We start from the raw sequence: 1,119,400 nt of genomic DNA, 5'->3' as shown, positions 1-1,119,400 counted from the left end.
ACTTCAGGCACACAATTTTGAACGTTTTGACCGTACGTTTCCAGTGAAGCCAATTTCTTTCTGGTGTTCTCCTGAAGTGCTGCAGCCCTAACCGCCTCCCCCACAAGGTACATGAAGTGCACAAGAATCAGAAACTGACCCTTCCACTTTCCCTCTCCAAGCAAAACAAACTGCAGAGTAAATTACACACACACAAACACACAAACACACACACGATGAAAGACAACAAACTTTTTCAAAACACCATCCAAAATTAGACTTTCAACATGGCTTTGTTTTACTAAAAGCCACTTGGGCCTCTGAAAATGGACTGGATGCACCAGGGGGGCTTTGGCTAACAAAGCCTTTCCCCACGCGTTTGCAGACGGGCAAGACTCCTGGCAAGGGATGAGGAATACGGTGAAAGGTGAGTTCTAACACTAGCAAGAGACGAAAGCTGACTTCCATGAGACCAAGGCAAACACCTGAAGTTAATATAGTACAAAGGGTTTTACTGAGTCTCAGGAACCCACACGCAGACCAACCCTTTTCACACTATACGTAAGTATCCCGGCTGGGCTTGTTTAGTGAGCGGACTGGGGTTGGACTCCACATTCAGCATCTCTAAGTCTGCCTGTCTCCAGGGCTGTAAACTGGATGTGGAGGCGCATGCCAAGACCTAACTCTGGGCTGGGTTGATTGTTGTTTAGATGTCATACAAAAGAAAGCCAGAGAAGTTTCTGAAGCGAGCTGGTGTTATAATTCTCTGCTTTGTGTCTATTGCCTATTTTCTAACTGCTGGTCTGTCTCAAGCAGACAGAACAGAGCAGCCTCTGGAGAGTATGAAAAGGACAATCAGCTTTTAAAAAAATCATTTAAACGTAAAACCCATGTGGCCCAATTCTCAGAGGAGCTGAGCACCTCAACTGGCATCTGCTTCAGGTTTTGAAAACCAGCCCAGCAAGCTTCCTTCGGTATGTTACTAACACTACATTCAACAATAAAAACAGTAGGACTTGTAAAATCTAACCGTCTTTTCACTACTTCTGCTGTTTATGTCCATTGCAATGCAAATATAAGTCAGTCTCAGGCACTAGCGAAGTGCTGCTGGGTGTAGACAGCAAACAGTAAAGGGAACTGAGGAAATACAAACAAGAACTGTTTCAGAGTAGCAACCGTGTTAGTCTATATTCGCAAAAAGAAAAGGAGGACTTGTGGCACCTTAGAGACTAACCAATTTATTTGAGCATAAGCTTTCGTGATGCATCCGATGAAGTGAGCTGTAGCTCATGAAAGCTTATGCTCAAATAAATTGGTTAGTCTCTAAGGTGCCACAAGTACTCCTTTTCTTTCTGCAAACAAGAACTGCTTTCACTGGAGTCCTTTGAAGAACAACGCTCACTCATAGCTTCTCCTTCGGCTCTATACTGCCTAACCCGTCCCTTCAACTCACCCCGACTAGGCTTATGGATTGTGTCTAACAGCTCCTTCCTGTCCCCCTTTGGCAAGGTCAGCCACCAGGCCAATAGAAGAACCAAGTTGATGCACGTCCCAGGGGATGTCCAGACCCTAGGGAGCCTGCCAGTGTCCAGGTAAGCCACTCCCACGCCCCTCTTTAAGACTGGAGGGCAGCATGGACCTGGTGGCAGTAAGATCCCAAAGGACAGTAGGGTAGAAGTGGCTTAGAGTGGCCACAGCAAGAACTGCTTAGGAAACAAGGGAGTGACATAGGAAGGGACAGTGGAAGTGGGGCTGGGATGGAGACTACCAGTAGCCTCAGAGACTCTCACGTGAGAGAAGGGGGAAAAACCCTGCTGGGTATGGGGCATAAGTAACTTTGGGCCTAGCACAATGTGGCTCCAGTCCTGACACAGACAAAAGTGGGAGTGGGTTAAAACAACCAAGGGTTGGCCTGGGGTGGGCTTGTTCCACCAGTCTAAATTGATTTTATTACACCCGTACAAACTCCCATTATAGAACCCTTAAACGGATTTAAAAAAAAACCCACTTAAACCTGTTTAAATTTGGTAATTTATTGAATTAAGCTAACCTGGTATAGTGCCTCTACATTAGGAGTTCGCACTTGTGTAGTGAAAGCTGTTTAGTCACATCAGCACAGGTGTTAGATGTCTACACTGAGGAGGGGTGTGAGTCTCAGCTCCCGTAGACATACTTACGTTAGCTCTGATCCAGTTCGCATAGGAAAACCAGTGTAGCTGTGATGGGACGAGCAATAGCAGGGGCTAGCCACCCAGAGGACATACCACCCAAGATGCTAAGTATGCACTCAGAGCAGCGAGCCCCTTCTGCCCCACCAGCTACGTTGTATTTTTAGCACACTAGCTCCATCCCAGGTAGTGCAGGCACGTCTCCTGTGCTGGGAATGACACCCTCAGCTTGAAACCCTGAGAAAGCCAAGTCCTGAGGTTAATTTAGAAGCAGGGAAACCATCCGTTCAGCAGTATCAAGCTCCACTTTGATAAGCTGGTGTCTCATCCCGAACATGCATAACTAAGGCTAAGTTTTTGCCAGGATATTTTTTAGTAAAAGTCATGGACAGGTCACGGGCAATAAACAAAAATTCACGGAAGCCGATGACCTGTCCTTGACTTTCACTAAAATTATCCCTGACAAAAGGGGTAGGTGGGTTCAGCATCCACTGCTGCTGGGGCTCACGGGTCCCCCACCACAGTGTCAGGGCAGCTGTGGGGTCCCCCCACCAAGGCGGGGGCTGGGAGCTCCAGCCTGGGGCAGAAAATGTCACGGAGGTCAAGGGATTCCATGACTTCTGTCACATAATCGTAGCCTCACCCAAAACATTTGGGATGCCTTTAAAAAAAAAAAAAAAAAAAGGAAAATTCTCTGTGAAGTGCGTTTACCGTGGAATAAGACTGACCATACTGATCCATTCGAAAAATTACAATCTAGATTGGAATTTTTAGAACCCTTACAGTAGATTCCAAGACTTTAATCATACATAGTGCTTTAAAATGGTTAAACTGAGTGTGCGTATATACATGTAAATAGAACTGGGGGGAAAAGATGAATTAAATTTAGGGCACACGTTTTGACCGAAAAGCAGAGGTTTAACGTTTTAACCCCACTTTCAAAAGGTTGTTCTGTAAGGGAAATGCCACCTTACCTTTAAAATAGTGCAGTCCATAAGCTGGGAGGAAATGGCTGTGACCCATCAAGAGAAATAGTTTGCTGCTAAATAAAGGATAGATTAGTGTCAACTGGGGATGTGGAACCAGGTTAACAGCTGGGAAGCAGCTTTACATTCCTTGTGGCTGAAATTCACGCAGGTACAGCAGAGAATGATGCACCACTTAAGTCACACCTGAGTCCTCAAAACAATGCATAGGTTTCCTGCAGGCCACTTGCACAGGTGTACATTTCATCACGTGAATCAGTTATTGCTTGGGACTGATCAAAGTCCCTTTATCTCATCCGCTGTTTGTCCTGTTTCAACACTGAAGACAACTTTTCTACCTTCCTTTTCCCTTTCTTCCTTATTTTAGGTGATTATATTTAACTCCGAGGCATCTTGGAATGTAGTTTGCATGAAGGGAGTGACTTGGAATAGAGTTGTATTGTATTCTATTGCAATTACCTCACTATTTATGCTTCCACCATGTTGGATCATATTAAAGAAGTTCTGTATTACAATCACAAATGAGTTTGATTCCCCATAGTTTAAATTCCAGGGTATTACTAATTAAGAGGTCTCTTGGTTTTTGGTACTGTTTCTCTCCCTCTATGTGTGAAACTTGCAAGCTGCTAATTGTGTTAGTACATTCTAAGACAGAGTCTGTTCTCAAAGCAATTCACAGACAGAGAGACTCAACGCAATACTCTAACAACAGAAACAGCACCCAGAGACTCCCCGCCCTTTTGTTGTATTAACAATTGTGATTAAAATAGAGATGGAGGATGTATGTGGATGGATGCTTGGTGTGGATAATAACTGAATGATCAGGGAGGTGCCAGCCTAAGAATCCAGTGTCCATCGGCTGAAGAAGGCGTCAAGTGGAAAGAGAGGACCCCCCGGAGGGCAGACTGGAATCCACCCAACAGCCTCAAGAATGGGAGAACCAAAGAACAAGATAACATCTTGGAGCCGTCAGGAATGTGCTATCTGCTGATTGATTCAGCAACAGCATGATGAAGCAATTCCCATAGACTGGCATAGGAAGAAATTCCTATAAAAATAGACTCTAAAAAGTGAGAACTTTGGGGTCTGATTCTGCAAACCAACTTCCAGGAGCATCACATGAGCATCTGACAAGGCCCTGCTCCCTCCTCATGTCCAGGCCACCTGGCCAGTGGCTTGGCATGAGCAACTCTAAGGCTGGTAACTATGATAACAACCTTGCAGAACCTGTGTGTGTGTGTGTATGTGTGTGTTTGTATGAATGAATGTGTGAATAAATATGAGATTGAATGGAATGTTATAACTATAACTAACTGCTTACTATGATTCTTTCTGTATTCACAATACATGTGGTATTTTGCCTTTTTCCCTTTAATAAGATCCTGCTGGTTTTTATTTTATTGGTATAACAACCACACAGAACCATGATATTTTGCTCTGACTTGGCTGAAAAGCCCATGTGATCACACCACAATAAACAAGAAGAGTATTTGTCTCGGTGCATAAGATGCAATGCTGGTGCTTATGAAAAGTGATAACCCTCAATTTCAAGCACGAGACTAAATAGTGTTACGAAGAACAGCTTTTTCAATAAAAGATGAGCAAAAATTCCTCCACTAAAGAGCTGTAAAATGTCACCAATCTGTAAATGCTTTTGCTACATTAAATAGTGTCTTGGAGCTAGTCTTCATATTCTAGAGCAAAAAAACTTTAGATTAAAGAGCACTCTAGGTCAGGTCCAAAGGCAAGACTTCAGATATGCAAGCTTATGCTTGTGCACAGTTCGTGGACTGCTCAGGCAAGCATAAAACCTTGATAAGGAAGGCAGGCTTGGATTTGCAAAGGAGCCTAAATGAGTTAGGTGCCCAAATTCCATTGAATTCCAACAGGAGCTGGGAGCTAACATGCATAGGCTCCCTTTGAAAATGCCAGCTGACATCTGTGTCTTTTGAACCAGGCTCTGATAATGATGAATCACCATCTGACCATGATGTTGAGCTGTAGGAAAGATTTATGCAGTTCTGAAATGGGAGCAATCATTAGTGCGTCTATCAGTTAGAACATACGGCCTGAATATTCCATTTCAGCATGAAATCTGTTTAGAACTAGAGGTAAAATGGACCTTGGCAACGGAAAGTTGGGTTTTCCTGATGGGAATCACATGGTTGGAAACAGTGCACGGAGTGCACACAGCTCTATGAACCCTGCTTGTCTGACTCATGTGAGTAGGCTAGTGAAGTCAATGGGTTGCTTGCAGAAGTAAGGAGAGTAGGATTTGGCCCCATATCTGATAAGGAGGACAGGAGGATCAGCTTTATAAAGAGAGGGGGAATTGGGAAAAGGTCAGCACTGTGGGAGTTGCTACACACAAGTCAGGCAAAAGGGCTACTCATGAAACAAGGCAGCAACACATGCTGGAGAGGGCTGCACTTGGGAACTGGTTGGATTAGAGAAATAGGATTATATTTCACATTATTTTTCCAAAGAGAAAATATATACAACTAAATAAGATAAGGGGGTAATTTATACCTCTTAAGCGGCAGTGTGCTGTAGGGGCCAGAGAGTGCAAGGTCCGTGTAAAGGCATAAATGTCTCCAGAGACACCAGGGGGAGCACAGCCCGAGACAGACTTGGATACACATTTAAGACGTAGCTGTTTTCTGCAGCACAGCCATCTGGGTGCTGTCCGGCACTCACGGAACACAGACACCACCCCCCCTCGGTGATTCAGAACTGCCAGAAGCCACAAACCCCATATACGTTGCACACCAGAAGACAAATTATGACAAGATGCCACGCCATCTCCTCTAATGCACCTACATTAGGGACAAGCATCTTTTGGCCCAAGACAAACAGCAGCAAATAAAGAAACAGATATTAAAGAAAAAAGGGTTACAACCAGCTACTACAAAGAAAGCTGCTTCATTTTTGGCCTCCCCCACACCATTTTTAAGGCCCCTCTCCCCACATCCAGCCAAACATTCTTAACTCAGCTGATCAGCAGCAGGCGCCTGATAAAGCCAAGGAAGACAATTTGCTGTCCCCATCCCCACTCATTTTAACTATTTGGTGTGAGCGTCTCTACAGCGGATCCCTCTGCCTCCAGATCAGGTCATTAAAAGCGCTCCTGATGCACCCATACTGGCCTCTTACTCTTCTTCCTATCTTTCCTTCCCTTCAGCATCGTTTGCAGTGGTGCCTTTAATATTGCCTCCTTGAGAAACTGCCAGCTCTCCTGAACGCCTATTTCCCTTAGATTTTCTTTCCGTGGAACCTTATCTACCAGTTCTCAGAGTCTGTTAAAGTCTGCTTTTTGGTAGTCCATTGTCCCTATTCTGCTAGTCTCACTCCTTCCTTTCCTTAGGATCATGCAATGTGTCATTTCAAGATCACTTTCACCCAAATTGCCTTCCACCTTCAGATTCGCTTCCAATTCCTCCCTGCTGGTCAGAATCAAGTCTAAAATGGCAGTCCACGTGGTTACTTTCTCTATCTTCTGAAACAAAAAGTTGTCCCAAATACATTCCAAGAACTTATTGGAAATTTTGTGTTTTGCCTTATTACTTTTCCAACAGATGCCTGGCAGTTAAAGTCCCCATTACTGCTATGTTGGTATTCTGGATATTTTTGTTATTTTTTCTAGCAATATCTCATCATCCTCTTTATCCTGATTTGGTGGTCTATAATAGACCCCTGCCAATATTAACCCCCCCTCCCTTTTTTTTTTTTAGCCCTTTTATCTTTATCAAAGACTCTCAAACTGGTTTGCCTCCCACTTCCTTCTGGGCCTCAGACCAAGTGTATATATTCATGTATAATGTAATACCTTCTCCCTCTGCTTCCTAAACAAGCTATACACCCCTATACCAATATTCCAGTCACGAAATTTATCCATTCAAGTTTGTGTGAAGCCAATTAAGTAGCTTATGTACGAATATTTCTAGTTCTTTCTGTTTATTCCTCATACTCCTAAGCATTTGCGTATAGTCATATAAGACGTTAAGCAGTTTCTCCCACTGATTTCCCTGTTGTGGCTTATGACCATTGTGATGGGGATTGTCACCCCCGGGGTGCAGTCTGGGAGCTGTGGGAACCTCTATGCCCTTCTAACCACCCAGCTGGGCTGGCCCTGTTCACACTGCTTTGTCGGAGATAACAGGGCCTGGAAAAGCTGGCTATATCACCCGACAGGTGGTGCAACACGCCCAACTGAGTTACCTGAGTGCTTTACCTAAGCCACTCAAAGACAGGCAGCCAATTTCCCAGCTCCCTGAATATAATAACCCAGAATTATATTGTCTTACACCACACAGAAATCTCTACAATGTAAGCTCATTAATAAAGTTCGCCTTTCCCTCAATGTGGGAAAGATACGTAACAGCCTTTGCTCACAGAGCTGAGATTTTCCCCAGACACTTCACTTAAAGGCACACCGATTTAGATAAAGCATACAACAAGTTTATTAACTACAGAAAGACAAATTATAAATGATAGCAAACAGATCAAAGCAGATTACCTAGCAAATAAACAAAACCGCAAACTAAGCCTAAAATACTAGATAGGATTTGAATTAGCAATTTCTCACCCTAACTGATGATACAAGCAGTCCACCAAGTTTCCATACATAGGCTAGAAATCCCTTTAGCCTGGGTCCAGCACTTCCCCCAGTTCAGTCTTTGTTCCTCAGGTTCCAGGAGTTCTTGTGTGGAGAATGAGGCCAAGAGATAATGTCACACCCCACCTTATGTAGCTTTTCCATATGGTGGGAACCCTTTTTTCCAAACTCAGTTTTCAGTCCAGCTTGTGGAAAAATACAGGTACCAAAATGGAGTTCGGTGTCATGTGGTCTGGTTGCATGCCCTGCTGAGTCATAGTAGCCATTACTCACAGGCTGGCTGAAACATTTACAGGAAGGCTAACCAGGTGGGCAATATGCTTCTCCTAAGGCCTACTGTTTCCCCTAATGGCTCATTACCCTGAACAGGCTCTTCACAACCAACTCTCTAGACTGGAAGCACTTTGCCTAGTGGGTGTCACCCAGGTGTAACCACATTTGAAATACAGATACATAGTAAATATTCATAACTTTAGATACAAAAATAATGCATGCACACAAATAGGACAATCGTTCAGCAAATCATAACTTTTCCAATGAAACCTCACAAGATGCATCTTGTACCAGATGCATCATACATTATAATCATATCACAACCATACAACTATGATGAATATGGGGTGCAGTGTCACAACCATAGTGTAGTTTTCTGTGCTCCCTTCCCTCTCCCCCAAACATCTAGCCTTCTGTTAAGGTCGGGATTTTTTATGCTTACCTGTGGTCTGCTATCACCTTCCCCCTTTTAATCTAGTTTAAAATCCTCCTCACTAGGCTGGCAAGTTGGTGAGCAAAGATGCTTTCCCTCTTTTTAGTCAGGTGGATTCCATCTCTTCCCAGCAGACCTTCTCGGAACAGCATCCCAGGGTCAAGGAAGCAGACATCCTCCTGTTGACACCATCTGTGCAGCCATGCATTCATATCCAGGATGTATGTGTCCCTGCATGGGTCCTTACACTCAACCAGGAGGATGGATCAGAACACAGCCTGTGTCCTCCCCTCCCCCTTGCTCCCAGGGCACCGCAGTCACTGCGGATCTGCTTGGGGTCAAGCTAGGCAATATCTGCTCATGTGGATGAGCAGCATGGGGCAGTGGCTAGACCAACAGATGAGCCTCGGCGAACTTTCTGTAACATCTGGGATGTGGGCTCCAGGCAGGCAGCATGTCTCCTGAGACATGTCGGGCTGGCAGAATGATGCCTCCGTCCCTTTCAGAAGGATGAGCCATGGAAGAGCAAAAGTCTATATTTCTCTATAAGATGGTGAAAATTTTGCTAACCCTCACCCCCAGGACAGAACTCCTAATCTGGAGTCTCATGCAGGTCAATTTTCAAAAGAGATTTAAGAAAATTAACTAATAATTAGCAATCATATTTTAGCATTATATTTAGGAACAAACATGAATTTATACCACACCTTTTATTCTAATATCTTGAAGTGCTCTATAAATACTTACATTTCAAAACTCTGTGAGGTAGCTACATTCTGAAATAAATGCATTTTCATAAGAGTAAACTAAAGCGCAGACAGTTTAAGTGACTTGTCCAAGTTTACACAAGCCAGTGCTAGAGATTAGAGCAGAACCCTGGGTTCTTTATTTCCAACTCCCCGGTAAAATTAATCTGCATATAATAAGTAAATGATATGAAATAAAGCAAAAGCATTCACCACTTTTTTACAAAAACACCCAGCAACTGTATGCAACACAAAACAGTAACTGAGAGTCGCATTTTATTTGTCTTTCAGTGTACATGCTCATTATGTATTCTGTTTAATTTACAGAAGGTCTATGTAAACCAAAATGAAAATGAGAGAGGAAACAAAGAAATAGATTGAGGTGTAGAATTTTCTCAGCAAGCAATGATCACAGGAAACAGCACAGATTGAGCAGGAATTCAACAGGAGTAACACCTAAGAATAACGAAGGTAAACAGTAACTTTTTCTTTAGATAGATTCTCAATAGGGCTTTTTTGTTTTAGTAAAACACTCTAGAATGTCACAGTATACAGGAAGACTAAATGGCAAAGAATATCATACGCACAAACTCTTACACTCACACACACCAAATCACATTTATCCCTGCTACTGGTCCAGGATCCAAAACACTAGTTAACATTCTATTTCCTACCTCCCATTCACTGATAAACTATACAGGATTACACTGTACATGGCGTTAATTACAAAAATGTCATATTTACAAAATCTGTACACACATTGTAAAACTCACAAAATTGTTGTCTATGTATCACAACTTGCTACACCAAAATATTAAAAATGGGACAAAATTATACATTTCTCTTTCCATTTTTAAAAAGGGTTAATATGTCAAAGAACACACACTACTTTCCCCAATAAGACTGTAAGAGAACTACAAACCCAAAGCATTCCACTTGAGATAAAATGCAGTGAGCAGCATTTCCTGACTAGAGAAAAGCCTATATCCGGTTTCCTGGGGGTGGGGTGTGCAGTTAGATTACATATACAGAAATGGTGAAACTAGACTGAGGATGTCTTTGGCTAAAACTTTGGCATTAAATAAAAGTCATAGTTCAGAAGACATGGGAAGAGGTTGCTTGGTGCTGGAGGAGTTGGGGAATTTTTCTTTCAATCATCTACGTACTCACTACAAATTCTCTTTCCTTTCTCCTTTTCTACAGGAAATAGGGAGCAGCTGGGGGGTTTGGAACAAACATGTTCCAGTACATCGAGAGATGAGGCACCTGCATTTTCTGTTACGGGACGTATTTTTTAAAATTTTTAAGTATGAAGAAAAATGGTATAAAAAAAACCAACACCCACTTCTTTCAGTCATAGGAATAATCTCTTCCAGATTTTTGTTTTTTTTTGGGAAACGGCATAGGAAAAAAAGTTAGCAAACCAGGCATGGCAGAAAACCAATTGCTTCAGCACGTCAAGTAAATATTAGTGCAGGAAGGTGGACTATTCGTCAGTCCACCACATAAATAAGCTTACTGCACAGCGTACATTAAATAACCATCACACCCCGTACACAGATGCTCCTCAGTGAAGATAACGTTTATCAAGTAATTAAAGTGTATGTAGTGCAAATGGTACACAACCAAGTATTATGCACATGCTACTTGCTTGTTCTGAAGTTACACAAAGATGTGGTGCCTGAAATCCTGGATATATATACACCCTTGTCACACTTGGTACCATGTCCTAAGCCACAGAAATATCGACGTGTTTATATTTGTGTGTGTGTGTGTGTGTGTGTGTATACACACACACACACACACACACACACACACACTTGGTTTCTTAAAATAGGACCACCACATCAATACAGTAACACAAACACAGACTAATATCAATACCTGTTTCCAGATGCTCCAAGGCTCAGAAAGTTTGTGCTTCTAACTCTTGCAGTCATTAATGTTCCTTCTGCCAGCTCAGGAAGGATAGACAGTCTCTTCAGGTCTGTGCTGCGCAGGAGACGGCCAACCGAGAGGAGTAAAATGACAACACAGGCATCTAGCTGCTTTCCTCCATCACTAGTTCCATGCCTTATGATGAAGGGTTGAGAGAATTTCCCCTCCGCACCACGCATGGAAGGGAGGAATTTTATTTTGAAAAAAAATCATACCATGCTTTCCATATAAGTGGCAGTAAATCAAGGCACGCTGTACTAGTTTTGTAGCATTTAGATTAGCTGATTTTGAAGATGATGCTTCATTGAGGAAGGTCCGACGTTCTCAGCTGGCTGCTGGGCCTTGCTGGGCCATACAAAGTAACAGATGCTATGTGATTATTCTGCATCACCTGCAAGAGGATGGCAGAAAAAAAGAGAAATTAAAAAAAAAAAAAATCCCATATGCCAAAGGGAACTCAGAAAGTTGCAAGTGACACAGTTACAGTATTTATATGCTTGAATGAAGAGAGATAAAAAAAAAATTAAGCAACTGATAGGTGGAATTAAAACACTTAAAAGATCTTTGCCAATTCTGAAAAATTACTATTAAATTTCCAGGCTTCCTTTAGAGTCACACTTGTTGTTTAACACGGGCACTCACCACCGCCCACAAGTATTTTGTGAGAACTAAGCACGTCTCCCAATAGTATGAGACATGTATGACAAGACAGATGCACCAGCCTTAAACACAAGAGATGCATTAAACCTGGGGAGAGGGTTGGCAAATGTCCCACTTGTGCCATGTTCCCTGATATTACAGATGCTCTTGAATGCTGGCTCTCGTAGGTATATAGGAAAGACAAAAAGCTGCATTAAAATCCAGAAGCAAACGCCACACCATCTTCTCCCACCCAAATGAATTTGAAAGTTTTTTTCCTAACCTCAAAGATCATTCGCTGCAGTCCAAAACAAAACGTTGATCCAAATGGGTTAGTATTGTTTGGAGAGGATGACCTTAAAAAAGAAAAAAAAAAAAATGGGTGCATAAGAGGTTGGAATTTCTTCATGAGAAATAGCAGCCACCCATTATTATGTGGCAAGTTGCTCACATTTCTCTTATGCCAAGATTATTTAAATTGGGAGGGATTACATTTATCTGTACTATGATGCTATGCTGCTTTTGGATTTCAAATGGGTCACACCTCAGAGTGGTGCTGAAATATGGGGGGACTTAGGAGGACCTAGTGGAACAAAATAAGCAGTTATTAGTGACTGCAGGTGACCGATCTTATTCAACCAAGGCTGGAGAGGAAAAACTGAACATAAACCAAGTAACACAGAAGAAGGAGCTCAAGAAAACGAGGACTTTTTCAACGAGACCTTTCTGTGCATGCACACACGTGTGCATCTCTCCCCCACTCCTTTTTCAAGTGAAAATTACTAGGAACCCTATTTTTAAAGGTATCTTCTGCACCATGTATATTAATCTAGTGATTTTAATATATTGAATCTCTAGCAAAGTAGTTATGTTCGAAGTGACATGCCTAATTAAATTTAGAGTTACCTTTAGAAAATTAATGCATTTCTTGACTTTCACATATGCTTCATAAACATTTAAGTTATACAAGAACTAAATGCTGTTTTGTTTTTAAGAGAATTGCAGCAGTCAGTGAATATGGGCCCAATCCAAAGCCCCTCTGAAGTCAAAGGAAAGACTCCCACTGACTGCAATGGACTTTAGGTCAGATCCTTAAAACACCTGGAAAATATAAATTTTAAAGACTTGTTTATACTGTAGTTTCAGCGTAGTTAGGACTGATTTCTGGGTATAGTTTTCTTCCAGATATATTCTATTCTTAAGTTCTGGCTTCTTCTACAATTGGAGAATTTCTTTAACTGAATGTGACATAGCAAATGTGCCTTATAAAGCAAGTTTAGTTGAACTATTCTGAACAATCCACATTAAAAATGGAAGAGCTTGATTCAACAGTGCATTACCATAGTTCTATCCTGATGCTGCCCTAGTGATTTTACAGGAGTAAACTGGAGTAATGCAGTGAGGAATCAGGCCCACAATCATTTAAAAACAAACTCAATAGTAATTAGCAAAAGCCTGGTGAAAACAGAGCCACGGTTAAGCATTTCTGAAATTTATGAAAGATTTTGAAAAGATTTATGAAAGACCATGACTTTTAGCCTCACACTGCTCTCACTCTTGTACTCGACAAAATTACTCACATTTTGTAAGTGATTTCAGTGCTGGTGAAAGGTGCTAGAAATGACAGCCATGCAAACTTGTGGCCCGTGCTTTATCCACAGAACTGGCATAATACAGGTAGAAGTAGTGCAAATTTCACATACTGCTCCACCCATGTTCTTCAACCCTGCATGGAGGAGCTACCTCCAGAAAGGGTGAGGAAGGAAGTTTTGACTCCAGGCCCATTCAATCCTTTGAGACCAAGTGCTAATAAGGGTGCTAAGTATGTGGATAATTTGCATTGTGGATACCTGCCCACTGGAATTGGGCTGAGATCACCCATGCTTCATATTACAGATTCCTGATTTCCCCAAATGGTAGTGAGCTTTCCTAGCTAGAGGCAGCAGAACTGATGCTTCAGCAGCAAAGAGATGGCATAAATCCTGATGATAATTACTACCAGACCTATCCTTGCGGTAATCATCTGTCATCAGCTCACTTCCTGCCAGCAATACAGGATAATAAGACAGACAGCATCTTTACCTATGAAGTACCACTGGCTTTTCCACAGGATGTCCCAGAAGATCCTGAATACTATCCCACTGTAATTACATTAAAAGGGTGTTAGAATAAGAGAGTGACAGGAAAGCTTTTCTTTATACAAAGGGGGAGGTTCATGCACATTTTGGTTGTAGCGTTGGTGCAAACCACAAGGCAGCACAGAGTGCCATGAAGCATGAAGGTTATGTTTACAGAGTGTTTTGTGACTGGAGCCAGCTTTACTCAGCAGAACCTGCAGCTAGGAGACTGCTCTGAGTTTAAAACTAGCTTCCATTTTAGATGGAAAGTGGACTTTAATTGAAAACAAAAAAAAAAAGAATGAAATATTATTATAACCTCTGTGGGATTGATGGCAGAAACACAAAGCACAGTGTCCATCATTTTAAGGAGATATTTCAAAGAAGGCGGCATCTGAAATTTCCCACAGGAAGGCACTCTCTTAGAACTTTGCTGAGATCAAGTTAGCATCACTGTCTTTTCTCAGTTACAAAAGCCTTTGGTTGGTTCACTATGCAAGACAGGCATAGTATTTATTTGACTGAGAATTCCCAGTACTATCCACTCCTGTGGCATGACAGCTTATGAAGCTAGCTTTATATTGAAGGGAAGTAACAATGCAGCGAAGGACTGAAGTATATCAAATAATTCAACCAGAAAGCAAAGGAGGATACAGGCCTCCTGCCTTCAGTAAAGCAGTCAATACTCTGCACCGGCATTTAGATATTCCAATTACCATAACACCTGGGTTCACCTCACAAGCCCAGTCTCATTCCCTAGGCTGGCAGGAACTAAAAGTGCTGCAGGGTAGAAGTGTGTGGTGTTTATGCCTACCTGGATGTCAAAGGCATCTCTGCATGTGTAGTGGAAGCTTTTCTACTTAATGCTTCCTTGCTTGGTAAAATACATGATGTATTTAACCAAAAAAACTGATTTACTGTTATCTGGTGGATTTTTTTTTTTTACATTGTTTTCAGAAGGTTTGAATGACGGGTCATTCATTATGCAATAGAAACCACTGTCAAAAAGTTCTTTACGAAGTGCAGACAACCCCCAAAGCAAGTGCCAAAAAAAATTCACAGGTGTACTCTGAAAAAAGTACCTGGGTAAATGAAATTCCTAAGAATGCAGAGTTATCTTGTCACTACTCTATAGATATTTAATTAATCTGTAACAGTTACTGTCAATCCATCCATGCAAAATTATTTCTAGCTAAACTCCTGATTTTCACCATTAATATTACATTTCAAAGGTATCTCTAATCTTTCTTAGCTGCCTTAAAATGGGAAACATAACATAATTTACTGGAAGACAAAGCCCAAGGTTTGACTGCACTATATTTCTGACCGTGTTACGAGTAAAAAGTTTGAACTACAACAATTTCACTGAAGAAATCCAAATCCATAAAAAAATTAAAATTAAATTTTGGTGGGAGGAGAGTAATTTGAACTCTCTTATTTTAAAAACCATCTTTCTATACTGCTATTATTTCTGTGACACATGGTCAGAGTTCTGCACACTCAGCAGCCAAGGAATTTATATTGGCAACTGTTCTCGTTCGTTTTATGAAGACTCACCTTGCTGTACGTTGTGCACGTTTCAGTCTGTGAATCCGAACTATCTGTGGAAGGTAAACAAAAAAGGCTCGTCTGGAAATTAAATTTGAACTGGTACTTTCTTTGAAATGTATCCAATATGAGAGTTTGAAAAATGATTTCAGAGATCAGGGAACATGAAAACATAACACTGGAGCAGTAAAATTTACCGATAACCAAAGCGGTCAAAATAACACAAAACAAAAAAATCCCACTGATTAAACATAAATCCACTAGATTAAGTAATAACTCTGGAGACACAGATTTGCCCATTCACTATTTTAAAAAGTAAGCTTTAAAGCTTAAATGGCTTCTAAGAGAAAAAAGAAAATATAGGAGTGAAAGAAACAAGACATTATTTATCTCTCTGTGCACTGAAATGACTTGTCAAAACTGTACAGTGTCAGGTAATATGCATACCGTAGCAACAAATCAACTCTTGTGGATGAGCTACTTTGCAAAGACTGGTTTCAGAGTAGCAGCTGTGTTAGTCTGTATCCGCAAAAAGAAGAGGACGACTTGTGGCACCTTAGAGACTAACAAATTTATTTGAGCATAAGCTTTCGTGAGCTACAGCTCACTTCATCAGAGCCGGACTAATAAATTTATTAGTCTCTAAGGTGCCACAAGTCCTCCTTTTCTTTTTGCGAAGACTAAGCACCGTATGCATTTGAGAAGCCAACAAATCCTCAGATTTGACCCAGTCACTCCCAAAGCAAAATGGTTTAAGTGCTCCCTACAAGATAAAAACTGCAAGGCACACCTTGATGGAACACTCCTCCCCACTCCCCCCAAAAACATTATGAATATATGGGCACAAGTTGTGCCAACCTCCTCTGCTTTCCAGACTGGCTCCATTTATATGAGCTGGTAGAACTGAAGTGTACAAGAACTTTGCTCTCTGAAGAGCAGAGAACGCAGGAATCGTGGGAATCTGAATTTCTTGTTTCTCACAAGAATGAAAAAAGACAGAATGGAGGAACAGCATCACATATGGTTTGCAGTTCCAACAAACCAGGCACGCCAAATTCCTTGCTGGCCATTTTTCCAGCCTATGAGTGTTTTCCTTCCATCTCTGGACTTTTTAAAATGGAAAACATCTTCTCTGGGGGCAACCATAAAGTGTTCTTTAATCCAACCGAAGGCTCATTTATATTGTCACTCACCACCAAGCAAGTGGTTTCTAATACAGCTGGGTTCAGTGTTTAAGTAATATGCCCACTGTACACCAATGAACTGTCAGCGATAAAATTGCACTGCACATTGCCAGCCCATGGAAGGGTATACAGACTTTTCAATGGACTTCATACTATCAGTGTTGTTAAGTTTCAGTCTCGTGGGTGCATGTTGGGGAAAGAAAAGGGTGAATAAAATAAATCAAATATATCCATAATAGAGGCACAAAACTACTTAGACTGAATACAAGTATTGAAATGTGAGTGTGAAAAACTGCATAAGAGCCTTAGGGAAACATATTTAAATAGGAAGTGAAGGGAAGTAAGTGCTGGTATTCTCAGGTACATCATAAATTTGATTTTCATTTAAACACACACAAGTGTACACCCCACCCCGCTTCCTTTCCCTTATTTTCATCCCAACTCAGATTCTCACTGATGTGACTTCCATCAAAGCACTGTGCTTTATGCAGGTGAGTGCTTTCAAGGGAGACAATCAATGTTGTCAGTGGGTACGATGACAAAGGGATCTCTGGCAGCAGTTTAGCCAGCATTCTATATCTTGTCTAGGATATTAAAGCCCCAGTTCAACAAGGTACTTACACACATGCCTAGCTATGTTATGCAGGAGGTTAAACTAGACTACCATAAAGGACCCTTTTGGCCTTAAAATTTATGATTCTTTAAGCATGTGAGTATCCCCGCACTTTAAAGAGATTAATCGCATGCTTAAAGGTTAGGCACATTTTTGAGTACGTTGCTGAATCAGGGCCTGTGTGCAATAAGAGACTTAGGAGGCAAAGTCCTAAACTCTTTCCTGAGCCTGGAGATTCCCAGATGATAGTTACATAGAGGCATATGCCACATACTGTAGGGTCATAGTTATTCTTATGAATAACTCAAATTACATTAAATATAATAAACAGACCTTGTGAGTGGTGAAGGGAAAAGAGTTTCATAAGTGACTATCAAGATAACAGTTTAAAAATTCAACAAAGGTAGATTGGAAGGATCAGATCAGATTCACTTTGCCCTACAACTTTTGGGCCTTAATGAACAACATAATTCATGTTAACAACGCATGCAGCAGCACTCCTCCAGGAAACTAGCAATGCTATGTTATAGCCACACACACGTAGGCCTGCTCAGGGTAAGGAAGGTTAGCCTAAGAATGAAGCGGGAGTGGCCAGTGAACTAAAATCTTTAAACATTTTCCTTACTACACATACTAGAAAACTGTTCAAAAGATCTCTCTTTCCTACTATCGTCAGCACTTCTATTATCTTCTGTTGTTTGAGACTATATTTGAAGTGAAAATTGGTCCACTCTTTTCCCTTTTGTATTTTCTTTCACAAACCCCTGGAGCAGGAGGATGGATTACTGACCTCGCTTAACGGCTAGTGGAATCTTGAATTCACAACGATGGTATCTAGAACATTGAAATTGTAAAGCTGTTACAAAACACAGGAATCAACAGAAACTAGGTAGCACAAATGGACCTAGAAATGCTTTAGTGAGCAGTTCCCTGTGACTAAGGGCACATCCACACTGCCCCACAGTTCAGACACGGTGTGCAAATAGTAGTGCACGCCACAGTGCTGCACTGTAACACTCCCATGTGGATGCTGCGGGCATGAACACGACTGTAGTCAAGATAGCTAGAGATTAGAAGTGTGGGGAAAAAACCCCACACCACTAACTGAAATAGCTATATCAGCAAAAGCCCTAGCCACAGTTATAATTGCAAAAAAATCCTTTTGCTACTTCAGCTTATTTCATTCAGCGAGCTGGTATAAGCTGTATTGGCAAAATAACTGTTGATATAAACTGTGTGTCGCCAAGAGAGTTTGCTGGTATTGCTATGCCAGAAACCCTTCCTAGGGTAGACAAAGACTATGAAATCACAGACTGATGTGGAAAATATGACGTCGAAGGCTTATATCATCAGTTGGGAAATAAACAGTGGGAAGTTTTAAGAAACAGTCTTTGCAAATCATTCTCTTTTGTCATCCAGAGAGAAGAAATGAAAAATTCTCAAAAAAAATTACAAATAAAACACACCCATTTTTGAACAACATTTGCCAGTAGGCATCACCAGCTCTTCAATGAAGGGGAAAAATACTGGGGAAATTTATGGGAGAATACCATGTTATTGGTTAGATTATGTGACCTCACTGTTCTCTGTCTTCTTGTGAACAGCCACTGAAATATCTACAGGCTCTCTACAGACTATTGCAACATTCACCACACTCCAGTGTATTCACTTTTATAGTTTTAACAGCTAAAACTTCCCAAATGCTGTTTTGTTTCTACTTGTCAAATATACAAAGTCCACCTTGTACAAGCACTGCTTATAATGAGTGAACTAATAACTAAACTATTCAGAATTAAGTTTAAAAGTTTGCTAATGCTCATGACTATCCTCTCTAAAAATGTATGTACTTCCTATCTATGCTGTGATGTTTTATTATTAAACATTACGTGGCATGTGACTTTGAAGTAGTGCTTGCTGTCCCCTCATAAGTCTCTTTCTAATGTATACTTATTAATGCACAAGAGTTAAAAACCAGAGCTAAGAAGTGTCCTAACAATGGTGGCCTGAAATCCTTTCAAGTTCCCACTAGATGAATCAAAGCTGCTCAACAGAAACTACAGGAACTATAGAAGGTTGACGCAGGATTTACTAGTCGCAGAGTTTGCATTTTTCTAGACTACTTCTCTGTACTCACATGTTAAAGTTGTAATGACCAGGATAATTTGTATGCAAGACAAATTTCTTCACCTTGTGAGTATTTGCATCAAAAAGAATATCCTGTTGAAAACAAAGGAGATAGACACGAGCAAAACAGTTTGGTGAGGGAATGTAGTTTTTCCTCAATATGCAGTAAGAAGGGTCTAACGATACAGTAAAAATAAAAACAAACAAAACAAAAAAAGCCTTTACAATATAAGAGGGACATTTTATGTATAAATTCAAATCTGTATTTCTTCCAGCAAGTGCATATGCAACTATAACTATATGGCTAGTTTGATGCTGAAATTGCTAATGTTAGCAGTTTCGCTGAGCAAGTCTATTTTATCTGCCTATTATAGTTCACTTTACATTGATGCAAGATGGAAAGCCAACATGCTTATGACACAAATTACCTGAGGTGCTAAAATGAAGATGAACATGGGAGGAAAATTTGTTACGAACTCCACAGAAATACAAAAAAATAAAAGTCAGGCATGGGAACGGCGAAATAGTATCTGGTGGGGTAGAAAAGGCTAGATTTTGGAAACAAGGGCCTCTGTTCCTACACATTAGGGGTGTGATAAGAGCACTAAAGGGGATGCCAGACAAACACTCAAGAACCACTCCATGGATTGTGGGAAAATGGTAAAATACCATTGTTCAAGTCTGACTTAATTTGAGCATTTTCAATCCCATTTTTCATATTCAAAGATTCCTGAGGCAACCACTGAGAGTTTTGCACAATGTTAGTACTTGTATCAAACACCAACGTGAGATACTTAGTCATTCTCTAAAGGGTACATTGGATGGCTGATTCAAATTAAAAATGGCTTATTTATGGAAGTCTTCAACTTACCACTCCAAGCGTGAAGTAATTAAAAAAGTAGTCATTGCACTTTGATGGAACCTGCTTATGGGGGGAGGGTGAATGAATTTTCATCTGCAAAGAAACCCACAAATAGATTTATCAGTGCTTACCATAGCTAAAGTATTATCAATACGTTTACTTTAAAAACAATTTTCCAAGGTCTGGTTTCACACTAGTGTCCATACATTTTCTCTCAGATTCAAATTCTAAATTATCTTCGTGAAAAAGTATTTTATATTTTAATACTGTGAGGAGTCTATCTAATCTGGGCTATGTACAACCCAGACTACTGAGGGGTTCCATTTCAATTAGGAGATAAGGGAATTTTATCAGAATATTTATGTAGTAGTCAGCTCCAAATGTCTTCAACAGGAGGAGCTGGGATTGCCTAGCACAGAAATAAGATTATACTACCGGCATTATATAAATAGCAAATAAAAAGATTACTCTAAATTAAAGGAATCCATCTTTAAATACTCTGTTCTTATTGTGTTAACACACCATATATCCCTGCACCCAGAAGTGAGAGATAGGAAAAGACTACTGAAAATGCCTCCTCCTGGCAGCAAAGCGAGAAGAGTCCTCCAGGTATCTGTGAAAAACTTATTCTATTGCCTAATACAGAAAAAGGTTTATATGCCTCTATCTACACCTTTCAGTGAAATAAAGATGAGGCAGGAGGAATTCAGAAGAGTTTAAAAGTGAAAACTGCTGTGGAGTTTAAAAGTGAAAACTGCTGTGGAGGTAGCTTTAAATAAATATAAATGATAATTAGGTTAAAAATGTAAAGCCTCATGCTTACTGCAGGATCACCAGCTGCTGGCAACAGTTTGATCTGACATGAGGGGGTGTGTGTGTGTGTGTGTGTGTGTGTATTATATACATAAATAGTGAGTGTGTTTTTTCATATTATAAACATAAAGAACACACACAAATTTTACCTAAAATGTACCTTTAATTTTAATTAAAAAGAAAAAATAACCCAGAAACCAGCGTACAGTTTTTAGGACTTGTCCATATTCAAAGTTGAAGCAGTTTACATTGGTTTGGAAGCAGATTAAGTTAATCCAGTGCAAGACAGTGTAGGCACCTGTAGTTTGATTTAAATTAGGTTTATACATCAATTATTGATTCCTTACTAAATTAAACTAAACCCATATAAACCAGGTTTAAATCAGATTAAGAGAATGTCCAGCCTGTGTTTTGCACCTGTTTAAAATCAGTTAAAAAATCCCACACCATCTTTAAACTGCAGCAACTCTGAATATAGACATGGCCCTAGAATTAGGAGTGCCTTTTCCTACCTTGTCTTCTGACTTGTAAAAGACTTTGTGCGGAGACCCCAAAGTGCTCAGAACATCTTGGCATGAATCACCAAAGTACACACAGCGCTCAAATACCCGCATCTTGGCATCAGCTAATACACCTGGGCCACAGCCTGAAGAATGGGGAACAACAGCCTAATGTTCATAATTCCTCGATCACAACACTACACAAAGAATGAATAATCACAAATCCCAGCACCTAGCTGGTTAAGGGGATGGAATGCAAAGAAGTTCCTTTAAGACAATTTTGCTGTACTGAATTCAGTTCTTAACTCTGATGGCAGTTTACACACAAAAAGGTCTCATCTAGGTAATGTGGTTAACTGTCACAGACCCTTATTTTAATGGCTAAATTAATTGAGTATGATTCCCTGAGCAGTGGAATAAGAACAACTCTTCCCCTATCTCTTTTCATTTTTCAAAATGCAGTTTACTTATTTGCACTGTCAGTCTCAAATTTGATCAATTGGTATCAAGTATAAGTGTGAGCAGTTAGCTATGTCTGTAAGAGGTTTAACTGCAGTATTGGAAGCACTGTGGGAGTTGTACGGTTTTAAAGGTTATAAAACAGTGTGTAATCTGACCAGACAAAAAAATAAGGCCCGTGCAACAGAATTCTTAGTCAGTACTGTTTTAGGCCAAAGAAATATACATCACATTCTCACTGGAGAGTTTCTAGCTTTTATTAGCTACACAGTAAGTAAATTCATATATACACACAATGCTTATTTAAATAAGTGCACTGAATCACAGCTACATAGATGCATGGTTGAAACATTGTTTGAAATTATGAAAGGAATCACTGTATATATAATGTTCCATTTCTCTACTTTGCTGCGTAGGCATTACAACTCAAGGTATTTTTCAACCAAAGTAGCTTTAATCCAAAACAAATAAACAACCTCCCCCAAACAAAAATCAGATGAACAAATCAGGAAATTAATTTCTTTATATATTAGAGGGCAGTGAAGTGCAATATACCAGAATTAAAGTTTTAGATGAGCTGGTTGCTGGATAGGCATAAATGGGCAATTCACAAGGCAAGATTAATTGTACTATGTCGCCAATGGCTCCAACATGAATCCCATGACCAGAAGTTCTCTACAGCTCTAGCCTTTCACTGCCAAAAATCACTTAAGTAAGGCAATCATGGTGTGAAAGGGTGCTGAATCACAACAGAGGCCATAAAAGTAGTATTTGCCTATCTGACTATGTCTTCACAGGCCTCATGGGGAGCCTAAGGTACAACATGGCCAGCTAACATGGCTTCCAAAGTACGAGGATGCAACCTAACAGGGCTTTTCAAATGTGTTAACACGATTCTCTCTCCCCAACACACACACACACTTTTTGCCCATTTTGACATACCCGCTATGTCTAGCTAGTGGTTGGGCAGCGATGTAAGTCAGGGATAAACATGCCTTGCCTCTAAGAGAAAAATTTTAAATGTAATGCTGAGAGCATAATTAGTATTTTTATTTATGATTTCCAGAAGTGGTTTTTCAATTCATGGAGAATTCAGTTTTTCTTACCAAACAGCTCTCTCACTGTAATTGAGAGAGTTTTCTTGAGAGCCAAAAGGCGGCTAGCTAGTGCTGCCTTCTGGTCTGTGGTATCTCGTAAGTATTATAAAGAGAAGGAAACCCAATCAAGCCAGCTTTGATTTCTTCAGCAAGAGTTACTGTAAGTTAACTCACTTACACAGAAACTAATTCTAGAAGGGGTGGAGAATGAATTAATTGGAGGAACTAAGTTCAGCTAGGAAAGAATGATACATGGCAAGTTTGTCCTTTAGCAAGTTCTAGAAGTCTGACAGCTAATATAACATTTTAATAAAGATTTTATTTATTGCTAACATCATTTCCTTTAAGTCTCAGGTATGTATGTTATCTAGACATGACACTCTACCTTAAAAGTATCCAATTTTTCAAAACCATTTATATTATCTGGATAATATAGCTAACTCCTTCCCTACTACACCAGGATATATGATCCCTGTCCTAGGCAGCTCTCCATTATCTTCCTCTGTAAAGACAGAAGCAAAGTAACTTTAACAAATCTGCTACATTTTTATTCATTGTTTCTTACGCCTCATTTTTTTTAAAGCTTTCCCTCCCTCCATTTTTTACCTTGTGTGTACTAAGAATATATGAGTTCTCTCAACATGACCATGTCTAAAAAAGTCATATCACTGAGAAAATAAGCCCTGCTACTCAAAAGAAGAATTTGAAATAAACTGAATATGTTTTTGACAATATTTTAAAGCCCTTTAAAGGAGCAGTCACCTAGTGGCATCTCTGAGCAGGCAATAAACCTTTCTTCTTAGTCTAGATGTCCAGCCATCAAGAGAACACAGAGTAAATACCAATCAACTCATGTCACTTGTAATGCCACCTCCACTGAATTTAGAATGACAGTGGCATTGTGTAGTGCTGGTGTTTCAGTGTTCAGGGCACACACCTACCTGAGGTTTCATTGTTTCTGACAGGGTTTTCCTATGATAGACAGCATCTGTTTATTTTTCTGGGCATATGCACAGAATAAAACAAATTCCACTGCCAACAAGAAACTCCATGAACTTGGAATTGAAAAAAGTTTCCACAGCCATCTGTGATTTCTCCGTGAGTGTGGATATGCAGCAACGGTAAGATACTGTTTCATAGGGGGTTTAAAAGAAGATGTGCAAAACATTTTGAAACCCACCTATGAAAAGACAGTAAGATAGCTAACGCATATTTCATTCGAATTTGTCCCTCCTTTCCTGACTAAAAGTGAGGGCAACAAAACATCTGTTCTCAGTAATACCTGCAGTGAGTAAGCGGAGCCGTAAACCTGAGGGTCCAGTTCCATCTCTCAGAACATCAACGTTCTCTGCATACACGTTACCAAGGAAACAGCTGAGGGGCATGAGGGGAGCCCTGGAACAGTTAGATCAGATATAACAAAAACAAACACTGGAAATGCTTAAGATAAGAATTTTCTGCTAACTCTCCAATGACAGAAGCTAGTACAATACATTAAAGCAAAGCATATTAGTGTTGACATGGGAGAGCCTAACTCACCTAGAATGAAGGGGCTGAAGTAATTTTTGAGACGGTCAACTCAAAAAAAGCTCACACTGTCTACAGCCTTGTTAAGCAGCACAATAAATAAAAATGCAACATGAAAGATTGGGTCCTTTACTAACTAAAAACCAATTCAAAAAGATCTAGAAATTACAGCAGCTGCATCCAGCACTTGGGACTTTATAATTATATATCTCACATTATACCGGAACATATTGTTTCAGACAGTTTTTGGTTTCAGATGTACTTCTTGTGAAAATAAGGGCCATATTGTGCTTATACATGTTTAACTCACAGCTGCCGCTAGAACTAAACAACATGTGTGTGCAATGTGGAGGCTTCTACACATGACACTGCCAGCACTTCTCACTCTCCAGCTCAAGTATTCCTGCTAGTCCAGTCTTGGACCATTCCTGAATACAGATGGCTCAGTGTACTGATTTCTGCTGTGGTTTGTTGATGTGAGTTAGCATCTAAAGTCTATTTTAAGATCATAAAACACGTGCCTCCTAGTCCCTAGATTTTAATTGATTCACATTGTCATTTGTCACCATTTCTAAATGTCAAAGTATCTGAATTATTTTAAAGGGGCATCATCAACATGAACTCTAGACAATTAATATTTTTTGAAGAAGTTTAAGCTGCACCATCTGTTCCTCAGTTTACTTGCCAATTTTCCTTTTTAAAATCTCTTTCAGTTATAATCACCTAATTAATTGCAACAGTAGGAGGTAAGGAATTTACAGAAAGGTAATATACTTTTAAGACAATATGTGTACTTCCCTTAAAGTTATTTTTTCCCAATAATGTGCATTTTTCTGTGCCTGAGTGAATACATAACTTGCCTGTGAGCTGAGGCTTTTATGCATGCACACATATATTAAAACCCACCATGCCACCGATGGGTGGAGGAAAACTTTCCCAAAGCGCTTGATTCTAATTAGACTACAATGTCCACATAAACAAGGTCCATTATAATGTATCCCCTTCTCTTGCTCATTAATCCATCCGGGCATTAGTCTTCCCCAGGAAGAAAAATACTTTCAGAAATACTGAACCTTGAAGTAACGGTAACAGTACAGTATTGCTTAATATGGGACAATGAAATGCCATGTCAAATATGAATGTAACAGTTCATTCAGATGGGAAAAAAAGACATAAGGATTCATTCTCCTATTAATAAGGGATTTATACAAGTAATTCCCATTCATACTCACGGAAGTTAGACATACAAATCCCCTGAGCATCAATGGGATAGAAATAAGCTATATATGACATATTATTCATACGCTAAATAAGCACGGAGATTGCTATTTTATTATTTGCATTGCAGTAAAGCTTAAGGGCCCTAATCAGAAATTGGGGCCCCATTGTGATAGACACTGTACAAACAAATAGCAAAAATATTGTTCCTTGCTCTAGTCAGCTTCACTTAGCCAAATAAAGGGCATTAGTGTACATGCAAACTGTGTAAGTACAGTGCCTTTTCCAAATACAGCTCGTATCCTCACTCTTGGAGCATGTAACCTCACTTTTGGAGAAGAGTTTTCTCTTGAGTCTCACTTGCTTCTTCCATACTACCCCACCTATCCTCCGAGTTCAATTTTGATCTTCGTTGATTTAGGGAAAGGAGAAAAAATCATTTTAGATATTGGTTAACCACCCTTGACAAATCAGCTATACATACTTGGTATCCTGCAGGCTGTTTCCATTGTAGATGTACATTCGTTTCACAGTTGCACCATGGGGAATTTGCAGAGAAGCTAGGCCATGAGCAAAGTTAGGCTGTGGATATATAAAAACATTTGAACTATTATATACTGTATGACAAACATATACATTACTCTAAAAACACACATTTCCATTCAAAATATTGCACCAGACAACTGTATTTGTAAATACAGACCGTACATCTCTAGGTATAGTTAACCTGAATATCTGTACACTACAACTGCAGGAAAAAAAGCCACTGGAAAATATTAGCTTGCACTACACTGTTCATTGATGCTCATGGTGGGGTGGAAAAGCTCAATTCTTTAACCTACCCTCTGCCAGATGGCTATAGTTTTTCAGCTCCCTAACATAAGCCACACATATACCCAAAAAGAAAAGGAGTACTTGTGGCACTTTAGAGACTAACAAATTTATTTGAGCATAAGCTTTCGTGAGCTACAGCTCACTTCATCGGAGGCATTCAGTGGTTGAATGCATCCGATGAAGTGAGTTGTAGCTCATGAAAGCTTATGCTCAAATAAATTTGTTAGTCTCTAAGGTGCCACAAGAACTCCTTTTCTTTTTGCGAATACAGACTAACACGGCTGTTACTCTGAAACATATACCCAAGACACTCTAGTTCAGGACTAGTGTTTGAAAAAGTTTATAGGCTTTGAAAGCATTTGTTCTGGTATACTACAGTATTTATGGACCTGGAAAATTATAGAAAATGGGGCCTTTAACATGTGGGTGACATTTTTTTTTTTTTTAAATCTTATCAATCTTTTGTCGTATTATTCATGCTTGCTTTCTAAAACCCGTTAATAGCTCCCCAAAAGTTTAAGAATTAATGTTTGTACCTCTGCTGGTTTGGAGAATGTCTCTGTCAGAGAAAATACCTTGACTTATCTGTTTCCTTTCAGTATTCTTTCCTTCTCCAATCCCTCCAACAATATTCAATGTTATTTATGTATGGATAATTTTTACAATGATTTTAAAATCTGTTGTTAAAGAAGAGTGGTGCTGAAGAAGGAAATCTGACTGTCCTAGGTGAGTCTGTTTACAGGTATGCATATTGAACATAAACTTCACCTATAAAAGATTGTCTCCACAACATTATTCAAACACACACCACTAGCTTTGGAAAGGAAAATAATTTGTCGTGCTATGTTGTTCCCTGCCATAACACAAAGACACAGAAACAACACACAGAAAAAATAAATATGCAAAAGAGTCTCCTACTTTAACTGTTTTACTTCAATAGGACCTCACCTAAACTAAACGTGTCAACGTTTTTTACTATGAAAAAATATTTTGTAAGAAAGAACAGGAAGCGTAGCAGGAATAACTGACGTTTCACTATATCGCTATCATTTCACACACTGTCTCCTTTCTAACGTAATTAGTCCTAAATCCTAACAATCTGGAAGTCTAAGACAAGAGAAAACCAAATTAATAGTATTTAAGGAAAATGACTGTCAATGTCATTTTAATATGTTCAGTATTATTCTCTAGTCATTTCTAAATACAGATGAAATTCTTGTTTGCCTTTTGACTACACTGATCCGAAGTTTTCATTGCGTTTTCCCACAAGGAGGCTTACAGGCGTTCTTTGAACTTTTGATACGATGAAGTGAGCTGTAACTCACGAAAGCTTATGCTCAAATAAATTGGTTAGTCTCTAAGGTGCCACAAGTACTCCTTTTCTTTTTGCGAATACAGACTAACACAGCTGTTACTCTGAAACCTGAAATTGGGTAGTGTTCTTTACAATATGTAGTACTTTGCAACAGACATGACATTCATTGCTTTGTGAGGTCTTTCTGGATTTCCACACAATCCTTCCTAATCCTCAAACAAACAACTGTCATCTGCAGATTTCACTACTTCACTGTTCAACCACTTTTCCAGGATGTTTTGATGGGGGAACTCCATTGCTGATCTCCTTCTGATGCTGATCATTTATTCCTAAGTTTTGTTTTCTACCTCTCCAACAATTTATAATCGATGGAAGAACTTTACCTCTCATCATAAGAAAACGTAGTAACCTTAATAGCCTCTTGTGAGTAACTTTGTGAAAGGCTTAGAAAGTGAAAATCAATTCTAGCTTCTATTTGGAGACTCTTGTTAAAGAACTCTAATAGTGTTGAGAGGCACAATTTACCCTGTCAAGACATGCTCTTATTAGGTGTTTTGTAACTACCCATAATTATTTTTCCAGTTAGTCCGTCAAAGTTGGTACTGAAATAAGATGCATAGGTCTACAATGGTTAAGTTCTTTCCTAGCAGCTCTTTTTTTAAAAAAAAAAAATAGGCACAACATTGGCTATTCTCCAGTCTCCTAGTAGAATACCTGATAAAAATAAAATCTTTCATTAAGCAGTTCAGATAGCTCATTCTTACATGCCTTCAGAACTCTTGCGTGAATACCATCTGATCCTGGTGGTGTATTGCTATTTAGTTTATCAATTTGTTCCAATGCTTTTTTTGACACCTCATTTGCGGACACTATCAATTATCTGCAAAGGATACCTTTTGGGTAGGTATCTCCCTAGTCTCTTACTTGTTGAAGACGCATACAAAAGTCATTAAGCTTCTTTGCAATGCCCTTAACCTCTAAATGCTCTCTCTACACATAGCTAGCCTACTGATCTGGGAATTAGCTCATATAATGAGAACATATGCCACTATATTGGCTAACCTATTCCCCCCCTCCCCCCTTCCAGTTTTGGTCATGGAATCCAACACTGTACAATATGCATTGCCTTTAGGTGATGAGAATGGATCACACAATAGAGGGTATTTTCATTAACACAGAAGTGAGTTATACAGCATTACCATAGTAGGTCTGATCTTGCTTCCAGTGAAGTCAGTGTGATATATGTCACCAGCTTCAATGGATATAGTATTAGGCCCACTTACGCATTTAGTAACCTATCAAAACATTTAGTGAATAAGGAAACCTATATAGCATAACACACGTAATTCTGATTTCCAGACTCTCCTATCTAGCAAGCGTATTTTACGCCCTCTATTCTAGTTAGCTGCACAATCACTTTGGAGGAATTCAAACAGAATTTATAGATAATTTGAGATTAACTAAAGCAAAAGCAAGGCTTACTTTAACTGAAATATTTTAGATATTAGTTGGGTGTTCACATTTGAGAAGCAAATTTTAGAGATTCTGCTCAATAATGAAAATGCTACTCCCTATTAGTTTTGGAAGCAAACCCTCCATCCACACCCTTCTGCTAAAAGCCAGGCATGATCTTTGGCTTTGAAATGATTATGCTTAAGGTAAGAAAATGCGTCAGAGCACAATTTAAGACTTAAATTTCACCCAGATGAAGGGCTTGTTTTGCTTGCAGGCAAATATAGGTGATATTTTGCAACGGTTACCAAGACAAAAAACAAACAAGCAGAGTATCTATTAACTAAGAATGATTCCTGACCTCGTACTTTGGAGTTTCAGCCCATGAGTCCAATTGAAAAGAAAAAGACAGCCCTCTGAAATTGAGGTGAAAGAGTTGTTCAGCTGAGTTGTACACTGGAAAAAGAAAGAAAATGGAATTACAGAAAGAGACAGTAATTTCTCTAGTTCAGATCTAGCAGCTCTTTGTATCACTTCAGTCTGCTGTTTCTGCATGCTCCTGACTCAGCAAAATATCCGAGAAGAATAAAATACCATGACATAAAATGGAATTTTAAGATCTCACATCACAGCAACGTTCCCCATAAGCCGCGTGCACACGGAACAACCTGGAATATGCCGTATATCACAAATATTGCTGCTCAGCCCCAAGTCAGGTGACAGGCACCCAGCCACACTGCCTACAACAAACATGATGGCAGTAGAGTTGACTCCGGACCATGTGAATGCCAAGGCCACAGCAAGAAGAGGCTCCATGTGAGATTTTGCTCCCCGTCACGAGAGGAGGAAGGTTTCTGTGGTTACAGGGAATGTGCCAGTGAAAGGCAGCATGTCACTTGCTTCTTCCCCTACCTTGCATGAAGGCAATTTCCCTCCATCCTCAGCACAGAACAACTTCATGTCCATCTGGGCCTGCTGCCCTCAGGAGCTCCACAGATCCCAGGAGCAGGAGTTGTAACCCTTCTGATCTTTCCCAGGGACCCTGCCCACCATCATATACATTCCAGGGAAGACAACACCCCAGGAATTGTCCTGATGGCTCCTCCTGCCACATTCCCCCTTGGTTGCCCCTCACACACACACCCAGCTCCCTGAGAATCCTCCCCAAACTACCCAAAGTGACTCTCCTTGAGTACCCCCAAAATCCTCCCTCCTCTCTCTCAAATGTTCCAAATATCGCCCGCTCCCAATCATATACACTGCCAGTCCTGGAGGTGGGGCTGATTCTGCCTCCAGGATCCCTCTCATTCCATGGGGCTGAGCAGAGAGAATGCGCCCTTCCTACTCTTGGCCCCGCAGGCTCTGCCCCTCCCTGTGCCCCCCCGCCACCCCAACTGGTACACAGGCTCATGTGCTCTCCTGATAGTCTGCACCATGCAAAGCCAGAAGGTCCTGATTTCTGAGGTGGGTGGGGACTGGATCCTCCTCATTTTTCTGGGGCTGCTCATGGCACTGGTGAACGGGGCCACTGTCAGCCGGGGGAACTGGCCCTGGGGTGTGCATGGTCAGGTATGGTTTCAGCTGGGGTGGGGGGGAAGAGGAGGGGCATGGACCTAGGTGCCAGCCAGGGGAGCAGGGCTTGAGGGAGGAGGTGGCGGCTGGCTATGGTGTCCCCCACTGTTTTTTTTTTTTTTTTTTTAAGTCTTCTTACACTGAACTAACTTACTGCTGTGTTGCTACCACTGTGTACAGTACCTCCCTTGTTTCCAGTTGCCTATTCCTCTGGCTAACACCGTACCAGCCACCTCACCCAGCCTCAAGACCTGTTCCCTGAGAAGCGTGCATTTGCCCAAAGACAAAACCGTTGTGTAGTGGCATTTGCAGCCTGCTCAGGTCAAAGACAGTTTAGCGGGAACTCTGCTGCATCACAGGAAACAAATAGGTGAAGTGTCTCGAAACAGGGAGTGGAGAAGAAGGTAATACTTTCACAGGGAAGTCAAGCTATCTTAAGAAGTAATATATAAAGAGAAATAACTAAAGAAATGGCTATCGAAGACTCTAAGCACCCTAACACAGTGTTAACAATATAATTAAATCTCAATAGCATTAAAATAGTTCATTCAACAGGAACTCAGCCAGTCAGTCACCAACCCCATTCCCCCCAAACCCTCCTTCCCACCCCTTCTTCATTACAGGAAGCATGACCGTAGCCAACTACAAAAACCCTATCAAACAGACATTTTGCACTGTGCCCAGATGGTCATTAAATTCATGACTTTGAACCAGGGGTGTGTGTCTGTTTGTGTACACAAATTCTAGAGTCTCAGGGTCATCACAATGAAGGCTCTGCCAGTGCTTCCTTTCAAAGTGGTTCCAGCTCAAGCACCCCTTCCTTATCTGTAAAATGGGGATAATGAGCACTTTGTGAAGTGCTTTGAGATCTACTAATAAAAAGCACTATTGAAGAGCTAGCTATTATTACAGACCACAGCTGTGGTGGTCTGGCACATGGAAAGAGGTAATCCATCAACTATGATTGTCCCAGGCCATTTAGGACTTTATAGGGCATAACCATGGTCATTAAAAGCAGCATCAGCCAGAAACAGTTTACCAGTCAGTTTGCATAGGATGTTCCGAAATATGGAACACAGAAGAGTTCTGGCAGTCATGGGCCCTAATTTACTGCAAAGAATTACTTAATATTTGCTGTAAATGGTGAAGACAACAACAGTGGCAAAAGCAAAGAGGGAAACCTCAAACAAAAGAGAAGTTGTCGTCTTTCATCACCTTCCCGTTTACTGTCACTGGATGATGATCTTATGAAAATTAGCATCGAACAAAGCTGGTGCACAATTTTTCTTAAGCATATGACATGCATACAAATATGTCAGAAAGGTCAAGATGTGTTGTTACGCTGCAATTTTAAAGTCCTGAATGCAGATTTACATGGCCATACAGCAAGTTAGATAAACAAGTCTTACAGCTGTATAAATATTGTTATGGTCCATGGTATCACTTCATAGGTTTGCGAGATCTCTTTTTCTCCTTTAAACATTTCCCAGTAACTGCATTCATATAGTGTTACAGCTTGATTTATATATGGAAAATCAAGGACATTCACAGTGTAAAGGCTACAACTCTCCCAGCCTTCACTTACTCGTTTGGTATCCAATTACTGCAGGGTCTCTATCCAATTATATCCCTGGCACCATTACCGAGTTAAAGGAATATAATTCAATACAGACCCTGCAGAGCCTTCCGCACCGCTCAATCCCTGCAATATGTTGTCCAAGAAGCTGCCTGCAGAGCGGTAAGACTGCAAGAGATGGAGATGTACATCCCTACACACCATAGAGTGTCTTGATACTAGCCAATGGAGGACCAGCCTGGAGCACAGCAACTGGATTGAACACAAGGCCAAAAGAGAGACATGAGAAAGGATGCCATAAATGGTATTTTGCCTATTCTGACACAAGCCCCAGTCCCCAGTTATGGGAGGAATTATTTCACTTTTATGGCTGCACTCAACTTTGGTTGTCCAAGGCTTCTCCCCAACAGGTAATTCAACTCTAGTTACCTTTTGCCCTAGGAGTTGCAGTAATCATTGTTTCTTTTCATCACCTATCAAAAACACTGAGTAATGTACTTCTGTTGGATTTCCCTTTTCTTCAGTGATTCTATATAATAGAAGGCTGAGTAAATGATCAAAGAAAGGAGCAAGTGCCTATATAGAACAAACTATCAAGAATACAAAGGGGCAACCTGATGAGATAGAACTCAGTTGAGCAGAAGTTTGAAGGGGGTATTGGGCCCATTTGGAGAATTTATCTGTTTATAGTCTGTACTTTATTTGTCTCATTTCTTCTGTACACTGATTGTACTTGTGTTAATAAATTAGAAGGCCACACCTTGAAGCCAGTGTGATTCATGCTGGGAGTGCTGCGGATCCTGCTGACCATATCACATGACAATGTGGTCTGTTTACATGGATCCAGTGACACCTGTGCAGGTGCTGAGAAGGTCTGCCAGCTGTTCCAATCTCCAGACTGAAGAGTGGCCATGAGGAGCTACTGAAGCAGTCTGGTGTTCTTACCTTGGGTCTGGGGGGCATCTCACTCCCCACCCACTTTTCTGCATTTAGCCAAACATAGTCCAGTTAACCAGACACTGTGACTTAGGACGTCTCTACGTAAACACTTACTGAGTGGCAAGCTGAGGTGTATATATCTACAGCACTCCAGCACACAGCCTGCATGGATTTGCTGATGCATGATAAAAGTTCCCCAGGGCACACGGACATACTTTTGCTTGAAGCTTGTAGCACGTATCAGCAGGGTCCACACGGACAGTTAGTGCACGGCATGCTAGAGATTTATACCCCAACTTGCTGCACAGTAAGCGTTTGTGTAGACATGGCCTGAGAAAATTCTCTCTCCATCTAAACTAGACAAGAATAAAGGAAAGACCTCAGAAGTTCCTTGTTATTGTGGGTTCGAGTGAGCACACTAATGCTACCTGAACATACTATTATTGGGCCACATATATTTCACATTATTTTAGTTAACTAAGTAGGCCACCATTCAAATTTAAATATAATGGGAATATCTTGTAAAGTATAAGAATGTGATAAAACTCTGAAAAACAATATAACTCATGTCAATTAGGATCAGAAGGCTTTATCGGCTTCTCATATGAAAATACGGCATATTCTTTAGAACAGTTTGTCATTCTTAATGTTAACTAAGAGATGAATTCATTTGGATGAAGCTAGTAAGTGATGATCTCAGAAATACCGTAGCCTACCTCCTGGATGTGTTGCTCCAAATGACTGATCAATCTGTTCTATGGTTGGAGCAATTGCCTGAGAGTTAAAATGGACACCACTGAAAAAGAAAATGAAAGCCACTGAATCATCACTAAGGAGCAGGCTATTAGTTGGGGTTCATTAGTTAAAATCATTTAGATACAAAAATAAGAATGCTCAGAAAACTCATTTTTCAAGGGAAAATTATTACATTTATCTCACATAGCAATCCAGTACCAGAGAAAACACCTCATGTTTTAATAAGGTATGGAGAATCAAATATACTTTGGGGTCACTCGCTTTGTTGCTTCTGTCAGCCAAGCTCATTGCACACACAAGGGGCTCCTTACATTGATCCTCGAGCCAGCCTCCCATTTCCTTCTATTTTAGGAGGCTCCTTGCAACCCCCTACCCTCTCCCTCATGCCAGGGGCTCTGTGTGTCCCCATTCTCCCCCAGCCAGTGTCTGCCACTCATATTCTCCTTTTCTCTCTTTTTCAGGGTGTCAGCATTTGCAAACCACATGGGAGGATGGGCAAATCTAAGATGAGGGGTTCTATTAAAGATTCGCTGTAATTTTGGAATTGATTGGATGCTATGTTCAAAAGTTAGTGTGACATCTAAACAGAAAAATGCCATCAAGTTGAGTTTTTGGCCTCACAAGCTCAGCCAAAAAACTGTATGACTTTTTTGTAACAGAAGGGAAATAATTCTTAAAGCCAAATTCTATTCTTTGTTACTCCTTCATAACTCTACTGATGTCAGTGGAGTTACTCTGAATGAATATCAGGAGTAAGAAAGCAGGGTTTGGCCCTTAGGCGTCTATAAAAAGATAATAAGGGATTTATAAAATCAGACTCTACCTTCATACACATAATATGAAAACTTCCCAAATCCACGAGTTGCAGCTTTTTTGAGTTTTGCTTTGATGAGAAGAATTTGACCCCTTGATTTCATCATTTGATACCACTGCTTGGGGGGTTAAACTAAAGGACCCCTGCGGTCCCTTCTAACCCTATAATTCTATGATTGCTACAAGAAATTTGGAAAGAAGGGCATTACAGCCATTTTATATAACAAAGAAGTTTGAAGGGACAGCCATGTGGGAAAGTGAGCACTGATCTCTTTTCCAAAACAAAAAACAACAAAAAAAGATCTTTTGGTTAAATTGAACTATTGCAAACATCTGTGGGTATTTCTACAATAATTCTATGTATGTGGCTTTCCAACCTTCAACTCCCATTACAAAAAAGTCTTGATACGTTCTGTTTCAGGGTCAGCTCTGGAGCTCAAGAAACTACTCAGAGGAAAAATATAGACAATGACATTTCCATACTCATAAGGTGGGCTTTTGAGAATAAGAAAATGATGTACCTTTGATTTTATCAAAGAAATCCTGCCTTTCGTTTGCATAAACCATTACAATAGTATGTCAATTAAATATTTCACAAGGATCATTTATTATAACTAACCTTTGATAATTATGGGATACAGGCTTTCTATAAAAAAAATAAATAAATCTAGATATAATACCACATACTGTACGTGGCAGTGGGATGCTGTTCAGTTTATTTTACCTAATTAACATTCCCTATCAACACATTTACACTTGCAAAACAATCAGTGAATGGAACACACAAGATGAAAAATTGATGGCAACCAGAAAAAAGCCAGATTCCCAGTAAAATGGGAGTCTCTGCCAGTCACTAACACAAGCACTATATACCACCCAGGCTTCTACATCGACCTAGTAATCTCCAAATAACTCACATAATGCGTGTCTGTGTGAAACATGAAACCTCAATTGTATTGTGCAAGCCTTCTTCTCTCTCCCCTGCCCTGATGTAATATCTGCCCCTAGATTTTAAGGGTCCTTACAGGTGAGACTGAACCTTTATTCTATTTGTAAAAGTCCATGCCCCCCTTTCGTGCTACATATAAATATTTAATACCATAAGTTTAGAGCAGAAAGTCTACAAATTTTAGAAGGGACAGGGGATTGGTAATCTACACAGGGAATATGCTTAGGAAGGTGATCTGAATTTTGTTCTCACTGTTAGAGTAGCATATAAAGAATTGAAAGCTCTTCCCCAGCTAAACAGAATAATTATAATAAGCATAATCAACAAAATACAGTATAATTGACCCAAACAAATCCTACTGGCACCACAAAAATACTGATCCAACATGCATCATGCCTACCACCTTAAACACTTAAGACTCCTATTCAAAATGTACCCAGAACTCATTTCTGTTGAGAACATGTTCTTTAATTTGATATATTATGAGAACACCACCTATAACTTTTACTTCTGAATAATTAAATTAACTTCTGATGAAAAAATACACAACTGTTTTTCCGAAGAGAAATTAATGAGACAAAAATTCAGCGCAGTCCAGTAATTATGACTGGAGTGAAAAAGAGAAGGTAACTAATAAATCATGTGTGACCCAATGACACAAGGTAATCTTAAATCACTTACCAATATTTTAACTTCACCTTAGTCAAGTCATAAACTTCAATCACCTGAAAGACAGAAAATAGAAAAAATTATTGCAGTTTCACACAAGTTTGAAATAGGATGTTTAGGGCAGATTACTGACCCAAGTTAAAAGTTATTACTGCAAGTTCACCTTCTCAAGTGGAAATCTGTTTGGTTTTATATGAATCAAGACAGATTAGACCAGTGGTGGGCAACCGGCGGCCCATCAGCATAATCCGCTGGCGGGCCACCAGTCAGTTTGTTTACACTGACTGTCCACAGGCATGGCCGCCTGCAGCTCCCAGTGGCTGCAGTTCACCGTTCCCGGCCAATGGGAGCTGCAGGAAGCGGCGCGGGCAGCAGGGACGTGCTGGCTGACGCTTCCCACAGCTCTCATTGGCCAGGAACAGCAAACTGCAGCCACTGGAAGCTGCGCGCGGCCATGCCTGCAGATGCCCGCCGGTGGATTACTCTGACGGGCCGTGTGCAACCTGTGAACAGCAGGTTGCCCACCACTGGATTAGACACACAAGATAGGTGAGGTAATAGTTTTTTTTTGGACCAGCTTCTGTTGGTGAAAGAGGCAAGATTTTGAGCTACACAGAGCTCTCCTTCAGGTCCTGAAGTTGGTCCACAAAAAGATATTACCTCGCCCACCTCGTCTCTCTAATATTCTGGGACCAAGACAGATATAGCAACACTGCAAACAAATCAAGATAAATTAGTGAAGAGTTTATCACAGTTCTAAAACAAGCACCAAAAAACCTGTAACTGATTGTGCAAGGGTGGATCCTTGCGTCTGCATGAAACCTGCTGACTTCAATGGGGGTCTGTATGAATGGATCATTTTGGCAGATTGGGGGCTAAAGTAGTATCTACGGAGCAATTTCTTTTAAGCAATCTCTGAAGGGAGTGACAGTAAATGGTTACCAAAGAGAGGTGGTCTCCTAATGGAAGTGCTACAGATGTGCCTTCAATACATTTGAAGATTCTTTGGGTTGGACTCTTCAGAATGCCTAAAAATGGTGGTTCCTTGTACAGCTTTCACTATATTCAAACTTCTCTCTCATTTTTTCACTGAGCAAGGTGATTTGTGGCAGATATAAACACACAAGACGCCTATCCAAAGGCTTTCGGTGCTGTAACAGACTCTTACAATAGCAATCCATAAAAAAGGGTAACAGCAGACCAGAGGCATAATAACTCTTAATATTTTTGTTTTATGTATATATCGTTTTTGTTTAAATTTAGAGATCTCTTCAGAACCTCCACTATGAGGACCTGATCCTGCATACATTAGTGCAGATTCTTGCACCTAGATGGATTCCTGTTGATCTCAATGAGTCTCCTTGGGGAATAGGAATCTGCACTAATGGGTCCTGATGCTAGATTGGGCCTAAAGCAGATTTTCAGTGAATAAAAAGGGATTAATCTTGGCCCTCTCCATCCCCACAGGCTTTCTCCCAAATCTGGATACCTTTCTTCCTGTGCCAGCTGCTGCAGAAAGAAAGAGAGAGAATGGTATCTAACTGCTGTGGGGAAAACAGGGAGCCTTGTGCTGCTCTGGATAATCCTTAATGAAGCTTTAACAGAAGCACTCCCTCTGTGGCTGGAGGAAATGCTGCATATTAACTGAACATACATGGTTTTAAATTCATACGAATGCCACCAACCAAGAAGGAAGTCTTGTTTTAGTAATTTGTTTGGCGAATATCCCCATATAAAATACTATAATGTACATTTAAAACTACACACAACAGCCTGTATAATAAGTACTTCATGTTTAAGGGTATACCATTGATTCTAAAGAAAATGAAACTTTCCTCAAGCAAAATGGCAAGTATGTAGGGAAAAGCCCACGCACTTTAGACAACTAAGAAACTGAGCACGAAACACATTTTTATTTGGCAAACTCACCTTCAAAAAAACCAACCAACCCACCCCCAATGAACAAATGTTTCTCTCCTGTCCATTAAAGCAAGTTTATATATTAATATAGTTGTCCTAGTTCTGATTCTTAAAATCCTGGCTACTTTGTATTATGAGAATTTGGTTCAACTCTTCTAGACTTCCTGCTATGATCTAATAGATGCCTCACTAAGAATGAAGATCATTTAAATGGGGTTATTTGTGAGTCAGTACTGGTCCTATTTTTTTTTTTTCCAAATTCCATTTTCTCAAATCCCCCACACACTCTTATTTTGCACATGGACATCTCTGGAAGTGAGGGAAAAAATATCTAGCCTAACCCCAAGAATGGAGAAAACTCAGAAGCTTCTTATGAGTGCTGGAATCAATAAAGGATGGAATCCAGGAATACAATAAAGGATGAATCAAAGAACATAGAAAGAGAACAGTCAGCTAAGGGAACAGTGTGTTCAATAAATGAGCTCCAGTCATTGACAGCAGTCAAAAAAGTGCCAATTCATCATAAGTAGGCTTGACAGAATTCAATTTTTTTTTTAATTATTTCAGTGGATGACTGATGTTTATTTTAATCACTTTTGACTTTTATAAACTTAAATTTTCAAAGTTGGGCAAAATTATGGGTTTTAAGCTGTTTTTCTTTTTTATTGATTTAAGTTTTCACATTATGGGAGGAGTTAAACAATTACTGAATGACAGACACTGAGAATCAACAAGTTAAAGTTTTATAACCATTAAAACACAAGTTGTCAACATCACATGTCAAAATATACTAAGTAAATATTCTTAAATATCAAATTCCAATAAGTTCTCAAGCAATATTTCTCTTACTATGCCTATCCATAAATTTCAATTATCATTGATAGAAATATGTTTTAATTGGTTTGTGTGTGTATTGTGAAATTCATATTGAAAGATAAAAATCCTATTCTTCCAAGCCTAACCAAATCATCATCTCATTATTCAAACTCAAAATCTATTCATGTCCAGCACACACTTATTAACTGCAGGAACAAGAAGGAAACAGGCTCTATTCTGGAACATTTACAGATAATTATGCAGTCCAGCAATACCTAGTGAATTTACAAAAGCTCCTAGTCACTGCAGACACACCCACTGAAGAAACACTGCAATAAGCCATAAGGCTAAAGTAGGACTTTTTAAAAACTAGCTTAGCTACTATTGACAAATCATGGCATTTATTCCACTGCCCACAGAAGCAAATGTGTAATCAGCAGCATTCAAACCCAATTATTGATCAATTTCTGCATAATCAAGAAGCTTTTGGCTTACATTTGAGAAAGATCAGTAGTTTACACAATTTACTCTAATCTAATATTAAAAGAATTTTAGAGCATTTACAGGTCAAATATTTAATACTTTACAGGGCTTGTAGAATTTACAAGGCAACAGGAAACGACAGCATAGTGGAAGTCTAGCTCCTTCCCTAGATGAATGGGAGCCGGGGGAGAGGGGAAAGGTACTTGGACTCATACTAGAGCGCGATCCCTAAAACTTGGTCCAGAGCACCATGCTTCATTTCAGCCTCTGGCTAAACATGCAATAGACTTAAAGACCTCAGCATGCCTCTGGCTGCTGGAAGGTACAGAGGGGTCTCTTCTCACCCACACAGGCACAAAAAGCATTTCATGGGTATTGTCACTATTCCCTTAGCCTCCTAACTCTGCCATTCTACCTTCTAGAAGCCTTTATTTATGGTCATCTTCCTCATGACCAGCTCTAATAGCTGCATACTATTCAAGTAACAGCAGAGTGAAGTGACATGATTTTTGTTAGTTTCACAGCTGAACTTTGGGTTCTGAACCATAGAGAAACTAAAATGAATCATGCCATCTTTACAGCAGGCTTTAATAACCCCCACCTAAACCAAATTCTTCTTCAAACAAGTCTGATTACTCCACTAAGAAGTGATCTGCAATAAATGTGTGCGCACACAGACTATGTTTCAAAGCAGCTTTATAAATATCAGTTAAATTTCACAAAATACTTACTATATCCATTTACAACTGTACAGTTTGCACAATTTACAACAGAATTGTTGACCATCTAAGATTAGAGACCAAAATGCATTTTTGCTGCACCAGTAAACCAGATCAGTTTGTTTAACCCTTCTATTTTTAAACAAATGGGCTGTAGGAGGATAATTTAAACACATAAGAGTGAGGAAGAATAGAAGGGAAACTCCTGAATATGTGCAATTGGTATCCAAATGACATTGATCCCACCCTCTCAAAAACTGAAGTGAGAGATTTGGGGGGGGGGCGCGGGGGGGAACTGTTTTATTCATTAAGAAATGAGATTCAGAGGCTCATATAAATGGCAGGAAATGAGATGTATACTTGAAGTGATTATTCCAATCTTATCAAGCTCAGTTTCTTTAAAAAAATTATGCTACTGAAGAGAGTTTCTACAGTCAAGCAACTGCCCACTGTGGGAAAATGCAGCTCCTTCTGACAGAAAAACAGCTTTAAAAAATCCTGTTAAAAACCCTAACTTCACTTCCGCTGTTTGAATATCAATGAGACTTCTGTTTTAAAGACAGCAAGATCCCATTAGTACAGGAAGGATTTCATAAACAGAAATCTCCACAATTCAATTATAAACTATAGTCCGGCCCATTCTGAAGAAGGAAAAATATCTGACCACATCTCATTTCATTTCCATTGACTCTTAATGGAAAATTAGTCTGCAAAATGCCCATATTAACTTATTTGTAACATTTAAGGTATATATCTAACAATTATATAATATATGAATGAATACTGGTACTGAACTACAAAGAAATCTTAAATTTAGTTAAAATTTACAATCCAAATTAACTGCAATTCACAAATATTTAGTCTATTAGAATATCTTACATTTCAGTTGATTAACTTCCTCCCCTCAGCCCTGTAGTGGCTTTAAAGTGATTTTTGTGCTCCTGAGAAACCTAAATTGAAAGCTTGGAGAGTGCAGTTCTCTATAGACAGAACAGGTACAGCCAAGGGTAGAAAAAACAAGGTTCCATATATCAGTAGTTCTCAACCAGGGTCTGGGGCCCCCTAGGGGGCCTCAAGCAGGTTTCAGGGAGGCCTCCAAGCAGGGCCAACATTAGACTTGCTGGGGCCCAGGGCAGAAAGTCAAAGTCCCACTGCTTGGGGCTGAAGCCCAGGTCCCTGAGCCCCGCCACCTGGGGTTGAAGCTGAAGCCTGAGCAATGTAGCTTCCTGGGGGCCCCTGTGGCATGGGGCCCCAGGCTTGCTACCCCCTAACACCACCCTGGCTTTTATATGCAGAAAACCAGTTACTGCAGCACAGGTGGGCCATGGAGTTTTTACAGCATGTTGGGGTGGCCGGGGGGGCGGCTCAAAAAGAAAAAGGTTGAGAACCCGTGCCATATATCTCCCTTAATCGTGGTTTGGAAGGGTGATGTAAGGCACCCTCTCCTGGAGAAACCACTGTCAGGGTTGACAGTGTAGATTAACTAATCATGTTCACACAGTACTTCTCTTTTGTACAGGTGATGCCAAGTAGCATGTCAATTTGTGCCAGATGGGTAGGGGTTTTCTGTCACATCACACCTTGTCCACTAGAAACAGGATGTGGTAGGGTGTCACAAAGTTGTTTCAGAAAGACTACTGAATGGCCAACACTGACTGCTGGTCAAAATTTGGGCCAGAACTTGAACTGGTGACTCAGTGAAAGGCTCCGTATCCTACAACCAATACACAGCTAAGGTGTTTTAATTTTGTAATAACCTAATCAAATCTCTACAGAGTCGCACACCTGTACTTGTCTATTTGCTTGGCTGAACCATGTCACCTCAAGAGAAGCATTTTCTTTGTTTCTCCTAAATTCTATGAGTAGGCTAGTTGTAACCAGCCTATCTTCTTGTAAATGTGATGAAACTGCAAAGCATTCGTGGGAGATGCACCGCACTGAGACCAGCACCCCTTAATGGATACTGCTGGGAGCATTGTTGGGCTGATGATCTCAGTCTTTGGTACAAATGCCAATTCAGTGTAAGCTGAACTCCATGGAGGAGTACCTGTTTATTTGAATTTGGTCTTCTGAGATGCCACACGACTACAGGTGTACTAGTGGCTACATGAGTATACCGTGAACTTAGTTCAGCTGAAAGCAATAATTAGGCGATAAATAAATGTTTATATGGATAAAATGGAAGCAAAAAATAAAAGGGTAAATGGAAAAACCCCAACACCACCATACATCCACACAGATTGCAATAATGCAGGATCTGATCTCAGCCATTTTTAGCATATGACCCAATTTGGAACAGAGTAGGGAAGAGAGGTCACATTTGGATCACTGGATCACTCTTGAAAATGCCCAATATATTTCAAAATATTAAAATATTCTCTATTTACAAACAGTTTGACCATTGAAACACAGCAATAGTCTTGTACTGCAAAAGTGTGTTAAAGTAGGCATATAAACACGATGTAAAAATAAAAGGATTTGTTAACTTAACTAATTGTAAGAATAGGTTTGAATCTATCCTAATGACTTTTTTTTTTACCTTAAGTCTCTGATTGAAAGCATCAAACAGCAGTTTGATTCCGTCCTGAGTCAGGTTAAGGATGAGGTCATGGCTAAGAGGAGACTGTAAAAACAAAAACAGTAGAATCATTTAGATAAAAAGCTGATTATTGCCACATATATAAAAACCAAAGAAAAATATTTTTCCCAAATGGTCAATTAAATTGGCATGGCAACCAATTGTTTTGTTCTATGTATACGCCTAAACCAAAGTACATGTGGCAAATCCCCTTCAGTTTTCCTATTGAATGAAACAGAAGTGTTGTTGATAAGTTCACACCTTGCATGAACTCACAACCAAGTAGGAATATAGCTTTCTTGCTGCTTTTACAGATGGAAAAAGGGCAACTGAAACTGACATTTCAGGCTTAGAGTGAAAAATTGGAACACATCATGTAGGAGAGTTTGTTGCACTCAGCACTGGTGGGCCCATCTTATGAAGAGAAAACTGAAGAGCCTCTCCTCAGCAACGATTACATATTGTACTTAAGAAAGTGGTATGCACTTCAAATATCAAAGAATATCATAACCAGTCTGGGTAAGGTTCTAAATGGAATATTTCAGACCCTTATGCTGCAAATTTAGGTTTCCCTAGTTATTGTGAGTCATAATAACTAGGGGCCTAAACAAAAGCCCACTGAAGTGAACAGATATTTGACTGGGTTCAACGAGTTTTGGATCAGACTCTAAGGCTGTCTCTATTTTCAGTGGCATACCTTGGTAGCAGTTCTCTATTCCCAACAGAGTCCAGGCATACTCAGTAATTTGCCTCTAGCACTGCCAGTCTGACCACATACCCCCCATTCCCACACACACACAATGAAACCCACCTTTCCAACTTTTCCCTGCAGGGGAGAAGGTTGGTAGATAGGCAAAGGCAGCCAACAACACTAGAATTCACAACCTAAGATAATGCACAGCACCATAAGTCTTGCTGTGAATCCTGCCCCTCTGGAGGAACTCAAATGTGGGGACAGTACTATGAGAAGTTGACCTAACATGAACAGATTGTAATGGCAGCAGAAGGGAGAGCTATATCCACAGTATATCTATGATTTTTAGTCAGATTCAATAATTAAAGTAAGCCAACTGTACAGGCCTCCAGATGAGAGAAATCAATACTATTTTTGTAAAATATAAGTAATGTTTTCTATACATCAGAATTGCATAGTTTTAAAGACAGATTTCTCATAAACAACTGAGAATAGATGCTTTATGCCACTGAAAAACTTCAGGAAAGCACTTTCATTGCTATCCCTGATTGATATCTTGTAACCTAACCTGAAAACTGCCATAGGTCCACAACTGAATAGAGCGAATCCTGGACCTCAGAACAAGATGATTTTAAATCCCTTTGACTATTTAAACCAGGCTCCTATCTAATCCACTTTTTAAATAAAAGAAAGTCGAAGGTGCAAAATAAAAGCGGTTTATTCCATGATTGTTTTGTAGTTAGACCAAAGGTGGTTTGAAATATTGTATGTACTGTACATTTTCCCTGTGATTTGTTTTAACTGCTACTATAACAATACACAAAAGTACTCTCTCCAGAAATGCCACAGAGGATTTGTTTTCCTTTATGGAAAGAACATTTGGGGGCCTTTAATCAACTGACAATGCCCCTTTAACTATGAGAAGGGGAAATGGTAAATACTTTAGCATGAGAGGGGGAGAGACAGACTCAGGAATGCCATCAGAAACTCCAACAGCAAGCATTCTTGCTCTTCAGTCCTCAAATGATAATAAACATAGAAATGTCTTTATAGTATCATGTTTCCTGAGGGAAAATTTTTAACAGGTACAGTACCAAAGATAAAGATATTTTGAGCACTGGGAATGGTGCTAAACACATTTGTGTTTAGATTATAACCACTCCATACAAAGCATCTCATCCACCCTTAAAGAAAACCAGTTCAGTTCTACCCAAGCAATAAGGTAGCTAGCAGACAGTAAACATGCAAATGTGCAATGTTGTCTAGAATTAGGAGGTACTTAAGCATGTCATACATCAAGAGAATGACTCTAATGCTGGCACCGATAGTCCTTTCTGATGCCTTAGAAAATTAATTCAGAGAGCTTACGCATAGAGTTAAGAACATCCACTGTGTAATGATGAAGACATACTAAATAACTTTCCTGAATATATGTGATGGGCTCTGCATTATACTGATTTTAGTAGCTCATATCCAGGAGATTAAGCAAATTGAGTTCTAAGGTTCTAGGCAGGATGTTTAAAAATTTAATTCAGGATTAGTGTGAAAGTTGAAAACATCATTAATGAAGGAAAACAAAGAGCTGAGAGAAGGCTTGGTAATTACCACAGCCTGCAGCTCATCTTCCCTTCTGGCAGATTTTATGGCCAGGAGAAAGAAACTTGGGAGACACAAGTTAAATTAATGTGACTTTCAGTACTCTAAGTTTCATTTTGAGTACTAAAAATCACACTAAGTATGACAGAAAATCCCAGAATTAAACTTTGTCCTCAATTTACAGTTTCAGAGACAGGTTCATAAAGCTTTCCTGTTGCATTTCAGGCTTTCCACGTATGTTAAGATCAGACCCTTAATATGAACAGAGCTGGCTGAATTTGAGAAGTCTTTTTAGGTAAGTTTTTAAAGAATTAACACATGCTCTTGGGAGTTTCAGGATAGTAGTCCAGATCAGGGGTGGCCAACCTGGGGCTCTTCAGAAGTTTATATGCGGCTCCTTGTATAGGCCCCAACTCTGGGGCTGGAGCTACAGACGCTAACTTTCCAATGTGCTGGAGGGTGCTCACTGCTCAACCCCTGGCTCTGCCACAGGCCCTACCCCCACTCCACCCCTTCGCACCCCCTCCACTGAGCCTGTCATGCCCTCACTCCTCCCCCCCGCAGCCTCCTGCATGCCACGAAACAGCTGGAGGAGGGTGATCCGTGGGGCTGCCAGTGAGTGGGAGGTGCTGGGAGCTGGGGGGGGGAAGAGATGATGGAGGGTCTGCTGTCGTATTACTGTGGCTCTTTGGCAATGTACATTGGTAAATTCTGGCTCCCTCTCAGGCTCAGGTTGGCCACCCCTGGCCTAGATGCTCAAATATTTTAAGCTATTATGTTCTATTGTTTAAACATACGTTTTAAAAAAAGTCATGGGGAAGATGAGTTATTCTCAATGTTTAAATTGAACATAACTCTTTTTGACCAGACAACATAAAAGAGACACTTCATTAGGGCCCTGAAACCAAGTGACCGCACCAGCAGATCCCTGCACCCATGAGGCCCCACTGAAATCAATGAGGATCTGCCCCAAGACAAGGTTGAGTCCACATGCAGTCAGTTGTAGGGCTTAGTATGGAGTGGTTATAATCTAAACCCAGGTGTTTAGCACCACTCCCAATGCTCAAAATATCTTTATCTTTGGTACTGTACCTATCAAACATTTTCCTTCAGGCAACACGATACAATAAAGACATTTCTATATTTATGATCATTTGAGGAGTGAAGATGAACAAAGGTCTTTGAGGAAAGATCCCTGGTCAGTCTCAGGATAAGCTTTGTAAAAGCACAAAGCTCAAGCTTCTATTACACCACATCATAGAATGAAACAAGGATCACATTATTCTTCTAAATAAACCAGAAGATATTCTGCAGCGCACTGTACTGACTGGGGTTGAGAAACTGTGGGACACAAACTACTGCTGTTACTAACCACTCTCATACAGACGGTATGATGTATTATTTGTAATGGGCTACATTTCTAATTTGCAAAGTAAATATGTTGCCATTATGAAAGCCATAAATCTATATTAGCTGGAAAGGAAAAAAAGGGATAAAAGTAATTTAATTAATGAGATATGTATCTGGCAGTAAACCAAACAGTCAGGATTCTTCCTTGATTATTTTTGTACTCATATATCAGAGGATCTCTTGCTCAATCTTTAGATTGTTGATACAAATTCAAATTGTAACAGATTTAGTTAAGGACAATGTGAAAAAGTCTTCTAATCTCCTGCTTCCTAAAAACAACAGGACGCATTACAAGCTTATTGTAGCTGAGAACTGGCAACTCATATGTATTTTCAGGGTATTTGGTATCCCCACCTCCCTTCCTCACACTCCCCCCAAAACTAGAGAAGTTCAAAAATATATTTTATTGCACCTAGTTAATAGATTTTGCCTCCAGCACACTATAGCATACAAAGCGGGAGGCACATCAAAAGCATAGCAACTAATGTAACACTGGATAATGTTTAAATAGTGCAAAAGCATGATTAAGACATCTAGGTGTTTTAAATTACTGCATCTGCTTTTGCAAGCAGAACTGCTGATGCACAGAAGAGCAGGAGCAGCATTTCCAATGGGCTCATCATCATTGCATCAGACAGGAATGGAGAAAGTGAGAAGCATCTCACCATTACAAAATATTACAACACTTGACAGAAACAATGCAAAAAGACCGGACGATCTCTGCCCAGCTATTTAAAGAGCAGAGCTGCAGAAGTCCTTTCCTATACTATAAAAACTAAACTTAGTTTCAAAACCGCCGTTACTTGTTTAAATCCTTTTATATCAAGAGAGTCAGAACTACTCAGTATAGCAACCTTAGCAATACACTCCCCTTTCTCAACACACTATTTTCCAGAGCTCCCCATCCTACTAAAACATGTCAACATAAAAAAGTAGCATTCACCAAAGAAAGCTTGATTGGTGCCTGAAAATGCCAAGCTATAGCAATATCATGCCATAACAACGAATCCTAGGAGCTGATAAAATATTTTGATTACCCTCCACAAAGAGTTATTCAAAAAAACACACAATATTTAACTAGCCACTTTTAAAAGCCACACACTTCAGGATGAGTGATATTAGACAACAGCCACAATACGTGGCTAAACAATACACAGCGTGTAGCATTACACAACATTGACACACCTTAGTATCTTATTGCTTAGTTATCACAAAATTATTACTTTAACAACCTGGCCTGGTCATTCTCTACTCACCTGCTCACTGTAGAGAACCTGGACGTTTTTGATAATACGACAGTGTTTCTGAAGAATTGCTACAGCTTGAGCCAATGGCATTCCTGTAAATAAACACAAGTCATATTTCTCTAATTTGTCCACACAGATAATAAATTAGGCCAACAGACAGGTTAAAGGTGAGGTAAAATTGGCTCATCACCTAAAAGTAGTAAGTTGCAACATAAGGATTTGCAAACAATAACAAAAGCCTACTTCACTTGTGACCTCAGCAGTGTTTCTGGAACAGAAAGGTCTGTGCTTATCCACCAAGCAACAAAGTTCTTTTACTCAAAAAATACAGACCGATTATCTCCAACAAAGGGAAAATAAAAAGCCAAAGTTTATGCAGTCCACGTTTTTCTTACATGTTTACAGCAGTTTTCTATTTGAATCACCTTTATTGGTGGATTTAATTCTCCAATAATGTGTCTAAGGGCCTGATCCAAAGCCCATTACACACCATTATTTCTAAAATAAACTCTTTTTGCAGAGTCAAGTAAGGTATGCAAGTTAAGCTAAGTATGTGGTTTAATGGTAAGAGCCTGCTGCAATTCAGTTTCTAACAAAGCTCATTACAGACTTTAAACTAAATAATCTCTTGTTTTCACAGTTGATGTTACACAGTTGATACTACATAGAGAATAGTGTAGCGTCAGCTCCCCTTCAGCAATGTGGTCAAAACTTTTTTTGTATCTTTTAATGAAATGTGATCATGTGTAAACAAGTTGCACATATATTCCTGGTTCCAATATCACAATTTGGCAGCTAAAAAAAGCTTATAAACCCATACAGAAATGTAATTGATTGCTACATGTCATTTTAGCTTTTATAGTTCTGATTTGTTATTTATTTTAGCTCCTTGCCTTTCTAAATTATTTTCTTATTTCTAATTTTTAAATTTTAAATAAAGCAAAGTGTCCCTATTCAGAAAAATATACGATGGTATGTGCTATTTTGGTCAGATTATCTCTTATACTATAATAGGGCCCCAGTAGCTCGTATAGTGGTTAGTACTCTGCGTTATGGCCACAGCAACCTCGGTTCGAATCCGAGTCATGGCATCACTTTGACAGTGATATCACGGCATGTGGGCACAGATAGCTTTTAGGGGGAGGGATAGCTCAGTGGTTTGAGCATTGGCCTGCTAAACCCAGGAGTGTGAGTTCAATCCTTGAGGGGGCCATTTAGGGATCTGGGGCAAACATTGCGGACTGGTCCTGCTTTGAGCAGGGGATTGGACTAGATGATCTCCTAAGGTTCCTTCCAACCCTGATATTCTATGAAATGTAAATTTTTAATTGACGGATATAAGTTACATCTTAAATTTAAGTAAGGCTCTATTCTCTGTATAGAATCAGCTATGTAACATCAACCCCTAAAACAAGAGATGAGAACTTGTCTATATTAGAAAAAAAAGCTACATCTACAGTAGAACCTCAGAGTTATGAACCCCTCGGGAATGGAGGTTGTTCGTAACTCTGAAATGTTTGTAACTCTGAACAAAAGGTTATGGTTGTTCTTTCAAAAGCTATAGCTGAACACTGACTTAACACAACTTTGAAACTCCACTATGCAGAAGACAAATTGTGCTTTTAATCATCTTAATTTAAATGAAACAAGCACTAGAAACAGTTTCCTTACATTGTCAAACCTTTTTTCAAAAACTTTCCCTTTATTTTTTTAGTAGTTTACATTTAACACAGTACTTTAATGCATTTGCCTTTTTTCCCCCTCTGTCTCTGCTGCTCCTGATTGTGTACTTGCAGTTCCAAATGAGGTGTCAGTTTGTAACTCCAGTGTTCGTAACTCTGAAGTTCTACTGTAATTTGTTGCCAGGACAATTCCACCATAGCAATCGTGGAAGCTGTAGCAGAGATGTGATGCAGACATTTTTACCACCGTGTTGTCAAACCCTTTCCTTCAGTCCTCTCCCCGCTGCTGCTTTCATTGGTGGAGAATTATGGGTGCAAGATACTCCAGAATAGGCAAATTTGAAGATGACTGATCAAATGTAAGTACTGGATATAAAGTTGTTCCCAGGAGTACATGTCAGTGAGAAGAACAAATTTCTTCATAAATGACAGATTTTACTCCCAGGAGATAGAGAAAGAAATACTTACTCATTTTTAAATTATTTTAAATAAGAACAGACAAGCTGACCCACAGAGGCAGTGCTCTCAGCTGCTGTGTGTGATACTCAGATTGATCTCCAAACTTCATGCTCTCTCCTATGATCATCAGAGGCTGGGTGTGCTGAAGAGGCTGCATAATCAGTCCTTGCATGGAACAAATAAGGTTTTCCAACACTTAATGCACTAAAAATTAGTAAGTTATATGGGGGGGTAGAGTGGGAAGAAGTTTCTAAGCCCCACCTCTGTGTGTGGGGAGGTGAGGTGCGGGGAGGGAAAGCAAAGATAACAAGCGGAAACAGCCACTGAGGTCAATGTAGGAAAAGATGCACCATGACTGATAGAAAATACATGAGTGAAACTAAGAAGGGAAAGGAAGTATAACAAAAGCAAGAGAAATGTAAGTAAATTTTTGTAAAGTATATCAAATAGAAAGTTGATGACAATATGGTACTATTATATGCAGTACACCCAGGAACAGAATCCAAGGTTTTGTGTACACCAGGAAAATTGTGTAGACATCTCACACTAATCATCTCCACTATGGTTTAACACGCAGAGCACAAGTCATCAGCATTTGAAGAACCACGTAATCTAATTTTGCCCAGAACGGGTATAGACAACATGGTGCTCAAAATATCAGGAGCAGCCAGCAATCCGTTTACAGTAGGGGTCCCAACATTGCTCCAACTGGTGGAACCGAAACAATTTTTAGCAACAGTGGGAAATTTGACAAGATATCCCCAAAGCAGACAGAGCTTAAGTGTCTTGACTGCCAGTTAGTCCCCTATTCTAACCTACCTGGCCACACTAATTATATATTACACATTCATATGACAGAGCTATGTTTAAACTAGGAACTATAACTATGAATTTCCTGTTGTGTGTGCATGTATATGTAATCTTAACTTTAAGGTGGCATTAGCAGGTTTGTTTGCATTTTATTTCCTTGTGCTTGTTTATTTTTTATAAATGAAAGAAAAACAATGAGTGCCCACACACGGAAATAAACCTGTGCAGTGTTGATAACTATTTTCAAGTAGCTTTTATTGAACTTCAGATAATACAAACACAGAAAGATCAGTTAAGTTAGGCAAGGCTGAACCAGCAGTGAGCTCGCTATACCAACAGGTTATTAGTATAGCGAAAGCACTGATATCTAAGTTCCAACAAGGAGAGTCTTAGTCAGAATACGTAGCACGTAACTAACCTGAAGATGACAGCCATGTATTTACTTCGTGATAAGATTCAAATTGTTGCACAATGAATTAAACGCAGGACAAGTTTATTTCTGTATTTTCAGGTATACAATACATCAGTGGTCACCAACCGGTCGATCCTAGATGATCTCCCAGTCGATCCTGATCTCCAGTGGTGCAGCAGGGCAGCCGCTAAGGCAGGCTCCCTGCCAGCCCCTGCCCCATGCCACTCCTGGAAGCAGCCAGCATGGCCCCAGGCTGGGGACAGGGGTCTCCCTCCGCGCGCTGCTCCTGCCTGCAAGCACTGCCCCCGTACCTCCCACTTGCCGGGAACGGGGAGCTGTGGCCACTGGGAGCTGTGGGGGCGGTGCTTGCAGACAGGGGCAACGCGCAGAACCGTGTGTCCCCCCACGCACCCCCAGGGGCATGCTGGCCCCTTCCGGGAGTGGCGTGGGTAGGCAGGAAGCCTGCCTTAGCCTTGCTGTGCTGCCAACTGGGAGGCGCCCAAGGTAAGTGCTGCCCGGAGGGAGGCTGCACCCCAAGCCCCAGCCCTGAGCACTGGCCCGGAGCCAGCACCCCATACCCCCTCCTGCACCTCAACACTCTGCCCCAGTCCAGAGCCCCCTCCTGCACCCGAACTCCCTCCCAGAGCTTGCACCCCCTCACCCCAAACCTCCTATACCCCAAACCCCCTGCCCCAGGCTCAGCCCAGAGCCCGCTCCCACACTGCGAACCCCTCAGCCCCAGTCCAGAGCCCACACCCCATCCTGAACCTCAACCACTTACCCCAGCCCGGTGAAAGTGGGTGAAGGTGCAGAAGAGCAAGTGACAGAGAGCAGAGGGGATGGAGTGAGCGTGACTGGGCTTTGGGGAAGGGGCGGGGTAGATCCTGGGTTGCCCTTAAATTCAAAAAGTGATCTTGGGCGTAAAAAAGTTGGAGACCACTGCAATACATGTAACCACCCTGAACTGTGTGTGTAAATGCATTTATTTCAGTGACTATTTGAATATACAAATATTCGGTTAATCAAATTAATTGTACAATTAAAATAGTAAACGGTGAAATACTGCACAAGCTGCTAGTTTTCAGATGTAGGAATTCAAGCCTTGCAAACTGAAAGCTAAGTACACGCCAAATCTTTGAGCTTTTCAAGGTTCACAAACTGCAAAAAATTACACACACTTTATGCAATGTAGGTCTATTCACAACTCATAAAATTAAACATACGCATAAGTCTTTGCCAGATTAGAGCCAAAATGAATTAGCTTTTGACTTAGTAGAGCAAAAAACAAATATTGTCTACATCTTTTCTTCCCCTCACCCTATATACTAGTGACTTCAAATGGTCAAGCAGAATTTTATGAAACTTTATAAAAAAGAACTTCACTCTTTGGATTAAGAATAAGCATGGAAAATGTCAGCTTTCAAGAACAGTTCAGAAAGACAGTGTATTGAGAGGCAATTGTGGCTTTGAACAGGCTTAACTGCACTGCTGCTACCATAACCATAATATACCCATTTGAGAGCTGCTTATCGAAAAGACAATTGCCTAATATAGACACGAAACCAAAACCTTTTCCGCTTATCAGTTCATGTCTGAAACAACAGCTTCTGCACTGTTTAGATTAAAAATGGTGCCGAAAACGCTGGCTCCCATCTGCAGCTCTCTTTACCAGTACTCCCACCATTGTTACCCCAGTGGTTCAGAACCAGCAATATTGGGAAATTCCGGGCAAAGCAGTATGGTGCAGAAATTCCTAACCCCCCGTAGAATAACCTCATAACTGCTTTACAATTAGGACAAACTGTAGTAATGTTTAAATGCTGATTGCTTATTATTAAAATATAGGTCTGAAGAATCAATCATTTGTAGGAGGACCCATAACATATAAAAATCTACTGCTACACTTAAGTGCCTCGAATTGGTTCTGAACACCATCAACTAAATTTGGATTGGTTGTAAGAGTTCTCTCTGATACACTGCTGGGGGGAAGGGAAGAGGAATCTACCAAAGAAATGTGGTCTAAGGAAGACTGTATAGAACCCCTGGAAGGAGAAAGGCTTATTATGTGACCTTGGGCAAGTAATTTAAACTCTGTTTCCTCATTGGTAAAATGGAAATGCCACAATTCAGTTACCCCAATGAGGATGTCATGACGTTTAAATAGTATTTGTAAATTGCTTAGTGATCCTTGTACAAAAATCACTCTATAAATGCAAAGTATTAGTAAGTTTTTGAGCAGGCTGATGTCACTTGATTGACGTTACCCAGACTATGATCAGTACATCTAGGACACCTCCTCTGGGTGTTACTCAAAATTACTGGTCCAAAATAGCAACAAGAGGCTTTGGAGGAATTATGAATATAAGGAAACGCAGATGATAAATAAAACATCAGTCAGTCTAAGAGCACCCTTAAAAACAAACATGAAGTATTCTTACATATATACATTAATATTCTCAGTATTATATAAAAGTTAGCATTACTTTGCCTTTTTAAAATAACTGCCAAAAACAAAGGAGAAAAAAAAAGTCTTGAGGAATTCCATCTTCAGTAATTCAGAATAATGCTAGAAGCATTAGGGAAACCTCTGGCCATCACTACTACAGCATGGAAAAATGTGATGACAAGGCAAGTGCCAAGCACAGGACTTACCCAAGGTGAATTCCCATTGTTCATTCCCAAGAGATCGCTCGGGAACCACTTCCAGATCTAGCATTGGCTCTGCCAGAGTATCGGCCCAGTAGTCACACAGCAGATCACAACGTTACTGCAGCTGGACCTGTGCTGGCGCACGACAAAAAACACCTAATTTACAATCCTCATCTGACTCTCAGGGAACAACCCAAAACAACATGCAATTATCCCCCTCCAAACTCTGATGGAGAAATCACTGCTCATGGCTGGCTTTGTGTCTTCTTTGTGATCTTATTCCATTCCCTCCTTTGTCTGTTGTCACCAGACCCCATGCAAGTGTAGCTAAGGCCTGGTTTACACCTAAAACTTAGGTTGACTTAGCTACATCAATCAGGGATGTGAAAAACTGTGCCCCCAGCAACGCAGTTAGGTCAACCTAACCTCCCTTGTAGATGCAGCTAGGTTGATGGGATTATTCTGTCTATTTAGTTATTCCCTCTCAGGGCAAGTCTACACTACAAAATTAAGTTGACCTAAGTTACATCAACATACAGCCACTGCAGTAATTGAATTGGTTTTATACATCCACACTATGCTCATCAGCGGCCCATGTCCTCACCAGAAGCGCTTGCACCAATTTAGCTGCCAGCGTGGGGCATTGTGAGATGATTTCTGAAAGGCAGCAACACTCGATGTAAGCAACACAGTGTCTACACGAAAGCTGTATCGCTCTAACTACAGCGACTTAATCATTACGCCTCCCATGGAGGTGGAGTTATTAAGTCAGTGTAGTGGGCGAGTTATATCAGTGGGAGCTACATTTTAGTGTAGACGTGCAGAGAGTTAGTTCGACCTAAACTGCCTTACAGTAGCCTAACTGTGTCGTATCGAACATGCCTCAGAGAGGTGGATTACCTATATCCACAGAAAACCCCCTTCCACTGACAGGAAGCATCTACCCTGAAGCACTATAATGTAGACGTACCCTTAGATTGAAAGCTGTTGGGGATAGGACTGTTTGGACAGTATTTTTATTTCCCTAGAGTGCCTTACATACCTACGACACTTTTTAGCTATTAAACAACAGATACTACAATGATGTTCATAAGAAATTCACAGATAAAAGCCGTGAGAAAAGCTGGGCTGTCTCATTCCTTCTGGTTTTGCTGGAAGGATGAGAAGAAATCCACCGCTGAATCGTAGCCAAACCACAGGGCTCCCACAGAGTGCAAGCCCCCAGTTTTAAGGCCACCCTGCTGATCCTTCTGCCTGCCCCATCCCCAGAGTCCTTCCTGGCAGCCTCCACTCCCCTGGCGGGCCCTTGCCACGGGAGAAAAGCCTTCCCCCAATGCTTCATGGGGCGCCCCGAAAGCAGGGCCACGACCCACCCCCTCTTACACGGTCAGCGCTTTGGGGCTAGGACCGTCTGAACGGTGCCCAGCCGGCTTAGGGCTTCTGGGGCTACGGCCACAGAAACGTCGGCCCGACACACAGTCACCCCCCGCTCCACGCCAGCCCCCTCCCGGGCCTCACCGCCCGCTATAGCAGCGCCCGGGAGAGCCTCACACCGGGGCCAAGACCCGGGGGACAGCGGCTCTGGCCCGCCGCGCTCATCCCGCTCCGGGAAAGGGGGATCGGCCCCCCCCCCCCCACGCAGCTGTGTGCGCGAGGGTGGAGGGCACCCCCGCCGGGGCAATAACACTTCCTCCCTCCCGCCCCGAAGGGCCACGACTCACCTCACTTGCGGCTGCTGAAAAAGTCCTTTGCAACGGCCGTCAGGCGAGACCGCCCCGGGTGGGCGGGGCCGGGGCGAGGGGGCGGGGGCCTGACGCCCGCGGGCGTGTGCGCGCGCGCGCGGGCGAGAGGCGCGAGGCCGGGGGTTAGGGCCCGCCTCTGGAGCTGGGGAGCAGTGGGTTCGAGTCCCGCCTGTGCCACAGATGCCCTGTGGAGCCTTGGCCAACTCACCTAGCCTAGGCACCCACTGGGGGCTGTGCCCCCAAACCAGGGGAACCACTAGGGGCAGGGGCAGGCAAGGCTGGGATAAGGTGGGGCAAAAGAGGCAGGGACAAGGGGAAACAAGGCGTTGTGGGGCTAACAGAGAAAGGGGGCCTGACCCCTCCAATACCAGCAGGTGAGAGGGGGAACCATGTCCCCTCTTAGGGGATGGTTGGACCAAGGAGGGTGTCATGGTAGTATGGTAGGGGATTGGAGACAGCACCTCATTTTAGCATCGTCAGCTCCCCAGCAGTTAAAAATCAGGGTTCTGCCCCCCCCAAACTCCTGAGATTGCCTGATTTTTAAACCAATTTATCTCTTTATTTGCCTTCTGGTTTCTGGGACTTTGGGGTGCACTTGGGTCACATTTTCAAGCTTTCCTCAGCAGCCGGAAAGGCTAGAAACCTACATCGTTTTAAAATGAAAGTTGAGAGGCTCCTGTGCTCTCTGCTGTGCAGCACTCAGGGCTTTAAGAAAAACAAAAACAAAAATATAAGGAGACTTGTGATTTTGGCACCCCTGTCATTCTTCCAAACAGAGCAGATTGCTGGAGCTGCCCTTTATTTTAACAGAAGAGGAGGATGGAGGCAGTGAGCCCCAGCAAGCAATGATCCAGCTTCAGGGAAGCAGAAGATTTCATAATTAGAGTGGCTTATGGGATCATCTTTAGCCAGGCTTGTTCTAATGTTACTGCTCCTTAGGGTATGGCTACACTGTGTCTAGGAGCCAGCCTCCCAGCCTGAGGTCACAGACTTGGGTTAGTGTGCTAAAGATAGCTGTGTAGATGTTGTAGCGTGGGGGAGATCGGAGACCGAACTCCAGTCCAAGTTGTGTTAGTTATCTTGTGTTAGCTAATAGGAGGTAAGAACACACCTTTTTTCCGAATGTGGATGAACACTAGATTGGTTTAAGATTATGCATTTAGTTAAACCTGAGCAACTATGACTGTGTTTAGGAAAAAGGTGGGTTTTTATGATGAGCGCGCCAACCTGTGGTGGCTAAAATTGTAAAATCCTAGCATAGACAGGGAAAGAGGTTGTACTTAGATGTAGCTGGTTGAGAAGAATCCTAGGCTCCCGACTTCCTCCTAAATTGGAGGAGGGATGTCTTCTGAGGACCCTTGTTATCAGCTCACTTTAACATGCACAAATAGACCAAGGCAAGGGACAAGGGTTGCAGGCTGTGTGCTGATAGAAGCCCTATGGAAAGGAGAGTATCATGATATTATTCCCTGTACTTCAGGGGTCACACCTCACCAGCAGATTGATCTCCAACCTTCACAAGCTCTTTCTGAAACAGAAAAATCTAGAAGGATCAAATAAACAAGGTTTCATTCTATCTTCTCAGAGTCAGTGCAAGGTGAAAACAAAACAGTTCTACAGCCTCGTCTACTTGTGTATCTGCACTACAGAATGTGTTTATAAAAATCAAATGGACTTCAGGGACTAATCCTGCACTAACAGGGAGATGGACTAATTAACCTAATACTGTAGGTCTTTTCCATCTCTTAATTTGCATGATTTTGTGACATCATAAACCATTCCACAAAGTAACATGCATCTTTTCTTACCATTCCAAAAATATATATTTTTATACAGCTTCTCAGGAGAAAATACCCTGGATGTTGTGCTTGCTGACCTCATGTTGACCAGAATTTCAGATGCCCAGAGGCATGACTTTTAAAATGCTCTTTGATGTGCATATAGGGTAGTAAAGACATGCTTTTGGAGAGAGGTTTTTATTTTAATTCTTCTGGCAGTAATTAAAGTGAGAGGAGCTGAGCTCTAGATTTTTTCCTAGCAAGTGGTACATAGCAGCAGTTAAAAAAACAAAAAACAAAACAAAAAAACCCTGAGCTCCTTTGAAATAAAGTGTAGATATTATATGATTTAAATCTCTGGGCTGTTCTGAGAATTTACCTTTCAGTGTTTTAGTCTAAAATCAAAACTTTGATAAAAGTGTTAAAAGCAGCTGACATTTCAACTGCGATCAGGGGCAGAGCTCTTTTTGACCTGCTGCTCACAAACCGGGAAGAATTAGTAGGGGAAGCTAAAGTGGATGGGAACCTGGGAGGCAGTGACCATGAGATGGTTGAGTTCAGGATCCTGACACAGGGAAGAAAGGAGAGCAGCAGAATATGGTCCCTGGACTTCAAAAAAGCAGACTTTGACTCCCTCAGGGAACTGATGGGCAGGATCCCCTGGGAGAATAACATGAGGGGGAAAGGAGTCCAGGAGAGCTGGCTGTATTTTAAAGAATCTTTATTGAGGTTACAGGGACAAACCATCCCGATGTGTAGAAAGAATAGTAAATAGGGCAGGCGACCAGCTTGGCTTAACAGTGAAATCTTTGGTGATCTTGAACACAAAAAAGCTTACAAGAAGTGGAAGATTGGACAAATGACCAAGGAGGAGTACAGAAATATTGCTCAGGGATGCAGGAGTGAAATCAGGAAGGCCAAATCACACCTGGAGTTGCAGCTAGCAAGAGATGTTAAGAGTAACAAGAAGGGTTTCTTCAGGTATGTTAGCAACAAGAAGAAAGTCAAGGAAAGTGTGGGCCCCTTACTGAATGATCGAGGCAACCTAGTGACAGAGGATATGAAAAAGCTAATGTACTCAATGCTTTTTTTGCCTCTGTCTTCACGAACAAGGTCAGCTCCCAGACTACTGCACTGGGCAGCACAGCATGGGGAGGAGGTGACCAGCCCTCTGTGGAGAAAGAAGTGGTTCGGGACTATTTAGAAAAGCTGGACGAGCACAAGTCCATGGGGCCGGATGCGCTGCATCCGAGAGTGCTAAAGGAGTTGGCGGATGTGATTGCAGAGCCATTGGCCATTATCTTTGAAAACTCATGGCGATCTGGGGAAGTCCCGGACGACTGGAAAAAGGCTGATGTAGTGCCCATCTTTAAAAAAGGGAAGAAGGAGGATCCGGGGAACTACAGGCCAGTCAGCCTCACCTCAGTCCCTGGAAAAATCATGGAGCATGTCCTCAAGAAATCAATTCTGAAGCACTTAAAGGAGAGGAAAGTGATCAGGAACAGTCAGCATGGATTCACCAAGGGCAAGTCATGCCTGACTAATCTAATTGCCTTCTATGACGAGATAACTGGCTCTGTGGATGAGGGGAAAGCGGTGGACGTGTTGTTCCTTGACTTTAGCAAAGCTTTTGACACTGTCTCCCACAGTATTCTTGCCAGCAAGTTAAAGAAGTATGGGCTGGATGAATGGACTATAAGGTGGATAGAAAGTTGGCTAGATTGTCGGGCTCAACGGGTAGTGATCAATGGCTCCATGTCTGGTTGGCAGCCGGTATCAAGTGGAGTGCCCCAAGGGTCGGTCCTGGGGCCGGTTTTGTTCAATATCTTCATAAATGATCTGGAGGAGGGTGTGGATTGCACCCTCAAGTTTGCAGATGACACTAAACTGGGAGGAGAGGTAGATATGCTGGAGGGTAGGGATAGGATACAGAGGGCCCTAGACAAATTAGAGGATTGGGCCAAAAGAAATCTGATGAGGTTCAACAAGGACAAGTGTAGAGTCCTGCACTTAGGACGGAAGAACCCCATGCACCGCTACAGACTAGGGACCGAATGGCTTGGCAGCAGTTCTGCAGAAAAGGACCTAGGGGTTACAGTGGACGAGAAGCTGGATATGAATCAACAGTGTGCCCTTGTTGCCAAGAAGGCCAATGGCATTTTGGGATGTATACGTAGGGGCATTGCCAGCAGATCAAGCGACGTGATCGTTCCCCTCTATTCAACATTGGTGAGGCCTCATCTGGAGTACTGTGTCCAGTTTTGGGCCCCACACTACAAGGAGGATGTGGAAAAATTGGAAAGAGTCCAGCGGAGGGCAACAAAAATGATTAGGGGACTGGAACACATGACTTATGAGGAGAGGCTGAGGGAACTGGGATTGTTTAGTCTGCGGAAGAGAAGAATGAGGGGGGATTTGATAGCTGCTTTCAACTACCTGAAAGGGGGTTCCAGAGAGGATGGATCTAGACTGTTCTCAGTGGTAGCTGATGACAGAACAAGGAGTAATGGTCTCAAGTTGCAGCGGGAGAGGTTTAGGTTGGATATTAGGAAAAACTTTTTCACTAGGAGGGTGGTGAAACACTGGAATGCGTTGCCTAGGGAGGTGGTGGAATCTCCTTCCTTAAGATATTTTTAAGGTCAGGCTTGACAAAGCCTTGGCTGGGATGATTTAGTTGGGGATTGGTCCTGCTTTGAGCAGGGGGTTGGACTAGATGACCTCCTGAGGTCCCTTCCAACCCTGATATTCTATGATTCTATGACTACCAATGGTTCAGGGAGCTTTTGAAGGCTGTCCACCTTGCTGGTAGGTCATACTGACTTTTCCTTGTTTCGAGCAATACTACACATATCAGGTTCATCACTGCACGAGAAAAGCAGTTGGAAGTGGGTGGATCTAGGGGCTATTAATACAGGAGGAAGAGGGGAAACAGGAGATTCCCGGGGACAGAGTAATCCACAGGGGAGGAGCTGCTAGAATGTCAATGAGGAGAAGGAACCCAGGCCGCACGTCCAGGGTTAGCAGGAAAGAAGGGAACCAGGCAGCATGCATGGGGGAGGGAGGACAAGGTGGCAAGGGGCGAGAGGAACAAAACAGATTTAAACAGGGGCTAAATCGGCAATTCAGGTTCAGTAAGATTATGCATTATATTGCTTTGAGTACTATCCTCTTGTGAGAGGGAAATGGGTGGGGGAAGATCTATGTGCATTTCCTTGAAAATCTATCCCTCATAGATAGTGGTAATTACCATAATAGGGCTTACTGCATAGGGATGAGTGCTGTCCTTCAGATGAGACATGAAACCACACTCCCTTCTGGGGCTAGGTAGAAGTTAAAGGAATAAAGTGATAACCCCAGTGTCTTAGCTAGAGTTTCTTGATAAAACAGGTACTAATGCGCAAGGCTGGAAGTTATTAATATTGAACCCATAACAGCTGTTCCATTTGCTTCCACAGTCCTACACTACCACCAAAACCTCATTAATTTGTAAAGCACTTTGAGAAGCTTTTGCATTAAAGGGTTTGTAGAACACAAATGCTCCATTCTTTTATTCCTTTAAGGAACAGTAGGCACGATGAAATTCCTCTTCCTCCTACTGTTGTATCAAAAGTTACTCGTAAAACAGATTCTGCTGATGAAACCATAGTCTAGACAACAAATCATTAGATTAGGGTGTCATAAACTGTTAAATTTTTCACCAACGGCCACACTAGGATCAAAACATTTTAAAGGGACTCACTGAACCAACCAAATAAGGAACATATATTGCCCATAAAATAATAATGCTGTAATTCATAAGCAAAGATCTATTGAACAAAGATTAGATGGTGACCAATTGTGGAATGGAAAATTTTTCAAATAACTTTGCCTAAATGTTATACAAAAAGACATCCAGCAGAGAGTGCAGACTTGGCTACAGCAAACAAACCATTTATATTCAAGAACTGGCATGAATTAAAAGGTCTCTCTTGGTCTTTTCTTCATGCTAGCATCTGCACTGCACCTGTCTCTTTAGCTCCAGCTAACCCACCTGGCTCTTTGGATACACACAAACACAATTCCCAGAACTTCATATCTTTAAATAAGAATCTCTGCAAGACAAATTGTGCATGAGTGTATATCCATACACACCTACACCTCTTGCTCTTTCCGATTCTTGACAGAGGCAAGATTTACATCTCACTGGATGGACTGTGCCAAAATAAACCACGGTTAAACTTTATTTTTAGAAAAAGATGCACACTTTAATGTACAAGAGAAAGAGTGAGATAGAGAAATTAACCCATAGGTGTTCTATAAGGTTACTGGAGCTACACTAGGAAAGAATCTTGCCAATGATTTCAGTGGAAGCAAGAATAGGCCCATAGTTGACAAATATATAGACAAAGCTCAGGCAGTTAATTTTTATCCTGGTGGAATCTGCATCTCCTGCTGCTGCTCCTGGCAGGTCAGGTGAGACTGAGGCAACTTCCTCTGTCACTGCAAAGCTCTGTTGCTGTGGCTAAAATGGGCATATCCCTTTGCTTCTCTCAGTATAGAGCTTGAAGAACTCTTGTGCCTTGTTAGCTATATACCCCTTCACATCCAACTTCCTGGCATGATAGAATGGGATTGGTTGCCCTCTCTGGTAAGATCATTTTCACTGGGCATTTCAAGATATATTTATTAGAGCTGGGCAAAATTTTCCAACTGAACATTTTTCTGTCACAAAACACTGATTCACTGAAATCAAAGTGTTTCACAGGAATGTATATCATCAAAATGGTCTATGAGAAGTTCTGAAAACATTTCATTTTGACTTTATCCTTTTGACTTATCATAGTGTCAACATGATATTGTCAAAAGAAAACATTTCAAAATATTTCTTTACCTGAAGAATTCTGTGATTTCGACTTTTCATTCCTGTTCCGGACAAAACCAAATTTTGAAATTTCCTGCAAGATGGAATATTTATGGTGGCTTCAGTTCACATAGTAACAAATGTGGCAATTTTGGTAATCTTTTTTTTTTTAATTCCTGTGCATGCCTCAGTTTCCCTCTGTGCTTTGCATTGCTATGCACCGTGTAAAGGGTTAAAAAGTTCCTTGGGGCAAAGCAGGAAACAGGAGGTGTTTGTGTCACATAAGTGTCTCGGGTGGTATGAATTGGTCTCTAAAGGTCTAGCTGAAACTGACCTATACCAATGGAGGATCCAGAGACACAATGGGAACCACCCCATCAGGTACAGTAGGACATGTGAAATCGGCATGGGTCTACAGGAGGAAGACAATGGCCCAAGGGGTGACAGGAGGGTAGGCTTAGAGCTGACCTTTGGAGGGTCACAGGGTATGTCTACACTGCAATAAAATACCCACTGCAGTGATTCTCAGAGCCCAGGTCAGCTGACTCAGGCTTCCAGGGTTCAGGGTGTGGGGCTATAAAATTGCAGTGTAGATGTTTGGGCTCGGGCTGGAGTCTGGACTCTGAGACTCTCCCGCATTGTGGGTCTCAGAGCCTGAGCCAGAATGTCGACACTACAGTTTCATAGCCCCACAGCCCAAGCCGCACGAGAAGGAGACAGCTGACCCAGGCCAGCCGTGGCTGTGCCATGGGTCTTTTATTGCAGTGTGTAGACAAACCCAGAAAGCTCACGTGGGACTGCCAGACAAAGGGACAAAGACAGAGAGGAAACCAAGAGGTTTCCTTTAGCAGAAGGCTCAAGGGAGCTCTGGCTTGTCCAGTACACATTACGTTGTCACCTTTGCTTCTCTGTGCTAACGTAAGGAGTTCCTGGTGCTGTGTTCCATAACTATACACCCTAGGCTGCCTGGTACCACTGCAAATACTTGCTGAGGTTCACTGATCTCTGAAGAGAGCAAAAAGTCTCTGACCAGGCGTCTCTCTCCGTTGGACTCGCTGGGCGGAGCTCATGTGGTGAAACAGGAGTGCTGAAGCCTAGAGCTCAGTCTCAGAGGCACTGGTGCCTCATGGCCTACCGTTAAGAGTGGAACCCCCTGGGGGTGAGGCACAGATCCAGTATCTGCCCTTTCAATACGTATATTGAGGTCGTGCCCAGCCACTAGACTATGTCCATTTTACCCATTGTCTTTGGTAGACCCTGAATGCTCCCCCCATTACCATTCCCACATCTAGACAGATTAAAGAAAAGGAAAATTAACACAAATTATTACAACCCCAAGGTTCATAACTAAAATCAGCCAAATGCAGTGTAGCAAATACAGCACCGGTGTGACAGGATACCTCAGCACATCACACTTGATCCCATTTGGAATCTGTTACAATTCTCAAGTGTAGAAGTAACGAAGGCATCCGAGAGCCGCATCTGAGACAAGGTGGTGTCATTTCTTTGCTAGCAGAAGATAAAAGACAGGTCACTGACATGATCTGCGAATTTAGGAGCAGTGATGAGTCTAATAAGACTGAGGTTGCAGGCCTTTTTTGACAGTGATGGGGCAAAATTTTAGAGTATATGTATATTTAGATAGCATGTCACCATTAGGCTATATACAACACCAGTAGGATAATTAGATCAGGTGTATTTGCATAACTGCCAGCTGATGTTACAACTTCTTCCTGCTTGTCATGTCAGCTGGACATGCTATCTGCCAAGCCATTTCATTATTTTGCGGTGCCAGGCCAAGACTTTTAACAGCTTCTTATAGCACTATGCATTTCCATTTAAGAAGCATCACAGAATTCCAAGATAGAGCATCCACCCTGTGGTGCAGCTGCATTAAGATACTTTTATATAGGTTTGTGAAGGGGTCTGCTCCTCACAGGCACCACCTATGTTTGGGCCTTTCATGATACATGAGGAGTCCAACCAAGACTAGTCCCACTGTCCAGAAAGGGGCTCCAGGCCTCACCTAGCTAAAATCCCAGAGTCAGGACTCCCCAGGATAGGGGGGTCTTCCTAGTCGTTGGTCACTAGCATCAGGGAAAGGCTCTTTGTTTCCAGCTCCAACAGGGGGTTGGTACAAGAATCCAGGCCCACACTGTCCATCAGGTTCCAATCCAGGACCCAGAGGTAAGCAGCTGAGTCCTGAACCCTGGAGTGTTATGTGGCTGCCTCCCTGGATCACTGCCTACCAGCCGCCTCATGCAAGAGGAAAAAACAAGGACATGTAAACAAAACAAATCAAGGAATAGGTCTCTGACCTTGCAAAGTCCAGAGTCCTTTTCCCTCAGCAGGTTAGAGAGACCATCAATAGTCAGGAGCTCTAGCAGATGGACTTCCCACAATGGACCTCTAGCAGCCCACAAGTAAGCAACAACCTGCTCCCTTTTAAGCTCCTCTTCAAGGCTGGGCAAATTGCAGGTGTGGCATGGCGGAGCTGCCTGGGTTCAGAGCAGCTTCTTAAGCCCTCCCTCTCCAGTGTGGGGTTTTACACCCCATCCCAAGGTGTAGAATATAACACTTGTGCCTTAAATAAATTTTGTCAGGATGCAAATAGAGGGAAATCTACTGACAATTCATCTGGGAAAAACTCAATACAAACAGAAGGCTGTGGAACAAAGTCTTAGTGGAAAGACTGAGCAAGTGCAGGCAAAGTTATTAGAAAGAGATGACGAATGACTCAGAAAGAGAAGAGTATTAAACCAAAGTGGGCTGGAAGAATGCACTATAAGGTGGGTAGAAAGCTGGCTAGATTGTCGGGCTCAACGGGTAGTTATCAATGGCTCCATGTCTAGTTGGCAGCCGGTATCAAGTGGAGTGCCCCAAGGGTCGGTCCTGGGGCCGGTTTTGTTCAATATCTTCATAAATGATCTGGAGGATGGTGTGGATTGCACTCTCAGCAAATTTGCGGATGATACTAAACTGGGAGGAGTGGTAGATACGCTGGAGGGGAGGGATAGGATACAGAAGGACCTAGACAAATTGGAGGATTGGGCCAAAAGAAATCTGATGAGGTTCAAGAAGGATAAGTGCAGGGTCCTGCACTTAGGACGGAAGAACCCAATGCACAGCTACAGACTAGGGACCGAATGGCTAGGCAGCAGTTCTGCGGAAAAGGACCTAGGGGTGACAGTGGACGAGAAGCTGGATATGAGTCAGCAGTGTGCCCTTGTTGCCAAGAAGGCCAATGGCATTTTGGGATGTATAAGTAGGGGCATAGCGAGCAGATCGAGGGACGTGATCGTTCCCCTCTATTCGACATTGGTGTGGCCTCATCTGGAGTACTGTGTCCAGTTTTGGGCCCCACACTTCAAGAAGGATGTGGATAAATTGGAGAGAGTCCAGCGAAGGGCAACAAAAATGATTAGGGGTCTGGAACACATGAGTTATGAGGAGAGGCTGAGGGAGCTGGGATTGTTTAGCCTGCAGAAGAGAAGAATGAGGGGGGATTTGATAGCTGCTTTCAACTACCTGAAAGGGGGTTCCAAAGAGGATGGCTCTAGACTGTTCTCAATGGTAGCAGATGACAGAACGAGGAGTAATGGTCTCAAGTTGCAGTGGGGGAGGTTTAGATTGGATATTAGAAAAAACTTTTTCACTAAGAGAGTGGTGAAACACTGGAATGCGTTACCTAGGGAGGTGGTAGAATCTCCTTCCTTAGAGGTTTTTAAGGTCAGGCTTGACAAAGCCCTGGCTGGGATGATTTAACTGGGAATTGGTCCTGCTTCGAGCAGGGGGTTGGACTAGATGAACTTCTGGGGTCCCTTCCAACCCTTATATTCTATGATTCTATGATCACTTAAACAATGTGATTTGAGAAAGCAGAGGCTGCACCAATGACGTCCCTCTTGTCTTCCAAGGCAAACGACTGTGTATGGTAAACCACTCAAGCCTATTACTGCCAGGCATACCACAATGATGATCTACAGATAACTTTAGTTTACTGAAAGTTGAATTTGTTGCTTGCATTGGTCTGTTAACTGAGAGGTTTTTGGAATGGTTTCATAGAATTTCTCTTTGGTGGCAATGCCAGCCGGCAAGGCCAGACATACTTATTGGTGTTGATGGGTTAGAGAGCACGAGTGGCATTCACCAAATATGCTGCCCGAAACAGGCGGATTAGAAAACTTGGGTGTGAATTAGTGCTAGCCTTAGATGAGGTAATGTGCCTTTTTGGTGTTTTCATGTGTGTAGTGACTAAGGAGTTAAATTGTGCTTTCTAGAGCCCTGCACCCTGTAGCTTCCTAAAGTCAGCATTAATATGCAGGTATCAGTCCCATACAGCAACAGACTGATGTATTTGCTCTTGGCAAGCATCTAAAATGGTGAAAAGAGCAAATACATCAATTTTTTGTTCAGGATGAGATTTCAGAAAATATTATTTATTTATTATATATTTAAAAAAATAAAAAAACCCTTCAGTAGAGGTGCTCCATCTTAATACAGCAATGAATTTGGGTTTCTAGATCTGGGGGTATACATAACATGTGGATCTAGCCTTTCCTCCCATTTATTTTACAAATATAATCCCTAGAGAACATGCACTTTCAGCTACTGATAATTTGCTCTTCCTCAGCATGTTCTTTTTCTTCGTTATACTGGTCAGAGCATCCACAACATTCTGGCCACATTCGGCTCTGATTTACACCACATACAATCCCCCTGTGGTCAGGAAGAGATTAGGGAGCAGGTCATGAAGTTCCTTTCCCCTCTCTAGGAGCAGACAGTGCGAGGAACAGTATCCAAACTGAGTTCATAATTGGCGTGCATTGAGACAGAGTCTCTGTAGAATGTAGCACTTATAATTACTTCCAGTCTCCTGAATTACACATTAAGGGACATAGAGCAGGGACCAGAACCCAGTGCAGGCAAGTCCCTAAGAACAGCCACTTGGTAGCGAGAAGTGGAGAAGGGAGCAAGTCCATTTTAGCGCCACGCCCAGTGGTCACCACACTGAGTGAGACCCCACGGTCAGGGATTTTCTGGGTGGGAAATGGATTCTTGTTCTACTGTGGTGCTGAGTCTGGTTTTGCTGTCTCTTTACTGATCTCCCTCTGATGTGCCAGGACCACAAGTGGGTGGGTGAGGGAGACACCTTGCAGGAGCGCGCTAAATGGACTCTCCACAATGGTTTTTAAAAAGGACCTGATGGGAACATTTTCCTCCAAGGAAGCTCCTCAAACATTTCACAATCTGTCTCCTGAACCTTTGGCACATCTTTCCCCTGGGCTGGCCGCTTGTGCTCCTTTTGCAAATAACGTTTTCCATATTTATTTTAGGGTCTAATCCCGCATTCCTTATTCAGGCCGAACTTCCATTGGAATAAGGATGGCAGTAGGATCAGGGCCTTGATTGCTTTTGTGTCCAAAGATAATTTTATTCTGGGGCATCTGTCCGCTGAATACAAAAGAACGTGTGTCTGTCCATGCAGGGTGGGATTTTCAAAAGCACTCAGTGTTGGTCTAACTCTGCTGGCATTGAAGACAATGGGAGTTTTACCGTTGATTTCAGCGGCCGCAGCATGAGGCCAATACATGGAACTCTTATTGCTTGTTTGTAAGACACACATTTCTGATACTTCTGCTACATTTTTCAGCCTGCTTTATTTCCACAAAGGGCCTATAAATCATGTCTGACGAGCTTGTTGTTGTATTATGAGCAGACAGATAATCTCCCCACAATCAAGATAGTCTGCCTCAGTGGACCAACAGGTGGTTTATAATGCAACTGTGTCTCCAGTAATCTGGTTCTGTCTCCAATCTGATTTGATGCCCACCATATTCAATGGTGATTAGAAAGAGAACATCCAACTTTAAATCTGTTTATACTCCCTGGGTGTACACTTGTTCACAGTATTTAAGTAGCATCGTTCTTATGTTCAGCATATTGGAGCTATGTTCTACGCTGTTCCCACTTAGTCTACTGTATGTGATGGTTACAAACTCCAGAATGCCAAAACATGCCTTTGAATGCCAGCAAATTATGTAAATATTATGCTCCAACAGACTATGCATGCGCTATTGAATAAAATGGTTGTAACTAAAAGCACCTTTTTCTATCTTTTGGGTTTGAATGGTCATCTGGGATAAGCACTGGGCCTGTAGTTTTCTTGTGGAAGCAAAAGACCCAGGTGTCACTGAGGTGTTTATATTTAGCAATATACAAAAACATGATGGAGGAAATCAGATCCAGTGTCTTATTCAGAGAACCCCCTACACCAGGGGTGGCCAACCTGTGGGTCCGGAGCCACATGCGGCTCTTCAGAAGTTAATATGCGGCTCCTTGTACAGGCACTGACTCTGGGGCTGGAGCTACAGGTGCCAACTTTCCAATGTGCTGGGGGGTGCTCGCTGCTCAACCCCTGGCTCTGCCACAGGCCCTGCCCCCCCTCTACCCCTTCCCTCCCCCTCCACTGAGCCTGCCGTGCCCTCGCTTCCCCCACTCTCCGCCCCCCAGAACCTCCGGCACGCCACGAAACAGCTGATCGGGAGGTGCGGAGAGGGAGGGGGAGGTGCTGATCGGCGGAGCTGCCGGCAGGTGGGAGGCGCTGGGGAGCGGATGAGGGGCTGCTGACGTATTACTGTGGCTCTTTGGCAATGTACATTGGTAAATTCTGGCTCCTCCTCAGGCTCAGGTTGACCACCCCTGCCTTACACCATGTCTGCCCCCATGTCTCTTGCTAGTCCACCTCCTGTTAGATACCTGTAGGTTCCACAAGAAGGTGCAATGAAGCAGGTTTGTTACTGTATGCACACACACATTTCCTTATGAATCCTGGGCCAAATATCTTCCTGGGCATGGCTGGGTATAACCCACTGTATTTTCTGAAAGTGTATTGACACCCAATTTTACTGTTTGAGCCTTGGCTTGCTGGACCCATAGACTTACCTGCCTGTAGCCCACGTACAGGTTTTACATCTTGTGTGTGGATTTATCACTACAGACTGGGAAGTATCCCAGATACAAAGACCTCTACCTCTGTGTGTGGGGAGAGGGGTCAGGGCATTGAGGGTGGGGGAAGGGTCTGACTATCCTTAGATTCTCCATAGTTCTCTAGTAGTTCTCATTTCCTCCTAGGAAAACATTTCTTTCATCAGAGTTTCAGAGGCCATCTTAATGGAATCCATCTCAGTATTAAGTCCCTCCTGAGAGGTTCTAACAGGGTGTGGGTTCACTGAGGCCAACTCCAGTTTGGTCCCCAGTGAAATGATCTTCAAGCCATAAGTGGCCATCTTCTCCTCTAATTGTGACTTCATCAAATTAGCAGTTATAGCTGTGAACAGCTTTCCCAATTGGTTCCGCTGCAGGAAGTCATGCACAGGTGGATCAGGAAGGAGAATGAGGAGATTTTGTGAGGACACCATTACCTGTAGCCTCATTCCCCACCGCTTTAAAATCACTGGTGCTGACCCAGGTTTTCGTGGTACGTGTGCTGCCTGCCAGCAATGAGAGAAACAACAATAATCCTGACCCGCACAAAGCAAATCCAGCAGCAGAGAAGTGTGGTTCACAGTTCACAAGGGAAATTCAGTTCCCCATCAGCAGCATAGCCAGCAAGTTTTATTCAGTGAGTCTGCACCAAGGCTTGGCGGTTTTGTTGTCCTGGACCCCTCCTGAGGGAGAGTCTCTGAAAGTATCTGAGTTCTGCCATCGGTACCAAGAGATTGCAATGGGAGGCCTGGTTCAGAAAATTCGGTGGCCCTCTTTTGGTTACAAACCAAATAATCAGCCTTGCCCAATCCCCTCTATTTTAGGTGAACACACAGAAGAGGTTAACTGAAATACTGGCTCTAATTTTGCTGTGTTACAACAGTGCAGCTCCCCTGCATTGCAGCTGTAAATGGAATAACCGCAGTAGACCAGGGAGGAGAATTTGCTCCCTTATCTTAGAGTTGCTACAAACCGATCAGAAGCAAGAGAGAAAAACGTCCTGCAAGGTAAAAAGTCTCGTCCCTCACTGAGTAACTCATGGCCCTCAAAAATCTGAGTCTGGGAGCTAACAACTTCCAATTGTTACAATGGGGGTAGCCCTTGAGATTGTAGTTGCCAGGCCTGATCCTCAGCTGGTTTAAATGGATGTAGCTCAATTGCCAGATTTACAGAAGCTGAGAATTTGGCCTAAACTTTAGTAAGTGGCACCACATATGGCATCAGGGGTTGAAGTTAATATTCTCTCGCTGACTGCACATCACATGTATCTAGTCTGGGGGAGGAATTTTTCCCTCCCTAACAGCCTGCCCTGCAAACTCAACCTGAGAGTCAAGCTGGGTTCTTCCCATCCTGCTCATCACCAGTAATAGAGACACTGAACAATTCTGCTGCTGACACAAGCCCGAACAGAGTTTATATGTTGTTCTTCCAGAGCAGCATTGGCGCTGCAGGGCTAATGAAAGCAAAGAGGAGTGAAATCTTAGTTTAGTCACTAACATAAGCACATCTGTGAGTGGGATTTTCAAAGGCATTAGGCACCCAGCTTCCAAAGCTGAAATCCCTTTGAAAACGGCAGCTTGTGTACTCAGAGGTAAGGATGTTTCTACTCAATCCCTTTGCTGACCAAAGCTGCTCCTTAAGTACTTTTTCAAACAAGGTGAACTCTATAAATTGAAAGATCCCCAAAAGAGGGTTTCATTTACTTCCCCCTTTGTCAGTGATGTTACAGCCACCTTGGTGAGAAAGAGGGAGGCAGTTAGCAAAATACGAGGCACAGCAGATCAACAGTAAATGCCAGAGCTGGACATCGTAGACTGAGAAAATGGCTTTGTTCTAATAATTGTATTTTAAAATGCCTGTCCTTAGGTTGCAGAGCTGTCAAAGCAGAGTGGCATTGAATATACACAGCATGGAGTGAGCCCCTGGGAAATTAGCCTTTCCTTGAAGTCTGCTGAACATTGTTCCACTTATTATTCATGTCTCACTTCTCAGTCTCATTGAAAACTAGACTGAGTGTGATAGAAGGTGCTATTTTTTTTTTGTCAACCCTGTGGAAGGTGTTTATTGGATCAAAAGAAATATTCGCCCCTCCCTTCCTAATAATAAGAGTTGATTGTCAGTGATAATTCGTTCTGAGCTGTGGTATGGTACTCAAGCGAATCAGAACACAGGCTGGCAATACCTGTTGAGTTAACTCATACAAGTAATTACAGAGTTATATATCAGATGTCTAAGCTGCATAGGTCCACGTGACCATCCAGGCCAAGTGATCAGTGATTTTGAGTGCCTCATTCTTCAAGGGCCCAAGTGGAGATTACTTTAAGTGTTTGTGGTCGTGATTGCCAGTTAACCAGCTTTTACATTCCTGTTAGTTTAGACACACCACAGATGTTCCAGGGCAGAAATGTCTGTGGTTTACCCCAACGTGAGTATTCTTTCTCCTAGTTTATTCCTCTTCTCAGCTGACTCAGTGAGGTTCCACTGGAATAGGCTCAGGGGCTGATGCTAGCTTCTTCCAAACAAGAAACAGCAAGCGCTTAAAGCATCTAACCTTTCACTGGAAGTGGAATCACACCTGGTCATGACTTCTTGAGTAAACTGCACAGCTCTGGTAGCAAAAGAATAGAAATCCGTGAATTAATCTGACTGTGATCAGGGCCCCCGCAGATGATGGCTCCAGCAAACAGACCCTTGATGTGGAGCTGCAGAACGTGTGAGTACCATCCTGAGCTATACATCCCAGCCTCCAAGATCTTTTCATGTCTGAGTAGCTCCACTGTCTCCAGGCATCATGCTATGCCACCTTTTGCAGTGACACTTTTCTAGCAGGTCCACATATGCCTCTGCATGTGCTGCTGAAAGCCTGGACAAGAAACACACGTTGTTCTCCTTGTCTAAGGGACGGGCAATTGATTCCAGAAAGCACTGTGGGGTGCTGCTTTGAGTCCACACACAGTAGGAAAAATCCTAAAGAGAGACAGGACCCATTTTGTAATCAGATGGATAGACTTGGCCTTACATCTGAATGAATGCCATATATGTCTGCCCGGTGTTATCTGCTTGTAGGAAGAAGGTTCTTGTAAGAAGCTTGATTCTAATCTCCAATTACTTTTCATTACACTGAGTGAGTATAATGGCCATTGTGAGGGGAGAAGATCATCACTTTTATCAATTCCCTGTGGAGGATCACTGCACTTTTCATTTGTCCCCTCCGCCCCCCCCTTTACGTTTTTGCTTTCATATCTGCATTTCACTCCTTATTTATAATTGCTTTCTGCATCCTGAATTTGGTACCCATGTGGTCCACTGTACATACCACATTACACACAAATAACTACACTATATATTATTAAGGGTGCAAAGGCAAGCACTCAAAAGTTAGGAAATGCCACTATTAAGGCTGCCCATGCTACCTTAATGTGTGTGCATGCATTATGATATGGTCCTTAATTATGGGGTTATATGCTATTTTTTCTACAACCCCCCCTGCCTCATTCAGCACACAGGATGGATGGTGCTCACTTTCTGAGTGGCTGTTCAGTATTTTCTTTTCTCATTATTCAAAGCGGGGCCTCAGGATTTATTTACAGCACACTACTGAAATCCTGCTTTGAAGACAGAATTATTAATTTTCTCATGGGTTTTTCAATGGTGCTCATAACTATAGTATCTGAGTTCTTCAGAGACAGTACTGAATGTATGTTCATAATGCCTCTGTGAGATGAGGGAGTATTATCTCCATTTTACACATGGGGAACTGAGGGACAGAGATTAAGGTCAAAATAGGAGCGTTGTGGCAAAAGGAAGAATAGAATGCAGTTCTCCAGGGCCACATTCATCTGCCTTAAGCATGAGATCATCCTTTCTTTTCCTGCTATCCTCTGCCTCATTCACTACCCACCTTCCAACTTCTGCGACAAATAAGGCAGGGGTCAGAAAGACACTTGTCTCCTTCACTACACAACCACGATTCATCCTCAGAGCCAGTCCATCCTGCACACTGACTCACGCAGGGGTCCCGTTGAAAAAAATAGTTTGTGAATCTATAATTATAGACAGTTGTAAGTGTGAAAGGGGGCCAATGTATGAATCTGCCAGGGTGCCAGTTAATTTTTAAAGCTGAAATCAAACAAACTACGTTTGCCAATATAATAAAATCCAATAGGATAACCCCTTTTTATGGAGTCCAGGGAAAATTAGCTTACTCATTTACCATTGAATTCTTTTCAGGTAAACTTTTAACTTGACAGTATTTCTCAAATCAGGACACTTGTTTATTTTTAACCAGCTAACAATTTATTAATTCACCCAGAACCACATTAATATATAATCAGCTGTTCACCACTCAAAATGTAGACAAAGCCAATTGTGTTCTACATAGACCATATAGTCTTGCAAGCAAGCAAGCATCACAGACTCGAGGTGAAGCTCAGTAGTTATATCAAAGAACAAACCAAATTACCAAGATTTCTTATTACATTCACTTATGAGCAACAATTCTCAATTCTTTAGAACCTAACATATTTACCATACTTCCCAAGGGTGCACTTATCTTTAAAGCATTTCTTAGAGTATGGTTGCTTCTCTTTGACTAGACTGGTCCAAAAGGAAACTCAGCTGCTGCCAGATGGCCAGATGATTAGTGGGCAGTGTTCTAATAGATTTTGAAGTGTGCCCCTATTGAGCTGCTGGTTATGAGATTAGGAGTGTGTCAACTTGATGTCCATCCAGGCATGAAGGTTAACGTAGGGTCTAACGTCTCTCAGAAAGAGCACGGTCTCTTTCAGACAAGAGCCTCTGACAGCATGTATGTTGTTAAAATAACGGCGATTCTGATGCTAGAACATAAGAACAGCCATACTGGGTCAGACCAAAGGTCCCTCTAGCCCGATATCCTGTCTTCTGACAGTGGCCAATGCCAGGTGCTTCAGAGGGAGTGAATAGAACAGGTAATTATTAAGTGATCCACCCCGTCGCTCTAGTGTAAGGTTAGGACACATCCGAGTATAAACAGCACAGCCATCTGCCTCCAAACCAGGTATTAGTAATGGGAGATGACTCACCAAGGCATGCACCCCTTAGCAAGGGATGTAGAATGGAACCCGTCTTCCTGCCCTTTGCATTTAAACAATACATGGAAATCAACGGATGAGACATCTGCAATTAGAGCACTGCTGTTTCTCAACAGAATGACAGGGAGCCAGGCAGGCATGCACTGCTTGGACAGAATAGCACCCACATTTCACTCAAGTTCTTCTACTGTTGCATGCGTTATAGCCTCAGGAGCTGTGGCTTCCATTGATCTCCCTTGAAGAGTTTTACAATGGATGTTAAGCAGTGAATCAAGGCTGGTCTTGAGAGTGGTTACACACACAAAGGAGATGGTGACTTGAGACAAGCGTGGAAAGCGCTTTCTGCCGCTAGGAAAAAGGGTCCTTGTGCCCAAGCTGCTGAATGGAGACCGCTGCTTGGCTGTTGTCACATGCTTCGCTACTCTGCAAGGGACTCATGAATTCTGCTGCTGCTCTGCACATCACATTGCTGGGAGTGATATTCCTCCCACTGACTAGTCCCTACCTGCCTCTGGAATCACCGCAGCAAATAAGCCACCCTTCCATCCTGGGCTTCACACGCTGATGCCGAGTAAGCCATGTGTTGGCTCCATGGCTGATGGCTTTCAGTGGCTCTGCGTCTGTAGCCATAGCACACTGCCATGGGAGAGGTTTAAGAAGTGACGAGAGATGCCCAAGACCTGCTGCTTGACTGTGAACGAGGTCCTGGCAGAGATTTGACTCAAGTGGTAAAACCAGCCACTGGTGACAGCCTTACCAAGGACATCTTCATCATTCCTGCTATAGTGCAGTCTCTGGCAAAAGATATTCACCGCTACGTCTGGGTTCCTTTGGGGCTGGTCTCTCCAGGGTTCCCTTCCCAGTCACTCTTCCCTGCCCCCCCACCCCGCCCCCACAGCATACTTCCTACACTGCAGAAGCTGTCCCAGCACGGGGCGACTCTCATCCAGGAGTATTGCAAGGCCACTGAACCTTCCTTCAGCTTCACACACAGAAAGCTGCCTTGGGTTGGTCCACAATTCATTCAGGATGTAGCCTGGATTTATATAAATCTTAGACCTGAGCAGCCTTAGGTAACCTGCCCATGCAGAAGAAAGGTCACGCTCTGCCAGCCAGCTGCCAAATGCCAGCCCAGTCTCAAACACCAGTTCCCTCCAGCATTAGACAAGCTTCTTGCCAGCTGGCTGTTCGTTGGTCCAAACTGGAGCGTGCAAACAAGCCAACATCTGCTGCCTCTGTTCTCCCCAGACCTCATTCTGCAAGCCAGGCAGATGGATAGAGGTAGATGGGAACTGACTGCCAGCCAAACAAGAGGGCACTGTTTGTATGCACTTCCAGCCACCCGGTTGAGTTTTAAATACAAAAGCAGCATTCCCATTGGCCACCTCGAGTTTTAAATACAAAAGCAGCATTCCCATTGGCCACCTCCTCCCTGCATAACCTGGAGTAAAGTCAGAATTGTAGACCTCAGGGGGTGCATGGATGGTTAAAGCAAACGGTGCTTTAAAAATACCAGCCTTCTCCTTGGGTCTGGCCCAGCTCCTCCATTCAGTGTAGGACCAGAGTGCAGGAAGGGGTGACAGGGAAGGCAGCCGTACCCCACCTTGGGACCCCACTTCCCCAGCGTAAGTTAAAGGCTGAGGACGGCTCGGCTCATGCCCTGCTCACCAGGAGGAGGAAGGGAGGTGGGCTCGCTGTGCCAGCTGGGAATTCCCCCCTCCCCCCACGTCAGCTGCCTATTTAAGGCAGGCTCATGGTCTCTTTGTGCCACCAGAACACCACCGAGGGGCCATAACATGGGCCAAGATGTGACCCACAGGGGACGGGCTGTTATTTCAACAGTCGTTAAAGGGGCACATAAGGAAAGGGTGCTGCTGCTGTGGCTTCTAGCAGTAAAGCAAGACAAGAGTTCCCGTTCAGCGACTGAGCCGTACGCCTAGCCCCATGCAACACTGCAATAAAGGTCCCCTCCACGGTTTTGGCTGCAGTCGCTGCCACTAGGGTTCCTGTCCCCACGTTAGAAAACGTTAACGTCAGCGCTGCTCACCTGCGCGGGCTGGGTGACGAGAGACGGACGCAGCTAAGCCGTCCACCACCTTTGCCTCTAAGCCCTGAACAAAACCCAGTCGTCGCGTCAGGGCGGATAGATTAGGAGTGACTGACTGGAGCTGTTCGGTGCTTCGTCTTGTGGGGCGGGAGGGGAAGAGGTAGATTTGGGGTTACAGGTTTTGCCCACTGTAAACAGAAATGCCCCTTGGATGTTAGGGTTGAGCGGGATTGGAATAAAAGTTGGCGTGGGCCAAAGAAGGAGCACGTGCAGGATATCGAGGGTAGAAGAGCCATTCAGGGAAGCAGCTGGGCCCTGCTTGTGCACTAGCCTCAGCCAGTATGCTGTGTGTTAGTCTAAAGCACCCGTCCCGAACAACTCCAGGCACCTGTATTTACCATATACACGAGACAGCGAGTTGCCTGTAGAAACCCATCTCCACAAATAACCACCTCCCATACCAAACCATGCTACCTCCCTGAGCCTTCCCCTTCCATACAAGCCACAGCAGAGGAGGCCAGCACCACGTTATACATCCAGGCTCCCCGCGCTCTGATCTCCCGCCTTCCATTCCAACAAAGGCCTGTCAGGAAAGAGAGAAGAGTTGGTAGAAGGGAAAAACCCGCCCACCCCGTTAGTACTAATGAGGCAACAAGTTGCGAGTTACCTCCCGGGAGCAGCAGTTTCTCTCGGAAGAAAAGCGAGGGAGGAACTTCTGATTGTTGCCCATAGCTCAGAGACCTTGGTTATTGTTTGTATTCCTTAGTATTACCACAGCACCCGCCAGCCCCAGTCATGGCCCGGGATGCCATTGTGCTAGGTGCTGTACAAACATAGTGCCTCTGAGAGCATCTGTGGCTACTCACACGGGGCCAGGTGCTCAAAAGACCTTGGCACCCAGGTTTTCAAGAACTCGGCCCTCAGTCAGGCACCGTATGGGCCATGTTTTCAAGAACTCAACATCCAACATATCCCCCAGCATGCTGAGCTCTTTCGGGGACTCCGCAGGTGGGTCAAAGGCATTGGTTTTGGGACAGCAATAGCAGTGCTAACATCCAGACTCATAACATTCAATCTTGCTGTAAAGGCGGAGGTTAGTCAGGCTGTCTGTGAGATATGTGACCCCCAATCGTGACTCACCTTGCACAGCTGGACAGGTGGCCCAATTCTTTGTTTTGCCACCGGCTTCATCTGGGAACTCCAGCCATGTTGCATTCAGTAGGCTTCAAGGGGAATTGGCTTATTGAAGAGTAACAAACCATAGTGGCTTGCAGGGGGATAAGCATGTGAATTTAGTGTATCTTCACCTAGTCCAGATGCTGCTGCCAGATCTCACCTAGTTTCTGCTTGAACCACCTAGAAGTCCATAGCTACATATGCTACTGCTAAGAGCGGACAAGGAGGTGACAGTGAGTCCAATTGTCCAACTGTTGGGCTACAAAGATAGTCTGACAAGCCATCCTGAGGGGTGGACCAGTGTCTGTTTCTCTCGGATGGTCAGTGGCACCCTCCCACTCCCCACTTGGTAGGGGCGGCCCAGCCCAGTTCTTCTAATGGTGGCAGTCAGAGGAACTGAAATAAATCTCTCACTGAGTGATCGACAGGCACCAGCTGCAGCCCCCCACCCCCGCTGCCCTACATCATGTCCTGCAGCTGAAACTATGGAGTTTGGTGCACAAAGAGCTCCCATGCTGGGACCCCTCAGCGGGAGCCTTGGGATGGCAGAGAACTCCCCAGCCCCCGGCAAGATGAGGACCGATCAGGAGGCCACATGCCCAGAGAGAAGTAGGGGAGCACTGAGACAGGGAGAGCAAGTCCCTCCCCAACCATTTGCACCAGCTAAGGCACAGCTGGGGGTGATTGGAAAATTGGTTACTGCAGGAAAAAACTACAGCCAGAGGGACTCCTGCTGATAACAACTCCCGTCTGCATCTGCTGAATGCACTGCTGTCAGTGGGTTCTCCCTCACACCATCCAGACCAATAGACAGAGGAATTCCTTGTTCAGCTCTGATTTTGCTCCAGCACTCAATGCCCAGCCTGCCGTGCTTGCCTTTGGCTTCCTCTGGCTGTCACCAATAAAACTGCCTATTTGCAAAGCCATATCTTTTCCAGCTGATGAGTTAAGCCAGCACACAGCTGTTACACTGGCTGCCCACATTCTCCTCAGAGAATTGCTTCCTGGAGGAGCCAAGCGCCGAATGCTGTGGCTATGTGGACCTCCAGTGGCTATTTGGATTCCTCGCAGCTATTATGTACTTGTCAGTGGGAGAGGTGACCAGATTACTCCTGTTCCTGATGTCATCCACATGCTTCCTTGGGTTCTGGTTTTCACAGATGCCTAGGGCTATGGAAGTGATGTAAATGCTGTCTGAGGTGCAAGCACCCTAATCAGCGGACATTTCCAAGGTCACACTGAGGTAGGGAGTAGACCAGAGACAAAGTATTTTCCTGATCCATTAAAAATCTCTTCTCCTGGGTGGGCGGACAGGTAGAACTTTTCAAATATAGTCTATGTGTACATACATGGGAGAGGAGTGGTTTGAATGTGTGACTTGGTGCCAGGAATTCTGGAGTCTGAGCCCTAATTCTGACACTAACTCACCTTACGGCACATCACCTAACCTTTCCGCTTCAGTTTGCCCATCTGTTCATCGTGTTACTTACGGGGAATATCTCCCTGGGCTGCTGAGGATGGGTTGTTAACCCTGCAATATGCTTTAGAGACAGCGCTGAGTATGTGCTTGTCTTCAGTTGCATTGTATGAAAAGTCTCACTCCATAAACTCTTTCCACATCAAAGGATTTGCTGACTCAGATCCTCCTGCAGTTTCAGCCTTGGTTCAGTAACATATTTTCCCATTTTCCTCAGTGAAATTGGTTTCTCTGCTGGCACCCAAACTGAGTTCAGCTGAGTGAGATTAGAAGGTCCGGCCACTATCCCAGATGGAGGCAAACTCAGTAGTTTCAATTTAGGATTTTTTATTTTAGAAAATGAGAATTTTCTTTCTGTGTTCCTCAAACGGCTGTGTAATACGAGGGAAAGACACACTGGAACTGGGTGGCTGAGCCCAGGTGGATTATGGTAATGTCTGTCTTTAACCCTCTGCTCTCACTCCGTATATAAGTGAAGTTCAGACATTCAGAAGTAGTCTCGGGGCCAGATTCTTTCCTGCTCTCCACCTTATATCATCCTTTCTAGCAACGCATAGGGGCTGGTGAATGGCAGGGGCATGTTCCCACTTTGCACTGGTGTATATGATTCGGCAAGAGGAAAATCAGACCATGTGGCTTGAAAAAAACCACCACCCCATCTTTAGAATTCTTTTGTACATCCTTGCGGGCTCGTCTGTTTCACACCCTGGACTGGCCTGATGGCTAATGGCCCACGTTTAGGGGTGTGAAGCTGCCCCTCCTCTCCCCTCCTGTGCCAAGTGCAGCTCAGTTGTGACTCAGGCAATGTGTCATGATGTCCCCTCGTGCGAGGTAGGTGTGAAATGCTACTCCGGTATAAGTGATGGGAGCAGTCTGAGAATTTTCTTTCCGTGTTCCTCAAACAGCTGTGTAATAGGAGGGAGAGAGACACTGGAACTGGGTGGCTGAGCCCAGGTGGATTATGGTAATGTCTGTCTTTAACCCTCTGCTCTCACTCCTTATATAAGTGAGGTTCAGACATTCAAAAGTATTCTCAGGGCCAGATTCTTTCCTGCTCTCCATATATAAGTGATGGGATCATTTGACCCCCACTGTACCTGGCTGGGAATGACACATGGGCAGGGAACTTCCTGCCCTGGGAGCTTAGACCAAGATCTCCAAAAGCGATTAGTCGTTTTGGATGCCTCAGTTTTCAACACCTCCCAGAGGCCTGATTTTCTGAGCATACTGAACAGCCCCTCCTATTGGCTGCAATGGGGCGGTGATGGTTTCTAGCAGCGGAGGACCTGGTCCTTCTCCATATTTGATTTCCCTGCACAGGTTTTACCAGGTCCCACGTTTAGAGCTATTGGGCCAACCTGGACCTTCATACCCCCAGCTGCAGAAACACACCTAGGGGTGGGAGACTCGATACCCAAAGGAACTTGTGGAACCTTTGCTCTCCAGGGTCTCCCTGAAAATCCCAGATGGAAGAAAAGGGCAAAAGACTTTAAATGTTGGGAGCCACCTTGTGGCAAAACCTGATTAATTCTCAAACTTTAGACACTGTGGGCCTCTTTCATTACACACAAGGCGCATGATATTTACTTTGTCCCAATGCCTGGAGAGAAGATCATGGGCCAGATCCTCAGCTGGCAGAAACTGACGGAGCTCCATTGATTCGAATGGCGCTATACCAATATACACTCAATGAGGATATTTTATTTGGTAGTGCTAGCAGATTAGGCCTCTGTTTTAGAAGAGTGATATGTCACCAGCTTAATAGGAAGAATGCTCCATTTCCCCCTTCCTCCCTCTGTCTCCAGCCCCAGCCTTACCAATGCTTGTGATTTTGGTGGAAGGCTCCTGATATTTGGTGTTTTTTTTTCCTTAAAGCCTCAGTTCCTGGACACGGGGGGTGGGGGGGGATCGCTCAGTGGTTTGAACATTGGCCTGCTAAACCCAGGATTGTGAGTTCAACCCTTGAGGGGGCCATTTGGGATCTGGGGCAAAAATTGGGATTGATCCTGCTTTGAGCAGGGGGTTGGACTAGATGACCTCCTGCGGTCTGATATTTTTTGGGGGAGGGGAGAGATAGCTGAGTGGTTTGAGCATTGGCCTGCTAAACCCAGGGTTGTGAGTTCAATCCTTGAGGGGGCCATTTAGGGACCTGGGGCAAACATTGGGGACTGGTCCTGCTTTGAGTTGGGTTGGACTAGATGACCTCCTAGGGTCCCTTCCAACTCTGATATTCTATGATTCTATGTGAGAACCTCAGCTTCTAGCAAAAAGAAAAGGAGTACTTGTGGCACCTTAGAGACTAACCAATTTATTTGAGCATGAGCTTTCGTGAGCTACAGCTCACTTGTGACAAACACTTGCAAATGTGACCCGTGTGTATCCTAAAGGCCCAGAACCTAGAAGCCGAAGGAAAAGACTCTGAAATGTGTTATTAAAAACAAATCTCAGGATTTTTTGAGCCTGATTCATGATTTTTGACCACTAGGGGCTGATGTTACTGCATCTAGGCAAGCTGACGGGAGCAGGAAGTATGCAGTGTTGTAGCCATGTTGGTCCCAGGATATTAGAGAGACAACCCATCTGGTCTCTCTAGAGCAGGATAGTTGATTTGGGATGTTCTGTATTCAGCGCTGCTAAGTGTTTGCCAATCAAACACATTTTGAGTTGGGATTGTTAGTTGTAGGGATCTGTGGACCTTTTTTTCGTTGCCTTCTAGTTACTGAGCCTTTAGCTTACACACAGGTCTCATTTGCAAGCTTTTGTCCACAACCGCGAGGGGTAGAAACTTACCTTCTTTAAAAATGTGAGCAGAGAGTCTCACTTACAAAAACGTGTCAGGGGCTCTTCGAGCTGGCAGGACTGAGGTTTTTGCAGCTTGTACTTCCTCGCTCAGGAAGATCCTGCCACTTTATATGCCTGTCATGTGCCATGCGCTCGAGGCCGAGGTTGCTCTATAAATAACCATCATCACGGGAGAGAGAGCCGAGAACATCAGTTCAGTGCCGACTCTGAGGGAAGAGCACCACCTTCTGAACACCAACAAAAGTTATTCCTCAGACTAAGGTTTAGGAATGGGAAAAGGGAATTCATGTTTGGAGATAGGGCTGCCAGGCATCTGGGTTTTTTTACCGCTGAAAGTCCGGTCAGCAGCGCAGCAGGGCTAAGGCAAGCTCCCTGCCTGCCCTGGCTCTGCACACTCCCTGAAGCAGCTGGCATATCTAGCTGCTAGGTGCAGGGATGGCCACAGGGGCACTGCATGTTGCCCCCGCCCCAAGAGCTGTCTCTGTCTCTGTGGCTGGGAACCACAGCCAATGGGAGCTGTGGGGCAGCACCTGTGGGCATGGGCAGCACGTAGAGCCCCCCGGCCCCTCTGCCTAGGAGTTGGACATGCCAGCCACTTCCGGGAGCCGCCGGAGGTAAGCGCCGCCCGGCTGGAGCCCGCACCCCTCGCCGACTCCTGCACCCCTACCCCTTGCCCCAACCCTGAGCCACCTCCCACACCCAAACTCCCTCCCAGAGCCCACACCCAAACCCCCTTCTGCATCCCAAACCTTTTCCCCAGCCCTGAGCCCCCTCCCACACCCCAACACCCTGCCCCAGGTTGGAGCCCCGTCCCACACCCTAATTCCCTCCTAGAGCCCGCACCCCAACCCCCTGCCCCATGTCAGAGCCCCCTCCCACACCCAAAGTCCTTCCTGGAGCCAGCACACCACACCCTCTCCTGCACCCCAAATCTCTCATCCCTGGCTCCACCCCAGAGCCCATCCCCCCAGCTGGAATCCTCACCCCCTCGTGCACCTGAGTCCCCTGCCCCAGCCCGGTGAAAGTGAGTGAGGGTGGGGGACAACAAGCGACAAAAGGAGAGGGGATGGAATGGGGGGGGGGACAGGGCCTTGGAGAAGGAGTGGGGCAAGGGGCAGGGCAAGGGTGTTTGGGTTTGAGCAATTAGAAAGTTGGCATCCCTATTTGGAGACATGAGGGAAGCCCCCTGATAAATAAGTGTCCAGGTGGGACTTTGGAAACGTGCACCAACTGGTGGCAGAGCTTGGATTACACCATGAAACAGCCTCGTGTGTTATTCAGGCTTTGGGCTTTCGTCAGAACCAGCCTGAAGAGCAGATCTTTACTTACTACTATTCTCCGTATCACAGGAGCCCCTTATGGCCTCAGCTGAGACAAAGGGACCCTTTGTGCCAGATTCAGGATGCAGCCCCTGCCCCAAAGAGCTTACAATTTAATAGACATGAGGGGAAACAGAGGCACAGCAAGGTAACGTGACTTGCCCTAAGTCATACGCCAGACCAGCAGCGTAGCTGGGAATCAAACCCAAGTCTCCCGCAGGCTGGTACAGTGCACTGAACCTCACTGCCTGTCGAGCGATGGCGCTTTTGTAGCCATGTCACTTATGCTGGAGGCAAAGAATGTAATGGCAGCCACATCTCTGATTCAATGGGGAAAACGCTGCTTTGAAGGAGCTCTGTCTAGAGGAGCCGCCTTGGCTGCATTTTTTACTAGCTCTGCTTCCCCCTTCCCTCCCTTTGAGCTGAAGGTAAATACCACCTGGATGTTTTCAATCTGCCAGGAACAGTTTCCAGTCTCAGCCAAGCTTAACACGGGCAGAATTTGCCAAGTAAGCAAGCACCCATGGGAGGTTGGGGGGTGGGGGTGGGAACTAGCTGCTACCTAGCAATTTGCCTTGACAGCTCTGCCACTTACTGATGTTTTAATTTTTCAAATAAAGTGGTTGCTATTTTTGTTTTGTTTTTAAATGAAAGAACTTTTGCTCCTTTACTAATTGGAAAGCCAGACTTCACCGAGCTGGAGCCAGAGTCCGAACACAGCTGCATCCCCAAATCGCTAGGGCCGGTTGTCAAATAAGCGAAAATGGGAGAGACCTTTTAAAGCTTTAGTATGTGGAGTGTGCATGGAGACGTGTGGGGCTGGAGGTGTGTGTGGGGGGGTGCAGGTATGCGTGGAGGGAGAGGTTACGTTTGTGTTCGGATATGCATGGTGGGGGGGTTGCCCAGAACTTGGGTATGCCTGGGTGGCTCTGCATGGACGCGTGTGTGTGCGTATGTATGCACCCTGGTGCTCACGTGCATGTGGGAAGGATCTCTTAAGTTACCTAATGAAGACCAGCGCTGCCTCTTCTGATGAATATTTCCTGCTCTCTGGGATCTCGCTCCCTGCCATCGAGAATTTTAATAGCCTCTTCCCCACACCTGCATTAGCTTTTTCAAAGAGCAAAACCATGTCGAACCTGCCTCACGGGGTATGTGTGTGTATGGCTGTCTGTGAGCATGAGGACAAGGGAGCAGATCCTCCTTACAACAGGGGCAGCTGGGAAGATGTGGACAGAAAAACATTAGGGACCCAAGGGCACATGTTGCCAAGCAGTGCACAGCCCGTATGCTGACCTTCTCTGTAGGGATGGGGGAGAAGAATCCTCTGCATGCCAGGCCTTAAACAGGACTAGAGCCCAGGTCTACTGACTCCCAGTCCAGTGCTCTGTGCACTAACCCTTGATGCCTTCTGAGCTTTCTGTTCTAGCTCCATATTTCCTTTTGCCCCACAGCCCCATCCGCTCCCCAACAAGTGCTACCCCATTGGTTGTTATTGACATTGGGCCTGCTGATTCTCAAAGGTGGGATTCCATACAGTGTAATGGACATTCAAGAGCTCGCTCCCCCATGGTTTCTTCTCCTGGCATGTGTGTCATTTTGGATCTGTTACACCCATGACAACACTTCTAAGCTGTGGCTGCTGAGCCCTATATATTCAGTCCTATCCTGCAATTAACGTTTCTTTGCTGGGGAAGGAATGAAGTCTGATTCAAGACAAATTCATTCTTTAAATCCCACAGTCCCAGCAATCTTGGGCCCGAGTATGGATAACCCCCCCACACACACACTAATCTGCAGTCATCAAAGGGCCTGTTACCCAACCAATAATGGACCCTCAGGACTCCAGCAGTTTCCAGCTTGTCCTGAGCCTTCACTTGGCTGGGCTATATTGAATATGGCCATTGGCTCCCAAAAGGCTGAAGAAGAGGGGCTGATGAACAACTCCTCTACAATTCACAGAGGCTCACTGCTGTTTTACCGCTCGCAATACTCCAGATCTGAGCTCAACCTTCCCACCATCAGCAAGCCTGAGAAAACCAGCCCGGTGGCCCAATCCTGGGAAGGGCAGCGTACCCGCAGCTCCCACTGACTTCAGCTGGCATGGAAGGCACTCTGCATTTTGCAGGATCAGGCCTTTGATTCTGAAAATTCAATCACTTGGCTGAGTTGATGTTTGGACTGCTTCAAGGGCAGGCGAAAAAGAGCTTGGGCTAAATTCAGCTCTCAGGCTCCGACTCAAGAAAGCACCAAACGAAAGCGTCAGTGAAGGAAAGCACAAGCTTGATTTCTTTGTTGAATATGGACAGACTTGAGCCCGTGCTCAAGCGCTTTGCTGAATCAGGGCCTTGGAGACAATCGTGTAAATCCACAGCAACATTATTAACGTCACTGGATTAAGACTAGTTTAATTGAGAGTGGCACCTAACCAGCTGAGTACATGCCTGGCCCTTGTCTGGAGCGGAACGTGGGTGAGACAAGCTGGAGACTAGACCGTTATGCGTCAGAGAGACTGGGAGAGAAGCCAGTGGGGGAAGAAGGTTACAACACTGTGTGCTGCTCCCCCAAACACGAGGAACAGCACCAAGAGCCTGAGTTCCAGCAAACTGCAGCAGGAACTCTTCCAGGCAGGCTTCATGGCTTCTTTTCCACCGGGAAAGCGGCCATTCCATTATGGGCACAACAGGAAATAAACAAACTCAGACAGAAACTCATTAGAAGTGGGCCGAGTCCCAGCCTGGCAAGATTGCGGGCCTTTTTAACCCCCTCACGGGGCTAGATCCTGCACTTACGTACATTGATGTGAATCTAGAACAACCCAGTGGAGCTGCCTCTGGTTTATCACTTAGATCAGAACCTGGCCTCAGGGGATTTAACGAAATAAAGCCAAAGCATGTGCCTCCAAAGATTCCCAAGGGAGCTTCCTATCTGTTTAAATAGGGAGCTTGCTTGAGAGCTGGGTTCCCTCTGCTCTCCCATCTCCTCATAAGAAAATCTTTTACATTGGTCAGATTTAGAAGTGCTTCCAAAGCAAGTGAATGTCTGTCTGCATTCCGTGGAACTGAAATTGACAATAAAAAGACTTCAGACGTTCCCACAGGCCGATGGCTCCAGCAACATCAAAACATCTGGGAGCAAATGTAAATCAGCAACGTGCATGTCAATAATGCGATGTTTTCAACAAGTAACATTCCCAAAGCCCGCTCCAAGGCAAGGCATTTAATCATCTGCAGCAGACCACATGCATTGTAGGTATGAACGTCAGCTCAAAGGAGGAGAAATAAGGGGGCAGACTTGCTGGCCGGGGGACAGTGTTGGCCAGACAATTAAATGATTCAATTGCAAATAATCCCTGGCTGAAAAATTTCCCCAAATATGCTCTGAACTTGACCAACCCTTGCCAGGACAGAACATGGAGATGATGCCCTAGATGGCCGTTTCTTTACTAAGCTACTTGTCCATCCAGCTATGTTTTTAGACTATGCTTACTGCCATACCATACAAATATTATCATACATTCTACAATAGCACCCCCAGGCCCCCAGCTCGGAGCAGGGCTCTCCATATACCCAGTCAGAGACGCCTGTGCTCTGAAAAGCTGACATTTTAAGTAGACGAGATAAGGCTGCTTATCCCCATTTTGCCCAGCGCCATGGGCAGGCTCACCCCGTTTGGAACGGAACCCCACTCTCAGGAGCGTAAGCCCTGTGCCCACAGCACAAGACCAGCCTTCCGCTCTGCGCTATAAGTATAGTGCCACAGGGAAATTAACACCTGTCAGAAGGGCAGGCAAGAGGCTTCCAAGTCTCATTCAAAGACCTTCTTCTGTCTTTTGCCCCTAGAAACAGAAATCTGTGATCGTATTAAAGAACAATTAAATCGATGGCCAAACAGGAATCAAAAAGGCAGCGGAGGAACATTAGTGGTTCTGCTCAGCAACTGCCCTGTCAATCTGTTTCCGATTTAAATGGAATCCATCCTCCCGCCCGACAACGGGCTCAGGAAAACAGAATCAGACCGCTCAGGAGCAGTAGCATCCACATCTGCTTATGAAACTGTTTCGATCAACCATCTCACCCTGGGTGCAAGCTTGGACTTTGTGGCTGGAGGCCAAACACGAGGACTGGAATCGAAGAAGAAAAATTTCTAAGAAGTAAATCATAAAAGTAATAAAATAGCCGAGGGCGTGGCTTTTAACCACAAAATAGCAGTTCCTCTAAAATGCTTGCTGCTATGCTGATTTCCTCTGTAATGCTTTTCCACTCATGGCCATTGCAATTATATCAATTTCACAGAACTTGGCCCCTCTAGATATATTTAAAGCTATGAGTCATGCAGAGTTAGATCTAAATTTGTATGTTTCATTAGAAACAGATGTACACGTTTCTCTTTATTTTAAAGAAAGTTTACTTTAGAAATAATACATATTGTCTGTGGGCTCAGACACGATCCGCTCAGCGCACATTAAAGGGGAAGTGTGGGTACAAAATTCCATCTCCACTTCTAGCTGTCTTAAATGGACTAGAACTTGGTACAGCTCACACCCAGACATCAGGTCTGACACACTGTGAAACTAATCCAGCTCTCTCTGGATTACTCAGTACAAACCCACTGAGAGATTTGTTTTTGATATAGTGAGATGCTCCTTCTAGCAAACCAACACACAGCTCTTTAATCTCTTCTGTAGCTACTGAGGTGTTTTCGCTTATCAGCAGGTCAGTGCACAAATTCACTCCAATGCAGAGGGTCAGAGTACAAGGCATATGCACTGATTACTGTAAGTCCCACTCAGGTCCCCTTATTTTGAAAACTTAATTGAGACTCAAGAGGTCCATAGTCTTTATGCTGGTCCTCTGCTCAAGGGTGAATTTCCTCTATAGTGAGTTTCCTGCAGAGACATTCCAGCATTAACATGGGGGAAACACAGGAGAACTTCAAATCTGGTACGTGCATCTTTAACTCTCCGACATTCCAGGGTGCAGTCTAGTCCAGTGAGGGTCTGTGTCATCCCTGCCCTGCAACCTGGGGGTGCCTCACAGTGTTTTAAGCTGTAGCTCCCATATTGGCCAGTCACAAACAGCCTGTCAGCATGCAGATCACACCCTGAGGGCTTGTCTACACTACCGTGAGGGGTCAATCTAAGATACGCAACTTCAGCTACGTGAATAGCTAATTCCCTCCTAGAGGGAAAAAACCCAGATGCCTGGCAGCCCTATCTCCAAACATGAATTCCCTTTTCCCATTACTATACCTTAGTCTGAGGAATAACTTTTGTTGGTGTTCAGAAGGTGGTGCTCTTCCCTCAGAGTCGGCACTGAACTGATGTTCTCGGCTGTCTCTCCCTTGATGATGGTTATTTATAGAGCAACCTCGGCCTACGTGAATAGCGTAGCTGAAGTCAACGTATTTAGATCTACTTACACTCTCCCATCGACTCTGCTTGCATTCCTCGTTCTGGTGGAGTACCGGAGTCGACGGGAAGGTGCTCAGCAGTTGATTTATTGCATCTATCGACCCCTGCTGGATCGATCACTGCCCGCCAATCCGGTGGGTCGTGTAGACCAGTGGTTCTCAAAGCCAGTCACCGCTTGTTCAGGGAAAGCCCCTGGTGGGCTGGACTGGTTTGTTACCTGCTGCGTCTGCAGGTTCGGCCGATCGCGGCTCCCACTGGCTGCGGTTTGCCGCTCCAGGCCAATGGGGGCTGTGGGAAGTGGTGTGGGCCAAGGGACGTGCTGGCCGCCCTTCCTGCAGCCCCCATTGACCTGGAGTGGCGAACCGCAGCCAGTGGGAGCCGCGATCGGCTGAACCTGCAGATGCGGCAGGTAAACAAACCGGTCTGGCCTGCCAGGGCCTTTCCCTGAACAAGCGGCGGACTGGCTTTGAGAACCACTGGTGTAGACAAGCCCCGAGTGTCTGCGTTATAGCCACATCCTTGGTCCAGCAGCTCTGAGCCCAGCAACTTGTCAGCAAACACCAGCCACACGCTGGCTTCTAGCAGCTTTGGTTACTATTTGCACAGTGATCCCAACACACTCCCTGTCCCAAATTTCCCCTCCCAGCCTTCTTCTGGACAGTTCGAATATTTTAGGTCTATTGTCTCTGTAAGGGAACAAGATACAACAACTGTTTTTCAGAGAGTTACCACACAGCCCAATTTAACCACAACACTGGATTGATTTTGATTAAAAATAAAACAAGTTTATTTAACTCAATAAGCTGGGATTTTAAGTGAGTGCGAGCATAGGCATTCAAGTTAGAAATGGTTACAAGAGAAATCAAAATAAAACGCTTCCTTAGACCAAAACTTTACAAACGAGGATTAGTTCAAGGTAAGATTCTTACCACCTTCTCCCAACAGAATCACTGACCACTCTGCAAGTCAGGATCCCACCCGAAGTCAAAAAGCTGGATTTTTTTTGTCTTCTTTGGTGCAAAAGAGATGGACAGGGAGAGATACCTGGGGAGGTTTTACCCCTCACTTTTATAGTTCAGTCACCCTCTGAAAAGTAGTTTCCTGAGACCCCCTTCGTTAAAGTTCTTTCCAGCTGAGAGCAAGGAGACATGGAGTCTGGTGGAAGGAGAAGGCCATGTTATTTCTTTTAATCTGTTCATGCTGAAATGCAGCTTTTCTTTGTCTTCTTTCTTTCCCTTCTTGCTGTCTGAGAACTCTGTTTACAGCTTATATGCAAATTGAGGTAAACACCCACCCCTTTGTTTAAGACAGGCCTGCTTGACCTAATTGGGGCAACATGAGTTTGAACATGTGCCTTTAACATCATACGGGGGGATTTATACCTTTGACCATAAGGTTGCTACACACATTTCACTATGATATTATTGGCCAGTGAGTTGTTAGTTTTTCAAATAATACCTCACAAGGCATATTTTGCACAAAGATTATTACAAGGGTGTGTATGGTGTGTCACACTGTCTGGAGTAGCTCATGACTGAGTGCCTACATCAGGGCAGACTGTCAAAAACAGGGCAGATACCTCAAACTGGTGGTGTGTTCTATAATTAGATTTCACTAAGCCAGTAATAAATGTGAACTCTTGGATCACTATACCAGTCTTACCATGGAGTCACAGACAGTCCCCTGAGCCTCTCCAGTCTATATTGCCAGCCAGACAAACTGGACTTTGTGATAAATGGTCACTTACACAAAAAAAAAATCACACAATATTCAGATTGCTTCCAGTCCTAAGAGACCAGGCACTAACCAATCAACTGGTACCTGAGATCGCATACCCAAGACAACGCCTGGAGCCAATCCTGTAATAAAATATCTAAAGGTTTATTGACTAGGAAAGAGAAATGAGTGAGTTATTTACAGGTTATGCAGTGTACCAGTGACCCCTTTCACACAGCAAGCCTCTGAGTGCGACCCCCCTTATAAATTAAAAACACTTTTAAATATATTTAATGTCATTATAAATGCTGGAGGCAAAGCGGGGTTTGGGGTGGGGGCTGACAGCTCTCAACCCCCCCCCCCCCCGTAATAACCTCACAACCCCCAGTTTGAGAATCCCTGAGTTAAAGCAAGCAAATATATACACAAATGAGTTGCAGTCTAAATCCTAAAAGCGACGGAGTTATAGTGATCTGTCAATTCAAAGCGTCTTTTAGGGCGACCCAGGAGGTGCCCCCTATGGATCTCTGGCTCCAGTTTAGTATCTCTGGCCCTGAGAGAGTTCAAACAGTGAAGAGATGGAAAATCTTCACATCAACTGTTTTTATTTCCCTCTTCCAGCATTCAAAGTGATGAGATGAGGCCTTCTGCACGTACTGCTCCATGGGTGGACGGAGCATTTAACAAAGCTTTTTGTCATATAATGGCCCACCCCTCCTCCTGGATGGCTGGGGAGGACGGTTTCCATGCCTGAGTTCTCATGTTTAGAGCAAATATTTTCAAAGTTATAAAGCAAAATGTACATATTTTCTTATAGCCTGGAATACTGACATCGCAAGTGAGATAAATGCATGCAGCAATTTACAAGCATTTCAGAGAGTCTAAATGTTAAATACATTCTTATAAGACCAAACCTATTTGGAGCAAAACTAACATACAGCTATGAGTTTGTCAGGTCTTAGCTAATGACTGCAGCCTGGGCAAGAGGAGGCATCTGGCCTGCCAGCGTTGCATCGTGACACTAAAGTGGTGCATTTGGCCACAGACTCTGCCAGGAAAATTTAACAGAACAAGGTCTCTCATTGTCCTGCATGAAAAAGATGAAACATTAGCAATGTAAGTCAACAAACATAATATTTGTCTACCCCTGGAATCTAAGGCCTTGTCTAAACTAGGGGATTTTAGCAAAAAACCCTCCCACTATTGTTATCACTCCAGTGCTACCAAGGGTAGCAACTTTGGGAGCTCTGATGTAGGTGGGGGTAAAGAGTGAGCTCCGGCTTGGGGAAAAGGGAGGTCCCCATCCAGCTGCAGTGCCCCCCAGATAACCCAGAAAATTAGCCAGTTTCCTGGTGACAGCATCCTGGATACTGATGAGTTTCCTGAGGGGTAAAATGACACCACCCATTTGAAATCTAGACAATTATATAAAGGCGTTGTAGGTGATTTCAGGTCCTGCACCAGCCCCAGACTCCCCTGGACAGTTTTACAATCATGTGACTCTTTTCCCTGTGTCACAGGATTGCTGGCCCCTTTAAGGGGAATCTGGGCCCAGGCTACCTGAGATGATTTAAGAAGCTAATTTAAGAAGCCCATCTAGGCAGTTAATTGGATAACAAGTACTTGGGCCTGATAAAAGGCCACCAGGGCTCAGTTACATGGGGTGTTCACAAAGAGAGAAGCTGTCCTAAAGGACTGATGGCCCCAGGATTGAGAACTGCAGGCCCAAGGAGGAGGACTGTGCAAGCCTGGGAAGAGACTGTAGTTCAAGATTATTTTAGATTTAATAAAGTAAAACCCCAGCAGTGGAATTTTTTGTCTTACATCCGTTTGGACTGTGCGGAGTTCTTAAAAGAGCCCAGAGAGAAGGGAAACTGAGGCAGGGAGTGCTTGCAGTGCCACATGAGCTCAGCAGGGGGCTCTACAGGGCAGGCATGTCCTAGGCTAGGGGACACAGTCTCTACAGGTGCTGAGAGCCACTGAACCAAACCGTAAACCCTGCACACTCTGAATTCCAGCACCTATGCCTGTCTCTGGACAAATATAACTAACTAACTAAATAAAACAGTACAAACAACAAGGGAAATGGACTAATTATATGGGGGAAAACAATGTAACTGACTAACCTGCTCTCAAAGGCAGGAAACACACAGAGAAAAAAAAAAAGAAAAAAAAAAGAAAAAAAAAAGATTATTCTTCCCAGCAAATCTCTTCCACTTACAGTCATCTGGATGCTCCTTGTGGGCAGAAGGGTGATCTGTAGGTTGAAAGTGTCCCATTAAGAAGTCAGCCAGTTGCATGCAAACAGGGGTATCTGCGCAGCCTTAGTCAGCAAATGCTGTTCTGTAAAACCATCCTTCCTTGCTGTGCTTTTCTCATGCGTCCCCTGAGAGCCTTGCACCTACAGTAGTTTATGGAGTTATGTGGCAGGGAATGAAACTTTCTGAATGAAAGGCCAAGCAAAGGACATGCCATCACAACCAATGAGATAATCTAGTAACAAACAGCCTCAGACTATCAGGCTCAACCATTTACAGACCCAGAGAGTCCAGGACTGACCGAAGCAGAGCTAGCCAAGAGCACAGTGGCAAACACAGCGCCAGATTGTGGCTTCTCAAGCCACTGCTACGGCTGGAGTGTGTGGGGAGGGGATGCTGCTCCAGTGCTGGGGCTGGAGGCATGGTAGAGTGCAAGTAGGGGGAAAGGGATTCTAGTGGCTCAGTGTGCAACAGCACCAGGGGAGAAGGGTCACGGGGCCTTCCATTCTCCCACACCCACCCAGGAGAACCAGAATCTGACCTTGGGACTTACATGACCGGATTGAGAGTCTGCAGCAATAGGTGTGTTTAGATCTGCTGAGAGGTCCTGGCATTGAGTCTCCACGGCTTTATCCCTCGTGCAGCCATTCACTCCTCTGCAAAATACCGCCACTCTGGTTTACCCTGACGTGCGAATGACTGCACAAAGGATAAGGCCCTTTTTCTCCCAGTGGCCTATTAACCTGGGCAGTTTCACCAAAGGCACTGTAGAGATTTGGCTGGGTAATTCCCATTAATTTTCACTGGAACCTGGATGCCCAAATCACACAGGTGACTTTGAGAATCTAAACCTTGAGGTTGACTTAAGGGGGGAAATTGCTTATTAAACGTTATTTGCAAATCTTAGCCTGGTTTCAGAGAGACGTTGCACCCTGCAGCATGCACGTGGCTAGAGAGATACTTACGTGCCTTTTTCTTTTTTTGTTAAAGTAAATGTAAAACAATAGTTTGAGACACTCTCTTAGTTGGCACTCTCTCTTTTGACTGCAAAAGAAGAGTCAGTGAAATGTCTGGTGAGATGCCATCAGTGCACTATTCTAAAAGCAGCTCATTCAGGCCAGGAATGTGCATGTTTCCCATAGAAGCAGAATTTGCCTTTTTTTAATACTGGTGAAAGGTGCTAGATCAACACAGAACCCAAGCACTGGTCCACCCCTTGCCTTTGAAGGTCCACTTCACCTGGTGACAGGGTCAATTCAGTCTCCATGCAGGCTCTTTGCGGAGATTGCCACCAAATGTACCAATGGCAACAGCGGCTTCATCACGTGGCCACCTCTCCTGCAGTCCAGCTGAAGTAAGGCCACAAACTCCTTGTACTACATAGTTCTCAGATGATAACTTTCAGTCATCAGTGACCAAAGCCAGAGTTGAGCAGAGGATGGAACCTGAAGCGGGGTTCCAAAGAGGATGGAGCTCGTCTGTTCTCAGTGGTGACAGATGATAAAACAAGAAGCAATGGTCTCAAGTTGCAGTGGGGGAGGTCTAGGCTGGATATTAGGAAAAACTATTTCACGAGGAGGGTGGTGAAGCACTGGAATAGATTACCTAGGGAGGTGGTGGAATCTCTTTCCTTAGAGGTTTTTAAGGCCCAGCTTGACAAAGCCCTAGCTGGGATGATTTAGTTGGGGCTGGACTAGATGACCTCCTGAGGTCTCTTCCAACCCTAATCTTCTATCATTCTATTTCAGGGCCAAACCAACACCCACTGAAGACAGCAGGGCCTTTCAATGGGCACTAGATCAAATTCTTAATCACCTGTCTCATAAGCAACCCAGTCCACCAATAGAATACTTATAAAATATCCATAGCCACTTAAGAATTGTTTCTATAGGAAATGGACCCCTTATAATAAAAGCTTTGGTCTCCTTGCAAATAATTAGCATTTATCAATACTTTTCAGGAGAAAGTTGTTTAAAAGGGCAGGAAATTAAAAGAAAGGGGAGCTTTTACCATAATAGAGCAGAGGACATTAAATGAATAGAACATGTGAGCAAAGTTGCTCCAGAGAGCTGTAGATCACAACCCATGCCATAAATGTGAGGGTTAGCAAACAGGAGATCTCTGTTCAAATGCAAAATCTAAACGCAAATGAGACGATGCACATCGGTCACAGCTGTATTAAAGTCAAGGCACTAAGCAATGAGGTAACCACACAAGTGAGTCTTTGGTTCAATCACACTAAGTATAGCAAATTAAAATAGGGGCAGATCATCAATACAATAATGAAGAAAGATTTTCAAGGGGACTATTCTGCATAACCAGCAGAATGATCTGAAGCACTAGTTACAGCATAATGCAAGTCAAGAGATATTCATGGCACAAGATTTATTCTCGTCACAATCAACAGTCTTCATTACTTGGTAGCTAATGCTGCCCCCTCTCCAGATTCCTCTAGCAAAGACACGGAACAAAATAGTACTTATGCCAGTCAATGTTGTGATCTCATAGTGAACACAGCATGAGGAGATATCCTGCTGGTGGCTGCAGGATCCATGGGCTTTTTCATTTGCGCACACAGAGCCATGAGCAAGCCCCAAGAGAACTGAAGCCAACCAACGCTTATCTTAAAGTATCCACACCCGACTGCCCAGCGGCCCAATTCTCCCACTGAACTCACAGAATACTCAGTGGGAGTTGCTCCCATTCCACAGTGAGAAAATGTGGCCCAGGAATGGCTCAAACTGTCACAGACTCAGGGCTTAATTTGTGCCAGGGCAGAGCCCTGGCGCCTCTGGGCTTGGGAAGTTCATCGGCCCGGTGCCTCTGGGCTTGGCGTGTCAGTTATGAAAGTAAAACAATTGCTTCAGCCCCACCACCTCCTTCATTACAAATTAAACACTGCACAGACCTCTAGGGCATGTCTACACCACAGCTGGAAGGTCCATCCGAGGTCAAGCAGGTGGCTAACCTGAGCCACTAAGCCCACACCACTACAGCCCATGTGGCTATTTTTAGCATGCTAGCTCGAGAGGAGCTAGCACAGGTCTGTCTACCCAAGCTGTGACTCACATCTTCCAGCTGCTGTGTAGACAGATGCCTAGCCCTTAGCTGGAATAGACCCGCGGTATTAGGCCATGCAGTTCATCTCCCTGACAGCAGAGCCCTCGCTTACCTCGCTGCATGCACTCGCTGCTGAAGTTCTGAATCTTAATCAGTGGTGGGGTGGGATTTTAGCACCGCTAGGGGAGGGGTGAAAGGGAGAACAGTTCTTCTCTCTCTAATCTACTTAATGTGCTATCACTATGGTGTCTGATAACCTGGTATCTTTTTTTTAAAGCCTGCCACTTTAAAAATCCTCACTCTCGCTTTTCAACAGGAGTGAGCATGTTGTGTGCAGGGTACGTTATGGAAGGGAAGATGCAGGACTTGGTAGTAATGAATATAAGGTGGATGCTTTACGGAGACTGCTGGACTCAGACTCACTCGGTGGTTTTCTCTGGCTCTGTAGCTCAGACTAACGCAACTTCTGCTTCCTAGTGTCACCACAGTGGGTTTCCCCTCAATCTTGGATTATGAAGCTGTGGAAGGATGACTGTGCTATAGTACGAAAGAGTATCCTTAAACCAAGCATTCTTTAAGCTAGTACACTGCACCGGCTGGACTTTTCACTTCACCAGTCACTCACTCACCAATCAAAATAGTTTGCAGCTTCATGACTGAATTAGGCCAGAAATACATTTCAGCATAGAGCAGATCTACAAAGTTACAGCTGCTCCTTCAAGGTGGAAGGGAAGGGACAGAATAGAATAACCTAATAGAGTATGACCAGAGAGATTTTGGCCTCAAGTCTCCTCTACTTATAGAGGATGTGTCCCTGAAACTGGGGACTGTGGGTTTGTGTAATGAGGAATCTAAGGGAACCTACTGGAAAGTTAAATGACAAGTGTAAAAATGCTTGCAGTTAAAGATTTTCAAAAGCACTTAAGTGCATTTGGGGTGCACAACTGAAGATACCTGAGAGGGGGTGGATGCTCTGCACTTTCTGAAAATCAGGACTTGTAGAAGTGTCCAACATGGGGGCACCCAGAAGTGGAGGGTCTAGTCCAGGGGTGGCCAACCTGAGCCGGAGAAGGAGCCAGAATTTACCAATGTACATTGCCAAAAAACCACAGTAATGTGTCAGCAGCCCCTGATCAGCTCCCCACCTCACTCCCAGCTCCTCCCACCCACCAGCAGCCCCGACAATCAGCGCTTTCCTGGCATGCAGGAGGCTCTGGGAAGGAGGGGGAGGAGTGAGGGCACGGCAGGCTCAGTGGAGGGGGTGGGAAGGGGTGGCGTGGGAGCAGGGCCTTTGGCAGAGCCAGGGGTTGAGCAGGGAGCACCCCCAGCACATTGGAAAGTTGGTGTCTGTAGCTCCAGCCCCAGAGTCGGGCCTATACAAGGAGCCGCATATTAACTTCTGAAGAGCCCCATGTGGCTCTGGAGCCCCAGGTTGGCCACTCCTGGTCTAGTCACTTTTGAAAATCCTGGGCAAATCGCAGCTCTCTCAGATCTGTGAGCCTAGCATAAATATAGACCATTTCCCCAAGTCACTGAATTCTGAGCCTTTAATGGGTTTTAAATAATGAAAGAAAGGGTTTGTTCCAGCTTGCTTAGTCTGAAAGCATGGCTGTGGGGCTTCAGTGCTTTCTGCAGCATTGTGCTCTCAAGATCTGAGATCACCCACTTGTTCCATCAAACTTCAGTCCTTGAACATCTCCCTTGCTGCTGTGATTTTAAACACACTAGTCGTTGTTCACTCGTGGCACCTAATTCTGGGTCAGCAAACAGCGTCAAAGTCCTATCTAGTGATTTTAGTTCCTTAGCAGCCCCTCATGGTCCAAATTCTTTGGACCATTTTCCAGAGATCCTGGCTGACACTGGAGACTTGCTAATAACAGATGTATTGATGAGTTAGTTGCCGAACAGTGGACTCACAGGGCTGTTATTGGAGGCAACAGGATGGTGGTGGTGGTGGGGGACTGGTGATGATTTCCATTGATGGAGTTCAACCCAGCAGCTCCCCCTCACAGCTTATCTTGCAATTACTTATGGAAAATCCTCAACAAATCAAAAATCACCGTGTGACAACTCAAATAAAGGAAAACTGTCACAGGAAGTACAGTCTCGCAGTCAGAACAAGGAACTGAGAGTGCAGACTCCTGGGTTTCTATTCTTACCAATTCCCTCCAGGACGTCGGGAAAGTTGTTTGGTCTTGGTAAACTGGGGATAATAGTGTCTACTTTACAGGGGTGTCATGGGGCTTAACCTTTGTTAAGTACTTGAAACTCCTGGTGAAAGGAACAACAGCTCTACCAAGTGTTATCCCTTTAACTGTACTGGGCCAGATGCTGGGCTCCGTTACTAATCACAAGACAACGTTTGCAGTCGCGGAGGTCCATGCCCTCAGATGAACAGGATGAGTTCTCCTGGGAAAAAAGCGGCACTGCACGTTACAATTGTTTTAGAAAGTGAGTCACGTGCTTCCCAAGCCAATGGGTAGTGTGTCCTTGTGGTCACGCAAGACGCGCTTTTGCAATACATAACCGAAAGCAGAACTAAAAAGAGGATGTCTCTTCTGTGTGGGAATATCCTGTCAAGTAGTTCAGTTACGGAGGCTTGTACCATAGTGGCTGCAGCGTATTTAGGAATCAATTCTGCATGTCTAGGTCACTCAACAATAGCTAAGTAGAATTTTAGCCAACTGTCAACAACAACAAAATCGGGCCTGACCTGAGGCTGAGAAATCTGAGCGCAGAGGAAGACTCGAGCAGAAAGGGTGAAGAACCTGAAACAAAGGTTTAGTATGAAAATGTTTTCTCGGCTTCTGCCATTTCTCTAGCCCGATGCTCTGTATGTGTCAGAGATTCATAGATTCTAAGGCCAGAAGAGAGAACTGTGATCATCTAGTCTGACCCCCTGTATAACACACATCAGAGAATTTCCCCCAAATAATTCCTAGAACAGATCTCTTAGAAAAACACCCAGTCTTGATTTCAAAATGGTTAGTGATGGAGAATTCACCACAACCCTTGTTAAATTGTTCCAATGATTCATTCCTCTCACCATTAAAAATTTATGCCTTATTTCCTGTCTGAATTGGTCTAGTTTTATTATTTAGCCGTTGGATCATGTTACACCTTTGTCTGCTAGACTGAGGAGCCCTCTATTAGCAAATCTTTGTTTCTAAGGTAGGTGCTTATCGACTGCAATTAAGTCACCCATCACCTTCTTTGTTAAGCTTTCAACAGACTGAGCTCCTTGAGTCAAAGCACGTGCAAAACAATGCACCTCTTGATGGATAACAAGCTATTTTATTGATAAGATTTTTTTAGGCTCCTATTTCTCTTCGACTTGAGCATCATTAAAGTTAAACAAACAACAGACATTTTACTTAATCATGAAACACATTCTGCCCTAAGCCATCTGCTGCCTGCCAACCCACAAAGCACACCTAACTGGGAACCCTGCAATTAAGAAAAAGCTACATGAGGGAGGAAAAGCGTTAGAGGCAGCAGATTCTCATGGAGCAGCCAAAGGAAGGAAATTCCAGAGACATACAGGCTCCAGCAAGGATGCTGTACTGCCAGCTCCCAAGTGTTCAGCCTTGGGGACAGCAGCAACGGCTACTTCAGCGACAGGTGGAGGGAGACTGGCTGGCCCGGATTGTTACGCAGGTCTCAGGACACCTGGGGCTTCAGAGAGGAGAACCAGCAACTTAAATTGCGCTGGGAAGCTGGTGGGTAACCAGCCTCCCTTTTGCAGTAGCATGATCACTGCCTCAGGTGTCCCAGGGGAGAAGGGTTAGATTTGGATACAAATTGTTTTATTTTCAGTGGGAAGGGAGGGGAGCTTTTTGCTCTCTTTCTGGGAAAATGACATGTCATTCTATCAAATCAAACGTGCAATCTCCCCCCCTCCCCAGCGAGTTTCTCCAGTCTTCTCCAGACTTTCGGATATCTAGGTAGAATTTCATCCTGTACCAATTGGTACGGCCAAGAGCTTCCTCTAAATCTGACACCATGACTAGGTAATGAGTTCCACCACAGAAAAACTATTCTGGGCACATTCATTATAACAGCATCAGCCAGAGGCCCCAGATGAGATCAGGGCCCCATGGTGGAAAGCTCTGCATGAACACACAGTGCGGGAGTCCCTGAAAAGAGGGTACAGTCTGAACAGACATAACAGATAAAAGGTGGGAGGGAAACTGAGACACAGAGAAGGGATGCGACTTGCCCCAGGTCATCCATCAGGTCAGTTACAAAGCCCGAAAAAGATCAGGTCTCCTGACTTCCAAGCAGTGTCCTACCCAGTAGAGATCACTGCCTCTTCCCTCTCCACCCCCCTGCTCAGAGGGCCAGGCACATTATACCCATGTAACGCTAGGCCCCCCCAAATTCACACCCTACACACTTCTGCAATAATATTTGAATCAAATATGCCTTGTGAGGTACCATATGAAAATGAATACCCCGCTGGTTATTAATATAATTGCAAAGTGCATGTGTCAACAGTGTTTATGTGACGTTATGGATTCCCTCTGTATGATGTCACCAGACCAGACAGCCTAGCCTAGGTAAAGGTGATAAACACGCCTGTCCTAGACAAAGGCCATGTGGGTTTACCTCAACTGACATATTACCAGTGAAAAAGCCACTGAGATGAACTGGTGGGGGTTATCCTGAGTCAGAAACAATCAAGATGGCTCCTGCATCCCAGGGAGACACAGGAGACAGATTCCCCAGCAGGTCTTCCTGATGTGTAAGACAAAGACATCCCCTTGGGGATATAAGGGACACAGTGACTCTCCATCTTTACCCTTCACCTAACCGAGAAACCAAGCCTGGTTTGGTCTCTGTGATGGGTCCTGGTCTGGCCTGCAATGGCTGGAAGAGAGACTAGGGCTGAGAGAAACCATCTTGAACAAAGATTTTAAACTTTTAGATGAGTTTTTTCCCCCACTTCTATTGGCTTGTAACCATCTCTACCTTTTTCTCTCACTTGGCATCATGTCGTCCAAGCTCCTCTGTTCGTAAACTTGTTGGGTGTTCATTATAAATCATCAGGGCTGTGTACGTTTAAGTAAAGCATGTACTTCCAGAAAGCTGACAGCTTGGAGCGTGTCTCTGTAAAGGCAGTGAACCAAACCCTTTCTCTAGGAGGGTCCAGCGAGAGGGACTGGTCCCTGCAGTAGGACGATTTTGGCATGAATTTGGGGCTGGAAGGGTACTAAGGTCAGTCTGCAAGGAGTAATTGGGTCAGGTAAAGCCTGGATGAAGCTTGTGGGCTGCTGGCAGGATGCTGGAGTCAGAGCTCTGGACCAAAGCTGCACAGCCACAAGACACCCAAGGTTACACGGCAGACAGTGACCAAACCCCTTATTGGCCTGGTTGAGCTCCAAAACGTTACACCCCACCAACATCGGAATCTCATCTACCCCGGGGGAATCTCCTGCTGGCATGTATGTGTTCCAGCAGGCAACTCAACATGCCGCCACAGCTTTACTAGTCTGATACCACAGCCATCACCTGTCTGTAAGAATTCCAGTTTGGGGTGTGTCGGGTGGTGTCTCCCTCTCCCGTGCACACCCCCCTCTGGATGATATTGTGTACACTAAATTGGATCTAGCAGACCACTGATAACAAACAAGAAGCCAGAATTGTTTGATCATCTTGGTGCATAGTGTAATACCAAATAGGATGCAAAAGGCATTCATTGACTTAGCTCCTCTGACAAATTTGAAATTTGTTAAATAATAATTAAAAAAAGATTGTTAATTGATTGGCGCTGCTGTTTCCTGTGTGGAGTCCTGTTGAAACAGAAACACACACCCCTGGCCTGATTACCTTCTCACCTTTCCTGGGTTTTACACCATTGTCACTCTATTGACTTTGAGTTACCCCAATATAGCTGAGTCCAGAATCAGTATATTAGGGACTTTTAAGGATCCTATGTTGCACTCTGGAAGAGTCTATTAGAGTTCTTTCAGGGTGTCAACAAGCTTGCAGACAAGGGTGATCCAGTGGACACAGCATACTTGGACTTTCAAGGTCCTTCACCAAAGGCTCTTAAGCAAACTAAGCAGTCATAGGATAAAAGGGAAGGTCCTCTCATGGATCAGTAACTGGTTAAAAGATAGGAAACAAGGGGGTAGGAATAAACCGCGAGTTTTCACAATGCAGAGAGATAAATTGCTGGATCTCCTAAGAATCCATATCGGGACCTCTGCTGTTCATAAATGATCTGGAAAAGGGAGTGAACGGTGAGGTGGCAAAATCTGCAGACGACAAAGTTACTCAAAGATGTCCAAAAGCAGACTGCGAAGAGTTACAAAGGGATCTAACAAACCTGGATGACTGGGCAACAAAATGGCAGATGAAATTCAATGTTGATAAATGCAAATTAATGTGCACTAGAAAAAATAACCCCAACTATACAAAATAATGGGGTCTAAATTAGCTGTTAATTCTCAGGGAAGAGATATTCTAGTCATGGTGGATTGTTCTCTGAAAACGTCAGCTCACTGTACAGCAACTGTGAAAAAAGCTAAGAGAAAATTAGGAATCATTTGTAAGGAGATAGTTAATAGAACAGAAAAAAATAATAATGGAACTATAAATCCATGGTACACCCACCTCTTGACTGCTGAATGCAATTCTGGTCAGTCCATCTCAAAAAAAGCTATATTGGAATTGGAAAAGGTACAGAGAAGAGCAACAAAAATGATGAGGGGGATGGAACAGTTGCCGTATGAGGAGAGTTTAATAAGACTGGGACTGTTCAGTTTAGAACAGAGATGACTGAGGGGGGATCTGACAGAGGTCTGTAATATGTAAGGTGTGGAGAACGTGAATAAGGAAGTGTCATTTACCCCTTCATGTGACACAGGAACCAGTGATCACCCAATGAAATGAATAGGCAGTGGTTTAAAACAGACACAAGGAAGTACTTCTTCACACAACACACAGTCACCCTGGCCTGCAGCACTCATTGCCAGGCGATGTTGTGAAGGCCAAAAGTATAAATGGGTGTTAGATAACCTAATGGAGGATAGGTCCATCAATCGCTATTAGTCAAGATGGTCAGATACACAACCCTGTGCTCTGGGTGCCAATAAACCTCTAACTGCCAGAAGCTGCGACTGGATAACAGGGGATGGATCACTCATAATGGTCTTGTTCTGTTCATTCCCTATAAAGCAACTGGCACTGGCCAGCATCAGAGACAGGATACTGGGCTAGAATGATGGACCACTGCTCTGAGCCAGAATGGCCATTATGTTCTGTTCTCTACAAACCCTCTACCCCTGAAATAAATTGTTGTCATTAACCCAAATACAGTAATACTACTTTTTATTGTCTCAAAAATAACTAATGATGTTTTGAACCACCAGCATAATTGCATAAAACAGCATTTTTCAATAGCTTGAGTTTTTTTTTTCTTTTGATCAATTGTGACAGATTGTGAGTATCTTATAATAGCCTGGAGAAGCCTTATTGAGTTTAATATCTTTGGAGTCCATTGTATTAGAAGTACAATGGTCTGTGAGTTATTCAGGAACTTTATGTATTTCCACTGGGAGAGTAAAGAGAAGAACAGCATTATGGTGACGAGGCAAATTCTCACAGGTTGTAACATCTCTAGAGAAACACCACCGCCTGGAAAGGTCTGCTTATACTAATTCAAACTCGATTTCCTAGGGACCAAGAGACAAAGAAAATATTTTTGGATGAATAGCTGGCTTTTAAACTGATCCAGCAAACAGACAGGACTTCTGGTCTAAGAGGGTCCCAATCTTAGGGAAAGGCCAGAAGGACAAATCACCACTCAGAGCCCTTGTCAATGTGGCCGGCAATCTCTGGTAAGCTTATTAGCATTTGTGTAGGTTCTTTTGTTTTTAATGTATTTTCTATATGCTTTCTACCTTAAGACTAACTCATCTTGCTTAGATACAGTAATGTGATAGCGTACGGCTGTAGCAACCACACCGTGTACCATCTTTGAGGAGAGAAATGAAGCAGACCTATTTAGGCAGTATTTTTTGCTGGGAAAAGTCACCGTACTTGTGGAGCCTGGAAATCCCCTGGGCAGTAGGGGGAAGAGATGCCTGTCTCCATCCAAGAGAGGCAATACCTGGAGAGGCCACAAGCCTGGGAGCGGGTTCCCTTGCTGCCCAATGGAGGGGGAATACTAGGGCAATTACTCTGAACTATGATGATGTGGAAGTTGGAACAACATTAAAAAGCTGTAATTGCCATGCTTTCAATAGATCTCTGACAGTATATGGGCCCAGTGAGATGTCAGGGTAAGGGAGGCTGGGAAGGAGACTGAGGAATCAGTTCGGAGGAAGCTATCAGCTCACTTTCTCTCTTGCATAGGATAGATCTATTGAAATCACTTCCAGTCCGACAGCTGCCACAACTGCACATAGGATATTTGTCGAGTTCAAATAATTTGCTTGCAAATACAAAAGGGGAAGAAATATTTGGTGCTAAGAGGCAACTCCTGCATTTCTTTTCTTTGCAAGTCACCAGTTTCCACCCTCTGGGATTTTTATGTCTAGATGCTGTATGGGCATCGTCTCATTTCCCGTGGTGAGTCTGTAAGAAAGCTGCTTGTTAAACCTGCGTGTTTAAACAGATGGCAGAATCCACTTCATTTGCCTCCTTCCTTTAAATCCATTTCACCTGTCCCCAGCTAATTTGTCACATACAAACGATTAGTTCATGCTTTCCATCTGGGATCTCTCGGAGCACAGAATGGAAAAGCAGCACTTGGTCCCCACTGGCAGCATAAGGAGCAAAAAGCCTGAATCATTCTTAAAATATATAGGTAGAGTTACTAAAAATATCATTTACTAAAAAAACACCACAGGTGCGTATTGAGGCAGGAGACTAAAAGCCAAATGCCCTCAATAACCCAAGAAGTTGAGCTGTCTCCCACTACTGGACTATCTAGAGCCTTCTCCTGAACTCATACACAGAACACAGCTAGGACCTGGTCCAAAAACTGCTATTGACTTCAATGGGCTTTGGATTTGGTCCCATCAAGAATATTCTCACCTTTGTCATTGAAACTCCCTCCCCCCACTCCAGCTTGTAAATGTTTGGATTTTTCATTTTGATGCTCATCTGGAAAGGGAGTTAAAGCATGTCCATCTGCTCCAAGATTTCTATTAATGGCTGTGTGTTAGCTGACAGTTGACTTGTCAGTTTGAAATGTGTGAGGGGGGAGGTTATGGAAGTCTGTAATGTTAATTTCTCATTGTTAAAGCCGTTACCTAACATGGTTTTTAAAACAGGTCAGCCCAAGAAGTTTCAAGCTGTGCAGTGGCTTATTGATACTTCACTATGTACGTCTCAAATGGTCATTGGTCAAATTGCAGGACAAAGATCCAAAACAAGGGATGAGAATAACAGCACGGAAAACTTATAGTGATACTGCATTAGTTATAATTTACACACACATTTCCTACAACTCATTTTCTGGATTCTGCATTTAGGATGCAAATAATTTACAGTAATAAGTGGTAAAATTGATGAGTTAGTTAAATAAATTGCCCCCACATAAAAATAGGATAGACTATTAAATACACAGGATAGCATCCCAAATTTATGCAGCAAGAAAAAAAACTGGAAAGAGACCTAAGTATGCGACAGACTATGTGACATCATCTCAAAATTGGTTTTGTATTGGATTATCCAAGTATGCTTGGACTCTTTCCAAAACTAGTTCTCCCCATTAACTTCTGAGTCCTTCATTTAAAGGAAAATCGAAGATCAACATCATGTAAAGAATGGTTTAAATTCACAGAAGGAACAGTTCATTGTTTTCACTGACAAAGAGCAATTTTACTAATAGCCTAATTAAAAGGTAGTTAGGTGAAGTAAGATCACACAGGGCCAGGTGCCACCCCCTTCAAAGGAAAATATGGCACTATACATTTACAAACTACAAACAAACAAACAGACTAGTAACCAAGCACTCTTAAGTCTCTCAGAGCAGGAGGGTGTAGTGACTGCTAAGACCCCTAACATGGAAAGTTAAAAATTATCTGATTAACCAGTAAACTTTGCTTTTTCAGATGGACAAATTGTTCAAGACCTCCAAAACCAATATTCTTGCTCCTCCTGTCCCGAGTAGTAATATCACCAGCCCTATTTTCTGCATTTGGGAACAACTGGCCTTTTTTCCCCTCTACACATCTCAGACCTGCATTAGGATTGCTTTTGACATCCTCCTGCAGGAAACTTGCCAGTGGATCTTCTACGTACAGTACAACATCCAAAGAGTAGGCTAAATATACCAAATTTCACTCCATAGTTGAGGATGCATTGAGATTCTCTCTTAAAGGAGGGGCAGGAAAGCACGAAAGCTTATGCTCAAATAAATTGGTTAGTCTCTAAGGTGCCACAAGTCCTCCTTTTCTTCTCTTAAAGGAGGAATTAAACAACTTCAAATATGAACAACATTGTGTATCCTTACTAAAGCTGAGCAAATGATTTTTTTTGGGAGGGGGCTCACTGGCAGTTAAAAATAATAAAATTTGGTTCTGGTTGAACAGAATGTGAAAGTTCTGAAAAATTTTGTTCAAGCCAAAACATTGTTTGCAAAGGGCTTGATTCACAAAATGCCCAGAGGAGGAGAATGTCCCCATATAAGCTTTCGCTCAGCGGTTAGAGCATTCACCTGGGATGTGGGAGACCCACGCTCAAATCCCCCCTCTACCTGATGTGGGAAAGAGATTTGACCATGGGGTCTCCCTCGCCCTAACCACCAGGTGATGGGATATTCTGATGAAGGCCTCTCTCAAACTCTCCTGTTGAAGCTGTTCTACTGTGTATAAATAATTACAGTGTTGCCAACTCATGATTTTGTCACAAGTCTCATGATAATTAGTTCTCCTTAAAGCCCCACCTCCTGAGCTCAAGTGGATGTGTGATGATTTCAGCCTTCATTCTTAAAGAAAAAGTAAGTTTCTAGCCCTCGTGGCTGTGAGCAAAGCTTCAAAATGTGACCCCCAGTGCACCCTAAAGGCTCAAATAGAAGGCAAATAAAAAAAAGCCACCAAATCTATTATTTGTACATGATGTCATGATTTTTGACCATTTGGGGGTGGCAATACTGATTACATAATCACTGGAGCTGGTGCGGGAACTTGGGACTTCCATCTCCCAGCTGAATGCCCCACACACCAGGCTATACAGCCTCGCTCTGGCCTTTAAACTTCGAGATTCTCCTATGGCACTGTACTGCTTTTTAAAACGGATCCTGCAAGCTGCAATGGATTAATGGTTCATACAAAAGTATGCATGCAAACGATCCGCTGTCATGTGTGTGCAGAGCTTTTTGCTGGGTTGGAAAAAGTCATGTTTTTTTAAAAAATTATTTGCCATTGTCTGAAGTTGTAGTATATACGGTTAGAGTAAATCTGGTTGTCAAACTACATGCAAAAAAACCCTTTCAAGAAAAGTCAGTCAAATTTTCAACCTTGACAGTGTCCCCTTACAATAATGGTAAGTACTTTGGGAATCTTTAATATTTGTGGAATATCAATACTAAAAGGGGATGTTAGGATGAGAGGAAATGACCACTGGATGTCACTGTTGCTTTTAAAATGGACAGTAAGTTTGGAAATGACAAATGACAGCAATTTGGAAACAAACCTGTTAGCGATGATCACTAAAATGGTCAGAAATAAAACTGATAGCCATTTGTTTTCACTACACAGAAGTTTATTATGAAAGTTAAACATACAACACAAAAGGTAGCAAAAGCAATCCTGTAGCTTAAGGCAACTCTTAAAGGAGACGAATTCAAGAAAGGATGATGCAACTTCTGTTTAAATAGAAATTATGAAAAATATCAAATTGCATCAATAACTTAAAACGTACTTTAAAAAGTCTGCACTAACCAGCAGAGGGTAAGGGTTTCTGATCTTAATGCCAGCATTAAGATATAGTAAGCAGCACAATGCTAAATGATGATAGGGAAAGTTCAGTATTTACACAAAGATAGTAATGTTTATATCTGATAGTATAATTTCCCATGTACTTATGGTTTGGAACCATGATCTGAAACCATTAGGAAAATTATGTAAAATAAATCTTCATACTATTCCATTGAAAATACAGGGGATGCAGAGAGGATCCAGGACGAGAACAATGGGTACCTTAAATATCACATTACAGAAGCTTTTTAGAAAAAAAATGCTTCTTCAGGGAAGGGGAGAGGGAAAATAATATGAACCACAAAGAATGTGAAACCTTCTCTGTCAGATTAGCCAAATTTAAATGTATGTATCAATATCAAAGTATTTCCATTTTTTGATGTTGTCACAGCAGTTACAGACAACTGTTTTAGCGAACTGTTAAATATTCATGGTATTAATGTACAAGAAGTCCCAGTCACATTTCCATTATTTGTTTATACTTTTGCAAGACCTCATATAATTTCAATTCAAATGTTTTGCCATCAGTAAGGGTACCATATAAAAATAAATGTTTAATGATCCTAATCATACACAATTTCAGTTCATTTTCAAAATTTATCATGAAACCATAATTTTTTCTTTAAAATAAGTGGTCTAGCTTCAGCATTTTAATATTAAAGATTATTTCAAACAACAAAAAATTAATTAAGCTATACAGAAAGCATCAGCTTCAAACAATGCCAAATGACACTGCCGTTTCCAGTTTTTTCTTTAAAGTAATGGATGTTGATGGAAAATTGGGAATAAGCCTGTTTACAAAAATTATTCACACAAATGAATCCATCCCAAATCTTACCCTGTTGGAAAATGCCATATATACTGTAAATTAGTTTTATATGTAGACGATTTAATAAAAGAAAGTGTCCTATGGACAGTATGAGAGATTCTACACAACCCCAAATCTCTCCTTTCATCATTCAGCATAAATTTACAAAAAGCATAAGATATAAAATACACTTAAAGCAGATATCTTGGACATGATTTTTAATACAATATCACCATTGCAGCTGATCACCTTTGTCCCCAGTTTAACATGCTGTCAAATGTAATCGTGAAGTTGCAATATCCCTTTCCAGAACTATTTAAAAAAATCCCTGAATAAAACAGAAGCCAGCCTGCAACTTCCTAGGAGTCTCAGTAGGTACTATATACAGGGCTATATTTACCACCCAAACTCATTTAGTACAGAATAGAAGCTAGGTTAGATCCTGGGGCAGAATGCAGTGACATCAAAAATATTTTAAAAACATTTTATTGTAAGAAATGGAACCAATGAATTGCTAGCAGTTAAAAGGATATTGCAACTTTAACAATCAAACATGCATGTTAGAAAGTTGATTGACAGCTCTGTGCTATTGGGTTTAGCTTGTAAATAATGCAAAAAATGTCAGAAGTCTTTAAAATGTCTTGCAAATTTTGAAGATAAAGAAAATTGCAAAAAAGACAAGAATGCATATCTAAAATAGAGCAGGAGCACAATAATGACAACCAAAACTTCCAAAGCCCATATAAAAAAAATTAAGCTCGGAAAGCCTTAGCTTCCAGCAATTTTCCAAAAACAAAAAAAATTGTAATCTGCAATGTCTTGACCTATTTTTAGGTGACAATTTTTTTTATTAGAGTTGAGGAAAATGGTTTATAGCTGCTTAAGTTTCCATTTCACTAAAATAGTGCCAACAAAAATAAGCTTGCATAGAAAAACAATCTCAAATTGCCACTGGCTACATGCTTACAATAGGAAATGCAGATATTGTAACATAAACATAGTGCAAACCATGGCAGTTCATGCTGGTTGTGACTGCCGCAGGTCAGGAAATAGACCATAGTAACCCAGTTATCACAGTTTCTGGTCTTTTATTTAATCTTTTGCCAAGTATAAGCAATGCATATGTGCAGACCCATGGCACGTCTGCTGCTGCTGTTGATTAACGCAGTTTGAGGTCATCACCACTTCCTAAGTTAGATCCAGGACTAGGGTCTTGTCTTCTTGCCTGTATTAATAAATATATGTTCAAAGTTAAAGGTATGGTTTGGAAATATCAGTTTAGTTGATTTTTTAAATGCATTAATTACAAGCTTATGACCACAAATAATTCCATGACACAAAATTTACACTTCAAATGGTTAAATACATACTATAAATACAAAAATACCATCAATACCCCCTACTTAATCATCCACCTTCATGCAAAAACTTTAGTAAAAGCAAGACTTCACACAATCCTTTGAAGGTCTGGTTCTGGTTTTGATGGACCAGCAGAGGAAGAACACCCTGGAGTAGAAAACCCTACGCTGAAAATGCTGTGTCACAAGTTCCTGATGTTCAAATCTAAGGACTGTTAAATTACTACTTAATTTATTTCAACAGATGGGAGAGGTCAGAGGTAGCAGAGTGGCTACTAAATATAGTACAGACTCCAACCATCTAAGGCTTCACAGATCAAATTCAACACCTTGCACTGTTCTTAGAAGGCAACTAGAGGACAGTGAAGTCTACGGAGGATAGGTACAATAGACTGGCACTAAGTAGGCAAATGGCAGCATTCTGTCAAAAAATGAAGTCTCTAGATGTCTTCCAGTGCAGCCCTATGGACAGCATGTTGCACGAATACAATCTGGAGCTAACAAAGGCATGGATAAGTATGGTTAAGTCTGCGTCCGAGGACAGACCTTTATGTAGTCTCTTTGAAGCCAAAAAGTTGCATGCCTCATTTGAAAAAAGGATGGAAACATTCCTTTAATTGGAGGTGCAGATATCAGCCCCGCTGTTTCCTGCAAATTCATCCCCTACTCACCAGCATCACCACCCTCTTGTCTGACTTGAGCTTCTGCTGACCTTTTTATCCATGCTTTAACTGAGGTCAACCATTCGGAAAACCAAGTGACTGCATTGTCTTGATCAGACAATAATGCAGAGCTGAATGCCAGCCACACAATGGTGACAATGCAGCCCACCCATCTCACAATCTCCCCTACCACCCACATACAAAAACTGAACCAAAGTGAGGCTAGAAGCCTGCAAAAATGCTTGCTGGGGGCAATGAGAAACTGCCCATCACCAGCCTCTGGAATCTCTCTGACAGGAAGGAATAAGAGTCACTGAAGCACAGTCTGTCCACTCCTGCTAGATACCATGTGAAAAATCTCCATAACCTCAGAATCAGTATTATGGTCAAAGGCTGATGACAGCTCCAGGAGACTCATCATGGATACATGACCTCTGTCTGTACCACAAATTTTCCGTGACAAAAATCTAGATCCTCAGTTTGGCACGTCCACGTCTGCTGGGGTTCTACATCTCAACTGGACAAGCAGCCTGGAGACAACAGTCAAATCATGACAAGAATTTGGTCTTCACTCTCCCAGTATCCAAACTTAACATTTCGTTTAAGATCTGTAGTACATCCATCCACCTGTACACTGAGTTCTCTTTTACCTGGAATAACAACCATGAAACTATAGTATTTCAGACCACTCTGTAAGAGCTTCATGTACTCAGAACTTTAAGTCAATCAGGACAATACATCTCAGTGACTCCAACGCCAGGCCAGAGAAGAAAGCTGTTAACTTGGGCCTCAATCCTGCAAATACATACTTGCTTGACTTTATGCATAAGTAGTCCTATTCAAGTCAGTGGGACTATTCACATGTGTAAAATTAAACATTTGTAAGCATTTGCAGGACCTTAGATGGGATGTCTACTGTATAACAGGGCAGCTTTACACACAAGCATTAATCCCAAATAAATCCTCTCCTGAAATTTATTAATATGATAGATATTAACTATAATCCTGTTTTGGAGTGAAGAATTTACACCCACCCACCCACGAAATATAAATAAATCCATTAAAACTGTATCAGATTTTCTGCTACTTAAGTCATGAGTAATAATACCAAAATTTGAGACAGAGATCCAGTAAAAACATCTAACAGTGCATAAGATGTATTTTCTTGTTCTATGACAGAAACAGGCCACATTTTTAATGTCAATGCTTCTAAAAATGCAAGAAATGAATCTCTCTAAATATTTGAGTTAATCACAATACCAACTCCATCAGGATCAAGACTAAGATGTTGTCATTTTCATAAACACAAGTGTCCAAAATCAAGGAATTTCTAAACTGACAATTAAAAAATATAAATCTGAAAGTGGAGAGTTAAGTTCTCTAACCTTAGTTCTCTTCTCAAGTATATCCCCACCCTGTCTACTCTCTTAATGACAAGTATCACAGCAAGCCTACATGTAAGCCCTGGAAATCTTACCATTTGTCCTGGAACACTGATAGTTGAGGACAAATTAAATCCCATATATTTTAGTGTTTCCGCTGCAGCTATATGGCCATTTGAATTCCTCATCCACCATGGATTTATGCAGCAAAGCATACATCGCCTAAACACAAAATTTTTAATGGCTGCTACTACAAGGAGCTCAACTCCTGTGGCTAGTAAAGTGTTAAAAAGTTATGGTTCCTTTTTCACCTCAGCTGACACCACCATCGTTCAGGCCCAGGATCTGGTAGGTTTTTTTGACTGCTCCCTCTTCACCCATCCAGGCCATATTCAAACACTACCACTATTTCTTCCTGAACATCTCTAAGATCTGTCATTTCCCCTCTGTCTCTATAGCCAGCTCTTGAGTTCAGGACCTCACTAGCTATTGTCTAGACTACCATTCCTCTCTGACCTCCCAAACAAACAAATTGACACCCTTCAGTACATACAAAATGCTGTTTCGAAACTCCTCTCTCTTGTGCAGTGACTTGTTCATGTAACTCCCTTTTTTGGATGGGAAGCTAATAGCGGGATTCATATTCTATCAAATTTAAACTTCTTGTCAGACCACCTTCAAAGCTCTCTCTATAACTGACCCTCCTAACTTATCCCCACTTGTCAAGTTTCACATTGCCCTCTGCACCTTATGCTATGCCAATGTTCTCAACCTCATCCACCCATCTGTCAATCTCTCAATCACTTCTGGGCCTTCTTCCATGCAGCCCCATATGAACAGTACAACTCCCTGAGTTTGGGACACAAGGCCCCTATTCCATCCACATTTAAATCCCCATTAGGATATGTCTTGTACTCATGGACGGTGGGTCACATAGGCTGGGGGAGGCTTTGCCTGCCCAAACAACCAGATGTTACCCCGTAACCTGCTGTGACTGCTCCCTGCAGCAGCGTGTGGCTCCAGTCCTCCGGCTCCAGAACCCCAGTGCTCTGCTGGGACTAGGGCCTCGCATCTTCCTGTGCTCATGAGCTGGGAAGGCTATGGCTGCTGCACACCTGCCCCCGCAGGCTGGGGCCACGCGCTGCCCTCCCTCCTGCGCTTCAGGGGCCATGCACTGCCCACCCTCCCAGCACTCCTTTGGAGCTGGGGGGCTATCTGGGGGACTGGGCCAGTGGTTGCGGGCAGCACTGGCGGGGGGCCTTGGGCAGAAGGGGTGGGGCTGGTGGGCTAGCCCATGCGTGTACTGCAATTAGACACCCACATCTGGCCTGCGCCAGCTGACTTGACTCACAGGTCTTAGGCTGCAGGGCTGTTTAATTATGGTGTAGACGTTCCGCCTGAGCTGTGGGATCCTCCCACCTTGCAGGGTCCTAGAGCCTGGGCTCCAACCCACGCCTGGATGTCTCCACCACACTTAAACCAGCCCTGCAGCCCAAGCCAGCTGGCCTGGGCCAGCTGCAGGTTTTTAATTGAAATGTCGACATACCCTTAAAGACCCATTTTTGCCATGTTACTTATAATGAATCAAGCAGACTTGTATATAATTTGCCTATTATTTCCCTTACCATGCCTTGTTTCTACTTGCTTGTGCTTAGACTGAGCTCCTCTGAGCAGGAACCATCCTTCATAACTGTTTGGAAATCACTTAGAGTGTAATGAGCGGTACCACAAACAGTATTTTCTTCTTTGCATCTGAATAAAAAGTCTCGATTTAACATCCAGTGATAGAGGCACAGGACAAATCTAGTTAAGGGATTTTTTTTGTTCAAGATCTACATAAAATGATCATGTTTATTCCCTATAGGCATTTCATTAGACTAATTCGAGTTTAAACTAGTCTAAAAGGGTTTACTTTTGCCTCCGGTTCTGCTAATTTGAAGACATGGAGGAAACATTACTGACTTCCTATTTAAGAGTGCCAAAGGTGTTAACAGCTGCGGCCAACTTGACAAGATTGGAAGAACATATTACAAACTGTGCCTTTAATAAATATCAAAGCCTCTTTAAGCAGGATTTTTTTATTCCTTTCGAAGTGATAGTCTAATTTACCCCACGATTTTCTAATTGTACAAGAAAGTTTAACTCAGCAAGCTCTTCTAAAAGGTTTTTTTTCTTGTTCAATATACGAAAAGATTTTTTAAAAATTAGATCTTATATTTTTCTGATGTCAAGGAAATGTTTCACAATTTTATTTTTTTCCATTTTAAGTATTCTAATATCTTGATATATTTCTTTATTTTATATTTGTACAGTGCATAGCACAATCAGGTATTATTCCAGGCACTAATGCAAATAATATTGCAGACCATACTTTCAGCTGGTATAAATTAGCATAGTTCCAATGAAGTCAATGGAGCTACAATGATTTACACCAGTTGAGGATCTGGCCCTTTCTTTTTTTTTTGTGTGGTTAGTCTTACCACCTCTGGCCTCATTCCTCTTTGCTGTAATGTTGACATCAGTTATTTAAGTAATGATTAAGGCCCTGCTTGAATTGCTGGATGATTGTCAAATAATTGCAGCTGAGTTACAGACAAGAAGTGAAAAATGGTGGAAAAGTAATCATGGACCTTTATTATTTGCGGTAATTTGGAAAACCTGTCCTCAATGTCAGCCACCCAGGGTGGCCGATGGCCCCTGCTGTCAGGCACCCAGATGACAAAATTGTGGTGAATGCCTAATATTGTGGGATCTGCAATTTCTGCAATATTGCAAATTAAGTAGAGCCTTAGTAATGATCTAATTTACAAGTCAACACTTAATGCAAATATTGTAATTGAAGTGTGGTTCCAGAACGGTGACTAAAAATTACATCATTACTGTACTTATTTGTTCCTTGTATTTCTTTTGAGTCCTACTTTTTGAATTTATTTAGAGAGAGGAAGTTTTCCCATCATTACTGCAGTTAACCTACTTGTAGAACATGCAACTTGTTCTCAGCTAACTCCAAGTATTAATCTCAACTTGTTTAACACATATGCTCAACTCTATTCCCTCCTAACCCCAGACCTTTTTTGCTCTCTCATTGCTTCCTCTCCCTTACTCTGAAACCATCCTCTCACCTGACTCCTTTATCTCTGCCTTCAAGTACAATATGTTACCTCATTTTAAAAAAACCAAAACCAACCCAACCTCAACGGAATAGCCTCTTTTCTATTTTCATCCTTTATTTATTTGCCAGTTTTAAACAGTCAAGTAATCCACTCCTTAATCTTGGGCTTTTGTGACACTGCATGTTCTCCTCCTCCACAAGCATACCTCAGAGTACTCTGTTCTCTCCCTCACACATGTCCTTGTCTTTCCATGCCCCTGCCTCAGCTAAATTGATGACTCTCAAATTTACTTCTCTTTAACTTCCACTCTGTTCAGTCTTGCACCTCCAACTGTCTTTCCGACATGGTTTGCTGGATATCCTATTATTAGCTCAAGCTAAGTATGGGAAAAGTTGAACGCTTTCCTAACCAAACCATCTACTCTCTCCTATTGTGAACTCTACCTTTTCGCCTGTTATGGAAACTTGTGACTTGTATTCAACTTCTTCCATATTATCTGACTGTAGCTAAATTCTGACTATTCTTCCTTCCACTACAATTACTCTAAAAATTAATTTTCTCTTTACTACTCCCACAACAAAAACCTTTGTCCATTTGTGGTCATCTGATTTCTTTTGCAACTTCCTCTCTGGTCATGCAGCATCTCATACCTTTTCATTCAGTATGGACTGCAACTGCTAAGATCTTACTTCTTCAATGTTCTGATCATATCACTGAGCTCTTAGATTCCTTCCAAAGATGACTTCTCATCTTCTGCATCCAAGCTTCAGTTCCTCGTTTTCACCTTCAAGGCTCCGCACAATTCAGCTCCTGTCTACATCTCATTTACTCCTATTATCTATACTCTTTCCAAGCTCCCCACATAAGTGCCCTTATCACCTTTCTTCCATGAAGATCCTTATGCTTGAAAGTCCCTCCACAGCTGGTCCTCCAAATAGTCATCCTCTCAAGTCTTCCTTAAAAATACTTCTTCTATTAAGCCAATCAGAAATAATCAAATAATTGTGCTAAAAATCAGACCTAATTTGAGACCAAAGTTTCATCTAGTGATCTGATGCATTTGTGTGTCCAAACATTATTGTCCAATTTGGATTATAAGCCCTTTGGGGCATGGACTGGGTCTTCCTTTATTATACCATTTACACACTGGTGATACTCAGAGCAAGTTGTATTCCTTTCTGCCTGCCTCTCAGCTGAAAATTGACAATTCCAGCTCCCATCATTGTAATGTATACAAAGCCTGATTTTTCAGAAAGCTTTCTGTGTGCAGACAATTGAATTAAAAAAGGAAATAGTCTATTAATCACATGCAGCACTAAAGCTCTTAAATGCTAGTGGGCATCTGTCCCTTGCACCCAAGGAAGTCTTTTGTAAACTGCCTGCCTCCTTTATATAACGACAGATAATTTAGAGACTTTGTTTAAATCACTATTTTCACATTAATTCATTAACCTTTTTACAGTGTTAATGACGGTACAACCTGAACTATTCAATTCTAATGAGGCTGCAGTACAATTTTCTTCCAACAAAAGGAGAATTGTGATGCATAGTTATTTCCTACTACAAAACATATTTTGTAATTTTGAAAAGCATACCCAAACTATCACTGAGACTAGTTAGCAAAAGGTTAACCTTATTTATTTTTTTGCTTACATTATTGCTTCTAGTTTCAAGAGTCTCCTGCTATTTGGAAAGAAGTGGAATGCTATCTACATTTACGATTTTGCTGATTGTCTCAATTCAAAACCTTAGATAAATGTAGTTACTAAATTTACTTTCAGTGCATGTTTTCACATCTAATGGTAAAAACAGCAAATCACTTGACAGCATACTTCTGCTTTAAAAAAGTTTATTTTCATAAAAAAAATGTCCACAGTAGTTTTACTGTCAAATCTCAATGAAGACTCAAAAGTACAAGCATATGGTTACATTTATAATTTTCCTTATGTGGCCTTTTCTTTTAAATTTATGGAAGTACCCACATGATTTATGACATCATAGCTAGTTGTAAGTTTTTGCACAAGCCACTGTGAAACAACCACCAGCTCTGCTCTTTCAAATAATGTGAAAGGAATGACGAATTATGCTCAAGTGTACTGAAAAGTATTCATTACAGTATCTTATTATTGTACCAGTAAATATTGACAAAGACGTAATTTTGCATTTCAACGAGTGGGGATTTACACAGACAATTCTGACAGTGAAATGACAGCTCAACCGAACTGAGTCATCCCCATTTATTTGTACTGACCAGTACATGTATAAATGTATGAAACATGTACATGTTCTATCAATCACCGTTCTGCCAAACCATGTAGGCCACCGTATATAATTAATACATAACAACAAGATAGTTCTTTAGATCCCAGGAATACGAAGGAACCTATATATTATATATAAATGTATGTGTGTGTGTGTGTGTGTGTGTGTGTGTGTATCTATCTATCTCTAAATACAAACACACGTAATAAATTAAACACTTCCTCACTAAAACTTAGTCACTTCTCAGGTGGAGAGTAGAAACCAAGCAATGTGCAGGTGGCAAGAACACTGCATAATACTGGGCAAAAGTATGGACATTTTTGGCCATAGCCATGGGCTAATCTACAACTTTTATGGGATCTTTAGTATTGACACAGGACAGAACCTCAGTTTTCAGTAAGGCTGTATCTGGAAAACCTCCACACAGTATAATACCAGGAATTCAATTTATCCACCACAGAAACATAAAAAGCGTAAGTCAACTTTGCCAGGTTTAAAACTTATGATTCAAAGAATGCTCTGTATTTTAAACCTGATGCTTCTATACCAATAAGCAATTTCCTATGGAACTGGTGTAATAATTAGCCATAAGATGCTTATTTCAAAAATTAAAGAAAATACTAAAAAGTCACACACATGCAACTCTGTCATTAAATTTTGTGCTATGAGTTTCTGAACATTGAGGGAGACTCATTTAAACAAAAAACTGCATCTGCCTTTTTCAATTTAGAAACAAAATATTTTTTCAATGAATCACACACCAAATTTGAGGGAAAAAAATCATCATCTTACTACTGCATACTCCACTTTTCAGCAGGATGCTGAAGTTAAATTTGAATGAGAGATTATTTGAAAATCCTAGGTTTGATGCTCAGGGAATTGCTTAACAATCAATATAAATGTATTACAAGAGTTTGGTACTTTTCACTACGAACAGATGAACGACAATTATTCAAAGTGATAAAATAGAAATTACCTTGGCATAAACATTTGGTTATGAGAAGAGCTTGTATTTTACCAATTTGTCGACTTTGCAAAAATATAGACAGAACCCAGCGTACTGATGTTTCTTAAATCTAATGTTTTATGATTAACAGTGACAGTTTCATTCTAAATATCCTGAAATAGAACAGTTAATACTGTGGAAACACAGGGAGTTTCTAACACCCAAGAAACTTCACTCAACTTTCAGCACATGAAACCATGTAACTCTTTTGCAATATGGAAGGAATTATAACTGGCAACAAGCCAACTAAAATCTCTAAAGAAAGTAGGAGATGGTATGATGACTGAAAGAAATGCAGGAACCTATTTGGCAGAAGACGTTTGAAATCCTCCTCATGACATGTTAGTCTAGACTGTTATTTATACTGAACTGGTCTAGACGCAGAAAAGAAAAGGAAAAAGAGAAAAAGAAAAGGTGTGTGTGGGGGGGAGAAAGAAGAGTAGAGAATGTACTATGATCAAGTCCTACAAAGAGACTTTAAAGCCGAAATAATCGCCATTGTTCTCAAAGAACAACAAAAGAAAGGGTGTTTGGAGCCAATTTTGCTGCTATGCTCATCTGCACACTCACTTTGGACAGCTGTGTCAGAACTTCACTCCAGTATAAGTATAGGTCAATGGATAATGGCAAAGGTAGTAGGCTAGTACAGAATACATTTTATTTTTCATTAATTTGTTACTTAAAAACAAAAACTGTGGCTGACTCAAAAGCAACTACTCTTTAGTTAGATTGTAAGCAAAGACCATCTTTTTGTTCTATGTTTGTAGAATGTCTAATACAGTGGGGTCCTGGTTTGTACCTTGGGTTCCTAACTGCTAGCACAATACAAATAATTAATAATCTAAACTGTACATATAACTAATCTATGTAACCATGCATTATCGCTGTTACCTTATCCCCCCTCCCCCATTCTTCCATTCGTAATACCTCTTTATGGGGTCTCGTTTTAGGCCCTGATTCCGCAATAAGCTCTGTGTGAGAACTGGGCTCATTGCAGGATTAGGGCCTTAGACTGTGAGCTCTGCAGGACAGGGACTGTCAGATGTTAATGTCCCTGATTATCACCCATAAATCCATGCAGAGAGAACCTTATACACACAAGCCTCCCGTCTCTTTGGCACTGTGACCTCACTTCCACCTTGGAGCTTACAGAAGCATCTCTATTGATTCAGAGATTCTTTGAGAAAGAGCCGGGAGAGGGGTATGAACAACTCTCCCTTTAGAGCACTGGAGTTGTCCAGAAAAGACACTACAGCCCCAAGCTGCTGCCCCTATCTAGAGACCCTGGAGGCAGCTATAGGTAAAGGGATCCAAAAGCACATGGATACCTTGCTGAGGATTAGATTTGGGGGGGAGGCAGGGAGGGGAAGGTAGAGGACTTCTATGAAGATGGCCCTGTCTTGTCAGGAACCACTGGGCATTAGCTAGGTTTAGGGGCAGAGAGAGGACAACGATGACAACAGAACACTCCACTCTCCACACACAAGATGGAATCGCGTGCATGTGGGGCAGAGGGGAAGACAATAATCTCAGAGGGAATTTTAGATGACTGTCCAACCCCAGAGTCCTCCCTATGTTCTTCTGGTTAAGGAGATGATCTGGCTAACTAAAGTACTAACACAATGGGGTGAGAAAGAATGTGCAACAGCAAAGGACAATTTTAGAGTCCATAAAATTTTCCCTCAACAGCATTGTGTTTAGTAACTACAAATTACTTTGCTTACAATTTCCCTTCTTCTTAGCCAATGGCACAAAGTTACTGGAAAATTGGTAGACACTGTTAATTAGGTATTTTCCTGGTGCAGAGGAACCCCTGGGTGGGATAAAGCTAGAATAACCTGCCCTAGTCCACCCTACTTTTCACCACCCGAGGACATGTCAGGGCTGTAGATCAGCAATCCTTTGGCTGCCAGAACAAACCCTTGGGAGTCATGACAACCAGCTACAAATTTGCTCCAACTTGCACTGGAGGCTAAAGCAGTCCCTGGAAGGTCCCATGACTACGTGTGGATAGATAAAATGTATATAGGGGCACCATTACCTAAGTTTAAAGGTCAATTAAGACCAAATATTTGAAAGTTATACCTCACTCATTCAGCTATCAAGTCCAGAGTTTAGGATTCCTTGTTTGTACACCTCATTTGGTGCATGAAAGCTCATCAATAGCTGCCGGGAGCAAAAATTCTAAGTGCAGACCTGTCAGGTAATTAAGTTGGGACCTAATTTTAAATAATAGTCTTAGAATACACCATTTAAGTAAATTAGAAGTATGGTGTTATGGATCTGACATTTTGCTGACATATTGTCTGCCTTGTTTATTTATACAGTAAGCTCTTCAAGGCAGAGACCAGTTTATTTATTTTGACAGCACCCAGAACAATGGGGGGCCCTGATACTGACTGAGCTTTTGGGTTCTCATAACAAATATTAATAATCATGGGTATGAATTTAGGCCAATTTTTCAAAGTAGAAGCCTAAAGGTAGGCTTCTAAGTCCATATGTTGGATCTTAAATAGGTAGTTTGATTCTCCAAAGTGCTGAACACTGTGACAGACCCAGACCAGTGAGGTACAGGAGTCTGGTAGAAGGCAAATATATTGGCCACTAGATGAACAGTTTTCTGTTCCGAAAGCAGAGCAGGGGCTGCCCTAGAGCAATCAGGAACCTGCCAGAACCAATTAAGACAGGCAAGCTAATCAAGACACCTGGAGCCAATTAAGAACTTTCTAGATTCAATTATGGCAGACAGGCTAATCAGGACACCTGGTTTAAAAAGGACTTCCCATCAGTGGCGCACCAGGAGCAGGGAGTGAGAAGGAGTGCTGCTGGAGGAGTGAAGAGTTCAAGCGTGATCAGGTTTCAGGAGGAAGATCCTGCAGTGAGAATAAAGAAGGTGCTGGGGGGGAAGGCAATGGGGAAGTAGCCCAGAGAGTTGTAGCTGTCACACAGCTGATACAGGGAACATTGTGGACAGCTGCTATCCACAGGGCCCTGGGCTGAAACCCGGTGTAGAGGGTGGGCCCGGGTTCCTGCCCATCCCCCCAACTCCTGATTGGATATGGAAGAGTTAACCCAGTCTGTGAGAAGCGCCAGAAGGGACGGTCTAAATTGGAAAGGGACCTGCCCTGTCCCCGACCCACTAGGTGGGACACAGAGACTGCGGGTATTGTTCTCCGTTTCCCCCAGGCTGGCCAGCGATGAGGTTAGCTGAGTGGATGGCAGGTTTGAACCACTAGCAAGAGCGGCCCAACGGAGGGCTGCCATGAACCTCTGAGGCAAGCAAATCTGCCAATAAGCACAGGACCCACCGAGGCAGAGGAGGAACTTTGTCACAACACCCACTGACTTCAATAGGAGCTACTGGGTTGAATACTTTTGAAACTTTTGTGGACCTTTCCTTTAGGGTCCTATTTTGGAAAATCATGGCCTTAGGTATCAATACTTTGATTGCTGACAAGAACATATACAGTATTCATTTAAACAGAAATGAAGCTACACATAGTATTTACCACTGATGACCAGTAACAACAACAAAAAAAATTTAGTTTTTTAGCTGGTTACATTTATTAGGTCATATGACCTCAAATATCTCCATATTTAAAGCATACATTTCCCATAGAGAGACCAGAAAATCTAAAACAGGATGAATCAAGAAATGGTCACAGAAGTCTCTTTCATGGGCAACTGTAATGTGATTCTTAATTGTATTCTGGCAGCTACATACTACGGGGATAAACAGATTAGATATGCTATATTCTTTGGCATCAAATATCTGCATCTATTATTTACTAAATAATAAATGAAAAATCAAGCTACATTATGAACAAGAAAAAACCCTGAACAATGAACGGCAGTTAGTTGCTTTTAGGACCACCTACCTACTGACAAGCTTTTAAAATAATCACTGGGAACATAAAATTTAGCAGCTTTCTTGACAAAGATTATATAAAGCATTTAACATCAACCTCCATCAAGATTCCATTTTGTGTTTCCTGTAAATTCTATTTTCTAAAGACACTGTTTCCTTTACTAAAAGCCCACAAACAGTTCAACTTCTAATAGATTAGTTGGATTTTGTGTTTAAGTGCTGAGTGTAAGAAAGATCTGAAACTGCTCTACTGACTTCAAACACAGACAATACAAGTGAGACTTTCCTTCTGGATATATGCCAAGCTCATCCAGAAGTGTCAATCATATTGCAACTTATCATACATTGGTAATGTGTCTGGTTCAAATGACAAATTGGATCTTTCAAGTCTAATGGAATCCATCACACAGATATAACTGACCTTTTATTATTTTACTGTATTTAACAAATTTCAAACTGAACATAACTTTTAAAAAAAATGTCTGAGATCATAAGATGTGAACATAGTCAAACATTCCAATAATCATTTCGCCATGTTACTGTTCCACAAGACGTTCAAAACAGCTAATTTTAGCCTATAAGTGCTACAAAGTGCATATATTAAAAAAAATACCAATTATTTATGTTCTGTACACAATCAATGCTGAATATAGTACAGAGAAAATCAATTTTGCAAATCAGGAAATACTGTAATATAAGCATCTTCTTTCAGTCAATGAAGGTTAGAAGGGGGCTGAGCAATGGAGAAATACTGACTGAAAGAAATCAATACTAATTATATATTTATAACTGCTATACTAGCCTTTAAACAATACTTCCTCAAAAGAAAACATTTCAGATTTTATCCTAGAAAAGAACACTTTCACATCAATATAAAATCTTAACTATTTTAGATTTAAAAACTTTTCTTTAAAGTTACACTGCCACAAAAACTGACATTTCACTACAGAAAACATGATACTGGGTTGGGTCAATTTTTCAGCATAAGATGCCAAAAAGCTGCAATTTCATGCTACCTTTTAAACAAAGAAACAGCTATTGTGATGGCTCTAGGCAAAAGTACAGATCAGGAATTCACACAATCCAAATTATGAATGTAAATTAACAACAACTCTTGGCCTGATCATGATTTAGAGCTCTTGGGGGGGGGGGGAAGCAGGATCATAGCTGGTAAAGAAGCACATGGCCTCTCCATGGGTGGCCCTTATACATCCCTGGAAACTTTATGGATGGGATCCAGAGCCAAGGTTTTATCCTGTACATGTAGAAGGATTTCCTTCAAAATTTCTGGGATTTCCCCTCCCCCCCAGGGTAAGGGACGAATTAGGAAGAAATCAAAAAGTAATGAACTTTCCTTAAATTGGGAAATTTGGAACTGTGAGGATCACTTACTTATTTAGGAATTACAGAGTAAGTAAAATGGAGAAAAATTTAGTGAGAATGAGCTGTAAGAGAAAAATCCTTGTGGGGGCATTACCAGAGAGGTATGTTGGAAACTAATTTGTCACTGTGTGTGTATCCTAGATTTAAAAACGTGCAAATATTTATCACAGGACACCAAACAGACCGGACTATTTCAGGGAAGAGCAAACCACTCTACTTCTTTCCTTGCAGTGTTACTACAGAGAGAGAACTGCAGTAATATGCAAAATGAACACAAACAAGAAAAAATAAATTTTTAAACCACTGAATTTTTTTTTGCATGAAACATATTCAGAAAGCTTTGCACAACTCAATCTCAAGAAGATTAATCTCAGCAGAACATCTCTGGCCAAGCTTATGCACAACAGAATGGGCTGGGAGAAAATTTTAAAATTTGAGCTTTTGTCATAGAATGTATACAATCCAAGCTTTCAAAAAACTGTTTCCATTATATAAGTAAGTCCCACAATACAAAGCTAACCCTCACAAAAATTATTTGTAGACACCATGAAACAGGAGCATACACTGTAATTTTTCCATTTCACGTTACCCATTCCTTGCTGTAAGACCACCATTTTGGTACCTCCTGTTGCACTAAACAGCCGGCAGAAAGTAGATGATTGCAGCTTTCTGTGACTGAATACAGACCATGTTACTTCCAACATATTCTGACTCCACTAGCCTGGGGTCCTGCAATCATTTCTTCAACAAAGGCAGTCTAGCTGGCACTGTATCAGAAGCTCAGTTAAAATACAAAGTGAAATTTCTACTGAAATAAACTGTATTATGTCCACACAGCATGGGAAGATACTCTTGGAACTACACCTTAACTTCTTCAGGAGCCAGAGCCCTCCAACCCACCTCTCTGGTGTGGAATCAGACTCCTGTGAGAGAGACAGCAGGAGCAGCAAGATCACTTTACAGCTGAGAGCCTCCTGCCAGCTCCAAGACTTCAGCAAAGACTCAATTCAAATAACTGCTGCTTTGTCCAACCACAATGATCGGATCTCTAGTATCTGAAATAATTACCATCCACCTTTGCCTCCAGATCTTTAAATAAATATATTAAAGAACAGTCCTAGCACTGATCCCTGGGTCATCCATATTGAAAACAGACCATGACAGGAAGATACAAACAATCTCAGATACACTGTATAGATCTTCTAAAAAAACTTTTATTATGCCTGTGGGTGTAAACAGATTTTTTTTAAAAAAGCACTGCTTTTCTACTATTTCTATTTTCTACTATTCTACCAAAAGTTTCATTATTAAGCAGCCATTGCAGTCTCTATTTTATGTTTCCGAAAGTATCACTGTGCCTAACCTTATTGTCGTTAAAAAAATAATACCCTCTCTTTATTAACAAAAAATAGTTGAACTGTTATATGCCTAGTATAGGGATCGTTCTTTGGCAATGATCTACCTGTTCGTTATATTTGAAAAATAATCTATGTAGAGACTTTAAGAATAAGCAAACATCTCTACTAAGAAAGAAAGCTGTGTAAATAAAGAACAAAATCTGTGATCATTTTCATATGCTGCCAAGCTCTGGATGACTATTTCCAAAGAGCTGGCGCCTCTCTTTTGGGTAGGAGTGGGTGGAGTATTACAAGATTTCTCTCTCTCAAACTAGAATCTGGTCTCTATTAAAGTTATTTCAACTATAGTACTACAGTCTGAAATTTTCTAATTTTATACAGACATTGTTGCAATCCATAGGAGAACTAACTGATGAGATGTTAAAAAGTCTAGTGGTTCCCAGATTTGCTGATCATGCCATGCTAAGCAGTATAAAAAGTTGAAAGATTTCCAAGTTTTTAATATTAATTAAAAGTGTAGCTTACTCTCAAAAGAAACCAATACTGGTATCGGTGGGGTTCCACCCTTATGGTAATTCAACAACTACAGATTAAATGTGCTCAGTTTCCAAGAAGTCAATTCTAAGATGTTTCTTTTGTCAGCACTGTGAAAACTCAATGAATAAGATGTTTGCAGGCCAAATTATGCTCTTAGTTACACCTCAGAACTCATCCACCATTAGACTTCACTGGGGCTGTACAAGCTTAACAGTAGAATCTCAGTTTTTATGAAAAAGAGTAGCTTTCTAGCCCCTTATGGTTGCAGAGAAAACGTTGAAATTGTGAACCCTAAAGATTCCAGCACCTGAAGGTAAACAAAAAGTACCCAACATTTATTTTATTTTAAATCTCATGACTTAAGCTTATATCACATTTTTTTTGGGGGGGGCGGGGGTGCTAGGGGACTGATTATGCATTTTAAAACATTTGGGGTTGGCAAGACTGCATGGCAGTGCTACAAGTTCCTAGAGTAGAGGAAGCGAAGGCACTCTCCCGTAATTAACCAAGTAAATTGCCTGAGGCCTTTCTAACTAGCTTTTCCTTAGAGACCAGCCCAGCGCAGCTCTTCCACATGCCTTCCACTCTTAGCTTACTGACTTCACCAGTCTCCATAGGCCTGTTCCCCAGCTTGACTTACTTTCTGAACCAAACCTTCCTCTTGGTCTCATTCCCAGATCTTACCTTTTCACTTAGCAAGGAGACAGAGCTCTGCATGACTATGAAGACAAGAGGAGATAAGATAGATTTCTTTCCTGTATCACTCAACCCTAAAGCTTGAGAGAGGACTAGTCATGGTGCCATTATGGGGAGCCGAATAGGCAGCTACAGGTGAAGCAGGGAGTAGGAAGTAAAAACCTTGCATGGCAAAGGAATTCAAACAAACAGTCACCACCTTGGTTCCCTTCTTATACCTTTTGTTGCCTGCAACATCTTCTCTAACTCTCCAACACTTCCCTTATCCACATTAGCAGTCCCCCCCCCCCGGCTTCCCCTTCCTGGCCTCACTGAGCTCCTGCTTTCCACCTTCCCTTCAGGCTTCTTTGTTTCCTCAGGCTCACTGAGTTCCTGCTGTCTTCTCACTGAGAAGAGAAGGAGCTAGGACTAAGAGAAAGGACAGAGCTGGCCAGAGGAGCAAACCCAGTGAGAAAAGATGAAGATGGGGCTCGGGAGCAGGTCCAACAAGAGGGGAAGGTGAGGGTGGAATATGGCCAAGCCACAGGAGAAAGTAGTTAGCAGGGTCTGAATCAGTTCATTGGTATTGCTACCCATAAAGAAAAGGACTGATGGTAACAGGAGCAGCAGCCAGAATTTCCAGGCCTCTCTAGTGTCTGTGAAAGAGACAGAAGGTGGCAGACCCTCATTACCGCTGGCTAAAATGCCCCTTCTTCAGAGCTGCTAGCATTTATTTAATGATTAAAAAAAGTCAGACTTTATGTCATGACTAGGGTCCATTTTGGTCAATTTCACGGTCATAGGATTTTAAAATAGTAAATTTCATGATTTCAGATATTTAAATCTGAAATTTCATGGTGTTCTAACTATAGGGGTTCTGACTCAACTCTGAAGGCAGCAGTGCATAAGTAAGAATGGTGTGGTACCGTATTGCCTTCAGAGTTGGTACAGCAGCTGCCGCTATCCACCCACCCAGGTCTGAAGGCAGTGCAGAACTATGGGTGGCAATATTGCAACATCCCTACAATAACCTTGCAAATCTCTCCCTCACCCCCACGACCCTCTTTTTGTTGGGATCCCCAGTTTGAGAAACGGTGGTCTCCCCCTGTGAAGTCTGTATAGTATAGGGTAAAAGTACAGAAAAAGACCAGATTTCACTGTCCGTGACACATTTTTCAGGACCATGAATTTGGTAGGGCCCTAGTCACGAGTCTGCAACCAGTAATTGGGGCCACCTACAGAGAAAATGGTAACATCAACTTACATTTACACAAATAAAAACATGTTTTCCAAGCACCTTTTCAAGTTTTAATAATGTAAGCAGGAGATTAAATCATGCTTTACTATTTTCTTAACAGCAAAATTAAAACAAACAGGAATTCCCGATCATTGTACATACAGACAAGTTATAGGAAACAATCTAGATTTTTGGTAAAGTACTAACCAGTTACTGACAGCAGCTGTGAAACCCTCACCTCCATTTCCTCCCGATGAGACCTGTCTCTGTCCTCGAATTCACGAGTTCTTCTCCGAGCTTCTTCAAAGGCTTGCTGTGCCAATGCATCCTCCTGCTACCAAACCAGAAGACAAAATTTTTGGCTGACCACAGGGAGTAGGGGAGAAAAATCTGTGTCATCATTAGTAATAGATTCTAGAGGTCAGAAGTCAGAAAGGACAGAACTTGACCTTCAGACTGAAGAATAAATGTGCAGGTTTAGCAGTTAGACAAGATATCCATTCACATGGAAACTGAGCAAATGGGATATGAAATCATCTAGACAAATCTCGAGCTATGCAATGCCTCTTTTAAAAGTCATGTGGCAGATCAGAACTGCTTTTTAAAGAATTAAAAATATTGTTTCAAAGTGGAGTCTGACTAAGTTGCTTAAACCAAGAAGTTAAAGGAAACTTCAAAGCTTATATTATAGAGGCAATATTTTTCATTCTTGATGTTGAAAAATTAAGTAGTTTTGTAAGATAGATGACAGCACTAAACAAACTAATGATAATTGTAAATGAGATAATCAGGTTCTTTACATTCAACTTTTATGCTCGAAAACAAACATAATTTAACAGATTAGCAGTAAAACTCTTCATCACTTTGCATCTAGAGCAACATCTGACCAAAAATGAATATTCACATCCCTTAGTATATCATTTAAAATTCAAAATTGTATACGAAGGTGTAAAAAGCTAGAAAATATTCCTCCCCCAATTTTTGTGTACACAAACATTTACCGATATCAGTGGACTTTCATGTTTTGGGTGAAAAAACCAAAACCAAAAAAACCCCCAAAACAAAAAAACCCACGAGATTTTAGTACTTCTTTACAACAAAAAAGAAGGACAGTAATCTTAATTTGTTTTTATAAAATCTATTCAATATTTTCTATTAAAAATGGTAACATTTTGGATTTAAGTTTTTATGTTCTCTAAGCCAGTATTACCACAATAATAAATCTACATATACCCTTTAAGTAAAGGGACATGTTTAGTCAGTTTAGAAGAATTTGTGCTAATTTAAAATAAAATGGTGAGTTCCTGTTTCTCCCACTGATGCTTCTAAGGATCAGCACGAGATGAGGTGACCATAAAGGTCAACAGTGAAACAGGAAATAAATAAATAAAATTAAAAAAATCTCTTTTCACCATTAACTTTTTTCAGTCACAATAATTATAGATTGCACTAATAACTGTCATATGTTATTTTCAAGTGGGTCTCACTCTTTAAAAAACAGAAATGTTAACCTTGATTTACAGAGGACAAATGTTCCACTCCCAAGAACTCAGATCAGTTTTTATATACCAAGGGATTAAGTGCATTAACTTTTAAATTTAAGAGAACATGTCTCTAGCCTAAGAGAATGTCAAATTGCTTTTCTTGCCTGAGGCACTATCCTACACCCTAAAGCTATTTTGTGAAATGATGCAAGAGTGTCTCTCTTGTGGCCTAACACAGTTTAATACAAACATCTGTCAATCAATACATCTTCATAGCTCAGTCTCCAGAAAGATATATCAAAGGACAATGTTTACAGCTGCCATTAAGATATCATTTTGCCAGTAACTTCTATTTTTAAACGACAAATTTGTCTCCTTTTGGCCATTTTTATATTGGTGTAATATATATCCATTATGGTGGGACAGTGGAAGGGAAAATAGAGTTCATTTCTTTTAATTAAGAAGGACAGAACTAAAAGAGGTGGTCTAGCGGATTACTGAGGACTAAAGAAAAGCTCTCATTTTTTAAATGTAGGCAACCCATGCAGATTCATAATTACCTACTTTACCAATTTTAATGAAAATGGATTTTTTAAAAAAAATAAGAGATCAGCAGTATTTTAAGCTAAGCAAAACCAAGTGGAAAAACAAGTTTTCAAAGATAGCCTAAAAATTTTAAAAATTCAGCTATGCATATGCTGATGCGTGTGTGTATTGATGAAGAGAAGCGCTCCCCCACCCCAAGAGTATCTATGATCCAGAGAACAGCCCAATAATTTTGTCATTTAGTTTCCAATAACAATTTGGTAACCATTTAGATGCAGAAATGTATATACAAGTCTTTTTAAGCATTTGTCTGGACTCAAGGCTGGAAAACACCATAATTCTAAGAAGTTAAGTAATGACAGTTCTGAAAGTCTCCAGGGGAACAAAAGCAATTAACTAACTATTCGATCTTCTCAAGCAGGAACTCTGTTTCAGGTTGGAAGTCAAGGTTTCAAAAGGTGGAAAGTGATCACAAAAAGGTACCTTAAATCTTTTAAGCCATGGGAGGATTTTGTTCAATAAGCAGACTAGAAGATGAATCAGTATAGCTTCTTTAAGTTCTAGCTTCAGCCAGAATATTAAAAAAAACAAACCCTAATAAACCTGGAATAAAACCCAAATTAAGACTTCAGAGGAGGGAGAGAAACAATTTGCTGATGTCCAGACTAGCCATGTATGTTGATGGCTGAAAGGATGGCTCACCAAAGCCTGAGAAAAAAAATGTGAGATTATCATTTTCTTAAATAAAAAAAAAAATTTCTGCTTTCAGGCTACTGCAGCCCATTATGAAGTAAATTAAATGAACATTCATCAAGAACTTTTATAGACAGTGGATTTGAGGTGACAGCTGAAAAAAGTTAACAGTTTCAGCCTGGAGCATTGTACAGTACCAAAAAAATATACCAAACACCTTGTTTTTACAATGAAGACAATGTATCTAGTAACAAAATACTGAAAGTATCAATGAGAAAAGCGTGCAAAAACATTTCTGAGGTGTCACTACAAAAGCATAAGAAGTAATAGAGGTTGTCGTGAATAAACACAGTTCTGCTTTAGTAGGCATTGTAGCTACTTGGTCAGAAAAGTCAGGAGTGAAATAATCTAGATCTACATAGCAAATATCAAGAGATAGAAGGAAAGGATCTAGTGTAGTGCTAATATATCAAAATACACAAGCACTGAAGCACAGACAGATGTGAAACAGAAACAGCAAAAGTCCATGGATTAAAATATGGGAATTTTGGCCCCAGTTCAGCGAAGTACTCAAGCACGAGTAACTAAGCACATGAGTAGGTCCACTGAATTTAATGGGACAATATGCAGGTTAAATTTACATATGTGCCTGATCACCATGCTGAACGGGGCCTTTAATAAGGGTAGTGTGCTACAGACTGCTTAACAATGAGAAGATTGGTACATTACATATCAAACAGCAAAAACATAAAAATACTTCAGTATAATTTTATTTTTAAAATTAATTACCATGGTATCTTTTGAAAAAAGCATATATGAAATTCATTGTCAAAAGACTGATTTAGTAGTAGATAGTTTCTTATTCCAGAAAGGTGGAAGAAAAGAAGATCAATTAGTCTGAATCCAGTATTAACTAAAATAGTGATGAAATCAGAAAATGGGAGAGATTACATTTTTATAAGGTAAACTTTCCAAAAATGGAGGCTATGTAAATTACAAAATTGTTTATATAGTAGCTATGTGTGTAATATGCACAGAGACCACTTAGTCCTCTGAAATTAATCACTTCTGGGGTGAAATATAGCAGCCAGCCATCCTCCATTAACAACATTACACAAGAGTTTCAGAAGTGGAAGTAAATTATGATTTAACCAATTTAAAATTACAAAGGAAAAAGAAATACAGGAAGAGTGTTAAAGAAATAGCCCAGTGGCTTACAGTACTAATACACGTTAAAATACAAGAAAATTAGAATGTGGCTTTTGAGGGGTTGGTAAAACGGAAAGAAGAACTATATTGCTCAAATGGCACACTTTCAGTAATGGGTAATTTGCTTTTAAAAAACAAATTTAACCTCTTCTTTAAATGAAAAACTCAACACAACATAACCATGTACTCATTAATACTAAGATACGGAAGAGAAGAAACTGAAAAGGAAGGTTACTCACCTGTAATTTTGAGTTTGCATAGGTATATACCTATGCAGATCCACACTCTTGGTGTGATGCTTCCACCTCAGCACCCTGAGCTCAGAAACTTCAAGAAAGCACTGACATTAGAGGCTGCATGTACATTCCCTCATGGATTTAAATGTTCAGTGCGGGGATATATTCCAAGACAAAAACATTTGTTAAAATGGCGTTAAGGCTGAGAGTATGTATCAGTAGCTTAAGGGTGAAAACGAAGTGGTATAAACTGAGGAAATTCAGAGTTAAGGCAAGGCTTAAAAGAAATCCAAATTTGTTAGGGTATGCAGACAGACAACGAAGGCACTCAAACAGCCTTAACTCTGGCCCGTAGCAATGGTATGCAACAACAGATGGCGATTCCAGATTATATTGATTTTTAAAAGACACAGTTTTTTCATAGTTTTCCTTTCATGGTATCTCTACAGGACAAGGATAAGTTTGATTGGGCAACTTAATTGCCCATTTCCATATCTTATTTAAATCATAAAGACTAGAAATCCTTTCCCCCCCGCCATGAAAGCGTAGCTTTTATACAATTTGATGGCATCAGTCCCCCATTCGTTCACCCAGGACCGCTTACTCACCACAGGCAGTATTAGTTAATTACCTGGACAAAATAAACTGATAGAGTTAAAGGATGCTCCCAACATCACTACCTACAGCAGAGGGTAGGTAAGGAATCATGGACCTAACACCAAGAGCTCAGAATGCACACAACCCCAAAGTCCATTGCTTTCTAGAAGTGTCTGTGATCATGGTGCCAAGAGCATGCAAAACACCAAGAGTTTGGTGATTTGCAATGGAAATTCTCCCTGCAGTACCATCAAATTGCTCATCATTGAATTAAAACGAAGAATTCAAAACAAAATGAAATAGTACTAGCTATGAAGTGAAACAAATACATGATTCTACACAAAAAACATTTCTACTTCTGCTTCTAAGTTTTTGTTTGTTTTAAGATTTGAAGAAGGATGATGCCAGCACTGATGCTCTTAATTGTAGATTGTGTGCCTATCACAACTTCCAGTACTTGGGGAAAGATTGGAGCACCTTACATAACATGCTGTGGCAGTGTCCATAACTTAAGTTAGTCTAATCGGGCACTCTAACAGCTTTTCAAGGAAAGTACATTCAACTAATTTTGAAGAAGTCTCATGCGTTATATGACAAAGTGCCATCCCAGTATGAGAGATCATATCACTCAGAAACAAATGTTCTCAATGGAACTAGCAAATTCACATTCAGAACAGCTATGAGGTCTTGAATGAGGTGAAATCTGAGGCACAGAGATATTTAGTAGTGCTCATACATTATAAAGGCTTGCTTCTGAGCTGGTAGGATAGTGGATTTGTTCCAATGTAACCACAGCCCCTTCTGGAATAACTGCAAATTCTTATCAATCATCCATTTAAGGGTAGACATAACATCTTTTTACTCCTGAGAAAAGCCATGTCACCAATGCTAAGCATTTTATATAGACACATGGTGCTGTGGACATTCCAAAAGGGAAGGCCCACCAGTGACGGTGCTTCTGTCTGACTCAGAAATATATGAATTCACAATGACATGGCCTCTCTGAAATGTGGAAATATGCATCTCTCAAACTGAGAGCCCCAAGGACACAAAGGAATTATAGCATTAATATCACCATATGGAACTTTAAACAAATTGCTGAGTTTAAGACTCCGTGCCAGTATAAGACTTAAGCCCCCCCTTCCTTTTTGGAATAAAGGAATAGAATCTCTGGCCTAAACGAATACTGTTGAGGAACCCATCTGCCTGAAGTAATTCCAAAAAAAAGAGAATATCCCCAAAAGGAAACAGGAAAGACAAAGGGGAAAGGTTTGTCAAATGTGCCTTGAGGTTCTCTGCAGTAGTGTCAAACTTACTGTCTTCAAAACAGTAAGGAACAGGTTCCAAGCTACTGCAGAATCCAACCCCTCCTCCTTTTTCTAATCTCATGGATCATTCCATGCATGAGCAAGGAGCTTGTGGCCATAATGGTCACTGTTTTTAAGATGATTCTTGCCTTGCATTCAGAGGGGCATGTATCCCAGTGATGGGGATCTGTGAAAGTAATTCTTATTTTTCTCTAAGTTTATTTCTTCCAATATTCAGAAAGTGCCCATCTGAAATGATGCACCAATTCTACTGAAAAAATCTAAGCAAGAAATATGAAGCCACACTGAACCAGGAAGAGCACTAATAAGCAATAAAAATATTATCTGGAAAACATCTATCGAAAGTAGAATCTTTAGAAAGTAGTAAATATAATTTTGCAGCAACATTTTGCAAAAAAGAGTCAATGCTATTCTCTGATTTAGAAGTCACATAAAGCTATGGAGGCAATACAGCCACTCAAAATGGCCTTGTTTCAACCACATCTGGAACAGGGGGTAGTTCTGGGCCCAAAAGTTTAGGAAACCTATAGGAATGAGTAGGAATGATACAAAGAAGGGCAGCAAAAATAATAAAATGATGGATAAAAAGATGTAAATAGATTAAGGCAGATGCAATTACTGTATATAGTGGTAAAGATGAGAAACTCAGGGAGGACAAGACCTTCAAGTTAAAAATAGCAGTATCGAAAATGAAACATTAGGCAAAGGAGCAATGGCCTTAAGTTAATGAAGTAATGTTTAGGCTAAACATGAGGAAAAAGTTTTAAACAGAATGAGTAAACAGAGTTAATCAAGGCACCATCACTTCACATCTAAAAGAACAGATTAGAGAGAGATTTGCTGGGATACCTGATCCCCCACATGGAACAAAATATATGCTTAACATATCTGCTCAATCTTTCCGCTTTTTATTTCATCTTTTCCCCTCATCTGCTACCTCCCTCTTTATTCAGAAGCTCTTTGGGGCAGGGACCATATCTTCATGGATCTCTCATGCAGCTACCACAATTTTGACACTATAAAAATAAACACTGAATAGTTCTGCAAAATACAGGTTGATAATGGATGATCGAAATGATCTTTACTGGTATTGTTTATCATTGGATACCTCTGAATTCTTTTTCTTTTGAAGCAAAGGTAGACTCAGTCAACAGCTGTGACAAATTGCTGCATCAGCTTTCTGATAGAAGCAGAGGAATTAAATTATGAATTTATGCTTTAAGCATGTGATTCTGTCCTCGAACCATTTCTTTAGTAAATAATCTTGCAGAGATGCAATCAAATTTTTATGTACAATTTGTATTTTAAAGAGTCATCTCCCCATCTAATGAAACCACAGACTGTAAGTGTTTGCTACACTCTTGTATGCTTCAGAAAAACTTAATTATTCACTTTACACTAGTAACGTTGTCAGTTTTCTCAAAAGATGTCATACCTATACAAAGCAGAGTCAGCCACTATAAAGAAGATAAAGAAAAGCAAAGTAATAAGACAACTGTTCGGAGGCGGGGTGGGGGGGAGACACAGATGGATGACAGTAATCAATTGGAATGGGCTTTTTTTGTTTGCGTTTGCTTTTAGGTGAATGGCATTAGTCATTGAAAACTTTAATGAGTTTTAAACAGAATTTGCACTATTTGGTATCACTACTAGTTTGCCAATCCTTTCCTGCAGAGTGGAGAATTATTATTATTATTTTTTTTTACAGTACTCAAAATTTGTGCTGTGTACTTCTCAGCATGTGTAAATGGCCCAAGATCCACGCCTGAAATAACTCTCAATCTCATTTAATAATGAATTTAACTGGAGCTACAGATTTTTAAGTCAATGAATTCCCACACTAGAAGTATTCTGTGAATTTTTTACACATAGCTGAAGGCAGAACAGACACAAATGAAAGGGTGCGATTACGCTGATGACTGACTAAATCCGAAGCCTCATAACTGCATGTATTCTCTCTCCTGAAAGAAAATGCACTTGTTTAAAAAGTAGTAGTTGTCACACTTATTACATACTCAGTACATGGGTAGCCCACAAGGTTTGAGACTGCCTTACCTGTGCTCTCTCTTCATCAAATTCCAGGCAGCCCATACCATCCAGTCTCTGCAGATCTATCCAGCCTTTCCAGATAACACAGACACCATTCAGAATCATAGGTGCCTTTAAGTACACCTGAAATATAGGCAGACACATGCATCTGAGTTTAAAAGCATTTGTATATACAAATGGTTACTGTATTTATTTTTTAACTATATTTCTATAATTACTACTCCGATACAAGCAACGCTACATACAAAACACGATTGAACCAGTTGGTAACTTGACATTCCCCTTAACGTTTTTCCCCGCCAACTACATTTTAATCAAAAGCCTGTATATACTATAATTAATAATCTGGATATTGTATTTTGCACACTATACATACTGGAATTAATTTATTTCCCCAGTTTATAAACCAGAATGCACCGGTGTGTGGTGAAAATTCTGTTGCTGCTTACGCTTAAAGTCACTTGTGTTTCTTGTCAGACCACCTCTTATGTTCATTTGTTTTATGTGTTATGTTATTTGTTTTATATATATAGTGGCACACTATCAGCAATGTAAGATTTATCACAAATTTTTTTTAAAAAGTGTTAGACAAATGTTAGACAAAATGCTTTTCTGCACTCAGAGGGAGTTTTATTTTGCTTTTGCCACAAATTTATTTTTCTTAATACTAAAAGAATAAACACCAATTTCTCTTCTCAAGCCTAAAATAAACAAATGAAGACTAAAGAGAGAGAGAGAGAAAAAAAAAAAAGCAGCGCTTAACGTAATACACTATCCAAACCGCAAAGACTGTGTGTGGCACGTCTTAATTTACGGAAGACTGGGGAAACCTATTTTCTAATGTTATTTTCTAATATTTGTAAAAGGTAAATTGACAAAGGATTAAATATTTCTACCGAACCACACTTTGCATGGTACCTTACACAGTAATAAGAGAAATTGTAATGGTCACTAAGAGCCAATAGTCTACATAGTGGTACATAATACTGTGATTTAAAGCTGAAGTATTTCCCCTCCAAATAACAGAGATGAATCTCCTCACAGGAAATTTAAAAAGAAATGGATATTGTGTTAAAGGGGTTTGACAGCTTAAGTTTGCTGACTTTTTAAAATGTCAAACAGAGCAGTGTGGTGTAACTCATGAAAACGTTAAGTAGATTTCAGTAGTTACTATGTAATACTGTCCTGCTCTGTAGACATATTGTACCCAGAGTAAAAGCTTTCCTTCCCCCACATCTAAACTGGGGTGGATAGCTGTTTTATCCATACTCCATAAGCTCCAGTTTCAGCAGAAACTTATGGACCTCTTTGGGACTTGCAATTCTCACTTTTTTTTATGAACACAATGTCAAGAACTCTAAATTCAGGATTTTGGCCAGGATTGCCCAGCTTTTTATAGTCCTTTCTGAGTACTCTCTGTCCCAACAGAAGTTCCAGCCAATCAGCTACGTGTTTTAAAAAAATTGGCCTTCCTCAACTACAAAACACCATACAGAGCAAGTGGGAGGCATGAGGCTGTGTTCATCCTCTCTCCACACCTCAGCCAACTGGGGCTGATGGGACTGGAGAAGTCAACATCCATCCAGGCACACGGTTGGATGGAACTGAGGTGTTGAGGCTGCTCCGCCCCCTATATAGTCTCACCTGTTAGGATATAGATATTCAGGCCTGTCTGTAAAGGCCTATACTCTAAGAATTTAGGTGTATTCTTATCACTTAGCTAGTTACAGAGGTATAAAAGAAAGATTCAAAATCACCGTCTGCCGGGGTAAGGGCCTTCTCTTACTGTGACAGTCTGAGGCCCTGTTCTTAGGCTAAGATCTTTGGCTAAGCAGCAGAGGCGGCCATAAGCTGGGAAGCGAACGGTCACATCCTCATATTCCAAACTAGTCACATTGAAAGAAGGTGCTATGGGACTGTTAGGAATACAATCCTGTCCTGATAGTGCCTATCACCTCCAGAGAAAGGGAAGTGTCGAGAAGATGTAAAAGGAAAATAAGTTTGATAGCATCCTGTCTGGCAAGAACTCACTTATCTATAGATAACATAAAACCAGCCGGAGAACACTTCAATCTCTTTGGTCACTCGATTACAGACCTAAAAGTTGCAATTCTTCAACAACAAAAACTTCAAAAAACAGACTCCAATGAGAGACTGCTGAACTGGAATCAATTTGCAAACTGGATACAATTAACTTAGGCTTGAATAGAGACTGGGAGTGGATGGGTCATTACACAAAGTAAAACTATTTCCCCATGTTTATTCCCCCCCCTCCACCCCTCACTGTTCCTCAGACGTTCTTGTCAAGCGCTGGAAATGGCCCACCTTGATTATCACTACAAAAGGTCCCGTCGTCCCCCTTCCCACCCCGGCTCTCCTGCTGGTAATAGCTCACCTTAAGTGATCACTCTCATTACAGTGTGTATGGTAACACCCATTGTTTCATGTTCTCTATGTATATAAATCTCCCCACTGTGTTTTCCACTGAATGCATCCGATGAAGTGAGCTGTAGCTCATGAAAGCTTATGCTCAAATAAATTTGTTAGTCTCTAAGGTGCCACAAGTACTCCTTTTCTTTTTGCGAATACAGACTAACACGGCTGCTACTCTGAAACTTATCAATAGATGTAGTTGTGAAATCCTCACTTCTGTATTGTTTTGTCATTCTAGTTCCCACTTTGCTATTGTTTATTTGCATGGTCTCTGTCTGGTTCTCTGATTGTTTCTGTCTGCTGTATAATTAATTTTGCTGGGTGTAAACTAATTATTGTGGTGGGATATAATTGGTTAAATAATCATGTTACAATATGTTAGGATTGGTTAGTTAAATTTCAGTAAAATGATTGGTTAAGGTATAGCTAAGCGGAACTCAAGTTTTACTATATCGTCTGCACTCAATCAGGAAGTAAGGGGGGGAATGGAAACAGGGAATGGGGGTGGGGAATTGGAATCATGTTTTGCTAAGGGGAGGGAATGGGAACAGGGACACAGGTAAGGCTCTGTGGTGTCAGAGCAGGGAAGGGGGACACTAAGGAAGGAAACTGGAATCATGCTTGCTGGAAGTTCACCCCAATAAACATCGAATTGTTTGCACCTTTGGACTTCGGATATCATTGCTCTCTGTTTGTGTGAGAAGGACCAGGGAAATAAGTGGGTGAAGGAATGAGCCCCCTAACATCACTCTCAGTACAGAGTGATGCTGAGGGGTGGAGTGGCATGGGAGTGCTCTAGCTCAGTGGTTCTCAAAGCCGGGCCGCCGCTTGTTCAGAGAAAGCCCCTGGCGGGCTAGACCGGTTTGTTTACCTGCCGCGCCCGTGGGATCGGCCGAACCTGCGGACATGGCAGGTAAACAAACCGGTCCGGCCCGCCAGGGGCTTTCCCTGAACAAGCGGCAGACCGGCTTTGAGAACCACTGCTTTAGCTGACATTGCTAGAGGAAGGTTTTACTGTCAGGCACCACAAGGTGGTACGGTAACCACAGGTGGGAATATGCAGAGCTCGAAGGAAAACCTATATTCTAGAACAGTTTATTTCACAAAAGCTTATTCTAAGAAACGCGTATGTTACACTGATACAACTCAATCAGGAGGTGAACTCTGACACCTACTGACAACATAAATACAAGGTTCCAGAGTAGCAGCCGCGTTAGTCTGTATCTGCAAAAAGAAAAGGAGGACTTGTGGCACCTTAGAGACTAATCAATTTATTTGAGCATAAGCTTTCGTGAGCTACAGCTCACTTCATCGGATGCATTCAGAGGACAATACAGTGGGGAGATTTATAAACACAGAGAACATGAAACAATGGGTGTTACCATAAACACTGTAACGAGAGTGATCAGGTAAGGTGAGCTATTACCAGCAGGAGAGCCGGGGGGTGAGGGGGTGAAGACGGGACGGGACCTTTTGTAGTGATAATCAAGGTGGGCCATTTCCAGCGGTTGACAAGAAAGTCTGAGGAACAGCGGGGGGTGGGGGGAATAAACATGGGGAAATAGTTTTACTTTGTGTAATGACCCATCTGCTCCTAGTCTTTATTCAAGCCTAAGTTAATTGTATCCAGCTTGTAAATTAATTCCAATTCAGCAGTCTCTCACTGGAGTCTGTTTCTGAAGTTTTTGTTGTTGAAGAATTGCAACTTTTAGGTCTGTAATCGAGTGACCAAAGAGATTGAAGTGTTCTCCGACTGGTTTTTGAATGTTATAATTCTTGACGTCTGAATTGTGTCCATTTATTCTTTTACATAGAGACTGTCCAGTTTGGCCAATGTACATGGCAGAGGGGCATTGCTGGCACATGATGGCATATATCACACTGGCAGATGTGCTGCTGAATGAGCCTCTGATAGTGTGGCTGATGTGATTAGGCCCTATCCCAGCGCTGGGAGCTTCTCCCCTCGTGGGGGTGGGGTTTTTGTTTGTTTGTTTGTTTTTTACAGTGCTGGGAGAGCTCTCTCCCAGCCCTGGTGCTGCAACTACACAGCCACGTTAAAGCGCTGCCATGCCCTGAGAGACAGGCAGAGTCATGAGTCAGCTTTTTTGAGGATAGGAACTAGAAGGAAATGAGAGGTTAAGAGGATATCAATTGTTTCTATTTTAGGCTCATTAAAATATACAATTATTTTAAACAAAAGCACCAAAGCGCTAACAAGCTTTCCCAACCCCCAAAAGGCTTCTCTTTCACCAAGCCTCCCAATCCCTCCAATTAACTGCACTGATCAATCACAAAAAGCTTGGGTTGGGAGTTGTGTAGCACTTCCTGAAAGTCACCAAATCTGGTCTTAGACAGACAAAGGAAGTGACTTCCAAAGCCAAGGAGCCCACTCTGATAACACCTTGCTTGCCAGCCCCCTCCCTTTGACTTTAGAAGCTGTTTGTGCAGAGTACCTCTGATGATACCCTGTGTGAGTTCCAAACAGACAACTAAGCAGCCAGGATGCAAACCATTTAGGGCTTTACAAACCAAAACCAACACCTTAAACGTCATCTGGTAACCAGAGAAGCTCAAGAACAACGGTTCTCAAACTTTTGTACTGGTGACCCCTTTCACATAGCAAGCCTCTGAGTGCGACCCCTCGCCTCCCAAATTAAAAACACTTCTTTATATATTTAACACTATTAAATATGCTGGAGGCAAAGCAGGAGGCCAACAGCTCGCAACCCCCCATGTAATAACCTCACAACCCCCTGAGGGGTCCCGACCTCCAGTTTGAGAACCCCTGCTCAAGAAGTTCTGGGATTCCATCTTTTAACCCTCAGTTGTACTGCTTTCAGCAGGCATACATCACAACAACTCAGAAGTGAAAACTAATTGTAATTTGAAAGGGGGGATTTTTGAATGAACTACAAGTATGCTAGAAAGACAAGATGGGTAAAGTAATATCTTTAATTGGACCAACTTCTTTTGCTGAGAGAAAAAAGCTTTCAAGTTACATATAGCTCTTCCTCTGGTCTGGGATAGGTACTCAGTGTCACAATTAAATACAAAGTAGAACAGACAGAACTAATAAGTAGTTAGTACATATTTTAAGGTGAGGTTGGTCCAATAAAAGATATTACCCTCACTCATCTTCTCTCTAATATCGTGGGACTGACATGGCTACACCACCACAGCATATAAATACACTGACAAATTTTCAAATTACTTGTATAAAAAATAAAACCTGTATTTAAAAAATTCTTATTAGAAGCTATGTATTTATGTCACCCTCTTTCCCCCTACATCAAAACACATTTCTCCCATCAAAACATCCAGCCAAGCATATTGGTGCAATTTCCTTTATTTTAGAGAAAAACTTAAAAGGCTCCTTTTTTTCTCCCCTCTTTCTGGAAGAAGGGAAACAGCTTGCCACTGTAGCCTAAACCGTTTAACCACATATTTCCTTCTTTTTAGATACAACTCTTCTGGTTCCCTTTCAATTTCCAAACCTTGACAAATTTTAATAAATTCCTGTTGCAGAGCAGTTATCACCAACACACCTCTAAATCCAAAGGCATGGCGTCTTTTAAAATCTGATATTAGCACTCCAAAATCATTTATTCAGAAGTTGCTGGATCATAGTAAGGCAGTCAAAGACTACAGTAATTCTATTAAGGCCCCAAGATTCTCCTTTCCTATTACAAAATTATTTTTACTGTTTATGATTAAAATTAGGCTGAAAAATGTAGCTGTTATCAACAATACCATCAAAACTTAAGTGAGAATCTATTTTCAAGCTAAAATGGTTTCCTCAAAATTTTTCCATTTTCCCCCCTAATGCGGCTTGTCATGATATCTGAAATTCATTCTGGTTTGTGAAGCTCAGATATTATCGCTATGAGCACAGAAAAGATCGTTAAGGCAATAAATTCCATATTCAGTTCAATGTTTGGATAATGTGCAGAAAACCATCACATGGGACCATACAATGAAAAACTAGATTAAGAAGAAATATTAAATAGCTGCCTCATATATACAGCAGCCTGTCTTGAATGAAGCAGGGATCCTCTGGAGAAGATAGCAGCTGATCATGTCACTAAACACTGTATAGCTATGTATACACACAAAGCAGAATTCAAGTTGCATAGGCAACCATAAACCTGCTACTGTATTTTCTAACTTCTGAATGCTTAATTTTGTAATTTAAGTAACAGTCATATGTAATTTCTCATGGTTTTTCAAAAAGAACATAAAACTCAACCTCTATTATGTGTACCTGTACCAACCCTCCTCTCGTGCATCTGTAGCAGATTTTGAACCCTAAATGTTCAGCACTGCAGCAGCAGCAGCAGCCCCCCAACATGCCAGCTAAAAGATAAGGCAGATTAGCAATCAGCAAGAGAAGGCTAATATCCCTTGGGGACTACTTATTAGAGGATGCTGCCTAACCATCTGAAAAAGCAGATTACATATGCAGTAGCACAGCCAAGAATAAATATTTGGCAGACTCAGAGAGAATGGAGCTAACTGGATGAGACTTGGGTCTACCACATTAGAGATCTGGGTTCTATTACCAGCTTGTGTATGTAACCTGTGAGGCCTTTCTCAATAATAGGGATTGTGAAGGGCACAGAATTTAATTTAATTTAATAGAAGAACCAAGTGCAAAACCCATCATCTTCTGGCTCCCAGCACAGCGCATCTTCATCTAAGCCAAAACATATTTTGATGGGAGAAACCACTTCTCTGTACCTATCCAGAATTCCAGCTCCTTATGTGGACTGCTGAAACAAGGAACCAGGGTGGTATTACGCATAGTGTTAATGGAATCTTGAGTGTTTCTGGCAGTAAGCTAAAAACAAGCAGTGCCATATGAAACAAAAATTTGCAATGGAAATTTTCAGCAGCTTGTAATGCAGACAACACTGCACAGAACTTTATGAGGCCAGCAAAAGGCACTTTATTGCCCCCTATTACTATCCCTCTGCTACATTTCAAGGTCCTGCTGTAAGACATAAGAACAGCCATACTGGGTCAGACCAAAGGTCCATCTAGCCCAGTACCCTGTCTTCTGACAGTGGCCAATGCCAGAGGCCCCAGAGGGAATGAACAGAACAGGTAATCATCAAGTGATCCATCCCCTGTCGCTCGTTCCCAGCTTCTGGCAAACAGAGGCTAGGGACACCATCCCTGCCCATCCTGGCTAATAGCCATTGATGGACCAATCCCCCATTAACTTACCTTGTTCTTTTTTGAACCTTGTTATAGTCTTGGCCTTCACAACATCCTCTGGCAAGAAGTTCCACAAGTTGACTGTGCGTTGTGTGAAGAAATACTTCCTTTTCTTTGTTTTAAACCTGCTGCCTATTAATTTCATTTGGTGACCCCTAGTTCATGTGTTATGAGAAGGAGTAAACAACACTTGCTTATTTACTTTCTCCACACCAGTCATGATTTTATAGACCTCTATCATATCCCCCCTTAGTCGTCTCTTTTGCAAGCTGAACAGTCCCAGTTTTATTAATCACTCCCCATATGGGAGCCGTTCCATCCCCCTCATCATTTTTGTTGCCCTTTTTTGAACCTTTTCCAATATATCTTTTTTGAGATAGGGTGACCAGAATTGCACACAGTATTCAAGATGTGGACATACCATGGATTTATATGATATTTTCTGTCTTATTAGCTATCCCTTTCTTTAGGATTCCCAACATTCTGTACACTTTTTTGACTGCCACTGCACATTAAGTGGATGTTTCAGAGAACTAACCACAATGACTCCAAGATCTCTTTCTTGACCGGTAACAGCTAATTTATACTCCATTTTGTGTGTATAGTTGGAATTATGTTTTCCAGTGTGCACTACTTGGCATTTATCAACACTGAATTTTATCTGCCATTTTGTTGTCCAGTCAACCAGTTTTGAGAGATCCTTTTGTAGCTCTATGCAGTCTTCTTGGGACTTAACTATGTTGAGTAGTTTTGTATCATCTGCAAATTTTGCCACCTCACTGTTTACCCCTTTTCCCAGATCATTTATGAATATGTTGAACAGGACTCGGCCCTGGACAGACCCCTGGGGTACACCACCACTTACCGCTCTCCATTCTGAAAACTGACCATTTATTCCTACCCTTTGTTTCCTATCTTTTAACCAGTTACTAATCCATGAGAGGATCTTTTCCCTCTTATCCCATGACAGTTTACTTGGCTTAAGAGCCTTTGGTGAGGGACCTTGTCAAAGGCTTTCTGAAAATCTAAGTACACTACATCTAATGGATCCCCCTTGTCCACATACTTATTGATCTCCTCAAAGAATTCTAGTAGATTGGTGAGGCATGATTTCCCTTTACAAAAACCATGTTAACTCTTCCCCAACAAATTATGTTAATCTGTGTGTCTGACAATTTTGTTCCTTACTGTAGTTTCAACCAGTTTGCCCGGTATTGAAGTCAGGCTTACCAGCCTATAATTGCCAGGATCACCTCTGGAGCCCGTTTTAAAAATTGGTGTCACATTAGCTATCCTCCAGTCATTTGGTACAGAAGCTGATTTAAATGATAGGTTACAAACTACAGTTAGTAGCTTTGCCATTTCACATTTGAGTTTCTTCAGAACTCTTGGGCGAATGCCATCTGGTCCTGGTGACTTCTTATTGTTTAGTTTATCAATTTGTTCCAAAACCTCCTCTAATTACAGGTTTGGAAATTTCTCTCACATCCTCAACCATGAAGACCGAGGCAAATAATTCATTTAGTTTCTCCGCAATGGCCTTATCCTCCTTGAATGCTCCTTTAGCATCTTGATCGTCCAGTGGCCCCACTGGTTGTTTAGCAGGCTTCTTGCTTCTGATGTACTTAAAAATGTTTTGCTATTACTTTTTGAGTCTTTGGCTAACTGTTCTTCAAATTCTTTTTTGGCCTTCATAATTATATTTTTACGTTTCATTTGCCAGAGTTTATGCTCCTTTCTATTTTCCTCACTAGGATTTAACTTCCACTTTTTAAAGGATGCCTTTTTGTCTCTCACTGCTTCTTTGACTTTGTTGTTTAGCCATGGTGGCACTTTTTTGGTTCTCTTACTGTGTTTTTTAATTTGGGGTATACATTTAAATTGAGCCTTTATTATGGTGTCTTTAAAAAGTTTCCATGCAGCTTGCAAGAATTCCACTTTTGGCACTGTACCTTTTAGTTTCTGTTTAACTTCCTCAACTTCTGAAATTCCCCTTTCTGAAATTAAATGCTACAGTGTTAGGCTGCTGAGCTGTTTTTCCCCAGGGATGTTAAATTTAATTATATTATGGTCATTACCAAGCGGTCCACCTATATTCACCTCTCAGCCCAGATCCAGAGCTCCACCCAGGACTAAATCAAGAATTGCCTCTTCTCTTGTGGGTTCCAGGACTAGCTGCTCCAAGAAGCAGTCATTTAAGGTGTCAAGAAACTTTATTTCTGCATCCTGTCCTGAGGTGACATGTACCCAGTCAATATGGGGATAGTTGAAGTCCCCCATTATTACTGAGTTTTTTTATTTTTATAGCCTCTCTAATCTCCCTGAGCATTTCACAGTCACTATCACCATCCTGGTCAGGTGGTCGGTAATATATACCTACTGTTATATTCTTATTATTAGAGCATGGAATTACTATCCATAGAGATTCTATGGTACAGTTCATTTAAGATTTTTACTTAATTTGATTCTATGCTTTCTTTCACATATAGCATCACTCCCCCACCAGCACGACCTGTTCTGTCCTTCCGATATATTTTGTACCGTGGTACTACTGTGTCCCATTGATTATTCTCATTCCACCAAGTTTCCGTGATTCCTATTATATCAATATCCTCATTTAATATGAGGCACTCTAGTTCACCCATCTTATTATTTAGACTTCTAGCATTTGTATATAATCACTTAAAAACCTTGTCACTTTTTAGCTGTCTGCCATTACATGATGTAACTGAATGGGACTATTTCATTTGACTGTTTCTCATCAGATCCTACCCGTATTTTGTCTTCTTCCATTCTCTCCTCTTTAGTAGGACATAGAGACTTCTCCATTAATAGATCCTCTCCTAGGGGATGTCTCTGTCCAAGCCACATGCTCCTCTGCACTGACTGGCTTTCCCCCAACCCTTAGTTTAAAAACTGCCCTATGATCTTTTTAATGTTAAATGCCAGCAATCTGGTTCCATTTTGGTTTAGGTGGAGCCCATCCTTCCTGTATAGGTTCCCCCTTTCCCAAAAGCTTCCCCAGTTCCTAATACATCTAAATCCCTCCTCCCTACACCATCATCTCATCCATGCATTGAGATCCTACAGTTTTTGCCTGTCTAACTGCCCCCGTGCATGGAACTGGAAGCATTTCAGAAAATGCGACCATGGAGGTTCTGGACTTCAATCTCTTACCTAGTAGCCTAAATTTGGCCTCCAGGATTTCTCTCCTGTCCTTCCTATGTCCTTGGTACCTACATGCAGCTTGTTCCTTTGTTGAGGCTTTGATCCCACAAACATACTACAGACAACAAACTTATCCCAAGGGTCATATAATCGCTCCTCCTTCACCTGGAGAGCTCCCTTACAAAACTCCCCTGTTAGCTGCTCCTGTCCGCTAGCTCCTTGGGTGGCTTAGAAGTGGGCTTTTTAAAGCCCTGGTCTTCCTGAGTAGTCCCGCCCCCTAGTAAAGGGTTGATGGGTGCTGAAGGGCTTAGAGATCAAAGCCTCGTTAAGAAGCTCTCAGCCTTGCCTAGCAGGCCACTAGGCTCAGCACACGGTCCCCCAAATGAACAGACCATATGGTATATTTCAGTCAAGCAGCAAGCACACCACAAACACAGTGTGTGTTAAAAAAAAAACTGCACTTTTAAAAAAATTTCTAACAAAATGGAAAATGTTAAGCAACCTAAATATAAGTGTTACTATTACTCCCCTCGCATAATGACAGGTTAGAGAATAACAGCCGTGTTAGTCTGTATTCGCAAAAAGAAAAGGAGTACTTGTGGCACCTTAGAGACTAACCAATTTATTTGAGCATGAGCTTTCGTGAGCTACAGCTCACTTCATCGGATGCATACCGTGGAAACTGCAGCAGACTTTATATATACACAGAGAATATGAAACAATACCTCCTCCCACCCCACTGTCCTGCTGGTAATAGCTTATCTAAAGTGATCATCAGGTTGGGCCATTTCCAGCACAAATCCAGGTTTTCTCACCCTCCACCCCCCCACACAAATTCACTCTCCTAATTTGTGTGTGGGGGGGTGGAGGGTGAGAAAACCTGGATTTGTGCTGGAAATGGCCCAACCTGATGATCACTTTAGATAAGCTATTACCAGCAGGACAGTGGGGTGGGAGGAGGTATTGTTTCATATTCTCTGTGTATATATAAAGTCTGCTGCAGTTTCCACGGTATGCATCCGATGAAGTGAGCTGTAGCTCACGAAAGCTCATGCTCAAATAAATTGGTTAGTCTCTAAGGTGCCACAAGTACTCCTTTTCTTATTACTCCCCTCATAATTTACACTGTAAAGTGTTTTTGCTCAAAATTTGTGCATGTGCAATCCACTGCCCTATCATGATCAACTCCCCCTCTGAAAGGGCCAGGGACTGATTGTAAAAGATTCAGTACAGTGCATATATTTAAGAACTAAAATATGACTGAATCCCATCGCATTTACTAACTGGACAGGAGGAGAGTTCTCAATTATTCTGAAAGGGATAAAGTGTCAATTTATTTGTATTCAAGACACTAAACCTAGTTCTCAGTTTCCCATCCTATTTAAGTCCTCTGGTAAATCCTTATCACACAATACCAGGGTGATTTACTGATGTGATGCAGATGTTATCTGTATACTTCATCCACACATCCTGCAGTTACAAAAAGAAGAGTTCCCTCTCCCTAAAGCAACTGAGCCATTTCCTCCCCCACAGATTGCACACAGTTCTCACCACCCACTGACTAATGAATCAGCACACTAAACAGCAGCCACAGCCACCACTGTGACAAACTTAATCCCCCAGGAAATAATAGTCCCCAGTGAAACAGTATGCTCCCTTCTCTTTTGTTTTCTATCATATTCCAGCGCACTGGACCAAGATGCATTCTTTTAAAAGACACTCAGCTCTGACTCATTGCTCCAGTCTCGTCACATGCATCTCTTCATTCGTAAGTGTTCGGTCAACTGCCTATTTGCTGGTTGATCACAGTAATTAAATTCCAATGTTGATCACACCTGTCTCTGAATCATACCCAACACTAGCTATTTAAAACAGCAGTCTCTCCAATGGTTTAATTTACCAAACATTGTCTCCCATGTAAAAAATATTTATAAAATATTTGCTCCCAGTCAAAGAAATTTCATAAGGGTAAGCCTAACTTTTTATCATCTCATCTACTCAAAATCTGGTTTATGTACAGGGCCCACTTGTTAAAAGGTGCAAACTCTATTCAAGAGAAGCAAGTAAAATATTCAGTTAGGAAGTTATGTATCCATCTTTATCTTTCAGTTACCTCAGAAAACCTAAACTTTTTTATACATGTTTACTTGCATTATCAACTTCTATTAAAGTCCCCAAATATACCATGTGGCAACATCATTAGAGAGTCACAAAGCTTCTTACTTTACAAGTTGGAGAATATACTCTAGAGGCCACTTGTGAGGTGAAAACATGTTAACACTTTGTAGGATAGCATTTATGGCATTAAATGAGGGGATGGGAACTTTCTCCTCCAATATTTTAATAATTTTAAGATTAACTTATGTAAATTAGGAAAAAATGCCCTTTAACTTGTTAATTTTTATTTTAAAAAGTAATACTTGCATATCATTAAAAATAAATCCTTTTGGTAAAATAGGATGGGCTACAACAGTAATTGTGACATGCAGATTAATTAGCAAAGTTTAAAACAAGTTTATAGCTTAAGAGCAGTCAACCTAAAACTCCTGCTACAGATAATACTTTTACATATTGGTCATTCACATAACGCTGCTCAAAGAAACTAAAGAAAAACTAATCACCCAGTTACAGGTGACACAGAACTAATCAGAATGTCTGTTAGTTTCATTATGCACTCTGTGCCAACTAGTTTTCTCCTATAAGGAAACAGTACATTAAGGTTATATTAGCAATCACTAAAAGACGCAGGCTTTTACATTGTTACTATAAACAACACACTAAGATCAAGTTCTCATTGACTCACTTCAAATGGATGATACAAGTCTCCAACAAATTTTTAAACACATTATGAACCAGTCAGCGGTACATCATTTTTTAATCTCAGAGCTAAACACAGTTTATTACTTTTACAAAATAGTTTTAAGTAAAACAGATACATTTTAATTAATGAAGATTTGTAGTCAATCCTTAAATTATTATTTGGGAAAGAGTAATTCTAGCTATCAATACTGCAGACTATGGTGATAAGAAAACAAAAGTAAAGAAACTGGATGGCACACTGGACTTGTACACAATACACCACGATCCAAATACTGATTTAGATCAAGTGTGACTATGTAATTGACTAGTGATTTATACAATACACCCTGCTGGAGACAGTGCTATTAGTTCTTCCACTATCATTATACCAAGTTAACTCTCAAATTGCTAAATTATGTCAATGTGCAAGTTATTTTTTATCTTATTTTATTTGGCATTCCTGGACACAAGCCTGAAATTAATCTCTCTGACCTCAGATTCTTAGATGTACATATTAACTGGTGACATTTATGCAAGTGATCATCATATAAATATTCTAAATTCTGGGTTGCTTACCTAGATCTTTCTAAACAGAGGTGTTACATCATGGGCACTCTGAACACACATTATATTAACAAGTTCATTCTTTTGAAAGTTGTCTGTTTAAAAGAAAAAATAATCTATTTTAACTCTCAATCACCTAGAGAAAATTCTTAAAACAAAAGTCATCCTTTTGAAAGCTAAATGTAGCCAAATTAGTGACTTAAATTTGGTCTTAAAATCTCATGAAGACGAAAAGGAAGCTACTCAATGCCTGACAAACTAGGCCCTATTTCCAATGGGTATGACTTTTTCCCCCACACAGTAAATGTCACCATGCTTTGTAGACAAAACTGTAATCATTTTACCATGGGTATTTTCCCCCTTTTCACTGAGCCACAGTAAGCCACTGAGTCTTTTGGTTGTTCCTTATTTAAACATCGTCTATGATCTTGTAGTACAGTGCCTCCCACTTGGTTAAATCTGATTGCAATTCTACCATTTGCCCCCTTGCAGTTGATCACCTACACCTCATATCCAAAACACAATATTAATTTTGTAAATCACATTCCACAATTTTTAGAAAGCTAGAGTTCAAAATCAAGGCTTATATTTACTATGCGCCATTAGCCTTGGGAAACTGAGGAAACCCTGAAGAAACATATGGAAGTGAACATTACGGTACATTAGCTTTTAACATTTACATGCTGGACTGTATAGTAGAAATTCTACCATTTTATATAAAATAAGAAAAATTATGTATTGTTTTTAAAAACAGCATTTCGTAATTCAGTATTTCAGGGCTAAAAAAAAAAATCGGACATTTTGAGTTTTGCTGAATAAAAAAAAAAGGGATAAAATACTCTTTAAACAACTGCATTGCAAACTTTCCAGAAGTCCTTATGAATTGCTAATAAACTCTAGTGCAGTTTTGCTAAAATTTTGGATGGTAAAGTATTAAAAATATTTGAGCCTAATATTAAATATTTAATCTGTAAATTATTTAGACAGCTCTTTATAATCTAAGCAAGTCAAAGTGTTATTTAACATTTATAAACTCCAGTGAGTTTTCCCTCTCCCACCACAGAGCAAAGTATCCTTTGCTCATTCTGTTTTTGTACCTTGGAACTTGTTACAGCTAAATTAAGAAACAAATGGTTTCCAGGAATGATACACGGTGAATCAACTCCACCCTCTACATTCTCAGAAAAGTGTGTAATTTAGTTTTAACTTCAGCAATGAGTCTATCACCTGCCATATTCAACACTCAAGAACAAGGAGGGAGAACAGTACTCATTTTCAGTAGTTTTAGGTGTGTAATGGGAGTCTTTTCGCACACAAATGAATAGATTCATAGCTGTCCATTTAAATGAATACTGAACTACTTTTGATAATCACGCTCAAAATGCTAACTCTTCAGAACATTCTGATGCTAAAATGAATATCGAAAAATGCTGCAATAATTTCTATCCAAGAATGCCAACACTGACTACATCTATATTTTAGCTCTCCAATTTTGGAAGAATTATTGGGAAAACAAATAGTAGCATTCCCTTAGTATAGCCACTCAATATAAAAATATGGATTCAGATTCAGAGTAACAAAGTCTTGTAAACGGGATATTTATTCCAAATCCTAGAGCATCTTCCAAAAGCATGTTCCATAGCAAAAGCTGATGGATTGTCATTAAGCAGCTTAGCAACGTTTAAATGGTGCCTGCTTTAATTACAAACAAAAAAAGGTTTCAGAGTAATTTTAAAAATTATTTACGCATCTCAATATTAATGGAGTGCCATTCATTTTTACTAACACAATTTGTCAGCTCCAGCTAGAAAAACACTTGCTTCGAAGTTCAAAACTATGACAGACAACTTTCTATTGCTTTCCATATTGCCAAAATAAGTCACGGATACATTTAAGTTTTGAGACTGTAATAGGGTTCAGAAACGAACAAAATGAGTTTATGGAGCATAGGTCCATCAATGGCTATTAGCCAGGATGGGCAGGGATGGTGTCCCTGGCCACTGTTGCTAGAAGCTGGGAATGAGTGACAGGGGATGGATCACTTGATGACTGCCTGTTCTGTTCATTCCCTCTGGGGCACCTGGCATTGGCCACTGTCCGAAGACAGGATACTGGATTAGATGGACCTTTGGTCCGACCCAGTATGGTTGCTCGTGTTCTTATGAGTTTGGGTTTCTGAGACGTAAGGAAACAGAAAAACACTTTTCCTGCTACAGTGAATTGCATAGAATTTTTTAATGTAGCTTTTAGAAAAGTGAGAGTCATATTATTAGGAATTGTATCTTTTGCTACTACAGTGACTATGTAAACATGATACCTTTTCCAGGATTGTTAAATGTTTGATTACAATAAACAAGCTAATTAGCAGTTTTAACGAACTACACAGTTGGTCTGAAGAGAACTGCTAACAATAACAGAACAGACATGATTAATAAAATTTTCCAGTACTACAGGTTTTATTCCTTGATGAAAAATTATCAGTGCTGTGTTTAGAAGTCAGTGGAGAAAAACTAAAATTTAATTGTACCGAAACTGTATTCTTAAATGAGAGATAGTTACTTCCCCATAATTATTTTCTGAGAGATAAAACCTGATACAGTAGCATTCTGGAATACAGGTACCAACATGCAAACCTGGAGTAATTCCCAATATCAAAAATTCTGAACTGTTGGACTGGGCATGGGGCATACATTATACTTGACCAAACCCTGCAAAGGCTTTTAAACTTAAACCTTACCCTCTCTACTATGCAAATGGCAGTTTTTGAAAAACTGCAATTCTTTAATTTTAATGAGGTGCAATACAATGTGTTTTTAAAAGAACAATGCTGTCATTTTGATGCAATATTAAAAAGAAAAATGCTTCTACACTTCTATTAAAACTAGGCTTGGCAGAATTTGATTTTTATTTTATATAATTTCAATTATATAATTTTATTTTATATAATTTCATATTCATGTTTATTTTATCTATTTAAATTTTTCTCAGAAAATTGGGGGGGGGGTGTCAATGACGGATGGTCAGATTCAAAAACTTAAAAGTTTTATCACCGCTAAAATGCGAACTATCAACTTCACAAGTCTAAGTAAATATCCTTAAACCAAACTGCAGTAAGTTCTCACACTGTATTTTTCGTACTTTGCCTATCTGTAAATTCTGATCATCAATGGAAATATTTTTGTTGGTTTCTAAGTGTATGGTGAAATCAACATTTACAGATAAAAATCCAATATTTCCAAGTCTAACTATAACTATGCATACATTTCACTAACAAACCATACTCACACAACTAAAATTGTGCTGTTTTCTCCCATGTTTAGACACATTATATGCTTTCCAGATGGAAAATTACAAAAAATTGGTGAGGAAATTTATTTTCAATATTCTGATATGGTGTGAGAATACTGAATTACAATTAAAAACTACAAAAAGGGCTTCCTCTAATCTAAATGTAGACACAATTTAGGTAAAATGTAACCTAAATAGTAGCGGGGGTGGTGGGGGGAAGGGGGAAATTAAATTTACAAATAAATTACAGCGCTCCCCTTAAAGCATTTATACATGGCAAGACCACCATGCTTGCCAACTGGAATTCTGCCACACATCTGGGCAGCAGACTAGGGAGGAATAATCAGTGTTCTGCACTATTCTGGAATAAGGTAGTACTCAGGAACTGCAGTGCTTTGGCTACTAGTAATAAAATTGACTAGGATGGCATTATGGTAGATAGCATTTGCTCTCAAGGGTGGGGAGTGGGGGGGGGAAGAGATAAGGCAGGCAGCTCAGAAAAACAGCAAAAAGATATAACAAAAGGGATAAACAAGAGATGAAGAATAACTGATGTAAGTGAAACAGGAGTTATCGCAAAACTGGTGCAGTGTGTTTTTTTTCCCACCAAGAACATGGAGCACCCAGGTTTAAAGGCGAGCTATTACATATTGTTAGTCTGTTAGACTACCATTTCTGAATTGGTGAAGTGAACTCAGAAACACATAGCAAGAGTGCATCCATTAGAAAGCACCTAATGTAAAGAAAAGCAGCAACTATGGATGCTACTAGGACCGAATAGGGGCAAGGAAAGCAACTCACTTCTTCTGCCCCTTTAACTATCATCCAATCCCTCAGCAACTTTTAACCCCCCCCCTTCTTCTTCCCACGTACAACTCAGTTCTGGAGAGCACGAGGCAATACTATAATAGACCATGCAGCCAGTTCCGCCAGAAAAGCAGACAGCAAGAGGAGAGAACCCTTACCTATCCATTCCTACAAAACAGCACAGAAAAACTGATGGCTGGAAAAGCAAGTTCAACTTTTAGATTGCATGTATTAGTTATTTTTCTCTCTCAATCCATTCATTTTGGTTTATTTAAATTTTATTACATTCATTTTGACAAATTTGCAATTAATTTTTCACAAATCATGGGACAATTTCTTTTTTTTTTTTTTTTTAAGCTTTTGTGGTTTGCAGATCAAGAAAGGTTGAGAGCCACTGTAATAAATACAATGAAATACCATTATTTTTGTTAACCTTTGTTAACTAAAATTGTCATATATATGGAAAGCCCAGGCTTCTCAAGGAGATGGGCAAAAGATTTATTCAAACCTCCCTGTAAACATGCTTCAAACATTTCTATTTTTGGGGGGGGGGGAGGGGGGGGAAGGTGTGGTCTATAGCCTTCATATCCATTCAAATCCTTGGCTTTTCTGCTGAGACACCCAACAAGAGTACCAATTATGGCGATTGTGTCATTTGTAAAACTTCCCTAGAAAATGTGAGAGAAACTGAAAATTGTTTCACATACGCCACAGAAACAAATCAATGTAAATGTTATAGTTTATGCTGAAAAGAGAGAGACAGACAGTTAAAAATTGCCTGTTTTGCTTATAATTGTTGTACTATTTTACCCCACTTCCAAACCTTATATACTGTTGAATACCTGGTTAAATAAGGAACTTTCTGAAGGAAATTAAGCACATATGGTACACACAGTGCTGTTAAGAATCTAATGTATGAATATTTATTCAGTAAATAGTATGGTATTAAGACAAACTAATGCAAGTTATTCAATTTTTGTCTTTTGTACTTTTTGTAGCTATTTAGCTTTCATCACCCAATTACATTTTACAGTATCTTGCTTATTCTGCACAGAAGACAATCAGCTTCTAATGAGGAACATTCCCAACGATGACTAGAAATTTTCTTTAGTAAATCAACAAAGTAGTTGTTTTGAGGTATTATAAAGCTTTTTATACCTCAAATTCCTGAAAAATTTACTCTAGTCAGAATAATAAATTAGATTAATTTCAGTTTTGTACAGACAAGAGATGGTCTGAGGAGAATTTCCCAAAAGTCAGACACCATTAACAATTTTTTTGGGTGGATTGATTTCTTAAAAAGTTACCACTTCCTGACCTCCTCACCAACCACTCAATTCTTGACGTTAAAATAAACTGACACAAACTACACTACCTCAAAAACCTGTTTAAACTAAATGCACTTAATAATTGGGTCTTGAGTTCCAGACAAGTTGAAGATAGATTGAGAATAGGACAAAATGTTTATCCTGATTCTTCCATAAAGGAAGCAAAGAACCTGCCTGTACATAATCTGTGGTATTGTCTGATACCTGAAATCCTAGTTTTCTTGTCTACTCTTATCTTCTCTACAAGCCTGGATCTTTGCGAAGCAGAGGAGATGTATGGATATTCTACTTTTAGCCCAAACATCTGAAAATATAATAACCAGTAAACAGGAGATATGATAATCCTTACATTGGCAAACACCTGTGGTTGGTATAATAACCCTCAGTACGAGAAAAGTTATTTTGTTCCTATATGTCAGGCACAAAGTATGTTGTGGTAGGCCAATAAGCCAACCTGCTTGACTTTTTAGCTGAATATCTACTAAGCATTTAATTGCTTATATCATGCAAGAGATCTTCATTTACTAAGGGCTGGGCTACACTGGAAAAAAAAAAATCCACACCCAATTGATGCAGCTATGCTGACCTAAACTCCACCATAGACAACGCTAGATTGGTGAAAGAATTCTTCCATCAACCTAGCTACTGTCTCTCAGGGAGGTGGATCAACTACAGCAGTGGTAGGCAAACTTTTTGGCACGAGGGCCACATCGGGGTGCGAAACTGTATGGAGCGCTGGGTAGGGAAGGCTGTGCGTCCCCAAAAAGCCTGGCCCCTGCCCCCTATCCAACCCCTCCCACTTCCCACCCCAACTGCCCCCCTCAGACCTCTCCACCCATCCCGCCCCTTGTCCTCTTACTGCCCCCTCCTGGGACCCAGGCCCCTAATTACCCCCTGGGACGCCACCCCTTATCTAAGCCCCCCCGTTCCCCATCCCCTGTCCGCCCCCAAACCTGTGCCCTATCCAACTGCCCCCTGTTCCCTGTCCCCTGAGTGCCCCCCCTCCCTGAACCTCAGCCCCATTCAATCACCCCCTGTCCCCTGACTGCCTCCTGGAACCCTCTGCCCCATATCAGACCCCCCCCCCCCCCGCTCCCCACCCCCTTACCATGCCACTCACAGCAGCATGTCTGGCAGCCCCGCTGGAGCCAGACACGCTGCCGCGCCTCCCAGCACAAGCGTGCAGCCTTGCCACCCAGAGCGCTGCCCATGCAGCGGCATGGCTGCAGGGGAGGGGCCAGGGGGTAGCCTCCCCAGCCAGGTGCTAAAGGGCCGGGCAGGACAGTCCCGGGGGCCAGATGTGGCCTGCGGGCCATAGTTTGCCCACCTCTGAACTACAGTAATGTGATAAACCGCTCCCTGTCGCTGTAGTGAGTGTCTATACTGAAGTGCTACAGCTACAAGCAAAGATGAAGACTTAGAGTTCTTTCCTTTAAAACGGTGTATCCTCATCAGAGGTAATCCTTTTACTCTCCACATCAGTGGCATCCCTTTGCTACCAGCTTTGCTAATATTCAATAGCTTTTACCATCAAAGAACATGAGAAGGAAGATTTTTGAAGCAGCCAAACATCCAGTTTCCATTGACAGTCACTGGAAATTGAGTGCCTAAGTCTCCTAGGCTCCTTTACAAATCCCAACCAAAATAAATGAACATATACCAATTAAAGCTTATCTGGAAAATCAATCCAGTTCTAAGGCCCAATAATTATCACAGCTACTCGTGTATTCCAATACTCAATCGGAATGATAAAATAACTTAAGATACATTCCAATAAATTACAGAAAAATCATTTTAAGTTACCAAGATTTTTAGTAGTAAGTGTCTAGATAACTCATAGGTTTGCACAATTCCTTTTAAAAAGGTGGAGGAATTCTTTTACCTGAATTTCACAAAGAGCTAGACTCAATCAAATCTTTAAGGAGATGAAGCTTTTACTTCTCTCTCACATTGAAAAAAATATGAAACCACACAACTGCAACAATTCAGTCTAGTAAACAGAGGCCAAAGTGTGAACAAAGGAGAATCACAAAAAACCCAGGTTTCAGAGTAACAGCCGTGTTAGTCTGTATTCGCAAAAAGAAAAGGAGTACTTGTGGCACCTTAGAGACTAACCAATTTATTTGAGCATGAGCTTTCGTGAGCTACAGCTCACTTCATCGGATGCGCATCCGATGAAGTGAGCTGTAGCTCACGAAAGCTCATGCTCAAATAAATTGGTTAGTCTCTAAGGTGCCACAAGTACTCCTTTTCTTTTTACAAAAAACCCAAAGACTGGATATTCCCCAAAACCTATGCTGCAAGGACTTCAGAAACTATAGTAATCCATGCAACACTCAAATCTTATAGCTGGCTCCCCACTATAAAAGTTAACTCATACAATTATTCTATTTTCATTCTCACTTTGACAAATATTAGGAGGCTAGAGGCTGGTATTAGGAAATTTGACATCTTGCCTTTACAGTGTGGATGGCCGAGTTTAGACCACTAGAAAAAGATGAATCTCAGTAAGTATGGAGATGCTAAAAAAGTTGCTAACCTAAAGATTTTGTTCTGAAAGTGCGTCAGTCTGCAATGACAACATTAGAGTTATGCATAAGGCGTACATAAGAGGAAAACTGGGAGGATAAAAATGGATTTAAGAGCAAATAGGTATAAAAACAAATTATTTAAATGCAGAAAGCCAGAAAAAAAATTGATGGGTCCATTGGATTACCAAAGGTTAAAGAACAGTTAAGGAAGATAAGGACATGTCTGAGAAACTAACTCATTTTTTTAATCAGTTTACCACAAAGAATGTCAGGGAAATACCTACTACAGACCTGACCTTTTTTGGCAATAAAGATGAGGTACTATAAGAGACTGAGGTGTCAGAAGAAGAGATGCTGGAACAGGCTGATCATTTAAAAAGAAATAAGTCATCAGGCCCAGATGATACACCTCCAAGAGTTTTGAAGGAGCTCAAGCATGAAGCAGCTGAGCTGTGAGCAAAAATATGAAACCCCATTAAAAAAAGCCACCATACCAAAGGATTGAAGGATAGAAAAATATTCTAAATCTATTTTAAAAAGGTGCAAGGGGCGATCTGGGGAATTACAGACCAGTAAGCGTCACCTCAGTAAACTGGTTGGAAAGGTAATTAAAAAGTGAACATCAGGACATGACTGAGTCCAACCAGCGTGCTTTCAGCGAAGAAAAGTCTGTCTTGTTAATGTCTAGGAATGTTTAATGTGCCAGTAAAGTATTGGATAAAGCAGAACTGGTTAACAATTTATTTATACTTCCAGCGGGACCTTGAGAAAGTTTCTTCAGCATCTTATGAGGGACTAAGTCATCGTCTGAGAGGCACGGTCATGCATGAAAAACTTGGTAAGACACAGACAACAAAATAGGAATAAATGGTCAATTTACATCTTGGCAAAAGGTTAACAGCAGGGTGCCTCAATGTGCCATACTCTGTCCAGTGTTTAATATATTTATTAATGATGTCAAACATGGCATAATTTGAAGAGTGATGAAGGTCAGAGGGACCTAAACTAGGTGAACGGCAGACAATGTCAATACTAATTAATGCAAAATGGAAGAAGAGATTTCAATTACTCAAACACTTTACAAGGGTCTAAATTTACTACATGAACTCAAGAAAAGACACAGGCATCTTGGAGGCAGGCTGTGTGGAGGACCTCTGATCAATGTGCAACTGTCATCAAAAAAAGCAAACAAGATGTTAAACTACATAAGGAATGAAATGGAGATTAATATGGGGAAAAATATAAAGTTTTATATAACTCAGTGGCACAGCTTCCTCTGGAATATTGTGTGCAATATTTGGTTGCCATACATCAAATAGTGTTCTAAAATTAGAATAGGTTCAGAGAAGCATGACAAAAATGATTAGGGACATAGAAAAACCTCACATGGACAGAGATGGAAAAGAGTAGGATATTTTTAACTTTACAATAATAAAAGTATTTAAAATAATATCAGGGGCTTCTGTTTTCTCTTTCTCATAATAGAAAAACAAAAGGAACACTCAATGAAATTAAAAGGTAACATTCAAAATTGATAAAAGGAAATACTTTCTCACAATACAGGCCACACTGCCATGCCATGTTGTTGACATCAAAAACAATGCAATATTCAGAGACAGATTCAACTTTTACATAGATGATAAAAATATCCAGAGTTACAATAGTTAATGCTAGCAAAGGGAATCCAAAAAGAAATAAAACCTTATGTTTAAACCGAACTCTAACTCAGAGGGATGAGGATGAGACATTCATGTGGGCAGATTACCTTACATCTGCCTACTGCTAGGTTTCTTGAACCTCCCTGTGAAACATCTGTCAGACAGGACCCTGGACTAGGTGGGCCACAAGTCTGATCCACTGTGTAACTCCTACACTTCTTTTGAGCTTTTTATTTTTAGAAGATTGTTGTAAGATTTTGTTTTATGATCTTTAGGCTCTAGAAAATTTGCCTCTAGAATGTATATATCCTCGTAGGTACAAAATAACTCAAACTGCACTTATCTGTCTGCGAAGATCTATCCCCCAGAGTCCCAATAACTATTAAGGAATTTGTTATCCTCGAAAAGGCCTCGTATGTCACACTCCTATTCTGTGGATAAAGAACAGGATGCTAATTCATTATCCCTGGACAACAAACTGGTCTCAACTATGGAATGTTTTTTAAAAGCTTCCTTAGAAAACTGTTTATCTGGAGAATAAAATTACATGATTAAGGACAAAAACTGTTTATAGATGGCAGTAATGCACTTACAAATTCTGAATAAACTATTTCTGGGACATTAGTTGGTTAACCAAACACTCTGAAACAGTAAAGAATTCTAGAATAAGAAGATTCCAGTATTTGTAAGTTTAACTTTATCTACATTCAGGATCCCAGAGTTATGCCTAGAATAATAATTAAATGACAGCTCCCTCAATAGCCTATATTTTATTCATATAATTAAAAACATGCCTTGCTGGCACAGCTCCAGTGACGAACAAACACACATTATGCCACTGCCTCAAGAGTTAAAGCTTACAAAAAATTGTTGCATGGAGCTACAGAAATCACATCTGAGCATAGAGACAGTTGAATATGTGCAAAAAAAAAAAAATCATAATAAAACTCCTTACAAAGTTATATAAAGAGTAAGTGACAGACAACTAAACTACAATACGATAATGCCAACAGGTGCTTTCTGTTTATAACGCACTTCGGCCCTGTTTGCTTCTCTTCTCAACATGCTATGGGAGCAGATTCACTTTAAAACAAGTCTGTATAGTACAAGCTTGATGTCACATGTGATTTATAATAACGTTAAATCACACCCAGGAATTCATGATTTGTTCAAAGTACAGTACAATACCATTCATGTTTTATTGGATGATCTTCTACTTGTAAATGGCCTTAAATGAAAAAATACGGAAGACAACCTATTTAGCCAAATATTCTGAAAGTTTACTATAAACTAACATCTAAAAAGCAAGAAGTAGTATACAGCGATAAGATCAATTCTATCTGGCTTTGCAGTAGCATATACTAAGTTCCTGCAAATCTGGTGGCTAAATTTGCAGACAGTACAAAATTATTCAAGATAATTAACTCCAAAGCTGAACGTAAAGAGTTACAAAGGGATCTCACTAAACTGGGTGACTGTGCAACAAAATAGCAAATGAAATTCAGTGTTGATAAATGGAAAGTAATGCACTTGGAAAACATAATCCCAACAATACACACAAAATTAGCTGTTATTACTCAAGAAAGATCTTGGAGACATTGTGGATAGTCTTCTGAAAACATCTATTCAACGTGCAGCAGTCATCCCCCCCACAAAAAAAAGCTAACAAATTAATAGGATGCAGGTTTAAAACAAACCATAAGAAAGTACTTCCTCATATGATGTACAGTCAACCTGTGGAACTCGTTGCCAGGGATGTTGTGAAGGCCAGAAGTACAACTGAGTTAAAAAAAAAAATTAGATAGGATTATGGCAAATAGGTCCATCAATAGCTATTAGCCAAGATGTTCAGGGTCACAATGCTATGCTCAGGGTCTCCCTAAATCTCTGACTGCTGGAAACTGGGACTGGACAACAGAGGATGGATCACTTTATGAATTAACCTGTTCTGTGCATTCCCTCTGAAGCATTTGGCACAGGCAACTGGGCTAGAAGTACCATTGGTCTGACCTAGTTTGGCCATTCTTAAATTCTTAATTCACCACTTTAAAAATTCATTCCAAGGAAACAAAGTTAAAAAAAAAATTAAGGAAGTAAATAAAATTGTTTATTTTTGGAATAGGCAAAAACAGACTTCAGTTTGCTATGTTACAAGAAAAAAATCCTCATTCAATTATGAGTCAGAATCAATATTTTTCAGTAAGAGCCAAACTCAATTCATCTTGTTCACCACAAAAGCCAGTACCCAGCCTTCCCCAACTGCTCCCTGCCCAAAATGTGTTTTTTAAAAACTTTTGCAGGCTTCCACACTACAGTAGAATAGGTTTACAAAACACAAACATGATATTATCAACTTGAACTCCAGTTAATTTCAAAATATGAGTTAAAAAGAAACTTCAGGTACCATATTTGACCCCAAGTAAGTCCTCTGAGAATTTTTGTGCTTTTGCAATCGGATTTTCCTTTTTATACTGATGTGGGAAAACCCAACAGGCTATGTAAAACTTTATGAAGTATTTCCTCGTCTTTCAGTTATTTTAATGTTAGTAGTTACTTGTAACAAAAGGAGGTTGAAAACAGATAGTGTGAGTTTTAAGTTGAGGAAGTCCCTTTAAGAATCTTTCTAAAAAGAGAGTTATTAGAAAACAAAAAGTACAGAAAAGTTACCCGGCCCTGGGAGGAGTCCAAGAGTATATACACTGTCTGACCCAAAGCCCATGGTCAATGGAAAAGTCCCACTAACTACAATGGCTTTGGATCAGGCCCCTATAGCCTACATAGTATAGAGAAACATATCCACTAAGCAGTGTTTTTAAGTGTTTTTCCTATATAGTGAAACCATACATTTAAAACCCCCCAAAAAATCCCCAGTAAATTTATCACAGTGACCTCTCAAACAAGTTTTCTGAGATGAACGACATAACCTAAACACTAATAGAGTACCACTGTGCCATTAAGGAATTTTAGTCTGTGGATCAACCATTTCAGAACAGCAAAACAGGCAGAGTCAGCAATTTATTTAAAAGTAGTATTTATTCTTTATAATTTGCGATGGTGAAAGTCAAGCACAAATGTCTAGTGGAAGAACAAGAGCAAGCAATTCCTACACTTCATATGAATTGCCAACCTGAGCCCTGCCAAGGGAATGTGCTCAGAGAGAAATTTTCATTAGTCTCAAAGATAACTTGCTAGTTAAGGTCTGTAATTTTAATGTAGTCCCAAAGGTGTAAAAACTAAATTAAAAACTAAATTAAATTAAATTTAACTAAATTAAAAACTAACAAATTTCAGTTTTTCCTAAGCATTTTATTATGAAGAAGTGGGCTTCTGCCCTCCAAAATAAATGAAAGTTAATAGAAGGAAAGAACGAAGTATTACCCCACATACCTTTCCCCAAGAAAAATAAAAAGTATTTTAAAACAAGTTACAATTAAATTTATTTTTAACAATCCTTCGAGAAATTCAGCAGACTTCATCTTAATAATTTTCACTGGTATTTTTTATAACTAACTCTACTATGCATTGAACTGTGGAACACTAAGAATTTCGAACAACACACAGTTTATATTAAAAGCCCACTGACACTGCACACAAAAATCTTTGAATTGCAACAATTTCCTTCTTACCTTGCCTGCCTCTCTTTCAAAGTCAACATATTCCCGGGTCGGTGTCTGTCGCTGCTCCCCCTGCCAGCTGGCCGGAAAAAACTGGAGAGACAGATTGGTTCCTGTGGCCACAAAAGCCTTTTAGAAAAATCAATACAAACAGGATCAGGGAGCAAGACATTACATAAATTATGCAGGCAGTCATTTATTTTTACATCAGTTTATGTCTTAAGCCAAGCAGCATAGAGAATACTTAAAGTCAAAAACATGCACTCATCATTTTTCTTAAGTATTAAGTTACAAACATCTGATTCCATTTTGACAACATTTGCCATTGGCTGCTTCGGATATAAAATACAACATGGAATCAATACTTTCTTTCAAATCAGTTTTTGCTGACATTAGAATCTGTTATTTCAGAATTCTGTCAGGAAATCCCGTACCAACAACTCAGTACCAAAACCTACTAAAAAAGTGCTTACATGTTGTAAAAAGTAGCATTTTTCCCAGTTAGAAGAACTTTCAGAAGAAAGTGAGCTGCAGAGACTTGTTACTGGGAGCACAGATTTTGAACAAAAAAATCCTATCTGTTTTTCACAGATATATAAATCCAGGAGGCATATTACCTGAGATCTAAAGACAAAAATGCAAGGAAAATATTTATTTACCCTTATTTTGCATGCTGACAGACAGGTGAGCGAACGCACCATCAATGTACCCCTCCATATACTATATAATATTACACTGTCAAGTTGTGAAATCTTATTGCCACCATAGCTAGTGTGTGAGTGAACAAACACTTCAGAGAAATCCAGATTAGTAGATTTCCATGTATAAGAAATCTGTTATATGCTCTCTCAAAAACTCTTGAAGGTACATTAACTTAACCTTATCAGAAATGAGTACCCTTGTATTCAAGAAAACCATGACCTTCAACTAAAAATAAAGTTTCATTTTCATTCACAAGAAGTTTAGACTCATGCATATCACAGCAATTCAAACAGGGAAAGAGCGCTCCAACTTGCACAGCTGGGAGGGGTAAAACAATGTGGGTAGAAGTAGAATTCTGATTCACTGTTTCAGTTATGCTATGGTACAGTGTGTAAATATGCATACACGGATACACACTTATACCAGAACATACCCTTAAAATACAGTTATATCAAATAGAATGTCTTGTAATCAAATTTATGGACTGACTACCATTATTCACTTAAATTTAAAAGAATACTAATCCAAAAAACAGTTTATTCATAAGAAGTACATAAAAATACAGCTCAAAATAAGCTGAATTAGGGAGATGATTTATTGAGAGAAGCATAAAATAGATGTTTCCTCTAAGCCAGTGGTTCTCAAAGCCGGTCCGCCGCTTGTTCAGGGAAAGCCCCTGGAGCGCCGGACCGGATTGTTTACCTGCCGCGTCCACAGGTTCGGCCGATCGCGGCTCCCACTGGCCACGGTTAGCCGCTCCAGGCCAACGGGGGCTGCGGGAAGCAGTGTGGGCCGAGGGATGTGCTGGCCGCCCTTCCTGCAGCCCCCATTGACCAGGAGCAGCAAACCACGGACAGTGGAAGCCGCGATCGGCCGAACCTCCAGACGCAGCAGGTAAACAAACCGGTTCGGCACACCAGGAGCTTTCCCTGAACAAGCAGCAGACTGGCTTTGAGAACCACTGCTCTAAGCAACACAGAATTCAGCAATTTACTGGTAATAAAAAAATCACTCTACTGCACTATCACTTAAAATATAGTTCGCTCTGCATCATTTTGTATAAGTCATTGTAGTAGAACAGTGTCACAGGATCAATATCTCTCACACTGAAAATGAAACCTGCTTTGCCCTGACATTTTTGAAGCAGAAGGAGACTAATATCCCGTGATTAGGTTTTAGCTATTGACTTTCTCTTATAAGCAGTTTTTGAGCATTCCCATTAAGCTAACACAGACAGTCATTAAAATTGACGACAGCGGTCATTAGTATCAAGGTGATATTGCACCAGTATATTAATCTGTTTAGAATACAAAACGTATAAAGAAAAACATTTTGAAAACGTGTAGTAAAAAGCTAGACAGAAGTGTAACTTAAGGATGTACTCCATCAACAGGTTCATGTAACATGTAAACCATAAGAATAGAACTAGAGCCATTGTCATCAGAACTCTGGTGGAGATTCCTTGCATTACATCATTTTCCCACTTTGTAGTTTTTTGTTTGCTCATATGTAAAATACAATATTTTGAAAAACAATTTTCTAGATTGAAACACTGTTCTGAATCAACAATGCAGTAACACCAACATGGCCAAGCAGCTTTACTACCATCTTCTCTGCATTTTTAGCCTTTAAAAACTAAGGCTGTTATTAAAAACAAACATGTACACGCTAATACAAAACACTGAAAGGGTTGACCCAGCTGAATTTTGCAGCTTTCCAGACTGCACAAGTTTCTGAAGGCCCATGGATGCTAGCTCTGCAGTAATATATTCTATTCGGGGAAAAGTCAACCTAGCATGCAGCACCAAGAGAAGAAATCCTTACATGTATCCAGGAAATCACAGAAAAGCTTGAAGACGGGGAAAAGAATAGAAAAAATGACAGAAAATATGAATGCATGCCAACGCCCACTGGAACTGTGCAGCCTTAGTCTATAGGCCAGATACAGGCTATCTAAAAATAGTGAGACTTTTATCATGTGAATTTTTAGCAGCATTGTGTTCCCCCACCCCCCAACGAATTATATTAGATCAATAGTCCATGTACAAAATCCAATAGCCCATCTAATGTATCATGTAAACGTGGCTGTTATTGCCATGTTTCCCCAACCCACTCACCCTCTCCCTCTCTCATACACACACACACACACAAAAGAACCCTACTGTGTGTAGGCTGGGGATGCCTCTCCTATTCTCCCAATCAGCAGATATGCATGTCTGACTACTATCGGTATGTACGTAAAAAATCAATGATGTATTGACCATCCATCATCATTAGTGTTTTGTAGGGAGCTAGCACGTAGTCTACAGTCCCACAAACCCTATTTCTGGCTTTCTGGTTGAGCTCTAGAAAGGAGAGAGGGGTGCCTGTCAATCCAGGGCTTTTCAAGTTATTCCCACGTTGATTAGATGTCAGCCATGGAAGGAATTCCAGTCTTCCATCCTCATCAGGATGTCATTCCCATGAGTCTGACTGCCATAAATGACAGAGCAAGTGGAAACCTGATGGTCATGTAACATCTAAACCAATATTATGCAGTCACAACAAAGAGGAGGAACAGGCCACCACATCAGCACTCTGATACCAAAGTTATAGAGTGACTTCAAAATAGGACAGACTTTCTGCAGGTCAGGCAGCCAGCGGTTGTTTTAGGTTGGATATGGCCCTTTAAAACTCTTGGCTGTTGTCACAGTGTTCAACATTAAAAAAACAATTTCCATTTGAACTTAAAAGATTTACCATAAAAGATTTATAGGCGATTATAAAATATGTATACGCAAGAGACCAAGACTATTTAAATCTACCCAGAAAATATGCTTAACACAGGGTTTGGGGGGTTTTAAGTTTCAAAAGTAGTTTTATGGATCAATAGACTGTAAAGGTTATTGGTTACATTTATTTTTCTTTTCCAAAAGGGCTTTTCATTACCTAACAGACGAGAAGAACTTGTTCAGAACCATTCAGGTTAACTGAGTATTTATGTACAGTAAGTGTCAGGGGAGTTATTGCACATGCACAACCACCACTTCTGGAAGATTATTGTGGCTATAGGTAGGCTTTCTCCTCAAAATACGCAAAACAATATACCACTGATAATTTAAGACTACATCTCAGTAATGACTTGTTTGATTTTAAAAAATTGTTCATGTCATGATCACTTTGGTCTGAAGTTAGAGAACAGTGACCTTTGTATGACGCATTTATGTCCTAACTCCATCTTTATATTACTTTTAGACTACTTCTGGACACGCTGCCATCACAAGGCACAAACCTTCCTATGTAGAGATGAGAATAAATTCTTTATCTATAGCAAATCGTCTACATAATTTTTTTTTACTGAATTAACTGGTTAGTTTTTAAAACTTTGATCATACAATACCCTCACTTTCTAAATGGATGTGTAACAAGCAATCAGTCTTACTGGACCAAACCAGATGTCTTAGGTCAAGAAAAGAAGAAGCCATTTCTTCTTATTATAATAGACTGAAAAACTGTGTGTAACAGGCATCACCAGAGATTTTAAGGGGCAGAGTTCTGGCAAGGAGAGATGGCAGGCACAGAAATGAGATAGTGAAGAGACAGTAATTTCCCATTTTACAAAAACAACTCTTCACAAACCGTATTAGCTGTAACTAATTATAAGCTTAGATCTGAAGTTTTCACTGAAGTGGTCGGTTACAGATGTATACTGTGCATTGCCACCGGTCCAGGAACCTTAAAAGCTAGCAAAAATTTATGTTTTTCTCCATCCATAATTATTTTCAACAGTAAACTTTTTAAAACTAAAAAAAAATCATGCTCAGTGACACAATAATTTAAACAAACCCAAGAGATTTGCTACGCAGGGGTTTGAATAGTATCTACTTTTTTCTACAGATTCTCTATAAACTTTGCTCACTTACAATACACAATACACTCTAGCTGTATTAGACAACTGTTGAAAACGGATGATAACTAGTATAATAGGAATCGGCTATATTAGAATACTCCCCTCTTCTATTCACAAAGTGAATACAGTAACTTATTTTAATAATTTATGTAAAGGTATATTCCACTATGTACATTGTGCATAAAAAATCCCTAGTTTTTCTATGTAGTAACATAGGTTTACGATAAGCATATGGAAGTCTTTTATTAAGCCAAATATATGCCACAACAAATAAAAATTCTTACAAATATCAAAAATCAGGTAAAACCTCATCTCACTTGAAATAAACCCTTAATGAAGAGGAAAACTCTGCCACCATTTTCATTGTTAAAAAAAAAAAAATCGGTGACTTCAATATGAATGTTTTAAAGAACTGTACAAACAACCATATCACTAACAAGCACGCTACAAAATACAGATCTTATTCAAGAAGCATCAAGCAGAAATAAATCAGGAAATAAATTCTAGTCACTTTTTGACTACATGGAGCCATATTAATCTTCTCTTTTACTTCATGGATCACAGTGGTCGACTAGTACCATCACTAAGAAAAAATCCAATATTTCAAACGTTAAAGTTTAGTTTGAAATGTGCCTTATTTGATTTAGAAAAGATTTACTCTATTTCAAAAAGCTTTCGGTGACTGCATTTTTTTTCCATTTTAAATTTCAGTATATCAAGGTTATTTACTAATTCATTTTAACCAAATGATAGGCTAGAGTTCAGAACAATTTCATATTAGTCTTATTTATTCCTGGAAGTCACTACTTCTTTGACAAAAGAATTTAAAGTTGAAATAAGTAGCTTATAATTTCAATATATGCAATGGCGAAGGAAGAACTGCCAATATACTCTCACAGATCATTTTGTTGGCTATTAAGTACTTTTTCACATACATAACACTACTTTTAAATCCTAATGTACAAGATACATATGTTTTTATTCCTCTAGTAATAGCAGCATTAGCTATTACTATTAGGCAAAAAAAGTTTTCTAAAATTATCTTTTATAAAAGCAAATACTGGTATATGGAGAATATTAAATGTTAATGAAAATGTATCTTCCCTTTCTTTTCTAGAGTACATCTATAACTAAAGCTTTCCGCAACTGGATGCTACACTTTAGAAGCACAACCACTATATGTTCCAATACAAGGCCGATTCCCTAGGGGACAGATAAGTAAATAATTGTTTAAATCAACATCTGATGTATTTATCTTATAATACTTATTTTTAAATAAATTATGGGATACTTTGTAAACAAGTCACAGAATACATATTATGAATCTTACATACCGAAACTGATAACTTCTACAAAACATTTCTACAAAACATCCCTTGAACAGCATCCACTCTGCCCCACCCATCCCTGAGAGTTTTAAATCAATGACTTTAAGCGTTAAAGGTTTCAGAGTAGTAGCTGTATTAGTTTGTATCAGCAAAAACAAGGAGGAGTCCTTGTGGCACCTTGGAGACTAACAAATTTATATGGGCATAAGCTTTCGTGGGCTAAAACCCACTTCATCAGATGCATGGAGTGAAAAAATACAGTAAGCAATATTTATAGCAAATAAATAACATATATACTGCTTACTGTATTTTTCACTCCATGCATCTGATGAAGTGAGTTTTAGCCCACGAAAGCTTATGCCCATATAAATTTGTTAGTCTCCAAGGTGCCACAAGGACTCCTCCTTGTTTTTTCCTCTTCCTTAAAGTATTTTTAAAACGTTACTATACATTTTAGTTAAGCTGCTGGACAGAAAGACACAGGTATTTCTTTACAGAAGCGGATAGCTGGGTTTAAATTGGCTTTTTAGTTTCCCCTTTTTATTCCCTATAAAGTGAAAACACGCTTGTCCAAACACTTTTGCTGGCGGCGGCAGCAACAGTGAGTTACACGGCCGGGGGGGGGGGGGGGGTGGGGGTGTTTACGCAACCTACGGAGGTGGGGGAGTTTGGGCTTTGATAAACGTGTGGACCAAGCGCCCGGCCGCGCCGACAGCAGGCAGTTTACAGCAGCGGCCGCGCCGAGGGCTCTCCCGCTCGGCGCGCCGGAACGGGGCAGGCAATAAGGAAGCGGCTGGAGCGTTCCGCCTCCGCAGCTTTGTTTCGGCGGCGGCGGCGGCGGGCGCTAGGCAGCGGGCCGGGCGTCCGGGCTCGGCACAGTTCCGGGTTGCTCACGCGGGCGACGGGTCTGTGCGGCGCACGGGGGCCACGCGAGCGGCCCAGGTGCATGGGATGGGGGGTGCGGGCGGCGCGGCACTTACGATCTCGGAGCGGCCGTCCCTGCAGGCGTTCTGGAACCGGGCCTGCCGCTCCTCGTGGGGTCTGTCCCTGAAGCCGGTGTATTTAATCTGCGGGGCACAGGAGGCAAATCAGAGGCGGAATCCCGCCCGGCCGCGAGAGATAAGGGGAGGCGGAGTGCGGCGAGCGCACCCCGGGCGGGCAGCCGGCGGGCGCCACCGGGACGGGGCGGCGGCGGCTGCCCGCCGGGCTCCCCCCCCCCACCCCAGCGGCGGGTACGGCTCCCCTTTCGGGGGGGGGTCCCCCCTCACCTCGCACTCGCGGCTCAGCTTCCTGAAGAACTCCTCGTTCTCGAACTTGCTCCGCTGGTCGGGGACAACCCGCGGCATGGTGGGGCCGCCGCTGCTGCCTCCCCAGCCCCGGCGGCTCGCCCCGCTGCCCTTTGTTCGCGCCCCCCGCCACGACCCGACCCCCCGACGGCTCCCAGCGCCCCCTCCCCCGGCCGCGCCGCCTCGCGCCCAGAGCGCAGCAGCAGCAACCGCCAGAGCTCGCGCTGCCGCTGCCGCCGCCGCGCGTCTCGAGTCTCGAGCCCCCTCCCCCTCCGACTTCCTCCCCGGCTCGTAAACTCCGGCCAAACAGCCGCACCATTCACAACTCCGGGCTGGGGCTGCCGCGCATGCGCGGCGCGAGCCCGGGGGCTCGCGCTGCCGCCCCTCCCTGGCAGGCGTCTGGGCGGGCGTGAGTCACCGCCCCCGCGTGGACCTCGGGAGCGGGGCCGTCGCCCCTCGCTCAGCCCGTCTCGCCGGCTTCCGGCTGCGCCCCGCCCCCCTCCCCCCCCCCAGCCCCCGCCGGACGGGCGCGACCTGCCGCCCTCCGAGTCCCGTCCACGCTCCTGCCCGGGCGCGCGGGGATCGGTCACGCTCCGCTCCCCCGCGGGAGGGAGGTGGGACAGGGCGCCTCGGGGCTGGGCAGCGCTCGGGGGGCTTGGCTGCCCCGTGCCAACCCCCGCGGGTGCCCTGGCTTGGCAGCCTCCAGCAGGGCGTTCAAAATCGGCTCAGGTACTGCACCTGCCCCAGAGTCCCTCTGCAGCGCTGGGAGTGGGGAGGGTGTTAATCCCCCCCCCCCCCCCCCACACACACACACCCGCCGCCCTTGTTTTCTCTGGGCTGTGGTGTTGTGTCGGGGGAAAAAACCCTCCCAGGCAAGAGAAGCACGTCTGCAGGGGATAACTGCTGCCCGATCTGTTCCCTCTCCTCCGGCGAAAGGAACTTCTGTGGCTTGTACCGACAACAGATTAAAACAGAGCAGAGAGAGGGATTGTTAAATGGACCCTGGCCTTGGCAAAAATAATCTTTTTGGAAACAAGGCCCTGGCCTGGATCCCAAAACCAAATAATCTGCTTGTGCGATCACCTTTATTTCAAGACCCCAAATCAAAAGCGCTTTTGAGCTACACTGGTCAGGGACCTCCACCGAGCTGAGGTGACGCTGGCGAAGTGGGGTTTAGCCAAAACTTTTCAAGAGTGGTCATTCGTTTTGAATGCCCAACGTGAGACCCTGTAGGCCCAATTTTCAGAAGTGCCATGCACCCACAACTTCAGTTAAACTGAATGGGAGCTGCAGCTGCTCAGTACTGTTGAAAATCAGGTCCAAGATGTCTCAAGTTGGCCACTCAAACGCCAAGGCATCTAATCTTAATTATTTTTTTTAATTGGCTGTTAACGTCTGAATCAGTTCTTGTTCAAAGCACAGTACTAAATCCTGAGTCCGAGCCCTTGGCTCTTACTTATTATTACCCACATGTATTTGCAGTCAGGCCCTAATTTAATCAAAGGGTGCCTGAGAATGTATGTCAGAGCTCCCTAACTTCTCTACCAGTGAAATATTTTGAATGAGCACTAAGGTTTTTCTATAAATAAAGGGAAAATGCTATCTTTGTGGTTACTGATTGTGTTGAATATATGGGGTGGGATCCACACAGGTACTTAGGTGCTTAACTCCCACTTTTCCCTTCACCTTGATCCACAAAACTCATGCTGAATCCTGGGGGTGCCTAAACTCACAGCCTAAGTTTCTGCCTCTGGACATATGCACTGCTGCCTCATTCTAGGCATCTGGAGACCTCTCTCCCACCTAAGGCAGGTCTATCCTACAGCCCGGATCGACTTTCTGAGATCGATCCACCAGCGGTTGATATAGCAGGTTTACTAAAGGCCTGCCAAATCGACAGCAGATCCCTCTCCAGTCGACCCCTGAACTCCACTCCCGACAAGAAGAGTAAGATAAATCGACGGGAGATTTTCTCCCGTTGACCTCCCCGCGGTTTAGACCCCGCAGTAACTCAGCCTAAGGTACGTTGACTCCAGCTATGTTATTCACGTAGCTGGAGTTGCATAGCGTAGGTCGACTTACCACAGTAGTGTAGACATAGCCTGAGCCCCAGAGCAATTCACAAACCAGGGAAAGATAGCCATTTGGCCACCTAAATCACATGCAGGGCCTAATCCACTAGGCAGCCTCTGAACACACTTACTGGATCAGGTCCCATTCAAAATCCCGACAGAGAAAGATGTCACCATCCACTTTCTAACCTTATCCCCATTGTTAGAGCCCTTACTTGGACTGTAGAAAACTTAGGCTCAATCCTTCCTTTGGCCCAATGATGGTTCCACTGTAAATACTTAAGTAGTTATTAGGCCACAACCCTATATCAGAATAGTTCACAGAGTATTCTCCTGATAGCATTTGAACAGGGCTCTCCCACATTTCTCCCCCTGGCAGAGAAGGGGAGATTGAACCTGGGTCTCCCATATCCTAGGAAAGTGCTTTAACCGGTGGGCTAAATGTTAGGAGATGGGCAATCCCATCCCCATCCCATTTTGTGGAGTGCCTAACTCAGTCCTACAAGAAATCGCTTAAGCTCCCAAGCCACCTGACTCCAGGAGGTGGGATCCCATTTGTGGATTGCTAAGCAGAACTAGGCGCCTTCTTGCAGCCCAGAAACGTAGGTGCCTATCTCTGAGAGAGGGGCAGGGCTTAGCCCACACCCTTCTCCTCAGCATCTCCCATTGGTTAGCTTAGGCAGCTCCCCACCTAGCAAGCTGGGGGATTGCACTCTGAGGTGCGTGTCTCTCCCCATTCATTGTATAGAGTGCCTAAGCCCCTAACATGGCTTTGCAGTTCACAATGTTGCTCCTGTGATTTCTAAGTGCGATGTTGCTCAGCGTTGCAATGCATAAGTCCCTTCGTGGATCCCATCCACAGAATCTTACATAAATGTAAGAATATGTAGACATTCCTGATTGGTACATTTACCAACCAATATTTGACCATTTCGATTTCAGCAGCTTTTCTGTTAAAGTTATAGCTAGGCTTGACAGAACTCAATTTTGATTTATTTATAATATTGATGAATACTATTGATGTTTGTTTAAGCATTTTTTCCAATTTTTATCCACTTACATTTTCACTGTTGGAGGGGCATGGGGGGTGTCAGACCATAATTATTCATAGAATCATAGAATATCAGGGTAGGAAGGGACCTCAGGAGGTCATCTAGTCCAACCCCCTGCTCAAAGCAGGACCAATCCCCAATTAAATCATCCTAGCCAGGGCTTTGTCAAGCCTGACCTTAAAAACTTCTAAGGAAGGAGATTCTACCACCTCCCTAGGTAACGCATTCCAGTGTTTCACCACCCTCCTAGTGAAAAAGTTTTTCCTAATATCCAACCTAAACCTCCCCCACTGCAACTTGAGACCATTACTCCTTGTCCTGTCCTCTTCTACCACTGAGAATAGTCTAGAACCATCCTCTCTGGAACCACCTCTCAGGTAGTTGAAAGCAGCTATCAAATCCCGCCTCATTCTTCTCTTCTGCAGACTAAACAATCCCAGCTCCCTCAGCTTCTCCTCATAAGTCATGTGTTCCAGACTCCTAATCATTTTTGTTGCCCTTCGCTGGACTCTCTCCAATTTATCCACATCCTTCTTGTAGTGTGGGGCCCAAAACTGGACACAGTACTCCAGATGAGGCCTCACCAATGGCGAATAGAGGGGGACGATCACGTCCCTCGATCTGCTCGCTATGCCCCTACTTATACATCCCAAAATGCCATTGGCCTTCTTGGCAACAAGGGCACACTGCTGACTCATATCCAGCTTCTCGTCCACTGTCACCCCTAGGTCCTTTTCCGCAGAACTGCTGCCTAGCCATTCGGTCCCTAGTCTGTAGCTGTGCATTGGTTTCTTCCGTCCTAAGTGCAGGACCCTGCACTTATCCTTCTTGAACCTCGTCAGATTTCTTTTGGCCCAATCCTCCAATTTGTCTAGGTCCCTCTGTATCCTATCCCTGCCCTCCAGCGTATCTACCACTCCTCCCAGTTTAGTATCATCCGCAAATTTGCTGAGAATGCAATCCACACCATCCTCCAGATCATTTATGAAGATATTGAACAAAACCGGACCCATGACCGACCCCTGGGGCACTCCACTTGACACCGGCTGCCAACTAGACATGGAGCCATTGATCACTACTCGTTTAACAACAGTAGACAGCAAGATTTGTAAAGTTAAAGCTTTATTCAACAACAGTAGACAGCAAGATTTGTAAAGTTAAAGCTTTATAACCATTAAAACACAAATGGTGAACTTGATGGCAAAATATATAAAGTAAGTATCCTTAATCAAACTCTAAGAAGTTCCTAAGTGACATTTTTCTTACTTTTCCTGTTTGTAAATTTCAATTATTATCAATGGAAATATTTGTCCGTTTGTGTGTGTGTATGGTAAAATTAACATTTGCTGACGTTTACCAATAAAAATTTAATCCTTCCAAGCCTAGTTAAAGCATATTAAATATATAGATCCCTTGGTAAGGAAATGAGGTTTTATAGTCTCCTAGTAACATGTTCTTAACTTTACATATACTCATGCAAATTAAGAGAGAGCAAAGTTAAGCCTAGATGGGAGTCATGATTTGCATGCAGTCCTTGTAAATTAAGGAGGAACAGGTGATATGAATAAAGTGGCTGTATCCCTTAATTGTTTATTTCATACTTAGGAGTTTATCGTTGTTGGGTTTTTTGTGTGTGGGGGGTTGCAGTAGAAGAATTATTCTATGAAAAGTTTAATACATTTTCGACTTCTACACTTTCAACTTTACTAATCATCTTTTTATTAATTTCTTATTTTTAGTATGACTGTACCTTTTCCCATAACAATTTTCTATGTCTATCCTGTTTAAAGGTTATATGACAACAAAATAATTGGACCAACTTCTATTGGAAGGGACAAGCTTTCGAGCTTCACAGAGCTCTTCCTCAGGTCTGGAGAAGGTAAACAGTGTGTCCAAGCTAAATACAAGGTATATTCTGTAAATACCTTTTATCCTGGACTCTCTGGTTACCTTCTCCATACCTGAAGAAGAGCATTGGTCCAATAAAAGATATTACCTCACCCACTTTCTCTCATATTCTGGAACCAACACAGCTACAACATCACTGCAAACAACAAAATAATTGACAAATATTTGTTACTATTTCTTCTAGTTATGGTCAAAGTGACGAGAAACTATATTTTGATTGATGTAATAATAAAATAATGATAATGAATAGTTATACTCAAATTAGTATTTTTTAAAGTAAGTGAACTTCTAAGGCAGGCAAAACATATTTAAAGGACCAAAGAAAAAGGTTACATATTTGTCTCTCAGCAGGATCAACAGCATCTGCTAACAGGGTGGCCTCACAAGAGAACTGCCAGTTTTTTACAGTAGCGATCCAGCTGCTTCCTGATTGTCAGTAATCCTTCACCACTTACTATTACCTCCCCCAATTTACGTCCCTCTCCCAAACTTAACATTGCCTCCGAATAAAGTTTCCAAAAATATGTGCCAGGTCAAAACAAATTTGATTACTGGATATGAAACCCTTAAATAAGAAATGGGAATTTGTAATCACCTAACAATTTGTTATTTTCACCTTGGCACATATTGTTCCAAATTTTCTTTGGAGGCAAAGTTAAGTTTGACTGATTTCTTCCCCACCACCCTTTACATGTCGCTTGTCTTCTTTAAGTTTTCATCCTCTCTTCTCTGCAATGTTTTTGTTTAAATAAAACTAGGCAGTCAGATTAGTGGGCTGCTCACAACAAAACAGAACACTGCCTCCCCTTTGTTGCCTCCGTTACTCTTAATACAGAAACAGGGCAGGAAAGTCCCCTGACAACTACTGGTTGTGAAACACGGGCACAAAATAACATGTATTACTCCAGGCATTTTTTTCTTTGTCTTTAAGCTGAGCTGATATTTTAAAATTCACTTCTACTCTGAAAAATGACACCACCTTACTCAACAGATCTGGTTCCTCTTCATAAAAGTAGATAAGACTCTTAACAGTGATAAAACTACGTTTTTCTGTTTTTTACTTTGGGGCACTGCAGAACTATCACAGCGAAGAATGAGCTAGATTTGGTTTCTTCTTGTGCATAACCAATACGATTGCTTACTAAGTTTCTGTCAGTGACACCTGTGCAAATCTTTTGAAGACCCTGGGGTTGCACAGGTGTCACTGAAGGGCTAATTTGGACTGAAAATTCTTTTGGTGTTGATTCGCAAGTTAAGAATTGAGCCTGCCTGTTAGCCCTGTAATGGAGTGTGCATTCAGCAAGTAGAAATAATTGAGCATCAATAAACACGTTGCTTTTACAGTCACTTTTCAGAGCAGAACTGCTTTTCAAAGTAACTTTTATAAATTTTTAAGGCTTATGAATGCCTTGAAGTATGATGGCGCTTTAATATTTACAGAGAGGTTATTTCTGAGCAAGGGAATTTTATTCAAATTAGAGGTTGTGTATATGCCGTGGTTACTAAGTTCTCTTCCACAAAGAACGCCTTCATTCCTTAGGTTGCAGGTACTGATGAGCATTATTTGAAGTGCAAGGTACAGGTGCTGTGCCCCTTTTTATCTAAATTTCATGTATTGTGTAAATTAATCAGCAAGATGGCTATGGACACTAAACCATTGATGTGTGTCATTTGGAGCATAATCAAATACTGCTGGTATGCATATACAGTTCAATTAATATTGCAGACTATTTGAAAGGTATAATCATGAGCACTAAGTGTGAAATTCAGTCCATTCACATAAAGCCCTACTGTTCAGGTTCTCTCCTGTACCCCTAGGCAGGCTGGATTTCCACACACGTACAGCTGGTGCTCCATCTGTAGCCCCTTCATACCAGTTGGGTAGGGAATTGTAGATCCAGTGACCCCATGAAAACCGTGGATCCAAAGCCTCTTCCTTTGACTTCCCCCCAAACCGTTCCAGCCCACTTCCCAAGTGATCTTCTGTGCCAGCCCAGCATCAGCTAAATCCATCCTGTGGTCCAAAGACCCCCTACATAACTCTGATGGGGATCTTAAGTGGTACAAAGGGCCTTGGTCTAGTCTTCTGTACCAGGGTGAATTTCAGTCTGCTAGAATATACATATCTAATGAATCAAAGCAACTGCTTTGTAAAGAAAAAGTGATTTTTATTTAAAAATATATGTGCACCATATCTCTCACCAAATCAGAGCCTGCATAGTTTGTTATAGCTACATGAGAGGTAGTGTTTCCTAGTGGACAGAGCACTGGAATGGGATGCAGAAGACCTGGGTTCTACTTTGCCATTAGCCTGCTGTATGACTGTGGGTAAGTTATTTCCTTCCCTGTGCCTCAGTTTTTCTTTCTGTAAAATGGATATAATGATACTGACCTCCTTTGTATAAGAGTGAGGTGGTGTTATTATTTTAATAAACTTCTCAGACATTCTTTTACCAGCAATTATATGGTTTAAAAAAGTTAAGGACAGGTAGAGGCATAAAAAGCTACATTTTGATATGCAGTAGCATTAAGTTTGTGATGCTACAAAGAGGGGCCCTGATTAGTGAACTAGGCAATACCATAGGCAAACAACCCATCATAAAAACAACGAGGAGTCCGGTGGCACCTTAAAGACTAACAGATTTATTTGGGCATAAGCTTTTGTGGGTAAAAAACCCACTTCTTCAGACGCATGGTGTGTTCTTCAGATACCGGACTCCTCATTGTTTTTGTGGATACAAACTAACACGGCTATCCCTCTGATACTTTGAACCCATCATAATAAGTTGGAAGTCAGTTCAGATTCTTTCAATTAGCAAAGGGAATGTAGACATTTTTCTAGAAACCAGCATGGAATGCAGACTTCAGAACATCAGAACCAATTATTCATCTGGTGATGCACTGTGGATTGAATTATACAATTAAAGAATTAAACAGATTTTCCCAGAGGGCTACCTGACTTTTTCATACCTATTCATTATTAAAAACATGGATGAGTAAACCGATACGAATTTGCATGATTCTACACCATTTATGTACAGTTAGACAATGGAACCATGTGATCTGCCTATTGAAAAAGCTTTTCTTTTTAAAGGTTGTGGCATAAACTGAGAAAAGGAAGAACATCCAGAGTCTTGTTTCTAAAACTCACAAGAACATCATTTTAACAGGGCAAAAGGAATAATTCACACATACCTGCATACATAAAAAGCCAGTATTTAGAAATATGGTAATAATCTTGTCATTGTCAACATTATTTGTATTGTTATTTTCTTTGAAGGGAGGATGCTCTGGTACAGATAATCACTAAGAATCTATTCATGTACTCAGGAAAAGAGAAATATTAACCGCTTAACATATAAGTATTCATATTACATCTAACATACCATGCGTAAAAGTGCCATACAAATTGGAGACTGTGACCCACAGAACTTACAGTTTAAACTGCACCAAGACTTTTTAAAATAATGACTTTCAAGCAGTGAGAAAAATGGGCCAGATCCTCAGTCCCAATATAGCCCCTTTAGGATGTCCTGACAGTTCAGAGGGGCTGTAAAGCTGCCCTAACCCGGCACTCACCCAGCATGGAGGAATCTGGGGGTGGCATAAAGATGGCATAACCAGGAGGACTGCCTGGAGTGTGGTCAGAGTAGGATGTTACAGTCCCTTGGAGTCTATTACCAGCCAGAACCAGTTCAAGCTGGGAATGGGACTGGAAGTAACAACTCCTGGCCAGTCTTGAAATGAGGGCGTGGGCCCTACACCAAGCAGGTTAGCTGGATTTGAGGATTAAGGACATTAACTCCATTCCCTGAAAGGACAATGGGTGTAAAATAGGATTAACTCCATGTCAATTACTTGAGTTACAGTGGTGTCAAGCTAGAGACTCAAATCCAATGAATGTAATCAAATATCCCATCATTGCAGTTATCCTGAGAAAATATCATCCTGAATACAGCACAGCTTAGAAACAGGAGTTATTCTATTTTAGTCCTACTTGAATTGACAGTTTTGAGGTATTTCAAAAGTCATCAGTGAGGGGGAGAAACCATAGATCCTGTCTTGCCAGGAAAAGGGTGGTCAGTGGGCTGCCATAAATTTAGACAACTGGACAAGTTCCAGGACAGCAGAAGGTCCACATTTCATCAGGGCTGGGTAGTCTGCCAGCTACATAGGCCCTACAGCAGGCAAGTCTGCTCTCTCTAAATATGCTTGGGAGAAGCTAAATATAGTTTCTGCAATTTCAAGTCTCAGCCTTTAGATTCCTATACTAGCTAGATTTAAATGTAACAACACTTCCATTTAGTTATTTTTTATTTGTGTTTATCTTATGTCTCTTCCTCTGGGTTGTTAATATCAGTGTATCATTAATATAACTCTAAAAATATTCTGTGCTTTGACTTTGTTGATCCAAACTAAACTTGTGGCTAACATCTGAGAGGGAGGAGAGAGAAAGAGGTTGTGTGTATAAATCACATGTATCAGGTCCTAAAATCACTCATCTCTCCTCCTGCATGACCAGAAGAGAACATTTTCAAGTCCAAGATGTGTGAACCAAACATTTGGAGGAGCCAGCTACTATCAGAGTGCTAAATTGAGATGGCAGGGGAGAGTGAAAGTTACAATGGAAACTGACAAATAGGGCCTGATTCTGATCTCTCATTTTAAACTCGTGAAACAGCACTGGTTTCAATGTTAGCCATCATTACTCCATTTAACCCAATTCACACCACTGTCAGATCAGAATCAGGCCCACAGATTATGACCTGTGTGCAGTCACTACTCTCTAGTTCTCAGATTGAGACAGGAAGCAAGGGTGTTTTCACAGTGACAACATGTGCAAACACTCCCCTTTCTATTGTGTTTGGTACTGTAATGATTGTACTAGGTGACAGCATAAGGCAAATAACTGTAAAGAGGAAAAACTACAAACTTGCATGTATAGAAATAAGACATTTTAGCTTTACAGTAAATTTAGTAAACAAATATTTTCAGCTTGTGTGCCTTCAAATAACTCTTAAATGATAACTTATTGGAATGAACAACAACAGCAGTCTTGTTCAAACGTCATTAAAAGCACTTCTTTTCTCATTTTCAAGAAGTTTTTAATCTTGATTTATTGTTTGGGGGTTGAACAAGGTATCAATCCAGAGCTTCTAGAATCTATAATACATTACAGTCACACATCGCTTGTATTGCAACCTATACAAAGGAAAACAATACAGAGATTATTTTGGTGGCATAGCATTTCTTCATTACTGTTATATTCAGTACATCTGTTAATTGAAAGATTACAAGCGATATCATTCTTAAAACAGGTTTCAGAGGAACAGCCGTGTTAGTCTGTATTCGCAAAAAGAAAAGGAGTACTTGTGGCACCTTAGAGACTAACCAATTTATTTGAGCATGAGCTTTCATGAGCTACAGCTCACGAAAGCTCATGCTCAAATAAATTGGTTAGTCTCTAAGGTGCCACAAGTACTCCTATTCTTAAAACAGGCAGTGTACAGAATTATGGCTACTCTCAGTATGAGTTTTCAGATTCTGAAGAGGTTATTCATGTCAACGCCATCTAAAAGTCTCTCCTCTTAAGCTATGTCTACACGACAACCTATGTCGGCAAAATTTATGTCGCTTAGGGGTGTGCATATTCCACCTTTGGGCACCTAGGGGTGGAATATTCACCCACACCGACATAAGCTTTCGTGTGCACAGCGCTAGGTCTGGGGAAGAGATTCTCGTGGTACAGCTGCGTGGCTGCAGCACTGTATGAATAGGCATGGCCTTGGGGATCCAACAGTGAACAGCTATTGTATTTAAGGAGCTGTGGTAACTGCATCATAATTAAGGTTGAAAATAACTTCCCACTATAATATGAATTTTTAAACTTTTCCAATGCTCAGCTTTCTCCCTGCCCCAACCCAATTCCTCCTAAAATGGCACATGCTGGATCTCAGCCTAGGTGTTTTTCTGGTAAGTTTGGCAAAAAACAGAAAGGAGTATTAAAATATGTGGGGGGGGGGGGGGTTGAAATTTTACATCTTTTAAAAATACAAAAAGAGAGACTGAGATTTCCAAAGCCGACTAGGGGATATAGAAACACAACTCCCGTTAACATCAACAGGAATTGTGGGTCGAAGTCTCTGGGTTGGCTTGGGAGAGATCATCCTGAATGTGAGGAAGTGAACATTTTCCTACTGCCATATAATTGTCTCCGCGTCACCATCACTTCCCCTGATTGAATGTACATCCAACTTTAAAGTTGCCCCACAAAAATCAGCAAAAAACTCAAATTACAAATTAATAGATTATAAAATCAAATTTTTACTTTGGAGTCCACATAGCACTAACATATAATTACCTTTCTCAATAAAAAACTGTTATACAGCATAGTTATTAAAAATAAAGTCTTGCAGTGTCTACATACACTTCCATAAACCTACAAGTCCACATCGTCAACTCGCTTCATAACACCAATCGACTTACTATTATTTATTATTTGCATTACGGTAGCTTCAAGAGGCCCCAAGTGAGACCAACACCCCGTTGTGCTTGAAGCTGAATTAATACATAGGAAGAGACAGTCCCCTGCCCCAAAAAGTTTATAATCTAATTACACATTCAGGGCTCATACAGGAAGTCTGTGGCAAAGTCAAGAATTGAACTCGGAACTCTTGAATCCAAGTCCGCGGCTATTTATAAAAGATATTCTTCATCAATGCACTATACTGCAAGGGGGGAGGGATAGCTCAGTGGTTTGAGCATTGGCCTGCTAAACCCAGGACTGTGAGTTCAATCCTTGAAGGGGCCATTTGGGATCTGGGGCAAAAATTGGGGATTGGTCCTGCTTTGAGCAGGGGGCTGGACAAGATGACCTCCTGAGGTCCCTTCCAACCCTGGTATTCTATGATTCAAACTCACAGAACTCTGACCCGAGGGACTATATACCTTTAGCAATATTTACTGCACATTCTACAAACAGTATATAAATGAATGCTCTTGCTGGAATGGAGATTCTTTATCTAGTTCCATCTGACTTACGTCAGTACTGAGAGAGTAAAGAAAAGCTCATTCCTTGGGTGTGTATCTGCCTTTCTGCCCTCCCTCCCCTTATTTTAATATAGTGCTGCAGTTTTGTTCTCACTGATTTTTTCCTTTGAGAATTTGGAAGTGATTTCAAAGAAGTGGGGAGTGGTAGTAACTTTATTCTCAGACTTTTTTCTCGGCTGCTGCAGTTGTTTGTCTGTATTAAATGTAAACGACTATGGTTCCAAACCGGGAACTGGATCCAAGTGGGCAGAGCGTTGCACCAACACAAAGTTCCCATTAACTTCAATGTGGCTCTGGGAGAGCACAAGAGCCCATCCATGCAGATCTGATTGCAAGATCAAGGTCTAATTGTGTACTCACAATATTCTCCCTTTCTTTGCTTATATCTAAAGGCAGATTCCCCAGTGCACCCTACCATAAGATTTTTTCTTCCCTTAGTATTATAACCTCTAATCTGCATTTTGTGCTTAGCTCCCCCCTCCAGGATTATGTTTCCTAAAGGAAGGGAGGAAAGATAGAAAAATTCATATCAATTGGCATTACCACAGTACTACAAGAAGGGATAAATGATGACAGGAGTAGGGATTTACCCCCCACCCTTCACCTCTCAGTTGCCTTGCTGGTCTATTTTGGCCATTCAGCTTTCGGGAAAGTCCAATTATGTTAGAAATTGACGCTCTAAATAAACTGGGGGGCACTTCAAAAGTTTCCCAAGAAAGAATTCTAGTGGCTATTCAAACCCTACAATCTAAATTTCATTCATATGAATCGAAGTCGGATCTGGTTTCATCAGAAATTCTAGCTCTCGAACAAAGAACCTCAACAGCGGAGAAAAAGCATGTGAAAATTCTGTGAGGAAAGAGTAATGCAGCTCAGATGCAAAATGAGGCCCCCACATTAATAAAAGGTATCACTTCTCTACACAGAAATGCTGAGTTTTATAGAAGACTATAATATCTACAAACATAAATACTGTACCTCAGCGCTAGCAGAATCACACCTGAATCTGTCTCATGAGAAGTAACTCAGTGTGTCTTGCCCTCAAAAATTCATGCACTGGAGAAAAAAGAACAGGTTTATCATTTCCCCCATAAAGATCGTTAAGATACATACATATGTATAGTATGATAGTCCTAACAGCAGGTGGCAGAACTTTCAGCAGGTTTTCTTCTGCAACTTGCTGATCGCTGAATTGCTCATTACAGTTTATTCTCCCATAGGAAAGACCACAGGTACCTGAAAAGTTTAGTATCCCAGGGAAGCCAATTCCCAATGAATGTATGACGATGGGAGAAATCTGTTTCTTCCCCACTAGAAACATTCCTGGCCATTTCAGTCTATGAATGATTTGCAGTCCATCAGGCATAAAAGCTACTACTGGCTACCCCTGTTGACTACATCAAAGTAAAACTAGGACCCTTCATTTCTGGTTTTTATTTTATTTAATTTGTCCCAGGAATTTATTGGTGTTTATTACTACAACAACAAAACCAGGTGAAAGTCAGTGCAAAAAATAATAATTTTTCTGGTTAAATATCACGGTTTATTTTGGTGGATGGAAGGACAGGGTGGAAAAGTATCCCATAGATGAATGCTTTGATGAATGGAATTCACTGTGGCTTGCTGCAGAACTAAAACACAACTCAAAACACAATGCCACCTCTGAGTTTAAGAAAACAATATCTCTAATCCCCAAACAAAACTTTTCATTTGAATAAAAAGTTTACTGTTGTAGACTTGTAAATGTTTATAGGCTAATAGTTCTATTGAATAATTGGGCCACACCATTTGCAGTGCATACATTCAACTTCATCCTTTTCTCCTGTTCTTGTTTTTTTCAAAAAACTTTCAAATACTTCCTTGTGTTCTGGAATATATTCTAATACAGATTTTCGTTTTCTTCCCATGTTAGTGTGTCAGATCTTTAAACCATTATCTGCTAGCAGTTTGAAATGTGTATGTGGTGGGCATGAGATTCACAATATGTTCAGATGCGCATGCGTTTCAGAGCTTGCCTGCATGCCTGTTTGTTTATTGGGTGTATCTTCTAGACTAATACACAGACGTACTTCACCAGGCAGCTTTGTATATACACACAGAGAAATGTGTTATCGTAATACAGCTCTCTCATGCAATGCATTGTATTTTCCAAATAAAACAAGTTATTTTTTATACATTTGAATGACACAAAAGTAGGCTGAAAATAGGAAAAGAACGAATAATACTTTTTTGTAAAGCCCGGGATTTTTTTTCCGTAAAAATCGGTTTAAACTGAAAACGAAGGGGCTTAGATATAATTAAAGCTGGATGACTCAGTCTCCTCTTTTGATCAGTGCTGAAACTTCAGATTCCCATACCAAGCTACAAAAATACTGTAAGAGCTAATCATACTATACTGTGAGCCCATTTATCCTTCTAAGTACAGCATTAGTAACAACAACATCCTTAGAGAGAATATCTAATAAGCGGCGGGTAGCTCCCTGGGGTACACCACCCAGCAACTCTTCCCTTTCACATGCCCACCAAGATGCACACCAGCTGGTTCACATAACTTTTCAAGTAAATGTCTCTGTCTGTTTTTCTTTCTTTTTTCTTTCCTTTCCTTTAATGCTTCCGTCTGTTTCTTTTTATCCCCTCTATCTCTTTGTTACCTCACTTCCCTGCCATTCTCTGTAATTTCACCCTGCTTTATAATAGCACGTCTTCCTCTCTCCACTTTCACTCTCCAGGCCTCCCAAATGTCACTGATCCCAGCTGAAATACTACTCACAGCCAGGGCTGCAGGGAATGAGCAAGGTTCTTCCTACAGCTCCTGCCTGTGGTTATTAGAGGCTGCTGCTATGCAAAACTTGGGATTCCACATGGTCCTTCTCACCCTATCTTCATTCAATAGGCCTCTCAGGGTATGTCTACGCTGCAATTGGGATGGGATGTGCAGACATACCTGAGGTAGCTCTGATCAAGCTACCTCTCTAAAAGTAGCAGTGTAGCCATCCAAGGACATACCAACGATCCTGGGCAGGATTGTATTCAGGTGTGTAGCTCATGCCGGGGCTTGTGTCACCGCAGCTACACTGCTATTTTTAGCAAGCTAGCTCAATCAAAGCTAGGCCTCGTCTACACTACAAACGTAGGTCGATGGAAGCCACGTTAAGTCGATCTAATCATGTAAGTGACTACAGTACCAAGTCCCTTATGCTGACCTAAATATGCCTTTAAAGTCGACTTCTGTATTCCACTTCTGCGAGAGGCGTAGCGCTGGATTTGACATCCATGTTGACATGAGGATAATGTAGACACTGTGTTGTGTAATTCAAATGAATTGGCCTCCAGGAGGCTCTGCTGTGACCACTCTGTAGAGCACTTTCAACTTCACTGAATGGCAGCCACGTACACAGGAAACAGCTCCTCCCCTGTTAAAGCCCTGGGAACTTTTGAATGTTCATTTCTTGTTTGATGAAATGAAACAAATGAAAGGGGGGAGGGATAGCTCAGTGGTCTGAGCATTGGCCTGCTAAACCCAGGGTTGTGAGTTCAATCCTTGAGGGGGCCAATTAGGGATCTGGGGCAAAAATTGGGGATTGGTCCTGCTTTGAGCAGGGGGTTGGACTAGATGACCTCCTCAGGTCCCTTCCAACCCTGATACTCTATGATTCTATGATCAGCGTGGAGAGTTCGCCAGCACAGCTGATCATGCAGACTCATGGCTGCAAACACGCTCCAGCATGGAGTACACAGAAGGTGTGGATTTTAACGCTGTGTGGGGAGAAGAGTCTGTGTAGGCAGAGCTCCGATTCAGCAGAAGAAATGTGACATCTATGCCAAGATCACGCAGGGCATGGGGGAGAAGGGCTACACCAGGAACATGCATCAGTGCCATATGAAAATAAAAGAGCTTCGGCAAGTGTACCCAAAGACCAGGGTGGCGAACAGTCGTTCTGGTTCTGTCCCACAGACATGCCACTTTTATAATGAGCTGCATGCATTTATATATGTATAGCTACCCACAGTGCACTGTGCCGTGCATCGATGCAGGCACTGCTAGTGAGAACCCACTCCGCTGGCTGACACGAGGACACACAAGATCCACTTGCTTAGTTTGGAGGCTCAATGTCGACTTACATAAAGTTGACTTAACTTTGTAGTGTAGACAATGCCCTAGTTTCGGTATGTGGAAAAAAACAAGTCCTCACTCTGCGTTTGTTAGCAACAAGTCAGAGACAGTTTATTATGAGCAATTGCAAGGAAAGACTGCAGTCGGACAGGGGGTCCCCTGACCTTAGGCAGATCCTCCCCCTACAAGCAGCGTAAGACAAGTATTTATACTTTCCCGTTATGTACATTAACAGCTAACGGTTATCCTTTGTTTATACAAATTCCCTCCAGACGCTACCTTATCTCAAGGTTTCTGCTTAAGTCAGCATTTCATTCTTATAAACTAAAAGCAAGGAGAAAGAGCATCTTTTACAACTCTTGCATTGTTAGGGTTAGGGTTACTTTTTACTCTATTTTTAAATTGATTAAGACATCCACCCCAGATCCTCCTTTTTCTCTTTTTTTGCTTCCACACCTACATGTGCCACCCCGTTGCTGTGCAGATATACCGGCAGTGTAACATGGGGGAATTGAATGTAGGCAGCTGGAGAAAAAAGTCAGAACCAACTACTTCATACTCTCTCAAGCACTTTCCTTGTGGCCCTGAGCATTGGGAACACATCCCGCACCTGGGAAGGTATGATGAGGAGGCAACATGCATGCATGAGTGGGGACCACTATACCTGAGTGAGAGATATGTTACAGGAAGAACCAGGTGATGGACTGGGAAGCATGGGGCAGGAAGGCAGGAGAGTAGAAGGTGAGCAAGACAAGAGAGGCAGGTGAAGGAAAGGGTGGAGGGCAATGAGACTAGAGCATTGTGAGGGAAAGGGCCAGTGGAAATGGGAGCTGGCCTAGGAAGAATCGTCATCAGAGAGTGACACTGATGACGGGAAAAGGAGATAAGGGAGAGACTGGGACATAAAGAAAAAGGATTAAAATAAAGGGAAGGTTGCAGGCAGTAACTCCTGCAGCTAGTTCACACAGCGGGAAGCAGGAAATCTGGATTATGTTCCCATCTGTGTAACTGCCTCATTGTGTGACCTTGGGCAAGTCATGCCACTACTTTGTGCCTCAGTTTCCCCATCTATAAAATGGAGATAATATATTTCTCTGACATATATAGGTGAAAAGTGCCGTACGATTCTTGAATGAAAGGTGTAGCCAAGCATTTATGCTGCTTATATTTATTATTAGAATGAGGCACGAGCTGAATTAGGAAAAGCTTACTCGCATCCATGAAAACGCCACTCAAAAGCTTGGTTTTACTTACGCTGTTTGTAGATACCTAACCAGGTACTGAGTGGATAAAGGCCAAAAAAGGATCATGACACATTCATATGTACCCCATTACACACCCATTTCTGAGCCATACAGTCACACGAGCAGCCATGTGCAATATTTAGATCCCATTTGACTGTTAAAGGCTTCTAATTTCTTGTGCTGTTGCCAGTACATGGACTTTCATATGTAATTTCTTGGAAACACTGTATGGTATTTTGAAAATCAAACCCACACATTTAAGTCTGAAACTATCTGTAATTCACCCTGGGGCATATTATTTAACTACACCTTACCTGGGATTTTCTTTTTTTGTCCGTGGAAAGTGTATTGTTAATATTTGATGAGTAACAAAAAACAGAGTGAGCTCTGAACTATTAAACATGCGATGCAGAATTTGAGGAACAGGTAAATCCAGAGGTGTACATTAGCTTTTGGATGGAAATATCTGGGTCTCCAAAATACTATTCCTCTGAACTGCCTTTGAACTTGAGAAGTGCAGCCAGCAAAGCTGCTTATGCTTTTTCTCTCTGTAACAAAACATATGTAGCCAGGGAACATATGAGTCTTCAGAAAGTTAGTTTATAGGAGAACAAAATTCAGCACTTCCATCTTCACTAGCGCTTCCAGAAAAGTAGCCCAGCTTCGTTTTCTCCAAGAAGAGTATACTTCTTTGCATTTTCGCAGCACTCGTTGTTCAAGGACCTCAGAGCATTTTACAGACATGAATGAAACCTCACAACATCCTGTGAAGGCGAAATCGTCTGAGTTTTACAGTTGGGTAGACTGAGGTTGCGCATTGCTCGGGTCACAACAAGATTGAGCAGGAACTAAAACCCAGAACTTTTGACTCCCAGGCCTGTGTTATAACAACGAAACCACTCTTCCCTACCTTTGCCCACGGATAGACCACTTTAGCCTACGGCATCATGACAGTGGGCTGGAATTATGGGATAGCATTAAATCCTATTCTATCCTGCTCAGTTCCCTTTTTCTGCCAGCCAAGTATCCTTTCAGAAACTCTCAAACTGTCCTAGACAACTGCTCCAGAGCTACCTACGGAACTACTGAGAAAGTAAAGTGTTGGATTCACTGTTCACAAAAACCTACAAACTTTTCTGTGGCTTAAGCCCCACCATTATTTTCTTCAGTTCATTTACGTTCACGGGGACCCACCAGCCTTACCTCGGAATGTGGTCCCAAATTATTCCCCGGCTACATCAAGTTCTTGCTGGCATATTGTTTAGTGTGGGCAACCGTATGATGAAAAACGATCATCAGTATAGAACAAGCAAAGTGTCTGATAAGGGGTAGAGGCTATTTTAAGTCCTCGTGGTTGTTATACTGAAAGATGTCTGTAACCAGATGATGTTTTGAACAGAATACACATACTCTACCTATATAGTTCAAACATAACTGCTTCAGGGGGAATAGCTTTATTGCTAACTTCAACATCAACAAAATATAAGCATCAGCCTAAATTTTTTCCACAGGCATGGTTATTCTTAGGAGTTTTTCCTGCAAGACCTCCTCTCTCCCAGCCCCTAGGGAGTGGCTTGGCATGCAGAACTTTTAAAGTTACCCCAACTTGTAAGGACAGAATTAGTAGTTCAAAACTGGTGGTTGTGTTTAAATTGACAGTATTACATTCTAAAGGGCTTATCTGGAGCTTCACTGTATCCTGAGTTGTATGTATTGCACTGGATAAATACGGCCTCAGTTCAGGAAAGCTTCTGTATTCAGGAAGGGCCCTTAAGCATGTATTTAAGTCCTATTGACTTCCGGGAGGTTTAAGCACATGCGTTAGTTCTGTCCCGAATCAGGGCCTGTAAGACTGATTTAAAAAACAAACAAACAACAAAAAGCCTGTGAGTATAAAAAAAATAGAATTGCTAGAACATATTAGAAGGTTGCTTAATGCAGGGAAGGAGAGCATCAGCTAGCAGATCTTGTAGGGGTGATGTCTTGTAATAACTGGGGTACAAACTGGTGTTTGAATTTGCATCTTTTCATAACATAATATATATAAGTCGGAAGGTGGATTATAATGTGTAAAGTTTTCCAGCTCTGTATCGGCTTTAGAAAATATTCCTGGAAGCGTGTGGCATTTGATGAACTCTTTGAAATGTTTTCCTTGGATTGGAGATCGTGCTGAATTTTGATTACGGAAATATACACAAGTAGAAGTTATGCAATGATGGATTAACAATTTCCTATCATTTTGTTAGGTTTATCATTATTTTAGCTGGAATACGTTTGTGCCAGTTAAATAATTCCATCGGGGCATTGGTTTATTTGGAAATTAAAAGCATTTGAAAATGAATTTTGAAACAAAGACAGTTTTAATCAGAAAAAGTAACTCCAGACTTTTCAAAGCAGACCAACTATTTTCCAAGCTGGGGCAACTTAAAAGTCTTTCCACTCTGTCAACACAGCTTGGGTTGAAGTTAGTGGTTTCTAAAATCTAAATGATGCAGGCTTCTGCAGTGCAGTTATTCGATGTATCACTATACCACCAAGCTTCCTTCTTCTGTAATCATCTGTGGCTGAGCTGTCCTGATTAAGAATGTCAGAAACGATCCCTTTGTGACTTTTTATGAAATATTTAAATCTTCACTGGGGCAGGGACTGGAACCTAAGTGTCCCAGGCGGATGCTTTAACCACTGGGATAGAGAGTCATTCACATTCCCCCTCTCTCCGGCGCAATGAACATTTAAGTATTTTATACAAAATGGAACAGCTTCTACAGGAGAGACAGAGACTCACCCCAGAATACCCTGTAGGCCAGTGGTAAGAACACTCCCGTGGGAGGAGGGAGACCTGGGTTCAAACAGCATATCCCGGGTGAGCCCTCTAACCACTGGGTGTAAAGAGGGCACTGCCTCCTCCTCCTGTAGCTGTGTTTTATGCAGGGCCTGATCCAGTAGGTGAGGTGGGGGAACGCCTAGTTTGAGGATCCCGCTAGGGCTCAGGCACGGAGCACCTTAGCAGCATCAGAATTTAGGTGGCACCCGCCGACAGAAATATAGGTACCGCGGGGATTTTACTGGTGGAAACTTAAGCATCTAGAGAATTTAGGTGCTTACGAGGTTAGATGACAGTTGAGCGGCAGTTGCTTTGAGGATCTAAATTTTCGACCTAGGCACACAAAGTGGCAGTTAGGCACTTAAATCCCTTTGTGGATCATCTCCCAAGCACTTTTGAAAGCCTCACCCAAATTGTGCATATGAAGTAGAGAACAGACTGGACTAGACATCACATGGATGAAATACTGCTGTAATCATTAACAAGTACAACTGCCAACTTTCTAAACATCTCATCTACCCATTCTAAACCCCCCCCGAGCTACTCCAGTCATCTTAAAATAGCTGCAAACTTAGATTCATGGCATATCGTCTTGTTCCTTATACACCTGCCACTGGAAAACAGCATAGTTATTCATGGATATATACATTTCAGAGAGAAGGGATTGTTGATTCTATAGATTTAAAGAGAGATTTGAGTAATGTGCAGTAATTATAGCCTCTGTGGGCTGCAAATATTGTAGTTAAGGTTGCTTTCCTTTGATTAATATGCCTGTATCTTTTTTGCCGATTAAATATCTCCACCTGAAGAATAAAGTCTATATACGCTGTCCAACAAATACTGCCTCAGTGTTACATATTTAGTAACTTCAATAAATAAAGCCATAATTACATTCACTAGCTTATTATGAATGGTTGTTTAAAATAATAAACAACCAAAGACAATTTTTCAAATCAATATTAAAATAGCATTTCAAATAAATAAAAATAACTAGTAGAGAACTCAATGAGTGGGTCTGAACATTGTTGGCAGATGACTATAGAAGCTTTCACTTGTGGGTCACTGGCTCAAATTTGACCAAGATGAGCAACGACTCAGAGTCATTGATCTCAGGTGGCGATTTGGTGGTTGGCATAAAACGAATGTGGTGGTTTGAGTTCATTTCCCACTGGACAGGTGTCCACGTTATAAAAATTGGCACCACTGAGACCAAGGTCTGAGTGAAGACAAGAAAAATGAACTACCCTCTGATTCTCAGAGGTTTTCCCCTCACGTCAAGGCTGGAGCATGTCGATGGGAAGGAGCTGAAAAGTTGGCCCTTAAAGAGAATCGTAGGGTATGTCTGCACTTGGAGCTGGGGACGTGAGTCCCAGCTTGAGGAGATACACACATGCTGGCTCTCATCCAAGCGGTGCACTCAGAATAGAACCTAGCCATGCCAGTGCGGGTGGTCCGATGGGCTGGCTTCCCTGAGCATGTCCTCATCAGAGACCCTGAGCACATACTTGGAGCAGTTAGCCCATCCTGCAGCTTGTGTGTCACAGCTATGCTCTACTTTTAGCACAGTAGCGGGATCAGAGCTAGTGTGAGTAGGTCTCCCTGAGCTGCTTCATTATGGATGAGAAACTACAGGCCTGCTCCTAGTCTCATGGTGGCTTCACACCAGTGTAGCTTAGTTGGCTTTGGCAGATTTACTCCTGATTTATGTCATTTGCAGTGACAGGAGAATCAGGCTCATTCTGAAACAGGGACGGCCTAAAAACAAGGATCCTAGATCCTCTTGTGCTTTGCAACTGGACCCCAGCACAGAGAAGCAATCACTTGAGCCTGCTACCTATGTAGTAGCTTCACTCCTTTATCACATTGCTGAGAACTGTCCTTGGGGGCCAAAGGCAAAAGCTTTTCCAAACCAGTAGGATTTCTGCTTAACTTGGGGGAAGTTGTTCTTGTAATACATTAAATATTCCAGCAAAGGAAATCTATAACTAGTGAAAGCTGATGAGATTAAGTGTTTGCCTCATTCTCTGCTTTGTGACCATGGGTAAAATCACTTACATCCTGATCTTAAGCCAGAAGATTCATATACTTTGAGTGCAGAAGTGCATTCCTGCTGCTTTGCATGAACATCCCAATTCTCCATGCATGCATGCATGCAGCCTGCCAGGCAGACAGCTACCCCTGTGTGCACACAACCAGGGATTTAATCATTCACAGTTACTGTTATACATGCAAAGTAAGTGCACAAATGTACAGAGGCAAAGGTGATAGGGCCAGGGGCTGAAGGATCAGGCCCTTAATTTTGCAGAGCCACACTATTCTCATAGACAAAATAAGCATAATATTTATCAACTTTGTATGCAGGCTGTGAGACTTCATTCATTAATGCTGGGACACTGCACTGAGATCCTTGGGCAGAAGGTAGAAGAGAAGCACAAAGTATTATTTTCTCATCTGCTTTTAAAGGAACTCAGTCATCTAGGAACCCAAAGGAACAGCATTGTTCTCTCTACCCTCATCTGTTACGGGACATCAAAACCTGGCATCAAAAGGCCAGATGGGATCCCACTTTCCCCTGTCTGAGAAAGTCTGGCCCATGATCTTTATTTCTTCTGCATTCTGGCCTCTTTGCTCTCTTCCTCCAGTGCAAACTGAACCTAAGTCAGGCATAGCCAGCCATGGGAAAATCCTTTGGAGGCACAGAGCCAGCACAGCAGCTCCTACATTACTCCCCTCCCTGTGGGGAATGCGAAGGGCAGTGACTGGGGCTTTTCAGCAACTAGCCAGCAGCCGCTGGGCAGGGGTGGGGGTGGGGAGGGATTGGCAGCTGGCACAATTTCAGGTGGCTCTAAATTCCACTAGGGGACTGGCCTGGGGCACTGGCAGGCCTGAATCAAAAGCCATTTTTGCACTGCACCTCCTATGCTTCACTGTGTGATTCTAAGACCCACTTGAGGACCAGGGCCCATGTTTTTAACTTTATTTTCTTTGTGTGGAATAAGAAAAAATGACCAACACATGCATGGCAAAAATATATATGCAAAAACTAGACACAGGGCACTATCAATGACAAGAAATCCGGTTTTTATTTTTTTAAGGAAGGACAGTTTTTTTGGTTGAATTGGGGGTCAGGACATCTGGGTACAATTCCTGACTCTGCCACAAATTTCCTGTTTGACCTTGGGCAAGACACTTAGTTTCTTTGTGCCTCAGCTCCATGGTACAATAGGACAATAAATAATCCGTCCTTTCTCTCACCCTGCATCTGTCTTCTCTATTAAGTTGCCTGAGCACAAATGCCAAGTATAGACCTGATTTACAGCGTGCTTAAAATTGCTTAAAATTTGTCATGCAAACTAATTAACTAAATAAAGCCAATAAGCAGGGAACAAAATCTTAACTTGATGCCTAAATCACTTGACAGTGACTCAACTGAGATCAAAGACCCTGATCCTGCAACTGTGCCCACCCAGAAGTCAGAAGGCCTCTGAGGCGGAGCCGGGACCTACATGCACAGACACAGTTGCAACTCGTGGGCAAGGAAGACATGCTCTTGTTAGTTATGAGAATAAGGAGAAATGCAGCCTGAGCTTTTGCCAGCCGGGTGGTCCCTTGAGACCGACCTAGGGAGTCTGCATTTTGTATAGATGCTAGTCATTTTCAGAATCTGCCCTCAAAGCACTTTTCTTCCTGTCAGTTTGGATACTGTTGTATTCATACGAATGAATCGTGCCCTGAGCCATTTAGTCTTTCTAAGTCCTTTGGGTTTATTTGCTTCCACAAAGTTTTCATCCAGTATTAGGGTGCCACGTTCATGAACAGGTACCTTCAATGGCCAGGCTGCATGCGTGATTCACATTTAGATATCAACCTAGTTAGCTATTTTAGTGCTTAACAAAAGTACCTTGCTAATATGCTTCTCTGACTATTCCAAGCCACCTCTCACGTCTCCTTGGGTTCCAAAAGTCCTTGCTGCCCCCTTGCCAGCTGTGAAAACCTCCGTCATGATCCACTATTAGAAAAAAAATCCAGGGTGCACTCCAAACTGAAAATGCACAGACAGTGTAAAATACATTGAAATGAATATGAAGATATATACTACAAAGAGGACTGATCCAATTTAGCTTATATCTTAGAAATCATATATGTTCCCCTGATCTAAATGATCTAAACAGTTTCCTCTTACCAGAATGTTAACCATGCTCACATAGTTCCCCACTATACAGATTTAACAACGAAGAACCAAACACACATTTGCAATGAGTCAAATAAAATGCCAATCTCTAATTCTCCCAGTGGGACATGAAATGTATAAGGGTATGACCCCATGGATCACTTACTGAGACCTATTCCTAAGGGTAGGTGATAAGTGTCCCAAAGTGGTTTTCACCCCACATCTTTTCTTCCCCACTTCTTCTCCTGGTAGATTCATTGTGTGTCAGAAGCCTGTGGCTGTGGTTCTATAGTCTTGTCTGGTTCCTGTTGCCACAGATGGTCAGTGACCCTGTTGAGTCAGAACATTGTTGGAGCTGATTGAGTGGGGTGACTGAGATTAAGGTTAGAGAGCAAACTAAAATGTGTGGGGAATCTCAGAAGAGACATGGAGGAGCTTTCATCCAAGGGAGATGTATTTAAATATTGTTTGGATCATCTGTTTCCGAGAAGGCTTTAGGAGAAATTGCAGTAATTGTGGGATTGGTACAGTATTTTCCAAAATAGAGCTCTCAAAGAACGGGGATTCTCTTTTGTGTTTCTGTCATGAGGCTATTTTAGAAAACATTTGTTTAGAGCCATGGTCAGCTTCCTCTGTGATCATCTATGAGTTGCTGTTCATCTCATCTATAGCTCCTGGTGCTACATGGTGGAATAGAGATTGTAGCACATTGCTTACTGGCTAGGAGCCCTTTTAATTTATCTGGATATCTTTTCTTTCCCTTTTCTAGTTTTGTTGGTGTTGAGAGACAGTGGCCCAGGTTCAGATAAAGACAATAAGGGAGACTTTTTTTGGTTATAGAGTTTTTAATAAATGGTATTGTATTCTTTATTTGTTAACGTTTACATTGTAGGGATAATCACACCAGGAAAGCTGGTATTTTATATTGAACAGGGATGTTAACTAGAATAGTGTTGCCTCCTTTTCACCCAAGTGGCTAATCAAAGTTTGGGGCTTTCTTGGTGTTCCAGGTGGGAGTAGAAATTGGTGGTAGGCAGGTATTTCTTGGATGCAATCTTGTTTATTTACAGAGAATGTACAAAGTCCCGTGTCTCTGAAGGCAGAAGGAACAAAGAACAATAAGGAGCAGTTTCTTAGCTTACCAGACCCCGAAAAAACCTTAAGTCAACAAAAATGCTCTCTAGCTTTCTCCAGGGTGACGCTGTGCTTATAGGCTCCTGCTTGGCTTTTCTTGCCTCTGTTTTCTCTGTCTCTCTCTCTTCTTGTCTGTGACCTCAGTATCTGTCTGTGTGTTCTCTCAAACATCCCCACCCACCTGGTCACAATACCGCGGCGAACCCTCTGCCCCCATGGCGCTAGTTTCTGGGCAAACTCCCCTAGGCTTTGTTTTGGTGTGGCCCCTCAACTGTCTCTTACAGCTATCTTAAATGGAGGACTCGTTCATGCATCAGAATGAGTGATGTTTTAACTCAACCCATAACAAGCTCATAACAGTAGTTGTCTATATATGCCCCAGTTCTCTAGAGAAAATTAGGAATAAGCACTTAAAATTCTACGTGATAAAATCAATAAGAATCCCATTGTATTTAGATAAATCATCCCTGTGATGTATTTAAGAATTGTCCCCATTTTACAGGCAGGGAAACTGAGGCACAGGAAGGTCAGCAGAGGGGAGTATGATGAACCTGCTAAGGGTAAAGCTGTTGCTCTCTTCCTCCTGGTCAGAAGATAGGTCACTTGGAGGGAAAGGTTCTGGGGTAACTGGAAGGCAGGGTGGCTGGGGGCTTTGGAAGGAATATGGTGGTTGGATATACTTGGCAGGGTGCTATCTGGGACCCGCCATGTGCTAGAACTTTAAGGTCTACTAATTGAAGTGCTCATAGGAACTCTGTCTGAACTCATAATACACAGAGCAAACTAGCAAACATGCAGAGGGGTTGTGTAACACAACAGCAGAGCTGGTCGGCAATTCTTTGGCAAATCATTTTCATCCAAAAATGCAGATTTTGTTGAAACTGATTCTCTTTGTGAATCCAGGTCAGGCTCAATGAATTTTCAAACTCAAAAAAAAAAAAAAGTTAAGAAAGAAAAGCACCACAAATGTTGAAATGTTTTGTTTTACATTTCTGGGACGAAAAATCCTGGTTTTCCTGTTTAAAATGACTTTTAGTTTTGAAAGGTAAGTTAATTAGACTGACCAAAAGGCTTTAATAAAAAAGAACTTGACATTGAAATAGAACATTTTGATTGACCTGAGATGGAAAACAGCTTGGCTTTGAGAATATTTTTGAGATTTGGACTCTTCATCCCAATTCGAGACGGAGAAAAATTTCACTCTTGAAAATATTTCCAGGATGGAAAACTGCTTCATGCCAGGCTCAACACAGCGCTCTAGAGACCCCCAAAAGGGTTGATGATTGTAGTAGCTGATAATTATGTCCATTTTGCAGACAGGGAAATGAAGCACAGAATGCTTAAAGGCCAAATTCTGTGAGGAGCTACATGGTTTCGAAAAGATGCTTAGATCCCTAAGCTCCTATTGATGCAGTACAAATTGAGAGCACTCAGAACCTCACAAGAGGCATTTAGAAGACTAAGAGTGCATGGGTATTTCTACACCACAGCTGGGAGCCAGGCTGGGTCCATGGACTCATGCTGGCAGGGCTGGTGCTAGCATGCTAAAAAGAGCTGCAAAGAGAAACCAAAGGTGCTTGTCAAAAGCAAACTTATAAATAACATTGTGGTTGATATTCTTTCAGCTTACAAATATACCAACTAACTCCAACATTTTGGGGGCAAATATTCTGCAGATGAAAAACACAAACAAGGAAGCAGATCTAAATTGTGAGCTCCCTCTTTAGCCTAAATGGAAAAAAAAAATAAATCTTGACACATGAGGCTGACGGGGCCGAGCTGTTATTGGAGAACACTGCTCTGCCCTTTGAGCCAGTATTCTTCTGTGAGACTGTCTTCATTTCCCACGGTGTTGGCTGTTGAACTGTCTGCTCTTTATAATGCTGCGAATGACACTGCATACATTTGCAGTCTCATCATCAAAGCAGGGAGCCCAGTTCTGTTGCATATTTCGCTAGCAGTGAAGAAGAAAACCACTGTTGGTTTGTTAGCTATTCCACAGCACTCTGTGAATATGACTGGATTTTCATGACAGCCAAAGTTCTGCTGTTACTTCTTACCGACGCCAAACGGAGGGATCCCCAGTGTACAGTGGGTTGAGGCACTTCGCTGTACCGTACATGGGGCAGATCCCATTCGCCTAACTCATGTGAGCAGTCCCATTGCAACCAGTGGGAGTAAGACTAGCCACATGTGGCCCGTGACGAATGCAATCAGCCTGAACCAGTTCCTAAAGCCACTTTTTTTTCTATGCCTTGCATGTTAACGGCAGCTCCCGTTGCTAACTACTGAGCAAGATGTATAGCTGACAAGATGGTCCTTTTGTTCTAGCACACAATAGGGTTCTGGTCCACGACTGGGGCTCCCAAATGCAACAGTAACACAAATCAGGAATAATATTAGTATTGTATTTTATTGTTAAGCTACAGATAAAAGCTTCTGCTTATCTGTGTATTGTGATATATGCTCATATTCATGAGCTCGGAGAGTTGCTCACAGATAGACGCACATGCCGGATGTCATAAATGGTGGGATAGGTCAGCCTCATAAGAGAGCTGCAAGAAAACATAAAAATACATGTCTGCCCCTTGGAAAAGATGCACTGTTGCACTATGCTCTAAACCAGCTACATCTTGTGAAATTTTACAAGTGATCAAAACCATAGGGAAGTTTTTTTAAAAACATATGACCTCCCATTGAAAAGACATGGAAGATGACTCATCCCTAGTCATTCAAACCAAGAGAGGAGCAAATGTTTCAATTCAGTTTCAAAAACAAAGTTAGGGCCCGATGCTGGGCCACAGAACTCAGTGGGGGCTTTGTGAGACCAGTGCGTGAGCACACGGCATGTTGTTTGCAGCTTTGCTCTAGAGTATCATTTCATAGAACCTGCATAAACTGTTTGATGTTGCTGTAGCTGGCAAAAAGCCAGCCTGACACAGGTGAATGACTGTTGTAACCATTCGCTCCAGTCAACGTGCTAGAAGTTTTGCTACTGCCAGGGGGCTTATTCTGATCTTGCGCTGCTTTAGACCAATGTAATTCCATTGACTGCAAAGAAGTTCCTCCTGATTTGTACGTGTGCACTTGAGATCAGAATCAGGCCTGTAATATCGCTACTGAAAAGGTCTGTGGGTCTAAAGCGGAGCACCTGAGTGGATTTTTATTTGGTTTGCAGGAGAGAGAAATTTGGGCCAGATTACGGCTCTGAGGGAATGCATGAGTTAACATGTCTAGTAATTGTTTGCTGAGTCCCTGCAAGCATTGTTTATGTTTTTCTCTGGAAGGTTACCTGTACCCAAAACTTCGCCAAGGCAGAGCAATGTTATAACTGCCATAATTTCATCTGGCGCGACTGAATTTATTGTTACCGCCAGTTCTGCCTCTCTCAGCATGTATTACTCGAAGAGCTGGGAGTCAGCATGCCTTGAGAAAGCTGGAGCCTCAAAATATGGTGTATGAACATTAATTCTCAAAGGAAAAAAAGCTCCAATACTTCAAAAGCTTCTGAACATTTTATACCCATAATCTAATAGAAAATTACAGGAATTACCTCAAGTAATGGGCAGAGTTTGGCTCTGACCCTGCTTTTAGCCCTCAGCTTTGTAGTAAGTAGTAGGCCAAAGCCACAGAACCACTCCTAATAGATTATTGCTTAATAAAGGAACCTGACCTATTTTCTCTATAGATTTCAGGGTAATCAACTGCATGCCACATTCTTGGAGAGAACCCGTATGCAAGCAAAGGCGTGAATCTTTCAGTAGGGGAGCACTGTGGGCTTGAGAGGAGGTGGGAGGGTCAAAGTGTTTGGAGAGTCCAGTTCTCATTACAGTAAGGCTTAAATATGCATTTTTACACCTGGGGGATTCTGCGGATAGCTGTGCTCGCTGGATGCAAAGGCTTTGTTTATAGATACACCCCTGTTCGAAAACTGGCCCACGAAATAAGCACACTGGAAAGACGGCACTATGTTACATTGGTTACTAAAGGTCCAACTCCAGTCTCAGTTACACCAGATAACTGCTGACTGAAGAGGAGTTATTTGGATTTACCCTGATGTAACTAAAGATCTGAATCCAGTCCCCAATTTTTTTTTTCTGCTAAAAATGCATAGGAGTCTTTTCAGGGCAGGGGCTGTCTCCTACTATGTGTACAGATGGCATCGAGGACAATGGGTCCCCGATCTTGTCTGAGGCCTTTTAGGTGCGTTGCAAGAGTGATTTCTCAAGAGGAGCATTGAGGGGAGCTGGATAATAAGAAAAAATACATTTGCAAATGCAGCTGCCTTAGGAGAGTTTTCACTTGCAAACCGTATGTGGGAGGAACTGTGCTGACCCTGGTGAGGTATAGAATGAGTCACCATTTTACTGCCCCTAAAAACTGATTCGCTCTCCTTTGAAGTGAGCAGCAGGGAGGCCATTTCTCTATGAAGAAAGCTAGAATATGGTGACTATGCAGGCAGAAATGAGAGAAGATTAGAAACCACTCATAAAAAGAAACACCCCGGCAGATGGAAAAGTTATTGCCAGGCTAGGCAATTCACTACCCGAAGTCATCTACTTTGCCAGTGACAAAAAGCATAGTCCCCAGTCCGGCCAGACCTTGAACAAACACAAATTATGTGGAAAACATTCCACAGTTCATACAAAAAAAGTCTCCTTTTTCACATCTAAACCTATCCAGTGAAATCTGGAGAAGAGACCACCTTCAGTAAACAACTGCCTGTTTGAAGAGACTGCTGTGAAGTATCTTTAAATGTACCGAGTAGTTAGTATTATTTATACTGTGGTAGCGCCGAGAGGCTTGAGTTGAATTTGGGGCCCATTGTGCTAGGTGCTGTACGAACACATAGTGAGAGAGCCCTGGCCCCAAAGAACTGATAGAATAACGAAACAAGATGGGCAAAGGGTGGGAAGGAAAACAGCCAAGAAGTAAAGTGACAGCTGGCTAGTGAGGGACGTACTGTGGCCCAGTGCATGGACCTGGGACACAGGAGACCTTGGTTCTGTTCCTGGCTCTGCCACTGGCCTGCAAGTGAATTCAACTCTGCCTCAGTTTCCCCATATGTAAAGCACTTTGAGATCTACTGATGAAAAGCACTAAAGTGAGGTACTATTTTTCGTGCAGAGCAAGGAAAAGAACCCACGTCTCCTGACTCCCACTCCAGTGCCCTCTTCTCCAGACTAGACTATAGCTCAGTTTTGCCTTCCCTTTGCTTTCCCTTTATTAAGCCACCAGTCTTTGCAGGGCCCTTGATTGTTCCTTTAAGAAAGCCTTCACCATCTGTCTGTGTCTTGCTTTATGATCTAGGTTCTTATATCATGCTTATAAGCATGGTATGTGAGTACCTAGGGATACTGGATGTCTCTAATGTAAAATGTAATACACAGAGAGTTAATGTAACTGTCAGCAAACCTTGAATGGCGGGTTTAGTAATTTTCCATGAAGCCCTAAGAATCCAATTTTGCTTTTAAATTTGCTGCCTCTAGGCAAGATGCAGCAAGTTTTTATACACATGGTGCCTCCTTGTCTGTGTAGTGGTCTCATGCATAACCAGGAGAGGGAAAACAAAGTCTATCTATATAAAGGGTGCTATTGTGCAAAATTATTAAGTAAACATTGTAGCTGAGGCTATCTTTACTGACGCCCACATATTGGGTTTTACTTCGCTATACGGAGTGGGGGGGGGGTGAGTGAGCTGTGTTCGTTTCCCCCCTTTCAAGCACTATATCTTTTCAGCCCCAAGTTTCATAACAGCTTCTTTTCACACACGTCCATTTTTTTAGCCCATGCGCAGACCTCCTTCTTAGCAAAAGAGGACCCAAAACTAGATCTTGATAGACTAGTGATCTTCTTAAGCTTTTGAACTGGAGCCTACAGTCTGCTTACTATTATTTGGATAGTGAGTTGTTATCCCTGGTAAACAGCAACCACTTCTGTGGGCAGGAGAGAAACACTGTGTTACTGGGTGAGGTGGGTTATTGCCTCTCACAGCTGAATCTCCATTCAGCAGCATGAGGATGACTGGTAGGGAAAACTGGCCACTCTCCTGTTGATGCCAGTGACTCACCCTATGATAAATCGATGGGATCTATGAAATGGCAGGGAGTGGTTTAATTAACAAGCTCTTTCTAGGCAACACATTGTTTCCACTAAAATGAGTAAATAGGCTCTTGGACTTTTAATATTTCTTATTGAAAAAAGGGCATGTGGAATTAATCTACATCTGTAACCCATGCTTATTACCCAAGGTGCTCTGTCTCCCTCTACTGGCTGGGTGACACAGAGCACTTGATGAGCCCGCTACAGCCTGGGTTAAGAGACCTGGCTCTTTTAATTCAGACAGCAGAGGCGCATGCTTCTAGACCCAGATGTCCCAAGTTTTTTCCTGGTATAGACGGTAGCCTGAAGGGCAGGGTTCAGTGAGCCTAGGTTCATCCCCCCACCCAGAGCCGTACTCCACAAAACTAAAATTTAACCTCCTGGCTCCCCTTTCCAGCTCTTTTTTTCCTGAATTCCAAGCACACATATGAATCACCACCACCTGTATCCAGGTAAACACAAGCAGCAGATGTTTACCTAAAATAAAGTGGGCAAACCCCACATAGTGCATGCAAAACCACCTCACAGACTTCATTCTCTCCTCCACTGATCAAGGGGGAAGAACTCCATCCCACCATCCAAACCTCACTCACTCAGATCCAGTGGGTGGTTAAGCAGAGGGTTTCCCCGTCTGTCTGGTTTACGGTGTCACACCCCACTCCACTCTGCCTCCACAGCTCCAATTCTACAACCTCAGGTCCACTCCATCACCACTGAGCCAGGCCCACAGAGTTGAGTCCACTCTACCAACCGCAGAGAGTCATGTCTACTCTGTCACCAATCCAGTGCTGTAAGGTCCAGTCAGAGAATCCACGACTCGCAGGACTCCAGAATGCCTGCGTGGGAAATCCAGGCCGCACCAAGACCCCAGGGAGAGCGTCTCATATTTTCCACACAGAGTCCTTCAGCTCTCCCTGTCCCTTGGCTTTTGGACTCCATGCTCACAGTCTCCTACCTTTCGATCAGGGTGACCCACTTTTCCCGAGACTATTCCTCTCATAATCTCCCTGCTTTACATAAATGCACTTACATGCACCATTAAATAGAAATTCCAGAAAGAGACCACAACCAAACACAGAGCAATAAAACACTGACAGAAATGCACTGCGGTGAAATGATATGTAATTTAACCTCTTTTCCAATAGAGGAAAGTCGAGACTTTCACCCCTCTAAGCTTCCCAACTCTGGAGCTCACACATCCAACTGAAAAAATGCACTTATGAGATAAGATACAGGACTAGAACTCAGAAGAGTTCTTTAGAACTCACTCGCCTGCTGGATGACCTTGCACAAGTCACACCCCGTGCCTCAGTTTCCCTATTGTCTATTTATTTGTAAGCTATTTGAGCCAGGGACATCTCTGTTACTGTCCTGTACAGCACCTATCACAATGAGGCCCTGATCTCACCTGGGCATAGGCGGTGAGTTATATGGGCCCCTGGTGCCCGTGCTCCACTAATATTCAGGAATGTGGGCCCGGCTCCACCAATGTTTGGGCTTATATTTTCAGAGCCGTCCCATCCATAGGACAGACCGGGGCAACCGCCCTGGGCTGTGTGGTTTGGAGGGGATCGCGCTTCAGGGGAATGTGGGGTCCAGGGCTGCCTGGAGGGTTAGCAAGGGGTCTGGCGCCAGCAGCAGCGAGCGACCTGGCCCCAGCCCACCCTGCTTCACCCCCACTCCACCTCTTCCCCCAAGCTCCCACCCCACCTCTTCCCACCCCGCTCCACCCCACCCCCAAGCCCCCACCCTACCCCCATTCCACCCCTTCCTCCAAGCTCCCTCTCCTTCCCTTGAGTGATGCCAGGAGCCAGCGGGGCAGGCTGGGGCCAAGTTACTTGCTGCTGCCAGCGCCAAGTCCCCCGCTAAGGCCCCAGGTCACTCTGGACCACACGTCCCCCTGAAGTGTGGGGTCCCCCAAAGCATGCGGCTCAGGGCAGTTGCCCCAGTGCATCCTATAGACAGGACAGCTCTGCTTGGACCTGTTCTGGGCACCACCAAAAATTATACAAACCTGGCTCCTTTAAGTGCTACTGAAATACAATTAAAAGAGGAGATATTCAAAGGCACAAAGCGGGTTAAGTGCCCAACTCCTGTTGCCATTCAATGAGAGTTGAGCAGCAAACTCCCCTTTGTGCCTTTCGAAATCCCCCCCAGTCATATCATTGGGCTGAAGTCCCTAGAATACTCTTTCGGGAGATTACGCTTTGGGGAACAGAATTCTGCAGAGTACAGCTACCAGGGGAGCTTCTTGTAAATATTGCCGTGTCAGTTTTAAGCTTTATAAAAACTTTGTTGTTGCTGGTTGTGAAATCCAAGGAGGCTTAAATTCTTTAAGGTGCCCAGGGGAAAAAAAAAAAGACGATAACTGAAGATTTCTTTCGGCTCAAGAAACCAACCTAAAAAAGCCACTGGCTATGTCTGGGCAAAGCATGACCTCACCAGCACTCTGAGTGTCGGCCCTTACTGGAATTAGGGCGGGGAAAAGCAGCTTGGTGAGAAGAAGAGAGAAAAAGGAGACAAAAGGAAGCAGAACATGTTGTTGATTAGCTGAGCTGCCAAGAGAAAAAGCAATGATGGGTCTTGCCAGGTTGGACTGCTTGACAGTTTGCCTTGTCGATGAAAAATTGCTCCTTTCAACAGTAACTGGGGATTTTTAGATTCTGGAGGTAATTGTTAGAGACAAATTTCCAGCTGGCTTGGAAGCAGCCTCCAAGTCAGCACCTGCAAAAAGAACCACTCTGCAATCTCTCTGCAATTTACATGCACCCCCATTTTGTGCATTCAGATTGGGTACCCAGTTATGTGATTAGCACGCACAAAAGGGGGGCATGTGTAATGGATGTGTGGGTCGCTTTGAGGGCACAAATATTTACAGGCCCATTGTTTTCAAGCTCTAAACTGGAAACTGTCACTATCTAAGTTGTGGCCCTCAAAGTTCTGAGTTCCTCCCACAGTCCCCAAAATAATACTTGTTGCAAATAATGATCTTTCCCCACAGTGAAACAAAGGAGTGGCCAGTGGGCAGGAAGCAGGTGTGGCAAAAAGGAAACTTTTAATGGAACGTGTGCATTTGTTCTAAACCTGAATTCCATGAGACAGGGCTGCCTCCTAGAAGAACCCTGTGCATTTAGTCAAAAGAAAGGGACTCGCATGGCTAAAACTCCATCCAAAGCATTCTGCATATACCCCTAAACATAGAGTTCAGAATGCAGAATGATAGATCCAGTAGAAAAGTCCCAGCAAGAGATCTGTCAACATTTGGATGCCTCTGTTGTTAATTTTCTTACTATAGGTGCTTTATGGCCCCCATCTCCGTATTAGCAAAGACCTTCACATACACTGTCTTCACAACACTCCTGTAGGCAAGTGTTAAGGAGACAGCATGGCCCAGTGGATGGAGCACTGGATTCTATTCCCACCTCTGCCATTAGCCCACTGGGTGACCATGGACAAGTCTCTTCCCCCTCTGTGCCTCAGTTTCCCTATCTGTAAAATGGTACCACCCTCTTGTGTAAAGTGCTTCAAGATCTATCGGTGAAAAGTGCTATGTGTGAGCTAGGAATTATCATCATTACTGTATGCATTTTACAGATGAGGAACTGGGCACAGAAAATTTAAGGGAGTTGCTTGAGGTCACACGGTGAGTCTGTGGAAGAGCCAGGAATTGAATCCACATCTACTGAGTCCTAGTGCAGTGCCCTAATCCTGATATCATCCCCCCCTCCCCCTTCCCATTTTGCTGCATCTTTAAAGCTCAAACAACATTAAATCAGCCTCAGAGAGATTTCTTTGTTTGGGTGGATTTGGCAACAGCTTCAGCCCAGACAGTTATTCCAGAATACTTTGTCAATGAGATGTTTGTCTCCCAGTTCTTCACAGTTTATCCAGTGAAATTTATTCAGTGGGTGTGCACAGTATTTGTACTGCCACGAACCTGGTAGTTAACCATGGGGAATATAGTTCCGTGAGACAAAAGGAAACACTTCACTTAAAATTACATCTGTGCACAATGATCACGACAGAACCCGACCCTACACAGAACTCACCTGGCTTTGGGGTTTGTGCCAAACTTGCAACAAAGCCCATATTTGGCAAAAGCTTAGTATTGACTTTGGTTTTGAGTGAACCTGGGTGGGGATATGAGACCTGTGTTGAAACTGAGCAAAACTCAGAGATCAAGGGACATTAGTGTCATTAGCCCAGGCTCACAAGCTCAACAAGCCTTTACTGAGTTATGGGGTTTTTTAACCTCACCCTGCTGTCTGTGCTCCAGGGATGGACTCCTCTCTTGAAGTTTCTTGTAGCCTAGCCTTGAGGGTGTTATCCTGACTGCTAAGTCTGGCCTTGTAAATGTGTTTGGGAGAGACTCAGATATAGCTGCCTGAGTTGGTTTGGAGTTTGAATTGTGTGTGTATCTTGTGGGGGAAACATAAATGAAGATCACTTCCTAAAATGTTAGCCTGGGAAGATCTGGATGAGATCTGATAGCCATTTAAACTGCTCATAAATCCTACTAAACTAGTTTGTTTTGTGGCAATGAAACGTGGAGAACCAATTGTTTGTCTCTTGGAGTGTGGCTCGTTGGTGCATGTGTGTCTCCATTACGCCTGATTGGATGACCTGTTAGACGTGCAGAAGTTTTTGTGATCTCTAGTGGCTGATCCTAATCACATGACAACTAATGGCATTTTTGAGCCCAACAGATTCTGCTTTAGCTTCAGTAGTAGTAGCTGTGTCTTTGGAGAAGACGGTCTTGTATTCCATCCCTGCTTGTGCTTGTGAAGTCCATTGGGTCACAGTGTGCAGATGTGAGAAGTCTGCGCAGCAACAGGATTATTCTGGTTTCTGTTTAATACTTGTACCAAATCAAAGCCTTGTAAACTTCCTGAATCTGGTTATTCAAGATAACAAGTCACAGGTAAGCTGTAAAAGCCCATCAGGCCACCTTGCTCAGCGAAGTCTCAAAACATCCGTCAAAACCATAATAGGCTCTAGTAAAATCAGGAATTATTTCGGAGAAGTTCTCTGGTTTGAGCTGTCCAGGGAGCCAGCCTAGATGATCACCAATGAGACCTTCTGGTCTTAGAATCTATGAGTCTATAATGGATTCCATAGAGATTGAAGAGTCTCTCGTTTTCACCAGGTCAAAGAATGCGCGAAGTGAAAATGTTTGTGTGTGTTTGCAAAGCGATGCTTCTTGCCCTTGTGGACTGCAGCTAAGAATTGTGACATCCTTTGGCCAGCCAGAGAGCACACTGCAACCCCCAGAGCTACCCTCCCAATGGGGGTTATAATTGGGGAAGCCAAGAATGACAGATTCCCGGTGAACAAAAATGGGCCATTTGTCATTTGGAGGCTCCGATGGATGGATTTTACTAATTGCCTCCATTTACTGTACAACCTTGTTCTGTATTCAAGTGCTTCTTTCTGTCTGACTCCTCACGTGACATCTGTAGTGCTGCTCCAGCAACAGATCTGAGTAATGTGAGGAGCTCTGAAATGGCCTCTTAAGTGTTTACTTGACTTAAGAAAACCCACACAGAGAAAGAACTAGTTACAGGAACCCCGCTGTCCCATGCAAAATTCCTGTAACATCCACAGCTCCTGAAAAGCCATTAATATTCTGCATCGTTAATATTAATGGCAGGAGAACAGGCCAAGATTTGGTGTAGTATCAAGTTGCACTCACAAGCTGTATGTACTTCATTTGTTGCTGAGCAACATTAAGATGTACATCAAAAATAGCGGCAAAGCTGTAACGTCAGCAGTGCAAGGCACTTTCCTAAGCAATTAGAAATGGGTGTTGATGACCATCATGTAAATGTGCTTTCCTGCAGTCATTCATCCCAGCTGGGCTTCAGGATAAATACCAGCCTGGTTCCTTTACTCTCACTCTTTTAAATAATTGTGTTGCTATGGCTGTCTGCAGTTATTTGCATACGTTGTGTGCATCTCTCTGGGTTCTATTTTTGGTCACAGAAAAGGAAACGGGTTGTGTTCCTGCTATACACTCAGAGAAGTTAGATGAAAATTTGTTTGCTGGAAGGTTGCAGCCTAACACACTACTTTTGTTCTTAGAACCCACAAGGATAAACACACAGCAACCGAAACCAGATATACTCTAGTTCAAACAGCAATTTTGAGGGTGGGGGAAGTTCTATGGCCCGTGTTATACACGAGGTCAGACTAGATGATCATGGTTGGCCCTTCTGGCCTTGAATCAGTTTCTCCTGAGGCACGTTCAAAGTGATATTTCTCGCAGGCCTATTCTGGGCCTTTAACCATCCAGCCTTAATCTAGGAACTCTATCCTTGCTAGGCTTGGATTTCCTTCCTATAGAGCAGGACAGCTATGAATCTCTTTAACAACATGTAATCCCTGAATGAACTTCCTCCAAGCGCTTCCACGTTGTCCTGCCTTCCTGTTGTTAATTAACAAAAAGATACATATTTCAATAAAAGCAAAATGTAATTTATCTGTAGTTCAAAGCAGAATCTGGATTTAATTCTAAAAAATCCACAGATTGAGAGTCAAGCGCTTTGGAAGGATTATATAAAGCCATTTTATGTGGGTGTTATTTCACATCAGCTAACTTTCTTCATGACCCAAACTGCTAGAGGCTCCAGATGTGCTCAAAGATTCATCTGCATTGTACTTAATGCTGCATACAATATGGGCTCCATTCAGATTATATGTAATATACACACGCACATCTTAATGAAAAAATCAGACCTGGATATGATAGGAGTGTACAGTGTTTAGCATACAGGCCCTGATTCAGTGAAACACTTAAGCATGTGCTTAATTTTAAGCACATGCTTAAGTCCCATTGACTTCAAAGGGATTTAAGCACAGGTTTAACTTTAATTAAAGTGCTTTGTTGAACAGAGGTGACCTTAAGCACATGGTTTAAGTTAAGCACATGCTTAAGTGCTTTGGTGACTCAGGGCTACATTTACTACTACATCAGAATCTAGATGGTGTTGGGCTGGCTACTTATGGACTTTAAATGTGGCCACAGGGATTCCTCTAGACAGACTCACAGGGCCAAATCCTCCGTTGGTGTAAACTGATGTAGTTCCATTGGAGTTAATGGAACTTCACCAAAAATACACCAGCCAAGGAACTGGCCTATAGAAGTCAAGAGAAGGAAAAAATCACATTCAGTGCAGGTCATTAAAATGAGGCATTTGTTACCTATACATATACCAGTAATTATATTTCTCTCTAAGTAAGGTACTCACATGGCCTCAATCACTGTACTAGCTGAGGTCCTCACAATCTTTAATGTATTTCCCCTCACAACACCAATGTGAGGAGGCCAGTGCTATTATCCCCCTTGTACAGATGGGGAACTGAGGCACAGAGAGGCTAAGTAACTTGGCCAGGGTGACAGGAAATCTGAGTGGAAAGGGAACCAAATCCATGTCTCTCAAGTCCTAGGCTAGTTGCCTAACCACTGGACCATCCTGCCTGTCTAGTTCATAGTCTAAGTACTGAATAGGGGACACTGCAAATACTGTGGTAAAGGTAAGTACTGCGGTTCAGTAAATGTCAATATTTAAATGGTGTCTGTTACAGTTCGTCTAGTTAATCCCTCTTCGGCCATTGCAGGATTGTTCCTTCTTTTCTGACCACAGATGAGAAGAGTACAAACTCCAATGCAAACTGAACAGAACAGTGTGTTCAACCAGTCTCCAGTGAACACACACATGCATCAGAGTGCTAGCACTAAGATGTTAGCTTGGGGATATACCACTTAAGTGACAATTGTGCCTCTCTGCTCTGAACATTCACAGGCTCATCCAAGAGATTTTTTTTTCAGGGTTGGGATTAAAAAAAAAAAAAAAAAGAGTGTTGTCTAGTTAGAAAAGCGGAGACTGGAAGTCAGGACTCCTGGGTTCAACTCCCACTTGCCACGGATTTGCTGTGACACCATGTGAATCACTTTGGTTTTCAGAAGTTCTGACCTCCCACAACTCCAGCAGAAATAAATAGGCACTGTGGATGGTCAACACCTCTGCAAATCAGGCGGTTCGCTCCTTTGCATCTGAATTTCCCTATCTGTAAAATGGAGATAATAATATTGATCGATCTGTCAGGAGCATTGTGAGATTCAGTTAATTAATGTCTGTAACTTTCTTTGAGATCTTTGAACAAAATGTGCTATTGAAGTTCAACAGAATAATAAATATTACTATCAATATACCCCACAGGAACTTGTACAACTAAACCATGTTTTTAATCTATATATATTACTTATAAATTCTATATTTAATGTAACTTGTTCTTCTGATCCTGCTCCCGTTTTATTTTCCTGTTCTTAGCCTATATTTTTGCACTTCACAGTTCTCATCACCTTGTACAAGAAGAGAAGCCTATCTCACATCAATTTAAAATTAGACATAAGACAGATATTTCATGAGCTTCTGGCATAAATGATGAAGGATGTCTCCCCTTTGGATAAGGCACTGTTTTGGCCTCCTGCTGAATGAAATGAGATAGGCACCCTTATCCAAAAGCAATAGCTGATTTTTAGCACATACCTAAGTACTTGTGGTGAACTTAATGATGCTTTTTTAATGAGGGCAGAAATATGTTCTGAAGTTGTCAATGGGTTAAGTTACAAGAAATTCAGTAGCACTGGAAAAGAACTTCTTGAGACTGGAGCTCCACTGGATTAGTCCAAACAAAACACAGGAGATGAATTAAAAATAAAAATGGTATTAAATTCTTTCCGGATGTGATATTCAACAAAAGGGCTGTTGTGCACAAAATGGGGAGAACGCAATAGAAACTGGAACGCGCCAAGCGAAGCAGTTTTGGAAGGACCACTGTGGATTTCTTTTTGGTTGTTTGAATGTAAATTTAGTTTGTGAAACGATATATTAAGACTTCTCCTTTGTGTTCCCATGGTCCTTCGGTTCACTTTTTCCTTAGTGTGCGGAATGTGAAAGGTTGAACAACCAAGACTCTCAGTTACAGGGCTGCTTAGGATAGAGCGGTGTTAAAAATATGAAATGTCCTTTCATAGGAAATGCCTCCCCATCCCTGGGAATGAAAAGTCAAAATATCACACATTTCCATAAAATGAAAAATTCCAAAGAGTTTTGAATTGTGAACACAAAATGTCAAAGTGAAACAAAATGATTAGACGGGTCAAAATGAAATTGTCACTTTGTAGTGACATTGAAAATGAAAAATTTTGGTTTGAAATGAGATGTTCCATTTCAGTTCTCCAGATCAGAAAGTGAAATAGTTTGTCCAAAAATCGACCATTTCGCACGGAAAACTTTTATTTCAGTAAAACCACATTTTTGAAAATGGTTGAAATATCAACCAGCTTTACGTATAAGGAAGCCATGAGATAGGCAAACCTCAGCCCCCGCAATCACCATCCGCATCTCTTCTAAACATCATCGTTTATCTACCTTCCTCTACAGCTGCTCTATGCACTTAAGTCCTCTAAGCCTACAATTCATACAATCGATACGGCTTTTCAAGGCTGGTTAAGCCAAGGCTGCTAAACCCCAGATCACAGGGTCCCAACCAGAGCTAATGTGATGTTTACTATTCAAAGCCCCATGCTGGAAGCAGTGGAGAATGAGCTGCTTTGTGCAGAGAGAGCTCTGGGTGGATGGGAACTTGAGACATGGAGGGCGATCAGGATTACTTGGTTTTTATTGTAGATGCAGGGGCACATCACAAGTTCCTCCCTTCCTCTTGTTTAACAGGAAATCTTGACCCACCATGCCCTCCACAAATACACTCAGCAGTTTTGGACTCATTGAGCCTGATTCTCCACTGCCTTGTCGCTTGTACCACCAATGTGACTGCGTGGAGCATTTGGACTTGGTAGCATTTTACAGGTGAATAACTGCCCAAGGTAGAAGGCAATGGAAAGTCACATACTGTTACCTATTCCCCTGGTCCGGTCCCAGGCTGACAGCTGGCCTGGCATAGAGGCTTGGAGTGCAGGGAGTGAAAAAGCCACACACAGCATCTTGGGGCCTCAGCCTGTCCTAATTGTCTGACTTTGCAGGGATCCTCAGTCTGCGTAAACAGTCCCTTGTTCTTTTGGTGCTGAACTAGCAACCTGATGGTTGAATTCTGGCTGGTTATGAGACAGCCTTTCTACTGCCTTAGGATTTGTCTTGTTGATAAAGGACAAGTACCCATTTAGTATAACATCTCTGCATCTGAGGATCTCAAAGCACTTTACAAACTTTAATGAACCGAGTCTCATACCACTCTTATCAGATAGATACGTTTCATCACCCCATTTGATGGAGGAGTAAATTGAGGCACAAAGAGCCAAATTCATCCCTGGAGCAACTCCAGGGATTTTCTCAAGGATTTGCTTGGCCTAAAGAATTTAAGCAGCAGATTTTCAATAGGACTCAGCTGCCATTTAGGCTCCAAATTTCAGAAGCCAACGTGCTGAGCTGTTTGGAAAATCAGGCCCTTATTTGATGCCTACGTGAGAGGTGAGTTCTTCTGAAGATCTGGCCCCGACGCTTGGTGCTGAGCTCTTGAAAACCTAGCACTGAGCTCCTTTGGGAAATCTGGCCCCATATGACTTATCCAAGGTCACACAGTGAGTCAATTACAGAGCTGGAAATAGAACCCCTTCTGTGGGCTCTCCACAGGGCAGTGGCAACAGGGTCTTGGGAGGAGAAGGATCTGAAATCCTATCATAACATAGCTCTTCCAGCGCTTTGGAGGCTGCTCCTTCCCATTAGAACAAATCAGTATGTTTTCACTGAGGATCAGTATGATTGTCTTCTGTTAACTGTCTGTCACAGGCCTAGTCACTAGATCTCACTTCCAAGAGCAACTGGTTATAATTAAATATCTGCTGATTATTCAAAATGTAGGCGTAACCGTTAGGTAATAAAACAGGGGAAGTCGTACAGAGCTGTCAAGCCTCAAAACCGGTGCTTCTGTGGTCGGTCGCTGTTGTGTCATGTACAGTAGCCACCCTGTGAAGTCTGTGTTAAAGCCAGTAGTGAAGTACATTTCGGGTACTTTGTTTGCGAGGCTTGCAACATAATTAATGATTCATTCATAATTAATGCCAACAGGGTAAAGATTTCAAGTCACGGGATTTTATAGCTATTTTGTGAGTGACTGACTTTTATAGAGGATACTGTCTGCTGGAGTCTGATGCAGGATACCTATTATTTAAGCACAGCGTGATAGTCCATTAGTATATGCTGATGCTCAGCATTCCTGGCCTTGCCTAAGAAATCAGGCCCTTTAACCCTTTCGGGATCTGATGTGCTGAGCAGCTGAAGATCCATACCTCCTCTTGACATCAGCTGCAGCTGTGGGTACTCAGCACTTCTGCAAATCAGTACCTTGGGCCCCGGTTGAGTAAATGCATAAACACATGCTCAACTTCAAGCATGTGAATAAACTTATGGGTGTCAATGGGACCGTTCATGTGCTTAAAGATCGGCATGTGCTTAAGTACCCTGCTAAAGTGGGGGCCTGGGCCCAGATTTTTAAAAGGTATTAAGGCACCTAGTGGGATTTTCCAAAGCATCTAGGCACCCCACCCCCACTGAAATCAATCCCACTAGGTGTCTAAATACCTTTAAAAATCTGCTGCTTAATGTTTTTCTAGTTTTTGCGTATACAGGACGAAAGCCAAGATAACCATTGCAGCAGCCTGACTGGATTTTAGCAGCTGTTAGATAAAACATAAGAAGTCAAATCTCCAGACCATGCTGTACTCTGTTGATTATTGCCTAAAGAACCAGCTACAGTACAGCTGGCAGGACACACTCGCAATGTCACTGTGTATGTCAGATGCATCTGGTGGCCCAAGCAGAAACGACTACCGATCTGCCAAGAATATCTGGCCATTCCACTGATTTCAAAGGGAGTGTTAGCTGAAGATGGGCACACAACCGGCCGAGAGGAATCAACAGCAAAGAAAGAATTAGACTCAAGGGCTACGCAGGAGTTTCTTGGCTCTTAACCTTTGTGGTGGCCTCAGGATTACTTTGCATTTCTAACACTAGGAAGACACTTCCCCTGGGGGCATTTTATGCCATAGCTCCCCATTGTCAGAAACAGCATACCGGCCTAGATGGAGCGTTGGTCTGATTCAGTCTGGCAGTTAATATGACCCCTACGTACCGGAAACTAATTGCTCTCCACTTGCAATCTGGATACACTTTACATGATGTGAGTGACAGATGCCCTTCCAAACACTTGTAATAGTAATTCATAAATGACAATTATGACCTTGCAGGCCTGATACTCAAAAAAAAAAAAAGAAAAATGAAGTTCTATGCACAAACGCTTATGGCAATTGCCAATGTAAAGAGGTTCCTGTGTGTACAAGCAGCCAGTCGGGCACCTAGCTGGTCAGTTCCCCAGTGGCATACACAGTTGCAGCAATGGTGTGTGCAAATCAAGCACAGATGCTTGAAAATGAAGTCTTTCGCGTTGTTTAAAGGGAAATGACACCAAAGAGGCCAACAAAAACCTTGAGCTGCTGACACCAGTCTTAAGTAAAGGTGATTCATCTGAGACGTTTTAAAAATCCTTTCTGTTTAAATGCTTTGTGTGCATTTCATGCGTCTGCAAGATGAAAGAATGATGGCTCTGAGACATGAGATGGCTCTCCTTATTTGCACAGCAGGGACAGCATGGACAGCATCGCTGCAAGTTTCTGAACGCTGCCCCACCCTATGCCTCAAGCGTGACCTAGAGGGGTAACTTCTCAACTTCAGAGAACAATCAACCCTTTTCCCTCTCTGCTGAGACAGCCAATCAGATAGCTTAACAATGTGTATGTGGCTTTTCCACTGGGCACGAGACGGAGACCACCAAACCCATTCGCAAAGGCCGGTCACACTAACAACATTTGCTCACAACCTACCTGGACTCGACGCATGGCTCCATAGTCCCAATTCTGCCCTCCAGCCCGCCATTTCCCCTCAACCAGAATTCACACAGGAAAGGCCTGGTTCTTGTCTCCCGTGCTCGTGTACATCAGGAGCAGCCCCACTGGATTCAGTAGTTATACTGGTGCAAGCATGAGGAAAACCAGACTTCCTCGGGTCCAGCGACACTGCAGTCGGAGATGTGAGAGCAGCATATGTGGACATACCTGAGCTAGCTTTGATCTAGCTTGGGCAAGTACCAGTAGCAGTGAGGCTTGCGGCAACTTGGGCTTCACTGCAGGTTATACAAGACCATGTGGGACTCTGGGTACTTACTCAAGGACTAGCCCGCACTGAAGTCCATGCTGCCACAGCATCACCGCTACTTCCCTTGCACTGGCGAAATGAAAGCGAACTCTGGTATGCCTACACATACTGCAATCACGCCTCTGACGGCAGCACACCTCCCCACTGGCTTTTGCTGTTGCCTAGAATTCAGCTGTTCTTAGGAACAAAGGGGAATCTGAAATCCTTGGTCACACAACGCAGACTACGGAGGGTACAAAATGCATTCGTTTAGATTAGAGTCAAAGCACTGAGACAAACCTGAATCAGATGCTGCACAGGGAATGTAACAATGTCGGTCAAAATGATGTCAAGCAGTTTTCCATTCCGTTTGCATATTGGCCATAACAGGAGTGTCTGGAACATGCAGCTCTTTGGGTTTAAAAGCTTCTGAGTGCATTACCACTGTGGGCATCTTTTAGCACTTGTGTTTTATGGACACATTGTTCCAGCACCTTCAGGTAATTGCCTCATTTTATTTAAATAGCAATCATCTCACACAATCTTACTGGCATGTTTGGGTTAGTTGGGACATGGGTTTAGGGGAAGTGACTTCTCTAGTATGGGTTCATTTTGTGTTAAAAACAGGAAATCTGTTTTATATTGATCGGTGTTTCTCTTAACGTATTCTCGCAAGTGCTCATTAAATTTTCATTTGATTATCTCATGTCTTGTCATATTTTTCCCATGCTTTTCGGTGGGAATTCACCATAATGGACAAACAGCTCAAGATACCGTTAGTTTATTCAGAGAGGGGTAAATCTGGGGGAATAATGGAAGAAAGAATTCATACTGGGACAGCTGATGGTATAATGACCCCAAAGCTGAACAAACAGAACAACTGAAGCTTGTATAGTGCTATTAATGTTTGGTATTTCAAAGCACTAAGTACCAGGAAAGGGGGAAAAATGATTAACTAGGATACACCTCAAACTGTAAGGGAAGGAGCGCTTATAAACAGACGATGAATCTTCTGGGCAGCGGCAAGAATAAGAATAAATAGTTATCATTTGGCATTTCTATAGCGTCTTTCATCTAGGCAGAGGGCTACGCTGAGGCACAGGGATGTGAAATGACATCCGAAGTGTTACAGTGGTAGAGATGGGAATGGAAACCAGGAGTCTTTATTCCCACTCCACTGCCTGACACAGCCCAGCCCAAGCTTCCTTCTCCAGACAATTTATGGTATGTCCTTCTCCACCCAGTATAATCATACTGCTGGTTGAATGTGGCCCTGTCCGAAGTCTGCTAACAAAGGTCCAAATTCTCACCTGTGCAACAAACATGAGGAGCTGGGCTTGGTGCAGCGATATTCTGTGGTGCCTGGCAATGAAGAATCATCCCTTTTACTCTGTCTAGATACAGCTAGTTGAGTTACTCTGGCCACTCCTACAGCCCTGAGGATCCATCAGCTCCCAAAACTCTTGCTCAGTATGGCCCAGTGTCTTGTGGATCAAAGAGCCGTGGAACCACTGGCCTCACCCCACTCCTCCCCTGCCCTATGTTTACTACAGCTACCGTTGTGTGTTTGCAATCTGTTTGTGATCTTCAGCTCAGCCGGCTGCAACAAGCCCAGGTGAGTTGTGACCACACGGCTGCTTTTTGCACAGCATGAATGTGTCAACTACGTTCGTGTGTCCACAACTACATCACTGCCTAGCCGTGTGTGTATTGGGGTATCCTGGGAGAATCCAGTTCAATATCTCACAGTGCCTCAGGCAGACAGAGTGCCCAAAGCATTTACACACAGAACAGCACGAGGGGCGAGGGACTTTGGGATGTCCTACCAACCAGAAAGCTGGGAGGAAGGTGTACAGGCCAAACTGGTTACAGACAGACCGATAAGCATGTCCTGTCCATGCAAAAATGCCAAACTGGATACAGGAAGAAACCATGTGCCAGGCTCCGGTTAGTAACACGGCAGTAAACATCCTGCTATCTGCGATCGCAAACCATTTCTTCTAACTGGGTCGCAACTTGGTTAAAAGTTGGAGTGTAGCCAGGCCTTAGAAATAACATGCTTCAAAATGGGGGAAAACCCTGGTTTTCTGCCATATCCCCCTTTTCTGTAAAATGCAGTTTCTACCATCCAAGGCTGAGAGTGATCAGTTGCTGAGTACTCGTGGTTGCCACAGTGGCCAGTATGGTATCTAACTGATTATGGTACAGTACTTTGTGACGCAAGTTATGCAAGGTTTACTTTCTGTCTTGGTCTCTGAATAGAGTCAATTCTTGAGGCAGAGTTGCTTCCTTGGGACTAGATGTTTGTGCAGGGATTACCTGCATACTGTTTGACCACCTCAGTTCCTGGACGGGTATGTATGTGTAACTAGTTACAGTTAGAATGGATGTCCCTGTTTTCTCCTCTGGTAAGAAGTCGATCTGCAAGGCCTCAGACATCTGCTACTGCTTGGCAGAGCGGCAGCTCTCTCTCTATATATGTTTTTTTATATGAATGGATTAACACATAGGAACAGCCTACAAATTCATAGCTGGCTTCAAATGGAAGGAGAGAGCTCCTGGTGTAATCTCTTCAGCATGTCTGAGCGGTTACTTTCAAAGTTCAGAAAGGCAGTGCATATGCCATAGTTTATCTGGATTTCAAGACAGCCTTTGATAACGAACCACAAGGCAGACAAGGGCTGCAGCTGAAAAGGATCAAGGTAGTGAATAAAGAACTGGCTTGAAATCAGAAAGACATTGAGCCAGGCAGCTCCCACGCAGGGTTTATATATGAAGTCTCTTGGTAAAAGGACAAAAAGTGAGCAGGATTTTTATCTCTGAACAACTTAGAAACAAATCAAGCCTTTGGAAATCTGTGTGTCTCACTTTCTACAGGTTGATTTTTTTTTAAAATCACTAATTAGCTATAAAGGTAAACAGAAAATGGTGCGTCCGGGGATGGGAGGGAGAATAAAAGACCAACCCTCTTACAAGCTGCTTAATGCCCAAACAAACGAGCTAAGCACGCAGCATCTTGCCTTACCATGTGCTTTGCTACGTAGGTTAGTCAGCCAGACTCTGTGAAAGTTATTGATATGAATGGGACACAATATACCATATTTACAACAGCTGAATTGTAACAAAAGGAAATAACAGTAAAAATGTGCGGGCGTATTTAGGGCATTGGCATTAAGACTCCAATTCACAAAACACTTAAGCATGTGCTTAAATATTTTCTTCAGTTGGAGCTATAAGATGAGAATTAAGAGCTTGATATAAAGGCCATTGAAGCCAATGGAAATAAACTTCAATGAGCTTTCGATCAGGCCCCATTAAGATCAGAATTGGAACCTTTACAAGTACTTTGTGAAGAAGCAGCTTGTGAAATACTGAAAAAATCCTGTCCCAGGGCTGAAAAGGAAAACAAAACTATCCTGTTGACTGGAGAGCACATGGATTATGACTAAGGCCCTGATTCAGGAAAGCATCCCTATTTGGGATGGGTGGGATTTTCAAGAGAGCCTAAATGACTTAGGCACACAGTCTTGCCCAAGAGCACTCAGTTCCACTGAAGTCAAGCATGCACTGAAAGTTAAATTCTGTGTTGAATAGGGATGAACCTAAGCACATGCTCAAGGTTAGGCGTGTGCTTAAGTGCTCTGCTGAATCCAGGTCTTACCTCATTCAATTACATACATTGAAAATGAAGTAATATCAAAATTCTAAGGGCAAAGCTTTTAAAGGTGGCCTCTGATTTCAGGGCCCCAATCTGAGTCCCCCTGGGCCCGATTTTAGCAGGTGCTGAGCCGCTGCAGTGCCCAAAGGCGTGTAAGTGGTCAGCCCTTCTGAAAAGTCAGACCTTAATTGTTTCCCAATCAGTTGTGCCCTAAGTCACTAATGGTATGTTGGACCACCATGCGAGTGTAAGCATACCAGGATGAAAAGAGCATTACAGTGTGCTGCAAAGGTGTAGAAACCACAGCATACTGTATTCTATTGTTTCAGAGGCCACGTCTACACTACCCGCCAGATTGGCGGGTAGTGATCGATCTATTGGGGATCGATTTATCCCGTCTAGTGTAGACATGATAATTCGATCCCTGATCGCTCTGCCGTCAACTCCGGAACTCCACCACTGCAAGAGGTGGAAGCGGAGTCAACGGGGGAGCAGTGGCCGTCGATCCCGCGCCCCGAGGACGCGAAGTAAGTGATTCTAAGTCGATCTAAGATACGTCGACTTCAGCTACGCTATTCTTGTAGCTGAAGTTGCGTATCTTAGATCGATCCTCACCCCCAGTGTAGACCAGGCCTGAGATAGTATGCGATCTTGTGATTAACTACTATTTCACCTTTGGCATGTTCTGATTTGAGTGCTTAACCGCACAGCATTAATATGCCATTATAACACACTTTTCCTTCAATGTTATAGTGGTGGAGCATTATTGTAGCATGTAGTAGTTCGTTTTTTTAGATGGATGCTCCCAACAGTTCATGGAGGTAAGTAAGCAGAATTCGTTCAAGCTAGGCAAGCAATGCTCAGACCAGGATTTACTTACGAGCATCACAGGTGAGAAAAATTGCTTACTAAGAAAGTCTGAACTTGTCTTTAATAGCGCCAGCATTTCCTCTGTCTCCTCTTTTGGAATAATTCTTCATGAGCACTGGGAGGCAGTGCAATCTAGTGGATATTGTACTAGACGGGGAGTCAACAGACCCGGGTGCTAGTTCTTTCTTTGTCACTCACCAGCTGTGTCCGTCACTGGGCAAGTCACTTCTTCTCTCTGTGCCTTTACTTCCCCTCCAACTATTTGTCTATTCACAATGTAAGCTCTTGAGAGCAGGGACTGTCTCTCTTAACCCACCCAGCAATATTGTTAATCTATCCAAATATACTCTTAGCCCAGCAGAAGAATCTGTCCTATCTCGGGGTCTCTCCTTCTGCCCCTCCACCCCCACGAACATGATACAGACCTAGAATCCTATTTTCAACGTCTCCGACTCAAGGAATATTTCCAACACACTTCTGAACAACATACTAACCCATGGAGACCTTCCTACCAAGACTACAAAAAGAAGGATTCTGGGTGGACTCCTCCTGAAGGTCGAAACAACAGACTGGACTTCTACATAGAGCACTTCTGCCAATGTGCACGGACTGAAATTGTAGAAAAGCAGCATCACTTGCCCCATAACCTCCGCCGTGCAGAACACAATGCCATCCACAGCCTCAGAAACAACTCTGACATCATAATCAAAAATCCTGACAAAGGAGGTGCTGTCGTTATCATGAATAGGTCGGAATATGAACAAGAGACTGCTAGGCAGCTCTCCAACACCACTTTCCACAAGCCATTACCTTCTGATCCCACTGAGGGTTACCAAAAGAAACTACACCATCTGCTCAAGAAACTCCCTGAAAAAGCACAAGAACAAATCCGCACAGACACACCTCTGGAATCCTGACCAGGGATATTCTATCTGCTACCCAAGATCCATAAACCTGGAAATCCTGGACGTCCCATCATCTCAGGCATTGGCACTCTGACAGCAGGATTCTCTGGCTATGTAGATTCCCTCCTCAGGCCCTACGCTACCAGTACTCCCAGCTATCTTCGAGACACCACTGACTTCCTGAGGAAACTACAATCCATCGGTGATCTTCCTGATAACACCATCCTGGCCACTATGGATGTAGAAGCCCTCTACACCAACATTCCACCCAAAGATGGACTACAAGCCATCAAGAACACTATCCCCGATAATGACAAGGCAAACCTGGTGGCTGAACTTTGTGACTTTGTCCTCACTCATAACTATTTCACATTTGGGGACAATGTATACCTTCAAATCAGCGGCATTGCTATGGGTACCCGCATGGCCCCACAGTATGCCAACATTTTTATGGCTGACTTAGAACAACGCTTCCTCAGCTCTCGCCCCCTAACGCCCCTACTCTACTTGCGCTACATTGATGACATCTTCATCATCTGGACCCATGGAAAAGAAGCCCTTGAGGAATTCCACCATGATTTCCATCCCACCATCAAGCCTGGACTAGTCCACACAAGAGATCCACTTCCTGGACACTACGGTGCTAATAAGAAATGGTCACATAAACACCACCCTATACCGGAAACCTACTGACTTCTATGCCTACCTACATGCCACCAGCTTTCACCCAGACCACACCACACGATCCATTGTCTACAGCCAAGCTCTACGATACAACCACATTTGCTCCAACCCCTCAGACAGAGACAAACACCTACAAGATCTCTATCAAGCGTTCTCACAACTACAATACCCACCTGCTGAAGTGAAGAAACAGATTGACAGAGCCAGAAGAGTACCCAGAAGTCACCTACTACAGGACAGGCCCAACAAAGAAAATAACAGAACGCCACTAGCCATCATCTTCAGCCCCCAACTAAAATCTCTCCAACGCATCATCAAGGATCTACAACCTATCCTGAAGGACGACCCATCACTCTCACAGTTCTTGGGAGACAGGCCAGTCCTTGCTTACAGACAGCCCCCCAACCTGAAGCAAATACTCACCAGCAACCACACACCACACAACAGAACCACTAACCCAGGAACCTATCCTTGCAACAAAGCCCGTTGCCAACTGTGTCCACATATCTATTCAGGGGACACCATCATAGGGCCTAATCACATCAGCCACACTATCAGAGGCTCGTTCACCTGCCCATCTACCAATGTGCTATATGCCATCATGTGCCAGCAATGCCCCTCTGCCATGTACATTGGCCAAACTGGACAGTCTCTATGTAAAAGAATAAATGGACACAATTCAGACGTCAAGAATTATAACATTCAAAAACCAGTCGGAGAACACTTCAGTCTCTTTAGTCACTCGATTACAGACCTAAGAGTGGCAATTCTTCAACAAAAAAACTTCAAAAACAGACTCCAACGAGAGACTGCTGAATTGGAATTAATTTGCAAACTGGATACAATTAACTTAGGCTTGAATAGAGACTGGGAGTGGATGGGTCATTACACAAAGTAAAACTATTTCCCCATGTTTATTCCCCCTCTTCCGCCACCCCCACCCCCCACTGTTCCTCAGACTTTCTTGTCAACTGCTGGAAATGGCCCACCTTGATTATCACGACAAAAGGTTCTCCCTTCCCCCACCCCCGCTGGTAATAGCTCACCTTACCTGATCACTCTTATTACAGTGTGTATGGTAACACCCATTGTTTCATGTTTTCTGTGTATATAAAATCTCCCCACTGTATTTTCCACTGAGTGCATCCGATGAAGTGAGCTGTAGCTCACGAAAGTTTATGCTCAAATAAATTTGTTAGTCTCTAAGGTGCCACAAGTCCTCCTTTTCTTTTCGCTATGTGTAGCTACACAGGCCCCAGTGGGGTCCTGAACTTGGCGGGGGCCTAATGTCGTGTGGAAGTAGCAATAACAAATAAGTTTCTCTTCTCACAAGTAAAGACAAGGAAGAAGTTTCTTGCCCTATCTATGTTTCACTTCTGCAACAAAAACTCTGGGACTGGCTCCTGAATAAGATGTGCTGTTTCATGACCACGCAAGTTAAAATGGCCACAAAATGCATTCCAGTGTAACAGGGATTTTCTCCACACCTTTAAAATATGAGGTTTATAATGAAACTGCCAGACTTCCCACTCAATAGATTGTCACAAACTTGTCCTTACAGTTCTGATTTATTTGGCAATCTGTTGTGAGTTAATGTCTACCATCTGGAGTACCTCTTAGGGGATACGGCGAGCAATGTGTGTCTCACGACTGCCAAGCAAAGCAAAGCATTCCTTGCACCCGGACTGCAAGCCTGATGATGGTTCACACCCTACAACAGACCACAACAACTTATTATAAACCATTTCACTAGGTCTGGCCTGAGCAGCAGTCAAAACTGAAGGCCCACATGGGACACCCAGATGGGATACTGTTTTCTAGAATGGAGTACCAGCAATGCTCCATTCAACACCTTTATACTTGACCTTGTATTCATTTCTTTTCAAGCTAGACCACTGTGTATGCATGTGACATGCAAACACGCACACCACTACCTCTTCCTGGTGGAAAGGTTGTCGTGGAATAGTCCACTGGGAGCAAAAACCTCCTAACTCTGCCCTCAGCATTCCCCGGCTTTGTGAATAGTTTATGAGACCAGCTTTAGCAAAACAGGGGGATTCTGTTTGCTGAGAAATCCTGAATTGTGTCAGGGGAGCTGGAGAGATTAATCTAATCAGTGAAAAGTACTTTGCTTTGTTCTTTCTCTTCCCCTCTGCATCTGACAGTATGTACACTATGCAAGGCTTATTTTCATCTCCAGAGGTTGCATTCCACAGTAACAATGATTTGCCCTGCACACAATTTAAACCCACCCAGTATGAGCTGTGGGATGCAGGATTCAACGAATCAAATATTGCAGGTTAAGGCAAGGGCTTAAAATGCCTCCACTATTGTATTTCCTTAAGATACTACAGTTCAACCAAGCCTAGAATTTACATTTGAGCCTCTAAGCTGAGTGGTGGGAGTGGGGTTGGCATGTGGGTTAAGTATTTGCATTTTAAGATGGTTCAGAAACCGGGGTGGACTCTGGTTAAAAAGCCGCTGATCTCACCTGAGGATAACTGCAGACTGTAAGAAGACATTCATTAAACATTCATTTCCAAATCAGATCCCGTGTGTCTTGCCAAACTCTTACTCATCGCTTGAGACACAGGATTATTTGAGTCAATATACATTTCATATCTTTTCAGATTTCCCCATTCAGGGCACTGCTACAGTCTTTCCAGGCTATGTCAGATGTTCTGGGCTTAAGATTTACCTGTGGCTTTACAAGGGTAGAAAGCCGCAGTAGCAAACAAAGGACTCAATCCTATAGGGTAATGAATACCTCCTGTGAGATCAGTACATTCAGAATGTCACAGGGCTAGGCCTCCTATCTACATAAGTCTGCAGCAGTCTAGTCATTGGGTCAGACTAGGTAGGGATCGTTATTATTATTTTACTGTGATAGGCAATTAATTCCCTGGTCCAAACTGGGTTTCTGCCCTGGATTCTGCTTTACTGAAGCAAAAGTTAAACCAACACCACAAGCATTATCAGAGACTCACATGCAACAGGGGAATGTCACAGACCTCCACTCTCTGACCCAAGCACCAAGCACTCAGTCTCATTTCCTCTTCCCCTACCAGGCAGTGTGACTTCTGCAGAACACTGCTTCCTCTTTACTTCTTGGGCCCCTCGGGGAGAATTCAGAGCAGCAGTTCAGCAGGTGTCTCCTGGGCAGGAGATGTGTGATTATTCCAAGAGTGCAGAAGCTGCATCCCTGCTCCCAAATCTTACGTTAAGGTAGCAAAGAGCTGAGAAATGAATTTGCCATGTTTCAGAAATTACCATTGGTCCCTGACCTTTATTTATGGTCTCACAATGCAGGGGGTAGACTAGATTACCCCCTCTTCTTCAGAGTCCCCTTCCTATACTGTGGTTCTACAATTCTGTTTGCTCAGGTCTTGGACTGATTCAGCTTCCCAGAGTATCTTTCAACCCCCAACCTGCACCTTCAATGTAAAGGTCAGTTAAATGCCTCACCACGGCTACTTTGTGGGGCTGAGGATGTGGGTTGCTGGGGAAAGGAACGGAAGGACTCGCATATGCCATCGTGCTTGTTGTTTACGCCCCAAGAGAAAAAGATGAGAAGGCATCATTTAGGGAAACTCTTTGTTTCTTGACTGACTGCAGTTGAATAGATAAAAAAATAAAAAAAGATCCTGAAGCAAATGAATGATAGAAAGTCGTGGTGGGGACCGGTATTGATCCTGGAAGATTTGGTATCTATTCTGTAAGGGGATACGATATTAAGAAGGTGCTGGGCTGTTTATAAATCTTTAATGGAGGCCTCTGGGGCAAGTTCAGTATCATCTTTTAGCTACATCAAAAGCCAGGTACCAGAAAGTATTGCTCAGGTAGCCAGGAAAAAACTATCCACTGAAGTATTCTTTAGGTGTTTATTGAGATGGCTGCAATTTTAATGATGAATCATCAGAGCATCTATCTGGTACTTATATGGCCCCATTCATCACAGTATCTGAGCACCTCACAGCCGGTCATGTGTTTCTCCTCACAGCAGCCCAGTGAGGCAGGGCAGTGCTATTATCCCCATTATACAGATGAGGAACTGAGGCACAGGGAGTATGTCTACCCTGCGGCTATGAGTGAGCCTTCCAGCCTGGCAGAAAGACTTCCACCAATGGGGCTGGAGCTAGGGTGCTTACAAATAGCTGTGCAGCTGAGGCTGTCAAGCCCAGGGGGTTGGATGGGCTTGAGAGCCCAGGCTGCAATGGCCACACGGCTATATTTAGCATGATAGCTTGAGCCCTGCTGGTGCCAGTCTGTCTACCAAGCAGGGAGGCTCGGCCCCAGCTTCAGTGTAGACATGCCAGAGAGTCTAAGTGACTTGACCAGGGCCCCATAGGATGTTTGTGGCGAAGCAGCAACTGACCCCGGGTTTCCCTCTGCTCAGACTAGCCCTCTAATCACCAGGCCATGTTTCTTCTCACAATGCTTTCATTTCCCCCCTGCAATTGGGTTTTTGAAATCAAACGGCTAGACGACAGCTGCATTCTTTGTGCTTTAGACATTTGTCCATAGCTGGGAATTAAGGGTCTGGTCCTCTCCATTTCCTTTGGCGTTTTGTTTCCTCTAGGAAATCAGAGCACGGAGCAGACATACAGGGCAGGATTTTCATGTGTGCTCAGTGTCGGCCTAATTCTGCTCCCACTGATGTCAATGGGAGTTGTACCCTTGATTGGATGAGAACAGAGCTAGGCTAACAAAGAACACTTTTGAAAGTCCTGCTGTAAGCGGCTGCTGGGGAAAGCAATGCAAACAGTCTCACCACTCCTCAGAGCTTAGCCTCAGCACTTGGGCTTCACAGACCCGACAGCCTTCCTTTCAGGGCTTCATCCTCCCCACTGCATAGCTGAGGCTTCCTGTCAGCCAGCCCTGTTCACCACAGCTGTCTCCCCTCAGCCCAACCATCTTTGCAGAAAGCCCATCCCCCCCAGTCTTCCTCTTCTTCTGGGTCTCTCCTGTCTTCTCCCTGTCTAAGGGTATGTCTCCCCTGGAGCTGGAGGTGTAATTGGTGCAATTTCCAATGCGGCTAGACACTCACCTGCTTTGCTCAAGCTAGCAGGCTAAAAATAGCAGCATAGCCACACTGGTGCAGTGGGCTAGCCACTCCATAAGTACCGAAGACCCCAGTGCGCTGACATTCTGGGCAGTTAACCCTTCCTGCTGACTGCATTGCTGCGTCGACGTCTCTATTTTTAGCACACGAGCTTGGTCACCTCCAGCTCCTGTGTTGATGTACCCTACAAGGCAGGGAGCTTTATATGCAATTTCCTGTAAGGCACATAGCTAGAAGCAGCTACAGCTGTCAGTTTTAAAGGTCCCACAGGCCAGGACAGGCACAGTGGGAGGTGTGCATGTGCCCCAAGGCCCGTGCCCTGTTATATCCACCTCCAGGCTTTAGTTGTAGCCATTGCCTGGTACGGAGTCCATGCATGGGAGTTTTTAGCAGTGGATGTGTATTGTTCATGGACCTGCTGTGCCCCGTGCCAAAACACCCATCTGCCAGGCCCCAAAGAGCTGTCCGGAAGCAGTGCTTCATGGCGTTAAGGGATGTGAGATCTTTGACTGGCCGCCTCTCCCTCCCACCTGATGGAGTGGAACTGCAGCCCTTCAATTACTTCATGAGTGGCAAAGATTGCATCTAAAAATAGGGAACAGCGTAAGCTCTCAGCCCATTACAATTATTTCAGCCTGGGATGCAGTAATCCTGTGGTCTCTTTAGATGCGCTGTTAAAAAAAAATGTTCCTTTAAAAAAAGGGTAGCATATATTTGGAAGTATTAAAAGCAAACAAACGTATTACCTAAAGTGACAACAAGGCTCTTCCCTTAAGTGCTTCCGGTAATAGACTTACTGGCTGTGTTCCGTAGTTGTTTTTCCCCACCTTACGCTTTGATCGAAGGAGAGATCTTGAATGTGAAATTGTAGCTGTCTTTCCTACTGCAAGTATTCTACAATAATCTTGAAATGGTCTCTAATTAGGAAAAGTAAAAAGAGCATTTAATGGCAGTGCTTAGTTACAATGTGTGTATGATTCAGGACTATGCTAAAGGAAAGTGGGGACATCCAAAAGCCAGAACCACTTACTGAGTTGTATCTTTTCCCAGCAAAGTGAACTGAAGCCCTTCGTCTTGGAATGTGGGGGAGCCAGGGATGTTTACTTTTATTTTCAATAATAATTAAGCTAAAAAGTGTTTGGTGAAGTACTTGCAAACTTTAAATAATGCACTTTACGAGTCTGATCCAACTAACATTGAAATCAATGCTTCCATAACGCAGACTCTGAAGTCATTGACAGGGTATATAATCCCTTTAATACTGCTTTAGGAATGATTTATTTAATCTAATAATTAAATACATTCTTTCAGTGCAGTGGTAAAGCAGATTTCGTCTGGCTTTGTGTTCCATATACAGGATGATGGAGCTGTCTGGAGATTAAGAGATTTTGGCCAAACTTTTCAAACCTGGATGATTATAGTTATGCTCCCAAATACATGTTTAGGCACCTACGTAAATTTCCAAGGGTTCCATTGACTTCAGTGGGATTTGTGGGTGCTTTAGCCCCTTGAAAAAAAATATCAGGGCACTTAGATGTCTCAATATGGATTTAGGAGATTAACTATAGATACCCAGGTTTGAAAACTGTGGTCTTTAAGGCCTTCCGTTGAAAGGAATTTTAACTGGGCCTTCAGTGACCCAATTGCACAATTTCCTACAATTTAGACACTGATGATCAGTCTTTTAGCCCTATGCTGTTATTGTGCTCTTTATTCTGAGTAGTTCAGTGCCATTTCTGCTGGTTAGAGAAAAACTAGTTCTCCCACACTGGACAGATGGCTCACAAAAGCCTGTGAAGTCTTAGCCATGGCGGGGGAGGATGGGAGGTGGTAATTGTCAGTCCTCAGAATGACTCACATGAGCAATTGTTGGATACGTGGCTCCTTTTTATTGCTTATGCCTAAAGAACAAACTAGGCTAAGGAACCAACATCTCTAATATACTTTCTGCCACACTAAGACTTCGTCTGTTACCATATGCTTTGTGTGATGTATTTACTTTTCAGATGGTTTTCTTTTAACCCCCAGTGTGTACCGTAGAATAGTTTTTGCAGCTTCAGCAGTTTTGGTGTGTCTGTGATCCATACTATGGCCCTGATTCAGCAAAGCACTTAAGCACAAGTATATACTTAAGTCCCATGGAGTCCCAAAGTTAAGTATGTGCTTATGTCTTGCTGAACAGGGTTGGACTTAAGCACTTGCTTAAAAGTTAAGCACAGGCTTAGGTGCTTTGCTGAATCAGGGGCTATATGACCATCTTGTTTTTTATCTGCTTGGCTTGCTACCCTGTATATATGGGAAATGCTGGTTTTATTATTCACGTGCATCTGTTCTAAACCTTGACCTTTCAATTACATTTTTAATCAAGTGATAATCTTCTCCAAGAAAAGAATATTTGACAAACTGATCAGCTGCCACATGTGCTGCCACATCAAGAATTAATCATTTACAGTGTATGTTTTACATTCCTACAATATAATACCACTGGCAAAATCATTCACCAGCAGTTAATTTACAATTTCATAGAACCCAGGAGCCCACAGAGGGACTAGATCAGTGGTGTTAGATGCTAGGTTGTTTTAAAAATCTGGCCACTTATTTTGGGGCAAGTTAGAAAAAAAAGCACCTAAATTTAGGGCCCTAAGTGATTTAGGAGCACAAGTCCCATTGAGGTCAGTGAATGTGGCGCTCCTTAATCACTTAGGTGGTTTTGAAAAATCTCATCCTGAGGTGCCTAAATAGGAATTCAGGGGCCTAACTTAAGGCTCCTATTGTTGACTACTTCGGCCGTGGTTCCTAAATGGGAGCGGAGCTCTTTTGAAAAACCAGGCCCCAAATGCACCAAGTGACCATTCGATGGTCATAACTCAAGGCTGTGAAGATTTTTGTTTTATTTGCTAGGTTACAGCACACTTCTTTCAGCTGTGGCTCTGCAGAAGCAGGGTAGGGTGGTTATTTGGTGCACAAGGATGCCTACAGGTTTATTTTGTATCTTTTGTTGTGAAATGGGGGATGGGGCAGGCAAGAGTAATGAGGGGCCTGGATTTGGCCCAGACTACCCTCTATTGACAAAACCCATCTCTCCCTCTGTTCGGTTTAGGCTAGCTCTGGTATTTCTAAGGCATCAGTAGCGTCATAGCTAAGCACCCTGTGCATTCTAGGCTGAGGCTAGTGTAGCATGTTTCAATCCAGGGAAGTTTTAATCTGATTGATAATGGAAATGTCCTTCTGGAATAATTTGAGGGGAGCCAGTATGCCATGATATCAGATATGCACGTTCATAACAGGGACGATACACATTGTAAAGAGCACACTGAGAACAGATAGGTAAGGGAAGTGAGCAAAAACCCAACAACTTTTTTCAAAGCAATACTGTCATCTTGACACCTAGTCGATTTAAAAAAAAAAAAAAGGTTAAAAGTTAAATTTCATGAACTGTGTCTCTTGCTGAGTCTCCCTGCCAATGTGTGTGTGATTTTACAGCCACAATTCCCAGAACTGTTAAATGGTTTCCTCTATCTTATGAAAAATTCACCCAAACAACAGGGAAAACGAACTGACTGTATGGGGTGGGGGGAATGGTGAAACAGACCATATCCTTCAATGATGTCAAATGTACACATTAAACAAACTGGAAAATTATTATTCTCTCTGATTTCTTTCAGTTATGGTCACCTTAAGAGTTACTTGTATCAGCAGGGTGTACAAAAATGTTTAAACAGAAATATGGTTTTGTAAAAAGGGACAGTATCACTTTACAGCAATATTATTGTTCCTTATCATTATCTGTATTACAATAGTCCCTAAAGGCCCCAACCATATCATAGCACCACTCTGCACATACAAAACAAGAGACAGCCCCTGCCCTGTAGAACTTATAAGACAAAGGAAGTTGTAGGAGAGAGAGAGAGAGAGAGAGAGCCTGGAACAAGATCTGAGCCCTGAACCAGAGGCTGTGAAGCAAAGTCAGGCCATGTATTAAAGCAGACACTTACAAATTCACTGTGCAGTACATGAACATTGCAAAGCTGTTGCTAGCGTACTAGGCACTAGATAGTTATATAAATATATTCCAGCTAGTACAGATACATCCCAATCTAATACAAGATAAAATACTTTGACAACATAATGAACAGGGGTGTTTTGTCTGAGACATCAGGAACAAGGGGAGGTAACAAACAAATGTCATGAACTACGTAAAGTGGTGCATAAGTTGTGTATGTTAGTTGTTTCTTTTAGCCTATAAATACTGGGGTACTTCACCTTAATTCTTTGCTCAGCCAAGAGGGCAGCAGAAAGTCCTGCCACTGATTGGGTCGATCCTTGTCACAAGGCACTTGTGTTAGCATACTTGTAACCATGGAGCCAAGGTGCTAGGACTGTGCCTTGACAGCAATAAGCCTCGTCGAGAGCCTTTGTCCCTGAACCGCGCCTCTGGTCTTTCCTTATGAGTAACATCACAGCCTGCTGAACTAACATGCGGCACTATTTACTAATAACACTAAAGCTCCAAGGACAGAAGTGCTGAGCAGCCGAGGCGACGACATGCCAGCCTCCCGCACTTAACCACACTGGGTAGCACGATCAAGGTCTGCTGAACCAGCTACCTGTTCGGATGCAGCATTACAGGTGTCACGCGGCAAGAACGCACACACATGCAAGCCCACTGACAACAGAAGTATTATCGGATGGGGAACTGAGACACTAAGTGATTTGTCTTAAGTCACACAGGAAGTCTGTAGGCGCCCCATTCAGTGCCTCAACAACAAGACTACCTCTCCTTTCAATACGGATCACTGTTTCTCACACTGTGCTGCATGGACCGCCAGTGGTGTGCTTACAGAGCAGCACATGATCAGAAGGAAGATGTGGGAAGGGAGGCAGATCCATTACATTGGTGGCTCTTTCATTAAGTTGTCTGCATATCGATAAAGTTGAACGATCGCTGGCTTACTTGTTATTAGATTTTGTGTAATGCTTTATATAGTTACGTTATGTCCTTCATCTGAATCTCTTAGGTGCTTTGCCGACATTAATTAGACCCTGTGATACCATGTTATTATCCCCGTTTTACAGCCGTGGAAACAGAAACACAGACAGCTACTGCGGAAGGGCCAGTACTAGAACCCAGAACACCTAGTCTTATGGCTTTGAGCACGGGACAACACACCTTCTCGAAGCACGGAAAGCTTCACGATGGTCACATCATCCCTGCACAGAGGTCACCATGCTAATCACCTTTGTAATGGTCACAGTGATAGGCTAACTGCACCTCTGTCCCTTTCCTGCATCCCTTTCCCTCAGTGCATCCGCCACAGGTCTTCGGCCTACCCTTAGACCACAGCCTGGACTATATTACTCTGTGTATCAGCTGTCCTTATCCATCCTGAATTTGGGCACCTGCAGTTCTTCCTTTCAGGAGGTTGTGGTCAGTGGTGAATACAGCAACTGGACAGCCTCTGTTACAAGCCTCACCTGCATAGACTTCCCAGCTCAAAACATTAAGAGACAGCATTGCAACATTTTCTTCAATTTGCCTATAACAATTCGTAGCCTATCCAGCCACAGTCCAAATCCAAAGACAACATCCAAATAAAAACATCTCTGGTCCTGCTGGGATCAGCCTGCAGTCATCTTCCTTAGAGGCTGGCTCCCAGCAGCAATGGACTGTCTCACTGCTTTCTGTCCTACCACGGGTCTCTGGCAGGCCCTATCTCTCACCAGTTGCTCGCTCAAGGCCAACTTCTTGCCTCACATCACAGCAGCCAGCCTGCTCTCCTCCATAGCCATCTTTTCCTTAAGCACTCACTTTCCCACTCCCTCTTTCTCCTTTTAAGGCTCACATTCTGCACAGGTGTAGCAGAGCGGGGCTCACTGAACAGGGTTGACTGGCCCTAGGCCCACGAGAACAAAGCATGACAGAAATAAGGATTTTAAAACAACCGTCTACACACACGTCTCTCCTACCTAGGCAGGCCTAACTGCTCCAAACCCGCGAGTGTCTCAGTCTGGTTCCTCCAGACAACTACCAGCCCTTTGAGAGGGTGTTCCTTTTTAACACCCGTGTTCATGGGCCTTTTCAGGTCTTGGCAGTGTCTCCAAGGTTGGTGAGAAGTGGCTTATCTTGAGCCATTCTTTCCGCTCTCCCTCCTCCCCAACAGCCTCCTACTAAATTTAACCTATATATATATATATATATATAGTAAACATCCCAATAACCTGATCAGCCTACAGTATTCCTAAGTTATTACAGAGCAGCTCCACATCAATTACAGAAATCAATCTTTTTTCCATACTGACTATGTGCTGGCTCAAATCTCTGGATCCCCTGAGATGTTATGAAAGCTTTGCTGAATCAGATTTAAACCAGAGCTTTAAATTCCTTTGGCATGATTCAGGTTGGGGATTTTAAACCACATATAACTTTTTCATTAAAAGGCTGCTATTTCTGTACATGTTTTATTTTGTCTTCTTTGCAGCGTGGTATTTTTGTAAGGGAACAGTGTGAGAGACACAGCTGTAGCTGCAAGTCATCAGTTTGGGGGCCCTTCACAACCCCGAGGGTCATATGACCGCAATGCCAAAGTGTTCGCTTCCCGGCTGGTAGGACACTAATAGAACGCAATTGATACTTGCGCTCTCTCTGGCAAAAGCTATTGAATTTTCATTTCCCCCTGGAAAAGGTGGGCGTTTATTGGGCACCCCCAAAGTTCTTGTGTCTACACACAAACTGGGGCAGAGGAACCCCTCGAATGTTTTCTGCTGCCCATTCCAGAGGTGAGACCGGAAGGTCTATATGGAGTCTCTCCTTTTATGGCGTTAGTGTGCAATCCTCCCATTCTCCTGGTGAAGCTGTTAACTTCAGAGATGTCAGCTCAAGTGGAAATAGCTATACAGACCACTCAGGCTTATTTTAAGAGGTAGTTCTGTCCCTCACCTTCACTCTCTGTGCTGGCTTTCCTAAATGTCTGTTATCAGTCAATTGAATTGTATTGTGTCATGCTCCCTGAACGTATTAATGTTCGTGAGGACTGAGGCTTAAGAGAAAAACGTAAGACTTCTTGCCTTCTGAATCTTATCAGTTTTAAATCTAACAATTAGAGCCTTAGATACCTCCAGGAATCTTTGATTCAGGATTCTGCTCAAGAGATAAAGCCCCTCTGTATTCTGTCATATGTTCTCTTCCACTTTTCCAAGGGAAAGTTAATAGTATCCCCCTGCTGGGGCTGCTGAAGAGATTGGGTTACACTGCAAAGTGATGTTTCCCCAGGCTATATAACTGGAGCCCCCACCCCCATTTAACTAGAGTGGCAAATCCACTAATCACTGGCTGATGCCAGAACACGAGGAGCTGTCAGCAAACAACTCTGAATGGGTCTTCTTTGGGGGAGGGAATGCCTTTTGTTCTGGGTTTGTACAGTGCCTAGTACAAGGGGGGGCCTGACCTGACCAAGGGTCCTAGGCACTAAAATAATAATTCATTTGCGCAGCCAACTTCTGAAAAACTGCCAGTGGCACCAGGTGTAGGAAATCCTTCTGACACCATTTTTTAAAGGAGGCATTTCCCTGCATGGCCATCTGATGTGGGAACCTGGAATTCTGGAGAAGAATAATCTCGCCTTATTGTCGGACTCACAACAAGGCCTATGCCTGCTCATCTCCAATCCAAAGTCATCCTCTCAGAAACCCGCTGTCTCAGTGTTCTCTTAAAACCTCTTTCCTACACTGAAGGGCGAGCGTTCCAGTCATACTCTCTGAAAATCCCCCTTCCTTCATTTTTACCTGGCCCCAAGAAATCAGGCATTCAGGAGGGTTATTCATTCTGGCAAGTTATAGAACTGTGTTGGTCATGACCGCAGTGAGTCAGCAATTTATCTGAATGGAGGGTGTAAGGTCATTTGGCCTGTTCTTGGACAGGAGCTCAGCCTCCCTTTAATACTGTGAAGAAGTGAGATAATCCAACTTCTGTGACCTCATTTCAGTCTCCACCTAATGCAGGACTTGGAGGAGGCAGCCCAGAGCACTCCAGCCACCTCGCTGATTCTAAACTGGGCTACGGTCACTCTGGGAGAGCCCCACATTTATTTGCATAAGGCACCAATCCTCCCAAAGGCTAGCCCTGCCACCTCTAAGGTTTCACTCCCTTATTGAACCCCCATCAAGAGTCCTTTTGCCCTAAGCATGGACTATCCATCCTCATGTCTAATCCTCCACCTTCCATGGGGCAAAGGCCAGGGCAGGGACCCTCTGCAAAAGGACTTGAGAGATTGTCCATAGCGTTATTTTCGATTTCTCCTGCAAACTGACTATGTGGCAAAATCAGTTGGAGCTTAAAAGTGGACTAGATTTCCCTCCTTGCCTCTTTTCCCTTTCTCTCAGTTACCAGAGAGGAAATGCAGGGTTAGAAATATTCTCCCCCATGTTTTCTGAAATATCTCGCAGTGTTGGGTAAAAGACACAGAACAGCGGCGGCTTTGGACATCATGAGGAGTTCTGAGACTGATGGCTGTGCCGGATGGGTTGCCCTGTTGATACTGGGCAATGGAAGCACAAACAGGATTCGTTATTTTTCATGTGAGAAAGCTATATATTTATGGATGAGTTTAATCCGCTCACTGTTCGGTGGACCTTCATTAGTCCTGTGTGTTGAGCTGAGCGCTATTCCGTTCTGTTCAGCTCAGGTGTCCCCAATACTCAGTGTCCCCCTGTCCGAGATTTTACCTTCACACCCCCACTTTGGCTGAAAGATATGGAAAAAGCCAAACAGTTTCCTATGAGCTACGCACAGAGTCTGAGTTAGCCTAAAGGCACACAAATCCTTTTAAGGTCAATTGCAATTTATGCTTTATGAACTGGCTCAAGTTCTGGCTCTTTAAGATGCTAGAGTATAACTTAATTTGATCCTTTTGCTTAAAAAGCCCATTTTTGGCCAAACCATGCTCCAGATGGCTCCTCGCCATCTCAGATTGAGAAGGACGCGTGGCTCTGAGCAGCTGCACTTTTGGAGGATTACAGAATGCCATTCTGCTGTAATTTAAGCACGGGAGCTGCCGTAAACCTCTCGAGAATTTATTACGCATTTTGGAGATACTTAGTGAAATGCTGACGGCAGAGTCTGGCTCTGGTTGGGCTCTAGGCTGACTCAGTACATTCACACAACTCCTCTCCTCAGCCATTGGAGCTCTTCTGTGCCCCATGGGTAGGGTCCAACCTGTTTTTGACACCACTCCAGCAGCAGATGGACCAATGATCTCCCCCTTCCTTCCAAGCAATGGCAGGGCAGTCTCACCAAGAGCAGGAGGACTGATCTGAGCTGGCAGCGGGTGTTGGGCCAGGCAGCTTGATCACTGGTTTTAGCAGCTGCTGCGCCTCCTTCTGCCAGCAGCTGTCTGCAGACTCAGGCATGTGCCACAGCGTTGGCTAGGCTAGGTGTGAATTTTCAACTTTTTCTTTGCAATCATGAGGGCTAGAAACATCATCACTTAGATTTGGAGGTCATCACAGCTGGGGCCCCGGGCCCCTGTTGTGCCAGCTCTGGTTGTAGATCGATTAAGCAGTTGTACATCTGTCACTGTTCTCAGCCCAGCGCCATGGTACGGGCAACGTCTCCTCAGCACTGCTGCCGAAGCACATAATAGCCTCCAGTGTACATATTTGTATAGAAAACATTACATTTGATGCCCATTTGATGGCCTTGGCTCATTGCCCTGCCTGGGAAACCTCAAAGGCAAATCTTGGCTTCTGGAGAGGGAGAGGTAAACAATCCTGGGTTAGGGTTAGCAATGCACAGAATATGAGAAATCACAGACGACATGAAAGACTAATCAGATCCAGAGCATCAGGAGTCAGAAGCTGCAGACTTCGGACATTATTTTTCTCAGCAGTGACAGTTGAACCAGGATTTGCATCAGTTTGATGAATGTCAAGCTTAGGCCCTACAGGCACGCAAAAAGCCGAAGAGGGTTCTTCAAGACGCAGACAGGGTTTCCGAATGGGACTTCCCCTCCCTTTACTTGGGTTTGGAACTAGCAAGAGTTAGGAACTGCCCTTTGAAAGGAATTGAGTCTTTCCGGGGGAGGATTGAGGCAAAGCAAGGCTCAGCTCCATCAGAACTGTGGCTCCCTCTGACTAAGGCTGGGCTGGGCTAGATAAGTGCAGGGCAGGGGTGCTTAGCCGCAGGCTTGGGCCCTGATCCAACAAAGCACCACTAATAACTCCATCCCCTTGGGTGCCTCTCTTGTGCACAAACTGTCCCTGCTCTGCGTGCGGAGGGGAGTCCTCGGTGGTGACAGAACTAGCTCCCATGATCCCTCCCTCCCTGCAGTAGGAGCTGTGGAGGGGGTATGCCAGGAGCGCATTGCTTTTCAGCTGTGCTCAGGTAGCACATGGTCCCTTGGAGGCTGTTGACAGCCAGCACAAGTGAGAGCTGCCCTCAGGCTGCTCTAATCTCAACTCAAGCCAGAAGAGAAGGGAGCCATAAATGGCTCTCTGAGACCCCGCTCTCTGGTCCTCATCTGGGCTTGCATCTCTATGAGACAATGAATGAATGCGGATGAAATAATTGAGGATACCTGAATGGAGAGCTCCGCAGACAGAAGTTGTTGCTATGTGGGCAGTCGGTTTCAGAGTAGGCTGGTTAGCAATTCCCGGTCGTCCACAGATCGTTCTATTGTTACGAAATCTTTTCATTTCATTTTCGGCAACACACGTGGGACGGAGCAGTGGCTGGGGGAAAAAATATAATAATTCCACACGAACTGTAGAGCGGCTGGATGTAATTATGTGGTGAGATCTAAGCAGGCGCATAAGCTGAGCCAGAGAGAGCAGGAGAGCCGGAGCATGGGGAGAGATTTTCTATGCTGGAGAGCCAGGGACAGCTCTGGTGATTTACCAAAACATGCCACAGCATGATGCCCTAAATCAAATATGGCCGTCAATTGAGCCCTGAGCCGACTGCAGCTCTCAGGTGAGCATGAAAAATGCTAACACCTACACCTTGTAGAGAAGCCCAACATACGCAATATCAATCAGGAGGGAAAGCTCTTGGCCTGCCAATGTCTGTGACCTGTAGGAGTGTAGACCGCAAACTGGAAGAAGTAATACAGGCTCCCGCCAACAAACCGTCCCTACAAGTCCCACACATGTACGGTGCTCAGTGTATAGGCCCGTCGCAGCCTTTGAAGCAGCTCAGTATCGGCAGGGATTTTCAAAGAGGCCCAAATGGTGGGGGTATAGCGGAGCTGACTCCCTGCTGGAGCGCTCCCTTGGGGGTGGGTGTCGCAGCTCTTTCCTCTCCAGATCCCCCTGCTGAGGATCACTCTGTTCCTGTGCTGGTCGGACTCTCCCTGGGACTCAGCCCTCCAGCCAGGTCATGGCTCAGTTCCATTCCTTCCACGGTAACAGGAAGCCCAACAGATAATAGTCCTAAACCTTACATCTGGTCTTCAGCCCTCATCTGTGGGCCCTGTGGTCCTCCCTCCTTTCTAAGGATTTTAAATCACCCTTATGCCCTTACATCAGGGGCTTCCCAGTGGCTGGTAGGGGAACCCAGGCCCACGTTCTACACTGGGTTCCAGGCTAGGGACACTAGGACAAGGAACTCCATCAGACACCTGGCTGCTGCCTCCCTGGTTGCCTTCCTACCATTAGCCTTTCTCCACAGCCCCACCTATGAGTCTTTCCCTTGGGTCAGGTTCAGCCACAGGAGCTTGCACTGATCTCCCCACTCCCTCCAGGCTTCCTTCTACCCTTCAGGATTCTTCCTCTTCCCCTCTGGTCTCTCTACCACCAAGAAAGTGCCTGCTGAACGCCTGCCTACAGGGTTCATCTCTTTAGAGCACCACCCAGCTCCTCCTGAGCTGGGTTTCATCTGCAATTAGGACTAGCCCACTCTCCAGGAGCAACCAGATGTGTTAGTTGGCCTCTCAGGCCTTTCACTTCCTGCATGCCCCGAAACGGGTGGTTAGGGAGGAATTTTCAAAAGCACCGTAGAGACAGGAGCACAAGTTCCACGGACTATCAGTGAGACTTGTGCGCCTAAGTCTCTTACGAGCTTTTGCAAATCCCATCTTTACTCACCTGGCTCCCATGGAGTCAGGTGTCTAACTCCCCTAGGCCCCTTCGAAACTCTCAGCCTCAAAGCCCACATCGACAATGGAAAGGTGGCTTTTCTGAGGCATATGCAATATGTGATTTACAGGGACAGCCCACCTGCTCAGCACTGAGGGGAGAACACAGTATATCATCCATCACCTTTTCCTGCTTGGGAACTTACACCTGGGGCTAGACTGCGCTTCTGGGCCGAGCCCAGAGCAAGGGGTGATATGGGAGTTTCACTGAGGCAGTCTGGGAGGCATGGTGCCTCAGAGACAACCTTCTGAGGTGCAGTGCCTCCTCGCTTCCCCCTTGCGTCTGTGCTGTACCAACAGCAAATTATGATACTCCCAGTGCAGACTTAGGTGCGCTGGCCAGCGCATTTGAGGGAAATGAAGCCAAGACTGCCCATTCCTCACCCTCTCCTTGTCTACCTGCACCAAGGAGGGGAGACGGGAATGGTACTTATTCCTGTGAGCCCAGACTCAAGGTCTGAGTATCATAGAATCATAGAATATCAGGGTTGGAAGGGACCTCAGGAGGTCATCTAGTCCAACCCCCTTCTCAAAGCAGGACCAGTCCCCAACTAAATCATCCCATGCAAGGGCCAAAGGAGGCAGGGTTCTTACCCTCCCATGTGGGTGTGAAGGCCAAGTGACAATCTAGCCCTTTGACAGTATTTCTAATCCTGCTGAATCCTGAAGCACTTTATAGAAACACAGAGAGACAGAGAGAGAGAGAGATTTCAGAGTAACAGCCGTGTTAGTCTGTATTCGCAAAAAGAAAAGGAGTACTTGTGGCACCTTAGAGACTAACCAATTTATTTGAACATAAGCTTTCGTGAGCTACAGCTCACTTCATCGGAATTCCGTCTCTTGGGGATGCTGGAGGGGAAACTTACCAGCACAGTGTCATGCTACACAACAGTTGAGTCAGGGAGTGAAGAAGAATGCAATATCTAATGAGTACATCAGTGTTATCCAGTATGGTGGAAAGCCTAGAAGCCAGGGAACACCCTATTATCCGTTCACACAGAGTGTATGGTACTGTTAGCTTTTTCACACTCTAAATTTCAGGCATTTACTGAGCTCTGAAAACTGGATACAGATCTGAACTCCATTACGTGTGGAATATAGTGATGCAATGGAAATGTGGCTTTTTCTTCTTTTTCTGCAACAGCTATGTATTAAACGAGTGGAATGGACCAACCCTGCGGGATTCTATGGGGCAGGTGCTCCTTTAATTTACACTGCTGTCACTCCATTGACTTCAACTGGAGTTTACTTTTGCTTGAAACCCACAGAAGGAAAGAATGGTCAGACCCTATTTTCTTTATCGGAAAGGTGAATCCTGCAGAGGCTATGGGATTAGGTTGGATTTGTTTGTGTGTCCACCCAGGCTAACGTGTTTGTGAACGTTTTCCTTTTTTACATACCTTGTGGCTCTCCAAACCTCTCTCCTCTCTTCTACAATAGTCTCCATGGAAAACACCTTTGTAGGAAGATGTTTAGAGAGTTTTTAATAGCAAGTTCAAAGTTTAGATTGGCACTACAAAAACTGAACTGGTGTTCTGAGCCACACTGTGCTGACCATTTATTTACCCGCCTCCCCCAGAAGTGAGAAAATTAACGTGCAGGAGAGACTTCCCTCCTGTATTTGGAGAAATGTAGAAACTGCTGCCCCCCAACTTCAGGACAAACATAATTTTTAATGTTTAAATTAGATTTATTTTCCATTCAGACTACAGAGCTGGCTATTGATCGAACTAGCTGCTTCAGAAATAGGTCAAAGTTTTATAGACAACATTGTTCAATTAAGAGCATCATTTAAAGAAATCCTTACAGAGCAATAGTTTTGCTTTTTCCAATAGCCACTTCTATTTCTTGCTGTCTCCTGGACACTTGTTTGAAACTCACGGGAGTCCATATTCCTTTGGGCATCTCTCTGGAGAATTAGGATGGTATCCTAGAGTGGAGTCAGCAAACAGAGATGCCCAGAGTACTGAGCATGGCACTGAGTGGCAATTAAAACCTTTACAGTTGTCATTCGTAGTGACTATTATGGCAGTAATTAACATTACCCTATGCTAAGCACAGGGAATACCACACTGAAGTTGATTCGGCAAAATGTAGCAACGCAGGGATTTTAGCAGCAGCCACCATGCCTGTCACTTTCTAAAGCCCAGTAACGGGTTACAATAGCCGATGGAGATTCTGAGAAGTAACCCAACTACTTTTCAGGCTCAGAAGCAAGAAGTGGCGAAAGTGACCATGGCACTTTATGGGGTGGGCAAACTTTTTGGCCCGAGTGCCACATCGGGGTTGCAAAACTGTACGGAGGGCCGGGTAGGGAAGGCTGTGCCTCCCCAAACAGCCTGACCCCGCCCCCTGTCCGCCCCCTCCCACTTCCCGCCCCCTGACTGCCCCCCTCAGAACCCCCGACCCATCCAACCCCTCCTGCTCCTTGTCCCCTGACCGCCCCGTCCCGGGACCCCTGCCCCTAACCGCCCCCTGGCACGGCACCCCGATCCAACCCCCCCTGCACCTTGTCCCCTAACTACCCTCTCCCGGGACCCCCCACCCCAACTGCCCCCCAGGATCTCACCCCCTTATCCAGCCCTCCCGCTCCCTGTCCCCTGACTGCCCTGACCCCTATCCACACCCCTGCCTCCTGACAGGCCCCCTGGGACTCCCACTCGCAACCCTCCCTGTTCCCCATCCCATGACTGCCCCCCCAGAACCTCCACCCCATCCAACCGCCCTCTGCTCCCTGACTGCTCCCCGGTACCCCGCCACCCCCTTACCATGCTGCTCAGAGCAGCAGGAGCAGGCCAGAGTGCTGCCCGCGGTGGTGTGACTGCGGGGGAGGGGGGACTAGCCTCCCCGGCCAGGAGCTCAGGGGCTGGGCAGGATGGTCCCGCCGGCCGGATGTGGCCCGCGGGCCATAGTTTGCCCACCTCTGAGCTATAGTCTCACTGCACTATCCACATGCACAAGGCTAAAGTAACCCAACAGTAGTCTGTACCAGACTTTATCGTCACCATTTACATAGGACTGTTGCTTTCTCTGGGCCAGATTATCAGGCCTAGATTGTGATCAGGCCTTACACTGACATGGAGAGAGGGGTGCATAAGAATCCTTCCCAATGCTCAAATTATGAGGGGAAAAGTAGGGTGGCCCTGAATGTCAAGTGGCTTGTTTTCCTTTCAACACTAGGGAGAAGTAAGGGGGCCATAAGTCAGAAATGAGGTAGCCCCTAAAGTAGTAAGGGGGCTCAGCCCACAAAATTTGAGCACTGATCCTCCCCCTGCCCTTTCTGGGGCTAATGCAAGGCCCTGAACACAACAGCAAACCCTGTGAGCAGCGATTGCTCGCTCGCTCCTCCCAGCATGCAAATCACCCGAGACAGGGAGGGGAGGAGGAGGCCATGGCCCCATCCCTCTCCGAGTGGGGCTGGTGCAGCTGTGGGCAGATTGTGCCCTTCATGGAGAGGTTGGGTAGCAAGTGCACAATCTAACCCTTCTTTACTGACCATGCAGAACTAGTACCCATATCCATTTATAGGTGAAAATCATGGACTGTGAGGGACCCAATTTGCACGTGTAAATGAACACGCCGACATATATGTTAGATATGGTTTGGAGGCTCATTGAAAATTCGGCCCTTTTATGCCAGCAAATGGTGTCTCGGCAATTGAGGCAAAAAAGGATCCCAAACTTTTGCTTAAAAGTTTGGATAATAAACATCTGAAATATCTGGCCTTATCGGCACTGAGCCAGTTTCAGGACCTTTTGATCTTCACCCATCAGCTAATTTAGAAGCATTTTGAACATGAAGATTAATCTCGGCTGACTGCACAGCTACGGTTTTCACCTCAGAGTTGCTTTTAGTCTGTGCAGAAAATCGTGCACCACAGAGCTTGTAAGTGCTACATTCTCTCTGAGGAGTGAGGTGAAAATCACATTTGCTTAGCATTAGCCAGAGCATCCACATCGACATATGGAATGAAGGCTGCGTCCCCCTTCCTCTGGCTGCCTGCTGCATTCAGCTTTCTGTTCGATGGCTGGCACTGACATGAAGAATGCAGAGGAGGTGTCCCCTGAATCCGCGCATCCAGGAGACTGCCAGTGAGCCTCAAAGGTGCGTTCTGGTGCCGCTGATTCTACACAGCTCAGCCGTTTCGCTCCGAGGATGGTTTCACAGTCCATGTGCTGTACTTTAAGCAATGAAACAGATTTAGATCATCTTTGGCACTGGTGGATCTTGGCAAGGTTTAGGTTTGGTGATCCTGTATCCTTTTAGTTTACTGGGTGGGGTGCAGTAACTCGCCATCTACGGTTTGTTTCAATTATTGATAAAATAAGTAAATAAATAGGAAAAGGAGATTCCACGATTCATGACCAAGTACTGCTATAAAACAATGCCCAGTCTCTGGAATATTAATATAAGGTGATATTAATTTCTCACAGGTATGCAAATATATCCCGCATGAGTGGGTCTGATACATTGCAGTGGATGAACACGTATCTTCTCTCACTCTCACACACTCACAAGATGTAATGAATACCTGATGGGAATTTAGATTAATTTCTTACCACTAAATTATCTAGCCCCCACATGCTGACCTCTGGGGGGCTAAAGCTCTATTTAGATTGTAAATTGTTTTAACAGGGACCATCCTTTTGGTACATGTGTGTACAGTACCCAGTACAGTGGGACTCTAATCATTGGTTAGGGCCTGTAGATACTACAATAATCATCATCACCTGGACTGGCCCTCAGGAGACCTGAGTTTTCTTCCTGGTTCTGCTACTGATCTTCTGGGTGACCTTGGAAAGGTCATTTCCCTGCTCTGTGCCTCAGTTTCCCCTCATTTGAAAGCACTTTGAGATATGCATGAAAAGCGCTATATAAAAGCTAGGTATGAAGTAAGTATTATCATCATCATCATCATCTTAGGCACTTATATTTTCAATAGCCCTTCTTGCTCACTGCCAGAAACTAGCAAGGTGGAGGATACCATAGGACCTGATTTCTTTCATCCAGAGGTGACTCTCAAAGCACAGAGCAGAGCATTTATTAAGAAAAGGGAAAAAAAGGCTGTTTAATTTTTTTCCCCAAGGCCAAATTTTCCTCTCCATGGAAACGGATTTTGTCCTTGAAAACAAGGCAGCGAAATCAAAACCAGTGCTGACTGATTGCAAGACGGAACAGATCACTGCACCAACAAGGAGCCTATTCATCTCGCCAGAGTAACGTGTGTGAGATAGACATAGGGCTTGAAGAGCCAAACCATCCGGTGCAGATTGGATTGAATACCGAATGTCCACATGTGAGAAATGAGACCTTTAGACAGACCTGCTGGAGACTCTGCTGTATTCTTATGTTTGCCTCTGAGATGCTGGCCAAGAGAGTCTATTGGTCGGTTCTTCTCTGGGTGCCATCTTTCAGTGACATGACACTCTACTAAAACCTGCGTAAATCCTAGTAGTGCAGGGAGGTAAGAATTTTGGAAGCCAGAAAAAAGCAAAATTCCACTGTAACAACAACAAGAAGTGTGGGAAGGGGGAAGGGAAGAGAGAAATCTTTCAGTTGCTATGCCACGGCAAGATTTCCTTGTCGAGTGACAAATTTGGCATTGAAAATATGGCAGTGGAAGTAAAAACAGTACATGTTATTCAGATAGCGATAAAAAGGAATTTAACAACACACATGCTATTTCAATCCTCCGAATAGCTTGCTAGATAGAGACTAAGGGACAGATCTTGAGAACCACTGAGCATCCAGAACTCCTACTGAAGGCCAAGGGAGTTGAAGATACTCAGCATTTATCAGGGGACGCTCAGCTCCTTTCAGGCCACTAAGACCTTGGGAGCTGGAACATCCTAACCCAAAATACTGTCACCGTTTTCTCCGGGGACTCTCCTTTAGGGAGGCTTTTTGGCTTAACAAATAAAACACAATTAAAATCTCAACTGACCAAACAAAAATCGATATTTATATATCTCTGTACTGCATGGCAATAAATGTGTGGCAATAAACACATGCATCTCAAATGCAAAGGCCAGCAGTTGGTTCATAGCTTTAACATGTTCCTGTCTTTTTCCTTGGGCCCACTGATCTGCTATCTTGCAAGAGGCTCATACTATATGGGACCTTCTCATGTGCATGGAATACGCTAATAAGTATTGTGACGGGGCAAGGCCAGATGGCTATAGAAAAGCAGTGGGAGATAGATATATTAGCTCCAGTCTAAAGAAATCCCTGGTACCAGGACAAGTGAAATGGCAGCTGCTCCAGGTCAATTAAGACACCTGAGGCCAATTAAGAACTTTTCAGAAGGCAGGGAGAACGCTAGGTTGATTGGGACACCTGAAGCCAATCAGGGGCTGGCTGAAACTAGTTAAAAGCCTCCCAGTCAGTCAGGTGGGTGTGGATGTCAGGAGCTGTGGGAGGAAGTTGTGTTGTTGGAGAGACTGAGTAGTACACACCATATCAGGAAGGAGGCCCTGAGGTAAGGGTGAAGTGGAGCTTGAGGAAGTGGGCCTGCTGTGGGGAAGTAGCCCAGGGAATTGTACATGTCATGTTTCTAAAAGGTCAGCTACCAGAGCTGATACTATTAGGGTCCCTGGGCTGGAGCCTGGAGAAGAGGGTGGGCCCAGGCTCCCTCCTTTGCCCCCCCCACCCCGATTAACCACTGAGGCTGGGAGACAACAGAGACTGTGCAAGGGAGGATAGCTTCTCCTCACCTCCCTCACTGGCTTATGATGAAAATGGCTCGGTAGACTGTGACCCTTGTCTCTAGAGAGAGAAGGGTTACGTGGAGGGTCACAGTGAGCCTCTGAGGCTAGCAAAATCCACCAGGAAATGTGGGCCCATGGAGAAAAGGACAGAGCTTTGTCACAGTATTTATCACCTGTTGAGTACCTATAGAGCAAGTACCAGTCTAGGCACATAGCCAGCATGCAGCCAGTTTCAATGGTAATGACTAGAAATATTTCAGATTGAATAATTTAGGCGTTGCCCTGAGGGCACTTCTTTCTGCACTGTTGGCTGCTCCATGTGTAAGTTGCAGCAGTAGAATGTGGCGCAAAGAAATATCCTACACTACAGAAATACCTTCAGGTTACCTTGTGTGTTCAGGAAATGCAATCAGTGGGATGTGTATTTAACACTAAAGTACAGTCTCCTTCCCCAGTTTTACTGTAACTGAAATGACGACTGAACATTCAGCTCCTTGGTTCAGTGAAAAAGTAACTTGGGACAGTCCAGCCTCTTTACCTCTTGAACAAAAGAAGATGCTGCTATTAGCTGGAGTTGTACCAGGATTTATAGTCACTCCATGGGGCAGGTCAAAGAATGATCAGAAGTCATTCCCACCTGGTGATTGTTCACTGGCCCACGTGAAATGTGGTAAGGGCCTCAGTCTAGTTCCCAATGGACAGGAGTTCCTATCATAAAAATCACAACCGGCACTCTTATCAAAATGGGCACAGATACAGAGCTACCCTTCCATCTCAACAAGTGCAAAGGTCTCCAAGCCAAGGGTGAGGCACACTGGTGAAGTATCCAGGGAAGCTTGCACTGCCCTGACTGGGTAGGACCCATCCTGTGGATAGGACTTCAAATCCCAGTTCTTTCAATAGAGCCTCTCCCACATAATGATTCAAATGGAAAACAATGGTCTGTCTTTACTCAAATGGACCATCCTGGCATTGGGGAAGCTGCTCCTTGCTCCTGTGCTCTTTCACAGGATTTTCTTTTTTGGTTCACTTCATTGTCATATTATACAGACACGCCAATGAGATCTACAGCAAGGCAATTCAGGGGCCTCATGGAAACTTACTCTCAGTGCAAAATGTTTTCACTAATATGTCACTATCTTGTGCCTTGGTGCACAGAAGGGGCTCTCTTTCACCCTGTTCACACTGCACTTGCACCTGTCTCCATAGCACAGAGTTACAGTGCTCTCTTTGTAAACCAGCATCACGGGAGCCTTAAGCAGTATTTTCTCTGTACTCAGGCACCCTGGTATTGGGTGACCCTGTGAGGAACTCCAATAGATCCATCAATCCTTAGCTATTTCAAGGAGGGCGAAGAAAGCAGTGTTCACCACAGCACAGAATTTCCGTACTTGTGAAGGTTGAAGTAAGTTGCTTAATGTTCCTTGAAGGCAAGGTGAGTTTTTGCGGGTGTGTGGTTTAATATTATTTTTGGATCGTATTGCATTAGAGTCTGTGCCAAACCACTTGGCACTAATTCAGGTATCTCTGACCTTAGGGATACCTTTATAACATTGGATTCCAGGGTGACATTTTCCCTTCCCACCCAACCTGCTACTGGTATTTTCCCTATGAAAAGGCCTTAGTGTTCATGTTGACCTCCTTAGCCGTTCATAGCTGGCCTGATTTTTTGGAGATGGGGTGTCTTCATCTGCCAGTCACAAAATGAATAAAGGACCCAGAAGAGTTTGTGCCCAGGCGCAGTCTGGCAACCCCCTGATATTTCACCGCTGATGAAGTAGGAGAACTCCTCCAAGGGGGCAATTTGAAATCCCTGTGTTGCTAGGGCTCTGCAGATAGGAGTCAGATGACATATCGAGAGCTATTAACGGGTTCCGTTTGCCCCGGGCATTTCAGACAGAATAATGTTACCTTTGGAGTGAATGTCATCCAATTCACACTCTTCTTGAATCAAAGCTTTCTGGGGTCTTGACTCACTTCTCACATCAGTTTTATACCATTGGCTTTACTGGAATCACTCCAGATATACATGCACATCAAGGAAAGGAAAATCAAGCACTTTTTTGCTAGAGCACCATTAATCCCACTACGCTACAGTTACTCACCCTCATCCCACCTGTTACCCGTCTTGAAATAAAACCCAGTTCACTTGCACTCAGAACTCGTTTCCATTTAGTCAGCCCAGAGCTTCCTCTCTTCACCCCTTGAGTTTGTCCGAGCGATATCACATACACCCTGCAAAACTCGGGGTGACACACTGGGCCAAATGCAGACTACGGCAAGTGGGTACAAGAGCTGCAGGTTCAGTGGTGAGCTAAATGATGGTTACACGTTTGGCCCAAGCTGGCCAGATAATGAATGTAAGTGGCAAAATAGTGTAATTTGCACCAATTTGACACTTGGTTGTTGTGCACATAGGGTGTAGCTGGGAGAGCATTAACAGGAAGCTGTAAGTTAAAGCAAAGACCCCCCTACCTCTGGGTGTAACGTACATGCCATCACACCCAGGCTGAACTCTCGCTGATTTCAGTTGGAGTAGTGCCCACTTACACCGGGGACGGAATTTGATCCCCACCAAAGACCAGCTCTGTTTAAGCTCCACTCCCTTTGCACCACTGACATCCACCCTGAGTTTGGTCCATGCCACGCAGTCTCACAGCCTCACCCCTCAGAGCAAGGATGCTACCCATCTTCTTGGTTCTGTCTGCACTTATGACTGGAAACCTTGATTTGCTGGGGCCGCAAGGCCATTCCTGAAGAGCTGCAGGCATTTTTGGGGCCAGATGTCAGCTCCTGGTGGGGATACCCAGGAACAGGGATATTGGTAGCCACCCTGGCCTTGGCAGGAGCACTTGCTGCAGTTTTGACCCAGAGGGGTAATGTTAGAGCCTGAGCTGTGGTGCAGCAGCAAAGAAAGCTGTCCTGGGGAGGCAGGGGTTTCCGAATCCGCCCAAAGCCGGCAGGCGGTCAGAGAAAAAGGAGGTGAAAAGAGACTGTGCTGGATTCGAAAGGGGATTTGCTGAGGAAGTTGGGGAGAGGACGCTGGACCGCGAAGGACAGTGTGCAAGAAGCCCAGCCGCAAGGGGCATAGAGCGCATGACCGGTGAGGTTGACCCCAGGACACAAACCGAGGGAATACAGTTTGGTACTTTGGGTGGGGAACGGGCGTGGCCCTGCGGGGGCGGAGCTGTCATTCGCGGGTGGGCCTGTTGGAAAGAGGTGTGGGCACTGTCACATGGAAGCAAAGGAGCATCGCAAGCTGGAGAGAGGGGCAGGCAGGACAGCCGGGGTAAAGCTGGACTGCAGCCTGGGAGCGGGGGAGTTGATTCCCGCTTGGGGTGACACAGCATGTTGTGGCAAAACTTCTTTTAGGGTGATACAGTTTATTATTTTCCAAAGCAAGTACTTGATGTTACTTTACATTATATTATTGGTCTATTATTTATATTCTATTTCTGTTCCTGCCAGATGTCTGGGGGTTTTCCTTTGTAAAGTGTAAAATGTCTGGTTATCTATCTCCATTGTGCTGATTTGCCTCTGCCTCTCCTCACAGGGGGCATAGCCTCGCCGAGGCCTGGGGCACTGCATATTAATCACACATGCTGGCCTGCTGAACAAATAAGGTTTTATGTCGAAGCTCATTTCCAAACAGGGTGTCTTATTTGGCCACCCCCTTGGTTCAGTGACCATCCCAGCGGCTGGGTAGAGGTCTTGCCCTGCACCATATACTCATTAGACGTCCCTGTGTGACAGAATGAGCCGTTGTCTTTCGGGGACATAAAAACTTAATTATCACAGAGAAGGGCCGAACAAAATGCAGCTGTGCCTGCTGCCTAGCTTCAGTCTTTGAAATAAAGAAAAGGCGTTCAAAGGGATTTTTTTGGCTCTCTAATTAGCTGTTGATAATTATTTCCTACTGTCCTTTCCAGACATACATCATGTTGGCAGCTGGGTGCCAAAGAACCTATCCCCTCCCGTGGGCATAGGCTACAAAGTGTTCGTAGATCTCCATCTAAAATATTTCACATCCAGCATGTGACCACTTGCTGGTAGCAAATTCCTTTTAACATCTCCCATATAATTTGTGGTGTACAATCCTTGTTTGGCTTTGAGGATTTAGCACATTTTTGTTTCCCCGTTTTCGAGCGAGGGATTTGAGCTATTCAAGCTCCGTTTTGTGTGGCCTGGCCACCCCCGGTGCTCGCTGCTACTGCAGCTTGCTAACGAACGGTGTGTGTCCAAGGTAGGTGCTGCTAACGATCTCGCTGGGTGAGGTCCAACCTGGGGATGGGAGAACCCTAAGAGGGTCTGACTCCTATTAAGGAGGACTCAGCAGAACATGGTACAGTTTGGATTTAATGAGAACCTTCTATAGATGCTTCCCCTTGTACATAAGGAATCATAACTGTGCTTTGCACTTCTCCAGCGCCTTTCATCAGAGGCTCTCAAAGTGTTTTACAAACACCCTTGCTACTAAAATAGTAGCACAGTGTCCCCTCCAGTTCCCGTCCTTTACACTGGCTAGTGCTTCTAGCTGCCCCTTCTTGCCCCCCTAACAGAAATGCTCTTTTAAATGTGAAGCAATTTTTCATTTTTAGATCACGTTCCCTGGGCCAGATCCATTCAAGCTGGTGCAGAGGGGTGTAAGTAATAGAACAGTCCATCCCCTTTGCAAGGCTAGATCTCTGCAGCCGCCGGTTGTCATGGTCTTTCCTTGGGGCCAAGCCCAGGCGTCTGCAGAGGCGACAGGATCGGGTGGACCCTCTCCAGCCAGCCTGACCCACTTCTGAGGATACCTCTTATCCCAGGGGGTCTCCGCTGTTGCTGCTTTCCACTGCTACCTCTGTGGTGATTTTTCCTTTGCTGGGGGGTCTCTCCCAGGGCAGATAGCACAGACCCCTGTCCCGGCTGAGTCTTGAATAGTGATAGACCACTTTGGAGTTTATGCTAAAGTTGTATTTTATATGAAGGGAGCACCTTGGCTCCTGTTTGCCATGCAGCGCTGATGCTGACAAACAGAAGTGTGTGGTTCCTGAGCAAGGTAATGCATCAGCGACTCCTGGCTTAGCTCCCTCTCCCGCCAGGCGTGTGACACCCGTCCTCTGAGATGTGCAGTTGGGGCCTATTTTACAGTGAATGTATTTCAGAGTCTCAACCATTAATATTTATAGCCTTGAATGACACAGGGCGTGTCCACCCGAGCAGCTATCTGCTGCCCTATGTCTTGATGCAGGAACGGAGGTTGGCGGCTAACTGCTGAGTGTCCAATGCAGGCAGAAGAAGATGGTAGGCAAAGCACCCAGGAGTGTGGCATGCTCCCTCTCGCTCTCTGTGCCCATGTGCATCTGAGGCTCCAGTCAAGACTTTCTTGTTTCCTTTTAAATGGTATGTGGTTTGTGGGTATATAATGGAAGGTGGATTCTTGAGGATTTTGTGTTCGTGCCAACTTGAATAATTTATAGAGCCAGGCCGTGTTCTTAAAAAAGAGGGGTTTTTTCCCTTTTATTAAAAGGTTTTATGGAAAATTTTCAGCACTATCAGGAGTGCAGTCATACAGGATAATGGGTAAACATTAAAGGAGCACAAACCCAGACCAACCAGGGCAGGATAATATGGGCCAGTCCAGAATGCCTGAGTTTAAATCTTAACCGTTCAATTTAACATGCTGGCACCTCAATTACATTCCACATGTGAGAAAGCCTGGGTAAGAGCAAGTCTCTTTGATAGTGTGTCTCATCAAAGCGCATGAGGGTTCCAGTCCACAGCAGCTAGAAGCTGTCTGCTTCAGAAATCAGCCAATAGCTTATCTATCACTGGTGTGCGTGATGCTGATACGGGGAGCAAAAAGGCTCGGTTCTGATCTGGCTGGCGCCAGTGTAAATCCGGAGTCATTCTGCTGCCGCCAATGGCATTATCCTGGGGCGACACCAGTGCGGAGCAGGTCAGGCTCCTTCAGAGTGGAGAACAAGAGGCTAATTCTCTGCGCTCCTCTCACACTTTTGTGTTGTAATAGCTCCATTGGTTGTAGGCCACAAGGACCAAATCCAGCCCTTGAAGTATGCAGGTTGAACACCCAGTGAAGCCAGTTGGGGTCATGCCTGCTTGCACGATACACAAATTTCACCCCAACCGTCTGTGAGGGCATCTCCTCTGTCACTTTTGGTTACAGGGTGATTTTTCCATAGCAAATATCATTTGAACAGATGGGGAGCTGAGACACAGAGTGTAAGTCTACACTGCAAAACCGTTGTGTCCCCCCGACCCCAGCCCCCCTGTAGACCTGGGCTCATGGGGCTAGTATGATGACGCTAAAAATAGCCATGTAGACATTCCAACTGGGGCTGGAGTTTGGGCTCTGAAACTCCGCAAGAGGCATGGGTATCCCAGCCTGAGATCCATCCCAAGCAGGAATGCCTACATGGCTATTTTTAGCCCCACAGTGCGAGTCCAAGTCTTTAGAACCAGGCTCTGAGATGCTCTACCATGGGTTTGGGGGGTTTTGTTTTGCAATGTAGATGTACCTAAACAGATTAATTTGACCAGTGTCACACAGAACGAACCAAGTCTCCCGAGTCCTAATTCAATGCCTTAACCACAAGGACATCCTTCTTGCTTTCAAAGCAATGTTTTGTTAGGCTACTGGATGCCTTCAGGCAGGGATGTCTTATTAATAAAAAGAAATTATTATTACCGTTATCATTACAGCAACAAATGTGTTGGAGTTCGCGCACACACACAGTGGGTTTCCGCGAAAGAAAGGCAAGGAAAGAAATATACAAGCATGCACGGGAGCCCTGACGAGCTACATCCTGACACACAGTAAGCTCTGGAGGACTGTACTTTTCAGAGTAACTTCAGAATAATTAGCTAGTGAGACAAAGAGTGAGTTAGCTGCAGAGAACCGCTCCTTAGCACTTTTCAGTTGAAGCTGTTCCTAAGCTGTCACTATCTGAAAAGTGAAAGGGTGATTTTAAAGGACACATTTTATAGTCCATGTCCAGAGAAACAATGTGTTCAGAGACAGAAGCATAAGTAACTATTTGAAATGAGTTTCCTAGATTCCTTAGGAGCCCATTAAACTAAACAGTATTCCATTCACAATAAGATAATGGCCTGCAGCTATGCCACCTTGCATCATGATCCCATCAACTACACCAATTCAGTGTCAGGACTGGGACATGGGCAGTTCGACCTAGTGGTCAGAGCTATAAACCAATCCTGGGTCAGAGCCCAAATCAGAAACCAAGGATCAACAAGAGTCAGGTCTGGAGCAGCAGCCAGTCAGGAAGCCTCTCGGTTGCTTGGACAACTTCTTGTGCCTCCTTCTGGCTTAAACAGTCTGGTCCAGCCAATCAGTATGGCCAGTCATCATCACCCAGTCAGGATCCTCATGGGCGGTACCTCTGGGAGGGGTCAGAGTTCTGCTAGCTCCTCACTTGTAGGCATTCTGGGTAAGCCGTCCAGAGGTGGCCAGGGTGTGAGGGCTGCTTGGGAACCCGTGAGTCTGGACTCAACAGGAATGGGCCCTTAAAATCACGTCTAATTAGTGCTTGGATGGGAGACCTCCAAGGACACCTGACATATTGTTCATGATTCACTAGGTGACACTCTTCAATTCTGAATCAATACTGAATGAATGCCCCAACAGGATACTAGGGGTCCCTGTTGGGTTAGAGATGCTGAATGAAATGTACAACCAAAGTTCTGGTCCTTTAAGATCACATGGCATTATTTATAAGTGTTGGGGTGTTAACCCATGTGTCCTGGCCAAATTTCAACTCTGATCATTATTAGGACTATTTAGTAGTAATGCAATAGTTCATAGAGCCTGGGTCAGAACCCAAAGGTGTCCAGTAAGGATTGGGGCCCTATTGTACTAGGTATTGCACACAAATAACAAAAATGGCCCCTGCAGGAAAGAGCTTACAGTTTAAGAATATGATGAGAGGCAACTGGACGATATAACAGACAGACAGGTGGAGCACAAGGTAATTGTGAAACTGTTATAAATCGTGTATTTTGCCTGCCTAAAATTTGCTCTGCAGCTTTAATTAGATACGGTGTTATTATTATTTATGTGGTAGCATGACCATGTGCAGGACACCAGGCAAGGCACAAAATGTGCATTGTTATATTGTTCCATCCTAGGGATGGATACATTTCACAAGCATGAGTTTAGGCTTAATTAGACAGCATTGGATCCTGAGATTGCTGCTCATATACTACAATGGCCAAATTCCCATTGACCTCTCTGAGAGTTTTGGCTGTGTAAGGATGTAGGGAAAATTGAGTAACAACTTCCGGATCGGGCCTTTTGTTTTTTGTAAATAATATTCTAGGATATAGGGAGCCAAAGAAGGGCAAAGTACAATTATCCTGTCCTAAAGAATATATATATGTGTGTGTGTGTGTGTAGATGTGTTTTATTTAGCGGAATAACTAATGCCAATCAGCTATTCTGCAGCTACGGAGCTTTCTCAAATGCACCGATTAACTAAACACATTCTGCCTGCCTAAATTAGATCTAGAGAGACAAGGTGGGTGAGGGAATAGCTTTTATTGGACCAACTTCTGTGGATGAGACAGAGAAGCTTTTGAGTTAGTCCAGTAAAAGCTATTACCTCACCCACGTTGTCTCTCTATATCCTGGGACCAACATGGCTCCAACTATGCTAAATTGGATCTCTTCATGTTAACTGCAGCGCGTGACAACCCGTTGCATACAGCAGCAGGGGGTGTCCACGTCTCTGTTAAACAAGGCAGCTATCGATAACGGAGCATTTCTGTGTCCTATACTGATTCCATTCAGACTAAGGGGAGAGAGGGCTGTGTCTGAAAACCCTAATGCTGCTCGGCAGAAGAATGGAATTGCAGAGGGTTTATGTGGACAAGAGGAGGAGTCAGAGCTGACAGATGTTCACACAGCATTTGCATTTCTGTCAGTGCGGTGCTTTTTTGAATCGGGGGTTATATCTTGAAAGAATACGCTCTGCATTCCTGCCTATAGGCAGCAGCCAGGTCTGGGTCAGCTGTGGTGGGCCTTGCGTCTGACAGCAGAACAGCGATGACAAAGCCAGCACTGTGCTGAAGCTGCAGTGTAGCATTCTGGTCTCCTCTCCAAATCATAAAGGAAGACATGGGAGCAGAAAGACCATCAGGAGCATGCTGTAGGAGGACTGCCCTCCATGTAGGAGTAGAAACCTAGCTGGGGTAATGAGCTATGTGTGGTTTGGAGCTGGGTAAAGCTAATTAAGCTGGAAGAGCTGTTCCTCACCTTGTCTCTAGTGGTTATATACTCTGACCCCAGAGGACTGAACTCTTACGAGTTCCACCAATTATACACACATCCAAGTTAAAGCTGCAGGGGTTATATACTTTAGTAAGCGAGCAGAGAACTGGAGAAAAGTGAAATGTTACTTTTATTAGAAAAGATTCACATGGGAAAGAAAACCAGTGGATATTTCCAAACATTAGACTATCGGCTAAGGAGCCAGTATAATGCTCTAAGGGATTATTTTGGGGGAGGCTTTATGGCCTGTGTTATACAGGCCAGACTAGGTGATCACAATAGTCCATTCCGGTTTTGCAATTTGTGGATTATTTAACAAACAAACCCAGAAGACCACCAGCAGAAGCCCTATTACAGTAAGCAGGTTTCTTATGACATGTGCCTTTCTCCCTACAATAAATATTAAAATAAAACACAACAAAATCCTGGACTCCCCCTTCCCCAAGTGTTCCACCATACATGTATGTAAATAGATACTGATACAGTCTGGCTACTTTCATACCCAGGTATTATTTACCAGCAGAAAGTACTTCAGTAACACATTCTCTGATTTTATATATATATACACACTCTGGGTTCTTTCACACTCCATTAATATATACTCAGCAGAACATAGGTAATACTCGCTCAAATAGAATCTGCACTGGCTACTTTTCACATTCGGGAAACACAGACAAAGCAGAACATGCTGGATAATACTCAAGCAGAATATACACAGACTACTTTCATACTCAGGTAATATATATTTACACTCAGCAGCACATGCTTAGAGAAGACATTCTCAGGTATTATGTATTCTGGCTACTCTAAATGCAGTTAAGCATAAATAGTTAGCTGACTTTTTTCCAAGCTATTGACCCTTTAAATACTTTATTACTGATCTAAAGCTTTAATTCACCTCTTACTCTGGGCAGCACCATTCCCTTTCCCTTTCCCTTTCCCCATGTGGCAGCCATAGTGAGGTGTCACTTTTCTAGGTGCTGAAGACCTCTTTTTGCCTCTCCTCACAGCTCAGACGAACCCAGAAAAACCCCCGAACATGTCACAAGGACGTTTTCATTTTGATATGAAGTAAATGTAGTGATGGGAGTATAAGTCACTGTGTCCATCGCAAGGTAAGAGTTGAAAAAGCTAAATTAATTCACAAGATTTTAAATACTATCTTGAGTTTTTTAGTCTGGAAGGAAGTTTTGCCATTTTCACCACATGTGACATGGAAATGACAACATTTTGCTGTGGATTAAAACCACAAAGTTTGATATTCTCTCCGGCGCGGTTTCATTGTCTGCCTCTGCCACTAGATATCTAGAAGAGACCCAGAGAGACTATGAACTGCCAATAACCGTCCCCTGAAATTGCAGGGAATGGAGCAAGTGGCATTGGTCATCTGTAGGTGCTCAGATACTCTGGTGATGAGACAGTGAAATTGTCAAAGACATCTAAGTGACTTTGGTTTCTACATCCCACTGACTGTCAATGAGATTTAGGCTCCTAAGTGCCTATGCCATTTTTGAAAATTGAATGTAAGTTCCTAAATCACATAGGCCTTGCAACGGTAAACAAAGCAACACCTTAACATCTTTAAAACTCTGGGCCTTAAGTCCCTTTGGTGCTTTGAAAAATTGTACCCAGCCACTAATTAATGACCTTTGCTGAGTGCTCTGGCAGAAGGTGAAAAAAAGCAATCCATGGTCCCTGCAGGTATTAAAGAGTAGAAAATTCACAGCACCGTGCATGTGAAGAAGAATCATCACGGTTCAGCAGCTTAATCCCTTTTATACCTTGAGGTACCACTGGTATCACAGTAGGGGGTATCTTGCATGTTTGTGGGATTTTAAGAAGACAGTAACTACATTTGCTAGTACAGGCCTCCTTGCTTTGTTTCTCGTTCTGCATACACAAACACACCCGGTGATCCGGGGTAGTGTAGTTAAAGAACCATTTCTGTACTAAGTAGACAGAGTATTAAGAAGATTAGGGGCCAAGGGCCCCACTCTGCTTTTGTGACCTCTTGAATACTCGCTCAGGAGCTCCTTGCTCCAACCCTGCAGAAGTGTGTCTGAGTGTCTCGGCTCAGCCTCCCCCCAATATAAAGGGGACAGGCTGTGGAGGTTGTGTGGCTGGTTGTGCTCTGCCACATTCCCCTAACACAACACCAAACCTGTGAGACAAACACCACTAGCCAACACTGACAGAGTCAGCATTCACTGCCATGGCATCCCATGCTGAGCTATGAAGAGCCCTTGAGACTGGCATGCTGGGGAGCTGAGTCTGAAAAGGGCTGGAACCCTCCAGTGAAGCTACAGCGAAGTCATTGGACCTTTGTGCAGATGGCTTATGCCTGCAGGGCCTCCCTGGGACCAGCAGGGATCTCAGGGGGCATCGGTGAGCTCTGTGGGTTGAAACCCTTGCAGGTAACACAGGTGGATTAGAACCCCCATCCCAGCAGAAGAATCCCCATGTGCAAATTCAGCTCCCAGCCCTATGCAGGTCATTCTCACATAAGGGAACATGGGGGCCTCAGGGCACAGAAATTGCTATGTCCCTCTCTACTCTTATTTGTTATATGCAGCTTTATTTCTTGCAGCTCAAATATCCCTCCCTTTTCTAGACTGTACTCACGTGGCCTCACTGAGAGAGCTTCTTTCATGGTGCTGGAACTTCTGCACTATGTATTGCGGGAGATCTCAGTTCCAGCAAAAGTGTTGCTTTTTATTTATGTCCAGCACTCATTTAAGATCCATTCCTTTAGCCTCAATGACTATTCAGATAAAATAGCATCTGTGGGACCAGCTTATTATAACTGAATTGTCCTGTCCTTGCATTCAAGCCTGCCCCTTGGAAGGGAATTGATTCTCCATCTAGAAGCAGTCCTGAAGGAAAGAAGTGGTATGATAGCAATTCAAAGGCACTCAGGCAATTACTCACCTCCTTCTGAAACTCTGCTCTAAGATACAGATGTACAGTTCCCCATGTGTTTCTTTCATGAGTGAGTCCATTCGTTCTCACCAGCTAACTTGGGGACGGAAAACTACCTCGTTGGGGTATTTAGAAACTAATTCTAGAGATGGCTGCAACCCATGACATAACCCCCCCCCCCCCCCCACCTCCCCGCCCGCAAACTTTGGGCAAACTTCAGATCTTGAGATGAACTTTGTGGCTTGAGGTCATTTCTGTATCATACTAGACCCGGAGACTCAGCCCACCAGAATGCAGAACTTCTGTTAAATCACATCTTAGTGGTCAGCCTTTTCATGTGAAATCATGGCCACTTTTGTTTAAAGCTGCAGGCAGCAGAAGAATATGGCGTCTTTACTCCTCCTATGCGGGAATATTAATGTTCCCTGTTTGAAGCCATATCGTGTACCCCTAGGTACCATGGTGATGGCTAAATCAGGAAATGCAGTCTAATGGATAGGGCTCTGGATTGTGAGACCTGGCAGATCTGTTCTCAGCTCTGCCCCTGACTTCCTGTGTGACATTAGGTAAACCACTTGACCGTCTGTGACTTAATTTCCCCATCTGTATAACAGAGATATTTGTGCATTGAGATCTATGATGGAAAGGGCTATTTATATGCTTAGTATTGTCACACTTCAGGGCAACTGCATCTGTATTTCCCCTCTGTGGGCCAGCTAGGGCACCTGCTCTCAGGATTCCAGCTCCCTTTCTTGGGTGGAGACCCCTTCTGTCTGGGGTATTTCCAGGCTGCACAGTTCCTGCCTTCACTGTGGTATTCCCAGCAGAGACAGACTGCCCAAGAACACCTGCTTGCTTTCTCTTCAGAGACTGATAACAGAGTGTCAACAGTGATTAGTATCAAACAGTTCTTCTTATGCACACCTATCCTATTCTTAAGGTAAAAGCATTACAGACATAGCATATTAAAAACAATAAAGAAACCTATAGGCATGCTAATTAGCTTACCAGAGGAACTCCTCCCCCCGCAAATCCTAAGCATGGGCTCTGGCAGGAGCAAGCCTTCAATTCCCCCATCCACCAGATTTCCTGTGTGGTCACAAGTTGATCATAGCTTCAGCTCTGAACAAGCACATAGGCTTATGGGGCCTCAGTAGGCCCAGCCTTCCAACCCTTCCCTAAGGACTGGGGCCTTCCATGTACCAGGGGTCCTGTCTGTTTGCTGGATCAGGAAGAAGGCCCTGAGCCTGTTAACACCAATTTATTTATCCAAATACCCTGTCTTTGTCTGTTGGCCCCTGGAGAATCTAGTTGGAACGAGTATATGCACACCTTTCCAGGGTGGTGGCTCAAAGGTCTGATAACAGAGGAAGGTACATATAATTCCGCAACAACACATACGCAATGGCATTTTTAATATAATGAACTCCAAAGATGTTAAAACTGATTCAACAAGGTTTAGTTTAATTTAATAAAGTTCATCTTAATTCCACAGGGTTTGTCCAGGATATTTTAGGATATTGTCAGTCTGTGGCAAGTATTTATTTATCATCATCATCTTTTAACATTCAAAAGCTATAAATGGCTCTGGTGGACATGATCTGGAGCAAATTGGTAACAGAAAGAAGTACGTAAATGATATGAAACTCCGAAATGAGTTACAACTATAACTTGGAGCTTGAGGGATTCACTGTTAAGGAAAGAATAAAAGAATTATATATCTTTATATTGGCCCAATGGCAACTCTAGGAAAACTTGCTGTAGATATTTGGCACTTGGGAGATGGATGTTTAGGATGGCCCAAAGGGTTATAACTAGGCATAATGGGATGGCATTAAAGAAAAGGAAAATATAGGCTGAATTTCAGGACAATAAAAATTGTCCCAAGAGTACAAGGTTTTAGAAGGTTTAACAGTTTCCTCAAGGAAAATAGCAGGAATCCCAATGCTCAAGGTCTTCAATATTGGACTAGACAAGGCACTGGAGACTATAGTGTATATAATCTGGCCTCAATTATGGATGCTGAGCACTTGAAATATCTGGGTCCAAGAGTGCCAGCACTATTAACAGTATACCATGCAGATAGCCTCGGTCTTTACATTAAAATTATAGTGTGTGCCTTCAAATCATCCCCAAATTCTGTAAGCCAGGGAGAGGGCATGTACATTTTTGAAAACACCTTCAGCGAGGTTTTCTATTTTAGCAGCCCTTTGAGGAGACCTAGGGGTCACTGAAGTCCTCATCAACACGTTTGGGTCTTGTTTATTTCTCTGGAGAGATGCTGCTTAGTAGAAGGGTTGAGCTGACTGGGGTTGATTTGGTAAGTTTCAATAATTGGCACACTACTCGGAGCCTGTGCTTGGGGCCTTTTGATCATTTGATATCAAAATAAAATAATGGCATGGCTACTGATGTACCACCATGATTGGTGGAGCTGTACTTACCAAAGTTTGTACGCGAGAGAGAGCCAGAGAGCGTGCCCTTGGGTAGCTTTTCATGTCATTAAAGTGTGAACAAAAATGGTGTCCGTATGAGATGTACTCCACTGAGGGGGACTTTGCTGCTTAATTGATGACCCAGCACAATAGTGCTTCTCTGTTCTTGCCTTCTGTGATTGATCCTGTAGGTAGTCAGTAGCGAATACCACTTGTCAATTAGCTGCTGCATTTCTTTCTTTCTTTCTTTCTTTCTTTCTTTCTTTCTTTCAAGTCTCTCCTCCCCATCACCAACTCTCCCCTTCCATTGGAACAGCTTATTAAATACTTGGAGATTTATAAAACCGATAAGCACAGAATTAGAAGCTATCTTTACAGCTAGCATATTGCCCCTGATGTGTGGGTTGTTTACGTTTACCCTTCTTGGATTATTAATGGGATGACAATTTAAATCCACTCTAATTGGCTCTTCTTCTGCAGAGTCTCTTAACAGCTGGGATAATTGCTGCAGTGGGAGAGTAGAGGTCATCAGGCGGTGTGTACTGTACCTTCTCTAATGCACTCTCAGTATGTTTGGACATAAGATCACTATAGAGCTTTACTCTGCTTGGATTTCTTTAATTTCCTTGGGAAAGAACAATCTGACTAGTCTGTTGCTCAGGGTTTTTATCCTTTAAAGGATCTTAGGGTACCTGGAAAGCAATGAGCTGCAAAACATGCACCGCCCTCTGACCAGGAAATACTTGCTGCGGTGTATTTCTTGCTAACCACCTTTCTTCTACCAAATCAGGTTATTGCTCTGGTGAGCAAACTACTCAAACAATAGAATACTTGTTCAATCAAATCCAGACTGAGACCAGAAGCATTCGGAGAAGGAGAAAAGCGATAGCAGCTCAGTGAGCAGCCTCTTCCTTCCCTAAGTAAGACAGACAGGCTGATTATCATTTACACTACGGCCACTTTAAACCACTCTGCTTTGCCTTCTCACCTGCTTTAACACTACTTTAGACTGCCAGAGCGTTCTAAGTGGCCTTAGCCTTAATGAGAATCAGGAGCCAGGTCTTCAGCGTTGGTTTTTGACTGGACCGAACTGATATTTCATGGTGATGGATTAAAAGACTGGGAAAATGATAAACACTGCAAATGTGCTGACCAGCTACCCATGTCCATTTAGGCAGCCGATATACATGTAATCCAGGCTCCTGCCACGTTGGACTTCATAGCCTGTTTGAATAATTATCTGAAGATTTTTTTCAGTAACTATAAATCAACAGTCATGGGACCATGGGAAATCATATGGTGAGCTCAGCCCAGTCTCTAGCAGCCACTTGTTCGCATCCCACTGGTGATAAATCGTGCTCGCTGGCTGCTTTGTTGGCAGCCTGTTGAGAAGCTAAACGCTGAATTGGCAGAGAATGTGTCTTACCCGCTCTCTGCCCTAGGGTGGCCCATCCCCCTGGGGGTAGAGCGTGAGTGGTGCTTGGGTATAGTCCAGCCTAATGGCTATGGGACTGAGGAGACCTGGGTTCTATTCCTCGCTCAACCTGCTGGCTCACCTTACACGAGTCATTTCCCCTCTCACTTCCCCATGTGTAAAATAGGGATAATGATACTGACCTCTTTTGTGAAGTGCTTTGCAATCTACTAAGGATACGAGCTGTACTTGTACTCCGGGAAATAAAGAATTTCAGACTCCTTCCCTTCATGCTATGTTTTTAAACAAACATATTTGCTGCAAGGGTCAGAGCATATGCATAGTCACAGTTATGCAAACAGGATCAAAAGAAAACTGATTGTACTGCACTAATGTTCTGAGAAGGGCACTTCATTAACTGTTCTCTTTGGTTTAAAATCAGACCAGAGTCAATCCTCATCCATCCACACTTTTAATAACTCAGATTACCGTATTAAATATTTAGATCGTTTTGGAAAGACAACCATTAATGCGGACCACTCACCAAAAATCACCTCAGCAGAAAGCAAACATGAACTCTGATCACGCCACTCCACAAATGCTGAGACACGACATCAGAAGGTCACCTTCTTGGAACATATAACAGCAGATCTAATCCCTTCATAGCTTTCAAATATTTGACTGCTCTATTTATATGCAAATCCCGCCACAAACACTCCTGAGTATAGTAAACAGGATTCTGAGGTTTGCCGGTTTGACTTCAGATAAACCCCAAATAGGTGTATCTGGAGATGGGCATGATTGTCCAAGCCCAGCAGCTTGTGTGGTCATTTATACCAGTGCAAAGTGAATGTTTTGCCTCCAGCAATGGCCAGTAGCAGCTGTTTCAGAGGAAGGACATCCCCAGTGGGCAGTTACGGGATAACCTCCCCCCGGAGAATGTTTCCTCCTGACCCCCATTAGTGAGAGGTACGCTTATGTCCTGAAGCATGTTTAATATCCCTTCCAAAGTTCTTGTTTATTTGTTTAATGTTGACTATTATAATTCTGGGTATCTTTGATGTCCATATAAATGTCCAATCTCTTTTACTAATTACTTGGTTTTTGTTTCTTCTATGTATAGTAAGTGACTTAAGTAGAGTGAAGAGTTTCCATGCCTGGCATGTTCAGCCTACCTCCAGCTACATCTAATTCAGAAGAACAGATGTAAACATTGCTGATGTAAACCCCACTGTTCATCAGGGACCTATCAAGAGGATCAGGTAGATGAATGAACACTTAAGGGTATTTATTTAAGGGTCTCCTCCTTGGATCAGAAGGAAAAGCAGGACCAGTGACACACTTATCATATGGTTTAGTCAGTCAGATAACCATAGGCTCGACTCTTCCCTTGAAGCAGGGGTGCCCAGACTTTGCTACAATGATCTCCATGCTGCATCTTGCCAGGGTACTGAGGGCAACACCTTGTTTGTCTAAAAATTTACATACCTAGCAACTAACTACACACAGCCATGTTTGCTGGTACTTGGTCTTGCTTAAAAGATGAAGAGAAGCTTGTAAACTCTTTAGAGCAGGGCTGTCTTTTACTGTCTGCATGTACAGCACCTACCACAATGAAGTCTCAACTGGGACATCTAGGTGTGACCATCATATAGAAAGATCATTAATAACCATCATAGTAAAGTTCCTGGTTGGTTTGAATTCACCAGCAGGAGAACTCTACAGGCACTCTGCTTGTCCTCAGCCAGCATTTTCAGGACTCTGTGTACCAGCCGCTGTTACTTCCCCCTAAGTGGAGCCTTTATGCTGCTCCACAGCATAAAGTGGCCATAACAGGGGTAGAATGACACCCTGGGAAATACCTCCTGGGGAAAGGGGTCTTTGTCAGCCCTGCTGTAGCCGCCTCACAGCCTCTGGTGCAGAGAGTCAGCTAGTGGAAGCATGTCCCTTAAAATGCCATCACCAGAATGCTCTATGCTCTGGTTTTTGTGTGATACAGTAGTAGATTTTTCCACAGTATGCATCCGATGAAGTGAGCTGTAGCTCACGAAAGCTTACGCTCAAATAAATTGGTTAGTCTCTAAGGTGCCACAAGTACTCCTTTTCTTTTTGCGAACACAGACTGGTGCTGTGAAAGTAGCACAGAGGTGGATGTGGGAAGCTGCTGGAATGTAGAGCAACCCTGTGTGCTAAGGGCCAGATGCAGAATCGAGACGATACAACAGAAGCTTCAAGCCATTTTTGCCCCCTCGCCCTCACCAATCAGGAATAACTGTTCTGGTCCTTTAGGGTGCACTTTGGGCATCACTGGCCTACACAATCCAGGAAAGGACAGACTGAAAAGCAGTAGCCATGAGTGATGGGAGACCCCAAAGAGGGCACACTGTAATCCAGAGAAGTGCAGCACATTATCTGGTAAGAGGTGCTGAGGCTTTAGAAAGTCAGAGTATGGGATCTGAGTTCATACTGGTTGGGGTTAGGAGCACTGCAGAGAGTTGGGAGCTCCATTCAGTTTACTAGTTCCCTCCAGTCAAAGAAGTTGCCCTGGCAACGTGAAAGGATCCAGACTCCACATTTATCTGTACTAAGCTTGTCAGTCTGCTGCTGGGGTAACAGGGAAAACAGGGCAGCATTGTTCCCAAGGATTGTTTAAAAAGGCTCCGATTAAAGGGGGAAGATACGGTGTAACTCGCAGCAGACCTCCACTGGAGCCCACCGGAAGTAGCTGCTCTTCTCATGGTAGGGCTTCACTGCAATTCCTCAGCAGTGTCGGGCTCAGTGGAGGTGTCTGAGCCCAGGGCCGGTGGTCTCGAATGAGCTCTGCTCAGCTCACCGTTGCTCCGGAGAGCCACAGTTGGAGAGCGCAGCCCACACAACCAGCAGGACATTTGAGTCCCCTGACAAATGCTTTATGAAAAGGGCTACGTCTCTAGAAGAATGAAAACTCTGGAAGCAGTGGAGGACCCAGGGAACACAGACATGAGCCGTAGTTCATGGCAAGAGGTATGAGTAGGCATGTTAATAGATCCTGATGAACCAAAGAGGACAGTTAAGAAGTCTAAACCTTGAAGAGTAAAATAAACCCAGTAGCAACTGCCAATAGAATTATTGATCTTTTCCTCTTTTCAGTTACATATACTACAAAATTGTCTGTAGTGTGAAAGTGTCCTTTCTGCAGTTCTCTCTAAGGGATAGGAAGCTAGTTGCAAACTTGAAGTTAATGCTCTCTGAATGGAGTAAAGGGGCCAAATCTCTGCTAGTGTAAGGTGGCACTGTTACACTGACTTTGCTGAATCAGGCCCCAAGCAGAGAATTTGTCTCCTCACCATTATTACTGAGGGCAGGCTTATGGCCCTTTGGCTACAATCCTGAGATTGCTGTTGTGTTGCGCATTCAAACATATATTGATGTAAAAAGTACGAAACCAAATGACTAGGAGAAAATATACTCTGGAAAGAGCAGAGCAGGAATGAGTCAGGGGAGTCTGGATGGCTGAGGGATTTGAGGTCTGAAGTAATGATCAAAGTTCTGGGCGGAGAGACTACTGGAAAGCCCTAAATAATAAGCAGAGTTTTAAATAAAAAGCAAAAGTGTCAGATCAGACTGTCCTGGCATTAAGAGATGAGATGGGTGTGACACTGGGCCACTGTACCGGAGAAGAGCACATGAGAGTTGTGGGTTAGGTAAATCACAATGAATTGTGACTTTTATCTTGCAGCAGGCACTCATTTTTCTTCTTTGCAAAGTTCAGCAGTAAATCCTGGCAAGAAGATCACTTGCAGGCACTAAGGGACAGTTAGCAGCAAAATTTACACCTAAGAGACAGCAAAGTAACACTGTAAATATAGAAAGTATACAGCTTAGCTACTGAGACCTATCTACTCCATAGTCTCATAGAAAAAAATTGCACTCCGAGCTTTCAGCCTTTCACACAGGGCTGTGTGGATGCAGGGCAAAAATCAGTGAAGGAACATAAGCTAACGGGCAGACTCATTAGCTAGGGCAGTCTACATAAAGACCAAATGCTCAGGTCAAGTTCTGAACCCCTTTCCTTAGGGCAGGTATTATTAACTGACAGAGATACAGAAGGCTGCGAGTAATAAAACACACTTAGCAATGAAGAATAAAGTTCTGGCTCCATGGAAATCAATGGGCATTTTGCTATTGATTTCAGTTTGACGAGGATTTCAACCAAAGACTTTCCCAATTTCCACAAGGTAGGCCCGCACACCATCTTCTCACCCTCTCTTGAGAGCCCTTCCTGGCTACTTGTAAATCCCACCGTTCTTCCCTGACACTGGGTCTCTTCTGTCTGCTCCCCTACTTAAGTGGTAAGAAGCCTTATATCTGGCTTCCTGTTGGTCACATGCTTGCTCCTAGTCAGATGACCTGCAACTACAGCTTCCATTTTTAAAGGGTCATAACCAGCACATGTGCCCCAAGGCCCAATGCCCTGTTACAATGAGAAAGATTGAAACAAGGCAAGCTTATATAGGTGAAACATAACTTCCTTATCTAGAACCTCCATTTCATGGGTCTAGCATTGTTTTCTTTTCCTTTCCCTTCTGCAAAATGGCTTGGGACCCTCTATGATTCCTGTCAGCATTCCTGATAGCAGTAGTGCATAATAATAAACAGTGACATCATACAAATCTGTATAATAAATATTAATAAGCTAACACTAGTAGTAGGAACGTATGGCCCTTAAACAATGGGTCAAGGGGTTTGTGGATCCGAGCTGCTTTTATTTTGCGGAATCAGTTTGCTCCCTCCGCATAGTTGTAACAAGAGTTAAGCAACTGAAGGCCAAGGACCAAATTCTGCTCTCATTTACACTGATGTAAATCTGAACTAACTCCATTGACTGCAATGTAGTTTCTCCAAATTTACCCTGGTGTACTTACTCCAGATTTGCCACAGTGTAACTGTGAGCAGAATTTGGCTTGCTGCTCCTTTGGGCCTAAATGGTGCTAGAAGTTCATTTCAGCATTAAGCTAGGGAAATAAATCTGTGTCATTTGCAACTTCTCTGCCAAGTGACACTGACAGCAGCAGGTTTGTGTGACAGAGGTTAATGTGGGTCTCAAATGAATGTCCGACCTTGTAATCAGATGCAGCTATGAATCATCTTTTCACTCAGATTTTAAATTAGCAAGGGGAGGGATGAAAGCATGTAGAGATTTTATAGGTGGTAAGAAAAGTTAGCATGTGTAGTTCTGAAAAGTGGCCAACAATCAGGGAATATTATCCAGGGCCGGCTCTAGGCACCAGCAAACCAAGCACATGCTTGGGGTAGCACATTTCAAGGGGAGGCATGTTTTTTTTTTTTTGCTTGGGCAGTTGGGGTGGCAAAAAACCTAGAGCTGGCCCTGATATTATCATTTGGGCTAAAGAGGGGAAATAGCAGATCTCAAGAAAGAATTAACCTGTCACATAATCTGATGGCAGCAGGAAAGGATTATACCCAGGTGTTTAGTCTGGCTAATAAAAAGAGAACAGAAAGAATGTGAAATAGAAAAACGAAAATGGGATCAAAGGGACAATGCCAAAAATGTTTTGGAAATGTAAATATATCTTTAAGAATTAAAAAGAATTCTCCCATTGACTTAATTAGGCTTTGGATCCAGTCTTAAACAAAGGAGATTTAAAGTCTACAAGAGCAAGGAAGCTTGGAATAAATTCATGGAGGAGGGATGAAAGAGTAAATAGGGTGCTAGCCTGGAACTTGGAAGAGCTGGGTTATATTCCCTGCTCAGCTATACCTGGACAAGTCACTTAGGAGCCTAAAAACCTCTGAGAAACTGAGCCTTAGCCTCTCTGTGCCTCAGTCCCTTTCATTACCATGGTTTCAGTCTTTCTGGTTTTCATGGGTGACACCAGGTTCCATAAGATGGTAAGTGAATAAGTTTTAGTCCTGGTGAAGATCAAGCCAATGTAGGAGATGAGCTGTGACGATCCCACCTCATCCCCTTCTTTCATTTGCCTGCTACTTTACTCCTTACCTCTGTCCCTAATAAAAAACCTACAGTAGATGTAACTGACGACGCTGGGCCTATTAGTCACCAAATCCATTGGCTTGTGCGTCGTAGCCACAGCCCCTGCTCTTTGTGTCTTCAGGGCAGGGATTCTCTCTTCTCTGTGTTCGTACAGCATTCAGCAAAATGCAGCCCCGATCCTGAGTGGGGCCACATGGTGCTACCAGCCTAGAAATATTTATACTGTTACTACTACTAATTGCCAAATGATTCCAAAAGAGCAGGAACGGAGGCACCCGACCAGAACTCGGGAGACTGGGGTACACCAGCAATCTAATAGTTACATCACCAAAACCAAAGTGTCATGGGTCAATTTTTAAGTTTGGCCTTAACGAGGCCTTACTTTTTGCTCCTGCCATTATCAGTGGGCAGAACTAATATAATTCAGACATCAAAGTACCTGATTTGTGGGTGCAGTCAGGTACTTAGGCATCTAAACGGCATACATTCTACCCACAAACAATTACCGGCACAGATTCCGACGCCAGAGTTCGAAAGTTGGCCGTCCATCAACAACATGCCAACACACGCACACATACAATCCAGATCCTGTGGAATAAAGATAGAGTTTATCTTTGGCTAATTGGAGCGAGACGTTTTATCTTCAGTTTCTAATGCTGGGGGATTGAATCCCGTTTTGGGTTCGTTAGGATTGCCACGCTCCCTTGATTTTATTGAGGGTATCACCGTTCGTTTTTTGCCTTCAAGCGCCACGTGTCAGACACTTATGTGAGACTCCCAGCTTTCATTTAAAAAAAAAAAGTTTCTAGCCCTCTTGGCGGCAGAGAAAAGCTTAAAAGTGGGATTCCCTCCCCGCCAAAGATTCATAAACCAGAAGGCAAATAAAATATCATAATAAAACAAATATCCTGATTTTTAAACTAGTCTCATGGCTTTGTCGGGGTTGACTCATGATTTTGGAATACTTGGGGTTGGTTACATCGGAGTCTCTGTAGTTCCTTTGTCATTTCATTCTAAACGTTGTGTTAAGAGTGCTGGCTTAGTTGAAGGCTCTGCTTCCGAGCTTCTTTCTTTGGGAGTAGGAAGACACCTAGTGGTGTACTTCAGAAAAGATTTAACCTGGGATTTTCAGTGGAATGTAAGGGAATGGGCACCTAAATCCCATTGAGCTTCAATGGTGTTTGGTTGCCTAACTCCTTCAGTCTCCTTTGAAAATCCCCGCCTTAATATTCTGAAGGGGCAGGGGAAAGTGTGTTATAATCTGATCAAGAATGGTTTGATCCTTGTTGGATATACATGAAAAAGATATTTCACTTATGTTTGATCATGGACTCAGAGACCCAGCTGGTGAGAGACAGAACTGAGGCTTGCCGGCATGTAATGCAAGCCACACTGGATAACAGGGCTTCCGTTGATATAAGCTCATATTTTCATCCATCCGCCTCCACTGCAATCACAACATCTGTGAGAGTCTCCATATTGCACATGCAGACGTTTGGTCCTTTTGGGGACACAATTATAGAGGCACACTAAAAAGCGAGCCCATAATACCTCCTTAAGCATCCAGACAATATGGGCACTGTGGAAATGGATGCTTTTCTTACTTTAAACTAGCAAAAGGCTTCCACTTGACTGTGCGAAGTAGGTTTCTCTGACAGTCACAATGTTACCCAGTATCCTTGATAACTTCCATGGATGATAATAAGCTGTTTTCACAGCCTTTGCTACCAGAATTTCCACTTGAGTTGTAGACCTTGGAGTAAAGAATCTGGGACTGAAGATACGGGAGACGATGTGGAGTCTTTTCTCTAGTACTTAATTTAATTTCTAAATGGCAGTAGCAACAGTTTTATTGGTCCAGATTCTCTTGTAATTTGGGTCCTTTGCCCAGCTCAGGAGATTCAAAGGAGACCGAGGCAAACAAGAATTCCCCCAGTCGAGTGGAGGAAGCTTTCTACCACTACAGAGCTAGTGGAAAAGCTCCTGCCCCAAACAAGGGAGGGAATGGGACTCTTTATGGACCAAAACCGGCTGTCTTAAATTAGAGCAGCTCCTGAGTAATCATTTGTTCTATATGGGCCTGTCCTGCAGCCCCTGTGCAGACGGCCTTCCTATTTCACTTGAGCGGGATCCCTGCAGGATCAGGCCCTGGCTTCCATTGTTGGATGCCCTTCCATACCATTTCTTATGGGGTGCTCTTGACATGACTGTGATTGTGGGAACAAGTGGGACTTCTGATCAGACTTCCTTCCCTCCCTCCCATCATGAAGGGTAAGCCTTGCCAATGGTTCTGTAGCAATGCTGTATAGAGGAGGGGATGGTGGGCATTTGTATTTGTCCCTTTGGTTTGGTTTTTGTGGATGGGAGAGGAGAGTTGGATAGCATCTCAATCCACATCCTGAAATCAACATTCTGGAAGATCCCAGTAATTGTCTCACCCTAGCGAAAACTTTTCACATTGCAAACTTTTGTCCAGTGGGATGTGGCTCATACTTGAATAGTGAGGATACTGAGGATATTTTGCTTTGGATAATCTCATGTTGGGGGGGGGGGGGGGAACATGAATTAATAAGTTTCTCTTCTACTCACCGATTCACCTTTAGGCCCTTCTGTAATGTTTACGATTATGTCCTGTGACATTGCACTCAGGTGAATCCAGTCCTGGTGTGAATATTAAACCCTGAGTATGCTGCAGTTCAGACCAAGATAGCCAGAACCAGCAAGATGCTAAAACAGTTTCTTTTTGAGTCTTGATTTTCCTTCTGATCCAAGGAGGAGACCCTTAAATAAATACCCTTAGGTGTTCATTCATCTACCTGATCAATCGTTTATAAAACCATGGTATGGACTCAACACTGTTTCTAATAGTTTGGTGCTGTCTACGCTGGCCAGTGAATCCATGTTTTTGCCTTGCTTTAAATACAGTTCTCACTGAAGTGGTTCCAACTATGAGGCAGACAGCTATAATAGTAGAGAGGGAAATGCTAGGCGCCATGATGTTAGCTGGGACCAGGGAATCACAGTCCTTATTAAAGGTGTTCATTAAAATACTCTGTAGACACAAGCAAACAGGCTTCCACACAGCCCCAGTTCCAGCTTAATTTGCCTTCTTTACTTGGGATCCCACCCTGTCTGGGGTTCTGTACATCACACAGAGATAGCTAATGCCTGAATAATATACTTCATGCAAACATATAATTATACTAGGCCCCGAAGTAACTTTGCAACAGTGAGGACTCTGCTTCTCCACTCTCATTACAATCACAAGGCAGGTTATGTCAAGGGGTTAAATTCCACTGGGGACCAAAGGGCTCTCAGGAGCTGTTCTCCATAAAAAGAGGAAGCTGAACTGGTTGGTATTTTTGCACAAACAGTTGTTGGTAGAAAAATGGCCTTTTTTCCCCCAAAATCATTTTTTCAAAAAAAGTGTCGTGATCAAAAAGGTGTCGTGATCAAAATTTTCCTTGCTTGCGAGTGAAATGTTTGGGGGCATTTACAGTCAAATGTTTTAACAAAATTGTATTGAAAGTTTTTAAAATAGTTATAAAAAAACCTTTTCATTTCCCCCAAAATCTGGTATTAAATAAGAAACCCTGGTTTTCAGTAAATCAAAGATTAGGGTACAAACACTGGTGCAAGAATGCTGTGGAAATTTTAAAAACCCACAAGAAATCAACCCATTTCAAACAGACACAACTTTGAAAATTTTCACAGAATTATTGTCCGTTTTTTCAACCAACTCTACTAAAAAAGGGACGAACTGTAAGTACAGATGGCAGTACTAGAAAACAACAGACTTTTTCACACAACCCCAGCCACAATATAAACATGCGTGAGGATTCTCCATGCATGAAATACTCAGGCCTGGCAGAGTTGCCAAATGAAATATAATAAATCAGTCAAATTTTGCAGCTTACATTTCTTTATGTTGTAACCCTTCTTTTTTATTAATTATTTAGACACCAAGTTGGAGACTGTCAAAATGTGACTACGTGATTGTTCTGATTGCCTTGAGAAACTGAACACAGCAAGCGACTCTTTAGTTTACTGATAGATTCTTCTATTTGATAATGGTGGGGCATTCATTCACATGTTGTACGTACCGCTGCTAGGAGACAGAGGGATAAGCAGAGGTGAAAGTAAGCTGGTACGCCCCGGTACAGCATACTGGTAAGAGTCGGTGCACCGTACTGGGGCAGCCCGGCCTTTAAATTGCCGCTACTCCAGGGCTCCAGCCGCCGCTATTCCAGGGCTCCGGCGGCTATTTAAAGGACCGGGGCGGTAGAAGCAGGGGAGCCGCGGGCCCTTTAAATAGCCCCCGAGCCCCGGGTTGCTGCTGCTACCCGGGGCGGGGGGCACTTACCTTACAGGGTGGGCTGGGGCTGGCTCTGACCCCCTCAACCCCGCCCCTTCCGCCCTAGGCCCCGCCCCTTCCGGGGGCCAGAGGTGGCCCCAGAGTACTGGTAAGTCACTGGACTTACTTTCACCCCTGGGGATAAGTAGTAGCTATTGGTAGCTTAAATGAGGTCAGCAGGGGCTTGATCTTACATCACTCAAATAGTGGAAAACTTGCCATTGATTCATTATTATGCTGATGTGGATTCCGAGAGACAGAATATGGGGTGTTAAAAAGACAAAAGCTGAGGTTTTCGAAGCTGCCAAGGGATTTGGATGCTACAACAACACTGCATACAAGGTGTTTTGAATCTCCAAGTCCCATCTCAGCCAAATTTTGAAGGAGAGCCCTTAGCAGAGTTCTTGAAATACACATTAATCCAAGGAGGTGACATAAATAAGGTGAGTATGCACACATGCCATGGATCTGTTTCGTGATGTACATGCTTTAATATTTCTGATTTGATATTTAAACCATAACCATTGTTTGTGTAATAGGGGAAGAGCCTCAATTGCAGAGGGATCCTTAGGGTGTAAGGTGCTATATAGACGTAAGGTTCTGATTGTATTCTTGCTACAATATGGAGCAATTGCCTGGCTCAGCACTCTGTGTGGGCTAACCCACCGTGGATTGACTGTGGACCTGCTCGTCCCTGAGATCTGGGTGTGGAGGGATCCTCCACACAAGGATCTACTCAAAAAAGAGGTCTCAGCTGCCACCATTGCATTGTCCCCCTCCTCCCACCTCCAGCTTGACCTGGATCTCAAGGAGAGCCCTCCACAGGTCAAGGGTTGGCAGCTGAGAGAGGCAGGAGTAGGGCAGTGAGCATTATTTCCCTCCCACCACCCAAAGTGCTTGGGAAATCTGCAAAGAAATTGATGCAGTAACTTTTCTTGTCCCCCATTCCATGCTGCAGGCCTCCAACTTCATAGCAAGGAAGAAAAGATGGCAGCTGCAAGGGACCATGCTGCCCTGGAGCACATAACGCCTCCACATGGAAGACTTACTTTCTTGGGGAACTGCTTTCAGACCTCCAACCCCCTATTTGTTCAACAGGGATTTGGGGAAAACTTTGACGGGAACTTCACTGAGTTTTCTCATGCTCCCAAAATTATGCTCTTGTAGTCAGGGAAATGACAGTATTTTCAGAATAAACTTCCCATCATAAATGAGAGTCTGGGATTTAGCATTAAAAAAATAAGCCTAGCCAAAGAGCTCAAGTGGAAGGTAGAAGTGTGTTTCTGCAGGTTCTGGAGCTTCTAACGGAGAACAACGGTTAGAATTTCAGAGCCTGTTGGTTGGTGCAAAGGCAGTATCCTAAATTCGCATGGATTACAGATGGTTGAAATTTTTTTCAAAATAATTTTCAGGAAGTCAAAAAGGGCCTTTTCTCAAAATCAGAAGTTTTTGTGAAAGTTGTTTTGGAATTTTCCTTTATTTTTAAAAAAATATTTTTTTTTTGAGAATTGTAAAATGAAAAAATTAGCTCCAGTTCCAAAAGGGAAAAATGTGTATGGGGGGTGGGGGGTGGGGGGGGGGGGAGAAAAACTTTTTAAAAGATTGTTTTGAAAAAAACTTCAAAACCCAGAAAGTAATTCCTTTGCCAAATGAAAAGAATGAAAAAAAAATATCAATTTTTGTTGTTGTTCACCTGTACCTTGAACCTGACAACTGTAGTAGTATGGTCCATTTTTTGCCCTTTCATGTAAAGTTAAAAGAAAATCGGGCTGTTGAATGAACCCACTGAAGAGGCCTATAGATATTTTAACTCCCATCATATCGCATGTGATGAAATTCTAAACAGCTTTTTCTGAGTGAGTCTTAATAGAAATTAGAAGAAAAACTAAGTTGTTTAAATATTAGCCGTGATTCAACCTACAAAAATATTGATGCTTTTTATCAACAAAAGCTATGTCTTTGGATTCTCCGATTGTGCTTCATTAAGGGGTGAAAAGTTTTTTTTATTACTGCGGTTGAATGATGTGTACATGAGTCTAAAGGCTGGGAAGGATCCTAATTCAAAGACAGTTAGATGCTCTCAGCAATATGGTTAAGTGCTGGAAGCATTACAAGTAAGTGATAGAAGTTTTTAAAATTATTTTAAATTTGAAAGAGTAATTCTTCTTAAAAATCTCTCTCAAGAGTCAATTACCAGTGAAAATAAATTTCAGAACCACAGAGAAATCTCTTTTGCAACCAAATAAATACAGTTTCCAAAACATACAGTACCAGATCTCCAGCTGGTGTCAATTGTTAGAGCACCATTGACTTTAATGGAACTATGAAAATCGACACATGTTGAGAATCTGGCCTGTAGCCTCTCTGATCTTGGAAAAACAACTGTTGTCCATTGAAAGAAAAGCCAGACAGAAAAATCAAACCCTTCCAACTGCATCCTTGCATTTCCTCAGCATGTTGATGGGAATGTTACTCTCTTGAGACTACATCAGTTCAGAGGATAAAATGATGATCCAAGTTTTACTATACTGAGACTGGAGACTCTAAGGTGGACAGTCCTTACATATTCAGTCAAAGCTCAGGTAAGTTGCTTCCCACTCACACCAAGTCCGAATACCCATATACAGACAGTCCCTGCAGGGTGCTCAGGTAGACAGCAAGCTTTGGTCTCGGAAGGTTGATATTGGTAGTGAATTGCAGAAGCAAAAGTTCCCACAGAGAACAACCTGCCCCCATCCTGCCGTGGTTCAGAGCTGAGCACTGTTGACGTGTCCCGGCTGACCTCTACCACCAGGGTGCTGCATAGGGCCCAAAGATGGCCCCAGGAATCTAAGCTCCAGGGAACTGAGGGCATTCAGTGTTTCTCAGCTCCTGACAGAAGCAAGCTTAAAGGGAGGTGACCTTTGAGGACCTGAGCCATATAGATTGCAGACTAAAATCAACACCTTGAATTGCACCCTTAAACCGGCAAGCAGTGCTGTCTTCAGAGAACAGGTGTGATGCTCCGTGACTAGACTGCAGGTAAAAAGGGGGCACCGTGCTCTGCACTAGCTGCCCAGTCCCAATATTTCTCGCACGGGGCCTCAGGTGGAGCATATTTCAATGGTCTAGTCGAGGGAGAACAAAAGTAACATTAGTCTTGCCATATCACGTACCAGTACCCGAGCTGGGAGCCAAAGGGTTAGGCTGATTTACACCACCTGAAGATCTGGCCCCCTTTCCTAATAAGGTGTCTTTCCCCAAGAGCCCCACAGTTTGTATATTTTGGGGCTATTCATGTAAAACGCACTAGTAGTTAATGAGCCAGATCGTCACCTGGTGTACATCAGCATCGTGCCATCGACTTCTGAGAACCTAGCCCAGCACATACAGTTCTGTTCGAAACAGCTCTGGTGGCGAGGATGACATTTCCCCCCAAAAGGCCCGCGAGGGCTGGGACCTAAGATTACTCATTTCCCCGTGCAGTGAACGTGTTATAGAAGTGTATTAAGTCCAAGCAGCCCAAAGACAGCTTTATTCTGGGTTATTACACTGGCGTCAGACAGCCAGGCTCTTCCTGGAGCAACCATAAACATTCAGTTCCGATTAGTACACTCCTTTGGGGTGCGGGCCTCCCTCTGAACGCTCTGTTTAACCTTCAGACCAGGGGAGTGTTGGAAAAGACACTGGGTTGGCGTGTTCTTTTGCAGCAGGCTGCCTCTGATTGGCTGGTGCTATAATGGTTTGACCTGAGAGCATTTCCTGGGTTCTGCCTTTGTTTCATGGCCATGCCTCTTGAGACTTAATTTTGACACTTTTTTTCCTCCTCACATGAGTTATTGGTTTCGGCAAACCAGTTTACGACTGCCTTAAAACAATCTATTCTCTCCAAATTTAAATTGTGTCTAGGCTTGTTCAGTTAATTATGGCTGGCGTAATTTCAGTCGTTCCAGCTCAGATTCAAGCCGGCTGATGTTTAGTAATCTCTGGCTCAGTCTCTTTTCTGATTGCCAATAGTAATGTCATGTTAATGTATTTCATATTGCATTATTTCCCAGGAAGGGATCTTGAGTTCATTTAAGCAACTTTGGCTGCTTTATTGATTGGATGGGATTGAAATTTACACAGTTATGAAAGCTCTTTGCAACAAAACTGAGATAGTGAAATGAATGGTGGTGTAAAGATTTTTTGACCTCTCCTGAAAGCAGCTGCATCTGGATGGAAAATGATACGAGCGCAGTGGTGGCATTCCAGGTGTTTGCACTGGTTTTTACCAGTCTCACTGGTTTGAGAAATACTAGCCTACCTACCTATCAAAGAAATTGAGAGGAGACAAATTCAGAACTGATCAAAAGCAAGACTTTTTCGCACAGCTCACCTGCGGAACTCTTTGCCTCATCACGTCTGATGCCAGGCGCAAGAATCACAAGGGGAGATAACACAAGCATCCAGGCAGGATCTATTGGATGTATCCATTTTCCTAACACAATTCCAGCCACGTTGTTACGCAGTGAACAGCACCCGTCAACTTCTGCTGAGGTCACTGGGGGCGAAAGGGGATCGGCAGGTCACAGAACCAGTCCCTTAGCCTGGCTTACAACTGGCACCAATCCTATCCCATGTGCAAGTGATGGGAGTACAACAAGAATCGTGGCTCCCTTTTAAAAAGGCGTTCTAGCCTGTTTCAAGCCCTGCTTGGTAACTGCAGTTGAACGGAGAGAGGCTGAAGGTCAAGGTGGCAGATATTACAAGGGGAGGCTTCCCTTGCTCTACTGTTTGCATACGTAGTATGCAAGGGTTACATTTACATTCTAATGGAAAACAAAACTAACAGCTGAAGTGTCGGTGGCAGGGGTGCACGCAGTGTGGCAGGAGTTCTTGCATCATATGCCTTGATGATATTCGGAGCTAACTGGGGTTGAGAGCCATGTCCCATCTTTGCATGCAGTGTGGGTGCCCCCCTGAGCTAGCCACCTCTGGTGGTTGGTGCAAACGTGGAACATGGATGTGGGCTTTCCTCCCCCACCCCCGGCAGGGGCTCGCACTGTGGGGAGTGTCAACTCTGCAGTGTGCTTGCGTTTCCTGATCAAAGGACTCTTTTTGCGTCTGATTCGTGCCTGGGAGATTCAAAGGGAGGGGTGGTTCCTTGCACCCTCTTTTCCTTCTTCAGCATCCAATTTATACAATCTACTCTACAGACCCCAATTCTGCAAAGGGATCTGCCCTGTCGACTCTTCCCATTGAAGTCAATGGGATTCTAGGCAGGTGTGAGGGTCTGCACATGCAGACCTCTTTGTAGTATTGGACCCTACACGAGGAATGGTGTAGCTTGTTCTTGCATCTTAGCATCAGCTGGCTCCATGCTACTCGACTTATTAAAGAAGAGGGATTACTTTGTCAGAGATGCATTTTTGGGGGTCCCCTGCTGAAGCCTCCACCAAAGCTCTCAGCTTGTAAAAAGCTATGCAAGGACAGAAAGGGGAGAAAACTATTTAGGAGTTTATACTATTTTATGCATAATAGTGTAATGAACACATAATGATGAATAAGAGTGGTGTGGCAAGTAATCTGACCTGACAGTCTCAGTAAAGAGCCCTTCCCTGCTGAGAGATGTTCCATCTCCTGACCTCTGTTTGCATCGTCCCAAGATGGTGCGTTGGGAGTACTGAACGAAGTTATATTTTTTTAAAGGCAAGTTTCCCCAGAAAAGGCTGGCAGGCAGAAATCATTAATTTATTTGCTTCCGGCATACAATACCGAGCAGAGAGGGCCGTATGCCATTGGCTTTACTGTCCTGAGTTGCACTGGACTAAGTGGGATGGCTCACAGGATGGACATGAGCGGGAAATGACCCCAAATGATGCCATTAATATTTAAGGGCCACAATGCATCATTGGATGTTGAGTCCCAGCTTTGCAAATAGGCTCTGGCCTCGCAAAATTGCCCCACAGTGAGATTCTCCTGCACTTTTTGTGATGATCACAACACCCCAGATTCAATGCTTAGCTATCTTCATAGGAAACCTTTCTGCGGCTTGCTCAGATCCTTGGCTGGTGTGAATCGGGGTAGCTCCATCAGCTGAGGATCTGGCTCATTTTCTTTAGCGCTGGCTGGGGCTCACTATTTCTCAAGGCCATGATGTTAGTGATAAAACCCATAGCAGTGTTGTATTTACAGCAATCAGGGGCTTTGGAACCCTGGCCAGAGCTCCACTGAACAAGGCTCTCCACCGAGTTTTTCCCATAGTTTTGGCTCTAGATTATCTCGACGGTAGCACAGGATGGGAGAGTGAACAGATATTTTTTAATGTTTTTTTTTCCACTCCAAAATCAATTACTATTTGCTCAAAATCAGGTGATTCCTCCCCTCTCCTCAGGCCTGGTTGCATTTTTTCTACAATTGGATGACCCCATTTAAAATGTCGACCACCTTTGTATTTTCCATAAGGAAATGAAGCTGAGAGATTCAGATGTGCTTTGGACAGTGGGTGGTGCTGTATGCCACCAAACCTTTCGGCTTGGCGTGTGGATGGAGAGATGCCAGAGAGAAGAATGGTTTCAGAGGAACAGCCGTGTTAGTCTGTATTCGCAAAAAGAAAAGGAGTACTTGTGGCACCTTAGAGACTAACCAATTTATTTGAGCATGAGCTTTCGTGAGCTACAGCTCACTTCATCAGATGTATACCGTGGAAACTGCAGCAGACTTTATATACACACAGAGAATATGAAACAATACCTCCTCCCACCCCACTTTCCTGCTGGTAATAGCTTATCTAAAGTGATCAACAGGTGGGCCATTTCCAGCACAAATCCAGGTTTTCTCACCCTCCACCCCCCCACACAAATTCACTCTCCTGCTGGTGCTAGCCCATCCAAAGTGACAACTCTTTACATAATCAAGTCGGGCTATTTCCTGCATAGATCCAGGTTTTCTCACATCCCCCCACCCCCATACACACACAAACTCACTCTCCTGCTGGTAATAGCTCATCTAAACTGACCACTCTCCAAGTTTAAATCCAAGTTAAACCAGAACATCTGGGGGGGGGGGTAGGAAAAAACAAGAGGAAACAGGCTACCTTGCATAATGACTTAGCCACTCCCAGTCTCTATTTAAGCCTAAATTAATAGTATCCAATTTGCAAATGAATTCCAATTCAGCAGTTTCTCGCTGGAGTCTGGATTTGAAGTTTTTTTGTTTTAAGATAGCGACCTTCATGTCTGTGATTGCGTGACCAGAGAGATTGAAGTGTTCTCCGACTGGTTTATGAATGTTATAATTCTTGACATCTGATTTGTGTCCATTTATTCTTTTACGTAGAGACTGTCCAGTTTGACCAATGTACATGGCAGAGGGGCATTGCTGGCACATGATGGCATATATCACATTGGTGGATGTGCAGGTGAACGAGCCTCTGATAGTGTGGCTGATGTTATTAGGCCCTGTGATGGTGTCCCCTGAATAGATATGTGGGCACAATTGGCAACGGGCTTTGTTGCAAGGATAAGTTCCTGGGTTAGTGGTTCTGTTGTGTGGTATGTGGTTGTTGGTGAGTATTTGCTTCAGGTTGCGGGGCTGTCTGTAGGCAAGGACTGGCCTGTCTCCCAAGACTTGTGAGAGTGTTGGGTCATCCTTTAGGATAGGTTGTAGATCCTTAATAATGCGTTGGAGGGGTTTTAGTTGGGGGCTGAAGGTGACCGCTAGTGGCGTTCTGTTATTTTCTTTGTTAGGCCTGTCCTGTAGTAGGTAACATCTGGGAACTCTTCTGGCTCTATCAATCTGTTTCTTTACTTCTGCAGGTGGGTATTGTAGTTGTAAGAAAGCTTGACAGAGATCTTGTAGGTGTTTGTCTCTGTCTGAGGGGTTGGAGCAAAGGCGGTTGTATCGCAGAGCTTGGCTGTAGACGATGGATCGTGTGGTGTGGTCAGGGTGAAAGCTGGAGGCATGCAGGTAGGAATAGCGGTCAGTAGGTTTCCGGTATAGGGTGGTGTTTATGTGGCCATTGTTTATTAGCACTGTAGTGTCCAGGAAGTGGATCTCTTGTGTGGACTGGACCAGGCTGAGGTTGGTGGTGGGATGGAAATTGTTGAAATCATGGTGGAATTCCTCAAGGGCTTCTTTTCCATGGGTCCAGATGATGAAGATGTCATCAATATAGCGCAAGTAGAGTAGGGGCTTTAGGGGACGAGAGCTGAGGAAGCGTTGTTCTAAATCAGCCATAAAAATGTTGGCATACTGTGGGGCCATGCGGGTACCCATAGCAGTGCCGCTGATCTGAAGGTATACATTGTCCCCAAATGTGAAATAGTTATGGGTAAGGACAAAGTCACAAAGTTCAGCCACCAGGTTAGCCGTGACATTATCGGGGATAGTGTTCTTGACGGCTTGTAGTCCATCTTTGTGTGGAATGTTGGTGTAGTGAGTTTGTGTGTGTATGGGGGTGGGGGGATGTGAGAAAACCTGGATCTATGCAGGAAATAACCCGACTTGATTATGTAAAGAGTTGTCACTTTGGATGGGCTAGCACCAGCAGGAGAGTGAATTTGTGTGTGGGGGTGGAGGGTGAGAAAACCTGGATTTGTGCTGGAAATGGCCCACCTGTTGATCACTTTAGATAAGCTATTACCAGCAGGACAGTGGGGTGGGAGGAGGTATTGTTTCATATTCTCTGTGTGTATATAAAGTCTGCTGCAGTTTCCACGGTATACATCTGATGAAGTGAGCTGTAGCTCACGAAAGCTCATGCTCACATAAATTGGTTAGTCTCTAAGGTGCCACAAGTACTCCTTTTCTTTTTAGAGAGAAGAATGTTTCTAATCAGAATTAAGAAGAGCGACAGGAGGCTATTTGGACTGCTCAGTGGGGCCTGGGGCATAGCGCAGGGGACTGGGAGTCAGGAACCTTGGGTGCTAGTCCTGGCTTTGAGTCATTTCACCGCTCTGCATCCCCAGCTGGTGGTGGGGAGGATCCTTAGTGGGCCCACCTTTATCTACCCAGGAACAATGCTCTAGAGGTGCTGAATTAAATGAATAAAGAAGTGAATTGGAATCAATACAGAGAAAGGTGGGGGTGTTCTCCTATGCATAACCTGCTGTTCGGACACTAACAGCAGCTGTTTTCTGTCCTCTGACCCCAGCTCTACCAACTGAAAAGACACCAAAGAACAAGCTGCCTGAAGAGGAGTGAATTCTCCCTTTAATTTGTTCTCCCTCTCTCTCTGGTAGATTCCTCTTTCCCCCTGGCCCTGGGTAGTTTGTCCTGAATAGATCCTGTACAGAAAGCAACCATACACTGAGAGCGAGCGCATGACAGGAATAATCTGATGGCAGAGTAAGATGAGGGGGGATCACAGCACCCAATCCCCTGCACTTTCCACACAGGGCATGGGGGCGAAGGGCATGTCTGGCAAGAATGGGAAATGGAAAAAGCCTAGGATCGCCCTCTTAGCTGAATACCCTTCTCCCCTCGCCACCTCCCGCTGACTCCTGCACTCGCCCCTACTTGCCAGGATTTCTCCACCGTGTAAAAAATAAGCAAATAAAAATGTCAGCCAATAATATTTTGTGGAGAAAATAATGTCACCGCCTTTAAGTGAATCCAGATAACTTTGGAACTCACAAACTCCTTTCTTTGCAGCTGGCCCAAACCATTTGATTCAATTCAATGGTGCTTCGGGGCATGACAAGTCACACAAGTATTGCCAAAGTGTTAGAAAAAACAGACCCTTCCTCCCCCGCCAGGTACCTGTGGGAGGTGGGTACAACCCAACCAGGCTACAGTCACACACTGAGCTTGAGAGCTGATCCCCTGAGTAATGACCGTCCATTCCTGATCCAGTAGCAGGCTGCTAAATACCACTATTATTACTATTGATATTGTGCAGTAGTGTCTAGGAGTCCCAGTCATGGGCCAAGACTCCATTGTGCTAGGCGCTGTACAAACACAAAACAAAGATGAACACGAAGAGCTTACAATCTAAGTCTTTCAACCTATCTTAGGTACTTACATGACCCCTGTTCCCATAACATCTGAGCATCTCACAATCTTCAATACATTTACCCTCACCACACCCCTGTGAGGCAGGGCAGTGCTATTATCCCCACTGTGCAGAGGAGGAGCCAAGACACAGAGAGGCTAAGTAACTAGCCCAAGGTCACACAGGAAGGCAGTGGCATAGAAGGGAATTGACCCTGAGTCCCATGATAACACCCTAAACACTGGGCCAGCTTTCCTCTCTATGATGCTATCTCTGCTGTCTCTCTTTTCCACCAGGGTCAGGCAGTTTTTCCTCATGGCTTTTACCCATCTTTCTAGTCCATTTAATGGCACTTTCACAGTCACTGCAACCCCTGAGATTTCTGAGACAGCCCTGAGAGTCAGTGAGACCCCCTCCAGATCATTCTCTGAGCTGGAGATTCAGCAGGTTAGGGAGACAGGCTCATGGTGGGAAGGAATCACAGAGCGGTGACATTTCATCTGGTCAAGGTAAGGAGCATTATAGGGGTGCTCTACCCCCAGGAATATATTTTCTTTATTTGTTTCACTGTGTTTTTTTGTTCTTCTTTGGAGACAGTTAATAACTATAGCTTTGAAATACCCTTTGTCAGTTCCCTCCCTCCACTCTGCCAAAGAAACCAGGGTATCTGCCTCACTTGGTAATGCTCCCCTGATTAAGCAATCTTTTCTCACAGTCTCGAATCCCCAAGCTAAACCAGAAATGTCACAAGACACAGACATAAATATCAACACCTTAGTGTGCCAGCCACTGGCACTGCAGGCATAAATGCTCAATTCTAGACTCCCACAGGCTCCCAAAGAACCATCAGATAGTAACTACTGACCTGAGTTGAATTTGAACTGGGAATAGAGGTGAAAGGCTGCATATGCTATTACCAGGCCCACAAGCCATTTTGTACCTGCTTTGTTTACTATTTAAAAGTACATGAAAGCTGGTAGGAGCTTTGGGAAGCTGGGATGTGAATTACTGTGAAAGACAAATTATTTTTCTACAAGACAAAGCGAAAGAGATTCTTTGTTTATTAACTAGAAGTCACAGAGTCTGAATTCATTTGAGGCTTGGTAGGTAGTTAAGAATACTCGAGTCCAGGGAGAACTCAAACTCACATCTTGCTATCTTTATTTGGGATTATATTTTTCCTAGAGTGTTTTTAGGTTGGGCCATAGTGAGCCACTTATGGGGAACAAATAATACAAGAGAGAATTACTTCTCTTTCCACAATCCAGGAACTGAAATGCCATGGAAAGACAAAGAGCTTGGTTTATGTTGACCCCCAAATGGCTCCAGGATGCATTAAAATGCCTTGAAAGTTATAAGCACAAGTAGAAATAAACCCAAATGCAAACAGCAGAACCCCTACTGCAAAGCTAAAGACTAGTGGTGGAGAGAACGCAGATTAGATTAGATGTTTCCGTGCCTTGGGACACAAACAGTGTTCCACCTCCATCTAATGCCATGTTTCTTGCTCCAGAGTAGTCTGTTTCCATGACAGCAACATCTTTCTCAATCCTTTTCTTATGTGTCATCTGTTGCCCTCCTATTTTGTCTTCCACCTGGTGCAAGGGTCAAGGGCTTGTCTAGACATACATTTTCCTGACATTCATACAGCATGTCCAAACAAACTTCAGCCTTCTTTCTCGAATCACTGTCTCTGCAGTCTGTTGACCAATCCTTTGTAAATCATCAATGTTGATTATATTATCCTACCAGTGGACACCAAGTATTCCTTGCAAACATCTCTGATGGAATAAGTTAAGTTTCCTGTTGTGAGCTTCTAGCATTTGTCAAGTTTCAGAGTGTAGCACAATGACATATTATCTTTGCTCTTGTGTGGATGTCCTTATTTTTCCAGATATTTGCCACCAGTCTTGAAAAAACTCCACTTGCCTTCCCAATTCTTGGTTCCACCCCCTTATGGAGTTGACCTTCAGCACCCGTTGTGCTTCCAGGATACACAAACCATGCCATACTCTCCACTATCTATCACATACACACCATCATTGCTGACTTCTCTTTCTATGATCATGATTGCTGACTCCTCTTTCTATGGTCATTTTGTTTTGGCTGATTCTGAATCTGCTTTGGTGGCCTACTTTGACCTTTGATATTGGCAGTTGTTATTTTCGTGGCATTGTCATCTGTGTCCAATAGAATGTCTTCTGCAACGTCAAGATCTTGCAGTTTTCCCTTTACTCTACAAAACTCCTGTGTCTTCCTTTGCATTACATAATCTATCACAATGCAGCAATGCAGCAAAGAGGGGATGATAAAACACAACCCTGCCACATTCCAGTGACAATTGTGATGGGTTGGACTCCCCCTTCTGGGGTGCCACCTGATGTACTGGGGTCCCACTGAGCCTGCCCATTCCACCAGCCTGGGCTCCGTGCCCCTGTTCCACTGTGCCTTCTCCAGCATGCACACACAGGTAGGGACACATCCAGCTTCAAATGGACACAGAGAGACTTGAGATCAGCTCTGTGTGGGAAGAATCAGCTTGAGGATTGCCCAGCACTCAAGTGCACACTTCCTTTGGGATGCAAACCCAAAATGATATTGTCTTGCGCTGTATAGAGATCTATATAGTGTAAGCTCATAAATTAAAAGCTCATGCTTTCTCTCTTTTTCTTTCTCCTCCATTGCTAGCTTCCAGGCTTCACTTTCTTTGTCAGCCTCTAGCTGCCGCAGTTCCATGGCTCCCTGGTGGGCTGCTTTTTGCTCATCAATTTCCATCTGTTTTAATTTCATCTATCTCTTGCGTTCTTTCTCCCTCTCTGCCTGTAACCTGCAGAGCTCCAACTCTGCAACCGTTTCACTATTTTCACCTCTCTTGCTGCTTTTCCTGTCCCTACTTCCTTTGCCCAAAATAAACAAACAGAAAATAACAAACCAGTAACCACTTTGTCTGTTTTCTAGCCAGCACACTTAAAACTCACTTAAAATCACCACCAGTGTCTCAGAACAATAAGTTGTGCACATTACCATGCTCTCTGCGCCACTGGTCCAACCCTTCACAACAATATCAAACCAATAATTTTCTCCACTTTCTGTCCTTACATAGCATTTTGAACCTTCATTCAGCATTGTGATCAGTGACACTGTCTTTCTAGGAAGCCCATATTATCACAAGGTCTTCCAGAGTGACTCTCAATGAATGCATTTGAAAACTTTGGTGAAAATGTACAGAGTTCAAGACTAATCTTCTCTGGTGTGCAAGCCCTTTCTCAGTCAGTCAGTCATCTCAAAGTAAAGATGTGATCTGTATGCTATATTTTTGGTTTGAAGGGTGCTTGCTCATTTCACAATTTTTCATCTCTACCCAGTTTGATTCTGTTCAACATTACATTTTCCCAGGTACTGAAAGTAGTGTTATTTCTTGCCAATTATCCCACACCAGTTGGTTACCTTTCTTTGGTAATTTACAGGTCATACCTTTCTTCCAATCTGTTAGGCAGAATTTTTTCTCCCAAACTGAATTACAAAGTTTATGCATTTTATATATTACCACATCCTTAACAGCTTTAAGCATTTCAGCAGTGATCTTATCTTGACCAGGCACTTTTGCCATTTTTCAGCTGCTTATTTGCTTTCTCTATTTCTCTTTCTAAAATTTCCAGCAGTGAAATATTTAATTCTTCACCTTCTTCACATCCATTGATTAGTATTGTTGGCTCTGGCTTGTTAAGTACTTCATTGAAATCTTCTAGCCATTGTTGCTTTTGTTCTACTTCTGTTAACAATCTTCCATCTTTCACTTTTACAATACCATGGTGACTCTAGAACCATAATGACAATTGCTTACACATCTGAAAGAGTTTCTTGGAGTCACCTCTCACTGATGCTTCTTTGGCTTCTCTCATTTTTTTTAATCAAGTCATTTTCTCTTATCTTTCCAACAAGACTTCTTTATCTTTCTCGACATACTCCTGTTGGAACGTAGGTTATTCTTGGCATGTCACCTTAACTTGCTTCTGTTTAAAAGCTTTCCTTTCCTCAATCAATTTCCATGTGCATAGCTGTATCCACTCTTCTTTCCTTGATCCCCTTGGACCAAGTGAAGTCGGGGCAGCTTCCTGGCAAACATCTCTAAAATGAGCCCATTTTTTCTCCATATCATCATTCATTATCTGCCACTCTTCAAGTCTATTTAAGAGATGGATTTTAAAATCCACTCTGATTTCAGGGTCAAAGAGCTTCTTCACATCAAATACCATCTCTCTTTTCTTGTTGGCTTGTCTTTTTAGCTTTATTCTAATTTTTCTTATGAGAAGATACATCAGCATGTGTAAAAGATCGCATATCCACTCCAGCAATGGTCTTCTCCTCCAGCTGCTGATGGCAATGTGATCCAATTGTTTCTTGGTAATGCCATCACTGACTTCCATGTTACTTAGTGTTTCCTACAATGAGGGAAAAGCAACCCTCCAACGCACAATTTATACATGCTGCACAGTTTAATGAATCTTTCACCATTTTCCATCCACCCCTTAATTCCGTGTTTACCCATAAAATGTTCCTATCCAAGGTTGCTCTTATCAACTTTAGCATTCATATATCACCCTTAATGAGAACATCATAAGCATGAACCTGGTTTTGCACTTCCTGCAATTTGTTGTAGAATATGTCTTATTAGTTCATCATGATCATTGGCGGGTGTGTAACACTGGACGATAGTTACTTTAGCATGATTTGTAACAAAGCATGCTCTTTTAATTCATGAATTGACTGTTTGCCTTTTCTATAGAGCTTGTGCTGCCTTTATGTAAAGGAGTATTCCTACTCTCTCTGTGTCAATGTCATCTTGCCTTCCTGAATAGAGAACTGTGATACCATCAGAATGGAGTCTTTCAGATCCAATCCACCGCATTTCACTCATTTTAAACCGAGTCATTTCTCTGACTATTGATTCAGTTTCCCAGTGTCTCACATAGTTCTCATATTCTGGCACCCAATTGTAGCTTTAATGATAGCTGTTATGTTCTCTTGTTTCAGGCGATGAACTCCCTCATGGGTTCGGATCACTGCTTTTTTACTTCCAGCAAACTCATTTGTTGTTGACTTAATGGTTCCAAAAGGCCATAATCTTCTCCAAATTGACTAGTTAAGACCGCATCCTGTCTGTTGATTGTTTTGATAGCTGTATATTTTTTTTATGTGGACAGGTAGTTAGCCTGACTCACAACCATAAATCCATGGCTCTTTACTCAATATATTCAGAGCAGCCCTTACCATGTAGGGGTTCCCTCTTCTGCCACTCAAGGGACATGCCTGTTAGCTTAGAATGTCCCAGGAAATCTCAGAAGGGTCAGTTCCAATAAGCATCAAAAGCATATGTGGCTTCTTCAGAGATTATCAAGTACTTCCTGGAGCCTGGAAGTACTAAGAATAGCAACCCTCTGAAGGGTTTTTCCAGTTCCTGTCCAAACAGGAAGTACAGAGGCATGTGAAAGGGCCAGTAATAAAAAATAATAGTAAATAATTAATAAACAATGGTAATAAAGAAATTAGCTAAATTATTTTTCAACCTTAAGTGTCACACTCATTTCAATTCTGGAGGGCAAGGATGAAGATTTGGGGCCAATTTTTCCAAACCCCATCATTCATTGCTGTGGAAGGATGTGGACCACTCCAGCTCCAACTTTACACTGTGTAAATCTGGAGTAGTGCCTGGAGTAGACCTTCTGTAGTTACTCTGTATTTTTACTGCTGTAACTGACATGAGAATTTGACTCTGTCACTGCATATAATTAGCAGCATGGCAGAGATATATTATTAAACTTGTCTTATAGGGTCAAAACTTATCTCTTGGTCTTTAAAAGGGGAGACACGATGTCATTTGCTTTAGATAATATTTCAGAGGACCAAAGCTTTTAGGCTAAATTCACCTGATGGTCTAATTCCTGATTCTGCTGGTATAGATGTTGGCGGGAGAGGGGGAAATCAAGGTTTGGATATATTTGGGCTACACAAAATGGTCACCATTTCCTTTCCATCAGGACGGGGGTGAATGGGTGGGACACTTAGGGAGCCTGTGCTGTCCAAAAAGCAGGTGGAGCTGGCAGAGTGATTGGTTATGAGTAGGGCCCTACCAAATTCATGGTCCAGTTTGGTTAATTTCACGGTCATAGGATTTTAAAAATAGTAAATTTCATGATTTCAGCTATTTAAACCTGAAATTTCACCGTGTTGTCATTGTAGGGGTCCTGACCCAAAAAGGAGTTGGGGGGGGAGGGGGGGTCGCAAGGTTATTGTAAGGAGGATTGCAGTATTGCTACCCTTACTTCTGAGCTGCTGCTGGTGACAGCACTGCCTTCAGAGCGGGGCAGCTGGAGAGCGGTGGCTGCTGGCCAGGATCCTGGCTGTATTTCAAGGAATCCCTGTTGAGGCTACAGGGACAAACCATCCCGATGTGTCGAAAGAATAGTAAATATGGCAGGCGACCAGCTTGGCTTAACGGTGAAATCCTAGCGGATCTTAAGCATAAAAAAGAAGCTTACAAGAAGTGGAAGGTTGGACATATGACCAGGGAAGAGTATAAAAATATTGCTCGGGCATGTAGGAATGAAATTAGGAGGGCCAAATCGCACCTGGAGCTGCAGCTAGTGAGAGATGTTAAGAGTAACAAGAAGGGTTTCTTCAGGTATGTTGGCAACAAGAAGAAAGCCAAGGAAAGTGTGGGCCCCTTACTGAATGAGGGAGGCAACCTAGTGACAGAGGATGTGGAAAAAGCTAATGTACTCAATGCTTTTTTTGCCTCTGTCTTCACGAACAAGGTCAGCTCCCAGACTGCTGCGCTGGGCATCACAACATGGGGAATAGATGGCCAGCCCTCTGTGGAGAAAGAAGTGGTTAGGGACTATTTAGAAAAGCTGGACATGCACAAGTCCATGGGGCCGGACGAGTTGCATCCAAGAGCGCTAAAGGAACTGGCGGCTGTGATTGCAGAGCCATTGGCCATTATCTTTGAAAACTCGTGGCGAACGGGGGAAGTCCCGGATGACTGGAAAAAGGCTAATGTAGTGCCAATCTTTAAAAAAGGAAGAAGGAGGATCCTGGGAACTACAGGCCAGTGAGCCTCACTTCAGTCCCCGGAAAAATCATGGAGCAGGTCCTCAAAGAATCAATCCTGAAGCACTTACATGAGAGGAAAGTGATCAGGAACAGTCAGCATGGATTCACCAAGGGAAGGTCATGCCTGACTAATCTATTCGCCCTCTATGATGAGATTACTGATTCTGTGGATGAAGGGAAAGCAGTGGATGTATTGTATCTTGACTTTAGCAAAGCTTTTGACACGGTCTCCCACAGTATTCTTGTCAGCAAGTTAAAGAAGTATGGGTTGGATGAATGCACTATAAGGTGGGTAGAAAGTTGGCTAGATTGTCGGGCTCAACGGGTAGTGATCAATGGCTCCATGTCTAGTTGGCAGCCGGTGTCAAGTGGAGTGCCCCAGGGGTTGGTCCTGGGGCCGGTTTTGTTCAATATCTTCATAAATGATCTGGAGGATGGTGTGGATTGCACTCTCAGCAAATTTGCGGATGATACTAAACTGGGAGGAGTGGTAGATACGCTGGAGGGCAGGGATAGGATACAGAGGGACCTAGACAAATTGGAGGATTGGGCCAAAAGAAATCTGATGAGGTTCAAGAAGGATAAGTGCAGGGTCCTGCACTTAGGACGGAAGAACCCAATGCACAGCTACAGACTAGGGACCGAATGGCTAGGCAGCAGTTCTGCGGAAAAGGACCTAGGGGTGACAGTGGACGAGAAGCTGGATATGAGTCAGCAGTGTGCCCTTGTTGCCAAGAAGGCCAATGGCATTTTGGGATGTATAAGTAGGGGCATAGCGAGCAGATCGAGGGACATGATCGTCCCCCTCTATTCGACATTGTTGAGGCCTCATCTGGAGTACTGTGTCCAGTTTTGGGCCCCACATTACAAGAAGGATATGGATAAATTGAAGAGAGTCCAGCGAAGGGCAACAAAAATGATTAGGGGTCTGGAACACATGACTTATGAGGAGAGGCTGAGGGAGCTGGGATTGTTTAGCCTGCAGAAGAGAAGAATGAGGGGGGATTTGATAGCTGCTTTCAACTACCTGAGAGGTAGTTCCGAGAGAGGATGGTTCTAGACTATTCTCAGTGGTGGAAGAGGACAGGACAAGGAGTAATGGTCTCAAGTTGCAGTGGGGGAGGTTTAGGTTGGATATTAGGAAAAACTTTTTCACTAGGAGGGTGGTGAAACACTGGAATGCGTTGCCTAGGGAGGTGGTGGAATCTCCTTCCTTAGAAGTTTTTAAGGTCAGGCTTGACAAAGCCTTGGCTGGGATGATTTAATTGGGGATGGGTCCTGCTTTTGAGCAGGGGGTTGGACTAGATGACCTCCTGAGGTCCCTTCCAACCCTGGTATTCTATGATTCTATGATCCCTGCTCTGAAGGGGAGGGATAGCTCAGTGGTTTGAGCATTGACCTACTAAACCCAGGGTTGTGAGTCCAATCCTTGAGGGTGCCATTTAAGAATCTGGGGCAAAAATTGGGGATTGGTCCTGCTTTGAGCAGGGGGTTGGACTAGATAGACCTCCTGAGGCCCCTTCTAACCCTGATATTCTATGATCCCTTGAGTAACCTCTGCAATTGGAGCCCGTGCTGGATTTGAAAGATCTTGCCAACTGACAGTAACCGTAATCCCCCTTTTTGACAGAAATACCTCTCCCTGTGCAGGCCTGTAAGTGACTGAGCCAGTCATGTGAATCTGGCACTTTACATATATACAGTAATTTAATATTTCAAACTTGAAACAAAAGTAAGCATCAGACTTGACACGAAATAGCAAAGGGAGAAATTACAGCATTGAACACTTTTGCTGTGGGGAAAAGAACCTGGAGATCCTAGAGTAAAGTTACAGCCACTCAGCCTAACACTGCACAAATCATGAGTGTCCACTAGGCCAACTTAATATTTTAATATATTGAACATAGATGCAACTATATTAAACAAGTCGGGAAGGGAGCAGGTATAATTATTTAATTACTACTAGAGCTGGTTGAAATTTTTTGTTCAAAACTTTTTTTGGAGGGGGAGGAGTGGTGTGAAAAAAGTGTCTTTTTAGTCAAAATAGAAATTTCTACAGGAAATGTCCATTTTCAACCCAGTTTTTGCAGTTTTCTTGCTAATAAACTAAAAAATGTTTTGTTTCTGGCAACCCGAAAGTAAAAAAAGTTTGGTCAGTTTGATGCCAAACCGGTCAGTGGGTTGCCAAAATAAATAAATAATAATAAAAGGGGGGGGGTCATTTTTTTGGATGAAAACTCAAAAAATTTTGACAAATTTCAACCAAAATGAAAAAAAAATCATTTGTGCTTAAATTTTTTTGGAGGGAAACACCTTTCTTCACTGGCTCTGGTTATTATACAATGTTATGATGCTGAGGGCTGTACATCCTCTGCACAAAGCATGGTTGACTATCTGCTGAGGGAGTCCTCTGGGCGGGAACATTAGTTCTTTGCCGAGGAGATCCCTGCAGATTTTAATGTAAACATTATTTCAGGCATGGAACTCGTGTGGCGTTTTATTATTGAACCTGGCTGTGCAAACAGAACATTTAGCATCGAGGGTGCAATATGCTTGGTAGGCCTAGATAGAAAATTAAATGTACTCTCTGGGCAATATTTGAGAGTGATGCAAGTGTCTTCCTTTCAGTTTGTTGGTGGAATTCCCCAGGTGAGCTGTAATACGGCTTACCCTAAAGGAGTTGGGAGGTTAAATGTTTATTCAGCAGTTGCAAAGGACTCCAAGTTCCTTTCTTTTCCTTTGTCTCTTTCCTCCCTCTCCCCACAAGCTCTAATAGAGACCATTTCTCAGAAGTGCCCATTAAAATTCCATTTGGCAGTTTATTGAGGTGGGTGTTTGCATAATGCATGGGAATGTCTTCACCATATTGCCTCTTGGTGGGGGGCTGGGAAGTGAGACTCCTAGAAGCTATATGAAGATGCTGACCATTATCTGTTAATTTGAATCATGCTGCCTCAGATGTTATAAGCATACGAGAAAGGCCAAACACAACAGAGTGGAAGATATGGCTGTAACACCTTGGCCAGGGATCTCCTGGGAGCTGAACAGGGCCAGGGAGATGTGACTGAAAGTGGTACTAGTGATTTAGCTGAGGATACCTTTGGTCTGAATCTTTAGTGTCACCAGATACTAAGCTGCTGGAGGTGCTGCCTTTTAGCAAGGGAATAAAATGGAGGTCCTGATGACTTGTGGTCATTGAAAACTCCCATGACACTTACTACAAAAGTAGAAGTGTTCATGAAAATACTAGTATCCTTGCAAAGTTCCAGCTTAAACAATTACATTTTGCTGACCTGAATCCCCCATGCAGTTTTTAATGGGAAGAATCACTCTTCTTCACGTTCCCTCCAAAAACACATTGTGCATAAAAGCTGCCATTTTCCACTCCAGAGGTGGCTGCCTGGCTGTAACAGGTGAAGTGATCACTGAATGCACAGTCTGTAAAGTGCCTTGGTGCCTTTCAGAACAAAAGGAGTGCTTATATATGTGGGGGTAAGATTGGCTGACATCTGCTGATTTTGTGAGGGCTAGCTCCTAGCACAATCTCAAAGGAATAGAAAGTGTGAGGCAAATGCAAATCAATGCTCAGTTAATAGAGTTTTCTAATGGAACACACTCAATGGCCCAGCAATGGCCAGGCTGGTATTTCCCAGGGTTGTAGGAGACTGCCATTCCAATGGATTAGGGCCAGGGAGAGGATACTCATGTACCTCTAGCATGGTGGCTTGGGAGAAGAGGGCAGGATGATGTGTGCACTTGTAAATACTCTGCCCCAGGTTTATCCCCACCTACCACATGAACACGATCACACAGGGGGTGTACCCTTCTCTGCACTCCCTCTCCCCGCCAAACCAGCTTCTTCCTGGCAGAGTGGAACCACATCTGCTCTGTGCCCAGGGGGACCTCTGTGGCCATGGAGCTGCAGGCTAAATCTGTCCCTATAAAGTAGTGTGTTCTGCAGTTTGACTCCTGGGCTAGCCGCTCTTCATTGGTTCAGGTCAGACAGCTCCTAGTCTGATTTCATAGCAGCCTCTGTGTCAGTGTTCAGCAAATGGCCAATATTCTTTATCTGGTGTTCTCTTCCCCTTCTTTACTGCCAACTAGATATGAGAGAAGATAATGGGAGTTAGGACTGGCTAGTGGCCAGAGGCTGGAGCAGGAATATATGTGCCATGTCTGGTACCAAAAGTCCATTAAAGAAACATGTTATCACCTCTGCTACTTCATCATGACCCAGATTAACTGGGAGTTATGTCCCACACTTAGTTTAATTCTGATGCACCTATGTTTTTATGAAACTTTTCACATCTTTTGGCTCCGTGTAACACGTTACCAATTTGACCTTATTGCTGTTATTAATCTGTACTATAGTAGGACCAAGAGGCCCCAGCAGAGATCAGGGCCCTATTGTGCTCAGCTCCATGCTAACCGTGAGGAGACTGTCCCTGCCCCAAGAGCTTACATTTTGAATAGACAAGACAGACAGAGGGTGAGAGGGGACACAGAGGCTCAGAGAAGGGATGTGACTTGCCCAAAACTACACAACAGGTCAGAGACATCACCAGGAATAGAAGCCCGGTCTTCTGAATCCCGGCGACGGTGCCTCTCACCTTCAGCCAGCATGCCTTGCTCTGCTGTCCATTTCACAGATTCAGGTGTCACATATATTCTAGCACTGCCAGGGAATGGAGTTTCTGGTTTCCGCTACAAGGCTCATGCATTAGTCCTAGCTTTATCACCCAAGACGACAACAAATACCATCCAAGCCGCCTTCAATCAGGACAGTGATGAATTCCTGGACTTTCTTCTGCCCTGAACCAACTCTATATGAAAACTCTGTCCTGATTTGATTGTTTTTGAATCAAGGGCCTTTGTTGTTGACTATATTGGCGAGGTTCCCAAGGAGCACAGCCGTGGTGGTTTGTTTTTTCCTTCCTCATGAATGAGCTGATTCAACAATTAACACAGAGGACCCTGGTTTCAATTCCCACAGTTATCATTAGCTTTTCCGAGTACCGGGACAAGGGATCAGTGGGTACACAATGAACAACTCTCTGTTTGGTTAACAACATACTCCAGAACAGGGGAAATAGGTGCTTTGTTTGGAATGAAGTGAAAACAGTTGCATTTTGCCTCTTGCCCCTTTTAGTTGGATTAACACGCATATTTGAACATTCGTCACACACGTAATACCTTGGATAATGTTTCCGGAAGACAAAGCGGAGATGACCAAAAAAAAAAAAAAATTAAATGAAAATAAATCTAGCTTCCTAAACTGAATCTTTCCCTTTAAAGAAAGTAACACCTTGTCAGGTTGGGTTTGCTTTTGCAACTGATTGCCTTAGCTACAGTCCACAGCAAATCCTATTTACTGCAGGTGTTCTGGTAAAGGCAATACATGGCTTTGTAACAAAAAGCCCAGAAGGATCTACTTACCAATTTTTATACCAGAGCTGAGAAAGAGAGATGTTGTTTCAGAAAAAAATCTGTGATAAAGAATCTGTGTAAGCCCCAGTAAGGATAGCCCCATTTTTAAAAGCTATTACTTACTTATGGCTCTGGGGCAGGCAATGCCTTTTACTGCCAAAGAATATATTCTGCTGTAACTTCTGGGGATGTGGGGGAAATCAAAGCAATCCCAATATAGAATTTATACTCCTCATCTATCTGTCCTCCTGACCTTGGAGAAAATCTTAAAGGAACATGAAATGTATAAAGCATCTCCCTGAACATAGCCCAGAGACAGGTTCCTGTTGCTGTTTCTGATTAATTCAGTAACCCAAGCGTGACCTTTATGGATGCAGTAGGAAGGCAGTGGGGAAGGATGGAGAAATGAAGATTTGGATCCTGACACTGGAATAAATCAGAAAATAATAGGTTTAAGAAATATATTGGCGAAGGGTTTTTTGCAGTGGGGGTCCAGTGGGTAGGCCACTAAACTGGCACTCAGAAGACCTAGCTCTTTCACTGACCTGCTGTGTGACCGTGTCACTTCATCTTTGTGCCTCTGTTTCCCCTCCCACCTTTCATTGGCTGTTTCTCTTCAGTTTATAATCTCGGACTGTGTGTTTATACAAAGCTTAGCACAATGGGGCTGTGATCTCAGTCGGAGGCCTTGGGTGTTATCGTAGCACAAACTTAACCATAAAAAAGTCTTGCTTTCAGTTAGACACGGTAACTTGTCATTTGCACACACAATCACCGAGATTGCGTATGCAACAGGCACAATCACCCAGCCAATATAAGCAAATGCACATCCACTCCTGCAAGTGAAAGGCAAGCACATATTTTTGAAAATTCCCAAGGTGTCCTGAAAAAATTCCAGCTGGATAATTAGAGTCTCTTTCCCTTCATTCTCTAGTACATTTTACAGGAGGAGAAGATGCTCTTTTTTTCCTATTGTGTAGTGGGGCTGTGTAGCGCTAAACAATTGCCAAGTGTCACCCTAAGGAATCTGCATTTCGAAGTGGATGGAAGAAATGGGAAATAATCAGTCAAATATTATGCAACAGATTCTCTGCAGGGATACCTCCATTGACTTGAATGGAGTTATGCCAGCGGAGAATTTGTTCCTATGATTCCATTTATGTATCTGTTATAAATCTTGACATCTCAAGCCATTATATTTTTTGATAAAAACAATTAAGGCCCAATCCAAAGCCTATCGAATCAATGGGAAAAGCTCCCCTTGCCTTCTGTAAAGCTTTGGCTCAGGCCCTTAGTAGCTGAGTTATTTAAAAATTCCTGCTAGTGCAAAAATCCAAGTAAAGAAAAAAAATGGGAAGCAAACGCTGAAAATCGTACCAATTGACTTATTTTACGATTAGTTATAGCATTGGAACTGCACAATAGGCCTTTAATCTGCAATGAAGAAAAACTGTATTTCCAATGAAGCAGACTGCCCCAGAACAGAAATAGTGGAATACTGTGAAATTGGTAAAAATACTGAGAGTTTGGAGGGAATCCAAAGCTTGTAACCAGCCAAGGAAGAAAGAAAAAAAACAAAAAACCCAGTAGCACGATAAGAATAAGACTGGGGAAGGGTTCAGATGGCTCAAGTGATGGAACGAGATAGGGTGCCTTTCATGTCTTGGTCACTTGTTCGAACGTGACTCTCTCCATAACAAGAAAGTCTTTTTCATCTGCTGGCTTTTTGGTGGCATGTTTGAATGAGCTGGTGGTTTCTGAAGATGTGGCTGTATCATAATAGAAGCCACAAAGTATTGTTCCCTTATTGCCTGTCGCAGCTGAGAGGTCAAGCAGTGAATGAGTATGGCGCTTGCGTTACTCTCTAAAAGTCCTTCTAGATCTAGGCTGAGGCGTATCGGCGAGTATGGCGTTGCCTGTGGACAGAGAGAGTGCTTCCGTCTACGCTGTAATCACACGAGAGGGTGTGTAAATCATGCTGGGATTACGCAGCCCCATTTACATGCGTTTGGATTTCATTAAATCACGTTAAGTAGTTCTCAGTTTGAGCCGTCTGTATAAAATCAGCAGGATATTGATTTGTTTCAAAGCCTGCACACACTGTGGAATCCCCGGAAGTTTAGTGGCCAATATGCACTGGAAGGTTTCCTGAAAGGACGGGTATGAACAGGTTAGTTTGTGCACTGAAATAAGTGCCAGGCTCACAGTGTCTACAAGAGGAAACCACTGAACAGTTTGACCACAGAGGAGGTGCAGAAGAGGTAAACCAGAGGAGATTTGAGTTTTGATGGAAGCCTTCATGGAGGTCCTTGGGGAAGCTTCCACAACTGCCTACTTACACCCTGTCTATCCCTAGGCTGCTGTATCCCTCTGCAGCTTGCATAAATTCTCACTTTTCTCTCAATACCTCCCATCCTGATTACTGCAACCTCCTCCTTATCAGTCTCCTTGACACCCACATCGCCCCACTCCAGTCCATACAAAACAGAGCTGCCAAAATCATCTCCCTTCCCTGTCACCCCAACCATGGTGCCCATCTCTTTGCATTCCTCCATGAGCTTCCCCCTTTCAGCACCACATCAAGTTTAAGCTTTCTTGTCCCTTCATCACACCGCTGCCCTTTCCTCCTTGTGTGTCTTTGCCTTCTCAGCTCCTCCACCAGTGATGCCATGTCTGGACCTTCCATTCGTCCACCTCCTCCAGGCTTTCTTCCAGCCCGCCCCTGCATGCAGAACACTCTTCCTGAGCTGGTCAGCTAAGCTCTGAGGCACAATCCCTCCTGGTGCTTTAATTAGGCGGTGAATCTCTAAATCATCTCCAACACAGGCTGTTACTAAAAGTCTCAAGTGGGTCCAATACAAATTGTAAATTTTATTTTGCTAAAATAGATACAAGAATGGCTCCCCTGCAGCCCTCTGGTCCAGTAGCTGATTTGAAGGAGTATTTGGAAATGTTTTTGTTAGCAGCTCAGACCTTTCATTTTTAAATTCTGCCAGTGTCTTGGATGGATGCCATCCAGCTCTGGTGACTTGTTACTCTTAAATTTATCAGTGTTTGTTCCAGCTTCTTGTGTTTTGTTTTCTCACTTCAGACTGATAGTCTCTCCGCATCAACATTGGTGAGGTATTCTGAACAAAGAAATCATTTAGCTTTTCTGCCATGCCTTTATACTGCTTAATTAAGAGCCTGTGCATGGAAGGTGTAGTGAGGCAAATTTACACAAGAAATGATATGCAGTTTTTTAACAGCGAGGAAAGTTAATTGTTGGAACAACTTGCCAAGGGATGCTGTGGGTTCTGCATCACTGGAAGTCTTTCAATCAGCGTTGGATACATTTCTGAAGATATGCCATAGTCCAACCACAAGTTATTTGGCTTGAAGCAGGAATTACTGGGTGATAGTCTGTAGCCCATATTATGCAGGAAATCAGATTCCAATGGTCTCTTTAGGCCTCATAATCTATGACTCTGTAATGGCTCCCTGTAATCTCTGATAGACCAGTGGACCCACCACTCAACAAATATGCCGTTTGGATATGCATGAGTCCATTTAAAGGAAGTCCACTTCCCCCGGCCTCCCTTCAACATGCTGCTCTTGACCATCCAGGCAGGCATCTTTTCATTTACTGTTCTTTCCCCCATCAACTAGCTGCATTTGTTTCCATTTCAGAGGCTGGTTTCCTTTAGCTAGTGATGAAGGTACAGTGCAGTGGAGTGACTGGTCCCTTTTTCTATCCTTGACAATGCTGCTCACAGATATCCAAGTTGCAGGTGACTTGTATTTCATGTTTCTTTGTCACATCAGTTCTTAATGATATAAGTAAACAAAACTGATTTTTCCCCTGAAGTATAAATTAGACCAAAGAAATTCAAAGTAGGTTTGAGTGAATAGTCTGGGTGGGGTTCAAGGCCAATTAAACTGCACATAGGTGAATCTTCCAACCCCCAACTCCAGCACGGAGAGTTATACTCAAGAAGCATAAGGGTCACTGCCTTTTCAGATATTGCGGAGTTGCAATGCAAGTGGCGTCATATGTCACAGAAGGAGTAGAGGCTTCTTCTCAGCAAACCATGAAGAACACTCTGAGGACTCCCACAGTATTCTTGTCAGCAAGTTAAAAAAGTATGGGCTGGATGAATGGACTATAAGGTGGATAGAAAGCAGGCTAGATTGTCGGGCTCAATGGGTAGTGATCAATGGCTCCATGTCTAGATGGCAGCCGGTGTCAAGTGGAGTGCCCCAGGGGTCGGTCCTGGGGCCGGTTTTCTTCAATATCTTCATAAATGATCTGGAGGATGGTGTGGATTGCACTCTCAGCAAATTTGCAGATGATACTAAACTGGGAGGAGTGGTAGATATGCTGGAGGGCAGGGATAGGATACAGAGGGACCTAGACAAATTGGAGGATTGGGCCAAAAGAAATCTGATGAGGTTCAAGAAGGATAAGTGCAGGGTCCTGCACTTAGGACGGAAGAACCCAATGCACAGCTACAGACTAGGGACCGAATGGCTAGGCAGCAGTTCTGCGGAAAAGGACCTAGGGGTGACAGTGGACGAGAAGCTGGATATGAGTCAGCAGTGTGCCCTTGTTGCCAAGAAGGCCAATGGCATTTTGGGATGTATAAGTAGGGGCATAGCGAGCAGATCGAGGGACGTGATCGTTCCCCTCTATTCGACATTGGTGAGGCCTCATCTGGAGTACTGTGTCCAGTTTTGGGCCCCACACTACATGAAGGATGTGGATAAATTGGAGAGAGTCCAGCGAAGGGCAACAAAAATGATTAGGGGTCTGGAACACATGACTTATGAGGAGAGGCTGAGGGAACTGGGATTGTTTAGTCTGCAGAAGAATGAGGGGGGATTTGATAGCTGCTTTCAACTACCTGACAGGCGGTTCCAGAGAGGATGGTTCTAGGCTATTCTCAGGGGTAGAAGAGGACAGGACAAGGAGTAATGGTCTCAAGTTGCAGTGGGGGAGGTTTAGGTTGGATATTAGGAAAAACTTTTTCACTAGGAGGGTGGTGAAACACTGGAATGCGTTACCTAGGGAGGTGGTAGAATCTCCTTCCTTAGAAGTTTTTAAGGTCAGGCTTGACAAAGCCCTGGCTGGGATGATTTAAATTGGGGATTGGTCCTGCTTTGAGCAGGGGGTTGGATTCGATGACCTCCTGAGGTCCCTTCCAACCCTGATATTCTATGATTCTATGACTTCATTCCCTGGGGTCTGAAATAATCTGCCTCTTGAATTCAGGTTTGGGGTGAAAAGCAGAACCCCAAATTCTCTAGGTTTGGCCAGCCCAAGTTCAGTACAAGGTCCCAAACTCAGGGGAGAACTTATCTGAATGGAGCCTTCTGAAGTTCATCTGTCAGTCGGGTAATATATTTCAGATAAAAGCCATACTTGTCACAACTGGCATCTGTTATCAGTTTAATACTGGTTCCTCACTGTGTCACACCAGATGGGAAAGACAGTAATACATTGCAGGTGCTTTTCCCTGGGGATCTATAGTAAAGTTCAATACACTCTTCCTTTGAGTCACTTTTGACTTTCTAAAAGGTTTTGTTTCTCAGATATAATGCATAAAACTGGCAAGTGTGGTACACATTTGAATGAGGTGCCGTGTGCTACCAACCAAGTCACCTTTTCCCCTCATAGCACCAGCCAGTACATGTTTTCCAGGGATCACATTTGTGACGGGGCAAGACCAGATGGCTATAGAAAGTAGTGGGAGATAGATATATTAGCCCCAGGCTAAACAAATCCCTGGTACCAGGATAAGTAAATGGCAGCTGCTCCAGATCAATTAAGACATCTGGGGCCAATTAAGATCTTTCCAGAAGGCAGGGAAGATAGCTAGATTGATTGGGACACCTAAAGCCAATTGGGGGCTGGCTGAGCACTGGCCTGCTTAAACTCAGGGTTGTGAGTTCAATCCTTGAGGGGGCCACTTAGAGATCAGGGCAAAAATTGGGGATTGGTCCTGCTTTGAGCAGGGGGTTGGACTAGATGACCTCTTGGGGGAGGGATAGCTCAGTGGTTTGAGCATTGGCCTGCTAAACCCAGGGTTGTGAGTTCAATCCTTGAGGGGGCCATTTAGGGATCTGGGGCAAAAGTTGGGGCTTGGTCCTGCTTTGAGCAGAGGGTTGGACTAGATGACCTCTTGAGGTCCCTTCCAACCCCGATATTCTATTCTATGAAACTAATTGGGAGGCTTTTAACTAGTCAGTTGGGCATGTGTGTTAGGAGCTGTAGGAGGAAGCCGCGCTGTTGGAGGAATTGAGCAGTACAAACCATTTCAGGTGCAAGGAAGGAGGCCCTGAGGTATCAGTGAAGTAGATATTGAGGTAGTCAGGGCTGCTGTGGGTAAGTGGCCCAGGGAATTGTACGTGTCCTATTTCCAAAAAGTCAGCTACCATAGCTGCTACTATTAGGATCCCTGGGCTGGAGCCCAGAGTAGAGGGCAGGCCCAGGCCCGGGCTCCCCCACCCCATTAATCACTGAGACTAGGACACAACAGAGATTGCGCGAGGAAGGGTTGCTTCTTCTCACCTCTCTTGCTGGCTTATGATGAAAATGGCTCAGTAGGCTGTGACCCTTGCTTCTAGAGAGAGAAGGGTTACGTGGAGGGTCACAGTGAGCCTCTGAGGCTAGCAAAAATCCACCAGGAAGCACAGGACCCATGGAGACAAGGACAGAGCTTTGTCACACATGTCACTCCAAGCAGTTTTGCCCTCTGTGAATCATTCAAAATGTGGAAGCATCCTTGCTCTTTTCAAACAAGTCACTAGGCAGCAGCTTAACCTCCCTTATGTTTTGCTTCCAGGCACAGACCTCAAAGCTTTCTGCAGTTCTCCCCAGCTTTGTTCTCCCATTCTCCTGATACCTTGAAGAAGGTCCTGCAGCAGTGAAGCCCAGCTGGCCAAGAGCCCCTGCAGAATCTGACCTACTCACTGTAGGGAGACAAAGTTGGTGGAATCAAGAGAAGTGAGAGAAGGAGGTGGAAATGGTTTCACTGGTTGAACCTGGCCTCCCCTCACTCCTCAGCAGCAGAGGAGTGTGTGTTCAATTGGGCTTTTTGGATCTGGAAGAATTCTAGAGGAGGTGGAAGCATGTAAGGACTGAAGGAAAAAAACCCTGGAATTTGTTTGTCAAAAGAGAGGAACTGTTGCTCAGATGCAAAAGAGAGCCTTTGGGAAGTATAAGGAATGCAATTTGAAGCTGGGAAATTATACAGTGAACAGAGTGCTTCCAATGAGAAAAATGAACTCGGCATCATATGGTGTTGATTTGGAGGCCGAGTGTGAGGAACTGATGAAATTTAAAAAAACCCACAAGTTTATAAAGAGATCTTTGTGCAAACATGCCACTTTAATACACAGAATTGGAGAGGCATTCCTCCTGAGGAGTATGTGCTATTGTTTGTAATTAATCTTGATTAAGCAAAAGAAAAACAAAAACTCCTGACTCTATTAAGAGGCTACCTACTGGTGAGCATTCCATGCATTTGAGGTGCTGGCTGCTGCTTTTTAAAAAAATATCAGCAAGGAAGGTACAGACAGGGGAGGGGGACAGTCTCAGAACTAATTTGTAAACGCAAACCGTGAAGTCCTTCTGAGGGCAAAATCCTCATTGGCTTTAAAGGGAGGCGTTGTATCCGAGTAAGGACTGAGCGGTAAGTGAGAGAGGGCTTCATTTTGTGGATCTCTCATATGTGAGCTGTGCAGGATGAAAGAGGGCACTTTGTAAGGGAGTGTGAGTGAGAGAGAGAGAATTTAATTACAATCTCTCTCTATTATTTTCAGACCTAGAGTATTAAGCTTCCCCAATGAACACGTTCATCACTTTTTTTTAAATCCCTAATTTTAAAAAGCTCTCGATCCCATTTTTCAAATATGAACCAACTGAGAAATATTTTCCATGTAAACTTTCAAAGCCTTCCCACTGGTTCATATTATCTTGGACTTTAAACTTAAAAAACAGTAGAAACCACAGGACACCTATAACTATAGAGGCACTACAATACTGTCATAATCTGGGACTGATCAGTTCAGTCTGCATCTATATTTTGTTTCCTGTGGCTACAGCTAATAAACAACTGTCATGAACAGGCTTGGCAAAAGAATGTAAAAGTTAAATATCTTTGGCTTTCTGCTAGTAAGTTGAATGTTGTCTTTTATAATAGTCAGCTCATCAACAGCCAGACACTGGGCTATAAATTAAAGACACTTTTCATAAATTACACAAATAAAAATAATCGTGTTGCTGAAACACAATAGATTGAATCGCTTGTGCATTCGTTTCTGTCTTTGTGGAGTGGGGGCAGTGCATGGGATGGAGGGGGGGGGTCAAACACCCCCCGGTAGAGGAGAAGTCGGCACCTATGGCAGAGCACGCTTTTCATTGTTTGAGGCAGACCTGTTTGCCAACCTCAGTTTGGAACATATGTTAAGACCAGCAGACAGTGGAATCATAACTTCACATACAATGTTGCCACACATATTTTCACAGGATACTACTGATCAGCCAATTATGAGTTTTCAGATGATACCTTACAAAGCATACTTTGTACAAAGATTATTACAATAGTATGTAGGGTGTGAATACTGAGGTACATTCTGTCATAGATAACAAAACCCACTCTCTTATTCTATGCAAAATCTATGCAATCTAAATATTTCTAATGAACCTTTTCAGAGATTTTTTCATACATATAAAGTCATATCACCATTGTATAATACTTGTTGTGATAAATGATTCTGGGGGATAAAAAAATACATCTTTAAGTGGCCTAAAGTGCTAGGACTGGAATATTCTGGATAAAGTGGAAGTCATTTAGAAAGGATTTGGGGGAAGAATTCTATCCCGTGTGAGAACAGTATCCAAACAAAGTGCAACCTCAATTTTAATAAAATCTTGAAGATCAGCCTTCATTAAACTGGGGTTCTGTAAAATCATAGAAACATGAACTAACCCGCATTTTGCAGGCACACAAAGATCCTGAGATTGTATATGAGGTACGTCCCCATCTGCTTTCTCTTTGCCTTTACTCACACAGAGCAGGCAGCAGAAGCCAACACTCCTCCCCGCCCCCCAAGTCCCCCACCCGGCCATTCAGCATTAACTAACTGAGTTGGTGATTTGGTGGTAATTGCCTTCAGGGATGTGCTAACAGATCAAGAGTGCCAGTTGTCCCCAGGAATGGTTGTGGTGATTGATAGCACCAAGGTATCACTGCCAGTTTCAGTGAAGGATGGGCCAGAGAACACAAGGGATATTTCAGATGCAACTGAGTTTTGGGAAATCTGGGTTCCAAGAACATCAGGGTTCTGAGGTATTGAGACCAATAACATAACTGTGCCCCTAATTATGGATGATCAAATCACTTTGCCTAGGAAAGAACTAGAATTTGACCATGAGGATGTGTTTCCATCAATTGATACAGAAAGGCAGAGATTGTTATATACTACCAGATTAACCCCTGCTAAAAGCAATTGATTATCCATAGTACTGCAGTGCCTAGAGATTCCACATGAGACCAAGGCTCCATTGTGCAGGCACTGTCCAAACAGCTGGTAAGAAACAGTCCCTGCCTCAAACAGTATATAAACTAAACAACCACGATCTTCATTTTACAGAGGGATTAAGTGATTTGCCCAAGGACACCCAGGAAATCTGGGGCAGACCTGGGAACTGAACCTAGCTCTCCTGACACCCGCGCTAGTAATTTAACCAAAGACAGACTGATCTTTTAATGTTATTAACCTCTCTAGATATAGCTATCCTCTCTACATTAACTCCATCGAAGCGCATAATGGTGACATTTATACTCCCCCTGCCTTCTGTAATCGCAAAGAGACTGACTGTGGTTTGTTTAGCAGAAACTGAACTGGAAAAGAAGGTGTCTGGATTGTGCATCACCAGCTTTTCAAACCAGCTTTAGAGTGAGGTCTGTAAGTGTCACAGTAGCAGCTGCTGGGTGCCACTCACTTCTGAAAACCTTTATTTAGGTCCCCAAGTGGGAGCTGAGCTCTTTTGAAAGTCTACCCTGAATGGAGGGGACTGAGCTCTTGAAAACCTGTCCCTGTGTGGCTAATAAATAGCCAGTAACCACCAGAGCTGTATAGTTTAATATGGAGATATACCTATCTCATAGAGCTGGAAGGGATCTTAGAAAAGTCATTGAATTGAGTTGAGTGGAGTCCAGTCCCCTGCCTTCACAGCAGGACCAAGTACTGTCCCTTATTTTTGCCCCAGATCCCTAAATAGCCCCCTCAAGGACTAAGCTCACAACACTGGGTTTAGCAGGCCAATGCTCAAACCACTGAGCTATCCTTCCCCCCATTGTACAATTCTGCTCTAAAGCCATCTGATCTCAGATTCCAATAAGGTTTTAAACTCTTGGAAGTCATCGAGAACTTTCTGAGAAATCAGTGATTTAACTTGGCTGCTTACTCAAGTGACAGGAGTATTCAAAAGCCATTCAGTAAACAAGAGACATAATAGCCCTGAATCATCTCCAGTGTATGATCTATTTTAAAGAATCTCAGATAGTTTGGTTCATGTCTTCACTGCAGGTTATCCACTTCCCTTCTTTGGTCTATCAGTGATGGAATGAGTTTGACACCCCACTGACTCTTAACTACCAATGGCAATAGCTTCCCGGAATGACTGCCTTGAACTAAACCTGATATCTTACAGCATGGAGTATAATGGTGTTAGCCTTTTGCTTTGCGGTCTCCAATTCCTGTCTTAACTATTGGATCTGAGAGACTACTAAGTGCTCTTCCAAATTTTAAGTGCAACTTTCTAGGCCTAGACATATCTGGATGCTTTAAAAAGTGTCTTTTAAATGGATAATATTATAGTAAAATTAAAGCCATTTGTATAAACAAAAGGCAAGTTTGAGCTTGCCACTGATTTCATCTTATAAAATATATTCCCAGCATGAAACAAAATCTTCTTTAAAGTGATTACCATGTCATAATAAAGGCTCAGTCTGTAAACGGAAGGACTGTAACAACTACAATGTGTTGACTTATCTAGTAAAACAAAAGAAAGGATGCATTACTCAGATAATATTTTAGCACTTTTGCAGTCTGAACTAACTCTGCTCAGAATAGACGTGTTCTCTAGAAACTCTATTGAGAGTGCCATCCCAGAACAGAGCAGTGGCCCATCTAGTCTAGTGAAGAGCTTCCTCCAGCAGTGGCCCATGCCAGGTGCATCAGAGGAAGGAAAGACCATAATTCTCATGGTCATTCATACAACAGTCTAAGGTGGGCTAGATCCTGTCCTTTATTGCTGCTCCAGCACAAAGCGTCAAAGCTTTCTCCAGACCACCATTTCCTTCCTTCTGACTTAGGGTCCAGCAATGTAATTGTCCATCACCTCAAAGTTTTCTTGGATGCCCAAGGCTGGGATCCATAGCAAATCTTCAAAATACACCCTTACCAATCTAACAATGAAGTATGATTGTTTGTAAAGCCCAGGGAGACACTGGCGGCCCAATTCCATCACCTATACTTGTGTTCACTAGCCTTTTATTAATTACATTACTCATGCAAATCAAAGACTACTCAGGGTGAGCAAACATGGTAGAATTGTGTCATTACTGTACTTGTAAACCCTAGGCCAGGGTGTGCAAAGTGGCTCAGATTGTGCCCAACCCACAGAGAAACTGAGTCTGCTACAGCTCTTGTGAGCTGGCTCTTTAGTTCAGACTGTAGCGGTTTGTGCTTTCAGCCCTAGAGGTTCCTGGTAAATTGGCCAAGGTGGCAGCCATCAAATAACGACATGCGAATGTCAACATTCCATAGAAATAAGAAACAGAGATACAGTTCTGAGAAGTAATAATAAATACAGAAGGAGGTTTAGAGCTTCTGTCTGTGATTTTCAAAGCAAAGTGGGGAGTTCACTCCCATGACTCTGATTGAAATTAATGGAGTTGCGTGGCTACTTGTCTTTGAAAGCTTTAATCTCCTGAACCAGTGAATATTAATTAGCAGGTTTTGGACGTGTGTGGAAACAAACACATTGTTGAGAGCACATGAGTGGGTTATTAAACATGAGTGTAACGTGAATGGCAGTCTCCCTCTGGCTGCAGTACAAGATGACATGACAAAGTAAAATATGGTCTCCAAAGAACCCGCCTATCCCAGGAGGCCTTTCCAGGGCTTTGAAAGAAATGGAGACCTTTATCTTGCATAGAAATTAAAGACCTCAACCTGGGATCCTGCTCGGTGCAATGGCCCCTTGTCCTGGAGCATGTGGTATTAGTATGGCTCTGGTAACAGGAGTTAGTGTTCTTTACCTTACACGGACAAATCCAATGGCGTAGAAAAGGGAGGACAGTTCCACAGCTCCTTGGCTCCCTTTGCATCATCCTCTTGGAAGCGGGAAATAGTCACGATGTGGAGCAAACAGTACGGACAGCATGCCGAGAACTCTCTCCCAGGGTCCTTGGAACATCTGCACCCAGAGGCACCGGAACAACTTGTATCAGGTGGTGCTGAGAGCCACTGAACCCACCTGTAAACCCCGTATATGCTGGAAACTGCGTCAAGCCAGGGGGTGCAGCAGCCCCCCTCGTTCCAGCACCTACACGTGCATCACAACTCCCAACTCTCCTCTGTTAGCCCTGGCGGTTTGGATGGCAACCTGCCCACATCCCACTCCGTGGTCTGCACAGCTGCCCAATGCAGTAATTCCAGCCACAAGTGACATTGCAACTGCTACCGTCCTGGGAGCAAAGCATGCTCCAGCGAGTAGCTAATCCCTCGGTGGTGTCTCACGCCCACCCCGTGGCATACCAGCGCGGAGCTCCCCTGCAGGGCAGTTGCCCCACTGCTATCTAGCAAGGCAGCAGCAAAGGCAGGATTAGACCCCAGCCCTCCTGACTCAAAGTCCCATGTCTGGCGCGCTGCATCACAGCTTTCTCAGGCAAGAAGACACACAATCATTTTGAACAGCCGCCTAAGTTATTGCAGTGCGGCCAGTTAATGGGCAGCTAAAAAAGCCAAAGGCATTCTTTCTAACAATGATGAGACTAAGATCCCCCCAACCTTCCCGTGTCCTGCGAGGAAAACAGACAATCATAGACTCTAGTAGGGATTGACGGTCACAGTAACTACCAAGACAAGTGGAGGCAGGAATCAAAACTTAAAGTGTTGGGTTGCCCCCTTTAAAAAACAAAACAAAACAAAATCTCTTTGCTTTGTAAGAGCCGTAATGACAGACTGAAATGCTGCATGGAATACAGACAGAATGCTCTCTAGGAGTGACATTATCCTGCTGGCACAGAGGCCTCTACACAACATGCAACTTGGAATTGGCACAGCAGGGCACTCGCCTCTTTTGAAGCACTTATCGTCCATTCTGTCGGGGTTAATATCCAGTCAGGTAGCTCAGGGGCTTCAGAACGCTTGCAAAAACAGCACCCAAAACCAACCCGCCGCCCCTAAAATGTACACGTAGGTTAAACTTTCAGAACAAACACAGATACACACACAAACCCCTGCTGTCGCCCAGGAGAACTGCAACTGGCTGGGGGTTGCCAGAGAAAGTGGAATGGAAATAAAATATGGATGGCGATCGATTCTTATTTGTAACAGGAGCAACTGCGTGTGGGCATGTGCAAAATGAAGTCTGAAATGCTTCTGGGACCCGCCAAAAATAAACCCGCCGCAAGTGCAGCCTTTGCGGAAGCAAGGGGAGCTAGAGAGGCTGAAGCAGCAAGTGCCACAGCGTCCTCCATAGATGCTGAGAATCTCCTGTTCTTCTCATTAAAGAGCCAGGAACTAGGGCAGCAGCAGAGAAGCCATCTATCTTCTCCTTCCACTAATGGCACACTATTAACAGCATTCATAACAGCAGCCCGGGGATAGCAAGGCTTTATGCTTACTGTATGTAGCACCCTCGGCCTGAGAACCTCAAAGTGCATTACTAGCATAAGTGAAATCAAGCCTGGATATCTTTCTAAAAGCCCAGCTGTCATTCAAGCTGCAGTTATGGGCTTCATGCAGAAATTGCTGGGTGAGGTTCTCTGGCTCGTGATATGCAGCAGGTCAGAGGAGATGATCAGTGGTCCCTGCTGCCCAAGTTCATTAAACTGAACAACAGCTCTGTGAGTTAGGTAAATACTATCTTCATTTCCCAGATGCAGAAACTGATGCAGAGCAAATAAGGGCTCTCGTCTGGCTTTTGCAGCCAGAGCCCCCACTTGGAGGCAGATGGAGAGCTGTGGAGGCGTCACCCCAGAAGCAGCCCACTGGTTACCTCTTAAGCCGTGGCATGTCCCCCGGGAGCGCCAGGAGGTACATTGCCCGTAGTGCCTCCCCAGAATCCTAGCTCTGGTAGTGCAGAGAGCTACAAAAGCCTCAGTGGAGGGCTGTGCCTCAAAGGAACATCACAGCTGGGAATTAGGCACTGTGGCTGGTCATGAAGGTTGCAGATTGTGCAATTTCTAAACCGTGAAGCTTGCAGAGTTGGTGTCGGAGATGGCTAGGCAGGGCTGCGGCTCCTGCTGCCTTTGCAGAGGCTGGGCCAGAGAAGCGATACCAATGGGGCAGCACCAGCAGCAACTCTCTCCCACTCACCTTCCTGTAGTGTCGGCGTGGGGAGGACCAGCCGGCGTTGGTACAGCAGCGTAAGCTGCGTTATGAGCTAGAGATCAACATGGCTGGAGGTTCCAAGCAGATTTTTATGGGAAAGGAAAGGAGATTTTGATTTGAAAGATGCAGGCAAGGACTTGGGGGCATTTTTTACACTAAATTCTTGACTTTGGCTGTTTTATCCTCCTATGATCCCACTGTGACTTTTCTGAGACTTTGCAGTCATGATCTGCTAGTGCTCGGCATGTTCTGTAAAGTAATGCCATCGCGGTTCAACATGCTATAAAAGCTTCCAGTCAGACTATGCATTGCACTCAAGGGGCTGGATCCTGGCCAGTGGAGAATTTGCCTGATGGAGGGGAACTCCCTGCTGGTATAAAGCCAAAAGTAGGCAGCCCCTGCCCAAGCCATCCCCTTGTTCTCCAACACAGGGAGCATGCCAGGGAAGGAAGGGTGTGTCGAAGGCAGGCAGCATGCAGCAGAGCACAGCTCTGTTGTCTCTATCCCGCACTGATGTAAATTCCCTTCAGGGCCTTACCCCGGTGCTCTAAGTCTGAGCCACCCCCAGAGCAGTGTTATTTTTCTAATTATATTTAAAACCCCATCTCAAGCAGCTCTAGGTGATTGGGATCCACTGGCGAACACAGACAGAATCCTAAATAACAACAGTTCACCCATAATCCTTAAATAACAGAAAAAAAATCGCCTGACAAATGAAAATCCCTTTAATTGGACAACTCCCAACCAAATCCTCTCCAGAAAGATGAAACTTGCAGCTTGCCAGGAAGGACAACAAATCTGGGCTGCCAGGGGCCTGACTGGGAATAAGTTCTGAAGTCAAGAACCCCCACAACCAGTGGCCTACCACTAACCAACTCTCTCCCTTTTAAACCAAGGAGGTGTTAGCTAGGGGGACTTCACAGATTCCAACAGCACCAGGGAGAGAGGCTGTCTTCCAGAAAGCCAGGTTCTGTACCATTTAGAGCTTTATACAGTCCGTCAACACTAACTCTTTACTCTCCAGCTGTAAACGAATTGGCAGTCAACGCAGAGCCTGAAGCTCCAGTTATAACTGGACAGCTGTATTCTGCAGCAGCTGCGGTTTCTGAAGGGTCTTAAGGTGCAACCACATGCAGAGTATGTTACAGTGGCACAATTCTGAGGAGGCCAAGGCTGGATAATTGCACCAAAGACTGTGTCAGACTGTATCACCAAGTGGAGGTGGAAAAACATTTGCTCAAGCCATACTATACCTGACCATCTTCTAGGAGTTGGGGAACTAAAGTGACCGCCGAATGGTGAACAAAATTAACAAGCAGAGAGACACATCCTCTGTCAGGAGGAATGATACTATGTGTAGTCTTTCTGGTAGCTTTCTCCTGGCTGCTTTACTTTGGTTTTGGATAGGTGAAATCTCAGTAAGTTAGTGCTCGCTCAAAACCACTCTCTGGTGACTTGCTTGACTGCACCCACGAGGTCAGACAACCTGGAGACCTGGAGCGGAGTATTGTCAGCACCATGGTCGCTCTCATGAGTGTGCTAACAGTCACACATCCATGTAATAGCAAGAGAGTGACAGGAAAGAAGCCTGGAGCACTGTGCACAGATGAGCAAACCCCCAACACTGCTCTTTGGCACCTCCAAAGAAAGAAACCTGGTCACTCAAGAGTGGCTCTTCTAGGGATGTGAAGTCTCTATCCTCATACAACTTTCATCTTTTGATTTTGCCCTCCTTTCCCTGGTACCCCTGGGGCTAAAATATAAATAGTGTTCTATGGTTTGAGATTGTCCTGTGGTCTGTCCTCTCCATCTCTGATCCCTTTGACTTCATAGGGCTCATTTACCATCATTCTTCCATCTACACTGGTCTGGGAAGAGACAGGAAGGGGCTGATTTGGTTACATCCTGCTGCATGAAATTTCACCTTGACTATTACCTGTGGGATCTGGAGTAGGACAGTGTATATGGTCACCCAGGTAAGAAGGTGCAATGGTGACAAAGTCTGTGAGCAGATGTCACCGTGACTAGATGTTACTCAAGTTAAGTGTGTCACGCCAGACATGGGTCTGAAATAAAAAGTGGTGTCAATTTCCACAGACTTTAGCTAAATTCAAATCCAGTTCCAGATCTCTGAGCTATGAAGTTCAGGCCCATCTTTATCTCCCTTGCTCCTCTCCCCAGTTGAACAGACAACGCAGGGTTAGAACAAGGTTACTCCAGGTCAGGTCATTCGTCAAACTTCCACATCAATAACCCTATGTTCAGATCAGATTGGTCCCTAGTGCCAGCTTGCTCCTTCTCATTTATTTTAAAATAAAACTGAGGACACCACGGGACTTTTCAGTTTTTAAAATTTGAGATAGGCTTATCCACTGAGGAAAAAAACTCAGGTTTGTTAGATTCCAACACAAAGCTGTTGCAGAACAACAGATGATTAGCTATGTGACTCCTCGACTTATCTTCTAAACGAGTGACTGAATGACAGAACCAAGAAGAAATGTGACGCTTGAAAGATGCATTTCCACAACGAATAACCCCCTGCTGGCCAACGCATTGAAATAATCTTGTAGTGGCACCATTTAAGATGTGCTCTTGGAAAGTCAGATATCTATAGGATGGCTGGGCTATGCATCCCATTTACCATTTAGCTCTGGTTAAAAATTGAATGGTAAAACCCAATCCCGTATCTAAAGTCCCTGTCCCCACATGGGATAGGGCCTGTTTAGGGCATCTGAATGCGTTCAGTGACGTAGCAGAATCAGGCTGCTCTTGATAATCTAATTATTTCGAAAGTTGATGAATTACACTGCCAACGATGCCTCACCTACTTGAAGACTCCACTGCCTCACAGTCCCTCTTCTGCTGACTTGTGCTAACAGTTTGATTACTCAGACTTCCCAAAGGGCTGCCAAGTGAAAAATGAGACCTTGGTTAGTTGTTAATTGCTTGTGGTGGTGGCAGTTGTTGTTGTTTTTTTGCTTCCGCTGTTGTTGTTGCTCTATAACTACGTGTAAAAGATTGGAAACTGTCTCCACCAAACTGGCAGCAGTTTAATAAAGATCCTGCTTTCATAGCAAAGTTCTCACTTGCATTATTTATATACCATATGCTGGGAGACAGGCATCATTAATGGGACCCGCTGCAGTCGAGAGCAATTTTTACCCCTGCCATTTACACCGGCAGCTTAAAGGTCACTCCAAATGAATACCTTTTTAATCTCCTTGTGCAATCAAACAGCCAGAGCAGTTATCTGAAAACATGCACGGAACTGGCATTTATTATTTATAAACCAGGTGAGCCTCAGGAACACTGCCTCACATAACAACAATGGGGTGTGCGGGGAAGAAAAGTAAAGACACAAACCGGATAAGGAACCGGATTGTGTGGCCAGGTTCTTGACAAGTCAGATCAGCAAATAAGGGACAAGACAGAGCTGGATTTTAATTCAAAAAAGAAGAATCTCCCAGAGGGAAGAGGGGTTCCCTCAGCTGGTACATGCTTCTGAGGGCCCACATCACCTTCACACAAACACTGATGGAGCCTGAGTGAGAACAAATGAAGAGATGCTTGGGTTCGACATTCCCATAAGTCCTTCCCTCTATCTAGGTACTTATCTGGCCATCACAATGCCTCACAGTCATGGATGGATTTTAGTCAAACACCCCTGTAAAACAGGGAATTGCTATCCCTGTTTTACAGATGGGAACTGAGTTAAAGGGAGATTTAGAGAATTTATCCAAGGTGCATGAGACCAGAAATCAACCCCATCTCTCACATCCTAGTCTAGGGCCTTATCTGCTTGATCGGAGAGAGGAGAAATTTGATGTCTATTTGTTGTTTTGATTTTTGGAAGTTACTTGGCATGGGATGAAAGAGAAGGGGAGAAAATTGTGGCTAAATGACATGAAACCAAACCAAACCAAACTTTGACTCCAACCGAAAGAGGGCAGATGTACCAGTGAGACTGCTATTTGTACTTTGTTCCAATTATTGGGTCAGATTCATTAGCTAGCGGCAATGGCTAAAAGCAGGATAAGCAGCCACGGAGATACCTAGTGGTGATGATGAGTGGGATGAGGCAGCACAAAGCAGCCACAGCTCCACTTCTTGTGTCTGTGTGTGTGGTGGGATGGGCGAGAAGGCTTGCACACCCGGGGCCAGTATCCATACCAGAATGGATGCTTTCAAGCCCGTCAGAACTGGAAGACTTGACCTGCCCTGGTAGAACCCCTGCTGAGAACAACATTGGTAACACCATCTGCCTTCCACAGCAGTGAGTCTGGGAAGGGGAGTTATAATTTAAACCTCCCTGGCCCAGCGTGGCTGATTTTAGCCCATGGAATGGAAAAAAAACTAAACAACACTCAGACTCAAGGGTGAAAGTACTTAAAAGTCTTACGGGTATGGGGTCCTGGCTCTGGGCCCCCAGAAGGGGTGGGGCCTTGAGGAGGGCCTCAGGCAGAAGGGGTGGAGTTGGGGGTTGGCCTCCCGCAGCCAGCCCTTCAGCAGCTCCTGGCCTGTGTCCCCCAGGGCTCCAGTGGAGATTTAAAGGGCCCGGGGCTTTGGCCACTGCCTCAGTGGTGGCTGGGAGCCCCGGACCCTTTTAAATGACCAGGGCCTGGGGCAGCTGCCCCTTTTGTATCCCCCCTCGGTGGCCCGGGGGGGGCAAAAGGGGCAGTGACATTCAGTAGGCCATACTGACCCGTTCCGGCCCACTTTCACTTCTGCTCAGACCTTAAAGTGTAATGTAATTGACTACACAAGGGTTGGACCTTTGCTTTCTGCATATTGCACCTTTAAATCTCTAGGATTGTGCTGTCTGCATAAGCAGGCAGCCATTTTGTGTTCAGCGCAGCTTGTTACAGAAGAGATACATGCTCTGCTCTTTCATAGAGACGCTTTCTTCCTTGTCTTCTGTTCTCCTTTGCTTATCTAAAACAAAGGCCATTTTGACTGAAAGGAACTGTTTGCTCTGTGTCTGTGCATGGAGAAATGTAAGGAATATACAGAATAGCTGAATAAATAGGGACCCTGTCTATGGTACATGTAATCATAATGCAATGACACTCCACTGGCCAAAAACAGCCAGGAAGAGCACATACTGTCTAAGTGAAAAGGATGGATGCCAATAGAAATGTTTTTAAAAGAAAAAAATTAAAGAAATCACAGCAGTTCATTTCCCTAGCATGATCTGAGTAGCTGAGGCATAAGCAATGCTCCATAACTAATTAATTGTAATTTGTTTTCAAACAAAGGGCTCTGAAAGAAGCAGTCAGGAGAAAGAGGGTGTCTGAGCAGTCTTTCCAATTGGAATGGTAAGCAAGAATCTTTGGACTGAAACCCAGGGCCCAGACCAAAGGAACCTGCAGATGTCAAGGCATTTCACTCGCCACAAGACCCCTCCCTCGCCTTTCCCATCCTAAAGCAGCCAAAGCAAGGAGAAGTCACCTCATGCGGCGAGAGAAAAGAACCAAAGAAAAGTCAGAAAGTCCCCAGAACTGGGCGACTAACTGGATAATCTTTTTCAAGGGCCACCCTGTACTTGGTTCCCTGCAGGCAGTTTCCCGCACTACCTGGAGGACCACTGGCAGCAACAGGGTCCATGCCTACAGCTACAGTCTCACATAAAGGGATTCTTTGAACTTTTCTCCCCCAGGATCTTGGGTTGCACTGAGCGTAGAAACTTTTTGAGCTAAACTTTTGCAAGGATTTTTTAAAATGTGTAAAAAGGTAATTATGAGTAACTGCTGGGGGAAGGTGCTAAAGTATATACAGGCAGTGGAGAACAAATACAATGCAACCATCTGAGAGGGAAAGAGAAGGGGGTGGGGAAAGAAGGGCTCATCAACCAGGAGGAGCTACAGGAGTTGTTATATGCAAGGAGAAGTGATGCGGAGACACTTTTTGCTACCTATATGGTTAAAGTCTCACCTTCCAAAAAGGTAAACAGCCCTCAGAATTAGCAGGGAAAACCAGCTGCCTGATAATCAGTAAACATAATCATCCACCTGGAACAGTAGAGAAGTCCTGTGGGTTTGTGGCTACTTAATATTCAGGGGAAACAAAGTGCTAGGAAGTCTGATGCTATGGGAAGTGCAATTTCCATTTTTTGGCATTATGGTTAGACTAGCCCATGCTGTGCTTTGGCTTCCTGAGTGAGCTCTAGTAAGTCAGTTCAGAGACCTCTTTTTTTTGTTTGTTATCAAGTAAGCTCTGGGCAGGTTTGCAAACTTGATCTGAATCATAAGCTGGGTTCTCCAAAGGAAGCTACTCTAATGGGAGCTGTGCAGCCAGCCTAGAGGGTAACACAGGCCACATAAATGAGCTGATCAGAGAGTCAATAGCAGAGCTGGCCTGAAGTCCATTTAAGAGCTTTTTGAGGAAGCCTGAGAAAGATAACAGAGGTGCATGTTGACTAAACACCCTGATGTTCGCTCCCCTCATGTTTGTTTTTGAGATAGTCTGTAGATACTCTGCCTGTAGTGTGTCAGGAAAGCCAAGGCTCTTCTTTCGGCAGTAAGCTCTTTGGGGGAGGGACCATCTACTACTTTGAGTTTGTACCACACCTAGCACCATGCAGCCCCAATCTTTGTTGGCCATTAGGCACGACTGTAATAAAGATTAATAAAAGCAACCGCAGGCTTCCAATGAAAGGGAAAAGGCTCCCTCCAGTCAGAGTTCACTACATGAAAAGTAGAGGGCTTCACACAGCTTGCAACAAATGAAATAGAGCCAAAGTGGATTCTCTCAGGCAGCATTTTCTCTCTCCCTAGCTCAGTTTGTTGCCTTCTAAACCAGCCCACCCCCAAACACCAAACTCTCTGCCACGTGCAGCTCACCCTTATAGGTGCCTGGGATGAGCATCATTCAGTGCAGCTGAACCCATCCGCCCCCGCCCCCGGTCAATCTCTGCACTGAAGGCACACACCTGTGATTACTTCCATGCTGAGAGAGAGAGTTCACTTTCTCTCAGATGGCCCCTGGATGGGGCATACGGGCCCTGTGACAGACCGGCAGATGGAGCCATACTTAGAGAGTTCAGAGAGCAAACCTCCTCTCTTCACGCCCATGTAGCTCATATTTGGCTTGCTCCTCTTTCCTGAGTCTCAGGTGATACTTGTGAAGTTCTTGCCCCATATTTTCTTCCCTGACCATTTGTTACACTTTTTTTTTTAAAGCTCATAAAACAGATGAACTGGGGAGGACATTAACTCTTTCACGGCCAGTCTTCCACACTGCAATGTCGTGACAAACCTGGCATAGGGCTGGCATGAAGGGTACCACCAGGGCCAGATTACGGCACTCCAGGGCCCTACGCAAACCATGATACGGGTGCCACCCCCAGAGATCCCTGGGCAACTGTGAGAATGAATCCCCTTTGACTATCTTTAATTGATTGCAGACCACGTGCGGCCCTATAGTGGGGTGGGTCCCTTTTTATCTCAGAGGGGCAGGGGTAGCAGCAGTGCCACAAGGGCCCCATTTGTAGAGGGGCAGAGGCAGCAGTATGAGCCCCGCCTTCCCTTGGGAGCAAGCCCTCCGGTATTTACCCCATCAGGGCTGCTGTATCTGCTCAAGTAGCGTGGTGTGGTGGAGTTTGGGGTGCAATTCAGATCAGTGAGGGGTCATGTCACCATTTGCCCTGCAACCTTGGGTGCTTCACAATGCTTTGCTGCTATAGCTCCCAGCCTGGGATGCTCCCAGCCAGCCTACCAGCACGCAGGTCGCACCCTGAGAGTCTGTGTGCTAGACAGCCCTGGTTGAGCAGCTCTGACCCCAGCAGCCAGCGTACAGCCCCACAGCCCCACTCTGGCTTCCACCAGCCTTGCTTACTACTTGCAGGGTCACCCCAGCACACGCCTCATGCTGAATTTCCCCCAAACTGTGTGCTCTGCAATGTCCAGCCCTCTCCTGGGCAGTTCTAAGAATAATATGGTTTATTTGTTCCTCTAAAAACACAAAAGCACATCACAGCCTATGAACTTAACCCGGGTAAATATGCCCTTCTCTGCAAACACTGCACTGAGTTGTATTATAGTAAAAATAAAACAAATTTATTAACAATAGGACACAGGTTAAATGATGCCAAGTACAAGGAATAAAGTTAGAAAGGGTTACAAGCCAATAGAAGTGAAAACACATATCTAAAAGCCCAAAACTTAATCTAGCAAGGTACAAGGTTTTTTAAATATGGTTTCTCACCTACATTCAGTTTCCAGAGACGTTAACCCCCCCGCCGCCCATGGTTGAAGGACCCATCTTTCTCAGCTAGCAAGAGCTCTGTTCCCTTGTATCTGTTTAGTGATGGATGCCAAAGGCGGCTTCTGTCTTTCCTTATATCTTCCAAAGTTTAGTGACCTTGCTTCAAGAGGCAGGATGACCTCATGCTGGTTTTCTGCTCCACTGGATTTCCCATCCTCCTGCTGATTTCTATGTAAATGAGACTTGCATTGTTTCTGATCATGCCTTGCTTAATTTCATTAGAGACAGGTAGATAGCTGCCTCCCTTCCAGTCTGGGGAAAGCCTGTTTCTCCCTTTGTTCAGTCACAGACTGGAAAGCATAAGATCAATGAGTATCCATAATTCCTTATGTAGTGTTAATGCATACAGTTCACCAGGATATTAATCACCAGTGTGTCATAGGCTTTCATAAAACACTCCTCGCTCTACACTTTTGCAATACAGTAATATTGTATACAATCAGCTGACTCTATTGCTTACCATTTGAGGTTCAGACCTCGTGTCCTTATGGACCAGTGAACCTTTGAAATGGATTCCTCTGAGGATTGCTCCTCAAAGTAAAGTTCATTTAATCTGTCAGGAAGGTGATCTGGAGTTTGATGATGAAGGAAGCTCCATGCTCTCCCTTCCCCCACTTGTTAGCTTAATAGCTTTGTTTACCTAATATGTCAAAGTGGACTTTCATTGCCTTTGCCACATTCCTTTGTCTAAGGCAGACCTGTTTGCCAACTCCCCATGACTTCCCTGGTTTAAACACACTTTAGTCATAATTCTAGCATATAATCCTCATCGTAATACCCACCACGTACCTACATCACACAAGAATATTAATGATCAGTGAGTTAGTAGTGTTCAAATGATACCCTGCAAAGCATATTTTATACAAAAATCATTACAATAGTGTGTAGGGTGTGAATACAGGGGTGCTTAGCGTCACATTCGGGCCTGCTGCACTCTTCTTCTCCTGCCCCACACAGAGCCTTCTACTGGGGTGGTGTTGGTGAGGCCTCTCACAGTCTTGAAGCAACCTGTATGGAGCATGGAGGGAGGCACACAAGTTGCACAAGGGAAGAGTTTGGAGGAAGCATCAGGACGCCAGTCTGTGTGTGCTTGGCTTGAATGTTAGCTACAGTTGCAGCACCTCTACAAATTGCGTGACAGCAAATCTCCCACCAACAGCGATAACACAAAGAAGAAGTGAGAGATTGGTTCGAAGACAAGACCAGCATACTTGAAGGAATATGAGGCCTAACAAGCCACAGTGGGCTGGCAGTAAGGGCCACTTACCGCCTTAGGGTAGGCTAGGTACTAGTAACCTCTGGCCCCAAAAGTCAGCAAATGCTTGCACAAAACACACAACAACAAATATTATTAAATGGAAAGATGTAGCAAAACTGCATGGAACCTGGAGAGAGGAGCACAGGTTGCAGGAGGGAAAAGTTTGGAGGAGGCAGCAGGAAGGAAGACTTGATGCACATGGCTGGAATGCTAGCTGCAGCTGTAGCATCTCTGTAAACTGTTCTCCTAACAACAAGCCAGTTTAGTTTTAGAAATGTGGAGTCTTCTCGTGTTATAACCCAGCACACCATACAGGAAATAAGTCTTGGTGTTGAGCTCTTATTTAGATGAACGGGCCAGTTCGCACCTTCTCCGAACCATTGTTTCAGCCTGTCTGAAGCCTCAGTCCCTGGCCACTGTCTCTGTCACACTCAGGTCATATTTTCTTTTCATAACCATGAGGGCTCCAAACTTACGTTTCAACATTCTAATGTAATTATGAGACTCCAGGAACCAGGGCCCTAAAACTGGCCTGTGGTACCTATGCCTTAATCCAGCCCTGCTGGAGGGATGATTTCCCCACTGCATCAGAAACATGTAGCAGCAGTTAAACACACAAAAATGTGAACAGGATCTCCCCAACTCTAATTGCTTCTCATTGTTAAGGACTGAGGAAAAGGAAAGCCCATTTGGCCAGTGAGCACATCTTGAAGGTATTCCCCTTTAATTGAGCCTTTCAGCACACATATTATAGGGTTCTTGTAGTCCCATATTTATTTTAGGAGGGATGATTCATTCCAAGGGATGTTCTGTGGTTCACCATTATTGTCAGAGTCTCTAATTATATATTTGCAGAGGGGTTTTCAGGTTTTTTGGCACGTCAGCCTCTAAGAGCAGCTGGCCCTTGTATGGCTCTTAGCCTTCCATGTAATAAATGTGCTGTTTTTACAGTCAATAATTGACTCATAGAGGGTGACCGACAATCCCACTTTCCAGCTCCCAAAGCCGCAGTTGACTTTTAACAATTTACCTGGATGTGGACTTGCGTTCTCAGAATAGAAGCAAACCAGGAGAGTGAAGAGGGGTGGGTAAGGGAAGAGAGACTGGATGGCTCAGGGTTGTGAACAGGATATGCAACTTTTCACCTCAAGGGCACAGTTTCAAATCAGGCCTATGTGATGCCTACTCAGTGACCTACTGCCATACCGAAGCCTTATAATTCCACCTGTTATGCAGGAAGGGAGTCAATGTTATTCAGTGGGATTCATTCTGGGAAGCAAGAAAGCTCCTACCACGCAGAAGGAATTTGAGGAGATAAGTGAGATAAGGTTTTGGAGGAGGGCCATTGGCCAGGTTACTGGACTGGGGCCCAGGAGATCTGGGTTCTATTACAGATTTGGATGCTGTTGTGCTGTGTGATTTCATTTCACCTCTAAAAGAAAAGGAGTACTTGTGGCACCTTAGAGACTAACCAATTTATTTGAGCATGAGCTTTCGTGAGCTACAGCTCACTTTTGCCTTCTGTCTAATTACACTTTAAGGCCCAGATTTTTGAAGATATTTAGGTGTTGCTGTATTCAGTATCGCAACACCTAAGTGATTTAACTTATCTTCAAAAGCGGTTTAGGAACTTAGGAGTGACTGTCAATGGGATTTTGCCTCATAAGTACCTAAATCCCTTTTGAAAATGAGACAGGATCCTAAATGAATTAGGTGTTGCAATGCTGAGAACAGCAACATGTATATACCTTAAAAAATCTGGCCCTAACCTCTTTGGGGGCAGGGACTGTCTGTTGCTATGTGTGCGTACAAAATGGGATCCTGATCTTGATCGGGACTTGTGCAACTAATAATAATAATATGGTAACTGGGCTGCAAAATGCACAGAGTTTCCATTTGTCTATATAAAAAGAACTCAAGGCACTCATTATCGGAGTTGAGCAAATCACTGTTTTTTTAGTTCAGGGACCAACTTGAACAATCCTCCCCAAACAAAATGAAAAAACTGAAATGAAATGAATTGGGGACTGGTTTTTGTTTCATTTCTGAGGTGTTTTCCAATCCAAAATAACATTTTGGGGAGTGGGGAGGGTTGTTTTTGTTTTGGGTATTTTGCACCCATTTTTAAAAAAATAACTATAGCTAAATTTCTAAGCAAATCATAAATTATGAAATGAAAAGTCAAAACATTTCATTTTTAAATGGTCATAACAAACCATTTCTGCTTTTTCAAAAACATTTTTCTATGCTTTATTTCTCACCAAAATGATTCACAAAATTGCACTTGAATTCACGACAACTTTTGGTGTCCTAAAAATGAACTATTAAGTGAATTTACTATTTGCAGGAAAAAACGGAAATTTGCCCAGCTCTATCCATTGTTTGATTCAGTAGTGTTTATTCTGTGTTTAGGTTCCACTTTTGCAAATATCAATTAATTTGAAAAATGCCAGTTGGTCTTTAACTCAGAGGTGTTTCCCTAACTTTCCCTTGTTAGCCACTAAGTGAACATCCATTTATGCTCATTTCACACAAACAAAACAACACACTTTTACATCATTTTTTTTTAAATATCCTGTGCAACCCACACAAGAACAGCAATCCGGGCCTGATTAAACCTTTGGAAAGCTGAAGATATGAATTAGCAGCTGTAAGTGGCTCGGGAAATTCAAATACATGAAATCAAATTCCTGGATGGAAATAAAGGGGTGGTAACTGAGTATTTACAATTTCACTTGGAGCCTGACATTAACCCATTTCATCTTTCAATAGAATCTGAGAGTTTATTTGGCATAAATTAGAGGCTGCAGATGCTGAGTCAAGGATGTCCCACAGGCTTCTGCATTAGCTGTCTACTACTGAGCCAAATTCTATATCAGGAACCTAGTCCTCTGCCCCGACCCAAATTTTGGCAGCCTCAGAATGGCAGCTCCTGTCTTCCAGTTCACTTATCCCCAGGGATGGAGTACTTCATTATTTCACAGATTGGCTGAGCCAAATCCCACATCTTGAAGGGGGAGCGGGGACTTTCATGCTATGAAATAAAACTTCCCCACAGTGATATGCAAACATTCTATTTGTGTGCGACACTCATCTGGGTAAATATGGAGCAGGTAGCTAGAAATGTTAATTTACTATGTAATGAGGCCAACGCATACAGGACTTTACCCCTGTGAAATATAAAATGTTCTGGGGTTGGTTTAAAAATACTTAGGTTAGTAATGGTTTGGGGAATTATCTTGCAACAGACTTGGCTATTGTCCTGCATTTGTCTGCAAATGTAGATAAACAAAGTCCAGAACCATCGGCTTAGCAAACGTTCTTACCTGTGCTGCAAACAGAATAAGGATGTAAATCTTTTTTAAAAGATACGTCTAATATATCTTCTGCTGAGACAACAGATATTATGCCATCTGCTGTCTGTCCCACATTAGGGAGGGAAAGCATGGCAGAGAAAGGCTATGCAAGTCATTTAAAAGGCAATTAACAGGATGTTAGAGGAAAGGTATCATTAAAAAGAGTAAGTATCAAAAGGCTTAGGTCATTCCCCCCCCCGCAGGAAGACATCTGAACTCAGAGACACTTGGAAATACCAGTGGGCTCAGTATGTCTGATTCATTCTCTTTCTATATCTGGACGGAGTTAATGGTTGAGAGTACATATTGGTAATTTAGGGTGGAAATACATGACAGGATTAATTTGCCCAAGGACAATGTTTTATAAGCCGGAGAAGTTCAGAGTTAACCCTAAAAAGAACCCAAACATATGCAGGTATGGAAAGGCGCAGTCAGGGCACCCAAACAGCCTTCAGGCTACTCTGCAGTGACATCATGAGGGAAAAAACCTGTCCCTTTAAGTTTAATTCAGTCTGGGACCACAAACACTAAAATGCCATAATCATAACCATATGGTTATTGCATGGCATTGCTGCTATTCAGATGACTGTAGGAGGAGCGATTTGGTCCAGATTAGGTCTCTAGCTGACTCAGGCTCAAGGGGCTCAGACTGCAAGGCTATAAAATTGCAGTGTAGACGTTCATGCTCCAGACCAAGTCCAAAGGTCTACACTGCAATTTTATAGCCCCGTGAGCCTTAGTCAGCTGATCTGGGCCAGCCACGGGTGTTTTATTGCAGTGTGGACATACCTTAAGACCACTAAATCAAGGGGAGCCTTTCCATTCCCTTCAATGGATTTTGGATTAGGCCCCAAATTGGATGCATTCTGGCTTTCAGTGAGTTAAAGCAGGTGAATGTCAGCTACCTTGCTATCATTGAGCAGGTTGCTCAGCAAAGCTCGCCATTCTGGTGACCAGTTCCCTGGCTGGTAGCTTTATAATTTGTGTAGCTGGCTAAAGACAGACATGACTTCACAGAGTGCTTTGCTGGCTGTTTGCCAGCCCCTGAACATAGACTGTTAAAAATAATTTTAAGTCAGCAGAGACAACTCAACTACTATCCCACTATTAACAATCCAATTTACTGTAGTTTATCATTTTTGAATAGATCACTTAATCGAGTGACATCACTGGGAATCAAGCTTTGGAGACCCTCTTTCTCCAGGACCTAATGCACAGGTCTAGGAGAATCTGAGAACAATAGAAATTGGAGATGAAAAAGACTTAGGATGTGAGGTCATCTTGCCTTACCTTGCCCATCTCCCTGCCAATTGTTTCTACAATATTCTCTTGAGTGGAACTGGGTGAAATTTTTCAATCAAAGCGTCTTAGGTGGGAGGGGGGGAAGTGAGGGGGAGGAAACGCAGTTTCAGGTGAATGGATACATTTTGTGAATTCATGTTGATTTCAGGGAATTGTTTTGGTCAGGGAAAAAAATCTTTAACCTGCCCCCCCCCCCCCCCCCCGTTGTTGAAATGTTTTATTTTGACATTTTAGAAATGGAATGTTTTGATTTTTCAATTCAAAATTACATCGTTACAATTACTTTTAATTATTTTATTCTAAAAGGGACAAAGCTTAAAATCAAAACCCAAAATGTTTGACCCAAAATGAATTTTTTTAGACTTTTTCAATTCACCCAAAATTTCAAAACAGTTTGTTTTCGAGTCAGCCTGAAACTATTTTTCTGAATTGTAACCAACAAAATCATTACTAGCGCTGCCCTGTTCTTTAGTGCTTTGCACAATGCATCTTTAAATGATGAGACTTAAAAAGTGTGGCCAGAGTGGGAGTCAAAGTTTCTATTCCTGACTCTGCCAGTGACTCATTGTGTGGCCTTGGTCAAGGCACTAAACAGCTTTGTGCCTCAGTTTTCCCCTTCAGTAATCTGGGGTAATGATACTTCCTACCACACAGAAGTATTATGTGGCATAATTCATCAATATTTCTAAGACACACTCAGGTCTTCAGACAGAAAATGTGCTATAGATGAGCAAAGTATGACATACACATGTAGATATGTGTGTGTATATTCCACACGCACAAACACAGACATAATTATATTGAGATTTTACTTTATCTTCCTTGTGTTATAGTATTTTGTGTCACATTGCTAAAGCTTTCTTCAAAATGTATTTTAGATCTTTTTTCTGCACTTGGAAGAAACAATAGTGGTGTTAGGAATTAGACTTAAGCGAGGTGTATAGGATAGAAAAACCTTACTTCTGTTTGCAAATCCTAAGCATGGACTCATTTTTAAAGGTATGCTTCACTGGTGTATCGAAGATCTATGACTCTCTCTTGAAAATATAACACCACTGAAAATGAATCAGACTCCAACTTAAATCACCTCCACTCACTCTAAATGATCAGACGCCTCATAATATTAGAAAACTCATAATAAAAACTGCAATCTATAGATGCAGTAGACTACATTGATTGGACTTAGAGCGTGGACTAGTGGATAAGGCAGTGAACTGGGACTAGGAAGTCTTGGGCTTAATTCTTCTCTCTGCTGCTGGTTGAACTTTGGCAAGTCACTTCCCCTCTCGGTTTTCCCATCTATAAAATGGGAATACTGATAGTGACCTCCTTTGTGTAGCATTATAAGATCTACTGACGACAGGCACAATATATGAGCCGGGCATTATTATAAAACTGTTTCATCAACTTTTATTAATACTATTCCTCCAACAGTGTTGACATGAGAGGAACTCCAAGAATGAAAGGAGCATCAGCTTTCCTTTAAACTGAACTCCAGACCACAAACGGCAGATTCTGGAGCTCTTCAGCAGAGCAGCTCCAAACTTTTCTGTCAATATTTTTCGCCCAATGTCAATTGGCCTTTTTTCTAACCACTTTTTCCCCCCCTTGAGTGGGGGAGGGGGGGAAGAAGGGCCTGAAAATTTTCATTTAATTCTAAACTTTCCAGAAAAACTGAAAAATGTTTGGTTTTTGGTTAGGATTGGAGTTACTCCTTATGCGCCTCTAGGCACAGCATATCAGCACCCCCCCGCCAACGGCTGACCTTCATGTTGCACACAGTTTCAGAGAGGTACAGTGCCCCTAGAACGTCGCCGTCCCTAGGCATTTGCCTCCTGTGCCTAACTGGAAATCCGGCCCTGATTTTGTAAAAGTTTTCAGGTTCTGAAAACTGAAAAACAACTTTTTTTTTATCTAAAAGCTGAAAAAATTCCAGTTTTAAGCGTTTCGTCCAAAAAAACCTGGAAAATTTCAGCAAAAACAATCTAAAAATATGAAAAACGTTCATGGCTTTTGATTTTTTTAAATGGAAAATACTTATTTTCCTACCCACTTCTACACCTCAGAGCTGGCAGGGCTCTGGTGTTGTTCTATGTTCTGTCTTGCACAGAACTCTGCTTATATAGCACTAGTTTCTCGGTCGTAGAATCTCTAAGCAAGCTGGGACATGGCCTTCTCTCACTGCCAGCCAGTCACTTGCATTATAAACAATCGCCACTTGCCTGCTGCAGGAAACCACCTACTGTATTTAGCCATTAGGGTGGAGCTGTTCTCAGTTAGGTACCCATACAAAATACAATGGCACATGACCGAGAGCTTTGCCACTGGCTTCACGCCAGGCTAGGTCAAGCCCTAAATGGCAGACATGGTTACACTGAACAGTTAGTTGTACGTGTACTGAATAAGGCTGGGACCTTCCAAGGGAGTTAGATACCCAATTACCATTATCCCAGCTAAAGGGATCATAAATCTAGGTGCATCTCAGCATAGGTCCTGATGTTGGGAGGTACTGAATGGCTCCTGGGAGATGCCGTGAGCCCTCACTGACCCAGAAGGTGGTCAGCACTTTGCAAGATTGAACACCGTCCTTAGCAAGTGTGACGCAGAAAGTCCTATCATGAAGCAAAAAGCCTTGTACAAACAGATTTAAAGAGATTTCTTGGCACATGATAAGGCATTTGGGAAGCCGTCATTACACTTAGAGAGATTTTTTTTTTTTGAGACAGTGCCTGAGAGAAACATAAAAAAAAACAAAAAAAAAACCCCAAGAACATGCTTTTGCATTTGCCTCCGTGGGTCTACTTGCTGCACTGACAATCTGGAGTCTCTTCTCACATTCGCCCACTCTCATGTGAACTGCTTTTTGGCTGCTGTTTTCAGAGATATGTCAAATTTCAGCAGTACTGAACACCATACTACCTAGAAATGCACGGAATACATGCTTCTCTTGCTGACTTCCATTTCAGGGCTGGGACTCAAGTCGCTACCATGCACAGGTGCTATTAAACGCAACATACAGATGTATTCAGAGACACCTCCAGGCTGGATGATGCATAGACGCAATTTGCTGTGATACTTTCAAGACTTGCTACGCTTAGCCTTGTCCAATTACCATGGCACCAGATATCCCCCACATACATATAAAGCCACAGATGGCGATCTGTCTGTATATAAGTCATGTATGTGGTGGTGATATGCACGTGAAAAATTTCAGAGCCCTGTGGTAAATGGCTACTTCCCCTGCATTCTGCCCAGTCTTTCATCTTGCGGGCACTACCTCTAACATACCTAGTCTCTAACAGCTTAAAACAGCCACACTTTTTCTTTTTAAGACAACCTGACTGAGAAACATTTGCTCCCCCCGCCCCCAGATATGTCACTTGTCTCTGAAGTGCAGCTATAAGAATAGGCGGCCCTGGACCAATAACTAGATTTAAGATCCAATATCTCATGATCCAGAAGGACTAGAAATGGGAACTTTATGCCATTGGAAAGGGGAGGACTTCAGTGTTTCCGACAACATGCAGCCTGCATATTGAGCCTGGGAAGGCCCTTGAATAGCAGATTGCAAGACAGCTGCATTTTTATACATAGAAAAGCTATTTTTAGGATACTTTTAGAGGTGTTTTAAATGTATTTGTTATTTTCTTTCCTCACTCCGAGGCCTGTACAATTGAGTGGCTGGTCCTAAGGAAGGGGGAAGCATACAAAAAATAGTTCCAGTAAAAAAGTATAAAACATCATTTGGGATGACTTGCATGTGATAACTCATTCATGGTCTCACAACTCAATAATGTGGTCATCTCAAGCTCGGAGCAGTGTGGTGTGCAGGTCTGGAATGATTCCACACAAGTGCTGACAAAACCTTTAGCCATACCACACCCCACACCAGCGTATGTTCTGCATATACTGTATATCTTGCTGAAAAACTATTCTAGGAAAGGTTCTTTTTAAATAAAAATGCGTATAGGAATGTATCTCATATCCCTTTGCATGGAAGGGCAGGCACCTTTGTTACTGAGTCCAGATGTGCAGAGTTCAGCAGGGAAGAAAATCTGAAACTAATAAATGTAAAACGCCACTAAAAACAACTTTAAATGCCACGGTGGGATTTTAAGGAAGGTAGAGTCGGTATTGGGTGGAAATTCCTCAAGGAATGGAAAGTTCATCAACACTCCAGGCAAAGCTCAGGAGGAAGAACCAAACGACAATGGCGCCTTGGGCCGGCTGATTTGCTAATGACCACCTTGAGCAGATCAAATCTCCCTTATTAAAAATGAACTGCGGTATTCTACAATAATAGTGCAAACAGTTAGAGACCAGGTCCTGGCTCCAGCTCAGAAACTGGTTTTCAAAAATCTTCAGTTGAGGCCAGATTTTTCAGACACCTGAATGACATGGGTCAGGGTCTCAGCCATGCACGGTAACTAGTAGCTACCATTGAAATGTTTGACAAAAAGGTACACATTGACCCCACAAGAGCAAGTGAGTGTGTGTTACAAGTCTTCGTCTGTGCTGATCCACAGAGCCGAGGAGTTGTTACAGCCCACAGCATGCTTTTAGGTCCGGAGGTTCCCGGTTTGATCCCTGATTTACTGGCCAAGGAGGACAGTCATCACAAAGTCAGTGTAGGCAGTAAATTCACATTCTGTCTGGCTGTGAGACGTCCCACAATCACCAGACTGTACAGAATCCTGTGCAGACACCTAAGTAATCTAAAGGGTTATTAGCATATAAATGCATAGACCGTGATTCCTGATCGATAAAGCCCTGGTCCAGAATGCCCCATTCATGGCATGTGCCATGAAGGAGCTGTGAAGAAGCAATTCCATAGGTTTAGAGGCAGGTATCATTTAGGTACAAAAGAGCTGCCCTACTGTTCCTCTTCATGCTGCGGTTTTTAGGATATACACCCAGCTCAAGTCAGCATTCCACTTATTAAAATGAGATCTGATTTGGACGCTCACTTGTTGTGACAGTGGCATGGGAGATCACAGATCTCTCAGGTTGAGCAAGGTCCTCAGTGCTTTAAACAGAGCTTTCTCGTTCTCTCCACTTCTCTGCCAGTAACTGCTCCATGGCAGTAAATGCCCAGAGTAGTATCTAGGAGAGGCCCATTATTTGTTAACAGGATTACTGGGTATAGCTTCCGCTCACACCACTTTGAACATTTAGCTGTTAGCATTCATAACGCTATACACATACTGGCAGGATACTCTAGAGTTGGGAAAGGTCCTGTTTTTTCTCTAAGGAATTTCTGATTCTGCAGTATGTTCTATAGAATCTGCCTTTACCATTCGGATTAGCACAGGGTAAGCTCTGATCAGTTTATGTGGTTAAACACATTTCAAGATGGGGAAATGTTTAAAAAGATGGTAGGTTCCTGACAAATGTTCAAGCTGTCAAACTTGTTTTTCTTTCAACGTATTTACATTTTTAAATGGCAATATGCATATTTGTTTTTTAAATAAGAAATGTTATCAAAATGGTTATTGACAATTTTCATTTTTTAAAAATTGGGATTCGGCCAACAAAACATTTCAGACATATTTCTTAGATACACGGTTTTTCATGAAAAGTTTCAACTGTGCTGACAATTTTTCACAAAAAAGTCATTTACAAAACAGCGATTTTTTTTTTTGGCAAAAATACTTTGTATTCACATTATTTGACCTCGTCTACTTGTCAGAGACTGGAGAATTGGCAAGCTGTGGTGTAAAACTAACTCCAACTGGGTACACAGATGGCAAACTGATAGGTGATTTACAAATATCCGGACAGACAACAGATAAGCTATCCAAAATGTATGAACCAGCATACGACTATAAATCTAAGCCATTTCTTGGGTTGAGGGGTGTATGGATTCCTATAACGTTTCCACATTTACTTCACCTTCATTTTGCCTCTACCCTCAAAAAGCACCTGTTATGGCAACACTTCTCGGAGCCTCTTGACACCACCTTGAGTACCTGCTGGAAGGAATTGTTCTGGTGAAAGCGTAGAAGCTGTAAAGGGAGGGAATGTTCTGCCCCTGCATGGCTGTCTGTCCTGCTGGCCCAGAGAACAATGGGCAAAGGAAGGGCCCCAGTCTCCCACCTTAAGCAGAACTGGGATGGGTCCTTTCTTGGGTGGGAAATCCTCATTTGCAATCTTCAGCTGCTGTGTGTTGTCACTCAGTCAGATACACAGTTCTGTTCTCTTCAGGGTCCGATATTGAGCTCATCAGCACAGTATTGGAATGGCTGGGTCTCACTCAAGCTGAGCTGCCGTTCTGTGTGGGGGGAAGTGGTTCTCGCGTACAGCTTGTAGAATGCTGCAGGTTCCTTTGGAATGACAGGTGCAATGCAGTGTCGTGGCATCTACTGGACGTTGGGAGACCTGGATTCAACACCCAGCCCAGTCACTCACTCGCTGTGTGACTTTAGACAAGTCACTTTGCCCCTTTGTGCCTGTTTCCCCTCCCACCTATTGTCGGCCTTGTCCATTTATATCTTTGGGGCAGTGACTGTCGCTGATTATGTGTGTGGACAATGCTTACCACATGAGGCCCTGATCTTGGTCTGATCCTCTACGTGTCACTGTAATTACAATAATAATTCTGATTCCAGCTGTGAGGCTATTGGCATCTCACTCTCTGAAGCAATGTTAGTTTGCCATGTGTTGTTCTTTTTCCTACAGAAACATTAAAAATGTATACACAGTGATTATTTTCCCACAAAATAATTTATAAGCCTAGGGGCAGGATGCTCTGAATGCAGCAATACAAACTAGGGTACAACCAAAAAAAAAGGTCATGTTGCCATAGCCCCAAAGGAATCAATTAGCTGTGTCTTTTGTAGCTTGGGGCCATTGGTCGCATTTTTTACTCAATCAGGCCCAAAGTCAAGTGCTGTATCAGACCATCCCAGCGTTCTGATTAACATTTCTTTTAAGCATACAGGGACTTGGTGGGAGGCACAGTGGGCTCGTACAGCTGTTTCGTTCTGGAGACCTGGACTCAAATCTGAGCCTGGCTCACCAGTCAGACAGTAGGTTTGGGGGGCCTCCTGTTTCCCATGTCAGTCCCCATTTGCTGCATGTTCTTTGGCATGGCTGGCCATCAGAGATCAATAGAGGAACTGAGTAGCAAGGCTGCTGTGGGATGGGACTGCGGTGCAGTGGTGCATGGGGCAGTTTGTCATTATTCCATTAACTCTAGTGTCAAGCGTTATGGAAATCAGGCCTGGCTCACTCTTGCAGCTGTGTACCGATATTAATCTAGTGACTGATTCTCCTCGCAATCATCACATAAACTGGTACGTCGGCCGCTAAACCGTAGCTTGCAAAGTATATGAGACATGTTCTTGGGGTCTGCATGGAGTTTCTTACAAAAGGCCGTAGCGTCGTAGGACGTGTTCCTCGGTGGAATCCAGGATGGAATTCTCCCTCATGGGAGCTCGGACTATAAGGATCTTCCTTTTCCTCATCCAAAACCTTAAAGGCATCCTAACAGCCAATCTGGCTAATAATGGGCTTGACCCCAATATGCCCTGAACTCCAGGGGTGCTGAACAGGTCATAAATTCTGCTGTAATTCAGGGAGTTTCAGGAACTTGGTTTACCCAGTCACTGGGTAAAGTGGGGCACAAATTAAAGCAGTCCTCAGCCAGCTCTGATTTCAGCTGGAGGTGCCGCCTGGCACAGAGCAGGTTGGAGAAGGAGCAAAGTTGGCTTTGTATCTTCCTCCTCAGCTCTACCATGCCTTCCTTGGCTGCAGCCCAGTATCTAGCCCTATTTGTTTTTAGTTATCTGTCAACAGTGCAAGAGGCCCAGATGACATTACTTTGAATAGCTCCATTATGCAACTATATTCACCTCACTCCCATAGGCCCCTGAGCAAATCCCAGCTTCTGGCTATCTACTCATTTCCGACAGGTGCTAACTTAGTGGCATGATGCTACATACACTTGTTTTATTTGTTTATTTCTTTTTACTTCCCTGAAAATGCCCTGAGTGACCAATTCATTGCGTGCCACCATGGAAATCCCCTTGTAGGATTCCAGGCCATCGTAGGGCTGTAAGTGACACAGTGTGTTAAGAACTCCACCGTCTAAAGCCTGATTAGCTCCACATAGCTGCATCCCTGTGGTGTCCAGTGCTCACTCAGTCCTTGCGAGCTCCATTTTATTCAGTGTCCAGTTCTAACTGGCTGTGCCTAACAAAAGCTTCACAGAGCCCTGTCCAGACTCTCTATCTGGGAAGCTCAGCCCTTAAAGACACAGTCCCCAATCAGTTTCCCAGCTTGCTGCTCCAGATTCACAGAACCCAGTACAGAAGAAACCTGGAAATTGACCCCCACAGCTTCCATAGCTCAGTTAGGCAAGAGCTAATGCAGCAGTGTTTTAAGGGGGCTAAGAGCTCTGTGTTAGTAATTCATATAATATGATAGCTTTTAAGGGATAAAACACCTGTGGGTAGAGGACCAGTTTCCCTATTGGGAGTAGAAAGACTGTTTGCTAGTCAGCATCTGTCAGAAAAGATTAATGGATAAGTAGGTTGCAGGCTGGACGCCAGCATTATATGCCCATCGCTTTATTTCAGAAACAAACTGAAATGTCGTTCCCTGGTTACAGAGAAAGAAGCTGAAATTGAGGATTGAATTTGCCCACGTAACCCACCACGTTTGCATGCTTTGGGGGTATTTTGAGGGCCAGATCGCAAGCTGTTGTAAATTGGTGTTGGATCCACTCAGGTCATGCTGGTGACAGCAGCTGAGGATCTGGCCTCCTCAAGCCTCCTCAAGCACAGATACCAGAGTGAAGGACCCTCCCTTCCAGCTGGATGCTGAGCAGGCCTCTCTCCCCACAGCGTAGGGGGGCTCTGCACTGACCCGATCCACGCTCATCCCAGCACTACACTGGGAGTAGGAAGAGCTTTATCATTTCAGACACAAGGTCCAGCCACAGGAAGCCTCCGAGTGGGGTGTGTAGATCATGCACCTCCTGGACAGACCATCTGTGGATCCTGCCCTCCACAGGGACCCTGGGACTGCAGCAACCTCCACAGAGGAAAATTTAGGGGAAAAGTGTGACACAAACAGGCCTGGGAATGGGGAGGGGGGTCACATACCCCCTCCAAAAAGGAAGTCTTGTGAATGAGGGCTTAGAGGCCAGAGGGACTTGTACCCGCCCCTTGACCCCCCATTGCTGTTGCGGTGTGGGCATGGGGGTTGTTGTTAACTGACAGGCTTCTGTTGCTCCTGGATGGCTGCTGTGTTTTGCAGCTGTCAGATGGTTCCAGCATCCCTGTGAAGAGGGGGGACACCAGCCCCCTCAACGTTTCCTTGCTTAGCACTCTACCAGGGAGACCCTGTTGGAAAATCATGGAACCCCATCTCCTTGGATATCGCTCCCTAGTGCCAACCCTGCCGTGCAGCGAGGGGATGGGCAGAGACACTGACTGCAGGGGAGAGGTAGGGATGGGCAGCCGTGGAGCCGCTGCAGGGCTACTGCTGAGTGAGGACTCCCTGCCCAGGACTGCAGGACAACAAGGGCTGAGGCTGATGTCAATGTTGTGGGTCTAAAAGTGCCACGCACATGTCTGGAGCTGTATAAATGACAGCAAGGTTAAGTCCGCCTGTGTCTGACCGGGGCTCGTTGAAAAGGATCTCTCCCTGGTTTCAGCGCATTCATAAATAAAGAAAACACTGAGTAGTCATTCGCAGATTCTCGGCAATGAAAATGACAAATTCTAAGATTCGGAGAAATATGTTGGGCTGGGCTTGGATTTTCTAACTGGTAACTGTGCATATATGTTAATCACCAAGTGCCCTGAGTGCATGAAGAAAATGCATATATCCTCGTGGTAATTGCACGATTTGCTGCATTATGTTATTGAACACAGTTCTTAACTAAACCCCTTGGCTCAGATTCATCCATTTATGTCGATGGAGTGAAGGATTTTACCCTTTGTCTTCCTATCAGAAATGCCTCCAGCCTCACAGCAATTGAAATATGATAGAAAAAATGATCCATTCCATTTTTCAGTGCTGAATAATGTCCTGCTCTCTGAAGCCTTCCTAAAAGCCAGACCACTTTTATCTTCCTCTACCAGCACATTAAAGTGAGTATCAATTTATTTAATGGTACATTACAAGTATATAAACATACAGTATGCCTGTATCTATTGGCAGTGTTAATAGTGCAGGATACGGTTACAGTTATATTTCCAGTACATATTTTATTCTTATGAGCTCAAAAAGTACAGGTCCGGTTTAACAAATAGGGCATTGTCTATCTTCTTTTCATAGGTAATAACGATTAGACTGGAGCTTTTATGATCACTAGATGGTAGGGATAGTAAGGATTCAAACAGGCCATCGCGGTCACTCCAGCTGTCAAACCACAGAGAACGTCTTTTTACAGACAAAATATCTCTTGGTTTTGAAGGGGTTAAAATAAAACGAACCGTTATGTAGCTTTGGCAGCGTGCCCTGCACAAAGTGGTGACAGTGGTGCACAAATACATTTACATTTTCCATTGTCTGAGGCTAGTTTGGCACCAGGCCAGTGTTAAGTGCGGGCTTAGATGCAGTGAAGACTTGAATAGGATAGCTGATTTATTAATAGACCGAAGGCAGAGAGCGCTGCTTACTAGTCCCTAAACAGACTGTATACTCCGCAGAATGAAAGCTGACACTGTCTGAGGCTGATCTCTGGTAAAGGAATGAGATAGCATATCCCTCATGAAGAAAAGCATCCTGGGCGTGGCAGGAGAACGCTAGGGGGGTTCTCCAAGGGCTGTGACACATAAGCCTGCACTCTGGTTCAGGTAAGCACCTAAAAATGTTTTTATGTCCATCACTCTTCAGGGTAGCAGTTAAGCACATGCCTAGTATGTGAGCATGTGTCCAAGGTCCACAACTTGGATGGGACATAAGCACATGCTTCAGTGTCTCGAATAGGGAATCAGAGCATTATATGGAGACAGAGAGACAGACTCTGAGTTAACTAGCGGCGCAAACGTCAGTCACATGCAACGAGCAGACAAACCCGATTCTTACCGTCGCACCATGTGTTGCTTAAAGAACATATTTCTGCTAATTGCCCGGCTTTTGCCCAGCTTTGGATCCGGCTCACTAGACCCTTGCCATGGCCTCTATTAAAGTGCACCGCACCCAGGTGAAACGTTGTACATTGTTAAAACCTTCCACTAACACACTGAAACACATTCCTTATTTCTGCCAATATGAAAATCCGAGTGTATTCCCATGAGTGACCTGAGCTGGCCCTCATAAGAGGATTATTCTGCCATTAGTGGGATTGGGACCTTGAAAAGGATATTTTCAGAAATGTCCTGTCAGATCCTTTTGAAAATGACCTGTATTGATCTGTGACCTTGGCTTTCCATGGAAAGAATAGGAATATTCGAATAGCAATGCATGTCTTGTGAGTACGAATTGGAACAAGCCATTGCTTTTCATTATTTTGCTTGGAGCTATTCTGGAAAGTAGCTCATTATTGATATTCTGATATGTCATACTGCTTTCCAGCCACAGACATTAAACCCCAAACCGCCTGGAAGAACAGGATAAAGTACAAGGGCCTATTCCCATGATGGTTTCAAACAGAACAATCTCACACACACATGCTTCATCGTTCAGGAGTTACAAAGTAGTCAACATAAAGACACACAACAGGAAGCTCATTCTATGGCACAGCTAGAAGTAAATGGCCAAGTCAGTAGGAGAACTTGTGGCCTCCAAAGCAGATGGGAAGATCTGAGACACTGGATTGAATGGCTCAGATGTAGCCTAGGCTTAGCAAAGGTGCACCTCAGTATAGAGTGATTTTTGGAGGGATTTTTCTTTAATTGCAGTTAAGATCCATAGCTGTTGGTCTGATACCAGGGCTGTGATATCTATTCGGTCTTCAGTTTGCAAAAGCTACCACTGCTGCAACCTCTGTGTCCCGCATCGGCATGGGCTCTCCGATTCTAGCTCGCTGTGTGGTTGTATTAATTATAATTATGATTGTTTGTTTATATTATTGTAGTGCCTACGGCCCCTAACTGAGCTCAGGGCCCCTTTGCGTGAGGCCCTGTACAAACACAGAGTAAGAGACAGCCCCTGCCCTGGACAGCGTACAGTATAAACAGACAAGATAAACAAAGCATGGGAGAAATGAAGTATCATTATGATTGCCTTTCTACAGGGAACTGAGGCATAGAGAGACTAACCTGCCTAGAGTCACACAGAAAGTTTGTGGCAGATCTAGGCCTTGAATAAGTTTCTGAGCACCAGTCCGGTGCCTTAATCACAAGGAATTGTTAGGAGTGAGCGCTAATATTATAGGGTACCAAGTTTAAAAAGTGTGTTTGGGGTAGAGGGGAGAATGGACAAGCAAAATTCACCATTCACAGCTCCTTTAAAGGAAATCTTGAGGTGTACAGCCCGTTTTTCATTTCCTGTCTGGAAACTCCAGCCTCAGATCCACTACATTTCAGTCTACCATGTGCTAAGTAACATATTTTAATTAACATAATTATAAATTCTAGTGCAGCCAGGACACAAGCTAGACACATTTGTTAGCAGCTTAGAAATGATTAAATGCAACTGGAACAAATGTTTGTTTAGTGTCTACACTGGGCCAAGGGCAAACTTTTTGCACAAAACTTTCTATGCCAAAAAATGCATATTTGGGTAGACAAGCATATCTTGCAAATTCACGGAATTTTTTCAGTCAAAAACAAAACAAAACAAAACAAAACACCCCCCAGATCAAAACATTTTGACATTTTCTATTTGGATTCAAAGTGACTCTGTTTTAAATTTTTAGTTTGCTGAAAATTTTGAAAAAAAATTGTTTTCAATCAACCCGGAATTATGTCCCCGCCACCGATTTTTGTATTTGGCCACCAAACCGAAAAATGAATGATCTGCACAACTCTAGCATCTACACTGGATGTCACAATGGTGTAAATTTCCAAGTGTTAAAACACAAGCAAAAGTTCTAATGCAGATATCCTTTGAGAGGCTAAATTGTGGCATGCTAGCAATGAAATAAGAAAGGTGGCCAGGAGTACTATAAAGGCAAAGTGATTGCATCCAGCTAATTTCATAGGTCCTGTACAGATCAGTGCTAATTCAGGTCCCTGCTAAGCTGCCTGAGACGTGTTCGCACCATGTAGAAATCCAGGCAAAACCATTACATTTTGTTTGTGCAATGTCTGACTGTTATCGAAAACATTTGTACTGGAGTTATTAGCAGCTTTACTGTTCGTTTTAAGGTAGTGTTATACAAAGCAGAGGAAGCCTTTCCAGTGCGACAGTCAGAAAGAGCGATGGAGTTTTACGCCTCAACTCTATGACAAACACAGCTGTGTGTTTGTAAATCAGTTCATGACAGTGTCCTCTGAGCTGGTTACAACAATCACAGTTGAGTCATGTTCACAAAGTAATGTTTTTGCACAAGTGGGTATCAGTTGGGTTTGTGTTTCCATGCCTACCATGCTGCCTGGTTGTATCAGGAGAGTCAAGTAAAATCTGAGCAGCTAACCCATAGTGCCTCTGCAGGGAAGAAAGTGGTACCTGCAGCATCTGCAGCAGTGCATTCTGGGATGCCCTACTGAAGAAAACTAGAAGGAAGAAATTGCCCAACCTGAATACATCGGTACAGGTGGAGGTGTCCTAGCTACACTGGTATGACCAGTGGTGAGCTTGAACCGTTGTTAAATTTTGAAGCAGCTTTAGAACTGGTTGTTAACCCACTTCCCTGCAGGGAACGCTGAGGCTTTGATGGGCCGCGAAGTGATGTAATTCCTCCTCCGGCCGCCGGGGGCGCTGCACTGCGGGAGCCACGTGGGCTGCCGCCTGGCCCCGGGCACGAGCCCTGGTGCTGCTGCTGCTCCCCCGACCCCTGGCCCTGGGGCTCCCGCTGCTGCTGGGTGGGTCCCCAGCTGCTCTGCTGGGCCTGGGCTGCGTCTGGCTGCTCAAGCTGCTCCGAGCCGCTCTCCCCGTGAGCGCCCACCACCCTGCCTGCAGCCAGCCCCTGCCTCCAGCCACCCCTGCCTGCAGCCAGCCCCTGAAATGCAGCCAGCCCCTGCCTCCAACCACCCCCGCACCCCCTGCCTCCAGCCAGTCCCTGCTGCACCCCCTGCCCTGCCCACAGCCAGCCCCTGCCTCCAGCCACCCCCGCACCCCCTGCCTCCAGCCACCCCCTGCACCCCCTGCCTGCAGCCAGCCCCTGTCTCCAGCCACCCCCGCACCCCCTGCCTGCAGCCAGCCCCTGCCGCACCCCCTGCCCTGCCCGCAGTCAGCTCCTGTCTCCAGCCACCCCCTGCCCTGCCTCCAGCCACCCCCGCACCCCCTGTCCGCAGCCAGCCCCTGCCGCACGCCTTGCCCTGCCCGCAGCCAGCCCCTGTCTCACCCCCTGCTCTGCCTGCAGCCAGCCCCTGTCTCCAGCCAGCCCTGCACCCCCCTGCCCTGCCTGCAGCCAGCCCCTACCTCCAGTCAGCCCCTGCCCTGTCTCCAGCCAGCCCCACACCCCCTTGCCTCCAGCCAACCCCGCACCCTCCTGTCTCCAGCCAGCTCCGCACCCCCTGCCCTGCCCGCAGCCAGCCCTGCACCCCCTGCCTCCAGCTAGCCCTGCCCCATGCCCCTGTCTGCAGCTGGCCCCACGTCCACTGGTGCCCTACAGATCCCAGGGCAGTAACCCTGCACACCTGCTTCAATGAGGGGGGGCAGGGAGCAGCTGGGACCCACGCATGTGCACACCCTAGGGTGACCAGACAGCAAGTGTGAAAAATCAGGACAGAGGGTGGGGGGTAATAGAGCCTATATAAGAAAAAGACCCCAAAACCGGGATTGTCCCTATAAAATCGGGACATCTGGTCACCCTAGCACACCCCCAGGAAGTGGCGGGGACCCACACCTGTGAAACAGAGCTCATTTCTAGTTCAGGCCCATCTTTTAAACAAAGAACTTTAGGCAGGGGTAACACACACCCGTGTTTTCCCAGACAGGTCAGGCTTTTTGGTTCTTAAATCGCCGTCCAGAAGGAATTTTTAAATTTTAAAATTTTTAAATTTTAAAAATTCCTCCTGGGAAAATACAGACATATGGTAACCCTATTGGTACAAAAAATACATACTGGGGCACAGCCCTTAAATCAGAACTTTTTATAGGGAACCGGTTGTTAAGATTTTGGCAGCTCATCACTGGGTATGACCTGGTCAAACCATGTTCCAATCGAGACTGCTGACAAGAGTAACCCCTGGTTTGTTGCTATGGTTATACACCAACTACTAACAGTTTTGTGTTTAGACATAAACCATGTTTAAAGCCAACTATCCCACTGGTTACAAACTGGTTAAAGGTCACAGTGCAAAAAGGTCCCTGAACAGACTGTAATATCCTTTCACTAGGAGGCAATAGCGATGGATAAGCTGTATTTCCTGCTACCACCGTAACATCTCAAAAGAATCTGGAGCAGCGAGCAGTACCTCTAGTCCATTCACCATTGTCCATGCCGATGAACTAGGCAAAACAAGGCAACCTGCAGTACTGGCTCCTCGAGAACTTGGATAATTCACATAAATAAAGGGCCTCTGGTGAATTACACTAGTGGCGAGAGAACAGCAACGGTCCTTTATAAAGCCAGGTATTCCCTGACTTGTTTTATACAAGAATGCTCCATTCCTTCTAGTCTGGATGGATCCCAGATAGCTACATTTACATAACCTGAAATTGTATCATGGTGGAAAGAAATCTGTAAGTGGTATCGACAGAGAAATCCCATTATTAATCATAAAATATGCATGTGCCATGAATGCTTAGTATGTGTCGCAATTTGCAAACGTTCAGCGTGAATTGCTAAGAGCATTGTGCTGGTGATTTTAAGACCGTAACCCTTGCCCTACCAGCCTCCCTCTGAGACAGAGCTCCAAAATCCAGAGGATTTTATTAACGTTGTCTGTCCTCACACAGATCACTACGCTCTCGAATGAACTCACATGGGGAAAATGATAAAAGACAAAAACACCCTGTCACCTGTGGGTGAACACTTCTCAAAAAGCGTTCGCTCTATATCTGACCTACCAGTCCTCATCCTCAAAGGAAACCTGCATAACACCTTCAAAAGATGAGCCTGGGGACTTAAACTCATTTCTTTGCTAGACACTAAAAATTATGGACTGAACAGAGACACTGGATTTATGGCTTATTACACCAATCTCTAACCCACTAACCCCTTCTTTTTGTCCTATGACTGCAGAGGTGTTAACAGAAGTATTTAAGGAGTCTCTTGAATGGTCCCTTACCAGATGTGCTAACTACTTATGCTAAACAATCTGTTCCATCTTGCATTTCGTTGTGACACTAGGAATATCTTCCCCAGACCTGAAGAAGAGCTCTGTGTGGCTCAGAAGCTTGTCTCTCTCACCAACTTGAAGTTGGCCTAGTAAAAGATTTGATGTCTCCCCCCTTGTCTCTCTGAGGACAGCCAGCTCGTCAGACACAAAGCCTCAAGGAACAGCCTCACAAGGAGGGAGCATTTTGTCTGCAAATATATGATGTTTGCAAGCAGCCTGGAAATCCCACAAGCAGGGTTGGTTGCAAGTGTTTTGAGTGAGCTGGGGGGTGGAAAAAATTGAGTTTTAGGTATGGAGACTTTCCCCAGCGCACAAACCAATGAGGGCCAGACTCTGGAATCTGACTGGTGATAGGATTTTTTAAAAGAAACTGAAGTGCAATTCCCTGGGGCACGTCTACCTTGGAATGAGACTAATGCGTAATAAAATGTCAGATTATTGATATGAACATTTCGCAGCTGTTGGAGCTGCAGATCCGAGGCATGTTCTGCGCATTAGCTACAGGGACAAGCTCCTCTATTGCAGTGCATTGGGTTTTTGTCCTGTGAGAACCCCATGGGAAAGTAGCTTGTTATTCTTAATAGTGATGGGTGAACCTCAGAGAGCACGTCTACACTGCAACAAAATACCTGCAGAACAGTCTCAGAGTCTGGGTCAGCTGACTTGGGCTCATGGGGCTTGGGTTGCAGGGCTAAAAATTGCAGTGTAAACATTTGGGCTTGGGCTGGAGCCTGGACTCTGAGACCCTCCATCCTTGCAGGTTCTCAGAGCCCAGGCTCCGGCTCTAGCCCAAATGGTTACACTGCAACTTTATAGCCCCACAGCTTAAGTCCTGTAAGCCTGAGTTCTGAGCCATACCTCAAGTGACCAAAGGATCCATTCCCATAGGGACAATGAAGTCTGGATCCTAGACGGACATCTTGGGTCTGCAAAACTGGTCCAGAAATCTCTTGGGAACTGCCTTTCTTATGAGATTCCAATACTTCCTACTTCTAGATGGACTGTAAATACTGGAACAATAGCCTTTTGGTCCTTCTCGGCTGGCTGGAAGTAGGAAATGCAGCAGCACATTAGAAGGAGTAAGGAAACTAGACTGAGGGTCTTTATATTGTGTTGGGAGTTAATTTTGTTAGACCAGGATGATGAGCAAGATGTAAATGCTTTGATAGCTATATGAGCAATCAGTGAATGAGTTTACATTGCTATCTGTTCTATATGGAAATAACATAAGTGCATATATCAATATATATATATATATCAATTGTCAGCATGGGTAGGTTCTGGGCTAGAATGTTGTGGGTTCAAATCCCCCACCAGGCTTCGGGGTCCTAATTCATGCTGGTGATGCCCTGTTAGAGATACCATGGTTTACATTAGATTTTACCTAATGTCTCTGGGGGCCGCAAGGGAGGAAGTTAAAAATCTTCTTGCGCTCAGGCCAATAGTACCTCTACCATTAAAGCTAAATGTCTAAGGCTGTGTGTTCAAGACTCGCCCTCCCAGAGTTCCCCCTCACAGCTTAGTGTGGTGGTGCAGCCATTCTACCTCAGCTTCCCCACTATGCTCTTGGGCCTACTCCAGCCATAGATATGTGGTGGCCCTCTGGCCAAGCCACTTTAGAGAGAGCAGCTCCTTCCAGGGGGACAGACTCTTTTACACAAGAGTCCAACAAAAGCCCAAAACAAAGGAATTTTCAAGCCCAGCCAGGCTCAGCATCCATCCCACCTCCTTAAGAGTGGGTTCTAGCTGCAATAGCCTGTCTCACTACCCACCGGCAGATACCTGGGCTCTGGGCATCTCAACAGTCCTACAATGGGCTCTGGCCAGCCACAGTTCTCAGACGGCTTCTTGCCCTCTATCTGGCTTCTTTCTATGAGCCAGCCAGCCAGCTCTCCTCCCCAATCAGCACCCAGCTGCTGGCTTTTCCTCCTCTTATGTCCAACACCTAGTGCAGCAGGTGTAGTGGGGCAGGGCTAATAGAATTGGGTTGACTAGCCCTTTGGCCTCCCAGTTGTTAAAGGGGCAGGCCACCCACTATTGCTGACTGCCATGGTTGCTGTATTTGCCTGGTCAGCCCAATTACTTTGTGATGTTCATCTAAAGCAGAAGATTAGCAACCTTTCTGGAAAGGTATGAGATTTTTAGCATGGAGTGCCACCAGTTTAAAAGCACAGCAGATTCCTAGGCCTGATTCCCACTGCTTGCTTGTCATAATTCACACCTGAAGGCTTTGTAAAGAGCATCTTATTATAATGGGTGTTTTGTCGAGCAGCCTTTCACCTCATCATCCATGTAATGTCAAACTTTGGTACAGTCTTTGCTATTTTGATCTTTCCCTTTCAAGGGCATTCAACAGATTTGTGAAACTACTTTAGCATGGCTGAGCTGCGGCTCCATTCTCATGGTCTTGAATGCAGCGAAATCAGGCCCTGCAGATTCCATAGTGCCAGTCTCATGGGATGCTAGGAAATCAGGCCGTGGAGATGCTTCCATGATGATACTTTTAATTACTTTTATCTGTTTTCCTCACTCTTTTTTTTATCAAACTTTGTGCTTTGCTTTGCTCTCTGAACATTTCGGACTGACTTCCCATTGGCCAGCTTCAATTACTCTCCTAGTATTTGTGGACTGTTGCCAGCAGCTAAAATGGCTGCCACATATTTTCTGTTAACGTTTTTCCCCTAAGCAAAGATGCCTGACTCAGGAGTTGAAAGAACAGAGAAGAAAATTCATCTTTAGTTTGGAAAGGCTAAGAATAGAAATATGAATAATTTCTCTTCTTTTTCTGCAGGATGAGGCAGCTTGTTCTGTTGAATGTGGTGATGTCTTATGGTTGATTTGTCATGCTGCTCTTTCCTGGAGTTCATTCTTAGCTGACTCCCTTTTATTTTCTCCTCTGCCACCAGTTGTACTGCCTTATGGCAAGCAAATTAAGTCACACACATAGGAACAAGCCCAACACTGGTTTATTGGCAGAATTCCATCGGCCTTCTCCACACTACTCCGACAGCTTGTGCACTGATTCTACATACCAGCAGTGCTGCAGTTCTCAGGTCACAGCTGCTTAGTGGCCCTAAAGGAACACACCATTAAAGCATAAAGCTTTGGACACTAGCATTTTGAAGTCAATGGGGCTTAAGGAAAGCCTGTTGAAATTTTTCAGACTTTTTGTTGTTGTTGAAAAATAGCCTTGGGAAAATTTTTACCAAAAGAGAAAATAATTTTCTCTACCTTTTCCATTTTTTCCAAAGAAACCCAAAAATGTTCAGTTTCCGTTTTTCCTTTTTTTTTTTTTCAAGTGGAAAAAAGCGAGACAATGTGGTGAAAAAACCTGAAAATTCAAAGAACATTTTTTAGTCAAAAAACGAAAGTAAAGTTTTTTGAACTAAACCAAGGCTGTTTTGGTTTGGAAAATTTTCATGAATAGAAATACAAAATGTTGACCAACTCTAGTATTTATTAATGTGGTGTCATTTTTGCTGTTCAATGAGATAATGACTTCTTCAATAGACTCCAGTTTTGCATGACAGAAACCAGAACAAATTCTTTCTTGTGTGCCCAGCGAGGCAGAACCAATAAGAAAAGCAATATTTGCATAATTTGTCAGGAAAGCTGTAACACACTGTAGCTAAATATATTCCCTATTACTTATAATGCATGGAACAAATCAAAGCTAAGCTGTCTTTCTGTGCTTTTCCTATGCCTTTTCATTTGCATTTGTTCCTTTTCTACAGCTTACATTCTGTCCCTTACATTGCTGCTTAGTTGATTCTCAGATATATTGGGTCATTTAGGGATATTTTAACATCCGTTCCAAGTATTTCACTAATCACAGTTGCTAACAAAGTGAGGATTTATGGTTTAATTTATGAAAGTTTAGTGCAGTTCAGTTGTCATGCAGACACTGCCATATTACTTAATTGCTGCTCAGTGGTGTTTGTGCATCTGATTCACGTTGCTGTTTACTGGCATTTGGTTTTAGAGCCCATTTGACAGTGGTTTCAAAATTGGGGCTATAGGACCCCGAGGAACCAGGCTTTGTTGTTTGGAACTGTTTGAGGTGATGTACTTCCTTTGCATGCAAGGAGATATCTACATACTTATATAGCCCTCAGTCCTGTAGTATCTGAGCACCTCACAGCAATTAATATTTATTGTATCCTTAAAACAGCCCTCAGAGGTAGGGAAGTGTTATTCCCATTTTACAGATGAGGAACTAAGACAAAGGGTAGATTAAGTGACTTGCCCAAAGTTATGCAGAATAGCCCAGATCCTAAAAAGGTATTTAAGCTCCTAACTTCCACTGCAATCAACGGTAGTTAGGAGTTTAAATACCTTTGAGGTTGTGGGTCAGAGTCTATACCTGAGCCAGGAATTAATCCAAATCTCCTTTGCCCCAGTCTGGTACCCTGTCGATTATACACCTGGGATGCTCCTGTCTTGGACATCCACCTGTTTTGGAAAGAGTTGCCTGGGAGTTTATTTTCCTAAGCACGTCCTATTGGATTCGTTCTTGATATTACTGCCTGAATTAATTTTTAGTCACCTTTGCCAAGTCAGCATAATCAAAAGAACCATTTTCCTCTTATGTTCCGTCATGTAAAGCAGAAGCCCCAGCAAATCCACCTGCATCCAAGCCAGCTAGTTTACAGCTTGCAGTGAGCATTCCTTTTCCTCTGTGCAGGGGACAGGTGCCCCCCATTAGCTCAATAGGCCACTCCGAAGATTTTGCTTCTGCATTATTAATCCATATAGCATCTTTGAATAGGGCGGCCAATTAAAAAAACAATTTCCCAATGCAGGAAATCTGATGTGTGTTCAGAGGTGCGGCACTGCCCAGCAATGGTAAATCTTTGAGTTACAGGACACAAATACCATGTAAGTATTCTCAATGCACAGTACATAGGCTATTAAACGATATTAATGTCATCCTATGAGGCCATGTAGTGGGTGACTGTTTAACTGGTAAGGAAGATGTAATTTAAAACAAAACTATGACTTTTTTTTTTGCAAATCAGATAGTAAAATGGCGTTGGGATCTGTTGCTATGAGCATAATAAAATGTAGCCTGTAAACCAGTCTCTTGTCAGAGTATTACTGCATAGTAACATGGTATATGCTAACAAGCCCATGGGCTGAAGTCAGTACTGAGACTTGCAAAGGAGGTCAGTATCATTATCCACATTTTACAGGTGGGGAAACTGAGGCACAGAGAGGGGAGTGACTGACTCAAGGTCACCCAGCAGGCCATGTGTTTGGTCTCAGTAGCTGCTACTGGAATATAGGTAATTTATCACATGATTCAGATTAACTGACTGATTTTTCAAAATAAAAGCAATTGTATAATGATTGGGCTCAGTACTGGTGTACCTAGGCAACATTCACTGGCCTGTGTTATACAGGAGATAATCTAACAGTCTCTTTCAGCCTTAACGTACGAGTCTCAGTCTAACAAATTTGAAATATACTAGTTTAAATTCCTCTATGTTTTATATAGTGGAACCAATATATCTTATTTCTCACCAGTAGATGGTGCTGGTTGTTATTGTCCAATGCGCCTGCGGTAAAAGTGAACTGGAGTGTGAGAGAGTGTGAAATTCCAGATGCCAGTGGAGTGTAAATCAGATGTATCAAGCTACCGTAATGAAAAATACATTCAGTGGAACTACCCCTGTGCAACCGTGCTTGCAGGATTGCAGCCATAGTTCAGCCCAATTTTGCCTGGTGTCTGGATGGATCTTTCATATAGCAATAGAGGAAAAGAAATATTTCTTAAAAAAACGGGGCAGTTGAGCCAGTACAAAAGCACAGAAAACAGCAGGTAAAACTAGGGGCAGGTGTTAAGTACATTTTTTAAAGAGCATTTTTGTGTGTGAAAAATAATATGTAATGATCATCCTAGCAATTCCTGCAACATCCATGGGGGCTTTGAATTCACAAACCGAGGCCTCAGTCATGGAAACAGTGACCAGTGTGCTTGACTGTACTCTTGTGAGCAGTTCCACTGGTTTCTATATGACATACATGAAGATAAGCATGTGTGTAACCGTTTGCAGGATCAGAGCCCGGATTCAGCAAAGCATTCCCCTTTATGCTTAACATTAAGCACTGAAGACCCACTGAAACCAAGAAGTAAAAATAAACACAATAAACAACAAAGAGCAAATGAACTGTTGCAAAAGAATAAAGGAATGAAGTCAAATGGACTTAAACTTGTTAAAGTTAAGCACTTAAGCACCTTGCTGAACAGAGGCCTGGAAGTATATTGTGAGATGTCTGAAATTCAGTCATGGGACCATTTCTATTTTCCACTGTCATGTGGAAAAAAAAGAACATGCAGACACACAGGAAAGATCCCAAGGGAACCATTCTTGGATCTAACAGAGAATTTGTATCCCATTCCAACAGTTCATTCACTCTTTGCTCTCTACTTCCCCAGCATTTTCCTGAAGATGTTTGTATGTGATATTTTGAAACTGACTAGATTTCCAGCTGATGGTGTTCCTTTAAGTACACTGGTCCAAATTCTGTCCTCAGAAGCTCCAATAACTTCAATGAAGCTTTAGTCTGGGGTAACTGAGAGCAGGATCAGGCCCATAGATTTGTCTGCACTGAAGATCAGTCTGGTTTTACTGGGCTGAAAACTTTTTTCTCTCTTTCTGTCAATCTGCTTCTTCCTCACTTGTCTTGTCTATCATCCCTTTATGAAAGGTAGACTGTGTTTTTGCACCATCCCTCAACTGCATTAAACCATGAGGCTCAGGTGCATTTCACAATTTTCTTTCCACCAACAGCAAAGTGCTAGTGTTCCCCAGCTGGAAACCTGTGTTCATAAAAAAATGGAACACACCAAGTAGGCACGTCACAAAAGAGAAGGAACTAGGGAGCATGAACGAAGTTCAAACCAAAGTGCCGTTAGTCTGTGTGTTTCCCAATGCAGGCTTGGTGTAATGTAAACATCTGCTCACAGGGACATGCACTGTCAAGTACCCAAAGCTTCGTTCCGTGATCCGGATTGTACAGAACTCGCCAGTCCAGAACAAGTTGTCTGAGAGCGTACTAAAGCTATCTCAGGTTGTCCCTTTGCTCTTCTAGCATCATCTACTATATTGCACGTTAGCTACCTCAGTAAGGTACTTTTGTTCCCATAATGCACCCTTTACCATAGTTTCTGAGCACCTTGAGCATAGTTCTGCTCACAACACCCCTGTGAGGTAGGGCAGGGCTGTTATCCCCATCGTACAGATGGGGAACTGAGGCACAGAGAGACCAAGAGCCAGATTGTAAAGGTGTTTAGGTGCAAAAGCAATTGGCCATCTAACACTGAGACACTTTTGGAAATTCCACTAGCAGCGTAAACACCTTTACAAATCTGGCTCTAGGTGACTTGTCCAAGGTCACACAGGAAGTTTGTGTCAGAGCAGGGAGTTGAACCCAAATCTCCAGTAACCCAGGCTAGTGACCATCCTGCCTTCTCCTGTGTTTGAGCTTTCACCTTTTCCAGTGGTTTGATGAGTGAGTGAGGGCTTATTTAGGATTTAAGTGGTACGTAGGCCTAGAGCAGGTCCTCTGCAGAGAGGTGAATTTTACCTGCAAATATATATATCTATATATCCATCATCTGGATGTGTAGGCCCAGATTCTCTCCTGTTTGGGCCCTTTTGTGCTGCTCAGACGCAGTGGCAGAATGTGGTGCTCCCTGGCTGTAAAGTTAAATGAGACCATTGAAGTCTTGGTCCACCAGTTCCTAGACAGGACCAATGGATGCGTTTGCACAGGGCACTTCTAAGTGATCTTCAGTAAAGCTCTGGCACCTGTTAGAAATGCCTGTGCCCCTGTGTGCTCCTTGCCCCTGCCTGCATGACAATACTATACTGATCAGAGAAGCCCTCAGTGAAAAAGGGTCTAGCAGGCTCTTAATCTAACTGTTCCCCACTTCCAGCTGCCAAGCACGTCTCCTTCTGTCAATTCCCACTGATGAATGGTCCCAGGTACAGACCCTAGCCAGCGGGTGTGGGTTAGAAGCTGCTCTAATGTATGACAGTTGGCCACAGTCAATGCAGATGCACCATGTGAATCAGGGAGGTGTAACTTGTTCTGTGATGCCCTTTCCCAGGTCTCCTAAGGTGCGGGTCTCATCACAGGAGAACATCTGGACAATGTGACACTCAATGCCATCACAGGAGGCTAAGAACTTGAAATACTGCTGAGTCTCTGAGCTGCAAAAGTAAGTCATCGAACTAAGCTAATTGTGGTTTATCTCATGAAACTTTTACCCCTCAGTCCATTTCCTCCTCCTCAGTATGTGCTTGGGAGGAGTAGACAAAATGCCACTGCGGAGGCTGGTTTGTGCTCATTCTCTGCTTCTTTGCAGTCTCTTCTCTCCTCATTTTCTGGGTCAGATACTGAGGAGAATTCAGCACAGCTGAGAGGGAGGGCCATACAAAGAAGCTCTAATGCCCCTCCTTTCCATCCTTGGCAGTCTTAGGGCCGTTCTGATTTGCAACAGCTGCCGGGGGCTCCAAGCAGCTGTTCTGTCAGTGTGGTGTTATTGGGGGAAGAGAAAGCAATGGTTTTGCCTGGCTATTCCTGTCCACTAACAGCCAGGAGAGAGGGATGCCATAGGAGCTACTATGGAATGGGAAAGATTCAGGGATGCAGCTTAGATATAGGTGAACTTGATCTAGGTGTTTCAGAAGTTATAAGAGTAAATCTCGAATACTGTATGAACTGCAATACCGACGGGTCTCTTACTGTACTGCTAAATAAGCAATACCTGCAATCCAGCTCTAATTCTGATTTTCCTTTGTGGGTGTAAGTCAGAGCTTTAATATGATTTGAAAGCACTTTCATTAGTTTAATAGTAGTAATGCTGGTAGCAAAGACACTGATTTACATTTACAGTCATATTTGGAATCAATATCCCTCTAATTCATCAAGAAAACCCTTGTTTGTACCAAGTATCTACTGAAAAATTATGCTTCAGTGCCACAGGGAAAGATTATTCGATAATTATTTGTCTTTTTGAACCTTGCTGTATTGAAATGCTTAAATGTATTGAAATGAAATCTGTGCTTTTAAAATATCATCTGGAAGTTGATTAGTTTCGCATTACGATAGAACAATCAGTGGGAATCATAAATTATCCTCAGGGGCTGCTGCTGCTTTTTATATTTTGTAAATGCAAACAGCTTTTTTTTTTTTTTTGTAGTTATGGTAGCTTTGCTTACAACCAAAATTGCCTCAGCAATTTTCCTGCACCGGAGTGATCAAAGCAGTTCTGTAATTAACAGCTGGGACATCCTTCAATATTTGCTGATTGCCACAAATCAGATTTTCAATTGATGGGGCTAAATCAGGACCATGTGACTGTTTTCAGACAAATGTAATGTTTACATTTGCTTGCCATGATTATCGTGTTTTTTTCTTGAGAATCAATATTTATTTATAGTAACTGACCCTGTACAGCTGAGGTGAATAAAACTGGCCATCTTTTACCAGATTTTCCTTTATATAGACTGACATCAGCATCACCAATGTATTAAAGGCCAGATCCTCAACTGGTACAAATGAGAACAGTGCCACTGGTTTTAAACCAGTTTACACCAGCTGAGGATCTGGCCCCAATTGTTTAATATGTATGAACATTTTAAACACAAATATACATACGGTGCATGATTAGGGACGCAATCCTGTGAGTTCCTGTGTGAACTGAAGTGAAAATTAGCAGCGTCCACACTTAATATGTAATAAAGTGTGTGATGCAAGTTGATAGGTAACAGAAAACAGAGGCTGATAAATTAAGGCAATGTATTTGGTAGATGGAATATTGTTTTATATGGGATGATGGGAGTGAAATATTTAAAACAGTAGTTCCCAAATACATCGGCCAATTGTTTGGTCCTATTGCTGTTACTCCAGTAAGACTGAGTATGCTCAAAAGCGATTGTGACTGATATTCATCCTAGCAAAAGAAAATATGGAACAGAAAGTTTAATTCAGGGATTTGACAGAGGTGTGAAAACCGTGGCTCCTCCTCTGTGTCCCTGACTGGAGTCATGACACTGAGGCAATCAGTCAAATGAGAGATACAAAAATAGAAGGCCTGACCTTTGGCAAACAGTACTTGAAAGTACATAGAAAGGCAATTACTTTGTGTGAATGTGACAATCTGAATCTAAGCATAAAGTCTGCTAAACAGTCAATCACTCTGCTTTATATCGGTCTCCCTCAGTCAAGAAAAAAAATGGTTTTGTTTTGTTTTTTAAATAAATCTGGGGTCTACATATGCAGCCAAATACAAAGATCTTTCTTGTGAAAAAGATGATAGGAAAAGCTTTTAAATGTCCTCACATTCTCTAGGCTGGTTTACATCGTATTTGCTGTCACACTCTCTCCCCCTGCAAGAATCAAAGCCCCAAGAATTTGTTCAGACTTTCCTCCCATTTAGGTCATCCAATCAGGGAATGGGAACAATACCATGTGACTTAGGCAGCCACTCACACATTGGTTTATATTCACTCTTGTACAGAGGACTGGCACAAGGCCATTACACTACATAAGCCCTCAAAATAGGGGTTGAGTTGGATTTCAGTGCTGTGCAGCAGTGAATTTCGCTCACTGAGAATAGCAAATCAGGAGCCAGAAATCCTTGCAAGAAACAGTTAGTGAGCGATCCACAGAGATTCAACTAACAGTTGTGAACAGTGAACAGATTAATAAAAATCAAGATCTGTTAACATATACATTGGAAATATGAAAAAAGAGTTGGAGGAAGGACTAAATTCACCAAATGAACAATTTTTGCAAATTGGTTGCCCAGGTCTGATCGCAAAACATCTTTGTCACTGCTAAATTGGACTACTATAATTCTTATTTACCCCTAAAAAGACCAGTTTTAATAATTACACTTGCAATGTAGATCAATGTTATACCGATTTCAAGAAAAAAGGTTTGCTACATTTGATAGGCACTTCTACAGACAGAGTAATTTGGCCATACATTTAAAGAAGTGTTTTAAAAAAAAGTTGTGAAAATCTTAATATTGTTGCAAAGATTAATATTGCTGGGATGAGGAATTTCTCTTATACAACATGAGATCGTATTTACCTCTCTTACCAGAGTGGGCAACCCTGGAGCAGACCACAAAGGAGAATTAAAGATGCAGTTACCCTTAAACCGAGGCACTGATTTCTTCTCTCTTAAAACTGCATGGCATTGAAATCTGAGTGACGGTCATAGGAGTCAAATAGAAAAGACCAGTGAGACCATCCAGCTGGAATAACTTCCAGCACAGGAGAAAATTTGCTGATGACACCAAGCTAGGAGAAGTTGCACATACAGTTTTGGGGAGAGCACACAACTTCAGGAGATTTGCTGAGCAGGCATGGGCCCTAAGTGGGAATGTGACAGATGGAAGGTCATGTAACAAAATATAATTCATGTCCATGGAGAGAGGTAGGAGACAAACTCAGAAGACTCCACATGGAAGAGCTGGAAGACACTAAATAGGAAGGAGACTAGGATCTATGATTATTTAAAGGTTGGAGGGCAATGCATGACAGCTGCCAAGAGAGTAAATAAAGGGGCTTGAATGCACAAGCAGGCGAATTAGTTATAAGGTGTGTCGAGGCTGGGTTGCCTCGGTTTTAGGAGAAAAGGACTCAGGGACTGAATGTAACCAGTCTAAGAAAACCCAAGTGGGCTGCGAAGAGATTTCATCCGAGTATGTTGGAAACTGACAGCATCCCACAAGGGCTAGAAATCACACTTCTTCCCCACTGCCTTAGTTCTTCTGACTTGCTTTGTCATTTCAAAACCTAGTTGAGGCCTGGTCTACACTGGGGGGGAATCGATCTAAGTTACGCAACTTCAGCTACATGAATAACGTAGCCGAAGTTGACGTACTTAGACCTATTCACCGCAGTGTCTTCACCGCAGTGAGTCGACTGCTGCCGCTCTCCTGTTGACTTCGCCTGCACCTCTCGCGGCGGTGGAGTACAGGAGTTGACGGGAGACTGCTCAGGGGTTGATTATCGCGTCTAGACTAGACCCGATAAATCTACCCCTGCTGGATCGATCACTGCCCGCTGATCCGATGAGTAGTGTAGACATACACTGAGGGTCCTAACTTCAAGCATGTAGCTACCACCCAATGTAGATGCAGGAATCAGTGGTTGATGTGGTGACCCGTGCTATGTAGGAAGTCATACTAGTTGATCATAACCGTCCCTTCTGGCCTTATAATCAACTGATCTAAGGGAGTCAGGTGCCCAATTCCTAGTGAAAGCCATCAGGAGCCAGGTAGCTAATACCCTTGGAACAATTTGAAAATCTTAGCCTCTGGGCCCCACTGTCACATATATTAAGATCGCTTTACACCTCTCTAATGGTATAAAGGGACCTTAAAGTGGCCATAAACAACAGTCACACCCAGTTAATACCTTTTTACATGGCCAAGGCAATAGTAAGACTGGTCTACATTGAAAAGTGACATCAGCATAGCCACACCCCTGAGAGACATAGTTCAGCTGCCCTGACCCCGGGCGTAAACAGCACTAGCGACTGCTTCTCAGGGAGGTGGAGTAATTACTGTGACGGGAGAACCCCGTAGTAAACCACTGTATTCAGGGGTTCTCAAGCAGGGGGTTGGGACCCCTCAGGGGGTAACGAGGTTATTACATGGGGGGGAATCATGAGCTGTCAGCCTCCAACCCAAACCCTGCTTTGCCTCCAGGATTTATAATGGTGTTCAATATATAAACAAGTGATTTTGTTTTGTCGGGGGCTCGCACTCAGAGGCGTGCTGTGTGAAAGGGGTCCCCAGTACGAATGTCTGAGAACCCCAGTGTAGCTAGTGCTAGTGAAGCATTAAGTTGTAAGCATCAGGCCCTCTGTCTTTTCCTTTTTTAGTGCTGTTAAAGAGACCTCAGGGAGTTCGAAGTAAGTTCTTGTAAGCCCAATATTTTGTCCTCATTCGGGACCACCAAAGTTTTTATTTGTGTTTTTTGGGGGGCTTGTTGGTATGCCCTTCAGTTATTCTTTCCCAGAGCTCTGGATCAAAGGTGCTACATGGCTAATTACAATGAAAGGGCATCTGCCAAGGGGAAAATAAGAGGTCACAAACTGGGAGTGAATATAAAAAAAAAATGGATGTTCATGTCAGAATGGGATTTTTACTTTCCATCTAAAGGCTCATTAGCACGTGGCAATGAGCCGCGTGCATCAATGAATTAAAAAATGGGAAATAAGCTTCAAGGGTGTAGCTTTCAATAATATTTTGGAGATGAAGAGGAGGTATCCCTCCAGCAGGGAAATAACGAATGGAGCTAGCTAACTTCTGATTTCTTCACCCAAGGTTTTCTGTGTTTGCGTAAACTCATCCGTTTAGCCATACAGCTCATAAAACATTGTGATCACAGAAGATCCAGCATAGGAGTTGAACACAGCAGTCATTTCTCGGCATCGTTAGACATTGTTTAGAAGATTGTTGATGGGATTTTGGTCTTTTGCTGCATACACCACCTTAATCACATCACTGATGCCACCAAAGCTTTCAATGGATAACAGAGGAGTCCGTAATACCTGCTCTAAGCACAGTTGGTATGGTCAGAGGGATACACAAACTTCTCCGGAACAGCCATTGAAATCTTCTGAATCTCACTCTTGTTGAAATGACTGCAGTAAAGAGACCGTGGACAGCCATAAAATATTGGGATGAAGATATCAGCAGAGCGTGGGATCATCAGGATGGGCTTGGGGCTAAGGTATGGCATTGGAACTCAGGACCTCTGGCCTCACTTTCCCGAATGACTTTGGCCAGGTTCTGGAATCTTTCTGTGCTTCACTTCCCCATCTGTACAACGGGGACTTTGTCTCTCCCACCCTTTGTCAACCGTGTCTATTTACATTGTAAGCTCTGCAGAGCAGGGCCTGTCTCGAATTATAGGTTTGTACTGTGCTAGCAAAGCCTTGTTTGCAGGGTCTCAGTGCTACCATCATAATAAAAGCATAAAACTCTGAGATGGAAAAGACCTACTATCTCATAACCTATTTAGGTTATCTAAGCTATCTTCTTGCCCATCATGGGTTGTTCCCTGTGGAACATTTTCTAGTGTTTTCTCCAGACTAGTTTGAAATGTCCCAAGTAATGGGGTTTCCCTTTCCTTTGGGAGACTATCCCACAGATCTCGCTTTTAAGTTCTTCCTGCTATTCAGTTAGGTTTTATAATTCCATGTATGTTTCTGCATACCTAATTTATGGCTAGATCAACAACCGGGACACAAGATATTCACCCTCAAGGGATGCAATGCAAGGCCTCAGTACCCTTTTTCTCTACAGCTTCAGGAGTTTTGCACAAATGTGGCTTGGGACGAAATGTAAATTTCCCAGCTGTATGTAGGGAATTCATTGGTGCAAGTAGGGTTGTACGGTCAGGTACGCCATACAGTTAAGATATTTATTACCAGTAGGCCATACCGGAAAGACAGAGGAGGAGCAGAATGTGGGGCCACTGGGCGGCCTCACGCCGGCAGCTCATCCGCCACAACTGTACCATCCCCAACCCTGCCCCCAGCCTTTCCACGCAGCTGCGTCTCCTGTCTAGGGTCTGTATAGCCCCACCATAGGACAGTGCTGAGGGTGGGGCTGGGGGCAGTACAGCCATGCCAGAGAAGCTGCCGGTGTGGGGCAGCCCCACCTTCTGTGCCTTTCACCACCGCAGTTCCGGAGAGCCCTGCGATTGAGAAGTCTATATCCGGCAGAACAGGGGAGGACAGAAACATAACCCCCCCGCCCAGGTAACGTGGGATGAGGAGAGGAGGGGACAGGGAGAGCACTGGGGCACCAGGCTGGGGCTGGTGAGGAGTTACATGGGGGAGGGCAAGTGGGGTGGTCATGTGCCCCCCTTTAGCTGGTGCCCCCTCTTTGTGTCCCTCCCATGAGTCACCTATGTGCAATTCTACTTGCACCACTGTCTACAGTGGCATTGTAACTGATCGATCTTCCTCCTTCTAGAGGTGGCTCCTCTAAGCTCCGTGGGTGCAACAGTATTGGGGAAGCCTTGGCTTTCTTGGCTGGACTCTTCTTGTCCTCTGGATGAATGGAGGACTTCCACTCTCCAGTGCTCTCCACCTTTCTCCGATACTCATGAAGAAGAAAGAAGCAGCTTTCTTCTTTCCATGCTTCCCCAGCCACAAAAAGCAACCATAGACTTTCCGTCAGAATGACATTTATTTCATAGTAAGAGAACAATGGAAACAAGAAGGGACAAAAGTCTGATCCGTGCCTCTGGTCCGTGAATGCACATACGCATGTGCTTAAAATCACACGTGTATATTGCTGGATTGAGACCCATCAGAGAGGAGAGAGAGATGTAGCCTCTGTAGCAGGCTCCATCTGAACACAGATTCATAGTTTTCATTGCGCCATGGTGTCTCTCTCCATGTGTAGGAGAAACAACAGATAATAAATCACATTTCTTTCTCTTTTTTTAAAGGTCTGCATCCCGGTAGAGTTCAACAATTTCCATTTCTCCCGCTGTTCCAGCCCTGGAGCCTTCATTCTGGATAATGGAAGGACATAGAGGGGTTGCTTCTGTTATCAGGTTTTCTCCCTGGCACAATGACAAGTAGAATGCACTGCAAAGGGCTAAGGCCAAGGAGAGGATTTGGCAGGAGACTTGACTTTTTTGAGAGCTCAACAATCAGTGTATTGCAGGTCCGTAAGTGGATTTGAGCCACAAGATGGCAAATGGCAAAAATAGGACAGTCCTCAAAAATTAGGAAAGACTAATTAATTAGTAGGTACAGCAATTCCAGGACAGAGCTATGGTCCACTCGGTCCAGTAGCCTTTGTCTGACTGGGGCCAGGATGCTTCAGTGAAAGGAATAAAATCCACCTCATGAATTACAATAAATTCCCCATAGTTTTGTAGAGAATGTTCTCCAGTAAATAACAATGGGGAAGTTTTAACTTGATCCCATGTGTTTAGTGATTCATTGGCTTGTGCTCCAAAGTATGAGGGATTATTTTCCTGATTCAGTAACACAATTAAGCATGTGCTTAAGTGCTTTGCTGAATCAGGGCCTATCTCCCTTAGAAACTTGCTTTCTCTCTCATAGAGCTACCAGAAATAATAAGGGATCTGAAGGCATCTCAGTGACAGGTGCAACTGAAAAGGGTTGGAGGTTCAAGCTGCATAAGATCATTTTCCAAATCTTGTCTAGAGTCTGAATAATTGGGCTGGAAATCTCACAAGACTGGGTTCTCTAGTGAAGCTTCTGGGACCTCCTGCTTCTGTTTGGGCTGGAAATATTCTCAGAACAGCACATCTCGTGATATTTCAGAACTGCCAGCTTTCTGTCCCAGCAGATACCAGGGTATGCAAACCCACCTTTGGGAGAAGACTAGAGGAGGGAGGGGAAGATTAATCATTTTTTTGAAATACCAGAAGAAGGATCAGGGCAAATATGTGCTTTGGTTCTTCTTTAAATCCAAACCAGATTGTATATCTCTAGGGGAAACATCATCTTCATTACTTGAAATGCTGTAGAGGTGAGAATTGATTCATTCTTCAGGCCTTGTCTCCACCAGAAATTTGTACAAATATAGCTAAAAGTAATAAAGTCCTCCTAGTGTGAACACAGTTATACCAGCTTATTACTGTATGGGAAGGCAAATAAGGTACACCAATATAAGGCATTTTTACACCAGTATAACACTGTTCACGTTAGGGCTTTTAGTGATATAACAATACTGATAACAAAAAATCACACCCCGAGCTGAAATAGTTATTCTGGTAAAACTTTAGTGTAGACCAGGCCACAGGGAGGATCTAAACTACCAGACAAAGAGGAGGAGGAGGAGGAGCTAGGCAAAGAAAGAAGAAGAAACAAACAAACCAGTTATGGGAGAAAGTGAGAAACTTCCATCAAATCCTCGCCTGTCGATACAAACCCCGCAATTGTGATTGGTGTTGCCTTAGGGTGATCAGACATCCCAATTTTATATGGACAGTCCAGATTTTGGGGTCTTTTTCTTATATAGGCTCCTATTATCCCGCCACCCCCGTCCTGACTTTTCACATTTGCTGTCTGGTCACCCTATGTTGCCTTCTTTATTCAACCACTGCAGCCAATGAATCGACCCAGTGTACCTCCCAGCACCAAAAACTCAGTGTTTTCAATGTCACTGACGCTTCACAATTGGGGGAAAAAATCAGGAAAACTTTCGATGACATTTTTGCAAAAAAAAAAAAAAAAAAAATCCAGTTGTTTTGTGATGGAGTGAGTCAAACCATTTATAAAGTATATAAAAGGCATAACAAATTTGAAATAGTTTTCCTTTTTTCCCCAATTACTGGGTTTTTGTCAACTATTTTGTGAAATCATTTCCAAACGATCTTCAAGCTCTTTCATGGATGATAGCAAGACAGAGATCCGGCTGACTAGTCTCATTTCCTAAAAGATCATAGAATAGAATATCAGGGTTAGAAGGGACCTCAGGAGGTCATCTAGTCCAACCCCCTGCTAAAAGCAGGACCAGTCCCCAATATTTGCCCCAGATCCCTAAACGGCCCCCTCAAGGGTTGAACTCACAACCCTGGGTTTAGCAGGCCAATGCTCCCGCCATGTAGATATAGGAGAGCTGCAGAGACAGCTGATGAAAGAGACTGCAGGAGTGGTTGAAAGTATTACCTCATTTCTAGGTGTTAGGGCACCAGAGCAGAAGCAAGGGGTATGTCTACACTACAATTAAAAACCTGCCGCTGGCCATGCCCTCTGACTTGGGCTCATGGGACTCAGGCTAAGGGGCTGTTTAATTGAGGTGTAGACACACAAGACTGGGCTCTAGGACTCTGCAAGGTCGGTGGGTCCCAGAACTTGGGCTGCAGCCAGAGCCTGAACATCTAAACTGCAATTAAACAGCCCTATAACCTTAGTCCCATGAGCCCAAATTAGCTGGCCCAGGCCACCACAGGTTTCGAATTACAGAGTAGATATACCCTGAGAGACCTGAGTTCAATTTCCTGCTCTGACATAGACTTCCTGTGTGACCATGGGCAAGTCACTTAATCCTTCTGTGCCTCAGTTCCCAATCTGTAAAATGGGGGTAGTAGCACTTCCCTAGGATAAATTCATTAAAGATTGTGAGGGACTCATTTTACTAGGGTGATGGAGGCCATGTAAGTAATTACTATAGATAGATTTTTAGTTTACAGTGAATACAAGAGAGGTATATGAAATCTCCCATGACACACGTACAAGTACAAAAGGAAATGTGTTTTCATACACAATTCTGTTAACCTGTGGAACTCATTGCCACAGGATATTGTTGAGGCCAAGAGCTTTGAAAGATTCTAAAAAGGGCTAGACATGCATCTGAATAATAAAAATATCCCCCATTACATAAGAGCATAAACCAATATGTATAATTAATGGGGCTTATTAAAGACATTTCTTCAGTATGGAGACTTACTGCATAATTGTCCATATAAGGTTTCTTGTGTCTTCCTCAGAGGCATCTGGTACTGGCCTCTGTCAGAGCTTGGGTACTACTGAGCCAGCTGGACCAGTGGTCTGAGAAGCCCAGTGTTTGTATGACTGAATGCTCCTCACACGTGATTATGGTCCCTTTATACATTCTGTTGCATTCACATATGAAATCAGGTGACAGCAGAAACAAGCATAGATTCCCGCATCAGTCTCTTATTGAGTGAGCTGGTCAGAGCCAGGAATGCCATGAAGTAGATGGGAGGGTTGCACTCAGCTCCTAGGGAGTGGGAGGCCTGGGGTTGCTCTCATCCGTTCTGGGAGATGTAGGTGTGCTGTTGACAGGCACCTGAGAGAACTAGATCACGCCCTGCTGGAATGGGAAGGCCTGGACTCAGGGAAATAAAGAGGAAACACTGTTAAGAGTATCTCAAAGGGGCCTCTGAAGAAGAGATTGTCTCCAATCCATGTTTGAATGTTATATGAGTTTATTAGCTGCTGCTTCTAACCATGCTCATGTGCAAACTGGGGAGGAGGATGGGGCATGGCATTATTAGGCTCACCTTTGCAAATGGGTACGTGCACAAAGTGAGAAGCCAGCTTAACTGTGGCCAAAACCCGGGCCCTACAGTGCGGTTTTGCAGCTTCTTGTCCTGTCTTGAAAAGCCGGAGACAAAGTGAGACAGATGTGCTGTCACTAAGAAAAGCAAGGAAGCTGTGATAATAATAACCATGCGACAGCTCTCGGAACGCACCCCTCCCGCTCCCCCCCCCACCCTTTCATGTGGCTATTGCAGCTTAGATAGCACAGTGGAAGCAGTTGAGCGGCCAATGGGAAATTTCTGCTGGGGGATAAGGAGGAGTAAATGACAGAGCCAGTGCCATCCACACAGTGCCATCCGGCTGAGTTCACTGCATCTGTGAATCATCTTCTGGCAGCTTGACACAGCTCTATGTGTTATTATTCCCTTATGAAAATAAAATGTGGTTTCTTTGTAGTCTGTCTGAGATATTCGCTGCTCTAGGTATCCAGAGCACACACCACTCTTTTGTGAGGGCGCATACTGGATTTCCAGCTATGGGTAACATCAAAATTCCCTGGGCTGTTGTTTGGAAGCACTAAGGTCGAATGATGATAATCAGTTATCATTTGTTTTATCAATTGTCAAGTCAGGAAAATGTTAATGGCCAGAGGCAGACTAAAACACCAGCCTAGGGAGTGCAATATCCAGAGGCCACTGGGACGCTTCCCGGGTAACCTGGGTTGTGAGGCATCTTGCTACCACCTGCCTTTCGTGTGAGGATGCCTTGTCTGGGTCTGCTGGGGGGTCAGCTCCCCAACTCCACTGGCCACGGACAATACAAGCACTCCCCTCTAGGCATAGGCAGCCCCTCCGCCCCTCTCCAGGTTAGCAATAAGCCCACTCCAACCCTTGAGCCCTGTGAACATCTTGCTGGAGTGTCCACCTCCTGTTTCACCAGACGCACACACTTGTCACAGATTCCAAAGAAGCTGTACACCCCCACTTACCAGTTCCACCTCAGATCACCACTTAGCACGCAGCACTTAGATATGTTTACCGTGACATCGAGCATAAGTTTATTTAACAAAGCACAGAGATTCAAGTAGTAGCAAGCAAAGGTGTTGAAAACAAATTGTTACATATAAAATCAAATCATCACTCACATTCTAGAGCCTAGCCATAATTAAGAAGACACGCTCATGTCTAGTAAAGTACTGCTCACCCCAGATCCTTGCAGCATTTTACAATCAGGTTGGTTGTGATCCTTCTTTCATGACACATGCATGCTGTCAGCTTGCTTCCTAGGTGAAGGACCCAGTGTGGTCCTTTGCACTCCAAGTTATACCAGACGCAGTCTTCATCTTTATTCCTAAATAGGACATGCCCCCTGCCCTGTGCTGTTTGCAAAGTCTACAGGAGAGGAAATCTACAAGTAGAAACAATCTCTCAATTTGCACCTGGCTCAGTTTGCAAACAGGCACAGAGCATAAGGCATACAACACACAACTGGCCAGACAGGGAGATAGGTGTCAGTTACCTCCTTCCTGAAAGGAACATCTCGGAGGTACCTCCTGGTGACACTCCAAAACCTTCAGAGCATAATTTGCAGTATAGATACATAACTCCTGAAATATTATCCATACACACATTTCACAAAGTTTCTCATGGTCAGTGGGCAGCTGGCTCTCGGTACAGATCTCATATGCCACCCTTCAGTGAACTATTATGCATATATCTGATCCAGTGGATCCCTATAAAAGCCTATGCACCCCGGTGCCAATTGATAGAGGACACAAGGGGTCCTTGGGTCATAGCCACTCAAAACAATCTGCCACCTAAGGCAAAACTTCAGAGTGCCGCCCCCTTCCTACTCCCTAGAACAGAGCTGCTCAAGCAGGGGCCCATGTCTCCCGGGGTGGGGGGGATGAGACACAACAGACTTTCAGGGGGGGTGTGGCAAGCCTTCTGATAGTTCATTGATTATGGTAGAAATGAACCGGGGCAAGTGCTGGGTTGCAGCGCCACTCACTCAGGTTTGGCCGGGCTGCAGCTCCATCCTGACGTCGGGGGAGGCGTGGCCGGGTCACCTCTGAATGAAAGGTGTTGCAACCTGGCATGCAAGGTCCCAGCATTGGTCGGGTTGGCCCGGCCGCCCCGCCACCCTAGGTAGAATCTGCTGCCCTAGACAGGTATCTAGTTTGCCCATAGCAAGAGCAGCCCCGGCCAATATCGGCAAGCTGGTTCCTTAATACTTCTGCCAAGGTAACTGAAGGCCACCTTACCCTGAGAGGTATTCTCTGCATGTGTTGTTGGGTAAAATCGGTTTCTGACCTGTTTTACGTAATGTCCATCTTGGATTTGTAAAAAGACCGCTAAGCCTCCATCTTTCTCCTCAGATGATTTAGTGCCCTTTCAGCCTTTTTCAAACCAAGGAGGGGAAAGTTAGAGTCATGTGACAGCCATAATCTGCCTAGCAACTGCAGGTTATTTAGTGAGTGGCACGCCTGTCACTCAGGGCTGTCCATCTGAGTGGCAGCCAGTGTCCCACACAGTTCAGCTCGCTGGCAGGAGCCCCAGAGGGACCGGGGACTCATAGGACTTTGGATTCTTGGTCTCTATTAATATACTTGCACTCAGCTGCTACACACCATTAGTGAGCGCATACTTGCACTGGACTACGAGGTCAAGCAGAGACTGCGTGGGCAAGCGCTGAAGGAGGGAGAAGATCTGTCCAAGAGGGAGAAGACCTGCCCAGAGGACCTGTCCAGAGGGAGAAGAATACCCAGTTCCTGTTTGGTGTCCAGCACCCCTGATTTTCACCACTATCCCTGTCAGTATCCTGAATTTTTGTCATTCTGTCCCTGTCTTCAGGGTATGGCCGTGTAATACCCATTGTGGTTTCCCTCTGTTTTACATCCACAGGTTAAGGGGGTTTAAGGGCTCTGAGCTTTATGCTCTGGTAACTGTTAACCACCGAGCGTGTCTTCCTTATGCTGTTTATTGTCTGAAGGGGTCCTTGTCTAGTTCACTGACTAGTGGCATAATAAATATTTGTGTGTTACATCTTATTCTGCCTCTGTCTTAATAAATCACCCGACGATAGATGAGGGAGGGGGTGGGACCTGCAGACAGCCCATCTTCTGATCTGTGTAGACCATAGTTAAACTGTTGTGGGCTAACAGTGTGACCATGCAGAAGTATGTGTACTTTACATAGGTAGGGAGGGACATGTCAAAAATATGGGGCATTTAGGGAATATTGAATCTATAGGGCCTGTTTGTCCTCCCAGTTATCTGTCATTAATTAGGAGTAACTCTGGTATCAATAGAATTCCACTGGTATAAATCTCATGTAAATGAGAGGCAAATCAGGCCTAACTTATAGAAGTGGGTTACAGTCAGTGGTGAGCTGGAGCTGGTTCGCACCGGTTCACTAGAACCGGTTGTTGCATTCAGAAGCCCTTTTAGAACCGGTTGTTCGGCAAGGGAGAACCGGTTCTAAAAGGGCTTCTAAATTTAACCGGCCAAAGGTGGCGTCAACCCTGGAGCACCCAAGGGGAAAATTTGGTGGGTGCAGAGCACGCACTGGTAGCTCCCCGCCCCACTCCCGGCCCCAGCTCACCTCCGCCTCCTCCTCTGAACGCGCCGCCCCGCTCTGCTTCTCCGCCCCCCAGGCTTCCCGCGAATCAGCTGGTCGCGTGGGAAGCTGGGGCGGGCTGAGAAGCAGGCAGCGGCTTCGCACTCAGGCCCAGGGAGGCGGAGGTGAGCTGGGGCGGGGGGGGAGGGGCGTGAGGAGGGCCACACATGCTGCAGCAGGTAACCCGGGGAGGGGGGGTGCGCAAGGGAACCGCTCCCCACCCCAGCTCACCTCCGCCACCCTCGGCCTGAGCAGGAAGCCGCCACCTGCTTCTCATCCCTCCCAGGCTTCCCGCTGAACAGCTGGTTCGCGGGAAGCCGGGGCAGGGGGGGCGGAGAAGCAGAGCGGGGCGGCGTGTTCCGGGGAGGAGGCGGAGCGGAGGTGAAGTGAGCTGGGGCCGGGCGCGGGGCGGGGAGCTCCCCGTGGGTGCTCCAACCCCGGAGCACCCACGGAGTCGGCGCCTAAGGCGCCACTTTTGACGTGATCAGTGGGGGGAGCGGCCGCTCCCCCTGCTCCCCCCCAGCTATGCTCCCCTGCCCCTAGGAGCCAGAGGGACCTGCTGGATGCTTCCTGGGAGCTGCCCCTTGTAAGCACTGCCGGGACTCCCCACCTCGCCCCCGGCAGGTCCCTCACGGTGGCCCACAAGACCCTCCTGCCCGGTTCTGGGGGCAGTCAGGGGACAGGAGAGGGGGGTGGATGGGGCAGGGGTCCTCGGGGGGGGGGCGTCAAGGAACGCAGGGGGTTGGATGGGGCAGGAGTCCCGGGGGTGGGCAACAACCCCCTCATGGGGTGAGGAGGGAACCGGTTGTTAAGATTTTGGCAGCTCATCACTGGTTACAGTACAATCTCTACAGACACAACCCTAATATGATCTCTGGCACATAGCTAGCTGCCATCATACAGACCCAGTGTTCTAAGCCAGTGGTGGGCAACCTGCGGGCCACAAGCGTCCCATCAGGGTAATCCGCTGGCAGGCATGAGACAATGTTTATAATGACCATGCACAGGCACGGCTGCCCACAGCTCCCAGTGGCCGCGGTTCATCGTTCCCGGCCAATAGGAGCTGCAGGAAGCAGCGGGGGCTGCAGGTTGCCCACCACTGTTCTAAGCCGTATCCGTCGACCTGTAACCAGAGCTCTTGCTGTTTTCGAATAACATGCAGCGTTTGAAAACTATTTTACGTTGAAGTTTGCTACATAAAACATCTTGGAACGGCTTTACATGTCTACAGAAGCCTGTTGATTTCAACACTACCAGATTCTTTAAGACTTTTTGAGACACCATATGGTCTAATGGGTAGAGCACTTGACTGAGCATCAAGAGAGCTGGGTTCTGTTCCTACCTGTCTCATCCACTGACCTGCTTTGTGACATTGTCCATCTTGTCTATTTAAATGATAAGCTCTTTGGAGTAGGGACAGTTTCTTACTTTGTGTTTGTACAGCTCCTAGCACAATGGCGCCCTGATCTCAGTTTGGGCTTCTAGGTACCACTGTCATACCAATAAAGTAATACTAATAAATAATGACGTGGATAATCTTCCATAGACTTCCAGATACTTTTCAGGTTCACCATTTGCTAATCTATACTGGTTTATGGATAGGGCGCTACCAAATTCATGGTCCATTTTGGTTAATTTCACAGGCATAGGATTTTAAAAATAATAAATTTCATGATTTCAGATATTTAAATGGGTATCGTAACTGTAGGGGTCCTGACCCAGAAGGAGTTGTTGAGGGGGGGTCACAAGGTTATTGTAGGGGGGTCATGGTATTGCCACCCTTACTTCTGTGCGGTTGCTGGTGGTGGTGCTGCCTTCAAAGCTGGGCACCTGGCCAGGAGCCGCTGCTCTCTGGCCGCCCAGCTCTGAAGACAGCGCAGAAGTAAGGGTGGCCATACCATGACCCCCCTACAATAACATTGCTACCCCCCTGAAACCCCATTTTTGGGTCGGGCCCCCTAGTTTGAGAAACGCTGGTCTCCCCCATGAAATCTGTATAGTATAGGTAAAAGCACACAAAAGACCAGTTTTCACGGTCCGTGACGTGCTTTTCACAGCCGTGAATGTGGTAGGGCCCTAGTTATGGACATGATGAATTTGTTATACAATAAAAACACAAGACAAACAGAGAAATGGCCGTTCCATTATGCTTTAAAAACTCAGCCTGACTATTCCCATGGGCAGTGAAGGTCATGCAAACTTTTATCTAGTGGTTCCAAGCTGCAGGTTAATATCCCTGGCACCAGGAAAAGATTTATAACCCCGGCAAAGTAATGTAACAATTTTATGTCCTGTTTTTGGAATCGTCTAATAGCTTTAAATATATTTCCGTAGAGATTACTCTAAAAAGTCCATTTTTTAACAGTTAAACGACACCTTTTCTATGTTTTGTTTTGTTTTTTTTAATCTTAAAGAAGTTTAGAGCAGGGGTCACATTTTGTACTGAATTCTGTGGTGGGTTTGAAAAAACGCTGTGGAGAAGTTATCATTCTTGGTGAAATTCTACAGGACTTTTCCATAAGGGGAAATCCTTTAATCCAACAATATACCTGGCATGCGGGAGTATTTCAGCACTTGCAAATAATTTTAAAGGCAAACTTAACAACTGGCAAAAACTGATATTCACAGCCTTGTTTTGTGCATAATCCCATGCCTAATTATAGCAATTGCATATACAGCAGATCAGGAAACTGCATGCACAAATAGCTACATATGCATTTAATTAATCACGTGCACTTGTAGGAACTTGCATACACAAATGATACTATAATGAATTAGCTGTTATATCACCAGTAGATCTCACAGAGTTTTACAAAGGCGGGTAACGCTCATTCCTCCTCATTTTACAAATAGGAATGTTGATTTAGGACTAACAGGTTTCCAAAAGGTCCAATGCCCAGAAGCAATCTTGATTTTGATTAGAAGGAAGCTACCCACAAAGGGCCTGGTTCTGATGGTACTTACTCTGGAGTAAAAAGGAGTAATCCCACTGAAGTCCGTTAAACTACATTAGAGTAAAACTGGGATGAGATCAGAAGGTGGCCCATGTTTTCAGTCTTCCAAAGTCCTGGTTTTGGTCTTAATAAGGGGAAAGCTCAGTGTATATTTGCTGTGACTTTGGAAATCGTAGAGCCTTCTGGTATGTCATCAGCATAATTTCGGAGATGCAGGATGCACTGCGATAGATGAACTCATGTGATAGGTTTTTCCTGAGAGTTGTGCTGTACATCTGACGATAAAAACAAAAGGAAACAACGAATATCCCTGGTCCAGCACCTATCTTCCCCTGCTCCTCTGTGTGTGTGTTTAGAAAAGGATTCTCCATTTTGTCTGCCTCCTGTATTTATGGGTCACTTCATTCTGGTGACATGACAAAATTCATGATTTATTCAGCACACTTGGTCTACTGCTCCTCTCACACACACACCAGCATCAATCGGAGGAACTCCACTGAAGTGGAAAACTAGTGGGAAAGGAAAATCAAGCTCTATATTGTTTTTTAGTACTTGCTATGTAATTCTCTGCAGCACAGAAGAAAGCGCTGGTCCCAGCTATTGTCCTATAAAAAAATATTAATCTTTTAAAGGTGAATGGCTCCAGTTTTGATTAGCCCAAATGTGTGGGTTTCTGAAAAGGTAAAAGGGGCTCTTCATGCCACGGAAAAAAATGACCAAGGTGGGCTTGAATTGGAGGAAGAATCAGCAGGAACTGGATGTGAGAACAGGACGAAATAACACCCAGATGGCGAGTGAGCAGCACGGAGATGGGGATGGTGACAACAATGATGCAGACAGTGGCATCCATTTTGCTGAAAACTGACCTTTGAGCCAATGACTGGAAGTGAGATTGAAGAGTAGGAAGCAGATTCCAGCACTGGCTTACCAGTGAGCAGAAAAGTTCTGCTATTTCAACCAAATCTTACATGTAATTAACTCAAACCTTTCTCCCCTCAAGGTGGTGGTCAGTTTTTCAAAGTGTCTGGTGATGTTCCCACACTCTCAATGCCAGCAGCGCACGCATTGGCCCAGAAGTGGCAGCAGAGGTTGAAAACGTTTTTTCATGTATCTGCCATCATTGATTCAGTCTGACAGGTGCTTTGCCGTTTGAATTTGCAGAATAATGGCCTGAAGAGAGGAACCGTTATTTTTAAGGTGCCGAGGAGCCTCCAAGAGCAAATTATTTAGCCTTGACATGAATGGAGTAGATCCACTCTCTACAACACAATAGATCAGAATGAAAAACAGTTTGTACCTCACCCTGGGAGCAGTCCCACCAAAGTCAATGGAGCTACTTGCTGAGCAAGGTACTGCTCAGTGTTGTCTTTTGTTTGCCCTTTAACTCTGCTAACTCAAACCCACATACTAGCATGTGTGTGCCTGACTCCCATTCAAGGGCAAAACCTGACCCAGAGCAGCAAGCTGATCAACACTCTTCTTTTTGTCTCATCTTGCATGTAATCATTGGGATGTATTTGAAATACGTCCTCTCTCCTTCACGGTGCAGATGGAGCAGTGAGGCAGCCTCTCTCTCCCGGGGCCTGTGAAGTGCATTTTTTTCTTTCCTTCAAAGGTTGCGGCCATTTTTGTCAGATGTTCTAAAGGTTAGATGTGAGGGGTTTGAGTGGTGCTGTAGGAATGTACTAACGTGTATCGAGATTCCCAGGGAACTCTTTGCGGCACTCAGAGGTAGATAGACTCCCGTCCTTTCCCTCCGTTGTTCTGTGAGTGGAAAAGCAAGCTCTGGAGAAAAGAAGTATGACAGTAGCCAAACCTTGTTTTCATGCAGATTAAAACCCTGAAGCCATACAAAATAAGGGTGGAATTTCAATTCCACCTTCCCATTTCTCCAACACTTCCACAGGAAACCCGATCTACCTAGAGCTTGTGGTTTCATCGCTCCTTCTAACATCTTCTTGGTGAGGCAGTACTTCCAGAAACGACACCACAGTGACAGCACTGATCGGTGTTGCCACAACTTTCCCCCAGATTATGGGGCTGCTTGAGGATAGTGAATCAGGGGTGACAGTAAGCAAGATAGTATTACTACGTGAATTGCAAGGAAACTGGAGTCCTCAAAACCTAATGTATGGGCAGGCCCGGTCTGAACAAACCCTGACCATGGAGGCAATGGCTCTATGTTCAATCAGTCTGACCCCTTCTACTTCCATGTAAAGCAAAAAGGCAGATCTTATTTAAAACAGCTGCCAACAGAACTAAAAGGTTGTTCTGGTTGCTAGGTATAAACAGAGCTCGGGGGTGTCCTGGACACCTCTCCTTTCCCCTGGCCAGTTCCCATTCTCCCTTCCCCCTCCCCCCCTTGCATGCCAGTCAGCAAGAGGGTCAGAATAGGAGCCACAAAAGTAATTTTACACTGCACAAAGATTCCTCTGAATAGGGAATCCTGTAGTGATTCGATCTGCAGGGTATAGAGCCAATTGTAAGTCTGCTAGTCATTTTATTAAACAAAAAATAATCATTAGAAATGCACATGATAACCTCTTTCTGTTGTATTGCCTAATCATGGCATTAAAAACCCAACCTCCCAAAAATCAGGACTTAATTTGACCTACAATGTGCAGAAATGGGAAATCCAGCAAATCCTATTAGTTAGCTACATTCATCTCAGGACTCTGTGTGTGCTACTTTGAACATACTCCCTTGGGTGCTTGCTGTAGTTTTTCTAATTTTAGCTCTCCTTTGTCAGTAGGAACAGGAAGATCAAGACAGATAATGATACCAATGAATGGTTTTAATGTAATCAGAGCACAGACGACAATGTAGTGAATTTCAGGAGTAAATTAAACTACACATTTTAGATCTTTTCAAAATATCCCAGGATTTCTTGGCTTTGCCTTCCACATGTATTACTGGCTAAATTCTCTGTTCATCATTTCATTAAGGCATCTAAGTAGCAGTAAGTCTTTTTACCTGTCTGAGGGACTGCCACTAGGGAGCAACCTCACTCACACTCAGCTGAGCCATCACTGCAGAGCAGTTGTTGAACAGAAATGCAAGAACACATGGATTATTTTCAGCAGCAACAGTACAGGCCACGTGCTTCATAAAGCTTCTCCTTTGGATTAACAAGGGCCTCTTCAGATAGAAGTTTTACATTCTACACAGTCACTATTGTGGGTGTTCTCACTCAGAGACTCAGGAGGCGGAAGGTAGATTTCCTGTTACAATGGAAACCTCTTTTTTTGCCTCCAACAGTAAACTTCCTTCCATCTCCTTAGGTGTGTTTATTACAGGGTGGACTTAAAAGGCTGCAATGCAGTAAAACAGAAAGTGCTAGGGGGATTCACCCTCAGTCACTCAGTACAACACTGCTCTTTCACACCGCCACATTTTATATAGCTAACATGGCCATTGGATACAGCCATGGATAGAATTCAAGAATGTCACTGGATTCTTTAAAATGAGCCTCCACTGTCTTTCACCTTCTCACTCACTGCTTGCTTATATTATTTAGGCTCCTGCTTAAAATGTTACTTACCTGATTCAAGGAAAACAATCTAGAGTATTTGTGAACATTTCTGCCTCTAAACCCCTGGAAGGAGTGTCTTGCAATTAAGGCATTGGACTAAAATTCAAGGGATAATAGTTCAGTTCTCTGCTCTGTTGCCAGCTTCCTGTGTGACTCTAGGTGAATCAATTCATCTATCTGTACGTTGAATACTCATCTGTAAATTAGGAATAATAATACTCTCTTAAAAGCGGGGCATTTTTCTGTACAGTATTGTTTTGTTGCTGATGCTATGGTACGCCACCAGAAGTGCTTTGGAGGAGAAACCGAAGTGAGCACTATAAGTACAATTATTATTAATTGTGTGTCTCATGAATTCCACCATTCTGGCTTCACATTCTTCACCCCCGGCCATAATTCTCAGAAGCACTGCAATTAGATCAAGGAAAATAAAAACCCTAGGGCAGAAGAGCATCTAATCTTGAGAGAAGATATCTTGGAAGTGAATGGCCTCCCAGTGAAAGCCAGTGCGGTCCCGGGGATAGCGTGCTGGGATGGGAGTGCTCTTCTTAGCTTTGCCACGCAACCTTGCATAAGTCTCTTTGCTGTATGAACAGGGCTATGGCTGATGATTATTAGCACACCTATAGGCTCCAGCTGAGATCTTGGCCCATCAAGCTCAGCACTGTACACACACACACAGTAAGAAACTGGATTGGAAAGAGAGGCATAGTTCTTTACAATACATCAGAAACAAGGGAAATGCTGCCGGTGTCACAGAGGATTGTTATTGGACAGAGACTAAACAGATGAAGATTTAAAACCCCCGAATCTCAGTCCAGTGTTCTTATTAGTAAAAAAGAGAATATGCTACTATGTGCTGTGACAAAGTTCCTCCTCTGCCTTGGTGGGTTCTGTGCTTATTGGCGGATTTGCTCACCTCAGAGGTTCACGGCAGTCCTCAGTTTGGCTCCTTTTGTTAGTGGCACTAACCTGCCGTTCACTCAGCTAACCTCATCACTGACCAGCATGGGGAAAGGGAGGAGAACAATCCCCTCAGTCTCTGTTGACCCATCTAGTGGGTCAGGGGACAGGCCAGAGACCTTCCCCTCTGGTGGGACTCACAGTCCAGGTTAACTCCTCTTATCTCAAACAGGGAGTTGAGGGGATGGGGGGAACCTGGGCCCACCCCCTACTCCGGGTTCCAGCCCAGGGCCCTGTGGATATCAACTGTCTACATCATCTCCTGTAACAGCTGTGTGACAGCTACAACTCCCTGGGCTACTTCCCCATGGTCTCTCCCCAGCACCTTCTTTATCTTCACCACAGGACCTTCCTCCTGATGCCGGATAGCGTTTGTTCCTCAGTCCTCCAACAGCGCACTCTCTCACTTCCCACTCCTTGCGCACACCTCACTGACGGAAGTGAGGTCCTCTTTAAACCAGGTTCCCCGATTAGCCTGCCTGTCTTAATTGATTCTAGTAGCTTCTTAATCTGGGGCTAATATATCTATCTTCTATCACGCTCCTGTAGCCATCTGGCCCGACCCTGTCACAGTGTATATATATATGAGATCTGTCATATACTATGGAATATACATGATCTATCAGCCTAACTGTGGGTAAAGGGGACATTGAAAGAGAGATGGACAGTTCTGCCATCCTTACTCATGCCAGATAAGACTAACACAAATGGTCCCACTGACTTATTCGTATTAGTCTACTCACTTGAGTAATGCAGCCCCCTGCGAGTAAGGTTGGCGAAATCATGTTCAGAACATTTTCCATTAAGATGTTACAGGGTTCACCCTGGCTGTCACTGCAGGCAATTGCAAAACTCCCATTGACAGTGGTGGAAACAGGATCAGGCCCATCTATTTGAAACCAAACCACAGGAAAGGAACACACTAAGCACTTCATATTAAGGTTTCTTTCACAAACTGTTTGTAGTGGGTTAAGAAATGATTAACACTGACATAAGTAACACGGGTTTCAGATAAGCACATCGGTTGAAGCACATCAGAAGGGTACGGGCACTTCAGCACCAGCTCTTATAGATTGTTGTAAGTAGAGCTGTACAAATGTTGGATTTGTTTTTCAGTTGATTTGCAATGTCAAAATACAAAAAATCATTCTGGGTTGGACCAAAACCAAACATTTTCCACATTTTTGGCAAATGAAATTAAAAAAAAAATTTTTCAGGTCAAATGGAATGTTGTGTTTCCATTTTTACCTCTTAAAATGGTTTTTGATGGTCTTTAAAAATGAAACAAACTTCCAGAAATTTGGAAACACAAAGATTTGCTTTTGTTTGAAAAAATCAAAATGCTTCCTTTAGAAAACATCAAATGTTTTGATTTTTTTACCTCCCCCTCCCCCCCAAACGAATAATTTGGTGAAACCAACATGAATTGGCAAAACATTTAGGTGTCACTGAATCTGCATTTTTTCACTGCAAAAAAATTTGGCAAAAAATTTCTCCCCACTCTAGTTATAAGCAACTTATTGGACTCTATAACAATCTGTAACAACCAGTTAATCATTTATTAGAACAACTACTATTCATTTATTATCTCTTTATAAGCTTTGTATAAATGGAACCTTAATATAAAGTGTGACTCAAATATTACGGGCACTTGCCTTCACTGTTTGCAAATCCATCAGTTTTGTTGCCCAAAGAAGAATGTGTGAATTCAAAAGCTGCAAGCAGAACAATGCTCAGCTTCAGAAGTGAGTGGGTTTTCATTTTTCATATATGCAGATGACGTGAAAATTCTTTTTTGAGGCTGGTGGAGGCGCGGATAGGGAAAGAATGGAATTTGGTTTGTGTTACCCCAATTTGCATGTGTTTTGTATCCCTGGGCCATTGAAAACAACAGAATGGGAGAACACATAGTGAAATGGCACAGGGGTAGAAAGGAGACAAGAAGGTGTTTTGGATTCTTGTAGACAAATACTGCATAGCATTTGAGAGATGCAGGAAGCAGACTCAGTTGCTGGGCAGACACTGCTGCTTTGATCTCATAATTTCTTCTGTACAGTGTACCATAAATTTAGGGCCCCATCCTGCTGCATACTGAGTAACTTTGATCTAGCTGAAGCCAGTGGGAGGCAACAGTCCATCCACTACCCTCCTTCCATACTTATGCCCATGACGGAAGGTGAGGATGCTTAGCACCTCCTAGGAGATGATCACCACCTTGCCGCATGTGTCATTAGTGTTCAGACTCTTAGAGGTGGTGCCGCTTTTTTGATCTAGAAGGAAAGAACCTTCTCAAGGCATGAGACGCACTTAGATACCAAGATAATATTTGTCTTAGAAATACACAAGGGAGACATTACTTGGAAGCCTGCTCTTTTAAGAGTTCAAGTCCATTCTCCAGAAGAAAGAGGTTCAGATCATTCCAAGCTTTGGCATTCTAGTCAATCTGCATCATCAAAACTTTTGAGGTTTGCCTATCACTACTTACTAAAACGTAATCTATTGACAATTTAATTTATTGAATAAAGAGATTTAATTGGGAATGAGATGAATGTTATACAAAAATGAGAATAAGTTTCAGTTTTAAAATACCCAGAATAGACACTTCGGTTCTAGGAGACATGTCAGAAGAAATATCAATCTGTTAATACCTGTTGCTTAAAACTAGAAAATGATCTTTAAATAAGTGACATTCTGCACAGTGACTTGACTTTATGTCGGAGCTGGAAAATCACCCACTAAGGATTATTTAATCTCTGTCAGTGCTGACATTTCATATTTACTTCCAAAGTGCTTTGCACAATAAGGTCACTTCACTCACAGGTTCAAACAAATTAAGCCGTCGGTAAAAAGGAGCAGGGTGATGATACCTGTCACACAGTGTTCATGTGCAATATGGTTACAACCTCCGGGGAATCTAGAGACCTGCGACAGTTAAAATGCGAAAGTCTTTTCAAAGGCAGGATCAATAATTGGAGAGACTTGTAGGGCCTAATTCTGATATACTCCGGTGGTGTAAAGGGTTTTAAAGCAGGCATTTGTGTTGTGAGAGTGGCACAAAGGGACCTTAGTGTAAATGAGAGTTAGACCCATGATATTGTACCTTGGACAACAAGAAGCTGTGCACAGAGGAAACCAGACCACAGCCTATGCTGGGCTTATAATTTTGTTAGAGTCTCCCTTAGGGGAGGTACCTTGGGTTAGTGGGTTAGGTGCTGGTCTTGGCTCCAAGAGACTTTGGTTCTAGTCCCAACTCTGTATTTGTCAAGTGGCCTTGATTCACTGTTGCCACGTGACTGTAAAATGCTACCAGACCCAAATAGCAGTACCTTGCCACTTACACTGGGCTGTGTAAATGATTGCACTGGCTCGGACATCTGGCTGGCTGCAGCTTCATGTATTTTAAACCCCCTGGAGCCTGCAGGAGCAAGAGGCTTTAGGCAGAGAGGAAGGAAGGAAGAAAGGAGGGCGGATGGGGAATCCTGGCCCACTCCACCCCATGCTGCCATGGGCTCCTCTTGGTATGGAGCCAGCCAATTCCTGCCACCATCCTGGGCATGAGCCACCTACTCCCCTCAGTGAGTCACTTTCTGCCCATGACGGGCAGAGCTGGGGAGCAACCCTGCTATGTGACTTCCATGGAGAAGGGGCCACAGCAAAAAAAAGTTTGGGAACCTTTGCCTTAGCTTATAATGAAGGCATGATGCCTCAGAAGATTTGCAGCCCAAAGGGGTTTAGCTCGTTTAACGAAGCATCCAGACTTTGGAGGGTTTATTAAAAATGGATCTCCTGAGATTTGCCCATTATTAATTACTCTGAAGACAGGCTTGTGCAAAGGACACACCTTGACCTGGAATTAGGAACACATCTGTATAACCACAGCAGTTTAAACATCAGCTGGTTAACTTTAAAGAAGAGGATGAGTCAAGTTCAATGGGTGCCGATATAAAAATCATGTTGCCATTTCCCATGGAAAAAAAAACCTGGCACAGTAATAAATATTCTCCTGCTGTAGAATTCTAGAGACTCAGAGATAATGAAAGGGCATTGCTTTTATTAGGACTGATCAACGGAAGCATCCACAGAGCCATTTTCCACCAGAAAATTGTAAGCATGAATGGAGGGGAGGGTCAATTTTCTAAATGTGCTGAGGTTCCAAGTAGATTGTAAAGCCAAAGTCTACCAACCTAGATTTGCCAGTATGATAAATGTTACAGAAAATATTGGAATGGAACTGAATTAGGATAACCACTTTTTATTGAGCACTAGTTTACTAACGGACATTTAGCCAATCACCAAGTTTATTAATTAACCAAGAATCACATAAGTGTATAATAAACAGTTGTCAGAGATTAAGTTAAGATATCAGAGGTTCTAGGTATGTACTGAATACAACATATTGTCTTGCAAGCAATTGACATAAACAGCCCTGAGTCCAAATCGGTGTACCACAGAAACTACAAATCACCAAGATTTTTTATAGTGTTGTGTGGTAGCTGTGCTGGTCCCAGGATATGAGAGAGACAAGGTAGGTGGGGTAACGTTGGCCCAATAAAAGATATTAACTCACCTACCTTGTGTCTCAAGATTTTTTAAATTGTATTTACTTATAATCATCAGTTATCAATTCCTTAGTATCTCTAATACATTTATCACACTTCAAGTAATACTCCAAGGAGTGAGGTGGTCATAAGGCAATTGTAGGGATATGGTCCTCAATATTTCTAGAATTTGGTTTGAAAGGGGCTAGTTTAAAACATCCCCAGCAATTGCTTAAAGTGATTGTCTGAGACCTTGAGGTCTCACAAGAGAGTGAAAATTTCACCAGGAAACTCCCAGTTACTTATATTAAGGAACACAAAGAGAAATACAATCTCTGCAAAGGAGTCTCGGCCCCCTCACTTCTCTGCCCTGCTTTCACCTGCTGGAGAATGTGTTGAAGGGATGGACCATGTGTCTGGTAGCACTTCTCAGTTCTGCAGCTTCTTTGTTGTTTACTACTTCTCATAACACAAGAACTAGGGATCACCAAATTAAATTAATAGGCAGCAGGTTTAAAACAAATAAGAAGTATTTCTTCACTCAACGCACAGTCAACCTGTGGAACTCCTTGCCAGAGGATGTTGCAAAGGCCAAGACCATAACAGGGTTCAAAAAAGAACAAGACAAATTCTTGGCGGATAGTTCCATCAATGGCTATTAGCCAGGATGGGCAGGGATGGTGTCCTTAGCCTCTGTTTGCCAGAAGCTGGGAGTGGGCGACAGGGGATGGATCACTAGATGATTACCTGTCCTGTTCTTTCCCTCTGGGGCACCTGGAATTGGCCACTGTTGGAAGACAGGATACTGGGCTAGGTGGACCTTTGGTCTGACCCAGTAGGGCCATTCTTATGTTCTTTTTGTGGGTTCAGCAGACTCTTCATTTTAATCCTGTAACTATCTATCTATCTATCTATCGCGATGATCTCAGTTTACATACCCTGGGGCTCTCTGGAGGAGGGCAGTCTTCATATTTCTATTGGCCGCTTGCCAAATGAGCGATCATATTTCAGTTCTCAGGTGCTCTGCTCTTTTCATTAATATACAGTAGATGCCATGTTAGAACAAATTCCTTGGATCCTTTCCTTATTGGAGGCTTTTTATGTTTCAGTCATTTCAAGGAATGTGTTTCTGTATTTCCCCAGACTATTAATTGGACCTTCCTCCCCCTCACCCCACTGTTAAGCAATTTCTTGTAATTTTTCAAAACTATACACAGGTTAGGTGCTTATAACTTTCAAAGAAGTCGGATTGTCCACATATGAAGAGATTGTTGCCTTTGAGTTGTAAAGCAGACAATACACCGCTTCAAATTTAGGGTAGAAGTTGGTTGGTTTGGATTTCTTGGGGTGTGAGGACATTTGACCAATATATAGCCAGTTAGAGAAAGTCACTCACAGTTCATGGGAGGCTCTTCTCTATGTTGGAATAATACCCTGAAGACTCTGTCTAAACATCAGAGCTTTTATTGCTGGGGAATATGGATTTCACCCTCAGTTTATCTGAGATTCTTTAAACTGGATGTTTCATATTTTGATAGGCAGATGATGATCTCCCATTGGCTTTAGTTACTTTCGTGACATCTGGAATAGGAGAAGCGGTAATTACTCAAATCTTGGTTGTCATGGAGCGGGGGAATAGGGCAATTGCTTCCAGACCAAAGGGGCAGAGCAGCAGACATAGTAACTTATATCCACTCCATTCAAGACATGTGACATCTGTACATCTTACAGAATGCAGTTCTGGCAAAGTTTTAATGCTCTACAAAATCCTGTTGATTTAGCTGAAATTGCATTTAGGAAACTGTTCTGACACTGTTGAAACATCCTATTTTGACATTTCCAGAAAGAAATGTTTCAATGTTTTGTTTTGAAACGACTGCTTTAAATTTTGTATCTTCTTATAATATCAAACACTTTCACGGGCGAAACTGAGTTCTGATTTTGTCAAAATAAAATGTTTCAGCTAACCTGAAAGTGATTTTCCCCCCCAGAATTTTCTTTTATGGAAAATTTCAAAATGTTCAGGTTTTGTTCTCTACCAGAACAAAGACAAATCTCCAAAACCTTTGCAAATGGAATTTCCACCCTTCTCCTCAGTGCTCTAGCTATTATTTTTAGTTTGGCCACTGGCTACTTTCAGGCCGGTTGCTAATAATAATTTAGAAAATAAAGGTTTATTTTGTTTAAATGCAGTCAAAATAGGAAAACATCAGCAGAGCAAGGAACTGCTCAGCAGGGCCGAGAAGTCTTGAGGATACAATTATTATAGGATTACAATAGGCACCTAAAGTATGTGTACACTGCACACTGAACCCAGGCTCTGACTCCGTCCACGCACAAATCAGCCTGACTTGGACCCTGCTGGGCGTGTGAGTCAGACCCTGAGTCCCACTGAGACTCAGGTCCAAACCCCGTCATCTGCAGTGTGGATGCAGGTCAAGCTGCATACCCGAATCAGAAGGTCTGCGTAGCTCACTATGGATGCGTTAGCACGGCTGTGAGACCCAGGTTCAGCAACTGTAAACCCAGGTTTACAGTGCAGTGTGGACACAAGTGCTGGCTTGGAAACACCGAGTCCACAAGCCTGGGTCCCATAGGCCTGGGTTTACAGTGTAGTGTAGATGTACTCTTAGAGGCCCCAGTGGAAAGCAGTGATCCACTGTGCTTGGCACTGTATAAACAGGTAGCAAGAGGGCTTATAATCTAAATAGACAAGACAACCAACAGGTGGGATGGGAAACTGAGGCACAGAGAGAGACTTGCCCAAGTCACACAGCAGAGGAGTAGAAGAGCCAGGAATAGAACAGAGCTCTCCTGACTGCAAGTCCAACTTCCCTATCTCTGCCTCTCTGGCCTGGTCGACATCTAAAACGTAGATCAACCTAGCTACATTGCTCAGGGCAGAGAAAAATTTCACGCCCCCTATGATGTAGTTAGATCACCCTAACCCTCCTTGTAGATGCGCCTAGGTCCATGGAATAATTCTTCTGTCATCTTAGCTACCGCCTTACGTGGAGGTGGATTAAGGTACATTTAGGTCTATTCTAAGGAAGGATATGAAACAATGCAAGTACGCAAGAGATGTAGCTAGTAGAAAAGAGACAGTATGATAGTAAGCAGTGTGCGATAGCTTGCAGCTATGGCCTTGCATGTAGTGCGGGGCATGAACAGCTCGTGAGCTACATGAGGATTGGCTACAAAACTAAGTAGACCAATCATAAAATGTGTGATATGCTGTATTAACCAATAGTAGTAAGTGTCAGTGTGTATATAAGCTCATACATAATTATGAATGTTTGCTGTATGGTATACCCTGTACCCATCCCCGACATGGATCCTGATCAGCTCAAGTGTAGTTTGATGATATGACACGAAAGAAACCTCAGTGATGAGCTCAGAATCGAGCTGAGTTCCGGGGAACCAAGTGTCTCGGAAGCCATCCCAACTTACTCCACAGTTGATAAGGTCTCAGAGGCTACCCCAGCATGCTGGTGCCATGACTCGGATCCACTCATCTGCAGCAGGCAAGGTCTACACCCCTTAGCATGAGGGTCACGAGCAGTCAGGGAAGTGGCATTGGAAGTACTAAAATATGAGGAAGTTAGGGCCACGACAGAGAAGTGGGTTAAATCTAAAGGCAGACCCTGTGGACTGTTCAGAACAGAATTAGAGGGAGGTTGGGGCTGGGGGAAAAAATACCGGGTGAGCTACTTCACCTCTACATCACTGGAAAAAGGCCTTCTGGTGATGTAAGAAGGGTTTACACTACAGTGGGACAGCTGTGCCACCGTAACTGCTGTGGTGCAGAAACACCCTCTGTGACAAGCAACCAGAAGTACTAACTTCGCTAACAACCAGCAAAGTGGATTTTTTTTTTCCATCCAGGAGTAAAATTGACAAAAGCTTCCCTGTACAGATGCACAAGTGCTGAAGAGTCCACATGCCATCTATGTGTAACACCAACAGACCCCGGGCATCAGCATCAAACCTGGGATCTCTGGAGCTAAATGCATGAGCCTCTACTCAAAGCCGCCTGGCCCTTAGGTAAGGCTGTAGCATGCTCATGACTCTCTAAGTGGCCGCAATGCCACTAGAGGGGGCAGAGCACCACACCCAGGAGGTGTGTGGGTTACATATGTACAGAAACCGCCCAACCGTATCACAGGCCTCCCATGTCAGCTCACACTCTGTCAGACTGCTGTGCTTTCTGCTGACTATTTTTAAGCACAGAGAGCCTTGTCAGCAGTCTTTCATATGCGCTGCCAAATATTTTTTTTAAACTTGAATTGATGAATAATTTGCTGAAATTAATCTTTCCCCTAACCTTTCAAAACCACAAATTTCAGTAACTTCAAATATGCCCTTAAAATTCTTTTCCTCCTTGCTTAAGTATATAATTGTTTTTAGTCGCAGTCATCTCCTCTTAGATGTTCATGGGTGACTTATTAAATAACTCCTTCTGTGCATTTAAAACCAGCCATTAGCATTAAAGACCTTGGCACTCCATTGGCCACCAGAAGTTTCCCCGCATTTTAGATAGAGATGTGCCCTACAGTACAGAAGTGATTCCCAGGGATGAGACCAAGGAAGCAGTAGCTTACCCATCCTGCAGGTGGTGCTGACACCTGCTCCCAGGGTCTACCCGCTGAAATCCGGGGGTGTATTTCCACTGACATCAGGGACTGTGGCTCAGGCCCTCAATACCTCCTTGTATAAATTAATGAGAGAAACACAGGAGGAGACAGAAGATTGCTTGGTAAAGCTTCTCTCGTTGTGCCCATGGTTTGGGGATAACAGGCTGGGAGCGCTGGTTTGACCTACACACGAGTGGCTAGACATTTCCCTCTGTGCTACGCGTGTGTCGGCTGAGCAAAGGAGAGCGTTTTCCAAAAAGGAAGGCTAGTCTTCAGCTGCTGGGGACAGGGAGGGAGGAACTGGGTAGGACAAGAGGCTGTATCTCCTAGGAAGGAGTTGATACATTTAGAAATTAGTATGGTGACTGAACTCCCCTCTAAGCCTTGGAGTAGCTCCTTTCACCTCAGCGATGAGGCCCGTTGATGGAGGAGTGAAGGGAAGCTTGTTCCGCTATTCCCCTGTGTCAAGGTTCCTTCCCCACTCTGAACTCTAGGGTACAGATGTGGGGACCTGCATGAAAAACCCCTAAGCTTATTTTTACCAGCTTAGGTTAAAACTTCCCCAAGGTACAAACTATTTTACCTTTTGCCCTTGGACTTTATTGTTGCCACGACCAAGCGTCTACAAAATCCTCCCAAGCCCTACACCCCCTTTCCTGCAGAAGGCTTGACAAAAATCCTCACCAGTTTACATCTGTGAACACAGACCCAAACCCTTGGATCTTAAGAACAATGAAAAAGCAATCAGGTTCTTAAAAGAAGAATTTTAATTGAAGAAAAAGTAAAAAAATCACCTCTGTAAAATCAGGAGGGTAAATACCTTACAGGGTAATCAGATTCAAAACATAGAGAATCCCTCTAGACAAAACCTTAAGCTACAAAAAGACACAAAAACAGGAATATACATTCCATTCAGCACAACTTATTTTATCAGCCATTTAAACAAAACAGAATCTAACGCATCTCTAGCTAGATTACATACTAAGTTCTAAGACTCCATTCCTGTTCTGTTCCTGGCAAAAGCCTCACACAGACAGAGAGAACCTTTGTTTCTCCCCCACTCCAGCTTTGAAAGTCTCTTGTCTCCTCTTTGGTCATTTTGGTCAGGTGCCAGCGAGGTTATCTTGGCTTCTTAACCCTTTACAGGAGAAAGGGTTTTTCCTCTGACCAGGAGGCATTTTAAAGGTGTTTCCCTTCCTTTTATATTTATGACACCCTGGTTTCCCTGCTCTGTGGAGAGAGGACTTGTCCCCAGCATCTCTCCCAAGCACTGCACTATTTTTTAAGCTGGAAAATGCAGGAGAGAAGAGGGAAAGAAAACCAAACCATAGGGGTGACACGATGGACTCTCTCTCAGTGAAGCTTCCCAGCATAACACTAGTGACTAACGTTCTTGATGGGGGCGCTAGGGGTTTCCAGGAGTCCCGTTAAACCTGCCGCCAAACAAAAAGGAAGTTTGGGCAGAGCGGAGGCAATATTTGGAATTTCCACCCAGCAGGAAATTCCGACGGTTCAACATTTGTTTTTGTCCCAAATCAGGACAAAAGCTGAAGTACCTACATTTTTCATGGAATGAAATATTATGAATAAGTGTTTTTCAGAAACGTCAACACACCTTGACATTCCCCAAACCTGAAGCGTTTCATTGTGGTTTATTGAAATTATCCAACTGCTTCATGTTGCGTCAATGCAATATTAAATTGTATTTCCCTACGGTGGTGCATTGCCTCAGGAGAGTTGTAGTTTGGAACCCTTATTCCCTATGGGCCAGTCTCCCTGGCCAGTCTACATCTCCCACGATGTACCTACAATTGTGTGATTCCTATGATAAACCATGCATCTTGGTCAGAGGGGAGTCTGATGTGCAATATTGGAGATATAGCTCCCCAGGGACCCCAGGCCCGAGAGAGAATGGGGACCCAAACTACCAGTCCCATGAGACAATGGAAAAATTGAAATTTTTCAGCAAAATTCAAATGTTCCCAACTGAAACTACAGAAAATCATTCAGATGGAAAATTCCCAACCAGCTCTAGTTTGGGGTAATTTCCCTGCCTCTATTATGAAGTCACTCCCGCTGAATCATCACTGCACCAGAGGACTCTGCCCTGAGGCCCATATAGGTACCTCCAGCGGGTACATCTGGTGCCTTGGCAGCATTGCCAACTTCTGCACTTTTACCATGTGTCTTGCAATTTTTGCTGTTTTTCTTAAATTCCCAGCTGAGTCATGGTATTGCTAGCACCAGCAGGAGAGTGAATTTGTGTGGGGGGGTGGAGGGTGAGAAAACCTGGATTTGTGCTGGAAATGGCCCACCTGTTGATCACTTTAGATAAGCTATTACCAGCAGGACAGTGGGGTGGGAGGAGGTATTGTTTCATGATTTCTGTGTGTATATAAAGTCTGCTGCAGTTTCCACGGTAAACATCTGATGAAGTGAGCTGTAGCTCACGAAAGCTCATGCTCAAATAAATTGGTTAGTCTCTAAGGTGCCACAAGTACTCCTTTTCTTTTTGCGAATACAGACTAACACGGCTGTTCCTCTGAAACCTGGTATTGCATGAGTATCTCAGTTTTGTTTTTGTTTTTTTTCTATCTCTTGTGGTTGCAGAGAAAAACTTGAAAGCATGAACAAGTGTATCCTGAAGGCTTAAAAAAAAAAAAAAAAAGCCCAAAACAACCAGAAAGCAAATAAAAAACCCAACATTTATTTCTGATTTATTCATGATTAAGCCAATCTCATGATTTTGGGGCCTGGATGCATGATTTTTGTTTAGGGTTGGCAAGTCTGCTTTTGGAATGTACCACGTTGCATTATCCATCAGGCACTGTCACCAAGGATCTAACCGCTGGAAGCTGAAGTCAACAAAGATAACTTACTGTTCACACTTTTTGATCGACGCGGCGACGCGGGAACAGCTTACCACGGCATGTGGTACTTCCCCTCCACCACTTGCATTCTTGAATCAAGACCGGCTGCCTTTCTAAAAAATACGCTGTCATCCAACCACAAGTTGTTGGCCTAGATGAAAGACTCACTGGGTGAAATTCTATGGCCTGCTAAACAGCCACAGCCCTCATTAGAATAAGTGTTGTAGGGGCAGGCCCCCAAGTATTGAAACTCTTTGAGATGGAAGGGGCTGCATAAATGTCTTTATTATTATAAGGAAAGAGCCAGGAAGATCAAAAGTGTTAAAAATGTAAACAAAGGAAGTTGTCTGCATTTTTTTCAGTACTCAGAAAAACATCTGGGTTCAGATCTAGTTTGTTGTTTTATGCAAATGACAACTTTTGTCCCTAAGATAACATTGAACTCAACCATAATTGATGACGAGTAGGGATGTTATCTGATTTGTGTTGCTTAGGTTCAAAGGAATCTGTTCCATGTTGGGTGAATTATGTTCGTGTTTTGTTATGAAAGATGATGCATTTCAGTGGTTAAAAGCAGAAAATAAGAACACTACAAAAATTAGAAAAAAGAGGGTTGCTAGGGAACCAAGAACGAATGCCTAAAACCTTTGTCCTAGATGAGTTGAATATAAAACCAAAAAATCTCAATTCGTATATTACGAGCCACTAGATTAGTTCATAAATAGTATTTATTCTTTTTCCCCCTGCTGGAACCAAAGAACAGCACTCATCCTTCAGTAGCATGACAGGCCAGGAGACTGGTCAACCTTCAGCACCTGTTTTTAGAATTGTATGTGCTGACAGTTAGCATGGGGTTCACTCTCTGCTGGAGTGCCTCCTTGTGGCTAGGCATGACATAGCAGCCGCCTTGCACTCTGGGATCCCCTGCCAACAGCCACTCCATCACTGTGGTGGTCTCCCTTCCCGCAGCTCTGGCCAGGTCATGCTTTGGTCCACCCCTTGTGGGGTAACAGAATCCAAACAAGCTATAGTCCAATGACCTTACAGATGGGCTCCATGCTTCTTACACTGCTTACCTCAGGGGGTTTCACCCCACCTCCTCAGTGGCTGGTCGGGGAACCCAGGCCCTCCGTCTACTCTGGGTTCCAGCCTAGGGACCTCTATGTGGGAGCCACAGAGTGACTGCAGATTTTGTTTCCCACCCCCATCCCTTTCTCGCCCCCTTTCTGATACCAACCTCCTGCCTTTATAATCACCATCCAGCCCCTCCCCCATTATCTGTTAAGCCTGGTTTCTCTCTCTTGGAGACACTGCCAGGCCTACCAAGGCCTCATTAACACTTTTAGGACTGTGTGGAGAACACACCCCATCACATATGCTGTCGAACTGCAAAGGGCCAGTTAAATAGACTATATATGTGGCCATTCATATTCACAGTTGCAGCAAGTGGGTGCTGAAATCATGCAAACACTTTTTTGTTTGTTTGTTTGTTTTTTGTTTTTGGGCACACATGCAGTTATGCACATTAGGTTTTAAACACCTGGTCCTTAATTGCAGGTACATAACATTCTCCTCAATAGAGCTACATAGGCATCACCATCACTTCATCCCCCTCTGAAAATAACCCCTGATGGCATCTAGCAGGGATTGGGAATGTCCTGGAGGGAGAGGGGAGACAGGGACAGTGCATTCAGTCTTGGGCGGTTAGCTTTGTGTTGTACAAGAGCAGTTATTCTAGTTGATGTCTGGTCCACTAGGCTGGAAGGATGGTAGCTTTGATGCAAGGGCTCAGGAATAAGGGAGGATATTCAAGGCTCTGATAGGGACGCGGCAAAGCCCCACCCATCTGCAGTGCATAATAAAATGGTTTTCCGTTGAACCTCAGATCTGATCCTAATGTATCCAACGGCTCCCGATCTAGCATGTTCAGAATTCTGAGTCTATGAAGGGGATCTATGAACTTCAGATAAGTAGGGCTGGAATGGAAGGATTTATCTTTGATGAAAGAATATTTTTGCTAGGATGGGGGATCTCATAAAAGAAAAAAGCCCTTCATGCATAATCTGTAGTCTGTTGGTGTGGTGTGTCTGTACACTATGGGAGCCAGATTAGAACTGAAATATTGTTTAAAAACTTCTAGTAAAAGAGACCTGGGTGGGAGCTAGAACTTGATCCCAGAGTTGTGTTTTGGAACTGGAAGTAAGAATGATTTGGGGGCCTTACAGGGACTGAACACGCATTTTATGCACCGATGGCTGATAGAAACTGTAGCGTACAGAAGACTAATTAAGAATTGCAGGAATCAGATGGTGCTCTCCTCTCAGTTCCCACCAGAGTATTTATACAAACAAATCATTTATTTTGGCCCATGCTTGTCTTAGGTCCTGATCTAAAGCCCATTTGAGTCAAGGGAAAGTTTCAAATTGACTTCAGTGAGCTTTGGACCAGACCCATGTAGTTCTTTCTGTGCATAGTTGGAAGGGTGGTTCACAGAGGCACAATTTCACTCAAACATATTTCCACAAGGGAAAAATAGAGATGTTTGCAGAACTTTGTTTCCTGCCAGCCAGTCCCATAATCCATCCAGCTTCTCGGGTTACAAACCATTACATCCCACAAATGACTTTTTAAACAAAATCAACACTGAGATTGTATAATGGCCAAGCCTTGCCTTTGTCTTCCCTTCCTCTGTACTTTAAATCCTCCACCTGCTAGAGACCCCAATTCAGCAAAGCATACCTAGTCAGCAAAGCACTTAAGCACACACTTAACTTTAAGTGGATGCTTCCACGCTTTGCTACAGCTGCCAATGGGCCCAAGTGGCTTGTCTTTGCAGCACTGAGGAAAGATGGTTTCAGTTCAAGTTGCACATCTTTATTCTTGCAGGGACTGTCGCACACATTCTCAGTTACCTCTATGACATGCTCTCATTTCCCTGTAGATTGTACCTACTAAAAAAAAACGTTCCAATTCTTTCACCTCTTCTGTGATGCTGGGACGCTGTGTGTGATTTACAGAATGACAAGATCATTTCTATTATCATAAGGGGGATTTCAGTTGTTTGGAGATACTCCATACACTGCTTTCAAAATCTACTTCTCTCTACAGCTTTGCTGCTCTGCCTGCCACCCAGATGGAGCACGTCAAATCCTTTTGGATTTTATGCTTGCTGGAGTCTCTCCTTCCTCTCACCCATTTTCTTGTGTTTGTTCAAAAGGGGCATTTGTCAATTCTTTATTAGGCCTTGGTATGCCAGTTGTCACATTTGGAAGCATTTTCCTTTAGAATTCCAGTCCAGAAGAATAAACTTCCTGTGGATCTAAGTGAATACATAATTCTTTTTTTAAAAAATCCATTTTTATTGCATGTCCAAGACACACTAAGAGCCCTTGTCCCCTTTTTATCCTCACCTCCACCTCTTCTCCATTCTCCTCCCCTTCCTCCATCACCTCCTGGTATCCCCTTCCAACCAGAGACAAATGTTACAGACACAAGCAGAGTGAACACTACATTTCACCTCTTTGCTTTCTTTGCTCAGCAACAAATTTTAACTGTATTTCTGCTAGGCAACCCCCCATTTCCTCCCATGGTGTGATATCAACCAGAGCACATTGGAATGCCAGTGTCTTCTAATAGCTAAGGAGAAAAACACTTTCCTTGGTCCAGCCAGACTGGCAACCAGCTGGCCCGTCAGCAGGCCTGTGTTGTCCTGGCACTCTGGGAGTGCGCATGTTCTCTTCCACATCGTCCAAGGAGGGTTAGTGGGTCCAGCCATCAGCCCATGTCTGCTATTGCTCCTACAAGCAACCCACAAGTCTTAAACGTATAGGTCTTAACTTTTCATTGAGGCTTGGAGCCACCGTACATTTCTCTCATCTTCCTCAGACTCTAAAAGCAGTCCTGGCTCATCATGTATCCTCATTCCATTTGTGACTAGGGCTGGTTGACATTTTTCTATTAAAACTGTTTTCTGAGGGAAAATTGGGTTGTGACTGAATGACATGTTTTCCCTAAAAGTGAGGACAATTGCAATTTTGGTCAAAAATCTGAACACTGGAAAACTCAGAAGTGATTTTCAACCACAATATTTTGGCCCCAAACCGACCTTTTTGATTTGGATAAGCAGCCCAGGTGCCCGATGGGAGTTGTAGTTTGAGGGCCTCGTGCTCCAATTCTCTTCCATGAGCAGGACTTGTAGCCAAACTTCATCGGGAGCAGGGGGTGTAGTGCGATGCATTGGTTCCTTGAGGTATCATAGCCATCTGATGCAACTTAGAGCATTCCCCAGGCACCTCTAACCGGCACCCTGGCTGGTGCACAATACCCGGGAGCTGTAACCAGATCCCCTGTTCTGCAGCACTCAGGAGGCTGGATGTGCTTGAGAATCTGCCCCACAGTCCCTGACTCTTTTCCCCGCTGAATCCCACTCATAGCTATGAAGCCCTGCTGGAGAATCTCAGCCTCCTCTCCTGTTTTAAATGTTTTCCCTGTGTCAGAGGCCCATGGCATTGAAACACACATTCTGCATTACTCCTCCGTGCCCCTCAGTCAGAGGGAGCTGAAGCATTGTTTCCATGTTGGCCCTGTAGCAACAAGTCAGAAAACATCACTAGCCAAATGGCCACAGACCTAAGACAGTGGTTCTCAACCAGGGGTACATGTACCCCTTCCAGGGGGGACATCAACTCCTCTAGCTCTTTGCCTCTTTTTACAGGCGGCAAAAAAAGCACTGGCAAAGTCAGAACAAACTTAAATTTCATACAGACAATGACTTGTTTATACTGCTCTATACACTGAAATGTAAGTACAATATTTATATTCCAATTGACTTATTTTATAATTATATGGTAAATATGAGACCATAAGCAATTTGTCAGTAATAGCGTGCTGTGACACTTTTGTATTTCTATGTCTGATTTTGTAAGCAAGTAGTTTTGAAGTGAGATGAAACTTGGGGGTACGCAAGACAAATCAGACTCCTGAAAGGGGTACAGTTGTCTGGAAAGGTTGAGAGCCGCTGATCTCATGTGCAAGAGGCCCCAGTGCAGCTGGTACCCAGCCATCCATGAGGGAGCTACATGAGTTGCTCTTTCCTCTCACCGGCACATGGGTAGCATTTCTTCCACTTAAGCTTTCATACACAGTTCCCATGGGTGACACAACTGGCTCCATATGCTCATTGTGTGGCAGTCAACACCCTGCATTGCCTCAGAAGAGATTTCCTCCCAGGCGTGGATGTTGTGCTGCTTGATAGAGAAAAGCAACCAGATGACTCAGAGAATGTCAAGTGTGTTTTACCATTTCCATCAAACACAGTCTGCTTGTCCAAGAGCTGAGGTGTACTGAAGCATATCAAGGAACCTAATGACATTTCTCCTAAGCTCCTTATCACAGTACCCATAGCTAGGAGGACAAATAACTTCTCATGTCCTACGTTTGTGCTTTGGCCTGCTAAACAGGCAAACGGAAGGTTCTGAGGTCTTGCAGCAGTGTCTGCCCGTATCTAAACACTGCAGGTGACCTTCTAAACATCCTGATCGCATGTGGTGTTGGGGCGCAGGGGGAGTAGAAGGGGGACGGTACAGAGGTGGCCACCATGATGTCCCAGGGGGCGACATGAGGAAGAAAAGCAATTGCTCTTCAGAGAGAAGGACGAAGAGGAGACAGTCCTGAGCTCTGTCAGGGAGGGTGAAGAAGTGAAGAGGTTGGACTCTAGGGAACGGAGGGAAGAACACAGAGGCAAAGGAGTTTAGTAATCCAGGAGAGGTTTGTGAGGTAACGTAACCAAACGTTACCAGTTTGCAAACAACCCATAGGCTGATAATTTGTGACCCAAACTCTCCGAGAGGCTCAGATGTGACAGTGATGGGGACCAGCTGAGAAAATGGAGAGCAAGGGAGAAGGGGGAGAGACAGACAGACCATTATGCTTACAAATAATAAATACATTCCCAGAAATATGGATGGGTTCACAAATGTCTGGGGACCAGAAATAAGGGCTACAGTCATAAGGAATATTCGCAAAAAGAAAAGGAGTACTTGTGGCACCTTAGAGACTAACCAATTTATTTGAGCATAAGCTTTCGTGAGCTACAGCTCACTTCATCGGATGCTCACGAAAGCTTATGCTCAAATAAATTGGTTAGTTTCTAAGGTGCCACAAGTACTCCTTTTCTTTTTGCGAATACAGACTAACACGGCTGTTACTCTGAAACCTGTCATAAGGAATATTGAATACTTTTCCCCAGACCTCTTTTTTTTTTTATTTAACTTGCTAAGTCAATGATTCTGTGTCTCTCTTGGGACAACTGGTGATATCATTAGTACCTAAACCCAAGCAAGGAGTCGCATTTCTTTATATTGTTTGGGGGATTAGTGACGTATTCAAACAGGGTAGGAGAAACACAGGACCCTGATACTGTTCGCACTGGGCAGATCAGTGAAGAAGGAACTGACTTTTGACCCTATCACTTACAAAGGTCTTGGTCATTAAAGTCTGTCTATTGCCTCTAGTGATTTGGGATCGTAAGTACGTCCTTACATGCTTTGCTGAATGAGGGCCTAATGCAGTTCATTTTTTAAAAAGCATTTCACTTCAGGGTTAACACCCAGAGCAAAAGGAAAAGTTTTTCTAGCCCCTGTGATTGTATAGCTCCACTGAAGTCACAGTCTCCAGCAGCGGTTCTCTACCAGGGGTTCCGGGCCCCCTGCGGGGCCGCAAACAGGCTTCGGGGCATCCACCAAAATAAACCAGAGAGAAGGGCCAGCGTTAGACTCACTGGGGCCCAGGGCAGAAAGCTGAATCCCAAGCCCCTCCTCCCCAGGGCTCAAGCCGAAGCCTGAACAAATTAGCTTCGTGGGGGCCTTAGGCTACCCCCTATAGCCGGGCTCCTAATCTACTGAAAAACACTTGTGGTGGCACGGGTGGGCCGTGAAAGGTTGAGAACCCCTGGTCTACAGCACCTGAAGATCTGGCCCCCAGTCAGTCTGGCATGCGCCTTTAAACAGATAACTTTCTTTCTCTTTCTGCAGAGGAGGTTCCTGGCCTTGTACTGCTGCTGCTCTTCTACTCATGCAGCACAGGGCTGGGCTGTGCCTCAGGGAAGCTCCCTGTTTTCTTTCCCTTCAGATGGAAACACTGGGCTTCGTACAGGTCCCCAGGCAGCTGGGTTTTTATTTTTTAAATTGCAATACAGACTTCAGGGTGGCTGGTCTCTATCCATGCATGGAGAAGTGTGATCATAATTTCCTCTCACTACTCCTTGTGTCACCCTAAGGATTTCCTCTTCTGGGTATTTTCACCTTCCAGTTACAGTACAACATAGAACGTTACCATGCACAGTCAGTGTTAGACCAAGCTTTAGTTCCCATATTAGAGCAGATTTTGCAGAACTGTGAAAGTGCAAAACTGTGTGGCCATTTGTACATCTAATTTCCACAGGCGCTCACTGCATTTGTTGATGCACGTACAGAATTTGTGTGTGCAAATAGCCAGAGGCAGAACCAGTCATTTGCATGCATAAATTACTGCAACTGCACAAAATCATGGAAACTGAGCATTCAAACTATTCAATTGCACAACCTGTCCCATTCAGGTTTTGTGTGGGGTTTTTCCCTCCTTCTCTCTTCCCCTCTGTAAGTCATTCCCATCAGCCTCTTAATTATGTTTATTCCTCTTCTTTTAATTCCCTCCAATTTGTCAAAATCTTATTGGTATAGAGGTCCCTGTATGGTATAATCAGGTGACCTGTCCTGGAAATAGCAACATAAATATAACAGTTGCACATGCTACATTGTTTATAACAGTACCCTTCTGTGACATGAAATCTCTTTCCCCTGATTTCTGCAAAGTCCTGCTGCAAAGAGCTTAACTTAGCCTGGCGTTTTGCCCTCCGCTCGTGTATAAACAGAGCTAGTTGGAAATTTTCACTTCAAAATTAACTGTGCAAATCACAAAAGCAAACAGCCCATAATAGGAAAGACTCTGTTTCTTGTCACGGTACATAGTCGATCTGTGGAACTCATTTCCGCAGGAGGGAGACTACTACGGTTGGGTTTTAGAAAGGTCTGAGTTCCTAGATGTCTGCTAAGAACCTTTGCACCTATGCAAGCTAAGTTAGTGATGGAATGTCATGATTTACAGTGTACGATTATCACTGCATTTATCTACCTGAAAAAATGTATGGTGGTGCGAGTGAACAAGGCATTAATGCGCCTTACATCAGGGAAACAATTACAAAACACACATAGCAGGACCTACTGCTCAATGCATGCGATCAGGAAACTATTTTAGTAGAGAGAAATGTTTGACTGGATAAGTAATTTTCAAATGTGGGTGCCTAAAGTTAGGCATCTGAACGAATATTTTCAGAGGAGCTGAGCAACTTTGAAAATCAAGCCTCTTTTTATACTATCTAAATAGGGACCCAGGTACCTTCCTTTAGATCCCCATATCTGAACATTTCCCCCACCCCCCCCGCCTTTTTTTTTTTTGGTTGCTTTTCCTGAAGTATCAAATATTGGTCACTGCTGGACGGAAGACATTAGATAACTAAAGGGACATGTTCTGATCCAGTTTGGCAATCTCTGTATACCTCTCATATCTCTCTGGTGTATGAGTCTGAAATGCTCAACACTAAATCATTGTGAGCTGGAGATTTGTGTTGCTCTGATGATAACTGATGCCAGGCAGAAAGTCAGGAGATAAATGTTGTGTGGAATATCTGATCTCCACGGGCTTCAGCGTTCGTCTTCGTGAAACCCCCAAAGCCTTGAAATGCTAGGCCCTGGCTTTTTTAAGTTTTATTTTAGATGAAATATTAAGTGGATATTTATGGGCTTTTAGTACCTAATAAGGGATCAGAGTTCAATTTGGAAAGGTCAACAGCTGGAGGCTGTGGTCACTTCCTTTTATCACATGACATGCAAGGAAATTCATTAAGGATTACTGCATTGCTGCACAAAGTGATGTTGAGTCTATAACATTCCTCTATCATTTAGACTTTTACAAAGTATAAAATATGAATGATCTAATTATGGCCTAGAAAGCCAAATGCCTTTCAAGCCATTTGGGTGAGGACAACAGTGTATAACATAACACATGAACAACAAGGAGTCTGGTGGCACCTTAAAGACTAACAGATTTATTTGAGCATAAGCACTTGAGGTTTTTACCCACGAAAGCTTATGCTCAAATAAATCTGTTAGTCTTTAAGATGCCACCGGACTCCTTGTTGTTTTTGTGGATACAGACAAACACGGCTACCCCCCGATACATAACACATGAATGCAATTTCAGAAATGTTTCCCACTCTTTTTTCAGAATTACATTCTAGGCTTTTCACACCCCTAATCCCACCTCCATGTCTTCCTCGGTCTCCAACTCCTCATCCTCATGCAATGCCACTCTTTATTGATCCAGTCATCTTCTTTTCTCATTGAAGACTTTTCACCTGCTTTTATGCTGTCCCTGTGCTTGGAATAATTTCTCATATTCAAAAAATTAAAAAAAAAAAACCACAAAAACCCTCCTGAAGATTTAGCTATTCAGTGAGACGTTCATTCCACATGCCCCAATTCAGCCAATCCACGTGCTTAAGTCCATCTCTGTTTGGCACAGCAGTTAAGCATAGGCACAGTGATGAGCAGGGATGGTTTGCTGAATCAGAGCTACAAAGGTCACTCTCTGAAATGGATTCTCCTTTCACTTTCACTGGGGTGAGCTGGGAGTAACCACACTGAAGTTGATGGATTACTCCACTGTGAGATGTGTATTGCATTGAATCAGCTGATGCCTTTGGACTGCAAGCTCTTCAGGGCAGGGACTCTTATTTGTGCTGCAGTTTTCCAGCTTTACAATGCTGTGCACACCTCTGTCATACAAATAAATAATTATGATCAGATTTATCGGGTCCATCTGGCAATGGTTAACCCAGTCCACATTGCTACCCTTACCTTATCCTGTAGAAGAAGCCTTTTTGGAGCTAGAAACAGAACACACCCTGTTCTCATGAGTCTTTGTTTACTAGCTCTAACTGGTGTCCCACTAGATTAACTCCGTTAAGAACCATAAGCAGAAGCAGATCTTTCTCAGGATTTCACCGCTGCCCGAACCCACTGCAAATAGTTCAGAGCATCTGTCGGTGAAACCCAGTGCAAGGGAATATGCTGCAAGGCTCACCGTTAGCAGAAACCACTGCAGATGAGAGGGACAAGCACATAATGAAACTCATATGTTAAAAAAAAAATCCTTACCTGCATTACAGAACGTGAACTTAAAAATGTAATTGCCCTGTTGCCATTTATGGTTTTTTACTATTTACATAGCACTCCACTTGGACACATTGGTTTCACGGCCCAGTTCTCAGGCACCACCACAATCCTGCTCTCATCTGGGTTTCCAATATTTCCTCAAAGCTTTCCATTTTTGCCATGGCCGGAGTTGCCTTCCTCATACTCTGTAACCATCTTTCAGATGGCTTTGGAGAACGAGAGGATGAGAGAACAAACAACACGCCACAAATCTGTATCCATGTTGCCTAAGGCACTCCTAGAAGATGCTCAGATACTACAGAGACGAGTGCAGAATAAAAACCAATATAGAATGGAACAGAACAGAGCAGCCTTTTGTTTAATTAAACATTTTATTAAGCTGCTCATAAGAATTAAGTCCTGTAGATTCGCCGATATGAGCAAGATGGTGTAATTACTTGAAAAAGAAGAATTTCTATGCTGAAAGACCACTTGCTGTTGCACTCTGGGGAAAACATCTGTGGGAGCTCAAGCTGCTTGTAGGAAGAAATTCAAGGAATTTCTGAAAAAGTCAGTCAGCATTTTAGAGTAGTCAGTTCTAGAGTTTGTGTTTAATGCTGCCATTGTGGGGAGGAATAGGATGGGGCATTAAACAGGAGACTTTGATTTAATTCTGGGCACTGCCACAGATTTCTTCTGTGAATTTGGGCAAGTCACTAAATCGAAACTGTGCCTCAAGTTTTCTATCTATAAAATGGAGATAGCACTTTCCTACCTCACAGGGATATCAGAAGGGTAAATTCCACTAAGGATTACGAGCCACTCAGATTCTATGGTGGAGGGGGCCACATAAGTACCTAGCTAGATTAGGCCACGGTGTTTCAATGAGAGTACAGAAGTACTTTAAATACATTAGATTAGATAGCTATTGCATTCTCCATTTGTAAATCCACTCTACACACGGTTTTATTCTTCTGCATCGTACTAGTGCTCTTCTGAATGTTTGACATTTTCACAGAGGTAGCACAAATGCAATGGGGATCTTGCATTCAGGAACTATAGTTGTATTTATCATCTTCCATCTCTTCAAATTCTCCGCCCACTAAATGCCTGGACTCCACCATTAATGCCAATGATCTTCCTCTGAGCAATTAGGCTCAGTAACAGAGATGCAGTGGTAATAAAGTACTTGCTACCAGCTTAGAATGACTAGTTACCCAGGTCTTGCTCGTTTTGATACTTTTGCCGAAGACACAATTAGCAGCATTACCCACTTATCCAAATCCATGACTTATACCCTGGTCAGATCTGAGAGTAGAAAACCCATTTCATCCCATCCATCCCTTAACTCTTAGACCTCCACTGATTTTCTTCTTTACAGCCATATGAGTGGAACTGAATTGTCATGTGGGAAGGGACCAGATGGCTACCAAGTCCAGGGCTTTCTCCTCAGCCATCTTGTTTTCCATGAACTTGCTTGCTGTGTGTCCAAGATTTTCAGTGGACTAATAATTTATTTTCAGTTTCCTTCATATTCTGTTCTTTGAGAATCCAGCTAAAGGAGACTCATGTTAGATCTTGACGTCACACTGCTTTTATTTAGCATGCTGGTGCATTTCCATATTAAGGAATGGGATGAATGGAAATGGGCAACATATTTCGTCCCATCTGGGGATGGTTAAAAAAGAACCTCACGCTGGGTATGTTCAAAATTCAGCCCACTTCATCCCAACAATTTGTGCATTAGGTCAGGTTGGTGATTCTCTGGCTAACAGGGCAAGACCAAGGAGCTTCAATAGAGCCTCAATCCTCCAGTCACTTATGGTGCTTCAATCGTTTACACATGCACATAAAAGTGTCGGCATACTGAGACCTTAGAGGGCAGGGTTTTGGAAAGTGTGCTGCAGTATGGTATGTATTGGTGCACCTCTTTTCAAGCGTTATCAGTGGCTGGATTGCTGAATCAAGTCAGGGCTTGGATACTATGGTGAGAGGCACCTTAGAAAGATAATTAGATGGATACAATTAGACTGATTCAGCCAGTTTTCCATTTAACGCCAAGCCCAGAAATGTGATTCTAGCCTAAGTAAGCTAAGTTTTATAGAATCACCAAATGTCTCCTATGTCCCACAAGGATTTCATTTTTTTATGAAATAGTTTATCCTTCCTATTTCTTTAGTAGGGGAAATTCCACACTGAAGATTCAATCTCTTCCTCAGTGATAGAATCTCAGCCCTTTATGTGATGCCATCAACCTTTTAATCTCAAACCATTATTAGCCTTTTATAATGTAGCTGTCTGGATCTCCTAGATTTAGACCTTGGCCCAACAAACACCTGAGTATCAGTTGTCTCTAAAATAACTCAGGAAGCCCTGAGTTCACAGAGGCATTTCAAGCAAAGCAGAATAATTCAAATCCTGAGCAAATAATGAGCAAATCATTCATAATAAACAACTGATTAAGAAAAATCCACCTGCTTTTCTCTTGCAGCGTCAAACAGATTGTAATTTTTTTTTTCAAATTTGATATCCAAAATTATTTGATGCATTTTTTTGTAAATTTCATTTCCACTATGGGTTGCTATTCAAATTATTAAATTCAGGAAGTATTGTTTAATTGCAACTGGTCTCAAAAGTCACCTGATATTGTTTTTGTTCCCCAACTGAAGGAAAGTAATTGAGAGTACCCCTTTTAATAGCCTTTCGTCTGTTGCATATCCCAGTGAAGGGCAACATTTGAATGTTGCTTTCATGAACATTAAGGCCACTACATTTCAATCTCAGGACTGTTCATGAGAAGAGGGGAAAAAAGGGGCCCAAATGTGGTTGAAACAACTTCACTTAAAATTTCCATTGAATATCAGTGGAACGTTTTTTCATGAATTCTAATAATAATGACAATTCTGTGACCTCAAACATGGGGGTCTAAGTGTTGTGTAATTCTATTTTTAACTCATTTCAAACAGGTTATCTGGAACTGAAGTAAGACTCAATGGTCCATGAGTCCAAGGATCAGCTCACATACTTGAGTCAGACTCCAGATGAGGAAAAGCAATTTAGTTTTCGCAAAAAGAAAAGGAGTACTTGTGGCACCTTAGAGACTAACCAATTTATTTGAGCATGAGCTTTCGTGAGCTACAGCTCACTTCATCGGATGCATACCGTGGAAACTGCAGCAGACTTTATATACACACAGAGAACATGAAACAATACCTCCTCCCACCCCACTGTCCTGCTGGTAATAGCTTATCTAAAGTGATCATCAAGTTGGGCCATTTCCAGCACAAATCCAGGTTTTCTCACCCTCCACCCCCCCACACACAAACTCACTCTCCTGCTGGTAATAGCCCATCAAAGTGACAACTCTCTACACAATGTGCATGATAATCAAGTTGGGCCATTTCCTGCACAAATCCAGGTTCTCTCACCCCCCCAACCCCCTCCAAAAACACACACACAAACTCACTATCCTGCTGGTAATAGCTCATCCAAAGTGACCACTCTCCCTACAATGTGGAGGGTGAGAAAACCTGGATTTGTGCTGGAAATGGCCCAACTTGATGATCACTTTAGATAAGCTATTACCAGCAGGACAGTGGGGTGGGAGGAGGTATTGTTTCATGTTCTCTGTGTGTATATAAAGTCTGCTGCAGTTTCCACGGTATGTATCCGATGAAGTGAGCTGTAGCTCACGAAAGCTCATGCTCAAATAAATTGGTTAGTCTCTAAGGTGCCACAAGTACTCCTTTTCTTTTTGCGAATACAGACTAACACGGCTGTTACTCTGAAACCTGTCAATTTAGTTTTGTTTTCTTATTTCAATATACTAGAGGTTGCTACCCAGAGAATGTTTGAGGATGTGTATCTGGTGGCAGCAGGATTGGCATGCAAGACAGATGACGTGTAAGATTAGTGCTTCTTCTCCATGTGATGCTTTTAGATAGACGTGTGGCACTCTGCAGTTGGCACTTGGGGCTGGATCCTCAGCTGATCTATACAGACCTAGCTCTGTTGACTTTAGTGGAGCTACTCCAATTTACACCAGCCAAGGATCTGTCCCTCAGATCTGTAACATCATAATGTATCTGCTCCCAGGTATCTAATGAGATTTCCCTATCCACGTGCAGTACCCATCCTTGTTTGGAGATTATACTCAGAAATAAAGACAGCACTGGCATTTGCTATATGCTGAGTTTATATTTCTTAAAACTAATTGCCTCATTACATTGATTTGGTGACAGCTTATATTGATCCTGCAGCTGTCCAATGGACATCAACATGTCAATAGTGAACATCCCATTTCGTTTATGCATTAGCCTAAGCATGTGACATATGGGTTGGAATGGGGCATAGGATTCAGGGCGATGGAAATGTGGGACTGTAGTGAGGCGGTGTGGCTCCCCGCCGCCCTGGAGAAGGACGAGCCCATCCGGGTGCTGGAGTGGGTGGAGCCAGGGAGCTCTGAGCCTGCCCCTCAGCGGGTCAGGCGGCGACCCAGAAGTATAAAAGCTCGCCCTCAGAGCTCACTGAGGGCCCAGCCGCCGGGGAGGCCAAGGTGTGTGCCAGGAGTTGCCGGAACTGCCCTGCGGCCGCTACCCAGAGGAGTTCCCAGGCCTGCCGCTAGCCCGCTGCCCGGAGGAACCCAAGGTGCTGGACGCCCCGGAGGACACCGCTTGGACCCAGGTACCCCAAGAAGGGGGATTAGGAAGTAGCCCGGGGGCAGCCGACCATAGTCTGGCTGTAGCATTGCCAGAGCCCAGGTCAGTGTGTTGCAGCCAGGAGCCCCAGTGACCCAGCAGCGGGTCTTCTGCTGCTGCTAGGGCCCCGGGCTGGGACGCAGTGGAGTGGGTGGGCCTGCGTCCCCCCTGCCACCCAACTCGTGGGTGGCTGTCTCCCCCTCTTCCAGGTCCTTTAGGGCCTGGGCCTGCTACTATTGAACTGTTTGCTCAGCCCCTGCCTGAGGGCTGGAGCTACTGACTTGCTTGCCCTGCCCTGCCCTGACCTGACCCAGGGCCTGGGCCGATTTCTATATACCGTTTGCTACTGTTCAGCTCCTGCCGGCGGGCCTGAGCACCTGACTTATTGCTGCCATCCCCGACCTAGGGCCCGGGCTTACTGTGCTTGTTTCAGTTGCTGCAGGAGCCGCCAAGGGAGACTCCCGTGGCCGGACTAATTTCCCCAAATGTTATCTGTGTGTCGTGAGCCGGTGTGGCTCCCCGCCGCCCTGGAGAAGGTCGAGCCCCGAGTAGCTGCATTACAGGGATATTGAGCTGGGATTCTTTTAGACTTTGCTTTTCTTCTTAACGTCTATCAGTGCCTTCGCCATATGGATCAAAGCAGCCTGGGTGCTCTTTCTAAGTTTGTGATACGGACATCACTAAGAGGAGCTTGAATGTGCTGTGGAATTGCAGAAGATTGCGGTACTTGAGGGGAGGAAGGGTAATGTGATCAGAGCAGCAAGAGAAGACATTATATATACACACATAACCACAGCATATTATTGCATGGACCAGCAGGGTGAGAACTGAGATCCTGGGGACCCAAAGAAAGAGGAGGATGCTGGAATCACGGATAATGATCCAATATGAGCCAGTGTTTTAGCACTGCAGTGGACTTTAAACTGTTATAGAGGAAGAAGTGACTGCATTTGTCAAGGGTGTGGAAGTGAGAAGAGAAGGAGGAGACAGAGGAACTGGAGATGACTCCATGGTGGAGAGCCTGGGAGTTGGGGAGGACCAGAAGGGACCATTGTGCTCATCTAGCCTGTCCTCCCACATAACACAGCCCCTGACATTTCACTTCAGTATTATTGCATCCACACTATAATTTCTTGTTGAGCTAGATCGTATCTTCTAGAAAGACATCTGGATTTGATTTAAAGATTTCAAGGAAGGGTATTCGGTCTCATCCTTTAGTAGGTTGTTTTGGTGATTAATTACCCTCACTGTTTAAAATGTGCACCACTTTTCTAGTCTGAATTTGTCTAGCTTCAACTTCCAGCCACTGGATGGGACTCTAACATGGCAGACCCAAATATGTAGCCACTCAGCCATGCCTTTCATAGTGGAGCAGTCAGCAAAAACTCTCATATGCTAGATAAACTCTACTGATGAACTTCTGCACAAACATGAGCCATATCAGGGCAGGTCTATGAAGTCAATAACCTAGGCCACTAATTGGTGTAGTCTATCAATACATGGGAAATTGTATGCCCGTAATTCTTTATTCCTGTTAACAGGAATGACACACTTCCCCTTCCCTCATTGTGTCAAAAAGGATCAAACTCTTCACTGTTCATTAGGAAGGAATTAGATCCCAAAGATCCCCATCCAGTTTCTTGAAATTAAACTTCGTTTAAAATATACTGATTGCTTAGATTTCAGAGTAGCAGCCGCGTTAGTCTGTATTCGCAAAAAGAAAAGGAGTACTTGTGGCACCTTAGAGACTAACAAATTTATTTGAGCATAAGCTTTAGTGAGCTACAGCTCACTTCATCGGACTGGGAAAGTAATATTTTAATGAGTCATTTTCAACACTGTTCAGTATCTGGCAAAGCAAGTACTCATTCAAATATATTTAATGCAAATAGCTGCTTAGAGACCGTAGTTCAACATATTCGACCTCTTCAAATTTGAACAACATTACCTTACCAAGTGTTCCACCTAATGTGCTTACTGCATGAAGACAGGAGAACAGGGGGAGCTGAATTTCCCCTGTGGGGTTAGCTAAGGAGAAAGTAGGAGTGATTGTAGTATATAAGATGGACAGAGTTTAGTGGAGGTCAGGAAAAGCAGGTGGTAAAAGGAGCATGTGGGTGCAAAGATAATTTAATTTGAAAGGAAGCATCATAATAAGGAAAGAGCACTTCTACCATTTGACTTATAATTCCATCCTGGCAATTTCAGAGATGAGAAAAGGAGTTTAATGGCTACATTGAGCTAAGGAACTCAACAAACAGAATGCAGAAGAATACAGATGTGTAAACTGAGGCTTAGTTTGGTTAAGTACTCACCCAACTGTATAAGTCAGAACAGAAGCCAGCAGTCCTGATTTCCAGACCACTAGAGTACAGATTCCTAAGTGGTGGACCATGGACTACTGCTTGTCTACAGAGCACTTGCTGGTAATCTGTAGACAGCTGGCTGGTAACATGTAGCTGCTGTCTTTTCTTTTTTGTTTCCAGCTGTGAAATTGCATTAAAAAGTGAAAATATACTAAGTACTTCCTTAATATTAGTTTTCCATGTAGACAATTATAGTAGTTGGGGCATGGGAGGAAGGTTGACCATGTGACTGAGAAGAGGAGGAGTGGTGGTCTACAAGACCATCATCCTTCTTCTAAGATGAGGACCATTTTATGAAGAAGTGTGAGGATTTCTGCGCGAGACCACACTTCCTCCCAGTAACAAGTCACCTAATTGTTCTTCAAAGCCTCTGCTTTTTGTCTTGGAGGGATTTTTATAATGTTTATGTCTCTGTGGGTCTGTCTGCAATTCAAAAGTTATTTTGTTCAGAGAGGCTCAGACAGTAAAAACTAATTTTTACAGTTGATATGAACAGCTTAGAAAAAACTGCACCACAATTAACAATACAGCATTTTTTGTAATATGTAAATCACCCATATATCCAGCTAAACAGAACTTATAAGACTATCTGTAATAGTACCAACTGGAGATTTCCAGTAATATTATAATATTGGGCCAAATTTTACCCAGGCAGCCCCACTGACTTCAGTGAATCACCTTCTTACCAAGCCACTGGTGCAAATGCAAGCTGAATCTCTGAGGCCCAAAGAGCTCCTGAGATGAATGATCAGCCACACAGTATCAAGGTGCCATACCAGTCCTTCATAGCTTAGCTGTGTTCATATATTTTCTGTATTATTTGCCCAATTTTAAGTGTGACTATGGGAAAAGTCATTTTGCTCAGATAGTACCTTGTCACTGCACTCTGCCAACCCTCATTGGGTACATGTTCGTAGTGTAGTTCATCATTTTAGCTAGATGCCTCCCATGGACTTTATAGGAAGCTGCACCCTTAAATCTCCACATAAGCCTGTGACCATGTAACCCTGCTTGTTCTGCGAGTCACACCTGCTTTCCTGACTAACAAAACCAAGCTTTATTTACTGCCTGTGAGCCATGTCGAGCCCGTCTAGCTGGGGAAGAACAAACTGTGTCCCACCCTGTTAGCACGCACACTGCATTCCCGGCTACGCCCTTGGGAAAGGAAGGTGTTGTGGTTCAGACCTGGGAATGGGCTGTAGAGAGCCAGGTTCCATTCCCAGCTCTACCATGCCCTGGATGAAGCTGGAGAAGTCGCTTAACCTTTCTGGACTAGTGCTCCATCTGTGAAATGGGGATAATCGTTAATACTTTCTTTGTCTGTCTTGTCTATTTAGGGTGTAAATTGTTTGGGGCTGGGACTCTCTCGTGTGTACGTAGTACTGTGTGCATTGCACAAAGGGACCCTGATCTCCACTACAGCCCCTATGTGCTGCTGTAACACAACTAATAATAATAAGAATATGTTCGGATCCTCCGACCAGACAGGGCCATATTTATTCTTCCACTGACTTCACCAGGGATGAACTAGGCCCACAGTGTTTTTCAGTTGACAAGTTGTAAAGTTACAAAACATCTTAGCCTTCTAGGCTTCTTGAATAGACTCTCCCAGGTTGCTTCTGCACAGGGGTTGCCCTTTGACATTAGCAGGCAGCTGGCCACGAATCCTTCCTCACCATTGTATCTGTAGTTCTCTTGCCTACTTTCTTTGGCTCTTACCTCCATGCCTACTTTCTCCAAGCCCTCTTCATCTCCATTACAGCTTCCACCGGATCCTCCCTTCCTCTGTTTGTCGGACACCTGGTGGCTGAGCTGTCAATTTAGCAGTGCTGAAGGATTAGGATTACAAACACCATCCAAAATGGGGGGGAAGCACTTACTTATTGTTGCGTCCTTTAATCTAAGTAGACATATATCCCTGGTGAGTGAAATATGACCTTGTGGTCATAGGATAGGATAGGATGTGATCATCTAAATCTCTGACTGGTCCAAGCAAGCCCGATTAGACATAACTTGACCTGGAACACTATCTACATGTCTCAGGTGAAATGAAAACTCCTGCAAACAACAAAACCTTTAAACACCAAAGGAGGCAGGCTGCCACATAATAAAGTGACAGCACACTCCGGAGCACTGGAAATTTTATTTAGGACAGGACTAAGAGGATCTAGCCATATGATATCTGGGCTCTGTCTGACAGAATGTGTCAGCTGTTTTGAAAGCCCACATCACCAACACAAAACAATTTAGAACAGGACATTATCCCAGGATACAATATCCAGTTGAAGCCACAGAGGAATTTTAGGAATGTCATTACTCAAGTTGGAAATTGACCAAGGTTTAGCACTTCTGTTCCTACAAAAATAAATGCTGGGTGAACTTTAATGACTTAAGTGGTGAGGACTGTAATTATGCTTCATCCAAACCATGGGACCCCCCTAAAGCACATTGACAAATAAGACAATGCTGTGACATTGGGTAAGTACAGATTCAAAGGGGGGAAATCTCACGTTCTGACTCCACACTTTTTACAGCACCTGGCCTTCCATGAAAGGTCTCCTGTCAAGTACTAATCAGGCCTGACCCTACTTGTGAGATCTGACACATTAAGGTCAACTACTTTCTAACTGGGTTCAAAACAGTGACTATTTGACTTTTGCAGTCCTCCATCTAATAAATGTCAGGTTTAAAGATCTCGTGTGCAGGACTGGAGGCAGGACATTGGTATTACCAACTCCTATGGTATGAACCTCGCAATATCTCGTGTTTTTTATCAAGTCCCTTCTGTTGGAATCAAGAGATTGAAAGAGAAAAAGCAAGTTTCTGGCCCTCCTGGTTGCAGAGAACAACTAGCAAACACAAATCAAGGGCATCCTAAAGGCTGAGAAACCAGAAGGCAAATAGGAAGAAATTAAAATTTATTATTTTTTAAAAGTCTCATGATTTTAAAGCCAAACACATTATTGTTGAAGGCTTTCAGTTGGGACAAACTAAGTAAGGGCATTCAACTCTGTGTCTAACTGATCACCGTATGCGGGGTCTAGAAGGAATTTCCCCCAGGTCAGATGGGCAGTGAACTTGGGATTTTTTGCCTTCCTCTCCAGCGTGGGGTGTGGATTACTTGCCAGGACTATCTGGCTATACCTCATTTAATCAGTTCCCTGCCACTGCAAGGGCCTTGGGCCCTGGTGCACCTCGCTCCCTTCTATTCTCTGCCCATGGCATATAATAGTCTAGTGGCTTGTGGGCGCTAATACTTGAGTCCGATTTCAGTTGTTGGATTTAGTGTGCGAGCGGTGGGTGGTGTTGGCGGCCTGTGATTTGTAGGAGGTCGGTCCCTCTGGCCTTAAACTCTATGAACATTTCATCTTTTCCTCCCCTCAGCTGGTTGAACAAAATGTGTTGACTGCTGGTGCATGCTATGAGGCCTATCTGCACAGTCAGGCCTTGGTCTAAGGGGTTGGTTTATAGGGATTGGATGTTTTCATGGGGAGGGATATTACTGAATCTACTGATTGACACACAGTGCTCATACTGTATTAATGTCTGTGTTTCTGTGCATTTTATTACCAAAACCGCTCATTAGATACTACTGGCAAATTTATGGCAATGCTGGGATGAGGTCAGAAGGCCCAGGGAGGATTTCAAATCCCAGGTGCATCTGAGTAGGAGCAGTTCAGGATAACAACCTAGCGCAGCCTTCGAATATTAGGCTTGGGTATCCATGACTCCTAAGAGGTGCAGGGCGCTGCTTGGGGCATAGCTAGCTCCATCCCCCTAGTATTCATGCCTCTGTGGCAGCAAGCTCTGAGAGCAGTGCACTCACTGTTCCTTTTGGGGTCACCTGCAAGGCTGCCCCGTATGTTAAAAACGCAGGATATTGTTCACAGGGGAGGAAGGGCGCTCTAGTGGGCAGGGTACTGATGGGGACTCGCAAGTCCTGGGTTCAATTCCTGACTCAGTCACCAACTTTCCGTATGCCCTTGAGCAAGTCAGTTAATCTCCCTGACGCCTCAGTTCTCCGCTGGTAAAATGGGGCTAACAACACTTCCCCACCCCCAAAGCGGTATTGTGAGGATAAGATCCAGTCATGATTGTGCGGTGCTCACATACTACAGTGACCCAGGCCATGTACAGTACCTCGAGAGAGCGCCTGGACCCTGTCACAGGGACAGCTAGAGAAATCAAACATGCCAAGGAGACCTGGATTCAACAGATCTAAATAAGGAGACACAATGCAGGAGCCCACCTAGCAGCTCTGCTGCAATGTATGCTGGGTAGGTTTATTTCCTAAGTAAAACGACACGGGGCCAGCCAACAGGGGCACGGAGAGAAATACAAAGCCATGGGGAGGTGTGTGGGGAAATAGAACGTAAATGAAAGAGCTAGATCTTGGTGATGTTATGATTGCTTGTGTGAAAAATGCAGGGCTGGCTTCTTCGTTTACACCTTTGATTCACACCTCATGAGCTGAAAAATGTCTTTTCATGGTGACTGATGTTCCACCTGGGCGCTGTTAACCCTGCGCCACACAGGCAGAAATATTTTTAGGGCACTGAATTATTCAAGAAGCTGTGCTGCTTTCTGATGTTTTAGTTTGAAAGGCAGCTAAACAAGCTCTCTCTGTGTGCGCGTTGGTGCTTGGAGGCTGTTTTAAGATTTCGGAGCCCAAGCTGTCCTGGGAGGAAAGCGTTTGAAGGCTTTTCTCCCTCTGGATCAACACAGCTTTTAAAATGATAATGCTCACATCCAGCAGGGCTACCACGTGGATCATTTACCCTCTCGCCCCCCAGGCTGACATGCGGTGGGGAGGGATGGCGGGGTTGAAATGTGTGTTGTGACATCCTGAGGGACATCGCAATGCACGAGTGTCCAAGAGGGGACCAAGCACGAATCCTAGTGGAAGCAGATGCATGGTCCTCAGGCCGATTCCATCAGTTATTCATTATTATTATTAAGTATTTATGTTATGGTAGTGCCCCAAGGCTCCACACAGGATCAGGGCCCCAATGAATGCAGCCCGGTACAAACACCAAAATGAGATAATCCCTCCCCTCAAGGGACTGCAATCTAAAGCTGCACACAAACAAAAGGAAGGGGATGTAGACACAAACACAGAAGTGAAAGAATATGCTGAAGAATTGGCCCAGCACTGTTAGTTACATGAACTGCAGACCATTATCATACAAGCAATATCTACCCCCAATATAAGCAGTACCTAATGGGGCTAGTGTCCATAGGTGTGGAGCACCTGCAGGCCTCACTAGGGCTTGGCATGCTCTGTAGGCCTAATAATAAATTATTGTGGATCTGAGACTCGTACTAAACATCATTTCAGTTCCTTTGCTTGTTCATTTTCATCCCTTCCCTCATTTCTCATATGTGCATGGAGGGGGTGGAGAGGGGTTTCTAATTATACTCTAATTAGATTTTTAAAACTTTGGGGGGTGGGGGGGAAGAGAACCTATTGGTTTGAAAGCACCATTGATTCAGTACAAAAAATTCCTTTCAATCCAGCTCTTTGGAAGAGCTGGATTTACAACAGCCGCTTTCCCCTCTCTCTGTGGTCTCTTGTCACATCTCCCTGTCTGACAGATTGTAACCTCCCTGGGGTAGGGCCTTCTCCAGGCACACCTAGGCTGCTCCAGAAATAACAGCAAGCAAAAAGGAATCCCCCACTAGATTTTAATAAGAAGATTACATCATTGTCAGCCCCTTTCCTCCCTGAACATATAATTTCATATACATGGAAGAAGCAATATGACACTATATTTATCAATTAAGGGGGGGAACCATTTCTTTCCCCAAGGTAAGCAAGTGACAGAAGAATAAGAGATAGAAACAAGTGGTTTTAGATGGGGCAGCTCAACATCAGCTTATTGTCTTTGAAAACCCCTCCCAACACAAATAAAAGGAAGCAAAAGAGATATTTCCTCATACAAGTCCTGATCACTTTGCTTTACTAGCCCAGCCCTGCAAATAGAGCCCTAAGTTAACAGAACACACAACCAAGAGATTAGTCTCCTAAACTTTCACCCAGCACACAAATTCCCCTTAGCTTCAAATCTGGTGACCCTTTCTTTACTTTTATGTGACTCAGCCCATCTGTTGGCCAATGGAAAGGCAAAGATCGTCAGCTCTCACTGATCATGTTACCATTTCACCTGTTTCATTTGCAAATTCTTGGCGCCACCACCTTGCTTAATTAGCTTCTCCAGATCCATCCCACACTCATCTAGAGTGGGGAAGCAGCCCTTCCTCTAAGCAATTGACCCTTCATCTCTCATCCTAACAAGCTGTGTCCCATTTGGTGTTACTGCTGCTAAACGAATGTTCAGACTTAGGTGCCCCATCCTCTGCTGAAAACTGATGCAAATAAATCAGTTAGCTTTTCTGCCCTGTGCTTGTCCACATTAGTTGCTCTCTTTATCCACTGTGGTGGTCCAAAGGACCCATCGTTCTCTTACAAGACTTTCTGCTTCTGATACATGCTCGGAATTTCCTGTTATGTTTTTATCTTCTTGGCAATTTTCTCTTCAAATTCCTCTTAACCCTCCTAATTTCCCACTTATCTGCCATGGTGCATGTTATCCTCCCAATGACATCTTACATGTGGCTTGTTGCAAATGCTAAAGCAATAAGAGTGAGCAGTGATGTCTTTCAGACTCTCCGCAAACCCTCGGCTTATTCTCTCAGAGCAGGATTGATAGCCCTGGTAATTTTTTTCTAGCCTATATAATTGCAGATGCTTTTGTTACTTCTAATTGCATTACAAAGAAGTGAATCATTGTTATAAGTGTTGATCTATCTGCCATCATGGAGATACAAGTTGTCTGGAAGGAGCAGCTGTACATAAATTATGGGTGTAGGTGGGGAGAGGGGCAAGCACTCTACACCGAGCTCTGGCACTTGGATCTACTTAGAGGAACATCATCAGCTCAAACACTTCAATGACCCCTGGTTCAAGCTAAAGAATTCCACATTCCACATGCTGTTTGATATACAGTAAGCCCCAGGCCCTGCACTGTGCCAGCTTTACACTGGTTTTCTAAAAGCTTTTCTGGAGGAATCTGAACTTAATTCAGCTTCAAATGGAGACAATAAATCAAAGTGGCCTCTTGGACAGAAGGCCCTTATTGTAACCCTAGATTTTCCGCCACTAAACCACAATAACCACGCGTTGTTTGATGTTGGAACTCTGAGGAAGAGTGTTATTTTCCATTCTGACGTCCTCCTTTTATTTCGTCAACTTTAATGATAACCCCCGTACCACTGTAGTTTGCATCTGGAATAACTTTTGTGAAAGCGATCACAAGGGCACACGGCCTAGGAATTAGGTGCTTAAATACCTTTGAGGATCTGATCCACACATTTTACAGCGGAGGAGTGGTGCCTCTCTTGCACCAGAGCCCTACCTAGTACTGGACAAGGGGGCAGGAGTCTCAGGGAGCCTCACCTCAATCCCAACCTTCCTTAGAGCAACTGCTGGGCTGTTCTCAGCTGCGCCACCAGAATAGAGCCTTTGTGGAGCCCAGGCCAGTGGAGGACAGGTGTAGTGGAGTTCCACTCTGCCATGCCCTGCCATTACCCCTTCCTCTGCGTATGCCCATAGTGGGGGGCACCAGTGCAGAACCCACCTGTGGAGTTCTTCGGCCAGCAGTGAGTCCCCCTCTGATCAGGGAATTCTCTGCTGGATACTTTGGGCCAGATGATGCCCTTTTATGCCACCTGAGCAGACCTAAGCATTCAAATATAGTAGTAATCAATCCCCGGCAGTTCAGGTTGAATGCCTGTGCATCCCCATGGTTTACAGTGGGCCAAATTCTGCCCTGACTCACACTGTCTCCGGCCTTACTGATGTCAATAGCAATGGATTCAATATCAGATGTGACTGAATTTGGCCCTGCGCTGCCGAGAGCCTTAAGACTTAAGAATACAAAACATAAACCAATGGCACAAATGGTACAGAGTACATTACCTGACTGCAGTTCTTCCAGCTGTATGGGCTTATTAGCGATGCAAATTGTGTTGTTTTCTTGAACGGCTCTCAAATAAATACACAGCCTGATTCAGCACTGGTGTACCTGTATGAACTTCAGTGGCCACTCCTGATTTGCACCACTGGAAAAAGAGAATCATGTCCACATGGGAATTGAGCCACTGACTTCCTTAAACTCCCAGCCCTAAGTACTTGCCTCGTAGTCTCCATCTCTCTTTCCTTCCAAGGTATTTGAGATCAGATGGGTTGTCTTGTCTTCTGTCTCAAGGTTCCATTGGAAGCAGACCAGGGCAGGGTATTCTTGGTCTATGCACAACTCAACTTAATTACATCCACCAGGGTCCCTCTTAAAAGTGCTTAGTGCTCCATCCTAGACCTGCTGCTCATCCCAATTCTTCTCTGAACATGTTTTCCTTCTCTTTTTCAACACCTCTTCCTTTTGGAATTATTTGTTTGCTACACAGCCTGCGGTATTTTGGCAAAGCTGGTCCGAGTCCCAGTTTGTTTGATTGCTATTTTAAAATGATACAACGTCCCAGATGTTTATAGAAACTAACAGAATAAATAAAAAAAATTAATTGGAAAATTTTTAAGATTTCCAGTAAGTCTGGAATAAAAATGTATTAATTATTATTATACACTCTTAATGTAACTCTGTTGACTCTAGTGAACTTACACCCAAGATGAATTTTGCTCATGATCTCAAATTAAAAAAAAAAACATTGATCTACTCTTTAAGGGAGTTAACAATGCATTGGAAATGCCTGTCCTATTAAGACTAAGCGGAGCCTTGATGATTCATGGAAATGTTTCACATTCGATCAATAGGAAGGTCAATAACTACTTTTGATGCTACTGGATATTTAAATGTGCTGAACACTCAGGATTCCAAAGAGAAGAATGACAAAACAAATAATATGTTGTATGCAGTATCGTTGTAGCCGTGTCAATCCCATGCTATTAGAGAGACAGTCCCATGATATTAGAGATAATAGCTTTTATTGGACCAATTTCTGCTGCTGAGAGAGACAAGCTTGCAAGCTTAAGAGCTCTGTGTAAGTTTGAAAGCTTGTCTCTCTCACCAACAGAAGATGGTCCAATAAAAGATATTCCCTCACCCACCTTGTCTCTGTAAAACAAATAATAAGGCTGTACCAGATGCGGATTATAAGAACAGAGTGGGCTCAGCTCATGGTCCCATTGTGGGCTCAATGGGGTACGTCTAATAACAGAGCCCTAACTAGTCCTTCATTGAAAGGCACAAAAAGCAGCCAAAAATATAAATGATGATGGTCTGAATGACTCAGAGTAACCATAGAGTCACCGGTCCATATCCAGTCCATATTTATTAGGGACCGAAAGTCATTATCGTCTAATGCCTGTTTGGTAGCCCAGGCTATTACTGGAGAGAAATCCCTCATATAACCACCTCGTTTGACACAGTCTGGCAGCCCGGCTGGCAGTCTCAGCAGATAAGTCAATTAACTCTATTCTCACCCCTAGAAGAGGTCTCTGCGGGTTCAGGGGTGAAGTGAATTGGCAGAGGGAGGGGGAGGGGGAAGCTTACGCTGCCAGTTGCTGCTAGGCCATGACTCTTCTGTGGATAAACAGAGGAGGACTGCAGCCTCCAGGACTCTCACGCGAGCACCTTTCACCTGCTTTAAATTCACACACACACACACACACAAAGTGGAAATGAAACCACCCTCCCAGGGAGGAATCGGTCGTCTCCACATGTGGGAAATGGGCAGCTGGCCAGACTGCAATGAAACACGTTCCAGGGTTCAGAGTAGCAGCCGTGTTAGTCTGTATTTGCAAAAAGAAAAGGAGTACTTGTGGCATCTTAGAGACTAACACATTTATTTGAGTATAAGCTTTCGTGAGTTACAGCTCACTTCATCGGATGCATACATTCCAGGGTGTAATTGCTCCTTCCAGTTCTGACACTCAGTATCTGACTTCTGGCTCATATTTTCAAAAGTGTGCTCACTAATTTTGGGTGGCCGACTTGAGACAACTAAAGGGTGGTTGCCAGACGTGCTTGGCACCCACTATCCCAGTTAAAGTCCATGGGCTTGAGCTGAGGACGTGTGAAAAGAAAGCCCCTGGGTGTTTCCTGGGGTGCAAACAAAATTAGTGGACTCTTCTAAAAACGTTGCTCTCTATGTATGCGTATTGTCACGGGGGACAGGAGAAAAGGAGAAAGGGCTGAACAAAGGCAAGGATATCAGAAAACAACCTTCCGAAGCATGGATATGGGTAAGCAAGGATAAACCTGACTTCTGGCCAACAGCTCCTTATCTTGTTCGGTCCTTAATGACCTCAACAAAATTGCTATGCTATCCCCCACAAGCCTCTGTGGTATCGCAGTAAGCTACATAATTGGTTCAATGGTTCCTTGTTAAGCCAAACTACTGTATTTGGCTATGAAGCTGATTCTCCTCCTGAAGAATATAAGGAACCCCCATTGGTACATGGTTTACAATGAAAAAACAATGGTGTTTTCCTTCAGTAGCTCTCAAAGCACTTTACCAAGGACAGCAATATCATTATCCCCATTTTACAGATGGGGAAACCGAGGCCTGGGGAGTTAAGTGACTTGTCTGAGGTCACCCAGCAGCAGTGCCAGGAAGAGAACCCAGGTGTCTTGAATCCCAGTCTAGTGCTCTGCCTACTAGGCCACACTGCCTCCAATAGGAGCCTGTGCTTTTGAAAGATGAGCTGCACAGCTTTGAAACAGGCAATGAATGGGCCAGATCCACAGCTGTTGTAAACTGACATAGCCCTATTAACTTCAGTGAACTTGTGCCAATTTACATCAGCTGAGGATCTGGCCCACTGTGTCTTTAGAATGTAAAATGGCAGCTTTATGGACATGCTTTGCAAAAAATGGATGAGAAGTGCGTGTGAGGAACAAGGTGGCTATAATGCCAAAGCTCCTCTTGGGCAGCCTTTCTGAGCTAAACCAGACCCTTCTTCCAGTGCTGGGAGTTTTTACCGAAAGCCAAGTTTTCTGGCTATTTTATGCTATTTACGCAAGTTTTACTTCACACATTTCTTCTCCTTGCTTGAAAGCTGCCCTCACTCTTTGGCAGGCCCCACTGCCTGCCTCCCAAACCACAGTACTAAAAAGCAGCATTCAAGAAACATTTTTTTCTCTTGTTTCCCGAAACAATCCTTTGGGTGCTTTCAAACCAAATATGTACTCTGCTACACTGTTTGTAGCTGATGATATGCAATAGATGCTCCAAGATTCTAAGAAGATGGATGGTTTCTGCTGTCTCGGCCAGTTACTCCAAAGCATTTCACTTGGCGATTATGATTTATTGGCTGCAGACTTCGTTTTCTTCAGCATCGAAAGTAGTTGTCATTTTGTCACCATAAAAGGAAGATCTTTCCTGTTATGCGTGCACAGCTTGATCCAAAGCCAGTGAAGTCAATGGAAAGATTCCTGTTGGCTTTAGAAAAGACTCTAGATGCTTAAAATGGAGACCTCGCCTGCTACATACTATAAATCAGCTCAGATTTGCAACATGGGCCAGTCATCTCTATCTCCAGATTTATAGACTCATAGGCGTTAGAGACAAAAACGACCTATTAAGGTTTCATCTAGTCTCTTTCCCTGCCAATGGACGATTGGTCCCTATTGTACATTCATTCATATTCCGTCCAATACAGGTTCAAATGTCCAAAATGATGGCTATCCCTGTTCCACCATTGCCCTTGGGAGTCAATTCCACAGCCTAATAGATCTCACTGTCAAGGAGTTTAACTTGACCCTTGATCTCACTGTCAAAAGTATAACTTGACCCTCAAGAAGTTTAACTTTCTTCGCTTTATCCCATTACTCCTGGTTATATCTTTTGTACCCTAAATAACTTAACTTATCTCAGCTGCTTTAGGCTTCACATGTCTAAGCACAATCCACCAGTCAAGTCGATCAGTAACCTGATCTGCACACTAAGTCAAGAGAGGAGGTTTAATAGAAAGTTGTGGATGATACTGTGATTTAAATGTCCACAGTAAGCATAGGTATAGCTTGCTTGGTATCCACACATCTCACAATAAAGGGTTCTCATTACACTGGTTTCTTTTAGAATCCAGCCTCCCCACCTACCTATGTAATTCTGTAGCTGCAGCTAAGCAAGCTGGTTCAGCAGGAATCACTCTGGAATCTGCTGGCAAGCTAGACATGTGGAAATATAAGTTCTGATCTGCAAACAGTACAGCACAAGTGTAACTTTGTGGCTCCTATGCATGTGAGCAAACCAGAGGGACTATTTAATGTTACTCATAAGCATAAGCGGTTGCTGGATTGGGCTCTAAAGTACTGCCAGACATATTCATGTTCACTTTCCCATTCATTCTATGTATAGATAATGTAAATGAGAAGCCTGCCCTATGTCTCTAAAGGCCATTTAAAGAAGTGTAAATGCAATTTGCTCCCACTTTAAACCCCCTTTGCCCTGTCAGTGATGTAAATGACCTTGTGTGTAAATTAGAATCAGGCCCATTTTGGTTCAGTCTAGTTTAATGGAACCATTGAAGGGGAGAGCCTCAAAGGCCCACGTGACAGGAAACACCTAACACCCAGCAATTAAGCACCTAACTGCCATGTGAACTTCTGTAAACCTCATCCCACATGCTAGTTTATGTGGGCAGCATTTATACCAGGTTATTTAGGATTTAGCAGTAGATGGTGGTAGTTCTCCCAGGTCTTTATAGTTGTTTTAAGTGTCCTCCAGTATCCAATATCAGTCTTCCCTGGTATTTCCAGAGAGGAAAAACCAATACCCTAGGCAGAGGTATTTGAGGCTGAGATGGGCTTTCACACACAGTCACACTATCCCACCTCAGCAAGTTACAACTGCTCCGGCCCAGTCAGCAGGGTCCCTGATACTCTTCGATATGTATCAAATAGCCACTGGCAAGCAGTCTGAAGCAATTAAACTCATTTCACTTGTGGAGCCCAGTACTGCAAAGGGGAAAGGTTAACAAATTAACCAACTGTACTGCATAGTGCCGTGTTTCAGTTATAGCTCCATGCAAAACAACCAAGCAAATTGGTGCTTTCTTGGGACGAGTAAACGTGTGCATTGGGGACAGGAGAATGTCAGAAGTAAACCTGGCTATGTACTGGTAAGTCTATGTTCTCAGTCTAAACAATGTCCAGGGCTAAAATATAGTAACATTTGGAAGCTACCACTGTGCCTTTCATCTACATTCCTTTGTGAGAAAATGCCGGAGACGGGAGGTTTGTTTGGGACAGAAATGCAGTTTTACGTGAGAAGTTCGGTACGTGAGCACTTAAAGACCTGTCAAAAGATAGCGGGTTTTTCAGTTTGATGGATTCACTCAAGTTCATTAGTATAATGTTGACAACATATACCCAGACAAGTCAGATAAAAACATAAAATATTCTTGCTGGAAGATTGCAATGTAACACTACTTTTGTTTCTTAGGATTCAGAATGATAACTCAAGAACCTCAAAACAGAGAGAGGCAAAGCAGGCTGCTCCCTACAGCAGAGAAGCTCGTCTCATCGTAGCTTTCTCTAGGCTGGCTCTTTGCTGCTGACTGACTCTGGTTTCATGTTTCCCTACAGAACCGTGTAGCCTGCAAACAGGACTGAGGAACTCCTTACAAATTAACTTTAACACAATTTTCCATACACCGTAGTTAGACTAATGTAAAAGGCACAATGCTGAGAAGAGGGAGAACTACACTAGCAGATAGGAGGATATTAGGTCACACAGTCACATGCTTGGCATTTGATTGAAAAACAAGTGATAATTTTTTGACCCATGTTTCCTGTAGATCCCATTCCATTTGGTTGAGCCTCCATGTTTTTATCAGCTTTAACTCAGAGATGCACAATGCTTAGCATGCAGTGTTGTTTCCATATTTACTGTTCTGATCCGAGGCAACGCTTTATGTCGTGGGCATGATATTCATCGGGGATTTGCAGTCTTAACACTTGGTGTTTGAGTGGTGTATTTAATTCAGAAAGAAAACATGAAAACATTGAGAGCAGGAGCAGCACAACTGTGCCAGAACACGTCACACAGGTGAACACTTAACCATTTCAGAGTATCTGGAGCATCTCTCCAAACCCAGAGGGTGAAAGTTCAGAGACACAGTGCTGTTTCCCAGAAGCATAAAAGCACTGGTGAAATACATGAAGCTGTTCTGATTTATCAGCTGATACTGGCCCATGTGTATTTATTGATGAAACGGATTTGTCATGGCTTTGAGTGGTATTACACACATATTCTTTAGGACAATTTAAAAGCATTGCATAGAGATTTAGCTGGGTGACTTCCAATGACATTCATAATATTAGCTGCAGTAATGGCGGGGGGGGGCATGATCCATTGGATAGACCATGGGACTGAGAGTCAGGAGACTTTTTGTAAATTATTATTATAAGATCATAAGACATACTGAGTCAGACCAATGGCCCAGCTAGCCCAGTATCCTGTCTTCCTATAGTGGCCAGTGCCAGATGCTTCAGAGGGAATGAACAGAACAGGACAATTATCGAGTAATCCATCATCCCCTGTCATCCACTCCCAGCTTCCGAAAGTCAGCGTTGTAGGGACACCTGGATGATGAGGTTGTGCCCTGACCATCTTGGCTAGTAGCCATTGATGGACCTATGCTCCATGAACTTATCTAATTATTTTTTTGAATCCAGTTATACTTCCTTCCTTCCCAATATCCCCTGGTAATGAGTTCCACAAGTTGACTATGTGTTGTGTGAAGAAATACTTTCTAATGTTTGTTTTAAACCTGCTTCCCATTAATTTCATTGAGTGACCCCTGGTTCATGTGTTATGCGAAATTCCTTATTTACTTTCTCCACACCAGTCATGATTTTATAGACCTCTGTCATATCCCCCCTTAGTCTTCTCTTTTCCAAGCTGAACAGTCCCAGTCTCTAATCTTATATAGAAGCTGTTCCATGTCCCTAATCATATTTGTTGCCCTTCTCTGTACCTTTTCCAATTCTAATATATCTTTTTGGAGATGGGCTGACCAGACTGCATGCAGTATTCAAGATGTGGGTGTATCCTGGTTTTATATAGTAACATTATGATATTTTCTGTCTTCTTATCTATCCCTTTCCCAATGTTTCCCTACATTGTGTTTTGACTGCCACTGCACACTGAGTGGATGTTTTCAGAAGTCTATCCACAATGACACCAAGATCTCTTTCTTGAGTGGTAGCAGCTAATTTAGACTCCATTATTTCATATGTATAGCTGGGATGATGTTTTCCATTATGATTACTTTGCATGTATCAACATTGAATTTCATCTGCCATTTTGTTGCCCAGTCACCCAGTTTTGTGAGATCCCTTTGTAACTCTTCACAGTCAGCTTTGAACTTAACTATCTTGAGTAATTTTGTATCGTCTGCAAATTTTGCCACCTCACAGTTCACCCCCTTTTCCAGATCATTTCTGAATATGTTGAACAGCATTGGTCCCAGTACAGATCCTTGGGGGACCCTGCTATTTACCTCTCCACTGTGAAAACTGACTGTGTATTCCAACCCTTTGTTTCCCATCTTTTAGCTAGTCGCTGATCAATGAGAGGACCCTCCCTCTTATCCCATGACTGCTTAAGTGTAGGGTGACGAAATGTCCCAATTTTATAGGGACAGTCCCAATTTGGGGGGCTTTTTCTTATATAGGCACCTATCACCCCCCACCCCCTGCCCTGATTTTTCACACTTGCTGTCTGGTCACCCTACTTAAGGGCCTTTAGTGAGAGACCTTGTCAAAGGCTTTCTGAAAGTCCAAGTACACTATATCCACTGGATCACCGTTGTCCACATGCTTGCTGACACGCTCAGAGAATTCAAATAGATTGGTGAAGTAGGATATCCCTTTACTAAAGCTGTGTTGACTCTTCCCTACCATGTTGTGTTCATCTACGTGTCTGATAATTCTGTTCTTTACTATACTTTCAACCAATGTGCCCGGTACTGAAGTTAGGCTTATTGGCCTGTAATTGCCAGGATTGCCTCCGGAGCCCTTTTCATAATTGGCTACCCTTCACTCATCTGGAGTCATATTTTTTCTTCAGTGCCATATGTCTGTCTAATGTTTAGACCTAGGGTTTACTCCTAGTGGGGAAAGATTTTCAAAAGCACCAAACAGTTTTAGGAGCACAAGTCTTATTGACTTTAATTTAGACTTGTGCTCCCAAATCCCTTAGGTGCTTTTGAAAATCTCCTCCAGCACCACCACTAGGGTGACCAGACAGCAAGTATAAAATATCGGGATGGGGGTGGGGAGTAATAGGAGCCTATACAAGAAAAAGACCCAAAAATCTGGACTGTCCCTATCAAATCGGGACATCTGGTCACCCAAATCACCACTGACCTTAAGTGAGCCAGTTCACATTTGTCTACCTTAATTAAAATGGGGATAAAATGTTTATCCAGATTTGCAAAGCACTTTGAGCTCTACCAATGAAAAGTGCTATACAAGGGCTAAGTATTGTAATTATGATTAATAGCTAATAAATAAGGACCCAACGCCAACCCTGGGGAGCCTGTCACATCATGAGTTAACAACCCTCCCTCTTGCAAAAAAATATTACTCCTCTTTAATAACCAGAGCTTGGTAGGCCGTTAGTTTTACCTGTCACCCAAAACATGGGCTCACTTACGATGTAGCTCAAACTCTGATCAGATTATGAATCTGGACTTCTGAAAATGTTCAATAATTTTTTTGGTTCTAGTTTCACCATATAAATATGATTTAGCTACTTCCAGTACAAAACATGTAGATTACATTTTTCCTTATAGTGCTAATGAAAAGGTCTTATTTTTCTGATTAAATAGAAGACAGGTGCTTCCTAACTGTGGAGTTGTTATGTGTATCCACATTTTCTATTAATTCTATAATACCTTATTGTTTCTAATATACAGGGCCCCATCCTGCAAATCGTCAGTAGGTCTATTCATGTGCATGAAAATCTGCAGGAGCTGGACTATATATTTAATTAATTTTAATACCCTGAGTCTAATGCAGATATCACTTACAACGGCGTCACTCACCTGGCTTTAATACAATTATACTTAATTTAGATGAAATTCACTCTGGTGCAGGACTAGCATGAGGCCTATGCACTACTCAAGTCCTTTTTGAAGTCCTATTTCAAGAGTTTAAGTGAGACTGAAATGGGGCATAGATCTTGAGCATCCCTCTGTGCAGGGGTGAATTTTACTGCTTGAGTCCGTTCCTGCTCCTGTTGGGAAAAGCTCCCATTGACTCCCTGAGAATATGTGACTATAAGATTTATTTTATAAATAGGGCTTAATAGGGTGGTGCAGGACCATAAGGAGCAAGGCAAGAGCGGATGCAAGCTCCACAGAGCCATTTCAAGGCACCCTTATGCAGGTGGGTGACGGCCCCCTGAATAGACCACGTGGTGTAGCTACGCCAGTGCACGGGGGAACAAACGCTGCACTGCCCCACACTCAAGGTGGATCACAAGCTGACCATCTCTCCCTATGTTTCTAGGTCTAATACTAGTCTAAATAAAGACAAGGTACATTTTAAATTCATTCTTTCCAGTGCAGAAATTTCCCCACAATTTCAATAAGCTCATCACAATTTTAATAGGCTCACCAAGACTCAGCGTAAGGCAGCTCGTGATCCATCAGAGCACTTGAAGTGAATAAGCCGTCCAACTGACACGAATGGGGATTTTCACAGGCTTAAAGTTAAATGTGCTAAATGCTCTGCTGGATCAAGGGCTCCCCCTGGTCGTCACAGTCAAGCCACCCACACAACTCTATCCTGGGCCCACCACATTGAGAATGGTTGGTCAATTGTTACCGGGGCAGTATATTTCCCTTTTGAACTCCACACCTAACTCCTAGTAATGCTAACAAGCATTATATGTGGATAGTTATACATGATAATCTGTAGTCTTCAGTGCTCAGCAACTCTCAATTAGACATCATAAAATACATTTTCACTGGGATACCGAGGGTTCACAGGTACTGAATTCTTTTTTTAAATTAGTTAATGCAAATTGCGTCAGGTATCCTGATACCTAGGCATAGGAGTGGAAGAGAGTAAGAGAGGAGATGAGGAAAAGAACCACCCTGTGTATCAGATCATGCTTTATGTGGTTTTATTGTTAACACATATCCTGCACGATCTAGTGGAACCCTAAGACCTGCAGATCTGGAAAGTATTCATTCAAGCCAAATGCATAAAACATCTTGCCTCATATTTTTAATGTAGTTCCATAAATGCCACATACTATACATCTCAGCAAGTCCTGTGTTTAAATTTCACAGGGCATATGCCTCATTACAATGATACATTACAATCTCCATTCACATTGCGATGTCTATTTCCATTCGTATATTGTGTGACATTCAGTGACAATCCCTGCCAACACAGGCTATGATAGATCATGCCACTTGCTCCCAGCTCATGCTGCGTTCAATTCCATTCCACAGCAGATGAATGTATGCTCTCAGGGCTGTAGCTCACCAGACAAGAGTGTCATCTCCTAAAGCAGTGTGGATATAGAACAGTCCCTTGTTATGAGGGATGTTCCTTAATTTGGACCCACAGTTTCCTCTAGCCAACACAAATCTCCTTTTAATTCACTTTAATTGTTGCAAATTACTGAGTCTGGAAATACTGGGTCCAGAAATGAGGTAACAGACAATGTTATTGGAGCTGGTGAGATGAATGCCGCACTGTTTGGGAGCTCCCTGCTCTCTGCTGTGTTTCTTGTGGTCTTCATTTCGGATATTTGCCCCACACTTGGGACCCAATACAGTGTGTGGAGAGGCATAGGTCTTAGACCATGCACTTCAAAGTGGAACATAGTGCTGGAGTGTGGCTTCTTTTGGTGTACCTTTTGTTCAAATTAAAAAGGTTCCAGAGCTGGGAGAGGACTTCCTTCCTCAGACAAACTGCAATATCTCATGTGGTTAGGAAGGGGGTTGGGAAAGGAGAGGGGGCCTCATAGATTACATGGCTGAGAGTCATTGGACACATGTATCCTAAGGAGAATTCAGAGGAACCTGTGTTTACTTTTCAACACAGGAAATATCAAAAGGGGAATTGCCGGACAAGGAAAAAGTGATCTGGATCAGAGGTTCTCAAGCAGGGGTACACGTACATCAGGTTTTACATCAGACTACATAAAAAGTATTCACAAAGTCAGCACAAACTAAAATTTCATACAGACAATAACTTGTTTATACCGCTCTATGTACTATACACTGAAATGTAAGTACAGTATTTATATTCCAATTGATTTATTTTATAATTATATGGTAAAATGAGAGAGTCAGCAGTTTTTCAGTAATAGTGTGGCTGTGACACTTCTGTATTTTTATGTCTGATTTTGTAAGCAAGTAGTTTTGAAGTGAGGTGTAACTTGGGGGTACGCAAGACAAACCAGACTCCTGAAAGGGGTATAGCAGTCTGGAAAGGTGGAGAGCCACTGATCTAGAGTCCTGTTATGCTCCTGCTGTGCTCTCTTGTCACACTTACATGTCCATTCTCCCAGCAACATGCATGTATAACTTCCAATAAACTCTATCTAGCGGTAATCCATACACATTACATGGGACAAAGTCATTATGGCTCATTTAGTAAACAACGTATTCAAACGTGGGCTGGACTTCATAGAATCACAGAAGGTTAGGGTTAGAAGAGCTCTCAGGAGGTCATCTAGTCCAACCTTCTTCTTAAAGCAGGATCAATCCCAACTAAATCATCCCAGCCAGGGATTTGTCAAGCCGGGCCTTAAAAACCTTTAAGGATGGAGATTTAACCCATTCCAGTGCTTCACCACCCTCCTAGTGAAATAGTGTTTCCTAATATTCAACCTAGACCTCCCCCACTGCAACTTGACACCATTGCTCCTTGTTCAGTCATCTGCCACCACTGAGAACAGCTGAGCTCCATCCTCTTTGGAACCCCCTTTAGGTAGCTGAAGGCTGCTATCAAACTGCCCCTCACTCTTCTCTTTGGCAGACTAAATAATCCCAGTTCCCTCAGTTTCTTCTCATAAGTCATGTGCCCCAGCCCTCTAATCATTTTCACTGCCCTCCGCTGGACTCTCTCCATTTTGTCCACATCCTTTCTGTAGTGGGGGGCCCAAAACTGGACGCAGTACTCCAGATGTGGCCTCACCAGTGCAAAATAGAGGAGATTAATCACTTCCCTCAATCTGCTGGCAAAGCTCCTACAAATGCAGCCCAACATGCCATTAGCCTTCTTGGCAAGAAGGGCACACTGTTGACTCATATCCAGCTTCTCGTCCACTGTAATCCCCAGGTCCTTTTCTTCAGAACTGCTGCTTAGCCAGTCAGTCCCCAGCCTGTAGCAGTGCATGGGATTCTTCCGTCCTAAGTGCAGGACTCTGCACTTGTCCTTGTTGAACCTCATCAGATTTCTTTTAGCCCAATCCTCCAATTTGTCTAGGTCACTCTGGACCCTATCCTTACCCTCCAGCATATCTACCTCTCCCCCCAACTTAGTGTCATCCGCAAACGTGCTGAGGGTGCAATCCATCCCATCATGAGGTGTCCCATCATTAATGAAGATGTTGAACAAAATTGGCCCTAGGACAGACCCCTTGGGAGCGCCACTTGATACCAGCTGCCAACTAGACTTTGAGCCGTTGATCACTACTCATTGAGCCCGACGATCTAGCCAGCTCTCTATCCACCTTGTAGTCCATTCATCCAATCCATACTTTTTTAACTTGCTGGCAAGAATACTGTGGGAGACCATATCAAAAGCTTTGCTAAAGTCAAGATATATCACATCCACCACTTTCCCCATATCCACTTGTTACAAGCTGAACTCCCACACCAGAACTCAAAGCTGACCGTGGGTCACAGTCCTTTAGACTTTGCAGAAAGTGCACCCTGAGACCTACAGGTATGTGTGCACCCACTGTGATACCTCTCAAAGGAAGAGCATCTGCAGTACTCTAGCGCATGTACTATCATGCCGATTTGCATTTGCATTGGCTTACATTCCTCGTTTAAAAGAGCACGATAAGGCTACTGATAAGAACAACTCCTCTTTTAGCCACTCACTCCTATGCATTGGGAAAACCAGCCAAACTTTTGCAAATTACTTCTGCTGATGGATTAGTTGTTTTGTACGGTGATGCAACAAATCTCTTTTTTGACAAGGAATTCAAATTTACTCATACATATTCGGTTGAAATTACATGCTGTACATCTGTGGTAATGGCACCGTTTGGCCTATTTTTTAATGAACTACTGGAACTTAATACACATATGAAGTCTTATGTCAGGTGTCCCAAACAGCGTACTACAACTGCAGCTCACAAACCAGCTTTGGGGGTGGGGGAGTGTATACGCACACATACATAAAAGAGAGAGAATAAGTGCTTTAGATTCCAAATGGAAAGCCCAGGTGTCTAGCTGATATGCCTGGCCAAGGGATTCTACAGACAGTGATCATCACAACTGCTGACAGAGCAGTCTCTTAAGGCTACACAGAAGGAGCCGGGGTTCCTGTCCACCCAAGACCATCCTTCACAATAGCACAAGAGACAGTTGGTGACAATGGGATAGAAGCCACTGTACCACATAATGGACCTGATCCAATGCTCATTGAGATCACGGGTAGTTCTCATTGACTTTAATGGGCATTGGATTAAGCCTAAGGTTGGGGCAAGTCTTCAAGAAGGTCATAAAAGTGAGATGATGTAGAGTTCTCCACTGGCCACGCAGTGTGCTCAGGACTCCATACAACCTGTGTCACCATTCCTCCAGCACCAGAGAGTTACATTATAGATAGGGCCTATGGCGAGTAAGATGAACAAGAGAAAAATCTGGTTTAGTGAGTAGAACCGTGTTGATTTTTTTTTAATATCAACATTGCATATTTTAATTTTTTAAATTTTTTTGGAAAAAAAAAACCCACAAGACTTTTTTTTGGGGGGGGAGGGAGTAAATTTCCCTTGAGTTCCCTCAACTAGCTCTTACAGTGACAAAGGTAAGTCAGACTATACAGCAGCCATCATCAATAATAAATGAGCATTGCAAGAAACATGCAAGATGTTCAAAAGAGGAATAATAATTCGGTGGAGGAGAAATTAGATCCAGGGATAAGAGTGGTGAACAAAGGGGTGGGAGAAGGGGGGCAATATATTTAGTGCTGTGTAGTAGAGAATCTGATCCTAGATTCAGAACGTTCCGACATGCAATCCCCCCGTGCAGCAGCCAGTCCAAGGTGGCTCAGCCTGTGGTCACCTGCTTCCTCTTGTTGTTGCCTTGAGTGAACAGGGACAGAGGAAGAGGCCCGAGATGGGAATAATGGTATATTTCATCCTGAAAGGAAAGATGGGATGGGACCTAGAGTAAAGCAGAGTCAGAGTCTAAGAGAGGCTTTTGTGGTTACATAGATCCAATACAGTGGGCTTCACTTGGGGGCCAGCAGGCCTTGCAGGCTGTCTGTGGCTCAACAGTCCCCAGAGTCCTAGGGTGGCTTTGGCAAGCAATCTGAGGCTCTGGTGGCAGAGTTACAGTCCATCATCCCTCAGTGTTCCCCTAGTCAGACACGGGGCGGGGTGGGGGAAAGGATAGTGGGACACCAGCCCTCCCTCTCCACCAGGGCCTGGCCCAAGGGGGAAGGGGTGTCTCAGTCCCCTCTTGTGATGGCCCACATTGGCCTCCCCTGCACGACTTCCTACTTTCCCTGTTCTCTCTTCAGTTTGGGGCATGGTGTAACTTTATCTGATTAAACTATGACCCTGTAGATCATTGGTTTCAGAGTGTTAGCCATGTTAGTCTGTATCAACAAAAACAATGAGGAGTCCTTGTGGCACCTTAGAGAGTAACAAATTTATTGGACATAAGCTTTCATGGGCTAAAACCCACTTCATCAGAGGCATGGAGTGAAAAATGCAGTAGATAGGTATATATATTACAGCACATGAAAAGATGGGAGTTGCCTTACCAAATGGGGGGTCAGTGCTAACGAGGCCAATTCAATCAAGGTAGAAGTGGCCTATTCCCAACAGTTGACAAGAAGGGGTGAATATCAACAGAGGATAATTTGCTGGTTTGGTATATCTTAAGAAAGAATAGCTGCCAGTTTTGGGGTGTTTTTTCCCCTATTTCTCAGCAGTTTGTCCTGAATTTGGTATTCTCAGTTGTGATCCACAGAGGCACGGTTACACATGGTCACAGCACTCTGCTTCCCTCCCTGCGGAGGGCTGCTCAAACAATCTCAACAATTCACATAGTCAGTTGGGGCTTCCGAGCTTTCTTCTCACCGTCCAGTTATTTCCCCTTTTCAGGGAGACGGAAAGAGAAAAATTGTCTGGCCTCTGCCCTCCTGGACAGGTCTTACCCACTGCCCCGTCCCTGTGGATCCTTCTGTCCCAGGAGCTACAAACTGGATTCCTTCCTACAGACAGCCTCCCCTTCTCTCTCCCCGTGCCTATGTGTCAGTGTCCCTTTAAGCAGTTGCTCCGTTTGGAGGAGGGTCTGCAGCTGCTGAGAGGTGGGACCTTCTTGGCCCAGTGCTGTTCCATCTCTCCGTTAACCTCAGGGCTTGTCTACACCTGAAACACTACAGCTGCACCACTGTAGTGCATCAGTGTAGACAGTCCCTGTGCCGACGGGAGGGGTTCTGCCTGTGATTCAGATTATCCACCTCCCCAAGAGGCAATAGCTAGGTCGATGGGAGAATTCTTCTGTCTACATCAGAGCTTAGTCTGGCTTAACTATGTCGCTCAGGGAGGAGTGGATTTTTCACACCCCTGAGCAAGGTAGCTGGGTTGAGCTATCTTTTTAGCATAGAGCAGGCTTTAGAGTGCGTCTGTAAACTCCATCACACCCACTTCAAAGATATTTTGGATTCTTTTTGCCAGCTTCTAATCTGCGTTGAACGGGATCCAGAAAACTCGTATGCACGTGCTCAGCTTTCAGCACCAGTAGCCTTGCTGAAGCAATGGTGCATTGGTGGCTCAAGGCTGACTGACGTAGGTGGCGCTGAAGTCGTCTCCCCCTCACCCCCTTCTTTAATGAAGATTTATAGTTGCACGAAAGTGGCAGTCTGGATTTGACCTGTACTTCACCTCCGTGATTGAGTTTGCCATCCCACTCTGTATCTCAGCTTTTTATGTTGTACTTGGGCCTAAACATCAGTCAAAAATATTCTTAAGGAACGACATTCACCCGTCACAAACCAGAATCGAGACAGACGCAATCTAAATGCTAGTGCTCGCTGCATAGGAAGCCACAGCAGCAAGAGTTTGGCAGAAAGTCAATCGTCTAGGTCACTGCTTCCGTGGAGAGCCAAGTCCCTAACTGGCATTCTCAGAAGGCACGCTTGGCCTATGGAGTTCCTGCAGGTCTGTGGCCATCCACCAGCTTATCAGTAAGAAGGAAAATATCCCCATGTGCCCCCAGCACCACACGGACATCAGCCTGAAGGAGAGGAGGGGCAGTGTTAACTGGCTAGCAAAGAATGTTCAAAGAACCTGATAGATAAACTACATGCTCGAAAGGGAAGAAGCAGCTCCCCTCTGCGTGAGACTTCTAGGCAGGGCGTAAAGATCCGGCCTGCAGCCATATCACCTTGGGATATGCTATTGTCACAGGTAACCAGCCAAGCAGGGGCAAGTACAGTCAACACTTGTATAGGAGCTCTCAAAAAAAAGACCTAACCATGCGGCAGGCCGCAGCGATGGTGGTGCTTGGCTCGGTGCTGCCCTAACCAATATTGAACGCATCCTCGCAGAGAGTTCGGGGTCAGTCTATTGAGGAAGGTGCAGGCTTTCTGCAGAGATCTAGCCCGGAGGTTCCAAACATCTGTGATTCAAGCTCCCTGTCACAGGGCAGCCCTTGCCTTGGGGCACCCTCCTGCTGCAGGCGGCGGCATGCTCAGTTTCCCTCCTGCAGACTCCCCATAAATAGTCCAGAGCATCTTCCCCAAGTATAAATACAGCCCTTGTGGGGCACATCATAACAAAACAATTCCCAACACCATAGTCCAGAATTCCCCCAGCTGAGTCCAGACAGTACATGGAACATATACCTCTGGCGTCCCTCCCCAGCCCCACCCCCGGCTCTCCAGCGGAGCCCCCGCCGGCCCCCCTCACCACGCCCCAGCCCTCCAGTCCCGCCCTGGCATCCCTCACTGCACGCTGGCTCCCCAGCGCAGCCCCGGCATCCCTCACCGCGCCCTGGCTCTCCAGCGTGAGGCCGATCCTGTCCTTGTACCAGGACAGCCTTCCAACCAGCATGCTGCCCCACTCTTCCAAGCAGGAACCCCCACACTCTCTGCTGGGAACATCCATCACTCCCCCCTGCCCTCTCACAGTTCGTCTGGGCCCATCTCTCTGGCCCTGGAGGTGTCAGCAGGGCTGCTCCTCCACTGCTCCCCTGCCTTCAGCCTTCTCCAGCCCTTGGCTCCATCTCTCCATCTTAGAGCCAGCAGGCAATTTCCCCTGCTTCTGCTCTTCCTGCCTTCAGCTCTCTGGCCCTGGCTCTTTGGCTTGGGGACACCAGCCAGCACTTCCCTCTTGGTGCTCTCCTGCCTTTCGCTTTCTCCTGGCAAGCACCTTCTGCTTCCTTCCAGGAGTCGTCCAGCCCCCTGATCTCTAGCAGGTCTCACCTGCCCTTCTTGACTGAACTAGCTGGCTATGAATCACTGGCACTGCTTCTCACCAGGGCCCCCCCAATCCTTTATAGCCCCCAGGTGCTGCTCCGCCCTCTTAATTGGCCTCAAGCATGTATGTAGAGAATGTCCTTGGAGGAAAGAGAGAGCAAGCTACAAGCATGTGTTCTTGTTTATTAAAGGTCGAATCCAAAGTCCATTGAAGTCAATGGAATGACTTCAAAGTGCATTGGGTCAGGCCCTACTATGCTATTGATAGTGACAAATGCCACACATCCCCCATTAAATGGGAGTTCTTCTCTGATGGCCAGCCTCTCTGTTACTGAGCTCCTGGTATCCAGTTATGCCCTTTCCTCCTCTTGAGTTTGTCCTTTTTGTGTCTCAGTGTCTCTTTGACGGGAAAGCCAGCTGTGTCTGAAAGACATTACAATGAATGAACCTGGATTAGCTGAGAAACCCAGAAAGGTTCCGAGATTAAGTCTTCATTTAATTAACCACATGACTTCGGCTCTGATTTAATTCCAAAGACAAAATGCAAGAACAAGAACACCACAAATCCTAGACAGCATGTGTGTCACCACTTGTTCTAACTAAATGCATCTGCCATGACTGATTTCATTACTCATCACTTTATGCTTTGGGCATGGCTGATTATTTTGAAGGGGGCACTGAATGTGTATAGTTCATAACTGGCAGTTTCTAAGAGCTCTTCTACACTGAATCTTAGGTTGACCCAGTCACATCGCTCAGGAGTGTGAAAAATCCACACCCTCTGAGAGATGTAGTTAAGCCAACCTAGCCCTAATTAGACAGCACTAATCTACCTCTACCTAGCTACTACCCTCCCATCGCTGCAGTGAGTGTCTACACTGAAATCCAACTGGAGCTGTGCCACTCTAGCATTTTAAGTGTAGACACAGACTATATTATAGTTCAACCTTGGAGACAAGTCTAACCTTTGCCTGGGGTGACTTTTCCTTATTGAAGTCAAACCAACCATCCACTGTGAGGCAAAACCAGACTCTCCACTTTGATCCAGCTGAGCCAATAAATTCCCCACCCCCCACCCCAAACACCTCTCAGAGCTAATTCCCACAGTCATGTCTTGAGTCAGAGGGCTGGATTCTCCACTCAAGGAAGCGGGTGTCACTCCGTTGAAGTTAGAGGCCCAGATCCTCAGCTGTTGCAAATTGGCACCACGCCACTGAAGTCGACAGAGCTAGACGACTTACAACAGCTCCATATCTGGCCTTCTAGATTCAACAGAGGTCAAAACTCTGATGTGCGAAGAGAGAGAGACAGAGGGCAAGAGAGGAGAACACAGTGATACACGACTGGGGTCTTCGGGTGGTAGCAATGCGCAAGGAACTAGAGTTTTGGCTTCTGGGTTGAGTGCCTTTCTTCCAAGGCAGACGAGCTGGGATCAGGGAATGTCAACACACACATCTCCCACGGGGGAGCAAACTCCTCTTTACCAGCCTTCCCAGGCAGATGCATTGAGTGTCTGAGATTGACTGTAGAGACAGCCACTTCCAGCTCTCTTTAATGAGAGGGAAGAGATGACATGAGGCAGGTGATGGGGTAGGAGGGAGGGAGGAGTTCATACAGGGTGGGATTATAGAGACCACATGACTAAACTTCATAGCAGAGAAATTATGAAACTGGACACCTCGGCTCAAATAGATGGATAATATTTAATTTAAGATTATAACAAGCCTGTTGAAAGATTTAACAGGTTTCTATCGTTCATCCAAACAAGGCTATTATTAATTATTATTAATAATAATAATTATGTCAGTGTTTGGAGACCCTGTGCTTTATCAGGGCCTCATTGTACTAAGAACTGTGCAGCCATATAGTGAGAGACAGTCACTGCTCCAAGAATTTGCAATCTAAATAGACAAGAAAGACAAAAGGTGGCAGAAAGGGGGTATTATTAGACCCATTATAAAGATCAGGAACCAAGGCACAGAGCGATTAAGTGACTTGGCCGAGGCCATATAGGAAGCATGTGACAGAGATGGAAACTCAATCCAGATTCCTTGAGTCTAAATCCAGTGCTTTATCCATAAGTGCATCCTTCCTCCTCGGGCTTATTACCTTCCTGACTGATTTCACCCTCCTCTGCAATGGATCCCTCAGGAGAGGGTCTGGGGCATATTTATTCATTTTACCAAGGATACAGTCAGAAGAATTAATTTCTAAACTGTAGGGTATCTCTGAGCATCAGATTAAGCACATATAGTGTAGCCTCAAGGCAACACTGATTCAGCTAGTCAATCCTAGCGATTTCCTATTGGAGACGGAGTCTTGTAGCAGTGTTTTGATAACTATTGAGCATTTCTTTGGCATTAGATACATCTGGCTATAGTTTAAAATTAATCAATTAGCATTCCATCTAAAGCTTTAATTCTAGTCACTGTTGCATTTGACAAGATTTTGCTAGATGGCTCCATGAAAGATAAACTTTTGCGTTTAGTTAGAGAAAGTAAAGTGTGGGGTAAAAGTGAAGCAAATGATTCAGAATGAATAATTTAGTCGATAACTTTAACCTCTCAGCCTGGATACCTGGTAAGCAGGCCATGATTTCCTAGAATTCATTCACTGTATACTTTTTGTTGTTGATTTCTCACCCCTGTGGATTGATCATTAATACTTCACTCATCATCCCATTACGTCATCCTGTACTCAATAGTCAAAATTCAGCTCCATTATTTACTTGGGACAGGTCACATCAGTCACATGGTATTATTTCTGTTGCCTGAGTAGATGAGCACAAAATAATTTCTGGCACAAATACTAAGGAGTGCAACTGTGAAAATTCAGTTGCTGTGAGTACTCATGCATGTGACTTCAAACCTGTTTTGCCCCCAGTTTACATGTGAACACAAATAGAGTCCACCCCTGGCTGATGCAAACTCAACCAAACATAAACCCATTTGGGGCAACCTAACGTTTGGCTGGAGGTTCCATCTCTAAACCATAGCCCAGGCTGTAGAGATGTTTCTATCCCAAAAGCACAACACAAAATATTCCCTTTAGCTAACAAAGAGGAAAAAATACATGTTTTCTAGTTGACTCACTAGGAGTTTAAGTAACAGGGGAAATGTTATAGCCTGAGAAGGTCCCAAAATTTCTATCTCCATAAGGTTCATTCATCTGCATTGAACTGAGAATGGGAGCTATAGATATGCCCTGATAGGTTAGTAGACCCTTTTCCCTTCTCTGGGTACTTAGCCAGCATGGGGATAGCCACCTTAGAAGCACTGAAGCTAGACAGATCCTCCACATCTCTAGGGACCACTTCTATATTGTTTCCTTCAAGCTTTTCCCCCCTCCTCCTAGAGATCTGGATTCACAGTCCCAGTGGGGCCTAATGGATCTCTTCGGAGCCAGCCAGTACATCTCCTGGGAAGCGGTTTGCTTGGGCATTTTAGTGGAGAAAATGTTCCTTTCAAAGAGCAAGGCTCCGATTAACTTCAGGGGGCTGAGGACGGCAAAGCAAACACGCATGGAGAGAATGAAATAAAGCCCCCCCGAGATGGAAGGACCAACGAGAAGTCAAGGCACCTCCAGATAACAACCCATTGTTTCCTAGGTCTTGCAGATCACTTGCTGCTACTAACAGCATCAGTGGAAGGCAATGTAGTCCACTGGCTAGGGCACTGAGTTGGATGTCAGGACACCCGAGTTCTGCTCTTGGCTTTGCCACTTACGCTACGTGACTGAGCAACGAGTCGCTTCTGTGCCTCTATCTTGTCCATTGAGACTGTAAACTCTTTGAGAGGTGGGCCCCACGCTCACTCTGTTTTTATACAGTGTCTAATACAAGGGAGTCCTGATCTGAACTGCAGTCTTTAGGTACTACTGCAGGGCAAAGAACATTGACAGCAATCTCAGAGAGTCCCCTCCCACATGCAAATCATCTCCCCCATCATCCCTCCATGGCTAAATTAATGCCAGTGAAAAAGAGAACAGACATGGACTGAATCGGATCTTAGCAACCCTTGCAAATATGTTTTTAATTATCAAATTGGAAAATCACTTTCAGTGTGGCTCTAGATATAGAAGACATGAGCCAGCAGTATAGGTCAGCTGATCTGATGTACAACACCCTCAGAAAAGGATCTGCTTTTAACCAGAGCATTTCCAGGCCCGTGTGCAGACTGACATTATTTTATTGTACGCAGTGGTGTTGCAACCATGTCGGTCCCAAGATATGAGAGACACTGTGGGCGAGGTCATATCTTTTATTGACCCAACCTCTGTTGGTGAGAAAACAAGCTTTGGAGCTTACCCAGAGCTCTTCTTCAGGTCTGAGAAAGGTACTCCAAGTGTCACAGCTAAATACAAGGGGGAACAGATTATTCAGCATAGATAGTCAACACATATTTCAAGGGACCATTCAAGATCCCCTCCAGTCATTATCTTATTCACATGGCAATTTCAATACATCAGCCCTGTTCCCTCCCCATTAATATTTTCTTCCTAATTTGTTTCCTGACATCAGTTAGGCTGTAGGAAGGCTGTTCCACGGACAGAAGATGTTCATGCCCTTATCCAAAAGAAAGGGAAGCACTAGCTGGATTGCATGCAATTATCAGGTAAGCCACACAGCAACAAGCGGAACAGACTGCATGACTTCCTGCTTCCATAGATAGAAAAGTCTGAGACTGTCAAAATCATCCAGGGGATTAAGGCACATTGTTTTAATAGAAGATTTGTGTCTAATTCACCTAGACTTCTTTGGCAATCATAACCAAAATACCAGTCAGTAAATGCTACACACACACAATCGGTAATTCTGATTCATGTCTCAGAGCCCACATGGAGCTGCCCTGACACAGAGAAGCATCCATTTATTTATTGCGAAAGCTCTTTCTCCTGAATCAGCTTCTTCAAACTGATTTTCATGTTGCAGCAGGGAAAGATTCTCAATTTCTAACTTCTTCTTGCTTTGTGACTGAGAAGATCCCGAATGCGCCTGGATACATGAGAGTGCTAGGCAACCCTTGGGTTATTATTATTTATGTTACAATAGCACCTAGAGGCCTCAACCAAGAGCAGGGCCCCACTGTGCTACTCACCTGGTAGACATGTGGTCAAAGGCAGTCCCTGCCCTGAACAGCTTGCAGTCCACAGCTCCATCCTGCACAGCTGGACTTCAGCACTTGTGGGCTATTGGCTGCATGGTTTGTACCTAGGGACCTCAGTCATGGATCAAAGCCCCATTGTGCTAGGCGCTGTACAAACACGGGATACAAAGACATATCCTTGGGGCAGGGACTCAGTAGACTCAGAGCCTGAACAGTCAGGAGAGAGGCAGGCTCAGAGAGAGGAAATACTATCATCCCCATTTTGCTGATGATAAACGGAGTCTGAGAGGATTAAGTGATTTGCCCACGGCCACACAAGGAGTCTGTAGCAGAGCTGGCAACTGAAGACCAATCTCCTGAGTCCCAGTGCGGTGCCTTAGCCACCCAACTGTTCTTCCTCTCCTTTTTGTGAAACTGTGAAATGCAAAAGCTGCACCTGCAGAAGTGGAATGGCGATTCAACACTGCCTCCTTTTCACTTTGTAACAGGACAGCTCTGCCACTGCACACGACTCCTGGCCTCCAACACGCCCAGGTGATTCCTGTGGCTCTCCGTGAGACGCTACCCGGAAAGCTTCAATAGGTTCAGCTGACTTCTAGATATCGACACTCACAGGCCCCAGGCCATCGCAACCAGCTATGAGTCCTTCCCTAGCCCACCAAAACTACACCATGAATTGTCTAGTGTGTGCGTGGGCGATTGCTTCTTCCCCCATAGGCTGTAACAGTGTCTTCTTAAGCAGTGTTCGCAGCTACTAGTGCCTTAGGGAGAACAGGGTCTGAACTTGGATCCCCCACTTAGCTGTTGCTACTAATACCAGCCTCAGCTCCACCATGTTTTTAAGATACGGGCAGCTCAGAGTAAGCATGAGACCAACAAACTCCTCTTCCCACGTGATCTGAGCCAGGCTTGGAAGCCAGGTTTTCAGAGGTGAAGGATCGGGAGCCGCCACGTTCCCACCCTGGAGCCGTTTTAGTTTATAGCTGGGGGAAGAAAAGTGATCAGTAAAGGTGGTGGCTTTGAACGCTGCACTACATTTAACAGGGAGGAAAGCACAGAGCAACCGAGAGTTCACACTGAGCATTTTGGAGAGGAACCACGGGGGATTGAACGAAGCATCCCATCAATAACCATCAGCGTCAATGCTGGAACATTACTGTACAAAATGGAAACCAGAGTGAGCTGCAGTACGGAAAAGCATGCTCCAAAATACAGAAAAGGAGAGCTACCCAATTGCCTCCTTACATTGGCCTCCGACTTACGCTTGAGGATGACCTCAGCGTCTGTGAGCAGAAAGGATGCAGGTAACCCAGCAAGTCTCAGAGGAGGTGGGTAGCGATGTGTGGGCAGGGAGGTCACTGCACAGGCCTCCTGGGGTGGAAGGATGAGATATATCCATTACAATCACCTTTAAAGGGACCTGAGACCCATCCACTAAGGGACAACTTCTGAAACTCAAATGGAAGGAATTTCAGGAAAGCAGGATGGCTCAAATGTGTTGGCATTCAAGGCATGGCTAATTGCAACGCCCATTTCCATGTCCTCTCCTCCCTCATCATTTGTATTTTTACTACTACAGTATCTTATGTATCTATAGTGTAGCTCTTCTGATCCCTAAGGAACCCAAAGGATATTACAAACTAACATGTAAATACTTCTCCCAGCACTGAAATGGAGCCACCTCTACGGTTGAACATGGCAGCTGTTTCTGCATGCACTGCACTACACAACAGTTAAGACAAGACAGGAAGAATACCACACTGAATTAAAACATCAAGGGAACTTAGGTCGGCAGAATTCTGTCTAGTGGACTGAGCTGAGCATGGATCTGAAAGCACAGAATATCTAGAATGTAATCCACGCTCTGTCACCTATTCACCGTGTGGCCTTCAGCAAGTCCCTTGGTGCCCCAATCTCAGTGGGATAATAACTAATAATAACTGTGTGCCATGCATCAACTGAGACCCAGTGAGATAGAAATCCATTCATTGCAAACTCTGCCTACAACAAGAAGCTTGAGTCGGGTGACTCTTCCTCTAAGTGGCATCAAATAGCTTAAAAAACAACAACACCCCAGCACTCAATATGCCGCATGGTGTGGAGACTAGGGAAGCAGGAAGACTCATCAAATCCGGTTAGGTGCTGTTCTCTGCTGTGCTGTGTCACGTCAGGTCACAGGCTGATTCATGTAACAGGACATGACCCAATCTAATCTACCCAAATGATATGCGGCTCATTGGAAAATATATTGGGGACAAGTTGCCAATTCAGGGAGCATTCTCAAATCAGATTGCATTGTTTCTGAAAGTTAATTGCACCATTAATCACACACACATGCACACACAAGGGGTTGTTCCTCATCAGAGCATCTACACAAGGCATTTTCTCTCTCGGTAGCTGTTTTGGTTGCCCGAAAACGGACAACCCCTTGCAAAGTTCCCTCTCCAGCGGCTTTCAGCAGCTTTTTGTCCTTTGATCTCTTTAAGCTAGTTACATGTGCATATTGTAAGCTCTAGCTTTGCTCTTCTGCTGTAATGCCTTCGGAAAGGCTGTGCTCCAGATGTTCAGGCATTTAGCAAATGGACTTTTCAGACTCTTTGGCAGTGTGTTTCTGTTAGCTTTCAATTCATATTTGATGCTGGGTTATGTGGGGCATTGAAATGACCAGACTCTTCCCTGCACAGTTGAGGCAACCGCTGTTCTTTTAACCAACAGCCCGTTTAAAGTATCAGTGTTGGGTTTTTAGCAGAGAGAGAACAGGAGCAGTGCTGCATGTCCTTGTGGTATCTGCCCTTTATTCTTCTGTTCATGCTAATCGGATTTTAGAGAAAAGTTGGGATGGGGTTAAAAGCTACCGAGCTCTTTGATCATTTCTCTCCTCCCACCTCCACCGAAATGAACCAAACCAAGAATAGCAGAAGATCTATTCTCTTGGATATCAAGGCACTGCTCAAGACCATATGCACGACTGATGTGTTAATCTGTATGTCTGTCACACGCCAACTGAATGATCAGATAGCAGTAAAAGTCTGCCACAGTTTGTGATGCAACAGACAAAGAAAGGGTCACTGCAGGGAAGGGACTGCTCCTCCAAAGTTAGTAAATAGGGATAAAGAAAGAACTGGAATGCTGAGAGCACATCTGAGGCCAGATCCTGTGAGGTGCTGAGTGAGCACCAGCAATTCCTGTTCACTCAGGGCCAGATCCAAAGCCCTTCTAAATCAATTGTAGAGTCTTTTCATTGATTTCAGTGGGCTTTGGATTAGGGCCTGGGTTTCACACTACTCAGGACTGGGCCCATGGGCTGGAAATCTCAAAAGAACAGGCCCAAACCAAGAAGTTTAGAGCTGTATGAAAATTATAAAGTAGAGGTAATAACTTTACACTTATACACTGTCTCCCATCCATAGATCTCAAAGCACTTTATAAAGGCGGGTAAGTATTATTACCCCAGTTTTAAAGATGGCAGAGCTGAGGAACAAGAGAGGTAAGTGCTCAAAGGCACTCAGTGGCCCTCTCCTCCTAACTTCCAATGAGCTGTTCTAACTAAGAGTCACCCAGCCTCTTAAATCATTTTTAAAATGTTAACTGGAGTCTTCAAACCTCAGAAAAGGTTTGCTAAAGAATTCTGGGTAAAAGGTTGGATTATCTTTTATAGGAAACAAACTTCCTTGTATTTATTGAACTGAGTAACAATTTGATGCTTATTTGATTCTTGTTATCTAGTTACTAATTTTATATAAAATGATATATTGGGAAAACTTCAGTGGAGAAGAGTGAAATCAATGGATTTTCCAAGATCTTTACTTTCTGCCAACCCCCGTCACTAATTGCATGGAGTTTTGGAGGAGAAAAATAATTTACAAGTGGATTTTTCAGTTCCCCAAAGCAGCAGTTAAAATGGAAGCAGGAATTCAGAAGCTGCTTGGCTCATCAACATGCTTCCAGGCAGATGCATGTCAATTTTGCATGTTGCATATCTGGCAATTTGGGGCGCTGCGCATCTGGCATTTCCCAAATCCCCAGGACTACTGCAGGTTTGTGGTTTTTGCTTTGTACAACTGAAATTTTGGCACATTACACACCTGGCATTTCCCAGTGCCCCAGGAATACTGCAAGGTTTCCCCCTTACACATGCACATCTGGCAGTCCCCAGTTCCATAGGGATACCTAAATCCTCCTGCAGTTTCAGTTAGACATGATATTTCTCCCTCCCTACCCCAGCTGTTGTATAGTGTGGCTGTGTACTGTCTGAACAACTGCTGTGGTCCTCCCCAGGGATCTGGTTTTGGTGATGGATAGAATGGTTAAGGCATGTTATGTCGATCTTTTTCCTGTCAGGCGCTGTCCATGTCCACACTACGAGCGCTACAGTGGCAAAGCTACCGTGCTGGAGCTGCGCTGTTGTAGAGCCACAGTGTAGACGCTCCCTAGAGTGAAGGAAGGGGGTTTTCATAGCTGTAGTTAATCCGCTTCTCCGAGAGGAGGCAACTAGGTCAACAGAAGTATTCTTCCCCTGAGCTAGCCATGTCTACACCTGGGGTTAGGCTGGTGTAGCTACGCTGCTCAGGGGTGAGAATTTCCACACCTCGAGCAACAGCACTGTGTCGATCTACATTTTAAGTGTAGACCTGACCGAAGGTACTGAACCGGGGCTCAGGGCCCAGCTCTGACACAGATCTCCTGTTTGACCTTGGACAAGTCACTTAATCTCTCTGTTCCGTCTCTCAAACTGGGATAATAATTGAGACTCCAGACGTTCTGGGGTAGGGGCTGTCTCTCACTTGTGTCTGTGGGGTCTTCGATTTGGGGCCTCTGAGGGGATGTCTGTATTTGAGTTGGGAGATGGGATTCCCGGTTTGGATCCACACTACCTCTGCTCATGCTAGTGCCTAAAAATAACAGCATGGCTGGGGTGGCGTGGGCAGCTGCTCAGACTAGCCGCCTCGAGTACAATCCCACCGGACCCCCCTAGGTGTGAATTCGGACAGCTAGTCCACGCCACTGCTCCTGCCATGGTGGCTACGCTGCTGTTATTATGCCCTAGAGTGAGTGTGTCTGAATCTCTGGGAATCACAACTCCCAGTTCAAATGTCGCTGTACCCTAAGTGTTACTGTATTAATAATAATCAGAGCACACCAGGCTCCTTCTAAGCACCTGCATCACCTATTGACTTTAATGGGCATTTTAGGGGCATAGTTATTTTCAGGATTTGTCTTCAGCATAATAGGTGTTTGTTAATGTATTTCTTACAGGTATAGTGACTATTGATGGGGACAAACTACCTGCAGCTGTAAAAGGACCCAGCCAGGGTTGCATGTCCTAGCAATCCGCCAGTCTACCATTCAAACCTTCACCTTGGGGGCTCATTACAGACCAGCCCAGGAAGGTTTACAACAGACGAAAGGGTGGCGGGGGGGAAGAGGATGCCGTGCTGAAGTGAAGTGAGTCATGAGACTCCATACTGTAAAGCCCCCTCCTGCCTGTCAGCAGCTGCTGCTCCTCCTTTCCAGGTAGCAGAGCTGGCTGTCTTCCCTGAATGAAATATTAAAATCTGAGCTGCATGGAGGAGCGGGGGATGGAGGAGCAGGTTGCCACAATGGGAGGAAACCACCCTGGCCTATTTCACAAGCTGCTGCCTCCTGAGTGGTCACTTGTTATCAGGATGGGGATGTGGTCCAGGCAAAACCAGCTGGCTTTCTCCAGAGCTCTGGAATTCTTTTTAGATCCCTGCTCTCTGATTTCAGCTCTGGGAGAATAGCATCCCTGTGCTTCATTCCCCCATGGTGCCACTGCGGTCCCTTTCTGAAATCTTACACACACACCCCCACCCTGGGGTAATTAATAAGTGACATTAATGCCTCTCTCTCTCTCAAAGCCATCCCACAAAAAAGAAAGCAGGTTGCAGATGGGCTGGTTTTGATTCAAATCCTAGGTGGCATTCACTCTGTGTTCCCCCTTCGTACGGTTCCTCTCTCATTTGGCTTTGAGAGGCTAAAAATAGAGGATTTGCAGACGACACGAACAGACAGCTCCAGCCAGCCACTTCCAAACCCAGATCTCAGCTAGAGGCGGTTCACAGGCACATTTCACACCGCGCGCCTGTCACCAGCCCCACAAACTATGTTATCAATCTGCCTTGCTGTGTTCCAGCCCCTTTGATCTCCCCCTTTGGGCTCCGAGAGGACTGTACATCGCAGCATCCCCCTGGCAACAGCCGCTGTGTGTGCTCAGCGCTAAGAGGGCCCTGATAAGCCAGCTCTTTGCTAGATGAGCCGAAACGCACTGGAGGCCCATGCCAAAGCTCACTGAAGTCTGTGGGCATCTTTCCATTGCCTGCCACGGGCTTTGGATCAGACTCTAGGTCTGCTGTTTGCACTCGTGATAGGGGATGTTTACGAGGGGTAAAGAACCCCAGTGCTTTCTGTGTGTAAGCGGGGGAATAGTCCCGCTATTGTGGGGAACCTTCCTGGCTTCTGCACTACCCCGGTGAAGTGGGCTAGCGAAAGGATCTGAGTCCTCGCTCCCACTTCCTTTACCCAGTGGCCTCCCTGCCCTTGAGGACTCCCCTTCCACTCTCCTGTCTGGCAGAGTCCTTGTAACCCCAACAGGGCTGGACCCAGGATTCCTGGGGGGCTCGACCTCCAACCCTGCTGTGGTCTCCTAGGACAGGGGCTAGGATGTCCCCACTCCATGGTACTCTCTCTGCACTGGGCACTTCTCTGACCCACTGACCATTACATACAAGTTAAAGCAAATGCAAGTAATTTAATCAACAGTTTATTTTAAAAAGAATAAGGGAAAATGGGAAAGGAAACACATCACCCTGCTCTGTGGCAGGGAACATCACAAACAGCGTCTCTGGGATTTCAGGGCAGTTCACAGTCTGCTCCTTGTAAGTCCCAGGCCTTCTTCTGAGGACCTGGCTTTGCTGCAGGGATGCTGCGGGTTGGACACTTGCTCTGGTGGTGGCCTCACGCTCTCAGGCTCTAGGTGGCAAGGCCCTTCTTGCCAGCGTTGCCCCCTCCCTGTCGGGGTTACCAATCCCCCTCCAAGTCTGGCCTGCAGAGCCTCCTGGCTGAGGCGTCTCCCTGTGTTGGGCCCGCTGCCCAGGGTCCCCCTGCCCAGCTCTGCCCAGCTGGTCACAATACCCGGCCCTGGACTGCTCCAGCCCCAGCTCCAGCTAGACTCTGTCTCAGCATGGCTGCTGCTCTGCCTCCAGCTCCCTGGGCTGCTTCTCTGGCCCCTCTGGCTCTGGTTGCTGCAGCTCTGCTCCCAGGGCAAGTCTGCTCTCTCTGGGCTGTGCTTCGAGCTTTGGGGCTGCAGCTCTGCTCCCAGGACAGGGTCTGCTCTCTCTGGGCTGCTTTTCTGGTCCCTCTCGATCTGGCCCAGCTCTGCTCCCCAGCTCAGCTTGGGCCCCTGTTTTCTCCTTAGCTCGGCCCCACTCTGACTGACCCAGGCAATTCCAGCTCACACGGAGGAGGGGACCTCCCTGGCCTCCTGACTCCCTGTTTAGCCTGCCCGCCCTGTCATTCAGGCTGACCTGGAGCACTGGCCTCTCCTCATTGTTCCTGGGGACTGTCAGTCTCAGGGTCCTGATTCCCCCTCGACCCTTCCCCCTTTTAGTACTGGGAGCTAGCAACTAAAACATCCCCGCTGAATGTTAGTAAGGGGGCAACAGTCCCCTTACATGTACAAACTCTTGGTGGAAGGGAACACCAGCTTAAGAAGGGAACAGCACGACAAACAGGGAAATCACAATAGTGACCAAATAGCAATATCACCCATCGTTATTAGGCAGGTACTAAATGCGGGTTTTCCTTTACATGAAGTATGCACCACGGCAGCCTTGACTGCGCTGGGCTGAGGCTGTCTCCTGCAATCCTCTGTGCAATCAAAACAACGTATTCAAAACAATAACACGGTCCGCGTTTGCTTCTTCTCTCCCCTTTTTGAGAATGCTCTTTGCTTGGTTTCTGTGGAAACCAGGGAGTTCACATGTGGTAGCGAAACTCCCTGTATTATTTTCCACCCTTCAGGAGCAGTCTCGGGACTGGATTTTGGGGGGGGATCTGCATTTGCACATGGCTGCTCTGAAGGGGGGCAGGACGTGGACCGCACTCCCCCCACCAGCCTCGGGAAGAGTCACCGCTGCTTTGTTGGTAAACTTCCTAAGAATAACATGGCCTGTGGGCCATTCAGATCGCACATGGCTATTCGCCCTTACAACGCTGGCCGCATTTCCGAGCTGGCCAGTGGCAGGCAGGCGAAAGCAACACAGTTCAATCAAATAATTCATCGCACTTCGCACTCTTACAGCAATAGATGGCACTACAGGGGAACATGGCCTTCCTTCAGCTTTGTTGATGTGCCCCTCGGCGTAGGACTTGTGCATTTGCATGGCTGGGTCCCCCCCACACACACAATGCCTGAGCTCTTCAAACTCAGCCTTTCAAATCCCAACCAAACCAACTCTTTGTAGGCAGTTGGAGATCTCCTTTCATTGGGGAACTTCCAGTTACACAGGCTCCAAAGCGTTCAACCGCAAACCCTACCCTGCCCTCATGCTCTCTGCATTGATGGGGATGCCAGCAGATGTGGTGATTCCCGCAGGAGGAAAAGCTAGGGAGCAACCTGGATTATCTGGTACCTCTCTTGTCGCACACACGTGCCCGGCTGGTGGGGAAGCTGGTGAGGCGATGCAGGTGGCATTGACGCCAGCATGGAGATGGCATTGGTGCAGCTCTCTGGCTCCTTTTCACTGCACCCAGATGGTGTGGTGCGGAGGCAGCAGAAGCTCTCTTTGAGTGGAGGTAGGGAGCTGAAGTTTGGGGTCAGGGACGTGTGCCGAGGAGTTGGCAGTGCAGAGGGCTCCAGCAGTGAGGAGGTTGGCAGGGCAGGCTCTCACCTTGGCCTTGAGATGCACCGCTGGCTGGGGAAGCAGATCCCCGATTGCTCCCGGATTCTCAGATGCTGCCCGTGGCCTAAAGTATTTTATTTCTTTTGGGGCTGGTACAGTGCCTGAGAAGAGTTCTCTCTGATGTGGACCTTACCCCCATTAAACGCATCCCGTTGGACCATTACAAGGTGCTTTACATGGGCCTCACCTTGATGACCACTCAGAAACTACACACAGGATGCCAGCCTTCATCACCCACTAGTTAAATTTTCAAACACGCCCCTTTGCGCTTTCTCCCCTGCCACCCCTTGTGTGTGGGAGGAGCTCCCCATAAAAAGCCACAAAGCTACCTCATTGTTCTCCTTCAAATCCCTCCTTAAAACTTGCCTTTGCTAGGATGCCTGCAAAAAACACAGCCACAAGTAGGCAACTGGTGACCATGCTGATCAGTATTGCCTTGTGGTTTCCTTAGGCTCCCCCTTGTCTGCTCGTCGTAACCATCTAAGTTCTAAACTTAGTTTGTAAACTCCTTGGGGCAGCGACCTTCTTTACATTCTATAGCACCTAACCCAGTGGGTCCTGCTCCAATACATATACTTAAAATAATCATAATAAATAACAATAATTAATATGCAGCTTCCTCTGGGATGAAACATGAAAGCTGGTTAACAGTGCACAGTTATACTATCCAACAGTTTAGGACAGGAAGTGAAGAAGAAAACCCTACCCAACCACAATGACCAAAGGAGGGGAGAATGTAATTACCAGAGTTGGAATCTGGCTACTATGTCAATTCTTGCAAAAAGTTCTGTGGGATCAGTACTTTGGTTTTACATCTACTCCAAAATATGGCACCCCTAGCATTTCAACAGCGCACAGCACCATTCTCGGGACTTATTTCAGCATTGACTCAGAAGGAAGACTGCTACCTACTGAATTATCAAAACCACAACCTAGAACCTTTCATCAGGGGGAGGGATAGCTCAGTGGTTTAAGCATTGGCCTGTTAACTCCAGGGTTGTGAGTTCAATCCTTGAGGGGGCCATTTAGGGATCTGGGGCAAAAATTGGGGATCAGTTCTGTTTTGAGTTAGATTAGATGACTAATTGGGTTAGGCTAGATGAGCTCCTAAGGTCCCTTCCAACCCTGGTATTTTTATGATCTGAATACTGATATATAACACACCTACATATATATATATATATATATATATAAAACAAAATTAATTAAAAAAAGGTCATTTCAAAATGAAAAAAATCAAAAGGCTTTGTTCTGAAACAATGTCAGAACTTTCTTTTCCCATTTCCTTCCAACAACGACATTTTGGTGAAATTGACACTTTTCATGAAAGTGAAACATGAAGTGTTTTGATTTCAGTAAAAAATGGTTCCACCAATTTTTTCCCACCAGCTCTATTTATCAATAGTACATAATTGCCTCTAGGTACATGAATGAAAAACAATAGCCAGCCCAGCTGTGCTAAACTGTCAGCGAAGCAAGAGTCAGGACAATTCAAAAGGAGGAATCAGGAAAATAAAAAACTAAACCAAGATTAAGCAGACTCCTTTCATATTACAAGCAGTGTCCCAACATTTAGCCTCACGGCTTTGTGCAAGTTGGTTGACAGAGTGTTTGAAAGCTGGATTTTTGCATGCATCAAAACTCCAGAAGCATTATAAAAAGAAGGTACCTGAAACTTCTCTTCCTTCTGGCTGTTCGGAATGGATTCATTCAAAGAGACAATAGTAAAGTGACCCTCACGTCATGTTCTTTTGCAATGAAAAGCACTCCAGCATCGACCCAGAGGTGCAAAAGCAGCACTTTGACTTATCATACAGCACTCCTTGGCTCACCGTTCTTAGAATATCGGGGTTGGAAGGGACCTCAGGAGGTCGTCTAGTCCAACCCCCTGCTCAAAAAGCAGGACCAATCCCCAATTTTTGCCCCAGATCCTAAACTGGCCTCCTCAAGGATTGAACTCACAACCCTGGGTTTAGCAGGCCAATGCTCAAGCCACTGAGCTATCCCTCCCCCTTGCTTTAGCAACCCCAAGGCCCCTCATTCCCACCTATAGCCACAGAGGCTGCATCCTCTCTAAGAATCTGAGGATTCGTCTTCCTTGACTGGAAGCAGAATGTAGTGATGGTCCCTGGAGAAATACCGAATGTGTGAGATTGCCAGCAGAGTTTTGCAGACCCAAGAGATTTAGGAAGGGAGGGTCTTGCTGCCCCAAGTACATGTCTAGCATCTTGGATGGGATCATACTCAGCATTTACACTACCAGCTTGAAGTGCAGACATATCCTTAGTGAGAGCCAGGTCCTGCTCCAAGAATTCCTAACCTATATAGGCACAAGCTGGGAGAAAGAAAGTATTTTTACCTCCATTTTACAGATGGGAAACTGAGGCACACAGCGCTCACCCAAGGTCACGCAGAGAGTTTGTTGCAGAACCTGAGTGCTAGTCCAGTGCCCTAACCACAAAAGCAATGATCTCCCCATTTCCTTGAACTGATTTATTTTACCAGTTTTACTTCAATTATTCATGAAGCGAATTAAACCTACAAACTCAACCTCCGCACAGTGACTTGTAACCACAAATATCTGTGCCATATTCCCTGAAAGTGTTTAAAATGTTTTTATGACATTGGATCCTTGCTAATATAACTACTGACCCTGGATAATCGTGCCAGCTGGTGTGTTTCTAACTGATCTTGCCCTGCACTTATGAGGATCTCTGAACAGGGTCCACAGCTAACGGTTTAGCAATTACACTGGGCAAAACTGGTACCACTCACACCCAGAGACCTATGACAAACTAACGTTTCATGAGTTGCCCTTCATCTCAGCCACTTTCTTCTGGACGCTGTTCCCCACTGCCGCTGTATGACGAGATCAGATTCTCCAAGAATTGGGCAGGAGAGGATGGAAGCCAGTTCTGTTAGGGTCCCTACAGGATACAGTGTGTTAGACATTTCTCTGCTTTGGCAGGCAAGAGACAGATCCATCACTGCTTGCACTCCTATAACCTCTAAGCGCTCTGAAAAGATGCAGGAAATCTATAAATTCTTTCAGAAATGCAGCTGGGGAGAATATGGGGCTTACGTGACTGATGCTCCAGTGACAGATGTTTTGAAATTGACATGGTATATCTGTTTTTAAAGGCAGCAGGGTCTATCATGCTTTTTATCTGAACAGCACTCAGCAAGCTTAGTGCACACACTCACGAACACACTGTAAAAAACCCCTTCGTTGCTGGGCAGAACATACATCTGTCTGTCTGGCTGTTAGAGAGACAATAGCTTCTATTGGACCAACTTCTGTTGGTGAGAGAGACAAGCTTTGGAGCTTACACAGACCTGAAGAAGAGCTCTGCGTGGTTCAAGAGCTTGTCTCTCTTGCCAACAGAAGCTGGTCCAATAAATTAGCTCACCCACCTTGTCTCTCCAATATCCTGGGACTGGCTCAGCTGCAACAACACTGCAGACAATCTACACCTGTTTTTCAGCTGATGTTCCACCGGAATTCCTGGCACAGCACCTTCATCAAGTAGTTCAGGTAGGGGGTATTGTTTGCCTGTTTTGGCTGCTACTCTCCATTCATCAACACTGCAGCGATTTAACTAGATTTGGGCAGCCACTCCCAACCAAGAAATCGAAGAGGCACATCCTCCACGGTGCAGTCCTTCACTCTAGGCTGAGGCAAGGGGGATGTTTTAAAAAGAAGACCTGCACTCCTTCAACAGTTTTCATAAGCACATTAGATACATTAGTTGAAAGTCCCACAATGCCGAGATGTCCGCTGTTTGATACGCTAAATTGTTCAAGCTCCTCAAACTTCTCATGTCAGGCATGCTTTCCAGTCCTCGGATCATTCTTGTAGCTCTTCTCTGCACCCTCTCCAATAACGACCATAGCAGATGGCCCTGAAAAGCAACTCTGAACATGTTCCATATTTTGTGTGTCACAACAGCTTCCCGATCATATTTGCTCAGTTTAAAAGGAAGAGATGTTTTTTTTTCTAATTGCCAGCTCTGCAAACTATGCATAGGCTCTGAAGGCTGGGTTCTGCCTGGCTCACATGTAAGAAAGCTTCTGAAGTGAGAACGTAGTTAAGAACTCTGTTGATAATGCTCCAGCTAGAATAGAATCCGGCTCACACTCTTATAGCTGTGATGTCTCTGCAGAGCTAATGGGAAAAAAGAACAGTATCAACTTATTTTAGGGAGTAAAATTGCACATGGTGAACATGTCTACTGAGTAAAAAAGGGGCCATTTTTGCACCCTCATTTTTTCAGAATAGCACCCCGCTCCAATACGCTCTTTGACTTCACTCAAAGATTGAAATATTCTGGAGATTTATTTAAACAGTTATTTGGCCAAGCCACAAGTGTAAGGGCTATTCTTTATTGTTTAGCTCTTGCTGTTTCATAACAAAGGATCTGGGGGCTTGCAGATTTGAAGTGTGCTTTATTTTTTTTATTTATTTTGTAAGTAAAAGCCTAAATCTCAGTTGCAAGCTGAAACTGATTTATCGGCCATAAGCTCCGTAAGCTCTGGCATGCCATAAATAGCAGTATTCAGAGGGCGCTGCAAATCGTTGCTCCCTTGGTAAGCTGAAATGTAGCAATTTCACCCCATTCGAGCCCCTTCTAGCAGCCAAAATTAATACATAAACCACAACCAGGATTTGAACGCAGGGTTTGTCACAGTGAAAAAGTCCCTGATCTAAAGACCACTGAAGTCATGGAAAGATCAGGTCCATTAACACCAGTGAAAGTGATGGGGGAGCAAAGTATTGGGAGCTCCGCTTTAGCAAACAGGCTACTAAGCAGCTTGTAAATCTCCACTGACGGGGCCGTGGAATTTTTATACGTTCAACCAGAAAGCCATATAAAGAGGCCTCCAATCCATTCTCACACATAACTAGCACTAGCATATGTGTGCAAATTAGGTAAGCTGCAGACCTGGAATTCTTTCCATCAAGGTTACTGAGTTCAGCTTGAGCCGTGCATGTTACATGGTGCAGGTTTGTGAGATCTAAACATGAGGAAGTGTAACTTACATAATGATGGCCTGGTGTCCAGATGATGTCATGGGGCTGAAAATATCTCCCCAGGAGAGGGAACTCACGTTATCAGGAAGAGACAGCAAATAGTAATGGTGGATTCAATTGTTGGAAGTATAGATAGCTGGGTTTGTGATGACCGGGAAAACTGCATGGTGAGTTGCCCGCCGGGTTGAAGGTTGCGGACCTCTCAAGACATCTAGATAGCCTTCTGTACAGTGCTAGGGAGGAGCCGGTGGCTGTGGTACATGTAAGTACCAATGACATAGGAAAAGATAGGAAGAGGTCCTGGAGGCCAACTTTAGGCTGCTACATAAGAGATTAAAGTCCAGGACCTCCATGGTAACTTTCTCTAAATTGCTTCCAGTTCCACACAGGGCCAGTTGCACAAGCAGAATTGCAGGGTCTTAATGTGGGGAGGAGACAATGGTGTACAGAGAAGGGATTTAGGTTGATTAGAAGCTGGGGAACTTTTTAGGAAAGGAGGAGACTATACAGGAGGGATGGGCTCCACCTAAACCAAAATGAAACCAGATTGCTGGCATGTAACATTGAAAAGGTCACAGAGGAGTAAACTAAGGGCTGGGGGAAAGCCAACAGGTGTGCGGGAGCACAGGGTTCAGACAGACACATCCCTTGGGGAGGATTTATTAAAGAGGATACTCTATATCCGAGTAAAGAGGAGATGCTAGAAGTTGATAAAGAACAGGTAGGAACTGAAGAGAAAAGTCAAATGAAAAACAGCCCCATTCAATTACATCACATGAAGGCAGAAAATTAAATGTTGACAAATGTTATAAGTGCTTGTATATAAATGCAAGAAGGCCAGATACTAAGATGGTGGAACTTGAGTACCTGGCATTAAATGAGATTACTGATATAATAGGCCTCATAAAAACTTGGTGGAATGAGGATAATCAGCGGGACACGCTAATACCAGGCTACAAAATATATAGGAATGACAGAGTAGGTTGGGCTGGTGGTGGAGTGGCACTATATGTAAAAGAAAGCATAGAGTCAATTATAGTAAAAATCTTAAATTAATCAAACTGTACTACAAAATCTCTATGGATAGAAATTCCATGCTTGAATAATAATATAGCAATAGGAATATACTATGGAGCACCTGACCAGGATGTTGGCGGTGACTGTGAAATGCTCAGGGAGATTAGAGAGGCTATAAAAATATAAAACTCAATGATAATGGGGGACTTCAACTATCCCCATATTGACTGGGTACACGTCACCTCAGGATGGGACACAGAGATAAAATTTCTAGACACCTTTAGTGACTGCTTCTTGGAGCAGCTAGTCCTGCAATACACAACGGGAGAGGCCATTTTTGATTTAGTCCAAAGTGGCGCCCAGGCTGTGGCCCAAGAGGTGAAGGTAGCTGAACTGCTCGGTAATAGCGACCATAATGTAATTAAATTTAACATCCTTGCCAGGGGGAAAATACCAAAGAAACCCACCACAGTAGCATTTAACTTCAAAAAGAGGAACTACACAAAAATGAAGAAATTAGAGGAACATGATGAAATGCCTGCGAGCTGCATGGAAACTTTTTAAAAACACCATAATAGAGGCTCAAACTATAGGTATATCTCAAATTAAAAAAACACTCTGAGGACCAAAAAATGCCACCAGGGCTTAACAACAGAGTAAAAGAGGTGGTTAGAGACAAAAAAAAAAATCTTTTAAAAATTGGAAAACATATCCTACTGAGGAAAATAGAAAGGAAAATAAATTGATGGCTAGGCAAGTGTAAAAGTACATTAGGCAGGGCAAAAAAGAATTTGATGGGCAACCAGCAAAAGACAAAAAGAGCTGTTAGGGTCGGTACTGGGACCAATGCTGTTCAACATATTCATAAGTGATCTGGGAAAAGGCGTGCACAGCGAGGTGGCAAAGTTCAAGGTAGTTATCTCCAAAGCTGATCACAAAGAGTTACCAAGGGATCTCACAAAACTGGGTGACTGGGCAACAAAATGGCAGATGAAATTCAATGTTGATACAGGCAAAAATAATGCGTATTGGAAAACATAATCCCACCTACACACAAAATGATGGGGTCTAAATTAGCTGTCACCACTCAAGAAAGAGATCGTGGAGTCGCAGTGGACAGTTCTCTGAAAACATCCGCTCAGCGTACGGTGGTGGTCAAAAATGCTGATAGAATGTTGGGAACCATTAGGAAACGGATAGATAATAAGACAGAAAATATCATAATGCCTCTGTAGCCCTGGTACCCCACGCCATAAATACTGTGTGTGGTTTTGGTCACCCCATCTCCAAAAAGTTAGAGTAGAATTGGAAAAAGTACAGAAAAGGGGGGAAAATGCGTAGGGCGCATGGAACAGCTGCCAGACGAGGAGAGATGAAAAAGACCAGGACTGTTTAGCCTAGAAAACAGTCAGCTATGGGGGTAGGGAATGAGAGAGGCCTATAAAATCATGAAGAGTGTGGAGAAAATGAATGCAGAAGTGTTATTTACCCCTTCAATTAACACACAAACCAGCGTTCCCCTGAAGAAAACAAACCAAAGTAAGTACTTCTTCACACAATGCGTTGTGTGGAATTGTTGCCAGGGGATGCTGTGAAGGCCAAAAGCATAACTGGTTTCAAAAAAACAATTAGATAAGTTCATGGAGCATAGGCACATCAATGGCTATTAGTCAAGATGGTCCAGGCCTTGACCCCATTCTCTGGGTGTCCCTAAACCTCTGACTGACAGAAGCTGGGACTGGATGACAGGGGATGATGGATCACTCGATAAATTGCCCTGTTCTGTTCATTCCCGCTGAAGTATCTGGCACCAGCCACTGTCTGAAGACAGGATACTGGGCTAGATGGACCACTGGTCTGACATAGTATGGCCATTCTTCTGGCAAGTGGGGGTGTGATCAGAGCCAGTGGTCAGTATACATGAAAGTACACTTGACTAAAAAGAGATTCTGTGATCCAAATAGGCCTGCCTGAAAGGGTATTTACTGCATGTGTGGGAGGGACCTTACAGATGGGTGTGTATCACAGTAAAGGGGAAAGGACTGGATTTAAAAGGGCCCAGACAACTTATATTTGAAATCTCTATCTGCTCTTTATGTGAATGTTTGTACTTATGCAACTTTAACTTCAAAAATCCTCACCTTGTACAGGATCATGCTGGAGGGGACCCCCCTATTCTTGTAACCAGCAAGCAAATCCCTCTAGAGTGAAAGCAACAGCCAGCTACGCACCTAGTTCAAAGTGCATCCCCGTTCAACAACCACTGAAACGTCTGTCGAACAAAGTAGCCCCCAGAAAGAGGTGTAACATTTGCAAAGATTGTCGCAGATCAAGAATCTTCATTCCCAAGGTACCATTGCAAGGGGGTGTTTCATTATGCTTTACAAATTTGTTTATGGGTTTGATTAAACTACATAAGGATTTTAAGACCAAGCTACAAATCCAGAGGGCGTTCACTATATTCAATAGACAAGGGTTTGTGATTTTTTCCTCCTAAGAGCTTTAAGTATATAACAAATACAATAAACCTTAATATCCAAACCAGGAAATAGCAAACCAAAAAAAAAAAAAAAAAAAAAGCAAAACGCTAAACATCAGAGAGAGGAGATGATCAGTGGCTGTGTCAAGTAACATGATGTGCTTGAGAATTTTCTTCGTAATTATAAATAATGCAGTTATAATTGGGCTCTGAAAAAATGGCACTTACTTCCTTGGTATTAAAATGTCTATCAGTAACAGAAGGCAGCATGCTGTTTATTTGGATCAGAGTTTTTCTTAGTTAGAGAGACAAGTTTGGAGCCAGTCTCCATCTTGATGTTTTCTCATGTGTGTCTGTATTTGCAAAACTAATATATCCCATAGCTGGCCATTCAGGCGTTATCAGCTTGCTCTCTCTTCTTCCAGTGGGGTGAAATAATACATTATGTAGCCATTCCACATGTGAGTGAGCATTTACAGGATCATGAGCTACAAGAAAGTAGCCCCAGCCCTGTAAGTACTTCCCTTATGGGCAGACTCTAGCACCCATTGACCTCAGTGGGGTTCTGCACAGGTGGAAGGGTCCACCAGCATGCAGCTCCTTGCAGGATCAGGGTTATGTGGATTTACACCAGAGTAAGAGAGATCACAAACTGAATCTGTGAGCGTAGCCATCAGATAGAGGACTCCACTCCCCGGTAAAGTCCACTCTGGTTCCAGACTTGGAGTAGACATAACAATGAGCCGGGGAAGTTTGTTTGCCAAATATGTGACAAAATAGATAAATATATATATACCAAAGAAAGCCTTTAGAAGTTTATACAAAGCTTCCAACTGCACAGAACCCTCCTTTCAATCACGTATTTCTTCCCCAGTCCCAGAAGTTTTGAAAAATGACGACAGTATAGAGAAAACTTTCCAGTAGAAACTATTTTTTTCCCTTTAAACAACATCCTCTGATGTGGGATAAATTTACAGATTGGCTTTTCATCTAGCAAAGCTACCAGAGGCATATCCGCTTGGTTAACTGGCCAGGAAGAAAACTAATTAAACTGAATTATATATGTAAAAACCCATCCTTTTTGCTAAGGGAGTGTAGTGAGCTCCACAATAATCTCCAGCATCCAAACTCCACAACAGATGATCATCAAGTTTTCTCTCCACTCTGCTACCATTGTAAGTTCCTTGGGAGGCCAGAAGCAATGCTGATCATGTCTCAGTGTCACAGCCAGTGTGTTCTGGGTCTCAGAGGAACACGGCTGAACGGGAGATCAGAGTTTTGTGAACTCCCCGTGTTGTGTGCACTTTCTGAGTTGAGTTTAATGGGGTTGCCGCAGAACACGTAAGGAAAGAAATGTGATCAGGTGTCCCTTGAACGGAGGGAAGCTGAGGTGGGGGGCAGAGGTTGGAAGATTGTGTCGACTGAAGTGCTGCTGTCTATCACAAGACCAAATTCGGGTCAGCAACTAAGCATGCGCTTCCTTTAAAGCGTGCTCTTCAGTCCTACTGACTTCAATGGGACTTTATCACATGCCTGTGTGCTTTCTTGCATCAGGCCCTAACAGAGCTGGTGAAACCATGACAATAACAGATTCAAATATATTCACCGATAAGCAGATTGACATCATTCCATTGCCATTTGCGGAGTCGTCCCCTTCCTGACCACCAGGTACTTGTGAAAATGTTCGCAGATCCGAGATGTTCCACACAGTTGAGCTTACATGGCTGTTTGGTTGCAAATTGGTACCTCGGCTAGATCTTCTTCTGCCTACTCCTTTGCACTAAGAAGACCCCCAGCTTCATTACCCTGTTCATCTGCTTCTCCCACAGCCTGATCCAGGTGCTCTGCCATCCTGCCCCTGAGCCTGGAATGCCCCCCTCCCCCAGCGAACGTTCAAAGCCCCTCCTTTACGACCCACTTATGCCAACATAACTTAGACGGCTGTTTACTCTGAATTAAAAAATAAACCTTATATCCATCATTGTGTGCACTAGTCCTCAGTGAGTAACCATGGTTACTCACTGGTGTCACCCATTCATCACTCCCCAGCCTTCCTGTCTTGTGACCCCAGCATTAATAGAACGGCACGAAAGGTTTTGGAGAACTTTTTTTCAACCAAAAAATGGCCCCTTTTTTCCCCTAAAAGAAAAAGTTTTATGGCAAATTTTTGTTTCGTTCCAAATTTTCCACGTTAAGAATGAAAAGCAAAACTCCCATGCAGACATTTTCTTTCTTGCTAGCTCTCCCCTCCCTAAACTGGGGAAAATATTATTGTTGGTTTTCTGTTGGAAGAATGTAACATTTCTGCATGGAATTTTTGCAGGGGAAAGTGCATTTCTTTTGAAATGTGTCATGGAAAATGCATACCCTATTACAAGCAGCTCATTAACATCACATCCACTATTAATATGTATGCTGCTCAGGGCAGGGATCATATCTTTTTCCTATTCCGGGAAGTGCTTAAACTTGGGTGAAGATGAATTAATAATCATATTAATAATTATTTGAGTCTGGATTTTAAATGCAAACAAGCAGCATACATTGTGTGTTCTCAGGTCACCAACAGAAGTCGATGAGAGTGTGCAGTGTGCTGATCCTCAGAGAATGAAGTCAGAGCCTCAAGGCCTGGGTGGAAGCTCAGCTCCGTATGCAAAGACATGTGAGCAACTGCAAAGACAAATCACCAGAGAGACACATAAGTGGCCACTTAGATCCCTGATCATCAAAGCACATAAGTACGTTCTTTTCTTTAAGCATATGCGTAGTACCATTGACATTTAAAGAACTAGTAAAATACACGTTACGCATGTGCTTAAGCGCTTGCTTTCCTGGATGAGGGCAGCAAGTCTGATCATTACGTGTGTAAGCTACATGACCAATTCCACCTTTCTGTAAAAAATGCAATTCTGGGCCTATAACCCATTGAAAAATCAGACCTTTAATGTTAGTTTATTGATGTCCTTTCTTTCTGGTTTAATCATGTGCAGAAAGGGTGCAATGTCCTTGTCCCCACAAGCCCAGAACCTTATAATTATCTCCTGCAAATTGGTGCAGTGCAAATGACTTCATTTCCAAGAGTGCAGTATGGATGGACACATTTTCAATGCACAGCAGAGAGAGTTAGGAACAGCTTCCATCATTCAACAGCACTCCCTGCCAAACAAGAATAAAAGTTGTAGACAGAATTAGAAACAGCTCCCTTTACCAAATGTGTATTTGAGCTGAGTGAATATTGCAACACACACACACACACACACACAATGTTTGGCAGGTGTTTGTTCACTGTGAATGAATTTGCTTTGACACGCTGCTTCTGCATTCACTTTCTTCAGCTATTCTAGCAAAATAATTTACTGTTCAGAATCAGCAAATATTAGAGAATATTTAGAGAAAGCACATTTGAATTCACAATCATGAGTCTCAAAAACCCGATGCTAACCGTTAGGGTCATCCAGTTAGAGAACAGACATATATTTAACTCTGCATTGCTCTGAGGCTACCTATCACCCCCTGACCAATATAGCATCATTGCATCCCTATGCTCCCATGTGTCTGTATCCACCTGTTGTCTCTTGTCTTATACTTAGACTGGAAGCTCTTTGGGGCAGGGACTGTCTTTTTGTTCTGTGATTGTACAGCACCTAGCACAATGGGGTCTGCTCCGTCCATGTGATCAATGGTATGTCTACACTGGTCTCCAAACCCAGGTCTATGGGACATGGGCTTGTGGACTGAATGTTTCCAAGCCCATATTTGAGCACTCAGGCTGCCCTGTAAACCTGGGTTTACAATTGCTGGGCCTGGCTCTCCCAGGCATCCTGCTGCACTACTCAGAATCTCGGACTCAGCTCTGGAGCTTTACCTGCATCCACAATGCAAAATGGCAGGACTCGGACCCACGTCCCAGCAGGTCTGACCCCGCCACCCCAACATACATATAGGGTCCTAAGACTTGGGTCCTCCTGAGTGCTTGCTGACCCAAGTCAGAGATTGGTGTGTAGCCATAAGGGGGGTTTGGACTCAAACCTGTACCTGAATCAGAGCCCAGACTTCGTGTGCAGTGTCAACATACCCTATATGTCCAGTCAAAACTGATCAGCACATCCCAAGTTCTGAATGTCATGTATTAAATATTCATAATGAACTACTCGTGAATATTCTACAGCCCAAGAATTATTTGCCAAGATTATCCAGCTAGTAGTAGTGAATAGTGAATAAATTGGAGAAAATCATGACATGTTCATGGACAACGTGGAAAGGAAAAAAAGGAATAAAATTGTCAAATAAATGATTCATTACAAAGTGATTCACCTACATTTTATGTTTATATTAGCATATTAAATAGCTATATCCACACGCACAACTTCTTTCTCTTTACTTTGCATTTATAGAAGAGTCTGTAACAGGAGTCTTCATGGGGTCGGTGTCATTGGGTCCGACACTACTAGTGCTGAAACTGAAGACAAACCTTCCACTGAATTCAGCGGAAGAATGACTGAGCCCTGCACATTTTGTTATAAAGATCTAATTTCCCTCACGATCTCAGTGACTGAAACTCTATATGAGCAGGAGTGTTGTAAGCAAGACACGAGAAGTAATTCTTCCGCTCTACCCCACACTGATTAGGCCTCAACTCGAGTATTGTGTCCAGTTCTGGGTGCCACCTTTCAGGAAAGATGTGGAAAAATTGGAGAAAGTCCAGAGAAGAGCAACAAAAGTTCTAGAAAACATGACCTATGAGGGAAGATTGAAAAAACTGGGTTTGTTTAATCTGGAGAAGAGAAGCCTGAGAGGGGACATGATAACAGTTTTCAAGTACATAAAAGGTTGCTACAAGGAGGAGGGAGAAAAATTGTTCTTCTGAACCTCTGAGGATAGGACAAGAAACAATAGGCTTAAATTACAGCAAGGGCAGTTTAGGTTGGACATTAGGAAAAACTTCCTAACTGTCAGGGTGGTTAAGCACTGGAATAAATTGCCTAGGGAGGTTGTGGAATCTCCATCATTGGGGATTTTTAAGAGCAGGTTGGACAAACACCTGTCAGGGATGGTCTAGATAATACTTAGTCCTGTCTTGAGTGCAGGGGACTGGACGACATGCCCTCTCGAGGTCCCTTCCAGTTCTATGATTCTTGTGAAACTCCTGCTGTCTGTATGGGACCCTTCAGTGACATATTGTTAGCCCTGAGCTACAGGAATTACTAGTGTGGAAGATTTCAGAGTAGCAGCCGTGTTAGTCTGTATTCACAGAAAGAGAAAGGAGTACTTGTGGCACCCTAGAGTGTGGAAGAGTCAACCCTCTGTGGTTCCTGCATTACATTACCACAGTCACCTTTTGGAAGTCTAAAGCTGCTGACCTTGAGCTCACAACAGCAGATGGATGGGAATTTGGTCTTTTACATTCCAAGTAATACAGTCATTAAAACGGGAGTCAAGAAAATCACAAGGTTCATTTTATATAGAACAAATTTCACATAAATCTGACGGGCTTATGCACTTGCCTAACTTGAATTCAGTGGGACCATTCGTGCTTAAAATTAGGCACACGCTTAAGTGCTTTGCTGGATCAGAGCCATAAAACACAGACTAGGTCAAATGGAGGGAAGTGACAAAGAAAGGTTAAATCTCTCCGTAAGGCAAACAAATATTATTGACACCAGCAAGATGCTCCTGGCCACTGATTTGCTGCTGCTCTGCTGTGCACGTGTTCCCAAGGGAATAATTATCCCACTTGGGTTTGCCAGCTCTTGATAATACGGAAGGCAAACACAGCTTTCCTGTTTGGGGCTTTATAAATACCCTGAGCACGTAAACAACCAGCAGAGGGGGAAAAATGGTCAGCAATCCTCTTTTACTAGAAATGGGATTGGAAATATGGTAATCTTCTAAATGGGCAGGACCGAGGAGTTGATAAACATAACTCCTTTTTATTATGGTGATGAGGTCGCTAGAATGAGCGTAATCCCAGTCCAACTGTGCCGGTAGATTGCTGTCAAGCTTCTCCCAAATCATCACATTAGTCTGATGGGAGAAAGTAAATGAGCTCTCCCCTGGCTGTGTTGTGTAATGCCATGGAGCAGGGCACAAGGTGAGCATTGGGCTCTGCACTTTTCTTTGAATGTTAATTAGTTAACGTTCAGTTCACCTTTGAAAGTGTAAAGTATTATATAAGATTTATTGTTATTACCATCTCTCAGTACAATAAATAATAGCTATTAACATAGGTCTAAATATACTGTAAGAACAAGGAATTGCCACACTGGATCAAACCAGTGGTCCATGTTGCCCTGTAGCCTCTCTCTGACTGGGTCTGGTAGCAGCTGCTTCACAGGAGCCATTGAATTTCAAGAAGCAGCTCAGTGTGGCTAGTTGTCCAGCGAAGGTGTTAGAATCTCAGTCCCTGCCCCAGAGATCTCACAATCAAATTAGCTAAGACACAGTAAGGTTTAGGAGAAAAACCTGATGCGTGGAGAGGCAAAGTGACTTGCCCATGGGCAAAATGGAGGTCTGTAGCAGAGCTAGGAATTGAACCCAGGTCTCTTAATTCCCAGGAGAGTGGGCTATTCACTAGACCACACTGTCTGACACAAGCATTGAAATAACAACTAAATACAAACAAGAGGAACAATGACAACAACAAAAGATGATTGAGCGACTTACCATGAAGAGCAAAATAAAATGACCAAAGACAAAATCCCTCTGCGCTAAATTTTGCATTGACACCTTTGCTCTATCATCAATATAGGTCCACAGACAGCAGAATTTATAGCCTGGCCCACAAAGGATGATCATGCCAAGATGTGGAATGGAGCCTTATTAAAGACTAAAGAGCAGGAGAAGATTTGATTTTATATATAAAGCTAAAATGCAGCAAAAAAGAAGCTCTAGGCACCCTGACAATTAGTCTACTGTCACCATAACAATGAACACTCAGCAGAACTGAAAAAAATCATATATGAATAGCACATAAACTCAGCCCACGAGAGACACAAAAGCATTCTACACAGTAACAAATTAAACCATTCAACTAGTAAACCAAAGCAACAAAGTAGCTCCCTCGTTATCTCTTCAATCTTTCTCAAAAACATTTCAAGGAAATAGCTTTTTGCACCATCCCCAGAAAGTCATGAAGTTTGCACCTTTTTGGACTGAGGCAAAGCCAGAGAAGATGACACAGAGAAGGAGTAGGACAGAATACTCCATGACCAGATGGAAGATTAGTAGTTGCTATTCTTTTTAAGTTAATATTCATTGTTGTTTGGGCTTGATCTTGAGGCACAAATCATTCTGAAGTTGCAAAATGATCCAGAAATATATTTTGGATTTTTCCTCCCCAAAGTAGATGTTATTTTTGCACCACTCTGCAGAAGCTGATTGTAATTTAAGATCACCACATTCAGTGTGCAGATTCTTCAAATGCTGGTGAATGAGTTTGGCTTTATTTCCAGTAATTATATTCCCAGATAAAAACCATGTTAAACTGGAGATGAGGTTGAGTACATATCAGTAATTTACAGGGATGTGGAGCATTGTCAACCCCAAAGGTTAAAAAACCATGAGTCAGGACCCAAAAAATCATGAAATTGACTTCAGAACCAGGAGTGTGGACTTTTTTCAAAAGAATATTACATTTTAGATTCTTTTTCTTTGGCTTTTTGGTTTTTGGAGCACTCACTTCACATTTTCAAGCTTTTCTCTTGCAACTATAATGGCTAAAAACTTACTTTTTTAAAATATAAAAGCAGATTCTCAAGGAATCTGTTGATTCTAGCAGTCAAGGCTTTCAGAAAAACACCCAGTATTGTGAGACTCACAATAAAATTTGCAAGAGTTAACAACTGACACTGTATTTATCCCCAACACAAGCGTTACTATCCTGTCAGCAGCCACCATCTTCTCTGAAGGCAGCTTAGCTTCATTCTCACTGGAAAAAATGGGAGCAGGTGGCCATTTTGAAAGTTCTTTCTGGAATTTTCTCTTTGTCAGCCTCTGCTGAAGGAGAAATTTACAATTATAAAGAAAAGTGGCAAAAATGACCATTAATCTTAAAAAAAATTCTTCAGCTGTGGCCAAAGCATGAGATCTGTGTGAGTTTTAACTATCTGGTAAGTTTGAAGAGTCTGTGTTACTCTCTCATGAAGATCGTTTGAAACAAAGAAATGGTCTAACGCAGTATATTAAAATTTCTTGCAGGACTGATTTTTAAATTTAATTAATAAATTAACAAATTCTCAATTCTCAAGAAATTCATACTGTACTCAAAGAGTACAAGCCCTTGACCACAGTGACTGTGTCACAAGCGCTCAGCTAAAGTGGGAGCAACTGAAGAACACAATCTACGATGCAGCTCTGCCAGTCTTTGGGAAGAAGGAAAACAAGACCAATGACTGGTTTGACGCATATTCCAGTGGGTTGACACCAGTCATAGAGGCCAAACGCACAGCCCAAACCAACAACTAGAAAGACCCAAATGAAAAACACCTTACAAGCGTTGTGAGTGGCAAAAGAACCAAGGTACAACAAACTGCTCGACCCTGCGCCAATGACAATTGGCTGCACTTATGTGAAAGCATCCAAGTAGCAGCTGATGCAGGCACATCAGAAACATGTATGACGGGATCAAGGGGGCTTTAGGTCCAATTTCAAAGAAGACAGCCCCCTTGAGATCAACAACAGGGGAAACAATCAACGACCGCACCAAGCAGATGGATCGCTGGCTGGAACACTACTCTGAGCTTTACTCTCAGGAAGATATTGTTACAGACACAGCCATCAAAAGCCTGCCTGTTATAAACCAACTTGATGATGAACTGACTGTTGAGGCTCTTAGCCTTGCCATAGATGGCCTCCCCAATGGAAAGGCCTCTGGAAAAGACTGCATACCGTCCGAAGTCATAAAATGCGGAAAACCTATTCTACTTCATAAGCGGCTCTGCCTGTGCTGGGAAGAAGGCAAAGTACCACAAGAAATGAGAGATTCCAATATCACCACTCTATAAAAACAAGGGTGACAGGAGCGACTGTAACAACTATCATGGCATTTCCCTTCTTAGTATTCGGGGGAAATCCTTTGCCCGAGTAGTCCTGAACAGACTTCAGATCCTTGCAGACAGAATCTATCCTGAATCACAGTGTGGCTTCAGAGCTGAAAGGTCTACTATCAACATGATCTTCTTGCTGAGACAACTGCAAGAGAAATGCAGAGAACAAAAGAAGCCCCTCTACATAGCCTTTGTTGATCTCACAAAGGCTTTTGATTTTAGTCCACTTCTACTGACATTCGTGCTTCTAGAAAAGATTGGATGTTCCTGCAGGCTCTTAAGCATGATTCAATCCTTCCACAAAAACATGTAAGGCACAGGCCAATATGATGGCTCAGTGTCAAAAGCTTTCCAGATTCGTAGCAGAGTTAAGCAAGGCCATGTACTTGCCCCAACTCTGTTCAGAATCTTCTTCTCCCGGATACTGAAACAAGCTTTTGGTTCCTCAACTGGGGGAATCTACTTGCACACAAGATCTGACAGAAAGCCGTTCAGTCTTGCAAGACTCAGATCTAAAACCAAGACTCGGGAGGCACTTATCCAACACCACCTCTTTGCTGATGATGCAGCAGTGACAACTCACACAGAAGCTCATCATCAAAGCCTAATGGACAGTTTTTCCAAAGTCTGCCAAGGCTTCGAGCTTACTAGAAGCCTAAAAAGGATTGACATAATGTGCCCAGGAGTTGAGGAAGCACCCTCCAACAAGATCAAAAGCTATGAACTCGAAGTGGTGAACGAGTTCACATACCTGGGGTCCACTGTCGCAGTCAACCTTTCACTTGAAACAGAACTCAACCATCCACACTGGAAATGCCACCACAACAATGCCTAGACTGAACAAGAGGGTATGGCAAAACAACAAACTGACAGAACACACGCAGATCTGTGTGTATCGTGCATGTGTTATCAGAACATTTTTGTATGGGAGTGAGACATGGACCTTATACTCTCATCAGGAAAAGAGGCTCACAACTTCCATATGCGTTGCCGTCATTGAATCTTTGGAATCTCCTGGAGGGACAGACTCGCCAACTCTGAGGTGCTCAAACGGGCCAGCATACCCAGCACGCAGACACACCTCTGCTGGCTTGGGCATGTGTGTCAGATGAATGATGGGTGCATCCCAAAGGACATTCTCAAGGATGTGTGCAAGCGAGACCTCAAAGAAATGGACATGGATGTGGGCAATTGGGAAGATCACACTCAAGACCGCAGCCTTTGGAAATAAGAGCTTAACAAAGGTCTCTGGAGTTATGAGAGGAAGCCGTCCAGCTTAGCAGAGGAGAAAAGAGCTTGCAGAAGGCAGAGCCCAAAGGGTTAAAACATCACCTTTAAACGTGACAGATTTGGCAGAGATTCTCTCTCTCAAGTGGGTCTTTCAGCTATGTTTGCAGCTACCATAAAACCAACCGAGTAAATTCTTTACGTCTCGGGGGCTCCTACCCATGGTCTCTCGAGACTGAAGGATGCCTACTACTACTAGTCAAAGAGTAAGTGCCATACATTTGGGGTTGTGCTCTTCATACATAACCAAACATCTGACGCTCTGCTTTGGGTGCAAAACTCAGCTCGACCTTTTTTGTTGGTGCAGATGGTCAGCATAAATGTAGTGGTCAGAGCTTATCTTAACTATTTTTCCAATTCTTGGGATCTTTCCGTTTCCTCCCTAAACTTCCCAGTGCCTGGGTGTCTCTACTTTACAACCCTTGGTGTTAGAACTCTTGTTGGGGGCGGCATTCCTGACGTGGGGGCACCTTAGCAACAGTGGATCATTTTCCCCTTAATTTTAGTGATGAAATCCCCAAGTTTCACCCAAGGCTGGCTTAGAACGGGGTGAGTTAAATCTCAGGCCTACACAGGGGTACACGTATCTTTCAGGGGCAACATCAACTCATCCAGATACTTGCCTAGTTTTACAACCGGCTACATAAAAAGCACTAGCAAAGTCAGGACAAACTAAGATTTCATACAGACTGTGAATTGTTTACACCGCTCTATATACTAACACTGAAATGTAAGCACAATATTTATATTCCAATTGATTAATTTAATAATTATATGGTAAAAATGAGAAAGTCAGGAATTTTTCAGTAACAGTGTGGCTGTGACATTTGTATTTTTATGTCTGATTTTGTAAGCAAGTAGAAACTTGGGGTACGCAAGACAAATCAGACTCCTGAAAGGGGTATAGTAGTCTGGAAAGGTTGAGAGCCGCTGCTCTAGAACTGCCCTGAGACCTCCAACGCATTTCACACTGGACACATCCCACACATCACATGAGAACAGATCTAAGACATTATTAATTGAATGTGAGAGCTACAGTCTCCAGACAAAGCCTGTTCCATTAGTACATATCATGGCCTACTGCATAGGTATAAAAGACTTCATAGAAATTAGTCAAAATACAGTATGTTCGGCTCTGCTTCTGAAACAAAATGGGTTATTTAAATATGTTCGTTAAATGCAGAGTAGTGTTGGATGATAAAGATAATTAAGTATTGAAAATGGAGTGACTCCTTTGATTGTAAGGGAAGGAAAAAGAGAAAGATGGTCTCTAAAGCACAGCCTTTGGATCTGGACTCACTCCTTTTGCAATAAAATGCATCTACCTTATCTGGCAAGTCAAAGAAATCTTTCATTATCACATCCCCCGCCCCACCCCACCCCCACACACAAAAAGAATATGTTTAATTAGCTGTAGGTGGGTTCCCTTATTGTTCCCTATCTGCCAGAGAAATATACTGAGTATTAAAAGGAAAAAAAGGTAATAATAAAAAATGCTATTGAGTTTGTGCAGTGTTATTAGCTCACTCCCAGTCTACACACTCCAGCATGACTCCAAGCAGTGTCCTCATTTTCCCCAACACGTACTTTTCGACGATGGGAAGAACATGATGCTATTCACTAGGCGGCACTCTTCTCTCCGTCAGTGCTGAAGTAATACCCTCGTGTGGTGTTAAGCACTGCCCTCTTTGTGGTGTAACACTGAGGGCCCAGCTATCTGGTAGTAATGAATCATTGAGACTTCTCACAAGAAGGGAGTCCAGGCCAAGTTCCAATCTGGATCACTGCATTCTCTGTGCCTACTTTGCCACTCCGGCTTAATCTGACTAGCGCCCTCTTCCCTTCCCAAAATGTTGTGTCCTGTATCTCTGTGCTATTCAACACATCACCTAGAGGGACCTAGATAAATTAGAGGATTGGGCCAAAAGAAATCTGATGAGGTTCAACAAGGACTAGTGCAGGGTCCTGTACTTAGGATGGAAGAATCCCATGCACTGCTACAGACTAGGGACCGAATGACTAGGCAGCAGTTCTGCAGAAAAGGAGTGGGGGTTACGGTGGACAAGAAGCTGGATATGAGTCAACAGTGTGCCCTTGTTGCCAAGAAGGCTAATGGCATTTTGGGCTATATAAGTAGGAGCATTGCTAGCAGATCGAAGGACGTGATCGTTCCCCTCTATTCAACATTGGTGAGGCCTCATCTGGAGTACTGTGTCTACTTTTGGGCCCCACACAACAAGAAGGATGTGGAAAAATTGGAAAGAGTCCAGCGGAGGGCAACGAAAATGATTAGGGGGCTGGAGCACATGAGTTATGAGGAGAGGCTGAGGGAACTGGGATTATTTAGTCTGTAGAAGAGAAGAATAAGGGGGGATTTGATAGCAGCCTTCAACTACCTGAAGGAGGGTTCCAAAGAGGATGGATCTAGACTGTTCTCAGTGGCAGCAGATGACAGAACAAGGAGTAATGGTCTCAAGTTACAGTGGGGGAGGTTTAGGTTGGATATTAGGAAAAACTTTTTCACTAGGAGGGTAGTGAAGCACTGGAATGGGTTACCTAGGGAGGTGGTGGAATCTCCTTCCTCAGAGGCTTTTAAGATCAGGCTTGACAAAGCCCTGGCTGGGATGATTTAGTTGGGGATTTGTTCTGCTTTGAGCAGGGGGTTGGACTAGATGACCTCCTGAGGTCCCTTCCCACCCTGCTATTCTAATGGATTCTATACACGACCAGCTCTAGGCACCAGCAAAGCAAGCACATGCTTTGGGCGGCACAATTCCAGGGGCAGCCATCCTTTTTTGGGGGGCAGCATTCTGGCCACCCTTTTGGGGGGGGGTAGTTGCACTCTTGGAACGGCAATTTTTTTTGCTTGGGGCGGCAAAAAACCTAGAGCCGGCCCTGAATCTATAGCTGCATCTTACTGGTGACTTGGGCAATTCCTATATGGGTGAGATCCTCAGCTGCTGTAAATTAGTGTAGCTCCACACTGTTTTAGTACGGATTTTAAAACAACAGCCAGCCCATATGCATATTTATCCTCATCTAATCTTGCAAGCTAAGTTAGAGAGGCTTTCCTCTGAAGTTACATCACAATCCCTTAGCAAGCAAAGATCCTCCTGGGACTAATTGTGGTTCCCTTTGACAGCATGCCCTGCTATTTTTCTTCTAGTCCCTACCTCACTTGTCTGCAAAAGTCTGTCTTAAACAGATGAGCAGCCCTGCTATTCCAGAAGGACTCTGTTACCATCATGTTCAATCATTTCCTGTTTCAGGACCCAGGTGCGAAGTCTCCTGGTGCCTCAGACAGGCTTTTCCTGGTGGGAAGGAGCATGCAATGAGGCCTGTCAAAGAGGATGGATGCCCCTATGAAGACTTTTCCATTGCTGGGTGGTTGAACTCATTCAGTCTTAATGGACTGTAACCATTGGCCTGACAGCTGTCTCTTGAGGGGGCTAAAACTCTGAGTGGATGGGGGCCCCTAACACACAATCTTAAAAGGGAAGCAGGTCAATCTCATTTTAGATACAGATTGAAATATGCAATTACTACCGATACTTATGGTCACAGAGTTTAAGGCCAGAAAGGACCACCAGGTCATCTAGTCTGCCCTCCTCAGTATTACAGGCCACCACCACCCACACACCACAACCAAAATTAGACCAAAGCATTACAGCCCACAGAAGACTAGATTACCGCATGGCACGGGTCACCTATTGGCACCGCTTAGAATGGAATTATGGGAATGTTTAGAGACCCTTTATGTTACGATTTAGCTAATGAAAGTGAGTCTGGGTTACCAAAAGGACAACAATGCCTGGTGCATGCAACAGAATCTGCTGAGGAAAAAAGGACCACCACCACAATGTTGAGCAGAGGAAACAGTGGACATAATTTACCCAGGACTTTAGAAAAGCTTTGGCGGCAATGACTCATGAGAGCTGAATCTACAGAGTCAATAAAACGTGGTGAGGGGGAAGAGTTTCTTGGGCGAATAAAAAGATCAATCCTCAGTGGAGATATCAAAGACTACTGGGAACACAAAAGCTTCTGGGTCCAGGGTGGCATCTAGTAAAAAGCTGCAGTAATCAGTACTATAGCGTTAGGATCCATTTTATTCGCCTCCTGTATTCTTGCCCAATTTAGTTTGTAAGCTCTTTGGGGAAGAGACCATCTTTTTTGTTCTGTGTTTGTACAGCACCTGACACACTGTGGTCCTGGTCCATGACTAGGTGCCACAGTAATGCTGTTATTAATTAATACTTAATAATAAATAATTAAAAATGGAAGTGAGGTTATAAATATTATTTTATAACTTGACAAGAAAAAATTCATAGGGCAAGATGCTCTTAGAACACAAGTGTCTGAAAAGCAGAACATTCAAAAGATAAGAATGCCCATAAAGGTGACCTGCAAAGGACAAAGACAGTGGGATCATGGCCTCTTTGCAGTCATGAGATCCATAAAGAAGGCATGAAAAGGCTGTCTTTGTTTCCCTTCAGTGCCCCTTTAACTTTTTTTATTGATTGTTTTTATCTTAGGAATATCAAGTTCTGTTCTCCTTGGTTTTACTGGAGAATTCCGTGGCTGACTCAGGGTGCTGGATTGAGAGCTGTCTCAGACCTTGATTGTAGGGATGAAGGCTACTGCTGAATCCTTAGCAAAGAGAGTCTTTCTCCCAAGTGTTAGTAAAATAGGTTTTAACGAAAACCCAGGGTTTTAAACAATCAATAAAAGTTACTTCCCCTCTTAATTGATCAGGTATTGTGAATCAGTATGATCACTGGTATAGCTGATGTCATAGTTCGGATCACATTCTAGTTCTCTGTAGGCTCTTTCAAGGCAGAAAACACTTGGATTTCTAATGTAATAACAATTGTGCTTGGATTTTACAACAAATCTTTTCAAGTTTTTATAAAGAATGGGAACAAAATGCTGACCCCTTTTTTTTCCTTCACCTGGAGAAAAAATATCATGTCATAGCTTATAAAAAACCATCTTAAACCCAGGGAATTAAAAAGTGAAGGATATATTTAAGAATCATCTCTTCTAACAAAATACAGCCACACTGTCTGGAGGACTGTGGGAATGTGCCTTTCTATTGAGTTCTCCTCAAACTCTCCTTTGCCCACATTTCACTTCTTAGCCTTCACCTTTCCCTTTCTATTTTTTCCTCTCACTTCTATTTCATGTTCTCTTTTCTTTTGTCAGGAACAGATGACTGATTCATGCCACTGCTGCTCACTAATAGGCATGTCAATCATTGTGATATCTTAAGAAGTTTTCTAAAGTAACTCTTGTATCAGAGTAAAGTGAAGACCCTGTATTGGGGCATCTGTATCATTGTTCATTCCTTTCTTTCTCAAGTGATTTATATGTACCTCGAATGATGCTTAAATGAAGGTGTCTTTACTGCAATACTCACAGCAGGGTCCACAAATTGTAATTTGAGGTAGTCAGAGCAGGATACGGGAGTGTGCTTGTACAGAAAATGTTGACTTTTCTCTGAAAAAAAATCTATGCCAACTAGCAATAATTTGGTTAATGTCACCAAGGTGCCTTATGGGAGTTGTAGTTCAGATGCCTCCTGGGAGCTGTAGTTCAGATGCCGCATTTTTCCATTCTCCTCCACTGGGCAGGCTCCAGGACATCATCTTCTGTTTCATTCAGAGAAACTTTTTGTTTTGCATGCGTGCGGTTTTTTTGACAGAAACAAAATCAAAACAAAAAAAAAATCACTTTTTCCACCAAAAGACTACTTTTGTTACAAAACAATTAATTTTGCCTAAACCCTTAGCTGCCACCAAAACGCTGTTTCAGTAGAACATTTCCAACCAGCCCTCCTTGCAGTGGAGATGACAGCCACTGGAGCGACTGTTAAGCAGCTTTGGTGGTAAACTGGCCGTATTTTCAAAAATTAAACTCTGGGACACTTTGGTGACAACATCTTTCAGCGCCCTGAAATATTTAAAACACCCAACATTCCTTGTCCACCTTTCAATTCTCTTATTAATATGCATCTTCTCCAATTTAACTAACAATTTCCCACCTGGAATTGTATCAAATGCCTTACTGACGTCCAGGTAGATTCGATCTACTGCATTTCCTTTGCCTAAAAAAACACTTTTCTCAAAGAAGGAGATCAGGTTGGTCTGGTACGATCTACCTTCTGTAAAACCACATTGTGTTTTGTCCCAGTTACCTACCTGAAGCTTGGAAAAACTTCAGAGGGACCTGTTTTGTTCTGAGAGTCCCTTTTCTATTCTTGAGATGCTGATGCATTCAGGACAAAACTGAACTTTAAAATAGATGGCGGCAAGGAACTCCCAGGTTCTTTACAATTCAGCAAATTACTTCTATGTGATAAGAAGTTCCAGGATCTATTCTGCATTAAGATTTCTACCACATGGCAATTGCTATCATTACAAGGGACAACTGAGATTTCATTATTCTAAAGCTTCTGCACAGGGGACTGAATACAACCACAATTCACCCTTTTTAAGGCAATTGTTCAGAGCCTTTAAAAAGTGACAAGTAAAACAAAAATCCCATATTTTTTAGTGCATTTCATACACAAAAGCCTTTGAAAACGTTCCCAGTAGGTTTGGCCATGAAAGAGGTTTCTCTACAGATGAAGAACTCTCATCTCTTGTTATTTTTGTCATGTTCTCCTGGTGTTGTTAAAAGCCTTGGGCACTGAAGTGGCTTTTCATTTTTGGATCCAGCCTGGGGAAAAACTGTAAGGGCAGTTGATATCATTGATATACCAAACGACATACAGGAATCAGTTCATTTACCATGGAAATGCAACCACTTCTGGGGTGGAATGCAAGAGTTTAACAAAAGTCATGTTATTTATTTGTATTGAATTCGTATCCAAGAGCCGCAGGCCTGGGCCAGGACCGCAATGTGACCTCTGTCTCCAAGACAAGTACAAGAACAAGAGACAAGAGTCAGAGACAGACCAACAGGGGGGAGGGATAGCTCAGTGGTTTGCGCATTGGCCTGCTAAACCCAGGTTTGTGAGTTCAATCCTTGAGGGGGCTATTTAGGGATCTGGGGCAAAAATTGGGGATTGGTCCTGCTTTGAGCAGGGGGTTGGACTAGATGACCTCCTGAGGTCCCTTCCAACCCTCATATTCTAGGATTCTAAGACAGCTCAGGGAGCACAAGGAAACTTATATGTCAGGATAGTTTAAGACAGGAAGTGGAGAAGAATATCCTACTCTATTAAAACTGCCGGGGTTATTTATGAAGGCAGAATGTAATAAGTCACATTGGAGTTTGGCCAGGGAACCAATATTTATCACTGCAGTCTTGCAAAAAAGCACCATGGATCTTGAATGATCACAAGTGGTCAGGAGCTGAATTCTACATCTCATCTCAAAGATATTCTAGTTTAACAGGCCGAAAATGCCCTGTTTGCAGTGGAAAGGTTTCATTTCATTTCCCATTTTTTTCATTGAAAAAAGATCTGTAACGGGAACGTAACATTCTCATTTCTTTTTAAAAAGTCAGAGAACTGGATAGCTTTTATGCGGAGAAAACCCCCTAGCGCAGTTGCCTGGGGAAGGCTCAGTAATAACTGAAAGAAGACGTAGCCTTCAAGCTGGGAAGCGAGATCTGTTTTCTATTCCTATCGCTGCCAGTGTCTCTATGGCACTAGAAACATTGTTTCACTTCTCTGTCCCATAGCTTCCCCACCTGTTAAACTGAGATACTCACAGGGTTATCAAGAGGATGTATGCATAAATCATAGTAAAGAATGAAAAGTGGTAAATAATACTTTAAGCACACATTAAAATTAAGAGTGATAATCTCCCTACCTTTCCCCCATCCTTTCTTTTAGGACAGGTTTGTATCACAAACTGTTGTCTAGTAGTTTTGTATATTGCTACACATTTAGGGCCTGAGCCAAATCCAGGATTTCACTAGGACTCATTTTGTTCAACACCTTTCAGGCTATTTGTGTTTATTTTTCTTTTGAATTATACAGTCATCAAAGCCTTTAAAGAAAGATTTCAGAGTAGCAGCCATGTTAGTCTGTATTCACAAAAAGAAAAGGAGTACTTGTGGTACCTTAGAGACTAACAAATTTATCTGAGCATAAGCTTTCGTGAGCTGAGCTGTAGCTCACGAAAGCTTATGCTCAGATAAATTTGTTAGTCTCTAAGGTGCCACAAGTCCTCCTTTTCTTTTTAAAGAAAGCTCTCCAAAATACCAAGTTTTTACATAACCTCTACATAAAAATAGAGATCAGTCCTTCTCCACATCCAAGCACACAGCCATAGCATCATATCAGACTTCTCTCTTTTTCCCCCCTTATGACCAAGCCCTTGCCTATCCTGCTGTTAATTTCTGTACAACATCTCTATTATTCAGCCCTTCCTCTCCACCTCAGCTATCAAGACCTCAGCCCATGTTCTTATCTTTTTTCTTGGTTACTGGAACCTTCCTCTCTTTGGCTCACTCCATTCTCACGTCTCCTTCTAACTGATCCCAAACTCAGGTGCGGAGATAATTTTCCTTTCTCACTATTCAATGTCTTCTCCTGCCCAGAATCTTTTCACTTTTCCAGTGTCCTCCATTAGAAACCTTTGACTGGCCTCTCTCGATTTCCTCAGGTTTCTATTGGTGTCCACTCAAGACTCACCAGCCCCAGCGACCCATCACCCATCTCCCCATTCGCCAACTGTGACCCGCTGAACATTCCACTTAAGCTGGGGTTCTCAAACTGGGGGGCGTGAGCTGTCAGCCTCCACTCCCAACCCTGCTTTGCCTCCAGCATTTATAACGGTGTTAAATATATTTTAAAGTGTTTTAATTTATAAGGGGGAGGGGTCACACTCAGAGGCGAGCTATGTGAAAGGGGTCACCAGTACAAAAGTTTGAGAACCACTGCACTAGAGTGGTCTTCACCCATATATAGTTCAGGCTTCTTCTCTTGAGCAATCTTCATCCAGATCACATTCAGGGTTTCCCTCTTCACCTTCAAACCTCTAGCCCTACCTTCAGCTCTTCCTATACCTTCTTCTAATCATTAGTCTCTACTCAAGTTTCCTCTTCTTCCATTGGTCTCCTTTGGCTTCTCCTCTCTCAGAGTCTTCTTTCATGCTACCCCCTGTTCCTAATGAACACAGCCTACCTTGTACATATTCTGTCTTGTACTGTTGATTTCTTTGGGGCTGTCACAGGATCTACGCCAGCACTCCCATTTTTTGTACCTGCACCCTGTGTTTAGGCTGGTATAATAAAAAGTCCCACCACCTTCTTCAGTGGTTTCACCTTTGTGTCTTTACTTACAGTGTTCTTGTGCAGCCCCAATTCCCCCAACAACAATCACACCATAGACCCCACCCAGCGTCTTCTGGCCCTTGAGGTACCTTCCAGTAGGTAAGGAGACAGAGAAACAGCCCTCCTATTTCCTCCCAGCCCAACCCCTCAGTGAGGTTTTCCCAGGGCTTTTATAGCCCTCCCAATCTTTAGCCCAGCTGTTCCCTCTCAGCCCAGCTTGTTGCTCTGAGCTAGCCCTCATTAGGGCTTACAGCTGGGCTCCCTGCTGCATACCCATGTCTCTCTACCTGGCCTTTTGACCAGAGAGCCATCTACAGCCAGCATTTTGGCAGGGCTTTAAACGGGGTTTTACCCCTGCCCTGCCACAGGGGCGAAGTCCTGTTGTATGTTCGACACTGATGCAGGATCACTGTGCAGTACCATGTACATTTACAATGCTATATAAATGAATAATTATCTTAATAATCCACCTCTCCCTTTATTCCCATTGAGCTATTGTATTCTCTTTTTAGGCTATAAATTAGCTCTGATTTATCTCCTGTTCTATTGAAAGAGGGCTGAAAGGAAGTGACATAAAGAAGAAAAGTAAAATTAGTTAAATAGAACACAAATGAGATCTATTTGGCCCTGAGAAAAGTACAATACATGTTAATTAAGCAGATGAATGCATTACTGGCTGGAGGGGCTATTGCATCTATTTGAAACAGGCTAAAACTATTTTCTTTAAATCTGAGGTTTTGGAAGCTTTGGAGCTAACTAATTAGATGAGCTTAGTTCTAAGTAAAATGTCTACAGATTAGGCAGAGCAGGATTTCATTAGGACTCATTTTGTTCAACACCTTTCGGGCTATTTGTGTTTATCTTTCTTTTGAGTTATAAAGTCATAAAAGCCTTTGAGGAAAAAGTTCTCCCAAATACCAAGTTTTTACATAACCTCTATGTAAAAATAGCGAGCCATTGAGCGAGATACTATGGTCAGAGCAACTAAGCATAATTTTCCGATTATACTGTGCACAGAAACTTAGGCTGTCATGTAGGGGCAGAATATAAAAAGTGACCGCTGATTTTGGGGGCCGAACTTGAAAGTAAAGTCTCCAGGAGAGAATACAGTGTGTGCCTCTCCCCATTAACAGGCTGCATCAACTCTGAAAACAAAATGGCTGATTTCTCTGCACACAGCCAGATTTGTTTAATGTAAAGATGCAATAGAAAGAAAAGAAAGACAGCACCGTGCCATTGTTAGATGCAAAACGCTATCCAAATTGCCTGATTCTGAAAAATTTGGCTTGAAATTTTTTCAGAACTAAACCTAGCCTGACTGCTGAACCTTTAAAGCGTTAGTGACTAAACTGTCTTTTTTTTTTTAATGCATATGAGTAAAACTTTCAAGCTCAGAGAATGTGTGAAAAGCCAAGTGGAAAGCATGCCAAATACTTATTGTAAATACGCTAAGTAAATTTCAATATTTTCCATTCAAAATAAGCTTCATTAAAGGCAATGTAGAATTTTAAGTAGAGAGGAATAACAAATTAGGGTAGGAAGAAATGAAAGCAACTTATATAACCCCCAGCTGTACCAGATCTTAAAAATTCAAAAGCAGTCTAAGTGGAACAAGGAGGGTCTGATTTAATTCATCATTAACTAAAGGACTAAGACACAAAAAGAACAGGGAATGTCATGTGGAGAGAACTGCTATAGGGCAACAGGCAAAGAGCAAAGACTCGACCGTTCACTTCCTGAATTTACCCTCTTTAGCATTTCAAACATCCTCCTATTTCAAACATAGAACCATTGCCCAACCTGCCACATCCCAAATCCTGATTCAACGGTTTGCAGGTCTCCTTTCAGGTGCCTTTGCAGCTGGTGGAAGATCAGAACGGAAGTGGCGAGAAGGAAGTCCAGTTGAACAATGAAATTCAGGAAGCCTGCATTGCAGAGTCTGAATGAAAACTGAGGACCTCACACAGTTCAGCAATTACCAAAGAGCTTCCTTCTAGTCAAGCCTCTAATGATCCAGCTAATTGATTTGATCCCTTTCATGGGCTGATAGGAACATCGGGAGATTACAAACTAGTTATTCAGGGAGCTGTGGACTGAGAACCAACTGCCCTGATTGGAGACCTTATGGAAACTCAGAAAAGCACTCTGAACTCATTATTTATTAACATCTGTATCTTACTGATTTAAATCATGCTCCTCACTTCAGGTGCATGGTAAAAAAAAACAAAACTGTCACTCATTTCCTCATCCACTCCACTAACCCTCACAGAGTAAAAAGTCTGAGAGAAAAGACGGGCTTTGCGACAAGCCTCCCAGATCTACAAACTGGGGGGAGGCTGGCCTAGGAAAGAAGGATGGTACCATGGGGAGGGCCTTACCCAGGGCTATTGGAGACCCTGCTCTGCCACAGACATCCAGTGTGACCCCGGTCAAGTCACATAGTCTCCCTGTTTAATAATTTGTTCCAGTTTCTTTCCCGGTATCAAAGCTAGCCTGACTAGTCTATCATTCCTGCGGTCCCCTTTGTTTCCCTTTTTAAAGATAGGGATTATGTTTACCCTTCTCCAGTCTTCTGGGACATCACCCATCCTCCATAAATTTTCAAAGATAATTCCCTCAGGCCCTGCTGACTTGAATATATCTAACTTAGCTAAATATTCTTTAACCGGTTCTTTCCCCACTCTGGCTTGTGTTCCTTTCCCATTGTTGTTAATATTCATTGTGTTATGCACCCAGCCACAATTCATTTTTTCAGAGAAGACTAAAGCAAAATACACATTAAACACCTCAGACTTTTGTGTGTCACCTGTTATTAGCACTCCTTCCCTGCTAACTAGTGGGCCTACACGTCTATGCAGGGCAGCGAAACAAGCAGCATCCATCAAGCAGCATCTCCTGAAGGATATGTAAGGAATGGGCAGGGAGCATCCATAGGTCACCGCTTCCTCCCTAGATGAGTTTGTGGGCTAAGTCATGGACCCACTGGCCATACATCATAGCCCACCCGATCACACCTCCATCTGGTCCCACACAGTAGCCACCACAGAGCTCTGCTCCGTACATTGCAATGGGCTGCAGAATCTCCCTCTGCATCCAAACATTCCCAGCCGCCCGTGCCGAGGAATTTGGTGCTTCAGTTGCATTTGGGGTGTTCCATGGTTGCACTGGTGAGTGGGGGAGGCATGCAGGATTTAACTGATAATAATAATATCCGGCTCTTTTTCATAGATCTCAACGCGCTTTACAAAGGAAGGCAGTATCATCATCCCTGTTTTACAAATGGGGAAACTGAGGCACAGAGCTGGGAAATAACTTGCCCAAGGTCACTCAGCAGTAGCAGAGCCAGCAATAGAACCCAGGTCTCCTAAGTCCCAGTCCAGCAACGCTAAATCCAGGCTACAGGGCCAAATTCTCTGCTGGTCTGTACCACTTTACACCTGTAGAGAATTTGGTCCATATTATCCAAAGGTCAGATCACTGAAATAAGATGTCCTAGTCAAAGAGGCAGTTCAGAAAGTTTACAGAGACTTGCATTCCACAGGCTGTTGGAATGCCTGCACCAAGTCCTACAACTGACTGACCCTGAGAGATTAAATTTCAGAAAATCCAGAGCCCACACCTGGAACCCTATCAAACCGGGTGCCCATTTCTTCCCAGGGAGAGGAAAAGTGCCAGCGAGAAAGAGGAAAAGTCTGAGGTCTGCACGACATTCGCGACTGCAGCGTCGAAGTGTAGACACTTCCTACGTGGACAGAAGGGGTTTTCCATCGCAGTCGTTAATCCACCTCGCCGAGAGGTGGTAGCAAGGTCTGTGGAAGAATGGTTGGGTTGACCTACCCACATCTACGCCCTGGATTAGCTCAACATAGCTACATTGCGCAGGACACCACGGTTTTCACCGCCTTGAGTGACGGAGTTAGGCCAGTCTAATTTTCAGGTGTAGACCATGCCTCCGGGATTGACCGTCTTTCTCCCATTTGTCAAGTATCAGGGGGTAGCCATGTTAGTCTGTACCCACAAAAACAACAAAGGGTCCGGTGGCACCTTAAAGACTAACAGATTTATTGGGGCATAAGCTTTTGTGGGTAAAAAACACTTCTTCAGATGCAGGGAGTGAAAATTACAGACGCAGGCATTATATCCTGACACATGAAGAGAAGGGAGTTACCTCACAAGTGGAGAACCAATGCTGACAGGGCCAATTCAATCTGGGTGGATGTGGTCCACTCCCAACAATTGAGGAGGAGGTATCAATTCCAGGAGAGGCAAAGCTGCTTTTGTAGTGAGCCAGCCACTCCCAGTCCCGATTCAAGCCCAAATTAATGGTGTTAAATTTGCAAATGAATTTTAGTTCTGCCGTTTCTCTTCGAAGTCTGTTTCTGAAGGTTTTTTGTTCAAGTATAGCTACTTTTAAATCGGTTATAGAATATCTCCCTTTTGTTATTTGACATTGCTCTGAACCCGATTATTAAGCCATCTGTTGATCCTCTGCTTGGTTTAAAATCCTGGTCTGCCCCGGGAAATAAACAGATGATTATTATCATTTTTATTGACTTCCTAAAACGTCGTTATTCCATTACGGCCAAGTCTGCAGCCTGTATCGATCCCCGGGCCAGTCTGCCTGTTTGAGAGCATTGCGGTTTCTCTGTGGGGTTGGGTGACAGTGCCCTGTGAATGGGGAGATTAAATGCACAGCTGCCTCGCTCCTTCTTGGAGGAGGAGGGGAGAGTTAGCTGCTGCTTCAGCTGGATGTCTGAGCTGCTGCAGTGCTCGAGGACACGCCCTGAAACAGATTGTTTAAAAAAAAAAAAAAGCCAAGCTCATTCTGCTGTCAGCCAACATCCGCTCTCTTCTCTTTAAGGCAGATTACAAAAGCCATTGACTATATTAATGCTAACAACATGCTGCCCTCCCCTCTTACCCCTGGGGAAAAAAAAGGCATGAGTTGGTTTTAGGAGATTAATTCTGCATGTGGAAATCCAAGCGCTCTCTATCTCTCTATTCCTGTTATCACAGCATTAGCAAGGGAATTCAGTTCAGCTGCCATCTGAGTCCTACCAGGGGCATGTCTATTTCAGGAGACGGCAACTCACATGGACTGCATTCCAGTTCAACAGGCTGAGAAGGGACCGGCCCTCCAAGGTGCTGAATGCCCTCAGCTGCCAGAGTTAAGGGTGCTGAGTACTACACGGCACGGGACTCCACAGAGTGGTAAAGCGGTGAAATCCAGAAACCCTGTCCCTCTGTCCAGTATCTCATCCCAATGTTTCACTGTATTCATTAGATTAGTTTCCTAATCTACTTTCCCTGTAGTGGGTAGTAAAGAATTTCCTCCAAATAAAGAATTCTTCCTCTCAGTGAAGGCTTCTAATTACTTTTCTTAATTTATTTCCAAGTATCCCATGAGCAAAGAAAACGAAACAAATATTCTAACTTTGCCACAGCAAAGCAGCAGCGAGCACCAAAGGCATTCCACCTAAATATTTGTATCTGCATCCCACTGTGTCTTTAATATCAGCCAGATTTACATGCACGGCTTTTCGTGTTGGATGGAGAAATCATAATAGTTATTATATACGACCTGTTTAAGGGATAGACCACAGCTACTCTTCTATATCCAAAGATCCACAAACTCTTGGGGAGGAGGGGTTGAAATCTGAGCCCAGATCCAGATTTGGAACCTGAGCCCATCTCTAACTTACTTGTCCAATTCAAGCGTGCCAAGCCACCTGGGGGCAATTCTTCTGTGCTTCCACCACACCACCCTTACCTTTCAGCTGCAGAGAGCTTCCTGTCTGTCTCCAGTCTTACTTCGTGCTTATCAGCAGTAGAGGAGAAAAGCAGCAATCAATTACGAACTCCCTTTGTGTCATGTGACAGATGGCGCAGTTCTACGTGAGCTAGAGTTTTGGGGAAGGGGCACAGGGAGAGGGTTGGGAGGCTAAGAAGATCCACTGTTTTGGGGGAAAGTTTTCCAGGAGAGGGCAGCCATCCCAGCCCTCTCAGCAGCCCTGCTGATGTAATGAATCCTAGTTTAAGCCTTCTTCTGCTGCGGAAAGCTGAAGAACAGAGCAGGTCAATTTTTCTTTTTTAATTTCAGAATTTTGATGTCATTTCCGTTTCGCAGGGTTTTCAGTAAGCAAAAAAAAAAAAAAAAAAAACCACTGGTAACCATTTCCAGAAATAGCTCTGAGAAGGGTTTGGGGTTTTTTAATAGTCACTGAAAATGGTGTGAACAATGAACAAATTCGTAAGAGTCAACACTTTCTGGAAAAACCTCTATGCTTTTGAAGAAGACTATTTTGGGGACCAAAAAAATTTTGTTAAAAACATTTTGCCCCTGCTACTGAACAATGCCCAAATTCAGCGTAGCTCTCCATTTAGCCTAGCTGAATGACCTAATCCCATTTAACTTCATTAGGAGTCTCTTAGCAATGTGTTATCATCCGAAAGAGATGAGATTCCCATTTAAATGCTATTTATCCTACCAGTCCAAGATAATGCCAGTAAAGCACAATAAGAGAGCTCCTCACCAGTTCTAAGAAGAAGATACCTAATGTGGCCATGAAATAATCTTTCTCTTGGCTTTCTGAATATGACTATCCAAGTATCTGATCAATGAGCATTGCTTTGGAGTGAGTGCAGTGGTTCCGAGACTTTCCATACCAGGACCCACAAATGTGGAAAGGGAAGGGCGGTTGCTATCAGATACCTGTTTGCAACTTTCAGGTTGAGAACCTGCTTCTCAGTGGAAAGGATCCTGAGGACATCAGCTCAGCTTTGTCCCTGCTGACCATAAGACCCAATATTGACCGGGAGACTAAATGGTAATGAGATCTTATGGACTGACTACATAGATTAAGTGATCATCACCATATAGACAAATGATTCTGAATGTCTCCCAAGCTAAAAGTCCTGAAAGCCTCTTAGATCAGAAGAGTTCCAGTGTTACGGTAAAATGAGACAGTGACTAGCCCTGATTGGGTCTATGCTGTAAGACAAAATATAGAGTTTGTACTATATTGGCCCACATTTTCAAATAAGCCAGGAATGTAAAGTAACATTCTGGAAGCAGGCAGTTGCCACCCACAAGCATTCGCCTCAGCTACCCTATAAAAATGGGAGTGTTACATTTTGCTGTGGAAGCAGAACCCAATGCACTGCTGGTCTTCAGTATGTTCGCTATTATTTAACATTTGCATTGTAATCTAAGGAATTCGCAAACTGATCAGTTGGGCCAAAATGCATCATGAACATAATTTTAAAAGTTTCCTTTGGGCAGGGGAAATGTTCAGGTTAACAGATAAATTCTTCACAATATCAAGCCCTAAATCCCCGAATTACCATTTCAAAAATCAATATGTATTTTGATAAATCAACCAGAAGATTTTAGGGTCGGGGAAAATACACCATTGTCTGAATCTATTGAAAGAAAAGTAGCAATACTCAGGAAGAAGGTGGAGAGAAAATGAAGGGCCTAGTCTTGTGACATTCTGAGCATCCCCATTTTGCATTGAAGGCACTGGGAACTTAAGAGTATTCAGGAATAGGTTCTAAATATATGATCCTGCTCTCTATGTAATTGATCAGACTTCTGTCACTGATCTCAGTGGAAGAAGTATCAGGATCCTTGATTTTAGTCAAGCTCATCGGTCCACAATAGACAAATATAGTATGGTTAAATGCAACATAGATTAAAGTAGAGCAAATAACCATGTAAGGTCAGGTCTTTCTCAGCTACTTGTGTGGAGCTGGTGTCTAAAGGAATTGCTCTGGCAAGACTGAGACAGGATGAAAGAAGAAGACAACGGCTAGGTGCCATGGAGCCAACAGACTAGCAAAGAGAATTAAACTGTAGCTCAATAGCTGAAACAGAAAATGGAGAGCAGTAAATACATAGAATGCAAATAACTGGGACATTGATCAAAAGTATGGAGATGGTATCCGACAGGCAGGGAAACAATGGAAACTTTAATTAATGATCCCACCAGCCTGTGCATTAAATATTAATAGCACAAGCTGGAGAAGGAGAACATTTCCTCAGAATGGCAATAGCAAAAAGAACAAAATTGATTTCACATCAAACAACATTTTACTAAGTAAAAAATTAACGGTTGTGAAATTGAAACTAAGGAGAAGGGAGTGCAAACGGAGGACAAGTTAGGCACCAGGGGCTTGCTCGTCCAAGGTGCAGCGTGATCTCCACTCCCATGGACTTCAGGGGGAGCTGAAGGTCCTTAGCACTTAAAAGGATTCTGCCCCATGAGTAGATTTCATCCCTGTGCTCAGCATCTGCACAATGCCTCCGGTACCACTTCAGACCCAGTGAAGCCTTATTTTCAGAACTTAAATGGACTTAAGGGGTGCATAGGCCTTTTGCTTGACCTCTGCACAGTGGTGGCTTTTCATGTGAATCAGTCACATGTAATTGCTGGGCTTAGGATTGCTACCTTCAATATCCTGTCTCATTGGCATCACCTGTGCAGGGGACATCTGATGTAGGACCAATAGCTGGACTCCAGTTAGGCTTGATGCTGCTCAAGAGGAAATACAAGAGCTCTGCTCCACTGGCCTTTTGCCCAGAACCATCCGCGTGTCTCGGTTAAAGGAGAATTCGGTTCCTCCTGTAAAGCTGCTGTGAACAATGCGTGGTTTGGTGTTTGGCTACATGACGGAGCGCATTTCTCCCTAGTAAACCTCCCCAGTTCTCCATGCCTCTCTGGCTGCCAGTGTGGGTTACTGGAATGGCTCTGCTCAAGCCTTGAGGATCACTCAGAAGCTAAAAGCAGTGCAAAGTGCAGCAGCTGACTTACTTAGTGGGGCTAGCAACAAGGTCCTTCTCTCAGAGGTCTGGGATGGCTTCAGGTAAAGATCTACATAATTTGCGTCCTGGCTACCTAAGAGATTACTTCTCTCCCTATGTGACAGTCCTGATCAGCTGGGATGCTTCAACTGAAAGTCCCCTGCGGCTGGGGGAAAGGTGTCCTCATTAGGCCCCTCTCCTCTGGAATCTGCTTGCCCTATTGGTCTACCAGTGCATGAGTTTTTTTGCTCCACAGAACTAAATAAACAAATGTACATCCAAGAGTATACATGGCCACATTTTGGTTTCAGTTACTCTGGCCTAAATCTGATGTGATTCCTCTGACTTTGGTGGAGTTAGGTCATATTTACATCCTGCAACTGACCGCAGAATTAGGTCCAAAATGTGCATTAAAATGGCCACATCTTCCCTTTTTAGAGCACAGTTACAGTGAATGTTGCTAGGTTTGGAGAACAGGTATTTCCTCTGTGCTGTTGCAGTCTCCAGCAGGAAGGCTCTTTTTCAGTATTGTATTAAAAATCAATGGGGTTTAAGAGTCAGACAAGCTTGGATACCAAATTAAAGCACAGAGTCTGACCTTTAGGGCTCCTGTGAACTGCATGGATTAATAACAGCTCAACAAACCCGAAGGGCTAAACTGAAGCTTGGTCAGAAGGCCTGAGCACCTTGCTGCAGCACATAGACGTATTGTCCCAGACGCAGGCCAGGAATCAGATTGTGGCTCAGTGCACTGCTGAGCCACGAGCGGCCCACCCCGAGGATACTCTACGCCCTGAGATCTGCTCCCCACTTTCTGCCAGGGAAATGGGAAGAAGGAAAATTAATAAATACACTAAAAATTCTGACCTTAGCAATGTGCCAGCCTCACTTCTCCTCTATTCTCTTCCATTCCTTTCCTCCTTTAGCTTGGTCTCGCCTGGTTGAGTTTGCATCCCGGTGTTGTTTTCTCTCCTCTCTTCCTTTCTCTCCATCTCCCAGAATCTCTGCCCTTTCTGTTCCTCCAAATCTCTGCCCTTTTTGCTCCCCCAAATCTCTGTCCTTTCCTCTTCTCCCTCTTACTCTCTCGCTTTGTCCCTAGGGACACCTATCCATCCCCCTCCCAGTTGCTGTGTCCCTATCCCTGGCTGTGATTTCCTTCCTAGCACAAATCTCTCTCTCCCTTTCTTGCACCATTCACTCCATTCCCATCTCTCTGCCCTCCTCCACATAACCTGGCCCCAATATCATCCTTCCACCTCCTCCCTTTGGTTCTGCCAATCTCCCTATTCTGTCCTATAGCATTAATTGCCAACAACTCCTCCCACTCCCTTATTTCTCACTGCCTCTCCCTTTCTGCTAGGCCTCTCAGTTCTCGCCCTACCGTCTGGCTCTATTCGTCCCTATTGCTCCTCCCTTGGGGCTTGGTCCAGCACCCACTGAACTCAGTTGAAAGACACTCCCACTGACTTCAATGGGCCTAGGTCTCTAGCAGGTCAGTGAAGTTGGAAGTGGCAGGGTGGCAAGTTTCCCATGGCTTTTGCTTCGTTTGGTGGTGGGAAATGATTGTTTCTGAGGTCCTAGGTACAGTTATCACTCTCACAGGCATTGGTAACATTCTTAATGCAGCCAGTCTATTCGTTTGATGTCTCAAGCCCTCTTGTTACTCCTAGCAGAGACTAGCTATTGTTGATCAAAGCCACATCTTAAGGCTCCCCCAAGCAAACTAACTCATGCTGTATCTTCCACTGGCAGGATGAAAGACATCTTTACTTTATAGGTTGTCTTTGATATTTCCCCCCCAAAACCCCACGTAATGAAGATATGCTGTCTAATCCAAATTTGGAATAGTCAGAAGAAAGCTGACACACGTAAGACGTGCTCCACACTGTGAAAAGCGGTAATCAAAGCAGCCTTTTAATGACTGGAGTAATGATTTAGATGGGCAAAAACTCAGACTAAATGTGCTTGACTAATTAAATAATTAAGCACAGCCTGACAAGCGAAGAACATAATTGTGCATCCAAAAATCAAAACCACATCCTGGTCCTCCTGAGCGTTTGTGACAACAAATTGGGAGACATTCAACACCCTTTTGCACACTGTGCATCCTGCTGTTGAAAGTTTGTTGCACTTCTGTTGAGGATCTGTGCACACTCAGTTATCCGGGCACGTTGCCTACAACAGCAGTTCGGTTTTTAAATGTTTCATCCCTAGCCAAAAAAATATCAAATTCTAAATTTAAGTGAGTAGCAACATTAGAAAGAAATGACGGAATTTGGCCCCGTGACATAAACGGAAGCCCTGGAATCTGTGAGAGATGTCTGGGCCATGACTTGTTAAATAAATCATTCTCCCTACTGGCTAGCAAAAGCCACCTAAGGACAAATGGGCATTATTACCAATGCCTCCTTCAGAACAGACAACCTCTCAGCCTTCCTGAAGAACGCAACAGTCCTCAACAAACAACACGTGAAATCTCCCCCAGTGTTGTCTCTGCATCCTTGGCCAAATCATCTCAGAGAAAATGACAACCCACCTCCAATAGTATGTGGTACTGTCACCCTGGTCCCATCATAGTGCAAAAATAGACCAGGACATGGCATGGAGGTGGTCTGAATAATGCTTATTCAGCTCCTGGCTGTCATGGGTGGAGGGCAAACCTCAGTGCTCGTACTCTTCGGCCTCTCGGCAGCCTTCAGTAGTGCCGCTGCCCTATTTACAAAACCAAAATGTCAGAGTGGACGTTGTACACTACAATGGCATCAATCACTCTTCATAAAAAAAGCCTAGAAAGCTATGTTGGGCAGCCAATTCTTCATCCCCACAAGGCCTCCCCATTAGGGTGACCAGACAGCACGTGTGAAAAATTGGAACACTTTTTTTTTCAGGGGGAGAGAGGGCGTAGTTGCCTATATAAGACAAAGCTCCTCATATCAGGACGCCTGGTCACCCTATTCCCCATCCACAGTTCCACAGAGGTTAGTACTATCCCACTCTTTACCATCTACGTGAGACAACTTGGAGAGGTTGAGAGTTGCCACAATCGCTAGTGACAACAGTATGCTGATGACACCCAGCTCTGTATCTACTTCTTGGCAGATGCCATGTCGTTTGGCTGGTGAGTGATGTTACAGGTCCTCTGACAGACCTAAGAAATAGACTCTTCAGGACCATCTTGGGAATTCTTGGACTTCTGCATCAGCGCCCAAACGTCCCTTGTGCCAAGAGGGAGCCATACCAAAATGTCCAAAGGGCAACATAATGTGCAGATTGTGAACCAGCTGAGACAGTGGATGGGCCCTAGTATGTGAGGGAGCATACACACATCTCCACAAACAGGTTAGAACATAGGTGCTGGAACTAGGAGGTGCGGGGGTGGGGGGCTGCAGCACCCCCTGACTTGAAGCGGTTTCCATCATATACAGGGTTTACAGTTTGATTCAATGGCGGGAGAAGGGATAGCTCAGCAGGTTGAGCATTGTCCTGCTAAACCCAGGGTTTTGGGGGAGAGATAGCTCAGTGGTTTGAGCATTGGCCTGCTAAACCAAGGATTGTGAGTTCAATCCTTAAGGGGGCCATTTAGGGATCTGGGGCAAAAATTGGGGATTGGTCCTATTATAGGGGGGAGGGATAGCTCAGTGGTTTGAGCATTGGCCTGCTAAACCCAGGGTTGTGAGTTCAATCCTTGAGGGGGCCATTTAGGGGCAAAAATCGGGGATTGGTCCCGCTTCAAGCAGGGGGGTTGGACTAGATGATCTCCTGAGGTCCCTTCCAACCCTAACCTTCTATGATTCTATGATTCTCTCAGCACCCCCAAGATTCAAATTGTTCCAGCCCCCCTGGGTTAGAAAAGGGCCTTCAGGAACCAGCTTGATGATGATGTAATTGGTGGCACAACTTGCAAATGGGTCACAAAATGGGTATCAGCTATGTGGTAAACTAGCATAAACTAGCACCCATTTGGCAGTCAGAAGGTGTGCAAACTGGGTGCAATTTACACACTTAGGATGAGGCAAAGGAACGTGGCACAAAAATTAACTCACAGATGGGGGTCAAATAACACAGGAGCTCTCTCACAAAGACACTGTTCGATTCTTCTCTCATTTATACTGCTGCAACTCCACTGACGTCAGTGAAATAACTCCTTACCTACGTCAGCGCTGGCCCAGGGCCCCTCTCTTTTCAAAGAAGGGTTGGGGATTTTGTAACACAGCTCCCGTTGCCATTCAGTGGCATTTGGGCACCTAATTCCCTTCAGCTCCTTTAATAATGCAGGCCTGAATGGCAACTCTTGATACCTGCCATGATTTAGTCTGACTATGAGCTTTGTTGGAATTTCTGCCGATATGAGGCATTGTCTGGCTTTCATACACATTTGGTGCATTCTCTGGTGTCTTACAGTAGTTTTGGGTCAGTGATCTCCATTTCTGAAGGACTTGCACCACAAGTTCTGTTTTACTAAATCCCCCCCAGATGTTCCATTGTTTGGGGCCGAGATCTGAAAGGCAGGAACTATCTCATAAAGACAGATGGAAACATCTACAATTGGGAATGGCACATGGCCTCATTCATGAAGGGTATGAGTATCCTCTGACTTTACCCTGGTGTCGATCACTGGAGTCAATGTAGTTACACGAGCAGGGCCGGTCAGAGCAAAGCTGGCCTTCAGCTGAGTGTGCAGTCTATGCTGCTTCCCATTCTCACTTCCCCTATATTGTCCTCGCACACACACTGAGAAGGTGAGGCAGTACTGGGCAGTCCCACATTGGAGGGAGAATAAGGAATGAGTCCAGAACTGGCTTGTGTATATCTGGAGATTACAGGTGGATGGAGGATTTTTATTACAGAGGAAGAAGATGAGCCCGCAAAGGCCACAATACAAGGGGGATCATTGTGGTCCCCCAGGCTGCTTATGTAACTAACTCCACTTAGCTCTTCCTCGGGCATGAAAGTAGCTTGCACCCCGCACCGTGCAGAACTGCACTATGAATTGTAACTGTCAGCCTGGCGTTTCAGGGGCCTGGAGAACCCAGGAGTCGGAGGCTTATCACAGCTGCAGGTGTGGCAGCGTTATCTGCACCAGCCCTGTACACCAGTGTAAAACCAGTTTGAGATCAGACTCAGTCCCGGGCTTTCTCTCTTCTGGGATGTCAGTTACGTGTGCCTCTCAAAATCTAAGCTAAGTCAGTAACAGACAATAACTCTAGCTCCATCCACACACACACAAGGTTCAAAGGGTTAAAAGGCACGGTTACGAGTAAAGACATGACAAAGACTTGCCAAGCAAGCTGACAGAAGCCATTTAAAATATTAATACCCTGCTGGTCAGAACGGTGCAGGCTAAAGACAATTTTAAAAGATTAATTTCTATTAAAATCAGAGCCTTGTTTCATACCATTAGAAAGCGGATTCTCTTCTGTTCTCCCAGGTCACCACCTTGAATCGTTTCCAGGAAGCATCCTTTGACAACACTTAAAACAATGCAACATATTGTCAGGACCTGCAATCTGTGATACCTTTATGCCTCAAAAGAAAGAGAGGTAGTGGGGGGGGGGCAGGGGAGAGAGAAATCCTGTCCAACCCCAGAAGGATTTGAATGTTGCCAATGTTCTATATTTTGCCATACACAGTTTGCTATTGGTTCCATTGCTTGGTTACCAGTACAGATGTCTGAGAAAAATTGCCAGTACTAACAAGAATAATACTAACAAGACAGCTATCGGTTAGATGCTGCCTATAGCCAGCATCTGTACAGTCATTTTCAGGGGCCCGCAAGTCTCTTGACACTGACACTGGAAGAGGTCTCAGTTCATTAGTTATCTCTTCTCCGTTTGATATCAGGATGTCGATAACTTGTTATCGGCCCCTGGAAGATTGTTTGCATGCTGGAGAAACCTCAGGAAAAAGTGATTTTTCTGGCAAGAGAGGAATGAGTTCTCCACTGCATATACGGTGGAATGCTGCTGTGAAGATGAATTTTGGCAGCCGTCTTTTTGATCACAGTTTCCAAACAATCCCTAGAGTACATGTGAATCCCTGAGCTCTTCAAATCAGACATGCACAGAAGCAAAATCTCCATCTTGCAAGGACCAAACAAATTCTAATAGGTATTTTAGTTGCATGATAGGTCAGACAAATCATTGGTTGTAAAAGGCACTTTCAACAATTGTAACATGCTTTACCTGCCGTCAGATGGCATTCCACAAGTGTGAAATTCTTTCCTGTTTCTGAAAACATCAAAGAAATTCTGATCCTAACAACTTGCACCTTATAACTGAGAACCAAACCAACACACCATCGCCAATGGGAAATGGCTCTGGGATAATAAGGTCTTGCCTACCCAAAAAAACTTGCACTAGTTTAGTGAAAATCAGTTTCAAAATTGATTAGTTAAGGAAGCGCAAACCTCTGTGTGGACAATCTTAAATCATTTTCCATCAGGTTTATATAATATAAGATTTTAGTTAAACCAATGCAAACTTTGTATATAGATAAGGCTACCTAGCTGAATGATCATTATAAGCAGCTATCAGTAAAACTCAACAGGAGTGTGTAAACCAGTAGATGCTATATACACAGAAGCTTCTCTACATATAGCAATAGAATCATTTCACAGGGTTGTAGAGACTTAGCCATCCAAGTCCCAAATGTCTGTTTTAGGAAGAAAAATATCCTTGCCCAAGGAAAAAATCTTTTAATAATAACAGATGTTAAGACAAAGTAGGAAAGAATAATAATTACTCTCCTTGCCATGTGGTTTGATATATTATTATAATGTGGCTGTATGGACTAGAGGTTAGAGCAGATGTTTGGGAGTCAGGGTATTTGTGTTCTGTAACCTTTGCTTTTAAGTATTAAACATAAATATTGAACAGCCACTTATTAGCTGTGTGCGTCCCTTAACTTCTGCATCCTTAAGTCACTTACAGTAATATTTTCAAAAGCTCATTTGCAAGACCCATTTTCAAAAACGACTCAGGCACTGGGGCACTTAGATCCCATTGGTGCCGAAGTCATTTTTGAAAATTGCACTTAGACGCCTAAATCACTTTGAAAACCTTACCCTTAACCATGGCTAAATCAGTTAGGGCCAGATTGTCAAACACGCTCAGCACCCACAATCAAGGCCAGATTGCCAAAGGAGCTAATTTTAAAAATCTGGCCCTAAGTGTGTGTCACAGGTGCTAAAAAAATCTGGCCTTTATTGATGTGCCTCATTGTGAACTGAGCTCTGTTGTAAAGCCAGACCCAAATGTGGGTACTGAGTACTCAGAGATCTAGCTCACAGAGCCATACAGGGTTTGCTCTCAGTTACACAGATATAACTCCAAAATCATTCAGATATACTGTAACTCAGGGTGTGATCTGAATCCAGCCCTTAATCTCTCTGTACCTCATGAATTTGGGGATTTCTAAAAGACGTATGATAAATAGGCAACCACCTCACTCACAGGGGTATTGTGTGATTTAATTAAGTGTTTATGAAGCACCTGGAGATCCTTGGATGAAGGGTACAATAAAAGGGAAGACTTTTATATTAAATATTAGTATCCATTGCCAAAGGAGATTGTAAAACAATGCCAGCTGGGGTCTGAGCCTTCTGCATTGAGCCCTCTCTTTGGCTGGATTTGTTGTGAGACATGAACACATAGAAAGCCTACCATGTTTTCTGCCCCTGACTAAAACCGACCATTTGGAGCCAGTTGAGGTTTATTTAAGGAAATGTGCTCCTGTAGTGCATTTTGCTGTGTCAAAATGAAACTGGCCTCTTCCTCTTTGAAAATTGGGAGCCCAGTGACTTCACTTAGCCTTTCTTCAAACCCCGCTCTGAGAAAAGCTGCTTCTTTGTTGCACTGAAAGGCCCCATGTTCCCGGAACACAAACTAAAAGCACCTGAGGAATCCAGTCCTGTTTCTAGCTCTGAAGGCCAGGTAGCTCAGTCAATTAAACACTGGCCTTTCCTGTTCAGGACGAATCCCAATCCACCATGATTTTAGCTGCTGCGAGCCATGCATATAACAACATTCTGGGGGGGGTGGGGAGAGAGGAATTATTTTAGATCCCTAGAAAACTAAAGTCCACAGAACAAAGGTGCTGTGTAATTTATGCATTTTCTAGCTTAGGGTTTTCCAGCCCTGAAAGAGACACCACACTTGACTGAGCACAGTGGCTGTAGGCAGCATTTATTCGCATAGTGCTTCAGGGCTAGTCAATAGGAAACAGCCTGGTGTTTTCCACTTGCACTTTAAAAAGATCTGAATCCCGAATTGGCCCCCAATAATCCCTCCTATCTCAGGAATCAGAGAGATGCTGATAGTTTAGAGGAGATGGGTATGACCAAGGCTTTGGTCGGTAACTCAGTTTGCTAACACCACAGGGGAGAGTGGCTCTATGTTCACGAATAGCCCTGATGTTTTTTCTGGGTCCCGCAAGAGCTGAGTTCCTATAGTTCAGAAAGGATCCCTAGTGACTCTAAGGGTGGCAGATCAGACTAAACGATGACTTATTTTATGTGGAGAAAATAGTAGCCCAGATGGAGGGCCTGGGTAACTGACCATCTATATCTTCCTCACCTCGACTAGCTATACATAGTCTTCAGGAATGTGAAGTCCTCCTCTTCTTTCACCACTTAGAATATATTGTTGCGGGAGGGTAAAAGGAGAAACCTACAAGTCAGCTCCTCAGGTGGTGTAAATCACTGTAGTTCCACTGACTTCAATGGGACGATGCCAACTGACACCCTCTGGCGATCTGGCCCAATGTCTTTGTAAGGCAGAAGAGCCGGATCGCTGCATCTATATTTTATCTTTTTGTATTTTAATGAACATGATCAAATATTGGTGAACATTAATGCACAGATTGATCAACCAGGTCAATTTCACTAATGGCATTCTTTTTTCATCTCTCATGTCTGTGATTCTATGACAGCCAGGCCAGAATTTCAGAAAATAAAGGAACCATCTGTAAAGTTTTATTTCATTGAAACAAAATCATCCCTCCTGGCATTCCCCTACACATGCAAATGCACATAGGCGCTCACCATGAGGTAGGAGGTTTGCAGAGAAACCAGCAGTTCTGAAGTGTAATCCTGAACAGATGGCAGTTCTATGCATGGAACCTCAGAAGGCTACTTTTTAAAGTAAATAGCAACAAATGGTTTGGTGCACAATGCAGTGAAATCTACATCTCACAGAAAACGTTTTCCAGCAGCAGAAAACTGCTTGTGACAAATTACACTGAACAAATTAAAAGCATAAAGCAGAACAGGTTTCAAAATCAACAAAAGAATTCATTGAAATCCTTGCTTCTGCACTTTGCTATTCAAAACTTTCAGACCTGTAGGTTTTCTCTTCTTTCCCCCCAGCCCCAGATTAAGGGACTGATTAAATAAAAATGATAGATCCATCTTAAACATGGAGGATGCGTACAAATATTTTGGAAGATATTGGCCCATGCAGCTGTATGAGGCTTCTGCCGTCTGGAAGCTAAACATTGTAACGGAGTTCCCGTGCTGGCTGGGGTAGTGGGTGTTTCTGGGCACAGCCATAGACAGCCCCTGAAGGCCATGGTTCTTCCCAGATGGGAAGACCCCGTCTCAGGAAATAAGATAGAGGAAGGTGAGGGGTACGTGTCCTGCCTTGGAAAGAAACCCAAACTGTTATTATCAGCAATACGGTCTTGTAGCACGATTTTTACTGGAACTTGCAGGCATCACAAGAACCCAGCCCAATATTTCAGACAGATCTGTATTTCATGATCTCACCAACCTTGATGGAAGACGTCTAAGGAAATCCAAGGTGCAGGGGGGCTGGAGCACATGACTTATGAGGAGAGGCTGAGGGAACTGGGATTGTTTAGTCTGCGGAAGAGAAGAATGAGGGGGGATTTGATAGCTGCTTTCAACTACCTGAAAGGGGGTTCCAAAGAGGATGGATCTAGAATGTTCTCAGTGGTAGCTGATGACAGAACAAGGAGTAATGGTCTCAAGTTGCAGTGGGGGAGGTTTAGATTGGATATTAGGAAAAACTTTTTCACTAGGAGGGTGGTGAAACACTGGAATGCGTTACCTAGGGAAGTGGTGGAATCTCCTTCCTTAGAGGTTTTTAAGGTCAGGCTTGACAAAGCCCTGCCTGGGATGATTTAGTTGGGGATTGGTCCTGCTTTGATCAGGGGGTTGGGGTAGATGACTCCTGAGGTTTCTTCCAACTCCAATGATCTGTGATTCTATGATCCGATGAAGTGAGCTGTAGCTCACGAAAGCTTATGCTCAAATAAATTGGTTAGTCTCTAAGGTGCCACAAGTACTCCTTTTCTTTTTGCGAATACAGACTAACATGGCTGCTACTCTGAAATCTATGATCTATGTTGCTTCAGCAGGTGGCCCTCTTCCCTCTGTATAACTACTGAACCACTGCTCCAGCCTAAAATTAGGAGCCACTGTACTCCAGGCAGTGCTGTCTTTCAGGAGAGAGCTCAGACTGAAGCCGTGTCCAATGGGGATCATTAAGGACACATTTTATAAGCAGAAGGTTCTCAGGCTTTGTGTCCTAGACAAAGTACAAGCCAAAGTTCCCACTGGAATTTCTGACTTTAAGGGTAATCTTCTTCGCTCTCTGCCCTCTTGCTGGGTAGTGTGGCTGGGCCCTGCTCTGCAGTGGCTGCATTATCTCAGAGGTGGCTACGTATCAGTAGTCGGCAAAGTCACCCATGTAAATATACAATTTGTAAAGCATTTCACAATAAAAGATTGCTGTAGATAAGTCATTATCATTACATAGGAAAACTTTCAGCTTAACATGGCAAATAGGACACTGACAGAATAATAATAGATGAAGCAATAACCTGTGCTGGAGATTTTTACTCTAGTCTGACACTAAAGGAAGTTACCATCACCAGGGTAGAACTCGGCCTCAGGACTGGGTTTTCTGTCCTTATGATTGTTAAAAGGCAGGAGGCATTTGAAGCAGGCAGTTCAAAAAGATGGCATGAAGCAGGCAGTTTGAAGTAGCAGTTAGAAATGATGAGCTGGGAAGGGCACTTTGAACTGGGAGAGACGTTAAAAACGGAAGAAAGTGTAGTGAGGGCAGTGCCTGTTAGCTTGATCCATGCAGACAGGTAAATCCACATTCTTTTGTCTAGGGAAGACTTGTGTATCAACTGCCTCTGCAACACATTCTGAGAACATCTTTCCAGCACACATGCATAACTCTTTATACACAACCCATAGCGACATCACACAGTGATATTCATGACCAGAATCTCACCAGTTTTTACATGATGCTTTACAAGACACCGTTTGGCTAAACAGTCTGACAACAGCGTGTTGACTGTGCCCTTTGCTGGTTGGCGTAAAGGGGTTCTTAGGGTCATAGGGTCTCTCTCCTATTCAATATTTGTGCTACAGATTAGTTTTCTCCAGATGTATTCACCTTCATGGGCGCAGCACAGATCTTACATTGTTAATTCTTGACCATATTAGTAATCCATCTAGGTCCCTTTCTATTAGTTCTCATCCTTGTGGTGTCTGCAACCACTCTAAGTTTAGCAACCTCCACAAACCGCATGCTGTTTAGCCTCTCTTCCGTGTTCGTAAATAAGACAAGGTGCCACTTATAAGTGAGGCAGCCTTCCAGACCCCTCACCTCCATTTCACCCATTACTGTTTATCATTGCTCTTTGCTTATGATCCATTTCAGTTTATGTGAAAATATTCATATCCCTGTGATTTCAAACTTATTTTTCCAAATAAGATTTCAGGAGACACTGATTCAAAAGCTTTTCTAAAATTAAGATATGTTAGATCTACTGTGTGCTCTTTACCCCATTAATTTTGTAATAAAGTGGTAACGTTTGTCTGACTTAATTTGTCCTTTAATCTTCAAAAATTCTTGCATCTAATTGTTCACTGGTCCATTATCCTCTCGGAATTTACAGATTCTTTTACTCTCAGAATGTTTATTCTCCTACATTACTAGGGATTGAAAACAGACTTTTACTGGGCAATAATTGCAAAGAACATTCTTCTCTTCTTCTTTGAAGATCAGTACCGCATTCACATTCCCCCCAGTCTTCTGGTTCAGCTCCATTTTTTTTTTTTGGTAATGTTTAAAAAATTGTTATTAGTGAAGAAATAAATTAGCTAATATCCTGCCTAAAACACCAACCATCTAAGACTGGTGCATATTCACATTGTGTATGTGTTCTCTTATGTGTTCTTTTGTTTTGTTTTTTCATTTCATGCTGTATTTAAAAGGCTTCCATTGCTTCCAGTTGTCTCATCTGTGGCATTAAGCGACAGCCTGTGCAAAGGAGAGGTGCAGAAACCCAGTGAGAGCTCCTGCAAGCATTATGCCGAAGGCAGGGAGTAGAACAGGACTCAAAGAGAAACAGAGACACAAAGGGATTAACTAGCAATCCAAGGTGACCACAATGTGTTCTATAGCAAACTGCAGAAGCAAAGCTTGAACAACAAGAATCTTGCATTGCAATTGTGACATCAGATGGATGGAGATTTTAATAACGTGTTAGACAGCATACGAATCCCAGCTCTGAGCTCATGTACAGCAGATTTCCTAGCAATTCCTGCTGTCTAGCTGTTTCCGATACTCCGATGTCAGAGCAACCTCTCCCCAGCCCAGAACAGCCCATTGCAACAGGTACTCAGTATGGAAGGATTGAGTGGTGGCTCCCCAATATTCGTTCTTCCTGTGAAGGAGGCTGGAAAACTCAGGAGTTTCCAATCAAGGATTTTTCTCCTGATTCTTTTGGTGGGTGAGGCTGAAAGTGGCAGAGGGGGTTCCGCCCCCAACACTGGAAATCATAAAGTCAAGGACCATCCAAAAAAGGCTCTTTGCTTTTGCATTGCTGCCAGGCACCCTTTTCTTCTCTCCATCCCCATGACACTAGAGGTCCAATGGAATCTTCCAGGATCTCCCCTTCTTTTCACAGCACTGAGAACATCCCCTAAGGGGGGCATGGGGGTTAGATTTTACAACAGAGCTGAGGAACTTGTGTTAGCCAAAGCTAACTCAGTCTGTTTCAGTGTACAGGCTACACTCCATAAATATTTGCTAATTCTATAGGTGGCACTCTTCCCTCTGAATTCATGGTTACCCAGTTGACAATTAGCTCATTAGCTTCCCGGCCCCAATCTGCTCTGGTAATCAGGAACCCTTCTTCTTAATCAGGAACTCCCCAAGGGCCGAATGGGTTAAACAGTGGCCAGAGTGCTGATTCAGTTGTTGATTCCCAGCACTCTGGCACAGCAAGGTTTCAGGGGTGCTCTGAGATCTAGTGAGAACAGGAGCTACACCATGTCCTTATTCATAGTGAATGCAGCTCTTTCAAGGAAACAGTGGTAACGATGGGGAATCCGGTACCTGTGGCAAGTTGATATATTTGCATCCTTTCCCATTGCCTTTACACAGACATTCTAATGTGATTCTTTATGCAAAGCTTTTATATATTGGAGATATGATTGTAATGGGATTTTTTTCTCCCATTGATCTACTCTGTTGAGCATCTTCTGATGTCTATACATGTCATTATACACACCAGTAATTTGGTGCGAAAAATGCATCAATACCTAATAATACAAGCTGGGATTATGAAAGGGAGCTGGGTGCCCAGCTCCCATTGAATTTCAATGGATTTGGGTGCCCATTTGAAAGTCCCGGCCACAGTCTTTAGAGTTTTGTTCAGTGATATGCCTCACTGGTTCCCTTCAATGTATTTCCATTAGTTAGACCTTTGGCAAATCAATCTGTGTTCTCCTAGAAGAAGAAAATCTGGAGACTTGCACACAGTTTTCTGTAGTACTGACAAGGAAATTAGGAAAAATGATTTATACTACAACAGTGCTTGGAGGTGTCAGCTGGCATTGGGGCCCCACTGTGCTAGGCACTGTCCGAACCCCTACTGAGAGACAGTCCTGGCCCTGAATTGCTTATATTGTAAATACACAAGACAGACAAAGGGTGAGAGGGGAAACAGAGGCATCACTTCAAATCAGTGGTAGAGCCAAGGGTAGAATCCAGGTCCCTGGACTCCTCAGTCCAGTATGCTAGCCAGTAGATCATGCTGCATTCTTCTGAAACCTCCCTTAGTCCCCTATTCCTCATCTCACTGCTCACAGGTAGACCAATATAGCCACTGACTTCAGTGAGCCTTCATATGGGGTACAGAGGTCTGCCTACACAGAAAGGAGTTGCAGGATCTGGGCTTATATGTGATAAAAATATGAACTCTTAACCTCAGTCTGCATGTGAGTAAAGTTACTTATATGAGACTTTCCTCATTAGAGGACCGTTGGAAGAATTGGGCCCTTATACAACTTTATAACACGTAGAGCCTCATTATAACAGCAAATATTGTATAACGAATTACAAATAATTGCTACCATTTCCCCACACTAAACCTTTCCCTGTGTTTAATGTAGAACCATTAATTTGTGTTCTTTCGTTTGCAAAATTTAATGACATGTATAAAAGGAGCCGTTAGGCTTCGAAGTGAGCCATCAGCCTCGGAAACATTGTGTTGTAATGTTGGGAGTTCATGGGTGCAGCTATGATGCCACCACAACATCACATCTCTTGGGCTTGAGGAAGTGCTTGTAGGTGTTCAAATACCAGTCCAATGAGCACAAATGTCCAGTGTGATGGATGGATGGATAGACTCAGCTAGTCTATTTCCATGTGCTCCTATGCAAAGAATCAGGATTACACCACTCATAAACCACTGTTGCTGGATAGACATAGTGAGCCTAGGATAATCCCAGAGTGATTAACCACTGGAACAAACTACCAAGAGAAGTGGCAGACCCTTTACCTCAGCGCACACTGGCTGCCTTTGGGCTCGATACAGAAGTAACTGGATGAAATTCTATGGTCTGGGTTACACAGGAGCTCAGACTAGATGAATTTATGGTCTCTTCTGGATTTAAAGTCTCTGAATCTCCGCGTCTCAAATGTAACTTGAAAACCTTCATTTATGGCAATTCCATGACACCCCTGGCAATGACTTTCACTGCTAAATTGTTCTCATGGTTAGATAGTTTTTCAAATATTTAACCTGAAATTTCCTGGCTGCAGCTCGGTTGGATGATTCGTTGCTTCCATCCCTCCTGGCTGACTAGTATGAATATGTGCCTTCATGTCTTGGTAGAGAAGGTGATAATCCTGTATCTCCCACCATCTTCCTTTCTCTGGGCAGAGCATGCCTCATTCTCTTAACAAACACATCTGTCTAAGAGATACACCCTGGTCACCGAATGCAGCTCCAGATTTGGCTTTGAGCCTGAACTTCCCCAAAGTTTGGGGTTGGTGTTTCAGTCTGGCCTATGATAGAGATAGGCCAGAGTAATGTAGATTTTGGGGGGCAGATTCACTGCCCTTTAAGTCTGCTTTCTGCTGGTTTCATTGTAGAGGACTCCCTGGTTGTGTGGGGTCAGGGCCGCAGCTCCTAGACACTTACCGGCCACACTAGAGGGATATAGCCAGGAGAGCTCCTACAGCCACCTCATCGCCAGCTGCCATTACAGCTCCTTCGTTCCTTAGGCAGCTGGTATAAGATAGAGCAGCCCAAAGGATGCTCTGTCTAATGCTGGCCCCCAGGACCTTGGATTGGCAAAACTGGCTTCATGTCACCTTTGCCTCCCACATCCCAAAAACAGGCTGGGCCCAGCTTTGCCAGGACGCTAAATCTGCTTTCCATGATCTTGATCTGGATGTAAAGGAACTCCACAGTGAGCAAGAAGGGACAGAGAATGGGTGGAGCTTTGGCTTTGCTCCCATCCCACCCCACCCAATGTGCTGACCAGCACAGCTGAGCTAGCGTAAGTGGCATATCTGCTGCTGGTTTAGCTCAGCTGCAGTTGACCATACCTCCCTCCCCAAACGGGAGGCAGGAAGGGAATTGTGCCTGGTGGGGGAGGTACAGCCCCCCCCCCCCCCAGCGTTATTCCTTGGGTGATGCAGTTTACACCCCACCCCTTGCTCATATCCCAGTCTAAAGGTACAATCTAGCACTAAACTAGTGCAAAAATGTTGGCTCTTCTGGGTTGACTAAGGTGCTCCTGTCTATGTTATTTTGGGCCGCCATTTACATCAGAAGAACCAGCAGGTGAGCTGAGCAACAGACTCACAGCAAATAATTTACTCAGCAGCGTGGCCTCTTTTCCTGCTCACGAAACATCTGTGAGCAGATCACAATTCCCTTAAATTTATTCATTATTTCAATTTATTCGACCCAGATTTTTTTCCCCTCTGTGGATGGATTGGGAGCAGTTTGCTGCAGTTGTCTGACAGTAGATCAGGCTATGGTTATTCCTGTAGCTGTGTTTGGCCACATAAATCACAGGGTACAGTTCCTGCTCCTTCACTGAACAAGTGTAGCTTTTGCTTGGTTGGATAGCAATTCTAGGAGGAATCCGACCACCCCACTATTTTTTTAACCTCATTTGTTAATATTTAAATTAACTTCACTTGTATTTTGAGATCTTTGGCTCAGAGAAAGAGAAACCGACACAAGGGTGAGACTCACAGAGTTTGACGTACAATACCCCGAGAGCAGAGCAGCCACAAATGAATCATGTCTCTTCTTGCCTTTGCTATGACCACAGGCAGGAACAGACTCGGGATCATGACCCATGCATCAAGGAGGGCATAAATCCATAAAACCAGCAGGTCAGGATTGTACCTAGGATATAGAGGATCTATAGCTTTCACGCTAATCTCCAAATCTACCACAATCAGAGATGATTATCCAGCATAACAAATGGCTGCTAAATCCTTTCTTAGTCTTTGCCTTACAGAAAATACAATAGGATAAATTTAAATTAATTCCTGGTGTAAGCCTATTTAAAGAAATGAAATTACACCCGGCATGATTTTGTTCCCAATAGCTTCACTCCATCTATTTGAAACTATGCATGCATGGCCCAGATCCTGCTGCATTTCGACATCCACGGCAAAACATTGATGTCAATGGTGCAAGGTCAAGCCATAATGGTGATTCACCAAAACTTGTGTTATAATGGTTTTTACCCATAGAAACTTCCATTGCCCTCCAAACTACGGGGGAGAGAGAGAGTGAAAAGCCCCCAAAGCAGGAATAATATCTGATTTATTCTTACACACTTACCAATGTAGCACCAGCAAACAAGGATAACTTTGCCCAAAGAGATGACCATTCCAATATAAAAGAGGCTATTAATATAGCTTACATTTAGGGAGAGCTGTTCACCCCCAAAGGATCCTTAAGCACTTTCCAAACTATGCATAAACACATGGATCATGTCGCCAACTACTGCAATGCAGCCGCTTCTGGGATTGGAACGAGCCAGCTGTTTAACAGTTCACAACAACACTGCCCATAGCTAAGGAGAGGAAGCAAAAAATATCATATTCAAAAGAAACTGCGGGGAGAATTTAAAGAGACAGAATTAAATGGCTTATCTGGGCAACTCTCATTGATGCAGCATGTCAGGATCCGAGCAAGTTGTCAAAAGCCACTGTGAGCCCCGAGTGTAGGAGAAACTAAGGCAACTATGTATCCTGACATCAATCCCCGGGAAGTTTGTGGTGGCATCAGTTTGGTGGTTTGACTACAGCTGCCATACCACCATATCAATGCAGATCGGAATTAATTTAAATGCATCCACAGCCACAGAAGGGGGCACTTTCAATCGAGGGGAGAGACACAGCATGGGATCCTCTCCCCCATCTTTGGGTCTTTCAGGAAAGCATCCAAATATGTCCTGAATCACCTGGCCCACTGCAGAAGCCTGGTCCATGCTCTTCTTGCTGAATATGTATTTTTATTTCATCTCGAGTTGCTAATGCAGATCTTTCCTTGTAATTAGTCAAACACAGGCACTGGGCGTGAGATTGGAAGTTAGGTACCTAAATACCTTTGTGAATCCCACCCTGAGGATGCAATCCTGACCCCACTGAAGTCCAGGGAGTTTTGCCATAGACTTCAGTGGGGCCAAAGTTTAACCTTAAGGGCATGAGATCCTACAAACCTTACTCAGATGAGTAGCCCTGACACATACAAGTATGTTTTTTACAGTTTTTTCTAAACATGGTCAGACTGTCTCTGCCTAATCTTTTAACCTCACTTGTTTTACAGCTGATACTCCAACAAATGCAAGCAATTTGGCATTTGCCTTTCTTGCAGTACTATCCCATTCTTGACTAGTATTCAGTTAGAACCCCCGGATCCTCTCTGTCAGCACATCTTCAGTGTAGTTTGTATTCTTCCATTTGCATCTGAGTCTAAAGTCCGGACCAGATGAGTCTATGGTGTGGGATAAAATATCACCCGAACAGTTGCAATAAAGAAAGCCAGCATTATTACCATTCAATATTACTAAGGCTGATATTATAAATGCTTATTTTAAATATTGTATTACACAGTGCTGATACAGGAACACAAATGATTGGTTCTAGATGACACATGGAGAGCGGTTAAGTGTGAAAAAATGATACAAATTATGTTTAATCCATTATGGAATATTTGCCTTAGCAGTGAAGCTTTATGTGCTGAAAAGTTGTACACATTAGTGGTTTTTATAGTACACACATTAGTTTCCTTCAATAGCACCACTCACATAAGTAAAGACAACTCATGTGAGTAGGGCTTGTGTCCTAAGATCTGTGTACCAACCAGGCCTCTCTTGTATTGTAACAGAGCATTTTAAAAGGTCGGCCCTGATCCTGCATTTCATGATAGCATTATGAACAGACTGCTGCCTGTGTGCCATCAACTGCATGCTCAATATCTTTTAAATAAAAATGTTTCAAAATGTATTTGCAGTACTTTAAATGTACTTTAATCACACCTGGACAATGATAGCTTTATGTACACACAGGAATCACAAGTGGATCTTTTTGTCTGTCCCTCTGAATTGGAGCAGGATTTATTTAATTACCCCTACATCACCACTGTTGATGACTTGGAATCAGGATAACTATCCTAGACCATCTTTATCTGCATTGTTTCCACAACTTTCCATGGCAGCTCGCTCAAGTGCTGAACCATTGTTGGAGTTTAGTATTTTCTAATACAGAACTTTGATAGAATTTAAGTTTCTTTGCCACCTCTAATTCTATTCTATTCGAGTTCTCACAGCACCTACACTCACGGTGGTATCAAATGTTCTGGCCTTGTTGACCAAAAAGAGTATTTAGCTTTTGTCCTCTTTGTAGCATCACATTATGCGGGAATCTGATTGGGTCGGAAGAGTAGGAAATGGTGCAATTCTATTAAACTTCACCTCAATTCCCAGACTCGATTGTAGGCATTTCTCTTTTACAGCATGCCTGAGTGTTTCTGCTAAAATGATCAGCAGTAAAATAGTTAACTATTTAGATTGTGAGCTTCTTTGGGCAAAGACCTTGTCTTTTTATCTGCCTCGCACTAGCTGATACTATATAAATAATAATGATGTTGACATTTAAAGAATCATTAGGAATCAGAGTGAATAGTCATTGAAGAGAATAGCAGTAGTGCATGCCTCCTTAGAAATAATCGCTCAAATTCTCTTCTCACTTATATTGCTATAAATCTGGAGTAATGCCCCAGACTTCATTATTTGGGGCTAATTGTGGACTCACCCAGGCAATGCACTGGATCTTATTTGGGAGGTGTTTTCACAATTAGAAGAGTCAGAAACTTTTTTTTCTTTTCCAGGAAAGCTTAAATTCTGCAGAGGCTAATGGGCCTTCCAGTGAACATGCTGGTGTAGCCCATAGCATGGAGTAATGGTTCAGTCCAATCATCACCTTGATGTGTTTGTGGACAGTCACCCAGTCTTCCTTCAGTGTTTTCTTCACAGAGGACCCAGGCCGCTCTTTTCAGCTTTCCTAATTCACTGGTGTTCCTCTCCTCTGAACACGCTCTAAGAGCTCTATACATTTTTGTTCTTCACGTGGTGTGCAAAACTGAATGTAGAATTTCAATGGAGATTCAGTATGGAGCACAGTGAAATCTCTCTCTCTTTGGGTTTCGTACTGTGTCCCATCACCCTAGTACAGGGGTGGGCAAACTTTTTGGCCCTAGGGCCACAAGGGGTACAGAAATTGTATGGAGGGCCGGGTAGGGAAGGCTGGGGGAGGCTATGCCTCCCAAAACAGCGAGGCGTGGCCTGGCCCCTGCCCCCATTCCAGCCCCTCAGAACTCCCCCCCATCTAACCCCCCCCCCCGCTCCCCACCCCTGATTGCCCCCTGGGACTCCTGCATCCTATCCAAACACCCCTGCTCTCTCCCCCCTGACCATCCCCCGGGGACGCCCATCCCCTATCCAATCTTCCCTGCTCCCCACCCCCTGACTGCCCCCCTCGCCCCCTATTCAACCCTCCCTGTTCTCCCTGCCCCACATTACCTGTGGGGTTGTGGAAAGGGGGCCTCAGTCCTTTCCCTGTGTGTTTCCCCTGCTCGTTTGGCTGCTTTCCCTGGCAGTCGGGCAGGGCTTGCTCCCTGTCTGGGCTTGGCTGCTGGGGACAGGGGCCAAGCATGCTGGAGGTGGAGGGGGGCCCTGGCTTGCCCTGCCCCTGTCCCCAGCAACAGGACCTAGGCCCCTTGACCACCTCCCCTGCAACTCCCCCCCGCTCCTCGCCTCCCCCCACCCCGAACTCCCCCTGACCGCGCTCTGGAGCACCAGGTCTGGTGGCGCTATAGCCGTGCCGCCCAGTCAGAGCTGCAGCCACCCTGCCCAGGTGCTGGGGGAACTGTGACTGTGAGGGAGGGAGGCAGGGGAGCAGAAGGGAGTGGCCAGGGGCCAACCTCCACCCCACTTACCATGCTGCCGGGGTTAGTTGGGCTGGCTCCTCTGCAAGCCTGTCCTGACCCCGTTCCCTGGCAGGAGCTCGGGGGCCAGACGGAAGGGTCCTGCGGGCCGGATGTGGCCTGCAGGCCGTAGTTTGCCCCCCTCTGCCCTAATACATGAATAGCCTTCTTATAAACGTGATTGACAATAGCAAAGTCCATAGTGGGTTTCATGGAGTTTCTGGCTTTGCTCCCCTTTGAAGTTATAGAAAGCTTGGGGGTAGGATTGTTTTTTAAGGGGGTTGAAGGGAGAAGAGAGCAGTAGTCAGCGTCATTCTGGTGAGGGTAGAAAAGCTTTAGCAAAGAGGAAAATTTTACCATATTTTCTAAACATGATCAGATTCTGGCCCCATCTAGTCCCTTGACCATGCTTGTTCTACAGGCAAACAATATGGCATTTGTGTTTCTTATGATAAAATCTCCTTCTTGAGTCATAGTCAACTCAACTCCCCCCACCCCTGACCCTCTCTGCTTGTACATGGCTTGGTAGTTGGTACTTTGCAATGGAATGGGCTGAACCCTGATGGATTCTTACTCCCTTTGGATTTCTCTCTCACTCAGGCAATGCATGCAGAGAGTGAGTAAGAATCTTTGTGACTTGGCCCAAATATTTGAGCATTTCATTATTCCTTCCTCTGTCAACCACTTAGCCTTTATCGTCTCTCATTGTATTGATGTCAGTCCATTTCTCCAATTTAGTAAGATCAGGCTGTGTTTTAATCCTGTCTTCCACAATATAACTAGGTTTAACTGGGTGGAACTGAAAGATTACGTGGAATAGCCAGAAACGTTTCCTAATGGTGCGGTCTGCTCGCATGTGTAACCATCTCCCAGTGAAATTGGCGGAAGTTCCATTACTAGAGACATTTAAACCTAAACTGGAAAAAAAAACTCTACACCATAGTAAAGGAACCATCTTGCCATAGGAGTAAGATAGACTAGATGAACTAAAAGGGCCTCTCCTATCTCTGCCTGCTCTGATTTATGTTTAACTGGCACGCTCTCCACTCCAGGCACCAATTTGTTCATGAAACATTGAACTAATAATAATATCAAATAATACTGAACCTAGGACATAACCGATGCCTCCTCCCAATAATGTTATTATTTATTACTTAGATTGTGGCGGCATCCAAAAGATCCTAGGCACTTTCCAGACACAGAGGGGAAGGGTAGCATTTTTAAGTGTCCTATTTTCTCAGCCCCAGATCCTCGCAAGGTATTTAGGCTCCTCAATCCCCTCAATTTCAGCAAGAGTTAGGTGACTAAGTACCTCTGAGGGGCTGACTTTTAGGCACTGATGTAACTTTTGAAAATGTTGCTCAAAAACCTAGAGGAATTACTAACTGCTTCACGGGCCACATCCCACTGGAGTTTGCCTTTCATCAGGACTGAGTGAAAACTGAGGCTTTGATCATCTCACCTGCCCTTACCTGGCTACACAGAGAAGTAAGAGAGAGCATGCCCCCCCTTTGCATTCCTGCTTACTCTGATCAGATTGTAACTCCAAGCATGAAGGAGAAAGCAAGGGCTACTCACCCACTACTCCCCCTCCATGAGAAAGTGGGCAGGGAGCTGGTGGAGAGGAAAAGTGGAAGAGTTTTAGTACTGCCCCCGTCCCATCAACTCACCAGTCAGATTCACAGGGAGTAAGCTACCCCATGAAAGTGGGAAAATAGCTTACTCTTCTTCCAGAACAAGAGGCAAATTGGAAGGGAAACAATACCTTTAGTGCTACTCAAGAACGACTGCTTGCTAGGGTGTGAGCCCAAAGTCACAGTGTAGCTCTGAGTGAAGACTTCAGCATGTTTATTATTCTAGCTAGCCAATTATTCATTAGTTTTATAGTAATTCCATCCAGTCTGCCTTTCACTCATTTCCCCACAATAATGCTAGGTGGAATTGTATCAAATATCAGACTGAAACTGAAATGCTAACTCTCCACTGCATTTCCGAAATCAGCTAAGCTTGTTATCCTTTCACAGGGAGAAATTAAGTTAGTTTGGCATGATAGGTTTCAGATGAATCCACAGTGTCTACTATTTACCACTTTATTATCCTTCAGCTGTGTACAAATTGATTGCTTTATTAATTGTTCTAGCATAGGGGTTGAAAAATCCACTCATCTAAGGTGAGTAGGAAACTGTCGGTGCTGAGGTGGAGAGCCTCATGCATCCATATTGGAGAATTTAATTTTTCATTAAAAATGTGTGCAGCCTTTACCTTCAGGAAGATAACCTTCCAAATGTGAATTGGCAAAAGTACTGTCTTCTTAAGTCTATAGACAAAAAGCTTTATTGTAGGGGTGGTCAGAGAATGGGTTTTTTTCTCTATGGAAAATGTTAGTGATTTTTTTTTTCGTTGTCATCTAAATTTTCAATTTTTTGTCCAAAACAAAACCAAACAGTTTTCAGGTTTCATCATTTTTCATATTGACCTCGGGCTGGTAGTTTTAATCCTCAGGTTGGTCAGTTTTCCAAGCTCTGAGCAGATATTGACATTAAATTCTTATCACATTCACATCCCTCACTGGAGTAACACTGGTGTGCAACTGGAAGAAGAATTTGGCTCACTGGTCTGTAATTCTGCAAGTCTACGAGTTTTCCCAATTGCACAAATAATTGAACATATTTACCCCTTCCAGTTCTCTGAGACCTTATCTGTTATCCATGGGTTCTAAGAAATAATTAAGTTCAAACATTACTTCTGATAGTTACTTTAAGACTCTACAGTGAATTTTGTTGGGTCCTACTCATCTGAATTTGCTCACATTATTTGGTGTTCTTTAATCTTTCTCTTCCTGATTCTGCCTTAAAACCTCTCCCTTCCCTCATTAACTATCAGCCATATTTTCCCCCTCCACCTAGTATGTCAGAAGGAGAGATGGACAACCCTGTTCTGAAGGGGGAGGGTCGGAAAGGAAGCTCTGTGGAGATGTTCCTCCTACCAGAGATGTTCCTCTCTTTATTCCATGGTTGCTGTGATGGAGATCAGATTCCCATAGCTGGGAAGGGGTGTGGGCAAGGAAAAGGTGGAGGAGCCAGAAGAATAGCCATTGTACATGGCAGATAATCAAAAATTCAGTGTTTCAAGCATGGTAAGTTAGGCTGAATAAAAGTAGCTGGTAAGCATTCATGCTTTCCCTTTCACATCTGTTATTTGCTTTCCCTCATTGTTAGGTAGCAGACCTCCTTTGCCATCTTCTTGTGTCTGATCTATTTATAACACGTTCTTTTGTTCCTTCTTACATCATTTGTCAATAGCCCTCCATTTTGTTCATTGGCCTGTGTGGTGCATTTTATCTCTACCTATCCTTACTCACCTTCTATGCTTGCATTCATCAATGTTATAGCTCTAGATATCATTAATGCTCAGACATCATAACAGCCATCAACTTCATGGGTTAAAATGGAATATAAATATCACCTGTCTGCAATTCCATGGAAGAGTTTTAAACAATGCCATTATTTACCCTACTAACACTTTCTGTTCTTTTCTGTTTCATAATTTTCATTTAGAATCTAACTGATAAATTTAGTCAGGAAATACAGAATGCAGCTGGTTGGAATTCCAAGACAACTGTCAGTTTTGCGGGTGGAGAATAATAATATAAATTAGAAGAAAAAATCCAGAAAGGAGGGTTCTTTTGATTAGCCTGCATGGGATGACCCATGAGGAGACTAATCCTGCTTATCGTACAGATACCAAACATATCCAAAATATTAACATAAAAATTGTGAAACTAGGGTATCTAAAGTCAGGCACCTACATCTTTCAGATTAAACGACATTGGTCAAAAAGATTTGACAGTTTATATGCAAAGACTGGAACTAATAAAATCTAATAAATAAATAATATCATTCTTGTGTATCTTTGTACATGTTAAAGGGACTGTCGGGTTAAAAATTCTCTATTAAAATAATCATCTGTTATAACTAATATACTGGATTATTAAAATGGAGAGAGTGTTAAATATGTAATTCACTTTTCACCATAAATGTCTTTTATTATTATTTTTTTGTATCCTGGATTATGGAAATAAACTAATCAATTTTACTTTAGTTTCTAGTCAATTTCATTTTTTGTTTCCAGTGCAATAGCACAAGGCCTGGGTGGCAAACAACGTGGAGATTAATTTTCAGGTTAAAAAACCCCCAAACTGTTTGCACTGATTATTTCTAAATATTATTAACTATTTCTATTAATATTTAGGGTTTTACAAAACAAAACAAAACATCTAAATGTTGTGCCCAAACACTGACAGAGTCCCTTTTGGTGATTAATCTAATGACGTCAAGCAATGTTGAACTACTCTCCCTTCCAATTCCCCTCCCACCCAAAAATCCCCAGCTAAAAACTGCACACACCCACATGAAGAAAAAAAAAGAAAAACCAACGTAATTAACACATTGGTGTATAAACCTGAGGTGGGATCAGGGAAACTTTTTCTCACTTCATTCACCCCCCAGTAACAATTGTGCCTAGGCCTAAAAGGCTTCATCCCTGCAATCATATATATTTCACAGAATCCTATATTATGCTTTATATGACAGCAGCACCTCCAGGCGCCAACCAAGACAGGGAACCCACGGTGCTAGGCGCTGCAGGTGCACAGAGTAAGAGACAGTCCCTGCCCCAAAGAGTTTACAAAGCAGACAATGGGTGGGAGAAAGGAAGCAATCTCTCCATTTTCCAGAGGGGAAACTGAGGCACAGAAAAAGTAAGTGAGTCCAAGTAAGTCCAAGGCCAACATGGGAAGTGACAAAGGTAGGAATATAACCCAGGTCTCCTGCAGCCCCGGCTGGAGCCTTTGCTCTCAACATGATCAAAGTTAGCAATAGAAAAGACCGATTAGCGACCAAATACATCCCTGAGGAGAAGAAATGGGAGAGCTTTCCCGGGCTGGAGGGGGGGGGTGTGTCGAATGGAGACAATGGCGAGTTGTCCCCCGCACAGGCTCCTAGCCCAGACTCCCTGCAGAGCACTCGGGCAAGAGACAGATCCCCTCCTAAGGGACCCCCCCCCGCCCCTCCTCCGGTGCCACTGGGGCGAGGCCCCTTTAAGAACCGTCGCCCACCACCCTGGCCTCGCGCGCCGCTGGGGCCGGCTCCGAGCTGCACCTGCGGGAAGGGGGGGGGGGGGGCAGGGCGCGCGCGCGCGCGAGCGTTCCCTCCTCCCGCCCGCAGACGCCCAGAGCCGCCGCGCCTCGCGGGGAGCATGCGCCGGGCGGGCGCTGCGGACGTCACCGAGGCCGGCGAGCCCGTGAGTGCGGACCCCTGGCGCACTCGCCCGCCCTCGCGCTCGCGCTCGCGCTCGCTCCCCTCCTCTCCTGCTTCTCTCTCTCCGCGCGGAGCCGCCGAAGGATGCGATCGCTCGCAGCCGCCGCCGCCGCCCATTAGAGACCCCCCCCCACCCCACACACACACACCCACACCCACACAACCCTCCCGCAAGAGCAGGACCCACCCTGTCCCCTCCCCCCCACCGAACCCTCCTCCTCCTCCAGCGCCTGCCTGCAGCCCCAGCCCTGCCCGGCTCCCACTTGGATGCATTGATTGCTAGAGGGAGAGGTAGCGGAGGGGAGGGCAGCAGAGAGGGGGGGGGACACACACGCATTTGGTTGCCCAGATTTTTTTTTTCCCCCCCTGGGGCGGGGTGATTTTTCCCCCCCTTTCCCTCGGAGTGTGTGAGAAGGGGGGAGGCGCCCGCCGAGAGGGGTTTTCGCGTGTGTGTGGCCATCATGGGATGTACCCTGAGCGCGGAGGAGCGAGCCGCCTTGGAGAGGAGCAAAGCGATCGAGAAAAACCTCAAGGAGGATGGGATCACCGCCGCCAAAGACGTGAAATTGCTCCTGCTAGGTAAGCGGCCGCTCCCCCCGGCCCCCTCTCACCGCCTCCCGGCCCCTCTTCCCGGGGTCAGGCTTCTCCCCCGTCCGTGCACATTGTGCCCTGGGAAACTGGTATTTCACCGAGATGCCCCCCCCCCCCCGCCTCCCCTCCATTCACCCCGCTGCTCTCCCTCCTGTGTAATCTCCTTGATCCCCTTCCAGGCTCACACTCACCGGGTCTTTCCTTTCTGTGTCTGTCCCAACAGGGGCTGGAGAATCTGGGAAAAGCACCATTGTGAAGCAGATGAAGTAAGTGGTTTGGGGTTAGTGCCCTAAAAGCGTTGATCGTTTTGCCTTAAAAAAAAAAATTGTTGGCATTCCCCTGTTGATTTTTTTGGAGGGGGGGAGGGTTTGCAAGAAGGCGGTTCTTTAGCTGTAAGAATGCCCCTGACCGCCATATTTATCTGAGCGTTATTGTTGTTATTATTTTTTTTGTGTGGCTTGTGGACCCATTGGTATGGCACATCTGTAGCAGTGATTTCTGGTTGGGAAAGAAGATGGAGGGGGATCCAGCCCTTTGCTCACCATGGACGATCAGGTGTCTGCTGTTCAGGGGTTTGGTGCTGAATTGAAGGTGGTGTGGTTTCTCTCTGCTGTCTCACCAGGTGTGTGTGAGGTGGGTGGGTGAAGGGGGCAGGATGGGTTTCCCAGATGAGGTGAATGGCACAGATGTAACCAGGGCATCACCATTAAACATACCTCTGTCAATGAAGATTAATGTCAGGTTTTTATCTCCCAGCGCTCTCTCCCCTCAACGTACACACTCCCTTCGGTGTTTGATCTCCTGCCACGGGCTGCTGGGTTGGCTCTCTGGCATGTATTTGTTTGTTTTTAAAAATCTGCCTGTAATGCGGATTTAAAACAAGGCTTGCTGCCACTCAAAGCCCCTTTCCCCCGAGCTTTCAGCCTTTCCTCTTAATTAATTAGAAATGAATTTGGCTCCTGATCACCAATTAAAATTAAATGGGGATTTTTTAAAAAACAACCAACCTCTCCCCCCCCCCGAAAATAATAATTAAACAACAAGGAAACCGGCTCCTTTATAAAAGCGCTGGTCAATTCGGATCGTGATTCCTTTTTCCCCTCCATCAACCATTTCTCCTGAGCTCGGGTGTGTTTTAAATCTCACGAGGCTGTCTGAAAGCAAGTGACGAACTGCTGTGGACTTGTAGTGCGGGGGGTTCTGCTGTGACACCTTTGCACGCGCGCACACACACACACGTTTGCTAATGAGGCAGTTGCTGTGCAATAAACAACAACAAAAAATAAGGGTTCTTTTTCCGAGTTGGCCCCGTGGCTGGGGAGTGGCTGCATCCCCTAGGCGAGGCAGGCTAGTGAAAGGGGCGAGGGTGTTCTCCTGTCAGCGTGTCCTCAAAAATAAATAAATCTCAGCCTTACCCTGGAACAGACCCGACAAGCTCCTTCGAGGTGGCGCCATCACTGAGCAGTCCCTGATCGCAGCCTCGTGAGTCCCTCTCCTGTTCTCTAATAGTTGACACGGTGCGGGGGGAGGGGGGTTGTTGGTTGCTTGCTTATTTATTTATTTATTTGCACAAGGATCCTTGCAAGGGGGCGGCTGCTCGGAGCGCCCCCCCCCCCCCGCTCGGAGAGAGAGCGGTGCCCAGCCCTGGGTGTGGAGGCAGGGTGTGGTGGGCTGTTTGCCAGCGGCTCCTGTCCACCTGCATGGGGAGCGGGATCCCCCCCCCCGTTGGCAGATCAGTCAGGGGTTGCGCATGGGGGGGACGGGGGGGACTTTGCCTGCAAGGCAGCTGCCTCCCCCCGGGCCGGTCCCCGCGCGAGCGGTGAGATTTCAGGCGGTTCAAGTGGTGGACAGCGCCCAGCAAGCGCCTGGAACAGTCGATTGGCTCGGGGAGCTCGGCGGCGCTCGGAAGCTGCCGGGAGAAGCCGAACAAAGGCTCGGAAATGGCCGAAGGGGTTCGGGGCCGCTCGGCGTCCACGGCGTGGGAGCGAAGGGCCCGATCCGCCGCTCCCGCTGCAGGCAAACGGGGGGAGGGGAGTTTTGCCACTGACTGCAAACGAGAACAGGATCGGGCCCTTCTCTTCCGAGAGCCCCGCCCCGCTCTCAGCCGAGGTGCCACTCACAGGAGAGGAGGGGGGAACTGACTGTGATCTGGGCTGGCCCCCAGAAAAACCGCCGGGCAGGGCCAACCGGGGGGGTCACTCCCAGAAAAATAAGGGGAAGTGACATTTTCCAGTCCCCAGTGATCGCACTGGGGCAGGAGATCCAGGAAGAAAACTCCCCCTGTCTCCAAAAGCGTTGGCAACCCTCCACGTCTCAGATGGCTTTTTTATGTTGATATGTTTGTGTTTCAGGCAAGACTACACACTCAGCTTCCGCTGCTTGGAAAGGCTGGTTTACAGATGGTCTGCACAGTTTTGCCCTTTGGTTTATTGGCAAATTTGGAGTGGGAAGGGGCTACTGCAAATTAACACCACCACATGGTTAGATGTGTCCCTAGGATCTATTCGATTGTCTGCAGTAGATCTGTAGCAGAACGGCCTTGTGTGTGCATGCTGACATCCGCATATCTGCCACTTCCCTTCCACCAAAACACATCCAAACCCCCCTTAGAGAAGATGAATAGTGGGACGAGTTTGTGGCCTTGTACAGTTTGTGACTATGTAGGCATATAAAGTTACTGTACCGTAGCGCTGTGTGGCAGGATTCATATTTTTAACGAGACAGAACAAGATAATATACTGATCTGATGCTGCTCTCAGTTCATTAAGTAATAATGATAATAATACCTAGTTGATATACAGTGTTTTTCATCAGTAGACCTCAAAGCAATATATGATATGCTTGCAGTTCTATACCTGAGTTAAAAATTCACAGACGCCTGTCTTTATGAACCTGCTTACGTTGTCAGCCATCAGAACTGGGAGGTGTCTTTTACTGTGGAAACTCTGTACACTGGGTTGGGTGGAGATAGCAGTGTTGCTATGAATACAGCAGGAGGCATATTTAGAGAGCTGTTCAAAATCTCTGGCATCGAGAATTATGACTGTGGAATGAACAACTTGCTGATATTTATATTTTGGAGGTTAATTAAATAATATGTAAATTAGCATTTTACCTGGTCAAGCAGTATTATATAATATTCTAAAGTAATGCCTGATTTAATCACACAGGCCTGATGAGAACCTAATGAATTCTTTAAAGGCTAGAATTAAACAGTGTGTTTGTTAGAATGTGATGAGGGAGACTGAGATTATTTTTATATCAGATATTTAGGGTCCTACCAAATTCATGGTCCGTTTTGATAAATTTCACGGTCATAGAATTTTTAAAAAATCTTAAATTTCACAGTTTCAGCTATTTAAATCTGAAATTTCACAGTGTTGTAATTGTAGGGGTCCTGACCCCAAATTGGGTCACAGGGGGGACGCAAGGCTATTGTAGGGGGGTGGCGGAATTGCCATCCTTACTTCTGTGCCGCTGCTGGCAACGGCACTGTCTTCCGTGCTGGGCGGCCAGAGAGTGGTGGCTGCTGGCCGGGAGCCCAGCTCCGAAGGCAGCGCCCTGCCAGCAGCAGCAGCAGTGCAGAGTAAGGGTGGCAATGCCATACCATGCCACCCTCTCTTCTGCGCTGCTGCTGGCAGCTGCACTGTCTTCCGTGCTGGGCTCCTGGCCAGAAGCCACGGAGCTTCCTGCAGCCAGGGAGGTTCCTGGAGGTGGAGCTGACCCAGCCGTGGGAATGCCCGTGCAGGGGAAGAAGTCCAATCCCACCCCAGGCTGGCCAGGGCCGGCAGCTGGAGCCCAGCGCATGCGAGGAGACCCCGACTGGGGCACCCCAGCCCTGCCCTTCCCCAGCTCCAGCGCTCGGGGGTTCAAGGGCTTTGGGCTGACTGTGTGGAGGGGGGCGGAGGGTGTTACCACAGCACTCCCACCCAACCACAGCATCCTGGGTAGTCACCCACCCATAAAGCTGGCCCTGCCTCCCCCAAGTGACAACCCCCCCATATCATGCCACCCTCACTTCTGAGCTATGGGTGGTGGTGGTGCTTCCTTCAGAACTGGGTGCCTGGCCAGAAGCTGCCACTCTCCAGCCACCCAGCTCTGAAGGCAGCACAGAAGTAAGGATGGCAATACAGCACCACCCCTCCCCCCCCAACAGCCAGTTTTCAGGGCCGTGAATTTGGTAGGGCCCTATACATATTATTAGGTGCTTCCAATTAGTGAATTACACCAGAAAGCCAAGAGATTCTGGTAGTTTTCACACTGAGGTATATGGTCTGACAATATGCCTAGAATTTTTTAGAATGATGAATTCTAAAACAAAGGAATAGATAGCATATGTTAGTAAGAGATGCTTGAGAGCATTACACTGAGACTAGTTAATCATTGAAATAAATAGTGCTATAAAACGTGGCAGATAGAAATTACAGCAATTTAAGAGATGTATTTAGAATTGGGATTAGGATTAGAATGCCTTTATAAAACCTAATTCTAGAGACTTCTGAGAGAGTTTGATGTATCTTTTGTTGTGATGGTTTTCTTTCAGTGAACAAGGATATTCTGGTGATTGATCGATTTAGAGCATGGGTTTTTTGAGAGAGTATCTCAAACATTTGCAATGCAGACGTGGAAATCATTATAATTGCAATCTAACTATGAAGATAACTTTGATGCACTATAACCCAATGTCTGTAGCTGTATTTGTAGAGTTAACAATTATTTGGCTCTCCGAGAGTAGTATGGCTTGTTACATTTTCTTATTATTCTTTCTGAGTCCAAGCCTGCAAATTGTTGCATGTGGGCAGATTGCTGCACCAATGCAATGAACTGCAGGATGAGGGCCACAGTAATTAGGGGACCAGTCCCTCAAGGTGCTCTGCCACCCTTCACCCCCATTCAGGTCAGTGTGAGCATAAGGCACCCCCTTTTCAGAATCAGGACTGGGTTCAACTCTGCTTTGCTACAACATAAACTAATGAGTATTTTTAATGGATATGCCTGATCTATTTGGTTATGAACAATAAAGCATATAGTGAAGAATTCTTTTACAAGAGAAGGAATCACCCATTTGTATTTAGGCTTCAAATAAATGTGACACTATCTTGTGTGTTAAATCTTAAAATAAATGCAGAGATAGTGATAAGTTATAATATGCAACTTTTCTTTCTGTACTATCTGTAATGCAGTGTGAAATCTAGACAATCTTTTTAGCATAATTGGATTTCTAGATAACAGGGTGTGGCTTGGAACATTCATCAAGGAGACCCCAGTTCAGGAAAGCAATTAATACATGGCTAAGTCCATCCCTATTCAATAAAACATTTAAACGTGTGCTTAAGTGCTTTGCTGAATATGACTGTTCAGTTGTGAGCCATAATTAGCATAATGGCATGTCAGACAAGCTGCAGAATAATGGGTTTTTTGGCTAATGGATCTCGATTTGTTTCTTATTCTCTGCACTCTAAATATTAAAGCTGCTATCTTGAAGAGGTAATAGTGAATTGCATTGCTTCCTCCCTTTTGAAATCTAGTGTGGAACTCTTTACAATGAATTCAACTGTCATATGCTGACATGAAACATCGAGTCTTATGGAAAGTGGTCTAGCAAACTAACTAGATGCAAGTATGACCCTTGATGAGTTCTGAAGAAGTAGAGAATATTTTGTATGAACTTACCACAGTGGGTTTTTTGGCTTGACTAACCAGCAGGTTGTAAAACATGCAAAAAGCCCTAGTCTGAATCATTACAAATTTTTAAAAGATTCACTCATTTTCCTCCTGCTCAAGGCCACAGTTGAAGACAGGCAGTACACTCCTAAACACTGGTTCAGTTGTGAGCTGTAATTAGCATGCTGCTGTAGCTACTTAGGTTTTTGTAGATCTGCGGGAAGTCACTAGGGAACGCATTGCCTAATGTTTAATGTGCAGGGCTGAGTCAGAAGGTATGGGTCCAGCATTGGACTCAGCTATCAGTTCAGTTCACACTGTGCCCCGGTTTCTCCCACTGGTAAGTGGGGATTCCACTACCTACTTGGCAGAGGTTTTTTGAGGTTTAACTGGTTAGTTTTTGTAAAGCATTTTGAAGTGCTATAGAATAAATACAAATTATTATTATTATACTGTTGTTTTATCATTCTCATTTATTATCCAGTTAAATATTCTTCCCAATCATCAAAATAATGTGGCATATTGGTTCGAAGTTTTCTCAAACGCCAAAAATAGTCATAAACTCTCCTTGCTCTTCGTATAATTGAATTACTTATAACCTTAATAAAAGTGCTTGAAAGAAATAAGCAGTCCCCACCCACTGTGTTTCCAGCCAGCCTAAGCAATATCATGACAAGTGACACTGGAAGCAAACAATGCATAGAGACAGCTGCTCGATGCCTTGCTCCTTTCAAGAAGACAACAGTCCCCAAAGCTTTAGTGGTTTCACACGATCATCGGTACCTGAATGTGTAGCACAAACTTTTCTCCCTGAATACATTGGTTCAAAGGGGTGGCATGTGCAACCAGAGAGCTCAAAGAATGCAAACTACAGGCTCGAATGTAAATTTACAATCTGCCCTGTGCACGTGCTGGAATATAGCTGCATCTCCCTAGGAATATACCAGGAACAATTTGTGTTGTAGGGAGTCCTCATTCCATCTTCTCCCCTTACCTCTACTTGCTCTGGGGAGCAATTCAGTTACTTCACCCTTGGCATGGAGCTGCTGACTTGCTCTTGAGCATCCAGCCTGGGACTCTGGCCAATGAGTGACAAGGGTAGAGCCAGGGCTCCTCCCACTCCCTGCTCATTTGCCGGCACTTAGCCTCTTCTCTCCCCACTGCAGCCAGAGTGACAAACAGGGCAGGGGTATTAGAAAGGGCCTTGCTGCTTCTTACTCTTCTGTATGTTCAAGTAAGGGCTGTAATGATCAAAACCCACCCAGGGTTAGAAGTGAATTTGAATAAGCTACAGGGAGAAGTATTGCCCCCTTTGTTCTGAAGCGTTTCTGAGTGCTGTTCCATTTGCTATACTGGATCTAGGGACTTCCTTCATGTTCCACGCCGCCTTTCCTTAGTTTGCTTTGTATCTTTAGACCCGATCCAGCAAACATTTGTGCACAGTACCACTGGTAGTAACTTTGTGCAGAGTACCACCATTAGTAACTTTGTGGGACTACTCTTAGTAGGAAACATTGCACTTGGTAGTAAATTTTGCAGCATTGGACCCTGTTTTTTTTAATTTTCATTTCTTCACACTTATTGCTATGTTGACTGTGTGGGTGATCCATTAGAATATTTTTTAAAATGTCAGATAAGCTGAAGAATTTATTTATTTATTTATTTTGGCTAATGGATTTTAACGTTTCTTGTTCATGGTTTTCGAAATACGAAAACCTATATCTTGCAGAAGAGTTCTGTGTAGTTCAAAAGCTTATCTCTCACCAAAAGAAATGGGTCCAATAAAAGATATCACCTCCCTCACCTTGTCCCTCTTATGTGTTGCAGAGGCCGTTGTGAACTGCACAGCTTTCTCTCTCTTTGAAATTTAGAGTGGCACCCTTTGCAGTGAGTCATAGGCTGACATGAAACATCTAGTCCTGTAGAAAATGTTCTAGAAAACTAACTAGACCTTTGCAAGTCGTTCCCTTGATGAGTTCTGAAAAGCTAGAGAATATTTTGTGGGTTTTTTGGTGTGATTAACCAGCAGCTTGTCAGAGATAGGAAAAACCTAGACTGAATCATGACATGAGGTAAAAAAATGCAACCGGTTTCCTGCTTTTTGAGCACACAGCTGAACAGAAACTCTAGGGCCTGGCTGTCCTCTCAGTTATGCTGCTTTATACCAGTGTGAGACAACGATCAGACCCCTAAACCTCAATGGCACGATGGTTACCTATCCAGTGTGCTTACTCAGGAGAGCGAGGGAGGTGGCTTGGCTCCAGATTGTTGGGGGGGTCAGGAGAGTGGGGCTGTTACTTGTTCCCTACATCTTGGGAGGTGGGCAGGGGTGGGACGTGAGCCGAGCCTTGGTTCCACATCTCCACACCAGAGCTATGCTGGCACAGAGGGGGGAATGATTTGCTGCTGGCCAAGGACAATTATAGATTACGTCTCACCAGGAGCCAGGTGAGGGAACAAGGCAGTGAATTGTGACGCTCAGTCGATTCACTTGCCCGCTTCTGGGGCAGAGCTACCTTACTCAGAGCAGTTTGTAAAGTTGCAGTCTAGTCCTAAAACTTATTAGCAGGTTCCTCGTGATTCTTCTCTAACGTACAGTACTGCGAATCAGGAGTAACTCTGTTGAAGCCGGTGGAGTTACACCCATGTGAAACTGATATAAAGAGGAGAATTGGGCCCTAAAGGCTGATCCTGAAAGGTGCTAAACTCCCTCAGCTCACACTGGAGGTAAGCAGGCTCACTACCTTGTCAGACTGGAACCTCAGACGGTCAGGTTTACTGTATGTGCACATATACTGCATAATTCACGCTCATCATATCATCATGCCCCTTCCCACCCCACCCCCCCCTTTTGCACTCCAGCACTGTGTTTTCAGTTCATCCGTGTTAGATTTCAGCGAGAAGATATCATGGCCTTGGCAGGAACCACAAATCCCATCTTTCAAACTTTTTTCCTTTCGTTGATACTGTTAGCACAGGGAATTTGTCTGCATAGCCTAACTTCGCAACATTCAACTCTCAATGGCCTTAAATATCATTCAGTTCTGTGGGGCTGAACATAAAGGAGGCCAGCGTTTCAGAAAGCAGTGCGTAAAACAGAAGTAAAGGGAGAACCCAAACACATCAACAAGAGCAAAATAGAATAAACAGCTCCAAAACGACTTGGTAAAGGAAACAGCTGCTTCATTAATTTGGAGACGTTTACTTTAAAAAATATATAGTAGAATTTCATGATAATTACTACTGGACCACACCCTTATTTGCATCGGAAGTTGGCCTAAGTAAGGACTAAGTGAAGATTAACTGAGGCCTGGGCTACACCTAAAACGTAGCTACATCACTTGGGGCTGTGAACATTTCCTGCCCTGTGCAACATAGTTAGGTTGACCAAACTCCCCCACTGCAGATGCAGCTAAGTTGATGGAAGAATTCTTCCATTGACCTAGCACCTGCCTCTTGGAGAGGTGGGTTTACACGGGCAGAAGAACCCCTTCTGTCACTGTAGTAAGTGTCTACACTACAGCGCTCCAGGAGCGCAGCTGCAACTGTGCCAGTGTAGCCTTTCTAGTGTAGACATGCCCTATGAAATGCAATCAGGGATTGAGATCCAAAATTAGACCTGCGTCAAAGACAGCTAAAATCTTGCTAATAGCTCCTGAAGGACCTTTAGGGAGTAAAGATAGTGCACAAACAAAGGCCTTGTTGAAACTGTGAAACAGAGAGTGTTAATTGAAGCAGAGAATCTTAATTTCAACTCCATCCAAAGCACAAGTGAAGACAACAATTTTGCAAGTGGAAAAGGACAAAAGGGTCCAATTCTTGGGCCAGTAATCGGTAGCAGAAAAATGAACGTTACACACAACAGGGAGTCAAAAATGTGTGTGTGGCGGGGGGGGGGGGGCGAAGGGGGGAACCCAAACTCAAAAAGTTTTTGCAGAAGTAAAATACTTAGTTAATTCTGATCAGATCATTTGTAATCTAAGGGCAAATCCTGCCTGTTTACTCATTGAACTTCAGTGTGACTGCTCCTGTGTGGAAAGTGGGTGGGATTTGGCCTTTACTATTATCAAAGAACTCAAAACGATGAGAATAACTGAGTCAAACAAAATCCTCCGACAGGCACCCAAACGTCAACACATCAGAACATTGAACAGCATGGCCAACTTTCATGATAAATATCACGAGCCTCCCAAGATTTGGCGTTTTCCTTAAAGCCCCATCTCTTGGAGTCAGATCATTACTTGAGAATCTCAGTTGGGGTTTGCTTGTTTTTTAAGTAAGTTTCTAGCCCTTGTGGTTGTGGAGAAAAGCTTGAAACTGTGACCCAAGTGTAACCTAAAGGCTCAAAAACTAGACAGAAAATAAAATGAACCCAATTTTTTTAAAGTCTCATGATTTTTACCCAATCACATGACTCCTGATTTTGAATGTTTTGGTTGGTAATACTGGTAACTAATCTATTTATCTCTCTCTCTCTTTTTTTTACGTAAGGTCAATCCAAAGTCAATTGGGAGTCTTTCCATTGACCTCAAATGGCTGTGGGTTGAGCGTCTGTAGCCCAGTGCTCTTAAAACCAGAGTCTTTTGAATGGATTTTCTTCTTGCCATCCTAGGGTTCAGCCACATCTCTTCTCTTCACTCCTTAATGTAGAATTCTTATGCTGAAAAGTGATTTTAAAGCACATCTCAGTCCAGGATATTTATGAAGTACATGACAAGTAACAGAGAGTAATGGATGCAGTTGAGCACCATACTGATTCCTTTATCATTGAAGATGGTGAATGTAAGGAGGAAGTACGGCAATCAAGTAAAAGAAAAGAGTGTTGGCATTTTAGACCTACTGCCATTTTCCTCCTCCTAAAATTTTTTTTGGCCTCATTTTGTTTATAGAAAATATTAATGGTTTTGTGTTATGCTTTTCATAACAAAAAGAAATGATGAGAGAATGAAAAATCCCTCAAAACTGTTAATTAAAGCACACTGCCTTTTTAAAACCATTCATGCAAGCTGCATGGGTAGAGGAGGGCAGAGGATTACAGACCAGATTACAGGATGCAGTCTGTATTCAACTCAAAACAAGCAAGTGCCAAATATTGCCGTAGAACGCCAGTATCTAGCATTGATCGGTCTAGGGCTAACCGAAAGGGCCCTCTAATCTAAGGCTCAGTTATTGTCTGTAATATAATAAAAACTCTCTTAGAAATATTTCTGAGGGTACCAGTAGAAATGTTTCACTTCTTGAGCTCTAGAGCTAATTGTGAAAGAACTAGAGGATGTTCACAGCCACTTAGAACACCGTCATGGGGATTGGGGAGATATTTGATATCAGGTCTGTTTTCAATGAGAGATCAATCATAATATTTTTTTTACATTTGTGGGACGTTAACAGAAGCTGGATGGGAAGGGCCAGGAAATGCACAAATTTGCTTTTGGAATTTGCATTACTCCCATTGTCAGTCTCCATCTACACCAAAATTTTTACTTTTAGCTCCTCAGCAGAGCTTTAATGTGAATATAATTTTGACATTACAAACAAACAAGCAAAAGTCTCTGGGCTATTTAGGGCCTGATCCTGCTCAGTCTGATGCTCTGGTCCCCTTAGTAAATGGGGTCGGTGCAGGAGACAAACAGAGTTGATGGGACTTCCCTCCAGCCCATAAGCAAAGTGTGTGATGCCCCTTCAGTTGGGCTATGGCTGCTATTATAGCCAGTGGGTAGTTCGCAGTATTTTGGCTCCTTCATGTCTGGGAGAATTTTTTTCTAAGTCTTTACTGAGGCAAAACTCCCATCGGCATTCAAAAGGAATTCTGTCTGAGTAAAGACTGCAGGACTGGAACCTTTGTTAATGAGCTAGCTGGACCAGCCAATAGCTATTAAATGTCTCTGTGGTGCAATGGGGCCAGCACATTTAGCTGATAACCAAAAGGATGGTTTGCACCCTGTTCAGGGAGGCGAGAATCACCTTGTTGGCATTCAGTGATGGGCACAAAATAAGAACCTAAATAGAAAATGTGTTCAGTACCATCCTGCTGAAGGGCCATCGTCTAAAAAACTCCATAGGCCCAGCACAAGTAGCTTATCCCATCGTGTGGCTTCAAGACCATAGACTCATAGAAATGTAGGGCTGGAAGGGACCTCAAAAGGCATCTAGTCCAGTTTCCTGCACTGAGGCAGGACTAAGTATTATCTAGGCCGTCTCTGACAGGTGTTTGCCTAACCTGTTCTTAAAATCCTCCAATGACGGCGATTCCCCAACCTCCCTAGCTAATGTGTTCCAGAGATCAAGTATCCGTACAATTAGGCAGTTTTTCCAAATGTCTAATCTAATTTTCCCTTGCTGCAATTTAAGCTCATTACTTCTTGGCCTGTCCTCAGCGGATAAGAAAAATTTACCACCCTCTGCTTCATAACAACCTTTTACATACTTGAAGATTGTTATCATGTTCCCCCTCAGTCTTCTCGAAACTAAACAAACCCAATGTTTTCAATCTTTCCTCATAGGTCATGTCTTTTAGACCTTTAATCATTTTTTTTGCTCTCCTTTGGGCTTTCTCCAATTTGTCCACATCTTTCCTGAAGTGTGATGCTCAGAACTGGACACAGTTCTCCAGTTGAAGCCTTATCAGTGTTTACTAAAGTGGAAGAATTATTACTTGTGTCTTGCTTACAGTGCCCCTACTAATACATCCCAGAATGATGTTCACTTTTTTTTGCAACAGTGTTACATTTTTGACTCATATTTAGTTTGTGATCCACTATAACCCCCCCCCCCCAGATCCTTTTCTGTAGTACTCCTTCCTAGGCATTCATTTCCCATTTTGTATTTGTGTAACTGATTATTCCTTCCTAAGTGTAGTACTGTGTGTTTGTTTATTGAATTTCATCCTATTTAAGTCAGACCATTTCTCCAGTTTGTCCAGATCATTTTGCATTTTAATCCCGTCCTCCAAAAGCATTTGCAACCCCTCCCATCTTGGTATTGGCCACAAACTTTGTAAGTGTACTCTCTATGCCATAATCCAAATCATTTATGAAGATATTGAATAGAACCAAACCCAGGCCAGATCCCTGAAGGACCCCACTCGATATGCCCTTCCAGCTTGACTGTGAATCATTGATAACTACGCTCTGAGTACAGTTTTCCAACCAGTTGTTCATCTACCTTATAGTAGGTTTGTCTCTAGGCTGTATTTCGCTAGTTTCCATATGAGCAGGTCATGTGAGACTGTATCAAAAGCCTTACTGAAGTTGAGGTATATCACATCTACTGCTTCCCCCCATCCACAAGGGTTGTTAGCCTGTCAAAGAAGGATATTAGGGTAGCCTGAGCAGATTTGGTCTGGACAAGTCCATGTTGACTGTTACTTATCACCATGGAGTTTTCTGCTTAGCTTTGGACATTCGTTGACTTTACAAATGAGGGCATGATCTGGCTCTAAGACCTTGATCCTTCTCCCATTGAAATCAATAGCTAGACTCCCATTGGCTTCAATGGTGGAGGACTGAGTATTTCATGCAAAAGATATTGGGCCAGATTTTCATTTAAATTACAAATTCTTTACATCCTTCTAGGTGCCTTGAAGATGGGTCTAAATATAATTTGCTCCCATTATAAGGCCTCTTTACACTGCCAGAGTGGTGTAAAATGGTGTAAAAGTGAATCTGACCTTTTGCCACTAAGGTAATTAACATTTTCTTACCTTGATAGGAGTAATTCTCAACGATATACTCCTTTCCATATTTTGGGGGTCACTTCTTATCTTGTGTTCCTGTAAAGCCTATTAATATACATTAATATTTATGCAGATATGCATATCAAAGACATTATGGAGCCTTTAGCGTACATCAGTTGTATAAGTGCAAAAAGCCAGAAGAAAAGAAAGTTACAGTTACATACATATATTCCACAATGTCATCATGCTTTTCATTAAATAGCTTTTGTGATTGATTACTTGGCCAGACTTGACAAATTTTTCCACTTGAACGAGAAAACATTTACTTAATAAAGCAGAAAGCTTTTAGTAGCATGCCCTTGTTTTCCTCAATTTAACTACAGATAAATTGATATTCTCCTGATTTACAGCTCAGCAAAAAGCAAAGTGCTGTATCAACTTGTTAATTTCAAGGTGGCTGCTGCATGGCCAGGAAACCTGATTCTTCTAAATGTTTGCATTCAAAATGTGTTTAAATTGAGTTTTAGACATTTGAGCTGATGAGCTGGAAGGTAGGAATAGGATACAGAGGGACCTAGACAAATTAGAGGATTGGGCCAAAAGAAATCTGATGAGGTTCAACAAGGACAAGTGCAGAGTCCTGCACTTAGGACAGAAGAATCCCATGCACCACTACAGACTAGGGATCGAGTGGCTAGGCAGCATTTCTGCAGAAAAGGACCTAGGGGTTACAGTGGACAAAAATCTGCATATGAGTCAACAAAAGTGACTAGTGGGTTTCTCCATTCCAGGAGTGAAATTCCCCATGTTAGGATTTAATTGTAAATGCGTTTCATGCTTTATGAACTCCAGGCAGGAACAGTTTGATTTCAGCTGATTTCATTTTGAAAGTGGCATTTCAACTGCAGAAAGAAGCCCTAGCTTTGGAAGATGAGGTTGTTTTGTACTCTATATCTGCGGGCAGATTCTGTTTGCTATGTAGGTTCTTTCATATGGACAAACAGAGACGCAGAAGGAGAATAAAATTCTATTAAAACCCTGCTTTGTCAAATAGCTGTGCTCCAAACCTACCCACCTGGAAGGGTGAGGAAGTCCAAGCCGATTGAAGGCTTTTGGGGCATTTTACATTTTGGAATGTGATGAATCAAGAGAATGGCTGAGAGACGCAGAGTTGCTGATGGCTGTCTCCTTCAGTTACACATGGCAGCTGCAGCACATACGTCTTAAGTGCTGATCCCTTTTGACCTGAGCAGCTAGGCAAATTTTGGGGCACAGGGGATTTTCCTGGTGAAAGTAGAAATGGATGGAGTTTGGTATTTTCTTTGATGCAGCCTTGTTTATTTACAAGATATTACAAAGTTCCGCTCCTCTGAACACAGGAGGGACCAAAGCCAAAAGGAGTAGTTTCTTAGCTTACAGCCCCAAACCCCCTTAGCCAACAGACCCCAAGGTTCTCTTTCTTCCTTTTCCCAAGGTCACACTGTGCTCACCGGCTACTGCTTGGGTGTCTTGTTTTTTGCCTCTGCCTCTTTCTCTGTTCTTGTCTGTCCCCAGTTTCTGTGTGTCCTCGTTTCCCTGAAAGCCACCTCCCCGACCTGGTCACAATACCCAATGGAACCCTCTCTCACATGGTGCTAGTACCTGGAAAGACTCTGTTAGGCTTTGTTTTAGGTGTGCCCCCTTAGCTGTCTCTTAAAACTATCTTAAAGGAAGGGCTTGTTCACATGTCATTTAAAACTAGGTTTAAACTCAACCCTTAACAAGTTTATCCACATAGCGCAGAACCAACCTGTCGCTCTCTAGTGCACTCTTACTTCCTCTCTTCCCCAGAGAATCGTCCACGTTCACCAAAACTCTGGCCCTGATTCTGCAAAGACTTGTGCAGTGCTTAACTTCCTGCACGATTGGACTGCTTTTCAGAGGGGCGGAGATGCTGCAGCTGCTCTTTGTTTCAATAAGAGTAACAGGTGCTGAGCACCTCTGAAAATCAAGCCACACAATTAGTCTGGTTGAAGTCAGCACAACTATTCAGCGCATGGACAGTTAGGTTCCTCTGTAACTCCCCGCAAACTCAGGGCTCATGTTTGTTCCTTTCACTCAGTATTCAAATGCCAAACCCCAAACTACAATGCAGTTCCTTTAAACAATACTGACCCATATGAGCATCATCATGGATGGGCCTGAACCAAAACCCTGAATCCAGCTACTCCTGATTTCTGGCAAAGTTCATATCTGGATGTAAACCAGGTCCAATTCTCCTTATATTATTATTGCCCCATGCTGGTCTCATATTGCATAGCCAGCCTTTATACAAATATCCAGTCTTCGTGTTTCAAAGAGAGCTCCGAAAAAGTCATGTCCCCCAGCCATTAAAGGTGGCTTTAAAGTGAATCCACTTTAAGACAGATCTACATTGCCAGGCTCGTTAGTATAAAGTCTTAGCACAACTGAGAATCAGGCCCTGACACTACAGTCTTTTTCAGTTAGAGTAATTTTGGTTGTTACTTATAACAATAGCAGGTACAATATTTTCAGTCAGATTTTTACATTGACAGTACCCCTTTAAAGGAGATTTTTAGATAACATGAAGAAACTAGATTACCTGGAACTGTTTGGGGCTAGATTCTACCACCCTTGTTCACAAGGAATAGCGTCTTAGGGTATGTCTATCCGTACAGCGCTGCAGCGTGTCTGGTGAAGATGCTCTGTGCCGACGGGAGAGAGCTCTTCCCTTGGATAAAAAACCCACCTCTGCAAGCGGCATAAGCTATGTGAGCAGGAGCTCTCCCGCTGACAGCGTTGTGCCAATGAGCGCTTATGTTGGTGTAACGTATGTCGCTCGGGGGGTGGAATATTCACACCCTTGAGCAACGTAAGTTTTGCCGACCTAGGCTGCAATGCAGACATAGCCTAACTGCACTGAAAACCACAGGACTACTTTTGAAGTAAAGAGGGAAGAACTGTGCCCTTTAATATTATAGTTAAGTGAAGCTGTGAGTAGATATAGAGTGCCAGTCATCTGAGTATCTAGATGAGATTCCTTTAGTGGGTGAAAGGTACCAGAAGAGTATTTCTGAAGAATGAAAGCAAGAGAGGTACAGATAGTGCAGCTCCCCCCGAATCAGACCACTTTCGTGTACCTCAGCTTGACACTGACAGGCTCTGTCTAAGGATTGGAGTCTCCTTTCGTGTGTCTGCCAGAATAGATGCCAATTGTGATGGTGGCCACCAAACAGTCTTTACATGGTGATGATTTTTGGCCACTATTGACCCAAGCTGGAGCCAAACTCATAACTTCGAAGTAGCCCATTTCTTTTCCCTGGAGTTATCCAGTGCTAGATTCTTACAGATTGTGAAAAGCCTCTAGTGGGGAGTTAGGTGCTTTTGAAAATCCCACTAGATGCCTATCTGTATCTTGAGGCACCTAAATACCTTTAAAAATCGGGGCCCCAGTGCCTCATATTACCTGCTGTAAAAGAAATGCAAATTCTTCCACTGGCAACAAATTCCAATATTGAGTAAACAAGTTTGCTGTGACCCATAATGCCCTGGAGAAGAAAGTTCCTTGGAAGTATTTGTCGTTGTTGTTGTTTTTTTTAATTAGATCAGCTCTTCTGCTAGTGGAGGTCAAATCCATTTTGGCTAGGCTATTTCGATTACATTTACATTTTTAATGCACAGCTAAATTTCACTTTACGCTAGAATGATCGCGTCCGTCCCGTCACAGGCAGTAGATGGGTTGGGCTTTGGAGGCATCTCTTTCCCAATTTCCCTCTCCTCTGCACACAGTCTTCATCATTTATTGAGTGTGCTTTATCCAGTTGGCTCCCAAGTGCCAAACTGTAGCCAAAACTTTCAAATCAGCCATTGATGGGCATAGTAGATGCACTTAGGAAAGTCAGGCCACTTACTTAAGTGACTAAATAGAGATGTAGGTACCTAACTTGTGGCATCTACGATGTTCGAAATTTTGAGGCTATAACTGTAGAAATCACTTTTCAAGCAGTAGAAGTGCGTGCAGCCAGCTCTGGGGTGAAGCATAGCAACTGGTTAACCACACCCCATGGTACGACAGCAAATTTAAGAGAGAAACTGAATAATACCCTTTCCCATTGAAATTACAGGGGGCATTTCATGCTGGCAACATATATTTTTCTCCTGTGGAATTTGGTCAGGACTCTGGTGCTTCCGCCCTTTCTCTTGCAAAAATTACATTGAATCTTACAGGGAGTCTAACATACCCAACCTTCAGGGCTAATCTGAAAGGTAGCACCTCTAGCAACAGTGTCGCCGCACCTTATGCTGGGGCCTGGGTTCAGTTCTGACTTAGAAGGGAGAGTGCCACTTACAGGATCCCCATTCTCCCTTCCTGGAGGTCCATCATCCAAGTATTGACCCAGCCGAGTTTATAAGAACATCCCAGATCACAGCTTGAAGTAGAAAGCTTTTGTGGTCTTATTGTAAGTCAGCCAAGCTGGAAAGTCCTTTCTTGTAAGAGGTGTTTGTCATGTTCTTATGTACACACCCTCCTGGGTGTGGCGTTCAGTCCTATCCAGTGGCACCAAGACCAAGAGAGAGTTAAATGAGTCTGCTCTACAGCCTTAGTGAAGAGCCAGTTGGCTTTTAACTCATGCGGTAGGGGCTCATGCACTAAGCTCCAGAGGTCCGCGGTTCAATCCTGCCTGCCAACAACCGGGGTCTGTCGGTGTTACGCTTACATATGCTTCTAATGTTCAAAGAGAAGAGAGTTTGCTCTGAGTTCTTAGTGCAGGCCTATTGTCCTCAAAGGTTGATGGCTGTTTCTTCATGTCGTGATAAAGTATCAGTTTGTAAGCAGGGCTTACATCTCCTCCCAAAGAACGACCTGCTTTTCCAAACGAGCCAGGTAAAAGTTGCTACTTGTTTCCAGCTTAGGAAACTAAGAAGGACAAGAATCTTTTGGAAGCTGTTGTTTTTATTCTGCTTTCTGAAGCAACAGGTACCTATTGCTGTCTTATCGTTTTCAAGGGGATTTGAAATTTCACCTACTCTTTTTCCAGCCCTGGAAACCTATGGCAATGTATTATTTTGTTTAAACCCTGGAATTACACTAATAATTTTAAAGTAGCAATGCAAGATCTTATACGCCACCAAGCTGCCCAGCAGTAATGGGGCATCAGTGAGATTATTAATGCCCCTGATAGAGGAGCCGCCAGAAACAAACTTGTAGCCATAAGTATAGCCGGATTTGTCCGTATTTTATTACAAATCTGAAAGTGCTGGAAAGGGGAACCCTGTGACTCTTTAAGCAAATCGCGAGGGCCACCCCTGGAGAGTTGCTCACCTGTAGCGGAGAACACTGTAGTGGACAAGCGAGGGCAGCAAAATGAGACTTGGCATTAAGAGAGGGTACGAGATGCGTGTGACACCACTAAACTGTAATGAGGCATGCATGATGGGGTAGCGGGCCCGTTCAATGAAACTGGGAGCAGCTGGGCCAGTTAAGAGGGCGGGACAGCACCTGGGGAGCTCTGAGGAGTCTGGGAAGATTCAGTGTGTCAGAGCAGGCTGAGATAGGCCTGGTCTACACTCGAAAATTAGGTTGGTTTGTCTGTATTTGGAGAAAATCTACACCCCCTGAGCAGCGTTGTTAAGCTGACCTAAGTCCCCATGTAAACAGCGCTAGGTTGACGGAAGAATTCTTTCATTGACCTCGCTACCGCCTCTCAGGGAGGTGGATTGCCAATGGGAGAACTGCTCCCTTCGGCGTACATAGGGTCTACACTGACGCGCTGCAGTGGCTTTGGCATTTTCAGTGTAGTCAAGCCCTTAGTCAGGTGACAGAGCAGGAGATAGGAGCTGCCAGACAGAAGGTGGTTCCTGGGAGAGGCCTGAAGGCAGCAGAGCAGCAAGGGGTTTGCTGATGGGCATCCCTGAGCCAGAGCCAGAGGGCTGAAGGCAGGAGGATCAGCAGCAGTAGAGGGAGATGCCTGACAGCTCTGACCCGGAGCCAACGGACAGAGAAGACTGGAAAGAAGGGGGAGCAGCAAAGGGGCTTTCCTGCTGGTGTCTCCTTGCAGGAGAACTGGGCTCCAGAGGAACCATGAGAGGCTCCCACTGGGAAGAGGAGGGGTTGCACCCCAGAGGGCTTGGGGGGCTGTCCTGGTAGAGGGACAGAGGAGGACTGACAGAGTCTGGGTGTGGTGCAGGACACCAAAATGTGGTATGTATTATGTAGGCAGCCAGGAGGATATGTGATTTGAGGGATGACTTGCACTGGGGTGAAATGGACTACCCTCTGGGACTTTTGCGCTTTTTGGTTAATAAATTATGTTGGATTTGAGTACATACTTCCATGAAGTTCCTGGGGACTCAAAAGGGACACTGAGGTGAGGGGCCACTTGCCCGGCTGCCTGGTAGCTGCTTGATTCCAGTATGACACTCAGGAGTATCGGTAAGAGGCTGGTCTTCATTTCCTGGTCCTGATCACCTGACAGAGGTCAGGATTTCAAACCGTTTATACTGCTACCACTTGGCTGGATTGTTGTCCATGGACTGCAGTGGCTACTGTTACGCAAATATTAAGCATGATGGAATGCACTCCTGTATTCACCCCTTACACACTACTGTAATAATCTTTGTACATAATATGCCTGGTGAGGTGTCATTTGAAAACTAATAACTCCCTGGTCAATAATATCATGATGAAATGTGTGTAGCAACATTATATGTAAAGTCAGAAATATATGCTGAAATTAAGTCTGAAATGTGTTTACCAGACAAGTTTGGGGCAAACCAGTTGCTCAAAGGATAAGCTGACGCCTCTAGTTGGGTGTCATCAGCCTGTCAAGTGGCCACTCTTTGGTAAGGAAGGGGAGTAGGAACAACAGATCCGTATCTTAGCCAACAACAGCATGAAATCTCTTTCACCATGAGCCTCCATGACTCCAGTCTCACAGCAGGAATGAACTTTATCGAGGGATAACCCACATGAAATTGCATTTCAAAAGGAAGACTGGACTATAAAGTGAGGGGCAAACACACCCCAAGGTATCTCTCCCTATCTCTCTCTCTCTCTCTTTCACCTAAGACAAAAGAAACAGCCTTTGGTGTTTGGGAGCAGATCTTGGCCGGAGAATTTGGTCAGCAATATTACTGGGAACATGTGGGAAGGGATTTCACCTTGAACCAAGTCGAGTTTAAGTTTTAATACTAGGAAGCGTTATATCTTTAGTTCTCCTGTAGCCGTTTCTGACTTTAATGCCTGATACGTGTACTGACTTAACCTCTCTTTTTGTAGTTAAATGCACTTGTTTTATTCTTTAATCAAAACTAATCCAATGTTTTTGTTTAAACCGAATTGTGCAGGTAACTCCATTTAAAGTAGCAAACTATTGTATATTGATCCCCTTAGAGGGGCAATGGACTTAAAATATCTTAACTGTCCAGGAGAGGGCTGGACCGTGCAGAATACACATTTTGGGGGGAAATTTGGGACTGGGAGTGTGGTGGGACCACCCTGTGAGTGGTGACCAAGGCTGGTGGAAGCCAGAGTGTGACTGGAATGTGTTGGCAGGCTGCAGCTATACACAGCCACTCAGGGTGTGATCTCAGCCACTCAGGCTGTTTGCCTGTTTGTGAGTGGCCCAGGCTGGGAGTCACAGCAGCAAAGCTCTGTGAGGCCGTAGGTTGCAAGGCAAGTGGTGACGCAGCCCCTCACCAGTCTGGATTGCACCCCAGAATGTCATACAAGGACACAGTTATTTTAAAGGCAGGCATCCTTCTTCTTTGTTATACAGTAAACTAAAGGAACACTGCAGAAGAGCCAGAAAGTATATGTGGAAATTGGGAAAGCTGCCATAAAAAGCGGACATGACAAGCTGCAACCATTGCATGGGACAGAACTGGGTGACAACGTGGGGCATTGCAGGAAACCTTGGCCTAAACAGGAGACAGTATGAGGCTGTATTGGCAGAAGAGCAGTAGACATTCTTGCTGCAATAAAGCCAGCATCCATTGCTTCATATCGGACCCGAGACTCCTCTCATGTCGGTTTCACACCAGTGTAACTCCATCGACTTCGATATAGTTACTTTTGATTTGCACCCAAGGAAGAGGAGAATCAGGCTTGTCGTATTCATTTAATTGACTGTTAATTTCACTCCTAAGCAGGGAGGATGGAAGTATAGAGCATGACAGAGAGGTTTGGGCATTTACCAACCAAAAAGAGGGGAAACCACTAGAGTAGTGGGGAGCATCTTGAAAAACATAAAACAGGAGCTTGAGAAAGACACTTTTATGTTTGAAATAGGAGCCAAAGGAGGTAGTAGTAGAGAATTCAGCTTTCCGATAATAAAAAGGGTTTGTAAAGACTTGATAATGTTTTCCTAAGTGCCCATCCAGAGCACTGTTGCAGATAACAGAGAGACACTTTTGACATGAAGGTGTGGTGCTAAAGTGTACTGCTGTCTTGATGTTGAAGCCTTTATGTGAGATTTGTTAAAAGCAAGCGAATCAGAGCGATAAAAGCATTTACTGAGGATAGAGACTGGCAGGAGAAATGGAAAGCCAGCCAGCCAGCCAAAGGGTGGAAGTGCTGGAATAGTGTGTCCAGTACTGGTGCCCACAATTCAGGAAGAATGTTGATAAAATTGGAGAGGGTTCATAGAAAAACCACAAGAATGATTAAAGCCACACCTGATAAATGTCAGTGTGCCATGGACACTTGGTGGAAGTTAGACCATCTTTATTCATGCAAATCACGGCCAAATAGTTAATATTCAGTGCAGGAAATGCTTCCAGATAGTGACACTGAATGAACAAAATGGATAAGGATGACCCCAAGTGTCTGTCTGTTCACTTATACTGGTTTAAGTTGGGTGTAAACTGGTGTAAACTGAAGTCAGTAGAGTTATTCTAGTGTAAAAGGTGTTAAGTGGGATCAAAATGAAGCCCTAAATTTTCAGTGGACATAGCACTTGTTTACTGGAAATTGCAACAGTGGGAGAAACAATGAATTGCCGCAAAACTTGAACTACTGCTATTGATGTATCAGAAGACTATGTGTATATAGCTTAGATGGATCTTTAAGGATACTGTCCACTTTCTGTTCATGTATAGTCAGGCTGTTAAATTAGTATAAGGGTGAGAGTTTTACCGTTGATTTTAATGGGACCATAGTTAGGCCAATGCTCAGCACCTTTAAAAAAACACTCTAAAAATACTGGCAAATAATAGTCCTAAAAGTCCACATCTTGAGCCTAAGATTGCTTGTCCTAGGGCAGTGGTTCTCAAACTTTTGTACTGGTGACACCTTCCACATAGCAAGCCTCTGAGTGCGACCCCCCTCCCCCTTATAAATTAAAACACTTTAAAATATATTTAATACCATTATACATGCTGGAGGAAAAGCAGGGTTGGGGGTGGAGGCTGACAGCTCGCAACCCCCCTCCCCCCCATGTAATAACCTCACGACCCCCTGAGGGGTCCCGACCCCCAGTTTGAGAACCTCTGCCCTAGGGTGAATTCTATTGAATAGCGAGTTCCTGAAAAACAAGACTTTCCTTCTTGCAGGACTGGAAACTTCACTTTGATTAGCCTTTGAAATACCACTTCAATCTGATTAGCCTAAGTGGATAAACACTGAGGGGGGGCTGCCAGAAGTACTCTCTAAGCATGGACAAACCATAAGTTTAATGAGTGTAACAATAGAAAACCTCACCTAAAATCAGATCTTTCATCCAATGGGGGATGAAAGTAAAGAGCATGACAGAGAGGTTTGGGCATTTACCATTGGCCTGGAGCAGCGAACCGTGGCCAGTGGGAACCGCGATCGGCCGCACCTGCGGATGTGGCGGGTAAACAAACTGGTCTGGCCCGCCAGGGGCTTTCCCTGAACAAGCGGAGGACCAGCTTTGAGAACCACTGCCCTATTGTATATTCTTCAGTGCTTTATCCAGTCTAGTTTTAAATGACCAAAAAATAAGCTTTCATCACTATTCCACACTCATCGCTGTAGCTGTAGTATTTGAGCATCTAATAGATCTCACCACTAGAGAATTTTTCCTGAAATTCAGCCTAAATTTTCCTCTGTTTAATTTCATCTAATTTCTTCCTAATTATTGTCCAGTGCACACAACCCTAAACAACATTTGAGGCTGGAATGGAAATATAAGGTGGTAAAGCCCCTAACAGCATCTTTCCTGTCCAGTATCCTGTGATAAGGTTCAGGGGTGAAATACTGACTCCAGGGAAGTCAGTGAGAACTTTATCTTTGCTATGTTGAAGATCTGTGATGAAGGAGAGCTGTGCTCAGAAATGCAGTGGAGAATTGTGCAAAGCCCTGTGGAATCCCCAGAATGATAGGAATTGGGCTCAGAGCGCTATACCACTTTGGCATTGGGGGATAGGGAGAGAAAAGTCTTGCTCGCTGTGTCTCAGAGCACGGTCAGTAAGTTAGTGACAAACTGCTTCAAAGCACGCAATCTCTTAGCTGAAAGCATAGCTTGGAAACAGACATTACGATAATTTCTCATACCATGGAATGGGGAAACCAGATAGGTAAGGAGCTTAGACTAATAGGTGAGGGAAGGGACAGTTACTTTGGGCCAATGTCACCGATGAGTCTAAGTGAATCCATGATGGTGTAATTTGTGTTGTAATGGAAGTACCTAGCTGGTATGGGCGGGGGGGTGTCTCGGAAAGTGATTCTGAGAGGAAGCTGAGGTGTGTACTTCCTGTTCTGGGGAGAAAGCAAAACACTTGTGTCGGCAATGCCAGGAGCAGGAGGGGAGGGGAGGGGAGCTGCCTCTGTAGCCTCCTCCGGTTATAAATAGGTATAGCTCTATTGCTAAATTGAGCTTGTTCCAGTGTCGTTATTCCTGGTACTCAGCATGGCTATGCTAAAATGCCAATAAGGAGACCATGAGGTCACATAGCAACATCTTGTCCCATCTCCTTAGCCTGTAAGTTACATGGCATTTTTGACTCCCCTTGACTTACACCCTTTAGCCAATGCGTAACTTGCATCCTTACAGGCATCGCTTCTGAACAGAGTCCTCTGAATCTTGGCATGTGAGCCAGATTCAGAGAGAGCTTTTCTGTTAATAAAGAAACTGGTCTTTTCAAGTAGAAGGCTTCAAGCCTCACAGAACAATCACTGGTGTCATTCAACTGCTTGCTGGTTTTCTAAAAGTAGAAGATGCCCAAGAACACCTAATTTCCGCAGCTGGTGCTGGCTGGAAACATTTGCATGGATGAGTGGAGGGCGGGAGGAGGAGGGGTGCAAATGGGCCTTGGAGGAAAAACAGTTGAGGAGATACACATGAAAATTCAATTAAACAGAAATCAAGGAAAATTCCAACCAGCACTGATGCCTCGCTTTAGGCAGCTGATGACTGCAGAGAGAGCTGAGAACATAGAATCATAGAATCCTAGGACTGGAAGGGGTCTCGAGGTCTTCTAGTCCAGTCCCCTGCACTCAAGGCAAGAGTAAGTATTATCCAGCATCTGTGAGCTGCACGTTCGTCTCCAAATCTAACACATGAAGAGGGCAGCACGGGCAAGCACATACACACAGAAAGCCTCCCTGTAGGACCTAGATGCTCACGCAGATAAAAATCTTTAAAGGACTCCAAGGTAAGTTGTCTGATTTGCATCTGCAGTATGTGCTGTCTGGGGCCCAGTCAGCAGCTTGCTCCATGTAGAAGGTGTTTGTTTTTTCCCTTACTAAATGCATATACTGTCCTTTTCAGTTAATATGTGTGTCTTGGAAAACACAATGAAGGCAATTCTACACTGCACTCCACGCGGAGTAGTCATTTACAACCACTGCAAAGAGAATGCTGAGTGGGTGTGCTAAGAATGGTAATGTTTTACACTCACTTTACATTGGTGGAGAAGGTGCAAGGTCAATAACTGATCTGGAAAACAAAGGGCATTTAGTTTGGTGTCTGCCTTAGCTTGCATATGATTGCTTTTAGTTCCTGTTCTGCAGGAGGAGTTTGCAGATGTTCAATGCAACACCATTGTAACAGAAGAGTTAAACGGTTGTATTCCGTCAGGATAAGCTCTCAGTACCTCAGGAAATGGTTGGCATGATTTTGTTCTGATTTCATTTCGCTTTTTGCTAGCTGTTTGGGAGACTCATTCAACACATGTTCTTCCCAACTTTTTTTATATAGGTGATTTGCTTTTATTGGGATATGGTCATATGTATACTTAAAAGACTGTTAATTGGGGGATGGAGGATACTCTTGCGGTTAAGGCAGCTAGGACTGGGAGAAAACATTTACCTACCTTACATGGAGTTCTGAGGCTGTGTAACAATGCACTTTGAGAACCTGATATTGCTGGGTGGTGTGCTCTGTGGAGGCTTGATCTGAGATCAGTGAACTTAGTAGGCTTCCATTGTTTTCAGTGGGTTTTCGGTCAGGCCCTAAGTGCAAAGTATTGTTACTATTGGGCAGCCCAAAAACAGACTGCTAACTACAGTTAGCACGTAGGGCTATCAATTAAGCGCAGTTAACTCATGCGATTAACTCAACAAAATTAATTGCGATTAATCGCAGTTTTAATCGCACTGTTAAACACTAGAATACCAACTGAAATGTATTAACTATTTTGGATGTTTTTCTACATTTTCAAATATATTGAATTTAGTTACAACACAGAATACAAAGTATACAGTATTCACTTTATATGATTTTTATTACAAATATTTGCACTGTAAAATGATAAAAGAAATAATATTTTTCAATTCACCTCATACAAGTACTGTAATGCAATCTCTTTATCGTGAAAGCGCAACGTTCAAATGTAGATTTTTTTTTGTTACATAACTGCAGTCAAAAACAAAACAATGCAAAACTTTAGCGCCTACAAGTCCACTCAGTCCTACTTCTTGTTTGGCCAATCGTGAAGACAAACAAGTTTGTTTACATTTATGGGAGATAATGCTGTCTCCTCCTTATTTACAATGTCACCTGAAAGTGAGAACAGACGTTCGCATGGCACATTTGTAGCCAGCATTGCAAGGTATTTATGTGCCAGATATGCTAAACATTCATATGCCCCTTCATGTTTTGGCCACCATTCCAGAGGACATGCTTCCATGCCGATGATGCTTGTTAAAAAAATAATGCGTTCATTCAATTTGTGACTGAACTCCTTGGGGGAGATTTGTATGTCTCCTGCTCTGTGTTTTACCCGCATTCTGCCATATATTTCATGTTATAGCAGTCTCGATGATGACCCAGCATGCTGTTCATTTTAAGAACATTTTCACTGCAGATTTGACAAAATGCAAAGAAGGTACCAATGTGAGATTTTGAAAAATAGCTACAGCACTCGCCCCAACATTTAAGAATCTGAAGTGCCTTCCAAAATCTGAGAGGGACGAGGTGTGGAACATGCTTTCAGAAGTCTTAAAAGAGCAACACTCCGATGCGCAAACTACAGAACCCAAACCACCAAAAAAGAAAACCAACCTTCTGTTGGTGGCATCTGACTCAGATGATAAAAATGAACATGCGTTGGTCTGCACTGCTTTGGATTGTTATAGAGCAGAACCTGTCATCAGCCTGGATGCATGTCCTCTGGAATGGTGGTTGAGGCATGAAGGGACATATGACTCTTTAGTGCATCTGGCACATAAATACCTTGCAACACTGGCTACAACAGTTCCATGGGGACACCTGTTCTCACTTTCAGGTGACACTGTAAACAAGAAGCGGGCAGCATTATCTCCTACAAATGTAAACAAACTTGTTTGTCTGAGCGATTGACTGAACAAGAAGTAGGACTGAGTGGACTTGTAGGCTCTAACATTTTACGTTTTATTTTTTAATGCAGTTATATTTTGTACATAATTCTACATTTGTAAGTTCAACTTTCATGATAAAGAGATTCCACTACAGTACTTGTATTAATTGAATTGAAAAATACCATTTCTTTAATTTTACAGTGCAAATATTTATAATAAAAATATAAAGTGAGCACTGTACACTTCGTGTTCTGTGTTATAATTGAAATCAATATATTTGAAAATGTGGTAAAATCCAAAAATATTTATATGAATAGTATTCTAGTATTGTTTAACAGCGCGATTAATGGTGATTAATTTTTTTAATCACTTGACAGCCCTATTAGCATGTTTAGTTAGGTGCTTTTTGGTGTACCTACAGGGTTGCTGTTCTGGGCAAAATCAAGAACTAACCATTTTCTCGAAGATGTGTAGGGATTTTGTAGCCGTGTCGGTCCCAGGATATTAGAGAGACAAATTGGGTGAGGCCATATCTTTTATTGGACCTGAAGAAGAGCTCTGTGCAAGTTCGTCTCTCTCACCAACAGAAGGTGGTCCAGTAAAAGATATGAACTCACCTACCTTGTCTCTCTCATTTTCAAGGAGAGTCACTTGCATTTTGCAACCGCTGCTTTAGAGGTTTTGTGAAAGGAACTCAGTGTTCTATCTCTTTAAATACAATTAAGAAAAAAATGGAACAAGAGGCTGCTGATTGGGACTGACTAACTAGAGCCTGTCAGAGCTTGGATCTGATGGTCTTCAGGACATATTGCAAAGGATCTTTGTTTTGCCAGGCATCGCTGTGGGGAAGGGAATTGGGTGTGGGGTTTAGTGTCAATAGGCAGGTCCTTTATTGGCATTCAGTCAATGTGTACATGCTAACTGATTTATGATTAGTGCATTTTAAAAACCTAAATACATTAAATAACTAACTAGCCAAATCAGGAGTTGTATAGCAGCTGAGTTTTAAGTGAAGGGGATTTGGCTCATTCATTAAACTCCTTGTGTCTACTCCTGAAGTTACTGTATATTATTATTTTTATTATTATGAGAGCATTTTCTGTGATTTGCTCTTTAACACTCCTGTAGCCTTTGTGGCTTCTCTTTACTTACATTAGCAGAAGAAATATCATTCCGCACAACACCACCGCAGGGTTGGTATGAGCCAGTGAAAGGAGACTGGTCGCATGCCAATATTGATATTGTTCCGCTAAGCAGAGCCTGTCATTCCCTGACACTAAACGGGCCTTTGCTAATGTGCAATTATTTTTTTTATTTTGTGGAACACATTGTTTTTTGGTGTCATCCCATTTGTTTTTGAAAATGAAAAGAATCAGCCCTTCATGGTGGGGATGGAGGGAGGGGGTGAATCAAGCTGTAGTATGGGGGATTTTGTTGACATCATTGGATTTTCACAAAGAGCTTTTGTTAGGTTCATCTTGACTTCAGGTCTGAGTCTCTTTGTCGCTGGTTAAGTTGAAGCTGGACTGTTCAGATAGTACTCCCCCCAACCCCGCCGCCTTCTAAAAAAATAATACAGGGATATATCACAAGGACTCATGTTTCCCAAGGCTTGAGATCTCATTTGTTTTATATCCTCAAAGAGTGTCAAAGACTGCTAATACTGTAATACTGGCCATCATGCCATCTGAAACTGAATTGCTCTGGTATGATGGTCCTGTGATCCGTTATGGACATTTGTCAGAATGTATCTTCACCCTGCAATACGATATGGTGTCATTGGAATCTTTTATCCAAAATTTCCTCCAGCTCCAGCTTAGAGAGGTTAGAGGCCACCTTTCTCTGCAAAAAAAGGAAGCCCCCCCACAAAACTGAAATTTCTTCCACTTCAACTTCTGCAAAACTCTCATCACCCAAATATAAATCCACATACTGATCTGGACAGAGAACATCCAGCCAGCAGCTCCCAGTCCTAGAACTGGCTACCCACAGGCTGTAGGTTAAATATGAAATCAAAGTATCAGCGTTATCTTAAGTTTGTTTAAGGAAATATGTACATGTTGTAAAGAAAGGCCCTAACTAGCAAGTAGAAGGAAGACCTTGAAAATAATGAATTTTAAGGCCAGAAGGAATGAAGCATGATGGACATCTGGTTCAAAGAATAACTAATGAAATAAGGGGAAGTTTCTGAACAGAAGGCTTCTGACCGATAGGGGTGACTGCAGATGGTTTTAAATAAGACAAGGATAAGGAATATCTTAAAAGGAGCCAACATGGCTCTTTCCACCCCACATACCCATATTATTTTAGAAGTAAAGCCTGAGATGCATTGGAAAAACTGTTGGTGAGCAAGAAGGATGGGAGGAAAGGCCTTGGGAAGAGAGGAGGTTGTAAATCTTGTCTGGATTAAGACTGGAAATAAGGGTGAACTGTCTCCAATTGGTTTTTAGTGGAAGTCAGTAACTGGCAATGACATCACTTGTTTGTTAAGGGGTATAATAAAAATTCTGAATGTGAGGGTTCCCTGTCAGATCCTACCTGATCATGCTGGAGCATGCCAGAATGAGACGGTTTTCTCTAGGTCTGGCCTATTTATGTAAGTATACCGATCACATGCTTAGGAATACTTTGTTACTGTATTGGGTGTAGTGACTGCTTATTTGTAGGCTGTTAGGCATGTTTAGATCAATTATATAAAATACCATTTGGCCTTTGGACTAAAAAAAGGAATTACTGGTTAAATTAGTGTCTCCCATATTAATATTAATAATTCCTAATATTATTAATAATTCCAACACAGCCGGCTCTCTGGCTGCATGCAGAGCCTGTTTCAGGATCAGGGCCCATTCCGCAGCACAGCAAATCAGGAGGTGGATGCTAGGGGCATGTATGTGTAAGTCAAGTGCTTGAGACTAGAGCTTGACACGTGCAATATTTATGTGCAATCTTAGATTCAGATTTTGTCTCATCTGTGTGGCTGCTAGGGTAAGGGTTCAGAGGACCAGGTCTAGATAGGCCATTCTTCTGGTTTTGAACTGGACAATCCTCTTTTTGGGTGGCTTGTCCCCTGTCCAGTACTGAGACAAAACCGGATGTGGTTTTGAAGAGCATGCCACTCTGCCCCTACTGGCATGACCTCATATGCACCCTGTGTGCAAGGTCACAAGATGGGGAGGGGATCACACCAGTGGGGGTGGATGCATGCCATTCCTGGAAGTACCAGAACATGCATTTCCAGAACAACGCACAAATAGCCACCCTCACCAGATACGAGGCTCTATCAATGCTCACAAAGTGCTTGGAGCGCCTCAGGTGAAAAGTACTATTATAAATGTTTGTGTGTCCACAGAAAGTATTCGTTTAACTAGTTTTCCCATTATGGCATTCGTCTTACTGGAGATGCATTTGAAGTAAAGCAAAAAAGGGCAGAATACTTTGTTACATGAACCTAGGGAGGAAAAGGGTAAATGCCAAATATGTTTAAAGTGGAAGAGCTGCTGCAGACTTAAAATCAAGAGGTCTCTTAAAAAATTAAATGTAGCTTCCCCTTTTGACCTTCCACTCCCACCTGCAAAACAGAAATGTATAGGTGTTCCATTTTCAGAGTGAGGAAATTTAGGATCTTTGGTTTTTTAAGGATGAAAATGATCATGCCTTAGGTAGCTGGGAACCTATTATGAATACACACACAGTCTGATTATTAAATTAAGGACGTTGCAGTTTTATTAATACTTGTTTTAAGAGCAATCGTTTTGTAGCAGACTTTCCATCTTTGTTGAATATTTCTTAGATTGTAAATTCTTTGGGGCAGAGACCATGTGTTTGTACAGCACTCAGTCCTGTGGAGTCTCTGTCCCAACTTGGGTTTTAATAGTTAATAATATATCCTGTTTTATCAGTGAGTTCCATGAAGCAAAGTGTCCTAGACCAGCCTACTCAAAGTCTGGTGTAAAATCAGAGATGGATTCTTTGGGAGGTGTCTCTGGTTTTGTTTATCCAAAATTTTGATCAGGCATTGGGAAGGGGACTTCCTTGGATATTTAAAATGCACAGTCATAATGATCCCACTGCTCAGAAGCCAGATGCTACGCCGTCAACGCTTTGGAACAAAGGGTTGGTGCAGTCTAGAAAAATGGAATTGGTTGATAAGGCTTCAGTAAAACCAAGAGGCACCCAGGGGAAGCATTTCCAAAGGTGCCATTTGACTGCATGACAACACTGTTGTGATCAAATTTGCCTCTGTACGTTAGGATCCACACAATAGGTCTGAACTTCAGGATCATGTAATATGATGCATGCTTTGGAGCCTTTTGTTTGGTTTGCTGCTCTCTGTGATAAAGTTTACTCAAAAATTTCTAGTTATTTTTGAAAAGTGCTATCTCTTTCTTGTTATTCTTGATGTTGAGTGAATGTCTAAATACACTCAGGGAGTGGGACTTGTGTTTTTTTCTGGCTTGATAAACACTCTGTATAGAAATAGAACCATTCTGCTTATTTCCATTATTAATATTATTTGTGTATTAATCATTTCTTACTAACCTGTTTTCCACTATACACAGTCTGTATTTCCTAAAAGAAACCGGAGACAATATTATTCTTGATCCTAAACCTTTTGTCTTTTCTTTTGTGATAATCAATGTAACATTACAAGGGAACATTATTGATCGTAATGGGGAGTCAATGAAAAAGGAGTTGTTTTTTGTGTGAGATGACAGCAGAGAAGTATCAAATGTCTGATTCCTTGGTAGCAGTTTGTTGTTTGAACTAGAAAAAGCATTGACGACTTGCTACCTCAATTGTGTTCTGTTTGGGAGAGGTGGAAAATAGAGTTCGGCTGAGCCAGCTGGAACACCTGAGCTGACATTGGGGAATATCATAATTTGGCTGTTGATACAGGCCAGCAGGAAGTACCACTCCCTGGAGCAAATAGGAAGACAGGAAAGAGTGGGACTACAGGTGGGGTTTCTGAGAAACAATGCCTCCTGGGGCACTCCTTTCTTATGGTTGTGCCTGCCACACAATCTAGCTATATGTAAGGGAAGTCACTGAATGGGAGAGTATTCTAAATGAAGATGTGGCGGGTACACTTATGGCCAGGCTGAAGCTGCATGTCTCTTTTGTAGGCATGGGTTGTGTTCGCAAAATAAATGTGCACCCTAAATCTGAGCACCATTACGGGTTCAATTTTTGCACCATTGCTAAAGCAGTTATGGGCACAAATGCCCCGTTTGCACCTGCAGTTCATGTCCAGGGAAATCCACCCTTTTTCACGCTCTTTTTTTTAAATTATTATTGTTGTTGTTATTAACCAGAATCTTTGACACCACCACAAGACATCTGTTGTCAGCAGAGCAATTTCTGTAGTCAGTACATTACACCAATACCAAGTGAATTGATATTTAAAACAGTGGTCTCACTTGCAGAAGACTGACCGTGGAGTAAGCCTTGGTGCTCGTGTTACCTTTAATATCAGCTTGAATATTAAATTCAAATCTAGCCCACATCAGTAGTAACTGACCATTACCATCTCTTGGCGTTCATTGGTTTGTGTGAAGTGCTCACTCACTAACTTTGATGGGAGAACTCAGGTGTGCTGCAAGCATTGGCTTTGATGCTTCAGTAGGTGAACCCTTTCCCTTTGGTTCGGTCCTGAGCTAATGCCCTGGCACGACATTTGGAGGCTCAGGGCTCCTGAAGGAAACACAGCAAGAGCCAGTCTGAAAACCCGAGGTCCTGACCACTTGTGGTCATTAAAGATCCCATGGTGCTTTGGGCCAAAGCAAAGTGGGATAAGCCCAATGTCCTATCTTCTTGTTCATGGTGCCCAGCGCTGTAGCATCTGAGTGCCTCCCCAGTGAGTGGAGTTTTGTATGTGACGAAGTTAGTTGTCTTGCTTGTCTCTTGTAGGAGTGAGGCCCGAGCTGTTGTGAAGATTCTTTTTCCCCATAGTCCTGAGCTTGCCTTCACTGGCTGAGTGTTTTATCGTTCCAGTGCAATGCAGCTGTCATGGGAGGTCATGGCTGCAGAGGAAGGGGGACTTCTCAGGTAGCTGGGGTGAATCCCAGGAGGGTTTTGAATATCAGGACAGAGCTTGAAATGGACTCTCTATTCCATAGGAAAACCAGTGAAGAGAGCTGTGCACCTTTATTATTACTGATGACATGTAGTACATAGCACATAGAAACTCCAGTTGTGGTCCAGGTCCCCAGTGTGCTAGGCGCTGTATAAACATAGAACAAAAAGATGATCCCTGCCTCATAGAGTTTACACCCTGTCTGATTCTCCACTTCCTGACCTAAACCTTAAACAAAGAACGCTTATGTGGTGCCAATTGGCCAGGATTCCAGAGCACTTTACAAACAACTAACCCTCTAATTACTCCTGTGAGCTAGGCAAATTGGGCGAATATTTGACAAATTCCCATTGAAATAGTATTTTTCACAAAAAGTGTGGAAACTTTTACATGAAAACTATTTTCTGTTTGTTAACCCGCTCCAGTAAATATTGCAGCGATACCAACTTACAGTTCTCCTACAGCAAGGCAGCTGACTAGCTGGAAATATAATCTAGAAATCCTGGTTCCTAGTCCCCTGTTCTAACCACTTCCTTATTTTCTCCGAGATCACGTCAGCTGCAAACCATGTATGCTATATAATAAAGATCAGTTGCTTTTTAATAGTGGGTGAGGCCTGCCATCTTCAACAGTTTAAGCCAAATTCAGAAGAGATAGCGAAGATGTTGTAAGTTACATGTCAGGTGTAAATTGGTCAGGCAATTGATGTAAGTGGGCGTAAATAGTGCTGTAGTGTAACTTGCAACACTCTGGCATTCCGTGGGTGTGTAAAATGAGTACAAACGAGCGTAACTTACATTGATGTGGTGTGGGGGTGGATGCAGAGATATAGGCTCCTAAATTCAGACTCATAACTAAAGTTGCCTCATCCTAAAAAAAAGAAAAGGAAAAAAAAGATGGAAGTATGCTCCCTCGGTCAAGAAAGAAGTAGCCATAATAGAAACAGAGGGGCCCAGTCTGAGGGTCTGGCCCAAGAAAAACTCTAATTGCTAGAGGTAAAGTGATGTTCCTAATTTTTTTCTAAATGTGCCCTTTGAGTCATACTTCCTCTCTATGCCTTCTCCCCAAGCCTAAATGCAGTAGCGGGGGATACCAGTTGTGATCCTCTCAATCGGTATTGGGAGGAATGTTAATACTGGGATAGATCATCAGAGGGAATAAACCTGCAAAACCATCCCCAAAGCTGGCTATAGAATTGAAATGTGCCACACTCCACTTCCACCATTAGGGTCCACTTTTCAGAGTCTGGGCTCCTAATTCAAAGAAAAATAAACTGTCCTTGACTACTAATCCTTTAGCCCCACTGATCCTCACAAGAAGATACCCAACATCTTCTCTGTCCCCTCCTACCAAAGCACCAGTGAGCATTTCTCAAAGGAGACGCTCAGCATTCCATGTCTGAAGTAACTTTTCTCACACAACCTCGACAATCCACGCTCAGTTGTCTGTGTCCAGTGTCAATTCACATACATTGAAGTGGTGGGTAGGGGGGAGTAGATAATCAGGGCATCACTCCTACAATGATCCTCAGCAGCACAATCCTCCAGATCAAATACTTGGCTCCGAGCCTTGGTTGCCATAGCTCATCCTCCAGTTGTTGGATGGCAGCATAGCAGTGTGTAGTAAATGAGACAGGGAAGGAGAAATGCCTCATGCTTTCTACTGTCACCATTTAATAATAATCAACCCCCTGGCTCTTATAGGACACGTTTCATCAGCAGAGCTCCAGCTGTTTAACAAAGGAGATTAGTATCATTACCCTGACTTGACAGGCGGAGAAACTGAGGCGCAGAATCATAGAATCATAGAATATCAGGGTTGGAAGGGACCTCAGGAGGTCATCTAGTCCAACCCCCTGCTCAAAGCAGGACCAATTCCCAATTAAATCATCCCAGCCAGGGCTTTGTCAAGCCTGACCTTAAAAACTTCCAAGGAAGGAGATTCTACCACCTCCCTAGGTAACGCATTCCAGTGTTTCACCACCCTCCTAATGAAAAAGTTTTTCCTAATATCCAACCTAAACCTCCCCCACTGCAACTTGAGACCATTACTCCTTGTCCTGTCCTCTTCTACCACTGAGAATAGTCTAGAACCATCCTCTCTGGAACCACCTCTCAGGTAGTTGAAAGCAGCTATCAAATCCCCCCTCATTCTTCTCTTCTGCAGACTAAACAATCCCAGTTCCCTCAGCCTCTCCTCATAAGTCATGTGTTCCAGACCCCTAATCATTTTTGTTGCCCTTCGCTGGACTCTTTCCAATTTATCCACATCCTTCTTGTAGTGTGGGGCCCAAAACTGGACACAGTACTCCAGATGAGGCCTCACCAATGTCGAATAGAGGGGGACGATCACGTCCCTCGATCTGCTCGCTATGCCCCTACTTATACATCCCAAAATGCCATTGGCCTTCTTGGCAACAAGGGCACACTGCTGACTCATATCCAGCTTCTCGTCCACTGTCACCCCTAGGTCCTTTTCCGCAGAACTGCTGCCTAGCCATTCGGTCCCTAGTCTGTAGCTGTGCATTGGTTTCTTCCATCCTAAGTGCAGGACCCTGCACTTATCCTTATTGAACCTCATCAGATTTCTTTTGGCCCAATCATCCAATTTGTCTAGGTCCCTCTGTATCCTATCCCTGCCCTCCAGTGTATCTACCACTCCTCCTAGTTTAGTATCATCCGCAAATTTGCTGAGAGCGCAATCCACACCATCCTCCAGATCATTTATGAAGATATTGAATAAAACCGGCCCCAGGACCGACCCCTGGGGCACTCCACTTGACACCGGCTGCCAAGTAGACATGAAGTCATTGATCACTACCCGTTGAGCCCGACAATCTAGCCAACTTTCTACCCACCTTATCGTCCATTCATCCAGCCCATACTTCTTTAACTTGCTGACAAGAATACTGAACAGGGAATGGAATAACGTGCCCAAAGTCACTCAGCACCTGGAACCCAAGTCTCCTGAGTTCCAATCCAGTGCTCCACTGCCTCTTACTATTTACATTGCTATGCCATTGCCATCAAGCATCACCTACACGTCCCCCCATCTCCCGAAGACAAGAATTCCCCAGGATATATGGATGGAAAGGCTCATTTCCACACCAGGATTTTGGAAAAAGGGCCAAATATTTCATTGGCGCGATAGTTCATTGTAGAAGATGTTGGGTTCAAAAGGCTCCTAACACATGCTAAACCATGCTATTCTTCCCCACCTAGAATGTCTGTAACCTGGTCATCAAAGTCAGACATGCTCTTGTTCAGATAAAGGATGCCGTCAAACATTTTACCACTGACGCATGAATGCCCAGCCAAATCACTGTCTTTTCACCGGAGCACACTGGTTTAGCTGTGATGGGGTTATTTTTAATATTGGGCATGGATCTGACGGCACCACTACTAGGAATAAGCAGAGGCTCCATACACGTAGACATCTCTATTGCTCAAACATCAGCACAGTGATAGGAGAGATTTTTCTTGAACATACATCAGTACTCAGGGTAGCACGGGCAGATCCATAATGGGGATGTGTGTGTCTTGTGGCTCAGACCCATCTGGAGTTTCATGGCATTGTAGCCCCACTGTCACTGACTCAGCTTTGAACATTCAAAACCAGCTGTAGTGTCTGGTAAATGTTTGGGGGTCACTTCACATGGTCTCACACCTGGCTTCTTCACTGCATACAATGAGCACTGCAGTGTCTTTTGAAAGCACTCACATCTGTTGCCTTAATTTGATCAGATGTGGTTTTCAAGGCAGTGAGCAACAGGTGAAAGCTTAGTTAGTTATGAGGCATGAACCCATTTAAATCACAACAAAAACTTGCCCAAATCCAGGAGAACAGAGGCGTTCCATTTCAATAGCTGACTCAAAATTTCAAAGTAGATGGAGTTACACCTGCTATTCATTGATTGTATTCATAATCAGAAAGTAGTGGTCATGGAATAAATTATGTACAATAACATCCGGGGGGGCGGCATGTGCAGTCATTGCTGATGCTGAATAGAAGTCTGCTCCTGCTCTGATCAGATCCAATCTTCTCATCTTCACTCTTTGTGCTGTTTCAAAAAATTACTTTTAATGTAAATCTAAAGTTGAATCCAAATAGACCAACAAGGTTAGAATAAACTCCCCTGAGCATCTAGTAAGGATCAACATTTTGTTTAATCAAAATGAATGAAACTTTTGAACTGTCAAGAGTTCACCTACCTTCTGTGGTCCCTCCTTTCCTCTCCCCCAGTAGTTTAGAGGATTCCAGGAGAGGTTTAAGAGAGAACCAGCAGGATTTAGTTATCCCAGAACCAAGTCATAAAATGGTGAAAGGTTTTCATAAAAAAAAAATTCCACTTCTATTGTGGAAAAAAAATTGTTGGTATTTTGCTGAGGGACTGTTTAAGAGGTGGCAGTTTCCCTGAACTGTCCTATGGGCTGCTGCATAGTCCAGCATCTCCACAACACACACCAACACACAGCTCCCACTCCCAGTCCTGCCCCTGCACCAGGACTTATAAAGGAGTCCTCAAAAAGCAGCTTTATGTCTGTTGTGCATAATGCCTGGTTTGGGGGAATCCTCACCCCGCGGGAACCAGGGCTTTCAGGGTCCCCTTCTGACACTCTGAACCTTTTACCCAACACAAAGGGTCTAGGGAGAGGGGGTGAGGCTATCACCCCAGTCTTCCTTTATTATTTGCTGACACAAAGATACACACTTTACTTAAATCAAATACAACTGTACAGGAAACTTTGGGACACTTTAAACTAATGCCTTAAGAAAGGGTGTTATTTGTTGGAGGTGATCTCCAGTAGATTAGCATACAAATATTCAGAGGTTCAGCTTTTGTTTAGACATTTCATCACCATGAAATTTAAATGTGCTTAGATTTGTATTCCTGATTATGGTATACAACTACTAATTTGCCAAAGCAGCAGAACTATTAACGCCCAAGATCTTTTTTGCCTTTGTAGTTTAATGATGAAAATGTTGTATAATCTGATTTTTTTAATCACAAAACCAAGGAGAAATGGGTGGAAAGAAAAACCTACAAGCTTATTGAGAATATTCTTTAATATTTTCTTTGATTAGGCAGTCACCTTGGCCTATATCTACCTCTTAATTCTTTAATGGCCTTACCCATTAGGAAATTACAAACACTGGCTCTGATCCAGCAAATGTTTTGGTACACACCCAGCCTTATTCACATACATAAGCTCACTGAACTCAATGGGGCGACTTATGTGAGTAAAATCATGCAAGTGCCTATGTTTACGAGATTGGTGTCAGCATGCCTCCTATTCTCCTGTTTCCTTTTTGCTCAAAGGGTCCCCACCAAGGTACTCCATCCACCTTTGCTCTGGAACTAGTCCAATCAGGGAGGTCTCACTCTCTGGAATACAAGGATGTATTTATTTTCCCAAATTATCTTGAGCCAAATTCATCCCTCAGTTGCCTTCCCCCTGCCCCCATACGTGCAACTCCATTGAATACAATGCAGTGTTCAAACATTCAGCCTCATCTGTAAATTTAGACCTTGATTCAGCAGAGCATTGATGCATATGCTTAACTTTAAGCATGGGTCTATCCCTATCCAGCAAAACATTTAAGCAACTACGTAAGTCTTGAGGTGCTTATAGTTAAGTGCTTAGCTGAATCAAGGGCCTTATATTTCTTAATAACTGGCCCTTATGTCCCTGTGGAGTCCCACAGAAATGCAGATCCGTTTGTGAGACCTGACCTAACTAAAGAATGACACATGACATTCTTCTGTGACTTTATCACCCGTTGCCCATTATTTAATGTGCCAACACCATTCAGAGGAACACATGGGTCTGCATTTGAGAGTGTCGGGCCATTCGTCTTGTTTATTTTTAGTCTGACAAATGCATGTCATCTTTTTGGTTAAGTTCACACAGTAAGCCTAGATCACCCAAGAAAGTAAATATATCCAGAGGATGAGAGCATTCGGATGGGGCCAATGCAAGAAGTAGGTCAGTTTCAGTCTATATCCATATTCTATCAATATTATAGTTATTTATTTTTACAGCACTCAAAAGTGGGCTGGATGCTTTACCATACAAGTAGAGAGGCATTTATAACTCCTGGATCTTCACAGAGACACAAGATCTCTCTTTAACATACATCAGCACTCATGGGCGAGTATTCAAAAGATAGCACAGAGAGATCCAAATTGGGGATGTTCTCTTCTCTAGCCAAACTTTGTGGCTTGGGTCCGTGATCCCACATGGACTGTGATGACATCGTATCAACTAGATTCCTCATCCATTTTATTTATCTGCCTCTCCCTGGTCTATCGGTTAGTTCAGACTCTGGGAAAAACAGGTAATGCCATCCAACAGGTACTGTTCCCTAATAAACCTTAGGCTCAGCAAGCCTGCCTTTGCTGGCTGCTCTAGGGCTCCATTGTGCCTTCAGGCTCAGCCCAGAGTCAGGGGTGACGGTGTAGTTGCACTGCCCAACCTTGAGCAGTGGAAGGCATGATGCCTCAGAGACACCACCCAGAGGCACAATTTCTTCTCCAAGACCCCGGCTGTACTAATGAGGAGTACTGTAAGATGCCCTTTTCAGGCTGCAGTCTGTTCCCCTCAGCTAGCCAGCATGTTAGGAGAGAGCAGCCATTTTTTTTCCTGGAGGGAGCATCTGGGACTCAGCCTCCGCCCCCTTCCCGCAGTCTGCGCTAAGATCCAGGCGGCCCTAACACACCTGCATAGAGGAAGGGGGTTACTCCATGCTAGGGAAGTCCCTACTTCCCAGGGCAGCCATGTTAGAGCTAGCCCAATTTAGCCCATACTTTGGAGGCTTTCTCTGTATAGTGACCCAAGTCCAGCTCTTGGAAGTGGAATTGAGACTTTATGAAAAGAAAATTCATCACCAAGAACTGAAATGAATGTAAACCATATTGCAAATGACAACAAAATGTACGGAAATGAAAGATGGTTGAAACTCAGACTGAGCAGCAGTACATTTCTTTGCTGCGAGGCTCATTTTGTTTTGATTGTGTATTTTATATATATATAAAAACGCACACAAAAACTACATTAACTGAACAGTATTAAGGCTGCAAAGTCAATTGGACTGCTAACATGCCCAACAGAAGCAGAAGCTATGGAAATGGTATGTGGCCTGCTTTGCAGAGGTGCTTAACAACTGGCAGCTCCCAAGGACCCACAGCAGATTACACGTAAGGTGCAGGAGCTGTGGGTAGTGAGTACTGTTGGAAATCAAGCCCATAATCTTTTCAACCTACAGTCTGTCTATCCGTAACAGCTACTGCCTTTCTCACCAGGACTGTTAGCTTCTTATCTTCTTTCTTATGCTGACAAGCAGGGAGAACTTTCGTTTGGAAACATACATGAGATGAATAGCATCCTTCACTGCCTGCCATTGAAGAATTGGGCTGCATGTGGGGAACGAATCTAAGGACACTGATCCTGTTTGCTTCTATCTAAGCAGATGAATTAAACGACCACTGCAGGATTTGCTCTTATGATTCCTCTGTGGACTAATCTGTCTGTCTGAGATGTGGCTCTGCCTTCCTTAATGCAGGGAAGCCTGTCTCAAATAAAATGTGCTTTATTTAATTAAGTAGTAGTGGTAAGGGGATAGATGGTTTGGTATGGCAAGGCAATATGCTCTGGGCCAAGGATTGAAAAGAAAAGCCAAGGTGCAGCTGGGACACTTGTTCTGAAAACAGGAGACATTTGAGCTTTGACAACATTATTTTCCAATGAATGAGTGTATGAAAAAAGTGAGTCATTAGGCAGTGCAGTTCTCATTAAGTCAGAGGGTCTATCTTGATGTATTGAGAGTAACATTTGCCAACTGTAGCATTATTGGAAATCTCCATCCTGATAGGATTACAGAACAGATTTGTTCTATTTCTTCAATCAATTAGAATGATCAAATTCACAAAAGCACTTTTTAAAATTGTCCTGTACAGTTACAAAGTTGATAATCTAATCTCCTGTAGATTAATTTCATTGGGCTGAACTGACTAGTGTTTGTGAGGATTGCTGCCTTCTGCCGTAGATGGTCTGTGCTCACATGTGTGTCACAGACCTGGAGTTGTTAACAGCTAAGGGAAATTTCCCTTTGGCTACGTGGTACGGATGGATGAGTTTGGAGATGGAAAATCCTAGTTCTACTCTTGCGGCTAAATTGTGTGTGGCTTCTATGTACAGCAAAATATCACCTGGGAAACTTGTAGCCGGTCACTTGATTTGTTGCATTATAAAGGAGGATTGTCCATATAACAATTTTACTGGCTAACCTTCATCTCATTGGACAGTGTGGGAAGATTATTTGACATTTTAAGTGGCAGAATCCAATCCTTTTACCCACTTATCCGTGTGATGGGTAACACAGACAAAGCCCAGGGTAATGGATATTGAAAATGTGTAAGAGCGTCATTTATGTGAACACTTAAACATTTAGAATATTTTCATATTGTTCACCCGTTTACCTCACTTGCTGAAGTCTTCACAGCATCCCCTAAACTTTTCCAGAATAGTGTTTGCAGCCTTTGGCCTAAAGTCTATAGGCTAAGGTGATACCTATCAACTGCTGAGAGTTAGGCCAATAGCATTTGACTCTTGGTGCATTTTCAGTGTGTGATCTTTCATGTGCGGCTTTTTGAAGAGAGAGCTTGACTGCATATTGTGTACATTTGTTTTCCTTCTTTTCACAGTAAGTGGCTAAGCCTGTGGGGTTTGCAAGCCTTTCAGGAATGATAGCAAGATAAGTTCATGCAGCTTCATTGTTGTGCCCCCCCCCCCCCCCCGCCCCAATTGTCAAAAGGCAGCATGGGCTAGAAGAGAGGATGCTGGGCTGAGAGTAGCGAGAGCTGGGCGCTGTGCTTGGCTCTGCTAAATAAGACTGTTGGTATTGCAAGAGCCGGAATGTCCATTTCTCAGGAAATTCTGGGCCTGTGTCCCCTCCTGTCATTGGTGTCTCTTGTCTCTTGAGATTGTAAGTGTTTCGGGGTAGAGAGAGACTCATGAGGTGTTTGTACTGGGGGGCCCTGAGCTCTGTCAGTGCTTCTGGTCACTACCGTAACCTAAATAATCACGGTAAAGTAAGAGGACGTGAGATCCCATTGACTTCTCCAAAGGGGGAGGAAGTGTGTGAGGGAACAGCATTGCTTCCCTCATTTGTGAGTGCAGCCTCCACTCCTGGAAGAGCAGGAGAGTGGGCGGGGTCACGGCAGGCTCGCGGCTACGTCTTCACTTGCGGGTATAAATCGTGGTGTAGATGGTGGAGCATGGCTTCGGTTAGTAGAGGGCTCAACATGCCTGAGCCCCCAAGGCCTGTATCCTGCATGGCCCTCGACACACTCAAGCCGTGCTTCCCACGTCTATGCTGCGACCTGCTGCCGGTGCCTTTCCCCACTGCCTCTCCACTGATGGAGCCTTTCACTGTGATGCATAGCTACACAAGGCAGGGCCTGCCTTCCACTGCAGCATGTGGCACCTGTAATCTACATGCCCTTGTAAGAGTAGACATAGCCCATGTGTGTGATGAGAGGCACATTTAGCTGAGGTGACAAAATTCCTTGTGCTCTGCATGACGGGCCCAACCCTGCACCATTGAAACCAAGGAGAGTTTTGCTATTGACGTTAAAGGCAGCAGGAACAGGGCCTCAATGAGTTTTCATGAGACAAATTCTGCTTTCATTTCGACCGGTGTAAATCCAAAATAACGCCACTGGCTTCGGTGTTGTTTCTTCAGAACTGAGAGCAGTGTAAACCCAGGGGATATCTGCATGCTGCAGCCTGTAGTCACTAATGTAGTCAAAATGACCAGACCCTTCCTGGGAGTATTCATGAAGATTGTTTTGCAACCTGTAGCTACTCTGCTTAGACCAGCTCCCATTGATTTCAGTGGGAGTTTTCGTGAGTGAAAGCCTCAGGAATTGTCCTGCTGTTACAACCAACCCTTAGTCCAGCTGTATTTTGCTGTCACAAGCTGCATTTCAAGGACAAACAAAATAAGCAAACAAAGCTTTGCTCAAGCGTCTACCCCAGAAAAATGATTCGTGATCCGTCCTCTTCCTAAAGCTCATCCAATGCAAGGTTAAGTGTTTTCCTTTACCATAATATAGAAGGCCAGATCATACATGTGATCCTTAGTCGTACGAGTAATCCGCTGGCATCAAGTACAGACAACTCAGACCAGGAGAGATTTGCAATATCGAAGCCCTAAGTTAGTGCTGTCAGATGAGGAACAGAGGCAGTAACGTCTCCAGAGAAAATATTCTGTGTGGAAAACAACTAAAGCACAAGAAGGAGGAATTCCCTGCATCCTGCTGCTGCTGAGCTAATATTCTGGCCCACTGAGCATGTTCTCGATGTTCTTTCCCCTCTGGTATTTCGTAGGTTCAGTTGCACTGAGAATGGCTGGGTGAGATATGGTATGTTGGTCGACTGCATTACTTCAGCTCGATGGGAGATATCTTGGAAAAACTGCAGCCTAAATAACAATTTCAGTGTGCCAGAGGATGTCAGCTACAGCTGGCTTCCTCATACAGTCCCTAGGGGAGGCCATTTCAGGTGGGTATGCACATGCAATTCAAGGTTCTCAATCTCTGATCCAAATGGCTGCAATGAAATAAAGCAGCTTTATTCAGTATGTGTTGTTAAACAGTATCATTCAAAACACTTTCCAGGATCAGGTAATACAAGTGTGAGTGTGGGGAAGATTTCTGGAAAGCCCACACTGACAATGAAAGTGCAATCAGTCGTAGGGTCAATAGAAGAGCAGTGGAGGAATTAGGAGATGAAAGATGTCCGCAGCCGGCAGTTAAATAGAGGTGGAGAGTCCATGATGCAGAGGGATGTAGGGAGGCTGTCCTGGATGGCCTGAGCTGCAGGGAAGAAGGCTCATGCACTAAGAGAAGTGAGATCAAGAGAACGGTCATTCTAAAGATCTACAGTACCTAAGACCACCTCTCCCTGGTGGAAAGGCAAGTGTAGTTAGAAAGCTCATTCCAAGTGAGATTCTCATGGGTAAACCCCATCCCAGATTTCTGTGCTGATATTTTCACACACATGGGAAGAAGAGGGGATGGAATGATTTTGTGTCCAGGGGCCCAATTCTGCAGGCGCGGAGCTGCCATTGGTTTTAATAGGAGTCCTACAGGCAGTGTGCTTGTGGGATTGGGCCCATTTGCCTTTGGTGAAATGTCATTTCCCTGAGCAGCTCCACTAAACTGGGAGTTAGAGTGAGAAATTCAGAGAGTAAGCAGGCAGCTTTTCAAACAGAAAAGAGGGGGCATACTACCCCAGGGTAGAGGAAAGGGTCACACTTTCCCCATGAAAAGCTTGGAACATTTTTCCACTCTTTTCATTGGAGAAAAATACAGTCACATCCTTGTGAAGACAGAGATACAAAATTATTATTGGTATGGAAGTGGTACCCAAATGCCCATTCAGGACCAGGACCTCATTGTGGTGGGGCGGCACCTGCAGGAAGCCATGGTCCAACCCTGGCAATCTTATCATCTAATATTGTTCAAAGCAAGACTCTCATGAAAAATCTGACTACTTGTTAGCTTCTCTTTCTTTCCCTTTCCTTTTGCAATCTCCACTCTCCTCCCTCTTTCCTTCAGCCTTTTTCCATGTCTGACCTCTCCCCACACACTCACTTTTCCGTCCTTTTCCTATGCTTCTGCTTAATTTTCTTTTGAAAGCCCACTTATTCTTTAACACATTTGTGATTTCAGCTCTTTCCCCTTAGTTGATTTTACCTTCTTTCCTCCTTCATCCATAGTTGATGAGCGTGTTTTGGAGGGCGAGTGACTAACAGGTGTCGGCCTACAAATGCAGATGATTAAGCCCTGTATGTTGAAATTTTGATTCATGCTGAGTTACTCGGTGTTTCGCTCCTGTCAGTACATTGGGAAAAATCCTTAAAGGGAATGGCTACATTTTTAGCCAGCCTTAAACCCAGTACCCAACTGTGCCTGCAGACAATATTGTATGTCATTGTCTCCCTGATTTTCTGCAGTCGCTTTTCCCAGACAGATGTGCAAGGGATTAGAGAGCCCGGTTTCAGAATGTTTCAGGGGCCCCTATATAAGGTGGAGTGTTCAGCAACGTGCGTTAACCTGCAGCACTGCTCTTCACTTGGACCCAAAGTGATTATGGAGATTTAGAGGCAGGTTCTCCTCTCACATTCCCCAGTGTTGCACTGGTGTGATCCCTGAGTCAGGCCCATCCACAGCAAAGACGTGTAAAAGGATGGAGAAAAGGACTGACACATTGATCCCTAAAAGGAAAGTGGAGCGGTACTTGCTGAGGAATTTTGCAGCATCTCAGGTATTTTACATCATAAAAATTATAGTTTTGATGATTTCAAACGGTAGCGAAGGGAGTTGGGAACAGTTTAGCTCAGATAAATAAGGATGTTTACAGCTCTGTGCCAGTCTCAGATGTGTATGACCTTCTCTTTTTACCCTTCTAGTGGTCTTATGACAAGCCAGATTAAGGAGTGATCTCTTCCAAACAGTCTATGGTTTGTTAAGCTTGTACAGAGCAGCAGAGGTGGAATCCATTGCAGGACAGAAAAGAATCAAAAAGCCAGGCTGGGATTTCCCTGTGCCGCACACTGGTGGAAAGTGTTCTAATTAGCCGGAATATCACCTCGTACAAAGGCACAAATGGGGCCACTTCCAATCAGTTTGCTGTAATATGTCTTGTGATAGCCACAGGAATAGTACAGGCTGAATCTATATTTAGCACCCCACTCCTTCCTCCCGTTGAATTATCGTTACCACTCACTTCACCGGGCCTGTGTCTCTGCCATGCAGAAATCGCAGGGCAAATGTTTGCACAGTGCAGCGACCACTCTGAATCACTAACGCTAATAGGTGGGATAAACCCAGAGGAAAATGGGTTGGACATGGGGCTGTTGGAGTGCTGGTTGGGCCACCAGAGCTGAAGAGATGGCAAGCCCTAACCAGCTGTCCCTTACAAGCTGCGTTGCAGCATATACCTGCCCTCTAGGCGATGAGGATCCAATCCTTTCTTTGGCACCCAGCCAGAATTATAGCATTTCACGTTGTCACATCTGTCTTATTACAGCACTCTGTGTCAACACGTCCTTCACTTGGGCCGCGCCGGGTCAGAGGCAGCGCAGTCCGCAGGGCTATTATGCTCACCAGCCTCTTGGAGTGGAAGAAAAGCAATAATCATTTATGTTCTCTTTTCTCCCATCCCCCCTTAATTCCAACACAAACCTAAAAGATCACGTCATGGACCGTATTAAAGTCTGCCATAGCTAAAGCTCATTTATAAAGGGTGATTGGCTTGGGGCGCGACATCTCAGAAGCCATTTTTAAAGGGGAGTGGAAAGGCTTTGCGTTTTAATGCAGGCGCTGGATTGAGTTCCCGTGGAACTCATTATAGAAGAAGAATATTGGGGCAACTGTCTCTTAGCAAGATGAAGATGAAGAGGGATTATACATATTGATGGGCAGGGATTCCAGAAAGGTGCAGTTCCCACAGTTGACTGCAAATTGGGCAGCTGTGCATCCAAAAACTATTTTAGGGGCATATTTCTGGTAATTTTACAAGGGATTGTGTGCATAACTTTTAAACTGTTTAATTCTGTGTGAAAAAGAATAGCATCCACAGTTACACAAGATAAGATAAGAATATGAGCGGTGCTCATGTGTCAGAACATAAGATGAGCATTAGAGCTTGTTGAAAATTTTTCCAAAAGAACATTTTTCCCTCAGAAAATGCTGTTTCGTTGAAAACAAAACTTTCCGAGGGGAACGTGTCGATTTTGACAGCATTTCATTTAAAAAAACTTGAAATGAAGTGTTTCAATTACAGTGAAATGATTTTTAATTTCAATTTATTTTGTCTTGGATTATAAATTATGACCCAATATAAATGTTTGAAAAGTCAAAATCGAAACAAAAAACATTGTCATTGATCCAAAATGAATATTTTTTTTTCGAAATTTTCATTTTGTGAGAAGTTTCAGAATTCATTGATTTTGTTCCAACCTTGAATGAGAACAAATTTTGAAGTCACAGAATTTCCCGAGGAATGGACATTCCGGCTCTTGCAATACAAACCATCTTATTTAGCCAGACATGTTCTGTGACAAATCTGTGTGCTGTAGCAAACAGATGCAACTGCTAGGTACACCGCATGCACTTGGAGAGCTCAGACTGGAACCCTGGGCTCTCAGCTCCAGAAATACAGGTCTCTGTCATCTGAGCTAAAGGAAACCTGCCCTAGCTGGCTCTAATAGTAGGTTCTGTAACCTCTGTGTGCGTTATCCATTAAGAGGACAACACTGTACACATGTGCAAAGCCAGTACGCTACATAGGGGAAGTATTTCTGTTAGGATTTAGTGTGCAATATTTACATTTATTAATATTCTTGTTGAATAATCAACTGTGAAATCATTCAGGGTGAGACCAGAGCGGATCTGTTAGATGTACTTGCAGGGTGCAGTTTATCTCTAGAAACCAGGGGGTATCTGGTTCTAGTACAACCGCTCTTCCCATTGCTTTGGTAGTTTTAGTTGGACGCAGAGGGACCTCTCTTGCTGTAGAGTAGACTGTGGTACTTTGTATTAAAACAAGAAGCTTCAGGAGAGGGAGGCATGTAGGTGTCACAGTTCCTGTATGCACAGAAGAGGCTTTATTATCCACTAGACACACTGACCTTTCTGCAGCTAGGAAAAGCAAGGCTGGTGGAAACATTTTTCCAACAACTCATCCAGTGTCGAGTGCAGCACCAAGGATGCAGTCACATATTTAGAATACAGGGGTAGGGACCATGTCTTGTTGTGTGGGTGGATAGTAACATTGTGGGCACTGGAATACAAATGGTAAGTACATTGAATGACTTGCTTACAAGACAAGAGAGCTTTGAAGTTTAGGTTGAGAAGGGGGAAGGGGAGCATGAAGGGAATGAGGAGAAGGGGAGCCATTCCGAACCTCTGGCAGTGGGGAGTCTGGGGGCAGTGGCAGGAAGACCTTGAAATAGAGTGGGCATAGGGCCCCAAAGGGAGCTTGCTGGTGGGGGGTTGAAGGAATGCCAGGAGCCCGGATGTGTGCAATGAGCTCAGTTGACACGAGTTACATATTGTGCAATCCCTGACTTATTTGGAGTTACTCACATAAACCTCCACATGCATGAGTGAGAGAACAGACTCTACAGACTTTGAGGCCTTGCTGTGCATCTTCCTAATCTGATTAGCAGTCACACATGTCAGCCTAGCTCCCTTTTCCAAAAAGTAATGAGAATTGGGACCATCTTTTTTTTGTGTGTTTGTACAGCACCTAGCACTGAGGAGTCCTGATCCATGACTGGGGCTCCTAAGTGCTACAGTAATGCAAATAATACATAGTGCTATAACTATATATCTGCAGATGAAAGGAACCTCCCTGACAGTCCTGATGAGCCAAGTCAACTGTTTAGCTACAGAAGAGTTACTCTTCAGGCAATGCCAGTGACAGCTTCTTCTGTATTGTCTTACCTCTGACCTGCGGGGGTGACCTCTAGGGTTAAGAAGGGAGATCAGTCTCCAAGTCTTTAGCTGAGAGAGTCAACTAAGGGGGGCAATTAGTGATGGAGACACTAGTCTCTGACAACCAACTTATTTCACATAGACAATGAAAAAAGTCATCCAATTTTCATCACCCCCATCCAAGCTCGGACTCACATGAATGACAAAGGGTGAAATCCTTGTCCCATTGAAACCAAAACTCCCATTGATTCAGTGAGGCCATGATTTCGGCCCAAGCTCCATATTCCATTACCAGTCAATCCCCTAGGATATTTAGTCTCTGCTCACAACAAGGGGGATATCGCCCAGTGCAAACATAATCTGATACTGGCTGATATGCCTTCTTCTTTATAACTATGCCTAGGATATCTAAGCATACTCCATGAGCAGATGGAACGATAAAGGGGAGTTTCTTGGTGGACATATTGAATTTTTTATTTTCTGTGGAGAAACAGAGGATATGTGGTGGTGATGGTTGAGCTGTTGTGGATAAAATAGGACAGCTCTGGATCTCCAAAACCTTGCCAAAAATTCAAGATAAGCTTAAGCAGAACTTTTTTTGAAGTTAGAAATACAGATAGGCTCAAACTGCACAATTCAGATCTGTTGCTCGGGCTATGATAAAAATAGAGGCCATCTGCAAAATGTAGATGTAGGTCAGAGACTGGAACTCTCTAATATCTGAGGATGATCAGATACGGAATTTTCATTTGGTTCATTAGCCAAATATGTATGCGCAACAGGATTTGGATTCCAACACACAAACCTTTGCCCCTCAAAAGTTAGGATTGTTTGGTTGTAGGGTTTTGGTATGGACCCATCTCTAGCTCAAGAAAGATTGGTTTGTGTTTTCTTCAGGGTTTATTTCAGCTCACCTATGCACTTCTGGGTTCTAGCCAGGACAGAAGCACAAGTTCCACAATTTAACTATACAGTGGCTCTTATCCAGGGTATTTCCGGCTCAGCCAGAATCAGGATGTACCAACAATCTCAGACTCTTTTTGTGTGATTTACAGTCAAACTGTGCAGACCCAAATGAGTCTGAGCACTGAGGCTGCTGTAACTTACTTTGGGGCCAAACAAGCCCCTAGATCAGGGAGCAGCAAACATGATGTGTAAAGGTACCTTTGCCTCCCTCCCACCCTGCTAGAGACCTGTGCTGAGTGAAGCTCCAGCAGACCCAAGGATCAGGGTCCATGTTGTCCTAGCTACTGGGATGACTGTTCTGTATTGGGATAGAAGCCCATTAAATATATACTGTATACTGCATTGGGATAGAAGCCCATTAAAAGAGGCTTATTACAGATTTGTATTTTGTGGGCCAGATTCTCTGCTGGAGGAATTTGACAGAGCTCCATTGTAGAGCAATTTGGCCTTTTATTTAGCATATACGTAGAACCAGATCCCGTCTAAGAGGGTATTACTGCACTAAACGAATAGAATAAAATGCTGATTTATACTAGCCGAGGGTCTGGGCTACTGTACTTACTTTTTCATTGGATTTTTTTCTCACCCTGTTTCTCTCCCTTCTTTCCCCCTACCCTCACATTTAATTTATTTCTTCTGCTCTCGCTTTTTCACCCTATTAATTAAACAGGATTTTTTATCCCTCTGCTTTCCCGCCCAGCTGCTTTTTCCAGTGACTCCTGCAAACCCAACAGTATTTGAGTTCACGCTGAACTTTTAAACCCACCATGTTCAAGTGGGTTCTAAATGAATTGAGCCAGTCCTCATTCTGATAACAGGCAATTAGCATTTGCCAAATAATTGGCAAGCAGTTTGCACTTTGGCCACAACATGCGTCAGTTTATATGCTGAAATTCGTGGTTGCAGCATGCCAGCATTCAGCAGAACATTTTAATAACATTCTTCATGCAGAAGTGTTTGTACTTGGAACCTTATTTTTCCCCCTCCACTCACACAATTGTCAGCTAATGGGCTTGCAGATAGTGAGCTGGAATTAAATCTATTCAGAAAATTGGAGCCTTTGGCATTTCTCATTTTCCATGCTGGATTCATTGCTAACGGGACTGCCATCTGCATTTTTTACCTTAACTACACTCCCACTCTTGCCTCTTAGTAGCAGCGTTGCTATTTTCACCGATAAACAGGTCCACTCCGAATGACTTATGGATCTCAGCCCATCTCAGGCGGATGTTTGGAAAAAATGTTGTTGCTAATTTGTTCTAATTCTGAAGGCAGTGGAAAAAGAAGCAGACCACAATATGGACAAACTCAATAAGCCAAATTCATGCCTGGTAGAGCTCCATTGATTTCAAAAGAATGACACCAGGGCTCAGATTGTCCCAATATGATTTAGCCGCTTGCTTGAGACTGGGAGAAAAGTTACACTGTTGTGTTTTCTGGCATCAAACTAGTTAGCAGACAACGTAACGGGCTTATAGGCAGGAATTTGAGAATGAGTGACTGGTTGAGGAATATCCAGGGGTGAAAGTAACTTAAAGGACTTACCGGTACTCCAGAGTCCTGAGCAGGGGGCGTGGCTTTGACCAGAAGAGGCGTGGCCTCAACCAGAAGTGTTGGGCCCTGGCCCTTTAAATCAAGATTTAAAGACCCCAAGGCTCTGACTGTGGCTGGGAGCCCTGGGGCCTTTAAATCATCCCCAGAGCTACCAGCTGCAGCCGCCGCTACCACATCAAAGCCCCGGGCCCTTTAAATCACTGCCAGAGCCCTGCCGCTGCTACGCTGGGGCTCCGGCAGCAGGGCTCAGGGGGCACTTTAAAGGGCCACGGATTCCGGCCGCTGCGGGGAGACCTGGACCCTGTAAAGCACCAGTCTGGGGATGCCGGTCCGGCACGGTGTACTGGCTCTTGCCAGTACGCCGGACCGGACCGGCTTACTTTCACCGTGGGCGTCAATCTCAAGTTTGGCACCTCCTAGATACCTGGGATTGTGTAAGGAACATGGGGTTGGGGATATTAGGGAGGCATCTCTGGTATAGGAAAAGAGAACTGGAAATGCATTCAAAGCATAGAAATGCTGGCTTTTTAGAATCTCAGGGAAGGAGTAGTGGAACTGAAGTGGGCATGTCTACATGGGTTCAAACATCTGATGACAGAGTGCTCTTTGGTGTAGCAGAAATACAAGAGCCAATGATTGGAAGTTGAAACTAGACAATTTCAGACGAGAAATAAAGGGAACATATTTAATAATGAGGGTAATTAACCATTGGAAAAATTACTATGGTGGATTCTCCACAGCTGGCCTCTTTTTAAATCAAAATTGGATTTAAAAAAATATATGTAAACTCTAGTTCAAAGAAAGTTTAATTCAGAGAAGTCCTGTGGTCTGTGATATGCAGGAGGTCAGACTAGATGATCACAGTATGATCCCTTCTGGCCCTATAATCTATGAATCTATCCATCCGGCCACCCATCCTGTTCCAAAGGTGCCGAGATAACAAGGTAATGTCTTGTAACTAGTGGCTAACATTGTGAAAAGATAAAGTCAAGCAGAGGAAACCTGTGCACTTTCTGTTTGACTGCTCAAATGAAGCTGAACTGGAGTTTCATTTGTTAAAAAAATAAATGTCCTATTCTTGGGATGAGAGCGAGCTGGCTGAATTAAGTAAGAAGGAATATGAAATATCAAAGAGGGGTCACCAAGGAGACAGGCCAAATAAAATCGCAGAAGGAGAGTCTCATTAGTGAGGAGCGATATCAAATGAGCAGAGGCAGACATTTACTTTGGCTGACCCAGAAGAGTTTGGATAAAAGGACGATGAGTAGAGTCAGGCAATTGCTGTGGCAATAGACCCCAGGGGCAGGTAAAAGGAAGCAAAGCAGGAAATGTTTGTACAGAGAGGACAAACCTCAAATAAGGAGATGGCTTTGATCAAGAGAGATTTGAATTGATCAATCATTGGGAAATGATACAATATTTGCTTGGGGTGAGGGAAAGAAGAAAACTCTTCCAGGAGCAGTTCCTTGGCGTAGCACCGTTCCCCTTTCCAGTTAGTGGTCCAGAAATACACTGGGAGAATAAGGAGTTGCTGGGTCTCTGCAACTAGTTGGCTTTCCCAAGATGGCCCCAAGTTAATGAACTCTGGTACTAGGTCCCCCTCTGTCAGAGTCACAAATTCTACAGTTTTCAGGAACATGTCAGGCACACTCTGGAAAGCCAGGAAATTCCAGAGTTGTTCTCTACTGCACTTGGCCTAGGTAGATCAGTGCTACTTACTGCATGTGCATCAGTACTTGAGAATAAGGGGAGGAGACAGTTGTAACCTGAACTCTGAATTTCCTAGTTTTATGACTTAAGTTTTTTGGGGGTCAGATTCTGCCATCAGTTACATCAGTGTAACAGCGATTGTCTTCAGATTGTCTCCATGACTCCTGTGCGCCCCAGGAGACTAAAGTGGCTTTAACCAGGTGCCATTGAGAGCATGCTTGCAAGATAATGGGTTTGCACAGGTGTCACCTAGGGTCTAATTTAGCCTGCAGAATCTCGATAACTGCTGATGGTGCATGAGCTGGGAAGAACCTGCCTTGACTGTCAGAGTCCAGGGTGAGTTTTCAGGGGTGGCAGTTAGAAAAAAATACTTGCAAGCTGAATATGTTTGACAGGACCACCAGTGTGACACAATGAAGGTGAAACCCCACAGTGGTATTTTATAGTCACCTTTTAGGGGAGAGCCACATTTTAACATCATTACCAAGCCCTGCTGCAGCTGTTTTTAATTGGCTGATTTGTTGGCAGGCTCAGAAGGGAGTCCAAGGAGGCTGAACTACCTTCTCATCCAGAGATGGTCCTTCCAGGAGAGGGTTGAGCCATGTTAGACAGCAGTGGAATGAATTTTCCCACAATGCATCACTGAGTGGTAGGTGTCCGGTAGATGAAGAACTAACTCCTTCAGGACTTTAGTATACATCTTTCCATCGGCACTTAAAAATGACTTGTGTCTTCCCCCCCCCCCCGGCCAAGTGACAAATGCACACATGGCTCTCCTCTAGGCTGTGGCTCACTGTCTGTTTGCACATAGAGAGCTTTCTTCTGTGCATTGTACCTACAGTTGATGGTAGTCGATGATGGTAAGGAGGTTTGGTATATGGAAATTAACCCTAGAACACACTATACCAGGGGTGGGCAAACTATACCTGGGGGCCGCATCCAGCCCTTCAGACATTTTAATCTGACCATCAAGCTCCAGCCAGGGAGTGGGATTGGGGGCTTGTCCCGCTCCACACATGCCAGGGCTCTGTGCGGCTCCCGGATGCAGGGACATGTCCCCCACTCCATGCTATGCATAGGGGCAACCAGGGGGCTCCGCATACTGCCCCTGCAGCTCCCATTGGCCAGCAACCGTGGCCAATGGGAGCTGCAGGGGCAGCGCGCAGAGCCATCTGGCTGTGCCGCCGCATAGGAGCTGGAGAGAGGACATACTGCTGCTTCCAGGAGCTGCTTTAGGTAAGAACCACCTAGAGCTTGCACCCCGACCACCTCCTACGCCCCAACTCCCTGCCCCCACCCTGATCCCCTTCCCACCCTCCAAACCCCTCAGTCCCAGCCCGGACCGGCTCCCTCCTGCAACCCCAACCTCTCATCCCCAGCCCCACCCCAGAACCCTCACCCCCAGCCAAAGCCCTCACTCCCTCCCTCCCACACCCCAACCCCCAATTTCATGAGCATTTATGGCCCGCCATACAATTTCCATACCCAGATGTGGCCCTTGGGCCAAAAAGTTTACCCATCCTTGCCCTATACCATACACCTGGGAAATGACACAATTCTGAGAATGAACAGCTATTATGAGCATTGGGTGTTAATGACTATGAATGGGTACTGAGTGCTGCTCCTAAAAAACTCCAGCCTCAAAAGGCACACACAAAACCTTCCAGAATGTTATTTGGCTTGTTTCCTATGTCCAGGCATTTGTTACATTATTGGAGAGAGAGAGAGAGAGAGAATCTGAAAGCATAATTTCCTTTTTCTTTTGCCTTTGCAATTAGATTATGTTAGATTATCTATTTTAGGATTCTTTTAAATGAACATATTTTAACTGATTGTGCAGTATTCCAAGCTCCTCAGGGCAGAGAAGAGTGCTTTTTAGACCCAATATTGGATGCTGATTTTCAAAACTGGTTGCACACAATCATTCATGCAAATGTGTACCTCATTTGTGTACTGTTACTGCAATTGCACATGCAAATTGGGTAATTGTGTTAGCAAATTGCAAGTCAGACACCCAGAATATATCAGCACCAGATTTGCATTCACGACCCTGGCAATTACTCATGAAAAATTAGATTTGTGCATGCATTTTTGCATCTGTAATTTCAAGTGCCTCATTTTGAAAATCAAACCCATTATTTCTGTTATTACTAATGATCCTGTTACTATAAATAACCACTTGAGCTCAGTTGAGTGAACCACCTGTTTCCAAGAATAATTGAGACTCAATAGCAGGAAATATCCCTAATGGAGAGACCTGTTACGTTATGGATTAGCCTCATTGGGGAGGAATTAAAAGGCAAAGCCCCAGTTGCTTCAGACCTTTCAATGTAGACAGGACAAAATATGCAAGAATAGAATGTAGGGAACACTGTTGCATCATCTTCAGGGATGCACAGCGGGATTTCCCACAGTCAGTTCCTCTGATATTACCAATTGCCGAGGGTCCCCTACAGATGGTGGCACTAGTGAGTGCTGCTGGGACAAACCAAAAGCCATGCAGAACTTGTGATACTGACTCATGTAAGAGGCAGGATATTTGGATGTAAATTCCAGGGTGAGGTTTTCAGTTTTGCCCATTCTTTTAACCCCCCCCCCCCCCAGGGTAACCCTTCTATTTAAAGCTCAAGTCCGTTTTGCTGGAAATTCAGAGGGCGAATAACTCCAGGCCTGAATGATACATGCCGCGCTTCCTCACAGCACAAAGGCTCGTGATATCAAGCAGATACATGGTCACACATTGTCTGGAGTCACAATGGGTTTAGGTCACCACCGCAGCGTGACGCGGACTGCTCCAGAGGCAGTTTCTGTTCTATCACCGACTGGATAACTTGCCTTGCACCAGCTGAGATTGCAGCTGGGGAGCTACTCCTAACTGACCTCCAGGTGTCTGAAGAGATACAGTCGCCAGCTGTCTCTTGAGAGAAATATCTGAAAGATGAGTGGGTTCACTCCATCTCCATAAAGGGCCTGAGAGCCTGCACTAAGCTGCCAAGGTTCAAAGGCTCCCTGCTTTTGCTTATGCTCAGTAATCCGGGGCGGGAGAGGGAAGTACTTCCATATTGCACGTCCATAGCAACGTGGGACATTTCATTGCTCTTATCAGAGAGATTAGGAAGCTCTGTTAACTTTACATCCTGAAAGTTTCTCTCCTCCCTGGGGCTGCTAGGGCCTGGTTTGGACCCCAGGGAAGCTACAGCAGTTCTAACATGGGTCGGCTTGTAATGGTCCCAGGGTTGTTACACTAAAGAGTGCAGCTGCACTCTGGCCATACCCACTCCCCCGGGACATGCTCCCAACATACCCCCTGTACCAAAGCACCACCCTGGAGCCTTTAAAACACCAGGGTCTCATTCAGCGTTGCCCCCTTCCTTGTGTGGTCATTTACAGCAATGCAAGTGAGTGCAAGATGACTGGATGCTCTAGTAATCTACTCTGGTAAGAATTTACACCCCCTTTGTCCTGACAAGTGACAGCACAAGATCCTTAGATGGTAAGTCGGGATCCTCTTTTTCTAATACGTTTGTACGGCCTGTGGCAAAATGGCATCCTGGCCCACAACGGGGGCTCCTCAATGCTGCCCCAAAGAGACTAAGTTACTTGATTAAGGTTTCAGAGTAGCAGCCATGTTAGTCTGTATCTGTAAAAAGAACAGGAGGACTTGTGGCACCTTAGAGACTAACAAATTTGTTAAAGCATAAGCTTTCGTGAGCTACAGCTCACTTCATTGGATTAAGGTTGCACAGTCATGCACTCAGAAGTTAGGAAATGCCAGAATTAAGGTTGCCCATGCTACCAGCCCTGACGAGATAAAGATAAGGTGCAGGGCAATGGAGAATTAGGCCCACAACTCGGATTCACAACAGTAGCTAGGTTGCCCAACATTCTTTCTTGGTCTAGCTGGAGTGACACCAGGCATGAATTCAGCCTGTTGTGTCCATGTTCATTAAGAACATTAACACGTCAGAATAAAAGTCCATTGTAACTAAATTCCCTTCAGTTCCAAGAGGTATTACATACCAAGGTTCCTAGCTATACAAATCTCCTCTTCCACAGGGCTGGCATTAGAACCTAGCTTACTCAGACCTCAATGTGTCCTGCTGGATCAGCCGATTAGCATTTAGCTGGATTTATTCCATTTAGTTTTATCAATTGATTGGTTAATGAGCCATTTGTTTGCCTTAGGTTACTCATTGCCATTGTCCATGTTTATAGATTAGGGGATGTTTTGGTCACACAAGTTTTCCCATATCTTGTGGGCTGTGAAGCTATTATATAGATATTAGTAAACTAAAATTGTCACTGTTTAAAGGGGACACTGTCAATTCTAGTCAACTCAAAATCTGACCTACCTCTTTTCTGTATCTGTGTTTTCAAAGTCTCGGTAATTCTTTCTGTGTGTTTTTTTTCCTACAACAAATCAAATATTACTGTCAGCAGCCAAACACTTATAGCCAACCCAACAATAACCATCCAAGGTGTGCAGGGCAGTGTACAATAACCAATGTGCAGGTGAGATGGAGGGAAACCAGTGTGTTTAGTAAACAGAAGCCCTTTAGTGAGAGATACAGTTTAAGTGCACAGCTTGCCATGACAATGGGCCTCAATCTGCTCTGCAGGGACTAACTCAAGTGATGAGAAGATAATTTAGTCTGTGATCATTCAGTCTTGGCCTCTCTGGTACGAACCAGGGTGGTGGCATTTACATTGTGCATTATCCACAAAGAACTGAATTTGAGCCCCCCACAGCAAACTCCCCTTCAGCAGGGCCACCAAACAGCCATCAGCTGATAGTGGTCTTCAGTTTGTACCACATTGAGTCACCGTGATCTGAAAGCAAGAGGCTCCTTATCCACTATCAATTCCCTGAGCCTTCCAGTCCCCCACATTACTTAACCAGTGGGGTCATTGGTTCTGGTGGGATTTTTGTACTTCAAGGTTTCTAACCGATGTCTTGCGAGCGAGAACTCTCTGAATGTTCACAGATTTACTCTTTGGAAAACTAAAAGCCTACACTGCAAAACCAAAACATTGCATCTTTGGAATGCCTGCAACATGCTGAATTTACGGGGGAGGAAAGATTCAAATCAGCCTAAGCTAATTAAATCCCAGCCTGTACAAATCCTACCAAACCCAAGAGATACCTCACTAGAAGGGGAAAAAAGTGTTACATAAATGAAAGGTTCATAATATTTGGTGTGTGCTTTAAAATACATATAGTACAGTCAACCTGAGCATGTAACTATTCTTATAGGGCTGGTATACCAGGGTCCAGTCTGATACCTTTGTAATGAATTTAAGACAATCACTTGGACCTTTATGCATGCTGCTCCCAGATGAGTTTAGATATCATGGGGATAGGCTTATATAAAAATCTAATATAGATAGGAATTTAAACCTCGATCGGAAACCAGCATAAAACCGGATGACAAAGATTAATGCAGACGAGGAGGAGGTGCATGTCTGTTTTTATGATGGAACATGTTTCCTGGTACAAGCGGGAAGGGTTTTAATCTCACCCATTTAATGTGACACTGCTGTCGATTTCAGTTAGATCCAACTCAAAAGCCAATTTTGAGCTCATCCACACAAAGCTGAATTGGAACTGGTGCAGACCTCTAATAACAGCTTCCTCGAAGGAGCCCAATATCTTCCGTACAGCTCTAATGGCTATCAAGTAACATAATGGTACATGGGGGCCAAGCAGGCTCTTTGTTTTCCCTCCCAAGAGATTAGTTTCCCATAACTCTCCGGGTGGTTTCTTGGTTGCAAGGAGCTCACATGGCTCATATTAGTGCACTATGGGCTTGGGAAAAGGATTTAAGTGCAGGTGTGGCTCTCAGCCAAGCTGTCAGATGCGAGAGGCTTTCTGGTCAGGGTGACACCTTACCGTATATAAAGACTTTTCCCTACCGTTTCCAGCTTCTCGCTACCACTAATAAGCTTCATTAGAAGTACTGGGGGGAGCTATCCATGGTGAATCATTCATCTGATCATGGTTATAACCCGTTCCTTTTTTCGTGAATTATCTGAGCAGACTTGGATTTTACTATTTTTTTCAGAATTTGAAATTGTTCTATAGACACTATGTGAACCTATCCCAACCTATGAATTATTCACTTTGACTTTGTCTGACTGTTCGTGATGTCTGATTCTAAGAGTCACATGCTGTTGTTTCTGCTCCAAGATTAGATGACAAATTTTTATTAAAAAAGAAAGAGGGGAAATCAAATAAATTTCAAAATGGCCACCTCCAGCGTGATCCTTTATGTGACTACATATTTGCAGAATTGTGTGCAAGGCTTTCACTTTCTGCATCCATTTTTGTGAATAAACCCCTGATGGTACAAATATTTGAGGGCAAATGTGAACGCATCTGGGTGGGTCCCAGGGAAATCGGCAATGCATGCTGGGGAGGCTGGAGAGCCAGTGCTAATCAGGGAAGCCGTTGCAACAGGAGGGTTTGTAAAGATGACCCACCCATATGGCTCTTCCACATGCCCTTCCATGCGTGCGGTAATTGCCATACTGAAAGTGAACATCAATCTCTTGTAATGTAATGGGACCTGTGCCTCATGCATATTGTCAGGAAAACTTTCCCCCTACCATGCAATGTACACAAGTGGTACAAGTGTACTGAGACATTCTTGGCCACCATGCACTAGCTGTGATGATATAAGATGCCACAAGGTTAAGCAGAGTACTGTTTATTTACTACGGGCCAGATCTTGGTCCACTGATGTCAGTGGGAGTGTTTGTATTGATTTCAGTGAGACAAAGACATGGCCCTAGCAGATTAAGAAGCAATCAGGAGATAAGAGACCATTAGAGGGTTAGCAGGAAGTGCTCAGCAATGGTTCCAGAGCATATAGACCCACTTCTAAACCAGGGGCATTACACGGTGCTCTCACCTTTCACAATTTGATTGTGTACCGCGGGACTGCCCTATGGAGAGCATGTGTGGGGGTAAGCTGAGAAGGGCCCCTTTCTCTGCCCTAACTCATGCAGAGGGGCCAACACTGGAGAGGACATACAGCTACTCCTTTCATAAAGAGGTAGCAAGTACTGCCACCGAGTGCATGCCCCAAGTTTGGGGTGACCATACGTCCCGTTTGGGCTGGCATAGTCCCTTTTTTTAAGCCCTGTCCTGGCCATCCTGATGGTTTTGGTAAAAGTGGCCATTTGTTCCATTTGCTCTTGCCAACTGCTGGTCAGTTGGTAAGAGCAAACAGGACAAATGCCCACTTTTGCCAAAAAAGTGCGGCGTGCACCCCTAGCCGGACTCAGAGGAACATGCCGGGGGAGGATGAGTGGTGACGCCAGCCCTGGAGGGAAGAGGAGGACACAGGACTCTAGCAAGAAGCAATGCCAGCTGCGGGGGGGAGGGGGGCAGGCCGGGTCGGGCGAGCAGCGATGCCAGCTGCGTGGGAGGGGGAGGGTAGGGAGGCGGCAGTCAGGCAGGGGTTGGGTGAGCAGCAATGCCTGCCGCGGGGAGGTGGGGGGCAGGCAGGGTTCTGGTGAACTGTGATGCTAGCCTCATGGGGGGCAGGCTTGGCTCAAACATGAACCCTGAATGGGGGTGAGGCAGGGCTCAGGCCAGCAGCTTGGGTCAGCCCTGGGTGCAAGGGTGTTGGGGGGAGGGCACGGGCCAGCCCCACACATTGGGGGGGGGGACGGGGGTAGGGCTTGCCCCACGCGGTATCCCCGTTTTCTCTTTCATCCTACCAAGCTCCCCTGCAGACATAATGCCACAACCAGTTGTCTGATTCAGATGCCATGACTGTTACTGGTCCCCCGCTGTGCTCAGCTGTCACTCCAAGCCATCATTGAGCCTTTAGTCCTTTTCACACATGCTGTATTTCCAAATGCTTTTCCGAGTGAAAGGACACACAGCGGTGAACTGTGGCTACCTAGGCATGGTGATGGGCATGGTGTAGGAACAGACATAGCGGCATGACAAGTAGCAGGAGACAGCGGTGCGAAGACATTGTAGGATGAATGCAAATCTTTGCCACTGTTCAGTTTCTGAACCTTTTATTGCCATGACGATGCAGCCAAGAACAAGGGAAAAGCTAATTTCTGCTTGAATTAAAATGATGCACTTTGCATCCCAGCATTCTGGCTGTAGCCAAACTTGATGATTCTGGAGTGATGGGCTGTTGAGGGGTAACTTGTCCTGGTGTGGCCTGTCAGACAGAATTTAGTAAACCTTTCTTTCATACCGAAGAACATAAAAAAGCCTGGAACCATCAGGCCTTGCTGAGGTGTGACTTGAAGATGGTCAGGACAGACCCCGCAATTTCACAAGTGGAGATCAATGGTCTAATATTCTGTCTTCCAAAGTGGCCAACCCCCGATGTTTTGAGAAGAGCTGTCTAAAATATGAATTTGGTGGGCCAAGTTCACAGCTGGTATGAGTGGGTGCAACTCCCTATTGTTTTCAGTGGGGTCGTGCCCACTTCCAAGCACCAGAATTTGGCCTTCTCTGTCTAGAGGCATATGGAACGTGATCTGGAGATTGTTCTCTCTCTTTTTTTAAGTGCTCCTTTTGCAACACAGCCTGATTTGCCAGTCCCTAGTTATCATGCGGCAGACTGTGTAGGAAGGAAACAACCTTGTTTATTAGCCTTTGAAAAGCATTTGCCGTGTTTCTGCACTCCATTATGTGGCAGACCTAGCAACAAGGGGAGAGGGAAGGAGAGAGGGTGATGGCAGTGGTGTGCTGCTGAGCATTTCTAAGTGGGAAGGGTAATTGGCTTTGGAATGAGAGCAGCGAATGTGCCTCTGGAAGACAAGCAGAGAGCTGCAGGTCCTGCTGTCTTCATTCTCGGGCGGAGCTGAAGAATCCATTTATGACATTCACTCAAGCCTGGTGGAAGTAATTATTTGTGGTCTTTTGGCAGTTGTGGCATATGCTTGTATTCTTCGATAGCTAAAGAGTGCATTGCTGAAAAGGGAACATCCACACCATGCATTTATAGGGAGATATATTTTTGTGGCACACTGTCACGCAATCCCAAACTGGTAACACATGCACCTTGTGCAGGGAACTCCAAAAGGATTCTGCTCCCTGTACAGAAGTTCATGGACAAACAGTCCCACCTTTCTGTACAGCCAAGTTAGGGGGAAGAAATCACTAGAAGGTAATTGGTTTTGAAACCACAGAGGTCAGGAAAAGAAGCAAAGTTTTGGGTACCGTAGTCTTTGAGCCATTTCCCAAGCCAAACTTAATTAGGATAACCTAACTCTGAAAGGACTGGATTCTGCTTAGACTTGTACAGTTGAGCCATTGGCCTAGGTTAATCTAAGGGATAACCGGGATAGTCATTGTACTTGACATTTTCATGAGCTCACATTGTGATGGACCATTTTAACCATTGTTTCCAAATTTTGCGGCACCTAAGCCTGGAGACTAAGCTGTGTGTTAGCTCCTTGCTCTCTGGTACCCTTCTTTGCATCCACATAACTGATGCTTGTGCCTTGTTCAGGTCCTAGTCATCCGAGGCCCTGCCCTCCCAAACCCACAGGACTCACAGATGTTAATGCAGCCCTGGGTTGCAGTTAGAAACAGAGCAGCTGCAGGGAGCAGATCAGGGCTTTCCAATATACTCTGGATACTTGTGTGGATTTTAGGGGTCTCTGGTGTGACCTTTGTCTTGAGGTGTGCCACACTTTGCTTGGAGCTCTCCACCAGGACATCAGTTGATCTGCCCAGGTGATTAACAGCTGGCAGCAGCCTGACCCCCATCCGCCTTGAAGAGTTAAGGGGGCACTGTATTGTAATGCTCCAGCATGGACTGTGTTGAGAGGGGGTTAGTGTAAGGAGGTTGCGTAGATGCTACATAGTTTCCCCTTTGAGGGGAGGTATGTGTATTCACTAATGATCCACAGGAAGCTGAATGGCCACAGAGTCAGATTGGGCTATGCCTTAGAGTTCTAGCCAAGCTCCATGCCAAATGTGCCAGGGCTGAGACTGGTCTCCATATTTATAAAAATGTGTATCCCATGTGAAGTATGTTGGTGGGCACAGTCCAGTTCCTAACTCAAATATGAAATGGTGGGACTACTAACTGTGGTATGTAACCTAATGCTTAAATCAGCCTGTGTACCAAATAAGAAGGAAAATCATGCATCGCCAATCTATTAGAATTCTTTGCGGGTGTCAGCAAGCATGTGGACCAGAGTGATCCAGTCAATATAGTGTACTTGGACTTTCAGAAAGATTTTGACAAGGTCCTACACCAAAGGCTCTAAAGCAAAGTGAGCAGTCATGGAATAAGAGGGAAGTAACTCATCTCATGTACTGATCTCATGGATCAGTAACTGGTTAAAAGACAGGTTTCAGAGTGGTAGCCGTGTTAGTCTGTATCAGCAAAAACAAGCTTAAGCTTTTGTGAGCTAAAACCCACTTCATTAGATGCATGGAGTGGAAAATGCAGCTTTTGTGAGCTAAAACCCACTTCATCAGATGCATGGAGTGGAAAATACAGTAGGCAGGTAATACAGTAGTCATGTTAAAAGATAGGAAGCAACGGGCAGGAATGAATGATCAGTTTTCACAGTGAAGAGAGGTAAATAGTAGAGTCCCCCAAAGACCTGTACTGGACCTGTGCTGTTGAACATATTCATAAGTGATTTGGAAAAGGGGGTGAACAGTGAGGTAGCAAAGTTTGCAGATGATGCAAAATTACTCAAGATAATTAAGTCCAAAGCTGACTGTGAAGAATTACAAAGGGATCTCACTAAACTGGGTGACTGGGTGAGAAAATGGCAGATGAAATTCAACGCTGATAACTGCAAAGTAATGCACATTGGAAAACATAATCCCAACTGTACATACAAAATGATGGGATCTAAATTAGCTGCCACCACTCAAGAAGGATCTTGGAATCATCATGGATACGTCTCTGAAAACGTCCACTCAACATGCAGCAGCACTCAAAAAAGCTAACAGAATGTTAGGAACCATTAGGAAAGGGATAGTTAATAAAACAGAAAATATCATAATGCCTCTATATAAATCTCTGGTACCCCCACACCTTGAATACTGCATGCAGTTCTGGTCAACCCATCTCAAAAAGATACATCAGCATTGGAAAAGGTGGCGAGAAGGGCACCAAAAATGATCAGGGGGATGGAACGGCTTCCATGCAAGCAGAGACTAACAAGTCTGCGGCTGTGCAGCTTAGAAAGCGATGACTAAGTGGGGAGATGATAGACGTCTATAAAATCATGGCTGGTGTGAAGAGAGTGAATATGGAAGTGTCATTTACCCCTCCCCAAGGGGTCACCCAGTGAAATGACCAGGCAGCAGGTTTAAAACAAACAGAAGGAAGGACTTCTTCACACGATTCACAGTCAATCGGTGGAACATGTTGCCAGGGGATGTGAAGGCAAAAAGTATAACCGGGTTCAAAAAAGAACTCAGATAAGTTTATGGAGGATTGGTCCATCAATGGCTATTAGCCAAAATGGTCAGGGATGCAAACCAATGCTCCAGGTGTCCCTAAACCTTCAACTGTCAGAAAACTGGGACTGGATGACAGGGGATGCATCACTTGAAATTGCCCTGTTCTGTTCATTCCCTCTGAAGCACCTGGCATTGGCCACTGTCGGAAGACAGGATACTGGGCTAGATGGACCATTGGTCTAACCCAGTATGGCCCTTCTTATGTTCTTATTTAATAAGTGTCCTTGTCACAAAGTCTACCCAGTCTGGCAGTCTCAGGACTTCATGGACTGAATTTCCCGTGGTAATTAAACTTCATCCCTAGAAGTGGTGAGCATAGAAGCACACTGGCAGGACAATTGAATAAAGATTGTTCTGTCACTGCCATTGAGGTTCAGTACTTGTCCCATGTGCTATTGAGAGAACCAGTCCCTTGAGTTGTTAACTCAGCATCTTGGATACAGATCTCATGGGTTTGGTGGGAGATATCCAAAGTTCTCGGACTGACCTTCAAGAAGGCCATTTTGACTCATGGGCAAGGCGGTCAATTTGTGTAGCTCCATTGACTTCAACATTGATTGACTCCAATTAAAGATCCAGTCCCAGGTGGGTTTGATCTTCCTTTCATTAAATATTATAGCGTTCTTAAAAGGGTTGAATGATCTCTTACTGCAGCCATTAGTGGGAAACTCTTCTTTGGTCTTAGAATCAGATGACCTGTTTTGTCAAGCTTACGAATTATGAATTAAATATAACCAAATCAGTGTAATTAATCACAGGTGCAACATAACCTCCTTCCTGCAGACAGGCTTATTAATAAAGTGAGTGGGAGGAAACCTAAAATACCACATCTGACACGTTCCAGTTCAAATGCACAACCTCAGAAAGTCGTGATGCACTCAGGAAAATTAAGCAGCAAGATTGTAAGAGGCCAAATAATGATCTCCACAATAGATAGGTATTTATATATTTAAAAATTTTATTAAGATGATCTTTAAAAAAAAGCGAACAGTATAGAATTTAAGCACAGAAGTTTCTGGTTATCAGGGAATAAAGTACAGATTATCAAGGGGTAAGAAGTTCAGTTTAAGATCAGATGGCGTAAGGAATACATAATCTGCAATATCCCCGATTGGGGGTAAAAGGTTAACGGGTCAAAGTACAGACATTGAGATAAGAGGGTATGTTGTTCATATAATGGCTATTGTCAGGTATGGAGTATGATGAGTGGATACAATGATGAGGATGGATTGACCCTCATTTGGTGAGATTTAACGTTCAGTGAGTTTATGATTCCAGTTCATATGGTCCAACAGAAATAGACCCATATCTGAAGCAAGTTTTTACAGTCTTGTAATTTAAGAGGTTGTCATCTCCTACAGCTTTAAAACATATTGACCAGTGTCTTAGCTTCAGTAAGTCATAGCTGTTCAGTAACTTCACTGGACCGATGCTGACCACACCAGCAGAGGATCTGTCTCGCTGTCACAAGACATATCATGATTTCCTAGCTTTTTCCAGCCAGGATCAGCAAGTCTGACCTTCTCCATAACACAAACTGTATCTCACTCAGTGATTTCTGCATCAAGCCCATCATGCCTATTTGAACTAGAGCAGTTCTTTAAGAGAGACATCCAGCCTCGATGCTTTTAAAGACTGAAAGCGACTGAGACTCCCCCACCTCCCTAGGTAAATTGTTCAATGGGCTAATTTTCTACACTGTTAAATGGGCACGTTTATTTCTACCCTGAGTTTGTCTAGCTTCAGCTTTCAGCCATTAGATCTCATCCAGCCTTTTTCTGCTAGATTAAAGATCCATCTGTTATCAGAAGTCACTTCCCTATGTAGGTACTTATAGATGGGGATCAATTCGAACTCAACTTTGTTATTATAATATTTTACAGTAATATAGCATGTATAATCTCAAATGATCCTAAAGCACTTCAGAAACTATATCAATGTTTTTCAAACTTTTTGTATTGGTGACCCCTTTCACACAGCAAGCCTCTGAGTGTGACCCCCTCCCCCATAAGTTAAAAATGGGTTGGGTTAATTTAATTTAATGGGGGCTCGGGATTGTCAGCCGCATGGAGCTGACAGCTCACAACCCCCATGTAACCACTTTGCAACCCCCAAAGAGGTCACAACCCCCAGTTTGAGAACCCCAGAACTATATGTATACAGCAATCACGTCACCCACCATAGTAATGCAGTCACCTCTGGACTTTAGGGCAGGTCTTGAGGAATACCCTATCCAATTGAAACTGAAATCATGGTTATGCCTTTTCCTGAATTATAGGAAACACAATCCCAGAACTAAACATACATAAAAATCTCTGTAGCTAGGTCCATGTCCCTAGTATTCTAATCCCCATAGCATGTAGGTTCAAATGGAGGCATATGTCCCTTACAATATAGTTAATTGTTCATATGGAGGCACCCTTATCAGTTTCACAATTAGGGCTGTTTAGCTGTTCATTTAAACTGGATTAAAATCCCTCCATTGCATACTGCAACAAATGAAGTTCATCTCCATATTTAAGACACTTTCTTGTGGACAGCTGATGTTTCCATTTGGTCAAAGCTTTCCTAACTTTGGCAGAAGAAATGTTTAAAGATGAGCCCTTTTTAAAGTGTGCCCTGACATCTTAAGGGTTTTTTTTTCCAGTGGAGTCACTAGAAGCCCCTGGCTTCATACAGATACACTTTCTGATCATCTCAAGTGTTCCTCAGAACCAAAGGTAGCTCTGCAAAGACAAGCCAAGGGAGTTGTCTAGTTACTTCCATACTTCAGTGCTGTCCAGCTTGCCTCCCTAAGTCTGCCCATCAGCCCCCCGCCACCCACACACAACACACACACACCGCTTTGTAGCTGCTGAGCCAGGCAGGCAGGCTGGGCAGCAGGGAGCCTGAAGGAGAGTGGGGATGTGCTGGTGGTAAGAAACAAGGTGTGATGGTGGCTTGTGAAGGCAGGGAGGAAGGGAAAAGGCAAGTCTGTGCAAGGGGCCTGGTGTGGAGACCACTCTGTACACCTCTGAGGCACTGGTGCTTGGACAGCTACCCAGGGCATAGCTGCCTGGTGTGATGGGCAGCAGTAGTTGCATTGTTATGGGAAATGCTAATGGCCTACCACACAGCCTGTGCTCTTCCCAGGTGCACCAGGCAGCGGTGTCATGCACAGTTCAAGTGTCATTGCTTCAGTACATTGGAAGTGGGCTTCCCCCAGATATCCTCTCTACAAAAAAAACACATTATAGGCTTTCCCACTGCATCAATGTCTCTAGGTAACTTATCCTAAACTAGCTCAGGACGGCGCTTACGGGGTGTTTGACAGTGATTGTGAGGAACTGGATGCATGCATTGGACTCTCATTCAAAGGGAGTGTATTGGGGAGCTGGGTGTTAAGGCCTGTGAGCTGAAGTTCATGTAGATGCAAATGTTGGCTCAGCTGGTGCTTTCATTGATTTGTAATGAATGTGTTGATCAGGAAGGCAATTGAGTAGCCTTAATGGGAAATGAATAATTGTTGTGAGGGGATATGGAGTATACTCAGAGCTGCAGATAGTCTCTGCTTCCACAGTCTGTCCAACTGTTTCCTTCTCTGTTTAATATGTAAAATATAGTAGAAGTATTATGCTTTTTTAAAAAATATCAGTTTTACTATCAGGGCCAGGCAAAGAGAAACACTGATAGCTGCTCAAACAAACATTCAGCAAAGGCAGTTAGTGCTGCAAAGTTTCAGATCCCAAACCAAAAGTCTTCTTTGAGGCTATGTCTATACTGCTCCACCGTTCGGACTACAGGGGTGTGAATAGCAGTGCGCACCAAAGTGTCGTGCTGTAACTCCCCTGTGTGGATGCAAACTAAAAGTTTCCTTGTTCGCATTCATATAATCACGTCTGAGGATTACATGAATGCAAACTAGGAACCTTTTAATTTACGCCCGCAGTGTGCACACGGGGGAGTTACAGCCCAGCACTTTGGTGCGCACTGCTATTCAGTCCCCCACCCCACCCCCGCAGTAGTCCGAACCTGTGTATCGTTTAGACAAGTCCTAAGAGTCCATTTTTATTTTTGCTGGCAGTGGATTCATTATTAATAAATGACACTACAACTAGAATTTGGAGAGAAATTCATGTCTGTGTAGGGAGGCCCACAGGAACCCATGGGAGTCAGGCATCCGACTCCCATTGACTTTCAACCCCTTTGAGGCCACAGCCTAACGCCTAGCTCTGCCTACCACTTAAGTCCCACTTAAGTCTGATTTTGAGATCTTAAGTGGGACTAACATGGTGCATGCTGGTCTTTGGCACCAGGGGGAATTTCACCCATTTAAGGCTGGTTTTTGTTTTTTGGTTTTTTTTTAAATCTTCAGAGTCTAGCAGTATCTATAAACCTCTCAATAAAAATGCAGCCTGCTGAACAAGCTATGTGTGTCCTTTACTTTCTGTATTACATACAGAATATCATCACTAACGTGGTTATGACAGCAGGTCAGAATGGTTTTGGAAAACTAAGTCACTGTCTAACAAATATTTCAGATGAGGCAAACAGGAAACCAGAAATATTATTTAGGATTGGGTGATAAAATCAATATCAGGCCCATTTGCCTCACTTTCTGGCTTTGATTATGGTTAATGACAGCTTACAGAAGTTGTAAATGATCTAAAAAAGCAATAAAAAGCTGCTTTGTATCTTTCCAGTTTGTTGGATAGATTTAACTAAACCATTCGGCGTTTTAAAGCATCGTTTTGACTTTCAAGAACTGGGTGTGGGATGATCCAACTGCAGCTGGATTTCCATGCATCTAGAGATCATTTAAGAGGATTAATCCAAACAAGTTTAATTCAGCAAAATGACATTATGTAACATTAACAAGGAATTAATGAAAATTCTCTCATGTAGGTCATCGCTGGCCAGTGGATTTTTTCCCCCAGAGATGTCATTTCTCCTGGAGGAGGAGTGGACAAAGCAGATTGACAATGTGTCACATTTTATAGGATTAGCAAATAGTCCCCCAAAAAAGAGAGACTTTTTGCTTAAATGTTTCTATACATTACTGGCTGGTAACACACAATGGAAGTGAACACATTCTTTACTACAACCAGGAGAAACATTTTTGACAGGACAGTTTTCTGTCAAAAAAATTCAGTTTCATTGAAATCAAAACATTTCACAGAAATGTGTCGATTTTGTTGACATTTTTTATGAGATGAGAAAATGAATTGTTCTGACTTTTCCATTTAATTTCAATAATGGTGAAATGTTTCATTGTGATAAGGGAAAATGTTTAGTTTTGTTTTGTTAAGTTTGAATCATTTTGTTTTGACCTGGATATTATACTAAAATATTTATTTTAGCATATTCCATTCGTATCCACTTCGTGTATACATTAAAACGACTATTTAATATACAAGTCAAAACAAAATGATTCAACCTTATCAAAACAAATTGATTTGTCCTCATGTAAAATAAACGTTTTGATGGTCCCAAATTGAATTTTTTTGTAATTTTCATTTCACACTATATTTCAAAATTTTGGCTTTTCATTTTAATTCAGAACAATTTTAAAAATGTCATCATTTCCCACAACAGAAATTCCGCTTTCCATTCATCGCTGTTCTTTACCTGGTCTAGGGTTTCTAAGATAGCAGACTGACTTGTATGTGTAAGGCAGAGGGGAGGAGGGAAAGTGCTTGGTTAATCAAAATAGCCCTTCTTATTTCTACAGGATCTTCACATTGCAGTGAACAGCCTTGAAGTGTCTTTTCCACACTCTCCTAGTTAAGGATGGTGGTGCAAATGACCTAGGTCTACAACAGATCCTAGTCTCTCTATGTACAGAATCCTGGGGAAGAGATGTAGGCATATTCCAGTAAGTGTTTGTGTGCAAGGGCATGGGGCACCAAGATGGCTTCCATTTAAATGGGGCCCATTGTTCCTTTCAGTTACTGCTCTTTGCTTTGATCTCCACCCTTTGCAGCCCTTATCGGCCTACAGCTAAATGTGGAGCCAATGCAGAGGTCACTGGAGCTTTGCAAAGAAATTCTGCCTTTTCCTTTGATTCGTGCTTAGGAAGGCTTTTTCCTTGGTTGTTGGCATAACATAAGGATTCAGGGAGTGAGAAGAAAGCCAGGTATTGGCTGGAGAGAAAGGAGAAGGAGATGTTTGTGGCAAACAGTTTGACTCTGGAACATTTACGTAGCAATAATTAAACACTAGGGCCCAGATCCACAAAGGGACTTAGTTGCTGTGACATTGACCATCCTCCTTCTCCTCCCTCTGCCCTCACATCACCTAGAGCATCGCTGGAATCACAGTGGCCTCCACACAGCCGCGTTAGACCCTTGGGCTCCCTACACAATGAATGGGGAGAGACAGGCGCCTTGGAATGCCATCTACAAAAGCCATCCTGTTAAGCAGGAAGCCACTGAAGCTAACAAATGGGAGGTACTGATCAGAAGGGTGTGTGCTAAGCCCCCTTCCCATGGAGGCCAGGCTTCATGGAGGCACCTTTCTCTGCCCGGGATCCACAGCTGGGAACTCCTCTCCTGGAATCAGGTGGCTTCAGTGCTTTTCTGGGAAGAGGGAGTTAGGCTCCTGTCTCACTTCACACACAACGGCCATGGGAGCTGGGGAGGGGGCTTAGCGTCGCAGCCTCCGATCCCCTTTCGGGCATCTCATCCCTAGCGTTTAATTGTTGCTGAAGTCGAAGTTGCAGAGTCAAACTGCTTTCAAAAACACCGCTTCCCCCTAATCAGCCTCTGAACACACCTACTGGATCAGATCCTGCAGGCAATTCAGGCGCTCTTCTGCCTACCTTCCCCTGGTTTGTGGATCACTTGGGGCATAGGTAGGAGACAGGTGTCCAGGTGCCTACAGTAAGGCAGCAATCTGCAGGCTCTGAGGTAGGAACAAAGGCTCTGAAGGAATTTTCACTGCAAAAATCGTAGGTACCAAGTGAGGTGAGGCACGGACGAGGTTAGGTGGCTGCCGAGTGGGAGTTTTTGTGGATTCTGGGCCTACGGGCCAGCTCCTCAGCAGGTGTGAATTAGGGCTGGTCTATATTATGAAGTTAGTCCTGCTGAACTACATCACTCAAGGTTGTGGAAAATGTCATGCCCTGTGCAGAGTAATTAAGCCAACCCAAGCCTTGGTGTAGATTCCACTAGGTCGACAGAAGAATTCTTCAGAACTTCCAGGTAACAATGGGGACAGAACAGGGCTTCTCCGGTTCCAAAAGCATAAGCGCTTTGCTGCTTGAGTTAAAGGAGAACCTCCACTTGCTGTTATCATTATAGGGAGCAGGACACAGTGGAGCAGTTCTGGTTCTATCCAGGAGAGGGCAGTGATGCACTAGCAAGATCATTACAATAAATAATTCTGTGAGGAAGAGGGTCTTATTTTTCGAGACATTTCAAAGATAAACACAAGCCCATGGATACTGATTTTGTTATATAGACAGGAAATCTTAGCAAAATCTTAGCTGTCAGTGCAGAATTCATTTTCCATCCTTGCAACTGTTTTATATAGTATCAAAGTTAGTTATGATTTCAGTCTGCAGTATTCATCAACAATGAATCAAATCAAAGGCAAATGGATTAATTAACTCTCAGATCTTTAGTAGGATTAAATCACTGATTCAAGAACTCTGACAATAGGATCTATTTTTTAAAGGTTTAAACATATGAGTAACACTCTCACATGAGCAATCCTAGCTTAGGGTTACTCAGGTCAGTAAAGTTACCAACATGCTTAACTCTATGCAGGATCAGTATGGATAATAACTGTTCTCACTGGTGTGACTTTAGTGTATGTCTCAGAGGCCTGGTTTTGTTTCCATGTTGCTAATTCTCACAGAATGATTACATTCAGACAAAAAGAAAAGCTACAGCTCACGAAAGCTTATGCTCAAATAAATTTGTTAGTCTCTAAGGTGCCACAAATCCTCCTTTTCTTTTTTCAGATACAGACTAACGCGGCTGCTACTCTGAAACCTACATTCAGACAGCGTTTGGGTGCACTGTTAAGAATCATTGAATTCTATTTGTGTGCTCTATGCTGACCTCAGTAGCAGATCTCTTTGCTCATTTACTATATTTACTTCCTTCCCCATCACCTCCTAGGACTTGCATCAGGAAATGCTTTGTTTTCAGTTTGCTGATATATTTAAAAAATGAGAGAGAGAGGGTTTCCTCAATCACTTACATTTTTAATAATTCATTTGCTTTGTAACTTGCTATTTATCATTAACAGGATAGTTCATTTTCATGTTCTGTTGTATGATGCAAAAATTAAATTAAAGAAAAATTACCAGGAAAATAAATGTAATTAAAAAAAAGAATACAGTAATCATAGCAGAACTAAGGCTCCAATTCAGGAAAGCATCTCTATTCAGGAAGAGCGTTTAAGTATGTGGTTAACTTTTGAGCATGTGCTTAAGACCCATTGAAGGCACACACTTAAGTGCCTTTCTGAATAGGCATGCACCGAAGCCTGTGCTTACATTTGTTCCTGAATCAGGGCCTAAAAATGTAGCATTAGTGAGCCTCAAGGTTATGTGGTTCATCACTTTGCTACTTTGGTGTAACTACACTAATTCTAGGGGTGTACAGTGTAAAACCAGTGTGAAGCTGGACTAAAGCATCAATGCATCAGGCCATTTAGGTACAGTCTACCTAGTGATGCACCTGTTCCAACTCCAGCCCATTGGTATGGCATGGCCTTGACATTACTAATCCGTGTTCCCATCCTGGAAGCCCCTTTACATGCAGAACTCTCCCTCATGGAAAAATCCTATCACTTTTAACAGAAAATGGTAGCCCTGCTGTAGAAATCTCCATGATGATTTAAGGAAGATGGATTCTCTATTAAGTTCTATAGGTTTGTAGTGTCTATAGATCTTTATTAAACATCTGTGGAACCCTATTGGATTTTAATCACTATTACATTCTCTAGGACTTTGCCATGAAGAGGCTTAGGCCTGTAAGGTGCTGAGCACTTTGGCCCCTATCTAGCAAAGCATTTAAGCACATGTTTAGTACTCAGCACTCTGGCTCTGAACCAGTAAAACACTTATGCATGTGTGTGATGGGGTATCTGCCCCGCACTGGTCCTGATAGGGTTAAAACCCAGCCTGGAGGGCTGCAAGGAAACAACCAATTAGGGTGCGGCTAGACCAGCTCATCAGAGCCCAGACGGCCTGTTTAAAAGGAAGCTGCAGGCCACAGCGAGTCAGTCCAAGGGTGGGGACTGGCTTCCTAGAGGGCCACAGAGACTAGCACCGTGAACAGGGCTGCTAGGTCTTGCAGGCCCGAGGCCCCGGGAGGAGGGTGAAGGAGCTAGAGGCAGGAGCCGAAGGTGCTGGGGCTGCGGGGAAGTGGCCCAGGGAAATTGAGACAGACTGGTGGAGAAAGAAAGGAGAGGCAGCAGGAAGCTATTGTTCACAGGGTCCCTGGGCTGGGACCCAGAGTAGTGAGCAGGACTGGGTCCCTCCGCCCACCCCATCACCGCTGAAGAAGTGGCCGGGCTATGGACTGCCAAGCCGCTGTGAGGAGCAGCTAGACTGTTGCGGAAGGAGTTCCCCGGAAGGGGGGAACCCGGACTGTGACACGGCCAGAGGTTAGAGTTAGGGCTTGTCTACATGGACAACTAGTTAGTGACAAGCTGGGGTGTAAATCTGCCCCACAATAGCTTGCTACATGCTAAGTGTCCTTCTGGACACTGCCTCTGACCGTTCCCTAGTGTGCGTTGATGTAGCTAGCTTTGAAACGGGAGTCTGTGTAGACAAATGCGTGCTTAAATACTTTGTTCAGTTGGGGCCATAAAGCCTGATCTCTCTTCCATTGAGGTCAGTGAGAAGTTTGCAATTGACTTCAATGAGAGCAGGCGTGAGCGCTTCATGGACTTTGGCATTGACAGTTTTGACCAAATATATTTCACCCTTTTGATTGATTTTTAATGTGAAGAGGCCTGTCAATTACACTGAGTTCCTTGCACCCTAGAAATAAATGAGTGATAACAATTCTTTTTAGTGGCCCTGCTGACCTGTTTTAAGACTAATACGAAAGGAGCCGGGCCAGTTTTTATCAGTTGAAGATCTGGGAGTCTCAGGGTTTGTCTCCACTTAGCGGGGGATTGATGCGCGGCGATCGATACACCGGGGGTCAGTCTAGTGAAAACCCCCTAAATCGACTGCCGATCACTCTCCCGTCGACTCCAGTACTCAGCGGGAATGAGAAGCATATAGTAAGTCGACGGGAGTTATTCACATAGCTGGAGTTGCGTAACTTAGGTCGACTTAGCCCTGTAGTGTAGACCTGCCCTTAGTGTAATACAGTACTGTCAACATTGTCTTGGGGCCCGATCCTGCTCTGAAGTGAGGAAACCAAACAAACTACTTAACAAAAAAACCCTATTTTTTTTTTTCAATTGGATTCAAGGTTTTAACACTTTTAAACCTGACACCAGTTAGGAAGAATATTTTTCCTTTTGAAATATAGGCTTAGAGGCACATACTCACTCTATCAGTTTCAGATACTTTCTAACATGAATGGATGCAGGACAGGCCATTCAAGCAAAGCTAGAGAGGCGGAAGGATGTTAATTGCGATAGTTTGAAATATAATGTACTTCCGAACTGTATCTTTGTGGTCATGAACCACAAGGCCATGAGCATCTGGCCCCACATGTTGGTTTAGCTTTACATAATCCAAGAAATGGACATTTTAGCCTTACAGAGGACACTGTAGCTTCCCTGACTGTAGAACTCTCCTGACTGCACTTTTATAACCTTGGATCAAGGAACAAATAGTCTCACCAGATCTGGTGGAGAAATTTCCATCCAAGTTTGAACAAAAAATGTCTATTTCACTGTTCTCTTTGGGGCCTGACAGCTATGTTATAGGATGTAAGGATCAGCAAGACTTTAAGGTGGGCCTGCAGGGCTATCAAAAAACCACCTCCGCACACTGCCACAGAGCAGCTGCTGTACCCTGGGTGCTCCCTGCAATCCACATCTGCAGAGGTTGCCATGGGAAATTCCACCTCGAGTGATAGGATGGACAGTTGTTTTAGCAATCCCTGATTGACTCCCTGATCCTGTATAAGCCTCTGGGGCATTCCAGGAAGTGTCCAGGCAACAATGTCAATCCCTCGCTCGCTGCCACGACTGCCCTGCTTCTGAACTCCCAACACTGACCTCGGCTCCAACTTGGATTCTGACTCCCGACCGACCCCTGGGACCACAACACTGACCCTAATAACCTGGTATTGACCCTTGACCTGATTCCTAACTTTGGCTCCAGCTCTGGCTCTGACTCTTGGCTTGACTCCTGACTCTGACACTGGTACAGACTCCTGGCTTCAGTTCCTAGTTCCCAAGATCCTGCCACTAGTCCTGCCTACCATCACTCCGGTCCCTGACATACACAGTACTGATGGAAGCAAAGAGTGAAATTCACCACATTCAGAATGTCTGTGCACCACTAAAGTCCTAAATTAAGGGCTTAAGGGGTGCATAGACTGTGTGATGACCTTTAGAGATGGATCCTACAAACCCTTACTCGCCTCATGAGTAAGGACTGCTTACATGGGAGCTGGACCTTTAACTCGTGAGCTTTTTATCTGAATGTGATACACTTGAAATATAATATCCTACTGTCAATTTCTTGTCAGTTTTAGTAAAGAAAACATTGTTTGCAACATGTATATTGATGTGTGCACAACCCAGTTCAATAGGAAACATCAGTTCAATTGGAAAATGGATCCCCCTAGGTAAGAGATGCAATAATTGGTTGGGGATTTTTTTTTCATATTTGTTTTTTTTTTTAAGTTAGGCATTTTGAAGCTGTAGCCGATGTTGTCTTTTGAGATCATTTCGGCAGGCTGAAGTTATGCAAAATACCTTGGAATGACAGCCTTTATGTTTCTATACTTTCCACTCAGTTGTTAAGTGCTGAGCACCTCCTGCTGGATGCTGAAGTCACAAGGAAAGCTGTGAAAATTGAGGGGAAATTAAATTCCACTGGTTTCTGTCCAAAGCAAGAGCCTGGAGTAAAAGGCTCAGCAGCGGGCTCCACTTACTGAACACCAAGGGCCATCTCTCACTTTTGCTAAGGAAACACTTGTTCAGGAGAGTTGGGTGTAATAAACTAAATTCCTTTCTAGTAGGAAATCTACACGGCCTCTTGCTCATGCCAGTTGGACACCATGACTTGAAAACCCAATGTCACAAATCATAAACCAGATCCTCAGTGGAGGATAAACACCAGGTGAGAATCTGGCTCCCTGAAGTTTGATGTATGTATGTATGTATGGTCTATTCCAGTTTAGCTCAGTAGGATCTTAAGAGGGTTAAAGGTCATATTATAAAGACCCGTGAGCCTCGGTGGCACAGTAGTTCTGTGCTCTAACCTTAACATCACTGCAGCACATGACTCAGACTGAGAGGGAGTGTTAACTAGTGATCAGAGCAGGAAATAGGTGCAAGGACTCCTGGATTTTTGTTTGCCATTCTGCTACTGGATTTGCCCTGTGATTTTTTATAATTAAGCACCCTGTGCCTCAGTTTACTAATCTTAAAAATGGATCCAGCACCTTTTCCTAGCGGGATATGTGAAATCTTAAATAGACAGCATTTGCAAAGCGCTTTGCAATCATGGGATAACAAGCTCTGTAAAAGTCATTATTCTAAGCGTCTTTATTGAACCTGAAATGAGCTTGGTTTTCTCAGGCTAGTCCGTGATGGGCATTTCATTTGTCCATATCACAATTGTAGCGCACAGTCTGTGCTCTAGATACATTGGTAGATCGGCGCTAATGCAGCTCCTGGCTACATTTTATGTGGCTTTGTTGGGTTACCACCCACAAGACAAAACATTAGCCCTCTCTCTATCATGACTGGGGCCCTGTGTTTGTGCCATTTGTGACTTGTGTGGCAAACACTGATTTTTAAGGCTGGGTTCTGTTCAGTGTGTTTCAGTTGAAAAGCCATAGGGTCTGATTCTGGTCTCAGTTGAATCACTGTACAGGTCTGATCCAAAGTCTACTGAACTCACTAGGAAGCCTAACACTGATCTCAAATGGTTTGGGATCAGCCTCTACGTCAAAATTTACTTTAAACAAGTGTTTATGTCCATCCCTATTCAGCAAAGCATGTAGGCACCTGCTTAAATTTAAGCATGTGCTTACGTTCCATTGAAGTAAATGGGACTTAATGTTCTTAAGTGATTTCCTGAATAGGGATACAGGATTACTCTCATGCTTACAGTTTAGCATGTACTTAAGTTCTTTGCTGAATCAGAGCTTTAAGCATGTACTTAAATCCAACTGAAGTCAGTAGATTTCAACACATGCTTAACATTAAACAAAGGTTTATGGTGCTTTGCTCAATCAGGGCGTAAGTGTGAACAGAATAAGGCCAGTGATCTCGCTGTCTGGCCAATGTACTACTGAGCAAGAGCCCTCTAATTTGAACACTCTGTGTATCAGTGTGATGGAGTAGGGGTTATTTAATGGTTTTATGTGAAGAGTTAAATATAATTAAATGATTTAAACAATTTTTACTGTAATATAAAGAATATGACTGTGTTCCTAATTTCCCTTGACCAACAACTTAAAATGTATTAAAACCTGTGTGCCACAACAGACCTTTTTTGGCCTTGACAAAGCAATGAACCCCCACCCTAACCCCCCCGTTTTGGTTTGTTGGGGTTTTTTTTTTTCATCGACAAACCATCAAGACGTTCTTTTGTAATGTGATCACATGAAATCATCACAGCCCGTGTTCAGTCTAGCTGAAAGCTAACACAGGATGAGGGTCAAAGTTTAGGTCGTGAGCTGAACTTTTCGAAAGTTTAGGAACAGGCGGAGCTGGGGTTTAGATTCAGGCCTGTCTTTCTTTGGGACTCGTTAAATGTCTGTGAGCTGATCCATGAACATTTAGTTTGTCCCACAGATTGCAATACTGAATGAAACCTAACTCCAGTCACCACAGTCTGTCCCTCACTTTCATTGATACAAAAAATCCCTAAAAGGTCAAGGAGAAGGTGTATTTAATCATTAACAGCCAAAGCCCAGGGCATTAACTGGGGATTAATAGCTGTCTAGGAAGAAGTGATGACCACAGGTAACCCAAGCTCAGTTATAAATCTCATGAAATGCTCTTTGTCCCTACAATCCCTACAAATACCCACTCTCCTAACACAACCCCCCCCCCCCCCATCTTTTCTCATGCATGAGAGGGGACTGTATGCTTTATGTCATCAGCTGGACGTATTTAAAGAAATAGTGCCTCCCATTTGGTGTTTGCTACTTATTTAGGCCCAAGTTCAGCAAAGCACAAAAGAATGTGCTTAGTTTTAAGCACCTAAGTGTTTTAATAAAATGGGGCCAAAGTTAGCCAATCAATTTGTGTCCATTGTTGCTGAGTAGTCCATTTATTTGATAAGGAAGCAATAATTGAGGCCCTGAGCATTTCTTCAAAATGTATGACTTGCTGGGAGATAGGGGAAGATCTGATACACAGCTGAGCCATGGAGCCCCAAGAAATGTCCTTCACCAGTGTTGATACTGCCATTGGAAGATGAAAATGACATTACAATCCATAGCATATAGATTTTGTTGGTACTGAGTGATTGGCTGATGCACTCTAGTAATGTCTAGTGCATAGCAACCAAATTGTTTCAATCATCTCTCCACATTCCATTCAGCACATAGTGCACTTTACTAATCGCTTGGTGAATGAAATGCTTTTTCTTAATTGCTCAGAAGTCTTATAAAATTAAAATGGCTTTTTTCTATCACACTCCCACACTCTTTTTCCATCTTTACTGTAGAGCGATGAAGAGGAACCTTCCCATTAAGAGCTTTCTTTACAGTTAAATGTATTTAGAAATCTAATGAAAAGAAGCAAATATAAACCGTTCAAAATACAGGATGTGAATCTTCAAGGTGCTGAGCTCCCATGGACTCTTGTGGTTACTTTCAAGGACCACACCTATCATGATCTAATTTTCAGAAACCTCTAAGAACTGCTTTTCACTTGCATCTACACACTGCTTGTTTTCACTAGCACCATGCACACTTTCCTGTTTTAAGAAAAGGAGTACTTGTGGCACCTTAGAGACTAAGAAATGTATTTGAGCATAAGCTTTCATGAGCTACAGCTGTGAGCTGTAGCTCACGAAAGCTTTTGCTCAAATAAATTGGTTAGTCTCTAAGGTGCCACAAGTCCTCCTTTTCTTTTTGCGGATACAGAGTAACACGGCTGCTACTCTGAAACCTTTCCTGTTTTAATGATTGCAGATGGCTACAGTATGTAAGATGCTGTTCCTTGTGCCCTCACACACATGGGCTGGCCAGAATCGGAATGGGACATCTCCAAGAAACACTTTCAGGAAAACTGGAAAAACATTAAGTTGATCCATTTGCTTGAAAATGGTATAAATAACAGCAATATATCTTTAAACGACAATGTATTTTCCAAATATATAAATGACTGAATTAAAGAACCATGGAAAAAAGCTGCAATAAATTTCAGTGGTCAAATATACACCAACAAGTGAAGAGGACAAATTGCTAAGCCATATCGTAAAATAAAATGGTAGATACTGAGTTGTGGCTGTCGAAGCAGTAGATAGCCGGTGGATGTCTCATAGGAGTTTCACCACCCAAGTAGTAAGCAGTCAATGGAAATATTTTAGGATCATGACTGCTGAACTATTAAGCAGTGGGTATATCCTAAAGCAAAACTGGGATCATTTGCAGTACTCCTATCATTCATTGTTGTGCTGGAAACAAGTCTCTTCCCAGCTTTGAAATCCACAGAGAAATATTTAGAATTGCTTTTATTAAAAAGGAATAATTTTGATGCCTCTACTTCAGACACAGGACCTAATGATATCACTGTGTTGACCAGTCAGCAGTATCATCACTGATTGAGAAAGAGGGCTAAAAATAGCCTCAATCGTTTAATTCTGCATCTGCAACACATGCAGACCCCTGATAGTCAATAAATAGGTTGGCTACCATACAGCATTTCAGTGGAAGTTATAATACAACTTACAAAAACTAGAGTGACGTTAGAGAATCTTCCATAATCTAGGTGTCAAGGTGCTTACAATTCCCAGGATAAAGCAGGTGAAAATACCGCATCTTGGGAAAAAAAGAGTTCACCTTTATCCAGAACATTTTAATAAATAGTTATTTAAATATCTGGTGTGATGTATTGCCTGGCCCCTTTGTGACACATCTCAGAATTTCTTTCTGTAGATTATATTATACCGGGACATGCATAAAGCATTTCAGCTCTGTGGAAGGACAAGGCTCATCTTCTTTTCCACACGGCCTTACAGTGCTATTGGTACAGAAAGGGGTCTGTATATAGTCATTTGAATCAAAGAATAAGTCCCACAGGGCTAAGATTGTTCTGTACTCGTCCAACAGAGCCGAATATAATGGTGCTAAGCAATTCTTGACTTTCTTTCTTTCCCTCTGTGGGAACCTGGACACACTGTTTGCAAGATCAGTGTGGCATAACTGGCTGTGTGTGGTGTGCTTGTGATGCGTCTGAACGAGGCATTCGACTTGGACTATCTTTTCTCTTACAAGCATTAAATCATCCTTTGTTCTTGTTCAGGAACAAGGCAACTTCATGTTGCCATGTCAAATTCCTTCCAACTATGCCTTCAATTTTCTTCTCTGACTACCTCAGAACCATCTTTTTAAAAAAATCAGAATTAATGATCAAAACCTTCCAAAATAAATAAATTCTTGGTCTGTATAACTGATTACCTCCTTGCTTGTAATTGGTAGAAGCTATTGTAGAACACACTTTCTGTTTAGTTGGGGTGAGCATCGGTATAGACTATTCTGTCAGATGTGGCTGCTGTTAGATTTTGTGGTAGTTTTTGGCAAAATCCAAATTTCCCAAAACGTTGGTGGGTTGTCCGAGCAAATATTCGGAAAACATTAAATATTTCACTCTTCCCCCCTCCTCCCCCCAGCTTGCTAAAACTGAAGATGCTGCTGCTCGAGGCTCAGCATCAGTCGTTTGAGAATTGAAGATTCTGCTCAGCTCTGATCTAATAGAACAGTTTCAAGATGTGAGCAGATGAGACAGTTTTGACTTGCGGCATCTATTGAAGTTGAAAGCATGCTAGGTGTTCAAAACACCTTTGATCATTTGTTGACATTGCGTCAGAAGTCTGATGTAACATTAAATGATCCATGGAACATGGAACGAACTTAACCTTTCAGATGCCTGAATGTGCTACCTCTGCCTCCATCTCCATTGCTACAGGAGAATCAGAAACTCGATTTGAATACTGAATTTAAATAGATCTATCCAAACAAAACCTAGTCAGTGGAAGCACGGCACCTAATTCCCTTAGGCCCCTTTGAAATGCCTAAAATGCAGAATTTGAACATGAAAACCAAGACATACTGGGTCAAATCATGCAATATTCAGTGAGAATGAGGTTCACTCATGGTAAGGAAGATCAGTGCAAGGACATCCATGCTGATGACTATAGATACAGTGAGCCAAGTCTAGGGCTGGTATGAAGAGATTCAAATCTACTGTAGTCCAGCCAATTTCTGGAGCCATAGAAAACGTGTATTTTTTATTGCAAATCCCCCCTACAAGCCCAGTAAGGGTTTGATTCTGATCTTGTCGTTCACCGCTGTAACTCCACTGTCTTTATCAGCGTGACTGCTGGTTTACTGTAGTGTGCGACCAGAATTGGTCACTAGTTCTTCAGGTGCAGACACAAAAGTTTAGAAGCTAGTACATAGATTCTGTGTAACCCACACACCACCTGGGTTTGGTATTCTGTCCCATCAGGTGGCACCGAGACCACTTAGAGATTAATGAGTCTGCTCTACAGCCATAACTAACAGCCATATGGCTTTTAGCTCATGCAGTAGAGGCTCATGCACCAAGCTTCGGAGGTCCCAGGTTCGATCCCAACGACCGGGGTCTGTCGGAGTTACAGCTGCACTGATCCTCAGGGGATTTCACTGTCTGGCTCATGGGGCTCAGCCACGTTTTTCTCTAGTGTTTTCCTGGGAATGACTTTTTTTTCTTAATGATAGCTAGGGAAATGCTGGGCAGTGGGAGAAGACAGTGTTCATGAAATGTTCAGCTGAACAAACAAAAGGAAAGTAATATATTTCAGCATGAGGGACCCACTAAACTCTCCAAAGCTCTTCTTTCAGAATTGAAAATGTGATAAATTAGAGGGCTCCTGTGGTTTGCCTGCTTTGTGCGGCTTTGATGTAAGGGAATTCCCAGGTGACAAAAAGCCAGCACACCAGCTCTTGCTCCGGGGACATGGTAGAAGCATCCCAGGAAGCGGTCATTGTTGGAATGCTACTGCAGAGATCCTCAGCTAGGAATGGCCGACTGGGAGTTGTTCCCTCAGATCCTCCGGACCTGGGGAAGGGTAAAGTTGACTTTAAGGGAAAGACTAACAGCACTGGCTAGAACTAAAGTCAGCTTTACCCTTCCCCAGTTCCTGGACTGGTGCAAAACATCTCATATAAACCACAACTGAAAAAAACCCTTCATAACAAAATGTCCTCTTCTCCCCAGGTGCCTCGGCTGGAGGTGTGGCTTTCCCAATGCTCCTCCTCCACAGTTTGGAGGCAGAGTCAACACGATTCAGCATTGTTCTTCCTGGCCTAGGAGAGGTTAGCAGGTCACCCCTCTTCCTTCTAGTGTCTCCCCCATAAAGAGGGAAAAGGCAAGTTATAGGCTGCACTCCTTCCTAGAACTTGTCCTGAGTTCTAGGAAGGAAGGCAGAAGGCATGGCTGAGAGGAGAGATCTGCCCCACCCTACACTATAAGGGTCCAGATCCTGGGTCCTAAAGAGACCAGAAGCCTGGGGATTTTCCAGACACCAATTGTTCATCTGGAACTATTTCATCTCCCTCAGCAGCTACCTGTGTGTTTCCTAGGTCTCTGTCTGCTGCAGAACTCCTAGAATGGGGTAGCCTAGCCCCTGAGCTTTCCCCCTCTGGCTCTCATGGGCCGATTGACCTGGTTACAAGGGTTCCTCTTGCTTAAATGAACTCTGGTTCAAGATTAAAGAAGGCAAAGGCGTGAGTCAGGCACTGCAGCATGGGGACACTTTCATGCGAAAGGAAGCGGATTTGTGTCTCTTGTTATTGATATTTGAGATCAGCATCTTTTTGCTCTACTGTTCATCTGTTGATACTAAACAGCTGGCATTCAGCCCCGAATTCCATTACCTTCTGGCCGCTGTATCCTCTTGCAACCTCATATCGCTTTTGCTGGCCTCCCTGGCTGTAGCAATGTTAGCGCTCAAAGCCGAGGCCATGCCATCAGCTGCGCAAAAACCGGTCAGGGGATTGGCTTGTGTGTGTCCCCGACTGGGAACAAATCATATGGATAGAATGCCATTTTTTTTTCCAGGGACAACATAAAAATAAGACCAGTAAGTGTTCAGAGTGGGTGAGCTCAAGAATAAGATTGAAATTAAAAGCATCTGTGGGCACTGCCCTAGGATCCGGAGAATGGTATGTAAACCTTTTTTTTTTTTTTTTTATGAAGCAGATCGTCCCAGTGCTAGGTTTGAAAGACATGTAATTGATCACATCTGACAGGTCTTCTTTTTGGGGCATTCTTAACAACCGAAGTCGTTCTGCAAATCCTAGATATGTTCTAGACACACCTAGAGCTTAATTCTTGAGATACTTGGAGAGAGAAAGATTTTATAGGGGGTCATCTTCTTTCCAGGCAGCAGCCATGTGCTACTACTGAAGAAGGGAATAATTCATGTATCTTAAAGATTGGCTACAGATCTCGAAAAGGAGAAAATGCATGGCTCCTGAATATTGATTTTCTAGTCATGTCTGTCCAGGATCAGCAAGTAATTATACACATTACATGGTGAATGTGCACTTAAGCAGTGAAGCTCAGAATTGGGTAAGGGGCATTGTCAGACACACTTTGTAAACTCCAGCGGATGTAGAGATTAAAATTACTTGGTGTCCAACCCAGCAAACTCAGCCGGGCACCTGGAAGAGACAGGGCTCAGCTGGATTTACATCGTCACCACTAATAAGGACTCCGTGATCAGAACTGAGCTGATCATTTCGCTAATTGTGCACAGATGGAAATAGAATCGAGCTCACTCTCTCATAGCTGTACTGGTTTTGCAGAGCAAACTGAAATCATAACTAGAGATTTTGTCAGTACAGAGAGCAGGTTATGACTGGAAGACCTACTGCAAACACATAATATTGCATGGGTGAGGAACCATATTTACACAATCACTATTCTGACATTAACCCCAAGCAGGATTGTGGCATTGGTACATTTAATTCCGGATCTGGGCTATCTGGAAATAGTATTATAACTCTCTGGGTCATATCCATTCACTCCAGTGGGAGTTTGACTAAGTAAAGGCTGCAGGAATCAGCCCCCTGGAAATCATTCATTTGTGATAACGAAGCATGCTGTGAACTGTACCTGTGTGTCATGATGACACCTTGCTAGAGTCTGGTTCCCTGTTTGCAACATTTAGGCCTAGTGATTATTTCTGCTTCCAAATTATTTAACAGCATGTGACTTAAAATCATCCTTTACGGCCATGCAGTACTTAGGGACGAACATCTAGTAGCAAAGCTTTGCTCCAGAGTTCTGCTGATCCGGCTTTTCCTTGTTGACGGTCTCTTTGCACCGACACAGTCATAATTAAGGCTTTACAGACAAGCTATGCTTTATGATGTACTCTTTGGTTTCCCTGTAGTGGGCTTGAGGTAATGTTTGGTTTACCTGAAGTTTGTGGTGTGTACAGTAATTCTCTGTGAAACTGCTATCTGGTGAGTAAGACTAAGGGCCACATTTTTGAAATAGCCTCCAATTTTGCACCCACAATCAATTGTGGGTGCAATTTTGTGGGCATAAATAATAGCAACAAGACATCTAACTTTCTAATTGCATCCACAACTCAGGTAACCAGACATCTATTTGCCACTATTTGTGCTCACAGTTATTTTGTCTGCAACTGGTAGGTGCAAAATTGGAGGCCGGATTGAGTCCCCTTGTAAATTTTGATTCTAAGCTGTTTTCCTAGCTTCTCGGGTATATTTGTGAAACGGTACATTTTCCTATCTCACTCTCCCACTCTGGAAGGAAGCCTGTCTACAGGAACAGCATTCTGGGACATCAGTGGTCCAGCTCTCTACCATCCATTGTGGATGGCACCAATCTCTTACCACCTTCAAGGGGGACTTTGTCACGTGAATCAAAGTGAGCTTGATTCTCTTCTCACACTGGTGTAAACCAGGAGTAACTCCACTGAAGTAAAGGGAGATGCACCAGTGTAAACCAGGGAGTGAGATTAGAAAAAGACCCAATATTATTATGCCTTAAAATGTGTTGAAAAAGCAATTATAACTTCTCAACTTTATTGCTGAGCTCTGATTCCTTCATCCCCTACCCGATCCCAGTTGTGCCACAAATATGGCTCAGCTATTTTGCAGACAGAACTGGTGAGATGTTGGACTCTGTATATGTCAGTGAGGAAAGCTGGCCATGCTCAGTGACTGTTCCACCAATAACAAAAGCAGAAGCAAAGTAATGATGTGCAATTTGTTTGCATTCATTTAGATGCTGTTTTGAACTAAGGTGGTACACTCCCAGTCTGATTCCGACGTGCAGAGCAATATCTTGAGCTGTGTTTCTTGGCAACGTTGCTGATTGGTGTAAATCTAGTCCCTAGCAGACATGTGTCAACACTACGAAAAGCAAAACACGACCCTGTCTCTCTTGTGAGGCACGTCAGCTTCCTCCCAGAGTTTTGCAAGGTTTAATTATTAATATTTGTGCAAGGCTGGAAGATCCTTGGAATAAAGGTGCTATATAAATCCAAACTAGTATTAATTATATCATCAGCAGTGGCAGTTTTTGCAGAGAGATGGAGAACTGGATGAGCCTGGAGACTGAATTCATGCCTCTTGTTGCTTTCAGTGGATTTACTCAGGTGCCTCAGCATGAGATCAAAATCGGGTCCTCTCTGTTTATTCTCTGCATTGTTAAGCTGTGATTTTTTATTATTATTAAGTTATATGGTGAAATGTTGGAATCTAAAGCCACTGTCTTAATTAACACACATTAAACAGGCATTGTTGCACCTGCTTTTTTGTGGCTCACCTTAGGGGCGTTCATTTTAAATCCTGCTTGAGGCTGCTTCTCAGGGGGGAAAAACACATTGACCAGGAAGGGATTATGATAGTACGTGCCTCTGTAGTTCTGTCCCCCTTATGAATGTAGAAATTGGCATAACAGAAATTCTTCTTATAGGGATTTGGGCTCATGTGCCATAAAGGCATCTGAACAAGTGGAAAACCTTCATTCCTTTCTCATGCCTCTCCAGGAAAATGCCACCCCGTGTTTGCATATTTCCAGTGTCCACAGCACAGACTTTAGAAGGGAAGAATTTGCTTGTCCAAAAGTACTAAAGGGGTATAATGAAAGTCAGCTCTGCACATCAGTTGCACCCACAATAAGACCAGAGACCTTAGTGCCAGGAGTCCTTGATTTGTGTCACCCTCCACTTGATTCATGCCAAATATGGTCCTAATTACTGGACATCGCCCAGGAGTTTGTGAATTTCTCACATCCTTTTTAGTAATGACTCAACTGTAAATCAAGCTGGGACCCAAGGGAGTTTCACTTCTAGTGCAAGGGGAGGATCAGGATTCACCAATCTTTTTGGCCACTTGCACTCACTCAAATTCATATTTGGACCCACAGATGAGTCCAATGGGTGGGTCTGAGTGAGCTCTGTTTAGCACAGGAGCCAGGAGATGGGGAGCAGAGGTGGCTTTCTGCCACCTTCCTGCCTCCCAATACTGGGACTCTCCAAGGGCTGGTTCAGTCCCAAACACATAGCACAGCAGTCTCAGCACTGCTCTGATCCAAGTGGCCTTTCTGGCAGCCTAGGGTCCCCAAGCTCTAGCTATGGCCTGACGTGCGGCTTGCCCCAGCGTGAAGGTGGTAAAGTAGAGGCAACAACTGAGGAGTCCCTCAACGGGATGGGTAAGCTGACCGGATGGCCCCATGGCTCTGCCAGAGCAGTACAACGGCATCATAGCAGGCCCAGGGTTTGGCTCTGTGTATGAAATTCCTTGGCTTGCATGCATGAATATAAAATTCTGGCTGTGCAGAGTGGTAAGTGCAGGAGGCTCCATCGCACAGTCATCTGTTCAGGGTTGCAAAAATGTCAGGGAGGGCTCAGTCCTCAATCCCACCCCTCCTCTACCCACTCCAGGGTGATCTCAGTCCTCAATCCCACTCCAGGGTGATCTCAGTCCTCAATCCCACCCCTCCTCTACCCACTCCAGGGTGATCTCAGTCCTCAATCCCACTCCAGGGTGATCTCAGTCCTCAATCCCACCCCTCCTCTACCCACTCCAGGGTGATCTCAGTCCTCAATCCCACTCCAGGGTGATCTCAGTCCTCAATCCCACCCCTCCTCTACCCATTCCAGCGTGATCTCAGTCCTCAATCCCACCCCTCCTCTACCCACTCCAGGGTGATCTCAGTCCTCCATCCCACTCCAGGGTGATCTCAGTCCTCAATCCCACCCCTCCTCTACCCACTCCAAGCTGAGAGCAAAGTCCACCCTTTCTCCAAGAGTCACACTCATTGCCATTAAAGAATACAGAAACAGTACACTTGCTTGGCGACAAGCCATCCATCCTCAATGCGACCTATTACCCAAAGCGCCGTACTGTCCCCAACGACATAGTTAGCAGCCATAATCAGACCATAATCACTGTCTGGATGGTGGCACCATTTCTTACATTAGTAGCTGTGTTGATTGGTTTGGGGGTTGTTTTTTTCTCTCCTTTTCTTCTTAACGCCAGACCTTTATGCGGATACATTTGTTTTTTTCTTATTCCCTTGGTGCTGTGGCAGGTCCAGACACCACCTGCCATTTGCAGTAACACCCCCTTGGCTCCTGCAGTATGTTTACATTGCCATTTGTGAGACTATTCCTGATGAGTGTTTTTGTTACTCTTCCTCTTAGTTATTGCAGGAGAGCGCAACGTGGCCCATGGCCCCTCCCAGTCCCCAGCCACTGCTTCACCTCAGCAGCCCCCACTGATTATGGTCTGTTTTAGCAACTAGACTAATGAATGAGGGAATACAAACTGAATAAGCAGTGAAGGCTCTATTAAATTATTACTATGGCCTAAACAAAGAAGACTGGCAAACGCTTGGATTTAGACCAGTTGTTTAGTACAAGATCTATAGACCTGATCATCTTCTAACACTGGAGAAAACCAGGAGTAGCTCCATGAAAGCAAATAAAGCTACGCCGGTTTAAAGCTAGTGAGAGAAAAATCTAATGCATAGAGCTGGATGGTTTTATATCAGGGGTGGGCAAACTTTTTGGCCTGAGGGCCACATCAGGGTTGCAAAACTGTATAGAGGGCTGGGAAGGGAAGGCTGTGCCTTCCCAAACAGCCTGGCCCCCGTCCCCTATCCATCTCCCACCCCCCCACCCCCCGACTGCCTCCTCAGAACCTCTGACCCATCCAACCTGCCCTGCTCCTTGTCCCCTGACTGCCCCCTCCCAGGACCCCACCCCCCTATCCAATGCCCCCTGCTCCCTGTCCCCTGACTGCCCTCCGCACCCCCCTACCTGCTGACAGCCCCCCCCAGGGATTCCCACACCTATCCAACCCCCCGTTCCCTGTCCCCTGATTGCCCCACTCCAGAACCCCCCACCCCTAACTGCCCCCCGGGACTCCCACTCCTATCCAACTGCCCCCTGCTCCCTTACCATGCTGCTCAGAGCAGCAGGAGCTCGCAGCCCCGCCACCCAGCCAGAGCCAGCCACGCCACCCGTGCTGCCCGGCAGGAGCGGTGGGTCAGAGCGCTGATGTGGGGGAGGGGGGACAGCAGGGGAGGGGCCGGGGGCTAGCCTCCCGGCCAGAAGCTCACAGGCCAGGCAGGATGGTCCCGCGGGCTGGATGTGGCCCACGGGCCATAGTTTGCCCACCTCTGTTTTATATTAACTATTATAAAGTCATATTTTCTTGGTTTGAGTTGGAATACGTAGTGTTGCTCTGGTACGTTTTACATGTGAATAGAGAAATAGAGAACACCTGTGCATTCAGTGCCATACGAATGGTTTCTAGTGCACAGAACTGATACATTGCCGTAAGTATAATTTCTACGCAGTCTTGAGTAAAGAGAAATTTGTGACAGAACTCAGGTTATTAGCCCTTCTTAGGGTGTGCAGATGGCAGAGCTTATGGTAAACTTGTCTATTGAGCAGGCGATTCCAATGAGTTGTAAGTGCTATATTATAGATGTGTTTGTGGCTGTCTACCAGACTACAGGCCTGATCCAATTCCAATTGGAATCAAGAGAAACATTTCCATAGACCTCAGTGTGAGGTAGATTGGGACCTGAAACCTCATCTAGGCTACCAGTGGCTGCTGCTGTCATACAATTGGAAGATGAAGCCGTTCAAGCACCACTCCAGGTTCAAGTGTGTTCAATTAAATGAGAGGCAGCCAACAGCAGTAAACTGGAACCCTGTGTGAGGTCTCATCGTGAAGCTAGCAAGGAGAAAACTAGAATGTAACTCTCGAAAGCCTGAAGCGCCACTAATGGGAAACACTGGTCTAGTAAAGAAATGCCAAGTAAATTAGGCCAATCGAGTTATTAAATCAATTTTTAAACAACTTTGTTCTAACGCTTCGATGCAAATGACATTCGTCTCAGGTCTTTATCATTTCTTTTTATGTAGGATCATTCATGAAGATGGTTTCTCCGGAGAAGACGTGAAGCAGTACAAGCCTGTGGTCTATAGCAACACTATTCAGTCACTGGCAGCTATCGTCCGTGCCATGGATACCTTGGGCATTGAATACGGTGATAAGGAGCGAAGGGTAGGTCAATATCCAATTGAAATGATGGATTGAATGATTTGCAAAGAGCTGCTTTGGAGGAAAAACTAGAGATTACATAGCATGAGAAGAGGCATATTTGCACAACCCAAACACATCTAGGGGAAGATTTTCAGACATTTCAGTTATGCAATTGCGTGACTAATTTGATCAGTTTGTGCAAATTGCATGTGCAAGTGGCTAACTTAATAGATTTGCAAATGCAGTTACTGATATGCACATGCAATTGTGGTAATTATGGGCACAACTGCCTCTCTAAACAGTATGAAAATGGGGCCATAGGTTCCTTCCATATTACAAAACCAGCTGTCTCTGGACACGGCAGTGCATGGTCTCTTTTACAGGCCACAAATAGGTTCCTATTCTCCTACAAAGGTCCAAAATACAGATGTGAGCAAATAAACTCATGATAACAGTACAGTAGATATTTTCTACCCATTGGAAATTTGCTTGAGGCAAAAAAAATGAAATATTTCACAGAGAACGTTCTGCTGATGTTCAGGTGTCTTCCTTGGGCCTTGTCTACGTGGGAAAGTTTTTTTTCAGAATAATTTTAGTTTTTTCAGGGTAATTGGCCTTGTGTCTGCAAATAAAAATTCTCTATTTTTAATTATCTGATTTCTTATTCTTCATTAACAATCCACTTTGGAAGTGAAATGACTTCTGGAATGAGGGTTTTTTCCCCAGAATAAGGTTTGTGTGGAGGCATGCAGCGGCTGTAGTGTTTCAGATTAACTACTCCACTTCTGGCAGTCTTCCTGCTGCTATCCACACTGCTTAGCTTCTCATTTGCATTGGCATGTCTGTTTACCTGTGTGCCCTCTACTGCTCTGGGGTCATTTGGACCCGATGTCACTTTGCGCACAGCAAGGAGGTCTCAGTGTTGCTGGTTTTTCCATAGGGAAACTAAATCCTGGTGATATTTTCTACCATGATTTACAGAATAGAGACTACTATTGGAGATCTTGTGAGCAGTTTGAGAACCAACATGATGGCTTTGAACTGTTGATTAGTCAGTGACTCATCTCCAACCAATGCACATAGCTTGTCTTTGCTAAAATCTATGCACAGGGGGAAAAAATCATTCTCCATGTCTGATAAATAGTCTGTGACAGATGGCTTTAAATGTAAAATTTAATTTTTTTATGCATGAAATCCTAATTCTCTGAGGTTAAACCCATTCCACTTAGGCTCTGGCTTTACCAACTAATGGAGGATCTCAGTAATCAGGACTATGACTAATGAAAAATTGCTGCCTGAAACCTTTGGATAGCATTAAAGGTTATGTCAGTTCCTGTTCCTGCAGAGAAGGTGCCAACTGTTCCCTTGGAGAATTCCTGTTACACCAAGGGGACTTGAGGACTACCCCTCATGTTCTCCCTGCCTCACAGAAACAGTGTCGTGGTGACGAGAAGCTGAGGTTTGCTTGGATTGTTGCTAACTCTGCTCCCCTTGCTCTTCTGGGCCAAATTTTTAAAGACAGCCTCTAAACTGCAGGGACTCAGCTCCCCCAAATCACAGTTTGAACACAAAATCTGAATGGAGGGTGTACAGAAATGCAAAAGCGGGGGTGAAGCCTTGGGCTTGGGATTCTTTGTTTTCGGTGCATGCCCCGCTTTTCACAAACCTAACAGCCAAATCTTGGCAGCCCTTACTCAGCCAAAACCCCCCTTTGACTTCTAAGGATCAGTTCCTGTAGAAATAGGGTTTGAACAACGCCTCCCCCAGCTTAAGGTAACTGGAAAGGCTTCCATTGATGTCTCTGGGACTTAGATCAGGCCCATAAATAATAAAATATTCTTTGAACATGAGGACACCCTGTAATGTACCAGTGACACCCCCGTAATTTTGTTAGTACATGTCTTCATTATACACAAGTCAATGAACAGACATTTTTTAAAACAATGCCTCTGACACGCAGAGTATGTATGTCCCATCACAGGATTTTGAAAATGTGCAATCAGGCATGTGATTTTAGAACCTGGCACCACAATGGTGAAAAGCAATGGGTTACTGCAAAACGTGATCTGGCATAATACCAACTCTTGGATCCACCTTGAGAAAATCTTGTTTTTAAGCCAATTAGACTCATAGACTTTTAAGGCCAGAAGGGACCATCGTGATCATCCAATCTCATCTCCTGCTCATCACCGGCCACAGAACCTCACTCAGCCACTCTCATAATAGACCCATAACCTCTGGCTGAGTTACTGAAGTCCTCCAATCACAATTTAAAGACTTGAAGTTACAGAGAATCCACCATTTACTCTAGTTCATACTGGCAAGTGACCTCTGCCCCATGCTCCAGAAGAAGGTGAAAATTCGCCCATATTAGAAATAGGTATTACAAATCAATGCTTGTTCCACTTCCTGCCCTCGCTATGGGATTTTAAACTAAGTGGTGAAACTTTTGGCCCATGATTTTTATCTTGACAATGTCCCTTTCAGAGATACACTTAAATCTTTTGCATGTATCAGACTTCTTTCCCCCTTCAATTATTTTCATAATAGTCATAAAAAGAACCCACCAGCATCCCGGAGTCGAAAGTGTACAGAATGAGAATAATGCAGTTAATACAAAAAAACTGGGGGGGTTCTAATCAAGTGGAAGAATCCCAAGGATGGGTTCTCAGGAGTCCACTCCTGGTGAAGAGCAGAAAAAGGGTGAAGTAGTTTCATGTGAAGAAGCGACTAATGTCCTGTAGGCCTTCAGGTATTTCTAATTCCTTTCTGGATGTTGTGGTCTTAGTGAGAATTCTGGGAATTGCTCCATACTAGCTCCAGGAGAGAGGTCTCAAGTTTATTTTGAAGTCTGTTGCAGAGAGAAAGGCTACCCAACTGTTGGCTGGGCACCTGCCAAAGGCTTTTAGCCTAGAGGATATTGATAGGCTGTCTAAGATCAAATAATTAGGCTTGAGTCAGTTCTCACTGATCTGGTTCACTCGGGGTGGCTGGATTGACTTCTCTCGAGTTACTCCTGATTTACAGAGGTGTAAGTGAGATCAAAATAAGGCCCTTGTGTTCAGATTGCGGCTTATCTGTTTATTAATAAAAAGCACAAGATCAAGGAGAAACATGGGCTATTTCATAACAGATCCTTACATTATCTCTTAGCTGATTGTCATAGTATTTCTTCATTCTCCCTGATCTAGCTATTGTAGAAATCGGTTCTCCTGGCCCTTTGCTCACCATTTGTTCCTTTCTCTTAGCCACTCCTTGCAAAAATGATTGGCTTTAAAGTGTATAATAGTATTTATTTTGATCTTGGAAGAAACAAAGAAATATTATACAGTTTCTGTTTCCCTGCATTTATTAGTTCACAGGTGCTCCAGACAGAGGGTTTGGTGCCATTAAACAGGCAATTTGATCAGTATTATAGCTACAGAATTCATCCCTTTAAAGCAATGCTTTTCCATTTTAAATCATTCCATAACAGGGCCGGTTGGAATGTGGTCCTTTTAGGGTGATATTCAGTACTACATGCAAGACCTATGCCCTGCAGTTAGGTCACAAGAAGCAGTGGATATGTCTTGTGGCGGCCCTCTGCACCAGGGTGAATTTCACCTGGGGTTCTTTAGAGATGGAAACTTGACATATACAAATTTTCAGTGTGAAAGAACTTATTTCATTTATAAAGTGTGACTGAGATGAATGACCTTGGGTTTTGTTGTTGATGTAGGACTCATTGGTGGTTTCAGAGATACAAGATCACTTGTTCATATTCACTCCTGCCACTTCCATTAGGCTAAATATTAAGCCTCCAAGAAGAATCATAATTGAATCCCTCATCTTTTGTCAGTCAAAGTCATAAGATGAACATAGTAAGTGCTATACCAGCCCAGAGATCCATTTATTATCAGCCTGTCTCTGACAAAGGCTAATGCCAGATGCTTCAATAGAAAAGGTACCCAACAGCCTAAGGTACTGTAATTATGTACAGTACCTTGCTAGGGAAATTTCATCCTGACCCCAGCTGGTGATCATATGTTTGCCCTGAAGCATGAAGATGAATGGCTCTTGTGAGGTTATTTTAATTATCTTAGCTGCAGATGCTGTTCTTATTTATATGCATCTAATTTATTTTTAAAGTTACCAGAGGCCCAACAGAAGAGTCCATTGGCAGGAAGAATTTTCTTCTATAGATTCTCCAGATTCTCCTTGTCAGTCGTTCATTATTACTACTACTAGTAATAGCTGGAAGTGCATGCTGTCAGAGTCATGTGTAAAGAAAGCCAAAAATGGTGGAGAACTTAAAAATTGGACATAAAGGACTGAATTCCAGTGATGATTGAACCTGGCGAATGGTGGCAACTGTGCATGTAACAATCTCATGGGTTGTATGAGCAAGACTGCACAGATGGTGGATCAGTTGGCAAATTAACTGTAAAGTAAGGATAGTAATTGGTTGAGTTACAATGGTCTAGGACTGTTGGCAGGGCATAGATACACCCTTTACTTTAGCTGGAAGCCCAAGCTGTTGCACAGGTGTAATTTGTAAAGTCAAAATGGTGAGAACTTAAAAATTGGACCAGATCGGACCAGCCCGCGAAACCCAGCGATGATTGAACCTGGTGATACTCTAAACAAAAAGAGCTCTCCACATGCCTGCAGCTGTTTCCATCACTTCACTCTGACTCAGACTTTCTAGGCTTCAGAGGGACAATCCTAGAATCTTACTATATAGATTGGGGATATTGATGGCCAGGTTCTGCCCTTGGTCACAGGTGTGTGACAATTGATTTCAGAGAGAGTGCATGAGTATAACTGAGGTTAAAATATCTGCTCAAATACCTGTAGTTGGCCCAGAAGGAACATGTGTGTATTTCTCATCATTACCTTTCTAACTGGATTCATGGGAGGAAAGCTAAGTAAGATTCAGGCCATAAAACGTACGCCTACAGGTTAGACAGTCCTTAAAAGTGCCAGCATCTCTGAAAAACGCTCCTTCTCTTTAACTCATCCTTATAATCACACTGATCAGTGTAGTTATGTAGGGGAATCTGAAGTCTAAAGTTAGTAATTGAAAGAAAAAACAAATCAATGCAAGTGTTTGGATCGACCATAATTATGGGCAGATGATTGGTTTTCAGCTATTGCTTTGGGAGAGAGACAACTGGGTGAAGTCTAAGGTTAAAAATCTGAGCTATTGGTTATGAAAAATACCTTGCAGTATAGGTCAATGCTGCCCTCAGAATACGTTTGTAGTATGCACCAACTCAGTAGGAATTCTACATTTGTAACCACGCTGAGAGAATCTGGATGAGTTTATAAATTTTAGGGACCCAAACTCACAGCCATGCATAGCCCTACTTGCACTCTCACAAGGTTGAGGGAATTCTTTCTGCGTTTTGAATTCCTCTTCTTTAGTGGTATTTTCACAGAAAAGGAGTGCAGGCTAAAATAGGCTCATTGAGTAAGTTTGTATTAGCACAATGGACTGTAAATCTTCATCAGAGTTCTTATAGGATGATGTATAAAATGCGTATTTACATAGTCTGAGCCTATACGTGTGCACTGTGAATTAAATGACTTTTTTACAATGCAGGTTATTGACCAGATATCTGGAGATGCTACAGTCTAAGCTAATATGTCTAATATGTCAATACATATTTAAACATTCTTTAAATGCATGGTATTGCCCAATTAGCCTTTTGCTTATCTGACTCCCTAAGAGGCTGTTGTTTAAGCAAGTGTTTTTAATGCCCATGAAACGAAGCGGTCTGTATATTGAAATTCCCTTTGAAAGGACATTACTGTGCATGTGGAACAAACAATTTTTAAAGTTGAAAGCCCACATTCTCTCTCTCTCTCTCTCATATATATATATACACACACATACACACCCCTATTAAGTTATGGCAGCATAGCTATGATGGCCAAGAGTATGACCAAAAAAAAAAAACAATCACACTCCCAAACTGACACTGCTATGCCAGCAAACCCCTCAGTGTAGAGACAACTATGCAAACAGAAGAGTGCTTCCGTTGGCTTAGCTAACATTATTTGGGGGAGCTGGCAGAGCTATGCTGGGAGAAGAACTCCTTCTGTTCGTATATGCTGCGTCTACACTAGGAGGCTATGTCGGCAGAGATATACCAGCATAGGTTCTGTAACATAAGGCTTGTCTCCACTTACTGCGGGATCGATGCATGGTGATCAATCCACCGGGGGTCGATTTAGCGGGTCTCGTGAAGACCCACTAAATCGACCGCTGATCGCTCTCCCATCGACTTCAGTACTCCACTGGAACGAGAAGCATAAGGCAGTGTAGATACCGCAATAAGCTGACCTAAGGTACATCAACTCAAGCTATGTTATTCACGTAGCTGGAGTTGCATAACTTAGGTCAACTTAGCCCCGTATGTAGACCTGCCCATAGACATAGCCTATATCAGGGATTGGCAACCTTTGGCCCACAGCCCACCAGGGAAAGCCCCTGGCTGGCCAGGCCAGTTTGTTTACCTGCCGTGTCCGCAGGTTTGGCCAATCGCGGCTCCCACTGGCCGCAGTTCGCTGCTCCAGGCCAATGGGGGCTGTGGGACAGGCGGCCAGCACATCCCTCGGCCCGCGCTGCTTCCTGCAGCCCTTGTTGGCCTGGAGCAGCAAACCATGGCCAGTGGGAACTGCCACGCGGCAGGTAAACAAACCAGCCCGGCCCACCAGGGGCTTACCCTGACGGGCCGCATGCCAAAGGTTGCCGATCCCTGGCCTATATCATAATGACAGGACCATAACACATATGATCACTTGGCAGCTTTTCACTTTTTATGTTGCAGTCATTTGAGTTAAGCAAGTACACGTGCAAAAAAAAAAAAAAAAGCGCATCTCATGTGATTCTGAAAGGAATAAATAATTGCTCCTGGTCTTGCATCTTCCCTGCCCAAGTTCCAGCCCCTCGTGAAAGAATGAATGAGTTAGGAACCTCAGCATGGAAATATTCCGGCTGGTAGTTTCCCAGCAAAAACATTAGCACCTGCCAATTACTAGTGGGATATATTTTGTTAAACCTCTCCATCCTCAGAATTGTAGGAGCTGTAATAATATATAATATCCCACTCTACCTCAGTCGGGGAATGATTTTCTAGAGCAGTCTGGTACCAGTCAGCTCTGAGCTCTCCTTGGCACAACCATACTAGCAGATTTGTGAAAGAATTGTGGGTTTTATGATAAAAACATGAAATCTGGCAGAGTCTTAGGACATGACCTAATCAAAATTTTCAGGTATGGGGTCATGGTCAACTCATGCCATGTTGGCTGTAGCAGCCATTTTAAGTTCTGAATGCATTTTTTCTACTGATGTTTTTCTGATACTGATTGTTTATGATATTAAACCATCCCAGTGAGGTTTTGTGTTTGTACATTTAGATTCCTATTGTCTTAGGAGTCCCAAAAACAAAAGCAATGAAGTGTGACGGGTTGAGGTTATACAAAAATAGTAAAAATTAACATGCTCTGAAGTGTCACCAGAGAATAGTTACTAAAATATTGATTATACAGAAAAAATAATAAGTTTACAAGCATCTATTCATGAATAGAAAGTTATATTTCTCTAACAACGATAATTCAGATTGATCTATGCATAACAGGACATTTCTGTGTCTCAAAAAGATGGAAAAGGCAGCTTACATAAACATGCAGCCTAAAACGAATGAAGAAACAAGAAGGACTTTTCAGTCTTCAGTTTATTGAAACATCTCATTCCCCACCATTTTTCAAGGAGGAGAGCTGCAGTTTGGTCTTGGAGGTCTCCTTCACAGGAGGCCTGCTGAACAAGGGGACTTTATTTCACTTGATAAGCTCTGTTAATGGCTTGGTTTTGTCTTGCAATCTCTGTTACAAACATGTCATACTGCTTCTGCCCAGTCTTTTCAGTGTCCCTAGCAGAGACAATCACAACAGGGCCTACAAATGTCTTTGGTGTTCAGTTTAACTAAGTCTACACTCTCTTCTGAGAAGGGGTTGCTCATGTCTTCTATGACCTCAACAAGTGCCTGGTTACGCCATGCAAAAGAAGTCTGGACACCTTTCACCTGCTCATGGTGTTTTGTGTTAGACCCTTTTCTGGTGGTTCCTTTCTCTGCTGCGGCTTCAAATTCTCCTGACAGCCTGGCCACTTCTGGTCCCATTGTCATCTGGTGCTGAGAGTCCTCTGGCCTTTGTGTTATTCCAGCAGCTCCACCATCTGCTTTGATTCTGGCAGTGTTTTGCTCAGGAGCTTGGTAAAGCTCAATTGCAGAGAAAGCGTGCTATGTCTTGCAAACTGTAAAGTTCTCCTTTAGGAACTCTCTAGCTGTGTCTGGAAGCATTGTGTGAAGGCTTTACCATATCGTGGAGGTGAGCAGGCACCCAATGAACAGGAACCAACTGAACAATAATTAGTATGATCTAACGCAAAGAACCAGGGTGACAGCTTTCTACGGCATTCAGTGTAGAGAGCAAAGCATGCCTGGTGGATTGACAGCACATCTGGGTCAATACAAGGAGCTCCGGATGAAGTGTGATATGCCAGAAGTGGAACAATGGGTTTTCTAGTTTTTTCTTGTCACACCGTGACAATACCTGTTAGTGCCTCATCTTCCCTGAGACCTTGGGTAAACTGTCTGTATGCATTTTGGAGCAAGATGTACAGAATACTGGCAGTTGGGCACACCTGGTTCGTGTGACATGAGATGCTTTCATGAAGGAATAAGCCATTCCTAGAGAGGCTACTTTGGCCTGAACAAGGGCTTCTGTCCATCCATGGTCTTCTAGCCAATCTCCAATCAGCTTTTCACTTGACATCTCCAAATGAAGACCACCCAGCATAAGGACAAATTTTTCCTCTCCATAACCAGCAGGTCAGGTCCGCTGTATCTGTCTGGTTATGGTGAAAAGGGGAGGACCCACAGTGGGTTTAGGTGGCATACAGCATTCCTTATCACATCTGTGGCACGACAAATCATTGACAGAGTCTTGGAATCATCTGGAAAGAGGGGATGAAGCACAGTAATGGCTGGGGCAAAATCTGGCACTGTCTGTTTGCTGTCGTGGTAAGCTGCCCAGGGAATGTCTTGATCTCCATTAAAGGTATTCAGATTTGCTGCTTGCCTTGTTCAAGCCCCCTGCATTCTTCTTGCAGGGCTTAGGTAATCAGTTGGCTGTCAGTCTTGATTTCAACATTTGCAGCAAGGATGGTTTTCTTCAAGATCAATGGAGGGAAAATTGTGTAAGACCCAAGAAGTGATGACAGTCTTCTTCACTGATGCTGCAGTCTCTCAGCCCCAGGTGGGAATTCCATGGACAACTCCCTCCACTTGAATACTGGATGGTGAAAAAGTGATAGCCCAGTTCCGTGGAAGGAGTCTGTTGCTATGGTAGGGCAGGGCTTGTGGTCTCTGTTGTCTATGGTCACAGTAGCGAACAGATCACCACAAAACTTTAGAGGACTGACTATATTCTCATCTTCAAAGTGTTGACATGCCCTGTTTGCCATGCTGGTAGAGATGGCCAACGCTGTCATAGGAGATGGACAATCCAAGTTTCAAGAAGTTATCTACTAGTTCACTTTTTCATGTCTGTGCATGAAGCGTCAAACCAGCACAGATTGGCAAAGGTAAGTCTCAAGCTTTGTTGTGGTACAAACTTTTTGTGCCTTCATGGCATTGGATGTTACTTTGACACAACTGTTGCAATACAACAGCAAGGGTAGCTGTATTAATGGACACTTGTTCTGACTGTATTTTAATGTTCGGACCATCCAATATCATGGACATCAGTGCCAATAGTGATTCCAGCATCCTGGGTCCAATGATCCAGTATACTGTGTTTTCATTTGAAACATGTACCTTCAAATAATTTTTGCTCTTTGGGACAGGTGAAGTGCTTCTTTGTCACAGTCTTCCTCACGTGCTTTTTGGAGGACATGTCCAATATCCTGATTAAAGCCAAAGACCGCATCAGGTCCTTCTTTGTGTGCTTGGGGATCTGGAATGTGTCAAAGTATACGGGATTTTAATTCAGTGCTGTGAATGCGCCCAGCCAGTGTCACTTCCAGATATTTTAGTGTAGTTGTATAGAGCCCGGGGAGATCTGCTAGTTCAAAGACATCTTCATTTAGTCTTGTCTCTGCAGTATATCAGTTCAGCAAAGGCAAGCCCAGTTTTCTTGTCCCTGACTTTGTTAGAAAGAGACACCAAACATCTTGCATGAGACTTTGCCTCTTGGACCACAGAGTCCCCTGCGCTTAGTTTTGCAAGCAAGGTTTGGTCTTGCAGCTGAAGTGCACGCTTGTGGGCTCGACGATCGATGCTGAAGGTAGAAGCTTCATGGGGGCCTTCTGACGGTAGATTCATGTCACAAATAAAGCAGGCTTCTTTTTCTGGGGTGCCTTTGTGTTGCTCAATTAAACATGCATCTGTCCTCTGCAGTTTATCTGGCTTCATCCACAACTTTCTTAGGGTTTTTTGCCCTCTCAGCTCTTTTAAGTGTGGTCCTGTTAAAACTTGATACAGCAGGATTTGTGCCAACATCCATGGGTCTTGGTCAGAGTCTTTTTAATACTATCACAGTCATCTAATCTACACATATCTATCGGTATGGGAAATGCATTCAGCTTATGAAAGTCTCTGGCATTGTTTGATAGCCAGATCCAAAATGCGCTCTTTTTGATTCTGCTGGATTAATCAACTGCACCTGTGTCTCCCTGACAAAACACACACTTGCCCCAGTCAGTGGAGGAATAGGATGTCTTCATTGATGGATCTGGCTCTCGAATAAACATGTATCTTTCTGATATGTTAGAAGCTCTAGTAACAGCCAATAGGAATATCATATCTTTTGCTGCTGTAAACAGTTAATATTGCCCAATCACCACGCAGCTTTCACACCACCAATGTAGCATCTGAAAAAAAGACAGAACTGAGATTAAATTCTGCCAAGATTACACTGACAATCCAAATTAGTACAAAATGTGTCCTTACGCCAAACTTAAGGTCACAGTGAAGCAAAACCAAAAACACACGCCTTGTACGTCCAACTGTAAAACGACATTATTTGCCGATTAAGGCAATGTTGTTAAAATAGCAGCCACAGCCAACATGAGTTGGCGAACACCCCATATCTGAACATCTCAATTAGATCAGGCCCTAAGACTCTGGCAAATTTCATGCTTTTATCATAAAACCCACAATTCCATCTTGTTTTGCATAGAGCTGATCAGCTATAATGGCAAAATAGCAAGAGGCCTGAATGTTCATTTTAAAACACTGAATTGGCGGCAAAGACAGCTGTATATATATATGGGATAGTATCGATGAGTTCATGTACTTGTGGAAGTGCCTTGGTGTGCCAGAGAAGGAGCCTGTGTCTGTATTTCTCTCCCTCTGCTCAGCACGTGTGTTACACCAAGTTAAGTTTCTACAAAACGCTCACTTAGGCCTCCATACTTAAAGTCACACCTGTCTGCTTAGGTGCAACTCGGACACACCTTCATGAAATGGTCTTTAAATTTGACGCTATAACTAGAAAGAAATCTGCCTTTGTTTAACTAATACACTTAGGAGCCACAAGACAGGAATGTTGCAAGAAAAGCAACTGACAATGGTGAAATAATGTGTTAAATAAAGCAAGTCACTCCCAGTTTTAACGTTGACCTTCCTTGCGCCTTTTCTGTCTCCTCCGCATGTTCATTACCATTATTTACACATCAGATAAACACATGTACAGGGCTTTAATGGGAGTCTAACAGCACCTTACACACCCTGTTTAGTTTGGTGCTATGAGCATGCAGGAGAGTTTTACTGGGTGGAAAATTTAAGCTTTAAGGGGTGAGATCACGTAAATCCAATGATTTTATTTAAAACTCAACTATACCAAGGCCCAGACAGCACTGTTATAACCTCCTACATGACAGGTAATGTTTTGGAAAGATGCTGCTTCGTGTTCCATAGCAGGCCTTTATAGAAACCATAAAAGAGACAATCCTTGAAATAATCTATCTCAAGTTTTACATGGAACTTGTTGCTTGCTGGCTCAGGACATTTGGGGATTTTATTTACTTTCTGGCGGATGAGTGGTCATGCTATGTGTATCCGGTTGCTTTTTATTTTATTATTGAGGGCTTACTGTATTAAAAAGGCTTTCAGTAACTTGGGACAGACTCTAGAGCTGATAGACAGTGAAGCTAGCCTGCAAGTCATGTGACCTTTAAGTTAACCACAGACAGCCATGGCACCTTCTCTTGCCAGTATTTATTCAATAGAATGAGACCTGGAACTCAGCGAGACCTCCAGTTTTGCTGCACGTAGTGGAGAATGCAGACAGGACCCGCCACACTTCTATATGGTAGATTTATCATAAGAACATCAACAATTATATTCTGTTGTAGCTAAAAGGAATTTCCACCGTGTTAAGTGTCATGACGACACATTACCTAGGGCTGCTGTCACAGGATATCCATCTGGCACTCAGCAATTTTAGGGACAGGTGCCCCATACTAAATTAAATAGGCTGATAAGTCTTTATGTCCATGTGTCGAGGTTCCTTCCCCACTCTGAACTCTAGGGTACAGATGTGGGGACCTGCATGAAAGACCCCCCACGCTTATTCTTACCAGCTTAGGTTAAAAACTTCCCCAAGCTAGCAACTTTGCTTTGTCCTTGAACCGTATGCTGCCACCACCAAACGTGTTAAACAAAGAACAGGGAAAGACCCCACTTGGAGACGTCTTCCCCCAAAATATCCCCCCAAGCCCTACACCCCCTTTCCTGGGGAAGGCTTGATAAAAATCCTCACCAATTGGTACAGGTGAACACAGACCCAAACCCTTGGATCTTAAGAACAACGAAAAATCAATCAGGTTCTTAAAAGAATTTTAATTAAAGAAAAGGTAAAAGAATCACCTCTGTAAAATCAGGATGGTAAATACCTTACAGAGTAATCAGATTCAAAACATAGAGAATCCCTCTAGGCAAAACCTTAAATTACAAAAAGATACAAAAACAGGAATATACATTCCATCCAGCACAGCTTATTTTACCAGCCATTAAACAAAAGAAAATCTAACGCATTTTCTAGCTAGATTACTTACTAACTTAATGGGAGTTGGAAGGCTTACATTTCTGATCTATTCCTGGCAAAAGCATCACACAGACAGACAGAACCCTTTGCCCCCCCCCTCCAGATTTGAAAGTATCTTGTCCCCTTATTGGTCATTTTGGGTGAGGTGCCAGCAAGGTTACCTTAGCTTCTTAACTCTTTACAGGTGAAAGGGTTTTGCCTCTGGCCTGGAGGGATTTTATAGCACTGAATGCAGAAAGGTGGTTACCCTTCCCTTTATATTTATGACACCATGGCTAAGCCATGCCTCCTTTTTTCACCTCCCTGCCCCCTCTTCCTGGAATACCTGATACGATGAGGTATGTTTCCATAACCGTCATTCGCATTTTTGAGCAGCAAAGGATAATCAAAAAATGCAGTGAGTTTCTCAGGGAAAAAGAAAAAGGGTGCTTGTTATGTTCACAGTCTGTCTTGTTGCTATGGGAGATGGTTGGCTCATTCAGGGACAGATTTTTTGTCACTAGCTGAGATTGCCCAAGGCATTCGGTTTTAACTAACAAAAAAAGGGAGTGATGGAATGAGAGCAATTGAGAGAGAACTGAGGATGAATGCTGGAGAAGGGAAACACGTTCTGCGTGTACAATGGACGCCCCAAATGCCCCATACAGCAAGAATCTCTGAAGTGGGAAGCTGTTTGATACACATTAGGTTAATGCTTTTTCTTCTTCTGTCCTCCCCCATGCTGTCCCTCCCCCGGTCCCCTACAAAGTGCTGATACTGAGGGAAATCTCTCTCAGAGGAAAAGGAACAAAACAGGGATCAGATCCATGCCTTGCCAGGGAAACTAGCATTTAAAGCTCCATTTGTGCAGTGTAAAAATGCTCCTATAAAAACAGAAGTCAGGTCGGTAGGTATAGGAACCCGCCTCCTCGGGACAGTTCTGTAAAGTGCAAGGAGGTAAGGTTTTCAATGGCCAATGAGAAGTGAGGTCCACAGGGCTGAAAGCCCTCAGCAGTGAGTGGCTTTAGGCCATGGGGTTATTCCAGCTCAGCTCAGGAGATCTTCATGGCAGTTGCTTTGGCGAGGAACACAGGTTCTCCTGGTCTTTGTTGCTCTGCACAGCTGTAGTCAGAGCTCATTCTCACAGGCTGCACTGAAATATATTGATATATTCCTTACCCCGCATTATCCAGGTGTCACTCAAAAGCTGCCCAAATAAGCTGCTGAATTTCCTTTGGATCTCAGCTGCCTCTTGCATAGACCTGCCTAAAAAAGCACAACTTTCTAAAATACAAGGTTGCTCCATTATTGATTCATCAGTCTATCTTCTTCCAGAATGTCTGTTCCCCAGAGCACTTCTGTATGTCCGCATCATGAATTCTAAGAGGAATGCATTCAAAGCGGCCACCAGAGTGTGTGCACTGATGGTCATTGCCATCCTTAATGTGCCAAAAGAACTAAGCTGAATCTAAAGTCAGTTCATTCACACCCTGGTCTGATGTGCCTGGCCCCATTCCCTATAAGAGGACCATATAAGAAAGGCTCAGTGACACATTTGCAGAGGAAAGAAAGCATGAAAGTCCAGAGAGCTGGTGGAACAGGTGGCTCAGTGAAGTTTCGGTTGACTTTAGCAAACCAGGTTAATACACAGCGATACCTCCCAGCTGCAGAACAGGTCATTATTCACTGAATAAAGGGTAGGGGACCGTCCTTTTAGGATCATAGAATATCAGGGTTGGAAGGGACCTCAGGAGGTCATCTAGTCCAACTCCCTGCTCAAAGCAGGACCAATCCCCAATTTTTGCCCCTATCCCTAAACGGCCCTCTCAAGGATTGAACTCACAACCCTGGGTTTAACAGGCTAATGCTCAAACCACTGAGCTATCCCTCCCCCCAGCTTTTAGAGCTGAAGTGGCAGCTGTTCCCATAGATTATTGGGTGTGGAATACAGGAACCACAATAGAGCTAAAGAGAAATAGCCATTTCAATCTCTATTCAAAAGAAGAGCAGCTGGGAAAGTCTCTGGGCCCAATCCTCAGCTAGTGTAAATTGGCATACCCACAGTGACTTGAGTGGAGTTAGTGCTGATTCACACCAGCAGAGGACTGGCCCTCAGTGGTTCAGTCCTGGCTGTTTAGATGGTGACGAGGGACATAAAGTGGTATTGGCTCCAACACAAGAGGAAAGAAGGCTCTGCCCAGCCACTGTAGACACATTTCACATCAATTAATATTTAAAACCAACTGGCTGGGGCTAAGGGCACTTATAACTGTTGGCACTGAAAGAAATAATAAATGGAAAGTGTAGCGCAGCCGGTGCTCCAGATTTGTTTATGAGTAATAGCTCTGGAGTTTATTATTTTATTGCCACGATTGAGTAAAATGAATAGGGTTAGTACTCCATGAACTCTTTGCACGGAATCCCAACTGCACCCAAGATCAGAATGATGCACCTCGGCCTATGAAAGCTCTGCAAGCCTTGGGTTCACACGGCCTGATCCCCACACCTCCTCTGAGTAGGCAAGTTCCAGGCCCTGCAGAGGGAATAGGGAGTGACCACACAGCACTCCTCTGAAAATCAGGAGATCCACCAAGAAAGGACAAGCCTTCATGGCCCACAAGTTATCTCAGGACGAGCCTGGGACAAAACCTGGAGGAGAGCCAGGTGAGTAGGTGTCTCATGTGGGGGAGATAGATGGAATAGGGTGTTTTGTGTTTATAGAACCCAAACCTCAACCAGCAAAAGGTAGTTCATTGTCAATGCTCACAGAGCAAATTCTGCTGGGCTCACAATTCCATAGCATATCCAGCAGCAAAATCCAGGATATAGCACATTTCATCGGGGACTCTGTATTGGAATTGTTTCTGGGTATGTGTTTAAAATAAGAGAACATTAGGATTAAATAGCTGTGCCATTAGCTAGCATGTGCATAGTAATACATGAATTAATCACAGCAACGTACTGGGTAACATAAATGTCACCAAGGGATGGAATAAGGCTTTGGCATTTATTGATGAAAGGCAACCCTCTGGACTAACCCATCAAATGGTGGCTTTGCTAAGGCAATGCAAACTATTCAGTCAACTGTATGTTCAGACTAAAATTAAAAGGATAAATGGACCAGATTCAGTTACACTGGTGTAAAGCTGGAGTGATTCCAGTGTAGTCAAGAGTTACTCCAGTTTTCCACCAGCATGAGAGAGAGCAAAATTTGGCCCATTATTTTTACATAAAGCCTTAACCCGTGCCCCTTGAACCCGTTAAAAAACGAATTACACTGAGTCGTGCAGGATGGGACCATAACGTCTGTGGATCAGTTGCATTAGGCACTTCACTGATGTACAGATGTGCACAAATCTGATCAAAATCTACAGAACCAAGACTGGCACGGGAGCTTATGGATGCAGCCCCATTACTCCAGCAGGATTCTGCATGGGGGTCACGGTTCATGCTAGCAAATCCTGTTGCAGGATTAGGACCTAAATGAGTGAGAGTAGCAGGAACCCAACACCCCTCAAAATCAGGCAGTAAGATTCCAAAGGATAAAACCCCACAAAATCAGCCACCAGGTCCTGTGCCAGGGGATTTCGGCCTGGTGCAATTCCCATTAAGTTAATGGAAAGGGTCCCCCTGACCCCGGTGGGAGTAGGAGCCTCAAGGAAGAAAACATGAGCCTAAGCCTCAGTGCAGCAAGTTAGGTGAAAATGACGGAGGAAAATTGCATCCCTCACCCAGAGACTTTCCTTAATAAAAGAGGGAAAGGGGGAAGGGGTAAAGAATCATTTAAGACAAACTGACCTTCAGACAATACACTTTCACATTCCCATAGGGCCTTTCCTCCCCAGGGATTCCCAAAGCCTATTGCAACGGGACAGATCCTAAAGTCCGTACTCAGCCACACAGAGTAAGGACTGAGTAAAGATATCAGGATTTGCCCCAGCACACGTGCAAGTAATCGCTTCACCATCACAGAAATGCATTCCACTCTGGAGTGAAGCATGGTAGCTGCTTTACAGCACACAGAATGCCATGTCCAACTGTAGGGGGGATTTAGGAGGCAGAATGTAGTCACGCTCACCGGCATTTGGCCAGGATCCTGGGTCTAACATCCCTTCTCCTGGATCAAACACTGTTTGATGTATGCTAACCACAAGTGGTTAGGGTGTTTGGAGTCATAGCTCATCCAGAAGATGGCACCTTCTGATGCACAGTGCTGCCTAGGGGCGTGTTATGGGACAATACAGACTCAGACAGTAGGGCATCACTTCACTCCTGCTGTAGCTGATGTTGTCTGAGTAAAGGAAGACGTCGTATCAATGATAAGTTACTATCTTGAACAGCCTTAAGTCCCATAGGAATGGCCGGTGCTGCCACTGAACTTGGGGCTGAAGAAATCTGTCCACACCAAGGTGATAGAATCTTAACATTCGTATTGCACAGCACCCTTGGGTGGCATTGCATTGTGCCATGCAGCCATCATGCAGGGCCTGAGCCTGCTCTCACTTCTGATTTACACCTGAGCTAGTCCTGATTGGTGGCAGTGTGAGTGAATTCAGAATCAGGCCCTGCATCTCCTTATGAAGTGCATAAGAATCTGCATACATTTTTATCTGGCTCTTGTCTTGGGCAGGAGAAAGGGAAACCTGTGCTTTTAACTGCTCTTAAACTTTTCTGCTTGTTGCCTAATCTAAGCCATAGCCCTAACTATAATTTAAAGTGAAATCTTATTCCATTGCTGAAGATTTTCCAAAAATATGCATCAAGTTTCTCACTGCCCCACCAAGCCTGAAAACCATCTAAAAGGATGCTCACCCCATATTCTTCCAGGTCAAGCCGCCTCCTTCCACTAGGGCAATCCTTAGAGGGAGTGTGACTGACCTCTGTCCACTACCTTGGGCAGGTGTGTGCCCCTCATTGATGCTTTTACCTTTCTCCTCCTCTTAATCTGCACAACACAGACCTGTGCAGCTGCTGTCATTCCTTCAAGCCTCTTCCCCTTAGTCTAGCTGCCATGTGCCAGATGAGGATGTGCTCACCCCAGCACTGCTAGTAAGATTGTTTCCTGCTGACTCACCACAGCAAGAGCAGATGCATTAGGCTGAATATTTCCAGCTCCCTATTTGGGTGAGGGGCAAGGGTGTAACCATAGCACCTTAGTCTTTAGGTCATCAACTTTATAAAAAAGGACTTGAGAAGACAACAGGTGAAATCTGAGCCTTGGAATTCCGAAGGGCTTACAAGTGCTGCAATCTGCAATACATCTTTCAAATGCCATGCTTGGAGTGGGACTGCAAACTTCCCCCGACCTCACCACTAACAACCTCCAACTTGGGTCCCTGCTCGCCATCCTTCAGGGAATAGCGAGGTTTGGGGGGGGGGTATAAAAATGGTGTCTTTTGAGATTGTTATTTATTTGTTCACAGTAACAGTCACAGTGGGTCAGGTGGTGTCCAGACAGAGAAGAAGGAATGGCCACTGGCCCGGGGAGCTCATAAACACAGGCAGACAAGTTGAGGTTAGCAGGAAGAGTCGCACCAACTAGCTTTGCTATAAGCAGCATGGCAGCAGTGAGTCTTTGAGGGGGATTTAAATGTAGAGGACCTAAGGAAGCTCGGACCATCCGGCTTGGAAGAAGGCAGGGGTGTTTATGTGGGAAACTGACAAATGGGATGGCAGGGGAGGAACACTGGGTGGAAGTGTGATGAGGGCGGGGCAGAGTGTGACAGACAAGATGCCTGAATTTGTGGTGATGACAATAGTTGTTCCCATAGGCCTCTAAAATACCAGTCAGGTTATTCTGTGTCAAAGTAGGTCGGTCCAAATGGATAGAGCTGGGATAGGGCTAAGTTCTCCCAGGAATACTGAGACTGAAGCACAACCCTGCTGATTCAATCAGTTCAACCCATCATTGCCCAAAAATGGGACTTTTTGAAAGTTATGGTCTTTAAAATGAGGGTTTATTGTAGACTCTAGAGCCAGGTATAAGGGCCTGTCACAGCCCAGCCCTGTGTATTCTCTTTGCTCCTTACAACAAATCAATTACTCATTGCTACCAGTAGAGATTCTAGAATCAGAATTTAGCTGGCCATGTAGTTGATGCGCCGCGGGGCTGATGCATGAGTTCACGTCTCTTCAGCTGCAGTATATTGGTTCTGCATTGATGACAATGCTTAGATTTTGGTCAGTAAATCAAGAATAGAGAATGATCCTCACATAGTGAAAAGTTCTCTATAATATGAGGTCCCACTTCTACACAGTCACTCTCCTAGTAAGCCCATGTTAATTCTACAGTGGAAACAAATTCTATCAGCATGTCATAGCTGTCAGCATGGGCTACAACCTGAGAACAGATTTTGGCTCAAAGAGAGAGCCAATTAAGTAGACAGGCTGGAGCCTGCCTTAGCACCAAGTAATCATTAGGCGCTCAAGTGGGGCTGAGTTAGTCTGTTTGTCTCACTTCACATGGATATTCAGGAAAGAAACTGACATGTAGCTTCGGGCCAAAATTTGATCCTATAACTGTCATCATATTGATTGCAAGTATCTATTTTTCCATAGTGCAGTAATAATAAACGGGCAAACTTTGGATCTATTTTAGGAAATGTACGTGTGCTTGTTCAGGGAAATAAATGTCTGATAGAAGAAATCCCCTGTGATTATTTGTGATGGAGAGAGAAAAACATCAATGCTGGAGAATGGGAGGAAGAACCCAAGTGGAAACATCCTATAAAATTTCATAGGGTTGGATCCAATAGGATTCTATAGAAAGCTATTAACGTTATATAGTAATGATTCCACCAAGCTGTAGTACTGGATAGAGATTAGGATACATTCTATAGGAATTTTGAACCATTCTATAACATTCTAAAGCAGAGCCTAGTCCTCTCTGAAATTCCATATTGTGATCGAAAAAACCCATAAAATTCCATAGGGGAAGACAGGGCAATGTTGAATGAGATCAAAGAGAGGGGACAGAAATGTGCAATGTTGCTTTCTGGAAAATGCCATCTTCTTGAGCATTTGAAGTGCCAGCATGATATCTCTGAAGTCTGTTCTACATCATGGTGTCAACTGTGTTGTCATGGCAACATTTTAATCCTCACTTAAAGGAAAACATTTGGTCTGCTTTTTTGATTGTCTGTGAACCTATAGATACGTACCGGGGTGCTGAATGTGCAGCAGGAAGGACTTGTGAAAGGCCATGCAGAACTGGACTAGTTCTCCTGCAGGATCAGAGTAACCCACACCTTCAAGTTCTGATAACAGTTCCTCCATTCCGTTGAAGATGTCTCTCCCAGTGATGCTTGGAGCACAGAGTTCATCTCTTAAAATTAATCTCTAGGAATAAGCTCTGCTGATACATATAAACGTCACTTTATTGGGCCAGATGAGGGGCCAATTGATTCAATCACACTTTAAGAAATAATTTCAGCTATGTGTCTTTCAGATAAAACTAATCCAGGCAAATTATCTGCCATGGGCTAGTTTTCTGTAGATCGGTGGTATTATACACACACACACGCACGTCTTCCCGATTCAGAAAGGAGCTTTGTAGTGCACATCTGGACAATAAGTGGACAGAACAGATGGCATCATTTAAAATTATCCTTTTAATTTTGGTTTAAAGAAAACAGAAAAGGAAACTGGCTCTCTCAGGGGATTACTAACAGGAGAGGGACCACGTGATCATCAGTTCCCCTCTGGCGCTAGGATCCAAACTGAAAAGTTGTCATCTGGCATCTGTTTGGTGACCTTTGTGAAAATGAGCTGGACTTCTCACAGCTCAGCTCCAAAATCCCCACCCCCAAAAAACCCTCCAGTATATTAATGTAGCACCCTTCATTGTAAAGGATCTCACAGTGCTTCTCTTCTCTATCCAGTGAAACAGACAAAAAGGGCCATGTTCAATATCATCATAAGGAATAATTATTAGAGTATCCACAATATGATTTTGATTGGCCTGCAGTTCAAATCCATTGGTGCCAGGTTTTTGTTGGCCCTCTGGGTGGTCACTTAATATAGATTTTGCTGTACATGCAGTATCACTAAAATGCAGCTCCCTTTGGCGTGGAGACAGGAAGCCAGGGCCATTCCGCACAGCATGCTTGCACAAGAATGGAGCAAGGGGAACCGTATCAAGAACATTAGGCAAACACCTGATTGTAGAAAGAGTCATAAGACCTTTTGTGTCCATTCTGTGCATTTAGCGTCGCACTTGTTAAGGTTTCTTGTGTAAGCTCAAAAGCTTGTCTCTTTTACCAACAGAAGTTGGTCCAATAAAAGATGTCACCTCACAGACCTTGTCTCTCTGAGAGTAGTTTCCCAGCCCTGAAGAAGAGCTCTGTGTAAGCTACAATAAAAGATATTACCCTCCCCTGCCGTGCCTCACTAACAGATCCACAAACAGTTAAATAAATAAATGGTCCTCAGCTGAAATACTTCAAAAGGCCAGGGGGTGAGTTGAACTTGCCGAGGTTTGAATTGGTGGTTCCAAGCAGCCTAGGTCTTACACAACCCATTAAATCATCTCCTCTGGCGAAGGACAAACATTCATAGTGCACCATATGTTATCACAACTGGCACTAGCTGAGGCCTTATTTCCAATCTCAGCAGATGGGCCATGGAGACTGAACTACCCTAACACAGTCTACTGGGTAAGACACTGGACTGGGAGTCAGAAAAACTGGGTTCTATTTCCCGTTCTATTTCACCTGCTGTGTGACCTTGGCAAGTCATTTCATCTCTCTCTCTTCCATCTGTCTATTTTAACATAGACAGGACGGGGACAGTCTCTTACCATGTGTATATCCAGGGCTTAGCACAATGGGGCCTCCATCTCTGCAGGAGCCTCTAGGCACTACTGTCCTATCAATAAGAATGATGAAAGATGGTCTTTCCCATCTCAGGGCTGAAGCACGTCAATAGTACGGAAACTTTGCACAGCTGGTGCTTTGGCTTTTCTCTAGCTGCTGTCAATAAAGGATTTCACTGCTGGAGGATGTCAATCCAGCATAAGATACATTTTATTATAAAAATCCACCTTCTCCTCATCACTCCAATTAAACCAATGAAACAGAGGAGAAAACCTATGTGATCCCCTCGTGCCCTTGTCAGGATCTCTCCACACACAGATAAATAATATCACTTAGGAAATAGTTTGTCCAGCCTAAGAATCAAATCTTCTATTTCCCTCAAAGCAGAGAGGTCAGTAGAGTCTGTGAATCAGATCAATAGTGCAGTCTCTGCAGTTCTGCTACTTAATTCACACAATATATATAATTTGTCTGAGAGGAAGCAGGGGTGTATGCAGGCTAAGAGAGTCATAGCATTAGGAACCTCAGCATGGGATAATGGTAATATAACGGGACAAATGGACAGCTGGCACAAGCAGGTGCCATTCCATTGTCTTCAGAGCTATGCCTGCTTATGCCAGCAGTGACTTTGGCCCTTTGTGCAAATTATCAGGCTTTAACAAGTGCACATTTTAGCTGATGAGCTTTGCTGTTTTACTGCTTACTGAATAGCTTGAAGTGATTTGCTAGTTTCCCCAGATTTGACTTTTTTTTGGTGAATTTGTTTTGATCACAAACCATTCTCTGCAAGCATGCGGTCTTCACTATGCTGGTGATGATTTGTCATCATTTGTAAAGTCAGGAGCACGGGGAAGAAAAAAAACATGTTTCTTTGCTCCCATCAAGGCCTAGGTTCCCGTCACAGCAGATCTATATATAAATCAATGTCTTTATTAAATCCAACCATAGATGAAGGCTAAAACCAAAGAGCGTGTAGGGAACTAGTGAGGGGGAGATCTGCACCCCAGTTTGAGGAAGTTACAGCCACTATTGGTGACCCAGATTCACCATCTTCTGCAAGGACAGAAAGAAGGGGTTTTTTTTGCAATTGACATCTGGCTAGAAGAGCACGATCTTTTTCCTCAGATGTGGACCTTGCTACCATCAGAAACCCCTATGCGGACTAGATTGCTACAAAGTGCTCTTTATGAGGCTGCGGACTGGGGCCACTTGGAAGCTCAAGTTAGTGCAGAATGGCATCATGCAGGGAGCACATTACTCAGAGCTGCTGATTAGTTTCCTGGTGGAGATCAAGGTAGTAGTTTTCCCCTATAAAGCCCTAAATGGTTTGAGACCTACTCACCTGTGGGACCACCTCTGTTCTGGGACCAGCTTGCCATAATTTGCTATCAGCAGAGACATATAACCTGGAGCTCCTTTGATACAGCAATAAGGGGCTGCTCTGAGAGTCCTTGGTTCTGGAATTCATTTCTCCTGTTGATCTGCCAGCGTCTGGATTTGCTAACCTTCTTGGTGTGTGGTACCGCCTAACTTTTCTTTAAGGCCCATTGAAGTCAACGGAAAGGCTCCTGTTGACTTCAGTGGGTTTTGGGCCAGGCCCTTAGTGGATTTGGGAGTTATTAGGTGGAGGGTCTGGAGACCGAAGTTGATTTAGGTGGAATGTTGCGGCATGAACTGGTTGGGTGGGTGAGACTAAGTCTCTTTGTGGGAAGGTTCATTGACAAATGTGTAATAGGAACCTTGATGACTCAAGGTGCTGATATTTTCCAAATGTGACTTAAATTTTAGGACTTGCCTTCAGCTCTGGAGAATCATGAGAGAAATCAAATAAAATCCCACCGTATTGATTCTGTTCCCTGCCTGAAGAAAAGTGTAAGCACTCACAGTGAAAATACTTGAGTGCTGAACTGTAAATTCCAATTTCCAGGAATACTACACGTGTGGCTTTGAAATTTGCTTTCCACAAACATTTATATGGTTGTTTTGCTGGCACAAGCGTTCATAGAAAATGAATGCAGACAGGGCCTGAGTGTGATCAAAGCAAATTTCTATATAAATTCAAACAAATATTCAAGGATAATTATTTACAGCATTCATCCAGCTCCACACGAGCCCCTGAAATATTTATGACAGGTTTCAGAGTAACAGCCGTGTTAGTCTGTATTCACAAAAAAAAAAGGAGTACTTGTGAAGTGAGCTGTTGCTCACAAAAGCTTATGCTCAAATAAATTGGTTAGTCTCTAAGGTGCCACAAGTCCTCCTTTTCTTTTTGAAATATTTATGATTTGGTACCATTGTAAGTATGAAAGAAGCACCATAGCTCTTACCTACAGGACTGGACTCTTCGCTAAGTTTGGAATGTGTACATGTGAACTTGAATAATTCACGTTACATTATGTCAGTATCGCTAGCAACTCAAATGTATAGTGAGAGATGCTAGCTCCCCTTCCCCAGGCAATCTTAACTCAGAGGGGTAGGTTTCCAGCAGATTTCACAGAGAAATAAACATCCCACTCCATTTATCATTCATGGGAGTTATACATCTAAGGCCTGATTGAAAGCTATCAAAGCCAATGAAAAGATTTCAATTGACTTAAGTGGGCTTTGGATCAAGACCTTGGTTTCCAAATGCAAAGGTGAAAATACACAGTAACCATTGATGCACATTGCAGTGGGAGCTGCCGAGGGTGGTTACCTAGACCTTGGCAGCAGTCAGTAGCATCTGTTCTGATTCCATGGAGGAAGCAGCAGAGGGTTGCTGAAGTGTGAAGAAGATGCAGCCACAAATACCAAGCATATTGCACAGCCAAGTTGCCAAAGTCCAGGAATCATGGAGCCAGAGACTTTAGAGATGGAAAAGGTCTATTCAGTTATCTAGCCCATCCTCTTGCCAATGCAGCATTGTTTCCTACTCTGTATTTTCTACTGCTATATCCAGTGTAACTTTAAATGTGCTACATAAATAGGCTTTAACTGGAAACTCATTGCCAGGAGGCGTCTCCATTCCCCTTCTTCGTTTCAACCTCTAAACTCTAATTATACCTATTTTATTATGCTAAATAATCGCTCTTCTTTGGCACTTACAGCCTTCTAATAGGTGTATATTTTCATGTACCTGCCGTAGACCTCACTTCAGCAAAGTACTTAAGCATGTGCTAAGGTCCCATTGACTTCAAAGGGACTGAAATCCATGCTTAAAGTACACTTCAGTACTTCAGCAGATCAAGGCCTGAGTGCTCAGCCCCTTGCAGATTGACATCACTGTCACTGAGAGAAGAGTTTGGACCTACGACTTTTGAGTAAGCTGGTTTCTATTTTGCTCAAGTTGTATTTTTTTTTAAAAAACGATAGCAAAAAAGTTCAGCTATTTAGGAATCCGTTTGACTGAGGGGTTTCTTTTGGTTTAAGGTTTCACGAATCTCCCTCGTTACTCTGTGTCAGAATTGTCTCCTCCTTTAAAACAGTTTTCAAACCCGCTCTCAAATACCATGCCATGAAAAGACAGGCTAAGCATGGGACCTACATTTTCATAGTAGTTTGGGGCATCCCAGGGTTTCAATGCTCAATTTCAGAGGGTCTGGTTTCGGACAGTGCAGAGCATTCACCTCATGAAAATCATCAAGCTCCTCTAAGCTGTCTGAAGGTGGGCATCCAAATATTAACTCACCCAAGATCCCTAGTCCCCTTTGAAAGGAGCAGGGCTACCGTTATCCCCTACTTCCCTATCAGTGTTGTCCTTTTCCATTTGGCAAATGTTAGAGGCAGGGAGGTTTCTTGTGGGGGTTTTTTAACATGGATTGGAGAGGATTTCTCAGTGACAAAAATGTTCTTATTTATTTCCAATTCATTAATAGATTTCAAGGCCAGAAGGGACCATTATAATCATCTAGTCTGACCTCTGCTATAACACAGGCCAAAGAGCTTCCCCAAAAATAATTCCCGGAGCAGATCTTTCAGAAACACATCCCATTTTGATTTAAAAATCACCAGTGATGGAGAGAGTCCACCATGATGCTTGGTAAATTACCCTCACTGTTAAAAACGTTTGCCTTCTTTCCAGTATGAATTTGTCTAGCTTCAACTTTCAGCCATCGAATCACGTTATACCTTTGTCTGCTAGATTGAAGCACCCATTATCAAATATTTGTTCCCCACTTAGGGACTTGCAGACTAATCAAATCACTCCTTAACTTTCTCTTTATTAAGCTAATTAGATTAAGTTCCTTGAGTATATCACAGTAAGGCATGTTTTCTAATCCTTTAATCATTCTCAGGGCTCTTCTCTGAATTGCAGAGCAGCTGACTGTTTTACTCTGAGATTTAATCTTAAAAATATACCTGTCATGTCAGAGCTGCCGGGGTGGAATTGTAAAATAGAGGCAAAGCCACAACAAGAGAGGGCTAAAAAACACTGACGCTTGTGTCATTAACGCGGGATTAATGATGAGAAAGCTGTGGTGTAGCTATTCACCTCTACAAAGATAGTGGCAGCATATGACTCATCCTGGAGTCCAGTGGAAAATCATGGCATTGGGCTGCAATAGAAAATGGAAAGCCATGCTTACAAGGGGCAACATAGTGACAAAAAACAGTGATGGGTCACCCTCACAAGGGACCTGATCCAAACCCCATAGCAGTCAGTGGAAAGACTCCCATCAGGCTCCAGGATCGGTTCCTATCGATGTAAAGTTTAAATGCTTATCCAGATCTCCTTAACCGGACTAGGCTTACTGCAGGAAGTGTGTTACTGGTGGCAATTTAGCAGGGAACGCAGATGTGCTTAGAAGTTGTCACAGGGCAACGTGCTGTCCTCCCTTCTGTGGGCTCCTGCACATGTAGGACCAGAATGTGCTGTTAGGACACTGGCTCGTACTGGGGGCAGCTCCCCACTGCCCTAACCCCAGGCAGAGCTAGGAAAGGGATTATGCCTCAGGAAAACACAATCCTTCCCTGCATGGCCCAGTGTGTGGATGAAATATGCAGGCTGCACTGTCCGTCAGAGCAATGCAGCCTGCTTCCTGCACATGCACCCAGCTGGTGTGGAGGGGAGAGAGGTCAGAGTCACGGCCCCACGTTTCTCCATTCACTTGGGGGCAACATGCTCTCCCAGCAGCTCACAGAGGGATCAGTCTCTGTGCTCTCCCAAATCACAGTCTGGCCCTTTCAGCACTACTTCCTGGCTTGAAGCCAGAGCATTATATTGGTTACAAAGAGAAAGTGGCTGTCAAGCAAGACTTCATTCATGCTTCCAGATTTCCTTCTGGGAGTTGCACAGGTGTGTCTGAATCTTTGCCTCTGAAGCGCTGGCTTTGCGAAACACCCTCACACCTGGTTTGAGAAGGATCACGGAGTTTGGCCTTTTAAAATTATTCGTGCTGCAGGTCTCCCACAACTGGTGCACAGATCCAATTCAGTCCTTTCTGAATTTGGATCTGATTTATTCCTTTGCATGTAAGGTGATTAGGGGTTATTGATGGCTTGGCACCTAGAACGTACTTCTCTTGACTCTGCTTTTGGAGATATACTATTAAATGTAAGCTCAAGAAATATAATTGACCTTAAAAATCAGAGATGAAGTGGCCAAGCCTAGCTGTGGAGCTCAGAGTACATGAGAAATAGCATCTATCTCGGGCCCCCATGTCAGACCCCAATGCACCTGTGCACCATTGAAAGCCACTGAAACATGAATCTATCTGATCAGCTCATGCGTATGTTCAAGTTCTGAGTGCAGCAGCAGCTCAAATACCTCTTGGCAAGAACATCTGTCGAATCAAGAACTAATTAGAAGCAGGTAGTGGCTACAAAAGAGAAGGATTGGATCCAATACGCAAGGTGCTGCTTGGCTGCAATTGCAGCCATCAGAGGCAGACAAGCTGCTGTCGCAGAGCAGAGATGCCTCCATTTACCCAGCGCAGCCCCGCCGGGGGGCTCAGGTACTGCCTATGGGCATGTTTACGCGGTCTCCAAGTACCATGGAGCACTCACCGAACGGGAGTGACTCACCGTGGTGCCATCATCACGCTTCGGCTCAGCAAGGGCAGCTGTTCTGGAAGGAGTTTATTCCGAGGTAGGTTGTGGAAGCTTAGGATTACGGTCACTTCAGAAGCCACAGCAGACCTCAGGTGACAGCCTACGGTGTGACGGAAATTAGAATATCACACACACTGAGGCGGTGGGTCAGTCTCTGGCCTTCCGTGTCCTAGGAGCACAGGCTGCATTTGCCTGCTGAGGCTGGCGGGGCACCTCCTGGGGTTTGAGTAGAAAAGCACAAACAATGTTTTCCCTAATGCCTCAAGCGCCTCCACATTGGCGCACCCCATTTCCTACAAAGCAAGATTTCCCAGAGCTTGCCAAATCCAACAGAACCACGCATCGCTCTTCAGCAGCTGCCAGTGCATCGACGCACCGCACGCCGCTTGCGGAGTGGTATCCCGAAAGCCACTTGGATGTCGGCTGCGTGTGGTATTACCCACTGCACAGTAAACAAACATGGACGCTTCAGCGGTGCCTTTCATTCCCAGACCTCAGTGCGGCGTACAGGTCTCCCAGACCCCCGAGGATGTAGAGAAGTATTGGTATGGCTATAGGACAAAATAGGGAAACTGAGGTACAGAGCGGTTAAGCACCCCAAGTAAAGGCACTCCAGATCAGTGCATGTTATTGGAAAGTTGAGTCTCAGAGGGGGTAGCTGTGTTAGTCTGTATCCACAGAAACGACGAGGAGGCCGGTGGCACCTTAAAGACTAACAGATTTATTCGGGCATAAGTTTCATGGGTTATTGAAAAGTTGGGCAGTTCTATGTTTGTACAGCTCCTAGCACAATAGGAGCCTGGTCCATCACTGGGGTTCCTGGAGCTACAGTAAGACATATAATATGTAATCAAGGACTTGTTCAGTTCCATACTCTCTCAGTAGCAGAGCCAGGAATAGACCCCAGCAGTCCTGAATCGAGGTTTGTATTTCTAACGCCTAGCCCTAGACAAATGAGCTGGCTACTGACATGGGCGGAGGAAGAGGTGTCAGTACTTAGAGTTTTTAAATGCCGTCGTCACAGTTCCTTGGTTTATTACTGAAACCTTTGTTCAAACCTCCCATCAGCCTCTAGTAGCACTTGCAGCTCAGGGCTGTATGACTCGGAGGATTGATCAGGAAATGCTGAGCCTTTTGCTGCTGGGTGGCTGGTTTGAACCAAGCCCAGCTGAATAGTATTGGAGTGTTGTTACTATTGGATAATTATCAGTGCCCTTGCGATGACAGTGTAGAAGCCTGGATGAAATAAGCCGGGGGTTCAGCCTATTTCCCTGGGGATGAGGATGCTCATCACAGAACCACCAGAAACTACCCCAGCTGGTGACCCTATGGGCAGTATCAGTAGGGAGGCCAAGGGTTACAAGGGGGGAGCAATGCGGGGGGGACCTTACCCTGTCGCTGCCCATTGTGTACCTGCTGAGTGGAGAAATACAGGACTTGGATCACTGGGGCTGTCAGTTTTGGCAGAGGCTCAAACAAATGATAGGAAAGTGCTGGTTTTGAAACACACGCCCACGAACAGTGGTGGCATGTGTCTGTTTAGCAGCCACTTGGTTGTTAGGAGCCCTTGATAGCAAAGTGCTTAAAAGCTTTCATGGGATACATGATCCGTCAGTCAGAAGCCATTAGGATAATTGTGTTCTACTTTCCCTCCCTGCCTTTCCTCCTGCCCAACCCCAGATTGCAGGGAGAGATGGTTCTTAGATTTACTCTCTTACCCATCCAGAGCACCAAGAAGGCAACTGTATTGCTTTAAATGCAAACACACTGATGGCTTTTTAGGAAGAGACTATCCAAGGGCTCCTTCTAGTCATTTGTCAAAGAGCAGACAGGATTGGTTTGTAAATTCTCAACCAGAGGTTCCCCACACACTACACTATGCAGCTCAAAAGTGACCCCTCCCATCCCCTGCTTATACCCAGTGCCAGGCGAAGGCAAAGAGAGAAGGCTGAGGTCCATGTGGAAAGATGATAAAGAGATGGGACTGAGCATCAGGTGGAAAGCAAGATGTACAGGAAAGTCAGCAAGAAATGTGCCCTGCTTGAATGGCTTTACACGGTAACTCCTGATTCACTTGCATTAGCTCTGCCCTGTCTTCCTTGCCTACTGCATCAAACCAGACGTGGAGATCTACAATCATCTCTGCCACTGAGCCCCACACGACTTGTTGGTGAATCCCTTTACTGGTTCTTCCATCTCTTCCAGTCAGTTCAATAAATGGCCAACAGCTCAGGAAGTGCCACTTAGAAATATTGCTTGGTGTCAGCAAAGTGACCAACTGGCATCTAAAGCCTTGGACCTTTCCCAAACTCAGCTGAATTTCTATACAGGGCTCATGCACTTCACACAATTGAGAAATGAAGCCTACATCCTGCTCTTATTTTCAAGTGGGGTTTTCAAAAGCACCTGTGTGATTTAGGAGCACACACTCCATTGGAAAGCAATGGATCTTGTGCTCTTAAGTCAACCAGGCTCTTTCAAAAATCGGACTATAAACAATAACTACTGTTCTCTGCATTAGTGCCAAAGGCTCCTGTGCAGTTACTCCTAACCTAGTCACCCCAACAGAGCAAATTCCCCTAAGAGACCTGCAGTTCATTTAGATAATTTTCAAGTACTCTCTCCCCTTCCAGGGCCTCCTCATCTTCCATGGCTTTGTACTCCTCTCTCTGTTCTTTGCTTGCAGAGTCCTGGCTAGATCTCTCTTCTTTCAGATTCTCCATCTCCCTCTTCTTCATGCGCTCTTTCTTCATGTCTCCTCCAGTCTACCAGGGCTCCTCATAGTGACTCTGGACCCTGCTGCCCTCCCTTCCACAGCCACCCAACTGCATTTTGTCCCAATGACACTCCACTTCCAGGCTTCCTCCTGGATACTTTCTTTGGTACCACTCATTTTCCACACCATCGGCATGATTCTGATCTCACTTAGATGGCATGAAACCGGCGAGAGATCATCTTGTGGCCTGAAATCTGATGGACTGGCAATTGGCGAGGAAGTGGGCCATCATTCAAATTTCCGGCATCGCTGATAGCGTAAATGAGAATTCTGAACTCAATAAATGCCATCTAGAATAGGTCTCTCTCCGTGCGTGACCAGGTTCAGAATTCTCCAGCATAGATTTCTCCTGTTATTCCTGTTCTGAGCATTTTGGGACTGCTCCACACAGTATGTGAGTCAATTTGTCCAACAGCTATTTCAGAACATTACAAACCACCCAGCTATTTGTAAATATATGTCCTTTATTAACTGAATTTATTTTCATCAGCATTTTCAAACGTTTACAAATATAGCCGACTCACTCTGCTTAGTCATTTTTAAAGAGTGACAATATTTATTTTCTAAATGCCTTAAATAACATGCATATTATTTGAATGTTTCCAGATGTGAACTGAAAATATTTAGCGAGGCAACCCTGGTCTTCAATAGCTGTCTCATGAATAACTTTCATAACAGCCTAAAATTTAAGTCTGGTGTGTGCAGGAGAAACCTCTTGCTCGTCTCATTTAATATTATTTAACATTTATTCGGCGCTTATAGTGTTAGGCTTGTTGCAACTAGTAATAGACATGGACCCTGTGCCAGGGGCTTTGTAATCTAAGAATAGGCAAGGAGGGACCTAATGGATGTGGTCCTGAAAACTCTTTATTCCCATGCCCTGAGGAAACTGGGAATGCGAGATGGAGGGGTGAATCATAGGGTAGAGTCGAGAAGTTTCATCCAAGATTCAATAATGTCAGAAATAAACACAGCGACAGAATAGCAGGGTTTCTCCCCTTCACATAGCATTTCTGGGATTCTGCAAGGAATTGTAGGTAATTTGGAAAGGGGCCGGGTCATCCTGTGACCCTGGATTTTTGCTTTGGCGTCTGGTCCCCATTCTAGGTGTTGAAGTCTGGTGGTAGCAATATGTCCTGATTGCAGCCATCTCCATTGTGAGATGGTAAGTAGATATCAGGAGGCACATCCTCAGCGGCTGCACTGAAGTCAATGGAGCTTGACTGATTAACTATTTGGGGAAATAGGGCCAAAGCCTTAATTGGTGTCAATGAATGGAGAAATGCCGGGATTACTCAACCCAAACTCCTCACCCCACACTGAGAGAGGAGAAGGAGGACAAGTCCGTGAGCAGCCATCACAGAATGCATACAGGCCAGCAGAGCAACCTGATGCCATGTATTAAAAAAGCTTTTACTTCTGAGATAGTGGGGACGAGTGGAAGTCAGATCCCTTGGATTCTGTTCCTGCCTGCTGCAGGCACACTGCGGGGAACTAGGTCTTCATTCTTCCTTTTCCATCATCAGCTATTGTATCCTTTGCCCCAGCCAGAGCCCTTGCAGGGGCAACCAAGATCCAGATTCCAGTCCCATTGCCACCCTTCTCCGCTATCTCGGCTTTATGAAGGGCGGCCCTTACACTACTTCTGTCCAGCACAAATCTTTTCTTACCCCATTTTTCTTACTCATCATTTGATATACAAAATACTGGATCACAAAACTGAGGATATTAAGTAGACAGTGCCACTGATGTTAACCCTTCGCAGGCTGTAGTCCCGCTCTCCTTATGTTCATACATACCTCACATCCATTAAGCAGAATTCCTTAATTCCTGTCTCGAAAATGCTAGCATGCCACACTGCATTTCAAGCGTCTGCGGTAATGCCTGCATCCCTGCTCGCGTCACCCAGTGGAAGGCTCTTTCTTGCTCACTTTGACTGCAGCAGGGGCAGAGTGACGTGACCACCTCTGGCTCGGTGGAGATTAATTTCATTAATTGGTGTGCTTGCAGTGTACGGAGGCTCCTGCTGGGCCTTGCCTGTAAATCTGAATGACGGCCGATTCCGTCCTAAGTTTGAGAGGAGCCCAGACAGGGTGAAGAGGCTGAAATGAAAAAGCCATTTCATGGCCTGTGGCTGAGAAGCCTCAGCCTTCCAGAGACGAGATTCTGCTGAACCGATGAGCGAGGAGACTGCGAAAATGGCCTTGAATTTCCAGCCAGTGCTCCATCCTTCTGCATTCAGAAATCACACCACTGCACACACCCCATCCAAGAACCATTCTACCCTGTTTCTGTCAGATACACAGCAGCTGCTTGCTACAAGCTCCCTCCATACGACTGGCAGCTTTCACTCCTTAGAGCTCAACTACGTGACCCAGAGTGCAGACCTATTGCACCCTGTTAAGGAGATATGCTGTCTTGCTAGGGTGACCAGATGTCCTGATTTTATAGGGACAGTCCCAATACTGGGAGCTTTTCCTTATATAGGCACCCATTACCCCCTACCCCATCTCTATTTTTCACGCTTGCCATCTCTATTTTTCACGCTTGCTATCTGGTCACCTTCTCTCTTTCACTGGAAAAGGAGACGCAGAGTGACTGAAGTTATATCCATGAGTCCCTGCTGCACCTTTTGGTGTAATGCTGCATCAATCATTTGGGAGTTACCCCAATACAAATAGCAACTCTCTGCCACACATGGAGAGAGTAATAGCTAGTCTTCAACAATAATCAATATTGGACACCTCAGGGGAATACTTAAAGACACCATGTAGTAATACAGGTAAGTGAGCAATATTACACCACGGAGATAAACCTCATCTGCTGGGCAGTTTATATCCCAAAGTGTGATGGGGTGCGACTCGCCACTGCGGCACCTCCTGCTGGCCGTCTTGGGAATTATCTCTGTGCCCTCTTCTGGTGGTGTCTCACCCGCCATCATCTCTGCTCCTGGACCCATGTCGCTTCAAGGACCTTCTGGCTATGCCACACTCTGTGCTCCCCCTTCCAGGGGAACGGCAGTCCACTGTCCAGCCACTTCCTCAGTGGTGAGTGGGGACAGGGAGGGAGGGGGCCGGCCCTGCCCACTACTCTGGGTCCTGGCCCAGGGATCCTGTAGAGCGCAGCTGCATGCTGCATTCCCTCCAACCCCTCAGTCTACTTCCCTGGGCCACTTCCCCACAGCCCCAGCACCTTCTCCGCCCTGGTCTCGGGGCCTCAGCATGCCAACAGTCATCCGGGAGCTTGCTCTCACTCCCCTGATCCTGCCCAGCACTGCTCTGTCCAAGGTGCTGGCTTTCTTCCTCCTGCAGGGCAGCCAGTTCTCCCTCCTTGAGCTCCAGGAAGCAACTCAAGCCACTCTGCTCCGAAGCCCTTCTTATATGGACAAGCCTGGCCCTGATTGGCTGCTCCTTCCAGACCCTCTCTAATTGGCTGCCTCCTGCGCAGCCTCCCTAGGGCCCTATTAACCCTTTATGGGCCAGTGTGGGCCAGACACTACATCACACCTTGTAATAAATCTAGCCCTTGTAATAAATGCTGTCCTTATTAATATGTCTGATCAGTTTTTAAACACACCGTGTTATTTGTGCCTCATTCAGATCCTGTGGCAGTGAGTTTCACAGATTAAATATGCATCATGTTAAAACATACTGCACTATTGTTTCCATGCAGCAGACCCGGCAGGGTACTGTGCATTTGCAGGGTGTCAATGATGGTCAAACATTCGGAGGGACCAAAGAACCTGTAGCAACTCTCTTTTTATTTAGGATCTCATAGAGAAGATGACCTCAAGGTATCTTGGCACATGAAGCTAGATGAGTCAAACTCAAGACATCTAATACAAAAGAGATAAATATTTATTATCCTGGATCATGGATTGAAGAAATGATGCTTTGCACTTATATGGTGCCTTCCAGCAGAGGATGCTGAATTGCTTTCGATTGAGTGAATTAAACCTCCATCAGGAATACAGAGCTAGCTGTCCATCCTCTTTCTGGTCTCTGAGGTCTCAGGTCTTTAAGCCTTGTTTGTTTGAGGGTGGAATGTCTCATTCCTTCCACTGGGACCTGGATTCACTCCCGCCAGTATATCAACTGCCTGTTACTGAGCAGACCCATCTCGGTTTGGGCACCTGCTTGATCCTCCCTTCAGCAATCTGCAACTTGTGATATTGGTCAGACTTCTTAAAACTAAGTATTTTTATTCAGTCTTGGGAACAAAGCATCGGAGGAAAACCTACACACACACATTTAGTCTCATCTAATGCTTCTGCATGAGCTAACCAGTTAAGTTACAGGAATAGAACAGAATCAACTTACATTCTCTTAGCAAGCCCAGCTCCTCCTGGGGGCCCCTCAATCTGGTTAAACAACTATTAGGAAGGGACTCCTCCTCTTCCCCCTCTGCTCAGCTACCCAGAGAAAATACCCCTTCTTATCTGTGGTATAAATACATAATGCTAGTGACAGATCCAGACGCTATTATAGCACACCCCCACACTTGTCGGAGCCTCTTAACCCTCCTGAGGGGAAGGGGAAGTGCTTAGAAATGATTGCGTTACAGAGGCGTGGAATTACTTGTGCCCACGATTGCAAAGCAGCGTGGAAACTCTTGACAAAAACCTGTGCTCGTGAGCTTCAGCGGAGGTATTCCTGGGAGGGAGGTGAAGGAGAAATTCAGCTAGAGGGACATACCCAGTTAGCACTGAGAGTTTTGTTACTGATCGGAGACGGAGAAGAAGAACGTGGGTGAAATTCTAGCCTCAAGGAGGTCAGTGTCAGTTTTGCCTTTGACTTCAGTGGGGGCCTGTGCATGTGGGCGGAGGGAAAGCAATCACGCTCCTGATTCAGTTTCCAGAGTGTAATTCCGAGTATCATTGGCTATTTTCCCAAGGCAGGAATAATGACAAATTCTGCAGTCACATATAAAAGCCCCAAAGATCTGTTGTGAAACGGTATCATTTTCCAGGATGGTGGTATTTAACCTTGTGGTTAAGGTAGATGCAGAAAACTAGGAGATACGATCGGTCTGTGTGTCCGGTTTAGTTTCTTTGATAGCTAGTCCCCCGGGGCTCCTAGGCGCCCCGTTCTTTCATACTGGAGATCTGCATCGTCAGCATTTCTCCCCTGAACCACTCTGGGCCACGTAGCACATTCTTTCAAACTGTCAAAGCCTGCCCGGGAGCTGACACTGAGAGCTTGTTAAAGCCAGAGTGAATCTCATCCACAGGAGTTAAACGCTGTGGCTCAGGCAAGCACGAATTTCCTCCTTTTTGCTGTGATCTTCATTTTGCAGGTCTGTGGGAGGCTTAGGCTTGCAGGCGTTTTTTATTGGTGGCGTGGAGGCTGTTGGATGCGCTGTCCCTTAAAAGCCAGCAACGTCAGCCATTTATTTGTAACATTTTTTATTTGTAACATTCAATGGAATGAGCACAAGTCTCACCTCACTCGCTTTGGTCTTACACCAGTCTGACTGCGCTGGCTTCAGAGGAATTACTCCCGGGTCAGCGAGAGGAGAATCAGGGTGTGTGCATGGGTGGGATCAGGGAGGGGAGACTCTCATTTTAAACAACATGTGTTCCATCCTGCGAGAACAGCCCCACTAATTGTGATCGATCCCCGTCACAGGGCAGTACATGTGGAGCTGTTTTAAAGGTTTGGGGTTTGTTTTATTTATTTTATATGTCAGGGATTTTTTAATGCATATTCAGTGTGATTGCACTGTATATATTTGAGGCCGGGTGTTGAAGTGAATGTGCTACACACACATACACGCAGGACAGGATGTTAAGTGTGAGCACAGCAGAAGAGAGTGAGATAATGCTCTCCGGACAGGTAATGGGGAATAAGAAAGGAACATACAATTGTGGGAGCAAGTGAACAGAAGAGAGAAAATAAGCCCATTAATAAATACAGGGCTGGGACCAGCGATGATTCTCAACTAGCTGGGCACTGGGGAAATTAAAGAGGTTTGGACAATTCGGGCCCTACTCTGCTGTGCTCTTACACTGGCGCACACTTCGCCCACCCCATTTGCAGCCCACAAGCTCTAGGGTAGAAAGTGGCAGCTCCCCAGAATGAAACATGGCAGTTACAGAGCGTCTGTGAACCTGGAGGGCACACTACCTCCCAATGAACCCTCTGAGGGGGGGATGGCCATACTGGGTCAGACCAATGGTCCATCTGACAGTGGCTGATGCCAGATGCTTCCAAGGGATTGAACAGAACTGGGTAATTATCGAGTGATCCAGACCCTGTCGTCCAGTCCCAGATTCTGGCAGTAAGTGACTTAGCGACATCCAGAGCATGGGGTTGTGTCCCTGACAATCTTGACGAATAACCATTGATGGACCTATCCTCCATAAACTTAGCTAATTCTTTTTTGAATCCAGTTATACTTTTGGCCTTCCCAGCAATGAGTTCCACAGGTGGACTGTGTGTTGTGTGAGGTACGTCCTTTGGTTTGTTTTAAACCTGCTGCCTATTAATTTCATTGGGTGACCCCTGGTTCTTGGCGATGTGAAGGAGCAAATAACACTTCCTGATTCACTTTCTCCACACCCGTCATGATTTTATAGACCTCTGTTTTAATCCTCCATGCCCTGAGTTGACTCTTCTCTGAGCTGACCAGTCCCTGTCTTTTTAATCTCCTCTTGTATGGAAGCTGTTCCAGACCCATAAGCATTTTATTTTTGGAAACAAGTATGGCACGCAGTATTCAAGGTGTGGGCTTACTATGGATTTATACAGTGGCATTATGATATTTTCTGTCTTATTATTTATCCCTTTTCTAAAGGTTCCTAACATTTGGTTAGCTTCTTTGACTGCCGTTGCACATTGAGTGGATATTTTCAGAGAATTGTCCGTGATGACTCCAAGATCTCTTTCTTGAGTGGGAACAGCTAATTTAGACCCCATCATTTTGTGTGTATAGTTGGGATTATGTTTTTCAATGTGCGTTACTTTGCATTTATCAACATTGAATTTCATCTGCCATTTTATGAGATCCTTTTGTAATGGTTCACAGTCAGCTTTGGACTTAACTGTCTTGAATAATTTTGTATCATCTTCAAACTTTGCCACCTCAGCGTTTACCCACTTTTCCAGATCATTTATGGGTATGCTGAACATCACTGGTCCAAGTACAGATCCTTGGGGGACCCCGCTATTTATCTCTCTTTACTGTGAAAGCTGACCATTTATTCTGATCTTTTGTTTCCTGTCTTTTAGCCAGTTACTGATTCATGAGAGGACCTTCCCTCTTATCCCATGACTTAGGAGCCATTGGTGTGGGACCTTGTCAAAGGCTTTCTGAAAGTCCAAGTACACTATATTGACAGGATCACAGTTGTCCACATGCTTGTTGATTCTAATCTATTAGAATTAGTTGAGGGTGAGGCATGATTTCCCTTTACATAAGCCATGTTGACTCTTCCCCAACATATCATGTTCATCTATGTGTCCGATAATTCTGTTCTTTACTAGAATTTCAACCAATTTGCTTGGTACTGAAGTTAGGCTTACTGGCTTGTAATTGCCAGGATCACCTCTGGAGCCTTCTTTAAAAATCAGTGTTACATTAGCTATCTTCCATTCATCTGGTACAGAGGCTGATTTAAGCGATAGGTTACATACCACAGTTAGTAGTTCTTCCAGTTTCACATTTGAGTTCCTTCAGAACTCTTGGATGAATATGATCTGGTCCTGATGACTTATTACTCTTTAATGTATCAATTTTGTTGCAAAACTTCCCCTATTAACACCTCATTCTTGGACTGATTCACTCAACTTCATTCAACCTCTGTAGCTCTTTGGTTTTTTTAAACACTAAAATGCAGTGATAACAAGTGATTCACGATCACTGTAGAATGAAGAGATGGGTTTTTAGCCCTGTGCTTCTGACCAAATTCCAGTTTCAATAACGGCCACCCCACTTACCTAAATCTCCTCTGACTTTTCAGTTGGCTACAGCATTCTTCTTCACTTACGTCCTAAACCGCAGTGTGCGGTTTCTTTGATGTTAAACATCAACCATGCTGTGCCCCAGATTGGTGTCCCTCACCAGTGTGTAAGTGACACTACCTCTGCAGTTTGCTAAGTGCTTTGGGATTCTTCTTTGTGAAAGACACCATATAGAAGTTCCTATCCTGTATTCTTTATTCTCCTTAATAGACATGTGATCCATGATCAGTAATAGTAAGGCACAGGGAAGATTTTCTTGCAAAGATTAGGAGTCCTATAAATCATGCTAGTAAAGGATATCCCACAGGAGTATTTGTGCTGAATCTGCCTTTGGATCAGTTCCTTTGCATCAGTTCCTTAGCTTTCAACTGTTTTATTTATACTCCAAAGTAACTTGCATGCATTGTCACTAAAGAAAACCTATGTAGGATTTTTTCAATGTGTTAAATTAGCCTTAGCAATTGATAAGCAATGCTTATCATCTTCAGTTACTGTAACATCGGATATCCAGTGTGTGTTGTTGGAATATGCTTGCTACTGAAAAGTTTTTCATTTTATTTAAAGGCAGAATTACTGGAAAGGTTGTTTTAAGAATTACAATGGATTAAAAGCCAACCGCAGGCTGGAGTTGTATGTGGACTGAAAAGGCAAAATGTACATTTCTGGAAAGCAAATTAAAGAAACAAAATCTTGGGAAACGGATGTGTTGAGCAGTTAGTAATGGGCTACAAAGCCTCTTACTTCTAAGGTCTCTGGCTCAAGTGCATCCCAAACGCACTGTAAGTCACTACCATCTGGTGGCCCAAGCAACATCAGGCCAGCTTCTAGTGGGAAGGTGTCTATATCACAAACGTGACTTTCGTTGGCAATTTCAGCAGTGGAACCAAGGACTTAGTGGCCCCTCTAGGAACCCAGTTGAGGCATGTTGGTGGGACAGTTCTGCCCAGGCTGTACCTGACGGCTTCAAACGTGTGGCAACATAACACATTTTACCAATATTAAATTCATCCCAAGTGCTGTCTTTCTTTCTCTGTGCCATTTTTCTTGCTCTCCTCCCACCATTAAGGGCAATAGACTGAACTAAGCAGGATTGAGTCCTCTCAATTTTCATGCCAAAAGTACTCATGGTGGCAGCTGCATATAAGAGGACATTCTCCCTGGACAGAGGGTAGGTGGCACGAACACCATCATCTCTGCTGCACCTGGAGAGGGGCAGGAATCACAGGATGCCAAGGGTATGCGCTGATTCAGCACATTTCCGGGGCGCTTCCACTGGGGCCCAGCTGCAGATTCAAACTCATTCGGTCAGCCAGGCTGGCCTACACCAGACCCCGAGTGTATCGATATCTAACTCCCTCCCGCAGAACGGGGATTTCAAGCCATTCGTGCTGCTACACATTCTCCAGGGGACTTTTTGTCACCTCAGCTTGGGTCCCACCAACAGAACCCAAGGAGTGAATTGTGCCCCATGTGTTTAAAATGAACAGGCTCAACCCATAAGTTATGTGAGAGGAGGGACTATTAGGGCACATCTGCTAATAACAATAGTTCCTGTAGTCAGAAAGTCTTCACCTCTAGCCTCATCAGGCCCACTTGGGAGGGGAAGGACATGTTCTGCTTTGAGGTTTTCTGAAGATTAAGCTGCTTGTCAGTGCTCAGATCCAGCCCCCAGAAACATTTGTCTCAACCCAGCCAAGGACCCTGAGGATTAAGGAAATGGATGGGCCCTCCTGCTGTGCCCCCTTTATTGTGTCCCCCTTCTCCTTTCACATCACCCAGCATATAGGGAGGGGGGCTTGTGGGGCGGGGTGAGGGGACATCTTCTCACCTTGCTCATTTGACTTTCCTTGAAACTCAAGCTATCCCCAGGAATTTATTCTTTGATGAGTGTTTAATGAGAAGTAAGGACCCAAAGCGAGGTCAGCGCTGAACCCAGTGCACATCCTTGCCTTCTGCCAGCTAAATTCCAGCTTGATGTCAACAGCGATTATCCCCACAAGCCCTCGCTAGCTGCGCGGTAATTCAGCTGGTGCCAGCACGTCCATTATAAATCCTCATTTACAAGAGCTGCAGGTTATTGCCTCATTGGGAAAAATGAGCTCGAGCTTGAAAATGCCTATGTCCAGGAAGATACGTTTCCTTTTAAGCAAATGTATTATTACTGGTTCAAATCCTCCCCTGCTTACTAGGGGCCAGGATCTGTTTCTTCCAGCTGGCTACTCTGATCACTGTGAATGGTGTTAGTTACATTCCTAGTGGAGAAAGTGCACTTGGCTCCTTTCTTGGCAGTTTCAGCAGAGGCCGAAGATTGAATGGGCCAGGGAGACTCAACTACTCTCTTGGCATCTAGATCTGGATTGATTCCATCCATGTTGCATTTGAAACACATGGACAGGCAGCGCAGGGAAGCTTTCAGATAGCCTGCAGAGTGCCTCTCCCGACTCTGCCACTCTACCCAACCGGCTGGAATTTGTGCCTTTGTTTCCTTTCCCCCTCTCGTGATAGGATGATCTTTGAAGGGCCAGATGCTTATCACCTCTGTACCTTCTCAGCGTCACCATGGTTACATGACGAGCCTGTTCCTCCCAACTTCCGACAAGGCACAACATTCTTCTTGGGAGGGAAGTGTCGAACAGCCTTCCCCTCTCTCCTGTGCCAGCAGCAAAGCCTCCCTGGGGGTGGGGGCTGTGATCAATTATAAGACACGTTGGCTGAGACGTACTTCCTTCCAACATGCTAAGCTGTAAAGCCTACATAAGCTCCGCTCCCTGCGCACCGCACCCCTGGCCTGGAGGAACAACGTAGAACAGCAAGAGAATAATTCATTTTCCATTTCCATTCAGTCCTCCGCACAGACTGAGATCACCAGCTCCTTTCACAGAGGCCACCAAACAGCTCTTGGTCACTAGCAACCTGCGCTAGATTCAAAAAAACAATCTGAAGGCTACATTCGGCATCTGGTCTTCGTTTCAAAACTTTTGCATGCACAAAATAAAAACCATACATCCAGAAAGTTTGAAACAATAAATTATGGCCTAAAATGGACTGGGGAAAACACTGATCTCCACAGCAGTAGACAACAGAATGATCTGCTTTGGCATTTAAGCACTCTTGCTGGAGGTGTTCCAGACGCAATCAAAGAAAGCACTTGAAGTTTAGAGGGAAAGGAGAGATCCCACGCCCTGCACAGGATAGTGGAGTAGATGACTAGGAGGTTCTTTCCAGCTCCATCATCAGGAAGTCTAGGAAGCGTTTTTATATCTGGGCACTAATGCAGTGTCTCTGCAACTGGACAGGGATTGCTCTAGAGAGCAGGGCTGTATGGACCATTCCTAGCCAACGATTCTCCTCATCTGCGCATTCAGCCTCCAGCCAGAGCTGGCTGAAGCAAACGCTGCTGAGAGTTGTTCCAGCCAAAAGGGAATGGCTTCGTCCCAAAAATGGTGGATGGCAACTTTCTGAGAACTGGCTCTGCCTCTTTGGAAATAGCCAATAACCTGGCAGACAAGTCACATACACTGTCCTCGCATCCCAGATTCCATCGGCTTCTGAACTTGCCAATGCTGCAGTGCCCCCTGGTGGAAGAGAACTGCTAATGCTCCTGTTGCACCTGCCAGCTTCAGTGTTCTGATGACTGTGAACATACCGTCAAAGTATGTATTCTGTTTGTAATCATTTAAGCACAGTCACAAAAGTTGAATGCCTTTTCTTCCGAAGATCCCTTTGCTGATTGAACAGTTCAGTCTACATAGAACAAGCTTATGATCAGGAATAGCATTCCAGGCTAAGTCTTCCTCCACAGCTTGGGCTGTCAGAAAAATGCCTTGGAAACAAGCAGGGAGAACTGGAGGTCCTGGTGAAGGCAAGGAATTATGACATGATTGGAATAACAGAGACTTGGTGGGGTAACTCACATGACTGGAGTATTGTCATGGATGGTTATAAACTGTTCAGGAAGGACAGGCAGGGCAGAAAAGGTGGGGGAGTAGCACTGTATGTAAGGGAGCAGTATGACTGCTCAGAGCTCCGGTACGAAACTGCAGAAAAACCCGAGTGTCTCTGGATTAAGTTTAGAAGTGTGAGCAACAAGGGTGATGTCGTGGTGGGAGTCTGCTATACACCACCGGACCAGGGGGATGAGGTGGACGAGGCTTTCTTCCAGCAACTCACAGAAGCTACTAGATCGCACGCCCTGGTTCTCATGGGCGACTTTAATCATCCTGATATCTGCTGGGAGAGCAATACAGCGGTGCACGGACAATCCAGGAAGTTTTTGGAAAGTGTAGGGGACAATTTCCTGGTGCAAGTGCTGGAGGAACCAACTAGGGGGGGAGCTTTTCTTGACCTGCTGCTCACAAACCGGGAAGAATTAGTGGGGGAAGCAAAAGTGGATGGGAACCTGGGAGGCAGTGACCATGAGATGGTCGAGTTCAGGATCCTGACACAGGGAAGAAAGGGAAGCAGCAGAATATGGACCCTGGATTTCAGGAAAGCAGACTTTGACTCCCTCAGGGAACGGATGGGTAAGATCCCCTGGGGGAATAACATGAGGGGGAAAGGAGTCCAGGAGAGCTGGCTGTATTTCAAAGAATCCTTATTGAGGTTACAGGGACAAACCATCCCGATGTGTTGAAAGAATAGTAAATATGGCAGGCGACCAGCTTGGCTTAATAGTGAAATCCTTGCGGATCTTAAACATAAAAAAGAAGCTTACAAGAAGTGGAAGATTGGACAAATGACCAGGGAAGAGTATAAAAATGTTGCTCGGGCATGTAGGAATGAAATCAGGAGGGCCAAATTGCACCTGAAGCTGCAGCTAGCAAGAGATGTTAAGAGTAACAAGAAGGGTTTCTTCAGGTATGTTGGCAACAAGAAGAAAGCCAAGGAAAGTATGGGCCCCTTACTGAATGAGGGAGGCAACCTAGTGACAGAGGATGTGGAAAAACCTAATGTACTCAATGCTTTTTTTGCCTCTGTCTTCACGAACAAGGTCAGCTCCCAGACTGCTGCGCTGGGCAACACAGCATGGGGAGTAGGTGGCCAGCCCTCTGTGGAGAAAGAAGTGGTTAGGGACTATTTAGAAAAGCTGGACGTGCACAAGTCCATGGGGCCAGATGCGTTGCATCCAAGAGTGCTAAAGGAGTTGGCGGATGTGACTGCAGAGCCATTGGCCATTATCTTTGAAAACTCATGGCGATCGGGGGAAGTCCCGGACGACTGGAAAAAGGCTAATGTAGTGCCCATCTTTAAAAAAGGGAAGAAGGAGGATTCTGGGAACTACAGGCAAGTCAGCCTCACCTCAGTCCCTGGAAAAATCATGGAGCAGGTCCTCAAGGAATCAATCCTGAAGCGCTTACACGAGAGGAAAGTGATCAGGAACAGTCAGCATGGATTCACCAAGGGAAGGTCATGCCTAACTAATCTAATCGCCTTCTATGATGAGATTACTGGCTCCGTGGATGAAGGGAAAACAGTGGATGTATTGTTTCTTGACTTTAGCAAAGCTTTTGACATGGTCTCCCACAGTATTCTTGTCAGCAAGTTAAAGAAGTATGGGCAGGATGAATGCACTATAAGGTGGGTAGAAAGTTGGCTAGATTGTCGGGCTCAACGGGTAGTGATTAATGGCTCCATGTCTAGATGGCAGCTGGTATCAAGTGGAGTGCCCCAAGGGTCGGTCGTGGGGCCGGTTTTGTTCAATATTTTCATAAATGATCTGGAGGATGGTGTGGATTGCACTCTCAGCAAATTTGCGGATGATACTAAACTAGGAGGAGTGGTAGATACGGTGGCAGGTAGGGGTAGGATACAGAGGGACCTAGACAAATTGGAGGATTGGGCCAAAAGAAATCTGATGAGCTTCAACAAGGATAAGTGCAGGGTCCTGCACTTAGGACAGAAGAATCCAATGCACCGCTACAGACTAGGGACGGAATGGCTCGGCAGCAGTTCTGCGGAAAAGGACCTAGGGGTGACAGTGGACAAGAAGCTGGATATGAGTCAACAGTGTGCCCTTGTTGCCAAGAAGGCCAATGGCATTTTGGGATGTATAAGTAGGGGCATAGTGAGCAGATCGAGGGACGTGATCATATCCTTCTGTTTGGCGTTGGTGAGGCCTCATCTGGAGTACTGTGTCCAGTTTTGGGCCCCACACTACAAGGAGGATGTGGATAAATTGGAGAGAGTCCAGCGAAGGGCAACAAAAATGATTAGGGGTCTGGAACACATGACTTATGAGGAGAGGCTGAGGGAACTGGGATTGTTTAGTCTGCAGAAGAGAAGAATGAGGGGGGATTTGATAGCTGCTTTCAACTGCCTGAGAGGTGGTTCCAAAGAGGATGGTTCTAGACTATTCTCAGTGGTAGAAGATGACAGGACAAGGAGTAATGGTCTCAAGTTGCAGTGGGGGAGGTTTAGGTTGGATATTAGGAAAAACTTTTTCACTAGGAGGGTGGTGAAACACTGGAATGCGTTACCTAGGGAGGTGGTGGAGTCTCCTTCCTTAGAAGTTTTTAAGGTCAGGCTTGACAAAGCCTTGGCTGGGATGATTTAATTGGGGATTGGTCCTGCTTTAAGCAGGGGGTTGGAGTAGATGACCTCCTGAGGTCCCTTCCAACCCTGATATTCTATGATTCTGTGACCCTTCCTGAACTGTCCTACAGGGGCAATGCTTGAATAATTAGTTCAGGGGAGTGAAGGGCTGGCTGAGACCGTTACTGGGGAAGCAAGGATTTTTACAGAATGAGGATAAACAACACACTTTACAGAATGAGGATAAATAACGTCAGGGACCATTTATTTATATCTTATTGAAGCTGGATACACCTGTTGCCATGAGCAGCAGCAAATTTGTGACAACTCTCTGCAGAGCAAGAGACTTCGACAACTTTTTTTCCAAATAGCCATGACAGTCAAGTCCTTTAACCGGTCACTTGTCATGCGGTTCCTTGGGTAATCTTTCCCCCATCCCAGACACAAGAATGTTCTTTCACATGCAATGCTTGGCAGAGGCATGCACACAGCAATCACACATCATTTGTGCTATTTGTGGAGGTGTGTTTGTATTTATCCAAAAAAAACTTAGCTGCAGCAAACTCCGTCTTGGACGTCGTCTCTTCTTCATAGCGTTCAGTTACTTTTGGCAAGAGTTTTACCTCTATCTCCACACTGTCTAGATCACATCCATAGTGTTCTATGAGTGGTTTTAATTGTAGAAAGTCAGGAAAGTTCATATACTTTGGGTTAAGGCAATTGACACCAACAGGAACAGATTTGTTTTCAGAAAACTCGTCTTTGAAGTTCTCCAGTTATTTGACCAGCAAACACACCATTTTGTCAGTGCTGACATCTCCTTTATCTAAAAGGAGCTGTTCTCTTCTTCACTTCTTCACTCAAAAATGTATGGCCTTTGCTGACTGGACAGTTCAGGAACTTTTGTACACAACTGTGTACTCCCTGAGCTTCAGGCAGCTTCAAATCATTTTCTGACACTACGGTAATGATTTCACTCCATATTTCATCAAAATGCCACTTCTGAATCTCTTGTGTTCAGAAATTCACTGATAAGGGTGTCCACAGAGAAGCATGCCAGAGACAAGTTGCACTCAGCTGCTTGCAAGTAGCCAGATATAACGTTAAGCAGTCGAAGAATTTTTGTGAACATGGAAAGGAGGACACTAAAGTCAAAGTCCAATACTGAACTAAGACCTTGTGCGCCCACTGCCCGGTCACCTCTTGACCTGTCTCGAGATAGTACAGTGAGCGTCACAAAAAAAATGGATGAAATTGTCTTTCACAGCATTACGAGCAGAAAGTTGAGGTGCCCATCAAGTGTTACAGAGCTTCTACAATATGATTTTTGGGTTGTGCTTTTTTTTTTTTTTTTTTGAATGGCTGTGAATTTAGTGTGTATAGCTGATCCAGAGAGCAAAGTGTACCATTTCTCCAGGATAGTGAAAAAATTCAATGCATGTTTGTTTCCTTTGTAAGTATTAACAATAATGACATTGAGCCTGTGGTTGAAACATGCCATTAAGATGTCCACTCATAACACTGGCACCATTAGTCTGGGCAATGCAGTTAAGTATATCAGTACCACACCATGACAAAGTGTTCTTCATGTACTGAAAGAGACTTTTCATCAAGTGACTCGGCAGGATGGAAAACAACAAATCTTTCACATATGGTATCATGCAAATAATCTCACCACAACTGACCCTTGTTTTACTTTGCTAATGTCTTTAGTTTTGTCAACCATTATAGAGAAAAAATTCGCCTGTTTCACTTCTTGGCTTATGCAGTGTTGTAGTCGCGTTGGTCGCAGTATATCGGAGAGATAAGGTGGGGGAGGTGATATCTTTTATTGGACTAACTTCTATTGGTAAGAGAGAGAAGCTTTCACAGAGCTCTTCTTCAGGTCTAGAAAGCAAAGTTAGGCCAGATCTACACTAACAGATTTATACCAGTATAAGTACATCGCGCAGGGGGGTGGACTTTTCACACCCCTCAGCAACGTAGTTATACCGACCTAACACCTGGTGTAGACAGCGCTTCTCCCGTCAACACAGCTACTGCCTCTCGGGGAGGTGGATTAACCATGCTGACAGGAGAAGCTCTCCCGTTGGTAAAGGAGCATCTTCACTTAAGTGCTACAGCAGTGCAGTACATTTTAAGTGTAGACATGACCTTCGTGTAAGCTGGAAAGCTTGTGTCTCTCACCAACAGAAGTTGTTGGTCCAATAAAAGATACGACTTCACCCACCTTCTCTCTCTAACTTCTTAGCTTAAGCATTCAAGTATCATTTCTGACAACGTGAATGATTTCATTTGGTATTGACAAATGGGGGTATTTTGCATTGTGTGGTCCATTTCCAATTTTCTTTCTTACCACGTCATTGTATTTGGATAGGAGAGTCAGGAGCTCCAGGAGGTTGCCCTTGTCAATCTCCTCTTATCCTTTGTGAGCAATCCCCTGGGCTGCACATCTGCCACAACGTTACTATTCATGTCATTCTCTCACACTAAAGCAAAATATGTATCGGTAATTTGCAACTGAGCTGAAAGACCATCACCTTCTGACGGCTTTTCCTGTTGTCTATGTGCATGCTGCTGCTCCGGGTTTTATATTGGGCTGTCCCCCCAGAAAAATGCCAGTCATTATTTTTGCACCTCCACATCCTTTACACAAGTTTAATCCGAGAGAACATGCTATTTAGTTGACAGTAGTACATAGCAGCCCTATTGTGCTAGGTGTTGTACAAAGACAGAGACAGCCTCTGCCCCAAAAATCTTACAATCTAAATTAACAAGACAATGAGTGGAAGGGGAAACTGAGGCATGGAGCGGCAAAGTGACTCGCCCAAGGTCACACAGCAGACCAGTGGCAGAGCTGAGACTGGACTCATGCCCTATCCATTGGACCACACAGCCTCTTAAAGCTTATTATTCAACATGAGGCATCTATTTCTTTCGTTCCCTCTGCCCTCCCCCACCAGCCTCCTCTCTGCAGAAGTGCATTTTTCTTAATTAAAGGAGCTGTGCTGCTGATGAAAGCCTCACTACTCTGGGAGATTTGCTTTTCTTGACCTGCATACAGTTAATTATAGATGAAAGCAGAGGAGAGCTTTGTTTTTTTTATTGGGAAGATGCATAGTCTGTATCCTACACAGCAAGTCAGTTAAATAACGATTATGGGACCGGTTTCAGAGTAACAGCCGTGTTAGTCTGTATTCGCAAAAAGAAAAGGAGGACTTGTGGCACCTTAGAGACTAACCAATTTATTTGAGCATAAGCTTTCGTGAGCTACAGCTCACTTCATCGGATGCATACTGTGGAAACTGCAGAAGACATTATATACACAGAGACCATGAAACAATACCTCCTCCCACCCCACTCTCCTGCTGGTAATAGCTTATCTAAAGTGATCACTCTCCTTACAATGTGTATGATAATCAAGTTGGGCCATTTCCAGCACAAATCCAGGTTTTCTCACCCTCCGCCCCCCACCACACAAACTCACTCTCCTGCTGGTAATAGCCCATCCAAAGTGACCACTCTCCTTACAATGTGTATGAAAATCAAGGTGGGCCATTTCCAGCACAAATCCAGGTTTTCTCACCCCCCCCCCCCCAAACACACACACACAAACTCACTCTCCTGCTGGTAATAGCTTATCTAAAGTGATCACTCTCCTTACAATGTGTATGATAATCAAGGTGGGCCATTTCCAGCATAAATCCAAGTTTAACCAGAACGTCTGGGGGGGGACGGGGGGAGGAAAAAACAAGGGGAAATAGGCTACCTTGCATAATGACTTAGCCACTCCCAGTCTCTATTTAAGCCTAAATTAATAGTATCCAATTTGCAAATGAATTCCAATTCAGCAGTTTCTCGCTGGAGTCTGGATTTGAAGTTTTTTGTTTTAAGATAGCGACCTTCATGTCTGTAATTGCGTGACCAGATAAGCTATTACCAGCAGGAGAGTGGGGTGGGAGGAGGTATTGTTTCATGGTCTCTGTGTATATAATATCTTCTGCAGTTTCCACAGTATGCATCCGATGAAGTGAGCTGTAGCTCACGAAAGCTTATGCTCAAATAAATTGGTTAGTCTCTAAGGTGCCACGAGTACTCCTTTTCTTTTTGCGATTATGGGACCAGAGCCAATATTTAGGCCTCATCAGTAACAGCTCCTTCTCCCTCCCCCCATGGATCAAGAATCTCAGAGCAAACTGCATTGATAGGAACAAAATCCATGAAAAAACACTTCCTAGACTTCCTCCATTCTCTCCTCAGTACCAAGCAGTGAAATTGACCACAATTCCACCGGCTGTTAAAGATAACAGAGAAAACTGAAATTGGGGTATATTCTGTAGGGGGCAAATTCATACCTGATCAGGAGGGGTTTTAATGTCAGGAGAAATGAATGGATTTCATTCATGTGTGTGCCTTTAAAGGAAACTTGCGGAGATGTTACCATTTGGGGGAGGGATAGCTCAGTGGTTTGAGCATTGGCCTGCTAAACCCAGGGTTGTGAGTTCAGTCCTTGAGGGGGCCATTTGGGATCTGGGGCAAAAATTGGGGATTGGTCCTGCTTTGAGCAGGGGGTTGGACTAGATGACCTCCTGAGGTCCCTTCCAACCCTGATATTCTATGATTCTATGATAAATATCTAAGGACCTGAATCGGGCCCTCTTACTAGCACTGAGTAGTACCATACTCTACAGGTTGTCCCTTTGAAATCAGTAGAATGGCAGTAAGCATGCATACTATTTCCCAATTCACTATCATTCTGGGATATATTAACAGGAGTGTTGTATGTCAGACATGGAGAGGTATTTGTTCCATTCTACTTGGCACTGGTGAGGCCTCAGCTGGAGTAGTGTGTCCAGTTCTGGGCACTATACTTAAGGGAAGGTATGGACAAATTGGAGAGAATCCAGAGGAAAGCAACGGAAGGGATCAAAGGTTTAGTCTTGTGAAAAGATGACTGAGTGGGGCCCTGATAAGTCTTGTTGTGTTGAGGGTTGTTATAAAGAGGGCAGTGATCCGTTGTTCTCCATGTCCACTGAAGGCAGGACAAGAAGTAATGGGTGAATCTGCAGCAAGGGAGATTTAGGTTAGCTCTTAGGAAGAACTCTCTGTGTATCAGGGTAGTTACGCTCTGGAATAGACTTCCAAGAGACGCTGTGGAATCCCCATCCCTGGAGGTTTTTAAGAAGAGGTTGGACCAAACACCCATTAGGATGTTCTAGGTATACTTGGTCCTGCCTCAGCACAGGGCAGCTGGGTTAGACTAGACTAGTGAAAAGAACATTATCATTCTCTATGTGGGCTGCCATTTAATATTTCATCCCCCATCACTATCTCCTCTCTCGACTACGCCACACCCACCACTCTGGCCTCCTTGATAAATGCAATCTTGCCCTTATATAAATTCAAAATGCTGCAGCCGCGATCATTTTCCCGGCTCGTCATTTCACCCATGCTTCCCCTTTCTTTGCATTCCTCCATTGCCCCCACTTCAACGCATCAAACACAAGCTACTTTGCTTCACTCAACCCCGTTTATGGTCTATCCTGGTTCTACCCCTTCTGTCTCTCATGCTATCAAGACGACAGCCCCTGCCTTTGATCTGCGAACGATGGCAGTCTTGAGCACATTTTTTGTTTTTATAAAGCACCTTTGCACTTTCACCCATGCAGCCTCACGCGTGAGAGCAGCTCCCTGCAGACATCCGTGAAGCCCCCTCCCGGTCCTCCTGCAAATATTCTCTGCTGTGATGCCTAACAAAAAGCTTGACAACAGCCGCGCAGCTGTCCAGCTGTGGTAGTGTATTATGCTGATCAGCATTGTTTCCTTCTGCTCCACCCTTCTGTTTGTTGTAGCCAGCTGGTGTCTCAAGTCTTACACTTCATCCCTGACACAAAAGAGTTTACAATCTCATCGTATGTTTGTACAGTGCCTAGCACAATGGAGACCTGATCTCTAGGCACTATCAAAATCCAAATAAATAATAATGATTAACAGGAGATCGGTTTGATTATGAAAAATAGCACTGGAAGACTCTACGTGCTGCTTTGGGATGAGATTATGACTTGAATGATGCACATGTACAGGGGAGTAAGAACCCACTTATACTTCCCTACATGGTCTATCTGGATCATGGGGTCTTGGTGGGCACTGTGGACTTGCTACACCTCACCAACACCAAGGAAATCAGAATGAGTCAAAGCTGTTGTAATGTGCAGAATCTAGAACAAATTAGTGACTTTAACAGAAGGTTAAGTCTTAAGTTAACCCCCCAAGTTTTTTTTTATTATTAGAGATGGACCTGAATCAAAAATTCCAGATTCAAAATGCCCCCAAACTTTGGGGAAGTTTAGGTATGAATCCATAACTTGGATCCAAACTTTACAGACTGGCTCCGTCTCTTCACAACAAAAACAAAAAAAAACCCATAGAACAATATTGGAATTCTTGGATTTCTGATGGGAAGCCATGTCTTTAACTCGCACTTTGCATCAAGGCGGCAGTTTCCTGTTTAGCCATTATTCTTTTGTCGTTATGTTTAAGATGCTTAATAACTTTTTAAAATAAGATACTTTGAGATTCGATGTAGTGATTAGAACCCCTTTTTCTATTTCACTGGCATTTTATTCTAAATAAAAGTTTTAAGGTTTAATTAAATGTTATGAAAGGAGAAATCTGCAAAGGGATTTAAGTCAGTGACTCATTAAAGTCAAAGGGAGTTCAGCGCAGTACAATATTTGAAAATTCTGGGTTAAAGTTGCTGTTGGAATCCTGCTAAAACTAGGGATGGATTGGTCCAACATGCTTGGGAAACTAAAAGCAAGCTAATAGCCCATAGCTAATAGCCCATAATTTTGCATAGGAAGAGAGACAGTTATGAGCTTTACTTTCTGGTATGATCACCCATCAAGGGGGGGAAAAGAAAAAGACAGAGGCCATAACCCAATCCAAAGAAGTGAACACCCAGAATTTCGGGGGCATTTGAAATCCAAATCCAGATCAGCCCATACCTTTTTAATGGGCTAAACTTCAAGGCCCCCAGATGTGAACTCTCAGATATTAGGGTAGTCCCGATCTGCATCTGAACGTTGTGGCTTGGACTCCCCTCTAATGGGAAGCATCAAGGCTCCTTCGCTTAAACGTGAAAACTGCAAATTACTGGAGAGAGATATTGAAAGCTACTGAAACACAGAGTCTGCCCTATTGGTCTATGCAGTACTTGCCAGGGTCAAATTCGGCATAATTAATTGGCGCATGGAATTGCAGAAACTATGCATGCAAATTAGGCATGTATTTGTCCATTCATTTGTGTGTGCAAATTAGGTGTCAATGTGTACATCACAGTTGTGCATCTTGTGTGTACAAACAATAATTGTGATTGGATGTGCAAATGCCAAGTTGTGCATCCAAATGGCCCATTTCCCTGCAAAAATATCAAAGTGGCACCCATGTGTGTGCTAAATGTGCAGGCAAATTGGACATGCATTCATTTCTACAGACAAATGACATACCTAATTGCACGCGCATTATATTATGGTGTCCTGGGGTGCTCACTCTTGAAAATCTGAACTTTAATGTAAAACACATTTGCATGATGCTTTTGTAGTCTGGTCAAGCAGAGTTTAAGAAGTAAGCTAGGATGCCTGGCAATACCCTTCTGATTTCTATATATTTTTTGTTTTTCTTTCAAGGAACGGCACTTAGACATCTGGTTAGCAAGAAGGTCAGGTTGAAAAATAGCTGCTTATTTTAAATGTCTGTGTCTGCCTTTTCCCCTCCCTGCCTGCCACCTCACCTCCATCCTTGAGACTCAACCCTTCAAGCCCTGTCAGTGTATAATAGGACATTGGGATTTATGTTATTGAGGCCCTGGGTTGTTAACTACCCAAGAGAAAGAAAGGTAAATTAGGATCCACTACTGAAATAAACAAAAAAGACCCCTCCTTAGTGGGAATGCTGAATGAGAAGGAAGCTGCTCAACAATGAACAGTTTAAAGAGAAATTCTTTCCTTAACCTTCCTGTTCCATCATCCTGGTCCCAGATGTCTCCAAGAGGGTTCCTTTGGAGCTCTTTGCAGACCTACAGGGTGTCAGATCCTTGGCTGTTATAAACCAGATTTGCTCCATTGAAATCGGTCTGGCCCCAGGGCTTGTTTTGTGGCTTTACAACAGACCATATACGGCAACATTTAATAAAATCCTAATGAAGTACATTGAAGAATGCTCAAGAGTCCAAAAATATCAGTGTTCCTTGGCAGAGAAAGGAAATCAAAGACATTTGTTTGTTATCTGAAATGTCGATTTTTGTTCCTTTCAGTGGTGGGCAGAGATTTGTAATAGTGTAAGTTTCTTGCCAATGTTTCCCAAAAGGATTTTTTTAATATATAATACATCCATAGAAAACTGATTTGAAGCAAAGAGATCTTCAAAGCTATAATAGACTGCAATATCTTACATGTGTGTAACAATTTTCATCCTGAAATGCTTAACACTTGCTTCCACTGAATTAGCATTTTGTCACTGACTTGCGAATGAGCAGGACTGAGCCTTTTATACATTGGAATCTCTTTACCTACCACTGAAATTGCAGCCACTTCTGGGGTGAAACATCAGCACAGCAGCACTACAGAACAGTTTAGGAGATGATGTGAAGAGTTCTGTATCCTATATTTTAAAATGCACCTCGCACTGAATCTGGAGGGTGAATTTAGCTAGGAGGAAAGTAATTATTCAAATTGGAATTTGGCCAGGGCCCTGAGATGATATTGCTACCCTTGGGGAAAATGACTGCTTATTAGCAAGTGGTCAAGACCTGGGTTTTACATCTGATTAAAGAAACACCTCATCTGGCAGTATTGTGCTCCCTCACACCACACTGGTACTAGTTCACTCAGAGGAATATACCACCAGCATCATACCAAAAAGAATCGCAGGAAGGGCAGTGGAAGCTTGAAAGATGACATACAAGGCCAGATCACGAGCTGGTATAAAATGGCACAGCTCCATTCTCTTCAATGGAATGGACGTCTCTCACACTGCTGTGACGGCTGTGACGGCTGGTGTTTCAGCCACCACCTGGACCGAATGGCTAGGCAGCAGTTCTGCGGAAAAGGACCTAGGGGTGACAGTGGACGAGAAGCTGGATATAAGTCAGCAGTGTGCCCTTGTTGCCAAGAAGGCCAATGGCATTTTGGGATGTATAAGTAGGGGCATAGCGAGCAGATCGAGGGACGTGATCGTTCCCCTCTATTCGACATTGGTGAGGCCTCATCTGGAGTACTGTGTCCAGTTTTGGGCCCCACACTTCAAGAAGGATGTGGATAAATTAGAGAGAGTCCAGCGAAGGGCAACAAAAATGATTAGGGGTCTGGAACACATGACTTATGAGGAGAGGCTGAGGGAGCTGGGATTGTTTAGCCTGCAGAAGAGAAGAATGAGGGGGGATTTGATAGCTGCTTTCAACTACCTGAAAGGGGGTTCCAAAGAGGATGGCTCTAGACTGTTCTCAATGGTAGCAGATGACAGAACGAGGAGTAATGGTCTCAAGCTGCAGTGGGGGAGGTTTAGATTGGATATTAGGAAAAACTTTTTCACTAAGAGGGTGGTGAAACACTGGAATGCGTTACCTAGGGAGGTGGTAGAATCTCCTTCCTTAGAGGTTTTTAAGGTCAGGCTTGACAAAGCCCTGGCTGGGATGATTTAACTGGGATTTGGTCCTGCTTCGAGCAGGGGGTTGGACTAGATGACCTTCTGGGGTCCCTTCCAACCCTTATATTCTATGATTCTATGATTCTATGGACAGTTCCTTTCAAGGACACTTGCTTGTTGTTTTTTAAATGCATTTATTATTCCTAATTAAAATGTCACAAACAGATTTCACAGACTCCCCCATCTTCTCTAGCAACGACAGTCAGCGGATATTTCTTTATGCGGAAGTGGTACTGGAGCAACGTACCGTGCAAGCTGATTGAGCATTCGTCAGAGGCTTAGAATTATGCCAATTCAAGGGAGGAGTATGGCGAGAACCATTACTTCCAGGTAGATATTAGAATAAGCATTCTCTGTCTGATTGCTATAGAGAAGGTGAAGAAGTGTTGTCTATGGGTTACGACACAGAACTGTGAGTTGGGACCTTTTGACTCTCTCACCGAATCTGCCACTAGGTGTCACCTAAGGTAATTGGGCTTGATCTTGTGAGCCTTCTGAGCAAAAATTCCGCTGAAGTTCTGCGGAAAGACTGCAGGACCAGGCTCTTAATCTCCCTTTGACTTCCTTTCCCCATCTGCACTAGAAGCATAATACTTGCCTACCTGGCAGGACCATTGTGAAGACGAAGCATATGGGATGCCCGTAGCTGGAGATGGGACATTGGATAGGGAACGCCAGGGCTCTGAGGAGGCACTGAGCATTCTCTCTCGCCTGGCTGGCTGGCTCTTGCTCACATAGAATCATAGAAGATTAGGGTTGGAAGAGACCTCAGGAGGTGTCTAGTCCAACACCCTGCTCAAAGCAGGACCAACCCAAACTAAATCATCCCAGCCAGGGCTTTGTCAAGCCGGGCCTTAAAAACCTCTAAGGATAGAGATTCCACACACCCCCAGGTAACCCATTCCAGTGCTTCACCACCCTCCTAGTGAAATGGTGTTTCCTAATATCCAACCTAGACCTCCCCCACTGCAACTTGAGACCATTACTCCTTGTTCTGTCATCTGCCACCACTGAGAACAGCTGAGCTCCATCCTCTTTGGAACCCCCCTTCAGGTAGTTGAAGGCTGCTATCAAATCCCCCTGACCCTTCTCTTCTGCAGACTAAATAAGCCCAGTTCCCTCAGCCTCTCCTCATAATCATGTGCCCTAGCCCCCTGATCATTTTCATTGCCCTCCACTGGACTCTCTCCAATTTGTCCACATCCTTTGGGGAGGAGGGGGGGAGCAAAACTGGATGCAGTACTCCAGACATGCTCAGGGTGTAGCTGATCACCATATGTGAGGCTGGGAAGCAAATTTTTCCCCAAGTCAGATTGACAGTGACCTTAGGGGGTGTTCACGTTTCTCTGCAGCATGCAGGTGCTGATCACTTGCCAGGATTAACTGTGTGTGTCTAATTTAATCATTTTCCTGCCATTGCAGGTGCCTTGAGCACTGGGGCACCCTGGCCTTTCCTATTCTCTCTCTGTAACATGTAATAGTCTAGTCTCCTGTGGGTCTCATTTAATTTGGTCTCATTTCCCTTGTTGGGTTTAGTGTGGGGGAGCTTGGATGGTGTGGGTAGCCTGTGGTGTACAGAAGATCAGACTGGATGATCTGGTTGTCCCTTCTGGCCTTAAACTCCATGATGATGACTATGATTTATTAATAGTAAACTGTGTTGAGATACTCCCAGGGAAAGTGCTATAGGAAGTGCAAAGGCCCATGCATTAGATGTCAGCATCCTGCAACACACAATCCCAGCGCCTTCTATCAAGGAGTTTATTCAGGCAAGAGAGGAATTTCAGCTCATGATGAGAGTACTCAGCCAAGACCAAAGTGCTTGATGAAAAGAATCAGATCCCAAAACTGGGTGATCCAGGCATAAAGAATTTTTATCAAGTAAAAATTACAAAAACCCTCTTGAAAAACCATCTCATTAAGGATGATTCTTTTACAAAGTAGGTGGAGTGGTATGGAAAGTATTCTCATTAGAGGATGCTTCTTACAAAAAATATTTTCCTAAAGAGTGATGCAATTCCACCAGGATTGACCTTGAGATATTAGCGTTCTCCATTTACAACTGAATCTGGAAAGCCAATAGGTTAATAAACACTCTGCTAAGCACATTTCATGTTATTCTATCCACTCAACTAACTCCTGAACCCCAGTGAGACAAGGGACATATGAATTTTGCTTATTTAGTAAACATTGTTCTGAATATGACCATCTAGTGCAGTTAGTCTGCTCAATTTTCTGTATTTAGCCATCCCATTAATGGAGAAAGTTATTACATTTGGGTCATAAAGTATACTTACTGCTGTTTTCTAGTTCAAGCTTTCAAATGATCATCCATCCAGGTTTGTGTGCAAAAGGGGCAGCATTGTGACTAGAATATAGTTGTAGTAGGACCCAAAGATTAGCTCATCTGATGTGACAATGGTGGCTGTTTAATACAGCTTCTGGAAGTGACTGAAGGGGGAAATATTTGAAAATGAGCTTGAATATTAATGATCTCATGGCAACAGCAAAGCAGATCCTCAAAGGTAGAGCCTAAATCACGGCAGGATTATTGGATCACTGCACAGCAGGGCTATGTGAAATATGAAGCAAGTGCAAAATCCTTAAAATAAGATATTAGCAAATTTGTGATAATGAAACGGTGTTGCTGAAAGCCCAGCAACCTTCCTCTCTGCGTAAGTATTATGCAACCATGAATATTTTTGCTGAGAAATAAGTCTCATATTGAGTGAAAATAGGCCCATTTTTATTTTAAACGGTCACGTTTTCAAGTGAAAGTCATTTTCCATTCAGGTGAGACATAATGTTTGCATCAAAAGATTGATGGACCACTGTCCATTTTATGGCAAGCAAAATTCCTGGTGTGGGTGGGTGTGTGTGTAGAGAATGTTTCCTCATGTACTAATCCACTAGATACCCTCACCTTAAAACGTTTTGGCTGTCTTCTGGATTTCTCTACTGTTTTCTTTTCAACAAATTCGCTGTGGAATTCTCATTCCTACCAGATGTGGAAATACTTGCTGGCCAGTCTCCGCTGATGCCAGTGTTGTCTGCCTGACCCTTGTGCAGAGAGAGCTGCTTTCTAGCACTAGATTTTTGTATTTTGCAACTGAATCTCCCCATTTATTTCCCCAATGGCTGCTTGTATTGCCTGCGTGTCCTGTATTGGACTTCCTGTAATAAACTAAGACCTTTCAAGGTAAATGCCAGAAATCGGCAGATTGGACTCAAGGGGATGATGGCTAGAGATCTCTCAATGGTGGCATCACCTCGTATGGTAGTTGCAAGGAATCCAATTGTATGTGAACAATTAAAATAGGCTGTTCTGTATCTGAGAAAAAACCTGCTTAAAAATCACATGCCATAGATGCGCCTTATTAAGGTAGTATTGGTTTATGATGAAAAATGGGTTCTTGTAGACATAAAAGACAACCAACCTGCCGTACTTTCGGGGCAGGATATATTGTGGGCTTGCCTCGGAGGTCTGAACATATGAGCTGTACATACAAGAGTACCTGGGTGTACATGCTACTTGGGTCTCCATGTATGTACAATACAGTGCAGCACATGCTGCACTGAAAGAATCTTAGTATAGGAATATACAGCATAACACCGTTTGTGAAGGAAGGGGAGGTTGAGAGCTGGGACTACTCCAGAACTGAGCGAATGCAGAATACAAAGATCTCAATGTCTAATATACAAGGTAAAATGAAGCCTGGCTGACAAAAATAATGCCCTATAGGGTGGGATCTGGGAATATGAAATTGTTTTAAGGAATTAACGAGAAATACCCCTAAATTTTCCAGATGACCTCAAGTCAGGCCAGGTAGGGAGAAATATACCAGTACAGCATGTGTGCTTCATACAAAGGAAATTCTAGGAACAAGGCCATGCTCAGAGTGCTGGCTAGTCTTGTTTTTGCTTATCTGTATCCTTAAATCTGCCCCCGTACTCTTTTCTGTGTTGACACACTCATGTGGGTCACTCAAACTTCATATGTGTTTCTAACTCTCAAAACAAGGGTTTTCCCTTAACATATGTAGCCTTGCTGTTACACTTTACACGTATGGATTTATATTGCACAGTGTGCACACACACAGACACACACAGGTCATTTTTTCACATCAGGATGCCTAAAATTAGACACCTAAATCCCTATTTAGGTAGCTAGGAGGATAACCTGCTTTTTCAGTGTTGCTGAGGAACTGACACTTTCAGCTGGATGTCAGTGGGATTTGCAAGTGCTCAGAACCTCCAAAAAGATTGGGTTGCTTCCATTTAGTTGCCCACCTTTGAAAATGTTGGCCACATAATAGCTAAGGTTGAGTTCCAGGTTCCAGCTACCCCTCCAGGCCATTTATTCAGCCATAGAGAACTCTTTCCAGTGACTTCTTTTAGTGCTGAAATTTGCAGGATTTGGGCTCAGCCAAAAAGTGAATTTTTATGCAAAGTTTGAGGGAAAAATGGGTTCAGACATCTGGGACCCTGACTTTCCTCACATGGTTCAACTACACATTTTGCACCTGGGTAGCTCAAAAAGCAAGCAAATGTTCAAACTTGTTTTGTAGCGATCCTAAAAAATAAAACAAACCCAAATGAGAAAGAAGAAATCAATTCAGCGGATTTAAAGTTACAAGCTTGTATAATTGGCAAGCTGGCAGTTTGGGTTCGTGGTTTTAAATGGATTCCAATCTAGAGCAGTTTAGAACATTAGAGGGGTTTGAAGTATTGTAGCTTTGAATCAACCTAAACTGCGGCTCCCATTACACTAGTGTGAAGGCTTAAACGTGGCCTATGCAGTTTAAGATCCCCCAAAGGCTAAGAACAACTTAAGTGGTTTTTGTTTTGTTTTTTGGGCGGTTTTTGCTGTAGTAGAGTTTCAAATAAGGGCACTGCAGTGTTGGGGATATCGGTGTTCTGGCTAATATCAGGTGACAAGCTAAATAGCTTTGGATCAAGCAACTTGCAAGCTCTACCAAGTCTGCCAGTGTAATTTGTAATAAATCACAAGCTGCATAGAGAAGAATATTTTTCTTTTCTCTTAAAAGAACAACAAATTAACAGGGAAATTAAAGGCAAAAAGCTAGCCGTAATGAAACATCAAGGTTTAGAAAACAAGCCCTGAAAATGTAGGAAATCCAAAACTCAGCTAAATTGGAAATTTACTATATTATATTTTTGTTCTAAAGGAACCCTAAAGTGTTATTTGTTATGAATAGGTGCCATAAGACATATGGCTGACTTTAATTGGGGGAGCTGTTTTAATTTTTTGAATTTCACCTACATGTCTCATGAGGAGATTATGCACTTATAGTTACACTGCTGTTCATCAGAAATACTTCCCCCAAACAGGGCAAGAGCAGCTCAGCTGAACCAATGCCAGGAGAAATAATCCACACCAGGTCTATAGTTGGTGCAGATTACCTCCCCTCCACAGAAAGGAAGGAACCAGGAAATCTGCTTGCGGATCTGCTTCTAGGAGAGCTCTGAGCCAGGGGCAGGAAACCCACAGCTGAATTCTTAATACTTCCATATTAGCAGTTGGAAGAGCCTGTCATTTAATTATTACCTACAACTGGGTGGTCCCTCTTGTACATCTTGCTGTCAGCCTATTTTGTGCAACTCTGGCAACTCAAGGAAATATGTTTGCACATGTGGCCATCAGCAAGAAGAAAATTAAATGCCCACTCATCTGTGTAAAGCTTTCTGTGAGCCTCAAAAACAAAAGCAGGTTTTTCCTTGAGGGGAAGCCCCTCTGCTCTTTAATTGTCTGTCTCCTGATGTTTTCAGAGAGTATCTAAAGTTTCTTCAGAGGTGAATCAGACATTTACCTTCTTCAAAAAAGAAGGTACCTTGGTCAAAAAAAAAAAATCAGATTTGAAATGGTAGCAGTTGGTCCCAGGAAGCTAATTTAGCCCCCGATGAACCAGGCATTTTCCAGACTGCTGGAGAAATGATTACTTAGGAGGATATCCTGCATACAGGGTAGGGTTGTACACAGTCTATAAAAAGTAAAAAATAGAGGAAGTAAATACAGGAAAATCAACCAAACACTAGCTGCTGAATCATCATGGGGAGGCTGAAGGAGAAGGGTCTCCCTGACTAAATTATTGTGCAGTTCTGATTATGGGGGCTAGATTCAAGGACAGCAGGGACTCTAAAAATAGAGTTAGACAGACAGGAGGGATCTTTGGTAATGGGCAGTACCTAGCCCTACAATTACACCATATTCTCATCTGCACAACTGCATTGTAATTCCATCATGCTGCTGTTCCTGATGTTTATACAGCATCTTGCACAATAGTTGACTTCTAGGTGCCACCCCAATAGCAATTTTAAATAATAATGAAAACTAAAGGCTTAGAGGAATAATACTGGTGTCCAGGTCAACATTTCCTTCCTCGCTGTATAACCAAGTGTTCTACTGTAGCTGCTTGGTGTTTCTACATAGCCAGTTGCTACCTCTAATTCATGACTTCAGAAGAGTTCACCATGTATGAAATATACCAGTGGGAGTCCACTTCTATTCTGCTAGAAAAGCAAAGACAGTCCTACTCATCACTGGGTATAGTTATAAATGGCAGAGTGAGGCTGCCAATATTTGAACTAAGGGTGTCCGCAAAAATGTTTCTCATCCCCCCCAAAAAAACCAGGTCTCTGGGGTGCACATACAGAGAGGAATCCCCTAAATCCATTTCTTTTTTCCTCTCTTGTAGGCACAAGCAAGGATGCAGGGGAGGGGCCACACCATTTGGCAAAGAAACATTCATTGTGGTTATGCTTTGTTCCTGAGCACACTGATAGCATAGCACAAGGTTCAGCTGCTGTCCGCGCCTATCAGGGCTGCAGGTAGAGACTCAGGGTGGGGGTGGAGCAGCAGATCCTGCCCTGAGAAGTTGATTGACAGCAGCTACCTTTCAATGCAATGTTGAAGAAAAGAGGTTCGCTTTAGGAGTATTTGTAGAAGCCTCAGGGCAGAGTATATGGGAAAGGATGATTCAATACCCTCTAGAGAGAGACTGACTTCATCAGAGGCAAGGAAGTCACCCAATGGCTCTCACCCTTTCTAGTTGGTGGCAAGATGTCCACAACACAAGCTTGCAGAAGCCTCCCCAGAATCCTGCTAGCATATGACTAAGTGTTCCATCAAGATGTCCAGAGCGGCTCCTTCTGCATACTTGTAGTTTCCTATTTAGCCATCTCCCCCACCCCCCTCTTTAAACGGCTTGTTTGTAGACAACCCCCCCCCCATGAAAGGAACACTATTGCCCACAGCTTCAGAGCAGTGCGGAGCCCTGCAGTGCCATTTCCCTGTTCCTGGAGGCTTGCAACAGGCCAAGCAAAGCCAAGCCAAGCCAGATGAATGAGATACAGAGAGTAAAGTTGGACTCCCAAGGACTCGGCCAATCCCACATTATTGCCTCAAGAACCTTCTCATACCAGCCCTGCTGGCTGTGTTTTAGCAGGGGCTGCCCTGGGCTAAGTGAAAGGCTAACAGAAAGGAACAAGGCAAGCATTCACCTAGCTTTGCTAATCTCTCCCCCCAACCAAATGAAAGAAAAGGTCCTAGGGAAGGAGCCACTCTCTCCTTTTATGTGGCACAAAACCCCTGCTCGCCAATCATTCGCTGAAGCTCGTTAAACATTGATTACAACCAGTTGCCCAGCCACCTTTTCCTCTCAAAAAGAAAAGGAGTACTTGTGGCACCTTAGAGACTAACCAATTTATTTGAGCATGAGCTTTCGTGAGCTACAGCTCACTTCATCGGATGCATACCGTGGAAACTGCAGCAGACTTTATATACAAACAGAGAATATGAAACAATACCTCCTCCCACCCCACTGTCCTGCTGGTAATAGCTTATCTAAAGTGATCATCAGGTTGGGCCATTTCCAGCACAAATCCAGGTTTTCTCACCCTCCACCCCCCCACACAAATTCACTCTCCTGCTGGTGATAGCCCATCCAAAGTGACAACTCTTTACACAATGTGTATGATAATCAAGTTGGGCCATTTCCTGCACAAATCCAGGTTCTCTCACCCCCTCACCCCCCTCCCAAAAACCACACACACAAACTCACTCTCCTGCTGGTAATAGCTCATCCAAACTGACCACTCTCCAAGTTTAAATCCAAGTTAAACCAGAACATCTGGGGGGGGGGGTAGGAAAAAACAAGGGGAAATAGGCTACCTTGCATAATGACTTAGCCACTCCCAGTCTCTATTTAAGCCTAAATTAATAGTATCCAATTTGCAAATGAATTCCAATTCAGCAGTTTCTCGCTTGAGTCTGGATTTGAAGTTTTTTTGTTTTAAGATAGCGACCTTCATGTCTGTGATTGCGTGACCAGAGAGATTGAAGTGTTCTCCGACTGGTTTATGAATGTTATCATTCTTGACATCTGATTTGTGTCCATTTATTCTTTTACGTAGAGACTGTCCAGTTTGACCAATGTACATGGCAGAGGGGCATTGCTGGCACATGATGGCATATATCACATTGGTGGATGTGCAGGTGAACGAGCCTCTGATAGTGTGGCTGATGTTATTAGGCCCTGTGATGGTGTCCCCTGAATAGATATGTGGGCACAGTTGGCAACGGGCTTTGTTGCAAGGATATGTTCCTGGGTTAGTGGTTCTGTTGTGTGGTATGTGGTTGTTGGTGAGTATTTGCTTCAGGTTGCGGGGCTGTCTATAGGCAAGGACTGGCCTGTCTCCCAAGATCCAAGACAGCCCCGCAACCTGAAGCAAATACTCACCAACAACCACATACCACACAACAGAACCACTAACCCAGGAACTTATCCTTGCAACAAAACCCGTTGCCAACTGTGCCCACATATCTATTCAGGGGACACCATCACAGGGCCTAATAACATCAGCCACACTATCAGAGGCTCGTTCACCTGCACATCCACCAATGTGATATGTGCCAGCAATGCCCCTCTGCCATTTACATTGGTCAAACTGGACAGTCTCTACGTAAAAGAATAAATGGACACAAATCAGATGTCAAGAATTATAACATTCATAAACCAGTCGGAGAACACTTCAATCTCTCTGGTCACGCAATCACAGACATGAAGGTCGCTATCTTAAAACAAAAAAACTTCAAATCCAGACTCCAGCGAGAAACTGCTGAATTGGAATTCATTTGCAAATTGGATACTATTAATTTAGGCTTAAATAGAGACTGGGAGTGGCTAAGTCATTATGCAAGGTAGCCTATTTCCCCTTGTTTTTTCCTACCCCCCCCCCCCCAGATGTTCTGGTTTAACTTGGATTTAAACTTGGAGAGTGGTCAGTTTGGATGAGCTATTACCAGCAGGAGAGTGAGTTTGTGTGTGTGGTTTTTGGGAGGGGGGTGAGGGGGTGAGAGAACCTGGATTTGTGCAGGAAATGGCCCAACTTGATTATCATACACATTGTGTAAAGAGTTGTCACTTTGGATGGGCTATCACCAGCAGGAGAGTGAATTTGTGTGGGGGGGTGGAGGGTGAGAAAACCTGGATTTGTGCTGGAAATGGCCCAACCTGATGATCACTTTAGATAAGCTATTACCAGCAGGACAGTGGGGTGGGAGGAGGTATTGTTTCATATTCTCTGTTTGTATATAAAGTCTGCTGCAGTTTCCACGGTATGCATCCGATGAAGTGAGCTGTAGCTCACGAAAGCTCATGCTCAAATAAATTGGTTAGTCTCTAAGGTGCCACAAGTACTCCTTTTCTTTTTGCGAATACAGACTAACACGGCTGTTACTCTGAAACCTTTTCCTCTCACAAATTCTTGCAGCTTCTCACCTGTCTGTCCAACAACCCTATTGTGACCCCTTGCTATTAGCAGGCAGAATTAGCCCTGCCACCAAGGCAATTAAGCCTTTGCTTGCCTGTCTTCCGGAACCCGTGCTGTTTGGTGTTGCCACCACTAAATTAGTCCCATTCTTGGCAGGAAGCCTGCAGACAAATGTTCGTTTTTCTTTATTTTCTTGTGGGGAAGCTGGTTATTGGTACCAGGGATGTCGAGACTGAGGACACTCTGACACGGTTACTTTTTTCCTCTACACATACCCTGTAACTATAGTTCCTGGGCACAGATACGCTGTCGCTGCAGAGCCAGTTGTGTTTCAGTTAATGTGTATTGGACAGTGAATTATGAAATTATTATTTTCACATGAAAGTGTCATAAGAATGTATGGAGAATAAATACAGCATATATAATCAATAATAATGAATAATACATTGCCCTTCTGGAGCCATTTTCATTTAAGGGTGTCATGAGCATCTAGATGTTGAGAGGCTCCTTGACGTGTGACTCCTTCCCCATGGCGAGCATACTGGGCCCCGCACACAGCTATAGCCTTATTGCCAAACAATGCGCAATGATGCATACACCACACTAGGATGCTTGCTTGCTGGGGTTGCTACGTCGTGGTGCCCCTCCCCGCACACAGTCATTAGCGTTATCACCAAAGCCACACTTTAAAGCAGCCTTCGCAATTTGCACACCCACATCAACCTTTCCCACAGAATAATACTGCTGGTTCCACTAGTGCTTATCAGGGACAGCCCATCCCAGCACCCCCAGGGCTTCCTGGGAGTACAGCTGCTGCCTCTTGGCTCCCTCCCTTTGTACAGGCTGGAGCCACTATGGAGTCCTTTGTCCCTGTGCCCTACCCCTTTATGGAGAATGCCAAAGCAGAGAGATGTCTTGGGTCCTCTCTCCCCCTTACAAACACATGTCGAGATTGAAGACACTCTGACACGGTTACTTTTTTCCTCTGTGACCCGTGGCCCAGTCGACAACAGTGTAGGCTTCGCTTTTCTCTTAAAGGAGCAGCACAAGAACCCTAGGCAGTGGCATCTAACAGAAGGTGCCGTCTTTGCCCTGAGAAGAATTGTCCTGCCAACCACAACAGTTTCAGCTGGCCCAATTCCAGTGGTGAAGATCAGGAATAACCCCCACTGAAATCGACAGAGTTCTGTTGGTGTAAAAACCAATGTGAGCAAGAGGAGAATTCAGCCCAACGTTCTAAACAATCGAAATCATTAGCATCGTCCGGTGTTTAATTTGTATGTATGCGCGTAGCAGATGATGACAGATTGATTTCTGTAACCTTCTAAATTGCTGGCTGCCTTTATTCTTTATTGTCCACATTTCAAATGGTACTGTCCTGGTCTCTGAAAGATGAAAGGGTAGAAGGTTTTATTTCCAATGATGTGCTAAATAGCGCGACAGTTAAAAATGGGGTCTTTATTAAATGATGAGGTCAAGCTTGCTTTCCTCTTTCCCGCAAAAAATAAATTGCATACCCATTTCGTCATCATTTGTGACAGTCTAGCTGAGACATTCTTTGTGCTTTAATGCATACTATCAGCAAAAGTTGCCCAGTATATTGATTATTGAATAATTTCTGGGCTTCTTGTCTGTGGGAACTATTAATAACAGCTACCTATTGCAAACCGAGGCATTTATGGATCTCAGGATTGATGTGTCTGCAACTTTGTGGAATCTTTTTACCTAAACATATCAATTGTGCCCAATGTGTAAATGGACATTTAGGCTGAGCTATTGTGAATAGCACTCTCATCTGCAGTTAGCTAGTTTCACGTTATTACATTGCTGATCAAGGGTAAACTTTCTCTTTGTTGATGTTTCATAAGGACACATTCTGAATGACAGGAAGAACGTATTGGTAAGTAATACATCAATCCATTTTTTGAGACTTCGATCAAGCAAAACAGCCATTTATTTTTTAATACTGTTCATCCAAGTTAAAAAAAAAAACAGCCCACACCATCTATTCTGTCAAAGGAAGAGGTGAGTTCAAACCAACACTTCAGCTGGTTGACAAATTTGACAGAACAGTTTTCTGTCGAAAAATGCAGTTGTATCAAAATCAAAACAGGATTTTCACAGGAACGTGGCAATCTGATGAAAGAATTGTTCTGACTCTCTTGTTTAATGAGACAATTAGAATGATTTGTAAAATACAGTTTGTGTGTCTGTGTGTATATATACACAAAATATATTATATACATACATATACATATATATACACAGACACACACATATATATGTATATGCATGTATATAATATGTAATATTTTGTGTATATATACACACAAGACACACAAACTGTATTTTACAAATCATTCTAATTATCTCATTAAACAAGAGAGTCAGAACAATTCTTTCATCAGATTGCCACGTTCCTGTCAGCTTTCTGTCAGACCTTTGTTGAAACCTAACTGACCCCATGTCATGTTTTGATTTAGGTGGACTGGCATTTTTCAATGGAAAAACGTTCCAGCAGAGAATTTCTGACCAGCTCTAGCTATAACAACGCTCTAGTCTATATCAATTCTTATATCACCCTCATCACTGGAGTATCTCTGTGTCTCCCAGTGGTGCATCAAGTTATGTGACCAATATCTGTGACACGTGAACATCTGCCATGTGCGGTTGTCCAGCCTCCTTCTCCCATACTCTTCCTTGCCTCGGATTGACTGAGGTGGAATATGAAAAGAACATAGGAGGATCATGTTCAAGCTGATTCATTGGCACCAGTTCTCCTCTCTCATCCACTGATGTAAACCAGGAGCAACGCTACTGAAACCAGTGGAGTTGCACCAGTTCAAAAATGTTGTGAGAGGAAAAACAGGCCCCCTCCTTGTCTGACTACTGCTCAGACTTGCTGATATTCACACTCAATTAGCAGGGGGAGAAAGATCAGTGAACGTATACGAAATACAGTCATAAAAAGATGGAACAGATTAAAAGAATTAAGTAAGGCTTCGGAGTGGATGTTTATTGTACTCTTGGAAATATCACTGAGTATGAAAATGTTGGCCAAAATATGATAAAGATCGAAGCCTGTTGTAATAGGAACAGCAGAGAGTGACACAGTTATAAAGGAATTTTAACATTGGGCCACCATCAAAAACCAATATGATCAAATGTGGCAACAAAAGTATCCACATTGTTAATGAGAGATATTTTTTAAATGAGATGTTTTGGATTTTGCCTGCAGCCATTCCAGCTTGTTTTGTGATCTTGTCAATTATCAAACTCTAAGTAGGGTTGGGTCTGATGAATAATTGGATGGAAAATCACCAGGGATCCAAGTTTTCTGTGATAAAAATCCTAAAATTCTCTGATAAAAAAAAAACAAAAATCCAAATTTTTTCCACAATTAAAATGAAGTGCTGCACTTTAGTTTCCCTATCCACAATATATAGATAGGTATCAATTGAGCACAATGTTTTCCTGATATACAGTAGAAACCCATTTATCCAAACCTCCATTAGCCAGCTCTCTGTATTAACCAAACCACCAGCTAGCTGGGGCTGACAGTGGCAGGGCTCTGGCTGCCAGCCTCACGTGGCTGGGCCTCCAGATGGCCACCTGGAGCCCCAGCTGCTGTCAGGCCTGGGCAGCTGGTGGTTCGGTTAATACGGAGAGACGGATAATGGAGGCTCGGATAAAAAGGGTTCTACTGCATATGCTTTTATTTTTTCACAAAATGTAAAAATTAAAGTGTCTCTGTAAAAAGGCAAATTCCACATTTGTCCACGTTTTTGTGTGGTAAACAGATTTCTAGGATCCCTGGAAATAACCAATAAAACCCCAGAGCCAAACTCTGATCTCATTTACACCACTTTCTGGGTCACTGTCTGGTTTGAACTGCTGTAAATGGTGGATCCTCTATAACTCCAAGTGTTTACATCAAGATTTGAGGACTTCAGTCACTCAGCCAGAGATTATGGGTCTGTTGTCGGAGTAGGTGTGTGAGATTCTGTGGCTTGTGATGTGCAGGAGGTCAGACTAGATAATGTTCCCTTCTGGCCGTCAAGTCTATGACTCTACATCTGCCTAAATGAGATCTGAATCTGGTCCCCAGGGTCATCTGATAAGTGTTACTAGTAATTCAGGGGGCATCCCTTTTTCATCCCAGTCAGGAGTGAACCAGTGCCCCACAACATTCTGGAGTGCTACATTTTGATCTATGATTTAGCTGACAACTCCCTAGTGTCTGGAGAAGCTGCAGAGGGCATGGTATTTCAAGATGACGTTGGCATCAATTGCCTCTCAATTAGTTTCCTGAAGATCCACCTTCTTTAGACGGTATAGCACACCCTAGTGGTATTTTTTATATTTTACGTGTCATAGTAACAGCCGTGTTAGTCTGTATTCGCAAAAAGAAAAGGAGTACTTGTGGCACCTTAGAGACTAACCAATTTATCTGAGCATAAGCTTTCGTGAGCTACAGCTCACTTCATCGGATGCATCCGATGAAGTGAGCTGTAGCTCACGAAAGCTTATGCTCAGATAAATTGGTTAGTCTCTAAGGTGCCACAAGTACTCCTTTTCTTTTTATATTTTAATCTTACACATTTGGTCAAACTATGCCCCATTTGGCGGTTCTTCCAACCACTGTGGATGCTGTTGCTCAGATGCTAGGATAATCAACCCCTTTACTTATGCTAACTTCCACGCAGCCAAATCTTGAGAGGTGCTGAGCACCTAAAACTCCCACAGCTTCAGTGGGTGTTTGCCTGATTAAGGAAGGAGTACAAAATTTGGATCATCCCTCCCATGGAAAAATCTGCAGGAGGCAGGTAACAGCCTGGAAATCGTCAAATCCTGCAGATCCGCCCAGGGAGCACACAGATGTGTAAGAAGTGAAAGGCTCTGGTTCTGTGTCCCTGACAGCCCCACCTCCCCCAGTTTCTGCAACAGGCAGCTAGCATGTGGCCCTCTCTAAATGAGGGATCCCATTTTGAAGTGGGCTATTACTCCCTGCCCTTTCCCTCCTGGAAAATCCTCTACTCTGTTTGTGGAAAAGGGTAATGCTCCCCCTCTCCACAAAAGGTGTATCCCCCATGAGCACCTTGGGGCTGTAGGACAGAGCCCAGAACAAGAACTTGATCTGTCACGATCCACACATCTGTGTAAGCTTTCAGCTTCTGCTCCATGAACATGATTCTTGTGAATAATGGACTGAGGAGCTTTATATTCCAAAGACCTCTATGATTTCAGCCGTTTCCATTGACAATATAAATAACATAGTCTATTCTTAGCACTACAGTGGTATATTAAAATCTTTATCTAAATTCTGTAGAATTTTCCATATCAGACCTTTGGCCTTTCAGAGGCAGGCCATTACTTATCTTGTGTGCAGCATTATTCCTTTGATACGTGATCTGAAAATTCAATTATAAAACCAATTACTGATTTTGTGATATTTACAAGGGAGACATTAAACTTTGATTACATTAGAATTCCCGCTTGGCTGATCAACAGAGAAACCGAAATGAAGTTGCAGTTTTTAATAGCTTTGCTGTGTTGTGATGCATGAGAGGCGTCTTACTTGAAGCCCTGTCGACAGAACAGAACCCTGACTCCTGATCAGTGAAACAAACCATTTCAGTCATTTTTAAAATAAATATTAACTGGCATGGTGTTAAAGCGCTGCAGGATCAACAGTGCCCTTTCAATCCAGATGGAAAGAGGCAAAAGTTCTGATTATAAAGAGCCACTTCATATCAGAGATGGGCCCAAAGCAAAACCCTGAAAGCAAATAATTCAGAATCATGGGTGAGCCTTCTCAACTCTGTGGATTTTCACAATAGACTTCTGGAGTTTAAACCCTCCAACAGGTCTAAGGGTCTAAACCCACAACAGATCTAAACCCATCACCTATGGGGAAAACCCTAGCATGACCACAACTAGATTCTAGCATCTATTCTTAGCTGTCCCTTTCTCCTTTGTCATTCCCTGGATTGTTCATCCATCCTGGAGATGCAAGACCCAACCTAGGGAGGTGAAGGCTGAGAGCCAGATAGAGGTGAAAGCAAAAGATCTTGGCAGAGGAATAAAATATCTTTAAGATACTGGCAAGGATGACTAGTTCAAATATGTGCACATTTAATGTGGGGGTTTTGTTGAGGGTGTTGGCAGGTATGGGGCTGTTCCTCTATAAAAAGCTAAACCAGAACTCACAACTGAACAACTCTGCATTTGGGGAAGGTTCAGGTCTGGATTCGGATCCAAACTTTGTGTCTCTGGCCCAGCTGTAGTTCATATTGCCCTGGAAAGCAAGACTGAATCTGTGCTAAATCTGCTACAACAACGTATCCCATTATAGGGCTGGTATTAGCAATTTAAACAGAGAGCTGCTGGTTAAGAAACATCTCCCAAATACGGAACCTCTACTGTCCAAGCAGCCATCACTGAAGCCCTGCTATAGCATTTCTAGTCTCACATCCAATTGAATGGAAAATTGGAATTCCTTTGCTAATTTCTGCCTCGAGTACTGTGTGATGAAGGACTTGTTTGAACTGTTTCCTGGTGAATATTATTCCAAGATGAGAGGAGAGCAGTAAGCAGCTAGATATTACTGGGATGAGCCTGGGATGAATGCATAGATAGATCAGATAGAAAATAGCCCTAATACGGTGTGTGATATTGTCACATGGAATCCAGACGCTCGCCCTTTGTTGTGTCTTATTTGTTCCAGTCCTGCATTCCTGGCACCTCCAAAACACCCACTCACATCGGTGGGAGATTGGTGCAGGGTCAGGCCCACTGAGGCCAGACTAATCAAATCAATCACAAGCTAGAAAGTAAGGAGTGAAAGGGCCTTTATTTCATTAAGGTTTCAGGACTGAGATAGGACAGCGCATAGAACCCTGTTCCAAACCTTTACCTGCCCACTTTGTGGAACCAGCCCTTCCTTTGTCAGAAGACGACATTCATGCGCTTGCTGTGTCCAAAGCCAGGGGTGCTATGGCGGCTACGACAGACCACTAGTACAGTATTACATTTGACTTCCTTGTATTGCCCCGGTATACAGATCCTGGATCACAGCCACAATTAAAAGCACATGAACTCCAGAAGCCTAGTCTTAGGGACATTCTTCACTGTGCCTCCTGTCGTTTACTTCTTTTTTAAATGAATGTAGGCCTTCGAAAGGCTCTGGATTGATTATACTTTAGACTCAAGTCATCTACCCGCCTATCTACATAGATTTCTTTACACCATGCTCCTCAGTGAGTGCATCTGAGCGTCTCTATTCCACTACGGGTCCAACCCAGGCAGAGGGAGTGCCCCACCTATGTGCTTTCTCGTCGATATGATAAGATGACCTCTGAGGGGGAGAGTCAGGTCTTTATGGCTTATTCAATCTTTTGCATCTCTGCTAAGATTGCCAGTAAGGTGACCATTGTAATGGCAAAGAGCTTTAAAGGTCTTGACCAAAGCAGCACAGCAGATCAGTGACACAGCTAGGAATAGAATCCAGAAGTCATAGAGCAGAATAATAAATGCCATGTTACAAATGTATCTAATGCTCAAGGTGTACCTCTGCTGGTATTAAACTCTGTCTCCTGAACAATGTTGCTTCCAAGTTATAAGACAGTGAAACTGAGAGCATTTGTCCCAGAATTTCTGGGCAAACGAAGACAACATCAGGGATTTCTATCCATGCAAAATAAAGCATTGACGCAGGAAATAATTAAACAAAACTGAAAATGATTCCTTGTCATTTTCCCACTCTCGATATGACTTCAAAATACAAAAGTCTAAGATGTCCAAGTTCCATAATGTTCAAAACTACCAGTGCCAGGGCATGGTCAACCATCCCAGTGAATCTGATTGCTTGGACTTCTTGGAGCGCTTTCTTTATGATAGTCTAAAATATGCTAAAAATGACCACTGAAAGCAACACTGATATTACTCTGATTAATAAGATCTTTTGAACAATAATTCCTACCTAATCCAATGGACAAGGAGTCGCCAAGGGGTCCCATTTGGCCCGTGTCACTGATGTTATTAATAAAGCTCCTGATGATAAGTCTAGTGAAGTTAGTAATGCTTTTCCGAAGGTCACTGCAGTCGAGACTGAAGCCCCATTGTTTTGGCGTTATTAAAAACTGCCATAGTGATGAGAATGGATCCAGATGTTAATTATTATTTCACACAAAAGTTGGATGGATGGTGCTTTATTTAAATCTCAATATGGAGTACAGTACTACTGAGCTGAGATTTGCTCTGGGCTATATGTGTTTACACCTGGGTTTCTTTTGATAACCTTCATCATTAATTTTGCTAATATAGCCTCCTGTACTAGCATAAAAATGATGTTTTATGTTTCCTGCATTGGTCACTAGAGCATGAAGCCGGCTGGAGCTATTATTTACAATTATCAGCTCTGTTGGTAAAAGCTATAGGAATTTTGCTAATATTTTCAAGCCAATGTCTTAAATACGCATTTAATATAGATGTAATGGTCCTGAAGGTGCTCTGATTTATGTGCCTATAAGAATGGCCATACTGGGTCAGATCAGTGGTCTCCCTCGAGAGCCTCTGGCTTTATCTTCCTTAAAGAAACACACTTCAAAAATATTTTTGGAGTGTTAATAAGTCAGAACAGCAAAGAAACTGATTGCCAGGGAATTATTGTTGAGCTGCTCTAGCATCCTCACAGGGCCAAACTTGGGGAAAGACAATGCATGGAATTGCACTCGCTTGCTCCACATCTGAGTTTGGCCCACAGTGTACTTAAGATTCTGCATACAGACAGCATAATTAAGGAGAGTGAAATTAAGTTCCTCGTTTTGTTGTTGTTGGTTTTTTAGCTGTACTACTCAAGGCACTGTTGACTGTGAGCACTTCAAACAATAACCTTCTGAATGATTAAACAATGCATCTTCTCCAATAATGCATTCCCCTTAGATGAAAACCCATTCATATTTGTGTAGGACGGAGGTTTCAAAATGCTTTTAAATTTGCCTGGCAAGCTGGCACAGCTGCCATCTTACCACGATAAGGAGAACGAAGAAAGCAGTCTGTGCGGCAGGATGCAAATATTTACAAACACACACACGGAAATCCTGGTGGGGTTCATTACCCTGCTTGGGGAAATGAAAACAGTTAACATTAAAATCAGAAAGTTACCTTAAAGGGGAAACCTATTCAATCATTGCGGGGAGTGGGGAGGGGTTGGTTTGTAGCAGTAAACGTAACCCAAACAATTGGAAAAAAAAAAAAAGAAATTGCAAATTGTTATTTTTTGATGAAGGAATTGGTTTAACCAGTCGAGTATACAGCTGTTACTTGGGGAGGTAGTGCTGTCCAATGGAGAGTGCTTTAGATTGGAAGTCAGGAGACCTGGGTTTAATGCCTGCTGTGTCACTGACCTGCCATGTGACTTTACACAAGTCAAGTCATCTCTCTGTGCCTCAGTTTCCCCTCCCACCCAGTGTCGGTCTTGTCTGTACAGATTGCAACATCTTCAGGGCAGTGTTTGTACAGCACACTGGGATTCCGCTCTGCGTTGAGGCAAATACATTTTGTACATGTGCCCAGACCTCTGGATGGGCATATTTTAAATAAATCTAAATAGATGCTTGGAAGAAACCTCAGTCCCTGGAAAAATCATGGAGCAGGTCCTCAAAGAATCAATCCTGAAGCACTTGCATGAGAGGAAAGTGATCAGGAACAGCCAGCATGGATTCACCAAGGGAAGGTCATGCCTGACTAATCTAATCGCCTTTTATGATGAGATTACTGGTTCTGTGGATGAAGGGAAAGCAGTGGATGTATTGTTTCTTGACTTTAGCAAAGCTTTTGACACGGTCTCCCACAGTATTCTTGTCAGCAAGTTAAGGAAGTATGGGCTGGAAGAATGCACTATAAGGTGGGTAGAAAGCTGGCTAGATTGTCGGGCTCAACGGGTAGTTATCAATGGTTCCATGTCTAGTTGGCAGCCGGTATCAAGTGGAGTGCTTGACCCAAGGGTCGGTCCTGGGGCCGGTTTTGTTCAATATCTTCATAAATGATCTGGAGGATGGTGTGGATTGCACTCTCAGCAAATTTGCGGATGATACTAAACTGGGAGGAGTGGTAGATACGCTGGAGGGGAGGGATAGGATACAGAAGGACCTAGACAAATTGGAGGATTGGGCCAAAAGAAATCTGATGAGGTTCAAGAAGGATAAGTGCAGGGTCCTGCACTTAGGACGGAAGAAACAAATGCACAGCTACAGACTAGGGACCGAATGGCTAGGCAGCAGTTCTGCGGAAAAGGACCTAGGGGTGACAGTGGACGAGAAGCTGGATATGAGTCAACAGTGTGCCCTTGTTGCCAAGAAGGCCAATGGCATTTTGGGATGTATAAGTAGGGGCATAGCGAGCAGATCGAGGGACGTGATCGTTCCCCTCTATTCGACATTGGTGAGGCCTCATCTGGAGTACTGTGTCCAGTTTTGGGCCCCACACTTCAAGAAGGATGTGGATAAATTGGAGAGAGTCCAGCGAAGGGCAACAAAAATGATTAGGGGTCTGGAACACATGACTTATGAGGAGAGGCTGAGGGAGCTGGGATTGTTTAGCCTGCAGAAGAGAAGAATGAGGGGGGATTTGATAGCTGCTTTCAACTACCTGAAAGGGGGTTCCAAAGAGGATGGCTCTAGACTGTTCTCAATGGTATCAGATGACAGAACGAGGAGTAATGGTCTCAAGTTGCAGTGGGGGAGGTTTAGGTTGGATATTAGGAAAAACTTTTTCACTAAGAGGGTGGTGAAACACTGGAATGCGTTACCTAGGGAGGTGGTAGAATCTCCTTCCTTAGAGGTTTTTAAGGTCAGGCTTGACAAAGCCCTGGCTGGGATGATTTAACTGGGATTTGGTCCTGCTTCGAGCAGGGGGTTGGACTAGATGACCTTCTGGGGTCCCTTCCAACCCTTATATTCTATGATTCTATGAAATGAATACAGTTGCAGAGTTGTCTCTCACTTAGGCCTTATGATAAGGCCACCAGATTTGCAAAGGTGTTTAGGTGCCTAGAGACACAAATAGGAGCCTAGTGGGATTTACAGAAACAGCTAAGCAAGTTCAGCACCTAGGCCCAGGTCCTCAATGGGGGCACCTAGCTCCTAAATCCCTTTGAGGATCTGGACCCTAATGCCTATTGAAAGTCAATGGGAGTTAGGTGCTTCACTCACTTGGGTGCTTTTGTAAACTCCAGTGTGCTTATCTGCACATGTAAATACCTTTGTAAATCTGGCCCTGAGGTTTTAGGTCACCTTATAGCTAATCTAGGGAAAATCATTTTTCCAATGACAATCCAGTACAGACCTTCAGCTGCTCTTAATAGTCTAAGTGGAATTCAATTCCAACCCCTTACTGAGACTTCCTAAACGATATGGAGAAGAGGTGCAATTCAACCCTGTGGAGATGACCAGAAGAACACAGTATGCATCATTTAGGTCCCAGTGAAACGCATAAGGGATACATAGGCCTTGAGCTAGCCCTCTGCACAGAGGTGAATTTCATCCTCTTGTTGTGCACTCTTATTATACAGCTATTTGTGTCTGAGGGAAAAGGGCACCTAATGAACACACGTTGCTTCAGTTTTTAAATGCAGTTCCACATTACTGTGATTTTTGTGAGCATGCACTTGAGATAGAGTGACTAGATCAGTCATGGTATAATGCCCAGGGCTGGAAGCCTTCCTCTCGCTGAGATGAGAGTAAGAATCCAACTACCTACAAGAATGTTTGCAGCTTTAAAATGATTTTCCATGGCAAGGGAGATGAGAAAGCCAACATTAGCTTTCCTGATGGTGTTTTTCCAGCAGATTGTATCAGAACCCTTTAATATTAGAGTAGCCTTACACTAGCTCATCTACTCTATCTGTATCATATCCTGTGTAGGTATATGTTTGTACTACAGGTGTGGGGAATAAAACCTATCAGTCCATCAATGATATTTGACCTGATTCCTATTTACTATGTTCCCGCATTTTACCAATGGAGGGACGGGAAGGGCTACCATGGTTTTGAGAAGAGCTGGCTGGGAAACGTTTTTTTCAGTCCCATGAGACTTTTCAAGGTTTTGAAAAATTTTCCCATCCCAAATTGGGAGAAAAAGTGAAAATCTCAAAAAAAATTGGCAAACCAAAAAGTGGAAGAACATTTGGATCAGGTCAATTTAAATCTTTCGTTTTTAATCTGACTTTTTTTATTATTATTTAAACTTTTCTTTTTACTATAAATTAATATAAATTTCAAATGAAATGTCACTTCAAACCAAAAAATGGAAAAACTGGGTTTGAAAATGCCAAAACATGACATTTCAATGACTTTCCAAAAATATTTTGGAATGGGTCATTAGTTGAAACTGACCCTTCCATGAATAGCTTCAGTTTTGTCAAACTGGTATTTCTGACAAAAAAACATTTTGTCAGACCCAGACGTGTCTCCATTCTTAGCGCTGGGATTCCAGACTGGCACAGCTCTTTCGTTCATTTGATTAGCTACATTTCTCCTGGCAGTTGAGGGGGCACTTGGCAGAACTGGCCCCTTGCTGCTGGAAAAGCTGAATGAAGGAGAGTAGGATTCTGGCAGGGACAAGAGGAACATGCCACTCTTCTATCAAGGGCCTCATTGCTAGGCTCTATGTCTCCCAAGAAATGAGAAGGTTTATAGAAAGCTTAATTCTGATAGGCAAACCAGAAAGGGAAGGGAATTTTCTGCTTGGCCTCTTGCTCCAGAGATAGCAGCTAGGGGGACGGTGGAAAACGAACTGTGTATCTGTGGAAAAGATCTGACAGTACATTGCCTATTCCTTTGAATCGTGCTGTGGATCTTTGCAATAAGGGCATGCCATGTTGAGGGGGCAAGAAGGAGACGGGCAAAGTTAATAACTCTGTCCCATGTATTGTGATGCCTTCGGGAACAAGGTGCAGAGAGCTGCATTTTAATCAGAGCCAGTGCAATGTGTGAATCAAGTCAGTTCCTAACCCCTCCTCTTCAGGCCCTGTCTGCATGAACAGATTATCAACTTGCTGCACTTTAGCTGTGGTGCCCATTTGCTGACCATTCTGGGAGCAATGAAAAGACTTTCCAGCAAGAAGTAATTTAGGATATAAGCAGCACTCAGAAGCAAATTGCATGGGATTTTCAAAAGAGCCTATCTCATTATCTTTGAAAAGTCATGGAAGACGGAAGAGGCTCCAGAAGGGAAAAGGGAAAATATAGTGCCAATCTATAAAAAGGGAACTAAGGACAACCCGGGGAATTACACACCAGTCAGCTTAACTTCTGTACCTGGAAAGATAACTGAACAAATAATTAAGCAATCAATTTGCAAACATCTAGAAGATAATAAGGTGATAAGTAACAGTCAGCATGGATTTGTCAAGAACAAATCGTGTCAAACCAACCTGATAGCTTTCTTTGACAGGGTAACAAGCCTTGTGGATAGGGGGGAAGCTGTAGACGCGGTATATCTCGAGTTTAGTAAAGCTTTTGATACTGTCTCGCATGACCTTCTCATAAACAAACTAGAGAAATGCAATCTAGATGGAGCTAATGTAAGGTGGGTGCAAAATTGGTTGGAAAACTGTTCCCAGAGAATAGTTATCAGTGGTTCACAGTCATGCTGGAAGTACGTAACAAGTGGGGACCTACAGGGATCAGTTATGGGTCCAGTTCTGTTCAACATCTTCATCAGTGATTTAGATAATGGCATAGAGAGTACACTTATAAAGTTTGTGGATGATACCAAGAGAGGGGTTGCAAGTGCTTTGAAGGATAGGATTAAAATTCAAAATGATCTGGACAAACTGGAGAAATGGTCTGAAGTAAATAGAATGAAATTCAATAAGGACAAATACAAAGTATTCCATTTAGGAAGGAACCATCAGTTGCACACATACAAAATGGGAAATGACTGCCTAGGAAGGAGTACTGCAGAAAGGGATCTGGGGGTCATAGTGGACCATAAGCTAAATATGAGTCAACAGTGTAACACTGTTGCAAAAAAAGCGAACATCTTTCTGGGATGTGTTAGCAGGAGTGTTGTAAGCAAGACACAAGAAGTCGTTCTTCCGCTCTACTCTGCGCTGATTAGGCCTCAGCTGGAGTATTGTGTCCAGTTCTGGGCGCCACATTTCAGGAAGGGTGTGAACAAATTGGAGAGGGTCCATAGAAGAGAGACAAAAATGATTAAAGGTCTAGAAAACATGACCTATGAGGGAAGAGTGAAAAAATTGGGTTTGTTTAGTCTGGAGAAGAGAAGACTGAGAGGGGATATGATAATAGTTTTCAAGTACATGAAAGGTTGTTACAAGGAGGAGGAAGAAGAATTGTTTTTTTTAACCTCTGAGGATAGGACAAGAAGCAATGGGCTTAAATGGCAGCAAGGGCGGTTTAGGTTGGACATTAGAAAAAACTTCCTAACTGTTAGGGTAGTTAAGCACTGGAATAAATTGCCTAGGGAGGTTGTGGAATCTCCATCATTGGGGATTTTTAAGAGCAGGTTGGACAAACACCTGTAAGGGATGGTCTAGATAATACTTAGTCCTTCCATGAGTGCAGGGAACTGGACTAGATGACCTCTCAAGGTCTCTTCCAATTCTATGATTCAAGACCCATAGCATCACTAAAAGCCATTTAGGTGTTTCTGAAAATTCTATCCATTGCCAACTTCCTGTAAGGGACAGGAAATAAGATGGGCTTTTGACATGCATTAAGGGTGATTTAGGATTAATATTCCACCTCCACTCCCCTGACCGTGCGCTGGACCTCTTCCTGACAGATACAGCTTATTTTATTGCTTCCAAAGACCTCAGGGGGTTTGCCAAGGTGAGGAGGCACTTGAAAAATAAAATGATCTATCTTATGAATCAAAATAATGCCTTCTATCAATTTTGAAGATTTTGTTGTTGTTGTTGTTTTTGCAGTGCTGTCTTCATCTGTTTTATCAGAGGGGAAAAAAGCCAGTCACAGACTATGCTGATTGTAAAGACAAATAAATACTAATAATAAATAAAAACCAATTAAGAGACAAAAGGGAAATGGCTAGGGCTTACCAGTTCTCAGCTGGGACTCGCTGTTAATATCAGACTAAGAGTCGATTCCAGTCAAAAATATTTCCTTTCTGTACTGTCCAATAGTCTTTCCCTTGCCCTTAGAGAAGAACCTTGTATATCTCCTCTGCCGGGTTGGAGTGGTTGAAATGCTCCCTCTTGAAATCACAAGGCTTTTGCTTTTAATGTCAATCAGTTGAAAATGAAGGGCTATGTATTTAACCCTGGGATCTAATTTTGCGCCTGCAATGAACTGTGGGTGCAATTAAAATGTGGGTACAAATGAGAGCATTTACATATCTAACTGCCTGCTCACACGTGGCAGGCTAGGCCCTGATTTAGTAAAGCACTTATGCACCTGTTTAACTTAAGTACATACTTCAGTTTCATTGAAGTCAATGGGCTAAAGTTAAGCAATGTGTAAGTGCTTTGCTGATTTGGGGTATATGTGTTATCACCCATGCAAGTGGCTACTGGTGCAAAATTAGACACCAAAAAAAAAAAAAAAACCCAGATCTGAAAAGTCTACTTTTTGTATTATTCTTATTAACGATCACGTCCTCTGGGTGGGATTTTCAAAATCCGCTCCCACAGACATCAGTTGGCTTTAGTTGGAACAAGGTTAGACCAAGGCTGAGTCCTTCTGAAAATCTCATCCTACATTTTCATACTCTGAACTATGACATGATCCAGTTTGAATGAATGATGCCATAACAACTGACAGTTTATTGTATTCATATAGTGCTGGACAGCCCAAAGAATTCCAAAGTACTTTACAAAGGAGCAGAATGCCATCTAGGCAGTGTCATTTCCAACAACAAAGAAGTTCAGCCACTGTGTTCTGAGGCTGTTCAACAGGACACAGCAACATTACCCAACAGGGTAGGCTATAAAGATGACTGGATCCATTTGGAACTGCAGGAAGAACTCTGGGGCCACATAATGAAATTGCTCTGGTTGGAAAACCTGTTATACTTGCAAAAAGTGCCAGGGAATGTTTAGTTATCATCGGCAGACAGGATCTTGGGGATATGTCTCATGCCAAAGATGACAACTTGCAGCATGGTGCCAGCTGGTGTCTATCATTGGTTCAGTGCTGTCTCAGAAGGAGGAGTGGTACCTACCAAATACCCAACACCCACTTCCTGGAGCAGACCATAAATCCACACATGTTGCTCTTTTCTGGCAGAGAGAAGGCAAGCCATTCCTTTAGCTTCACCCCAATCCAGCAGAAAGTGTAGAATTCTGCATGTGATTTCATTATTTCAAGCTTTGCAACAGTGGGTTTATTACAAGGTAGCAGCTCCAGATCCCTAAAGTCCCATCTTCCTCTCCTCATTCCTTTCCCATCCCCCAAGAGCTCTCTCTTTCATTAAACAATCCACCCTGAAAAATCTCCTGCATGTAAAGGGAATGCTGCAAAACTTCAGTCCTTTCATTTCCAGCTTTGCCAACAAATCTTGCCAAAGGTTTATGCTTCTCCCCTCCTCTCTATGTTTAGTGACCACAGACAGAGAGACTATTTTGCACAGGGAGCGCATGATCAGCTCACAAAAGGGACTGGCTAACAAGCATTGCTCTGCTTACTGAATGCTTGAGATATACTGAATACCCAGAGCACCATGAATCGAACCCCGGAGGAAACATGGTGAAAACAGCATGGCATTGTCCTCCCTATCTCTTTTTGCTCCTTGATTTGGCATTGGCATGGGCTAGAAAGTGCTGCATTTGATAAACTGCATGACTCTCAAATAATATTCAAGCAGTACTCACAAATCAGCAAGCACTTGGATAGGCAAATCCCTGCCAAGAATTCACTTGTACCGCCAAGTGTATTGTATTTTCCATTTACTGCACAGAGAGATCTCACAAGGGTTGTTGCTGAAACTGGCACTGTTGTTCATTGCACAGGACAGACGCCCTTGGGCCAGATTCTGATTGTGCTATACTGGTGGAATTCCCAAATAATTCAGTGGAGTTACTCCAGATTCAAACTACTATAAATAAGGCTGAGGAGAAGACAACCCTTTATCTCAAAACTTGCCGGGAAAGCACCCTGCACCTCGTAGCTATCTGGATAATGAGTAAGTAATCAACAATGCTGGATGCAGACAGGTTAACTCTGCACACAGCATAGAACAAGCAAGAAAAAATTCCTATGCAAACCTAAGCCAACAGTACTCATTTTGCAAATCTGTTGCTCATGTCGTATTGATTGCAAGTGGGGAATAAAGTAAAGACTTTAGTCAAATAAAATGCTTTCACATCAGGCAACATATTGACTTCAAAGCTCTTCATCCTCAGAAAGAGCCTGTGGGGAAAAGGAGAGGGAGAGCAGGACGCTGGAAGAGCAGTAAAGTGAGAAGAGTTAATGGGGAGATTTTCGGCTAAAAGAAACAAACGGAGAAGAAGGAAGAAGAGGACATGGAGCCAGGCAGAAGTAGTGTCCCAAACTGTTCACCTGAGCGGGAAGGGTCAGCTTTGCCCCAGATTGGCGCTTGCCTCAGTCTAAGGACCTGATTCAGTGGGCTTCAGATCAGGGCCTAAATGCTCCTTTCTGAAACAGGATGTAAAAGGCTTGACAGCTCGTTCTGCTTTGAAGGAAATGTGGCTCTGATGCTTTCTGGAGGTCCTGCAACGTGAGTGAACGTGCCTGGGGAGACTGCAGGCTAAATTCTCCTTGTGCGCTGGTGCGAGCCTTTCACGTCAAGTCTGATCACCAGGAAGGACGAGATCAAGGTCCTGACTCTCCATTGCACTCTGCCTTGTGCCATCACACCAGTGCCAAGTGGGCATAGAATGCTGCCATTTGGATTACTGCACACCCACTTTTCCCAGGGGTAAATGATTAGATGATGTGCCGGGCAACAGGTCCTCTGAGCAGAGAGGCAAAGAAAGGTACAAGGAACGCTACCTCACCCTAAGTACCCAGGCAGCAGCTGGACAAAATGGCTGCCAACGTGCTCTCCAGCATGCACAACGGTGTGAAACGACTGATATTGCTGGCATGAGTCGCACTGTAGGAGGGAGCGAGGGGAAGAAGAGTTGGAGAAGGAAGAGGTGGGCTCAATCCACACCCTGTTTTCTCTGCGCCTGAGACCCAGATCCCTCTGGCCGAGCAGCCTAGCTCCAAAGCCTTGCAAAAATCAAGCCGTCCTTTCAGGTGCAGCGAGGCAGGTCTGGCTTCAGCACAGACCGTTAGCCCTGATCCAGCATGGTTTCAATCCACCCCATGACGCATAGACAATATCTGCACTGGGGCTGGAGGTGTGATGTCCAGCTCGGGTCGACACACCCGCGCTCGCTTTGATTGAGCTACCACCCAAAAAAATAGCAGCAGGAAGCAGTGGGAGAGGCTAGCTGCCCCGAGGACAAGCCCATCTGAAAGCCGAGGGGTGCACTCGTCGCAGCTGGCCCATCCTTCCACTCGTGCTGCGGTTTTTAGCATGCTAGCTCTGTCAAACCTAATGCATGTACATCTACTGAGCTGGAAATCACTCCTCCAGCTCCAGTGGTGATGTGCCCATAGACAGACCGAGGGAGGATTTTTCCAGCCAGATATTTCAGATGTAACATTCTGCCCGACCCCTGGGAGCTTAATTAAGCAGGGGAGGAGGTTTTTGTGGGAAAGGCCTGAGAGATTTGTCCTGTGAGGAGGAAGGATGGTGCCTCCCATTTGGGCTGCCTGTGATGTGTAATTAACAAGGCTGCTCTGTAATTGATGGATATGTTGGTGGGAGCCCAGAATGATTTAAAATAAAGGGCATGCTGCAGTCCTGTCTGACAGACTCCCAGGAGGGCTGCTGACCTGGCCAGTGCATTGTTTTTAACTAGCTGGGATCTCTAAGCACTGTAGTTTTTAAAAAAAAAAAAAAAAAGCTGATTTGTGCAAGCTTAGTGCCTTCTCCTGCTCCCATCAAGTCAACGGGAGTTGGGCCATGCATTTCAATGGGCGTAGGGCTGTGCCTAGCTTTGCTTTCATGTGCTCTGTGCAGCTAATCTTGGCTCAATTAGCTTTTCTCTTTCCTGGCCCAAGAAATCCCCTTCTTCCCTCCCCTCCCAGCCCCCTCCCCGGCTGGTTTTTTGTTGTCGTCACTCTATTCATTTTCCATAGGCTGCCTTCATTGTCGTGGCCTTTCGCAGCTAGGAGACAAGGTGTTGCCTTGGTAACCAAGCCCCTTAGATGTTTGGAGTCTCTGGGATCACTGCATCTGCTCCTGAGCACTTCTAGGTTATTTTTATTAGCCAGACAAAGATGCAGCAGGCTGGTAGCTAATGGAGAAAGTAGCCATGGGAGATGGAGGGGAGGAGTGTGTGTCTTTCTGGCACCATGCGCTCCCAGTGGGCATCCTGCCCCCCCTCCCCATCCCTTTTCAATGCGCCACTGACTTAATGTCTGCACAAGAAATTGCATCTCCCAAGAATACGACTCACACCCGGGTGTTACTGGGAGCTGAACAGAGAGTGCCTAGAAACTGAGACGTTGTAATGCAAGGGAGAGAGGCAAATCACCAAACTATCCAGCAGCCATTCTCAGACCTCAGTGGTTCAGGAGCCCGACTAGCAATCAAGGTTACCCAAAAGAGTCACAGCAGTGTGAATTCATTGTTTCCTTTACTCTAATACTATAGATTCATATTTAAACAGTACGGGGGGGGGAATATTTAGTATATATATGTATTATTCTTGCAGCAAAATGACAGACCAAGTATTAATATTTTATTAGCTACAGTTGGTTGATAACAGAGTAAAAGCATGCTGAGGAGTTAATAACTCAGATTGGTTAATTATTAAATCACACCGTGTTTGACTATCACGTGCTGCAAAGAGCCGCAGGAGACACATTAAAGAGCCACATGCAGCTCGCAAGCCAGTGTCTGAGTATCACGGCTATACAGCACAGCTCTGTTATCTTCTAAAGAACAGAGCTAGCCACAAAAGAAACATGGCCCTGGTTCTCCTCTCGCTTACGCTGAGCTCGCATCTGTGTAATTCTGCTGTCTTCAGTGGTGCTACTCCTGATTTACACCTGTGTGGAAGGGAGAGGAGACTCAGGACCCATGTGTTTATTAGCGTGCAGGGGTTTGGAACATTCTGCTATCCTGTCTCAACAATCCTGACTGTGGCTGGTGGTCTCCCACACTGAGAGAGCAAAAACCAAACTGGGGCTCAGGAGAAGAGACGAGGGAAGCTGGGAAGAGGTGGAGGGAAAGGAGAGGGGGAAATAGAGTGGAATGTGGGGGGGGGGGTGAGTGTGGGGAAAAGAAAAGAAGAAGAGGTGTCAGAGAAGGCAGGGAGGAAGAGTGTCAGGACTAGATCAGGGCAAACTTTTTTTTTTTTACAACAAATAGTAAATTCACCAAAAATTGCTTTTTTCAGGGCATTGGAACTATTCACAAATTCGGCTTAAAAATCTCATTTCAAATAAACATTCAAAATGTTTTGTTTGAACCAAAATGACATTTTTTCAGTTTTTCATTTGTGATAAAAACTTTTTTTAAAAAGCAATTTTGGTTGAAAACTAACCAATTTTATTATTTATTATTATTATTACTATTATTAATGTTTATTGTTATTTTTCAGTTTGGCCACCCAACTGAAAAATCAACTCTTCACTCGGCTCTAGTCAGATGAAATGGGTTCTGTTGTGGTTTCCCAAACACAAAGAACAGATATCTTCAGTCAGAATGTACTTTGTTTTAGTTTAAGATAACAGCAAGGAAACTCTCCATGATCATGTGTGTCTCGCAATCTGCAGCAAATGGAACACAAAGATGGATGCCTGCCTCAGTCCTTAGCAGTTGTAAAAGGTGCCCTTCAGAGAAAACAAAGAGTGCAGTGACGTAGTAAATACACCACAGCTCAGGTTTCCAAAGCTGGGTAGGTGATTTTGACACCCAGTTCCCATTAATTTCAATGGAAATTGGGTGTCCAAATCCATGATATAACTCTGAATATCTCAGCTCAGCGGTTATGTTGGCAGTTCTACTGCATGTCACAGGGCAAGATGTTCAGATACTATAATGATGAATCTTGTAAAAGATGGTAGATAAAAATCTGTTCTGGTTTTTGAGATAACTCATAGAAACATGGACTCCTTTCAGCATTAAGCATAGCTCATTTGGTTTTACAGTGTTCCTCTACATTTGCCTAGGAGAAGCAGAAATGCTTTGATGGCTTTCTGTATTTGACATGCATTATGTAACACCAATGTGAGAGCGAGGTGAATCAGATGAGAGCTGTGAATTGGACCAGGCTATTCAAGAGCACTTTGTCACACCACATTTGGATTTCTGACTGTGGCATTCAGAATATCGGCCTGGCTGGAATATAGCCAGTCTCCTCCCATTTACCTCTCTTCCCTGTCAGCGTACTGTGTGCTTAGCCATACCAGACCATTCTAGCCTCTCCTCAGATTCCCCATTAGCCCCTTCCTAGAGCAGTCTCACAGAGTTGCTCAGCATCACTAGAGCCAGAGGTGCATCTTTCTTGGAGGCATTGTGGTCTAGTAACTAGGTCACTAGCCTAGAACTCAGGAGCTGTGGGTTTTATTCCTGTCTCTGCCACTAGCCTGCTGGGTGATCTTGGGCAAGTCACTTCCCCTTTTGATGCCTCAGTTTCTCCATCTGTAAAATGGGGACTGATGCTGACCTATGGATGAAATGTGCTATATATACAAGCTAGTTATTCTTACAATCTTGAGGGACTCCTACGATCTATTACTTATTGTGCTTCCCTTTAAATAGCAGACACCTGTTAAAAGAATGAGTTATTTGCAAATTTTAAAAAACTGCTCTAGCCTTTTCACGCTTTTGCAGCTGGTCTTCCCAGCTACTGTTTGTGCTGCCATTATTCTGTTACCGGTGCATGGCCATCCATGGATTGCTAGGACTAGAGCTGTGGGTAACATTTTCAAAAGTACCTGTGTGACTTAGGAGCCTAAGTCCCATTTTCTAAACTGATTTGAGGACTTACTGGCCAGATTTTTAGAAATTAGTATATTCAGTGCTGAGCACTGAAAGATGTGGTCCTCAGTGTGCTGCATAATAAATAATGATGGGCTATATCCTCAGATGGTGTTAATTATAGAACATGGTTTCTCGCACTAAAAATTATTCTGTCAGCTGATCTGTCCGTGTAATAGATCATGTATATAACAGGGCTTCTCTACCTACACAGTGTTGGAAAATGGCTTTAAAGAGAATGGGATTGGCTGGTCTGAGTTTTTAGGATTTCTGTATCTGTGCAAAAAAGGGGATGATTCTTCTTTGCCTCAGTGGTTGTAGCACTGGGCTCTTCCCCAGTTTGGTTTTTAAAGGAGCGAAAAGGCAGCTTTGTTTGAAGTGATAATCAAAAACTACAATTCTGATATCACTTATACCAGAGTAAAACAGGAATCAATCCGCTGAAGTAACTCCAGTTACACTGGTATAAAACTGCTCTAAGTGGGACCAGAATCAGATCTAGAATAGTTATTAAGGGGACATTATTAGCTAAGGTTTGTATCTCTGGTACAAAGATGATTTTTATTAAATACTCTACAGAGTGTAAGATTGCATCCATTGACTGACACAAAATCATCTTAAGGATTCACCAGACAAGCTAAGATAACTTGACTATCACTGAACAAAGAGAGAGCAACAGAAACATCTTTGGCTCCTCAAAATGATCATATCAATGTGGCTGCTCACTGGAAAGAACTTATTTCATATTCCAATATACCGCCAAAGGGGCTCACTCAAAAATCCCTCTTCCCCCTTATCTTCAGATAAACCCTATGTAGCAGGAGTAGGTGTCATTGTAGGCAGGAGGGGAAAGGCACTGGGGGAGGGGTGGATCTATTCATTTGTTTTCCCCTTTCAACAAAAGCTCTCTCATTGCTATAAAAAAGCAGCCTAGCCGAGCAAGCACATTTAATTTCATCAAGAAAAACCTGTGCAAAGCAAACGTTCAAGCACTCAAAAGTCCAGAGACACAATTTGCATATGGAACCCTAACTCTGCCCTTTTGCGAGTATGCATTCCCATGCAGCCTTCGGACACTGTTATTAATTATCATTATTACTGATGTTTGTATTACCATAGCGCCTAGCAGACGTCATGCACCAGGACCACAGCGTGCTAGGTGCTGTGCAAACAGAGAACAAACCAAAAAAAAAAAAAAAAAGACAGTTCCTGCCCCCCAATCTAAGTACAAGACAAGAGACAACAGGTGGATACAGACAGATGGGGAATACATGTAAACAGTGAGTCAATACTGGTCAGCATGCTTATTGGACAGACATGCATGTGTAGTGTGGGTGAGGCCTCCAGGAATCCCAGCTCCGCAGAGGTGCACAGCATCCCACGGGGAATAAAGGTGAGCGGAGGCCATGGCCCAGCCCCCAGCCAGCAAGACAACTTGGGTGACGAAGTAAAGCTTTATGCGTTGCCCCGGGTAGCTCAGGGGGAGGCAGTGTCATTCCACGCTGCCCTTAATGCTCAGCCGGGCCTCCATGGCTCAAGGGAGCCCTTTAAGTGCATGATCACATCCTTGTTTCACAAATAGTCTGTTATAATATCCTATAGTGCGAGACACACACATTGCATCTTCTCATTGGGCGCACGAGACAAACAAAAGCCCCTCAAACTGTTTTTCATGACCTGTGCATGGCAAAGCACTTTCCCATCACAGCACGGCGTGATTAGAACGACACGGACTGAACCTTTGCTGGCACACATAGGCCAGTTATTGTCACAACTACCCCTCTTATGCCTTGAGCTGCACCAAGGAAGGCTGTGCTGTGCACATATGCTTAAGGGAATCACAACTACCCGCCTCATTCCCTGATTTGCACTCGAGGAGGCTGTGCTGCTGGTGAGGAAGGAAATATATAACACTTGGCTGCTGACTGAGGGCTGGATTATGCCCGGTGCTTAATGAAAGGCACCTCCAGCTTGTGTAGCCCATGCAAAGGCCAGGCAGAATTCCAGTCCTTGTCAGGAAAGCGCCATACTTCCCAGGGGGCATCCCAAAGTGAGCAGAAAGGAGGTGGAGCTATGGGGCCACCCACCTTAAACACTAGCAAGCAGAGCTCCACCCCCCTGCACTCCTGAGAGCTCCTGAAGGCATTCTGGATCCTTGAATCCCAGTTCTCCCCGAGAGAGTGCCACTCCACACCTCTCCTACTCTGGGCTGTGCCGAAATGGCACACTCGGTCCCTGCATTATTCAAATGCACCCTGTAGCTTGGAGAGAAGAGAACGGATCATAGGAAAAGTCTGAGAGCCAAATTCTGGGCTCATTGATACTGGTGTAAAGCTGGAGTCCCTCCACGGAATTCCACTGACTTACTCCAGATTTACACCAGTGTCACTGAGAGTAGATTTGGATCCTAAGGGCCGGATCCTCCACTGGAGTCAACTGGCATTGTTTTGGTGATTGCAACTGAGTGACACCAGTTTATACCATCTGACGCTGTGGCTCTAAATGCAGAAATATGTCCTGGACTCTTATGACAATGAAAATAAAAGGAGCTCCAAATGTCCTGTACACATACAGCAAGTGAGTTTCAAAGGCTCATAACTCAGTGAAATCAAAGCCAGTTTTCACCAAACACTCCAAGGCATTTCTCCTTCATGAGAACGGTTTCTCAGCCAAATTTCAGCTTTGTGCCATCATCCATTTAGGCACCAGGACCATAGGTGCTGGAACTAAGGGTGCTGCCGCACCCCCTGGCTTGAAGTGGTTTCCATCAGATACAGGGTTTGCAGTTTCGTTCAATGGCTCTACCCCCACGATATAAATTGTTCCAGCACCGCTCACCGGGACTGTACTAAAACAAATGTCACGTTGATTTTTTTTTTATAATGCAGGGAAATGGCAGAATTGTTTTTACTCAAACTTTCCACACAAAACACATTCCAACTTCTGGCCCAGACCAAGCCAGAAAGTGACACCTTCCAAAAAATTTAATCAACTAAAATTGGGGCTGGAACCGAAACCATTATAGATTCTTCATTTTAAGGTTCTAAGGGACCCATATGATCATCTTCCTGCGTAATACAGGCCAAGGAACCTTCCCAGTATTTTCCGCATGGGACCCATAACTTCTGGTTGGACTACAGCGTATCTTTCAGAAAGACATCCAGTCTTAAAGATTTCCAGTGATGAACTGACTTCGGTACCTTAACTGTAGCATAATGCTAAGCTCCAGTATTTCATCAAGGGAAATCCTGAAAAAGTTAACAAGGAATGAGGACAAGAAATACAGATGTGCTTTCTGGAAATAGGTAGCAATGCTCTTCATCTCAGAGTCCCTAGAAGGACTCCATCTGTTTTGCTGTCCTCTGTGCACAAAAGAGTCCTCACTCATTCTTATTTGGCAATTGTGAGTAGAAACCTAAGTAGAGTTTTCACAGGCGAGCCTAGGGCAGGGGAAAAGGCTGAGAAGAAAGCTCTGTCGGGAACCCATTGAACAATGTGAAACCTTCTTCTCAGGTCCAAAGTGTGTTCTGAGATGGAGGGGGTGAATTTAATATGGTAAAGGGAATAAATAACAGGCATTTAGGGGAAGAGGATTATTATAATAATAAGCTAGAGTCCTACCCACTGATCTCATGTTCAGACACAGACAACGCCACTCCAGAATGAGTCTTTCCCATCCCAGAGTTTCGTTACTAATATACAGTCTTCTTCATAGTTAGCCAGCCAAGGAAGCTCTAATTAAAGTATTCAGCTTTGTTGGTTCTTGCTCTGTAATGATTAGATTGGCCATTACTGGCAGTTCTCTTTCCCTCTGGCTGCACACTGGGTGGGTAAATTTATTCAGCTCTTCGTTTATTTCTTAGAAATGTCTTTTCTCATTCTCCACCTTCACCCTCAGGGGGCCTGATTGTTATCTGACTTGCACCAGTATTACACCAGTGTAAATCCATTGACTCTAATGGAGTTATTCCTGCTTTACACTGGTATAAATTGGAGGAGAATCGGGCTCATTATATTTAAATACAATGATGAGTCCATTTCAGACAGAAGCCTTATAGCAAGAGACTCAGGGAGCTCAATCTATTTAGCCTTACAAAGGGGAGATTTTATTGCAGGTTATAAAGTACCCGCATGACAAACAAAAAAACCAAAGCTGCGACAAGCTCCAGTGGTTGGAAGTTGAAGCTAGACAAATTCACACTGGAAATAAGGCACAAATGTTTAACAGTGAGGGTAATTAACTATTGAAACAACTTACCAAAGATTGTGGTGGATTCTCCATTGCTGGCAATGTTGAAATCAAGATTGGATGTTCTTCTAAAAGTTCTAGCTCAAACAGGAATTAATTAATTACTGCTGGGAAGTTCTCTGTCCTGTGTTATGCAGGAGGCTAGACTAGGTGATCAAGAGGTCATTTCTGCCTTTATAGTCTATGAACTTAAAGATAGTGAGGCACTCGCTTGCTATGATGACGAAGACCATATAGGTACCATAGGCCGATAGACAAGATTCCAACCCTGCTAAAAGTATTTCAGCAGTCATGTCCTTCAAATCACAACATGGATCCCATCCACTTTGCTATGCTACTGCCAGTCCATTAGCTTCCATGTTATACCATTAACCAACCAGATCTCAGAAGGAATTTCTTGCTATGTCTGAATGATACCGTCAGCAGTTCATTTAGGGTTTGATTTGGGGTCCACTTTATACCCAGAATTTGGATCATTTTAAGATAACCATGTATAGTTGCCTAATACGTGAGCACATCTTTTGCTGCTCCAATTACATTAGGTACCTTAACTTCAACTTAAACAGACCATGAAGTCCCTTTTAGTGGGGGACTTACTGTTGCTGCTGTAAGATTTAGATTACCCACAGCTACTGTTGTTCAGGGAATGGTCCCCTCCCTCTGACCAGTGGCAGAAGGTAAAGCCGTAGTGATTTTCAGTGGGGTTGTGGCCCTTAATTCACCGCCCAAACCACAGGCAGCTGGGACTGTAGTGAGCTCTTAAGGCCCCATATAGACCTTGCTGGCCCACTCTCAAAGGTACTTAGCTTGCATTAATGTAGAGCTGGGTGAAACTTTAGAGCCCTCTACAATTTACACCCCTTCACTCCAGGCAAAGACTGCAGGGACCAGGTTTTACGTGCCCCAGTGCATCTGGCAGGGACTCCAGGGCCAAGGTAGGTTACACAGGGCACCAAGCTTTTTTTCTTCTGCTATATCCCACCTGACCCAAAGCTCACCAGCCACCGTTGCCTTTGACCATGCTGTCCTTGTGACAGCACGAGGCCTCTTCTTTACTCAAATCTCTCCTCCAGCAAGATGGTGCCTGGGTAAGCCCCGCCTATCAAAATGCACACACATCTTTCTTTGTGTTAAACCATTACGGGTTTTCTCCCCTCCCCCCCTCCCCCCCCCCACTCTCCTGCTGGTAATAGCTCATCTTAAGTGATCACTCTCCTTACAGTGTGCATGATAAACACCCATTTTTTCATGTTCTGTGTGTATATAAATCTCACTGTATTTTCCATTGAATGCATCCGATGAAGGAAGCTGTAGCTCACGAAAGCTTATGCTCAAATAAATTGGTTAGTCTCTAAGGTGCCACAAGTACTCCTTTTCTTTTTGTGAATACAGACTAACACGGCTGCTACTCTGAAACCTTCCATTACTTGTGTAAATCTGCTCTGGTGCATCCCTGTTACAGCAAAAGAGTCTTCCTCATTCACTCAGGGTAAAATAAACTCTGAGTTCCTTTTCAGATCATTGTTGGCTTGATCTCCTACAGCTACATAATGACATGGTTATAAGGGTGTAGGACAAACACAATTACAGTAGCTTACAGGCCTTTTGTGTCTGAAATTCTTTGATACTATTTGTGTGCCAGAAGGATAAATAATAAAATACATAGAGTGGCATCAAAGAAATCCAAACACAAAGGGCCCATTACCTACTTCTGCCTCTCCTTCGTCAGCTGCTATAAAAACAACATCTGTCTGTCTGTCTTATTTTATGGACTGTCCCATTACCTAATATTGAAGTTGAAATCCGTTTGTGCCTTGCCTTAGACAAGTGTGGTTATATGGAACACTATGTGTCAATAATTGTGTGATTCTCCTGCAATCCAATTCCAAATGCCTGTCATGAGAAGCAGTGGATTCCGCATTGCTTGAGTTATTTACAATTAGACTGGACGAAGCAGTGGAGAATATACTATAGGGAACAATCCTACACTGACTGCAGGGGGTGAGTCAGGGGGAGTAGATCTTTTTCCATTTCTGATCTGTATGATTCTTATGGAAGACACAACAGTAGAAAAGGGATTAGAATGAAGGGGGAGGTGCTCTCCACAGCACACTGAGATACCAGTTGAAAAGAAAAAGGGCAAGGCCCCTAACGGTATGTCTTCACTGCAGCGTTAACTCTGGGTGATCAGCCGCTAGGTCTGAGCTCCCAGGTTAGCCTAGCCTGGGAGCGAGTAGTCACACTGCAAAGCCAGGCCTGCGTCCTCACGGGTGCTGCGCTCCCCTATGGATGTCCCTAGGACTTCTGGGGACACATCCCATGGTTTTTTGTGCTGCAATAAGTTGAGCCGCTCTGTGATTCTGTCCCAGTGAATTGTTGGAGAACTGGCTTGCCCTGGGCACATGAGGGAATTGTGGGAAGGCATTAGAGGACTATCAGCACTCGAGTGATCCAGCCTGTGTTCTGTTTGCTGAGGGAGTAGGATACTATCCCAGTGAAATTCTTACTCAGGCTTTAGCCTACGGTCCCAGACAAGGCAGCTAGGTTGGGCTAAAGCTCCACCAAACTCAGGTGAGAAGGTTTAGCGTGTGTGCAGGAGGGGGACTAGAAGCAATAGCTGAGTAAGAGACGGAGTGAACCCCGCCGTGAAGGCATACCCTCAGACACGGAATCTATCTTCTCATTCCGAGCCTGTTGGAGGAAGGATGGGCACTGATCTGATTCCAAAGCCTTTAGAAGCGACTTTGATAGAATAGATGTTCAGAAGCTTGGGAGTTAACATTATTTGCACAGCACTCAGCAGACAGAAAAATCAGGCTTTATGGGTGTCAGAGATGAGACAGACTGACTGCAGAACAGATTGACTAAAACCCACAGGATTTCCTCCTCCTCCTCCCTCGCCTCTTTCTTACCCATCCAACTCTCACCCCACCAAGGGATTGGGAAAAGTTTTTATCTGTCTTGCAAAACATGAAATGTGACAATGAGGGTGATTGTTTCTCCAGCAGTGTAAAAATAAAAGCAGCAAATAAGCAAATGCAAGCTAGTGTGTGAAGTGCCTGAGCTATGTTAAGGGGCAGCTTGCTTATCCCTGCTCATCAGGGTTTAATTTCTACTGTCATTGAGGCCCATGCACAAATCTCTCTGAATTATTTCCAGCCTGTAACATGTATTTGGGTCTCGGTTCTGGGAGAGGTTTACAGCACTATGGTGCTCAAAAACTTCCTCAGCGTTCAGCCAAAAGCTAGTTTATGGCGACTATGCTTAAGCACATATTGTGGGTTCAAAATGCTTTGTTTTAGCTGTAGTTCCCTAGCCTCTTTCATTACACTCCAATCTGAGTTTATGCAGGATCTCACCTTGACCAGGGCTAAAATGATCTGACACATATTTATATCTGTGTTAAAAAGCAGGATCACAAGAGATAGGTGGAAAGATTGTTCCATGCTGGGTTACTCAAAGACGACATTTGCCTATTGCTTAGAGTCATGCATCTGTATTCAGGAGCAAAGGGTAGGTTTCAAAAGCAAGGGTTACAGATTTGGTGATATATTGCACGCATGAAATGAAAAGCATATCGCACAACTACTTTTTGGCTGTGACATGATCACAGCTAGCTACTGACATATCTTTGAATGGAGGCATTGCACACCCCAAGCCAGCTGTGTGACATGTTTTTCATTTAGTTAGTGTGCATAGCACATGGCACAAGTGCTGCAACCCGCTTGTGTTCTGCACAAATAAGTTCCATTCCCTGGGCTGTTCTTCCTGGGCCATTCATGAAGAGTTCAGGGAAAAGTGAATCCATTTTGCTTATCCTAGAAATTAGGCATTTCAAAACAGTGAGGCCAAAGGGCTTCACATTGTACAGTATGCCCTTTTCTGATTGTTTGAAGAAATACAGGGCCACGCTTTCAAAAAGCACTGCCATGACTTAGACACTTCTGAGGAGTTTACCTGTAATTGTTAGACTTCCAATTTTTTTATGAAAGCAAACAAATCATGTTAGGAGGTGAAGGATGTCCAGAGGGAAAAGTGAAAACAGGGGTGGAATTACTTCTGCTGAGGCCCAGATAGCCTTTTTTAAAGGGTTGCCGCTGGAATAATAATGTGTTAAAGACAGGCCAGTGCCAGGTTTTCAGAAGAGCTGAGCTCCGAATGAGGCCCCACAATACGTGCCCACGTACCCAACAGAGCTCAGTACCTGGGGGGCATGTTGGTTACTGAGCTGGCCCTAAGTGTCACAATGGGAGCCACTAGAGCCCACATCCTCACAGGTAGCTTAAGGCACCTAGCTGCAATGGAAATTAGTGGGAATAAGGCACCTACGTACCTCTGAGGATCCAGGCCTGAGTGACAACGTGGCCCACAGCATCCATACATGCTGCGAACATGTCCGGGGCTTACATCATCGCTTCTCTGGGATTCTTCATGGTTATGTTAACAAAACTAGATGGAGAGCTGGTGATTCATTGGTAGCCATGCGGAGTATATAGCCACAGGTTTCAGGTGGGTTGCTCAGCTCAGCTAAGCCAGAGTGCCGCTCACCGCGGCCTGTCCTAGCCCTGCTACACTACTGTTTTTAGCACTCTAGCTTTATCTCTGCAGAAGCTGGGAATCACACCCACCTGGGCACGCGCCCAGTGGTGAGCTAGACCCGGTTCACAGGTTGTTAAATTTAGAAGCCCTTTTAGAACCGGTTCCAAAAGGGCTTCTAAATTTAACCTCCCAAAAGTGGCACCTTAGGTGCTGACTCCATGGGTGCTCCAGTGCTGGAGCACCCAAGGGGAAAATTTGGTGGGTGCAGAGCACCCACTGGCAGCTCCCCGCCCCACTCCCGGCCTCAGCTCACCTCCGCCTCCTCCCCTGAACGCGCCGCCCCGCTCTGCTTCTCCGCCCCCCCCAGGCTTCCTGCGAATCAGCTGTTCGCGCGGGAAGCTGGGGCGGGCTGAGAAGCAGGCGGCGGCTTCGCACTCAGGCCCAGGGAGGCGGAGGTGAGCTGGGGTGAGGGGGCGCGAGGAGGGTCACTCGTGCTGCAGCAGGTAACCCGGGGGGGCGGGGAGGGCGCGCAGGGGAACTGTTACCCACCCCAGCTCACGTCCGCCTCCCTCGGCCTGAGCGGGAAGCCTCTGCCTGCTTCTCAGCCCTCCCAGGCTTCCCGCCGAACAGCTGGTTCGTGGGAAGCCGGGGGAAGGGGCGGAGAAGTAGAGTGGGGCGGCACGTTCAGGGGAGGAGGCGGAGCGGAGGTGTGGTGATCTGGGGCCGGGCGCGGGGTGGGGCTGGGGCCGGGGCGGGGCAGGGAGCTGCCTGTGGGTGCTCTGCACCCACCAAATTCTCCCCGTGGGTGCTCCAGCCCCAGAGCACCCAGGGAGTCAGCGCCTACGGTGCCACTTTTGATGTGATCAGTGGGGGGAGCGGCCGCTCCCCCTGCTCCTCCCCTAGCTACGCTCCCCAGCCCCTAGGAGCCAGAGGGACCTGCTGGATGCTTCCTGGGAGCTGCCCCAGGTAAACACCTCCAGGACTCCCCACCTCGCCCCCCCCCCCGACAGGTGCCTCTGGCTCTTAGGGGTGGGCACCCACTATGGTGGCCCACGAGACCCTCCTGCCCGGTTCTGGGGGCAGTCAGGGGACAGGGGAGGGGGGTGGATGGGGCAGGAGTCCCGGGGGGTGGGCAACGACCCCCTCGTGGGGTGAGGAGGGAACCCGTTGTTAAGATTTTGGCAGCTCATCACTGCACGCGCCCCGTTGGCCTGTGCAGTAATCCTCCACTGCATGTGACAGGTTTCACTGAGGAGAATGAGCCAAGCCAGATCCACCTGTGGCTAGTTAACCCACCTGTGGCTAGTTGCCTAGGCAGCAGGGTGACAGTTAATTAGATAAGGAGCACCTGGGCCTAATAAAGGGTTTGGAGCATGAACTGGGCATGGGACCTCCCAGCTGAGCAGAGAGCAATGCACTGGGGAGGGAAAGACTGTCATCTGGCCACGCGCCCAGCGGCGACCCAAGCTCCGGCCAGGGAATTCAGCCTTAGGGTGCTCAAGGGGAGAGACATGAGACTGATTAACCCAAGGGCAGAGCGTTCCCGGTGGAATAGCCGTCTGAAGCTTTCGTTTACGTTTTCGTGTTGACCTTTCCTCTTAGCTAAGTGAGACTTACATGAGTTGGCCCCCATGCGCCCTCTTGTGGCCAGGGTGCCTCTGCACTGCTCTTCATTCTCCGTCTTCCAGGCCCGTTTACAGATCCTCCACACACTTGCTTGTCCAATCACCACCCTTACTGGCATCTGGGTCGACGCAAAGGTAAAATGCCAAGTCCCAAAAATCAGGCCCCGCGGCATAGCTTTTACCTCAGAGCCTGGCGGAGCGAAAGGGTCCCTCACTGAGTCCTTGTTTGATGAGTTCTTAGGGGGGCGACCCGCCCTGGGGTTCGGCTTGCAGCTGTCCTGCTCGGAGCTGACTCCCTGCAACAACTGCTTCAGCTCTCTTATAAGGAACCAGCTGCTTGAGGCTCCCTCCCCACAGCCAGTGTCTCTGATTAGCTCATTTAGCAAGTCTAGGCTTCAAGTCTCCTGTAGGCAGCTCCATCACTGAGACCCTCCGAAGAGAGCACTCTTTAATACTAGAAAGGCAGTCTGGAACTTGTTTATACTCCAGGTGAGGGGAACTTGTGGTAGGGGGTCACCTGCAGTGCCACGCCTGACCACAAAGGGTAAACTGGAGCGACCTCCATGCCATAACACCATACACTAACCCGGTCACTTCTCTCTTTGAATGACACAGGTGTGAGGTAACTCAGTGGGGGGGTAGGTGGATTTCTCTGCGTATGCTAATCCCTGCTCCCACCAGAGGAGGAGTAAGAAGAGATTACTTTGGTTATTCAGGTGCTCACCCAGGGACCTAAAAAGCTTTTAGGGACCAAAGTCTTCAGCCATGGCCCCTCCTTTTAGACTTTACACACCCCGAATTGCCCTTGCTCCTACAGATCTGGGGACAGGCATGTGTAAATTGTGCCTCCGATGTGCCAAAGTGGTAATGCTCAAAAGCTGCATGAACATAGTTGCGTGTGCACAAATGGAGACTAAAATGAGCCCTTCTTTGAAAAATTGGCCCTTAAAGATTTTACTTAAGTGCACTTGAATGGCCATATGGGGTCCCTCTAGCCCACTGTCCTGTCTTCTGCTAGCAGCCGGTGCCAGGTGCTTCAGAGGGAATGAACAGAACAGGGCAATTACAGTGTCATCTTCCCCTGTCATCTAGTCCCAGCTTCTGGCAATCAGAGGTTTAGGGACACCGAGAGCATGGGGTTGCATCCTTGATGATCTTGGCTAATAGCCATTGATTTACCTATCCTCCATCAATTTATCTAATTCTTTTTTAACCCATTAATAGTTTTAACTTGTAGCTTCCCTTTAATACAATTTAATGCTAAATCTCATCAGCTGTAATAGCTAAGATGCCTCAATGTCAGCTCTTCTGTGTAGCCATAAGTGTTGTGAATAGGGAGTGCAGGACTAGGAGGACCAGAGGAGTTTATATGCTGAGTCTAGATTAAAATTAGAATTCATTCCAGGCAACAGCACCAAGATCAGGGGACAAAACAAATTCCAAGCAATCATTCTTTGTCTTGTTGGTCACTGGTATATTGAGTTAATATCTGCAAGAAGTGACATCACCTCAGGCCAGTCACCAAAAGGAAATAGTCAGTTTGGCTTGGGATGAGCCAGAGACCTCTTTGAAGTCGTAAGAGGCTTCACCACAAACCTACTGCTGTAGATATTTCAGTGATGGGCACTATAGATACTCAGGGAGGAATGGGGGGTTTACACAGTCTAGAGGAGGGAGGTAGAGATGGTTTCCTGTAGGGAGCTGAAATTTAGCAAGGGTGAAGGAAAAAGCACTCCCTTTTCTATCCACGCTGTCCCCTGAGAAGACTACCATCACCGCTCGTCTCCAGGCAGAAGCAGGATTAAAAAACTGGGAAAGTACTTCTGATCATGCTAATGAAGACTTCTCAGGGGCAGTCCACAGCAACCCACAGACTTTGTCCAGAGCCGTGCTGTGCAGTGACAAATCTGTTACATTAATTGTAGAGTAGATATTAGTACCCACCTTTCAGCATCCAGCTCTGAGCATTAAACTAATTACTAGGTTCCAGCACTGCATGGCTTCTCAGCGGGAAGACAGTGCCCTATAAATCATCATACATGAGCGGCATTTAGCCACAGATGTAAAAAATGTCAGTCTCTCTCTAAATATCCAGTTGCTTTGTATTCTGAATACTGCCTCTCTAGGTGACATTTTCTTTTCTCTTCAAAAGACAGTGCCCCTTTTTCCTATAGGATAAAGAAGGTCTCGTATCAAAATCAATGTTATCCCTGTCCATCATCCATAAGCAATTGCCTGGTAGATCATTAACATGGGAGTTCTTAAGAAGGCTAAAAGAATGAGAACTGTACAGGCTAGAAGCAGTCATCTTCCTTTAAATACTGAACCTAGATCCAACTTCTGACAACTACCAAGATCTTTGTTGGCCTTCAGTTAGAACCATTATTTCTCTCCATATAGCTGATCATCAGCCATTCTCCTTACATCCTTTCCCATAACTATTATATACCACCCCCACCCCACCCAGCATTGCCCCTACAGCTGTGATCTTTTCAGATCATTCAAACTGGGAAGTCTGGGGCCTGGTATATTCCCCCAAAGGGAACACAGATTCTGCAGCAAGTGGCATTCAGGAATCAGTATAGGTGGGATTCTTCCCTTGAGTCGTAGTGAACCAAACCCCAACATGCTGCTAGAGATACTGTGGTGCTGAAGATGATGTGACCTTTACAACAAGATAAAGAACCATCCTACTGTTTGTAAAATTGGTGGATTTTCATGCTGGTGTCCTATTTTCTAGTTTTGGCAATTATATTTTATAAATTACTGGCCTAAATTCCACCTCCATTTCAAACGGATCTGCTATTCTCTGTCAGGCCCTAAACTTTTGTGTAGAAGTGTTGTGCACTGTTAAATAGCTGCCATGATCCACCCCAGAATTAGCTGCATTTCAGTGGTCAGGAAGTTCCTTCACAGTTAAACAGTGTGTGCATGTAGTTTGTAAAATGCTTTGTGACCCTTTGGATTTCAAGGTGCTATATGAATGCAAGACAGTGGTTTATTTTCCCCGAGGTATATAATATCCAGAATTCCCTCCTGTTCTCCCAGGATGGGAAGCCATATAATTCCTTAACGCTTCCTCCAATATGAACACTTCAAAGCTGTTTAATTTAATGGACACTTTCTTATCTTGCATATAAGAATTCTAAAACCACATCATACAGAGGAGGAGGGAGTGTAGCAGAACCACATTACCAGGATCTCATTCTCTGCTCTATATAGGTTTTTATGCCACCCTCATCACCAGAGTATCTGAGCACCTTCCAATACTGTATTAAGCATGTCACCCTCTAAGTGGTAATGTTCTTCTGGACTATCTGCATCTGATTAAAAATGCTGAAGTGAATCTTTGCTTCACATATTTAGGACATTCTGAAGTATCCACCTCTCATCTACTGCCTTGAAGTGAGAAGAATGGATTTAAACAATCCAGAGTATAATGATATCTAAAATGACAAGGAAATGTCTCTATGTGTCATGCAAACAAGCAGTCCAGCTGTTAGCTCACACTCATCACATCCCATCTACCCTTTCTACACTCTGCCAGTCTCAGAAAGATCATCGTGCATACTCTGCTGGTGACAGCCATGGCAGGTATTGTAATTCTATTGGCCGACAAGAAATGATGGTAGTTATGACAGTATTTCAGACCTGCAACTAATAGCTCACAACATACTTTTAAGAAAAAAATACCACATTTTTGGATCAGAGATACAGAGGAATAGCGTGAATAGCCATTTCTCATACTGAACAACACCTTCCATAATTCCACGTTTGGAAATATTAAATCTGCTGCATACAACATTTGTCCGCCAGATACGACATCCTTCTGAACTCCTTGCCGCTTGTAACCAAGAAAAAGTGTGTTAACTCTTGGTGTCCCGGCCAAAATGTATGGAATTCACTTCCTATTGCATTGCAGTCTGTTGTTAAACTGCTGTTTCCAGAGGTGGCTGCCCTTTAGTAATGAGGGAAGCCGTTCTCTCATATTACAGAGTGCTTTGGAATCCTTTAGACCTATAACAACTCTAATCGTTGAGCTTAAACAGAAGCGTCAGGGATGACCTAAGCACCGTCTAGAAGTATCTACATGGGGAAAAAATATTTGATCATGAGCTCTTCAATCTAGCAGACAAGGATATAACACTGTCTTCTGGCCAGAAGTTGAAGCTAGGCAGACTCGATCTGGAAATAAGGCATGCATTTTTAACAGTGATGGTTATTGACTATGGGAACAATTTACCAAGGGTTATGGTGGATTCTCCAACACTAACAATTTTAAAATTAAGATTGGAGGTTTTTCAAAAAGCTCCGCTCTAGGAATTATTTGGGGGAAATTCTCTGGCCTGTGTTACATAGGTCAGACTAGATGATCACAATGGTTCTTTCTGGCCTTGGAATCTATGAATATGTAATATTATTGCTTTTCATTATTTCCCTAAGTGTAAAGCAATGAGCATTGTATGTAGTGGTGTACAATAAACAGGCTTCAACATAGAAATTATGGAGTGAATACTAAAAATACAAAAGTTGCTGGGAGAAAAAGACAGAACCAGAAGTAGTGGAATTGTCTTATCTCCTGTGGAATATGAAAGTTAGCAAGGGAATAAGGCTCTTATTGCTCTGTCAGGCATATGGCACAGCCTCAGAGGAAGATATCTGCACATCGCTGTAGCCGTTGTTTCATGTTTAGTCTATAAAATTATGATGATACCCTCTGCTGTCACCAGAGACAGAAGGGCTTTCCCTTGGCGCCTACATAGTCTGCACTTCTTGTGAACAGTTTTATACAAATAAGACACAAGGTGGTTAGCATGGTATTGTAGACAGCTGCTTTACTCTAGTTGAATGTTGTTGTTAGGCTTCGTTCTGCTGTGTGATGTGAATTAGTCTGGCAAGCATCTTGAGTTTTACCCCGGTATAACACCATTGATTTCAGCAGAGTTATTCCTAATGGACATCAGTATGATTGAGATTGAAATCAGGTGCTTTCCAAACAAAAGGGCTACCAGAATGTAGGCCTAAATTTTCAAAAGTGACTATAAATTTTGGGGTGCCCTGCTGGAGACACTTTAAACAGGCCTGCCTTTAAGAAAACAGGTGCTAAGCACTTGTTACAAATCAGGTGTTTTACCTGGGTCTCAGATTGTGCAGTCATAAATTCAAGTGTCCCTCAGCAGTGGGAGGCCAACAGAAAATGTTACAAAGGCAGAAGGAAGCATGGATAAGGAGGACACAGACTGGAGAAGAATTGGGGCACGTTGCTGCAACTCCCCCAACCTTAAATGCTCCAGCCACAAATTTCAAAATGTTCAGTTTAGTTCTGCTAATGGGCCAAACATTTCAATGCTTCGCTGGCGCCCAGACACACTCTTGGGTCTTGAATGTGGGGTGGGAATACCATTAGAATGGGCTTTCTGGCAAGGCTTGCCTTGTTTCCAGGTTTAATGCAAGCTGGAAATACCATGAAAACACTAGCTCTGTGTGCGATACCGCTGTGCTTCTGCTTCCGATGCTGCCTGAAATCGGATATGCAGCCATTTAAAACGTTAAATCAACTTTTTCTAACCTCAACTCATGAAGTTTGTGAAACCCCCTCGAACACAGTGGTGTTCTTTGCCTCCCTCTAGTGGCTAGATCACATACACAGATTTACGAGGTTGCTAGTGCCTCCATGGTTAGTGAACCTTATTCCTTAGCTCAAGCAACAGAGCCTCCCATTTTTATATCCAGAAGCTCCAGGTTGAAGTTCCCAAAGGCAACACACCCAGGCGCATCGTACTCGGACTTCGGTGCCAGTTTGGCTTAGTCCTTATTTTTATGAAACCAGTTGGCCCATCCCCAGTTCCTGGCCAGTGTTAAGGAGTTCAGTCATTATTTTTTTCACATTGTACCCTGGCTTATTACAGCTTGCTGGAAAATTTTTGATTTTTATTGCATTGCTAATAAAACTTAATTCTGCTGGGGGGGGGGGGTTCCACCCCACACACACAGCCTGGCTTTACTGAAATTTTATGAGATGTGGCTTTGAGTACAACCAGCTAGTGGAGGAAAGATGGTGTGCACCTCTGAGATAGGTTAAGTGACAGCCTTGATCAATCAGAGTAAATAACAGCAATGGTGACATTTACTGGGATTTAGTGAATCAAAACGGGAAATGTTCTGCATTCAGTCACTCCAACCCGGATCCGTTTACCCCTGTTATTCCCCTTCTGTTTAAACCTACGCTCGCCAGTTTATGGAGTCAAAAAGACGTCTGTAAAATCTCTAAGCAAGTTTAATACGAGCATGTTCTGAGTTCAAGTAAACACCCTCTCCTTCTGCAAGAAAAGCAAAGATTTACCATGAGGGGGCTTCTGAGGGAAGTAGATTCAAAGAGAATATTCTACACCATTATAGTCTTCTTCCACTTGTGTTTAGATCAAGACCTCTGTGAACATCTTAGGTGGCTAGCACACCAAGGGGGATGTGGGGGGTCAGGAGCCTGAGCCTCTCCATGTTCCCCATGCTTTCTGCCTCTTCAGCTCCTGGACTGAGAAGGAGGTGGAGAGACAGAGAGTCAGGGCTCTCTGCCTTTCCAGCCCGGGAGCCAGGAGGAGGTGACAAGGCCAAGTCAGGGTGCTCAGCCCACCAGCTCTCCCGCAAAGCTTTTGTCAGTTTCTCGGGCGGAAAGCAACAGTGACAAGAACCTTCCAGGCTGACAGCCAGGGAGCCTCATCTCCATCTTCCTGAAATTTATCAGCAATACTGAAATTCTCACCGAAAATTTCAGCTTTGTGAAAAGGGCATTTTTCATCAGAAAACGATTCAATTAAGAAAATTTCAATCCGTTCTATAAGACCCACTTCTGCACCATTAAGGTCAATGGGAGTTGACCTGCTGGGACAGGGTGAATAGCCAGGAGTTATTTATGTTACCCTCCCGTTACTTTCTCCGAAAAATCTGACCTGTGTTTGGGCATGTTTTAGTGATTAAAAATAATACTTATTGAGTCAAACTTGACTGTCATTTTATTTGACTGACCTGATCAGTCCCGCCTGCTTGTGCCACCCAGCTACATAGTGAATTCTTTAAACACAAGAACAGTCTATTCCCTGGGACAAAATTAATCATAGATTTGCATATGGAAGAACTAAATGGACATACTTTACATGACTTGGTGAAAGTGGTACAAGGGGGAAGCCTAAACTACTACAGTTAGGTTCATACTCTGTCTCTTTATTCACTGAGTTTGTACTCACTGTCCACCACACACATACACACACATCATTCCCTTCCCAGTAAATAAACAAACCATTTCTTTACCACTGTCTATGTATTTCACTGTCTTGTGAAGTTCTAACCCATACCACCAATACAGAACCTTTCCAGTTCATCAGCTGGGGTGTAGGTTTGCTTTTGAACAATGCCTAGGACATCCCCGCACTCTCGTGAGACACAGAAGACAGAGGAATCATAGAATCATAGAATATTAGAGTTGGAAGGGACCTCTGGAGGTCATCTAGTCCAACCCCCTGCCCAGAGCAGGACCAATCCCCAACTAAATCGTTCCAGCCAGGGCTTTGTCAAGCCTGACCTTAAAAACTTCTAAGGAAGGGGATTCCACCACCTCCCTAGGTAACGCATTCCAATGTTTCACCACCCTTCTAGTGAAAAAGTTTTTCCTAATATCCAACCTAAATCTCCCCCACTGCAACTTGAGACCATTACTCCTTGTCCTGTCATCTGCTACCACTGAGAATAGTCTAGATCCATCCTCTTTGGATCCACCTTTCAGGTAGTTAAAAGCAGCTATCAAATCCCCCCTCATTCTTCTCTTCCATAGACTAAGCAATCCCAGTTCCCTGGGCAGACATTCACAGCCCCCCAAGACCCTGTCAAGCGGGTGAGAACAGGCTCCCCACAAATATCTGCCTTTCAGGGTGGGGGCCAGAGAGAGGCAATACCTCCCCAGAGATCTTTCCGTGAGCAGCGTAGTGACAAGAGACAGGGGAGAAGGCTAGTGGTCCCAATGGGTTTCCTTGATGACTGACTGTGCAGAAAGGCATAGAGGCTAAACTCCCTTTCCTTTTCCGGGGCATCACTGAGGTACACAGGATGGGACAGAAGGGAGAAAGTGGACACGGCTACTACGTGGGAGTAACTTGGAGACTTCAGTCTCCTGGGCTGTCCGACTAGGGCCTTTCGCCAGCCCTACCTTCCCTTATAGAAAGCAAATGCGTAAAACATAAAAGTAATGAAAATTTGCACCTTTGCAAGCCGGCTTTCCCCCCAAAAAATCACCTGCATCTGTCACTAAAGAGCTGCAGGAGGAAGCTAGGAGGTCTGATCAGCTGAATGGTATGACAGAAGGGCATTGAGCAGTTCCCTGTGCTTCTGCCCTTGGTTCAGTTGTGGAGCAGCTGGAAAACTGTACTTACAGAGAAGGAAAGGGAGCAAAAAAACCACTGCAGCTCCCAGTGCATTTGTTCTCGCTCCAGCAGTCCCATGGGTGACCCACCATATATTTTTAGCTCCTGCATATCTGAAATACCACCGGGATACTCATTAGATAAAACCCCTGTGGGATAGGAACTGTGAGGGTTTTTTGTTTTATTTAATTGCTCGCTTCAGTACAGATGGCAAATCATGGTGGGAGGCTCCAAGCCCAACCCCTTGGGAAGAGAGGGAGAGCCAAGCATGGGGGAGGAGGCAGGGGGGAGGAGGGGAAAAGTCAACCAGGTGATATTTTAAAATCTACCTGCTGGGCCCAGAGGGGGCTGGAGATGTTAAGGTCATTCACAGTTAGAGCTGTGTCCTGGAGAGTGAGAGGGAAAAAAAGGTGTGTTTTGTCCTCTTGGATCGTTAATTGCTTGTTAAGTCAGCTAACAAATGCACACATTGACGGATGGCCCCGTGCCCTTTCAGTTCAGGCTTAGTGGCTTTTTATATTATTATTTTGCCTGCTACATCTATGTCTATTTAAACCCAGATTTTGTTGGATAAAATGACTCTCAAAGGAAAATAAGAACTATTTTTAAACTGTTTTTGGTGGATAACCTGTACAGCAGAAACATTAAATGATTCCACCTCCAATTCCCCTTCTGTTGCCCATCGAGATTCTGTTTTCTCCACTTTCAGAGCCACTAGGAGAGATGCTTTATCTCCCCAAAAGTTAATTCCCCTGTGTGAAGTGGAGCTGCAGGTTCTGCTGGTTAGTCAGTGCCAAAGAACCTCCCTGTCCTGACTGCTTATAGATTCACAGATTCCAAGGCCAAAAGGAACCACTGTGATCATCTCATCTGACCTCCTGTATCACCCAGGCCAGAGAACTGCCCCCAAAATAATTCCTAGAGCAGAAAAACTGAAAAACTTCCCATCTCAATTGAAAAAATTGCCCGTGATAGATAATCCACCATGATCCTTAGTAAATTGTTCCCATGATTGACAGAACAAGGAGTAATGGTCTCAAGTTGCAGTGTGGGAGATTTAGGTTGGATATTAGGAAAAACTTTTTCACTAGAAGGGTGGTGAAACACTGGAATGCGTTACCTAGGGAGGTGGTGGAATCTCCTTCCCTAGAAGTTTTTAAGGTCAGGCTTGACAAAGCCCTGGCTGGGATGATTTAGACAGGGATCGGTCCTGCTTTGAGCAGGGGGTTGGAGTAGATGACCTCCTGAGGTCCCTTCCAACCCTGATATTCTATGATTCTATGATTAATTACTCCCACTGTTACAAAATTATGCCTTATTTCCAGTCTGAATTTGTCTAGCTTCAACTTCTAGCCATTGGATTACATTTCACCTTTCTCTGCTAGATTGAAGAACCCATTATTAAATATTTGTTCCATGTGTAAAAATTCATAGACTCTAACCAAGTCACCCCTTAACCTTCTCTTTGTTCAGCTAAATAGATTGAGTTCTTATCTGGGCATCCGACCCATATGAGGATCAAATAGTCACTATCACAGGAGCCCTATCAGAAATCTTGTTTTGTTTCCATTTCTCCTGCATCATCACTGTTCATTTATGTCCTCAGTTTATATCCTGCTGCAGCATGTCATAAATCAGATATGCAATGACATCTTTTCTTGAGTAAAAGGCCTCCTCTTAAATAATAATACAGTAGGTCCAAATATGAGAAATTCTCTAGTTCAGCACGCAGACTCCTAGAGTAGGGGCAGAAGGATCCCCAGCATGTCTCATAAAAGCTGAGAAGGATTTACGACAGTGTGGCAAGGTACAGTATTTTAAATATGGTTTTGACACCACAGAGTTCATGGTAACCACTTATATTTATATAGTCTCTTTCCTCCATTAGGATCCCAGCTCATGTTACAAACTGATTAAAAGGAATCTTTTCACATCTGCCACTGAAATGCAGTCATCTCCAGGGTTGAAACATGGCAGCTGGTTGAAAGCACACAGCAACTCTGCAAAACAGTTTGGGATACAATGGGAAGAGCATTGTATCCAGTAGAAACCTCTGGAAGACCAGTGTAATTAGGCAGAATATACTAACTATACTTACCTGAGTTGGAATTTGGTCAGGTCAAAGCCTTTAGCATCCTGACTCTTGCAGAAGGTTCAATGGAATCCTTAAGACCACAACTGGTCAGGACGCTGGCTTAATAATGACTTGGAGGGGAAAGGGACATCAGCTGATCGCCATCACTTCCTGCGGCTCTTCTCTTTTCCTTTGTGCTCCCCCATGTAAGTACTGACCACACATAAGCTATGAGATCTAACAAAATCACAGTCCAAGGAGATTCACTACTGGCAGTTTTTGTAACTTTTACAAAAGTCTGGAAAGAGGGAAAGAATTTCACATTCTCAGCACTACGTGGATTATTTATGAATATATCAGCTGGAGCAAGATGACCTCTAGGATAGAAACAAGCCACCAAGATCAACTGAACTTACCAAGGCTCTTCATTTGTCTTGGTTTGGGGATGTGTCAGACACTATTTTTGGAATTGGTGGCGACTCTAAGAGGCTAGAAATATTTCTGGCTATGAAATTCAAATCTAGGTGATCTGTGATGAAGTCTTTATGTTCACAAAATCTTCAGTGCATCAAGAATTCAGCCCAGAGTATTTTTTATGCACTGAAGTCTTCATGAGCTGTGCTGAGGTTTCAACAGCCCATAAAGACTTTATGGGCTGGAGACATCGAGCACTGGTCTGGAATGCTAGAGTCTTCAGCAGCTGAAGTCTCCACGGCTGAAATCTCTATGTACTCAGCATATGTGCACGGAGTCTTTAGCAGCATAAGTGTTCAGCAGATAAAGACTTTGTGTGGTGCCTTTAAGGCAGAGCTCTGCATTCAGGGTGTTGTGGAAGTGGAGAGCCCTGGTGAGAGCTCCATTTTGGCCTCACTATTAAACCCTACTTGAAGAGGGTGCAGCTTGCATGCCTCTTTATGTAGCACTAGCGCTGTTGGCTATTTGAGAGGCACAGAGTGTGCCCTATCCCTTCTCATCCACACTGGCAATTGCAGTAGCTTTGCAAAGTCAGTATATTCACAGGATTGCAAGGAGCACATTATACCTCACCCCTACACAGATGTGCAACGGGTGGGAGGATATCTGTGCACCTTGGCAAGATGAAGCACAGTTAAACTTAATATCCCCAGGTCATGGCAGGTTCTCAGCAATGGGAGAAGTAACTATGAAGCTAGTGGAAGTTAACTTGACCACACTCAAAGTGGCTGCTACCCCATCCCTGTAGTCATCTGAAATATCAAAAATACAGTCTTTGCTGGAACACAGTTCTACAAGTGTCTTTTTGGAAAAACCGCCTGAATCACGGATGATGGGTCTCCCAGTCTGATTCTTAGTCATTATCCTGCAGCGCTCGTCTGTGCAGAAGTGACCGGAAGCGCTTTGAGGCAGAGACCGCAAAGGTCTTTCCATCATAGGTGTGCACGGTGCATATCACAATGGGAACCAGGTCCTTTATTGGGTCCTTTGGGCACTACCGCAGGACAAATTATAAATAACAATGACGGGGATTTGTAGCTCGGTGGTCAGTGGCTACCACTTGAGGCTGGTGTGAAGTTTTAGTTGTGGTCAAGAGACATGTTACTGCAATTTGACTGCTGGCTCTAGTGTAAAACTCTACAGCAGGAGGGGGGAAAATACTGCAGCTTCCCTTCTGCCATAGCAGTCACTGTGTCGTGATATCTCAGGTGCCTTCTTTCACATCCTTAGTTCTGAACCAGTGAGAGAAGCAGCAAGATAAACCTGAGTCATTTTGGCATTGAGGCTAATGGGAAATGTCTACATGGAGGGATACATTAAACTCCACCCTCTCTCTCCTCCTTTCTGATCACCCTCTGGACGTAAGAACATAAGAACAGCCATACTGGGTCAGACTAAAGGTCCATCCAGCCCAGTATCCTGTCTACTGACAGCGGCCAATGCCAGGTGCTCCAGAGGGAGTGAACCTAACGGGTAATGATCAAATGATCTCTCTCCTGCCATCCGTCTCCACCCTCTGACAAACAGAGGCTAGCGACACCATTCCTTACCCGTCCTGGCTAATAGCCATTAATGGACTTAACCTCCATGAATTTATCCAGTTCTCTTTTAAACCCTGTTATAGTCCTAGCCTTCACAACCTCCTCAGGCAAGGAGTTCCACAGGTTGACTGTGCTCTGAGTGAAGAAAAACTTCCTTTTCATAGACTATCAGGGTTGGAAGGGACCCCAGGAGGTCATCTACTAGGGTGATCCAAGGAATGGAAAACCTGTCTTATGAAAGGAGACTCAAGGAGCTTGGCTTGTTTAGCCTAACTAAAAGAAGGTTGAGGGGAGATATGATTGCTCTCTATAAATATATAAGAGGGATAAATACTGGAGAGGGAGAGGAATTATTTAAGCTTAGTACCAATGTGGACACAAGAACAAATGGATATAAATTGGTCATTGGGAAGTTTAGACTTGAAATTAGACGAGGTTTCTAACCATCAAAGGAGTGAACTTATGGAATAACCTTCCAAGGGAAGCAGTGGGGGCAAAAGACCTATCTGACTTTAAGATTAAACTCGATAAGTTTATGGAGGAGATGGTATGATGGGATAACATGATTTTGGTAATCAATTGATCTTTAAATATTCATGGTAAATAGGCCCACTGGCCTGTGATGGGATGTTAGATGAGGTGGGATGAGAGTTACTACAGAAAATTCTTTTCTGGGTATCTGGCTGGTGAATCTTGCCCATATGCTCAGGGTTTAGCTGATTGCCATATTTGGGGTCAGGAAGGAATTTTCCTCCAGGGCAGATTGGAAGAGGCCCTGGAGGTTTTTCACCTTCCTCTATAGCATGAGGCACGGGTCACTTGCTGGAGGATTCTCTGCTCCTTGAAGTCTTTAAACCATGATTTGAGGACTTCAATAGCTCAGACATAGGTGAGAGGTTTTTCGCAGGAGTGGGTGGGTGAGATTCTGTGGCCTGCGTTGTGCAGGAGGTCGGACTAGATGATCATAATGGTCCCTTCTGACCTTAGTATCTATTAATCTAGTCCAACCCCCTGCTCAAAGCAGGACCAATCCCCAGTTTTTGCCCCAGATCCCTAAATGGCCCCCTCAAGGATTGAACTCACAACCTTGGGTTTAGCAGGACAATGCTCAAACCACTGAGCTATCCCTCCTCCTGTTACCCATTAATTTCATTTGGTGGCCCCTAGTTCTTATATTATGGGAACAAGTGAATAAGTTTTCCTTATTCACTTTCTCCACACCACTTATGATTTTATATACCTCTATCATATCCCCCCTTAGTCTCCTCTTTTCCAAGCTGAAAAGTCCTAGCCTCTTTAATCTCTCCTCATATGTGACCCGTTCCAAACCCCAAATCATTTTAGTTGCCCTTCTCTGAACCTTTTCTAATGCCAGTATATCTTTTTTGGATGAGGGGACCACATCTGTACACAGTATTCAAGATGCGGGTGTACCATGGATTTATATAAGGGCAATAAGATATTTTCTGTCTTATTCTCTATCCCCTTTTTAATTATTTCTAACATCCCGTTTGCTGTTTTGACTACCACTGCACGGACGTCTTCAGAGAACTATCCATGATGACTCCAAGATCTTTCTCCTGATTAGTTGTAGCTAAATTAGCCCCCATCATATTGTATGTATAGTTGGGGTTATTTTTTCCAGTGTGTATTACTTTACATTTATTCACATTAAATTTCATTTGCCATTTTATTGCCCAATCACTTAGTTTTGTGAGATCTTTTTGAAGTTCTTCACAGTTTGCTTTGGTCTTAATTATCTTGAGCAGTTTAGTATCATCTGCAAACTTTGCCACCTCACTGTTTACCCCTTTCTCCAGATCATTTATGAATAAGTTGAATAGGATTGGTCCTAGGACTGACCCTTGGGGAACACCACTAGTTACCTCTCTCCATTCTGAAAATTTACCATTTATTCCTACCTTTTGGTCCCTGTCTTTTAACCAGTTCTAAATCCATGAAAGGATCTTCCCTCTTATCCCATGACAACTTAACTTACCTAAGAGCCTTTGGTGAGGGACCTTGTGAAAGGCTTTCTGGAAATCTAAGTACACTATGTCCACTGGATCCCCCTTGTCCACGTTTGTTGACCCCCTCAAAGAACTCTAATAGATTAGTAAGACATGATCTCCCTTTACAGAAACCATGTTGACTTTTGCACAACAATTTATGTTCTATGTGTCTTACAATTTTATTGTTTACTATTGTTTCAACTAATTTGCCCAGTACTGTCGTTAGACTTACCAATCTGTAATTGCCAGGATCACCTCTAGAGCCCTTCTTAAATATTGGCATTACATTAGCTATCTTCCAGTCATTGGGTACAGTACCTGATTTAAAGGACAGGTTACAAACCATAGTTAATAGTTCTGCAGTTTCACGTTTGAGTTCTTTCAGAACTCTTGGGTGAATGCCATCTGGTGACTTGTTACTGTTAAGTTTCTCAATTAATTCCAAAACTTCCTCTATTGACACTTCAACCTGTGACAATTTCTCAGATTTTTCACCTACAAAAGACGGCTCAGGTTTGGGAACCTCCCAAACATCCTCAGCCGTGAAGACGGAAGCAGAGAATTCATTTAGTTTCTCTGTGATGACTTTATCGTCTTTAAGTGCTCCTTTTGTATCTCGATCGTCTAGGGACCCCACTGGTAGTTTAGCAGGCTTCCTGCTCCTGATATACTTAAAAAACATTTTGTTATTACCTTTTGAGTTTTTGGCTAGCTGTTTTTCAAACTCCTTTTTGGCTTTTCTTATTACATTTCTACGTTTAATTTGGCAGTGTTTATGCTCCTTTCTATTTACCTCACTGGGATTTGACTTCCACTTTTTAAAAGATGCCTTTTTATCTCTCACTGCTTCTTTTACATAGTTGTTAAGTCATGGTGGCTCTTTTTTAGTTCTTTTACTGTGTTTTTTAATTTGGGGCATACATTTAAGTTGAGCCTCTATTATAGTGTCTTTGAAAAGCATCCATGCAGCTTGCAGGGATTTCACTCTAGTCACTGTACCTTTTAATTTCTGTTTAACTAACCTCCTCATTTTTGCATCGTTTCCCGTTCAGAAATTTTGCATAGTTCCCCTTTCTGACGTGATAAATAATCTGTCAGCTCCCACTGCATGGTAGGGTCGGTGTCACCCAGATAGAACTAAGGTCTAAAGTTTGGGTTTCATTGCCAAGTTTGCAGGAGTTTGGAATCGAACAGATTTGGGGCTTGGTGCTACCTGGATGACCCCAGCCCAGCTGGCTGGAGATGTCATGGAACTCAGGAGGATTGTAAAGCACCCCACACACCCCTTGACAGGCTTCACACTCATCCTAAATTCAGCTGTGCCTGCACAATTCATCCTGCGCGATTTGCAAAGCTGCTCACCATTCTGAGAACATGAAAACCGTTAGGTGCGAGCATAGTGAATTAACGCTGGCAACAAAGGCACAATTTGGAATTTTCTATCTTTTGGGCATTTAATCAGGCAATATTTGAACGAGGAGGGTCAGGTTCACAACTTGTGTAACTCCCCTGAAGTCCCTGCAGTTACCTAGGGACAGATTTCGGTCCAGAGAGTTTAGAATCATAGAATCATAGGACTGGAAGGGACCTCAAGAGATCATCTAGTCCAGTCCCCTGCACTCATGGCAGGACTAGTTATTATTTAGACAATTCCTGACAGGTGTTTGTCTAACCTGCTCTTAAAAATCATTTTCAAAAATAATCAATCAAAAATAATTCCCTCCCCTGTCTTTCTTTTTTGTCTGATGACATTGAAGAAAAGAAAAGGCTGACAGGTAGGAGAGTGTCCTGACCCCTGACAGGCAGTAAGGGGCTATGACTTGCTTCCCCCTTTGAATTACATTGTAAAGTCCTCAGACCAGATCCTCCTCTTGTGTAAATTGTCGGCATTCCATTGACTTCAATGGAGCTACAACAATTTACCCCAGCTGTGGATGTGGCCCTGCATCTGCTAGTAGCCAAGATGCCCTGAGGACTCCACACTTCTCTGCAGTGAAGTCTTGCCCCTCCTATCAATTTCCCCTAGCGACTTGTCTCACTTTATCACTGACTGCGAGATGCCTTATCCTGTTATTCTTCTCTGCCAGCTGCTTGGATGCTCAGTGTCTGAAGCTCAGCTAATGCAGCAGCTGTGTTGGGAATAACCAAATACCGTGCAGCTGATGCACTGGACTCTCTCCCTGGGGCCAGTTTAAGCACTTGAGGCAAAGCATTACAAGCGAAGGTCACTCAACAGGTTCACCGAGACCAGAGACCACATCAAGAAATTAATTATATATTCTAATGAACAGCTTTCTCAGCAGAGCTGTGCGGAACTAGCTCTCGCTGTAATTGTTTGTGTTTCGGTGTATTAACGTTCAGCAATCTAGTCACCAAGAGCAAAACTTTCCAAAATATCCTTCAGCTACTGCATGTTGTTCTCAGCACAGTGGGCTGCAACGTGACCCATTTACAGCTGTCCAAAAACGCAGAGGGCCAGCGCAAAGCCTATTAACTATTTAAATCCCACTTAGGCCTTATTTTGAGTGCTGCATACGGCCAGTTCTGGCTCTCTGCACAAGCATGAATTACATGCGAAATGCATTCATTCACTTGGAATTGTCCAAATGCAGATGACATTTCCTACTTGCAGAAAATTCCTCTGGGTGCCAAAACCATAAGAAAAACTTCCTGGGGAACTGGACTGATGCCATGAGATAACATATTAACTAGTCACACCTCTAGAAAGATGAGTTCAAATTCCAGGTTCCACATTCTAATCCAGGCTACACCAATATGAAAAAACCCTCCACTGAAGTAAATGCAGTTGCTCCAGATTTTCACTGGTGTAAATGAGACCAGAATGTGGCTGAAAATCCCTTGTGATTGCTCATCCGTGACACTAGTGTCCAGCATTCCCTCACTGTGCAACATCTAGGATTGTGACAGCACAGGGTCTGATGGGCTAGGCATGAAGGGTGCAAGTAGGATGCTGGACTTGAATAGAGGACAAGGGTGGCAGGTCAAGACTGAGGTGCAATGTGGAAGCCCATGACTAGGGTGGGAGTTGCAGATGGAGAGCAAAGTGTGTTGTCACGACTCTGTCTGAGAAGATGGCTGAGTGCCTACACTACGCAGGGCCTGAGCATGGGCTGCTAATCTCTCACTTTCATAAATGCCAAAGTCACCCAAATCCTTTTTCTTTAGAAAAAGAAAGAAAAATTGCCTGTTATGAAAATAGGGAAGGGAAATCAATAAAAATACATGAAACTAGATCATAGGGAAGCCCTATTGAAATCAGTTTGTGAGCAGAGGATTCTGATTTGGCAGATATGAACCAGTTCTTGAAACCATGCAATTTGTTATCCTAGCAAAGCTTTTTGGTGTTTTACACCAGCTGACACTAATTACATTTTTATTAATGCTTTTAGGAATATATTGTCCATGATGAGTTCCAAATGATCTTTGGACAACACTTAACAGCCATAAAAAAGAAAGTGATACTAGAATCTTAGAGCAGAGCAAATAGTTCATTTTTCAGTTGGGTGGCTGAACCAAATAAATCGGAAAAAAATATTAAATTTCAAATCAATCCAGAAATGATATTTTTCTCACTGAAAAACCCCCAAAAAATTTAGTTTTGGGTTGAAATAAATGTTTCATATGTAACTTCCCCTCTCTTCCCCCTCCCTATGCAGTTGTCTCCTCTTGTTTGTGGTCATCCTGTGATATCCTGTCATGATGAATTTACAGTGTATCTATCTTCATCCAAATTGTGTTGCACCATGTACATCTGCAGCATGTAATTATTATTATGAATTCTCAATAATGTCATCGTATGCTGGTGTGAAATCATGGGAAAGAGGAAGTAGTAGTAGACAAATCTGAAATAGTCTAATAGGCTGTATTCTACTTATCTGATCATACGATAATCCTCTTTACTTCGGTGGGGTGACACATGACTAAAAGAATTTGGCCCAGCCCATACCTCACTTTACTGGTAATTTACATACATACGTAACTGCACTGTATCTGGGTTATTTGTGTTGCTGAATAGCCCATGAGATGTACATACATTATACATATTGGTCCATTTGCTAATTGGACATACTTCACTACCATAACTTTATATAATGTGGATTGTGCAAATATGTACTAGGAGACCATCACTTCCTAATGGCTTCTTTGACACATCCTCATTCCGGCCTTAATTCTGGCTACTCTACTGGATGGCTCTGCTATGAATCCTAAAACATGACTCAAACTTGTGGGCTCTAAAGCTGAGGACTCTCTCAATTATTTAGGAGTCTCAAGAAGGAGAGGACAATTCTCCAGTTCCAGAATACATCTCAGCAACTCATGTGACCTGTTGCTTCTTTCCTCTCTAGGCTGATGCTAAGATGGTCTGTGATGTAGTAAGTCGAATGGAGGACACAGAGCCCTTCTCCCCAGAGCTGCTGTCAGCTATGATGAGACTCTGGGCAGATTCTGGAATCCAGGAGTGCTTCAACCGGTCCCGGGAATATCAACTTAATGACTCTGCCCAATAGTAAGTATCCCATTCCATAGGTTATTATATCAGAAGGAGGGGAAATGTTGCATTTGGGCTCATTAAACTTTGGTCTGAAGTGTCCTTTAAAATGCTCAGGTATGTCTTGGCAATGACTCTACTGGAGATGTTTAAAGATTGGGGTGAGTGTTGTGTTCCAAGCTATCAAAGTATCATGCAGAACTCCAATACAGTCTAATTCTGATCCAACCGGAGTTAGTCTCTTTGCCCAGAATAGTTCATCCCAGTGCTTGATCTGGATGTTATAAAGGGAATGTCTCCAAGTAGTTTGCTCTATACACTGATCTAGTGGATCCGCTCATGTGGATAGTTGACTTCTGGACTGTCTGATAGATAATAGGACACTTTGTTTACCTGCTTAATAGGACAAATTGTTGCACAATGTAGTTGATTCAATTTCCACCTCCCTAACAGAACTCATTATGGAGATAAGCCTCCCAGAAATTCAGAGACAGACAGATTATAGTAAAAATAGGTGAACTCTTTGCTGTTACAGTGGTGTTGTTTTCCTTGTGTTATTGGTATTATTCTTAACAATGAGCTCAAGGTGCACAGTTAGGAATCAGATCCAAGTGGTCACAAAGATCACAAGTGTTTGAGTCTAGGGTCTTGGTTCACCTCATTCTGACGATAGAAGGGCCACCAACAAACTTCTGATCTGGACCTACGTCCAGATATGAATTTCCCAGAGTTTGATGCATTTTGATTTGGACCCAGCTTTAATTGTTATCCATCCAACACTAAATCTGTCCGCTTCTACCTAACAATTGATACTAAAACAACTTCATTTTGTAACTTAATCAGTGATGCTGTTTGGGTTGTTTAGCTTCTGTGATAAAGCCTGAGATCAGACATTCTTCAGTATAGAGCAGAACTTCACACCAAAACACTGGGATTGCAACTGATCTCACTATGTTGCATCACGGCATGATGATGCAATGTGATCAGGCACATGTTCCCATGTCAAGATGGGAACATGCAAATGTTGTGATGTCATGACCCAGCAACCTCAGATCAAGATGCAATTATTTTGTACTCCAGAATGAATTCAGGGGACTGGACTAGATGACCTGGAGGTCTCTTCCAGGCCTATGAAGCTATAAATAGCTGATGTTCCTAACATTGTGCCAATTCTAAATATCTATTGTATGGATATTCACATTTAATCTGTTTAATTATTCACTCTAACAATAAAACATAGCCATTTTTGCCAACACAGATTTTCATGTTTCCCTGATTACGGCTGTGCTGGCCAATATATATATATATATCCTCCAGGAAAAGTAACAGTAGGAAAGTATTCCTGTATTTTCAATCTTCTTTTAATGCTATTTAGCAGCTGGAATTAAGGGGGAGTAGCCCACACCAGATGACCAGCATGCTCTGCAGAGTCCATCAGCTAGTGGTCTGTGGACCGGCAACAGATTGGAAATTTCTGTGCTATATTTTCAGCAGTGATTGTATTACAATCACAGCCAATCAGAATTAATTTCAATGGAAGATGTGTGACTAACTCCTTTGCAGTACTTTGAAAATCTCCAGAGTGTGAAAGAGACAGAAGGAGGAACTAAAGATTGGAAGGAACAGAAGAATTAAGGACTGATCCTGCAACCCTTATACACAGGAGTACCCCCTTGAAGAAGATGGAACTACTCGGCTAAAAGTTGGAAGATCTAGGTCAGCAAGGCACACTCATGCACATCAGTCACCAGTGAAGGAAACTAGTAGCTTTAAAGGCCTTCACTCTTTCTATTCATTTGTCCCCACCGCAGCTACTCTAGCCAGATAAAATCTGCACCACTCTCCCATAATACCGGCTGAGGATTTTGTTGTGGCTGGAGAGTTGTTTCTTCCAATTCAACATTATCTTTAGTTTAAAACAGCTAACCCAATGAAGTATTTTGCATTTTCAGATCTGTTGTCATTTAGGAGTTGCTGATGGTTTAGTCACCATAAGCAGAGATCCTGTCATAGGACAAGGGCAGTGTAACATTTCCGGTACTCCTCTAGGCCCTGGTGCACTATGCCAGATGGTAACACAAGTGACAGTTCAGTTGGTGCTTATTAACACCGAGTGAATCTCTTTTTTAAAGGCATATTTTTCATTTAACCCTTGAACACCTTTTTTTTTGTTTCATTTTTTAATGTAACTAATATTGGCTTTAAATCACCAGCACATACAGAAATTATTTCCTTTTAATGCAGAGAAGGATTGACTCCAAATCACATCAGAATCAACTTCCCCAAAGTTTGCAGGTGTTTGGATGTAGTGATCCGGCCTGCACCTCTATAGGGACAGTCTTTTGGTTTGGGCCCATCTTTGTATTAAACATGTAGCCTGGTATCTATGTAGCAGAACAGAATTGACAGACAGAAATATGTTTCATATGCCAGGGTAGTCCAAGGCACTTCTCAACCCACTGAATTTGATAGTGCAGTCATTATATAGCATTATATAGCAGCCTGTATGAGTGGGATTTTCCAAAGCACTCACGTTTGCCTACCTATGCTGTTCCCATAGCAGTCCACGGTAGACCTCCCACTCCAATGCCGAGAGTCCCAAGCTATCTGTCCAACTTAGGCATTTCAAAGGCGCTATCATTCTTGGTATCTCTACGCTGTTATGTGCTCCACCATCCCTCAGATGCAGCCCTGTCCATTACCATCTGTTTTATTAATTGAATGGACATTAGCCAGGACACTAAGATTGTCCCCTGCTTTTTTCTACATGTACCAGGAAATCTCTTACCTTCTACATTAGCAACCTCCCTAGAATCTAAGCAACTAGAAAAGCACCTTATTATGTTACCCACTGGCCAATGCAGAATTGTTCCCTATATCACGTCCTCTAATGCTTTGTCCAGTTTTAAATGTCATAAACCAGGAGGCTCCTACTGCTTCCGTTGGGAGACTAATCCACAATCTAATCAATAGCACAGAAGAGAGACACACACTAGCATGGGTTTTATTAGCCTAAATGTTCCTATGGTTAATTCCATCCCAGTACTCACAGACTGTACCCTCTTGTACTGCCCTAAACACAATGTACATTTGCAGTTCCTCCTCTCCATCAAAGATGGGCAGAAGAGATCTGGGTTTCTACATCTAATTTATACATATCCCTGCATAGGACTTTTCCAGAGGGTTTTGGTTTGGTTTGTTTTAAGTCTATAAAATCAGCCCATCTTTATGGAGGGTCTCACACGCATGCTGAGGAAAGAGGGGAGCTCTGATTGCAAGGGGAAAAATGGGAGAAATAATTGATGCTCTATAAGGGGCCTCTGGCATCTTAGACAGCACCTTCCATTAAAAGTAAAGCAATAGGCAAAGGAAGGAAAGGGTAGGCCATTAAAATGCTGCAAATGCTTCTGTCATTTGGTGGTGGCTTTTTCATCTATCTCCAGGCAAATTTATGGGTGGATTGCGTGCTGTATCCCTAATCACCTGCTTTTGGTTTCTTTCATTCCCACTCTATCTCCTGGTCCTCCCTACCACCACTTTTTTTATTTTTTAATCTTGCTGCCTACAAGCTGTGGTGACCCTGCTCATAAAGAAAAGCCTTGGGCACTCCTCGTGTCTTTTTCTTGTACAGCAGGACACCTTCAGTTGGAGTGTATTTGTGCTCAAAAATCATACAATAAGTGTTTCCTTTGGGATTCTTTAATCTCTTACTTTGGATCAGATTTGAAAAGTGAAAGGTCTTTCCTCTCATCAGATTCAGTTCAGGGCGCTGCCCAGGAAGAACCGGATTTTCAGCACACGCTACTTTTGAATGTCCCTATGGGATGTGCGCACACAAACCGAGTAGTGAAGCAGCACATGCTCTTGGCTAGATAGGCAAGAAGATGGGCAATTGCACATACATAAAAAGGCCAGAATCCATTTCAGGTGGACATGGATATCCAGGTTATTCTCCTCCTTATTCCAAGAAAACAGAATGATCATCAGATATGGCCAGGGCCATGAAATTACAATGAAACTGTAAAACATGTATTGACTTTTTAGCAACATGCCCAGCAGCTATAGAAGCTTAACATTCCCAGGGTCAAGAACTCTGTTGGCAATGAATTTTGGAAACGTTACATTGAGTTCAGAATAAAATATTGGCATCCTGCTTACAGCCTCAGCTGCACAATCCTCTGGAGAATGTTTTCAGCTCCTCTCTCTTTGAAGGGGAATCTGCTTGAGATATTGGTATAACCTTCATTCCAAATTATTACTGTACCACATACACCAACCAACCCCTTGTACGGAGAACAATGCAGGGGTGTTAGAACGCACTGCAAATCGCTGCTAACTTAAATCATCGTATAAGGAACAGAAGGAGTCGAGCGATCTCTTGAACGGCAGCCTAGTGATTATGCTGCTTTAAAAGAACCTCAGAGAGCAACTAGGACACACGGATGGCTGTTAGCTGCCTGTTTTCCCAAGACAGCTCCCACACTGGTGAGTCTATTTAACATCCTTCAAGCAAGACTCGCAGAACACTGGAACAGTTCTGTAATATCTTCATAGTCAGTGCAATATCACCGCAGCCTGCAGGTCCTAGAATGATTTACAGAACACCAGTCCCGCCTTGTTCACCTTCCGCTGCGGTCATTGGTCCCATCAAACTCAACCTTGCCCTTGGTGGGCCAACTCCAGGAGCAAGGGAGTCATTTATTCTCAGTGCCTTTTCAGCAAGGGGGCCAGCTGTGATGATGGCTTTTGTGGTGTTGATGAGCCAGCCTGAGACCCCTCAAGCCCCAGATTTACACAGTTTCATACTAACCCCAAAAGAAAAGCATTGAGAGGAGCACATGCGCAAATTCGTCCAGTGATTACGCTGAGGGAGTCTTCCTTCCAGTCGCCTCCCCTGCCTCACTCCTTAACTAGGTTGCAACGTGTGCACATTTCCCCATCACCCTGCTATCCTCTAAGATAGCTAATTTGCAGCGCATTGGAAAATGGAGCCTGGTCTCTCCATTATTGCTCCCAAAGGCCTGGCCCTGGTGCACAGAGCCCCGTCAGATGCAGAAGAATTTCTCACTGCCAGCTCTATTTGTCTTGGTTGCTTGGGATCCCTCCCCCACACGCCCCTTTCTCCCATTACACTGGGTTACAAAGCCTTGGATTAAGCAAAAGGAAGAGGGGTCTCAAGGGTCACCGCACATGAACCTTAGCAGAGCTCATCGCCCTCCAGCGTTCAATCCCCATCCCTTCCCTTGCTGCAGCTGGCCATTAACACCACAAGGTCAAAGAGCTGCTCTGACAAAGAAGGCTGGTGCTCATAGCGTAATATACTCTGTCCCCGAAGCAAGGCCACTAACAGACAAGGGGCTAGAAAAAAGGACTAATAGGGCTGAAAGTAAGAGAAGGACAATTTAGAGTTGACTATCAAGAAGAATTTCCTAACAGAGAAGTCTATTAGACTGAGAAACAATCGCCCAGTATGGATGCCCATTTATAGATAAAGCACTGGAGAATGCAGTGGATAATCCCACGCTGGTAGGAGTTGGGACCAGATGACTCCATATGTCTTTTTCATCACTAACTCTGATTCTAAGGATCCAATGATTATTCCTCAGAAAACTCTCTCTCCCCTTCAACACCGATTGTTGGATCCTCCTTTTTTCTTAGCCCATCCTCTGTGGTAGGTGGACTAGGAGGGAGGGTAATGAATCCTGCTGCAGACATGAAAGTAATGAGTGTTGCTAGGGACACTAGGGCAGAGGCTGAACATGGCTAGAAGGAGGATATTCATTCCCATTTAGCACATCAGGTCCAATTTACTTCTTGTGTAAGTACCATTCCTGTGCTTTATTACCCCTGTACAAGTGCCATGTGCTTTGGGACCGTGTAGCACTGTGAAATTAGTTTTACCAACAGAGTAAAGATTCGGCTTGGATGACTTGCCGGGCACTATAGCTTTACACATAAATTCTAAGACAATGCACATTTTAATGCACTCCCATTACTAGAGGGTTCGCTCAGATTTAAGAAAGAAATATTATAGGTCATGTTTTTCCATTATTATTCCCATCAGCTGGGCAGATTCTATTTTCTCATCGCATTTATCCATTAAAATGTGGTTGACATGCTCCCTCCCCTGTCTATCCCATCACTCCGCCTCACTTAGGTTTAATTGGAAGGAATATCAGCCTAAGTGAACAATCCAATGAATTGGGGTGAGTCTGTTGAGCTGTTTATTGAAGAATCCACCTTTACACCTTCAGCCACAAGTCCCAGTAAAACCAAAAGGGATAATTTGCTTCATTAGTCGAGTCGGAGCTGTAGATACCGTTTAGCTGGATTTACGGTTTGACTTATCTTTGTCTGCAAGTAAATATTCCTGCCTTTGGTGCTCAAGTTTGAATGTTAAGCTGCCTATGTGATAAGCAAAACCAAGCTGCCCTATAAAACTCATATCGCCAAATGCAGTTGATTGGACCGGTGTTGCTCAATGCCGTTTACTTCAGTCGGAGGCGAACAGACTGCAGAAGGGGAAAGCTCAATGAAGTCCAGAGAAGGCTGATGTGGAATAACATTGTTTGTCCCTCGTGAGGTAACGCTGGCACAAATTCAGAGGTGTTCAGGCTCCGGAGCGGTCTCTTACCACGCGCCTGTACAGTGTCTAGCAGAAGGGGGTTGTGATCTTGGCTGAGGCATCTAGGTACTCTCATAATACAAGTCAATACTATGAAGTACTGTAAGCTGGGAGACTAACTCAGCTGGGGGGGGGGGGGGGAAGCTACCATGGTAGTTAGCAAAGTCTTTTCCTTGAGAGACATTGTTTATAATACGAGAATAGAGTAAGTTAACTTAAACTGAAACAGAAATGGGAAGGTTTCTGAGTTTAGGGTTGAATCCAGTCCTAAGGGCCTATCTGTGGCGCCCAGCTTCCCAACTGCATCCTCCCATCTCTGTCTCCCAAACAGCCCTTGTCTTGAACACTGGTTCAAGGAACAGTGAAAGTTGAACTCTGGTTCACCCTACTTCACAGGGCAGCATGGAGTGGCCTGGCACCATGTCACAGCTACGTACCTGGAAAGAGCTGTGTAAGGTCCTTCTTGTTAGCTACAGAGAGTGAGACAACTTGATGCAGATGCTTTCCCACGCTGGTATATGAACATATATGAATTGAATCCTTTTCCTGGCACTCGGCAACACTGAAAGAGCAGCATGTAAGAGGCAAGAACATGCTGTAACATACCTATCTTGCCGTCTAGACAACTCAGCTGAGTTACACCACTGAGCTAGCGTTGCTTTGGATACCTCCAGCACATGGGCAAGAACTTTCTGTAAAACAGGATAACTGCCCAAGTAATCGGATGCTGTGACACACCTGCAAGATTTACAAGAGAGAAATCGCACTAGTTTATCAGAGCTCAGAACATATCCATGATGTCTAATGTCCAAATGGGATCTGAGTCTATGCAAACTCAACTGCCATTGTCCAAGGGTTCATCTGTCTTCTCAACTCCCTCCCCTGAAGCTACTGAAAAATCAGATTTAGCCATATGAATGACAAGACAGACAGGCCAGAGTAGCAGTGAAAGGGCCCCTTTTAACGAGAATGAATCTAGAGTAGAGAGGGCTTGGAAGAGGGAGGAAAGCAGATATCACTCATTACTCTTCGCTTCCTTGGTTCTCCACTTTTCCCACTTTATACATGACTTTAGTGCCTTGTTGACAGGTACAGGATTCACAGCCCTGGAGACAGAGGGTCTCCATGTATGCGCAGAGCAGATACAATAAGGACATTAGCAGAGCAAGTGTCTTCTACCCCAACCCAACAAAATGCTTCAGCCCTGAGCCAGAGGAACCAGACTCCAGGGCCCTTTAGTTCAGACTCCGCTCACCTCTCTGCTTGGACTTCCAGTAAGTTTGCCAACGAGCACCTAATGTAACCGTGGATTTTGTGACAGAGACTCTTGTTCAATACTAGACTGTGGCCCACCAAGTAACATCACATAAGCCACCCTCTTTCCAGATGAAGGCACCGTCTGCCATTCCCTTTGAAATTCCATCTTCTGTGTTGTGAGCACGGTGTGCGCACTGAATGTAGCGCAGCATTGTCCTTGAGTTCAGGGGCATCATGGGCAGTCCAGTCTTCCAGAGCTGGTAGAATAGTGGCTTTGGCACAATGTCTCAAAGCCGGAAGGGGTTAAAACACGGGAAGAGTGGAGAGACGTAGATAACTCTGCCCATCTTTCCCCTACCCCACCCCCAAACAAACGGGTGGCCAGCGCTAGGAAATGTCTGGTAATGCCAACAATAGCGAAAATGACAAGAAGCTGAATCACAATAGGAAGGATTAGAAGCATGAAGGGCTGACTAAGCAGTGCACTTAGTCTATGCCAGACACTGACCGGGTGGGAAATCAATACACATCAGATGTACCCATTTCTTATAATGATCCCATCTGTGCTAATAAACTACAGTTTAGGTTGTGTCAGCAATTCTCATCTAAACTGTCTTCAGACGCTTCCAACTCAGCTCTGAAACATTCATTCTGAGACGGATCTTGGAACACCAGGTCTCCACGCTGCTGAGTCAGCCAGAATCCCTCCTGGGGACTCACAAAGGAGACATGGCAGAGCAGGAGCTGCATCATGCTTGGAGGGGATTCACTACATTCCCTAATACAAGCTCTGTTGGCTGTTGCAGAACAGAGGGTGGGGCCATGACCCTGCTTTCACCCGACCTCTTTCTGCTCCCTTTTAGGCCTTTAGCAGTCAGAGGAGGGCATGTACTCTCCAGTGAGCTCCAGGCAAGCCCTGTTATGAGGTGGGTGGTCTGTCAGGAGAGGAAAAGTTATTTGCAAACTTATTTCCTTGACCTGGCTCTTTCATCCATCCTTTCAGAAGTGTAGACACAAATAGTCCTCACAATGGATGACCCAATCAGATGGACTCCTGCTGACTTCATTAATAAAGGAGTTCATTAGAGCAGCTGCCTAAAGAGAGTAAGTGGCAAAGCAATGTGGTAGGACCTGCTCCTTTAAGCTGGCAGAAGTCTCCTGGATTTCCGGGGTGGGTGTATTCTACATGCAAAAGCCACCTTGTTCTATGGGTGTGTCTTGACTGCAAAAAAAGGTGTATTCTTAACTCGGGTTAGCTAAACAACAGAGAAGACCCAGCAACCCAGCTTTTAACTCAGGTTAGCAGCTCAAGTTCAACCCCAGGCTCCTGTTATAGACCTTAACTTTAGCTGCTAACCAGATGTGCCATTAGCTAAACACGAGTTAAGAGCCCACCTTTTATGTGCAGTGAAGAAAGATTTCTGTGTGAGACTAGGCTAAGCTGACATCACCCTAGATTAATCTCTAACCTCCCTGAAGAGAGGAAGCTCTACTTGTGGGGGTTAAAGGAGAGCTATTGAGAGGAGCTATTGGTGGACAGAAGTGAAAGTTACCACTGGCTAGAACAGAATTCCATCACTTGGGGCTCTGCATTCTGTAGCAGGGGATACCAGATTCACCAGCCAGGTCAACAGAAAGGTAAATACCAAGCCTGTAGGGTTGTCTTATTTGTATCCCCTACAGACAAGTGGGGACACTGTGTTACCTTTTTCCCCAGAAACAAATAGGTTTTCAAAGGTCTTTTTGAATAGTTCTGGTAGATAGCCCAGTCTGGATAATTAATTCCTCGTGAATAAAGCATTTGTGGTAACTTCCACCTCTCTGGCTTTCCATACAGCCTTCCAGTACAATAGCTAAACTTCTTTGCCTCGTGGATTGATGTTAGTGCCTGGTTTAAATGGACTGATTTGATCACAGTCTATGAATACCTACATGGGGAAGAAATATTTGTTAATGGGCTCTTCAATTTGATAGACAAAGATGTAATAAGATCTAATGGCTGGAAGTTAAAGCTAGACAAATTCAGACCGGCAATAAGGTGTAAAGTTTTAACAGTGAGGGTAATTAGCTATTGGAACAATTTACCAAGGGCCATGGTAGATTCACCATCACTGGCAATTTTTAAATCAAGATTAGATTGGTGTTTTGAACAATATGCGCAGTAGTTCTAAAGGAATTATTCTGAGGAAGTTCTCTGGCCTGTGTGACACAGGAGGTCAGATTAGATCATCACAAGGGTCCTTTCTGGCCTTGGACTCTATGAACCTATGACTTTGGTTTCGATACCCATGATCCTAAACAGGACCACAGGGTTTCTGATGGACTTAAATCGGTTTTCTAATCCACAGTGAGGGAACCGCACATTACCATGTGTGTTGTCCTTAAATGCGTTGTTTAGTAGCAAAAGGAATTTGACAAATGATGGGGAGAGCGAGGGTGTTCAAATTCTGTACACTTTTGTGAAAAAACAAAAACCACATTCCAGCATTTTAAATATCAGAAAATATACTAGAGCACTCTCTTCATTCTGTCCTAAATTATTGTTATTGGGGGTTAGTGAACTTATGCGCTGTGCCCACCCAGAAGTGGCTGCATTTCTGAAGGCCTGATTCTGCCACCTTTACTCATGTTTAGTAGTACCTTGCTATCCCCAAACTCAGAAGACTACTGATATAGTAACTACTCAGCATAAATACAATGGCAGAATCAAGCCAAAATTAACTCCCCCCTTTCCCCCTCCATGGGAATTATCTTGTTTTTAAAAAAAAAAATCTAAGACAACCAGAAAGTTTAGATTATGTAGAGATAGGAAAATGCAGTATTAGACACACAAAGTTGTCTGTGGTACCAGGCTGCTGGGATTTTAAATATAACACTTCATATTTCAGAGACTCTTGCGCATCATCTTTTTGCTTTTCCTTTCTTCCTATCCTGGGATGGCCTTTACATTTTTGGGAAAGAGTTGCTGGTCAGAGAGAGGGGGTTGCCCTGGGTCAAGAAATCCCAGATCCAGGAACTTGGCTTATGCTTTGTCTTGCAGAAACATGTGGAGTCCCATTGCTAACTGCTATGTAATCTGCTCACATCTGTGGCTGACAGATAACAACAAAGTAAGAATGTTCCGTTGAAAGGGCTGTAGGTGACAGATTTGGTGCAGGGATATTTTAGTTGTTTGACTGTGTATTTTTATTTTGAAATACACTTAAGGCAGCTGGAGCTTGCAATCTGCCACCAAGATTTTTTCAATTGTTTCTTTGCTTGTTTTTTGGTGGGGCGGTAGGTTTGTGTTTTTTGTTATTGCCCCTTACGTGTATGTTCACAGTCCCAGTTTTCCATCAGCTCTGCCTTTTGGCACTAGCCACTCACATTACAACAGTGTGCTCATTAGTATAGTCTTGTACCCTTCTCCCCAAATGGCTTCCAGTGGACGTTTTCCTCATTGGTGGACCATTTAGATGTCCTAATTTTGGCAGCTGTGCGACTCCAGAGGTGGTGATCTCTGTGATGTCGCTGAACACCTCATCTTCGGTTGCTGCAAAGCAGCGTAGCGTCATTGAAGTCAATGAGCCTCCTCTCTTCAGACTCCGAAATCAGTGGAGCTAGGTTGACTTACACCCAGTGAAGATCTGGCCCCAAAAATTCAGAACCTCCCTAGTCCCTTTGAACTGACTTTAAGGGAGATGCACTGACTGATGCCACAGGTCACTGGTCCATCATGTTCTTGGAAGAAATTCTATACTCAGCTCCACCAATTCATTCTCAGGTCTGTGCCAGTTTCTACTGTCATAGACTCTTGTGGAGGCCGCTGATGGTGACAGAAAGCTCACAGCAAAACAATCACCATGTCTCCTCTGCGGGGAGACCCGTTGGGGTGCAAGAAGATGGGCAGCACTGGCTGGGGTAGGGCCATGGCTGCAGCAACAATGCACTGTTGACAAGGCTCTCATGGAGTCCCGATTGAAATTTAAAGCTGCACCCCCTTAGCGTACTATAACCATAAGGGAAGACACGCTGTGGCAACCAGGTGACTATCCCCCTGAGATGTCGGGGGAGTAGCTGGCACAAGGATGTGTGATTTATAATTCTTTATGCTAGCTTGGGTGAATCTAGTTCATGGAATACTCTGAGTAACGATCCCAACCACCCTCCTCGTACAGTCCTGATACAGCAAGGTTTGGGGCCATTACTAGAGGCTACTGGGGTCATTTTTTTAGCAAAACCAAAGAGGCCAGTGTCATACAGAGCAGTAACACACAACCAACATGTAATGTGTCAGTGTCATACATGTCATCATGCAGAGGGGGCAGAAGAAAAAGGTTAATTGTTAAGCCACATGGCCGAGTGCTGATTTATACAGTGGCACAGGTCCAGACCTCTTTATGCAAAGGGAGTTTCTTAGAAACACACGCAGAGGTTTCCTAGGATTCGTTAAGTGTTTGCTGTTCAGAATGGTTAAACACCTGAGAATAGCAGGGTCATGAATTCTCTCTAGCCAGAATCTAAATTGAGCAACCCAGCTTCCCCATGTGTCTGCAGCTGCCGTATGGTTGTCAGGCCTCTTGCCTAGCTTTCAGTCAGCAAGTACTACAGATTTGGATTTTCATAGGAATAGCCTGGATTTTGAGGGGGCTGCTGCCCCACAAACAAGCAGCCAGGAAATTAAGGCCCTGATTTTTAAAAGGCCCTGACTGACCTCAGCCTCTGATTTTGCTCATCAAAATAATTGTGGTTCTTTATAATGGTCCTATTTTATAACACGGTCCTGATTGGTTACCTGACCTGCATGCGCGTCTAGGCTCGGAGCTATTAAACGCCCACTGAATTATTTGCAGGTGCAGATTCTGAGAGCTGTTTTCTGAGAGCTCTTAAAAGCCTCCTAGAGGCAGTGCAACTCTGTGACTTGTTCACATTTGCATTACGAGGTGAAGATACAATATCACCGCATGATGAGTACAGAGAGCAACATGGTAAAGATGGCAACTCCACCACAGGCTGCTGGCCTGTGTCTGTTCCTCATTAAAGCAACGCACTCATCCCAAGACTGATGTTCTGAGTAGTGCAAGGCAAAGGGTTTTGTGCAAAAAATATATACACGCACAAATTTGGGTCAACCACAACAATTCAACTGTTCCCCCTCCTCCAATCTCCTGGTGTTTCAGACCTGCACCCAAACCAAATACTCAGTTATTCGCACAGTATTAGTCCTGAGCCCCGTTCATCCTAATTTTTAAGAAGGATCAGGAAAACAGCGGGGCAGATTCCTAAACCAAGGGCACTGCTACACTCCTGCAGAATGTGCTTACCTCTCTGCCTGAGCCGCTTCAGAGCGATTGCCTTCAGCTCAGACAGAATCTGGCAGAGTCTGTCATGCACAGACACATTAAAGCATGTTATTCAGTGGAAACTCGCTAATGAGCACAAGGCTGTCATGGAGCAAATGAATGGCATTGTCGGTTGGTTGCTAGGGGACTTTATTGTTAGAGGTGGAGTAGGATGGGGCTATTATCCTTACATCAGTAAGGATCTGAACTGGGAAGCAGAGCACAGGAAAAGAGGGGAAAGGAGGAGAACCGTGAGGTTGCCGCATGGAGCGGAACTGGGGAAGACTGAAAGGGGAGCTTCTGTAATGCTGGAGTGGAAGCTCGGCTAGAGACCAGACCGAGGGGGGTCTAGGAAGCAAGGGTCTCTTGGAAGGGTGCAGTACTGCAGGTCTGAGGTGGAGAGCTGACTACAGTGAAGAGACAAAAAAGCAGAATTCAGATGTTGCTGCAGCACCGGTGCAAGCTGGGAACCAGCTGGTAGGAGACTAGAAAGCAGGGGAATGCTTGCACAGCTGCAGCCAGAGCATGGGGGGAGAGGCTAAAGAAGGGTGACTCTCCTAATGCAGGTGCAACCTAGAAAGCAGAGCAAAGCAGGTTACAGCAAGGTACCTGTAGTAAAGGCAGGGACAGCACTGTAGAACAGGCCTGATCAGACGCCTGAGCCAGTGATGTACTGTATTCATCTTTCTACTCTCCCCTTCTGTCTCTCCTTTGCATTTCATTGCTATCAGCCTTTTTCTCCATCTAACTTTCTTGCTCCAGTGAAAGAGTCATATTATCCTGGTTTTAATTCATTCAAGAGGAGCCGCTGTTACAAAGTTACACACAGTTAAAGTTTTTTCTGAGATTTAATCGAAATCTGCTGTGCTGTAGTTTGAGCCTATTGCCTCTTGTCCTGCCCTAAGTGGCAAGAGAGAACAATTTTTGTCCATCTTTTTCTATGGCAACCTTTCAAGCATTTGAAGACCGCTGTCATGTCCCCCTTAATCTCCTCTTTTCCAAACTAAACATACCCAGTTCCTTCAGCCTTTGAGCACATGGCTTGCGTTCCATCCCTTTGATTATCTTCGTCATTCACATCTGGATCCTCTCCAGTTTCTCTACATCCTTTCTATACAGGGTGACCAAAACTGGACACAGTACTCCACCTGAGGCCTAACCAGCGCCGAGCAGAGCACTACTATCGCCTCCCATGATTTGCATGCTCTATACCTCTGTTAATGCAACCCCAAATTGCATTTGCTTCTTTTGCAACAGTATTGCATTGGAGTGGGGCAGGGTATGACCAAGTGTTCAGAGATCACGGTCAGGTCCAAACAATCGTAAGATTGGTCTTAAAAATCCGGGTTTTTTTAAAAAATGAATTATGGGGAAGGATGGTTATTTGCATCTTCAGTGTCTGCTTGGGACAGGTTTTCAAGCTGTTCTCTGCCACCAGGAGAGCTAGAAACTCGCCTTTCATTTTTGTGAAAGCTGAGATTCTCACATAGGCACATGCTTCCAGGGGCTGGGGCTTTTGGAAAAAACAGCAAATATGGTGAGACTCACAATATGATTATGAGAGCTGGCCCTGGGCTAGGATAAAACAGATCTGGATTCTGCACATGGATTTGCACAGATTCCCTGAGTGGCCTTGGACAAGCCGCTATTTAGTCTGTGTCTCAGGTCCCCCTCTGTACACTGGGGGCTATTAATACTTCCCTACCTCCTTTTGGGAGGATAAATACATTAATGTCTATGGGGTGCACCAAAGGCTGCAATAGACAAGGCAAACAAAAGTGACCTTTCACCTCTGTGGAGATAGAGTAAATTCACTGCTAATCTGCATTTCAGGAGAGGATCCCAATCCCCAGTGCTCAGCCAAGACATTCATGCTAAGGTCAGGGTTTGCCTCTGGGAGCCCTGGGCCCAGCAATAACCATTTCACACATTCATTGATTTAATAGCTCTGATCATCCCTAACTAAACACCACTTTTGTTTCTTATTTGTCAAGGTCTAGACTTGATCCAATTATTCAACCTAGTCGGACTGCTGCCTTACCATTCTTGTTTGGCAAAAGAGTGCGAAACTGGGCTTTTCCCACGCCTTAATACAGCACATTATCTGTCCCAGCAGGACATTCCCTCCTCACCCTGCCATACAGCGTTGCTGCATATTCCAAATCCTTTGCCTCGTTTTAGGAAGCAGAGAGGTTTGAGTCAGATTAAAAGGACAAATCCCTTACTGTAGCCTTTAGAGTAACAGCCGTGTTAGTCTGTATTCACAAGAAGAAAAGGAGGACTTGTGGCACCTTAGACACTAACCAATTTATTTGAGCATAAGCTTTTGTGAGCTACAGCTCACTTCATCGAATGCATACTTTGGAAACTGTAGAAGACATTATATACACAGAGACCATGAAACAATACCTCCTCCCACCCCACTCTCCTGCTGGTAATAGCTTATCCAAAGTGACCACTCTCCCTACAATGTGCATGATAATCAAGGTGAGCCATTTCCAGCATAAATCCAAGTTTAACCAGAACGTCTGGGGGGGAGGGGGGAGGGTAGGAAAAAACAAGGGGAAATAGGCTACCTTGCATAATGACTTAGCCATTCCCAGTCTCTATTTAAGCCTAAATTAATAGTATCCAATTTGCAAATGAATTCCAATTCAGCAGTTTCTCGCTGGAGTCTGGATTTGAAGTTTTTTTGTTTTAAGATAGCGACCTTCATGTCTGTAATTGCGTGACCAGAGAGATTGAAGTGTTCTCCGACTGGTTTATGAAGGTTATAATTCTTGACATCTGATTTGTGTCCATTTATTCTTTTACGTAGAGACTGTCCAGTTTGACCAATGTACATGGCAGAGGGGCATTGCTGGCGCATGATGGCATATATCACATTGGTGGATGTGCAGGTGAACGAGCCTCTGATAGTGTGGCTGATGTTATTAGGCCCTATGATGGTGTCCCCTGAATAGCTATGTGGGCACAGTTGGCAATGGGCTTTGTTGCAAGGATAGGTTCCTGGGTTAGTGGTTCTGTTGTGTGGTATGTGGTTGCTGGTGAGTATTTGCTTCAGGTTGGGGGGCTGTCTGTAGGCAAGGACTGGCCTGTCTCCCAAGATTTGTGAGAGTGTTGGGTCATCCTTCAGGATAGGTTGTAGATCCTTAATAATGTGTTGGAGGGGTTTTAGTTGGGGGCTGAAGGTGACGGCTAGTGGCGTTCTGTTATTTTCTTTGTTAGGCCTGTCCTGTAGTAGGTGACTTCTGGGAACTCTTCTGGCTCTATCAATCTGTTTCTTCACTTCCGCAGGTGGGTATTGTAGTTGTAAGAATGCTTGATAGAGATCTTGTAGGTGTTTGTCTCTGTCTGAGGGGTTGGAGCAAATGCGGTTGTATCGCACAGCTTGGCTGTAGACGATGGATCGTGTGGTGTGGTCAGGGTGAAAGCTGGAGGCATGTAGGTAGAAATAGCGGTCAGTAGGTTTCCGGTATAGGGTGGTGTTTATGTGACCATTGTTTATGAGCACTGTAGTGTCCAGGAAGTGGATCTCTTGTGTGGACTGGACCAGGCTGAGGTTGATGGTGGGATGGAAATTGTTGAAATCATGGTGGAATTCCTCAAGGGCTTCTTTTCCATGGGTCTATCAAGCATTCTTACAACTGGACAGAAACCAGACGTTCTGGTTAAACTTGGATTTATGCTGGAAATGGCCCACCTTGATTATCATGCACATTGTAGGGAGAGTGGTCACTTTGGATAAGCTATTACCAGCAGGACAGTAGAGTGGGAGGAGGTATTGTTTCATGGTCTCTGTATATATAATGTCTTCTGCAGTTTCCACAGTATGCATCCGATGAAGTGAGCTGTAGCTCACGAAAGCTTATGCTCAAATAAATTGGTTAGTCTCTAAGGTGCCACAAGTACTCCTTTTCTTTTTACTGTAGCCTTGAGAGAGCCAGAATTGACACACTAGAGCTGCCTGGCTGCTACACAACTGTATTATGCTTCTCAGTGCAACCGCCGCATGTTTGCCTCCCGTTTGTTCTCAGAGGCAGAGCTCTTTCTCATGAGTATTTTGTGCCCCAGAACAATGTGAATGGTTTCTTTGGTGCAGCCTCGCCAGCTCCCTTGCCACTCACATGGCATCTGGCAAAGGTCCCTTCAGCAGCACAGGGTGTGATTTCAGACATATGTGGAATTTTATGTTCCATTGGTAGAGTATATGCAGCTGCATAGGGTTGTGGGCATTTGCCGGGCCCAGCTGGCACCAGACATTTAGAAAGGGATAGATAATGAGGCAATAGGATATTTTCTGTCTTTATATAAATCCATGGTACGCCCACATCTTGAATGCTGTGTGCAGATGTGGTCGCCCCATCTCAAAAAATATATATTGGAATAGGAAAAGGTTCAGAAAAGGGCAACAGAAATTATTAGGGGTATAGAACGGCTTCCGTATGGAGGAGAGATTAATAAGACTGGGACTTTTCAGCTTGGAAAAGAAGCAACTAAGGTGGGATATGATAGAGGTCTAGAAAATCATGACTGGCGTGGAGAAAGTAAAAAAGGAAGTGTTATTTTCTCCTTCTCATAATACAAGAACAAGAGGTCACCAAATGAAATGAATAGGTAACAGATTTAAAACAAACACAAGAAAGTATTTTTTTATGCAATGCACTGTCAACCTCTGGAACTCTTTGCCAGAGGGTGTTGTGAAGGCCAGTACTATAATGGGGTTCAAAAGGGAGCTAGATAGATTCATGGAAGATAGCCATTGTTGGACCTATTAGCCAGGATGGGCAGGAATGGTGTCCCTAGCCTCTGTTTGCCAGAAGCTGGGATTGGGTGACAGGGCATGGATCACTTGATGATAACCTGTCTGTTCATTCCCTTTGGGGCACCTGAGGACAGGATACGGGGCTTGGTGGACCTTTGGTCTGACCCAGTATGGCCGGTCCTATGTTCTTATGAATCCATGGTGGGATGCATTTGGGCATGCCTGGTGTTGTACATTCAGTGGTACAGAAGGGATTCGTTTGTAAGGTACACCTTACACTGCGTGTTTAATGGCATACCAACCACTCTGTGTCTGGTGGCAGAAGGGATGTATATCTGGGCATCCTGGCCGGGAGTGTTCAGCAGCACAGGATTGTACGTTTGGGCAATGCAGATCGTGGCACATGTGCACATAACAAGTCAGAACAAATGTATGGAACTCTGACTTTCCTTCAGGTTTTGTTAGCAAACCTTCAGAGGATTTTACACCCAACCACTTTGTCTCCTGGTGTTTCCAAATATCAGGACACATCCTCAGGTGGCGTAAATAAGCATAGTTTCACTGAAGTCAGTGGAACTGTGGTTGGTGAGGTACTAACAGCTGAGGATCTGGCCCCAGATTTCTGTTGGGGGTTGGGTGCATGAAGGATCCTCCCACTCTCACCCCATCTGTTGGAAAGTTGACAAGAATTCGAGGAGTAGTGGGGATAGGTGGGCTGAAGACAGGATCCATTAAGTGAGAGTTCTCTTTTGCCCTATTCTTTGGTTGCTACTCTGCAAGTACAAAACACATCCAGGCTGTGCTAGCCTTCTGTCAGTGCCATCACAGACCGCAGCTGAGCTTACAGGTCTATGATGGAATAAGTGAAGTTCCCACAAAAACAAAAAAAAGTAGAGTTAAGACTATAAGAATCACACTGGGATTGTCTAAAAACCCACAGTTGTGGATTGGTCCTGTTTTGAGCAGGGGGTTGGACAAGATGACCTTCTGAGGTCCCTTCCAACCCTGATATTCTATGATGATTCTATGAAGTTTCAGCCACAATACGTTCTCCAGATAAGCTCCCTGGATTCTCAACTTCAGTTTAAACCGAAGATCCAAGCCCACCCAGCTTGTTTTGCCAGCAACGGTCAGAATGGGTTGGGGTGAATGGTTCAGAGAGAACAGATTGGTCCTGCAAACCCTTCTCCACCTCCTTTTAGGCTGAACCATCTTTGTTGTCTTGGTTGAGCAAAAATATAAATAAATAAATACATAAATAGATGGAAAAGAAACAAAGCACAAACTCCATGGGCTGAAGCCAACGAAATATCAGCTTTTCATTGTTCAGTCTGAATTTCCCTCTTTTGAGGATTTAAGTCACGTGTAGCGTTTCTTTAACCCCTTCACTGCTGGCTTCCGTTCTCGCTCCTGTGCGATGTGGTGGTTTCGCTTGGAAGGGCCAGAAATATACATGCTCCAGAAATCACATGCCTGGTAGATAAGGCAGCCCCGTGTGATCAGTGTCACTTTGGGATTCTAATAGCTCTTTTTAAAGTGTAGGTCAGCACTCCCCCTCTGTAAGCTTGCTCTTTGGACCCAAGCATTTTGAAAATTAAGATGATTTGGAGCAACATTTCCCAAATTTTGAAACTTGACTCCCCTCTTCCGGAAACTGAAATCAATTGCAAGCCCATCCTCACACTTCAGCCCCCATCCCCCCCGCATGTTGTAAAAGACCTTGTCGTCTTATCGTGGAATCCAGACAAAAAACGTTATTCAAGCAAAGTTAAGGCTGACAGTAGAGCTGAGCAAATAATTGGTTTTTCAGTTTGATGCCAAATCACATGGTTTGACATTTCTGAGAAAAAACCTGGATTTGTTTATTTGTTTGCATTTTGTTTTGGTTGAAAGTATTTGCCAAATTCAACCCAAATTCATGAATAGCTTCAGTGCCCCCCGAAGTGTGTTTTCAGCTAATTCGTCACCAAAAATATTTCCTGAAGCTCTGACTGAGCGCACATATCGACAGCTTCAAGAGAAAACTCCTCAAAGGATTATTGTCGTTAGTAAAAACCAACTATCTAAGAAGACAGGAAATACGTTAAAGTTAAACTTATAAGAAACACCAATATTTTATAGTATAAAAATTCACAGTTAAGGTGCCCAAACTACCTTCAGGCCGCTCATGTGATGACACCCTAAAGACATCAGAAGCTCATTATCTTGTCCATCCATAACAAGAGTTTCATCCATTTCTAATTTCCCCATACTAATTTCCCCCTACTGTTACTCACACCTTCTTGTCAACTGTTTGAAACGGGCCACCCTCATTAGCACTACAAAAGTGATTTTTCCTCCCTTGGTATCCTACTGTTAATTTAATTGTCTTGTTAGCACTGACCCCCCACTTGGTAAGGCAACTCTCATCTTTTCATGTACACACACACGTATGTGTATGTGTATACCTGCTACTGTATTTTCCACTCCATGCATCTGATGAAGTGGGTTCTAGCCCACGAAAGCTTATGCCCAAAAAAATTTGTTAGACTCTAAGGTGCCATGAGGACTCCTCGTTGTTTTTGCTGATACAGACTAACACGGCTGCCCCTCTGAAACCCATCTCATCATTCACATTCTAGAATGCCTCGCTCTTCATCATACAGAGGTTCTGCCAGCTTCAGTCTTGACAGCCATAGAGAGCCAACAGGAAAGAACATCTGAAGCCTCATGCACTCTCAGCATCTGCTGATGTTTTCAGAGAGAGACACAAACAAGTTGAGCTACTAACTGGCCATTTTCAAGCACAAATGCAGACTTTGTGCACAGAGTTACAGTAATTGCATATATAAAATGTATGCACACATTTATATACACATTTCCAGGCTCCTGATGTCTTGAAAAGAGGCCTATAAAGTAAAATTATTACATTTCCAAGGGAATCTTGTCTGTTTTAACTGCTTTCAAGAGCCCCCTAAGTGTATAATATAATGTTTACTCGGTGGAATAAATGCACAATTTAGGCGGATTATTTAGCATATTATTTCTGACAAGCCAAAAGTGTAGCAGCAACTCCTCCAGAGATGCCATACTGTGCGCTGCTATGGCTTTGTGTGTGTGTGTGTGTGTGTGTGTGTCTCTCTCTCTCTGCCTGCTAAGCACGTTATTCCACATGAGTATTTTTTTTTTGCACTGAAAATAAATACTTCAATGGTGTAAATAAATAAATCAATCAATCAGCTCCCATGCCACCTGAGAACCCCATTAGGGTGTACAGTGTATCCCCAGTCGCTCTCGACTACCTCCCCATCTGCTTAGGTATTTATAATGCTCCCATCAGAGCACTAACGAGGCACCAAATTACGGAAAGAGTGCAATACAATCTCAGGAAGGCTTCTGCTCTCTACTGCAAGCAGAGCTGCTCTTCGGGAGTTCTTAGGGGAGAGTGGTGACCCCTTTTTCTTACTCCTTAGTTTTCAACCCACTTTACTTTCCAGCTTCTTCTGGCCCTTATCCCTAGTAAGTTCTAGGTTGTTCTTCAGCCCTGCCATTGTGAGAAATAGGCCTTTGTGGAAAGAGGGGCCAAATTGCATGCTCTTAGCAACAACAAATGAGCGTGTGCCATCTTTCCTCACAACCAACACCACATCCATGTGTGAAACCTAAGCCAACACAGTCAACCGTACAACAACAAACTAGCATGTGCAGCAAGCAATATTACAAGAATAAACCATTCTGCCATATCCCACATTTTAACACGAGCGTCATTCCTGTGAGTCAAGATTTTTTTTTTCCTTTGCAGCAAAAGCCAAAGTCTCTTTATTTTGTAGGAAGCTTTAATTAGACATGGCTGATCTTTCCATCACCTGGTGCTGTTCCACCAAATCTGTAAAAACTCTTCCGTGTCTGTAATTACTGTGTGTCTTGTGTTTAAATGTTCTGTCGCTGATCTGCAGAATTCAACAAAATCCTCGTCGCAAGGCGTGAAATATTATTGGACAAAGCAGTGAAGTACACAACAGTAGCCATTTTTCAGCCCTTCCAGTCTGCACAAAATAAATCCAATGTGTGTGATCTGCATTCAGCTTCCCAGGGTAACTTGAAATTGTATCATCAAATATCATAACGTATTTATTATAAACTGCTCTTTTTGTGAGCAAGAGATGTCTTCCTTTTGACAAATCACCAGGTTTTTACCACCACCATCTACAATGTGTGGTGTGAACTGCTGCTTAGGGACTCTATAAAAGCAGCCCTTATTTAGACAAAATACCCAGTTAAAGTCAATGAGGAGGAGGAGGAGGATTGCTAAGGACTGCAGCATGGAGGAAGGAAGGAGAGTCTTGTGGTTAAAGCTCTTAACTGGGACTCAGGAGACCTGGATTTGCTTCTTGGTTCTGCAACAGCCTTCCTGTCATGTCCTTAGGAAAGTCAGTTCTTCTCTCAGTTCCCCATAAATGACGCGAGGATAATAATATTTCCCTAATTCGCCGAGGCAGGGGGGGTGGGGTGAGGTTGTGAAGACAAATTCAATGTTCATGATGCCTTCAGATATTACAATGATACAACTATTGAGGCGGGTGAAGGAGAGTTTTACATTAACTGCACTGGATGCTCTATTGCCTCCACTCCCTCCAATTCTATGCCCATGAGAAGGCCCAGCAAGGACTTTTTATTGGAAAGAAAGGAAACCATGGTCTGATGAACCACTGATATTTTCCAGGCCTGACACTGCTTTGTGCTAACTCCATTCTCCCTTTGCAAATAAGCTACTCTCAGCTCAAACTCCTGTCCTGATAGACTACGTAGGCCAGAGACACTCTTGGCTTAGCCCACAGAGATGATTGTTGCAAACATAGAATTGAGCTGACAGTACTATTTAACCATTGGCTCACATGTGGAGCAATTCAGCTATTGGGGCACTTCATGAGGCATTGCCCCTCCAGGACGCATAGTCGCTCCCTGGCCCATGGGAAGAGAGCACAGGCTGCACCATCCCATATCCCAGTAAAGCCTTCTCCACTTTCTGTGCATGGATAGATCCCAGAGGCACATGTGAAAGCTCCTGCATGCCTCCGTGCAGGGATTGCACTTGTCCCTAGCCCTTGCATGGAAAACGCTGGACAGTAAAAGGCAACTTCAGCTCTCCAATCCCTCCCCACCAAATTTCCCACAAACCTTCACTGCCTCCCCCCCTGCATCTCAATCTGTCCCATGTTGACGAACACCAGGCTGATTTTATCATTTCCTTTCTCTGAGGGGTTTTAAATTGAAGGAACCGCTAAAGTCAAGTTATTTGGCTATTTTTTTGTACAATCAGGTATGCTGGTTGATTTTTGGATTATTAGCAAAATGACAAGGGAAAAGACCGCAATCACAAAATGCCATCGCAACGACTCTTGCCATTTTGATAAGGCATCCCAGCCGGGCATCAGATCTTCCTTATCCTGTAACATCTTTGAGAGGAAATTCTCTAGCAGATAAGTTTCTTTAGGAATGGAGGCCCACCAGAATGACATAGTAAATGATACCTGTCAATCAAAGCCATGTCTACAAGGAATTAATTGGCTCAAAGTACTCCGAGGCAGCTACACAGGAACCAGCCTCCTGCAGCACAGACTCAGAAGTCAGGCCAGACGAAGCGAGATGGGATGCGTGGGTCAAGTCTTTCAGGTATATTTGAACAGCCACAGAAGGCTCAAGTTGCTCCTTCAGCTTCCAGGCCACTCTGCAGTTGATCACATTGGGCAATATAAAAATATGACATGAGGAGTCTGACAGAGTGGGGCTGCTCCAGTGACAGTCTGTCTTGTACAGGAACTAATGAGCGGTTTCAGCTAGAATAGCAGCAGACAGAGATCTTCACCCACTAAATAGTCAACCCAAATGTTTTCTGAAGGTATGGAAAAGTTTGGATCATTTTTTTCTCCCGCATTACTTTAATTTGTACGTCTCTTCTCGTTTCTGGGTTCTGAGCTGGACTGAAACCAAAATGCTGAAATACCACGAGAAGGCTCATTGCAGAGTATTTCTGGCCTGTTTGCATGACATTTCTAACCCAGGTTTGCAGACCCAAGAGATCCAGATGCAACTGGGATAACAGACACATTTTGGTTCATATCCAAGCCTTCTGAGGTTTGCCTATCACTAGTTTTGGGTTATGCCAGCCATGTGGTAAGATGTTGGAATAGAACAGAGCTGTGAAATTAGCTTATTTCATCACACACGGTATCTATGATGGACATACAATGTGAGTAGCAAATGGAAACCCCAGCTGATAGTTAATTGGTCAGGGTACCTGCTGTACAGGGAAAGGAGAATTGGACTCTTGGTAGCATGGCCCCGTTAGCAGCAGCTCGTCTTTCTAAATGGCAAGGTGAATGACTGCATGAAACAGGCCTATCTCATGCCAGTTTCAGGTGGGCGTAAAAAACCCATGTCTGACAATTGTCCTCCCACCAAACCCTAGGACTCCTGTACTTGATTGACACTAGAGCGCAGATCTCCTTAGCTAAAGTTTTCCTTCCCATGCCAGCTAAAGCTAAACCACTCCACTGGATCAGATCTTTTGAAATGGCGTCTCTGCCATGGATGATCTGATTTTTTTTTTAAATGGGCAAGAATTGTTTTGCTTAGGGGTGAAGAAACTAAAGTTGCTACCCAACACTATCCAAGAGTTTAAAAACAAAAGCAGAGGTCCCATGTCCTTATTCAGATCCTGGGACCTCTGACCCAGCCAGTGAGGGGCCAAAAGGTTGAACCCAACAGGACTAGTTACACCTATGATCGCACCTGCTTGCCTTCCAGAGTTGGAGAAGGTTGCCTTGGGACAAAGAAAATGAGCCGGAGTAGGGATTTCACTTGGCTAGCTCTGTTGATAGTGAGCCTTTGTAACTCGTCAGACTTCATCATCAAGCAGGCTGCATTTTCTAGAGCAAGATCGGTTTGTTTATTTCTCTCCTGTGTCGGGGTTGAAGTGGCTTCTCTTACTGTCATGGCAATGCTAGAATGCCATGTGGATGAATCAGCTGCCTCGAGCTCCCATGCCAGACCCTCGTCCTGGAGCACAGCAGCATTCTTTCTACAATTAAGGTTTTGGTTTTATTAATCAGAACAGGCCTTTATTATCTCAAAGGCCCTGCCAATTTATTTAATTTTTAAACTTTCTCCGGCAGTGTGGAAAGCCACCAGCTCCAAGGGTTAGCAGGCTTGTAGCAGCAGAAATTGAAGCATATGTATGAGAGAGAGAGAGAGAATCAATCCTCACACACACACACACACTGTGCTGAGCCTCCCAGCGCAGAGCTGGTCCTGACTCCAGCTCTGCTGTTTTCCTCTTGGGCTGATCCCAAGACGGGGAGACCTAGTCAGCTTCATCCAGGAAGATCCAAGGGGCTGGAAATCAGCCATTGCCACCTTCCTCCCATTTAGCAAAAGAAGATCAGGTAGAACTGGAGAACAACCCGACATGAAAATGGTGTCATTAACTAAAAGAGGCAGCTCTGCAGTCTGTGTGCAAAACCCCTGTGGGAAAAGGAAATCAGGGGAGTCACTGTCAGTCATCAACCAAAAGCAGGACAAAATTCTTCCATAGTCCAGTTTTGTTCTGGGCCATATAGTTTACAAAACATGAGGACAGTACTGAACTGCAAGTCTCCAGTATGTTTCATTTGGGAACTCTTAGAGAGTTCTTAGAGAGCCCCACCCACCGTCAACTACTACAATGGCTATTTATTATTTGGTAAGCCCTGTCAATGTAGCTGCATCCTGGGGTCAGCTCTGCTCTACACAGTGATTTTTTTCACCTGGGCTTTACCAGTAACATCACTGGTTATGTGCACAACTTTTAAAAAGAATTGCTCCACTGCAGGCTCTCCTCTCTAGGTCTCCCTGTTGATGGTTGCTCCAGTCTGGTGATGGTCTACCTCTTCTTCCTCCGGCCAGATCACACTTAGTCCCGCCCCTTCCCGAGTAATAGAAAGTCCAACAGAAACAAATGTCCAATCTCTCTGCCCAGCCTGCCACCTGTGATTCTGGGCCCAGTGGTCTGTACATCATTTTCTCAGGGGCTTCACCACACCTTACCAGTGGCCAGTAGGGGAACCCCAGTCTAACCTCTGCCCTGGGTTCCCCAGGATAGGCAGTCAAGGTTCACCCCCAACGGACCCCTTACTGCCACCTCCTGGGACTTCTTCTTCCCAAGCCTTTCCCTGGGCTTTCCCCTCACCCTGCAAGAGCCCTCTTGTTCCCTACACGTCTCTTCACTCCCTTCTACCAGGAGAGTGACCACAAAGTTTCTCCCAGCAGCCCCCTTCCATTCCAAACATACTCTGTTTGTAGCACCACCCAGCCCCTCCTCAACTGGGTTTCACCAGTAATTAGTCCTGACCCATCCTTCAGGTGCAACCCATGGGTGAATTAGCTTCTCTCCACAAAAGGTAGCCAGCCTGTCAAGTGGGGATGTCATGCTGCCTGTATTTTTGGTTCTGTAAGTGGGCTTTGGGGGCAGGGGACAGCGTTATGATTATGACTTTGATCATACCAGAATCTGATCTGTTCAGCTGCAAAATGGGGATTTATCAGCTGCAGCAGCAGCAGGATGATGAAATGCAGGTGCTGCAGCGAGAGACTGTATTTGGAAAAAAAAAAAAAAAAGCAGTGTAATTGAGGGGGAGCGGAGAGGATGAGGGAAAACAGCGGATTGGGTGTCTAATTTCCCTAAGTGCATTCTCAAAAGCGCCTTCCTCTGAACTGGAATCGGAAGGCACCTACCTGGTGCTTCTGCCCTATTATTTTTTAATCTATTGTCTTTTTTCCCTCTCCATTAGGACAACTCATGGTTAGATCCGTGAAGAACAATATTCAACATCCTTTAGAATTAAAGGATGAAATGGGATGGGAGCGTGTGTGTGTGTGTGGTTCCTATGCTCAGGGATTGATTTCTAAAGGGGCATAGGGTGATTGTGTGCATAGGTTTCCATATGTGAGGATTAATCAAGGGGCATATTATGATATGGTTGTGTGTCTTTGATGACCGATGGCAGAAACGGTTTTATATGACTGGGTCAGGAATCATATGTATGACAGCATGTGTTTTTCCTGTGCTCCAGAATGATTGGACGAGAATATAGTAGCATGCGTGTGGCTTTTCCTGTTCTCCAGAAGGATTAAGGGGGAAAGATGTGGCAGATATGGTAAAAGGTGGGGGGGTGGGGGGGAGGTGCTGTACTATCATAGTACGTGTCTGCCTCATATCAAGCCGTCCCAAATAACTGTATTAAGATTTGTTTCATGCCTGCTCAAGGCATTATCCACAGTTGGTGTTTGTGTATGAGGGTTGTTTTTCATTTGTGTGGAAGATATCACGAGAGGCTAATGTACTTGTGCAGAGCAGCTACCAATGCTGTTTCAGTCAAGTGCCTTTTGTTTATTGCTTAATTTCAGGGATACCAAATAAGGACTATTGTTAATTACACACCAGGGTATTTGTCCATTGATTAAAGAAAACAAGAAGTTAGTATCCAGGCTTGAATCGTGTGAAAAAAATTGATACAATGATCACTATTGAAAAGTCAACGTTTTCCATTAGTTACCTCACAGTAATAACTGAGATAATCACAGATGAACTCTACTTAAAATGGAAAAAAGCTGTGGTAACTGTTAGCTAACACTGATTTAGTTGTTTGGTTTTTTTAATGCCAGCAAATTAGACTGCTGGGTACAGTACATATAACCCTTTGGTCATAGAGAACATGCAAATCTTAATCCACATGTGGGCTGCTAAAAGATCACTTTAGAGATCCCACTTCATTTTCATTAATGTCAACGGTTGCAAGCATGAATTCCTAGGAGATATCCTGAAAATGTTCCTCCTTGAAAATAGACCCTAACGATTCTGCTGAGCCAGCTGCCTCTGCTATATTTTGACCCAAGGTAGCTATTGATTGAGGCTTTATTAAGGTCATTTAAACTCAGGAAGAAATCTGCCCCCTACCCCATGGTCTAGTATCACCCAATTTAATGCACTGGGGAGGTTTTAAGTATTTCTAGGATGCATCCAACATTGGCTGTTGTGAGACATGCCGCCATTGGTCTGTTTCTTATGGTAATTCCTATACGGCAAAGTCATCATTACCTGTAGTATCGGTGGACTGGTATTACATGCTGTTGCAGAAAGTTAAAGAAGAAGTGACAAGAGGCTTTACATGTGGTCTCAGCAGAGTGGTTTTGGTAATCTGGATTATTTTAAGCATTACTCTGTAAAGACATTCAAGACTGACCACGCTTTACCTTTTCGCATGAGCTGTTCAACCTGTTTCTCTGACTGTACCTCAGGAAATTATGTTCTTTGTGGACTTTACTTTTAGCAGCATGATATGTTTGGGGTTTGCCTCATAAACGGAATGACTCAGGAATCAGCAATCTGCTGCAAAACAATGCCTTTAAGATAGAAGATGCATACAGTAAATGAGCCATTCAACTCAAGAGCATAAATGCCAGATGCTTACTCATGTATCCTAAAACTCTATCCTTTCTGATGCTTTTTTGTTAATTCCTGCATGCCCAGAGCAATGCAGCCTGCAAACAAGCTCTGGTTTGCCCCTTACGATGTGTTTACAACACCCTAGTTTACAACATCCTGGTGCCCAAGTTAAGCAAAACAGGCCCAGTTTCCAATGCCGTTATGACGTAGATTGAGGAGAGTCATATGGTCATTGCACATCCTCTAAAGTGTCATTAAATGGATGTTGGTATCCTATGGGTTGTGTCATCAAGACTGTTGGCTGTGACAACTGTCTGCTGCAATATTTTGGCCTTTGGGTTACAGTTCTTAGTGTTTCTCAGGATCACTGAGAACTTTGTAGCGATTTCTCCCCATCCTCACTAAAGTGGGCCTTGACTCCCTGTTTCTCAGCAGGGCTTCTTACCATAGAAGCAGTAAGAATTTAAGTTCTATAGGAAGGGAAGATTGCGCTTCCATTGACCGTATATAGCATCTACAGTGCACTGTAGTCCTATCACAACAGCATTCAATAAGTGTGCGTGTCACGTAACAGAATCATGACCCTTGGGGCAGGTCTTTATTAATGTGTGCAGTTAGGATCTGCTATTCTTTGAAGCTTTAAAGACCTCAGGCAGTGGGGAACTGAACTAAGCTAAAAATGTTAAAACAGGCCATCCAAAGCAGACAGCTTCCCATTCCTACAGCTCTATATTAGTGAAACACCTGTGTGCTGATGCACTCCTACCATGAAGCTTGAGAACATTGGTGAAACATTGCATTTCAACGCCCAGCGCACTCAGTTCAATTGCAAAAAGTTCAGTTGAAAGGATGCTGCTCCAGATTTAGGAAATTCCAAGCCCCAGCAGCCAACAGAACTAACACTGTATAAAGAATGGGGTTGAAAATTAACATTGAAAATACTGTGCCTTCCTATAAAGTGAGGGTCCGTCCTCATCAGGAATAACAGAAATACACAGGCGCCAGAGACAGGGAATGGAAATAATTTAAGACATATGAGGAATGCTTGAAAAGATTGGGATTCTTTAATTTAGAGACGAGACATATAGGAGAGGACTTGCTAGAGGTATACAAAAGAATGAATGGTGTAGAGAAGGTATGTCAGGCACATTTATTAAAATTCTCCTTACACAAGAACAAGGGGGCATTCAACGAGAGGGAATGGCAAGACATTCCCAAGTGATTAAAGGGCATACCGCTTACATGATGCAAAATTGGTTTGTGGCACTCACTGCCACAAGACAGAGAGCCCAAGGGCTTAGTAAGACAAACATAAAAGATGTATTCGCATAATGAGAACACACACAGGTACAGTGGATGAGAATTTTTAAAACTAGGGCTATAAGCTTTGATGGTTCAGGGCATAAGCTAATCATTAATTAATGGAGATTAGGAGGAACTTCCCCTATGTGACAGACATAATTATCCACTGTGCGGGCAGATGGGAAGTTCTTCTTGAAGCTACTGGACATTGCCCATGACAGGATAGGGGACTAGATGGACCATGGGTCTATTCTTTTGTGTCAATTCCACTGTGCGGGCAGATGGGAAGTTCTTCTTGAAGCAACTGGACATTGACCATGACAGGATAGGGGACTAGATGGACCATGGGTCTATTCTTTTGTGTCAATTCCTGTGTTGCTACGCCCTCTACATGCTGGTTATCTGACTTCCTGGCAATCTGCAGCATACTAAGGCTGCAATTTGTGGGCTGGATCTCTGCATATTCCTTTTCTTAGCCTGTTCTTTTAATCTCTTTTCTGTTTTCACTTCCTGGAATATAGAGAGTAATCCCCCAGGGGAAAGAACAAATTGTAATAACTATCAGGAAACATGCTAAGGTGAAGAGAACTGAGCCGTTCGCAAGAAACAAAGATGAATGCATGCATCCAGTGTGCAGCTCAGAACAAAATATCCAGGGAGAAGTTCCTCATCCCCACTCTTACACCCCTACTTTTTTCATGAGGGCATAGACCACCAGGTGTATATGAGCAACTTAATTTACTGCAAAGCTGGCTGTGTATGCTTGTGTAGAGAAATTCACTTCAGACAGCCATCTCTTAAATAATACAAGCTGACAACCAGTTGTGAATAGAACATGAGTGATTATGTCTGCAGCCATCAGAGCGAGGAATCTTATTACAAGGATGTGCTGATACAGCCCCCATTCATACATCCAGGGCCCATCACAAAGCTATAAGGGAGCATCTATCACAAAATCATTATGTTTTTTAAAAGCTTGACAAAGGGCACAGTAGAAATAATTCTACTTAGACCTTGCAAGTTCCTTGGGTGACGTAATTCTTGTGATTCTTCACTGAAAATGAACAACAAAAACATTCCGTGGCAAACACATAAGATGACAAAAGCAGGCTGAGCAGTGGGTTTGTTGTTCAGTTTAGAGGATGGCTTGGTTTTTCCCAGTGTAGTGGAATGTACCGTAAGAGCATGGAACTGAATGGAGACCAAGGTCTTTCTGTTCAAGCGCTCTGGTCAAAAAGTAACTCAGGACACAAATAAAAAATCAGTTGGTAGGTGTTACCCTGTTCTCCCATTTGTTGCACATCACAAAACCACCACATAATAAGACCCCACTTCAGCATGGATTTACACCCATGAATTCATCTTGGATCAAATTTTCAAAGGCACAGAAGGGAGTTACATGGCCAAATCTCATCAAATTTCAATGGGCATTGGATACCTAATTCCCTTATCAGGAGGTAGCCGTGTTAGTCTGTATCCACAAAAATGATGAGTCCAGTGGCACTTTAAAGACTAACAGATTTATTTGGGCATAAACTTTTGAGGGTAAAAAACCCACTTCTTCAGACGCATGGAGTGAAAATTACAGATGCAGGCATTATTATACACCGGACTCCTCGTTGTTTTTGTGGATACACACTAACATGGCTACCTCCTGATACTTTAAATTTAGTGCCTTGCATGGAGTGTCAAGTATCAGGAGGTAAGTGTGTTTGTTTTTGTGGATACAGACTAACATGCACAGAGAGGTGCATGAGTAAAGTTGCTTGGTAGCCTGGTATTGCAATACCAGGGAGTGTTGCAGATACAGTTTCAGGTACTTTGGCACAGCTGTGTGAGGTGCCTACAGCTGGAACAGCAGGACGTGTTGCAGGTCAGGGTTGAAGTGTATTAGACTATATAAGAACCCAGAATTAACCAGCCAAAGATGTTACAGGTCAGACTTGAGGTACAGCAACAGAGCTGCATGGGGAAGCGCACATATGATCACGTCAGTGCTATGAGTCCTCCTCTTCCACGAGCGCCAAACCCACTCACAAAATCTTACATGTAACAAAAGGTACATTTAGCGTAAATTGAGGGAGATGCTCAAACCAGACTCTATGTGCATCCAAACGTGGAGGGCTCAAACTTGAACTGCCTTCCACCCATCAGTAAATTCATATTAATTCTGGGTGACATGATCCTTTCCTTACACAATCTTGCACCATTTCTCTTCCCATCTCTGGCATTTTCTGCTAATTCCACTGGGGCCCTTTCTTCATGCATACGTGTAACTCACATCAACTTCAACAGGAGTTACAGTGTATGCAACCTGACAGTGGAAAAGGTCTCATCAGATGGTACAGCTGAATGCTGAAAACACTCATTAAATTTTAATCTAAGCTAAATTCATCTTATTTCTATATGCTACATTTGATCAGGCTGAATTATTTTAAGCCTTACAACCTGCGTTTGGGTGAGTAAATGGATCATGGTTTCCCGAGACCCAATGATCGATGGATAGTTTCACCTAAGAGGAACGTTGATTTAATACAAAAAAAAAAAAGTGAACCTGTATGCCTCAGGTTTGAGTGTTGGGCCAGTCTATACAATGAAGGCCTGTAATGTCCAGGAATCAGGAGGGTCAAAGGGAAGTCCTGATCAGAGGTCAGAGTTCACACAAGGGGTCCAGTCACCAGGAGATCCAATCCAAGGGGAAGGTACAGCAAGGTGGGGCCAGGGCGGGTGGCAGGGCCAAGTCAAACGAGGTGACAAGCCAGCAAGTCAGGGTCAGATGGGTCTGAGAAGAACTAGCAGGCAATGGCTCATTGCTCAGACAAAGCAAGAAGGGAAGCAGGATGGGCATCTACGGTCACCAGCCAATCAGGGTCAAGACCATGTGGCCAGCCAGGAAGTGGGTTGGGGAGCCCACCCAAGTCTGTGAATTCCCTGGGACTCTCATGCGTTGGTGTGGCCCGGTGGCCAAGGCTACTTCCCAAACACCCAGTGGGCCTGGGTTCAAGACAAAGGCAACAAACATTCATAGATTTTAAGGTCAGAATTGGGTAAAATTTTCTAAAGCACTGTTATGGGGTAGACTAGGCCCAAAGACCCCGTGCTGAAGGCCTCAGGGTTCTGCCACAGCCATCCCAGGGAAGGAGCAGTGGAGAGGTCCTCCAAGCAGGCAAGAGTGGCTGCAGGGGAAGCAGCCAATCAGTGCCCAGGAGGGCCCTATAAAAGGAGCTGCAGAGTAGAGCAGTAGTCAGTTGCTGCTTGGAGCAATAGAAGGAAGGACTGCAGGCCTAGCTGCTTGGAAGAATAGCAGGGCCCGGGGGAGCATTGAGGGAGTGCCTGGCTGGTTGCTAGGACTTAGTAGGGACTGAGCCTGGGGAGGGCTGCAGGAAGATAGTGTCTCCAGGGAGGAAGCTCTGGGGATACAGCCCTGTACCAGGGCTGGACTACATAAATACCAAAGCCTACAGAGGCCTAGAGAGAGACAGGCCCTGGGTGACCATATATCCTGGAAGGGGGTTGTGCTGGTTAACATGCAGACAGTGTGACTCAGCCGGAGCGCTGTGTCACTGACAAATCCTCCTGACAACCGCCAAAAGGGGTCACCAGAACTAAAGAACCAGACATGCCTAATCAGAAGGGGGCAGCGAGAGGTGGGTGCCAACTCTGTTAAAAGCACCTAAATGACTTAGGATCCTAAATCTAATTGTCAAAAGTGGGCTCATAAATGACTTGGTGCTTTTGAAAATTGTACCCTTAATGATCATCTTTTCTGACCTCCATTATTTCTGCTCTGCTTACACCACTACTGTGTTCTGTTTGGGTTCTATTTTACTTATGGCTTAAGGATTGGAGCAGAACACTTGGGCTCTGCAGACCTAGGTTCAATGCCAATCTCTGCTACTGCCCCACTATGCAACCTTGGCCAAGTTACTTAGGGCCTGATCCAAAGCCTATTGATAATAGGAGTTTTTTCACTGATTTCAATGGGCTTTGAATCAGGCCCTACTATGCCTAGGCTTCAATGGGGATAACTACTAGAGCTGGTCCAAAAAAAAATTTTTTCTCAACTAGCCCAAATAATAAAGTGGACACGATAAAAATCTTTCCAACTGCTCATGGCAAGTAGCTTCCACTACCACAGTATTTGCATTGCTACCTATGGTAGATAACGGGAATACCACAGATACCTCAGGAATTATGATTAGGCAAAAATGTGAAATTGTAAAAAGCTTAATGGCAACCACTGTACTTATCTACCTACCTCAAAGGGAACATTTTGCAGGTGTTGAGCTGGTTTCTAGATGAAATAACTATGCCAGGCCCATTCAGAGTCAGCAACTTCTCCCGCAGAAAAGCCTATCATTTTGTTTCCAGCCTTCTTATTTCTAGGCGTTGTTGCACACCGTTCTTTTTCACTGGATGAACTTATGTCGGGCTCAGTCCTGTAAGCTTGTGCCCAATTTGAAGCACATGAGCAGCTTCATTGATTTTAAATGGATTACTCATGTGGTCTGCATGTGCTTAAGTGCTTTGCTGGTGGATTGGACCAGGGTTGATCAGCCCCTAGCAGGATCCAGCACTTAGTGAATAGTATTTATACCCATGCCGTGTAAAATGAAGCCACCAGCAGCGACATGAGACAAAATTTTCAAGCTTTGGTGTTGAAATTAAGCACCTAAATAAAATATATTTGAAAATCTGGTATTTAATTCCCTGGTCGAAGCCTTAGACTTCTGTATATGCACTTTGTGCTTGTCTTCTCTCTCCCCCCCTTTCACCTATCATATCATTATTATTTATATTACAGGAGTACCCACAATGGGTTAGGTGCTGTAAAGATACAGGAGAGGACATTTGCAAAAAGCTTACCATTTGGGGGGGGGGGGGGGGGGGGGAACAACAGTATTCTACAGTAATGGACCAAAACACTGCAGTGTAGGAGAGCTTTACTATAGTCTTCTGGACCATAGTTTGAAAATGCTGTGGCATTTTCGAAAAAGCTTTTTGGAAACTCTTTAGGGCTTTTTTTTTTTTGGGGGGGGGGAGGGGGGGTTGTGTAGAGTGCCAAGCACAGTCAGATCCTGATCACCACTAGATGCTACTGCAGTACAAATAGAAAACAACAAAAATACACATTTCACAGATTGGAATCCCTTTATCAAGAATCCTATCAAGCAGAACCTGATCATTTCATTTCCTGCTTCCGGTTTAATGGGAGATCTTGTACTTGAGCCAGTGGGTTTGGGCTTTTTTCGAGAGAGGATTTTTTTTCCCTTAACCAAAGAGCACTGAAAAATTAGATTGACAACAATTAGTGTTTCTTACTCTCCCGTGATTTTTTTTCTTTTATAGCTACCTAGACAGCTTAGATCGAATCGGAGCTCCAGACTACCAGCCAACAGAGCAGGATATACTTCGAACCAGGGTCAAAACAACCGGCATTGTAGAAACCCATTTCACATTCAAAAACCTCCACTTCAGGTAAGTTTGATGTGAATCCACTGTTATATTGTCAGGCAGTGCAAATATCAGCATTGTATGACTGCAACCATATTACCTTGGCCAAAAGTTCTCCTACAGTATGCTTGTCTGACTAGCTGCTATCCTCCACCCTAGAGGTGGCTGCATTTCTGTGGGTAGAAGCATATGTAAAATGGTTTGTAACTGAAGCAGAGTACACTCACCACAGATCTACCCACTCATGGCTGGGTATGGCATGGCAGTTCTGTCCTCTGTAGCACTCCCTTCTCACAGCTGCTCCAGTCCTGGTGGGGGAGGGTGATCCCTCCTTGTGACTCAGCCCTCAAGCTGGGTCACACTTCAGTTCCTACCTTTCCAGGATAACAGAGTCCAGCAAGAAAACATCTGGTCCCTCTATCCATTATGCCACCTTCAATTTTGTGCCCAGTGATCCATACATCCTTGTCTTAGGGCTTTCTGTAATCCATATCCCCTTCCTGGGGGCTGGTAGGGGAACCCAGTGCTACCCACTACACTGGGTTCCAGTCCAGGAACCTAGGACAGGCAGTCAAGGTTCATACCACACAATTCCTTACTGCCACGTCCCTGGGCTTCTTACTGCCAAGCCTTGTCCTGGGCTCTCCTCGCCCTGCAAGAGCTTTCCTGTTCCCTCAAGGTCTCTTCACACCCAGTTCCCAGGACAGGGACAGCAGAGTTTCTCCCTTCAGCCTCTTTCTGTTCCAAACTTCCTCTGTGTATAGCACCACCCAGCCCTTCCCCAGCTGGGTTTCATCAGTAACTAGCCCTGACCCACCCTCCAGGTGCAACCAGGTGGATTAATTGGCCTCTCTGGCCCACATTAATCTTTTCATCACCTGTGTGGGGTAGGCACCAAGGCACTACTTGCCTTGGTTTAGAAAAAAAATCCCTGATGAGCAGGTTGTTCTACATTTGCCCATGATGGGGTTCCTTGCCCCTTCCTCTGAACCCTCTGGCTCTTGCCTGTGCTGGAGACATGACACAAGGACAGACAGACTCTGCTCCAGTCTGGAATGGCATATGGGAAAAACATTCGGCCATTTGTTGTCCACATGAGAGAGTCACATGTAGGCAACGAGAAACTCCACACGCTGACACTCATGGAGTTTGCCAGTAATTGTACTCTCGAGTGCAGGGCGGACGGAGGTTTCTAAGACACACACAATAAATTAGACTGGGAGTTCAGCCTCTTAAAGCCACAGATCCCCTAAGATACATGCAGATTGCTAGGGCTCTCTGGAAGAGCTGTCCTCAGAGAGGCCCCTTGCCCATGCACGGTCAACAAATCCCCCACAGCACCCAAGCCCCTGGACAATCGTCAGGAGCTATGCTGTCATGGGTTCCCCTAACCGCCGCTGCCCATAGAACTCCTCCTTGGGGACAGCGGGGTTCCAAACCTCAGAGAAGGAAGAAGTGAGAGTCACTGCAGACTCTGTTGTCCTGTGCTAGGAGCCCTTCAGAGATGAGTACTTAGAAATACAAAAGGGATTACTAATATTTTCCCTTTGTTAATAAAGAATAAATGAAGAGACGTCCCTGTTTCATGCACAGGCTGTTCGATGTGGGAGGTCAGAGGTCAGAACGTAAGAAATGGATCCATTGCTTTGAGGACGTCACAGCGATCATTTTTTGTGTCGCGCTGAGTGGTTACGATCAGGTGCTCCATGAAGACGAAACCACGGTGAGTGCTTACGGGGCGACACAGGTCCCAACACCTCATCACTGGCCTATTGCATAGCCTGCCATTGCTCAGGGATCAACTCACGCTCATTGGCTTGTACCAAATCAATGGAATTTTGTTAATCATACGTCTTCCCTTGATTCTGAAATCGTGTGCAGATCCCTTCTTCCCCTAACCCTTGGAAATTAAGTCTTCCATTGCCCAGGGTGGAGTTAACCAAGGTAACAATTTCTTGCTCTGATTAAGTTATAATGTTTTCTTTTCTCTCAAGTTGATCAGTGCAAAATGCCATGGGACATAAAGAGGATCCTGAACCCAGAGAGTAGAGTGATAAGCAATGAATAGGTGCTTTTGAAAACAAACTTAAGGAAATAAATAAACAGCACTTGGAACATCCAGATACACAAAGCTGTAGCAACCCCACAAATTCCTCAGGCGGATTCAAGCTATCAGGGTAACCTGCTTCTAAATGCAAAAGAAATTCATTTTCCCGGTTAAACGGGAACTGTTCAACTCTTGGGTGGAATTTGTTTTATGGGGGATGGGATTATCTCCTATACCTCCCCACTGTGATACTAGGCCTGAAATACTGCATGGAAATTGAAAATAAGAGATATCAGGATACACTAGCTGCCAGATGATTGTGTGGCACTCCCGTTAATCTGAATGTGTTAAAAGTGTGGGCAAATAAAGGGTGGGAGAACAGTCACTCGCACTTTTCACCAACTATACGGCATGCACTAAGAAAGATACCTGTGCATTTGGGGAGATGGAATGTCAATTACAGAAAAGGCAAGTCGTTTTAGGAGTAACCAGGTATTTTCTTTTAAATGGAGTTGCACTTGCCCAGCATTGAAGAACCAAAAGTCAGAGCTTCCTAAATGTTCTGTGCATGCCCAATGTGCAACAATTCAATGGAGATGCTATTGTCACCAGTTTCTGTAGGAGGCTCTAACGTTTATTCCCTCTTTCCTGTTTGTAAAGCATCAGAAGTTAGAATGGATAACACGGTGGGGAGGGACTCTAAAAGAGTTGGTAACTTGCAGGCAATAATGGATTCATGAAGAGACTTTTTGAGCACTGATATTTACATCTTCTAGGTCAGATTCATGAACTCTGGTAAAGAGGTCACGTGCTTGTTGAAATCCTACATTGCATTAGTTTAGGTTACATTGACACCAGAATTTAGTCTGATAGTAACATCCTCATATCCGCATCCCCCTAGATCTACAGATTCGGATTGAGATTCTGAATCACCGTACCGCACCACACTCCTCCAGAAAATATTTAGGATGCACTGGCTACTTTATAATATCTGTATTAACTAAGAACCCTTCCTATTCATGTGTTTTCCACTTTCTATGTATCTATCCCAGTATCACAGATATTGGCTGGAATTTTCAAGGGCCTAAGGGAGTTAGGGGAAAGTCAATGGGAATTGGGCACCTAACTCTCAAAGCTTTTTGAAAATCCTGCCCATCAACTCTGTGATCAATTTTCTGTAATAACATTAGTGTCATCTGCTATATAGATCTAAAATAATAGAGTACAGCAACTCTGTTGTGTGGGTTTGTGAACCACAAGTCTCCATAGCTCCCAAGAGACACTCACCCACTGAGAAGGCGATGCCCCTTCTGGAATGGGAAATCTGCCAGTCACACGATGTGGAGGAGCATATGCAGGTTAGGAAGGACTTAATCTGCAAAAATGCCTAGGGTCTGAGGTGCAAAGGTGCTGATTACCATCAGATGTCAGTTGAAGATGTGGATGCTCAGGACTTCTGTAAATGAGGTTTATGTTGTCTCTCGTTAGGCACCAAAAAACTGAAGCTCCTGAAATTAGTGATCACTTTTTAGTGCTTTGGCCTTAACCTTGGTTTACCAAGGTCTATAAAATGTGGATAAAATTGATTTACAGGAGTGTTGTGAGGCTATATTACTTAATGTTTGTTGCTCCCCACACCATCCATGGTGACAGAAACATCAATGACCTCTAACAGAGAACAGAAATACAATGATGATTCTCAATGGGAGCCTTACTAGTGTTGTATTATGTCTTTAATTCAGACTATGTTTTCTGAACCCCTGATGTAGGCAGAAACAGCAGCTTCTGTAACCCCAGTTGCACCACACTCTCTCCATTAAGAATATTAGTTTTGGATTAATTTGAGGTGCAGTTCTGGGATTTTTTTTCTATGTACATTTCATTTCACAAGTCACTCCCTGGTACTCTGGGCAACAGGAAAAAAGACACAGATTCTGATCATTTGACTGGACAGTTGTCAGTGCAAATTAAAGAGATAAGGTGGGTCAGGTAACATCTTTTACCAGCATCTGCTGGTGAAAGAGACAGGCTTTTGAGCTTCTACACAACTTTTCTTCAGGTCTTGGCAACCCTGCAAAGAAACTACAACACTGCAAAGTGCAAATTAAATGCAGATGATGCTCTTGTTTAGCCTAACTATACAAGTCCTGCTGAGTTAAAACACAAGTAGTGAAAAAAGAAAACAACAAATTCAGTATCCTTGGCCCTGTTACTTCCATAACTCAGATCTCCTATGCAAGTGGCATGCTGAAAACACAGCATCTACTGACAGTTTGACCTCAGTCAATTTCACCCCTATCATTCTGTCAGGAACAATTTCACCTACAGCTTTATTCACCACAATCTCCTTCCTTAAAGTATAGTTCAGCTTTAAAACTAACTGTGTAAATGGCATTTCCTAGGTCAGGTGATTTAGCCCCTGTGTGCATCAGTCAGATCTGCTGCCTTTATTTACAAAAAGGAGCTTTTACTGTTTCATACTTGTTAGCACAAAGGCAACAGTTAAGAAAATAAGCTAGATTGTGTTCTTCTTTGCACATCATCTGTCGAAACCCTTACTAAGTTCCCATCACTTAAACCTGTGCAAAACCATTGAAGGCCCTGAGATTGCACAGATGTCACTAAGGGCAAAATCTTTATTACTGGTGATGATACATGAGAAAGAAAGAACCCAGCTTGTGTGTGAGGTCTTAAAACACGTTTGCAAAAATGGCACTTGAAAAAAATATTTGTTCCTTGTAAACTGAGCATAACATTGACAATAATCATGAGAACTCACCTCTTCATTTTATACTTTTCTGAATAAAACTGTACTTTACGTGGACAAAATTATAGTTACAATACAAACAGTCTCTAATGAAGATCCTGGATTTCTCTCACTGGGCTCAAATGGGCAACCAGGCACTTAAAGCACCAGCCCCTTGAGGTCTCTCTCAGTGAACTAGACATTACAGGCAGCTTCCAGTTTCAGGCCAATCCTATCAGATGAAGACTGAACCCAAGAAGTTTGTAGTGGCCAGTTCACTGGAGAGCCAGCCCTTAAGCAGCAGTTAATTGTGGAACCTTGTCAAATAGGAATGGGCAAATGAGTGCAGATAAAATAAGAACTGATCCAAACCTTCCCCCTCAAAGTGAAACCTTGCTTGTAGTTCACAAAAGTTGCTCATTTTTAATCTACTTGTCATGACCCTTGTTTTAAAACCATGCCACACTTATCTGTTATCACAGCACCTAGCATGCGCTGTAGTATTTGAGACCACTGCTTTATAGTACTGTCGTAATTTTCGTAAGGGATGCCTCTCCACTTCTATGTTTTCAGGGAGGAACAGTAAGAAATACATGAAAACCAGAAGAAAGGCTAGTCCTCCTGCATGTCTAGCTTAGCCTGAACTAATAATCTCATGAGAGAGTTTCTTCTCATGAGATTTCTAGACCTACATTCAAGTACCAATCCAAGCTTTGCATACGTAGCCAATCTGAACTTCCTGAATTCAGCCAGGCACTGCTATACTGCCAGCACATCCAAAGCCTTCCTCATATGATGGTCCAACCCATGACCTGACTGTCATGCTCTACTCCCAGAGCAGAAGAATGAAATGTAGGAGTAGACACCCACAATGGAGTTGGAATTCCATTGGTTTCGTACATATTCTATAGGTAGAGACAGCAAAGCAAAATGAAATGTTATGCCGAGTTTTCCCCTAAATCCTCCCATACACAGTTCACAGAAGCTTTCCTCCAGTGGTAAGATGGATCTCACACAGCGGCTTACGGCAGGCAATATAAATCTAATTAGTCCGTCATTAGGGCTGCTAGGTGCCACCACAGTACTGAATAAATAATAAAAGGGGGTAATACTCAGTTGCTAAGTGACTGAGCAGCTCCGTGGACATCCTTGCACAGTCACACTCTCAGTGTGGTAGTTTAGTGACTTTTTTAGTCTTCACAAGACAATGATATGAAAAAAACCCCAAGGCCATATCCAAATCCCAGGTAACAGTTAGGGGAAAAACCCACTAGCAACATTCATATACAACACGGGAATGGATCATAAGCAGGTGGGGATTTTTATTGCTCCCTATGACACTTTTTAAGACAATGGTGGCATGGGATCTACCATGTGAACCTATAATATCCTCTTCAGTTCTTCCTTTTACATGCTAGGTTAAAAAGGCAGATGCGCTTGGTACACTTTGCTGCCTCTGGAATTAAACTGTTTAGTTCCTCTGTATCTAGCTGGTATGTGAAGATACTGTTTGTGTCCTAGTTGCTGAATGTGTAACACACTCACACCTTCGTGCTGTTGACCTTAGCTATGCATTAGTGTTGGACCTTTAGAAACTGGCACTCACTGAATGATGTGATTAATATGCTCTCCTGGCTATAAGTGTGCAGATTGCACCAGTCATCCATGTGCTTAGAAGCAAAGAGCAAGTTCAAGGATCTTTGGCATCTGTAGAAAATATAACTAGAAGCTGTACATTGGGGAGCAGAAGAAAAGTATTGATGCACAATAGTCCTGATCAGGATGGTAGCAAGATCAGAGAAGCAAATCACCTCCTCTTTGCCACCAGAGCACAAAAATAGGAAATATTAACTGCTGCATTTGAGAACTGCTGGCAGGAAACAAGGTGAGAGACACTAGAAGATTTTCTTTCCTTCCTTCTCCACCAAAAGGACCAAGCAAATGCATCTAGAAGTAGGCACAATGTGATAAAAGAGGTGGAAATATTAAGAGGACTCATACAGAGGGAAATGTCATGGTTTCCCAGCCCTATTTGCCCCAGTCATTACAACAGAAGCAGAGTTGAGACAGTGGGTGGAAAAGGAGAGCTCAGGGGAGTAGTGGCAATATTCAGCCAGAAAACAGATCTTAGATATTGTCGGGAGATGGCTGTCCCAAACCCAGAGGAGACAATAGACTAGCTTCATTCAGCCTGGGGACTCCAGGAGCAATGTCCAATCCTGGCACTCGAATTTGTAGGGTATAAAGGAATGTTTATTGCAAGTACTGTTTTCTACTGGGGTTTGCCATTTAATTGTTTCTGCTGTATGTACGTAATGGTGACGACTCAATGACATCAATTACTTACTCAAGGAAAGTGTTCCATTTCCCTCCAGATTTTGATGTAAATTTAAAGGGAAAAAGTCATCATGGGATTTTGGAGCATGTTGGCTACAGTGGGAATATGACAGCACTAGCTAAAAGGTCCACCAGATGAGAAGGCCTCTGCTCTGTTTAAAAACCAAGATTTCTGTGTTCACTATATATTACCTGATGTGCTTTGACTGCAGTACTGTATAAACGCTGCTGTTTTAACCTGTTCTGATTGTTCTTTAATTATTTTATAATTCTGAGATGATGAACAGAAGGGTATGTATTATAAAAGTCCAAAATGTCTAGTCTCAGATTGTTCTTCATTCAGTCCCAGAAGCCGTGTTTACATCTTGCTGTGTATGCATCTTGTTTTAACAGTTAAGAATAATAGAGAATGGCACAAATAATGTTCTGCGAGGGACTCTGGTTAAAAGTGACTCTGTGTATTTGTGTTCCTGCCCCTTTCCACCTTCCATCCTCTTCTTCCCCCCTCACAAAAGGGTATTAGAAAGGCAAGGGTCATCTGAACCAAGTCCTTTCAGCTTTCTACAGCTTTATGATTTTGATTGCACCTCTGGCAAAGGGAAGCAGCGCTCTGTGTCTTATATACCCCACAGTACAAAGAGAGGTATGAGCACCTGCACAGTACTGTACTCTCAGGTGACATTTTAAAAAGAAAAAGGAAACACTTGAAGGTTCATCCAGCTAAGAAAATGGGGTAGTTCTGTCCTTCTGTGCTATGTTGAATTATATGTAAGCAAACCTACCAACTCATTTACCGGTGGTCAAAAGGATGTTGACTGTTTTCTTGCAGCTTGCACCATTAAATTGCAAGATGCCTTCTTTCTAGCATCTTCGAGGATCCAGGAAAAACAATGGCGTCCAATAAATAAATGAATGATTAAGCGGGTAGCCACCTCTTCACCACACATCATTACCATACAAGCTGGAGGGGAAAGCGAACCCCCAATTTAATAGAAGCCACAGCTTCTAATCAAAGCTACATGGTGTCAGTAAAACGGGAAAGTTGCAGTTCTAGCATTTCATTTGATGCTACATCTGGTCACCGGTTCAAATATTTCCCTTGTCCATGGAATCATTTGTATCTAAATAAAATGTTCAGTGATCATTAAAGGATGTCCAGCGATAAAAAGGAACGTGCTAATAAATAAAACACTGGGGTCAACAGTGCAGCCTCAGCAAGAGACGTAGACAAGCAGTGGCTGCTGAATAGGGCCCACTGTACATACGCTGTACAAGTCATTCTGTGTGGCTACATGCAGATGGGCTGTGCCACACCGATCACCGAAACAATTTAACAGATGAGATTATGTACGACTTTTGTATCTCGCCTATTTCCTGTGTTCACTGTACCAGCTGCTAGTCTTGTATGAGTGTTGGTGGACTGGGGGTGTGCCCTCTGAGGTGCTCCCAATGCCAAAAACCAAGCAAGTGGTCTGGTCTGTAACCTGATTTGCCTTTGATAATCCCATGACTCTTTGGGTGTGCTTCGTCCTCATTATGCCTGCTCTCTCTGCTGTCCCGTTCCCGGTTGGGAGGTGGCCGCGCAACCGGCGTGCGCATTCCGGCTTCGGCCTCTCGCTCCAAACAGCACCAAGCCTCAGCACCTTCACAACTTTTCCTCGGCCGTCTGACCTTATCTAACCAAACAAAGGCCAAAAAATGAGATTTTGAGAGACCCACCAAATTTGGCAGGTATGAAGCTTCTCTTGAACCAAGAAAAATGAGTTAAGAGTTGAAAGCAGCAGGGGAACATGACACTACTGGTTGACTTTGCCGTGAGCTCCTTCCACCACCATAAACCACGTGGCGGACTTTGCAACTTCCTAACCAATACATTTAATTTCTTTTGTTTTATCTGTTTCTGTATCTTTTTGTCGTTGCATGACCTATAACTAAAAAGCTGCCTTCCCCCTGTGTGTGTATTTGAACGCGTGGTTCCTTTATTGGCAAACAAGCTAATGTTCTTCCGTGAGGCATGAGCTAACATCAACGGGCTAATCTGCTGACTTGTAGTTTGGTTGTTCTTAGGTACCTTCTGTACAGGGTTTTTCCCCCTTTTTTTCTTATTTTCTTTTAAAATTTTTCTTTGCTAGACGCTTTTTGTTGAGCCATCTTCCAAAGAAGCCCCCACTAAAAAAAAAAAAAAAAAAAAGCAAACCCACTAAACAAAATAACAAAACAAGGCAAAGGTCACGGCAAGGTCAATAACAAGAAGATGTCACCTTGCTGTCTGCTTCCAACTCTGGATTAATTCAAGGATCTCACCAGTCCTTGGTTAATGTATCCAACCAACTGTGTGCCATACACACACAACAATGAAGTGAAAAATTTTAACCAGAATATTTTAGAAAATCTGCATGACCTGCACCTACACATAGATCTGACCAAAGGGCAAAGTAGCTTCCCCCTACATGCATGGTGCATGATCATTTATATGAGCTGAAATCCTGTAAACTATACACTATGCAAAATAAACAGCTCTATGTAGTGAAATGCCCTTGTTACTAACTATGTCAAATATAGGGATTGCATCTGTGTATGTATATGTTCACCTGTATGTATACATAAATTTATTACGTATACTGTAGTTTTTATTTTTTTCCCTCCTCGATTTAGTTATTTTAGATTTCCCTACATGTTGAACACCACGCGGTCACTGTCTTTAGCCTGATATGCTCTCTCCTTTATATTGCAGAACCGCATGCATGAATCATTGAAGCTGTTTGACAGCATCTGTAACAACAAATGGTTCACAGACACCTCCATCATCCTCTTTCTAAACAAGAAGGACATATTTGAGGAGAAAATTAAGAAATCTCCATTGACTATCTGCTTTCCAGAGTACACAGGTAATGAGAAACAAGGGTTCCTTTTTAAACCACGTGCACAACAATGCCCAGCAAAGAGACAGGTGGCTCAGGGTAATGGGCTATGCAGCTTTTCAAATAGAGGTTGTTGGTTTTTAAGGTACATCTCAGGCAATGATGATAAAGGTTCCAACCCTGCAACCCTTAGGCAAAACTCCCATTGACATCCAGCGGAAGTTTTCTTTGAATAAAGGCTGCAGAAATAGCCCCCAGCAGCTTCCATTGTCTGACAGCTGTTCAATGGCCCATGTAAAAGCCAAGTCCCTAGGGAACAAGTCATCACCATCACTAAAATAACCACAGTTGCCATTAGCTGACCTCTTGTTGGCAGTTTCAGAGGGAAGGTCAAGGCCTGAATGAGCATGGAGATGATACTCGGCTCCCACTTCTAGAAGCTCCCGCCTCTTGAGGCTCATTGGTTGGGCAACTTGGCAGAGGTTTGAAGAACCTGCGCTGTTTGTGAATAAATGGTCGTCTAACCCCTTGGGAATATGACACCTCTCGTGAGCACCGTGTTGCCCCAGAAAAGACTCAACTGGCTTATTAACCAACAAATAAAAAAGTAATTACAGCTGGATAGACACATGCCATGCCATCGACAAATAAAGCCAAAGAGTCCATAGCACAAGGCCACTCCGTTTCCCCTGATTCAGATAGCCACCTCCGTTTCCATATGCCAGGCATTACTAATTATACCACCAATACCTGGCTCTTACAAAGTGCTTTTCATCAGGAGATTGTGTTATGCAGGAGGTCAGACTAGGTGATCTAATGGGCCCTTCTTGTCTTAAAGTCTACAAATCTCAAAGCACTTCACAAAGGAGGTCAGTATAATTGTCCCCAATTAACAGATAGGGAAACCGAGGCACAGAGCACTGAAGTGACTGCCCAAGGCCACTCAGCAGGCCAGTAGTGAGAATCAGTGCTAGCTCAGTGCTCTATCCACTAGGCCACACTGCCTCCAGGTTGCTGCTGCAGTAGCCCACAGGTCCCCCTCTAACCCAGTCCTCAGAGGATGTGAATTGTTACAGCCACCAGTCACAGAGCTGGAGCTCTTTAGCTCAGCCCGTAGCAGATCATCATTGGAGCTCTGGAGGTCCCCAGCATCAGTCGGGGCAGTTGTCCTACTGACACTAAGTACTTTTGATGCAATGTGCTTAATATTAAATGAAGATGGACATTAGCGTACCCTGGAGATCAGCACTGAAGTGCTGCAACAGAACAGCATGCAGGAAACCCCTCTTGTGCCTGACTGCCTCACGTCTGGCCTGTTGATGATAAGAACGCTTCCTCCTGCAATCTGCTGCTCCACTCCATATCTCACTGTCTTCCACAAACCTTCAGTCAAATTCCGAGCTGGCATCAAAATCAACGTTTACAGTCATGAATTAGTGAGTCCTGCTGGAGACATCCAGATGAATCAAGCTGACAGACAGAAAGGCAGGTCTCTTTGTCAGTCAGCGTGGTTGCAAACCGAGTATACCAAGAGCATCACAGTTCTGTGGCATACCAACAAATTACAAAACAGAGCTCCCCAGATCTGAGCACTTGATTCCCACTCTGAATGGGCAGAGAGGATCCCTCGTTCTTTCGCTGTGACAAACAGTAAATTAATATTGAGCTGATCTGCTCCCTTTGTGATTCAAGAGAAATTCTGCAGCTTACTCTTTCAGAGAAGGATCAGGTATTTATTTGGGGATGGGGTTGTGAGATACAGGAAAGAATCCAGCCAGTTGATAAAGCTAGTTACCTCACTAACTAAACATTTCAGCCAACAAAGGATTTTCTGTACTCAAAGTCCATCGGGGCAATTTTGAATGAACTTCTAAGGTGCTGATGAATGTTTAGGCATATTGTAGAATTAATTATGTTGCCACAGAAATGCCCCACTCTTAAGGAATTCCTAGAGCTATTTCTAATGACGTGGAGATGCTGATAGTAGGTAAAATAGAAAAGAATGGAACTTAGTTTTATAGAGAGTCTTTCATGCTAAAGGAATCTCAATACAGGGACAAATTAGATACTAGTGGCTAGATCATCTGTGGCTGCTGAGGCCTCTGCCCAAATAAAAAGGAGGAAAACAAATGTGGCTGTGAGCCCTCTTGTTGCATCCCAATTCTGGGCCTGGCTGGGAACCATGCCGGTCCCTCTCATAACTTAGAAGACCCTCAAGACTGTTCTAAATTGCACCAGTCGCCCACAGCCCTGAGGCACTATTCTGGCAGCTGGGAACTGTCAGGAGGTCAGGGAACCTCAGCCCCACTCCTTTTCCCCATCTGCAGCCCCTGTGCCAGCAGCCAGGAGAGGGGTGGCATAGCAGTCAGGACATTGGTTCTACGTGACCGTGTAAACATCTCGCCAGAAGGCAGGCTCCTCGCTCAGGCCCCCATTCAGCAATGCACTTAAATATGTGCTTCACTTTAAGCACACGCTTAAAGTTAAGCTCAGGTTTCAGTGCTTTGCTGAATTGGAACTTTAGGGCCAAAGTGAAGATGTTGATGGGAGAAGCTTATTCATGTCCTCAAACGTTCATCTCGCAAATGCCACAGAACACAAACCACCCAAGAAACACCTGCACGTTGGCCTTGTGGCATGGTGAAAAAGCAATGTTCAAACAAAAGGGGTCTCTGCTGCTACACAGAATTCATTGATGAGCATATAAATCAAACAAGGGGGTTTTAAGATCAAGAGTTGGTTACACAAAATGCTTTTATTACAGTGAAGATCCAAATGTGCATTAGTCCTGCTGACTGGCACAGAACTATTAGAAGAATGCATCCACAAAGGGGCCGTTGTATTCTAAGGCACTGTCAGTTTCTTTCTCCTTAATTTACCCATGCTTTCAACGAATCCACAATCCTTGGCAAAGCCGTGTCAGGGTGACATGGGCACATTTCATCAAGAGTCACAATACTTTATCCCCTATTGCCCTCAGTGGGAGTCCAGTGGCTACATCCTTGTGCGTCCTACTGACAAGTTTTCCTTTTATAAAAAAATGCTCATATGTATATTGGCACAAACAAAACCAAACCAAACCTAGGGATCAGTCCTGTAAGCCTTACTGAGGCCCCAATTCAGCAATCTGTCTCTGCCTAGCATTACACATAAGCACACGCTCAACTTTAACTACGTGCTTAAGTTCCATTGAATTCATTAACTTGTTTAAGTGCTTTATTGAATCAGAGCTTTAACCCCTGTTCAGGCAAAACTCAGCCATGTGCAGGCCCTTCTCTGACAACATGTAATAATATTTCACATTTATAAAGCATCTTCAGTCCAGAAGGAACCCTGAGTGCTTCCCTGACTCGAAACAGTGGAATTATTCCTCTCCACCCCTGCCCAACAATGAAACACAGTCACTTCTGGGAGTTAGTGAAATTGCTGTTTGACAATACACCAGTTCAGGACAAGAAATTAAGACTATTGTATCCAAGTGGAAATGTACATCCAAAGAATGTAATTATCTAACATAGAATCTGGCCAGTAAAAGAATGAAAAAATAAAATCCGTATAAGCAGATAATAGGCTTTTGGCGTAGACATTTGGCTAGGGAAGAGGTGTAAACCCTTGTGATTTATTTGACACAATCTAAGCTATATTTCCACAAGCAGATGCCACTGTAGTGATGAAGGACAATTTCTGGAACCGATTGAAAAATGGGAAATTTGGGGGGAAAATTCATCCATTTTTTCCATTGACATTTTAAACGTGAATGACATTTTTTCACAGAAATTTTGAATTCTTTTGACCAGCTATAGAGAAGGTCAAAAAAGATGGGCTGAATTTTTCATGAATATTTTTGCAAACAGTTCATCCTGGCTTTGAAATTGGAAACATTGATTAAAAATGTTGTAAAACAAACCAAAATTTGGAAAACATTGGCCAGCTCGAATAACGGACGCTTTTCTGGACAGGTTTCAGAGTAACAGCCGTGTTAGTCTGTATTCGCAAAAAGAAAAGGAGTACTTGTGGCACCTTAGAGACTAACCAATTTATTTGAACATAAGCTTTCGTGAGCTACAGCTAACTTCATCGGACAGTCGCTGCTCTTTGGCAAGATTATACAGAATTCCTTCTGCTTCCCTCTTTAAAATGACTTCAGTGCTCATTGCCCTCTACCTCTATCCCGCCCACTATCCTGTCATTTTACCTTCATGCACGATCATACAGGGTACCAGTAATCCAGAAAGAAAATATCATTGGGATCACACAGTGGAATGGTTTCACTGGCAGGAAAGCATCTGCTCCTGTGCTAATTTTACATCGGTGTAACTCTGTTATCTTCACTCTTGCAAGTGAGAGTAGGATCAGACCCATAGATTATTTCTTAGGGTACCCAGTAAGAACTGGCCATGTTAGGACAATGATATAATGCTACTAAATTCCCATTGCCTTCAGTTGAAGCAGATTCGGGCCCTAGGTTTGGGACTGTTTTAATGCGTGCTTTACTTTCTTCTTGGCTTCTCTTGTAGGCTCTAACTCTTTCACTGAGGCCGTGTCCTACATCCAGTCTCAGTACGAGAGCAAGAACAAGTCCCCCAACAAAGAGATCTACACGCACATCACCTGCGCCACTGACACCAACAACATCCAGTTTGTCTTCGATGCTGTTACGGATGTCATCATTGCCAACAACCTGCGTGGATGCGGACTCTACTAAACCCCGCTCGCTGCTCTCCCCACGCTCTCCAGGAAACGCTCTCCCATTCAGGTTGAAGGGTTGCTCCCTTTTTTTTTTTTTCCCTCCAGAAGATGAAGTTGAAGAAGAAATTACATAATCCCCCCTCCTGGCTCCCAAGAACCTTTGCAGAAGATTCTGCTTTCCCCTAGTTGTCTCTCCCCCCACCCCCTTTTTTTTAATCCCCCCTGTGTCTCTTTCCACCATTCAGTTTTAGGATTGGCAGCCCATGTTCAGGATACTGTAGTGCAGACTACTAGAGCCACTAAACATGTATTTCAACTACCAAAAAAGGCTCATTTTAAAAAACAAAAATCAATTTTTCAACGCCTTAAAAATATTTAGCATCAAAGTAGCAGTTTCTTCGTAAACTTGAGGGATATTTTTAATTCTCGTTATTTTTCTTTCATTCTTTTTGGAAACTCCAGATGCACAGCATTGACTTTGGAGGCACAGTCGGGCTCCAGTTTCTATCCCAAAGTTGGAAAGGTCAGGTTAGGTGGAGTTCTGAAATTTTGCTGGGGCGGGGAGGGGCAAACATTTGAACGACTAAAACAGACCGACTGAGGTTTGCTAGTGTCTTTTACTAAGAAAGACACAGTAACAGAAGCTACTAAGCATTGTGTAAAGGCATTCGTTACCAATAACAGTTTTACCTCACGCTTTCAAAATTAATGTTGAATATATTTCTCTAGCATGGTTTCGATAACCCATTTGTTACTCTAAGTTCATCCTTGTTCTCTTTGCTTTACTACAGAGCTACTGTACTGTAAGTGGGCAGTTTCTGGACATTCATGGGAACACTCATGGAATGAGACATTAGTGGCAAGAACTGTTCTGCACAAAGTTTTGAGTAGTACATTTCCTAGTGTAGCTAAAGGAGTACGGATGTGGATGGACTCATTCCTCAGAAGGGAGAGTGAGTGGGCATGGGTGTCGGACTGGAAGGCATGAAGGGACACTTTAAAGGTCCCTCAGAGGTGATCAAGGCACAAGAGACATTGGGATCAATTTCCTCCTGCGTCCGAGCTCTGTTAAATGCAGGGTTCTCTAAGAGCTAGTTAAGACTGCTGGGTGCAGTGTCAGCCTGGCCCCAACTTATGTCATTGGCCTAAGGGCCCTGAGGGGTTTTAGGCAGAAGATTAGCATGGAGAAGTTGTGCGCCCCCCCCCCCATGCCCTCTCCCCTCTCCTATGCATGTCCAGGGGAAGGTGACTGGCAAAGGACCCAGCGGTGCCAGGTTTGCATCAGCAAGAAGTTTCCCTTCTCAAAGGGACATTTCCAAATGAAATCTGTCCACTTTGCCCTATGTGAGCAGTATAAAGTGGACAGAGCAGACCAGAGACTGTGGCCCACAACCAGAAGTAAGCTTCCCATCTCAGGCCCCATAGGGGGATGCCATAATTCAGTCTCTTTTGGGACACCAGGTTTTCTAAGGCTACTCATGAGTATGTGGGGGGGAGAGTGGAAATCAGCCTGCTTTGTGCGTCGAGTGTGTGTATGTGTGCACACACAAATCACACTAGGCCCCTAGCAGCGTCTTTAGGTGCCTAAATGCCTTTAAAATTAGGGTTCTAAATACTTAGCTTCTTCAGCAATACCAGAAGCATGCAGTTCACTTGTGCTGTTGCTTACCAGTGGCCCCATGAAAAGCAATGCTAGACTTTTGTGGAACAGCTTTCAATTTTCCTGAACGATGGGCCTTGAATTAGAAAAATAATTTGCTTGGGGGGTACCTAGCAGTTCCTCACAAATAGCTCGGTGGTTTGAGCATTGGCCTGCTAAACCCAGGGTTGTGAGTCCAATGCTTGAGGGGGCTGTTTAGGGATCTGGGGCAAAAATTGGGGCTTGGCTCTGCTTTGAGCAGGGGGTTGGACTAGAGGACCTCCTGAGGTCCCTTCCAACCCTGAGATTCTATGAATATAAAAGCATTCTCGATTGCTTTTCCCAGTTGGCTAGTGGACTCCTCACTCTGATTGGTTCTTTCCGTTTAAGTGGTGAGGGGTCAAATATTCACACCCCGTGGAGTGGGACAGCAAAGACTGATGTGATACTAGACTGCTGGTAGCTGTCAGGACTGAAATTGGCAATGGGCCAGAGGTGGTAATTTTGGATGCGGGGGTGTTCAGATCCAAGGACTGAGTTTGGTCCATGGTAGAGATAATGGCCAGCCACAAAGCTTGGGTCTGGATCCCAAACTATCCCACAGATTGGTAGTGCTCAGCTCTGGGACTCTGTGTGGGGCTCATGTCACACACCTCTATACACTGATGTGCACAGGTGCATGCAGCCATTTTTCAAGATCCCTTTTCAGTGTAATGTTTTAACTACGTAGATGATGCTATGGGTTGTTGATACTCTAATGTAATTTTCTTAGGAAAATTGGGGTAGGGAGCTGATGCGATCATCATGATGGAGCAGGAAGGGAACGTGAAAACAGGAGAGGCAGGGGGCAAGGGTGTGGAGAAGAGAGGCTTGCAGAAGTGGAGGGGGAGGGAAGGGCACTGGTGATGATCAGGAGAACAAAGACTGGGGCCACTGAGGGGAAAGCAGATGGGGGTGGTGGTACACCAACAGCTTGTTGGCATTGCCGGGATGCTGGAGTGTGGGGGGCTCTGCTGCTGTTGTACGGCTGATGGCCGTGGCTTGAGGAGGAGTGGGAGTTCATGCATGCTCCCACTGCTGGGGGTGAGGCCTCTGGGGGAAAAGGTTTCAAGCTCTACCCCAGAAGGCCTTGTGGAGGCCCTAGTGGTGGCTCTGGGAGGAGGGCACCTGCTAGTGAACAATGCAGGTGAACCCAGATTTTAGAAAGGTCTTGGGGGGCCCCCCAAAACCTTGGCTCACAGGAGAGAGCAGGGAGGACCATGCTGACCCTTAACTCTTTACTATATTTTGCATGTGTACCCATAGGCCTACCCATGATCCTCATCTATGTGACCTCTCCCGGGAAGTCTCTGGACTGGGTTACAGTCTCGCGAGATTACACTGGTCTTCATACAAAGATAGCTGATGATTGGCTGAACAGGACACTATCAAAATATTCTTCACGGTTTTTTAAAATGTATTTTTTCCTATCCATTTATACTAACTGCAAAGTGCCAGACTAGTTCTTAGATAGCAAGAACCAGATCAAACCTGTACCATTTCACAAGCGCTAAACGCTGGGTTCTCTACTGGACCCAAACATGCCCGATCTTCGGAGACAGTCATAACAGAGTAGGGATTATAGCTATATGCTACAATGTTTAGCACTATATAAATGCCACAGCAGGGAGACACATATGAATGCAAAGAGCCTTGGTAGGTCTAGCATTCTTTCTGTGGGTCCTGGCACGAATGCTGTACACTTATCTTGTGTGGGCTGAGATTTCCCTGGGGCACTCTGGAGTATCTCAAACCCCAATAAGATCTGGATTTTCATACAGCTTGTGTCCCCAGGCCCAGAAAAGATAATGCCAGACCTGACTGACCTGCACAACATAGTAAGTAGGGTCCTGTTTGGGTTCAGGATGTGGGAGTCAGTGAAAGAAACAAGTATGGCGGGAGGGGAGCAGGGAGCTGGCACTGGGAACAGAAATGTAAGGTTGGGAGAAGGGAGACCGCTCTGGTTGAGTTGGCAGGAAGGCAGGGATGAGGAGAAGAGTGATATTGGGAGGGCTGGAGAAGATTCACAGTCTGGGAAGATTTAGATCTTCCAGGTGAACAAAAAAGTGTGCATAGGATATCTGTGACTAAAACTGCACCAATAGTTTATCCTGATAGTGTCCTCCGGCTGCAAGAAATTACCAGGGCAGCAGTTACCCTATACAATTATATCAGAGCTTATGCTAATATATAGCTGTATAAATGATAATCAAATAATGCTACATTATTAAATAATATCTATCATTTTATAGTCATGCATCACTTTCCGCAGGACAGGTATCTGCAGTAACAGCAAGAGTGGTTCCATTGTACTGTAGTGTTGTCCCTGGCTCATCACTGCTGAAGAGGAATAGCCTTCTTTCTCCCCGCACTGTAATATCCACGTTCAGCCTGAAACTCAAAAGAGCTCCCCCAGGGACAGCATTCATCAAGAGTCAGCCAGCGGGTTTAGTATTCCTGTGCCAACCTTTGAGCCTCAGTTGGCGGAATCATGGAGTAGATTTTTGTATAAGTCTTTGCAGGATCAAGGCCTAATGTATCCCTGTGAAATCAATGGAACTACTCAGGGCAGTAAACTTAAGCAAGTGGGTGTAGGTTCAGGGCCATAGTCAGGTAGTGGGCAATGTGAAAAACAGGTGAACTACAGGGAAGCTTCATAGAGTTTAAAGCCAGAAGGGACCAAGTTAAAACCACCAAAACAAATGGGCCATGCTGGCTTCTTGGTTGCACACCACTGATTTCAGTGAGATTGTACAAGGGAAAATTTAAAGTTGGCAGCATCTACAGATAAAATGAAAGATAACTAATGAGCTCAATTCCTTGCCTTCCTGTTCAAGATGACATACAATAGGAATCTGGAGGCCACTCTTTCACTGGAAGGCTTTTGGGAGCCAGGAAGCAGGGATTTTCCTACACCTCCCCCCAAGCTCCTCCATCCCCTCTCAGGGGTCAACTGGTTACATACAGTGTTGCCAATTTAGTCATTTTCCAACACGCACCCCCACCCCATAAATTTGAACACGCCCTCTAATTTCAATTTTTGAGGAAAGTACTGCCGGGAAATAAGCCTACATGGTCCCAAAAGACCACCTCAGCTCTCTGGTTTTTAGAGGTGATTTGGCAGATGAGGATGGCAGGGATACCCCTAGTAAAATGTTGCCCTTGGGCAAATTAATTTATACTGGTTTCTAAAATCTGGGCCAAAAATTTCAATATGACACATTCAGTACATTGCGCTACACACTGGTGCTGATGACTAATGTGAAGGAGATGGATATAATTTAAAGAACAGAGCTATGAAATAACATCCATTTATCTAAAAATGTATAGATAGATACTGGGGCATACACACACGCCTATATATAAAACTATTTAGCATAAAGTGAAATGCCAAACATACATAGCATAGAACACCAAAGACTTTATCTCATTACAGCTGATAGAAAAAGCTTTGGCCTTTATTGAAGTTTAACAGAAGCAGCTGCTCAGTAGCACATAAAATTTGGGGCCTTTTTTTCCCCCCCTCCCCATTGCTGGGGATAGAGTATTATCCTGTTTAGTAAGTACAGTAATTGAATCGGTGTTCTTATTCAAGATGGCTCTGAGGCATCGGGCCTGATTCTCCACTGCCCTGCACCTTGTGTGGGGTGGGTGCCAGTTGTGGCCAATCTGATGGATAGCATTTTGCACCCACTTTACGCTGCTGTAAATGACATTGCGACATGCAGGGCAATTGAGTGTCAGGCCATGGAGTTCTTATCTGGGATTAGATCCAGATCCAAACCTCTTCAAAGATTCAGGGGTTTTCAAATACAGTGTTCTGGGTCAGAATCATCTCTCCTGTAGGTTTTTTGCAGGGTGGCAAATGGGCTGTGTGTTATGTAATCAGCATGGATTGATCTCCGGGGGCTGAATTCTATGGTCCTGACTCAGAATTTATTCAGGCAAAGTTTCCAATGAACTTCATGGGAGATTTTGCTTGAGAAAGCTGTCAACTGCCGGATTTTGCCCTGGTTAATACAGGAGTCTGTAATGAACACTATATTCAAAAGGATTTTAAAAAGAGATTTAAAACCAGAGCAAATTGGGGGGGGGGGGGAAAATACACCACTCAACAGCCTACCTCAAGAAACAATTGACCCAATGTGGTCCCATTTCAGTCTCTCCCATATTTGTCCCTATGCATTTCTGCTTTGCGCACACATGGATGAATGCATACACAAAATGGAAATTTGCATACTTGTATGTCTGGAAACCTAATTAGTCATGTGCAGGTGTATCAAATCTCATTTTGCACTCACCAATCAGATCATTTGTACCCAAAGGAGGCTTCACCATTAAGCATGCACAAATGCACTGTGAAAATTAGGCCCACGCTGGGTACTTCCCACAGCTTTGCATAACAAAGATGGATCTGATGGAGGGAGAACTATTATTTTTCCCTGTTCTTTGAGTTTTTGGTCTTGGAATTTATCCTTGGCAGTGTTTCAAAAATAATAGGGTGAAATCCTGGCTTCCGTGAAATCAATGGCAAACTCCCATTGACTTGAATGGGACCAACATTTAATTCACAATGCCTTAAAGCAGTGATTCTCAAACTTTTGTACTGGTGACCCCTTTCACATAGGAAGCCTCTTAGTGCAACCCCCCCTTATAAATTAAAAACACATTTTTATATATTTAACACCATTATAAATGCTGGAGGAAAAGCAGGATTTGGGGTGGAGGCTTACAGCTTGTGACCCCCCCACCCATGTAATAACCTCATGAACCCCTGGGAGTCCCAACCCCCAGTTTAAGAACCCCTGCCTTAAAGGGAGTCAGTCTCCTTTGGGCATCTGATCCCCTTCAGAAGACCAGCCAGGAAGCATCTTTCATGGTTTCTATGTTGACTGGATATAGGATTCTTTTTAGCCATGCATGTTTTCTTAGACTTTTCTTCCCTTTTTCTAGAATTGCTGATACTATATGGGGTTTCCAGAGTAAAATAGATCAGGGTGAAGTAAATAGTTGGATTTAAATTAACCTGGACTAAACTATTATAAACACAATAGTTTCCTAAGTGCCATAATAATGCATTTAAACACAAACATGGTAGCTGAGGTTGAGCTCAGGAATGGGAGCTATGCATTTGGTTCCCACAGCTTCCTCTGTGTCTCTGGGCTAATCACTTAACCTGCCTGCCTCTGCCTCTCAAATTGAAATTGCCTATAATCCTTATCTGCCTCACAGAAGAGTTGTGAGGATTCACTAATAAATGTTTGCATAGCACTTGAAGGTGAAAAACTCTGTGCAAGGACTAAATATTATGATTTCTACTTGATGATCTTCTATAGACTTTGCCTCCAAAATCCATCCCAAGGCCTTAATCACTAGACTCGGTCATTCCTCCCAATTCTTTTCCGTGGGGGGGGGGGGGGGTTGCCATGAGCAGCCAACCTTTTGCCCAATGCTTATTCTTTCTTAAGCAACAGTTATAAGTGCAGGAACTGTGTATAACTAAAATAGTGAGATACAGTCGTCATCCCCCTGCCCCTTACTAAAGCCCTCGTTGCACAATAAGACAGTCCCTGCACGAAGGCTGCATCCTTCTGCCTTCAAATCCCTTACAGTCCCCAGAGAGAGTTATTTTTATTTATAAACAAAAAACACACGCTCACCGTGTAGCATGTACTTTGCATTGGTACTTGAAATCACAACAAAATTATGTTGGGGGGGGGGGGGGAGAGGGATGGCATGACGTCTAATAACTAGTGAAAATCAGCTAAATTTATACCACCCTGCTCTTGGATGCTAGTATGGAGAATGGCCACAGATGCTTTTTTATTCTACTAGTGTATCTTGAAAAGCTCTGTATGTTTGGAATGACTCCAGTCCCCAGCACCATATCGCTAACCCCTATGAAGATGTCACACTGCAGGAGTTGGAATGGGCTGTCAGCATCAGCAAAAACTATCTGAGGCCCTTGACTTGCCATGCCTTCGGTAACGGGGTTCAATTCCTCCGCTGGGGTGAGTGAGCCTAGATCCATTGAAATCAAGAGAGCTACGCTGATTTATGCCCAGGTTCTGTATACAGCTGTTGTGCAGTTAATGGTCATGAAGCATGTAGTAATTACATAGTCCTGCCTTGTGTTCAGGGGACTGGACTAGATGACCTATTGAGGTCCCTTCCAGTCCTACACTTGCATCATTCTATGATATGTTTTCTCCATGAAAATGCAACCATCTATGTACTTAGATTAAAGCCATTGTGGTTTCATTATATACAAAAACACTAGGTTAGAGCGAGGATTTGAATGTAGGCACATGAATACTTACTCAGCGCTTACTTGTGGCAACCTTATTCACAATGTGTAGTAACTTATTACGCATACAATCCCATTGATTTCAGTGGGACTACTCATATAGTAAGGTGCTACTCACCATGGGTAAAGATGGCACAGTTGGGGCCTCAGAGTAGTAATAAAACAGTACTGGAAATTTATATACTGATTATTAATAAACATTTTGACAGGCAGAAGTCACACCTCCACTTTTACTTACAGCCTGAGGAGCCTAGTCTAGAAAAGTAAAAGATTTATTGAGTAATCTAATCCTGCCACCGCAGGATTATACCCTACAATTTCTGCTCTAGAGCTTTGTCCAATCAGCTGGTCAGTCTTCCACAACCTCCCTTGGAGAAACTGGTCTACCATCAAACTGGTCTCTCTGTTTGAAGAGTGGGCAAACTTCTAAATCTTCCTTTGCCTCATTTTATCCCATCCCTGTTTGGACCAGCTCATGCCCATCACAATATTTAGAGCTAGCAGAGAAGGAGAGAGATGCAGACACAAAAGGAGTGGATAGAAACACAGCTTTCTGCTATGCTCACTTTATTGTTCTTGCAGCAGAAAGAATCTAACACGAAAGTGAGGCTTTGCACTGGGCAGTGCTCAAACATTTAAAGAGACAGGACATCCCAACAGTAGGCTGCCTTCTTTTGCAATCCCATTTGTTTGTCTGGGACTCACCTCACAGGCTACCCAGAATCCCCAACAGCAATTGCACACACAGACCCAAATTAAGCCTTATTGTGCCTCTGACTTCAGTGGAGCTGTGTCCACTTACACAACAGCTGAACTGTGTCCAAGCCATGTCCCGTAGCTGTTCCATGACAGTGGAGAGTGGTCAGTATAGGGATGGGATGGAGGGTTCTGCTGTATTGTCAGTCATTACAGTTTTGTTTTACAGGACACAGATACCCATGTAATAACTCCATAATTATGTAATGGCCATGTGCTGCGTAATTATAAGCTAAGTTCTAAAGGGAGTAATTATTTGGTAATGTCTTCAAAATTACTATTATGGGATTTAACCTGAAAAATTACATTCTGTATTACAAAGCCTAAGTAGAACAACTTCTTGGCTAATACACACATTTTACTTCATTAAACCTGTCATTACATAGTAATTACACTTTCCTGCAAAGTTACAAGGAAGTGACATGTCAGCCCTCTCTTCCTGTTGCCATTGGAGTCTGTGGCAAAACTCCTTTTACTTCCTCTAATTTTGCACTAGTTTAACTATTGATGTTTGAAATCATTTCAAACAGACATCACCACCACATGTTCTCCACAGAGGATGACTGCACCAGTCAGAGGGACCATGAATGATGGCGTTGCACCAGGCATTGTGTAGTGAAGTTCCCAGATCTGGTGCAATCTTGCGAATCCAAGAACCTCTGGGGCGGCCCCATGGGTGGTGCCAGGTAGGGTCAGGGCATGCACCCCTTTGTGCATTGATAGGCAGTTTGAGCGCATGCTGTGTCAGGTGTTTGTCTATCCTGACAACATGGCCAGAGAGCATGCAATGCCGCTTTTGAATATACTGAGCAATAGAAGGAAAGCCAGATCTCTGCAAGATTAGGGCATTTAACACAAAGTCACACCACTTTATGCTCAGGATTTGGTACTGATGGTGCATACGGAATGCCATTAGCTGCTTCAAGTCTGCCTATGAGACTCCTGACAGAGTTATTGCTGATTTAGATCAGTGTAAATGGGAGGAGAATCAGTTTGCCCTGACTTCAATGGGAGCAAGAGCAGGTCTTAGTGAGTACATGAGAACTACCAATTAGTCGCAGAGGATTAATTTAGCCATATAGTTAGTTATTAATGATGGGAGTCTACATGGTATTTTCTCTTAAACTATACATGGCTTTTTTTTTAATTTATAACTAAATAATCCACAGCCAATTCTAATAGTTGAATAGTTGCTGTGTATGAAGGTTGCGCCCTGTGAAAGAATGTATTCTTTTAACTGGTTCTCAGTCCGTTGGTACAATCATCAGCCAAACTGGATATTTTGCTTAGAATGAGACATGTAGAGTGTTCATTTTCAAAAGCACTGTGTGTTGGCCTATTTCTGTTGGCTAAGTGACACCATTCTAAGTGACTTCAATGGGAGCAGAAAGAGTCCAGCACTGAGTGCATTTGAAAATCCTACCCATTCATCTTCTTTCATCTTTCAGATTTGTCCTCCACTCTATGGCTTGCAATGACATGGAATGAATCCAGGTTGTCCTTCTGGAGAAGGATCTGAGAGGGCAGCAGTTCACTAGATATTCCATGGTTTGAATGTCTTCTCCATGGAAGCTGCCTTTCCTTTTCCAATTGTGTAGTAGGTAACTGCAGCATCTGTATGAGGTTCTGATGGGGGGTACGCTATGATCCAGGTCTTATGTGGAGTGGTGAAGGCAGGAAGCTGGTCTGTAGGATCCGTAATCAGGTCTTGATTCTTGACCCCACAGGTTTCCCACTGCTTCTGCCACTTGTCTTTTCATGACAAATCCCATCCACAATTCTTGTTGAAGTATAAACTGTCCCGCATCTCAGCATCTAGATGAATCACAGAACGGATTCTCTCTCTCACACGTACACACACACACACACTCTTACGTCATAAAGTGACCATGTCAACCTCCACCTTTAAACAAAGGCTTGCCAACATTACTGAACCCAGTGATGTAGTCACTTCAAGTGCAGTGCTCTCACCAGGTCTGCCCCTGGGAAGACTGCAGGATGCAACCTCAGAAGTCACAAAATTTGAGTACTTGCCAGAAATCATGAGAATTCCACAGACAGTAACAATGGGCCTTCGTTGAACAAACCACACAAGCAGCAGTATCCTGGGATATCTGCCCAAGAAACAGATGTATACTAAGGGACTGATCCTGCCCCCATTGAAGTCAATGAGAGTTTTGCCATTGACTTCAAAGGAAGCGGGATTGGTTATTAATGAGGTTGATTGGATAAAAATAGTACAATACATGGGACCACAATTTCGTCTGTGCCAGGCGGGTGAATCTTTAGGAGGGTGACCAAGAATTCAAGACATGTTTGTGGGGGGAATAAATATAACATGCTTGATACTGAGAGGTCGAGCTCATGGAATAGTGGTTGTTCAGCACCTCTCAGGATCAAGCCCTTAGACTAGTTCCTCCCAGTTTGGTCACACACTCAAGCCCATATTACTTGTGCACCATCTCCACAGCAACCACATCACACGTATGTGGCAGAGTTCCTGAGAGGCCCACCATTGCTGAAGAAGGGAAATACAAATAGGTCCAGTTTAAACTAAAGAGCTGGCCATGTTTATGCCCCCATTTCGTTTTCCATCAGGAACTATCAGAGGGGAATACAGTCTTATTGTAAGTTATGGTTTCTGAGCTGCTGCCATTATAGGGTATCGTGGATGTTGGCAGATGTAGGCCCGTGACCCGCATAGATATTACACTGGGAATGTGATTCTGAAAACAGACAGACAATTCTGTGTTCAAGCCAGCAACGCAAGAACTCACTAGAGGGACCTTTCACTTGCACTGAAAAGTATGGTGAACTTGTGCAAACTGCAGCAAATTCAGGCAAAGCTATTCATTGCCGCTTCCTGGACAGTGATTTTTTTTGTCACAACCCAAACAGGTTCTTCACAAACATAGCCAGCTCCACATTACTGATCTAGAATCAAAACTGAGGTCTTTTCACTAGGACCAGTTCTAGATTAAAGGAGCTGTCTGGTGCCCAATGCTAGAGCTACTATAACTTGGATTTCAAATTACTAGTGGCATTGTGCAAATCTCAAATGCAGTGGATGACATGGCAAGGGATCTATCCCAGATGAGCAAGTAGCATATGATTCATAACAGTGAAATGTGACACAGCTCTAGACTGGATCTGTCGCAGCAGAAGTTAAATGTGTTTATCTCTACTCTTATCTCTACTCTGTTTCTATCTCCCTGCAGCAGTACCTCCGGACAGGGACACAGTGAAGGACTGTTAATACATTGGATGATATTTGTTTGCAGCTGCCTTCACAGTGCCCTAGAATAGCCAGCCAGCTTTTCCCTGGCCTGGTCCAGTCATTCTGTCCTTGTGGGCATTCAAGATCGATTTCCCCTTTGTACCTTGCTGTAGCTCACGCTTTGCATGGACACCAGCAGTCGCAGAGACAGCAGCTGTTCAGATATACCAGCCACTACAGGGCAGATCAGCCTGCTCCTTTCTTTGTACTAAGCACTAATGGAAGTTGCCTCCTTCCACAGCTTAAATACTGACTGAGATACACATTTGGCCTTTGGGTTGTTGGGACAAGCCACAGAAAACAAAACCTCCACACCCTGTTCTGTCATACAGGAGACCCACAGAGAAAAACATATTGACATGGGAGAACCAGGAGTCTGAATCTGACCAGAGCCCAGATAGTCACTGATAGGATCCAGTCTGAAAGCAATAGTCCCTAGAGACCAGTGAACTGCTGGCACTGCCTGTGGTCGAGAGTGTGGTAGAAGTACATGCTTGCTTAGGAGGGTCTATGATCCTCCCCCTTGGTTTGGTTTTATTTTTACTCAGAGGGGTCCACTGTTCCACTAAATCAAGAATACATAGTTCACAGCGGAAGTCAGTCTTTTTGTTATGCTCTGCCTTATAGTGGCCTCATTACAATTAGATCCCTGTTGATCTAGGATATATGGTATTTAACTGCTTCTCTGCCAGTGCACTCCTCCAGACCCCAGAGCGTGTTCTGTGGGGGCATTCTGTTGCACCCACTACGATCTCACGTCTCTGGTATGGGAGGTTTATATCTGGCTTGTGAGGCTGCAGTGGAGAATTTAATGCCTTGTCTTTTCCTGTGGATCATTTCTACCTCCCACCAACTACAATGGAATGAGGTGTAGCAATACCTCGAGTACTGTGAATTCCTCCCCACTGAACTGGCCACCTTGCTGCCTTTGCCATCATAGCCTGCTCTTTCTTCTCTAGGGTCTGGATGCAGTCCCAGATATACCCAATGCGCTGGCCACGCCTCTCAGCATAAGGTCGCAGACCAAGCCAGTCAGAGGCCCAGGCAAGGAAGCATTATGAAATATCAGCCTAGCTCCATCGAAGTGGCTTGTGGAAAATCGATCAGATTTTCCTGACCAAAATGTTACTTGTAAGTGTGGGCTTACCTAGCACTTGTTTGATCACAGGTATCATATTATCCCCAAAACAGAGTGTCTGAGGTACTTCAGAACAACTAGGAACAGGGTTTCAGAATGGAATAAAAGGTTTTACAGCCTTAGCTGTGGCATCCTGACTGGTAGTACCATAACTGGAAGACAGGTGGTCCGGTGGATAGGGAGTTGGGAGACATGGGTTCAATTCCTGACTCTGGATGTCAGGTGGCACAACAAGCCAACGGTGTTACTTCCAGTTACATTAGCAATGAAGTGATCCTCTGAACAGAAGGATCCACAAGAACGGCATGGCACTGTAGCATACCTCCAAAAGACAAATGGCCACTATTGGACCTGAGTAGGTTAGAGACACAGCTGGGTCACTTCTCCAACTCCAACACTGGGATGTGGCCTCTAATAGGGAGACCTCCATTTTGCATGCCCAAGACCCGCCTTTGCACATGTCCAGCAGACACGCTAGGGGTGCAGATTTGGAGGCTGAATGGCACGCCTTGTCAAAAGGTGGCCTTGTGTGTCTCTCTCCGATTTCCCCCAGTAGGTTTCCTTCAGAGCCCTCAGTCATGCTGAGATAAATAGCTGAAGGCAGGTCAGAGAGCTGCTGACACATTCCAGCAGCAACAGAAGGATATCACAGTACCTGCCCTGAAGCACTCCTGCCTCTCAGCTGTGACTGCTGCTGTTTTGGTGATCAAAGTGGGAAAGAAACTTCTCAGCCAGCACCCTGTATTCTGGGATGGAAGGGTTTGAGAAGAATCTGGAGTTTGAGCTGACAGGACAGTTGATTGTTTCCATTGAGCTGGCTTCCCCTGCAGTGTGAGCTCTGCAGTAAGAAGGGGTTGGACTTTTACCCTTTGCCTTGCATGTTAACCCTCCAAAGACAGGAACCTCAAAAACCATCAGATATCCTTGAGACATTGGAGGAGACATTCAGAGGGAGGATGGGCAACTCCAACTTAGGGGATGAGTCAGAGGGCTGTCGGGGGAGGGCAAGTCACACTCTTCCCTGCCAGGAGAGATGCCAGAAACAGGCGCGGGAATAGGCAGCGCAACTCCCTGGCCCTACGGAGAGAGATAGAGGAACCACTGACTTCCTTGCTTCTTGTGACTAGAGAGGTGGTGTAAGGGATGGCCTGTCATGGGGGCTTAGCTCTGTAGGTCCCACAGCCAAACTAGGCAGCATGATATCGTGAGGGGACATGGCAATGGGAAATGGTGAATGCATTTCAAAGCCCACTCCACCTCATGGAAAGGGGAGGAGGGAATGGTGGTCAGGGAAGGTGAAGGTTTGCTGCCATATATTTTTTCCCCCTTGAAGTGCTTCTAGAAAGTAGGTTTATGGCCAACACCCAATTGACATGTGATGTTAACAAGTGACACTGTGCCAATAGCCCCTCCCGCCCCGGGGGGTGACAATGAAACTTTCACTGCTGCCTCGGTAACCAGACTAATCAGCATTTCCAGTGCCACGCTCACTGGCCAGCACTGACTGACTGGACAGCACCCTGGTCTTGCAGTCCATTTTATGCTTTAGCTGGGGACAACTGCTGTCCCCCACAGCACACCTATGGTAATAACTTAGGGCTGAGAGGACTCCCAACTACCGGAGGCAAGGACAACGGCGAACCTGCATTTCATAGGGCAGGCCTGATTTGTCACAGGTCTCTCCCACAACGGTTGTGCCTGGCACTTAGGGCCACAGGAGAGTCACCCATTTATTCCCACAATGCAGCACTGTCATGGGCAGATGATGCAAATGGGGCAGACAACTTGGGGTTTGGAGACACCACAAAACAAACCTCGCAAATGGCCCACACCAAACCCGAATGTAGATCTGTTTAAGCCACCCCTTACATGCTAATTTGGGAAACAAATCGGGATGATTAAAGACAGGCCCTTTACTACATTGAAAAAAAAAGTTTGTTCTTTACCGAATGTATTCCTCATTTGTTAACACCTGTGCCTCCCTCTGTAATCTAGGCCCTTGCTCATAACGCTCCCCTGACTGAGGTAAAGTCATAGAATCTCAGGGTTGGAAGGGACCTCAGGAGGTCACCTAGTCCAACCCCCTGCTCAAAGTAGGGCTGATCCCCAATTTTTGCCCCAGATCCCTAAATGGCCCCCTCAAGGATTGAACTCACAACCCTGGGTTTAGCAGGCCAATGCTCAAACCACTGAGCTATCCCTCTTCCCCTCATCCGTTTTCCTTCTCCTTTCTCTCCCCCACCCCATCCATTTTCCCCTCCAACTAAATAGAGAAATAGCAGCTTTTAGAATCATACACATCACCACCGTTTGTTTCTATTCACCGACAACTGTGGCCCATAACTGTCCTCCAACTTCCCCACCACCTCCCCTCCCCACAGCAGCACCCGGGGCCTTTTTGTTTTTTAAGGAATGCTGACGTCTGCTAAGATTTTTCTTTTTGTCAATTCCTTGCTGAACCTTTTCTCGTGCATGTTCAATGGCCCAACTTGTATTAACTGTAATTTTGTACGGGGAGTGACTGTCCATCTGGTTAATAGATCGTTAGTGTTTGTAATAATTTATTGGCTGTCAGTAATGTATTTATTAGTTACAAAATGTTAATAAAGTACCAGCTCTTTTCTAGTGTGAGAGGGTTTTATTGCGTCTCCCTTTGAGGCCCTAGAAATCTCTGAATTAACAATACACACGCACACGGAGCTGCTGCCATGACACTGATGGAACCGTCACTCAGCTGCTACAGATGTTTGCCAGAGCTCCAGGCTCTTGGAAATATGGAGCTTTAAGAGGATGCTGACAAAAGGTATTTTTAAAATATGTACATCAGATCTTTTTGTCTTTTGAACTTACCCTTGTTTTCAATTACTCTGTGGAAGCTTGAAATTGAAGGCTGTTTCCTTACAAAAAGCATTTTAACACTGTGTGGTCATGTCAGTAAGATCATAAATGCCTGGGTGGGTGGTTGTCAGAATTTGGGGGTATCTGTGTATATTACTTACATGGTGAGCCAGTATCATCTGTTGTCTTGCACAATGACCTGAAAGTCTGAAATAAGCATGTACATTAAATGCAAAAAACCCACCCTTACATTAATGCAGCATTAACATGGATAATTTGAACACACACACCCCCCTCAAGAAATGCAAAAGTTAAGCCCCTCATGGCAGTATTAACTCTTCATCTACATGATTCAGTACCCAGGCCTGCGGGGTGACCTAGGACAAGTCACTTTGGTGCTCTGTGCCTCAGTTTCCCCATCTGTAAAATGGGGATAATGATCCTGACCTTCTTTGTTAAGCTACTGATGAAAAGCACTACCAGAGCTAAGTATTATGAGGACTATTACACACATTTGAACTGGTTTAATTTAAGAATTGATTTTAAACTGGTTTATGTAAGATGGACACTTATTTCAATTCAAACTCAGCTTATTTCGGGTTAGCTTAAGTTGATTAGAAACAGATTGGAGCTAAAGCAAAGTAGGACTCTCAAACCAAAGTAAGAGAGAGTGTCCATGAAGGGATTTGCTTCAGTTTAGCTAAACCAGCTTAATTAAACCAGTGCAAGTTTATGTGTAGACACAGCCTCAGCCAAAATGTATACATGCACCATGGTTTGCAGTCCTTGTGTATTCTGGTTGTGGTATACTTGTACACATGGAGGGCAATGTGGCTGAGTTAAAGTTTAACTTCCTGAGCTTTGTTCCAATGTCTGATCTTTTGGAAAATTCCTTTAGCAGATCCAAGTGGAGATTTCAACACAGGTGCTGTTTTCTTGGTGGAATAATACCGCTGGGTTTTCCATGTCATGATTGGCTCTAACTGCTCAGGACAAGGGGTTGCACATTCATCCCATAAAACAAACAGAACATTATTATAAGCCATTATCATACAGAAAGCAGCATATTTGTTCACTGATGCTCTGTAGATCATAGTTTGATGGACATGGTGCAATAGCCTTTGTTTTCCTAGGTCTATAATCTGGTTATGTGGTCTTCTATTTCCAATGTGGTTTTCTGGTTCTTACACCTTTGGTCAAAGCTTGTCATTTTGCAGTGGTCCCTAGCACTACTCAATATCCAGTGTACTCATATGCATGAAAATCCATTTAAATATAATGGCATCATTCTTGGTTGGGAAGAAATACAGTTTTCCAAATAAATAGTATGTGTCTACGCTGGTATTATAAAAGTTGTTAGCAGTCATTAACTTTTAATCAATTCATCTCAGCCACTTCATTTTCCTTAAATAATTCATTCATGAACTTAATACAAGTGGGAAGTTTCCCATTCCTCTTAATTCTGTCCTAAGTATGATCCACACTTCTATGGTGGATATTTGTCTTTGCAGCCACAGATGTGAAACATTTATTGACGTGGTCTCGAGGATGCTGAACACGTATCTATCGAACTGTGTTTAACTTCAGTAAATCAGGATATTTCCTACCATTACAACAGAGTAGGTAGAGTATTTCTCTCCTTTGAAAACAACACTTATTAGTTTTGTTAACTTAGATCAAAGGTCTTTTACAATTTGGATGACTCCCAGAAGACACAAAGAAGGATTTCCACCAGTTGCAGTGTAGAAAAATTGAACTTTAACCTTATTGCCACTACCCATATCCAATCATATCATTTTAAACAGATAACCATGGAATGATAGAAATGTAGGGCTGGAAGGGACGTCAAGAGATCTAGTCCCACCCCCAGACTGAGGTAAACCTAGACCTTCCCTGACAGGTGTTTGGCTAAAAACCTCCAGTGGTGGGGGGGATTTCACGGTGTCCGTAGGTAATCTATTCAAGACCTCAACTATCCTTATGGTCAAAAAGTTTTCCTAATTTCTAACCTAAATCTCCCTTGCTGCAAACTAAGCCAATTATTTCTTGTCCTACCCTCAGTGAGCATGGAGAACAACTTAATGTTTTATAAAGAGGATGGTGATCAACTATCAGTTTGTAAGCACCTAGAAGATAAAAGGGTTATAAGGAACAGCCAGTATGGATTTGTTAAGAACAAATCATTCCAAGCCAACCTATTTACCTTCTCCGACAGGGTTTCTGGCCTAGTGGATAGGGTGGAAGCAGTAGACATGTCTTGATTTCAGTAAGGCTTTTGCACAGTCCTACATGACAGTCTCATAAACCAATTGGGGAAATGGGATCTAGATGAAATTTCTATGAGGTGTGTGCAAAAATAGTAGAAAGACCATACTAAAAGAGAAGTTATCAATGGTTTGCTGTCAAACTGGGAAGGCTTATGTAGTGGGGACCCGCAGGTGTCTGTTCTGGGTCTGGTAGTAGTCAATATTTTCATTAATGACTTGGATAATGGAGCTGAGAACATGCCTATAAAATTTGTGCATGACCCCAAGCTGGGCAGGATTGCAAGCACTTTGGAGGACTGGATTAAAATTTAAACCCACCTTGACAAAGTGGAGAATTGGTCTGAAATCAACAAGATGAGATTCACTAGAGATAAGTGCAAAGCGCAAAAGTTAGGAAGGAAAAAAAAACACACACCACTACGAAGTGGGGAATAACTGGCTTCGTTGTCGTATGGCTGAAAAGGATCTGGGGGTTACAGTGGATCACAAACTGAATATGAGTCAATGTGGCGCTGTTGCAAAAAAGGCTAACAACATTCTGGGGTGTATTAACAGGAGTGATGTGTGTAAGACCTGGGAGGTAACTGTCCCGCTCTACTCAGCACTGGTGAGACCTCAGCTGGAGTACCGTGTCCAGTTTTGGACACCACACTTTAGGAAAGATGTGAACAAATTGGAGAGAGTCCAGAGGAGAGCAACAAAAACGATCAAAAGTTTAGAAAACCTGACCTGTGAGGAAACTTTCAAGGCCTCCCAAGGAAAAAGAAATATTTGTTTTTGTTGTGCTTTTTTTAAAAAAAATCGTGTCCTATAATAGCAATAAAAAGTTCCAGGCATTGGCACAAATGGCTCTGAAGTCATCATACGCTATTGTCATTTCAGTTTCACTTGGGGGCTTAAGTCCCCACAAATGCTGTTTATTGCCTCATCTATTCTTCCTCCATGAGTGATATCCCTTAAATAAAACTGGGACTCCAAAAAGGAACCGGGAAAAATCATATGGCACATCTGTTATGGAAGCCTGAAGAAACCAATCAAAATGAGGTGAGTGGTGGCAGTGTGAGTAGGCTTCCATGAAGCACCACATGCTTTTAGTATTTTTTTTTTGCTGGATATGGATTTTCTGGAGTATGGACAAATTACTGCTCGGCATTTACAGCTGGTCTCTGTTAGAGAACTACAGAGTAAACCCAGGGTTAGTAAGATGAAATCAGACATCTGCTCATTACTGCATGGGACATTCACATTCAAACCACCCCTAGAAGAATTATTCATTACTAAACTCCTAAATGTGTAACTGGATCATCTTTTTATTAAGAAATACATACACAGCCTGGTTATTCTCAGCTGTCTACATATGCTACAGAGCCAGAACAGACCAAACATAAGTTAGAGCAGCCCCAGGGCTGCTCTAATTTCAACAGGGGCCAAGCAGGCCCCTAAACAATCCCAGAGGCAAGGTGAAAAGCTGGCTTGTAGTAACCGAGAATCACTAATGGATAACAAAAAGAAAAGGAGTACTTGTGGCACCTTAGAGACTAACCAATTTATTTGAGCATGAGCTTTCGTGAGCTACAGCTCATGGATAACAGAGGATCAGCATTATTAACAGCAGCAACTTCTTGCCCTGCATATACATACATATTATGGCACTGACCGGCTGTTTGCCCAACAGTGGGCAAATAGATAGAAGCAGTGTGTCCTAGTGGATACTGTACTGGGACTCAGAAGAGTTGGGTTCTATTCCCAGCCATTGGCCTGCTGGGTGACCTTGGGAAACTGAGGCACTTGCTCCACGTGTAAAATGGGGTAACGATACTGACCTCCTTTGTAAAGTACATGGAGACCTACTGGTGAAATATGAAAGCTATGTTTTAATATTAATTAGGAGGAAGATATTTACTGGAGATTTATTTTTATCTGAGAGAGGGTTTTTTTTAAATGGGATTCCTACTATTACCTTACTTTGATTTGTGTCGGTATATTGCCTCCTGACACTACCCTGGCCACTGCCAGAGGCAGAATACTAAACTTGAGCTGATCTTGTATAGACGTTACAGTAAATACAAAATGTGTGCGCTCTCTGGCTGTCAGTCACTGCTCATCAACTTAGCAAAGCTCCTACGAGTTCCACTATAGCCTGTATTTCCTAGGGTGGAAATAACTTTTTTTCAAAATCTGTTGTGATCAGTACTAGCAGCATTTGCTCTTTCTCCATTGAAATCAACATAGCTGCCCCAACGTGCACTTTTACAGAGCGACTATTTCTTTGTCTATTTCACAGGAAACACATGTGGCCATATTTAAGAAGCTCCATGGAAGTCAAATGGAGTGGTGATGTTTTACTAGGTGATCAAGGCAACAGAAGTCCCAGCTGGCCATGGATCAATACCAGAAATGACCCCACCAGTTGTTCCCCAAATGTGCATAATCTGTTTCTGTAGCTGTGCATGTAAATTGGCCATTTAAGCATGCAATTACTGAATTGTATCAGCAATTACGGTATGCAACACGCAAATGTAGTGCCCAACTGCACTCAAATTTTTGCACATGAACTTTTGAAAAGCTGTCCCTTAATTATATCTATTTCAGTGGTCTTTATGTACCTAATGAAAATGGATGACAACAAAATTAACAGCCTCACAAAAGCAGGGCAAAAGGCTTTAGAGCTTGTAGAACAAAGTAGTTATATAAAAGTGCTGAGAATTTCTATGCTGAAACTACCATTCCTACAAGATCCCGCCTGAAACTAACTCACACAAATCATAGTAGGAGCATAGGAGGGTGCCATACTCCGGCTGGAGTAAGATACAGATTGATGGCAGGGCTCCTGAAGGAAACCTACCACCATGGGAAGGAGCTAGGGGGAAGCAAGGAAAAATACAAATCCACAGTCTTCCTTGAGGGTCCTAAACTCTCTGGGGTTTCCCTGCAGATCTTGAGACACTAAAGGTTTGGAGGGCCAACTCTCCCCACCCTTCCCACAGAGGGACAAACTGCTCATCCTTTGATGGGATGATTCAGAGGAACTCCAGGAGTTAAAATTCTTGGAGCTTCCTGGGCCTAACACAGGTTTTTCCCTTCCCCAGTGACACTACAGCCCAAGGAGTACTATATGCGTCACTCTCTGGTTGCACTATAATTACCATTGTTTTTGATGAGCCCCTGTACAAACATCAGGTAACAGGCTACTCAGAATGTTCCTGCAGGGACTGAGAGCGAGAAGAAAAAGCATTAAGGATAGAAAGGCAGCATGGGCCAAATCAGTGATCCCTGATGTAGTTGTATTAAACAGGGATGAATTTGGCTCAATATATTCATTTTCAGAATGCTAAATGAGGTTGAACGTGGAACTCTTTTCACCTATTACTCATACGTCCAGTGCTCATGGCATAATTACGTCTACTTTCAAAGGAAACTGCAGGGGAGGAGCAGGGGGTTAGGTCACATTGTCAAGCATTTTAGGCCTAACATTAAGGTTTTCTATTTTATTATTATAGGATCATCATCAACAACATGTACTAGGAGTAGAAATGTTGAAATGAGGTTTTAAAAATACATCAATAAGACTCGGCTTTTTGGATTTAAACTTTACCCTGAAATGTTGGAAGCACTAAACACCACAGCCTTTGAGCTAGTGCAGGCGAATAGAAAGTGAAATGGACTAGAAACGGAGTGAAACAAACCAATCTGGTCTCAGGGTTCAAGTTCAATGAAGTGCAGGGTAGAAATAAACATGACTGAAAGGGTGTGAGCAGACATAAGGAAAAGTCAACTCCATTTTTTTTAATTCTTTGTGGTTTAATTATCTAAGGGGTTCTTAGTGAGGCCAGTAAAGGATATGTATTAATCTATGTGGTTTAATTAGGCCTCTCACAAGAGAGCCTGTTAGTGTGATGCTATTAAGTCTCCAGAGTGTGGACTCTAAATTGGTTAATCAGGCCATCTTGAGAGTCTCAAGCCAGCCAGTCTCAGTGTCACAGGCAGGACCAGAGCCCAGTTATTAAAGCCTCCAGGGCTATTATGAGCTGCAGGCTGCAGCCATAGCGAGCCAGAACCTTAGCACAGGGTAAGTCCACTTTGTGCCATGACAGCCATACAAAGGAGATTTAAAGCTGCCCTGTAGGGCAGCTCCCAGTCCCCCTGACTTAAAGACTAAGGCCATTATGTAGTATATTCCCTGCCCTCACAAGGCCTCTTCCTGTTCCTTATGCTAAAGGGGTCGGGGAAACAACTGAGAGAGGCTGCCATAAATCAGGGTAGCCCGTGCTGGGGGAATCTTCAGCTGCCCGTTTAGGGCAGTTTTAAGGCCCTTTGCACTGCTCGGGCCATGCAAAGGGACCTTGTGGGCTACGATATGACATGTTAATTGGTGCTTCTCCATTGTCCTGCAGTAGGACACTAATGTTAACCTAGCAGAATTGAGCAACTAATATATAAAGACCAATGTCCAGCTATAGAGAGAGGAGAAACTGCTCATTTTGTTAACAACTCTTTCCAACCTCATGAACTAAGAAAATGCCATAGAATCATAGAATATCAGGGTTGGAAGGGACCTCAGGAGGTCATCTAGTCCAACCCTCTGCTCAAAGCAGGACCAATGCCCAGTTAAATCATCCCAGCCAGGGCTTTGTCAAGCCTGACCTTAAAAACTTCTAAGGAAGGAGATTCCACCACCTCCCTAGTAACGCATTCCAGTGTTTCACCACTCTCCTAGTGAAAAAGTTTTTCCTAATATCCAACCTAAATCTCCCCCACTGCAACTTGAGACCATTACTCCTTGTTCTGTCATGTGCTACCACAGAGAACAGTCTAGAGCCATCCTCTTTGGAACCCCCTTTCAGGTAGTTGAAAGCAGCTATTAAATCCCCCTCATTCTTCTCTTCCGCAAACTAAACAATCCCAGTTCCCTCAGACTCTCCTCATAAGTCATGTGTTCCAGTCCCCTAATCATTTTTGTTACCCTCCGCTGGACTCTCTCCAATTTCTCCACATCCTTCTTGTAGTGTGGGGCCCAAAACTGGACACAGTACTCCAGATGAGGCCTCAATGTCGAATAGAGGGGAACGATCACGTCCCTCGATCTGCTGGCAATGCCCTACTTATACAGCCCAAAATGCCATTGGCCTTCTTGGCAACAAGGGCACACTGTTGACTCATATCCAGCTTCTCGTCCACTGTCACCCCTAGGTCCTTTTCTGCAGAACTGCTGCCAAACCATTTGGTCCCTAGTCTGTAGCGGTGCATTGGATTCTTCCGTCCTAAGTGCAGGACTCTGCACTTGTCCTTGTTGAACCTCATCAGATTTCTTTTGGCCCAATCCTCCAATTTGTCTAGGTCCCTCTGTCTCCTATCCCTACCCTCCAGCGTATCTACCACTCCTCCCAGTTTAGTGTCATCTGCAAACTTGCTGAGGGTGCAATCCATCAGAGTTACTGAGCCAAATTGAGTGGCTGAATCAATCAATGGATAAAATTTCTTGACTTCCTATCTGTCCAGTTACTTATCACTGTTTCCTAAAGTCTCCATTACTTAAAAGATAACAATGCTCACTCGCTCTTGCCCTGGCCCCCTTCCTTCCTTACCCACTCAGTGGCTTAGGGTATAAGTTTGAGTTTTCAAAATGAATGAATCTATGAGAATGAGGGCACTATCGTGGGAAAGCCTGGAAAGAGAGCTGGCATTTACTTTCTGAATAGTTCTTGAACTAAAATTTGCTTTGAGTGGCTTCCAATGTTATGTAGTGATGCTGCATAATAAATTCATTGGCTAATGAATAATATTTACATCCATGATGACAAACCTGGCTCGTGGTTAGCTGAAAACAGCCATGTGACAGTCAATGAGATTCTGTTATTTACCGCCACAGAGTTGGCCAATCACATATATGCAAACAAGTGCATTCTGACTGGTTGCAGCTAAATTCAATGAAAAAAATCTTCGTCACCTGCTCAAGAACTGCTTTACGTTTTGAAACATTTGAGGGGTTTCCATGTATTTGCAAAGGAAAATTTAGGGACTGGTCTTGCAAGAAGTCCACATGCCCCTGAAGTCAGAGTTTGCACATGGAGGATTTTCAGGATCAGATCCTCAGTCTAGTGTATTGTGGAATACCCGACCATGTTAGAGAGCAGGACACTCAGAATGTGGGTTATATTAACACCATACTTCAGTGGACACCAGCTACAGTGTTGATCCCACAGTGAAAAAAGTTTGGCAGGAAAAATTTATTCCCCCTCTCCCCCCCCCCCCATCAGAAAATTTCTACATGAATACTTTTCAGTCAGGGCTTTTTGTTTCCTTTTCAATTCACATTTAATAGAGGACAGTAAGGAGAGCGTGGTTATTTATTTATTTAACTTGACTCAGGTAAAAATGTTTGCCCCTTTAACAGAGCACAGCAACAGGTAATGAATGTCTATATGACACAACAGCCCCTCTCCTACTGAAACAAATCTCTGCCCTAACCAAAAAAAAAAAAAGAAAATATCTAACCTACATGGATATTTAAATTCATAATGTAGTCTGCTAGCTTCAGATAATAGTAACTGGCTCCTTCCTTTGAGCATGCTTCCAGACTTACTTCTGCTCTTGTTCTTTGGGAAATGTTTTACTGAAGAGTGAATCTTGCTTTGTGACCTGAAGATGGCATGGGTAGGATTCTTATTGATCAACCTAGGGAATAGGTTCCAGAGTTCTGGGGCCTGCAATTGACAAGGTTATTTTTCTAGCTCTGTCAAATTCATAAGTGACTCTCATAACTCCCATGACACATACACTGGTCTGAGAATCGATCTCTCGGTTGTTTGTGTGTCAGTCTCATTGCTCTTCTTCTAAAATGAGCAAGGGATAAAAGCCCTGCATATCTCCGTTTTCTTAACCCCGTGATATCTGTTTCCGTCTCCCTCCAGTGCAGGTTTGTTCCAAGTGGTACATTTAATAGTGGTGTGTCTAGTTTCGTTTTGAATGACTTAAGCAGTAGAAATGCCATCAGCTCTCTTGGGAGACTATTTCACAAAGTAATAGAATTCATTGCTGGGCAAATGTAACTATTGCACTGCATGACTTTGATAAAGGACAACATTTTCATCTTAGCCTTAACTAGGGCCCTATTTTTTGCGCTTGTGGTTTTGTCGGTACAATAATCAAAGAGGCAAACTTGCCCTGGCAATTTATGGACACAAAATGTGTGACCGGTGTCTAAAGTCTGGCCTATGATTGTAAGAAGAATGATAGCAAATGGCATTTGGATTTTTTTTTTTAAAGGCAAGTTTATGCAGAGAAAAAAATTTACTGTTGAAAGGACCTGTGGTACAGTATATCCTTGTCTTTGCTGCAGTCCCAGCAGTCCCTGCTTTAATGACTTGTGTATATAACTGTTCATATAAATGAAGCATCTCAAGCCATTGAACATGATGGAATGCAATTGAAGCACTGAGAGTCAAAACACTGTTTCATGATATTCTGTGATTTCTGGCAGCTAATTCATACTAGCTCAACCTTGTCTTGTCTTTTTTTTTTCCTTTTCATTGCTTTCTGGTGACAAGTCCTATAGCATCATTAAAAAAACCAGACCTCATGTGACCCTCACCAGATTACGAGAGGGACATTTAATTAAGAAGCTGCCGAGAAGCCACCAAACGCAGTGTTCAGAGTAGCATCCAATACAAAGAGATTCACTAAAACTCTCTCTTAGGGCTTGTCTACACGAACAATAAGACTGCAGCAAGCTGGGGGTGAATCTACTCCACACTAACCTGGCATGGCCTCCCTGTTAACGGGACTAGCTCAAAGTTCTCAAACTCTTAGCACGCGTCAGCAAGGTGCACACAAACAGCTAGACAACGGCAGGCTCCCATCGGGTAGATTCACACCCCAGCTTGGCATGGTCTCATTGTTTGTGTAAATAAGCCTCTCGGTCAAAGTCCTGGCACTGAAGAGCTTCCCAATAGGAGCAATGTCTCTCAGGTAACCAGCAACAGAGTGCTATCAGGAGGGCAGTGACACTGGCCAATGAATAGAAGTTTGGTTCATTTTACATCTTCAATATGTTGAATCCTTTAGGGCCAGGACTCTTAACAATGCCTGCTCTTACTAGGAGATATTCAGAGAGACTGAAGACTTTCAAGGGGGACAAACTCTGCTCCTTTCAAAACTAGGAGCACCACCATGTTTATGTAGCATGAATGTAGCCCACAGTGGTTATGGAGGAGTAATGCCATGTGTCTGATGCTACTTGGCTGGCAGGTATCTACTGACAGATACATAGGTACTGTGTTCACTGTGGGAGCACAGGGCTACTTCAATACATGCCTCAATTTCCACTCCATCCTGGAGCCTCAGTAGTCCCTGATCTGGCATTCCTATAAGAGTGAGATTCACCACGGTACCCTTTTCTCCCCACGCCACCGAAAAAGTATGCTGCCTTGCAGAGCGAATGCCAGAGCAGCTGCTGCTCAATTGCCGAGCTCTGCTGAGCAGTCACCAGGAGAGATCACTGGGAAGTTTGACAGATTTTTCCCCCCCATTGAAAAAAATATATATATATATATTCATCACAAACAAAACTGCTCAGGAAACAGGGTGAGTTTGACAAATTTTCCATCTCAAAAAAAATTTGAAGAGAAAAGTCTCGAAGTTGTTGGAATGTTTTGTTTCAACATTTTCTAAATGAAAGAATTCTGGTTCAGAACAACTTTTCATTTAAAAAAATGAAAGCTAGTAAGACTGGACCAAAAGGGTTAAAAAGGACAAAAAAAGATCAAAATGAAACATTTCAAAAAAAGTTACAACTGACCCAAGACCAAAAAGTCCAGTTTTTCAGTTCACAAATATTTGAGATTGATTTTTTGTCTTATTTGAGATGGAAAAAACAGCAAACTCTTGAAAAGGTTTACAGGGTGGGAAAACTGTTTCCCACCCAACTCTACTCTCCACTGCATAATGGTGGCCAGCAAGACGCAAAACCGAGCATGGAAGCTTCTGTTTTCTCTGCCTCATGGAGGAGGTGAGGCACCATTCCACCCAGCAGAACAGACAGGCCATGCAATGTAGGGCCTGGGTATCTGAGGAAGGACTTTGTTATGATTTCATTAACTAGGTTGATTTGATGGGGGTGAGAAAGGGCCTACAGTCTGCTTTATTCTCCAGTCCTGACCATTTTCTAGTTCCCCTGAATTTGAAAGCAAGATCAATCACTTTATGACCAACAACAACAACTTGTAATTCTGCAGATTAAGAGGAGACTAATGAAATGTCATGCTTCTGGGCATCCATGGATAACTGCAAGATTCAGGAAGTATGCGCCTCCACCCCCATGTTCTGCACTGTACAGGTGGTCAGATACATTATGGGGGCTTTTCACCTTTCTTAGAAGCTTCAGGTATTGATCACGGCTAGAAGCAGACCTTTGGTCCAATCAAGAATGGCAAATGGTAGGTCGTGTCATCATGGGAGGCTCTGTTGCGGTCCTGTGCCCTCTACTAGGATTCTGTTCTGTTGAATACTAAGTAACTTCACGTGGATTTGATCTGAAGAGAATAAAACTGTCTCCTTGTCTTTTGTAACTGTCTTGTGTTATATGAGTGTCCTGTGTTAGAAAACGTGTTTTCTAACCATTTCCCAGAGTTTGGTTTGGTAAACAGTCTCCTTTCCTAAATCTAACTTTTCCTTTATCTCTCTCCCCCCCTGCCTGTCTCTCTTTTCCTTTCTGACCTGCTTCCTGGTGTAGAACCGCATGCATGAGTCTCTCATGCTCTTCGACTCCATCTGTAACAACAAATTCTTCATCGATACCTCCATCATTCTCTTCCTCAACAAGAAAGACCTATTTGCCGAGAAGATCAAGAAATCACCTCTGACCATCTGCTTCCCTGAGTATACAGGTATGTGTCATGACTCGGACAGCCCAGCCTACCAGTCAGGAAGCAAAAGATGAAAGAAGTAATCTTGCAACACTGGGGTGCAGAGGAGAAGTGACACTTGATGTGCCCTAAAGTTATATGGTGCCTTGAGGGGGTGTCTGTATTGACGGGTGTCTTACGGACAGTTCTTGTGGGGGTAACACTGAATGGTCCTATGCTGTCCATGGGACACGCAAACCTCAAGACACCATATGAACTTACGAAGCATCAAAATACAAAACTCCACCAATAACTAATGGAGTAATGTAACAATGTTAATTGTAGTAATATTAAGAATTTTTTTTCCTCCTTCCTTATAAGCTCACGATCAAACTCTGCCCATGGCTCTACTTCTGATATGTTTAGCAGGTTCAACTTTCAAGGGAATCACCAGCCAACGATTGTAAGGTTCCAGTCCTGCAAACACTTACACACATATAGAAGCATAGGGACCTCCTGGGTCATTGAGACCAGTCCCCTGCTATGGCAGGCAACCCTGTCTTACCATCCCAGTCAAACTTATACACATGCCTAACTTTACTACTGTGAGAAGTCCCACTGAAATCAATGGAACTACTCAGGGTTGTAAAGTTCGCTACATGTGTAGGTGTTTGCAGGACTGGGGCCTGAGTTATCTACTGACAGTATGGCCCCTTCTTCGAGAGGGTGGGGTCTTCCAACCAATCCATCTTCTGGTGTTTGCTTTGGCTACAGCTGGTTGGTTGTCAGAGCAAAAAGATGCCAAAAGGTCATTTTTTTGTTTAAGGGAAATTCATGGCACACAATAGTTTAATGGATATTAAGTTGTTTGTTGTGGGAAATTATGAGAAGTCAAATAAATATCCTTTACAGCACAATATAAACTACTGAACTCCATTGAGTAATGTTTACCAAACAATTTAAACCCTTCAAAGAAAAGAAAAAGAAACCACCAGACTGCATTAAACTGATAGGCAGCTACATTGTCTAAAAGTTCACAACGGAGTCTTGCTCCTGTAGCAAGACGGCTGAAATGACAACGACCAATGATTTTTATAGTGAAAACACCCTAAAAGTAATGGCTATGACAAACATACAGCCTAGCTACGGCAGGTTCTTCTCTCCAACAGGAGCATAGGCGTTACCAGACTGGATCAGACATGTGGTCCATCTAAACCAGTATCGGGCTTCCAACAATGGCCAGTACTAGATGTAAGAACCCCAGAAGTAGGTAGATGTTGGATAATTAGGTCTCGTATAAAGAGATCTCAGATTGACATATGTACAGAGAGAACTTTACTGTGCATGTTTAGAGCAACAGTCTTTAACTAATCAGCATCACCCCAGTGAGATAAGAACGATTACCTCCATTTTACAGAGACGTGCCCAAAGACACACAATACATCAGTGGTGGAGCTGGGTCTAGAAGGCATATTTCCTCAACTGTTTGTCTTGCCTACTTTATTAGGCCGTGCTGCCCTTCTGGTCTCTTGCCCAAGACTCCACAGCAAAACAAAAGCAGAGGATGCAGGACATTCCGACTGCAAGTCCCGTGCTCATGCATCCAGATCATAGTGCCAAAGTGAATGGTTTGCCCCAGAATTGGCAGCTTTAGCAAAAATCCAGTGTTAGTTATGTTACCATCCAAACAGATGGAGAGTGAGCCAGTTGAGGGAGTGAAAACACAGACTTTGGCAGGATTATTTTACACTCTTGAGTCTGTGTGTGTGTTGCAGAGGGACTCTCTTATTACACTTTTACACATCATTCAGCTAAATCATATGCTACCTTTGCCCTCAACCAAATCTGTACACACAGATCCATGCATATTAAAGGGCAGAATGCAGGGTAAGTACATAACTCCCAGAAGTGTGCACTATGCGGATGACAGAAAGAAGAAAAAAAAGCCTTTAATGTGGAACATTCCAGTAGTTAAAATTGGCCAGCCCCAGAGCAGAGGGAAAATGAGGCTTCCACTCACAATTACACAGTTAAGACTGGTCAGCCATTTGAGTAGTCCAATTGGCCAATCATTCCCCTTTTTGAATAATGAGGACGACGTCTGGATTTTGCAAAGAGGACATGATTGTGAGTCATGAAAATAAAAGTCTGGTTTATGACTGAATCGCAGAGAAGAACAAAATATTTTATTCCTCATCTTAATTATTTATTAATGGCAAAATCATTTTTTTCTTTAAAAAATTAAGGGGGGGGAGAAACTTAACCTTGCGACTGGCAGCTCAATTGGCCACTATGGCATTTGGATATTAAGGGTTTCAAGTCATTCATTGAAACACTCACTATCTGTGGAAGAACCAGCTATACACTGAGCCCTATGCCTGCACTTCTTAAACCAACCTGAAGAAGGGCTCTGGGTACGCATGAAAGCTTGTCTCTCTCACCAACAGAAGCTGGTCCAATAAAAGCTATTCCCTCACCCACCTTGTCTCTGTAACACCCTGAGATCAACATGGCTACAACAACATTGCATGCTTCATAAACTGTGTTATTTTGTGTCTTTGGTAAGGTTTCTAGCCTACAGCCTTTACTCACGAGAGAAAAGGCTGCAGGATTGGGTCCGCTGGTTCTTAAAGTGGAGGGATGTTTTTAGAAAATTTTCTGTTAATTTGTTTCTCACATATTTACTCCCTTGAAAATGTTTAGGTTTTGTGAAATTTCAGGAGAAAGGCATTCTGTGGGCAAAAAGCTGTGAAATCACAAAATCCTAGGTTTGCCTGGGGAAAACAGCTTGGCTTGGAAAATATAGCATGGAAAGGTCTTGGAAACCAAGAAACAATTCTGAATTTATAACAAGAGGCAAAACTGCTCAAAATTCTGAAGGTTTCAAAAGTTGTTGTAAATATTTCACATACCTCTGAAATCTTTCTTCTAGAGTTCGGCTTCAGTGATCATAAAGGGGATTCTTTAGTAAGGCTGCTGGACACAGACAGACCCTCTGGTCGTTCTCTCTGATTCCAAGACTAACACAGCCAATGCTGCTTAGTGCCCACCGACAGGGTCTCCCTTTGTCCTGGTCAGGAATAAGCAAGAATGGAATGGACTGCTGTCTATCAAATAATCCTCCATAGCTCTCAAACAAGTTTCTACACTACTGGGGCACCTCTTTGTGGCAACATCTGGGGATCAGCTCTCACCTGGTCTGATGTCCTCTCCATTAGTTGCTTGCTCCATGGCCTCTCTCTGAACTTGAGGTGCTCCCTCTTCATGTCTTGGCCCTTCAGCCAGGTTACGATAGTCCTCCGCTTCTGGGGTGCCAAAGTCCCACTGGACAAATTGTCTTATCTTCTGATCCACTTTGAAGTTTGGGCCACTTTCCCAATGGCCAACAGGGGAACCGAGGCCCACCCACTACTCTGGGTTCCAGCTCAGGGAACCCTATCCCTAGCAACCACAGTCTGCTCAAGCTCTGGTCCTGTTGCTTTGTCCCTGAGCTCTTTCCTACCTCTCCTCTCTTCTCTATCTTCTGGCCCATTTCTGGGTTTACCCCTGGAGCTTCCTCCACTTCCTGGGGCTACTTCACCCCTCTCAACTTCCTACCAGAGTCTGTAATCCAAGGCAAGATACCAGGGCTTAGTCTCTCCCTAGAACTCCTCCTTGTCCCTAGCCAAGGACTCAAACTCCCCTCTGGGGTAACTACAGATCACCTTCCTAGAGCCCTTTTCTCTTATCACCAACTCCCTCTGTTTATAAGCCTAGCCAAGCTCCTCCCCCAGCTGGGTTTCATCAGCTATCAGCAGGGTGACCATATTTCCCTGTGGTGAATACGGGACACCTGGGAAAATTACTCGTATTCAAGTGAGTTCCATGGCAATCAATCAGAACTATGCAGTACAAACTTTCAAATTAACATCAAGTTGACTGAGCCCCGTTTAAAAGAAATAGTGCATAGTTGGATTCTTTTTATTTACCTTCTTATCTTTAAGGCTTTAGGGTTCTCACAGGGAGAGGTGACACACACACATATACACACACTCCTGTACACCTCTCTCACACGGCGGGGTGGGGAGGTGACCGACTGATCCAACCCTCCAGGTGCTCTCTGCCCTCCATGCCTGGCTGGGACCCCCGGGATTCACCCGCCTATCCTGATACCTGGTGCCACGTCTTCCCGCGGCAACACATGGAGGGGCATGCAGGGTCACATCCCCCCCCCCCAGATTTCTGCCAGGATTCACACCAGAATGTGGCCAGCAGCAGCCTTTTGGCACTGTGTGGGCAGGAAGGGACGGGAGCTGCTTCCAACTGCAGGAGGGGGAAGGGATGGCCTGGCCCGTGTCTTTGCAGAGCTCGTCTTCCGCCCCACCCCACCCCCGCTCCCCCATGGCGGGAAGCAGCTTGTCCCTTCCTGTCCGCACAGTGTCGAAAGGCAGCTAACACCTCCAAGCTGCTGCCGGCCACTGACATAACCCAGCCGCCCCCCGGCTATCGCGCGGGCAGGAAGGGGTTAAGCCCTAAGGCTGCATTGTGCGCCAGGGCCCAGGGAACCTGACTGCAGGGGCTACAGCGAACCTGGCCAGAGAGGTGGCTCAGCAGGAGCCGGTGCCTAGGGGACAGAGCAGCCCCGGGCTCCCTGGGGGCAGGACCCAGGCTGGGGGGGGGAGGGGGAGTGAAGAGGGGGCTAAGCCCCTGCCCAGGGCGCTGCTGTGGAGCCTGCAGGGCCGGGGCGTGAACAGGCTGGAAATCGCTTCCCCCACCACACTCCAGAGCTGAGCTGAGGGGCGGAGAGGCTTCCCTGTGCCAGCGCTGTGCAGGGGGTTTGGCGCATGCAGGGCTCGGCTCCTCCTGGCCAGCGCCCCGGGCAGAGGGCAGAGGGCTTTCCCGGGGCGCCAGCCCAGCCCGAGGCAGTGAAGGAAGGAAGGAGCCTGCCGGCCAGGCTGTTGGCTCCGACCAGGGGCTGGTTCTCCGTGCAGCGCTGGGAGCGAGACGCGCCCCGCTGGGGGGATATGGAGGAGCGGGGCTGGCGGGGCGGGTGAAGAGGCAAAGCAGGGAGAGGACAGCGAGAGGGAGTGCATGTAAAGGGCCAATGGGTGGGCAGCAAAGGCGACACGTAATCGGCTGCTGCCTGGCGCCTGCCCGCACTCACCAGCCACCGCAGCGCACAGCCAGTGCCAGCCGGAAACGGGAGCGGGGTCGGGGCCCTGCTGGTCGAGAGCCGGCACGCAGCGGGGGCTGCGCGGACAAACCAGCCGGGGGAGCGGCCAGCCCCACGCGCTGCAGCTTTGCCCCCCCCCCAATTGTCAGCCACTGGACACCCCCCCACACTCACTGCTGGTAGGCGGGCAGCGGGTGAGCAGGGATCTGGCAAGCAGCAGGAGCTGCCAGTACTGATGGGGGGCAGGATATAGAAAATACTGGACAATTTGCCTGTTTTTAGGAAAAAGTCGGGACATCTGCAGGACGGCTTAAATATGGGGCTGTCCCTTTAAAAACGGGACATCTGGTCACCCTAACCATACAGGCGGCCTCTGGAGGAAGGCCAGGGCCTGACAGGTAACTAGCCTGATTTTACTTGTTCGGGCCGTGTCGGGGGTGAACACCCCATCACACCCTCTCAGAAGTTAGAAGGGTTCTTACTGAGTGATTATAGAGTGCTCAGGCCTAGATCCTCAAAGGTAATTAGGCGCCTTGAAATCAGTGGGAGTTAGGCACCTAAATACCTTTGAGACACTGGACCTCAGTCCCTTTCTCACAGGGATTCAGCCTGCTGCTTTCACCTCATTCCTAGCCCCAGCCAGTCCAGGAAGCAAGACTCGTGACTGGAGTCAAACTGGTCTCGGGACATGCCACCAGTGAGTCATTTGGCTGGCCCTTGCTCTTGCTTTTTACATACAAACCTATGTAGCTGCTCAGTACAACAACATTGTCGGACATTTCTTCCACTTACTGGATATCTCCTGACAGGATGCTCATTTTACACTAGTCAAAGAACGGTGCCTTGGGTGCGCTGACCCATGAGGTGCACCATGAGATGTATCAGCACTTACTTATCAAATAGACTGAAACAAATCAAATACAAGTAACGGAGTCGGGATTAATCCACCCAAGAGAATAGTTCCACTGGTCCTGAGGAAACCCAGGGATGGAGATAATCAGCTGCACCTGTTTAACAATCCTCTTGCGCATCTCTTGCTAACCCATCCCCCCAGCCATCCCTCAGCTGGAAGGAGAAGTGACTTCAGCTTCTTTCTCAATAGCCTTCCTCTTCTCTTCTTTCACCCTTTCTCCCCCAGCTTTGCACTTCTCCAGGGGATGGGATGGGTGCTCAAAGGAGATGATAAGCAGTGTGGAGCAGGGCCAGTAGCGTGGGGGAGCAGATGAGGAAAGAGGAGGCAAAGGAAAAGCTTTATGAAAGACAGACCCCTCCTGAATTAAGTTTGGCCTTGAAGGACTGATCTGTCTTGCATAGAGGCTTTTCCACGGGTGCCAAATTTTTGTCCAAATCGGATCAATGCCATTTTACAGAGCACTATAATCCACATCATCTTGTGTACGACTGCTGATTACATCTTCCAACACACCTGAGAACTGATCATCCCCTCATATGGGCTTCCCTGGGGTTTGGATGCAGGTAGCCAGCAAGCTAATTGGGCCCCAGCTGTGTTCCCATTCCCAAGAAAATGGCAACATCATCCCTGTTTAGGGTACAGTACAGCAGACTATGTGCAGGCCCTCTCAGGCTTAAGCCAACCACCCTCTCTCCTTCAGATGCGACCTAACATGGGGATGTTCACTCCTCCAAGAAATAGCATTAAAATAAAGGAACAGAGCCAGAGAAGGAGAGCTTGAAAAGGAAACTAACTCTCCAGATCGTAGCAGCTCTTCAGAAGATGCCTGGCTCTGTGCATTTCAGCAAGGGGCCAGGCCTCAACACTCTCACCATCATAAGCTGCTTAGTGTAATAACATGTATTCTTCAGCTGTAACAACTGACCCTCCACCCTCTCCAGACCATCAAGCCAACATTTGACAAAGATTTCAAGTTCTGCCCTGTCTAATAGGCTGTAGGAGCTGATAGGCCCCTTAGAGAACACAGGCCCTTCTGGACATTTCTTTTTACACAGTACAAACTGTTGCAGCAGCATGTGGAGTGGGACCTCAAAACAGGCCCACGACAGCGCTGGCCTCCACTCACACCCTGGCTGGGGTAAGGGGACGAGGTTCTCAAAATGAACCCCCAAAAGCCTGTCACTGAAGACCGGCGGGGCGGGGGTGAGACCTGTGATATGGGTGGGACCAGGCTGCTGGCAGACGGTGGAGCTCTCACCCCAGTCAAGGGGCTATTTCCCTTACCCCTGCCCAGAAAGGAGCCTGGTGCTTCTTCTCCAGTGGGGAGTCCACGTGTCCTCTCCCCTCACTCCTGGGCTAGGTCTGCCACAGGCAGGGCCTCACGCTTGTCAGCCTGGGTGATGCCACCGCCTCCTGGCCTGGCAGTAGCGCAGCTGGTGTGACCCAGCAGCCCCTGGTGAGGGTGGTGCCCATGCCTGGCATCAAAATGGCCCACCACTCTGCAGCCATCTTGTCGGTAATTTTAATTAGTCAGTACTTAGCGGTGTGCGTGTTGGTTTTGCATCTGGTTGCACCTGTCAAGTCTGTTCCCCCCAATCTATTTGATTAACGTTACAAGCCTGATTCCGGTCTCCGTTACAGCCGTGTAAATCAGGAGTAATTCCATTGTACCAAGGGAGGAGAAACGGGCCCTGTTGGTCAGTGTTGTAGGGCGGTTATTAGAAGCGCCTGATGCCCTGTGAAACACGACTGATGTGATTCATAGGCAACCTCCATTTCTCACAGGTTATTATAGTTTCCATTGTAATAGCACTGACCATAATAATCCACTTACTGGGCATTGCTGGAACTGCTGGATACTTCTGTAGGAGTCCTACAGCTGAGTGCACAGGTGTAACCCTGGAGGAAGTCTATGAATATTAAGGAATTTACTCTGGCTGTATAGTGATGTAACTGTGAGTATAATGAAGGCCTAGGCCCAGATTCACAAAAGTATTAAGGAACTAGCACTGCTTTCAATGGAAGCTCGGAGCCTAAATACCTTTGTGCATCTGGGCCTAGTGTCCAAACCTGAGTTTGGTGCCTTGTGGTTCTTGGCTTTCCCTGTTGCATTATGTCTCTAATCACTACAGCAACAGAAGGAGCATGGGGGATGCCGCTCCCAGGTTTGCTGTAGGGATTTGGGTTGCAAGTGAAATGCAGAAAATCAAGCTCACGTATAAGCCTCTAAATATGTTTTCATTTCAGCTTGTAGCAGTAGTTACATGGATGCACCCGTGATCATTTTCCCCCTTTGTAACGCTTGTGGAAAGGATCAACATGTTCCAAGCTTATCTCCATGGGCCCAGATACTTTTCTCAATGCATTAACTGGGGCAAAATAGTGAGATTCCTCAGCGTAGCTTGGACTGTAGTAACCTGGGGGTGGGTGGAGCTTTGGCTGAATCAAGCACAAGTGGTGCTTAGGGTAGGTCTACACTTAAAAAGCTTCACTGTAGCGCTTTTAGTGAAGAGTAGCTAATCCATCTCCCCAAGAGGTGGTAGCTATGTTGACAGGGAAGCCCTCCTATTGACATACACCGACCTAGCCCCTAGTGTAGACAGCACTATCTGCGTCACTCAAGGATCTGGATTTTTCACCCCCCGAGCGACATAGTTATCCCGATGTAAGTTTGTAGTGTAGACCTGGCCTTCGTTTTCCATGTTTGTACGGATGCGCACCGATTAGCAGTTCCCTGCTGTTCCTGTGAAGTCACTGTACCTGACCCCGCTGTTGCCGGTGTCAATTAGGAGTAACTCCATTAAAGTTAGTGCGGTACAAAGCAGGTCTGAGCGCTAACTTTCTGATGCTTTTCCTCTCGCACCATCTCTTTGTTTGTTCTCCTCCTATTGATAATGTGGCTCCCAGTTGGAGACACAAATATCAGAGCTTCCAAGATAGTGTCAGTGCATTAATCTTTGATGTGACCAGCAAAATTAGAACAAACAGCAGGTTCGGCCCTTTTGGGTGTCTTTGCAATGGATAAAGAAGGCCGTCACGCTTGTCTAGTGTGTTTGCTTTTTAATTTTTCTGCTTATTTTTCACCTCAGAAATATCAGGACTATCAAGTCTCATCTCCCCTGGGGTTTCTGGAAGTCTCCTGGTGGTGCGGAGACCTGGAGGGGGAGCTTTCTATAACTTTAATTAAAGGGCTGCAGAATCCTGAATCTTTAAGAGGGAGGTTCATTCCCCCAGCTGTTCATCCAGGTGTTAGCGTTAAATAAGAGTTTAAAAACAAAAACAATGAGCAAGATCTTCAGCTTGTGTAAACAAGTAAGTGGAGTTAGCCAATTTACACTAGCTGAGGCTCTGATCCAAAGAGTTTTGAAATCCCTTTTCTTCTCTGATGCTCATGTTTCATTGGCAGTTTTATTATCCCATTAGCTCTCCAGCTATCTATAGAGTCTTCTGGGAAAAAGAGAGTGGGGGGCGGGGGGTAGATGACACCTGGTTTTCTAATGTGAACTCCAAGCAGTACAAAATGCCTTCTTCGTGCATCATCTTTTCCCCTTTATGGGATAATACACCAACCCCTCTTCCAGCCCTTTTCTTCCAGATCTCCCTAGAGCAGTGGTTCTCAGCCCCCCCCCCGCTTGCGGCCCAATCAGCACCCAGCTGCGGCCCCTGTGACATCCTCAGGGCCATACCAGTAGTATGGATGTTGTGTGGATGTACATAACACAGAGAGAGCTGCATATGCAGCCCACAACGGTAAATAGGTTGAAAATCACTTCCCTAGAGCGTGCTCATGCCTGCAAGACCTCTGACGGGATTCTCTTTCTTTTCCTGTTTGTTTGCCTGCAGGCCCTAACACTTACGAGGACGCAGCAGCATATATCCAAGCACAATTTGAAAGCAAAAACCGCTCCCCCAACAAGGAGATTTACTGTCACATGACTTGCGCGACGGACACGAACAACATCCAGGTGGTCTTCGACGCGGTCACCGACATCATCATTGCCAACAACCTCCGAGGCTGTGGCTTGTACTGACGCCTTCTCGTCCTGTATAGCAAATCAACTCCTTTGGTAATGATCACGGCGGGAGGAAAAAATTTTAAAAAAAGAAAAAAAGCGCAAAACAAAACAAAAACCAAATCAAACGACAAAAAACAAAATCATTATACTAATAATGCAAGCTGGTAAATAAAAAGGCATAATGACAAATTATATATATATATATATATAAATAAATATATATATATATATATATACACACACACACACACACACACACACACACATAAAAAAAAAAAACCACCACCACCACAATCTTTTTAGTTTATCTCAAAGAGCTGTGGACAGAACTGATTTCTCTGACAGGCTTCAGCCCTCCCTGGTATTGTCACCAGTCATAGAAATCAAATCAATTAAATAAGCCAAGAAAAATTACGCTGACATTTGCTAAATGGTCTGCCTGCATTTTGAACCTAAGGTATCCTATGAGTTTTAAAAGGGATTGTTTTCTTAAAACAAAGAGCGATAGCGTTATTTTTTTAACTCTTCTTTAGGGGGAGTGGCTTCGGGGTAGAGGGGAAGGGGATTTTTTTTTTCTTCCTCCCCATTCCAGTTTCTTGGATTTTTTAGGGACTGGTGTTAGGAAGCCGTAAGTCAGCTGGTGCCGTGGTGCAGTCTGCACCATGGGGGCTGGGCTCTCGGTGCCTCTCGGTTCTGTTCAGCTCTTGGGGGTTTCAAAAACAAACAAAGAAAAAAAGAAAAGAGAAAAAAGAAAGAAAAAAACAAACCCACACCACAATATTTTAGAACTTTTTTTAACCGGGACGCAGCAGGAAAGCATTCTTTACGTAACAAGCTCTTCACTTGTGGAATGTAACTTCCTCCCAAGTTAAAGCACAAGATGGGGAGCTTCAGGCCTTTTACCAGCACGGGTTCTGCGAGAAAGAGGAGGGCCCCTAGTGGCAATCACACCACCGCCCCCCACACACACACACACACGCGCACGCCCCAAAAAGACTGGGGGGGAGGGATGTATTTGTCCATCAAATTCGAACCGTGTATCAGTACCAACCTCACTTTCAGGTGGGCTTCGGGCAGGGGAGGGGAGACGCAATTTATTTTTGAACAGGGTTAATTAAGGACATTAACCATTGTGATACTGTTTTACTTGGCAGTGAGGGATTCCCCCTATGATTTAATTGATTTCTTGATTGATTTTTAATGTATTCAAGCCTGGGCTCCCTTCTCTCTCTCTCTCCAGACCACTTCACGGACTCTCCTGTTGGCGTTCTCCTTACCGGTAGCATGACCTTTTGGCCTTTTGCATAAGACACAGCCTTCTTTATTGAATCAATGTATAATGTTCTGAACATGGAATGATGGCTGTGTGTTTCCGTAGACTGCTGTAGATCTGGTTTTAGCTGAGTCTTTACATTTAGAAGCTAAAAGATTAAAAAAGAAGAAAAAAAAAGAAAAATGAAAAAAAACACCACGTTTTTTTCCATGTGCTTTGTAGCTAAAAAAAAGAAAAAAAGGAAAAAAAAAGAAAATATTCCTTTCCCATTTTCCCTTCCCCCCTTTATTTAAAAAAAGAAAAGAAAAATCTTTTGCAACCGTGCTAAGAGGTATTCTCCTCTTCTCCATTCCTCATTTTAACAGGAATGAATTTGCATTTGTTTTCATTTAAATTTCCCTTTTTGTGTTTATTTGTGCCCTGCCTCCTTAAAAAGAAAAAAAAAGGGGGGGGTCTTTATTAGCCTGGAGTGATAAGACTACAATGCAAGACCATGACTGTGGGTCAGGTATCCAGCAGGGGATGTCTTTCTGCTTTATATTTATTTATTCTTTTCCCCTAGTTTAATAATGACTCTTTGTTCTGAATTGTCTCTTTTGCGCTCCAGGTTTGTATCAAAAAAGCACAGCTGTCACTAGCCTGTAGTGGCCAAATTATCCAGAGATTTTCCCTCTCTTGACTTTTTTGCTCTGAAGAATACTGTGTATTACATACCAGATAGGCTTCCTCTTCTTTCTTTTATTGTTTTGGGGGTTGGTTTGGGAGACCTTAGAGGGATTATTTTTCTTTGGGTTTTTTTGTTTTGTTCGGATTTATTTTTGTAACTCTTTCCAGTGAATGCTTTTTTGTGCTGCTTTTTTCCTCCTCTGATCCTTCCTTTTAGTGAATGGTGTTTTCTCGCTCTCTCTCTCTCTCTCTCATGTGGGGATGTTTGTGCTGCAAAAACAGACAAAAAAATACAAAAAAAAAATACAAAAAAACCCAAAAACAAAAAAAGAAAGAAAATGTTTAAAAAGTTTCTCACACACACAGACACACACACACCAATCACAAAAAAAACTAAAAAAAAAAAAAACCAAAATCAAATGTAGTGTTTACATTAAAGTCACCGTTTTCATGACCAACCCTTCATCATTTCTACTTTGATTAGTAATCAGACATCTTCACAGTCACTTTTCAGAGTTACCTTCGCTGAAGAAACCACACACCTGTTTAAAATAAAATGAATAAATAAAGAGGAAACTAAATATATATATATATAAAGCGCCAGGTCTTTCTAAGCCTTTCTATTACCAATCAGTGAGGTTTCTGTGATATATTAGACACTGCCAATCTCTTTCTCTGACTAATGGAAAATTCATGTGTAGCTCAATAAAGAGAATGTTTGTCTGTAATCCTGGTCTTTCACCTTCTGGTTTTCAGACTACAGTTATTTTATGACTATTCTTCTTTAATTAAGGAGGGGGGGGGAGAGAAAAGAAAAAAGAACACAGTGGTGCCAATTCATATATTTCTTGGGGATGTGGGGGAAGGGGACAAATTCTGGTCCCTACCCCCGTTCCCACTTCTGGCAGGGACCCAGTTCCGCTCCGAAGTAAGTCATCCCATTCCCCACCCCCCCCCCCCCATGCACAGGAACCCTGGGTCTTGCTCATGCAGGGAGTCTCCCCTCTCTCTTACCCGCATGGGGCTGCACTCCACCATCCAGGAACAGACTCTCCATGTGGCAGGTCGCGAGGCCACTCACTGAAACTTGGCTCAGTCGCCCGTCCATGGGTATGGCAGGGCAGCTGCATCAAATCTCAGTAGCCATGCTTTGGATCTCCCTGGCAGCAGCAGGACTGATTTAGTGTGGGACCACTGCTTAAAAGCGGTCAGGCCATGCCACCCACCCACACCCCCCCCCCACCCTCCTCGGCTCTGGGGCCTATGGAACTTTGAGCCAGTGTAAAAATCCAGGGGAGGGGGCACGTGCCTCCCAGCCCCTTACAAATTGGCACCACTGCAAATTATTCCACCTCTTGTGTTGTTTCAAAAAGCTATCGGACACGGGGGCCAGATTTTTTAGAAAAACCTCAGCTCCCACTTAGGTCCTGGGATCAGTGGCTAGACCGTGACGAGAACTCAGCCTATTGGATGAATGTCGGGTGCTTTTGGAAGTCTGGCTCCCATTGTGGAAGCTGAGCACTAAAACATCTGGGCCCTGTGTGGCTCAGGAGATTGGGAATCGTAGGCCTTTTGGGTTTAAGCTAACTGTTCCCAGCCCATGGCCTGATCTTGCAAGTTGCATCGCATATAGACAGCCCCCTACACCTATGCAGATTGCTGTTGGCCTCAGCGTGGCTCTGTGCAGGCACAGGGATCTGCCCACACAATACACCTTGCACGATCAACGCCCAGGGCAGAAGCATCTGGATGTTGTTGCCATCTGATGGTTGCTGGTAGCCTATGTGAAATGGATTTGGTAGTCTTGATCAAGTGTGTCCCATGGAATACCACCGTCGACACTCATTGCAATCTCATTGGCTGTCTTGAGCACGCACAGCAGCCAAGGATGGAATACATAGAATCTGAACTGTCTTCTGCTCCCTCGGGGATGGCCTCCAGGTCAGGTTTGAGGCACACTAGCAGGAAAGCGGAGGGAGGAAGCTGTCACGGTCAGCACCTTTGCTGTGCCGGCTTGCTGGAGAAAGAGACATCCTGAGTCTCAAAAGGCTGCCAGCCACATGCCTTTCAGCATCATTGAAGTGGGTGGAACATTTTAATGCCCTGTAAAATGGGGGTGTTGATTCATATACCTCCTGTGTAAGATGCTTTGAGAGCTAAGGCTTGACAAGCACTATGGAAAAGCTAGGAATTTATTAGTAATAATAATTAAATTAAAAAAAATAATCACAGAAACTGGATCATCCCACTAACATTTGTTTTTCTTTAGCGCTTTTGATTGTGCAAGGTGCCAGGCTGACAGCCCTGGAGTCACCTGTGTGTCCTCTAAGGAAGTTAACGCACAGGCGGTTCCAGTTTGGAAGACTTTTCCCACCCCAGCCCACCAACATGTGTTGACCCGGAACTGCAGAGATCACCAAACACAGGAGCGATGGCAATTACAGTCCCGATCTAACAAACGTTCTCCCACATGCGTATCTTGAAGCATCTGGGGATGACTCACATACTTAAAGTTAAACATGTGGTTAAGTGTTTGCAGGGCTGGGGCCTAAATATCTATTCTCACTCAATACTTGGCTTCCACTCAGATTGGCAATAATGAAGGCTAGCAGTGTCAGTCATGATGTAGACATGCATCCACTAGGATCGGTGTTGAGATTCCCAACATACTAAGAGCTACCAAACAGCCATCAGAGGTTTATGACCTAATGTTGCAGCCAGTTTGGGACATATTCAAACTGATGATACAGAGGTGTAAAGCCTAGAGGCTATTTCTCATCCCTTCAGCCAGCCAGTTCCACACCAAATCCAATTTAAACCCTACATTCCTCTCCACCTAGTCAGACCAATGTCATGTTCCAAAGTAGTCTCTTGCCATTTTTTGTCATCTCAAACTGCACTCTGACCAGGCAGAAAAGGAAGCCCTGGGATGTCCATTGGTCTTGACTTCACTCTGCAGAAGAAAAGATAACCCCAGCAACAATTTGATCCCCATGTGAGCCATCATCGAATTACTCACACAGGTGATTCAAAAGAAGAATGGCTGAAAGACACCGGAAATTTTGCACACAAAATACGAAAGAAAATGCATTAGGACACAGAAATAGAACCCGTAGTAGCAAAGATGTTTCTGCTGAATTTAGCATTCTAAGGCCTAGACAAGGGAGAAGGGCAACATCAAGTAAACCAGGACAAAAGACAACAGACAAGCTGAAGATAAAACTGGGTGAAGAGTTCAAAAAATGTTTGGCAAATACTGGCTCAGATTGAAAATTAGAAATAACTGACTACATTTGCATCCCTATTCAGTTCACCCTCCACAAATATTCCAGCAAATGAGTTCATCGGCAGAAACATCCACTAAAATAGTGAATTGTAAGCAAATGTTTAGAGACTATTCGCAGAAAGCCAATTTTCAATCCATAAATGCTATTATTTGCATTGGGGACCTGTAATTCCAAGAGTTAGGCTCATCCAATCAGGGAACAGAAACAATACCTCATGACCGATATGTCTTACTACAACTAGCCAGCACCGCTTGAATTTCAAATATTGAATTATCTTAAACCTCTCGGGAACAGTCTAAAACCCAAGGATTTTATTTAGAAAATCCACACCCCCGAGCAACGCAATTATACCAACCTAACCTCTAGCGTAGACAGCGCTATGTCGAAGGAAGGGCTACTGCCTCTCGTGCAGGTGGATTAACTATGCCAACGGAAGAAGACAAGCAGGACTGCAATTTGCCAATGAACCAAAGTTTGATTGTACTGTATAGCAGTGTCTACGCTGGATTGCCGGTGTGCACCAGGCTCAAGCTGTGTCTCCTATACTGGGGCCTGAAAAACACTGAGGGAATTCTCAGCTGTCCAGGTCCAGCTGCTTTCCTTTGCACTGCCAGAACAACTCAAAAAGAGTAAAAGAGAATCTGCCTGTGTGTACTTCCAGAGACCTAGGAAAGTTAAGGTAATGTACTACTGGCCATATTTTAGACCAAATTTCAAGTCTCAAATCAAATCCACAGGAAGACGTATCCAATGACAGAAGAGGGATGAGTGTCTCATGCATCAGACCCAGTGTTCGAGTGCCAAAGATTAAACCCTCTAAGCATCTTTCCCTGCTACAGGCAAACTTCCTGACAATGGACTTGAGCTCCAAAGACCTAGGCTTATTTCCTTCTGTAAAAATTCCAACTTCATGCCTGATTCGACTATTGCACGTCTTCCCCCGCTCTCCCTTCCAAACTCACTGCCAAGCTCCTGGGAAAACCACCACCAGGTATCACAACGCTATTGTCATTATTTATTTATTACTTGCTCCACAACAACTGAATCAAGCCTCATCATAGTTCTCGGCCTTACCGCTCAGCCTCAGAAGAAGATGATTGAGGAGGAGGATTGCTGACTGAGACACTAAAAGGATGGTTTTGTGCTTAAGGCACTTGCCAGAGACTCAGAAAACGTGGGTACAAATCCTAACTCTGCCACAGACTTCTTTTATGACCTTGGCCAAGTCACTTACTCTCGCTGTGGTCGTACCTAGAAATAATAATTCTTCCTTTATGTGTCTAGATTGTAAGCTTTTTGCAGCAGGGACTGGATCTTATTCTCAGTAACCACAGCAGGATGGCGCTTCAATCTCATTTGGCATTCTTAGCTGCCGCAGGAATGCAGATCATAGCAATCACTTCTGAAATGAAGACAAGTGGCTATTGTCCTCTAAGGAAAGCGGATAGCTTCATGCCACTATTGCACATTTCAGTTCAACAAACTGATACTCTGGAGCATTTCTGAGCATATGCAGTAATTGGATAAGTTAACCAGCAAGGTTGGGTGTGGGAATGCAATGTTCTGTAGGGTTATTCTGATCACACACACCGATAGGAATAGCCATGGGGAGGAATGGAAAGGATGCGTCAGAATGGCTGACACAAAACTTAACCCTTTCGGCACCAACATTTTTCTGGCCACACACAGCCTAAGAAGGACATGCAGAGGAGGAATGTGACATGAGTGCAGGCAGGACCTCTTTCAGTGCAAGTAATGGGACATGCCCAGTTCAGACATGCAGTTACTTCATGAATCTTGTGTATTCTGCAGTGGTTAGGTAATTGAGACTAATGTGGGAGCCCAAAGTCAAGGAAAGACTCAAGGTGTCCATAGTCTGGCCAGACAACGAGGAGATGGAAAGGAGCTGTGTTTGACAGAGGAAATGGACCTAGAGCGATAAAGAACAGCCGTAGATCTGGGCAGGAGTGCTGGATTATTAGATATACACAGAGTAAGACCACTCCTGCGCCCTGCAGACTTTACAATCTAAAGGATGTGTGGGGAAACTGAGGCATAGATTTGTGAAGTGAGTTGTCTAAGGTCAACCAGCAGACCAGTGGCAGAGCCAGAAATAGAGTGCAGGGCTCCCGACTCTGAGTCCAGTTACACTGTTACAAGTGGTGTAAAAGAAGATGCCTGAAGAAAGATAAACTCTGCCAGATCATATCCCTCTGTGAGAGGGAAATGAGACAGGGAAGAAAGAGAAACATATTCTGGTCACTACACTTTGCATTTATAGGACTCAACTGTCCTTATCTTGCTGTCACTTGAACAGAAGTATCTCCAGCAAAAGGATCTGCACCAATAAGAGGGCCGAATTGGTCTCCAGCTTCAAAGTGCTACCCAAACGTTCATTAGCTGGAGAAGTGCATTACAAAAAAAGATTGATGTGCCAAACACCCTCCGTTGAAATCAGTCTGGATTTACACCACTGGAACCAAGAGCAGAATTGGGCTGCTCTCTCTAGTCCTAAAACAAGTTCAGAGATTAATTCCTTGGCTTCTTCACCACACTTTAAGCAAAGGGCTCAACTGTGATTGTCTGACACAGATGAAGCTAGAAGTAAACCACCACCAACTAGGACCAAATCCATGATCTTCGATGGGGTTTCTTCGACCAAGCAAACTTCCATAGCTCTCCAGCATCTGGGACAATCTGCAGCCTGGGGACAGTGCAATCCAGATGGCCCAGGCAAGTGACACATCCACCAGTGCCTCTATCAATCTGTCCGTCACACAGCTCCAGTAAGCTGAGAAAAGCCCACCTCCTTTCAGGCCAGACTCAGGCCCAAGGTATTTACTGTCCCTCTGTGATCCAGGACTCCTCCCTGCAGAGAGCTCAGGAAGCATCCTCACCAAGGAAACACCAAGCCCCTTTGCTCCTTCTGTGCACACTTAGCATCCTCTTTGTGGGGCACATCACGCAGGTCTCCCATCCGCCAAAGTCCACGGTCCCTCAGCTGCAAGGCTGCTTTGGGAGGTAGAATAAGGGTGCCAGGGACGGAAGGCACTCCTGCACTCTACCGACGCTTAGAACAGGGCATGGCTGCCCTACAGAGCCTGGGGCTCTGCAAGGAAACTGGGCCATTATTGAGACTCAGGGGGTAGTGACCAAGGGAGTAAAGTCCACAGTCAGCTCCCCTTGACAATGTTGCCTTCGGTGTTCTCTGTCTTGGTGATGAGGCCTGAAAGATATAGAGGGAGAGTTAATACTAGCTGGATTTATTGGACACCTACTGGGTTAGGAGAGAGGCATACAGAATACAGAGGATTACCCTGTGCCTGGCAAAGGAGGAGTTAACCACTGTGTCACACACAGGTGTTCAGGAACAGCAGGTGCCATGTTCCACTCTGAACCCAGCCCTGCAGATCTGGCTTAGGAACTCTAAGCTAGACACAGGATGGAAAATGTTTCTCGGTGTTGTGTGAGCCACTGTCCTGCAACTGCAAGAGTTTCCCTTGGGCAGGGAGCGTGACTGTTGGATGCTGGGGTTTTTGTGCTGAATCTGTTCGCCAGCCTACAGGGCAAGTAATTACTGATGGCATCATAGGAAAGCTTCTTGCCAGGGAGATCCACTAGACTGTGCAATTCCAAGGGATGTGGTGGAAGAGCCCCTCTGGCTGACACATCTAGAACTAGGCTAGACAAGCCACTCGTAAATGGAGGGTAAGGGAATGACCCTGAACTCTCCCCCAGGGAGGGGCTAGAAAAAGTGACATAATTTGGCTCTCTCGTATCTGATTCTAAATATTCCACAACTGGTTTTAATCTACTGTGCACAGCTCTGCAGCCAGGCGTATTAATTCCAAGTACTGGAAGACAGACACACCAGCTATAGAACACCATCGAAATGAAACACAGGCTGTTCCTCTGCCTGAAACGGGGCTAACAGCCTCCCAGGCAGAGCATGCGGAGATCTACCCACGAGATCTTACCGAGGTTTCAGGTACAGCATCACATACGCATTGTAGCAGAGGGTTATTGATCAGTGTTAAAGTGCTCCATTAGGCAGGAAAAACAGTATGTTAACTGTTAGGATTGCTAGTCTGGCTGCTTTGGACCATACAATGCTCCCCCTGGGTCATGGCAAGGCAATTAATCACGACACAGTGCAGGGCTTGCATGCAATGGCAACAAAACCTTGCGGCCTGCAGCAAGGGAGCACACTGCTGCCCTATCGGGGTTCTCCTTTGGCCTCTCCATATACTCTCCTGCTAGCGTCTCGTCAGCAATTGGTAGAAGTAGGGTATGAGGCTGGCACCCTACCCTTGGTGCCCCTGACCGAGCAGGAACATTTGCCAAGCACAGATTCCAGGCCAGCTGGGCCCCCCTGGCTGCCAGTGAGTTTGATGAAGTAGCTGTAGAGTGGGATATATAAACAGACAGGACCTTAATTTCACACATACCCTCCCACTAACCTCCCCTACCATGGGCGTATCCGGGAAAGAAAACAGTCGTCAGCAAAGGAAGTTCTTTCCCACAGCAGCAAGTCTGGTTCAGAAGGTTCTGTTATTTCTCCACGATCTCTGGTGTTTACAGTAGATTCCACGAGATCACACACAGTAGCTCTTCCTGGCCACGGCAGGGTTGGTCAGCACAAAGGCTTCTCCTCGGATGGACTCCATTCAAGGGAAACAGAACCAGAGTAAAAGAGGCAACGCTGTGTCTTCCTCCTCCAGGCATGAACAAGCCAATTATTGCTGAAGTAGGTCACTTGGAAGGAGTGCTCCAATGTGAGGCTGCCATCCAAGGGACGGCTGGGAAAGTGGCACTTTTGGACAGTGGGATAAAGGAAGTACCATCCCTGGTGAACAGAAAGGGGTCGAGATGAAAGGACCAAGAGGGAGAAACACACCCAGGGTTTTGTTCATACCTCCAACGTCCCTCATTTTGAGGGGCGGCTACTCATTTTAGGTGTCCCCTCAGTTCTTGAAAAGTATTTACCTCACAAAGAATTATGAAATTGTGATTAGAAGTTATTTAGACGAAGGAGTCCCACACCATTTTATTTTAGCTTCCCCGTTTGACTAATTTGTGTGTCCCCCTCATTTCAGGTCACTCAGTGTTCTACAGTGGGGCCTCAGCAGGCTGAGAGACGGTCTTGTTCAAGTACAATTTATTGGCACCAACTGTTTACCTTTTCATGCCAGTGTGAATGAACAAGGATCGTGTATAGGATGAGTTCCATAGAGGTAAATGACAAGAGGAATTAGGGACAATTGTTGTGATATATAATGTACAAAGCAGGCAAACTGTACGAAGCAATTGACAGGCTGATGCAGGGAAATGCAGAGCTGTCAGAGAGCAGCGGCTTCCCAGCTGACTAAGAAATAAGGGATGCACTCTGCAATAGTGCTCCCAGGCCTTAGTAAATAGAAGGGTAAGGAGCATGGCCCTCAGCACATGCAGGAGTTTTGACTGGCTGTCCTTCTCCTGCGAGGCACAGGAATGGAGACAGGCAACAAATCAGATGATAATGTCTCTGCAGAAACCCATCTGCCTGGTTACAAGGAACTCCAGCTCCCCAAAGGCAGACAGAACGAGCTCTTCCTCTCATATCAGCTTGGAATGGAAGATTGAAAAGCCTGAGATTTTCCTTGCACCTGACTGTGTCCCATTGGAACCTGGGAATCTCTGCCATTTGAGAGAAGAGACATCCAAATCTTAAAACACAGAATACTCTTTAAATGAGCTCAGACTAAGATGAGGCTCAAAAGCTGCATTCTATGCAGCCTCCCTGGACAGCACTCCAATCCTCCTCCATCACTTTCACATTTATAGCACTCATGGGTTCTAGCACCAACAGCTTCTGCACAGCTGAAGTTAGGAGAAAGTCTCCAAAAACCTGGAGTTAAGCAAATATGTTCCCTCTCCTTTTAGCAACGGAGGTGACCTTACTTTAACGGCTACACAAGACCTAAACCAGGCCACCTCTATAACAGTGATGCACTGGGAATAAGGAAAGTTGCATTAAAGAAACTTCAGGACAATTTCCAACACTGATCAAGAGGGGTGTTGTTGTTTTTTAATTTTTTTAAACAATAAAACAAACAGCTGTGCATTGAGCAAACCCAAATCTCTCTTACACACAAATATTTTAAAGTTTACTAACAGCATTGCAAGGTAAGGCATTCCAAAGAGATTTATCAAAATAAATTATCTTCTTCACCAAAACATTTCTGCAATTCATCCTTTCATTAAATTCACTGAAATGTCCTAAAACCAGCAGTAAAAAAAAATTACCAATAATTCTAGGTAATACTGGGCTGCTTCCAAAGGACAGTGATACTAGAAGACACTCCTCAAAACATTTAAAATTAAGCCACTGCCATGTAAAACTCAGCTATGTAACCTAGGATTGTAGTTTTCAAATGAGTCTAAAGTCAAAAGGTCTTTAAATTTTTTGAGAAAAAGTTGGGGGATTTGTTCACAGCTAACCTAAAGTCCAGCAGCCTTGATTCTTGTGTCTGTACGTTGGATTAAACTAATGGGTACGCTACTACACAATGCAGGCTTAAAAAAATAAAAAGCAAGATACTGTAGCTATCACTTGTCTGGTCAATAAAGTCCCATCCATCCGTGTATGGACCCTTCTTTGTATGTCACTCGAGAGACCAAACTTGTAGGTTTCAACTACGTTCCACCAACATATTGTAACACTGATTTCAAATTTCTAATCTATTTGCCTGGTACCCCCTTTTTAGCTTTACTCTTCTCAGCCACCCATCTGCTGCTGGCAATGAAATGCATAGAAAAATAAAAGCTCCAGGGGGTGAGCAGAGCTAGAAATGGGAAGTGAGGAGGAGCTCAGAAAGGGTCAAATAAATTGTTTTATTGAGACCAATATGAGCTAGCACCTCACTGTACAACTCATGCTTTACTTTTAAGTTTCGTAGCTAGACAACCGTGACCATCCAATGCGCTGCTCCCACATTCCAGCATTTATCGGTGTCCGAGCAGGCCTATGTAACATTTTTAACTCATTCTTGATATGTACAGTGACTTGGCCGTGGCTGCGGCTGCCTGCTGACTTAAGATGGGGTTCGCTGTGAATCTCAACACTTCAATTCTTTCTTCTAATACTCCCCTTGGACGATCTCAACCTAAACACGCAAGCACCTTCAGTGACCTATGCAAACAGCTGTTAATCGAGGCAGCAGTCTTTCCCTTGCCTCTGCCGCAGGCCTGCACCTTATGCTAGCAGCAGAAATCACGCCCAAGCCTTAAAAACTGCATTTGTTTGTGAAGGGATAAGTGTCACATAGAAAATATTACCAAAAGAAAAGGTTAAATCTGTCAGCTGTCCAAACACTATTAGACCACATGCTTTATACAGCAGAGACGCAGCCAGCTCACTCATCAGCACAGCGAGCTGAGCTCGGAAGAGAGACTTCCTGCTGGTATGAAGAGTGCAGGGTTTTATTTATTTATTTATTTCAACATTGCTCGTGAGGAGGCGGTGGGGGCAGCAGCAGAGAGTACTACAAGGTCTGTTGCATCTGCAATCTCCGTTCGGCAGCAGCGGCTAACATTCTGCGGCGCACGGTGACAGGGTCAGAGGCAGCACCCTCAGACAGAAAGGGGCTCTCGGAGGTGGAGTCCTCATCAGAGGTTTTGTTTAAATAACGCCTACAAGGATAAAGGGAAAAGATGGGTGAAAACAACAGAGTGGCTGATTCTGGCTCTGAAAAGAGGCCATTCAGGGTTTATCATTCTGAAAAGCAAGGGAGGGTTTGGGTTTAGGGTTAGGGAAAGTGGAAAAATACCTCAACTGCAGATCCATAAGCAGTGTAAACCCGGACTCTTGCTATGGTTACCAGAAAGAGGACTACATTATCTACCATGCAATTTATATAGTTAACTTTCTGGTTAAAGCATGGAACTGGGAGTCTAAAGATCCAGGTTCTATTCCAATTTCTCACACCAATTCACTGTGTGGCTTAGGGCAAGTGACTTAACCTCTCTGTCTCTCCATGTCCCCTTCATTAAAACGGTGGTAGTACCTATCTCACAAGGATTAGTTCATGAACATTTGTGAGTCCTAGGAGAGCAAGAAAGCAGCTTCCAGAGATGACATCCAGAGATGACATCCTGCTGCATTTTAAAATTAGTGTTAAAAGCAACAGTTTGAATCTACAACAGATCTAAAAATACGAGAAGTGAACTAGTAGTTTTAAATAGGAAAGAAAAAATAATTTGCCTCTCTGAGCAAAATTTAAGGATTTGAGGGAAGATGTGTCTGGGGACAGGTATATCTGAGGACAAATTTCTCAAGAGACTCTTAAACTGCACCCACAAGTCTTCAGGCTATGTTCCATGTGAACACAAAAGGAGGTATTTAAAAAACGCAACTGGGTCTGTTTGCTGACAAAAAGGGCTGCACCTGCAAACAACATGCATACACTTCTTGCAGGTCCGTTTAACGTTTTGCTCGTAAAAGTTGGCACAGAAACTTGTTCAATAGAAATGAACCAAACACAAATAAATAAATAAATAAATAAAATAAATAACCACCTTGTTGTATGGTACTTGGTCTCACTGGGCTTTGTGTGCATCAATCAACTGATGCCCACCTGGCATTTATCAGAATTTATCAACCTTCACTAATATGAGCAGAATTTATTTAAAAAAAGTTCAGTTCAATATGCAAACATTTATTAGCAGCCAAAAGAATCAATTTACAACCAGTCACTATATTTTGTGGGGCAGGGGAGGGGACTGGGTTGAACTTTGTGTAGAGTTTTTTGTAAGGGGTACCATAACTGACCTACGTCACTTGGTGCTTAAGCAGAAACAAAAACTTGCTCGACACTTGAAAACAACTGTGTTTGACATGTGGTGTCAGATATAGTAAGGTATGAATGCAGGCACAGCCACAGCCAGGAGGCAAGATGATGGTTTACTAGAAGTAGACTCAGCAGACTTGTAAATGATACTGGGTTCTCTTCTTTATGAAGGGCCTGATCCAAAGTCCACTGAAGTCACTGGAAGTCATTCCACTGATTTCAATGGACTCTGGATAAGGCCCTAGGTTTATATTCACATCTTGTTGAGAAATGGGCCTAAGTCAGCACTTCACAATTGTGTTTTTGATAATGATGCTGTATTAGACAGAGTCCTGATCCCGCTGCAGCAGATACAGCTGTTGTTCCCATTGTATTTTGCATAAACACATAAAGACAGGGGGGAAAAGTCCAGACAAAATCCACTTTACAAGGTACCACTCTAATTAAGTGGACAGTACTGCGTGTCAGGGATTGAGCATACTTGCGAGCTTGCTGCAGCAGGTCTTCCTTCCGCTGAACTAACATACGCTGCCTTTCATCAACAGACTTGGAGAAGCGACTTCCTCTGGCCTCAAAATCTTCTGTCTCACTGGGCTCTGCTTCCATTTCACTGAACTCCACCATTTCTTCCAGTCTCGGACTGAGTTCAAGTGGTACTCTCTCAGTCTAGGATAAAGATAGGAAAGCAAAGAAGGAATTTATAGGAAAGTGTAAAATTTGACAACAGGGGGTTTCTATATCACAACAACAAGCTACAGCCTTTCGGAGCTATTAATAAGTGCAGGGGTTTTCAAGGAATTTAAGGGAAAAAGGCAGCCAACTCAGGTAGCTAATTCCTTTCGGCTTCTTCACAAATTCCAGTCAAAATGTGCAGCAGGTCAAGCCAAAACATATTTAAAAAGAGTCAGAATTCTATAAAGCTGCATCACATCTCAGCTGTCAGATCATTAGTTTGGTTGTGGATTCAGAGAACAGACTAGCTATGAGATTGGCTTAATTTCCAAACGCAAAAATGTGGCACCTCCTGCCCTATTTCAAAATAAACATTAAACAACAAACCCACAAATCACAGCTTTTTACAGATGATTAAAAAGCCAAACACAAAAGGTGATGTAATGAAGGGTCTCATCTGACCCACTTTACAGTACAGAAGCAAAAAATTAAAAGGCAAAAAGAGTTCACAGCGAGACCACCCCCAACAGCAATTCAGCCTATTTCATAAGTACTAGCATTCACCAATTCCTTGGGTCTCAGTCTCATGCCTTTGGATTTAGAATTCTTAGAGCCTATAGACCACATGCACACAAACTGCCACTGACTTCAACAGTTTTCCAACAGCTAGATCTGCACAATCAGGCCCCCGTTTTGTAACTGAGCAACAAGAGTGTGATAAAGGTTATAAAAGGAACTCTAGCCCATCTACCACTAGTAGTTTGTTGTTGCATCTCTGTTTCCTGCGTATCTTCAGAGTCAGATCTTCCCTCTACTCTGTTACCTGAACTGTACTGTGTGTGCCTTTAACTTGTAAGCTCCTCAGGGCAGGAATTTCATTCTTGGCATTCTATTTAGCATATTATACACACAACCTGTTGTAAAGGTCTGTGTAAATTTACAATGCTAGCTAAGCTGGAAACCATTATATGTTCCGTTTACTGCAGAGTGAGCTGGATCTGCTTAGTACGCTGAACATGGAAGAGCAAATGCACCTCAGTGAAGCTACCTGTATCTGCTATCATATATCAAACTCTTTATTAGTGCATCCAAGTTGCCAAGAAATTCTATTGTAATTACTCACCGAAATATACAAGCACAAACGACAAAACTAGATGATCAAACATCAACTGGAGATAGCATTTAAATATTATTTTGACTTGTAAACTGAGTAACAGCAACATTAAGCTCTTTTTTACAGTCACTCTTCTGATGATAAAGGTATTTTATTATATTTCTTTAAATCAGCAATAATCTCAATCCCTAAAATCCTGCCAACTGAGAAATCTTGCATTCCACCACGGAGTGGGGGAATTATAATTCGACCAAGGTTTCTAACCATCAGAGGACTGAAGTTCCGGAACAGTGTTCCAAGGGGAGCAGTGGGGGCAAAAAACCTAACTGGCTTCAAGACTGAGCTTGATAAGTTTATGGAAGGAATGGTATGATGAGACTGCCTACAACAGCATGTAGCCTATCTGTGACTGCTAGCAGCAAATATCTCCAACAGCCGATAATGGGACATTAGACGGGGAGGACTCTGAATCACTACAGAGAATTCTTTCCTAGGTGTCTGGCTGGTGGATCTTGCTCAGGGTCTAACTGATCGCCATATTTGGGGCTGGGAAGGAATTTCCTCCCAGGTCAGATTGGCAGAGACCCTGGGGGGTTTTCACCTTCCTCTGCAGCATGGGTCATGGGTCACTTGCAGGTTTAAACTAGTGTAAATGGTGGATTCTCTGTAACTCTAAGTCTTTAAAATCATGATGTGAGGACTTCAGTAACTTAGCCAGAGATGATGGGTCTATTGTAGGAGAGAGTGGGTGAGGTTCTGTGGCCTGCAATGTGCAGGAAGTCAGACTACAATCACTAGATGATCATGATGGTTCCTTCTGGCCTTAAAGTCTACGAGTCTATAATAATAGCACAACTTAGCTCTTACATAGGCTTTTCATAGTTTAGTATCATTATCCCCCATTTTACAGATGGGGAAACTGAGGCACAGAGTGGTGAACTGACTTATCCAATGTCACCCAATAGCTGGGAATAGAACACAGTCTCCTGAGTCCAATCCAGTGCTCTATCCACTGGGCTATATTCTCTCTCCAGAAAGAACTATTTCTACTTTCCCCCAGAAACAACTATTCCAGATAAACAGGAAAATTATCACAGCGCGCCTAATTCTGCAAATTGTTTAACACTCTCCACTCTCAATGATTTAAGTTAAGCAGCCATAGCTCCTTGAAGGAAGCACTTACCACATCTTGGAGGACCGAGCCTTAGGATACAATAAATTCAACCCCAGAATTTTTCTTACCACCAAAACACTTTTAATAATGAGCAATATAAGAAGAAAAGGTTAAGCCTTTTTAAACTAAATTCAAAGCTAACAACAGATTGACCGAGTAATTCTTTTACTTGCAACACCTTGCAGAGTTTGTCATGTTAAGTTATGGTGGCCTATATTGGCCCCAATCTTCAAAGTCTTTAATGCGAAAGGACCCAAGTACATCAGCAACTACATCTTCATCTACAACCCTGCCAGGACATCTCTGGAAAGACTCGGATTACAAAATCCAGGAGTAAGGGCATGAAAGCTGGAGATAAAGCTCTCTCAAGGTGACTCAGTTGTGGAATGAGCTTCTTGAGATCAGATTAATATAGAGGCTGACCACTTTCCAGGTACTCCTCTGACAAAGCATTTCCAGTATGATGATGGAATGTATTCTCCAAAGAGTCTCCTTGCTCAGAGAGGGGAGAAGAACAGAAAACTCCATGAAGTCTGCTACGGTCTCAGCCTGGAGATTTAATTTACATGGGAAGCACTTTGATACAATTGTGATGAGAGCTACAAGAAACTCCAAGATAGAAGTATAGCAACATACCGAGCACCACACATTTTGGAATCCAGCCTTCATCTGAAAATGCGGCATTAAGGACTCCATTGCTTCTCAGTGTAATTTGTGGTCACTGCACAAAGTTGTTGTACCATATTTGATGACAGTCTTGGAGACATAAAAAATTACTTGCTTGTAATAAGAGCTCTCTGAAAGCAGGATCCGCTAGTGAGCCATATTCTTGCATGCTGGCACAAGAGTAAAGTTTAGAACCATCATTCTGATGAAGCAGCTGTGAACAAGACTCCAGAGGGTGCACAAAGCTCCGTAAGCTTAGAACTGGGTTGTCCATAGCACGACTTGCAGGATTTCTGCAGAGGCTGTGGTTTGAATTCTTGTGCATTTGGGAGAGTTTTCCAGCTTTTCCAACTGAGCGAAGTAGTCGTCACAGCAGTACAAGGACTGTGTACAGGAACCCGCCTCAACCGCCAACAAAGCATTCAGTACTTCACTCCCCTGGACAGATGGCCTTCCAAAGCTCATGTGAAAATTGAGTTGATGAACAAAGACACAACTAAACTACTTTAGGTGAAGAAATCAGCCTATACGGATCATGTCCGATCATATCAGGTCAGCAAAATAAAACCCGGTAACTTCAAGAAATGCATGACCTGAGCGAACAGCCAAAGAGCTTCGGTACCATTTGCCATCCAGGCAGACTGCCCTGACAACTGAAATGCATCAGAGGGGTAATACAGCGTTCATGTCAGTTTCTACAGCCTAGCTGCTAGGACTCCAAATCATCAACTGCGTCTATTTCAACGTCCAGTTGTGCTGATGGCAGCCTGCTGAGAGTATAAAGCTCCACAGTTTGAACATGGAAGCTGTAAACTGTGGAATGCAGAGATTTCAACAGCTGGTGAGCAAAGCGAGTCATTTTTAAACCATAGGGGACGAATCAGCGCACCCATCTCGTTGATACCAGCATCTTTGGAGCGCAAGCAGCAAGGCATCGACTAATCTGATGTCAGCAGAGGCCCTTCAGACATGAAACTTCAACAGCTAGATCACATAATGGTGCTACTACTGCAGCAACCTTAAATACCCTCTTTATGAAAACCAATAATGACCTTTTGGGGCCTTTTAACAGTATGGAGGGGTTTATATCAATGGGGGGCCTTGCTTACACATTGAGGTGGAGGAGTGATGTAACAGAACTCTGTGGTCCCCTCAGAAAGCCTTGGAGCAAGTGAGCAACCTCACTTCCTTGGATCTCCAAGATGAAAGAATGGAAGCACCCTAGAATGAGCTCCTCCACCTCAGCCAGGGTCCACAGGACAGTCACCACAAACCCATAGCCAACAGCCAGACCTAGAAAAATCAGTATGGACCCCCGCCTCCCGCCTTTTTGACCTTTACCCATGGCTAGGAAGTCATCAGCCAGTGAGACTAAGAATCTATGCCCTACTGGGGACTGAAGCAAGACTGAAAAGAGTGGAGGGAAAACGAAAGTGTCTGAGGGTTGAAGAATACCGTGCCACAACCTTCTCCCTGTTACTCAAAAAATGAAAGCTGAGACAGGCAAGACCATCAACATCAAAAGTCTGTTCTTCGAGCTGGGGACCGACAACTGTTCTTGAAGGAAGCCGGTAACCTAATTAAAATCTCAGCCATTGTAGTATGAGAGAGAACAATATCCCAAAACACAATAATAATCTATTGCAGCGTTTAACTATCCTTATGGTCAGAAAGCTTTTCCTAATACCTAATCCAAATCTCCCTTGCTCCAGATTAAGCCCTTTACTTCTTGTCCTAATAAGGATGGTCCGATTGTTTTGGTGAATTTAATGTGAAGAGAAGAGGCTGGCTTGACAGCCCTGGAGACTAAAGACTCTTCTCTGTAAGCACAGTAACAGATACAGGCTGAGTAGCAGCACTGCAAGCTTCCTTCACACGACCCCAACTTGATTCAAGCCTGACCTGATGGAAACACATATGGAAGTTGAGAGGGAAATTCAATCTCCACAGCCCATTTACTGGTTTAGGCCTCTAATAAGATGGTCAGAAGTGCCCATTTTGCACCATGTCCAGTAGGAAGAGGATAGATACCACCAACTCACTTCCCACAGACCCCACAGCCATCACTGATAACTTTCAGTCACGACTGGGATGAAATTCACACTCAGTCATCTCCAGGAGAAAAAGTCCCTAGATCATTATCCCCAGTCCATTACCAATTCTGCAATCCTCCCCCAAGTCAATATGCTCAGATTAAAGTGTTTGAATTGGGGTAAAGTTCTGTATTTTAAATCAGACCAAGAAGCGTGCCACTCTTTGAATGTGCATTTCCAAAAGCATCGCATATATAGGCAACTTTTAAAGCTTTTCAGGTGGGTTAGCAAGTCAGACCATCGGCATACACAGATCCAGAACGTCAGCACAGAAACCAAAAAGGTTCAGGTGCAACACAGAACATTCAAAGGTAGAGCAAATCTGTAAAATGATGCTCCTGAACATGAGAGGACCTTCCTTTAAAACGATTTTACTAACACACCACAAGAAATCAGAATAACCCAAAAGAAACACAGGATGAGGTTTCCTTAAGTGACTCAAGAAAAATCAAGTACTTTATATCCAACTTCAGATTTTCCTCCTCTGTGAGTCTTCCTCCCACTTGAAACTCATGCCAATACTGACCCCGTTATATCTTCTACTTCAGGGCTTTAACTATAAATAAAACCCTATGCTACCTCGGAGTCTGCTGATGGCAAACTGCTGCACCTTGTCCTTAAATTAGCCACAGCGGGGCTATTCAGGTTATTAAAGGCTGCCAGAGGCCAGAAAATTCTGTATCTGATGATTCATTCCCTTCTAAATCCAACTACAGAGGAAGGTAAAACCACTTCAGGTCAGGGAAAAACAGAATCTTAAAAACAAAATCAAATAAAGAGACTCTAATCTTTCCTCCAAGCTTTAGTTTAGCCGACTTGCACCATTCTATTAACTCCTTAAAGAGGGAAAGAAATGTTTTTCCTTCTGCTTCTGGGGAAAGTCAGAGAAAGGAAAAGAATTAACTACCTTCCTCCCTTTCCCCTCCCCCCCATTTGTACCCATTCACTCATAGGCACCCCATGCCCCCTAGATCTATCTCCCTCCCTGCCCCTCAACAACCACATGACAAAATCCCCATACATGAAAAATAATCCACTCATTAAAAGGGACAACATCCCCAAGGTCTCAGAGAAAATAAAGAGTGGAGCTCCCACCCTCCCCTTTAAGGAATCACCCTAAAGAATACAGGGATAGCAAGAAACCCTGTCCTGCAACTCCCCAACAGCCTTCCTTCCTCAGACATGAAACAAGATGAAGAATTCCTTGAAAAACCATCCTGTCACAGTCACGTAAGACGACTGTGCTTTAGAACGGAAGCCTGACCTTTTCTGTACCGGTGTCGCCAGTGTGCACCAGTCGCCCAGGCACTGTAATACCCACAGGCAGAATTTACTGGTACTCTCTGCTGCCTGAGTTCATGTCTCTGTAACTTGGTTTCCTTTCACCATCGTGCACCTGTGCTTTTTGGTGCCAGCTTACCTGAGTAGCAGTTTCCGCTTCCTCCTGATCGGAATTATGCCTTTCCACGGGACTGTTTGACGCAGGTCTAACACTATCTGGACGCTACAACACAAGCATCACAGATTTAATAAGCTACATGAAATGCATAAATAAATACAAAGGTAGGTTCTAAGAATAACTTCAAGATTTGCCTTACACCCCATAACACACTGTGCTTTCTTTCAAAAAGATAAATTCTCAAGAAAGAGAATACCCATATGAGAGACACAGAATTACAGCCGCTTCCCCCCACACACACTGATATAAGGTACATACCAGGTAACCCTACAGTATCTGGTGTGTGCAGCACCAGAATTAAATATTCTTACTAACAGAAACGGGGCTCCCAGATTGTTTTATTGCAGTCCAGAATAAGTAATAAGACCTGAACATTATTTTGCTGACTACTTTCTTTGTAATACCCCCATCCCTCCAATGATATAGCTCAATCACACATCAGCAGAGAAAGCAGCCGCAAATGTTATGATGCTACAGCAACGTGACCAAGGAGGTGCTTTGTAACATTCTGAGCAAATTACCATTTAAGATGAAATTTCTTACATTTGTTTTTAGCCCATATATGGTATTTTTGCTATATGAGAGTGAAAACATGGTGTTTCTGTAGCTTTAAGAAAGCAAGGAAATTCCATGAAAAAGCTGGGTTAATACAACAATACAGTTGCGATTTTATAGGCACAGAAGTTGAGATAATCACAGTCACAGAACCTACAGCATCAGAATGCCAGTCAATTTTACACAGTATAGTAAGGCATTCAAATTAAATCCTATCCTGTAATACTACATGCTATACTCTGTGCAAGGGCACCTGAGTTAGGGTGGCAGTAGGAATTACCTGACTTTTATGCCGGAGAAATCCGAACAATGATGTTGCATTAACCCAACATTTGATACTGATAGTGGATAATAAACAAGGAAGAACTGAAGAATCAACATTACATTTTCCTAGTTCGTTCTTAACATTCTCATCCATGTGATGGATCTAGACAATTGGTAAAGTATGGTCCTGTCAGAACATGATCTCATGACTGACCTGTGTTGGGAAAGGTACCTGGATACGTCCCTCTAAGATGTTGTCCGTTGTTATTTCTACCGAGCGTGTCAGCTGCAGATCCTGTAGAACTATATGGTAGGGAACCTGAGGAAACATCTCTTGAATCTGATGGGCCTGTAAAAAGCAAAATTTATAATGTGAAAATCTGTGTGCAAAGTGCCTTAAAAAAAGAGGCCTAATGGAAGGATGAAGGCCCAGATTTTCAGAACCATGCATACATATGCCTAGTTTGTATCAGAAGTGACTGCAATTCCATTCCAGTTGTGGTAACCGTGCATGCAATGACAATAACTGCAAGAGCAAACTGGACACACGAGTTCTGGGTCACTGTCGCTCTCAGAAAAACGTCAGAACAACTGTACTGTTTGACGGCAACCTTGCGCATGTCCTACTTTCCCAGAAACAAGAGATGAGAATCTGTAGCTGTCGCCACTTTGGCAAATACAACAAGAAAAGTTGCAGGAATAACACACTAGAGAGAGGCCGGTAATAACTTACATCCTGATGCAGAAAGATGAGACCAGGCTGACAATTTACTTACACAATGAGGTGAAATTCTGATGACACTAAAGTCAATGTCAAATCTCCAATTGACTCATATGGAGCCAGGATTTCATTATGAAACTTCGCCCTTGAAAGAATACAGGCTTCAAAAAAAACCTCACATATACTCTTTTAATGAAGGTATTTTTTCATGAGTGTTTATACCATCAATATTTAATCTTTCAGTGACTGAAAATTAACTCAATGTTTAAGATTTACTATACTCAATCCCAGATTAACGCCAACATGGCATTGATAACCCAAGGGACTAGTAGTGTCCATTTTAAATAGTCTACTCTCTTTCTCTCTCAAGCTGTTCAGGCTAGAAACCGATATGTTATCATCTGAAAGCCCGAGAAAACAGCTTTCAAATGGATTAAAGCATGAGCAACTAACAAGTTATTGGATTTCAAGCTGTTTAAATGATGTACAACTGAAACAAAGAAAGGCAAGAGGGCAATCAAAATAATGTGCTTTTAAAGGTCCAAAAAGTCTTGATAAATGCCAGGGCTAAAAAAAACATTACATGACCAGTACAAGTGCGTTCAGAATCAGTAAACCTTTCCAACGCTTGGGGTGGTGGGGGGGAACACACATGGCAAATGATATGCTGGACAGTGGGGAGAAAACCAGGCACATACTGGATGGCACTTTCAAATAGCTCACAAAGCAACAGAGGTACAATACACGTAACAACAGCTTTCCCTTTTTATTAATCTGTGACCAAAGTAACAGGTTCAGCATTTCAGCCACTGGTGGCCTCTTTCTTTGAATACTCTATTAGGGTTTTTCTCAGATAACACGAAGCAGAATTTTGTTTGGTTTCCAATTTAAAATACATAATACTTCGGTTTACTAACACAGTGGTCTTTTTCCTTACATTAGGCAATTTAAAGTACAATACTGAAATATATTCAAATATGCATGACCCTTATAAATTATTAGTCATCCTAAATATAACTTCCATCTTGTGTCATCCTGTTCAGCAAAAAAGAATAGCCGGTGTCTGCTTAAATACTCTGTGCATATTTAACTTGAATAAAATTATTACAGTTGACAGTCTGCAAACCCAAAAATATTCAAAAACTGTGGTCTCACCCCACACAGATTCAACAGCAGAGATGGCACTGCAGTAAGGTCTTGTATCAGTAGATGTCATTGTTTTTACAAGATACACTGATGAACAATTACTAATATGCTATGAAATTGGGTATCAAATAATTCAGATTAAATTATGTTTGTCAGATTAAATGAACTAAATACATTTTGTGATGTAATTTCCTTGAGTTTTGCTATCATGTGCTATTCTTTATGCACTAATCCACAAAATCTGGTAATTTATAATCAGTGTCCCAGTCCTCAATGTGAATTAGCAAGGTTCTGCTGTACTAAGAAAGCATCATCTCACTGGTACGTGTTTGAACACAAAGCTCTATGTAGGTGCTCAGAACCATTAATAACAGTGATGAGTACTCTAGCAACAATAATCCTAAAAGAAAAGAAACATACAGAGACGGCTACAACACTACTGCAAACAGAGACAGTTTTGTCAGTTTAAGGCCTAATTTTGCTACTACTGAAGTCAATGGCAAAACACTCAGGATGCAGAATCAGAACCTTTGTTACTATGAACTGTCTGTGGAATGAAGTACCGGAGAGGACCATTAGACGGCAACACCAAGCAAGCTGAGAGAAGCAGCTCTATGGCCCAGTCCTTGAAGTCACACCAACCTATCTATCCTCATCCACTACATCCTGTTGCAAGCAGTGCACAATGTTAACACGGACTTATGGTCTCCCCTCACTTCAGTTTCCTCCACTGTCCATTTATTTTCACACATCAGCACTGCTAACATGCAAACCCAGCTCTAGACGTCAATGGAGCTGCACCCACGTAAGCTAGGGTGCCTCTGTGGTGAAGCCTTGAGCTTGGCATCTGCTAGAGATTTCAATGTCTCCACTCACTCTCAGTCCACATACATCCCTTTCACTCGAACACAGACTGGCAGGCATAGGAGTACAACCTATTAATCAGTCTTACCATAGCATTGAGCTGTGAGTTGCTCGCTTGCGCAATACCCAGGATATTAGTAGTGTGCATCACTTCCACTGAAAAACTGGGCAGCCAGCTAGCGATACGAGAGCCTAAGAGCAAGAAACCAAAAGGAAGGTCAGGCAGGAATAAAAGAGGTTTTCAGCAATCTGAGCTTTTCCATGTGTATTTAATTCCATCACCTATAATTATAGGAAATGAATAAGGTGAATTCTATAATGGATTCCATTCTAAGCATGTCTCCCAAATGGGGAGAAAGTAAGAGCAAAGACAAACATATCCCTCTCCCCATAACTGTCACTATTTGTTTGAAATGTACATATTAACATTTCATTAAACCAGCCACTACTGATCTGCAGTTGATCTGTCACAATATTTTTATTTTTAAACAAAAACTGGTTGGTGGAAGGAGGGAGTCTTGAATAGTTTGGGGATTATTAGGGAATCAAGAGGACATGAACTCCACTACAGCACCAGTAACCTACAGTTAAATTCTAGGTTGTGGAGTAAAAATACCTGCTCATTGACAAAGGGAAAACTCGAGGGTCAAATTCAGCTGTGGTGTAAGTGGGTGCAACCCCACCAATTTCAATAAACATGTGTCTGCCTATATAGAGCTAACTTTGGCCCCTGTTGTTTCACAATCATGCTGCCAGTATCACTGGGCAAGTGCTGCTGTGCAGGAGGCTGGAGCAATCGCCCTGAGTGATCCTCCGCCTCCTCCTGTCGTAATTACAGGATCAGGCCTCCTTGAGTATGGCAAATGGATAGATCCTCATTCCCATTCCCTTCCTCATTTCTTATTTCTCTGTTAATCGGTCCATGCCTTGCTCTAAGGGATAGCAGTTGCTATCTCCACAGGAGCCTCAGTGGTCTCTCATATGAGAAAATGTTGGGGAGGGGAGCTTCTACTTGCAAGTGTCCTTAGGAGAGACAAAATCAACACAGAAGATGGAGACTGTGCAGGAAGCTGTCTGCAGTGAAGTGCCTGGATGCACCCAGCAGGGACCAGCCCTTCTTCTCTTGGTTTTCTTGATTTGAAAGAGGTGAGATTACAAAAACAGAACGGACAAATAAAGGTGCATTGTGTGGCAGTGCAGCATCTAAGTTAGAATGCCTGCTATGAGCATGCTGGGATCTCCACTAGGGCAGAGCCCAATCGTAGCTGCCTGCCAGTGTGGACGCACACTTAACTGAAAAGGCTTTAAAATTACCAACAAGTGACAAAATTCCCCATGAGCTGGGGAAAGAAGGCATATGCTGGTGTCAAAGTTAACAAAAATTTGGAAGAACCTTTGCACTAATGAGCCTTTTCTGCACGAAAAACAGCTTTTGTACCAGCATGCTGAGGGAACGGCATGACCCAGGACCACTGAGAAGTCCATGTGCTTTGTGCATATATCATATGATATATTAATGAAACCACCAGGACCACCTGATCAACTCTATTTTGAACATATGCTTTTAGCTAAGACCAAACTTTCATAGGCCTCTATGGGATTTCATATGACTCAGGTCTTGCAAGGCTCTTCCAAGTTCTGGCTGATAAATGGGGACTAGATGGTTAGTATAATTTTGGAGAAAGCCTTCAACACATGCCTGGTAAGATGTAACAGTCTTTCAAGAGCGGCCACCGATTAGCAAACAATTTGGGTAGGCAGACAAACCCCAAGTGTTTCCTGCTCTGCAAATGAGCATGAGAATTTATGGAACAAACAACAGTTCTAGAATTGTTAACCCTGTAGAACTCTAAGTGGCCACTCCCTTTTCCTTGAGTTACAGGAAGAAGGGAGCTTTGGATGGTCTTAGAAGAGTATGTTCAAGCCTCTCCAGAGGTGTGACAAAAGCAAGTGTAGACATATCTGAGCTAGCTTTTAACGAGCAATAGCTTCACAGTGAAGCCGTGACAGCCGCACTGGCTGTCCACGGCCGCCTGGGACCCTGTGTACATATTTCAGCAGCTGGCTTATGCTGCTGTGGCTTCATTGCTATTGTTACGTGTCACAACGTGCTGCAGTCACCCCTCTGACTGCAGTGCAGACACACCCTATGAACCGATATTCACCTATAACTAGGAGAAGGAACTGTATGGCTGAGAAAGCTGAAGGGGAGAGGAAATTTTTGGACAGTTTAAGTTTATACTGGACCACAATGAGGATCTTATTTACACAGAAGGCTGCTGCTCTTCTGTTTTTCTGGATGACATCAACTGTAAAACCTGGTTAACTCACCGTCGAAGTGGAAGAAGTGATTGTGCTGGTTCAAGCGAGGTCTGCCTTCTGCTACTGCCACAGGTACCAAGTTCTCATCTAGGTTCTCCCTCTGGTGGTCCTCCCTAACTCGGTGGTTGTCAGTGATATTGAGAGACAATCTACAGGTGGGGCAGGATGTATCCTGTTCAAGCCAGGAACGCAGGCATGAGCTGACAAGAAACCAGGCAACAGAAAACCTTAGTAAGCATATAGCATCTGTCTGAGATATCAAGATCACAGGTACATAGAGAAGCTGCAGTGTAACAATCACACCTCACATATTCTCTGCAACACATTAATAGGTCTGATTGCTGTTACATTTTACAGCTACCTGAAGCAATAGACTATCTGATCAGCTTCTGATGACCCCATCACTTGATTTGTCTTTTCAGCTGAAGAAACCCAAGTGAAAGTGTTTGTACCTTGCTTTTATACCCACACTTCCAGACAGACCCTCTTCATGTCTAGAGAAGCCTTGCACAGATTTACTTGCCCAAGTAGCCCAGAGCATGTAAATTTTAGTTTGGAAGGGGAAGTCAAATGATCATCATCATCATAAAGAGCAGGTGAGCAGATTTTGTGGCTATGATGGTAAATCTTCAAGGCACTTTTAGCCAGGCTGGTCTGGAGTTTGCATTCCAAAGAACTGTTCAATTTTTTCTTCAGATAGTTAACCTTACTTCTGCTATTGACAAGGGGCCTATCACTGTGAGAATTTTATGGACTAAGATTTATTGATGCAAGCAATAATGCATTTATTTTCTAGATTCATTTACATCTGCAATTCTTGGGGTCCCAGGACTTACAGGGATCCACTAACCACTTTGTCTGCTTTCTGATTCAGACTGCCTAGACTGCAATGAGAAATCACGCAGAATTCAGAATTGTATTCTCTTGCAGAAATTCAATACAATTTCTTAAACCATATACTTAGTGCTCATTTAATACACTTAATCAGAAGCTCCCAATGCATCGAAGTCTCAGTATGTCTCATCCCCATTTTACAGACGGTGAAACCCAGGTGAAAGAAGACTTGTTCAATGTCAAACTACAAGTCAATGGCAAAGTCAAGAATATAACCCACTAGCCTCAGTGCAAGGCCGTATTCTAGTGGCTCAAGCTGTCCATCTACATATGATGAAGATGTACGAATAAATATCTAGATATGATGGTAATGAGCACACTAGTAACACCAAAGTAGATATAATGAAAATCTGGCCAACTACATCGGCTTGCTCCTCAGAAGAGTGTACCAAGAAGCACGTTAGTGGTGTCAATGATATAAAGTCATTACTTACTGTACCAAACAAGTGCTGGACATTGTAAGACAGTGAATTCAAACAAAATTCTACTCAAAATTAAAGATGGGATTTTCAAAGGAGCATAAAGGTGTTAGGTACCTAAATCCCAGTGAAATTCAATAGAATTTAGGCTAACACGATTTGACTCCTTTGAAAACCCAGCTTAAAGGCACATGGCTGATCTCAACCACATGAATCTGGGCTACCATCTCTTTTTGTACATCTTGCATATATGAGGACATAGTTTATGATTTTATGTGAACAAAAGCTATTCCACCACCTACCAATGCTCAAAATAAATAGCTATGCACTCCCACATATCTGAGAACAAGAACAAAAGCTTCATGTTTAGCATGCTAGTAGAAAAAGAACAATGATGAGAAGAGAGAATTAATTCTTAGAAGGCATGAAGGTTAATTTATTAGATCAGGTTTTTACGTCTGAGTTTAAGTCATCCATTTTAACATGTTGCCTCTCTCACTAGCTAGCTGGACCATGCAGCTCAGAGTAACCTGAGTTCAGAAAGAATGCAAAGATGCCATTTTAGATACATGGAAAACAACTTTCTGAAGAGGAGAGCCTCTGCTTCTCAAGTGCATAGCTGGTGATTAAATATTCATAGGGTTCTGTAGCTTTGTAAAAGGAGCTTCTGCAACAGCGACAAATTATCTCATTAGAGGCTTCATGGAATGCAGATAAATATTTATGAAAAGGTTTGAAGTGAACAACAACAAATTAGCCCCCCAGATCATAACCTCTGATTTGATAACTAACAGCCAAGAGAGAGCACCAGGGAAGAAGCTGTTAGCAAAACAAACATGATCATACAACACATGGACAAAGTATTTAACTGACTCTTCAAGTTAGACAACAGGTACTTCAGAAAGCCCCGGCCTCCCTTTCCAACTCCCGCTTTTTTTGTTTTAAGCACAAGGGTAAGGTGTTGTCTCTGGTTTTTCATCTACCACCCAAAAAATAATAAATCTTCCTGGAGGAAACGAAGGTAGAGGAAAAAAGCTGAGCTTGCTCAAACCAAGCATCTATATACAGCAAGGCACTTCCTGCAATCAATTCACCAGATACATACTTGTGGAAGAGATGCCCACATGGGAGTTTACGGGCAGTCTGCATGGAGTCCCAACAAATGGCGCAGTCGTCATTATTGACAGCTAGCTCTTCAGGAGTTGCAACTGCAAACCTACAATCGGAACAGACACAACAATGAGCACACCAACCCCAGCACAGCTACAAACCTAAAAGTTCTCCCATTAGAAACCCTTATTCACTGCACTAGCCATTCACTCTGGGTTGCTGTAGAACAGTAGTTTGCAGCTTTTTCCAAAACACGACCACACATTAGAAGAGAAGAAAGTTCTGAAGTTCATAGCATCATTTTTGGGAACCCTGTCCCATCTAGTTATGAAAAGGGAAGATGGCCATAGACCTCCTTGCTACTCCTCCAAGACTCATCATCGTTAAGCTGAGAACACACAAGGTACAGCATGAAGAGTCTTGGCTTAAGAATAAGTTATACTTTTTAAAACCAAATTCAGCTGTTTACATCAATGTGGAAGTTCTTCTCTTATCTGGTGTAATCGTTTGTGGTTTCAGGCAATTTTATACTCCCCCATATACACTTTAAAAAAAAGTTTAAGATAAAACTATGCAGACAACTAGTTTCTAGTAGCCAAGTGCAGAGGCTATGGTGATGAGTGCCATAGGAAAGCTTTGCAATAAAATTAGTGAAGAACTTGCTATTTTGAAGACGTTAAGTGACAATCCACAGACAGGCATGGTACTAATTTAAATTGGTAGTTTCATAAAGATTCTTGTGATATACTAGTGCTCTCACAAAGTCATATTGACACAGTACACTGTATAGACTAAGGGTCTAGTCCGTCACCACAAACTAGAACACCCCAGAAGCAATCAGAGTCATTTAGGTCCATAGTGAGGACAATCTGACGATAAGGAAGGAGTATCAAACACTTTTAGACTCAAGACAACCTCAATTCAAAAATTCTTTCAAAAAAATTAAGCCTACAAAAATCACTGATAAAAACAAACTAAGAATTTTATTGAAACCCACAAAAGAAAATAAGGAAGACCATTGTGAAAAGCTCATGTAATCTTTGGTGACTTAACATCCTACAGGCACTTCTCCTATCAGTGATGGTGTGGGTTAAGGATGGTGCATCAGGCTTCTCTCTGACATGCTTTAGCCCTGGAACAAAGGCACTGTCTTTACCAAATATGTTGATTTAAACTGGATTTGTGCAAACCAGATTCGTGCAAATCCCTAAAACAGAAGTTCTTAAACCAGTTCACACCCTGTTTAAATCAATTTAGATTTAATTGGTAAATTATCAACATTATGGGGTAGTGTTAGTTACTCCACAGTTAAGATTAGCAAAGCTGTTTAAGATTTTGATTTAGCTTAAATCAGTAACTTACTGACACAAACTAAACAGTTAAACCTTGCGTAAATTGGGTTTAAGAGTGTCAATGTTAGGAGTTTAAATAAATCACTTTTTAAACATTTTAATTAAAACCAGTACATTTCTAACATAGGCAAGACCAAAATTTGACCACCGAGAGTTAAAACTTTGAAGCTCTTGTTCCATTCCTGATTCCAATGTTTAAAAAAAACCACCAATTTCACTGTAACGTAGTTATCGCTCCCACTGCAATAACAAAGTCAATCTCAGATTTCTGTTAGGTCTAAAGCTTGGCCCACACTAGAAAATTAGGCTGGTTTAACTACATTGATCAGGGGTGTGAACCCACACCTCCAAGCATGGTAGTTAAGCCGATCTACGTCCTTGTGTAGACAACGCTAGGTCAACAGAAGAATTCTTCCATCGACCTAGCTACTGCTTCCTGAGGAGGTAGATTATCCATGTGGACAGGAGAATCCCTCCTGTTAGCATAGGCAGTGTCTATACTGAAGCCCTGCAGTGGTGGTGCTGTGTCCCTGTAGTGTTTTAGGCGTAGACAAGCACTAAGAGGAGTCTACTTCCAATGGAGGGGATGGAGAAACAAAGAATCAGTACTATGACATAGTATAAGTGAGGAGACAACAGCTGGATCACCAAATTTGTGGTTCACAAGCCCTTTATATTAACACATGATAAACAGTGCCCCCTCACACCCATTTGTTTATCAGGAGGCTCTCTCTTCAGGATCCAACTCAGCACTTTAAACTCACTCATCATTTGCTCACCTAGCTTCCATGTTTCCAACCACACGTAGGTAGTTCTTGTGACGACGGATTCTACGCTGAACCTCATGGAACAAATAACGCAGCTGCATAAAAATCACCAGGCTGGCCATTGACAACCAGATATTTCCAAACAGCTATAAAACAAAACAAAACGGTGCTCAGAAGTGAATACCAAGAAGCTAAAGAGAAGAACTGAAAAATAGCAGAAAATGCAGTATACATCATATGAATCACTATGGCTAGCAAAGCAGAGTGTTCCAGTCTGAAGGGCTCAGAAAATTCCAGTCTGGCTGTTCCAGAAAAACCCATACCATTAACAGCTGTTCCACCCTCAGACATGAGAATTTTGCCTGTAATTTATGTTTTCAGAGGAACATTTACCCAATCTTTACAACCTAAGTTAGATTATTTCTGCCAATGGGAATTGGATCAGGCTCTTAAGAGAAGGAAGAAAGATCTAAATACAGAAATAAACCAACATTAACCCAGGTTATTTTGTGTTCCGTGTTCAAATACAATCACAAGAACCACCCCCAGTTTATACTGTTAACACTATTTAAACAGTAAAACATTTATAACAAAAAAAAGTTACATTCACTCCTGATCAATGTGATGTCTCCTGCTGGGGATGGAAATAATTTATTTCTCTTGATAATTCAAGCCTGACATTACTCAAGTACATATCGATTTGAAGTGAAACATCTGCAAAACAGATAATTCTACAGAGAGCTAAAACAGCAAAACAAAATGGCTTCCACAGAGTCCAATGATACAGGTAGAAACAATGCCTACAGAGCAGTATTACATTTCCATCTCTTTATTTAAACACCTTCTGTGTAACTTTCAGTCCATTACAAATTAAAAATGTGCGTGGCCAGGTCATTTTATATTAAGACAGTTCTGTTTGCTTAACACTGACTTCAGTGTTACATACCAGCATGTGAATATGATGCATCAGGTCCAGTGAAAGCAAGGTTAGCTCCATGACAAAATCTGTATAATACACATACGTTCCCTTGCCCTCCCAGGTTCCTTCATGGTTGAGATCCCAGAGATGAATTACATAACTGTAAGAGAAGAGACTTCAACATTATTTATAAATAAGTTTAGAAACTGAACTTGATTCTAACAACATTGTTTACAATTTTTTTTCCCCTCCTGCTGCTGTTTCTCCTCTTTCCATCACGCTTAGGTCTTTTTTATTCACCTGACTAATTAATCTCAATGATTTCAACAGCACTATTCATGATAAGCCAGGCAATCAGAATTTAGCCCTTGGTCTTGGGCTATCTCAGCCTACTTTAAGCCCTGTGTGGTTATATTTGAGTCCATGCTTCAGATACACCATTATTAATAAACTTCCTTAGTTGTACACTCACTACTGTATTACCGACCTTTACTGAAAAAATATGATCAACAATAAATAATCTCTGTCCCTCCCAAAAAGTCCCATTTGCAAACCAACAAAATAACTAAGCACCACCTTCACAAAGTGAAGCACCTATCTGCACCAAGATCTTGGCATGGGTATTACCTAAACCAGATGTTACTTACCGTAAAATCACATGAGCAGTTCTCACGGTCACAAGTAGAGACTGGAAGGAAAAAAAGGTCAATCGTTAATAGAATTCCTCCCCGTTTTACAGATAGGTCTACTGAGGCAGGGAGTGGAAGTGACTAGACAAGGGTCACAGTCAGGGCCGGCTCTACAGTTTTTGCCGCCCCAAGCAGTGAAAAAAACTGCCGCCGCGGATGGCAAAAGGGAGAAACTGCCGCCGATTTGCCGCCACAGCCAGCGGAACAGAGAAGCTGCTGCCGAATCGCTGCCGTGGCCGGCAGGACAGAGGAGCTGCCGAAACACTGCCGCCGAAACACTGCCGCCCCTTTCTAACTGCTGCCCCAAGCACCTGCTTGGAACGGCGGTGCCTGGAGCCGGCGCTGGTGACAGTGAACCAGTGGCAGAGCCAGGAATAGAACCAAGGTCTCCTGACTCCCAACTCTTTGCCCTGTCTTATGGACCATGCTGCCTCCTTTAGCCTTAATGTTCTAAAGCCCTGTCCATGCCAGGATCAGGACTTTGCTAGCTCCCTGCAGTCATACATTGCACAGTTCTCATCTCACTGTGGGCAGGAACTGAGTACGAAGCTCAAGGAAATGCACTGATGCTTATTAGTAGCTTAAAGTTTCAAGCGGGACTAAGAAAGACCCTCTAAGTCATTTTCATTCCTTTTGTTGAGGCGGACATAATCACTGCAGGAATAATTTCTGTCTAGTCCATACTAACCTGAGCTGTGAGAAGAATTTAGTTATACCACAAAGCAAGATTAAATCATGCACCTATTCCAAAGACAAGCCACCAGAAAAACTGTCTGAAATAGCTCAACTAGCTTGCCCATACCAAGGGGCTTTTGCGTGGCCTTCCATGCATTCTCAGAACCCCAACCCCATTATCTCCCCCATTAACCTAGCACACTTTTGCAGCCTCATATCACATAACCTCCAGCTTCAGAGCTGAGGAGAGGCCAGCACCATCACTCCTAATTAACTGAAGGGGTGAGTACTGAAGAACCCAAGGATGTACTGGTGTTTACAGTGGATTTAACTGTGAATCCGTTTTATAAAACTGTTCCACAGGCTAAAATTAAGCATAAAAAGGAGCAAAGATTTGTTAAGACTCTGAAAATAAATGCCTTCGTCCACTTAAAGCAATAACATTGTAGTTTCAGTCCCTGTTTAGTGATTTTTTTAAAGCACAGTCAGAACATTCTTCGGTTCGTATTTAAGCCTTTAGTAATATCCATATCATCTGCTGGCTGCTTTCTCGAAGGCTTTGGAATACATTTCTAGGATTATTTTTCTTTAAATAATACAGCCATTTGTCTGACTGAAATCTTTATATTTTATGATCAGCAAATCATCCAAGCAACACATATAGGTCAAACTAAAAGCAAGCAACGTCAACAAATCAGGAGCCAACTTTCATAAAAAGTTAAGTCAGCCACACAATCTGCTCCGGTCACATACATGACAATTAAACCTTCCTACGTTGCTGATGCAATCACATACCAAACTACAGAAACAGAAAAGGTACTGTTCTTTGTTCTCAAAAGATCTTCTAGTTACAGGGAAAATTTCTGAGCAAGCCAATGAGCAAAAGTAAATATAATGCACAAATTAAATCCTTGTGGTGAAACAGAATGATAAGATCTGCTAGATGGATAAGCTGTTGAGCACCTCTTACTCATGCAGGACAGTGCCCCTAGTTTGTTAATCAGATGCCTAAGCAACTATATCAGTTCATTTGAGACATCTGATTTTTCAGAACTTGTTTTTAAAAATACGTTGGTATGAGACAGATACATCTGTGTTTATCTTGGTGTTAAACTTAGGATTGCAGATCATCTTTGCTTTAAGAGGTGGTAGCTATGATAAATCCTTACAATGCTGCTTACTTTTGGCACAGTTGAAATCAAAGACATCTGTGTATGAGAAAAACTAATGAACGTGCTTCATGAGAAAAAGAGGAAGAATTAGGTGAAGTGTCTATTTCAAAAACCAAACTGCAAAAGCCCCCACATAAACCAAAGTTAAGAGGAAAAACAAAGTGCAAATCAACTTGCATATAAAGTAAGTCTCACCTCTGCTGCCATGAAAGCTAGAGTGTGCATTCCATGCGTATAGCCGATAACTCCACAGATCACTGCTAGACCACAACAGGAGAGTAACATGGCAATCAGCAGAGTCAGGACTCTGACGTGGCTGCTCATTGGGGTGGTTGGAGAGAAGGAAAGCTAAAACACATTAATACAAAACAGTGTTAACAAATTGCTCCTCTCCCTGTTGCCTTCACCCAGCACATATTCAATTGAACCTAATTATTTCCTGAATATAACCAACATTGCAACGTCAACCAGCTAACCAAGCAGCCATGAGGGCAGAGAGAAACAAAACAAACAAAAAGCACATAAGGCCTTGTGACTCTAGGTTTCATTTATACTCTCAGATTTTCAAGCCAGAAGGGACCATTGTCTAGAGTGACCTGCATAACTTAGGCCGCAGAACTTCACCCAGCAATTTCTGCATCAAGCCCATAACTTCTGTTTGAGCTGGAGGGTATGGTGACCAGGTGTCCAGTTTTCGACCGGAACAGCCAATCGGAAAGGGACCCTGCCAGCTCCGGACTGCACCGCTGACCAGGCTGTTAAAAGTCCTGTCAGCGGTGCTGCAGCTCTAAGGCAGGCTAGTCCCTACCTGTCCTAGCTGGCACCGTGCTGTGCCCTGGAAGCGGCCAGCAGCAAGTCCAGCTCCTAGGCGGGGGAGACATGGGGCTTCGTGCGCTGCCCCCACCCTGAGCACTGGCTCTGCACTCCCATTGGCTGGTTTCCAGCCAATGGGAGTGGGGGGGGGAAGGGGGAATGCCTGTGGGCAAGAGCAGCACATGGAGCCTCCTGGCCCCCCGGCCTAGGACCTGGAGCAGCTGGTTGCTTCCAAGACGCACGCACCCCAGAGCCAGGACAGGCAGGGAGTCTGCCTTAGCCCTGCTGCACCGCTGACCGGGAGCTGCCCGAGGTAAGCCCACGCCCCAACCCTGAGCCACAACCCCCTGCCCCAGCCCCGAGCCTGAGCCCCCCCACAAACCGTGAGCAACCTCCTGCACCCCACACCCCTCATCCCTGGCCCCACCCTAAAGCCCGCACCCCCAGCCCAGAGCGCTCAGTCTCCCCTGCACCCCAGCCCCATGCCCCAGCCGAGCCCCCTGCCACACCCTGCCCCACCCCAGAGCCCTCACCCCCTCCTGCACCCCAAACCATTGCCTCAACCCACAACCTGCTCTCGCACTCCGAATCCCTCATCCCCATCCCCCAGCCTGAAGCCCCCTCCTGCACCTCAAACCCCTCATCCCCAGCCCCACCCCAGACCCCCAGCTAGAGCCCTCACCCCCTCCCGCACCCCAACTCCCTGCCCGAGCCTGAAGTCCTCTCCTGCACCCTAAGCCCCTCATTTCTGGCCCCACCACAGATTCTGCACCCCCAGTTAGAGCCCTCACCCCCTCCTGAACCCCAACCCCCTTCCCCATCCCAGTGAAAGTGAGTGAGGGTGGGGGAGAGCGAGCCCCAAAGGGAGGGAGAATGTAGTGAGCAGGGGGCAGGGCCTCAGGGAAGGGCGGGGCTAGGGTGTTCGGTTTTGTGTGACTAGGAAGTTGGCAACCCTACTGGAGGGTATATTTTAGAAAGACATCTAGTCTTGATTTAAAGACGTCAAGGGATGGAGATTTCAGAGGAACAGCCGTGTTAGTCTGTATTCGCAAAAAGAAAAGGAGTACTTGTGGCACCTTAGAGACTAACCAATTTATTTGAGCATGAGCTTTCGTGAGCTACAGCTCACTTGTACACCACTTCCATAGGTAAGCTGTTCCAATGATTAATTACCCTCACTGTTAAAAAAATTGTGCCTTATTCCTAGTCTAACTTTAACTTCCAACACTGGATCTTGTTATGCCTTTTTCTCCTAGATTAAAGAGCCATCAGAAATCTCTCCCCATCCAGGTACTGGTAGACCATATTCACCTTTTGATCAGAAGACTGAAAAATATTTCCTTTATATCATTTAAGATTACATATAATTTTAACTGAAAATTCTTATATGCTTCGCTTATAGATTATACCAAAAATAAAGTCATCTTAATTTAAGGATGAAAGAATCAGGTAAAGTATCTAGGCCCATCTCCTTATCACGAGTGGGAGTCAAAGTCTCAGTCTGGGGTGTCTGGTTAATTATTAAGTTGGCTCACATATTTCACCCATTCAGTTGCTAAATTCATTCTTCTTTCCCCATTTGAATTGGACTCCGCTTCATAGTCACACATTTATCAAGAAAAGTGTTGTAATCCAGACTTTAATGTCTTCCTTCAACAAGGAAGGAAGTCCCAGCATCACAGCTCCTTTCTTAAAAGCTCTCACTCAAACGCAATAAGCATTTCTGCCTTTACAGTCTGCTCTCTCTCAGCCTTTTAGAAGATACCTTCAGTATACCAAGAACTGCTAGATAACCTTCCTGCTGATTTCTGGTTTACAGTTATTCCACCCCACTCAATCTCATTTCACTCAAGGCCACTATCAAACTGTTGGAAAGGCAACCCTTCCTGGGTGGTGAAACGGGAAAAAACTGGGGAGTACAAGAGGCCTTAAAATATAGAGTTTGGGGTAAACCAGAGAATTCAGTCTGGCTCAGGCTTTTATTTAATGACACTGAAGTAAAGAAAGCAGCACATACATTATACTTAAATGTCTACAATTACTCAAAGTGCAAAGCTGATTTTTCTAATCCCAATAATAGTCCATAGAAAAGAGAATTAAAGTGCTTGTCAGGTAACACATATTGTGGCACACACACTACCACGTGAAAGCTTTTCATGTTGTAATCTACATTATATCTCTATTCATATGTCCAGAATAATAGACAGACCTGGCCCAGTTAGATGGATCAAATTACAACAGTCTGCATAAGGGTCAATTTGTTTATTTAACTAAAACTGAACTGACCCTTCATTCATTTTAAGACCCCTAACAAACATGCACTCCGTTAACTTACTCAGAGGCCCCCTATCCTTGTTTAGAGCCATCTTAGCTCTCCATAGTCTCATTGCTATTGGTGCAAAAGCCATGTCCTCTGCAGCTCCAGCCACCTGGTACAGCCTCTCTGCAACCCTCCATCTCATTTCATTTCCCAGATGAAGACTGTCTTTCCTCCTCGCCTGAGCCTATTCATTACTCTCCCCCTCTGTGACTCACTATTTAACTCTTGAATACAGATATAGTTTGGGATACAGTTTATAATGTACAGTACACATAAAGATGCATTGTGTCCCATCAGTTCTTCATAGAGGCACAATGATCATAACTATTTCAAAGCATTAAAACTGCACAGAAACGATAAATATGCAATGAAATCCAATTCCTTTTGCTCTATTCTTTGTAATTTTACTTTGAGAGATCAAAAAAAATTTCAAACTACCCTCAGAAGTACCCAACTGGGCATCAAACTGAGGCTGATTTTCTAGAATTCTTAGCTTAGGCAATTTGAGAAGGACACTTTTTAAAAAAGGATACAGCAGTAATTCTAGACAAGGCAAGAACACATGGAGCTTTACATCTGAGGATCTTTCAGCATTTTATGAAAAAGGATAAATATAATTTAACATGGGATGATCATTTAAGATGGAAGAACTGTAACAGGGAGGTTAAGGACCTGATATTCAGAGGTGCTGAGGATTCGCAGCTCAGTTTGAAGTCAATGGGAGACATGAATGCTCAACATCTCTGAAAAATCAAGCCCTAAGTGACACAACCAAGGCCACACAGTGAGTTAGTGCTGGCACTGGGAGCAGAACTCACATCTCCCAACACACAGTCATTAAGAAAAACTTACATATTCAAACCGATCCTTGCAGAGCTGAACCATGAGGTGGAGAAACACAAGCCCAGAGAACCAGAGGCACCACATGACCACCTCTTCCACCGTCTGAACATTCAGCACACCAAAAATAAAGATAAACTTGTAGAAGATGAAATTCCAGAATTTGTCCTTGAGATGCTAAAAAGGAAGACATTTGTTTTCCATAGGTAATCAAAGTAGTTAAAAAGCTCAGATACAAAATTATCCACCCCCTGGCTAGTTTATTAATACACAAACCCCATAATACTTTGCACTTATGCAGCTTCTTCATCTGACAATCACGACATGCTTCACAATTATTTAATCCTCATGACGCACCCATGAGACAGGGAAGTATTCGCATTTCACAAGTGGAAAACTTACTACACAGCAAGTCTGTGGTAGAATGGGGAGATAGAAACCCCAATTCATAGTCACTTGCATTGCCTGCTATTATCATTTACCATGTGCTTTAGGACAGCATGTACAAGTCCCATTGTGCTAGATATTGGAGACAGTAAAAGGACAGTCCCTGCTCCAGGGAGCTTATGGTCTCAGTTGAGCTAAGAAGCAAAAGATGAGCGCAACAGATAATAGGCAGGAGTGAAGGAAGGAAGATGGAGGAAACAGAAGTATGAAAATGTGATAGGCCAGCTAGTCACACAGCTAGATGGGGATATTTTGTATTATTTTTTAAATAACAGGATATGAACAACACAAAAATGAGAAATATTAGAAATTCCTGCCATCAAGGTGGATGGATTTAAATCACCAATTTTAATCATGATTTGCACTTGTACTTTTTAGTTATTTTTCCAAAGAAGGCTGATTCTCATTGGTTGGTAACCAGTGAAACATGTTTATTTGTAAACAAACACAGCCTTTACACTAAATTTGGTGCTTATTTTTGCTAACCAGGAAGATACACTATAAAAACATTAATTTAAGCAATTAGATTTTTTAAATTATCTGGAGAAATGTGAGTTAAGCAAAGTAAAAATTAACTATTTTAGAAAATTGTGATTTTTCTTTTAACTTAGGATTTGTGTCAAGCTCTATTTTGATGGAAATTCAAATACAATCAAAAATGCACAAAAATAGCATTTTCTTAATTAAATAAAACGACCTTAATTGTGCCAGATACATAAGAAACAAGTTTATCAAAACATGTTTTGCATTTAAAATTGATTTATTAAACAGGTTCTCTCTCTATGTAAACTATTTATCTTTAATTAGCAAATTGAACATGCCCTTCAAGATTTTAGAACCAGTAGATCTCATCCTCTCACACCTAATTTTTGTTCATAGATTGGAAAAAGAAAACAAGTTTTCCTGCATTTCCAATTCCCAATTGATTTCTTAACTTTGAATGAACCTGTCACTGAACTGAACTTGAATACATTGAAATGAAGAAAATATTCTCTCTGCACCTGCAAAGGAGGCTACTGCTGTCAGTCAAAAGCTGATTTAGCATGTCAACAAACTTTGTTACCAGGCCTTTAGCCAGTCACTTCCATCAGCTCAATGGTTTGACTTTCTTTAACACTTGGTGACAAACGTGTCCTAATTTTTTTTTAAATTATTTTAAGTGATTTAAATAGATTATAGTAAATGTAGGCCTTAACATAGGTTATCTTTTTTTTTAATTTTAAATCATGCATTTTTATCCATGCTGTCTGCCATCTACCTAGCCTCCACTAGACACCACTTTCTCTTAAGGTGTATTGACTAAATGATGTTCCTTTTGTACCATTGCAACAAGACAGTGCAGCATTGTGGATAAATTTTTTTTCACTATGTATTTGTACAGTGCTTAACACAATGGGGCCCTGATCTCAAATGGATCCTCAGTATCAGAGCAATGTGGCTGAGAGGCTACCAATATTGCCATTTTTATTTCTGGATTGCTGGCATATACATATTTAATCTTTCTTCTGCCATTGTAGGAAATTAAGAGAAAGTGACAAAAATCTAACCCTCTAAAAATACTCAATGTATAAGTTGCTTGGTCTCCAATATAATGGCTACATGCAAGAGGGGAGTAGGTGAGAAACAGTGGGACAAAAAAAGCATTCCCACATATGCAATCAGAAAGAAAGACAGTACACTGGTTAGTTATTGCAGGATAAAATACACTATACAATTTGCACTATACAATGGGAAGATTTTATAGAAAAAAAAGAGTCCTATCAACCCTCTTTATAAAAACACAATGAAGTCACCAGCAAGACAGCTAGAACAGGCTAATAATTCCTTCAGGATGATCACATTTTTGACCTACCAACATATATAGCCTGTCTTTCAAAGGAAGCTATCAAAGTATATTTCAATTTTTAAAGGGACAGTGAACACACTAGAAACTAGCATTGACACTGCTTTGAATTCCATGTCCATATGGTCACCGTGGACAACTGAAAAAAATCTAGCACAAAGCTTTTAAAGCATAGGCACTGCATTCAGGGGTCTTTAGGTTTGTGAATTACCAATATGATAGATTGCAAGACACCTATGAACAAGTAAATAATAGTGCCCCATTTGCACTGCATGCCTGTTACATTAAACTTCTATGGCTTAATGTTTTTAAATGACTTCATGTATATATACAGAGAGAGCGAGAGAAACAAATTTTGAAGGGACACAGTCAACTTGATTTTTGAAAATAAAATTTCAAAATAATTCTATTTTTTAAATAGTATGGCCTGAAATCTTTTGGGGGGAGGGACAGCTCAGTGGTTTGAGCATTGGCTTGCTAAACCCAGGGTTGTGAGCTCAATCCTTGTGGGGGCCATTTAGGGATCTGGGACAAAAATGGGAGATTGGTCCTGCTTTGAGCAGGGGGTTGGACTAGATGACCTCCTGAGGTCCCTTCCAATCCTGATATTCTATCCTTAAAAAAACGTTTTTTCTGCTTCCTTGCTGGTGTTTAGAAAAGGGGCAAGCCTAGGGCCAGTAACAAATGGCTTGGGCTCAGCTCTCCTGCCCTCTCTGTGCATGTGTCTGCCTACTGCCACTGATGGGAAACATCCTCTTCTTGCAGAGGTTGATGGTGCATGAGAGTTATGTCATCATGCCAGAACATGAGGAAAGAATTTTAGCTGACCAGTAATAAAACAGTGAAACTGACGATGTAAAAAAGTACTGTCAACTGCACAAAGTAAACTAAAATCAAAAATAGGGAATTGTTTTCCTCTAATTTCCTTTAAAATTAAGAGCACTTGTAAGCACAGGAACAAAATTTATGATGAAAGTGTAATTTCCTAGTTGACAGGTGTCCTTTTAAAATAAAATAGCAGTTCACCAAAATTAAAGCTCCTCTTCAGAAACAAGCCAGAAGATTCATGGAGGCTTATATATGCACTGAGTAGTTTACCCATAAGAGAACTGAAAAGGGCTTTTAGTTTATTTTAAACTTCCATAAATGTTATTGGATGTGCACTTTCAAAATATCAAAAGGGGATATCTCCAAATCATGGACAAATCACCTTCTAAGCTTGGGGTTAAAAAGGAAAGAAATTTTGATAGAAAGATGGGCAAAATCAATCTTACTTTTTAAAAAATCATTGTAAATCATAAGAGCTACATTTGTATCTTTAAAAAACTGTTAGGGTGCTAAATGTTACTCTGTGCAACTCTCAACATTCCCAGGTAGGATATTAAAACCATTCGTCTACAAAAAAAAAACCCCATGTGAAGATAAACAAGAGACAAATCAAGAAAACAAGTATCTGACAGCAAGGCAATTCGTCTAGAAGCATCAAATGTTTTACTTACCTGCCTCTCACTAACACGAAGAGGACCAAACACGGCACACTGGATTAGTTTAGCAATCAACATCAGAAAACAGCAGGCAGTATTTACGAGTACCTAAAAATAAAGTAAACATATTTTAGTCCTATTCATAAAAGGAGAACACTATACCTCACCCCCTTGTTGTTGTGCAGTAGTTGTTTCAGGTTGCCAGTAAAATATGCCCCTTCCTAAAGCCTAACTTCTAGGCAACGTACAGTAGAATACATTTCATTATCATTTCATTTGTGGAAACACTGATCTGTCAGCCTGAGATACTGAGACGTTAATATCAACAGCATCATTATACAGATAACCAAGCTTCCAAACCTAAACTTGCAAGGAAACTGATTTCTTTACCTAAGTTATCATTAATATCTTTACCTTATTAAAAATGAAATAATGTCAGAATTTGATTTTCTTTTCACTTTTTATTCAGTTTATTTATTTTATCCATCTCAACTTAGACAATAAAAACTGTCTAGTCAGATTCAGTTTTGTTCCCAGTAAATTTTACTTTCTGGTTTCCATTGGCTTTAAGCTTTAGCAACAGCTTATTTATGATGCCCCACATCATCAGGTCAGTGGCACTCAGAAATGATTAACGAGTCATTCAAAACATTTTTTTAATCTAAGAGCCTAGTTTAGATTAGCAATCATCATTTAACTGGACCAGTTTAACAAATGAAAAGCTTTTAAAACTGCATCAGATTTAGTAGTTAGTACAAATTATTGTGAACATTTTCTAGGTCATAAACTTTAGAAATTTTAAAAATACAGTACTTAAAAAGGGACACTGTCAATTTAAAAATCATAAATGTTGCAAACAAATTTATCTTACTATAAACACCTGAATAGAATGTTCATTATCATTTTTAAAATCCATTTACTTTTCAGTTTATGCTCTGACTTTTTGCTTTTCTCTCAGCCCAGACAATAAAAATCAATAAAGTCAGTTTTCCTTTTGCTTATAATCAGTGTCATTTCCAAGTTCTTAATTTTGGAATATTTGCCACCCAAACACTACAGGAGAATACTTATTTGTTTAAAATACATTGGTTTCATTGAACTTTTTTTTCCCCCAATTGTGAAATATTTCCGTTAGTCTCAGGGTTGATAAAAATATGCTGCCAAATTTAAGTTGACAGGGTCCTTTACAAGGAATTATTTTTAAAATGATCAAGCTGTTTCCCTCCTAAATTACAAATCTATATTTTAGTTTCCAAAAAAACACTGTACAGAAGCCATGAAAGCTTGATAATGCCTGATGCCAACATGCAAGTCTAACTACACACTTGTCACAGGTAATGCTTTGCATTACATAGACATCAAGCCAAATTAGACTCTAGATTGGTCTGTGCTGAAATTTTCAAAATCTATTTCACCTTGATATTTAAATTGCTGAACGCAAGTCAGAATACTCCAGTCTGAACATGTTCACTATTCATAGTGACTTCATTCATACCAGGTCTGAAAATCTAATAAATAAAACCTATCGGCTTTCTGGAACTGTGCCAGTTAAATCTCTCTGGGATTATAGCTCTTGACAGCCATTTCAATGAAAACTGTAATGAGCAGAAAATACTGAATCGCTTAAACTGGTTTCTCATTCTTTTGCCAACCAATTCTTTTGAACTATATAGGACACAAGAAATGAGAAAAGAAATGATGAGAGGATACATCCCGATAACATAGCACTTTAAAGGGACACAGAGTACAATTTTCCAAAACACCTAACCAACTTGGGAGCCTAAATCCCATTTTCTAAAGGGACTCAAGAGCCTTTAAATGTCTTTGGCACTTTTGAAAATTTACCCATAGTTAATTTAAAAATCATATATTGTAAATCGATTTACCTACAGACTGGTAACGCCACCTTGGATTATTAAACACAAAGGAATTTAAAAATCTAATATACCCATTCACTATTTATGTTCTTTGTTGAGTTTTTTTTTTTAACTATCAATAGGCATAGACAAAGAAAATCAATGACGTGAGGATAGTCTTTTTATTCTGTTTATATAGCACCTCACACAGTGGGGTCCTGGTCAATGACTAAGGCTCCGAAGTTCTATGGTAATACAAATAATAATAAATTGTAGTCATTTATAATCACTTCCATTTTCAGGTTCTCATGCTGTATGTTTTGGTTTCAGACACTGCAGGTGATTTTTTCTTTTTAAGATTGTGGAAACACTTCTACTCACCTTAGGTTTTGCAAAATCTTGTTTTTACAACTTTCAAAATTTGGACAGAATCCTCTCTTACAAACATTTATTTCTGAGTATCACGTTTACTATTTTCATTTGTCTCACTGGCTAATCCCAAAGCGTCACAGACACAGTAAGCACTATTATTTTGTAGTGTCAGGATACCTAAATTGACTAAATTACTTTAAAAATTTAACTTTAAAAATAATTTTCACGTAAAGAGAGAAAGACATTAAAATATTAAATTGAACACAAAACATATACTTTATCCAAGTACAAACTGTGGTGTACACACATAGGTATGCTGCCATAATTAACATATTACTATCTTAGTGACCACAAAGAGCATCTACAATCTCACTTTTATGTTTTTACACTGAGTTAATGTAAATTAACACAGTCTGAGTCTTGCAAAACCATTGCAGAGACTGGAGGATCGAGAGAGAGAGAGAGAGAGAGAGCGCGCGCAAAGCCAATTCCAAAAAATACCTAAAAAATCCTTGAAAAGATCAGTAAAGACTAGTAAACCATGATTTCTTGATCTGGGCCCAAAATTTAAAAATTGGGTCCAAGCCAAAAGGGAAAAGTATGTTTTTAACATTAAAACATAAGATTAATTGGTTGTAATTCCTTTTTTAATTTATAAACTGACATCTGCCAAACTGACAGCCATAGAGAAATCTCTGCTTAGCAACAGAACAAATACACTATGAACATGAAAAGAAAAGGAGTACTTGTGGCACCTTAGAGACTAACAAATCTGCTGTCCAGTCTGCTTCTCCCAATCTGACTCAATCCTGACTTGGAGGGACCAGTCCTAAGGGCAAAGTGAGTTAAATTCCTGTGGACTGTTCACACTCTTTGTCCTCTCTGCTGAAGCTAATAACAAGGAAGCCTAACCGGGGAACCAATTTTTGTAATGTAGACATTGGGACTAAATTCTAGGTAAGTTTTCTTCAGGCATGCAAGGCCCAATATAGAAGTTTCTCAATGTTGCTAGTATTGGCTCAAGTCCACACGTTTTAGCAACATGGGAAGTTGACTGCAGACAGACCAGTAGTGTTTAGACCCAAACCAGCACTCAAAACGGCACTCCGCCTACTCTACAGCTCCCAAAATTGTGAGGCTGATGAAGCCAAAATGGTGTTAACAGCAGCGAGAAATGTTGAACAATTTCCCTAATGCATGCAAGGTCTAAACATGTTTACCAGTGCAAACTTGCACCTACTTAACATGTAATTGATACTCCTTTACACACCACCTCTGGCCCGGACAATCTAAATTCTGGTGTAAATCACACTACTGGGCCCAAAACTGATACAGAGGATTTCTGTTTAGTGACTGAGCGTAACCTCTATAACTGGACCTCGGAAACCAGACTCGGACTATCAGACTCACTTCAGACAAACCAATGACCAGCCTCATCACACGGTAGCAGCTATCAGTCACTACAGACCTAGTCCAGTCAATCAGTCAATCCAGCGACCAGCCCCACCACACAAACTACAGCAGGGTGTGTTTGAACCATGGCTGTGCTATTTACACAAGAGTCTGCTAGTTGCGAGGGGGGGGGGGGATTATTTCCTCCAAGTCTGGGGGACCCTGTTATCCCCAGAGGGAGCTGGAAGCCAAGCCAGGTATTCCTGGGGCCTCGTCCCTAGGGCATCAAGGCAATTGCACCCCCTGGATCCACAGGTCACCGTCCTGCAAAACGAGCCCCCCAACATCACTCATTCCTTCAGGAATACTTACCCCCCAGCCCAGCCCAACTATCCACCCCTCAGCCCTGCCAGGACCCCAAGCCCCACTGCCCGCCCCACAGGGCCCTCTGTGTCCCCAGCCCCACTGCCCGCCCCACAGGGCCCTCTGTGTCCCCAGCCCCACTACCTGCCCCACAGGGCCCCTCCCCCCCACACTCCCGGGCCCCAGCCCCACTACCAGCCCCAGGGCCCCGCCCCCCCCCCAACCTCACGACCTGCCCCACAGGGCCCTCAAGTGTCCCCAGCCCCACTCCCCGCCCCAGGGCCCCCTCTCCCCCCACTCCCCACACCCTCTCCCACCCCAGGGCCCCCCCTCCCCGCACCCCTGGCCCCTCTCCCCCCCCAGGGCCCCTCCGCACACCTCTGGCCCCCCTCTCCCCACACTCCCCGCCCCCGGGCCCCCAGCCCCACTGCCGGCCCCGCCCCGCTCTCACCCAGACGCAGAGGCTGTCCGACAGCAGGTAGTAGGCGATGTCCAGGGGCAGGGGCCCGGCTCCGCGCGCGGACTCCCCGGCGGACGGCGGCTCCTGCTCCGAGGGCCCCCGGGGCCCGGGCTGCCCGGCGGGGCCCTGGCTGAGGGCGCGGTAGGCGCTGACGACGCTGCCGAGCAGCCCCAGCGCGCTGAGCCCCGTGTAGGTGCGGAGGCTGGGCCAGGGGAAGCGCTCCAGGAAGAGCAGCGGCATCGCGGCCACGGGCCTCCACCGCTTCCCGGCGCCCGGCCTGTCCCCCGCGCCCCCGGCTCAGCCCGCCCCGCCGCCTCCTCTCCCCCGCGGCCTAACGCTCCCTCCCGCCCCGCGGCTCTGCCGCCGCCGCCCGATCAGCCTCCCGCGGACGCCGCTGCGGGCCCCGACTCGCTGGCCCTCCGCGGGCTCCTCCTTCCTCCCTGCGCCGGGCCTGAGCGGGCGCCTCCCCCTGGGGCCGCCCCAGCCCCGCCGCCGCCGCCGCCGCCGCGTCCCGGGCCTGCCCAGCACCGCCCCCGGCTGTCTGGAGGGACCTACCGGGGTGTGGGGATGGCTGGGGGGGACACGCCGAGCCTGTGAAGTAGCTGGGGAGGGAGGCTAATGGGGCGGGGAGGCGGATGCTGTTTGATTTCCTTCAATAGGCACCGCAAAGAAAACTGCCGTGAAAAGAGCCAAGGAAAGTCGCCTCTGCCCTTTCCCCGGCGGCAGCGATTGATTTGCCAAGTTCCCGGTCGGGGCTGGCTCCTTGCAGGAGCTGCAGACCGAAGTAAACACTTCCCTGGGGAGGGGGAAGCGACAGGGCCGAGAAGTGGGGCCATCCCTGTTTTCCCGCAGCATGGACCTTGAGGCAGCAATGAGGGTGTGAAAGACTTAGAGGTGTTTCAGCCTTTTCCACACCCAGGGTGAACTCAGGGTCAGCTTTTTAAAAGGTATTTAGGTACCTAAAGATGCAGATGGACGCCTAGTGGGATTATCAAAAAGGACCTAGGCACCTAACTGGCACCCGGGCATCTTTGAAAAATCCCCCTAGGCACCCATCGGCATCTTTAGGCACCCAAATACCTTTGAAAGTCTGGCTCTGAGTCCTTTGGAGGTTAGCGGGTATGGCAAAGGCATGGAAGCCAGACCTAGTTTCTCCTCTCTAATTAGTGTGCTTCAACAATTCTTTATACAACATTGTAGAAATGTTGCCTATTGTACTGTGTCAGGGTTGGGTGCAGCCTCACTGCCGAGTCTCTGTCCTGGGGTGGGGCGGGGCGAGACTGCAGAGTAATCTCCCACCTCCATGCAACCAGTGACCTGTGCTCCCCACTGCTGTGTTGGGAGCCTCCACATTTATTTATTAACAAATAAAATTTGCAGAATTTTAAAATATTGTGCACAGAATTTTTAATTTTTTGGTGCAGAGTCCCTCAGGAATATGGGGTGCTGTGGAGCTGTGATGGTGGGACTGCGAGAAAGGTGGTGGGCAGTTGGGAGGTCTATGGGCAGGGTGCTGTGCAGTTGTGGTGGGAGGCCAGCGGGAGAGGTCTCTGGGAGGAGTGGGGACTGGGCATAGAAATCTGTGATGGAGGTCTCTGGACGAGGGGGCGCTGGGCAGGGTGGGCCATGTGATACGGGCCTGCCCTCAAGGGGAAGGGGCATGCTGGCAGCATAGGGCTGGGCAGGCCAGTGTGCGTCTGGCAGCTGCAGGTTTGTAAACAGTGCCCTCCTGCTGGGCTGCGTAGAGCAGGGATGCTCCCGCCGCACTGTGCCTCATAGCCCCAGCCCGCCCTTCACGCTGGAGCCTGACCAACCCGTCCCCCTGCGCCTTGCCCCATGGGGGCCCACAAATATGTTTGGCACCAGACCCACAAAATGTTAATCCAGCCCTGGCAGGCAATTGCCCTGCTTGCCACCCCCTAACACCAGCCCTGCACTTGCAACCTCCCTAACCCCATCCCAGGTTGAGAAACACTGATATAGTCTATAGAGCAGTATAAACAAGTCATTGTCCTTATGATATTTTAGTTTGTACTGACTTCATTAGTGCTTTTTATGCCGCCTGTTGTAAAACTAGGCAAATATCCAGATGAGTTGATGTGCCCTCTGGAAGACCTCTGCGTACCCACAGTGGTATGTGTATCCCTAGTCGAGAACCACTGCTTAAAAATAAATGTAATGTGTGTCAAGATGCTGGCATGACAGCCATGGAGAACTGAAGTTTTTCCACATACAGCCGTACCAGTGTGCCACAACCTGACCCTGAAGGAACCACGAGTAGGGGTGACGAAAGAGCTGTGCTGATATTTAGTCTCTATCCTATGAAACTTCATTGAAACGAGTGAGATCTCTATTGTGAACTAGACGGAGGTCCAACTCATTTCACATAGGCCAAACAACCACCAGCTTGCTGTCAATTAATCACAGTTAACTCATGATTAACAAAAAATTAATCCCGATTAAAAAATTAATAGTGATTAATTGCAATTTTAATCGCATCGTTAAACAATAGAATACCAATTGAAATTTATTAAATATTTTTGGATATTTTTCTATATTTTCAATTACAACACAGAATACAAGGTGTAGAGCGCTCACTTTATATTATTTTCATTACAAATATTTACACAGTAAAAATGATAAAAGTAGTACTTCTCAACTCACCTCATACAAGTACTATAGTGTAATCTCTTTATCATGAAAGTGAAACTTACAAATGTAGGGTTTTTTTGGTTATATAACTGCACTCAAAAAAACAAAAAAAAAGTGTAAAACTTTGAGCCTACAAATCCACTCAGTTCTACTTCTTTTTCAGCCAATCGGTAAGACAAAAGTTCGTCTACTTTTACAGGAGATAACGCTGCCCACTTCTTATTTACAATGTCACCTGAAACTGAGAACAGGTGTTCGCATGGTACTTCTTTAGCTGGCATTGCAAGGTATTTACATGCCAGATATGCTAAACATTCATATGCCCCTTCATGCTTCAGCCACCATTCCAGATGACATGCTTTCATACTGATGATGTTCACTAAAAAAAAATAATGCATTAATTAAACCTGTGACTGAACTCCTTGGGGGAGAATTTTATGACTCCTGCTCTTTTAACTGCATTCTACCATATATTTCATGTTATAGCAGACTCAATGATCCAGCACCTGTTGTTCATTTTAACAATGCTTTCGCCGCAGATTTGACAAAACGCAGAGAAGGTACCACGGTGAGATTTCTAAAGATAACTACAGCACTCAACCCAAGGTTTAAGAATCTGAAGTGTCTTCCAAAATCTGAGAGGAACGAGGTGTGGTGCATGCTTTCAGAAATCTTAAAAAGAGCAACACTCCGATGCAGAAACTACAGAACCCGAACAACCAAAAGAAAATCAACCTTCTGCTGCTGGCATCTGACTCAGATAATAAAAATGAACATGCGTTCATCCGCACTGCTTTGCATCGTTATCGAGCAGAACCCATCATCAGCATGGATACATGTCCTCTGGAATGGCAACTGAAGCATGAGGGGACATATGAATCTTTAGCGCATTTGGCATGTAAATATCTTGCGATGCCGGCTACAAACAGTGCCATATGAATGCCTGTTCCTCCTTTCAGTTGATACTGTAAGCAAGCGGGCAGCATTATCTTCTGCAAATGTAAACAAACTTGTTTGTGTGAGCCATTGGCTGAAGAAGTAAGACTGAGTGGACTTGTAGGCGCTAAAGTTTTACGTTTTATTTTTTAATGCAGGTTTTTTGTACATAATTCTATAACTGTAAGTTCAACTTTCATGATAGAGATTGCACTACCGTACTGGTATTAGGTGAATTGAAAAAAAATACTATTTCTTTTGTTTTTTCACATATTTGTAATAAAAAAAATAAAGTGAGCACAGTACACTTTGTATTGTGTTGTAATTGAAATCAATATATTTAAAACGTAGAAAACTTCCAAAAATATTTAAATAAATTATATTCTATTATTAACAGCACTATTAATCGTGATTAATTTTTTTAATCACTTCACAGCCCTAGCTTATTTTTAACTCCCATGTGTAAGGTTTATTTGTTGAGTTTTCTTAGCTTTTAAAATGGTCACCCAATGGCTAATTCGGAGGAACTGGGCTTGTTTTTTGCCACATGATGGCACTGAAGCAGTAGTCCATTTTGCAATTTTATTTTTGCAGTCAATATTGGTTAGCGTCCACCACAGTGGAAAAAAGGGGAATTGGTTGTTCCTTCAAATTAGTAGTACATCATACCACATCGGCCAAGTATTTAAAACTAATTAGTCTCTTATTTTCTGTACCACTGCGAGGCTCATGTAATATTAAAATTCCTACCCTTCTTAGGCTGTTATGTCAAACTTAATTACCTGTATCCTTCATGGCAATTCTTGTATCGAACACTCAGTATTTATTTTTACATGCCATTTGCAAGAATTTATTTGGCATGCAGCTTTGGCTGCTCCACCAGTTCTATTTTTTGCTTATTACAGTCCAGCAAGAGATTTTCCTCAGCAACTACATGACAACTTACACTCTTGTTCTCTGTTCAGGTCTAGGATGTTAAAAAGTGTGAATTAAAAATTGCAACAGGCATTATGTAGACCCTCTCAGACAGCAAATTTAACATTTAATCACCTACCCCTTATTTTAGACCCAAGTTTATCTCCCTTGTTTTTTTATGGTAAATCATTCCTCAAAAATGAGGAAACAGAAATTAAGGCTCATTATTTACATTAAGTTCATACTAAGCTTGGGCTTTTCAGAGGATCAAAGATTTTTCTCCACTCCTTTCTCTCCTTGTTACAAAAGTTACTAGATGCTCTTTCCACTTTGTGTTCATATTCCCTAACCCTGCATCAAACATCCACACAACATACCCTCAACTGCAACTCCCACAGACTGCAGGACTCAGTTCCCCTGCTCATCATCACAAGGTAGATCCTCCAAAGCCATCAGGTTAGCAGAGGGTGGACCTTTCTCACCTGTAGTAATGTCAAAAGCTAGAAGCTGGGACACAGACTATTAGCTAATTCTTCTGGGGACAACTACAATAGCAATCAGCTTCTGTCTTAGGGAGCAATACAGCCAAAACAGAATTTAGAATTAATCCATAAGTTTAATATCCCAACTGGGGGTTTCTCCCAAAATGTTGTCTCTCCTTACAAAGTACGGTTTAGATGTGGAGAAGTTCAGTAGTAATTTAAGGAAAAGTGAGACAGGGAAGAGACCTCATAGTACAGGTTAATGATGGGGCAGGAAGCCAAGGGCAGTTTTCAAATCTGGGTGCCTAAAACGAAACTCCTAAATAGAAGTGACCTGAGATTCTGAGCAGCTGCAGTTCCTATCGACTTTTGTGAGAGCTCTACACCTCAGAAAATAAAACCAATTTATTCAGAAGCCTAGCGTTAGGCACAAAGTATGTAGTCAGTTTTTTAAATAAAGTTCCTATACAATAGAGTCCCCGTATCTCCTCCCCCTCCCCAACATTTCAGCACAATATATTTTAAGGCAGTTTTGTTTAAATTGTCTTTTTTGTTCCTAGTGTAGCTCAGACATATTGTGTAAATTAGCCATTAGTCCATACTATGGATGGATATGGTACCATTAGGAAATCACTTGACATGTATTGTTTTAGTGTACCCTTTATTCCAATTTATAGAAGATACCTTTTAAAAAATAATTTGACACACCCATAAAAGAGAATCCTAGTTGTTTGGATATGTTTAATACAGGCAGTAGATTGAGGTAAATTGAGAAAATGAAATCCGCGAGCCTCAATGGATCCTTTTAAGAAGAAACAAGTATACAGTTAAACTATAAGAAAAGGAAAACTTCTGGCACCTTAGAGACTAACCAATTTGAGCATAAGCTTTCATGAGCTACAGCTCACTTCATCGGATGCTCAAATAAATTGGTTAGTCTCTAAGGTGCCACAAGTACTCCTTTTCTTTTTGCGAATACAGACTAATACGGCTGTTACTCTGAAACCAGTTAAACTATAGGAGCTCTGCTCAGTAAAGAGACAGCTCCCAGGGATTGGACAGATACATATTCAATGCAGTTACTAATCTAAATTCAGTTCTACAGCCCTGCCCCCATGACCAATCAGAAAAGTGCTCCTTTAAGGCTTTTTAGGGTATTTTCCTATTTTACCTGGATCCCATTAATATAGGACAGTCCCATGAAAGGTTTTCTGATTGAAATCAGTTGTGTTCCAGATCACTCCATTGAGATCACCAGTAATGAGCAGTGGAGTTCACACACCAGTCAACATCAGTTTCACTTATAGCAATGGCCCACCTTGCCACTTAGCATTTCCATTCTAATCATAAGGCAGATTACTGGGCTACTGTTTTTTAAATCACTCATACCTTAACTCTGAGTACTATTTTCTCTTAAAGGTTTCAGACTCTCATCAGGATAGTTCCCCCATGTGAGCTTTTTGCTCATGAAAGCACAAGCTTGAATGCTCAGTTAACATACTGGGCCCTCCCTGAAATGTTTCCCCTCCCCCGCCATTATCTAGACCTACTGTTTCCCTCAACCGATACCCTGGAAGAAAGCATTTGCTTTAATTTCTCACCCACCTTCAGTAACACATTCCAAATAGCTGTAATATAAGAAATAGATAAACATAATCCAATCTATTTTGTTTAATGTTGTACAAAAAAAACTGGTGACTATTACAATGAAAAGTGATTAAAACACTGAATCACATTTGACATCCCACTATCTACACAGTTGAGATTCACTTTGCTATTCAGACAATAGAAAGTTTAGCAGTTTTCAGGAAAAAAAAAATCCTTGCATCACATGTATTCTTCCCTCTACATCTTAAAGCTGTGCTCACAGAGACGGCTTCTTCTACCACACTCTTCAGGTATATGGGAATTCAGTTGTAAATAAAATTGAATCTAAAATAAAAAACAGTTATACCATGCAAGAGATTTATTTTCATCACTAATATGTAGAAGGCAATATTTTATTTCTGAGCTAAACAAACTCACATCTGACAGAAAGCAAAGATGAGATTTCCAGTCAAGAAGTATTTGTACCTCAGCCAGTAACGGTCAACACCAGGTAGACCCTAACCTCAGCTTTACATACAAGTATAGTAAGAGATCCAATCCTATAGAACTAATTCTTCTTGAACCTTCAAAATCGGCTTTTCTCTGACAGAGAAGCTATGCGAGTTTTGTTTCCATCGGGGGGGGGGGGGCAGGAGGGGGAGTCTTATAGCGTGGAAGAAAATTGCTATTGGACAAATACTGCATATGTCCGGTGTCAGGCTTGAACAAGAAGCTTCACACAAGAGTTATAAACTCTTAAAACTGAAGTTTGCAGAGTGAACACAGAAACCATTATGCAAGAAATAGCAAATCTTCTTTGTACTGCGTCAAGTATGTATTGATCTTAATTTTCAGATGTCCTTGCTTTTAACAACTGCTTAGGAACCCAAGTTTAGAGATTTGGGACTTCAGCTCTGATTAAGCTATTGCAAGAGTAGTGATTAACAGTAATACAACCTGTGCCTGCTTAAAGATCAGCATTTTGTTAGTTTCTTGGAAGAGACTTCCTTTGTGGTCTTTACATAGGAAAAGTGAAAATTACACCAACAGTTGCAAAGGCTGAGAGCAGATAAATTGGGAGATAAAAATAAAGAGTAAGAATGGTACAAGCCTTTTAGGATGGTACCAGTTCTGATATCTCAAAGGTTTTTCCATGCAACCGGGTGGACATGACTGGTAAAGAATGGAACCTCTTTTACTGACAGTTGACAAATTACACTGTGGGTTGCATGGCAAGTTACTTGAGTAGATGCTCAACACCACCACAGGTGACACGAAGAGTAAGATCAGTGAACTCAAGCCTGATGAGGTACAAACTATTTTCAGTAAAGGAGAAAACTAAGGAATGCATATTTCTTATCTGAATGGCAGTGATGCACCTCAAATATATTATAAAAATGCTAAGAAATTTATTAGTCAGCATAGTAGCTGCTTATACTGTGAATCTGCAGCATACTATACCTGCTCAAAAGCTGAGGAAGGCTGGAAATGATAGGTCCATATCCTGGGGCATTGTCATACAGCTCAAACAACGGTGCAGCTACCAACTTGTAATTTTTTGGGACCGCAAACAAAGCTAAAAATGAATCCAAGTTAGTATTAACAATGGAAAAGTTGTTTCAAACAATTTCAAACTATGGTTTCACTGAGGGTCCCTCCCCCCTTTAAATACAAAATCACTTCACTGTCATCCAGAACTACAGTGTTCCAATGGACTTATTTTACACAGTTAGAGGTGGAGCTCGAATGCTGGGATTTCGTACATATGCACTCCTATCCCACCTGTTATCCTGGCAAAGGATCCCAGTTTATGAGGACTAAAAATCAGGGTGGATTTTTTTTTAAAAAAAAAAAAAAAACACAACCTCAAGAAAATTGGATATTTTTACTCAAACATTTTAAATATTGGTTTTATTTAAATTATATATAAAAATCCTATTTAAAATTTAATTTGAAATTGACAATCTGTGTCAGTGGAAGATTGAAAGATTATCTCTTTCACCCACAGATATTGGTTCAATAGAAGATATTACCTCACCCACTTTGTCAGCCTATGTTGTGGCCTAAAAAGTTACTATAATCTATTAAAATAATTTAGATTAAATACAAAAAAACCTAAACAGTACATGCTTGCTGCCGAGTTTTAAAGAACTAATCATTGACTACATTTTAATTATTTTTGCATTCGGGGCATGAGATCCTTTATTTCTCCCATCCCATTCTCTTTAGCAGAACGCTTATGAAACTTTGTTTATAGACCTTGCTTTACAGATGACAAGCCTGTTTTCATTAAGATCAATTTAACACCACATTTGTTTTCAATATGAAATGTGTAATGGTTGTCTCAGTAGTTGCACACACAAAAATAAAACATGGATTAGAACCTCTGTCTACAAATGCTTACCCTTTTCCTGCAGCTGAACCAGGAAGAGCTTTTTGTGCTCTTTAGGTTTTGTAATGTGAGCTGGAATATATGGATACTGAGGGGGAAAAAAAGTTTAATTAGTTTGTACAGCACTCTGAAAGTACACAGTGATCTGTAAGTGCTTCTTAAAGAATCAGGAATGAGTCACAGAGAAGGACAATCACACATATGACGAAAAGGAACTACCTCAGATACAACTTTATTCACCTTTTTTAAAACTATATTATAAAACATTACGAAAGACACTGAGCCCCCACAGTTAAATTTTCAAAGTCTAGAAAACATTGGCAGTCTCAAAATGAGATCACCATATGAAACTAGGAAACAGGTAAGAACAATCCAGGACAGCAAGAGAAACTGAACCACAGTGCCAAGCACGTTATCGTCACTAAACAATTAAAAATAAAGTTTAAAGGGAGATGATATTCTTTAAAGGACACCACATTCTGGAAAAATAAAGCCCCAACTGTAGCCGCAGCAAAAGGAATAAAGTGCAGCCAGCAAAAAGGAATAAATCTTGAAGCAAACAAAAAAACCCAACAAAAGAAACCTGACATGCCCTGGCTGCCCAAATAAGTTGATTAGTATATGGACTCGGTTTTTTGCAGAAACATACCTTGCTAATTATTTTTTAAATATCAAAATTTATGCAGGGATGGACACTCACCTGTGGAGGTTCAAAGTTTGGTCTCCACCAGTTACCAATGCAGTCATCAATCACCCAGTCTTGCTGAACTCCATCCTGACGTCCCAGTATCTGTCAAAATCCAGTTGCAGTCAAAAAACTTCTACATGTTCCATTGCTAGTACTCTTAGGAACCAGATACTTGAAGCATTAAGGGATGCTGTAATAAGGGTTTAATGCAATTCAGAGCCAAGCTAAAGTAGTCTTATATTAGCGTTAGAATACTTGTGTACTAACCAATATATTGATAGATATATGGTCCTCATGTTCCAGACAAAGTATAAAACTAGGCCTAACTACATTTCTCAGAGAGGGATTTTGCACACTCCCGAGAGATGCAGCTATGCTGATGTAACTTTTCAGTGTAGATCAGCCTTTACAAACATTTTTGAAAATATGGTTCACAAATGCAATTGAGTGTAATTGACCCCAAGAGCTAGAATATAAAGCCATTTAAATCAGAACTCGCAGGAGTTGTCTAAGTAATGTGTTCTCCCTGGTGTATAAATTAAGCATCTAGTTCAGGATACCAGAGGACAACTGAATTGGATGCAGTCATCCACAATGAGGCCCTGATCATTGACTGGGTCTGACTATCACCGCCGTATCTGAGCAACATAATCGGATGTATTTATCCTCACAGTACCCCTGTGAAGTAAAGATGTGTTAACCACATTTTACAGATGGGAAACTGAGGCACGGGGAGGCTAAGGAGAGACCTGTCTAAGGTTGTGCCAGGTCACAGAGGAAAGTCTGCAGTGAACAGGGAATTGAACCCCGGTTCCTCAAGTCCTAGTCTAGTACCCTAAGCACTGGACAACTCTGCTTCTCTCTGGCAGAGACGGATTGCAGTTTTCTCAGGCCCTGGGCCAGGAGCAAGTGGAAGCCCCCTGCTCCACCAGCCCAGCTTCTGCCGGGGACAGGGCTTCCCCGCTCCACCCGCCACTCCAGCCAGGGACAGGGTCACAGCACGAGGACTTGCCCCACTCCCCTCTGGGAGTGCCAAGTGGTTGGAGTGAGGCAAGCCCACGCACCTAGACGCGCTCCCCCAGGAGCGCCAAGTGGGCAGAGCAGGTCAGGGTGCCAGGGAGCCCATTTTTCTGGGGACCCCCAATTGGCTGGTGCCCCTGGGCATGGGCCCTGTTGCCCAGTGGCTAATCCACCACTGCTCTCTGGCACTATCATAATACAAATATATGAATGAAGTAGTATATCATACTATATGAACTACCAGAAAGAAGTTAGTTGGGAATCACTGAAGCACTCAAAAGGCTAGGAATGGCAAAAAGGCTATTTATAATGTTTTGGCTAAAAAACATTCAAGAATTATTCAACATTCAATTGCATTTGGACATCAACTGTAACAAGAAAAGAAAAATGAAGACAATATACCTCTGTCATTAAACGTTTGAGTCCTTCTACCTCATCTTCTCCTGGATTGAGTTCACCACCTGGTCTGTGAAAAATTAATGATGAGAACTAATGTTATATCTTTTATTTTATTTACAGATATATTCACAGGTAAGTTTAAGGGAGTCTCAGTTCTTCAGTTTTAGGAATTTACAAACTTACTTGCAAGCTCTTAACAGAAGAAATAGCCAAAAGAATCTGAACTTTCAAATTTCACCTTACTGGATTTATTACAACTTCAAAACTAAATAGGGTAGCATGCATGGTCACTATGTTTTTTGAGTCGATCACCTCCAATTAGTTTTTTCATGGCTACAATGACTTATTTTCAGTAAAACGTGATAAACAACAACATGCTCTGTTCCTACTAGGACTTTTCAAAAGGACACAGTTTAGCTAAAAAATTTAACAGATATGGCCTAATGATTTGAGAAAAATGGGAAAAGGGTAGGTTTGAGCTGTAGGCATTGCGCCTGCATTTGTTTTTAACCCAAAACCCCCCCCCAAAAAAAAACACACACCACACTTGTAGGAGTGCACAAAAACTAGAAGGTAAGCTACTGTGGGCTGATAATCTGCTCTGGTCTGGTGGTCCGGATAACCCATCAGGTCTTTCCCACCTCTAATTCAGAATTGTGTGAAATTTACAAGAATTCATCTACTTTCTCTTTCCATATCAAGAAAAGCATAGCAAGGAAACAGGATAATCTATAAGCAGCTATATGTTTAAAATTCAGCCTCAATGACTTAAGATGTTAACGGAGTGTGTTTATACATGATTTATCTTCATCATGTCCCTTCATTCAGGGACAATAATAATTACTGGTGATGAATTCTAAAAACATCTCCTCTTGATAATGTGTACTACAACGAAGACTAGAAGTCAGCACACTTAATAGCACCTCATCATCAATTTTCTGCAGGAGAGAGATGATTCAGAATGTTTCCCTGTATAAACATTTGCAACAGCTGGATTTCACACTTCAATCCATGCTCCATTAGCACAGCTGAGCAGCTTGTACACTTGCTGTACGACTAATCTGGTATTTGGTAATGCTTTGTGATTCTACTAAATGTTACTGTAATGTCAAGTTCCAACAATACACACTTACAGTTTGAAGAACGTTGTACCTAGCTGCAACAGTAACACATGGGGCAGCCTATGCTCGTGAACAATCAGAACACCCTCTACAGTCCGCCTCATTCCAATCTTGTCAAATTCTTCCCTCATGCGCTGAAACCGGGCTGCCACTGAACTGTCCTTCTCATAAAGGGGTTCCTTCGTGCCAAATGTATAATTTGTAAGTGGATACCTGGGGGGGAAGGGGGGGTTAAAAAAAAAAAACACCACATATTACTATGTCATGAAGACTAATCCAGATCTCACATGCACAAGTGCACAGTACTTTATCTTGACGGTCAGCTACTGTTGTTGCACAGTTAGCGATCACTGATTTCAAAATATTTATGATTTAGGCTCCACTTATGTGAGAGACTGTCCCTCTGCCACCACAAGAGTTAACTGCTGGGTCACACTCAGTAACTGGTCCTGGGTTTGAAGCTTTCTGCAAATGGCAGTAAGAGACTCAGGTAAAGAGCCCATACCTCTGTGACCAACTGAATCTCTGAAACCAACTGCCTGAGTTAGGAGAGATCTTAAACTTGTGGTTTAAAAATCCGTTTAACAGACTTTTGAACACTCATTCTAATAACAGGGAATGGGTTTGTTAATAAGCAGGGGACATTCCATTATATTTTGTTGATTTGTACTTGATTTTATTGATCTGTGGTATGCAGGTGCTTTGATGAAATATGCCAATATACATTTATAAATAAGTCACAGTTCAATTTAATGACTATTAGAGTAATTACAAACATTCAACTTGAAATCTGTCTTTTTTAGGTTCTTCTTTTCTACAACCTTAATCTTAGATACAGCTTCCCAAATTCATTGCTACTTTGGAATTCCCTCCACCCCAGCCCCCCTCCCCTGCACAGAAACCACAAAGGCTAGCCCTCTGAATACCAAAGCCTGCTCTCATGCATACTGCTATTTTATAAGCATCTCTAGTTTTAGAAGCTCTTAATGAACATCCTCTCAAATCCATGTCCCTTGTTTCTGATCACTGGTGTCTTCATTATCCACTTTACCATTCTCCTGCATTTTCTCCTCTTTATCTGTAGCTTTAGGATTTCATCACTACTTTCTTCTTACACTTAATTTATTCCAAAATCTTAAATTCCAATTCAGTCTCTAAAATAAGATTATATTTGCCATACAGCAATGCTATACACTTTATAAATGTATCAAATTCTTTAACCTGGGTCCAAAAAAAAAAAAAAAAAAATCCACCTGTACTGATAACACAAATTCCAAAGAATCAGAACTTCCTGTTGATTTTTTTCCCTCCAGAAAGAAACCCTGTATATTAACATTTTCACTTTTTAAAATGAGTCATCCCTTTGGGCTGTAAGAATAAACTCAACTATATAAAAAGTGATGCATAACTGTCTTTTTGAGTGTTTAATTGTTAACGGTTGAGTATTACATTTGTTATTTGCTGTTACTGCAACTTCACAAATCTACCTATCAAAGAAGAAAGCACCAGAATGTGCTGTCCATTGTAAAGCAAAGATTGCTTCAGGAGATGGCCCACTAAGGCAGTTACACAAAGAAAATATTTTTATTGCACATTAGCACATACATCTTTGATACTCGGTGTAAACCATGTTGCATCCTGCAGCTCCCAGTAGTCCAGATATTACATATTTTTACTGTACAGTCAGCAAACACTAAACAGTGAACACACGTGGGGCACAAACGTCTATGTCCCATACTCAAGCTCAGATACTACAGTGGCAGATGCAATAAAAAAACCTAAGAAGAACAGATGTGCAGGGCTCCCAAAGTAACATGCTCTTAAATTTCACTAGATCTACACCTCCAGCCTCTCCTCAGAGACTGAAAGTCTCCTCCAGACCACGAGCCTGCAAAGAGGCCTCCCCAGTTACCCAGCGAGTCCAGCCCTCCCCAGCGTGCGCGGATGGGGTTAGGAGGGAGCTCCTCCCTGCGGGTCGGGGGTGCCCCCAGGGGGAGGTGAGGCTGAGGTACAAGCAGGGGGATGGGAAGGAAGGGTTGGTGGCTTTCTCCAGCGGCAGCAGCGCCCGGCGACTGAGGGGATTTTCTCCCTCCCCCGGGAGCTGGGGCGGGTCTCTCCCAGAGAGACAAGGGAGGGGAGTGCAGGGAGGGCTGGGGCCCGAGGCTGGCCGGGGCCTCCCCCCCCCCCAGGGCCGGGCACTCACAGGCGGATGCCCTGGCCCCGCGGGGGCCGGGGTGGGGGGGGCCGCCCGCGGGCCGGGCACTCACAGGTTGATGGTCCGCTCCAGCGTGAGCGGCTTGGTCTGCTGGATGTATTTGTTGCCGAACTGGTTCACCCCGCGGGGCCAGCCGGTCTGCGAGCGGTTGGGCGGCACCACGGACATGGTAGCGGGCGGGGCTGGGTCACTGCTGCTCAGCGGCGGGAGCAGCGTCCACCATTAACATCCCCGCCAGGCCTCACACACACCGCCAGTGGCTGCGCCGGAACCGCCTGCCCGCGCGCCGGAAAGGGGAACCATAGAGACGAAGGCACAGAGCGCCAGGACCATAGAGCGCGGCTACGGCTCCTCTTCCGCCGCCCGCCTTTCTAGCCGCTCATCCCGCTCCCGCCGCAGGATCCTTCAGCGTCCCTATTGGCTGATGTAGCCTTGCCCTCCCCCACCCCCAGGCCTATCAGAGCTTTGCTCTGCCCTTCCCGGCTCAGGCCGATTGGTTCCGGTGGCTGCGCGAGGGATGATGGGAGTTGTAGGCGCCGCCTCGGGCTTGCTGTAGCCCCGCGGGCCGGGCGGCGCTTTCCCCATGAGTGGGCCGCGGCGTGGGTCGCGGGCCCGGGACCCCTCCCCGGGGGAGCCGGGCAAGAAGCGGGACAAACGGGAAGTGCGCGGGGAGTTCTCGGCGGCCATCAGGGAGCCGGCGCTGAAGGAGAAGGCGGGGGCCGCCTGGGGCTGCAGGGAGCCGCTCAACCACGGTACCGAGACCCGGGGAGCCGCGCCGGGCCGCTCTCTCCTGCCCGGGGCGGGAGCCGGGCCCCCGCTGGCTGGGGAGCCCGGGCAAGGGCTGGCCCGGGGGGGCCACGACCCTAGCGCCAGGGCCGAGCGGGGGGCTGGGCTTTGTCCTGCTGCGCGGAGCGTCCCGGGCTTCACCGTGTCTTATTTACCGTCCTAGAGGCCATCGCGGTGGATCCTGTTCCCTTCTGTCACTGCGTGATCCCCAACTTCCTCCAGTGCCCGGGCTTCCTGGACGGGCTGCAGACGGAGCTCCTGGACCTGGATTTCCACGAGAAGTGCAACGATTTGTACAAGTTCAAACAGGTGCTTCTCCGGGACAGGACCAACCTTCTGCGTCTTCATCCGAATGGCCCAAATCTGACACGGCGGCACACCTCTGGCAGCGACGCTGTGCATTTCCATGGCCCCTCTGTCGGCGCCTCTTTAAGGGCTTACAAACGTGAGCTCAGCCCATTAAGATGCTCCCGCAGAATGTGCGGGTGCCGCCATTTAACAGCTGGCAGCGCTGAGGCCTGGAAATGATAAGCCAGACCACAGGCTACCGCAAGTATTTTCAAAAGCTGCCACTGACTGTTGAAGCGGCCAGGAGTCCTGTGGCACCTTATATAAGCTTGTATAAGGTGCCACAGGACTCTTCGCCGCTTTTATAGATCCAGAATAACAGGGCTGCCCCTCTGATACTGACTGTTGAGTGGCTCTAAATTAGGCTTCTAAAACGAGGTACTTGTTTTCAGAAGTGCTGAGAACACGCAGCTCTTACTGACTTTAATTGAAGTCTGGGGTGTTCATCATCTCTGAAAATCAGAACCAAGCAGTTTTGAGTTAGGCACCCAAAACCAGTGGCTGCTTTTGGAAAACTTGGCTATATCTATCTAACACATCTAGGCTTGGAAGGATTAGATTTTTATCAGTAAATTTCTGTTTCACCATACACAAAAAAACAACAAAAATATTTCCATCAATAATAATAATAGAAATTTACAGATAGGCAAAGTAAGAAAAATGCTGCTTGACAACTTATTAGAGTTTGACTTAAAGATATTTACTTGGTATATTTTGACAAGTGACACTGACAACTTGTGTTTTAATTATTATAAAGCTTTAACTTTTTGAATATCAGTGTCTACTGTCATTAAATAATTATTGTCCAACCCCCTTCAGTTTCCTGCAGTTGTGAAAATTCAAATGAATAAACACGGGGGTAAAAATCCTTAAATCCCATAATTTTGCACAACTGTGCAATAAAAAAAAAATCTTAAAAATCTTAATATTATCTGTTGAAATTATTTTTTTAAAATTTGAATTCTGCCATGCCCACATATGTGCTGTGATTGTCTTTGTGGTCTGTAGGGGATCTCAAGTTAATGGAAAAGCTGGGAGTGAAACCCCTTAAGGCCTATGTCCCAGTCTTATGTGACCAGGCTCCCTCCTATTGCACTCTGAAGTTTGTAATCTGTAAAGTCTAAGGAAGACCATTCTTCTTGGGGTTGTTTATGTGCTGTGTTGCTTGTCTGTACCCATATGAACATGAAATAGTATTTACTGATGAGTTCTGCAGAATTAGAGCTGCAGACTGACTACAGGAGAATGCAGGTTTAAACCTAAATACTAGACAGTAGTAGTCCTTTTCTGGTTTCTTCACCCCAGACCTCTGAAAATTGACTGTCGCTCCATCTCTGTCACCTGAATGAGAAATTCCTATGTCTACGTCCTGTACAATGCTGAACATAGAGGTTCTTTGGAGGTCTGGTAGCTCTAGCATACAGATACTCTCCTCCCAAGTGCAGACACTTCCTTGGCATGTTAGTGACTCAACCTTGCTACACAGTCTTGGACCAGTGTCCTGAGACCTTTAACTTGTATTGGTGATGGTGGCACTGTGCCTAATAACTTTTGGGTTACTTAATTCCACTTTTGCCTGCAATGGCCCTCTGCCCTCCATTCTGCACTCCTGTTCCCAGAATCGTCGCAGAAAAGTTGCACTGATGATGGTCCTAGAAATATTTATTTTAAGTACTGTCCTTAGTTATTATTTCAGCTGTGACTTAGAGCAGAGTCTAAATGAAATAATTGTTCTTATTTTCCATGCATGTCTGTAGTCTGATGATCTGAAGAAGAGAAAAGAGCCTCACATCTCAGCATTAAGGTAAAGTAGCTCCTGTAAATCATGGCAAATGATCAGGCACCCTTTTCTAGAGGTCTAAAAGGAACATGGCCAGAAAATGAAAATCATTTTGTGAAAAATTTGTGAAAAACCCTGTTTCAGGGTTGTTGAAAATGGACTCTCTTTCATAAATGTTTCATGATTATTTTTTCTGATTGGGACAGTTTTTTAAAAACACTATTGCTAGAATTTTTTGTTTACCAAAAATAGTTTTTGGTAAAAAAACTTTCTATAACTATTTTTATAAAGTTTACAGTAAACATTTCAGGAAAAAATACCAGAAAAAGGCACATTTGATAATATTGCATAATCTTTTTTAAAAAAATTTTTTGTGAGCTTCTCATTAAAAGCCTGATATAGCCTACCTGATGCATCTTTTTGTTTGGTTTGGTTTTTCTTGTTAAATCTAACATCGTCTCTTAACGAAAACCCCATTTATCACCAAACTGTGTGCCTCGTTAACTCAAGCTGTATAAGATATGCTTTACTGTTTTGGGGGAGGAGGGAAGAAATTGCATAGATTCCCCCATCCACCTAGTTCTAATGATAATCTCAGTTTCCTCCTTGATTGCTTCCCCATTAGCATTTCAATCCTCTCATCCTCCTTTCCCCCAAAACCCTTCTTTATTTTTTAGCACTGTAAAATTGCTGTGTAGAAGTCTGAAACTTTCATCTCTTTCCTTACTGACTAAATCCATTCTCACTGCTTTGTTGCTTTAAATGTTTCTCAGCAGCATAGGGGCTGCACTCCCGGATGTTTGTTGTAGGGTTGCCCATGAAAGCAAAACTCCGGGCAGGAATTATACATCTTTAACTGTTGGCATTTACAAATAGTTGCAATAAGTTGAATATAGTTCATGACAATGCACTCAGTGCTGCAGCACCTCAGCATTAAAGGTTTCCTAGGCTGAGGGGCTACATGTCCCATTTGCTGTGTGCTTGTCTTCTCAGGAAAGTTCTGTTTGAAGAGTTCCGGGAGTGGCTGTCTGCAGTTACGCAAGTGGAGCTGGAACCAACCATTGACCTGTCCTGTGCGAAGTATGAGTATACAGGTAAGTGAGCAGGGTGCCTTCTCCTCTGAGGGGAAGGACAGCATTACATTGCCATAGGGGACCCCAGTTTCAAAGCTCCCTGGCAACTCCTGCTCCTCGAAGCTGTCCTCCAGCAAGGCAAAGATTCAGGCAGGAAGCAAGTCGTGGCCAGAAAATGGAAGAAGTGATATACCTGAATATTTTTGCTATTAATAGTTTAAACAGGCCCAGTGAACTCAGGAGCTCCCCCACATCCCTGCCGCCCCTCTTTGAAGAAATCCAGTGTTTGTGACCAGTCCAATGGCCCCAGGATGGCTAGGATTCAAATTCTGGAAGTTAAGGTTTTCCTGGTGTTTGTCATTAATACCTTTATCTTATCTTGTCATGTGGGTCCCCTTGCTGGCCCAGGACTGAGTGAGTTACAGACACCAGCCTCCCCCTGGAAGTGGTTCTCCTGATTGAGTGAGATCGATGGAGTGGAGAGAAGGAAGCTTGCACCGGTACCACCCATGCTGTCCTGGCTGAGTAGACCTTCAGTCACAAGCACTGTCAGGACAGCGTTTCTTGCCAGCAGGGAACTCGCTCAAAGTGCATTTTGATGCAACTGTGGCTTTAAGAGACAGTGTTTGAATCATGCGGGAAAGCTGAGCAATTTCCTCTCACTGAGCAGTAGCAGCAGTTGCAAGAGGAGAGGAGGGTAGCAGGAGGGCCCTGTAGTTACACACTTTGATGGACTAGTTCAGCTGATGTAATTGTAATGGAGTCCAGAGGAAATTACATCTACAAGGTCTGTGAATCAGATGGGCTTGTGGCCAGATGAGGATGCAGCTCCAGGGAAGGGGATGGATTTTGCTTTCAAAGGTGCAGGGATGGGGAATGGTCACTGAAATGAATGAATTCTGCAAACCCTGTGCAAGCATGCTAAAGCTTGTGATTGCAGACACCCTGCTATGCCATGATGATGAGCTGGAAGGACGGAGAATTGCCTTCATCCTGTACCTGGTTCCGCCATGGGAGAAGAGCGATGGGGGCACTCTGGACCTGTACAGCACCGATGGTAGGATTGTGGTCCCTTGGCTGTGTATGTCTGAGGATGTCAGTTATAGGGACAAATTTGGAACACTCACACTTTGCTTTTGTGTGTCTTCATAGCAGCCACTATTAAGACAGGGTAGGCTGAGGAGAAGCAGCTTCGTTCAGTTGAAGGCTGGTGAATTGCTGTGATGTGTATGTCTCAGAGTGAGACAGGTGGAAGCTGTCACTGCGGATTGTGCTACTGGGTAATGGCTCAGTTAGGACTAGCTTTGGGGGATGAAGCAGATGGGGGGTCATTAAGTTTACAGATGAAGAGGGCAACCTTTTGTTTCTGACTCATAGCTGCAGAGGGAGGTGAGGGTGGCAGGATGGGGGTGATGCTAGTAGCCACACTTCTGCCCAGTACCCTCTGTGAACTGGACTGTTCAGTGACTGAGATCCAGGCAGGAGGAGATGCCCACCCTGGTGGGCATTTAGGCCTCCCAGGCCAGCTTCCTACTCTGGAACTCCCTCCTATGTGGCCTACAGGACTTACCAGTCCCAAGTGGTTCTGGAACTAGCATAAAGGGGCTTGTGGGGGGCGGGGGGGATTTCATGTCTGACTGTAAAGAGCACGTATGGTCTTTTCTTGCTCAGGCCACTTTCAGCCGCAGCAGGTCGTCAAGTCATTAGTCCCTTCATGGAATTCCCTGGCCTTCTTCGAAGTGTCTCCTGTCTCTTTCCACCAGGCAAGGAGCTGCTCTTCTTTCTTCAACCAAGTGTGATTGCTGTAAGCATTCATTGGGTGTATTGTGGTAGTACCCTAAGGGGCCCCAACCAGAATGGCAGCCCCATTGTGCTAGGAGCTGTACAGCCACAGAGCAGGACAAGGGCTTCAGATCAAGCTCTGAGTAACATCCTGGCTCCAGTGTCCGCCATCATGGTCTTTCTGTGTGTTCTAAATAAAAGTACCTCATGGAACCCTGAGAATACCATGGGGCGGGACGCGCAGCAGCAAGGAGTCAGCGGGGAAACAGCACTGAGAATGTGTTAACATAGGCCAGCCGTGAGCTCAGCTATATGGCTTAGGGGTTTATTTAAGATACAAGTGAGATAAAAAACAGAAAGCCCTACTGGTCATTCCCCAAGCTGTTATCAGTTGGCAACTTGTTGTAGGCATGGAAAGCCATGTGAATTCATAGCTTAGCCTTGTGACTGCCTCCTGCTAACTGATATTTAGTCCTGTGTTTAGCAACATTCAAAGTCCTGCATTCAGCCTTTGACACTGTTAATATAGGCTTTAAAAAGTCAGATGACTGTATTGGGAGTGCTTTTGCCAAAGGCTCCCAGAGTTCATCACTTATCCCCCTAGAGTACTTAATGTCATTGAATCTCTTCATTTGACCCTTTCATTGATTAATCTAAGTGTCTTTGTGTTGCCATTGGATGGCTGAGTGAGGGTCAGCATGATACAAACCCCTCACAGCAGAAGTCAGCAAAAATCCCTTTTCTCAAACATCCAGCAAGGAGCATTTTGCTGTTACTTCCAAACACATCTCTGAATCTTGGTCCAGGCTTCCCTTTTTTCATAGTTTGGATGTGAGCTGGTGTACAAGAGCACCTCCTAGCACAGCTGTGACCTACCACACTTTGTTTTCTATCAAATGGTTTGGGGAGTTGTTGCCACCACCCCAAATTACTCAAAGCCCCCTAGGACACTATATATCCTGAAATGTGGAATTAACGCCTTTAGTTAATTTCACCCTGAGTACATTGCCATGACTAGCACTTGTCAAATTTTGCACTAATCAGTCGTCTCATCACAATACAGAAGCCCCTGACTTCCAGTGACCAGTCTGGAATTCACCCCAGTGCAGGGAGCCAGCGTAAAGTCTATTAAATGCCTGGGTCTTTTGCTTTAAGGTAAAAATAAACATATGTAAATTAATGTGGACTGTGACTACTTCCCATAGTACCTGTCCTGGGCATCCTTTTTTGTGTTTCCTCGATAGCCACATCAAAGTTGAGTTTGGCAGATCATGGTAAATAGTAATCCAGCAAACTAAGTAGCAAAAAATGTATCCCATAGTTTTTGTTGGCTCCTGCTCTGCCCCAGGGGTGTAGCGGTTCTAAAGATAGTTCAGGGGTTAAGGCTCTGGACTGGGCCACAGGAGATCAGGGTTCAATTCATGGCCCTGCTACAGACTTGAGCAAGACGCTTAATCTTACTTCATTTCCCCTATCTAAACTGCAGACAATAATCCTTTCTGTCTCCAGACCTTTGTCTGCCTAGAGTGTAAACTCTTTGGGGACAGGGACTTCTCTTCCTAAGTGCATGTACAGCACCTAGCACAATGACGCTTTGAGCTCAGTTGGGGCCGTTAGGCATGCCATAATACACACATACTAGATACTACTCGTAATGCAGTCCTCACCTTTTCATTCCAGGTGTCTGAAGTTCTGACAGAAGGGAAGTGCCGGTTGTCTGTGAGTGGTTGGTTTCATGGCCCACCAGTGGCCAGGCCTCTCCGCTACATTGAATCCCTTTTGCCCCGGAGTCCACATATCCCATACGATGTAAGCAAAAAGCATAGATCTGCTCGCCCGCCACCCAGCCTCCATCGTGTCTGTGGCATACTTATGCTTAGAAGGCACACAGTTGAGGCAGTGGGCTCCTTGAATTTTACAACTCCCCCTTTTTCTCACTGTTGTTTGCAGCAATCTCTTGGATGCTTAAAACTGAATCTTGTTAACTTCCCCCTCTCCCTCATCCATTCATTGGCTTTGAGATCAAGTATGAAAAGTGCAAGGTTGTATTCGTAGCGACTGGTTTGGGGAGAGAGGGTAGGTCTAGTGAGAGCCTTGTATAAGGAATTCTGTGCCCATTGCAAATGGCTGCAGTACTGCTGGGAGTGCAGCAAATGCCGTGGGCAGTAAGGGGATGGTCCAGCCCTACACCGTTGTGGTGGGGGGGAAGACCCATTATCTGTGTAATCTCAAATCCAGCATTCAAATCAAGATGTTTCTATTTCAGCATGAAATCTTGTACGAGTGGATCAACCCAGTTTACTTGGACATGGATTCCCAAGCCCAGATCCAGGAGGAATTTGAGGAGCGATCAGAGCTTCTCCTGAAGAACTTCCTTAAGGTGGGTCCAGGATGATGTGCTGTGTGTGGGCTTGTTCCCCAGGTTGGGGTGCTGGTTGGGCATTGTGTGGAACACAAACTGGTGGTGAATGCGGTGGGTCATTTGTGCAGCTCAGAAGCTGAGATCCAGCTGGTCTTCCTCCTCTCTTAGTGGCTTCAGGCAGGAATGGAGGAACTGTGGCTGCAACCACCCCACCCTACCCGATTTATCCTGTTGAAGTTATATAGACTGTAGCCCCTCTTCTGCACAGGGACACCCCGACTGAACCACAAACGCTGCTCCAACTCCTCGTGTTCCCTTCTCTCGTCTCTGCTCTGCCTCCTGTCCCCTAGCCCTGTTTTTGGTGGAATCCCTACCCTGAGTCCTTGTGTCATATAGGCTAGTCTCCGGGCCAGGAAGCACTGGGAACGGGGGGACGGGTTGCTGCACCACTTGTGAAATATATGACCAGTAGAGGCTACGCTCTGTGACTTGGCTTCCCTACAGAGGCTGTGGGTCCTGGGTCTGATTCACCTTGCCTGGCCCTTTATGCAGTCACATATACCTGTGTAAAGTGGGGAATGCTCTCCCTGTGTGAGGGCAGAGGATGCTAATCCAGTAGCATTTCATGCCCGTTCTGCACAGGTGTAATTGATAATACAAGCTGCAGGGTAGTGGAGGATCACAATCACCATCCCAGCCCTCTGATTCATCTAGCCCCGGCTGGGCTGCGTGGGACAAAGGCAGGTCATAGAACTAAAGCCGGATGCCTCGCACAACAGCACTGAGCAGCTACTCCTAATGCAACAGGAAAGGTTGTGGAGCAGCTGTGTGTTAAAGGGTTCTTCCATGTGTTTGGCTCCTAGGGGGAGAAATTTCAGTTTGTGTGTGAAGCTCTGCGAAAAGACAACATCACATGGAGCAGCCGAGGGCCACCCAATAAAAGGTAGTGTTGTGTCCTGCTGGTTAACTCCGTCAGCCATGTTCTGCCGGGGAGATGCCTAGCAGGTGTTCTCCTTAGTCTGAATGCTGGCTCCTTACCAGCTATCTGCTCATCCCATCCCCACTCTCCTTCAGATGTTACGAGAAGGCTGAGGAGGGGAGCCTTCCGGATGTCCTAAGGAAGTGCCTGGAGTTCTTCCGCTCCGAGGCCTTGTTCTTGCTGCTCTCCAACTTCACAGGCCTAAAGCTGCACTTCCTGGCTTCCTCTGATGAGGATGAGGAGGGAGAAGAAGAAAAGGCTGCAGATTGCACTGGACACAGCTCTTCCAAACCCAAGCAAGGAGAAACCAGTCAAAAGGCCAACGGCGATGCTGACCAAGTAGATCAGCCTGAAAATGACCCCCAAACCAAAGAAAGTGATACAAAGAACAGTAAGTAAAGCCAGCAGGGCTGGAGTTAAAAGAACTGGAATGGAAACCTTGTTCCCATTGCCTTCACAGAGGCCAGGATTTCACCCCAAGGCTACAGTTAGTTTAAGAGTGGCCTCTGATTTTGACAGGTTTCAGAGTAGCAGCCGTGTTAGTCTGTATTCGCAAAAAGAAAAGGAGTACTTGTGGCACCTTAGAGACTAACCAATTTATTTGAGCATAAGCTTTCGTGAGCTACAGCTCACTTCATCCGATGCAACTGATTTTGAGTGGCCACCTTAAGCCTGAATTCCCAGAGGTGCTGAGTACCCACAGCTCTCATTGACTTCGTTTGAAATGGTGATGCTCAGCACCTGTATAAATCAGGCTCAAGGTGTCTGAAATTGGACACCTAAAATCAGTGACTGCTTCTGAAAGGGAGTGGCCTGAGTTAATGACTTTCTGCAGGTTACAGATTTAGTAAGTGACCTCATCAAGTTGAAATCTAGTCAAACTGTTTAAAAAGAGTTAAGTAGCTTCAGGAACCACACCTGTCCTGAACCCTTTGCCAATTGTAATGTGGTTTTACACCCACATTTTCCTATTCTCTTACAAGTATTTTTCTTCTGTGAAAGACCCTGTTGCACCCTAAATTACCTAAGATTCCTGGTGGGCACAGGTGGTGATGGAAATCAGTTTCCTCCCTTTTAGCCTTCTATCCCATAGCCTCCACTACTTCTGTTCCTCCCCTTCTGTGTTTTTTAACCACTCCCATTCATTATGGCTGTTGTGAAACATTGTGATTGACTGAGGGAGAAAGAGGCTATGGGGTATAGGAGAGAGAGAGTGCGAATGTAAAAGGAACTGTGAGGCTGCCAAACCCTGAGAATAGAAGGTCTCTCCACATCCTGAGGGATCCCAAAGCACTTTCCACAACTTGATCTGCACATCCCTGAGATGGCTGAGTACATCAGTGCAGGGAGGGGAGTTTGGGGCAACACCCTATTCCTGTTGAAGCGCCTAGGAGCTTAGGTGTCCATGCAGAGCACAGAGGATGCTGGTTTTAAAGTTTCGAGCTGTAAGTCCCACAGACAGGAAACCCACCTGGAGCTCTTCCATTTTTCAGAGGCTGGTAAGAGCCTTGCTGGACTCCATAACCTGCCTGTGTTTATCACATGGAAGCTCCCAGCCCCCTCAAACATGGCACACACAAGGCACATGCCTGCTGGGAATGAAATTGATGTGACCATGGCCTTTTCCTCTCCTCATGCTCCCACTGGGGCTGCCGGACCCAAATTTATCTGCTTTAAAGTGGAGGTATTTCAGAGGCTAAATAAAGATGCAGAGCTTGTTTGCCTGCCTTCTCCTTTGGGGTGGTAGATGTTAGCTGTTGTGCAGCTGCTGTATCCTCCCGGGCTGGTTAGACTCTTGCTTTCCTCCCCTAGGCTCAAGTGTCCCCATGTGCATGGGGGAGCTGAGGCACTGGACAAATGGCCACTACACTCTAGTCCATGACACCCAAATGACAGAGTTTGCCCTGGACCTGCTGTTCTTCTGTGGCTGTGAAGGTATGTGGGCGGAGATCCAAGCCTTCCCTTTCCTTGCTGCCAAGGGGAAAGAAAGGGGACTTTTGTTGGAAATCATCTGGCCTCATCTGTTAAATTTTCAGCGGTTTTGAAGCCACCAAACCTTTCATACTGTTCTCTAAATAGAAAGCTCCTTCCTACTTTTCTCCCAGTTCTCAGTGATGTCACCTGGCGTCCCGGCTAATAATCATTCGCAGCAGGATTGGGATTGCTGACGTAGGCCAGTCCCACAGTAGTTGGCTCTGTACTGCCATGCAGTAGCGCTAGGTTACTTCCCAATGGATTCTCTGACTCCCTGGGCCGGGCCGGGCCGGGCCAGGCCAGGGCACTTCGCCAGCCCTCTGGGGAAACAAGACATGTCTTGCAGTATAAGCCATCCAGCTGAGTAGGGGGAGTTTCTGATGGGAATCCTCACTCCAAGCATGGGGCTGGGGGATGAGATCACCCACAGGAGAGTGGAGGGGCTGTTCCCTTGGTGACATTTCATGTGACACTATCACTAAATTCATGTGTAGATTTTTTTTTTTTAAAGACATAATACTGAAGCCTGCATTTTTCCAAAGTAACGAGTGAATTTGAGGGGTGGGAGATTATCTGCAGGTCTAGCTAGTCAGGCACGAGCTCATCACTTTTGAAAACTTAAGCCTAAATGGTCAGCAGTATTTTTGCATCTTGGCCAGCTGCTAGCAGCCCTGGGAATGCACAAGCCAGAGTCAACATGAGCATGCTGCGGGGACCACCAGGCGTATCCTATTCAATCACCTAGTTACAGGGAGGTGTCTGTTCCACGGATGTGAAACCCAGGGAGGGTCTAGCCTCTTCTTCCAGGTTGGTAGTAATCCCCTGGGTATGTGGGGACCTGGTGAGTAGTGAGGTGTATTGATTCAAGCCGATGTCTCTGAATGACAACACTGGCCATAGGTAACTGGAGGCAGTATGGTACCCAAGAATTTTGGAGAGCAGGGTGGAGATGCTACTGATCTAGGTGGGTGAGTGGGAGTACTAGAGAGTGCTGAGCTTTCTAAGTCAGTCTCTCTCTCTCTCTCTCTCTCTCTCTCCTATTTCACCTGTTCAGATTGGGATGCAGAGTATGGTGGCTTTACATCCTACATTGCCAAGGGTGAAGATGAAGAGGTAAGTAGCATGGTGTGTTCAACTCGTAAGCCCTGGCCAGCAGACCGTTCCTAGGTGCATAGTGCTAGAGCAGCACTGAGGTTGCTCTAACCTACACGGGGGATGGGAGAACATAGCAGCAGTTCCAGGATTGGGGAGCAATGAAATGCTCCCCATCTTGGCTGTAGCCCGTGATTATTGTGCACAGCTGGGCCCAAAATGTCTGTCTGTAAAAACTGCACTTGCCATCTCTTCTGAGGGTTGCTTGTCTTAGTCCCAGCCCTGAAGAGCTTAGATTTTATCTTTACCTTTGTTTCTGTACAGCACCTAACGCAACAGGGTTCCAGTCCTGTGTGAGACCCCTGGGTGCTTCCATAACAACAATGGTAATGTTGTGTCAGTGCTAGGCCCCTTTTAGATGAGGCAAATGACAATTGTCTAATAAAGAACCTAAGCTGATGGGTCTTAATATGCAGTGGGCTATGTTGTTTATTCTCAGGCTTATGCTGGAGTCATGCCATTGGTGGCAGTATTCAGCATAGAAGTTCATGATATTCTCCAGCTATCTGCTGTAACGTACCTTATTTTGGTGATGGTTCCCTGATGTGAATAAGATCTTGAAATTGTTTTTGTGAAAATAACTCCTGCTTCCCCCTCCAAAAACACCAAAACAAGATCCCTCTTGTCTGTTCTAGCTGCTGACGGTGAATCCAGAGAACAACTGCTTGGCCTTGGTTTACAGAGACAAAGAGACTTTGAAATTTGTGAAGTATGTTAACCATCGTAGCTTGGAGCATCCGAAAAAACATCAGAGCAGAGCTGGATTCTGGGACTTCTCTTTTGTCTACTATGAGTGACAGCACTGGGCATGGCCATCTTCTGAGAGGGAATGGCTTAGTGATACAGTAATGGGTTTTGAATAGTCTCCCGGACTGTCTTCTTAGTGGGTGCACCTGTAATGCATGGATCGGCTGGTGCCATTTGATGAGCCTAGATTTGATTTAGGCAGAGAGCTAACTTCACCTGACCGCATCCGAGCTGTCATGCTGGTGCTGAAGTCTAAGTGAGTCTTTGCTAGGTTTTTTAATAACAAATGGAAGCACTGTTCTGCTGTCCCATCTTAACTCTTACTCGCTCTCACATTCTGGTGCTGCTCCACTAGAGGGAGTCTTACTTGGATCTGTAACACTCAACTCTTGAATAGCTGCTTTGCATAGCCTTCCAGCCCGGCTCTCCTGAAGAGCCCTGCGATGAATTTACTTTGTGTCATGATGCACATCGAGACTTCGTGTAAGCCCAAATTGGTGACTGCTATGACCACTGCACAGATTTGTAGTCCAAAGCCTTCAACTGGTCATCAGGAATGAATCGGGCTTTGTTCCAAACCAGGGCTTCCTGACTTCCCTGATCTGCAAGCCATATCTCTTCTGGGGCCTGATTGTTCCCTCCGCACTGAGAAATGGTGCATGCAAAGCATGCTGCCACATAATTAGCTATATTGTCTAGGAGGTGGTGGGTAAAGGAGAGAAGCTTGTGAAAATGTCTGCCAAAAACATTGGTTCCCCTCCCCCCAATGAAAAAAGTGAAACCTTGTATATCTGGGAAGGGACGAGGGGGGAAGAGATGATAGTTGGGGGGGAGCCTTCAGCCTCAGTCTACTTGTACTGATACAAAGAACAAACCCCTAGGCTTTTGGTGGGCAGGGAAAGGGTAGTGGGAGGACATAAGCAGGAGTTAAAATCATGTGTGCTGGTGGGGAAAAAATGTAGTGAAGAGCCTATCCACCCTCCTTGTCTCTTGGGCAAATATAATAGGTGCGGTTGCCATCCCCAGTGTGTCTTCTCACTGTCACCCTTCAAGCTGTGGCCTAATTCTAGCTGGGCAGTGGTATGGTCTCCATCACTCTAGTAGCTGAATACCTAATTTTGCATTCTGAGCAGCTTGTTCCATCTATGCCACCCCAGCCCGCTGGGTAGGCTAGTTAGGACACTGGTTGCTCAGCCATGACGGGAGCAGTACGTGCTTTTAAAATAACATCTTAAAAGCAGATTGGCGTGACCTGCTGCCCCCACGCTAGGTGCAGTTCTGACTTTGCTAGGAGCGCCACATTGCTGAAGCGGAGAGGCGTTATCGGCCCGCTAACTGGTGCTGTCACACAACATGTGCTGGCTCTCAGGAAGAAACAGTCTGGCTGAGTTCTGTATCGTTGACTCGCTACTACTTTGCACACACCAGGGCTGAGCTTATTTTGCATTGCCTAGAAGGTGTTTTGCACCTTCAGTAGTAACTGACTTACACACACATGTGCTTTTGCTGTGAATAGTGCCTTTGCAAATCCATCTAAGCCATGGAATATAGCCCCTGGGCTTGAGATGGGGTGGGAGAGAAACATGCATGACCATGCCTTCGCATACCAACTTGGCATGGGATGAAGCAGCATGGGGAGGGAGCCTGCTACCCTCCAATTTCTGTGCAGATCTGTGACTTCCTCTGTGTATGTAACCCAGGACTATTATTGGACTCAGAAATGGTGATGCGCTGGAGCACAGCGAGAAGTTTGCTCTCTGCACATGATCTAGCTTTAGCCAGAGCTACGTGTAATTAACTAACTTGTTTTCATGATCTAGTTTCTCTGTGCAAGGTAGAGACTGGTTTCACAGATTCCAAGGCCAGAAAGGACCATTGTGATCATCTAGTCTGGCCTCCTGTATAACACAGGCAAGAGAACTTCCCCCAAAATCATTCTAACAGCAGATCTTTTAGGAAAAAAAAATAATCCAAAAGGCTTTCTCACCTGGTTTAAACATTTAAACCATGGTGCTGTTTTAAGCCAGTTGTGATGAGTATAAAACTAGAAACAAATCCTACTGGAGGTCAGGACACTTTCCAAATCTTGAATGGGTAGTTTAGGTTAAATGCAAAGCCAAGCTGCATTTCTTCAGGGTTGGGGATATCACTTCCTGGCCTACAGTTATCCTGGAGAAATAGATTCCGTTCTCGGCCTTTGAGATGCCAAAGCCTAAGCTACTGTGCAGTGGAATTTTCCATGCAGAAAAGGAAAGTTGATCAGGTGGCTTAAAATACAAAGGAGAAGCACCTAATAGCCTACAAGGATGTGAGGGCTGCAAGCACCAAGAGTACAAGGAAATGTTTAGACTGCAGCCAGGCATTTGAAATAGAAGTAGAAGGTTGAGTTTCTGGAAAAGCTGATGATTATGTGTAAGAACTACCTCCTCCTCCTAAGGCTGAGCTCCATCAGTCTGGAATAGCCTCCCCCAGGACAGGCTAGAAGCTGAACCTGAACTCACAACTGGCACTGGGGGAGCTAAAAATCAACAGCTCCTCTTACTCCCTGTACGCTGGGCCTTGGGGTGGAAAGCTGTGTGTTGGAAAGAACAAGCCCCAGGATTACTTGAAATTCAGGAGGCAGTAAATGCCAAGTGGTGTTTTAAATCACATTAGCTAATGTTTAAATTAAAAAAACATTTTTGTTTAATCTTGACAAAGCCTATCCAGCAAATATCCCTCTCTCCAGGCTCTGTTTTCTGATACTGAAATTCGGGCAAGGTAGTTCAGATTGGCCCTGCTTTTAAAATGCACTGATCCTCAGAAGAAAGATACCATCAATGTGAAACATACCCATGCCCCAGAAGGGAGTAAAAAGAGTGACACAGAGGAAGAACAAACGGTGCAAGTGAATAGCAGTTACATGAACAAAGGGGACATGCCGTAAGTTTCAGTGAAGGGATACATACCAGGCAATCCAACATTATGCAACATTTAAATGGCTCAGATTAATTAGTCTAAGAGGACATTCAGGCTGCTCACCAGACTCCTCCGCTGCACAAGAGACAGAGTCCAGCATTTGACACTAGAAACATGCAACCAGGCTTCTGGGTAATTCAGGCATTGGCAATGCAGCAATTTCCTTTGTATTAGATGGAAGCAGTTTTGTCAAGTAGCTGAAAACAAAAGGACCACTTCATTATGGAGCAAGACAGAGCAAGGTAGCTATAGCCTAGACTGAAGGAGACCTAAAAAGACCAATCCTCATTCATACGCACGTCGTAGTGGGTGTCTGATTTTACATCTCTTCCTGATTGAATTGAGGAATAAGATAACACAGCAATCCTCAGACTTGGAGAAGTCAGGACTAGAACTGAAGGGCCTTTTGTCAAGTGTCAGTTCTAATTGCTTCCCCCACTCTGAAGCTTAAATGAAGACACTGAAAATCACTTGTGCATAAATGTTCCTGTTAAGAGGGCACTGGTTCTAGTGCAATTTCTCAACTGGTTTCTGTAGGAGCTGAGGGTGTGTGGGGAAAACATTTGTGCTCTAAGGACAAGCTTGCCAGGGTTTTCCCAAGAGTTGTCATCTCATACGGGGGTGGAATGCATGTAGGTTGGGGTGTGGAGAAGCGCTAGTCCCTTGTGCAGTTACAAAGCCACGGTACGGTTTAATAGGTTCACACACACGTGCATGTAGGGACCAGTGTGTCAATCTAGCATGAATTCCTGGGGGTCACTGCAGGTTCCACTGAACTCTGCTCTTCTTACCTTGACCTGTTGCCTATTTCTGTGTGCCAGCTGAGTTGCTTTATTTCGGTGATGCATAGCTTGGCTCATCCTTTAGGACAAGAGTTGTAAGGCCAGATGAGTTCAAAATACATTCTTACAGCAAGTATCAAATCTCCTGTCTTCAGATCAAATACAGGTGGGGAGTTGGCCCAGTTACAGATCTGGATTATTAGTACTGAGGAACTGAATGCTACAGGAATACAGCTTGCCCACAGACACAAAAATCGAGACAGGATGGCATGAAAGTGCATGGTATGTAGCTTTGATAATCAGCATGTCCGGCTACAACAACATGGTCTGCCTTCTGATCAAAGCCACTGTATAGCTGTAAAACAAACTGCACTCACAATGAAACCAATCAAGCACGACAAATTGGCAAGTAGAACAAAGAAGAGAGATTGGAGCTATGGGAATCTTTCCCTACAAATACAGTGGCTGGCAGAGATCCCTAGAGATTGCTCCATAATAAAGTTTTAAAATTCACCAACCCAGCATGGAACGGGTGGCTCACTATACCCTTTTAATCAGAAGCAGAGTTCGACTAACAATCTGGTTCTTACAAGGATTCGATAAGCTATTGCAGCCAATTTGAAATGGCAGATGTGTGTTTGGCAGCACAATTCATACTGAGGGGGATGAATCAATGACAGAGGCTGTTCTCAGGATTAAAACAGATTTCAAGAATTAATTTCTTTTTAAGCCAGCTATGAGCTCCCTAACCTCTCCAGGGTGGATGATGCATCACTGTCTCTATTTCACAGCTTACATAAGCAGCCTGTTAGCTACAGAGGAGCTATCCAAGAAGCCCCTTCCATGTGCGCATCTTACCCCACAGAGATGAGGGGCACCTCTCTCCCTGCCCTGTTGTATGCAGGTATTGATAGTTACATATGGAAGGGGCTTGCTGAAGCAGAATGAGGAAACATACTGAGGATGCAATTCAGGTCAGGCACATCAGTTAAGAACTGTTTTAGCTCATAGGAGAAATCAGCTTTGGCATAAAAATTTACACTCCAGTCCACCATCCTACTGCATTATTTAAACCCACTTTTAACTAACTGGCCCAAAATACTGTTTCTTCTGACAGTTCTTTGTGCCAGAGTCCAAGAGATTTTTCTCCCTACCTCTTGTAGCTAGATATTTCTTCCTGCCCCCTTTTTATTCCTGCATGTACTGCTACCAAGGATCAGTTTGCTCCTTCATAAAATACATGCCACTCTTTCTCACTGCCTCCCCGCCGCCCCCTCCTTAGCATGTGCTCTCTTATCCAGCAGTTGCAGAGAATGAATAGCTGAAGGTGGAATTTCCACCAAGCAAAGCGAGGCTCAAGTGTTCACTTTAGAAAACTGACCAGTTCCTAGCTTCATGGAAACCTAGGAACTGGTTAATTTGCTTATTTTTTATAAAGCCAGTAGGGGGTGCTGTAGTTGGGACTTCTGCCTGCAGTGACTCCCATGTCACCTCACCTCTCCCACCTGGCCTTCCCAGTGAAACCTGTTCTGAAAGTAGCGGCTGAAACCAGGGATTCACTGACATAGAGCAGCTCTGTGCTGCACAGGTCAGCAGCTGATAACTAGGGGTAGGAGCAAGCTGCACAAATCAGTATGGTTCTCAAATACCCCAAAGTTAGGGAGCCTTAGGAGCCAAGGTTTTGGTTTAGACCCACTCTGAACTCAAGGTTTTTTGTATTAATAGACATACCTCTTGCTTGCTATAGTCTGTGATCAAAATGCCTGACAATTATGGAGCAAAACCTGAAATGTGTTTCATTAACATAAAATAAATAACAAAAATAACCGCATCTCTTCAACAGAACACACATATGGCAAAAGCCTGACAGTTCTGTGTTTTAATGGAAAAGCTGATACCATAACTGCAAAATATAATAAATTCCATAAATAAGTTACAGTAAGAAAAATAACTATTCCAGGACTATACAAGTGTCTTGAGCGACTTACATAAATACCACATCTGCACTTTAAAACTTTGAGCCTTTCTTCATAGATTTTCCTATCCTTTAGCCTCCAAAGTAGCATATCCCAACTGATGGCTTACTTTAAAAAACAGCAAACTATCTTTCCATTTGCTTCATTCTATGGTGGAGCTGCAGGCTGATTTAACTGCTTCTCAGTATTGGTCCCTTATACATTGCTACACATCAAGTTCCCTACCTTTGTCTCCCAGTGGCTTACTTGGGGAACAGTCGGAAAGAATATACTACAGGACATCTGCTCCTATGACATCTGTTCATTTGTCTAGATCACCTGTTGTAAGGAAGTATCATCTCCACGCAGTCGCTATTCCCCTTTTACGAGGATGCAGTCCCCACTCGCATTATCCTGAAGAGCATATTTAGGTTGTTGTTTCTAATGGCATCCCGGCACGCAGTGATCACCTGTGTCTTGGGTTTCCCAACTGGAAAGAAAGAAAAACACAGAATCAGCACTAGTATGTATTTAAGTAACCGAATGAAACATTAAATAGATATTTACAGGTCAGAGCTGGTCTCTCAGAATTTAGATTTTGTAAAAAAAATTAATTGTTGTTTGGGTTTTTTTAAAATAAAACCAAACAGTAGGACTATTTTCCCTTTTTCTTAATTCCATGTCAAAAGGGGGGCTATTATTTGTATTACAAAAGTGCCTAAGGTCCCCACCATGGCAGGCACCATACAAATATGCAGTAAAATAGTCCCTTCCCCAAATAGCTTAAATAAGTATCTCCCTATTTGCAAAGCAAGAACTGGAACACTGTGCTTGGGCACGTGCAAAGAGAAAAGCATAAAGAAACCATCCAACAGCAAAAGCTAAAATATATTTAAAGGTCAGTTTTAATAATCTACGGTGTTGCTAGTAACGCAGGTAAACTTTACAATAGTCTGATTTAACCTGATAGTGTCCTCCTTTAACCTTCTGGGCCAGAAGTGAAGAATTCAAATGTAACTTTTAATGTTACACTGTAAAAATTGTTTTAATAAAAGCAGTAAGTCTTACACTATTCAAAATGCTGATAACTGCTTTGAATTGTTGCCCCAAAGTCACGCTGAGCACCCATAACTCTCTGACTTTCCTAAGAATCTAGGGTGCCCAGCAACTCTCAATCAATTCATTAGCAAGTAATTAGTGTAATGGAAATACCAAGGGACTGTACTTGGTGCTTCTTCCAGCCAAGTAACTAGAAAAAAACAAATTAGGTTTGACATTGAATTTCTGTCCTCAGCCCAGCAATTTCCCACCTACCTCCGTGTTTTCAGAACCTTTCCTATCGAATTTGAGTTCATGCATGTCAGTAGTGATAGGGCTGATAACTTACCAAGTGGGACAAAACTTAAAAAAAACTTACGGTAGGGTTTAGAAAGAGAATTTGGACTGACTTTCAGACTGTATTTATGCTTTAGCTCCCATAAGTTTCCTGTACGTAGCCATACTTTGAAGTTTCAAGTTTCATACATTGAAATGTTCATGGGCAACAGAAAGAGAGGTCCTAATTTGCAAGCTGCTCTGCACAGGCTGACCCCAATGCCACACAGTGCTCTGCCCATGCAGTGGAACTAGCAGGATCTGGGCCAAAGTCTACCTACATTTGAACAGGTTTCAGAGTAACAGCCGTGTTAGTCTGTATTCGCAAAAAGAAAAGGAGTACTTGTGGCACCTTAGAGACTAACCAATTTATTTGAGCATAAGCTTTCGTGAGCTACAGCTCACTTCATTGGATGCATACTGTGGAAAGTGTAGAAGATCTTTTTATACAAACAAAGCATGAAGAAATACCTCCCCCCACCCCACTCTCCTGCTGGTAATAGCTTATCTAAAGTGACCCCTCTCCTTACAATGTGTATGATAATCAAGGTGGGCCATTTCCAGCACAAATCCAGGGTTTAACAAGAATGTCTGGGGGGGGAGGAAAAAACAAGGGGAAATAGGTTACCTTGCATAATGACCCAGCCACTCCCAGTCTCTATTCAAGTCTAAGTTAATTGTATCCAATTTGCAAATGAATTCCAATTCAACAGTTTCTCGCTGGAGTCTGCATTTGAAGTTTTTTTGTTGTAATATCGCAACTTTCATGTCTGTAATCGCGTGACCAGAGAGATTGAAGTGTTCTCTGACTGGTTTATGAATAATTCTTGACATCTGATTTGTGTCCATTTATTCTTTTACGTAGAGACTGTCCAGTTTGACCAATGTACATGGCAGAGGGGCATTGCTGGCACATGATGGCATATAGCACATTGGTGGATGTGCAGGTGAACGAGCCTCTGATAGTGTGGCTGATGTTATTAGGCCCTGTGATGGTGTCCCCTGAATAGATATGTGGGCACAGTTGGCAACGGGCTTTGTTGCAAGGATAAGTTCCTGGGTTAGTGGTTCTGTTGTGTGGTATGTGGTTGCTGGTGAGTATTTGCTTCAGGTTGGGGGGCTGTCTGTAGGCAAGGACTGGCCTGTCTCCCAAGATTTGTGAGAGCATTGGGTCATCCTTCAGGATAGGTTGTAGGTCCTTAATAATGCGTTGGAGGGGTTTTAGTTGGGGGCTGAAGGTGACGGCTAGTGGCGTTCTGTTATTTTCTTTGTTAGGCCTGTCCTGTAGTAGGTGACTTCTGGGAACTCTTCTGGCTCTATCAATCTGTTTCTTCACTTCCGCAAGTGGGTATTGTAGTTGTAAGAATGCTTGATAGAGATCTTGTAGGTGTTCGTCTCTGTCTGAGGGGTTGGAGCAAATGCGGTTGTATCGCAGAGCTTGGCTATAGACGATGGATCGTGTGGTGTGGTCAGGGTGAAAGCTGGAGGCATGTAGGTAGGAATAGCGGACAGTAGGTTTCCGGTATAGGGTGGTGTTTATGTGACCATAGTTTATTAGCACTGTAGTGTCCAAGAGAAAACCTGGATTTGTGCTGGAAATGGCCCAACTTGATTATCATACACATTGTAAGGAGAGTGATCACTTTAGATAAGCTATTACCAGCAGGAGAGTGGGGTGGGGGGAGGTATTTCTTCATGCTTTGTGTGTATAAAAAGATCTTCTACACTTTCCACAGTATGCATCCAATGAAGTGAGCTGTAGCTCACGAAAGCTTATGCTCAAATAAATTGGTTAGTCTCTAAGGTGCCACAAGTACTCCTTTTCTTTTTACATTTGAACAGCATTTCCTGGGACCCTTGAGATTAGGGTATGTATCTTATACCTTGTAGAGATGATTTGTATTTGTCTTTTAAAAGTGAGAGTAACACTACAGTTTAAACAAATACGGAGAGATTTCATATTCCTCTGTAGCTGAAAATTGAAGCAAGATTCCCACTACTAAGTCCTGGACCGTACAGCAAAATTTATCTGGCCTTCAAGACAAGCTCTAACAATCCTGCATTTGCTCTTTGATGTGCCATTCTCTTCCCTGGCTTGGTGAGCCAAAAATGGAATCCCCAAAGTAGAACCCTGCCCTGGACTTACCACGCAACTGCCCCGCTCTCTGGATAGCTTGATTTACAGATTTGAGATTGTTTAACAGCTCGGTGTGGTTGGTGCAGCGAATTTTATACTCATTAAGTAAATCTCTGTTAAGATCATAGAGTTCCATGTACCGTTTCTTCATATTTCTCCTGTGAAAATGAACAATAGAGACAAGGGAGATCAAGGGACAAGGAAACCAGGCGACAATTCATGTTTTGTTAATGTAAAAAAGCAACAATGTTTCGTTACTATGGTTACTGTCACTACCTGCTGTTCTCAAGTTGTCTGAAGCTAGAAGGCTGAACGCATAAGAGATAGATGGGTATCCAATATAACTACACAGCTAGTCATATGTGTTATTCCTCATTACTTACACCAGAAAAACAAAGTAACAATATATTTACTCCATTCTCTCACTCTTTTTTACATGCCCCCCCCCAATAGCATTTTGCTCCTCGATACTGGATATACTGGACTTGGAAAAGGTTCAGAAAAGGGCAACAAAAATGATTAGGGGTATGGAATGGCTGCTGCGTGAGGAGAGATTAATAAAACTGGGACTTTTCAGCTTGGAAAAGAGACGACAAAGGGGGGATATGATAGAGGTCTATAAAATCATGACTGGTGTGGAGGAAGTAAATAAGGAAGTGTTACTTACTCCTCATAACACAAGAACTATGGGCCACCAAATGAAATTAAGAGGCAGCAGATTTAAAACAAACAAAAGGAAGTATTTTTTCACACAATGCACAGTCAACCTGTGGAATCCTTGCCAGAGGATGTGAAGGCCAAGACTATAACAGGGTTCAAAAAAGAACTAGATAAATTCATGGAGGATAGGTCCATCAATGGCTATTAGCCAGGATGGGCAGGGACGGTGTCCCTAGCCTCTGGTTTGCCAGAAGCTGGGAATGAGCGACAGGACATGGACCACTTGATGATGACCTACCTGTTCTGTTCATTCCCTCTGGGGCACCTAGCACTGGCCACTGTTGGAAGACAGGATACTGGGCTAGATGGGACCTTTGGTCTGACCCAGTATGGCCATTCACATCTATGTTCTTAGTGATTGGAAGCTCTGGGAAAAGGAGTTAGTTTCCCCAGAAGAATTAGTCTTGCTGATCATTAGTTGCATTAGATCCCTCGACTTCTTGCAATAGACAGCTGTGATATGGACATTAGCCCTTAGCTTCAGGAGGACAGAGCTGTTCAGAGCAAAAGATTAATGCCCTGAAAACACAGGGAACAAACTCTTCCTCAGCCTCCTGCTCAGAGTCCTTCCCCACCCCAGCCCAAAGAGGATGAGTCCTGCCCTGCCCAGCTATTGCTCCCTTCCTCTTCACACAAGGAACTCCCTCTGGCCTAGCTGAGAGCTTGACAACACTACCTCACAGCTGATTCACATTGCCCGCCCCGCGCTGAGTCTGCCTGAGTCATCGGCCTGCTAGTTCTCAGCCTAAAGAACAGATCAGGAACACAATGATCATGTGTAAATAATGTGCACCTAGATTTAATGCAGCCTAGATCCATGCAGCTGTTTCTATCTAAAGGTGGTGTTCTCTACCAAAAAGCTATGACTGGCCACCAGAGCCAGAGAATTATACAGAATTGTAGAATATCAGGGTTGAAAGGGACCTCAGGAGATCATCTAGTCCAACCCCCTGCTCAAAGCAGGACCAATTCCCAATTTTTGCCCCAGATTTCTAAATGGCCCCCTCAAAGATTGAACTCATAACCCTGGGTTTAGCAGGCCAATGCTCAAACCACTGAGCTATCCCTCCCCCTCCTGAAATACATTGGCGGCTCACATGTCTCCCATGAGGCGTGAATCTTCTGCTCGAACCAACATACTACGGATAAGGTTGGAGTGGTCCGCCATGTCAGCAGTGAGTTTCTGATGGACTGTATGATATTCATCCACCTATCAAGAGTAAAGACACCCAAGCACTTTGTGAAGTCCAAGCAAATCTGAGAGTCTAGCTTTGAAAGGTAGAGACTGCACCAATTTAATAGGGAACAGCTTCCTATCCCCCCGCCTGGATCCTTGCCCAGGAAGAGGAAGGCTAGATGAGACTTTCAGGGCCTATTGACCTCCCTGATTCACTCAGGGCCTGATCCAAACCATCAGCTTCAATGGACTTTGAATCTCCTGACCAGAGTTTACAGAATGAGGGAACTGTCTTAATCATCAACAGCCAGGAGGGGACCTGACCCTGTTTTGGATAACAAGAAATTTTGGAAGAGAGGGGCTGTCACCCTCTCCTTAATTCAGAGCACAGTAAGCCTTGGTTGCAGGTTTAAATGGCAGAAAGCCACAGAAAGTTTAGACATAGAAAGAGAGAAAAAGTCATCAAATCCTGAAGCCACCATCCATCACCAAATCAACCACCATTTAGACACGCTTGGTGCCTACTCACCTTAACTAGCACTTTCAGCAACTCCTCAAAGTACACAGGGAAATCTGCTTCCACCTGCAAGTCTTCAATTGCCAAGAAGGAGGCCATTGACTGGATAATGTCACCGGCTAGATCTATATCGTCCGTGCTGATAGAAATCTAACAGGTATGAAAACCATAAGTTTCAGATTTCCCCTCGCTTCAAAATTCTCCCTCCACAGCCATTAAATAGGACTCCTTTTGCAGCATATTCAACGTAATGCTCAAAACAGTTAATACTGCAAGATTTCCATTGGAAAGCCTATTAATCGGATACTACATTTTGCTAGAATTAAGCACTGTGGGCTAGATCTGAAGTATATGGGAATCTTTCCACTGACTTCAGGGGACTCTGAATCAGGACCTAAGGGAGAAATGCATCACTATGCAGAGGGCCAGCACAAGGATCATGCACTAGTTACATCCCATCTAAGCCCTCAAAATAGGGCTTAAGTGGTGGAGAGGCTCTGTGCTGCCTCTCTGCACCGGCTTGAATTTCACCATATAAGAATATGTTGCTTCAAAAAATTGAAAGACCGCCATGCTGTATTGTCCATATCACTGGCTGAGCTTGAAATTTTACTCCCAGATAGGAAAGTGGGCACAAACTACCATTGAAGGAGAATTAAATATGCCATTGTGGACAATATCCTGCTTAAAACACTAGCATTTCATCTGCCTCTGCAGTCACATAAAACCATGAGACACTTTGATGCTATGATAATCAGAGGATCAGAGAATCACAGGACTGGAAGGGACCTCAAGAGGTCATCTAGTCCGGTCTCCTGCACTCCTGGACTAAATATAAAAACTCTTAACTGGACAGAAATAGCGAAAAGCGAGTGACCAGGAAATATTAATGGCTTGGTCCCTCCTCCGCTTTGTACCTTGGCTCCCTGTTCACTTTCCCATGTGGGCATTTCCTCTCAGTTCCACTAGTCTTTAATAAGATTAGACCTATAGTGGGGTAAGAGTAAAAATTACCTCCCCACTGGGTTGAATTTTTATGCACAGCTGTCCTGCATCACGCAGGGAAGTGAAACAGACTTGAAAAGGTGCGCTTTGGAACTCTGCATCCTCTGGTAACAGAAAGCTCTGGTTCAACCACATGACAACCTAGAAAAATAAATTCATAACATTACCCTTCCCACGGAGAAACTGTCTGGAATATATTTGCTCTAGTGGACATTATGGGATACACTAGACAAGAGCTGCAAAGTACCCAGCTCACTGCCTCTTGTGATCATATGCACAGTCCTACTCTGGGTCGTGAAATAAAGTGTCTCTATTAGAAAACGGAACTCAAATGGAAGTTTTTTGGATCACAGCACCCCCACTGGACAGATCAGGATGACTCATGATTAATTTTGCTCTCTCCCACCTAGTGGAATGGGGACAATTTTCTATGTTATAAGTGGGCTGTTCAAAGCATGATTTTGTATAATATTATGAATAAGAGAATCAAGTAAGTAAGAAAGTCACGAAAGCCCTTCGGGGCAGGGACCATCTTTTTGTTCTGTGTCTGCACAGCACCCAGCACATTGGGTCCATGACCAGGTTCCTAGGCGCTACACTAATACAAATAATACATAAGAAGAAATTGACAGAGGAAGGACTGTTCAATGGCTAAGACAGTAGCTAAGACTTGGAAGGCCAGGGTTCAAATCCCTGCTCTGTCACATACTCCCTGTGTGACCTTAGGCAAGCCACTTGGCCTCTCTGTGTTTCAGGTCCCCATCTGTACAATGGGGATAAAAGCACTGCCCTGCTTCACAGGAGTGATGTGAGAATAAGTACATTACAGATCGTGAGACACTCACATAACGGAACCCATACAAGTACCTAAGATAGATGGAGCTCAGAGGGGCAAGGCCAAAAAGTTTTCCTTAGAGAAGAGTATTACATCTGATCAATCTGCCATCAACCACCCAAGTTAGAAGTATTTTTGTCCCAGGAATTTCTATGCAATGAAAGTTATGTATGCGCCAGAGAGCCTCACTAAGCCACTCCCAAGAACTGGCCAATTCTCAGTTCAGGCTATAGCGAGTTGCCATCCCACCATATTTCCAAGATACGCTATAGAACATTTACTGATCCATTATGAATTTGAGCTGAATTAAACTCATGAAGATGAATTACCTAGATACTTAATTGCACTTTTCCCCGTTTGCTAATTTACAAAATTCAGTCATTCACGCCGGGGCCCTTCCATGAGTGTAAGCTGGGCAAGTTCTACTAGATAAAGTACAATGAAGGGATGAGTAACTACTAGAACTTCTGGTCTTAAGCAGCTATTTCCTGCAGATGCATAGAAACTCTAGGAATGTTTCTGCTATCCCAGCATTTTTAAAAAAAGAAGCATGAACTCAAGCGTTAAGCTGTTAAACACAGACTCTTATTGACAGTAGTGGAGTAGATTACAGTATTTCCCTTTGCTCTAGGGATTCCCAAGTTAATTGCAAACTCTCCACCTGATACAAAAGCAGCAACGGTGTTCAGAACCAGAAAATAAGATGCAGAGCATAAACTCACCCTTTGCACCCTCTCACTGATTGTAAAGTTAACAAAGCTTAGAGGTTCAGGGGCCGAGTCAGGGCTGCTCAAAGCATACATTGAAAATCGGGGTAGCTGTCTTGTCAGTTCAAAGACATGGAACTGTGTGCTGGAAGGAATCCAAAGGAAAAAGAGAGAGAAATTTACCAACAGACCAGTGATTTGTCTATTGCACCCTTCCATTAACAAATTCAGGATGATTCACTTTTACATCACAGACTGTCACCACAATCCCAGCAATGAACAGAACACTCATTAGGACTATACACAGAAGATATAAAACTGGAGACGTTTTATTAACAACTACAATTAAGACTTATTAAAAGTAACATTAAAGATGAATGGAACCCCTACATTCAGTTCTCTGCATTGCTCCTGCAGTGGACTGATGGCCCCTGAAACAGTAAAGGAAGCTCTGGTCCAGCCATGCCTTACACTTTTGGTAGAGATACCACTAGCTGGAGCAGGGGAAACAGAACCCTGAACCATGGTCTTGGCAGGCAAATGAAAAGAGAAAATGATTCTCAAATGTTACTTCAGATGCATTTTATTTATATGGTGATTTGTACAAATTCTGCCCTCAAACATGGATCGAGGACTTGTGCTGAAGTCAAAGGGAGTTGAGGACAGTCAGCATCTGACAGAGTACAGCCCGTATGCAATCACAGAAGTTAGGGGAGGAAGGGACCTTGATAGGTCAAGTCCAGCCCCCTCCGCTAAGGCAGGACCAAGTAAAACTAGACCATCCCTGACAGGTGTTTGTCCAACCTGCTCTTAAAAACCTCCAATGACGAGGATTCCACAACCTCCCTTGGAAGCCTATCCCAGCATTTAACTACCCTTAGAATTAGATGGTTTTTCCTAATATCTAACCCTTGATGCAAATTAAGCCCACTGCTTCTTCTCCTAACTTCACCATCCTAGATCACCATCCTCTTTATAACATCCCTTAACATTATCCCCCGATGCTGTTATCAGATCCCTCTTTAGTCTTCTTTTCTCAGGTCTAAACATGCCCCGGGTTTTTTTTTTAACTTTTCCTCATAGGTCAGGTTCTCTAAATCTTTCATCATTTTCATTGCTCTCCTCTGGACTCTTGCCAATTTATCCACATCTTTCCTAAAGTGTGGGCACCCAGAATTGAACACAGTACCCAGCGCCAAGTAAAGTGGGACAGTTACATCCTGTACCTTACATATGACACTCCTGTTAACACAACCCAGAATGATATTAACATTTTTCACAACTGCATCACATTGACTCATATTCATTTTGTGATCCACTGTAGTCCCCAGATCCTTTTCAGCAGTTCTACCACCCAGCCAGTTACTCCTAATTCTGTAGATGTGCATTTGATTTTTCCTTCCTAAGTGAAGCAGTTTGCACTTGTCTTTATTATTGAATTTCATCTTGTTGATTTAAAACAATTCTCCAATTTGTCAAGGTTGTTTTGAATTCTAAGCCTGTCCTCCAAAAGTGCTTGCAACCCCTCCCAGCCTGGTGTCATCAGCAAATTTTATAAGCATACTCTGCCATTATCCAGGTCATTCATAAAAATATTGAATAGTATCAGAGCTAAGACTTACCCCTGCGGGGCCCCACTAGATACGCCCTCCAAGTTTCACAGTGAACCATTGATAATTACGCTGGAGAACGGTCTTTGAAACAGTTGTGCACCCACTTTATAATAATTTCATCTAGACCACATTTCCCTAATTTGCTAATATTTCCCATATTCCACCCAAGCCTGGTCCCACAGCTGTCAATGGTGAACCTCCCATTGACCCTCAAGGAAACAAGATCAGGCCCTGAATGATTTCAGCATGTAGGGCCTTCGTTTTCAAACCTGCTGAGCAATCGCAGCTCCAAGCCAATGGGATCTGCAGGTGTTTCGCACCTCTGGAAATCGAGCATCTCAAAGCATGTCAATGTTCTTTTAAATAGGAGTCAGGATGCACAGGAACTAGGAAGAAATTCCCGACTCTACCTGTCACAGACCTTCTACAACACAAGGGCACAGAAAGCTACATCACTGCTACGTTTCACATCAAACGCTGCTCTCGTCAGAAATGGGGCTTGACACTCTACTATCCCGCAAACCTTACCTGCTTTTGTAACCCACAAAGGCTTTGATATGTAAATCCACTGGGACATCTTTGGGAGGAGTAAGGGGAACCTGAATGCAACCAGAGAGGTTCTGGAGACTGGGATGAACCACATGGCTCTCGCCTTCAAATATCCCTTCAGCAAAGATCAGCACGGCTCGGATAATTGTGTCTTAGGAAAGGGGAGAAAGTGGTTTATTAATTAATAGTTCTCCACTGGCGAGGGGGGAGGGATAGCTCAGTGGTTTGAGCATTGGCCTACTAAACCCAGGGTTGTGAGTTCAATCCTTGAGGGGGCCACTTAGGGATCTGGGGCAAAAATTGGGGAATGGTCCTGCTTCAAGCAGGGGGTTGGACTAGATGACCTCCTGAGGTCCCTTCCAACCCTAACCTTCTATGAAAGAAGTAACTCTGCATCACTTTCAAAATTAAGTAGGGGAGGGTTTTCTGGGAGAAGATATTGGATTACAGACATTTAGCCTCCATGCCAAGACCCAGATCCGGTAGCTGCATGCCCAGTCCCAGGTTGGCACACACTGCATGGTTCTCTAGCCACTCCTACCAGTGGCATGAGGAAGGCAACAGGGATCAGCAAGACCAATTTACTTCACTTCACGTATCAATTGCATGGAAGAAGGAACAAGCAGTAAGGAGCTAACAAGACTTTTGTATACCATGGGGTCACAGAAGAACCTATTCAGATTGATGGAACATTGGTTGATTCAAAACTCTGTGAAAGGAAGGCATCCAGACAGAAGAAATGGAGGATGACAGACCAACTAGGGGACAGGCAAACCACTGGCTAAATGCACCAAAACATTTGTATGTGAGATTACAGGAAACCACCATCATCAGCTGCAAATTATTTCTCACCATTAGATGTGGAAATACACAACTCGACATGGGCAGCCTGACTGTCAGAGCCCAGGTTCACTGAGAGGGCTGTCTGCAGCTGGGTATTAGCTGGAATCACTCCCCTCTGCCCATCAGCTTCGTTCACCTGAGCTCTCAGTTCAGCCTGCTGCAAAACACACACTTCCAGCTCAGCACCACAAGAGCAAGGTTTTCATTAAAGCAGTTCTGAAGATACATCCAAGAGCCCTCCACCATGGGAAAGGATCTATTACAGCAGCCTTCATATATTTTAAACATCTGTGAAGAATGTTTTGATTAGGCTTTTCCTCAAACTCTCTTGGCTGACTCTGACTGATACAATGCCTCGTGGACAACTGCGCTTCTCTTTAGAAAAGCATGAGAGGGGTTGCTTGGGACAACCCTGAACTTTAAGCACATCCTTAAGTCCCATGGGACATCAGCACATACTTCATCAGCACATACTTAAGTGCATTGCTGAATCCAGGCCTTAACCATTACACCTACAGCATGGATCTACTCTTCCTTCTGCCTGTTCTCAAAGCTCAACATAACTCTGTCCTTTGCTATGTAGCCCCCATTTGTCATGGTTGCCCTGATCCCCTGAACTCTGCCCATGTTCCCAACCACAGCCATTTGTCAGATTCCCACCCAATCACCTCCGTGCCCTCTTCTCACCCATGCATCACCAAAAATGAAGGTTCTGCAGACAGAACTTAAGTTAATCATTCAAGTACACGAGCCAGAATAGAATCCAGCTCCCCCTCCATTAGCTCTGCAGAGCCAATGCATTCAGTAGACTGAAAAAGTAGGGAAAGCGTTAGGTATTAAAGTAAGAAGAGCTGGCGCTGAATACACACAAGGAGCAGGCCTCTTGCATAAGATGTCTCTATTTTACATTGTCACTGCACTCTCGTTCTTCTATCAGTCTGGGGGAGAGACCAGAATCGGGCCCTGCATCTTGTTTTGAGAAGTACCTTTGAGTTTTCCTCATAGTTTCGTAATTCCAGCAGCAGATTTTGTTTCTTTTGACTAAGCTCCCGAATCAGATCCTGTTCCACACTGGTATCCATCAAGTTTCCTTTCATCTCCTGGCTTCCTGGCAGGTAGCCACGTACTGCACAAAAGCAAAGCCCAGAGCATTTCAAGCATGTCTTTAGCAGCAATCGCTAAACTTCTGCTTCTGTGGCATGAATCACTAACAGATTGACTGTAGAAATAATATCAGATCAGCCCCTTAGATGGCATAAATGGGTGTAGCTCCACTGAAGTAAATGGAGTTATGCTGATTTACACCACCTGAGGACATGACCCACTATACTTACCATGACAACATGGCTGGACATTTAAAGGAACGCTGATGACTTCTAGTGCATTTGGAGACTTCCATGAAAGTGTCTCCTGCCTCCCTAAAGCTGACCCTCACTGATCAGAATGAGTGACAGAACAATGTAGATCTCTCTTTTTGAACTCTTTTAGTTTATTTTATAGTTAGTTTAGTTTAGGTGAGTCTTACATTACATTACATCCTGACCAAGCTTTTGTCTGGGAATTTTACAGGGGCCAAGTGTTCTTCTTATTGTCTTGGTATGAATGCAACTCACCATTTCCATCTATTTTAGCTAGCCAACCCTCCTAACCTATCTCTTATTTTTTGTTCAGGGAGACTTAGCTTCAGGCCTAAGATTTGTTTCATAATGGTCAGGATGAACAGAGGGTTGGGTCCAGCTGGGTAGGATCCAAGGAGAGTCCCTGCACCCAAGAATCTGGGTGGGGATACTGAGGCAGGAGAGTTCAAGTCGAAAGCTAGGTACCACAGAACTGCTTGCAAAGGCCTTTCATTTTACAACAGGTCTGTTCCCTGTAATTTCTGTTAGTTCTGTTTGTAAGAGAAGATGAAATCTATGGAGGAAAAACCAACGCTCCTTCTGAATGTTCGGCCTGACTGTACAGCGCCAAGAAAAAGGTATGGGGAAGCTGAAAATCTCTATGTGGTTCTGAGTTTAAAGGCACACCACCCCAATGGAGAGAGAGAAACACACACACACACACTTATTTCCTTTGTGGTCAACAATTTAATTCAAATGAAGGAGGGAGGGAGAGAGGGAACACTGAAAGACAGAAGAACAATGGCCATGATCGTGCAACTGGCTCAGCATGTCTGGATCTTGTGCCCATGCAGAGCCTCAATGACTTGCATGAAACCCTGTGAAGGTGTAAGTTTCTGCGCATATGCACCTGATTGCAGGATTATCATCATTTAGTATCTGTAATACAGTAGTGCCAAGAGGCGCCAATGAAAATAAAGGATCCTACATTGCCATGTTCTGCGTATATATATACACATGCAGCAAAAGACAGCAGCCCATGTCTCAAAGAGCAGGATCAAGGCCACTGATGTTAACATATAGGGCTTATTTAAGATGAGTTGCCTTATTAATATGGCCCTATTCATTGGTTCTTTACTCCCCTGCAATAAAGGCTTACAGGCCCAAACATAAGCAGGGGGTTCTCCTGATAACTATGATAAAAGCACGCAGGAGTACGCATAAAGAGTGGTATGCTATGCTACTTTCTTTAATAAGTTTGGACTTGTGTTCGAAATAGGTTGTGCCAGGTTCATGTGTTTTTGCTGAGCGGGTTTCAGATGGTTAAGACAGTCACCTGTGAGCCTTTCCTTTGACCCCCATGCTTATCTGTATATTAAGTTTGAGCAAACTTATTTAAATAGTTTGAATAAAAAATACATCCCATCTCAACTAAGTTTCACTTCCTTAGTATCTGACGATATAAGTTTACAAGATCTCCAGTCAACCACCGTGTCTTCCACGAAACACAAGGTTGTTATTTCCTAAATTGCTAGTTAAAAAACCAAGCAAGAACATATATATTTTCAAAAAATAAACCTCTTTCAGATCTTCTTTATTTGTCATGAAGAAGCTGAAGAGATCCCGCACATATTTATTTTTTCCCCTCACCATTCAATTTGAACAGCATGGCTTGAAGTATCCCTGCATGTGTGGAGTACAATTCTGCTTCACTTTTACTGGAAGATCACTTCTGGTAAGCAACTGAACTTTGTAGGCCCACAGGTCATCGTATAGAAAACAGATCTGATTGTTTATCATCCAGGAGGTAGTATTCAAAATCTTACTTGCGGAAAGCTTGACCCTTCTATTCCCTGGATTTTGCAAAGGATGATGACAGATTTGGCAGGCAAAAATACATGCGAACTCAAAAGGCATTTAGCAGGTATTAGAGTAGCAGCCGTGTTAGTCTGTATTCGCAAAAAGAAAAGGAGGACTTGTGGCACCCTCGAGACTAACCAATTTATTTGAGCATAAGCTTTCGTGAGCTACAGCTCACTTCATCAGATGCAACTCACAAAACTGTATGCAGCTGTAGCTCACGAAAGCTTATGCTCAGATAAATTGGTTAGTCTCGATGGTGCCACAAGTCCTCCTTTTTTTTTAGCAGGTATTGTAACAATAGAATGTATTGGCAGTAATGCCTTGTGGGTAGTGCTCTTGGCATTTCTGCTTAGATTAAACTAATACACTGATGCTGCAAAGGGTTTTTCATACTCTTACCTTCACCATCAACTGAACAGCAGATTAACTGGGTATTACCATCCATTCTGTAATCCCCCTCTACCACTCCTGCAATTGAGGAAGCAAAGTTGTCCTTAAAGATGACCTCCCCCGTTCGGTCACTGCGCGCGTCAACCTGGAATACAGAACATGCTCAAGACACAGGATGGAAATGAAAGCTAACCTCACTGTCTAAATTATGCAGCACTCTGGGACATGAACTGAGGAACCCTGCTGCACTTACGGAACTGCAGGTGAACTTGCAGCTCTGCTGATCAGAAAAAGAAAACACCAACAAAAATGAACTAGCAACGAAATGACAGGTCCAGACACACACGTAAAAATGAGCCGCTCCTCGGAGAGGCTTTCCCCAGAGAAAAGTAAAAAGAAGAAAAAGGAAGAGGGGAATTGCAAGCCTATACTCTCAAGGTGATGCATACTATTGAAGCAGCAATGACTGGACAAACTGTAAGTAACCTTAAGGCAGCATTTACAGTCTCCAGCCTTACTCATAGTCCTTGTCTGATGAAATGTGTTACTTTTATGCACAAATATGACCTTTAATGATCATTCCCTGGGGGGATTTTTCAGTTCTGTATAGCTTTGCTCTTCTAAGGGACAGGACACAGCAATGTTCTTCTAGGAGCAGGAGACTTTCAAATCAATGACCAGTGAGGATACTGTAAATGAAAGACTAGACAAAGCAGGAATAAGTGTGCTGAGGTTTCCTACACAACAATGTTGTATCAAGTCTAGCAGTCCATTCCAGAGGTTCCAGTGAATCCTGGGGCTCTAGTTTGCTAACCTGAGACGAATGAAATCAAATTCTCCTGAGATAATGAAAGACAACATTGTGAAAGGAGTGTAGATTTACAAGAAAACATTGGCAAATGGTGTCGATGGGAGACCCGGCAGCTAAATCAGCCATTTCTAGCAAGCAACAACGCTAAGGTCAGACTTGACAAAGCCCTGGCTGGGATAATTTAGTTGGGGATTGGTCCTGCTTTGAGCAGGGGGTTGGACTAGATGACCTCCTGAGGTCCCGTCCAACCCTGATATTCTATGATTCTAAGCAACTGTGTTAAAAGGAACGGAATTGAGTTTTATAGAATGAGTTTACATATTAATTACATTATCAAATGTATGATGGATTTATTATGGAGTGGCAATAATCCTTCCACAGTTAAGACTGACGCTACCTTCTCTATTATCTGAGAAGTTTCCTTCATTTGTCATTTAAGAACATCCAGGAAACACTGGAGAAGGATACTAGGGTGTTCTCAATATACAGAGATGGAAGTGGAAGTGGCACAACAAAAGAACTAGGCAATCTCCACTCCTATAGAAACAACTTACTATACTGTGGCGATTGATTTGAAAAATATTCAGGGGACAGTTCTTCCTGTAAATGATGGAGTATTTGACAGGGTATTCATAAGCTGAGACAGGCTCACTGTAATATTTCTTCAGAGCTCGGTCTAGTCTTTTGAATAGTTTCTCTGTTCAGCCTTGTACAACTAAACAGCTTTGTCCAATGCAATCTCTTGACTCACAGCTACTCATTTTCTCTCCATTTAAGCTCACCTTCCCATTGGACCATCCAGTGATCAATTCACATACTCCGTCAGAGTTAAGGTCAAATGCATGTATGCTCATTGCATGGTTTTTAGACTGGGGAAAAAACAAAGAACAAATGCATGAAGCTATTGCTATTGGTACTGGAGTTCGTATCTACACAGATTACATACAGGAGTAACAAGATGTCTCCTAACAGAGTGTCAGGGCACCCTACCTATAAGTCATGTACCTCTGAAATCGGAGCAGCTGCATTAGAGATACAGGCCAGTGTTCTCCAAAGATGTAATCTTTCGCTCCAATATGTTTCCATCCAAGAAGATGATCAATGCCTACCTCCTCCCACAAAAACAGTGGACAATACAAGAGCCTGATTCTCCGAGACAAGAGTTACAGTCCCAGAGTTCTTATAAATCTTGTTTGCAGTTGGGAAATACCCTTAGCACAAAGAAAATCATTTCCACATGAATTTTTAATATCATAACTGTTCCAGTCAGTGGCAATAAGAAAATTTAAACTGAGTATCCGGAAAGGATCTTCCTAGCAGCAAGATCTATTAGGCTGTGGAACAGTCCCTCAATGAAACTTGGGAAAGCCCCATTACTTCAGACATTTAAAATTACACTGGCTAGAGCACTTGGAAACATACTGTGCAGGGAACAATCTTGTGCTGATCTCTGGGAAATGGACTAGATGAGCTAATAGGTATTTCCACCTGTCCATTGTCATTGAGTTTGCTGTATTCTTGTTAAAACACATTTCATTTTGTCAAATCAACAGCAGACCAAACAGAAATAGGAGACCAACCTGTGTTCAGAGAAGTCTTGGGAACAGCAGCATTCTGTTAGCTGGCCTTTCCCAAAGCCTTATCTTTGGCATTGTAACCAATACACAAATCATACTGATGCTATTATGTGAGACTTCTGACCTCCTTTGTGAGCAGAAGAGAAATACAAACATGCTCACTTCCTGATCACCAGCACACCTGCCAGCCGCACTGATGTAGTTATAGAAAATGATGCAAGTCCCTCACAAATGCCATGTAAAATAACTGTACCTCCGAAATATTTGTCAACAGTATCTCCACTGAATGAATCCAGTATGAACAAGGAACTCAAAATCCCCCACATGGTTGCAAGGCAGAAGTTAACTGATGTGCTATTAATTTTGTATAGTGACATTTTATACCTATAAAATAAACCAGTTCCATAATACACATAGGCTGAGATTTCCAAAACCAAGAGATTTGGACACCCAATTCCCATTAAAATTAACAGGAACCGGGCACCCAAATCTGCAAGTTGGCTTTGAAAATCTCAGCCATAACGTTCCAATTTCTTCCTTCAGAACGTATTTGATTGTACTAACTTTAATCCTCCAGTATCGGGATGTCTTCTCATAAACTCCTACTGTACCATTAGATAGGGCATAGCCAAATCGACTGCCATACATGGGGCTAAGTGCAGTGATGGTCTGAAAAAAGAATATGTAAGAGTTAGAACGCATCTCTACTTCTAGAGTTTAAAGTAACTGATAATAGAATGCACGCAATTTCTGTACTAAATTAGCTGTTTTACACATTAATTAATTGGGGATAACTTTCCTTCTTAAAGAACATTACTACAGTAGGTATACCGAAGATCAGTTTAAAATCACTATGGGCTCATCCTTCTTACTAAGATTCTTTGGCAAAAGTTTTGTACCAGTGAGAAAACGCCTGTGGTCACTGGTGTTTATAACATGGTGTCATTTAGACCCGCTCTGGTTAGACAAAACTCTCTTTAAAACACAAATGGCTGTGGGTGCCTAGTCTAAACTAGTAGCACAATGTTACTAACACTGATGGAACTGGCCAGGTGCTACCAACAGTGGGAAATGTTTGCCACAAATCTCCAGGCCTAAATCAATGAGATAAAACAAAGGTCTGTTTCCAGGATCGAGCTCTTGTAGGGGAAGGAACACTGGTGAACATCTATGGCATTACAGAAATAATAAAACACTAACAAACATAAATGGCAGAACCAGGGAAGTACCTACAAGACCATAACTCTACCGTAACTCAATTTTTTTTTTCCTTAGGTGCACCACATAAAAGTTAGCTATTAGAGTAGCCCCTCAACATGAATATGAGAAGTGTTCTGATGCCAAATCAGAGTTACAGACGCATCATTTCCAAGGCCACAAGGGACTACTGTGATTATCTAGTCTAACCTCTTGCATAACACCAGCCACAGGACTTCCCTGAATTAATTCCTGTTTGATCTACAGCATGTCTTTTAGAAAGACCTCCAGTCTTGATTTAAAAATTGCCAGTGATGGAGAATCCATCACAATCCTTGGTAAGTTGTTCCAATGGTTCATTACCCTCACTGTTAAATATCTGCACCTTCATATTCAAGTCTGAATTTGCCTAGCTTCATCTTCCAGCCATTTCGTCTTCTATAAGTTTGTCTGCTAGATTGAAGAACCTTCTATTATCAAAATTTCTGTTCTCAATGTAGGTACTTATATACTAATCAAGTCACCTCTTAACCTTCTCTTTGATAAGCTTAATAGATTGAGCTCTTTGAGTCTATCACTATAAGGCATGGTTTCTAATCCTTTAGTCATTTATGTGGATCCCCTTTGAACCTTTTCCAAGTTATCAACATCCCTCTTAAATTGTGGACACTGGAACTGGACACAGTATTACGGTACTAGTCATCTCAGTCCAAAAACAAGAGGTAATAAAACCCATCTACTCCTACTCCATATACTCATTTACACATCAAAGGATCACATTAGCCCTTTTGGTACAGCATCACTAAAAGGTTACGTATTGGTTTGTTATAGACTACAAACAATATTTCAAAAAATAGAACTCTGCAGTCTTTTAAAATGAGTACACTATATAAAAGCCATCATCCAAACATGTTGCATGTAATTTATCTTCCTCCAAGGAAGAGTCTGTGAGTTATTGAGCGTCCCTTTAATTGAGAACTATAAGATAAGAACAAGCTTCTTAAGGAATCTGTAAGCATGGCTTTAAAACAAGTAGGTTAAGAAATACATCATGTATGAGCACAACTTCCCCTTTAACTATAAATCAGGATATTACTCCAGAACATAATTTGCAGTAAATACCTAATGCAGACTTCAGGTATTGACCAGCTGTAGGCATTTTAACAGATATTCTCTGCTGAATGCTACACAGCTTTGCTAGCTAAATCATGGTCTTGCATCTTGCTGCACTGGGAAGTGCTGAAAACAGCAAATCTAGCAGCCATACCGAACTGTTTCAGAAGCACAAATGGCATAAAATATTCCAGGCCAGGGTATCCCTGTTAAATTCTAATTCTAGCCACCCTCGTCTAACAAAACTGCACTTCTTTAGCTTTAATAGCTCTTTCATAAGTGGTTTAGTAGCTAAGCCTTTTATCCCTAACTCCAGCAGCAAGTTTCCTCCCACAATACAGTTCTCCTCAGATTTTCGAGGAGGGAAGTCTCTAAGGTGTCCTTCCCACTCCACTGCAAGCCTAGAAGTGGCATAATTAAGAATATTCTTAAATTCAACCACAAGGTGCTTTCCCCCCCAAAAAGCAATTCATCCCTAATAGTGGGGATCCTCTCTCTGCCACTAAACTGACGAGTGACAACCCCGCACCTTTTTACTTTCTACCCATACACATTCCCTCCCTAAAAGCCTTCCTGTCCCACAACTGTAATTTAGGCCCTGTCTAGGCTACAGGTGCAGTCATGGTTTTTAACTGGTGCATGTCACTCTTATCTGACCTGGTTACAACAAACAACTTTCAGTTATGTCCATACAGCGTGATTTTCTTTTTAATGTAACCTTGCTTCCTCTGTATTTGTGCATCCACAAACTGCTTACTCATGTTTCTGTCAATGCACTCGAGAAAAATCTTGCACCACTAATCTGAGACAATACCAACATAAAATACTGAGGTTGTCTTATTAACTACTGAACTTCCTGCCAAGAGCTACAGGCACTGACTTCTTAGCCATGCTCTGACCCTGCCTATCCTACGATTTTTGGGGCAAATATTGTAACCGAATGAGCTCTCTTGTTCACAGCTTCTGACTGAGGGCCTGATCCATAGCCAATTGACCTCAATGGGATCATTCCAGTGACTTCAGTGTGCTTGGATGGGGCCCTAATTTTCTGACAAACAACATTTTCTTTTTAAAACCTGGCAGACTATCTGTAAAACAGCACAGCAAAAATCACAATCCAGATGGTTTAAATCCATTATTAAATTGTAACTTTTTAAAGTGCTCATAAAATAGGAAAGATTAATTAACTCAACTGGTCATCATAGTAAATCTAAGCCACTGTAGATTGGTGGGCAATATTTTGTACCCCATCTGAGCATACAATAAACACTGCTTAGAAATAATTTACCTCTGTTTCTGACATTTCTGCCACAATCTCATCTTCTTTAAAAACCCTGATGTCAAAATCCTCAGACCCAACAAGAAGCTAAAAAGAAAGAAATAATCTTAAAACAGTTTATTTAACTCACAGTAACAAAAACAAAGACACAAGAATTTAGAGGCAAGCAGAAAGTTTTTACTGAGCAAACAAATACGCTAGGCCCAGTCTTCAAGAGTTTTTAATGGTGATATGAAAAGTTTGTACAGTGCTTTGGGACCAAAAGGTGCCATAGACTCTCTTTTTGTTCAAGCATTATTTCCATCTATTTTGGCAGTGTAAACTCTAAGAACACATACTAAAATACCTAAGGCAAGGATGAGGGAAAGCACTCTACTACTGCCAGGATATATTCTTGTCTCACTGTCCACAACTCAGTACTAGCATTCATAACTGTAGTTACATACATAAGAAAAATTATATCCTCTGTATTGGGGTAGGGAATCTGCAGCTCAGTTGCAACTCTTTAAGAGCCATGTGGATTCAAATAGATCATGACCTCCAATGCCAAGCATTAACCATGCTCATACGAGCAGACAGCTGAATGCCATTTCATTTTACAGCACTGATAATCTCATATTCAAAGGCCTCTTGCTCTATGCTGACCCAAATCAGCTAATCCGAGGGTCCAGTTCATTGTTGCCCTGCACCTTAGTGCTTTACACCAGTGCAAAAGTGGATGCAAAATGCTACCGTTCTGATTTAGTGTAAATGATTGCATGATGTGCAGGACAATGTTGACTTGGGCCCTGGTTCTTACTGCTCATGCACTCAATTTTATCAGTTCCTTTCCTGCACACTACTTGTTGGAACAGGGAGTCTTAAAGAACAAACAAGGCAATGTGGAAAACCATTTTACAAAGATGAGCAAATGTCATCACCTCCAGTTTATAGAAGTTGAGTGACTTGTCCAAGGTCACAATGTGAATCAATGGCAGAGCCAAGAATACAATTCAGTTCTAACCCCCTCTCTGGTGCCCTTCTCACTGGACCTTGCTAGCCTAGAATCATCTCCAGCATTGCTTAATACGTGGCTTTACTTGTCCATCAGCCCACTCAGTTCCAGCAAATAAGGTTGTGGTGGGGCAGTGCCCCACCCCCAGGCCAGATTGGGCTAGAGCAGGCCAGAGTGGCTGCGCAGACAGGCAGCCAATCAGAGAGGGCCTGTGGGGAGCCAATCAGGGCTGAGCAAGAGGTAGCCAATCAGGGCCAGGCTAGGCCCTATATAAAGGCTGCCCAGGCAAGAGACAGGCAGTCTTGCCTAGCTTTCAGAGGGTGAAGGTCTGTCTCCTGTGTGAGGAGACTAGCACCAGGGACAGCGCAGTACTGGTCAGGCAGGGGGAGCAGAAGGGAACTCCAGCCTGGTACCTGCTAGGCTGCAGGCCCTGAGGAAAGGGCCTAGCTGGCGCAAAGGGGCTGAAGGGGGGATGGCCCAGGGAGAGAGATGGACAAAGGGAGAGAAGGAGGGTGGGCAGGAAGGCTGCTGCCAAAGGGTCCCTGCGTTGGGACCCAGAGTAGAAGGTGGGCCTGTGTCCCCCTGCTTGCACTTACACCTGGATGTTAGGCTTGGCCATCAGGATGGCACCAGACCCCTGCCAAAAGGGGTTAGACTTTGGAGTGTGGTTGGCCATTGTGACTGGGGTGAAGAGAAGAACTGCTGATAACCCACACCCCTGGAAGTGGGTGAGTGTGGACTAGGGGGCACTGCCAGAGGGCAGTGGACTAGGGGGCACTGCCAGAGGGCAGTGGACTAGGGGGCACTGCCAGAGGGCAGTGGACTAGGGGGCACTGCCAGAGGGCAGTGGACTAGGGGGCACTGCCAGAGGGCAGTGGACTAGGGGGCACTGCCAGAGGGCAGTGGACTAGGGGGCACTGCCAGAGGGCAGTGGACTAGGGGGCACTGCCAGAGGGCAGTGGACTAGGGGGCACTGCCAGAGGGCAGTGGACTAGGGGGCACTGCCAGAGGGCAGTGTCCTGAAGAGGGTGCAGTGAAAAGGGAGCAATGTGGGTCTAGATGCCAACAGAGAGTGAGAGATGGATGGGACACCACCAGTGGAGGGCGCTCCACATGGACTGAGCTAATTCCCGGAGGTACCAACAGGAGGCACTGCAGTGGTGAGTCCCACCCCTGTCACAAAGGTGGAGGAAGAGGTGTGACTGACACCAATCCTGCAAATAGATTACTTCAGTGAGACCCCTATAGGTGAAGGGTCTGTATAATTTGTAAGACTGCGTCATGGGTGAGGAGAAGAAATTCAGATTACATCTGTGGTATGCGCATGTCAATGGTACAAGTCCTTAGCCCACTAAAAATAAGGCTTTTCCCAGGCAATAAAAAGGGAGGGGGAAGTGATCAAGTTTCTAAAAAATGCTGTTTCTATCTCTTATTGATCTTTGAATTTTATAATGAAGTTTGCACACTGATGTAGTAGCCTAATAGGCACAGGGGTCCACACCCACACACTGTAAATGCACCATCTGGGCATAACTGTTTTCCCTGCCCTTCCCTTATGTAGTCTCAATAGCAAGAAGCTTGTTAAAATTATTTTCAGTCTTACACCAATGCAGTGGGTAACAGTTAATTATTGTGTCATTATTGAAAAGATGCACTGTGATTGGATTTGAGAATGGATAAATCAAAAACAAGTCCAACCATAAATGAGATTATTTGTAATACAATTTTACAATTGTCCACTATAATGAATAACATGGTTTCTAATGAACTGTTTCTTTTCCATTTAAACTAACCTAAATCAGTCAATAGGGGGTCCAGCAAGCTGGCTGCTTTAAGTATTTTTTACATATATTTAATTTTATTTGAGAGAAAATACACACTGTAAAATGCAAAGAACCGCTTCAGAATTATCATTAGTGATCAACACAGCCAAAGCAAGGCTCCAAGCCTACAAAGACTTATGTCATGCTTAACTTTACTCACTGTAACTAGTTGCAGTGAAGTCACAGTATAGTTTAATATGTGCATAAGTGTTTGCAGGATCAGGGCCTAAGAAAGGACTATAGCTCCAAGCAGTTAAATCTAACCAGCCACATAAAGGAGTCAAATATGATTCAGTTATTTTCTTTCAACATAGATTCACTGCAGGACAATACTACAGAAGAACCGTCCACAACAAACCAACCTCTTTTTTCCCATCACCATCGAAATCACACAATGCTAATGAACGAACATTGTCCCCAGTAACCTAAAATTAAAAGAAAGGAGTCATCAATACTTATGCTAGTTTAGCCTATGACAACTACATTTATGTTCTGAGTTGCCAAGAGAACAAAGACTATTAGAATATCGTTGGTTCAGGCTCAAATTGTTGTATATACTGAGTAAATTACAAATACACATAGCTTATCATTAGCTCAAATCTTTCTTAATTTAAGATTAATCACAAATCAATTTAATATTGGTTTTATTAAACATAATTTTGATCAAAAATACTCTTGTAGCAACGTCAAAAAGACTGTATCTTTACCGTCCAAAAAAGATCATTTCCTTCATGATCAAAGCCCTGCAGAGCACAGTTTCCACCAATAATAGCAAGAGGAGAGGAAATATCTCCTAGTGTTCCAAGCACTATCGCATTAGCTCCATCGGTAATCTGCAGAAAAACATTAAACATAGCAAAGATTCAGATATACCTATGCATACTGTACATGCATCAGAGAAAGCATCCAGCATTACATTAACCTAATACTGTATGGAATAACTCAGAAGTTATTCATCATTTACTTTAAACTATTTGTAGCCTAAAAGGTTGAAGCAGTAACCAGAAATTAAACAAAACAGAGATAACCAACTTCAAACATAAACAGCAAAATGTGTGCTGTATTTAATTGTACATGATGGTTGTATGTATGTCACATCTACGGCTTATGATAAAAATGCAACTTTTAGGGTTTTTCGTAATGTCACATTCTTTACAACCTACTGAGCATGTACTCTTCCAAAATTGGCTCTGTTTATGTCCACTGTAGTGGAGTAAGAGAAAGCAACCTGAACTGTTACATTTTTAGTATCTCTTGTTTTATCGTACCCAGAACAGTGTTACCTGTGAAGTGCTTAGCGAAGACCTGCTCATTGCCCCAAAGAATTTATAAATTAAAGTCCCAATCTGACCATGAGATCTGTGGAAGTGTTCCCCCAGGCATGTGCAAAGGCCTGTAGACTTCAATGGGACTTGCACACGAGCAAACCCTTTCATTCCTAGCATGTGACTGGGGGATGGAGGCCCTCATCTTGTAATCAAATCTCCATGGGTTGACCCCTGTGGCCATACAGATTCAAGTGCAGTATTGGGGCCTAACTATAACACGAGACAAGTTAGAGTAACAAACAATGGGGAGAGGTTACAGTACTAAGGTAGGTCAACCCAGTTACTCACATTGGTTAGGATGAAGTTTACAATAAGGTCAGTCTGCAATTACTCAGGCTGGTCATTAACCTTCTATGTACAAACTCCTTTCCCCACCCGCACACCTGATTAGTTTTTTTAATAATTTTTATTACCCTGTTTCTAGTTTAAAAAGAAAGAAAATGGTGAAATATTTAATGAACTAGTTTTAGCTATTTAACCAAAAAATAAAGAATAGTTTGCCCAGAATAATGTAATGTTAAATTTTTCCTACAAAATTTGTGAATCAATGACAAACCCATGGCTTTTCCAAAATACTGTTCCAAGCAGACTTAGGATATTGGATTGGAATATATAATTCTATTCTAATTTTTTTTCAGCTCTGAATATTTTCAAAGGCTTTTAAGTTTTGACTTGCAACTGGTATAGCATATTAAAAAAACTCACTCACTGACAATGTCACATTAGCATTATATTGTCCTCTTAAAAATATAATACTGATTTTCAAAACATGCAAGTCCTCTGCCCAGAAAGTCCTGAATCTAATTATATCACTGATCTGCAAAAAGAAAAGCACAGCAGTCAAATAAATAAACTTAGAATTTATGACTCCTAAACTTCTTTATAAGAAAGAAAGATGAAGACTAAGAGTGAAATTAACTTGCCTCTCTATAAAACAAATCCGAGTTGTTGTACACATCGTAAGCCAACAAATTAGTCTGTGTTCCAACTAGAAGACAATCATAGCCAAGCTGGGGATTCAGCACTCCGGCTGTCAGGCAGCTGACCCCCTGGTTAATGTTGAGAAGAGAAATATCAGAATCCTGGCTGCTTTGCATCATACGATTTGCACTTACATGCTGGCCACGGGCATGAGGATTATGAATAAAAACCTGTTTAAAAAAAAAAAAAGTACATTTCAAAGATTGTTCTAAATCCTGCTAGCCACCACATATATTCAGAAGCAGTAAGAGTTAGTCTTGGTATTCAGGCACAGGTTCTGGAATCTAACAAAGATAGATGGACACATTACAATTTTTATTTTTTTGCTGTCACTGTTTCTTACGCCCCCTTTAGGTACCTTCTACGCTACATAACCAGCAATTTCCAAAGTTTGTTACAAGCACAATTGTGCCAGCTTTGCAGAGGAGTAATGTTAAAACCATTTTGAAAACTGAGACTGACTAGTACTAAGAATGTGGTATGCAGTGTAGATGTAGTCATGTTGGTCCCAGAATATTAGAGAGACAAGATGGGTGAGGTAATATCTTTTACTGGACCAACTTCTGTTGGTGAGAGAGAGGGGCTTTCGAGCCACACAGAACTCTTCTTCTTCACATCTGAAGAGTTCTGTGTGGCTCAAATGCCTGTTTCTCTCACCAACAGAAGTTGGTCCAATAAAAGATTTTACCTCACCCATCTTGTCTCTCTAGTATTTAGAATGATTATTTTTAAAATATTAAAGTTATGACCTGTCTCTCCTGGTAATGGTATTAGCAAAAACAGGGCTATTATAGGTTTCAGAGTAGCAGCCGTGTTAGTCTGTCTTCGCAAAAAGAAAAGGAGGGCTTGTGGCACCTTAGAGACTAACCAATTTATTATAGTAATTTATGCACTATATGCAAGTAGCACAATATCACATGAGATTGGAAAATCGTTAGCCTCCTTTTTCTGTACTTATCTTCAAGGTTAAATGCTTTAATAGTATAATTAATCCAAGCCCAATTAACACAAATGCCTAGAAGCAGTGTTTACCCCCACCGTTTCTTGTGTTAAAACCCAAATAAAGTTTTATGCCACAATCCTGCAATTGGATCTATACAGCCAAAGAAAGCGCTGTCTGTGCCGAGACCCACTGTAATCCAGGGCCCTCTGCATGTGCAAAAGGGTTCACTCAAGCAGATCTGATTCAGGGCCTGGAACCTTGGTTTGCAAATGGAACTGGTGGATTTAAAAGTAGAACTGTGAAGACAAAGGTATTCTCCTCCTACTCGCACAGCAGAATGCATTTGCTACAGTTTTTTAATATACATAGCAATCCCCATCTCCTCCAAAAGGGAAGGAAAAAAATTGTTTGCAGCCAATCACTCTGTTTGTGTGTTATATTCCTTTCCCCTACCCTTTTTCTAAATAGACCCTTCTCTATTTAGATTGCAAGGCCTTTCGGGAAGGGACAGTCTACTATTTTGTCTATACAGTGCATAATATAATGGGTCCCTGTTCTTGATTGGTCCCTAGTCATTCCCATAATACAAATAAATAATACTAAAAGAGTTTGGGAACTACAGGGGTGAATCATGTGCAAATTGCAGCAGCCTAAGTGCAACATTTCTATGCTTTTGTAGGTTTATGTTTCAGCCTATGTTTTATTCTAACAATTGTGTTAAACTTCCTTTGTTGGGTTTAGAACTGTTGTGGAGCTTGCACTTAATAAAGTTTTCCAGTGTTGCAAAGTAGTCATCTGATTTACAGCAAACATGCATTTCCTTTAACACTGCAACATCTCCAGAGTTAAGTCAGTGAGGATGCTAATTTCCATTACAGTAACTGAGAACCGTATAACAAAACACACAACTTGAAAAATACAGTTGCCCACTTAACAACAAACTTAGAAACTTTTTTGGGTGGGGCGGGGACTTAAGTCATTCATTTTTTTTTGGCAGAATTTAACCTTTCATTTAAAAAAATTAAGTTTCCAGTGTTGTCTTTCTATGTTTGCAGATAGCTTCAGTGCCTCTGCTGCTGATCATGGCTTTCCCCCAGCAGCAGCGCAATGAAATTAACAAGACTCTAGTCCTTTGCAGGGCCCTTAAGAATCCTGTGGGCATCAGTGACCATTTCATTCTGCAGCTGCTATTTCAAAAAAGCAAGGAGCCCTGACACAGACGCTGGAGGAAGTTACAGAAAATCACGACCCAAAAAACTTGATATAAGCAACTGAAGGTCTGCTTTTAGCCATACCAGAACTGAAAAAAAAAGCTTCACTGATTTAAATGTACATATTTTATAACTTTTTAAAATACAAAAAAGAAACATCAGAAGCAATCAAAACATTGAATAATTATGGGGTAAACAAACAAGTTAAAACGTGAGAAAAACAGTCACATGACCTTCCAGAATCTGAGGTCTAATATCAAAACATACATGAGCGCAAATCTTTAAAGTACCGCTAAGGTGCCAAATGAACTGAAGTGATGTATTTCAGAGCAGCAGCCGTGTTAGTCTGTATTCGCAAAAAGAAAAGGAGTACTTGTGGCACCTTAAACTAACCAATTTATTTGAGCATAAGCTTTCGTGAGCTACAGCTCACTTCATCGGATGCATTAATTTAACTGTTTTATGGCCCAATCCTGCTATGTGCTAAACATATGCCATTGGGTACTGAGCACCTTCAATTCAGGCAATGGGAGTTGCAGGTATTAAGCACATTGCAGAATCACGCTCTTGGGGGAGGGGAGAAGGTCAACGCTAGCCTTTAAACACACAACCCAATTTCCTCCCTGTTGCAGCTCGACTGGTGGCAGCAATGGTTGGGAGAGCTAGTGCAGACCAACCACTTGCGTTTTAACCAGTGTTTCATCTAATGCTGCAGATGATACGATGGTTAAACACCAGCAGAATGCAACAGTGGGAAATTTTAGGTCAATAATTCTAGTGTAGACATGCCTACTCTAGGGCTGCAGTGTTGTTGCCAAGATACAAGAGCCAAAAATATTAATGGTAAATAAGAGCTTCTGGCTATCAGCCTGTATAATACTGCACAGGCTGCTAAAAGAGAGGGGGGTTTTGAGGATATTTATTTATTTCATGGTTTCACATTTCCATTTTCTAAGAATGAATCAATTTTCAGCAATCAGAAGGTATCATAAAATCAACCACAGCAGAAAGCAAATTTTTCCAGGCCCAATCCTGCTCCCACTGAAGTCAATGCCAAAATTCTCATTGGCTTCACTGATTGCAGGATCAGCTCCCTGGTCCTCATCCTTTAAAGCAGTGTTTCCCAACCTTGGGATGCAGCTTGTGCAGGGAAAGCCCCTGGTGGGCCCGGCCCGTTTGTTTACCTGCCATGTCCGCAGCTTTGGCCGATCCCAGCTCCCACTGGCCGCTGTTCACTGTGCCCAGAGCTGGGATCGGCCAAACCTGCGGACATGGCACATAAACAAAGCAGCCAGGCCCGCCAGGGGCTTTCTCTGTACAAGCAGTGTCCCAAGTTTGGGAAACACTGCTTTAAAGGGATGAGAAAAGGAAAGAGTTGTCATGTATTTTGCTGAGCTGGCTTAGGCAACACCAGACCCATCCAGTACAAGCTCCGCAGTACAAGCTGTGTGAAAGCAGCATCTCATCCTTCTTTCTGTAAAAGAAAGGCAGCCAAAGCCACTACGGACACCTCAGGGAGGAGAAAAAAGGAGGCTCGTAAGAATCATGTGCATGGAAAAACAAGACTTTTAGCTGACACTAAAACCCTGGCAGACATGAGCCAAAAATTGTTTTCAGATTAGGTGTTTTCATTTATTCTTAGGGTTTTCCTCCCCTGGAAGTTACTGTGTATGACAAACAATGAAGAGTCATTTCACAGCGAAGGGTTGCGAGGGAAGGTGTGGCAGCTGACCTCATATTTGTTGCTGCTGGCATGGAAAGAAATGGGTTTGTATTTGTTGCTCTGACCAGTGCAAGCTTTGCAAGGTTTACTGTGGATATGAATTAATGGTCAGATTTTCACAGGTCGTGAATACCCACAGATCCCACTGAAGTCACCAGATGCCAGGGGAGCGGGGAGACTCTGTGCCTAGGGGTGCCTCAACAAGGCAGTGTCCCTTTGGCAAGGACTGGGGATGTTGGAGTGAGTGGGTAGGGGTCCCCATGTCCATAGGTGTCTCCGGGGTGAGGGATCCCCATAGCAAGGATTAGGGGGAGTCTCTGTGGGGCAGATGTTCCTGTGCCTGTGGGTGCTTCTGTAAGGGGTCCCCGTGGTGGGGAGCAGGGAGGCATCTGAGGGGGGCCCTGGGTCTATGGGTGTCTCTGGCAGGGATTGGGAGCAGTCTCCAGAGTAGGGTCCCCCTGTCTATGGCTGTCTCTATGGAGGGGTCCCTCTGTCCAGGGGCTTCTCCATGGAAGGGACTGGGGGACATGTCAGGGGTGGGTGTCTATGTCTGTGGGTGTCTCCAGGGGGATCCCTGTGGCAGGGAGTGAGGGCAGTCTCGGGGGGTCCCCATCTCCATGGGGGTTCCTGTGTCAGGGCTTAGGAGAGTCTCAAGGGAGTCTTCATGGCAAGAAGTGGTGGCAATCTTGAGGGGGTTCCCATATGCAGGGAGTGGGACCCCATATGCAGGGAGTGGGACTGTCTCCCTGGGGTTCCTCATGTGCAGTGCTCTCTCCCTGGGGGTCCTCATGGCAGACATTGGGGGGCAGTCTTGGGGGGGGCCCATGGGCAGGGAGTGAGGGCAGTCTCAGGGGGTCCCCGGGTGCAGGGCTGTCTCCATGGGAGGTTCCTGTGGTGGGAAGTGGGGGAAGTCTCAGGGCATCCCCATGGGCAGGGCTGTCTCCCTGGGGATCCCTGTGGCGGGGAGCAGGGACAGTCTCGGGGGGTGATGGGGAACAGGGGCAGTCTCGGGGATGGGGTGATGTCCCAGTGGTGGGGAGCAGGGACAGTCTCGGGGGGGGGGATATCCCAATGGCGGGGAGCGGGGGCAGTCTCGGCGGGAGTTTTCAGGGGGATGCCCCTGTCTCGGGGGGGGGGGTGGATGCCCCAGTGGCGGGGGCAGTGTCGGGAGGAGGTTTCAGGGGGATGCCCCGGTGGCGGGGAGCGGGGGCAGTGTCGGGGGGGGGTGGATGCCCCGGTGGCGGGGAGCGGGGGCAGTGTCGGGGGGGGGGTGGATGCCCCGGTGGCGGGGAGCGGGGGCAGTGTCGGGGGGGGGGAATGCCCCGGTGGCGGGGAGCGGGGGCAGTGTCGGGGGGGGGGGGTGGATGCCCCGGTGGCGGGGAGCGGGGGCAGTGTCGGGGGGGGGGGGTGGATGCCCCGGTGGCGGGGAGCGGGGGCAGTGTCGGGGGGGGGGGAATGCCCCGGTGGCGGGGAGCGGGGGCAGTGTCGGGGGGGGGGGGTGGATGCCCCGGTGGCGGGGAGCGGGGGCAGTCTCCGGGGGCCCGTGGGCGGTTACCTTGCCCGCTTGGGTGGCGCCCGCCAGGCACGGGTGGGTCCCATCGTACTGGCCCAGCGCCACCGTGCGGGGCAGGATCCTGTGGTTGAGCTTCAGGGTGAACACGGGCACCAGCATCGCGGCGGCGGCGGCGCCGGCCTCCGGGCGGGGCAGCAGCCGGGCAACCGCCACTCGGGGCCCGCCGGCCCAGCGCGCCGCGGCCTAGCGCTGCCTCCGCCCTGCTCCGGCGGGGGAGGCGCCGAGTCGACGCCGCAGCGTCAGCCGCGGGGCAGGCCGGGCTGCGGGGGAGCGGGCGGGAGGCGGATGGGTCAAGGGGGGATTTGGCCGCGGGGGCACTGGCAAGGGAAGCAGGAGTGGGGCAGTTGGCAGTGGGGCAGGGGGCAGTTGGCAGAGGGGTGGGGCAAGGGGCAGTTGGCAAGGGAAGCAGGAGGTGGGGCAGTTGGCAGAGAGGAAGCAGGGGGTGGAGCAGTTGGCAGAGGGGAAGGAGGAGGTGGGGCAGTTGGCAGAGGGGTGGGGCAGGGGGCAGTTGGCAAGGGAAGCAGGAGATGGGGCAGTTGGCAGTGGGGCAGGGGGCAGTTGGCAGAGGGGTGGGGCAAGGGGCAGTTGGCAAGGGAAGCAGGAGGTGGGGCAGTTGGCAGAGAGGAAGCAGGGGGTGGAGCAGTTGGCAGAGGGGAAGGAGGAGGTGGGGCAGTTGGCAGAGGGGTGGGGCAAGGGGCAGTTGGCAAGGGAAGCAGGAGGTGGGGCAGTTGGCAGAGAGGAAGCAGGGGGTGGAGCAGTTGGCAGAGGGGAAGGAGGAGGTGGGGCAGTTGGCAGTGGGGTGGGGCAGGGGGCAGTTGGCAAGGGAAGCAGGAGATGGGGCAGTTGGCAGTGGGGCAGGGGGCAGTTGGCAGAGGGGTGGGGCAAGGGGCAGTTGGCAAGGGAAGCAGGAGGTGGGGCAGTTGGCAGTGGGGTGGGGCAGGGGGCAGTTGGCAAGGGAAGCAGGAGATGGGGCAGTTGGCAGTGGGGCAGGGGGCAGTTGGCAGAGGGGTGGGGCAAGGGGCAGTTGGCAAGGGAAGCAGGAGATGGGGCAGTTGGCAGTGGGGCAGGGGGCAGTTGGCAGAGGGGTGGGGCAAGGGGCAGTTGGCAAGGGAAGCAGGAGGTGGGGCAGTTGGCAGTGGGGTGGGGCAGGGGGCAGTTGGCAAGAGAAGGAGGAGGTGGAAACAGCTACAAAAGGAAGTATGGGCAGATCTGGGGAAGTATATGATGGAGAGGGGAATTAAGAGGGAGAAGTGGAGTTAGGAGAGTAGAGCCAGCTCTGCTCATCCAAAATATCCACGTGCCGATTTCACTTCAATCTCCTGGTAACCTCCGTGGCGTTCTTCCCAATAGCCATATCCTAATGCAATCTAGAGCATCATGATGCCGAGGTGGGAAGCCAGGGCTAGTGGGGTTGCTATTCAGAGCCAGTGCCCTGGGCTCTTGCATTCTAATCCCGACAGCGTATGACTTGGGGCAAATCACTGACCCCTCTGTCTCAGTTTCCCATCAGTAAAATAGGCTAACAATACCTCCCCACAGGGTAACATTTACTGATATTATTCACCTTTTTACTGGCACTCCGTCTTTCTTTACCGAGGAAAATTTCAAGCCAAGAAAAAAGCCTGTAGAAACCAGTCATGTATTAAAATATGCCATATAGCTTGGGAAAGAGCAACTTCAAAGCAATTTTGCGTTTATGCTGCTTCTGTTTGTGAGGCTTTTTGTCGATTTTTACAGAATCCATAATATCTAGCATTAGGAAAAACTTGTACTTCTAGATTCCATAGGGCAAGTACTCAATACTAAATCTGAAGATTTAAGATACATTAATAATAGTACTTTGCACTTCTGGGGCTCCTTCCTACTGCAGCCCTCAAATTACTTTACAAACATTAGGGGGAAATTCACTTGCTCACATAAAGCCCAAATACATAGGAATGGAGAGGTGAAATTCAGGCCAGGATGGACTGCTCCCTGCGGCTGCTGTTCCTTTGAGCCTGTTGGACTGCAGTAGCAATCGCAGCCCCTCCCTCCACAAGCAGTTGCCCAGGTTAAGGTCTGTATTAACATGGATCAGTGGCCCTCCCTGAATCCATCCACAAAGTGACCTTTCATGCTGGCATAGATAAGACCGATATAGATACTCTTCCCACAGCAGGGGCACTCGTCAGCAGGGATCCTATAAATGCGTTTGCGAGGGAAAAACACAGAATTTGCATTTTTACAGAGAATCTTTAGTTTTTACTACTGCAGCCTGAGGCTGACAGCCCAAGCCCCAGCCACCTAGGGCCGACTGCCTGGAGCTCCAGCTGCCCAGGGCTGGCGGCCCAGGGCTAACCACCCAAGCCCCCATGGCCCATTTCATTATAATCATGGATTTTTATTGTTTTTTGTTTTCGTTTTTTTAATCGGAGAATTTTGCTGGGTTTTTTTATCACAGAAAACTAGGATCTGTGCTCATCAGCCAGCTGTCTCTATGCAGGTTTTCAGTGGAGTGGAGGGCCTTACTCCAACAGTCTGTACCAGGGTAAATTTCACCCTCATTCAATTAAGTCTCACAATGTCCCTGTGAGCTAGGAAAGTGTTATCCATATTTTACAAACAGGGAAACTGACACACAGAGCTATAATGGCCCAGATTCAGTGAAGCACTGAAGCAAGTGCTTAACTTTAAATATGTGAGTAATCTCATCCCTAGTCATTTTGTAAAGCATGTGCTTCACTGCTTTGCTGAAATTGGCCCTAAATGATTTTCCCAAGGTCACACAGTGACTTGGTGGTACAGTTGGGAATAGTACAAGCTTTAACAATGCCCAGTTCTGTGCTTTAGCCATCAAATCATCTATTCCGTGGCTAACCCACCCTTCAGAGCCATATTTGAGAATGTTTCAACATTATTTTGCCATTTTTTACTGACAGTTGTTGATGTTTGCTTACTATCAGTCAAACAGAATATGAGCATGTGTTCTTGGGACAGGATTGAAACACGGCACCTGACCACATACGGATGAGTAATATGTTGGTGCACATATTCACATTGTGTACTGGATTTGAAGTAAAAAAACGTTTGAGGGTCCAGGGGCAAATTGGGGTAGAAAAAGTAACTGATTTATCAAAAATCTTAATTAAAATGCACAGGCAGAAGAGCTGGAGTCCAAACTACTCTCTGCAGTGAAATATCAAGGAATATTTCTGAAGCAGAGCTAGGAGGCAAAGGTCTGTTAAGCAAAGCCAGGTTATGGGGTTGGCTGGCAGGAAAATCAGGCTGTCCAGTAAGGTTGGGGTATGAAGAACAGTCTTTATAGGAATAATCTGTCCAAGGCTGCAAGGCCTTATTGATGTGATTTTTAGAAGTGATCTGAAATGCTTTGAACAATAACATGGTTAGGTTTTAAAAAGAACAGAACAATATAATTACCATGAATAACTTTTGTAGCTGACATAATTATAAGGGTATTCAACTCTCAGGCTTTAGGGTATGATCCAGTTGTCTGCAGAGATGAAGAAGGAAAATTTCCTCCATCTGCATTATACAACTGGTGAGGTGCATTATGGAAGGTTTTCATCTTTCTCACAAGTATCATTTGTTGGCTGCTGCCAGAAGCACTATACCAAGCTCGATAAACTAGTGGTCTGGTCCACTGGGAAAAGTCTTTGTTCCTGCTCAATTTTTCTTCCTTTCTCTGAAAAGACTTTCAAATCACTTGCATGAAAAAGTTAAGTTGCTTTTAGAAAAGCCAGTTAGCACTTCCTGATTCGCATCTAGAAATAGGTAGCATATTACCCCCTGATTGCTAATTTTATGGACTGCATTATAAAACCCTGTGATTTTTTGTTTGTAGGACACTGGTCAACAGTAGCTGTACTGTTCTGAATTTGAATGATGAGATCTCAAAGGGAGCATTCATGTGAAAAACAACAAAACAATCAATACAAACTGGGTTGCACATTGCAGGCCTGGCTTTGGTTCAAGTTTAGGTGAAATCATGCGACTCTAAATGTGGAAACAAGCTTTTGCTTTTTGAATAGTTTTTATGAAGTCTTCTGGAAACTATCTAAATGTGTCACTATATTGTCTAATAATGAGGCAGATGCAGTATGCAGCATATTAAAGAGAAGCTTTTCCTTTTTTGTAACTGTTGTGGATAAGTACAACTTTCAAGTCCAGTCTTGCAAACTGTTGTAGCCAATGAGATGCCTCGTGTGAGTAAGGGTTTGCATAACAGTCCATGGGCATAATGCCACATAAACTCTAATCATCAACAGGTCGTTTCAAAAGTCCAGAAACTACTGCTGTCTTTTCAGGGAATGTAACAGCAAAATCATTAGTCCAAGGCCTGGGAATTTGGAGTCTGTTCTTTCACGGTGGTGTAAAGCCAATCAAGTGGAGCTATTAAAAGGAAAAAGCTATGCTAATGTAATGTTACAGATAGGTAAAATTTTAAACACATGGAAATTCAAGGTTATAGTGTGTTCTCGTTTGCATGCGCTCTCTCTCTATATATATAGAATATGGCCTAACATATATATTACTTTTGTTTCCACTGCTATAGGATGTTAATGTATATAATCTGGCTGAATTATGGTTGTTTATAGAGCTGTAATTTAGAATTTCCTGGTTTGGGGGCTTTTAAAATCCAAACTATAATTTTTCTTTTCTGTCATTTTTGAATTTATTTCCCTTGGTTTCAAAAGTGTGATCCTGTATACATATAAGAGCCACGTGCCTTTAGCTGACTACTATCTTAAGTGCAAAATCAATCACAGTTCTGCTAGGCTCTAAGCCTGCATCTGGATCTGGGCAGGCAGACCCCTGTTCCCACACAGACCAGTTGTAAGACTGGGGTCTTAGCTTTTTATTCTTTTTTCTATGAAAATAAATGTCAGCTATTGATATATAAATATGACACCATCCTGATGTTTTCTCAGGTGTGAGTAGTTGAATTACCACTCTGGAACCTAAAATGGTTTTGCAGAATTGTGTGGAAAAACCGGTTTTGGTATATAAGTAGGTGCATTCAAATCCATTGGCTGCCTCCATACAGATATCAGTGTCTATAGTTAGATAGCACTCATGCAGCATCTGGGGGAAAAATTGGAAACTTAGGCCGCAAAGACACAGCACCCCTCAAGCATGAGAAACAATGGAAGTAAGAGAGAATCTATACCAGCTAGCAGTTGTAGTAGGCTTTTATCTGCCTTGTAGGTCATCCAGAAGAGGGAGACAGTCACAGCCATGTCATCTGGTAATTAATTGCATTAAGAGAGAACAGCCATACAAAATACACACCATCCATTGTTTGCTGAAAATAAAATAATTTAAAAATATTTTCATAGATCTACTAACAAAATGTTAGAGGGACAAGCTACATAGGAAAAAGGTGAGGGTAAAGGTTCTGAATGTGTTTCTCATACAAGACACCTTTGAATAAAAAGGTTTTTTTAAGTGTCTCTCAACACAGCTGATTTTTGTTCCATTTAAAAAAAATAAATTTGTTAATTAAATTCCAGAGCTCAGTCTTCTAATCCATTAGGCATTGATTTTATTTTTTAAAAGGTTTTCATATGAAATATTATCTGCTATTGAGCTGTTCTAAATCACAGCGTCTATCTAGGGACCCTTCTCCCCTACTTTTATTTCCTTTTAAATCCCTGGAGCAGCCTTTAGGCATCAGCATAGAGACAAAGGGTTTACTGTAGCTTTGTAACAGAATATCCCACAGCAAAAGCAAAGTCATTGCTAATGTATTGCAAGCCTATACCTCGGAAGCAACCGAACCAATGTAATGAGATTTTGAAATGGCTTAGTGTCCTTCATGAATTCACACCACGGTTCATAGTACTTGGACTGCCTCTATTGTAGAGTTTACAACAGTGACAAGTGTACCACCCAGGACCAAATCTTAGGAGTGGACAACCAAGGCTTCCCATGCACTTGGGTACTGTGGTGATGATTTCCAAAGGATATAGCAACTTGTAATGCTGTAACCTGTGTCAGAAGATTTCAAAGTGGGGTTGGAATGATCTCATGTTCTCACTCTGTGGTGGGAGTGTTTTTCCCCATTTAGTGCTGCTTTGCTATTTTACACTGGTGCGTTCCTGTTCTTGTGCTTGAAATAAGCGGATGATCTTGGCACCTATATTTTATTTCTTTTGATATCTAAAATTTGCTTATCAAAAACTCAGTGAGCACCTGTAGATATTAGCAAATATATTCATTAACAAACTGGTAGGCAAATAAAGGACCATTACTAATTAAACTACTTGAGCATGTTTCAGAGTAGCAGCCGTGTTAGTCTGTATTCGCAAAAAGAAAAGGAGGATTTGTGGCACCTTAGAGACGAACAAATTATCACGGTATGTATAGCACATGCCAGCACTTGCAATATCAGTAACAACAGCGAGAGCTTTCCAAGAAAGCTTGGTAAAGTGCTTCAACCCTGACCAGGAGGGACAATCTCCAGAGGTTACCAGGGCTGAGACTGCCAATAAAGGTGCCAGTTGTGATGGTGTTTCAGTCAGAGGTGAGGGCTCAGCATTTCACAGGAGGCGCTCAGCACCTTACATGCTCAGGGATGCCCAGTTCATCAAAGGAGGTTGTAGGATTGGACCCTATATCTATGCTCTAATTTCATCCCACTCCCCTCCTCTGTTTGAACCCTACACAGTGTCACGGTTCAAGGCAACTGCATCTGCATTCTCCATCTATAGTGCCGTGAGGGCACACGCTCCAGGCTCCTCACCCGTCACCTCTCTTGGGCAGAGCCCTGTTGTCTCTCTCCCTCCTGATCTGGATTGTTTACAGGCTTCACAGTTCCCCAGCTACACTGTGATATCCCCAGCAAGCCAGACTGCCTAAAGAGGCCAGTGTCTGAGCTTTTCTTTCTCTCCAAAGGTGATGAACAGTGGTGATTGCCAGCAGTTATAAGTTATCACACCACCCTTTATCAGCAAGCACATTTATTCTTAACATGAAAGCATTAGAAAGAAAACATAATAAAACAATAGAAGAACCTACAGGCATACTAATAAACTTACCAGATCTCTCTCTCTCTCTCACTCACTCACACACACACACCCACACCCCTCTCCAACAAGGGCTCTGGTCGGAGTCAGTCCTTCCAACCTCAGCAAGGGGTTTTTCTGTGGTTACAAAGTCATAATAGCCTCAGGTGAAAACAGACACACTGACTGGGCAGCTTGGCATGTTTCTTTAATACAGCTTTGGCCTTTGATCTCCAGCTTTCTGGAACAGGAAATAATAGACAATCACCTTCTCCTCGAGGCATAGTTTCAAAAGGCTGAGTTTTTTGCATAAGCAGAGGTGGGAAATTTGCTTCACCTCCCCCTAGATATTTCTCAGGAAAGTCACTACATACATATTGTCATAAAAGACCATTCTTGACTGCCACATTGTTCAATATAATCCTTTGATCATTCAGACCCATAATAGTGCATAACCTTTGCATTTAATACAATGGACTCCAAAGATACTTAAACTTAATTCAGTAAGGTCTCCAAAGGATACTGCGGGAAATTGCCCTATCTGTCACACACAATGTTCCAGATTTTAGTGAAAACATCTCTAAAGCCACATCTGTTGCAGGAGCCAATCCAGCATTTTCCTATCTATCTCAAGAAATTCTTGCATGAAAGCTAGAATTCCAGATTTCTTGTACACAAATTGTCTACTGATATTGATATGGCTACCTTTTCCTCTTTATTCAAAACATGTTTCATACTGTTGAAAAACCCACTGACCAGCTACGCGTTGTCATTACAGTCACAAGGGACTCAACTCTGTGGTTATTGCAAGGGAGTTCATCGGGAATGTCTAACGGCTGATGGGCCTATATCACTTTAGCAAAGATTTAATATAGTAATCTTTAAAAGGGCCTTGCTGGATCAGGTGAGTGGTAATAGGCTATTAAGCCTTTCACCTTTAGACCCTGGATATCAGAGCCACATTATGGAAGTTGTTACCATCTGTAAGGGACTGCGGAAGACTCTGTGATGGCCTAGCTAGGGAAGAACGCTTTCTCACGCCGATGGTCATTGTAGGACACAGAGAACTGGCTGTAACCAGCCCTTGGCCGGTTTCAACCGCCACACATGGCCCTTTGCCAGTTAGAGGAAAACCCCTTAGGAAAGCACCTACTTATATATTCATGATATGTTAATATGTAGTGCTTTTTATTGCTTGTTGTCCGCCCCTTTGTCAGACTCCGTCCCAGGCATTGCTCTGGTGCGCTGGGCTCTCCGCCTCCATGACAGCAAAGTTTGGAGTCCCCATTGCGGGTGTGTCACTTACCTTCAATAAAGCCAATAACTCGCTACTTTGCTGCATTGTAGGCCTCGTTCTTCCGGAGCACTCCTGCTAGACCTTTAATGCCCAGAACACCATCCGATGGCTGCTTAGTGTCTTCTAATAAATGAGTTACCTTTTATTAGTCTGGGGATTAGATTTTTATCAGTAAATGTGGATTTCACCGGAAACTCACAAACCAATGAAAAAATATTTCCATGGATGATGATTGACATTTATAGTTTTGCAGAGTAAGAAAAACGCTGCTTGAAAGCTTATTACAATTCAATTTAAGGATATTTACTTCGTGTAGCTTGGGTACGTGATATTGACCATTTGTGTTTTAAAGGTTATAAAGCTTTATCTTTTTGAATCTCAACATCTGCTCTCATTAAATAATTATTTGTATGACCACCCCATACTTTCCCACAACTGTGAAAATGCTTAAAACTAAACCTCAATATTCTCCAACAAAAGTATAAAACCATAAAAATCCAATTCTGATAAACTTACCAACAGAACAGGTATGAGAAATCTGCCTGACCAGTAGTTATTGTTCCTGGGCAAAGACACCAAATATGGCTGAGAAAGAAATGGCTTCCCTGTCCCATGGGAATTTTTGAGGGTGTGAATATTTTTTCACATCCTGACTCCAAGGATGAAGTCAAAAATCTCGAAAATTCTCACAGACCAACAAACCAAAAACAAATTCAGTTGGGTCACTCAAAATATTTCATTCTGATAATTTCAAATGGTTCTGTTTTGATCTGAACTTTTCCTCTTCTTTTAAAAAAACATTTTTAGTCTGAATTTACTAACATGTTGAAACAAAGAATCATTTGGAATGAAAAAAAAATAACCACACTTTCTGGTTCAAAAATATTGAAAAAGGGCTAATTTGATGTTTTCAGAACATTTTTCCCTCCAAACATTTTTCAGCTCAGGAGATGCATTGAAACTGTCCCTGTTTCGTGAACAATTTCAGTTTCAACGAATAGGCTTTTCCAGCAAAAAAAAAAAAGGTTGTCGAAAACCTGCTGACCATGAAAACCCCATGCTTTCCTGCCTGACTGGCAAGGAGCAAGGGATCCTGGTGCTTGGTCTCTGTGGAGATCTTAAGCCTTGTAACGTGCCCACGTATCTTGGTGATGGATGGCTAAATAAATATAACACTAATAATCACTGGCCTCAAAGGTTTCAGAGTAGAAGCTGTGTTAGTCTGTATCCGCAAAAAGAACAGGAGGACTTGTGGCAACTTAGAGACCAACAAATTTATTTGAGCATAAGCTTTCGTGAGCTACATGCATCCGATGAAGTGAGCTGTAGCTCACGAAAGCTTATGCTCAGATAAATTGGTTAGTCTCTAAGGTGCCACAAGTCCTCCTTTTCTTTTGGCTTCAAAGGAGAGATCTTCTCAGGAATAACCACATGGGTTCAGAGTGTGGGGAAGTGAAAGACACTGACTGTGCACCTCAGTGTTCTTTGTCATATTGTTCTTGCCTGAGACTGTGTCTAGTTAGTTTCCCTTGTTCTGTTCAACAACTTAGGCTAGAGTGGAGGAATGAAGGGTTCCCACTGATTTGTATATTTAGGGCTCTGATCCTGCTCCCATTGGAGGCAGTGGCAAAATCTCCATCAACTTCCATGGATATCTGATCAGGCTCATAGTTTGTAAGATCTCTGGTCATTTTACAAATGCAGAGTAATGAAGACAGCACAGAGTATATTGCATGCAAATTTGGAGTATTTTTTACATTGGTGCTGTACAAGCTCAAACAAGCATCTTCTCAACATTGTAAAGTTTTATTGGATTGTTTGGGCTTTTTACAGGCTGCATATATTCTGAAAATTAATAAGTAGGAAAAATAAATAAATGCATCCCATGTAACAATACTGGGAAGCTTCAGGTCACCTTTCAGCCAGAAGAGAACTTTAGTGGATGAGTTTGAAGTCTGAACATGTGAGCCTGTAAGAGAGGAAGGGAAAGATGGGGGCTGGTAGCAGGGGAAAGAGAAGAACAGAAAGGAAGAGGGGAAAGCAAAAATCGTACACAAGGAGAACGTCAGTTTTATAGACTTATGGTGGCAGAGGCTAAACCCCCCAATCAGACTGAAGCGTCAAGCAGTGGTGGAAGGGCAGCCCTTAAGCCACCACTAGCCAGCCAGTCAGAAAGCACCTGCTGCCACAAGAGCTGTAGGTAACATTTTTAAAGACCCCACCAGCCTGCCTATTCTCTACTGCTCCTGTTCCCAGCGTCATGCCAGGAGCAATGAGGTGCTCAGACTCTACAGTTATGGGTACCAGTATACAAAACCTGGATAGACAGCACATGAGGAATCAGATCAGGACACTGCCAGCCCTGGCTCCCACACTCAGCAGAGATACATGGGGCGAATGCAGTTGAGACTTCCCACCAACTGAGATTGATCCTCAGAGTAGAAAGGAGGGGAAGTCCTTCTTCCCCCTATGTACCTGTCAGTGGAGACGCTGGGCAGAGGGTGAGGTTGGGGATTCAAGTGAACAGGGTTTCTCAGAGAATCTAGGGAAGGTGATGCAAGCAACAGAAGAGGGTTCTTAGGAGTGGGAGTTGAAGAGAGATTCAAGCAACCCGATGTGGAAGGGGAATTCAAGGACTAAGCTGGATGGATGATTTAAGAGAAAGCAGCAAAGGAATAGGGAGCGAAAGGAGAGACAGTCAGGACTGCAATGGCAAACCTTTTATTTTTGATAGTCTCTTCCCCAACACTAGTTTCTTCAGCCACCTGGAAATATTTTGTGGCTGAGCGGTTGTCCTAGCATCAATCCACCCTCAACTGATGTCAAGCCAGTGACTGGAGGCTGATATGGCAGCTGGTGGAGATGGAAGTTCAGAAAGGTGGAATACAAGGTAAATTCCAGGTCTACGTTTTGTCTACCAGAGTCTTTTCTAGCCTCACTCCACCTCCTTTCCATATGTGGGAGGGATTCAATTCTCCCCTCATCAGGCACTGATGTAACTCCCATTAACATGAGAGTTACATGCACACATCAAAGGAAAAATAAATGCTTTAATCAGCAAGACATGTCCAAACCCACACCACCCAACCCAGAAAGTGCTAATGACCATGTGGCTCTAGTGAGGACCATCCCAGTTGTTTAGTTGTTTCACTATACACACCCTATGCGCACACACAAAATGCCATGACTGCAGAAAAGGTATTAACCCTCTTTTGTAGTATCACAAGAGATTTTCAAGTCTCTGAGGCCTAGAGAAAAAAAGTTCAATGTTTTCCCTCTAGATCAAGTAATCAGTTCATCCCTGACTTAACTAATTCCACTGATACTGAGTGTGAATTTGCTTTCTCCTCCCCAAAGAGAATAATAATCATTATTGCTCTCTAAGCGCTTTTGCAGGGGGGATAAGCATCCTGATCTTCGGTTTGCATATTTGCAAACTGAAGTGCAGGAAAGGTAAAGTGACTTGCCTAGGGTTGTACAACATGTCAGTGGTAGAGCTGGGACTAGAACCCAGGACTTACTGATTCACAAGCCTGTGTGCAATCTGTTGGTTCACACTGCAAGTACTTAGTAACCCAAATAAAATCAAAATAGTATGTTGTATTATTCTGCACCTTGAACTGTTATTTATGAACAAATCATTGATTAGATCCTTAGTACAATAAAATATTGCTAATTTGCACTAAGGATTGGGAGACCCATTGTGAATTACTGGGTTTTGAGACTTAGTGGGGGAGTGAAACAACCCCTTGTGTCGCTTGTTCATGCATTGAGTAAGTTTAGTTTAGTTTTAATAATAATACTTCCTAATTTGCTATTCACTAGTATCTTCTTCCTTGAGTTAATCCCATCAGATGGGTTCTGCTCTACAAGTTCTCTTCCTCCGAAGTGCTCTGTTCAACGCCATGTCCTCTGTAATGCCACATGCTAACATGTCTTCCCTTATGACATCCCACCACTTCCTCTTACGTCGGCCTCTCTGTCTTTTTCCTTCAGTCTTCATTGGTTGGACACTTACGCATATCCTTGTGAGGAATGTGCCAGACCACAGCCAAGCCATCTGCGCCTGCACTCCCTCATTTTTTCATGTCTGGGTGTTACTGTGAGCATGTCTCTAACATACACATGCCTCATGTGATCTTTCTTGCTTACACCATTCATCCATTTCAACATTCACGTTCTTTTTCTTCTTTGCTGCCCAACGCTCAGCGCCATATATTAAAACTGCACAGACCTTTTATAGCCTTTCCCTTTTAATCTTACTGGTATCTTACTGTCACATACTACACCACTTCTCATTCTCCATTTGAGCCAGCATTTATTATCTTAGCTCTAATTCATCCTCCACGTCCCCATTTTCCTGAATTCTGTAGCACAGATGCTTGAAACATTGCTTTTCAGGTATTACCTGCCCATCTAGTTTCAAGAATAATTCTTCAGTGTTCACATTATTTGAATTACATTGTAAAAATCAAGAAGCCTTAGTAATAGGAGATCTCTTTACAGCTCCAGCCTCTGCTACAAATCATTCCTAAGGGGTCGTAGATTCATAGATTCCAAGGCCAGAAGATACCATTGTGATCACCTCAGCTGACCTCCCGTGTAACACAGGCCACATAACTTCCCCACAATAATTCCTAGGACATATCTTTTAGAAAAATATCCAATCTTGATTTTAAAATTGCCAGTGGTGGAGGATTCCCCCATGACGTTAGTAAATTGTTCCAATGGTTCATTAATCTCACCGTTAAAAATTTACATCTTATTTCCATTCTGAATTGGCTAGTTTCAATGTCCAGCCATTGGATTGTGTTACACCTTTCTCTGCTAGACTGAAAAGCCCATTATCAAATGTTTGTTCCTCCATGTCGGTACTTACAGACGGTAATCAAGTCACCCCTTAACCTTCTCTTTGTTAAACTAAATAGATTGAGCTCCCTGGGTCTATCACTATAAGCATGTTTTTAATCCTGTAATCATTCTCATGGCTCTTCTCTGAACCTTCTCCAGTTTCTCAACATCCTTCTCGAACTGGACGGTATTATAGCAGCAGTCACACCAGTGCCAAATACAGAGGTGAAATAATGGCTCTCCTCCTGCTTAGATTCCCCTGTTTATGCATCCACTGATCGCATCAGCCCTTTGGGCCACAGCGTCGCACTGGGAGCTCATGTTCAGCTGATTATCCACCATGATCCCCAAATCTTTTTCAGAGCCACTGCTTCCCAGAATAGAGTTCCCGGTCATGTAAGTATGGTCTACGTTCTTTGTTCCTGGATGCATACAGTTAGCCATATTAAAGCACATATTGTTTGCTTGTGCCTACCTTACTAAACAATCTAGATTGCTCTGTATCACTGACCTATTCTCTTCTTTATTCACCACTCAACCAATTTTTGTGTTTTCTGCAAACTTGATCAGTGATGATTTTGTTTTCTTCCAGGTCATTAATAAAAATGTTAAACAGCACAGGGCCAAGAATGAATCCCTATGGAATCCTGTTAGAAACACAGCCATTCAGCTGTGATTCCCCATTCACCGTTATATTCTGAGACCTATCAGTTAGACAGTTTTTAATCCATTTAATGTGTGCCATGTGTGATGGGGCAAGGCCAGATGGCTATAGAAAAGTACTGGGAGATAGATATATTAGCTCCAGGCTAAACAAATCCCTGGTACCAGGATAAGTGAAATGGCAGCTGCTCCAGGTCAATTAAAACACCTGGGGCCAATTAAGAACTTTCCAGAAGGCAGGGAGAAGGCTAGGTTGATTGGGACACCTGAAGCCAATCAGGGGCTGGCTGAAACTAGTTAAAAGCCTCCCAGTCAGTCAGGTGGGTGTGGATGTCAGGAGCTGTGGGAGGAAGTTGCGCTGTTGGAGAGACTGAGCAGTACACACCATATTAGGCACAAGGAAGAAGGCCCTGAGGTAAGGGTGAAGTGGAGCTTGAGGAAGTGAGGGCTGCTGTGGGGGAAGTGGCCCAGGGAATTGTACATGTCATGTTTCTAAAAGGTCAGCTACCAGAGCTGATACTATTAGGGTCCCTGGGCTGGAGCCCGGAGTAGAGGGTGGGCCCAGGCTCCCCCCCCCGACCTTTGCCCCCAATTAATCACTGAGACTGGGAGCCAACAGAGACTGTGCAAGGATAACTTCTCCTCACCTCCCTCGCTGGCTTATGATGAAAATGGCTCAGTAGACTGTGACCCTTGTCTCTAGAGAGAGAAGGGTTACGTGGAGGGTCACAGTGAGCCTCTGAGGCTAGCGAAATCCGCCAGGAAACATGGGACCCATGGAGGCAAGGACAGAGCTTTGTCACACACGTTAACTTTATATTTTTCTAGTTTTTTTTTTTAACCAAAATATCATGTGGTACCAAATCAAAAGCCTTACAAAGTCTGAGCAGAGTACATCAACACTGTTAACTTTATCAGCCAACTTGTACTCTCACCAGAAAAAGATAGGTTAGTTTGATAGGATCTATTTTTCATAAATCCATGTTGATTGGCATTAATTATATTACCGTCCTTTAATACTTTATTAATTAAACCCCGTATCAGCTGCTCCCATTGTTTTGCCCAGGATTGACATCAGATTTACAGGCTTATAATTACCTGGGTCATCCTGTTTACCTTTTTCAAATATCGGCGGAACAGGAGCTTTCTTCCAGTCTTTTGGAACTTGCATGGTGTTCCAAGACTTATAGAAAACTAACATTAACGGTCCATTGAGCTTCTCTGCCAGTTCTTTTGAAACTTGGATGCATGTTATCCAGGCCTGGTGATTTAAAAATGTATAACTTTAGTAACTACTGTTTAACATCTTCCAGAGATAGTAATGGAGTGGAAAGAGTGTTACAGGTGTGATAGACCCAGGCCAGTTGAGTTCAACAAAGTAGTAGAAGGCAGATATACTGGCCACTGGATTAGCAGTTTTCTGTTCCCTGACTGACCAGAGCAGGGGCTGCTCCAGGCTAAGGAGAACACCTGACTCCAATTAACCTGCAAAGAGTCAGGTGAGGCCATTACGCTAATATGAAAACCTGAGTCTAATTAAGGCCTTCTGATACTATCAAAGGGCTCACTCCAGTCAGGCTGAGGAAAGCCAGGGAGCCAGAGGAGAGGAAGTGCGGCTGAAGGACTGGTTAATGAAGACACCCTCAAGCCATCGGTAAGGGTGAAGAAGAGAGAAGAGGGAGAGCTGTGGGGAAGTGGCCCAGGGAAATGTAGCAACTCTGGCAGTGAAAGGTTGGCTGCCAACAGCTGCTGCCATTGGGGTCCCTGGGCTGGAACCTGGGGTAGAGGGCGGGCTCAGGTTCCCTCCAATCTGCCACTACAGAAACACCTCCTGGGAGGGGAAGACAGGCCCCTGTCAGGACAGGAGGCTAAACTGTTCTGAAATGAGCCCCTAGGGACAACAGAGACTGTGGCCAACAGGGCAGATTGGAAGAGGCCCTGGAGGTTTTTCGCCTTCGTCTGTAGCATGGGGCACAGTTCACTTGCTGGAGGATTCTCTGTTCCTTGAAGTCTTTAAACCACGATTTGAGGACTTCAGTAGCTCAGACATAGGTGAGATTTTTCAGGAGTGGGTGGGGGAGATTCTGTGGCCTGTGTTGTGCAGGAGGTCAGACTAGATGATCAGAATGGTCCCTTCTGACATTAGTATCTATGAATCTATGTTATGTTTTATTTTCTTATATCTGCCCTTGCTTCCCATCTAAACCAAATCATTTTTTTTAACCAGTACAGCCTTCTTTCTCGATTGTGGGGTTTAGGCAGCTAGTCATTTGGACTTGTTAACACTTTATCATTCACATTTTTTTTCTGATTAAATTCTTCCTCCGACCTGATTTGTCTCATAATTGTTTTCAGCTTTGTGAAATTGGCCCTTTTAAATCACCAGCATACGTATCACTGGTCTGAACTTTATTCTGTTTGCACATGATAAATATGATCAAGTCATGTTCACCTGTACGTAAATTCCTCTCTATCTGTCGTGTGTGTGTGTGTGTGTGTGTGTGTGTGTGTGTGTGTGTGTTGCCAGCAAGGTCGGCCAGTTCATCGTTGCCCTGTATCTTATCTAGTCATTCACTCCAAAGTGGGTGTACTGTGCCACCGTTCAGACTTGATGGTGTTTTACACCCACTTTGCACTGCTGTAAAATAAATGACTAGACAAGCTGTAGGGCAAGGATGAGTTAGGCCAATCTCCCTAGTCAACACTCCCACAATACACAGCAGGTATCCCAGAATGCCATGATGCAGTGGGCCGGCAGGCACTGTGGGGGACACAGGGCACCATGTGTACGGCTGTGTGGACGCAAGCCTTGCGACATGGGCTGGTCCAAACGGCAGATGTGAACACACTCTTCGGAAATAGTTTTCCCAGTGGCACTATACCAGTAACTCCTATATCAGTTCAACTTCTGCAGGTAGACAAGCCCTTAGGCCCAGATCTTCAGAGGTATTTAGGTGCCTAACTCCCACAGATTTCAATTGAAGTTAGGTGTTTAATTACCTTTGAGGATCTGGGCCCTAGTGGCTGTGCTCCAGTAATTGATGGGCCATATGTTCAAGTTAAGTCAACCAAAGATTTTGTTAGCATCACCTAAAGTGCAAAAAAACATGTATTGGTAAGGATATAGCTTTGGGATGCTATGCACCAAGGTGGTTTGTGTAACAATTAAATGGTCCTACAACAGGTGCATCCCTCACTTTTGCTTGCTCACATTCTATCCTGGTTGCATCATTCTGGCCTCTAGTTTTATGGCTTATAGCCGCCAGGCCACAGCCAACCCACTGGGGAGCATACCAGTCAAAAGCACATGGCACAGCTCATTCCGGCTAGAATCGAAGTTATGTCATCTGTACATGACGTACATAGTAGGAAGATGAGGTTCACTAATCTGATGAGGTTCAATAAGGATAAGTGCAGGGTCCTGCACTTAGGACGGAAGAACCCAATGCACAGCTACAGACTAGGGACCGAATGGCTAGGCAGCAGTTCTGCGGAAAAGGACCTAGGGGTGACAGTGGACGAGAAGCTGGATATGAGTCAGCAGTGTGCCCTTGTTGCCAAGAAGGCCAATGGCATTTTGGGATGTATAAGTAGGGGCATAGCGAGCAGATCGAGGGACGTGATCGTTCCCCTCTATTCGACATTGGTGAGGCCTCATCTGGAGTACTGTGTCCAGTTTTGGGCCCCACACTTCAAGAAGGATGTGGATAAATTGGAGAGAGTCCAGCGAAGGGCAACAAAAATGATTAGGGGTCTGGAACACATGAGTTATGAGGAGAGGCTGAGGGAGCTGGGATTGTTTAGCCTGCAGAAGAGAAGAATGAGGGGGGATTTGATAGCTGCTTTCAACTACCTGAAAGGGGGTTCCAAAGAGGATGGCTCTAGACTGTTCTCAATGGTAGCAGATGACAGAACGAGGAGTAATGGTCTCAAGTTGCAGTGGGGGAGGTTTAGATTGGATATTAGGAAAAACTTTTTCACTAAGAGGGTGGTGAAACACTGGAATGCGTTACCTAGGGAGGTGGTAGAATCTCCTTCCTTAGAGGTTTTTAAGGTCAGGCTTGACAAAGCCCTGGCTGGGATGATTTAACTGGGATTTGGTCCTGCTTCGAGCAGGGGGTTGGACTAGATGACCTTCTGGGGTCCCTTTCAACCCTGATATTCTATGATTCTATGATTCTAAGAATCTCCAGAGGAATGTCTCGAGAGGATTCATAGAGTGCCCTCACACTGAGATGCATTCCACACCTGAGGAAGTGCGGAGGTTGATTACGCTTGTATCTGTGCAGGCGTGCAGAATGTTTATTGTTTACAATAATATGTGAAAAGCATTGGCTGTGTGTTAACGTCCAGAGATCCCCTCTATCAATAGCTTTGGCAGGTTACAGAAGAGCTGACACAATAAGGATTAATGATGACAGCAACAGCAGTTCCATTATTCACTGTCGGATGGGTGCCAGAGTTTGTCAGTGCCACAGGGCTCGGCTTTTCAGAAGTGCTGCGCACCCAGAACTCTGGTTGAAATCAACCGCGGCTGTGAGTGCATCAGACTTCTGAAAAATTCGGCTGTAAGGGCACAGTCCAGCTCCCATAAAGTAATTGATTTCAGTTGGCGTTGGATCAGGTCTCTCTTAGGCATCAGTAAATGACACTGTAGTTCAAGCAGGGGTATCTGTCTCCATGGAACCTCACTAGGGCCACAAGCCTTAGTCCACAATGGAGACTTTTATCATCTCTCCCATACCCACTTATGCTCATGCATCACTTATTACATGGTTGTGCATTGGGTGTTGTCCACCTGGCAATTGTCATTGCAAGAACCATAGCTAACTCATTGCTGTATCAGTCGCCATCTTGTCATTTCAGACACTCTTGCCATGTCGTTCCATGCCCCCTCTATGTCTGAAACAACCTCCCAAGTATCATTTACAGAGCTCCTCCTCAAAAGTCACATATTCTGTCACATTCCAAATGCACATTCCCTTGTAGTTCTGTTTCTCACATTGTTCTGTTTATTTTGGAGTGCCTTCAAAATAGGCTCTTTGAGGCAGAGAATCTGTTATTTCTCTGGCACAAAATATTTGTCCTACTGTACCGTACCATGTGAACCCATGGTTCTATATCAATAATAATAAATATTAATATCTAAAGACCTAATCTAAAGCCCATTGAGGTCAACGGAAAGACTCATTGGCTTCAATGAGTTTTGGATCAAGCCCTAAGCAATACTCTGTGATTTTGTGGGGTCCACATAGCCTGTGAATTCATCCATTAATATTTTCTCTTATAGACAAGTTTGCATGGTCAATATGTGATCCAGCTACTCAGATGCAATCTTGTTTCTAGAGGTCAGATGTGAGTCATACCTCTCATGAAGATGAGTCTTTCATGAAATAGGTAACTTGACTAGGGCATGCCAATGAATATATCCAACAAGGTGCTGATGCTGATGGACAATGAAACTACTTCATTAACAACCTGAAGGTGTGCAACAGTGTCACATAAGAGGGGTGATGTGATGTTGTGTGCCTCAATGGTATGAAATGTGAACAGGTCTTTATCAATCCTCAAGAACATACATGCTGACTTGGACTTCAGACATTGCTTTTGTCTATAGTGTGCATTGACAGACTGATGTGAGCATATGACTGGAGGAAGTAATATGGCTAACAGAAGGTGGAGCTGAGACCTATTTCCACGTGGCTTCCCAAGAACTCAGTTTGACCCCAGCCTTTGTCACTTAGGTATCTTTATTTGGCATACAGCAGTGCTACGCGGAGTTGATCAGACTCCAACACAGGGGGGATGGATGCAGGGTACATCACAGCTCCAAAGTTACACAGAAACCTTCTCCCTTTATATACATTACACATCTCATTGAATTTACTATACATTGTATCTTGGACTGGCTCGGTTACTTAGCAGGAACCAATCCCTGTACAGCAGGCACTGTACATGCTTCGACTTCCTCTTTACCTCATCTCTACATTCCTAACTTATTTTGTCCCTTGTTATCTAAGTTCATAGTAAATAGTGCCCTGCATGTTCTCCCGCTTATCTCAGTTGGCTCAGACATTCTGTCTTTTTAGCCTGCTGACCTATTTATTTAGCACAAACATTCTGTTTTCAAACTGATGATTCATTTATGTCCCTAGTTCTAGCTTCCAAAAAATGACGCCTCCCTCCATGTGTTAATTATTCTCTGCAGGCCAGGCCTCAGCTACAATCCATAATACCAGTAATGTGTTACAGTCACTGCATCTAGGCATCGGTTCAGCCTCCTCCAATAACCAAACTATGGTCAAGAGTGACTATTGTCTAGGTAACAAAATGCCTCCCAGAGAATATCGCCAATTGGCCCATGATGAGATTATGGCTACTTGAAAGTAACAGTGCTATCAGGTGCAGCATGTTATCTTAATAATGATTGTAAGAGGAACCTGTCCATTCAGACTGTGAATGCACAATGCAGGCAAATAGAACTGATGTGATATATACAGAACATCAGTGCAGAGCTGCACAGAATTCTTGAGCAGATCACCATGGATTCATTATGACGATAGCTTAATTTGTATTTTTTTTGCTTTTGTGCCTAGACACTTTGTGATGATGGGTATGCAATCAGTAAGTCAATCAATCAATCACCTTGTATCTTTATCCATGCATATCCACCACATATACAGAATCGAAGGTTTAGAAAATTCTGCTTGCCTATTTGCCTTGGAAAGTTATTTATTTAATTTAATGTATTTGTTTTATTTATTGGGCATGCAGGCAAAATATCAGAGTTTTAGTGAGTATATTTTGTATTTGGACTGGTAGATTTTAATCCTAGTTTGGCAAGGCAGTATTCCAGCCATGCTCTTCTGAATAGCTTTGCAAATGCAGTGCAGGTAAGTGCACATGGTTCATTGTCTAACTGCGCGTCCCTCAGATCTACCTATGAGTGGCTGGTGGTGGTTTGCCAGCCTTCCCTTGATACGTTTCCTGATGCAATACTGTCCACAGACTGTGTCTGTTGTCACCATTTGGGTTGCTGACGGCTTTGGGTTGCTTGTGGCATGATCCCATATTTGTATGCATCACATCCAAACACATAGCATCCTTTAATATATACTCTAGGAAACTCCTCTTAACAATTATGTCTCTCTTATATGAAAACAGGTTGCCAGGAGGGCTTGTAACCCATCAAGTGGCTGTGCGGTAACATGTCCAACAGTGATCAGGGTGGCTCAGGGCAAGGGCATGTCTCAGTGAATCATGGTTCTTAGTGCATCTTGTAGACACCAGGGCATCACTGCCATCCATGCTTGTTCAGTGCATGCAGCTATCATATGTAAGTGTGAGCAAACAGTCACACCATGCAGCCATTTATGTGTTAGCCCTGACACAGCAGTTAGCAGCGTCCTTTCCAGTGGAGCCTTTCCAGTGTGTGACTCACAGACTCATTCCAGTAAATCTGCACAGCAGTCAGAAAAGAGGCTCTTGGTGATACTTCAGTCATGATTGCTGGAGCCCCACAAATGTGAAATAACATGAAAGAAAATGATAAATACATAAAAAACAAACAAAAAACCTGACATCCAGGTGGCAGCACCACTCAGGTTTGGCCCGGCTGCCCCTTCATCGTCATGATGGACTGGTGGCTTGGCCAAACCTGAGCAGCACTCCAAACCCATGCATCAGGTCACAACGCCCGGAGTGGGGATCCCCACCCAGCGCTGTGGGATGATCTCTCTCTCTCCAGCTGCCTCTCCCTCCCCCACCCCAGGGCCTCCCCTCCTCTCCAGGAATTTCAGAAATTTCATTTTCTTTTGTTTCATCCCCTCCCCAGCCTTGCCACACCCTGACGGGGGACAAAACCAAATAAAATGTAATTCCTGGAAGGTAAAATGAAAAATTACAAAAATAAAAAGAATTTCCTGGGGCTTTCATGATTGCCATAGAAATGCTACAGATTTATTAATTGTATAAAACTTGTAGGCATACATGGGATGTATCCATCAGGATATATGTGGGACACCCTGGCACCCCAATATTCACCATTGTCATGTAATTAGGATATGTTTTGTACAAAGTATGCCTTGTGAGGTATCATTCTAAAAGTCTTGATCTGCTAGACAGCAATATCTCACCGGATTACATGTGCCATCGTCGTATGTGAAGTTACGAAGTTAGGCTGTGTATGTGTTACTGAAACATGTTCTGAGGTTGACAACACCCACAAGCAGCCTTTCAGGTACAACTGTAAAAAGGCCAAACAATGTTATTGAGGAAAAGCACACAAGCACAAGGATTACCCCAAGAACAGGGTACAATAGAAACCTCTCAAAGATAGCACTACACAATGGGAACTGTTTGACTCAGGTCATAGCAAAAGAGCTTTTCAGCAAGTGGGGAGAAGATATAAAAGGAGGAAAATGACATCATGGGGGTACCTCATTCTCCCTACAACAGCACCCCTGGAAATACCTGAGGAATAAAGACTGAACAGGGGCAAACTGATGGTCCCAGGCTAAGGGATTGCTAGCCTGTGTATGAAAACCTAGGAAACCCAAGATGCAAAGCCAAGGCAGCTTGTGCCTTAAGAATCTGCCAGCCTGTTTATCACTCAGGGTGCGAATTTGCTAATTCATATCCTACCTATCTAGTACATTAAGCTCAGTTTGCAGTTTTGTTTATTTACTAGGTAATCTACTTTTATCTGTTTGCTATCACGTACAATCACTTAAAATCTATCGTTTTGTAGTTAATAAACTTATTTTATGTTTTAATCCAAACCAGTGTGTATTTGACTAAGGTGTCTGGGGAAGATCTCAGCTTGGTTACCACAAGTGTGCATGGTCCTCTTCACATTAAGGGAGAGGCGGACTGGGTGTTAAACCCATATACTGGCCAGATTTGACCAGGGAAGGACGGTACTGCTCTGGGATCCTAGGCTGGGAGGCTGGTGGTTAGAGAGCCTGCATGAAACTGCATGTGTCCCTACCTGTGTGAATGCTGGTCGAAGTGCAAGCTTGGAGGGCTTTGCAACTTGTCACAGCAGCACAGTGTGAGAGGGAACCCAGGCTGGTGGGTCAGAGGGCCCAGTGATACCCCAGTTCCAGGTGGCACCCGGGGGGGAACCTGTCACAACATGCTTCAGAATTTAGAAAAAGGTTCTCAGATAATTTCCACCACTGTTCACCTAGATGTGCTCACAACACCCCAGAAGGTACATCAATCTTGATTAAAAGTAGGGAAACTGAGGCACAGAGTGGCTATGATTTTCCCAGGGTCACTATAATGGGGTCATCTGTCCCTTTAAAAGCCAGGGAGCAGCTGATGTGTTCTGGAAAGGAGCCCAACAGGCAGGTGCTGAGAATCATCTGAGCTAGCTAGATAATAGCATCAAGTGATTGGGTCTGATTATTCCTAGCTAGGGAATACAAAGGAGGGCCCCCTCTATGAGGGAGCCTGGGACCAGGAGAGGGTTGGGAGTGGATTCTCCTGTGACAGCAGCAGAAGGCTGTGAGAGGACAGGCAAGCACTGAAGACCACCCCTGAGGCTGGAGAAGATCCAGCCATTAAGCAAGAGAAGGCCCAGAGAGCCTCACAATCTCAGTGAAGAATGGGACTGTGGCTTTTTGTTATTGTTCCACATTTCCTTTTTGTGACTAAACAAGACCCTGATGTAAGGGCCACAAACTGAACTGGACGTGGCCAGTTGTTTGTCCCAATCAAATTCACAGCAGAATCAAGAACAGAAGCCAGATTTCCTAGGTCTTGATCCAATCTCTGAGAGTCTTTCCATTGGCCGCAATGGCTGCTGGATGGGACCTCTAGTGCTTTAGCCAGAAGGTTATTCTTCCCCCCAGCTCGTTAGTACTGTTTGCTGATATTGCACTGGTGCAGTATGTCTGTTCATGAACCCTTGCCTAGGCCTGGAGCTGTGCCGTAGTTGTGCTGTAGCAGCCAGTGTGCAGGGAATGCAGGCCATCGTCTGCAGTGGGTCATAACAACATAATATTGTGGTGGTTCTTTTAGCTATTTCTGATCACACACTAATGGCATAGGATTTTGCCCTAAGCTCCACACGAGACTTTGTGCCTGACCCCAGCTATGGTTCCGTATCCTTTCATGTCCCCTGTTTATCACTGAGTCTTACAGGCAACGGCTGTGGTGGGGTTATTACATGTCATGTTTCCTACTGCCTCATACACCTGTTCTTGGGGTTTGTGCAGCACAACTGGCCATTGGTGCCTCACCAGGCCTCTTCCCACATCCTAGTACCTGACTGCACCACCCAGCTGAAGATGGCGGAGGGTTAGGGTAATCCAGTAGACAAGCAGTTGTTTATGGAGTACCACTCTATTGGTACCCTAGAGGTGTGGCCTACTTTCATGCTTCTCGCAGCATCTGAATGGTAATGACCTTTTTCTGTAGGATACAGCCACGTGTGTTATTCTGAGTGTGAGCTTGTAGTCTACCACCACAACACGGCTTGTATAGAGCTAATGCAGGCTACCACCTTTGCTGGGAGAACAGCACTTTTGTTAATCCTTGCGGTGCTTTCTATAATTGCAGAAACTTTGGTCGTGACTTGTGCACTGCTTTGTCAGTCTGGTGTTCATGGAAATCTCTGGTTCTCTCTGGATTATTTCCTGGCAGTGTACAAAGAGGGAAGGGTGCCATGTATAGAACAAGAATTTGCACTCTAAAGGTAGCTTACGCTTTATGTGCATTTCTGATTCTCAGTACTGGCTACAGCGGCCATGTTCAGTGCCTGGTTGTCACTGCCTTTTCCTTATCAGCAGTTCTTGCGATCAAACTCTGTACAGTGATTAACAGCCTTTACTTTAGTTTTGTTTGCAGTGTGGGGGGAGCTTTTTTGGTCGCAGGGTATTAGAGAGATAAGGTGGGCAAGGCGATCTCTTTTACTGGAGCAATGTCTGTTGGTGAAAGAGACAAACTTTGGTGCTTACACAAAGTACTTTCCCTAGACCTGAAGAAGAGCTTTGTGTAAACTCCAAAGCATGTCTCTTTCACCAACAGTCATTGGTCCGATAAAAGATATCACCTCCCCCACCTTGTCGCTTTACTATAATGTATTGATCTCTAACAGTGCTTCTGAGCTAGGTGATTCAATGTCCTTCCCAGTGCTGATTAGATGAGTCACACAGCCAGTCTGCTGGAATGATGCCTACTTAATATCAGGGCTAACCGCATGTAAGGCTGTCACACTTTTAGAGAGGAAGTTTTTCAGTGAGTTCATGGCTCTTATCACCCCTCAATATAGATATTAGAAACAAAGCTCTGAATCCCTAGATTGGTCATACGATCTTTTATAGCAACTGTCAAGCAGTCTGGAGTGGCTCACAAGCATAAGGACCGACCTCAGGGCAGACTGTGAAGTAGGAGAGCACAAACCCAAAATTGGTTGTGAGTTCTATACTTAGATTTTACTAACCACGTATCAAATGTGAAGTCCTCAAGTGCTATAACAGCCTAACCGTAGAATCATAGACAGTCACCTTGGGCATGTCAGTCTATCTTGCCACTCCGGCAAGCCTGCCTTTGTGGTAGATGGTCCCTTACCTCAAAAATCACAACAACATTCAGGTTACTCCCAGTCCCAAAGGTCCAGTCACTTATCCCACGCCAATTGCACCTCAGATCTTATACCAAAGACAATGCTTGTAGCCAATCATATAATAAATTAACTAAAGATATATTAACTAAGAAAAAGAAATGAGACTTATTTACAAGGTTAAAACAGGAAAACATACACGAACAAATGAGTTACAATCTTACGTTCCAAAAGGGTAACAGACCACTGTATGACCAAGCTGCTATAATATGCAAGCACTGTATGTCCTTTAGGGCTAGCCCAGGCCAAGCACTGAGGAACTCTTGCTTATGCTTAGAAATCTTTGCCCCTCAGAGTTCCAGCATCATAGATATAATTTCTTCTTAACAAGGATTTTTATTCCCTTCCCCTAGAGTTCAAGGTGATGGGACATGTGCTTGTCCCATCTCTTCATTGGTGTGGTGGGAGCAATTAACAAAGTCTTTTGTCTGCTGATGTTCCACAGTGGCTTGTCTGGTGTCTCTGGACCTTCTTTTCTTGGAGAGGAGATGACCCCTCTTATGGTAAACTAGCATTACACATGTGGTAATGCTTCTCTCCTGACTGTAGGCGTTTACAGTTTTAGAGCAAACACTGTTATAGTTACAGAACAAACACTTAAATATTGCCTTATAACACAGGGTACCGGCTGTTATAAGATGAAGACATGCAGCATCCTACAAACATTTCATAAAGTCTAAACACATTTCTATAAATCCAATACCAGCTTTAACAATACTTACACCCAGGTGACCCAGACTGGTTTCCAGCTATGCATTTGTCAGTGTTCAATTGAAGCCTATGGGCCTTGGCACGAGCTGGCACCTGGACTGCCAGCATTACAGTAACTTGGTACATTTCCTTACTTTCAATACTTATTCAGTTGCTGCTCATAGGAAATGCCTTCTGCTTTATGGTTCCCCAATGCAGCATAGTCTGTGCATGCACATTCAAGGTCTGATTCACTACTGCATGAATCTAGCATAAAACTGGAGTAACTCCATTGATTTCAGTGAGTAACGCAATTGTTAAACTGGAATAACTCAGTGGTGAATCAGGCCCCCAGTCTGTAGACATAGCTGAATACCCATATAGATCTTGGACCTTATCTCACTTATATTGGTGTAAGTCAGGAAAAATTCTGTTCAAATCAGTGGGGCTACACTGGTATGGGATCAAAGTCTGGCCCTTGGTTTTCCATAGATCAATATGAAATGAGTGGCACAACACACACACACACGCTGCCTTTTAGAGTACAGCACACCACAGGACTTGTCAGAGGCCCTGAATGGTACTGTTAAGGATTGGGTATAACTACTGCCCTTCATTTAATATTGTTGTAAGACGCCTTTAAGCTTCTTTATGAAACCAGATAGCTGAAAAAAAAGGGACCTCCAAACTGCATACAGGCACATGTCCCCACCCAAAGCAAAGGTGCATGTGGGTGGAGGGCTTTCACAGGCTCCTAGTTTGTGTTTGTCTGGGAGAGAGAGAGCAGAAAGACCAGAGAAGCTGAGAAAGAAGGCAGCAAGGAAGGAGTGATTGCAGCCTGAGCAAGGACTGGAAGTGCAGCCTTGAGAGAGCCTAAAGAGAGCATTTTTTGGGCAGAGTGCTCGCTAAAAGAGACTTGGAACTATCTCCCACTCTTGGATTCCTGCCATATTCGGGTAAATGGCACTTTGTACATTTTTTGGATTGCACCAAAGACACCTGCCCCCATCATCAATTTCTCCTTCTAACAGAAACAACCTGCAGATGCCCAGATTTTGAATAACTGCTCAGGTCAAAAAGAGGCAACAGTACAAAAATTTTCATTACACAAGGATCTATAAGCCTGCTCTTTTAACCCATTTTTTTCATTCCTCTGCCTATATAGACGTTGGCTTCAGTTGGAGCCAAAAAGATCACACATGTAGATCATGTTGGAGGAGGGGAAAAAACCCTCTTTACACAAAATCAAGCAAAGCAATCAAGAAGGTACCCATGCCCCACTTGGGTATGGGCTGGGGTCAGTGCCTGAGGATATAAACCATCTAGTCCACATCTTGCCTTCACTTTCCTCAAGGAGACCTGGTCACTCTCTTCCACTCACTAACTGACTGGTCAGTCTGTCGCCTGAGCTGAGCCTTCCCCAGGGAAGCTAAGTAGCTGACTGTGCGTCTCAAGACCCTTCTTGCAGGTTTATAATCATTGCTGTCAGCTTTCGGAAGCCTTTTATTTTCTGTTCTCCCCTTATTATTGAATACAGCTAGAGAGCTCTCCCTCCAGGCTTGACGTCTCTGGCAGGTGTTGCAGGGCAGGGCTGATTTAATTCCCTGTATCTGGGACAGATTGTTAACCCCTTTCTGCTCTGATCCAATGTGGGTTTGTACACCTCATTACACCAGCCTTTGATATGTATTCATCCAGATGCCCCCTCGACCATCTCTTTGTAATGGTAACTCTCCCAGAGACACATGTATATGGCCAGCAATGCTGCCATGAACTTTATTCCTCCCTTCCTGGGACACAGGTTGCAAGTCTACTGGTAATGACTATGCGGTGCTCTTGCTTTTGGTCTCATGCTGTTTTTTGGCACTAGGCCCCATTACTCAGTAAAGAGCTGATGGCTCTGAGTGGGTCTCCCTCAGGTGTCTTACTGCTTGTGTCTTGTCCTTTGTACTCTGTCACCGCTATCTCCAGCCGCGTAGTCCCATGCCATCAAAGGAGAGCGAAGGGAAACTGCTTAGTGTGCTTGTAACGCCGTCTCTTTTCTAGGACAGAACACCACTCACTTGGGGCCTGAGTGTTACATAGGCCTGAGGAGTGTGATGTGTTTCCCAAGAACTTGCACCTTTTGTGTACATTTACACAATATGCCAAGTGGTGTGTGTTGCTGTGTCCACTGACTCAGATGAGACAAGTTTCCAACCTTGCACTGTTATGGTCCAGCTGGTTGCTGGTGTGATGCATGCGTGTGTTTTCCTGGTGTCTGGCGCGGGCGAGGACCACACTCTCATTATGCTGGGCTTGTGAGTGACTCGCCTACGGATTGAGAGGCAGCATGACTGGTCCCATGCCTAGCCATTGAGCTTTTATTGGCACCAATGAAAACCGTTGCTGTTCTCATACATGGGATGTAGCTATGGACGTCGGTCACAATTAGGCACCACAATCACTGAGTGGAGCTGACTTTTCCGGTCAGTTACCTTTCTGCCACTGTGTTACTGAACGCATCTGCCTGAGCGCGTGGAACTGGGGCATGTGGGGTATCGTTGCAATGGTTTGACCACTGTGACAGTTGCTAGGGCAGGAGAAGACTGGATGCCCGGGGACGTGCTGGCAGCTGTAACATGCACAGCCTTGGCCAGGACCAAGGAGCTGTGGTTCATTAATCATTGTTCAGTGGGATGATGGTGCTGAGGGCTAGGTGGCAATGGTGCCGTATGAATGCCTAGACAGATAAGTGGGTGCCTCACAATGTTTCCTTTGTTGGGAGGCACAGGAGTTGATATCCCCTGGTTTGAATATATGGGGTCATTTTTAATCATCCCGTGGCCAGTGCTTCTGCAGTGCCACCTCCACTGAGTCCTTGATGCATTTTCCATTCCATGGATCTAGCCATGTTGCTTTGTGCAGTCATGTTTCCTTCTACCCATCCAGTACACAGTATCTCCGGCCAATTGCCAGCCATCAGCATCATGGGTGACTCATGCTTTTGGCGCCAGTAATTTCCTTGGCACATGCTTGGCCCTGTGGATACTGTATGGGGCATAGGGTCACACACCAATGTCCTAGCAGCTTAAAGTCTGCATGACCTAACGTCCCTCAGGGCTACATAGTGGTGTCTTCAGACACTTTGCGTGGGTAACTGGTAAAAGCTCAGCAACACTCTCTTGACAGCAGCTGTAGGCATCTTGAACTTACCTGGGGCAGTAATGTAAGGTGGTCGCACTGCTGATGTGGGGATGTGATGGTTTCCTATGAACCTGCCATCCTTTTTACTCGAGCCTTGCTCTTATTGACCCTTACATACAATCTCTTGCTAGCAGCCTGTGCATTTTCACACAACACTTTTCCTCCCATGTGAAGTGACTTCAATTACCTGCCTCTCACGCATCTGGCACTTCTTTTCCTCTTTGTATGCCTGTGCAGGCTTGGGCTCTGATCCAAAGTCCATTAAAGAAGAGGTCCTGAAACTGTGTGACGTGCTCCCCTTGGGGGGCACAGAGGAATGTTCAAGGGGCATGGTGGCACCTGGGCCAGCCCCCACAAGGGGAGGGAGTGCCACCCAGTCCTGCCCCACCCCCAGCTCTGCTCCAGCCCCGCCCTCAGCTGCAGCCCCGGCCCCACACCTGGCCCTGGCCCCTGCCCCGGCCCCAGCCTTGGCCCCGGCTCTGTACCTGGTGGGTCCAGCTGCCAGCCCCCACCGTGGCCCGGCTGCAGCTTCGCTCCCGCCCCACCACCAGCCTCGGCCCCTGGCCGCAGCTCCATTTCCAGCTCCGGACCCATTCCTGGCCCCAGACCCAACCCCAGCTGCAGCCCCAGCCTTGGCCCCCTTACCCTTGTCTGCATCCCCCCAGCCACATCCCCGCTCCCAGCCACAGCCCCAGCTGGGGGGGAGGGGGCGCATGAACATGAAGAAGGGGGGGCATGACCCTGAAAAGTTTGGGGACCGCTGCATTAAAGGCAGTGGGCTTTGGATTAGGCCCTCAGAGAGAACAGCCAGTTCTACACTCTTAGAATCATTTTCTCCTTCTGTAAACAGACTGGACCAAATTTTGCTATCATTTCCTCCCGCAAAACCCTACTGAATTGAGTGGGGTTCACAGAGTCCTAACATAAGGGAAGGTAGAGACGGAAAAGGTCGATTGCATCATCCAGTCTATCTCCCTTCCAGTGCAGGAGGCTCAGGTGCCATTCGTGTCACTGAGAGCAGAACTGGCCCCACAGGTTGTGTCTACACTGAGCTTTTACTTAAAAATTTCCCACCATTGCATTAGCATTGGTGCCGTTCCACCCACGGGAGTATGAGCATAGGCAGGTCACCACCAGTTTTACTGGTGTGTAGTCTAACAAGCTCAGAATAAGTCTAGGCAACCTGCTCGTAAAAGTACCATCAGCCACCAGCACCCTGTCTGTGCCGGCATTCTTCCCATCTCTTGTCACCTCCAGCAGAGTTGCACAAGTGAGAAACTTGAAGCAAAAGCTCAGTGTAACAACAACCGGTGTGAAGGAGCTTCCTGGCCAAAACGCCTGCCTGTGCGAAAGCGCCCGTGGCTGCTTTGCAAATGAGCAGGCTAGGTGAGTGAGCGAATGAAGGAGGCGATCGTAATGCTGCTGGCTTACTCATCAGTCCTCTAGGGAGCCGTGTGCAAAGAAGCACAGTTTGCCTGCCCACTAGGTGCTAAATTATATTGAACGGGTATAACATCACATAATTAAAAGGGATCCAACACAGAAGAGTTGCTTGAACCTGCAGGACAAACAGCACAGCCATTTTTCCCCTTCATCAGCTAATTTAAGGTGCCACAAGTCCTCCTTTTCTTTTTGCGAATACAGACTAACACGGCTGTTACTCTGAAACCTGTAATTTGTACGTAAAAGGCAGCATGGTCTGGAGGAGAGAACACGGGCCTGGGAGATACAGGTGCGCCTCATTTTGAGCCTGGTTCTGACATTAACTTGTTGTATGGCCCAGGGCAAGAGTCACTTAGGCCACAGTTTTCAAACCCGAGTTCCTACAGTTAGGCTGCTAATTCTCTAGTTAAGTACCTAGAAGTGACCCAATTGTCAGAAATACTGAGCACTCGTAACTCCCTGTAAAGTCAATGGGAGCTGCAGGGGCTGAGCCGCTCTGAAAATTGGGTCATTTTCATACAGGTGCCTATCCTTCGGCTCCCAGGCTTCAAAACCTCTGCCAGAATTGCTGCTTGCCTTCCCCGTCTAGAAAAGGGGGATAACCGCACGTGCCTGCCTTACAAGGAATATTGTGCGTCTTTTTTAGTTAAGGGTCATAGCATGCTTTGAAGAACAACACCGTAAATTCTAGGTATTATTATGTGTTTTATAGTGGTATTATAAGGGGATGTGTGTGTGTGTGTGTGTGTGTGTGTAGGTGTTTTATAGTGGTATATATCTACAAACAGCCCCTAATTGCTTCTCTGAAGCTTACAAAAGCCTAGGGCTAACTCTGAACATCGGCAAAACAAAAGTTCTCCACCAGCCAGCCACCCTTTAATAATCAGACCCAGCAAGGAAAATCTACATTGACAAAGAAGAACTGGAAAATGTAGAAGACTTCGCCTAATTTGGCAGCCATCTCTCATGGAGGGCAGAGATAGATGTCGAGATTCAGCACAGAATCTGCTGCGCCAGCCTTGCTTTTGGCAGACTGTCTCGCCGGGTGTTCAACAATCACAACATCAGAACACACACTAGACTTAGTTTATAAAGCGGGGGTAATCCCAACTCTCCTCTGTGGCTGTCAGATTTGGGTGACCTTTAGAAAACACCTGAAAAACCTGGAACGCCAGCACCAGCCCTTTCTTCGGAAGATCCTCAACATAAAGCGGGAGGATCACCCATGCCCTTATGCCAGTGTCCTCACAGAGGCCAACATCTTCAGTGTTGAGGCCCTGATTATCCAGCACCAGCTGAATCACGCATGCCTGATGTACGCTTACGAAAACAATTGCTGTACGCCCAACTCACCGAAGGAAAAAGGAAACAGGGAGGCCAAAAGAAACGCTTTAAAGACACCCTCAGAATAAACATGAAGAGATGTGGCATCGACACCACACGTTGGGAAACAGTAGCCCAGGATAGGGATAACTGGCGAAGACTTGTCAGAGAGGGAACGTCCACTGTTGAGGAAAATCACCTTGCCCTGGTCACAGAAAAACACCAGAAAAGAAAGGAAAGAATTGTCATGCAGCAATCACGTCCCAGCCCTGACTTCCACCACCACCTGCAATGTCTGCCAACAAGCCTGTGGCTCAAGAATCGGACTCCTCAGTCAACAAAGGACCCATAAAAATAAAACCTGTGAAAGAGATCATCTTCGACTTTGAGGGATCACTGACAAATACAAAATCTTGTTCTGCGCAGCTTCCACAGGACTAAGGCCAAGATTTTCAAAAGCAATTAGTGATTTGGGGTATCCATTGTGAGACACCTTAAAGGGGCCTGGTTCTCAGAGGGCAGGTGCTTAGCACTTTCTGAAAATCTGGTGCCTTCCAGGCAGCTTAAATAGGGTCCCCAAGAATGAAGGCGTAGGAAATCACCACTCACTTTTGGAAATGTTGGCCAAAAGCAGCAGCAGCAGCTGAGAATTAGGGTCGAGGAAGGAAGGAAACAAAAAAATGTGTTTACTTCTGCTAGAGGATTTTCCCACGTTGAAAATACCTCTTGGGCTTGGGCTTTTTCAATTCAGCCTAAACTGCTCCTGTTTAAAAAGCAAGTCATTTGTTCAGCACCTTCCATCCAAGATTCTCAAAGCCCTTTGCAACACATTAGCAAAGCCTCAGAAGACCCTTTATACAGATGGGGAAACGGGGCCACACAATAAGTTGAGCAGAGCAGGAACAGAATCTCTTAAAAAAAACCCCCAAATTCTGTTTCCAGGATAAACTAAAAGGAACGGGTACAGACAGCACAGAACAAACCCCCTGCTCTAACCCCTAGCTCACATACCCAGTCCCCTTCGAAGCCATGTGACGGCACGATGAATAGTGTTACACACTTTAGAGGTGATGAACCTAACATTCAGCTGTGCGCTGCCGGGGTAGGGTGCAAGAGGGCTCTGATCACTCCTGCATTGACTGCATTTTTTCTGGGCTGGCTGCTGCAGATGCTTCCATGTGAACATACTGTGGAGAGTTATGGACAGCTGAGCAGGGAGTTAGAGCAGAGACACACACACACCAACCATTGTGGCACTGGAAGGAGCATAAAGCTTCCCTAACCCTGGTCACGGAGTAAGTGGCCAGTGGAGCAGGCTGGGCCATTCATTCCTGGTTCTCTGTGCTACTGCCCGCGGCTAATCCAAACACACGACTCTGCCAGGAGCTCACAGTCCACTAACCCCAGGCAGCTCTGAGGAAAGAGTAAAGGGAGACAGGCTGTATCACTGCTGGGATGAGTGCATACAGTGCTCTGCGCTCACACAGACACCCTCTGGGAGGAGCCCGGGACCCCTGGTGCACATGGAGCTGGGTCATTACTGTGATGAGCGCGCACCGTGCTCTGCGCTCACACAGACACCCTCTGGGAGGAGCCCGGGACCCCGGGTGCACGCGGAGCTGGGTCATTACTGTGATGAGCGCGCACCGTGCTCTGCGCTCACACAGACACCCTCTGGGAGGAGCCCAGGACCCCGGGTGCACGCGGAGCTGGGTCATTACTGTGATGAGCGCGCACCGTGCTCTGCGCTCACACAGACACCCTCTGGGAGGAGCCCGGGGCCCCGGGTGCACGCGGAGCTGGGTCATTACTGTGATGAGCGGGCACTGTGCTCTGCGCTCACACAGACACCCTCTGGGAGGAGCCCAGGACCCCGGGTGCACGCGGAGCTGGGTCATTACTGTGATGAGCGCGCACCGTGCTCTGCGCTCACACAGACACCCTCTGGGAGGAGCCCGGGACCCCGGGTGCACGCGGAGCTGGGTCATTACTGTGATGAGCGCGCACCGTGCTCTGCGCTCACACAGACACCCTCTGGGAGGAGCCCCGCGCTCCTGTCTCCCCGCGCTCCAATCTCCTCCCGCGGCCAATGGCGCCGCGGCGCTGAGCCCGGGGGCGCCGCCCCGGCCCGGGTGCAGAGGGGCGGGCGCGCGGCGCTGGCTGCGGGAGGGCAGGGCCAGGGCCAGGGCCAGGGCCTGCCCCCGTGCAAAGGCGCCGGGCTCAGCAGTGCCCCGGGCAGGGGCCGAAGCGGAGCCGTGTGCAATGGCCGGGGGCGGGGGGTTTGCACTCGCTCTCTCTCGTCGGCCTGGATAAATAAGGGGCCGCGGACGCCTCTCCAGTGCAACTTCTCCTTTGGGCCCCCCCCCCCCCCCCGCGTCTCTGCAAAGCCGGCGGCTGGAGCCAAGCAAGCGATGGACCCCCAGGACTGTCCCTGCGCGATCGGTAAGTGACGCCGCCCCGCCTCCCCTCCGCCCCCTGCTGCAGAGATCCCGGACCCGGCTCGCCCCTGCCAGAGCCGGGAGCTCCGAGCGGGGCAGGGTTTGCCTCCCGCGCACTGCGGTAGCGATTGCGGAGGATTTGCAGCATTGCCGGGCTTAGGACTTGGGGGGGGGTTTCCTCGTCCCGCGGGATGTAACCTCGGGGGTTTCTGTCCAGTCGTCTGTCTTTCCTGGTGCGCGTAGCCGCTCGGAGCACTTCGTTATCTGCTGCACCGTGTTTGTCCTAGAGCCTGTAGACCCCCTGCTGGAAGAGTCCCTCTTGTAAGGCGTCCAGTTACCCGCTTGAGGCCCCCAAACTGTAAGGGATGCCCTGCTGTAGCAGCTCCGGGTTTTTCCCCTTGAGCTAGCGATGAAAGTTGGAAGCAAAAATGTAGCAACCTGCGTTTAAAAAAAAAAAACCCGAGTCTTTTATATTTACTGTCAGTGGTCCTGAGGCCATTCTTTCATCAGGGGCTTACGGGGAACAGCTTCTTCCCGGAGACCTGTTCCTAAACTTCCCTTAGACAAAAACAGTGAAATAGGACGTGCTGTCTGAGTTCCCCTGGATCCTGGGGCTGATGGGCACGTGTGACCATGTGGATATTTATAAATATGGGTAGGGTCCTGGCTGGAATATAACTTTTGAGAGCTGTCCGGCTTCTACCCCATGTGTCTTCATGGGATATTTTGTCCCTTGTTTGTTCATTTTAGGTGGCACCTGCACCTGTGGTAACAACTGCAAATGCACAAACTGTAAATGCACGTCATGCGGAAAAAGTGAGTAACTCCACAGATTTCAGTAACCCATCTAGCAGGTAGCGTTTTATAATCTTTACAGTCCATGTACATAGAAAATGTGCAGGTCTAACTTTTTTTAACAGAACCCATTGATTGATCTAGTAAGCCAAATGAGTCCCTGGAATAACTTCACTGGTTTTTTTTCCCCCCCCAGGCATGAATTTGGCCCCTTTCAAGAAACGTTTCTAAACTAACATCAAACAAATTCCTCCTTTATTTGTTACAGACCAGAGAGCACTGTGAGACTACCAGTTCATTCATTCAGCTCTCACTGCAGTCTGGTCTCTTCTGCAGCCCCAGAACAGAGGAGGCTTCACAAAGGAAACTGACATGGGACCCATGTCTGCCTCTCTTTGTGGCTCCTTCCATGCTCCAGTGCAAGTCCTAGTAATTCCTTCCCCTCCTCTACAATGAACTGCAGAAAGAGGGGGGGCTGATAAACTGCTCAAAATATTAGTCCACATCTGCTGCCTTGCAAAGACCAAAGTATGTGTAGACCTGAAAGGCACCTGCAAAATAGAAGAGGGTTGGGGAGAAGATGTGAAAGCCAGAATACACCCCACGAGGTGAGGGTGTTTTAAACTGGGGATCCAGAATAGGAAGGTGGGGGGGTAAATAGACTAACCTGGAGATGGTGAGAAAAGAATCGAAGGGGTTAAGGCATACATGGGAAGAGGAACAGAAGGCAGAAATAGCCGTGATTTCCCCCTATTGCTCCACATGATTTCCCCCCGTGAATACAACAGTTAAGGACTCAACTCTGTAGCCCTTGTTTAGATAAAATTCCCACTGAAATCAATGGGAGTCTGGCTTGAATAAGAACTGTGGGATTGGGGTCTCCAAGTGTCAGAATATGGTTAGGTTATCATTTACCCTCAATGCAAAACTCCCATATGGGTTCTTATGTAGCCATAGCTATGGAGGCTTATTTGGTCTGTCTCAGCCTGCCACACACACCACTCCAGGGTAGGGTCACTGTTTGGCGTGGACTAATTCTGACACTGTGGGGTTTTTTTTTTTTTTTTTACTCTTTGTCAGGCTGTTGTTCCTGTTGCCCACCTGGATGCGTCAAGTGTGCCCAAGGATGTATCTGCAAAGGACAACCTTCCACCAAATGCAGCTGCTGCAAATAATGTAGGCAACTGCCCTTCCTGACAATGATCTGTATATTTGGTGACATGAAAATAACCTTATTGTGCTTTTTGTATATTTGTCCAAATACGGTTAGTATTTGCGATGTGAGCTTAAGCTACTTAAAGCAATAAAATTACATGTATATATGTACCTTAAAATCTCTTGCTGGTCACTTTATTCTTGGACAGCACGTCTCTCACCTATTGTACTCCTCCCCATCTTGCACACAAGTCCCCTGCAAAACAGCATACAAGATGCAAAATAGCTTGTACATAAAACTCAATGGCCTGTATTTCCAGCTCTTTCAAAACAAATAACTGCTCCCCTCCTTAGTAGCAAGACACTTTAGATTTCTGTTAGGTATTAAAACCTACCATTCAAAGTGGGGTAATTTTCCTTCTTTAAATGGCTTTTCTAGCACTGTTAAGGTCACATCCTGTAGCCCTTCCTCTGACAAAATTCCCCCACTGCCAAAGGCAAGCTCCTAATTACAAGTGCTCACTGCAACTCTATGTTAACTCCTGAGGCTTTAAGAGTTTACTTGGGTAAAACTCCCATTGCAGTCAATGAAAGTTGTGCATAGGGCAAATGCTGATAAAGGCATTCTTTATCAGCATTCTGATTATGTTACCTGTAAGAATCACTGTATTATCTTTTCCCTCCTGCTTGCTTTACTTTCCATGTAGACTAGTCCCAGTAGGACTTCGCCACACAAGCCCAGAGACAATCTGGAGGCTGCTAGGCATCCTGAACTCCTGCTTGCATCAGTGGCAAGCTGAAAGCACTTGAAGGATCAGGCCCTATGCAAAGCAATAATTGTGATAACGTGGGATTATGCTCAGAGTATAATATGTACCTGCAGAGGCTAGCATGTATACCTCTGTCCATTCTGAGTACCAGCTATCATGCTCCCTCATCACAGTCATCTATCACAAGCAGCGATATAGAGCTGAACTATTTGAGCCATACTGGGGTCCCAATGATCTTGTATAGGCAGCAGGTTTAAAACGAACAAAAGGAAGTATTTCTTCACACAACACACAGTCAACCTGTGGAAGTCTTTGCCAGGGGACGTTGTGAAGGCCAAGACTGTAATAGGGTTCAAAAAAGAACTAGATAAGTTCATGGAGGATAGGTCCATCAATGGCTATTAGCCAGGAGGGGCAAGGATGGTGTCCCTAGCCTCTGTTTGCCAGAAGCTGGGAATGGGAGATGGGATGGATCACTTGATAATCACCTGTTCTGTTCATTCTCTCTGGGGCACCTGGCATTGGCCACTGTCGGAAGACAGGATACTGGGCTAGATGGACCTTTTGGTCTGACCCAGTCTGGTCGTTCTTAAGGTGTATTTCTCCCATATTCCCCAGTCACAGCTCTCTATTTCTTGTGCTGTTCTGCCTTGTGTGAACACTTCTCATGGGTGGATGCACAGCCACCCACGGATAGAAGTAGGAGCACTCCAGCACATCCCATATATGTGACCTGACCCCTACCGACCCAACTCACAATTGGGAAGTGGGCTGGAGTTGTGTGACTGCGCAGGAGCCATTTACTCTGTAATTGCAGAACTGTAACCCAGTGCTCATCTCCCCCCTCATCATATGATGCCACGGTCAGCCTGTGCCACGTGTCAGCAGTCTCATGTCCAAGGCTCCATAAACACCTCTATGTAGGTCAGCGCGAAAAGCACTCGCTCAGTACGATATGCCACTCCTCCACTATACTCAGTCTCATTTATTCTCTGGAGAACCTTTCTCTGATTCGTCTTATTTATCCTCACTCCAAGCTTTGTTGTTCCAGCCTCAGTGGATCTTGAGTTTTGCTATTTGCATGGATGTCTTCCAGCTGCAGGAGGTTCTCATTAGATACACTTGCTCTGCCCTGAGCTGGTATCCAACCAACAACCCAGGAGGCTCCTGTAGTCCAGCCTAGAGAAGAGGCATCTTCCTTGGAGTTTCAGAGTAACAGCCGTGTTAGTCTGTATTCGCAAAAAGAAAAGGAGGACTTGTGGCACCTTAGAGACTAACCAATTTATTTGAGCATACCTTATGCTCAAATAAATTGGTTAGTCTCTAAGGTGCCACAAGTCCTCCTTTTCTTCTTCCTTGGAGTGTTTCTCACAGTAAGGAAGAAGCAGGATTCAGTCGTGATGATTTTAAAAGGGGTTGAGGTTGTTGAGGTTCCTGGACACAAACAGCTACTGTAGTTCTCTCTAGCTTCCAAGCTAAGTAACATCAGCTAGTGTCACCACTCAGCGCCTCCCTAAATCCCTAAATCTTGGACGGAGCATGGGCTGCTGACCGTATTCCTTTCTAAACCCTCACTGAGGACTAAGCCCGTATCAGTTTTCAAACTCCAGCCATTTTTAATGTAACCCCAACGAAAAAGGGTCCTTTTGCTCACAGTGCCCCAGGGAAGGGGGAGGGCGCTTGATTGCACACTCGCATGCCTGGGCGCCATAATTCACCACCAGGGAGGCAACACCGGCAGCTCTAGTGCAAACGGGACCCTGGTGTTTTCACCTCCCTGCCATGTCACCCTGTGGGAGCGGGAGATGACATGACGGTGAACACCCCTGATCCCTGTTGCCACCAGCACTTTCCAACGGCGACCACCGCGTGGCATACAGGGGCCAGAAAGGTGCTGCAAAGAGCCAAAGCAGAATGTGTGTGGCCACTCTGTTCTCCTCCTGGCCCCCCGCCCCCCAGCATGCAAGGCGCAGGGTTCAGGCCAGGGGGACAGGCCCCCAGAACATAGTCCTGTGGAGATGCTGGGCTGTGTTACAGCCCATAGGCAGGCCAGGTGAGGTGATCCCAAACGGACCCATTTCCTAGCACAGACACAGCTTCGGCCAGCACGAAATCAGGGGGGCTGAGAGCCACTGAACGCATCGTAAACCCTGCATAGGACTGAAACCACTTCAAGCCAGGGGGTGTGGCAGCCCCCCAGCACCTCTATCCCCAGCGCCTGTGTGAGCCTGAGAGCTGGCCCTGATCGGTGCCTGCTATTGGAACAGCTGCCCCCCAGGCCCTCTAGTGCCATGGTCCTGATTAGGGAAACAAAATAACCATCACACTCAGGATACACGTCGCTCTCAGCGCCCTGGGCGCGGGAATCGCACCGTGCACCGCACTCGGGCAGGGGAAGGGCCCGGGGGTCGCACTCAGCGCCCTGGGTGGGTCTATGCGGGAATCGCACCGTGCACCGCACTCGGGCAGGGGAGGGGGCCGGGGGTCGCCCTCAGCGCCCTGGGTGGGTCTATGCGGGAATCGCACCGTGCACCGCACTCGGGCAGGGGAGGGGGCCGGGGGTCGCACTCAGCGCCCTGGGGTCTATGCGGGAATCGCACCGTGCACCGCACTCGGGCAGGGGAGAGGGCCGGGGGTCGCACTCAGCGCCCTGGGGTCTATGCGGGAATCGCACCGTGCACCGCACTCGGGCAGGGGAAGGGCCCGGGGGTCGCACTCAGCGCCCTGGGCGCGGGAATCGCACCGTGCACCGCACTCGGGCAGGGGAAGGGCCCGGGGGTCGCACTCAGCGCCCTGGGTGGGTCTATGCGGGAATCGCACCGTGCACCGCACTCGGGCAGGGGAAGGGCCCGGGGGTCGCACTCAGCGCCCTGGGTGGGTCTATGCAGGAATCGCACCGTGCACCGCACTCGGGCAGGGGAGGGGGCCGGGGGTTGCCCTCAGCGCCCTGGGTGGGTCTATGCGGGAATCGCACCGTGCACCGCACTCGGGCAGGGGAGGGGGCCGGGGGTCGCACTCAGCGCCCAGGGTGGGTCTATGCGGGAATCGCACCGTGCACCGCACTCGGGCAGGGGAGGGGGCCGGGGGTCGCACTCAGCGCCCAGGGTGGGTCTATGCGGGAATCGCACCGTGCACCGCACTCGGGCAGGGGAGGGGGCCGGGGGTCGCACTCAGCGCCCAGGGTGGGTCTATGCGGGAATCGCACCGTGCACCGCACTCGGGCAGGGGAGGGGGCCGGGGGTCGCACTCAGCGCCCAGGGTGGGTCTATGCGGGAATCGCACCGTGCACCGCACTCGGGCAGGGGAGGGGGCCGGGGGTCGCACTCAGCGCCCTGGGTGGGTCTATGCGGGAATCGCACCGTGCACCGCACTCGGGCAGGGGAAGGGCCCGGGGGTCGCACTCAGCGCCCTGGGTGGGTCTATGCGGGAATCGCACCGTGCACCGCACTCGGGCAGGGGAAGGGCCCGGGGGTCGCACTCAGCGCCCTGGGTGGGTCTATGCGGGAATCGCACCGTGCACCGCACTCGGGCAGGGGAGGGGGCCGGGGGTCGCCCTCAGCGCCCTGGGTGGGTCTATGCGGGAATCGCACCGTGCACCACACTCGGGCAGGGAAGGGGGCCGGGGGTTGCCCTCAGCGCCCTGGGTGGGTCTATGCGGGAATCGCACCGTGCACCGCACTCGGGCAGGGGAGGGGGCCGGGGGTCGCACTCAGCGCCCTGGGTGGGTCTATGCGGGAATCGCACCGTGCACCGCACTCGGGCAGGGGAGGGGGCCGGGGCCGGGGGTCGCACTCAGCGCCCTGGGTGGGTCTATGCGGGAATCGCACCGTGCACCGCACTCGGGCAGGGGAGGGGGCCGGGGGTTGCCCTCAGCGCCCTGGGTGGGTCTATGCGGGAATCGCACCGTGCACCGCACTGCGGAGGCCTCTGCACTCAGCGCCGGGGCCTGCGCGGGGAACCGCGCCCTGCAATGCGCTCGAGGAGAGCAGCCTGCCACTCAGCGCCCTGGTCTGTGTATTGCACTCGGGGCGCAGACGTTTCCACACCGCGCCCGGGTCTGTGCGGGGTTAGCACCGCGCAATGCAGGGGGGGGAGGGATGTGTACAGTTTGCACACGGCGCCCTGGTGTGTGCGGGGCTAGGACCAGGCAATGCGGGGGGGGGGGATGTTTACAGTTTGCACAAGGCGCCCGGGTCTGTGCGGAGTTAGCACCGCGCAATGCGGGGGGGGGGATGTTTACAGTTTGCACACGGCACCCTGGTGTGTGCGGGGCTAGCATCGCGCAATGCAGGGGGGGGAGGGATGTGTACAGTTTGCACACGGCGCCCTGGTGTGTGCGGGGCTAGCATCGCGCAATGCGGGGGGGGGATGTTTACAGTTTGCACACGGCGCCCTGGTGTGTGCGGGGCTAGCATCGCGCAATGCGCTCCGGAAGGCTTTGCACGCAGCTCTGTGCGGGGGCACCCCCGAGCCCTGTGCGATGCACTCGGCACGGCCGGGTTTGCACGCAGCGCTGTGCGGTGATAGGAGCCGCCAGCAGTCCCCAGCTCCGCTCGCTGCTTCGGGGCCCGTGTGCAGGGCTGGCGGGGGCGGTGGTTTTGCGCCCGCTCCCACGCCTCCGCCGGGATAAATAGGAGGCGGCGGGCAGCTCCCTTCCACCTCGCCTCCTCCGTGTGACTGAGCCGTGCCCGAGAGCCATGGATCCCCAGGACTGTCTTTGTGCTACCGGTGAGTGACTCCTCCCGCTGCGGAGACGCACACACCCTGCTCCAAGCTTATGGGGCTCTGCTTCCCCCTCGCTGGGAAACAGCCACGCTCCTTGCAGGGGAAGGGGAAGGATCAGGATCGACGCGCCCGGGAGCGGCTCTGGCCTCTCCCTTCGGGGCCGCTGTGAAATCTCTGCGACTGGCTCCTGCAAACCAAACTCCCTGGTTCAAATGTCACTTGCTTTTACCTTCGCGCCCCGGGCTGGCTTGTAAAGATCCTTTTCCAGCGGGGGGGTCCATTTTTAGGCTACTTTCCAATATATCCCCATGGAGCGGGGAAAAGATTTTGCAGTGAATTTTTGTCAGATCCAGGTAACAAGACCGATTCAAACCAAGGGATAACCTAGGGGTAATTCGTACTTAACAGGGCAATGGGAAGCAATTGACTGAGATGAAACCTGTTGATGGGGGGTAATCAATTATTTGTTGACAAGGTCCAGACTCGGGAGAAAAGAATATAATAACAAGTTAATAAGACTCTTTGTGGTGTGTTAAACACCTGGGGGTTTGGTCCATGGTCTGTCTATTGACTTTCCCTGTTGTTGAGGTTTTTTTTTCATGTTGGTGATAAAATTCTCCCCTTGCCCCCCGATTGTCCTCTTAATTTTAGTCCAGCTGTGATGCTCATTTCCCCCCCCCCCCCTTATCTACCAGGTGGCTCCTGTACCTGTGCTGACTCCTGCAAATGCAAGAATTGCAGGTGCACCTCTTGCAAAAAGAGTGAGTATTTCTCTTCCCCCCCCCCCCCCCCTTTAAAAATGTTTTGTCAACCAAGCAGTTGCCTGCCTTGCTGAGACTGAGATGAATGAGGGTTTTGTGACTGGCTTCCATGGCAGCAGTATGGAGGCTGGAATATAGAAGCTAGAATTTCTGGCCTTGATCTAGCAAAACAATTAAGCCTGTGCTCAACTTTGTCTGTGGGAGTGGGCTGTGCTTTATGGGCCTGCTGCAAAGCCCATCAAAGGGAAGATGAGTCTTGCCTTTCATTTCAGTGGGATCTTGGGATCAGGCTGCAAGTGCTTTGCTGACAGGGAATGGTTTTAAGCATATGCTTTAAGATAAGCAGGTGCTTTGCTGAAGCAGGGCATCTGTTGTTAAACTGTATACTTATTTTGAAGTGTGGGCCTGAAAGGTGGAATCCATGTCCTTTCCATAAGTATAATTTGTAAAAACTTCTCTACTTTCCAATGCCAACTAGTTTTTTTTCATATGCTGAGTATTCTTAACAAAACTGTTGGGTCAGAGCAAGGATGCTGACCTATATTAAGGTGAGAAATGACCCAGGATTGTCCAGTCTTGACTTTATGTGGTCTTTGTGAGGAATATGTATTAACAATACAACTGAGATGTTTTAATATTTTATAAAGTATAGTTCACAGCATGGTTTTGCTCCTTGTCTTGTCCATGTTGAACTTCCTTAAATTCTTACAGGGGAGGGTTGTTGGTGTGTGTTTGGTTTGTTTTTCGTCTGGCATCTCCAATAATCTTGTCTTGATTTTTGTCAACAGGTTGTTGCTCCTGTTGCCCAGCTGGATGCAATAATTGTGCCAAGGGCTGTGTCTGCAAAGATCCAGCAACCAGTAAATGCAGCTGCTGTTCTTAAAATGGCTATTTTCTGTTCTCCTGTAAATATTCTGTATGAAAGGAGAAACTAATTTTGTTTGTAATGTAGCAATGACTATTTTGTACCTTTCATAGAAATGTTGATTTGAGGTTGAATGAAAATAAAGGCCATGATTGGAGAAATGTAATGCTGGACTTACTCAGCATGTTCATTCAATTCAGTGATTTCTAGCTTGCAAGACTAAACCCCCTGTTCAGAGTTTAGTTCTTGCACAGGGCGTTAGCAGCACATCTCATGGGAGCATTAACAAGAACCCAAAGAATGCAGCTCATGCATGAAGCTTTAGCATGGGCTTGGCTTGGCTTTTGCCAGCAGAACTTCAGGCAAAAGGAGAAATGTTTTCAAACACAGTATTTCTGTAGTGGTGGCTCTGAAAGTTGTTTTTGTCCCTTGGTAGCAAGGAGAAGCAGCCTAGGAATCGCTGTGCCTAGAACACAAGGCCTAGTTCTGCAAGATGCTGACCCTCAATCCATTGTGCCAATTCAGATGCAAGTCCAATGCAGAGGAGTGAAGTCTAAACTGCCGTAACATCCCTTCATCCTGATTTCTTAACACACATATTACATCAACTTGGGGCCTGTCTACACCGCCACTTCCAAATGCATTTATAACCAGCTAGTGACAGGGCTGGCTCAGAACATCTTTTGTGTCTACATGACATGGTTAGTAGCTGCAGCAGCTTACTCTATCCCCCAGGCTGGGAATATGGCGGTCTTCCTGTAACCAGCCCACAATGTTTTACGGTCCAGATAACTGATCTGGCTAGCCTTCCCGCTCACTGCAGTAGGCCAGGATCTTCCAGACTAGGTTGCTGTAGGTGTTGCTCTGTATGTATGGCCTGTAGGCACTCTACTCACATGAAGCCCTGTAGGCAAGCTGCTCAGAATGCAACAATACAAATACAACCAGCCACAAGGGTAGACATGGACATACAAAGGTTAAGGGGAAATAGCTGACTTAGCTACAGTCTCACTAATTAAAAACCAGGGGCTCATTAGAGTTTGTACACCTTTAATTGTGTTGGAAGGAAGAGGGGCTTAATAGCCCCTAGGTTATCATATTAGGACTTGTTGGCTTCTTGGTTGCTTGTCTGGGGGTTGCCTGGGTACCCATTTGTTAGCAGTGGGACTCATAAAATGACACAGCAAGTAGTTACTATAGCCAGAGGAAAAGCCATTCCTGGGGCTGTTTTTTTTACTGACAGGTGGCAGAAATGACTGAGAACGAGAGGGGAGCTAGCTGAGAAAGAGTGACCATGTGCACCTGCAAGGAATTGGAGGAGGGAGCAGGGCAGCACAAGGATATGAGCTTTCAGGATGGCAGACTGGGGAATTAAGAAATCTAGTGAGGAGACTGCACTGGGTGGAAGGATTAAAATCTACCACTTTAGAAAATGACCAGCTAAAGAGTGTGCAGTGCTCAGATGCTCTAGTAATGGGGGCCATAAAAGTACCCAAGATAAATAGAGCATGAGCCATGATGTGGCAGCAAAGAAGGCCCATGTCATTTTGGATCCCACATGTGGAGGGAGGCCATGGCCTCCTTGCCCCCCTCTGGGGCACTAGGAGTCTCTTAGGAAGCCACGTTGTTTGTTGTTGCTTGTATGCTCCCTTCTAAACTGCTAGATTTTAATACGTCTTCCCATTGCATCTGGCCAGAATCCATCTCCTAATTCTTGCTGCTCAGCAATTCCATAGCCTGGCTGGGCAAGCAAAGTGAGGTCTAACACTCAACTCTGGCATTACTAGTCTATTTATCCTCATAAAATCCCTGTGAGGATGGGACTGTGCTATTATCCCTACTGTATAGATGGGAAACTGAGGCGCAGAGAGACTATGTGACTAAGGCCTTTTCTACACTAAAAAAATTAAGTCAACCTAAGTTAGGTCAACGTACAGCTACCACAGTAATTACTGTAGTGGTTCATGTCCACACAATGCCCCCCACGTTGGTGGTACATGTCCTCCCCAGGAGCACTTCCACCAACTTAACTGTGTGAAGTATTGTGGGTCACTGGAGCCCCTAGCCCAGGGATGCGTGGATCAGGCTGTCAGCCCTAGGGTGGCTGGGCTCCCGCTGTGAGCTCCGTGCAGGGCTGGCAGCCAACAGGCAATGTAAGTAACACAGTATCTCCATAGACATGGCGTCACCCTAACGACATCAACCTAAGCACTACGCCTCTCATGGAGGGGGCGTTATTAGGTCAGTGTAGTGGGCAATGGACATCAGCGGGAACAACGCTGTAGTGTAGACACTGATAAGAGTTAGGTTGACATAAGATGCCTTACGTCCACCTAACCGTAGTTTAGACCAAGCCTAAGGAAATCTGTGGCAGAGCAGAAAACTAGACCTAGATCTCCCAAATGGCACCCTTAACCACTGCATCATCCTTCCTCTCAAAGGCGAGCTTCTGGCTAACATGCTGCTAGCTTCTAGCTAACATTATCAGCCCTTGGGCTCTTTCAAGATTACAGCCTCCTTGGTGCTCTCTCTGGGTGAGTATGCTAGATATGAGTTAGCAGTGCAGTAAGGCACGAATGCAATACTGGGCTGTGTGTCACCGGACAGGGAGAAGATAGCTCCCTACCTCACAGCATGTGGAGTATTGTGTTCAGGCCAGAGCCCCTCGGTACTGGAAAGATAGTAAAGAATTGGAGGGAGCTCTGAGAAGAGAAACAAAATTAATCAGGAGGCTGGAGGGGGTCTGGTTTCTGAGGAAAGACTGGAAATGTGGTTCAATACTTAGAACTGGGCTAAGGAAGGATGGCTAAAGTGGGGTGGGTGGGCATGAGGAAATGCTGCTCGTATCTGAAGGGTGTAAACCCCAAGGAAGGAAAGGGATTATTGAGCACAGTACACAAGGAGCACCCAGAGGGTGATAGGAGGAAATTAAGAAGGGGAATGTTCAGGCTGAATAACAGTCAGTGGGAGCTGGAGATACTCAGTGCCCTGGAACATTAGCCCAAGGTGTTGCAGGATTGGTGCCCCAAAACGGCAACACCCACTATCCGCGCACTTTTTGAAAATGTTTTATATTTGATCTGTCAGTTGTGGCTTTTTCTTCATCATCCCGGGCAACCACGAGTAGAGTTACCACCTTTGAAATGCAAAAATCCAGCAGTTCCGCCACCCCCACAAAACAAGCCCCAGGCAACCCCAACCACAAGGTAACTCCAGAATCTCCCTCCCCCTTCAACAGCCACTTATTGTATCTAGAGAGCTAACACATATGGATAAGATTGATGACATCATTTTCTTAAACTGCAGAAGTGGAAGCACGGTAGCATCTTTAGCTGGACACAGAAACTTTTAACATCAGGTATCCCAGTATATTGTGATAATAATGCAAATCTTTAGACCCAGGTAAAAAAACCCCAGCAGATTAAATTATTTTTCTGCCAGCTGGCAATGCCATAAAAAAACTGGCCAGACCAGTCAAATACTGGCCCTACCAGGTGGTGACCCTAATCACGAGGGACTCAGTAATACAACTGTAAGGGTCTGGTTTCCTGTTCATCTGTCAGAATGCTGACAAAGGATGTAATTGGCTGGAGCAATTTATTTTCAGGTAATACAAGACTCTCATTTTAATCCAGAAAGTCCATTCATTGGGATGGCTCCCAAGGAGTTCATTTTTCCCCAGTATCTGTGGATATTTGAAGCTTTGTGGCCACCTTTTCTGAAGCTTAGTGCTGGTCTTACTGGGACTCAGCTGTTATAAGACTTGTGACAGGAAATTGACCTCTTTGGGAGATCTTACTCTGTTACAAAGTTTATGTATCATTGTGAGCCAGGGACTGGATGTAATTCCATGGGGGAGGGTGACCACAGCTCCTGCAGGAACTAAGAATGGGGGGCAATTAGGCAAATTCACTGAGGGTGTAACACCTCCAGAGAGGTGACTCCAGTGGAGACAGTCGACTATAGCAGTTCAAACTGGATTCTCCACAGACAAATAGACAACGAAAGGACTTCTGGATGAAAAGCCTGACTTTGAACTGACTCAGGGCCTTCTTTGCATTCAGTGTTGTAGCCATGTTGGTCCCAGAATATTAGAGAGACAAGGTGGATGAGGTATTATCTTTTACTGGACCAACTTCTGTCAGTGAGAGAGAGAAGCTTTTGAACTTACTCAGAGCTCTTCTTCAGGTCTGAGAAAGAAACTCAAAGCGTCACTGTTGAATACAAGATTTGAATAGATTGGTTAGCATAAGTGAACCCCCATTGAACGGTCCCTTGAAATATATGTTAACTGCCTGTGCTAAACCATCTGTTCAAACCTTGTGACACTTTGAGTTAGTTTTCCAGACCTGAAGAAGAGTTCTGTGTAAACTTGAAAGCTTGTCTTTCGCTGACAGAAGTTGGTCCAATAAAAGATAATACCTCACCCACCTCATCAGGGCCTTCTTTCTCATCCAGCCAACAGCAGGATCTTCTGTCAAAGGAAGCCCCAATCCTCCCTAGCAGGGACTTGCACGGCTTTGGCCGACTGAGACCCCATCAGACTGCTGGAGGACTTCTGGTAAGTGTGAGGAGCACAGCTGGTGCCCAGCCTAGTTGCTAGGCAACCCAGCAAACTCAGCTGGGCCCAATGAGCCTTTCACAAATGGCTGTGCTGCCTGACTGGTCAGGTGAGCCAGCAGCCTGCTACCTGAGCCCGGCAGCACAGTGACTGCTCATCGTGTATCATACCTATAGCTGAACTTGCCCTGCTCTAGCTCTTCACTCCCAGGTGCTTCCTGCCTCTGACTCTTCGCTTGGTTCTTTGACTCTGGCTTTACTGTAGGATCAGTATCTGGATCTACACTTGCCATTGGTCTGAGCTGCTGCCACAACCACGAGGCTAGGCCCTGCTCCACCTGGGAGGTAGGCTTCCTATGCTCCAGTCACTTGTAGCAAGCGTGTGTGTACGGGAACTTGTATCGGTTTTTATGGTTTCCTTGTAGTACTTAAAAATTAATATTAGAGTTGCTCATCATCTTTGGAGGCTGCAAAATGCAGACTCTGGGCAGCCTGGCTTGCTGGGGATATCATAGGGTAGGCAGGGAACTGTACAGCCTGGAAAAATCCTGGTCCGGAGAGAGTGAGATACGGGCCTCCACGGGGGGCCTAGAGTAGGTGCCCTGGAGAGGGTACAGAGGAGGAATGCAGGTGCAGTTGCTCTGAATGGTGACAAGGCTCACTGAGGGTAACAGAGCTGGAGGAAACCCACTGAGACTCGGCTGTTTTGATAAAGGAACTGCTGTTGCCACAATGCAATATTTCTTTACCCTAGGCCTATTCAGAGTGCCTTAAATATATGCCCTTAATTGTAATCACTCTGTGGGTAATACAGTAAACACAGGGTTACAGCCTGTCCTCATCTATACCCCGGCGATCCCATTGAAGTCTGTCCAATCATCCGCATCCAACTCCATGGTACATAGGTGCTTCTGCCATACAAACACTGGGGGATGCAGGGGCATTGCATGGATGTAACAGAAGCCAGATTTTCTTTGTTTCTAAAGGGCTTTGCTAAAACTGAGTTAATATTTTTGCACGTGACCAGGTCCTGCTTGAAGCTACTGCATCTGGTGGCTCTCCCTGCACGATATGAGGTGTCAACATTGGCGTGCCCTGCTGTAACAGATTCCCACTCATATGCCACAGAGACCTGTCATAATCCAGCATCTTTCTAATGGCAGTGCCAGGCTAGATCATCCCCTCACTTCCCAGAGCAGAGGGATACAGTTCCCCTTTCCACCCCTCCTGAACGACTTCTGGCTGCCTCCCTTCCTGCCTCCAACTGCTGTACCACTGAGGTAGAAGAATTTCCTCAGTGGTTCTCCCACTCTCTGGGGTTTTCTTTGCCTTTCCGTGCAGGCTCTTTTTGCCCCAGCAACAGACCTGTTTGTGGGGTCCCCTGAGAATAAACAGGGAAAACTGAAGATGGGGTGGTGGCTCGGGGAAAGCTTGGTCTCACCTCATGCTGCCTGAGTTGGTGGGAGTGTTGGATCATATTAAAGAAGTTCTGTATTAAAATCACAAATGAGTTTGTTTCCCCATAGTTTAAATTCCAGGGTATTACTAATTAAGAAGTCTCTTGGGTTTTGGTACTGTTTCTCTCCCTCTATGTGTGAAACTTGCAAGCTGCTAATTGTGTTAGTACATTCTAAGACAGAGTCTGTTCTCAAAACAATTCTTTGTAACAACAACTACTCACACAGGGAGAGACTCAAAGCAATACTCTGTAACAACAGAAACAGCACCCAGAGACTCCCCGCCCTTTTGTTGTATTCATCTTGCTTTGTTAACAATTGTGATTAAAATAGAGATAGAGGATGTATGAGGATGGATGCTCGGTGTGGATAATAACTGAATGATCAGGGAGGTGCCAGCCTAAGAATCCAGTGTCCATCGGCTGAAAAGAAGGCATCAAGTGGAAATAAACAGAGGACCCCCAGAGGGCAGACTGGAATCCACCCAACAGCCTCAAGAATGGGAGAACCAAAGAACAAGATAACATCTGGCAGCACGGAGCCGTCAGGAATGTGCCATCTGCTGATTGATTCTGCAACAGCATGATGAAGCAATTCCCATAGACTGGCATAGGAAGAAATTCCTATAAAAATGGACTCTAGAAAGTGAGAACTTTGGGGTCTGATTCTGCAAACCAACTTCCAGGAGCATCAGATGAGCATCTGACAAGGCCCTGCTCCCTCCTCATGTCCAGGCCACCTGGCCAGTGGCTTGACATGAGCAACTCTAAGGCTGGTAACTATGATAACAACCTTGCAGAACGTGTCTGTGTGTATGAATGAATGAATGGAATGTTATAGCTATAACTAACTGCTTACTATGATTCTTTCTATATGTATTCACAATAAATGTGGCATTTTGCCTTTTCCTCTTTAATAAGTTCCTGCTGGTTTTTATTTTATTGGTATAACAGGAGGGGAGCCTAAAAGAAGGAAATGGAGGAGGAGGATAAAGCTGCGGTTGACGGCTGATCATCAATGTTCAGAATGACTCCTCCAAGACCTGCAGCGACCCCTGTGCTCATGCAGTCTGACCTAGTGTGTAACACAGGCCATAGAACTGCCCCAAAATAATTCCCTTTGAACCAGAGCCTATTTCCCCTCCAAAAATCCAATCTTGATTTTAAAAAGCTATTAGCAATCGTGAAGCTGCCCAGACCCCTAGGAACGAATTGTTCCAATGGTGGCTAACTCCTGCTCTGACAAACGTGTCTTCTTTCCAATCTGAATGTGTCTCGCTTCAGCTTCCAGCCACTGGCTCCTGTTAGCCCTCTGTCTGGGGGGGAAGTGGGGGGGTTTCAGCCATGTTCCTGGGGCTGCCTTCCGGGGAGACCTATTACAATCCCGCACCGGCTGTCATGACTGTGATCAACTCCATATATCTTAAGGAATAGGTTTCAGAGTAACAGCCGTGTTAGTCTGTATTCGCAAAAAGAACAGGAGGACTTGTGGCACCTTAAAGACTAACAAATATATTTGAGCATAAACTCAATCCGATGAAGTGAAAGTTCATGCTCACGAAAGCTTATGCTCAAATAAATTGGTTAATCTCTCAGGTGCCACAAGTACTCCTTTTCTTCTTAAGGGAACAGAGGCCCTAACTGGGAAAGGATGAGGCCAAACCGGCTTTTAAGGGACTGCTCTTCTCTCGCTCTGCCCCCCACCCCCCCAAAGTGTCCCAGACCAGGGCACGTCCCTGCTCTGAGGCTTCCCAGAAGAGGCTACTCTCCCGCTGGCAGAGCTTCTGCCATCAGCACCCTTCAAACGCCCGCCCCTGGGCCGCCAGGCCAGTGACTGTGTCCCAGGGGGCGCAATGCCCCGCTGTGCCCGGGTAGCTCCGGGGGGCGTGGGGCAGGGCGCTGTCCCAGCTCCCCGCAGCCCGGCCTGGGGACTCTCCCCGCACGCGCCTGGCAGCGCACGGGCCCGGGAGCCCCTGAGTCCCGCTGGGCGGCCGAGCCCCGGCTTTGCGCACGGGCCCGGAGACCCGCTGCTGGGGCTCGGGGCCCAGCTTCCGCCCCCCGGGCAGGGTGGGGAGGGGAGCGATCGCGGCTTCTTCTTCCGTGCCCTGGCTGGGACGGGCTGAGCCTGAAAGGAGAAGCCCTGCCTGGGGGTGCAGCGGGGTCCGCGTGCCCCGGGAGAGAGCCGCGGGACAGGGCAATGCACGGGGGGGGGGGGTTTGCACACAGCGCTGTGCAATGCACGGGGCGGGGTTTTGCACACAGCGCCCTGGTCGGTCTGTGCCGACACAGCACCGTGCAATGCACGGGGCGGGGTTTTGCACACAGCACCCTGGTCGGTCTGTGCCGACACAGCGGCGTGCAATGCACGGGGGGGGGTTTGCACACAGCGCCGTGCAATGCACGGGGCGGGGTTTTGCACACAGCGCCCTGGTCGGTCTGTGCCGACACAGCACCGTGCAATGCACGGGGCGGGGTTTTGCACACAGCGCCCTGGTCGGTCTCTGCCGACCAAGCGGCGTGCAATGCACGGGGGGGAGGGGGTTTGCACACAGCACCGTGCAATGCACGGGGCGGGGGTTTGCATACAGCGCTCTGATCGGTCTGTGCCGAGACAGCGGCGTGCAATGCACGGGGGGAGGGGGTTTGCACACAGCACCATGCAATGCACGGGGGTTGCATACAGCGCCCTGGTCAGTCTGTGTGGCTACAGCACCGTCGTGCAATGCACTCGGGGGAGGGGTTTGCAGACTGCGCCCCCCTTTGGTGTTTCGGGGGTCGTGTGCAGGGCTCGCGGAGGTTTTGCGCTCACCTTCACCCTTCCGCCGGGATAAATAGGAGGCAGCGGGCGCAGCTCGGGAGCCAAACTCTCCTCTGATCCCTGAGTCTCCCTCTGACTGAGCAGCTGCTGAAGGAGCCACGCCAGCGATGGATCCCCAGGACTGTCCTTGTGTTACCGGTGAGTGACTCCCCCCGCTGGCGGGATGCACAGACACCTGCTCCAAGCTGCCATGGGGGGTTCTTAGACTAGTCGGGGAGGCCAGGGCTTAATGTGTGCTAGGGCTAAGCCCCAGCACCTCTAGGCTTGGCAGTGCCTAGCCCAGCACCTGTGGTCTTTGCTGCATCAGTTGTGGATGTAAAAAAAAAAAAAAAAAAAAAAGTTTGAGCCCCTGCACCTCTTGCCTCACAAATTAAGCCCTTCTGGGAAGGGCCTCTGTTTTCCCCTCACTGGGAAACAGCCATCATCCTTGCATGCCATCAGCATGGGCAGGGGAGAGAGTCTCGAGCTCTTGGAGGTTTCAGAGTAGCAGCCCTGCTAGTCTGTACCTGCAAAATGAACAAGAGGACTTGTGGCACCTTGGAGTGACTCTGGCTTTCCCCTCTGGGTTATGAAATCATTGTGAATGGATTCTGGAACCCAAACTCTCTGACTTGAATACCGCCTGGTCGTACCTTAGCAAGGTGGGCAATATTTAAATATCCTGTAAGAGGGCCAAGTATGTTTTAAAATACACTTTTTTTCAGGGCGTGAGAAGATTCTTCAAGTAACTTTTTTTCTCTTTTTTGGAAAGAGCCAGGTAACAGGAAAAAACAATGAAAATTGAGCCATGGGGTTGGATGGGAGCTTGGGAACTTTGTATAACCTGAAAAGGATTGTTGATAAAATTCTCCTTTTGGTGTCTGACCAGGTGTTCTGGTTGAACAATGCTGATGACCTCTCCTTTCTCTTCATCCCTCAAGGTGGCTCGTGCGGCTGTACTGCCGGGTGCAAATGCAAAAATCGTAGATGTGTATCTTGCAAAAAAAGTGAGTAGATTTTTTTTTTTTACCACTGATAATGTGGGTTAGATCGAAGTATTTTGACACTTTCATAGCGTATGAGCTGTAATTTCTTTGGAAGTGTTATTGCTGAGGCTTTGAGATGTAATCAGGTTGTTTCCAGTGAGTTGTGGGAGTAGCAAGAGTGGTGAAGAGGAGCCCAAAGTTTCAGGGCCACATTCTGCTCTGTTACTCCAGTTTAAAAGCAGAGGAACTGCTCTGAAGTCAATAGATACTCTGGTTATAGGATCCCAAACAGCAAAGCACTTAGGCATGTGCTTATTGAATTGGGTCCTTGCAATGGAATGGCTGAGAGCAGAGTTAGACCTTTGTAGGACTTGATTCTCAAAAGCCCTTGGAACCTACATTAAGAGAGGTTAATCTTTTAGTATAGAACAGGGAGAAGTGTGCCATGTATTCTTTCCTCTACTAGATACAGATCACAAAGGGGCAAAAAACCACCACAATCAAGACATCTTTCATACGTTGCATTTCCTGAGATTCTAGAGAATGCAGCATCTTTGTTGCTGTCAATACACTGTCTTTTTATTTTTATTTTGTTTAGGCTGCTGCTCCTGTTGCCCAGCTAGATGCAATGGTTGTGCCAAGGGCTGTGTCTGCAAAGAGCCAGCGTCCAATAAATGCAGCTGCTGTCCCTGAAATGGACATCTTCTGTTCTCTTATGCATATTTTGTGCGTAAAAAAAGTGTTGTTCCCACAATGGTGATTGTTGTATAACCCTGAGTGTGAGGAATGAAAATAAAGGCTTTACTTGAGAAACAGAATGCCTGATTTTATTCATATGTCAGTCACTGATTTCAGTTGGCAGAACGAATCACTGTACAGCGTTAGGGAGTATTCTCAGTAACTTCTGCTTAGGGTTATAGCTGCCCGTCTATCGTGGGCATGAATGAGAGCCTTGGGACTGAAGCATGCATGACCTAATGTCTGCTCATGTAAGGCCCCCTCTTCGGGCAAGTGCTGTGACTCTTACCTTGGGAAGCGTTGTGTGATTTATTTATCTGTTTGTTTATTTTTGGCCAGCTTCGCTCCCCTCTTCAGATGGGGCAGAAGCACCTGCGATTTGTGACCTCAAAGGGAATGGCAGACTGTCCGGCACATACAACTCACGCCAGCCTCACAAAAATTCGACTCCTCTAGGGCGAGGGATCCGGAATAAGGATGGGTGACTTGGGCTTGTGCCTGGGTTGGTAAAAATGTTGTAAAGTCTGACGTGTGTCTGCTTTCTCCTTAGCAGTGCTTTACAACAAAATACAGCCAATTTTTCCGACAAAATTGCAACTTGCAAAAGATGACTTAACCTATCGCCCCGATCCTGCAGAGAGCTCTGTGGATTGGGGCCTATAGCTATGTGCGTGTAGCTCCTGGATGTTCAAGAGCGTTACCAGGGTTCTCCTTAGCTGCTTTGAATCACTCACTATTGTGGCTATTTTGTTTGTTTGTCTTGGAAGGTGAGGCAAAATTCTTGAGCATTAAAATGTGTGGCTGTCAGAGGTGGTGCTAGCCCATTTGGGGGCCCTGAGCAAGAATATTTTGGCCCCCACAACAGTTGGGGGGATCCCCTTGAGCTGCTTGGGGCCCTAAGCAATTGCTTAGTCTACTTACGCCTTAGTCTACTTAGGCTCTCAGTATCTAATGCATCTTCTGTATTATGTACAGGGTTTTCTGCATTCAGAACAGATAATGCAAATTGTGTGAATATTAAGGGAAGTGCGCAGTGGGGTCCTGACTTTTGATTGGCATTACTAGGTGCAGCCATAATACCAATAACCGTTCAAATGATTCATCTAGCCTCAAAATGAAGGCCTGATTAAGAGATGATAAACAGACCAGGATGGGTATGAGTAGCCCCAAACAGGGGTTATCCCTCTTGACTTTCAGAGAAGTAACTCCTGGGTGGGAAAGGACAGCCAGGCCCTACATGCTTGTTCGTAAGGTAACAATCTTAAATTAAAGTTTTACGGTCTTGATCCCGGAACGAGACACAGGTTTTAACCCTCTCCTCCCCGCATTAGTCTGCAGGATTTGGGGCCTCACCTTTGACCTGTGAACGTCTCCGTTCCTAGTTTGCAGTCTCATGCTTACCCCTGCCTATTTGTTACAGGAAGTCATGGCTTTGTCCCCATGAGTACAATCTTCATTTCCTTTTTTCGGAAAAGGAAAACCCTGCCACGGTGTTTCAATTACACTTTTCCCTTAGAAGGACATTTGAATAGCTGCCCTTAATAGTTTAACAGTATTTAAAGAGACACACCAGTGTTTTATTACATTGTTTGCTGTGCCTCGTGTTGATAAAATCTGGTGCGTCTTTAAATTTGATGGGTTCGTAAGTCGGTCTAGGAATATTTTCATACAAAGGGGTAGCTTTCTATGGCTTAAACAACACAAACCGAAATAGACTGGGTTGTGTCACAGAAATCCTGGATGTGACAACCTGTCTCTTAGCCATAACTACTCAAAACTAGCTGAAAGATGCAGTTTGATGACCTTATGAATGGGATGTATGAAGGGATTGCCTGAAATAGGGCTGGACTGGATTCCACGAACAAGGAAGTCCTTTCTAGTCCTATGTTCCTCAATGATCTGGGCACAGCATCTATGTAAGGGGTATTAGACCTTTGTTTTGCCATGCCCACTACTTTTGTTCTCCACTCAGTAACAAAATGACCGTTGACAATGGCAGGTAGCCTTCAGGCGAGGCATTGCTTGCACTGATTTATAGAACTTTAAATCACATTCATGATTTTTACCCACTGCTGGAAGCTGGCTCTGAGGGCACGTTTGTGTCAATGTCACCTATTCACTTCCATATCGCTGCAGACCCTGCTGCTCTTAGTAGTCAGAAGACTGCTGCTTGGAGTATTGTACCTTGTTAATTTGGAGTGGCTTTTGTTCAGCAACCAGTCGGTACAATTTCCAGTGTTAAGTGAAGCGTAAATATATTTCCTGACGGGCAGGGTGACACACTTTACTGCCTAAGTGCATTAGCTCAGTCAGCACAGCGTCCAGGGGGAAAAAACCCAATAGGAGTAAGCCAAGGATGTCTCGGTAGCCATTCCTGGAGTCATGTCCAGGAAGGCTTTGCACAAGTTTTTAGGAGGAGAAAGGTGGGCTTGTGGTTTTAAGCATAGGACAGGTAATCAGGAGACTTGGATTTGACCACTGATGAGCTTTGCAACCTGAGGCAAATCATTTAATTAATTTGTCTGACTCTCACATTTGGAAAACAGGGAAAATGCTGTATGGTGGAGGCTTAAATAATGAATGCTTGAGATCCTTGGATGGAAGGTGTGGGAGAAATGCAAATCGCTGTCCTGGTAAGTGGTGGCTGTTCTTCCCATAATAGCTGCTGCGTCCATTGTGCCTTCTTGTGCGTTTCCTCTGCCTTCGTGTTTTGGTTCCCGGTTTTTTGTAAGAGCTGGTGAACGTACCACATAGAATCTCCCGCAGCAGTAGAAAAGTACGGGCATTTTGTGCCACCCCAGGTCTGCCGTAAATAGCTTCCGCAACTAAAGAGAGTGAGTGGCTGGCCTTGGAACCTCCTAAAAATCTGTTCCGAACAGAACATCCAGTGTTCGAGCTGTTCAGTAAATGCGGGTTGGAAAACAATGAGCTGGGGGAAGAAATAGCAGGTGACTAAGCTCATTCCATTCCGGGCATGTGCGGGGGATATCAATAAGGCCTTCTGTGGCGGCTTGGCTTGCCAGTGGGGCTCACTTTGGCCCCTGCAGGAAGGAAACATAAGGAGGGGGGAGTGGTTTAATAGGGATATTCCAGAAGGATTAATTCACTTCATTGCAAAGGGCTGGAATCATGGGCCAGCAAAGCACTTAAGGACAGGCTTAACTTTGAGTATGGGAGTGGTACACATGGCTTCAATAGGGCTTTCGAGTTAAACGCATGCTTGAGGCCAAGTCTGTACTACAAAGCTTTGTTGGAATAGCTCTGCCATTTAAGGGTGTGAGAACACCACACCCCCCAGCTTAGTGGTTCACAAACTTCTTGTGCTCAGGGCCTCTCTGTAAATGTTGAACGAGTAATTGGAGTGGGGGAGAAATGGCCTGTTGTGACCCAGAAAATGGGGGGGGGGGATGGCCTGTCTCAACCCAATAAACAGGTGTGGGGTGGGTCAGGTCCTGTGCTGGGGGAGAGGGGAGGGCTGGGTGGTGGGGCTTAGTGCCCACCCTACACTCACCCCATAGGGGTACCTCCTTCAGTTCCATGGGGCTGGCTGGGCTCAGCTTGGCTTCCTGCTGTGGGCATCGTGTTGGGGGGCCAGCTGGGCCAAATTGGTGAGTGGTGTTGCGACCTGATGCATGGGGTTGCAGCGCCACTCACTCGAATTTGACCTGTTTGTCCCTCCCCGATCTTGTGGCGGCTGGGCCAACTTTTAGCGGCGCTGCAATCCCAGAGGTTGCAATGCTCAGAGCTAACAGCTGAGCTCAGCCAGCCCTGAGGACCTGCCTGAGGACCCTTTGTAACGTTGAGGGGGCCCAATTTGGGGAAAATGTTGTAGCTATGCCAGCCAAATCCCCAGTGCAGACGCAGCGTAGGGAAGAGGGCTTCAGTCAGCTGTGCTAATGTTGCTCAGGGAGGTGGGAGGGAAGAACTCCTCCTCCTGTCGGCATACACTGCGACTACATTAGGTGGCTCTGCTGATCTAGCCATACCGGCAAAGCGAGGGCCCTACCAAATTCACAGTCCATTTTGGTCAATTTCCCGGTCATAGAATTTTAAAAATTGTAAATTTAATGATTTTAGCTATTTAAATCTGAAATTTCATGGTGTTGTAATTGTAGGGGGGGCCTAATCCAAAAAGGAGGGGGGGGGTGTGGCTGGGGGGTTGGGTTTGCGGTACGGCTACCCTTACTTCTGCCCTGCTGCTGGCAGGGCGCTGCCTTCCGAGCTGGGCAGCTGGAGAGCGGCAGCTGCTGGCCGGGAGCCCAGCTCGGAAGGCAGAGCCCCCGCCAGGAGCAGCATAGAAGTCAGGATGGCCTGGTCTGGTGTTGTCACCCTGACTTCTGCGCTGCTCCCTGCAGAGCTGGGCCTTCAGGCAGCATCCGCCGCGCTCTGGCCGCCCAGCTCTGCAGGCAGCAGCGCAGAAATAAAGGTGGCAATACCATGACCCCTCCCCGCAAGTCCCTTTTGGGTCAGGACCCCCAATTTGAGAAATGTTGATCTCCCCTGTGAAATCTGTATAGTATAGGGTAAAAGCACACAAGACCCGATTTCATTGGGGGGGGAGACCAGCTTTCACGGTCCGTGACGTGTTTTTTATGGCCGTGAATTTGGTAGGGCCCTAGTGCTTTGCTAGTCCGGGCCTTAAATTGTTAACGGGGAGGCTTTAATTGCAGTTCTTCTCGAAATGACTCTGTAAGTTGTCCAGCTCAAATTTACTGAGTTTACAAGTTGTGTGTCTCTCTGAAGTGCCGCACAGCCTCCCTTAACCAACCTAAATGTATGTGTCTTCTGTACATTTTGCCACCTCTCTGATCACTTTCCCAGATTTTAATGAATATATTAAGCAACACCAGTCCTGGGTACAGAGCCCCTGAGCAGCCTATTGTGGATATTTTGCCAGGATGAAAACTGACCATTTAATTTATTCCTACTCTTTGTTTACTGTCTCTTAGCCAGTTTCTGATCCAGGACAGAACTTTACCTCAGCCAAGGACTAGTTAGTTTCCTTGGTAGCCTCTTCTTGGAGGCTTTTTGAAAATCCGAAGAAATTTTATATCAACCTGTTCTCCTTTAGCCACTATTTTGTTGACAGGCTTAAAGAACTCTTATAGATTAGTGAAGCATGATTTTCTTTGGCAAAGTCTTTCATTTCGTGTTCATGCAGAGCAGGGTCTCTCAAACTCTTGGTGCTGAGGGCCAAATTCTGTTTTAAATCTGTTTTATATCCCTGGACTGGGATATACATGTAAGACTCTATATTCCCCTTAGTCCACAGCATTCTCCAGTGCTGTCATTGGGAAGGTGTGCAGAGAGATCAGCCGTGAGGGCTGGAAACTTACTTTTCTTTTTCAGTGAAAACCATGATTCTGATCAATCTGAATATGTCCTGTGGAGCCACATCAAGTGGGCAGGATCTGGCCCAGGGACGGTATATTTGACACCCCGATCTAGAAATTTGATAACTCTGGTTGAAACGAGAATTAAAATGAATGTAGATGGGACAGAAGTAATGCTCATTGGGGTCTGTGATTCTCAGGATCACCTCTAGTGCCTTTTCAAAGATAGCTATGCCACTGGCTGCTGTCCAGTCCTCCAGCACAGAGGTGGATTTTAATGAGAGATTGCGTATCTTTAGTTAGCTGATCAGCCAGTTCATTCTAAAGACCCTTCAGGCCTCTTGGATGTGTACATCCTGGTAACTTGGGGATTGATCTAGTTCTTATTCAAGTCAATGGCAAAGCTCAGCTTGACTTTCAGTGACACAGCATTTATTGGCCCCTTGTCTGCACTGTAATTTATGAATGTGTCTGGCGCCTTCTCGCTTGGCGCCGTGCTCTCTGACGGTGCACCCGGAAAGAGCAGGGTGAACGAAGCGGTTGAACTGCTGACAAAAATAGTCACAAGACAAAGGAGAGAGGAAAAGCAAATGCAGAGGGAAGACGCTAGGGCCCTTCTGTTGTGTTTAACTCTTTAGTAAGCTTGCTGCCTCTCTCACAGCGTATCTGCCACGAGCAAGGGAGGTGTCAGGCAAAAGTTACTGTAAGTCTTTGCTGTCACCTGCCTGTCCTTTCCTTCATCTCAACACTCCCAGCATTCCCTGCTGAGGCCCGTATTAGACTGTCCCCCTTCCCGGAGCCAGCCTTGCCGACCATGAGGAGTGAACCTTTTTGCTTTGAACTGCATGAGAATGTGGCCTTGTGGGTATAAGGGCCCATCGATACCACAGTTACAAAAACGTCAGGGGACTTGGTTAAACATTGTGTCTTGTTGGCAGGACCTTCATCATAGCCATGGCTTTAATCCAGCTAGGGAACATCTAAACCAGGGCCCCAGGGGCAGAAAATCTGAGCATGAGAAGGTTGTACCGGAGGAAAGCAGCAGCAATCCACTCTCCATCCAGGGTCCTGTAGAGGTTCAGCGTGGAGGGCAGTATCGGCTGGAGAGGGGCATGGCTAGGATAGGAACACAAGAATTGGATCAGACCCAAAGGCTGTGTATGGAAGGATGGGGAGAATGCACTTCCTCAGCACGTCCTTCATGCACGTTGAACCCGCAGGGCTGCTAGGGGCTCTCCTCCTGAAGGAAACCCCAAGAAAGGGCAAAGATAGTAATGCTCCCTGCTGTTCCTTGGCTGATTCCCGCCTAGGGTTTGGGCCAGGCCACTGCTTGTGCCAGCAGATCTGAATTCAGCTCTAGATCTCTACCCAGGCCACAGCATGTGATTTGAAAATGTGTCCGCATCACCCACACTGTCTAGCCATGTTATAGCCAGACCCAACCCTGGGGCTGGGCAGGGCAGAGGCAGGGGCTGGAAGGGTCTGTGGCTACAATAGCCCATTCCTGCCACAAGAACTAGAACAAGATTCTCAAAGCCCAGAGAAGTTCATGGGCAATTTTCTAGCAGCCCAGTTCACGGGGTAGGTGGGTCTACACGGCAATAAAAACTCCGCAGTGTGGCCTGGGTCAGCTGACTTAGGCTCGTGGGACTGGGCCATGGGGCTATAAAACTACAGGGTACGCATTCAGGCTCGGGGTGGAACCCGGGCTCTGAGACACTGCGAGGGGGGTGGGTCTCGGAGCCCAGGCCCCAGCACAAAGGTCTACAGGGCTGTTTTTGGCCCTGCGGCCCAAGCCCCATGAGCTCTGAGTCTCGGTGCCATGGGGTTTTTTTATGGCAGTGGAGACGCACCTACTGCGGCCTTGGAGGCTGTAGCACCATGAGTCCCAGCTGTGTGTACGTTTCTCGGCAAGGAGCAGCTGGGACTTGATGGAATGTATTTATTTATTGGGCTGTTTCACATGCTTCTATCCCAGGAGCTAGGCATCTGCAAAAGTGAGAGTCTGTAAAAACTCATGTGGACCAGTTCAAACTGGACATTGTGAGCTACCCCTTTAAGGGACAGGTTAGCGCTTCTGGCCCAGCTGCCTGGAGCGAAGTCAAGAAACACCCTGTCCTGCCATGGGGCTACATATATATATATATATATATATATATATATATAAACAGGGAAAGGAAATTGAGCAAGAGAGAGAGAGGAGATTAGAAGTCATGCTGGCTGGGAGGAGTTGCAGGCCCCATGATCCTAGCCTGAGCTGGGTTTTAGATACTATGTTTGGTTACTGACTCACAGGTCTGAGGTAAGAGCTTTTGGCATTTGGTTAAACTGCTCCTTCCCAACCTGCTGCCTAAGAGAGAGGCAGAAAACCTGCCTGCCGCATAGAATCCGAGGAGAACTAGGAACACAGCTGTCAAGGGATGATGTGGAGGCCTTCTTAAAGGGTTTGGTTTGGCTGGCTGCATTTTGGCCTCCCATTCTTGGATCCTATGTACCTTCCTATGACACAGCCTTCCCAAGCCACTGAGCCCAGCAGGAGTAAAGAGAAACTCTCCCTCTGCTTCCTTTTATACACCCCTTTCCACCCACCTCGTCCACCAAAGGAACATCCCTCCTCTAGTGTGTATAAGTAGGGGCATAGCAAGCAGATCAAGGGACATGATCGTTCCCCTCTATTCGACATTGGTGAGGCCTCATCTGGAGTACTGTGTCCAGTTTTGGGCCCCACACTACAAGAAGGATGTGGATAAATTGGAGAGAGTCCAGCGAAGGGCAACAAAAATGATTAGGGGTCTGGAACACATGACTTATGAGGAGAGGCTGAGGGAGCTGGGATTGTTTAGCCTGCAGAAGAGAAGAATGAGGGGGGATTTGATAGCTGCTTTCAACTACCTGAAAGGGGGTTCCAAAGAGGATGGCTCTAGACTGTTCTCAATGGTAGCAGATGACAGAACGAGGAGTAATGGTCTCAAGTTGCAGTGGGGGAGGTTTAGATTGGATATTAGGAAAAACTTTTTCACTAAGAGGGTGGTGAAACACTGGAATGCGTTACCTAGGGAGGTGGTAGAATCTCCTTCCTTAGAGGTTTTTAAGGTCAGGCTTGACAAAGCCCTGGCTGGGATGATTTAACTGGGAATTGGTCCTGCTTCGAGCAGGGGGTTGGACTAGATGACCTTCTGGGGTCCCTTCCAACCCTGATATTCTATGATTCTATCTCTGTTGCAGAATATATGGTACATCTAGTAGCCATGCAGGTGATGTCTTTCTACAGTCAGCTTTCTGTGAGAACGACTTAGAGACCTAATGTAGGGGGCAGATTGTGAGAGTCTTTTCATTCATTTCAGTGTGTTTGGATTAGGCCCGAAGAATGAGTCAAGAAAGAACACAAGTAAAGTCTCTGTGAGAGAACACACAGTGGGCCTAGATCTGCTGTCAGTTACACCTGTCTGGTATCATGAGTTATGTCAAGACAGTAGAATATGTGTCAGGGTAAAACTGGGATAAGTGAGATTAGAATCAGTCCATAGATATGAGTTGGCACTGAATGCAAAAAGCCTACCTCTGTCGACAGCAGACTCCTTTGAGATTGAACCGTGCAATACACAGAAATCAAAACAACAGCTGACTGCATACATGTGGCAGTGCAGAAATGTTATTACTTTGATAGTGTATCTTAATGCCTCCCAAGTATTTATCACTGAGAAGAGGCCCATGCAATACATTGCTCCAACTCGACAGTTAAGGATGCAGAAGCAACTTTGGTTTGGCATTTCTGAATTTATCCATTTAACCTTAATGTCATTTGGCCATAATCTGGGGATTTTTCAACAAGATGTTATCAATTTGCACGTCTAACTACTGATCTTACGGATTCACAATTCAACCAGAATCCAAACAAGACAGAAGCACCCTTCCATGTGACTGGAAGTTGATTTTAAGGCTGTAAAAAAACATAGTAAATCAAAAAGGGTGGGGGAAAGGATGAGTGTTTTTCACAGATTAATGGGGCTTGTGCAGGAGCCGGGAAAGGAGATTTGATGAAGTAGAAAGGCAAAGAAGCCATTATGAGAGGAGACTATTGAGTTATCTTGTGACTGACTTATCATCAATGATTGATAACCAGGCAGTGAAAGGAGGAAAGCTGCCTCAGCCCTGTTGCTTCCGTTCTCTTCCGTCTGCTTAAAATGCCGCACCGGACGGCACAAATTCGGTGCTGGCACACACAGGGTTCACGCACTGGGCTCTGATCCCGTAGTGAGCTCTGTGGAGAAAGACCTCTGAGCCGAGCCCCAGGGCCACCTATGATGCTCATTGCAGGAGCGGGGCCTGAGCTCGTTGCTGCTGTTCCAGGCCTGTGCTTAGAGAAGCTTGTTCCATGCTGAGCTCTAAAGTCATGCTCTGCTTTAGACAGCAGAGGGCGTTAGCGGACGAGTCAGCGCCTGACTTGCTCTCTTGCGAAAGGACTCCTGTGGCCGCGGTCTGTAATTCTGCAGTGACGCTGCTGCAGTCTCTAGTGTCTGGGGCCATTGTTGTTATCTTGCCTATTGAGAATATTCATTCAAAGGGGAGTTAGGCCCCAAACATGTTTTTATTTCTAGAGCTTTAAAATTCCTGATTCCTCTGATGCTGGGGACACAACTCAGCCAAAGGGGTGGGGTAAAGTCCAAGGGGCTCGTAGCCTGCACCAGCCTCAGAAACCAAGCTCTGAGCGTTCACTCTGCAGCTTTGGGCGTTTGGCCATTCGTAGGAGCAGAACTGGTTCCATTGTGGAGTATAGAAGCGATGGGCAGATGTTCCTACCCCAGCAAAACCCATCAGGCCACATTCAGCAGACAGCAACACCAGGGTAAATCTGGAATAATTCCATCAGTGTGGGGAGGGGGTGGCCCCTGTGTAACCCGGAGCAAAATCTGGCCCATAGTCCATTCTTCAGATGTTCTGAAATTAAAACAGAACAAACAGGGGTGCTCGATTCAACATTGACAACTCAGCATACGTAGTAGACAAAGGCTCCAGGGGCTCGTGTGTCGTTATTTATGTTCGGACCTAGCGTAAGTCATGCATGCTTTTTAAAAATAAAAAAAAAAGAGTTACGCTGAGATAATGGAGAGTTTAAGTTCTGCAGAGAAAGCAGCGTAAGGCAAGCCAAATCGGGTACCTAAAAACCTTCCATCTGTTTTTCTTAAATGTTGGTATTTTTATTTATAACAAACACCAAGTAACTTGTAAGCATGGCAGGATAAGAAGATAAAGCCAGATCTACTCACAGGGTGCCATTTACCCCAGTGCAGGTTGGGGTGAAGGGGTGACCGGGCAAAGACTTTTCAGCCATCTTGGTGTCCTCAGGATTCGGAGTCGCTCTAGGAGCTGAAATAGCCCCATCTTAAAGTGGAGCAGCCCCTGACACGCTCCAATTTCCAGCATCCTCCCAGGAGCTGCTTGTGGGCTGCTCTGCAATCTGGAGCAGCCCAGATGCTCCGTGCACTTGAGAGACTCCCTTGCTCTCTGGCTTCCCTTGCATGGCTTCGGCGCTGGGATTTGTGAGGGGAGGCAAGGTAGGGCGGCTTATGTTTGGGGGTGGAGGTGAGACAATCTCCCCCAAGGTTTATACCTCACTGAAGTCTCACTTAAATCCTCATAATGGGGCTTGGATGGGACTTAAGTGGCTCATAGGCTGGCACTGTGCACCGGCTGGGTTCCCACCCCAGCACTGCTTCTGTCCTCAGGGAGCTCTCAGCCATTCAGGGGCACCTGCCAAATAATTTGCTGAAAGAGAACCTTTCAGTCCTGCTAGTGGAGATGACTGCACCTTTGGATCCAGGCTTGGACTGCATTCAGGCCGCAGAGCTTCTGGCTTGGGGGTTGTCTGGTGCAAGGCAGAGCTGGGCTTTCTGGAGAGTCCCAAATCAGGGCTCCTGTTCTTGGGTTATCCTAAATGGATAGACTCTGTTTTACGAGATGGCTTGAAAGGAATTTCCCCACATTTCCTCCTTTAGGAGATTGATCGCTAGCCACGTTTTATTCTTCCTGCACGATTCCAGTTAACAATTATGTCTCCTGGGGTTACAATTTGCACAGGGAGAGCTATTCACCCCAGGTGGAAAGCCTGCACAAGGTCTATGCACCACACTTATGCCCTATTTTGAGGACTTGTACCTATGCCTTGTGCTGACCTTTGCACAGGTGAAATTCACTCAGCCCTTAAAGGGGCTATGCAATATTCTCTAAAGCTGGGCAGCATCCCTTCTTCTCACGGCACTCCAGAGTGGAGTGGGCTGTTAAAGCCTCCTGGGTCCTGGCGGACTCCCCCATTTTCCAAAGGATATAGCTGTCCTGTGGCATCTGGGTAATTGCCGCTGAACGGGGCTTGTCGTGTCAACCATGAGATGACTACCCCCAGCTAGGGCTGTGCAACTGTGTCAGGGAATTGCGTGGGAAAGAGAATGTGTCTCCTTCCAATTTCCAGCCCAGGAGGAGCATGCAACAATGCGTTTTCCTTGTCCCAGCCTTCCATTTTCCTCGCTTTTTTGCAGATGTGCTCCGTCCGGATCTCTGACACTGCGCCGTTAGCATCTCTGCAGCAGGGCCCGGCGATATTCCTGTGCAGCGCGTTCACGTACGGCAATGTACAGTGCTGCCCCGCCACACAAATACTCCCTCAACGCTGGATTCCGATTGCACTGACTCCGGTACAAATCCTGATGAACTGCGGGATGACTCTGGCTTGTACTGGGGGCAGAATCTAGCCCGCAGTCTCTGGAAAGTGTCACTTCAGTGGAGAGTTGCTACAATAGAACAAAAAAAGGCCTGGAGCTCTGGGAACCAAGGTACAGCAGGCCCCTGGCTAATTTAAAAAGACAAAAATCTATTTCCCATTGATTATAATCGTGGGATCTACATTTCCCCCATGTCTCTGCTGTCACTGCACAGCTTCATGGTAATTGCTCTGAAACAGGCTGTTGGAAATAAAGCTCTGGCCTTGCAGACTCCTGCATGGCGAGCTCTGCAAAGGAAGAGGCCAGACGTGCCGAAATCAAATAGTCCTCCAGGAGTGTTAGGCCGCCTCGGATACTTGGCCGGCTCCATGTTAGAAGACCATAACGTGGCACCAACCAGTCTAGGGCTTTAAAAGCCCTGTTTTCATTAGCCCTGCCATGAGAGTCGCCTGTTTGCAGGGTGAAAGCAGAACCCCAGTGAGAGGAAGGAATAGATTCCTTGTCTCATTGCGCTGGAGCACACTGGCTAGTGCTTTCAGCTGCATTCTGCTGGGCCAGAATAACTGCCTGTAGGATGCCGTGGCCTGACGGATTCTGCTTCCCACTGCACTGATGTAAATCCGGCACCACTCCACTGCCATCCATAGAGTAACTCTGGGTTCTCACTGATGCCATTGTCTCCACATAGGATGACCATGTTGTCACAATAAAAAAAAAAGTGACAAAACTTTTGTGGCAATGTTTTTTTAGAATAATAGACTTCACGTTGTCACAGGGTGACTGGCCCCTTTAAGAGGTAGTGGTCCAGCTTCACTTGAGCCTCACTCGTATTCTGACGCAGGTGGCAAAAGTCATTGCAGCCAGATGGGAGGTAGATCATGTGGCTAAATCAGACCCATGCCCAGGGATAAAAGAGAAGCCATCAGAGAGCCAAGGAAGGAGAGCGCAAGCAGGCAGACAACTCTAAGGAGGCCTTCCTGCTTAGGGGGAAAGGACAGAATTAAAGGGGGCCAGCCCGGAGAACCTGCTTGAGGGCTGGCATTAGCCTGAGTTAACATCACAGGTCACAGAAGGGGGGATTTGAGACTCCTGCCCAAGGAGGGGGAATCTATGGGAAATGGCATACACAGGCCCCAGAGGAGGGCTGTGGGACCCCTGAATCAAGGGGGCACAAGGGCTAGTCTTGAGGGGCTAAAGATTAATTAGTATGCTGTAAGAGACTTCATAAATTAGACCCTTCACAGGGGGAATTGCAGTTTAAAAGATTTTGGGAGTGATGGCTTCCAATAGCCAGCCAGGGGAGTAGAGGGCTGTGTACCTGCAGGGCCATGTGCACAAGAGGGCATGGAGGGGGATGGTTGCCTGTTTCATAAAAATGCCAAAAATACACTTAAAACAATTAGTGTTCTGATGTCACTCCTGCCAGCTTCTGAATCATCAATGACATGCATATTTCTTAGAGAGGAGAACTTTCCCCAGTTACTCAGTATCCTGAATGAGTTAATCATGAATCACAGAACAAATGTCATGAATGTTCACTTTGAGCAAAAGAATGGCTTAGGTAGTATCATCCACTCATTCGACTTTTGTCCTCCATCCAGGCCCCAGTCACTACACCAAACAATCATTCTATTGGACTCTTAGATGCCATTAAACAGAGAGCAAATTCTATTACATTCTTTAGTTAGAAAAAAAAATCTAACTATGAGAGTCTGTACCCCTATGTTCACCCCTTTTACAGGACTGTAATGAATTTCGTACAAAGTATGCCTTGTGAGGTATCATTTGAAAATTGATAATTTGCTGACCATTATTGTCCTGGTAAAATATGTGTGGCAATATTGTATGTAAAGATATAAGATTCTACTGTATGACATTACTAAGACAGGTTCCAAGTCTGGGGAGTAGTCACAATCCAGTTCCTCAGAAGCAAAAGACTAGCTGATGCCTCAGCCAGGTGTCAACAAAATCAAATGGACCATCACCTGGTTAAGTGACTATTTTTTGGCAGGAAAGAGGGTGTGGATGAAAAATCTACATCTTGACAAAGAAACAGGTTGGGGTTCTCATCCACGCAGACTTTCTGTCTCCTCAACCTCAGCTGAAGAAGATGCCCCAAATTATCTCTCCCTTTCTCTCTACCCACGGCATCAACAACACTTTGGATTCATGTAACTTGTTAAGCTGGGAAGTAGTCGTGTTTCACTTCTATTTTCTTGTAATCAGTTCTAACTTTTATGCCTCATTACTTGTAGTCACTTAAAATCTATCCTTCTGTAGTTAATAAACTTGTTTTACTGTTTTATCTAAACCAATGTGTTTGGATTGAAGTGTTTGGAAACTCCATTTGGCATAACAGGATTTGTGTATGTCATTTTCTTTTAGTAAAATGATGGACTTTACATGAGCTTGTATTGTCCAGGAGAGAGCTGGCCGGTATGAGATGTACATTTTTGGGGAGAGTCTGGGACTAGTAATTTGCCGGTGTTGTTCTGCAGTGTAATTCAAGTGTGGCTGGCTAAAGCACTCATTCAGTATAACTGGGAATAACTTACATGCTGAAGGCTGCGTGTGAGCAGCCCAGGAGTGGTAGCTCTCACAGCAAAGCAGTGTAAAAGGGACCACAGACTGGAGAACTGAGGGGACACAGCTGTTCATTGGTCCATATTGTGCCCTGCGTAATGTCACACTAATATATTGAGTGATGGAATTAAAAACAGAACTTTCAGGCATCCCTAACTATGATACCGGGGCAGCACATGGAAAACCATTACTGGATCAGTAACATTGATCTCAGCTACTTTTTGGCCCCCGTTACTGTCATCTCTGAGTGCGTCCCAATCTGTAACATATTTAGCAGAGTGGGAACTGAGGCACAAAGTGTAAAATTTGCAAAAGCATCTGAATAACTTAGGAGTAGGAGCCTAGATCCCATTTTCAGAAGTCACTTTGGCTCCTAAGTGTTCAAGTCACTTTTATAAATGGTGCTTAGGCTCCAAATCACTGAAGAGCTTTTGCATATGTTATTCCACCTAAGTGACTTGCCCAGGGTTACACAGAAGTCTGTGGTGGAGCAAGAAATGGAACCTGACTCTCCCAAGCCCTAAGTGCCCTAACCACTGGACCATCTTACCTTTCTTACATCACTTAGTTTCTCTGCCTCAGTTTCCCATCTGAAAAATGGGGAGGGTCTCAGTTCCCTCCTGCACAGGGGTGTTGAGGATAAATACATTAAAGACTGAGATGCTCAAAAACTGCAGTAATGGGGGCCATATATGTACCTTACACAGAGGAGGGTTGCAGATAGCTGCACTTTGGCTATCTCTGCACTGAGATATGCATGGGAATAAATATATAAGTGAAGCATCGGGAAAGGTAGCAGCTGAGGAGAAAAAGAAGAAGAATGTAGCCAGTTCCATGTCACTGCTACAAATCAGCCCAAGCATTAAGCCAGACACAGCATCTTCTCACTGTTGTTTGCAAAAATGGGCAATAGCTGAACCGTTTGGTTTCCAAGGGGCTCTAGCCTTTGGGACAGCAGCAGAGCTGGCTTTACTCTGCAAATGAAGCCAAGTGTCAAGAAAAGATGCCTTCTCTTTCAAGGATGTGAATGGACTTTGGCAGGGCATGAGGAATGTGGCCAAGGGAAGCGCGACTCCACGGCTGCTAAGCAGTCTTCCGTCTCACGGGCACAGAGGATGACAATCTGCCGACGTTTCTATTGGGCCAGGCACCAGGAGAGTGGTCAGTAGGGAGCTACAGCTCACTTCGTCGGATGCATTCAGTGGAAAATACAGTGGGGAGATTTATATACATAGAAAGAAAAGGAGTACTTGTGGCACCTTAGAGACTAATCAATTTATTTGAGCATAAGCATAGAGAACATGAAACAATGGGTGTTACCATACACACTGTAACGAGAGTGATCACTTAAGGTGAGCTATTACTAGCAGGAGGGCGGGGGGGGGGGGAGAGAAACCTTTTGTAGTGATAATCAAGGTGGGCCATTTCCAGCAGTTGACAAGAACATCTGAGGAACAGTGCGGGGTGGAGGGGGGGAATAAACATGGGGAAATAGTTTTACTTTGTGTAATGACCTATCCACTCCCAGTCTCTATTCAAGCCTAAGTTAATTGTATCCAGTTTGCAAATTAATTCCAATTCAGCAGTCTCTCGTTGGAGTCTGTTTTTGAAGCTTTTTGTTGAAGAATTGTAACTTTTAGGTCTGTAATCGAGTGACCAGAGAGATTGAAGTGTTCTCCGACTGGTTTTTGAATGTTATAATTCTTGACGTCTGATTTGTGTCCATTTATTCTTTTATGCAGAGACTGTCCAGTTTGGCCAATGTACATGGCAGAGGAGCATTGCTGGCACATGATGGCATATATCACACTGGTAGATGTGCAGATGAACGGGAGCCTCTGATAGTGTGGATGATGTGATTAGGCCCTATGATGGTGTCCCCTGAATAGATATGTGGACACAGTTGGCAACAGGCTTTGTTGCAAGGATAGGTTCCTGGGTTAGTGGTTCTGTTGTGTGGTGTGTGGTTGCTGGTGAGTATTTGCTTCAGGTTGGGGGGCTGTCTGTAAGCAAGGACTGGCCTGCTCCCAAGATCTGTGAGAGTGATGGGTCGTCCTTCAGGATAGGTTGTAGATCCTTGATGATGCGTTGGAGAGGTTTTAGTTGGGGGCTGAAGGTGACGGCTAGTGGCGTTCTGTTATTTTCTTTGTTGGGCCTGTCCTATAGTAGGTGACTTCATCTTCATCATCTGGACCCATGGAAAAGAAGCCCTTGAGGAATTCCACCATGATTTCAACAATTTCCATCCCACCATCAACCTCAGCCTGGACCAGTCCACACAAGAGATCCACTTCCTGGACACTACGCTGCTAATAAGCGATGGTCACATAAACACCACCCTATACCGGAAACCTATTGACCGCTATGCCTACCTACATGCCTCCAGCTTTCATCCAGACCACATCACACGATCCATTGTCTACGGCCAACCTCTATGATACAACCGCATTTGCTCCAACCCCTCAGACAGAGACAAACACCTACAAGATCTCTATCAAGCATTCTTACAACTACAATACCCACCTGCTGAAGTGAAGAAACAGATTGAGAGAGCCAGAACAGTACCCAGAAGTCACCTATTACAGGACAGGCCCAACAAAGAAAATAACAGAACGCCCCACACCCCAAGGCCATGTCAATATGGTATAAAATTATTCCCACCAGTGCTATGATTTGCTCGGCGAACAGTGACAAAGGCTGGTGGGAGGCCTAGTGCAGAGAACTCTCTTGTGGCTCCAGGACTTATACCCTTGTTAGTTAAGCCAGCTGAAAAGTAGGTTAACACAGGTTGTTCTTGGGAGATGTATCTATGCTAGGGCTCCCACTGATCTAACACCAGCAGCAATGGTTTTTGTGAAGACGAGCGTAGACAAGTCTCAAATGCCCACCCTCCCAACCTCCTGCTCCCAGTTGTCTTTTCAACTCCACCAGAAACTCCTGTGTGCCAAAACTGGCTCTGGGTCCCTCTTTTTGAGAAATCTGAGCCATATTTGGCCTGAATCCATCCCGGTGCGGATAAAACATTTGGCCACTGCCCAGCTATTTCTCAGGCTTGAAAATGACACTGGCAGGGACAATTAATCATTCTGTACATAAATTCTGAACTGAGATCTTTCACTTGTAATAATTGCTGCAGAGTCAGTTCCAACAGCTCATTAGAGCTAAAAGAGCTACTAAGTTGTAACTACCAGCCTATGCAAAAAGTTTGTAACCAGGTGCCATTGTCCTTTATTCTGTATTGAAGGATTTTCTTATTCTTTGGTTTCATATTTGTTTATTTTGCCTGGATTCGCTCCGAGGCTATGTCTGGGGAGCTGCACCTGGAGCCAAACTTTTGGAAGATGAGCAGTTGGAAGACCAGTCCGGATGTGAAATGCTGATTGTCTGCAGAAATATTATTTGGGAGGAGGTGGATGTTTGGCCCTAATTTGTAAGATTTTGGAGGAAGAAGGGTGGGTCCCATCATGTGTGGTCCGGCGCATTCAGTCATACTATACATGCATGTGTGGGGGTTTGTTGACACAGCAAAGAAAAACCTGTGCCAGCCGACTCAGGCTCGGACTGTTTCATTGCTGCGTAGGCTTCTGGGCTTGGATTGGAGCCCGAGCTCTAGGATCCATCCTCCCCAACCTGAAAGTCAACACAACAATGAAACTGCCCCACAGCCCAAGTCATCTGGCACAGGCCAGCCGCAGGTTCTTCTTTGCTGTGTAGCCATAGTGTGTCATCCTGTGGGTACAGGCATAGCTGGCTTATCTTTGGTGGACAACGGTTGAGTGTATATTTTTGCTAATTGCTATATTTTGAAAGGGGACTGATACGAATTTTGTTGTCTTGTTTTGTCTTTTAATGACAAATCTGTTTCCACAATATAGCTCTAACACGTATGCTTGGAACTGCTAATTACATTTTTCTGTCAAAGCCTCACCACACTGATTCTTTCCCTTAACTTAGTTTTTATGCCTTGCATTCAGTTAGGCAGCAGCGAATTATATGCACTGAACAACTAATTTGACAAACTTAACTCCCTTATTTTTGTGTGTGAATTGTCTGCAAAGACTCTGATTTTTACAGATATGTTCCTCATTCAAAATTATTTGATGAATGGCTTACCTGGATGCTCACAACCTAGCTGCCAAGATTATTGCTTTGGGTGTTCGCTGTTTGGAATTTGCTGTTTGCAAGGTGCATATGATTACCTAAGTCACATTGTTTCCAGAAACAAATCCTCCAAGACCCATAAATAACTCTCAAAATGGCCAGAGGTATGTTCCCTGAATGCTCATGCAAAATAGTCTTTGGGACAAAGACTGTCTTTTTTCTGCTTGTACACCACCTAGCACAGTGTTCTTTCTATTGTCCTTCTAACATTACCGTACACCTCAGAAACATAGCAGATGGTGGAAGTTCACAAGAGGAGGCTGAATGCATTTGCCCACCGTTGTTTTAGAATTCTTGGGAATTAATTGGAGAGATCGTGCTACTGAAACGGTAGTGTTGCACTGCATGGGCCAGCAGATTATGGACGCAGTAATCACACAGGGATGGCTATGGTGGTTTGGCCATGTCATCAGGCTACCTCATGGCAGAAGCACAAGATGGGTCTTAGATTGGATTCCACCGGGAGGGAAGAGACGGTGTGGAGGACAAAGAAGGACTTATCACAGGACAATCAAAAAGAATGCGCCCGCCATGGAGACTACTTACAATGGAGTCAAACATCTTGCTCTGGACAGACAGCAGTCAGAAAAATTGCTTGCCCCATTTGCCACTAGGCAGAGGAGATGTTAAACTAACCTAAGCTAGCACAGTGGGGTCCTGGCTCATGGCTGGGACTTGTGCTACTGCAATATAAATAATAACAAATACAGGCACACAGGAGTGTTCGCAACACTCATTCATAATTTATTCTTGCAAATAAAACTTTGACATGAAAAGTGAAGAGAAAGGGTCATAAATGCTGAAGTGAATTTGTGGGTTTATGCAAACGAACGTTACTGGGCACTTCTTTTACATTATTCGCCCAACCCTACTACCAGTAATGCCCAGGCTTTTGACAAGTGTTTTGAGAAGCATTCCAGGACTCATGTAATGAAACATCTGTGTTCTTTACTCACACATCTGTAACACCTATGGACAATGGGCACTTTATAGTGGGAACCGTCAACTCAAACTTGCCTTGTTTGTATCACAACCGTCATGTTATTCAGACAAACTTGAATACATCAGTTAAGTACCTTAAGACCAACGGCCTTTATACATGTTCACTTCTATTTTTATCCAGCTGCTGGATTCATCACAGTTCTGGCATCATCATATATGGAGCTGCTGTGTGGCAAAATATAGTGCCGAGTATGTCAATTCTGCTATGCAGAATAATGCATGAGAGCAGTAATGCTATGGCTACAATGCAGGAAAGGCTCGATTCTGTCCTCTGTTGCAAAGAGTCAAATTTCCATTGACAGCAGTGTAACTGAGGCAAACCTGGCTATACATACGTAGGGGATTACGGATTCTGTTTTGCAATGTAGACATATAGTTCAGGTTTTATTTTGTATAGTGCTTTTCATCCAAATTGCATCACAAACTCCTCACAGAATCACTGTCACTAATCCAATGCCAGAATTAAATCATAAAGGCCTGACAGAATTAGGTCCTAGGAATTGCTATTCATGTTTTTATTATTCCCCTGAGTTTGTTCCCATTCTTGATTCTTGCAGAGGGATTGTCTGTTTATCATCACCAATAGTTACAAAAATAAATAAATCATAAGATCCTATGATGCGTCAGTCAGGGTTAATCCTTGTTAAAAATTCCCCATTTTGTTATGGAGTGCGCTATGAACTATTAGCCTGTCTGTCTGGTACCTTCATCCCGGTAGTGCAGCAATTTAGTGGCACTGGATTTATATAGGCCCTGACCCGGGGTGGCTCTGAGCTCACAACTCCCACGGGAGACAGTGGGAGTTCTATACATGGAGTGGCTACGAGACTGGGCCTGTAGATAATATAAATCAGCTGTCCTGCAAGAAGAAAAGATCTATGCTAAGTGTAACATTATCCCCTAGAAGCACGATGGGACAATGGCCCGAGCGCTCTCCTTTCTTTTTTGATGTTACATCTCATTGTAAAGCAACAAGCTTATCTCTGTATTTCGGGTTCTCCTGGGTGATTAGCATTTGTAAGCCTTGGGCTTCACTGATGCAGAGTTTGTGCTAGAAGGAGGCACTGGAGACCCTAATGAAGAGAAGTCCACCTGGAGAAGAGTTTGCAGCAGCAAATGGCCCCTGTAATTCCCACGTCATTGGAAGAGCTGTAGCCAGTTGATGCAGTCCCAAAAGTGGGCATTGCTGGCTCCTGGCTGTACTGTTGTACCCATCCCCCAGCTGCCTCTGCCACTGGCTTTGCCGTGGAGCTCCTGTGGAAATTAAAGCTGCCATCCCCGATGGAGCCCCCAAAGAAGATATTAATTATGATTATTATTCATGTTTATTATCGGTGTTCCTAGAGACCAACCAACAAAACAGGAACCAAACGTAAGACGAAATTCTATGTTGGTAAATGCAAAGTGCTGCACATTGGAAAACATAATCCCAACTACACGTACGAAATGATGGGGTCTAAACTAGCTGTTACCACTCAAGAGAGAGATCTTGGCGTCATTGTGGATAGTTATAGAGTGGATATAATGCCACTGTATAAATCCATGATACCACCATCCCTTGAATACTCCATGCAGTTCTGGTCTTCCCATCTCAAAAAAGATACATACTTGGAAAAGGTGCGGAGAAGGGCAACAAAAATTATTAGGGGTATGGAACAGCTTCCACGTGAGGCAAGATTACAAAGACTGGGACTGTTCATCTTGGAAAGGAGATGATTAAGGGGGGGATATGATAGAGATCTATGCAATCATTAATGGTGTGGAGAAAGTGAATAAGGAAGTGTTATTTACCTCTTCGCATAGCGCAAGAACCAGGGGTCACCAGATGAAATTAACAGGCAGCAGGTTTAAAACAAACATAAGGAAGTACTTCTTCACACAACTCACAGCCAACCTGTGGAACTCTTTGCCAGAGAATGTGGTGAAGGCCAAAAGTATAACTGGGTTCAGAAAATAATTAGGTAAGTTCATGGCGGATAGACCCATCAATGGCTATTAGCCAAGAAGCTCAGAGTGGCAACACCATGCTCTGGATGTCCCTAAGCCTCTGAGTGCCAGAAGCTGAGACTGGATGACTCAATAATTGCCCTGTTCTGTTCATTCCCTCTTACAGATCTGACACTGGCCACTGTCAGAAGACACGATACTGAGCTAAATGGACCATTGACCATTTTTATGTTTATGTAATCAAGATTGGGGCCCCACTGTGCTAGGTGCTGCACAAGCAGAGTAGTGAAAACACTGATAGCTTTCCCCTGTGGGTGAGTTCCCCCTGGGAAGCAGTGGTCCCTATTATCTCAGAGAGGGGCAATTTGCAACCCAATGCACCGGCAGGGTTGACTCAAGCTCCATGTCTATAATAACATGAAGAGAGCTGTGACGGGTTGGATCACAGAAACCCCTTTGGGGGCTGCCATCTGATGTGCCAAGACTACTTCTGCTCCTGCTTTCCTGCCCACTCAGACTAGGACTTCAGTGTCCTGCCTGGTTTCAGCCAGACCCGCTAGCCTGCTGCAAACCCAGACCCGGGTCTGAACCACGTCCCCTGACAGCTGCAGGCTTAACTGAAAGCCGCTTACAGAAGTGTGCCTGTCTTTGACACTCAGATGCCCAACTCCCAATAGGGTCCAAACCCCAAATAAATCTGTTTTACCCTGTACAAAGCGTATACAGGGTAAACTCATAAATTGTTTGCCCTCTATAACACTGATAGAGAGATATGCACAGCTGTTTGTCCCCCCCCCCAGGTATTAATGCATACTCAGGGTTAATTAATAAGTAAAAAGTGATTTTATTAAATACAGAAAGTAGGATTTAAGTGGTTCCAAGTAGTAACAGACAGAACAAAGTGAATTACCAAGCGAAATAAAATAAAACACGCAAGTCTAAGTCTAGTACAGTAATAAAAACTCAATACAGATAAAATCTCACCCTTAGAGATGTTTCAATAAGTTTTTTTCACAGACCGGACACCTTTCTAGTCTGGGCCTAATCCTTTCCCCTGGTACAGCCCTTGTTCCAGCTCAGGTGGTAGCTAGGGGATTTCTCATGATGGCTGCCTCAGAGCTATATTTTATATTTCTAGTTTCAGATACAAGAGTGATACATTTATACAAATAGGATGACCACACGCAGTAGATTATAAACTTTGTAATGATATTTTACAAGACACTTTTTGCATGAAGCATATTTCAGTTACATTATATTCACACTCATTAGCATATTTTTATAAAATCATATAGAGTGCGTCACAAGAGCGATCACAGAATTGTTGCTTTCTATCATTACTGTAAAATTATACAAGTCACAACGATTTGTTAACTGAAACCACAATACTTCATTGTCTGCTGGTGGGGTGGGATCATATATAGTGGAGGGTTTTTGAAAACAGGTAACTTTACAAAGAACGGGCGATCCCTAGGTCTGAAGGTCTGGTTACTGACTTTGCACCCAGAAGTCACAGTGACTGTGGGAATGCATGCAGTACCCACGCATTAGGTCATCTCTGCTGACGGCCACAGAAGGGGGCAGGCTCATCCCTCCCCTCAAGCAGAGTGCCCTTATGGGCCCCAATCCCCAAGGTACATAGTGTCACCTGCAAAAGGTACTAAATTGCCTTCAATTCCAATGGGAGTCGAGGGCACTCAGTACCTTGCAGGATCAGGCTCAGGGAGCTCAATGACTGACTAGCCCTATGCTGGGATGCAAGGAGGGAGACTTTTTGTACCCTCTCGCTCACTTTCCAAACATGTGCCAATTTCGTCCATACTAAAGGCCTGGGATCTTGGTTGAATCTTGCAGGAAACAGGAACTGTTAAAAACAAAACATAACTAACCAACCCCCAACCTGGCAGCCTCCCATCCTAATCAAGTTGGTTGGAAGAACACTCTTCTGCCCAAGGACAGGGCATCCCTGTACATTCCTTGTGTTTCCTGTAATCTTGCAAATCACCGTTGTGCAATCTTTAAAGGACTGTAGAGAAAAGAAAGAAGATGGTGGGGGAAAAAAATCCTCCATCTACTATCTCTATCCTAGACAGCTGGTATTTTGAACTAGGATGCTGGATCCAGTGTCCTTGAAGGCCAGTGTCTGATGCTGGCAGTATGAATGTCAGACACCAGACGATTACGCAGCTCCATGTCACCAGCGAGGCAGACAGCATGAAACAAATCCAGATGGCAAGGTAAGAAACTACTAGGCAGGAGGGAAGGAGAGCTGTTCTCTGGCTGTCTTTTAAATAATGTTGCTGATCTTTCAACAAAAGCACTTAAAAGCCTTCAAACGGACAGCATCTTTACCCCTTTACCCTCTGGCAGCAGCGAAAGCCAGGAAAATGAGAGTGGGAGAAACTGCTCCTAGAGGATTTGTTAGTGTTAGCAAGGAGTATAGTGCATATCTGGAGGGAGGAAGGGGGAAGCAATCACTTTCTTCTGCTCTCTTGCGTGGCAACTTGATTTCTTTGTGATTTCACGTGGCACAAGAGAGCATCATTAACTCTCACACTGTTAAATATGTATATATAAGACAGCTAATATGCCTGGATGCCATAATCTTTAGACGCTTTATTGTAATATGCTTTTAATCCCCACCCTTGTTTATTCCTTTCAGTGTGGATTTCAGTGCCAAAATCATTACACAGTAATCTGATATATTTGAATCTCCTAGCTGTATTCTAATGGAAGATGTTTACAGAGTAAATTCAGGATGGGGTTACGCTGGCAAAACCACTTCCCTGAGATGGCAAATCGGCCAGACTGTAGGGTCAGAAACAGATTTCAACCCTTGGGGATTACACAAGGGGACCTGCACAGCCCCCAGAATGGGCAGCACTGGCTAGGAAGTGGGCGTGGCTAGGGCAGAGGACTAATTCAGTGCTTCTCTCCGGGTAGCTTCAGCTAGAGCAGCTTCCTTAGCGTCCTAGCTGTAAAACAAAGCTGCTCATCTCCCCAGTAGAAATCTGGAGCAATAGGGTAGTGATGGCACCACAGCTGACCACCCTCCAAATGAATCCCTACTGGGATAATTTACACCTCCCTGCAGCAGCCCTAAGGAATGTGGCCCGAGAGCTGGACAGTGTATAAATGGGCCATTTTTGTTAAGCGTTGCCCCCATACCAAACTGAACACGAATAAGAAACTGGGGACCAAATCCTACCGCCAGTAGTGTAGGGAAGTGCAAATTGCACCTTGGTCCAGCCTCTCCCCATATAACCTGGGGGTGATTAATGCTGGTAGAAAGCAGATGTTGTTTTCTGGGTCCTTCTCTCCTTCTCTCCTGTCAGCCTAGCTACCATTGCTCCGGGAGGTGGATTACCTGCCCAACAGGAGAATGCCTCCTGCTGGCATAAGCCGTGTCTACAGCACAGCGCGGTGTGGAAATTGTAGCCAAGCCCTCACAGGGGCATAAATCAGGAGTAACGCCCTGGCAGCCACTGCAGCGGCCTGCTGTAAGGCGGGGAACCCTGCTCCTTGTCTGCCTAGTGCCTGCAGGCAGGGACCCTGGGTCTGAACCTGCCTTTGTTTCCCCTTTTGTTCATTTCACCCCCTCTTGGGCACTTCCCATGCGGATTTGCCTTTCCCCCTCAGACCCGCTCAATCCGGCATGGTGAAGATGGCGCTCACAAGGGGCCGGGGGGAGGGTCCGTGCTGGTGCTGGGGGCGAGCCCAGGTGCTTCCGGCTGGGTGTTTGTACAGCGCCTGGCACCGCGGTGCTGAGGCAACCCCAGTCAGGTGGCACCGGCCCCGCCCCCGCCCGGGATCCGGTGCCCCGGGCTGCCGCTGGAGCAGGGACGAGGCCAGAGGCCCCCGCCTGTTGGGGGAGGGGGCGCCAGGCCCCCGCTGGGCTCTGCCCCCGAGGAGGAGCCCTCGCCAGGGGTCCCCACAGCCGGGGCTCCGCCCAGCTAGGTCCATGGGGGAATCCCCAGACCCCGGCCTGGGGGAGCCCGGCGCCCCCTGCACCCCTGGAGAGGCGGCCCCGCCCCTCGGCGCCCCGCCCCCCGGCGGCCCCGCCCGTGTCCCTCTCTACGCGTCTCAATAAAGTTTTGAGCGGACGGCGGCGGCGCGGGGGCCGCTGGGGGATCGGCGGCTCCTCCAATCAGCGGGCGCGGCGCGGAGCGGAGGCTGCCGGAGCGAGTCCCGCGGCGGAAGGAGGCGGCAGGTAGGAGCGGGCCTGGGCCGGGGCCGGGGCGCCTCGTGCTCCCCGCCCCCTCGGCAGCTGCCAGCGGCCCCCCCCGTCCCGTCCCGCCTCGCGCAGGCTCCCCGCTTGACGCCCCTCCCCCCCGCACGGCTCCCCCTGAGGTGGCCGCGGCGGAGCCCGGGGCGCCCCCTGGCGGCGAGGCCGGTGTGGCGGGCCGGCCCCACGTGCCGAGCGGGCCGGGCGAGGGGCCCGCCGCTGGGCAAAGCCGGGTGCCCTTGGCTCAGGGGACCGCCCGGGGACTGTGCCGGGGAGGCAGCCGGGTCTAGTGGCTGGAGCCTCGCTCAGCCCTGCCTGGCCGTGGGTACGTTGCTTAACCCCTCCGTGCCTCAGTTTCCCCCCCCCCCGGTAAAATGGGAGGGGGGGGAACAGCATGGTAAAGTGCTTTGAGGTGGCCAGCGGGTAGCTACAGCGTCCGTGCCAGATTCCGTTCATCCACGGGCTTCTCTGGCGTGTCTTCCCCATGCCCACCACCAGCCCTGCCGGCCCCCTCCACACAGGCTCTGCCGGAGGCGGTGTCTGGCCAAGGAGGGTTGAGTTCTTCTGATCTGTGGTGTTAATCGTTTTCTCCTGTCAGGTGAATGAGCTTTAACATAGTCGGGCATGTGTCTAGTACCCTTCATCCTGGAAGATCCTCACGGCTGAGATTTTTCAAAGGCGCCTAAGGGAGTTAAGCACCCAGATTCAGTGGGAGGCTGGTGCCAGAGTTCCCTAGGCTCCTTTCCTAGGCAGTTTCCCCGGTATGCGTCCGATGAAGTGAGCTGTAGCTCACGAAAGCTCATGCTCAAATAAATTGGTTAGCCTCTAAGGTGCCACAAGTCCTCCTTTTCTTTTTGCGAATACAGACTAACACGGCTGTTACTCTAAAACTAGGCTCCTTAGAGATTCCTGCCCAAAGTGCTTTATGCATTTTTATGCAAACAATACACATGGATTCCTTCATCTGTTACTGACTGCAGCCCTCTCTGGGGTGGTTTGTCATGGCATCTGCTTAATACTGTAGAGCAACACTATGAAGCCACATAAGACAAGATGTGAAGAAACAGTATTGCATCTAATTGAAACTCCATTTGGGAATTTAAGTAGGTAGAATCTGAGATGGCACTGAGCATTCTGTCTCAGGTGCTTGGTTGACTGGTTCTTGCCCACATTGAGCAGCGGGTTGGACTAGATGACCTCCTGAGGTCCCTTCCAACCCTGATATTCTATGATTCTATGATCACCATATGTGGGGGCGAGGGAAGGCATTTCTCCGCAGCTCAAATTGCAGTGACTTGGATGGTTTTTTGCCTCTGCAGCGTGAGGCATGGGGTCACTTGTCAGGTTTATCTGGGAATATTTCACTTAATCATTTCCCTGCTATTGTGGAGGCCTTGGGCATTGGTGCACTTGGGTCCCTGCTGTTCTCTGCCTGGGGCACATAACAGTCTTGTCTCCTGTGGGCTGCAATACTTTAATGTAATTTTGGTTGTTGGATTTAGTGTGCAGGCATGTGGGGGATGGCCTGCGATGGACAGCAGGTCCACCTAGATGATCTGGTGGTCCCTTCTGGCCTTGAACGCTGACTCTAATAGTCTGAATTGGACTCCTCTTGTGAAAAGTGCTATGAGATTTTTAATGATCACAAATGACTGAGATCTCTGTTTAAAATCTATTCTGAAACACTGTTGTCAGCCGTACATTTCCCTGTAACACCATGTGAGAATATTTGGTTCGTTACTGACTCGGAGGCAAGAGTGTATCCTGATGAACATGTTGTTCTTTGGTGATATCACATCCAGTTACTGCCACATTCCATCGCTGGCTTAACTTGTAAGCTCTGGTGAGAATGCAGCATTCAGATCACATGACATGATAGTTGCCAAGTAGCATTTTTAAATTTAGTGTGCTCTGTTAGAGAGACATTTGGAACAACAGAAGTGGGAGTGTGAACAGTATCTGGTAAACTGTACTTCAGCAAATGGTCATTTTGATGTATACAGGGCAACTCTCTTTGGATGCCTAGAGTGAGGCCTGCAATAAAAACCTAAATGAAAGTAACCCCTCTGAAACATATCTAAGCTTCAGCTTTTTTTCAGGCAAAAGCAGGCTATAGTGATAAGTAGGGCCCTACCAAATTCACAGTCCCGTTTGATCAATTTCATGGCCGGAGGGTTTTAAAATTGATCAATTTCACATTTTCAGGTGTTTACATTTGAAATTTCATGGTGTTGGCTCCCAACCGAAAAGGTAGCCAGAGGTGAGTCTAACCTCGTCCCCCTTGCCCCCCTGTAGGGCAAGTCCTGTCCCAAGTCCTGTCCCTTCCCAGCCCTGTGGGGACTCGCAGCTGGATGGGGCGCTCCCAGCAGCAAGGGGGAGATCAGATTTCATGGGGAAGGGCTTATTTCACAGTCCATGACACGTTTTTCACAGTCGTGAAATTGATAGGGTCCTAGCGATAAGCAGAGTTGACCTTACAGCTTCAGGTTCTCCATGTGAGACATAGCTGCCCAAATTGTGGCTTGTGGCCCCATATGGCTTGAGAGATGCTATTGTTTCCTACCAATGATTTCCCACTTACTTCCCTTGTTCTTTGGTTGGATGACCTATTAGTACAAGAAGGGTACAGGGGAATATAAATGTTACATGAAAAATATCCCAGGTGCAGGGTTTTTATGAAAAATTTAAATTTAAAGGAAATAATGTCATCGGTTTGTTTTGGGCTCCCTTATTTTTCTCTGTATCTTCTACTTTCTGCTTCTATTGTTTTCTTTCCAGTGGGTTGGGATATGACCTTTCAACAGCTGGTTCTTCTTGGGCCACTAGCTTTGCTGAATCTTTCTAAACAGGATCCTCTCCATGTTATAGCTCTGATCTTTACAGGGCTGCAGCACAGAGTGATAAGATGATTGTAACATTGTTTGGTCCCATCTACACAGGCAAGGCAAAAACTCTTATAACATGGTTTGGGTGCTCGTATGTTAAAACATGAACTCCTGATGCAGTAAGAATTGCTGTGTAGACAGCTGCTAATGTGGAATGGCGGGTGCCCAGCATGGCATGACATTGTCCTCTTCTCCCTCAGGTATAAGGGGAGGACAGAACTTTTAAGTCCCCTCCTTAGGCATGTTGTAGTTTTATAAATCACCCTGAGGTTTTGCTCTGTTGCAACTGGGCCTGCTTCCCTCCTGGTTCAGTCATCATGGTAGAAATACTCCTGCTGGAATTCTGCGTCACTATGGAATGCAGAATTTGTGCAGAATTAATGTTCCCTGTAGAATTTTATTTTTTCACACAGAATTTGTGATTTCTCCCTGGCGCTCCCACCTGTGCCTTTCACAGGTGGCTGGGGCTCCCACCCTGAGCCCCGGGTGGCTGGAGCTCCTGCTCTGAGCCTTGGGTGGCTGGGGCTGACAATGGGAGTGTGATTATACTGTGTTGTTTTGACAAATAAAATATGCGCAATGTGTGTTAAAATGTGTGCAGAATTTTTAATTATAGGTGCAGAATTCCCCCAGGAGTATAGAATATATGAGTTTCTACATCCTGACTTTCCAATAGAGGTAATGTCACAGTGGTTTCTAAATTTTCCTTGTAGTACCCTCTGTCAGTTCAGAGAGTGGAGAGAATTTTTAGTTTGATTTTCCTCCAAGGATTTTCAGAAATAAAATTAAATACTTGATGTAATCAGTTTTCCATGTTGCAAAGGTTAATGGTGGGGTGTCCCAATGACCTGTGCTAGGATCAGGTGCCATTTAATATATTTATTGAGGAACTGGAAAAGAGGGTGAATGATGAGGTTGCAACATTGACAGATGACACAATTATTTAAGATAGCTAAGACTAGGGAAGTCTGTGAGGAACTTCAAAGTCAAATAGCAGATGAAAGTCAGTGTTGACAAATGCAAGGTAATACACATGGAAAGGAATAATTTGAAATACTCAGACACGTTGCTGGGTCCTAAATTAAATAATGAAGGGTAGAGAGAAGGTAAGTCGGATGCACGTATTTATCCTTTCTCATAATACAAGAACAAGGGAGCATTAAATGAAACTGAAAGGCAACACGTTTAAAACTGATGGAAGGAGATTATTTTATGCAGTGCATAATTGACTTATGGAACTCATGGCTACAAGAGATCAATAAAACCAAGAGCTTAGTAGCAGTCATAAGAAAATTAGACTTTTGTATGGATAAATGTATATCCACAGTTAAAACAGATAGTTTTTGGCCTAGATATTCTTAATTCTAACTGGTAACTTTTAGAAACTGATAATATGGATATGGATATTCTTGCCCTCATTTGAAGCATTTGGCACTGACCATTGTTGGAGACAGGATATTGGACTAGATGGATCATTGATCTGATCTAGTATGGCAGTTCCTATGTTCGTAAATGACATTTATTTTTTATCTACCCTGTGGTATCTCACTTCATCCTGATGTGCTCAGTACTTGGAAGTGTTCTCAAACTGGATATCTGTCATGCTTTTAATTCATGGGGGAGGGTACAGTTCCTTTGGTTGAAAATACCCGGTTGGCTTGCGGTTTCGGCAGACCATTTCCACTTGTTGTACTATAATTTCAAGATGCTTTACTTTAAAACACATTTGGAACTCTCTTTAGTTTCAGGCTCTGACCCTGCAATTCATGCTCTTGCAAAATTGCTTGAGGCCTGCAGAATGGGGTTTTTACATATTGATCTTTTGGATTCTCCTCCAGCTTTCAAAAATATTTTTTCCCCAGCACCTATCTGCTCAAGGAAAAACAAAAGGAAGCAGGGAAAACCATAATATGGATGTTTATATAGAAAACTGATTGTATATCAACATTTGCAAAGCATAAAACCAGGCTGGTAATCAAAAATACTAAACAAGGTTATTTTTACAACATAGACAACATGTGGCTTGCAGCATTCATGTTCTAGGTTGTTTGTATGTAGAAATAGTAATATAATAAATTCTGGTAGATGTTGAAAAATCTGGGCTTGTTTTTTTGTTTTGTTTTTTACCCTCCTTCCCGCCAACCAATTTGAAATATTTACCAGACACTTCCTATCCAGAGGCTAGCATAGAAGATAAAGGGGGTAGAGTGGGAAGCGCTGGCTGTGAGGAGAAGGTACTAGAATTCCTGCCAAAATGCTGTCCCTGGATCCAGTCCAGAAGGTCCTTTCTACCCCCTCACTTGTACTTTCAGAGCCCTGGCTGCTGCAAGGGAAAGGGGACTCTGCAACTCTGCCCCATTCTCATCCTTGTGGTTTTTTATATCTTCTTTCCCCACATGATTATCTCTAGTTCCTAACTCTGCTGTTGCTGATAGCTTTCCTAGGAACAGCAGTGTGAAATTGACCTGATTTTTGTCTCTTTCTCCACTGCTTGTATTTTGAGTAGAAGTGCTGAAACTGACCCAGACATGTCTATTTCACATTGCTGAGCTCTCTGAGCCAGCCATAGCTGGAACAGGGTCTTGTGGGAATGAGAGCAGCACTGGATTTATTCATGTTCACATCATATTTGAAAGAATATCTTTGCTAGATATTTTTTTTTAAATAGAAGCATGAACTTTAATCAGAGTTTAAGGGCTTACAGTCCTCTGTTCTCCGATGAAAGTTTCTTGCAGTTCATAGCTGTGTGGGTGACTGTTTTTAAAACTCTGAGTTTTAATGTCCAACTTAAGAGTCAGGTACCTGTGCTTTATCTGTTACATTTATCTGTTTCAGAACATTTTCCAGTAATGAAGGAATTAACATTTTTGGCCCATCTTACTTAAAGCTAATTAATTAGATGACATAAGCATTTTAGTATTTGAAAGATAACGGACACTGTTCACACATTTGAATATTTAAGCTTTAGATCTTTTTAAAGCCAGTTCAATAAAATATTCAGCGTGGCTATATTTGGAATACAATAATTACAACATTCTTCACAAGACAGTGTATCTGTCTTCTTTAGGAGACTTCGTTTTTTAATAGCAAACCATCATTGAAAATCCTCTGCGTGGAGTTAACAAACGAGTCAGTCTCTTATGGGCTCCTTTTGGCTTAAATTCAGGCAACTAATACAATCTTCAGAGTTTATTCTTGGTTTCAGAATGTTAGAGAAATGTTAAAATTTGTGTTTTATTGGACATGGAATAGTAGTTTAATGCAGCATCATCTATTGATAAGTTATTAATGTTGTTTTCCAGAAGAGCTGTGCCTGTCCTGGCTTTTAGCCCAGGGTCAATCTGGCATCACAGAAGTTAGTTTAATTTCTTCTCTCTGCATTTTCTTTCCCTGAGGTGTCAGTTGTTCTTTCCCAAGCCAGACATGAAAATCTGCCATCATTCTGCTCTTTACTGTAGTAGCAGTTCCCATCTTGAACAGCAGTATTAAGAGTCAGACTGCAGACTCTTGAATGCAGTAAATTCTGTCAGTGTAAAGACTATCTTCTTTGTGCTGCTGTTCTGTCTAACCATTTAATGTTGTTGTTTGGAAAAAAGCCATTTGCTGATCATTCTCTAGATGAGTAGTGAGTTGTCATTACCACAGATTTGTTATAACCACAGTTAGTTTAGTGTGTGTGGTTAAAATAACTCCTGTTTATTCCAGATTTACCTAAACCATTCTCTGTTTTCACAGAGTTTGTTGAAATGGTCCCATATCTGAAAATTTATGGAACAAACCCTGCCTGGTGTTGACGCTGAGTCTATGGCTAAAAGTGCAGGTTTGGGAGCTGTTTTACACTGCACTGACTCTTCATGCTTTTGATTTCAGTGCTCTCTGAGACGTTAGCTCCTGCTTATGCTGCTGGCTTTTTATCGAGGTAGTTAATGAAAAAGGGAAGTGGACCGGATCAAATCAGATCAAACTAAATTCTGTGCTATTCTTGCAGTCAGTGCCATACACGCTGCTCCCTCAGAAACTGACATTAGCAGTCTTAACTGTATGGGAGCGTGGTTATTCTGGTCACTGTCTGCCAACAGAGGCTGCTTCTGGCAGCCAAGCACAGGAGATCTCTGCTAAGGGGAAGCAGTTCACAAGTAAAAGCTGAAAAAATGTCCTATACTGCATTGCAGGGCATGAAATTGCCTTTCTTCCACTGGCTTGCTAATCTTTTCTAACAAATCCAGTACAAACTATCCAGTCTGGTTTGTTGGCAGGCATAAACCTGATTGCCACGTCTGCCCCAGCACAGTTCGGTAGCTAGCCAGCAGTGGGTGGAGAATGTTTACATGGGCCCTAATGTCTGGAGGCAGGCTATTAGTTTGTGTCGCTGTGTTTATGCAAAATAATAGTATGAAATGTTCTTGGATTTTTTTTTTTAATTAACTGCATGAGTCTGAATCACAAAACATAATACTTTTAAGCAAACGCCTATCTAGATAGTGCTGAATAGTTCTCTTAGCACTGGTAACAGTGGTGCTTAGCCACAGTGATGAAACTGGATGCCTAGTGAATGTAAAATCCATTCCATTAGAATTCTTGGATTTCTTTTTTACTACACTGTATGTCTTAAGCAGAGGATTTTTAAAATACATTTTTCAGAGCTAAAATATGTTACCTTTTACTTGTGATCTCCCTCACTCTCTTCTTATCCTCCTTGTCAGTTCATGATGATTTCACCTTAGACTGATGATGGATGGAAATCATGTGATTGCCAGGATGTACTGGATATATTCAACATCACAGAAGGTGGCTGCTTGTTTGGATGTACTTGGATGACTTGGCAAGAAGTAGCTTTTGGCCCTTCCCTCCTACCCTGTTGGAAGGCTCAGATGCTCCCTGTGTGTGTGTGTGTGTGTGTGGCTTTGATCATTCCTCCCTCCTTCACAGGTATAAACTACTTAATTGTGATCTGACTGTGCTAATCAAATATCTCTTGAACAACTGAAACTACAGTAAGAGAAATACAAATGCATCTGCTCAAGGGAGCATTTTGTAAGAAGTTCAGTCTCTTTTGGGGATGCTGAGATGTTTAAACTGTAGGCATTTTCCTTCTATAAAATAGTCCTGTTTTCACATTGGACTCATTTGCTATTTGTTGTTCAAATAAGCAAGTAAAATTACTTCTCATTATTCTCTTGCAACATATTAGTGTTAAAGGATCACAGTTAGTGCCATAGACCTTAGTTTGTCTCCTCTGATCACTGAGAAAGGAAGAAAGTGTGCTAATTTCTCTTCTGTTTAGGGACATTTTAAAATTCTGGATAAAGGAGATGATTTGGAGAGAGGGGACATTCAAAGGGGTTACACCAATGTTCAGATTTGGTTTAGGGAGGATCCCAGTTTGTGGATCAGTGCATTGAGGCTGATATGAGTGTAGGGTGTTTCTCCCCTATCTTCTCCTCTGTTTGAGTTCAGGAGTTAGCTGGATTTGTGGCTTCCATGTAAGGAGAATAATTCTTGGAAGTATGTGACCTCTATTTAGAGGACTTTTTTTTAAGATTGCAAAAAGAAAGATGGCCTCTGCAAAGGTCAATATCCATGCTTTGAGAATCGGGTCATGACCAAAGACAGATGTGGTGCCATGTTATTTTCCAGTGTCCTCTCTAAGGACAGGTTTCAGAGTAACAGCCGTGTTAGTCTGTATTCGCAAAAAGAAAAGGAGTACTTGTGGCACCTTAGAGACTAACCAGTTTATTTGAGCATAAGCTCAAATGTAGCTCACGAAAGCTCATGCTCAAATAAATTGGTTAGTCTCTAAGGTGCCACAAGTACTCCTTTTCTTTTTGTCCTCTCTAAGGACACTCCTTTGTCTCACTTGTATGTCTACGCTGCAACCCTCCCCCCCCCCCCCAAAAAAAAAAAAAACAACAAAAAAACCAACCCCTGTGTTCCTAATTCAGGTTAGCTAACCCACATTAGCAAACTTAGGTTAAAATAGTAGTGACGACATGGCAGCTCTGCTTTTAACTCAGATTAGGAGATCAAATTCAGCTCCAGCATAGGCTTACAATCAAGCTGCTAATCAAGTTAAGAACGGACCTTGTTTGTTTGTTTTTGTTTTTTTTATTTTACAGTGTAGACATACCCTTACTGAGAATAATTCAGAAATATTGGTTATTTTTGTTATTTGTTTTTGCTGTACTTGGAATGCTGCAAGTAAGGATAATGATGGGGTTGGGAGGGGGGGGGGTGGTGGTGGTGGTGGGGACTCAAGGTTCCATTATTGTTGTTTATAGGATTCTGTCAAGATATATGAAATGTCTGGATGCTGTAGACGGGGTGGGGTGGGGTGGGATGGGGTATGGATGCATTTAATTAAAAAAAAAAAGGGCAGCAAATGGGAACTAATTAGTCAGTTCCCAGAAGACGATTATGATGCTGATTCTGCATCAGAGCGACACCTTTTGTGTGTTGAACTACTTAGTCTAATGCTGAATGTTTAGCGTTGGTTCACATCAGCATTTGTGCTGGTCCAGTTTCACTTTCAATATCCTCTGCAGGTAACATGGTCATCTTTGCACCAGCACTCTGCACATTGGAAAATCTTGTTTACTGAATGCTGATCATTACAAATAGTTTTAAAATAATACATCCTTCCTGTTCTGGGTCATCAGGCCTTCATGTAAGCATGGCCAGATGTTCTCTGCTGGGAGAAACAAGTCCATTAATTAGCTTCTGCTCTTCTCCTTTTTTTTTCTTTTTCTTTTTTTTTTTTCCCCAGACTTCTAAGTTTATTGGTTGCATGGGGGGGTTAGGTGGATCTTATTTACCATTGCTAATGAGTTAGACATGTAAATCCCTTGCATTAAATGAAAAATAAATCCTATTTACAGGAGATATCTGCAGAGCTACATCAAGTTACACCTTTATTATGCCTGTCCCAACTTCATCTTGGGTTGAAAACAGCTGTTCTGATATTTAATTCTTGCCAAACACGTTAAATTTCAGGAACTCTGAGCTGCTGCAATTTTTAGAAGTCAGAGCTCTTCTCTAGAGCAATGTTTGTCTTACATTTGGCCTGGGGTACTCCCTGAACAATCTGTGAATCAGAACAATATTCTGCTGCTTCGGTCTCGGTATCTTGCCTAGCCCTGTTCAGGGTGAGGCAAGATTCCATCTTTCCAGGCTTGTGAGGAACTGAGATCAAATTTTGCAGACTTAGGTGCCTAAAAAGTTAAGAACTGAAATAAGTGGCCTGAATTTTCAGAGATGCTGTACATGTGCAGCTCCCATTAACTTGACTGTGAATTTAATGGATGTCTGAGCCTGATTTTAGGCACCCAAGTTTGTTGTTTGAAGCCTTGACTTTCATTAACATGAGTTTCCTTGCTGAAACTAGAAGAGGCCTTTCACACATCAATCCCTATAAGTCTACATTCCCAGCCCTTTTTAGAAATCTGTTCTGAATTCAGATTTATGTGATGCCTTAGTGACCCCATCAGTTACAGCCTGTTTGTTATCGACACACTTTATACTGTCCACTTCCTCCAGATGATCCATTCTACCTTCAATGTATGTATGTAATTCTTATTAACACTAATGAAAGTTTCCCATGTGCACTGAGGGAAGAGCGTATACCCTTCACGATGGAACAGCCTGTTCATATTTCTTCCATCTATGGACTTAGTGATGCATGGCTTTATATCTTTTTCTGAAAGATTAAAATAAAAAAAGAAAATATATGCAGGTTGAAACACAAGTAGTTTAAACTCAAGACCGAATTAATACCTTCACTTGGGCAGTTGTACCTTCTGTTCACTTCCACCTCCATATATTTGAATTAAATGTGGTACTCCACTAGACTTGTTTTAAGTACATAAACCTGCACTAATAGCCTCATCTCTACTAGGCAACTGCCTGTTTTAAGAGACCACTTTAAAGTATCCTCAAGATTTACAGCAGTTTGGGGTGATCTGTAGTGTGATTATTCTGTACACAACAACCAATTATTGCACCCTGAGAACAGGTGTTACTGGAATCAATGAGGGAACTTTTACTTGTTTTGTCAAGCAAGTCTCTCTCTCTCTTTCCTTAGGGGTTTCTGTGCGTGTGTCTTGTGTAGGACCGGCATTACACATGGACACTGAAGGGTTTGGAGAACTTCTCCAGCAAGCAGAACAGCTTGCAGCTGAGACAGAGGGCATCTCTGAACTTCCTCATGTAGAACGCAACCTCCAGGAGATCCAACAGGCAGGAGAGCGTCTGCGGTCTCGGACTCTGACCCGCACGTCGCAGGAGACTGCCGATGTCAAGGCGTAAGTACTTGGGTTTTTGAGACTCTGTTTAGAGCTAGGAATGCCGAAGAAACAGCCCATTAGCTTTTCAGGAGCTAACATATTTAAAGATCTTGAAATGGAGCCGTGAAGTACTTTGGGTAGAAGTTAGGGAGACTCCTGTGTTTGTAAAGATCTACACATACCTCCTGCTTACGCGGTACAAATACTGCTTTCGGTGGTGGTAATTTTGATAGGTATGATTGAGTCTCACCAATCGTCTCTTACCTTTTATGTGCATCCATTTATAACATGTCACTTGATATCCCTCAGTCCTGCCCAAATCGCTTGTGTCTCTGCCTACCAAGAATCAGGACACAAAAAAAAGACTGTCAAATAATCCTGACTTTGTAAAGACCTGCTTTATGTTAGTTTGCCTTAGGATTTCCCAGATTTAAGTCCAGACCAGGCCTTCTGCAAACGGACATGCTGCATCTTAAATTTGGCTGTCTGATAAAAGAATACAATTTGTCCCAGCATTTTTGTACGAAGTCGAAATGAGTTACTAAAACCCAACCCCACGCCATCCCGGGTGTTGGGCTACCTGTGATCGCCCAAATTTAAATATAGGGAGGGAATATGGGCTTGTGGATCAAGTGTTGGATTGGGACTCTGGAGATCTGGATTCTATTCCAGGTTCTGCAACCAACTCCCTGTGTGACTATGGGCAAGTCAGTTGATCTCTCTGAGCCTCTGTAAAATTAGGATAATGACACTGCCCTGCATCACAAGGGAGTTTTCAGGATAAACAGGTTAATGTTTTTGTGAAGTGCTTAGGTATTACAATGTAGGGCCCTGTCAGAAGACAGATAGGTTGGCTGACTGGCACCTCTGGCTTGAGATTGAAAATGAAAACTGGTCTCAGTTCCCTTACTGATAGCACAGACTTTAGCTGTGCCTTCTAATGCAGTTTGATGAGAGTGCACATGCAGTTAGCCATTTGCACTCTTCCTAACATGGAGTTTGGGGATAAACCGCTGAGTGCAGCTGGAGGAGAAATTTAACACAGTCAACTGGATGGGCAAATAATTTAATTTCTTCTGCCACTAAGGCAGTAACTCAGAAGCAGTAAAACTTAGGTGGGAGGCTGGGGGTATTGTTCACCTCAGGTTAGCTGTCGAGATCTCTGAGTGGACCCCAGATTTTTAAGTGTAAGTCAGCAACTTGTGCACTGGGAAGTAAGTAATTACTTTGAGTTTTGGCTGTCCTTAATTGCCAGCTGATAGGATTTTTCCTAGTCTCGTTAAGAGAACACTCCATTCATGTTAAGAACTCTCTGTCCTTGCATTCCATATTTCTACACTGAAGTTCTCCGGCAGAAAAGCATTCTGGAAAGTGGGTTCTTGAATTTTTATTTAGAAAGGACAAAGGGTCTCCATTACATACAACAAGAGAAAACAACTTGTAATTTGGTTCGTAGAATCATAGAATTGTAGGACTGGAAGGGACCTTGAGAGGTCATCTACTCCAGTTCTCTGCTTTCATGGCAGGGCTAGGTATTATCTAGATCAGAGGTTCTCAAACTTCATTGCACTGTGACCCCCTTCTGACCACAAAAATTACTTCATGACCCCAGGAGAGGGGACCGAAGCCTGAGCCCACCCAAGCCCCACTGCCCTAGGTGGGGGGCCAAAGCCCGAGCCCCACCACTCCAAGCAGGGGGCCAAAGCTGAAGCTCAAGGGCTTCAGCCCCAGGCAGGGGCCTGCAACCTGAGTCTTGCTGCCCAGGGCTGCAAGCCGTCAAGCTTTGGCTTCGGCCCTGGGCAGCGGGGCTCAGGCTTCGGCCCTGGGCTCCAGCAAGTCTAAGTCAGCCCTGGCGACCCCATTCAAAGGGGGTTCGGCCCCACTTTGTGGTCCCGACCCACAGTTTGAGAACCGCTGATCTAGACCATCCCTGAAAAGTGTTTGTGTAACCTACTCTTATAAATCTCCAATGATAAAGATTCCACAACCTCCCGAGGTAATTTATTCCAGTGCTTAACCACCCTGACAGGAACATTTTCCTTATGTTCAATCTAAACCTCCCTTGCTGCAATTTAAGTCCATTGCTTCTTGTCCTACCCTCAGAGGTTAAGGAGAATAATTTTTCTCCCTCCTCCTTGTAACAACCTCTTATGTACTTGAAAACTGGTATCATGTCCCCTCTGTCTTCTCTTCTCCCGACTAAACAACCCTAATATTTTTCAATCTTCTCTCATAGGTAGGGCCCTACCAATTTCAGGGCCTTAAAAAATGTGTCACGGAGTGTGAAATAAGCCCTTCCCTGTGAAATCTGATCTCCCCTGTGCTGCTGGGAGTGTCCCAGCCGTGGGCCTCTAACTGCGAGTCCCAGCTGAGCTGGGGCAGGACAGGACTTCTGTGCTGCCTTCAGAGTACAGCAGGGGGAACATCCGGAGGTGGATCTGCTCCATCATTCCCCTCCGTCCTCCAAGAGCAGCCCTGCAGGGGAAGAGCAAGTCCTGTCCTCCCCAGCCTGGCTGGGACTAGCAGCTAGGAGCTTCAGAGCCCGGCTCTGAAGGCAACACAGCAGTGAAGGTGACAATCCCGTGACTCCCCTACAACAGGTTTGTGACAACCCCCCCCAACCCTCTTTTGCGTTGGGACCCCCATAGTTACAACACCTGAAATTTCAGATTTAAAACATCTGAAACTGTGAAATTTACCAATTTTTCAAATCCTAGGGCCTTGAAATTGACCAGAATGGATCCTGAATGTGGTAGGGCTCTACTCATAGGTTGTGTTTTCTAGACCTTTAATGGTTTTTGTTGCTTTTCTGTAGACTTTCTCTAGTTTGTCCACATCTTTTTGAAATGTGGCGCCCAGAACTGGACACAATACTCCAGTTGAGGCCTAATCAGTGCAGAATAGAGCAGAAGAATTACTTCTTGTGTCTTGTTTACAACACTCCTGCTAATACATCCTGGAATATGTTTGCTTTTTTGCAACAGTGTTACACTGTTGACTCATCTTTAGCTGGTGATCCACTATGTTCCCCAGATTTCTTTCTGCAGTACTCCTTCATCGGCAGTCATTTCCCATTTTGTTCGTGTGCAGCTGATTGTTTCTTTCTAAGTGGAGTACTTTGCATTTGTCCTTATTGAATATCATCCTGTTTACTTCAGACCATTTCTCCAGTTTGTCCAGATGATTTTGAATTTTAATCCTATCCTCCAAAGCACTTGCAACTCCTCCTCCAGGCTTGACATTGTCCGCAAAGTTTATAAGTGTACTCTTTATGCCATTGTCTAAATCATTGATGAAGATATTGAACAGAACCAGAACCGATCCCTGTGAGACCCCACTCTTTATGCCCTTCCAGCTTAACTGTGAACCACTGATAACTACTCTCTGGGAACGTTTTTCCAATCAGTTATGCACCCACCTAAGCTCCATCTAGGTTGTATTTCCCCAGTTTGTTTATGAGAAGGTCATGCGAGACAGTGTCAAAAGCCTTACTAAAGTCAAGATATACCACATCTATCACTTCCCCCCCCTTTCCACAAGGCTTGTTACCCTGTCAAAGAAAGCTATTAGTTCCACCATTTTTTCTGTTATCCCTATAATATCTGATTTCACTCCCCACACCGTTCTAGTTCCTTCATTTTGTTAGCCAGACTCCTTGCATTGGTATACGAACATCTGTTTGGCTTTGCCCAGTTTCCTCGCCTGATTAGGTACAGTCATTCTATTGCCAGTATCACCTACCTGACTGTTAGCTTCATTGGTACTGGCACTATTATTTCCTCTTAATGCCCATTCTCCTACCCTTTCTCCATTGCTGTACTCTCTCTTCCTTGATTATCCTCCCGGTCAATATTAGAATCAGGCATGGAGATTACTCGTTTCCCCCAAGTTCCTGGTTTAAAGCTCTTTGTCTGCATCCCTTTCTCTTTCACACATTCCACATCCTTCCTGTCCTCCCCAATGTATGAATCCATTGTTCATGTTATTTTAGAGGCAAATTGCCTAGGCAGCCCTAGAATGAAGGGGTGGATCAGGTTCTGGTTTGCTGGGGTGGTTGATTCTCTTTGCCCTTCGCTTCCTACTAAGGAGGAGGCATGCAGTATAGGGTAAAGGATTTTGGAAAGATGTGGGAGGGCGAAGAGGAAAAGAGATGATCAGGGCAGACAGAATTACTGATAAGTAATTATTTTCCACTCAGAGGCTTGATAGAAGAAAATGCTGGAACTTTGAGTTTTTGGTAAGTGACCAATGTATTAATCTGCGGCACCACCATTTAAAATCAAACTGTATTCTGTTCTGGAAATGGCACTAAGTTACCAAGGTGCGTTAGAATTTTTACGAATGGAAAGATTTGACAGCTGTCCGCTTCTGCATTGGGCAATGAGAACAGCATTGGTTTAAAAAGGGAGATCCTATTTTCTCTTCACATCTTTTCAGGGCTGATAATACTAGATGTTATAGCTTTACACATATGTTTGTTCAGGGTTTGATGTAAAAAGAGAGAACCTTCTTTCTCTGTACATCCACTGATCTAAATATTTGAAATATCCCTGGCTGGGATGATTTAGTTGGGGATTGGTCCTGCTTTGAGCAGGGGGTTGGACTAGATGACCTCCTGAGGTCCCTTCCAATCCTGATATTCTATGAAATGCAGATGTTTTTTCCAGAGATATTAAAAGTAGCCTTATCTGTTTAATATCAGATTTCTCCTTCTCCCCCATATAGATCCGTTCTTCTTGGGTCCAGAGGACTTGACATATCCCATATCTCTCAGCGGCTGGAGAGTCTTAGTGCAGTCACTACATTTGAGCCTCTTGAGCCTGTGAAGGACACTGACATACAGGTAAGAGCAGTCTGTGACCTCCAGGTTACTTACACTCTCCTGACAAATAACTGGTATTTGTGGGTTTTTTTTAGTCCAAGCTCTTCTAAGATGGGCAGTTGCAGAAGCATTTTTGCCTTGTGTTTTGCTTCCTGGCAAGGTGAAGCACAAAGCAGAGAATTCCATGCAGTCAAAAACCTAGCCTGAAAGATTTGGGGGTTAGGTTTTGGATGAGGTGGTAGGTCTGTGTGTTGCAAACCTGGATTGTAGCAGGCTATCCCTCCCTTCTAGCTTTTAGACCTTTCTTGTGTTTGGGTGGATGAACTCATGTTGATTCACTCAATAATTTTAAGTGACTGGTTTTGGGGGCAGCTCTTTTTCTCAGTCAAGCCAGCTTGATTCAAGCAATATGGGGAGCGAGCAGCCTTCTTCCTTATAAATTTATGCTCTGTATTGTGGATCTTGTAATTGTGAGACCTTGTCCTATTGATAAGCTTACATGCCATGTTTCCTACTTTTGATCACAGTTTGGTGTAGTTTATTGATGTATCTGTTTTTGCTGTAAATCACCTTTACAGCATAGAGCTAGTCACCAGCATCTTACTAGTAACTAGTTCAATAGTTTTAAATGTGACTTGTTTTGTCATGGTCTTCTTTTCACCTTGTATGAGTTGCCTGCGTTATTAGACTAATAGTACTGCTGTTTCCAGCACTGAGAAGAGAGCTGCTGGATTAATGACTCAGTTAAGAGCTTGTTAGCTGTGGATCTGTAAGTTTTGAGAAGATTTGAATGGAGCTCGGCTTACTTATTGTTTAATGATTTAGAGGGTTATCCTCATCTTCTACTGGTGTACAGATAATTAAGGATATCCAGAAGGGTTCTTAGCCCTCATGGTTCAGGATATTGGCCAATCTCTACTGGAGCTGTAGGGTGCTGACCTGTCTTCCCAGCCCACGAAATGCTAAAGCTACCCCCACAAGTCTGTCGAGGCTTTCAGGGCACAGTTTTCTTTTTCAAATGCAGTAGAATTATCTGGCTGTCTGTATTAACTGAACAAGGTGGTCGGGCTCAGGCTGGCAGCTAAAGCCCTGCCCTTTCTCCTGATTATCCAGATTTCTGATGATCCGATCTGGCTCCGGTCCCAATTAGATCGACTAGTCGGGGTGCTGCTGTATAAAGCTTGTGACGTATCAAAAGGTTATCCCTCTGACCAAAGCAGGCTACAGGGTCCCAGAAGCTATTCCTTTTGTGTGTTTCTCTCCCTCTCCAGGACCAGCCACACAGGATTTAGGTTGCTTCCCACAGCTCTCCTTAGCTGATCTCTTTCAGCCTCTTATATGAATCACCTGACCCCCTTCTCAGCTGGATCTGAATATTGTAGAGGACTGGCTGGCCCCAGGCCCTTATAAGGGCAGACCACCCTGTTTTACAGGGGGTTAGAAGGAAACTTTTCCTGGGGACAGGTTAGCTCATCTGCCTACTGCAGGGGTTCTTGCACATTATTTGAAGTAGCTGGTATTGGCCATTGTCCGAGGCAGGGTACTGGGCTAGATGGACCACTGGTCAGATCCAGTCTGGTGATTCATATGTCCTCAAATTAGCGTCTGCAAAGCAGTATTTGTGTGTGTGAACAGCTCTAGACAAATTTCTATGTAATCTGATTCCTTGTTGATATGGTACTTTGTTCCTCTTCACTCTCTAGCTGTTCCTACTGTTCCCCCCCCCCCCCCCCCCCCCCCGAAGATTTTGCCACTCCTTCTCAGCAAAGATTAGCAGGGTCAGGAGATCTATTGCATGATCATAGAGTGATAGCTTTTACTGCTGCTGGTACTATTCACTTTCTTTCTTTTATTTAAATTTTATTTTATTCCTTTGTTCCAGTTTCTGATCTCTCTTATTAGGATTTATTAAACTTACTAGATGTCTTTCTTGACCCCAGTCCATCTAGCTTTTTGCAAGAGGTCTTCTTCCTTTTTACATTTAGATTTACTGTAACTATTTATTCTTTTCTGATTTTGGGTGTCTGTCCTTTCTTGTTTAAGAGTACAATACACAGTCTTGCTGTAGATTCTCAACCCCCTAGAAATAGCACTAAAATTACTTTTTTGTTTCCAAGCTGTTTGGGTACATGGGCCAAATGTTGCCATTTATTTTTCATCCTCTTATATATTATGCATGTCAATCTTGATTTTTCTTTTGATTTTACCAAAACAACTTTAAAGTTTTCAACAGTCTGATTTCTACCAAATCTCAAGGTCTCATCAATAGGAGGGTTATTTGATACTATTAATCAAATGCTCCTTCTATTTTTAATTATTATTTTTTTGGTGTCTGAGGCCTAACACCCAAGCTTTGAGTCTTAAATCTTTCTTCACAGATGATTGTGAATTTAAGGGGGAGGGATAGCTCAGTGGTTTGAGCATTGGCCTGCTAAACCCAGGGTTTTGAATTCAATCCTTGCGGAGGGCATTTAGGGATCTGGGGCAAAAATTGGGGCTTGGTCCTGCTTTGAGCAGGGGGTTGGACTAGAGGACCTCCTCAGGTCCCTTTCAACCCTGATATTCTATGATTCTATGACTGCCAGCAAAAATATATAAATTAAATAAAACTGTGATCTAAAACAGGAAGTATGACGATATTCCTGGTTTTATGTGATTTTACAGGCACAAGGGAGCTTCAGGGCTCTGCCTTTGGTCCCCTTATTGTTCAACTTCAATTTAATACAGGCACAAGGGTTTTCAGTATTTTGTGCAGGTTTGCAGGACATCATTCTCTGCTTTGTCTGAGGACATTTGCAGTCACATCTCAAGTTGTCTGGCTGATGTTGATAACTGTCTGTGTCTGAAAATACCTACTCAGAATATGGACAAGGCTTTGCTTGTCTGTAGGTCCCGGTAAACAGATGTCTGCAAGAGCATCTGGTTCTCTGAGAGAAATTTTTATCAAGGTTTTACTCATGGCAAGAGATCTTGGGTCTTGTATGCCTCTGGTTATCCTTTGCCTGTCATGTTGGTCCTGTTTAATCATGTAGGTTTTACTTGCTTGTTTATTTTAGAAAAAAGCTCCTGGTACCAAAGCTTTAGTGATATTTTAGCCTGATGGTCGTGATAGTCTTTTTGCTGGTTTATTGGCTGCTTCTCTAGAAGCCTAGTAGTCATTTAAAATAATTTTGCTCCTTTAGGGTCACATTACGCCACCTTTACTTGAGTAGTATTCTGTTCTGTGAGTTGTCCCATTTTGCTCAGTGAGTGGAGTAATATGCGAGTCAAGGAAGCAAGGGCAACAGTATCTGACTCGCGATTTGTCATTGCTCTAATTACTCCATTATTTTACAGTTACGCTGGTTACTCTGGAAACGGCTAAATAAATAGGTTTTAATGTTGGGGGAGAAACTGTTTTTCTTGTACAGCATTGAGCGTGTGGCTAGCACTCAGTGACCACTATTCATAGTGTTTGTTAACAATAATGTCTACTCCAAATAATTTGTACGACTTCAGTTCGGATTTATCTTTACCGACTTCCTTTGACCTAAGGCCACATCTACACTGGAGCTGGAGGTGTAAATTCCAGCTCAGGAAAGCGCATACACAGGAGCTTTGATTGAGCTATAATGCTAAAAATAGGTGTGGCTCAAGTATGTACCTAGGATCTCAGACAGGATTGTGTTGAGGCAGGTCTCCCATGCCATCGTGTCTATGCTGGTGTTCAATCAAACCTAGCCTGTCTACGTCTACCTGGACTGGAAGTTACGTCTCCAGCTATAGTGTAGACGTACCCTAATTGTCCTTCCTTGGTTCCTTTTTGTTTGCATTCTCTAGGCACTGAGGCCTTTGTCTACGCTACCTAGGCTCTTCCAATGCAGCTATACTGGTATAGCTATACTGCAGAGCCCTCTAGTGTGGATGCAGTGTATGTCCAGAGGAGGAGGACATGTTCTTCCAGCACAGTAACATTACCTTCCCCATCGATGTTAGCTCTGCCAACAGAAGCCCTCTTTCCTCAGCATAGCTGGGTTTTTTTCTGGCATAAGCATGTCGGTTAGGGGTGTAGTTTCTTCACACCCCTCACTGACTTGGCTATGCCAACAAAACTTCATAGTGTAGACCCTGCCTGAGCTTTTGCACTCTTCACCATAGTTAGAGCAAGCGTTTGCCAGGAGCTTACAATTCTAGCCACTGTTGCTTCAGGGGCAGCAAAACGTCACTGGAACGGTGCATTGGTACAGCTGTCTGCCGATGCACCTCGCATTGCAGGAGTGGGGGTGATCTTTGGGGAGGGAAATATAGGATCTACACCAGATCTGGTCTCTAGCCTTTCTTCATTGTTGCTGCTTGGGCTAGGGTTTTAAAAAAACATTTTTAAAAAATTATCTGTTTTATGAATTTTAGGCCAGTGCTAGATTTAAACCCAGTCAAAGCTTCCTGCACAAGAAAATACTAGATATTGTCCTTTGACTTCCTGCCAGGCACTCTTACATCTTTTCCATGCATAGCACTCTAGAGAAAATTTTCAGGGCCCTATAAGAGAAAAATAATCTTTGTCTCCTGCCAGGTTATTTAAGCCTCTCAGGTTTTTAAGCTCTTTTGCCTAAATTATTTTCTTCCTGTTGTCTTGAATTCTGTAAGTGGGCAGCATGGAGAGATTAGTCTAGCAGACTTCTCTAATGAGGGCAGTCAGCATTGCAGAGAGAGCATTCTGTCAAATTTCTGTTTCCTGTAGACAGGACGGAACACAAAAGGGAAAGACAACAGAAGGAGAGTCTTGGGGGACACAGGCCTATAAACCTAATGTCTTGAGTGGCTCAAAGTGTGAGAACCCAGGATTTCAACTTATTGGCAACCTCGCCCTATTTAGTTAATTAGCAGAGTGTCTTTCTATGCTGAACCCATTTTATACTGTACTCTTTAGTGCTGACTACAGAGAGGTGCACCAAATTGGGTCTCAATCAATTACCTGAATTATTTATCAGTCATAAAACCTGGATGACTTGTTCATAAAAGGGGTTAGTCCGGGAAAGTCTCCCACTAGAGTAGTTGGCTGGAAAACTTCTGATAAAGATTCTAGATTCCTGGCACATAGGGGAAAGAATTTTTTTCCACATATTTTAGGAATAACCGTGTTAAATTTTATAGAGGCAAGATAGTTTGCACATTCAGTCACAGCTAACAACATACAAGCTAAGATCCTGATCTTACAACTGCCTGTATGAGTGTCACTTAAGTCAATGTGCAAGTGAAGTAGCATCCATGCTTGGAGCCAGCTGCAGAAATGGGTCTTAATTTGTATCTCCTAAATGACTATAAACATTGTGACAGATAAAAGCAAGGGGCTTTGTGTCTTTTGTATTGTAATATGTGGTGCAATATGCATAGGCTTAGCAGAATTCAATTTTGATTTTTTTATCATTTCACCGGCTAGTATTGATATTTATTTTTAAGCATTTGTTTATCAATTTAAATTTTCACAGTTGCACAATGCATTTAAGCATTCCGCCCCCGCTCACAGCCCCTCCCCCCTGTTTTTATCAGTATAAATTTTCACAGTTGCGGGAAATGATATATGCGGGGGTGAGGAGGGAGTCAGATGACAATTCTTTAATGCCAGCAGACATTGCGATTCAAAAAGTCAAAGCTTTATAACCATTAAAACACAAATGGTCAACATCTCATGTCAAATTAGACAACATAAATAATCTTAAATCAAACTGTTAAGTTCTTAAGCAGCATTTTTTTAAGCTTTGCTTATCTGTAAACTTCATTAATTGTCAATGGAAATATTTTTTTTGTCAGTTTGTGTGTGTATGATGAAATTGACGTTTACTGACATTAACCTATAAAAATCGAATCCTTCCACGCCTAAATATGCAGTATCATACCCTGGTATGAAATCACTACAACTTCTAGACCAGTGGTTTAAAAAATCTTCTGGTTTGACCCACAAGTCTGCTTGTTTTCATATGTGTGAGCATAAGAGCTGTGATATAACTATTGGAAATGTGCAACTCCCACGTTTAGGGCCTGATCCAACTCCCAGTGAAGTCCATGAAAAGACTCCTGTGGACGTTGAATTCGGGCCTCTATGAACAACCCTGTTCTAACTGCTTCGAAAATGTTGGGTGAAATCCTAGCGCCATGAAAGTCAGTGGGAGTTTTGCCTTTGCCTTTACTGAAGCCAGGATAAAATGATCTGAGGACCTGCATTCCTGCATTCCTTATTCAGGCAAAACTCCCAATGAAAGTTACTTGTTTTATTTATTGTTTCTTACGCATATGTACCCAGAGTATTGACTGGGATGCATCTTTAAAAATCCAAATACATCAAGTCAATGGGAGTTTTGCCTGAATGAAGATGGCAGGATTAGGCCTGAAATTTGTCCGAATAGCAACTGCGTATGACCAACATTAAATATCTTGGATATTTTGTGGGGTTCCCCCCCCCACACGGTAGGTTTCTGACCCATTAACAACTGTGACATTTAAAACCCCCCCAGTCATTTTGAGGTAGCATGGTCTCCCAAAACACTTGAACCAGGAAAGTAAAATATGCTGCTTGTGGCTTCAGTGGCTGAAGTCTTGAGACCATTCAGGCAGTGAGTGGTGGTGTTTTTTTTTTTTTTTTTTGGTATGATGATGAACATTTTGTACTTCTATAGAGTAACTAAAATCAAGCTTTATAAATGGAAACACTGCCACCGCCTTAAAGGGGCAACCTCAAGTACTGTTTACCCTCCATTGTTTGCATCACCTTAGCCTGAAAATGCATTTTTCCTCCTACAGATTTTGTCCTTCCCCATTTGCCAAACATTGATTCCCCCCCCCACCTCCTTCAATTCTAATGGAGCTTGAAATTAACGTAGCTTTATTTTTGTGTAGTTTCCTTGTTCGTTCCAATGCATGTTGCTTGCACAGCTGTGGGGACCTTTTAACTATTGCAGAGCCAGTGTAGGGAACATCAGGGCAAACTCCCACGCTTTGGTTATGTAGGGTCAGTTGGTTGATTTCTCCCTGATCCCCATTATTTTCAGGAGAAATAGGTTACAAAAAGTGTAATGATGGCTGCTGAATTTTTAAAATGTTGCAGAAATGACAGACTTTGAAAATGATGTTCCTCGATGGTAGTCTTTATTCACTTATGATCAATGCATGAAGTTTACCACAAGGGCCAAACCCTACTTGCTTAAATAGTCCCATTGATTTCAAGCAGGATTGCATATGGACAAATAAAGGAGAAGATAAACAGCCAGATAATAAAATGTGGCCAAAGGCAGTTTAACACGATAAAGGGAAAGGTGGAGAAGTGGAATTAATTTCTGACATGCAGCAGTCGGTTTTTGGAGTACAATCTGGAAGCATATTCAGAGTGAGGTGATCGGGGCACCCTTTGAAATATAAATAACATAAAAGAAGGGAGAAATCTGTTCCACCTCAGAGTAGGGAGTTTCCCTGGTGTATCTTAGAAAAATGAATTTAAATAAACATCTTTGTGGATACACACACATCCCATGGCCAGCTGCAGAATGGAAATATCTCAGTGAGTACAACAAGAATCCAATAGTTATCTGTGAGTGGCTTAGCTTCATGGCTTGCAGTCTTCACCAGGCGGTTGGGGGATAGTTAGCTAGCTCTGTTGATATCCTGCCAGTACTTGGTCTTGCAGTTTGTATCTTTGAATCACCAAATTGCTGTTTGTCAAGTGTTTATTTGGTCAAGTCTTCCAAAGACCTTTGGCAATAGAAAATAGTTGGCCTGCAATAGACAGTACTGAAGAGTGCAGGGGATGCTCATCCATTGTCCTGCGAAGGATAAATAATCGGCTGCTCCTCGCTTCCTTTGGCTGTGATGGGCGTGCTGAATAGCTCCATGTAGCAGGAAACAGAGTAAATTGTTAATACAATTTTCCCACTTGATACTTTGCCCACTCCATAGTTTACACACAACCAACGGTTTCTCCCACTTCGTATTTGTGATTTAATAACACAGGACTGTAGTGAGGTCTTAAATTACTAAGACTTTATTACTTTTACAAAATAGACTACAGTACGTTTAGTAGTAGTCTGTAATATGAAGCATTATCAGTAGTTTAAACTACACTCATCACATTAATTAGCAAAGTGCATTTTATTTCTGTTCTTTTGATGTTTTACATGCTAATTCACAAAACAGAATAATTCGCAGTTGGTGTCCCAGTTCCGCAAGTGAAGTAATGTGTTTCTAGAGCATGGCTTCTCAACCTGGGGATTTGAAACACATCCAGGAAAGTCATGGCCATCCTTTTTATTTTATTTTATGGCTAGATTGGAAGTCCCAAAGCTACAGAAGAGATGTTCTGAAACTTTATCTATGCTAATATGATGTCACAGTATGGGTAAAAAGTAGAGAACCATTGTTGTAGTGTATATATTTATCCGATGTATTTAAATTCTACTGCCTACTAGTGTATTTTTATTGCTCCTGCATGCTCAACCCAGATGGTTTCTGTTTGTCTCAGACAGATCGTACGGTAGGCTTAAAAAACATTTTAAAATCGGGGTTGAATATTGGGTCTTAACACTTCGTTTTGCCCCTCTTTTACTTTGGCTGAGGGGAGTGCACAACTGTAATGCTCCTGATGAAGATTTTGCTTATCGCTGCCCGTGTTGCAGCACTCTTCATCTGAAGATCAAACACCTCTAGGAGGTAGGTGAGGGAAATAGAGAGATCACTTCTCCCATTGTTGAAATGCAGCCACCTCTAGAGTATTGTGTGTGGAAGCTGTTTAACTCCTCACAGCAACACTAAGCAAGCTTTTAAAATACCACATGCAGAGGGAGTCTAGACTGGCAGAATACAATTATCTGAGTTAGAATGACCCAGGTGACAGACTTCTCCTCTTGCAAAAAGTGCTTGGGGATCATTAGCGATTCCCAAGACTTTGGCATAACATCTTACCAGAAATACAGCACTTCTAGCAGCTTAGTTCCTGCTAATACTGTGCTGGAGCATTAATTCAGGACTGACTGGGCCCTGAGCAATTCTTGTTTGCAAAGTATTGTACTAACTACTGACCTGTCTAACATCAGCTTAATGTGCAAATAAACTATTAGAATCTATGCTTGTGCAGTGCAGGAAAAAGCGTAGCTGCCCTATTTCATCTATAAGATTATTGAACTTCAACATCTGTAAGAAGACGCAGTATTTTAGACAGGTTCCTGCAATCTGGCAACTTTAGCTTCTTCCATGTATAGCCTGTAACAGCAATTACTCTGGTTCAAGGCACCTATTGATTTTTAGGCTCAGAGTGTAGTTTTGTGAAACATTAATCAGTTTGTTTTGTAAAACATTGATGTTTCCATGAATTTTGAAAAGAAAACGTTGAAGAAAATGACTTTATCAGGATGGATTTTAGGGTTCCCCAGCAGCTGTTTGCAGATAGGATGCAGCAGCTTTTTGCTAGTGAGCAGGAACTTGACAGGGGAAACGGAGTATAAACAAAAGTGAAACTGACTGCTCTCTTTGCCTTGTCTGAGCTTAGAGAAATGGAAAAGGTGGAGAACATTAATGACAAAAAAGAATTAGATTTCTAAAATATCATCTAAACTCTTGTTAATAACAAAGGGAATACATCTTGTTTTCAGAAATATATAATTTTTAACCCGATAGCGTCCCTAAAAGCACAAATACCACTTTCTTTCATAGAAACAAAAATGGTAAATAAACATGGATGCTTTGGGCTCTGATTCAGGAGCTAAACTTGGTTCATGGTCATGCATAAGTACAGTACTGCTGCTTCTCTTAGGTGGTAGCAGCTTCTCAGCCCCAGTGCATTGTAATGACCAAAGTATAGCAATGGATTAATAGATTTTACGGAGACACAGTCTCAAGATTGTTGGTTCTAAACTTGAACATTTACCTTCAGTCCTTACTCTTCAAATGGAAGAACTAAACGAAACTTTAGGGAAATTTTCCACACACCATGAAAAGCTTACGCTGACTTTCAATAAACTTTCCTGAGGTGAGCCTGTGAAATTTCATGGTGAGCGGGGGAAGGGAGTGGTTTGAACATATGGCTTACATTTATAATGAGAAGCCAGCTTCCATCTTAACTATGTTGTTTTAGTTCAAATCTTGTTGGTTTGCAGTAGTGCCTAGAGGTCCCAACTAAGGTCAGGCCCCATTGTGCTAGGTGCTGTATCAATACAAGAGTCAGTCCTTAACCTGAAGAGTTTGTAAACTGAATAGACCAGGCGACAGGAAGTATTAAGTCCATTTTAGAGTTGAGGAACTGAGGCACAGAGAGATTTAGGTCTGGATTTTTAAAGGTATATAGTCATTGCTGTGCTCAGCGTTTCAACTCCTAAATCTCATTTTCAAAAGGGATTTTGGCACCAAAGAGCCAAAATCCCATTGACAGTCACTTTTGAAAATGGGACGTAACCATGTACATCACTCAGACTTGGCAGGGCTGAGTTAAGCAATGCCCAGATACTCTTAGAAATCTGGGTATAAGTCACTTGCATGGTGAGTCTGTTGCCAAGATGGAAATTGAACTCAAATCTCTTGTGCTCTAACCACAAGTACATGCTTCAGCTCCAGCTTTCCCCTGGTATAGAGTGATTGTGTGGTTTAAGTGTGAGGCTGGGTATGAAGAACTTTTGAGTTGTGCTCTCCACTCAGCCACTGATTCTTTCATGGAAAATCACTGAGCCTCTTTGTATTTCAGTTCCTCTCCAGTGGAAGGGGGATATATACTGTCACGGTGTCTGGAGTGGTGCCAGTCTCAGGTCAGATTGTCAGAAAACAGGGCAGACACCCCAAACTGGTGGCATATTCTATAATTAGATTTCACCAAGCCAGTAATAAATGTGAGCTCCTAGATCACTACACCAGTCTTACCATTGATTCACAGTCCCCTTTAGGCTCTTCAGTTATTCTTACCACCCAAACTGGACTTTGTGTTAAAAGGTTATTAAAACCAAAAAGTACATTACATTAGGTTTCTCCCAATTCCAAAGGAACAGCCGCTTACCCCATGTCAATGGATACTCTAGAGATATCTCACCAAAGACAACCTGAAAGCCAATTTCTATAGTAAACTAACGAAAGGTTTATTAGCTAAGAAAAGAAATGAGTTAGTGAGAGGTTAAAGCAGGTTAAAATACATTAACAAGTGAATCAAAGTTCGTAAGTGTCCACTCGCTTAGTAACTCCCGCACTGTTAGCATCAAAACAGTCCAGAGATACAGGATTGCTCCCAGTGTTCATTTTTACAGCTGTTTTCCCAGAAAGCAGTCTGTCAAGTGTTCCCATCACAGCAGGGGTCTGTAAATTTCCCATTGTTGAATGCAATGATCCATGCTTTGAAGTTAGCATGCTTCTCATTTACAGTTCTAAGGCTACGGTTCTGATAGACCTCTATCATATCCCCCCTTAGTCATCTCTTTTCCAAGATGAAAAGTCCCAGTTTTGTTAATCTCTCCTCATATGGGAAGCTGTTCCATACCCCTAATAATTTTTGTTTCCCTTTTCTGAACCTTTTCCATTTCTAATATACTGTTTCTGAGATGGGGCGACCAGAACTACACGCAGTATTCAGGATGTGGGGGTACCATGGCTTTACATAGTGGTATTATGATATTTACTGTTATAATCTGTCCCTTTCCTAATGATTCCCAATATTGTCAGCTTTTTTTGATTACTGCTGCATATTGAGCAGATGTTTTCGGAGAACTATCCACAATGACGCCAAGATTTTTCTTGAGTGGTAACAGCTAATTTAGACCCCATCATTTCGTTTATATAATTGGGGTTATATTTTCTAATATACATTACTTCATATTTATCAACATTAAATTTCATCTACCATTTTGCTGCCCAGTCACCCAGTTTTGTGAGATTCCTTTGTAAATTTTTGTAGTCTGTTTTTGGACTTAACTATCTTGAGTAATTTTGTATCATCTGCAAACTTTGCAACCTCACTGTTTACCTCTTTTTCCAGATCCTTTAGGAATATATTGAACAGCACTGGTCTCAGTGGAGATCCCTGGGGGACACCACTATTTACCTCTCTCCATTGTGAAAACTGATAATTTATTCCTACCTTTGTTTTCTGTCTTCTAATCGGTTACTGATCCATGAGAGGACCTTCTCTCATATCCTATGACTGCTTATTTTGCTTAAGAGCTTTTGATGAGGGATCTTGCCAAAGGCTTTCTGAAAGTCCAAGTCCTCTATATCCACATGATCACTTTTGTCCACATGTTTATTGACTCCTAATTCTAACAGATTTGTGAGGCATGATTTCCCTTTACAGAAGCTGTGTTAGTTCTTCCCCACAAATCATGTTCATCTATGTGTCTCATAATCGTGCTGTTTACTATAACTATAGTTCCAATCAATTTGCCTGGTACTTCAGTTAGGTTTACTGGCTGGTATTTGTCAGGATCACCTCTGAAGCCTTTTTAAAAAATTGGTGTCACATTAGCTATCCTTCAGTCATATGGTATAGAAGCTGATTTGAGTGTTGGGTTAGATACCACAGTCAGTAGTTCTACAGTTGCATAGTTAAGTTCCTTCAGAACTCTTGGGTGAATACCATCTGGTTCTGGTGACTTTTTACTGTTTACTTTAATTTGTTCCAAAACCTCCTCTACTGACACCTCAGTCTGGGACAGTTCCTCAGGCTTATCACCTAAAAAGAATGACACAGGTGTGGGAATCTCCCTCACATCCTCTGCAGTGAAGACTGATGGAAAGAATTCATTTAGTTTCTCTGCAATGCCATGGTTTTCTTTGAGTGCTCCTTTAGCATCTTGATTTTCCAGTAGCCCCGCTGATTGTTTGGTCGGCTTCCTGCTTCTGATGTACTTAAACGTTTTTTGCTGTTCTTGTCTCTTTTGCTAGTTGCTCTTCAAATTCTTTTTTGGCCTGCCTAATTATGTTTTTGCACTTGATTCACGAGAGTTTAAGATAAGCTATTACCAGCAGGAGAGTTGGGTGGGGGGAGAGAAAACCTTTTGTAGTGGTAAACACCCATTTTTTCATGGTTTGTATGTATAAGAACATCTTCTGTATTTTCCACAGTATGCATCCGATGAAGTGAGCTGTAGCTCACAAAAGCTTATGCTCAAATAGATTGGTTAGTCTCTAAGGTGCCACAAGTACTCCTTTTCTTTTTGTGAATACAGACTAACACGGCTGCTACTCTGAAACTTGTTTTAAAAAGTTTCTGTGCAGCTTGTAGGCGTTTCACTCTTGTGACTGTGCCTTTTAACTAGCTTTGTCATATTTGTGTAGTTCCCCTTTCTGAAGTTAAATGTTACTGTGGTGGGCTTCTTTGGTATTATCCCCCAAAGGATGTTAAATTTAATTATATTATGGTTGCTATTACTGAGCGGTTCAATTATATTCTCCTCTTTGACCAGGTCCTTTGCTCCACTTTGGATAAATCAAGAATTGCCTCTCCCCTTGTGTGTTCTAGGACTTGCTGCTCCAAGAACCAGTCATTAAGGGTGTCTAGAAACTTTATCTCTGCATCCTGTCCTGAGGTGACATGTACCCAGTCAATATGGGCATAGTCTCCCCTCCCCCCCTCATTATTGAGTTTTCTATTTCTATAGCCACTCTAATCTCCAGGTGGTCAGTAGTATATTCCTGCTGCGCTACTCTTATTACTCAAGCATGGAATTTCTATCCATAGAGATTCTGTGGCACAGTTTGAGTCATTTGAGATTTTTATTGTATTTACTGTTTACTTGCTTTCTTTCACATATAGTGCCACCCCCCACCAGCACGACCTACTCTGTCATTCCTGTATATTTTGTCCTCTGGTATTCCCATGTCCCATTTATTATCATTCCACCAAGTTTTTGTGATGCCTGTTATGTCAATATCCTCATGGGAGCCGCATTGGATCTCAAAGCACTGTCCCAAGGGTAAGTGTCATTATCCCCATTTTACAGGTGGGAGAACTGAGCCCGTGCCTTTTTACCTTTATTTTATTTTCTTCGTACTGAGTCTGTGGTTCACAAACAGCATTGAACTCTGGGCTGTTTCTCTCCAACAAAGCTGCTCACCAAAGCTGTTACAGAAACCTGCAGCAGCTTCAGCTCTCAAACTATGATTAATATTAAACCTTTTCAAATCCAGCTCATTTACTCTGAAGTTACTCAACTCATTAATTTCACTGATTTATTTGATTTACCTGTCTGGGAAAGGCCACCAGTACAATGCTATATGTGTCTGCTTCTCCATCCAGTCTGTAGTAATTAGCCATATTGACTGCTTTCCAAAGCCTTACTTCTAGGCATCACTAGCCTCTAATTTAAAATGATCACTAACTAACAAGGGTAAAGGGTTTCAGAGATCTCCACAACCATTTGAGTTCAAACTGGTAAAACAATTCAGTTTCCCAAGCATAATAGGCACCTGAAATCTCTATTACATTACAGAGATTTTACAGAGCATTACAGACAAGACCCAGGGTACTTGGATGTGGGCATACACTTCCCAACTTTCTATTAGAGAACAAAGTGAATCGAGCCCACCTTTATCACTCCCCCCAAGCCCATGCCCCTTAAGGTAAATTACACACTTCCTAAGGTGAATCTATTTAGCTTATTCAGTTGGGCCCTTCTGGTGGGCTGTGTTCTCATCCCCTGTACTCTATTTCTCTCTTCTTTTCCAGCCTCTTCTCGTTTTGCTGTCCCCTCTTCTTTTCTCATCCCTTCTCTCTCTTCCATTTTGTTGTTCTTGGACTCCACCTGCGCTCATTCCCGTTGCTTTCCGTGTTCAGTTCCATGATTCCTCCCTTCTCCCCATTCTTCATACTATATGATGTAGCTACATTGTGGCCATCAGAAGGTTATTTATTTACCTTGAGTTAGATCATGAAAATCCTGTGAAAACAGATGCTACTGCAAACTTCCCCCTGTATTTGTTTTCCTTACTAACCTTTCATGTCTGTCATGGTCTACAGAAATTTAGGGGAGCCCTAGCTAGGAATTCATGTATATCTATCAACATATTGTTTCTCAGCAAGAAGGCATTCTGTGCTTGAAACAAAAAGCCTGTGCTGGAATTTGAGTCGCATTTCAAAAGAGTTTGAACTTAGCTGGAACAATGTTTAAACCAAGCCTAATGACCAGCCATAATGGTGTGGGAAACTCAGAGAGCTGAGAGTTTTAAAATCAATGTAGCAGCCTTGCTAAATCTTAAAGGTGATTACGTGAGATTCTCGGCTTTCATTTTAAAAAGAAAAAGGGAAGTTTCTAGCTGTTGTGGTTGTGAAGAAAAGCTTGAAAACATGACCAGAGAGCATCTGAAACTAGAATCAGAGGGGCAGCCGTGTTAGTCTGGATCTGTAAAAGCGGCAAAGAGTCCTGTGGCACCTTATAGACTATCAGACGTATTGAAGCATAAGTTTTCGTGGGTGAATACCCACTTCGTCGGATGCATGTCTGAAACTAAAAGGTACACAGAAAGAACCCTGAATTAATTTTTTTTTTTTTAATCTCATGGGTTTTTTTTAAAATCAGACTCCGATTCTTGGGCTGGGGGGGGGCCTGATTCATGATTTATGATTTATGAATACTTGGGATTGGCAATATTGAGTTTGAGTCAAGGTAGGGACCGGGATTAGCTGGAACCATGTTAAACATAGGAATTGCCATATTGGAACAGACCTGCTGTTCTCATCTAGAACAATATCCTGTCTCTGACAACGGCCAGTTGCAAGAGCCTCAGAGGAAGGGGTAAGAACCCTGCAGTGGGCTGATGTGTAGTCATCTGCTCCCTTTGTCAGGTCTAATAGTTAGAGTTTGGCTTAAGCCCTGAAGTATGAGGTTCGATGTCCCTTCCACAATTTTTTGTCATCATTAATTCTGGATATGCTTGGTATCTACAGAAATGTTCAGTTCCTTTTTGATCCTGTAAAATTTTTGGTCCCAACAACTTCCAGTGGCAGTGAGTTCTACGTTTACATATTGTGCAGAAAAAAAAAAAAATTCCCTTTATCCATTTTGAATGTTTGCCACCTTTTAATTTAATTAAATGTCTCCTATTTCTTCTATTACAAGACAGGGAGAATAGATGTTTCTGATCTACTTTCTAATTATTTTATAGGCCTTTATGCTCTCCCCAGTAAACGCAGTCTTTTTAATCTTTCTTCATACGAGAGGGTGTTTTTTTTTTTTTTGTAGGCCTTTGATCATTCTTGTCATCTTTCTTTGAACCCCTTTTGGTTCTGCAATACCCTTTTTGAGATGGAGTAACCAGTACTACATACTGTATTCCACCTGAAGCCCCACCATTTACTTTTTGATAGACTGAAGTCCAGCAAAACAAAAACGTAGTCTAAAACTGAAAATGGTAATAGTTTGCTGAAGATTTGATTCTTATCTTAGGTGAGTGGGTGTGTGCAGGTGGGAATGTCATACCGCATCTTGAAAAATTGTCTGCTCTGAATGTGTTTGGAATCCATCAAGATTCTGTAGGCTTGATTCTAATATATAGAAAGAGAAGCAGAAAAGAGATTTTCAAACAGAAAATGCGGGGGGGGAGGAACAGCACTGCAATGAGATGTGTGAGATATATCTACAAATCCTCTTGACAGTAATTGATTTTGCCTGCTATGGGTTACCATATAATAAGTCTGATGAAACATTTGTTATTTCTTTCCTCTTCTGCCCTGAGGCTTGTAACTGAAAATGGCATGTTTGAACCCTTTTATTCTGTCTATTAAATAGTTAAAAGATGCTGAAAGGCTTTGGTAAATCTGGAACCAGCACTAATTTGGCGATGAAAGGGACCCTCTATCACCCTGACTAACAGACAGCCCTCCCACCCACATCTCTGTGAATGCCAAGCTGCAGAAGTGTGATGCAGAGAAAACTTAACTCTGGAATGATACCGTGTGACTCCATAATATATATATAATGTATATTTGCATACATATAGCACTGTCATATTTTTCTTAGTCCATGACCAGCCTGCCTCCTAATTTAGTTTGTTCAGAATTAAAGATGGCATATCTAGGAGATTTTAAATGCATTTATAACGATGAGGAAAGAGATGGTTACTGAGGCCCAGCTGCTTTAGTAATGCCGTATATCAACATTATATCTTCTCTTCTATTTTCGTTTCACTGTTTGACTTGAGGTTTAAGTCTTTGGCTTCACATTTGCTGGTAGGATGAAGTGCTTAATGGTATTGCGCATAATTTGTTAGCAATATACTGTACTGTATTTTTGTTGCTTCTCTGTGGTTAAATCCACATGGGAGACATCCTACCTTCTATGCTTTTTAAAGGCAACTTCCCCCACCCCATTAGTCAGGACAAGTTATTATCTTTTCAGATTCTCTTCTTATAAGTTTGTTTATAAGATGTATCCAAGCTTGCAGATTAGCTCTCATAACTGATTGAAGGGCTCTGACTGCTTACCATTTCTAGAACTGCGAAGAACTGAGAAAATAAGTAAATGTCTATGTCAAGATTGTTTCACCTTGTCCTAGAAAGATGACAATTCAACCTGAAAATTTTGCCTGACAACCCCCTGAGCAGATTTAGAGGAAGTCAGTTTGGCCGTGGGTGTGACACAGGCTGTTGCCATTATTTTCAACACTGAAATGTTGATAGAAAGGGCCCTCTCTTACTTCCTTTCTGCTAGGGACAGAGCGTGACTTTTAGAGTCCATATTTTACTGAGGGCTTTCAAATTGCATAGCAGGAAAAAAACACTGTTAGGCAGATTCCCCCACAACACCCATCTGGGATTGAAGCTCAGACTTGGAGAACACAACATCTGCTTCTAAAAGGAAATGCACAGAGGCTGACCATGGAAAGAAAGACCATGGAGAACTGCTGCCTTACCATCTTGTCTATTTCTTCCTGATCCAAGCTCCCAAAGTCTCTTGACCTGGCAAGGCCCCTCTCAAGAGCGAGGGATCCCCTTTTTCATAAGTTTTCCTAAAGTCTGTGCACTTTGCATATTGCAAAGTCCAGAATATGTTCGCTGTCTCGTGCAGGGCCAAGGGTATGACAGTTTGAAGAGCCAAAGTGAAACTCTAAAAGAACTTATAAAAGTTTCTGCTCTTAGCACTCAAAAGGTTCAGTAGGATCTTCTTTTCTGGTCTGCTGGCTTCTGAAAACAGATCTTTCCTTTAATCCTCTTGTTAGATCTCCCTGGAGCCTGGATCACAGTCTCCAGAGTTCATATGAACTTCCCCTTGAAGTCTTTAGAATCAGAAAAGGATCTCAGGTTGATGAGGAATGAGGAGAAAGAACCATCCCAGGGAATGGAAATACTTTGCCTGGGTTGCATTTTCTGCTTGTTGCCATCTGGAACTCTGAAAACTCTGTCTGTGTTGATCATGCCAGGCAGAGAAAATAAATTAAAAGGGAAAAGGATAATTTGTTCTCAAACATATTTGCTGCAAAAGTTCTAATCTATGGAGCTGAAAACTGCAGATGCCTACATAGGCTGTGTCCTCATAGAGTTAAGGTTTTCTTTTAGTCTCTTTCGTTGGTGTAGGAGGCAATTGTGTGCTTGGTTGCACCACCTTTCTATCTGAAGTTCCAAGCTGATAAATAGAAAACTATCAGAGACGGCATCCTGTGCCTCTTTGCCTTCTATAAAACGCATGCAATAGACAGTGAAATTGAATTGCTGTCACGTGTCTAAATAACAGAAAGTTTTCTAGAGGGGCTTTTTTTTTTTCCCTCCCACCTAGCATTGCAGCTCTTCTTTCTATGGGTGTTGACATATGTGCAGTTAATGCAGTTCCATGTGGAGTATGGAATTCTATTAAAGACCCAGGGGCGAGAGAACCAATAAGCTATTTGCTTTTGGGCACTGACGGGTAGGACATCAGAATGCAGACAAGGCAATTTATTCTGGAGGTTGCTGAATTAACCTGCTCCATTTTGTATGTCTCCAAATAACCCCATTTCCCCACTGGTTTCCACAGTTGCAGTACCCTACCTGGCCAGCAATGTAGGATAAACTATTCACAAGGCTTCACAGAGTGGGTCAACAGCTTTACCATCTAATGAAATAGTACACCATATCTTACGTTAGCCCCGATGGCTACTGATAGCTCCCTCCTGGCCATACAGAGTAATGCTGATGGGCCCCTGGCCAGGTGTAGGCTTATGGCTTGCCTCCCCAGCCTACACCCAGTGCCATGGCTAGTATCTTTTAGACCCTTCCTCCAGAGTGCTGATATATTAATTCAACCAGATGTTCACAAAGTAACACATAACTCCCAACCAAAGCAGGCTGCCAAGACCCAGAGGCCTTAGTCACAAGAGCCAACCTTTCTCCTGCAGCCTCATCTTCAACTCTGCCTCTCAGCCCTTGATAGGGAACACTTGCCCCTTTCCCAGTGGGGTCTGATAATCAAACAGGGCTGGCAGGCCCCAGGCTTCTTGACTGACAAAGGGACAGACACCAGGAAGAACCAGGTTTGTGGCACTGACAGTATTAGATCATCTTCAGGGATCCAAAACAAACACTTGTATTAATGGTCTGGGGCACTGTATTCATGTTAGCCTTTCCCTTACGGAGACAGATTCAAATTCTAGATTTGGTCACCCATATCACTGAGCTTGGTCTCCTCCTAGATTCCACTGGGTGGTTTTCTGTGTTGCAAGACCACCATGACATTCAGTGGAAATTATTTAAGGTGCAGTTCAACTCTGAACAGTGATTGTGAAACTGGCATTTTCTGCCTTCTGTATATATTAAGTCCTATGTGCTCAGTTTCATGACTAAAATTGTATTGCTTGTTAACCGTGTTAACCCGGAAGAGCTAACACAGCCAAGAAGAATTAAGCTGGATTTTGTTTGTTATTATACATCATCATTAAACCATTGAAGGGTTTGCATAGGTATTACCAAGAACCTTTATCACTGTAGAACCTTTATTACTGTTGGCATTAGAAGGAAAACACCAGCTGGACTGTCAGATCTCTTGTCAATTTTTCAGGGCTGGAAGTTGGGGGAAAAAATATCTTTTTACTTGTAAACTGAGCCCACTTGATAGGGAATCACTGACAGTAAGCATAGAACAAACTCCATGATGTCATTTTTACAGTGTCAGTTGTTAGTGTAAACTTTGTTTAAGTTTCTGATAAGGAGAAGGCCAGAACTGAAATAAGATGTGTTCCAGTTTTGGGCATAACTACATTGGCAAAGCTGTGATTTGTTTTTAGGGGGTGGGGTGGGGTGGGAAGTAGGGTGGCTAGGGCTGGAATAGCAGCAAGTGATGGAAGCCCAGATGGAGTGGCATTGATATGGCTGTATTGGCGTCCCAAGACTGTAGCAGTTCAGCATTAAGTTGAATTGTTAGAACTTGGGAGTGGAGGGTTGTGCTTTGGGGAGGGGCAAAGGTCGTTGCATTGTTCCTCATTCTAGCTGATGCATTTTAGTTCCATTAAATTAACAATTCTTAAAAAATACAGAAAAGAAATACAGTAAATCCTGATATTTTACAAAGGTTTTAGTGGAACACCTGCAACCTTCATAAAGTCAACGGTTGATGTTAAAAAACCAAACACCTTTTCTATACTAATTTCAGATGCCAAATATATCTGAATCTATAGGTTATTTGGAAAATCGAGGCACATCTCCTTCGATCTGTCTTTTAAAAAGTCATTTTCTGATCTGACAAATATCCCATTCTCTGTTCTTTGGAAAGATCTAATAACAGATAGTCTTGCCATTATTTTATAGCACACGGTCCATTGTGAGAATGTAAAGATAAAATGGAACACAAAGGGTTGGGCTTCTTATGCTAAAGGTTATAAATTAGAAATAAAAATTGGTGATATATTAGAGGTACTCCTCTCATGTCAGGAATTTGGAACAAAGCCTCCGTGCATAGACAAGGGTATAAGATTTCAGCACTTTAGATTTATCCATTAGTATTTGCTGACTGAAAGCAGCATGTTCAAAACAAATGAGTGAACTATTGTCAGATACGTTCTGGACAAGCAGGTAACGGCAGGTTTTTTGTTTTCATGGAGGCTCCTCAGGGTATAAGACAATAAGGGATGTCAGTTATAGACTTTGAAAGTAACAGGTTGAAATAGGTTACAAGAACATTCTGGAACAAGAATGCCAATCCAAATATTTTTGTAATGTTTTAGTGCGCCGATTCAAACATGGACTCAGTAGCTGCCCAATATCACTGAACTATATAGCCTGACTAGAACCCCACAGTGTTTTTATTTATGTAGAGAGGAGGCAGCGTTCTTTAGTGGTTGAATCTCAGGACTGGAAGTCATAAAGTTTAAGGCCAGAAGGGACCATCATATTGTCAGAATTGGGTTCTAATCTTGTTTTCAACATCCACTTCATTTGTGACCTCAAGCTAGTCAATTACTTTTCCATGCCTCAATTTTTCTAACTGTAAAAGGGGATAATGCTTATCATATGGATCTCTGACTTTTGTGCTGCTTAGTGTTTATAAAGTGTTTTGGGGTCCTCTGATGGAAGTTAGTATGAATATATTAAATATCTTCTCTTTATTGTCATTCAGAACCTGTTTACTTACCACGAATGTGTTTTAATATTCAGCAGTATTCCTTTTATAAGTCCTAATACACTGAGAATGCTGGATAAAAATGGACTTGCTTCTCCTCATAAGTGGACTGTCTGGCTTACTGCTCATAAGTGCTTTTACTCTTGGCCAGCCCCATGTATTTTTGGAGCGTGAAGTTGACAGCAGTGGGAGAGCTTCTTCGCTGACCTGAAAAAACAAATAAAATAAAATGGGCAGTTTCAGTCTAGTTCCTAGAGAATAGGTGTCTACATCATTATATATATTTTTGAAGACCACTAAACAGGCATTGAATGGCAGAATGTTTCAAGTCGCAACCAGCCTGAGGTGGCTCTGAATCAGCGACCTATGGCTTGTCTTCACTGCGGAGTTAACGCAAATTATAACTGTTACCCGTAACTTGAGTCCTGTCCACACACACACACCCTTAACTTCAGTGTGGTGGTGCTTTTTACTTGAGTTGACTGGATGTCAAAGGGTATAAGCTACAGCTTGAGTTAGCACAGCCTGTTACCGGCTAACACAGTCACTTTGTGCTGCTAATACAATCACTCTGTGCGGGTTGGGTGTTGTTTTGCAGTGTGGTTGAACTTACTTGAGTGAGGCTAACTTGAGAGGAGTTATCTTGGGCAGCAAAGACACAGCCCTGGTGGCAAAACTCTTTGTATCCCATTACCAAGCTGTTGAGGTATTCTATCCCAACTTGCAACTTTTGTAGTGAAACCTGGGGAATAAAACTGCCACTGTGAACTGCTTCACAAAACTTACAACTGACCCTTCTGAAAAGACAAGGGCACTGCACATGTTCATAGAACCTTGGTTGCAACAACATTACAATGTCTTACCTCCTAACTTCCTCAACTCCAGAAGTTCCATGGCCAGAGATTGGCCATTAATTTTTTCCATTGGTCGGAAAGTAATGTGTCAGCAGAAGAGAGTGAATGTATAGATGCCGGTACCTTTTGAGCACAAGGAAGAAAATAGAAAATTCAGCAAGGGGTATTTGCAGGAACTATAAGGTATGCTTGACAAGACATGGTGAAGTTCTCTTGCAGTGTATTGAATGAGGCTGTGGGGATGAGAATGATCACTTGGAGTATGCTTCTGCTTTCTCATGGTTTCACCATGTTGGGTTAAGAACCGCAATGATTTATTCTGAAAAACATGGTTTAATCCAACGTCTCCAAACAAAAACAGCTCTCTAAGCTTAGTCAACAATTATTTTACACTGTGCAGTCGTACAATGGAATCACTTAAAAGAGAGGAAGATTCCCCCAGTGGTTCAGCAGCACGTAGATGGGAGATCTAAGACAGAAGCTGGATTTAAGGCATTCATTCTGTTACAAGCAGGGAATGAGTGGTGTGTTATACTTCTTTCCTGGAAGTCCAACATCCTGTCACTGATTTGGGTGCTAGTTTTTCTAGATTGGTCCAGTATGTTGAGTTGCCTGGATACGATTGTGATGGGGCCATACAGGCAATACCAAAATAAGCCTGGATTCAACACTAAACCATAGCAGCCTTCATGTATGTGGATGCAAACTTTTTTTGCTCGCCTTTTAGTTGAGAAATTGTTTTTTTTTGGAGAGCCAGAGTCTGAATCAAGCACTTAATTCACAGTAGCTTGCTTGCTTGCTTGCTTGCTTGCTTGCTTGATTTATTTTTAGTGTTGCTGCTCTACCTACTGAACTGCCAGATTAATTTACTGTCTGAAATTCTATCCTTTTATTTCTTTGGCGTATGCCGCCCTGCAGTTACAGAATAAAAAAATTCCTTGCAGTATTAGAGCACTATTTGGGTTAGGAACTTAAGATAAATCTGTTTGGTAGCTGTGAAAATAAGTTTTATTTCAGTCCCCTCTTGATACTCTGTGGTTTTATGTTGGGAGCTGTGCATGACAAAGAGAAGGATGAAGCCAGAAGCAATTTTAAAGAGTACGTCACATTTTTACTGTAATACTGAGCTATTGATTGTTGACTTATTTGTAGGCTTAATGCAGAACCATTTCCTTACTTAGTATCTGAATATCCATTATGCTGTTGGCTCAATGCCACAAAGTTGAAATCCTGCATTTTATGTTATAATTTGGCCATCCAAGAGTTCTAATGTGGTTTTGATTTTAAAAAGTGGACATGCCTTAAGTTTCCATGTTTGAGTATTTAAGTTCTGCATACTGGAAAGAATCTCTAAAATAAGAGCTTCATGTTGGTCCATGAAAACTAGTTATCAAGTGGTAGAAAGCATGAAACCATTCAAATTGGGCTCTTCAAGATGCACAGTGCTGGTGAGCTTTTTGACAGACATTGGGGCAAGTGTAGGAATGTTGTCTCATTGTTTGCTTGTACTCCTCCCTCAGTCTGTCCTATATCTATTGTCTTATACATAGATTACATGCTTTGGGGCAGGGACTGTCTTTCTGTACAGTGTCTAGCACAATGGGGTCCTGATTCATGACTGGGGCTCCTACGCACGATAATACAAATAATAAAAATTACTTTGCCATTATTTTTCTCTTTTACAGAAAACTCTTTCTTATATTGGCCTTTCCTTTTGTTCACAATTTTAAAAGATCCTTTTGAATTAAAGGTTAATAGCCTTGCATACCAAAACAGATTTCTCTTCTTCTGATAACTCATCTTGGCTGTGATGTACAACACTCCTTTCTTGTCTGGAATTTAAAACCATTGATTCCTTGCCCAGTCTCTTGTATTTCTTGTTCTGCATGGGGCACTCAGAAGCTCAGGGAGCCAGGCTGCTTAGACAGTCTTCTGGGTTGCAGAAACAAGAACTTCAAGCTCTTTAAAAATATATGTAACTGAGGACCTGATCTTGCAATTCTTACTAAAATGGGTAGTTTCATCCATAAAGATTATTCATATCCGCAAAGGTGGCAGGCTTGAGTCTATAGTTCATATGTTAGGATTAGAAGCAAATACAGGAAGTTAAAGGAGATTGCTGAAGGTTAAACTGCAGCTCAAACCACAGCTTTGTACGGTACCAAGTATACGATAACAACAGTGTGGGGGTTTCTTTGAAAGATCAGGAACAAAGAATTTTCCCTCCGGCAACTGTCCTGTGTTTTATTGAGTCTTTTTCACTCCGACTTCTAGCCAAGACTTATTGCAGTCCATTTCCTGCCATTTCAGCTTTCCATTAAATTATAGAATTTTAGAAGGTAGAGTTATCACCTGTTAGACTGTACCTTTTAAAAAGGAAATGAGCAGCTTATGCTTGCCAAAAAGCTTATGATTTTCTCCCAGTGGGACCTAATAGTAATTGTTCAAACTTTAAAGTGAAAGTCAATTTGAGCCAGCAATGCTATCAACTGAAACTTATGCTGACAACCTCTATGTTGAAATTGACTTTTCCTAATACTAAGGACGATCTGGGATAAATTTGTATTGCAAATCCTTATGCCTTCTTTCCTCCTTCTCCACCTCTCTAGCCATGAAGATGCAGTGTTTTTATTTTTAAATGATCAGCCCCTCTGATTGTCCGGTGCAAAGGTAGCCTTTCACGTTGTCCAACTTTCCTGCCAAGGAATATAAGGATATCAGAGAAAACCAGGCCATCTTCTCTTCCTTTTGTTGTTAGATGCCTGGCTACTCCAAGCTCCTGTTATTACTAGGTTTGATTGTAGACATCTTTCCGTTGGCTCCCTGATATACAAGGGATAGAGAAAGACAGCAATTATGAAACAATTTGGAGATGATGAATCCTCTTGTCATTTCCATATTTAATGGAAAAGAGAGATTCTAACAAGTTGTTCTTTAGATATTAAGCCCATCTTTATTAGTATGACATAGAGTGCTTAAAAATTATGTACCGTCACACTGTCTCCATTGACTCTGCTATGGCCATAGCAGAGTCAAAGCTTTTGTCACAGATATTTTTAGTAAAAGTCAGGGGCAGGTCACAGGCAATAAAGAAAAAATCATAGAAGCCCATGACCTGTCCCTGACTTTTACTAAAAATATCTGCGACCAAATGGGAAGCTGCTGGGCAGCTGCTGGGGCTGACTTGGAGCTCCAGGGTCCCATTCACCCATGACTCGGAGCTACGGGGGTCCCCCTGCCGCCTGTGGTGGCTTGGAGCTCGGGGGCCACACCACCTCAGGTGGCAGGGGTACCCCGCAGCTCCCTGCCCCCATGGGAGGCAGTGGGACCCTGCAACTCCCAGCCACCACGGGCAGAAGCCACGGAGGTTTTTAGAAATCACGTAATCCGTGAAAAAATTGTAGCCTTAGCCATAGTCCCTGTATACCTGACTTTAATCAGAGCTTAGTTTTAGAAGCTAGAAAGGAGAGAGGGCATTACCATATAACATTTTAATTTATAGAGTGGCAACTCCTATTTATAGACTTTAAATAATTGCAATGCCAATGCCAATTTAAGTTGACCTGTTCCACTTTTTTAGATTCTTGCAATTGCAAGAGATGATAAACTATCTCTCTATAGGAGGGTAAATTAATAGGTGTCCCGGAAGGCCTGGAAGTGACAGGATTTGATTGCATTCCTCGAACGCTTAATACCTAAGGCTCTCAAATTAGATAGCAAAGAGGATCTGTTGAAAGAATCCATGGACTTGCAAGAAAGGCCTTTGCTGATAACGAAGGATGCAGGGTGACAATTATTTTGGGAGTGTTAGACTACTTCAGCAGCTGGAGGATCCTGGTTGTAGGAAATAATATTAAAGATATTTTAAAAGGGGGGGAAAAAAAATTTTGTTTCACTGCAGTTCACCCCTGTCCCAAAGAGAACATGGACAAAAATTCATATTGTCAACAGGGAACTGGTTCCAAATCAGTGTCTAGTTGGTTATTGCATTATATCTTGACTGACTACTTACGGTTTTTTTTTATGATGATGTGGCAGTATACTTTCTAATGGCCATATTACTGAAGCTTGGTCTATGTAGTGGTCCAAAAGAAATGTCTTCTTCCAGAAAAGTGTATGGATGTTGATTGACCCAAACCCTATGCAGAAATATCCACAGGCCTCTGTTATTGATCAAATGATGATGTAGAAAGGAATATATTTCAGGGACGTCTCTCTGAATTATACAACATGTTGCTGCATGGCTACCAGTTCAATGGGTACAGTTCAAGTTTATGACTGAAGCTAAATTGACTACAATATTGGATATATCTCTGAGTATTAAATATTATATGATGAAATTGTAGTTTTTACTTTCCAAACCCGATATACTTCACTATTCAAGATAAGATCCAGATGTTCAAATTGTAGATTTGGTGGTCAGGATTTAAGAAGTCTGGCCCAGTATCCTTACTAGGTTACCTGCCATTAGTTGATCTATCTGGGCCATACGCATAACCTTAATCAGTATAGGGATATTTGCATAGGATCGTTTCTGTTGGGTTCCTTTTTTTGACAGCGTAGCAAGGCCCTGAATGGTAGTTGGAGTCTCTTCTAGTCTTCGGGGGGGAAAATAAGTAATATTTAGGGGGGTTATTTTGTATGACATGTAAATTTATATAAAGTTAATGGATTATCAAAATCAGTTTTACCTGAAACTATATTGAGATGTGAGCAGTGCAGTTGTGACTGGATCTTTATGCTGCCCCCTTGTAGATGTTAAATGGATATCTTCCTAAGTACAATAGTCTAGTTACAGACATTAAGCAATAAGCAGTTGTGTATGCCTAGCTCTTTGTGGCAATAGTTGCAATTGATTAAGATACTGGCTTGACAGCCGTGGAGAATGAAGTCCTCATTTTATCCACAGACCAGGTACCGCGCAAATGGAGCCGTGCAACCTTTCCATCTCTACCATTGCTCCTCAATCCTGACCATTCATCATGCCCATTCAGTCCTTGGTCCTTCTTCTTGGAGCCAACAGAAATGTCAGTTAGTGTCAATTTCTCTGGTGGTTTTAGCATAGACACTTGTCCATCAGGAGCTGAAGCAAGATCAGCAATACTTTTTGCCAAAACCACTGACAGGCCTTTAGATGTTAATAGCTTTTGGTCACTACAGATCTAGTCTCCATTTGAGCTGGTGACCTCCAATTGAAAGACGCTCTATCCTTTTGCTATTCCTCGAAGGCAGCCCATGTCCCTTCTTGAGAGAGCTTGTCTTTATCTGTGCACTTGACAAGGTTGTCTTTTTGTGAAAGACTAATCCCTGTTTCGTATGGCTATGCACATTGCCTAAAATGAAAGCCTCTGTGTACTCTCCTCATCTGCCTGGAACGAGTTCTTGCTCCTCTTCTAAACTGGCAGCTTGCGACTCAGTTTTCTGTGAGCTTCTCTTATCAAGGGGTGAGTGAGGGATGAAATAACAAATTTTCCATATTTGCTTCCTTACTGGTGTGCTTGGGGGTGTCTGTGTCTGTCTTCTTGGGTTTGACCTTTCTCTTGGTGTTTGTTGCTTCTAGAAGAGTGTCTGCACAAGCAGAGCCGCTGGTCTTACAAGACACACAGCTTTGCCACCCTGCACCATGCTTGATGGCCGGACTGCGCCCTAAGATTTGTCACCTCCCAAATCTACTCACCACACCCGAATGATCTGTCCTACTCCTTGCCCTTGCCTTTCAGAAAGAGCTACTGTGTAGAAGCCAGAGTGCACTGGCACTTGTTAACTTTTGCACCCTACAGGCAAAGACACAAACTAGAAGGGAGGAGATGCAGAAAAGAGGGTGGAGTGGGAAAGACTGAGGCATTAAGGAGACAGGGAAGTACTCTTATCCCTGTTCACAAATAGTTTTGGGGGGGGAGGGATAGCTCAGTGGTTTGAGCATTGGCCTGCTAAACCCAGGGTTGTGAGTTCAATCCTTGAGGGGGCCATTTAGGGATCTGGGGCAAAAATTGGGGATTGGTCCTGCTTTGAGCAGGGGGTTGGACTAGATGACCTCCTGAGGTCCCTTCCAACCCTGAGATTCTATGATTCTATGTGCATGCAAGAGAAATGATACCACTAATTAAGCCGTTAGTTTTAAAACCTCTTCACCTTAAAATTTTATATCCTAACTGCCACAGATTCACAGGGTCTGGTCTGTGCCCCAGTCTGTAACCGGTCCCTTGGGAGTGACCCCTGTATTATGCTGGGTCCCAGGGATCCATACTGTTGCACAGGGCAGGCCCGTGGCCTCCACAACTCTGAAACTGGGTCTTTGGGCACCAGCTGGCCTCTAATCAAGTAACAATTTATTAGTCAACTGGCCTACAGAATCGGGAAGTCCTTATGGTAGCTTAGAGAAGCAAAGGTTAAGACACAGTCCATACTGGCTAGCGTCAGGGCTCCACTCAGCCATGCTGCTGTGAAAACCATTTTGGTCCTGTCTATCTGCCTCTCAGTTCCAGGTAAGAGCATTCCTGTGTCTCTCCAAGCCCCTCTTCTTATCCCCCCCATAGCTCATATGTTCAGCCTGCCAGAGTTTCTTGTTGTTAGGTGTCAGTTGTTCAGTTGTTGGGTTCCCATTTTCTTTGTGGATCCTCCATTGATATAGGTAGCCTCAGGACAGACCTTAAGGACCCATTCAGATCATCGCAGACAGTTAGGTGACACAAACACCTTGTGTCTCCTGCTTTACCTAGGAGCAGCACTTTAATCCTCCTTCACCCACTGCGTTGCAATGCCAGGGTGATAGGTATAGAGTCCTACGGCTAGTTCATAAAAAATACTACAATACAATTTCTACATTCATCACACACGCCACTTTTGGAAAGGATTCAAGGACAGGGAACGCCATCCATCAACTAAATGTAAAGATCTTTTTTTGTTGTTTCTTTCTACTCAAACCCAAGAGACAAATATTTTTACTTCCCCTCTGGAAGGTGACATCCTAGATACCCTATCCCTATGCAAAGGAGACCGTACTGGATTGGGCCTAGGAGAGGAAAGGAAGATCCCCTCCACGCTCTTGAGTATCTCTAAGGTAATTTGTAGTGGCAAGAATAGATCTTGTTTTTTTCATGTTGGTCTTCTGATTCTGGGACACTGTGTGCATAAAAACGGTGTTTGAAGGTGAAGCGGCAGGCTGTTGTCAGACCATGTTGCTAGCAATCTCATGATGTTGTCCCATCAGAAATTGCAACGTTGTGGTGTGTGAGGAGGAATCAGGTGTGTCTGCCAAAATCTGCAGGAATTCCCTGCGTCGTTGTTACAGGTATTTGGTACATATGGTTACGGTCTCTAACTCCCCCTGTGGAGAGGATGCGAGAACAAACGGTACACGATCGATGTTAGTTATGGTGGCTGAATGCACTACTGGAGGGCGCTCAGGGACTGCGGTAACAAGTGCGGCGTAAGAACCTATATAGAACAGAATTGACTTAAATTTAACCCACCCGCACACCAACGTGGATTTCAAGTGGCTTTCACATGTAAGATTCAGGTTGGCTCTACAAGGCAAGTGTGTGTGTTTTGAAGTGTCTGAACCCCATGAGTGTATTAAGCACCTTATTTCTAATGTCAGCATTTTAATCCTAGTACATGCGGATGGATCAAATGCACATTTCTTTAATGCTGGTGACAGTACATTATTATTTTTTATTTGAGTCCCCATCAGAAGAAATATTTTTTCCAAAAGGCTCGCAAACCTTGGTCCTCTCTACTATAAACTATACAATGGATTATCTCTCCCCACTTCAAAACTTAAAATTAAAAACTCCAAACAAATCTGGGAACCAATGAAACATGCTGAACTCCACCATTTAGTCACACTGCTTTTTATTGCAGCTCATCGCCTTCCATTTAGATTATAAGCTCTTCAAGTTGGAGATCTTGTCTTCATACCTGCCTGTAAAATGTGTAGCTCTGGTGAATCAAGCCCTATGTTCTTCGTTTTCAGTCTTCAGCTGGTTCTGATCATGCAGAAGAAGCTGGTAGAAGTATAACCTGTGTGTGTGTGTTGCCTTTTGGGCCCTGTGCAAAGAAAATTCAGGGACTGTGTGAGAGGTGACAGAAACGGGCATTAATAATTACATTCTGCCTAATCATAGTAGAAAGATCATGACTGCGGGTAGCTGATGCTTTGCTACTTCCACTGAAGTTAATAATTCATTGTTGGGCTGTGTCAAAGGATGCTCTTAAATCAGGTCCCTTAGTGAATTAAGGACATCAGTGAGCCATCACTAGGCGTTAAAGTTGAAAGATGGACTTGTTTTTTGACAGTCATTAATTTGATTTGGGTCTCTATAAGATACTTGGTTAACTGCATTGGTTCTATGCTCGTTTGAAGGTATGGCAATGAGGGGTGCTGGATTTTAACTTCTTGTGCAATTCTATTAACTGTTGTAGTGGCTAAAATAAAAATACTGACATTAGGGAAAGTGTGTGTGGCCACCCAGCTGTATTTGAACATTATAATTCTATCTCTGGGTTAGGAGGACTTTGCATACGATGATGCTGAGGTGACAATTTTATAAAAGAGCTCTTTGAGCATGGACTTCATTGGATTTCCAAAGTGAACCTCCCAGTGAGAGTGCAGTGCTAGGAGAGAGACTCCAATTTGGTCACGTCAACACGTGCAGCCCTCTGCAAGCAGGATTGATGTTCAGGGCATGTATGTAAAAAAGGGGATAGTGTTCTGAATTAAAAATAAAATGTTCCTTTGCCTAATTATAGACTCTCTCACCATGCACTAACACTGCATGCGGGAGGGATTTCCAGACAGCATTTAATGGTCCAAACACTGGACTTTCTTTTAAATGACCATAGGCATGTTTTAAACATGCCTAGAATTCTGCAGCAAACTAGCTGTTCGGCTTAGGGTTAATTGTTTTTTAAGGTGATTATTCTTTTCAATGCTGGGGGTGGAAAGTGGTTTGAATATGCATGGCACATTATAATGTTGATAATAATATCCTAGTAGGCATTTAACAATTGCTTTGGGTAAATGGACACTTGTTACTCTTTGTTTAAAGGATTACAACTGCATTGTCACTGGATGCTGAGAGCATGGGTAATATCCTTGGTTCTTTGTTAAAAAGGCTCTAATTAAAACCAGTTCCTGCTCTCGTCTCTTGTATAAATATGGACGTGCAGTAGTTCAGCGACACTTTGTCAAATTGCTGACCTGGGTGCAAGTTCTCTCTTCAGTCTGACAAACTGTACCGCTAATTGGCGTGTGGGGCATGGACGGCAGGAACAGCACAGCTAGTGTTAGTGCTAATCTTTATTACAAGTCTAGAAAGGGGAGGCTTCCCCCTCCTGTCCGCCACTTGGGGCTGTCACTATCTGTAAACTAAAAGGAGAATTCTTTCCCCATCTGCCTAATCATAAAAGCAGCACACACTGACTGCTGTTGGGAGGCGTGGGGGTCTCCTAATGCCATGGGCACTAGCCCCTTGACTCTTGTCTGGAACAGACTTCAGGAAAGAGTCTGTACCTAAATGCAGGACTCCTCTGTGCCGTGTTATCAGCTTGATTCTTGGCTTTGCTGTTTTTTGTAGGAGAGGTAGCACGGTGTAGGGGCTCAAGCGCTGGTCTGAGAACCAGTCAACTGAGCTCCAATCTTAGCTCTGGCACTGACTCTTTCTGTGGCCTTAGGCAAGCCACTTTCTGTCTGCATTAGTCCAAAAACTTTATCAAGCATTGCCAAGCCCTTGCTTCCTTCCAGTGAATGAGGTTCAATAGCAATACACATTTCGCCAAGTTCAAATTTAGTTCTGTGCCGTTCTCATGTGAACGCACTTGTAGGATGCAAAACAGGGTATCAGTGTGGAGTTGACATTCCTTTCTCCTAGGTGTCCTTTTATTCTAATCTGCTCAATGTGACTCCTGCACTCACAGGCCTCTTGTCATCCTCTTGGTGTGTGGGGATTGATAAGTGTTTCTCTGCAGATCTGCTAACGTCGGCAGTCCATGGGGTGGGTACTGCTGCCCTCTTTCTAAAGAGACCTAGAATGTCACTAATACTAGATAATCAGTCTCCACCAACCTGGTAGAGGGAGGGAGAGAGAGAATTCCTTAAGTCACTCACCAAAACCAGTGCGACTGTGAAGTTGGATTAACCGGGAAAAAGATTTTCAGGAAGGAAGCTACCTACCACTGTTTTAACTGACTGCCAACAATGCCCATGATTGTCACTGTCTAATACTCATTGATAATAGCAGACACTGTAGATATAGACGCTCAAACATGAGCTAATATAAGATCCAGGAGAGCTTTTCATGCTCATTTCCCCACAGAAGACTCTCTCAAGTGAATGAAATGAAGCACAGATTACTATGAAGCCCCAGTGATTGTATAGTAGGTTGCTTTAAGGGAGTTACTTGAATTTAAGGCGGGAAGTGGCAGTGGCTTTTGTTTTTCTGTTTGTATTGAAAGAAACTATCCCTTTGTCCACAGAGATGTAACTGTACATTTGAGAGGGAGGAAGTCTTTTGTGGGCTCTGATGAAGAGAACAGGCGCGCACGCACATACGAGAAAAGAAGATGGGAAGTGAAAGTAACTGTTCATATAATGTCCATAATTTAAAAGTCTGCTTGACCTGCATGGGATTTCCTGCCTCACAGGGTGAAGTCAGTTGAGTTCCTTAGACACACACTTCTTCCTTCACTCCATCTCTCTGATAGGCAGGTTAACATTTAGTTGTCCTATTGGAATATAGTTGTAGATGCCGATTGTCCAAATGACTGTGATGTGCACTTCACAAATTCTTAGAATAGATCATTAAAAATTGTTCATAACCCTTTCTGTACTATTTTTGCTTCTCTCTCTGTTTGGGACATGGTGCATTATACTAAGATGTGCATAACTCCCCTTGCCACTGACCCCACAACCCTTGACAGTACTTTCCTACCTGCCCCTACAGTAGCTGCTACTATGTCCAATAATGATCGAGAGGCATGCTAACTGAATGTTTCTACTAAAGCAGCGGTTCCCAAACATTAAAACCTGTCAGCCCCTTTCACTAAAAATGTCAAGTCTTACGAACCCCCTCTGAAAATTGAGTATTTCCAGGGATTTTCTCCTTTACCAGAGTACGAATTATAAAAGCTGTGATCGTGGAAATATAAAATTCGTTTTTATGACATGCTTATTGCACACTATTTATTATTTATCATTACAGTATTTTTATTACATTATGAAAATGGCAATACTCACCCAAGAGCTCACTTTTGTAGCTTGCATCACTTTGAATAAGCTTGTTATAAAACAAGGCTCCTATCTTTCATCAAGGAGTATCAGATGTGAAACAGCATGAAGGGATTTAGGAAGCCAACTCAAAGAGTTCCTCCTACACAAGCAGCAGTCCAGGCAAACAACGCACGTTACAACAAAACTTAAACTTGTTCTTCATCAGGGCTTTGGAGCAGAGCCTGGAGCTGAGGCATGGAGCAGCTCCGGAGCAGTGGAGCTGCAGGTTTTTGTCTGGAGCTGGAGTGGAGCTGGAGCACAGCTCCAAAGCCCTGTTCTTCATAATCATTTTAAAAACAATACTAGCTGCCAATTTAATTTTAAAAACAGCAAAATATATCCACTTCCCTTTCCATTTCTTATAAGGAGTCTTGAAGTTTAAATTTCCTCAGTGTGATAGATATGCTTGCTTTGATCTTCTTAGCTCTTGGAAGTCCAGGGGCTCCAGGCTGCTGGCTCCATGCTGCCCGGGGTACCTAGGGACAGCTCTGTCCGCCATTAGGGAATTTTTTCCCTGAGAACCCCCTGTAACATTTTGCGAACCCCAGTTTGGGAACCACTGTACTAAAGTAATCAAAAGTGAAGCGATCGCCAGGCTTCAGATTTTACCACTTTTTTAGGATGAATGGGTGCAGTTCGCATCCCTCAGAGCTATTGCTCTCAGATATCTGCAGACTTGGGAAAGCAACACTGAATTGAGTTACTCTGCATTACATTACAGTAATTCCTAGATTCCAAGGCCAGAAGGGTCCACTGTGACCATCAAGGCCAGAAGGGACCACTGTGACCTCCTGTACAGCACAGGCCAGAGAATTTCCCCCAAATAATTCCTATAGCAGATCTTTTAGAAAAACAGCCAGTCCTGATCTAAAAATTGTCAATGATGGAGAATCCACCATGATCCTTGGTAAACTGTTGCAGTGGTTAAGTACCCACACTATCAAAAATGTGCACCTTATTAGGTAGGCTTTCTTTGCAACCATAAGAGCTAGAAATGAAACATTTTTAAAATAAAAGCTTAAATGTAACTTATAACTCTGCAGCAATTTACATAGCCAAGAAGTAACAGAAAACCTTTGCAGCCAAGAACGTGACTCTTTTGTGCTAGACACTGCACAAATGCATAATAATAGGCAGCCCCTACTCCAAAGAGCTTACAATCTAAATAATACCCTTTCCTCCTTCATGCATGTGGCTATAAAGTGAAAGCAATCCGCGTGCCCAACACGTGGTACTATACCATCTAATTCTGAAGAGTAGGTTAGGCAGGTGGCAAGCCTTTCAAAAATGCTATATATCTGGGTTGGGAATGCAGTACTCTAGACTACATTTCTTTCCTACTCCGGAGAAAGGATGAGCTGCTGAAGTGTGCAGAACTATCAAGAGTCCCTCAGTTACTGAATCACTTGGAATAAAGAGGAGAAATAAATGAACTAGATTATATCTATAAAAATACTTTAAAAGTATCCTTCTCCTTTCCCTTCCTCTCTCTGTACTGTGAAGCCCCTTAGTTGGCCTTAGAGATGCCCAGTATTGCCTCTCAAATTGATAAGTCTGAGTCACAAAGCACATTCTGCAAATATAGCAGCTATTAAATGACACAGCCACCAAAACAGGTAGTACAGTGTTAATTCAGAGATCCAGCTTTCTTCGCTGCCTAGAAATAAACTGTACATCTCTGTGGTGCTGCTGTTTTTGCTAACACTCTGTTGCTCATTGAGAGTTGTTTTTAATGAATAAAACAATGGAAATAGTGAATTGATTTGATGTTGATGTCGGTGCTGCATATGAACTTGGCGTTAACGCGCATTAAAATGGTGCTTTGTTAGTTCTTCATACTTCAAAAAAACCAAGCTCAGATGCCCGAGACTCTTGGATTTTTTGAGAGACCATATTAAATTTGCATTTGGTTGGCAAAATTTCTGCATGGTGAAGTGTGATTAGAGCAGGGTTATGTTGAAAAGCTTTAAAATTCAAAGAGTTCTGTGCACCAACAAATTGTTAATGGTGGAGGGAGCTGAATTGTTATGGGTTGTGTGCGTTAAATATGCAGTTTGAGTGTGTGCATCCAGCCGTCTGATAACAGTACGCTCACAAACTGTAAAGCACTTCATCATGGTGGTGTGTTTTAGAGATCAACAAATGCATTCCTTAGTTCTTTGGTGCTTCTAATTTTTTTCTTTAAGATGGGGGTGGTTCGTTTCTCGATTTTTCTCTGGCTTTCTGCACTGTAATGATGGCACCATCACCTGACTGCTGGAATATACTGGCCTGACTTTAATCATCGGGTGACTGGCTCTTAACATGGTTTCATCTCTGCTGTTTTACATCCCTTCCTGTAATTGCATGATTGCTTGCAGCATTTACTTTCTTTTGGTGACAATGAAAGACGCATTGATATTTTACATAACCTTTTACTTTTCATTTGATGTTTAAGGTGTATGTGAAAGAGTAATACTTTAAAAAAATTTTCCTTCTTCTATAAGCAGCATATTTTATCCTTCAGATTCATCATAACAATATTATATATTGTTTAAATATTGTGGAAAAATGGTAGTTAAGCTAAACGTATGTTAATAAAGGGTCTGCATTTTCATGTCGCTGACAGTTTTGTTGGGCTGTATATGCCTGCAATGCAATAACCTCTACTCAAAGCTACAATTAAGTCCAAAGTGTAATTTAAACGGTATCTAAATCTTTAACCACCAAATAACCCAAACAGATAAAAACAATAAAGACTCAAGGCTCTTTTTAATAAAAAAAAATGACACCAGTTAATACACCGTTAAATTAAATGAACAAAATATGTTGTTTCAACATATTCTGCAAGTCTAAAATGGCAGAAGCTCTCTGTATAAAATCTAACTACCACTTTTTTCAGCCTCATGGTATGTGCAAATTCATGCTGCTCAGTTAAGGGAATAGCTTCACAACTGGTGTTACAATCTGTGGCCACAGCACTGCATCACAATGCAGCAAATGCATTTTCCTGGTCTAAACATGACAGCTGAAACGATTATTAACCATGCAAGATGTCGGAAGTCATCAAAAATTCACATCAGAGTAATTGCAGTGGCTTGGGGAAAAAAACACAGTAGAATCTTTCCCCTTGCCCGGATATTGTCCCTCCCCCTTCTTAAATCTTACATGGTACAGTCCATTAACAATAAAATATCCTTCTGTAACCTATAAACTGCTACTCTCATCAGTTACTGGTTTCAGACTGATGCTTTCCTTAGAATTTGAATAAAGCACCACTGGAATATTACATAGATGCTTTATGGGCAGTGGTGTACAGCAGTTGAGGCAGCTGCTTTCTCATTGTCTTGCTGGACTCTTCACTGTCTCAGCCATTTCAGGACTTGCAGGTTTTTTTTTTTTAAAGATGAAAAAACTTGAGCGTTAATACAGAAAGAGACCGCTGTATAAGCCCAAATTTTAGGCATTTGAAGTATTGCAGCCACAGCCAGTGTTAACAGGTTTGTAACTCCTCGGTTCTGTGATCCACAGGTAGGATTGTCTATATTTAAAATATATAGAAAAATTAAGATAAAAGCTTACTGTTAAATAGGCTGACAGTTGTTTTTTAAGGTTTCGTATCATAATTTTTCTTGTGGATATTCCCATAGTTTGTTTAAATTTTGTAGGTGAGGAATTGTGACCAGGTGGATCATTTCAGAGGAATAGCCTTCTAATCAAAGAGAAACCTTAAGATCTATACCTTTCTCGTCTTATAGTATCCTTTAGAACAGCTCTAGGGTGGGGCAGTGTGGTGTTGGCTTTTGGATCTTGATTGTCGCCTTTTAAAAGATTATCTTTGACATTGTAGCTTTTGTTTGAATTTAATGAGAAATATACTAGTTTAACTTTTTGCGTGTGTTTATTCCTGTTTTTCTCACCTACAATATGAAACATCTACCGAAGTATTTTAAAAAAGATAAGACACTGTTTATAATATGGCTTTCTAAGGTATCACTGTGGTAGAAAAAAAAATATATAAACACACACACACACACACACACACACACACACATATATCAGTTAGGGAAATTTTGCTAGGTCGCCTATGTTTCTACAAATGCACTAGTGATTTATTTAGAAGACACATTAAACCTTATTTTGGGGAAGGGTTTCAAATCTGGCACAGAAATTACAATAATTTAAAGAGGCTCTAATACAAAGTATTTCCCATTTTCAGTAGCCAAGTAATATACTTGGCAATATTGTCTTTTTGCTAGTTATTTAACTAAGCACATAAAGAAACTAACATAGATTCTCTCAATTTTAGATTCACCCATTCCCTTCAGGTAATAGGGTGTGTGAGAACAGGGCTAAACTTCCAAAATCATTGGAATATAAACCACTCAGGGAATAAAAATTTATGTGTGTGTGTGTGTGTGTGTGTCTCTCTCTCTCTCTCTCTCTCTCTCTCTCTCTCTCTATGTATATATATCTATCTATCTTAGGGGCCTGGATTAGTTGGGTGAGTATCAGCTGATTATTACTCTAAAATTCACAGACTCTCAAACTGCATGCTAATTAGCAACTCTGACTGTCTGCCTGTCTTTGGAATGGGAAATGAAAGTATAGCTTTTCCTTGCTTAGGCTGTATTCATCCTTTACGGTGAAAAGTGGATTAATCAAATGTGTCATGATGGGACCACAACTGTGCTTAAGAAGTAAAGGCAATAGAGAATTATTAGCCCACTTTGGAGATTCATCTCTGAGTATCAAGGTGTATAACATGACACGTCCTGCACCCTTTCTATTGTTAAGTGTGAAATGTGTGACCTGTTCTGCAAAGAGAAATGTTGAAGGACTGACATAGCTTGACCAAAAAGTTCTCTGTCTAAGCAAGATGACCTGTTTTAAGGAAGCCTCACCCCAGAAACAGTAGGGCAAGAAATTAACTCCTTAGATAAAAGACAATGAAATGTGTGGTTTGCATGTGTGAAAAGATGGAGGAAGCCATCACCACTGACCCTGTGTGGGAGATGGCTCAATTATCCTTGCAGTTGGTACAGTGTTGCAAATTATTTTCCTTTGTCTGAAGTGGGTGGGAGCCAGAGTTCAACTGAGCTTTGTAAATTAATGTATGGAAGATATTGAAGGCACCGTTTTTAACAATTAGCACTAGCTCTGCTATAATAGAACTCTATCTGAAATCTAGTGGCAGCAGCCGGAGTTGGCATATTGTTTGCATTAAAGTCCTAAAGCTCATGTGCCTTCTTAATGTAACACACAAATAATGCTTGTACATCAGGAGAGTTCCTTAGCAAGGGTGGAGTACAGTCAGGAGAAAAATGGAAGCCTTTTGTCTACAGTGTGTACTTACCAGACTAGTGTAATGGTCTAAGTATAAAAAGTTTAAACCACAGGCGTATACTATACATAGGTAAAGTAGATCTGAAAATAAATAACATTTGCATTAAAATATATCATTGACTGCAGTAGGAAATGATTAAAGATATGGCTTTTCTCACCACGTATTGTAATATATAACCATTCAAATAATAATTGTATAATTCTAACAGGCATATTCTTACTGACGTCTGTATTTTTTTATTGTAATGATCAGCAATTAATCATTCATAAGTAATTTTAAACGATTAGCTTATGGAATATATTGGCAATATGGTAGGAAAACATCATTTTTAAAGGCTACGAGATGTTTAAATTTAGCATTTAAAGATATCATAGTATATTTTAATTTTCTTCCTCAAAATAGCTTTGTCTCCACTAAGGAAAAAGGATTTCTGTATTTTCCAGGGGAAATGCTGCCATGATGGAATCACTTTGAGTGTTAACCAAGTATCTCTGATTTAAAATATTTTGGAATAATGGACAAACTGGTCCAGGTTTATTTTCTGACTTGTCTGGATGATTTTGCTAATCTTTCCTAAATGCTTATTTAAGAGTGCATAACTTTGGAACTGTTGATTGTTTCAAAACACAGTTTTGTATAAATTGTGCTAGAGAACGCTTGTAGTTCTTGAAACTGAAATCAATATAACCTCGCCTCTTTTCTTTGTAGCTTTATCCAGCTCATTGGTGAGCGAGCAAAATAAAGTGGATTTTACTTTTGTAAGGTTTTCTTTTGCATGTCGGGTTGTTTGATTAAGATTTCAAATGGCTGTAAAAATGTTGCAGTAAATATCATTGTGAAAGTGCTGCAATAACTAAACCTGTCTGTTCTCTGATTCTGTATTGGCATCCTGCTTTAACTTGGTTATCATATTTACAATGCTGGCAGTATTTCGAGGTCTCTCTGAACCAGGCGTTGTCCCTCTGTCAATGGGCGTTGCTGTGCACGAGCAATGGGCGTTTAAAATATGGCTAGATGGTGGAAGGCTCTCGCTTCTACCTTTTTTATTCAAGAAGAAAGGTTACTAGTACTCCCAAGGATTGTGCAGGAAACAGGTAAATGTGGATTGCTGTAACACGTTGAGAGCATGGTGTTTAGAATCCTTGTATATGATTTGGTTTGAGAATGGGAAGTGTGTCAAGCTCAAAGCGTTGAGCTAGCTAGATAAAGGGGCAAGAGGGGGAGAGAATACAAATTTTTCCATTCGATTTTACATAAAATGTTTAGTTTAATTTTAAGATGTAACTTTTTTTAATATTCCTAAAACTGTGGAAGAATATGTATGCAAATACCGATCAGTAACGTGATCAGTTTCTAAAAAGCTGCAGACACCCATGTATTGCACAGAAGCGGTAGGGTTTGTATGCTAGAATGAAACAGGCAGCTCATCACAGAAGAATACAGTCTCTATAGCAGAGGTAGTGAGTGGCAGGGGCTAAGAACGAAGGAAGGATTACATTAAATGTGGGAAATGGCGTGGAGGGGATTGGTTAAGTATTAATTACCGGACTGTTCGTCTAATACACTGTTTCTCTTGACAGTGTTCCAGGAGAGACATATAATAATCTAAGAGTGGTCTATCTTTTATTAATCAAATTGGCAGGTTAGCACTCGGATTCTAACTATATTTCGGAAGAAACTAGTTTTCCCTCTGCAGTTTCAGTGAGTTCTTGTGTCTGGCGACACGTTAATGATGATTCTGAGTAAGACCGTCACAGATATTGTTAATAGATCGAGTGCTTATCTCCTCTGTGCCTTGTTTCCTTTTCCTTGCACGCCCATTTTGTCTAAGGATTCTTAATGGAAACTGAAGGGAAATCTGCCTTCCTGCATGGTGGCTGCACACTCCCTCTGTTCCCCTACATTTATAAGTCTGTCCTTTGGTGCTGACAGATTTCCAGTGACTGATTTCTCAGTTCAAACAATCTCTCAAGGCTCCTGACCCAGCCCATCAGTGCGGAGAATTGAGGTGTGGTCCTCTGGGGTAACAGTGAGTTGAGCTTTCCTGCCCTTTAGATGTAAGAACACGGCCCTACCAGCCATTAAAAAGGAAAAAGTACATGTGCGCTTGTCACTAGATTATTTGAGCATAGTTTCATGCTCGGGGGGAGAGAGCACACAGCTTAGTTTTCTGGAAAATTATGTAGTAACTACGGTACTAAAATGGCAGCAGAAGAAGTAATAAAATGGCGTCATCAGTAAAATTAGTTTTGGTGACCTGATTCAGGGTGTTCCTCTGCTTAGTTTGAGGAAGAGATGCCTTCAGTGGCAAGTGTTATACTGCGGTACTAGTTATGACTGGCACTTTTTAAGACCAGGCAAGAACACTGAATCATTTTGATCTTCATTTAATTCCAGTATTCCATTTAAAGGAATGATGTTGGAAGAAGCTGGAATAGTAGCTTACCATAATACCTGATCTGAAATGATTTTTCTGTGTTAATTACATTGCTTCCTTATTGCTGTTTATAGAAGATGGCACTTTGGATCCCAAAGCCTTTAGAGCGAAATACATTATAATTTTGTTTATTTCAAGCAAAACTGCTGGTTCCTAAGAACAGCCCAAGTGCAGTGTTTTGTTTTTGATTCTAGTACTATGGTGCGTACACATTTTTTGTACATTTGCAATAATGTTTCATTGTTTCTGCCATTTTTTATCAGGATGCTAATGCGGGTGCATTTATAAGACAGGAGAGATACAATAGCTCCTATTGATGGTTCTGAACAAAACCCCAGAGCAGACTCATTCTCTACATTTAAAAATCTTGTTTAAAAACAGAATAAAAGACATTCATTAGTGGATTAGAAAATGGGAGAATTAGCTAGGATTGCAGTTTGATAAGATTAGTCACCACCTCAACTTCTGGTGTGTATGGTTCATTCACTTCTGTCTAGAGCGGATGTCATTGCTAATGGTAAAACACCTTGTGCCAAATTGGTTCAGCATAAGAGACTGATTCATACAAAGCAATCTATCAGGGTGGGTCTATCCCCCATTTCAAAGAATTGTATTGTGAGCAATGCTATAAATACAATGTTGCCCTTTAACCAAAATGTCAAATTATAATTGTTTGCTTTCACTAATACTAATGGGAGCTGTGGATGAGATGATGATGATGATGATTATTTTTGTTTTCGGGTATATTGTACCAGTGTTGTTAGCAAGCTGAGCTAGCACATTTGGGATGAACAGTGTAACAGTTGGCCATTCTATCTTAAACAATGTACAAGAGATCAGTCACCTGGGTTCTCTTGTTTAGGTTTTGACTTTTCTATCTGTAAAGGTGGCTGCCTTCTTTAGCTACCCTTTTCTCCCTTCTCAGATGTGGTGCGTCTATTCTTTGCCATGATATCGAAATAGATCAGGATTCTTAGTAACGTTACATCTTGTTTATTACTAATACAGTGAACAGAGTCTGTCAGGTGCTTTATAGAACAAATAAGACTTAGTTCCCAGTACCAAAGTGCTTATGGTTTAATTGTAGACATGACACAAAGTGAGAGTATGAGGATATCTAACAGTGGAGAGAGGAGGAATAGGAGAAGGGAGGATAACTCTTCTAATACGTGTGTGTATCATGTCAGTGATTATCGTAAAAGCTGATGCGCACGGGGATTCTGCAGCATTTCCTACAATCTACCATTTAAAGAGGCTCAGTCTCAGGCAATTTGCCCCAGATCTAGATTTTATAAAAATAACGTTATATAAAATCTAACACAGATAGAAGTGTTTGTGACCCCTGTTCTCTCTAAGCTGTGCGTGCGCACACAGATCCTAAACCCTGCGCACACAGCAAAACACTGCGCGCACAAAAATTTGCACAGAAGCACAACAGTTCGCACAGAAGAAATTTTTTGCACACACGGCCTGTCAAAAATTAGAGGGAACATTGTTTGTGACTTTTAAAAAAAAAATTCCTATAGAAACAGTTTTTTAACTACACATTCCCCTATGCTGTCTGCAGTTCAACCACAGCAATGTTGGGAAGGTGTCTTAGAACCCGAAAGCAAACTTGGCTGGTACACAAAAGTGAAAGTGGCTATTCTGATTTCATTGTCATGAAGTGGAAAAAAACCAGAAGAAATATTTTTAAAAAATAGTTTTAAAAAATTTCAGTTTTAGTGTGTTACAAATAATACAGGTAATGGTATGTTTTGTTAACAATATGATTTTTTTAACCTGATAGAGTCCCTTTTAAGATGAAAAATCTGTCCAATTTTATAATTAGGTTTGGGATTATTAAACCTCACAAACTCCTGTGATGTCGGTAAAATAATACTACAAAACAATGTGCATTGAAACATTTCTGTGGATTTCCATGTGCTATTAGGGATGAAGCAAATTGTAAATATCATTTCACGTAATAGAACAAAAGAGTACACCAAACAAAATGATATTGAATTAGAAGAAACCAAAATCAAGCTGAGACTCATTTTCCTATGCCAATAGTGACAATCTCCGCTCAGAAATAATCAGCGTGAGCAACACTGCAAAGCAGGAATATAGTTCTATTTGGTGACTCCAGTCTAAGTGACTGACGCTATGTACCAGCAGGGAATGGTAAATGCTGTTTATATTCACTGTATACGCCTTTCACTCTCCTCCATGGCTGTATACAGCAAATACAGTTTGGAGAACTAACATTTGTTGCATATGGCACAATGGAGATCTTTAATATCAGTAGAGAATATTAAGTTTGTCTCTGGGCTGAAAAGTCATCTAGTGGCGAAAGCACAGGGCTGGGAGTTAGGAGCTATGAATTCTACTCTTGCCTCTGCCATTACGCACTTATCTCCTTCACAAAGGTAATGTGAAGATTAATGATGGTCCGTCACTTTGAGATCCTTCTGGAGATGGAAGGTGGCAGAACAGTGTGAAATATAGTTAGTCTGTTAGCTAACAGACAATTGACATTACTCAACCTAGAGAGTTCAGTTGTCGTGTGCCTTGCAGCCATTGTAAACCTACTTGTGCTGCCCTCTTAGTCGCTCAACCCTGTCTGCTTTGTCTCTTTGACATGTGGACTTAAATTTCTTTTCCCATCCTGCTTCCTTTGAAAGTTACCAAGAATGAGAAGTATGATTGAATTGGTGCATCTCCCTGAAAATGTGGTGGTTGCCTGCTTCTTCTAAATCCAATGTACTGTAGTTCACCATTGTCATATCTGTGTGAAACAGTTAGTCTAAGTGTAATCCCTTTTCCCCTAGTCTTTCGTTTCTTTATAGTCTTTACGAGTGACTATTTGTTCAGTGACCTTGTCGCTAGCAGTGGACACGCCTGCATCTGTGTAACATGCCTAGAGCCGTCCTATGTGCAAAGTTGTGAGTTGTGGAGCTTTACTCTGACTCTCAGGATGGTGGAACTGGAGAGCGTTTTCAGGAATCCTGCCTTACTATATCAATCCCCATATGGTGATCTCCTATCCTATCTTATGCCCGCTGTAGACTGTGGGCCAAATTTTCAAAAAATAGTCCCTGGTTTTTCAGATACAACTGCAGGAACAGTGATAGGCTGCAGATGTCCGGTCTACGTGATTTGTGGGTGCACATGTTGCATGTGTTCAAAAAGGCAGTAGACGCATTCTGTGATTTGTACCTGTAATTGATAGAGGGCACAAAGTTAGTAATCATTATTAGCAGAATAGACCATAAAGGGAGCCTTTTCTTGTAACTCCTCCACTCCTATCAAGATGATGCCAATTTATATCTCTTATCCTTACCTTAGAGGCATTATGTCTGTCAGGGGAGAACATTTCACGTCTCCATTTGCCAGATCCAAATGGTTTCATCAAGAGCCAAAGATCATGCACCATCTGCCCCACTCCAGTGGCAAAGACATCAAGAGAATCTACAGACTTCAAGAGAAACTGTTCTTTCAGCAGTTTCGAGAGCTTTCCCTGCTGTAGCTAAAAGCGGTAATGACATTACTGCAACAGAACCCAGCATAGCTGCGTCTGAAAACTCTGTTTCTAGCACAGATCAGATTGTCTAAAATGGTTAAAACAGTACTAGCAAAGATGTCTCATTGCAGGCACTAATCTACAGCATGAAGCAATTTGCTTGTAAATATTTGCTGTAGGCTCACTGTGCAACACAGAGATTAAAGGCTGCATTTAAAATTGAGCACTACATCAGTGATACCCTGACAGAAGGGCAGAGAGGTCCTGCTCCACCTGATGCCACCTTTTAAAGCAAAAGTTGCAACCTGCGGCTTCTAAACAGCATGCAGCCTCCTTGAACAGCCTTCCTGGCAAATGGCAGTACCCCTTTTTTAGTTTTGCAATGTATGCTGCCCCCTGCTGAGTTTGAACACTTAGTTCTCTGCGTAACTACCCAGCAAGAAATTCTGCCGCTATATGAAAAATAGGTTACTGTGGGTATATGTCAGCTCTCTGTACAGTATTTTGTTGCTGTAGGAATAATTTCTGTGGTCCTCTTAGTCTGTAGTGAATTAACACACACTAAAATATATATTAAAGTAGCCTTGCAAAATTCAACTTGCTTGAAGCAGTGTTGCATAGTTTTGCTTTGCTTTAAAAAAAGGCAAGTAACGTATCTTTAGGACCATCCCTGTGACCAGCATGATTGAGTGGCGTTTGTGCCCGAGTTAGAATATGTTTGAAATACTAACCACTGCAAAACGTATGTTATTCTCTGACCTTCAATTTAAAATGAATTAAATATGACCCACCATCCCATGGCGCTCTTAGACGTGGTGGCGATGGGGAACTGGTTGCCAACCTCTAAGAATGCAGCCAAAAGAGCAATAAATCTCCCTTGAGAGCAAACTGTTTCAATTTATCAATGTAGCGTTCTGTTTAACGATTATTGACCCTTACATTTTACCCCTTAAACTTAAAAATGTTTACTCCCTCTGATACCTAGTAGCTGATTCCTGACTGTGGGGAAATATTAGGGTTACCATATTTGAACATTCAAAAAGAGGACACTCCACAGGGGGTGGGGGAGGGAGGGTATTTGCTTGTGCCCCTTGCCCACGGCCCCGCCCCAACTTCACCCCTTTCCTGCCCCCATTCCAACCCCTTCCCCAAATCCCTGCCACAGCCCCACCTCTTCCCCTGAACGCGCCGTGTTCCCCCTCCTCACCTCCCCCCGCGCTTGCTTCGCGGTGCAAGCGCTGGGAGCAAGGGGGGAAAAAGCGGGCACTCTCTTGAGTGATCAGCATTCACTCTCTTTCTTGAATGATCAACTCTTCTTTGGGGAAAAATAATAATGGCAAAATCCTGGACATTTTTAGATATTTAAAAATTCCTCCCGGATGGCGATTTAAGAACCAAAAAGCTGGACGTGTCCAGGAAAATATGGACGTATGGTAACCCTAGAAATATGAATATTTCCAGTGTGCTCTGTTGCCTTTTTTCAGCTCAATCAATAATGGAAATCTCTTCCCACTTCAGAAATTCCTGCAGGATTTCCTAGCATAAACATAATGACAGGGAACTAATGCTTATTTGCAGTTTGACAAGCTCAGCTGCCTTTCTCAAATTCTGCCAACTTTCCATTCTGCTAAGCCCTGAAGTGCTAACTTTATCCTTCACCTCTCATTGTCTAATTTAAGGGTAGAAGAGGTAGGCCTCATTACGGTTCTCCATTGAGAACATCTGTTCTGCCATTGAGCCACGGACATGTTCCCTCCACAAAGACCAACTCATTTGCAAGGTGTGTGTGTGTGTTGAACAATTTATACTCAAGACATTGTTATATACAGTGTGGTGAGCCCTGTTCTACCTTCCTTCTTCACTTATCCATGCATTCTAACTTATGACTTGACCATCCACTCCTTACTTGCACACAACTTCCACTGGACTTCTGGTGCCCACTTATTCTAATTTCAGACTTAACTGGGAGCTTGTTGTGAGTAAGAACGTCCAGATTGGGTCCTTGGCAGTGGAAACTACTTTTGCCCCATCATAATCCTACCATCTAAAATTCCCTAAGAGGAAAATCAGTTGTATAAAGCTTGCTGGGTCTTTCAGGCTCAGGCAGCAGATCCTAGGATAGCTGCCTTGATACTTTGGAAGAAACAGTATACCTCGTATGCATGCCAAAATCTGTACCTGTGTCCAAAATCTATTCACAAGCTGAAGCTTCCTACAGTAGAACCTCAGAGTTATGAACACCAGAGTTACAAACTGAAGGTCTACCACATACCTCATTTGGAACCAGAAGTATGCAATCTGGCAGCAGCAGAGACGAAAAAAATAAAAAGCAAATATTGTACAGTACTGTGTTAAATGTAAACCACTAAAAAAACAAAGAGAAAGCTTTAAAAAAAAAGTTTTGAAAAGATAAGGACACTGTTTCTGTCCTTGTTTCATTTAAATTAAGATGGTGAAAAGCAGCATTTTTCTTCTGCATATTAAAGTTTCAAAGTTGTATTAAGTCAATGTTCAGTTGTAAACTTTTAAAAGAAAAACCAAAATGTTTTGTTTAGTGTTACAAAGATTTCAGAGTTATGACCTGCATTCCCTTGCTGTTCCTAACTCTGAGTGTCTACCGTATTTGTTTTGCTGCTATATCAGCCACAATGCAAAAGACCTCAAAAGATCTGCAAGAACTCCCAAAAGGTGTGTGATCTTGGAAATGTGAGAGGAGCCGGAGCAAAGCCCGAGCACTGCATATGCTACTCTGGAAAGTCCTCATCTTCTGCAGAGGCACAGAATTACTTACAGGGGCATGGCCACACCATATCATATTATGCTGAACCCATCTGACATAAAACCAGCGAAGGCGTAACCAATAATGATAGACAATTCGTTATATATAGCAGGGCGTCGTATTGTTTCAGTAACCTCCAAGGCAGTTTTGCTGTACATTCCATGTTTCCAGACTGAGCTATCCTTGAAAGTAAAGCATGTCAAGGCATACCAATGCTAGTATATTCAAATGGTTTTCCAATTCTTTCTTAACTAAAGCAAACCACTGCGAATAGAAATAATTATAAATAAAACAAGATGCTTCATCTTGATCTTCCATCGCCAATGTATAGAGGCCACCACTGAAGAGTGGCTCTGTTGCCCACTATATAACTTTTCTCTCCCACCGTTTACCTGAAAAAATTTCAATGTACTCAAAATCCAGTTATTTTAAGAATCTATAACTGGCCCAAAGCTACTGGGTTTGACACAGTTGGGATGGAAAAAAGGTCACAGATTGTTCAGTTTTTTTTTCCTTTCTTCCCATGCCAGTGAAAAAGGAAGCTTTGCCATCCCATAAAATGCCCCAGTTCACTGAGTTGGCAACATTTGCTTCCTCGGAGGGCTAGAATACTGAGAGCAAGTATTAAAAGTATGGCCTGTTTGGTGGAAGTAATTAAGATCCTTCCACCAGCTAGGTGAGAATCTACTAACCTTATTTATTGCAGTAAATGAAAGAGACTTTCAGTCCTTTATCCAAAGGAGACCACTGAGACCACACATGCCCTTTCTCAGCATTTATTAATTATTTACTGAAACACTTTCTTTCTGGGATTCAAACGTGAGCAGGAAGGTGCTGACTACAGTAATTTCAGCCTTCCTGTCAGACAACGAAGGCAATAAAACTAACAGACATCAAATGATTTCAAGCTTTGAGAGAGTAATCAAGTGGCACAGATGTTCAAGCTTTACGACTTCTTGGCGTTCTAGGTGTAGCTGTAAAAAATAACCTCTTACGCCGCCTCCTGAGAAGATAATGCCTTGCAAACCAAGGTTTGGGGTTTTGTTTTTTGTAAATTCTAGAAAAACCTTATTTTACTGTCAGTTATTATGGTAGAAGAGCTTACTTTATCTAGGAAAGTGGTCACTGGTGCCTCAGAATAGATCATGTCGTCTCTACCCTGAAGTCTTATCCACTTCTCATGTTAATTTACAAGTTAACTTTTAGGACCGGATTAGAGATTATTTTTGACCAGAGACAGTAACTACATTACTCTGTAAAGTGGCCAAAAATGAGGCTGGATTATTATAGGCAGGGCTCAGAGCACTGCATACTATCAAGGTAGTCCAGCACTTTCCATTATAAGACCCTGTTTTCAGAAACTTGTAACCATGCTGAGCTTTAATAAATTGGGCTGAATTTTTCTGTGCCGTGTGTCTGCTTTGGGCTCATTGTTTGTTTTTCTTTGAAAATTTCAGCCAAAATGGTTCAGCCATTTCTAAGAACAAGAGCAGAGAAAATACATTGGTTTGCCCACATTATAAAATTCTGACAACCTTTTCTTTGAATAGATCTAGCACCCCCATCTCAGGGACCTGAAATTTGGCAGAGTGATGGCCTTGGTGTCATGGCCAAGTTATGAGCCCTAGAAAAATTGCAGTTTGTACATGCTCAGTAGAGACCTGTTAGAACTTCACAGCTAAATTCCCTGAAGAATCCCTCCTGCACTGGGTATTCTGCAGCCTGGTGCTCCAGGGGACTGAGCAGGGCTTTCCCTGCAAATGCAGCTCTGGGCTGCTGAAGGCTGGGCATCAGAACTGAGATCAGGGAGACTATATTTCTTGTAAAAAGAAAAGGAGTACTTGTGGCACCTTAGAGACTAACCAATTTATTTGAGCATAAGTTTTCGTGAGCTACAGCTCACTTCATCGGATGCAGCTGTAGCTCACGAAAACTTATGCTCGAATAAATTGGTTAGTCTCTAAGGTGCCACAAGTACTCCTTTTCTTTTTGCAAATACAGACTAACACGGCTGTTACTCTGAAACCGATATTTTTTGTGCTGTCATAATGCCCATGCTCATACCCAGGCAGTGAGGAGAAGGAGGAAGCAACCTGCTACGGATGCAGAAGGGAAGAAAGTTGGACCTGGGGAGGGGCTTGTATTGAAGGGTGGGGGGAGACTGGAATGACAAATATGAGTATTGGAGCCTGGGGCTGGTAGGTGAGGAGAATGGGAAAATGGTATGAGGAGCTGCGGTGGGGAAGAGAGAGGAAGGGGACAGGACAGAAGGGGTCTGTAGCCACTAGAGGGCACCCTTCTACAGAGTCTGGAATGGAACCCAAGATTCCAGTGTCTTACGATTCCTCTGCTGTCCACGAATACCTGTGAAACCTATTGGCAGAATGTCTCATCCCACTTAAATGCTGGCTCTCATAGAAGATAACCTACTTCTGGTATCAGTTATTTTATTAGCTCAAGTAGCAGAGACCTCTGCAGTAAATCTAAAGGTTCCAACCCTGCTGATGACCCATGTGGGTGTCAGATTTGCCACATGATGGAATTTCTGTTCTTCAGTTTGCTTGTTTTAAAATTCTATGAAAGTGTTCACACACAAACTACGTTAAAATAACATTATTAAGGTTGCAAAGTCAAGCACTCAAAAGCAACCTTAATTCATCCCCCTGGTGTGTATGCATTTTGATATAATCCTGAATTACACGATCACATTGTATTTTTTCCAGAGGATGAATCTGGGGGATGAATCAAGGTTGAGTAGTGAAGGAGTCCATTGTCCTTAGGGCCCCTGCTTCTTTTTGTTGCAGAAGTTGGAAGGTGTGTAGTGAATGAGGCAGAGGATTGCTGGAAGTCAAAGCACGGTCTCATAGTTAAGGCAACTGAATGCTGCCCACAAGAACTGGATTCTATCCCTGCCTCTGCCACAACATTCCTGTGTGATGCTAGTCAAGTCACTTAAACCTAACTTTTCACAGGTTGTCACTAGTTGTGTGTTCCTCTTTTTCTATGGCCCTGACTTGGTATGCTGGGGTCTGATTTGCAGAAGGGTTGAGCACAGCTGCAACTGACATCAATGGGAGCTGTGCTTTGCACATAAAAAGCGTTATGTAATGCTATGTACTCTGAATTATCAGGTCCTAGGTGTCTCAAATACGCACACAAAATTAGTGAAAACTAGATCTCAAAATCTGTGCCTCAGTTCCTCAGCTGTAAAATTGGTATAATGCCACCCCCTCATCTCACAGGAGTGTTGTGAAAATAAATTAATTAATATTTATGGAGTGCATCTCTCTCCCCCTGTCCCACTCGCATCCCAATCCTACCATTCTCCCTGGTTCCAGAGAGGAGTTTCCTCAAAGCAGATACAGTACATGCAAATATTAATCTGTGCTTAAAACAAAAAGCCTTATGCCACTAGGTGGCAAAGTAATCAACATATAAGGAATAAGTAGTAGTAGTAGGTGGTCATCCTTTACGTTTTTAATGTATACCAGTTCTGGTTACAGACCCATATGTAACAAGTGCCAGAACTTATTTTTGTTAAAACAAAGCATGAATTAAGTAGCTGGGATTCATTCCAACAGCAGCTGCTGGAAGCTCCCCCTTCAGAAGTTGAATGATTAGCTTCCATTTAATTTAAAAAGTGATTGTCATGTTCCAGACCTAAAGTTTAACATGAGGTACATCTTCATTTTAAAACAAATCTGTTTTCTTAGGATAGGCATTGCGAGGTTTATTCCGGGTTTTTAAGTTAATAGAACCATATATTCCGAGGCCAGAAAGGATCACTATGGCCATATAGTCTGCATAACGTAGGCCATCGAATTTCACCCAATAAACTCTTCGTCAGGCCCCCAACCTCTGGTTGAGCTAGAGCATATCTTTTAGAAGACTTCCAGTCTTTTGTTTTAAAACTTCATGGCAGAGAATCCACTACATCAGCAGGTAAACTGTTCCATTGGTTAATTACCCTCACTGTTAAAAAATTGCACCTTATTTCTTAGCCAGGTACATGAGCAGTCATCCTATCTCTCACATCATAGAATCATAGAATATCAGGGTTGGAAGGGACCTCAGGAGGTCATCTAGTCCAACCCCCTGCTCAAAGCAGGACCAATCCCCAATCTTTTGTCCCGATCCCTAAATGGCCCCGTCAAGGATTGAACTCACAACCCTGGGTTTAGTAGGCCAATGCTCAAACCACTGAGCTATCCCTCCCCCCTGCCCCCCTTGAGGGCAATATCCTGAGCTCTGCTCATATCACAGTAACCACTTTCCCCCATGAAATCAATGATGTCCTCCTGTCTGCGCTGGTGGCTATTCTCAGGGGAGTCGCAGGCTCTAGTATAGGCCCTGGACATCTGAGTTCACGGAGCGTCTAGTGAAAGGAGGAGAGTTGAGCTTTAGTCAGTGAGGTGCGGAGTGCATAATTCTTCTCCAATACATCATGATACAGCTCCGTCTGCCGCTCCTCAAAGAGAGTTCATTCGTCACAGGAGAACTAGACAGCAGCCTCATCGAGAGTCACAGGGACCTGGGATCTCCAGGGTTATACTCAGCACCTTCGGCTTCCATCCCATCCAGAAACCTGCAGCTCTGGGTCTCGGAGGAAGGGTTTTCTCTGTGATAAATGAACAGCAACATGTGGCACAGGAGGCATGTGACATTCTCTGTAACATCAGCATCCTCCTGGCAGGAGGGGAAACTTGTCCTCTGCTTGATATACTGGACAAAGAGCCTTGATATCCTAGAGGCCCTGCTTGTTAGAGGCGAGCGTTATTGCTCAGAAGGCGCTTACATTTAAGAGAGAAGTGCTCAAGGAATGACCCCCTGAAGATGCCAGCAAACCTTATTGATTAGTGATCTTGGAAGGTGGGGGTTAGCAGAGGAGCCAATCAAAGATTCAGTCCTGTTCCAGTCAGTAGGTGACTAGGGTAGTCACTGACAGCTGTAGGGGTAGTCCCCAACCCTACAGTTCAAAGGCAGCACACAAGGATCATCTGTCTTGATTTATCTTTAGAATTTGAAATTCATCCAGCCTTGGTGCTCAATTTTTTTTTCATTTTTTTTTAAATCATTCAATAAAGGCAAAACATATGTCACCTGCATGGGCTGTCTGTGCAATGCTGCCGTCAAGTGGCTTGGGGCACAGAGAATAGGGACCCTGTTATTGTTATCAGCTAAAGAGTTCTCTAGTTGCTAAACTGATTCAGGCCTGGATTTTTGGGAGAACTGAAAAACCAGGCTTCACCTTCTGGTTACCTGTGCATGTATGACTTTTATATCGCAATTGTCTGACTGTAATACATAAACTTGTTACGCTGTGCACGCATGCACGTAGCTCTGGATCTGTAGCACCAGTGTGTGACTTATCCCCCAGAGTCAGTGCCATGTTTGTACTAAAAAAATGCACACCCCCCAAAATTAAATGTAGCACTCAAGATCGTATAAAACTGCCCTCCACTCTCACATTGTGCACAGCTTTGCTTGTGTAGTGCCTATGGCAGATATCCTCCGTTAAGGGCTCAAGCATGTGTGAAACTGAGTGATGTCTTATCCCATGGAAGTCAGTGAGAGTTGAGGAAGTTCAGCACCCCTCAGGAGCCCATCAGCACTAGTCTGGGAATAAGGAGTGGTACTGATGGTCTGTAAGATCTGCAGGACAGGGACCGTCTTTTTGGGGTGTGTGTGTGTGTGTGCAGTGCATAACACAATTGGACTCCAATTCCTGATTGGGACCACTAGGTGCTTCCACAACCACATATTCCTTATGATTAGTGCATATAACATCAAAGGTACAACATGCTGAACTCCTACTCCTAATCTGAGAACTTTCTTCAATTACCACACAGTTTTAAGTTATTCCTATTTTATCGGTCATTATAATTGATAGTTGTAGCGGAAATGAAAGTTGGTGGGTGTTTTTATTTATTTTATTTTTTTTTAAGGCTTACTAATGAGTTGACTCCAAGCCCAGGGATAACAAACCTGGATGATCTGGTAATTGGAGATACATCACAGAAAAATTACAAAATAAAGATATGTGAATTCTGCTCTAAAGGCATCTTGGTTGGTCTTAGTGCTTGCTTCTGAAGGTAATGAATGAGATCCACACCAAATCTTTGAAATACATGTTCTTGCTGATGAAGAGTAACAAAAATAACATGCAGGTGCAGGCAAGGTATTAACTGCAATGGCTTGCATGTTTTGCTAACCTAGACCAGCCATGTTTGAGTAAAAAATAATCTAAATAGATTTTTTTTTTTAAATCCCCTTTTTTATGGTGTGCTGTGGGGAGGAGGGAAGAGACTGTTTGCAAACTTTTCCGGAGTGTTTCTCAACTGTTTAGTCATTTTACCCATTTGCAAATAATTTCCATAAGCTCTTACTCATGCTTTCCAGTTGGCCTCTAAAACTCTGCCCTTGCCTGAAGCTGTGAAGTCCAAACCTTCTTTACTTACTAGCGTCCAACAATCTTATCTTAGCTTATCGCTCTAACAAGCTTTCATCCCGGTTCCCTCAAATGGAGAGCGAGAGGAAGCAGTTGCTGGGACACAGAGATAAAAGAATAGAAGCAGGACACTTCACTAGGATTTAATGCATATTAAAACAGGGGATTAATGTATTTTCATTTTCACATTGAGCTTTATGGGCATCTTACTGTTCCTTGAGTGAAATAAAATGACCTTTAAACTCCTCAGAGGTGGACTGGGGAGGAAGCTGTTAGCACTTCTTTAAAGTTGAAAGAGCTGAGTAGTGCAGTGTGCATCTGATATAAGGCTGATTTTCAACCAAAACTGTATTTCTCCTTTCCCTAGGGATTCCTGAAGAATGAAAAAGATAATGCTTTGCTGTCAGCCATTGAAGAGTCCAGGAAAAGAGTAAGTTGGAAAGGAGTATTAAAAAAATAAAATCCAAAAGAACATTTCCACAAATCAAGTGCTGTCTTTGATAAACAGACAAAATTTAAAAGCTCTTGATTCTTTCACAGTGTATGGAACAATTATAAATGGCTAGTACTACTTATTCTTTGCTCTATGAATAGAGTAGAATTTGTTTTTGTGTACATAGCCTTTGAAACTGTACTTTCAGAAAGTCCTTGCAGTATAATGAGTTTGATTTTGAGAATGTGGTAATTCTGTTAACAAGTGGGTTAGCCATTATGGGTTTGACAATAGATCTGAGACACACACACAACACAGAGTATTGGACATTAGAACCTCTTTATTAAAGTGGCAACGTCCTCTTTGTGACACTGAAAAGCACTCTGATCCTTACTTATTAAGAAATGTCTTGGGGAGGTAGCAGACTCCCAAGATGATAACTTTCTATAAAAGGACAATATGCAGTGAATTCACTGTAAGCATGTCTCAATTTACACGTCAGTATGCTGAGTTGTGGAGTTCTCTACGTACAGTGAGTACTTGTGTTCAGAGTCCAGCAAGCAATGGTGCTATGAGATTTAACTATTGTGTATATACAACATTCGAAGCATCCTTATTAAATGGTTTGTTTTTAGTGGGTAAATGTTCAGAGCTAAATTCTTTTTATATAAAAATGATATTCACCGAAGCTGTATGCAAAAATATTGCAGCACTGTGTTTCCATATACACACAAACACTCGAAACGCTTGTTTAAAAACCTAATTGGAATTTCTGTTTAATCATAAAGGTAATGACACTACAGTGGAAATATGGAGCCTAGCTGGATCCAGTCCTGACTACATAAGAGTATTTAATATTATACAATAAGGAAGAAACAAAAGTCTCATGATCTACTCGTATGCAGACACTGCAATTAAATGTTGGCTGTCAAATGGCCTTTTATGAAATCATATATACTGTTGTTTTTTTTTTTTTTCCAATTGACAGTATCCTAATATTGGGCCATAATGAGTTGGAAAAAATTAGTGCAGCCAACCAAAACATTTAGTCACACACCACAGTGCAAAATTGTGTGTGCGTGTGAAAGAGAGAGAGTTGGATGAGGGAAAGGAAGTGAGATCTAAGGGTATGTCTTCATTACCCGTCAGATTGGCAGGTAGTGATCGATCCAATGGGGATCGATTTATCATCTCTAGTCTAGACGCGATGAATCGACCCCCAAGCACTCTCCCGTCGACTCCTGTACTCCAGCGCCGCGAGAGGCACAGGCAGAGTTGATGGGGGAGCAGCAGCAGTTGACTCACATAGTTGAAATTGCGTAACTTAGATCGATCCCACCCCCATTGTAGACCAGGGCTAAGGCAGGGATAGTCAATAGGCAGACAGCGGGTCAAATCCGGACTGCCAGATGCTTTTGAACAGACCGTGAAATCTTTTTATTTGCTTATCATTATTATTGTTGTTATTTTCTTTGGACCTTGACTGTACCTTGACCAAGAAATATGAACCTTGACCAAAAAAAAAAAAAATTGATTACCCCTGATCTAAGATAATCTCTTCTCTATCTGGAGCTAATGAAGATGTTGGGTTATTTCCTGTCTCATTTGTTCGTGGCTACTTGTCACGATCACACCAATATTGAATGGGACTGCAATGAAGCAGCATCTCTTCTCTAGTGCTGTTGCTGAAGGAATAGTGAGCAAACTCCTGTCCTTCCATGAGTTTAAAAGTCATATCTGAAGGGCTCGCGTCTCATCAGTTTAGTCACTTTAGAGGTAAACTATCTTTGCTTCCAAGATAAGGTGGTCCTGTTTACTTCCTTGAATTTTGGAAAGGCTAAGAGAACAGGGCAACTTAGGGACCGTCCTTGAAAGGTGCTGAGCATGAACTCCATGTGAGTAGCAGGTGTTTAGCACTTTCAGACCGTTAATCATTGCTTTCCACGCCTCACCAGGGCCTATTTGTGTTTCTCACAATGTTCCGTGGCTCCTCCGACAACACCTGCCCATAGTCCAGTGCCCCATGTTGCATACTGTTCTCCTGGCCATGGTTAAAGTGGGCTGCCTTAGCATCTATGAGCTCCACTCCTGCATGAGATGCTGCCACGACACTCCCAGCCTGGCAAGCAGGTGACAGAAAGTGGGAAGTGTTTTTGCTGTGAAGCCTAGCTCATTGAATTCCAATGCCACGTCTGCCCTGGAATCCAATCTCCTCCCCCGTAAGAAGAGTCAATTAAGTCCTAAAGTATCTCTTCTTATAGCTTCTAGGTCTTCAGCAGTCCAAGTGGTGGTTCTGTTATCATCTGCAGTGATTCCCCCCACAAGCAGATGGAATACAGTCCCTGCATTCTGTATGTTACTTATAAGACAGAGGCCCTAGTCAGGATCAGGGCCCTGTTGTTCTAGGCACTATACAAACACATAATATGCCACTTAGATATCCGGAATTTTGAGCTCTCTTCCCTGATTTTTTTTGTTTTTAAATTCTTCAGGGGCGATGTCTTCAGCCTGCTTCCTGAAAAATGAGGAGTATCCCATAAAAGCCTCCAAATAAAACAGGGGCATTAAACACGCATCTCTCTTTCATGCTATGTCTTTTAGATTTGTAATAATACAGTGAAACCTTTATTTTAACGGAACTGCCCAAGAGCCCACCAAAACTAGTTGCCTAATAGAGAGGCTGGTCTTTTCAAAGTAGATAGAACAAATTTGACCTAGAAACCTTGGATTTATTCTAAAGTCAAGAACAGAGAAGGAAGTGGGACAGGGAAGGTTGCCTGAAGGAATAGTCCTAGGTGCAGATTTCATTCACATCACTCTTTATTGTTTCCGTGTGGGAGGGCCCCCACCCCAGTCTGGAATGGGCTGGCTTCTCACGGAATGGGCTGGCTTCTCACACTCTGAGTGACGCATAGCTCTGCCTCCATACTGAAAAAGCATTAGCACCTCGCTCTCCAGAAGAACCTGGATCTGCCCCTACCTCCCAGTCTCCCTAGCTTGGAGTATAATGCAGTGTGGTGGCAGATATGCCTGTAAAAAGGCACATCAGATGATGATGGCAGTGTGGGGATGGCATAATGGCCTCAGAGCAGATCCCTTTTACCTAGCCTGTCACCTGCAGCTGTTCGTTACCCCAGAAAGAGGTGTCTTGTCATCTCCTCCCTCACTAATGGGCACCCAGCAAATGGATGGACTGCCCAAAATGGGAGTTACCCTGGCTGAGATGTAGGTCTGGAGCAGGGCATGGTCGGGTGGGGGCCTCCGAGCTCTATCCCCTTCATCTCCTTACTGAATTCACCTTTCAGCACTCATGGTGTGGAGCAGCTAGCTTCTACTTGTCCCTGGACAAGGTTTTGAGATGCAAAGTGGGCAGTTATAGTTGTGTTTATTGCCAGTTTTCCTATTAGCTATCTAATAGTATTGGATACTGAGGAAGTGTTTGATCAGTGATGTGAGGTGGCTGTAGGGTAGAGAGGTGGAGCTACCTGCATCTGACAGAGCAAGGATGATCAACCCATTCCTTACTGGTGGTATTCCATGCAGAAAGTGAATATGCAAGGCTATTTCAAATGCTCCTTGAAACCTAAAAGTGGAGCAGACTTTGCAGACTGTGATTCCCCTACTTCCACTTAATTGGACAATGTGATACAAAATTAAACCTGTAGTTAAGATTATGAGAAATCTTTTCCTCCCTTGGTAAGGCAGGTCTGTGAACAAATACTGCATCATCTGTATTTCTACTCCAGACTTTTTGGCAACAGAAGCTGCAGTTGGCACCAACTGATGAAAGTTGGGAGTTCAACCAATTCCCTGTGGTGTGTCTGGTAGAGATGGAATGAACCTCAGATTGCTCTCTGTGTTGCATCAGTAATGTACATCTTTGAATGCAAACCTGTTAATGTTATTTGTGTTACAGTAGTGCCTAGAGGCTCCAACCAGGAGCAGGGCTTGATTGTGCAAGGCACTCATTTTACAGAGCTAGACACGTGTTAAAATGGCTTCATTTTGCTACCCTTCACTTGTGTTTGAATCACCAAAAAGCTGAATAGTAATACCTTCTAAATTATTTCCTGCTGGACAATGGCTCTCGGGCTCTCTCAGTATTCGTTAAACTAGTTAATGTTTTTCTTGTCTTTCGATTCCTGTCTGTGCTTTACTTACAGCAGAACTAGTTAGTGGTTATAATTTATATTGTCCTTTAGAGACTATTTGGTATTTCTATGTGTTCTTTAGCTTTTATTTTTTCTCTGCTAATAGACCTTTGGTATGGCTGAAGAGTACCACCGAGAATCGATGCTGGTCGAATGGGAACAGGTGAAACAAAGGATCCTTCATACGCTTCTTGCTTCAGGAGAAGATGCTCTTGACTTTACCCAGGAAAATGAGGTATTTCTGAAATTTATCAACATTGTGCGTGGTTCTATACAGTCCACACACCGCTAGTATCTGGTGTTGCTGAATTCAATGGCGATTATTGTACAGATATGATTGTATGAAAAAAGAGAGGTAGTGGTATTTATTTAAAATCTCTAGTGAATTCTACAGCGACTAGGACTTCTTAAAATGGCTTTTATTTACTGAGTGAAAGTAGAACACGTATTGTTATTCCCACTTATTATGCAACAGCTTACACAGGCTGGAACTCGTTAGACACATTGATCCCATTGGGGAGAACTTGGCCTGCAGTAATGCCAAGGCAGTTCTGGTGAAGTCATTGGAGCTGCCTGGGTATAACTGTGGGTAGTGTCTAAACCTTACTCTTATCCTATATCTCTCCAATATCATCTTGTACCGGCCTAGATAGATGACATTCCTTCTACCTAAGGGGAGCAGCTACATTCACTTGCTTGATTTGGCATGGGCTGACTTGGAGAGACCAAATGAACGGAGAAGTGTGGGAGTGTGATTTGGGTCAGGAAAGTTTTATCCTCCAAGTTTCTCTGTGCTGAGCCCAGTTTAACTGCAAGCCACCTCTAATTCACATGCTTCAAACAGCAAATGTCACAGCTTGGGCTCCTATTGAAGGTGCCATTTTCTATGGAGGTTGATGTTTTATGCTTCTGAGTCCTCATCTGTATGTTTGTTCAATGCAAATTAATTAAGATGAATAAGAGTAACAAAATCATTTAAGGAAAGCTGGATACATACTTATGTGCAAATTAAAAAAACCCCAAACAATTACCAGTATATTCCCCCCCCCCCCCCCCAAAAAAAAAAACAAAAAACCCACCACCCCTCCACATTGTGAGCAGAACAGCACACAGCTGAGCGCAAAGCTATGGTAACTCGACTTCTTTTGTGCTGGGAGCACCAGGCCAAACTATGTCCCTGGAATGTGCAGTTACATCCCAGCCCCCCAGCCACTGTTCCATGCAAAACTATAACCTTGAAGAGGAGAAGCAGCATATTACTGTGCTTAAAAGCCTGAAAACAGTCCCAATTTTTTTAGCCTTGCTTTTTTCTCCTCTCTCCTGTAAAGCTGCTGCTCCTTGGAGCCATTTATGGCACTGCAGACTGCGGGGTGGTATTTAAAAAAAAATAAAAAAATACTGGAGTTAATGGGCTATGGTCTGTATGGGGATTTGGAAATAATTAAAAGTTGTGAATGAAATGTTCCTCTTTGATTGCTGATCTCTTAAATATAGGTTAATCCAGTTAATACATTGCTTTTTATGGAAACACCCTCCCCCTGGAAGGTATTTTACTAGTGCTTTACTGTGGCTTCCCTGCAGGCACCAGCTTTGCTGTATTAGGAATGGCAAATAATGCAGGCTAAACTCGTTTAAAGCTAGGCAAGACCATCCCATTGTCTTGCGACATGGGAGTCTGTAGATGCCAAAGCTATTCTGGTGTCTTCCAGCATCTTAATTTTGTGTGCAAGAGAAATATTTTGAAGTTTTCTTTTGCTTTTCCTTGAAACATCAGCTATTGGCTGCTGGCCAAAGCTGGATACTGTAATTAGTAGCCCAACGGACTGCTCTGATTATGGCAAATCTTGTCTTCCGACGTCTTCGATATCAAAATGGACACTAAGCCCATCCAAAGCACTTGAGACACAGAGTGCACACTGGTGGAAAGAGATTTCCCCCCAATAATTTTTGTGAATGAGTTTTATAGAATGATAGTGCAGATCCAGTGTCTAAACTCCACTCTCCCCTTCAAAGCTCTTGTGGTATCAGTGTGTCAGTTCAAGAGCATTTAAAATCCTTGATATATTCCAGTCCTTGCCTTGAGAAGTCAAAGGTCTGAGAGGTTTGAAGTGCATCTACTGTGTTAAAAGCCGGTTATCTAAGCCCCCCACAGCAGGTTGTTCTTCTAAAGCCTTGTTCCAGTCAAATAAGATTTGTGTGTGTGTGTGTGTGTGTGACACAAACAGACACAGCATGTAGAGTATAGCAGAGGCTTAATTGATATCCTTTGGAGATGCAGAATCAGTTGAAAAGGCACAGATCCAAACACAGCAGGAGGCAAGCCAGCCAGTGAGCCAGTTCTCAGGCTTTGGGCAAGCCAGTGTAGGCACACTGCAATATACATTACTCATGGAAATAGGACCAATTAACAGGCAAAGCTTATAATTCAAAGAAGCCAGCACAGAACTTGCTTCTGAATCCCACCTCTCCTCTCACCCCGCCACCCGCCAACTATTTCTCTCCAAAAACATGTTGAATGGGAAATAGGAGGAGATCTTGGTGTTTGTGTTGCGTGTTCCAGAACTGCTCATGTAATCAGGCCAGTTCACGTTAGTTCTTAGGCTTTTCTTTTGGCCTGTCATTCTGAGCTGCTGCGTTTTGCTCTATCCCGATCCTCCCCTCTCCTGTTGTAAAGCTTTGCTGTCAAGCAGCCCGTTCCTGCAGGGATGAAGAGGCCCTACTGCTCTAAATCTTCCTTCTGCCCAGTATAGCATGCCGTCACGTTCCCTGAATTCTAGGACTTCATGATGCTTTCAGGCAGCGCTGCGCAAAAATGTGAGTATTTTGATGGGTGTCCTCCCAACTCTAAAACTAGGCTCCTTAGAGATTCCTGCCCAAAGTGCTTTATGCATTTTTATGCAAACAATACACATGGATTCCTTCATCTGTTACTGACTGCAGCCCTCTCTGGGGTGGTTTGTCATGGCATCTGCTTAATACTGTAGAGCAACACTACGAAGCCACATAAGACAAGATGTGAAGAAACAGTATTGCATCTAATTGAAACTCCATTTGGGAATTTAAGTAGGTAGAATCTGAGATGGCACTGAGCATTCTGTCTCAGGTGCTTGGTTGACTGGTTCTTGCCCACATTGAGCAGCGGGTTGGACTAGATGACCTCCTGAGGTCCCTTCCAACCCTGATATTCTATGATTCTATGATTCTATGATCATCCTGGTCTCCTGCACAGTAATATACTGTCCACTGGCCAAGCCATTTGGAGCGCTGACAAAATGTCTGCCCAGGTTTCCGCTTACAAATGTTCCTATGCATATGAGGTTAATGAATAATGCATCTTTATAAGCATGCGGTTTGGTGCACAAGTGAAAGTAAATGCTCAGCTGAGTACAAGTAAAGGAAGAATCCTTTTAAAAGGCAGCATTGTTGAGCAAAATTAATTTTAAAATAGAAGTGTGGTGACAGTACCGTCTAATGGCAATTTTGGGAAATGGATACTTTTGAAAAATAAATATTGCCGTCCCAGAAAAATCTTTTTTTAAAGACCTAAATTCTTGGCAGGAAGAAACAAATGTGAGTCGTGAAAGCAGAACAAACCATTTAAATTGTAGGACACTACATAAACATAAGGGTGTGGATGTGCATATACTGTATATATTTCTCCAATTCATTCAACACACTTTCTCCCTGTGTTTCTTTTCCTGCTACTGTTGCATTTAAGATAACATAGTACATGTTGCCTTATCAACTGCTAGTCTTTTTCTCTCTTCTTTTATAATCTTCACCTTTTAAATATTTGATCACCTCTGCCCTCCTCCCTGAAGAATCCTAAATGACCCCCTTTCCCCATTTCACAGTAGGAATAGCTCTTTGAGGTTGCTGGTTATAAAATGACAGCTTGCACAGTGCTCTATTATTCCATTTTGGGGCAGGGAGCAGCAAATGCCCTTTTCCACGTTAACATGTTGACTTTAGTGTCCACTTCTTAAAATGAACCTAAAAGTGCTGTCTCCAATTTCCAATTCAGTTAGGAGAGGTAATGCTGCTGTTTTTCTTCGAGTGCTTGCTCCTGTCAATTCCAAGTTAGATGTGTACGCACCACGTGCACGGTCGTCGGAAGGTTTTTCCCCTAGCGGTACCCATTGGGTCGGCTGTGGAGCCCCCTGGAGTCGCGCCTTCATGGTGGTGTATATAGGTCCCTGCCGACCCGCTGCCTCCTCAGTTTCTTCTTACCACCAGTGACGGTCGTTGGAGCAGCTCTTCTCTTGCTACGGCAAGCCATCCCCTTGTGGACTTTTCTTGTACCAGTAAATAGTTTGAAAACTTAGTATTAGTTAGTTTTAGTAGTTCATAGTTAGTTTAGATGAGTTTTAGTTGGGGGTTTCCCCCCCACCGCATTTCCCCTCCCGGGGTCCAGGGCATGCCTCGGTCTTAGGGGTTCAAACCATGTGGGTCCTGTCCAAAGCCTATGCCAAAGGGAGACCCGCACGACTCCTGCTTAAAGTGTTTGGGGGAAGCCCGTTAGATGGAGAAGTGCAAAATCTGCAGAGGCTTCCGCCCAAGGACTAAGAAGGAGAGGGACTTTAGGCTGAAATTGCTCTTAATGGAGTCTGCCCTTCGTCCCCAGCCGGCACAGGCGGCGTGCGTCCCCAAGCCCAGCACTTTGATGCGGAGTGCGCCGGCCTTGGTAAGAGAGGCTGCGGCGCCGAGAAAGGACTTGGGCTCCAGGGACCCTCAGCACCACCATTCCCTGACACCGAAGATCACCTCAGGTGCGAGTGCTCAGCATCGCTTCCATTCATCAGTCAGCACAAAAGAAAGACCAACAGAAGTCTCTCTCCCAGTAGAGCAGTGTAGTGAGGAGGCACCAGCGCGGTGCGTTCCACACTGGGACATCCTACTCCGGCTCTGACTCAGCCGGCACAGTCAACTCGGGCCTCACAGGGAGGTCTATTGAGTCCGGTTCTAGTGAAATCCCCGATGCGGGAGTGTTGGGGGGGAGGACTTAGACCTTCCCTCCACGCCAGACACCTGTGAGGCAGCTAGGGACCTCATTGTGACGATGGGGCAGTCCCCTGCACGGGCACCGGCACTGTAGAGGCACAGTGCCCTCTAAGGGCAAGCCAGTGGTGATGCGGGACCACTCGCCCTCACCTCAGCACTGCTCCCTGGCACCGTGTCACTCTGTTGATTGCTGAGGTCGGAGGCCTCATCAGACTTGGAGGCAGAGTCGTATACTTCTAGGCAAAGCCGGCGCCGCTCCAGACAAGAGGAAGGACAGGTATTGCCTATGATGCCGTGGCCACCCAGTGGCAGACGCTGGCTCAATGGCCCTTCTGAACCTCCAGGGCCAGGATCCAGATCCTTGTCGGTGGTTTCGGAGACATGGGCCCCTCCATCATAGTCATCTTTAGCCCAGGAACCTCCACGAGGCCAAGAGATGGGCATGCAGCATGGCACCAAGACCGCAGTGGGACCTGGCACTGGGTCCAGTACCGAGACAAGCACAGGCCCAGAAACCAGCACTGCTTCCTGCACCATGCAGGTCTTTTCGGTGCAGGGGGATCCCTGCGAGCCAGAAGGTCAGGAAGACCTGATGCCCCCCTCTCCCCCCACCCGCCCGGCATCTTCCTCATCCTGCCCTGATGAAGCGGTGGCAGGCACATCCACCACACTGCTGGCCATGGACAGAGTTGCTCAGAAGGGTGGCTCAGAATTTGGGCGTGCAGGCAAAGGAGGTGTTGGAGGAGACCAACCCTATGACTGACATTCTCGTGCCTGAAGGTCTCTCGAGGGTGGCTTTGCCCCTAATTAAAACCATCCATAATACTGCTAAAGCGTTGTGGCACATGCCCGCCTCTCTTCCCCCCCATGGCCAATGGGTCTTGAGCACGGTAGAATTGGGATATTCTCTGCAATTCTGTTCCCTTCCTCCTTCCCCGTCCCTCTTCAGGGACCCTTCTCACAAGCAATTCCTCATACAGGAGGTGCAATCGCTCCTACTACTCAAGGCAGTAGAGGAAGTCCCTCTAGAGTTCAGGGGCAAAGGGTTATATTCCCGGTATTTCCTAATCCCAAAGGTCAAGGGTGAGCTCAGACCTATTTTAGACCTGCGAAACCTCAACAGATTCATGAAGATAAAGTTCTGCATGGTCTCCCTGGCTTCCATTATCCCCTCTCTGGATCTGGGGGACTGGTACGCCGCCCTTGACTTGAAGGATGCTTACTTTCACGTGTCCATAGTCCCATCCCACAGATGGTTCCTCAGCTTTGTGGTCAACAACACTCACTATCAGTTTACAGTTCTCCGCAGCCTCTTGGTGGCCCCTGGGGTGTTCACCAAGTGCATGTCGGTCATGGCGGCCTTCCTGCAGAAACAGCAGGTGCAAGTATTCCCGTACCTCGATGACTGGCTAATCAAAGACTGCTCCAGGGCCCAAGTGGAGGCCCATGTGAGCCTAGTTCGGATGGCGTTCCACAGGCTCGGTCTGATATTGAACGCGGCAAAGTTGACCCTAATCCCTACTCGGAGGACAGAGTTAATCAGAGCTCTCCTGGACTCCGATCAAGCCAGGGCATTCCTTCCGGAAACTTGCTTTCTCGCCATGGGTGCCATCATAGATGAACTCAGGCGATACCCCACCACTGTGGTGCGAAATTGCCTGAAGTTGCTTAGCCATATGACTGCTTGTACGTATGTAGTACAGCATGCCAGGCTGTGGCTCTGCCCCCTTCAGGCTTGGCTAGCCTCAGTATACAGGCTGAACCGAGACCGCCTAGACAGGTTGGTCACACTCGCTCCTCCAGTTATTGAGTCCCTCAGGTGGTGGCCCGACCCACAAGCAGTATGTGCAGGAGTGCCCTTCTCTGGGCAACCCTCACTGTCTCTAGGAACGGATGAATTGGCGATGGGTTGGGGGACGCACTGAGGAAGAAGAATCAGGACTCGAGATCTCTGGTCCCAAGCCGAACTTTCGCTGCACATCAACATTGGGAGCTATGTGCAGTTCACCTTGCTTGCCAGATATTTCAAACCCATCTACCCTGCAGATGGGTATCAGAACTGACAGACATTACAACAGCGATGTTCTATATAAACAAACAGGGTGGTGCTCACTCCTCTCCCCTGTGTCAGGAAGCCCACAAGCTATGGGACTTCTGCATTGCCCCCTCCATACATCTGCAGGCATCGCACCTTCTGTGCTCTCAGAACAAACTGGCCGATCATCTCAGCAGGTCCTTTCACAACCACAAGTGGTCCCTCTGCCTGGATGTCATAACCAACATCCTCCAGAGGTGGGGATTTCTCCAGATAGAATTGTTCATAACATGGCTCAACAGGAAGTGTCAGCAGTTCTGTTCCTTCCCGAATTACAGCCCACGTTCGCTCTCAGACGCTTTTCTCCTCCCTTGGAAGGGGCACCTGCTTTATGCATTCCCGCCCTTCCCGCTCGTACACAAGCTCCTGCTGAAGGTCAGAAGAGAGGGAGCATCAATGATCTTGATAGCACCAGTATGGCCACATTAACACGGGTTCACCATGCTTCTAGACCTGTCAGTGGACACACCTATAACACAGCCCCTGGTCCTGGACTTGATCACGCAGGACCACGGCTGCCTCCAGCATCCCAACCTAGAGTGTCTTCACCTCACAGCATGGAAACTCTATAGCTAAACCCCTTGGCGCTTGCTTGTTCAAACTCCGTTAGGGAAGTTCCCTTTGGCAGCAGAAAACCATCCACTCGAGCCACTTATCTGGTTAAGTGGAAGAGATTCTCAATCTAGTTTCTGCAAAAAGACACTCTGTCACTACAGTAATTGATTCCCATTATCCTGGACTATTTACTACACCTGAAACAGCAAGGCCTCGCAGTGTTGTCAATAAAGGTGCACCTGGCCGCTCTCTTGGCTTTCCATCCCGGTTCTGCTAGCCGGTCAGTATTCGCTAACCCCATGGTTGGCTGCTTCCTCAAAGGACTAGGTTGGCTGTATCCCAAGGAAAGATAGCTGACCCCGCCATGGGATTTCAACCTGGTGCTCTCAAGGCTGATGGGCCCTCCTTTTGAGCCTCTAGCAACTTGCTCTCTCCTCTGTGTTTCCTGGAAAGTGGCATTCTTAGTGGCCATAACTTCTGCCAGGAGGGTGTCTGAGCTTAAGGCCTTAATGTCCGAGTCCCCTTATACTCTTCTTTACAAGGACAAGGCACAGTTGTGGCCATATCCGGCCTCCCCCCCCCCCCCAAGGTAGTTTCTCAATTCCACGTGAATCAGGACATTTTTCTTTCAGTGTTCTTCCCTAAGCCACATGCTAGTAACCAGGAGTGGATGGTCCACTTCCTGGATGTCAGATGAGCGTTAACTTTTTATATTGAAAGTACGAATCCATTTTGAAAGTCGACACAGCTCTTCATTGCAGTTGCTGAGCGGATGAGGGGGCTCCCAGTGTCTTCCCAAAGGATCTTGTCACGGATCATGGCTTGTATCAGGGAGTGCTATGACCTAGCAAAGATACCTGCCCCAGCATTGACAGTGCACTCCACAAGGGCGCAGGCTTCCTTAGCAGTGTTCCTGGTGCAGGTTCCCATTCAGGACATCTTCAGGGCAGCAAGGTGGTCATCAATCCACACCTTTACATCTCACTACATCATTACTCAGCAGGCTAGAGATGATGCAGCATTTGGCAGAGCGGTGCTGCAGTCTGCAACTTGGTGAACTCTGACCCCTCCTCCTGGGAACTGCTTGGGAGTCACCTACTTGGAATCGACGTGAGCAAGCATTGGAAGAAGAAAAAACGGTTATCTACCTCTCATAACTGTTGTTCTTCGAGATGTATTGCTCATGTCCATTCCAAGACCTGCCCACCTACCCCTCTGTTGGAGTACTCTGGTCAGAAGGAACTGAGGAGGTGGCGGGTCGGCAGGGACCTATATACACTACCATGAAGTGTGACTCCAGGGGGCTCCACAGCCGACTCGACTGGTACTGCTAGGGGAAAAACCTTCTGACTGTGCATGCGGCATGCACACGCCTACTTGGAATGGACGTAAGCAACACATCTCAAAGAACAACAGTGACGAAAGGTAGGTCATCATTTTTTCCATCACATTGGCTCAGTCACAAAAATTCCATGGAACAACTTGATTTAAAAAGAATTCAGAGGTCTACCTAGAATTCAGATCTGAAGTGGCACTAAACCTGCTCCTGCAGCTCTTCTAATAGGAAGTGAAAGGTGGGATGTGGGAATGTAAAAAGAGGGGAAACAATAATTTGTAAACTCCTGGAATTCTTTTTATGCATTCCTGAAAGGTGGAGACAATGGATATTTAAAGAATGGACTGTCGCTCAAGCAGTTCTCATCTCTGGCAGATTGTTAATAAAAATGATTTTCAAAACCATAAAGGTTATGAGGAAATTAAACTGGAGGAAAGAAAAATAGCCACGTGTGTTTAAAAAAAAAAAATTCCTATAACAATTGTTTGCTAGTTTGACGTGCATTTTAAATTCAAATGTTAACTTGTGCATTTCAGCCTGTTAGTCATACAGCCTTGTAGAGTAGCAGCCACATATATGCTCAGTGCTGCAAAACGATAGTGGAGGAGAGAGAAATCAGATTCAGAGATGAAAGCCTCGATCTTTATATTTGTGTCATTGAGGCATTGACTGAAAAGTGACATTGTCACAACGAACCCACCCACTCCCAGCTTGTGTTAGCAGTTGAGATCTCATCAGTGAATAATGACAGAGTCCATAATTTAGCATTTCTTTAAATAGTTCTGCAATTTATCTGGCACAGCATAGGGAGAGACTGCAAAGCACCATTTCTGCCTTCACCTCTGTTTCCCAGGAAACCTGCTTTAACAGCTTCTTTGTTCTTCAGAACAAAGCCTTTGTCATTATTTAGGTGAGTTTAAAGGAATATGTATCAGATGATTTGGCACTGGAAAAAGCATACAAACACTTCCAAATATCGGGATCCACTAGGAATGATCATTAAAGATTTTTAAAATGTGAGTTTATTGGTATATAATGTGTTTTTTAAACACGTGTTTTTAGTTTGAGGAAATTATTAGTCTTAGTACTTAAATTCACCAGTCTTTAATTATTTATAATTTCATGGGCATGTTTTTCATGTTCTAAATATCTCCGTATTTTAAATAATTCTCCACTGCACTGTTGCCAAGAAATGAAAACAGCAAATAAATCTGTATCTACTATTCTGCATAATGTAGCTAAAAATGATGGTCCAAATTTGACTCAGTATTGTTTGAGCCAAGGGGTTGTAAAACACCAATGTTCTGAGCTTCTGATAAGTTTCTGGGTGGAATTGCTGGTTCTGGGACTCTATTAGCTGAGAGACAGCTTCTCTCCCTTTGCTATACTAGTGACCTTGTATTTAGTTATTTCGATTTAAGTGCAAGAATGCACCTGTCCAAAGCTTAGACTCTTCCCAATTTACAGTCACAATCAATGCAGGATGATATACCCAGCAATGTAACAGAGCCGGATAGGTGCCAGAGAAATCAAAACTCAACAAAAATTATGTAAGCTTAACTAGCTCTCAAGTCAATGCGGAAAAATATACCCCAGTCGTTCGATAAGGCTCCTGCAAATAGCCATTGCCATGTGTCTGGAAGGTCAATAGATTTGGGCCATTTTAGGCTAAAGTTGGGGAGACAAGGAGCCCTTGTCAAGAACATCTTGCCCACAGTTCCCTCTCATCTATACCCAGGGGAGTCCAGTTTAAAAATCACAACTGACAGCAGCTGTGGCATGAACACACACACACACGAACATGAACACACACACAGTCTCTGATATGCAGAACCCAGGCCATTTAAGGACATGGGTACTGCCATGCTGGACCATGGCAGAATTCGTCTAATCCAGTGTACTGTAGTTGACAGAGGCAATACCAGATGCTTCAGAGGAAGATGCAAGAAAACCCTAAATGGTAATCATGGAATATCCTGCCCACAGGTGAAAAGTGGTTCCTAGAGATTTGGATAGGTGCCAGAGAAATCAAAACCAATCAATCGATCAGCTAAATCTCATTTCCAAGTCGCTACTGACCTAATCAATGATTCCAGCACAAACACACTGGGAAGTAAACCAAAAAAGCCATGTTAACGTAAATCCTTGTTAAAATCAGAGGGGGAAATCAGTATTTTGTCAAATGCAAAGAGACAAAATTGGGAGGGAAAGATTTTAAAAAATATATTTTCAAGTATCTACGTGACGCTACTTTAATAGTAGCAGGTAATAAACTTGGTAGTGTGATTTTAAGTCTTATGATTTTTTCTGTGTGAAATATTGATTTTAAACAAATGTAGGAAAGACAGTAACAAAATATAATAATGTCCAATTTATGAGAGGAGAGTTCAATAGAGATCCCTCATGAACGCAGCAAAAATGAGTAGCTCTGTCTAGTTTCAGATGCTGAATAAAAGTGTTATTTAATGGAAGATGGATATTATACTGCGATTAATTGCAGTAAGTGCTGCCAAAGCACAACAAACTTCAACAGATCTGAAGATAGCTTGACTGGACTAAACAAGAAGTGAAAAGAAAACCCATCCTGGAGCTGACTGTTCAAACAAAGACTGTTTAAAGTTAAAGACGTGCTTAGACAGGCAGTCATGGCAAACTGAGCCTTTCCAGTAATGGATATAACATGTCATTAAGCAATGTCTTTAGGTGATCTGATCTACACACAAGAATGTTAACATTCTGGATAGGTTACAAATAGGGAAAATAAGACATTTGACAATATTGATAAGGTGACGCCCAATGGATAATGGCTGGGTCCAGCCAGCTGTACCTGGCTTTACCATTAAAATGCTTATTTTAGAAACTATCCAACCCCACATGCTCTTTATCAGAATAAGCAACTAATTCCAATTTAGAGGCCATATAGGTGGACATGTGTTTTTAGTTTATAAGTACATAATATAATTAATTATCTATAATGGAATACTGTCCAAAGGATAACTGGCATTAAAAAAAGACTCCTCCTACCAAAACAAAAGGAGATGTTAACAAACGTATTTTGAATTGGAGGGAATTATATTTTGGTTGGTAAAGTCCAAACACCTGCTCTGTCTTGATCAAGTATGTTCTGTTGGAAATAGCCTCTTTCCTGCCTCATACTGAGAAAGAGGGACGATCAACGAGTTATCTCAAGTGTCTATACACAAATGCAAGAAGCCTGGGAAACAAGCAGGGAGAACTGGAAGTCCTGGCACAGTCAAAGAATTATGATGTGATTGGAATAACGGAGACTTGGTGGGATAAGTCACATGACTGGAGTACTGTCATTGATGGATCTAAACTGTTCAGGAAGGACAGGCAGGGCAGAAAAGGTGGGGGAGTTGCATTGTATGTGAGAGAGCAGTATGACTGCTCAGAGCTCCGCTAGGAAACTGCAGAAAAACCTGAGAGTCTCTGGATTAAGTTGAGAAGTGTGAGCAACAAGGGTGATGTCGTGGTGGGAGTCTGCTATAGACCACCGGACCAGGGGGATGAGATGGACAAGGCTTTCTTCCGGCAACTAACGGAAGTTACTAGATCACAGGCCCTAGTTCTCATGGGAGACTTCAATCACCCTGATATCTGCTGGGGAGCAATACAGCGGTGCACAGACAATCCAGGAAGTTTTTGGAAAGTGTAGGGGACAATTTCCTGGTGCAAGTGCTGGAGGAACCAACTAGGGGCAGAGCTCTTCTTGAGCTGCTGCTCACAAACCAGGAAGAATGAGTAGGGGAAGCAAAAGTGGATGGGAACCTGGGAGGCAGTGACCATGAGATGGCCAAGTTCAGGATCCTGACACAAGGAAGAAAGGAGAGCAGCAGAATATGGACCCTGGACTTCAGAAAAGCAGACTTTGACTCCCTCAGGGAACTGATGGGCAGGATCCCCTGGGAGAATAACATGAGGAGGAAAGGAATCCAGGAGTATTTTAAAGAATCCTTATTGAGGTTACAGGGACAAACCATCCCGATGTGTCGAAAGAATAGTAAATATGGCAGGCGACCAGCTTGGCTTAACAGTGGAATCCTTGCTGATCTTAAACACAAAAAAGAAGAATACAAGAAGTGGAAGATTGGACAAATGACCAGGGAAGAGTAAAAAAAATATTGCTTGGGCATGCAGGAGTGAAATCAGGAAGGCCAAATCACACCTGGAGTTGCATCTAGTAAGACATGTTAAGAGTAACAAGAAGGGTTTCTTCAGGTATGTTAGCAACAAGAAGAAAGTCAAGGAAAGTGTGGGCCCCTTACTGAATGATCGAGGCAACCTAGTGACAGAGGATGTGGAAAAAGCTAATGTACTCAATGCTTTTTTTGCCTCTGTCTTCAAGAACAAGGTCAGCTCCCAGACTACTGCACTGGGCAGCACAGCATGGGGAGTAAGTGGCCAGCCCTCTGTGGAGAAAGAAGTGGTTCGGGACTATTTAGAAAAGCTGGACGAGCACAAGTCCATGGGGCTGGATGCTTTGCATCCGAGAGTGCTAAAGGAGTTGGCGGCTGTGATTGCAGAGCCATTGGCCATTATCTTTGAAAACTCATGGCGATCGGGGGAAGTCCCGGACGACTGGAAAAAGGCTAATGTAGTGCCCATCTTTAAAAAAGGGAAGAAGGAGGATCCTGGGAACTACAGGCCAGTCAGTCTCACCTCAGTCCCTGGAAAAATCATGGAGCAGGTCCTCGAGAAATCAATTCTGAAGCACTTAAGGGAGAGGAAAGTGATCAGGAACAGTCAGCATGGATCCACCAAGGACAAGTCATGCCTGACTAATCTAATTGCCTTCTATGACGAGATAACTTGTTCTGTGGATGAGGGGAAAGCAGTGGATGTGTTGTTTCTTGACTTTAGCAAAGCTTTTGACACAGTCTCCCACAGTATTCTTGCCAGCAAGTTAAAGAAGTATGGGCTGGATGAATGGACTATACGGTGGATAGAAAGCTGGCTAGATTGTTGGGCTCAACGGGTAGTGATCAATGGCTCCATGTCTAGTTGGCAGCCGGTATCAAGCGGAGTGCCCCAAGGGTCGGTCCTGGAGCCAGTTTTGTTCAATATCTTCATTAATGATCTGAAGGATGGCGTGGATTGCACCCTCAGCAAGTTTGCAGATGACACTAAACTGGGAGGAGAGGTAGATATGCTGGAGGGTAGGGATAGGATACAGAGGGCCCTAGACAAATTAGAGGATTGGGCCAAAAGAAATCTGATGAGGTTCAACAAGGACAAGTTCAGAGTCCTGCACTTAGGACGGAAGAATCCCATGCACTGCTACAGACTAGGGACCGAATGGCTCAGCAGCAGTTCTGCAGAAAAGGACCGAGGGGTTACAGTGGACAAGAAGCTGGATATGAGTCAACAGTGTGCCCTTGTTGCCAAGAAGGCCAATGGCATTTTGGGCTGTATAAGTGGGGGCATAGCCAGCAGATCGAGGGACGTGATCGTTCCCCTCTATTCGACATTGGTGAGGCCTCATTTGGAGTACTGTGTCCAGTTTTGGGCCCCATATTACAAGAAGGATGTGGAAAAAATTGGAAGACGTCCAGTGGAGGGCAACAAAAATGATTAGGGGTCTGGAACACATGATTTATGAGGAGAGTCTGAGGGAACTGGGATTGTTTAGTCTCCGGAAGAGAAGAATGAGGGGGGATTTGATAGCAGCTTTCAACTACCTGAAAGGGGGTTCCAAAGAGGATGGATCTAGACTGTTCTCAATGGTAGCAGATGACAGAATGAGGAGTAATGGTCTCAAGTTGCAGTGGGGGAGGTTTAGGTTGGATATTAGGAAAAACTTTTTCCTAGGAGGGTGGGGAAGCACTGGAATGTGTTCCCTAGGGAGGTGGTGGAATCTCCTTCCTTAGAAGCTTTTAAGGTCAGGCTTGACAAAGCCCTGGCTAGGATGATTTAGTTGGGGATTGGTCTTGCTTTGAGCAGGGGGTGGGACTAGATGACCTCCTTAGGTCCCTTCCAACCCTGAGATTCTATGATTCTATGAGTAGCAGTGAGCACACTCATTTAGCCACAGCTGTACAGACAAACGGGCCCGCAATTTTTGGTGGCCATTTGACAGTGCAGCCTTATTGCACCACAGTAGCATGGATTTAGTTTATTCCACCTTTAAGAGAAGAACAGAATCTTAACATAGAAAAATTGTGGTGAGCTATCCCCCCACTACCAAGCCAACATGTCTCCAGTCTGGGTCACCTTTCTGGATGAGAAAATGATTTATTCTCCAGGTCCAATCACTCACTGACCTCTCTCTGCTAAGGTTGCCAACAATGGGGGGCCAGCGTTGGTAGGTAGTGCAATATTCTTATTCCTTTGTGAGTCTCAATACATTTCAGTGGGGCAAAATAGGAACATAAGAATTGCCACATAGGCTGGAGAAAGTGGTCCTTCAGGTTCAATGTCTTGTCTCTGACTGAAGTCAATATCAAATGCTTCACAGGAAGGTATGCAGCATTGTAATAAACAATATTTCAGTAACCATAAGCAGACAAATAATTATAAAATGCCTTCTGAGGGTTTCAGAGTAGCAGCCGTGTTAGTCTGTATCCGCAAAAAGAACAGGAGTACTTGTGGCACCTTAGAGACTAACAAATTTATTTGAGCATAAGCTTTCGTGAGCTACAGCTCACTCCATCAGATGGGGAGCATAAGCTTTTGTGAGCTAAAGCTCACTTCATCGGATGCATCCAATGAAGTGAGCTGTAGCTCACGAAAGCTTATGCTCAAATAAATTTCTTAGTCTCTAAGGTGCCACAAGTCCTCCTGGTCTTTCTTCTGAGGGTGTTTCTTCCTAATCCGAAAAAGCGAAAAGTGAATGGTTGATTTGTGTGCTGAGTCAGGAAGGCTTCTGCCTTTTTATACATTTAGCATTAAGTGTAGATGGTACTAAGCTTACAATAGAGTAGTTCAGTGATGGTGAGTGTGGATTTCTACATGTGAAGAGTTCAGCAATAGGTTGCTGTGTTTTGCCTCTTGAGCATGTCTGGCCACAAGCAGTTTTGCATTCCCTGTCTTGTGAATAGGTAAGAGGGGGAAACAAAGAGGGTGGAGTGGTTTGATCTGTTTGATGTGGTGCACCACAAAGAGGCTGAACTAAAAATGCATGCGAAAGAGCTGCTATATATGAACAACAGACTCCTTAATCCCTGCCGTGTTTCTTGTTCAACAGCCCAGTTGCATCAGTGAGTTGGGTCCTCCAGGTCGCAGCTCTTTGGATAGCATGGAAATGGCCTATGCCCGACAAGTGAGTATGCTGAAAGGGGATAACAAATCATTGCCAATGCGCCTTAGCCAGGACAGACATGGGAGAACCCCTGAGTGAGTGAAAAGAGGTACATCAGGACAGGGATGACCGCACCTGGCTGGGATGAAAATGCAGTCAAGAAAAGACCAGAAACTTAGCCTGGCTTTTTCTCAGAAATGTGCTTCTCTATCTACTGCACAATTTGCATCTAAAGGTGATGCTGATGCCATGTGTAATTACCCAGATCACTCATGGTTATATAGTAAATGGAAACTTTTTTATCCTTTGTTATGTGAGACTTTTCAAACTCATGTTAAAATGTAAAAGTATTCAAACCAATACTCTACATTCTCGCAGTTTTTCAGATTTCAGAATTACCCTTGGTGATTGGGGAGGTGGCAGTGGGGAAAGAGACTCAAATATTCATTATGGCAGTTGTCAAGTTATATCCAGTTTTAACTGGGTCACTTATGAGGAACTGCAGAACACCAGGGCTGAATTAGATGGCTGCATTGGAACTGATCTGAAAAATTTCAGGAGAAGATATTAAATCTATTCATAACCATAAGCAATTATGTTTTTGGTTTCGGCTTTTTGGTTTTTTTATTCAAAGACTAAGGTTCTGATTACCAGTAATATTGGAAGCAAAATAAAAGACAGGGACTTGATTTTCAGAATTGCACGTGCAAAACTGCACCCAGTTCCTTGCACTGAATTACCAGGATTACATGCGTAAATCAGGTATTTGTGCAGACAGATGGCTAGTTACACATCTGTTTTGCCATTTCTATATGCAGTCATGGTAACTGTGTACAAAATTAGTTACGCATTGATAAACGTGTTTTTTAAAATTGGGGCTGAAATACCTTTATTCACTTAGCATCGGTTCTGATTCTGTTCTATTTGTTGTTAATCCATAATTAATTCGTTGGCTCCCATCTGCACTGTAGAACTACTGTGCTAAAGCCCCCATACAATAGGGTTCAAACCATGGTTTTAGATTACAGGAAGATCATTCCTCATTTTTCTGGAATAGATTTAGTTTACTGTAATAGCTCATGAATATAGGAATACTTCTAAATTCAGTAAATAAGACACTATCAGATCCCCTACTGCAAAAACGGAGAGTCTGAGTTTCAAAGGTCCTAGCACCTTCAGCTGCTATGGATTTCAGTGGAAGTTTAGGGTGCTCAGCACCTCTAAAAATCAGGTTATTGTTATATACTGTCTCAGCATGGTATCAGTACCTATTTAATAAAACTACAGTGAAGCTCTTTTTAATACGGGATAAAATAATTGTTCCATGCAGCAGCCCGGAACCATTCACAGGAGCCCAGTGAAGTTTAGTTTCAACGACTGCCTGGTAATGGAATAGTTCAGAGGCCAAGCCCACTGCTGTAGTGGTAGAGGAACGCATTACCATCATTGGGGACAGTTTGGATCCTGAGTACAGTTTCTTGCATCTATGCTAGGAATGCTGAAGAGATAATAGTATATCCAGCTGCTAGAGAGTAGGGGGGAGCCTTTTATCAGCCTCCAACTCTCCCTTCCAGGTAAATGCCTGGAAGGTTTTCAGAGGTAGCTCTAATTATCCATTTTACCTGGAAGGGAAGGTTTCTGGGCTGGGAATGAAGGAAAATGTAGAAAAGAAGTAGCTAAAATAAGATCAAGATTTTTAAAAATGGGCATTATGCTCCTAAATCATTATTCAGGCACCTAAACAAGCAAGTGGGCTGAAGTCACCTCTGAAAATGGATGTGCCCAAATGAGGATTTAGGAGCAATTTTTGAAAATCTTCACCTAGCTTCTAATACACAAATAACTGAACTGTAATGAACAATTGATCTGTTCAATGCATATATTTCTCTCTCTGCAAATTACAGTCCTCAAGTCTTAAAAATTCCAAGAAGAGAGGGCAATGTTAGAGCAGCTTGCTCAATGTTTGGTGGAATTCACTCTGCAGGGCAGATAATCTCTTGCAGGACTGGAGGAATTTTAAGGCTCTGGGATGGATCTGAAAGGAATACTTTTTCTCTTGCAACACAGCTTCATTTAACAAGTTTCTGCTGTACAGGTTGCTCTGGGTTGGGGTTTATAAACACTGCTACCACTAAGGGACTTAATATGGTTTCCAGAATTCTTTTCCTGTCTCTTCGACAGAAATGGGAGTGGTGTACAGTGAACCGTCACTCTGACAGTCATATATCTGCCAGCAGTTTTCCCTCCTACGTTGCAATTAGTCTAACAGAGCAACCAGTGCAAAGCTCTGCCATGCAGAACAACTGAGTAACTGTATTGTTCCTGACATTCAAGCAGCTCTGGGGCTGTGGTAGTTTTGTGGGGGGTGCTTTTCATGTTGCTGCCCATCCCTCCCCTTGTGTCCTGGGTAGAAGGCAGCTGATGTGGGAAGAAAACTGGCTGGAGACCTTGAAGGCCATCCAGTCTTGAAGCCTGTTTCAAATTCTGCTGCTGTAACAGGGTGGAGGAAAGAACCATATGCATTGTGAAAATTGCTTACTTTTGATATGTTTCAGATTTATATTTATAATGAGAAGATAGTGAACGGACATGTGCAGCCTAACCTGGTAGACTTTTGTGTTGCTGTTGCTGAACAGGATGATAAGGTAATGCCAATCAGTTAACATAGGAAGATGTCCTTAATCTGTTTTCAGCTGTGATTAGCAGCCTGCTGACATTTACAAAAATGTACTGATATCACAAGACAAAATTGCATTGCTTTACAGAAGATAACAAGCCAGGAATGCAGTCTTCTTCAGTACAGCAGGGCCCGTGTGGTAAACTCTGGGACTGAAATTCTATTTACAGCGAGGTAGAAAAAAATGCCCTGTTGTTTCATTGCTTTGTGATCCCTAGAAACAAGTACTTCACTTTAAATGGATCCTGTTGTGTCTTGCTTTAAAAGCAGGCCCCCCAATATCCACATGTGCCATTGTGTACATGTGCTTTCAAAGAGTTCCTGAATGAAGGGGCTCATCTTCAGATCTGGATTGTGGAGAATGTAGGTTGGTCTCCAATAATAGTACTGGTTCCTGTTTAAACCCAAGCACCAACTAAATAGCCTTGCAGAGGCTTTAAGCCAACATTAAATCTGCTTTTCCTATTTCACTCCCTCAGCGGGATTGCTGTGATAGCAGACTCGTCGAAATATACTGTGCTGTGAACTTTAATTCGTCAAGTCTCAGCTTTGTTCCGGATTGTGCCACCTATCTGGGAAATCCCTTCACCTTCTTGCTGGCCCGTGGCAGTCGCTAAAGGTGCTATTGCAAAATAACACTGCTTTTGGACTTGCTGCTGTTTTTTGCTTTTCTTCTTTTTTCCTCCACAATATTTCATATTACAGTAACACCCCACAGTTCCCATAAGCACCAGGGATGCGTTGTGCTAGGCACGCTCCAAATGCACAGCTGGACATAGTCGCTGAGCCAGAGATCTTCGTTGTATGATTTAGTATTTCTAACCTTTTCCTGAATATTGCAGCTCTTTTGTATTCTTTTTCTGGACTTATCGATTATTTTATTTTTATGTAAGTTATCCTTTTTTTTAAAAAAATCCTTGAAGAAATTACCAGTTGGATAAACATCTTGCAGGTGATAAAAGAGCCTGATTCTGCTCTCAGTTACATTGGTGTAAGTCAGGAATGACTCCAATGCAGTGGAAAAGCCATGTAGATGAGATCAGAGTCTCGCTCAGAGAGCTTTCAGATGAAAGAATAGCAGGGAGGGGCTTTTATCAAGAAGAGTAAAAAAAAAAAAAAAAAAAAGGTATAAAGCTGTTTTTACTGTTGTTATCCATACATCAGTGTCCTTCACACAACTGTTTTCGATGAGGTGGGTATAATCTTAAAGCAGAAGGGTTGTAAGGAGAGAGATTGAATGCGTATGTGACTCACGCTTGGGGGAAGAAAGGAAGTTCTGGATGTGTACAAGTGATAGTGACTACTTATAACACTCCCCGGTTTTCCTCCAAAACAACCGCACAGACTATGAAGAGCTGTGGGAAGAGAACAGGGAAGTGACTCATATTGGAAAGTAAAGCCAGAGCAGAGGTTGCCAAACCAGGTGTCCAAAATTTCTTGGCCATCTAACAAACCTAAATGACTTCGAATGTACACCTGTACTAGAGAGCTTAACAGACTCTGAGGGCTTTGAGCAATTCTGTTTTCATTTTAACAGAGACAACTCAGAGTTTCAGTGCTTGTCACATAGAAGCATCGTGGGTGAAATTCCGACCTCATTGGAGTCGATGGCAGAACTCCCATTGATTTCAGTGTGGTCAGGATTTCATCTCGTGTGTCTTACTATTTTAGTAGAGGAGGACTGGTCCTGTGTGTAGTGATAACTTAATCTGCATGAAGATGTAGGCCGAGGCCCCAGGGTCTCCACATTTTTTGTAATGTGGACCACATCTGAACAGACAGAGAGAGAGTCTTGTGGATACATCCCCTCCTGTTTGTGATTCCATAACTTCCCAGGGCAACTACAGCAATTGTTTATCCGGAAACTACAGCTAGGAAAGTATTTGTTTAAAGCAGGGGTGGCCAACCTGTGGGTCCGGAGCCACATGGGGCTCTTCAGAAGTTAATATGCGGCTCCTTGTATAGGCGCCGACTCAGGGGCTGGAGCTACAGGCGCCAACTTTCCAATATGCTGGGGGGTGCTCACTGCTCAACCCCTGGCTCTGCCCCAGGCCCAACCCCACTCCACCCCTTCCCCTTCGTCTGCCTCGCCCTTGCTCCTCCTCCTCCCCCCAGCCTCCTGCACACCACAAAACAACTGATCATGGTGGGCGGGAGGTGCAGGGATGGAGGGTTAGGCGCTGATCGACGGTGCTGCTGGCTGATGGGGCGGGAGAGCTGAAGGGGGGCTGCTGACGTGTTACTGTGGCTCTTTGGCAATGCACACTGGTAAATTCTGGCTCCTTCTCAGGCTCTGGTTGGCCACTCCTGGTTTAGAGTGATATAATGACTTGAAGCAAGGAAGCAGACCCATCACCAAGCCCCCAACCAGCTGTCTGAAAGCCATAGTCAGTCATCTGTGGACCACAGTCAGACAAAATCTTTGCAGGCAAATGCTCCTTCAAAGGAGGGTGACGCAGAGAAGGTTGGGAACATCGTTATCAGCCTAACTCTGGCGTGCGTCCTGTCACCTGGACTCATTCTGTCAGGCAGACAGAGATGGCTTACTCTGATGTGTGCTTCTAATGTCTTCGTCATAAGTCTCGAGTAGCTGTAACTTATCCTTTTTTATGTAAAACGATCAGACTGCTCAGACTGGGTAAATCCCTAATGGCTGTAATAACCACTGTTGTTTGAACGGATTCATTTCTAGAATATCTCTGATATGTGGGCCATGGTTAAACTAATGACAGAGGTCTTGCTGGTTCCTGCAAGCGATGCATTGAAAGTCCGGACCAACATGGAGGTGCGCATGGAGTTTGTAAGGCAGGCTCTGCGGTACCTAGAACAAAGGTAAGGCAAACATAATGGAGAAAAGCATCCTTAATTACATACAGCAACAACTTTCCTGTGGCTCCACTGGTATTCTCTAAATAGATACATGCACACACTGAAGATTAGTGAATAAATCAGAAGAACCTAATTCCCCATCAGAGAGCAGCCACTGGGGTAGAGAACTATTCCAGTTTTGAAAAAATTCTTGAGTCCATTGGGAGACTGTTTTGAAGACACAACCACTCTTTATTATTCCTTCCCTGTCACTCTTTACGTACTTGCAGAGGTGGCAAACAGGTGCTGGACATAATACAACTAATTGAAATAGATAAATTATCCCTGCCTACAAAAAAAAAATAGTCTCCCTCTTCCTCATTCCCTTCGGGATGCTAATGACATGGAGATACTAGAAACTAGGGCTGGGTGAAAGCAGTGAGCATGCTTTGCTGAAAAGTTGTGTAAATACAGTCCTCCTTCCTTTTCATGCAGTGACCCTGAATATTTTGCTTTTTTTGGTGAAATTACAGGAGACTGCAGTTGGAACGTATGACAAGGACGGAGGGGGTGGAATGCTTTCATAACTCCGTGCCTGTCAGACTGCAAAAGGAGCTAAATGTGGCCTGTTTTTTGTTGTGTGTTCGCAATAGAAGTCCTGCAAAATTTAAGTTTGTCATGAACAAACCCACTAATGCGTTTGTTCCTAATGATTATGAAGCCTGTTGTTTTCCCCCCTGCCTCTCCAAGTTACTATATGAAAACACCGATAAATCAATAGCCAACGTTCTGTCAGTTTGCTTGTAGGGAAGAGAGCCATAGAGAGTACGATGGAATTTAGGCCAGACACAGATCATCAGTCCCAGCAAATATCAGCAAGAGCTGGGGCACAAACTGTCAGAGCTTGAACAAGGTGTGTGCACGGCTACGTGCACAGAACAACTGCAGCAGCAGGTAGGGTGCCCACAAAGTTAGGATTCAATGCAAGATTCCACTGACTGTGTGTTGAGCATTACAAAATCTGAACTGTTCATTGCATGAGTAGTCACAGAGCTGACTATGAGAGTGTCCTTCGTTCCAACAGCTGCCATCATGACATTAGCTGGAAAGTATGATCGTAGAGAGCAAACAATAGATATAACCTTCTCCAGGTTTGTGTAGGGGTTGCTAAGGCACTGGGGCCTGATACAGTACATTGGGATGAGGTGTTTTCCCCTACCATCATAGCCTCCTTCTGACCACGAACAGTTGGGTGCCATGCCTCATCAGTACGCTGTCGCTCATTATCACTCATGGGCTTCATGGCAGCATGCCCATCTGTTTCCAGATGAATTGACCCATCAGAAGAATCCTCTGCTGCAAATTCTTCAGCATTAGCAATGCACAACAGGCCAATTCGGGTCTTAACCCAATTTGCTGAGTATCCAGCTTGGTAAATGATCACAACCACATTTTTTTCTTGCACGGTTTTTGAAATGAGGCCTTTCAGGCTTACTATTTTTAAAGCCCAACTAACATGCTTCGCAGCATTAATTTTTATTTGCCATGAATTGGCCTACTGGCAAAGCAGACCCTTATGAGAGTGAACTTTCCCTACTGGAGTCGTCACGCCCTACCACCCCTTCAGGTATGCCTTGGGTAAATTGAAGTCACTCACAGCTGGCCTTGTGTCAGGTCATTTACAGCAGACATCTGTGGTCTTAAACCCTGAGGAACACATACTTAATTCAACCAGAACTCTAGAGTTCTGATACTGTACTATATTTAGCATAGCTTTTCACACATGCAGTTCAGTCTCACATATTAATCTTTTAGCCTAGTTTTCTGTAGCATGCACACTAGGTAGAAGGCTGTTGAATTTCATTAGTTCATTACTGGCTGAAGGAAAAAGCAGGAGCTCATTTGTCCCAGCCATCCATATAGTGTTGCTACAGTTTTTTTAATTCATATTCCGGCCCAGTACATGGAGAGTTTTTTATTAGCTTGCCTTGGTGAATTACTTTCACTTGTAGATAGTGTTCTCAAATCCACTTTCTGTATGTAGAGATTTTGCATCTAAATTCTCTTTTTCCCCTGTGGTTCCCTTACGGTAAGCCGGTGTCTCTGAAGTTTATCATTAAGGCCCTACTTAATTCGCGGTATTGTACAAATTGCAGATCTCGCAATATTAAGCTTCCCTCGCAGTTTTTATTTTAATTAGCTTGCTTTGCACAGTCCACAATTTTGCATACATTTTGGGGTTTGCAACACACTTTTCCCTGCAGGAGTCCACTAGAACCCCATTTGTCTGAGCTGACAATGGCGGGGCTCCGACTGTCAGTTCCACGCATTAGTGGATGTAATATAGTTGCAGCAAAATGTCTGGTTATCAAAAAAAAAACCCATAACATAATACTTGAGTGTTTATATTGTTCCAGCAAATGTTTCTTAAACAAATAGGTTTTCTCTGGCTTTTCCAAAATACCGCAATTAATAAAGGTCCATTATTACTTTTCCACAATTTTTTCACGTCTTGTCTGCAACTCACAATTATTTGACAAGCGTCCCGCAATTCAAGTAGGGTCTTACTGATCGTTTCTCCATCACAGACATGGCGAGAGCATGCATGTGGCATTTTAAATGTCATTTTGTCCTTGTTAGCATCGTTAGATGGAAATGTTTTTTGCTAGCATGAGTTGAGCTGCAGTGCACTGTGAACGTACAGTTTCTCAAATGATTTCCATGTACAAACACCTGCACGAAGGGACACAACTCCATGGATCATGTTGCCCCCACGATAGTGTTTGCACTTCATAGTAATTCACTCAAGGATAGATGGTTCTTTTGAACAGGAAAAGTCATGGGCTTTTTGCAGGGCTTGTATTTCACTTTTGTTAAAATGCTTTCTTACAGTTACAAGGATTATACTTTGGTGACAGTATTTGGAAACTTGCACCAGGCTCAGTTGGGTGGAGTACCTGGGACCTACCAACTAGTCTGCAGTTTCCTTAATATCAAACTCCCAGCACCTGTCCCCGGTCTCCAGGTATGTGCAGTACCGTTACTGATACAGCCAATGTGCTATTGCACACTTCTTCACACTAGTGTAGGCAAGAGGCCAGTGTAACCCCCTGATGATTTTATTTTATTTAGATTGCATTAGGCAGTGCTCTCTTTCCTTCCCCCCACCCTTGAATAACCGTAAAGGTTCATTGGTAAAATGGAGTATAGTAGATGGAAATCACTTGACTGTTTAGAAACGGTTACAAAATGGTGATTTTCTATATTTAAGCCTTAGAATTATGCATGTTAGAATTTTCTCTTAAAAGAGCATTGAGATATATTCAGCTGTTTAAAAACGACAGCTGTATGATTTTTCTATCTTAAAGGGCTAAATTTAAACATCTAAAAAGCAGCTTTCTTTTTCTGCTGCAGATTGCAGGTGCAAGTAATTTGGGGCACGACTTTGCACCCATAATGCTGTGCTGGCACCAGTTGCTGCCATTGAGATGTCTAACTACTGAAGCACAGGCAGAAATCAAGTGTTCGGCAGTCGAATCCAAACCAGCTCCGCCCGCCCATCCCCATCAGTGCAAAGTTGTGCCAACCATTACATGAACCACAAAATTGTAGGTGCAAATAGGGAGGATGAAAGATTTGCGAATAGAGACAATTAGAAACAAAATAGTTGAAATTCAGCTCCTCCTTTGCTGTCTTGCTGAGACCCACATTTAATGGGTTTTTTCCCTTGGTAACAGCATCACGAATACTTTATGGCCTAATCCAGACAAAGCCCTTTGTAACAACTTCCATTGACTTAATTGGGCTTTGGATAAGCCCCTGAATGGAGAGCAGAAAATGTAATTCCCTCTTCTGTTATCAGTGCTAGAGAATAGCCTCAATTTTTGCAACTGGAACTTGCTTTTTTGCAGCTGACAAGTTTTTGAGATCACCTTTTAAATAAAATCTGAATAACTGACAATAATTGGAAAGGTTTCAAAGTAGCAGCCATGTTAATCTGTATCTGCAAAAAGAAAAGGAGTGCTTGTTAGTCTCTAAGGTGCCAAAAGTACTCCTTTTTTAATAATTGGAAAGGGGGATCTCTTTACAGAATTACCTCCTATTGAAGTAATAGTCCGTGAACCCTTTCTTCTACTTATGGCTTCCATACGTTAAAGCTTTGTATCTGTTTGAAGTTGGAATTCATTTTAGCGTTTTTGTTTTGTCCCTGCCCGTAGCTGGGTGTATCTTCTCCCCAGCCATGTCCCCTTCTGAGCAAGGAGAATGAACCTCAGTGCTCCAAATAATCCAGTAGAAGTAAAAGAATATGGCTAGTGGGTGATTCGTAGGAGCTCAGAGAGAGACTCACGATGGCTGCTAGCAGCATGAAATTATTTATAGGTATATGGATGAACAAATAGCTTAGCACTTCACTTATTATAGTCAATAAAAATATTTATTCTTTCCATCACCAAGCCCTTCAGCGCTTTTGTGCCTGTTCTCTTAACCGAATCACAGGGGCTCAAGGATGTGGTGATCTTAACTGCGGAGTATTTCTGTAGAAAGGTACAAAAAAAGCAATTCAATAGAGCATTTGAACCTGCTGTTCTGTACCTACTGGCTCGCTTCTGTGCAGTGGGAAGATTCTGAATGGCTCTCTTTCCTGTGAGAGAGAGACGGTGGGTGAGGTAATGTCTTTTGTTGGACCAGCTTCTGTTGGTGAGAGAGACAAGCTTGGTCCAATAAAAGATACGGCCTCACCCGCCTTGTCTTTCTAATACCCTGGGGCTGACACGGCTCTAATAATTCTGTTTCCTGCTGGAAGATAGATGAGGCCTGGCCAGTTCCAGGCCTAGAAGTGCCAAAATAAATAGTGAGCAAAGAGAGTAGATCTGTATCCAGAACACTGTTACTGATTCTAATCCACTCCTGTTCCCTTCCTGTTGATTCCCTCTGTCACCGTGATGTCATGCAGCTAGAAGGCATAAAGAGTCCCTTGCTTCACAGCCCTGGAGAGTGCACACAGGAATGTGCTAACAGCGGACTGCCCAATCGTCCTCTTATGCTCGTCCCATTGGGACTAAGCATGTCACTACTTATGCGAGTGGGTGCCACAGACCTGGCTGGTTTATGCTTTTTCCCAGCAAAGTGATGAGGTCAGCTCGTATAGATGCTACTAGTATGATTGGAGAGTTCTCATCCAGAGGGGAAAATGCGGGGGAAAGGGAACTAAAAGCAGGATGTTCTTTCATATCCACAGACACGCACAGCTTCCCCAGAACTTAAATCAAGTGGGCCTGATCCTGCATTTTTGTTACACAAATGGAATTCTGCCTGAAGTCAATGGAGAACTGAGTATGAGGGAGAACTTGAGTATTTTGCTGAAACAAAATGAACTAGGTGGTTGGCGCGTATAAAGAAAAATAAATCAAAGTATTGTGCAAGCTGTTCGATTTTAAAAGTCTTCCTTTGTTTCCAGGATGGGGAGGTGGAAGGCCATCCTGTTTGGGCATTGATTTACTATTGCATGCGCTGTGGAGATTTAATCGCCGCTTTGCATGTGGTGAATCGGGCGCAGCATCAGCTGGGCGAGTTTAAAACCTGGTTCCAGGAGTATATGCACAGTAAAGATAAAAGGTATTGTGACCTGGGAAAAATCTATGTGCCGTGAAAAATCGCTGTGGAATAAGGTTAATGCTTTGGGAGGAAAATGAAACCCTGAGGTCTCTTCTTGTGAAAATGGCTGGCTAATATGTGCATTGCCTATTTAATTTACACATAAGTTTTCACATTTTTAATTCATGGCTTTGAAGTCTAGAAACCTCCACCGAGAGAGAGAGATTAGAAAACATGCAGGAATTTACACTTCAAAACTAATTTACTAGTGTTAGCTTCAATTTTTTAATGTATGATCCATTTTCTAGATCAGGGTAGAATATTGGACTTGATAGATCAAAGATCTGATCTGCTATCTTAAACCCTATATTTTACTCTTTGCTGTGACTGTTTTCATAGAATCATAGAATCATAGAATATAAGGGTTGGAAGGGACCCCAGAAGGTCATCTAGTCCAACCCCCTGCTCAAAGCAGGACCAATTCCCAGTTAAATCATCCCAGCCAGGGCTTTGTCAAGCCTGACCTTAAAAACCTCTAAGGAAGGAGATTCTACCACCTCCCTAGGTAACGCATTCCAGTGTTTCACCACCCTCATAGTGAAAAAGTTTTTCCTAATATCCAATCTAAACCTCCCCCACTGCAGCTTGAGACCATTACTCCTCGTTCTGTCATCTGCTACCATTGAGAACAGTCTAGAGCCATCCTCTTTGGAACCCCCTTTCAGGTAGTTGAAAACAGCTATCAAATCCCCCCTCATTCTTCTCTTCTGCAGGCTAAACAATCCCAGCTCCCTCAGCCTCTCCTCATAACTCATATGTTCCAGACCCCTAATCATTTTTGTTGCCCTTCGCTGGACTCTCTCCAATTTATCCACATCCTTCTTGAAGTGTGGGGCCCAAAACTGGACACAGTACTCCAGATGAGGCCTCACCAATGTCGAATAGAGGGGAACGATCACGTCCCTCGATCTGCTCGCTATGCCCCTACTTATACATCCCAAAATGCCATTGGCCTTCTTGGCAACAAGGGCACACTGCTGACTCATATCCAGCTTCTCGTCCACTGTCACCCCTAGGTCCTTTTCCGCAGAACTGCTGCCTAGCCATTCGGTCCCTAGTCTGTAGCTGTGCATTGGGTTCTTCCGTCCTAAGTGCAGGACCCTGCACTTATCCTTATTGAACCTCATCAGATTTCTTTTGGCCCAATCCTCCAATTTGTCTAGGTCCCTCTGTATCCTATCCCTCCCCTCCAGCGTATCTACCACTCCTCCCAGTTTAGTATCATCCGCAAATTTGCTGAGAGTGCAATCCACACCATCCTCCAGATCATTTATGAAGATATTGAACAAAACCGGCCCCAGGACCGACCCTTGGGGCACACCACTTGATACCGGCTGCCAACTAGACATGGAGCCATTGATCACTACCCGTTGAGCCCGACAATCTAGCCAGCTTTCTACCCACCTTGTAGTGCATTCATCCAGCCCATACTTCCTTAACTTGCTGACAAGAATACTGTGGGAGACCGTGTCAAAAGCTTTGCTAATTTTTCACACGACTAGCCATGCAGCAAAGGAAACTGGTATTTTTTTACAGGATGAACTGGGCCTTGTAAAGGGATTCAAGCCTCAGCTCTGACTATGCCTGTTCTCCCTCTCATATACCCCCTCCCTCATCACTTCACAGAGTGCAGGTGACTTAGAGCTAGTCCTGCTGGAATTTGTGAGAACTAATCTGTTCTCTGTGAGCCCAGAAGAGCTGGTTAGAGTGACCCTGTGTTGGGCTGCTGTCCAGGACCTGGGGAATTGAGAGCATTCCCAGGCAGAGGTCAGCATCACCGCTGGGACTTGAGCCCCTTAGGGTCTGTCTACACTGCAACTAGACACCCACCGGTGGGCCGTGCCAGCCGACTTGGGCTTGCAGGGCTGGGGCTGCGGGGCTGTTTCATTGCAGTGTAGACTTCCGGGGTTGGGCTGGAGTCTGAGCTCTAGGACCCTCCCACCTTGCAGGGTTCCAGCCAGAGTCCAAACATCTACACCACAATTTCATAGCCCCATGAGCCCAAGTCAGCTGGCCCGGGTCAGCTGTGGGTCTCTTATTGCAGTGTAGACATAGCCTCTGTATCTCACTCCCCCTTATGACAGAATTATTAAGACAAATTAAGGCCCCAGTCCTGCAAATGCATTGAGCCCAATGGGACTAGTTGTGTGTGTAAAATTACTCAAGTGCATACGTTCTTGCAGGATCAAGGTCTAAAAGAATAAATATGAAAAATGCTACAACTGCCATTAGTCAAGTTTTCTATTTGTTTCTTGCCTAATGTAGATTGATTCATAGACGAACCTGAGTCTCATAAAATCTGAAACAGTGCACGTTATAGCATTACTGTTCCAGAAACCTTGGTGACGACTCTATCATTGTTTCTATTACAAACATTTTAATATTATATGTTATGTTTGATTTTTTCTGACTTTATTACAGCTATAAAAATGTGCTCTGGCTACAGACTTGACAAACGAGAGCGCATTTCATTTTCATTGCTTTGACTCTGTTAGGTTTTTCTCCAAGGAAAACACATCCTAGAACGCATTGTGGTAATATTTAATGATAAAGATGAAACAGTGCCCCCATAAAGGGCTCGATACAACAAATTCTTACTTGCTTGAGTAATGTTTACTCATCCAAGTATTCACATTGACCTGTGTGACTGATGATTACTTAAGTGAGAAAGGTGATGTAGCCTCAGGCCCAAATAGTTGATACCCATGTAACGCAATATAAACACATTCTTAAAACTGCTCCTTCTAATTTTCCATTTTGGTGTTTTTTCAAAAGTCTTTCCATTCATTTAATGTGTGTGTGTGTGTGTGTGTGTGTGTATATGTGTGTGTTAGCTAATTTAAAGGGGAGAAAAATGCTTTTTACATGTTATGTAAGTGACATTAGTATTACTAAGGCTGCAGGTTTCTGTTCATAGAATATCAGGGTTGGAAGGGACCTCAGGAGGTCATCTAGTCCAGCCCCCTGCTCAAAGCAGTACCAATCCCCAATTTTTGCCTCAGATCCCTAAATGGCCCCCTCAAGGATTGAACTCACAACCCTTGCCATGGTGGTGAAAGTCAGATACTATGACTTCTCTGTTGCCGTAACTTCTGCATGGGAATGCTCTGTGTGGGTCATCCCACTGGCCCCGCCCTCACGCCACAGAGTCGGCTTCTGTGTCCTGTTGTCTCCCCACTCTGGGTGTTGCAAGCTGCTGTATGGGGTCACAGCACCACTCAGGTTTGGCTCTGCCACCCCTCATTGGATGAAGTGAGCTGTAGCTCACGAAAGCTTATGCTCAAATAAATTGGTTAGTCTCTAAGATGCCACAAGTCCTCCTTTTCTTCTTGCAATGTGTGTTTCCCAAACAGATATTTACTTGCATTTCACTTGTCCCTGTGAACCTGTACCCTGCACGTGTTTATCTGTTTCAAAGTGTTCTAACAGGGAGAAGGTTGGAATTTGTAGGTGTTCCAAGACTTCTTGTATAATCATTTGGTATTATTTTTTAGATTGTCCCCTACCACGGAAAACAAGCTTCGCCTCCATTACAGACGAGCCCTGAGGAACAATACAGACCCTTACAAAAGAGCTGTTTATTGTATCATAGGCCGGTGTGACATCGCTGATAACCAGAGTGAAGTTGCTGACAAAACAGAAGATTATCTTTGGCTAAAGGTAAGTGTGATTTCAATACTAGGATTCAATAGGCCACATCCTCTCAGCATTGGTCCATTGACTTCAGCAATCTTCACTGAGGCTCGTGTACTTATAGCTATTGGAAGGTGAGGAAGGATGGCTCTTCCTCCAGCATTACACACAGTTATTCTGCCTCCCAGTACGTTCCAATCTTAAGTCTTTCTGCTGCATTAAAATGACATGGTTTACGGCAGTTGTGGTGGCAAAATGGTGACAGAAACCTGTCCCAACTCCAGTCTGTCATTTCCCATGCCACCAGAGCTGACATTAGTGTGAAGGCTGCTTACTTATCCTCTGCAGAAAGAGAGTGGCTCTCCTCACTCAACAGCAATTCCCTTCAGCTGATTAAGGAGCATAACTAACTTGTTGCAAAGAGAGTCCTTTACAGTTCATCCTTCCTGGATAGATCTTGGCTGAAATGTTGGCCTGGGAGTTGAGAGAAGAAGAAAATGTGAATAACTCTCTGCAGTGTTGGGGGTTCCACGGAGGGAATATGGGTAAATATTGGTCGTTAGGGTATTTTCTCCTCCTACATGGAAGCCAAGGAATTAGAATAGCGAGTTTGCCTTGTAAATGCAAAATGTTGTCATTATTATTGGTGGCTTGTGCCCCATGGATTTCATTTGATTGCATGCACAACTGTGAAGAAATCGTTAGGTGTGTCGAAATAGAATTCTGTTATTCTTCTTTCTCGTCTCTTCGTGCTCCAGCAGTTGATTTAATGTAGGTCCAGTGTCTGACTGCAAGTGGCTGCTAGTCCATTGGCCAGCTCCTGGAAGAGCACTTTTCAGTTGCCTCCATCATGCAGGAGACAGTTACTTAAAGGTCCGTGTTTCCCCTTTTTTGTATTTAGCTGAACCAGGTGTGTTTTGAGGATGATGGTACCAGCTCCCCCCAGGACAGGTTAACGTTATCGCAGTTCCAGAAACAACTACTTGAAGACTATGGTAAGGGAGCTTTTGTGGGACTGACTCTTTGGCTGGGGTTCAACCTCTCTGCTTAAAGTACTTTCTACTTCTTATGTAAACTCTAAAATCCACTTAGACCCTTCAGCTCCCCAGTTGCTTACTTCTGAGTCTCTGAGAGCCCTCAAATACAGCGAGTCCCTGAGAGGACTGGCAGATTTCATAAGAACTGCTGAATGGGTCATATGCCTTGTCATCAGTCCAGGTAAGTAACACCCATACGCTGTCCAGAGCAGGAGTCCCATGTGTTGTGTCCGTTCCAAATTGCAGATCGTTTTCTCTCTTCCCGGGTCTGCTAAACTCTTCTAGTAGAGCTGCCAGTTGTTGGAATCAAGGGAAGAAAATGGAGTCTCTCTCGATCGCAGGAATGTCTTTCTTTCCAACATTTGTCTGAACACTTGAACCCCTGAGTTACTGCCTGTAGATGACCCTACCAAGTCACTCACTGAAGACTCAAACGAGTGAATATGGCAGGAGCTTGGCCGTATAAATCGTGGTCATTTCCACTTCGGAGGTTTGGGGAGTGGGCGAGCGGTGAGGTGAGAGTGTCTAGTTCCTCCCCCGGATGCCTGTATTCAAAAATCATCTGGTCAGTCTGACTGCTGAAAAAATACCGGGCTTGATTCTCCACTGCCCTGTAGTTTTATCGTTTATACGCTCGTACAGTGAGTGCAGAGAGAGTGTAAACAGGTACCAGTGCTGCGAGTGGGTCGAGAATTCTGATTTGGTGGTGTTTTGCACTTGCTTTGCACAGGGGTAAATGTGGACACAAGGTTCAGGACAGTGGAGAATCTGTCTGAATTGAGGCATCTTTGTCAGGAGGGAGAAGAGGGACTCCTTTCATGATGAGTAACTGTGTTCCCTTCTGCTGCTGCAACCGTTCATGATGTACATGCAATAGGGCAATTATAGATAAGCCAGAGATGTGTGATTAGATATTCTGTTTTGTCTTGTGTGTTTATTTCCACGTGGAGTGAGTAAGCGATGGTGATGTACGGTGACAGAAAGCACCTACTGTCACAGATCGCAGTTGCAAAATCATCTTCACTTACACGGGTATATTTCTTTCCTCAGGCGAATCGCATTTTGCAGTGAATCAGCAGCCTCTTCTCTACTTCCAAGTATTGTTCTTGACAGCACAGTTTGAAGCTGCAATTGCTTTTCTCTTCCGGATGGAGCGCTTGCGTTGTCATGCTGTTCACATTGCTTTGGTCCTCTTTGAGTTAAAGCTGCTCCTGAAATCTTCTGGGCAGAGCGCACAGCTGTGTAAGTCCTGCATGCTTCCCACTACCATTCAGCCCTGGCCTTTAACCCTGGAGAGACTGCAGGTGGACATATCCATCCTAACCCATCATTTGAACCAACAGTGAAACATGCCAGCGTTCCCTAAGGGTTAACCATGTGGGTCTGTTTAGATATTCACAGAGTGAGTGAGTGTCTTGGATGAAACACTGCTTTGATCTTTTGGTTAATGTAGGATGGTGCCAAAATGTCTGATGCTAAGAAATCTTGTTTTGGTCCATGTTATTTCCAATGTCACAGTAAGTCATGAAGCTGGCGACCCTCCCGGCATGAGGCGCCTTAATTTCGTTCGCCTTTTGATGCTCTACACCCGTAAATTTGAGTCAACGGACCCAAGGGAAGCTCTGCAGTATTTTTACTTTCTCAGGTAGGAGCCTGGGTCTAAAATTCAGTGGCACAGTTATATTATGTTAGCAATAACCATAGACTGTCTGTGAAACACACATTTTGTTTCTTTTGTTTTGTTTGTATTTTGCAGGAACGAGAAGGATAGCCAAGGAGAGAACATGTTCTTGCGTTGTGTTAGTGAGCTAGTAATCGAAAGTAGAGAGGTATGTTTGGGTAACCGTTTTCTTCACTTAAAGTGCAATTCACCCCTTTATAGAAGGCCAATTCAAGGCCTTGTGCTCTACTTAAGCCAAATTGGCCTGAGACATTTAATTTCTCTCCTGGTCTGTTTCTCTCCCATTGCATGGATCAAGAGAGAACTGATCTATTTCTCAGAAAGGCCGTATGACCATATGTCTGGTGTCAGTTTAATACAGCACCAGAGGTGTTTGCATTTTTATGTATTTATTTTAAATAAAAATCTTGGCTTCACTGAGTGCTGTTTGTGGTATACTCAGGATTGCAACTTTAGGCTGCTACCAAGTGTGTTGCCATAGGTGTGCAGTTAATTTCCTTTCTTTCTTATTTTTTTGTTTGCCTGTAGTTTGATATGATTCTGGGGAAGCTGGAGAATGATGGCAGTAGGAAGGTGAGTTGAGAGCATTTTGTGTCTATATATGATATGATATGTATCTCATTCTCTGGGCGTGGATGGATGTGTGTGCATGCACACAAGATGATTTTCCAGTTATTCTCGAGTCAATTTCTGGCTTTTCTGCATTTTTTCACAGCTAAGGTAATACCATGGTTACATGCAGACTATTGCTGCAAGCACAAAGTCATTGTGAGCTGCGTAATTGTGAAGGGGTGATGGTTGGCAAGGAGGAAGGCAAATTACAAGGGGTCTAGAATGAAAAGAGGATATAATTAAAGTATATATCTAAAGAGACAAAAGGCATAGTGTGAAATCCTGGCTCTATTGAATTCGGTGGCAAAATTCTCAACTGACTTCAGTGAGGCCAGGATTTCATCTGTTCTGTAATCAACAGCCAAGATTTTGGCGTTGGATTTAGGTTTTGGGTTAAAGAAGGCTTCTATAATAAACCAGTAGCTGAACCCATAAATAGCCTGTGAAAAATTTTTTTCTTCTGTTGTTAATGTGGAATATATATATACTCATTCGCTTTAAAGGAGAAATGTGTTGCATCCCCTTACAAATCCTTATGATTAAAGAAATGAGGGCTAACATACCAAAGGCATAGCACAAGTAAGTGATCCTGTCTCTCCATACAAATGAAGATGAATATCTGATCAAAGAATCAGTCGTCTTAACTGAGTGATGAATCTTGCTGCTGCTGCAAAAAACAAAAAACCCCCAAACAACTAAAATGTGTGCACACACCTAGGGTAGGAGAAAACTTGAGCTTCGTTTTTTAAACTGTATACAGTTCTGGAAAATGAATAAAAAGTTTCTGTTCAATGAAGCCCCATTTTTCTTTGTGCTCCTTAGTTTGGAGCATAAACCTAATTCCCTAACATGTTCAGATCTCAATAATCTTGCCTGATGTTTTATACTTACAAGTGTCAAAAAGTACTTTTGATTTCTGACAGAATTTTTCTTTGGACATTTCTCCCCTGTCGGCTTTTATCCCTTTTTAGGCTAAAAGCATCAAGCATAGGTTGCCCTATTTTCTTTTATGCAATGATCTTTTATTTTCTTAGGTTGCCCTATTTTCTTTTATGCAATGGTTTTGATAGCTGCTTTCAACTACCTGAAAGGGGGTTCCAAAGAGGATGGCTCTAGACTGTTCTCAATGGTAGCAGATGACAGAACGAGGAGTAATGGTCTCAAGTTGCAGTGGGGGAGGTTTAGATTGGATATTAGGAAAAACTTTTTCACTAAGAGGGTGGTGAAACACTGGAATGCGTTACCTAGGGAGGTGGTAGAATCTCCTTCCTTAGAGGTTTTTAAGGTCAGGCTTGACAAAGCCCTGGCTGGGATGATTTAACTGGGAATTGGTCCTGCTTTGAGCAGGGGGTTGGACTAGATGACCTTCTGGGGTCCCTTCCAACCCTGATATTCTATGATTCTATGATCTTTCCCTGTGTTTTTCCTTTTTATATTTCTGTGTGTGGTATATTTAGAGAGAGAGGTTTCAGGTTATCTTTAATGATTATTCCTGTTTTCTTGCTTTTACTTGATTCCTTTCAAATGTAACTGTTTGTTTGTTTGTTTGTTTATGAAGACGGTGAGACCAGAATTCAGAACCATTTTTAAAGTAGTGAATCTTTCCAGGAATTTATGTGATCCCATTTTTATACTTCTCCTATGTCCTTCTCAGAAACCTCTGGACATTTTTTTTCTCTCCCTTTTATTTTGTACTTTTTCTTTGTGCTAATAACTCTTGCCTTTCGTTTGTCAGCGTAACATTTTTGCAACCTGTCAAACCATATATACAACCTTTCCGAAGCCTCTGAAGTGTTATATGCCCAAGTCTTTTGTGTTTCACTGTTCTCCCTGGTGATGTCTTCAGCAAATTAAAATAATTTAGAATTTGACCTATTATGTGGGTCATTTTGAATAAATTAGAAACAGCTGATATCTCAGTGCTCACTCCCCAGTTGGAGAACTCTTCTCTTACAAGAGCTCTTTCTATTTTTAATGTGGCCTTCTTATTTGTTGTTATAGAAATGTACAGTCCATTCTGACCACAATCTGACATGTATACTATTCATTGCCTTGACAGAATATTCCAGGAATTTAAAAACTGTCTGTCTGATTTCAAATGCTTTTTCCCCCTCTTCCTCCCCTTTTGTCTTGTCTCATCAGCCAGGAGTGATAGACAAGTTTACTAGTGACACAAAACCTATTATTAACAAAGTTGCTTCAGCGGCAGAAAATAAAGGATTATTTGAAGAAGCTGCAAAACTTTACGACCTTGCAAAGGTAAATGTGTTCTCATAGCTGCCATCCATATCTACCTATTTCATCTTATTTTAAAACACATCAACATTGATTTGAAGGTTATTTTAATCTCAGAACGTGAACTGTCTTGACAATATTAAGCCCAAATCTTGCTCATCTCATTCTATAGCTCTTCCATTGGCTTTACTGAGGTGACTCGAAAGTAAAGCAAAGAGGACTTGGATCTTAGCATCCAACCCATACTGGGATTTAGCTATATGGTCCTTAAGCAGTCTAGGTTCCTGATCAATGTACAATCCACTTTTCGAATAATTGTTTCCATGAGCAAGATTGTTCTAGCCAGCAAAGCAATTTACCCAGTGTGTGTTCTTCATATTTAATTGAAATAGCATTTGGAAACAAGGCTAAAACAATAGGGCCTTTATTGCAGTAGGTACACTTACTTTGCTGTTGAAATCTATCTGAAGTCAAAGAGAATGGTGCGGTGGCCAGCTGTTTAATAGGGAATGGAATGCCACGGGCTTTTCTAATTTTCTGGTATAACAGATGGCTATCTAACCGGTAATAATGGAGTGCCCAATCTCTGCTCTCAGTGGGGAGACACTCAGCACCCACAGAATCAGGACTTTTTACATTTTCTTCACAAGGTGCGAGAGCCAGGTTCTGTAACATTGCTTTTTCTTTCACGTCTTTTTATTTAACAGAATCCAGATAAGGTATTAGAACTGATTAATAAATTACTCAGTCCTGTGGTTCCACAGATCAGCACTCCCCAGTCTAACAAAGAGAGGCTGAAGAATATGGCACATTCCATTGCAGCGAGGTAAGACTGGGAGTTGAATGTCTAAGACTGCAAAGTGACTAGAGTGTACCTGACCATTCCAGTTCAGGTTTCTACACCTCTGACAGTCAATACACTGGGGATTTTCTTAACCTTGCTCATGCTGGCTTGAGCAGTATCCTTATTGATGATTTCAATGGAGAAGGGGCAGAACTTGCCCTGCCCTGCTTTTAATTACTGTATATTACACAAATAGAAAATGTAATCTCGTGTTCCTGGTCAGATGAATGTGACAGAAGCAAGATACATTCTCCTTGGTCAAATTAGAAAAGGAGACTTGCAATATCACTGGAAAGAAGGAGGGTGGTGGGGAGAGAGAGAGAATCTAGACAGCAATAAGTATAATTAGTTGTACATTTTAGAAAGAGAATTTTTAATGAAATTTCCCTAGGCAAATTAGTGAGTAATGATTGTTAGTTAGTAGTAGTGCAACCCACTAACTTAAAGTTTGAATTAAGAATAAGCTTTAATAACTGGGGCTGTTTTGAGAGAATTGGAGACCGGATGGAAGTGTTGGAGGTTAGCATCCTGAAAACTTGGTTTTCCAAGAACCAGGTTTGTTTCATTGCTGTTTTAAGAAGATAGCATTGAATTAAAAAGGCAACAGATTTAAACTCAAAATGGATAAGGCTGTTTTACAGAAGATGAAGTGAACCAGTCCTGCCACAAAATGTTATTGAGATAAAGCGCATTATAGGAATCCAAAAAGGAAGATGTTTATATGAACAGTAAGATTGTCATTTGCGGTTACAGTACACTAACTGGGATAAACTTTTATAAGGGTCTTCAGCCTTCCTGCGCCACCAACTTTCTGGAGTTAGGAGTAAACTGCTCTCATTGGCATGTTGTTGCAAATAGTCCCATTTTTACATCTTCCTTTGAAACATCTGATGGGGCTGTTGTCAGAGACAGGATACTATACATCATGCTTCTGATGAAGTATGGGAATTCCTGAGTTTCAATAAAGGAAAATCCCGGTGCTTTTAGAAAACTTCTTAATTCTTACCATAGTACCTTCTGCTGTGCAAAAAATAAATAAAATAAACTAAGCAAATCTCCAGGTATTTCTGTCTTTTAAAATGGTGTGTTGAGTTTTAGCCTATCTTTGACTTTCTTTACTGAAAAGTGATATTTTCAGGTCACTGTTTCAATCTATCCTATCTCCTGATAGTGAGGGTTAAAACAAGAGTGAAAATTAGTACTATATTGACTTAATATGATATTCAGCAGCCATCAAGAAGAATGAAGCCGATGGTTAGAATTTATGATATAACAGAATCTACAATAGCACTTTAATAGCTTGTTTCAGTCTCCATGAGGGGGACTTCTAAACATGACTGTTCTATAGTACTGCTTTACAGCCACACCATCAATGGCTAGGTCAGCCACTTCTGCTTTTTCTCTCCACCTTGTGCTTCCTAATGTTCAGGACACTTGACTAGGCCATGGGTTTCTTTTTCCCATTTAATTATTGTATAGGGCTTTTCTTCAGCTTATGTATTGTGGACAATGTTTTAGTGACACAAGCAGCACTTGAGCCAGTGATCACCTTCTTGCACCATTTCGCAGAAACAGAGGACATGCCATCTACACAGTAGACCAAATGTCCATCTAGTTTGGTATTCTGTCCCCAGCAGTGGCTAATACAAGATGCATCAGAGGACAGATGGTTAAAAGTCTGTATAATGCACTTGACCAACTGCACTGTACTACTGGAGTGGGGAAGAGAGCCAGACCCTGTTGGCAATCTGTTCAGACTATAAAGAATGAGGATTGGTAGCTTTTGTATTTCTGTTCTAAGTAGTATAGCTAGAAATAATATTCCTAAGTGTCTAACCCTTTTTTAAGTCCTACTAAGGTATTTGCCTGAATATCCCAAGGCAGCAAGTTTCACAGGTAACTATGCTGTATAAGCAGTATTTTAGAGATGCTTAGACAACACCTGCCCATCAGATAAATAGGATTCCAGTTTCCGTAGCCAGTTGTCACTTGCATATGGAAACATTAGCAATGTAAATGTAAATAAACATTTTATTTGTGAGTAAGAATTAAGAGTGGGAGGAATAATTAAAGTGAGCCAAAGAGAAAGCCGCCAGAAACTCTGTTACGGTTAAGAGAAATGAAAGCTGCCTTTTTGTTGTTAGATGCCTCTGTCTTTTTGCTTCACGCCTGAACTTCCAAGGAATTGCAAGTTAGGGACTCCTGTCTATAAGTGGATGCTGTTTTGCACAGTAAAATTATAAACACTTTTTTTTTCTTTCAGATATAAAGCTCAAGGGATAAGTACAAAGAAATCCATTGACTCCACATTCTACCTTCTGTTAGACTTGATCACATTTTTTGATGAATATCATGCCGGCCACCTTGACAGGGCCTTTGATGTAAGTTCCATTTGAAGTACAAGACTTACCGATGCCCTTGCAAACTCAAAGCATTTCATGTAACACGACTTAAAACAATAAAAAGGTGTCATGGGATCTTACACTGAATGAGTTAAAAGGTGCAGTGATGATACAGGAGTTTAAAAAGTGTATTTCTTTCCTGTAATCTGATCAGGAAGATTTTTTTCTTGAGACAGTTTGTAGCCCCCGACCAAAATGTTCATGCTACATCAATGAATGGGTAAGTGGTAAAATGCTGTCAAATAGCATTATCGGGTACAATTCAGTTACGTAATGGGGTTCTTTGCAAACAGGTTTGTAATTTTGAATGTTACTTAGCATATGGTAGAGAGAAATTACGTTTAAAATCTACTCTTATTCCTGCTCTCCTTTTTGCAGATTATTGAACATCTAAAGCTCGTGCCCCTGAGCCAAGACTGTGTGGAAGAGAGGGTGGCTGCCTTCAGAAATTTCAGCGATGAAGTAAGCAACACCTTGTGCCCTCAACCTTTTGCTACTTATGCTATTTATGTGGAAGAGCCCTTTAGTTTTGCCGTTTTATAGTTTGTAACTGGAAATATTATTGATCAGGCCCAGATTAATTCCATATTCTAGTATTTGATCGCAAAGTTTTCCATTACACCACTTGGGCTCCTTTGTGCAGCATTAAGATCAGGCACTAGAAATCTCAGAACTTCGTATCCATTTTGTGGAACAGGATCTGTTTGGAATCTTCCACACCGTGTTTTATGAGTTCTAGAAAATTTATTTGAAAAGTTTCAACGTTTGTATTGAATTGGGCCCTCGATGCTTTCAACAGCCACTCAGCGTGTGAGGGAATGTGGGTTTCTTTCCTTCCAAACTAAAGGAAATTATTACTGGTTTGCAGGCTGCAGCAATTACCCTGGGAGATTGTCCATTGAAATTGACATGCTGGGGCAAAGCCTCCCTAGCACTTACTTTTGAACATTCTATCAAATGTTAGATGTAATCTTAAAATATATTAAAGAGAATTTTTAATAGCATAATCGTTTTTGGCTGCTACGTGAATTTGTAGATGAAAGGCTTGTGAATGAATGAATGACATTTCCCGTCAAGCCTTAGAATTTATTGATTCCTTCCTGACTCATACATGTGGTAGACTGTTGCCCTAAAGTCACTTCCCTGTAATCAAACTGCTTTAGATTCTAACAGGTGCAAATCCAGCTGAAGAGTTTAATATTGTGGGTCTTGACTCTTTTTGCTTGTAAATTCACCCGTCTTCAAAGTACTAGCTGAGGTGGTAAAAGAAGGATTTTCCTACCATTTATTCTATCATGATGGTTAGTGGTAGGATGAAGCATCCTGAGCAGCCTTTACTGTGCTTTCTATCATCTTAGCACAAAAACTAGTATCCAAATGACCACCATGCCCATAGCTAATGCCACAGAATTTTAGGGAAAAAAAACCCCTCACTGTTGCAGCATAAGTGATGGTAGCAGTAGGGGGAATTTTCTAACATTCCATAGCATGGCCCATCTGTAAAGCATCCTCTCTGCCTACCAGTTTCTAACGAAGAACCACAGCCTTTTGACATAAGGGTTAGATCAGAATTTAAAAGAGAAGAGTGTCTGGAGCCATTTGAAAGCAATCTCTTCAGTGTAATACCCGGTTTCGAATACTGAATAGTGGTTGTCTTTGTTGGCCTTTCAAGTCCCCCAGTTCAGTTGATCTCATAACAACATTTTTAAGAAAATGTCTTGCTTGGTATTGTCAGCTTGGAAATGAACACAGGAGTAGGAAACTGACCGAAGGAGTGACAGCCTAATGCTCAGGGACTGTGCCCATGCTGATGGGACAGCATTGCTGTCATCTCTTGACTCTGTTTGGATCAATGAATCATACAGTACTAAGAATGGAAAAGGTACTCTTTTCAGTTTCACTCTTCATGTCCTAGATCGGTAGATCAAGTCTGTAGTGTCTTCATGGAAACCTGTCCTGTTTAGCAGCAGTTCAGCTGATGTCATCAACTTTTTTCTTCCCTCCGGTTTTATTTCTTTGGATATTTGCCATAAATCAGCGTATTTTGTTTCTTCAGAGTTCATATTCTCCTGCTGCTCATTCCCCACCTGAAGTCACAATCCTCTATTCGTTATGACCCAGTCATCTTCAAATCAAGTTAATTATGAGGTGGCATTTCTCAACACATCCTTCTGTATAAACAACAGATAGTGCTCGGCTTTCTGACCTCTTGTACTAACAGCAATGACTCCATATTGACCTGCTCTTCTTTCCCTTGTGTTCTTTTTTTCTTTGCATAGATCAGACACAATTTATCTGAGGTCCTTCTTGCAACCATGAATATTTTGTTCACGCAATACAAGAGGATGAAAGGCACAAGCCCTGCCACTCCTGCAAGACCCCAGCGTGTAATGGAGGATAGAGATTCGGTAAGGTTATAGTCCTTATCGTCGGTCAGTGATGTTTTCTGAATGCTTTCTTCTTTTGTTTCAAGATTTTGGGTCTCAAATGTATGTAACAATGAACCTCAGGTGGTCACTATCTTAGACTGACTTGTTCTTCACTTACAAGACAGCTTGCTTAGGGTATGTCTACATTCCAGTTAACCCAGGCTCTTAGCTGGGCTTTAGCCTGTGATCCACACACACAAATCTCTGACCGGGTTTGGAGGCACTTTAAGCCTCGGCTACCTGACCTGGCTAGGGACGTGGGTTAGAACCCAAGCACTGCATTGACTGAGGCTTGAGCCTGCCCACTTTGTAGTGAGGATGCAGGCTTAAAAAAAGGGTAAAGACAAAGATTTATGGGGGCTCAACCCTTTAATGTTGGGAAAGAATGTCATTGTAAATCGTACTACCCTAATTTTTAAAATGTAGTTACATCCTGTACCCTCTCTTATCAAGAAAAGTGTGATAAATTTGTCCATTGATGGGATCTTTATTAGCTATTGCCCCATAACTAATGCACTGAATCCAATGATTGATGCAGTGGATTTGACTGTTACACCGTTCACTATTAAGAACCTGACTCTCTCTCCTCCTGTCATTTAGGTTAGTGCTTTGTCCCTGATGTTGCAAAACAGATTTCTAGATCTTGTTTCCATTTTAACCTGAGTGGGGTGGGGTGAGGGGGAGGGATTTAAGGGACCCCACGATCCCAAAACTTCCACACCAAGGAAACATGGAAGGACATTAGGAACATGTAGGAATTCCTCAAGGGCAGCGAAATAAACCTCCAGTATGTGTCACTGCAGGGACAGATTTTAAACTGAACTAGAGAGTTTTCAGTATTACTGGTTACGACTGGGACCAAACCTCAAGTCTTTACGCAGGTAAACCTCCCATGGATAGGCCTGAGTAAGGAGTACAGGAACTTGGCCTTTAATTTAACTGGTTAGGGGGAAAAAAATCAATTCCCCCTTTAGAGTTAATAACAACTCAGGTTGTAGTCAGCTTTATTTCCTGTGTTTATCACATACGAGGCAAATACTATAGCTTGACTTGCACATTTCAGTGTTAGAGAGAACCTTTTCCACAATAGATACATTTAAAAGAGAGTAAAGTTTACATTTTTTAAAAATCAAGGTGATAAAGTACCTTTTTGCTTTGATGTACAGTCTATACTTGTATAGGTTATTTTAACCACAAAACCCAATCTTGCAATAACAATTGTAGCCTAGAGTGGCAGAAGCAAAGAAGGACTTTTAGCAGTTGGGCTGTCACGTCACTTTGAACTTACTCTTATGAGAAGCAATCTCAGAATAATGCAAGATAATACCTGTAATATTATCCCAGAACTGGCCTAAGGGTGGAGGAGAGGCAGCCTTAGCTCCAAAGTCCCTTGCTTTTAAGTTAAGCCCTTTCCTTCTACAGTGTGTTTTGTTCATGTTTCACAGTGTTGTGCCGTATTGTGTAGGTTCTGTTTTCTGCCATCTCCACTGAGGTATAACTCCAGCAAGTCCCATTGCAAGGTGCATGGTTCTTCAGGGATTATAAAACTGATCATTGACAGGATTAGCTGCTAGCTAGCAGGACTTTGCATAATACGAAACTTATGTTTTCCGGAGCCATTATAATGTCAGCTTCTTTGCTGTGAAGGTGTTCAGTGAGCAGCCTGTGCATTCCTATGCTATTGCAGTTGTGGACAGCTGCTGATTATTTTCCTTGTTTAAAAATCCTTTTAACTTTTATATTTCAGGCATGAAAGCTTGTTACCTGGCTTTCTAGCCTAGTTATGGCATCGTAGCTATTTGGTGGTGATCAGAGGCACAACTGGATTTTGGTTTCAGTACCATCCCACTTCTGTGCAACAGGAGCTTACCGTTAGACGTTGCAGTGGGCGGTATGGCTGCTGTGCCCTGTTCAGTGGAGTCACTTGTGGGAGAAGAGGACAGTGGTGCTGATCATAGCTCCACAAGAATGAAGACATCTCCCTCCTGTGGAATTAGTTACATTTGCTGGGGGATGTAAAAAAACCACAAAACTGTGGCCACCATCCTCCCCTTCCTTCTGCAAAGAAGAGCTCAGACCCACAGATCTGACCCCTGGGGCATGGAAGGGGAGGTATTTAATGGCTCTCTAGCGTGCTTCCCTTTCGCCGTACCATGCAGAAACCCCACCGGGGTGGGATGGCTCTGTGGCATTCCAGTTTCACTGTTGTTGGGGTGCTTATTTTTTGGTGGGGGGAGTGGATGAGAGAAGGAAGGGGACTTGCTCCAGCAAAATCTCGCCCACCCAAATCAGCAGGGGAAGTCAACACAAGTTCCTGTAGAGCACTTCCCCCTCTGCAGATTTGGAAAATACAAACCCGCCCCTCCCGGGGAGAGATTCTAGGGAAAGCTCCTGGCAGCCTGGCTCTTGTCAGCATTGTCCAGGGGACTCGGCAAGATGAGGAGAGGCTGGGCAGCAGTGTAGAGTCAAAGGTTATTCAATTGGAGAGAGTCCAGCGAAGGGCAACAAAAATGATTAGGGGTCTGGAACATATGAGTTATGAGGAGAGGCTGAGGGAGCTGGGATTGTTTAGCCTGCAGAAGAGAAGAATGAGGGGGGATTTGATAGCTGTTTTCAACTACCTGAAAGGGGGTTCCAAAGAGGATGGCTCTAGACTGTTCTCAATGGTATCAGATGACAGAACGAGGAGTAATGGTCTCAAGTTACAGTGGGGGAGGTTTAGATTGGATATTAGGAAAAACTTTTTCACTATGAGGGTGGTGAAACACTGGAATGCGTTACCTAGGGAGGTGGTAGAATCTCCTTCCTTAGAGGTTTTTAAGGTCAGGCTTGACAAAGCCCTGGCTGGGATGATTTAACTGGGAATTGGTCCTGCTTTGAGCAGGGGGTTGGACTAGATGACCTTCTGGGGTCCCTTCCAACCCTTATATTCTATGATTCTATCAGATCTCTAGAGACCTGCAACTGCCTCCTGGAGCCCTTTAGCTTCTTCAGTGGTAGGGGACCCCTCCTCTCTTCGGGAGAACTAATAGGAAATGTCACAAATAGCACTTCTTGCAGTTTCCCATCCCCATTTAGGTTATTCCTACTCAGGGGAGAATGGGACCTTGAGTTAGAAGAACCTAATTCTCTTAATCTCCACTTAAATGTGCCCACTGTTGCCAAATAGGGCCACTAGGGTGACCATCTTGAGCCATATTCCAGTGAAATCAGGGGGAGTTGTATAGGTCCATATAGAGCACACAGCAATGGGGATGTACGCGTGCGCTTTTTCAATCTTCCTGCTTCCATTAAAATAATAAGCATCATCTCTAGCTTTCCTAATGCCAGTTGAAAGCCAAGCTACCTTTTAAAATATTTTTTAAATAGCCAGGTTTTTAAGTAGAGCAATTTTTAGGAATTTATTTAATGATGAAATTAATTGGCATTGTGGATTAAGAAACAAAATCCTATCCAGCCAGACCTGGTCTGTTTGCCAAGTTTCAGTCCGAAACAGATTACAGCAAGCCACATTACGATCTGGGAAAGCATGTTTTTAATGGCAGCGGCAGCTAAACCCTAATTAACACGTCACTGCCATGTAATACACTCACCCAGTGATTTGCTATTAACTCTTTGGGACAGCTGAAGGGCATTCTCCTGGCAGAGGAAGTGAAAAAGCCACAGTGTGTTTTTTATTTGCAGTTTTGTTTTTTTTTCAAGGCACAAGTGAAAGTTGCGTTGTTTTGTTTCGTTGATTTCTTCCTGAATGTTCCTTGAGGAATTACAACCAATGGAACACCTACATCTCTCGGCTTCTTTTAACCTTCTCCGAAAACCTCCACCCCTTACTGATGAGTTACTGCTGGGGTTCAGAATGGCTTTTTAAAAATATGTTGACTTCCATATCATCGCCAATGAAAAGATAAGGGGAACAGTAAATGCACTGACTTTAAAGAGGTTTGCTCAGCATTTATTCCCTGCTCCTCAGCGTTAGTATTAAGCATAGGAATAATCTCTTGCCTTTCTGTACAGCACTTTCATCTCAAAGAATCATCCCGCACTTTTACCAACGTAACCGATTCCATTCTACTCGGTGATCACTTCGCCCACTGCTAATATGCAGCCCACATGTGGGGCAAAATGTGGCTGCCCAGCAACTGTGCCCAACAGCTTAGGGAGAGCGTAAAAGAAAAATGTTGACGGTGGGAGAAAATGCAGGGGTGATTCAGAGTCTGTGTACAGAAAGTTTTCATCTGATTTGGGATTTGGCTAGGTTACAGAGATTAATATCCCCTATCTCACTTGATAATTTTCCTGCCATTGCAGAGGCCTCAGGCATTGGTAGCAACTTTCTCTCTTCTGTCCTCTGCCTGAGGACTGAAATGCCTTAGGGTATGTGTACACCGCAATGTAAACCCAAGGTTAGTGGGACTCAAGTCAGCTGACCCACGTGAGGGAACCCTGGGCTTGAGCATCTACACTGTATTTTAACCCTGTGTTACGAATTTTCTAACTTGTGCTCGAACCTAGGGCTCTGGTGTCCACAATGCAGTGCACAAATCTGAGTCGAAGTAACTCTGTCCCACAGTCTCTAGTGCTCCCCCCTGCCCTCCAAAGTATCGTTGGTCTAGCCCTAGGACCGTGCTGCACTGTGGGGAAAAGTTACTGCCCACCCTGCACGTTACCAGGAAGCAACTCACTTTGCAAAAGGCTTGATGGGTTCTTTCCCCATTGCAAACCCAGGAAGCTCTCTGATAGTGTGCTTGCAAATCGGTGATCAGAACAGAATGGGTTAACGCTGACCTGAGCTGTTATCATGGCTTCCATTTTCAGCAGAATGGATTGCAGATTGTTGGGACAGAGCGGGCTAAGGAAGTTGTCCCATGGAATTGTGGGATATTTCCGGCTCACTCCTGGTGCCTGAGTCAAGTGGGGCTGCATCTATGCTGCAAAGCAGTAGGGCTCAGACCCTGGATCCCGGCTTAACTCGAACTTGGACCCTCCAGCCCTGCAGAGTCTTTGGACCCTGGGTCCGAGCCCTGGGTAGGCACAATTGCAGTGTAGACACAAGGGGAATTAGGCTTGAGCCTGGGCTCAAGCACGGGCTTACGTTTCAGTGTAGACATACCCTCAGTGAAACCCAGGTTACTGGGCTCAACACAGGACTAACTGGGTGAAATTTAATTGCCTCTAATATACAGGAGGTCAGGCTAGATGATCTGATGGTCCCTTCTGGCCTTAAACTCTCTGAAATATATTAAATAACCTACTCTCTCATAAATTGCAATGGGATCTGAGTGACTGCAGATCGTCAGAACCTTGGCTTTGCATCTCCCTTGAGAGGTCACCTCCAGCAATGAATTGCTGCTGCAGTGGTTCAACCCTGACTCGGCGGGAAGAGTGCCCCCTGTTGAATCACCAGCAGCACCGCTTGCAGCACGTTGGTGTTCTTGGAGGCCTCTCATCCAAATCCTTACTCAGCCCAACCTTGCTTACCTTGGGAGGGATGACCAACAGGATTGCAGCCCCGGATCAAAATGTGCTGATGTATTGTAGCTGTGCTGTCTGGTTTTGTGTAGTGCCATACCTTTAGAAAACAGAGCTGAAGTCCCTCTGATCCTCCCTTCCCAGGGGTTTATACACATGTTATTTATATATCACAAGTGGAATAAAATGACGTTTGATCTCCGTATTAAATGAAAATTGTTTAGTATTTTCCTATAATATTATTAATCCAATTTTCCTTACATTTGAGACACTGGATTTATGCATTAGCCAAATGTGGATGCCCTTATTAAATTACATCCAGCCAGGTTCTGTTTCCATTGGCCAAATAACCGGTGTAATATTGTACTGAAAAGGGAGGGTCTTGCCCAGACAGGGTGCCGGGGTGCTGCTGTTACTGACTCCAATAATACAATAGGGTTCAATAACTCTGCGGTTTGTAAATCCCTGTACCCTGATTCATCCTGCCCTTGATTAACCATTGATATGCCCACAACAATCATGGTTGCTTCAACTTCCCAATTCATCCAGCAGACTGAAGAATGATCTTGAGTCTCATTATGTCTCTAAACACAGACTTTTCAATATAACAATTTAAGGATACTTCATGTTTAGGAGGAAAACCTTACTGCAGGCTAACAAAAAGCCTCAGTTTTCAGCCTCAGATTTATTATGCACAGACTATGGCTAACCTAACCATGTAACCTGAAACATTTTCAAGATCCCGGAGTTGGTTTTTACGCATTTAATTTTTTTAATTCAGGAAATTTAAGAAAAATAGTTTTGGATGCTGCAGCTGCAGCTTGGCCACCTTTGTGCACGTGTCGTATTTTCTGTTACAGTAGAGGGTGTTAACTTTAATTTAATACCTTTATAGGCCTGATTCTCAGTTACGTTCACTGCTGTGGCAGAGCAAAGTCACCTTACAAGGAGTATAACCCACTCTGCCAGTGTGGGTAAGGGCCTTAGTGTAATAGAGAATGAAGACCTAAATGTATGTGTAGTGTGGCTGACTTCCAGGATCAATAAGTTTGTATTTCCTTTCATTTGTGCTTTAAAGTGTCAATTGTCACATTGCATTGATGTGATTTTTTTTTTTTGCATTTCGTAGTCCTCTTTTAAAATAGAGAAGAATTTTGATACAGTGATGGAAATCAGTGAGATTGTTCTTGCAGCAGGGTAATACTCTGTTGCTGAAAAAGCCTTTTCTGGGGAAACTTTACATCAATGGGATTTTTAAATGAATGGGTGACTGAACATACTTTTGACAGTCACAAATGAAAATAATTGGATTTCCTTGCTAAACGTGGAGAAGCATTGTCAGAAGAGTAACAGTGTGAAAGAAAGATTATCTGTGCCTGTTTGATTTGGGAGTGTTTAATAAATGAGTCTTTAAATGAACCACTGTTCAGAGTCGAATGGTATTTCGATGGACCTAATTTAAAGTAACCAGTACTTAATTTTTTTATTTCTTAGCAACTCCGATCCCAAGCTCGTGCACTGATAACGTTTGCTGGAATGATCCCCTACAGAACGTCAGGAGACACGAATGCAAGACTGGTGCAGATGGAGGTCCTTATGAATTAGCACAGATGCTTTCAGTTAGAACTGTAGCATCCCCTTCCTGTCATTAGCTCTTTAAGCAGATGGGCCCAATATCATTTTGTATCCTGTATTTTTGTCAATGAAAATAAATTTCTTTGGTTTATATTTGTTTTTGACATCTTTTTATTTTCACCGATTTGTATTTTTTTATTCGTTTTTTAACCATTGCTTTATAGAAAAACATACTTTAAGTAAATGGGCTGCCATATGGAGAGAGATGGGGTAGCTGTTATTTTTGGAGAGGTCAGTAAACTACTGTAGAGTACAATCAGGAAGTGACAGAGGAAGCTTTTAATGGCAATGCACTTTTCTCTGATTTGAGCATTTAATAACCACACAGCTTGGAAATCTTCACCTTTTTGGGCTTCTTTGAAAAATGAAGGTAATTTATAAGTTGAAAATATGTATATGTTCTTTGTCTTACATAAGAGCTGCTGTACATAGCATACATTGTTCTCTTGTGAATAACTATATACCTTTATATGCTGCAGTTCAGCTTTACATAGAATAGGTAGAGTTCGCAGAATTAGACTTTTATTTTTTAAAGTTTTGATGAATAATATCACTGTTTATTTTTTGTATTTTTAATTTTTATCAATTTAAATGTTCACAGTTGCAGGACATTGAGTTTTAAGCACACTTTTCAATTTCTATCTATTTTAAATTTTTCACAGTTGCAGGAAATTACAGGGAGGTCAGACAATAATTATTTAATGACGATTAGACACTGCAATTTTAAAAAATCAAAAGCTTTCTAACACAAATTGTCAACATCCCTTCAAAATGTACAAAGTAAATATCCTTAAATCAAACTGTAATAAGTTCTCATGCAGCATTTTCCTTACTTTGCCTATCTTGTAAATTTAGATGATCAATGGAAATATTTTTTTTTCATGGATTAGGGTGTGTGGTGAAATGGATGTTTACTGAGTTTTTTTCTGATAAAAATCTAACCCTTCCAAGCCTAAGGATAGGTAGCATAAACTGACACTTCAGAGGAGGTTTAAAATATGAGGCCAGATTCTGAGCTTACAAACGCTGGTGGAGATCCAATCTAACTGCACTGACGCCTTTGCAGGAATCGGTGAGGTTTCCAAAGAAAAACAGAAACTACTGTAACTGATTCAAAAGGATGATATTTCAGAAAAAGATTTGAACAGAAGAGTCTCATTAAATACCAGTCACTTTTTAGCCAGTCAAGACTTCAGGTTGCCATGACACAGTGTACAATTTACCCCCAGGTTAGAATGCTAGAGATCTGAAAGAGGAAGACCAAAATGTTCAAATGTGGGTGTCTGACGCAGGGTACAGTTCCCGTGGTAGCAAGTACCCACAATTCCAACTGTTGTCACTAAGAGTTCTGGGTGCTTAACACCTTTGAAAATCAGTGCTGCAGTGTGGATTTTAGGTGACTAAACTTAGGCACCCAAGTTTGAAAATGTTGACTGAAGTGTGTCATCAGGAAGGCCCAGGGATTGGATTGTATGAAAACTCACGGTCTAAAATACACTTGTATATAGCGGCCTATCCATCTTAAAAATGGAATGGGACAGATACCAGCTCTTAGCCTTTTTGCTCCTGGTCCTCCATAGCACCTGCTGTGTAGCTTTTCAGATCATGGAAATGTCAGGACATACATGGTTAGAAGCACAGCAGGTGTGTTCCAAAGAGACGAACCAGCAGTCAAGAGATTAATACACAGAATAGTACCAGCTTTCCCATCTCGGTGCCCAGGATGGGAAGAACTGGTTTCCTATTTTGCATCACTGAGTAGGATTCGTAACATGTGTAGAGGGATATATAAACACACTGCTAGTTGCTGTTCTGAGTGACTTGCAAACTATTGGGTCAGATTTTTCTAACCACCTTTTACCACACCTTTGTTATGCCTAATTTTGTCAACTTTTCTCCGCTTTACAAGAAACCACAAGACAGCACGCAGCGGGAGACTTAGTCCTGGGGAGTTCTAGACTGTGGCGCTAACCTGTTAGAAAGATGACTGTTACTGGTATTGATCATCTGTATAGCGCTACAAATGTATGTGGCGCTCTACAAAATATGACCCGTTCTCTGGCCTGAAGAGCGTAAAGTGCAAGGAAGGACAGGAGGAGGCATAAGATGAGAGCACAGTTAAGGAAGGGGATGTTGAGATACCTAAACATTATTCGGGGCTTGTCTACACTTACCAGGGATTGATGCGTGGCAATCAATACATGGGTGGTAGATTTAACGGGTCTAGTGAAGACCTGCTAAATCAACCACAGATCGCTCTCCCGTCGACTCCTGTATTCCACCGGAACGAGAAGAGTAGGGGGAGTCAGCAGGAGAGCGTCTCCTGTCGACATAGCACAGTGTGGACCCCGCAGTAAGTAGATCTAAGCTACGTCGGCCTGATTCGCACTACTAGCGTAACTCAGATTGCGTAGTTCAGATCGACTTTCACACACAGTGTAGACGAGGCCTGGAGGATGTATTGGAGTGATCCTACATACCAGCTAACTGCCTACATTATGGTTTCATAATGAAAAAAATCATCACTAATTCAACATGAAAATCTCCTGTCTTTAATATCTCTGGTATGTTTGGGCATTTCCTGATATGACCCACTTCACCACTTAGTCTGATCTGCTAGAGAGCACAGGGCTGTAAACTAGACAAGAGAGTGGGGCGTCTTTTCTAAAGCCAACTGTTTAATAATCATTGACCAAATTATTTCACTTGTGTTTTTTCAGGTGAAGTCCAGTCCCCTCTCTTTCCTTCCCCAATTCTCCACCTGTCTGTACGTCAGCAAGTGCACTAACTGGACGTCCTTAGTCATTACCTTAGAACACCCTATGTAATACAGGACCCGAGGAATCATGCCTTGTCCTAAGGCAGCACTGGAACTGCTCCCTCTCCGAAGAGATCACCTTGAGAGGAGCAGGCCTTTTTCCTGAAAGGCCTGCTTGTTTATAATTCCATCCCCTTGGTTATTTGCATTGGTGCATCTTCACAGTGGGATGGAAGACTTCCCGTTGCTTGTTTTTATTACTGTAGTTTCCAGTGCATGTTTATCTTGGTGGCTTGTGTGTTACCTGTTCCCGCTCTGGTTAGCTATTAAGCCATGTTATTTTGTTGGTGTAATTTTGTTCTTGAATTTGGATGATTGAAGGACTCTTGGTCCTTTGCACAGCTGATGATTGTTTTTTCAAACCTGGTCTATTAGGATGCTGTTGCAGAGGCATCCAACAGATCTGGGGGAAATGGTAGATGTGATATATTTTGATTTTAGTGAGGATTTTGACATAGTGCCACGTGACAGTCTCCTAAGCAAAGTAGGGAAATGTGGTCTAGATGAAATTACTATAAAGTGCAAAAAGAAAAGGAGTACTTGTGGCACGTTAGAGACTAACCAATTTATTTGAGCATAAGCTTTCGTGAGCTACAGCTCACTTCATGGGATGCATACTGTGGAAAATACAGAAGATCTTTTTATACACACAAAGCATGAAAAAATGGGTGTTTACCTTTTTTCATGCTTTGTGTGTATAAAAAGATCTTGTGTATTTTCCACAGTATGCATCCCATGAAGTGAGCTGTAGCTCACGAAAGCTTATGCTCAAATAAATTGGTTAGTCTCTAACGTGCCACAAGTCCTCCTTTTCTTTTTGCGAATACAGACTAACATGGCTGTTACTCTGAAACCTACTATAAAGTGGGTGCACAACTGGCTGAAAGACTTTAGTCAAAGAGTAGTTATCAATGGTTTGCTGTCACACTGGGAGGATGCATCTACTGGGGGTCCCAGAGTTATCCGTTCTGGCACTATTCAATATTTTCATTAATGGATAATGGAATGCAGAGTATGCTTAGAAAATCTGCAGATGACACCAGCTGCAGGGGGTTGCAAGCACTCTAAAGGCCAGGAATATAATTCAATATGACCGTGACAAATTGGAAAATTGGTCTGAAATTCAATAAAGACAAGTGCATTTTTAGGAAGGAAAAACCAAATGCACAGCTGCAGAATGGGAAATAACTGCCTAGATGGTAGTCCTGCTGAAAAGGATCTGGGGATTATAGTGGATCACAAATTGAAAATGAGTCAACAATGTGATGCAGTTGCTAAAAAGCTAATATGATTCTGGGGTGTATTAACAAGGGATGTAATTGTCCCACTCAGCTCGGGACTGGTGAGGCCTCAGCTGCAGTACTGTGCTCAATTCTGGGTGCCGCACTTTAGGAAAAATATGGACAATTTGGAGAGAGTCCAGAGGAGAGCAACAAAAATGATCAAAGCTTTAGAAAACGTGACCTGTGAGAAAAGGTTTTAAAAAAACAAACAAACCCTGGGTATGTTTAGTCTTGAGAAAAGACTGAGGTAAGGACCTGATAATAGTTTTCAAATATGTTACGGGCTGTTATAAAAAGGATGGTGATCAATTGTTCTTGTCCCCTGAAGGTGGGACCAGTAATGGGATTGATCTGCAGCAAGAGGGACTCAGGTTAGGTATTGGGAAAAACTCTCTAACTATAAGGTTAGGCTCTGGGACAGACTTCCGAGGGAGGTTGTGGAATCCCCATCACTGTCAGTTCTTAAGAACAAGTTGGACAAACAGGGATGGTCTAGGTTTACTTGGTCTTGCCTCAGTGAAGGAGGCTGGACTTGATGACTTTTTGAGATTCCCTTCCAGCCCTACATGGCCATGATCTCACAGCCTGAACCCAAAATAATTACCAAAAAACAGACCCATTGAAGCAAACTTCATTTTAAGCCGCTCCTTCCATGTCATAGTGGCTGTAACTCCTGCCTCTGTGGCCTCTTCTTAAGCATATGTTTTAGCCGAAAGCTGGGCTGAAACAGGGATGACTTGCGCTGTGCTTTAACAGCCCACACGCCCGGTCTCTTGGGAACTGACAGGGAAATAGATCCCATAGATGAAGACCCTTGGCTAAGAAAACATGGTGCTAACCCTGGAAAGCTCCATCGTAGCTCTCAACGCTAGCAGAATCCTAGCAGGTTGCAGGGGATAGGCAATTTCTCAGTGTAGCATGATGAATGGCAGTGAGATGTGCAAGGAGAGAGGGGATACCCTGATGAATAAAGTACCAGTGAAATAACACTGTTGTGTTTCATGCTAGGTTTATAGGTTTCAAAGTAGCTCAGCTTTGGTCTTTCTTCCTCGGAGATCTTGTCCATAGTCCAGCTTAAATCTCCGAGTGTAGTGGGGTGGCCTCACCCCACGAGCATGTTGCTCTTTTTGTAAACCTGCCCTTACAGGAGGCTAGTGGACAGTTACAGATGTCCAGACCAAGGGTGGTTTTGCCCTCATTTCCAGATCCCACCTTCCTCCAGTCAGGGATTGATATCGTTGATGGGAGGACTGCATAGACATAAGTAGAGGGCTTTTGTTTTCCATTCCCTTTGCTTTTCATGGGCCCGCTAGCTCTCTGGGAAGAGAAAAGCACCTCCTAGTCTCTTCTCCCATCCATGCCCAAGTGCAGGTGGTGCTAATTCCTGTACAATAAGTCTCCTTTATGTTTCCAGGACAGCAGACTCTGTGACTTGTCTACTGTGCTGTATTCTGTGCCTAGTAAATCCATCTCTGTTCTGCTGTAAGTAAGTGCTTTGCTGCACAGGGCTGGGCTTTAGCTGCTTTGCTGAATCAGGACCTTAGTGACTCTCCATCTGTTATTCTGCTGTAAACATCTGAGATTAAATAAATCTTATAGTTACAAGTTTATTCTTAGAGAAGGGGGAAGCTTTCAATTTCTGCTCCCTTGGGACTCTGCTATGTAGAAAAGAACTTCTTTCTGCTTGATTCAGCTGGCCTATTTTCAGTTTTATCCTTTCTTAAGAAGCTCCAAATACACATTTTATTGCATTTCTCTCTGCCCCTTTCCCTGGTTTCTGTTTGTTACAGCTGTGTTCAGCTGCCCTTGGCATGAAATGTGTTTGCTTCTGTACCATTGCTCCCAGGTTTCTTAAGGTGTTTAATTTACTCTCTTGTTTTGGGGACTTTAGCTAGGAGACACAGTTTGTTTGTTCGTAATATTAATTCCCTTCACAGCTTTTTTGCGTGACCTGCCCAGAAATACTGTCCCTGGCGAAGCTCTTTTCCCTCCCATGTGTTTTGTTTGTTTGCTGTTTGGTTGGTTGGGGTTTTTTACTCTTCTGGTCTAGTTACTCTGCACAGCATCTTCTCAAATGTAGTCCTCTCCTTTTCCAAGATATGGTCATCAGTGCTCTGGGTGAGGTCTGGTCTCAGCTGGTGGAACATGAGATTATTCATCACAGGATGGGGATCGGAGCCACATGTTGGGCCTGGTGCTCTTTTAAGTTCTGTGATTCTGTATGTATCCTGTAGGGAACAATCCTGTGCTGGCAAAGGGATGGTCTGGATGAATCGAATAACCCTTTTCCATCTCTGTTCTGATACTAACTGGTGTCTTTCAAAGGCACAGTACCAGTTCTCCCCTAAAGAGTAAACCAGCCATTGTTCAAGATACCATTATGATGCCCTAGTTCACTACCATTGTGGTAAACTTCAGGCCAATGGTGTTTGGGGCAACGCCAACAAAAGGCCTGGTCCGACCAACTGAGTTAGACTGATCTTTTTCAATGGTCTTTGTAAGCCAGCATCCTAACCCAGGTGTCCTGGGTGGGGTGGCGCCCAAGCTCTCTCCATTGCTGAAGGAGACTATCTAAAACAAATAAATCCTGGGCATGTTTAGTCTTGAGAAACGAAGACTGAAGGGGGGACCTGGTAAGTGTTGAACTATGTGAAGGGCTGTTAGAGAGGACAGTGATAGGAGAAATGGAGCGAGGGAGATTTAGGTTAGATATTAGGAAAAACTTTCTAACAATAAGGATATCAGAATA

General features: G+C 43.9%; 9 protein-coding genes and 3 long non-coding RNA genes across 27 annotated transcripts; 5 read left to right on the top strand and 7 right to left on the bottom strand.

The window, feature by feature from the left end:
* Positions 1-9,458: 9,458 nt before the first annotated feature.
* PHAF1 (phagophore assembly factor 1) lies at positions 9,459-55,979 on the bottom strand. 7 transcript variants are annotated; one of them, XR_007352260.2, is made up of 18 exons: positions 55,708-55,902; positions 54,193-54,324; positions 48,187-48,269; positions 43,192-43,275; positions 36,727-36,770; positions 34,244-34,323; positions 29,802-29,896; positions 26,324-26,421; positions 24,377-24,489; positions 21,551-21,684; positions 20,235-20,318; positions 19,374-19,456; positions 18,030-18,073; positions 15,452-15,495; positions 13,860-13,918; positions 12,061-12,133; positions 11,085-11,529; positions 9,459-9,656 (listed from the first exon to the last, which is right to left on the bottom strand). XR_007352260.2 is itself a non-coding variant. In XM_048816343.2 (17 exons), the coding sequence occupies exons 2-17, from the start codon at positions 54,254-54,256 to the stop codon at positions 11,440-11,442; spliced, it is 1,272 nt and encodes a 423-aa protein (XP_048672300.1). In that variant the 5' UTR covers positions 54,257-54,324; positions 55,911-55,979; the 3' UTR covers positions 9,459-11,439. The 7 variants fall into 7 exon arrangements, 5 of the variants coding, with proteins under 5 accessions (XP_048672300.1, XP_048672303.1, XP_074974437.1 ...); XR_007352261.2 differs by having other exon boundaries at positions 9,459-11,192; positions 11,354-11,529; XM_048816343.2 differs by lacking the exon at positions 55,708-55,902 and adding an exon at positions 55,911-55,979 and having other exon boundaries at positions 9,459-11,529.
* Positions 55,980-107,572: 51,593 nt separating this feature from the next.
* Positions 107,573-170,350, bottom strand: CBFB (core-binding factor subunit beta). 2 transcript variants are annotated; one of them, XM_048816725.2, is made up of 6 exons: positions 170,195-170,350; positions 169,907-169,993; positions 163,020-163,136; positions 135,607-135,723; positions 127,666-127,792; positions 107,573-109,842 (listed from the first exon to the last, which is right to left on the bottom strand). In XM_048816725.2, the coding sequence occupies exons 1-6, from the start codon at positions 170,270-170,272 to the stop codon at positions 109,823-109,825; spliced, it is 546 nt and encodes a 181-aa protein (XP_048672682.1). In that variant the 5' UTR covers positions 170,273-170,350; the 3' UTR covers positions 107,573-109,822. The 2 variants fall into 2 exon arrangements, with proteins under 2 accessions (XP_048672682.1, XP_048672681.1); XM_048816724.2 differs by having other exon boundaries at positions 127,697-127,792; positions 170,195-170,349.
* Positions 170,351-332,129: 161,779 nt separating this feature from the next.
* Positions 332,130-449,493, top strand: LOC125620819 (uncharacterized). 2 transcript variants are annotated; one of them, XR_012664540.1, is made up of 5 exons: positions 332,130-332,894; positions 333,456-333,602; positions 347,257-347,367; positions 446,477-446,676; positions 449,361-449,493. It is a non-coding gene; the product is annotated as an uncharacterized LOC125620819 (long non-coding RNA). The 2 variants fall into 2 exon arrangements; XR_007352326.2 differs by lacking the exons at positions 446,477-446,676; positions 449,361-449,493 and adding exons at positions 352,498-352,906; positions 354,638-358,630 and having other exon boundaries at positions 332,132-332,894.
* On the bottom strand, positions 439,301-503,745 carry LOC142068647 (uncharacterized). Of its 2 annotated transcripts, none has more exons than XR_012664542.1 (3): positions 503,336-503,745; positions 449,346-449,472; positions 439,301-442,442 (listed from the first exon to the last, which is right to left on the bottom strand). It is a non-coding gene; the product is annotated as an uncharacterized LOC142068647 (long non-coding RNA). The 2 variants fall into 2 exon arrangements; XR_012664541.1 differs by lacking the exon at positions 503,336-503,745 and adding an exon at positions 449,742-449,810.
* Positions 501,436-799,057, top strand: GNAO1 (G protein subunit alpha o1). Of its 2 annotated transcripts, XM_048817046.2 has the most exons (9): positions 501,455-501,908; positions 502,144-502,186; positions 592,056-592,197; positions 708,198-708,358; positions 743,422-743,550; positions 745,120-745,249; positions 786,198-786,351; positions 796,218-796,441; positions 797,631-799,057. In XM_048817046.2, exons 1-8 carry the CDS (start codon positions 501,791-501,793, stop codon positions 796,403-796,405), a joined length of 1,065 nt encoding a protein of 354 aa, XP_048673003.1. In that variant the 5' UTR covers positions 501,455-501,790; the 3' UTR covers positions 796,406-796,441; positions 797,631-799,057. The 2 variants fall into 2 exon arrangements, with proteins under 2 accessions (XP_048673002.1, XP_048673003.1); XM_048817045.2 differs by lacking the exons at positions 786,198-786,351; positions 796,218-796,441; positions 797,631-799,057 and adding exons at positions 753,391-753,544; positions 758,035-773,990 and having other exon boundaries at positions 501,436-501,908.
* On the bottom strand, positions 599,880-605,681 carry LOC142068648 (uncharacterized). The gene is made up of 2 exons (XR_012664543.1): positions 605,597-605,681; positions 599,880-603,094 (listed from the first exon to the last, which is right to left on the bottom strand). It is a non-coding gene; the product is annotated as an uncharacterized LOC142068648 (long non-coding RNA).
* An 8,598-nt stretch (positions 799,058-807,655) lies between the features above and the next one.
* On the bottom strand, positions 807,656-843,977 carry AMFR (autocrine motility factor receptor). Of its 2 annotated transcripts, none has more exons than XM_048817044.2 (14): positions 843,673-843,977; positions 839,254-839,346; positions 835,477-835,641; positions 831,687-831,839; positions 829,603-829,643; positions 828,983-829,115; positions 828,049-828,182; positions 825,913-826,023; positions 823,504-823,694; positions 821,261-821,364; positions 818,674-818,790; positions 817,584-817,667; positions 810,926-811,110; positions 807,656-809,287 (listed from the first exon to the last, which is right to left on the bottom strand). In XM_048817044.2, exons 1-14 carry the CDS (start codon positions 843,919-843,921, stop codon positions 809,140-809,142), a joined length of 1,908 nt encoding a protein of 635 aa, XP_048673001.1. In that variant the 5' UTR covers positions 843,922-843,977; the 3' UTR covers positions 807,656-809,139. The 2 variants fall into 2 exon arrangements, with proteins under 2 accessions (XP_048673001.1, XP_048673000.1); XM_048817043.2 differs by having other exon boundaries at positions 818,656-818,790; positions 843,673-843,976.
* Positions 843,978-850,322: 6,345 nt separating this feature from the next.
* Positions 850,323-858,382, bottom strand: NUDT21 (nudix hydrolase 21). Its single transcript, XM_048817163.2, has 7 exons — positions 858,141-858,382; positions 855,886-856,086; positions 854,756-854,819; positions 853,346-853,435; positions 852,658-852,733; positions 851,715-851,829; positions 850,323-850,598 (listed from the first exon to the last, which is right to left on the bottom strand). Exons 1-7 carry the CDS (start codon positions 858,254-858,256, stop codon positions 850,577-850,579), a joined length of 684 nt encoding a protein of 227 aa, XP_048673120.1. The 5' UTR covers positions 858,257-858,382; the 3' UTR covers positions 850,323-850,576.
* A 219-nt stretch (positions 858,383-858,601) lies between these two features.
* On the top strand, positions 858,602-873,775 carry OGFOD1 (2-oxoglutarate and iron dependent oxygenase domain containing 1). Its single transcript, XM_048817162.2, has 13 exons — positions 858,602-858,840; positions 859,038-859,183; positions 860,980-861,026; positions 861,996-862,096; positions 863,016-863,132; positions 863,747-863,838; positions 865,538-865,666; positions 866,124-866,237; positions 867,083-867,162; positions 867,294-867,589; positions 869,011-869,133; positions 870,227-870,285; positions 870,960-873,775. Exons 1-13 carry the CDS (start codon positions 858,672-858,674, stop codon positions 871,119-871,121), a joined length of 1,635 nt encoding a protein of 544 aa, XP_048673119.2. The 5' UTR covers positions 858,602-858,671; the 3' UTR covers positions 871,122-873,775.
* Positions 873,776-876,675: 2,900 nt separating this feature from the next.
* Positions 876,676-908,566, bottom strand: BBS2 (Bardet-Biedl syndrome 2). 2 transcript variants are annotated; one of them, XM_048817161.2, is made up of 17 exons: positions 908,369-908,566; positions 902,879-903,106; positions 901,335-901,460; positions 900,990-901,052; positions 897,820-897,897; positions 894,786-894,890; positions 893,427-893,513; positions 891,843-891,978; positions 889,230-889,369; positions 888,253-888,400; positions 887,380-887,551; positions 885,254-885,383; positions 883,706-883,837; positions 882,704-882,841; positions 882,095-882,207; positions 880,287-880,435; positions 876,676-877,256 (listed from the first exon to the last, which is right to left on the bottom strand). In XM_048817161.2, exons 1-17 carry the CDS (start codon positions 908,483-908,485, stop codon positions 877,150-877,152), a joined length of 2,169 nt encoding a protein of 722 aa, XP_048673118.1. In that variant the 5' UTR covers positions 908,486-908,566; the 3' UTR covers positions 876,676-877,149. The 2 variants fall into 2 exon arrangements, with proteins under 2 accessions (XP_048673118.1, XP_074974435.1); XM_075118334.1 differs by having other exon boundaries at positions 902,879-903,004.
* Positions 908,567-950,081: 41,515 nt separating this feature from the next.
* Positions 950,082-952,147, top strand: LOC125620737 (metallothionein). The gene is made up of 3 exons (XM_048816812.2): positions 950,082-950,358; positions 951,051-951,116; positions 951,905-952,147. Exons 1-3 carry the CDS (start codon positions 950,328-950,330, stop codon positions 951,997-951,999), a joined length of 192 nt encoding a protein of 63 aa, XP_048672769.1. The 5' UTR covers positions 950,082-950,327; the 3' UTR covers positions 952,000-952,147.
* A 34,199-nt stretch (positions 952,148-986,346) lies between these two features.
* Positions 986,347-1,112,641, top strand: NUP93 (nucleoporin 93). Of its 4 annotated transcripts, none has more exons than XM_048816334.2 (22): positions 986,347-986,497; positions 999,448-999,667; positions 1,004,375-1,004,492; positions 1,058,972-1,059,034; positions 1,063,295-1,063,423; positions 1,079,380-1,079,454; positions 1,081,989-1,082,078; positions 1,084,803-1,084,942; positions 1,087,811-1,087,943; positions 1,090,377-1,090,534; positions 1,094,068-1,094,233; positions 1,095,108-1,095,201; positions 1,096,294-1,096,485; positions 1,096,762-1,096,888; positions 1,097,000-1,097,072; positions 1,097,453-1,097,497; positions 1,099,679-1,099,795; positions 1,100,479-1,100,597; positions 1,102,879-1,102,996; positions 1,103,396-1,103,479; positions 1,105,297-1,105,425; positions 1,112,410-1,112,641. In XM_048816334.2, exons 2-22 carry the CDS (start codon positions 999,489-999,491, stop codon positions 1,112,518-1,112,520), a joined length of 2,460 nt encoding a protein of 819 aa, XP_048672291.1. In that variant the 5' UTR covers positions 986,347-986,497; positions 999,448-999,488; the 3' UTR covers positions 1,112,521-1,112,641. The 4 variants fall into 4 exon arrangements, with proteins under 4 accessions (XP_048672291.1, XP_048672290.1, XP_048672292.1 ...); XM_048816333.2 differs by lacking the exon at positions 986,347-986,497 and adding an exon at positions 988,381-988,470; XM_048816335.2 differs by lacking the exons at positions 986,347-986,497; positions 999,448-999,667; positions 1,004,375-1,004,492 and adding an exon at positions 1,041,330-1,041,591.
* Positions 1,112,642-1,119,400: the final 6,759 nt, after the last annotated feature.

Source organism: Caretta caretta, chromosome 12, assembly GCF_965140235.1.
Source record: "Caretta caretta isolate rCarCar2 chromosome 12, rCarCar1.hap1, whole genome shotgun sequence".
NCBI lineage: Eukaryota > Metazoa > Chordata > Testudines > Cheloniidae > Caretta > Caretta caretta.
Note: the sequence above shows the minus strand (reverse complement) of the source record. Positions and strands in the feature narration are given on the sequence as shown.

Bases quoted from the DNA above. Each gene is read 5' to 3' on its own strand.
- PHAF1 (XM_048816343.2), bottom strand. From the start codon at position 54,256: ATGCTAGATCTGGAAGTGGTTCCCGAGCGATCTCTTGGGAATGAACAA. The intron at 29,897-34,243 runs GTAGGCTACGGT...TTCTTTTTCCAG, and splicing joins TGGAGCAACACATCCAGGAG to TGTACAACTCAGCTGAACAA. The intron at 24,490-26,323 runs GTATGTATAGCT...TAACTGTTCCAG, and splicing joins AACAGCCTGCAGGATACCAA to GGCTCCCCTCATGCCCCTCA.
- CBFB (XM_048816724.2), bottom strand. From the start codon at position 170,272: ATGCCGCGGGTTGTCCCCGACCAGCGGAGCAAGTTCGAGAACGAGGAG. The intron at 135,724-163,019 runs GTAAGAAGGAAA...CCTATATTTCAG, and splicing joins TTGAAAGAGAGGCAGGCAAG to GTGTACTTAAAGGCACCTAT. The intron at 109,843-127,696 runs GTGAGGGTTTCA...TTATTAATACAG, and splicing joins CTCATCGGGAGGAAATGGAG to GCAAGAAGACAAGACCCTAG.
- GNAO1 (XM_048817046.2), top strand. From the start codon at position 501,791: ATGGGATGTACCCTGAGCGCGGAGGAGCGAGCCGCCTTGGAGAGGAGC. The intron at 502,187-592,055 runs GTAAGTGGTTTG...CTTTTTATGTAG, and splicing joins ACCATTGTGAAGCAGATGAA to GATCATTCATGAAGATGGTT. The intron at 592,198-708,197 runs GTAGGTCAATAT...TTTCCTCTCTAG, and splicing joins ACGGTGATAAGGAGCGAAGG to GCTGATGCTAAGATGGTCTG.
- AMFR (XM_048817043.2), bottom strand. From the start codon at position 843,921: ATGCCGCTGCTCTTCCTGGAGCGCTTCCCCTGGCCCAGCCTCCGCACC. The intron at 829,644-831,686 runs GTGAGACTTACT...TTTTCCTTCCAG, and splicing joins TAGCTTTCATGGCAGCAGAG to TCTCTACTTGTGACCGTGAG. The intron at 818,791-821,260 runs GTAAGACTGATT...TGCTTTTTACAG, and splicing joins ACTCACAGCTCAATGCTATG to GCCCATCAGATTCAAGAGAT.
- NUDT21 (XM_048817163.2), bottom strand. From the start codon at position 858,256: ATGTCCGTGGTGCCGCCCAACCGCTCGCAGACCGGCTGGCCCCGCGGG. The intron at 853,436-854,755 runs GTATATTGTCTT...GGATTTTGACAG, and splicing joins TCAAACGTTTAATGACAGAG to ATACTGGGACGTCAGGATGG. The intron at 851,830-852,657 runs GTAAGCATTTGT...ATTCATTTTTAG, and splicing joins GGTTCAGCTGCAGGAAAAGG to CTTTGTTTGCGGTCCCAAAA.
- OGFOD1 (XM_048817162.2), top strand. From the start codon at position 858,672: ATGAGTGGGCCGCGGCGTGGGTCGCGGGCCCGGGACCCCTCCCCGGGG. The intron at 858,841-859,037 runs GTACCGAGACCC...TTACCGTCCTAG, and splicing joins CAGGGAGCCGCTCAACCACG to AGGCCATCGCGGTGGATCCT. The intron at 870,286-870,959 runs GTAAGTAGCATG...TGTCTGTTCTAG, and splicing joins CCAAGGGTGAAGATGAAGAG to CTGCTGACGGTGAATCCAGA.
- BBS2 (XM_048817161.2), bottom strand. From the start codon at position 908,485: ATGCTGGTGCCCGTGTTCACCCTGAAGCTCAACCACAGGATCCTGCCC. The intron at 888,401-889,229 runs GTACTTCTCAAA...TGTGTTTTGCAG, and splicing joins ACTATGAGGAAAACTCAAAG to CAGGCTGAACTGAGAGCTCA. The intron at 883,838-885,253 runs GTGAGTTTATGC...TTATTTTTCTAG, and splicing joins TCAGTGAGAGGGTGCAAAGG to GTTGTCATGTGGTTGAACCA.
- LOC125620737 (XM_048816812.2), top strand. From the start codon at position 950,328: ATGGATCCCCAGGACTGTCTTTGTGCTACCG. The intron at 950,359-951,050 runs GTGAGTGACTCC...CTTATCTACCAG, and splicing joins GGACTGTCTTTGTGCTACCG to GTGGCTCCTGTACCTGTGCT. The intron at 951,117-951,904 runs GTGAGTATTTCT...TTTTGTCAACAG, and splicing joins GTGCACCTCTTGCAAAAAGA to GTTGTTGCTCCTGTTGCCCA.
- NUP93 (XM_048816334.2), top strand. From the start codon at position 999,489: ATGGACACTGAAGGGTTTGGAGAACTTCTCCAGCAAGCAGAACAGCTT. The intron at 1,084,943-1,087,810 runs GTAAGGCAAACA...GCTTTCTTACAG, and splicing joins CTGCGGTACCTAGAACAAAG to TTACAAGGATTATACTTTGG. The intron at 1,099,796-1,100,478 runs GTAAATGTGTTC...TTTATTTAACAG, and splicing joins AACTTTACGACCTTGCAAAG to AATCCAGATAAGGTATTAGA.